General features: G+C 38.5%; 2 protein-coding genes and 7 pseudogenes across 2 annotated transcripts; 4 read left to right on the top strand and 5 right to left on the bottom strand.

Annotated features, from left to right (window-relative positions):
* Positions 1–584,410: 584,410 nt before the first annotated feature.
* LOC149243116 (putative pentatricopeptide repeat-containing protein At3g13770, mitochondrial) lies at positions 584,411–585,334 on the top strand. The gene is made up of 3 exons (XM_089371123.1): positions 584,411–584,734; positions 584,864–584,970; positions 585,166–585,334. The coding sequence occupies exons 1-3, from the start codon at positions 584,411–584,413 to the stop codon at positions 585,332–585,334; spliced, it is 600 nt and encodes a 199-aa protein (XP_089227249.1).
* A 4,660-nt stretch (positions 585,335–589,994) lies between these two features.
* Positions 589,995–605,400, bottom strand: LOC149243115 (transcription factor ICE1-like; annotated as a pseudogene).
* Positions 605,401–605,480: 80 nt separating this feature from the next.
* On the top strand, positions 605,481–615,411 carry LOC149243114 (autophagy-related protein 18a pseudogene; annotated as a pseudogene).
* A 16,063-nt stretch (positions 615,412–631,474) lies between these two features.
* On the top strand, positions 631,475–631,984 carry LOC149243113 (pentatricopeptide repeat-containing protein At2g13600 pseudogene; annotated as a pseudogene).
* A 4,377-nt stretch (positions 631,985–636,361) lies between these two features.
* On the bottom strand, positions 636,362–637,391 carry LOC149243112 (uncharacterized; annotated as a pseudogene).
* A 9,233-nt stretch (positions 637,392–646,624) lies between these two features.
* LOC149243111 (autophagy-related protein 18a pseudogene) lies at positions 646,625–647,382 on the top strand (annotated as a pseudogene).
* Positions 647,383–675,147: 27,765 nt separating this feature from the next.
* On the bottom strand, positions 675,148–675,516 carry LOC149243110 (persulfide dioxygenase ETHE1 homolog, mitochondrial pseudogene; annotated as a pseudogene).
* A 324,897-nt stretch (positions 675,517–1,000,413) lies between these two features.
* Positions 1,000,414–1,002,910, bottom strand: LOC149243109 (uncharacterized; annotated as a pseudogene).
* A 137,379-nt stretch (positions 1,002,911–1,140,289) lies between these two features.
* LOC149243108 (CBL-interacting protein kinase 18-like) lies at positions 1,140,290–1,142,494 on the bottom strand. Its single transcript, XM_089374419.1, has one exon. It carries the CDS (start codon positions 1,141,836–1,141,838, stop codon positions 1,140,519–1,140,521), a length of 1,320 nt encoding a protein of 439 aa, XP_089230545.1. The 5' UTR covers positions 1,141,839–1,142,494; the 3' UTR covers positions 1,140,290–1,140,518.
* Positions 1,142,495–1,153,433: the final 10,939 nt, after the last annotated feature.

The following is a 1,153,433-nucleotide window of genomic DNA, read 5'->3' as shown; positions in this document are numbered from 1 at the left end:
ATTCAGCCTCTACGAGGGGGCAACCTCCTTTACATTACATAAATGAATAATTCTTGGATGATTCAAATGACAAAACCTCCTTTCTATATATAGGAGTCTAAGGAGTCACAATATAATCTAGCCGACCTAACAATATTAATATAAAGCCACAAAAATAACAATAGAGGGATTCTATGGGCACATTAATAACAATATGGGGGAAATGGGGGCACAACAATATAAATAAGGGGTATAAATACAATAGTAATGGGGTAATCACTAGTATTATAGGGACCCAACAGATTCCTTGGCTGGGCCCACATATTGCTAAGAATAGTGACCAGGGTAGCGCATTGAAAATGGTGAAATGTTCAATGTCGACCTTAACAATAAAAGGTAGGGAGTCTCCAAGAACCATGATAGACGACAGGATGGAACCCTACACGGGTGGCCCATTATCTAACTAACTGGCGAAAGCATAATCTTCGCGCTCCAAGGATCCGGAGAAAGGCACGAGACTATAAAAAATGCAAGGGATACAAACACAGATGTAGAGAAGCACCCCAAACACAGGGATCTCTGAACAACGGATGTAGCAGATCCAGTAAGTAGTAGCTCAGTGCACTGCTAACCTCAGTATAGTTTAAGAACAGTTGGAGGGACTCCATAGAAAGATCATCGCATCGACCGAGTGACTTGAGGGTGAGTCACGATGTTTGTGTTGGGGGCTTGTTGGGCATGGAATCCCCCCAAGGCATGTTTTAGGGCTCAAAGCTGAAGTTTTGACCCAACTTTGTTTTAAAGCTCTGTGAATTGCGGGTGCAGGGCGCGAAAGTATAATAGAGTCATAGGGTTGTCCACCCTAGTTTTGTAATGTAATGTCGGCTAGATAGACGTACCCATGGTCTGCGAACCATGGGATTGTATAAATAGAGCGAGGCTCTAAGTGTCAAAGAAAACTAAGTAGATAATAGAAGATGGGGATGAGAAGTCAGTGATTGAGTCACAGTGCGAAGTGTGTCTTGGGTTGTAGAGTAGGAGAAGGCTCTGCAGCTGAGTGCACAGAGGACTAGTAGTCCGTAGCTGAGTGCGTGGACCCCTGTAGCTGAGTGCGTAGGGTGAAGTCAAGTCTGTAACCAAAGAAAGAATTAATAAAGAGAAGTTATATCATAATTTTGTGTAGCTGTTCTTGGGTTAAGCATGTTTGATATAATTGGAAAATATACTATTTATTTACTGCGTGAACTAGTATGAATGATTTATATTTCTAATTATAACTTAAAGCACGTAAGTAGGCTAAGATAATCAATTAACATTGGAATACCAGTAAGATATTGGGTAATAATGCTGAGAGCAGTGCTCAGCCCTGGATAGGGTTACGCGAAGGCAGTATATTAGGTTACAAGGTGCAGGAAAGTGCACGAAGAAACCTACATGCAGGGTTGAACCGCGGACCACTTGAACCCATCAGACATCTCCAGGGTGTGGAAACCTGGTTCTAGCACCCTCCCATACTACTTCGGGTGAGACCTCATTCCGCGCTCCGCGGACTATTGCCGAAAGGGCCAGTAGTACCGGGATTGGTTTGGCTGAATCAACTCTGAACCTGGGTCAAGCCCCACTAAGCCAACAAGGATATGGTTTGATTCTGAAGGTCCTTCTACTCTTCAACCTATTATGGTTTCTCAACAGTCTAATCAACCATTGGTTGATGAAGTGGTCTAGCCAGTGCAATCTCTGGCTGATTCCACTCCTCTTATGGGGGTTGAAGTGCCTAACAACAGAGTCTTCTTGATTTCTATAGAATCTTCTGGTCTAGGGGGAATTCTAGTCTTTTCGAATGTACGCCATCCATGTTATAGAAGTATCTCCTTCGATTGGGATAATCTTGTCAATCCTCGTCTTCCTTCTGCTGCACCTTTCCAAATAAGGGCTAGAGTTAATTCCAAAAATACCTATCGATGTGTGGTGGATGAAGGATCCTTTGCAAGTATAATATCCTCCTTGGCTTGCAAGTATTTGGGTTCTCCAAACTTGTTTGCATTTCATAGTCAGTTGCTAGCCTATGATAGAAGACCCGGTGAATCTATGGGTGTTCTTCCTCAATTTCCTATTACTTTAGGTGGGAAGATTGTCTTAATCAATATGATGGTAGTTGGTCACCCTTTAGACTTTAATATTTTACTTGGGTGTGATTTTTTCTATGCTATGAATGTTGTGGTGTCTTCACTCTTTCAAGTGATGTATTTGCCTCATAGTGTAAATATTATCATTAGTGATTAGCTTGTGTATGATAATCACCCCCCTAATTCAAATTTACTAGAGAATAACCCTTGGTATGTTCCAAGTGTTTAGGTAGACTTTGTTGGCATTATGATACAGGTGTTGTCCTTGATGGAAACTCACTCAGATGACAGTTCTCAGTGCAGTAGCAAAGAATTATAGATCAGACTACAAAGAATGAAGAAAAAGAGGTATACACAGGTTCACCTTGACAAAGTAGCATATACACGCGAGTTAACAGACCAAGAGAAGCGTATAACATACACACGCACTTTCATAAAATGAAAAGCCTGTATATCTTGGAAAACTAAGTTTTGGTCCAAGGTATTTGGTCCATGGTATTTTGATCCATGGTATTGGTCCATGGTATTTGGTCTGAGGTATTGACCCTAGGTATTGGCTCCAAGGTATTGGTCCTAAGTGGTATTGGTACATGGTATTGAGAGAGGCCTAAAACTATATAAGGAGGATAAGATCATTAGGACATGGGGTGCAAGGTGTGCAAGTATTGAATATCTGATGAAGAGAGAGATCTAGTATGCAGGTTATGAGTTTGTGATGCTTTTCTTGATCTGAACCAAGTATGCACCTATGTGGATGATGATGGATGATGGATCAGGATCTTAAGGCTTGGAATGTATTGTCATTATGTGGTTTTATCATGGATAGACTAGATCTAAATTTCTGACGCATATTTTATTCTATAAATGTTATGATCTGGGTATGACTGATGTCTGGTATAGCTGCAAAGTTATGAGTAAATATTTGCAGATCTATACGCAGGTTCGCTTTAGTAAAAATGTGTCTACACACTATTTCGGCTCATCAGAGTAGCGTATACATTATGAAATATGATATCTGAATTTGTAGATGGTTCTAGTGGTTATTGCAAAGTTCTGGGTTTCGCTCTGTGTTCTGGTGATAGGTCTTTAGTGATTCAGCAGTGGGTGATTCAGAGATTGATGATTGAATCATTGGTTAATGCAATGGTTGTATTGCAGTGGTGATTGATTTTGAGCTTCAATGTTGTTGATGGGTCCAGTATGAAAATTGGATGAAACGTGGCCTTCAGATTATGGTGTTGTGTTCCAGGAGTATCTAGTTTGAAAATTTATGAAACATGGTCATTGGCAGAAGAGAGAAGGTCGTAACCTTCTGTAGGTCGGTGCCTACATGCTAGTAAACATATCGGCTAGTACAAGCGCTACGGTGTTGGAGCTCCCTTCCAGTAGCAACTGGAAAACGAGCAAAGGTTGGAGCCTTCAATAGGTCGACGCCTACGTACTAGTAAACATATCGACTAGTACAAGAGCTAGGGGTTTGTAGCTCCCTTCCAGTAGTACCTGGATAACAAGAGAAGGTTGTAGCCTTCTGCAAGTGGGTGCCTGCGTACTGGTATGAGTCTGCACCAATACAAGATTGTAAATAGGTTTTTCTTATATTAGAGGAAGACATCAGTAGATGGTTTTTGCCCCGCATTGGGTTTCCAGCTTATATCATGGTGTTCATGTGTGTTTCTTATGTGTGATGATTTGTTCTGTTTTACTACACCTGTTTACTGTTTATATGGTTAATGAAGTTCTGATGCACTGATTAAAGATCAACATATGATGAATTAACTGAATCACAAGTTTACTGGATATACACTAGTTGCATTAAACATAGTTGTGTGTACATGCAAGTTCCCTTAACTGAAGTAGCGTATATGAATCTGATTATGGAAATGAAAAATTTATTGATTTGCCAATACTGATTCAGCCCCCCCTCTCAGTATTATTTCCAACAGACTTTACCCGACCATGGGTGAACTATGTGGCCTTGTATCCTAAATGGTTAATTGCTTCTGAGAAGGATCCTTTGATCTATTATTTTCCTTCTTGGGGCATGGTCTCGATAGCTGACCGAGTGATTTCTCCTATGGGGACATGGGACCCGTTAATTCCCTCTTTTGATCCTTCTATTTCTCATGATTTCTTGGAAGTTGAGTTGCCTTCACAGGAGGAACTTTTTAAAGCCACGAGTTTTAATTACCAAAGGGTTCCTTGGCCTAGGCCCCACAAGGGGATTTTCCCAAAGAACTATTATGTCGTAAGCTGCAAGGCTGCGTGGTTCCCTATACCATATTGTTAATATAAGGTATGCATTTTCAAGTTTTTCATTTTATAACACAATCTTTTATCTGAAGTTTATTTATGGGATTTATTAACTTCTTGTCTAGTGTTCCTAATTATTTCTACAAAACTTGGAAGAGTTCTCCTTTGGTCATTTTTATGGTTGATCTGCTTTGACAGGTATTGGTTCTCGAAACTGGCATATAGGTTAGGTTTTTCACCTGCATTTTTCATTTATCAGTTTCCTTTTCCATTTTTTTCCTTAGGGTTGACCCCTCCAAGATATGATGCAAAAACTTCTCATTGCTTAGAAGTGTCATAACTTGTGTGATAAAGCCTACCTTATCATGGGCGCCCTAAATTGTACCTTTTTTTCACTTGGCACCCATGTTGAACTTTTGTTCTTAGGCTCAGGAATCCTTTTTAGACCTGCCATGACCTTGCGATGAATCCTCATTTCTCTTCTTCTTCGCTATCTTTCTAGATTTATACCCTAGAAGCTACCACCTGTCGAGTTGTACTACTGCATTGCATGTTGACAATTTGTACCTTTTGGCCTTAAGCTGGATTCAATTAGACTCGTGTATAAGCCACTTTTTTACCATGTCTTTATGAAAAATCAACCTCACAATCACTTAGCCTCTGCAACTTGACACCTTATGCTCATGGAAAGAACATTGCTTTGAGTGTCATTGACCAGTTTCATCACCTCGCATTGAGCATAGGAATGTTCCCCTCCTAGGAGCTAGCGCATCTTTATTTCGACACTCATTCTTTACACTGCACCATAGGTATTCTTTCATTCCTTTTTAGGCTTTCCAAATATGAAAAAGACAAAAAAATAATATATTTGAAAAACTAAAAGAACGAGAATTTACTTCCATAATTGATGGAAACAAGAGTCAGTTGTGTCTACCTTGAAACACGCACTCCAAATGAGTCTTTCCCCCATTGAGATGGGATTTAGTTTGACTTATATGAGTCATAACCTTGTTATTGAGTCAATACTCCTCCGATTGGTTATCTCTTCCAATCATATGGAGAGTTTGTTTATGCCTCCTATATGACAAACTTATACAAAGTTATCATATGCTGCCATATAGTGACATTTGAGTCGTGCTTTTGTTCAAGAGAGGTAAACTTGAGTTGGCCTTTCTGCGGTGTCTCTCAACTCATATTCATTCGACCATACCTGGTTTGTCAAATTTATGTTCAATATCACTTCAGCTATTTGGTGCTTTCCTCATCCTGGTTTGAGAAGGCCTCCATTGACTTCTTGCTAGCAGGTATTCTCTTAATGACTTCGATACATTGCTCTGAGAGTAGGCCTAGAGATGCACCCTAGCCCTATTTACATCATTGATAAGTGACCTTCTGCTTAACATCAATCAATATCATGGGTTTTTTACTAAGTGGTTTCCCTTGTGTTCGACGTTAGCTTACATTATCACACATTAGGATTCATGTGCTACCTTGATTTCTATTTGACATTATTGGTGGATTCCTCACCTCTATGTTAGCTTTCATTATTGGTTGGTTGAGGGGATTTCTGTCATGCACTATCCACATCTTGTGTACGCCAAAAACATGCTTCGATATGGCTAATTCATCTTTCTTCATCTGATTTCTTCCACATTATTGGCTTACAGGTTACACTCACACTAGATTGATGTAGGATGCCTTAATGCCTGCCTTCTAGCAAATATTTCCCCCCCTCGACTCTGACTCATTTCTCTAGGAATAGGACCTAGAGTCTTTTTTTGGTACCTTAGGGTTTTCACTCATTAGTGCCAGACACCTTCACTATCGATAGTGAGAATACATCAAAGTCTCCTGATTGATAGATTCTCTCAAGTGTTCAACTTCAACTAATTTATTCGCACTTGTTAGATTGAACTGGGGTACCTTGACTCTCATCATCATTATCGGTGAGTTGTCTCGTGGTTTTTAATGGTATACATCAATGACTGGTAATCAAACAATTTCTCACATGGTCGACTTCATCTCATTTATTCCCATAGTGTAGAAATCTATCATGGCGATCAGTGAATATCTTAGGTTGCACTAGCATTTCATGGTTCACATGTCAATCCTTCTAGTTTGCTTCTAGTGACAGCATCCACCTTATGTGTTGCAGTTAATCACAACAACATGCTATATGTTGGCACCTATGTGCATGCATTACCATTATTCCACTTTTTGACTTGGTACTTTTGAGGATCAGTTATGTGACTTCAATGATGGTGCAACCCTAAGGCTTGCACATGCTAAACACCCTATCGGGACTTAATTTTCCCCTTTAATGGCCCTTTAATGCTCCATACCCACATATATATGCATATCAGAAGTGGTTTACAGGCATTTAGCCTTAAAACCCCAAATCACCCCGCTTTACACCCTTTCTCTACAAAATATAGGCCCTTTACTCTATTGGGACTGAAACACGGAAAACACTTAAAAACAATGGTTTCCATTTTTGATCTGAAACACTTTTCAAAATGTTAAAGCTATGCTTTTAACGCCTCTTCAACCAATCATATGCATTAGCACTGCAGATCTAGATCTGACTGATCGAACGGTCAAGATCCAATCACAAGTTTGGTGATCGGCAGGCGTAAGGCCCCCACTATTGGTGCTATCCCTTGGCACGATGCGATATTGCTATCGCTATCAACGATTTAAAATGGCACTTAACACTTTATATAACTCCGCTCCCGAACATCGATGCGATATATATATCAACGATCGCAATCACAAGACTCGGGGACAAGCCTTTGCCGGTGCCGATACAACTGCGCGATGCGATTTATATACTCTAGACCCAATATGGTCCATATTTCCCATACATAATATTTCAAATCCGCCTTTCTGAATCCGCTAAGTGTTTAGCATGATTTTACTTTGTAAATGGCTTTCAGTGATGTGATAAGGAAATACATAGGGGTGATGTAATTTAGGGTTCTACAGACCTGGTGGGCATAAAACTTCCGCCTATAACAACTTGATGTCCGGATTCTCAGTCTAAATGCATTTTAGCCTGATACTTAGTCTATTTTGGGTTCTTTTGCCTGCAGAACCTTTGTTATTTTGGGTTCTTTTGCCTACAAAACTAGAACGAAGGTATGCTCTCACCAATCAATCCCTTAATGCCATAATCTCATTAAAAAAACATGAAAAACACAGGGTAGCATTTATATCATCAAAATACTAAGAAAGCAAGTATTTGAAGGCTTCCATAGGCTATTTAATGCACTATGCATGCAACATTGGATTTATTTACAAACAAACAACACAGAGTCATTATTTTCTTTGTATGTACGCACAGAAACACATATATACAATTTTTGAGGCTCTCTACTCTCTCGGCCTGATTATTCTAGTTTGTGGCCTTCTTCTCCTACGCTCCTACAGGCTTCTAGATGCTCCAAAATCCTCTCTATTTCTCGCTCTCACTAACTCTAAATTATACAAGAAGACACAATTTATACAAATAAATGGATTCATGAACCAATTCTGGTTCAGAACCAGAAATCTCTCAACCTCTCCTAAAAAGTCTCTTCAAACCCACTCTTTTCTAAACCAATGCTAAATCAAGCTTTTAAAATTCCTCATATTCTATTCTAGCCAAATAAATCTAACTATTTGGCCTGATCTCCACACAGGGAGGATCAATCAGCCACATATACCCTTTTCTCATATTTTCCAATAAATAAACACTCTCATACATTTAAACAAATAAAATTAATTAAACTATTATCTTCCAACCCCTTGTTAGTCACAACATGTGACCATGCTATCACATTGTTGACTAGGCCTGAATGCTCCTGCATCAGACTCCCAAAGTTGAAAGTTTCCATGACCTCCTGGTCATGTGTTTCTTCTACTGTCCATCCAGTATCCCAAACTTTACTTTGTAACTGGTCATCACTTCCATCATGCTATTGATTCAATTCTTCTGCCACTATCACTTCTGTTCTTCCATATTTCCAAATCTTATTTTGCTGCTTTCCTCTGTCCTTGCTTATATAAATTCCTATGGTTAGTTTCTCCTTCTTGTTGTCCCTCTTCTCATCTAGTTTCATCCTCCACATTTTCTCAATTTCCTTGTTACCATTTGTCTTTAACTGAACTCCACTGACATTTGTATGTTGTACATTCTCCTTTTCCATATAAATTATAAGATTTCTGTCCAAATATTCCTTGCCTCACCCATTTACAAACTGTTGTTTGTATTCTACAACTCCCCTTCCATTATCATCAAAGATAATATTTTTCCTTATGTTATCATATTTATCTAATAACTTTTCCAGCAAAATCATGTCAATTCCTTCATATTCAATGAGCATGTCATTTTTATATGACTCCTCTCTCCTATATATGATATATTTTCCATTACAATTGTCAGATTCAAAATAACTATGGTTTTCCATCTTCATAGGTGATTCTGCCATGAACTCTTTATATTGTCCTTCTGCAAAAACTATGAAACTGTCATCAATTCTCTTTCCAATACTTTCCTCTACACTATATAGTATTTCTTGTTCCAACACAAGCCTATCATTCAATGGTTCAATAGCTAGGATTTCTTGGAGCATATCATTATGAAGTATCTTTTCATCCTCTATACTTATACTATTGTAACAAAATGATGTTATGTTATCTTCTCCTACATTAGAAACATAATTCTAGTTTTCTAAAGCTTCTTCATAGTTTACAGATTCAATAAAATAATTCACTTTAAAATCACAGAATTCCTGAACTTCTGCATCTATCAACATCATCATGCATTCCTCCATAGTTTCCATAATATTTTCATTTTGGCTATCATCACAAACTTTCATTTGTTTATCTTTAGCTCCTTTAGTAATGACAAATTCCCTGTCAATGTCATCATTCTCGAGATTATTAAATACATGCTCAAAATATCTTTATGTTTCAACCATCTCTTCCAGTAATCTCACTTCTTCATCAACATGCATAAGCACATTGTCCAATTGTTGTTCATCACTTGTCAAACCTAAAAACATACACAACATGTTAGTTTCAAAGATGCAAGGCTCTTCATTCGAAGTCTCAGTGATCAACTCCTAATGCTCCTCTAAACTATTTTGATAGTTCACTAAGTTATTGAGAAATTCCTTCTCAACATCTCTGACTTATTCCTCATCAAAGAAATCTTTTGGGACTACAACTTCTTGAATATGCTTGGAAACTTCATCATAATTTGTAAAATACCTTCCTGTTCTACACAATTTCTTCCAATACTCAGTTTGTCCAAATAAGACAACAATGCCTCCTCCTCTTCTCTGATAAGACTTTGATCTTTCAAATATTTCCTTGGCTTGCCTTCTTCAGCTAAGTTCTCTGTGTCAACTTTCCTTATCTTTACTTCACAAATCTGCAATGCATTTGCTTCCTTTCCTATTTCCATTTCCCAATGGTCTTCTATCCATGCTAAAATTCCTTCAAATATGATCCAATAAGTTTCCACTAAAATAAGACACAACCATTCAGACATACCTTTTATTTTCCTCTACCAATTGAAGTCTTGAAAGTCCTTATGCATCTCCTTTGTTGCTTGTCTTGCCTTTGATCCTTTCACTTTTTCATACACAGGTTCAAATTCCTTAGGCTGCATACCTGCAATTTTACATTCACAAAAATAATTAATCCCAAAACTATGAGATCCTCTTGTCTGTGAGGATGCCACCAGCACATTCCTTTCATTATGATTTGCATAGATCAGTTCTTCATCACTGTCTTCACTATCTTCTTCCGCAAGGAGAGATCCTTTCTCTGGTTCATAGACGTATTCTATTTCTTCATTCTCAACTGTTCGAAGCATTAATTTCTCAGCAAACAATTCTCTGACCGAAAATTTAGCTCTTCTTCCCACATAAAATCCTTGTTTCCATTTTTCTCTAATTCCTTTCAATACTAGCTTCTCCAAATGACTGAGTTATGCCTTTACCCCAGCCAACTCTATGTCCCTTTCTTCTTTACTCATTCATTTGAGTCCAACTACTTCAGCACTCTTTCCCCTCTGTCTATGACTTTCCTCTGCCCCTGTCATTACTATCAATAATCAATTCCTTTCCTACCTTTGGTGAACCTTCCTTGTTCACTAGTGAGTTGCAACTAAACTTTTCCATTTCACTTGTAACAAGTCTCCTTCATGCATCGCCAATCTTTCCTGAGTTTAGTATTTTGGCATCTATTGGTTCTTTCCTCAAACATTTCACTGTCTAACAATTCTACCCAACACTTCTCTTACTGGAATTGTTCTCTCCTATCCACAACCACAATTATGGAGCTGCCTCAACAACTTCTACCCAACTTTAGTTGGAAGTTGTTCTCATCTCCTCTTGAATACTCCTTGCTTTAGGCTCTGCATTTTCAATTTCTCACTTCCTTCTTCCTTCAATAAATTTGTTTACTATCGGGTATTGTCACCTTTACTTATCTGAGAGTTATTCTCCCTTATCTCCTTTACATAGCTCATATGCTATGATGCTAGTACAATGCATTCCACCTTTCAACAATTTCACTGACCTGCACAAAATTATCTCAAGATACACCAAAGTACCTTTCAAATCTGCAATATTTCCTTCAAAGATGTCTTAAAACTAATTCCCATTCCATCAGTCAAAGGACTCACCTGTTCACTATTTCATTTAGACTTTCCATTCAAAGGATTCCATATAGCCAACAACTATTTCCCATTCTATTTTTCATAATGGACTCTTCTATTTTCAAGACCAATTAAGATTAGATCTGAGTTTCAATTATATTTGCCAATTCATGACAAACACCACCAATTCCTCCTGATAACCTGGTTGTAAGAAAATCCTCTTTTTCTTCTACAATTTCCAAAATTAATTCCCTGTAGTGGTTCTTCTTTCAACCATATTAAACTCAATCTCTTTTCTTTCAAACATCAATATCATTACCTTCAACAATACTTTAAACAATCCTCAATCATTCTCAGTTTTCACAAAAATTTTCAAACCATTTAAATGAATTCAATGCTACAACAAACCACTTTTCTATTTAGGTTTAACTTCTAAGCATTTCATTTCAATTAAATCAATCATGCAATCAACTTAAACAGCATTTCAATTTCCCGGAAGGAAAACATCTTCTCTTTTAAAATTTCAATCTCCTGTTATTCTTTAGACATTCAAATACATCTCTGCAAAATTATCAAATTAAACATTCTTACCAGACCTTCCTTAGGTATTCACTGCTCCTCCATTCTGATCTCAGTGTTCTTTGTAGTCTAATCCTCATCTGCATCAAATTCACTTCAGGGCAATCATACATGTGTTGAAATTAAAATTCATGTTCCCAAAACAATTTTTTCAGAGCGTTAATCTAGCTCTAATACCAAAAATGGTACAACCCTAAGGCTGCCACATGCTAAACACCCTATCGGGACTTAATTTTCCCCTTTAACGGCCCTTTAACACTCCATGCCGACATATATATCCATATCAGAAGCGGTTTATAGGCCTTTAGCCTTAAAACCACAAATCACCCCACTTTACACCCTTTCTCTACAAAATATAGGCCCTTTACTCTATCGGGACCGAAACACAGAAAACAGTTAAAAATAATGGTTTCCCTTTTGGATCTGAAACACCCTTCAAAATGTTAAAGCAATGTGTTTAACTCCTCTTCAACCAATCATATGAATTAGTGCTGCAAATCTAGATCTGACCGATCAAACGGTCAGGATCCAATCGCAAGTTCGGTGATTGGCATGTGTAAGGCTCCCACTATCGGCGCTATCCCTTGGCCCGATGCGATATTGCTATCACTATCAATGATTTAAAATGGCACTTAACACTTTATATAACTCTGCTCCTGAACGCCGATGCGATATATATATATATTGGTGATCGCAGTCGCAAGATTTTGGGACAAGCCTTTGCCGGTGCCGATACCACTGTGCGATGTGCTTTATATACATCGGACCCGATATGGCCCAAATTTCCCATACATAATATTTCAAATCAGCCTTTCTAAATCCGCTAAGTGTTTAGCGTGATTTTCCTTTGTAAATAGCTTTCAGTTATGCAATAAGGAAATACACAGGGGTGATGTAATTTGGGGTTCTACGGACTCGATGGCCATAAAACTTCCGCCTATAACAAATTGATGTCTGGATTCTCAGTCTAAATGCATTTTAGCCCGATACTTAGTGTATTTTGGGTTCTTTTACTTGCGGAACTAGAACGAAGGTATGCGCTCACCAATCAATCCCTTAACACCATAATCTCATTAAAAAAACATGAAAAACACAGGGCAACATTTATATCATCCGAATACTGAGAAAGCAAGTATTTGAAGGCCTCCACTGGCTATTTAATGCACTATGCATGCAACACTAGTTTTATTTCCAACAAACAACAGAGAGTCATTCTTTTCTCTATATGTACACACAGAAACACATAAATACAATTTTTGAGGCTCTCTTCCCTCTCGGCCTGATTATTCTAGTTTGTGGCCTTCTTCTCCTACGCTGTCGTAGGCTTCCAGATGCTCCTGAATCCTCTCTCTGTCTCGCTCTCACTAACTCTGAATTATACAAGAAGACACAATTTATACAAATAAATGGATTCATGAACCAATTATGGTTCAAAACCATAAATCTCTCAATCTCTCCTAAAAAGTCTCTTCAAACCCACTCTTTTCTAAACCAACACTGAATCAAGCTTTTAAAATTCCTCATATTTTATTCTAGCCAAATAAATCTAACTATTTGGCTTGATCTCCACATAGGGAGGATCAATTACCCACATATGCCGTTTTCTCATATTTTCCAATAAACAAACACTCTCATACATTTAAACAAATAAAATTAATTAAACTATTATCTTCCAACCCCTCGTTAGTCACAACATGTGACCATGCTATCACATTGCTGACTAGGCATGAATGCTCTTGCATCAAGTGATCAGATATCTACTTCAGCATCATTGATCAGTTCTTCTATATGTGATATTTTGACATGGCCTTGATATGTACTTTTGCAACTATGATAAGATGGTCCACCATGTATTTCTCAGTTTCCTTTGTACTTATATACATATTGGATCCACTCCACACTTGATATGTGGACATTGTTTACTATCCCTGAGCATGGTTATGCTCACCTCAAACATGAGCTTTCTTTCTAATTTCTTCCACTGGTTTGGCAGGCTAGAATCTGATGATCTCCTCCCAAGTCCTCACATGATTCTTTCTATACACTTAATACATTTCGGCCATCATGTACCCCTTCTAACCTTATATATTGGGGGCCATCTATTATAGCATCATTTATCACCCTTGTATACTTGATGCTCTGAGTTATGGCCTTGGGAAACCCTTTCCCTTAAAACGTGGTCCTTTTACTAAAGCACATTAATTTAAATTCCATACATGGGTTCATCTACATCCAACTTGTGTACACACTCAAGTTCACCTATACCCAACATGAGTATATAATTTGAAATATTAAAAAGTATTATTTTGAATTCCATACTCGACTTTGCCCTTCAAAAATCGCGTGCACACACGGGTTCATCTATACCCAACCCATTGCATATACGATTAAACATATTAAAAAATATAAAATCCTTATTCTTTGGTCGCTATTTATGGGTTACATTAGAAGCCTACTTACAGGAGTCTGGGGCTGAGTTGTTTCCCAACTGAAAAAATTGTTTTGAGCTGCCTCATGGGGAAAGCCTAATGGGAGAGAAAGATAAGATATTGACATTATATCCAACTTGTCCCTAAACAAGTCTGATTTATCCCTGTGCCTCCTGCACTCCCAGTTATAGGAAACCCTTGTTTCCTCATTGTGATGTTCATCTCCTTTATATAGCAAACATGTGTATGCATTTGAAAGAGGATTGTTGAGGCTTGGGCCAGATGGATCTGGAGGTGGTTTTTGCTTGGATCCGTGGATGAATCAGGTTGTATTTTCTTCCACATTATTTTTCAGTCATCAATAAAGAAGCTCTAGCTTGTTCCTGATGTTATGATCTTAATGCTATAATTCATGTTTTAATCTAACTTATGTATGATTTCTTGTTTTATATTTATATGCTTATATGATCTAACATCTATATCATGAACATGCTTTGAACTACTGCTAGTATCTGTTCATTTATTTAATGAATTGTAGGTTTTGAAGCATTAAAGGAAGCGGATGGTTTGGACCCTACGGGAACGACCTCAAACATAGGACCTTCAGGTAATACTTCTTCTTCCCACTTTAGTAGTTTAAGTATTAAGGTTGCTTATTTGTTTGCTTCTTGTTAGTGTATGCCTTCAACTTTTTTGGGGTGCTCAACCCATATCCTAGGGTGTATTATTCCCCCAAAATTGGTGACTTCGCTAGGGAATACTTCTAGTATTTCCTATTTTGGGTTGTTTCTTTCTTGATCTGGGCCTTCTTGTCTGGTTTCTTGTCTTTCCAGTATCTTTAACTTGTATGCAACCTGGATAAAAAGTCCAATCTTTTGGATCATATCTAATTTTATTTTTTTTTCCTTACTGGCTTTTATATATGTGAGTTTTAGTTTACACATTCGTGTATACATGTGATTTTTTCCAAAGAAACACACGCATACGCATGTTTACTTAAGAACAGTCGCTTGTACACGTGGGTATGTCACTGTAAAGTCACGTATGCCTAGTTTTATTTGAATTTTTCAATCATTGAGTCTAGTAAATGGTTTTTCCTAATGTTTCTTGCTTGTGTTTAGTCATTAATTGTCTTGGAAAGTCTTGCTTCTTGCAAATTTTCATTTTCCTCTCTCTTTGTGGAAAGACCTTGCCAACCAACGGTTTGTTTTTTGGTAAAGTGTTAACTTTTTTATTTGGGTTCAAGGCTTCTTAGTGAAGTTCTTGGTTGTTCTGAACTTTTGGAACAGGGAATTGGTCTCAATTCACTTATAACCTAGCCTTTACATTAGTTTACCTTGCTTTCTTGAAAGTTGACATATTTGGTTTTTTCTTGGTTTTCTGAGAAAGTCCTTGCAATATTGAAAAGTTTTCTTGGTCTTCTTAAAATATTTCTTATTTTTTGGAGTTTTTATACTATTTTTCAGACCAGTTTGTTTGAGTTTGTAGCCTCTTTCCACTTTAAGTCTTATCATGCCAATGATTTCTATGGCTTGTGAAATTTGAGGTTCTTTATGCTTCAATTTGATCTTGAAGTCTTTAGTAGCTTTTGTTTTCTTAAGAACTCTTCGTGTCCTTAAAAAGAAAAAAGATAAAAACATCATTTTTGCCTTTATTTTTCTTTTTGGTTTTCTTTTTGGTCTTCTTATCATTTTTAGCAAGTGTGAAGTCTGTTCATTAGGTTGAATTTGCTTTATTTTGGGAAAAAGTCTTTGATTGAATTTGTTCTTTGTTTTTTCAAGTTTTGGGCCTCATGATCCCTTTGAGAAACACATTTGCTTGATTTAAGAGTAATCCCTAGAATATTTCATTAAGCATTTTAGTTTGCATTAGGATAGTTGAATTATAAGCATTTTTATTCTTTTTGTAGATTTTGAGTGTGTGAGCGTGCTTTGAAAAATAAAAAAATATTTTTTCTTTCGTAGTTTGTTCGTAGAGCCTTGTAGAAATCTCTTTCATCGAAGAAAAAAGTTTCATATACATGTAGCTAGGTTTTCTATTGATTTCTTTTTGCTTCCATAACATCGTAAAGTTGCACATAGGGATGATAGTGAATGGAGGATGGCTCGTGAGGGTTACGGTTAGGGTTTCTGGCTGCAGAAGTTAACCATGGATGGCTGCTAGGAACCTGCTTGACGTCTATACTGCTGCATCTTCATTTACTGCCAACTCTCTGCTGCGTTTCTCTACCTGGGGCTTTGACCTGTTTGATTTTCAGGGGGTTATTGATGTTCTGTCACCGGCCGTCTCTATCTACGGTCTGCTCCTTTTTCCTGGTAGTCCAGTCTGGATCTTGGCATTTCTCCATTTTTCCTGTAGTTATGAGGTGTCCTGCATTCCAAGGAGCAGCTGTCGACATGGAGGACATTGACGTCATGGACTATTCTGAAGACACGCTGGAGGGGGTATCCATCTGGCGCTCCTCATTCCCCACGTCAGTTGGACTATATAGCTCTGGTTACTCTTTGGCAGAACCTTCATGGACACATCCTGTGGTCCTGCTGGATAACCCATCTACCTGGCCATCACTTTCTACCCCCCCCGGCTTCCCCGACTACCCTTGGTTTCTTCTCCACCTGCCTAAACCCTAACCCTAGGTTAGACCCCCTTGTAACAGGAGCACAGGCCCGGCTGATTACTCCTCCACCGGTGACCGTGGGTATTGTCGGTATAAACCCTCAGGCCTCTTTTGCTCCTCCTTCTGGCAGTTTTACCATCGTCCCGCCTCTTGCCGGTACTTTACCTACCTCTGTTGACAGCCTCACCCCCTCCTCGTCAAACCCTAACCCTCCCCTTGTTTCTTCGGACCCTCTTCTGGGCTAGGTACAGCATCCGCCTCCTCCTCAGGGGACCAAGAAGAAGTACAAGTGCTACAAATCAAAGGTGGATGACATATTTCTGAGATTAGAAGAGGACATTCAGTGGGGAGAGACTATGGATTTCACTGACAGGGTCTTGGTCGGTCACATCAGGGGCCGGAACTACACGGCTGCCTGTTTAAATACCTGGGCAGCGGAGGTTTGGGGTCACCATCTGGTGGACATCCCCTTCCTGTAGACTTTTGTGAGGGGATGGTTCACATTGAGATTCGCTCATGCCGACCACACAAATTGGGTCTTATCCTCCTACTGGCATTTCAAACACGCCTCGGTTCTTCTGAAATGTTGGACGCCTATTTTTGATCCAGGTACTGAGCAAATTGGCATAAGACCAGTGTGGATTCAGCTCCTGGGTCTTCCATTACAGTACTGGTCTGAAGACATCTTCAGGCGTATTGGCAACGCTATCGGCACCTACATTGAATACGACAAGTCCTATCTACTCACGGGTATGATGGCATATGCTCGTATCCTAATAAACCTCAACACTCGAGGAGGTTTACAGGAGTTCATCACTATACAGTGGAGGGACACATCCCGCAAGCAGATCATTGACTACGAAGGTATCTCGTATCGATGCCGCAGATGCCACAAAGTAGAGCACTTGTACAAGGATTGCTCACTCTTGCATAAGAACAGAGGCACTGATCAGAGATTGGAGACTGAGCAGACCTGTGGAAACCCTACTCGGCGGGATGTAGACACTGAACTAGATAATATTGATAAAGATGCAGGGGACCCCCGGGGAACTCCTGATATAGTGGCATCTGACAAGCATCCTTCTGATACTATCCCTACCTCGCCTCCTCCTCCAACATGCTCCGGTCCAGCAAAGGAGATCATCTCGACATTGGGTGTCATGCGGAAAGAGTCGATTTTGCAGACAAAACCAACCTCCCTAGAAGCTTAAGGCTTTCTAGTGACAAACAAGACAATTAAGAACAATCCTTCTCTAAATATGCATTTACCATATAAGAAATCAAGTGTTTAGATCCTACCTGTAGTCCAACGCTGTTGTAGTAGTCCAGCCTCGTCGATCCGGATGAGCTCCTCCTTCTCTTCGAAACCTGCATTCACTAACAATCAAACGATTAAATAGCACCTGAATATCTCATAAAATAAAACATATTTAACATACAGACCAAGGAGTATATGAAACAACTCATAAATAACAAATTGTTGAGAAGAATGGACTTATTTGTATTAATAGGAAACAAAAGAAACCATTACAACCTGAGCCTTGGTGTTGTGCAGGTCCCTCCCAGGGTCCAACAAGAGTTCTCCTTTACTTTGATCAGCTCACCCACTTCCAAATGAAACAAGAAAGGATGGGAATCTCTCCTCACAAGCTTCTACAAGGAAGTCCTAATTCCAGCAGCATCTACCCTTAGGAATGTTCAGCTTTCAACCTCTCCTCCCTCTGGCCCAATGCCTGTATTTATAGTGCTTTAGAGGAAGTTAATTAGGTCCACCATGAATGGGATAAGCCCCTCTTTCAATGGGATAGCTCCCCTCTTCATGGGATAAGTTCCTCTTTCTTTGGGATGCATGAACCATCTGGAGGCGCCCAATCCACGTCAAACCATCTTCTAGAATGCTCTAGAAATGACCACAAGTAACTTTTTTGAAGTGAAACTTGTGCCTTTTGACCTTTACAGGAGTACGCACCCAGACCTTTACATACAGAGCGTACAAGTACGCAGTTTTTATGAACTTGGGATGCGTACACGCAGGTGAGGCCAGGAGAAACTACGTAACCAGAGTTAATTGACTTTTGAAGGACTTTCTCTCTTTCTTGGAGTTTGACATGAGGAGCAGAGGTATGAGACTTGCCAAGGAGGATAGTATGACAGTTGATAGAGCCATAATAACTGTAGATAGTCATGGTCACAAATTTTAGTGTAATAGATTGCCCCCTAAAGTGCGAAGTGTGTAGTAGATTTAGGGTTTCATATCATCTAGGAAGGGTGAAGTACTTTATCATTTCAAGGATTATCTTGTGGAGAGCCTGGTTGGAACCTGCAAGTATTCAACACAAAATACATGTATGAGATCATATCATCGCTGAGGTAGGCATTCCCATACTCAGATCAAAAACTTTAACTAGTAAACTAACTACTGCTCTGATACAGGAATGATTTCGCAGTACATCATAATCATAGACTCATGTAGACACAGTATGGACACAGCCATCTGTTTATAGTTAGTCTACTTATACAATGAATACAAAACTCCTCGCAGCCTGGATGGTAGAAACTAGATCCAGGGTCTTCATTTATACTTCCTGAATTGGTACGATTCTATCCATGTGAATAAATGAGTTGATGTCGAACATGGTAGAAACCACTTGATTACCAGTCAATGATGTAAACTGTTACCAAGTGTGAGAGAGACCACCAGTGATGTCAATGGTTCTCAAATTACCCAGTACAATCCATGAGATGCGAATGAATGGGTTGATGTCGAACATGTCACAGAATCCTTCGATTGAAAGTCAATGATGTAAACTGTCGTCAAAGGCGAGAAACCTGCCATTGATGCATGCAGACTTCAAGGTACTGATGATTTCTAAGTCATCTCTCTAGATAATGTGCTGATGTCGATAGAAAGCGACCCGTTGCAGGAAAGCCCACAACACGAAATCATAGTTCAAGTTGAAGAAATTTTGCTGTAAGGACTGACTCAGGGATGGTCAAAATGGATGACAAGTATTTTGCATATGAATGGTTTATTTGCAGAGACCTCTTGAACACATAACGACATGACAGATGGCTTGGCGACGATTGACCCAAAGTTAATACCCAGAAATGGTTGAAGACTTTCAAAGTGGTTTAATCAACTTTAAGACAAAGGATTTCCCAACCCAGGTGAATGAAAAGTGTCGTGTTCAAGAGTGGTAATAAGGTTTTTTCTGTGACAAAGGATAACAAATAGGCTCATTTTTCTCTCTTTCCCCCACCATTTCTGGCAAGTACCTCTTTATTATTTACAAGCTTGAGGAGGATAACATATGCTTGATTATAAGCTCATCCTTCGGATGAGTCCAACTTAGTTTAGATTCGAACCCTAAGAAGGAGTGGTATGTTCCTGTTTGTAATCGAACAGGTCCTTTACTGTGAAATTTTAACGAGTCTAGTATAGGAGAAACTCGACATTTTTAAATTTTAGAGAGTCTGAAAAACTAAAGAAGACTCCAGGGTTGAACGTTTTCGTAAATTTGTGTCTCCCAAGCCTGAAAAAGTATAAAATAATACTTGAGAGAACCGCTTGATCTTGCGACCAAGGAGTACTTTCATGATTAGTGCCTCTGAACTAAAAAGTAAAAAGCGATCAAGGGCACGTCGTTTTATTTCCAGTATCGAATTTGAAACGACAAAAATCTGGCAATCTTTTCGTGTTTTTACGGTCATAAAAGGGCTATAAGAGGACCGTCTTTTAATTCCATTTTAACGAGTGTAAAAGAAACGCTCGGCAATCTTTTCATGTTTTAGGAGTCAGAAAAGGGCTTAAAAGATGACTCTGATGTCTTGGTTCGTGAAAAATGATAATTTTCCCTGAAAGTCCTTTTGTCCTGCACAAAAACAACACATTACTCATACCTGTTTAAGATAGGCAAAAAAACATTGAAAAATATCCTTCCATGGTGAAAAATAAACAAACTTAGCATTCATTCATCCAAAAAACCTATAAAAGGACCTTTTACCATGTCATTTTTACCATTTTACTGTTGAGGGAGAGAAAAGGGCTTTTGGCAAGAAACTTCCCGTGGACTTTGCGGAGAATCCGACCGTCGGAATCGAGCACCGTCTCTTTCAGGTATTTCAAAACATCCTCCTCTTTGTTTTCATCCGTTTAGAATTTCATTTTAGGCCCTAGTTTGATATTTTGGGGGATTTGGGGTTTCAAGATCCACTTTTTGGGGTACGCAGGTGCCCCATGGGTGACCTGCGTACCCTGAAATTTTCTCCATTGGGAAAATGGCAGGTGTACGCAACCTACCTTCAGAGCAGTTGCGTACCCACGCTCTGTTTCTGAACGCGGGGTGTGTACTCCGCGAAAAGCATTTTTAAACCCCCAAATCTCAAATTTGAACCATTAATTTTTGATTTAGTGAATTCTAATGGATGTTTTCTGGTGTGTAGATTGCCCACCATGCTTGATTGGCATGAAAGAGAACACGAAGATGTCGATTTGGCTGCAATAGGTCATCAACCTTCCATTGATGCTTTGAAGGCATGCGGTCTCTACAAATACTGGGCCATACTTGGCATGAGGGCCCAGGTGCGATTCTTAGAGTGGCTGGTTGAAAGGTGGAATGTTCAGGATCAATTTTTTTACATCGGAGGGCACCAGCTCGAGATAGAGCCCTCAGACATATATTTTATCACTGGTTTGCCTAATAGGGGTGAGCAACTGTCTCTGTTCGGGACTAGGCCGGGTGTCCAATCCCTTGCTAGTCTCCGGCTAGAGTGGTGCAATAATCAGAACCAGGAGAAGGGGATAGAAATAAAATACATATCCCAACCTGAACTTATGGTAATTGCCTTTACAGTTACCAGACTTTGCGGGGTTGCCGCTTTGCACATTTCCACTGGATCCCAGATGAGGATGGCTATTGATTGCTTCCGAGGCACCATTTTCAACTGGTGCGACGCTGTGTTGGCCAATATGAAGGGCCAACTGACTAGGGCAAAGAACGGGCAATTAAAGACCTTTGGGTATGGGCCTTTAGTTGTGAGCTTTGCCCTAGAGAGAGTTCCGATGCTAATCCCGCAGCATCTCACTGTTGAGGTTGGGCCTCCTTGGGAGCCAAAGTTGATGTAATGGGTTGCGGTGATGGCCCGGCATCCTGATGAGGGAGCGGGAGTTGTCCGATTTCCTGCGGGTTACTTTCACTGGTTGGAGGACCAGGTCTTTGCGATCCAGGATTTTCCTTATGCCGGAGTGGATTTTCGTGGTGATCCGAACATGGTTCTTCCACAGGGAGAACAATGGGACGACAAAGGTACTTCATTTTTCACAAGTTTTTAAATTGTCTATATTTTTAGTTTTTATATATCGTCTCAAAACTGACAGTACAAATTTTCAAAATGCAGATGTAGGTCCACGGCGTCCAGCCAATCTCCGGCCTTTCGAGAGGAGACAACCAGTTGCACCGGCATCGGTCCCATAGGACGCAGATGCAGAGACCTTAGCTGAGTTGGAACAAGACCTAGAGTGTCTTACGGCAGACATACCAGAGACTACCATAGATGATATTCCTATCAGGCTTCAGCGCTATGTAGTCGCAGTCCCAGGACCTTTCAGGAGGTTCTTGTGTAGGGTAGCCCGTGCAGTGGTGTCGTATAAAGAGCACCACCAGTGATTGGATGGTCACTTTTGTAGACACATGTGACATTTTGGTTTTTTGTACTTATCATTTTTGTCGATCATAAGGTGTTTTTCAACCTATGATCGAAGACGATGTACTTTTTGACACACTCCTCTCTATATATATCATTATTACTGGCTTATCTTGTTAAACATGTGTGATTAAATGTTTTTAAATTTACATGTATGATTATTGCAAATGTCTGTCTAACATTCGAGAAGCAATTATATCTGCTAATGTATTTAAAGACCTTGGAATATGTTGATATTCAATGTAATCAAACTCACGTTCCAAGAGACGCACTCTCAAAAATAACCTTAATAACACTGGATTTCTAATGGCATAAACTCTATTAAGTTGTAATACAACGAGTTCAGAATCTAACCTCACTATCAAACTCCGAATCCCAAACGAAATAGATTCAGACAATAATTCAATCACTGCATTGTATTCTGCAATGTTGTTTGTTGTTTGACCGAGGCTCACCCCATGCATAGAAACTAACTCGTCAGAGGGTGAATAGATAACCCAAGCTGCAGAAGAGATATTCCGTGTATTACGACAAGCACCATCAGCAAATCCAATGTACGTTTGGAGAGGCATCGACATCTGCAAACATCAAGGGTAAAACCAAGATAAGCAGAATAACGACGAAAAATACACTTTCTAAGCTAAGCACACTGTCTATACTAACAAACACACCAGCTAGAAAGAAAAATTAACCTAACTAACTTAACTAAAATCTTCACACCCATCATTTAAGCATAGTACCTCTTTAGGTAAAGTCCATTTCTGGGTTTACCCAAAGAGTCCCCGTCAAAGTCAACCAGCTCATAGGCCCCTTTTTCTAGCTTTCGATTAACAATGTAGGGCCCATGCCACATAGGAACGAATTTTCCAGCACCTAATTTATCGTTAGCTTGATCATACAATAGCACTAGGTATCCTTCCGAAAAATTTCGAGGGGTCACATTTTGATCATACTGAGCTTTCATTCGTTTTGCATGAGTCTTGATTGCCAGTGCAACATCGCGTCGAGTCTCATCTAATTGAGCTAAGTATAATAAATGCTTCTCCTCTTCGGAAGTAGCTGGAAGTAATTCGACAGCCATTTGAAGTGATGGGATTTCGCATTCAATGGGAAACACAGCTTCCAAACCATAAACTAGTTGGAAAGGAGTGAACCCTGTTGATGTTTTCACTGGAGTTCGGTATGCCCAAAGCGCGGAAAATAACATGTTGTGCCAATTCGACCGATAAATCCCAATGATTCGTCGGATCATGATAACCAAAACTTTGTTGATGGACTCAACCAGACCGTTGGCTTGTGGATAATAAGGAGTTGAGCTATCGTGACACAAACCAAGCTGGCCTGTCAGTTCTGTCATCATAATGTTTCGAAAATGGTGCCCATGGTCAGTGATTATCACTTGTGGGACACCAAACCTAGCAATAATGTGATTCAATACGAAAATCACAGCTGTCTTGCCGTCTGCCTCGAATGTAGGCATCGCCTCGGCCCACTTAGTAAAATAATCAATGCAAGGATGATATACGCATGCCCCCCGGCCGAGTGAGGGTTACATGTAATAAAGTCGATACCCCATTTACTAGGGCATGAAGGCACTGGTCTGCGAAACCAGAGATTCTGGGTTCGATCCCCAGTATGGTCGCCATTTTGTCATGTGGAAAGAGTCGATTTTGCGGACAAAACCAACCTCCCTAGAAGCGAAACCAGAGATTCTGGGTTCGATCTACTCACAAATCCTACGGGATAGATTGGCAACGCTATCGGCACCTACATGGAATACGACAAGTCCTATCTACTCATGGGTATGATGGCATATGCTCGTATCCTAATAAACCTCAACACTCGAGGAGGTTTACAGGAGTTCATCACTATACAGTGGAGGGACACATCCCGCAAGCAGATCATTGACTACGAAGGTATCTCGTATCGATGCCGCAGATGCCACAAAGTAGGGCACTTGTACAAGGATTGCTCACTCTTTCATAAGAACAGGGGCACTGATCAGAGATTGGAGACTGAGCAGACCTGTGGAAACCCTACTCGGCGGGATGTAGACACTGAACCAGATAATATTGATAAAGATGCAGGGGACCCCCGGGGAACTCCTGATAAAGTGGCATCTGACAAGCGTCCTGCTGATACAATCCCTACCTCGCCTCCTCCTCCAACATGCTCCGGTCCAGCGAAGGAGATCATCTCGACATCGGGTATGTTATTTTCTTCTTCCCCTCTCACTTCTCCTGTATCTGGATTTTCTAAAGATATTGCATCTCATTCATGCATGGGTACTTCCCCCCCTATTTTTCCATCCTCGGACTCTTTGTCTCTCCTACGTACCTAGGGTTTCATCCCCCCATCCTCCCTCTATTGATCCCTCCCCCTTCCCCCTCCCATCACTGCCCCCAACATCCCATCCCTGACATCATACTCCCTTCCTTCTCTCCCCTCCCTCTCCCCCCTGTATCCCCCCGGTACCCTCTCTGCTCTAGGTCAAAGGATAGGGGTTTTTATGCGATTGGTCTAGACCCTATGATTCCCCCAACCTCCATTAAATCATCTAGGGGACGCCCATCTCAGATAACTGACACACTGTGGGTGAAGAAGTTGCCCTCGGGAGACAGAAAACCATTGTCAGGGCCCTTACAGCAAGGAATGGCCTTTTTCCTCACCCTCCATGAAATTCTTATCCTTCAATTGCAGAGGGTTCACTAGCCCTCCCAAAAAACTAGCTCTCAGAAGACTGCTTACATCGACCCAGTTGGACATTATATTCTTACAAGAAACCCTATGCTCGGCTGTTTCTCTTATTTCTACTCTTAATTCTTGGCTGCCGAACTGGACCTTCCATGCCATGGATGCGTCTGGGAGATCTGGAGGTACTGCTATAGACTTCTGCAATAAGTTTATGGATCTTAGGAACTTATGGGTAGGTAGAGGTTTCATAGGTATGGACATATATGCCCACACACTTGAATCTGAAGTCCGTGTTAGCACCTAAATCTGCCTTAGGTTGAAGGAAGGAAAAATTCAGGGTAACCACAAACCACGCTCAGTCTGGTAGCTAGCCCTACCAGAACAAGAGAGGGCTCTCTCCGTGTCACACTCAATGAATAGATAAACGAAATGGTCTGAGATGAATTACAATGAAATATTGATCTTAGGCTAGTAAGTGAATATGGATGCAAGAAACAATTTTTTATGAATGACTGAGTTTCTGGGATGGTATGGGACCAACAGATAAAAATGAATAGAGAATTTAATACAAAGGCACAGATTACTTCGTGAGGCAAGATAGGCTGAAAGTCTAGCAATTTAGTTTGAAATAACGCGGAATGGAGGAATTGCTTAGGAGGGTGAAAAGGGCATAAGTACATGAATCCTTTTCAATAGAAGAAGAACACTGAACATGAAATTTTCCCACAGGCAGAGCAATAAAAATGAATTCTACCTTATTTAACTTAGAAAATTTCACTGGAAATGAATATGAAATGAACTATGAAACATTACGAAATGCATATGAAACATAAGAGACACATTTGCTACACTCACAACCATATGAATCTCATGAAATAGAGCCGCTGCCTTTCAATAATCCTCTGTCAAAATATACACTGAACAACTGAGTTTCTCTCCCACAGTCTCCCAGAAATTACAAGCCAACCAACCTTTTGCAAATAGTTTGCATACAATATATAGAATGTGCCATGAAGAGATAGAATGCCCAAGGGTTTGGGAGTTACTCGAATCATTACAAAATGGAGGTGGAAAGCCAAACATTAGCTACAGGTGCAGCGTTACAAACATGACAAATGGCTTGGGTGACTATTTGCCTTCCTTTGCCACTTGGATAGAAGCCAATCTGGAGTGAAAATACTTTAAATTCTGCCTTAGGTGCCAAAAAAGTGAAATGTAGATGAGCGGGCCCACTTGGAGAAATTGCGAATCAAAATTTCGCGAAACGAATGTGAAATTGGCCCTTTTTCCCTATATGCGTCGTGCCACTTTGGAGCCTATTTTGAGGCACTTGTATGAGTCCAAAATGTGCCCAAGTGTGCTTGTTGGAAATATTAGCCTGTCTACTTCCCAACCCAAGTGGAATTTCTGAATTTGGTGTTCATTTTCCCCTCCAAATCTTCATTCTCCCAATACTGCTTCCTCTGTGTCAAAATAGGGGCAGAGAGGTCATTTTTTGAGTGTTTTTGACCTCCTGGGGACTCAAATCATGCCCAAATTTCTTGTCAAAGCACTAGTAGTCGTGATTTTGCATGCTAAATCCAAAAATGCAAGTCATTTGTTATTTGGAGCTCCCAATCCTAAGCACCGCGCCAGTGGCATGGCACACAGGGAGAAAAACCCTGTTTTGTGACCAAAAATTTGTCGTGCGACCAAAACTGCCCCAAATTTCTTGAAATTTGGGCTGGAGATCCTCTATGAGGTGCTATGCTAGGCCAAAGAGGCTTTCACCAATATCTGAAGTTGATCGAGCTCCCTTTTCCTCTTTTGTCTTTTTTTCACCTTCCTCAATTTCGCCTTTAGGTTCCTGGTTCTCGCTTTGGAGCTCATGTTTTGGGCCATGTAATGGTGAGTCATGCACCTCAACATTGCTTTTTCCCTCTTAGCCTTCTCCAACAGCTGCTCCAAGTGAACGTTCACTTTCTCTAGAACATACTCCTGGTCTTCATCTCTTTGCTCCATAGGTCTACCTTATGTTGCCATGATGTGTCGCAGGTTTTCCTTGATCAGTTGCAACTCTATCTCAGCTTGCCGATCCTCAAATTGTTCATTCCTCTACTCTAGATATTTCATATTCCATTTAGCCCTCTCCAAGTCAAGGGATAAGGCTTCGATCTCTGATTGCTGCTCCTGGATGATCTCTTTGAGTTGTGCACTTGTTGGTTCTGTATCTGTATCATCATCATGAAGGAAAACAAATTCGGTCTCTCATTCACCTGATGGCTCACCTGAAGGCCCCTCATCATGCATTGGCTCCTTACCTCTGTCCTATACCTGTAGTGCTGATGTCGGAAGCGAGGCCCCTTCCACTCCAGGTGGAGATAACACTCGCTTTGCTGCTGGAAACAAATGTCTAGCACCCCTCTGATATGTGATGAAAACCAACACACTAGCAGTCTCATGGCGCTCATACCGATGAGAAGCTTCACCCTCATGCTTATCCTCTGATAATACCTGTGAAGTGTTGAAGAGTTCATGGGAGATGAAATCATCCCAAGTAATGCCCTGCAATCTCAGCTGATGAACCACCAAAATATTAATAAGAGCAAAGTGATAAACACTGTTAAGTTGCTACTGAGGGGTCTTGTGCTGCATGAAGGTGTTCATCCTCTCTATGTTCCTGCAAATGAAAAATGGGATGTTCATCATCCGTACCTTGGTAAAGTGCATGAGCAACCTGATGTGATAGGAATATAGATGAGAGAACCTCCGCTCACAGCTGAAGTACTTCATGATCAACTTCATGAGTGGAGCATATTCATCTTTCAAATATCTGAATGGAAAGACTCTTTTGAGATGCCTCAAGCAATTGGCCTTAATGTAAGGCTCATAATGCTACCGATCACTTTTCTATTTCTTATGCCATGGTTCTCCAACATTCAGTATACCAGTTGCTAATGAGACAATTTCGGGTGTCAGTGTGAAGGTGACCTCAGCCAAGAGAGAGTGATCTCCATGTAGGTGAAGCACAAAAAGACGGGCCAACTTATGATGAACTCAAACATTAGCCACCCTTTGAACAAATTCAAAACATGCTAGGTGCTAGAAACATGACATGGCAAGAGGGCATGCTTGTAATTCAGTGAGGGTAGTGTGCTCATCCCTAACATGTTTGCCACTCTTGTGATGTCTCCTGGGAGCCTACTCTTCCGAGGATGAGTCACTTTGTGTCTCCATCTCATACTCTGATGAATACTGTGATGCCATGACTACTGTGTGTACTGTATTTAGGTTGCCCTTTGATGATGGTGTGAAGTTGGGTGCTTTTGTGATATCTGCCACCAAGGGGAACCATGAAACAAAAGGGAGTATTAGGAGGGGAGTAATGTGATGGGAATAGGGGTTATGGGGAGAAGTTTGTTTAGGGATATGTAGGGTGTTTGGGTATTTGATAGGGTAGTTTTTTGGGGTGTTATGTTGACAAATAAGAGGAGGGGAAAGAGAGTAGGGTTTGGTAGTGTTTTAGGGTAGGGATAATAGGAAAAATGAGAAAGGGAGGATAGGGAAAAATGGTAGGTGAGGGAAAAATGGTGGGTGAAAATGGAACCTTGGCCTCAATACCACAATTATGCAACCCTAGCAACAATGGCCTTTGGTGTTTTCTTGTGGTTGATTTTATGAGTTTTGTTGCATTCAAACATAGCCATAAACCACCATATCATTTATAAATTTTGATGAACAAGTCATGTCATAGAGCCTACATTTCAATTTGACGGGCTTCACAATAAATTTGAGGTGATTTGGCACAGTTTTGGCCCTTTGTGGGTGTGTGCTGCGCGCAAAACCCAGTGTGCCACGCCCTGGGTGTGTGCCGCGCCCGTTGAAAAAATACATTGAGGGATGGCTCTGTGTGCACCGCGCCCTCTGTGTGTGCCACACCCCTGTGTATATGCGCCGTGCTCCTGGAAACTGCCTACAACTCTCTCCAAACACGCACTTTGCCTCTAAAACACTTTGCAATTTCTCCCTATGCACTTGATTTTCACAATGGCTTTGATTTTGGTGGAAACTTGTATATAAATACTTGGAAGTCATGGAGTAAATTTTTGCTTCTCCAAAAACCCATTTTTCTAACGTTATGTTTTGACACTTTTTCACTGACTTAAAGCAACACTGATTTTCACTTTCCCTTTGAAATTTTAGCTCAAATGATGAAATTTTTGGCACTCTTTGTAGGTGTTGCATGACAAGGAATTTGGCCACGAAAACCATGCCTACATCTGAAGAAATCAACTGACGATTTTTTTGAAAATTTTATCACCAATGACACTGTTTGACTTTTCTTCAAAACAGAGTTTTGAAGAACAGTCGAAGTTTACCAATATGATGATGAAACTCTCTGAATCATTACTTTGTAAGGGCCTCACTCTAGCCTGTATGGATTTACTGGACATATTTAAAGACTAAATTGTTTAATCCCTAGACCTAATGATCGAAAATGACTTTTTTCCATTAAAGGACCAGACCTTGACTGTCATGGACTTTGGTGATCATTGACAAAAGACCTAAGCTAGCAGGAGCCAGACATGGGGGGAAATGACTAGCAATGACCTTTTTCATCAGATTATGGCATGCCCCTAGTAGAATGCAGCTGCGTGAATGGAGCGGGACTCCTAAAAAATGAAATGCATAAAGAGTTTTGATCTCTGATGGAGGACTGACCAGACCGACTCTAACAGTCTGTATTATCAATGTATATGGTCAATGTGTGGATAGGGAAACATTTTGGAGGTCCCTCCTCGACTCTGAACTCTTGCAGGCTAACAATATCATTCTGGGAGGGGATTTGAATTTCTCGTTGGGATACAGTGAATCCTGGGGTCACTCGGCCCAAGTTGATGGCCTCACCGACACTATCTCTACCTTACTCAAGGAGCATCAGTGGGTAGACATTCCATCTGCCAGGATTCAATATACTTGGTCTAACAACCACAGTGGTGACCACAGCCTTGCAAGGAGACTAGACAGATTTCTCATCAAAGAAGCTTTCTTAAATTCTCATCCTCGTATTAGACAGTGGGTTGGTACCGGAGGTATTTCTGATCATCAGCCAATATTTTTGGAGTTGTCAGATACAAACCAGAGGATTAAAAGCCCCTTCAAGTTCAATGCCTCTTGGCTCAAGGATCCCTCTTATATTCAACTGGTATCCAATTATTGGCAATCAAACCCTATTATGGAATGCGAGGATCATACTGTTGGCTTCATCAGAAAGTTGACAGAACTTAAGAGGATCTCTAGAAATTGGGCACACCAGAAACGGAAAAATGATGACAATATTTTGAGGGAGGCAGAACGGGCCATTGCCTCATATGAGGACTCATCTAATGGTACCTTCTTATCACAGGAAAACAAAGACCTATATACCTCCCTTGTCTCAAAGCGTTCCCAAATCCTGAAAGAAAGGGAGGAGAGCTGGAGACTTAGAAGCAGGGCAATTTGGCTCACTGAAGGAGATAACAATACTAAGTTCTTTCATAAATTTGCTAATGGAAGAAAAGCTATAAATACTATTTGGGAACTTCACAACGAATAGGGTCAAGCGGTAACAACACAATAGGATTTGGTTAGATTAGACATTGAGCACTTTAAGAGCATCTACAAGGCACCTAGAGAAGTGAATATTTTGGAAATTATGCGGGTTGCTAAACATTTTCCCAGGTTTGTGTAGCAGGAAGACTCGGAGAATCTGATGATGAAGCGACGAAGGAAGAACTTGAAGCAACTATAAAATGGTTCAAGAAAGACAAGAGCCCTGGACCTAACAGGTGGACCATCGAATTCTATATTTCCTTCTTTGATATCCTGGGGGATGATTTACTCAAGATTGCGGAGGACTGTAGAAGAAGTGATAAAATATCCACAGCCATCAAATCCACCTTCATTGCCCTTATCCCGAAATCTGACTTCCCTTCCACCTTCAATGACTTCAGATCCATCTCCCTTTGCAATTGTCTGTACAAGATTATTGCAAAGATCATCGCAAATCACCTGAAGCCAATCTTGTCTAGACATATATCCTCAGAACAGTTTGCTTTTCTACAGCATAGACAGATACATGAGGCAATTTCCACTGATTAGGAACTTCTACACACTATGCAGACGAAGAAGCAGAAAGGCATGATTTTGAAAGTGGACCTCTCGAAGGCCTTCGATAGAGCAAATTGGCTCTATATTAGATTATTATTGACTCATTTGGGTTTTCCTTATGTATATATCAAGTGGATCATGAGCTGCATCAAGGATGTATCTTACAGTGTTTTATTAAATGGGGAAGCCACATCTTTCTTCCTTTCAGAGAGAGGACTCAGGCAAGGATGTCCTCTCTCCCCTCTCCTATTTTTACTTATCATGGAAGGTTTAAGTAGATCCATCATTGCTGCTCGCAATAGAAATCAACTGGTTGGCATCAAGATTTCAGAGAATCTTTATCTGACCCATCTATTGTTTGTTGATGACATTCTCATTTTCTTAAATGGCAGTATTGGAGACACCACGGTCCTCCAGAATATATTCAAACTCTTTCAACAGGCAAACAGGATGATAGTTAATGATGGGAAATCCACAATTACTACTTTTGGATGCTCTCAACATGAGACCATTTTTACCACACAGCACTTCCCCTTCACCTCTCTAAATCTGGAAGATGGTCTAAAATACCTGGGCTTTCGGCTGAAGCCCCTAGGATACAAGATTGTAGACTGGATGTGGCTCATTGCTAAAGTGGAAAAGCGCCTACAGATTTGGTACCATAAATACCTATCCTGTGCCGGTAGATTAGTCCTTATTAAAGCTGTGATCGAGGCCACACCTATTTTCTGGATGACCCTAGCATAGATACCGAAACGAATTTTGAACAGGCTCCAAAGTATATGTTGCAGATTTTTATGGAAGGGCAACCTACTGGAAAGAATCTTCACTTGGGTCAAATGGGATAGAATTGAAATACCAAAAAGATGGGGAGGATGGGGCATCAAAAGACTTGATCTATTTTCAAAAGCTCTGGCAGCAAAGCTTGGTTGGCAACTTATCACTTCCAACAGTCTCTGGTCCCAGGTTGCACAAGTGAAATACATTTGGCCCATGAACCTGATGGACTGGTTTAGACAGATACATGAAACAAGTAATAACATCTCCAATATTTGGAAGGCGGTGATGAATGCATTACCTCTCCTTTGAGAAGGAATCACGTGGAGAATAAATGAAGGAAATGTTGTTCATATTCGCATGGATCCATGGGTTGGCTGCGGAAATGCACACAGACTGCCAACAGACTTGATTAGGTTCCTAAACAGTAGGAGTATCACCCACATTAAACACATTGGTGACCGAAATAATTCCACCTTTCTTCAGCAGGCATGGAAAGCGGCTCATGACTTGGACATTCCTGAACAATGGCAACTTGATTGCCAGCAATACACCGAAGCGCTCACACAAGCACATATCCGCCTGACTGAAGAATGGATGAGGTTATTTGGGCCTTTGCCAAACACAGAACATACTCACCTAAAGAGGGCTACATCAGACTTATGGAACCTTACAAACCTCAGATCATTAATCTGATTTGGAGATTACTTTGGAAGCTCAAGGCTGCCCCCCGTACCCGTCTATTGTTGTGGAACATTCTATTTGATAAGATTCCTATAGGTGCTAATCTGATGAAAAGGTCCTTTCATGGCCCTTTTTGGTGTCATCTGTGTCGCAATGATGAAGAGAGTACGGAACATCTCTTCTTAAATTGCCTAACCTCAAAGGAATATTGGAATTGTATCATTGCACACTATCCATCCCTAAAAGCTTGGCAAGGGCATAACATTCTGGATGCCTGGAGTTCTTGGTGTCAAAACCATATGGGAGAAGCCAGAAACATGCCCCTTCTAGCCTGTTGGTCTATATGGATTGCCAGAAACCACTCTATATTCAACCACAAAGCCCCTCATTGGCCGTCAATACTGCTCCATACTATCGCTGATTTTGATCTTCTTCCCAAGGAGGATACCAACACCCCTCCCTGCACCATCATTCCTGAAACCATAGACAAATCAAAACCGTGGGCATATTTAGATGGTTCCGCACAGGAGGCAGGATGTGGTGGAGGAGCCATTCTTTTCCTAAATGATACCCACTATTTTAAGATCCAAATTAATCTAGGCAGGGGAACAAATAATTATGCTGAACTTAGTATTGCTGAACATCTCATTCATTTTGCTTTAGAATAGCACTGCAGTCATCTACAGTTGTTTGGTGACTCCAAAATCATTTGTAACTGGCTTAATAATGCATCCCATTGTAATGCATTTTCTTTGCGGCATATACTAGGAGAAGCTCAAAGATTGATATCCTCATTTGACTCCTTTGTCTATCGCCACATTTACAGGGAGAAAAACACTGGGGCAGATCAACTTTCAAAAGAGGCAGCACATATACAGGGAAATGCCTGGTTGATTCAGGAGGAAATTGATGGGTCCTTCCATCAATACTACCACAGACCTTTTGTGGAACTTGGTCAAAATGGGCTATAAGCCCTAATACTTTCTGCTCATATTGTATAAATTATGTTTCTTGTATCTACTTTAGTGGTTCATATATATGACTTTGCACACACAGTTTTGGTTTTGGTATATAGTTTTTCTCTCTTTGCCCAGAGACAATACAATTTTGGACTGTTTCTCTCTATCTGTTGAGAGAAGGCATAGTCATAATATAGCTGATAACAAACTCCCTACGTGGAGATACAACGGTTAAGTTTTTATATCTTTTTTGGACAATCTTATGTATCTTGACAGGCAATCCTGCCTCCACATGCATATCCCTCGGCATCTACAAAATGTAATTTCTTATATATCAATAGAAATTATGACTTTTTTCCATGGGAAATAAAATCGTAAAGTTGCACTTCCTTTTTACCCCTTACTTAAGAAAATCCATTAAAATCAAGCGCCAAAATTAAAATGAACTAGAATTTTTTTATTTGTCATAGTAACATCAACTAGTCTAGGTCATTTAGGGCCTTGGAATAGGTTTGTGGAGAGTTAAATCTCAAAGGCCACTATGAATTTAAATAAGAAGTTGATTAAAAGAGTGAAATCCAGTGTCGTTAAAGTTGTTCGGGAAAACTCTTCTCTTGTGGGAGTTAAGAATGAGGGCGAGTAAAGGTAGGGAAGAGAGATACCCCCTCTCCTAGTTGTCAGATCCAGATGAAATATTGTTTCGCCCGACTTTTGATGTGTGCTAGTGACCTTAGTTTCCATTACCATGGACCACATAAGTGATTGCAAGGGGGGATACCCATGGAAACTGAGACAAACGTTGTATCACTTTCATTAATAATTCTGGAGGGAGCCCTTATAAAGCTCGAGTAGTTGCACCAACAAAGGATTTTTTCTGGGGGTCAGCATAATTGTTTATGTTACCTTTGCTGGTTGGCTTGGGCCATCATTATCCAAAACTATCTTCGGAATGTCCTTTATTTTTGTTTCTTGTATTTATGTTACCTTCTATGGTAATCTTGGGCCGTCATTATCCCAAAATATCTTTGAAATGTCCTTTATTTTTGTTTCTTGTATTTTGGTGTCCAGTCCTCATCACCAAGAGCGGAAATACTTGGAAGTTGATTGATTGGTTTCATCTTTAGGGACTTTATAGTGGAGTGCTCTTTGATATTTGTATTTAGTTGGCTTTAGGTGGATTTTGTCTTGTCACTTTTGGACCTTATATTCTGAGTGACTAACAAACCACTCCACTAGTATTGAAAGGCTTTTGATCTTTCTTTTGAAATTCATGGAGTTTCCTCCTTAAGGGAAAAGGTTTGATTTTGAATCTCTTCCTTGGAAAGTCATTTGTACAATCTTGTAAGGTAAGGATTTGCCTATAAGTTGGGTATGGCCAATATTCCTTTCTTTGGGAACGTTGGTACCCCCTTGATGGAAACTTTGAATATTCTTGGATTGAATGTTGGACTACCAGTTTGGCTATGGTCCACTCTGAATATTGCAAATGTTCTTGAAGCTTCGTATATGAATGTTTTATTTCAAGGGGATCAAATGGGTGTTAATTGTTCATCTTCTTTAAAAGTGAAATCTATGATTCCTCTTTCTCCTCCCTCTTGCAATAAGAGATATAAAAAGAAGAGAAAGAGGAGAAAGAAAAACAAGAAATGTTTTGTCCATGAATCATCACCAACCCATGCAATTGATATTGGAGATGAGCTTTCAACTGTTGCAATTCACGCTGGGGACATAAGTCTAGTCACTACAAGTCATACTAGAAATGGGTCACCTACATCTATGAGACATATTTCTATTAACTCACCTACTTCTGTGAGGAGGTCAGGGGCACAAGTCCTATCTTTCTTGGGAAAGAATCATTAACCTCTCTGAGTCATGTTGGGGACTCTCCACCAACCATTTCTATTCATGTTGGAGGAATGGATGTTGATCAAAAACTTAGGCGTAGAATATTTAAACCTAAGTTCCCTTGTAATATATATAAGGGATACCATCTTACTCATTTTTGCCCTAGTATTCCAGCAGTACAAAGGATATTGTCTGATTTTGAAGGTTCTTCTACTCTTGAATCTGTTATGGCTTCTCAACAGTATAATCAACCATTGGTTGATGAAGTGGTCGAGCCAGTGCAATCTCTAGCTGATTCCACTCCTCTTTTGGGGGGGTGAATTATCTAACAAGAGAGTCTTCTTGATTTATAGTATAGAGTCTTTCGGTCTAGGGGGCATTCCGGTCTCTTCGATTGTACCCCCTCCAAGTTCTAGGAGTGTCTCCTTTGATTGGGATAATCTTGTCAAGCCTCATGTTCCTTCTGCTACACCTTTCCAAATAAGGGTTAGAGTTAATTCCATACACGTATATCAATATATGGTGGATGCTTTAGACTTTAGACATTAATATGCTAATTGGGTGTGATTTTATCTATGTTATGAATGTTCCTGTGTCTTCACTCTTTCGAGTGATGTATTTTACTCATAATGGAAATCTTGTCACTATTGATCAACTCGCATCTGATAATCACCCCCCTAATTTGAATTTACTAGAGAATAGCCCTTGGTATGTTCCAAGTGTTCAGGTAGACTTTACCCATCCATGGGTGAGCTATGTGGCATTATACCCTCAATGTTCAATTTCTTCTTAAAACAATCCCTTGATCTATTATTTTCCTTCTCAGGACTTGGTCATGATAGTTGACCGAGTGATTTCTTGTATGGGGACATGGGACCCCTTAATTCCCTCTTTTAATCCTTCTAGTTCTCATGATTTCTTGGAAGTTGAGTTTCTTTCATAGCAGGAACTTTTTAAATACATGATTTTTAACTACCAAAGGAGTCCTTGGCCTGAGCCCCGAAAGGGGTTTGACTTGAAGATTTATTATGCATAAGTCATAAGGTTGTGTGGTTCCTTGTACCATATTGTACATATAAGGTACACATTTTAAAGTTTTGTACTCTATAAAACAAGATTTTATCTTAATTTTATATATGGGATATATTAACTTCTTGTATAGTGTTCTTAATTATGTATACAAAACTTGGAAGACTTCTCCTTTGGGAATTTGTATGGTTGATCCGATTTGATAGGTATTGGTTCTTGAAACTGGCATATAGGTTAGGTTTTTCACTTGCATTTTGCATTTATTAGTTTCCATTTCCATTTTGGCCTTGGGATCGACCCCAACAAAATATGATGCAAAACCTTCTCATTGCTTAGAAGTGTCATAACTCATGTGGCAGATCCTACCTTATCATGGGCACCTAGATAGTAACTTGTTGTCACTTGGGAGCCATGCTAAGCTTTTGTTCTTAAGGTCGGGAGTCCTATTTAGTCCGGCCATCAGTTTGTGATGAAGCCTCATTCCTCTTCTTCTTCGCTATCTTTCTAGTTTTATACCCTAGAAGCTCCCACATGTTGAGTTGTATTGTTGTATTGCATGTTGACTATTTGTACCTTTTGGCCTTAAGCCTCCTTCACTTGGACTCGCGTATAAGCCACTTTTTAACCGTCTTTCTGCAAAATCAACCTTGTAATCACTTACCCTCTGCAACTTGACACCTTATGCCTATGGAAAGAAAATTCCTTTGAGTGTCATTGACCAGTTTCATCACCTTGCATTGAGCTTAGGAATTTTCCCCTCCCAGGAATGAGTGCATTTGCATTTAGACTTGTTCTTTCCAATGTACCATAGGCATTCTTTTATTATTTTTTAGGCTTTCCAAACATGAAAAAGACAATATATATATATATATATATTCCAAAAAGAGCGAGAATGTGACTTTACTTCTAGAATTGATGGCAGAAAGAGTCAGTTGTGTTTCCCTTGAACAAAGCACTCAAAATGAGTCCTTCCCCCATCGAGATGGGCTTTAGTTTTACTTAGGAGATCCATAACCTTGTTATTCAGTCAGTACTCCTTCGGTTGGTTATCTCTTCCAATCATATGGAGAGTTTGTTTATGCCACCTACATTACAAACTTATACAAAGTTAGCATATGCTTCCATACAATCACATTTGAGTTGTGCTTTTGATCAAGGGAAGTAAGCAAGACATGAAATTTCTGCAGTGTATCTCGACTCATATTCAATCAGCCATACATAGTTTGTCAGAGTTAGGTTTAGTATCACTTCAGTTATTTTGTCCTTTACTTATGCTGGTTTGAGAAGGTCTCTATTCACTTATTTCTATCGGGTCTTCTCTTATCGACTTCAATACATTTCTCTGAGAGTAGGCCTAGGGTTGCACCCTAGCCTTATTTACATCATTAATAGGTGACCTTGTGCTCAACATTGATCAATATCATGGGTTTTTGACTGAGTGCTTTCCCATGTGTTCGAAGTCAGCTTACATTATCACACATTTGGATTTTTCCATCACCTTCATTTCCATTTGACTCTATTGGTGGATTCCTCACCTATTTTTCATCTTTCATTATTGGTTGGTTCAGAGGGTTTCTGTCGTGAACTAGCCACAACTTGTGTACACTAGAAATAAGCTTCAACATTGTTACTTCATATTTACTCATCCAATTCCTTCCACATTATTGGCCTACAGGTTACACTCAAGCTGGATTGATGTAGGATTCCTTAATTCCTACCTTCCAGTAGATCTTTTCCCATCGACTCTGACTCATTTCTCTAGGAATAAGATCTAGAGTCTTTTTTCAATACCTTATGGTTTGTAGTCATTAGTGGCAGAGTCCTTCACTATCGAGAGTGAGAATACATCAAAGTCTCCTGATTGATAGATTTATCCAAGTGTTCAACCTCAACTCATTTATTCACACTTGTTAGATTGTATTGGGGTACCTTGACTCTCATTATCATTATCGGTGAGTTGTCTCGCGTTTGTTAACAATATACATCAATGACTAGTAATCAAACAATTTCTCACATGGTCAACTTCAAATCATTTATTCCTGTAGTGTAGAAATCTACCATGGCAGTCGATGAAGACCTAGGGTTGCATCAACATTTCATGGTTCACATGTTAGTCCCTCTAGTTTACTACCAGTGACACCATCCAGCTTATATGTTGCAGTTCACCACAGTAACATCCTATATGTTGGCACCCGAGTTTCATGTCATACCATTATTCCAAATTTTGACTTTGTACTTCTGAGGATCAATTATGTGACTTTAGTGATCAAATATATACTTTAGCATCATTGATGAGTTCTTCTATATGTGATATTGTGACATGGCCTTGATGTGTACTTTTGTGGCTATGATCAAATGATCCACCATATATTTCTCAGTTTCCTTTATACTTATATACATATTGGATCTTCTCTATGCTTGATATGCAGACATGATTTACTATCTCTAAGCATGGGTATGCCCACCTCAGACATGAGCTTTGTTTCTGATCTCTTCCACCTATTTAGCAGGCTGGAATCTAGTGATCTCCTTCGAAGTCCTTGCATAATTCTTTCTATACACTTAATACATTTTGATCATCATGTACCCCTTTTGACCTCATATATTAGGAGTCACATGTTATAGCATCATTTATCACCCTTGTATACTTGATGTTCTGAGTCATGGCCTTGGGAAACCATTTCCCTTCAGACTTGGTCCTTTTACTAAAAAACATTATTTTAAATTCCATACACGGGTTCATCTATATCAAACCCATGTACACACTCGGCTTCACCTATACCCAACCCAAGTATATCATTTGAAATATTCAGGATATATACTTCAGGATCATTGATCAGTTCTTCTATATGTGATATTGTGACATGGCCTTGATATGTACTTTTGCAACTATGATCAGATGATCCACCATGTATTTCTCAGTTTCATTTGTACTTATATACATATTGGATCTGCTCTACACTTGATATGCAAACATGCTTTACTATCTCTGAGCATGGGTATGCCCACTTCAGACATGATTTTTCTTTCCGATCTCTTCCATTGGTTTCTCAAGTTGGAATCTAGTGATCTCCTCCCAAGTCCTTGCATGATTATTTCTATACACTTAATACATTTAGGCCATCATGTACCCCTTCTGACCTCATTTATTAAGGGGCATTTGTTATAACATCCTTTATCACCCTTTTATACTTGATTCTCTCATTCATGGCCTTAGGCAACCCTTTCCCTTCATACTTGGTCCTTTTACTAAGAAACATTATTTTAAATTCCATACACAGGTTAATCTATATCCAACCCGTGTACACACTTGGGTTCACTTATACCCAACCTTAGTATATAATTTGAAATATTAAAAATATTATTTTAAGTTCCATAAGTGACTTTTCCCTTCAAAAAATTCTTGCACACGTGGGTTCATCTATACCCATCCTGCGGTGTATATGATTTAAAATATGAAAAAAATATAAAATCCCTATTTTTTGGGTGCAGATTACAGGTTACACCGGAAGCCTACTTACAGGAGCCTGTTGCCTAACCATTTCCCAGCGGAAAAAATTGTTTTTAGGTGATATATATACATGTCATGGGGAAGGCTTGAGGGGAGATAAGGATAGGATATATAAATTATATCCAACATGTCCCTGATCAAGTCTAATTTAACCTTGTGCCTCCTGCACTCCCAGCTATAGGAAACCCCTCTTTCCTCATTGTGATGTCCATATCCTTTATATGGCGTCCATGTGTATGCATTTGAAAGAGGATTGTTGAGGTTTGGGCTGGACAGATCCAGAGGAAGGTTTTTCTTGGAGCCTTGGACAGATTAGGTTTTATTCTTCAATAATATTTTGTAGTCATCAATAAATAAGCTCTGTCTGGTTCCTGATGTTATTATATTAATGCTTTAATTCATGTTTTAATCTAACTTATGTATGATTTCATGGTTTATATTTATATGCTTATATGATCTAACATCTATATCATGAACATGCTCTGAACTATTGTTGGTATATGTGATATTTTTGAATGAATTATAGGTTTTGAAGCATCTGAGGAAGTAAAGGGTTTGGACCCTACGGGAATGACTTCAAACATAGGACCTTCGAGTAATACTTCTTCTTCCTACTTTAGTAGTTTAAGTAGTAAGGCTACTTATTAGTTTGCTTCTTGTTGGTGTATGCCTATGCTCTGGCGGGGTGGTCAACCCATACCCTAGGGTTTATTATTCCCATAACAGAATTGGTGACTCCCCTGGGGAATTCTTCTAGTATTTCCTAGTTTGGGTTGTTTCTTTCTTGATCTGTGCCTTCCTTTTTGGTTTATTGTCTTTCTAGTATACTTGACTTGTTTGCAACCTGGGAAAAGAGTCTGATCTTCTAGATCAGATCTACAATATTTATTTTTCCTTACTGAATTTTATATATGTAAGTTTTAGTTTACATAGGTGCATATACACATGCTTTTATCCAACAAAACACACGTATACACATGTTTCCTTGAGAACAGTCACATATACACGCAGGTCTGTCACCGCACAATCATGTATGCCTGGTTTTATTTGAATTTTTCAAATGCTAAGTCTAGTAAAGGGCTTTTCGTGATGTTTCTTGTTTATGTTTGGTCATTGATTGTCTTGGAAAGTCTTGCTTCTTGCAGATTTTCAGTTTCCTATCTCTCTTTGTGGAAAGACATAGTCAACCTAGGGTTTACTTTTTGGTAAAGCGTTAGTTTTTTTTTGGGGTTCAACACTTCTCAATGAAGTTCTTGGCTGTTATGAGATTTTGGAATAGGGAATTGGTCTCAATTCACTTATAATCTAGCCTTTACATTGTTTTACCTTGCTTTCTTGAAAGACATATTTGGTTTTTTCTTGGTTTTTTGAGAAAGTCCTTCTTGCAATCTTGAAAATTTTTCTTGGTCTTCTTGAAATATTTCTTGTTTGTTGGAGCTTTTATGTTGCTATTTAGATCAATTTTTTTGAGTTTGCAGCATCTTTTCAATTTAAGTCTTATCATGTCAATGATTCCTATGGCTTGTGAAATTTGAGGTTCTTTATGCTTGAATTTGATCTTGAAGCCTTTAGTAGCTTTTGTTTTCTCAAGAATCTTTGTGTCCTTAAAAAGGCAAAAGACAAAAACATCGTTTTGTTGCCTTTCTTTTTCTTTTTGGTTTTTTCTTTTGTCTTCTTGTCATTTTCAGCAAGTGTGAGGTATTTTCATTAGGTTGAATTTGCTTGATTTTGGGAAAAAGTCTTTGATTGAATTTGTTCTTGCTTTTGTCAATTTTTGCGCCTCTTGATCTCTTTGAGAATGAAATTTGCTTGATTTAAGAGTAATCCTTAGAATCTTGCATTAGGAATTTTAGTTTGCATTAGGATAGTTTCACTTTAAGCATTTTTAGTATTTTTGTAGATTTTGAGTGTGTGAGCGTGTGTTTTGAAAAAGAAAAAATATTTTTTTCTTTCATAGTTTGTTCATAGAACCTTGTAGAAATCTCTTTCATTGAAGAAAATAGTTGCATTTACATGTAGCCAACTTTTCCATTGATTTCTTTTTACATCCATAACATCATAAAGTTGCACTTCCATTTTACCCGTGACTTAAGAAAATCCATTGAAATCAGGTGCTAAAATTAAAATGAACTAGAATTTTTTTATTTGTCATAGTAACATCAACTAGTCTAGGCCATTTAGGGCCCTGGAATAGGTTTGTGGAGAGTTAACTCTCCAATGCCGCTATGAATTTAAACATAGAAGTTGATTAAAAGAGTGAAATATAGTGTAGTTAAAGTTGTTCAAGAAATATATTCTCTTCTAGGAGTTAAGCATGAGGGAAAGTGAAGGCAAGGAAGAGAGATACCCTCTCTCCTACTTGTTGGATCTCAACCAAAGACTGTTCTGAATGAATTCTGATTCAAACTAGTAACCTTGATTTCCCTTCCTAGGGACCACATAGGTGATTGTGGGGGGGGAATACCTATGTTACCTGAGGCAGATGTTTTATCACTCTCATTAGTACTTTTGGATGGTGCCCTTGTGAAGCTAGAGTACTTGCATCGGAAAATGCTTTTGTCTAGGGGTCACCATAACTCTTTCTGTTACCTTCGTTGGTAGGCTTGGGTCATCATTATCCCGAACTATCTTTGAAAGGTCCTTTATTTCACTTTCTTATACTTTGGTGTCTAGTCCTCATCACCTGGAGTAGAAATACTTGGAATTATCTTGATTGGTTGGATCTTTAGGGACTTTATATTGGAGTGCTCTTTTCTTTTTGTATTTAGTTGGCGTTAGGTTGACTTGTCTTGTCACTTTTGGACCTTAGATTCTGAGTGACTGAACAACCACTACACCTGTCTTTAAAGGCTTTTGATCTTTCTTTTGAAAGTTGTGGAGTTGCCTCCTTAAGGGCAAAGGTTTGATTGTGAATCTCTCTTCCTTGGAAAGTAATTTGTACGATCCCGTAAGGTGAGGATCTACATATAAGTTGTGTATGGCCAATATTCCCGTGGAGGCCAACCAACGGACCCTTCCAAAAGGGGATCATTATGCTTTTCCTTTCTTTGGAAACATTGGTACCCCTTTGATAGCCACTTTGAATATTCCTGGATTGAGTGTTTGACTACCAGTTTGGCTATAGTCCACTCTAAATATTCCAAATGTTCTTGAAGCTTCTCAGATGAATTCTTTATTTCAAGGGTATAAAATGGGTGTTAATTTTTCATCTTCTTGAAATGGGAAATCTAGGATTCCTCTTTCTCCTCCCTCTTGTAATAAGAGAAAGAGGAAGAAGAAGAAGAAGAACAGTTCTATCCATGAATCATCGCCAAACCATGGAAGTCATGTTGGAGATGAGAGTTTAGCCGCTGCAAGTCATGCTAGGGGAATAAGTCTAGTCACTGCAGGGACACAAGTCCTATATCTCTTGGGAAAGAGTCACTAACCTCTCCAAGTCATGTTGGGGACTCTCCACCAAGCATTGCTAGTCATGTTGGCGGAATGGATGTTGATTACAAACCTAGGCGTAGAATATTTAAACCTAAGTTCCCTCTAAGATATGTAAAGGATACCATCTTACTCATTTGTGCCCTAGTATTTTAGTGGTACAAAGGATATGGTCCAAGTATAAAGGTTCTTCTACTCCTGAATTTGTTATGGTTTTTCAACGATCTAATCAACCATTAGTTGATGAAGTGGTCAAGCCAGTGCAATCTCTGGCTGATTCCACTCCTCTTTTGGGGGCTGAAGTGCCTAACAAGATTCTTCTTGATTTCTAGTAGAGTGTTCTGGTCTAAGGGGCATTCCAGTCTCTTCGAATGTACCCCCTCCATGTTTTAGGAGTGTCTCCTTTGATTGGGATAATCTTATCAAGCCTTCTCTTCCTTTTGCTACAACTTTCCAAATAAGGGTTAGAGTTAATTCCACAAACGTATATCGATGTATAATGGATGAAGGATCCTCTAGAAGTATTATATCCTCCTTTGCTTGGAAATATTTGGGTTCTCCAAAGTTGTTGGCAGTTGATAGTCAGTTGTCAGCTTATGATAGAAGACCTGGTGAATCTATGGGTGTTCTTCCTCAATTTCCTATTACTTTAGGTGGGAAGACTGTCTTAATCCATATGATGGTGTTTGATCACCATTTAGACTTTATTATGGTACTTGGGCATGATTTTTTTATGCTATGAATGTTGTGGTTTCTTCACTCTTTCGAGCGATGTATTTTCCTCATAAAGAAAATATTTTCACTATTGATCAGCTCACATCTAATAATCACCCACCTAATTCGAATTTACTAGAGAATACCCCTTAGTATGTTCCAAGTGTTCAAGCAGACTTTACCTGACCACGGGTGAACTATATGTCATTGTATCCTCAATGTTCAATTGCTTCTAAGAAGGATCCTTTGACCTATTATTTTCCTTCGGGACTTGGTCCCGACAGTTGACTGAAATATTTCTCCTATGGGGAATGGGACCCCTTAATTCCCTCTTTTGATCCATATAGTTCTGATGATTTATTGGAAGTTGAGTTTCCTTAACAGGAGGAACTTTTTAAAGCCATGAGTTTTAACTACCAAAGTATTCCTCGGCTTGAGCCCCATAAGGGGTTTGTACTCAAGAGCTATTATAGTAAGCTGAAAGGTTGTGTGGTTCCCTATACCATATTGTACATATAAGGTACGCATTTTCAAATTTTGTATTCTATAACACAAGATTTTATCTAAATTTTATATATGGGATGTATTAACTTCTTGTCTAGTGTTCCTAATTATGTCTACATAACTTGTAAGACTTCTCGTTTGGGCATTTTTATGGTTGATCTGCTCTGACCGATATTTGTTCTTGAAACTGGCATATAGGTTAGGTTTTTCACCTACAATTTTCATTTATCAGTTTCCTTTTCCACTTTTTCCTTAGGATTGACCCCACCAAGATATGATGCAAAACCTTCTCATTTCTTAGAAGTTTCATCAATTGTGTCGTAGAGCCTACCTTATCATGGGTGCCCTAGATAGTACCTTGTTGTCACTTGGCACCCATGCTGAAATTTTGTTCTTAGGTTTAGGAGTCCTCTTTAGTTCCTCCATGACTTTGTGATGAAGCCTCATTCCTCTTCTTATTTGCTATTTTTCTTGTTTTATACCCTAGAGGATCCCAAATATTGAGTTGTACTACTGCATTGCATGTTGACTATTTGTAAATTTTACCCTTAAGCCGGCTTCACTTGGACTCATGTATAAGCCACCTTTTGAACATGTCTTTATACAAAGTCAACCTTGCAATCACTTAGCCTCTTTAACTTGACACCTTATTCCCGTGTAAAGAAGATTCTTTTGAGTTTCATTGACCAGTTTCATCACCTTGCATTGAGCATAGAAATGTTCCCCTCCCAGGAACTAGCTCATATGTATTTGAACACTCGTTCTTTCCACTATACCATAAGCATTCTTTTATTATTTTTTAGGCTTTCTGAATATGAAAAATACAAAAAATATATATATTACAAAAAGAGCAGGAATGATAATTTACTTCCATAATTGATGAAAACAAGAGTTAGTTGTGTCGCCCTTGAACAAAGCACTCAAAACAAGTCTTTCCCCCATGGGGATGGGATTTAGCTTGACTTAGGAGAACCATAACCTTGTTATTGAGCTAGTACTCCATGGGTTGGTTATTTATTCCAATCATATGGAGAGTTTTTTAATACTTCTTGCATGAAAAACTTATACAACGTTATCATTAGATGCCATACAGTCAAATTTGAATTGTGCTTTTGTTCAAGGGAAGTGAATCTGAATCATCCTTTCTGCAGTGTCTCTTGACTCATATTCAGTCTGCCATACTTGATTTGTCAGATTTATGTTCAGTATCACTTTAGCTATTTGGTCCTTTTCTCGAGCTAGTTTGAGAAGGTCTCCATTGAATTCTTGTTGTTGAGTCTTCTCTTATCGACTTCGATACATTGCTCTAGGAGTAGGCCTAGAGCCACACCCTTGTCCTATTTACATCATTTATAGGTGACCTTGTGCTCAACATCAATCAATATCATGGGTTTTCTTACTGAATGGTTTCCCTTGTGTTCGACGCCAGCTTACAATATCACACATTGGGATTCGTGTAGTACCTTGGTTTTCATTTGACCCTATTCGTGGATTCCTCACCTCTATGTCATCTTTCAATATTAGTTGGTTCAAGGGTATTCTGTAGTGCGCTAGCCACATCTTGTGTACACTATAAATGTGCTTCGATATGGTTACTTCATCTTTCTTCATCTGATTCCTTCCACATTATTGGCCTACAAGTTACACTCACTTTGGATTCCTTAATGCTTGACTTCTAGCAGATATTTTCCCATTGACTCTGACTTATTTTTCTGGGAATAAGATCTAAAGTCCCTTTTTCAGTACCTTGGGGTTTGCAGTCATTAGTGGTAGACTCCTTTGCTATCAACAGTGAGAATACATGAAAGTCTCTTGATTGATAGATTCTCTCAAGTGTTAAACTTCAACTCATTTATTCACACTTGTTAGATTGTACTGGGGTACCTTAACTCTCATCGTCATTATCGATGAGTTGTCTCATGTTTCTTAATGGTATACATCAATGAATTGTAATCAAATGTTTTCTCACATGGTCGACTTCAGCTCATTTATTCCCATAGTGTAGAAATGTACCATGGCAGTTGGTGAAGACCTCGGGTTGCATCAACATTTCATCGTTCACATATCAATCCCTCTAGTTTACTGTTAGTGACACCATCTGTTATCTAGAAATCAGACCCTGATAGGCTGCTGGTCAGGTTGACTCTAAGTAACTATTTCAAACCAACTTTTGGCTGAGGCTTAGCCTCCTCAACCTGAGAGGGCTCTCTCAAAGGTTAATGATTTTGATAAAGATTAAGATGGCTAACTCTTATAGAACAAATGTCACAAATATGAATGCTGGAAACACATTAAACAACTATCCATTGGGCTTATGGAGTCAACAACACCTCAATATAATAGTGAACTCAACCTTACATAGAAGTCAGGGCACTCAACATTTAGACATTCAGAACATAACTCATATAGGACCACAGTTTATAAATGCATACAGGAAATCAGAGCACATTCAGTGAGTTTTGAGTGATTATACATCTATACCACTGTAAAAAATATGGAAAGAACAAGATCACATATTCTGAACAATAGAAATCCCTCATGAATCCTGAGAAGTAAAGTCAAAATTATATTACTGAAATGAGTCTTTACATAAGCCAAATACAAGTTGTATCATAAAATTTTCCAACCCTCATTACATTGCTGTTTCAGCTATATATAGAGCCCTTTACATGCTTGGATTCCTTCCTCCATCATGAGGGGAATTCGAATTTACCATCAATGACACCTATTCTAACCATAAAACAAGACTTTCAATGCATTTGACAACTAACTAGTAGTCCTAGAGACCTAATACAACTAGGAGTGTATCTCCTTATTATGATTACAACAACCTTATCTAAACATTTAAAACATTCTTTGACACCTAAAACTCCATGTAGTCGAATTTGATGAAGCCTCCCACCTGGTCACCCAACTGCTGATGACAAACCCTAGGAATTAGGGAACATGTTTCCCTGTTTTTAGGTTTAGATACTTGAAAATTGGCACGTGGGACAGAGCTTTTATCTCCTCATAAATGAAACATTTTATGAAACTGAAGGAGGTTTTTGTAGTACATGTTGTCTAGAACAAAAACCTCTCCTGGTTTTTTAAAACATTCCTCCAGCTGTTCAGAATCTGTCCTTGAAAAACACGTGTCAAACAAGAAACTGTTCCTTGCTCTGTTCTGGCTGAAAAATAGGTCTTGGGACAGAGGTCATAACTTCTCGTAAAAAATTTATTTGGAAAAACTGAAGGAGGTTTTTGTGAAAAAATCCGTACTTAACACAAACCTCTCTTTGTTGTTTGAAACACTTTTCCTACCGCCGAGAATGTGTCTTTTAAAAACAGGTGTAAAACAGAGAAATAAGCTTGTAGAAAACTGCACCTACAGCAGTTTCCTAGCGCAAGTTTGGTCCTTCATTTCTCCCAGATCATAATGGATTTGAAGAAAGTGGAAGAGGTTTTGTAATTTAGTATCTTAGGAATAAAAATCTCTTTCAATTTTCAGAGATGAGTTTTCAACTGCTCAGAAACTCTTCTAGAAGTTGACTAGTAAAAACAGGGAAACAAAACTCTTCCTTTTTAGAGTTTCATTCTTATGCTCATCTTTGAATCATTTTGCTGACCATGATGTCTCTTTAATCACATGAAATGAATTCAATCAACCATAGACTCTGCTCAAATACTTGTGCTAAGACAAAACTTCTTTAATGGTGCCCAGAACATTATGAATCAATACTAGCTATGAAATAATGACCATTTTCATAACATAGACTTTAGAGTTCATGGATGTCCTTCCTATCCTTGTTTTTCCCTTGCTTGATGTTTATACCTTGTAATTAGTTCCTTTCAGCTGCCCATCCTCAAAAATATATCCTTTTTCTTCTCAATATTTGCCCACAAAGTCATAATATGCAGCTACAGCAGTTTCGTAGCGTGCTACGAAACTGCTGTGTAATTCCAAAAACACAGTTTAATGCCAAAATTTAGCTTTCTTGAGCTTTCTTTTCTATTAAAACATTCTTTCAACTATTTCAAGACCTTCCAAAACTGAATGGGAATGTTTGAAAAGATTATTCCAAGCAAACTTACCAAAACTTTGAGGCATATCCTTTCTTGAAGTGAGATTTCTTTATGGAGATCCTTTTTGCTGGTTCAATTATATCTTTAAGTCTTCAACCTGTTTCTTCTGCCCTTGGTGGTACCTCCTATACTTGCTTGAATTGCTACCTCACCTGATAGTTGCTTGATTTGCTGCCTCGTTTGATGACAATATTTTTTCAAATCGAAATTTTGCAGATTTGTTTCTCATGCAAGGCTTACAATCATCATTACAACTGTGCATATTCGGCTTTCCTTGGAACTTGTATTCTGTATGTACCAACGTACCTAGTGGTTGTGATAATGGAGATAAGTGGTTGGACGTGATATGTGGAGTGCATGAACTGGCAAAGAATGACGCAGCCATAGATTAACTTAACGGATTTGACAGTTGGGAAAGATTCGTTGCGGAATCACCTAAAACCTATAGCGCTGCGAAAATACTTCAGAATGGTTACATGCGCTATGCAATCATCTAAAAAACGTTGTGTGGTACATAATGATTTTTTTAAAATCAAACTGACACATGGCTATGAGATTGGTGATGAATGAGGGAGACCGGTGATGGATGAGAATGCATACTTGACTCAAGACCTCCTAAGACTCAGACTCTAAGGAAAAACGAAATCAAACTTAGACTAACACTGACCTTTGTCCTCAAGCTAGTATGAGAAATTTTGGCATTAGAATTTTCAGTGATAACAGTGGCTCCACTTGGGATAGTGTGCCCTTGTGGTACACTAAGAACACGTAGGTCCAGTGCCTTATCCTTTTATGATAAACGGAAATTTGTTTGACAAGCATCCCCTTTAAGCTTCTTGGGCCTTCACCTCGGGCTTAAACTTGATGATCACTGTGGGAAAAAGAAATCTACCACTACTGAAAAAATGCTCAGTCAACCTTGAGCTTATTTGCATTTTCCTACCTACCTACCCTATCAGCTGCAAGCTCCACTTGTAGCTCAAGCAACATGATATTTCCAATAAAGCCAATCAATTGTCTTCTCTGATATTGGAGGCTCTTGACTGCATTCAACCTCAAAATAACCATGGTAGTGAGATGACCAAATCAACCTATAATGTATATGATCTTCATAATGAAAATGAAAATGAAATACTGATGTGCAAAACTTTTCCATGTATTCATTTATAGGGTCAAAGAAAACATGGTTATTTTGATAATCATCATAACATTCTATCTCTTCAGACAACTGATCCTCAGCCACATAGAATTCCTTTGATGTGCTATCCAACTGCCTTTCTGCATGATTCTCATAAACAACGTAATTTTCCTCACTATTGTTATCATTCTTTGAAGTAAGTTGCTGCAAGGAATTACAAAATCGAACAACCTTTTCCTCTGCCTGAGGATTATAAAAAATTTCTTCCAGTATTTCTTCTTGTTGTGTGTAATCATTTTTATCTTCATTATGATTCGAAGACTGAGAATACTGCTGCATCTCTTCATTCATATCAAAGGATGAAACATGGTTTTCACAAGTAAACCCCTGCTGCTCTTCATGCTGCATTTCATGAGATGTTATACTTTCTTCTTGGTGCTGAAATGCATTGTTATGAAGAGCCTCTAAAATTTCTTCATCCATAAATTTATCATCATCATAACAATCCTCCAAGTATTGAATAAGACTTAAAGAATGTCTACAGCAATCTTTGAGCAGCAATAAGGAAGGATAACATTCTTTATACATCTCATAGAATTCATCATGAAAACTAGAAAGCGAATATATTGAACCATTTTCCAAATTTTTATACCAAGACCATGCTTTTCCTTCTAAAGTGGTCATAAACATCTTCATGAGACAATCTTCAGGGAAATGAACCTTAAGACTGTGTACATGCATATGAAACCTAACCAAATGAAGAGCAGCATCATCTTTCTTTTCATCTTTGAATATTGGAAGATCTTCTAACCAATCAACCTTTGGCATAGGATTTGGAAAACCAGGGATATGAGACCGATTCATAGGAGCATACCTGGCATTCATTCTTGCAGTGGAACTCATTTTGAAACTTCATCAAGCTACTGATCTTCTAGCAGTGGAGTCACCTTCCAATTTCTTATTCGATGTGTGGAGTCGCCAAGGTAGTTTTGCAGCCTCAAAATGATGTCTGAGCTCCTGCTACCTTCAGAAGTTCAGTCTCTTGATTTCGGGAATGAATAATCTTCAGACTCCCGGCAGACGCACCAAAATGTTATCTCAAAATCAGACCCTGATAGGCTGCTGGTCAGGTTGACTCTAAGTAACTATTTCAAACCAACTTTTGGCTGAGGCTTAGCCTCCTCAACCTGAGAGGGCTCTCTCAAAGGTTAATGATTTTGATAAAGATTAAGATGGCTAACTCTTATAGAACAAATGTGACAAATATGAATGCTGGAAACACATTAAACAACTATCCATTGGGCTTATGGAGTCAACAACACCTCAATATAACAGTGAACTCAACCTTACATAGAAGTCAGGGCACTCAGCATTTAGACATTCAGCATATAGGACCACAGTTTATAAATGCATACAGGAAATCAGAGCACATTCAGTGAGTTCTGAGTGATTATACATCTATACCACTGTAAAAATTATGGAAAGAACAAGATCACATATTCTGAACAATAGAAATCCCTCATGAATCCTGAGAAGTAAAGTCAAAATTATATTACTGAAATGAGTCTTTACATAAGCCAAATACAAGCTGTATCATAAAATTTTCCAACCCTCATTACATTGTTGTTTCAGCTATATATAGAGCTATTTACATGCTTGGATTCCTTCCTCCATCATGAGGGGAATTCGAATTTACCATCAATGACACCTATTCTAACCATAAAACAAGACTTTCAATGCATTTGACAACTAACTAGTAGTCCTAGAGACCTAATACAACTAGGAGTGTATCTCCTTATTATGATTACAACAACCTTATCTAAACATTTAAAACATTCTTTGACACCTAAAACTCCATGTAGTCGAATTTGATGAAGCCTCCCACGTGGTCACCCAACTGCTGATGACAAACCCTAGGAATTAGGGAACATGTTTCCCTGTTTTTAGGTTTAGATACTTGAAAATTGGCACGTGGGACAGAGCTTTTATCTCCTCATCAATGACACATTTTACGAAACTAAAGGACGTTTTTGTAGCCCATGTTGTCTAGAACAAAAACCTCTCCTGGTTTTCAAAAACATTCCTCTAGCTGTTCAGAATCTGTCCTTGACAAACACATGTCAAACAGGAAACTGTTCCTTGCTCTGTTCTGGCTGAAAAATAGGTCTTGGGACAGAGGTCATAACTTCTTGTAAAAAATGTATTTGAAAAAACTGAAGGAGGTTTTTGTGAACCAATCCGTGCTTAACAAAAACCTCTATTTATTTTTTGAAAAACTTTTCCTACCGCCGAGAATGTGTATTTTAAAAACTGGTGTAAAACAGAGAAATAAGCTTGTAGAAAACTGCACCTACAGCAGTTTCGTAGCGCAAGTTTGGTCCTTCATTTCTCCCAGATCATAATGGATTTGAAGAAAGTGGAAGAGGTTTTTGTACTTTAGTATCTTAGGAATAAAAATGTCTTTCAATTTTTAGAGATGAGTTTTCAACTGCTCAGAAACTCTTCTAGAAGTTGACTAGTAAAAACAGGGAAACAAAACTCTTCCTTTTTAGAGTTTCATTCTTATGCTCATCTTCGAATCCTTTTGCTGACCATGCTGTCTCTTTAATCACATGAAATGAATTCAATCAACCATAGACTCTACTCAAATACTTGTGCTAAGACAAAACTTCTTTAATGGTGCCCGGAACATTATGAATCAATACTAGCTATGAAATAATGACCATTTTCATAACATAGACTTTAGAGTTCATGGATGTCCTTCCTGTCCTTGTTTTTCCCTTGCTTGATGTTTATACCTTTTAATTAGTTCCTTTCAGCTGCCCATCCTCAAAAATATATCCTTTTTCTTCTCAATATTTGCCCACAAAGTCATAATATGCAGCTACAGCAGTTTCGTAGCGCGCTACGAAACTGCTGTGTAATTCCAAAAACACAGTTTAATGCCAAAATTTAGCTTTCTTGAGCTTTCTTTTCTATTAAAACATTCTTTCAACTGTTTCAAGACCTTCCAAAACTGAATGGGAATGTTTGAAAAGATTATTCCAAGCAAACTTACCAAAACTTTGAGGCATATCCTTTCTTGAAGTGAGATTTCTTTATGGAGATCCTTTTTGCTGGTTCAATTATATCTTTAAGTCTTCAACCTGTTTCTTCTGCCCTTGGTGGTACCTCCTGTACTTGCTTGAATTGCTACCTCACCTGATAGCTGCTTGATTCGCTGCCTCGTTTGATGACAATATTTTTTCAAATTGAAATTTTGCAGATTTGTTTCTCATGCAAGGCTTACAATCATCATTACAACTGTGCATATTTGGCTTTCCTTGGAACTTGTATTCCGTATGTACCAACGTACCTAGTGGTTGTGATAATGGAGATAAGTGGTTGGACGTGATATGTGGAGTGCATGAACTGGCAAAGAATGACGCAGCCATAGATTAACTTAACGGATTTGACAGTTGGGAAAGATTCGTTGCGGAATCACCTAAAACCTATAGCGCTGCGAAAATACTTCAGAATGGTTACATGCGTTATGCAATCATCTAAAAAACGTTGTGTGGTACATAATGATTTTTTTAAAATCAAACTGACACATGGCTATGAGATTGGTGATGAATGAGGGAGATCGGTGATGGATGAGAATGCATACTTGACTCAAGACCTCCTAAGACTCAGACTCTAAGGAAAAACGAAATCAAACTTAGACTAACATTGACCTTTGTCCTCAAGCTAGTATGAGAAATTTTGGCATTAGAATTTTCAGTGATAACACCATCCATCTTATATGTTCTAGTTCATCATAGCAACATCCTATATGTTGGCACCCAAGTTGCATGCAGCACCATTATTCCACTTTTTGACTTGGTACTTTTGAGGATCAGTTATGTGACTTGAATGACAAGATATCTACTTCAAGATCATTGATCAGTTATTCTATATGTGATATTGTGACATGGCCTTGATATGTACTTTTGTGGCTATGATCAGATGATCCACCATGTATTTCTCAGTTTCCTTTGTACTTATATACATATTGGATCTGCTCTACACTTGATATGCAGACATATTTTACTATCCCTAGGCATGGGTATGCTCGCTTCAAACATGAGTTTTCTTTCTTATCTCTTCCATTGGTTTCGCAAGTTGGAATCTGGTGATCTCCTCCAAAGTCCTCGCATGATTCTTTCTATCAACTTAATACATTTCGGCCATCATGTACCCCTTTTGACCTCATATATTAAGGGGCATCTGTTATAACATCATTTATCATTCTTGTATACTTGATTCTCTGATTCATGGCCTTGGGAAACCCTTTACCTTCAGACTTGGTCCTTTTACTAAAAAACATTATTTTAAATTCCATACACAGGTTTATCTATATCCAACCCGTGTACAAACTTAGGTTCACCCATACCCAACCCAAGTATATAATTTGAAATATTAAAAAATATTATTTTAGATTCCATACACGACTCTGCCCTTCAAAAAATGTGTGCACACGCAGGTTCATCTATAACCAACCCATGGTGCACATGATTTAAAATATGAAAAAAATATAAAATCCCTATTTTTTGGGTGGGTTTTACGGGTTACACCGAAAGCCTACTTACAGGAGACCATGGCCTAATTTTTTCCCAGCTGAAAAAAATATTTTGAGGTGATATAAATACACCTCATGTGGAAGGCGTAAGGGGAGAGATATATAGGATATTGAAATTATATCCAATTTATCCTTGATCAAGTTTGATTTATCCATGTACCTTCCATACTCCAAGCTTAGAAACCCCTATTTCCTCATTGTGATGTCCATCTCGTTTATATGGTATCCATGTGTATGCGCTTGAAAGAGGATGGTTGAGGCTTGGGCTGGACGGATCCAGAGGAAGGTTTTTCTTGGAGCTGTGGATGAATCAGGTTGTATTCTTCCACAATCTTTTGCAGTCATCAATAAAGAAGCTCTCTCTTGTTCCTCATGTTATGATCTTAATGCTTTAATTCATGTTTTAATCTAACTTATGTATGCTTTCATGTTTTATATTTATATGCTTATATGATCTAACATCTATATCATGAACATGACTTGAACTACTACTGGTATATGTGCTTTTCTTGAATGAATTGTACATTTTGAAGCATTGGAGGATGCATATGGTTTGGTCCCTACTGGAATGACCTCAAACGTAGGACCTTCGAGTAATACTTCTTCTTCCTACTTTAGTAGTTTAAGTATTAAGGTTGTTTCCTTGTTTCCTTCTTGTTGGTGTATTCCTATGCTCTGTTGGGGTGCTCAACCCATACCCTAGGGTGTATTATTCCCGTAATAGAATTGGCGACTCTGCTGGGGAACACTTCTAGTGTTTCCTAGTTTGGGTTGTTTCTTTTTTTATTTGGGCCTTCTTGTTTGGTTTCTTGTCTTTCCAGTATCTTTGACTTGTTTGGAGCCTCTGAAAAAAGTCTAATCTTCTGGATCATATCGAAAATATTTGTTTTTCCTGATTAAATTTTATATACATGATTTTTAGTTTACACATTCGTGTATACATGCACTTTTGTCCAAAGAAACATGCATATATGCGTGTTTCCTTGACAACAGACACATATACACATAGGTCTCTCACTTCATAGTCACGTATTCTTGGTTATTTGCATTTCAAATGCCGAGTCTAGCAAATGGTTTTTCCTGATGTTTCTTGATTCTGTAGAGTTGAGGCTTCTGTGATCCATAACAAGTTTATGATAGATTTTTCAGCGAAAATCACACGAGAAACCATTTGTCGACACGTTTCGAACCAACCAGTGTGGTTCATCGTCAGGACAAGTTGAAAAACAGATCCAGCTTAGCCTGTTTAAATAGCTAGAGCAGAGACACCAACGGTTACTTGGGCAAAAAAATTGACTCAAGGAGCAAGGTCAAATTTAGTTATATTAGGTGTAAAATATATATATATATATATATATATATATATATATATATATATATATATATATATATATATATATATATATATATATAAATAAAGAAATATATATATATATATATATATAAATGAAAATATAAAAATTATAAATGGTATCATTAGTTAGCTTAAAAGGTAAAACTAAAGGGAAGTAGTTACATAACGGAACTTATCTTATAATATATAAATATGTAAATAAATTAATGGGTTAATTAGTTAGAATTAATAAATAAATAAATTAGAACAATAGAATAAAAATTAATTTAAAACAAAAATAAATAAATTAAATAATCAAATAAATAAATAAAAAGAGAAAATAAGGATAAAAACAAAAAATAAATAAATAAAAGTAAAATAAAAATTAAATTAAATAAATAAATAAATAGAATGAAAATAATACAAAAACTATATAAAATAATTATAGTTAGTTAGAGGTATTAAAACTAAAAGGAAAGTGGTTATATAACGGATAAATAAATAAATAAAATAATAAAATTAAAATTAATTAATAAAATAAAATAAATTGATAAAAATAAAAATGTAAAAATAATTAAAAATTGGTATTATTAGTTAAAAATATTAAGAATAATAACGGACCTTTCCTTATAATAAACATATAAATGGGTTATTAAGATGAAAGAAGGTTAGAAATAATAAATAAATCAAATAATAATAATAATAATAATAATAATAAATAAATAAATAAAATTAAGTTAACATTAATATATATATATATATATATATAATATAAAAAAAAATAAGTTAAAAAAAAATTAATAATAATAATAAAAAAATAAATAATAATAATAATAAATAAAATAAGAGACAAGAAAAACGACTAAGAAGAAAGTGTTGGGACCCAGCACCTACTGATTCTGTTTAGTCATTGATTATCTTGTAAAGTCTTGCTTCTTGCAATTTTTTCAATTTCTTGTCTCTCTTTGTGGAAAGACCTAGTCAACCTAGGGTTTGCTTTTTGGTAAAGTGTTGGTTGTTGCATTTGTGTTCAAGGCTTCTCAGTGAAGTTAGTGGCTATTCTGAGCTTTTGGAATAGGGTATTGGTATCAATGCACTTATAACCCATCCTTTAAATTTCTCTACCTTGCTTTATTGAAAGTTGACATATTTGGTTTTTTCTTGGTTTTTTGAGAAAGTCCTTCTTGTAATCCTGAAAAGTTTTCTTGGTCTTCTTGAAATGTTTCTTGTTTGCTGGAGGTTTTATGTTGTTGTTGAGATCAATTTGTTTTATCTTGTAGCCCCTTTTCACTTTAAGTCTTATCATGCCAATGATTCATATGGCTTGTGAAATTTGAGGTTGTTTATGCTTGAATTTGACCTTGAAGCCTTTAGTAGATTTTATTTTCTCAAGAACTCTTTGTGTCCTTAAAAAAAGAAGATAAAAACATTGTTTTGTTTCCTTTCTTTTTATTTCTGTTTTTTTTTTTTGGTCTTCTTATCATTTTGAGAAAGTGTGAAGTCTTTTCATTAGGTTGAATTTGCTTGATTTGGGGAAAAAGTCTTTGATTGAATTTGTTCTTCCTTTTGTCAAGTTTTGGGCCTTTTGATCTCTTTGAGAAACACATTTTCTTGATTTAAGAGTAATCCTTAGAGTCTTTCCTTAAGCATTTTAGTTTGCATTAGGATAGTTGCACTATAAGAATTTTTAGTCTTTTTGTAGATTTTGAGTGTGTGAGCGTGTGTTTTGAAAAAGAAAAAAAATGCTTTCATAGTTTGTTCGGAGAAACTTGTAGAAATCTCTTTCATCGAAGAAAAAAGTTGCATATACATGTAGCTAGGTTTTCTATTGATTTAATTTTGCATCCATAACATCATAAAGTTGCAATTCAATTTTACCCCTGACTTAAGAAAAGCCATTAAAATCAAGCGCTAAAATTTAAATGAACTATAATTTTTCTATTTTCATAGTAACATCAACTAGTCTAGGTCATTTAGGGCCTTGGAATAAGTGTGTGGAGAGTTAACTCTCCAAGGACACTATGAATTTAAACATAGAAGTTGATCGAAAGAGTGAAATACAATGTCGTTAAAGTTTTTCAAGAAAGACCTTCTCTTCTAGGAGTTAAGCACGAGGGCGAGTGGAGGCAGGGACGAGAGATACCACTTCTCCTACTTGTTGGATCCTGACCAAAGACTGTTCCGCCTATCTTTTGATGCGAACTAGTGACCATTGTTGCCATTCCTAGGGACGAAATAGGTGTCTGTGGGGGGAAATATTGATGGTACCTGAGGCAGACCTTGTATCAATCTCATTAGTACTTCTGGAGGGTGCCCTTGTGAAGCTCGGGTACTTGCATCGACAAATGATTTTGTCTAGGGGTCAGCACAACTGTTTCTGTTACCTATGCTGGTAGGCTTGGGCTGTCATTATCCAAAACTATCTTTAGAAGGTCATTTATTTTGCTTTCTTATGTTTTGGTGTCTAGTCCTAATCACTGAGAGGGGAAATACTTGGAAGTTGCTCGATTGGTTTCATCTTTAGGGACTTTAGATTTTGAGTGACTGGTCAACCATTCCATTGGTCTTGAAAATATTTTTCTCTTTCTTTTGAAATTTGTGGAGCTTCCTCCTTAAGGGAAATGGTTTTACTGTGCATCTCTCTTACTTGGAAAGTCATTTGTACGATCCCGTAAGGGAAGGATCTGCATATAATTTCGGTATGGCCAATATTCCTATGGAGGCCAACCAAGGGACCCTTCCAAAAGGGGATGCTTGTGCTTTTCCTTTCTTTGGGAACGTTGGTACCCCCTTGATGGCCAATTTGAATATTACTATATTGAATGTTGGACTACCAGTTTAACTATGGTCCACTCCGAATATTCCAAATGTTCTTGAAGCTTCTTAGATGAATGCTTTATTTGAAGGGCATCCAATGTGGATTAATTGTTCATCTTCTTCAACAGAGAAATGTAGGATTCCTCTTTCTCCTCCCTCTTGTAATAAGAGATCTAAAAAGAAGAGAAAGAGGAAGGAGAAGAAGAAGAATAGTTTTATCCATGAATCATCACCAACCCCTACAAGTCATGTTGGAGATGAGCTTTCATCTGCTGTAGGACATGTTGGGGGAATAACTCTAGTCACTACAATTCATAGTAGAAATGGGTCACCTACCTCTGTGAGTTATATTTCTGTTTACTTACCTACTTCTATGAGTATGGATGGGGGCACAAGTCCTATCTCTCTTGGGAAAGAGTCACTAACCTCTGCGAGTAATGTTAGGGACTCTCCACCAACCACTTCTAGTCATATTGGTGGAATGGATGTTAATCAGAAACCTACGCGTAGAAGATTTAAACCTAAGTTCCCTTGTAATATATGTAAGGGAGACCATCAAACTCATTTGTTCCCTAGTATTTCAGTGGTACAAAGGATTTGGTCCAAGTCTGAAGATTCTTCTACTCCTCAATCTGTTATGGTTTCTCAACAGTTTAATAAACCATTGGTTGATGAAGTGGTCGATCCAGTGCAATCTCTAGCTAATTTCACTCCTCTTTTAATGAAACTATGCCCTTAAAAAAACATGTGCACACGCGGGTTCATCTATACCCAACACGTGGCGTATATGATTTAAAATATGAAGAAAATATAAAATCCCTATTTTTTGGGTAGGGTTTATGGGTTACACCGAAATCCTACTCACAAAGGCCTGCGGCTTAACTATTTCCCAACTGATTTTTTTTTTTTGAGGTGATATAAATGCACCTCATGGGGAAGGCCTAAGGGGAGAGAAATATAGGATATTAACATTATATCCAACTTGTCCCTGATCAAGTCCAATTTATCCATGTACCTCCTACACTCCCAGCTATAGGAAACCTGTGTTTCCTCATTGTGATGTCCATTTCCTTTATATCACATCCATGTGTATGCGTTTGAAAGAGGATTGTTGAGGCTTGGTCTAGACGGATCCGAAGGAAGGTTTCGCTTAGAGCCATGGACGAATCATGTCATATTCTTCCACATTCTTTTGCAGTCATCAATAAAGAAGCTCTCTCTTGTTCCTCATGTTATGATCTTAATGATTTAATTCATGTTTTAATCTAACTTATGTATGATTTCATGTTTTATATTTACATTCTTATATGATCTAACATCTGTATCATGAACATGCTTTGAACCACTGCTGGTATATGTTCTTTTCTTGAATGAATGACATGTTTGGAAGCATTGGAGGAAGTAGAGGGTTTGGACCCTATGGGAAGGACTTGAAATGTAGGACCTTCATGTAATGCTTCTTCTTCATACTTTATTAGTTTGTGTATTAAGGCTTCTTCTTTCTTTGCTTCTTGTTGGTGTATGCCCTTTGCTTTGTTGGGGTGCTCAACCCATACCCCAGGTTTATTATTGCCGTAACAATTAACTGAAAAGTTAGTTAACTATATATATGCTAGTTGTCTGCATAATAGTCGCACACATATGTAGTTTTACTTCATTATAGTAGCGTACATAAATATTAATAAGAAAATAAAAGTTTAAGTGAGTTTTTAAAATTTTGATTCACCCCCCGTCTCATTATTTTTCCCAACAATTGGTATCAGGGTAGGTCCTTCAAAATAATCTTGATCACTCGAAGGAGATCTGTCAATATGAGTAGTCAAGAAGGAGTATTTTCTATTAGGCCACCTTTATTTAATGGAACTAACTTTTCCTTTTGGAAAGTCAAGACGAAAACATACTTGTAGGCACTAGGAGCTTATGTATGGAAAATTGTTGAAAGTGGATATAAATATCTAACCTCCATTCCCATAGATACTGCAAGAAAGAAACAATATGAAATCAATGAAAAGGTTGTGAATTCCGTTTTGGGAAGTCTGATCGAGTCCAAATTCATGAAAATAACGCAGCTAAAAACAACAAAGGCAATGTGAGATAAGCTTATCCAAAGTTATGAAGGTGACATGAAGGTAAAAATTGCTAGACTCTAATCACTTAGAACATAGTATGAGGCACTGAAAATTCATGATGATAAAATAACTACACCATTTTTCCTTAGAGTAGATGAAATTGTTAATTCCATGAGAAACCTTGGTGATGATGTTATGCAACTAGCTCACAAAATAGAAGAAGAGATAGATAAACGACTTCAAAATTAACCTCTTCGAGAGGGAAAACTCATTTACATTACATAAATGAACAATTCTTGCATGATTCAAATGACAGTTTCTTGGCTATCTTACAATGACTAAAATTATGGGTACTACTCAAATCAATCAACACTATTACTGTTTTCTTCTTGATATGTCCTTCTAGATTGAGATTTTGAGTGGTAATTCTGGCCAATGCATTACAAGATATGGTCAGATTCATTTCTTCTTTCTTTGGGGTTGGTTCCTGGTGTATATCCTATTCTTTTTTTGCTTCATGTTCCTTTTCTTCCTCCTCCTTACAATCTATGCAAATTAATTTCTTCTCAACACACTTATGACCTTTAGTGTATTTTCTATCATAATTGTAACAAAGCCCTTTTTCTATTTTTTCTTCCAATTGTTATGGTATCAACCTTGTAGGTTGTGGAAGGCTAAGAGAAACAACACTTCCATCTTTGTAGTTGTGAGTGGTAGGCTTCCTTGTTTTAATAATGTTTCCTTAAATATTTATTTCCAACCTGAATGCATTCCCTAATGAATCAAGTTCCCAAAGGCAAACCTCATGTTGGATGTTATCCTTTAAAGTCCCTATGAACACATCAATCCTATGCTCCCCTGGAATATCATTTACCCTTATATTCAATTTTTCGAAGTCCTCAATGTGCTCTGCCATTGAACCCTTTTGTTTGAGATTTATGAATTGGATAAAGAAGGTGTTGCTCTTTGTATCCTCATAATGTGCTATCATTTCCTCTGTAAAAATTAACCAAGTGACAAGTGTTTTATGAGAAAAAATCCATCGATACCATACAAACTTATTGGGTTCTAAATATAAAGTTGCAATCCATACCTTTTGTGTGTGTTTCACATTATGGAGATCAAAATATTGCTCCATCTATAGTGTCCATGTTACCATATCCTTGCCATTAAACTTTCTCATATCGATATTTGGAATATGGCAGGTCTTCAATCCAATGTTAGATTCTATGAAAACATGATTAACATTTAATTTTTATCATCATGAGTTTCATCTAATACATTTTCACCATTCGGAAGCATTTCTTGTAGGAACTTTATCAAACCTTCCTTCAAACCTTTCATGTCTTCTTTTAAACCAATCTTCAAATCTTCGATGTTGCCTTTCATTTTTGCTTCTATACCATCCATATTAACTTTCATGTCATCCTTCAAATCTTCCATGTTTTATTTTAAAATTTTCGTCAAACCATCCATCTTAGCTTCCATTTCATTTTTGGTTACTCTTTGTGAGAGCGAAATTTCTTGTACTTGGTCTCGTAATTTTGATATATCATGTTGCATTTCTTCCTCTTCTTCATGCGTCATAGTGGAGCTTTTTGGTTGCTTACTAGGTGTTTCAAATTTCTTTCTTAGAGGAATTTTGAAATCAAAAATGATATATATGCTTCACTATGTCATTTGGATCACTTCAAACTGATTTTTCAAAAAAAAATTATCCAATTTAAAAAACAATACACACCTTTTTCTTTTTTTTAGGAGCTTGATATTGAAATGATTGTAACTTTGTAATTTCAGATCTCCAAGTTCTGAAATTTCTTCCTATGGTATCTCTCTGAGCCCTCTTTCCAACCCCACAAGTCTGATCAAGATTGGATTATTTAAGAAATAGTGATGCTAAGTCTCCCACGATGGCTTGATTATGGAGTGGTTTAGTAGAGCAAAGTTGTATTGGCTGCCACATGTCATTGTTTCAACCTTCAACCCTAAAATTTATAAATGAAAAAATACAGTCCATGCACTATTAGCCATGTTTTACAAAATTCAAATATGATGCCTGAAACGAAAGTTATGACTATTTTCCCTAGGTCATATGTTTGAGCCAAAATTCTAGAGCCCACAAAAACCCTAACGTCCTTAGAGAATATCTTCGAACATATAGTGAACCAAGATCTAAAATTTTTACACAAAGTTCTCTATGATTTCGGCTCCACATGGTAAATTTAAGCTTTTGAATCCTCATATAAAAGGAGTTATCGTGAGTTTCCCTAGGTCACCTGTTTGAGAAAAAATTATGGAGCTCGCACAAACCCTAACTTCCTCAGAGAATATCTCTGAAAATATAGCGAACAAAGATCTAAATTTTTTACAGAAAGTTCTCTGATATTTCGGCTCCATATGGTAAATATTTCGGCTTCTAAAGCCTTGTAGAAAAAACTTTATAGAGAAAATTCGAAGCTGACCTATTTGAAGAAGCGAAACCCTTGAATCCAAAGCTCTAATACCAAATGTTATGCAACAAAATCATAAAATAGAAGAATAGATAGATCAACGACTTCAAAATTAGCCTCTTCGAGGGGGAAACCTCCTTTACATTATACATATGAATAATTCCTGGATAATTAAAATGACAAAACCTCCTTTCTATATATACGAGTCTAAGGTGTCACAATATAATCAGAGTCGACATAACAATAATAATGTAAGGGCACAACAATAACGATAATGGGCTTCTATGGGGCACAATAATAATAATATGGGGACTACATGGGCACAACAATAACAATAAGGGAGATACATTGACAATAACAATGAGGGAATACACTAGTATTATAGGGACCTAATATACTAAATAAAAGATGGTACTATTTTTTAGAATATTTTGAGATCGCTAACTCTGAAGTTTGATTCTCAAGTATCCGCTATTGAAGAAATGCAGGATCTGAAAAGTATCACACTTATTAAAATCCATTGAATATTTTCAACATTTGAGATGAGGAAAGGTGGTGCTTCAAACATGAGAGAAGCAACCTTCAAAGCCACATAAAAAGGGAAATAGAAGGGAGCACCCAAAGACACAAGTTGCAAGTGGGAACTAGAAAATTTAGAGGTAAGATTCCCTTTAAATGTTTTTCTTATGGTAGTGTAGGCCATTATGCATTCAAATGTACTTATAGAGAAAATCATAATGAAAATAGAAATAATGTTTCTAAAAAGAAGTTCGCTGACAAGAAAATATTTTCATATAATGAAGATAGTCATAACACATCTGATGACCAAGAAAATTCAGATTCAGATTCTAACAGACATTATTAAGTACTTTTGGCTCTTGAAGATCGATCATTAAATGAATCATATAGTTGTGAGGTAAATGATTCAATGAAAGTTTTGAAGGAGATTGATAAACTCAGGAATACTAACAAAGAATTGGAACCAAAAGGAAATAGTATGATCGAGGAAATAAACGTGTTAAAGATGGAATTAGAAGCAACCAATAGAAGAACAAAAAGCATAAGAAAAAAACTTCAAGAAAAGTAAAAGCATTGTGAAACATTAGAATATGAAATTATGACCTTAAAGGAAGATTGTGAGAAGATCAAAAAATGGGAAAAGGCATCTAAGTCTCTAGAGAGGATTATTAATGAACAATGCTCTCCTTTGATCAAGAGAGGCATTGGGTATGATCATACACAATGTGATGACAAAAACCAATATAATGTTTTCAAGGGAAATATGAATCAAGTCACACATTTCCTTAGATCAAGGCCAAGATCTATCCCTATGCACAAAGGATAGTTGTATGGATATTGTTTCTCTTGTAACTCATTTTGGCACAAGGCCATTGATTACAGGTCAAGTACATAGAACAAAACTAGGAGATGGGATAAGTTCCAACACATAATTAGAAATTGTAAGTAGATTTGGAGGAAGAAGGAATGCCAATCAGAAACATAGGGAATATTGACTCTACTGTAGTCCATTGGTTCTTAAATATTACTTCTCACATTGACTGCAGAAGTGATTTGAAGTACATGACCTTATAAGAGCAGAAGATGAATATCAGTTCCTTAGGATTAGTGAAGTATGATCTCAGGGGGAGTAATACATATGTTGTCTTGATAATGATTCCCATGGTTGTTTTTATATTCATGTTTCTTACATTACTAACAGTGCATCTGATGCAGTAATTGTAAACAGGTATAGACAGTACAGGCTCAAAGGGAGATGTGGTTATAAAATTTAAACATTTTACTTTCTGTACACGAATATTATGGAGGAAAGGCACGTATATATGTGAGTTATGATACTGACAGTAGCGTATGTTTTCCTATGATGAAGAAACGATATGACAAACTCATAGAAAGACTTTGATATGATTTAGACAATTATTATTTGGCTTTGTTATTCTGTTTGTTATAGTCAATGGATGCTACTTAGAAATGTTATTGGCTTATAATAGTTTGTAATTTATTGTAATATGACATGGATTTACTAATGAATGAAGTTTCTTTGATGACCTTACTGATGGATGAGTTGATGTGATCAGACCCGATAGAGAAAAGTTGGCACAAGTTCAGGGGGATCATTTGTTGTGCTTCTAATAGTTCATTTTTTGCATTATGATAGCTTGAGAATTTCTTGTTACATGATGATGCTTATATTAATGATGTTGTTGTATATACTCATGTTGCTGAAGTTTCTAAATGATGACTATATGTCGCATCATGCTATGTTGTTGTCATGGGTTTCCTATGATGAAATCATGGATGATACTTGTATATTGCTTGAGCCACATAGTTGTTATGATGCTACTGATCAAATTTATGATGACAAAAGATTATTTTCATGATTCATATAAACATATGTTATGTTGATTACATGTTAAACTTCATAAGTTCAAGGAGATAAAAAGAGCTTGATTATAAAACCTCATTATTTGATGATGATAAGTGTCACTCATTACTTTTATGTAGCTATCATTATTAATTCAAAGATGAATAAGTTGAATATGGTGAAATTATGGATGATGATGGCTATAGAGTTTGGTTCTCACATGTACATGATATGATACACATGGTATATTGTTTGAGGATTGCTACTCTTGATGGTATAAAGGAGATGTGTTACTAACAAAGTTTGAGAAATGATGGTGAGCTCATGGTTTTATATTAATGACTTTTCTCATTGATGAGAAGCTATATACATACTACTATCTCTATGTCAAGGGATATCGTTAATGGGTGAATTACATATAAGGATCTTATGGATGATTATTTAATTTGCATGTTGATGAAGTGGTGTTGGTGGGCCAAGAGAATGGTGTTACTGTAGGTTTCATGAAGACATGGTTATTAATATACTACTATTTCATCTATGAAATGATACTTGGAGACATGACATACTTAATTACATATTGATGATGTTAAGGAATGATGTTACTTTTCCCTATCTTACTTTATGATGATATGCTTGGTTCTCACACATGTTGATTGATGCATGAAAATATATATTGTTATGCTACAAAACATCCATATGCCTTTGTTGAGCATGGATTGAGGCTCTTCCTACTACGGGAAAGAGGAGGTTGACCTTGATGAGGTCAAGAGGATAAGTTGGTAGAATATCTCTATGAAAAAATCTTATGGTGTTGATGTTGCATACTTGGTCACAGGTTAATGATATTAAAGCTACATTGTCTTATCTTGAAAATTGATGATGAAAATGTGCATGTTGTTGCTGACAAATGCTTATGGTACAAATCCCATATGTGTATAATGATTTCTATTGAATATCATGGTATTATTGTTGGCTTGATTGGGCCTGAACTAGGTTCAACATTATCTGCGCCAACCAAAAAAACCCTAAATTGCTGGCCCTTTTAGTAACAACCCACGTAGCATAGGATGTAGTCTCACCTGAAGAAGTATTAGGGGATGATAGAACTAGGTTTCTCCATCCAAAGGCATGTGTGATGGGTTCCTGTGGTTCCTAGGGCTTATTTCTACCTTCGCGAACCCTAACCCTTCTGAAACAAATAATTAAAGTAATTTTCTTAAACAACTTCCAGATCTTCACGAAGGCCTTTAATCATTCATAACATGCATAAATAGTACTGATCTACTACTTTCACTCACAAGATAGCTATTAATTCAAATAATTTGGATTAGAGAGAGAAAATACATAAACTTGTAGAAGTAAGAAATAATACAGAGTTGCACAAGAATTGACTCAAAATTGTCTTTATTAAGTATAATCTTTCAAGTACAGACTTCTTTTCCCTGTGCATTGAGTTGCGGGGGTCCACGCACTCAGCCTGTAGACTTGCCAAGGTCTCTACACACTCAGCCGCAGGAGACTTCCCCTTCGCCTAAGTACATGAAACATACCTTTCCTACCTTAGCTTACTTGCCTTTACAATGATTTCTATCAACTCAGTTTTCCCTTAGGCTCGCTATGACTCCTCTATTTATAGTCTTTCTTTTACAATACCATGGCCTGTGGACCATGGGAAGGTCTCAAAAGCTTCCTATCACCTACCCACCTAAGGGAATAAAGCCCCTTTGACTTTGACTATCTTCACGCTCTGCTTCCACATTTCATGGAGACTTTACATCTTTACAAAAAGAAATTACAAAATTTACCAAAATTTACCCAAGGGACCCCTTCCCAACAAGCCCCCAACACAATTTGGTGACTCGTCCTTGAGTCAATTGACATTGCAATCTTGTTCTGGAGTTCGTGGAACTCCATATTCAGAACTTGGAAATCCGATTGTGCCCTGCATAGCTGCCTGTTCTACTTCCTTGACGAGCTTCTCTATAGTAGGGCCTTCCATCATGATGCCCATTGTACTTTGTGCCTGTTGGATGCCCTTTAACTTACTCGGAATTGAAAAAGTGAGTTGGTTGGCTTCCTTTATCGAGGGTTGTTTTTTGGCCCTTAGAATGGCCTCTTTTCAGTGCAGCTCCTCAATTTTCATTTGTAGTTGCTTTCCTTCTTGTAAGCATGTGAACCATTGGACTGGAGCCAAAGTGTGTGCATTCTACCTTATTTAATCAAACTACTACTTCATCTCCCTAAGGTCTGTGCCGATCTTATGCAGGGTAAGGTCCTCCTGTAGAGATGTCTAGAGCTCCATGGACTGTGATGAGCCTCATCACTGGGTAATTATATGGGCCTTAATTCACCTCCTAGATTAGTCAAACCAACTATTTTCATAACTTATTTCATACTTTTGATTATATTTTGTTTATGAGATGAGTTAGAGTTGGATATTTTGATTTGTGGTCTAATGTGCATTTAATGCAGGATTAAAGGATAAAAGAAAGGAATTTTGGCAAATACCTTGGTCAAAACTCGAATGGGACAAGAGAGAGGAATTATAGGAGGAAACTCCTCCTCATTTACTACCCCTCCATTCGAATATTCCTCCATCATCTCGGAGTGCAAACAACCAAATCATGAGGACTAGAAGGTAGTCGAGCAAGTGAAAGACAAAGAACGAGTTATATTGAGTTTGGGACCTAAGCCTACCTAATTTTAAGGAAGTCATTGGAGACTTAAGATGTATAAGTAGAGAGGCCTAAGACATCAGCACGATTTGGATTTTTTATTGTAAGACTCTATTATATTTTCGAGCTGCAAGACTTATGACATGTTTTGATGTAATCCATTTCATTGATAATAACAATGATTTTTGGTTTGAGCCAGCACTGAGTTAACTCAGAGGGCTGAAGCTCTTGGGTTAGGGCCCAACTCTAGCAGCCAAGGCTCCTCTTTATTGTACATGTATGCTAGCATAGATTCATAGTTTAATTGTTCATTTGCTTGGTAGCTGCATTTCCATTACAATAGTGTAAATTAGATTGGTTGTATGTTAGTTTTCTTCCATTTTTGCCTTATTTAAATTAGGAGGTTAGCAAGGGGAAAAAATATCACCATAAGGTTGTCAACAGGTGTCTCGGCCTCACTTCCTTCCTCTGGGATCATGACTTGAGGAAGAGACCCTTCAGTAATCCCAAAAACACAAATTTCTAGTTCTTACATGAGCTTTGGAGTTTGTTGTCTTGATTCAGCATTTGGTTCATTTCATTGTCATCTTTTTCCATTACTCTATTTTGGCAATAAGATATCACTCATGCTTTCATTCCCTTAAACACTTTCTTCATGCACAATAAAGGAAATTGAATCCTGCTTTTCTAGTTTATGAAGATGTATCTTGTTGCATAGTTCTTGGAAGACACACATGTTTTAAGAATAGCAGGTACTTCAGGAGGAGACCCAGACTTCATCACTAGCAACCACCTTCCACCTCATCCACTTTAGCCATCTCTTGTTCAACCATCACCCTCACTAGTTTTTCGTCATTTTTCATTGAAATTCCCCTAGGTACATTGAGCGAATATAGAAATATCTTCTCTTGGATATTGACTCCTGAGTCTTCCTAGACCTTCTAACACCCCATCCCACTCATCACACACCTTTTCCAAGCTTCCAAACACCTCCAACACTTCACAATTAACTCTCGGTTGTATCATGTAGGTTTCTTGTAATTCCTATAGGATCATCCTGTAGTTTTCTAGTACATCCTGTAGGTTTTCCTGAAACGGCCTGTTTTGAGGTCGAATTAATGGGAAACCTCTAGGAAGTCACAAAAACCCTCCTAGGACTCTTCCACACCATCCAACCACTCCATAAGCCTTTTAGCCATCCTCAATCACCTTCCATCCACCTATCACATCCACAAGAACAATTAATTTGCATACTTGATTTTGCCAAAGAAACCAAAAAAGTGAGAACAGATTTAGTTAGTTTTCTTGCTTACAAATTAATATGGTTTGATGCTCTTTACTTTTGTAGCTTAGATAGCAGCATTAGGTTAGCGTTGATTTAGCAATTCTACTTAGCATAGTTGTTTCAATGGTTAATTAGGATATGGTGTGATTTAGCATTACACGTTGTTTTCTTCATTACTGCACTAGAGTAGCTCTCTTAGAGTAGATTTGTTCTTCTTTCAAGAATCAAGCTTCTTCTAACTCTATATAAGTCTGGCTTGGAACCCCTGGGGTCTCTCGCCGGATGAATAGTGACAACAAGCAGGACCTTCACTTTTACTTGTGCATATATCACTGTCACCTCCAAGTTTGTACGAACCCTGGATTGATAAGTAAAGTTGGTAGCCTAGCATTTGCAGCTGCCTTGTTGCAATACTGGCGCTCATCACCTTTTGGCGCTGTTGCTGGGGAGGTTTCTGAGTAGAATGTGATTACTGATTTCTTTTATTCTACTTCTTGTCTTCAATTTTCTTCCATTAGTTTATTTCTGCAAAAGTAATCTAGTAGCTTCCTTTCTTTCATTTTTCATTATCTGGTTTCCTTTCCATTTTTCTAGTAGAATTTCAATTTAGCAAGTAGCTTTTTCATTCTGTAAGTGATTTTCATTCAATCAACAATTTCATTTTTTCAAAGTACTTTCCAACTTAAAAAAATTATAAAACCAACCCAAAAAACATGTCCTTTCATGCCTCGTAGGAATAGGGAGAACTTAGGGAAATTCTTGCCAAATACCCCACTGCATCCAACAGCAAACATTCTCTCTTCTTTAGTGGCTGTGAACTAGAGGAACCTTTTGGTGAGCAACCTGACATATTTGAGGAACCCATTCCTACTAAACTAATGGCTGAAAACCGAAATGATATGGGGAATAGAGAGAGAGATTTGAGGGTGCCTTCCCCATCAGGGAAACCAACGGGGACACTAAGATGAAGCATGTAAGCCCCTCTGCCCTACCTCATTTCCATGGCTTGACCACAAAAGACCCCGAAACTTTCCTATCTAAGTTTTTTGTTATATTCTAGACCGATGACTATACAGGTTATAAGAAAAAGTTAAAACTATTTCCATCTACCCTCAAGGATGCAGCATTGCGCTGGTTCATGGGCTTTCTTGGACATAGCATCACAACCTCGACTTAGATGCAACAGGATTTTAACAAAAGATATCGGGACTACTATAGGTCAAAGGATACTAAAGAAGAAATTTTCAGGATGACCATAGACCAGGATGAATCCTTAGAAGACTATGAAGAAAGATTCCAGCTCAGTTACAAAAGGGCTAGGTGCACACTTGACCCTAAGTCACTAAAGTTGGTCCTGCTGAGGGGTGTAAGAGAAGACCTTTTGGACAACTTACACTTGTGAGCATGAGGAGATATCTATCAATTACCCTATGAGGATATCAAGATTGTCTTTGGAAACCATTCTAGGGCAGCCAGGAAAAAGGGTAGGAGTAGTCAACCTATGGCCAGTACATCATCTTCCAACTCATCCATCAAAGGTGAAATTGGAAATATGCTGGAAGATTTCAAAAGTGAGATGCTGCAAACCCTTGCCTTGCAAATGGACACCATGAACATCAAAAGGAAGAAAGAGGAAGCAAAGAGAGCTTGGCCATCTTTTGTCCTAGATAAACCAGGAGGAATCCTAGGAATGAATGTCCATTGAATAGTATTGAAATTTTCTCGGTCTGTGAAGAGAACCACTCCATAGACAAGTGCCCTTCATTACCCAGACTCAAAGTTGTATATCAAGGAGCTAAAGGGGTCATTGAGAAACTTTGCTACATTAACCAAAGGAAGACTCCTAGGCCTAGACCATACCAGCAAGGCATGTAAGGGTCACCCCATGCATATTACAACCCCAACCAAACAACAACTATACCTTCTTGGGGACCCCGTGCTCATCCTTCCTGGTATACACCCCCTCCTTCGTCCTATGCATCTCAGTATCATTCCCAGCTAGCCAACCAATCATTTCAACCTTACACTCTACCACAACCTCAGTGGAATACACCACTCCAGGGGTGGAGGCCCCAGTACAACAAAGCTCTAGTTATATTGCCTCCACCACCTGCCCAACCACAACTCCTACTCTCTGCTCCACCCAAGAAACCCCAAATGCCTGCCCAGCCAAATGCAACCCTGAACAATAGGTAGGCTCAGAAAGTATACAGTGGAGAGACACCATACCCAGCTTATGTTGTAGAAATCCAGGAGATTAACCTAAGCCCTAGGAGAGTGTAAAATTTTGTAGAATTTTCTACAAATGAACTAGTTCTAATACCATGTAGAACATTTTCGACAAATAAGTTAGCTCTAATACCATCTAGAAATTTCCCACTTGTAGATCACCTGGTACTGCAATATACTAAAGCAAAACACTTGATCTAATTCTACAAACAATTTAGCAGAAGCTTAATCAACCATGAGCAACATCAGTAAGAACACATATAACTGATAAGAAGGAATCAATCACACATAACACAGAAGAATTTACCCGGGGAAAGCACCTGCCTAAAACCCCGTCTCTGTATTATCATACAAGTGGAAATATAGTCCAGATTACACAGAGCCTTAGCTCAGAAGCTATCCAGCTCTCATTACAATCCCTCTGCCGCTCATAGATAGTCAAAGGCTTCTCACAAACCTTCTCCTCTACCCTCCAAGCCTCCTATTTCTATGCACAATTTTTCCTAGGTCCTCCAGCTACAACCTGTGTGATTCTCACCTCACACACAACACTGACCTCTGGAATAACTGCAAAAACCTGAAGGAGATAAATCCTCATCATGGATGAGCTTTCTTTATAGGAAAAATATTCATCTAACTGATAGTACACTGTCCCTCATCTGATCTCAACTGGGTCTCTGACAGAACTGACATGCATCAGTTATCCATGAGTGAATACATAGCTATCCGAAAATAATAGTTGTCACATGCATGCAAGAATCAACGAACTATATTTCATTATTTTAACAACTTGTTAAAATAATCTAACTGGACTTGAATAGTTAGAACTAAGTCAACTGATTCTCTCATTATAGAACTCATACTTAATTCCTCAATCAGTGGGGAGAATTAATTGCATGTTTTCACAAAGACTTCAAGTTTAATTTTTCATAACTATTTAACTCATGGAGATTAATCAGTTAATATTTTAAACTGGTGTTAAGACCAAATTCGATTTTACTTCCTATAGATAGACTAGGGACTACTATAAATAGGAAGGGACCCATAAATGCTATTTTTAGAACTTTCTATTTTTAGCAGTTTCACCTCTCACCCAAGGTGGCTAATGACCTCACTAGCCAAACTACTATTTTTAGACATGCTATTTTTAGGACTCCTATTTTTAGCACATTCTAAATTTAACATTTCTTGTTGCACTTTTTTCAACACTCCCTCTCAACAAGAAAGGCTTCCTCTCAAACCCGATCCTGTAACTTTGGAATGTTCTGCATGCAACACATCTACCCAGTCCACTTGCTCCAACAACACTTGGAACAAAAGCACTCCCAACTGACCACTCTATTGAGCTAGGAACATACTCTGATGCTGAAGCTCTACCTGCTGCTGACAAGTGCTCCCTCTCTGAGATCTGTGCTACTGCAACATCTCCATGCATCTCGCACCATTGCACACCTCTTTGTGCTACCTGGCACTATGCAAAACACTTGTGCCTCTCGCATTGTTGTAGCCTGCTAGCTATGTGCTGTCCTGGGATTCCCTGCACTGTCACTCTCTCTGTCACTCCATCCGCATCTATCTCTACCCGATTAGTTAGTTCCTGCTACTCCACATTGGGGCTCCTTTAGCAAAGTCAAATCAAAGAGGTTGGGTACCTCAATGATCCTGCCCCTCCTCCTTGGGACGATCACTCTATATCGTCCCACCTCCTACCTAGAGGTATGGTTGCATGTGATACCTCTAACCACTTGTCTCGAAGTTTCCCCCTACTGGAGGTCTATGCATGAGTAGATGTCTCTACTCTATCTCCACTCAGCTTCTCTAGTTGTGGCTGCTCCACAACCTCTTGAAGTTGTTGCACCAGTAGTGGCTCCTCCACAATTATCTGAGACTTCTTCTGGCACTGCATGTTGAGAGGTAATTTACTCTCCCTCTCAACCACCAAGTCTCTAACCTTTGCCTTGCTCCTCAAGGCTTTGCAGGCATCTTGTACCTCAAGTGCATACAGGTTCTTGGCTAGCACACCAATCTATTTCCACTTTCCCGCTGTCACGGAATTTTCTAGAAAATTAGCTGATTTTAAATCAACGATATCTCCCTGTTGGTCAGGTAAATCCCCTCTGCAGACAGAGGCGATCCCACTAGCCTATAACAGAACTAGCCACAATCAAACCACGCTGCTACGCAAGTTCCTAGTTATGCATCAAAGGTGAATCAAGAAGACCAACCTGGAGTCCAACGCTATGATTGAAGCAGAGTTGATATCCCCGCTCCCTCGCTCCAACAGATCACAAACGAACACCTGCACATGCAAAGGAAGAGACAGATACCAACATAAAAACTACCAAGGCACAACCATATTTCAGTCAGAAAGGAAATAAATCAACACATCACCATAATAGACAATGAGATTGGAACTATAATAGCAGTCGCTCATCAATTAATAAACAGGAAAAGTTACAACCATTGTTCTGACGTTGACCCTTCTCCTGGCTGGGCGAGTAACTATATGTGTCTTGCAATGCATCTCTTCTCCGGCAGCATAACCTCTCTAGCACTCACTACCATTCCTCCAAGAACTCAAGAACTCGACATCTAACACTCCATGACCAATGATTATCACTACTATCACTCAATCACTAAATCACTAGCACTAGCTTGTCCAATGCATAATGACAAGCTTATATAGATGAAGAAGGGAGGAGGATACGATGAACCGGGACACCTTTTGTGGATTAGCATTATCCTCAAAAGCCACTAAAGATGGGTATAGGATAAAGCTCGACAAAAGACTGATTTTTTATCTTCAGAAAAGCTCCATGTAATGAAGGAAACAACAGTCGGACATGAATTAAGGCAAAAAGCACGACCAAATTTGGTTGGCGCGACTGCTGCTCTAAGACAGAGCGCCAATGGTCGTGCCCTCTTTTGAGGATCTCCATCATTGGCGCGGGTAGGATACTGTGGACTTGCGCCAATGGAAAAAGAGCACTTTTCAGGGATGATCTGTAGGAGGTGTCTTCTGGGAACATGAAGTACATACTCAGGGGAACATAATGCAAGTGTTTTTAGACTTTGTCACTTCTTATATCTCCCGGAATGAGTCCTCCAAGGTACGACAAGAGGAGTAACAGGGATGGTGACAAATTACTGTGTAACAGATGCCCCCTAAAGCATGAAGTCTGAGAGGTGGAGAGGGGTGAAATGCTTTACAAGAACACACATAAGAACACATAAGAGCACATATAGTTACTGCCACCGAGGAGCTGTATTAAGAGACATGACTGATAGTTCAATTACATGATGTACGTGGTATGGTCGCAACCATCCATAAGAGAGTACATAAATAATCTGGATCCATAGTATGGACGCAGCCATCTGGTTAGGATCAATGAATTGACTCAGGTATGGTCGCAGCCATCCAGTGAATGAGTCAAGTATCAAGAATCACGCCTGGAATACAACAGACACAATCCAGGGTCTTGCGCTCCATCTCAACCCGAACAAGAGTACAAGTTCAAGCATGTGAATATATGAGCTGAAGTTGAACATGCATGAACATCGTCTGATTACCAGTCAATAGTGGAAACTGTTAACAGACGTGAGAGGTACCACCAATAATGACAATGGCCCTCAAGGTACTATAGGTACAATCTATGGCGTGTGAATCAATGATCTGAAGTCGAACACCCGTAGAATCATTCGATCGGAGGCCAATGATGAGAACCTCACATCGAACACGAAGAACCTGCCATTGAGGCATGCAGGCTCCAAGGCACCGGAAAGGAGTCTCTAGATCAACTCCCTGGATAATGAGTTGATGTCGACAGGGAGTGACCTTGATCGAAGGTGGGCCATAATGTTTCCCACATCATCGACATGAGACAGAGAGATGATGTTGTGAATCAAGATTGTGCGAACTATCAGAGGGAGGTTGCTTTGCAGAGGTCAACTTCTCTTGAACATATCGGCGGCACATTAACGGAATTGGCAGTATTTGACATCAATGTATCAAAGGTCATGATGACGAAGCAATGAGTGGATGAGAGGTCAAATAGGGTACCCAAGTCCATGGAAGCAAGTGAAAGATATGTGATGAAATATCCCCACCCCAGACACGAAAGCAAAAGGTGCCATGTTCAAGAGCGACATACTGCCGTTACGGTAGTAATTATGGTTCAAAAATTTTCTTTTCCCCCCGCCATTTCTGGCGAGTACCCCAGTTATTTTTAACAAGCTTGATGGGGATAGCATATGCTTGTGTTGTGACAAAATCTGATGTCATTAAGTTTTAGCGAGTCTGACAAAGGAAGAACTCGGTGTCTTTTCATATTTAGAGAGTTTGAAAAGACAGCAGAAAAGGAAACTCCAGGGATGTCCTTTTTCGTAAAGTTGTGTCTCTCGAGCCCGAAAAAATATAGAATAATACCCGAAAGAACCGCCCGATCATTACGATCGAGGAGTACTTTTCATGATTAGTGACTTAGACCTGAAAAAGTAAAAAAGTGGTCAAAACCACGTTGTTTCGTAACCACTAACGAGTTTGAAACGACAAAAACCCGGTAATCTTTTTATGTTTTAACGGTCGACAAAAAGAACTTAAAACAACTGCCCCTTATCACCATTTAACGAGTCAAGAGGAGCGACTCGGCAATCTTTTCCTCTTTAAATGGTCAGAAAAGAGCTGAAAGCGGACCTTGAAGTAACCTTTTTCGTGTTTTACCGAGCTCGAAAAACCGAAAAAAGGAGCTCGTTATGTTGCTTGAGTGGCACTAATTCCTGTCAACATACAAAAACAGCGTAAAATCCTACTTTGACAAAAAATATTCACAAAAACATGATTTTAATGTGTTTTTTTTAAGCCAAAAGAAGTTATAAATAGTGAAATAGTAAAAAAATAAAATTACTTTTCACTTTTTACCTTGTAAGTTTATCGTTGGAGGGTTTTGGGTGCAAATTTCAACTGCTGATTGCAACCAATCCAGGAGACCATTCGAGCCGCCGTTTGAAACAGGTAAGAGGCCTCATCTTTAGCTCCATTTCTATTCAATTTATTTAGTTTTTCTTCCACAGAATGATCTTCTGCAAGAAGGATTTCTTAAAATTAGGGTTGCGCCCATTGGCGCGAGTTTTCCTCACGGGACCGCGCCAATGGGCAAATTTCTCTAAAGGAGACGCGCCAATCGCGCGAACCAATTTTCACATGATTTTGACCGTTGAACCTGCAATTTTCTTTAATTTTTGGTTTCACCATTGATCTTATGATGTCATTTTGGTGTTTTGGTTGCAGGGATTGGTCAGAATGGCTATAGAATGGAGAGAAAGGGAACATGAGGCCATAGATGCTTTGGCATTGGAAGATGATGCATGCATGAATGCTTTGCGAGATTGTGGCCTGAAAAAATTCTTCCTTATCTCATATCTACGTGCACAGCCCGAGCTACTAAGGTTTATTGTGGATTCCTGGGATATTGAGGATCGGGTATTCCGCCTGAAAGACCAGACATTGGAGTTGGATGTCTCTGATGTCTATTTTATTACTGGACTATCTCGGCGGGGCGCACGGCCCATCTTGACCGGTAGTAGACCTTCTGGGGAAACGATGGGGGAGGTAATGGCCAGAGTTTGTCCTAGGGCCCATTTTGGATCCAATAGTGCCAAGGTGGACATTGTCACTATCCCAGATTTGGTGCTACGAGTGATACTATTTACTATCACTCGGATGGCTGGGGTATAGGCACCCCACGAGGCCAGCAAGAATCACTTGCTGCTGGCAACTGAGTGCCTACACCCTACATTATTTGATTGGGCCACGGCAGTAACAACAAATATCAAGAGGCAGCTTACCAAATGTAAGCATGATGGCAATAAATAGTTCGGATATGGATCCATCATAGTATCATTTTTCCTGGAGCGGCTACCGATATTCCAGATCCCAGGAGGTATAGTGGCAGATCCAGTGCCACGGGAGCCGAGGTTGGCTCGATGGGCACCACTTATGCCCAGAGGAGGTGGGGGCCAGCAGATGCCCTGGAGGCCCGAGTTCTTCATTTGGCTCCAACACCAGTTGATCATCGTGGAGGACTGGCCCTATGCGGGCACTGATTTTACGGGAGATCCAGACCTCCCGTTGCCTGAGGGAGAGGACTGGGATGAGGAGCTAGGTAAGGACCCTTTATGTTTTTAATATTTTAACATATTCAAGTTTTTATAATTCATGTCTATTTCTTACAGCACCTATATATATGTATGCAGATGTTGGTGCAGAGCGACCAGCCGACTTGCCTCACAACGTACGGAGAGTACAACCTGCAGCGGACCCTCAGGCAGAGGGTGACGATGATGACCTAGTACAGAACCTCGAGGCACTTACTCGCGGGATCCCAGATTATGGCAGACTGGCGGACGTGCCTAGAGCGTACCAGAGGCATACGGTGGGAGTATCTACTCGCGTCCATCGTCTGTTGAGACGTTTGGTGCGGGCGGTGACATGCTATCATGAGCATCACCGCGATTAGACGCCTAGGTTTCATTTTTGCACGTTTTTGAGAGACATGTTGTCGACGGCTGTATAAATTTTGGACATGTATTATTTTTTGGATTATGTAATGCGCGGGGCGTAAACAATTTGACACACACGTATATATATATATACATATGTTCATGGTTCATTATTGTGCTTTCATGTGCTTGCTTACATAATGTTTTAATTACAAATTATGCAGATGTCTATCTAATACATGGTTGGCCAATGCATCAGATAATGTGTTTAATTGTCTCGGAACATGTTGATATGTAATAAAATCAAAATGTCTTTCTAACAACCTTACACGTAAATACAACCTTAGTATATGATGGTTTCTGACGGAATATTGCCTGTTGAGCTGGTGGACAACAAGTTGAGAGTCCAGGTTCACTATCAATGCGCGAATACCTAAATTAATTGCTCTAGCAAGTAGCTCGATTACAGCACAGTATTTGGCAACATTGTTAGTAGTACGGCCCAAGCACACACCCTGGCAATCTATTAGCTCGCTATGAGGATCGTAGATTACCCATGCCGCAGAAGACAAATCGCGGGTACTGCGGCAGGCACCATCAGCGAAACCAACATAAGGTGCATCCGACATCTGTACAAGAAGCGAAAAACACAATAAGTGGTAGCTATGTCTCGAAAACCGACACACAATACACTAAAGTACATGTATGTACACAATAAAATGTACCAGCATCACGCATAGTACTTTTTCAAGTAAAGCCCATTTCGGGGCTTCCCAAGAGGGTTTCCTTCATAATCAATCAGCTCGTAGGCCCCTTTCTGCAGGACTCTCTTGACAATATAAGGCCCTAGCCACATAGACTCGAGCTTTCCTGCGCCTAGCTTATCTTTCGCTTGATCATAGAGTAGGACCAAGTCTCCCTCAACGAAATAACGCGGATGGACGGTCTGATCGAAGTGAGTCTTGACTCGCTTCTTTTGTGTTTCGATGGCCAAAGAGGCCAGGCGACGAGTCTCATCTAACCATTCTACGTAAAGAAGGCGTTCTTCTAACGGGGTAGTGTTGGGAATAGCTCAACGGCTAATTTCAATGAAGGGATCTCACATTCAATTGGAAGGGTAGCCTCTAGTCCATAAACTAGTTGAAATGGAGTGAAACCAGTGGCATCCTTCACGGAGGTTTGGTAAGCCCAAAAGGCAGGAAATAACATCAAATGCCAGTTAGATTTATGCACACCAACGATACGTTGAAGCATTGTAACCAAGATTTTATTGACAGCTTCAACTTGACCATTGGACTGAGGGTAGTATGGAGTTGAACTATCGTGTTGCAAGCCTAGCTGGGTTGTTAATTCCGTCATCATTTGATTATGGAAATGCTTTCCGTGATCAGTGACAATGGCTTGAGGGACGCCGAATCGTGAAATAACATGATTGAATAAAAATTGCGCCGCAGTGTGACCGTCTTCAGTTAATGTAGGCATCGCCTTGGCCCATTTAGTAAAGTAATCGACGGCAACGATGACAAACCCATGCCCCACGGCCGAGCTAGGGTTACAGGTCATATAATCAATGCCCCATTTTGCAAAAGGGCCGACGGAAACCACAGGGTGCAACGGAGCAGAAGGCACTCGCATTTTCCACTGGGATATCTGGCACTCATGACAAGAGCGGACGGCAAGGATGCAATCCTTGAAAATAGAGGGCCAAAAATAGCCAGCACGAAGGATTTTTTGGGCTGTAGCATATCCGGACATATGTCCGCCACAAGCACCAGAGTGGCAGTCATTTAGAACCTGTTCAGCTTCCTCTAGGGTAAGACAACGGCGAAGAATGGAGTCTGCACCAAGACGATATAATGTATCTCCAATGATACGGTAGGGTTGAGATTGATGACGAATCCTCCGCCGAGTGTCTTTAGACACATCTTGGCGGAAGGAGGACGTTTGTAGATATGTGATGATATCTTCGTACCATGGATCGAGGGTGCTGATGAGGAACAGGGTTTCATCTGGAATTTGGTCTTCTGTAGGCGAGGTCGAGGAAGAAGATGTCAAAGAGCAAATTAACTCAGCAAACACAAGGGATTTCTTAGACTTGGCAGTGGTAAATTCCAAGTCAAACTCTTGGAGGATAACAATCCACTTTGAGTACTTGCCCCTAGTAACTGGCGTGACAATATATACGTCATGGGGTTGCAATCAAAAATCACAGTAGTAGTACGCAAAAGAATATAATGACGGAAGCGTTGTACAGCACAAACTGCGGCTAGTGCCAACTTTTCGATATAAGCATATCGAGTTTCTGTGTCTAACAGGTTGCGGCTGAGATAGTAAATAACATGTTCAGTGTTATCATCATCAGTTTGGACAAGAACCATGCCGATAGTGGTATCGGCGGCAGCCAAATACAAGGTGTAGTCGCGATAATAATTCGGAGGACGAAGCAATGGAGCAGAAACAAGTAAACTCTTGAGACGTTCAAAAGATTCCTGAGCTGTGGCATCCCAATGGAAAGGGATATCACGCTTCAGTAATCGCGTAAAACCTTTAGCTACCTCGGCATAGTTGGGAACAAAACGGCATAAAAAATTGGCTTTCCCCTGCAAACTTTGCAACTGATGCAAAGAATTTGGGGGAGGGAGATTGACAATAGCTTCGACTTTAAGGGGATCCAAACGGATGCCTTCTCTAGAAACGATAAAACCGAGAAGTCTGCCAGATTCAACGCAGAAGACACATTTGTGGGGATTTAGCCGGATTCGGTAGTACCGACAGCGAAGAAAGATTTCGCGAAGGTGTTTAGGGTGGTCCTGACGTTTAGCTGAATGAGCAGGAAGATCATCCAGATAAGGTTGCACAATATGCCGAATGTCATGAAATGCATAAGACATTGCGCACTGGAAGGTAGCACCGGCATTTTTAAGACCGAAAGGGAGCTTCTTATAGGCAAAAGTTCCCCATGGGCAAATAAAGGCCGTTTTGTGTTGATCAGCGGGAGAAATATTGATCTGGTTATAACAGGAGAAACCGTCCATAAAAGAATACATTTCACTACCGGCACACTCGTCGATGATCTGATCAATGAATGGCATGGGAAAATTATCTTTAGGACAGGCTTTGTTTATATCATGGTAATCGACACAAACCCGGATTGTACCTTGTTTTTTAGTTACAGGGACAATGTTAGAAACCCAATCTGTAAGAGGAATAGGGTAAATAAAACCGGCGTGAAGAAGCTTTTCTACTTCGGCCTTAATCGCCGCAGCCTTCCGAGGGTGTACAGGGCGTAGACGTTGACGAACAGGCTTAGCATCTGGGTACGTGATTATTTCATGCATCACTATACTAGAATCAATGCCAGGCATTTCTTCATAGGACCATGCGAAAACATCACGAAATTCGCGAAAAAGTTCGGAGTAAAGTTGAATCTCCTCTGGAGTACAAGTGACTCCGATGTGAAGATGCTCGACTATCCCGAGTTTAACAGAGATGTCGAGGGGTTGGGTGCGTGTAATGTTTGCCATATTTCCTTCAGAAAAAACCTGATCAATTTGAATAGGCGTTTGAAGGATTTGTGATGGGAGACAAGGAGCAAACCGCTCGAGGCATGTCAGAAAATGCTGCGAGGCAGGGAGAAATGAGGAACGATGGTGAGAACTATACCAGGGAGGTTCCTCCAAAGACATAGTCTCAATAATAGCTTCGTCGGAGAGGAATATTTCTCCTAGAGAATCCGAGGAAGCCTCATCTAGAAGTCCTGAGGATGGAGTAAGTGTAGAGGAGAGAGCCGAGGAAGCAATGATTTCAACATAATTAAACTCGGCAGGACTCAATGGCATCTGGTCGCCCCAGGAATTTACTTGGTCTGTGGGGGGTACGAGCCACGGATCAGAGCCAGTAGCGATCATATTGACAGAGGCGACATTTAGAGGAGGGAGTGGAAAAACACCCATAAGATCAGGATCTTTGAAAAGTCCAGCTCCCAGAGTCTTAGGTAATTTGGAGGTATGGTCCACGAACGGGATGGTGTCGTCAGAAGAAGAAGCAAAAAAGGAGAGCTGGTCAATGGTAACGATCTTCCCTTGATGAGGGAAATGGATGATTCGGAAGAAAGATGAAGCAACAGCTTGCATTGCGTATATCTAGCTACGTCCGAGAAGGAGGTTGTAGGTTAGAGTAGCATCAACGACTTCAACTTCCATCTCGACCGTTTTCCCTTCCAAAGAGATTGGTAAACGTTGGAGTATACCGTAAGGACGGGACGCTCTTCCATCAAAAGCTTCCAAGGTAGTGGGAGATTGGCTCAACGTCGGAGATCCAATAGCTTTCCAACAGGCAACAGACATGATGCAAGTTGAGGCACCTTCATCAATAACTGTACGATGAATCGTCTTGGAATCAATAATTACCTGTATGAGGAAGGCGATTTGGGGAGGCAGTCTTTGAGTGTGGCGTTCTAAATCAAAAGTTATTAAATCCGAATTGGCCGGGTCTATGCCACCAATGGCAGATAGAATGGACTTCCTCTGAGAAGGGCAGCTCTGGAGAACCTCTAAAGCGGACATAGCCGACGGAGTCTATGCTAAGTCTTCAACGATGTTGTAGTGTTGTGCAGCACGAGCATTCAGATTATACGAGGATTTCCGGAGTACTCCTTTTGGAGGGGGTCGAAGAGGCGTTTCAGTGGTAGGTCTCTCGATGTGGAGCGGACCTGAACTGAACGGGGGAGCACTTGGGGGAACCTCAGGCTCCGTCCCGGCAGATGACAGATAATCTTTCCTTCGAGTACTGATATTAATGGGTATTGTACCAGCCATAAACACTTGAGAACCAAAGGAAGAGGGAGGCTGAGTAGGGTCAGCCACCATTTGAGTTTTTTGAGTGTGTTGGGTGGGAAAGGGCTCTTTGAGCACCGCAGGAGTCCCAGAGGTGCCTTTTAACAAACGACTAACTTCGAACCGCCTTGGGAAATCCTTGGTAAAGTGATCTTCATCGCAAATAAGACAAGGATATTTGGGTTTGCGTTTAGTGCCATCCTCAGATTGAGGTTTTGGTGTTTCCTGCTTAGGCTATTCCGGCTTATTTTTCGCTTTCCCTTTTTTCTTCTCTTTCGAAGCCTTGTTTGCCGTATTAGATTGGACGACATTAACCTCAGAAGTAACATTCGAACCAGGTGATGCCTGGGAAGGTTGTCCATTCGAAGCAGATGTTTTTTGCTTTGCAGGGTTCGTCGAATTTTTCTTTGAGGATGAATTAACCGAACCAATGATACTGTCAACAGTGGGTGTTGGCGGGGCTTTAGATGTTCCTTGTCTTGGGACATCAGGCAGATAATCATACAATGTACCTGACTGAGAATAAACCAAGTCAAGGTACTGAGCTCGAGCAATAGCTTGCTCTTCAGTGACACACGCCCCCATGGCGATATCCCGAGCTATCGGAGGCACGAACGAAGTCGTAAACCAATCGGTAAGAAGCTGGTCGGGAATCCAAAATTTGATCATACGTCTACGCTGTCTCCATTCATGGATATGATCAGAGATATGCGTAGCCGTCGTTTGCCTTAAAGAAGTGAGGAGGTGCGTACCCGTTTCGTATCGAATGGGTAACTAGAAGTGAGTAAGAAATGCCATAGCCAAAGAATTGAAATCTTGAAAGGACCCGCGATGAAGTTCAATATACCACTTAGCGGCAGAGCCAGTGAGAGTTCTTTGAAAAAGGCGAAGCCGAATTGAATCGTCAAGCCACGAATTAGATGAACACCACAAATGATAGGTCATAACATGGCCTTGTGGGTCTTCATTGGCTTTACCATCGAATTTTGGACAGTCACCAGGTATTTTAGTTGGAACTGGAGGCCAATAGGGATTATGAAGAATAGGATCATTGGTTAATTTGGATACATCTGGTAATTCTAAAGTCGCTAAGAATGGTAATTGAGGATTGAAAGGCATCTGGGGCTGTTGGTAGGGTGGAGCACCAGGGTTCCAGCCAGGTGGTGGTTGCCCCCATAGAGTTTGTCCGGAAGGATTTGGCCCCATAGTGGATTGGCCATAGGGATTTGTATAGTGCCCCCCAGCATAAGGATTACCAAATGATGCTGCAGGTGTGCCGTATTGCTGTTGATAAGTTTGCGAGGGATTCGTTTGCAGTTGCTGGTAGTTCTGGTACGGGGCAAACGAAAATTGCCCTTGAGGTTGTTGGTAGCCATACAGTGGTGGGGCTCCGAATTGAGTTGAAGGACCAGGCTGGGTTGGATAAAAAGTTTGTGATTGAGACCCAGCCTACATTTGAAGACCAGATGGGTATTGGGGTCCCATTTGGGGCCACGGACCGGATTGAGCAATGCCAATAGACTGTCCTACGGGTTGGGCCATTTGGCCAGAAGGAAAACCTTGTTGATAGTGAGGTTGGCCGATCTGTCCAGAAGGTTGTACAGCAGGATACTGAGGTTGGCCTACCTGTTGGAACTGTTGTTGTGTAGTTGAAGGTTGTCCTAGCAAACTAGATGGTTGAGGAGTCTGGGCAGTTGGTTGGCTCAACTGTGTTTGAGGCTGACCAACCTGCCCAGAGGTTTGTGAATACTAGACAGTAGGTTTACCAAGCGGTTGAGTAACTTGTCCAGAAATTGGACTATACTGGACATTGGATTGGTTTGGGTTAATAGTTTGTTGACCACTTTGTCCAACGGGAAAGCCCTGCTGGATACCAGGTTGGACTTGTTGAAAAGACGACTGACCTGAGTTACCAGAGGAAAAAGGAGCAGCAGTAACGAAAGGGTTTCCATGAAAAGATTGCCCTGGTTGGTCTTGGGGGGGTTGTATTGGAGATTGCGCAGATAAAACTTGACCACCATGGAAAGAGGTGGAGGTCCAATCAATTGACAATGGGACCGATACCTCAACAACCGGTTGAGATGACAAATATGGATCATATGGCTCCTGTATTGGGACATTTGTCATGGGGTCAAAGACTCCAAACAAAGAAGCTGAGGGACGACTAGAAATAGGAGTCAAAGGGGCTGCACACACCGTTGGAGCGGTTGTGACGAAGGTAACAGATAGACTGCGACTTGGTGGAGTAAAAGGCTCCGTAATAGGAAAAGTGTGTGATGACCAAATGGGACCTGTGAACGGAGTTCCAGAAGGCGTAGCATCTCTCAAAGCTTTATAGCCCAGTGGTAAATTTGTAGTAGTAGGTGTACTACTAACATGTATAGGGTCCATTGAGATGGGAATTTCACCACTCGTTGCAACGGACTCATCGGTCGTTGTCGGGGACAAATCATCCATGTCAGATGAAAAAGGTGGGACTGACGCACGAGGAGAAGTATGGTCCCAAAAAGGGGCACCGTCCTCAAAAGATTCCCACGTAGGGTTCCAATGAAACTGGTAAGTCTCGTCACCTGGGGCACGAGAACTAAGTGGTTGTATACTCAGGACCACAGGGAGACTCACAACCAATGTTTCGGTAGAAGACGAAACCGGTGATTCCGCCAGGATGAAATTTACGAAATCTACCGAGACAATCCCTACTTCGGACTGACACAAACAAAAGCTAATTGGGTAGATGTTATTGTGGTCAATAAATTTTAAGACATTGAACTTAACCTTTTCATTTTTTAAGAGTAGAGAAAAGGATAAAAGATGACTCTAGTCTCCTTCAAATATTTAATGAGCACGAAGTGACAAGACGCTCACAGGCACCTTTTCGTTTAGGGAGTCCGAAAAGGATCAAAAGTGACTGCTCTGGAATTCTAGGTAGAGGGTGTACCAAACTTTTTGCAAAACCACAGAATACTTTTTAGGGTACGGGTGGTCGATCTTCGTGAATGCTGTGTTCACTGCATTGCGAATCGTAGGGCGGCTGACACGGCTTCCTATGGATAAAGGCTTTATTCCTATAGGGGTCTCCCAATATATACTCGACGGTACGTGGGAGCACAGTCCGTATTGGCACCTATCGTTTCACAGTGGAGGAATCACCCAACCACTCGACGATAAACTACCAGGTTTAAAGACGCCGGAACACGTCTCTAACCTAGACCTCTAGAGTGTTTGCGTTATGTTCCAATGCGTTGTTATGTTCATTGAGTTCATTTTAAAGTTTATCTTTGATTATGTTTCAGTTTTTTGGTCCTACCGTATGTGATATCTCAAAAACTTCTTACATGCAAACTATATGCCAAAATTAAATCATTTGATTCGATGAATTCTTTCTACAGGAGGGTTGAGATTTTTACACAAACGAAATGATCACCTCAACAAACAACAAAGATCCTAATGCAGCTAATAACAAGAAACGAAATTTTGTCTTTTTCTTTTTAATAGCAACAAATAACAATAAATGCTAACTACTTTGATGCAAGAGATTTTTTGTTTTTCTTTCCTTTAAGATGGCATGATGCATGTAAACAAATTCTAAGAGATATGCACAATCCAAGTTCAGTCAATGAAATAGAACCAATTCTAAAACACCAAAATGAACCATGCAAGCAAGGAAAAACACAAAGACTAGTGAACCCCAAAGAGGCTAGAAGTGAAGTACAAAGAGTATAGAAGATCAAGCTTTAGCAAAGCACTAGATAGGTGCAGAACACAACCAACAAGCTGACTGGATAATCAAGAGATCGAAACTTCCCACAGAAGGCTAGAGATGCAAAGTCACTAGATATCCTAGGGCTGAGACGAAAATCAATAGAAATGAGCAAACAGCTGAGGGATACAGGCTAAGACCAGTCAAGCAGAGGTTCAACACAGTTCCAAAGGCTGAAAGAGATATAAAAGGAGACTGAAAGAGATTTCCACCCACACACAGGCAAAATTTACAGAGCTGGCGCGACTGTTAGCCTGCAACTTGCGCTACCACAGGATTGGCGCGAGTTGCTTTTGAGCAACATGCGCCAACTGGCGCGACTGTCAGAGAAATAACCACGCCAATTAAGCTTGCCAACTAAAAAAAATAAATGATACGACCTCAGGTCGGGTTGACAGTGCTCAGATGGGTCAAACAGTAAAGAATAAACTCAAAACTGACTCAGGAAGCTCATTCACTCAAGCAAGCAGAAGAAAATGAACATGCAAGACAAAAATCAACTAGCTTCTCCCCAGCGGAGTCACCAATTTGTTGGTCAGGTAAATCCCCTCTGCGGACAGAGGCGATCCCACTAGCCTATAACAGAACTAGCCACAATCAAACCACGCTGCTACGCAAGTTCCTAGTTATGCATCAAAGGTGAATCAAGAAGACCAACCTGGAGTCCAACGCTATGATTGAAGCAGAGTTGATATCCCCGCTCCCTCGCTCAACAGATCACAAACGAACACCTGCACATGCAAAGGAAGAGACAGATACCAACATAAAAACTACCAAGGCACAACCATATTTCAGTCAAAAAGGAAATAAATCAACACATCACCATAATAGACAATGAGATTGGAACTATAATAGCAGTCGCTCATCAATTAATAAACAGGAAAAGTTACAACCATTGTTCTGACGTTGACCCTTCTCCTGGCTGGGCGAGTAACTATATGTGTCTTGCAATGCATCTCTTCTCCGGCAGCATAACCTCTCTAGCACTCACTACCATTCCTCCAAGAACTCAAGAACTCAACATCTAACACTCCATGACCAATGATTATCACTACTATCACTCAATCACTAAATCACTAGCACTAGCTTGTCCAATGCATAATGACAAGCTTATATAGATGAAGAAGGGAGGAGGATACGATGAACCGGGACACCTTTTGTGGATTAGCATTATCCTCAAAAGCCACTAAAGATGGGTATAGGATAAAGCTCGACAAAAGACTGATTTTTTATCTTCAGAAAAGCTCCATGTAATGAAGGAAACAACAGTCGGACGTGCATTAAGGCTAAAAGCACGACCAAATTTGGTTGGCGCGACTGCTGCTCTAAGACAGAGCGCCAATGGTCGCGCCCTCTTTTGAGGATCTCCATCATTGGCGCGGGTAGGATACTGTGGACTTGCGCCAATGGAAAAAGAGCACTTTTCAGGGATGATCTGTAGGAGGTGTCTTCTGGGAACATGAAGTACATACTCAGGGGAACATAATGCAAGTGTTTTTAGACTTTGTCACTTCTTATATCTCCCGGAATGAGTCCTCCAAGGTACGACAAGAGGAGTAACAGGAATGGTGACAAATTACTCTGTAACACTCCCTTATCCGAACTCCGATTCAGTTGATTTTTTTTTTCTGATTTTGGGTATTCTTCCGCAAGGAATCCAAATATACTATTTATTTCTGAAAATTTTGTACATAAATTTTCAGATCTACTCTACAAACTCTCGGCCCAAAACTCAAAACTTTGAAATCTCCTCTTAGTATACTGTTCTCTCCTTGATCACCTGTGCTCCGATACCATGTAGAACTTTTTCTACAAATCAGCTAGCTCTAATACCATGTAGAAATTTCCCACCTGTAGATCACTTGGTAATGTAATATACTAAAGAAAAACGCTTGATCTACTTCTATAAACAATTTAGTGGAAGCTTAATCAACCATGAGCAACATCAATCAGAACACATATCATTGATAAGAAGGAATCAATCACACATAACACAGAGGAATTTACCCGGGGAAAGCACCTGCCTAAAACCCCATCTCTGTATTATCATACAAGTGGAAATATAGTCCGGATTACACAAAGCCTTAGCTTGGAAGCTATCCAGCTCTCAGTAAAATCCCTCTACTACTCATAGATAGTCAAATGCTTCTTAGAAACCTTCTCCTCTGCCCTCCAAGCCTCCTATTTCTACGCACAGTTTTTCCTGGGTCCTCCAGCTGCAACCTGTGTGATTCTCACCTCACACACAACACTAGCCTCTGGAATAATTGCACAAATCTGAAGGAGATAAATCCTCATCATGGATGAGCTTCCTTTATAGGAAAAATATTCATCCAACTGATAGTACACTGTCCCTCATCTGATCTCAACTGGGTCTCTGACAGAATTGACATGCATCAGTTATCCATGAGTGAATACACAGTTATCTAAAAATAATAGTTGTCACATGCATGCAAGCATCAACAAACTATATTTCATTATTTTAACAACTTGTTAAAATAATCTAACTAGACTTGACTAGTAAGAACTAAGTCAACTGATTCTCTCATTATAGAACTCATACTTAATTCCTCAATCAGTGGAGAGAATTAATTGCATGTTCTCACAAAGACTTCAAGTTTAATTTTTCATGACTAATTAACTCATGGAGATTAATCAGTTAATATTTTAAACTCCTATTAAGACCAAATTCGATTTTACTTCCTATAGATAGACCAGGGATTGCTATAAATAGGAAGGGACCCATAAATGATATTTTTAGAACATTCTATTTTTAGCAGTTTCACCTCTCACCCAAGGTGGCCAATGACCTCACTAGCCAAACTGAAATTTTTAGACATGCTATTTTTAGGAGTCCTATTTTTAGCACATTCTAAATTTAACATTTCTTGTTGCAGATTTTTCAACAGAGAGTCCTCCCAGATAACCAACCTCCCCCTCCACATAGGGAGGTTGAGGAATAAAGAGAGGAAAGAAACCTTAAAGTGAATCCACCCTTTCCTGAGAGATTAGCCCAACCACTCCAGCCTACCCCAGAAGAAACTGAACTTCTAGGAAAATTGAAAAATCTGTGTAAAGATCTTGTTATGCTCTTGAACTGCGAGAAGATGCTAAAATACCAAATATACGAAGAAACACAACCCAAAACATAAAACAAGATGAGAAATAACAATGCGTATTTTATTATTCAAATATGATAGAAATGTTCACTTTCTCTTCGAGGGGGCAACCTTCAATAGAGCAAGGCTCAATTACAAAATAAGACACGACGCTCCGCAATGGGGAGTCTCTATCCTTTATATAGGATTCATACATGCAATAACATGGGTTAGTACCATGGTTCTCTTAATAGCATCTATCTAATACCATGGCCCATTTGCAACTAACTGTGGTCTCTTTCTTTAAATGTGGGTCAACCACTTACAATTATTAATATGGGCTTAATTAACTCTTTAACTAACTATAACTATGAATCAACCCTATTACATAAATAAGGGGATTAGTGTTGGACCCTAACATTCCCTCCCTGATAAAAACAACCTTGTCCTCAAGGCTAAAGCTGCGGAAACTACTGAAGAATAGTGGCTGGTTCCCAGGTCGAATCTTCTGGAGAGGTGTCTTTCCACCTTACGAGGACTTCCTTGATCATACGGCCGCGTAGATGTCATTCTCGCTTGTTAAGGAGTTGTTCTTGTTGGAGCTAGATTGAACCTTCTTCATCCAATTCAGGTAGACTGGTTTGAATTCTGCAATTGTTCCCCACCACTTTCTTGAGGCATGATACATGGAAGACGTGATGGATTTTTGCAGTGGGTGGCAAGGCTAGCTGTTACACTAAAATTTGTCACCATGACTATTTGCAGTCAGTATGGCTCCATCAATAACCATACTGTCCTCCTTGGCAAGTCTTATACCTCTACTCCTCATGTCAAACTCCAAAAAGAGAGAAAGCCTTTAAAAATCAATATAACTCTGGTTCTGCACTTTCTCTTACTCTTACCTGCGGGTCCGCACCTCAAGTACATAATACCTGCATACTTGTACGCTCTGTCTGTAAAGGGGTGGGTGCGTACCCCTTTAAAAGTCAAAAAGCGCAAGTTTTACTTCAAAAAACTTACTTGCGGTCGATTCTAGAGCATTCTAGAAGATGGTTTGACGTGGATTGAGCGCCTCCAGATGGTTCATGCATCCCAATGAAAGAGGATCTTATCCCATGAAGAGGGGAGCTATCCCTCTGAAAGAGGGGCTTATCCCATTGATGGTGGACCTGTTTAACTTCCTCCAAAGCATTATAAATACAGGCATTGGGCCAAAGGCAAGAGAGGTTAAAAGCTGAACATTCCTAAGGGTAGATGCTGCTGAAATTAGGACTCCCTTATAGAGCTTGAGAGGAGAGATCACATTCCTTTCTTAGCTTCATTTGGAAGTGGGTGAGCTGATCAAAGTAGAGGAGAACTCTTGCTGGACCCTAAAAGGGACCTGCACAACACCAAGGCATTGGTTGTAAGGTTTCTTTTGTTTCCAATTAATACAATTAAGTTCATTTTTCTCAACAAGTTGTTACATATAATTTGTTTCATAAACTCCTTGGTCTTTATGATGAATATGTTTTATTCTATGAGTTATTCAGGTGCTATGTAGTCGTTTGCTTGTTTGTGTATGCAGGCTTTAAGGAGAGGAGCTCATCTAGATCGAAGAGGCTTGGCTGCTACAAACAACGTTGGACTAAAGGTAAGCCTTAAACACCTGGTTGCTTTTATTTTAAATGCATATTTAGGGAAAGATAGTGCTTGATTGTTTTGTTTGTCACTAGAAAAGCCTTAGTTTCTAGGGAGGTCGGTTTTGTCTGCAAAATTGACTCTTTCCGCATGACAAAATGGCGACTCCGCTGGGGAATCCATGGATTTGATTGATTTCTCTTTTGATTGATACTTTGATTTGAGAAACGTTGATTTCTTTCTAGTTTTTGACTGATTGACTGTGAATTTGGGTAGAATAGCTTAGGATTGAGTTAGTTTTTTATTTTTCTTGTTTTTGAGAGAAGTACACACCCTCTGAGTTAAGCACAGTGCATACCTGTACACACTTCTGCTTTGCACACAGAGCGGGGATGCACCTGTGCAAACGGGCTGCCTGCGTACCCTGTCAAAAGTTTAGAAAATTTCAATTTTTCCTTTTTTTACCTATTAGACCTTGTTTATAGCTTATTTGTTGCTGCCTAGATCCACTGGTTACCTGTCAGAAGTTTTCATCTAGGCTTGTTTCATTAGCATCAAGGGTTTTAGTGAAGTTCATAGAAATTCTAGCCCTAGGTTTGATTTTTGTATTGGTCTTGTAGTGACTCTGGGTTTAGAAGTTGTAAAAACCTTGGATATACCTGGTCTTTTCAGTCTTCTTAGGAGTTAGACCATTCGTAAAATCCACCTTTGTTTGAGAAACCTACCGTTGTGTTGTCTCTTTGCAGAATTTCGAGAAGGCTTGTTTGTTAAGCTGTGAATTTCATTCTTAAGAAAAAGAACAAGAGATTTTTATTTTTGTTTTTGACTAATTTATGATTCTGCATGAATTAGTCCTTGGTTGAATTGTAACTGAGTAAAACAACCTGGAATTATATTTTGTAGGCTTTTACCTCATTGGATTTGCTTTTAGGTAAATTTCTCTTAGATTTTCATAGATCTTAAAATTGATTTTTGTTAAGTAGTTTTACATGCTTTGTTAAAATAGGAAAAATACAAAATCTCTTTTGAAGAAAGTTTGTTTTAGTAGCGTTTGAAGTCGTTGAAAAGAGAAAGGAAGTTTTCGTGAAATAATTAGTGGTCATGTGTTGTGTGCTTTGGAAAAGATAAAGAGATTTTTTCTTTGATTTTCATTGCTAAGAAAATTGTCTTTATAAATTTTGCATTCTCCAACTCTCTTAGCTAGGGAATTCATTGAAAAGGAAAGATTGTTTTGTTTTTCATCCTAGGTGCATCTTTTTAGTGGATTTGAGTCAAGTCTACACATCATAAGTTTCATCTCCACTACCTTTTGTCCTAAAGAAAAGCCATAAAAAATAACGCTTAAAGTAAAATTAACTTAGTAACTTTTTATTTACTAGGGCTCTGATACACCAACATAGATCAGGCTAGTGTCTTGGAGTAGGAGAGTAATTAACTCTCCAAGACAGTAAAAACAAACAAGTAGCTTATCTTGCGGTAGGATAAATCCAATTGTTACATTTATGCTCTGGGAAAACTCCTCTTAAAGGAGAAGCACGAGATCGTGTCCGAACCAGTGAGGGGATCAATCCTCCTTCATTGGGAACGACGCCAGATATGCACGTACTACAAACGGTAAACCTCGGATTAACCATTGTCGAGGAGCCTGGGGTCACTTGTCGGTAAACCTTGGATTATTGTCAAGGAGACAACAAGGGGATTGAGCTTGTTACTTTGCCCTTGCGTGCGTATCGGATCGTAGACTGTTCCCCCAGGTATATTTGTTGCTGTTGGTGACCTTAGTGACTATCATCTTTAGGATTCTTCCTAACGTGACGGTGGAGGGAAGATCCCACTGTACCTGGAGCAGACGTCGGCTAGACTCACTTGGATTTTCTGGGGGGTTCACTTCACTCGAGACGGTTATTAGTGGAGGAACTTGTGCCAGTATATTCATTAAGCAGGTTGTCGGGGTAACTGTTCCACCCACCATTTCTGTATTGAACTCTGCGATGTTGGATTTCATCACCAACTAGCATTTTCAGTACGGAAAGTTACTGTTTGTGTGTGGTTTGACGCCCTAGATTCTTTAGGCGTGTGATTCGAATTTGTTTGGTTCTTTAAAGACTTTAGGTGGTTTGCTTTGAGATTTTACTTTGTTTGCGTGTGCAGTAGTTAAAAGTTTTTAGCTGTGGCTGAATTACCAAGATAGTCCCGTAGACTTCGGGGCCAGTCTCCTGAGGTTGTAACCGTGGTTGATTTGTTGAGGAAGTCCCGTAGACTTCGGGGCCAACCTCCTGAAGAAGTCCCGGGCCATTACGAAGGCTTGAAAGTCCTCGTAACTCCTAGTGGTAGTAAAGTTGGGTCACCTGAGGAAGAAGAGTCTTCATTGGTTGTACATCCTGATTACCAAACTCTAGAAACAGGTTATAATCTTGAAGCTATTTCTGTTTCCGAACTTGCTGGTAGCTTTTCATCTACTAGTGATATAGGCGAAGAACCTGTTACTCCAACATCGGGGTTTGTCTCTCTAACTTCTAGTGCTCCTAATTCACCTAGGGTAGAAAGAGTAATCACCGAAAATCTTCCTTCTGGGCTTATTGCTATTGAAGAACTTGCTTCTCCAGAAGAAGAGGAAGGTTTATCTATCCCTGAAAATCAACCTACTATCGAACTAAGGGAGCGTGAATCAATTTTTTACAGTCCACCAAGGAGTACTACTTGGTATCTTTCTTTAACAAATTTCTTAGAAAACCCAGGGTTAAGTTTTTCACCACCTCGAGCTCCTTTTCACCCGACACCTAGAGGTTTTTATCCTTCGTCTAATATATCGATACAGTCAGCCGTGATGTCTCAATCGCCTGAATCTTTTTTGTACGGCGGTCCTTCTGTTCCCTCTGGGTATCAGTCACTTTCTGGTACTTTTTCGGGAGCATCTCCTCAACCCATTGAACAAAGGTTATTCACTGGAAGCAATGGTGCAAAGCCGTTGAGCGTAGAAGACATTCTTATGATGTCAGGTTCTATTCCCAATTCTCAACCTCAAGGTGGCCAGTTACCGCCTGGGGGGAAACCTCAAGGTACACAATTTGCATCTGGGGGGCAACCTCAAGGACAGTACGTGCCTACGGTACATTACGTTCCTCAAGGTCAACCCCAGACTCAATATGTACCCCAAGGTCAACCCCAGTATCAATTTATACCTCAAGGTCAACCCCAGTATCAGTACATGCCTCAAGGGTATCTACCCCAAGGTCAGTACTCGAACCAAGGTTTCCAACCACCCCAAGGTCAATCTTATGTTCAAGGAACGGGAAATCTACCTTTCAATTATCAATCCTACCCTCAACCCAGTTTTGGATCTCAATATTCTCAACCTGTTATGGGTCAGTACCCCGGAATGAACATAGTGTGGTATCCATCACAAACTCAACAGGTGTTGCAGCCAAATGTACAGTTGTCATCTCAAACTGGACAACCCTTAGTTTCTGGTTCACCCCAGCAACCAGTCCAGTCTAATATTCAAACTTCTGTACCTTCAGTAGTTTCTCAGTCTGGGCCTACTGCGCCTCGTACTCCATCTCAAATGACTGCTGCAACTGCTGCAACATCTGTTCAATCTACCCCACCTACTTCTGGAGTATCGACAGCTCTGGTTTCTACTGTTCCTGTATCTACTCCTCAAACATCTTTACCACTGTCTGGATCCACGATTCAAACTACGGTTCAGATGCCTGTAGGACAACCTGGTTTAAGTACGGTTGTCACAAGTCAACCAAAATTCACTTATCCACCGTACCAGGGAAATTACCAATTCGGTCCTGCTGTCCAGCAGCTAGTTTATCAGTATCAACCGTATCCTGGGTACACTTATCAACAACCACAACAACCCCAGTACGGTCCGGTTAATCCTGGTTTCCCAGGAGGATATAATATCCCTAATGCGATTCCCATTCATAGTTATCCTGGATATCCTCCTCCTGGGGCTGGTATAATGACTCAGAGTTTCAGGGACCCTAACCGTTAGTTACCATTCATTGCAACTTTGGATTTACCTGACTTGTCGCGCCTAACGCACGATCCAATCAATTATCTTCCGTTTTGGCCAACAATGCCGAATAAGTTGCCTAGTGACATACCCAAGTTCGAAGGTAAGCCAGGAGAGGACCCATCAAATCACGTGATGACTTATCACCTCTGGTGTGCCTCTAATTCCATCTCAGATGATTCAATCCGCTTACGTCTTTTCCAGCGCACTCTCATTGGTTTTGCGGCCAAGTGGTATATTGAGTTATGATGGGCCTCTTTTTATAATTTTAGCCAGTTAGCTACCTCGTTTTTAACTCATTTTCAGTTGCCGGTCAGATATGATAATGGCACGGAGTTACTAACTTCATTAAAGCAATCGACGTCCACTTATATTTTCGATCATATTCATGAATGGAGACGTCGAAGGTGGTTAGTGAAAGTTTTTATCCCGGACCAGATCTTAGCTGAATTGTTTGTTAAATCATTGTTACCGAAGATTACTGAAGACGTAGCTAAGGCCGGAGTAGTTACTAAGGAGCAAGTGATTGCTCAAGCACAGTACCTTGACTTATTTTATACTCAGTCAGGTACGTTACACGAAAAGATCCCTGATCTTCCCAAGTCAAATCAAATCGTTGCAGCTCCTTCGGGATATCATGCCGTTGATGGTATGATTGGTACGGTTAACACTAAAAGTAAGAAGAAGTCTTCCAAGAATTCTTCTCCTATCATAACCTTGCCTGATTCCCCGACAGGAGATTCTTCTGCAAAGGTTTCTGCCGATATTCACGCTATAGAATCATCTACGACTAAATCAAAATCCAGTGGAAAGAAGAAAGGAAAGAAGAAGAATAAAATGGACAAAAGTTCGAAAGAGAAATCCGAAAAGGCAGAATCCAATGATGAAAAGCACAAACCTCGTTATCCATGTCTCATTTGTGACGAAGAACATTTTACAAGAGACTGCCCTCATCGAGCAGAGGTTGCGAAGTTCGTCAAAGGTTCCCAAACTCCTGCTGTTTTGAAGGATCCATTTCCAAATCAAGATAGCAAGTTGATAGGTTATTCCTCGAGTGCCAATGAAGAACCCATATTGATGATGTCCCATGTAAGGATTGTGACTCGATCACAAGATTATGGTAGTAAAAGTCCTGTTGATGGCAAAGAAGCAGAATCTTCTCATTCTAATCCATCAACCTTAGCTCCCGGTTCTGATCCACTACAGATCGAGAAGCCTAATGCAGACTTAGTAATCAAACCGCCCGCCAAGGGTATATTTCGAAAGTCTCCTTTCAATCCACATGTGAGAGCGGCCCAGAATTATAACATTGTTGAGGACTTAGCTATTTCACCCTCAGCAATGTCGGCTTTGGAAGTGCTGCAATCATGCCCAGCATAGTGTAAATTACTTTTGTCGGCTATAGGAGCTGTTGATGTTCAGGACCCGAACCTAATAATCTTTGATCTAGAAAATAGTACACCACGTTTGCCTCATCAAATGGCTTTCCAGATCCCAGTGATAGTCAAAAACAGGCCTATTCATCGGACTGTAAATGATGAGGGAGCTTCAACGTGTATTATGTCGATACAGTGTTGGAGATTGCTTGGTTCTCCTTCACTAAATCAATCCCCGACAATTATTAAGGCCTTTGATGGCCGTGGGTTTCATCCTTTTGGCATTATACAGGATTTGCCTATAGGGGTTGAAGGAAAAATCGTTAGTCTAGATGTGGAGGTGGTTGATGCCCCTCTAGAATACAACCTTCTCTTGGGTCGAAGTTGGTCTTACGCTATGACAGCGGTCGTTTCATCGGTCTTCCGAGTAATAAAGTTCCCACATAATGGAAAGATCGTAACAATAGACCATCTGTCTTACTTTTCATCCGACCCAGCCTCTTCAGAGAGTATTCAGCATGTCGGTAAAACGACTATCCCATATAAGGATGTTGGAGTAGGATTAGTTAAAGATGCCAGTTTACTGGGAACTTTTCCTTTTCCTCCAATCAACACATCATCTTCATTTGCAACCATTCATATGATTACATCAAACACTATTTTTTATTACGATCCTTGGATCGTTCCTTCTGAATCTGAAATAGACTCATTTTGTAATTTTATGTTGTTGAGTCCATATGAAATTGCCTATGAAGCCGTGCAGTCTTTTACCGACCCGTGTTCAACCGAAAAAGACTTAATGAATGTGGTCTGTGAGGAATCACTTTTCACATCAACCTCGGATTTAACTACATTTTCTGAACTTGTTCAATCTGATGAGCAAATTCGTGAAATCCTATGTGTAGATGATTTACCGTGGGAAGATCTCCATCACAGATCTTCGTTTTTACCTGACGATGATCGTTTTGAAAATGATTTCTCATCAATCTTTACGACTGAATATGTCAAGGAACCTCAGAATCCAATGAAACATCTCGATTCAGAGTTAAATTTGGGAAACATCTCTCAAACTATTCCCATTGACATTTCGGTTAAGCCTGGAATTGTTGAGAACATTCATATAGGTGCCTCGTGTACAGATGACGAAATTCAGACATACAAGGCCCTATTTCAAGAATTCCGCGACGTGTTTTCCTGTTCCTATGAGGAAATGCTAGGAATTGATCCCACGATTGTTGTTCATGAGATCAAGACTTACCCGGACGCTAAACCCGTCCGGCAACGTTTGCGTCAGATTCACCCACGAAAAGTTGCTGCAATTAAAGCAGAAGTTGAAAAACTGTTGAAAGCAGGTTTCATTTATTCGATCCCATTAACGGATTGGGTATTGAATATTGTTTCGGTTAACAAAAAAAAGGGAACAATAAGAATATGCATCGATTATAGGGACATTAATCGAGCTTGTCCAAAGGACAACTACCCAACTCCCTATATCGATCAAATCATTGCTGATTGTGCCGGCAGCGAAATATTTTCCTTTATGGACGGTTTTTCCGAATACAATCAAATCAATATTCTACCTGCCGATCAACCGAAAACGGCTTTCATTTGTCCATGGGGGACATTTGCTTATTGTAAATTACCTTTTGGGCTCAAGAATGCTGGAGAAACTTTTCAAAGGGCGATGTCTTATGCGTTTCATGACATCAAACACATTGCACAACCGTATCTCGATGATTTTCCCACTCATTCATTACATCAAGCTGATCACCTCGTTCACTTACGTGCAATCTTCATGAGGTGTAGGCATTATCATATTCGGTTGAACCCACACAAATGTGTCTTCTGTATAGAAACGGGTCGATTACTGGGATTTGTAGTTTCGAAAGCCGACATTCGCATTGATCCCTCGAAGGTCGAAGCTATTATCAATTTGCCTCCTCCTTCGAGTCTTCACCAACTCCAAAGTTTGCAGGGGAAAGAAAACTTTTTACGACGATTCATTCCTAACTACGCCGAGTTTACAAAGGGTTTTACCCGGTTGTTGAAACAGAACGCTCAATTCTCTTGGGATGAGATAGCTCAGAAATCTTTTGATTCACTCAAACACGCGTTGACCCATGCACCGTTGTTGCATCCTCCCAACTACAACCAGGATTCCTTTTTGTATCTCACCGCCTCCCATTCCACCATTGGAATGGTCTTAGTTCAGGAAGATGAATTCGGAACGGAACATGTGATATATTACCTTAGTCGAATGTTAAATCCAACTGAGCTAAAATACTCACATGTGGAGAAATTGGCATTGGCAGCCGTTCAAGCTGTCCAACGTTTTCATCACTACATTTTACTACGTAAAACTACAGTCATTTCAGATTGCAACCCTATGATCTACATTTTGACCAAACAATTGCTAGGGCGCAAGTACTCTAAATGGATTGTTATCCTGCAGGAGTTCGACTTGGAGTTTGAGAAATCTAAGTCTAAGAAATCTTTAGTTTTTGTAGAGTTAATGTGTGACTTCCCGCGTGCTGACACGGAAACTGTGGCAGAGGAGCCCATTGCAGACGAATATTTGTTTCTAATCAGCACTTTAGATCCATGGTATGGGGATATCATCATCTCTATCCAGACCCAATCCTTTCGTCCCGAAGTTTCAAAGTCGGAACGTCGGAAAATTCAATTCCAGTCCCAACAATACAAAATTATTGGAGATACTCTTTATCGCCGTGGGGCAGACTCTATTTTTCGACGTTGCTTAACTCAAGAAGAGGCTGAAAGGGTTCTAAATTATTGTCACTCTAGAGCATGTGGCGGTCATATGTCTGGGTATGCCACAGCCCAAAAGATATTGCGCGCTGGCTACTTCTGGCCGTCCTTGTTTAAAGATTGTATTACTGCGGTCCGAAAATGCCACAACTGTCAAGTGTTTGATCGAAAGATGTGCGCTCCACCTGCTCCTCTCCACCGTATAATTGCTGTTGGTCCTTTTGCTAAATGGGGTATCGATTTTATTACATGTAACCCTCACTCGGCCGGGGGGCATGCGTATATCATCCTTGCGGTAGATTATTTTACTAAGTGGGCCGAGGCGATGCCTACATTCGAGGCAGACGGCAAGACAGCTGCAATTTTCGTGTTCAATCATATAATTGCTAGGTTTGGTGTCCCACAAGTGATAATCACTAACCATGGGCGCCATTTTTGAAACGTTATGATGACAGAACTTACAGACCAACTTGGTTTGTGTCATGATAGTTCAACTCCTTATTATCCACAAGCGAATGGTCTGGTTGAGTCCATCAACAAAGTTTTAGTTATCATGATCCGACGAATCATTGGTGTTCATCGGTCGAATTGGCACAACATGTTATTTTCAGTGCTTTGGGCGTACCGAACCTCAGTGAAAACATCAACAGGGTTCACTCCTTTCCAACTAGTTTATGGTTTGGAAGCTGTTCTACCCATTGAATGCGAAATCCTGTCACTGCAAATGGCCATCGAGTTACTTCCAGCTACTTCCAAAGAGGAAAAGTGTTTATTATACTTAGCTCAATTAGATGAGAATCGACGTGATGCTACATTGGCAATCGAGACTCACGCAAAACGTATGAAATCTCAGTATGATCGAAATGTGACCCCTCGAAATTTTTCGGAAGGAGACCTAGTGTTATTATATGATCAAGTTAATGATAAATTAGGTGCTGGAAAATTCGTTCCTATGTGGCATGGGCCCTATATTGTCAAGCGAAAGCTAGCAAAAGGGGCCTATGAGTTGGTAGACTTTGACGGGGACTCTTTAGGTAAACCCATAAATGGTCTTTACTTGAAGAGGTATTATGCTTAAAAAGATGGGTATGGAGAATTTTTAGTTAGGTTAGTTTTTCTTTCTAGCAAGTGTGTTTTGGTTTAAAAAGTGTGCTTAGCTTAGAGAGTGTTTTTCATCATTATTCTGGCTTATCTTGGTTTTACTCTTGATATTGTAGATATCGATGCCTCTCCAAACATACATTGGATTTGTTGATGGTGCTTGTCGTAGTACACGGAACATTTCTTCCGCAGCTTGGGTTATCTATTCGCCCTCTAACGAGTTAGTTTCTATGCATGGGGTAAGCCTTGGTCAAACAACAAAAAACATTGCCGAGTATAGTGCAGTGATTGAGTTATTATTTGAATCTATTTCATTTGGGATTCGGAGTTTGATAGTGAGGTTAGATTCTGAACTCGTTGTATTACAGCTTAATAGAGTGTATGCCATTAGAAATCCAGTGTTATTAAGATTATTTTTGAGAGTGCATCTCTTGGAACGTGAGTTTGATTACATTGAATATCAGCATATTCCAAGGTCTTTAAATACATTAGCAGATGCAATTGCTTCTCGAATGTTAAATAGACATTTGCAATAATCATACATGTAAATTTAAAACCATTCCATAACATGATTTACAAGATAAGCCGGTAATAATGATATATATATATATATATATATATATATATATATATATATATAGGAGTGTGTCAAAAAATACATCGTCTTCGATCATAGGTTGAAAAACACCTTATGATTGGCAAAAATGATAAGTACAAAAAAACCAAAATGTCACATGTTTCTACAAAACGACCATCCAATCACTGGTGATGATCTCTATATGACACCACTGCACGGGCCATCCTACACAAGAACCTCCTAAAAGGTCCTAGGACCCCGACTACATAGTGCTGAAGCCTAATTGGAATATCATCTACGGTAGTCTCCGGTATATCTGCTGTAAGACGCTCCAGGTCACTTTCCAACTCAACCAAAGTCTCTGTGGCCTCGTCCTGTGGGGCTAGTGCCGCTGCAGCTGGTAGTCTCCTCTCGTAAGGCCGGAGATTGGCTGGACGATGTGGGCCTACATCTGCATTTTGAAAATTATTACTATCAGTTTTGAGATGATATAAAACAAACAAAAATAATAGATAGTTTAAAAAACTTGTGAAAAATGAAGTTACCTGTATCATCCCATTGTTCTCCCGGTGGAAGAACCATGTCCGGATCTCCACAAAAATCAACTCCGGCATAAGGAAAATCCTGTATAGAAAAGACCTGGTTTTCTAACCAGTGAAAGTACTCCGGAGTAAATCGGACAACCTCCGCCCCCTCATCAAGATGACAGGCCATAACCGCAACCCATTGCATCAATTTGGGCTCTCGAGGAAGCCCAACTTCAACAGCAAGCTTCTGTGGGATTAGCATCGGAACCCTTTCTAAGCCAAAAATCACAACTAAAGCCCCATAACCAAAGGTCTTTAGCTGTCCATTTTTGGCTCTAGTCAGTTGGCCTTTTACATTGGCCAACAGAGCATCACACCAGTTGAAAATGGTACCTCGATAGCAATCAATTGCCATCCGCATCTGGAATTTAGTGGCAATGTGTAAAGCGGCAGCCCCGCAAAGTATGGTAACTGTAAAAGCAATCACCATAAGTTTAGGATGGGATATAGTTTTGATTTCTATCCCCTTCTCCTGAGACTGAGTGTTACACCACTCTAGTCGGAGACTAGTGACAGACTGGCCACCTGGCCTAGTCCCGAACAGAGTCAAGTGTTCGCCTCTCTTGGGAAAACCAGTGGGAAAGTAGATATCTGCCGGCTCCATCTCAAGCTGGTGCCCTCCAATATAAAAACACTGGTCCTGAACGTTCCATCTTTATACCAGCCACTCTAGAAAGCTCACTTGGGCCCTCATGCTAGGTATGGCCCAAACTTTATAAAGGCAGCATGCCTTCAAAGCATCAATTGACGGCTGATGATTAATGGCAGAAAAATCAACATCTTCGTGCTCTTTCTCGCGCCAATCGAGCATGGTGAATAATCTACATACCATAAAACATCCATTAGATTCCATGAAATCAAAAAAATTTGGTCCATTTTGGAGAATTTAGGGTTTAAAAACTCGTTGCGCGGGGTACGCACCCCGCCTTTAGGAACAGAGTGTAGGTACGCAGGGTCCCTGAAGGCAGGATGCGTACCCCTGACATTTTTCCAACTGAGAAAATGTCGGGGTACGCGGGTCCCTAGTGTGGCGCCTGCGTACCCCGAGAGGCGGTTTTTGAAACCATAAAACCTCCCAAAAATGAAATCTGGGGCCTAAAAAAGGATTCTAAATGGATGAAATTGAAGTGGAGGATGTTGTAGATTACCTGCAAGAGACGGCGTTCGATTTCGACGGTCGGATTCTCCGCAATGTCCACGGGAAGTTTCTTACCAAAAGCCCTTTTTATAGGTTTTTTGAGTAAATAAATGGTAAATTTGTTTATTTTTCACCATGAAAAGGTATTTTTCAAAGTATTTTTATCTATCTTCAACAGGTATGAGTAATGTGTTGGTTTTTGTGCAGGATAAAGGATTTTCAGGGAAAATTGTCATTTTTTACAAACAAAAACATCAGAGTCATCTTTAAGCTCTTTTCTGACTCCTAAAATGTGAAAAGATTGTCGAGTTTTCTTTTTAGCTCGTTAAAACGGAATTAAAAAGACGGTCCTCTTACAGCCCTTTTATGACCGTAAAAACATGAAAAGATTGTCGGATTTTTGTCGTTTCAAATTCGATATTGGAAATAAAACGACATGTCCTTGATCGCTTTCTACTTTTCAGATCAGAGACACTAATCATGAAAATACTCCTTGGTCGTAAAGATCAAGCGGTTCTCTCAAGTATTATTTTATACTTTTTCAGGCTTGGGAGACACAAATTTACGAAAAAGGTCAACCCTAGAGTCTTCTTAAGCTTTTCAGACTCTCTAAAATTGAAAAACGTCGAGTTTCTCCTATACTGGACTCGTTAAAATTTCACAGTAAAGGACCTGTTCGATTACAAACAGGAACGGACCACTCCTTCTTAGGGTTCGAATCTAAACTAAGTTGGACTCATCCGAAGGATGAGCTTATAATCAAGCAAATGTTATCCTCCTCAAGCTTGTAAAAAATAAAGAGGTACTTGCCAGAAATGGTGGGGGAAAAGAGAGGAAAATGAGCCTATTTGTTATAATTTGTCTCGGAAAAACCTTATCACCACTCTTGAACACGACACTTTTCATTCACCTGGGTTGGGAAATCCTTTGCCTAATAGTTGATCAAACCACATTGAAAGTCTTCAGCTGGTTTTCGGGTATTAACTTTGGGACAATTGTCACCAAACCATCTATAGTGTCGTTATGTGTTCAAGAGGAGTCTTGCAAATAAACCATTCATCTGCAAAATATCTGTCATCCATCTTGACCATCCCTGAGTCAGTCCTTACAGCTACATTTCTTCAACTTGATTTATGATTTCATGTTGTGGGCTTGCCTGCAACGGATCGCTTTCTATCGACTTCAGTTCATTATCTAGAAAGATGATCTAGAAGTCATCAGTACCTTGGGATCTGCATGCCTCAATGGCAGGTTTCTCGCCTTTGACGACAGGTTACATCAATGACCTTCGATCAAGGGATTCTGTGACATGTTCGACATCAACACATTCATTCAAATCTCATGGATTGTACTGGGTACTTTGAGAGCCATTGACATCACTGGTGGTCTCTCTCACACTTGTTAACAGTTTACATCATTGACTGGTAATCAAGTGGTTTCTACCATGTTCGACATCAACTCATTTATTCACATGGATAGAATCGTACTATTTCGGGAAGCAGAAATGAAGACCCTGGATCTAGTTTCTGCCATCCAGGCTGCGAGGAGTTTTGTATTCATTATATAGTAGACTAATTATAAACAGATGGCTGCGTCCATACTGTGTCTACATGTGTCTATGATTATGATGTATTGCGAAATCATTCCTATATCAGAGCAGTAGTTAGTTTGTTAGTTAAGTTTTTGATCTGAGTATGGGAATGCCTACCTCAGCGATGATATGATCTCATAAATGTAATTTTTTGTTGAATATTTGCAGGTTCTGACTGGGCTCTCCACAAGATAATCCTCGAAATGATAAAGTGCTTCACCCTTCCTAGATGATATAAAACCCTGACCTACTACAGACCTCGCACTTTAGGGGGCAATCTGTTACACTAAAATTTGTCACCATGAATATTTGCAGTCAGTATGGCTCCATCAATAACCATACTGTCCTCCTTGGCAAGTCTTATACCTCTGCTCCTCATGTCAAACTCCAAAAAGAGAGAAAGCCTTTAAAAATCAATATAACTCTGGTTCCACACTTTCTCTTACTCTTACCTGTGGGCCCGCACCTCAAGTACATAATACCTGCGTACTTGTACGCTCTGTCTGTAAAGGGGTGGGTTCGTACCCCTGTAAAAGTCAAAAGGCACAAGTTTTACTTCAAAAAACTTACTTGCAGTCGATTCTAGAGCATTCTAGAAGATGGTTTGACGTGGATTGAGCGCCTCCAGATGGTTCATGCATCCCAATGAAAGAGGAACTTATCCCATGAAGAGGGGAGTTATCCCTTTGAAAGAGGGGCTTATCCCATTGATGGTGGACCTATTTAACTTCCTACAAAGCATTATAAATACAGGCATTGTGCCAGAGGCAAGAGAGGTTAAAAGCTGAACATTCCTAAGGGTAGATGCTACTGAAATTAGGACTCCCTTATAGAGCTTGAGAGGAGAGATCACATTCCTTTATTAGCTTCATTTGGAAGTGGGTGAGTTGATCAAAGTAGAGGAGAACTCTTGCTGGACCCTGGAAGGGACCTGCACAACACCAAGGCATTGGTTGTAAGGTTTCTTTTGTTTCCAATTAATACAATTAAGTTCATTTTTCTCAACAAGTTGTTACATATAATTTTTTTCATAAACTCCTTGGTCTTTATGATGAATATTTTTTATTATATGAGTTATTCAGGTGCTATGTAGTCGTTTGCTTTTTTGTGTATGCAGGCTTCAAGGAGAGGAGCTCATCTGGATCGAAGAGGCTTGGCTGCTACAAACAACGTTGGACTAAAGGTAAGCCTTAAACACATGGTTACTTTTATTTTAAATGCATATTTAGGGAAAGATAGTGCTTGATTGTTTTGTTTGTCACTAGAAAAGCCTTAGTTTCTAGGGAGGTTGGTTTTGTCCGCAAAATTGATTCTTTCCACATGACACTAGCTTGTAGGTTATTTTGCCAATGCGTTGAAGTATTTGATAAAGTCTGTAGAATTTTGGAGATAATTTCTGACGACCCTTGTCTTTGAGTGATGTTTTCTTGTATGGTTGTAGCTTCAAGAATACCTGATCCCCTTCTTGAAATGTGTGCTCCGAATGATGTTGGTTTTCCTATTGCTTCATGTGATTCTGAGCTTGATGGAGATTATCTTTGAGATGGGCTAGCATGGTTGCACGGTTCTGTAGGAGTTGATCCACTGCTTGCACCTCAGAGCATCTACAGATATAAGAAGTAGGAGAAGGGGGGAGTTGACCATAAACTACTTCATATGGAGTCATCTTGATGGCGGCATGATAGTTAGTATTATACCACCATTCAGCTAAAGGTAACCACTGTACCCATTGATGTTGCTTTTCTAAAGTGAAGCACTTGAGGTAGTTCTCCAGATATTTGTTTCCAACTTCCATTTGACCGTCAGTTTGGGGATGATAGGAAGTACTTAGTTATAGTTGGGTGCCTTGTAGCTTGAAAAGTTCTTGCCAAAAGTTACTGGTGAAGATTGGGTCACGATCAGACACAATGGAAGTGGGCATGCCATGCAATTTGAAGATCTGGTCCATGAAAGATTGAGCAACCAAAGTGGGTGTAAAAGGGTGGGGTAGGGTGAAAAAATGAGCATACTTAGAAAGTCTATCCACAACCACCATGATGACTAACTTGTTGCTTGAATTTGGATGACCAGTAATGTAATCCATAGAAACATCCAGGCAGGGATGGGAAATGGTTGTAAAGTGCCTGAGGACTTAACTATTTCTCCTTTGTGGCACTGACACACATCACATTCAACTAAAAAAGTAAGAATGTCCATTTTCATTCTTGTCCAAAAGAAGGAATGACGAGTGCGAGCATAAGTCTTCTCAAAGCCTACATGGCCTGTAGTGGGAGATGAGTGCAACTCTACCAAAATGTGCATTTTGAGGGTGGATGTCAGTGATATCACTACTCAGTCCTTGTAGTGAAGAATCTCATCCTTCCAAGAGTAGCTCGCTATAGAATTAGGATCTGCTTGAAAGTTATTAATGATTTGGGAGAGAGAAGGATGTGAAAACTATTCCTTGCGAGCTTCTTCAATCCAATCTAGAATGGGCAGAGAGATTGCTGGCAGGGTTTTGTCCTTCTCAAATTGGCGTGATAAAGCATCCACTATGACATTTTCGTGCTCTTTCTTGTAAATTATCTCATAATCATATCCCAACATTTTGGCTAACCATTTATTTTGCTATGGCGAGGATAGATGTTGCTCCAAAAAATATTTAAGGCTTTGATGGTCTGTATGGATTTGGAAACGTCATCCCAATATGTATGGTCGCCAGGTATCCGCTGCATGTAACATGGCCCTCATCTCCTTCTCATAGGTAGATTGTCCCAGATGTTTCCCACTTAGTTGTTGGCTAGTGAAGGCCAAGGGTCAATCTTCCTACATTAAGACAACCCCAATACCATTGCCTGAAGCATCACATTCAATCACAAAAGATTTGGTGAAGTCAGGTAGTGCCAATACGGGAGTGGAACACATGGCCTATTTGAGAGCTATAAACGCCTATTGTGCTTCATCAGTCCAGAGGAATGAATTTTTCTTGAGAAGGTGAGTGAGGGGTCTAGCAATGCGACCATAATTGTGGACAAATTTGTGATCGTAGCCAGTGAGACCCAAGAATCCTCTCAAAATCTTCAAGGTCTTTGGTTGGGGCCAATCCTGCATTGCCTGGATCTTTTTGGGATCCACCCTGACAACTTCATGCCCCACAATGTGGCCCAAATACTCGACTTCTTTCATGCCAAAAGAACACTTGGACAATTTAATAAATAATTTATGCTTCCAGAGCATTTGCAAGAGTAGGTCTACATGTTGAAGGTGTTTTTCCCAGGTGAGGTTGTAGATGAGAATGTCATCAAAGAAAACAAGGAAATTTTTTTTGAGATATGGTTTGAGAAGGTGATTCATGAGGCTCTGAAAGGTGGATGGGGCATTACAGAGACCAAATGGCATTACCAAGAATTCATAATGGCCTTCATGAGTTTGGAAAGTAGTCTTTGAAATGTCTACTTCTTTCATGCGTATTTGGTGATAGACTGAGTGAAGATCTAGCTTAGTAAAGAATTGAGCCACATTTAGTTCATCCAGAAAATCATCAACAACCGGGATGGGGAATTTATCTTTAACCGTTAGCTTGTTGAGGGCCCTGAAGTCTCGACACATGCGTCATTCCCCATCTTTCGTGAGCACCGTGACCACTAGAAATGAATAAGGATTGATGATAGGACGAATGACACCAGCTTCTAGGAGTTCCTTGATGATTTTTTCAATTTAATTCTTTTGGGAAAAAGGGTATCTATATGGGTGCACATTGGTAGTTGTGCCCCTGGGACCAAAGTAATACTATGATCATGTTCCCCTCTAGAGGGTGGAAGCTCATGAGGTTTGTCAAAGACATGCGGATGGCTGTTTAAGACCTGTTGCATCTTGAGATGAATATGAAGAGTAGTGGGCTTGAAGGCCTGGATGGCATTAAATTGGGTGATAACTCCATGGTGACCCCTTTTTAACAACTTTTCTATCCGATGCGAGCTGATGATAGAAGGAGTACCTGCTTGGAGTCCGCGGAGGGTATGCATGTTGTCATTTTGCTTAAATCTCATATATAACTCCTAGAAGTCCATTGTGATTGGAACGAGTGTGCAAAGCCATTCAACACCCAAGACAATGTCACACCCACCCATGTTGATGACAAACATGTGGGTCTTTAGGTGGTAATATCCCATCTGAAGTTTGATATTTTCACAGTGGCCTTCACATTTCATTGTCCCCCCATCAGCAATCTGGACCTGGAAATTAGAGACTTCTCTAACAAAACAATGCATGGCTTCTACGACTCTCTAATGGATAAAGTTATGCATGCTACCACTGTCAATCAATACTACTATAGGGTGATGTTTAATAAAACCTCTAATTTTGATAATTTGGGGAAAAGAAATTCCTGCCAGAGCATGGAGCAAGATAACTGGTTCTTCTGGTGTACCTAAGAGCTCATTGTCCCACTGGTTGTCATCATTTTCCTCCCCTACTCCCTCAAAGAGTGGGGCTTCCTCAGATGAACTGTGATCAGTAGCATCAATTTGAAAGAATTTGGGTTCCTTGCATTTATGCCTCGGGGAGTATTTGTCATCACAATAGTAATACAATCCTTGCTTTCTTCTTTTAGCGATTTTTGCGGGCGTCACCTTTTGAACCTTAAGTGTTTGGGTAGTGCCTTGAGCCTGGGTGGGGCATCCCTTTGCTATGAAATTTGTCCAGGGTGATTGGGCTGCTAAAGCACATTCCACTTTGATAGCCTTTATGCAAGCTTCCATCCATGTGGGTGGGTGGTGCATCTAGACATCGACTTGGATGGCATCTTTGACACCACTTATAAAAAATTCCAAGTATAATTCATCTCCGAGGCCTGCTGTGTGAAAGGCTAATGCCTCAAAGGCTGTAATATAGTCGTTTGTTGTGCCTATCTATCTGAGCTTAGTAAGACGACCCAAAAAATTGGATTCACGTTCAATGTGGTCACAAATGGATTTTGCGAACGCCTGCCAAGTAATTGTCCTTAGGTAGCATTTTTGATGCCACTGCCACCATTGCCATCTTTATTGGTCCAAGTAAAGGCCTCCTACACGTATCTTAGTCTCATCATCACTGATGTGATTCAGAGTGAAATATTGGTCCATTTGTGATAGCCATATTGTCGGATTAGAGCCATCAAATTTGTACATGTCCAACTTTGGTGGTCAACGGTGGGAATATTGGTGATTTCCATGGAAGTGAAGATGATGGCTAGATTCTCCTTCATGGTCTTCATTAAAATCACATGTCTTTGATTGTAACTCTAACTTTCCCTTTGTGACTGTGTCTTGTAATGTATAGATCTGCCTCGTTAATTCCTCCAACCATTTTTCAAGGGTGTCCATATTCTCATTGGCCATAGCTTGAGCTTTGATTTCTACCATACACAGATCTGGGTCACTTGTTGCCACTGTGAAAAAATTTGGGACCACCTGAAAATTGAAATTGAAAAGTGAATGGTACCACCTTGCTCAACTCGTCATCCTGATTCTTATGGGCTAAGTCTCTGATTTTTATTTATTTTTTATTTTATTTTTTTTAACTCTGAAAGGAGTTTTACTCCCCACTTATCAATACTGCAGTAGCCAATTTCCAGAAAAGTTAATCCTACCCATTGCCCTGCAAGAATTTCCCTAGGGTATAGGAGCCACAAGCCTCCCTGCACAAATGGTCAGATCTGTTTACGAAACCCTCAACTGCAGAATGTGAGTAGGAATGCGGCAGCGATAGAACCCTAGCTGCTAGATCTGAATGGTATTGTTGTGGTAGACCCTGAACTAGTGGGTCTGATTATTGCGGTGGCAACAAAACCCAACCCGCTATATCTATTTTGGCAAAGAATATGATAAACAAACATCAAAGAGACGAGGGAACTATGGTCTCAAGGAGTGTCAAGTGCTACAGATAGCAATATACATAAGGGTCCAACAGTAGTACTCAGCCCAATCTTTCAGGGCACTAACTAAGGAGGATCAACCATACCCTTAGCAGTACTACCTGACTACCCTATCGTATGTGCGAGTAATATCCCCAAGTGTTATTATCGGTGTACTGTAGTAGCAAGACGACCGACTATTTATCTACGACGAGGTTTCAGGAGAGCCTATGGGGCTTCTGATATACCGAGAGGGTATGTGGAAGATAGTCTATGCACAGTTCTGTCTAATGCGCTACTACTCGAATGGATACCCACAAGGGTTACAATGGAATCCAACAAGCGTGACCACCTCTTGTATTTCTTGTGTGCATGCCTCATCCAAAGGTTTGTGCGATCAATGATAGATCCCCTAGTTTAATGACGTCGAAACATGTCTCTAGCCAAAAAAAAATCTGCTAAAAATGGAGATACCACCGGCCCTGGAAAGTGCTCTAATACCACTTGTTATGCTCTTGACCTACATGAAGATGCAAAATACCAAATATATGAAGAAACACAACCCAAAACACAAAACAAATGAGAAATAACAACATGTATTTTATTATTCAGAGATGAAAACAATGTTCACTTGCCTCTTCGAGGGGGCAACCTCCAATAGAGCAGAGCTCGATTAAAAATTAAGACACGAAGCTCCTCAATGGGGAGTCTCTATCCTTTATATAGGATTCATACATGCAATACCATGGTTCTCTTAATACCATCTATCTAATACCATGGACCATTTTCAACTAACTGTGGTCCCTTTCTTTAAACGCGGGTCAACCACTTACAATTATTAATATGGTTTTTATTGACTCTTTAACTAACTATAACTATGACTCGACCGTATTACATAAATAAGGGGGTTAGGGTTGGACCCTAACAAATCCCCCTTCTCTAGGCAATAAAAGATGTTCCCATTTACAATAAGTTTATTAAGGAGAAATGCTTCAAGCATCCAGGAAGAAGAAAAAGGGATGCCACTACCATTAATGGCATTTGGCACATTGGGCAGTTGTCCGACTTAATGCTGGGGCAGGTAATATGTCTGAAATATTTGGACCCTGGAAGCCATCTAGTAGATGTGCACATCAATAGCACCATTGTCCCACACATTTTGATCAATCTTGGGGCTACCATTAATGTGATGTCCAAGGACACCATGCTCAAACGCAACCTCCAAGGGTCATTGAGGAAGACCACAACAGTTCTGCAACTTGCAAACCATTCCACAGTCGCCCCTGAAGGAATTGTGGATGATGTGATGGTCTCTGTTATCACTTAGAACTAAAATTGATACATGTAATTTTTTATCCTAGCCCGATGACAAAGGTCAGTGCTAGTTTAATTTGGTTTTAATTTTTTCCCTTAGAATCTGGAGTTTTCAAGAGTTTTTGAGTCAAGTTGTTCTCAACTCCCATTGGTTCTCCTCCATCTACCATTGTTTTATAGCCACCGTGTCTTTTTGTAATTTCGCAGCGAAATCATGATTAGGCAGTTTCGCAGCGCAATCATGATTAGGCAGTTTCGCAGCGCATCATTCAAATTTAAAACTGACCGCGCTGCGAAATCATGGATTCGTACTTTTCGCAGAGAATCTTTCCCGAAATATCAAATCCGTTAGGTGAGTCATAGGCTGTGTCCTCTCATGTCAGCTCATGTACCCCGCTTATCACATTTCACCACTCCTTGCCACTATCACCACCACTAGATCTGTTGATACTCATGAATTATCATTCCCAAGAAAGACAACCGTGCATAAATCTTAATGATGGCCGTAAGTCTTGCATGAATGACAAATCTGCAAGGTTACATCTTGAAAGATTTTAAACGGAAAAATTTAAAATTCAAGCGAGGCTGATAATCAAGCGAGGTTGATAATCAAGTGAGGCTGAATTCAAATAGAGACTAAAATAGAGACTAAAACACAATTCCAACCGGAGCTGGTAGTTATTGTTTGCGAGGATTTGGAAGAATCAATGGAGAAAAAGGAGCACAGATCCGACAAACCTCTAAGGACTGAGCCGGAAGGCCTAGATATAACGCTGAGAAATGAAGAGGTGAAGAAAGCATTTAAAAAGGCTGGGTGTTGGAAGTTTTGCAAAAAGTTACAAGGAGGACACGCACAGGTAACTAAGGAATTTGCACTTAACTTCACAGGCTTGAATTCAAAGGTAGCCATGTTAGAATTGCAGGTTTCGCCAGAAGTGATATCTACTGTAACAGAGATTCCATGAGGAAAAGAGGAATGGTTTAAAAATTTCAAATTTGACATGAATCCTTGCAAGGAGTTTTTGAAGGATGATTATGTAAATGAAGATTTAAGTAAGGAAATGCCCAGGAATTATGTCAAAGAATATTATGCTCACTTACTCACCTGCATACAGAAATATCTGACTTGTGAAGGAAGGTATAACAAGGTTTATTCTTACCATTTTAAACTCCTTTTGCATTTCACCGGGAAGGTCTCCATAGACTTACCTTTTTATCTGTTCCGTAGTTTGAGTAAGATGTGTGATAAGGTACAGCTGAGGAAAGAGGATTGTGAAACCTCTTTGTTTCATCATGGTTTGATTAAACTACTGGTTTTAGATGGGCTCCAAAAGATAGACAGAGATTGGAATTCATTCATTTTTATGGCTGGATTCAAAAGCCAGACTGGCCTCACTCCACCACCTGCTAGAGATTTTACAATAGCTGAGCTCCAAACAGAAGCAAGAGCTAAAAGAGTTCCAAAGTCACAAGTAAGAAAACAAGTGAAGCCACTTATCATCCAAGATCAACCTCAGCAATCAACTAAGGAAAAAGCTCATGGTAAAAAGACTGTACCTGAAACAAGCACATCTGAAGTAGTCTCAAGGGTAAGAACAAGAAGTCAGATAAATAAGGAAAAAGGTAAAGCTATAGCAGTTGAAGAAAGTCCAGTGTCCAAGGCAAGTTTAAATGATTTATTACAGGCTATTGAATTCGAGCAGTCTCTACCAGTTCAAATCAAATTGATGCAGTCAGAACAAGAAAGCACCAATAAATCCAAGGCCTAAAAAAGGCTTAGATTTGATGTGCCAGCTGAAGAGTTCGTTTTTAAACCTAGAAGACCTATGACAAGGAGATTCCAGCAAGTACAGGAAGCACTGCCAAGAACAGAGGAAACAGGGGAAGAGACACAGAAAAACGCAGGCAAAACAGTCATCACATCTCAAGGAGATAATATAGCAGCCATAAAGAGACAATTGGAATCAGCTAAATATGAGATTGCCAAATTGAAGAAAGCCGCTAGAAAACATGCAGCCATACATGCAAAGTATTATAAAACTCTATGGGAAGGGAATGCTGCTGTAGAAGCTCAGCTGAATTCAGTGGTTGATGGCCATTCACAATTTCACACATGGACAGTACCAGCAATCAAAGAAGCCAAGTACATCAGAAGGATCAATATGCAACTGAGAGCTGGGAATAAGGCTATGAGGAAACAAATTGAAGATCTGAAGGCACAGTTAAGTCAGCTACCTGCTAAATGAGTTTTCACTTCAAGTAAGATTTTGTTTTAAAGTTTTGACAAATTTGCTTGATTTTATCTTTCTGAGGAAATATAAATCCCTATTCGACATGTGGAAAGTCTAAAGGAGTTTTTGGCAATCAAGTACTCGGCTAATAAAGGTCTCGGGTTAAAAGCAAGCTGTTTTAAATAACTCAGCAGTTTCGTAGCACGCTACGAAACTGCTGAAGGTGATGATTTTAACGCAAATCAAGCAGTTTTGAATTATAAGCAGGAATTTTGAAAGGGAAACGTCTAAAGGGCATACAAGGCATCATCTGAAGCTATCAACAGTCAACCAGGTCAAGACAGGTGGAGAAAAGATATATTCAAAATCCAACTTTAAATTTTTGTCGTAAAGTGAGCAATTTACCACAGTTCAGGATATGTTAAACAGTTTACAAGAAACTTTTGCCTGCACACATGTACATGGGAAAAAGCTTACAACGCATCAAGGACGTGGCATACTTCTACATTTTGAGTGATTAAAAGATAAAGGACATGCTTCTTTGCATTCGAATATTTTGGGGAAAACTGAAACCGAGAAGCAAGGATAGTCTCCTAATATTTCTGGGCAGTTAAGAAGATTCAGCATCCAAGGTCAACATGGAGCATCAAACATCCATCTCAGCCAAACTGTAAGAAAACCAGATGTCAAAGAACGAGGAGAAGCCATCATGCATGTAATATGGAGTTAAAGTCATAGTTGATTTAGATCTCTAAAAAACTCCAGTGAACACCTTGTTGTATTTATTAGTTAGTTAAAAGGTTAATAGGTGTCATTAGAAGTAGTTTTCGAATTCCCCTCATGCTGGAGGAGGAATCTTGATCAGTTAGAGTAAGAACTCTATATATAGCTGAAACAGCAATGTAATCAAGGTTGGAAAATTTTATGATACAGCTTGTATTTGGCTTATGTAAAGACTCATTTTAGGTAATATAATTTTGACTTTACTTCTCAGGATTCATGAGGGATTTCTTATGTTCAGAATGTGTGATCTTGTCCTTTCCATAATTTTTACAGTGGTATAGATGTATAATCACTCAGAATTCACTGAATGTGCTCTGATTTCCTGTATGCATATATAAACTGTGGTCCTATATGAGTTATGTTCTGAATGTCTAAATGCTGAGTGCCCTAACTTCTATGTAAGGTTGAGTTCACTGTTATATTGAGGTGTTGTTGACTCCATAAGCCCAATGGATAGTTGTTTAATGTATTTCCAGCATTCATATTTTTCACAGTTGTTCTATAAGAGTTAGCCATCTTATCTTTAATCAAAATCATTAATCCTTTAAGAGAGAGCCCTCTCAGGTTGAGGAGGCTAAGCCTGAGCCTAAAGTAGGTCTGAAATAGTTACTTAGAGTCAACCTGACCAGCAGCCTATCAGGGTCTGATTTTGAGATAACAGTCTCCATTGAATCTTGGGAATACCCTCTAGATTTTCTAGTTCTCCATCCTAAGGCTAATCTCACTAGTTATCCTCTCATCCTTGGGAGGCCATGGTTGGCCACAATCGATGCTTACATTAGCTTCAGAGCTGGAAATATGACCATCAAGAATGGACATATGTCAAAGCAGTTAGTCCTATACCCTCCTTCTCAACCTTCTCTAGAGCATGATTTACCTTTATGGTTGGAGGAGGAGGAAGAAGATGAGGTTTATTTTGCCCAACTTTATGCTTTAGAAGCAACCATGTGAGGAGGACAGTAAGATGAGGATGACTTGATTGAACACCTGCTCCAAAGTCCAACTCCTAGTTTGGTACCATTAGAAGAAGAAGTAAGGGAAACCCAGAACAATCATCCAATTGACTTATGCTTGGCCAATTCCAACCCAATCCATGTCAAAACCATAGAATTCAACCCAAAGAAAACCTTGAAAATTCATCCATTGCTTCCTTCTCTCGAAGAGGAAAAGCTACGCAACATGTTAAAAGAAAACCTAGAAGCCTTCGCTTGGAGTTACAAGGAAATGAAGGGAGTACACCCCTCAGTGTGTACTCACCACGTATATATAAAAGGAGGTTGCAAGCCGGTTCAACAACCACAAAGGAGGATGAATCCAACTCTTAAAGATATAGTCAAAGAAGAACTGCAAAAATTGCTAGATGCAGGATTCATTTACCCTATCTCCGATAGTGAGTGGGTCTCCTTTAGCGTTTGTTCCCAAGAAAAATGGTAAATGGAGGATTTGTGTCGATTATAGGGAGTTGAACAAAGCCACAAAGATGGATCATTTTCCCCTACCCTTCATTGACCAAGTGCTAGATGGCCTGGTAGGGAAAATTTTTATTTCTTTCCTAGATGGATTCAGTGGGTACAACCAAATCCAAATCTGCCTAGAAGACCAGGATAAGACCACATTCACCTGTCCTTGGGGTAATTTTTCCTAAAGGTTCCTTCCTTTGACATATGCAATGCTCCTGCCACTTTCCAGAGAGCAGCCTTGAGTATTTTTGCCGAATTAGTATATGATGTGGTGGAAATTTATATGGATGATTTTACACCTTATGGCTGTGATTTTCAAGAAGCCATAACTAACCTAAGCAAAGTATTGCACAAATGCATTGAAAAGAACCTGTCTTTGAGTCCTGAAAAATTTGAACTTTTAATCACTGAAGGGACCGTGCTAGGTCATTCAATATCTCATGAAGGACTGCAGGTGGACCCAAACAAAATAGCCATCATCCAAAGGGTTCCACCTCTGTAAAAGCAGAGAGATGTTAGGAGTTTCTTAGGGTTAGCAAGATACTACCGAAGTTTCATAAAGGACTTCAGCAAGTTGGCCTCTCCTTTATTTGGGTTGCTAGTCAAAGATTCTGAGTTTATATGGTCAAAAAGATGTCAAGAGGCCTTAGACATTCTAAAGGGTAAGTTAACCACTGCACCAATTCTCTGAGGCCCAAACTGGGCCCTCCCCTTTCATATTCATGTTGATGCCTCACACAAAGCCATAGGAGCAACCCTAGGTTAGGTAGAGGAGAAACTGCTTTATGTCATCTATTTTATTAGTAAGAATTTGTCAAAGGCTAAGCTAAATTATACAGTGACCGAAAAGGAACTCCTAGCTTTTGTGCACTCATTAAACAAATTCAGGCATTACATTATAACCTATCAAACATTTGTCCATAATGACCATGTTGCAATCAAATATTTAATGGAAAAATTGGATGTGAATGCTCAAATTATAAGATGGTTGCTTTTATTGCAACAGTTTGGTCTAACCATTGCTGATAAGCCTGGTAAGGAAAATTTTGTTGCAGAGTTTTTATCTAGGGTAAATGTACCTATAGGTGAAGAAGGGATGGTGGATGACAAGTTACCAGATGAACACCTGTTTGCTATTTCAATCCTCTCTCCATGGTTTGTTGATATAGCAAACTATTCGGTATTGGAACAGTTCCCACCAAACTTTCCCTCCAAAGAAAAGAGCAAGATAGTCAGGAAAGGCACCCCCTTCACCTGGATTAGGGGCAACCTTTTCAAGCTTGGCCCCGATGAAATCTTGAGAAGGTGTGTAAGGGAAGAGGAAGTTTTTCACATCCTTCTGACCTATCATGGTGGGCCTTGTGGAGGTCACTTTGCAGCAAAGAGGACAACATTGAAAGTGTTACAAGTATGATATTATTGGCCCACCGTCATCAGGATGTGAAAAATTACACTAGTCAATGTGATCAGTGCTAGAGGATGGGAAAGCCTACTCCAAGAGATGAAATGCCCCTACAGCCTCAAGTGACTTTCGAGCCATTTGACAAGTGGGGCATGGACTTCATTGGGCCTATCAACCCTCCTTCAATGAAAAAGAGTACCTTATTGCATGCATTGATTATTTGACTAAGTGGGCAGAAACCAAGGCCATTAAGACAACAAGAGAAGAGAAGGAGCATGATGATGAAACAAAGGAGGGAACTAAGGAAGAAACTAATGGAGATGAGGAAGAACCACAAGAGGAAGAAGACAGGAAAGACAGAGAAGAATAAGGCATTGAAACAGAAAGGGAAGAACACGAGGAGGAGTCACCTAGGGTGTCTCCAGAGGCCACTGAGAGGGAGGCAACAACTACCCTCACTGCTCTTAGCACCCTAGTCAAGCAAAAAGGAAAAAGAAGGAGGGAAACCCTGCTATATTTTAGAACAAGAAATATCACAAGAATCAAATAAGGGAAGCCACAAATATCAACAAAAATTCCTATTGAGATTGAAGATTCCCCTACACCAAGAGACAAAATGCCTCCCCCTAAGTCACAAATCACCTATGTGAGGAGGCCTAGTACTAGATCAACTTCCTCAAAGGGTAAGGCCATCCTACAGGATCCACAACAAAACCTACAAGAAGCAAAAATAGTCCTACAGGATACTCTATTGAAACTACAGGAAGCACAAAAATTGGAAAGCAAGGTATGGGAGTAGCATGAAACAAAAGAAGAAGACCTAGAGACAAAGGAACCAAGCCCCCAACCTAACTTGGACTTCTATTGCCGATTTATTGAAGGAGGCAAGGTAATACCTCAAAAATTTGCCATCCCATTGTTTTTCAAACTTGAGAAGGAGAGGTCCAGAACCCACCGATCGGTGCAAATAACCAAGTCAAAAGGGGTGGAAGACATTAGGCACATCAAAGAGAAACTCAAAGAAATGGGCAAAGAGCTAAGTGGCTTAAGGGACAGAGAAGCAATCATGAGAAGTCAACTTGAGAGAGAAAATGCATGGCTGAGGGGACAGCTGCAAGAAAGAGAGAACCAACTAGCATGTATGGCCAACCTCTCCTTGGAGGCCATCTAATGTAGGATGCCAGCTAAATTCTATTCTCTTTACCTCAAATAACAATGGCTACAGTTTCAGATTAAAACACTCGCATAAAGGGGCACCATGCCATTTTAGGACTACAGGCAGTTTATTGTTCTTTGTGATCAAATTACACTAGAGGATAGGGCTAAAATGGCTAAGTTTTATTTTCACAACATGGCCCTCACAGACATGAATGTTTGGGACCCTAATGCCAAGCTAGGAGATCTACAATTAATGGCTTTGGCATCATGGATGAACCATGAGGAGTCAAGAGCTACAGAGATGAAAATAATATTGGCTAGAGAACAAAATGAACCTCTTTTCATCAAGGCTGAACAATCAATTCCCATGGCCCTAAACAACACCCATAATTTGATTGCAAATTATCCTCAGCTAGCACCTAGATATCTTTCTCCCCAAGAGCAAACAATTTCACATTTTGAGGATATGTTTAGGCTGCTAGGAGATGATAGTATACATACCTGCCTAAGGAGATGGAACACACTGCCACACAACTTGAAGATAAGAGAATATCACTCCCCTCAAAGATTGAGAGAGGCACTCAATAGGACACCTATGTATAAGAAATCAATGCAAAGGTTAAAGGTCAATTGGATAGCCCTAAAACTCAGTCCACCACTACTCCTAGGGATGCTAGAAGGGAGAAAAGAAGAAGAATAAAAGAGGCAGTGGGAAGAAGTAGAAAATAAAGTAGGATTTTATGAACAAGAAGAAGGCACCACAATAGAGGCGTGGGATGTTAGAGAGGCTACCAGAGCCATGAAGGACATGGATATTGACTAAGTTTCTTAGAGCATGAGAAACACTTTCAGTAGGGGGGTGATGGTGAGCCTCATCATTGGGTAATTATATGGGCCTTAATTCACCTCCTAGCTTAGTCAAACCAAATATTCTCACAACTTATTGCATACTTTTGATTATATTTTGTTTATGAGATGAGTTAGAGTTGGATATTTTTCTTTGTGGTCTAATGTGAATTTAATGCAGGATTAAAGGATAAAAGCAAGGAATTTTGGCAAAGACCTTAGTTAAAACTCGAATGGGACAAGGGAGAGGAATTATAGGAGGAAAATCCTCCTTATTTACTACCCCTCCATTTGAATATTCCTCCAATAGCTTGGAGTGCAAACAACCAAATCATGAGGACTAGAAGGCAACTGAGCAAGTGAAAGAAAAAGCACCAGTTTATCTTGAGTTTGGGAGTCGAGCCTCCCTAATTTTATGGAAGTCAATGTAGACTTCAGATGTATAAGTAGAGAGGCCTAGGACCTCAGTAGGATTCAGATTTTTGATTGTAAAACTCTACTCTATTTTCGAGTCGCAATACTTGTGAAAGTTTTTGATGTAATCCATTGTTTTGATAATAAGAATGATTTTTGTTTTGAGCCAACACTGAGTTAACTTAGAGGGATGAAGCTCTTGGTTTAGGGATGAACCCTATCAGCCAAGGCTCCTCTTTATTGTACATGTATGCTAGCATAGATTCATAGTTTAATTGTTCATTTCCTTAGTAGCTGCATTTCCATTACAACATTGTAGATTAGATTGGTTGTATGTTAGTTTTCTTCCATTTGTGCCTTCTTTCAATTAGTAGGTTAGGAAGGGGAAAAATATCACCATAAGGTTGTCAGTAGGTGTCTCAACCTCACTTCCTCCCTCTGGGACCATGACTTGAGGAAGAGACACTTCAACAATCCCAAAAACACAGATTTCTAGTTCTTGCATGAGCTTTGGAGTTTATTGTCTTGATTTAGCATTTGGTTCATTTCATTGTCATATTTTTCCATTACTCTATTTTTAGCAATAAGATCTCACTCATGCTTTCATTCCCTTTAGCACTTTCTTCATGCACTATATAGGAAAATAATTCATGCTTTTCTAGTTTATGAAGATGTATCTTGTTGCATAGTTCTTAGAAGACATACATGTTTTAAGCACAACAGGTACTTCAGGAGGAGACCCAAAATTCATCACCAATAGCCGCCTTCCACCTCATCCACCTTAGCCATCTCTTGCTCCACCATCACCCTCACTAGTTTTTTTTCATTTTTCATTGAAATTCCCCTTGGTATATTGAGCGAATCTAGCCATTTCGTCTCTTGGATATTGACTCCTGAGTGTTCCTAGACCTTCTAACACCCCATCCCACTAATCAAACACCTTTTCCAAGCTTCCAAACACCTCCAACACTTCACAATTAGCTCTCGGTTGTATCCTGTAGGTTTCTTGTAATTATTATAATATCATCCTGTAGGTTTCTAGTACATCCTATAGGTTTTCCTGAAATGGCCTATTTTGAGGCCGAATTGATGGAGATCCTCTAGGAAGTCATAAAAATCCTCCTAGTACCCTTCCACACCATCCAACCACTCCATAAGCCTTTTAGCCATCCTCAATCACCTTCCATCCACCTATCACATCCACAAGAACAATTAATTTGCATACTTGATTTTGCCAAAAGAACCAAAAAAGTGAAAGTAGATTTAGTTTAGTTTTCTTGCTTACACATTAGTATGGTTTGATGCTCTTTACTTTTGTAGCTTAGGTAGCAGCATTAGGTTAGTGTTGATTTATCAATTTTTCTTAACATAGCTATTTAAATGGTTAATTAGGATATGGTGTGATTTAGCATTACTGCAGTAGAGTAGCTCCCTTAGAGTAGATTTGCTCTTTTTCCATCAAGAATCAAGCTTCTTCTAACTCTATAGAAGTCTAGCTTGGAACCCCTGGGGTCTCTCTCCAGATGAACAATGACAACAGTCAGGACCTTCAATTTTACTTGTGCATGTAGCACTGTCACCTCCAAGTTTGTATGAACCCTGGGTTGATAAGTAAAGCTAGTAGCCTAGGAGTTGCTGCATCCTTACTACAATATTGGTTCTCATTAAACTGCTCAAATATATTTTTGCAGTCCTTAACTATTGCGTCGAATGTGGCCATACTTACCTTGATCACTATTCTCAAACTTCTGGCAGAGTTATTGACTACAGCTTCAACTACAGCTCTGAAATCTGCAACTGTAGTTCAAATAGGACTCGAACGATTTCATCCTTGGATTCCCTGACTGCCGCAACCAACTTTTGTATCTTCTTTGCTGATTCTACTTCTGCGGAAATATTTCTTTCAAGTAGCACATTACATGCCTGTGTAATCACTACTTCCAACTATTGGCTGCACGTAGCAATTTCTTCCTTTTCCTTCAGCGCCTCTGCCTTTTCTGAAAATATATGTTGGTTGTTAGTCTTGACCTCATTGATCACTAGTAGCTCTCGTTGCTCCCTAAACCTCATCTCGTCGGATACACCTTGATGCAATTCTTGGAGGGTCTAGATAGGGAGTGCTGCAAGATTAACAATCAGATCCTCGATCTATGATAGTTGGGTGTTTTCTTCCTCTTATTGTGTGTGCAGGGTCTTGTCTGGAAATTGAATGACTCTGAGATCCAGAGTCCAATATATATATATATATCACAGTCGTGCTCGCCTGTTGCAGGCTCACCTAAATCCTGCTCACTTGGCCAATGCTTTCTTGCAGTCACCCATATTGGATCTACAGGTTGCGCAGATCCTTCTGCATGTTTCCCAATGCCTGCTCGTACTGTTGCTCGAACTGCGTCCATAGCTCTTGTTGGGTTCGGGATCCCCCAAGGGAATTTTTGGGGCATATAGCCTAGATTTTGGTCCAATTTTGTAATCCAAATGTAAAGAATCCACATTTTGTGGTCGCGAAGTGCGTATATGTTAAAGAGTCCTAGGGTTTTCTGCCCTTATTTTGAAAATGTAATGTCGGTTATAGAAGATCTACCCATGGTCCGTGGACCATGGGATTGTATAAATAGAGCTAAGCTATAAGTAGTTAGAGGCATCAATAGATTATTGAACGATGGAATAAGATATGATGTATGAGAGATAACTCTGAGTAAAATTCTAAGTTTTGGGTCATAGCATAGGTAGAGGCTCTACAGCTGAGTGGGCAAAGGCCTAGAAGTCTGCAATTGAGTGCGCGCACCCTTGCAGCTGAGTGCGCAGGGTAGGTTGAGTTTGTAATTGTTCGGAATTATCAATAAAGAGAATTATTCTACAATTTCTGCATCTTTATTTCCTGTTTATGCATCTGTTATATTGGGTATAAATTTTACTTATAATGCTTATATTATGTGCAAATGTATGTAACTGTGTTGGATAAGTGACCGCAAGTAGGAATATCTATTTACACAAAGCTAACTAAGGTATGATAATAAACCACTTAACCTAGTTAGGAAGGTCTGATAATAAACTAATTAACCTAGTTAGGAATATATCACAGTCACTGCCCTAGTAGTGCAAAAGGACTTCAAACCCTGGTTAGGGCTACGCGGAAGACGATTGTACCCTTTTGTGAAGGTACTGAAGGGTGGAGTAGAGGGTTAAGCAACCTGCACAAAGGCAGGTATAGCTGGAATAAAATGACATCACATCCATCTCAAGGGTGCGGAAACTCCGTTCCAGCATCCTCCCATACTGCTTCGAGTGAGACTTCAGTCCGCGCTCCGCAGGCTGATGCCAAAAGGGCCAGTAGTGTAAGGATTTTTTTGGCTAACTAATGCTGAACCTGGGCCAGGCCCCCACAACCCAACAAATGGTTCCATTGTCGGTACCAGAATCTGCATAATGATGTGTGATGTCATATCACTGGAATCCAACTAAGAAAGAAATTGAAGGCTGGTTGGACAGAAGGATTCACGAGTTCGCGACGCAGGAGAACAGAAACTCACAATTGTCAAAAGAACAGTGGTTGGACCAATACCTATATATGGAGATCGACAAAATCTGCATCCTTTCCTACTGAGCTATATGAGTGGATCACAAAGCTAGCAGATAGCTAAGGAATGTGGAAACTTGATGGTCCTATTGTGTGGACCCCGGAGCTAGTGCGAAGATTGGAAGCATTAGGGGATAAGATTACATGTGCTGTCGATCATTGGCTCGATCACATCATAGGAGGATTTGTTACTAAAATCGTAGTTGACACCTCTGTCATCTATAGTGAGGTGAAGCCACGATTTTTCAAAGGACCACAAGGTAGGTACGTAAAACATTTGAATACTTGGATTAAAATGTTGTTGTGCGAAAAAGAGGTTATGGAGCTACCTTGATGTTTGGGACTACGGGAAGCTGAAAACGTTATAGAAATGAAGGAAATAAGGGTCCAGAGTATAGCCCCTTGATTTCACCTTCGCGAGGGGACAAAGAAGGGATATCGAAGGTCTCTCTGTGAAGTTCTATTCAGTTGATAAGACAAGGGTTTCTATGAATACAACCTCTGCCCACACCACCTTCGTCTTCATTGCCATCACCTCCAACTTCACCGGTACCACCTCCACCAGCACCGTGATTTAGTATGGCAAACACAGTGAAGTTGCCTTTGTTCAAAGGTTTGGGAAATGAGGATCCATACCAATTTTGGTTTTTTGTAAGGGCTAGATGGGTGTTGGGCATGGGATCCCCCAAGGTAAGTTTTGGGGCTTAAAGCCCAGATTTTGACCATATCTGATGTAAAGACTCTGTGTTTTGTGGGTGCGGAGCGCGATGATTGTAAATGAGTCATAAGGTTGTCCGCCCTCATTTTTGTAATGTGATGTCGGCTTTAGAAATTTACCCATGGTCTACGGACCATGGGATTGTATAAATAGCGCGAGGCTCTACATTGTAAAAAAGAATCACTACGGAAGTCTATAAGACCTAATGATTGAGTCTTAGTTGAAGTTTCGAGTCGTGTCTTTAGGTTGTAGAGTAGGATAAGGCTCTGCAACTGAGTGCACAGAGGCCTAATAATCTATAGCTGAGTGCGCGGACCCCGTTGAATCTGTAAACAATTGAAGTATTAATAAAGAGAAGTTTTACATCATTTCTGTGTATCTTCTTCCTGTTTTGTGCATTGAATGTATTGGGTATAAATTCCATTTCTGTTGTTTATATGATGCGCGAACTTATATGAATGTGTTGATAAAGCAAATATAAGGTAAAGTATATGTTTACGTGTAGATAACTAACTGTTATAAGGAGATAAGTAAGATTCATGGTGTAACTTGGGGAAATAGCGCAGATCACTACTTTAGTAGCGCAAAAGCACCTCAGCCCCTAGTTAGGGCTACGGGAAGGTGAGTTTAATAGAGCATGAAGGCCTTGCAGGTCAGGATAGTGTGCAAAGTGACCTACGCGAGGGTATTCACAGTTGGACTAAATTGACCACTCAGACATCTCAAGGGTGTGGAAACTTGGTTCTAGCATCCCCCCGTACTGCTTCGGGTGAAACATTAGTTTGCACTCCACGGGCTGTTGCCAAAAGGGCTAGTAGTACAGGGATTTGTTTGGCTAAATAACTCTGAACTTGGGTCAGGCCCCATCAATCTAGCAAATGGTTCCATTTCCAGGACTGGAATCTGCATAGAGATGTCTAATGTCGTATCATTGGAATCCAATTAAGAAGGAAATTTAAGTTTGGTTGGACATGAGAATTCAAGAGTTCACAGTGCAGGAGAACAAGAATTTTCAACTGACAAAAGAAGAGTTGTTAGACTACTACCAGTACACAAAGATCCACGAAATTTCATTCGCATCTTTCCCTTTTGAGCTATACGAGTGGATCGCGAAGCTAGAAGATAGCCAAGGAAGGTGGAAACTCGACAATCCTATTGTGTGGACCCCAAAGTTGGTGCACAGATTGGAAGCATCAGAGGATAAGATCGCGTGTGTTGTTGATCACTGGTTCGATTGGATTATAGGAGGATTCATTACTGAGTTCCCGGTAGATACTTAAGTTAGCTATAGCGAGGCAGAGTGATGCTTTCTCAAAGGATTGTGAGGTAAGTACATAAAGTCTCTGAATACTTAGATTAAAATGTTATTGTATGAAAAGAGGATTATGCAATTAACTTGATGTCTAGAGCTATGCGAAGTGGAAAAACCTACAAAAATGAAGGAAGTAAGTGACCAGAGAACAACCCTTTGATTTCACCTTCACGAGGGGATGAGGAAGAGCTCACGAAGGTCTCACCGTGAAGTGTGATCAATTTGATAAGGGCGAGGATTTCTCTCATACCACCCTCGCCCACACCACCACTAGCTTCACCGCCTTCACCTCCATCTTCACTCGTACCACGTCTACCACCACTACAAGTCAATATGGCAAGTGTGATAAAAGTGTCTGTGTTCAAGGGAGTAGGAAATGAAGGTCCGAACTAGTTTTGGCTTGTGATAAGAGTCATATGGGAAGTGTAGGGAGTTATAGATGATAATATAAATAAAGTGATGCTGGTTAGCACTCTGCAGGATCTCACGCAGACCTGGTATATTAAGCATTCTAATGACAATCCGAATGCGTGGATCGCGGATATCAAAATTGTGTTGAACAAAGAATTTAGTAGGCCGAATCCTTCGGAGTTGGATCAAAGACTGAAGTGCACGATTCGCGAAGCTAATATGACTTTGATTGATGGACAACACTGCAAATGGTTTGTAGCATTGCTAACACCACATTTGAGGAATGTGCTATCACAACAGAGGTTAATGACTCAGGTAGAGGCCTTGGAGATCATGATGAGGCTGAATGAAACCCTGATACAGGATCCTAACTTGGGAGTTCAGTAGATCTATACGTAGTTGAAAAACTTATGCCTTGAGATGTAGAGTCTGAAACAGGACAAGACAGCCTGACCAAAAGTGCGCAAAGAGGTATGGTGTGTTAAATGTAAGAGCCAGGGTCATGACAAGGACCACTGCCCGGTATTCACGAATTACCTCTTGGGAGGAGGACCGATGCCATTAATATTGGAGGCACAAGAAGGACCTAGCGTGATGCCTACTTTCTGGAGCACGATTTGTCAAATAGGAGTAAAACATGCTACGAACAACTGCCATTTGTTACAGAAGTACTCACAGAATTCGCAACAGTTGTTCTATAATTTTTGTAGATCATTTGGACACGATGAGTGCACTTGTAGAATCTATGAGTTGATGATGGATAGAACTCCAACCTACAGGGTTCAGGCCAAAATGCGGCCCCTTGACCAGAATGCAGGAGTGGCACGAACCAGATTTCAGGGGCGTGGGCAAGGCTGAGGTGGAGGAGGACATGGAAGAGGTCGCGGACAGCTGATATGCTACAATTGCAGAGGACCAGGAAATTATGCTTGTGATTATATGAATACAACGCGTCCATCATGTCTGTATTGTACCTTGTTTGATCATGAGACGAAGGATTGTCCTACGTTGATAGCTAGGATATGCAACAAGGGAGCGCTACCACCTTTCCCAACTCAGAACCTACAGATGATGAGGTTTGAGATGCGTGAGGAAGATCCATATGTTAACATTGTGCTCCGAAGTGGAATCGTGATGGGAGATGATAAAGGAAAATAGCCTAAAGATAGTAGTTGGGTTTGCAAGGCTCTAACGAAAGAAGGAGAGTTTGATTTGGAATGCGCTAAGGAAACCTTTATGGAAGCTAAGAAGAGCTTCGTTGATGCCTCCACTTCAGGAAGAAAAGATAGATCGGAGCCGGAAATGGACCCATCTATGCTTACGACATTCCTAGAAACATGTATGAAACTACTACGCAACAATAAGGCTGTAAAAAGGATTGTAGGAACTCATTAATAAATGTGTTGGGACCGTGCTAGGAGAACTACACATAGTATGGAAAATTGGAAAGCATGCGACAAGGACGGGTTGAGAAATGAGGTTGACCATGCAAATTGGAGAGTATGAGATGGACCAAGTAATTCTAGACCTAGGATTGGACGTGAACATTTTGCCAAAGAAGACATGGGAGTGCATGGGAAGGCCTACGCTGCAATGGTCTCCTATCAAGCTGTGAATGGCGAACCAGCAAAAGATAGTACCTATGGGGAGATTGCAAGGAATCACCATGGATATTGAAGGAGAGAACATGCTAGTAGACTTTGAAGTGATAGATATTGTTGATGACAACAATCCCTACCCTGCACTTTTAGGAATTGATTGGGCCACTGACATGAATGGGGTGATTAATCAGAAGAAGCACAAGATGATTTTTGAGAATAAGTCTCTACACATAGTTATACCCTTAGACTCTGCAGAAGGGTTGCGCTACACCGAGTCAGTGCGTGACTATGAAAGTGATGATGATTTGGACTACATCTAAAATATAACTGTGTGAGATCAAGACTGGGTAAATCCCATCACAGATGGATGGATCTCATGGGAGCGCGAAAGCTCCTATACTTCAGATTTGGATGAAGAGATAGAGCGATGGAAGAACCTATTACATGAGGTAACCATGCTGAACTGTAATATGATGACAAGATAGATACGCTGCATATCAATAGAAGTGAGGGATCTGCCTACTTATGATGGAGTAGGTGAGTTAGATACTTTCTTGGACAGATTTGAAAGGGAGGTGCCAAAAAAGAAATATTTCCGGGCCTTGAAGTGGGTACTGCACGCTATGCCCACAAGGTGGCGGGGTACGCACCAAGGAAGCTTTGAGGACTAGTGCGAATGTAGGAGAATGATGCGCATGCATTTTGGGAAGCCTAGGGTGTGACTAATATATAAATACAATAGATGGGATGGTCCGTGCATGAATTTATCGAGGTGGGTACAGGCATATGGTAAACAACCAGCGTGGATGCACATGAACTTCATGTTGGGGAATATGATCAATAAGCATGCATTGGGGAGGGGGGGGAATTGTGTGAACAATCCCTCAAGTTGGAATGACAGAGTGTGGAGAAGGTTACCCATGCAGAAGCATTTAATGAAGTGTGCGAAGCACTGAACAAGGTATGTAATGCGTAGCAAAGTGATTGGGACCTGCGCGTACCATTAGTTTTATGGGCTTATTGGAAAATGTGTAAGAAACTAATAGAACAGACGCCTTTTAGGCTGCCCTATGGAACAAACATTATAATGCCGATGGAGTATATTATGCCTAGTCTGCCCATAACAGCGCCCGTGGATATGACAGTTCACAGAGCCTTGGAAGAAGGGGTCACGTAGCTAGATGAAGAAGAATTATTGGGACCTGATGAAGAGATCCAACAGGGTGATCTTAGGTTCCAAGAACTCATGAATGAAAGAGTTCAGTTGAGGGAAAAAAGCACTCTGATGGAAGCAGAAGTCAAGAAGCTTGAGGAAGGAATAAAGAAGGATTTTCTCGATAAGAAAACTGTGGTGATAAAACAGGATGCGCACGATTACATTGACAAATTTGGGGACTACTGCTGAGAGTTGATCAGCTTGATGCCTTGGATTGGATCGTATATTACTAAAGAGATCACCAATGGTGGCGCGATGCAGATAGTAAAGTTAAAAGGCAGACCTTTCCCAACAAAAGTGAATGATGGTTGATTGAAGTCGTATACAGGTGGCCCGACCACCTAACTAGCCATGGGAAGCATAGTCTTAGTGCTCCAGGTAGTTGAAAGGAGGTGCAGGACTGTAAATACCATGCCAAAGAGCTGCACAATGACGAGAATGCGCACAAGAGTGAAGTGTCACAAGGTCAACGAGAGCACAAGGGTGGTTGTGCTGCCACATGGGTTGGCTAGAAAGTGACCGTTATAGTCACTATTCATGATGTCATGCTTGGTTTGCGATCAAATGGAGTGGGCAGCAGGCATTTAAGGCAAGCTTTATGGGCTAGATTTGGGAAAATATAACATCAAGGGAGCATTAATGAATCAGATTCGAGGGGAATGGTAGAATTCAAATTCAAAAGGCACTATAAATTGCAAAGGGCTTCCCGGAAAAACAACACTTGGCCACTTGAGAATTGAGCTATTCCACACCCAGAGATCTATGAACCCAGATCTGTTTGATTTTTTGAAGTCGAAGGCATTGTTTGAGCACTTAGCTAAGTTGTTGAGAGATTTGTGGAGCAGTAGTATGACCACACCAGAGGAAGCCATGGATATCGACGAAATGACCGCTGAAGAGGCTGCACATGCCATAACAGTAGGAGATGCCCCTAAAAGCGTTGGGATAGTTGTGGAAATCGCTAAATTGCCGCACACACCAAGGCCTAAGAAGGATAAGCAGCCTATGATTCTGGTGTGCATGTCCCCTCGAAACCCGCTAAGAACTAAACTAACCATGGAAGAAAAGGGGAAAGCGGTTAATGTGGAAATCAATGAGGAGGAGGAAGACCTTGAGGAAATCCTGGTGGAAGAGGAGGAGGATGAAGAAATGGAGGAAGAAACTGAGGGTGCAGACCCTCTGACTAGACTGCCCGCATATGTTCCTCTATGGAAGGGAAAGGCAAAGGTGCCCAAGGACCTAGATGAGAGCAAGAGCTCTTTGCAAACTCCACTGCTACTTGATGATATCATTTTTGAAGGAGCGCACTTGCGACGGGTGCCGAGTCTAAAATTTGAAGACTAGTCTCTCGCAGACCACAAAAAGTTCCTACACTTGGAAACCACGTAGCTCATGAAGCTGAAGAAAAACACTGCGGCGTGAGTTGTATAGTTGGAGCCGAACAAGTGGTTGCGCAAGGTAGAGAAAGCAGGGTTGTTGAACCTGCTCTCGGTGCGACATTACCATCATGCCCCAGTAACTATCTTTGTCATCAGGCAACTACTCTGCCTGGTGCATGATGGTTGTTTATGGCTAGAGGAGCCCATCCCCATCATGGACCAACTTATTCATAGAATTACGCGACTTCCTTGCAAGGGGGAGGACCCAGCAGATGTTTTGGAGGGTAAGAGCACCGACTTGGCCATCATAGAGGCCATGAAGGCAAAATTTAATCTCGAGAAGAAGAAGAGATGGTACGTGATCTCCAGTATCAACAACAAGGTAGTCAAAGTTGCGACCCAGATATTGGCTCACAAGGTTATGCGGAAGTGCTGCGCAAATGAGGTGCCCGTGCTGGTGATAGCACTTGCCCCGTAGTGTGCAGAGGGCATCTAGTTTAATTGGTCAGAGTACTTGTGCAAGGATTTCCTTGAGAATTGCCGCGAGGAATAGGAATAGGGGAAGACTTTCCACTATCAATGGCTTCTGCTATCTGTTATAGACATTTTTGTGCCTTACAACATGAAGCATGAAATGTCGATAATCTAAGGGATCCAAAGTCCCTAAACATGTTGTTCCTACCCCTAGAGGAACAAGGTCAGCAAACCACAGCACTGAAAATCAGTTCTCCACCTGAAAACACTCAAAAACAAGCTAATTCTGGATCATGTCAACTGCTCCACTGAGCATCTGCGCTGAATATCAACTGCTCCACTCTGTACCTGCGCTGAATGTCAACTCTAATGAAGGCTACCTGCGCTAGGCGAGATTAGCCAAGTGGCACATTCATTCTGCAAGGTGTCAAATGCCCAGGAAGCTTCCAAAATGACACTTGGATCAGGGAATTCGCCTTGTGATGAGTAAGAGGATCTAGATCTCCAAGTGGAAGCAAGAAACTCCAAGTGGACTCAAGAACTGAAGTATAACTGAAGTGGGAGAGGACACTAGTCAGCTTCATGCCAAACTCAAGCTGACTCATCCTTTCTCCAAATATCCTATATATAGAGCTCTCTCATGAGGTCTAGGGAGGCTGGAATCTTGTGAATGTAAGGAAGTGCTATTGGTTTGAGTATAAAACTATTGGGTGATTGCTTTGAAGGAGGTGAAGAGGAGATTTCTTTCTGCTGGGAGGTGTTGCTGGATTGGGCCTATTATGGTTGTAACACTCTCAGAACTTTACTTCTTCCATTAATAAAGCATTTGAGGTTCTTCTATATGCATGTGTCTTTGTGGCGTATTGATGCTTGTATATTTGATTTATTCTAATCCTTGAATCAATTGTGGATGTATACTTCTTGTAGTTTCCCTTTCTTGTGCTTTTGCAGGATCTTCGTGTAGCTGGGCCAGTGAAAGAGCAAGGAGCTGGGAGCAAGCAGTAAGGAGAGAAGATTGGGTCAAACATTAGCGGAAGACAACGGTTAGTGGATCTCTTTCTCCCCTCTCTTACATCTCATAAAGAAGTAATCTTGAATAGCTTTGCATCGGTTGTTGCTGAGGTACTATCACCCTTAGAGTGGGATAGGGTCATTCCGTATTGGATACTTTTCCCAACAACAAATTGGCGACTCCGCTGGGGATCGTATCTGGTTGGTTGTTTGTGTTTTTTGCTATTCATTTCATAAACAAAGGGAGTACCGAATCGAACTGCATTTGGATATTTCAAATGCAAAGTAGAGGGCAGCTACTCTAGCTCAGTTTCTGGACAAGTTTATGATTTGAAGAGCTGATCCACAAGGACTCTAATAAGCTCTTAGTGATAGCTTTTCATCCTCCTTTTCATCCCTTAGTGTGTACTTGACTGATAGCTTCTGATTTGGCCAAAAACTGTGAATTTTTTAGCAATCTGTGACCTGGAAACCAAGAGAAATGAAAGTTTCGTTTTTCAGTGCAGGTTGTGTGAAGGCTGTCTGCATTTCAGCGCAGTTCCCGAAGGGGCTACCTGCGCTGAAGGTCAAACTGCCTGTGTACCACCTGCACTGGGCCAGTCTTGCCTTGTGCTAGTGGGGTTTCTTGCTGTTTCTTGCCCTGTTTTCACTCTTGTTTTTGCTGCCTGTTACCAGTCAATGTGCCTATCTGAAACCAACTTTCCTTGCCACTATTCCGCCTCGGTTGTATAAAGAAACTGTGTTTTTTCTTTGTGTATTTCTTGTATCATTTACAGTTTCCCATAACGAAAGTGAACTAGTCTAGCTGTGGCCTCTTAGATCTAGACCTGTGATAAAGTGTCGTTTTGATCTTAAGAGTTAGTTTGTTTGCTGTTCATAGCTGATTGAGTTTTTGCTTTCGTCATATGGTTTGAATTTATATATTTCTAGTGTCGAAACAAGTAAATCTTAAGGTGTCTTTTGATTTTGGACAAGCTTGTTTGCTTTCACTTGAAATTGAATTCAAAGTTATACAACAGCTTTCTTTTTGTGTCGCACAAACATTAAGAAAGGGAAAAGAAATACTTGCATTGTGCATATGCATTATGACAGCTTGCATGTTGATTTAGGAAAAAGTGCATTAGTGTGTGCTCTATGATCTGTGTGAAAAGATGTTATCTTTCTTTTCCCTCAGTAGTTAAGATTTTCAAAGTTGAAAGATTGAAAAGCTTGCTTATCATCTTAGACTGCATTTAGGAGTGTTATCATACATCTCGTGGTGATCCATAAAGGCAAACTGCTAAACAAGATCAACCTTAAAATAAATTGAATTTACATAACAACGCATTGAAACATAACGCAAACACATAGAGGTCTAAGCTAGAGACGTGTTCTGGCGTCATTAAACGTGATATCTTAGCGTTGAGTGGTTGGGTGATTCCTCCATGGTGAAGCGATAAGTATCAATACGGACTTGTGCTCCCACGTACCGTCGCGTATATATTGGGAGACCCATATAGGAACAAAGCCTTTATCCAATAGGAAACCGTGTCGGCCGCCCTACTGATCGCAATGCAGTGAACACAGCATTCACGAAGATCGACCACTCGTACCGTAAAACGTATTCTGTGGTTTTGCGAAAAGTTTGGCACACCCTCTGCCTAGAACTCCAGAGCAGTTTCTTTTGGCCTTTTTCAAACTCTATAACTGAAAAAGTCCAACCGAGCATTTTTCACTTCGGGCTCGTTAATACATCGAAGGAGACTAGAGTCATCTTTAGCTTTTTCTCGACTCTTAAAAAGTGAAAAAGCAAGTTGTGTCTAAAAGCGTCTAATAAAATTCATTCAATTCGGAAACACAAATTTCCCCTTTTAATATTTTAGTTGATCGAGTAATCCGCAATCGTGGAAGAAAGTTAATTGAAACCCCGTCGTTCGCGGAGGCTTACGAGTCAACCATCTTTGTCTCCAGAATCAAAAACAGTACGGACAAAGCGAACTCGTTTAACCGGTTCAAAATCTCCTTTGAAAGTTAGAACAAGTGTTCCAACTACATCTGAGGTTCCGGTTACTCCTAACATTTCTGGAAACCCTGCCTCTATAGAAGAAGTTCAACAGCCACAGAAGGACAGTAATACTGATCCTAGTCTGGGGGAAAATACTTGTATAACTGAACCAGTTCCATCTGTAACCGGTCCAGAGAGTTTTGTTCCTCAAACAACTGTCGTTGTCGAAGCAACTACTTCTTCGGCACCAGAAATATTTTATGGACCTGACGGTCTTCCTCTTCCACCGGGTTTGATTGCGATAGAGGAAATTGCAGAGGATCTGCAAGCAAGTACTCCAACTCATTTTGGAGTCGGGGTCACTCTATTTCCTTCATCAGAAGTTAATCCACCACAAGTGGAAGTCCCTGTAGAATCGCTAGGCAATCTATTGGATAGACTTAAGATGTCTGAACAACCGTCATCATCTAGGACTGTGTCAAATGACACAGCGACAGCAGAAGCCCCTGCCGTCACTCCGACAATGTTTGCCAGCATACCAGCTGTCCCAACTAGCTCACAACCGCTAGAAGGAGTCCACCAAGGGACTATTTCGACAGTATGGTCTGTTCCAGTTTGTTCATCCGGAGTAGTTCCCAGCAACTCTTATGTTGAAACTAGCCAAATTGATCCATTTGGAGGTCAATCTGGGCAATCAATCCCCTTTAGTTCAGGATTGATACCGTATGGGGGGCAGTATGCTCTTTCATTACCCCCTCCGGGAGGGTACCCATACGTGAGTTCACAACAATGTTCAGGTTATACTGGAATTGCGTCAAGTAGTTGGGTACCTATGCTACCTCAACAACCAAGGGTTGTATATTCTATGCAACAGTGTGTACCTATGACGAACATCCCAACCACACCGGCTATTGTAACAGTGTCACAAGTTCAAGCGATACCTGTTGCATGTCAACCTCAGATTTCTCAGGTTGTAATGCAACAATCACTTGACCATGGGTCACAACCACAATCGCCAACTGGTGGGACGACACAAGTACAAATGGGTACAATTACCCCACACTTCGGTCCAATGGTTAGCATGGCGCAATAGAACATGGCGTCACAACCATGGCTTGTACAATACCAACAACCGCAATTCCAGCAAGTGTACCAAGGTTCTGAGCAGCAGATCTTTGTGAACAGTGGACAACCGTATATCCAAAACGGTCAAAACCAACCACTTTACAGTGGTCAAGTCCACCAACCGTATCAGTCATACCAACATCAATTACATTATGCTGGTATGCAAAGGCCCACTGCTCAAGCGATTCCATCGTACCCTGGTTACGCTTCGCCTAACCTGAATCAACAGTTACCATTCGTGGCAACTTTAGAGTTACCCAATTTACACCGGTTAACCAACGATCCGATTGCTTATGCCCCTTGGTGGCCAGCGATTCCCCATAAACTTTCGTCAGATATTCCTAAATTTAATGGAAATCCGGGTGAAGATCCGTCGAATCATGTGATGACATTCCATCTATGGTGTTCATCGAACACCCTGAATGATGATTCGATAAGACTTCGCCTCTTTCAGAGGACGTTAACGGGTCCAGCGGCAAAATGGTACATTGAATTGCCTAGAGCTTCGTTCGACAACTTCAGTACCTTAGCCACAACCTTTTTAACCCATTTTCAATTACCGATAAGGTATGAAACGGGAACAAAACTCCTTACCAACTTCAAACAGACGACTGCCACCCACATATCTGATCATATACATGAGTGGCGTCGTCGTCGTAGGATGGTGAAAACATATGTTCCCGATCAGCTGTTAGCTGAATGGTTTATAAAGTCGTTACTTCCTGCTATAACGGAAGATGTGGCCAAGGGGGGAGTCGTAACAGAGGAGCAAGTTATCGCTCGTGCACAGTATTTGGACTTAGTTTATACTCAGTCCGGCACGCTCTACGACAAAATACCCGCCGCTCCTAGACCAGAATTTTCAATTCCTCCTCCTCCTAAATCAAACAATGACTCTCACACCGGCGATGGCGTGATTGGCAAGCACAAAATTTATAGTCAAAATGCAAATGAAGAACTTCTTGCCTCAGAAGTAAATGCCATGTCGACCGACAAGGGCAAACAACTGAAGCAACCAGGGGGCAAGAAGAAAAAGAAAGGGAGAAAAAGGAAACCCCCAGCAGGGTGTCATATATGTGATGAGGATCATTGGATGAAAGATTGTCCACATATATCTGAAGTTAAGAAACTCTTTAAGAGTTAAAAAACCCCAGCAGTATTGATTGATCCGTTTCCTAATCCAGGTCAAAATCTGGTTGCTAATCAAAATGCTTCCCGATCCCAAGTGCTTATGTTGTCTACCTCAAAGCAGCAAAATAATGCTTTGACGAGGAATAAGGATTACAGGAATCCAAAGCTGTCGAACAACAAGGCTAATGAACAACCTAGTAGTTCGACAACAACTTTGACCGAAGTTGTGCCACCCATCGTCCCTGAGCCAATAATAAAGTCGCAAAAGGGAGCAGTACACAAATCGACACTTAATCCTTGTGCGAAAATAGCACAGATAGAGGACCTGGCCCAGTCGCCGTCCGTTATGTCGACACTTGAGGTACCGCAAAATTGCTTCTCCCAAGAACAAGCTTTATTATCAGCAATAGGTGGAATTGACCCAATGGATTCCAATATTGTCGCCTTTGATCATAAAGGATATGACCCTCAGTTACCAGCTCAACTAGCTTTCCTTATTCAAGTGAAAGCCCTCAACAAAACTATTCATCGAACAATTATTGATGAGGGGGCATCTACATGTCTTATGTCGATGAGTTGCTGGAAAGATTTAGGCTCACCACCCCTATCGAAATCTTCAACGACGTTAAAAGCATTTGATGGACGATCATACACTCCATACGGGATTTTAAGTAACTTGCAAGTTGAACTGGGGGGCAAAATGGTAGGAATTGATGTCGAAGTAATTGATGGAAACCTCGATTACAACATCCTACTCGGAAGACCATGGATCTATGCCATGGCCGCAGTTGTGTCGACCTACTTCAAGAAGATTGCATTTCCCTTCCAAGGAGGAATTACAATCGTTGACCAACAAATTTTTCTCCACAACAGTTCACAAGTTACGGGAAGCATTCCAATGATCCATGGAAGGAATCATTCACTCCAAAATATCGGAGTAGGTCTCCTAAAAGACCCTGCCTTAATGGGTACTTTTGCCCTACTGCCCCCAAGTAATCTGGCAGAAGTGGCCACAGTGGAATATGAAACCTTCTATGTCTGATGGATTTGGACTCCGAGGACGGTTCTTATCTCGTGTCAACCTCGTTAAAAAATGAAACAAGGAGTTAGAGGACGGTTCTCATCTTGTGTCAACCTCATTAAAAAATGAAACAAATCCCCTTTCTCAAAGGTAAACCTTCATTCCAACCACCGAGTTGAATGCAATGAAGCTTGGGGGGCATGCACCTCGATTTGCGTTATTATGCTGGGCGCATGCGAACTTATCATCGAGCATTTTTACCGCGGAATTTATGCTCGTTAAAAAATAGAAAAGCGAGATCCGAGCAGTTTTAGCACATAGTTCATGCTCGTTAAAAAATAAACATAAGATTGAGCAGTGTTTTGGCGCATTCAAGCTCTTTAAAAAATGAACCCAGTGCTGGTAAATAACCATTGTGATCGTAAATTTATTAGCCATGAAAAGCCTTGGTTGTGTTTGCACCCGCCACCTCCATTCCATTTGGCCAATCGTTCACCTCCATATGATTGTTTACCTATTTTGAGGAACAGCTGCGAAGAGTGATTTCACCTAGCCATCCTTGTGACACTGCCGTGATTGGAAAATTCCAACCTGTACCTGGAATCTGCTGCTATCCCTATTTATCACTCGTTCCTCAAAAGACGAGTCTTCTTTGAGCTCTTTTCATCTGACTCGTAAAATATGAAAATTTTGCCGAGTTTTGGCCTTCCAGCTCGTTAAAATGACCGGAAGAGCTATCCCTCCTCTAGATTTTAATCTTTTTGGACCTGAGGGATTATTGCACAAAAAGGTCGAGCGCTTGTTTTATTCGGCTCGTTAGAGTTATCGAAAACTCATCCCTTCTGTATTGTTTTATACTTTTTCGGACTTAAGGGATTAGATGACGAAAAAGGAATTTTGGAGTTAACTTTCTGTACCTTTTCAGACTCTCTAAAAATGAAAAGGACCGAGTTTTCCTTGTCGTTAGACTCGTTAAAATGATTAAATAGCGACAAACTTGTCTTTAGACGAGAACGAGTTTCCCTATCGCTAGGCTCGTTAAAACATAGCGATGGGCTTGCCCAAAGGGCAGGTTATAGAACAAGCATATGTTATCCTCCTCAAGCTTGACAAAAATAAAGAGGTACTGGTTAGAAATGACTGGGGAAAAATTGGGAGAACCTCAAAGCTTTAATGGTAGCAAGTCGCTCTTGAACATGACACTTTGTCCTCCGTATCACATCGGGTTGGGTTGTTTTCATTCACCGGTCTCATCACCATGGTCCTCGCCAAACCATCCACATTTGGGGTAGTGCTACCGATCCATCACATCAGTGTCGTTATATGTTCAAGAGATGTTGTTCAGAAAGAGTCAACCGTGTCCCATCCACTGCCATACATTATCCTTCATCCACCCATGATCGCCACCCTGAATCATATTTCACAGATTATTTTCACCTCCACTAAAATCATTAGCTCCATTCCGTGTCACTGATGTGGGATTCATTAAGGCCCTCCTTTGACGGATCGCTTCTTGTCGACTTCAGCTCATTATCCAAGAAGTTGATCTAGGAACAACCCCCTCAGTACTTTGAAGCTTGCATGCCTCAATGGCAAGTTTCTCACTTCCGGCGACAGGTATACATCAATGACCTTCGACCAGAAGATTTTTCGTGGTGTTCGACGCCAAGTCCTTTATTCACACCACGTGAATTGTACTGCAGTACCTTGAGGGTCATTGTCATTATTGGTGATTCCTCTCGCGCTTGTTAACGGTTTACATTATTGACCGGTAATCAAGCGATGTCTTTCCATGTTCGACTTCAGCACAATTCTCACATGGATCGACTTGTACTTAGAGGGAAGATCGAACGAGTTTGAAGACCCCGGATCTAGTTTCATCCATCCGGGCTGCGATATATATTCAAGAAATATAAAGACATTTGATATGTACATCATTGCAGCAGATGATCATCCTACTCAAAGGATGATAATTTCAGCAGAGAATTATCAGTCTACCATCAGACGATCGTCTGTTCTATGTACCAAAATGAATTTATAAAGCTGAGCATGGGAATGCCCGCCTCAGCTAGATCATGAAAGCAGAATGAAAAATAATGTATTGTATTGTATTTTATTACAGGGCACCTCTCAGCGATTGAATGAACTTCGGATCCTCCTGATAAAGCATTTCACCCGATAAACGACCTCATACTTTAGGGGGCAACTGTTATAGACATTTTTGTGCCTTACAGCATGAAGCATGAAATGTCGATAATCTAAGGGATCCAAAGTCCCTAAACATGTTGTTCCTACCCCTAGAGGAACAAGGTCAGCAAACCACAGCACTGAAAATCAGTTCTCCACCTGAAAACACTCAAAAACAAGCTAATTCTGGATCATGTCAACTGCTCCACTGAGCATCTGCGCTGAATATCAACTACTCCACTCTGTACCTACGCTGAATTTCAACTCTAATGAAGGCTACCTGCGCTGGGCGAGATTAGCCAAGTGGCACAGTCATTCTGTAAGGTGTCAAATGCCCAGGAAGCTTCCAAAATGACACTTGGATCAGGGAATTCGCCTTGTGATGAGTAAGAGGATCTAGATCTCCAAGTGGAAGCAAGAAACTCCAAGTGGACTCAAGAACTGAAGTATAACTAAAGTGGGAGAGGACACTAGTCAGCTTCATGCCAAACTCAAGCTGACTCATCCTTTCTCCAAATCTCCTATATATAGAGCTCTCTCATGAGGTCTAGGGAGGCTGGAATCTAGTGAATGTAAGGAAGTGCTGTTGGTTTGAGTATAGAACTATTGGGTGATTTCTTTGAAGGAGGTGAAGAGGAGATTTCTTTCTGCTGGGAGGTGTTGCTGGATTGGGCCTATTATGGTTGTAACACTCTCAGAACTTTACTTCTTCCATTAATAAAGCATTTGAGGTTCTTCTATATGCATGTGTCTTTGTGGCGTATTGATGCTTGTATATTTGATTTATTCTAATCCTTGAATCAATTGTGGATGTATGCTTCTTGTAGTTTCCCTTTCTTGTGCTTTTGCAGGATCTTCGTGTAGCTGGGCCAGTGAAAGAGCAAGGAGCTGGGAGCAAGTAGTAAAGAGAGAAGATTGGGTCAAACATTAGCGGAAGACAACGGTTAGTGGATCTCTTTCTCCCCTCTCTTACATCTCATAAAGAAGTAATCTTGAATAGCTTTGCATTCGGTTGTTGCTGAGGTACTATCACCCTTAGAGTGGGATAGGGTCATTCCGTATTGGATACTTTTCCCAACAACACTATCCATAGTTTTGGTAGCTTGGGAGTTTCCTGAGGACAACCAGTTCCCCACAATTGTTCGGGACCTTCCGTAGGTAACAAAGTACGCTTCGTTGTGGGCCACTAAAGATGCATGAAGGATCCGAGATAGTAAGATATTCTGGGTGTTCATGAAGATGAACGTCAAAATGGGGATTAACCGTAATCCATGGTTATCGCCCACTATCTACAATAGCTTACAAAGCTTTGCGGAGTTCAAGGCAGACTTCCACCACGTGTATGTCGGGGCACGCAAGGACCCTGCGAAGAAGTGAAATCAGCTCCCATACCTAGCCATGGGTTCTGTCATATTCGCCATGTTGGAGTCATGACTGTCAGAGTGGCATGCTCCATTCATCTCCATGATGGAAACAGAAAAGTTTGCTGCATAGCAGAAGGAGGAGGAGACAAAACTATAGATGGCACAGTTGGAAAAGAAGAGAAGAAAAGAGGTAGCAGCAGTTGAGCAGCAACAAGCAGCAGAGAAGGAACACAAGGGCCATAAGTTGCCTTCGCCCTAGGAAGAGCCTGAGACAGAGGAAGGTGGTGCAGACCTAGAAACAACATCCACACAGTTGAAACGCCAGCGCCCAAGAGAGCAGGTGGGGTTGCGATCTCCATGAAATAGGAGAGATGAAATAGGGGAGATGATGTGTGACATCATTGCAGAGGCCCTCAAACATCTTGCAGAGGAGAATCAAATTGTGTTTGGCGCCCTCCAGGCATAGAAACAGGAGTTGCAGGTGCGCACTCCTTAGGTTGGTACTCTCTCGACCAACCTTGCAGTAGGAACAGTCGTGACTAAGGAAATGTTGCACGCCCACATGACCAACACCATAGTGTTGCCATAGGGGACATTGGTTATAGAGAGTGAGGCTGACAAGCCTATGGTTATTGCATTGAAGGCAATAGGTATCAACATGGTTGCGCTCCCTCGAGAGATGCTCTACGTCCTGCGAGACAGAGTGAATGTAGAACTGCGAGCTAGGGAGGGTCGCGCACTATAGGTGTTGAGCGAGCATAAAATTAATATGGAACAATTGTGCCTGCAACATGATGAGGTAGTGCTATAGAACCAACAAATAGTGCAGGTGGTTGAGGAGGCTTGCCATATGGTCCCTAAATTAGCCATCCCAACAGAGGCACTAGCAGAGGCATGCATCCAAATGTTAGCATCGGGGGTGCATGAGGCGTGAGAGGAGATGGCTAAGATTTAGCTGGAGTTGAACCTTCAGTTAGCAGAGTTGTTTTTAAAGGCGCAGCCTTCAACTCCTCCAGAGGTAAGGGAACAACGCGTTAGCACCATTACATCGGGGATGGAGGAAATCAACAGTGTAGTGAAGGACTTCACCAAAATGTTGGAAGAGTCGTTTGAGGTCCTCGCCACTCTCCAGGAGGACCCGAACATACAACGCTTAGAAACAGAGGAGCGTGAGCTGCAAGAAAGATATGATGATATAAAATGGACTATGCAGTCAGTGGCCCTTACACAGAGGCTCATGCTGATGCAACAGGCAAAAATGTTTAAGGAGTAGGTAGACATAACGAGACATAGAGAAGTGGTGTTGAGGGCACGTGTCTAGCCTTGGATCAATGAGGCTTTCGTCATTACAGCCTCGATCGAAGCAAAGCTCACACAGATGTAGGGAATGTAGGGGCATAAACAAGGAAGCAGTTCAGATACAAGGGTGTCTAAACTGCACATGCAAGAGGTACAGCAGGTAGCTGCTCAGTGCATTTCCGAGCTTGCAGCAGTTTGGGCAGAGTTGGGAGGTATCCACATGAAGATCTCTGCACCGAATGAGTGACTTGAGAGTGAGTCACAATGTTTTTGTTGCGGGCCTGTTGGGTGCGAGATTCCCCAAGGCAAGTTTTGGGGCTTAAAGCCCAGATTTTGACCATATCCAATGTAAAGACTCCGCATTTTGTGGGCGTGGAGTGTGATGATTGTAAATGAGTCATAGGGTTGTCTACCCTCATTTTTGTAATGTAATGTTGGCTTTAGAAATTTACCCATGGTCCTCAGACCATGGGATTGTATAAATAGAGCGAGGCTCTAAGTTGTAAGAAGAATCACTACGGAAGTCTATAAGATCTAATAATTGAGTCTTGGCTGAAGTGTCGAATCATGTCTTTGGGTCATAGAGTAGGAGAAGGCTCTACAACTAAGTGCGCAGAGGCCTAGTAGTCCGCAGCTAAGTGCGCGGACCCCTGCAGCTGAGTGCGCAGGGCAGGTTGAGTCTATAACCGATTGAAGTATTAATAAAGAGAAGTTTTACATCATTTATGTGTATCTTTTTCTTGTTTTGTGCATTGAATGTATTGGGTATAAATTCCATTTCTGTTGTTTATATGATGTGTGAACTTATATGAATGTGTTGATAAAGCGAATATAAGGTAAAGTATTTATTTATGTTAATATAACTAACTTTTATAAGAAGATAAGTAAGATCCGCGTTGTAACTTGGGGAAATAGCACAGATCGCTGCTTTAGCAGTGCGAAAGCACCTCAACCCCTGGTTAGGGCTGCGCGAAGGTGAGTATAACAGAGTACGAAGGCCTCGCAGGTCATGATAGTACGCAAAGTGCCCTACGTGAGGGTATTCACAATTGGACTAAATCGACCCCTTAGACATCTCAAGGGTGCGGAAACTTGGTTCCAGCATCCCCGCATACTGCTTTGGGTGAGACCTCAGTCCACGCTCCATGGGCTATTGTTGAAAGGGCCAGTAGTATAGGTATTTGTTTGGATAAATGACTCTAAACATGGGTCAGGCCCCATCAAGCCAACAATGGGAAGCTCAAGGTGTTACAGATGACCATATAAAGAAAGAAACACTGGTTAGCACTCTGCAGGATCGTACATTGACCTAGTATATTAAGTACTCCAACGATAACCCGAATGCAAGAGTAGCGGACATCCAAGCAGCAATAAATAGGGAATTTAGCAGGTCTAAGTCTAAATCACAGTCGATTGTGGGATTCAAATAAATCACAATGCGACCAGGCGAGACACCATGGGAATTGGATCAAAGATTGAAGTGTCAAATCTGTGAAGCCAATATGAATTTGACCGATGGACAACATCGCGAGTGGTTTGTGGCTTTGCTACTACCCCACTTAAGGAGTGCGTTATCCCAGCAGAAGCTAACAACTCAGGGAGAGGCCTTGGAGATTGTCATGAGGCTACATGAGGCTCTGATGCAAGATCCCAATCTAGGAGTTCAGCAGATCCATGCGCAGCTACAAAATCTGTTCCTAGAGATGCAAAGCTTAAAGCAGGACAGGATGGTTTGGCTAGAGGTGCGTGAGGAGGTAAGGTGTTTGAAATGCAAGAGTCAGGGTCATGACAAAGACCACTGCCCGATCTTTCCAAATTACCTCGCAGGAGGAGGACCGATGCTTTTAAGGCCAGAAGTTCATGCAAGACCTAGTGGGGCGACTACTTTGTGGTGCGCTATCTGTGAGGTAGCTAGAAAACATGACACAAATAAGTGTCACTTACTATAGAAGTATGTGCAAATGCTGCAACATTTTTTCTTCAATTTTTGCAAATCAGTAGGACATGATGAATGTACCTACAGGAGCTATGATTTGATGATGGATAGAACTCCCACCTACAGGGTTTAGGTTGAAACGTGGCCTCTTGACCAGAATGAAAGGATGGCATGCATAGGGTTTCAGGGGCATGGACAAGGCCAAGGTGGAGGAGGACCTGGTAGAGGTTGTGGACAGTTGATTTGCTACAATTGCGGAGGGCCAGGACACTATGCCCTCGATTTCACTAATCCAACGTACCCGTCATGCAAGTATTGCACGTTGTTTGATCATGAAATAGAAGATTGTCCTACGTTGATAGCTAGGATATGTGACAAAGGGGCGCTACTGCCTCCCCCGACTCAGAACTTGCAAATGATGAGGTATGAGCTGCACAAGGTGTAGGTTTTAACCCCGTACATAAATTACCTGCATATGAATTCTAAAACATAGAAAATAAATAATGTGAGAGCATAACACATAAAACACATATACATAGAGATTTTCCCCTGGATCCCAAAACTGGGACTACCAACTTGATTTTTCATTATGTTCCTTTCAATGTTACAATACATATTTATACATGTCGAAGCATCCAATACCATGAACCAAAAACCATCGCGTCCAAAACCATGGACCGAAAACCATTGCTTCCAAAACAATGTGCAAAATTCATGCACAAAACCATAGGTAGGTCCGCCCAACCTAACCCCATAGAGTGGGGTTACCTTGACCCCTCAAACCCCCTGTGATTCCCCCCGCTATGCAATTGGCACAATGAAGGGGGGGCTCTGTTGCCCTTCTAACCCCCGGTTAGCTACATGGGCTAGTCATGAAAAGAATATAACACAACCCATCATTCTCCCACTTGTTTTTTTCTTTCCATAGGGGGCCACAAGAGAGCTTAGTCATTTACCCAGCCCTGCAACGCCCATTGTTTCTCTACACCAAAATAACTTCTCAGAGCTCATAGATTTTGTCAATGCATATGCAGTATTCTTCAAAGTGTCCACCTTTACCAGCAACACCTTTTTGTCTTCTATCATGTCCCTCACAAAGTGATATTGAACATCAATGTGCTTTGTCTTTGAACTATATGCAGGGTTCTTTTCCAAGAATATTGCACTTCGGCTGTCACAGTCTATCCTTATAGCTCCCTATACTAACCCCATATTTGAACACAATCTCTATAAACAAACTGCTTCCTTGCTTGCATGAGTGGCTACCATGTACTCTACTTCTGGAGTTGATAGTGCTACTACAGATTGTTTCTTACTCATCCAACTGACTGCACCTCCAAATAGGATAAACACATACCCACTTGTAGATCTTCTCTGATCCAGATATCCAGCCCAGTTTGCATCAACAAAGCCATGAATATCCAACACTTTGTCCAATCCTGGTCTTCCTTGGTAGCATAAACCATAATCACTAGTGCCACAAAAATACCTGAAAACTCGCTTCACTATTGTCCAGTGATCTTTCCCTAGTTTTGACATAAACTTGCTCAATACTCCCATTGCATGTGTAATGCCTGGTCTAGTACAGACCATCGCATACATCAGGCTACTGACTGCACTTGCATATGGAACATGGGACATGTCCTCTTCCTCTTCTTGTGTCTTGGGACACTGTTCGGTAGATAACTTTACACCTACAGGAATAGAAACCTTCACCGGTTTACTATCCTGCATATTAAACCTCTGCAATTTGTCTCAACATACTTCCTTTGGTTTAACCAGAGCTTCCTCTTTGTCTGATCTCTTTTAATTTCCATGCCCAAAATATAGTTTGCAGCACCAAGATATTTCATGTCAAATTTGGAGGAAAAATGGGTCTTCAAATCTTGGATAATTTCTTTGTCATTTCCAACTAGCAACATATCATCCACATACACGACCAGATAAATAACATGGTCACCACATAATTTAAAATACACACAGTGATCTGCATTGCTTCTAGTGAAGCCAAGTCCCTGTATAAATGTATCAAATTTCTAATACCACATCCTTGGTGATTGTTTTAACCCATACAGAGAATTCTTTAACTTCCATACCAGTTCTTTCTGACCCTTCACCGCAAAGCCTTCAGGATGCTTCATGTAGATCTCCTCTTCCAGATCCCCATGAAGAAATATTTTCTTCACATCCATCTATTCTACCTCAAAATCAAAAGCAGCAGCAACAGATAAAATTAATCTAATAGAAGTTACCTTGGCAACAGGAGAAAAAATATCACCAAAATCAATTCCCAACACCTGGGAATAACCTTTTGCTACCAATCGAGCTTTGTATTTCTCCACCTTTCCTTTTTAATTTTTTTTCTTCTTGGACACCCATTTGCTGCCAATGGGTTTCCTTCCAGCCAGCAACTCCACCAGATCCCAAGCCTCATTTTTGTGCAAAGATGCCATTTCATCAACCATGGCCTCTTTCTAGAGTTTTCCATCCTCTGAATCTACAGCTTCCTTCGCAGTTTTGGGATCGTCATCGGTAATAGATAAAGAAAAATTTGAATAGAAATCAAATGGACTATACTTTTCTGGATGCCCTCTTTCTCGAACTGATCTTCTCACACCCCGTGTTTGTGGCTCTTCATCTTCTAATTCCTCCTTTGTTGTAGAGTCTGATTCTTCCTCCTTTAGCTCAAACTCTATCTTCTCAGGTTCCTTTGGTACGACTTCATGTTTAATAACATATTTCACCTCTCTGAACACCACATCTCAGCCATACACAACCTTCCTTGTTACTAGGTTCCAAAGCTTATAACCCTTTAAACCATCCTTATACCCAATAAAGATGCACTTTTCAGATTTATTATCCAACTTGGTTCATTTCTCCTTTGGAACATGTCCATATGCATCAACCCTCAGATGTGAAAGAGAGGGTTTCTTACCATTCCATACCTCTTGTGGATTCTTATCCTCCAATGTTGATGAAGGTGATCTGTTGACCAAGTAACATGCTATCTCCACTGCCTTTGCCCAAAATTCCTATCCTAACCCGACACCACTAAGCATGCTTCTTGCCCTTTCCATCAATTTCTTATTCTTTCTTTCTACAACTCCATTTGCTGAGGTGTATATGGAGTAGTATTATGTTGCGTTATACCAAATTTCTTATAGAATTCTTCAAATTACTTACAGCAAAACTCTCCACCATTATTTGTCCTCGACACCTTTTTCTTCTTCTCTGTCTGGTTTTTGGCTAGAGCCTTAAATTCTTTAAACCTGTTAAATACTTCAGATTTATTCTTAAGGAAATATATCCATGTATTCCTTGAGAAGTCATCTATAAATGACAAATAGTACACAGACTTACCCAGTGATGGAACCTTCACAGGTCCAAACACATCACTGTGCACAAGCTCTAATATCTGTTTCACCCTCTTACCACCAGAGCGGAAACTCACCCAATTATGCTTCCCATATACACAATTTTCATATAAATCAAAATCAAGAGAGCTATTACTCATGCCTTTTACCATACCTTTACCATGAAGTATTCAAAGGCCCTTCTCTCCAATATGTCCAAGCCTTTAATGCCATAGCATAGTCTTCTCTGCAGAGACCACTAGATTTTCTGTTCCACTTTCAGGAACTGCAGAACTATTGCACCCATCAACAACAGTGCTACCTTGCAGCTTGTACAGAGTTCCAATCCAAACTCCTTGCATTAGTACCAGTGCTCCCCAAACCATCTTGCAAGTATCCTTCTCAAACACTATTTTTACACCTACATCATCTAGCTTGCTTACTGAAATCAGATTTATGGCCAATGCAGGAATATGCAGAACACCTGGAAATGTTCTAACCCTTCCACCTTACAACTTCAACTTTACTTTTCCATGATCAACGATTCTAGGCTTCCTATCATCCCCTAAGAAGATAACACCACCATCGTATTTCTCATACTCACAGAACCACTCTCTATGGGGAGAGAAGTGAAAGGATGCACCTGAATCAATCAACCATGCCTCATGATCTACATGTGTACTTGAAGAAGCCAAGTACACATCCCTACCTTCATCTGAGGTGGTTTTCACATCTGCAAAAGGAGCATCATTAGATCCCTTTCCTTTATTAGGAGCTTGAGATTTATAGTCCCTTTTGTAGTGCCCTTCCTTTCCACATTTCCATCACACCACATTTACATGTTTTCCTGGAGATTTAGATCTCCCACTCGATGAATTATTTTTGTTTTTGTTTTGGGACCATCTTCGTATAGACAAGGAATCACCATTCTGGCTCTCCATATTTTTCCTTCTCATCTCCTCTGTCAACAAGGATGAGACTATTTCATCAAATTGCAAGGCAGTTGCATTACTACCTATTGCAATAACCAAACTATCCCATGAATCTGGTAGAGAACACAACAAACTAATGCACTTATCTTCATCTAAAATTTTGATATCAACAAATGATAACTAACTTACCACAGTATTAAATGCATTCAGATGCTCTGTCACCAAGCCTCCATCTTTGATCCTCGAGTTATACAGCTTTTTCTGTAGGAACAATTTATTCACCAAAGACTTAGATTGGTACAAAGTCCCTAACTTGTCCCACAAAGCCTTCGCCCTAGCTTCCCATGATACATTCAGCAATACTAAATCTGAGACACACAATCCTATTGTGCTCTTTGCCTTCCAATACAACTTCTTTTGGTGGGTAGCGAAGGCCTCGCGTAATAGTTTTGGGGCTTAAAGCCCATAATTTAGGGTAATGATATTGTAAAAGTTCCGTGAAGTGCACGGAGCGTGAAATGTAATAGGTCGAGTCAAAGGGTTGTCCGCATGAAAATAATGTAAAATAATAGAATGTGAGTTAGCTTGCCCATGGTCTGTGGACCATCGGAATGTATAAATAGAGCAAGGCTTTAAAGGTAGAATGTAGATTTGGGAAGATAGATCTAACGTATTATGGGTTTTTGATAGCAATACTCACTCTGGGTTGGGAAGTCCGAGTCTTGGGTCATAGTAGGAGATAGAGGCTCCGCAGTTGTGTGCATGGAGGCTTGGTAGAGTCCGTAGCTGTGTGCGCGGACCCCTGCAGCTATGTGCGCAACGCTGGAAAGGGATTGTACTGAATTGAAGACATTAATAAATTTAAGTTTATTCTGAAATATTGTGGCTCTGTTATATTCTGGTTTATGTATCTATCTTGGTTTTTGATGTTATGGATTATGATTGCATGCACTAGTTATTACTATTGAATGCTTGAATAAGACCTTAAGAGTAGATCAAATCTATAATAATTGCATTAATACTAAGAAATCTAAGAAGCACTTCATTTCTGAGCTTCACGAAGGCCAAAGTACTGTGCAGAGTAGCGTGAGTGTGGCGATTGGTTTGCAACCTATCCAGTCCTCATCAAGACATCCCTAAGGTGTGGAAACCTAGTTCCAACACCCTCCCCTGCTACAGTGGGTGAGAATTCAATTCGCACTCCGTGGACTGTTGCCGAAAGGACCGAAAGTGTAGGATTTGTTTAGCTAAAACAATTCTGAACCTAGGTCAGGCGCCATCAAGCCAACAAATGGTTCCATTGCTGGGACCAAGATTTTCCTAAGGGATGTATGATATCAGAACATTGGAACCCTACGAAGAAAGAGATTGAAAAGTGGGTGGATCAGAAGCTATACGAGTTCGTGGTTGGCCTCAGCACGCACGCACACACCACCTCTGCCAAACCAGAAGTTTAACATGGCGAGCGCAATCAAGTTGCCTGTATTCAAAGGAGTAGGAAGTGAAGATCCATAACAATTTTGGTTTGTAGTAGGGGTAGTGTGGGAAGCACATGGAGTTACAGATGATACATTAAAAGGGATACCTTGGTAAGCATGCTGTAGGATCGCGCATTGATGTGGTATATAAAGCACTCTAGCGATCATCCGAATGTGGGAATAGCAGAGATCCAGGATGAATTGAACAAAGAATTTAGCCGGCCAAAGTCATAGACCCAATCGATCATCAGGTTCAAGGAGATCGTGATGCTGCCAGGTGAAACCCCTTGGGATCTAGATCAAATATTAAAGAGTATGATCTGTGAGGCTAACATGACGCTAACGAATGCGCAGCACCGAGCGTGGTTTGTGGCGTCTTTGACACCGCATCTGAGGATGATGTTGTCACAACAGAAGATCTCAACCCAGGCTGAAGCATTAGAGATAGCAATGAGGTTGCATGGGACCCTGATACAGTATACTGGGTTGGAATTTCAGCAGATCCACGTGCAACTACAAAACTTATGCTTGGAGATGCAGAGTTTGAAACAGGAGAAGGCACCCCAGTGAGAAGCGTGAAGAAGTCATGTCCACGATAAGGATCATTGTCTGGTATTTGCGAACTATTTGGCAAGGGGGACCAATGCCATTGTGACTAGAGGCACAGGCGGTGCCAAGTACGGTGCCCTCGCTCTGGTGCACGATCTGTCAGGTGAGAGGAAAGCACACCACGGACAACTGTCACTTACTGCAAAAGTTTACCCAGACCCCCCAATAGCTATTTTGCAATTTCTGTAGATCGGTAGGCCATGATGAACGAGACTAACGTAGTTATGAATTGTTGATGGATCGAACACTTGCCTACAGGATGCAAACTGAGGTACGAGGTCAGGATCCAACCGTAGTGATAGTGCATGGTGGGTTCTAGGGGTGAGGATGAGGATGGGGAGGAATGGGGCCAGGAAGGGGCCGCGAGCAGCTAATTTTTTATAATTGTGGAGGACCATGGCACTACGCGTGTGATTGTACAAACCCGACCAGAATATTGTGCCCCTACTGCGATCAATTCAATCATGAAATGATATATTTCCCCATGTTGATAGCACAGATACGTGAGAAAAGGGCAACACAACCTACGTCGATGCAGAACGTCAAAATGATGAGGTCCAAGCCACGCGAGGAAGACCCCAACATGAACATGATGCTCGGAAGTGAAGCGACCATAGGGGAAGATAAGACGAAATTAACTAAGGAATACCTAGGGGTTCGCAAGACCTCTACAAAGCAGCATGAGTTCGACTTGGAACGTGTGAAGAAGACATTTATGGAAGCTAAGAAGAGCTTCGTGGAGGTCTCTACTCCAGATAGTAAGGATCCACCTGAGCCGGAAATGGATCCCTCGATGCTAAATACCATTTTAGAGACATATATGAAGTTGCTACGCAACAATAAGGAAGTTAAAGGATTACATGAACTGATAACTAGGTGTGCAGGATCAGGAAAACATGCTTTGCGCATTGGACAAGAAATGCGATTAACGAAGCAGATTGGAAACTATGAGATGGATCAGGTCATTTTGGACTTAGGCTCAGATGAAAATGTGCTACCTAAACAGACATGGGAGTGCATGGGCAAGCCCACATTACAATGGTCTCCTATTCAATTACGGATGGCGAACCAACAAAAGATCTTGCCCATGGGGAGATTGCAAGGAGTCACTGTGGATATAGAAGGCACGAGAACACAAACAGACTTTGATGTAATAGAAATTATGGACGATTGTAACCCTTACCCCGCATTAATAGGGATATACTGGGCCACAGATATGAATGGAGTCATTAATTTAAAGAAACGAAAGATGATATTTGAGAAGAAGTCCCTACGCGTAGTCATTTCGCTAGACCCGACGGAAAGAGCGTGCTACAGTGAACCCGTACGTGATGATGAAAATGATGATGAATTGGATCATATCTACAAGACAAGTGCGTGAGATCAGGATTGGGCAAATCCAACTACAAAAGGAAGAATATCATGGGAGTGTGCAGAGGCCTGCACTTCAGATTCAGATGAGTAAGATGAACGATGGCATAATCAGTTGAATGGGGTAACAACATTAAACTGCAACATGATGACTAGGTAACTGTGTTACATAACAACTTAGGATTGAGAGTTGCCGACATGTGATGGGTTGACAGCGGTGGATGAATTCCTGACCATGTTTGAGGGTGTGGTACCAGAGCACCAGAGGTTTGATGCATTAAAATGGGTGTTGCGCGTAATGCCTACACGTTGGTGGGGAACACATGAAGGAACCTTTGAAGACTGGCATGGCTGTAGGTGGATGATGCAGATAAGGTTTGGGAAGCCGAACTACGAATAACCGAGAAATACGATGGACGTGATGACCCACGCATGCACCTCACCAAATGGACCAAGGCCTATGGAGAAGAACCCCAGCCGGAGTGGGTACACTTATTTTATCATACCCTAGATGTCATCCCAAGGAACTGGTATACTGAAACAGAACTCCGACATGGTACAGGTGAATGGGATATCTTGCGCGAAGGATTTTTATTAATGTTCTTATTTGAGGACCAATGGATGGATATTGTTGACGATGCGTTGCAAATTGTGAAGGTCGCCATTTTCAAAATACCATTGGAACAAGATGAAATAGTGCAACCAGAGTGGTCACATTAGTTGAGCTAGGCCCTATAATGTTACAATGTGCAGGTAGAAGATGACGATGATGACCCCAGAAACATCAATGTTCCGGAAATAGAGGGGAGTCACGAGGTTCGCAGACCAACAATCGAGGAACCTGACATCACCACGCCATTGAGAATGAAGCAGGTAAATATTGGTACAGATGAGGAGCCGAAGTATGTGACGGTGGGAGACTATTGGGATGATGCAACGCTGGATAAGGTCGTCATGTCAGTTTGAGAATATCAAGACTTTTCTCGACCAAAATAACCGAGTTAAAGGGGATCCTAGGCAATCTAGGGATGATGAACATAACTCTTAAACCAAACGCGAAGCCAGTTAAGCAGTGACCTTACTGTTTGAATCCATTGCACAAGGAAAAGGTCCGTGAAGAATTGGACAAAATGCTTGCAGTAGGAATTATTGAACCTGTGGAAGAATCTGACTGGGTGAGTCCTATGATAGTGTAGGAGAAGAAACAGAAGGGCAAAATTTGAATTTTCATGGATCTCCAAAAACTGAATGACGTCTGTGTTCATGACCTGTTCCCAACACTGTTTACAGATGAAGTTCTGGAGAATGTTGGTGGACAAGAAGTGTACTCATTTATGGATGGGTTCTCAGGGTACCATCAGATCAAGATCACGCCAGAAGATAGAAACACGACCACCTTCTTTATCGAATGGGGATGTTTTCAGTACATGGTTATTCCCTTTGGATTAAAGAATTCCCCAACGATATTTTCACGTGTTGTAGTGGCTGCGTTCAAGGAATTCATCCATAAGTTTTTGGAAGTTTATTTTGATGATTGGGTTGTATTTGGGCTAGTCAAGAAACATATCACGAGCTTACAGTTGATGCTGGATATGTGCCGACGACACTAGATTGTACTGAACCTTAAGAAATGCACTTTCCTTGTCCCCTTCAGAAACTTGCTCGGTCATGTGGTCTGCCATCAAGGCTTGATGGTGGATCCCGCGAAGGTTGCTATCATACTCAATCTAGAGGCACCGCGAAGTGTCAAACAACTCCGCGCCACATTGGGACACACTAGGTACTACCGAATGTTCATTAAGAGCTATGCACAAATCATGGAACCTATGGAACAGTTGTTGAAAAAGGATGCTACATATTGTTGGAATGAGGAATGTAAGAAGAGTTTGGAGGTTCTCAAGGAAAAAATGGCATCTGCGCCCATTCTGGTCTTTCCAAAGTGGGACATTGAATTTCATGTACATGTTGATGCATCATATATTGCGCTGGGCATTGTACTTACGCAGGAAGGTGTGGAAGGCATCGATCACCCGATCACGTCCGCAATCCGGTGGTTGTCAAAAGCTGAAAAGAAATATTCTACTACTGAGCGTGAAGGATTGGCGATGGTATACGCACTCCAGAAATACCGCCACTATCTACTGGGTGGGCACTTTAAAATGTATACTAATCATTCCGCGTTGAAATACTTAGTGAATAAGCCTGTGTTGGGGGGGCGTATTTGTAGATGGTTATTACTATTTCAAGAATATGACTTTGAAGTCATTGTGAAGCCGGGACACCTGAACACAGGTCCAGATCACCTTTTGCGAATTGAGAATGGTGAAGCGCCAACAAATTTAGAAGAAGGACTACTTGATGCACAACTTTATGCAGTGCATGTCACAGATGGCCACTTTGAGGATATAATCCACTTCTTAACCACAGGGACCATGCCACAGGGGTATTTAGTTCAACAGAAGAAGGAATTGGTGATACGCGCAACGGACTTTACTGTTATTGCAGGGCATCTCTACAAAATGGGCAACGATGAAATATTACAAAGGTATGTACCTAAATTTGAGTGAGGATAGATCCTTTCCGAAGCACATGGGGGGGTTGCAGGAGGAAATTATGCGGGATGTGCCACAGGACAGAAGATCTTTCGCGCTAGACTATGGTGGCCAACTCTACATCAAGACTCAAAAGCGTACTTTCTGGCCTACGACATATGTCAACGGACTGGGAAACCATCGCGAAGGGACAAAATGTCACTCAAGCCACAGATGACACTGCAACCATTCGAAAAATGGGCCATTGACTTCGTGGGGCCTATCACACCTCAAGGAAAGACGAGTGCTCGCTATATCATCACTGTGACAGAATACTTGACTCGATGGGTAGAAGCACAGCCGGTTAAGGATTGCACGACCGCTACAGCTGCGAAATTTTTGTTCGAAAATGTGTTGATGTGGCTTGGATGCCCAAAAATTTTAATGAGCGATTATGGAATGCACTTCTTGAATGAGACTTTCAGCGCGCTCACTCGGGAATTCAAAATATATCATCAATAGAGTATGACGTACCATTCACAAGCAAATGGGACCATCAAAGCTTTCAACAAGATTTTGGAGACTGCATTGACTAAGGTATGTAATGTGCAGCGAAATGATTGGGATTTACACATACCTGCTGTGCTATGGGTGTACTGAACAACATGCAAGAAGTTTATGGGTCAGACACCTTTCAGGTTAGTCTATGGCATGGAAGTCGTCATGCCAATGGAATACATTGTACCCAGTCTGCGAATAGTAGTGATGACGGGCATGGTAGACTGTGGAGCATTGGAAGAAAGAATCGTGCAACTGGAAGAACTATAGGAGGAATGGTTTCTAGTGAGATTCCATCAACAGGTGAAGAAGCAATGCGAAAAGGCTTGGCATGATCACCACATCAGGGTGTGCACATTCAAAGAAAATGATTTAGTATTGTTGTATGATAGCAATTTTGGGAAATTCCCTCGAAAACTCTAGATGCATTGGTTGGGACCCTATGTAGTCAAATAAGTCACATATGTTGGCGCGGTCCAACTCAGCAAGCTCAATGGGGAGCTCTTCCTAGGCAAAGTAAATGGTAGTCGCCTGAAGCTCTACATGGGTGGGTTGACTGCCTAACTAACCAACCAAAGTACAGTCTCACCGCTCCAGATGGTTGAAAGAGAGCACGAGACGATAAAGTAGTATGTGAGGGAGTTGCGCGACAACAAGGGTGCGTGTAGAATCAATATGTCACAAGGGTCGTGGTTGCGCAGAAGGGGCTATGTTGCTGGGTGGATAAACATGGAGGTGATCGTTGTTGTCACTGTTCATGACAGGATGTCTAAGCTGTGGCAAAAAGGAGAGGGCGACGGATAGTTAAGATACAAAGTACAAGCCAGATCTGGAATGATCTACCGTATATTTAATGATAAAGTGCCAGAAAAGAAGGGAACAACTAAATTTGAATTTCAACATGTCTATAAATTACAGGGGGACATCCACCGAGTGATCTGTGGCATCGAGAGAAGTGAGCTATTGTGTCTTCCCACTGGTATGGAACTGTTAATCATTGACGCTAAAGGAGTAAGCCCAGGGATTGTAATATGGCCAATAGAGATGCAAGACCTTCTGGATAGTATGATGTCGATGGTCGTGGATGCTGCACTAAGTTCAACACCACCGACAAGGGATGTACTGGAAATTCTTAGACATGAAGCAGAACTAGTCCGGATGTCATTGCCTACACCACGGGCTGGCCAACGACCTATGAAATATAAGAAAAAGACCGTGAATATTGAGGCAAATGCGGAAATTGTAGTTAATAATTTGACTGTAATGCACCTTGAAGATTGGAATTTCGCAGACAGCAACATCTTTCTTGCAAAAAGACAACATAAGTTGCAGTAGACAGTGCATATAGTAGACCAGAAACTGGAGACTTGCTACTTTGGCAAGAAGAGTTCCCGTAGGTGGTACCCCAGCTTGAGCTAAAATCCTATGAGGGGTTGCTCTGTGTTAACCAAGAAGAGAAAAATGAGCATCATCGGTTGTACAAATCAATAGAGGAAATGGAGCAAGAGCTTGAAGAAGAGTTGTAGGAGACAAGGAGGGAGCACCAGAACATAGAGAGTCACTCACAAGGATGGTGCACCATGAAGCCTTGGCAGCATGTATCGCCGCACTGACGAGTGACTTGGAATGAGTCGCGATGATTGTGTTGGAGGCCTGTTGGGTAGCGGAGGCCCCACGTAATGGTTTTGGGGCTTAAAGCCCATAATTTAGGGTAATGATATTGTAAAAGTTTTGTGAAGTGTGTGGAGAGCGAAATGTAATAGGTCAAGTCAAAGGGTTGTCCGCTCAAAAATAATTTAAAATAATAGAAAGTGAGTCAGCATGCCCATGGTCCACGGACCATGGGAATGTATAAATTGAGCAAGGCTTTAAAGGTAGAAGGTAGAATTGGGAAGACAGATCTAACGTATTATGGGTTTTTAATAGCAATACTCACTCTAGGTCGAGAAGTTTGAGTCTTGGGTCGTAGTAGGAGATAGAGGCTCTACAGCTGTGTGCGCAGACCTCTACGGCTATGTGCGTAGGGATGGAAAGGGATTGTATTGAATTAAAGACATTAATAAAGTTAAGTTGGTTTTGAAATATTGCACCTCTGTTATATTTTGGTTTATGTATCTGTCATGGTTTCTAATGTCATGGATTATGATTGCGCGCACTAGTTATTACTAATGAATGCTTGAATAAGACCTTAAGAGTAGATCAGATCTATAATAATCACATTAATACTAAGAAATCTAAGAATCACTTCATTTTTGAGCTTCGCAAAGGCCGGAGTACTATGCAGAGTAGCATGAGTGCGTCGATCGGTTCGCAACTTGTCCAGTCCTCATCAAAACATCCTTAGCGTGCGAAACCTAGTTCCAGCACCCTCCCCTACTACCTCAGGTGAGACTTCAGTTCGTGATCCATGGACTATTACCAAAAGGGCCAGTAGTGTGGGATTTGTTTGGCTAAAATACTTCCGAACCTGGGTTAGGCCCCATCAAGCCAACAACACAAAAATCTAGTAGAGAACACAACAAACTAATGCACTTATCTTCATCTAAAATTTTGATATCAACAGACAATAACTGACTTACCACAGTATTAAATGCATTCAGATGCTCTGTCACCGAGCCTCCATCTTTCATCCTCAGGTTATACAGCTTTTTCCATAGGAACAATTTATTCACCAAAGACTTAGATTGGTACAAAGTCTCTAACTTGTCCCACAAAGCCTTCACCCTAGCTTCCCCTACTACATTCCTCACTACTAAACCTGAGACACACAATCGTATCATGCTCTTGGCCTTCTGATCCAACTTCTTCCATTCTTCATCAGACACGCCCATTGGTTTAGTACCTGGATCTACCACGATCCACTTATATTTATCCACCAACAGATCCTCCATCTTGAGTTTCCACAACTCAAAACTCTGACCATTAAATTTCTCGATCTCCATCTTTCCACTACTCACCATCTTCTTTCACCACCAAAATCGATCTCACAGATCTCCCACTGAACAGGGTCTACCACAAGCCCGAGTGAAAACCCTCAGCAACAAAGGAATCCCCTTGAAGCCAAAACAACTCTAATACCAAATGTAGGTTTTAACCCCATACAGAAATTACCTGCATACGAATTCTAAAACATAGAAAATAAATAATGCAAGAGCATAACACATAAAACACATATACACAGATGTTTTCCCCTAGATCCCAAAACTGTGACTACCAACTTGATTTTTCATTATGTTCCTTTCAATGTTACAATACATATTTATACATGATGAAGCATCCAATACCATGGACCGAAAACCATCGTGTCCCAAACCATGGACCGAAAACCATCACGTCCAAAACCATGTGCGAAAATCATGCACAAAATCATAGGTAGATCCGCCCAACCTAACATAGGGTCCAAAACCAAAATTTTCTGGGGCGCTGCCCCAAACCCCATAGAGTGGGGTTACCTGGACCCCTCAAACCCCCTTTGACTCCCCCCTCTACACAATAGGTGCAACAAAGGGGGGACTTCACCCCCTTCTAACCCCCTAGTTAACTACATGGGCTTGTCGTGGAAAGAATATAACACTACCCAACACGAAGAAGACCCAAACATAAATATAGTGCTTTAGAGTGGAATTATGACGGGGGATGACAATGGAAAACAGCTAGAAGATTGTACATGGGTTCGCAAAGCCCTGGAGAAAGAGGCCGAGTTTGATTTGGAGCACGCTCGTGAAGCATTCATGGAAGCTATGAAGAGCTTCGCTGAGGACTCCACTTCAGGAAGCAAGGATAAGCCTGAGCTGGAGATGGACCCATCCATGCTCACAACTTTCATGGAAACCTATATGAAGTTACTGCACGATAATAAGGCTGTGAAAGGGTTACAGGAACTTATTAATAGATGTGTTGGGACTGCACCAGGTGAACCACGTGTAGTCCACAAGATAGGAAAGCATAAAACAAGGATGAGGAATGAAATGAGACTCACTGTGAAGATTGGAGTTTATGAAATGGATCAAGTCATTATGGATTTGGGATCAGATGCGGACATTCTACCAAAGTAAACATGGGAGTGAATGGGGAGACCTACATTGAAATGGTCTCTAATTCATCTAAGGATGGAAAATCAACAGAAAATAATACCCATGGTGCAGCTACAAGGAGTGATCGTGGATATCAAGGGAGCAAGCGTGCTGGTAGATTTTGAAGTAATAGAGATTGTTGATGACAACAATCCCTACCCTGCGCTCTTGGGAATTGACTGCACTACTAATATGAATGGGGTAATCAATATGAAGAAGCGAAAAATGATCTCTGAGAAGAAATCACTGTGTGTAATAATACCCCTAGATCCTGCTGAGGGATCGCGCTATATGGAGCTAGTCCGCGATTATGAGAGTGATGATGATCTGGAGTGCATCTATAAGATAACAGCGTGAGACCAAGACTGGGTGAATCCCACTGTGGATGGGTGGATTACATGAGAGTGTGAGAGCTCCTGCACTTCGGATTCTAATGAGGAAATAGAATGCTGGCAGAAGCGTTACATGAACTAACTACATTGAGTTGCAATATGATGACCAGGTCGCTGCGATGTGTGTCGTCAGAGGTAATAAATTTGATTACTTATGATGGACTGAATGAGGTAGATATCTTTTTGGATGCATTAGAAAGGGAAGTTCCAGAAAAACAACTCTTCTAGGCCTTGGACTAGGCAATACATGCTAGGCCCGCAAGATGGTGGGGTACGCACAAGCGGAGTTTTGATGATTGGCGCAAATGTAGGAAAATGATGCAAACATGGTTTGGGAAGCCTAAGATGTGACTGACAGATAAGTACGATAGGTAGAATGATCCACACACACATCTAGCCAAATGGATGCAAGCTTATGGAGAAAAGCCACAACCTGAGTGGGTTCACTTATTCTGTCATACCCTGGATGTTATCCCAATGAATTCATATGTAGAAATAGATCTTTTCCGTGGGACAGGTGAATGAAATTTAGTTTTTAGGATAGTTTTGATGGTATTGATGAAGCACTACAAGAGGTGAAAGTAGCCATCTTTAGGATACCATAAGATCCTTTAGACCTGATGCAGCCTGAATGGGCTACTCATCTATGTCACACACTAGAATGTTATAATGTAACTACTGAAGAAGAGGACAAGGATCTGTGGAAGATTAACATTTCATAAATAAAATGCCACCACGAGGTTCAGGGACCACAGATTGAGAACCCTGATATAGCCGCACCTGTAAAAACTAGACAGGTTAACATTGGTACAGAGACATAACCTAAGTGCACGAATATTGGAGACTATTGGGACGATGCGATGGTGGATAAGGTCATTGAATTACTCTATGAATATTAGGACTTATTACCTACTAAGTTTATGGATTTGAAAGGAATAATCGAAGACATGGGAGTGATGAATATCATGCTAAAGCCCGACACGAAGCCAGTTAAGTAGAGGCCTTACTACCTAAATCCGAAATACAAGGAGAAGGTCCGCTTAGAGCTAGACAAAATGCTAGCATCAGACATCATTGAGCCTGTGGAAGAGTCCGATTGGGTAAGCCCATTGGTGGTGCAGGAGAAGAAGCAGAAGGATGAGATAAGGATATGGTGGATCTTAGAAAGTTGAACGATGCCTGTATGCATGATCCTTTCCCAAATCCATTCACAGATGAAGTGTTGGAAAATGTAGGTGGCCAGGAAGCATACTCCTTCACTGATGGGTTCTTAGGGTACCACCAAATCCAAATCGTGCTAGAGGATAGGAGCAAGAAAACCTTCGTGACTGAGTGGGGTTGTTTTGAATACACTGTAATGTCGTTTGGGCTAAAGAATGCGCCGACTATCTTTTCGCATGTGGTTGTTTCGACATTCAAGGAATTCATTCATAAGTTCCTGGAGGTATACTTTGATGACTGGACTGTATTTGGGCTAGTTAAGCACCATGTAGCGAGCTTGCTCTTGATTTTGGATACTTGTTGAAGATACCATATTGCGCTCAACCTCAAGAAGTGTCAGTTTTCTATTCCTTTTGGGAACCTATTGGGGCATGTGGTTTGCAAACAAGGGCTAATGGTAGACCCCATGAAGATTGTGGTGATTCTAAAAGCACCGAGAAGTGTGAAATAGTTGTGTGCTACCTTGGGACATACGGGATATTACTGAAAGTTTATCAAAGGCTATGCCTAGATCACCATGATGATGAAAAAATTGTTGAAGAAGGATGTCTCTTTCTATTGGAACAATGACTGTAAGAAAAGCTTGGATATATTGAAAGAAAAGATGGTTAGCACGCTAATTCTATTCTTCCTAGACTAGAAGAAAGAATTTCATGTATGTCTTGACACATAATGTATAGCATTGGAAGTAGTACTAACACAGGATGGCGAAGAAGGCTTGGACCACCCTATCGCATTTGCAAGATGCAGATTATCCAATGCAGAAAAGAACTTTTCCACCATTGAACGCGAGGGGATAGCTATGGTGTATGTGCTCCAGAAGTATTGACACTACTTTCTAGGGTGTCACTTTAAGATGTATATGGATCACTCCACACTGAAGTACCTGGTCAATAAGCCTGTATTGTGGGGCGCATCTGCAGATGGCTCTTATTGTTCCAAGGGTATGATTTGGAAGTTGTTGTGAAGCCTGGACAATTAAACGCGGGGCCTGACCACCTGTCGCACATCGAGACAGGGGAGGAAGGATTCCCTGACATGCACCTCTTTGTTGTGCACATCGCAGATGGACATTTAGAGGATATAATACACTTCCTAACAACTAGAACTGCACCAGAAGGATACTCTATCCAACAAAAGAAGGAATTAATGGTGCGCGTGGCAGACTTCTCTATCATTTCTAGGAATCTATACAAAATGGGGAATGATGGAATATTGTGAAGGTATGTATCTGAATTTGAACGAAGCAGCATCCTCATGGATGCTCATGGGGGCACTGCGGGAGGACATTATGCAGGAAGAGAAAATGCACAAAAGATTCTACGCACAAGGTTGTGGTGGCTAACCCTTCATCAGGATTCAAAAGCATATTGCAAGGCATGCAATGTATGTCAAATAACAAGCAGGCCATCATGGAGGGATGAAATGCCTTTGAACCCGCAAATGATGTTGCAACCTTTAAAAAAGTGGGCAATAGATTTTGCAGGACTGATTCAGCCACAAGGAAAGACAGGCGCAAGGTACATTATCACTGCAACTGAGTATTTGACTTGTTGGGCAGAAGCGTAGCCAGTGAAGGATTGCATGGGAGCGACTACCATGAAGTTTCTTTTTGAACATGTACTAATGCAATTTGGATGCCCAAAGATTTTTATGAGTGATCGGGGTACACACTTTCTGAACAAAATTATCAGCGCACTGACGAAATAATTTCAGGTGTATCATCAAAAGAGCACACCTTATCACCCACAAGCTAACGGGAGAGTGGAGGCATTCAGTAAAGCGCTTGAAAATGCAGTGACCGAGGTATGCAATGCTCAGCAAAGTGATTGGGACCTACACATACCTATAGTATTATGGGCTTATCAAACGACGTGTATCAGGTGTATCATCAAAAGAGCACACCTTATCACCCACAGGCTAACGAGATAGTGGAGGCATTCAGAAAAGCACTTGACAACGCGGTGACCAAGGTATGCAACGCTCAGCGAAGTGATGGGGACCTATGCATACGTGCAGTATTATGGGCTTATCAGACGATGTGTAAGAAGTTAATAGGACAGACACCATTTAGGATGGTATACAGGGTTGAAGCGATGATGCCTATGCATTACATCGTGCCTAGCCTGCACATAATAGCGCTCATAGGTATGATGGATCATGGAGCCCTAAAAGAAAGACTCATGCAGTTGGATGAGCTCGAAGAAGAGATAATTTTGGCTGGATTTCATCAGCAGGTTCAAAAGCATCGCGAAAAGGCATGGCACGACCGACATATTAAGCTGCGCACATTTAAGGTAAATGATTTGGTGCTATTGTATGATAGTAAGTTTGATAAATTTATAGGGAAATTTAGAATGCATTGGCTAGGGCCCTATGTTATTAAGGAGATTACCGATGGTGGCGCGGTCCAGTTGGTTAAGTTGAATGGAGATCCCTTCCTAGGAAAAACGAATGGTAGTTGTTTGAAACCATACACAGGTGGCACGACCTTCTGACTAGATGACAACAACACAGTCTTATCACTCCAAGCAGCTGAAAGGAGGTAGGGGACTATAAACTACACTGCCCAGTTTGGAGAGCTACACGAGTTGAAGACTGCATGATGCAACGAAGTGTCATAGGGTCCGCGACAGTATGAAGACAGTTGCGCTCGCACATAGGTCCACCGAGAAGTGACCATTAAAGTTACTATTCACGATTTGATGGTCTGTTTGAGGCCAAATGGAGCGGGTGGTAGGAATTTAAGGTGATATTTATGGGTTAGATTCTTGAAAATTTAACGCCAATCTAGAATTAATGGACGGAATGTGGGGGGAATGGTTGAATTTGAATTCAAAAGACCCTAAAAATTACAAGTGGATGTCGAGCGAAAAACACTTAAATTTTTGAGAACTAAGTTATTGCGCGCTCAATTATACATGAACCGAGACCTATTCGAGACTCTAAAAGTGAATTCATTATTTGAGCAACTACCAGAGACACTGTAAGAATTGTGGAATAGCGTTATGTCAGCACCCGCAAAATCCATGGACACGGGAGTAGTGACAGTCAAAGAAGCCACGTAGGAAATTGCAGTAGTAGAAGCCGTAGAGAGCTCGGAAATAATAGTTGAGGTCCTTAAATCACCCAAAACACAAAGACCTAAGAAGGATAAGCATGCTATGATCCTGGTGTGGGTCTCACCATCACACCCACAAAGGACCAAGCTCACCTTGCAAGAAAAGGGGAAGGCCATTAATCCGAAGGTTGATGAGGAGGAATCTGAAGAAATGCTGGTGGAGGATGACGAAGAAATGGAAGTTGAAACCCAAGGTGTGGACCCTATTATGAGGTTACCAGAATATGTTCCTCTGTGCAAGGGCAAAGCCAAAGCGCTGAAGGACATAGATGAGAGAAAGAGCTCTCCTACAAACTTTGTTGCTCCCTGACGATATTGTTTTTGAGGGACTGCACTTAGGGCGAGTTCTTGTATTGAAGTTTTAAGATTGGAACCTCGTGGATCATGAGAAATTCCCGCATTTAGCAACTTAGTAGCAAATGCATCGACGGATTGATGCGATGGCTAGAATTATTGAATTTGAGCTGTGCAAATGGCTCAGGGGTGTAGAGAAAGTCAGGTTGCTAAACCTGCTCTGGGTGTCGAATTACCACCGTGCCCCAGTGACCATCTTCATCATCAGGCAACTGATCTGCTTAGTGCATGATGGGTGTTTGTGGCTGGAGGAGCTCATTACCAACACAAACCACTTGATTCATCGAATCACATGACTGCCTTACTCAGGGGAGGATCCAGCCAATATTTCAGAAGGAAAAGATAGCGAATTGGCCCTCGCAGAAGCAATGAAGAAGAAGTTCAAGTTGGAGAAGAAGAAGCGAGGATATGCCATCTCCAGCATTAACAACCCCGTAGTCAAGGTCATCACCCAAATACTAGCAGGCGAAGTGATGTTAAAGTGTCACGTGGATTAGGTTCCCATGCCTGTGATTGTACTAGTGGCCCAATGTGCAGAAGGAGTCCAGTTCAACTGCATGAACTATTTATGCGGCAAGTTCCTTGTGAACTATCGCGAGGCACAGAAGAAGGAAAAAATGTTTCACTATGTGTGGCTCATGTTGTCGATCATACTGGTGGCATGGGAGTTTCCTGAAGACAACCAATTCCATTTGGTCACGCCGAACCTTCTAGAGGAAATGAAGTACGCTTCACTGTGGATGACCAAGGACACGTAGCAGATAAAATAAAGCAAGATATTTTGGGTCTTAATGGAGATGAGCATCATGATGGGGATCAATCACAATCCATGGTTGTCACCCATAGTATATGCGAGTCTGAAGATATTTGTAGAGTTCAAAGCGGATTTCCACCATGTCTTTATTAGGGCGAAGAAGGACCCTACAAAGACATGGCATAACCTTGCATATCTGGGGATAGATGATGTGATCTTTGTAGTCCTTGAGTCTTGGCCACTAGACTGGTGTGCTCTAGCAGGCTCCGTAGTGGAAATGGATAAGTCCATCGTAGAAGGAAGAGACAAAGCTCTGAATGGCATAGCTTGTGGAGAAGCGCAGAAAGGAGGAAGTAGCGACTAAGGCCAAGGAAGCATGTGTTGGCGTGAAATTGGCGGAGCAACATAAAATAGGAGGAGAAGAGCGAAAAGGACAGAAGTCACCTTTGCCTGACACTAAGGTTGAAACAAAGACAGAAAAATGTGGTGCAAATCCACAGACGACATCCACCCAACTCAAGCATCCGCGACTGTGAGAGAAGGCAGTGTCATGAAAGAAAACAAAGGCATCAAAGATATCCTTCAACCAAATCACCCTCACTGAGGGGGATTTACATGATATCAGAGAAATGGTGAGGGATTTTACCACAGAATCCCTCCAATAGTTTAAAGAGTAGCAGCAGTTGGTATTGGGGGCTCTCTAGATAGAGTTGCAGGAGTTGTAGGTACACACTCCACAGGCTGGCATAGTGTCCACCAGCCTCGTGATCGACACTTCAGCTGCCGAGGAGATGTTGCACACAAGGGTGACCAACACGATAGTGCTACTAGATGAGGCACTTACTACAGAGAAGGAGGCCGATAGGCCTACATTAGCAGTTTGAAAGGGGTAGGATTGAATATGGTTGTGCTCCGTCGGGAGACGCTCTACCTCTTACAGGATGGAGTCATCGTGGAACTCAGGGCCCGGGAAAGTTGAGCTCTACAGGTGATGAGCGAGCAGCATATCAACATTGACCAGTTGGTCCTGCAATGCAATGAGGCAGTGGAGCAGAACAAGCAGATTATGCAAGTAGTAGAGGAATCCTACCGAATGGTCCCGAAGTTGGACATCCAGGCAGAAGAACTGGTGGAGGCATGCATCCGCAAGTTAGCCACAAGGGTGCATGATGCTCAAGTGGAGATGGCCAAGGTTTAGCTGGAGCTGAACCTACCGATCGCAGAATTGGAGTTGAAGGCCCAGCCTTCAACTCCGCTGGAAGTCAGGGAACAACGTATTAGCCCTGTTACAACAACAATAGTGGTGGTTGACAGTGTAGTGACAGACTGCATGCAGCTATTTGAACAGTCATTCGAGGTCCTAACCACCCTGCAAGAGGACTCGAATGTAGAGTGCCTGGAGAAAGAGGTGTGTGAGCTACAACAGAGGTATGCCGAGGTAAAAGGGACCACATAGATAGTTTCCCTTACGTAGAGGCTTGCATGGATGCAGGAGGCAAAGGCGCTCAAGGAAAAAGTGGATGCTACTCGACATAAGGAAGAAGTATTAAAAGGGCGCCTACATCCATGGATAGACGAGGCTTACGAAGTCACAGCCTCCATTAAAGGGAAGCTCACGAAACTGCAGGCAGCTCAGCAGAAAATTCAGAGCAACAGTTTAGCAGCAGTCACCAAACAGCGCATGGAAGAAGTCTAGCACGTGATCGCTCAGTGCGCTGTCGATGTTGTGGTGATCCAAACAAAGCTGGGAGGCCTTCGTGCTAAGATCTCCACACCTATAGAGTGACTTGACGGCAAGTCACGATGTTTTTGTTAGGGGCCTGTTGGGCATGGGATCCCTCAAGGTCAATTTTGGGGCTTAAAGCCCAGATTTTGGTCCAATTTTGTATTCCAAATGTAAAGACTCCGCATTTTGTGGTCGCGGAGTGCGTAGATGTTAAAGAGCCATAAGGTTGTCTGCCCTTATTTTCAAAATGTAATGTCGGCTGTAGAATATCTACCCATAGTCCGTGGACCATGGAATTGCACAAATAGAGCTAAGCTCTAAGTAGTTAGAGGCATCAAGAGATTATTGAACGATGGAATAAGATATGATGTATGAGAGATAGCTCTGAGTAGAATTCTAAGTTTTGGTTCATAGCATAGGTAGAGGCTCTATAGCTGAGAGCGCAAAGGCCTAGAAGTCCGCAACTAAGTGTGAGAACCCCTGCAGCTGAGTGCATAGGGCGGGTCGAGTGTGTATTGTTCAGAATTATCAATAAAGAGAAGTATTCTACAATTTCTACGTCTTTATTTCCTGTTTATGCATTTTTTATATTGGGTATAAATTTAACTTATAATTCTTATATGATGCGCGAATGTATGTAATTGTGTTGGATAAGTGACCACAAGTAGGAACATCTGTTTACGTGGAGCTAACTAAGATCTGATAATAAACCACTTAGCTTAGTTAGGAAGATGTCACAGTTAATGCCCAAGCAGCGCAAAAGGACTTTAGCACATGGTTAGGGTTACATAGAAGGTGATTGTACCCTTTTGCGAAGGTACTGAAGGGTGGAGCAGAGGGTTAAGAAACCCGTGCAAAGTCAAGTATAGCTAGAATAAAATGACATCACATCCATCTCAAGGGTGTGGAAACATGGTTCCAGCATCCTCCCATAATACTTCAGGTGAGACTTCAGTCCGCACTCTGCGGGTTGATGCTAAAAGGGCCAGTAGTGTAGGGATTTGTTTGGATAACTAACACTGAACCTGGGTCAAGCCACCACAAGCCAACAACTTTGTTGTCATGTCTCAGGCCTTATCTCCAATCTCGTCTAAGTCCCCCTTAGTGAGGACTAGCGTATCCACCTGGTAGAATGTGGTTGATTTCTACTTCTTCCACGGCCCCGATGTTGTCTACTTTGACCTCTTATTGTGGTCAAAGGGGGTTTCTAACTCCTCTCCCCCGCCTCCTTCAGTCTAACTCCTCCTATTCTTGAGTATTGTGGGAGTCAAACCCATCGAATTATATGGTGGTTGCCTTGTCCACCATCTCTTTGTCAGCATCTTCCTTAGCATCAACTTCCTTGGCAACAACTTCCTGCTGCTGCGCAACTTTCTCCCATGTTGCAGCCTACTCTGCCTCCTTCTATTTTTGTGTGGTTGTGGTCTGCATGGAGGTTCTTTCCCTTGCCTTTCTTGTACCATGCCTAGATCTGATGGGTGCAACAACTCCCCTGACCATTTCCCAACATTATCCTATACATCTGCCTCACCCACAAGGTAGGGTAATTTATACTAGGTCTTGTTTGGATCCCATCACGCGCGGATTGAGACATTGTGGAAATCTACCTTGAATTATGCATAAGGCTCCAATTGTTCATAGAGAGTAGGTGATAGCCTCGGCCTCTAGCTGATGAACATGTAGAGATCCATCTCTACAAGCACCCAAAACATTTTGGTCTTCGTGACCCCCGCTGCATCTTTGGGCACTGAGAACGAAGTGAACTTCGCTACCTCTGGAAGGTTTGGGTCTTATAGAGGAAACTAGTTGTCCTCCAACATCCTCCATGCTACTAGTACTATCAACCACAATAACTAGGAATAATGGAATGCCTTGCAGTCATCGAGGGCTTCACGACATTTTTCCAAAAACACTTTATAGAGGTATTACACCTAGTTGTACTAGATACCTTTAGCACATTTTGCAGCTAATGGAATCACCAGCATTGAAACTTCGTCTGCATGACACTTTTGCTTGATCTCGTAGGCCAAGATCTACATGTAAAACTACACTACTTTGTCGGTAATGGAGTGGATAGAATATCCACACAACATTTTCACCAAGCCAAACTCACTCTTCAACTGGTCCATGAGTTGCTTTTCTTTTGATTTTCCTCTAAATGCCTCTGCTAGATCCACACCTTGATAGGGTAACGAAGTGATCCTATGGATCAGCATGTCAGTTTTAGGGATGGGTTCTCCCAGCTAGAGACACCCATCACGTACCAGAGTGAGTATTGCCTAATACACACTATGTGAATATTCGTTTGGCTGAAATGTGGCACCCAAGGCATGTTCAGTAGATATGCTTTCTCAACTACCACAACCCACTTCATCGGCTCCAATCGCGTTACTCTAGTTTCCTCATAGTAAATTTTTTCCAAATCTTTATTCAACATAAGCTGTGGGAACTTCTCATGGTTTTCCAAGTCCCAATCCTCCAGCTTGAGCGATGGAATGTGCCCTAAAACACCACCTTCTCTAGCAGTAGTGTTGTAGAAACCATGAATTTGGCAGTTTCTAGGTCTTTACGCACCTTAGATTTTCCTTTTCGTAGTGGGATATACTTCGCGAGCTGAGTCATAGGCTCACCCTCTTCAGCATCCATCTCCTCGATGCCTCCATGAAGCTCTGCTTCATTGAGGTCAAGGGGCTTATGCGACTTCTTTGATTTGTCCATTTTCCCCTTTTGGCAAATCTCTGTGGGGTTTTTCCGTGGTGATTACCTCACTAGAACTTGTTGTGACTTCTTATGTTTCTCATCAACAACAGAAGGCTTAGGTCTAGGAGACCTAGGCACAAAAACTCTCGTAGGAATGTGGGGTGGTACTTCAGCGAAGGGTGCAACGTCAGATGGCACGACTTCGGTAGCGGCTTCTATTATGGGGGGAGTGGCCATCATTCTCTCAAAGATGATCTCTCGACGTCACTTAGGTAGGCTAGCGAATTCTGGCCTTGCTAAAATGTCTTCCTAAATCTTCTCATACATACAACAATATCTCTAGTAGCAAGGATTAAGACAAACTCATTGAAAGAAAAGTGTTCGAATGCTGGTGAGCCTGCCATATTTGTAGGTGAATTTAAATTCAAATCCAACTGTTGCCTCTAATTTTCTATCATTAATGCATATTTTGTAGAAAATTTCCAAATATTTTCCCCATAAATGTGACCTCCCCACTCATCCTAACAAGAATTTGTCCATCCAATCATCTACAGTGCACCCAACAGCTACTTTTTGTCCTGGTTGCATGACACCAACCTCTATGGTGCAACTCTTGTTGTGCAGCTCCCCTCGGTGCACTACCTTCTTCCATCGCACAACCCCCTTACTTCGTCTTTCCAACTTTCGAGCAGTGTATTTTATAGTCTCACACTTCCTTGCAATTTTCGAGAGTATCTCGCCATCATATAGTCATTACGCAAGGGTGGGATCAGCCTTGTACAACTTCAATCAACTGCCATTGAATTTTTCTGAAAATAATTGTCCATTCAGCTTCACGAGCTGAATTGTGCCACCATCTATAATTTCCTTAACCACATAGGGTCCTAGAGAATGCATTTGAAATTTTCCAGGGAATTTTGTAAACTTGTTGTCATATAATAAGACCAAATCACTAACATGGAAGGTGTGTTGCTTTATATGTCGATCGTGCCATTCCTTTTCGCATGCCTTTTGTACCTATTGGTGAAATCCTGCTAAAAACCGATACTCCTCCAACTTCATCAGTTTCACGAGGCACTCCTCCACAATCTCGTGATCAGCCATATCAGTCAGCACTACAATCCTCAGACTCGACACAATATATTCCATGGGCATCACACCCTCCTACCCATAGACCAACCAGAAGGGGGTTTGTCTTGTCAGCTTTTTACAAGTAGTTCTATATGCCCACAAGACTGCTGGTATGTGCACATACGAACCTTCATTAGAGTGTTGTCCAAATTTTTTTTAAAGGCTTCAACTGTACCATTAGCTTGAGGATGATAGGGTGTACTCTTCTGATGATAGACCTAGAATTCTTCAAGCATCGCGGAAATCATTTTGTTTCAGAAATTCATACCACTATCGCTCAATAATATCTTAGGATAGCCAAATCGAGATAGGATATATTCAAAGATAAAACTCACATCAGTAGTGGTGGTACATTCCTTTACCATCTATGCTTCCACCCATCCCGTTAAGTATTTAGTTGTTTTAATAAAATATCACGCTCCAATCTTCTTCCCTGGTGGCTGGATCAGACCCACAAAACCAATCGCCCACTTATCAAACGTTTGTAAAGTTATCTATGGATTCAAAGGCAATTCATCCCTCTGTGATGGTCTCCCCATCCTCTCTCAAGCATTGCATGCCCTGCAGTACGCTTTTGCATCCCTCTATACCGTTGGCCACCAGAGTCCTCAGCGCAGTATCTTTTTTGTTGTTTCTCTCCCTGCATAGTGGCATCCTTCCACTCCTCCATGTGCCTCAACAAGGATACTTTGTCATTCAAACTCCGAGACATATAGGTACAGCATCTCATCGCAGCTCAGGTCCAATGATCACAGAAAAGTCAATTGCACAAATGACCAATTCCTTCTTCTGCTGCGTAGAATATTCCTCTAGGGTTGTGCCAGTCATTAAAAACTAGATTATATCATCAAATTGATCATCTGCGACATGAACATCAAAAATATGCACATCATGTAATCCTTCTTCCAAACTAGTAGGATCTTCTCCAGACTCAATCTGGGAGAGATGATCAGGGCTAGCTTTCAATTGTCCAGGCTTCACAATTACCTCAAAATCATACTCCTAAAAGAGAAACAACCATCAGCATATCTTCCCACCTAACACAGGCTTATTGACCAGGCATTTGAGGTAAGAATGGTCAGTATACATCTTGAAGTGTGATCCTAACAAATAGTGCTGGAATTTCTGTAGCACGTACACCATAGCTAGTCCTTTGCGCTCTATAGTTGAATAGTTCTTTTCTGCCTTAGACAAATTCCTAATTGCAAACGCTATAGGATGATCAATATCACCTTCTCCTGGTTGGTCAGCACTACACCTAGTGCAATACAAGAAGCATCCACATGCACATGAAACTCCTTCTTCCAATATAGGAATACCAGAATGGGTGCGGTGACCATTTTTTCCTTTAGAATGTCTAAGTTGTTCTGACATTCTTCATCCCAACAGAATGTCACATCCTTTTTCAATATTTTTTCCATGGGTGTAGTGATTTGCACATAGGCCTTAATAAAACTTCTATAATACCTTGTATTTCCCAGTGTCGCGTGCAACTATTTTACATTCTTCGGGGCCTCCAAATTGATAATAACTATGATTATTTCAGGGTCTACCATCAATCCCTGCTTGCAGACCACATGTCCATGCAATGTTCCATAAGTGACACAAAAAATGCATTTCTTCAAATTTAGGGTTATTCGATGTCTACGACAGGTATGCAACATAAGACGTAGACTTGCAACATGGAAATTTACCAACCCAAATAGAGTCCAATCATCAAATTATACTTCAAGGAACTTGTGGATGAATTCCTTAAAAGTTGAAATTACTAACTGTGATAAGATCACACACACATTCTTCAATCTAAAAGGCATTTCCATATATTGAAAACGTCCCCACTCCGTCGCAAAGGTGGTCTTGCTGTGAGCCTCCTACGCGATCTTGATCTGATGGTACCCGAGAACCCATCAGTGAATGAATAGGCTTCCTACCCTCCAACATTATCCAAGACTTCATCTGTAAATGGTGTTGGAAACGGGTCATGAACGCACACATCATTTAGCTTCCTCAGATCTACGCATATCCAGATTTCATCATGTTGCTTCTTTTCCTGGACTACCATAGGACTTACCCAGTCCGATACTTCCACTAGCTCAATGATCCCAGCTTCTGGCATTTTGTCTAACTCCTTGCACACCTTTTCTTTATACGTGGGATTCAAACGGTAGGGTCGCTATTTTACAAACTTCACATCTAGCTTCAAAGTAATCTTCATCACGCTGAGATCCCCTACTATCCCCTTGAGATCTAAGAACTTGGTGGGAAACAAGTTCTGGTATTCATGCAGTAGTTCCGCGACCTTATCAACTATATCCTCATTAAAATAGTTTCCTATTTTAGCAAACTTTAACTGCATGTTTGATCCAATGTTTACCTATCTAGTCTTCAAAGGTTTTGTGATGTCAGGGATCTCAACTTTGGGTCCTTCAACTTCGAGTTTTCCTTTGGATTCCAGAATATTGATATTCCTTGGGTCATCTTCTTATTTTTTCGTGATCACATTAGAAAATTCCAGCTCATGGTGTAGCTGCGTATTCCATCCTTGTTGAACCCATTCTAGTGGTTCCTCAGATATTTGAAATATTGCAGTCTTAATTCCTTGGAGCGCTTCATCAAATCCATCCTCAAAACTCAAGGTCAACAGAAAAATTTCCTTGAGGATATCCCACTCAGTTGTTCTATGGCGGAGCTCCGTTTCCAAGTACCAGTTCATCGGAATGGTATCCAACATGTGACAAGAAATGTATACCCATTCAGGGTGAGGTTCTTCTCCCCAAGCTTTAGTCTATCGCACCATATGCTCGTGCAAATCATCTTTTCTAGTGTATTTCTCCATCATATGGGTATTGGCATACCCGAACCTCAACATCACCATTTGCCTATATTTTCCAATCAGCAAAGCTGTTGTCTTAGTGGCGCTTGACCCAGGTGCAGAGGTGATTTAGCTAAGAAAATCTTGGTACTACTGGCCCTTCTGGCAACAGTCTGCAAAGCACAAATTGAGGTCTCACCTGAAGTAGTATGGGAGGGTGCTAGAACCAGGTTTCCGCACCCTAGGGATGTTTGATGGGTTTCTGGAGGTCCATGATCTGATCTGTCACTACGCGAACTTGTGATCCCTTCATGACCTACGATGCGGCTTCCGCGCAACCCTACTTAGGGTGTGACCCATATAATACCCAATATCCTTGTTAATTAATCGATTCCTTAACTTGTGTGTGTAAGATTTATGGTTATTAGAACATATTCATCAATCATAACAGTGCGCGCAATACATAAATGAATACAACCATAAAAAAGATAATTCACAGCAGATACATAAGAATATGAATCAACTTTTCTTTTATTTATCTTCAATCTTGCTTACAAACTCAACACTGCCCTATGCACTCAGCTGCAGGGGTCCGCACACTCAGCTGCGAACTCTACTAGGCCTCTGTGCACTCAGCTGCAGAACCTATTCCTACTACTACAACCCAAGACACTTATAACTCTACTCTAAGCTTGAACCATTCCTTCGCTATTCATCTATTCCTCACTTCTTAACTCCCTTTACAACTTAGAACCTCGCTCTATTTATACAATCCCATGGTCCGTGGACCATGGGATTGTATAAATAGAGCGAGGTTCTAAGTTGTAAAGGGAGTTAAGAAGTGAGGAATAGATGAATAGTGAAGGAATGGTTCGAGCTTAGAGCGGACCATGGGTAGGCCAACTTTACATAATACAATGCTTAAGGCAGACAACCCTATAATGCACATTTCATTAAAATTGGAAAACATTTATTACAAGGACATCAATATAATTGATTTTCTTGGTTATTTTGAAATTCTAGATCCACTATTTAATTCCAAATTTAATGAAATATGTGTTCTATGACTCAATTGTACACTTTGTGCTCTGTGCCCATAATTCGTGGAGTTTTACAAAATTTTTGACCAAAACTTGGGCTTTGAGCCCCAAAAACCTACTGTGGGGGGATTCCATGCCTAATAGGCCCCCACCACAATCATCATGACTTGTCCCGAGTCAATCTTCTAGTGTGGCGATCTTGGCATGGAGCCCCTCCAACCGTTCCTTCACTTCCCAGAGGTACGCGGTGCACTGATCAGTAGTCTGCTGGATCTATTGTATGCTCTCTTCTGTTACTTTTGCATCATCTATGTCTGACTCATGTACTTTCTTTGGTACTAGTTGTTGGTGCTTGTGTTTATAGTCCTGCGCCCTTGTCCGGCTCCTCAGGTCGCGAAGACTATGCTTTAGTCAATTAGTCAGATAGCCGGCCCACCCATGTAGGGCTTCAAGCAACTGCCGTTTACTTTTCCTAGGAAGGGTTCTCCATTAAGTTTGACTAACTAGACCGCACCTCCATCTGTGACCTCTTTTACCACATATGGTCCCAACCAGTGCATTCTGAATTTTCCCAGAAATTTTTCAAACTTGCTATCATATAGTAGCACTAAGTCATTTACCTTGAAGGTGTGCAACTTGATATGGCAGTTGTTCTAGGATTTTCACACTACTTTTGTACCTACTGGTGAAATCCGACCAAAAATCGTTCTTCCTCAAGCTCCTCTAATTTCGCTAGCCTTTCTTCCAGAGCTTCGCAGTTCGTCATGCCTGTTAGTGCTGCTATTCACAAACTAGGGACGATGTATTCCATTGGCATGACTGCTTTCATACCATAGACCAACTGAAATGGTTTCTGTCCTGTCAATTTCTTGCATGTTGTCCTGTACACCCATAACACAGTGGGTAAGCACAGGTCCTAGTTGTCCCACTGCGCGTTACACACTTTGGTCAGCGCAGTCTCCAGTATTTTATTGAATGGTTCTACTGTTCCATTAGACTGAGGGTGGAATGGTGTACTTTTCTAGTGATAAACCTAGAAATATTCTGTGAGCACTCTAATCGTTCATTCAAGAAATGTGTGCCATGATCTCTCATTAATAATTTCAGGCAGCCAAATTGTGTCAACATGTTTTCAAACAAGAACTTTGCAGTCGTAGTGCCCATGCAGTCCTTGACCAGTTGTGCTTCCACCCATCGTGTCAGGTACTCCGTCGTGGTGATGATATAGTGTGCACTCATCTTTCCCTGAGGTTTGATTGGTCCCACAAAGTCAATTTCCCATTTTTCAAATGGTTGCAATGTCATTTGGGGATTTAGTGGCATCTCATCCCTTCGTGATGGTTTTCATGTCCTTTGACATATATCGCAGGCCTTACAATGCGCTTTCGAATCCTGGTGTAGGTTTGGCCACCATAACCTTGCACGAAGAATATTTTGTGCGGTCATGCATCCTGCATAGTGTCCTCATGCAACGCCTCCATGTGCTTCCACGAGGATCTAACCTCGTTCAAATTCAAGTACATATCTTCGCAATACCTCATCGTTGCCCATCTTATAGAAGTGCCATGTGATGACAGAAAATTCCACCATGCACACCACCAATTCCTTCCTCTGTTGGATTGAGTACTCGTTCGGTGTAGTCTCTGTTGTTAGAAAATGGATTATGTCTTCAAAGTTTCCATCCATGACGCATACTACAAAGATCTGTGCATCAAGTAGTCCCTCCTCCAAATTTGTTGGTTCCTCGCCCATCTCAATTCGTGACAAGTGGTCTGGTCCTGCGTTTAAGCGTCTTGGCTTGACTATGACCTCAAAATCATATTATTGAGACAGTAACAGCCATCTGCATATGCACCCCCCCAACACAGGCTTGTTCACCAAGTATTTCAACGCAGAATGGTTAGTATACATATTGAAATGTCTACCAAGTAAATAGTGTAAATATTTCTGGAGCACGTACACCATTTCCAACCCCTCGCATTCAGTGGTAGAGTAGCTCTTTTCTGTTTTGGACAATATTCAACTCGCAAATGTGATCGGGTGATCCAAACCCTCCGCTACCTCCTGTGTGAGTACGGCTCCCAATGTGATACATGACACATCAACGTGTACATGAAATTCCATGTCCCATTTCAGGAAGACCAAAATTGGCACAGAGGATAGTTTCCCCTTTAGGACATCCAAACTCTTCATGCAATTGTCATTCTAGCAATATGTAACATATTTTTTCAATAGCTTTTCCTGTTGAAAATGCAACAAGATGATGGAGCTTAGTGGAAAGGAGTCACCTTCACTAAGTGGGCCCACAGGCTATTTTTGGCGCAAAGTCTATTTTTAGACAATGTCTATTTTTAGACATATGGATCATGGTCTATGAGTTGCAAGATGCTGTTTATGGATGATTGGTCATGTTGGGAAAAATAGATGGACTTCTATTTTTGGATCACACCAGGAGTGATCAGAGTCTATTTTTAGACTGCTAGTCAAAAATAGAAAAGTCAAATATTATTGTCTCATAATAATATTTAGACTATAAACTTTATCTTATCCTCTTGGAGCACTTCAGTTTGAGCTACAAATGTCGCACATGCAGCTGTCAGAAGGAAATATGCCTTTCTTGTGAGTCAGTTGAGCTATTTCATGCATGACATCAGTTAGAACTCATGCATGTGAGTTCTGTGGATTTGGATGTGGAGTTGATGGAGTTGTGTTCAATTTGACTTGGTTAAACTAGTTGTAATTAGTCTAACTGCAAATAGACTAGTGATGAGTGATGTGAATTAATTGATTAAATTAATTCACTAATTATTAACTCATAATGCAACTGAAGAATACATCAGTTAACTTAGTTCATGTACAGTTCAGTGGAGACAGGTGTTAGGGGTTGAGATTGCTATTAGTTGTGACTATAGTTGTGCATGAGATCTTGCACAAGCAATGTATTGAGTATGCCCATGAGGATTGCACAACATATGCCCAGTAGAATAGCCTGTGCTCACGTGATTTCCAGTGTGAGTGATTTTCACAAGGTAAATAGGAGTTTGGATCATCCATTCATCATTCATTCTCTTGCAGGATTGTGCAGTGGAGGCAGGCAAGCAGCGGAGGAGATTTGGAGATCAAATTTGTGCTAGTTTTGTGTGTAACAGGTGGAGATAGTGCTGGATACTTGTGACGAGTATTGTACTATGTAATGTTACATTTTATCAATCATTAATATACATATAGTGTGGGGTTTTTAGCTGTAAGCTTTCCCCAAGTTACATACTGTGTTAATGTGTGCATGCGATTGATGTTTCATTATTTTTGATGCTGCTAAATTGTTGATCAACGTAGAGGAGGTTATGTATTATGCATGTATTCTGCAATAGTGTATAATCGGGATAATCTCTGTGAATAAGTGTTTATTATTCAAAATTTCTACATTTCCATCGGTGCAGTTATTTGGGCATAACTTTTGATAAACTTCCTATAGTATCCAATGTGTCCCATGGTAGTGCGTAGTTGTTTCACACTTCGCGGTGCTTCCAAATTGAGGATAACAACAATCTTCACAGGTTCCACCATCAGTCCTTGTTTGTAGACCACATGTCCCAGCAGGTTTCCAAAGGGGATGAGGAATGTGCACTTCTTCAGGTTTAGCACAATCTGGGGTCGGCGGCAAGTATCCAACATCAACCATAAGCTTGCTACATGGTGCTTAACTAATCCAAAAATAATCCAATCATCTAGATAGACTCCAAAAATTTGTGGATGTATTCTTTGAATGCGGCTACCACAATGCGCGAAAATATTTCTGGCACATTCTTCAGTCCAAACGGCATCACGGTGTATTGAAAGCATCCCCATTTTATTGTGAAGGTTGTCTTGCTCCTATCTTCTGGCGCGATCTTGATCTGATGGTACCTTGAGAACCCATTTGTGAACGAGTATGCTTCCTGGCCGCCAACATTCTCTAGTACCTCATCTGTGAATGGTGTTGGGAATGGATCATGTACACAGGCATCGTTCAGCTTCCTGAGGTCTACGCATATTCTTATTTCAACCTTATGTTTTTTCTCTTGTACCACCATATGACTCACACAGTCGGATTCTTCCACTGGTTCAATAATTCCGGCTGTGAGAATTTTGTCTAATTCTTCACGGACATTTTCTTTATACTTTGGATTCAAGCAGTAAGGCCATTGCTTAACTGGCTTTGCGTTAGGTTTCAGGGTGATATTCATCATCCCTAAATTGCCCACGATCGCTTTTGAGCCCATAATTTTGGTCAAGAATAGGTCTTGGTATTCACAGAGTAACTCAGTGACCTTATTGATTGTGGCATTATCCCAATAGTTCCCAAGCGTTGCGTATTTTGGTTCTGCCTCCTTTCCAATGTTGACCTGCTTTGTCTTTAGCGGCACAGTGATGTCGGGGTCTTTAAGTGATGGTCCACAAATCTCGTGACAACCTTCTGTTTCTGAAATGTTAATGTTCCACGATTCCTCATCATCCTCCTCAACATTAACGTTATAACACTCCAGTGCGCTACTTAACTGTACCACCCATTCTAGCTGAAGTACTATTATTGGCTCCTGTGGTATTTTAAAGATAACAACTTTCACTACTTGTAGCGTGTCATCCATCGTATTAGACCAACGATCTTCAAATGTGAATGTTAACAAGAATCCCTCGTGCAAGACATCCCATTCGCCCGTACCATGGCATAGCTTTGTCTCCGTATACCAATTCATGGGTATGACATCTAGGGTATGGTATAATAAATGTACCCATATAGGCTGTGGCTCTTCCCCATAGACCTTGGTCCATTTCGCGAGGTGTGTGCGTGGATCATCTCTTTCATCATATTTGTCTACTAGCCGCATTTGTGGTTTTCCAAAATGTAGGTGCATCATCCTTCTGCATCCATGCCAGTCTTCAAAAGTTCCTTGATGCGTACCTCACCATTGTGCGGGTGTTGTGCGCAGAGCCCACTTCAACGCATTGAACCGCTGCTGCTCTGGTACTCTACTTTCAAACTTGCTTAGAAATTCATCCACCTCTTACAACCCATGATATCTCAGCAGCTCCCTTGTCTCCTTTTTTATGCAACGTAATGACCTGATCTTCATGTTGCAGTTCAGTGTTGTTACCTCGTGCAGCCGATTTTGCCATCGCTCTATCTCTTCATCGGAATCCGAGGTGCAGGAGCTTTCACGCTCCCACGAAGTTCTTCCATCTACTGTCAGATTCACCCAATCCTCTCCTTGTGTAGTTATCTTGTAGATATAGTCGAGATCGTCATCACTATCATCGTCGGGCACCGGTTCCATGTATCGCTCTCCTTCGGCTAGATCCAGCGCTACTACTACGCGTAGTGACTTTTTCTCAAAGATCATTTTGCGCTTCTTCAGATTTACGAATCTATTCATATTGGTAGCCCAGTCTATCCCTAGTAGCGCGGAATAGGGGTTTCTGTGATCGACAATCTCTATCACTTCAAAATCCACGTATGCGCTTATGCCTTCAATATCGATTGTCACCCCTTGCAATCTTTATATGGGCAAAACCTTCCGTTGGTTCACCATCCATAACTGAATAGGGGACCACTATAACATGGGTCTACCCATGCGTTCCCATGTTTGCTTTGGTAGTACATTCACATCGAAACCTAGGTCTAGGATTACCTGATCCATTTCGTACTCAACTATTTGCATAGTCAACCTCATCTCCTTTCCTGTGTGCAATGCATGCTTTCCCAGTTTTCAGACCATGCATGGCTCTCTTGACCCTGTGCACCTAGTGATAAGTTCCTATAGCCCTTTGACTAACTTGTTGTCATGCAACAGTTTCACGCATGTCTCTAGAAAGGTAGTGAGCATGGAAGGATCCATCCCTGGTTCTAGTTGATCCTTACTACCTGAAGTGGAGGCCTCCATGAAGCTCTTCTTAGCTTCCATGAATGTCTCCTTTGCACATTCTAAATAAAACTTGGGTTCCTTTGTAGGAGCCTTACGAACCCATGTTCTTTCTTCTGGCTGCTTCCCTTTATCATCTCCCATTGTCACACCGCTCCTGAGCATCAAGTTTACATTTGGGTCTTCTTCGCGCTATTCAGACCTCATCATTTGTAAATTTTGGGTTAGAGGAGGCTAGAGTACCCCATTACTGCACATCTTCGCTATCAATGAAGGAAAATCTTCCGCCTCATGATCAAACTGATTATAGTACAAACATGATATCCTAGTTTGGTTCATACAATCACAAGAATAATGCCTTGGCCCTCTACAATTGTAACAGATTATTTGTCTGCAACCCCTTCATGGTCCCATTCCACCTCGACCCCGACCGCGCCCCTGAAACCCAATGTAAGCTTTTCTTGCAATTGGGTCGAGGGCTTGAATTTCAGTCTACACCCTATAAGCAGGAGTCCAATCCATCATTAGTTCATAGCTTTGGTAGGTGCATTCATCATGGCCTACCAACCTGCAAAAATTACAAAACAACTGTTGGGACGTCTGCATATACTTCTGCAATAGATGAAAATTATCTGTGGTATGTTTTCCTCCATTGGCAGAATGCACACCATAATGCAGATGTCATGCTCGGCCCTGCCTATACCTATGGTCATAATGGCATCGGCCCTCCTCCTGCCAAGTAGTTTGCGAACACTGGATAGTGATATTTGTCGTGGACCTGGACTTTGCATTTTATGCACCATACTTCCTCGCGCGCCTCTAGCCGAGGTGCCGTATCCTGTTTCAAACTCTGCATTTATAGACACAGATTTTGTAGCTGTGCATGGATCTGTTGGACTCCCAATCCAGGGTCTTCTATAGGGGTCTCATGCAACCTCATTGCCATCTCCAATGCTTCAGCCTAGGTGGAAATTTTTTTCTATGACAGTGCCATCCTTAAGTGTGGCATAGTGAGGCCACAAACCATGCGTGATGTTGTGCATCCGTTAACATCATATTGGCTTCGCGGATTGTGCTCTTCAGCCTTTGGTCCAAATCCTAGGGAGTCTCGCCCAGGAGCATCGTGATCTCTATAAAACTGATGATTGATTATGTCTCTGACTTTGGCCTGCTAACCTCCCTATTCAACGTGGTCTGTACTCTACAATTCCTACATTCGGGTGCTCATTAGAATGCTTGATATACCACATTAATGCGCGATCCTGTAGCGCGCTCACCAACGTAGCCTTTTTAATATTATCATCCATGACGCCCTATGCTTCCCATACTGCTCTTACCACAAACCAAAATTGGTCCGGGTCTTCATTTCCTACTCCTCTGAACACCGACAGTTTGATCGCACTTGCCATACTGAACTGCGGAGGTGGCGGAGGTGTAGTGGGTGGAGATGGAGCTAAGGGGGGTGGAGCCGGTGGCGATGTGGGTGGGGGTGGTAAACAAAAAATTCACTGCCTTATCAAACTAACCTCACTTCTCGGAGAAACCGTTGCGAGCTCATCCTCGCTCTCCCGTGAGGATAAAATTAAGGGACTGTTTTCTAATTCTTCACTGCTTCTTCTTTTGTAGATCTTTCCAATCCATGTAGTCCCAAATATTAATTTATTTTCATAACCCGCTTTTCACACAATAGCATCTTAATCCAAGTGTTCAAAGATTTAACGTACTTACCTCACGGTCCCTTGAGAAAACATCGCTCTGCCTTATTGTAGCTGACGGTCGTGTCTACCATGAACTCAGATATAAATCCTCCTATTATCCAGTCGAGCCAGTGGTCCACAGCCTGCACTATCTTATCTTCTGAGGCTTCTAGTTTGTGCACTAGTTCCGGAGTCCACACTATTGGTTTATCGAGCCTACACCTCCCTGGATATTTGCTAACTTTATGATCCACTCATACAACTCAGATGGAAAATATGCAAAGAACATTTCATGGATTTCAATGTACAAGTAGCAATCCAACCACTGCTCCTTAGATACTCACGGATTTCTGTTTTCCTGTGCCATGAACTCGTGAATCTTCTTGTCCAACCACTCTTCAATCTCTTTCTTTGTAGGGTTCTAGTGGCATGACATTAGGCATCCTTTATGCAAATCTCGGTCCCGGTAACGGAACCATTTGTTGGCTTAGTGGAGCCTGACCTAGGTTTAGAGGTGATTTAGCCAAGCAAATCCCGGTACTACTGGCCCTTTCGGAAATAGTCCGTGGAGCACGGAATGAAGTCTCACCTGAAGTTAGTATAGGAGGGTTCTAGAACCAAGTTTCCACACCGTAGGGATGTCTGACGGGCTTTTGGAGGTCCGTGATCTGATCTGTCTCTACGCGCACTTATGATCCCTTCATGACCTGTGGTGCAGCTTTTGTGCAGCCCTACTTGAGGCACGACCCATATAATACCCAAGATCCTTCTTAATTAACTGATTCCTTAACTTGTGTGTGTAAGATTTATGGTTATTACAACATATTCATCAATCATAACAGTGCGCGCAATACATAAATGAATACAACCATAAAGAAGATAATGCACAGCAGATACACAGAAATATAAATCAACTTTTATTTTATTAATCTTCAATCTTTCTTACAAACTTTACAACGCCCTACGAACTCATCTGCAAGGGTCTGCGCACTCAGTTGCGGGCTCTACTAGGCGTCTGCGCACTCAGCTTTAGAGCCTCTTCCTACCACTACAACCCAAGACACTTAGAACTCTACTCTAAGATTGAACCATTCCTTCGCTATTCATCTATTCCTCACTTCTTAGCACCCTTTACAACTTAGAGCCTCGCTCTATTTATACAATCCCATGGTCTGCGGACCATGGGTTGGCCAACTTTACACTATTTTACAATACAATGCTTAGGGCGGACAACCCTATGACTCAATTGTACACTTTGTGCTCCTTGCCCGCAATTTGCAGATTTTTACAACATTTTTTAACAAAACTTTGGTTTTGAGCCCCAAAAACCTATTGTGGGGGGGATTCCATGCCCAACAGAAGTTATCCTTATGCATACCCCACCAATGGGAAGGCGTAGCATGGAGCGCCAAGTCTAGTGCCTGGAAGCGATGCTCTTCTGGCACCTCCCTTCCAAACTTATCTAGAAATAAATTAACATCATCTAAAGCATCATAATAAGGAATATTTCTTACCTTCATGGATACGCATCAAAGCGATTTGTTCAACATGTTGCAGCATAATGAAGAGACTTCATGTAATTTGTTCTGCTAATGCTCAAGCTCTTCATCAGAATATGAGGTGTAGGAGCTATCTTTATCCCACATAATTCGTCCATCTATTGTAGGATTGATCCAGTCCTCATCTCGCATAGTGATCTTATATATTTGATCCAGATCATCCTCCTCTTCATAATCGCAGACTGGTTCTATGTATTGCACACCTTTAGATGGATCTAAGGGAACAATTACCCAGAGTTCTTTCCTCTCAAATATCATTCTACGTTTCTTAATATTAATGACTGCATCCATATCGAAGGCCCAATCAATGCCCAATAGTGCAGGGTAAGGATTACTATCATCCACTATCTCTATCACTTCAAAATTGGCCAAAGCACTTGCTCCTTCAATATCAATCGTTAACCTATACAGCCACTCCATAGGAATGATTTTATGTTGATTGGCCATGTGAATATGGATAGGAGACCACTGTAGTGCAAGTCTCCCCATTCTTTCCCAAGTTTGTTTTGGTAGCACATTCGCATCTTATCCTAGATCAAGGATTACTTGCTCCATTTCATACTCTCTGATCTACGTTATTAGCCTCATTTCACGACCTGTTTCTTTCTTTTTTTTCCCACTTTTCGTATAGTGCATTGTTCTGGAGGAGGCTTGACCTTCTCTGTACAATTATCAACCAACTCTTGAAGCCCTTCTACCACCTTTCTATTCTGTAATAGATTCATACATGTCTTAAAGAAGGTAGCTAATAGTGAATGATCTACGTCATGTGCTTCATTGGTTCCAATAGGCTTCTCTTGAATTCCTAAGGTAGAGGCCTCAATAATCTCTTTTTGGCTTCCATAATGGTCTCTTTAGCCTGATTTAGGTTGAATCCCACTTCCTTCTCAGTAGCCTTGTGTACCTAACCTTCATTTTCTAGTTTATTCCCCTTATCTTCTCCTATGGAAACACCACTTCACATTACCATATTAATGTTAGGATCTTCTTCATGAGGCTCTTCCCTCAACATCTGAATGTTCTTCGTAGGTGTTTGTGTCTTCTTCTCCTGCACCTTGGTTATTAGTATGGGAAATATTCTATAACATGATCCAACTGTCAGTAATACTGGCAGGAGGGATGCGTTGGGTTCTGACAGTCACACGTAAAATGGCATGCTTCCCCACAATTATAACAAATGATTTAGCCATGACCCCTTCCAGCCCCTCTGCCTCATCCTCTTCCTCAACACTAGAATCCTCTACGCACTACACCTGCACCTTGATCCTGAGGATAATTTTCCATCTAAATTATATACATAGGGGTTCTCTCCATCATAAGTTCATAGCTTCGACAACTGTGTTCATCATGCCCAACCAATTTACAGAAATTACAAAATAACTGTTATGGTGTTTTCACAAATTTTTGTAGGAGATGATAGTTATCATTTGTGTGCTTCCCAGCCACTTGACGGATAGCGCACCATAAGGGTACTCCCATGCTCAATCCAATGATGTTTTTTGGTTTTATAGGGACAGGACCTCCCCTAATGAGGTAGTTTTGATAAACGGGATAGTGGTCCTTGTCATGATGCTAGCCTTTACACTTCAAGCACCAAAGTTCTGCGCGCACCTTAGGTTGCACTTCCTTTCCCTTCTTAAGGCTCTACAATTCCATGTGGAGGCTTTCCAGCTATGATTGAATCTGATATACCCCTATATTTGTATCCTACACTCACAAAGCATCTAATCTCGTAACAATATCCACTTCTTATGATTTCGTTCTTATTTTTTGTTGTGACAGTGGCACTCTCAAATGCGGTAGAAGCGAAGCAATATACCATTATCTATGTTGAGCATCTGTAATTGTCATATTAGCCTGCTAAATCAAACATTTTAATCTTTGATCAAAGTCCCATGCAGACTCATTTACCCTCTGTTGAATCTCCTTGAACTCTGTTACAGACTGAGCTTGAGATTTGGGCTTCTTGAATTCACTATTCAGTGCTTTTTGGGTCTCTAGCATAGTTGCAGTGGGCCTATCTGTGCAAAATTTGATGTGCCATCTCAGTGCTCTATCCTACAACATTGTGACTAGCTGCGCTTTCTTCATATTATCATCAGTGATTTGTTGTGCCATCCATATAGCATCTGCGACAAACCAGAATTATTTGGGGTCTTCAGTTCCCACACCCTTAAACACAAGTAACTTCATTGTATTTTCCATATTAAATGATGGAGGCAGGATTGGAGACATAGGCGGAGGTGTAGGTGTATGTTTGTGAGGCAGAGGTGGAGGCAAAGGTGGAGTGGATGGATGAGGTATTCTTACAATACCCTGACTTACAAGATGTAGCACACTTTGTGGTGTTCTCATAATATTACTTTCTTCATTGCTATTAGAATATCCTAATAGCAAACTGTATTCAGAGCCTGACTCTTCATTTATTCTAAATTATCTTCCACTTCACGTAGTCCCAAACATCAATTTAAAGGCATAACCCGATTTTTTCACAATAACATCCTAATCCAAGTCTTTAGAGATTTCAAGTACTTACCTCTTGGGCCTTTGAAGAACCTATGCTCTAATTCACTGTAGCTGATAGATGTGTCGATTTCAAATTCAGTGATGAATCCTCCAAGAATATGATCGATCCAGTGGTCGACATCCCGTGTGAGTTTATGTTATGAAGCCTCCAAGCGCTTCACTAGTTCTGGGGTCCACACAATAGGGCCATCAAGATTCCACTTACCCTGACTATCCGCTAATTTGGATAGCCACTCATGCAATTCACAGGGGAAAGAGCAGAAGAATATTTCATGTTCGTCTATATATAGGTATATATTCAACCACTCTTCTTTTGACATGCGTAATTTTTTGTTCCCTTGGGTTGTAAACGTGTGTAGTTTCTGATTGATCCACTTTTCAATTTCTTTCTTAGTGGGGAACCACTTATCATACATCCCTTTATTTCTTGGTCTCGACAATGAAACCATTTGGGGCCTGACCCAAGTTCAACGTTATCTGTGCCAACCAACAAAACCCTAAACTGTTGGTCCTTTCGGCAACAACTTACGTACTGCAGGTTGCAGTCTCACCCGAAGCAATATTGGGGGATGACAGAACCAAGTTTCTATATCCAAAGGACTGTGTGATGGATTCATGTGGTTCCTAGGGCTTATTTCTATATTCATGAACCCTAACTCTTTTGAAATAGATAATTACAGTAATTTACTTAAACAACTTCAATATATTCGTGAAGGCCTTTAATGATTCATAACAAGCATAAATAGTACCAATCTACCACTTTCGCGCACAAGATAAGCGTTAATTTAGATAATTACGTTACTGAGTGAAAATACAGAAACTTACAAAAGTAATAAATAATACACAGATGCACAAGAATTGGCTCAAAATTATCTTTATTAAGTAGAATATTTCATGTACAAATTTATTTTCCATGTTCACTCAGCTGCAGGGGCCCTCGCACTCAGCTTGCAGACTTACCAAGGTCTCCATGCACTCAACTGCAAGAGCCTTCCCCTTTGCCTAAGTACAGGAAACAAATCTTTCCTGCCTTAGCTTACTTGCCCTTACAATGATTTCTATCAACTGAACTATCCCTTGGACTCGCTACGACTCTTCTATTTATAGTCTTGAATTTTACAATAACATGGTCCACATAACATGGGAAAGTCTCAAAACATTCCTATCACCTACCCACCTAAGGGACTAAAGCCCCTTTGATTTTGACTAGCTTCGGGCTCTGCTTCCAAATTTCGTGAAGACTTTACATCTTTACAAAAATAAATTACAAAATTTGCCAAAGTTTACCCCAAGAACCCCTTCCCAACAATTATTGAGGTCTTTAGTCTTAGTTATAAATTCCATATTTTTATCTCGATGTAAAGGTCATGTAAATACCTATGTTATAAATCATTGTGAAATTCAGTCATGTATGGACTATTGTGGTCAATTCATGTAATCCCATCTTTTTGGGTTGTGATGTAATGTTGAGTCAAATATTTAACCCCATTGTGTTGGGTCATGAATGTAAGCATGAGTCATTGATGATAGGAAAGGTCATGACTAGCTGAGTCATAGAGTCATGTACTTCTTTGCATATCTTTAGAAAATTCATCATGTGCTTGTTGGCTTGTAGGGGCCTAACCCAGGTTCAGAGGTCATTTATCCAAACAAATCCTGGTACTACTAGCCCCCTCGGCAACAGTCCACAAATTGCAGACTGAGGTCTCACCCGAAGTAGTATGGGAGGGTGCTAGAACCAGGTTTCCACACCCTAGAGATATCTGATGATTTTAGGTGGTTTGTGGTTTGGCCCTGTGCGCATGCCTCTATGCGCACCTATCTATACTTGGCTGCCTGCGATGCTACCTTCACGCAGCCCTGCCCGAGGCTCAAACAGTGTTATTACCCAAATCCTTGTTACTAACCCAATATTAGTTGCTCAATTTATCTTATCTGTATGTTCCTAGTTATACTTAACTATGTTCAGCATTCATATAAGTGCACGCAATAAATAAAGCAATATAATTGCATATGGTATCAAACAGGAAATAACCCAAGAATAGAGACACAAGATTTGGAATCAAACTTCTCATTATTATTCTTTTGCCTTGGTTATAGACTCGACTCCGCCCTACGCACTCAACTGCGGACTCTACTAGGCCTCTGCGCACTCAGTTGCAGAGCCTCTTCCTACTACTATGACCCAAAGCACTTAGACTCTTACTCTATGCTCGCTATCTTCTAGACTCCATTCATTAGCTACTTGCTTTAAACTTAGAGCCTTGCTCTATATATACGATCGCATGGTCCGTGGACCATGGGTAGGCCGACACTACATTCAAAACTTAGGGTGGACAACCCTATGACTCTAACATATAATTTTCGCACCGCGCTAGAAATTCATGGACTCTTTACAACAATAGTACTCAAACCTTGGGCTTTGAGCCCCAAAACCTTATGTGGGGAGATTCCATGCCCAACAATGCTCAGAGGGAGCATGGTCAATATTCTGTGTTCATACTCAGTAGGTCATATCTACTACGCTTATGTCAACAAAGGAAGAGAAGCCTTAATTCCACATTGGTCGGCCCTTTTCTCCTGATGTTAAACGGGGACAATAACTTGGTGTTTGAAAAGCTTAGTTCTTAGATTGATCTGTTTTACAGGTATCTATAGGTGGTGGTTACCAAACACAAAAGTGGTTGCCATCAAGTCCAAAGGGGGAGATTGTTGGCATTATGACAAATGTGTTTCCCTTGCTGGAAACCTACTTAATAAAGATGTCAACATGAGAATAGAAGAATAAGTATGCAGGCCAATATAGATGTGACAGACAACTTAGACAATGAAATATCAATTCAGAGATAGAGGAATGATAAGATAACGTTTTAAGAAGTATAGATGGGTTCTATGAATAGAGGTCGTGTACATACATGGGTATGATGAAGAAAATTCACGTATAGTTTCTGCACCATGGTATTCTAAATACCATGGGTCTTTACCATGGCATTGGTCCATAGTGATGAGCATGACAATGAATATTTGATCCCGTCAAAGAATACCATTGGAATAAATACAAATTTGGCCTAAGGTATTGGGTAAGGCCTAAGCTATATAAGGAGATGGAGATCACAGTGTTTTGTAGTGTTCATAATATGGGTTATTGATGAATTATTTGATATCAAATAAGTGTGCACCTAGGAATGTGATGATGGATCAAATCTTATAGATATGAAATGACTACACACTAAATAATTTTATTATGGGTTGATAGATTTTTGATGATGATATGATGTGTCTTTTACTGTATATGTTGATATTTGGGGTTTGAGTGATGTTCAGTTGTGCAACAAAGGTATGATTCGATAGTTACATATCTATACATAGGTTTTCTTCAGAAAGATCGCATACATACACAAATCTTATTCTCGGTAGTCGTGTATCAATTCTATAGTATGGAAATTTTTGTACACGGGTATTCTTCTTGAAAGGTGTGTACACATGTGGAAGTGTCTTATAAGGGTCATGTGCATATGCTAGGGTTTTATTGTATATGATGTATGATTGTTGTTTATTGGTGAAGTATTTCATGATGATATGAGTTTGACAGTGCTGGTTGATGTTGAACTGATTATGTTATGAGATATTGGATAGTAATGGTGCTACTATGAGAAGATATGTATTTGGTTTAGAGATCTATGACAAGGCCAATATGTGTTTTAGTAATTTATTTCAGTAGTGCTATGATTCAGTTTCACAGTTCAGTGTTTTGAGATGTGTACGCGGGTTATATGAAGAGAAAGCGCATATATATGTGAGTATGTCTCATAATAGTAGCGTATATATTCAAAGATAATATTGACCAAGGTTTGCAATGACATGATCTGGTTTTTGTGATGAACAATAAGTGGTCTAACATTCTGATGAAGTGTATATAATAAATTGAAATGATCTAGCTGATTTGGTTGTTTAATATTTGGTATTTGGTTTATTCAATGATTTTGTGATTAATTTGGTTTAGTGATTTGATACAGTGATTGGTTTTAGTTTTTTATTTGATATTGGGCTTAAATGACGGTAGTGAGCACAGTCTGAAAATTTGATGAAACGTGGCCTACAGATTCGATGTTTTGTTTCAGGTGGATCTAGTATGAAAATTATGAAACATGTTCGACAAAGCTGTTGAGGGTTGGAGCCTTCAGTAATGGATTCGAAGCTTCATTTGAGTGGTAGATGGTAAATCTGATCAGGGGGTTGGAGCTCCCTTCTAATGGGTGTTGGAGAATGAGAGAAGGTTGTAACCTTCTGCAGCTGGGTTCCTGCATGTTGGTACGAGTCTATGCTAGTAAAATATTGTAAGAATTTTTTTATTATAATAAAATATGAAGACAAAGATGAAAATAATGATATTTTTCTCCCACATTGGGTTTCCACCTAAAAGTTTTGGTGTTCATGTGTTTCTTATGTGTGATGGTTTATTCTATTCTTATTGCGCATTTTTATTATTTAATTAATTCCTATTGAAGTACTGACACACTCGTTCAAGTTAAACATATGATGAATTAACTGAAAAGTTTGCTAACTAGATATACACTAGTTGGCTACATTACAGTCCCATACATACAAAACTTTACTTCATTATAGTAGCATAAAAAAATCTGAATAAGAAAAGAAAATCTTAAGTGAGTTATTAAAATACTGATTCATGGCCCCCTCTCAGTATATTTTCCAACATAAAAATGGTCAGTCAATAATACCCGTGTCGTCAAAAATTATTTGCAGCCTTTTTATCTACAAAATCTCCTCCACAAGGCTCATCATGACAAGCCTTTAAAATGTCATAAATATAATCCTCCTAGACACACCATCTAACCACCTGATTATGCTTAGTTCGAAATAAATATCCTCAAATCCAAGAGTATTCAACACTATCTATTTCCTCTATATCACTCTCTAGGCGACAGATGTTGTGGATGATTTCCTGCACCCAAATAGTTAGCAATATATGCGAACCAAGGTACTTTAATAGAAAAGGTGAACAAGTGATAATCAGGAAAAACATCTTCTACAAAATTAGAATTATCTTTATTATAAAGTATAAATAAAAAGTCAGCAACAACATTTTCTCTTTTAGGTTTATCAATAATTGTAATGTCAAATTCTTACAAACGAAGTAACCATCTACTCACTCGATCATGAGAAATAGGTTTATTCGTAAGATATCGAATGGAAAAATTATTAGTGTGCACAAACATAGGGTATATAGTGATATAATAGTGAAACTTTTTGATGGCGTGAACTACAATAAGGAATTGTTTCTCATTCATGGTATAATTTTACTCGGTTGAGGTAAGATTTTTACGTATGTAATGAATCGAAGATGATTTTTGATCTCCTTTATGTCCCAATAGATATCCAATGGCCATTTCTAATGCATCAGTGTGGATTTCAAAGGGTAAAAACCAATTAGGACCTCAAAGGATGGAAGCAGTAGACAACTTTTGTTTAAGTGTATCAAAGGCTTGCTGACATTGTTCACTCTAGGAAAAGTTTATAGCCTTAGTCAAAAGAAGGAAAAGAGGAGATGTTATTTTAGTAAATGTTTTCTATATATGATAGTATCCTGTGTAACTGAGAAAGCTATAGACATCCTTTTTTGTGGTAGGGGTAGCAAGCTTTAGGATAACTTCTATCTTGGTAAGGTCTAGTATGATTCATTTACACAAAACATGGTGTCCTAATACAATCCCTTTATTAAGAAGAATATGACACTTTTCATTACTAAGGGCAAGGTTAGTTTCTTGAAAACATATCAAAACTTTTCTTAATTTGTCAAGGCTTCTTCAAATGTGTTTCCATATACAGTAAAATCATCTATATAAATTTCAACACTGTCACGGGTCAAATCTGAAAATATACCAAGAAGAATCCATTGGAAGGTGACAAGAGCATTACACCATTGAAACAAAAGTACTTGGTGTGCATATGTACCCCATGGGAAAGTGAAAGTGGTTTTTTCTTGGTCTTCAGGGGTCACTTGAGTATGGTTGTAGCCACTAAACGCATCCATAAAAGAGAAAAAATTCTTACTAGCAAGGGTATCTAGGACTTCGTCAATAATGCGTAATGGGAAGTAATATTTTAACATAACATTATTTAGTTCATGATAGTCAACATGTATTCTATATTTTCCACTTTTCTTGGGGACAATAACCAAAGGAGAAACCCATTTACTATCGGAAATTGGATAGATGAAGTTAACATTCAATAATTTTTGCAACTCTTCTTTCACAATGTCTTTCAGAGAAGGATTCATCCTCCTATGGGGATGTGTAATATGTTGAACATATTCTCTTAAATAGATATGATGAGTGCACAGATTAGGAGAGATACACTTCATATCGATGTAGTCCCAGGAAAAGGAATTACTATTTTTCCAAAGTACTTCCATCAATTGATTTTGTTGGGATGGTTCTAAATGGGCATTGATATCAAGAGTTTTTCCAGGATAGATTTCAATGGCCTGTGTTTGATAATTATTATATGATAAGGACATGGAATAAAATTTATGTACCAACTCAGTAGGTGAACATGTTTCTTGAAGATTTTGTTCCAAGATTTGGTCATATGATGAATTAAAAAAAGCATGATGGTTAGTTATAATATTCCAAATAAGGTCATCCTCAGTGTCCTCCTTAAAAGTATTGGCATGTTCAAGGGTTAGGAGAGGTCGAGTAAGTTCCTCATCACTCTCCTTAAACCATAATAGGTTCTCAAATTTATATGAAGGTTTACTCAGTGGGTACAAAGTAAGTTGCTTAATGGAGCCCTCTTATGAAATGGTCATACTACGTAACCTACAACTAATATAGGAATTTTTTGTAGCCAACCAAGGTATCCCTAAGGTTAGTTAATAGTCCCCAAGATTGGTTTTTGGTTTGAGGATTATAAAATCAAATAGATATTCCCATGAACCTATGTAGACTTTTATATCTTCCACCACTCCTTCTGGTTTAATACTAGAACGATCAACCAATTGGAGGATGATGGGAGTTAATCTTAGGCTTGATAATCTAATATTATCCATAGTTTCTTTGGTCATTACATTGATCACTTCGCCTAGGTCAATCAAGGTTTTTTCCATAGGGAGGTTACTAATATTAACTATCACAATAGGGATCCTCACATCTCCATATTTTTTTGTAACCACCTTTCTAGACATTACTTCAAATAATTTCCCTATGAATTGGACAGTCTTAGGGTCCTTTTTTTCTTCCTATTTTCTTCAAGCAAAGTTACTGTACCACTTTCGAATATATGGGAACATCCCTAATGGCTTGGAGTAGTGGGAGTTTTACACATAAATTCTTAAACTCTCCTAAACGATCAAATTCAGGTTGTACACGGGGTTTTTGCAAACTTAATATCAGAACAAGTTCATTTTCAAAATATTGTTTGGAGGTTTCATCCGGAATTATGGGAGAAGGTTTTCTTGGTTTTGGAGAAGTGCCATCATCATCTTGTTCTTGAATGATGGGATAATTTAGATTTTGGAGCACATTCCCAGAACATAAGTGAATGTTTTCATAGTCCATCGATAAAAAATTATAAGAAATGAAAAAGGATATCTTAGCATCGTAGCTTGGATAACCAACTTTATCTTTGGATTAGGTATGGGTTGAGTTGAAATTTGAGGTCTTTGTTGAGTTTGAGCTTTAGTGGGTTGATTTGAGAGCAACTGAAGATATTGCAGAAAATTATGAGGTGGTGCTTATGATGTCATATTACCATATGAAGAGGGTCCTCTCCACCCTAGAATCCATCCTTTGTTTTTCATTTTCAGTGGCCATTATGGCGAAGGCATAAGAGGATACTAGCCAAAGGTTGGAGGAGGAGAAGGATATAAATATGTTTCCTGGCATGTGTTTCCAAATGGTTGAGGGGGGAAATATATATTTTGGGCCATAAAACATATTTGTTATGTTCCTTCCCTGGCCTCCTTGAATATAGCTTTAATCTTTAGAAGAGAAGGGAATTATTGGGATGAATGTTTTTTCTCACAAATATTGCATGTCTCAATATTATTTAATGGGAATTCTTGTAGAGGATTCTCTCTTTGACATTTAGAACATAATATGGAAAGTAACAAGTCATCTTCCCCCATTTTCTTCTTGGCCTGAAATACATCTAATTGGGAGCCTAGGGTGCTAAGCAAGGAAAATTTGAAGGATGGAAAATTTTCTTGAAGTTTAAAAAAATTGGCGAATCTCACTAATCCCTAATATGCAAACTATAAAATATTTATTGATATATTTGTAAAATTATTCAAATTTATAATGATTTTATATATACCCTCTATATAATGTTGGCGATTTTTAAGGTAAAATAATTTTATATTCTAAAATTTTGTGAATCGTCTTTTATAAAATTGGAAATTGGCAAATATTTGTGGAAAAATCATGGAAAATTTGCCCACTGGGCGAACATTAGCCCCTAAAATTTTCCATGGTGCTAAGGATATTGATTTTTAATTTTTATAATAAGTTTCCCAACTCAGTGTTTGTCACTCCTTCTCCACTAGATTTACTACCTCTAGACATCACATCCTAAGAATTTTGATTATATTTTGAACTTCCTCTATAATATCTTGTGCATATATCACAAATATTATCGTAAGTCAATTGAGAGACATCACTTATCCCCACAAGGTTTATATTTTCAAGGAGATATTCATGTATTCCTTTAAGAAAAATGATATACAAAGTATCTGGATTTAGGGAGTTCTTCTCTTTCCTTTATAAAGTATACTAGAATCGTTCCACATAATCTTCCAAACTTTCATCATTAACTTGGAACAATTTGAAGATTGTTTCCTTAATATCCTGAACTTTACAATAGATTCAAGAAAGTATTATTAATGTTGTTCCATGTTTGAATGGAATTCACTCCAAGTCCCATGAACCAATGGAGTGCTAAATATTTTAAGGTTGTTGGAAACAACTTTAATTTTTGTGCATCCGTAAAGTAGTCATAACTATGAGAAAGGATAGATTCAAAATCAAAAATAAATGTATCAAGGTCCTCCTTAGAAAGGCCATGAAAATTAGGTAGGGTAGAGAGATGAATGTTCTTCATTTGTACCATTGCATTAGAGTCCTTGATAGAGAACTCAAAAGTAACAGGTCCTTCCGGTACGCTTACTTCTTCATCCAACATATTTTCCTCATCTGAGTTTTCGGGGGTTTGGACTTTGTTAGATGTTGGATAAATCTCTGTTTATTTATGAAATTAAGTTCATTCCCCTACTAGTTCCCCACATTTTTGTGGTTTCACTACCACTCTATGTTGCACAAAAGGGACCCTCTCAAGTTTCTTTTCTTCATCTACCAAAATGTTAGTAGATATGGTTCCTACAGTACCACGTAATGGGGTTTTTATGGACTTCTTCCTTCTTCTACCTATGTTGTTTTTTTTATGCTAACATGATTCTAAATATAGGACATTTAGGATGTAGGTTATTGGAAGGGGAAATCATCTATCTCCTTTTGGTCGCTGCTACTCCTAGTTTCATTTCCTACTTGATAGGAATCCTTAGTACTTTGAGCACCTCCCCAGGAATTATGCCAAAAATGATGGAGTGAATGCATGTGTGTTTATTTTAAAAGTAATTCACTTATATACTTAATTGTCAACTAGGGCTTTTTAACTTATGAGGTCTTTATGTTGTATGCATAGTACAAGAATATCTATCAAGAGTATGCTTATGCATGAAACCTACAAGTGGTGGAAATAAAAATTAAGACAGGTCAAACTATTATGATTGATATAGTCATCAATTTACCCAATTAGTGGAGTAGAGGTCTTACAAGTACGATCATTAAATTACAATATGTTCCTATATGAATATGACTGTGTAGTGGTTTTGCAATTTCATAGTAGTCCACTGATTTCATAGTAGAGACTATTGATTTTGCAACAATTGTGCACCCACTTTAAAAGAAAACTCAAGGATAAAACAAGACCCAAATGCAAATTGTAATAAAAATCACACCAACTATGCTTAAGCACACCATAAAATCTATTTGTCCAATCACAAATCTATTGAACTTGAACCAAACTAGAATTTGCAGGAAAAGACATGTACAGAATCGACCAACCGGAAAAGTAAATGTATGCAAGCCTTACCTCAAGCAGCCCAAAAGCAGGGTTTTTCCTATGCCCAAAGCTTAGTTAAACACAAAAGTAAATAAATACAAGTGTGCATCCATAAGACAATATATTATCAAAATAGTAACAGAGTTTTCACAAGTGTTCTTCATTCATAGAATACATACATATTTATAAGTCGAGGGGGAGAAATATCAACCCTAAAAAACTAACAAACATTACTCAAAATTGTGCCTAACTTTATAAATTAGACCAGACATAGTTACATAAAATTTGACATGAAAGGCCTTGGCCAAACATCAATTGATGCATGCTAAGGCATCTAAACTATTGGACTAATAAATCTCCTAGACATAGAGTGTTTCCTTCGATTCGAACATGATTAAGAAGGATAACGCATTCTCCTGATTGGATACTAACAATAACCAAAAGAGATTATGATATCAACTTGTAATAAAAATTCTAGCACCTTGGAGAGCTACCTATTTCCCGCTTTGATATTTCAACACTCTGTCTATTCATAAATGTCAACTTCAAAATAATCCTGTGATATCGATTCGATGAGAGTTAGAAACTTTATTAATCCATAATATGTATACATATATTTTTTTAATTACAAGCACCTTCAACTAATTGCTATATTTTTCATAACACAAATAGAGAACTAACAACACATATGCATATATCGTAATTTCATGGTAATCATAAGTTCTAGGACATTTGGAAAGGAAAATGGTAAGAAAAGGGAGATTGAATATGGTGGATTCAATTAAAATTTTCTTGAACAGAAGCAATTAGGATAGGCCTTGTTACCCAACACCTGTGGGTAGTGTATATAAGAGAAACAAATTCTCCTAGATGGTCCCCAGTCGATAGCCAGTAGACACTAGATAGATCGATGTGCCATCTTCTCCACCACTTGAGCCAGCGACGTGGTCCCTCGCCCACTTGTTATGAATGCATTTTGAAGGTGATCGTCCCAACCCCAAAGGTATGGATTTTCATTAGTATAGTTGAGTAATTTTCCTTACTTGTTATGGGAACTTTTAGGCATGAATTGGTGAGGGGATTCATTGAAAAGAGTGGACTAGGTTTGTACTCTTGTCTCTGTGATGAGGCTCATTAATAGGTAAATTATATGGGCCTTAGTTCCACTCTGTAGCTTAATAAAATCAGCTTTTCTCACATTTCTTTACATATTTTATTATATTTTTCTTAGTGAGAAGGGTAAAGGTGAGATTTTATGTCATGTGACCTAATGTGTATTAATTATAGGATTTGGAGTAGTTTTGGGCTAATTTAAGTGTAGGAAATCAAAGTGGGCATGAAAGAGGGATTTTAGGAGATTTTGTCTCCCTCATTAACTCCTCAATCACTTGAATATTCCTCCACCATATCTCATCATCTCGGAGTTACAAGCAACCAAACCCACAGAGTTCATTGATAACCAAGCCAGTGATATCACTTGAATATTCCTCCACCATATCTCATCATCTCGGAGTTACAAGCAACCAAACCCACAGATTTCATTGATAACCAAGCCAGTGATAGTTGAAGACAAGTCAATCTCAAGTTTAGCAGCCAAGCCTCCCTAATTTTAAGGAATTTGTTGGTATATTTAGTTGTATAAATAAGAAGTACTATGGCCTCATTAGGATTTGAATTTGTATTGTATCCAAGAGAAAATTTCTAGCTAAGATATTGTGACTGTTATTCTCATGTTATTTTTGACATTTTGGTGATAATGGAAAGGGTTTCTTTGATCCAGCTCTAAGTTGACTCAAAGGGATGAAGCTCTTGGGTTAATTCCCAACCCTAGTAGCAGAGTTTCCTCTTTTTGTCCATGTATTCATAGATTAGAATCATAGATTAGCAAATGAAATTATATCTATTTTGTTTAATTTACAAGTCTTTGAATGATTGGTTAGTGTTTCTTCCACTAGTTGGAGAAATATACTAGTGTTACAGTAGTGAAAGAAAATACTTTAGAAAATCTTGTGACAGTGGCCTCATCCTCATCTCCCTCATGGTATCATGGTTTGAGGGCCCCACTCTCATAGCCCCAAAAACATATTTATCTTTTGGTTATTACATAGCTTAGGATTTTTATCGAGTAGATCATTGTTGATGATTTAAGCCATTAGCCATCAATAAATCAGTTTCTCAAATTCAACTCATCTTTTCCACATTTACACAAAGTTGTGCATGAATGAAGAAATGAGTATGTGTTCTTGCAGGATTTGTTGATCTGCAAGGAGGAACTCATTCCACCAGCCTCATCTAAGTTTTCTCCACCTCTCGCAAAATCCTCCTAATCACTAATTTAGATTTCTCTTTTGTAACCATTGTGGACAACCACCTTGAGAAAATCCAACCATCCTGAAGAGTTGGGTTGATACTTGGGTAGTATGCACCTTCACCATACCTTATTCCACCATCATACATCTTCCTAGTAATTTATTTCACCTTCCCTACCATCCTATAGCTTTCAACTAAGTTTTTGGAGGTAAATCAGGACATCATGTAGTAACTATAGGAAATCTTGTAGCAACTATAGGAAACCTTGTAGCAGCCTGTTTTAGACTATTTTTGGTAGAAATGATGATCAGAACCTAGAGTAGGCCTTCAACTTGACCTCCATAACCCTCAATTTCATTTAGGACCAGTTTTCCCATACCTTCCTCCCCTGTAAAAGATCAACTTGTTTAGCTTAGTATTTACATTTCTAAATTGAAAACCAAAAGACTCTTTTCTGTAATGTTTAGCTAGTGCATGCATACATCAGTCATAGCAATGTTAGGATAATTTCAATGCTTGCTTAGTCCAGATAACTAGATGATAGAATGAAAGTTTAAATTAGGTCTCTTCTGCAAGTAATTTGTGTTAATTCTTAGCTAGGTAATTTCATGTCATTTCGTAGCTCATTCAACAGTTTCATTTCCTTAACGTAAGAAAAAAATGTAATTTTTGCATTAAAGATAGTTTTGCATTCACTGTCAGTAGTTAGCCTCCTTCTAGTCAATAGAAGATTGGTTTGAAAACCCTAGTGGTATATCGCCTCAGTTGAGAAGTGACAAGAGTAGACTGTTGCATCTACTGTGCATATAGCAATGTCACCTTTTTGTAATATTGAGGCTCATCATTTTTTGGAATTATTGCCTGGGAGGTGTCCAGGTAGATGTAATTTATGCTTTCCTTTCTATTTGATATTTAGTAAATAGATGAAATTCCTTCATTCCTTTTGTTTTTCATTCAATAAATGGTTTCAATATCTTCTTTCTTTCCATTCTTCATGTAGTTCCATTAAACAAATAGTTGCAATTTCTACTTTTTTTCCCTTCTGCAAGTAGTTCTGAAAAAAAAACCTAAAAGAAAAAACACACAAATTTCTTTCATGCATCGTAGGAGTAGAGACAAGTTAGGATTTGTTTTCCAAATACCCCCACACCATCAAACATCCCACCTTCTCGGTGGCTGTGAGCTAGAGGGCCCATTAGGCGAATAACCTGAGATATTTGAAGAGCTTGTTAGGGAAGAAGAAGAAAGCATTGCACCAACCTACACCATGGTTGAAAATAGAAAGGGGATTTAAAACATAATTGGAGATGAAAATAGAACTAAGGGCACTTTTCCCATTAGAGAAACTAATGGAGATGCTAGGATGAAAAACATAAGCCCCTCTTCCCTTCCTCACTTCCATGGCTTAACCTCAGACGACATTGATACCTTTTTATTTGAGTTTTTTGTCATTTGCAGAACTTCTGATTATACCTCTGATAACCAGAAGTTGAAGTTATTCCCATCCACCCTTAAGGATGTAACCTTACGCTGGTTCATGGGTTTATCTGGCGACAACATCACTACCTGGGCTCAAATGAAACAAGCCTTCAACAACAAGTACATTGATTATTATAGTTCCAAAGACACCAAAGAGGAAATATTTAGAATGACCTTGAGACATGATGAATCTTTGGAAGATTATGATGAAAGGTTCCAACTCAGCTACAAAAGGGCCAGATGCACCCTCAATCCTTAATCACTCAAGCTATTCTTTCTTAGAGGGATCAAGGAAGATCTACTAGAAACCCTAAACATGTTGTTTGGAGGGGGACATCTACGAGTTATCTTATGCTGATATCAAGAAAGTTTTCAGAAATCATTTCAATGCAACCAGAAAGAAGGGTAGGGCTAGTCATACATTGGCCAGTTCATCCTCCTCCAACACATCCATCAAAGGTAAAATTTGGAACATGTTGGAATGCTTTAAGAGTGAAATGTTGCATATCCTTGCTCTGCAAATGGACACTATTAATATCAAGAGGAAGGAGGAGGAATTAAAAATAGCCTTAGCTATCATTTCCCTTGGATGCACCAGGAGGCACCCTAGAAATGAATGTCCTTCTCTACCTGGATTGAAATCTTTGTATCAAGGAACTGAAGGTGTGACTGAACAACTCTTCTATATTAATCAAAGGATACCTCAAGGACCTCAACCATACCAACAAGTCATGCAAGGGGCATCCTATTCATATTGCAACCCAAACTAGAATGAATCCATCCCCCTTTAGTTTCCTCTTTCTCATCTTTCATGGTCCACACCTTCTCCTTGGTCTTTCGTACCTCAATACCATTCCCAACCTACCAATCAATCATTTCAGCCATATTCTCCCCCACAACCTCAGTGGAATACAACATCACAGGGGTGGAGGGCCCCATACAACCAATCTCTAGCCTTACTACCTCCACCTCCATATTAGCCACATCTCCTTCACCCTAATCCACCTAAACAACCTTAGATTCCTGCTCGGCTAAATCTGAACCCTAATAATATGAAGGCATAATAGGTATATAGTGGAGAGACATCTTACCCTGTCTATGTTGTGGAAATTAAAGAAATCAACCTCAGGTCTGGAAGAGTGCTTCCAGATAATCAACCTCCATCTCCACCTGAGAAGTTTGAAGAGGAAAAGGAAGAGAGTGTTCCTAAAGTGAATCCACCTCCATTTCCTGGGAGATTAATCCATCCTAGCTAGCACAACCTAGAAGAGACTAAACTTCTGGATGAATTGAAAAAATTGTTTGTTAAAATCCCACTCCTCCAAGCTATCAAGGATGTCAACATCTACAACAATTTGATCAAGGAGAAATGCTTCAAACATCCTGGGAGGAGAAAGAAAGACTCCCCTACCATTAATGTCATTGGAAACCTGTCGGACTTAATGTTGGGGAGATTGGTTTTCCCAGAGTATCCAGACCCTAGAAATCCTATGGTAGATGTGCACACTAATAGTATCATTGTCTCGCATACCTTGATTGATCTTAGGTCTGCCATCAATGTGATAATTAAGGAGACTATGCTTGAATTGAATCTCCAAGGATCATTAAGGAAGACCACAATAGTCTTGGAGCTTGCTGACAGATCCACAGTAGCTCTTAAAGGAGTTGTTGAGGATGTGATGGTCTCCATTGATTCTTGGGAATACCCTATTGAATTGTTATTTATCCAACCTAAGACAAAGTTGAATGGTTATCCTCTCATCCTTGGAGGGCCATGGTTATCCATTGCTAATTCTTACATAAGTTGTAGGGCTAGGAATATGACCATTAAAAATGGGCATTTTTCCAAACAATTGGTCTTGTACCCTCCTGCTCAACCATCTCTAGAGCATGACTTACCTTTATGGTTGGAAGAGAAGGAGGAATATGAAGTCTACTTTGTCACATCTTACCAAATCTATACCCTAGATGCTACTATAGGAGGGGGGAAAGCAAATGAATATGACCTGATTGATTGAATCCTTTAGAATCAATCCCCCAACACCATGTCTCTTGATGAGTTAGTAAAGAAAGTTGAAGATAACCCTTCGACTAATTTGTGCCTAGCTGAACCAAATCCTACTCATGTCAAGATGATAGAATTTGGTCTATCTAAAACATTGAAAATCAACCCCTCTCTTTGCACATTAGGGAAATGAGTTATGTGACATGCTCAAAGCGCATCTGGATGCCTTTGCCTGGAGTTATAAGGAAATGAAGGGACTGCACCCTTCGGTGTGTACTCACCACATTTACATCAAGGAAGGTTGAAAGCTAGTGCGCTGACCTCAGAGGAGAATGAACCCAGCCCTCAAAGACATAGTTTAAAAAAAATTGCATAAGTTCTTGGATGCAGGGCTCATTTACCCCATCTCAGATAATGAGTGGGTGTCTCCCTAGTTCAAGTCCCAAAGAATAATGGAAAATGGAGGATCTATGTGGACTATACAGAGTTAAACAAAGCCACCAAAAAATACCATTTCCCACTAACTTTCATTGATCAAGTCTTGGATGGTCTTGCAGGAAAGAAGTCAGTCTCTTTCCTGGATGGATTCAATGGTTACAATCAGATCCATATTAGCCCATACAACCAAGATAAAACCACTTTCACTTGTCCTTGGGGTAAATTTTCTTATAGGTTCCTTCCTTTTGGGTTATGTAATGCCCTTGGCACTTTTCAAAGGGCAGTTCTAAGCATCTTTATAGAGATAGTCCATGACTCTGTAGAAATCTATATGGATGATTTCACTCCCAATGGGTGTGACTTGCTGGAGGCTCTCTCTAACTTTGGGAAATTATTAAATAAGTGTGTTGAAATGAACCTATACCTTAGTACTAATAAGTGTCAGTTATTAATGAATGTAGGGATTGTTCTAGGTCCCTCAATATCCCAGGAAGGACTGCAAGTGGACCCAGATAAAATTGCTATCATAAAGAGGGTCCCTACCCCTATGAAGCAGAGGGATGTCAAAAGTTTCTTAGCCTTAGATGGATACTATAGGAGATTCATAAAGGACTTTAGCAAAGTAGCCTCACCATTGTTTGGACTACTGGCCAAGGAATTTGAATTTTGCTGGTCAAAAAGCTGCCAAGAGGCCCTAGAAACCTTAAAGGACAAGTTGACTACTGCACCCATACTCTGAGGCCCAAATTGGGTTCTTCCTTTCCACATCCATGTTGATGCCTCTAACAAAGCTATAGGAGAAGCTCTAGGCTAGATAGATGACAAGTTGCCTTATGCCATTTATTTCATTAGCAAAAATTTGTCCAAGGATGAATTGAATTACACTTTGACTGAAAACGGGCTACTAGTTGTTGTCCATTTCTTGAATAAATTTAGACCATGCTGCTATTAAATATTTGATGAATAATCCTGATGTGAATACCAAAATTATTAGATGGTTTCTTTTATTACAATATTTTGATCTAACTATAATTGATAAGCTTGGTAGAGAAAATGTAGTTGCACAATTTTTTCTAGACTTGCTTTGTTTGTAGGTGAGAAAGGAATTATTGATGATCAGCTGCCAAGTGAGACTTTATTTTCTATTTTAGTTCTATCTCCATGGTTTTCTAACATATCCAACTACTTAGTGGTTGTACAATTCCCTTAAAATTTGTCCTCCAAGGAAAAGAGTAGAATTATAAGAAAGAGCGCCCCATTCACTTGGATTGGGGGCAATCTCTTCAAGCTAGGCCCATATCAGATTTTGAGGAGATGTGTAAAGGAGGAGGAAGTCTTTGAAATCCTTCTAGCCTATTATGATGGGCCTTGTGTAGGTCACTTTGCAGCTAAGAGGACAACCTTCAAGGTACTACAAGTTGGCTACTACTGGCCCACTCTCCACCAAGATGCAAGAAGATACACCAGTTGATGTGACCAGTGCCAAAGAATGGGGAAATCTACTCCCAAGGATGAAATGCCTTTGCAACCTCAAGTGACTCTTGAGCCATTTGACAAGTGGGGCATGGATTTCATTAGGCCCATTGATCTACCATCAAGGTAGAAAAAGTACATAATTGTGTGCACTGATTATTTAACAAAGTGGGATGAAACCAAGGCTGTTAAGGTAGCAACAGAAGAGAAAGTGGTTGAGTTCTTAAGGGAGAATGTATTTTACAAGTTTGGGTACCCTAGAGAGCTAGTCACTGATCAGGGATCTCAATTCACATCACACCTGATTGAGAATTTGTTGAGGCAACATAAGATCAAACACAGGAATTCAACTGCTTATCATCCTCAAGCCAATGGACAAGTAGAGGTTACCAACAGAGCATTGGAAGGCATTCTCACCAAGGTTGTGAGCAGCAACAAAAAATATTGGGCTAACAAACTAGTGGAGGCCACTTGGGCCTATAATACAACCTAGAAGACAACCACTGGCTTCACCCCTTATGACTTGGTCTATGGGAAGAAGGCTCTACTCTCAATTGGGTAAAACAACTTGAAAATGGTTTTGCAATTAGATTTGGATGTTACAAAGGCATAGCAGGAGAGGCTGCTCCAGATCAATGGCTTATATGAGTTCAGGATGCAAGCCCTCCTACACAAAGAAGTTACTCAAGTACAAAGAAAGGTCTGGCATGACAAAAATCAAAGACAAATTTTTTCAAGAAGGTAATTAGTCTCTGCTATATGACTCTAGGTTCAAGGACTTCAAAGGAAAATTGATGACTAGGCGGTTGGGCCCATATCTAATAGAAAAGTGCCATGACAATGGGGTTTTGAAAATAAGGACCATTGATGAAGAAGGTATCCCCTTGCTTATCAATGGATACATGTTGAAAGCCTATAAAAGACCTCTATCAAGGGAAGAGTTCATCAGTACCATCAGTAATTAAGTGAATTTTCTTGGAAGTATCTTAGCTTCTAACTCACTAAATTCTTGAAGATTGTTTTTATTTTTAAAAAATGGAAATAAAAAAAATAAGGAACCTAGGTGAAAACCTCTATGAGCCACTTGAGGCCAACTTTTGGGTTGAAAACCTCCTTGAGGCAGCCCAAGAGTGAAAAAAAGAAAATAAAAAGATCCCTGGGTGAAAAGCTCCCTTGAGACACCTAAGGTAGACAAACTGGTTGAAAACCTCCTTAGAGGCAACCAGTGTGTCTTTCAAAAAAAAAGGAAAAAGAGAAAATAGAAAAAGAAGAAGCAAAGGGCCATGGAAAGGACCTCAAACCTACTCACTGTTAGGGCCTAAATCTACCTAAGGCTGAGAAAGGTAGAATCTAGGGTAACATCAAACCACTCTTAACCTGGTAGCTAGCCCTACCAGGTTGGGCGAGGGCTCTCTCCTTATCAATCTTAGAAAAATATGATCAATAGAGCTTGAGATGACTAATGTAAAGAATAATTTTATGCTAGGTATATGTTCAAAAGATTTTGATTGAATTTAATATGGGTCTGCTGGCTCAAATATGAAAGGCAGATTTGGGTTCGGGGAATGGACACAGTCTTGCAGAGATCTCTATGGGGCGAGGTAGGAAAATGGTTTAGTACTTCAAATTGAGTGAGATGGAGAGCTTTTAGACTGGTGAGGAGTTGGAGAGGGCATGAAAGTCTCAGGGATCCTCTTCAAACAGATAAAAACATAAATAACTAAATAAACCCTAGGTAAAGCACTGCAACAACAATGAATTCTACCTTTATCCTTGATTCATTTAGTTAAGATGAACAGAGAGAGATGATGGCATACATAAACACATGTAAACTTTGCAATTACAGAAGGAAAGACAATACCAAATAAAGTTGCCACAAGAATCCCGTAAAGTGCTGCAAACCCTGGTCTATTCCTTAGCCAAACTGTAACTATGAGTGTACAATAATGCTCAAAGGATTCACAAGAGTCCAACCTTTACCAATGACTATAAAACTACTAGATATAGGCAAAAAACAACTCATGCTAGGATTTAGGGGTTAAATTCATGAGTTTAGGAGCTGTTTCAACAAGATCTAAACTAAAAACTAAAAAGAAGGCAATGGAACAGCTTGCCTCTAAAACCTAGGAAATTGATTCATTCAATTGCAAACTACCTTTTCTTGATGTATCTACCTCCATGAGTGAAAATTTAGCATATTTACATCAAAATCCATCAAGTCACATCAAATTACATCATGAGTTTGACTATTAGAGAGAGAAAAGTTAAACTGAGAAAAAACTAGTCGAAAAACAAAGTTTTTTGGCCAAAATGACAAAATTTTATCGTGTGTGCCGCGCTCCTATCCCTGTGCGCGATGCTACTTTGGAGCGGATTTTGGAGGCCTTGCGCCAAATTTGCTCCAAGTGGGCTTGTTTGAAAATTATGCCTGTCTAATTTCCAGAACAAGTGGAATTTCTAAATTTGGTGTCCATTTACCCCTCCAAAAAATGAGTTCTCCCAACACTTCTTCATGTGTGCCAAAAAGCGGCAAAAAGGGCATTTTTGAGGTGTTTTTGACCCTTTGGGAAGCTCAAAACTTGTCAAAATTTCTTGGCCATGTGACGGCATTCATATTTTTTCATGAGGAATCCAAATATGTTGAGTTTTCCTCCAAAGGAGGCCCCTAGCAAAAGCGTGCGCCAGGTGGCGGGGCGCACCAGGCAAAAAAACCTGTTTTTTAGTCCAAAAATTCAAAATTTGCAAAACATTTCCCAAATTTCTTGAAATTTGGGCTGACTGTCCTTCATCAAGTTCTATGTTGGGCTAAGGAATCCTTAGCCAAGATCTGAAGTATATATTACTCTTTTCTCTTCCTCAATTCTTTCCTCAACTTGGCCTTCAAAGTCCTAATTCTCACTTTGCAAACTTTGTTTCTTGCCAAGTAGTGGTAGGCCATGTGTCTCAACATATTTTTCTCTTTGTTGGCCTTCTCCAGCATCTTTTCCAGGTGCATGTTTGTCCTCTCAAGCCAAGATTCATGATCAGCTTCAATTTCTTGCTCAAGTGGTGTCAACTTGGTTTTCCTCCTCTTGGCAGCTTGCTGGTTTGCCCTTATGTTTTGGAGCTCCATAATGGTTTGTTGATCCTATAAATATTTGTTTCTCTGCTCCAAATAGTTGATTATCCACTTGGCTCTTTCTAGGTTGAGAGACAAGTCATGAATGTCATCTTGCTGCTCCCAGATGATCTCCTTAAGCTTTGAGCTCAAATCAGTGTCATCATCTTGAATAAGAATGAAATCTGCCTCTTGACCTCCTAAAGGTCCCTTATCATGTAATGGCTGCTTACCCTTGTCCTGTATCTGCTCTGCTGATGAAGGAAATGAGGCCCCTTCCACCCCGGGTGGAGATAGTACTCGTTTTGCTGCTGCAAAAAATATCCTTGTGCCCTTTTGGTAGGTGACAAACATGGGTAAACTAGTGGTTTGTGTCTCATGCACCTCTTTCTGATGTGAAGGCTCTCCTGCCTTATGAAAAACTGATGGGGGCACTTGAGGACCGATAAAGACCTCATGTGAAATGAAATCCTCCCATGAAACATTCAGTAAATTGAGCTGATGCAAAACCACAATTTTGATCAAGGCAAAGTGATAGATGCTGTTATACTACTGATGAGGAGGCTTCCTTTGCACCAGTGTGGTCATCTTATCAATATTCCAACAAATGAAATAGGGGAGGTTCACCATCCTCACCCTAGTGAAATGCATCAACAATCTGATATGATAGGTATATAATTGAGAAAATCTGCTCTCAAGGCTGAAATATTTGATTATGAGTTTCATAAGGGGAGCATATGTGTCCTATAGGTACCTGAAAGGGAAGACCCTACTGACATGTCTCTAAAAACCAGCCTTGATATAAGGCTCATAGTGATCTCTGTCCACCAGCTGCCCCTTATTCCACTGCTCACCTACATTCAGAATACTATTTGCTTGAGCTATAGTCTCTGGTGTCAAGGTGAATATCACACCTGCCAAATTGACTTGGCCATTATGAAGATGGAGCACAAACAATCTAGCTATCTCATGGTGGTATTTGACGCTTTCCACCATCTCACAAAATTGATAACAAGGTTGATGTTGGAAGCAAGTGACAGCAAGAGGGCAAGCCAACAGCTCAGCAAGTGAAGTAGGCTCCTGCCGGTTATGTTTTCCACTCTTGTGAGGTCTCCTTGGTGCGTGGATTTCTTTGGAAGAGTCACTGAAAGATTCCTCATTTCTATCATAATAAGAATCTAACTCCATGTTTTCCAATGTTTGAGTTTTTTAGATGAGTATGAAAAGATTTTAAAGTGACAATAGGTATTTGTTGCTAAAAGATCTGAATTGATGAGGGACTGTGAAGGGACTATGTATGAGGGGTTGGGGATGCTGCTAGTTGGGTTTTTGGGGAATGAAATGGTTTAGGGAATAATATTTAGGCTTTAGGATTGTTGATTAGGGTTTGGGATAAGTGAAGGTAGGGATTAGGGTTAGTAGTTTTAGGGATATGGGGAATAGGGAATAGGTAAGTATGAACGAAAAGGGAGGGAGAAAATAGGTGAATGAAATGTAGTGAGGGAGTGAAAATGGCAGGGATAGGATTTAGCAGCAAAAAATAGTGATTTATAAACCCTAGGTAGTGTTTTTTCAACAAATAGTGCAAGGAGCTAGGGTTTAAATGTTTCCCTATTGAATCACCATGAACACTAAGCAAACTCATACATTGGCCATGTGGGAGTGTCAACTTACTTGTGCAATGAGGAATTCACAATTTGGAAGTTTGGAGGAGCTGTTTGGATGAATTTTGGGCGTTCTATACTGGTGCTCCGTGCCACCTCACAGGTGCACCGTGCCTCTCTGGTGCATCGTGCTAGTTAAAAATTTCAATGTGTACTGCGCTCTGTGTGCGCCATGCCTTGACCCAGGTGCGTTGCGCCTGCAATTTTCACTGTTTTGGTACAAAATCGCTCCCTTGGCTTTGAAAACACAAATTGCACTTGCTCTCTTCACTTTTGGACACAAATGAGCCTCCTTTGATATGAAAACACTTTATATAGCAATGGTTTTAATTTTTGACTTAAGAAAACCCACTTTGCTAATGTTTGCTTTTCACTTGCTTTTTTGAAACTCTGTTTTGGGCAGTTTGTCTTACTTTTTGCCTTTGATGGACTAAATTCTTTGACATTTTGTTTCTTTCACACGAACTGGAGTTGTAGAGGCTTGGAAAGGTGGCCAGGGTTGCCTCTTGAAATTATTACATATAGAAAAATGAAATTACATGAGATTTGTACATAAAACATAAAAACTCTGTTTTTCCTCGAAACAGGGTTTTGAGGAAAAATCATTCACTGAGAATGTGATTATTGAAATTATTGCTGTTGAGACTTTATTTGACCTCCTCATGCGCTTGCTAATGATTTTGAGCTTTTACAAGACCTTATTGATGAAACCCTAGTCCTAATTGAGACCTAAAACCCTAAAAATGACTTTTGCAGATTTAAAGACAAAAAATGACTGCAGATGACCTAGATGTATGAAAATGGGCCAGCAGGTAAAGAACATGAGGGAAGATGTATAATATTCCACTACCATCAAATGATCTGTGACCCTAATGGAATGTATATTATCAGATGAGACACCTAACATGCAATGCAACAAGAGAGTTTGATCACTGATGGAGGGATGCATATGCCGACACTAACAACCACTAATAAAATTCTGTGATTTTTGCAAGTTTTTACAGCAAACAAAGGAGACAGAGTTTAGGGGACAGTAAGCCAAGAATCACCCCATTCTTCCTCCATTCACTTCATATCTCCCATGCCCACTATATCTACATCACCCATCCTCACTTCGAAGCATCAAAAACTAATTTTATGCAGTTTGCTGACATCTACAGGGTTTCTTGTAGTTACCACAAGCGATTCCTATAGTAATACAGGATGTCCTGAAACACTACAGGAATGAGGTCCCGATTGAAAAATTATGATGAAGGCCTTTTCTAGGTTGGAAGAGGGGACCATGCACCTTACCACCTCTCACCCAACACCAACTCATGATTATACCAACCTCTATGTCCATCAAAAAACACTCAAAAAAAAAAGAGAGTCCAGGGGTCATGCCATCATTTGCCTCACTCACCTACCACTCCATCTCCTCCATTTCCATCCTTCCATTCCTACACCACCACCCATTCCTCCTCCAAGTGAAAAAAAAAAATTGATGAAAAAAGCAGCTACAGAATTTCCTGTAATAACTACAAGAAACCCTGTAGCAGCGTGTGTTCTCACTGCAGTAGTTTCTCCATGCATTCTCCTTCAACATCCATGCAAGTAAAGAGATGGAACACCCCTGTAGACACTACGACTCCTACCCAGAGCTCAGCAGCAGCAGCAGAGACTAAGAACCTGCACACAAAAACAAAGAAGGCAACCACATCAACAGGGAGAAATATACAAAAAAGTTACCAAGGTAAAGCACTTACCTGAACAAAAAGAAGCACAACAGAGTCACCCTCTAGCATGCATCAACCTAGCGTAGGAAGGCACGGATATGGAATCTCATTTGAATTCTTTCCTAAGTATGATATCATAAAAATGTAGGAATATGAAAAACTTTGATTTTATAAGCTGGGGGTGCCCAGTTAACTTGGCCACCCTCAGCTCGAAAATAGAAAGTAAACTCCTAGTCAGCATGACACGTGGCATTGTCACATCAAGGAGAATGAATTAAAAAGGTGTTCGAGTTAAGTTGTTTGAGAGTGGTGATGATTATGAGGAGAGGTTGCATGATAACTAATGGTGGGCCAATGGTCCCAAGGACGAAATCCCATACACTACTAGCCAATACAATGCTACAAGGAATCAACCATAAATAGAAAACATTCTAGACTCTCATGCACCATTTTTCCATTTCGAGATCAGAGAAGATTGTACCAACTTGGAGAGCCATCGAGGAGAAAAACATGTTTCAGCGACCCTACAGGAAACAAAACTACAACAACAACTACATGAAATGCAGGGAGCTACAAGAAACATTGGAAATTCATAGAGAACACTTAAAGGGGGTGCCTAGGTTCCAATTGCTTAGAAAGTCTCCTCATCCAAAGCATCATAGTGAAAGGTAGGTGGCCCATATCTCTTATGCTTTGAATTTATAGCTAAGAAAAAAATATGAGTTTTCTAAGTGATTATAGTGGGCCTAGGGGTTTTAAAAGAATTGTGTGAAGTTTAAAAGTTGTGTGGAGATAGAAAGAAATTGCAGCCACCCACCAATATTATAAACTCTCAGTCACCCTAAAAACTAAGGCTAGCCTACCAAACTCCCTATAGTCAGCCAACCAAAGAAGAGACATGATAGGAGGGTTTAACAAAAGGGAACCCACAAAGACATCCAAGATACACCTCCATCCCCTTGTGGTAGAAATATTTAGAAGGCATAACTGGTTGGGATTATTTGAGCTGCTCAGAGGGTATGATGATGATGTAGCTCAAGAATTTTCCATGGCACTTAACCCTCAGGCTAGAACCAGTGCTACTATTGTGGTAAGAGGATTGTCAATTACAATTACTCCTGAGGTAATTAGTAGAATCACTACACTTCCTCAAGGGATGCCATTGAGAAAGGAGGATAAGGTTGCAAGCACTTTTTCAAAGAAAAACTTCTTCTTAAGGGATGAGGATCCAATTGAGGAAAAAAAGGGATAATAAGGGGAAGCCTCCCCTATCATTGGAATGAGGTGAGCTATCATATTCTCAAATATATCTCTTGTGAGTGGAGGCTTAGTATAATTTATCGCTACCAATTTGAACTCTTCCATGATTTGAGATTTGGATAGGAGATACCCATTCACAGAGGAATCAGTGTACCCTGCTTCTTGTGGCTATCAATAATAGACATTAGCCTAAAGGTCCAAGAGGGAAAACATCAACAATTGGCACACCATGTACTTATTAAGCTAATACTAGAGGATGCCTTGAGCCAGCTAAGAATCCTTATTAAATGGTCCACATTTAGAGACATGGACAGAGAGGTTGTGATTGAAATACACACCCTTGAATATGATAGGGAAAATATGTCTAGTGGTGAATAAAACGCAAAACAAGATGAAGAAGAACCCGACGAAGATGAGAAAGGACCTAAAGAGGAAGAAGAGGAACCAGAGGAGGAACAGGAGGCAGAAACAAAGAAAACAAAGGAAGAAGAAGGAGGAGGAGAGGATAAAAGTGAAGAGAAAGAAGAGAAGGAAGAAGAAAGCTCTGAGGAACCTAACAAGGAAAGGGAGGAATCTCCAAGGATGTCTCTTGAACCCACTGAGAGGGAGGCAGCTACTGCCTTGACTTCCCTTAGCACACCTATCAATTCAAAAAGGAAAAGACAGAGGAAAACTACCCTCTATTTAAAAAAAGGGAGGAGCACTAAGATCAAACAAGGGAAACCACAAACACCCACCAAGACTCAAATCATAATTGAGGACTCACCAAAAGAGCAAGAAAATCTAGTTTCCTTGGAAATAAAAGGTGAAGAGGGCACGTCAAAACAAGCTTCCCCAAAGTCTCACATCACCTATGTTAGGAGGCCTGTCACTAGGTCAGAATCAACAAAGCAAGATAAGGCACCTTTGACCCCATTTCAGAAAGGAAAAATCCTTTTACAGGATCCTCAGACAGTCCTACAGGAAACTCTGTCAGCACTACAAGAAACACAAAAAATGCTACAAGGAGGAAAACAATGACAGAGGGAAGGCAAGGAGGCAGAAACATAAGTCCAGGAGGGGGTAGCTGCTCCAAAGACATATGAGTGAGAGTCCCAAGAGATGCATGATCCTAGTCCACAACCTAATCTAAGCTCTTATTACAGATTCATTGTGGGAGGTAGAGTAATACCACAGAAATTTTCTATCCCTCTCTTTTTTGAGCTTGAGAAAGATAGAGGAAGGACACATCATTAGATGCAAATTTCCAAATCAAGGAAGGTAGAGGATGTAGGCCATATGTAAGACAAGCTACTAGAGATGGGCAGAGAGTTGAGTAAGATAATAGATAGGGAACGAATTATGAAATCTCAACTAGAGGCAGAAAACACATGGCTAAGGAGGAAGTTAGAGGAAAAAGAGAGAAAATTGGCCACCATGGAAAGCCTCTCCATGGAAGAACTCCAGTGTAGGATGCCACCAAAATCATATGCCTTGTACCTCAAATATCAATGGTTGTAATTTCATATGAAGACACTAACACAACAAGGGACTATGCCATTCCAAGACTATATACAGTTTATTGAACTATGTGAGAAGAGCACCCTAGAGGATAAGCCCAAGATATCTGAACTTTACTTACACAACTTGGCCTTAATAGACTTGAATGTGTGGGACCCCAATGCAAAGTTGGGGGACTTACAACTAATGGCCCTTGCATCATGGATGATTCATGAGGAGGCTAGGGCTAAGGAGGTGAAGATGGTGTTGAAAAGAGAAGAGAGGGAGCCCCTTTACATCATAACAGAACAAATAAATTCAATGGTTATCATTATCACCCACAACATCTTTGCCAATGATCCCCAACTTGCACCAAGATACCTAGCTACACAAGAAAAAGCAGTCACACATTTTGATAACACCTTGAGATTTCTAGGGAATGAAATCCAACAAGCATGCCAAAGGAGATGGAGCACCCTACCATACAACCTAAGGATCAAGGAGTATCATTCCACTGAAAGGATGAGAAATGCACTAGAAAGGACCCCACTATATAAGAATGTACTGTAGAGACTCAAAATCAATTGGATTGGCTTGAAACTCGGTCCACCCTTGCTATTGGGTATGCTAGAAGGTAGAAATGAGGAAGAGGAAAGAAAACAATGCGAAGTGTTAGTGTCGATATCTTCATCCCTCCATCAGTGATCAAATTCTCTTGTTGCATTGCATGTTAGGTGTCTCATCCAATCAGATGAATTCCATTAGGGTCATGGATCATCTGATGGTAGTGGCATATTATAAATTTTCCCTCATGATTTTTACCTGCTTGCCCATTTTCCTACATTTAGGTCATTTGCTGTCATTTTTGTCTTTACACCTTCAAAAGTAACTTTTAGTGTTTTAGGTCTCATTAGGTCTAGGGTTTTTGTCAATAAGGTCTTGTAAAAGCTCAATAATGGCCAGAAGGCACATGAGGAGGTCAAATAAAGTCTCAGCAACAAAAATTTCAATAATCACATGCTCAGTGATTAATTTTTCCTCAAAACCCTGTTTCGAGGAAAAACAGAGTTTTTATGTTTTATGTAAAAATTTCATGTAATTTCATTTTTCCTATATGTAATAATTTTGAGATGCAGCCCTAGTCACCTTTCCGAGCTCCTGCACTCCAGTTCCTGCAAAAGAAACAAAATTTCAAAGCATTTAGTCCATCAAAGGCAAAAAGCAAGTCAAACTACCTAAAACGGAGTTTTAAAAAGCAAGTGAAAGATAAACATTAGGAAAGTGAGTTTTCATAAGTGAAAAATCAAAATAATTGGTATATAAAGTCTTTTCATGTCAAAGAAGCTCATTTGTATGCCAAAGGAGAAGAGAGCAAGTGCAAATCATGTTTTCGAGCCTAAGGAGCGATTTTGCATTCAAACTGTCAAAATTTTGAGGCGCGACACACCTGGCCTGCGTGGCGCACACAGAGCAAGTTTACATTGAAATTTCTAACTGGCACGATGCACCAGAGAGGCACGGTGCACCTGCGAGTGGGCGTGGGGCAAAAGTCTACAAAACCCAAAATTCATCCAAATCCTCCTCCAAGCTTCCAAATTGAAAATTCTTCGTTCTACAAGTAAGTTAACACCTCCATATTGCCAATGTATGAGTTTCCATCAGTGTTTATGGTGTTTCAATAGGGAAAAAATTAAACCCTAGTTCCTTGCATAGTTGTATTGAGAAAAATGCCTAGGGTTTACAAATTACAGTTTTTGTTGTCCTATTCACCCCTGCCATTTTCACATCCCCTCACTACCATTTCATTCACCTCTTTTCTCCTTCCCTTTTTCACTCACACTTACCTATTCCCCCTATCCCTAAAACTAATAACCCTAATCCCTAATCCCACTACCCCAAACCCTACAATTTCCTATAACCCTACAAGCAACATCCCAACCCCTCATTCACAGTCCCTTCACTGTCCCTCACCATCAATCCCTGTCTTTTAGCAGCAAACACCTATTGTCACTATAAAATCTCTTCATACTCATCTAAGAAACATCAAGCATTGGCAAACATGGAGTCAGATTCTTCTTATGATAGAAATGAGGAAACAGTCAGTGACTCCTCCAAAGAAATTCATGCACAAGGGAGACCTCACAAGAGTGGAAAACATAACCGGGAGGAGACTACCACACTTACTGATTTGTTGTCTTGCCCTCTTGCTGTAACATGCTTCCAACATCAATCTTGCTACCAATTTTGTGAGATGGTGGAAAGAGTCAAATACCACCATGAGCTTGCCAGACTTTTTGTGCTACATCTTCACAATGGCCAGGTCAATTTGGCAGGTGTGACATTCACCTTGACACCTGAGACTATAGCTCAAGCAACCGGTATTCTGAATGTGGGTGAGTAGTGGAATAAGGGATAGCTGGTGGACAGAGATCATTATGAGCCTTATATCAAGGCTAGTTTTCAGAGGCATGTTAGTAGGGTCTTCCCTTTCAGGTACCTACAGGACACATATGCTCCCCTTATGAAACTCATAATCAAATATTTCAGCTGTGAAGGCAGATTTTCTCACCTATACACCTATCATATCATATTGTTGATGCATTTTACTAGGGTGAGGATGATGAACCTCCCCTATTTCATTTGCCAGAATATTGAGAAAATGACCACATTAGTGCAAAGGAAGCCTCCTCATCAGCAGTATAACAACATCTATCACTTTGCATTAATCAAGATTGTGGTTTTGCATCAGCTTAGTTTACTGAATGTTTCATGGGAGGATTTCATTTCACATGAGGTCTTTATAGGTCCTCAAGTGCCCCCATCAGTTTTTCATGAGGCAGGAGAGCCTTCACATCAGCAAGAGGTGCATGAGACTCAAACCACTAGTGTGCCAGTGTTTGTCACTTACCAAAAGGGCACAAGGAGATTGTTTGCAGCAGCAAAACGAGTACTATCTCCACCCGGGGTGGAAGGGGTCTCGTTTCCTTCAACAGAAAAGTAGGTACAGGACAAGGGTAAGCAGCCATTGCATGATGAGGGGCCTTCAGAAGGTCAAGAGAGGGAGTTCACTCTCATTCAGGATGATGACACTGATTTGGGCTCCCAAAGCTCAAAGCTCAAGGAGATCATTCAGGAGCAGCAAGATGACATTCATCACTTGTCTCTCAACCTGGAAAGAGCCAAGTGGATAATCAACTATCTGGAGAAAAGACACAAATAGTTATAGGATAAAAAAACCATCATGGAGCTCCAAAACATAAGGGAAATTTGGCAAGCTGCCAAGAGGAAGAAAGTCAAATTGACACCACTTGAGCAAGAAATTGAAGCTCATCATGAATCTTGGATTGAGAGGGAAAACATGCACTTGGAAAAGATGTTGGAGAAGGCCAACAAAGAGAAAAATATGAGGCACATGGCCTATCACTATTTGGCGAGAAACAAAGTTTGCAAACCAAGAATTAGGACTTTGAAGGCCAAGTTGAGGAAAGATTTGAGGAAGAGAAAAGAGCAAGACAAGCTCCAGATCTTGACTGAGGCTTCCTTAGCTTAACACAACACTTGATGCAAGACACTTAGCCCAAATTTCAAGAAATTTGGGACACTTTTGGTCAATTTTGAATTTTTGGGGTAAAAAACAGGTATTTCTGCCTGGTGTGTCGTGCCACCTAGCGCGTGCTTTTGCTAGGGACCTCCTTTGGAGGAAAAATCAAAATTTTTGGATTTCTCAGGAAAAAATATGAATGCTCAGACATGGCCAAGAGATTTTTTGAAGTTTTGAGCTTCCAAAAGGGTAAAAAACACCTCAAAAATGCCCTTTCTACCTCTTTTTGGCCACACAAGAAGTAGTGTTGGGAGAACTCATTTTTGGAGGGGCAAATGGACACCAAATTCAAAAATTCCACCTATTCTGGAAAGAAGATAGATAAAAATTTCCAACAAGTGAACTTGGAGAAAATTTGGTGCATGGAAAAACCTCCAAAATTAGCTTCAAAAAGGCACGGCACACAATATGGAAATTTGTCATTTTTGCCAAAAAACTCTGTTTTTCGCCTAGTTTTTTCTAAGTTCGAATTTTCTCTCTCTCATAGTCAAACTAATGATGAAATTTGATGTAACTTGATGGATTTTTATGTAAATATGCTAAAATTTCACTCATGGAGGTAGATACATCATGAAAGGGTAGTTTGCAACTGAATAAATCAGTTTCCTAGGTTTTAGAGGCAAGTTGTTCCACTGGCTACTTTTTAGTTCTTAGTTTAGATCTTGTTGAAACAGTTCCTAAACTCATGAATTCAACCCCTAAAGCCTATCATGAGTTTTTTTTTGCCTATATCTAGTATTTTTTCAGTCATTGGTAAAGGTTTGACTTTTGTGAATGCTTTGAGCATTATTGCATATTCATTTCTGCAGTTTGGCAAAGGAATAGACTAGGGTTTGCAGCACTTTGTGGGATTCTTGTGGCAACTTGATTTGGTAGAGTTTTTCCTTTTGTAATGCAAGTTTACATGTGTTTATGTATGCCATCATCTCTCTCTGTTCATCTTAACTAAATGAAACAAGGATAAAGGTAGAATTCATTGATGTTGCAGTGCTCTACCTAGGGTTTGTTTAGTTATTTATGTTTTAAGCTATTTGAAAAGGATCCCTGAGACTTTCATGCCCTCTCCAACTTCTCACCAGTCTTAAGACTCTCCATCTCACTTATTTCAAAATACTAAACCAATTGCCTACCTCGCCCCACAAATACCTCTACAAGACTGTGTCCATTCCTCGGACCCAAATTTGCCTTTCACATTTGACCCAACAAACAAAAATTAAATTCAATCAAACTATTCTAAGCATATACCTAGCCTAAAATCATTCTTTACATTAGTCATCTCAAATCTCATTGATCGTATTTTCCTGAGATTGACGAGGAGACAGCCCTCTCCCGACCTGGTAGGGCTAGCTACTAGGTTAAGCATGGTTTGATGTTACCCTAGATCCCGTGTTTCTCAACTTGAGGTAGATTTAATTCATAACATATTGGCGACCATACTTAGGAAAAAATTTTGTTATCATTGTCTTGCTTTGTAGACTACAGACAGAGCTTGAAGTTAGCCAGGTAGCCTTCGAAACACTCTTTCTTTGCATTAGCGAAAGTAGATGAATGCTGCTTCAGTCAATCTCCGGTCTAGTTTATAAACTGAACATCTGATCTAAAAAATTACCCCAGTATCATAAAGCAATTCTAGACTTTGGATGATGAGTTTAGAATTTGATAGGCTGAACTAGTTGATAATGTCCGTTTGATTTTTAGGAATAATTCAACACACTGGCTTCCAGACGATGCACCAGGGCAAATCCTGATCTTGATCCTCCTCTTGTGTATGAAAACCTAAATCTCATCCCAAGAATTCTCTGACAAGAAAGTTCTGTGATTCCTGTGTTCAAATCTCATTCATGTCCCATTGTTTTTGAATATCTTTAAGATCTTGAGTATGACGAACATTTTGATTTGTCATTGTTTGAGACTAAATCTGATAGTGTTGCTGGTTCTACTGTCCTAAATCCAGAGTTTGTTAAAGATCTTGAAATTGAAAGGGTAAATAGATCAATTGACACTTACATCTTGAATCTTCAAACTTCCATTGTGGCTTCAAACATTCCCAAGTTCTTAGAATCCGCATCTGCAACTCTTGGTTCACCCGCTATTGCATCTGGTTCAGAAATTCCTACCAAGCCTCCTTTCATTCCCACCATTTATGTGCAGCCCACTATATCAGATCAGAGACCGCATGTCTCTTCTCCTCCATCAACCCCATCAACACTTCAAACATCTCATATTTCCTCTCCTCCTTCGACACCTCATACACCAATTACATCGTCAGCTACTATCATTGTTCCGACTCCTCTGACATCCCCAAGGCCAGTTTTAAATCTACCTAGAGTAATGGTTGTCCGATATGCACCCCTTGTGTTGCCTCAAAACTTGGATGCCATGCCCGCTGACTACCAAAGCAAAATTCCATTGTTTGATGGCACTCCTCAAAGTATCACAACTCAGCAGCATGTGGATAAGATGACCAATTTCTTTGACCTTCATGAGATTGATGTAGAAAATGTGACCATGAGACTATTTGTCCAAACTTTTGGAGGTGAAGTGCGGAAGTGGTTCAAAGCTTTGCCGGCTACGAGTATTACTACATTGGCTTCTCTTTAGAGACAATTCTTGGATCACTGGGAGGTAAAGAAAAACCCTCTTCAAATTCTTTCTAAATATGAAAACATCAAGAGAAATGTTGGTGAGAGTGTCCAAGATTATTGTGTCAGATTCAATACTGTTTACAATGCAATTCCTGCTGATATTGTTGGAAATAATACTGAGAGGGGGGGGTGAATTAGTATTATCAGATCAATAAAACTTTTTCATTTCCATACTTAGATACATATACGCTACTTCATTCAAGGGAACCCGCATGTATACGCATCTGTGTCTAAAGCAACTAGCATATATCCAAAATACTTATGATTCAGTTAATCCATTAAATGTTGATCTTTAGTTAGTGCATCAGAACTTTACTATCCATATGAACAGTAAGCAGGTGCAGTAAAAACAGAACAGATCATCACACACAAGAAGCACACATGAACACCATGATATAAGGTGGAAACCCAATGTGGGTGAAAACCACCTGCTGCAATTCGTTTCTATCTTCCTTTATTAAGAAACTTCTTTTACAATGTACTGGTGCAGTCCTTTACCAGCATGCAGACTACAACCTGCAGAAGGCTACAACCTTCTCTCGTTCTCCAGACTCTCCTGGAAGGGAGCTCCAACCCCCTTTTCTCTTGTACAAGCTAAGATACTAGTACGTAGGTGCCAACCTACAATCTTCTCTCCTCCAGGTACCACGTTTCATACATTTTCAGACTAGATACTCCTGAAGCACAACACATAATCTGAAGGCCACATTTCATCAAATTTTCATACTGGGCCCATAAATTTCACTGAAGCAAAAAATAGTCAATACTAGCATCATCAATTTCTAAAACACTGAAACCCTGTCAATAGCACAGTCACCAGAACATAGAGCAGATAACAGAACTCTGCCATAACCATCAAATCCATCCGCAACTTCAAGTATTATCCTTCATAATGTATACGCTACTATAATGAATCAAACCGGCGTACATACGCTCTTTTGCCAAAGACAACCCGCGTACAGATCTAAAAATAATTTCTCATAACTTGCAGCTGTACCAGACATCAGTCATACTCATAACACTTATAGAACAATACATGCGTCAGTATGTAGATCTAGAATAAGCATCATAAAGATAGTTCATTTCAAACCATTTGATCCCGATCTCTCCTTAGATCTTGTTCTCCATCAACCGTTGAGATCCCTCCTTAGCTCAGATCAAGCAATGCATCATCAACCCATAACCTGCATCCTGGATCTCATACTTCTTCAGATATTCAAGACTTTTCGGATACCCTTGCCTAATGATCTTCTTCTCCTTTTATAGTCTTAGGCCTTGCTCAATACCACGGTCCAAAACCATAATAAATCAATACCAAGAGCCCAATACTTGGGATCAACACACTTGTCGAGATACCATGGTCCGAAACCATAGGTTCAAATACCGAGGACTAACTACCACGGACCAAAAGTAAGCTTTCCGACATGTACGCGCTTTTCCGTGCATGAAACTACGTGTATACCCTACTTGGTATATAGCGAACCTACGTATATGCGACTTGGTATATAGTGAACCTGCGTGTATACCCTACTTGGTATATAGTGAACCTGCGTATATATATTTTCTCTTCATACTTGTAGTCTGATCATCAATTCCTTGCTGCTATCCTTCTGCACTATGATTTGTCATCAGTGTGATTTGCCATCAAGGACAACACTTGTCTCATAATGCCAACAATCTCCCCCTTTGGACTTGATGGCAAAGCTAACTTGTCACACTTAGAACTTGATCTTCTTATTCCTTTGAGTTGTCCTGCATCCCATGCATTTAGTCACATCTGTAGATTGATCTAGTTATATGTAAGTGAGTTGTTCTTCTATGAGAGGGTTGCCATCAAGTACAACACATGCATCATAATGCCAACAATCTCCCCCTTTGGACTTGATGGCAACAACACCAAATCACTCTCCCCCTTTGACATCAAGGGCAAAGGGTGGACCAACATATTCTCTTTCCTTGATAAACATTCTGCTATCCATACTCCCCCTGAGTACCTGCTAAAATCTCCAAATGTGCTCCCCCTTTGTATATGCCAAAGTGTACCAATCTGTCCATGCTCCCCCTGAGTACATGCCAAGTCTCTGTACTGCTGAAGTGTGTTGTTCATGCTCTTCCTGACTGAAGGCAAGATCTGCAAAAAGATGTTCTTCAAGAAGAACCATGACTGATACATCATAAGAGACCTTCCTATCACCAAAAGACTCAATTCATACATCCATTTCCCAACCACGTGGGGATATACTAGAATTGACTCATCCACCCAACCAAGTGGGGATACATCAAAAGATTACACATGATAAAGCAAGAGCATTACATTTTCATCCCAGGCATAGTGGGGAAACCAATATAGGCCGTTACATGACCTTGACATCATGAAAGAGATATCACAAAAGAGATATATGACCGAAATATCTAGAGAAAGACTTTATGAAAGTCACCAATAACTGATATCGCCAGCATCTCTCGATTCAGATCAACAGTCAAGAGATCCTTCTGCCTTTGTTTCACCTGAAACCAACAACAACCGTGAACTAGAACCAAAAGCTTCTAAGAAAATGCCAACAATGCATCATTGGAAGATTATATGCTCCCCCTGAACCTGTGCCAGATGGTCTCTGTCAGACCCATATCAGACTCTCTGCAACCAACATCTGTCCCTACTGATTTCCTTCAAAACTCCATATACGCATTTGCATCCACATAAACAAGCGTATATACGCAGATATTCCTTATCCAACTCGTGTACACACATTTCCATATCAGCAACCCGTAAATGTCATGTAACAAGGTATGTCTGAACATAGATGTCAACTCCTCCTTTTAAAACATCATCATGAAATCATTCTCATTATATGTGAAACCACCATAGCCATTACATCAACGTCAAGATCTACATGATCCAAGTATCATTACTTGGGAACATCTGCATCAATCAACATATGTAAGTATCATATAGATAAGAACTCATCATCATGTCTCCAACAAAGCAACTTTGAGTAGTCATCCATGTATCAACACTATGTATCTTGAGCTCAAGCTCATTTGACAAAACTTCTTGATATCATCAACAGCAACAATCCTTATCCACAAGAGTGCCTGCATCATAACTGTATGATCTTTATGCATATGACGACAGTAGCATATGAGTGACTCATCATCAAGTGAGGAAGATGTGTATTCAAGCTTTGTACTTCTCCTTATCCTTATGAAGATCACTATGTAAGCACCATATATGCATCATCAAAGAATCAACCATAAATCTGATCTGAATATCAACTATGTAACCACAAGAATCATATCATGGACAACTCATAACCACATCATAGCAAGATATATCATTTAGCCATATAAGCATCATCACCAAGGACTATTAACCATAATGCCAACAATGAATTATTAAAGGCATATGCTCCCCCTCAACCTGTGCCATATGTTAGATCTGATCATGCATATATCAGCAATAAGCATCAAGACATCATCATCATCAAGTTAGGATCAAAACACTTCTAGACATCTTACAAGTATCAAAAAATTTCCACACATCCTCAACAGACTCTAACTATTAACCAATAGAGCGGATAATAGACTGAATCATATCAGGTCCTTTTTCTGAGCCTGTCCCCACTGCTTTTCCTCAGACTGACATATACGCGACTTTGCAGTGTCTAACTCGCGTATATACGTGACTTCCCTTTATGGAACTTGCGTATGAGATTCAGGATACTGAAGTTTTACACTTTCAGCTCCCTCTGAGTCTATTATGTCTGTGCTGTGCTGAGACTGTACTTCCTTCTTCTTCCATATCTTCAAGTGTGATGATGTTTTCTCCTTTTGGTGTGATGTTCGTCCTTTGCTCCTGCATTCCTTTGCTATATGTTCAAGCTTGTTACATGCATAACATCTTACATGTTTCATATTCCTCCTGTAGTAATCAGCAGCTTTGTGACCAAACATATTGCAAGCAAAGAAATATCCATTAAAGTACCTTGAATGTGATGATCTTTCTGCATGATGGTCTTGAACTCTTCTTATTCTACATCTGGCTGCAACATGTCCAAGATTATGACATACATAACATTCAACATTATTCATAGGAGGAGTAAAAGATTTTCTTTGAAGAATTTCTTTCCTTGGTTGATGATGAGATTGACCTTTCATCTCCTTGTTGATCTTTTTAGATTTCTATTTAGAGTTCCTTGCCTCACTTTGTGAACTAGATTCACCTTCAACAGATTCATTAAAACTAAGACCGGTCTTGATAGCAGGAGACCTTTGACTACTAACAATATCATCCAAGGCTTTAGTATTATCTTGAAATCGTAATAGTTTATCATTTTCTTCTAATTTACCTTTCAAGATATTTACCTCAACTTGAAGTTGTTCTTCCTTTTCTAGACATTGCTTCTTCATGTCTTCTTCCGCTTTTCTTCCTTCTTCCAACTGATGCCTTAGTTTGAGAATCTCCTTTTCTTGTTCTTCATTCAGATCCTACTGCATTTGACGAATTCTGAAGGCACATTCCAGCTGAGATTTTAAGTTGATATCTTCGTTTACCTGTTTTTCAATAGCTTGGAGTAGATCTTTATTCTGCTTGTTTGATTCTTCAAGATCTTCCTTTAGCGAGCGGATCGTGGCTTCAAGACTTTCATAGTAACTAGATCTATCTCTGAGTTTCTTGATGGTTGTGCTTCTTTCATTGACTTCATCTCTTAATGATGTCACTTCACCCTGGAACTTTTGACATTGATTTTCCTTGTCCTTGAGTAACTTTCTTACCTTGTTTCCTTCCTCTGATTGAGCTTTTAGTTTGGTAACTTCTTCTTTCAAAGCACATTCCCTTTTATTCAATAGATCTTGTTGATCTTTAATTTTGTCTGTAAGCCTTCTAAATACTACCTCTATTTGATACTTTTCTTGCTCACCCATAAAATCAAATTCAGTTGCTTCACTATCACTTTCATCTTTTCCAAATGGATAGATAGCTGGAACATCAGAGGATAGCAAATTCATACCTGATAGTTTATCTTCATTCTGAAATGATTCTGAATCTGATTCTGAACCTGAAGAGCTTCTTATACCTAATCCCCAATCGATTCTCCCACTGTCATAGTTCTTCTGAGACGTCTTCTTCTTCTTAGGTGCTTTCTTCTTAAGCTTCTTTCCCATAGTTCCACGGATCTCCTTCAAGCGATCAAGCTTCTACCAAAGGACCTGCTCTGATACCAATTGTTGGAAATAATACTGGGGGGGGGGGGGTGAATCAGTATTATTATATCAATAAAATTTTTTCATTTCCATACTTAGATACATATACGCTACTTCATTCAAGGGAACCCGCGTGTATACGCATCTGTGTCTAAAGCAACTAGCGTATATCCAAAATACTTATGATTCAGTTAATCCATTAAATGTTGATCTTTAGTTAGTGCATCAGAACTTTATTAACCATATGAACAGTAAGCAGGTGCAGTAAAAACAGAACAGATCATCACACACAAGAAGCACACATGAACACCATGATATAAGGTGGAAACCCAATGTGGGTGAAAACCACCTGCTGCAATTCGTTTCTATCTTCCTTTATTAAGAAACTTCTTTTACAATGTACTGGTGCAGTCCTTTACCAGCACGCAGGCTACAACCTGCAGAAGGCTACAACCTTCTCTCGTTCTCCAGACTCTCCTGGAAGGGAGCTCCAACCCCCTTTGCTCTTGTACTAGCTAAGATACTAGTACGTAGGTGCCGACCTACAATCTTCTCTCCTCCAGGTACCACGTTTCATACATTTTCAGACTAGATACTCCTGAAGCACAACACATAATCTGAAGGCCACATTTCATCAAATTTTCATACTGGGCCCATAAATGTCACTAAAGCACAAAATAGTCAATACTAGCATCATCAATTTCTGAATCACTGAAACACTGAAACCCTGTCAATAACATAGTCACCAGAACACAGAGCAGATAACAAAACTCTGCCATAACCATCAAATCCATCTGCAACTTCAAGTATTATCCTTCATAATGTATACGCTACTATAATGAATCAAACCCGCGTACATACGCTCTTTTGCCAAAGACAACCCGCATACAGATCTAAAAATAATTTCTCATAACTTGCAGCTGTACCAGACATCAGCCATACTCATAACACTTATAAAACAATACATGCGTCAGTATGTAGATCTAGAATAAGCATCATAAAGGTAGTTCATTTCAAACCATTTGATCCTGATCTCTCCTTAGATCTTGTTCTCCATCAACCATTGAGATCCCTCCTTAGCTCAGATCAAGCAATGCATCATCAACCCATAACCTGCATCCTGGATCTCATACTTCTTCAGATATTCAAGACTTTTCGGATACCCTTGCCTAATGATCTTCTTCTCCTTTTATAGTCTTAGGCCTTGCTCAATACCACGGTCCAAAACCATAATAAATCAATACCAAGAGCCCAATACTTGGGATCAACACACTTGTCGAGATACCATGGTCCGAAACCATAGGTTCAAATACCGAGGACTAACTACCACGGACCAAAAGTAAGCTTTCCGACATGTACGCGCTTTTCCGTGCATGAAACTGCGTGTATACCCTACTTGGTATATAGCAAACCTACGTATACATGACTTGGTATATAGTGAACCTGCGTGTATACCCTACTTGGTATATAGTGAACCTGCGTATATATATTTTCTCTTGATACTTGTAGTTTGATCATCAATTCCTTGCTGCTATCCTTCTGCACTATGATTTGTCATCAGTGTGATTTCCCATCAAGGACAACACTTGTCTCATAATGCCAACAGATATAAAGCCACCTATGGGGTTGGCTTTGATTAAATTTCCTTGTGGCTTCTATCCTGACATGGCATATCAATTGAGAGAAAGAGATCCGGCCACATTGGAGGACATGTAGAAAATTTCAGTCAGTGTTGAGGAAAATCTGCTTGCCAAGAGAGCTAGAGCAAAGGCCAAAAAGAAGGTGACCATAAAGGAGGAAGCTTCTTCCTCAGATCATTTGCTTAACAAGATCGAGAAGATGTTTTATAGGCTCATAATTGCTGATAAGCCTGAAGCACAAGTCAAAAATCCAAATTTCCATGGTCAACAGCAACCACAATTCAGAATCAAGCAACAAGAACAAAGAGCACAAGACCAAGCAGCACAATAGCAAGTAAAGACACCCTTACAACAGAATTTTGTAGATGGTCCAAAATCAGATGATGATGAGAAAAAAATAGGTGATGAGAATCATTTCTTTACACCTGATGATCTACCTGTTTATATCACTGAAGATGAATAATATTCAGAAAGCCTAGTTGTACAAAAAGATGAAGATTTCATCTTGGAAAATGAAACAATTATTGGAGAAGAGTTTGATGAACATTAGAGGATACATGAATGCTTTGACAGCCCAGCAGTGACAATATTCACTCAGGAGTAGAGAGGTTCCTATCAATCCAATTCAAAAGAGGAAGGAAGTGACACTGCCAAATAACGATTCTCTAATAGTGCAGAGAAAGGGAAAGGAGACGGCTGAACCTACCACTAGCAAAACACAATCAGCAAATGAAAGATTGAATCAGCCAATTGTATCAAAGGAGAAGACTGAATAGAAGGATGCTCCAGTCAAAGAGGTAAAGAAAACATCAGCCTTTAGCTTAGAAAATGAAATTGCCAAGTTAAAAGTGTCAATACCTTTGACTGAATTAATGAAGAATAACAGTTGTAAAGGTCATGTGTCGAAGATTTTAAATTTGGATCCATTATATGATATGGTAAACATGGAGTATTACCAGCTTGAACTTATCTTTGGGCTAGCATTAGAAGGTCAGTCTGAGGATAGTGAGGTAGCTCCTTTTTACATCAGCCTTAGATTGCATGATTATGTATTGCACAATGCCATGTTTGATTCAGGAGCTTCTCATAATCTCATGCCTAAAGAAATCATGGAAAAATTGGATTTAGATATCACTCGCAAGTACCATGATCTATATTCCTTTGATTCTGGTAGGGTCAGATGCATTGGGCTAATTAAAGATTTGGTTGTCACTTTAGATCAGATATTGGCAAAAAATGTTTTGATGGATGTGGTTGTGGTTGATATTCCTCCTAGATTTGGTATGCTTCTTTCCAGTTCTTGGGGAGCAAAACTCAAAGGGACATTGCAGGTTGATTTCTCCTATGCTACTATTTCCATGTTTGGTCTATTGAGGAAATTATACCAGGAGAAAAAGATGAGGTACATAATCACTAGCAAGGAGAAACCTCTAAATCATCCAATCAATTATGTACATACTGATTTAGAATCTTTTGTTCTATATTCTGATAGTTTTAATGATGTAAATAGTCAAGTATTTGAAGTAGAAGATATTCCAGAGATCACTGAAATTTCAGAGCTGTACTAGATCAAGAAAGAAAAAAGCTTGATAGTACCGCTGAGTAATCAGCCTTCCGACAGCAGCAAAAAATTGATGGACAACAAGAAAAAGAAGAAGAGAAAATAGAATATCAACGTTTGGAGGATGAAGCTGGTTTGTACAACATGTATTTTAATGGCACAGTAAGTAGGTAAGGTGCTGGAATTTGCATTTGGATACACAGCCCTGCATTTCTCCTAAACAAAGTGCCAAGTAATGTAAGGGTTTGTTCATATAATTTGGCTTTTGATTGTTCAAATAATGAGGCTGAATATGAGGCTTTAATTGCTGGTTTAAAAATCCTTAAAAAGTTAAATGCTAAAAGAATTTCAGTATATGGTGACTCCGAGCTAGTTATCAAGAAAGTGAAAGTTGAATATCAAGCTAAGAATCCTCGTATGCAGGCTTACCGTAATGCGGTATTAGATATTTTGAGATTGTTTCCAGATTACACTTTGACATGTGTCCCTCATGCACAAAATGTTATTGCAGATTCTCTTGCAACAGCTACAAGTAATTTGAAAATTCTGATGAATTCAAACAACAAGTTTGAAATTCATGTGATACATCGCCCTGCTATCCCTGATAATCAAAGATATTGGCAGGTGTTTCAAGATGATAAAGGCAAAATGAAGGCAAATACAAAGACACTTCTATAGATGGAGAGCATGATGATGGTGAAGTGGATATGGAAGTAAATCAGATGGAAGTTTTGCAGCTTAAGGACAATGTCATTCCTAAAGGTCTAATACCTTTAGAGGAGTTGTTTGATCAAGATGATGTAGCCCGGAAACTGAGCTTGGTACCAACCAAGAAAGGAGTTGAGGATGTAAACATTGGATCAGCAGAAAATTCCAAAATGGTCAAGTTATCAAAGGCCTTGCCTCCACAAGTAAAGGAAAAATACATTAGTTTATTGTCTTCATTTACTAATGTATTTGCATGGGACTATTTAGATTTGAAGGCATATGATAAGAGCATAATTCAGCACATCATTCCGATCAAGCCAAATTAGAAGCCATTTCGATAGAAGCTAAGGAGGATAAATCCAAAATTGCTACCCTCAATAGAGAAGGAAGTGAATTGATTGTACAAAGATGGTATAATCCTTCCCATAAGATTTTCAGATTGGATTTCTAATTTGGTGCATGTGCGCAAGAAAACAGGTGAGATTTGATTATGTATTGATTTCAGAAATTGGAATAAAGTTTCTTTTGAAAGATAACTATCCATTTTACAAGATCGATCACATACTTCAAGGAGTAGTTGCAGCATCTCGCATGTTGCTACTCGATGGGTATTCCAGTTATAACCAAATTCTGGTGCATGAGGATGACAGAGACAAAACAACGTTCACCACTTCGTGGGGAACTGTCCATTATGCCAAGATGCCATTCGGATTGAAGAATGCGGGTGTGACCTTTCGGCAGGCTATGGATATCGCATTTGCAAATGAGAAATATGTATTTTTAGTTGTTTATCTTGATGATTTGACAGTTTTTTCTAATTCAAATGAAGAGCACCATTATCATTTGAAGATTGTATTTCAGCGGTGTAGAAAGTATGGCATATCTCTCAATCCAAAGAAGAGCTTGCTTGCCATGGATGAAGGCAAGCTTCTCAGTCATATCATATCCAAGGAGGGCATATGCATTGATCCAACTCGAGTGGAAGCCATTAAGAAGATTTATTTTCCATGAAGAAAAAAGGAGATCCAAGCATTCAATGGTAAGATGAATTTCTTACGTCGTTTCATGCCAAATCTTGCAAAACATTTGAGGGAAATCACAAACATGTTAAAGAAAGATAATGTAGTGAAGTGGACTGAGGAAGCCATCAAGTCTTTCAATTTGGTAAAGTTGGCCCTTTCTTCAGCTCCAATTTTGATCAGCCCAGATTATTCCCAAGATTTTTTTTTTTTCATTTGCTTTAGATCATACTATGGCAGCGGTCTTAATGCAGAAAAGAGACTAGCTTGAGAAACCAATTGCTTTTCTCAGCAGAACAATAATGGATGCAACTTTAAAGTATAGTATTATTGAAAAGCAAGCTCTTGCCTTGGTAAAGGCATTGAAAGATTTTCGAGTCTATATTCTGCATTCTCACATCCTTGCTTATGTCCCTAACGTTGTCGTTAAGGATGTCTTAGTGCAAACAGATCTAAAAGGGAGACGAGGCAAATGGATCACAGCTTTGTTAGAATATGATGTGGATATCAAACCAACAAAGCTCATCAAAGGACAGGGGTTGGCCAAATTGATGGCAGAGTATAATTTGCATGCCTTGGACATAAATCTCATTGCTGCTATGTCCGAAGAAGATGAGGAAAGTTCACTTGTTCAGGTATCTGAAATTTTTCTTCTTTCTCCTTGATATTTGGATATTGTTTATGTGCTCAAACATCTTTCACCACCACTTGGAATGGCTAAGAATAAAAGTAGGACCTTGAAATTAAAGGCTGCCAAGTTCTGTATAATGAATAATGCATTCTATTGGAAAGATCTCGGTGGTGTCTTGTTGAATTGTTTGGTTGAAGAAGAAGCAAAACAGGTCACGGATGATTTCACAAGGGAGATTGTGGAGGTCATCTATTTTGGAAGACAACAGCCAATAAAATTTTGAGAGCTGGATATTATTGGCCAACCCTTTTTGCTGATGTGTACAAAACTATTACAAGCTGCCATGAATGTCAAATTTTTCAAGGTAAGAAAAAATTACAGTCTCTGCCACTCAAACCGGTTGAAGTAAGTGCTCTGTTTCAGAAGTGGGGTTTAGATTTCATTAGCAAGATCCATCCTACTTCTTCAACACAACATAAATGGATCCTTACAATGACAGACTACTTCATTAAATGGATTGAGGCAATTCCTACTCGGCAGGCCACTGATTCGGTAATAATTCAATTTCTTAAAAACAATATTTTGTCACATTTTGGCTGTCCTAACAAGTTGATTACAGATAATGTAGTAGATTTTAAATCTAAAAATATGATTTATTTTTGTAATAAATATCAAATTACCTTGGGGCACTCAACTGCATATTATCCACAAGGTAATGGATTGGCGGAATCCTCAAATAAATCATTAGTCAACATTATCAAAAAGCTGCTGGAAACAAACAAGAAGAGCTGGCACAAGAAATTGGTCAATGCACTATGGGCGGATAGAGTAAGTCAGAAAAAATCAATAGGCATGTCCCCTTTTGAGATCGTGTATGGTGTTGACACGGTTTTCCCTACATCTCTCGCAATCCCGGTTGTTAAACTTCTGCAGGAAGCTGGCAGCGAGGAAGATCATTTGCAGCGAAGAATCAATCAAATGATCCATTTACAGTAGACTAGAGAGGAGGTTTTTTAGAATACCTTCAAGCTGCAAGAGAGAATCAAGAAAATATATGATCAAAAGGCAAAGGTAGACAAGTTTCAAATTGAAGACATAGTGTTGAAATGGGATGCTCGAAATGAAGACAGAGGCAAGCATGGAAAGTTCGAGAATTTGTGGAAGGGACCTTTCAGAATTGCTGCATATCAGGGTCAAAATGCTTTCTTTCTGAAAGAAATGGATGGAGAAGATTGTCCAGGTGGGCCGGTCAATGGTCGGCTACTGAAACGGTACCATCTTTGAAATGTTTTCTGTTGTCATATGTATCATTGTACATACTGTTTTATTTCCTTCATTGCAAGTGTGTACTGTTATCATTCATTCAGTTTGGGGCCTGAAGTGAAGGCTATAAAACTAAAGGTTTGATCTCAATTTTGGTTTGGATTGTTTGAGTCAAGTTTTCAGTCGATTTCAGTCTTGAAATTGAGTCAGTCTAGAGTCAGATTTCAATCCTGAAATTGAGTCAAGATATTTGTTTTGGTTTGTCAAATTTAATGAATCCATAGCCCAATGGAAGAAGGCACTGTCTGCTTTCCAGAGGTCTATGGTTCTTGGCACCTCCAAGGAGCTACCATTCCCATTGGAGCCAATGTTAGTGTCGGTATCTTCATCCCTCCATCAGTGATCAAATTCTCTTGTTGCATTGCATGTTAGGTGTCTCATCCGATCAGTTGAATTCCATTAGGGTCATGGATCATCTGATCGTAGTAGCATATTATAAATTTTCCCTCATGATTTTTACCTGCTAGCCCATTTTCATACATTTAGGTCATTTGCTGTCATTTTTGTCTTTACATCTGCAAAAGTCATTTTTAGGGTTTTAGGTTTCATTAGGTTTAGGGGTTTTGTCAATAAGGTCTTGTAAACACTCAATAATGGTCAGCAGGCACATGAGGTGGTCAAATAAAGTCTTAGCAACAAAAATTTCAATAATCACATGCTCAGTGATTGATTTTTCCTCAAAACCTTGTTTTGAGGAAAACCAGAGTTTTTATGTTTTATGTACAAATTTCATGTAATTTCATTTTTCCTATATGCAATAATCTTGAGATGCATCCCTGGTCACCTTGCCAAGCTCCTGCACTCCAGTTCCTGCAAAAGAAACAAAATTTCAAAGCATTTAGTCCATCAAAGGCAAAAAGCAAGTTAAACTGCCTAAAATAGAGTTTTAAAAAGTAAGTGAAAGACAAACATTAGGAAAGTGGGTTTTCATAAGTGAAAAATCAAAATCATTGGTATATAAAGTCTTTTCATGTCAAAGAATCTCATTTGTATGCCAAAGGAGAAGAGATCAATTGCAAATCATGTTTTCAAGCCTAAGGAGCGATTTTGCATTCAAACTATCAAAATTTTGAGGGGTGGCCCACCTGGGTCAAGGCGCAATGTACCTGGCCTGCGCGGTGCACACAGAGCAAGTTTACATTGAAATTTATAACTGGCACGACGCACATGTGAGTGGGCGCAGCGCACCAGTCTACAAAACCCAAAATTCATCCAAATCCTCCGCCAAGCTTCCAAATTGCAAATTCTTCATTCTACAAGTAAGTCAACACCTCCATATTGCCAATGTATGAGTTTCCATCATTGTTTATGGTGTTTCAATAGGGAAAAAATTAAACCCTAGTTCCTTACACAATTGTATTAAGAAAACTGCCTAGGGTTTACAAATTATAGTTTTTCTTGTCCTATTCACCCCAACCATTTTCACATCCCCTCTCTACCATTTCATTCACCTCTTTTCTCCTTTCCTTTTTCACTAACACTTACCTATTCCCCCTATCCCTAAAACTAATAACCCTAATCCCTAATCCCACTACCCCAAACCATAAATTGATATCCCAAAACCCTAAACATCATTCCCCAAACCCTACAATTTCCTATAACCCTACAAGCAGCATCCCAACCCCTCATTCATAGTCCCTTCACTGTCCCTCACCATCAATCCCTGTATTTTAGCAGAAAACACCTATTGTCACTATAAAATATCTTCATACTCATATAAGAAACATCAAGAATTGGCAAACATGGAGTCAGATTCTTCTTATGACAGAAATGAGGAAACAGTCAGTGACTCCTCCAAAGAAATTCATGCACCAAGGAGACCTCACAAGAGTGGAAAACATAACTAGGAGGAGCCTACCACACTTACTGAGTTGTTGTCTTGTCCTCTTGCTGCAACATGCTTCCAACATCAATCTTGCTACCAATTTTGTGAGATGTTGGAAAGAGTCAAATACCACCATGAGATTTCCAGACTTTTTGTGCTACATCTTCACAATGGCCAGGTCAATTTGGCAGGTGTGACATTCACCTTGTAAATTGAGACTATAGCTCAAGCAACTGATATTCCAAATGTGGGTGAGCAGTGGAATAAGGGACAGCTAGTGGATAGAGATCATTATGAGCCTTATATCAAGGCTGGTTTTCAGAGGCATGTCAGTAGGTTCTTCCCTTTCAGGTACCTATAGGACACATATGCTCCCCTTATGAAACTCATAAGCAAATATTTCAGCTGTGAAGGCAGATTTTTCTCGCCTATACACTTATCATATCAAATTGTTGATGCATTTTACTAGGGTGAGGATGATGAACCTCCCCTATTTCATTTACCGAAATATTGAGAAAATGACCACATTGGTGCAAAGGAAGCCTCCTCATCAGCAGTATAACAACATCTATCACTTTGCATTAATCAAGATTGTGGTTTTGCATCAGCTTAGTTTACTAAATGTTTCATGGGAGAATTTCATTTCACATGAGGTCTTTATAGGTCCTCAAGTTCCCCCATCAGTTTTTCATGAGGCAGGAGAGCCTTCACATCAGCAAGAGGTGCATGAGACTCAAACCACTAGTGTGCCAGTGTTTGTCACTTACCAAAAGGGCACAAGGAGATTGTTTGCAGTAGCAAAACGAGTACTATCTCCACCCGGGGTGGAAGGAGTCTCATTTCCTTCAAAAAAAAGTAGGCACAGGACAAGGGTAAGTAGCCATTGCATGATAAGGGGCTTTCAGAAGGTCAAGAGAGGGAGTTCACTCTCATTCAGGATGATGACACTGATTTGGGCTTCCAAAGTTCAAAGCTCAAGGAGATCATTCAGGAGCAGCAAGATGACATTCATCACTTGTCTCTCAACCTAGAAAGAGCCAAGTGGATAATCAACTATCTGGAGCAAAGAAACAAATAGTTAGAGGATCAGCAAACCATCATGGAGCTCCAAAGAGGAAGAAAGTCAAGTTGACACCACTCAAGCAAGAAATTCAAGCTGATCGTGAATCTTGGCTTGAGAGGGAAAAAATGCACTTGGAAAAAATGTTGGACAAGGCCAACAAAGAGAAAAAGATGTTGAGGCGCATGGCCTTTCACTATTTGGCAAGAACTAAAGTTTTCAAAGCAAGAATTAGGACTTTGAAGGCCAAGTTGAGGAAAGCTTTGAGGAAGAGAAAAGAGCAAGACAATCTCCAAATCTTGGCTAAGGCTTCCTTAGCTCAACATAGCACTTGATGTAGGAAACTTAGCCCAAATTTCAAGAAATTTGGGACACTTTTGGTCAATTTTGAATTTTTGGGGTAAAAAACAGGTTTTTCTGCCTAGTGTGCTGTGCCACCTGGCACGCACTTTTTCTAGGGACCTCCTTTGGAGGAAAACTCAGCATTTTTAGATTCCTCAGTGAAAAATATGATGCTCAGACATGGCCAAGATATGTTGTCAATTTTTGAGCTTCCAAAAGGGTCAAAAACACCTCAAAAATGCCTTTTCTGCCTCTTTTTGGCCACACAAGAAGCAGTGTTGGGGGAACTCATTTTTGGAGGGCAAAATGGACACCAAATTCAGAAATTCCACCTGTTCTGGAAATGATACAGATAGAAATTTCGAACAAGCCCACTTGGAGAAAATTTGGTGCATTGGAAGGCCTCCAAAATAAGCTGCAAAAAGGCGCAACACACAGGGACAGGAGCGCAGCACATAGGATGGAAATTTGTCATTTTTGCCAAAAAACTCTGTTTTTCACCTAGTTTTTTCTCAGTTTGACTTTTATCTCTATCATAGTCAAACTCATGATGTAATTTGATGTAACTTCATGGATTTTGATGTAAATATTCTAAAATTTCACTCATGGGGGTAGATACATCATGAACAGGTAGTTTGCAACTGAATGAATCAGTTTCCTAGGTTTTAGAGGCAAGCTGTTCCACTGCCTACTTTTCAATTCTTAGTTTAGATCTTGTTGAAATAGCTCCTAAACTCATGAATTCGACCGCTAAATCCTAGCATGAGTTTTTTGTTTCCTATATCTAGTATTTCTTCAGTCATTGGTAAAGGTTTTGTGAATGCTTTGAGCATTATTGTATATTCATTTCTGCAGTTTGGCAAAGGAATAGACCAGGTTTGTAGAACTTTGTGGGATTCTTGTGGCAACTTGATTTGATATAGTTTCTCCTTTTCTAATGCAAGTTTATATGTGTTTATGTATGCCATCATCTCTCTCTGTTCATCTTAACTAAATGAAACAAGGATAAAGGTAGAATTCATTGATGTTGCAGTGCTCTACCTAGGATTTGTTTAGTTATTTATGTTTTCAGCTGTTTGAAGAGGATCCCTGAGACTTTCATGCCCTCTCCAACTACTCACCAATCTTAAGACTCTCCATCTCACTTATTTCAAATTACTAAACCATTTTCCTACCTCGCCCCACAGAAACCTCTGCAAGACTGTGTCCATTCCCCGGACCCAAATCTGCCTTTCACATTTGACCCAACAAACCAAAATTAAATTTAATCAAACTCCTCTGAGCATATACCTAGCCTAAAATCATTCTTTATATCAGTCATCTCAAACCTCATTGATCATATTTTCCTGAGATTGACTAGGAGAGAGCCCTCTCTCGACCTGGTAGGGCTAGCTACCAGGTTAAGCGTGGTTTGATGTTACCCTAGATCCTGACTTTCTCAGCCTAAGGTAGATTTAGGCCATAATAGGAAGAAATAGAGAAACATGCAGGGTTGTATCCACGAGAGGAAACTCCATCAATAGAGGCCTGGGATGTCACAAAGACCACAAGAGGTATGAAAGAGATGGACATAGACTAAGTTTCTCAGAGGATAAGCAACACTTTCAGTAGGGGGTGATGATGAGTCTCATCAATAGGTAAATTATATGGGCCTTAATGCCACTTTCCAGCTTATTAAAATCAGCTTTTCTCACATTTATTTACATATTTTATTATATTTTGCTTAGTGAGAAGGGTAAAGGTGAGATGTTATGTCTTGTGGCATAATGTGAATTAATTGTAGGATTTGGAGCAGTTTTGGGTTAATTTAAGTGTAGGAAATAGAAGTACATAAGGAAGAGGTATTTTAGGAGATTGGTTCTCCCTCCTTAACTCCTCAATCACTAAAAGATTCCTTTGCCATATCTCATCAGGTCAGATTTACAAGAAGCCAACCCCCCCGAGTTCATTGGCAGCCAAGCGAGTGATAGTTGAAGACAAGTCAATCTCGAGTTTCAGAGCCAAGCCTCCCTAATTTTAAGGAAGTTGCTGATAGCTTCAGTTGTATATATAAGAAGGCCTAGGACCTCGTTAGGATTCAACTTTTTATGGTAGCTAATAGGAAATTTCAAGCTAAGATATTGTGATTGTTACTCTCATGCTATTTTTGACATTTTCGTGCTAATTGAAAGGGTTTCTTTGATCCAGCACTCAGAGGGTTGAAACTCTTGGGTTAGGGCCCAACCCTAGTAGTAGAGGTTCCTCTTTTGTTACGTGTATTCTTAGATTAGAATCATATATTAGCTGCTAAAGTTATCTCTATTTTGTTTAATTTACAAGTCTTTAAATGATTGGTTATTTTTTCTTCCATTAGTTGGAGAAGTAGATCAGTGTTACAATAGTGAAAGAAAATAATTCAGATAATCTTATGACAGTGGCCTCATCCTCATCTCCCTCATGGGATCATGGTTTGAGGGCCCTAGTCTCACAACCCCAAAAACATGTTTATATTTTGGTTATTACATAGCTTAGGATTTCTTGTTGAGTAGTGTTGGGTTGTGTTATATTCTTTCCACGACTAGCCCCCCTAGTTAATCGGGGGGGGCGGGGCAGAGCCCTGGGGAAAAAAATTTGGACCCTATATTAGGTGGGCGAACCTACCTATGGTTTTGTGCATGGTTTTCACACATGGTTTTGGGAACGATGGTTTTCGGTCCATGGTATTGGATGCTTCGGCATGTATATATATGTATTGTAAGGTATGAAAGGAACATAATGAAAAATCAAGCTAGTAGTCCCAGTTTTGGGATCGAGGGGAAATCTCTATGTATATGTGTTTTATGTGTTATGCTCTCGCATTGTTTATTTTCTGTGTTTTAAGAATTCATATGCAGGTAATTTCTGTACGGGGTTAAAACCTACAACTAGATCATTGTTGATGGTGTTTTAGAAGCACCAACAATTTTCATTTGGATTTATTGAGTTTCTCGTAGATTAGAAAGCATTCAATTCCATAGATTTAAGCCATTAGCCATCAATAAATCAGTTTCTCAAATTCAACTCATCTTTTCCACATTTACATAAAGTTGTGCATGAATGAAGAAAGGAATGTGTTGTTGCAGAAGTTGTTGATCTGCAAGGAGAACTCATTCCATCAGCCTCATCTAAGTCTTCTCCACCTTTTGCTAAATCCTACAATCACTAATTCAGATTTCTATTTTGTAGCCACTGTGGACAACCACCTTAAGCAAATCCAACCATCCTTAAGAGATGGGTTGATCCTTGGGTAGTGTGCACCTTCCTCATACCATATTCCACCATCATACATATTCCCAGCACTTTATTTCACCTCCCCTAACTTCCTATAGGTTTCATCGAAGTTTCCTATAGTAAATCAGGACGTACTGTAGTAACTACATGAAATCTTGTAGCAACTATAGGAAATCCTATAGAAACTACAAGAGACCCTATAGCATCTTGTTTTAGACTGTTTTGGGTAGAAATGATGATCAAAGCCTAGGGTAGGCCTTCAACTTGACATCCATAACCCTCAATGCCATTTAGGACCCGTTTTCCCATACCTTCCTCCCCTACAAAAGTTCAACTTATTTAGCTTACCGTTTACATTTTTAAATTGAAAACCAACAGACTCTTTTCTGCAATGTTTAGCTAGTGCATGCATACATCAGTCATAGCAATGTTAGGATAATTTCCATTCTTACTTAGTCTAGATAACTAAATGATAAAATTCAAGGTTAAATTAGGTCTCTTCTAAAAGAAATGTGTGTTAATTCTTAGCTAGGTAATTTCATGTCATTTCATAGCACTTTCTATTAATCACTTTCATTTCCTTAACATAGGCAAGCATTTACTTTCTGCATTAAATATAGCTCTACATTCACTATCAGCATTCAACCTCCTTCTAGTTAATAAAATATTGATTTGAAAAACCCTAATGATCTATCACCCTAGTTGAGAAGTGACAAGAGTAGATTGTTGCATTTCTTGTGCATATAGCACTGTCACCTCCAAGTTTGTATGAACCCCATGCTAATAAAGTAAAGTTGGTCACCGTTGCAACATCCTTGCTGCAATACTGGGGCTCATCACTCCAGCTTTTCTTGGGGCACCGCCCATAGGAACTGGACGCATAGCAACAAGGACTGCTAGCCTTGTACCCTACTCTCATGGGATGCCCTTTACTATCCATTAGATTTATGGTTGACACTGATGACTCCCATCAATATGTATATCTTGAAGATCATTATGCTATCCTCTAGCCTTAAAACTATCCTTTTCTCACATTAATTCAAATTTTTTGTTATAATATGCTTAGTAAGAAGAGAAAAATGTGTTTTTCATAGTATGTTGCCTAATGTGGTTTAATTACAGATAAAATAATCATTTTTAGGCATTTACTATACAGGGGCTTGATTAGACACAACCAGGAGAGAATCTAGGGGATTGTCCACCTCCTTAACTCCCTAACATGTCTTGGGATCACAACATCCTCGATCACTAGTTTGAATTCATTGAAAACCGATTAACTCCTAGTACAAGTGAAGCTTAAGAGAGACCATATCCACCATTTTTTATATCAAGAAGGGAATCACTCCTATTTTCAAGGGAGTTTCTATCAAATACCCTTTTGTATAAATAAACAAGATGAAAATCTCATTAGGATTTGAAGTTTGATATAGATAGGTGTATCTACTAAGCTCAAAGCTTGACATTTTTTTTTTTACTTTAATGTGATGTATGAGACTTTTACTTTCTAATAATAAGAAGTTGGTTATTCAGCTACATCTTTGTTAGTTTTAGAGGAATGAGACCCTTGAGTTTGAGCCCAACCAAGAGCCTTTGGTCCCTATTTTGTACATTTTTTTTGTTGTTAGTTCCAAGTATTTCATAGATTTATTTAATTACAGTAGAGGTTAAGCTATAAAAACTTTATTGCAAACTTCCACATCACCCCTCTTATGGGAGAATGGTTGGAAATATTCATAATATCATCCCAAAAACATTTTGTTTATGATTTCTTGGAAATAGATAGATGTTAGTTGTCCTTGTTCATATTTAATTTTTGTAACTTAGGAGTCAGTTCAGTGATCAGAGTAGTGTTATGGCATGAAATAGATGTTATTCAAATTCAACTCATCTTTCATCGTAATTTATATCATTTTGTTAATGATCAATGGATTTATGTACATGGCTGCTTGTAGGGATGTGTTGATATGCATGGGAGGGAACCTATTTCACATCCATTTTGGACTTCTCCATCTTCTCTTTCCATCCCTTCATTCCGGCCCCAAAACTCTATTTCCACAATCACTTTTCCTAGGAAATTTAGGAGACTATGGGCATTCATCCTGGTGCAAGACAAACTTCTAATAGGTCCTAGGCTTGGCTAGGAGGCTTCCTGAGCCTTCCTTGACTCTCTTCAAACTTAACCTATCTCTTCATCCCCTCAAGAAATCATCTCCACCCTAAAAAGGCTCTCAGAACCCCTCTTGTAGCATTACAAGCCATGTTGTAGCAATACAAGACCTCTTCTAGCAGCACCTATACCAGGCTTGTAGCACCACTTTTCTTCACCTTATTGTTTCCCCACTTCTTGGATTGATGGGGCTTGACCCAGGTTTGGAAGTGTTTTAGCCAAACAAATCCCACACTACTAGCCCTTTCGGCAACAGTCCACAGAGCGCAGACTAAAGTCTCACCCAAGGTATTATGGGAGGGTGTTGGAACCAAGCTTCTGCACCCTAGGGATGTCTTGATGAGGACTGGAAGGGTCGCGAATAGATCTGCACACTCACGCTACTCTGCACAGCAATCTATCCTTCGCAAATCTCGGTGATGAGGCACTTCTTAGATTCTTATTATTAATGTATTTATTATAGATCAGATCTAATTCTTAAAGTATTTGACCCAACATTCAACAATGATAACCATCACGCACAACCATAAATATTAGCATAAACTCATAAAATAAGAAGAAACATATAGATCCATAATCAAAGGCACAATAATTCAGAAACACTTATCTTTATTACTCTTCTATTCAGTACAATCAGTTCCACCCTAAGCACTCAGTTGTAGGGCTCTGCACACTCAGCTGCGGACTCTACCAGGCCTCTACGCAGACAGCTGCAGAGCCTTCTCTAACTACTACTACCCACGATTTGGACTTACAGACTCAGAGTGAATATTTCCTTCACAAACCCATAATACATTACATATTAGCCAAAATCTACTTTCTATCCTTAAACTCTTACTCTATTTATACCACTCCCGGCTGTGGGGGTCATGCTTGAAGTTCCTGCAGTTGCGTCCTGAGTGCCCCCAACATAGTTTTCTGATCTGTCATGGCCTCGTCGATCGCCTCCCTGGTAGCTTCATGAACTATATCCCCGATGTCACATAGGTTGCCCTCGGTCAATGTGATAGGATCCCTATCCAACTTGGATGCCTTGGTCTTCTTCCGTGACCTCAACTGTTCTGGCGTGCGCGGTCATTTTAAGGGTGAACTGGTGGCAGTTGGCTCTGCACCTTCCGTCACATTATCCACTTTCGACTCTGTGGTAACGTTTGGGCTGCTTTTGTATTCTGTTGTAGCAGCCCCTCTTTCTGACACATTAGTATCCTACATTTCCTCCCAAGACGCCCATACTTCCTCAGCGAGCTGTTCGTTCCGCTTATGCTATGCTAGGAACTTGGCGGCAACCTTTTGTTTTTGGACTGCAATCTCATTGTCCCCGACTACATCTGGTCCACGCCACTCTGGTGGCTAGGTATCGAGCACCACAAAAACAACATCATCAATGGAAATGAAGGGATGTGTGGTCCATGTCTGCTCTGGATCCTTGCGTGCCTGGATATACACATGGTGCATATCCGCCTTAAAGTCGGCCATGTTCTTCACACTATCATATACTTCATCAGATAGGCAGGGTTGCTATTTGATCCACTGTCGTATGCTCATGTCCATCAATATCCAGAAAATCTTGACTTCTCGGATTCTCGTGGCATCCTTCGTCACCCATAATGACGCATATTTTGCCGCCTTTGGCCAATCCTGGTCCAGGGGAGGAAACTAACTATCCTCGGGCAATTCACCTGTAACCAATAGGATGGATAAGAGTAACCACGTGTAGTGGAAGGTTTTACCCTGCTCCTAGGCCTCCTTGCAGTTTGTCAGGAATTCATTGCAGAGGAACTATGCCCAATTGAATCGTACCCCTTCTGCACATTGCTCAGCTAACGCAATGACCATTGCTGGTACCTCACTGCCTTGGCATTTTCTCATCACCTTTCCTGCCAGAAACTGGGTAGCAATGTAGACCCCTTTGTCCTGAATACTAGTAATAACATACCCTCTCTGCTTTTTTTTTCCAATGAATATTTCTTTTTCATGGCTTCCACAATCGTCAGGTCACCACTCGTGCCAACTATTTCTGCAGGGTCCCTTCCTTCATAAGGAAGCCGAGAGATCCTATGAATAAGCTCCACCGTGATGGGGATGGGTTTGTCTAGCCATAAGTACCCATCGTGCACCAGGCAGAGCAGTTCCCTGATGACAAATATCGTGATTGGGACCTGATGAAAATGTGGAATTGATAGGAGGTGGAGTAGCCCAACCTCCTCCACCCCTTGCAGCCATTTCTGCGGCTGTAGTGTTGTAACGGCCCCCTCCGTGCTTTGTTCCATTAGCTCGCTAGTTTCCAAATGGGGAAACTTCTTAGTATCCGCAAGGTCCTAATCTTCAAATTTCATAGTGGGAATGCGGCCAATCATCGTTCCTTCGAATAGAACCCCTTTGGGGAGGGACGGGGTTATAAGTGTGTTTTTAATGGCATCCAAGTCTTTAGGTACCTTGACCCTCCCTTTCCGTGGAGGGACATACTTAGGCTGTTTTACTGGAGCCCATACTGGCTGGATATCTTCTTCCATCTCTTCTTCTAGTTCCATCTCTTCGACAAAGGTCGGAGGATCTTCTTCCTCATCATTGCTCTTAATAGTAATCTTTTTCCCCTTTTCTTCCATCGACAGTTTTCCGAATCGTGGATTTCATAGAGACATCTGGACCGGTCCTGCTACCTGTGGGTCCTTCTTGGTCCGCGGCGTCCGAGGTGATTTAGGAATCGTGGTTGTACCCCCTTCCTGCAGCGCAGGGTTCTACGTAACGTCCTTGGTTATGGATATCATCTTAATTAGGGACTCCTGCATATCCTTCGATAATGCTTGAAACCACGGACTTGCTCTCATGACTGCCTCATTCATCATGCTCCTGTCTACTTGATAATGGAACGACTTAATATGCAAAGTGCCAAGGGTTGTTTGGTGATAGGCCACCTGTGCTTTATATGCCCCTTTGAATTCAAATTCGACCATTCCCCCCTTTTGTGGCTCATTAATGCGATTTTGGTGGTAGATCCTTTCAATCCTATGTCTTAATTGCCTTTCGTCCACTCCTTGGTGTCTTAAATGGGACATCTTGTCATGAACAGTATCTGCAATGGTCACCTTCCATCCTCCCCACGCGGCAGCACAATCCCTTGTACGCAGACGCATTCTGTGCTCTCTACTGATTTTGCGCACCCCGTCCGAGCCGTGAAACCCCCTTACAGACTCCTTTATATTCCTGCACCCTCTTCCAACTGCATGGAGTGCTAAGACTGGGCTTTCTACAGATAGTCAGGTGGTCGCACCCCTCGTGTGGGATTTCAATTTTCCTGCTAGCCCGGTTTGCAGGCACCTTTCAAGTACCTTTGTATCTGGTAGCCCATTTCACAATGCTATATATGGTACACTCCCCCATTAGTGCAGTCGCAGCCATGAGAGCAGGGTCGCAGCTCATTCTAGTACCATAGTAGGGCCAGCCATGTCTAGTCCTTTTACACTTAGATTCGTGCAGCCCGCTTGCGCAACTCCAATTTTTATTTTGTTGATTTATTCATCAAACATCACACTTTTCCTCCTCAGGCGAACCCATTCTTCATCAAGTTCACGAAGTTTCAAGCTGTCGTGCTAAATGGCTTCCTACAACCTCTAAATTCCTTTGCCTAGGTCCTTATGTTCAGTTCGAACAGCAGGGGCGGTGGTCGGGGAAATTCTCTTCGCCTTCCTGGTTTCATCGTGCATGACTTCGGATAGGGCCATCTTCACACACCCTATTCAATTTATGGTCCTATGGGCCCATCAAACCCTTGGTACGCATATATTTAGTTGGGGCGGTGGCTGCATAGCATACGGCTGCATTCCTCGCTGTAGGTGGGTGCCCAAACCACTTCGTCCTGGCTACCCAGACCGCGTTTGACGTTGAGGGCCTCCAACCTATATACACAGTCACCATCTATATTCGCACCCATTCCACCTAATCTTCCTAGGCGTACCCCACCCTTGTGTAGTTGTCACATGCAGTGCCCATTTTGGTGCATCGTGCCGCTTCTGCTTCATGATTGTAGTGACCCAGTGGTCTACGAATTCCTCCCCATTTGTTGCGTTGTCATTGGTTGGTAGTTTCCTTACTTTGGTTGTCACGTGTCGCAATGATCTAATCATCATATTACAATTTAGCATTGTTACTTCATGCAATCGGTTATGCCATCGCTCTATCTCTTCATTTGAATCTGACGTGTAGGAACTATCGTGCTCCCATGAGATTCTCTTATCCGCTGTTGGATTCACCTGATCCTGGACTTGTGCCATGATCTAGTAGATGCAGTCTAGTTCATTGTCAATGTCCTCATCACATATAGGTTCTGTATAGTGCACTCCTTCAGCTGGGTTCAGTGGAACTATTATGCAGAGCGACTTTTTCTCAAATATCATCTTCCATCATTTTGGGTTGATGACCCCATTCATGTCTATGGCCCAGTCTATTCCTAGCAACACAGGATACGGACTACTATCATCCACAATTTCCATTACCTCAAAATCTTTCTGTGTACTTACACCTTCAATGTCCACTGTCACCCCTTGCAACCTTCCCATTGGTAAGATCATTTGTTGGTTGGCCATCCATAATTGAATAGGAGACCATTACAGTGCTGTGGGCCTGCCCATGTGTTCCCATGTCTGCTTTGGTAATACATTCGCATCTCACTCCAAATCCAAGATGACCTAATCCATCTCATACTCACCAATTTGAGTTGTCAATCGCATTTCCTGCCCAGTGTGCAAAGCATGCTTTCCCAGTTTCCAGACCACACATAGCTCTCCTAACCCTGCGCACCTAGTGATCAGTTCTTGTAGTCCCTTAACTGCCTTATTGTCGCGTAGCAGCTTCATACATGTCTCTAAAAAGGTAGTAAGCATAGACGGATCCATTCTCGGCTCAAGTTGATCCTTACTACCTGAAGTAGAGGCCTCTGTGAAGCTCTTCTTAGCTTCCTTACATGTTTCCTTCACATGTTCCATCTCAGACTCAGGTTCCTTTATGGGAGCCTCGTGAACCTTCGAATCTTCTCTGGGTTGTTTCCTCTTATCTTCCCCTATAGTTGCGCTGCTTCTAAGTACCATGTTTATGTTGGGGTCCTCTTCACATGGTTCAGACCTCATCATTTGGATATTTTGAGTTGGGGTGGGCTGTAGTACCCCTTTCTCACACATTTGGGCGATCAACATCGGGCAATCTACCATTTCATGATCAAACTGCTCACAGTATGGACAAGATATTCTCGTCGGGTTGGTACAATCATGAGCATAGTGCCCCAACCCCCCACAATTATAATAGATCAGCTGTCCATGCCCTCGTCTAGGTCCCATTCCTCCTCTTCCTCATCAGCATCCTTGGGATCCACCGTGTGCCCCTGCGGCTAGATCGAAACTTCACATTTTAGTCTGCATTCAATAGGTTGGGTCCTATCCATTATTAGCTCATAGCTCCGACACGTTTGCTCATAGTGACCCACTGATCTATAGAAGTTATAGTATAGTTGCTGCAAAGTCTAGGTATACTTCTGCAACAGGTGACAGTTGTCTGTCGTGTGCTTTCCTCCTACTTGGCAAATCGCACACCAAAGCACGGGTGCCGCACTTGGCCCTGCTTGTACCTCTAGTCTCAATGGCATTGGTTCCCCTCCCGCCAAATAGTTTGCTAATACAGGGCAGTGATCCTTTTCGTGACCTTGGCCATTGCATTTGATACACCACACTTATTCACACACCTCTAGTCGGGATGCCCTATCTTGCTTCAAGCTTTGCATCTCCAAGCATAGGTTTTGTAATTACATGTGGATTTGTTGAACTCCCAACCCAGGATCTTGTATTGGAGTTTCATGCAACCTCATCGCTATCTCTAATGCTTTATCCTAGGTTGATATCTTCTGTTGTGACAACTCCATCCGTAGGTGCGGTGTCAGAGATGCCACAAACCAAGCGCAGTGTTGCACATCCGTCAATGTCATGTTATATTCGTGGATCGTTCTCTTCAAGCGCTAATTCAAATCCCATGGAGTCTTGCCTGGAAGCATCACAATTTCCTTAAACCCAATGATTGACTGAGTTTTGGATTTCGGTCAGCTAAAATCTTTTTTCAATGCAGCCTGGATCTCTTCTATTCCGGCATGGGATTATCGCTAGAGTGCTTAATATACCACATCAATGTGCAATCCTACAACGCGCTCACCAAAGTAGCCTTTTTAATGTTATCATCCTAATGCCTTGGGATTCCCATACTACCTTTACCATGAACTAGAACTGGTATGGTTCCTCATTTCCTACGCCTCTAAATACGGGCAACTTGATCGCACTCGCCATTCCAACCCTTGGAGGCTATGGAGGAGGGGTAGGTGAAGATGGGGTTGATATAGATGAAGTGGGCGATGGCGTGTGTGTAGGTGGTAACTGTGGAATGCACTACTTTATCAACCGGACTACACTTCTCGGAGAGAACCCTACGAGCTCCTCCTCACTTTCTCGCGAAAGTGAAATCAAGGGACTATTCTCTAATCCTTTGATCCCTTGGTAGCCTCTTCCGCTCCGCGTTACCGCAAACATCAACGGATTTGCATAACTTCATTTTTCACATAACAGCATTTTAATCCAGGTATTCAACGATTTGAAATACTTACCCCACGGTCCCTTGAGAAAATTCCTTTCCACTTCGTTGTAGTTCATGGTTGTATCTATCACGAACTCAGTGATAAACCCTCTTATTACCCGATGCAGTCAATGATCTACTGCTCACGTGATCTTATATTCAGATGCTTCTAGCCTGCGTACCAACTCTGGAGTCCACGCTATTGGCTGATCAAGCTTGCACCTTCCTTGGCCATCTGCTAGCCTTGCAATCCACTCATACAGTTCTAATGAGAAAGACGTGAAGAAGATCTCATGGATTTCCATGTATATGTAGCGATCCAACCACCTTTCCTCAGATATCTGTGGGGTTTTGTTTTCCTGCACCACGAACTCATGAAGCTTCTGATCCAACCAATCCTCAATCTCTTTCTTCATAGGGTTCTAGTGTTCCAACATTAGACATCCCTTAGGCAGATCCTGGTCCCGGCAATAGAACCATTTGTTGGCTTAATAGGGCCTAACCCAGGTTCAGAAATGTTTTAGCCAAACAAATCCCACACTACCAGCCCTTTCGGCAACAATACGTGGAGCACAGACTGATGTCTCACCCGAGGTAGTATGGGAGGGTGCTAGAACCAGGTTTCCACACCCTAGGGATGTCTTGATGAGGACTGGAAGGGTCACAAACCAATCTCTGCACTCACGCTACTCTGCACAACAATCTGGCCTTTGCAAAGCTCAGTGATGAGGCGCTTCTTAGATTCTTATTATTAATGTATTTATTGTGGATTAGATCTAATTCTTAAAGTCTTTGACCCAGCATTCAACAGTGGTAACCAACGTGCGCAACCATAAATCTTAGCATAAACTCAGAACATAAGCATAAACATATAGATCCGCAATTAAAGGCACAATAATTTAGAAACACTCATATTTATTACTCTTATGTTCAGTACAATTAGTTCCACCCTGCGCACTCAGCTGCAGGGGTCTGCACACTCAGCTGCAGACTCTATTAGGCCTTATGCACACAGCTACAGATCCTTCTCTAACCACCACTACCCATGATTCGGACTTACAGACTCAAAGCAAATATTGCCTTCACAAACCCATAATACATCAGATCTTAGCCAAAAGCTACTTTCTATCCTTAAACTCTTACTCTATTTATACCTTCCCATGGTCTACGGACCATGGGCAGGCCGACTTTTCTTCAATTATTTTACATTATTTTTGGGCAGAAAACCCTTTGACTCGACCCATTACAATTCGTGCTCCATGCACTTCGCGGAGCCTTTACCATACTATTACCCAAATTTGTGGAATTTAAGCCCTAAAACCTTTATACGGGGGATCCACTGCCCAACACCACTTCAACCTTAGCTCAGTCAAGATGAATAATGAACCCAAGATTTGATTTTATTATCAAGATAATCTCCTAGACCACTCCAACCATTCCTTTTCCTCACTACAAAACATAGTAAAATTAGTGTTTTTCTATCAAAAGCATGATGCAAGTTAGATTTCTAATTTTCAAGTAAGTGTGAAATATATTAATGATACATGAAATTATGTTTTTTATTAGATGAATTATGCATGATAGAATAACTTTTCTTCTGCAAGCATATTATCACTTTTCCTTTCATGAAATGATTAATTAGCATCTACAAGTTGAACAAATGGAATTTTCATTTTCATAGCTAGAATAAGTTTTCAATTGTGCTTTCATCAACAAGATTTAATTATAGTTTAGTAGGAGGAATGGTCTTTCAACACCTTGATATAATGTCATGATTGAGGGTGGCATGAGTAGAATCTAACTTATTGTGAATATAACATTGTCACCTCTAAGTTTGTAAGAACCCTGGGTTGATAATTTGAGTTGAGGATCCCTTGGGAGTTGCAACATTCTTGGTGCAATACCAGGGCTCACCAATTTTTGGCACAGTTGTCGGGGAGGTGTCTAGGTAGATGTTGTTTATGCTTAAGCATTTTTTTCTACTTTGCATTCAATTTCGAAAAAAGTGAAAAAAAAAAAACTTTCATGCCTCATAAGAGTAGGGATAATCAAAGAAATTTCTTACCAAAAACCCCCACACCCTCAAGCATTCAACCTTCACTCTTCTTTGGTGATTGTGAACTTCCCTCTTTAACCATAAGGGAGTTAGGAGCCCTCTAGGTTAGAAAGCAAAAAAATTTTAAGAACCTATTGGGGAAGAAGAAGAACCCGCTTCACCCACTAAAACTATGGCTAAAAATAAGGAAAATGAGGTTTTCCCCATCAAAGAAACCAATGGAAATGCAATAATGAAGAATATAAGCCATGTTTCCCTTCGACATTTCCATGGATTAACCTATGAGGACCCTAACACCTTCATGTTTGAATATGATGTTGTTTGTAGGACCTATGACTATAGCTCTGATGAGAAGAAGTTGAAGTTGTTCCCGTATGCCCTTAAAGATGCAGCCTTGCACTGGTTTATGGGTCTTCCTAGGGATAGCATCACTACCTGGGCCAAAAACAAGCAAGACTTAAACAACAAGTACATGGAATACTTCAGGTCTAAAGGAACCAATGAAGAAATCTTTAGGATGGCTCTTGGACCTAATGAATCCCTAGAGGACTATGAGGAGAGATTTGAACTCAATTATAGGAGGGCCAACTATACCCTTGATCTTGAGTCACTCAAGGTAGTTCTTCTCCAAGGGATCAGGGACGATATGTTGGAATCCTCAACATGTTTTCTGGATTATATATCTAACAATTACCCTCCGATGACACAAAAACAAAGATGGATGATCCTCCACTCAAGGTGGGTAAGAAAAATTGTATGCAAAGGAGATGCCTCCCTACGATGGTACAGGATAAAATTTAGAGCTACATCCAACATATGACAAATCATGCCTTAATATGCAATTTCATTGGAATATGGCCAACAATGAGAGCATTAGTTGGGTGGATCCAACAAAAATGGTAGATGAAGGGACACATTGACCTTGAGCTAGCAAAAAAGGGTTCCTTTATGATGATTTTTGCAAATATGGAAGATATAAATAGGGTACTCAAGAACGTCCCTGTTGTAGCCGCTACAACACCACCCAAAGTTTTGGGAATATTCAAAATTTTGGGTACCCCACTAATCACCTGAGCTTCTAGGGTGTTCATAGGGCCCCAACTGGTTGCTCTCCCAGCAACCTTACCTATCCAACCCCTTTGGTGCGCCCACTCACGTTTCATGCATCACATTCATGCCGCATGATTTATCTCAGACATAAGCCTTAGGATCATGTTAAGGTTTCGAAGGTTATTGGTTGCATTGATTGATCAAACGTCTCTCATGATTTTGAGGCTCACCTTCGCATATGCCTCTAGAGGTGCATCTTCATCGACATCACTTGGCATCATGGCAAGAGGTATTTCAAAACACTTTCTTAGGCTCTTGGCGGATTTTTCACCTCACCATGTTCATTGGGGTTTGTAGGGGTCATGGCTTTCCCTTAACATCTCTATAACCCTAGGTGCATGTGAGTGAAGTTCCAACCCTGTTTTGAAATGATCCTCACCCTCTAGAGTTTGTGGGAATGCATTTTTTTCGATGGCACTACCTCACCATCATCCTCGCCCCTTCAAATGTATTTTAGTTTGAGTATTCTTATCCCCATCTTGTGCACTCGAAACCCTAATGATGAAATACCCCCCAACCTTGTCTCACATCACCCTATCCTTTGACTGCATTTCCACAAGCATGGGTTGGCATTGTCAACGCACCATAACACCATCCTATTTGCACCAGGATTAGAGGGGTTTTAATGATATCCAAATTATAGCTTCAATCTCTTCCCTCTCCAAGATGAAATCATAGCTTAGAGCTGAGACACGACAGCTACATATTCATCTTTTTAATTTGAGTCAATTCATGTGCTAAGGGGTATTAATACTTTTGATTAATTATCTTTTACACACCCAATATTAAAGCCTTGGATGACACCCACATGTGCAATTTATCATGCTTTTCTATAACAAGTATTTGAATATGTGGCCCCATGTTCATTAGGCTTGTAGGTATTAACATCTAAAGGGATAAAAACTTATTCTTCTGACCAACGTCTAATATTACCTTTGGATACGCAGGTTCAGCAATAGTGGAGGTTTTATGTAATCTCACTAAAGATCACGATGGCACCTCGCATAAGAATAATGAGGTCTCTAGGTCTTTCCCAATGACCATCATCCATGAGACCTCTACATTGAAAGCTACATTTTGAGCACGGTAAAGGTGAATGGAGGACCATATATTAGATGAGTTGTGTGGAGGTCAATAAGGAGCATAGATTGAAGGGGTGCATTGGTAATTATGAGGCATCGATGAAGACCTGATCCAAGAGATAAACCTTTGATGCACCATTGGCCATATCGTTCATATGCCCTGGTGCCTTCAGTTGATCTGAGGTTTGAAAGATCATGGGTTTATTCCCCATATTGTGAAACCATAAAGTGTTGCGACAAATAATGTCCCTCTTGAAACCAATGGGAGTCGGGCCTTCAAGGGCACTTTAAGTGACTGAAAGCACTATGAAGGAACCACCTATCGTATACAACTCCATGTAAGAAGGCATGCAGTTGAATGTAAAACGATTGAAGAAGCCTACAGTTAACCAGGATATCAAGATTATACATCGAAATACTATTTCAAATGGAAAATTCATAGTGTGTTGGAGCTCAACCTGTATGTTGAATGCCACTTGACAACCGTTGTTAATGACATCTAGCTCTGAATACCTTGGGAAGATCGTAACCCTCTCTAAATTCCTTGTGTTATACTTCTATACCAATAGGTGTCATATTTCATGATTGACTTGTTGAGCTCTATAATATGTTCATTCCTTTCCTTGTTGCAAAGGTTTCCATATTATCAAAAAAATAAAAAAATAAAAAAAATTTAAAGATGGTATGCCCTAAAAGGAAAATCAAAGGGTAAAAAGAATAAAATGGTCAAAAAAGTGAAAGAAATGAACCCCAAACAAAGAAAGACCAGGAAAGTGTGCAAGTCCAAAATGCCACTACTTTTTTATTTTTCTGTAATAATCTGATTGTGTGTAGCTTGTTAACTTATGCCACAATTGATGAATGGCCAAACAGCTTAATCTTGGCTAGTTCATGTTTGAATTTCCTGTTTTAAATATAGAGAATAAAATCTAACTAGACTGTTTAATATTGGCAGATAAGTAGATAGGTAGAGTAAATAAAAAGGGGCTCAATAGTTTAATCTGAGCCCTTAGATGTAATAAGTGTAGACTTAGGTAGGCTTACCATGAAAAGAAAAGGAAAGTTGATAAGGGTTTGCCAGTCTAAGTGCACCCAAAGAAAGAAGGAAAAAATGCTAGGACTAAAGTAGGCAGGGTAGGTAGATTGGTGTTGCAGAATGACACTTGTGATAGATTATGTCTCTAAATGTGTTAATCTTATCTCTATCACAAGTACAAGGCAGACATTATAATTGATGCAGCTCAAGCGAGGCAAGGTTAAATAACTAACTCCCCTTCATACTTTTCCCTAATCATTCACTAATTTCCTCAAAGTATTAAGATCTGTTCTCAATATCCCTCATAAACCATCATTCCATTTCATAAAGATTGCCTAAGTAAAACCCTATTTTACTTAGGAAAATGGCCACCAATCTCACCCATAAACCTTTTTTTTTTCTCTTTCAAAGCCTAAGTTTAAATGTAAATTTAACTTGGTTCTTATCATTTCATAATTCATATTAACTTTAACACTTATTATATAATTCCCATACACTTGTCCCCTTTCCCGTATAACTATAATACAAAACCCTGATATTTTATTTATCCCCGCCCCCGATTAATTATAACCGTTAAACGCTGTTTAAATATGGATTAATAAATTTATTTGAAACTTATTAAGAACCATAACCTTTCCCCCGCCACGCTAAAAGGATTAATTAGCCCCCGGTTGATTAATAACCAAACTACCCCGACCAATAAAAATATGTCCAAAATGATTAAAACACAGTTTAAATACATCGGGCCTGCCGCTTAATGTCCCACCATCTCCAATGATTGTCCACTGTCCGATCCCTGTGTCACCATCCGAAGGTTAACATACATATCACAACCCCCCTTACCACCGAGTGTTAACTCGTGGGGGGCCAGCAGTTTTGCGCCCGTACTTGGCCACACGTCGCTCATTCAACCTGCTTGCTCCCTCCCGGCCCAAAACCGCTCGGCCCCAAAAGCGGTGCGGGGTAAACTTCTTACCGCCCTCCACGTCACGAAAAACTGCTTATGTCATCTGCCCTCCGTTGACATCATCCGTTGACGTCACCAAACACTTCATCTACCACGTCACTCCACCCCGCTGACGTCACTCTGGTACAGCTTATTTCATCCGCCCAATCAAATCAAAAAATCCCGCCAAAACTTCATTTTGTCTAATAAAACTAAAAAATTGCCATTTTAGCTGTAGTTTGCTGCAAATTGTGCTCCGGGCATAATAACGACCGAGTTCGCATTTCCAGTTTCTAACCAAAAAATCTACATCGACGAGCTCCTCCGCCTGTCAACTGACCCTCTAGTGTATGGTTTTCCTCCTTGATCATAGAAGTCAAAAGTTCAGCACCCTCAAACTACAACAGATTATATCGAGGCAAATCTGGAAAGTCTTGGCAAAGGATATTACTCCTTTGGATTAAAGTTAACATCACAAGCAGACTTCCAACCAGAGAAATGGTTTATTTTACCCCAACCAGTAAGCATGGACAGCTCACAGGCTACACAACCCTAGGTAAAAGGTAAAATTTTTGGAAATTTACCAGATAAAGATGAAAAGGGTAAACAGACGAAGTGTATCAGATCACAGTTAAAGAGTATCAGTTACAGACAGGTATCCAGTGCAGGGTGACTGAAGAAAACAGCTGCGAGCCGAATCCTAGGGCCTGCCTCCAGCACATTCAACAAAAACAGGACCAGCACCACATCAGTTCATCTTTTCCCTATTTTCAAGGCTAGCTGTTCCTATTTCTTGTAAACTATTTTTAGTCATCCTAGATATTATCTCACTCTATTATGAGATATTTGTTTTATAATTTGTTGCCTTAATACCCCCTCCATTAGAGTATTGAGGGTGGATTTCCTAGAATTTGCTGTAATATTGATTATTTGGAATAAAGAGCTGTTGGGAATCAACTGTTGTATGGCTTACTGGATGAGGAATTAAAGAAAAGGACTTATTACGGACTTCTTGAATCAATCACCAGATCAATAAGTCCTCTATATCTTGTGTTTTAAAGTTTTTTAGTTTATTACATCATCCGTGTTTCACAATCTAAATGATAAGAAAGATTTAATTTTAGAATATGCTTGATTGCACTTTGTTTTCAGTCATTATTGTTCTCTGTGTTTTCTTCAGAATTAGGTTAAACAGTGAAATCTTAATTGCTCCTGTGTCCTAATTCTTTCATGTTGATTATTTGCTAAAGAATACTTAACTGCTCCTTATCAGTAATCATCCAATTTCCCTCTTTAAATAGGTTGAAGGATTCTTGATTTCCCTTCACCCAATTTGAGCCCATTCCATCTGTTCCAAGTTTTTATTTGTTCCATGTTTGACCACCTTGCTCTGTGAAGCCATCCTCTATTAAGAAACCAAATCCAAAAAGCCATCTTCTTTGACTCCATTAGCCCAATGTACTGAACTACTCTGTCTTACCTCTCTGTTCTATTGAATCTCACCACCCAAACTCAAACAAACCCTTGAACTTCATAACTAGCCTAATACCTTTAAAATAAAGCAAAATTATAAAGAGAGAGCCCTCTCTGGATACAAATTAGCTAGATTTTGTATCTAAAACATTGGTTTGTGGTTACCTCAGCCTCCTTTCCCTTTCTTACAACTTTGGGAAAACTTGAGTGATAACATCAATGGCGATTGCACTGGGAACCTGAATAATTGTTTGTTACTATTGTTTATTTCATAAGCTACAAACGTAGCCTAAAGTTAGCCAGGTAGCCTTTGAAATGATTTTGCTTTGCAATTAAAGAAGTAAATGAATGCTGCTTCAGTCTATCTCCGGTCTAGCTTATGGACTGCACATCTGGTTTCAAATACTTGATCAGTTCCTCTTTTCAAATAAGTCTTTAAGAAATTTCAAATCCCATATCTAAAGCCTCTTAAAGAAATCACAGAAGTTTTTTTAAAAAATTCATAAAAAAAGTAAAATAATCATAAAATACTCAAAATTTAGCTTCCTAGAGAACTAACTTTTTCTTCAAAATTGTTTTACAGTTTCAGATCTGATCTATGATGGTGGACCGGGATCAGACACACAAAGGTTAAAATCACCCACCTGGCGACTCCACATCAATTTCCCAATCAAGACTCCACTGGAGAAATGAACCTAAAAGAACTGTGTGAAAAGATCAGGCTTTTAGCTTGGATTGTTATCCAAGACATTATGTTCTTTCTCATTGATAAGATTTTTCAATGTATGTTGTATTTTAGAGATGATTTTAGATTAAATTTCTATTATTTTCCTTTGAAAATTGTAGATGCAAAGTCTCCTTACACATTTGAACAACAGTCTTCTAATTCTTATGAAGATCATTTTCCAATTAAGGAGAATCAAAAAATTAAGACTAATCATACAATCCCTATACATATTTTAGTACCTTATAAAGTTCCTGATAGATATAAACCACTCATTTTGCCTCCTACACTCCATGCTTTCCCTACCGATTATCCCAAGTATTTCCCTAGGTTTGATGGAGAGAATGGTATCACTGCTCAAAAACATATCCAAGTTTTCGAAGATTATCTTAACTTATTTGAAGTAGATGAAGAGTATGTTAGTATTAGGATTTTTGCTCTTTCTTTGCAAGAAAAAGTCAAGAGTTGGTTCAAAACCCTACCTGAGGCAAGCATCTCAAATCTCGAGCAGTTTCTCAAACTCTTCCTTGATAGATGGATAATCAAAGTCAATCTTCTCATGATCATAGAAGAATATAATCAGTTAAAAAGACATCCAAATGAAACAATACAACAATTTTCAGATAGATTTAATCAGGCCTATTATTCAATACCATTAAATATAAGACCTCCTCCTGATTTAGCTCTTTTGCATTACCCAAGAGCATTTGATTCAAAGATATAATTTCATCTAAGAGAAATAAACCCCTCGATAATGGAATAGATGCAGAACATGGCAGTAGATGTAGAGGTTAATCTGAAAATTAGAAAAGAAAAGTTGAAAGTAGAGAAAGAGGAAAAACTTGATATTTTGATAAAGAAAGCAGAGGAAATGATGCAGAAGATCACAATGAAAGTTGATTGTTTTGTTCAAAATAACCATGACACATCTATTTCAAAAAAGGAAAAGGTTGATATTCATGAACAAATTCCTACCAACTCAATCTACCATAGACCAGAAGATAGACTCATAGAGCAATATGTGGAGGAGCAATCACCTGATCTAATGTGTATATTTGATGACATTACTTCTTTTGATGATTTGCCCAAATATGATCAATATGATGATGATTATGTTTCTCAAATTCAAATTAACCTTGCAGAGGAATCAGAAGCTAATTTGGGGAATAAGGAAATTCAGGTTCAACAGCTTGAAAATAGTGATCATCTTGTTCATTTCAGCTATGAGAATGAGGAGGAAACTGCAAAAAATTTTGAAATCAGTGAATGAACTTTACCATTTTGTTTTGATTCATTTCAATTTATTAGAGATAACTATCATGCAATTAGAAACAACTATTGATATTAACTATCTAGAGGGAAATAAAATCTTTGTTCAAGACTACTCATATCTAGATTTGCAACCCCAAAATGCCATTGAATATCAGGTTGCAGAAGAAGACATGGAAGCCAGAACATATGATCAAATGATCCAAGTTGATTCCCTACCTCTTTGTTTTGAATCATTTCAATTTTTAAAGGAAATGTGGTGTAAAATTTTTAAAGAAAAGGAGGAGCAACTTGTAGAAATCTATGAAGTTCCATTTGAACCTATATGTAATAAGTTGCATCAATCCTTCCAAGTTCTTTATGATCCAACAGCTGATGGGTTGGATGATGAAAGCAATCATAATTTATCTCCATTAACAGACTATGAGAGTCAAAATCCAGATGATAATGGTTTTACAATACAGACATTACAATCAGTAGAAATATCATCACAAAGAGGAGTTGAAAACATGCAGGGTGATAAAGATAAAAGTGATATTTCAATATCATGGTAGGTAGGCTATCCAGAACATTTATATAGTTGTTTTAATCAGCTCAAGAATAGTGTATATATTTTACAAGATCCTTTTTTACAGTTTCTAGATTCAACAAAGGAGATTAGGAATTTCCTTATCTTCTCAAAGGTTAACAAAGCTATATTTGATTGCAAGATCTCAGTTTTAAACACCAACGAGCATAAGAAACAAAGGTCATTAATGTATATAATGCTTGAGTGGTTGCATTGGTTGTTTCATTTTACCTAACCAGCAGTCAGAAAGCTTATTAGAGTAAGTAGGTAGGATTTCAGTTTGATTTAATTCAATTTTTAGTAGATTACAGAATAAATCCTTAAAATATTTGAATCCAATCAGAAGGCCCTAAGATCTTGAGGATTTACTAATTTGGTTTGAATATTGCAGCACCTTTTGGTTTCAGGTCAGATCTCAAGTTGTGCAGGAGAAGGTTAAGAAGATTTTGATAAAAGGACCAAGGCTAAAAGTTCCTACCTAAGTGACAAGGTGCTCAAGTAGGATTCAAGTAGCAAGAATAAAGGTTTGGTGTGGGTTGGATAGTAACTTGCTGGAGTTGAAGCCCGAAGTGAAGGCCCTAAGCTTCACAAGTATTGCTGTCATACATACAATAAAGCAACCAGCTGAAGGAGATTTCAGAGCACAGTAAAAGTTATTCAGAAGGCCATCTGACCTGCTGTTCTTGACTTTCCACCAGGGAAAGCCATCCCCAAGTGGAGCCACTGTTATACTCCTATACCAATAGGTGTCATATTTCATGATTGACTTGTTGAGCTCTGTAATATGTTCATTCCTTTCCTTGTTGCAAAGGTTTCCATATTATCAAAAAAATCAAAAAATGTAAAGAGGGTATGCCCTAAAAGAAAAATCAAAGGGTAAAAAGAATAAAATGGTCAAAACAAGGAAACACAAGGAAAGTGTGCAAGTCTAAAATGCTACTACTTTTTTATTTTTTCTGTAATAATTTGATTGTGTGCAGCTTGTTAACTTATGCCACAATTAATGAATCGCCAAACAACTTAATCTTGGCTAGTTCATGTTTGAATTTCCTGTTTTAAAGATAGAGAATAAAATCTAACCAAACTGTTTAATCTTGGTAGATAAGTAGATAGGTAGAGTAAATAAAAAGGATCTCAATAGTTTAATCTGAGCCCTTGGATGTAATAAGTGCAGATTTAGGTACGCTTACCATGAAAAGAAAATGAAAGTTGATAAGGGTTTGCCAGTCTAAATGCACCCAAAGAAAGAAGGAAAAAATGCTAGGACTAAAGTAGGCAGGGTAGGTAGATTGGTGTTGCAGAATGACACTTGCGATAGATTATGTCTCTAAATGTGTTAATCTTATCTCTATCCCAAGTACAAGTCAGACATTATAATTGATGCAGCTCAAGCGAGGCAAGGTTAAATAACTAACTCCCCTTCATACTTTTCCCTAATCATTCACTAATTTCCTCAAAGTATTAAGATCTGTTCTTAATATCCCTCATAAACCACTCATTCCATTTCATAAATATTGCCTAAGTAAAACCCTATTTTACTTAGGAAAATGGCCACCAATCTCACCCATAAACCTCTTTTTTCCCTTTCAAAGCCTAAGTTTAAATGTAAATTTAACTTGGCGCTTATCATTTCATAATTCATATTAACTTTAACACTTTTTATATAATTCCCATACACTTGTCCCCTTTCTCGTAACTATAATACAAAACCTGATATTTTATTTATCCCCACCCCCGGTTAATTATAACCGTTAAACGCTGTTTAAATATGGATTAATAAGTTTATTTGAAACTTATTAATAACCATAACCTTTCCCCTGCCACGCTAAAAGGATTAATTAACCCCCAGTTGATTAATAACCAAACTACCCCGACCAATAAAAATACGCCCAAAATGATTAAAACACAGTTTAAATACATCGGGCCCGCCGCTTAACGTCCCGCCGTATCCAATGATCGTCCACTGTTCGATCCCCGTCTCACCATCCGACGGTTAACATACATATCACAACCCCCCTTACCACCAAGTGTTAACTCGCGGGGGGCCAGCGGTTTTACGCCCGTACTCGGCCACGCGTCACTCATTCCACCTGCTCACTCCCTCCCAGCCCGAAACCGCTCAACCCCAAAAGCGGTGTGGGGTAAACCACTTACCGCCCTCCACGTCATGACAAACCACTTATGTCATCTGCCCTCCGTTGAAATCATCCGCTGACGTCACCCGCCACATCACTCCACCCCACTGACGTCACTCTGGTACAGCTTACGTCATCTGCCCAATCAAATCAAAAAATCCCACCAAAACTTCATTTTGTCCAATAAAACCAAAAAATTTCCATTTTAGTTGTAGTTTGCTGCAAACTGTGCTCTGGGCATAACAACGACCGAGTTCGCATTTCCAGTTTCTGACCAGAAAAGCTTCATCAATGAGCTCCTTCGCCTGTCAACCGACCCTCCAGTGTACTGTTTTCCTCCTTGATCACAGAAGTCAAAGGTTCAGCACCCTCAAACTACAACAGATTATATCAGGACAAATCTGGAAAGTCTTGGCAAAGGATATTACTCCTTTGGATTAAAGTGAACTTCGCAAGCAGACTGCCGACCAGAGAAATGGTTTATTTTACCCCAACTAGTAAAGCATGGATAGCTCACAGGCTACACAACCCTAGGTAAAAGGTAAAATTTTGGGAAATTTACCAGACAGAGATGAACAGGGTAAACAAACGAAGTGTATCAGATCACAGTTAAAGAGTATCAGTTATAGAAAGGTAACCAGCGCAGATTGACTGAAGAAAATAGTTTTCAGCCGAATCCTAGGGCCTGCCTCTAGCACATTCAACAAAAATAGGACAAGCACCACATCAGTTCATCTTTTCCCTGTTTTCAAGGCTAGCTGTTTCTATTTCTTGTAAACTATTTTTAGTCATCCTAGATATTATCTCACTCTGTTATGAGATATTTGTTTTATAATTTGTTGCATAAATACCCCCTCCATTAGAGTATTGAGGGTGGATTTCCTAGACTTTGCTGTAATATTGATTATTTGGAATAAAGAGCTATTGGGAATCAACTATTGTATGGCTTACTGGATGAGGAATTAAAGCAGAGGACTTATTACAGTCTTCTTGAATCAATCACCGGATCAATAAGTCCTATATATCTTGTGTTTTAAAGTTTTTTAGTTTATTACATCATCTGTGTTTCACAATCTCAATGATAAAGAAAGATCTAATTTCAGAATATGCTTGATTGCAATCTGTTTTTAGTCATCATTGTTCTTTGTGTTTTCTTCAAAATTAGGTTAAACAGTGAAACCTTAATTGCTCCTATGTCCTAATTCTTTCATGTTAATTATTTGCTAAAGAATACTTAACTTCTTCTTATGAGTAATCATCCAATTTCCCTCTTTAAATAGGTTGAAGGATTCTTGATTGCCCTTCACCCAATTTGACCCCATTCCATCTGTTCCAAGTTTTTATTTGTTCCCTGTTTGACCACCTTGCTCTGTGAAGTCATCCTCTATTAAGAAACCAAATCCAGAAAGCCATCTTCTTTGACTCCATTAGCCCAATGGACTGAACTACTCTATCTTACCTCTCTGTTCTATTGAATCTCACCACCTAAACTCAAACAAAACCCTTGAACTTCATAACTAGCCCAATACCTTTAAAACAAAGCTAAATCATAAAGAGACAGCCCTCTCTGGATACAGATTGGCTAGGTTCTGTATCTAAAAGATTGGTCTATGGTTACCTTGGCCTCCTTTCCCTTTCTTACAACTTCTGGGAAAACCTGAGTGATAACACCTTGGATATATTGTAATGTGTCTGCATCAAAGATAAACGGAGGCCCCGCCATTGACGCAAGACCGCATGGCCTTCATTGGAGCACCAAGTGTTAACTCGCCATCAAGTATGCGAATTTCATGGTATATAAAAGATGTGCGAATGATGTTGATATGTATTCAGAGCACGCTAAAACCAAGATCGTTTATGGAATACATTCACATTGGACAGCAACCAGAAATACATCCGCGTTGGAAAGAGGATCAGACCTGGGATTGAATAGCCATTAAAAGCCCCTTTTGGAATAGAGCTACAATAACACACATGTGATGGTCTGTAAGCCATTATTGTAAAATCAAGACGGCACCACTAGGCATTCAAAAGTTTCCATGGAAATCACAGGAAAGAAGAGAGGTTGGTGCAAGCTGGACACTTATGGGGATGTCAGATTCAGAGGAATAGGAGATCAATGCCTGAGCATGGTCCAAATGTGAGATCACAGAAGTGAGTTCCAACGATCACATTCCAAGTTTCGATGCGACCCTGTGACTTCCGTCGAGTCGGGTGTTCTCATAGGTCGCCAAGTGGAAAATGTGCCCGACCTCTGGAACACGACCTTTCTCAAGATGCGACTATGTGATTAATGGTCGTTAATTTACACTTAAAGACCTCAGGAGGGTTCCCAAGAGATGCAACCTGCGTTACGTGCGACTTGGAAAAGTCCAGGGGGTTGTACTTTCGACTGAGTCATTGGATCGTGTTACAATTTCTGAGATGAGTTTCCCAAAATTATGACCAGCCATCAGTTGTGACCTACTTATTGCGTGACTAAGTGACCCCCATAAGTCATGTTTCTAAGTTGTGACCCAACCTGTCATAAGGGATTGTTCATTGTATTATATTATGTGCCATGCAATTCAAGATGACGTGGAAGGAATTAAGAGAAGGTCGTAATTTCGCATGTAAAGCACACTCCATAATGTGACTTAGACTAGGTCACACCATCACTCCTCACTAAGATCACCATGACAAACTCGCAAGTTGCAATACGATTCCCCATGTGAACATAGGGTGTGCAACTTTCAGCGGGTTGGGACCATGCGATCTGGATTCATCAAGCTTTGTCTTCCTGAGTCGCAATCCTATGTGATAGATTTGCAACCTCCTCCCAGATCACAAAGTCACATTGTAGGCCTCACAGATGTCAACTAAAGATGTGGCCCACCTCGCACCTACGACCTCCTCATTAAATCTCTGACTTGAGGAATGACTCTCCACTAAATTATACACTTTCAAGAAATATGCCAGGATACATCTTGAAGAAAATATTAAAATGATCATACAAATAATGATGATGAAAGCCATTATAGAGCACCACGGAATACCAATTTGTTTTGATGATAATATATCAAGGGCCATGAATTCTTGCCTATTATTATTATTTATATTTTGACTTGTCTTAAGTAAATTCATAATCTATGGTTGTATGTGCTTGCAGGGTTAAGGTTGTGAGCAATTTTTGGAGATAACGAAGATATCATCTAATTTATAGCATTATGCCAGCTGACATGGCATAACATGAAGCTGCATTCAAATCTCATTAGGTGGATGATACCTCAGAGCAACAACCCAAATGAAAAAAGGGTACCTCCAGTAATAGTAGAGGATGAGTCTCAAAGTTAGAAATAAAGAATCAAGATGTTGGTCCATACAGAAGAATTACATTTCATCATGAAGCTTGCCTAGCTAAGTTTCTCCTCCAGTGAGCCAGATGGTCCCATATAAGCTTCAAGAACCCCTCAACACACCCCTGGGATCATCACCAGAGGATTAATGAATTTCAGTGAAGCATAGTGGCAGGAAAACAAGTAAGTTTCAGGACCAAGCATCTGCATCATTGTGAGATATGGGAAACAAGCATTTTAGGGTTTTTGATAACCCTCTACATCCCTCCCCTCTCTCTTTGTGTTATCTTAATGTAATTTTCACTCACCATTATGTCAACGAGTATGTTGGGACTCATGTGAGCATGTAACAGGCATTCTTGGCTTGAGAAAGAAGTGGGGAAGCTCAAGAGTCAGGAGGGTAACCGAAAGGGCATGGGAGAACGTCAAGATTCACGTTAGGTGAATAGTTAGCTGACCCCTATAAATGTACCCTCATACATCATATCAAGGACTTTAGCACTCGAGTTGAGGCCAATATAGATAGTTTATTGATGCTTGAGAGCTAGGGCCACTCAGTTCTTGGTACCTAGGAGAGTGGGTTTGCAGTAGGGCTAGGGTTTTGACACTGAGCAACAGTATGAATAGTCCATGTTCCACTATTGGGTATTGACCAGTTGCATGATATGTATTTGAAGTTGTAGCAATATTAATAAGATGTTTTCTTTTACCTTTTGCACTGATTCCCATGCTTACTCATGGTGGTTGTATTAGTTTTCTGGTACCTCACCATATTTGTATGTGTGCTTTCATATATATGAGATGTTATGTACTGATACATAGTGGTTGCATGTATGTTTTGCTTTAGAATCTGTGTTTACTTGTTCCTTTCCATGTCGGTGACCTACTGTGAACCACTTCACAATTGACCTTTGGCATGTTCCTATTTATTATGTCTGATGCAGTTTTAGCTCACTAATCACCCTCATCATTTATTTCTTCTTATCGTTGTTGTGACTTGTTTAAACCTCTTTCTACAATTTGTCAATCTTGGTCTAATTTTGTTTCACTACCCGAGCACTTCATTCTCGCCCCACTCTGGCACCTTCTCATGTGATAACCAAGAGCATACAACAATCATGGTGGCAACTGGGCCCACATATCAAATGGGGCTCCTACTCCAAACAGGGCGAAGTCTGATTGGGACTTTACACCTGGGAGACCCATTAGACGTTGGCAGTACATTTTGACTGATCAACAAATTGGTGCTAGAAGGAAGGCCTAAAGACAAGCTAAGCCCTTAGAGCCTGTAGTTTAGTCTCATATCCGTTAATGGCTCTGACTAGAATATTTCTCCTGGGGTGTTTATTTGGTTTGTCTATTTTTCGATTTTCCATCCCCAGGAGCAACTCCATCATTTGTCTCAGTTAAAGTTTGATGGTGAAGATGGAACACCTTTAATCGAGCACATTTCTAATTTCCTCGAGTTTTGTGAATCTTTTGAGATCAACGATGAAGAGTTCACTTGTGTGTTTTTCTCCCTCACCCTTGAAGGTCGCACCAATTTTTCCCTCACCCTTGAAGGTCGCACCAATTAATGGTGCCACATGTTGCCAGCGGTGTCCATTCATGTGTTCAAGAAACTCGTCGATAAGCTCCAACAAGTATTTGACAGGTACGATTTTCAAGATTTGTTAAAGAGGATAAATGAGCTTAGGATGAAACCTGAGGAATCTTTAAAGGATTTTTCTTTTAGATATGTGCATCTTTGCTTTGAATTTCCTGAAAGTGATGTCGACTGGGTGTATTTGAATATAAATTTTCAACAATTAGTTCTCGTTTCTTTACAACATTTTCGATTAGAAACAAGTCCTGTTTCACATGAGTATCATCATAAATTGCAGATTACAATGTTTCCAGATTCTACCCGTAATTTTGTTTTGTCAATCTCTTTGAATCTGTAACAACCTCAAACCCCCGAGGAAGAGAGTACTGTTTGTGGGATTTCGCATCCTCCTCTTGACTTGTTACATAATAATATTGTGACCATAAATGGTCCAAATGATGAACAGTTATTTTTGGGAAATGGATTTGATGGTCTCGCCTTTAAATCCCTCATACATTCTTTTGGTTTTGAATCTAAAAATCACATAACAACTCTTTCGATTGAGTCCATTCAACATATGTCACACTATATCCCGGGATCTCATTCACTTGTGCATGATGGCTCAAGTATTGTCTCAGGTAACATTGATTGTCTTATCAAATCCACAGAAGTCAGGCCTGTAAATCCAGTTTTCTCTTTAATGAACATAAATGGGTAGGATGTGAGTCCAGATCTGATCAGTGCTCCTTCATCTGACCCTGTGCATCCATTCTACCCTCATTTTGTCCATGGGTCTGCTGCACCAGTAGTTTCTTCAGATCATTCAAATCTTTATCTTGCTCGGATTGATTGCAGTCATGTACATGGGGATGATGTTAAATAGTTAAGGGATGCAAAGTATGAATCCCTTATGCTTGATCTTTGCCCCTCGCAGTCTTTGACAGGTGAAGGAGGGGGCCACGCATCTCCTCCAGCTCAACCTGGTTCTCTTATTAATTCATTTTCACTCCACATCCAAGAAGAGCCTTATGTGTCATATACACAATTTAATCAAACTAGTGATTTTGGAAATTCTCATTTTATCAGGAATATATCCGCTCATGCCTCTAGTGATTATCCTACATATCCATTTGTTCATCCTACGAATCAACCAGAATTAGCTGACCCACCTTTCGACTGATGCATCAACCTCTATACCCTAATTTGTTTGTTGAGGGGAGTACTCTGGCCATTGTCTCAAATCTTTTTTATTATCTCCCAACCAATACAGTCTATCAACATACATAATAAAATGATGTCTTACAACCTCCTATAGGGGAAGGGGAAAATCCCTTGACCTCCCCTCTTCCTGAGACTCTTTCAGTTGATTCAGTTCATTTTTTTGAATCTAAAGAATCTGATTTGTTAAGCTGCTAATCTGTCAATATTCATCCAATGAATCCAATCCATAATATTTTCATTGATATTTGTCCGATCATAACCAACAATAACCATATACACTCATCTACAAATCTTGCAAAGCTACCAATATTGGATGGTGTGTCGTTTGATGCTTCAGAGCTTGGCCAAGATGATGAGGCACTTCATCTTTCACTGATGATTATGTCAGGTCATCACATCCTTGACAAATTCTACGAAAAATTTCAAACTAGGGTTTCTAAAATTAGGGTTATTGTGTTTGAAGCCTCAGGGATCTCAGTTACACCCAAAAGAAGCCTCTCTTTTCAGGGTTATCAATTTGATCATCCTCTACATCATGATAGGATTTCTGATTGGATTAATCTGGCATATACCTTTACTAGCTGGCAGCATCTTGCCTTGCTTGCTTTCAATTTAGTGTTAATCATGAATAGAAGTATGTCATGTCTGGATGACTATGAATTTTGTGCCTGTAATTTGATTTACCAGGATCAGGTTGCGATTTGCCTTGAAAGGTCTTTTTTGGCACATTTCCCTATAAGTAGACGAGGTTTTCTTTCTGTTGGGCATACTTTGTAGGTAAGAATTTTATTTTTTGCACAACTCTTTTCACAAATTCTAATTGTTATCATCTTAGTTTTTACAGGTAGGGAACTGACGCGATGGCTACATTAGAAGTTTTATTTCACATAACCCGACCTATGCTTTGGTTAAATTAGGATTTAGGATTTAGACTAGTTAGGTTTAATTTTTCTTAACAGTTGGTTAATTAGAATTTGCTTTATCAGTTAAATTTGTCGTGCTTCATTTTCTTTACTATGGGTAGTTAGTTCCCTGCTTGTTTATTTCTACACCCATGTCCTTGCATTTGTTTATTGTTGCATGGCATTCATGAAATCTCTACATATGCATACCATTGGTCCTTTAATTGCAGTTAGTTGATCCCTTCTGCACATAGTATTACATTGCATCATTAGCCATGTCTGCTGCATTTCATCATACACTTTCGTTCTTGCCTAGTACACATTCACCTTTGACCTAGCCTGGAAATTTCCCCTATGTTGCATATGGTTACATGAGCCTTCATGAATCGGAAGATTTCAAACCTGTGGTGCCGTGAATAGCTTCCTAGCACCTTTTTCTCTTGCTCCAGCCTCAAAGTGCATTGCTTCAACCTCTTCACATCTGTTTGGAAGCCCTAGGAGAGTTTCGTGGTCACTTTAACCCTAGAGCTGAAACCCTAACCCTAATTATGGTGTGAAGTTGTGACGGTTACACCGATGAGTAGCCTGTCTTGGAATCAGACATCAAAGTTTCATCCTGGAGATCTCTCTATGGAGTCTAATTTATTAACAAGGAAGATGAGAACAAATTGCTCATGGGGAACCCTAATATGTTTGAATGACCTATACCCATAACCTAAAACCTAGTGCCTAGCGTGGTATTGATTTCTTCAATAACTTGTGTTCTTTTTCACTTGCTAACTGGAAATGAGATGTGGAAGCTTGGCATGAGGGAAAACCTAAATCAAGATATCTCTTAGTTTCTGTCAAACAAGAAACAATCTCTCTTGCTCATAAAATAAGTTGGGATACCTCATTCGCCTTGGTGCAATGAACGCCCAGAAATAAGTGCAAATGCACACATAAAAGAAAATGAAACCAAATAAATGGTGAAGGATCAAGAAAGGCTTCCTACGTAGAGAGGTAATGCAATGACTCTGCCGAGGTACTGATTAGGCTCACTGGCAGCGGAGCAAATTTTGTGATTTCTTGAAGTGACTCCCCTAGAGTACTAGCCAGGCCCGCTGTTAGTGGAGAAACACCATAAACTTACTTTTAAAATTCTGAATACAATAAGCCCTCTTCCCTATTTTTTGCATCATCATCAACTACCAGCATGTGTGAACTGTCATTTGGGTGTTCACTGACTGACAAGGCCTAGCTGAGGCACGAGGGAAGGAATATCTGCAAAGGTCATGGTAATGCAAGATTTGCCCGTAGCATCTATTCAATATTCCCTTGCATCATCATTCGCACTCAGACTACTACAGGCATGTTTATAGAGATATTGGATTTTGCAAATGGTTCACCAATTGTTGTAGTCGCTACAACACCACCCAAATTTTTGGGCATATTCAAAAATTTGGGTACCCCACTACTCACCCGAGATTCTAGGGTGTTGATAGGTCCCCAACAGGTTTCTCTCGCAGCGACCTTACCTATCCAACCCCTTTGGTGTGCCCACTCAATTTTCATGTATCACATTCACACATCATGCTTTATCTCAGACATAAGCCTTAGGATTGTGTTAAGGTTTCAAAGGTTATTGGTTGCATTGATTGATCAAAATTCTCTCATTATTTTAAGGCTCACCTTTGCATATGCCTCTAGAGGTGCATCTTCATCGACATCACTTGGCATCATGGAAAGAGGTATTTCATAATACTTTCCTAGGTTCTTGGCTGATTTTTCAACTCAGCATGTACATTGGGGTTTGTAGGGGTCATGGAATTCCCTTAACATCTCTGTTACCCTAGGTACATTTGAGTGAAGGTCCAACCCTATTTTGAAATGATCCTCACCCTCCAGAGTTTATGGGAATGCATTTTTGTTAACGGAACTGCCTCACCATAATCCCTTCTCTTTCAAATGTATTTGAGTTTGGGTATTCTGATCCCCATATTGTGCACCCGAAACCATGATGATCGAATACCCCATGACCTTGTCTCCAATCACCCTATCCTCTGACTGCATTGCCACAAGCATGGGTTGGCACTCTCAACGCACCATAACATCATCCTAGTTGCACCAGGATTGGAGGTATTTTAATGATATCCAAATTATAGCTTCGATCTCTTCCCTCTCCAAGATGAAATCATAGCTTTGAGCTGAGACATGACAACTACATATTCATCTTTTTAATTTGAGTCAATTCACAAGCTAAGGGGTATTGATACTTTTGATTAATTATCTTTTACGCACCCAATATTAAATCCTTGGATGACACATGCATGTGCAATTTATCATGCTTTTCTATAACAAGTATTTGAATGCGTGGCCTCATGTTCATTATGCTTGTAGGTATCAACATCTTTAGGGATAAAAACTTCTTCTTGTGACAGGCATCTACTATTACCTTTAGACACGCAGGTTCGACAATAGCGGAGGTTTTGTGTAATCTCACTAAAGATCACGATGGAACCTCGCATAGGAATAATGAGGTGTCTAGGTCTTTTCCAATGAGCATCACCCACGGGACCTCTACATTGAAACCTACCTTTTGAGCATGGTAAATGTGAATGGAGGAGCATATATTAGATGAGTTGTGTGGAGGTCAACAAGGAGCATAGATTGAAGGGGCACATTGGAAATTATGAGGCAACGACGAAGACCTGATCTGAGAGATAAACATTTTACGTAGCATTTCCCATACTGTGCATACGCCCTGGTGCCTTTAGTTGGTCTGAGGTTTGAAATATCATGGGTTTATTCCCCATATTGTAAAACCATAAAGTGTTGCAACTAATAATGTCCCTCATGAAACCAACAGGAGTCGGGCCTTCAAGGTTGCTTTAAGCACCTGAAACCACTATGAAGGAACCACCTATCTTATACAACTTTGTGTAAGAAGGCACGTGGCTAAACGTAAAATGATTGAAGAAGCCTATAGTTAACCAGCATATCAATATTATACATCGAAATACTGTTTCAAATGGAAAATGCGTAGTGTGCTGGAGCTCGACCTGTATGTTGAACAAAACTTGACAACCGTTGTCAATGACATCCAGCTCTGAATGCCTTAGGAAGATCGTAACCCTCTATAAATGCCTTGGATATATCGTAATGTGTCCGCAGCAAAGGGAAAAGGTGTTGAGTGATAAAAGGTGTCTTTTTAACTCCTAATTATCTTCACATTAGTTATCAATCCAGGTAAGACTTTCTATTTCAAGAGTGTACATAGTATGTGGCGGCTGTTTACTCAAGAGTAATGCTTCTAAATTGCAGTACAGTTCTTTCAAATACAAGAGTAAATGGATGTAGCTAGTGAACTCTAATTACAATTAAAAGAAATCTTAATTTGCTAATGAAACCAAATCAGACATTCATTCAAGTATCAGTCAAGAATACAATAACAATAACTCATTTCTCTTTGAACTGATTGATTTTCCAAACGCAATTTCTAATCTAAACAGCAGGAATCTCAGTCTGAGAGTGTAGACAGCAGTAGTCAATACTTGTTACAGTATAGAATCTCAAGATAGCACGCTGAGCTAAATAACTGGATTGGAAACAATGATAATAGAATGCTGAACTAAATGACTAAATCTGAAATAACAATAACAGAGTGCTAAAGCAGATAACTAGATCGGAGATAAAAACAACTTGAATCAATATTACTGCAAAATGTAAAATAGAGTAATTTCGTTAAGACTGGAAATATGAAATAACAAAGGGATGCGATTACAGTAAGTGGAAATCAAACCAAACCATCACACGGAAGAAATCATAAAAGAATGGTACATGAACAACAAGTAAATCCACTAGGATCAGGCCCTTAGCCGCCAGTGAACACCGCCGGATTACTTCAGTAGATGAGAAGGAATAACAACTGCTTTACATATTAATCATTGCAAAATAGTTACAGCCAATTCGTACTCTGCTTTAATTGCAAGATTTGATGATCAAAGTTACAAATACAATAGTAAATCTCAAATAATGTCTCCCCCGCTCTGATTACAATCACTGCTTTTTATAATGGCAAAGAGGTAACAAGATAAACAGTAACAGCAATCCCTCGAGATCAAGAGATCCTAAGGGATTCACACAATATTCTAACTTCAGTCATCTTTCCCTTCTTGCGCTAGCCCTGTGATTCTCTTTGCTTTTGTCCATAATTGCACACTCCATCCTTGGCTTGCTTGTCTTTTCGCTGGCCCTTGGCTGAGGAACAACAGTTGCCCCATTTAGTCTTTTTCTTGCATAAAGATGGATAACAGTCAGCTAAATTGTGATGATAGATCATTTCCTCATTTTTATCATAATCCTTTGATATATTAACATTTTAGGATGTAAAATGGATATAACTAAAGAAAATGATGATGGAATAAATAATATATGCATACCTTTTCCATGACTCAACATACTCCCCTGCTTACCCTTTTTCATGTCCTCATGAAAACCATATAGTTTGTATGCAGAGTAGTCAAGGAATAGGATGGAGAAGGAATGTCATGAAGTGTTTTGAACCTATGATTCTTGGCCAAGGTTTCAAAAATGTGTCCTGTCTGTCCTTCAGGTAATTCATATATAGATTTATAGCCTTATGCAGGATACCAAACAATAAGATTATGGAACCGAGATCCTATCCAATGTGTCCCTTCCCTCCAGATGAGGTTGCTATAAGTAACAAAGCGATATGTAGCCAATTTAAAGTTTTTTTAGTTAAATGGTTCTCTGTCCTGTACATTACAATTGCAAACTGTCCATCTGAATTAAGCTGTAGCCAGGGAGCTGTCTTTAATAGAGAGAAAATACTCTACCCCCTATTGGACAAAGAATTTCTTTGTGAATGGGCCCCAAGATCTAGATTACTCCTTCCTTTTTCAACAAACTTTTGTGTTTGGCCAGCATTTGTAGTGGGTTATTCAGTTCACCTCTGACCTAAAGGTCTAATCCATTTTCCTACCTCCGGAATGTATTATGGGCTTTAAACCATTTCAATGGGTTAACATCAAATGAAATGAAGGCTTGAAATTCTACATCTCCCACAAAAGGGCTGGGATTATTCTCCAATTATTCTTCCAATACAAAATTATACAAGTAAAATTCACAAATTAATCGTTGAACTTTCACTCCATGGTGTTTACAGTAGTTTATGAAATCTTCAACATTTTTCAATTCTATGGGTTTCCCTACCTTGACAGCCTTGATTTTTAGTTGTAAATACCTTTCTAACAAAAATAAAGCATAGTTATTGGTAGGGGGCCTGCATTCCAAAACATCTATGTATTGTGAACAAAGAGTATCCATTTGACGCATGACTATCTCCAGTCTAATCTTTATTTTCTCATATTTTTCTTCTGCCCTTCAATATTTATTGAAGGCCTCACTTTTTGACACATTGATATTCCGCAGTTGCCTTTGTAATTCCTGGTATCTCTGTTGGGGAACAATTTCTTCCTCAAGCCGTTCTATGGTCAGTCGAGCTTGTGCCAGATTTTCTTGAAGATTTGTTATATAAGGGTCGCTGCTCATCAAAATATATTTGGCTTGGATATATGTCTGAATGTTCACACTATTGGAGGGCATCACCTCTGTATGAACATCTACATTACAAAAATGTACATTCTCTATTTGGGCAACCACTTCTGTAACAATTTCATGTTGTTCCTTATCAATTTGAAGGAATATGGGCTCAATTTGAGTCCCAGTAACCCTTGTATCATGAAATTCGGTTTGAATGTTTGCGTTTATTGTTTCTGGGGTTCTGCTTGAAACTTTCCCCCTTTTAATGTCCTTATCTTTTGTCGAAGTCTTTTAATTAATTTTTTCAACCTCTGTTGTTCCTTTATAAACCTTTCAATTTTGTTTTTCTTCTTTTTTTCTTTTATTTTAGATAGCAATTCCTATTTATATATATAGGGTGGCTCAACACTCCTTAAGAGTAGGGATGGTGGAAGAAGTCTGAACATACCAATAGAAGAAAATATGCCCTTACTCTTATTCAATGATAATAAGCAGAGAGAATTATGGGGATTAGGGAAGAACCAACATGGTACAAATAATCAATCAATTTGAGTTATAGTGAAGATAAGGACAACAAAGTGATATAGATGGTTGTGTCCTCCCCTTTTCTAATCAATACAAAGAAATCTCATTAAAGATGATAATTATTTTTTTGATTTGCTTGTTCCAGTAACCTTCAAATTTTGTATCTTTACATATACATTTGTATTCTTGCCCTATAGAGGATCATAGAGAGTAAAATAATTTTCACAAGATGATTATTTTCTAAAAAATAACCTCTCAAAAAAAGTGTTGTTCTTTATGAGAAACAATAAAAATACAAAAAAAGGGAGTTGTTCCTTAGGAGGAACAGCAAAAAGACAAAAAACTACACATAAAACTGTTGTTCCTTAGGAGGAACAACAGTAGTTCCTTAAGAGGAACAACAAAAAGAAAGAAAAATAATAGGACGCGAACTTGCTATTCCTTTCAAGAAACAACAGTTGTTCCTTGGGAGGAACAACAGAAAAACAGACGTAGGCAAAAGTGTTGATCCTTAGAGGTGACATCATTAAAACAACCCAAGCGAAACTTTTGTTCCTTAGAAGGAACAAAAAAAATAAAATAATGACGAAACTATTGTTCCTTAGAAGGAATGACAACTGTTCCTTAGAAGGAGAAACAAATGTTCCTTATATGGAATAGCACAAAGCAATCACATACAAAACTATTGTTCCTTAGATGGAACAACTGTTGTTCCTTTAAAGGGAACAAAAACTGTTCCTTAAACGGAACAGCGAAAACAAATGTAAACGGAACTGTTGTTCCTTAAATGGAATAGCAAAAAGAAATACACAAAAATGTTGTTCCTTAAAGGGAATGGTTGCTGTTCCTTAGAGGGAACAACAACTGTTCCTTAAATGGAACAACAAAAAGAAACACACGAATCTGTTTTTCATTAAATGGAATGGCTGTTGTTCCTTAAAGGGAACAAAAGCTATTCCTTAAATGGAACATCACAAAGAAACACGCGAAACTACTATTCTTTAAATGGAATGGCTTTTGTTCCTTAGAAGGAACAACAACTGTTCCTTAAATGGAACAAAAAAAAGAAAACACATACCAAAATGTTGTTCCTTAAAGGGAACGACTGCTGTTCCTTAGAGGGAAAAACAACTGTTCCTTAAATGGAACAACACGAAAATCGTATATACAGGGGACTGCGATTCCGTAAATGGAACATCAATTGTTCCTTAGAGCGAACAACAGTTGTTCCTTAAATGGAACAGCACGAAAATCAAATAAATAGAAAATTGTTGTTCCTTAAATGGAACGGTTGCTGTTCCTTGGAGGGAACAACAGTTGTTCCTTAAATGGAATAGCACAAAAATCTGTACACAAAATTGTTGTTCCTTTAGAGGAACGATAGTTGTTCTTTAGGAGGGAACAACAACTGTTCTTTAAATGGAACATAAAAAGAAAAAAAGAGAGTTTATTTACAGTTTATACAAGCAAATTCAAATAGAAAGAAAATTTTATATACAAAATTCAAAAACAAATGAATTATTCACTGGATCAATGTTGAGGATGGGTTACCCTCCTCAGTGAGAATTTGCATGGTGGAATCTTCCCATAACTGTTGGCAAAAGGACTCCCTGGTAAGTGGTTTGTGATAAAGTTGCACTCAATGACCATTCGCTTTAAAAGAATAGCCAAATCCATCAATGGTTGCTAATGTGATGGTGCCATTATCACGCACCTTTTGTATCTCATAAGGTCCTAACCATCTGGTCTGGAGTTTTCTGGGGAAATCCTGAAACCTAGAATCATATGGGAGTGCCCAATCTCCTTTGTGGAAGACCTTCTTTTTAATAAGGGCATCATGCCATTTCGCTCTTTGCTGTTGGATTAATGCAGTGTGCTAAAGAGATGATAGCCTGATTTCATCTAATTCATTGATTTGTTGTAATCTATTGATCTGAGCTTCATTTAGGTTCAAACCTACCTCCTGAGCTGTTCTTAATGTCTGAATTTCGAATTCGATTGGGAAGATAGGTTCCTTTCCAAATACTAGTTGATATGGTGAATATCCCGTGGTATTTCTCCATGTTGTATGGTATGCCCACAAGGCTTCTGGAAATCTGGAGGCCCAGTCACATCTGTGTGATGCAACTATTTTTGTGAGTATTGCCTCGATTACCTTATTAGTGCTTTCTACTTGGCCATTTGCCTGTGGGTGGTATGGAGTTGTAATTTTGTGGAGGATATGATAATTTCTCAATGTTGCAACAATCTTGTTGCCTACGAATTGTGGTCCTCCATCTGTAATTATATCTCTCAGCAGGCCATATCGCACAAATAGTTGGAAAATAAAATGTATCACTGAATCCTCGGTTGCCCTTGGTAACACCTCTGCCTCGACCCATTTAGTAACATATTCTGTTGCAACCAGTATGTATGTTTTTTTATTAGATGATGGGTTAATAGGACCAATAAAATCTAGTGCCCACCACTCAAAAGGCTTGATTACTAATTGCAGGTTCAGAGGCATCTCATTAGATTGTCTAAGGCGTCCCGCCCTCTGGCAGCTATCACATGCTTGAACAAAAATTTTAGCATCTTTAAAGATAGTGGGCCAGTAATAACCTATTTGTAAGACTTTGTGACCAGTTCTATGGTCTACAAATGTCCTCCACACGGCCCATCGTGGCATGCTTTTAGAATATCAAACACGTCATCTTCCTGGATGCATCTTCCAATGTCCATATCTGCTCCTATATGGAATAAATAGCCCCCGATCCAAGAGAATCAGGTACTACGCTGCACTATTTGTTTTCTTTCATTAGGCATCAAGTGCTTGGGTAATTTGCCTACTACCAAATAATTTTCAATGTCCGCATACCATGGCATTCCGACAGTAACAACGAATAAATGTTCATCAGAAAGTTGATCCTCAACTACTGCTACGTGAGCTGGCTTTGGCATTTGTGAGAGAAAATCAGCTACAGGATTTTCTTGTTCGGGTCGATCCTTAATTATGATGTCAAATTCGTGCAAGAGAATCAACCATCTTGTTACTCTTCCATTTGTAACATGTTTATTAGCTAGATATTTAATGGCAGAGTGATATGTATATAAAACTACAGGATATCCAGTTATATAATGTTGGAATTTATTAACAATATATATTACAGCTAAAAATTCTTTTTCAGTCACAATATAATTTAATTTAGCAAGAGATAGATTTTTGCTGATATAATATATTGCATATGGCTTTTTATCTTCTTCCTGGCCAAGAACTACTCCGATTGTTGTGTCTGAAGCATCAGATGAAATTTGGAATGGAAAATCCCAGTTTGGGCCCCTTAGCACTGGGGCTATTGATACAAGCCTTTTTAAATCCTCAAAAGTGCTGTCACATTTATCTGTCCAAATGAAATCAATATTTCCTGTTAGTGCATATAATGGTGCAGCAATCTGAGAAAAATTCTTTATAAATCTTCTATAATAACCAGAAAATCCCAAAAAACTGCATACCTCTATTTGTGTGGAAGGGGTAGGTATTAAAATAATTATATGAATTTTAGTTGGATCTACCTGTATTCCAGTTTTTGAGATATAATGTCCCAAGATGAGTCCCTCGATCATCATCATGTGACATTTTTCATGGCTTAAATAGAGCCTGGTGGCAATGCATCTTTGCAACACTTTTTCTAATGTTTGTAATGTTGGCTCGAAGTCATCTCCATAAGGTGTGAAGTCATCCATATACACTTCGAGCCTTTCATTTATTAAATTTGAAAAAAGGCTGAGTACAGCCCTCTGAAATGTGGCAGGTGCATTGCACATCCTGAAGGGTAAGACCCTGTAAGAAAATGTTTCCCAATGGCAAGTAAAGGTAGTCTTATCCTGATCTTCAAGGGCAATCTAAATTTGATTGTATCCGTTGAAGCCATCAAGAAAATAAAAGAATTTATTTCCTACCAGTGTGTCCAAGGCTTGGTCAATGAATGGAAGGAGGAAATGGTATTTCTGGGTTGCTTTATTAAGTTCTCTATAATCAACACATATCCGCCACTTCCCATTCTTTTTCGGCACCACTACTAATGGAGAGACCCATTTTCTGTCAGATATTGGATAAATAAAGTTTACATCTAAAAGTTTTTGCAGTTCAACTTTAACAATATCCTTAAGATGAGGATTTAACCTCCGTTGAGGTTGTCGAATGGGTCTGGCATCCTTTTCTGTATAGATATGGTGCATACACAATTGGGGGTCAATTCCTTTCATGTCCAGGTAATCCCATGCAAAGGCCTCTTTATATTTTCTCAGGAGTTGGACAAGTTTTTGTTCTTGGTCAGCAGTCAAGTTTTTGTTAATATTCAAAGTTTTTCCCGGCTCAATTTCTATGGTTTTGCTGTTATAAACAGAGGTGGTTGGTATTGATTGATCGTTAATATTTTTTAGGGGATCTTCTTCTACTTCACTATCGAATGTTTCTTTGATCATGTGACATTTTAGATGGGATCCGGCTTCTGGTTGGTTAATGTAGGTGTTAATGATGTCATCTTCTGTTTGATCTTTAAATTCGAGAGCATCTTCTATGGTTAGCGGTGATCTAATGTTTTCAGTTAGATATGATACAGGTTGTTTTTTGGTTTTGATTATTGTTATATTTGGCTAAGCTAGAGGATATAAGGCTAAATTCTTTACATTGCTTCCTCTTGCTATAGTCATGCTGCCTGTTCGATAGCTAATGTAAGCACCCACAGTTGCTAGCCAAGGTCTACCTAGGATTAACGGGTGTCCATCAAGTCGATTTCTAGGATTGATGATCAAAAAGCCTGTAGGGTATTCCCAAGAGTCTACAGACACCATTACATCATGTAATGTGCCTTTTGGTTTGAATATCGATCAGTCAGCCAATTCCAACAAGGTTGTGGTTGGGTCCAATGATGTAATGCTGAGCTTTTGACAAGTTGTGGTTGTAAGAATATTGATTGCTACTCCTAAATCAACTAAGGCATTGGGGAAGGAGCATCCATTTACTTGCACCGTGACTATAGGATTTCTTGGGTTATGATATTTTACAGGTGTTTCTCTTCTTGATAGCAAATCAGATAAGGTACCGACTACATGGACAGTTGGATTTGTTGTTATTTTCCTCTTTGGCTTTTTCATACATAACTCCTTGATAGTTTCTGCATAAATTGGGATGTCTTCAATAGCCTGGATGATCTGAATTTGAAACTACTTGAAATTTGTTTGCAAGGTATTCAATTCAGAATTAAACATGTTTAAAAGATTTCCATGTCTTGCAAAAAGAAAACACATGAAATTTTCAGCTGTTCATGACCCATTTAAGCATAGCAGAGTTATTTCTTTTTACTGTTTAACACATTAAAATGAATTTTTTCTACAAAATAAATCAACCAAAAATGCAAAAGAAGTTGATAAAGCAGTTCACCCCCTCCAGGGCTACGTCTGCTGGGTCCAAAGCTCCCAACCAGGCTTGTCCTTGTTTTATTAAATGCTCAAATTGAAAATACAGCTGAATAGAAGCATATACAGGAGAAATAGATGGTAAAACGGGATTCACAACACTTGAATCCTTCAGGATTGACTATTGGATCACCTCCAATGGATACCTGCAACCCTATACAGTCTTCACAAAACTGGGCCCTGGTGGCTCCTAGAACTTTCACGGCTCCAAAACCTCTGAAAATGACCTCAGATGGCTATAAGACCTACACCAATGGCTTCAGAAGGTCGAAAATACCTAAAATCAAAAACAAATTCGTCCAAAACCGACTTTCCTAACCAAAGTTATGGCCATTTAAAGTTTCTCCAGTTTTTCCCTAGAAAAACTCCAGCTAACTTTAGTTAACTCCAGATAACTCCGCCAATTATGGCGGGTCCGCCAAATTTGGCGCTCTCGTCAAAATTTCGCCAACTTAACTACAGTTACATTTAATGTTTGGTGGTTGCCTCAGATTTCGTGCCCGACAGAATATTCTTTTTTTAATTTTTTTTGAAAAATTACAATTTCTAATGCTATGGACAAATTCTTCTTTTTGCCATAACTTCCTCATATGGCGACCATTTTTCGAACCGTTTGCGGTGCCAGAATTGGGAAGACAAGCACTTTCCAGTCATTCAACTTTGAACTAGTTATAAGCACTTTAAATTTTGAGCATTTTACGACACTTAGGACATGAGCACCTGATCACGCCTCCCCATTGGGAAGCTTTTGGACCCCAAAAACCTTTAACTACCTGTTAAAGAGGTGAGGGTATAGCTTGTTACACAGTAATTTTTCACCATTTGTCACCGTCCCTGTTACCCCTCACCCACACACTGGAGGACTCATTCTGGGACTTGTGAGAAGTGACATGACCTAAAACCACTTGCATCATATTCCTCTAAGTATGAGCTTCATATGCCCTGAAGACATCTCTTACAGAATATCCATGAAAACAACTCTTTTCGCATTAGTGCGGGTCCACAGTGTATTGCCCGCGCCAATGAGGGAAATCCTCTAAAGAGGGCGCGCCATTGGCGCTCTATCTCAGAGTCGCACTCGCGCCAACCAACTTGAGTAAAGTTTTTAACCAACAAGCTTCCGAAGGTTCTCTTCAACCCATTCACCAACTGAATCTATGTTGAGCTAGGATGGTTTGGATTCGAATCTCCACAGAAGGGAAGTGGTTTGCCACCTTTCATGGAAGTTTCCAAGTGATAAAACCAATCCCATGAATAATGTGGTTGATCCTATCTCTTTCCTCTCTATATATCAAAGCTTGCCTCTATGCCTTGAGCAAGCTAGTCAGTAGTTCCAGGAGTTCAAGAGTTTGAAGCTGCAAGAGCCTTCTTTGCACCCATAAGGCCAAATCTAAATAAGGAGATTCTTGTCACCCAAAGAGAGAGAGGCTTGTTCCCATCCCAACAAGCTTTGCAAGACTTGTGTAGCTGACGACCCAGCCAAAGGAGGATTTGACATCAGAACAATGGTTGTATTCTTCTTTGTTATTTATCAATAATAGATGACTATCATTATGGTTCCTCTCTCATTGTCCTATGTTTGATGTTGAGTTATATCTTTCCTGACTCATATATAATTGCATCTACTATATTTTATGCTTGTATTCGTGTTGTTCTTTGCATGTGCAGGTGTCCAATCACGGAGATCGTGGGGATCGTGACCGGCCGAGGCAAAGGAACGAGAGCAACGTCTCTTCTACGAACATTAGCGTTGGAATCCAAGTAGGTTCTCACCATCCACTTTTTATTTGCAATTAGGAACTTGCATGATAGCATTGTGTGATTGTTGCTAGACCCAGACTGGGCTAGTAGGGACCATCTCTATCAGCAGAGAGGATTTACCTCCACAACAATTTGGTGACTCCACTGGGGAGTTAACTTGCTGTTTGATTTGTAAACTTTAGACGGAGCCTAAAGTACGGCCAGGTAACCTTCGAAACGCTATTGCTTTGCATTAGCAAAGTAGATCAACGCCACTTTAGTCAATCTCCGGTTTGGTTTACGGACTAAACAACTTGGAGTTTGTCTTGTCTCTTTGGTCTCTCTTGTTTTGATTGCTTAGATAGCTTTCTGGGTTAGATTTCTTGCTGTTTCTTGCTTCCTGGTTTGCCTAGATATTGTTTTCAAGCCCTGGATTACTTATTTTTGTTTTTGACTTAGCAAACTTGATTAGCGTGCTTTTTAGCCTAACAGTCGCACCCATTGGCGCATGTTGCTCAAAGACAACCCGCGCCAACCCTAGAAAAGCGCGAGTTGCAGCATGATGTCAACTTTTCCAATTCGCTTGTTTTCAAGCCCTCTGAGCTTGGATTTGTATCTTGCCACGTCTTTTTCGATTACTGGAGTGCGTTTGATCCTTGGTTGGCTGATTTTAGACCTCCATCCTTCGGGTGTTTGCCTCTTTCTATCAATTTCACATTTTATCCCTAGGGCATCTAGTGGCTTTATGCATCGAGCCTTCCATAGGAGTCTTGGGTTCTTTGATCGTCTAGTCAACTTTGTGATTACTTTTCGCACTTGCTCAGTAGTTGTCAAAGCCTTTTGTTGGTATTCGAGTGATTTGTTTATCTTCCGCTTGGATTTTGCTTGGCTTCATTTGGGCTTAGATTACATAGCTCATAGAGGTCTTTGTGTTTTCGTCTTGGTTTGAAGGACTATCTTGGTGTTTTGGGGATTCGATTGTGTTCTCATTGAGTGAAATTTGTCTTTTTACTCGGTGTTATTGTCTCTCAAAATTTGTTTAGTGCACTTTGCCATTGAAAAGTAAACGAACAATCTCTTTTGCGTTGAATTACCTAATTGAAATTAGAAGCTTTTCATTGATTAGTGATTTAAAACAAGAAAAAGTTTCTTGCGATTAACTGCATTAGAGAGGTTCTTGATTGTTTGTGGTCATTTTTGTTTGTTTGAAAAACTCTTAACTCTCTCGTAGTTAGCATTCATCGAACGAAATGATATTCTTTGGCATATAGCTTGCATGTAGGAAATTGTGAGAGATTACATACGGTAGGACCTGGAAATTGAAACTTAATCAAAGATCAACCATAAAATGAACTGAATGAACTTAAAAACGCATTGGAACATAATGCTCACTAATTAGAGGTCTAGGCTAGAGACGTGCTCTGGCGTCGTTAAACCTAGTCACTATTGTTTCACATTACGGTTGGGTGATTCCTCCTTTTGTGACTCGATAGTGGTCTAGCACGGACTTGAGCTCCCACATACCATCGCGTATATAGGGGAGACCTCACTAGGTTTTCAACCTTTATCCACAGGAAGCTGTGTCTGCCACCTTACAAGCTGTAACGCACCGAACACAGCATTCGGGAAGATTGACTACTGTACGGGAAGTCCTTGGTTTTCATACGATTCCCAAGGTGTATATGCAGTTTTACAGATTTGTTTGGTAAACCCTTTTGCCTAGTTCTCTAGAGTAGTCACTTTCGATCCTTTTCAGACTCCTTAAAAGAAAAGGTTCACTTGAGCAGTTTGTCACTTTGGGCTCACAAAACATTCGAAGGAGACTAGAGTCACCTTTTTGTCCTTTTCTCGACTCTTAAAACATGAAAAGGTCAAGTTGTGTCCTTGCGTCTTAAAATTTATTTGGCCACGATTAACATTACCTGGTTAGATCTTGTGTGCATTAGTTTGAGTAGGGTCCTTTATCGTTAGATTCCCTTAGGTCTTGTTTGAAGTTCGTCATCCTGGCTGAACTGTCGACTCCCGTTCCAAGTGATCAAGGGTCTTCGTCTTCCGTTGCTCCTGAGGTACCGGTTGTAAGTGATACTCTTCCTGTTATCTCGAGTATCCAACCGATCAACTCTCACGCCTCGGATGACGAAGGTTACAAAATTCATTGGAACCCCATCTGGGAGCCTGAAGAGGACGATATTCCTTTTACCCCCCCTGGTGTTTCATCTCCAATGTCTACCTCTCACATGGATGAGACATCTCCTAGAGTGAGTGAGACACCTGTTTTGTCGAATATCGACACTCCTATCCCAGCTACTTCTCCACTCCCCCCATGCTACAAGTCGTTGAGGGATAAGGTAAGTGCCAGGATCCCTGCTTCGAGTATGTGGGACCCCCACATCACTCCCACCTCGGGATCTTTTGTTTCACAAGTCCACACTACACCTGTCACTTCAGTTCCAACGAATCCAACTGTTTGCGTAGCACATTCAACTCCGGTTGTTAGTGCCGTTACAGCATCTTCAGCTTTGAACACTGGTGCTGGTCCCCCTCACGGTCAAGTGAGTAGCGGCCAGCCGGCACACACACCTAGAGTTATCCATCCCGCACAAAGTGTGCCACCCTCTTCTGGTCCCGTCCCAGGAGGGGGGCCATATGATGCCTATGGACAAGCTGTTCAGGATCCGAATGCGCAAGGTCCATTCTATTATTATGATTCTACTGGTCAATACCTTCAGCTTTCTCAACCCTTGCCTACTCAACCCATTGTTGAGGTTTCGGTACCATTATCCGTTACTTGGAATGCCACCACCTTCCATGGGGGCCAAGCAAGGCCTGCACAGCTGCAGGGACCACCTAACCAAGGCCAGCCATCTTATACGCAAACCCCCCAAGGGCAGCAATATTATGGCCAGTCTTACCCAGGACAACCTGGGGGCCTACAAGGACAACCCTATCAGGGACAACCTTCGGCCACTGGTGGTCCTTCTTTTACTTATCTGACTCAACCTTCTGGTTATCCAGGGCAACCTGGTACCTAGCAAGGTTACCCATCTGGACAACCAGGACAACCTTACATCCAACAAGGCCAACCTGGTATCCAGTAGGGTTATCCCTCTGGACAAGCAGGACAAACTTATATTCCACAAGGTCAACCGGCAGTCCAACAGGGGTACCCTTCTGGGCAAGGGGGGCAGCCTTACGTACAGCAGGGCCAACCCACTGCCCAGCCTAGTCATCCTTCTGGGCAAGCGGGTCAGCCTTCTGCACAGCAGGGCCAACCCACTACCCAGCCTAGTCATCCCTCTGGACAGGCTGGCCAACCTCAAGGTCAACCAGCCGTCCAGCCCACTCAACCATTTGTTCCGCAAGGACAACCCTCGGTTGCTCAAGGACAACCTGGTACCCAGCAAGCTCATCCTTCTGGGCAAACGGGTCTGTCCCAAACCCAACCAGGCCAACCTTCCGGCCAGATGGTCCAAGCTCAACCTATTCAAGGACATCCTTCTGGGCTCCAAACTCAAATTGGTTATCAAATGCAAGGTGGGCCACGACCCCAACCTTCTTACCAAGCACAACCTTCTTATCAGGCTCAGTATGGAGCCCAGCAATCGTATGGTTACCAGCAACCCCAGGGGCAAACTCAATTTACCCCTTATCAAAATTATCAACAAGTGCAGGTCACCCCCTATCAGAATTATCAGCAACAGTATGTTGCACCTGCAAGTCAAGTTGCTAATCCATGGGGTGTTGGGGGGCAGGCCCAGGTTCAACTGTCTGCTTATGGACAGAATCCTTATGGACAGAATCCTTATGGACATAATCCATATGGACAGAATCCTTATGGACATAATCCATATGGACAGAATCCTTATGGACAGAACCCCTATGGGCAAAATCCCTATGGGCAGAACCCTTATGGGCCAGGCCCATCCGGACAAAGTCCATGGGGGCAACCACCACCTAGTTGGAACCCTGGTACTACCTCTCTTCCACATCCACAAATGTCCTTTAATCCTCAGTTTCCTTTCTTAGTGACGTTGGAACTTCCAGATGTGTCCAAGTTGACAAATGATCCTATTCTTCATAATCCATATTGGCCACCAGTTCCAACTAAAATACCCAGTGATTTCCCGAAATTCGATGGCAAAGCTGGTGAAGACCCTCAACCCCATGTCATGACCTATCACCATTGGTGCTCATCCAACTCATGACTTGATGACTCCATCCGGCTCCGCCTCTTTCAAAGGACTCTCACCGGCTCGGCCGCTAAGTGGTATATTGAGTTGAATCGCGAAACATTTCAAGATTTCAACTCGCTGGCTATGGCATTCCTAACTCATTTTCAGTTACCCATTCGGTATGAGACAGGGACACATCTCCTTACGTCTCTCAAATAGGACACGGCCACGCATATATCCAATCATATACATGAATGGAGACGGCGTCGTCGCTTGATCAAATTTTGGATTCCTGATCAACTCCTTACCGATTGGTTCACGACCTCCTTTGTCCCCGCAATCGCGCGAGACATCGCCATGGGAGCTTGTGTAACTGAAGAGCAAGCTATCGCGCATGCTCAGTACCTTGACTTAGTATATTCTCAATCAGGTACTTTATATGATTATTTGCCAGATGCCCCGAGACCCGGAACATCCAAAGCTCTGCCAAAACCATCTGTTGACGGTGTTATTGGTTCTGTAAACGCATCTTCAAAGAAAACATCCGTGAGCCCTGGGAAGCAAAAACAGAATGCTTCTAATGGAAACACTTCTCAGGGTCAATCTAATTCTGGAAGTACTTCCGAGGTTAACGCCGTTCAGTCCACCACGGCGGATAAATCCTCGAAAGGGAAAAAGAAAGGGAAAGCCAAAAATAAATCCGAACAGCCCAAACAGGACTCCCCTAAACCTCCACCCGAGGAAGGAGCCAAATTAAAACCTAAGTATCCTTATCTTATCTGTGATGAGGATCACTACACTAAAGACTGCCCCAAGTGGTCCGAAGTTAGTCGGTTGTTGAAAGGTGCTCCTGGGACTCCTGCTGTGCTTAAAGAACCTTTCCCTTCACAGCAAACTCAAATGGGGGTAGATCCATCGCAACCCTCTTCTTCATTTGGCTCTCAAGTATTTATGGCTGGGACGATCCCCATCCATGTCACTACTCGAGCAAAAGAATATCCATCTCATGCCGGGAAAGAGCTGGAGGTCCCCTCCAGCACTCCTCCATCCAGTTCTGGTCCACTCCACATTGAAAGACCTAGCACTGAGACGACTATTCAACCCCCTCCGAAAGGTGTATTCCGGAAGTCTTCTTACAACCCTAATGCTCGTGCTACCCAGCACTACAGCATCATTGAGGACTTAGCTCAGGCTCCGTTTGCTATGTCCGCTCTAGAAGTCCTCCAGAGCTACCCCTCCCAGAGGAAGTCCTTGCTATCGGCCATCGGTGGCATAGACCCGGCTGACTCGGATTTGATTTCTTTTGATCTCGAGGGTCATACCCCGAGACTGCCTCACCAAATCGCTTTCCTTATACAGGTCATCATCAATGGTAAAACGATTCATCGTACGGTCATTCATGAGGGTGCCTCAACTTGCATCATGTCTGTTGCCTGCTGGAAAGCTATTGGTTCTCCAACACTGAGCCAGTCTCCTACGACATTCAAAACCTTTGATGGAAGAGAGTCTCGTCCTTATGGTATCCTCCAATGGTTGCCCATCTTCTTGGAAGGGAAGACGGTAGAAGTGGAGGTCGAAGTTGTCGACGCTAATCTTACCTACAACCTCCTCCTCAGACGTAGCTGGACATACGCCATGCAAGCCGTGGCTTCCTCCCTTTTCCGTGTCATTCGTTTCCCTCATCAAGGGAAGATTGTCACGGTGGACCAGCTCTCCTTCTTCGCCTCCTCTTCCAAAGGCAATGTGCCTTTCGTGGAGCATACCTCCAAATCATTCGAGAGTGTGGGAGCCGGACTCTTTAAGGATCCCGCCCTAATGGGTGTCTTTCCTCTTCCACCTCTGAATCTCGCCCCTATTAACATGATTTCCGTACGCTCTGATCCGTGGGTCCCTCCTCCCGCCAATCAGATAGAATCTTGGGGAAATATGATGCCGTTGAGTCTTGCCGAGCTCAACTACGTCGAAATCATCACTGCATCAGCTCCCCCCCCGAACCTGCTCCTCAGAGCGGTGTTCCTGACTCGTATGATCATTTCCCTTGGCTTGGAGATGATGCTACTTCGGATCCATTAAAGGAAATATTTCCTTCTGATGAAGCCATCATAGAGACCATGTCTCTTGAGGAACCTCCTTGGTTAGATCATCACCATCGTTCCTCGTTTCTCCCTGCCCATTAGGAAATGATCGCATGTCTCGAACGGTTTGCTTCGTGTATCCCATTTCAGCCCCTTCAAACACCTATTCAAATTTACCAAGTGTCTTCTGAGGGAAATATGGGGAACATTACCCAGACCCAACCCATCGACATCTCTGTAGTAACAGGGATTGTCGAGCACATTCATATTGGAGTCACTTGTACTCCAGAGGAAGTTCAACTCTACACCGATCTATTTCGTGAATTTTGTGATGTCCTCGCTTGGTCCTACGAAGAGATGCCCGGCATCGACCCTAGCATAGTGGTGCATGAGATACCTACGTATCCAGGTGCTAAGCCTGTTCGTCAACGCCTACGCCCTGTGCACCCTCGAAAGGCCGCAACCATTAAAGCGGAATTCGCAAAGCTTCTCAAGGCCAGTTTCATTTATCCCATTCCACTCACAGATTGGGTTTCTAATATAGTCCTTGTGAACAAAAAGCAAGGTACTATTCGAGTCTGTGTTGATTATCGTGACATTAACCGCGCCTGTCCCAAGGATAACTTCCCCACACCTTTCATCGACCAGCTTATTGATGAGTGTGCAGGAAGTGAAATCTACTCGTTTATGGACGGCTTTTCTGGGTATAACCAGATCAATATCGCGCCCGCTGATCAGCATAAGACGGCCTTTATCTGTCCTTGGGGCACTTTTGCTTATAAGAAGCTCCCTTTCGGTTTAAAGAATGTCGGTGCTACCTTCCAACGTGCAATGTCCTATGCTTTTCATGACATCCGTCACATTGTACAGCCATATCTGGATGATCTCCCAGCTCATTCAGTCAAACGTGAGGACCATCCTTCCCATCTTCGTGAAATCTTTCTCCGCTGTCGACACTACCATATCAGGCTTAATCCTCACAAATGTGTCTTCTGCGTTGAATCAGGTCGACTACTCGGGTTTATCGTCTCCCGAGAGGGCATCCATCTGGACCCCCTCAAAGTCGAAGCTATTTTGAATCTTCCTCCCCCTGCTTCTTTGTAGCAGTTGCAGAGCTTGCAAGGCAAAGCAAATTTCTTAAGACGATTCATTCCGAACTATGCCGAGGTGGCTAAGTGTTTTACATGGTTATTAAAGCGCGATACACCCTTTCATTGGGATGTTATCGCTCAGGAGTCTTTCGAGCGTCTCAAGGGTCTCCTTGTCTCTGCTCCATTATTGCGACCTCCGAACTACCACCGTGATTATATTTTGTATCTAGCTGCCGCCGATACCACTATCGACATGGTTCTCGTGCAAGATGATGATGATGGCAATGAGCACGTCATATATTATCTCAGCCGCAACCTCTTGGATACGGAAACTTGCTACGCTTACGTCGAGAAGTTGGCATTGGCCGTTGTTTGTGCCGTCCAACGCTTCCGGCATTATATCTTGTTGCGCACCACGACCGTGATTTCTGATTGCAACCCGATGACGTACATTTTGTCACGTCAGTTGCTGGGGGGAAAATACTCAAAATGGATCGTAATCCTCCAAGAGTTTGACTTGGAATTTACTGGTGCCAAGTCTAAGAAGTCATTGGTCTTTGCTGAGTTACTTTGTTCCTTACCATCTCCTTCTGCACCCTCTCTTTCAGAGGATCATATCCCAGACGAAACTCTTTTTCTGATCAGCACCCTCGATCCCTGGTACGGGGATATTATTGTTTATTTGCAAACATCCTCTTTCCGCCCCTCTGTATCCAAAGATGCTCGGCGGCGGATCCACCATCAGTCTCAACCCTATCGTATCATAGGGGACACCCTGTACCGTATCGGCGTTGACTCCGTTCTCCGCCGATGTCTTACCCTCGAGGAAGCTAAGAGAGTCCTGAATGACTGCCACTCTGGCACCTGTGGTGGTCATATGTCCGGATATGCCACAGCTCAAAAAATCCTCCGTGCTGGTTATTTCTGGCCCTCCATTTTTAAGGATTGCATTCTTGCTGTCCGCTTGTGTCATGCATGCCAGATATACCAGCGGAAGATGTGTGCGCCACCGGCCCCACTGCACCCTGTAGTGACCGTAGGCCCTTTTGCAAAATGGGGCATTGATTATACCACCTGCAAGCCTCGCTCGGCCGGGGGGCATGGGTTTATCATCGTTTCCATCGATTACTTTACAAAATGGGCCGAGGCGATGCCCACATTAACTGAAGACAGTCATACAGCGGCGAAGTTTTTGTTCAATCATGTTATTACGTGGTTCGGAGTCCCGCAAGCCATCGTCACAGATCACGGAAAGCATTTCTGTAATCACATGATGACTAAACTAACAACCCAACTAGGCTTATGGCATGATAGTTCAACCCCGAACTATCCTCAGTCTAATGGCCAGGTTGAAGCCGTTAATAAGATTTTGGTTACGATGCTTCAACGTACTGTGGACATGCATAAGTCTAATTGGCATCTAATGTTGTTTCCTGCCTTGTGGGCCTACTGAACCTCTGTGAAGGACGCCACCGGTTTCACTCCATTTCAACTAGTTTACGGACTGGAGGCTACCCTTCCTTTCGAATGTGAAATTCCTTCGTTGAAAATAGCCATCAAGTTGCTTCCCAACACTACTCCGGTAGAGGAACGGCTTCTTTATCTAGAACGGTTAGACGAGACCCGTTGCTTAGCCTCTCTAGCCATCGAAGCTCAAAAGAAGAGAGTCAAAACTCATTTTGACCATACCATCCATCCTCGTTCCTTTGCTGACGGAGATCTAGTCCTGCTATATGACCAAGCAAATGACAAGCTGGGGGAAGATAAACTTGAGCCCATGTGGCTAGGCCCTTACATTGTAAAGAGAGTGTTGCAAAAATGGGCATATGAGCTAGTTGACTACGAAGGTAACCCTCTTGATAAGCCCCGCAATGGGCTATACTTATAAAAGTACTATGCATGATTCATGCGCTTCGATTTATACATGCGTGTGTGTGTGTGTGTGTTTTCATGTTTTCGGCTTGGTGTGAAAGCGTGATTACCCCTTATTGTGTCTTTTTGCTTCTTGTGCAGATGTCGGGTGCACCTTACATTGGTTTCGCTGATGGTGCCTGCCGCAGCACTCATAATTTGTCCTCTACAGCGTGGGTGATCTACGATCCTCACGGTGAGTTGGTAGATCTTCAAGGTGTGTGTTTAGGCTGTACTACAAACAATGTTGTTGAATATAGCGTTGTTATTGAATTATTAGCCGAGGCAATTAATCTCGGTATTCGTACATTGCTTTTTAACCTAGACTCTCAACTTGTCGTCCATCAGCTCAATGGGCGATATTCCATCAAAGACCGTCACATTTTAAGGTTGTACTTACGTGTTAAATTGTTAGAAAGGAATTTTGACTTTATCACATATCAGCATATTCCAAGACGATTAAACACATTATCTGATGCATTGGCTAATCATGTATTAGATAGACATTTGCGTAATTTATAATCAAAACATCATACAAGCAAGCACATAAAAGCACAATAATAAACCATAGGCATATGTATATATATATGTGTGTCGCAAAGTTTTGCACCGCGTGCATTACATAAGTTCAAAAAATAATACATGTTCATCCTGATACATCCCGGGACGACATATCCCTCAAAAAATATGCATGAAAGAAGCCTAGAAGTCTATTCGCGGTGGTGCTCATGATAGCACATCACCGCGCGCACCAAGCGTCTCAACAAACGATGGATGCGAAACGGCACCCCCATTGTGTGCCTCTGGTATGCAAAAGGCACGTCCGCCAATCTGGCATAACTCGGAATCCCTTGGGTGAGTCCCTCGAGATTCTGCACCAGCTCTTCCCCCACGGCAACCCTTGCCTGAGGGTAAACTGCGGGTTTGCCCCTCCACGCTATAGGAGACAAGCCGGTTGGTCGCTCTGGGCATACATCTGCATATACATACAACTGTCATCAGAACATGCATGTATTGACAAAAAAAAATGAAAATACATAAAACATCAAAAAACGAAGAGGTCATACCTAGCTCCTCTTCCCATTCCTCTCCCTCTGGCAGTGGGAGGTCTGGATCCCCCATGAAGTTGGTTCCCGCGTACGGCCAATCCTCTACCACGATCAGCTGACGGCGAAGCCATATGAAGAACTCGGGTCGCCAAGACATCTGTTGGCCCCCTCTTCCTCTGGGCATCAATGCTGCCCAGCGAGCCATCCTAGGCTCTCGTGGCAATGGATCCGCCACTACAACTCCCTGGATCTGGAAGAGGGGTAATTGTTCCAAGAAGAATGACACCACAATCAAACCATACCCGAACTGTTTCACTCCCCCGCGCTTACACTTTGTAAGCTGCCTTTTGACATTTGTAGTCACCATTGTAGCCCAATCAAATATGGTGGGGTTGAGGCATTCTGTTGCTAGTAATAGATGATTCTTGCTCGCCTCATGGGGCACCTGTACCCCAACTGCACATGTGATGGTGAACAGTATCACCTTAAGAACCAAATCATGGATGGTGGTGATATCCACCTTGGCACTGTTCATCCCAAATTGTGCCTCTGGACACACTGGGGCCTTCACTTCACCTATTTTCTCTCCGGAAGGTTTGCTTCCAGTCAAAATAGGGCTCGTCCCTCTCCATGATAGCCCAGTAATGAAGTACACATTAGATACATCCAGCTCTAAGGTTTGATCCCGTAAGCGAAATACTTGGTCATCAACATCCCAAGCATCCACTATGAACTGTAATAACTCCGGTTGAGCTCGTAGATAAGAGGTGAGGAAGAACTTCTTGAGACCACAGTCTCTCAAAGCATTCATACATCCCTCATCCCCTATGGCCAAGGCGTTTACGGCGTCATGCTCTCGTTCTTTCCATTCCACCACCATTTTTGCTTATTTCCTGCACCCACAAGGATGAATAAATCATTATTGAAACACTGGTAGGCTTACAAACCGGACAAATTTCAAAAATGATGAGAAAATTCAAGCAAAAATTTAGGTCTTGCAGTTGGCGTGACTGTTTCTAAAACAGTCGCGCCAATGGCGCGACACCTTTGGGCAAATCACCCCATTGGCACGGACCCATGCCAGATACCCGTGCCAATGGAGCACAACCCTAAATTTTACAATCCTCCTTGTAGAGGCTCAATCAGGAAACAAAATGCATAAAAAGGATATGAAAATGGAGCTAAAGGAAGCACCTCTTACCTAGAACTGGCAGAATCTCAAATGGTTGCACAGATTGGCAGTAATCACTGCTCGAAGTTCGCTCCCCAAATGGACCACTACTACTATGCAAGAGGTCTTTTTTGCAACTTCGATGGTGAAACGAGTTGTATTTTATACTTTTTCAGACTCGGTAAATACATGAAAAAGTCACTGTGGAGTCATCTTTCAGCTCTTTTCTGACTCGCTAAAAATGAAAAGATCGACGGGTTATCCCTCTTGACTCGTTAAACGTGAATAAGAGGCGGTCGTCTTTAAACCCTTTGTCGACCATGTGAAAATGAAAAGATCGTCGGACCCTTGTTTTTTCAGGTTCGTTAATGGTTACGAAACGACGTGATGTTGATCGTTTTTTTACTTTTTCAGGTTGATGTCACTATAAATGAAAAGTACTCCTCGATTGTAATGGTCGGGCGGTTCTTTCGAGCATTGTTTTATACTTTTTCAGGCTCGGGAGACACAACTTTACGAAAAAGGACCCCCTTGGAGTTTTCTTTTCTGTTGTCTTTCCGGACTCTCTAAACAGGAAAAGACGCCGAGTTCTTCCTTTGTCAGGCTCGTTAAAACTTCATGACATCGGATTCTGTCGTAATGACACCTTACAAGCATATGCTATTCCTGTCAAGCTTTTTAAAAATAACTGGGGTACTCGCTAGAAATCGTGGGGAAAATGGAACCATAGTTATTGTCGTGTCGGCAGTATGTCACTCTTGAACATGGCACTTGTTTGCTTTCGTGTCTGGGTGGGGACATCTCATCTTGTTTTTACACTTGCCTCCGTGGGTTTGGGTTTTCCTGTTTGACCTCTCATCTGCTCATTGCCTTGTCACCATGACCTCTACTCTTTTGATGTCAAATACTACCAAGTCCACTATCGTGCCGCCGATATGTTCAAGATAAGTTGACCTCTGCAGGATTACAACCTCCCTCTAATACCTCACATAATTCTGATTCACCACAACATTCTTCCTCTGTTTCATGTCGATGATGTGGGAAACACTATGGCCCACCTTTGATCAAGGTCACTTCCTGTCGACTTCAGCTCATTATCCAGGAAGCTGATCTAGAGACTCCCTTCCGATGCCTTGGAGCCTGCATGCCTCAATGGTAGGTTCTTCGTGTTTGACGAGAGGTTTTCATCATTGGCCTCCGATCGAATGATTCTACGGGTGTTCGACGCCAGCTCATTGACTCGCACGCCATAGATTGTACCTCTAGTACCTTGAGGACCATTGTCATTATTGGTACCTCGCGTCTGTTAACAGTTTTCACTATTGACTGGTAATCAGACGACGTTCAAGCATGTTTGACTTCAACCCATGTATTCACATGCTTGGACTTATACTTTGTTCGGGTCGAGATGGAGCGCAAGACCCTGGATTTTGTCTATTGGAATCTAGGCTGCGATTTGTGGCTTATTATGATCATTACATGACTCATTTCTTGGATGGCTGCGACCATGCTTGAGTCTATTTATCGATCCTCATTGGATGGCTGCGCCCATACCTTGGATCTAGATTATTATGTGCTTTGTTATGGATGGCTATGCCCATACCACATATATCATGTACTTGAGATATCAGTTGTATTTCTTTGCGCAGGTTCTCCGGCAGCCGTGTTTTCAGTGACGCATGGTCTTGTAAAGCATTTCACCCCTCTCTCTCTCAGGCCTCATGCTTTAGGGGGCATCTGTTACACAGTAATTTGTCACCATTTGTCACTGTCCCTGTTACCCCTCACCCACACACTGGAAGACTCATTCCGGGACTTGTGAGAAGTGACATGACCTAAAACCATTTGCATCATATTCCTCTAAGTATGAGCTTCATATGCCCTGAAGACATCTCTTACAGAATATCCATGAAAATAACTCTTTTTGCATTAGCGCGGGTCCAGAGTGTATTGCCCATGCCAATGAGGGAAATCCTCTGAAGAGGGCGCACCATTGGCGCTCTGTCTCAGAGTCGCACTCGCGCCAACCAACTTGAGTAAAGTTTTTAACCAACAAGCTTCTGAAGGTTCTCTTCAACCCATTCACCAACTGAATCTATGTTGAGCTAGGATGGTTTGGCTTCGAATCTCCATAGAAGGGAAGTGGTTTGCCACCTTTCATGGAAGTTTCCAGGTGATAAAACCAATCCCATGAATAATGTGGTTGATCCTATCTCTTTCCTCTCTATCTATAAAACCTTGCCTCTATGCCTTGAGCAAGCTAGTCAGTAGTTCGAGGAGTTCAAGAGTTTGAAGCTGCAAGAGCCTTCTTTGCACCCATAAGGCCAAATCTAAGTAAGGAGATTCTTGTCACCCAAAGAGAGAGAGGCTTGTTCCCATCCCAACAAGCTTTGCAAGACTTGTGTAGCTGACGACCCAGCCAAAGGAGGATTTGACGTCAGAACAATGGTTGTATTCTTCTTTGTTATTTATCAATAATAGATGACTATCATTATGGTTCCAATCTCATTGTCCTATGTTTGATGTTGAGTTATATCTTTTCCGACTGATATATAATTGCATCTACTAGATTTTATGCTTGTATTCGTGTTGTTCTTTGCATGTGCAGGTGTCCAATCACGGAGATCGTGGGGATCGTGACCAGCCAAGGCAAAGGAACGAGAGCGGTGTCTCTTCTATGAACATTAGCGTTGGAATCTAAGTAGGTTCTCACCATCCACTTTTTATTTGCAATTAGGAACTTGCGTGATAGCATTGTGTGATTGTTGCTAGACCCGGTCTGGGCTAGTAGGGATCGTCTCTGTCCGTAGAGAGGATTTACCTCCACAACACAGCTCCCTCACTCTGTCCACCTCCATCCACTTTGCCTTGTTTGGTTTGCTGCCTTTGAAACCAACCCGAACATAATCTACACTGCCCCTCCTTGAAGTGCATGCCTTTCTGTCAAGGATTGTATCTTCTTTTAGCTCATCTAAGAATTCTGGAGAGAAATCTTCTATAGATGGCAGCTGAACAACATTTTCATGATCAACAATCAAAGGAGGTTCATACAAACGTAAGTTCTCCACATTGACAACAGAATACATTTGCATGTAGGAAGGCAAATCTAATTGAAAAGCATTATTTCCAACCTTCTTGAGGATTTTGAATGGACCATAACGAATAGGCTTCAGCTTTTTACCTTCTCCTTGCATCCTTTCCTTACTAATGTACAGCCATACCTCATCTCCTTCTTGAAACTCGTGATCGACTCTATGCTTGTCGTGTCTTTCCTTGTACTTGCCTTGACTCTTCTCAAGCTGTTCTTGAATTTGCTGATGTATTTGCTGAATTCTTTCAATGAATGAACGAGATTTGTCAATGTCACTATGTCCCTCAATGGTAACATCTTTCTCAAGAATGAAATCAAGAGGTGATTTTGGCAAGTAACCAAAACAAGCTTCAAACGGTGAGGTGTTTGTGGAAGAGTGCTTGGCACGATTGTAAGCATGTTGTATGTAGTGCAAATGTTCATCCCAAAGCTTGGGATGCTTGCTGCCATAACCTCTCAAGAGGTGCACAATGGTTCTGTTCACAACTTCGGTTTGTCCATCTGTTTGCGGATGGAAAGAAGTACTTTTCTTCAACTTTGTGTCCATCATCTCCCATAGGTTGGACCAAAAATTCCCCACAAATCTGGAATCCCTGTCACTAATAATGGAAGTAGGCAAACCAAAGTGAATCCATACATAATGAAAAAATAATTCAGCAGTTATAGTTTTCTTACAAGGCATAAGTATAAACATTTTGCTGAAACGATCAACTACTACATATAAATAATCATGCTGCTTTCGAGATTTTGGCAAACCTCCTACAAAATCCATAGAGATTCTCTCCCATGGTCTAGAAGGTATCGGCAAAGGAGTATACAACCCAAGCTTCCTATTTCTAGGCTTGCTTGTAGCACATAATGAACAACCTCTTATGAACCTTGAAACAGAATCTACCATGCGAGGCCAATAGCAATACCTCTGTAGATGTGCAACTGTTTTGCTCACACCAAAATGGCCAGCAATAAGAGAAGAATGAGCTTCTCTTATGACATTTATCCTCTCCCCCTGTGGTATACACAACTTGCCCAAATGAAACAGAAAATTGTTATGCATGTGATAGTCATTTTCCTCTACATGATTCCCTTTACTCAAGTTAGCATACACATCTTTAAAGTCATCATCAGATGCATATTGTTCTATGTAACTATCATGTACAATGGAAGCATTCTTAAGTAAAGTAACAGCACCAATAATAGGCCTTGAAAACATATCAGCAACCTTATTCAAAGTACCTTTCTTATACCTTATTACCAAATGGAACTATTGGAAGAAGCCCATCCATCTGAAGTGTCGTGACTGTTGTAACTTGCTTTGTGATTGCAAGTACTGTAAGGGCTGATGGTCAGTATGTATAACAGTTTTTTTGCCCATCAAGTAGTGTTTCCACTTTTTGATGCTTTCTACCAACGCATACAACTCCTTATCATATGTAGGATAATTTACAACAGCACCATTAAAAGTCAGAATGAAAAGCAATAGGCTTACCATGCTGTAGAAGAACTACACCCATAGCATAATCATTAGCATCAGTTTGTATCTCAAATGGCTGTCTCAAATCCGGTAATGCAAGGACTGGAGCTGAACTAATCTTCTCTTTCAAAGATTCGAAAGCTTTTTGCTGCTTGCCTCCCCATTGGAAAGCATGCTTCACACTTGTCACTGCATGCATAGGAGTTGCTATAGAAGAGAAGTTAGAGATAAACTTCCTCCAATATTGAGCTGCACCCAAAAAACTTCTTACCTCTGTTATGGATTTGGGAGTAGGCCACTTCACAATAGCCTCAATCTTAGTAGGATCAATTCTCAAAGCACCTCCTCCTACTATGTGTCCCAAATAAACCAAAGAAGACTTTCCAAATTCACACTTTGACATTTTAAGAAATAACTGATTCTTCTTCAAAACATCAAGTACTTTTCTAACATGCATGACATGATCTTCTCTAGACTTGCTGAAAATTAAGATGTCATCTAAGTAGACAATAACAAAATCATCAAGAAAAGGATGCAAGACATCATCCATTACCCGCATGAAAGTTGCAGGTGCATTGCACAAACCAAACGACATCACAATCCACTCAAAGAGTCCTTGTTTGGTTTTAAAGGTTGTCTTACAAATGTCACTTTCTTCAATTCTTACTTGATGATATCCACTGCGCAAGTCTAGCTTAGTGAAATATCGAGCATCTTTCAACTGGTCTAGAAAATCATCTATCCTTGGGAGTGGGTAATGATTCTTTATCGTTATCTTGTTCAAGGCCCTGAAATCAACACACATATGCCAAGTGCCATATTTCTTTGGAATCAATACAATCGGTGGCCCACATGGCGAAGTACTTGGCCTTATGAAACCCTTGTCCAACAAGTCCTTGATTTGCTTCTTTATTTCAGCATTCTCCATAATAGACATGCGGTACAGGCCTATGTTTGGAAGAGGACAATATGGATGCAAATGGATTTCATGTTGAATCTCCCTCTTAGGAGGCAAACCTGTTGGCTCCTGAAACATCTCATGATATGCATCAACTACATCATATAGATCTGATTTAAGTTTTGGATCACAATTGTAAAATGACTCATGATTCACATCAACCTTGGGCTTAATCATAAGAAGAACAAAATTCTTACTTGAATTAACCAGCCTTTTTACCTGTCCTGCATTCACCATCGCTATATTTGTCTTCTTGCGATGAGCTCTAACAATGAACTCCTTGCCATCTTTGAACAGATGATATTTGTTTTCATGGCGATGAAAGATAGCTTTCCTGTCAAACAAGTAAGGACTTCCCAAAACAATTCCTGCTATATCCAAAGGTACCACATCAAGTTCAACTGTGTCAGTAAAATGTGTAGTAATTTCAAAGTGCAATGTGCACTTTCTTGAAACTTGTAAATTTGCATCCTTGCAAATCCATCCAAGTGGATATGGCTTCGGATGTGGAACAGTCTCAAGTTTAAGCTGCTTGACCAAGTCCTTTGATATAAGGTTTTCTTGTGACCCACTATCAAAAAGTGTGTCAATTTTAGTATGTTTTGAAATCACCCTCACATGAAACAGTTCAATTCTTTCTTCCTCATTAGGAGCTTGTACATGGCAGTTTGAGGTACTAGTGTTGGCTTGAGTTTCAACTTCTTTTCCCTTCAATTTTTTCAAACCCATGGCTGTAATTTTGGTTTCATCACCTGAATCTTCCCCTAAATTTTGTGGTGTAGATGTAGTAGCAGCAGTTTTCTCTTTCCCTTTGGATTTGTTAAATTGAGGTCTTTTTTCAGGGTATAATTTCCAACAGTTTTTCTCCTCATGGCCTGTTTTAGAACAGTGTTTACAGATCACTTTCTCACTCTCCTGTTTGACAGATGCATTCTTTTTGCCCTTTCCCTTGGAGGTTTTCTCTTTGTTTTTCCCCTTGGGGGGCTTGTTTCTACCCTCTTCAAATGTGTTTTTTCCCCTTGCCGCTAAATGGGTAGCTTGGACACAAACCTCATCCAGGCTAGTAGGGTTAAACATCAAGATGGTGTGTCTAAGGTAGCTATGCAAGCCACCAATGTATTTCAACAAGGTTTCCTGGGTCTACAAATCTACCCCTAACAAGAGAGCTCTTCTCCTGAATTCTTGGGTGTAGTCTTGGACACTCTGACCCTTAAGTTGTCTGAAATTTTTCCAATTCATAATGGCCTTCTGCATGTGAGCAAGAGGATAAAATTGTTTTTTAATGGCTAACAGAAATTCAGGCCATGTTAAGGTAACCTTACCAAATTTCTTGATCTCCTCTTTAGTCTTGGCCTCCCACCAGACCAATGTTGCTCCATCCATTCTCAAAGAAGCCAACTGAATCTTTGTGGCATCATCATGCATATTCTGGATCCTCAAGTAAACTTCCAACTGCCTAATCCATTTTTCAAGCTTTTCTGCATTCACTTCACCATTAAACATAGGTAATTCGAATTTTACATCAAGCTTCAAAAAAGGACTTTTTCCAGAGGATCTATGCTTATGAACAGAAGAAGACGAGGATGAAGAGGAAGAAGGTGAAGATGGGGGTGGTGGATCACCATTTCCTCCATGTCCTTTCTTGGAATGATCATCATCCTTCTTACCTCCTGAAGAGCCCTCTCCTTCATGTGGATGTTTGGACCCTTCTCCAGCCAATTTCTCATTTCTTTCTTGGTACAATATCCTCACCATTTCAGTGAGGTCTAAGAAAGCCTTTCTGAAGACTCTTTCTTCTTCTCTTGGATCTGTCTCTATAGGAATTTCTCCTTCATGTTCAGACATCCTTGAAGCTTCTGCTGAGACTCTTGAGGGTGAAATTGAAGGTGGAGGTGATGGCTCTCTGGCCTTCCTTGACTGAGGATTCTCTCGTTCTCTAGTCAACTGTCCTTCCCCTCTTTTAAGTTTCAACATGGTAAGCATCAATATTTTGCAAGATAAGTAGAAGATCTTTGCACAAAACCCTGAGCTCTGATACCAACTTGATCTGAATTTGAAACTACTTGAAATTTGTTTGCAAGGTATTCAATTCATAATTAAACATGTTTAAAAGACTTCCATGTCTTGCAGAAAGAAAACACATGAAATTTTCAGCTGTTCATGACCCATTTAAGCATAGCAGAGTTATTTCCTTTTACTGTTTAACACATTAAAATGAATTTTTTCTGCAAAATAAATCAACCACAAATGCAAAAGAAGTTGATAAAGCAGTTCACCCCCTCCAGGGCTACGTCTACTGGGTCCAAAGCTCCCAACTGGGCTTGTCCTTGTTTTTATTAAATGCTCAAATTGAAAATACAGCTGAATAGAAGCATCTACAGGAGAAATAGATGGTAAAAATGGATTCATAACACTTGAATCCTTCAGGATTGACTATTGGATCACCTCCAATGGATACCTGCAACCCTATACAGTCTTCACAAAACTGGGCCCTGATGGCTCCTAGAACTTTCACGGCTCCAAAACCTCTGAAAATAACCTCAGATGGCTGTAATATCTGCACCAATGGCTTCAAAAGGTTGAAAATACCCAAAATCAAAAAAAAAATCGTCCAAAACCGACTTTCCTAGCCAAAGTTATGGCCATTTAAAGTTTCTCCAGTTTTTCCCTAGAAAAACTCCAACTAACTTTAGTTAACTCCAGATAGCTCCGCCAATTATGGCGGGTCCGCCAAATTTGGCGCTCCTGCCAAAGTTACGCCAACTTAACTGCAGTTACATTTAATGTTTGGTGGTTTCCTCGGATTTCGTGCCCGGCAGAATATTCCTTTTTTATTTTTATTTTTGAAAAATTACAATTTCTAATGTTATGGACAAATTCTTCTTTTTGCCACAACTTCCACATACGGAAACCATTTTTCAAACCGTTTGTGGCACCGGAATCGAGAAGACGAGAAATTTCTAGTCATTCAACTTTGAACCAGTTCTAAGCACTTTAAATTTTGAGCATTTTATGACACTTAGGACATGAGCACCTGATCACTGGAGGAGTGGTATTTTTATACACAAAATTTTCAATTCTCCCAGAAGATCAAAATTAGGGTGTTCAATTGGGCGAGGTATGATTAGTCGTTCTAGGAATGGTGGAGAAGAGGTGGTTGCCTGTTCATGAGTTTTTTGTCTAACCATGTTCTCTTCTTGTGGTGCTTGTTCTATAGGTAACGGATCTTCAATTTGAACATTTTTATCCCCCTCTGATTCTATTATACGCCTAGATCTTAATTGAAGGTCATTGCACTCCCTTAACTTAGTTTATGGTTCTCATCCTTCAATAATTTGCACCGACCAAACCGGTTTGTTGTTGGCGTTCGGGTTGGTTTGGGATGGGAGCTATGGTCTTAGGTTGGTATGGGAGTTTTGTTGCAATGTGTAAGGTGTTGGCAGTGTGGGTTTAGGTAGGGGGATTGTTCTTGTTGGCTGATTTGTAGGTCTCTGCCAGCTTGACTGCTAGTTCTAATTCTATGAAGTTAAGGGTGGCCATTGGGATTGATATGCATTATTTTTCCAAAATGGTGGGAAGTAAGAGGAATATGGCCAATTGTTATTTTGATTCAGTTGGTTGGGCTAGGGTGGCATAGGGAATGGTTGTTGTGATCAATTGGAAAAAGATCGTTGGTTTTGCCACATGGTTCCCGAGTATTGTTGAGCACTATACTCAGGAGGCTAATTAGAAGAGGATGGGTCTATGGGCATACCTATTGGTCGTGCTTGCCACTGGCGGCACTGATTTATCAGGTATACTGGTTCTGTTTCTTCTTCTGCTTCTTTATAAACTGCTTTCAATCCTGGGAGTGATGGGCAGCTTTCTGTGGTGTGATCTTTCGTACAGATGGCACAAATTTGGACCGTATCCAGTGGGCACTCTTTGTGGCTATGCTTCTTTCTGCATCTAGGACAGAATATCACCAAGTTTTGTTCTGCTTCTGCTTGCTTTTGTTTGGCTTGCATAATGTCCAATTGTGTTGTCAGAGTCCCTAGAATATCAGTTTTGAAATCCTCTAGCAGATTGCTAATTTCTACATGAGTTATACCTCCACCAGAGATTTTGTTATCCCTTGTGATCATGTCACGTTCTGTTGGCTTCAATCTTATGCTGCCTCTTGAACACTTGATACACAAATTAATGATGTCAGCAAATTTTCCTGATATATATCACCTTTACCCATATTATTCAATGCTTCTACCAATTGTTCTCTCATCCCTTTAATTAGTGTAGTTTTCAACACATTATCAGGTAAAGGCGGAGCTACATAGGGAGACTGCTGAAGGTTATATTGAAATCGTTCCACATATTCTTCTAATGTTTCACTTGGTCTTGCTACCATCTGAAATATTTCGACTTTCAATTCCCTAGATATGCAGTAGTCCTGATACTTTTTTAGGAAAGCGGTTTTCATTTTATCCCAATCGTTTATTGTGCCTCCACCTAATCCCATAAACCATCATAAAGCTGATCCTTTCAATGTGGAGGGAAATAACTTTAGTTTTTGGGGATTGGTGGTATAATCATACCCCCGACATAATACATCAAACTCAAATAGGAATGCATCTAGATCCTATGACGTCAGCCCATGAAAGGTAGGAATATTTTGGAGAGGTATTGCTTTCATAGTTGCATTGACTATGGTGTCAATGATGGGATACTGCAATGTGGAGGTCTGAGGTGTTTGTTAGTTGTTGGCCATTTGATGAAATATGTGCCAATACCCTTCTAGGATCTCTAGAGGGTTATTCCTAGGATGACTAGAAGGGATGGGAATGTGCTTAATAGCGCTTTCCTGGTCAGGAATAATGAGCGTTCCTTGCTAAATTACTACCTGAGGGGATCTTGGCTCCTATGTTTCCCCTGCTTCTTCTTGAATGAACTTAACGACAGTCCCTTTATCTGGGGTACTGATTGTTCCGGATTTTATTATTACTTGAGGGGATTTTGGCTCCTCTATTTCCCCAATTTCTCCTCCTCCACAGAGATTACTAGAATTCCCTTCTTGTAAAGAAATTGGGCGAGAATTTTCAATTTCATGAAAACTCTGCTCAGTCTCTTCTTTTTTGATGTGTACCTCAACAAAGGCTACAGATGGTCAACTTGTGGCCCGAAGGGAGCAAGTAGGTTGTTTGGAAGCAACTTTTCTAGGACCTACTGACAACTAAGATCCGGCTTTCTTTATAATGTCATCTATGAAATTTGATCCTCCAATGGTCATCGGTCCCTTAGATCTGTCGGGTTTGGGTAGGGAAATTGGATTATTTTCAGGTTTTTTCTTCTTAGTCATACACACAATTCAAATATTTACCTCTACCCTAAATTCTTAACAATTCTGCTGGAAAGTGGGCGGGGGAGTAGGAATTTTACATGCTCCGTTCGTAGGTTCTTATATTTCGTTTTTAATACCAAATTCTCTCCTAATAGACAAGCATAAGATGTACAATACTCTTCAGGAATGGCTACACTCTCCCCGGAAATGGCACCAAAATTTTGAGTGATAAAAGGTGTCTTTTTAACTCCTAATTATCTTCACATTAGTTATCAATCCAGGTAAGACTTTCTATTTCAAGAGTGTACACGATATGTGGCGGTTGTTTACTCAAGAGTAATGCTTCTAAATTGCAGTATAGTTCTTTCAAATACAAGAGTAAATGGATGCAACTAGTGAACTCTAATTACAATTAAGAGAAAGCTTAATTTGCTAATGAAACCAAATCAGACATTCATTCAAGTATCAGTCAAGAATATAGTAACAATAACTCATTTCTCTTTGAACTGATTGATTTTCCAAATGCAATTTCTAATCTAAACAGCAGGGATCTCGGTCTGAGAGCGTAGACAACAGTAGTCAATACTCGTTACAGTAGAGAATCTCAAGATAGCACGCTGAGCTAAATAACTGGATTGGAAACAATGATAATAGAATGCTAAACTAAATAACTAAATCTAAAATAATAATAACAGAGTGCTAAAGCAGATAACTAGATCAGAGATAAAAAAAACTTGAATCAATATTACCACAGAATGTAAAACACGGTAATTTCATTAAGACTGGAAATATGAAATAGCAAAGCGATGCGATTATAGTAATTGGAAATCAAACCAAAACATCACACGGTAGAAATCATAAAATAATGGTACAGGAACAACAAGTGAATCCACCAGGGTCGAGCCCTTAGCTGACAGTGAACACCGTCAGATTACTTCAGTAGATGAGAAGGAACAACAACTGCTTTATATATTAATCATTGTAAAACAGTTACAGCCAGTTCGTACTCTGCATTAATTTCAAGAGTCAATGATGAAAGTTACAAATACAATAGTAATTCTCGAATAATGTCTCCCCTGCTCTGCTTACAATCGCTGCTTTTTATAATGGCAAAGAGGTAAAAGGATAAACAGTAACAACGATCCCTCAGGATCAAGAGATCCTGAGGGATTCATGCAATCTTCTAACTTCAGTCATCTTTCCCTTCTTGTGCTAGTCCTGTGATTTGCTTTTATTTTGTCCATAACTGCACGCTCCATCCTTGGCTTGCTTGTCTTTTCGTTGTCCCTTGGCTGAGGAACAACAGTTGTCCCATTTCATCTTTTTCCTGCATAAAGAGGGATAACAGTCAGCTAAATCGTGATGATAGATAATTTCCTCATTTTTATCATAATCCTTTGATATATTAACATTTTAGGATGTAAAAGGAATATAACTAAAGAAAAGGATGATGGAATAAATAATATATGCATACCTTTTCCATGAATCAACAAAAGGGATGCCCCACCTTCGACACAAGACCGCATGGCCTTCGTTGGAGCACCAAGCGTTAACTCGCCCTCAAGTACGCGAATTTCGTGGTATATAAAAGATGTGAAAATGATGTTGATATGTATTCAGAGCACATCGGAACCAGGATCGTTTATGGAATATATTCACATTGGACGACATCCAGAAATACATCCGCGTTGGAAAGAGGATCAGAGTTGGGATTGAATAGCCATTAAAAGACCCTTTTGGAATAGAGCTACAATAACACGCATGTGATGGTTTGTAAGCCATTATTGTAAAATCACGATGGCACCACCAGGAATTCAAAAGTTTCCATGGAAATTTGCAAGAATGAAGAGAGGTTGGTGCAAGTTGGGCACTTATGGGGCTGTTAGATTCGGATGAACAGGAGATCAACGCCTGAGCATGGTCCAAACGCGAGATCGCAGAAGTGAGTTCCAATGGCCACATTCCAAGTTTCGATGCGACCCTGTGACTTCCATCGAGTCAGGTATTCTCATAGGTCTCCAAGTCGCAAATGTGCCCAACCTCTAGAATGCTACCTTGCTCAAGATGCGACTACACGAATAATTATCGCTAAGTCACAATCGAAGACTTCAGGAGGGTTCCCAGGAGATGCAACCTGTGATATGTGCAACCTGGCGACTTCCAGGGGGTCACACTTTCGACTGAGTCGCTGGGTCACGTTACAATTTCTCAAGTGAGTTTCCCAGAATTGCAACCTTCTTATTATGTGACCAAGTGACCCCCATAAGTCATGTTTCTAAGCTGCGACCCAAATTTCTAGAAGAGATTGTTCATTGTATTATATTAATTGCCATGTAATTCAAGATGATGTGGAAGGCATTGAGTGAAGGTCATAATTTCCCATGTAAATCACACTCCATAATGTGACTTGGACTGGGTCACACCATCACTCTTCACCAATATCACCATGACAAACTCGCAAGTCGCAATACGATTCCCCATGCGAACACAGGGTGTGCAACTTTTAGCAGGTTGGGACCATGTGATCTGGATTCATCAATCTTTGTCTTCCTGAGTCACAATCCTATGTGACAGATTTGCAACCTCCTCCCAGATCACAAAGTCACATTGCAGGCCTCACAGATGTCAATTGAAGATGTGGCCCACCTCCCACCTGCGACCTCCTCATTAAATCTCTGACCTGAGGATGGGCTCTCCACTAAATTATACAGTGTCAAGCAATATGCCAAGATACATCCCAGAGAACATATTAAAATGATCATACAAAGAATGATGATGAAAGCCATTATAAAGCGCCACGAAATACCAAGCTATTTTGACAACAATATATCAAGGGCCATGAATTCTTTCCTATTATTATTGTTTATATTTTGACTTGTCTTATTTAAGTAAATTCATATTGGTAATTAATCGATGGTTGTATGTGCTTCCAGGGTTAAGGTCGTGAGAAGTTTGTGGAGATAACGAAGATATCATCAAATTTCTAGCATTATGCTAGCCGACATGGCATAACATGAAGCTGCATTCAAAGCTCATTAGGTGGATGATACCTCAGAGAAACAACCAAAATGACAAAAGGTTACCTCCAGTAACAGTAGAGGACGAGCCTCAAAGTTAGAAATAAAGAATCAAGATGTTGGTCCATACATAAGAATTGCATTTCGTCATGAAGCTTTCTTAGCTAAGGTTCTCCTCCAGAAAGCTAGATGGTCCTGTAAAAGCTTCAAGAAACCCTCAGCACACCCCAGGGCTCATCACCGGAGGATTAATGAATGTCAGTGAAGCACAGTGGCATGAAAAAAAGTCGGTTTTGGGACCAAGCATTTGCATCGTTGTGAGATATGGGAAACAAACATTTTAGGGTTTCTAACAACCCTTTGCATCCCTCCCCTCTCTCTTTGTGTTATCATAATGTAAATTTCACTCATCGTTATATCAGCGAATATGTTGGGACTGATGTGAGCATGTAACAAGAATTCTTGGCTTGAGAAAGAAGTGGGGAATTTCAAGAGTCAAGAGGGCAGCCGAAAGGGCATGGGGAACGTCAAGAGTCATGTTAGGTGAACAGTCACTTGACCCCTATAAATGTACCCTCATACACCATATCAAGGACTTTAATACTTGAGTTGAGGCCAATATAGATAGTTGATGGATGCTTGAGAGCTAGGGCCACTAAGCTCTTAGTACTTAGGAGAGTGGGTTTGTAGTAGGGCTAGGGTTTTGACACTGGGTGACAGTATGAATATCCATGTTCCACTACTGGGTATTGACCAACTACATGATATGTATTTTAAGTTGTAGAAATATTAATAAGATGTTTTCTTTTACCTTATTCATTGATTCTCATGCTTACTCATGGTGGTTGTATTAGTTGTCCGGTACTTCACCATATTTGTATGTGTGCTTTCATATATGCGAAATGTTATGTACTGATACATAGTAGTTGCATGTATGTTTGCTTTAGAATTTATGTTTACATTCTCCTTGCCATGTCGATGACCTATTGTGAACTACTTCGCAATTGACCTCCAACATGTTCCTATTTATTATGTCTAATGGGGTTTTAGCTCACAAATCGCCCTCATCGTTTATATCTTCTTATCCTTGTTGTGACTTGTTTAAACCTCTTTCTACAATTTGTTAGTCTTGGTCTGATTTTTTTTTCTTCCCAAGCACTTCATTCTCACCCCACTCTGGCACATTCTCATGTGATAACCAAGATTAGACAACAATCATGGTGGCAGCCAGGCCCACATACCAGATGGGGCTCCTACTCCAAATGGGGTGAAGTCTTATTGGGACTTTAAATTGAGGAGACCCCTTAGATGTTGGAAGTACATTTTGCCTCATCAACAGACTCATATCTTTCTATTAAGGTGGGGTTATTCATGAAATTCTAGAACGAAAGGTACAAATTGCAAAAATTCCCAGTGCCCCAATTTGGATTCACCTATTTTCTAAGCCAGGAGAACTTTCGGAGGAGGAAATCTTAGAAGGTATTGGAAATGTGATTGAAGATTTTTTGAAAATATTTCAAGTGACCAGGTGAGGATGACATGCATCTTACACAAGGATACGTGTGTATATGAATATCTCCCAACAACTATTGAAACCACTCAAAATATTCAACCATGATGAAGTTTGGAAATAACCTCTAGATTATGAGCTTGTATGATTCATATGCCAAAGGTGCCATGACTATGGCCATCTTTTCAAGGATTATCCCTTGAATCTCACAGAGGCAATAAATTAAATCAATAGAAAATGGATCACTATGGTTTCTAGAAATTTCAACCATAGGAGCCTCTTAACTCCAAAAACCATTATGAAGCATTGACTAGAGAAGAACAAGAAATTCCAGATTAAATATGTTATGAAACCAGCTAAAGAAAAGATAAAAAAAGATAGATCAACGCCTTAGAATTCAGCCTCTTTGAGGGGGCAACCTCCTTTACATTACATAAATGAACAATTCTTGTATGATACAAATGAAAAGACCTCCTTTCTATATATAAGAGTCTAAGGGGTCATAACATAACCAGAGCCGACATAACAATGTTAATGTAAGGGCACAATAATAACAATAGTGGTCTTCTATGGGGCACATTAGTAACAATATGGGCACTACATGGGTACATCAATATAATAAGTGGGTTGTACTAATAAAAATAAGGGGTTACACTAGTAGTATAGGGGCCTAACATGCCCCTCTCCTTCAAAAAGCGTTGTCCTCAACGCTTGAGTAGTTCTTGATGCTTCTGTATAAAATTCTTGTCCTCCCATGTGGAATCTTCAGCAGGTAAGTTCTTCCACTTGATGAGATACTCTGAAATTGATCGATTTCGTAGCTATCGGGTTCTTGTTTCTGTGGCTGCTCCAAGTTCCAATATGATTTTTCCTTCCTTTTCAATATCTAGCAATATTGTTTGAATTGGGATCTTTTGCAAGTTTTAAATAAGTGGCCATACTTATTTGTCCTTCTTCCATTCATCCCTTGCTTCGTTTATCCAATCTGTTTGGATAATAGAAATAGCACAAAACAATGCTTCCACATCCTCATCCTTGAAGAGTCTTCCCATTCGGTAAGGTCTCCATTTTTTAAGTGCATGTAGTATTGCCAACGTTTCCTTCTCATAAATAGCTTGCTTTAGATGTAGCAGTAAAAATGCCCAATCGCCTACATCAAAACATTTTTCACTATGATGTTGATCTACCTGTTGTTTCATTTGATTTTGCACCGAAGTGGCGTTATCCTTTAAAAGTTGGAGAACTTGTTATTGATGCTTGATGTGATCTTTCACTGCTTGAACCTTTTTCTTCTTGATATGTCCTTCTATCTTTAGATTTTGAGGAGTGGTAATTTCTTCCAATCCTTTACAAGATATGGTCAGATTCATTTCTTGATGCTCGATGTGATCTTTCACTTCTTGAACATTTTTCTTCTTGATATGTTCTTCTGTCTCGCTAGTTTGAGGAGTGGTAATTCCGACCAGTGAATTACAAGATATGGTTGGATTCATTTCTTCTTTCTTGATGTGATCTTTCACTTCTTGCACCTTTTTCTTCTTGATATTTCCTTCTATCTTGAGAGTTTGAGGAGTGGTCATTCTTGCCAATAGTTTACAACATATGTTCTGATTCATTTCTTCTTTCTCTAGGGTCAGGTCCTGGCATATATCCTCTTCTTTTGATGTTTCTTGATCCTTTTCTTCCTCCTCTTCATACTCTATGTAAAATAATTTCTTCTCAGCACACTTATGACCTTTAGTGCATTTGCTATCACAATTGTAACAAAGCCCTTTTTTCTCTTTTTTCTTCCAATTGTTGTGGTGTAACCCTTGTAGGTTGTGGAAGGCTAGGAGGAACAACACATCCATATTTATAGTTGTGAGGGGTAGACTTCCTTGTTGCCATAATTTTACTTTCAAATATGTCACAAAGCCCTTTTACTCTTTCCAATTGTTGTGGTGTTGCTCTAAAGGTGTTGCTCTTTGTATCCTCATAATGTGCTATCATTTCCTCCGTGAGAATTGACCACGTAACAAGTTTTTTACGAGAAAAAATCCCTTTATACCATAAAAATTGATCTGGTTCTAAATATGAAGATGTAATACATACCTTTTGTAACAGTGGTACACCATGTAGATCAAAATATTGCTCCATCGGAAGTATCCAATTTACCGGATCCTTGCCACCAAACTTCCTCATCTTGTTTTTTCTTGATTTTAGGACCTCGAACTTGAAACAGCTATAACTCTGTACTTGTGGATATTTAAGTTCTGAAATTGCTACCTCTATTACCCCTCTGTGTCCTCTTTTCAATGCCACCAGTCTGATCCAAATTGGATTCCCCAAAAAAGAGTTATGCACAATCTCCCAAGATGACCTGATTATAGACCTTTCCAGAAGAGCGAAATTGTATGAAGTTCCACATGTCAATTTTTCGACCTATGGATCTGAAAAATGCATACAAGAAACTACAGTCCGTCCTCTTTTTGTGCCTTCTTACGAAATTTCAATCCAATGCTCAGAGAGAAAGTTATGACTATTTTCCCCAGGTCACCTATTTTGAATGTAATTCAGGAGTCTGCAAAAAAGACCAACTTCCTTAGATCATATCTCCGCAAATATCGCGCGAAAAGATCTAAAATTCGGACCCAAGGTTCAACGTGATTTCTTCTCAAATGGGTTTCTTTTGCGACTTCTGAAACGTCACAGAAAAAAGTTATAGCGAAAATGCCACGATGATCTGTTTGGAGCAGCTAAACCCTAGAATCCAAAGCTCTGATACCAAATGTTATGAAACCAGCTCAAGAAAAGATAGATCAACACCTTAGAATTCAGCCTCTTCGAGGGGGAAACCTCCTTTACATTACATAAATTAACAATTCTTGGATGATACAAATGAAAAGACCTCCTTTCTATATATAGGAGTCTAAGGGGTCATAACATAACCAGAGCCGACATAACAATATTAATGTAAGGGCACAATAATAACAATAGTGGGCTTCTATGGGGCACATTAGTAACAATATGGGCACTACATGGGTACATCAATATAATAAGTGGGTTGTACTAATAACAATAAGGGGTTACACTAGTAGTATAGGGGCCTAACAAAATACATCCTCAAGAAACAAATCAAGAGAAGGGAAATGGAAAATCAAAGGTGGAAGCTCATTTGAGAAAAGTCCAATAGTACTCCACAAAGAACGAACCAATAGAGGAAATTGATATCCTAGACATACAACAAGGAATGTTGATGGGACGAAGGACATGGATATTGATAAAATCACACTCTTAAACCTCATTGAAGAATGTTTAAGTAATGACCCAAGCAATATATTGGATTATAAAGAAAAGGAATGTGACTTTCAAGGGAGCAAGATCATCCCTAGCAAGTATTGGCATCCAAACAAAAAGCTTCAAAGATACTCCCAAGCATGTGAAAAAAGACAAAAAGAGAGGAATACAAATTAAAAAATAGCTAATAGAGGGGATGGGGGATGTGCTTATTAATTCTAGACAAGTGACTCTATTAACTGAGGTGATTTCCTTTTCCCAAAATTCTTCCCAATGAAGATAATGTTGTGGAATATCGTTGGGCTTAACTTCCAAGGAAAACAAAGGTCTCTCAAATATAGAATATGTAGGGAAATCCTTACAATAGTAATGTTACAAGAGAATAAGAGTGATAGTGATACTTGTTTAGTCAATTTAATGTCTTAAATTGCTCTACATAAATTATCAATCCGGGTATCGTAAACTGATGAAGTGTGGTGCACTATATGTGCTTAGTTAACCTTTCTCTTACTTCGTTGTTTTATAGTTTATGTTCAACTCTTCCTAAAACTCTGCTTCAAACACATGTGCTGTGTAAAGCACGATTAAGAAGTAGTCAGAAATAAGTCCAAAAAGTAGTCAAGCTCTAAGGTGACAAGTAAGAAAAACCACTTTAAAGACCAGTTATAATGTTCAACTCTTCCTAAAACTCTGCTTCAAACACATGTGCTGTGTAAAGCACGATTAGGAAGTAGTTAGAAATAAGTCTAGAAAGTAATCAAACTTTAAACTTGCAAAGAAAGAGCTTGAAAGAAATAACTTGAAATGAAACTGAAAGCAAAGAACTTGAAATGACTTGAAAGTAAATGACCACTTCCAATGGCACTAGACACCATTCATGCTGCTGCAAATAAAAGAAAAGAAAGTCACTTTTAAAACCAAAGATAATGATTATCTCTCCCTAATTCTCTACTTCTGCCATATGTACTATGCAAAGTATGATTAGGAAGTAGCTCAAGTTGAATTAGAAAAGTGATTAAAAATGAGAAAAATCTACTTTAAAGACTAGTGATAACGTTTTGCTCTTTCTAACTCTCTACTTCAGCCATATGTACTATGCAAAGTATGATTAGAAAGTAGTGAAAGATTAGTCTAAAAAGCACTCAAAGCCAACTGCAAGTTAGTGGTATTCTGATCCTTAAAAGATAACAGTTTATGATAAAAGATCATTCATGTGTTAGCAGAACTTTGAGAAATAAGACTAAAAATCAGCTATAAAAACAAAGGCAGCAGCTTGAACCTGTCAACTTCAAATACCATTAGTTTGTAAAGCAAATACATAAACATAAAAACAAATCCCGGGAGAAAATAAAATGCAATAATTCAAACTGTACAAGGCAGGGGCCCCCTTCTACCTATGAAATCAAAGCATACTTAAAATTGCATGAATGAAAATCTAATCTACCTTACATTCTACAAAGCAATATTTACAAAATGAAATCTAATCTACTTACATCCTAATATGCTCCATGACATCTACTTCACATCTCCTTCCATGTTGAGAACATCAAAGCTTTATTCAATTTCTTCAAAAGTGCAAAGTACAACAAAGCTCTCCAAAGAGAAACTAAAGAGACTAAAAAGACTAAAGGAAAGACTAAAGAGAGACTAACTAATGAAGGAGAGAGATCTCCTATTTATACAAAAAGATGAGAGCCATCTCATTAATGATAATCCATGAATATCTCCCTCTACCTCTAGAGTCCTAATCAAAATAGGAACTGATAAGACACATGTCTTTTAGAGTTACAATACAATTAGGAGATGTGACACATATCCTCATGATCCCATGATTCTTTCCAACCAAATTCGAATTTGGCCTTAGAGTGCCACATAAGGGTCTTCTAGAAGCCTCCTTTCAACCTACACATGTCAACAAACTCAACCCATTTGTTAGGCATAAGCATATGCACATTATTTTCTAATGTTTAACCACAAATTCACTTAAAAGGCTTAGAAATAATAAATATTGGAAAAACATAAAGGTAGCCCAATGATAATGAAAGTGGGATGAATGTGGTGACATAGTAGTGAAATGGAGGTGAAATGGAGGTGATATAATGGACATAATAGCGAAAGTTTAATGCAAATGAATGACATTTTCAAGACTCAACAATACTGTCAACTCAATAGCCTCTCACTGCTAGAGAGGATGGAAAACTACAACACTAGATGTTATAGGGAAATTAGGGGGACTAGCTATCTTTCAAATCAAAGTGTAATTTACAGATTGGATGGCTAACCTAAGGATAATCTAGGGTAAATTCCACTATATAGGGTTAAAAGAAATAGGATGCATAGCAATAGTCTATTGACTAGATATGGTGAAAGAAAAAGTAGGATTTATTAGAAACTCAACTAGAATCAGAGAGCTTGAACAAGATAAGCTATGGATTCTAGGAGGATACTTCAACATGGTGACATCACTAGAGGAAAAAACGAGAGGTATTCACCTCTTGGACATAGACTCCTAACAATTCAATCAATTAATGTAGAAAATGAAGTTGGCTAACATGGACATATTTGATGGAGTATTAACTTGGAAAAATCATTGCAACAGTGAGAACCAAATAGCCTGACACTTGAATATTTTTTGAGTATCAAAATATTTCCTAGAAGTGGAATTCTTCCTAGAAGCATATATTCTTCCTTGTACAAGTTCAAATCACTAGCCAATATATTCAGAAAATAGATATCAAAACTACCCCTAAAAATAAACCTTTTAGATTTGAGAGCTTTTAGCTTAAGGATCCATCCTTCCTTAAGAAGGAAAAGGAATCACAGGAAGAAGTATTCCCAAGTTTCAAAAAAGATTAAGATTCTTAAGACAAGAATAAAAGAATGGAACAAAGGGGATTTTGGAAATGTTTTCCAAGCAAAAAAAGAGACGAACGTACAAATTTAATAGGTTCAACAACAAATAATTCCGGAGGGAATACCTAAAGATCTAGTTGAAAAAGGAGAACTAGTCACAAAAATAGAGTACAAAAGGCAACATGAGGAAATATTATGGAGGCAAAGGTCAAGAATCCACTAGCTTCGAGAATGGGAGAAGAACACAAAGCTTTTTCATAAATTGATGATTGAACACCTACACTGGAACAAGATATTTTCTCTCAAAGATGAAGCAGGGTGAAAACTCACATATCACAAAGAGATGGAGCAAGAGGTGGTTAAACATTATGGATCATTTAGTTGAACCAAAACAAATTAGATGGACACCAATTCAAAAGATGATGGAAAACATCCAAGTTTTGGTTCAACAAGATCATAATGTTGCCTTAATGTGATAGGTATCCTATGATGAAGTCGAAGAGGTGGTAATATCCATGTTAAAAAACAAAGCATTGGGTCCAAAAAGGTTCACCACATTTTTTTTCCAAGTTTCTTGGCATTTTATTGGTGAAGAAATCGATGAATTGGTAGAGGAATCTCGCAACATGTGCTATTTATTTCTAGCCTTGAATGCCATGCTATTAACACTAGTACCAAAGTCTGATAATGCCTAGCATCTTGGTATATTTGGATCAATAGCCTTATGTAATGTGATATATAAGATTATTTCGAAAGTCATTGCAAGTCATCTAAATCCGCTCCTTCCAAATCTAATTTCAATGGAGTAGACCAGTTATCTAGAGGGCAGATAGATCTTGTTTGCAATAATAGTAGCCCCTTAGGTTCTCAATTTGTTGAAAAAATATAAAATTGTGGGAATCCTTATTAACCTTACTTTTCTAAGGCTTTCGACACATTTATTTGGGCTTATCTCTGGAAGGTTCTCACTAATGAAGGTTACCAAAATATATGCTACAATGATGTAGTTTATAGTATCTATCCAACATTTTAAGTTGGAATATTACTTATTTGATTTTTAAAAAATGTAATGTTCTCTTCTGTATTTTTGAAATTAAGATAAGATTACAAAAAAAAAATATTTCATAATAGTTAATTAAATATATATATGTTTTGATGTTTAATATATATTTACTTCTATTTCAATGTTAAAGAAAATGAGATAATTTGAAAAGTTGTATAATAAAAAAGATTTATTCTTTCAATTCTGTAAGAGGAAATGAAAGAGAGTTGGTGATTAAAGATAGTTGTAAGATTCGTGGAATATGAATTATAGGAATTGTACCATGTGAACTCACCATCGGTAAATTTGACATTATGCAGTTATAGCAGAGACATTCAGAGAAGTAACCAACCTATGACTACAAAATCAATTGATGAAGTATTCTTTCAAATAAATAATTCTCAATTGGTTAAATATAATAATTCTAATTACATATATTAATATAGATTATTATCTTATCAATAATTTTGTTTATTAAAAGATTAATATCGTGCAAGCCAACTCAGTGGCTGAGTGGCACTGTAGGTTTAGGTTCTACGTTGATAATGGTTTATCTGGTTGAGCATTATCACCAAAGCGAACCAGTAGAAAGTTTACATTGCACCTAATTATGTTTAATCAGCTTTAATATGGGCAATAATAAGTTTCAGTTATATGTGTACTTTAATATGAGTAATAATAAGTTTCAGTTATATGTGTACTTTAATATGGGTAATAATAAGTTTCAGTTATATGTGTATTTTGGGAGAGGGGTTCGAAATTTTAATTTAATTACGATTACAGTGGAGTATGGATTTTTTTATGAAAATAAATTGAAAGTTGAGATTTACTTATAAAGTAATTACATATTTTTATTTTTTTAATTAAATTGATTAATTAAAAAAATATATATATGAATCAGTATTATATGAAATGAATTATGGTTTTTTGGAGTATGTGGTATTAATGAGCGATATTATTAGAACAAAGGATATTTACACGTTTAGAAATATTATGGTAAAATGAAGTTAAATCTTTCTAGTTAAAAATGTTGTTACATATTCTTTAACTCATATAATATTAATAATAATTTACTTAATTTTTATGATTTTTTTAATCTTAACAAAATGAAATGTATTATGAAATAAGTTTTTTTGATGTCATTTAATTTATATAACTATACCATTATCATAATATTTTCTTAAAATAAATTATTTTCATAAATCTTTATCATTTATTACATAAATTTATATCTCTTTTAAATCTTAACTCACTAAAATTTTATACTAAAAATAATAATACTTTAATTTAAAATAATTTAATTTAAATTTAAAATATCTTTATCAATTATTACATAAACTCTATATAGATTCATTAGAATTTTACATTAATACTATTAAAAACAATAATATGTTAATGCAATTCAAGTATATTAAGAACATTGTTTTCCAAGTTCTCTATATAATAACTTGAAATAACATGTATTTACTTAGAGATTACATCTATTGTTTTTGTTAGATACAAACTATTGGAACCATTGGAAATAGTAATGAGCTCTAATAACTAAGTGCTAGCAACACACTCTAGGAGTCGTGCTTATGTTACCACTATTGTTACTGACTAAGACAAATATTTTCTCGATATGAAAATCAATCATGGTCAACCATGGTTGAATGTTGCATTATGACAAAGATTGTCTCAATATGAAAGTGAACCATGCTCAAGAATGGTTAACCATGTTTATTTTATGATTTATAATATTTATCTTAGGGTCTATATACCTTGGGTTTATAATATTAATCTGTTGGGTTTAATATTATTCTCTTATGTTTATAATACCTTGAGGTTTTAAAAGTAATGTCTTGGGTTTATAAACTCAATCTCTTCGGTTTATTAATCTAAGGGTTCATATTCCTAAGGTATAATATTATTCATAAGGTTTATAATATTAATCTAAGGGATCATATTCCTAGGGTATAATATTATTCATAGGGCGTATAATATTAATCCTAGAATTTAATATAAATCCATTGGGTTTATAATCATGGTCAACCATGGTCCAATCTCACATTTTGACAAAGATTGTCTCAATATAGAAACCAACCATGGTCCAATATCATGTTTTGACAAAGATTGTCTTAATATGACAATCAATCATGGTCAACCATGGTTCAATGCCACATTGTGACAATGATTGTGTCAATATGATAATCGACCATAGTCAACTATGGTCAACCATGTTTATTTTAGGGTTTATAATATTTATTTTAGGTTTTATATACCTTGGGTTTATAATATTAATCCCTTGGGTTTAATATTATTCCCTTGGGTTTATAATCCCTCGGGTTTAATATTATTCCCTTTGGTTTATAATCACTTAGGTTTATTAATCTAAGGGTTCGTATTTCTAGGGTATAATATTATTCATAGGGTTTATAATATTAGTCCTTAGTTCTAATATAAATTCGTTAGGTTTATAATCATGGTCAACCATGGTCCAATGTCACATTGTGACAAATATTGTCTCAATATGAAAATGAACCATGGAAAACCAATGTCAACCATGATCAACCATGGTCATTCATGGTCAACAATGGTCCAACATCATTGTCACAAAGATTGTTTCGATGTGAAAATAAACAATGGTCAACCATGGAAAACCATGGTTAACCATGGTCAATTATGGTCAATCATAATCAACCATGGGCCAATGCTGCGTTCTGAGAAAGATTATCTCAATATGAAGATCAATCATGGTCAACAACACATTAATAAAAATAAATATTAATAATCCCTTAGGTTGATTAATTCAGATTTTCTTAGTATCCAAATCAATCATGATCAACCATGGTCTAATGTTGGCTTGTGACAAAGATTGTGTCAACATGAAAATCAACCATGCTAAATCATGGCCAACCATGTTTATTTTAGGGTTTATAAAATTTATCTCATGCTTTATATACCTTGGGTTTATAATATTAATCCCTTTATTTTACTATTATTCCCTTGGGTATATAATCCTTTGGGGTTTTAGTATTAATCCCGTAGGTTTATTATTCCCTTGGATTTATAATATCAATCTCTTGGGTTTATGGTCAACCATAGTCCAACGTCACATTGTGAGAAACATTGTCTGAATATGAACATGAATCATGGTTAACCATGGTCACATTGTGACAAAGATTCTCTCATGCTCTAATGTCACATTGTGACAACCATGGCCAACAATGATCCAACATCACATTGTTACAAAGATTGTCTCATGCTCTAATGTCACATTGTGACAACCATGGCCAACAATGATCCAACATCACATTGTTATAAAGATTGCATCATTATGAAAATCAACCATGGTAAACAATGGTCAACCATGCTTATTTTAGGGTTTATGTACCTTGAGTTTATGATATGAATTCCTTGGGTTTAATATTATTCCCTTGGGTTTTTAATACTTTGTGTTTATTATTCTCTTGCATTTATTAATTTGAGGGTTCATATTCCTAGGGTATAATATTATTCATAGGGTTTATAATCGTAATCCTTATGTTTAATATAAATCCCTTGGCTTTATAATCATTGTCAATCGTGGTCCAACATCACTTTGTCACAAAGATTCTCGCAATATGAAAATGAACCATGGACTACCATTGTCAATCATGGTCAACCATGGTCAACCATGGTCCAACATCACATTGTGGCAAAGATTGTTTCAATATGAAAATAAACCATGGTTAAACATGGGTAACCATGGTTAATCGTGGTCAATTATAGTCAATCACAGTAAACCACGGTCCAACGTCACATTTTCAGAAAGATTGTCTTAATATGAAAATCAAACATGGTCAACCCCACATTAATAAACATCAATATTAATAATCCCACAGGTTTATTATTTGGGATTGTCTCAATGTAGAAATCAATCATGGTCAACCATGGTCCAACGTCACTTTGTGACAAAGGTTATATCAACATGAAGATTAACAATGGTCAACCATGGTCAATCATGTTTATTTTAGGGTTTATAATATTTATCTTAGGGTTTATATACCTTGGGTTTATAATATTAATTCCCTCAATTTAATATTATTCCCTTGGTAATTTAGTATTAATCCATTGGGCTTATCATTCCCTTAGGTTTATACTAGCACAAACACATTATTAAATATGGTTGATATATGTCGTAGGAGACAACTTAATATATGCTATATTATAAACTTATAATAATATTATAAGCTCCCTACAGATTAATAAATGCAATGGATTATTCATATTATATTATATTATATTATATTATTAATAATAATTAAACCAAAAAGATTTATATTAAACCAAAGTATTAATATTATAAACCCTATGAATAATATTATACCCTAGGAATATGAACCCTTAGATTAATAAATCTGAGAGATCGATATTATAATCCTTATAGAATAATAAACCCAAAGGATTAATACTAAAATCCCAAGGGAATAATATTAAACCCAATGGATTAATATTATAAATCCAAGGTATATAAACCCTAAGATAAATGTTCTAAACCCTTAATCTCTTAAATATTATAAACCCTTAATCCCTTGGGTTTAATATTATTCCCTTAGGTTTATGATCTCTTGGCGTTTTAGTATGAATCCCTTGGCTTTATTATTCCCTTGGGTTTATAATATCAATTCCTTGGTTTTATGGTCAACCATGGTCCAAGATCGCCTTGTGACATACATTGTGTCAACATGAAAATTAACCATGGTCAATCATGGCCAACCATGGTCAATGATCGTCCAACGTCACATTGTTACAACAATTGTGTCAATATGAAAATTAACCATGGTCAACCATGGGAAACCATGGTTAACCATGTTTATTTAAGGGTTTATAATATTTATCTTAGGGTTTATATACCTTGTATTTATAATATTAATCCATTGGGTTAAATATTATTCACATGGGTTTATAATCCATTGGGTTTATTATTCCATTGGCTTTAAAATATCAATCTCTTGTGTTAATTAATCTAACGGTTCATGTTCCTAGGATATAATATTATTCATATGGTTTAATATAAATCCCTTGGTTTTATTTAATATAATATAATATAATATAATATGAATAATCCCTTGCATTTATTAATCTGTAGGGAGCTTATAATATTATCATAAGTTTATAATATAACATATATTAAGTTGATTCCTACAACGTATATCAACCACATTTAATCATATGGTTGTGCTAGTCATACGATTAATTAAAAGGTCTTGAACAATAATTTGAGTGTTAAGAAAATATATAAAGAAGGAAGAACAAAATATTGAATTAAGATTAAAATTAGTAGTTAGAATTATTTTTAAAACAATAATATTAAATAAATTAATACAAAGAAGATAAAGAGACAATAAGTAAATAATAAAAATTAGATTAATAAAAAAATTGATCAAAATAATTAAAAGTTATATAAATGGTAAAAGGGGAAAGTAAAAAGGCATTCGATGCCGAGCTCGTGAACCATGGCAGTCTAGGGTTTCTGGCAAACCCTACCATGGCAGAAGCACAGATGCGGCAGGCCTCCATTGCAGCGATGTAGTCTCTCAAGCTCTAGTTCAAACATACTGAAGGAGTCTAAGTAATGAATATTCAAATGGAGGAGGCCACGGAGCCTCCCCCCATAGGAAACAACGACAACCGAAATCCCAACTTGAATACCAATGAAAATGAAAATCCATCGTCCGGACCAGTGGCACAGCCGCAGAACCAATTCGCCCAACAGCAAGAGGCAGAAGATTCAAACAAAGGGCAAGAGAAGGCATCCACAGAAAATGCAGAACCCAGGAAGGCAACATCATCCACATGCAAGCCCATAGCAGCAAAGCACCCCAAGATTGACTTACCAAGTCATTGAATCAATGCCCAAATACAGTTTATGAAGGATCATGCACTTATAGGTAAATTCATTGGTTTCTGGCCAACAGAGAAAGCCTTGCAAGGATGGATCGCTTCAAAATGGAAACCAAAAGGACATGTTACCCTGCAGCTAGGGCCAAAAGGTTTCTTCAATGCCATATTCAATTGCATGGAAGACAGGAATAAAATCTTAGATGGTGGCCCTTATTTCTTCAATGCAACGGGCTTGTATTTAAGGGATTGGATTGAAATATTTAACCCAGACAAAAAGGACTTCAACTGGGCACCAGTTTGGATTCGAATGTACTCTCTGCCTCTGGAATATTGGGATGAAGAATCACTAAAAGCCATTGACTAGGAGAATCCATAAAGATTGTAGACGAAACAAAGCTCCAAAGGTACACCTCATATGCTCGCATCTACGTTTACATGTGGCTAGGCAAAGCTCTCACGGATTCGGTAAGCCTACTTCATGATGATTTTGAATGGATTCAGCCCATAGATTATGAACATGTGCCCTTCAGATGCAGATAATTCCATGCTCATAGCCATATATTCCGTGACTATCCATTAAACATTTCCCCCAAAACCAATGATAACTCAGAGAAGTTTGATTCTGAAGGATTCACAAAGGTTACCAATCGAAAGAAGCATGCAAGAAAACCCCCACCTATCCCCAAAAACCCCTTTCCCACTCTGTCTGCACCCTCCACTAGTAACAGCTTTGACATTTTGTCACAACAGCCTATGCCTGAAGCAGATCCGTCCAAACCTGTTGAACCATCCACCATGCCATCTACCTCAACTCAAATTATTAATTCTCGTATACCATTGCATGATCTGAAAATTGATCAAAAGACAAAAACCTCTCCATCCATCCCCAACCAGGAGACTGATATAGTCCTCTGGTAGGCAAAAGGAATGGAAATCGACAGTTTTTTATAGATCCCGCCAAGACAACTAACTCAATGCGTGAGAATTTCCAACAAAAGCACATGGATGAGGACCTAGAAAGATTTGACCTCAGAGACCTAGACATCTTTGTACTTGAGCAAGCTTGGAGAAAGAAAGAGTTTGAAAAAATTCCAGACAGGCAGCTCGAAAATTTGGAAGTAGTCCTTTCAAGAGTGCATTAGCAAAGAACCTTAGTCCTTTCAAGAGTGCATTAGCAAAGAACCTTAGGCATAAAACTAGGCAGTAGCTGGGACTAAAAAAATATCCACAAAGATAGCAAGAAAAGAGGAAGAAAGACATATCTGCAAAGAAGCATCGTCAATGGGGAAATGTTGGTGGATTCAGGAAGATATTCCAAGTTAACTAGGTATTATATACCGTTACCAACTGGTCAGCCATGAAGCTCATCTCATGGAATTTAAGAGGGCTCAATAGCCCTGGGAAATAAAAAATGATAAAAAACATGATACAGCATGAGAAACCACAAATCTTCTTTATGTAAGAAACAAAATTCAATAATAACACATTGAGTTCCATTCTATCTAGATCTTGGCTAGGATGTCACTCAGTTGTGGTGGATGCTTCTGGTGCCTCGGGAGGACTCGCCATCACATGGAATATGCAGGCTATCTTACTCATAGATTTTCATGCCTCCCATCATCTCATATAGGCCACTTTCCATATCATAGGAACTAATATACATGGTCATCTGTCAAATGTATACTTTCCTCAGGACTCATTGCAAAAGATTGCACTACTAAACACATTGGAAGCTCTCAATTCCATCAGGACACACCCACTATGGATCACAGGTGGGGACTTCAACATGATTACAAAACTGGAAGAGAAAAAAGGAAGCGAAGTCAAACTGGACAATGAAAGTAGTTGCTTCAAAGAATATATACAAAACAACTAGTTGATAGATTTACCATTCAATAATGGAATCTATACTTGGAATAACAAAAGATCAGGATCCTAACAAATTGCATCTAGGTTGGATAGATTTATCATTTTAGACAATGCCATTCACCTGGGCGAAGACATCACAGCCTCAATATTGCCTCTGTCAAGCTCATACCACTGGCCCATTTCACTTTAATGGCAAAGACTGGGAGACTCTACCAAAAGGCCTTTCCGATTTGAAGCTTTCTAGCTCTCTCATCCAGACTTCAAAAATATAGTTAAAACATCTTGGGAAAATTTCACTCCTCCTGAAGGATCAATCATGTATCAATTCCAACAATGACTAAAGAATCTCAAATGGAAAATCAAGCAATGGAATCATTCCACCTTTGGAAATATTTTTCAATCTCAAAAAACACTTGAGCAAAGAATGATTAAGCTCCAACAGAGAATTATCGAGGAAGGGAGAACTGAAATACTAGCAAATCAAGAACAAGATCTTCTTACTCAACTAGAAGACAGAAGGAAGCAATAGGAGGTACTTTGGAAACAAAAATGAAGAGTTAGATGGTTAAAACAGGGGGAAAGGAACACCAAATTCTTTCATCACACCACCATACAGAAACGAATGCATAACACCATTGTACAACTTCAGAATCAGTAGGGAGAAAGAATAGAGGAACATGATGACATTGAAAGAGAACTCCTCACCCATTTCAAATCTGTTCACCAAGAGCCTCAAGTAAACAGGCAACCGGCCATAGACACAATTCTTCAGCATGTGCCAAAAATTATAACTGAAGAGCACAATCAACTACTACTTCGACCAGTCACTTTTCTGGAAGTCGAAGCAACAATAGCTCAAATGAAAGATGGGAAGGCCCCTAGACCTAATGGATTTACCTCCAACTGTTTCCATCACTTCTGGGATCTCATCAAACAGGAGGTTTGGAAAGTTGTGGAATAATCTTAGACTATGCACTGGGTCCTTCCGTCTCTTAACGCAACCTTCATAGCTCTCATTCCCAAAGAATATCAGCCAAATACTCCAGAGAAGTTCGAGCCCATCACACTCTGTAATGTAATATAAAAAATCATCTCGAAAGTCATCACCAATAGACTCAAGCCACTGCTCCCTATGCTCATCTCGTAGGAACAATCAGGATATGTGGAGGGACGTAAAATCCTTGATGGCATAATCCTGACACATGAGATCATTCACTCCCTAAAGCTCAACAAATAGGCAGGTATGCTTCTCAAAATTGACTTATCTAAAGCAAGCAGGTCAGTAGGTTGGGACCACGCGATCTGGATTCATCAAGCTTTGTCTTCCTGAGTCGCAATCCTATGTGACAGATTTGCAACCTCCTCCCAGAACACAAAGTCACATTGTAGGCCTCACATATGTCAACTGAAGATATGGCCCACCTCGCACCTGTGACCTCCTTATTAAATCTCTGACTTGAGGAATGGCTCTCCACTAAATTATACACTGTCAAGCAATATTCCAGGATACATCCTAAAGAACATATTAAAATGATCATACAAATAATGATGATGAAAGCCATTATAGAGCACCACCGAATACCAAGTTGTTTTGACGATAATATATCAAGGGCCATGAATTCTTGCCTATTATTATTGTTTACATTTTTACTTGTCTTATTTAAGTAAATTCATATTGGTAATTAATCTATGGTTGTATGTGCTTGTAGGGTTAAGGTTGTGAGCAGTTTGTGGAGATAACGAAGATATCATCTAATTTCTAGCATTATGTCAGCCGACATGGCATCACATGAAGCTGCATTCAAAGCTCATTAGGTGGATGATACCTTAGAGCAACAACGCAAATGAAAAAAGGGTATCTCTGGTAATAGTAGAGGATGAGTCTCAAAGTTAGAAATAAAGAATCAAGATGTTGGTCCATACATAAGAATTACATTTCCTCGTGAAGCTTGCCTAGCTAAGTTTCTCCTCCAACAAGCTAGATGGTCTTGTACAAGCTTCAAGAACCCCTCAACACACCCTTGGGCTCATCACTAGAGGATTAATGAATTTCAGTGAAGCATAGTGGTAGGAAAACAAGTTAGTTTCAGGACCAAGCATCTACATCATTGTGAGATATGGGAAACAAGCATTTTATGGTTTTTGATAACCCTCTACATCCCTCGCCTCTCTCTTTGTGTTATCATAATGTAATTTTCACTCGCCATTATATCAACGAGTATGGTGGGACTCATGTGAGCATGTAACAAGCATTCTTGGCTTGAGAAAGAAGTGGTGAAGCTCAAGATTCAGGAGGGTAGCCGAAAGGGCATGGGGGAACATCAAGAGTCACGTTAGGTGAATAGTCAGCTAACCCCTATAAATGTAACCTCATACATCATATCAAGGACTTTATCACTCGAGTTGAGGCCAATATAGATAGTTTATTGATGCTTGAGAGCTAGGGCCACTCAGCTCTTGGTACTTAGGAGAGTGGGTTTCCAGTAGGGCTAGGGTTTTGACACTGGGCAACAGTATGAATAGGCCATGTTCCACTATTGGGTATTGACCAGTTGCATGACATGTATTTGAAGTTGTAGTAATATTAATAAGATATTTTCTTTTACCTTTTGCACTGATTCCCATGCTTACTCATGGTGGTTGTATTAGCTGTCTGGTACTTCACCATATTTGTATGTGTGCTTTCATATATGCGAGATGTTATGTACTGATACATAGTGGTTGCATGTATGTTTCACTTTAGAATTTTTGTTTACTTGTTCCTTTCCATGTTGGTGACCTATTGAGAACTACTTCACAATTTACTTCTGACGTGTTCCTGTTTATTATGTCTGATGTGGTTTTAGCTCACTGATCGCCCTTATCGTTTATCTCTTCTTATCATTGTTGTGACTTGTTTAAACCTCTTTCTACAATTTGTCAGTCTTGGTCTGATTTTGTTTCACCACCCGAGCACTTCATTCTCGCCCCACTTTGGCACCATCTCATGTGATAACCAAGAGCAAACAATAATCATGGTGGCAACTGGGCCCACATACCGAATGGGGCTCCTACTCCAAACGAGGTGAAGTCTGATTGGGACTTTACACCGGGGAGGACCCCTTAGATGTTGGCAGTACATTTTGACCTGTCAACAAATTGGTGCTAGAAGGTGTTGGGCCGTGAATATGACCACCTCTTTAACACTTATTTCATCCATTTTCACTTTTCTTTATCATGTTATTAATCACGATTTATCATATAATTCTATTTTATAATGATTTATGCTCTTGTGAATGAATATTATTTATTCTCCTTTATTTCTAATAAATTGATGATTATGCATGATTTTATCTCTGATAGTTTTAATAAATTGGTTATAACATTATTCACCATTTTTAGCCTTCAAGATAATTTCCAGATTGAAGATTTGATCATTAAAAGTGCCAACTTAGAAATGCGTTGGAATAAGAAGTGAATGTTTTGCGGTTGATATTCTGAGCAAATGAAGCAGAATATGGAAAATCCGGAACATAGGTTTTGTCCAGAACGGACCCAGTTAACTTTAGCAAAGAATGTCTTGCCCAAATTTGGCTTGTACTGAGAGAAACGCAGGGTTCTTTGAGCACAATTTTCTCAGATTTGTTGTTGCGGCCGTCCTCCAAATCTTAGCTGCAAAGCCAAATTCGTCTTGCTCTTGTTGAGAGATGGATGGAAATATATCTTCTTGTTGATCAATTGGTTGGAAACAATCCAATTTTGTAATAGAAATCATGTTGTACTTATCTTTATTGTAACTTCTCTCTGATCTCTCTCTATTTAAATGAAAACAAAGATCAGAGATGGGGATGATTTGGGGATGGAAAAATGATGGAATTGAGGATTTAGAATTAGAGATTTAGAATTAAGAATTCATGATAGGATAGGAGGAAGAAAGGATTGTTTCAGGCTGTAAGTCTCAAAGCTGTTGCTGTTGTAATGATTTTACCATTTAATGATTAATACCTGATTTGGGAGTTGTTGTTCATTCTTTTCATCTGAAGTAGCCCAGCAGCATCCGCTGGCGGCTAAGGGACCAGCCTCTGGTGGACTATGTTGCTGCTGTATTTTATCTTTCCGATTCTTGTCGTGTGATGGTTTGGTTTCCTTCTCATTTCTTCAAATTGTGTTATTCAACAATCTTTTGTTTATGAACATTTTGCAGAATTGTGAAATCATAATTGGATTGCGTAGTGATAAAATTATTAATTATAACTTGAATTGTCCTACTCTTAATTCTAATCTAATATTGCACTGTCTGATTAAGACTATGATTCATTTAATTGCTATTCATTTGTAATTGCAATTGTTGTTCAATTATGTTACTATTCAATTATAACTGCAATTGTTGTTGCTTCAATAACGGCGATTAATGTTCATGCTGCTGGGTTAAGGTTGCTGATTCAATTACATCTGTAGTTGCTACGTATTTTTATTTCAGTGGCTTTGTTGTTCAGTTTTCCAATAGATTTAGTTTTTGTTCCTTTTCCGCAAGGATTTGTTTTTGCCTTTTAAATGTTATTACAGCAAGTGTGTTTATTCCATTTCTGTTAGCAGCATTATTGATTTATCATTTTCAATTTATTACTTTAGTATGGTGTGAGAGATCAACAACTGTAAAGGACATTGGCTATTGCTGCCTAAGTTCTCATATTGTGGATCTTATTTATGCTTGATTTAATTTATATCAGTTAAACAAGGATAGAGTTTTGTTGTTCAATCCTATTTATAGAATTAGACGATGTTCCATTTCTTGTTATTCTCATTATCTTTGCTTTGGTGTGCAGAAGGTATGAGACTGTAGTGAACATTGACTTATGCTGTCTAGTTCCCAGTTTGATGATCTTTCTTTTGAGTGCCTTTTCAATTGCATCAATATCTAGAGGAATGAGTTATTGCTACTATATCCTCGATTGATGGTTGTTTGAGTGAATGATTTAGTTTAGAACATTTTAGTTTCTTGCTGTTCCAATTAGATTTTATTTCCATCTTTCATTTACTTTTGGGTTTTAAGCACTATACTGCAAAACATTACTCTTGAGTAAATAGCCGCCTCAGACTGAGTACACTCTTGAAATAAAAAGTCATCCCTGGGTTGATAATTAATGTGAAGGTAATTAGAAGTTAAAAAGACACCTTTTTATCGCTCGACAAAAGGAGGGCCTGAAGACAAGTTGAGCCCTTAGAGCCTGCAGTTTAGTCTCATATCTGTTAATGGCTCCGACTAGAATATCTCTCCTGGGGTGTTTATTTGGTTTGTCTATTTTTCAATTTTCCATCCCCCAGGAGGAACTCCATCATTTGTCTTAGTTAAAGTTTGATGGTGAAGATGGAACATCTTTAATCGAGCACATTTCTGATTTCCTCGAGTTTTGTGAATCTTTTGAGATCAGCGATGAAGAGTCGCTTCTGTGTTTTTCTCCCTCACCCTTGAAGGTTGCACCAATTAATGGTTCCACACGTTGCCAACGGTGCCCATTCATGTGTTTGAGAAACTCGTCGGTAAGCTCCAACAAGCATTTGATAGGTACAATTTTCAAGATGTGTTAAAGAGGATAAATGAGCCTAGGATGAAACCTGAGGAATCTTTAGAGGATTTTTCTTTCAGATATGTGCATCTTTGCTTTGAATTTCCTGAAAGTGATGTTGACTGGGTGTATTTGAATATAAATTTTCAACAATTGGTTCTCGTTTCTTTACAACATTTTCGATTAGAAACAAGTCCTGTTTCACATGAGTAACATCGTAATTTGCAGATTACAATGTTTCCAGATTCTACCCGTAATTTTTTTTTGTCAATCTCCTTGAATCTGTAACAACCTCAAGCCCCCAAGGAAGAGAGTATTGTTTGTGGGATTTCGAATCCTACTCTTGACTTGTTACATAATAATATTGTGACCATAAATGGTCCAAATGATGAACAATGCTTTTTGGGAAACGGATCTGATGGTCTCGCCTCTAAATCCCTCATGCATTCTTTTGGTTTTGAATCTAAAAATCACATAACAACTCTTTCGATCGAGTCCATTCAACATATGTCGCATCATATCTCAGGATCTCATTCACCTATGCATGATGTCTCAAGTAACGTTGATTGTCTTATCAAATCCATGGAACGTGTGAGGCCTGTAAATCCATTTTTCTCTTTAACGAACATAAATGGGCAGGATGTGAGTCCAAGTCCGATCGGTGCTCCTTCATCTGACCCTGTGCATCAATTCTACCCTGATTTCGTCCATGGGTCTACTGCACCAGTAGTTTCTTCAGATCATTCACATCTTTATCTTGCTCACATTGATTGCAGTCATGTACATGGGGGTGATGTTGCACAGTCAAGGGATGCAAATTATGAATCCCTTATACTTGATCTTTTCCCCTCACAGTCTTTGACAGGTGAAGGAGGGTGCCAGGCATCTCATCCAACTCAACCTAGTTCTCTTATTAATTCATTTTCACTCCACATCCAAGAAGAGCCTTATGTGTCATATACCTAATTTGATCAAACTAGTGATTTTGGAAATTCTCATTTTATCGGGAATATATTCATTCATGCCTCTAGTGATTATCCTATGTATCCATTTTTTGATCCTATGAATCCACCAGAATTAGCTAACCCACCTTTCGAATGTTTAAGGACTCATCCATCACCTTTCAACTGATGCATCAACCTCTATACCCTAATTTGTTTGCTAAAGGGAGTACTCTGGCCATTGTCTCGAATCTTTTTTATTATCTCCCATTCAATACAGTTTGTCAACATACACAATCAAATGATGTCTTACAACCTCCTATAGGGGAAGGGGAAAATCTCCTGACCTCCCCTCTTCCTAAGACTCTTTCAGTTGATTCAGTGCATTTTTGGGAATCTAAAGAATCTGATTTGTCAAGCTGCTAATCTGTCAATATTCATTCGATGAATCCAATCCACAATATCTTCACTGATATTTGACCGGTCACAACCAACAATAACCATATACACTCATCTACAAATCTTGCAAAGCTACCAATATTGGATGGTGTGTAGTTTGATGTTTCAAAGCTTGGCCAGGATGATGAGGCAGTTTAGCTTCCGCTGATGATTATGTCAGGTCATCACATCCTTGACAAATTCTATGAGAAATTTAAAAATAGGGTTTCTAAAATTAGGATTATTGTGTTTGAATCCTCAGGGATCTCAGTTACACCCAAAAGAGGCCCCTCTTTTCAGGTTTATTGTTTCTGGGAAAACTAGTATTCCTAAAGAATGCTAGCCCTCTAGGTTTGGCAACTACCCTAGAAACAACAGTTTAAAGCAATTCAATGATTTCTTCTATGTGTAACAGATAAGAGAAAGATAATGGAACCAACCTGGAACTTCTGCTTAATCCCTTGCTTGATCTCTCCCCCCTTTGACAGATCGTGCAACTCCTCCCCGTACTTAACACGCTTGGAGAGTACCTGGACAAGTACATCAACAAAGAACCATCAAAGCATTGTAATCTATTACAACATAAACATTACAGAATCAGATATATAATGAACAAATGATAGCATTCACAAATGATAAGATTCACAATTGCACAATCATATGGAAGAAAACTTGAAGAGCTTTATTAATAGAAAGGAGAATTACAACCTAGTTGTTTGATCCAGCATCATCCTCCCAGCTTCAATCCTTCTTCACCTCATGAAATAGCAAGATCACTCCAACAAGAATACAATACTCTCTCCTCAAACTATCAACACTTCCTTGCAATTCACCATATTCCAGCCTCTAGATCTCTTGGATGAGGGATCCATTTATAGATGTTTGCAAGGGTGTGATTCATCCATGGGGTTCGATTAGTGTCATTCCACTTGTTACAATGGGTTCCACAAGAGAAGGGATTGGATATTTTCTTAGAACCCTTATTCATCCTTGGGCGAATTCAGAGAGGCAAGTGGCACAAGGGAAGTTTGTAGAAGATTCCATGAGAAATCAACTGACAAATTTCCCGAACATTTGTCCATCCTCACCCATCGCACCTTATAGAAGGCCTAAATAGTATGCATCACACCCTGGTAGTGTTTGCTAGTGGAGCAGTCAGTATGGTTCAATTTAGGTAATTTCTAGATGGTTTCTCAGATGGAACTTTTGGGGAATGATGTATTCAGATGACTATGTTCCTTGACGATATGAAACAACTCTTTTAGCAGTTGATGAGCCCTAATACATTGACATATAAGTTTGGGGTTGATGTGCCCAAATATGTCTATAACAGTTGCCCCCAAAGAATGAGGTCGTAAATATTCATGTCGGGTGAAATGCTTTATCATGAGGATCCAAAGTTTCGAACTGGAAGGTGACCTGCATAAGTTACAATACAATATATCATCATAATATAATTTTTCATGATATAGTTGAGGGATGCATTCCCATGCTCAGTTTTATAAATTTCATTTCATGTACATAGATCAGATAGTAATCTACAGATACAGATTTGTGATTCTACAGATATAGAGTCGCAGTCCATGGTTAGGATGACCATCTGTGTAGAGCCTTTGTACATTTGATGCTTTTATATCCCTGAATATATCGCAACCCAAATGGATGAAACTAGATCCGGGGTCTTCAAACTCATTCAATCTTCACCCGATGTACTAGTCAAACCATGTGAAGGGATGTTCTGAAGTCGAACATGGAAAGACATCACTTGATTACCAGCCAATGATGTGAGTTGTTAACAGAAGCGAGAGGAATCACTGATAATGATAATGATCCTCAAGGTATTACAGTACAATTCATGTGGTGTGAATACATGATCCGATGTCAAACACCACGCAAAATCTTTTGGTCGAAGGCCATTGATGTCAACCTATCGCCGGAAGTGAGAAACTTGCCATTGATGTATGCAAGCTTCAAAGCACTGAAAGGGTTGTTTCTAAGTCAACTTCTTGGATAATGAGCTGATGTCGACAAGAAGCGACTCGTCATAGGAGGGCCTTGATGTATCCCACATCTACAACATGAAACGAAGCAAATGATTTCTGGAGGTGAAAAATGAACTGACGACACAAGGTTCAGGAATGGCGGTCATGAAAAAATGAAGGTTGGAGGTATTGCAGTGTATGAGACATTAACTAGATGGTGATTTCTCAACTGAATGACTTCTCTTGAACATGTCAGCGACACTGAGATGAATTGATAGCGTTAACCCCAAAATATGGATGGTATGAAAGACCAATGGTGTGATGACCAGTGAACGAAATAACCCAACCCAACTCATTAATGGAGATGAAGTGAAAGTTCCATGTTCAAGAGCGACTTGCTACCATAAATTATCAAGTTTTTTTTCCCTTTTCCCCCAGTCATTACTGACCAGTACCTCTTTATTTTTTTCAAGCTTGAGGAGGATAACATATGCTTGTTCTATAATTTTCCCTTCCGGCAAACCTGTCGCTATTTATATTTTAATGAGTCTAGCGATAGTAAAACTCGGTCTCATCTAGATGGACAAGTTTGTCGCTATTGTTTTAACGAGCTTAACGACAAGGATAACTTGGTCCTTTTCATGTTTAGAGAGTTTGAAAAGGGACTAAAAGAAAACTCCATAAGTTCTTTTTCGTAAAGTAATCCCTCAGGTCCGAAAAAGGATAAAATAATACAAGAGGGATGACATTTCCAATACTTTAACGAGCTGCAAAAGACAAGCGCTCGACAATCTTTTCATATTTAATGATTCTGAAAAGGGTTTAAAGAGGACTCTATAGTTTTCTTTTAATTTTTGAATCAAATTTTGAAAATAAGACAAAAAGTTTGCTTGGTGGTCAAAGATGTTCAATTCACTGTTTAGCACATTAGATTCCTTGTTTCATTTTTTAACGAGCTTGACACAAGACAAGGAATTATGCTTGTAAGAGCTATTTCATTTTCAAATGAGGTTGACACAATAAAAGAACTATCCTCATGCTTATTGGTTTCATTTTTTAACGAGGTTGACACAAGACAAGGAAATATCCTCGAGCTCCCTAATCACAACTTGTAAGAGGTCATCAAGGAGAAATCTGGTTCCAATGCCCCCAGTACATGGTGTACAACATCACTGAATTGATCGCCAGCTGATGTAGGTATGGAACTGGTTGCCACAAAATTAAACCATGGTGCGGATGATACCGTTGATATAAATGGACCATTTAGGGACGATGATTGACTTGTAGCTATATTTGGACCAAGAAATGAAAGCTGGTCAACGGTGACAATCTTGCCTTCATGCAGGAAACACATCACTCAGAAGAGTGTTGAAATAATAGCTTCCATGTTGTAAACATAGTCACGCCCAAGAAGTAAATTATAGTCTAAAGGTCCTGGGACTACCATCATGTTCAGATAAATGGTCTTTCCTCACAAAGTAATAGGTAACTTAGGAGGGATCCCTAACGGTCGACTGGTTCCTTTGTTAGAGTCCAACAAATTCTATGTAACAGGTACAAGCGGTGGTGAACCAAGCACTTTCCAACTAGTTGAAGAAAGGATACTCACTGGTGCACCTTCATCTATAATAGTTCTAGATACAATCATTTTACAAACTTGTACTATGATCTAGAAAGCAACATAAGAAGGAAGGCGGGATCCTGCTAGTCGATTCCAATCAAAGGAAGTGACTATACTACTTGGAGAGGGTACCGTAGAAACAGGAGAATTAACCCCTTGAGTTACGAGAATTGGAGGATTTTCCTCCTATCTTGATGGAATAGGTGGATTGCCCCTAAGCTCATTAGAATCCGAAGTCACAAAAAGAACTTGAACGATATCATTTTCACTTTCTTCGGGAAAGGTACGATTAGCTGAAGGTGAAATCGGGTCAACTGTTACCTTGACTTGTTGATTTTGGTCGGGTATAGACTCATAGTATTCACTTTCAGAGAGAGTTGTTTGGACCGACGGTTGATTTTGGTCAGTTGGCTCATCAACTAGTGAAGGATTTAGGGATAGTTTCTTGTAACCAAATGGAGTCGATGTGGTGAAGCAGGACAACTATCCAACACTCTTTTGGCTTCATCCAAAAAGGGACAAAGGTGAAAGGGGTGATTCCTTTCACATAACCTACATGGAAGCTTGACTTTTCCTTTTTGTCCATGAACTTTACTATCACTAGTTAATGATGCATTACCAACATGATCTCCAGAGGTTGATGACACGGGGTGGTGTGAACGGGAAGACCGTTCTTTCAAGATCCGAGGAAAGTAAGGACAATTTTGATGAAAATGGTATTCTGCATAGATTATGCACGGATATTTGACTTTGTGAGGCTTAATGGACAGATTTTCATTAGATGTTTCATTCAGAGCAATGGTTGTTTGGTTGCCCCCTTGCTGAATTGGCTTCTTCTTCTTCTCCTACCCTTTCTTCTTCTTCTTAGCCACCTGGTTACTAGTATCAATACTTTCACCAAGCGAAGAGGAAGAAGGGGAGGAAGAAACAAACGAGGAAGAAGGAAAAGGGTCAACTTCAGGATCAACTGGAGGTTGATTTTGTCCAGTTGAAGGTGTACTCGATTGTGGAGAAATAACAAAATTTTGAACCAAAGAGGTTGAAAATAGTCATAGTGGAAGGCCAATGGTAAATCCCGGAAGGGATAATGTAGCCATATAAGGAGCACCAATATTTCCGAAAGAAGGAAAAGGACTAGGATTCCCATCAAAATGGATTCCTTGATCAGTGGACTCCGAATTTGTTGCCATATGTCTCAACCTAAGATCAACTAAGGAATAGGGATGTTATTCCGAATTCAATTAATTTTAATGACGCTTGGACACAACTTTGCTTTTTCAGTTTTTAAGAGTCAAGAAAAAGCTAAAGATGACTCTAGTCTCCTTCAATTTTTAATGAGCCTGAAAGGACAAGTGCTCAGATGGACCTTTTCTTTTAAAGAGTTGAAAAGGAAAGAAAGTGAATACTCTGGAAAACCTAAACAGAGGGATTACCAAACCAATCAAAAAACTGCAATATACACCTTGGTGATAAATTAAAAAGAAATTACCAAGGACTTATGTATGACAGTCAATCTTCCCGAATGTTGTGTTCAGTGCATTGCGATCAATAAGGCGGCAGACTTAGTTTCCTATGGATAAAGGATTTAAGCCTATTGTGGTCTCCCAATATATATGCAATGGTACAGGGAGCACAAGTCCATGCTAGAACTTGTCGTATCAAGGAGGAGGAATCACCCAACCTTCAATGAAAATGATAGCCACTAGCTTTAACGACGTTGTAACACGTCACTAGCCTAGACCTCTAGATATGTTGCATTAAGTTCCAAAGCATTGTTAGGTTTATTGAACTTTATTTTAGAGTTGATCTTGTTTAGAGTTTTCCTTTCAATGGTTCACCGCGCGATGATGATCTAAAATTCCTAAGATGCAATCTACAATGATAAACAATCTTTGTTTATTTGAGGAATGAAAATCCTAGCAACTAGGGAAAGAAGATAATAGTGCTTTTAAGCAAAGAGCAAAGGGCACACACTAGTGCATTTCCCTAAATAATCCTTTCGCACACAAATAAAAAAATTCTAAATGCAAATGCATGTATTTGTTTTCGCTTTCCTTAATGTGAAAAATGCCAAAATGAAAACTAAATGCAGCAAAGATCTGAAATACTCAAAATGACATTTTCGACAATTTCTTCTTCAAAAGAGAAAGGAAGACTCAAAACGACACTTTCAATTTTGAAGAAAAAATCTTTCGACACTTCAAATATAAACAAATCAAACCAAATACATGAAGAAAATTTTAATCGATTATCAAGGGAAGGAAGAATTTACAACACTTCTCTTTTCGACACAAAATGACAATTACGACACTTTTTGTATCAAAGCGACAAATTGATTTAAACAAATTTTCGACAAAGGATTGTAAATGAGGAACAAATACACAAAAACATTCACTAATCATAATTTAATTGAGGCTGATCTAAGTGATGCAAGTAAGATTCAGTAAAGAGGCACTATTCATTTGCAGCAAAACAACCTAACAAAACTGAAATCAAGGTCAAAAACCCTCAATTTCTAGATGGAAAGAGAGTTCAGTCAATCATCGCACCTAGGCTTCACATAAATTGAGATGCATCGCACTTACTGCACTCGGGAGGTGCCTTGCATACTGAGTCATAGTGGGAGATAGTGCAATGGTCCAAGGAGCGCAACTAAAATGGGTTTTGGCTCAAATGTGGAGTTGTTTTCAATGAGTTAAGGTGGGTTTTGATGAACAATGATGAACAAAGTATGATGGAAATTCTTGAGAGGTTACTGAGATACCAAAAGGGCATCTAGATGTGATTGCAAGTTAAATGTCTAATTCATAAACTAAACCAGAGATTGATTGAAGCAACATTCATCTACTATGCAATTGTAGAGCAAGAGTAGTTCGAAGGCTACATGGCTAACTTCAGACTCTGTCTATAATTTATAAAATTGAACACAGAAAAAACAATAACAACAAACAATCATATGTTCATTCCCTAGCGGAGTCGCCAATTTGTTTCTGGGAAAACTAGTATTCCTAAAGAATGCTAGCCCTCTAGGTTTGGCAGCTACCCTAGCAACAACAATTTAAAGCAAATCAATGATTTCTTCTATGTGTAATAGATAAGAGAAAGATAATGGAACCAACCTGGAACTTTTGCTTAATCCCTTGCTTGATCTCTCTCCCCTTTGACAGATCCTACAACTCCTCCCCATACTTAACACGCTTGGAGAGTAGCTGCACAAGTACAACAACAAAGAACCATTAAAGCATCATGATCTATTACAACATAAACATTACAAAATCAGATATATAATGAACAAATGATAGCATTCACAAATGATAACATTCACAATTTCACAATCATATGGAAGAAAACTTGAAGAGCTTTATTAATAGAAAGGAGAATTACAACATAGTTGTCTGATCCAGCATCATCCTCCCAGCTTCAATCCTTCTTCACCTCATGAAATAGCAAGATCACTCCAACAAGAATACAATACTCTCTCCTCAAACTATCAGCACTTCCTTGCAATTCACAATATTCCAGCCTCTAGATCTCTTGGATGAGGGATCCATTTATAGATGTTTGCAAGGGTGTGAGTCATCCATGGGGTTTTATTAGTGTCATTCCACTTGTTACAATGGGTTCCACAAGAGAAGGGATTGAAGATTTTCTTAGATCCCTTATTCATCATTGGGCGAATTCGGAGAGGCAAGTGGCACAGGGGAAGTTTGTAGAAGATTCCATGTGCAATCAACTGACAAATGTCCTGGAAATTTGTCTATCCTCGCCCATCACACCCTATAGAAGGCCTAAACAGTATGAATCACACCCTAGTAGTGTACCACTTAGTATGCATCGCACTTTGCTAGTGGAGCAGTCAGTATGGTTCAATTTAGGCAATTTCTGGATGGTTTCTCAGATGGAACTTTTGGGGAATGATGAATTCAGATGACTATGTTCCTTTAGGGTATGAAACAACTCTTTTAGGGGTTGATGAACCTTAATACATTGACATATAAGTTTGGGGTTGATGCGCCCAAATATGCCTATAACAGTTACCAATTTGATCGTCCTCTACATCATGATAGGATTTCTGATCGGATTAATCTAGCATATACCTTTACTTGCTGGTAGCATCTTGCCTTGCTTGCTTTGAATTTAGGGTTAAGCATGAATAGAAGTATGACATGTTCGGATTACTATGAATTTTGTGCCTATAATTTGGTTTACCAGGATCAGGTTGCGATTTGCCTTGAAAGGTCTTTTCTGGCACGTTTCCCTGTAAGTAAACAAGGTTTTCTTTCTGTTGGGAATACTTTGCAGGTAAGCATTTTATTTTTTGCACAACTCATTTAACAAATTCTAATCGTTATCATCTTGGTTTTTACAGGTAGGGAACCGATGTGGTGGCTACATTGGAAGTTTTATTTCACATAACCTGACCTATGCTTTGGTTAAATTAGGATTTAGGATTTAGACTAGTTAGGTTTAATTTCTCTTATCATTTGGCTCATTAGAATTTGCTTTATCAGTTAAATTTGTCATGCTTCATTTTCTTTACTATGTGTAGTTAGTTCCCTGCTTGTTTATTTCTACACCCATGTCCTTGCATTTGTTTATTGTTGCATGGCATTCATGAATTCTCTACATATCCGTCCCATTGGTCCTTTAATTGCAATTAGTTGATCCCTTCTGCAAATACTATTACATTGCATCATTAGCCATGTCTGTTGCATTGCATCATACACTTTCGTTCTCGCCTAGCACACATTCAACTTTGACCTAGCCTGTAAATTTCCCCTATGCTGCATATGGTTACACGAGCCTTCGTGAACCGGAAGATTTCAAACTTGTGGTGCTGTGAATAGCTTTCTAGCACCTTTTTCTCTTGCTCTAGCCTCAAAGTACATTTCTTTGACCTCTTCACATCTGTTTGGAATCCCTAGGAGAGTTTCTTGGTCACCTTAACCCTAGATCTAAAACCCTAACCCTAATTATGGTGTGAAGTTGTGATGGTTACACCGATGAGTAGCCTGTCTTGGAATTAGACATCAAAGTTTCATCCTGGAGATCTGTCCTATGAATCTAATTTATTAATAGGGAAGATAAGAACAAATTGCTCATGGGGAACCCTAATCTGTTTGAATGACCTATACCTATAACCTGAAACCTAGTGCCCAACGTCATATTGATTTTTTCAATAACTTGTGTTCTTTTTCACTTGCTAACTGGAAATCATATGTGGAAGCTCGGCATGAGGGAAAACCTAAATCAAGATATCTCTTAGTTTCTGTCAAACATGAAACAATATCTCTTGCTCGTAAAATAAGTTGGGATACCTCATTCGCTTTAGTGCAATGAACACCCAGAAATAAGTGCAAACGCACACATAAAAGAAAATGAAACCAAATAAAGGGTAAAGGATCGAGAAAGGCTTCATGCACAGAGAGGTAATGCAATGACTCTGCTGGGGTACTGATCAGGCTCGCTGGCAGTGGAGCAACGTTTGTGATTTCTTGAAGTGACTCCCCTGGAGTACTGTCCAGGCCCGCTAGTAGTGGAGCAACACCATAAACTTACTTTTAAAATTCTAAATACAATAAGCCCTCTACCCTATTTTTTGCATCATCATCAACTACCGGCATGTGTGAATTGTCATTTGGGTGTTTACTGACTGACAAGGCCTAGCTGAGGCATGAGGGAAGGAATATCTACAAAGGTCATGGAAATGCAAAATCCGCCCATAGCATCTGTTCAATATTCCATTGCATCATCATTTGCACTCAGACTACTATAGGGATGTTTACAGAGATATTGGATTCTACCAATGGTTTGCCAATTGTTGTAGCCACTACAACACCACCCAAATTTTTGGGCATATTCAAAAATTTGGGTACCCCACTACTCACCCAAGCTTCTAGGGTGTTGATAGGGCCCCAACTGGTTTCTCTCATAGCGACCTTACCTATCCAACCCCTTTGGTGTGCCCACTCAAGTTTCATGCATCACATTCACACATCATGCTTTATCTCAGACATAAGCCTTAGGATCGTGTTAAGGTTTCAAAGGTTATTGGTTGCATTGATTGATCAAAATTATCTCATGATTTTGAGGCTCACCTTCGCATATGCCTCTAGAGGTGCATCTTCATCGACATCACTTGGCATCATGGAAAGAGGTATTTCAAAACACTTTCCTAGGTTCTTGGCTGATTTTTCACCTCAGCATGTGCATTGGGGTTTGTAGGGGTCATGGATTTCCCTTAACATCTCTATAACCCTAGGTACATGTGAGTGAAGGTCCAACCCTATTTTGAAATGATCCTCACCCTCCAGATTTTATGGGAATGCATTTTTGTCAATGGAAATGCCTCACCATCATCCCTTCCCCTTCAAATGTATTTGAGTTTGGATATTCTGATCCCCATCTTGTGCACCTAAAACAATGATGATCGAATACCCCCCGACCTTGTCTTGCATCACCCTATCCTCTGACTATATTGCCACAAGCATGGGTTGGCACTATCAACGCACCATAACATCATTCTAGTTGCACCAGGATTGGAGGGATTTTAATGATATCCAAATTATAGCTTCGATCTCTTCCCTCTCCAAGATGAAATCATAGCTTCGAGCTGAGAGACGACAACTACATATTCATCTTTTTAATTTGATTCAATTCACATGCTAAGGGGTATTGATAATTTTGATTCATTATCTTTTACGCACCCAATATTAAATGCTTGGATGACACATGCATGCACAATTTATCATGCTTTTCTATAATAAGTATTTGAATGTGTGGCCTCATGTTCATTATGCTTGTAGGTATTAACATATAAAGGGATAAAAACTTCTTTTGTGACCAGCATCTAGTATTACCTTTAGACACGCAGGTTCGACAATAATGGAGGTTTTGTGTAATCTCACTAAAGATCACAATGGAACCTTGCATAGGAATAATGAGGTGTCTAGGTCTTCGCCAATGACCATCACCCACGAGACCTCTACATTGAAAGCTACCTTTTGAGCATGCTAAAGGTGAATGGAGGACCATATATTAGATGAGTTGTGTGGAGGTCAATAAGGAGCATAGATTGAAGGGGTGCATTGGAAATTATTCGGCAACGACGAAGACCCGATCCGAGAGATAAACATTTGACACACCATTGGCCATACTTTTCATACGCCTTGGTGCCTTTAGTTGATCCGAGGTTTGAAATATCATGGGTTTATTCCCCATATTGTAAAATCGTAAAGTGTTGCAACTAATAATGTCCCTCATGAAACCAATGGGAGTCGGGCCTTCAAGGGCACTTTAAGCACCTGAAACCACTATGAAGGAGCCACCCATCTTATACATCTCTGTGTAAGAAGGCACACAGCTAAACGTAAAACGATTGAAGAAACCTATAGTTAATTGGGATATCAATATTATACATCGAAATATTGTTTCAAATGGAAAACACGTAGTGTGTTGGAGCTCGACCTGTATGTTGAACGCCACTTGACAACCGTTGTCAATGACATCCAGCTCTAAATGCCTTGGGAAGATTGTAACCCTCTCTAAATTCCTTAGATATATCATAATGTGTCCGCAGCAAAGGGAAAAGGTGTTGAGTGATAAAAGGTGTCTTTTTAACTCCTAATTATCTTCACATTAGTTATCAATCCAGGTAAGACTTTCCATTTCAAGAGTGTACACAGTATGTGGCAGTTGTTTAATCAAGAGTAATGCTTCTAAATTGTAGTACAATTCTTTCAAATACAATAATAAATGGATGCAGCTAGTGAAATCTAATTACAATTAAGAGAAATCTTAATTCTCTAATGAAACCAAATCAGACATTCATTCAAATATCAGTCAAGAATACAGTAACAATAACTCATTTCTCTTTGAACTGATTGATTTTCCAAATGCAATTTCTAATCTAAACAGTAGGGATCTCGGTCTGAGGGCGTAGACAGCAGTAGTCAATACTCGTTACAGTAGAAAATCTCAAGATAGAAGCTGAGCTAAATAACTGGATTGGAAACAATGATAATAGAACATTGAACTAAATGGCTAAATCTGAAATAACAATAACACAGTGCTGAAGAAAATAACTAGATCGGAGATAAAAACAACTTGAACCAATATTACTGCAAAATGTAAAACAGAGTAATCTCATTAAGACTGGAAATATGAAATAGCAAAGCGATGCGATTACAGTAAGTGGAAATCAAACCAAACCATCACATGACAGAAATCATAAAATAATGGTACAGGAATAGCAAGTGAATCCACAAGGGCCGGGCCCTTAGCTGCCAATGAACACCTCCGAATTACTTCAGTAGATGAGAAGGAATAGCAACTACTTTATATATTAATCATTGCAAAATAGTTACAACCATTTCGCACTCTGCTTTAATTGCAAGAGTCAATGATCAAAGTTACAAATACAATAGTAAATCTCGAATAATGTCTCCCCCTCTCTGCTTACAATCGCTGCTTTTTATAATGGAAAAGAGGTAAAAGGAGGGATTCGCGCAATCTTCTAACTTCAGTCATCTTTCCCTTCTTGCGCTAGTCCTGAGATTCGCTTTGCTTTTGTCCATAATTTCACACTCCATCCTTGGCGTGCTTGTCTTTTCGTTGTCCCTTGGTTGAGGAACAACAGTTGTCCCATTTCATCTTTCTCCTGCATAAAGAGGTATAACAGTTAGCTAAATCTTGATGATAGATAATTTCCTCATTTTTATCATAATCCTTTGATATATTAACATTTTAGGATGTAAAAGGGATATAACTAAAGAAAAGGATGATGGAATAAATAATATATGCATACCTTTTCCATGACTCAACATACTCTCCTGCTGTAAACCTTTTTTCATGTTCTCATGAAAACCATATAGTTTGTATGCAGAGTAGTCAAGGAATAGGCTGGAGAAGGAATGTCATGAAGCGGTCTGATCCTATGATTCTTGGCCAAGGTTTCAAAAATGTGTCATGTCTATCCTTCAGGTAATTCATATATAGATTTATAGCCTTCTGCAGGATACCAGACAATAGGATTACGGAACCGATAGCCTAGCCAATATGGGCCTTCCCTCAAGATGAGGTTGCTATAAGTAACAAAGTGATATGTAGCCAATTTAAAGTTTTTATAGTTAAATGGTTCTCTGTCCTTTACATTATGATTGGAAACTGTCCATCTAAACTTAGCTGCAGCCAGGGAGCTATCTTTAATAGAGATAAAATAATCTACCCCCTATTGGACAATTTCTTTGTGAATGGGCCCCAACTTCTGGATTACTCCTTCCTTTTTCATCAAACTTTGTGTTTGGCCAGTATTTGTAGTGGGTTCTTTGGTTCACCTCTGACCTAAAGGTCCAATCCATTTTCCTACCTCGGGAATGTATTATGGGCTTTAAACCATTTCAATTGGTTAACAACAAATGAAATGAAGGCTTGAAATTGTACATCTCCCACAAAAGGGTTGGGATTCTTCTCCAATTCTTTTACCAATACAAAATTATGCAAGTAAAATTCACAAAGTAATCATTGAACTTTCACTCCATGTTGTTTACAGTAGTTTATGAAATCTTCAACAGTTTTCAATTCTATGGGTTTCCCTGCCTTGAAAACCTTGAATTTTTAGTTGTAAATACCTTTCTAACAAAAATAAAGCGTAGTTATTGGTAGGGGACCTGCATGCGAAAACATTTGTGTATAGTGAGCAAAGAGTATCCATTTGACGCATGACTATCTCAAGTCTAATCTTTATTTTCTCAATTCTTTCTTTTGCCCTTCGATATTTATCGAAGGCCTCACTTTCCTACGCATTGATATTCCACAGTTGCCTTTGTAATTCTTGGTATCTCTGTTAGGGAACTGTTTCTTCCTCAAGCCTTTCTATGGTTAGCCGAGCTTGTGCTAGATTTTCTTGAAGATTTGTTATATAAGGGTCGCTGCTCATCAAAATATCTTTGGCTTGGATATTTGTCTGGGTGTCCACGTTGTTGGAGGGTATCACCTCCGTTTGAACAGCTACATTACAAAAATGTACATTCTCTATTTAGGCAGTCACTTCTATAACAGTTGCATGTTGTTCCTTATCAATTTGAATGAATATGGGCTCAATTTGAGTACCAGTAACCCTTGTATCATGAAATTCGGTTTAAATGGCTGCATTCACCGTTTCCAGGGTTTTGCTTGAAACTTTCTCCCTTTTTAATGTCCTTATCTTTTGCCGATTTCTTTTAATTAATTTTTGCAGCCTCTGTTGTTCCTTTATAAACCTATCAATTTTGTTTTTCTTCTTTTTTTATTTTCTTTTAGATAGCGCTTCCTATTTATATATAGGGGTGGCTCAGCACTCCTTAAGAGTAGGGATGGTGGAAGAATTCTGAACATACCAATAGAAGAAAATATGCCCTTACTCTTATTCACTGATAATAAGCAAAGAGAATTATGGGATTAGGGAAGAACTAGCATGGTACAAATAATCAATCAATTTGAGTTATAGTGAAGATAACAACATCAAAGTGATATAGATGGTTGTGTCCTCCCCTTTTCTAATCAATACAAAGCAATCTCATTAAATATGATAATTATTTTTTTGATTTTCTTGTTCCAGTAACCTTCAAATTTTGTATCTTTACATATACATTTGTATTCTTACCCTATAGAGGATCATAGAGAATAAAATAATTTTCACAAGATGCTTATTTTCTTAAAAAAAACCTCTCAAAAAGAGTGTTGTTCTTTAGGAGAAACAACAAAAATACAAAAAAAAAGGGTGTTGTTCCTTAAAAGGAACCACAGTTGTTCCTTAGGAGGAACATCAGTTGTTCCTTAAGAGGAACAACAAAAAGAAATAAAAATAATAGGACGTGAACTTGTTGTTCCTTTCAGGGAACAACAGTTGTTCCTTAGGAGGAACAATGGAAAAACAGACACAGGCGAAAGTGTTGATCCTTAGAGGGGACAACATTAAAACAACCCAAGCGAAATTTTTGTTCCTTAGAAGGAACAATAAAAAGAAAATAATGATGAAACTGCTATTCCTTAGAAGGAACGACAACTATTCCTTAGAAGGAACAACAATTGTTCCTTAAAATGAACAGCACAAAGCAATCGCATACAAAACTGTTGTTACTTAGATGGAACAGTTGTTGTTCCTTTTAAGGGAACAGCAACTGTTCCTTAAACGGAACAACGAAAACAAATGTAAACAGAACCATTGTTCCTTAGAGGGAATAGCTATTATTCCATAGAGGGAACAACCATTGTTCCTTAAATGGAATAGCAAAAGGAAATACACAAAATTGCTGTTCATTAAAGGGAACAACTGTTGTTCCTTAGAGGGAACAACAACTGTTCCTTAAATGGAACAGCAAAAAGAAAGTTTTGTGTTCCTTAAATGGAACGGTTGTTGTTCCTTAGAGGGAACAACAACTGTTCCTTAAATGGAATAGCGCAAAGAAACATGTGAAACTACTATTCTTTAAATGGAATGGTTGCTGTTCCTTAGAAGGAACAACAGTTGTTCCTTAAATGGAATAGCAAAAAGAAAACACATACCAAACTATTGTTCCTTAAAGGGAACGACTGTTGTGTTAGGATATTCCGACACATAGGAAATAGTTAAGTACAACTTGGTCTAGTATAGAGTTAGGTAAAGTGTGTTTCTTTACTATGTACATTTTGTAACTTACAATCCGACAGTCACGATATGTTGTGATTCGACGGTTCATTCTCTCCTCGGTATTATCGACACTTGATCCGTGGCTTAGCACCCGATTGGTCCCTGATCTCTATTTAAAGAGCATGGAGGGTCATTTGTAGGGTAATCCATCTATGAGAGAAGCATATGTAAATTTTCATTCTTTTATTAATAAATTGCCTGAAGTGGCCCCGTTGGCTCAAGCCGTGAACTGTTTCCCTCTTTGAGGGTTTCAACCATGTCAAAATACTGGTGTATTGATCTGTGATTTGTTTGTGAGCGGTGTCCTTTGGTGTTCTGTCTAAGGAACTTACCCTGTAAATTCCTACATGTGAAACTACTGTTCTTTAAATGGAATGGTTTTTGTTCCTTAGAAGGAACAACAATTGTTCCTTAAATGGAATAGCAAAAAGAAAACACATACCAAACTATTGTTCCTTAAAGGGAACGACTGCTGTTCCTTAGAGGGAACAACAAATATTCCTTAAATGGAACAACATGAAAATCATATATACAGGGGACTGCTATTTCGTAAATGGAACAACAACTGTTCCTTAGAGGGAATAGCAGTTGTTCCTTAAATGGAACAGCACAAAAATCAAATAAACAGAAAATTGATGTTCCTTAAATGGAACGGCTGTTGTTCCTTGGAGGGAACAACAATTGTTCCTTAAATGGAACAACACAAAAATCTGTACACAAAATTGTTGTTCCTTTAGAGGAATGACAACTGTTCTTTAGGAGGGAACAACAGTTGTTCTTTAAATGGAACAGCAAAAGCAAAAAAGAGAGTTTATTTATAGTTTATACAAGAAAATTCAAATAGAAAGAAAAGTTTATATACAAAATTCAAAAACAAATGAATTATTCACTGGATCAATGCTGAGGATGGGTTGCCCTCCTCAGTGAGAATTTGCATGGTGGAATCTTCCCGTAACTATTGGCAAAAGGACTCCTTGGTAAGTGGTTTGTGATAAAGTCGCACTCGACGACCATTCGTTTTAAAATAATAGCTAGATCCATCAATGGTTGCTAATGTGATGGTGCCATTATCATGCACCTTTTGTATCTCATAAGGTCCTAACCATCTGGTCTGGAGTTTTCTGGGGAAATCTTGGAACCTAGAATCATATAGGAGTGCCCAATCTCCTTCGTGGAAGATCTTCTTTTTAATAAGGGCATCATGCCATTTCGCTCTTTGTTGTTGGATTAATGTAGTGTGCTGAAGAGCTGATAGCCTGATTTCATCTAATTCATTGATTTGTTGTAATCTATTGATCTGAGCTTCATTTAAGTTCAAACCTACCTCCTGAGTTGTTCTTAATGTCTGAATTTCAAATTCGATTGGGAAGATAGGTTCTTTTCCAAATACTAGTTGATATGGTGAATATCCCATGGTATTTCTCCATGTTATTCGGTATGCCCACAAGGCTTTTGGCAATCTAGAGGCCCAGCCACGTTTGTGTGATGCAACTATTTTTGTGAGTGTTGCCTTGATTACCTTATTAGTGCTTTCTACTTGGCCATTTTCCTGTGGGTGGTATGGAGTTGTAATTTTGTGGAGGATATGATAATTTCTCAATGTTGCAGCAATCTTGTTGCCTACGAATTGTGGTCCTCCATCTGTAATTATATCTCTTGGCAGGCCATATCACAAAAATAGTTCGAAAAGAAAATGTATCACTGAATCCTTGGTTGCCCTTGGTAACGCCTCTGCCTCAACCCGTTTAGTAACATATTCTGTTGCAACCAATATGTATGTTTTTTTATTAGATGATGGGTTAACGGGACCAATAAAATCTAGCACCCACCGCTCAAAAGGCTCGATTACTAATTGTGGGTTCAGAGGCATTGTTATATACATTTTTGGGCACTACAACCCCAAGCATGAAATGTCCATAAACCAAGGGCTCCTAAGTCCCTAAAAGTGTTGTTCTAACCCCTAAAGGAACAAGATCAACAGATTACAGCTTCTCCCAGAAGTTCTCCATGAAAAACTGCTCAGAATTGGTCAAAACAGGATCATTTCAGCTGCTCCACTGGCCAAGTGTGTTGCATCTAACCTAAATACACTGTGTGGGTGCGTTGCATTTCAAAAAGCCCTTCTATGGGGTGTGATGGGCGAGAAATGACAAATGGAAGTGTCATTCCGCGAGGTGGAGAGGCAATGGAAGCTTCCAGAATCTTCTCCTGTGACACTTGCCTCTCTGAATTCAACCAAGGATGAGTAAGAGATCATCAATCTCCAAGTGGAAGCAAGAACTATCAGAGGGAAGACACTAATCAAATCATAAGCTGACTCATCTCCATTACAGATATCTATATATGGATCCCTCACCCCAGAGATCGAGAGGATGGAATTTTGCATATTGTAAGGAATTGATGTTGGTTTCTTGAGACAAACATCAGATTGTTGGGTGATCTAAGATTTGTATGAGGTGAAGAGGGGCTTCTTTGCTAAGAGGTTGATGCTGGGTCAGAACAACCGGTTGTAACTCTTCTTGGCTCTTTCTCGTTTATCAATAAAAGCTATTCAAGTTTTCCTCCATGCTCTTGTGTCATTGATGTTTGCTACATTTGTATGGTCAATTTACATCTGATCCTAGATTGTTTATGATTATAGATCCATGTCTTTGTATAGTGCTATGCTACTGTGATCTTACAGGTACTTTGTGAAGCTGGGCATGCAAGGGAGCAGGTAGCTAAAGACTATCAAAGAAGAGAGGAATCAAATCAAGAGATTAGCGCAAGACAGAGGTTGGTCTTCCTATTCCTCTCTATCTATAATTCATAAAGGAAAAACGAAAGTAGCTTTTCTTTGTTTGTTTCTAAGGCAACTGTCACACCTTAGTGGGATAGAGCAGTTCTATATAGACACTTTTCCCTCTAACAAAATGGTGACTCCACTGGGGAAGAATTAGTTTGTTTGTTTATCATTCTTTGTTTTCTGTTTCATAAACTTACAAGTAGCATTCAAACTGCATTTGCCATAACAAATGCAAAGTAGATAAATTCTACTTCAATCCATCTACTGGATATTTTTATGATTTAAACAACTGATTCACAAACTATTTGATTGCCCTTGTGATAGCTCTTAAATCCTCCTTAGATCTATCCCTGATTGTTGCATTACTGATTGCTTTTTGCTCGGCCAAAACCCAAGAACTGAACTGCAAACTGTGACCTGGAACCCAAACAGAGTCTCGTTTTTGGCCCAGCGCAGGTACTGTTCAGAGAATCTGAACTTCAGCGCACTTCCCGAGTGGACAAGGTGCGCTGCATTTCAAATTCTCTGTGTTACAGGTGCGCTGATCAGACTAGGCTCTGTGCAGTTTTGGTTTCTGTGATTCATTCTTTCCAGTTCTATTCCTGAATTTTGCTGCCTGTGATCAGTATATGTCTGTTTGAAAACCCTTTTCCTTGCTGTTATTCCACCTCCTTTGTACAAAAGAACTGTAGATGTTTTTGTGTGTTTGTTGAGTCATTTTCAATTCTCCTTTACCAAAGTACCATAATCGTACTGTCGTCCTTTGATTTGAAACTGTCGTAAGTGTCGATTTCAATCGTAGGAAAGAGTTTGATTGCTATTGATGGTTGATTATCCTGTTACTGTTGTTTTTGGTCTGAATTGTAATTTTCTAGTGTCAAGAACAAGTATTCATTTCAAAATCGTAAGGTGTTGTGATCGTCTCCATTTTTTGATTTCGAAAAGAAACTTGTTGATATTTGTCACTTGAAAAGAAATTCAGATTTGTGCATCAACTTTCTTTTTAGCATTCATATACTAAGAAAGTCGAAAACAAATACATGCATGTGCATTTGCATATAGACAGTCTGATTGGCTTGATTTAGGGAAGTGCATTCAGAGTGTGCTCTTTTCTCTTTGTGAAAAGATTCTGTCTTTCTTGTCCTTAGTAGCTAGGATTTTCATTGCACAAAGAGGATAAAAAGTTTGTTTATCATCTTAGACTGCATTTTAGGAATTACATCTACATCTCGTGGTGAACCTGAAAGGAAAACTTCATAAACAAGATCAACTTAAAATAAATTCAATGAATTTGACAACGCTTTGGAACTTAATGCACAACATTTAGAAGTCTAGGCTAGAGACGTATGCCGGTGTCATAAAGCCTGGTAACTGTTGTTCTCACTGATGGTTGGGTGATTCCTCCACTTTGAGACGATAAGTGCCAGTACAGACTTGTGCTCCCACGTAACGTCGAGTATATTTTGGGAGACCCCAATAGGCTTAATCCTTTATCCATAGGAAGCCGTGTCTGCCGCCCTATCGATCACAATGCACTGAACACAAACATTCGGGAAGATTGACTGCCGTACCGTAAAAAGTATTCTGCAATTTTGCGATTGGTTTGGTAATCCCTCTACCTAGATTTCCAGAGCAGTCCCTTTCGTTCCTTTTCAGACTCCTTAACGGAAAAGGTCCATCTGAGCACTTGTCACTTCAGGCTCATTAAAAATCGAAGGAGACTAGAGTCATCTTTTGTTTTTTCTCGACTCTTAAAAATTGAAAAACAAGTTGTGTCAAAGCGTCTAAAATTCATTTAATTCAGAAACATACTTCCCCTTTATTTTAGTTGATCGAGTAATCCACAATCGTGGAAGAAAGTCAATTGAAACCCCATCGTTCGCGGAGGCTTACGAGTCAACCGTCTTTGTCTCCGGAATCGAAGATAGTACGGACAAAGCAAACTCGTTTAACCGGTTCCAAATCTCCTATTAAAGTTAGAACAAGTGTTCCAACAACATCAAAGACTCCGGTTACTCCAAACATTTCTGGAATCCCTGCCTCTACAGAAGAAGTTCAGCAGCCACAAAAGGACAGTAGTACTGATCCTAGTCTGAGAGTAAACACTTGTGTTACCGAACCAATTCCATTTACAACCAGTTTGGAGAGTCTTGCTCCTAAAACATCTTTCGCTGCCGATTCCATACCTTCTTCGGCACCAGAAATATTCTATGGACCTGACGGTCTCCCCCTTCCACCTAGTCTGATTGCCATAGAAAAGATTGTGGAAGATCCTCCAACTACTACTCCATCGCAATTTGGAGTCAGGATCACTCTATATCCTTCTTCATCAGAAGTTAGTCTACCGCCAACGGAAGCTCTTGTAGAATTGCTAGGTAATCTTTTGGATAGACTAGAAATGTCTGAACAACCGTCAACATCTAGGACTGTGTCATCTGACACAGCGACGACAGAACTCCCTGCTATCACTCCAACAATGTTCGCCAGTATACCATCTATCCCAACTAGCTCTCAATCGCTAGAAGGAGCCCACTCAGGGGCCATTTCGACAGTATGGTCTGTTCTTGTTTGTTCAGCCGGAATTATATCCGGAAACTCTTATGTTGAGTCTCAACAAATTGATCCATTTGGAGGTCAATTTGGGCAGTCTGGCCCTCAAGGGAAAACCATTCCTTTGAGTTCTGGATTACCACTGTATGGGGGGCACTATGCCCTTTCATTATCCCCTCAAGGAGGACAACCATACGGGAGTTCACAACAAAATTCGGGTTATGTTGGAATTACCTCTAGCGGTTGGGTACCGATACTACCTCAACAACCAAGAGTTGTATACTCGATGCAACAATGCTTACCTATGTCAAATATACCGACAATGCCAGCTATTGTGATGGTGTCGCAAGTTCAAGCACTGCCTATTGTATGTCAACCTCAAGTTTCTCAGGTTGTGATGCAACAGCCCCTTGACCCTGCGACTCAACCACAATCGCCGACTGGTGGAACGACACAGGTTCAGACGGGTACAATTACCCCTCATCTTGGTCAAACTGTTAGTATCGGGCAATAGCACATGGCTTCACAACCATGGCTAGTACAATACCAACCACCGCAATTCCAACAAGTATACCAAGGTTCTGAGCAACAAATCTTTGCAAATAGTGGGCAGCCGTATATTCAAAACGGTCAAAATCAACCATTTTACAATGGTCATGCCCACTAACCTTACCAAAGTTACCAGCATCAAATGCATTATGCCGATATGCAAAGACCAACTGCTCAGGCAATCCCATCTTATCCTGGGTATGCTTCACCTAACCTGAATCAGCAGTTACCCTTTGTGGCAACTTTAGAGTTACCTTATTTAAATTAGTTAACAAACAATCCAATCGCTTACGCCCCTTGGTGGCCAGTGATTCCGCATAAACTTCCATCAGATATTCCTAAATTTAATGGAAATCCAGGTGAAGGTCCATCGAATCATGTGATGACCTCTCATCTGTGGTGTTCATCAAACACCCTAAATGATGATTCGATAAGGCTTCACCTTTTTCAGAGGACGTTAACTAGTCCAGTGGCAAAATGGTACATCGAATTGCTTAGAGCTTCATTCGACAACTTCATTGCCTTAGCCACAACCTTTTTAACCCATTTTCAATTACCAATAAGGTACGAAACGGGAACGGAACTCCTCACCAACTTCAAACAGATGACAACCACTCACATATCTGATCATATACATGAGTGGCAACGTTGTTGTAGAATGGTAAAAACGTATGTTCCCGATCAGCTCTTAGCTGAATGGTTTATCAAGTCATTACTACCTTCCATCACGGAAGATGTGGCAAAGGGGGGAGTCGTAACAGAATAGAAAGTTATCGCTCGTGCACAATATTTGGACTTGATTTACACTCAGTCTGGCACGCTCTACGATAAAATACCTGATGCCCCTAGATAAGAATTCTCAGTTCCTCCTCCTCCTAAATCGAACAATGACTCTCATGCCGGCCATGGCGTGATTGGCGCAACAGACACGAAATCGACAAAGGCTACATCCAAAAAGGCTCGTAAGATTTCAGGTCAAAATGCAAAAGATGAACTTCTTGCCTCGGAAGTAAATGCCGTATCGACAGATAAAGGCAAAGAAACCAAACAACCAGGGGGCAAGAAGAAAGGCAAAGGGAAGAAGAAGAAACAGGAAGAAACATCACCTGAAAAATCTTCCGCAAACCCTCCTGGAGATAGGAAACCAAAAAATCCATGCTTTATATGCGATGAGGATCATTGGACCACAAATTGTCCACACAGAGCTGAGCTTGAAAAATTCTTCAAGAATTCAAAAACCTCTGCAGTGTTAACTGATCCGTTTCCAAATCCAGGAACAAATCTGGTTGAAAGTGAAAATGCTTCCCCGTCTCAAGTGCTAATGTTGTCGGTTTCAAAACAGAAAAATGATGCTTTGATATCGATAAGGAACAAAGATTATGGGAATCCACAGCTATCGAACAACAAGGATAAAGATCAACCTAGTAGTTCGACAACAACTTCGACAGAAGTTGCACCTCCCATCATTTCTGAATTGACAATAAAACCACTGAAGGGAGTAGTACACAAGTCGACATTTAATCCCCACGCTAGAGCGGCACAGCATTATAATATAGTGGAATATTTGGCCCAATCGCCATCCGCTATGTCGACTCTTGAAGTACTACAAAATTGCCCATCCCAAAAGCAGGCTTTATTATCAGCCATTGGTGGGATAGACCTAAAGGATTCCAATCTTGTATCCTTCGATCATAAAGGATACGATCCTCAATTACCAGCTCAACTAGCTTTCCTTGTTCAAGTGAAAGCCCTCAACAAAACTGTTCATCGAACAATTATTTATGAGGGGGTATCTACATGCATTATGTTGATGAGTTGCTGGAAAACTTTAGGATCTCCAACCTTGTCGCGATCTTCGACGACATTAAAAGCATTCGACGGAAGGACATATACCCCATATGGTATTCTAAGTAACTTGAAAGTTGAACTAGGAGGGAAAACAGTAGAAATAGATGTTGAAGTAATCGATGGAAATCTCGATTACAACATCCTACTAGGAAGACCATGGATATATGCTATGGCTGCCGTTGTATCGACCTATTTTAGGAAGATTGCATTTCCCTTCCAAGGAGGGATTACAATCGTCGATCAACAAAACTTCCTCCCCAATGGTTCTCAAGTTACAGGAAGCATTCCCATGATCCATGGAAGCCCCCATTTGCTTCAAAATATCAGAGTAGGCCTACTAAAAGACCCTATATTAATGGGAACTTCCCCCCCCTCCGCCTCCAATCAATCTGGTGGAAGTAGCGTCGGTAGGAACCTGCAATATGATATCTTCTAAAAAGATCTCAGAAAACGATATCAACATGGATCATGCAATGGTTTTGCCCCCAAGCCCAACGGAAATATTGTAGCAATCAATGTTCCTAGCCTGGATGGCAAACCCAAATCAACGCTCATCAAGCGTTTGGATAGATAGGTCTAAAGAATATGGTACCCCTTTAGATCCTTGGTCGCGAGTGCATGTCACCAATGAAGGAATTGTTCAATCAATGGTAATTGAAGGAGCACCCTGGAATTATTCCCACCATCGTTCCCTTCTTCCGGATTGTGGAGAAGATACCCCTGATGACATTTACCATCCTTCAGTTTTTGATTTTCTATCAAATACTGTAAACACGGTGGATTCCGAGCGAAACTTGTCCAACATTGAAGATACTATCGCCATAAATATCTCGACCAAAACAGATGTTGTAGAGAATATTTATGTTGGCAAATGTTGTTCTCCTACAGAACTGGATATATATAACGCTCTTTTTCACAAATTCAGAGATGTCTTTGCTTGGTCATATAGTGAAATGCCAGGCATTGACTCGAGTATCGTTGAACGCGAAAGTAAGATGTATCCAGATGTCAAACCAGTACGACAACGGCTACGGCAGGTGCACCCCAAGAAAGCCGCTGCCATTAAGGCAGAAGTTGAGAAACTTCTCCATGCTGGTTTCATTTACCCAGTTCCTCTAACCGATTGGGTATCGAATATTGTCCCTGTTATAAAAAAACAAGGAACAATTAGAGTGTGCGTCGATTATAGGGATGTAAATCAAGCTTGTCCAAAAGACAACTACCCTACACCCTTCATCGACCAGATAATTGATGAATGTGCCGGATGCGAAATATTTTCATTCATGGATGGATTCTCCGAGTACAATAAAATAAATATCCGCCCACAGGACCAGTCAAAGACTGCATTTATTTGTCCATGGGGCACATTCGCATATCGAAAATTACCCTTTGGTTTAAAGAACGCAGGGGTGACGTTTCAGAGGGCAATGAACTATGCCTTCCATGACATCAAAAACATTGTTCAACCATACCTCGATGACCTTCCGGCTCATTCGCGAAAGCGGACTGATCACCCACAGCACTTAAGAGCGATATTTCTACGTTGTCGACACTACAAGATATGACTCAATCCACACAAATGTGTATTTTGCGTCAGTTCTGGTCGTTTGCTTGGCTTTGTAGTCTCAAAGGACGAGATTCGTCTCGACCCATGTAAGGTCTAGGCAATCGTAAATTTGCCTCCACCTTCGAATTTGCTTCAGATTCAGAAACTCCAAGGGAAAGCAAACTTTCTGAGGAGGTTCATTCCAAATTACGCCGAAATTGCTAAAGGTTATACGCGTCTTTTGAAAAAGGGAGTACCCTTTGTCTGGGATCAAGTTGCGCAAGCTTCCTTTGATGCTTTAAAAGAATCCCTAATGAAAGCATCATTAATGTACACTCCTGATTATCAAAAAGATTTTAACCTGTATCTGGTTGCAGCGGATACGACCATCACAATGATTTTAGTTCAAGAATTCAACGAAATTGAACATCCTATATATTATTTAAGTCAAAACTAAATGATACAGAAAGCAAATATTCTTATGTTGAAAAGATAGCGCTCACAACTGTTCAAGCGATATAGAGATTTCGACACTATGTCCTCTTTCAAAAAACTACCATTCTGTCATATTGCAACCCCATGACTTATATATTGTCACGACAGTTGCTGGGGGGGAAATATTCAAAATGGATAGCAATCCTACAAGAGTTTGATCTGGAATTTGTAAAATCCAAGTGAAAGAAAGCTCTGGTTTTCGCAGAATTATTAGGCGATCTCCCATCATCGTCCAACGATGAAACATCCGAAGAAACAATTGTGGACGAAAGTTTGTTTCTCATATCTTCAAGCAATGAATGGTATGGAGATATAATAAATTATCTCCAAACCCAAAAATATAGGCCAAACACCTCCCGCTCTGAACAAAAACGTATCCGATACCAAGCAAAAGACAACATGATCGTCGGTGATACACTTTACCGTCGCGGTATGAATACAATTCTGAGAAGGTGCCTCACGCATGAGGAGGCCGAAAAAGTCCTAAATGATTGCCATTCAGGCGCGTGTGGGGGGCATCAATCCGGTTATGCTACAACACAAAAAATCTTACGCGTAGGATACTTCTGGCCAACAATGTCAAAAGATTGCATAACCGCAGTCAGAAGTTGCCATGCTTGCCAAATTTTCGATAGCAAAACCAGAAGAGCACCCGCACCTCTGCAACCAATAGTTGTTGTTGGGCCATTTGCCAAATGGGGCATCGATTTCATGGCATGTAACCCCACCTCGACCGGGGGGCATGGGTATATCATAGTCGCAGTTGACTATTTTACCAAATGGGCCGAGGCGATGCCTACATTAGATAATACTGGTGAAACAACTGCCCTCTTCTTTTTCAATCATGTAGTCGCCAGATTCGGCGTACCACAAGCTATAGTCACAGATCATGGATCACATTTTCGCAATCACATGATGGTTGAATTAGCTGCCAAACGAGGGTTGTCTCATGACAGCTCTACTCCATATTACCCGCAAGCCAATGGACAAGTTGAAGCAATCAACAAGGTCCTGAAATGCATGCTGCAAAGGATGATTGGAGTTCACAAAAGAAGATGGCACCTAATCCTATACTCAGCTTTGTGGGCTTACCGAACATCGGTAAGGAATGCAATCGGGTTTACACCTTTCCAACTGGTATACGGCCTAGAAGTAGTCTTACCAATCCAGTGTGAAATCTCGTCCCTCAAACTCGCAATTGATCTCCTCCCCGGAACTTCAGAAGAAGCTCATTCTGTGGAACTAATCCAATTGGATGAAACCCGTCGTGATGACGCTTTGGCTAACGAAGCCCATAAGAAACGAGTCAAAGCACAGTTCGACAAAAATGTCAAACCCCGTGTCTTCTCAGAAGGTGACTTGGTCTTGCTTTACGACCAAGAATCTGATAAATTGGGAGCAGGTAAATTTAAGTCTTTATGGATGGGCCCCTATATTGTTAAGTGGGCGTTAGCAAAAGGAGCCTACGAGTTAATAGATTATGACGGAATTCCACTGGCACAACCTCGTAATGGGTTGTACCTCAAGTGTTACTATGCGTAATGGTAACCTGTATGCTTTTGTTATGTTTTTTTTTTTGCTAAAGTGTTTATTTTGGTCATGTAATCCACTTTTTACATTTGTTGCAGATGTCAAGCCTATTGGAGTCATGTGTTGGATATGCCGACGGAGCAAGTCGTAGTTCGCGGAACCTATCTTCCGCAGCCTGGGCCATTTTTGATCCAAGCGGCGAGTTAGTAAGTTTCAGAGGGGTATGTATTGGTCGATCAACAAATAACATCGTTGAATATAGCGCGTTGATAGAACTTCTCTCTGATGCCATCACACATGGTATACGCCGACTGATTGTCAGGCTAGACTCACAACTCATAATACTACAACTCACTGGTATCTATTCTGTGTGAAATCTAGCTATTTATCGCATGTTCCTGAGGGTTAAGATTTTGGAAAGACAATTTGATTTTATTCAATATCAATATTTCCAGAAACTTAAACACATTAACTGAATCATTGGCAAATTATGTGTTAGATAGACATTTGCAACATTTATAAAAAGAAACATACCATCAATGCTTGCATTTGGATCATGTAACTTAACCAAAATAAAACCCCCAAAATCAAAAATATGTATAACTGTTTATGGTTTACACATAATGTTCTGTAACCAAGACAAAATCGGTCAATTGACCAAAAACTCAAAATGCTAGGGGGCACCCTAGTCTAATGATGCTCGTGATAGCAAGTCACAGCCTGTGCAATCATGCGTAAGAGACGAGTCCATCGTCTTGGCACACCAGTAGTATGCCGCTGCAACCTCAAGGGCAGCTCATTAGTCCTCACATCTAGAATACCAAGAGTGAGGCCCTCAACCTGCTCCTGTAATGCTATGATAGTCTCGGCCACATCGAGGTCACGAATGATAGCCCTTCCAATAGCCTCTCCTGCTGGGGTGGCAGCTGGCACTCTCAGGCGTGCTACGGGCCGAACAGGACCAACATCTGCATGTACACATGAGTTTGATTAAAGTCTTGATAGAATAAAGCACAAGGACATTATAAATAAAAAATGATAAACAGGAATATGGTCAAAGGATTTACCAATGGCGCCCCATTGTTCGCCATCCAACAGTACTAAATCTGGATCACCCCGGAAGTCCATGCCAGCATATGGATACTTGGAATAAACAATCTCCTGACGATCAAACTACCTGAAGAAGGTATCAAAGAATGAAATCTGAGACTGACCAGCATGCCTAGACATATGGTCAACCCATCTCTGCATACGTGGTTCACTAGGTGAAGGTAAATCAAGTGCAATATACTGCAGCTGCATCAGTGGTATCTTCTCCAAGGAGAAGGTGGTCAAAATAGAACCATACCCAAAGTTCTTCAACCTCCAACTCTTTATCTTGGTCAACTGTTCTTTCATCACAATAAGTACTGCATCGCACCAGTTGAACACCTTCGGTTGGAGGCATTCCAAGGCATACTGCATATAATATAGGTTGGCTACATGAAGAGCCGCACCACCAGCCATCCTACCAAAAGTAAACAGAATAGTCCTGAGGGACCTGTCATTGACATCACGGATGATGATCTTGCCGTCTTTACTCGGCTAAGATCCCTCTCTGCAATACCGGCGAACATAATCTCTCATAGAGTCACCTCCTTGGGCCGAACCCGATAAAGAGATGGGGGCACCCCACCTCGATAAGCCAATCAAGAAATAGATGTCTACTAAAGTCAAGGGGATAGATTTGCCCCTGATCTGGAACACCTGGTTGGTAGGATCCCAAGCATCGAGCAAATACTGCAGTAAGTTGATCTATTGTCTCATGCTAGAAATGCGGAAAAACTTCAGCAAGCCACAGTTCCGCAGTGTGTTTACTGTAACTCGATCATGTAGGGCAAGCATGTCCTCTTCTTCATGCTCACGTTCTCGCCATGTAATGGCCATCTTACTCCAAAGATCTCTTAAAAACAAATAAGAGAAGAGTTAGATCCTGATTTTGGTAAGAAACAAGCAAAAATTCCATCAAAAAATTGTGCATAAAATTCCTTCTCTGCGCCCATCGCACCTACAGTAGTGCTCTGGGTGTGTTGCATGTCAGATGGCCATTAGACAGGCCAACATCCAACGCACATTTTGATACACAGAGGGTGCGCTGAAGGCAAAACGAGTTTTTCAAACCCCAGAGGCTCAAAAAAACTAGGAATCAAGCTCAGAATGCAAAATGGAAAGCATGAAATGAAAGAGCTCAAGTTTAGCTCCTACCTGGTCCAAACGGCGCCGAGAATCGTCCACAGAATCTCTCGAAATCAGCTGATGAAAATCAAAGGGGGAAAGCACCTCCAAAGCTCCAACAAACCAAAGTTCAAATGAAATGGTAAAATGAGAGGTAAAAACACTTTTTCATTACTTTTTACGTAGTTCAAAGTAAAATATTAGTGTTCTAACTCGTTTTTCAAGCATATATTGTTCATTTCTGACTAGTTTGATGAAGCATTTGAAAATACAGTACGATCTTTGAAAGAACAAAGCTATTTATGGTAAAGTAAAAAAAGACCATTCAATCGAGCAGTTTTAGCACATAGTTCAAGCTCGTTAAAAAATAAACATAAGACATGAGCAAATGTTCCCCCCGCGTTTAAGCTCATTAAAAAATGAACTATTCAACGGTAAATAACCATCGTGAATGTAGTACTTCAGCCATTAAAGCCTTGGTCGTGTTTGCACCATCACCTCCACTTTTGCATTGGCCGATCATTCACCTCCATTTGATTGTTTACCCATTTTCAGGAACAGCTGCGAAGAGTGATCTCACTAGCCATCCTTGTAACATTGCCATGATTGGAAAATTCCAAACCTTACCTGGCATCAGTTGCTACCCATTTTATCACTCATTCCTCAAAAGACGAGTCTCCTTTAAGCTCTTTTAAACTGACTCGTAAAATATGAAAAGATTGCCGAGCCATTGGCCTCTCCAGCTCGTTAAAAGGACCGGAAGTGCTATCTCTCCTCTAAATTTTAATCTTTTTGGACCTGAGATATTATTACACAAAAAGATCGAGTGCTTGTTTTGTTCGACTCGTTAAAAGTATTGAAAATTCATCCCTTCTGTATTGTTTTATACTTTTTCGGACTTAAGGGATTAGATGACGAAAAAGGAATTTTGGAGTTACCTTTACATTCCTTTTCAGACTCTCTAAAATTGAAAAGGACCGAGTTATCTTTGTCGTTAAACTCGTTAAAAGTTTAATAGCAACAAACTTGTATATAGACGAGTACGAGTTTCACTATCGCTAGGCTCGTTAAAACATAGCGATGGGTTTGCCCGAAGGGAAAATTATAGAACAAGCATATGTTATCCTCCTCAAGCTTGGCAAAAATAAAGAGGTACTGGTCAGCAATGACTGGGGAAAATTGGGAAGAAAACTTGAAGAAACTTTGTTGGTAGCAAGTCGCTCTTGAACATGACACTTCCACTCCGCGTCCGAGTCGGGTTGGGTTGTTTCATTCACCGGCCACATCACCATGGTCCCATCATACCATCCACATTTGGGGTTAACGCTACCAATCCATCACATCAGTGTCGTCGATATGTTCAAGAGAAGTCATTCAGAGAATTCACCTGTGTCTCACCCACTACCATATATTTATACTCCATTCTTTCATGACCGCCACCCCGAACCTTATATCACCATATCATTTTCACCTCCATTAAAATCATTTGCTCCGTTCCATGTCATTGATGTGGGATTCATTAAGGCCCTCCTGTGACGGATCGCTTCTTGTCGACATCAACTCATTATCCAAGAAGTTGATCTAGGAACACCCCATTCAGTACTTTGAAGCTTGCATGCCTCAATGCAAGTTTCTCACTTCCGGCGACAGGTTTACATCAATGGCCTTCAATCGAAATATTTTGCGTGGTGTTCGACACCAAGTCCTTTATTCACACCACGTGAATTGTACTGCGGTACCTTGAGGGTCATTATCATTATCGGTGATTCCTCTCATGCCTGTTAATAGCTTACATCATTGGCTGGTAATCAGGTGATGTCTTTCCATGTTCGACTCCAGAATAGATTTCACATGGATCGACTTGTACTTCGAGTGAAGATCGAATGAGATTGAAGACCCCGGATCTAGTTTCATCCATCCGGGCTGCGATATATATTCAAGAAAATAAATACATCAAATGTACATCATTGCTGCATCGATAATCATCCAATCAAAAGGATGATGGCTCTATCAGAATCATCAGTCTACACACAGATGATTTTCTGTCCTATGTACATAAAAATGAATTTATAGAGCTGAGCATGGGAATGCCCACCTCAGCTAGATCATGAAAATCCTATGAAGATAATGTATTGTATTGTATCTTATTACAGGTCTCCTCCTAGCTTGAAAGAACTTCGGATCCTCATAATAAAGCATTTCACCCGACATCAAAAGATTAACGACCTCATGCTTTAGGGGGCAACTGTTATAGACATTTTTGGGCACTACAACCCCAAGCATGAAATGTCGATAAACCAAGGGCTCCTAAGTCCCTAAAAGTGTTGTTCTAACCCCTAAAGGAACAAGGTCAACAGATTACAGCTTCTCCCAGAAGTTCTCCATGAAAAACTGCTCAGAATTGGTCAAAACAGGATCATTTCAGCTGCTCCACTGGCCAAGTGCGTTGCATCTCACCTAAATACACTGTGTGGGTGCCTTGCATTTCAAAAAGCCCTTCTATGGGGTGTGATGGGTGAGAAATGTCAAATGGCAGTGTCATTCCGCGAGGTGGAGAGGCAATGGAATCTTCTCCTGTGACACTTGCCTCTCTGAATTCGACCAAGGATGAGTAAGAGATCATCAATCTCCAAGTGGAAGCAAGAACTATCAGAGGGAAGACACTAATCAAATCATAAGTTGACTCATCTCCATTATAGATATCTATATATGGATCCCTCACCCCAGAGATCCAAAGGCTGGAATTTTGCATATTGTAAGGAATTGTTGTTGGTTTCTTGAGACAAACATCAGATTGTTGGGTGATCTAAGCTTTGTATGAGGTGAAGAGGGGCTTCTTTGCTGAGAGGTTGATGCTAGTTCAAAACAACTGGTTGTAACTCTTCTTGGATCTTTCTTGTTTATCAATAAAAGCTATTCAAGTTTTCCTCCATGCTCTTGTGTCATTGATGTTTGCTACATTTGTATGGTCAATTTACATCTGATCCTAGATTGTTTATGATTATATATCCATGTCTTTGTATAGTGCTATGCTACTTTGATCTTACAGGTACTTTGTGAAGCTGGGCGTGCAAGGGAGCAGGTAGCTAAAGACTATCAAAGAAGAGAGGAATCAAATCAGGAGATTAGCGCAAGACAGAGGTTGGTCTTCCTATTCCTCTCTATCTATAATTCATAAAGGAAAAACGAAAGTAGCTTTTCTCTGTTTGTTTCTAAGGTAGCTGTCAGACCTTAGTGGGATAGAGCAGTTCTATATAGACACTTTTCCCTGTAACAGGCATCTCATCAGATTGTCCCGGGCGTCTTTCCCTCTGGCAGTCGTCACATGCTTGAACAAAAATTTTAGCGTCTTTAAAGATAGTGAGCCAGTAATAACCTGTTTGTAAGACTTTGTGACCGGTTCTGCGGTCTGCAAAATTTCCTCCGCACGGCCCATCGTGGCATGATTTTAGAATGTCAAACACTTCATCTTCCCAGACGCATCTTCTAATGTGCATATCTGCTACTATATGGAATAAATAGCCCCCGATCCAAGAGAATCGGGTACTGCGTTGCACTATTTGTTTTCTTTCATTAGGCATCAAGTGCTTGGGTAATTTTCCTATTACCAAATAATTTTCAACGTCCACATACCATGGTGTTCTGACAGTAACAATGAATAAATGTTCATCAGAAAATTGATCCTCAACTGCTGCTGTGTCAGCTGGTTTTGGCATTTGTGAGAGAAAATCGGCTACAGGATTTTCTTTTCTTTTTTGATCTGTTGGGTCCCTATAATACTAGTAATTACCCCATTACTATTGTAGTTGAATCCCTTATTAATATTGTTGTGCCCCTATTATCTCCATATTGTTATTACTGTGCCCCATAGAATCCCTCCATTGTTATTTTTGTGGATTTATATTATTATTGTTAGGTCGGCTGGGTTATATTGTGACTCCTTAGATTCCTATATATAGAAAGGAGGTTTTTTCATTTGAATCATCCAAGAATTGTTCATTTATGTAATGTAAAGGAGGTTGCCCCCTCGAAGAGGCTAAATTCTAAGGCGTTGATCTATCTTTTCTATCTTTTCTTGAGCTGGTTTCATAACACGATCCTTAATTGTGATGTCAAATTCCTGAAAGAGAATCAACCATCTTGTTACTATTCCATTTGTAACAGGTTTATCCACTAGATATTTAATGGCAGAGTGATCTATATATAAAACTACAGGATATCCAATTATATAATGTTGAAATTTATTAATAGCATATATTATAACTAAAAATTCCTTTTCAATCACAGTATAATTTAATTTAGCAGGAGATAGATTTTTGCTATATAATATATTGCATATGGATTTTTATCTTCTTCCTGGCCGAGAACTGCTTCGATTGTTGTGTCTGAAGCATCAAATGAAATCTAGAATGGCAAATCCCAGTTTGGGCCCCTTAGCATTGGGGCTATTGATACAAGCATTTTTAAATCCTCAAAAGCGCTATCAAATTTCTCTGTCCAAATGAAATCAATATTTCTTGTTAGTGTATATAATGGTGTAGCAATCTGAGAAAAATTCTTTATAAATCTTCTATAATAACTAGAAAATCCCAAAAAACTGTGTACCTCTGTTTGTGTGGAAGGGGTAGGTATTGAAAGAATTATCTGAATTTTAGTTGGATCTACCTGTATTCCAGATGATGAGATATAATTTCCCAAGATGAGTCCCTCGGTCATCATCATATGACATTTTTCATGGCTTAAACAGAGCCTGGTGGCAATGAATCTTTGCAGCACTTTTTCTAATGTTTGTAATGCTGGCTCGAAGTCACCTTGATAAGGTGTGAAGTCATCCATATACACTTCGAGCCTTTCATTTATTAAATCTAAAAAAATGCCAAGTATATCCCTTTGAAATGTGGTAGGTGCATTGCACAGCCCGAAGGGTACGACCCTGTAAGAAAATGTTCCCCAAGGGCAGGTAAAGGTAGTCTTATCTTGATCTTCAAGGGTAATCTGAATTTTATTGTATCCGCTCAAGCCGTCAAGAAAACAAAAGAATTTATTTCCTACCAGTGTGTCCAAGACTTGGTCAACGAATGGAAAGGGGAAATGGTCTTTCTAGGTTGCTTTATTAAGTTCTCTATAATCAACACATATCTGCCACTTCCCATTCTTTTTTGGCACCACTACTAACAGAGAGACCCATTTGCTATCAGATATTGGATAAACAAAGTTTACATCTAAAATTTTTTGCAGTTCAACTTTAACAATATCCTTAAGATGAGGATTTAACCTCCGTTGAGGTTGTTGAATGGGTCTGACATCCTTTTCTTTATAGATATGGTGCATACACAATTTGGGGTAAATTCCTTTCATGTCCAGGTAATCCCATGCAAAGGCTTCTTTATATTTTCTCAGGAGTTGGACGAGTTTCTGTTCTTGGTCTGCAGTCAAATTTTTGTTAATATTCAAAGTTTTTCCTAGTTTAATTTCTATGGTTTTGTTGTTATAAACAGAGGTGGTTGGTATTGATTGATCGTTAATATTTTTTTAGGGTATCTTCTTCTACTTCACTATCGAATGCTGCTTCGATCACGTGACATTTTAGATGGGATCCGACTTCTGGTTGGTTAATGTAGTTGTTAATGATGTCATCTTTTGTTTGATCGTTAAATTCAAGAGCATCTTCTATGGTTAGCGGTGATCTAATGTTTTCAGTTAGATATGATACAGGTTGTTTTCTAGTTTTGATTATTGTTAAACTTGGCTAAGTTGGAGGATATAAGGCCAAATTCTTTACATTGCTTCCTCTTGCTATAGTCATGCTGCTTGTTTGACAGCTAATGTAATCTTCCGCAGTTGCTAGCCAAGGTCTACCTAGGATTAATGGGTGTCCATCGAGTCGATTTCTAGGATTGATGATCAGAAAGCCTGCAGGGTATTCCCAAGAGTCTACAGACACCATTACATCATGTAATGTGCCTTTTGGTTTGACTACCAATCGGTCAGCCAATTCCAACAAGGTTGTGGTTGGGTCCAATGATGTAATGCCAAGATTTTGACAAGTTGTGGTTGTAAGAATATTGATTGCTGCTCCTAAATCAACTAAGGCATTGGGGAAGGAGCATCCATTTATTTGCAGAGTGACTATAGGATTTCCTGGGTCCTCATATTTTACAGGTGTTTCTCTTCCTGATAGAAAATCTGATAAGGTACCGACTACATGGACAGTTTGATTTGTTGTTATTTTCCTCTTTGGATTTTTCATACATAATTCCTTTATAGTTTTTTAACAAATTGGGATGTCTTGAATAGCCTGGAGGAGTGGTATTTTTATACACAAATTTTTCAATTCTCCCAGAAGATCAAAATTAGGGTGTTCAGCTAGGCAAGGTATGATTAGTCATTCAAGGAATGGTGGAGAAGAGTTGGTTGCTTGTTCATGAGTTTTCTGTCTAACCATGTTCTTCTTGTGGTGCTTGTTCTATAGGTAACGGATCTTCAATTTGAACATTTTTATCCCCCTCTGATTCTATTATACACCCAGATCTTAATTGAAGGTCATTGCACTCCCTTAACTCGGTTTTTGGTTCTCATCCTTCAATAATTTGCACAGATTGAACAGGTCTATTGTTGGGGTTCGGGTTGGGTTGGGATGGGAGCTATGGTCTTAAGTTGGTCAGGGGGTTTTGTTGCAATGTGTAGGTCTCTGCCAGCTTGACTGCTAGTTCTGATTCTGTGAAGTTGAGGGTAGCCATTGGGATTGATATGCATTATTTTTCCAAAACGGTGGGAAGTAAGAGGAATTTGGCCAATTGTTATTTTGATTCAGTTGGTTGGGCCAGGGTGGCATAGGGAACGGTTGTTGTGACCAATTGGAATAAGATGGCTGGTTCTGCCACATGGTTCCTGGGTATTGTTGAGCACTATACTGAGGAGGCTGAAAAGAAGAGGATGGGTCAATGGGCATACTTGTTGGTCATGATTTCCACTAGCGGCACTGATTTATCAGGTATACCGGTTTTGTTTCTTCTTCTGCTTCTTTATAAATTGCTTTTAATCCTGGGAGTGATAAAAGGTGTCTTTTTAACTCCTAATTATCTTCACATTAGTTATCAATCCAAGTAAGACTTTCTATTTCAAGAGTGTACACAGTATGTGGCAGCTGTTTACTCAAGAGTAATGCTTCTAAATTGCAGTACAGTTCTTTCAAATACAACAGTAAATGGATGTAGCTAGTGAACTCTAATTACAATTAAGAGAAGGATTAATTTGCTAGTGAAACCAAATCAGACATTCATTCAAGTATCAGTCAAGAATACAGTAACAATAACTCATTTCTCTTTGAACTAATTGATTTTCCAAATGAAATTTCTAATCTAAACATCAGGGATCTCGGTCTGAGAGCGTAGACAACAGTAGTCAATACTCATTACAGTAGAGAATCTCAAGATAGCACGTTGAGCCAAATAATTGGATTGGAAACAATGATAATAGAATGCTGAACTAAATGACTAAATCTAAAATAAAAATAACACAGTGTTGAAGCAGATAACTAGATCGGAGATAAAAACAACTTGAATCAATATTACTACAGAATGTAAAACAGAGTAATTTTGTTAAGACTGGAAATATGAAATAGCAAAGCGATGTGATTACAGTAAGTGGAAATCAAACCAAACCTTCACACAGCAAAAATCATAAAAGAATGGTACAGGAACAGCAAGTGAATCCACCAGGGTCGGGCCCTTAGCCACCAGTGAACACCGCCAGATTACTTCAGTAGAAGAGAAGGAATAACAACTACTTTATATAGTAATCATTGCAAAATAGCTACAGCCAGTTCGTACTCTACATTAATTGCAATAGTCGATGATCAAAGTTACAAATATAATAGTAATTCTCGAATAATGTCTCCCCCTCTCTACTTACAATCACTGCTTTTTATAATGGCAAAGAGGTAAAATGATAAATAGTAACAACGATCCCTCCAGACCAAGAGATCCTGAGGGATTCACACAATTTTCTAAATTTATTCATCTTTCCCTTCTTGCGCTAGTCCCTTGATTCGCTTTGCTTTTGTCCATAACTACGCGCTCCATCCTTGGCTTGCTTGTCTTTTCGCTGTCCCTTGGCTGAGGAACAACAGTTGTCCCATTTCATCTTTTTACTGCATAAAGAGGGATAACAAATAGCTAAATCGTGATGATAGATAATTTCCTCATTTTTATCATAATCCTTTGATATATAAACATTTTAGGATGTAAAAGGGATATAACTAAAGAAAAGGATGATGGAATAAATAATATATGCATACCTTTTCCATGACTCAACAAAATGGAGGCCCCACCATCGACACAAGACCGCATGGCCTTTGTTGGAGCACCAAGCATTAACTTGCCTTCAAGTACGTGAATTTCAAGGTATATAAAAGATGTGCGAATGATGTTGATATGTATTCGGAGCACACCGAAACCAAGATCATTTATGGAATATATTCACATTAGACGGCAGCCAGAAATAGACCTGGGATTGAATAGCCATTAAAAGACCCTTTTGGAATAGAGCTACAATAACATGCATGTGATGGTTTGTAAGCCATTATTGTAAAATCATGATGGCACCACTAGGAATTTAAAAGTTTCAATGGAAATTCGCAGGAATGAAGAGAGGTTGGTGCAAGCTGGGCGCTTATGGGCCTGTTAGATTCGAACGAACAGGAGATCAACGCTTGAGCATGGTCCAAACACGAATCGCAGAAGTGAATTCCAATAGCCACATTCCAAGTTTCGATGCGACCCTGCGACTTCCGTCGAGTCAGGTATTCTCATAGGTCTCCAAGTCGCAAATGTGCCCAACCTCTGGAATGCTACCTTGGTCAAGATGAGACTACATGAATAATTGTCACTAAGTCGCACTCAAAGACCTGAGGAGGGTTCCTAGGAGATGCAACCTGCGACGCGTGCGACTTGGCGACTTCCAGGGGGTCGTACTTTTGACTAAGTCACTGGGTCATGTTACAATTCCTAAAGTGAGCTTCCCAGAATTGCAACCTTCTGATTATGTGACCAAGTGACCCCCATAAGTCGTGTTTCTATGTTGTGACCCAAATTGCCAGAAGAGATCGTTCATTGTATTATATTAATTGCCATGCAATTCAAGATGATGTGGAAGGCATTGAGAGAAGGTCATAATTTCCCATGTAAATCACACTCCATAATGTGACTTGGACTAGGTCACACCGTCACTCTTCACCAATATCACCATGACAAACTCGCAAGTCGCAATATGATTCCCCATAAGGACATAGGATGTGCAACTTTCAGCAGGCTGGGACCATGCGATTTGGATTCATCAAGCTTTGTCTTCCTGAGTCGCAATCCTATGTGACAGATTTGCAACCTCCTCCCAGATCATAAAGTCACATTGCAGGCCTCACAGATGTCAATTGAAGATGTGGCCCACCTCCCACCTGCAACCTCCTCACTAAATCTCTAACCTGAGGATGGGCTCTCCACTAAATTATACAGTGTCAAGCAATATGCAAGGATGCATCCCGGAGAACATATTAAAATGATCATACAAAGAATGATGATGGAAGCCATTATAAGGCGCCACGAAATACGAAGCTGTTATGACAAAAATATATCAAGGGCCACGAATTCTTTCCTTTTTTTATTGTTTATATTTTGACTTGTCTTATTCAAGTAAATTCATATTGGTAATTAATCGATGGTTTTATGTGCTTCTAGGGTTAAGGTCGTGAGAAGTTTGTGGAGATAACGAAGATATCATCCAATTTCTAACATTATGCTAGCCAACATGGCATAAAATGAAGCTACATTCAAATCTCATTAGGTGGATGATACCTCAGAGAAACAACCAAAATGAAAAAATATTACCTCCAGTAACAGTAGAGGACGAGCCTCAAATTTAGAAATAAAGAATCAATATGTTGGTCCATACAAAAGAATTGCATTTCATCATGAATCTTTCTTGGCTAAGGTTCTCCTCTAGCAAGCCAGATTGTCCTGTACAAGCTTCAAGAAACCCTCAACACACCCCAGGGCTCATCATCAGAGGATTAATGAATATCAGTGAGGCACAGTGGTAGGAAAACAAGTCGGTTTCAGGACCAAGCATTTGAATCGTTGTGAGATATGGGAAACAAACATTTTAGGGTTTCTAATAACCCTCTAAATCCCTCCCCTCTCTCTTTGTGTTATCATAATGTAAATTTCACTCACTTTTATATCAACGAGTGTGTTGGGAATGATGTGAGCATGTAACAAGCATTCTTGGCTTGAGAAAGAAGTGGGGAATTTCAAGAGTCAGGAGGGTAGCTAAAAGGGCATGGGGGGAACATCAAGAGTCACGTTAGGTGAATAGTCACCTGACCCCTAGAAATGTACCCTCATACATCATATCAAGGACTTTAGCACTTGAGTTGAGACCAATATAGATAGTTGATGGATGCTTAAGAGCTAGGGCAACTAAGCCCTTGGTACTTAGGAGAGTGGGTTTGCAGTAAGGCTAGGTTTTTGACACTGGGAAACGGTATGAACAATCCATGTTCCACTACTGGGTATTGACCAGCTGCATGATATGTATTTAAAGTTGTAGAAATATTAATAAGATGTTTTCTTTTACCTTTTTCATTGATTTCCATGCTTACTCATGGTGGTTGTATTAGCTGTCTGGTACTTCACCATATTTGTATTTGTGCTTTCATATATGCAAGATGTTATGTACTGATACGTAGTGGTTGCATGTATGTTTTGCTTTAGAATTTATGTTTACTTTCTCCTTGCCATGTCAATGACCTATTGTGAACTACTTTGCAATTGACCTCCGACATGTTCCTATTTATTAAGTATGATGGTGTTTTAGCTCACAAATCGCCCTCATCATTTATATCTTCTTATCGTTGTTGTGACTTGTTTAAAACTCTTTCTGCAATTTATCATTCTTGGTTTGATTTTTTTTTTCTTCCCAAGCACTTCATTCTTGCCCCACTCTGGCACATTCCCATGTGATAACCAGGAGCAGACAACAATCATGGTGGCAGTCCGTCCCACATACCAGATGGGGCTCCTACTCCAAATGGGGTGAAATCTAATTGGGACTTTACACTGAGGAGACCCCTTAGACGTTGGCGGTACATTTTGCCTCATCAACAGACCCATATCTTTCTAGTAAGGTGGGGTTATTCATGAAATTCTAGAAAGAAAGGTAAAAAGTGCAAAAATTCCCAGTGCCCCAATTTGGATTCACCTATTTTCTTTTCCAGAAGAACTTTGGGAGGAGGAAATATTAGAAGGTATTGGAAATGTGATTGAAGATTTTTTGAAAATATTTCAAGTGACCAGGTGAGGATGATACGCATCTTACACAAGGATATGTGTGTATATGAACATCTCCTAGCAACTATTGAAACCAATCAAAATATTCAACCATGATGAAGTTTGGAAATAACCTCTAGATTATGAGCTTGTATGATTCATATGCCAAAGGTGCCATGAATATGGCCATCTTTTCAAGGATTATCCCTTGAATCTCACAGAGGCAATAAATTAAATCAATAGAAAATGGATCACTATGGTTTCTAGAAATTTCAACCATAGGAGCCCCTTCACTCCAAAAACCATTACGAAGCATTGACTAGAGAAGAACAAGAAATGTGAGATTAAGTGCATCCTCAAGAAACAAATCAAGAGAAGGGAAATGGAAAATCAAAGGTGGAAGCTCATTTGAGAAAATTCCAATAGTAATCCACAAAGAACGGACCAATAGAGGAAAATGATATGTTAGACATACAACAAGGAATGTTGATGGGACGAAGGACATGGATATTGATAAAATCACACTCCTAAACCTCATTGAAGAATTTTTAAGTAATGACCCAAGCAATATATTGGATTATAAAAAAAAAAGGAATGTGACTTTCAAGGGAGCAAGATCATCCCTAGCAAATTGGAATCCAAACAAAAATCTTCAAAGATACTCCCAAGCATGTGAAAAAAGAAAAAAATAGAGGAATACAAATTAAAAAAATAGCTAATAGAGGGGATGGGGGATGTGCTTATTAATTCTAGACAAGTGACTCTGTTAACTGAGGTGATTTCCTTTTCCCAACATTCTTCCCAATGAAGATAATTTTGTGGAATATCGTTGGGCTTAACTTCCAAGGAAAACAAAGGTCTCTCAAACAGAGAATATGTAGGGAAATCCTTACAATAGTAATGTTACAAGAGAATAAGTGTGATAGTGATAATGTCAACTCAATAGCCTCTCACTGCTAGAGAGGATGGAAAGCTGCAGCACTAGATGTTGTAGGGAAATTAGGGGACTAGCTATCTTTCAAATCAAAGTGTAATTTACAGATTGTATGGATAACCTAAGGATAATATATGGTAAATTCCACTATATAGGGTCAAACGAAATAGGATGCATAACAATAGTCTATTGACTAGATATGGTGAAAGAAAAAGTAGGATTTATTAGAAACTCAGCTAGAATCAGAGAGTTTGAACAAGGTAAGCTATGGATTCTAGGAGGATACTTCAACATGGTGACATCACTAGAGGAAAAAGTGAGAGGTATTCACCTCTTGGACATAGATTCCTAACAATTCAATCAATTAATGTAGAAAATGAAGTTGGCTAACATGGACATACTTGATGGAGTATTAACTTGGAAGAATCATTGCAATAGTGAGAACCAAATAGCCTAACACTTGAATAGTTTTCTAGTATCAAAATATTTCTTAGAAGTGGATTTCTTCCTAGAAGCATATATTCTTCCTTGTACAAGTTCAAATCACTAGCCAATATGTTCAGAAATAGATATCAAAACTACCGCTACAAATAAACCTTTTAGATTTGAGAGCTTTTAGCTTAAGGATCCATCCTTCCTTAAGAAGGAAAAGGAATCACAGGAAGAATTATTGCCAAGTTTCAAAAAAAGATCAAGATTCTTAAGACAAGAATAAAAGAATGGAGCAAAGGGGATTTTGGAAATGTTTTCCAAGCAAACAAAGAGACAAACATACAAATTTAAGAGGTTCAACAACAAATAATTCTGGAGGGAATAACTAAGGATCTAGTTGCAAAAGGAGAACTAGTCACAAAAATAGAGTACAAAAGGCAACATGAGGAAATATTATGGAGGCAAAAGTCAAGAATCCACCAGCTTCGAGAATGGGAGAAGAACACAAAGCTTTTCCATAAATTGATGATTGAACACCTACACCAGAACAAGATATTTTCTCTCAAAGATGAAGCAGGGTGAAAACTCACATATCACAAAGAGATGGAGCAAGAGGTGGTTAAATATTATGAATCTTTTAGTTGAACCAAAACAAATTAGATGGACACCAATTCAAAATATGATGGAAAACATCCAAGTTTTGGTTCAACAAGATCATAATGTTGCCTTAATGCGATAGGTATCTTATGATGAAGTCGAAGAGGTGGTAATATCCATGTTAAAAAACTAAGCATTAGGTCCAAAAAGGTTCACCATAATTTTTTTCCGAGTTTCTTGCCATTTCCTTGGTGAATAAATCAATGACTTGGTGGAGGAATCTCGCAGCATGTGCTCTTTATTTCTAGCCTTGAATGCCATGCTATTAACACTAGTACCAAAGTCTAATAATGCCTAGCATCTTGGTATCTTTGGATTGATAGCCTTATGTAATGTGATATATAAGATTATTTCAAAAGTCATTGCAAGTCATCTAAATCTTCTCCTTCCAAATCTAATTTCAATGGAGTAGACCAGTTATCTGGAGGGCAAATAGATCTTGGATGCAATAATAGTAGCCCCTTAGGTCCTCAATTTTTTGAAAAAATATAAAATTGTGGGAATCCTTATTAAGCTTGACTTTTCTAAGACTTTCAACAAATTTATTTGGGCTTATCTCTTGAAGGTTCTCAGTAATGAAGGTTACCAAAATATATCTTGCAATAATGTAATAATTATTATCTATCCAAGATTTTAAGTTCGAATATTTCGATATTAAATATTAAAATTTATTTGATTTAAAAAAAAATGTAATATTTTATTCTATATTTTTTAAATTAAGACAAGATTATAAAAAATATATTTCATAATAGTTAATTAAATATATATATATATATATATATATATGTTTTTTTTCTTTTATATATGTTTAATTTACTTAAAGAATATCGTTCCTTGGAAACCATCATGGAAGCATGGAACCATGGGTTCATTCTTGCATGACAATTGGGTTCAAGATAATCGCATTACATGATTAAATGTTTAATTTACTTAATTATATAGTTGATCATATTTAATTTACTTGATTATATAGTGGGTGTATATTGCAGAAAATAACGTAAAAGTGCTTGGAATTGAATACAATAATTTAAACGGATGCTTTGATCATGCTCACAAAAATATTTTGAATACAGAAAGTCATTGAATGGCACATTCTAAAGTATCACCAAGGGGTTATACTTTAGAAAACAATCATTCATGCATTGCATCTCACCTCTATATATCCAATAATCAATTGAATCTCAAGGTTTTCAACTTAATTATTTTAAAAAACAATACGAAATTCGCAATATTTATTTTGAATAAGTGATTAAATTTTCACCTTAATTGTTTATCTTAATTATTTATTTGAATTTTTTTTGTATATTTTTTTGCTTAACATAGTCATGCCCTAATTCGTAGTTTAAGTTTTAGTTTACTTATTTTTTATTTAAGAATTATTATGTAAAAGTTTATATATAATAATTTATTTTAATAAATGCTATAATTTAATAATATTTTTTTAGTTAATAATATTAAGGTTATAATTTATAATTTATAATATTAATTTAATTTATAATTTCTAAAATTAAATATAATTAAAAAATAAAAATCTAAATAACACATATTTGCAATAACTAATATAAAATTTAAAAAAATAAAATAAAATACCTATATTATAACTACTTAAATTAATTAAAAATAAAAAAACTTTTAATTAATAAAAAACTTAAAATAACCGTGTTTAATAATTTAAAAATTAAAAATAACCACACACAAAATAATATTTCAAACTTTAAAGTTAAATTAACTACAACATAAATACATTATATTTATTATTTACATTATATTTATATAATAATATAAAGTATATTTCATAACTTCAATGTTAAATTAACTACAACATAAATGCATTATATTTATATTATAAATAAAGTTTTCTAATATATGGGGTTTGATATTGTTAAATATTTAATATATTATTAATATTTAATCATAACATAAATATGGTATTAAAGCGCATATATATAACATTATTAACACATTAATGTAAGATTAATAGCATCATTATAACATTAAAATAGTATTAATAAAATTTTAATATGTCGGTAATGACACATTAATAATAGATTAATTTACATATTTATATTGTGTTAATTATAAATTCATCTATATATTAGCAATAGTGAAGATGGCTATCATGTTCAGCCATACTTAGCATAAGGATCATGAACCATAGTGGATGGTCATGATTAATAATGGAGGCCTATAGTGCATGGTCCAACGTCACATTATGACAAAGATTGCCTCAGTATGAAAATCAATCATGGTCAACCATGGTCCAACGTGACATTGTGACAAAGATTGTCTCAATATGAAAATAAACCATGGTCACCCATCATTCACCATGGTTACTCATAGTCAAACATGGTCCAATGTCACATTGTGACAAATATTCTCTCAATATGAAAATCAACCATGGTCATCCATGTTCCAACATAGCATTGTGACAAAGATTGTCTCAATATGAAAATCAACCATGGTAAATCATGGTCAATCATGTTTATTTTAGGGTTTATATTATATATCTTAGGTTTTATATACCTAGGGTTTATAATATTAATCCCTTTGGTTTAATATTATTCCCTTAGGTTTATGATATTGATCCCTTGGGTTTATTAATCTAAAGATCCATATTCCTAGGGTATAATATTATCCATAGGATTTATACTATTAATCCTTGGGTATAATATAAATCCTTTGGGTTTCTAATCATGGTAAAGCATGGTACAATCTCATATTGTGACAAATATTTTCTCAATATGAAAATCAACCATGGTCCAATGTCGCATTATGACAAATATTTTCTCTATATGAAAATCAATCATGGCCAACCATGGTCGAATGTTGCATTATGACAAAGATTATCTCAATATGAAAGTGAACCATGCTCAAGAATGGTTAACCATGTTTATTTTAGGGTCTATAATATTTATGTTAGGGTCTATATACCTTGGGTTTATAATATTAATCTCTTGGGTTGAATATTAATCTCTTATGTTTATAATACCTTGGGGTTTTAGAATTAATGTCTTGGGTTTATAAAATCAATATTTTCGGTTTATTAATCTAAGCGTTCATATTCCTAAGGTATAATATTATTCATAAGGTTTATAATATTATTCATAAGGTTTTATATAAATCCCTTGGCTTGATAAACCATGATTATAATCCATTGGGTTTATTATTTTCTTGAGTTTTTAATATCAATCCCTTGGGTTTATTAATCCAAGGGTTCATATTCCTAGGGTATAATATTATTCATAGGGCATATAATATTAATCCTAGAATTTAATATAAATCCATTGGGTTTATAATCATGGTCAACCATGGTCGAACATGACATTGTGACAATGATTATCTCATTATGAAAATTAACCATGAGAAACCATTGTCAACCAACATCAATGATGAACAATCATGGTCAACCATGGTCCAATCTCACATTTTGACAAAGATTGTCTCAATATAGAAACCAACCATGGTCCAATGTCATGTTTTGACAAAGATTGTCTTAATATGGCAATCAATCATGGTCAACCATGGTTCAATGCCATGTTGTGACAATGATTGTGTCATATGATAGTCGACCATAGTCAACTATGGTCAACCATGTTTATTTTAGGGTTTATAATATTTATTTTAGGTTTTATATACCTTGGGTTTATAATATTAATCCCTTGGGTTTAATATTATTCCCTTGGGTTTATAATCCCTTGGGTTTAATATTATTCCCTTCGGTTTATAATCACTTGGGTTTATTAATCTAAGGGTTTATATTCCTAGGGTACAATATTATTCATAGGGTTCATAATATTAATCTTTGGGTCTAATATAAATCCATTAGGTTTATAATCATGGTCAACCATGGTCCAATGTCACATTGTGACAAATATTGTCTCAATATGAAAATGAACCATGGACAACCATTGTCAACCATGATCAACCATGGTCATTCATGGTCAATAATGGTCCAATATCATTGTCACAAAGATTGTTTCTATGTGAAAATAAACAATGGTCAACCATGGAAAATCATGGTTAATCATGGTTAATCATGGTCATTTATGATCAATCATAGTCAACCATAGGCCAATGCCACATTCTGAGAAAGATTATCTCAATATGGAAATCAATCATGGTCAACAACACATTAATAAAAATAAATATTAATAATCCCTTAGGTTTATTAATTTGTATTTTCTTAGTATCAAAATCAATCATGATCAACCATGTTCTAATGTTGCCTTGTGACAAAGATTGTGTCAACATGAAAATCAACCATGCTAAATCATGGCCAACCATGTTTATTTTAGGGTTTATCAAATTTATCTCATGCTTTATATACCTTGTGTTTATAATGTTAATCCATTTATTTTACTATTATTCCCTTGGGTATATAATCCCTTGGGGTTTTAGTATTAATCCCGCAGGTTTATTATTCCCTTGGATTTATAATATCAATCTCTGGGGTTTATGGTCAACCATAGTCCAATGTCACATTGTGAGAAATATTGTCTGAATATGAACATGAATCATGGTTAACCATGGTCACATTGTGACAAAGATTCTCTCATGCTCCAATGTCACATTGTAACAACCATGGCCAACAATGATCCAACATCACATTGTTACAAAGATTGTCTCATGCTCCAATGTCACATTGTGAAAACCATGGCCAACAATGATCCAACATCTCATTGTTATAAAGATTTCATCATTATGAAAATCAACCATGGTAAACAATGGTCAACCATGTCATTTTTAGGGTTTATATACCTTGAGTTTATAATATGAATTCCTTGGGTTTAATATTATTCCCTTGGGTTTTTAATACTTTGTGTTTATTATTCTCTTTCATTTATTAATTTGAGGGTTCATATTCCTAAGGTATAATATTATTCATAAGGTTTATAATCGTAATCCTTAAGTTTAATATAAATCCCTTGGCTTTATAATCATTTTCAATCATGGTCCAATGTCACATTGTCACAAAGATTCTCGCAATATGAAAATGAACCATGGACAACCATTGTCAATCATGGTCAACCATGGTCCAACATCACATTGTGGCAAAGATTGTTTCAATATGAAAATAAACCATGGTTAATCATGGTCAATTATAGTCAATCACAGTCAACCATGGTCCAATGTCACATTTTGAGAAAGATTGTCTTAATATGAAAATCAAACATGGGCAACCCCACATTAATAAACATCAATATTAATAATCCCTCAAGTTTATTATTTGGGATTGTCTCAATGTAGAAATCAATCATGGTCAACCATGGTCCAACATTGCCTTCTGACAAAGGTTATATCAACATGAAGATTAACAATGGTCAACCGTGGTCAATCATGTTTATTTTAGGGCTTATAATATTTATCTTAGGGTTTATATACCTTGGGTTTATATTATTAATTCCCTCAATTTAATATTGTTCCCTTGGGATTTTAGTATTAATCCATTGGGCTTATCATTCCCTTAGGTTTATACTAGCACAAACACATTATTAAATATTGTTGACATATGTCGTAGGAGACAACTTAATCTATGTTATATTATAAACTTATAATAATATTATAAGCTCCCTACGGATTAATAAATGCAATGGATTATTCATATTATATTATATTATATTATTAATAATAATTAAATCGAAGAGATTTATATTAAACTTAAGTATTAATATTATCAACCCTATGAATAATATTATACCCTAGGAATATGAACCCTTAGATTAATAAATCTAAGAGATCAATATTATAATCCATATAGAATAATAAACCCAAAGGATTAATACTAAAAACCCAAGGGAGTAATATTAAACCCAATGGATTAATATTATAAATCCAAGGTATATAAACCCTAAGATAAATGTTCTAAACCCTTAATCTCTTAAATATTATAAACCCTTAATCCCTTGGGTTTAATATTACTCCCTTGGGTTTATAATATCAATTCCTTGGTTTTATGGTCAACCATGGTCCAAGATCGCCTTGTGACATAGATTGTGTCAACATGAAAATTAACCATGGCCAATCATGGCCAACCATGGTCAATGATTGTCCAACGTCACATTTTTACAACGATTGTGTCAATATGAAAATTAACCATGGTCAACCATGGGAAACCATGGTTAACCATGTTTATTTAAGGGTTTATAATATTTATCTTAGGGTTTATATACCTTGTGTTTATAATATTAATCCCTTGGGTTAAATATTATTCGCATGGGTTTATAATCCCTTGGGTTTATTTAATATAATATAATATAATATGAATAATCCCTTGCATTTATTAATCTGTAGGGAGCTTATAATATTATCATAAGTTTATAATATAACATATATTAAGTTGATTCCTACAACGTATATCAACCACATTTAATAATATGGTTTTGCTAGTCATACGATTAAAAGAAAGGTCTTGAACAATAATCTGAGTGTTAAGAAAATATATAAAGAAGGAAGAACAAAATATTGAATTAAGATTAAAATTAGTAGTTAGTATTATTTTTAAAACAATAATATTAAATAAATTAATACAAAGAAGATAAAGAGACAACAAGTAAATAATAAAAATTAAATTAATAAAAAATTGATCAAAATAATTAAAAGTTATATAAATGGTAAAAGGGGAAAGTAAAAAGGCATTCAGCGTTGAGTTCATGAACCATAGCAGTCTAGGGTTTCTGACAAACCATACCACGGTAGAAGCAAAGATGTGGTAGGCCTCCATTGCAGTGACGTAGTCTCTCGAGCACTGGTTCAAACGTACTGAAGGAGTCTAAGTAATGAATATTCAGATGAGCAAAAACGACAGCCAAAATCCCAACTTGAATACCATTGAAAATGAAAATCTATCGTCTATACCAGCGGCACAACCACAAAACCAATTCACCCAACAGCAGGAGGTAGAAGATTTGAACAAAGGGTAGGAGAAGGCCTCCATGGAAAATGCAGAACCTAGGAAGGAGACATCGTCCACATGCAAGACCATAGTAGTAGAGTGCCCCAAGATCGACTTACCAAGCCATCAAATCAATGCCCAAATACAGTTTATGGAGGATCATGCGCTTATAGGTAAATTCATTTGTTTCTAGCCAACAGAGAAAGCCTTGCAGGGATGGATTGCTTCAAAATGGAAACCGAAAGGACATGTTACCCTGCAGCTAGGGCCAAAAGGTTTCTTCAATGCCATATTCAACTGCATTGAAGATAGAAATAGAATCTTAGACGACGGCCCTTATTTCTTCAATGCAGCAGGTCTGTATTTAAGGGATTGGATTGAAAGATTTAACCCAGACAAAGAGGAGTTCATTTGGGTGCCAGTTTGGATTCGAATGTACTCTCTACCTCTAGAATATTGGGATGAAGAATCACTAAAAGCCATTGGGAATGGACTACGAGAATTCATAAATATTGCAGAGGAAACAAAGCTCCGAAGGTACACCTCATATGCCCGCATTTTCGTTTACATGCATCTAGGCAAAGCCCTCATGGATTCAGTAAGCCTACTTCATGATGATTTTGAGTGGATTCAGCTGATAGATTATGAACATGTGCCCTTCAGATGCATAAAATGCCATGCTCATGGCCATCTATTCCGCGACTGTCCATTAAACATTTCCCCCAAAACCAATGATAACTCGGAGGCGCCTGATTCTGAAGGATTCACAAAGGTTACCAATTGAAAGAAGCATGCAAAAAAACCCCTAGCTGTCCCCAAAAACCCCTTTCCCACTCCTTCTGCACCCTCCACTAGTAATAGCTTTGACATTTTGTCACAACAGTCTATGCCTAGAGCAAATCCGTCCAAACTCGTTGAACCATCCACCATGCCATCTACCTCAACTCAAATTATTGATTCTCATATACCATTACATGATCCAAAAATTGATCAAAAGATAGCAGCCTCTCTATCCATCCCCAACCAGGAGACAGATATAGTCCTATGGAAGGAAAAAGGAATGGACATCGACAATTTTTTATTATATCCCTCCAAGACAACTAAATCAATGCCTGAGAATAGCCAACATAGACACATGGATGAGGAACTAGAAAGCTTTAACCTTAGAGACCTAGACATCTTCGGACTCGAGCAAGCCTGTAGAAAGAGAGAGTTTGACAAAATTCTAGACAGGCAGCTCAAAAATTTGTAAGTAGTCCTTTCAAGAGTGGATCAGCAGAGAATCTTAGGCATACAACTAGGTAGCAGCTGGGACAGCAAAAATATCCACAAAGATAGCAAGAAAAGAGGAAAAAAGACAGATCTGCAAAGAACCATCATCATTGGGGAAATGTTGGTGGATTCAGGAAGATATTCCAAGTTAAATAAGTACTATAGGTTGTTACCCACTGGTCAACCATGAAGCTCATCTCATGGAATTAAGAGGGCTCAAAAGCCCTCGGAAATACAAAATGATAAAAAACATGATACAACATGAGAAACCACAAATCTTCTTTATGCAAGAAACAAAATGCAACAGTAACACTTTGAGTTCCATTCTATCTAGAGCTTGGCCAAGATGTCACTCAGTTGCAGTGGATGCTTCCGGTGCCTCGGGAGGACTCGCCATCACATGGAATATGCAGGCTATCTTACTCATATACTTTCATGCCTCCCATCATCTCATACAAGCCACTTTCCACATCATAGGAACTAATATACATGGTCATATGTCAAATGTATACTTTCCTTAGGACTCATTGCAAAAGATTGCGCTACTAAAAAAATTGGAAGCTCTCAATTCCCCCAAGACACACCCACTATGGATCACAGGTGGGGACTTCAACATGATTACAAAACTTGAAGAGAAAAAAGGAGGCAAAGTCAAACTGGACAATGAAAGCAGTCGCTTCAAAGAATATATACAAAACAAATGGCTGATAGATTTACCATTCAATAATGGAATCTATACTTGGAATAACAAAAGATCAGGATCCCAACAAATTGCATCTAGGTTGGTTAGATTTCTCGTTTCAGACAATTCCATTCACCTGGGCGGAGACATCACAGCCTCAATCTTGCCTCTGTCAGTGTTATAGACATTTTTTGGCACTGCAACCCCAATCAAACATGTCCATAAACCAAGGGCTCCTGAGTCCCTAAAAGTGTTGTTCCATCCCCTAAAAGAACAAGGTCAGCTAATTACATCATCTCCCATAAGTTCTCCATGAAAAACTACTCAGGACTGGTCAAAACTGGACCATCTCACCTGCTCCATGGTCAAAGTGCGATGCATCCCACCTAAATGCACACGGGAGGTGCGATGCATACTGAAAAGCCCTTCTATGGGGTGCGATGGGCGAGAGTGGACAAATGGCACAGGCAGTATGCGAGGTGGATGATCATGGAATCTTCCAGAAACTTCTCCTGTGACACTTGCCTCTCTGAATTCACCCAGGGATGAGTAAGAGATCATCATTCTCCAAGTGGAATGAAGAACTATCAGAGAGAGGACACTAATTAGATCCCAGAAGTTGACTCACCCCCCTTGCAAACATTTATATATGGATCCCTCATCCCAGAGATCTAGAGGCTGGAATTTTGTATCTTGTAAGGAAGTGTTGTTGGTTTCTTGTTGCAACATCATAGTGTTGGGTGATCTAAGCTTTTCATGAGGTGAAGAAGGGCTTCTTGTTGAGAGGATGACGCTGGGTCAGAACAATTGGTTGTAATCCTCTTTACTATTCTTGATATTAATAAAGCTATTCAAGTTTTCCTACACATTCTTGTATGTTTGATGATATATGCTTTTGTGTGGTCAATATACATCTGGTCCTATATTGTTTATGATTGTAGATCTCTGTTATTTGATAGTGTTATGCTGCTTTCATTCCACAGGTGATCTTTGAAGCTGTGTTGACAAGAGAGGAGTGGCAAGGATTATCAGAAGAAGGGAGAGGAACTGAGCAAGGGACCAAGCCCAAGACTGAGGTTGGTGTCCTTCATTCCCCTCTTATCTAATTCTCATAAAGGAAAACGAAAGTAGTTTTAGTTTGTTTGTTTCTAAGATAGCTACCCGTCTTAGTGGGACTAGCAGCTCTGCATAGACACTAGATTTCCTGATAAGAAAATGGCGACTCCGCTAGGGAACGAATAGTTTGTTTACTTTTCTATATTTTTTAGTCTTTTAAACTTACAGACGGAGCCTGAAGTCAAGCTAGGTAGCCTTCGAACTGCATTTTCCATGCAAGTGCAAAGTAGATCAATGCTGCTTCAGTCTATCTCTGGGTTTTGTTTATAAACTAAACAATTGATTTGTAAACATCCTAATTACTCTTGTGGTGGCTCTAGTAACCTCCTTAGATCTACCCTTGTGATTTTTTTTACTGATTATCACTTGCTCGACCTAAATCCATGAACTGTGCTGCAAACTGTGATCAAGAACTGCATCAAAAGTCTCACACTGTACCATCGCACCCTCTCTTCAAGGATATCAGTATGCATCGCACTTCCCGTGTGTTGTAGGTGGGATGCATATTGGAATCCATATGTAATAGGTGCAATGGTGAGAGAAGGCTAATTTGGCCTCCAGACTTTGGTTTTTCTTCACTCTTTTCAGCTCTATTCAGGAGTTTTGTTGTCTATAGTCAGTATACCTCTGCGTAAACCCCCTTTCTTTCCATTATTCTACCTCCATTGTGCAAAGAACTATAAATGTTTTTATGTATGGTGAGCCATTTTCAGTTCTCTTTTACAAAGAAGTAGCATAATTGAACTGTCGTTTCTTGATTTGGAAGTGTCGCAAGTGTCGTTTTCAGTCATAGAAGAGAATCTGATTGTTCTTGATAGTCAATTACACTGTTACTCTTATATTTGATTTGAATTAGTAGTTTTTCAAGTGTCAAAAGCAAGTTTTCAATTCCAAATTGCAAAGTGTCGTCATTGTCTTCATTTTGTCTTGAAAAGAAGCTTGTTAGTAATGTCGCTTTGAAAAATAATTCAGATTTGCACTTAGCTTTCTTTTTATCATTCACACATTAAGAAGGCTGAAAACAAATACATGCATGTGCATTTGCATTTAGATTGTTTGTTGGTTTGATTTAGGACAGTGCATATAGCGTGTGCTCTCTGCTCTATGTTGAAATAATATCATCCCTCTTTCTTTAGTAGCTAGGATTTTCATTGCAAAAAGAAGATTAAACAATTGTTTATCATCTTAGACTGCATTTTAGGAATTGTATATCTACATCACGCGGTGAACCTGAAAGGCAAATTTCTTAAGCAACATCAACTGTAAAATAAATTTAATGAAACTAAAAATGCTTTGGAACCTAATGCACAACATTTAGAAGTCTAGGCTAGAGACGTATTCCAACGTCGTAAAGCCTGGTAACTGTTGTTTTCATTGTTGGTTGGGTGATTCCTCTACTTTGAGATGACAAGTGCCAGTACGGACTTGTGCTCCCACGTACCGTCGAGTATATATTGGGAGACCACAATAGGCTATATCCTTTATCCATAGGAAGTCGTGTTTTCCGCCCTATCGATTACAATGCACTGAACACAACATTCCGGAAGATTGACTGCCGTACCGTAAAAAGTATTCTGCAGTTTTGTGATTGGTTTGGTAATCCCTTTGTCTAGATTTCCAGAGTAGTCTCTTTCGTTCCTTTTCAGACTCCTTAAAGGAAAAGGTCCATCTGAGCACTTGTCACTTCAAGCTCATTAAAAATCAAAGGTGACTAGAGTCATCTTTTGTTTTTTCTCGACTCTTAAAAATTGAAGAAACAAGTTGTGTCAAAGCGTCTAAAATTTATTTTAATCGGAATAACATCACTGGTCCCTCATTGGTCTTTAGGTTGAGAAAAATGGAGTCCACCAACCAAGAATTTCCCCTTGGAGGAAATCCTAGTCCTTTCTCCTCTTGGGGAGATGTTGGTGCACCCCATATGGCCACATTATCACTTCTAGGATTGACGATTGGCTTGCCCATATGGCTCTTCTCTACCTGTATCGTTCAGAATACCGTAATTCCTGAGCAATGAAATCAGCAACTAAATGATACCAGAGTTACCCCCCAACCTTCTACTTCGTCTGATTCTCCCTCTCCTCCTTCCTCTTCACTTGATGAAGCTAGTAAAGCCAAAAATCAAGTAACTCAGAAGAAGAAGGAGAAGAAGAAGAAAGAGAAGAAGAAGAAGGAGCCAAAGGCGAAAAGGGGTAACTAGGCATCGTCTAGCGAAAATCCACACACTGCACCGTCCAGGCCTAAATCGCCATGTGTCATTTGCAAAGGAGACTACTATCATCGAGATTGTCCTTGCATCCCTTGGATCTTAAGGGACTGGTCTCCTCGTTTGCACATTCCGGTGTCATCAACCTTTGATGACCATGTTGAGAATACACCGTCAACTAGTGAAAGTGAATTCCCTGGACAAAAAGAAGAATGTAAATTTCCTTGTAAACTGTGTGAAGGCGATCACACTGTCCACTGTTGTCCCTTCTTAGATGAGGCTAAAAGAGTTTTGGACGACCGTCCGGTTTCACCGTTACAGCTTCCTCCTGGATATAAGAAACTCCTGCCGAGTCCATCGCTAGTTGAAAATGCGGCTGACACGCCATTGTGGTCGGCTAAAGCATCTATCATTGAAGATGAACCCTCTGAATCCATACCAGACGAATTTCAAAAGGTCGAGATGGCAGTTGACCCGGTCTTGCCTTTGTAAAGTCCATCCTCAGATGATATAATCATCGAGGAGAATAAGAACGACACCGTTCAAATTCTCTTCGTAAACACAGACTCCGATGAACATGGGGGTAGTCTACCCGTTCCTTTACCACAAGAAGGAAGTTCATCAGGGTCATATTCAGCCGTCTATTTGGTCCCACCTCCAAGCAACCTAGTTGTTTCCTTTGACTGGAATCTACTAGGCAGACCCCGTTTACCGGCTAGTGTACCATTTCGAATCATTGTACAAGCTTACAAAATGATCATGGTCGGTACCATCATAGATGAAGGGGCTTCTATGAGTATCCTTTCCTCAATAGCTTGGGAAGCGCTTGGTTCGCCATCGCTTCTGCTTGAGATGAGAAATTTGACAGGCTTCGACAAAGGAACCAGTTGACCGTTAGGGATCCTTCCCAATGTGCCCATAACGTTGAGAAGGAAAATCGTTCACATGAACGTAATGGTAGTCCAAATACCCCTAGATTATAATCTACCCCTTGGACACGACTATATTTATAGCATGGGAGCCATTGTCTCCTCACTCTTTAGAGTAATGTGTTTTCTGCATGAAGGAAGAGTGGTCAAGCTCGTAGACCAGCTGTTGTTTCCCAGCTCACACATAGATAATAGTCAAACACCATCCCTAAATGGTATTTTAACGCGAGGAATGTCTCATCAATCCCCAGTCCGTCCACCTGATGAGCGCGAGTGATTCGGGAGGACATGACTGAAACCTAGGGGGCATGCACCCTGGCCTGTTTCGGCAGGAAAACCTTGGGTATAGGGTAGGTTTCCGTGAAGGATATATGACTAGTTTATGAGATTAGACTAGAATAAGATTCCTCCATCAAAGTTATGTGATTGGAGGCAAGTTGTGTCGTTCACCTTTGTCTATTTCAATAGACTCCGCTGAGGAAGTGTTTTGTTTGAAGTGTGGATAGAACAATGTTTGGTAACCTGGGAATTTTTCGCTATACCTAGGGGCATGCAAACCTTTTGGCATGCAAGCGAAGAGCGACCATTTATTTTTTTTAATTTGTAGGTCCTCTAACCCTTTAAACTCGTAGGATTGGTCGTTTCCTAACTGGCATAAAGAAAGGATCCGGAGCAAAGTTTTGTAAGGTGCAAGCTCCATAAAAGATGGCATCTTAGATGAGACATCCTTATTATACGACTAGATCGAGTAGTTTTTATGTGGAATTCAAGCTTGTTAAAAATTAAACATAAGCAGTGAGCAAATGTTTCCCCCAAAGTTTAAGCTCATTCATTAAAAAATGAACCAATTTCCAGTAAATAAACATTGTGAATGCATTATCATAAGCTTTTGAGCCATGGTCGTGTTCTCATCATCACCTCCACTCTGTTTTAGCCGGTCATTCACCTCCATTTGATTGTTTACCCTTTTTGAGGAACAGCTGCGAAGAGTGATCCTGTTAGCCATCCTTGTAACACTGCCGTGATTGGAAAATTCCAAACCTTACCTGGAATTAGCTGCTACCCGAATTTATCACTCGTTCCTCGAGAAACGAGTCTCCTTTAAGCTCTTTTCATCTGACTCGTAAAATGTGAAAAGATTGTCGAGCAATTGGCCTCTCCAACTCATTAAAGTGACCAGAATTGCTATCCCTCCTCTAGATTTTAATCGTTTTGGACCTGAGGGATTATTACACAAAAAGATCGAGCGCTTGTTTTGTTTGGCTCGTTAAAATTACCGAAAATTCATCCCTTTCGTATTATTTTATACTTTTTCGAACCTAAGGGATTATATGATGAAAAAGCATTATTGGAGTTTTCTTTACGTCCCTTTTAGACTCTCTAAAATTGAAAATGACCGAGTTATCTTTGTCATTAAACTCGTTAAAACCTAATAGCGACAAACTTGTCCATACAGACAAGAATGAGTTTCACTATCTCTAGGCTCGTTAAAACATAGTGATGGGTTTGCCCAAAGGGAAAATTATAGAAAAAGCATATGTTATCCTCTCAAGCTTGACAAAAATAAAGAGGTACTGGTCAGCAATGACTGGGAAAAAATTGGGAAGAAAACTTGAAGAAACTTTTTTGGTAGCAAGTAGCTCTTGAACATGACACTTTCGCTCTGCATCCGAGTCGGGTTGGGTTGTTCCGTTCACTGGCCATATCACCATTGGTCCATCACACCATCCAAATTTTGGCTTAACGCTACCAATCCATCATGTCAGTGTCGCCGGTATTTTCAAGAGAAGTCGCTCAAAGAATTCACCTATGTCTCATCCACTATAATACATTCACGCTCCATTCTTTCATGACCGCCACCCTGAACCTTATATCATCAGATCGTTTTCACCTCCATTAAAATCATTTGCTCTGTTCTGTGTCATAGATGTGGGATTCATTAAGGCCCTCCTACGACGGATCGCTTCTTGTCGACATCATCTCATTATCCAGGAAGTCGATCTAGGAACAACCCTTTCAGTACTTTGAAGCTTGCATGCCTCAATGGCAAGTTTCTCACTTCCGGCGACAGGTTTACATCTTTGGCCTTCGACCGAAAGATTTTGCATGGTTTTCAACGCCAAGTCCCTTTTCACACCATGCGAATTGTATTGTAGTACCTTGAGGGTCATCATCATTATCGGTGATTCCTCTCGTGCCTATTAACAGCTTACATCATTGGCTGGTAATCAGGCGATGTCTTTCCATGTTTGACTCCAGAACATCTTTCACATGGATCAACTTGTACTTTGAGTGAAGATCGAACGAGATTGAAAACCCCGGATCTAGTTTCATCCATCCGGGCTACGATATATATTCAGGAAAATAAAGACATCAAATGTACATCATTGCTACACAGATAATCATCCAAAACTAAGGGATGATGACTCCTCCAGAATCATCAGTCTGCACACAGACGATTGTCTGTCCTATGTACATGAAAATGAATTTATAAAGCTGAGCATGGGAATGCCCGACTCAGCTAGATCATGAAAAATATTATGAAGATAATGTATTGTATTGTATCTTATTACAGGTCACCTTCCAGCTCGAAAAACTTCGGATCCTCATGATAAAGCATTTCACCCGACATCAAAAGATTAACGACCTCATGCTTTAGGGGGAAACTATTATAGACATTTTTGGGCACTGCAACCCCAATCAAACATGTCCATAAACCAAGGGCTCTTGAGTCCCTAAAAGTGTTGTTCCATCCCCTAAAATAACAAGGTCAACTGATTACATCATCTTCCAGAAGTTCTCCATGAAAAACTACTCAGGACTGGTCAAAACTGGACCATCTCACCTGCTCCATGGTCAAAGTGTGGCGCATCCCACCTAAATGCACACGGGAGGTGCGATGCATACCAAAAATCCCTTCTATGGGGTGCAATGGGCGAGAGTGGACAAATGGCAGAGGCAGTATGCGAGGTGGATGATCATGGAATCTTCCAGAAACTTCTCCTGTGACACTTGCCTCTCTGAATTTTCCCAAGGATGAGTAAGAGATCATCATTCTCCAAGTGGAATCAATAACTATCAGAGAGAGGACACTAATCAGATCCTAGAAGCTGACTCACCCCCCTTGCAAACATCTATATATGGATCCCTCATCCCAGAGATCCAGAGGCTGGAATTTTGTATCTTGTAAGGAAGTGCTGTTGGTTTCTTGTTGCAACATCATAGTGTTGGGTGATCTAAGCTTTTCATGAGGTGAAGAAGGGCTTCTTGCTGAGAGGATGACGTTGGGTCAGAACAATTGGTTGTAATCCTCTTTGCTATTCTTGATATTAATAAAGCTATTCAAGTTTTCCTCCACATTCTTGTATGTTTGATGATATATGCTTTTGTGTGGTCAATATATATCTGGTCCTATATTGTTTATGATTGTAGATCTCTGTTCTTCGATAGTGTTATGCTGCTTTCATTCCACAGGTGATCTTTGAAGCTATGTTGACGAGAGAGGAGCGGCAAGGATCTGTCAGAAGAAGGGAGAGGAACCGAGCAAGGAACCAAGCGCAAGACTGAGGTTGGTGTCCTTCATTCCCCTCTTATCTACTTCTCATAAAGGAAAACGAAAGTAGTTTTAGTTTGTTTGTTTCTAAGATAGCTACCCGTCTTAGTGGGACTAGCAGATATACATAGACACTAGATTTCCCAATCATAGTCAAGCTCAGACCATTGGCCCATTTCACTTCAATGGAAAAGACCAGGAGACTCTACCAGAAGGCCTTTCGAATTTGAAGCTTTCTGGCTCTCTCATCCAGACTTCAAAAATATAGTTAAAACAGCTTGGGAAAATTTCACTCCTCCTGAAGGATCAATCATGTATCAATTCCAGCAACGATTGAAGAATCTCAAACAGCAAATCAAGCAATGGAATCATTCCAACTTTGGAAATATTTTTGAAGCTCAAAAAACACTTAAGCAAAGCATGATTGAGCTCTAGCAGAGAATTATGGAGGAAGGGAGAACCAAAATACTAGCAAATCAAGAACAAGATCTTCTTACTCAGCTAGAAGACAGAAGGAAGCAAGAGGAGGTACTTTGGAAACAAAAATCAAGAGTTAGATGGTTAAAAGAGGGGGAAAGGAACACCAAATTATTTCGTTGCACCACCATATAGAAACGAATGCATAACACCATTGTACAACTTCAGAATCAGCGGGGAGAAAGAATGGAGGAACATGATGACATTGAAAGAGACCTCCTCACCCATTTCAAATCTATTCACCAAGAGCCACAAGTAAACAAGAAACCGGCCATAGACACAATTCTTTAGCATGTGCCAAAAATTATAACTGAAGAGCACAATCAGCTACTACTTCGACCGGTCACTCTTCTGGAAGTCGAAGCAGCAATAGCTCAAATGAAAGATGGGAAAGCCCCTGGACCTGACGGATTTACCTCCAACTTTTTCCATCACTTCTGGGATCTCATCAACCTGGAGGTTTGGAAAGTTGTGGAAGAATCTCAGACTATGCACTGGCTCCTTCCGTCTCTTAACGCAACCTTCATATCTCTCATTCCCAAAGAAGATCAGCCAAATACTCCGGAGAAGTTCAGGCCCATCGCACTCTGTAATGTAATATACAAAATCATCTTGAAAGTCATCACCAACAGACTCAAGCCATTTCTCCCTATGCTCATCTCACAGGAACAATCAAGATATGTGGAGGGATGTCAAATCCTTGATGGCATAATCCTGATGCATGAGATCATTCACTCCCTAAAGATCAACAAACAGGCAGGTATGCTTCTCACAATTGACTTATCTAAATCATTTGACAAATTAAGCTAGACATATAAAACAAATGCTTATAGCCTTTGGCTTCAGCGGAACCTGGGTCAGATGGGTTATGAATCTCATTTCCTCCACCTTTTTCTCCATCTTAGTAAATGGCATCCCCTCTCACCCCTTCTCCCCTTCTAGAGGCATATGTCAAGGTGATCCCCTCTCCCCTTTTCTTTTTGTCCTCATGGCAGAAGGCTTAAGCCGTCTTATAAAGCACGCTCTTCATTCTCAAAACCTCAGAGGCATTTCTGTCCATGGTACCTCTACCATCACTCATCAACAATTCATGGATGATAATATGATGTTTGGGCACCCTTCAGTCCAAGAAGCTTACACACTCAAATCCTTGTTAGACACTTTCTCTAAGGCTTCAAGAACTACTATTAACATTGTTAAGTCTCAAATCTTCTTCTTTCATACTCCCTCAGTAACACAAAGAAACATAGCTAGAATCTTGGGTTTTCTTGTCACCAATATCCCCTCCAAATACTTAGGTGCACCATTGATTGACTCTGCTATAAAGCACGCATCCTGGCACCTACTCCTAGAAAAACTTGAAAGCTGCCTATCTTCATCGACTTACAAAGCCCTCAATATGGCAAGTTGGCTTGTTCTTGTCAAAGCGGTACTATAAATTATGCCTCTATACCTTTTCTGTGTTCTCGCAACGCCGAAGTTGGTGCTCAAAAAGATCAAGAACATACAATGCAACTTTCTATGGGGATCCTCAAGGCAAAATCGCAAATGGGTGCTAGTGAAATGGTTGATAGTTTGCACACCAAAAAAGTAGGGAGGCCTTGGATTGCGGGATCCTAAGCATAGTAATGCAATGATGGGGACAAGACTATGGTGGCATTGGTTATCAGCCCCACACACACCATGGGCCAAATTATGGGTTGCAAAATATTCAAATAATCGACCACTGGAAGAGCTTATCAGACTCACAAATAATGATGCAGGCTCTCTAATTTGGAATGCAGCAAAATAGCACAGGGCAATGATACAACAACATAGTTTTTGGGAGATTAGAGATGGAGGCGCTGCTAGATTCTGGGTTGACTCATGGAAACAACAAGACTAATTATTAGAAGCCATCCATCCCCAAAATATTGAGGAACATGCTACTCACCAGAATGAAAAAGTCTCTCAGCACTGGACTCAACATATAAATCAGGGATACAGGCAATGGAAAAAGGCAGAACAAATCATTCATCAAGAAATGGAGGACTTCTACAAAGCAATGAACACGAAGCTCAACAATAGGAAAATCAAATATTTAGACAAAAAATACATTTTAAGATGGGGATACACCCCGTGGAGAATTTTCTCAACTAAGGAGGCATATAGGTTGATGATTCATACACAGGAACCCGTGGACCCAATCTGGGAATGTATATGGACCCCTGGAATATGGCCCAAAGTATCTACTTTCATATGGTTGCTTTGTCATAAAAGAATTCTCACATGGGATAATCTCATTAAAAGAGGGTTCCACGGACCCTCATATTGCCCCAATTGCAATCAACAAAGTGAAACAATTCAGCACCTCATGGACTCATGCAACTTGGCCAACAAATTATGGGAAAAACTCAGCTTTAGGTGTCAAAGAACTTGCAAAATTTCAGGGGACATTATCAGCACCATTTGTAACTGGGCCTCCGCTCCCTACAACAACAAGCTACTAATTTCTCTATCGCAAATCCTTCCGGGTCTGCTTCTTTGGACAATCTGGAAGGAAATAAATAAGCAAATATTTAAGAATCAATGCACTCCCCTGGACATCATTTGGAGCAATCTATGCCAGAATATTCAAGAAACCTTGGCTCTCCAGAAATGGCAGGCAGATGATCTTCCCACTCAGGCACAGGAACAAAATATTTGGGAGAATTGGAATATTTAGATTCCTCCAGTTCAGGATGATCTCAACATCTCTACCACCACTTCTAGGCCATCCACTCAATGGAATCCCCTTGCCCCCAAACAGGCATGATCAAATTAAACTTTTATGGTGCCTCAAAAGGCAACCCAGGAAAAGCAAGCTATGGAGGTATATTTAGGAATCATGAAGGTAACCATCTTTTAATTTATTTTGGATCAATTGGCTGGGACACGAATAACTCAGCAGAACTGGAAGGTCTATGGTAGGGACTTTGTTTGGCTCATCAACACAATTTTCACCTTGTTATAATCGAAGGGGATTCCCAAATCCTCATCAACATGGCTAATCAAATTCAACTGGGGACCCCGGCTTCTAAAGTGGCTACTAGTTGGAGACTGGCAGCTCGTTTAGAACTCATTGAGTAATGGTTAAAAAATGGAAGATCTATCACCTTCAATCGTGTCAAGAGGTAGAGAAACAAGGTTGTTGATCTATTGGCAAATACAGGGGTAGACAACGATCAAGTACTTAGATCAAGATCCCTCACCATCCTTAATGATAACACTCAATTACAGGAATGCACTGCCCAGGTGCACAAAGAAGCAAACCTCTCGGATGCAGGTGATTAATGGTGTTGGTACAACATTGATCATCCAAGCGAGCAAGTGGTATGTCCACATGGCCACCCGCACTACTACCAAGATGCCCACCGCCATAATTTATGGCATTTCAATGAAGCTTGAAAACCAAAAAGCATTAATGAAGGGAGGGAGTCGAGGCCACCTACTTTTGGCTCTGGTCCTTAAGATGGAGAATGCTTTGTGTCCCCCCTGCTCTATCTCCTTTCGCCTACATTTTCCTTCCCGCAGTGGCATAGCCGAGCTCTAGAACAGCCACGGGGAGAAGATGTCATCTTCTCTATTGCATTGAGATAATTGACGGTGCTCATTTCTCACACAAGCCGCTTTTCTGTTATAGAATTTTTGTTTCGGCCCTCAATTTCGCCTCAAGAATTCGTATTCCTCACTCCCCTGCCTCCACAAGCCAATCCATCCCTTCTCTAGCTCCACTAAGCACCCAACGTACAAATATTCACCAAGCTAATATGCCTCCCCTAAGGCACAGAATTAGAACCTACAGGGAAAGCAGTCGAGGGAGAGCAATTCTCCCTCCCTCACTTTCCCCATCTGAATCGACTCAGGCGGACTCCTCCTTGCCTTCGACTGCGGCTCACAACAAGGTGTTATAGACATATTTGGGCACTGCAACCCCAATATCATATGTCCATAAACTAAGGGCTTCTAAGCCCCTAAAAGTGTTGTTTCATACCATAAATGAACAAGGTCAGCTGATTACATCATCTCCCAGAAGTTCTCCCTAAAAAACTACTCAAAACTTGTCAGAACAGGACCATACAGACTACTCAATGCTAAGGGTGCAATGCATCTCACCTACTACATGTAGAAAGTGTGATGCATACTGAAAAGCCCTTCTGTAGGGTGCATTGAGCAAGAGCAGACAAATGGCAAAGGTAGTTGGCTAGGTGGAAACCCAGAGAATCTTCTAGAAACTGCCCATTTGACACTTGTCTCTATGAATTCACCCAAGGATGAGTAAGAGATCATGAAATATCCAAGTGGAACCAAGAACTATCAGAGAAATGACACTAATCAAAATCCCAGAAGCTGACTCACCCACCTGCAAATATCTATATATGGATCCCTCATCCTAGAGATCCAGAGGCTGGAATTTTGTATTTTGTAAGGAAGTGTTGTTGGTTTCTCTGTGAAACATCATAGTGTTGGGTGATCTAGCTTTTCATGAGGTGAAGAGGGCTTTCATGCTGGGAGGATGGCACTGGGTCAGACCAATGGGTTGTAATCCTCTCTTCTACTACTTCTATCAATAAAGCTATTTGAGTTTTCCTCCATATTCTTGTATATCTCTGAATCTTGTATTGATATATGCATTTGTATGGTTAATATACATCTGATCCTATATTGTTTATGGTTATAGATCTCTATGCTTTGATGGTATTATGTTTCTTTGACTCTACAAGTGTTCTTTGAAGTGGGACAAGTGAGGAAAGAGTGGTGAAGCTCTGTCAAAGGAGGGAGGAAACAAGCAAGGAGCCAAGCAAAAGACTAAGGTTGGTACTCTCTGCTTCTCTCTCATATATCTCTCATAAAGGAAAACACAAGTAATTTTAGTTTGTTTGTTTCTAAGATAGCTACCCATCTTAGTGGGACTAGCAGCTCCGAATGGACACTAGTTTTCCCGATAAAAAAATGGTGACTATGTTGGGGAGTGAATAGTTTGTTTGCTTGTTTCTATTTGTTTGCTTTATAAACTACATACGGGGCCTGAAGTTAAGCCGGCTAGCCTTCGAACTGCTTTTGCTATGCAATTGCAAAGTAGATCAACACTGCTTCAGTCAATCTCCGGGTTAGTTTATGAACTAAACATCTAACTTACAAACATCCTAAATGCCTTGGTGGTAGCTCAAGTAACCTCATTAGATCATCCCCTATGCTTTGTGTTTACTGCCTATCATTAGCTCAACCTAAATCCCTGAACTAAGCTGCAAACTGTGAGCAAAAACCAAGCTCAGTCTCATCCCTGCACCATCGTACTGTCTCTCATTGGCAATCTGGATGCATCGCACCTCCCATGTGCTGTAGGTGAGATGCATCCTTTCTTCCCTATGTTATAGGTGCGATGATTAGGTGAAACTGTTTCTGCTTCCAGATTTTGGTTTTCTCTTCATTGTCTTCAGCTTTATTCAGTAGTTTTGTTATCTATGATCAATATATGATTGTTGAAAATCTCTTCCTTTGCATTATTCAGCCTCCATTGATAAAGAATTGTCAATGTTTTTATGTATTTTTTGTCATTTACAATTCTCCTTTACAAACAGTGGCTTAATCGAACTATCGTCTTTTGATTTGAAAGTGTTGCAAGTGTCGTTTTCAGTCAAAGAAAAGAGTGTCGTAGAGTCTTCCTCTTTTTGATAGTCGATTACACTTTTGCCATTGTATTTGATTTGAATTAATAGTATTTCAAGTGTTGAAAGCAGTTTTCAATTCAAAATCGCAAAGTGTCGTCTTAGTCTTCCTTTCATTTTTTGAAAAGAAAATTGTTAGTACTGTCGCTTTGAAAGAAAAATAGTTCAGATATATACTTAGCATTCTTTTTGTCATTCACACATTAAGAAAGCGGAAAACAAATACATGCATGTGCATTTGCATTTAGACTGCATGCGGAAATTGATTTAGGACAGTGCATCTTAGTGTGTGCTCTCTGCTCTATGTTGAAAGAATTTTACTTCTCTTTCCTTAGTAGCTAGGATTTTCATTGCAAAAAGAAAGTAAACGACTGTTTATCATCTTAGATTGCATATTTAGGAATTGTATATCTACATCACGCGGTGAACCTTAAAGGAAAACTTCTTAAGAAAGATCAACTATAAAATAAATTTCAATGAACATAAAAACACTTTGGAACCTAACGCACAACATCTAGAAGTCTAGGCTAAAGACGTATCCCGGTGTCGTAAAGCTTGGTAATTATCGTTTTCATCATAGGTTGGGTGATTCCTCCTCTTTGATATGACAAGTGGCAATACGGACTTTTGCTCCCACATACTTTCGAGTATATATTGGGAGACCACCATAGGCTATATCCTTTATCCTTAGGAAGTCGTGTCTGCTGCCCTATCGATTGCAATGCACTAAACACAGCATTCGGGAAGATTGAATACCGTACCTTAAAAAGTATTCTACAATTTTGCGATTGGTTTGGTAATCCCTCTGTCTAGATTTCCAGAGTAGTCACTTTCATTCCTTTTCAGACTCCTTAAAAGAAAAGGTCCATCTGAGCACTTGTCACTTCAAGCTCATTAAAAATCAAAGGTGACTAGAGTCATCTTTAGCTTTTTCTCGACTCTTAAAAATTGAAAAATCAAGTTGTGTCAAAGCATCATAAAATTTATTTTAATCGGAATAACATCATTGTTCCCTCGTTGGTCTTAGGTTGAGAAAATGGAGTCCACCAATCAAGGATTTCCCCTTGGGGGAAATCCTAGTCCCTTCTCCTCTTGGGGAGATGTTGGTGCACCTCATATGGCTACATTGTCCCTTCTAGGACTTACAATTGGCCTGCCAGTATGGCTTTTCTCGACCTCTATCGTTCAAAACACCGTGATTCCTAAGCAATCAAATCAGCAACCAGATGATACTAGAGTTGGATTTAAGAGATCTGTGGTTTGTATCTTTTGAATCAGAGACCGGAGAATCCACAGTGTGAACATTTTTACACCAATGTTTCAAATCCCAAGTGGGATCCATCATCAGGGCTGAAGAATGATAATAAAAGAAGAGCAGATCAGGGAAATAAATACTAATGAGGAAGGAAATTACAAGGAGGAACACACTATCGGCTAGAATCCTTTTAAATTTTTATATAATTTTATTTAATTTAATAAACTGCTTTTAATTTCCTTAATATTATTAAAAATTTTAAGAGAAAGAAACTTAGTTCAAAACCTAAAAATAAAACTAGGGACAATAAGAAATAAGTAAATTAAACTAATTTAATATAAATTTAAATCATATTAATAATTATAAATAATTAATTTTTATAATTAATTAATATAATAATATAAAATTAGTCATTATAAAATAATTAATTAACAATTATTAAAGTAATAATTAATTATTATAATAATTAATTATTATAATAATTAATATATTAATTAATAAAATGATTATTGTATAAATTGAAATTAATAGATAAATTTTTTTTATTTAATTAAAATTAATTAATCTAAAATTAATTATTATAAATTTTTTATAAAAAAAATTTTAGGAACTTAATTATAAAATTAGTTAATTAATTATATAAAAAAATTTCATCTACAAAATTAATTAATATAAAATTAATCATTATAAAATAATTAATTAATATATTAATTAGTATAATGATTATTATATAAATTAAATTAATATATATTAAACATATTAATATTAATAATTAAAATTTTTCTATAGAATCTATATAATAATTAATATAAAATTAATTAATCTAAAATTAATTATTATAAAAATTTTCATTAAAAAAATTTTTCATTAAATTTTTTTATTAAATATAAAATTAATTATAAAATTAGTTAATTAATTATATAAAAAAATTTATCATTATATAAATTTTTTCCATTATACAAAATTAATTAATATAAAATTAATCACTATAAAATAATTAATTCACTGTTATAATAATAATTCATTATTATAATAATAATTAATTAATATACTAATTAATATATTAATTAGTATAATGATTATACTAATTACATCATAGTTAATACTATTGGTTCCCCAACCTATGAGCTTGCTAAATATGTTGCTAAAATCCTTAAACCTCTCATCGGAAATACTAATTCCTTCATCAAAGACTCCCAGGACTTTGTGAATCTGATTAAAAATGAAAGGATGGAACGTGATGACATCCTTGTTAGCTTTGACGTAGTATCCTTATTCACGAAGATTCCTCTTGATGAAGCCATTCAGGTTATAAAAGATGTCACTGATCCGGGGACTGCAAAGCTAGCTAAGATCTGCTTAAGGTCAACTGTGTTCACCTTCCAAGGAGTATTTTATGAGTAGACATCAGGTGTGGCAATGGGATCACCCCTATCACCAATCGTGGCCAACCTATACATGGAACACTTTGAAAAGAAGGCCCTGGAATCATATCCTTTAAAGCCGACATGGTGGAAACGTTTTGTCGATGATACCAACATAAAATGGACGCATGGTAAAGCAGAACTTGAAAAGTTTTTCATTCACTTAAATTCCATCTCCCCAGAAATAAAATTTACGATGGAACTCGAAGAAAACATGAGCATCCCATTTTTTGACGTTCTAATCATCAGAAAAGAGGATGGCTCCCTAGGCCACAAGGTTTTCAGAAAGTCAACCCACACAGAAAGTTACCTCCATGTGGACTCCCACCATCACCCGGCCCAGAAATTTGGGGTTCTAAACACCCTTGCCATTAGAGCCCTTCGAATTTCCGACTCAGATCATCTGAATGAAGAAAAGAGGCATCTGGTTTCAACTTTTAAAAATATAGGCTACAAAGAGCATGAGATTAAAAAAGCCATAGAAAAAGATGAAAGAAGGTTGTCATCTCATGAGCATAGGGCACAGGACCAGCCTCAATGTAGTAAGATTTTTCTACCTTATATCCATGGTGTTACAGATAAAATCGCTAAAATCCTAAGAAAGAAAAACATTATCACTCATTTCTCAGCTCCTGGTACTATCAGACAAGGTTTGAAGTCTGTTAAAGATGATATTGACAATCTTCAGCTTAAAGGAGTCTATAAAATAGACTGTTCTTGTGGAAAAAGCTACATAGGTGAAACAGGTCGCTCCCTCCAGACAAGACTCAAAGAGCATGGCGCTGATATTAGGAATGGAAGATCTCGTACCTCAGCATTGGCAGAACACTCCTTGAAGACTAAGCACCATATCTGCTTGGAAGACGCTTCGATTATCGCAAGAGAAGAACAGCATCAAAGACGAAAGATCAGAGAGGCACTTGACATTATCAAGCATCCTCAGAATCTGAACAGAGACAGTGGTTTGGAAATTAGCGGAAGCTGGCTTCCCTTGATCAAGAAAATTAAAAGTCGCCATCCCATCCCCAGGTAATACACCTCTCAGGTAAGTTATCTCCCCTCTCCTTTCCATTTTTTGGTCCAGTTTTATATCATTAATATACTATAATATATTAATATTTATATATAGCTATTATTTATTATATTAATTATTATATTAATTTCTATAAATATTTATTATTAATTATTTATGGTTATTAATATTATCATAAGCTATATATATTAATTTAATTTTATATAATAATTATTTTATTATTTATTATTTATTATATTAATTATTATATTGATTCTAAAAATTTTAATTATTAATATTAATATGTTTTATATATATTAATTTAATTTATATAATAATCATTATACTAATTAATATATTAATTAGTATATTGATTAATTATTATTATAATAATGAATTATTATTATAACAGTTAATTAATTATTTTATAGTGATTAATTTTATATTAATTAATTTTGTATAATGGAAAAAATTTATATAATGATAAAAAAATTTATATAATTAATTAACTAATTTTATAATTAATTTTATATTTAATAAAAAAAATTTAATGAAAAAAAATTTTAATGAAAAATTTTATAATAATTAATTTTAGATTAATTAATTTTATATTAATTATTATATAGATTCTATAGAAAATTTTTAATTATTAATATTAATATGTTTAATATATATTAATTTAATTTATATAATCATCATTATACTAATTAATATATTAAATTATTATATTAATTAATTATTATTATAATAATTAATTATTATTATAACAGTTAATTAATTATTTTATAATGATTAATTTTATATTAATTAATTTTGTACATGAAAATTTTTTATATAATTAATTAACTAATTTTATAATTAAGTTCCTAAAAAAATTTTATAAAAAAATTTATAATAATTAATTTTAGATTAATTAATTTTAATTAAATAAAAAAAATTTATCTATTAATTTCAATTTATACAATAATCATTTTATTAATTAATATATTAATTATTATATTAATTAATTATTACTTTAATAATTGTTAATTAATTATTTTATAATGACTAATTTTATATTATTATATTAATTAATTATAAAAATTAATTATTTATAATTATTAATATGATTTAAATTTATATTAAATTAGTTTAATTTACTTATTTCTTATTGTCCCTAGTTTTATTTTTAGGTTTTGAACTAAGTTTCTTTCTCTTAAAATTTTTAATAATATTAAAGAAATTAAAAGCAGTTTATTAAATTAAATAAAATTATATAAAAATTAAAAAGGATTCTAGCCGACAATGTGTTCCTCCTTGTAATTTCCTTCCTCATTAGTATTTATTTCCCTGATCTGCTCTTCTTTTATTATCATTCTTCAGCCCTGATGATGGATCCCACTTGGGATTTGAAACGTTGGTGTAAAAATGTTCATACTGTGGATTCTCCGGTCTCTGATTCAAAAGATACTAGAGTTACCCCCCAACCTTATACTTCATTTGTTTCTCCCTCTCCTTCTTCCTCTTCGCTTGGTGAAGCTAGTAAAACTAAAAACCAAGTAACTGAGAAGAAGAAGAATGGGAAGGAGAAGAAGAAGAAGAAGCCGACAGCGAAAGGGGGCAACCATGCATCGTCTAGCTAAAATACACATACTACACCATCCAAACCTAAATCTCCATGTGTCATTTGCAAAGGAGACCACTATCATCGAGATTGTCCTTGCATCCCACAGATCTTAAGGGACTGGTCTCCTCGCTTGCATAATCTGGTGTCCTCAACCTCTGACGATCATGTTGAAAGTACACTGTCAACTAGTGAAAACGAAGTCAATGGACAAAAAGGAAGATCTAAATTTCCTTGTAGATTGTGTGAAGGCGATCATGCCCTCCACCGTTGTCCCTTCCTAGACGACGCTAAGAGAGTCTTGGATAATCGTCTTGCTTCATCGCTACGGCTTCCTCCTGGATACAAAAAACTCTTGCCAAGTCCATCACTAGTTGAAAATCTGATTGACACACCTTTGTTGTTGGTCGAAGCACCTATCATTGAAGATAAACCCTCTGAGTCCACACAGGACCATAGTCAACAGGTCGAGATGGCAATCGACCCAGTCTTGTCTTCGGAGGGTCCACCTTCAGATGATACAGCCACCAAAGAGAATGGGGACGACACTGTTCAAATTCTTTTTTTTAACACAGAATCCAATGAACCTTGGGGCAATCTCCCCGTTCCTTTATCGTAGGAAGGAAGTTCATCAGAGATTCATCTGGCTATCTATTCGGTCCCTCCTCAAAGCAATCTAGTTGTTTCCTTCGATTGAAATCTACTAGGGAGACCCCGCCTACCATCTAATGTACCATTCTGAATCATAGTACAAGCTTACAGAATGGTCATGGTTGGTACTATCATAGATGAAGGGGCTTCTGTGAGTATCCTTTCCTCCACTGCTTGGAATGCACTTGGTTTGCCTTCGCTTCTGCCTGAGATTCGAAATCTGTCAGGCTTCAACAAAGGAACCAGTCGACCGTTAGGGATCCTTCCAAATTTGCCTATAACTTTGAGAAGGAAAACTATTTATCTGAACATGATGGTAGTCCAAGGGCCATTAGATTACAATCTACTCCTTGGGAGTGACTACATTTATAGCATGGGAGATATTGTTTCCTCACTCTTTTGAGTGATGTGTTTTCCGCATGAAGGTAGAGTGGTCCACTTAGTTGACCAGCTTTCATTCCCTGGTTCAAACACAGCTACTAGTCAAATTCCATCCCTAATTGATCTTTTTATGCAAGGAATGTCTCATCAATCTCCTGTTCGTCCACCTGATGATCGTGGGTGATTCGGTGATTGTGACTGAAACCCAGGAGGCATGCACCCTGGTCTACTTCGACAGAAAAACCCCAGATATAAGGTAGGTTTCCGCGTAGGAATATGACTAGTCTGACAATCCTGTCCGTTTAGGAAAATGGATCAGTTTGGAAAAGGATTCCCTCGTCAAAGGTTATGTGATTGGGACTGACAACAGTCACCTTTGTCCATTTCGATGGACAACGCCAAGGAAGTGTTTTTTCTACAAATGTGGATGAAACAATCTTGCTAATGCAAGAACTTCCGTATGGTAACCTGGAAGCTCTATTTCTTTATACCGGGGGGCATGCAAACCTTTTTGCATGCAAGTGAAAAGTGACCACTTATTTTCTTAGTTTGTAGGCTCTTAACCCTTTAAACTCGTAGGTTGGTCGTTCCTAGCTTGCATAACGAAAGGCTCTGGAGCAAAGTTGCGCATGGGGAAAGCTCCCTAAAAAATGAACCTACTGATGAGAGATATCCTTATTATACGACTGGCACAAGCAATTTTATGTGAAGTTCAAGCTCGTTAAAAAATAAACCTAGCAATGAGAATATGTTCCCCCAGAGTTTAAGCTCATTAAAAAATGAACCCATCCTTCGATAAATAACCATTGCGATCACATAATTATCAACTTTTGAGCCTTGGTCGTGTTCTTACCATCACCTCCACTTGTTTTAGCCAATCATACGCCTCTATTTGATTATTTATCCCCTTTGAGGAACAACTACGATGAGTGATTCTATTAGCCATCTTCTTTACACTGTCGTGATTGAAAAGTTCCAAACCTTACCTGGAACCAGTTGCTATCCAAAAACATCACTCTTTCCTCAAAAAACGAGTCTCCTTTAAGCTCTTTTCATCTGACTCACAAAATATGAAAAGATTTCCAAGCAATTGGCCTCTCCAGCTCGTTAAAGTGATTAGAAGTGCCATCCCTCCTCTAGATTTTAATCTTTTTAGGATTGAGGGATCATTACACAAAAATATCGAGCTCTTGTCTTGTTCAGCACGTTAAAACTATCGAAAAGTCATCCCTTTCATATTATTTTATACTTTTTCGGACTTAAGGTATTATAGTATGAAAATGTATTACTGAAGTTTTCTTTCCATCTCTTTTCAGACTCTCTAAAATTGAAAAGGACCGAGTTATCCTTGTTGTTAAACTCGTTAAAACAATAGCGACAAACTTGTCCATGCAAACAAGAATGAGTTTCACTGTCGCTAGGCTTGTTAAAACATAGTGACAAGTTTGCCCAAAAGGAAAATTATAGAACAGGCATATGTTATCCTCCTCAAGCTTGACAAAAATAAAGAGGTACTAGTCAGAAATGGCTGGGGAAAAATTGGGAAGAAAACTTGAAGAAATTTATTGGTAGTAGGTCTCTCTTGAACATGACACTTTCACTCCATCACCATGATTGAGTCGGGTTGGGTTATTCCATTCACTAGTCATACCACCATTGGTCCTCCGTACCATCCATTTTTGGGGTTAACGCTACCAATCCATTTCAGTGTCACCGATATGTTCAAGAGAAGTTGCTCAGAGAATTCACCAACCCAGCTAACATCTCATCTGCTGCAATACCTTCACGCTTCGTTCTTTCATGACCGCCACCCTGAACCTTGTATCATCAGATCGTTTTCACCTCCACAAAATCATTTGCTCTGTTTTGTGTCGTAGATGTGGGATTCATTAAGGCCCTCCTACGATGGGTCACTTCTTGTCGACATCAGCTCATTATCTAAGAAGTTGACTTAGGAACAACCCTTTTAGTACTTTGAAGCTTGCATGCCTGAATGGCAAGTTTCTCACTTCCGGTGATAGGTTTACATCAATGACCTTCGACCGAAAGATTTTACATTGTGTTCGACATCGACTCATGTATTCACACCACGTGAATTGTACTATAGTACCTTGAGGGTCATCATCATTATCAGTGATTCCTCTCATGCCTATTAACACCTTACATCATTGGCTGGTAATCAGGAAATGTCTTTCCATGTTCGACATCAGAACGTCCTTTCACATGGATCGACTTGTACTTCGGGCGAAGATTGAACGAGTTTGAAGACCCTGGATCTAGTTTCATCCATCCAAGCTGCGATATATTCAGGAAAATAAAGACATCGAATGTACATCATAGCTGCATAGATAATCATCCAAGCCAAAGGATGATGGCTCTACCAGAATCATCAGTCTGTCACACAAACAGTTGTCTGTCATATGTACATGAAAGTGAATTTATAAAGCTGAGCATGGGAATGCCCGCCTCAGCTAGATCATGAAAATATTATGAAGATAATGTATTGTATTGTATCTTATTACAGGTCACCTTCTAGTTCAAAAAACCTCAGATCCTCATGATAAAGCATTTCACCCGACATCAGAAGATTTACAACCTCATGCTTTAGGGGGCAACTGTTATAGAAATATTTGGGCACTGCAACCCCAATCTCATATGTCCATAAACTAAGGGCTTCTAAGCCCTTAAAAGTGTTGTTTCATACCCTAAAGGAACAAGGTCAGCTGATTACATCTTCTCCCAGAAGTTCTCCCTGAAAAACTACTTAGAACTGGTCAAAACTAGACCATACAGACTGCTCAGTGCTAAGGGTGCGATGCATCTCACCTACTACATGCAGAAAGTGTGATGCATACTAAAAAGACCTTTTGTAGGGTGCGATGAGCAAGAGCAGACAAATGGAAGAGGAAGTTGGCTAGGTGGAAACCAAAGAATCTTCCAGAAACTGCCCATTTGACACTTGCCTCTCTGAATTCACCCAGGGATGAGTAAGAGATCATGAAATCTCCAAGTGGAACCAAGAACTATCAGAAAATGACACTAATCAAAATCCCAGATGCTAACTCACCCACCTGTAAATATCTATATATGGATCCCTCATCCTATAGATCCAAAGGCTTGAATTTTGTATTTTGTAAGTGTTGTTGGTTTCTCTGTGAAACATCATGGTGTTGGGTGATCTAGCTTTTCATGAGGTGAAGAGAGCTTTCACGCTGGGAGGATGGCACTGGGTCAGACCAATGGGTTGTAATCCTCTCTTCTACTACTTCTATCAATAAAGCTATTTGAGTTTTCCTCCATATTCTTGTATATCTCTGAATCTTGTATTGATATATGCATTTGTATGGTTAATATACATCTGATCCTATATTGTTTATGGTTATAGATCTCTATGCTTTGATGGTATTATGCTGCTTTGACTCTACATGTGTTCTTTGAAGCGGGACAAGTGAGGAAAGAGTGGCGAAGCTCTGTCAAAGGAGGGAGGAAACAAGCAAGGAGCCAAGCGAAAGACTGAGGTTGGTACTCTCTGCTTCTCTCTCATCTATCTCTCATAAAGGAAAACACAAGTAACTTTAGTTTGTTTGTTTCTAAGATAGCTACCCATCTTAGTGGGACTAGCAACTTTGAATGGACACTAGTTTTCCCAATAACGCAAGGGTCGCCATCCCATCACTCGCAGTGGAACAGGGCAGGCCCAGAGGGCTAGCCATTGGCATAATGCGGAGACCCAGCACCCACAAGCTGAACATGAACCTACGATGAATCCCTCTCACTCCACCCAATTCCAATTTAGATGCACCCTGGACCGCCCCTGTATAATCTTCACTGTCTCTATCACCTTTAGGGAGGAACCACAACGCAATATTGTCCCGACTAGCATCGTTTCGGATAGGACAGGCAATAGCGGGCAGAACAGCTCACAGGGTGATGCTCAGAATAGGATGGACGTTGCTTTCTCTAACCCGGAAGCCCTGAACAGAATGAGTAACACCCCGGGTGGTAATGGGAAGGTGGCAGATGGGATAAACACTCCAGATGGCAAAGAGCAGTTGGATGCCACAACCAATGGACAATAGCAAGCCGACGATGACCCTTATGCTTACGGGTGTCTCATCATGGAGGAGCCCTTACCACCTGTTGAAACCTAGCAGACTATGGTTCTTCTTCCAGGTTCATAGACACCAGCTCACCCTATCTGGGGTCTTATTTGTTATTTTAAGTTGTATTTGCTATTACATGGAGTCCTTTTGGTTTTTTTCTTGTTTTGCTGGAAAAACTCTCAAACATAGAAATTATAAGTTGGGTCCCCTGCATGGGAAGCTCCTTTTTGGACTGGTTTCCCCTTAAGGGCAGTCACCTTTTTAATCACTGTTTGCTAGTACTTGGTAAATTCTCTAAGATAGGATCTGCAGAGGCCGGTGCCTCCATGTAACATTATTTTTGTATTTTTAATAGAATTAGTCTTATTTAGAAAAAGGGGGGCAGGGGGGAAGTAAAGTCTAAAAATAAATTGATAAATTTGTTTGGAAAGAATATATATATATATATATATATATATATATATAGAGAGAGAGAGAGAGAGAGAGAGAGAGAGAGAGAGAGAGAGAGATAAATCGGTTTAAATGAAAAGAAAAATAAATTAGAATAAAGTAGACGAAAGAGGATATTAATTGAAGATTAAGGGAGATTTGAAAATTACTAAAATATTTAGGATAAAAAAGAAACAAAATTAGAAAGCAAATAGAGAATGATGGAAAAAAAGAAAGTGAATTTATAAAGGGGCATTGGAAAGGGGAATCAAAAGAGAAATTTAAGAAGAAAAGATAAAAGTGTGGAAGATTTATGAAGGAGGGGGGAAATTATTACTAGATTAGAGAAAAAGGGGGGCTTTTGGAATAAATAACCCATCATAGACTATGAAAAATGAGATATAGGAATAAAATGAAATTTGAGGAAAGACAAAAAAAAAGTGAGGGGAAAGAAATAGATGAGAAAAATATTAAAGACGAAAATGATAGAAATGAAATGTATGAAATAGGAGGAGGGAAATTAGAGATTGGTTTGAAATGAGGAAATGAATCATAGGAGGAAGGAGGACAAGGGGAAGATGAACTAAACAAGGGAAAGGAGGAGGGGCCAAAAGAGGAGGATGAAGAGGATTGGGAGAAGGGTAAGGAGAAGAGAGGGATCAAGAAGAGAAACTTAAGAATGAAGGTAATGAATGACAAGTTTCCATGATTGGCTTAACGTGTAAATGTCTTCCCTATTAAATTTCTTTGGGTGATTTTCAATTTCAATAGTTTTGTAATTGTCTTCCCTATTAATGTTTTTCTGTGCTTTTCAATTTCAATATTTTTGTAAATGTCTTCCCTATTAAAGTTGTTTGGATGATTTTCAATTTCAATAGCTTCCTGAATGATACATGAATGACAATGGGCATGAAGGGAAATTTTTTTGGCTTGATCAAAGAAAATTAGGTGTTTAGAGTTATGAGAGTGATCAACAATAACTGATTTGGAATTATGGTTATGATGACTATTAATGATGTGTTCTTTGGAATAGAGATAGAAGGAACTACGTGTCTAAGCAATGTAAGATTTATCATAAGAACAAAAAAATAACAAAAAGATAACAAAAAAATGAACAAAGAAATGAGTATAGACCGAGACTTTGTATTTGATGATTATTTTAAAATTTTATAAAATTTATATAATAATATTTATTTAACTTAATTATATTTAAATAATTATTTTTTAAATATTTTGTAAATTTATTAACTTAAAATTATATTTTAACCAATTATTAAATTATTATTAATAAAAAAGAAATAATATAAAATTCTTTTTATATCGATAATAATAATAATCAACCTCTCCTAAAATTGAAATGATTTATTCAATATTAATAATCACATATTAAATACCAATACACTTAACAATATTAAAATCAGATACACTTAATATATTAATCATCACATATTAAAATCAAATACATTTAATAATATTGAAATCAAATCACACTTAACAATTATGGATGTAATCATTTTGTTTGGATTCATGCAAACTCATCTCTTCTTTCTCCTCTTTAAACAGAATATACCAAGTTATTAAAAAAAAACATGGTTGTTCAGATGCCACTTGATTTCTTTGGACAAGATAGAGAGAATTCCAAGAAAACATACTAAAACCATGGGGAAAATTACTAATGTTAATGAAAGCTCTTTTCCCTCTGATATCTTTTGTGACAGTGACCCATATGCTTCATCCAACCTTATTTTTCATGTCTGTTATCTTTTACTTCTTGAATCTTGGTTAATAAAGCCCATCAACTGTATGGACATTTCTCCATCTTCCAAATACATTCAATATTAGTGTAAACATCCAATGACCAATCAATATATCCAAGAGTTTATGGGGTTTATATATATATAGTCTTGCGTAGTCCATATGAACACCATAATCATAATGATGAGCAAACGCCAGAAATGAAAGGTGACAAACCAGTCCTTGAAAACCATATAATCTCGAAGAGACTCTGCCATTGAATTTTTTTTCATAATATCAGCAACATGCGACGCCCATTTTGCAGTGTTGTCTGGAATCTCGACCAATATACTTGGTAGCTTAGATACGTTATTGGCAAGTTGCAAGAGACCATGGTGATATGTTTATGGAAATGCTAGTTGTGTTGTTCAGTTTGTCGGTGGAAAATTTTCTCGGATACTTGAGATGTTGGGAGCTGGCAAGGAAACTCAGCAGCAGGTATGGAATTTGACGGGTATTTTGCACATATTTGATGCTTAAAAATTTGTTAGTCCTGTTTTTCCAGATGTGCTTGAAAGTGAGGAAAATGTTTTTTTGACAGGGAACAATTATTTGAAAACGTTATTAATTCTTATTTTTTTCCGCATTATTTTATATCTATATATTCACTCACTTTAAATTCCAAATAATGTAGTTGTGGTGTCATTAAATGTGCAGAACTTGCTCCTTTAATGGCCTCATTATGTAACTTTCGTAATTGAATGGCGCACTACTAAACGACAATAGGTTACAACCATAGTTGCCAAATTCGAATTCAGATTTGAATTCGAATTCGATACGTTATGGAAAAAAATCAACACTATAAAATTAATATGGTAAAAATTTGACACTATACAACTTCTTCTTTTTTTTTTTTTTTTTTTCTCAAAAGGTGGAAAAACCTATCAAACTCAGTTTTGTCAAACCAACATTGAGGACAGCCATCTCTGGCTGCTATCCGCGAATGTCAGTTGACACATCACTGTTATCAAGGAAAACCACGCCACCTGAAATAACCCGCTGGTGGTCCGTAAGGGAGCAGGCTATCACTCCTGCCAGATGCCTCTGGGTCTTGGGCCGTTAACCTGTTTCCTTACGTCCGAGGAAGACGAGCTCTTAGCCAAGCAGAAGCAGTTTTAGGGCGTACTCCAGGCCCAGACACTATACATCTTACAAATACTTAAATATATAATTATTATTTTTTTTAATTTAAATAAATAATTATTATATTCAAAATTTTAATGAAAATATAAAAGTTGTATAAGTTGATTTTTTCCAAAATAGAAGTTACTTTTTTTGATGTTTTATATAAGAGTTATTGATTTGCAAACAATTTGTTATTTTATAATTTCTTGTAAGGTAAGAATTATCTTTTTTCTAATTGCAATTTGTCATTTTATAAAGTTCTCTAATATAGAAATTTCTCCTTTTTTTTAATTTTTTCTATAAAACTATATTTTTTTTTAATTTTTTCCCAATAAGAATTACCAGTTTGCTAAGATAGAAATTACTTTCTTCTTTTTATTTTTTCTATAAAAATCGTCTTTTTAAAAAAAAAATCCAATAAGAAATACCAACTTGCTTAATTCATTATGTGATTACAAAAGCTTACCAACTTGCTAATTCTTATAAGAAAATTTATAAAAGGTTGAACTTAGCATTGGCTTTGCCTTTCTCTACATTAGTTCAATTTTCCACCAAGGTTGCTTAGTTCCAAACTTGTTTTTCCTTTCCCAACTTGTATTCTTCCAATGCATCAACAAAGCAAAGCTGGAATTAAAAATTTCTTTCAATGCATCAACAAAGCAAAGCTTGAATTAAAAATTTACCTTGCCAGGACTATTGCTATTCAACAATTGAAGGGCAAGTTCAATGACCTATTTCAACTAATTCAACAATTGAAAAATAAGTTCTTAAGTTATTGAAGTAATTATAAATTTTATTTTTTTTAACAAAATAAGTTAAAAAAAAAGCAAATCAATACTTTTAGATTTACATACCGTACAACATCATATTCTGGATTTATAAAATATATTTAAACAATTATGAAAATCCCTTAATTTGAAAAATTCTTATGTATTCAGTCAACCATATAGATTTGTATATATCAAACTTCCGTACCGTATACCTTGCGTATGCCACAGGCCATTGTTCAATATAACGAAGCACATTATGTATTCATGTTGGGGTGAAAAACACGTTCAAGTTAAGGGACGAAGCAGGGGATAACGAACTGGAGTAGGTGACTTTGACAAAAATGTAACACTGTAACAAATTGGAATTCTCCGAATTAATCATCGTACCGAATCGAAATGGTAAATTAACGTATTTTTTTCACCGATACGGACGAACTTGGTAACCATGGTTACAACATGTAGATTCAAAATCTTATATATACATTATACATTGTTGTGTACACAACAAGAAATAAAAAACAAATAATCTGAAATGAAGCGTGGAGGTTGGAGTAGTTGAGTTGAAGGCGCACATATAGAACTACAGAGAGGATGATTGGGCTCTAGACTCCACCTGCAGGATGTGAATCTGTGATGAATATGGTGTTTTAGGGCCCTCCGGATAGTAGAGACTTAGATAGTCAAGACTGATTTTCCTCCCTCCAGCCATCAATTTATTGTTCGCTAGCAATCAATTTGCATACACAACATTACTCAACGCTTACGAGCACCTCAAGTTATCTTTCACCTTCAACTTCATTAACTGAATTTGAATATATTTTTCTCAAAATGAGAGCCTCAAACTAATTAATAAAACACAAATTATAATATTTGCGAAAGATTTGAGGTCAAGGGTGAGTTTTATATTTATTAATCTTTTTTTTATAAATAAGAGAAGTGAACATGCCAAAGGGGATTCATTTTTGTTTTCATTGAATTAGTTTGAATGCTTTAAATGAATTTAGATTCTCTGAAATTTGTTTTTGTTATTGAGTTTATTCTGATGAATTTATTACCTAGAATTTTTTTTTAGTCATTGAGTTTTATTATTTACCACTATGTAAACAACAATTGTAGGTGTGTAATTTAATAGGTTTTTGTTGTTACTTATTATTTTTCTTATTAAACCTTTTAAGAGACCCATAATCTCCATTGATTTATGCATGTAGCATTGCATTCATTAGCTTTTGTTTTTTTTCCAATGGCCACACTTGAGGAGAAGTTACTGATTAGAATCATATCTGTCTGGCCTTTTTAATGGTTATGAAGTTGGCATTGTTGTGGTAATTAGCTTTATTTTAATGTGATGAGGTTTGGTGGAGTAGGTTTTCTGTATTGAATAGACCCATTCCCCCAACCCCTTCTCTACGCTCTTATAACATATTATTGTATCATGAACTATAGTCGTCGAACCCAATCTCCCAATTTATCTGGGAAACTAGAGACAATACAGAAATTGATTCGGAATGACAAAATCCCCCCTCTCACTTGTAAAGAGGGAGAATGAAATTCTTTTGTTTGAAGAATGAAATCCCAGATAGGCATTTCTCTTCATATTAGGTACGAACCCGAGCCAACCAATAGGCGAAGGAACCTCTTCACCCACTTGATCTTGCGTATACCGGTACATAGCTGAAAGAATCTCAAATGTGTAACCAGAAATGCAATAGATTCAATATTTTGAGCTAAGGCCAGGTAGCTCCATCCATAAGAGAAAAGGTAGTTATGGTTGCAAGGCCATTTTATTTTAATTTATTGTTTGTTTTCATTTTATCCTTTTACAAATTCCATTTGAAATTTAATAATAATTAATCTTTGGAAGGCAAGAAAAACACAAGGCAATGTACGTAAGAAAATTCAAAAAATAGAGAGGTTTACACCCGAACTAGTAGTGTGCATACCCCGAGAGTGAAAACAACTTCCCTGAGCTAAATTGAAGTTGCATGAAATAGAGATGCATTGAACATAGATGCAAAGGATTTTTCAAATCGGCACAATTCCTAAGCATGAGTTCTAAATAGCTTAAGATAACGGGAAAACAACTTTAGTGTGTATGTGTGTGTGTGTCTTTGCACAAGATGAGAAAGACCCACAATTGCCTTTTAATGTTCTAGATATTCCATTTTCTTTTAAGTATTGCAAGCAAATAAGATTTAAAAATAGCACATATTTTTTAAGAAAATATGAAGAGACGATTATTCTTTGATCAAAGGACAAAAACATTTGGAAAATTATGCAACATGTAAAAGATTTTCAAGGCATTTTCTCACTATAAAGTATGAACACTAAATAGAAAGGGTCACATACTAGTTAACAAGAAGAAAACTAATCAGATGAAGAAATACCAAATTAAATAAGAGCGTTTGTTGTTATTTTATCATTTATGTTGTCATTTTATCGTTTACAAATTCCATTTGAAATTTAATAATATAATTTTTTATTAATACTTTTAATTTTTTATTATTAAAATTGTATTTTTTAATATGAAATGAATTTAATGTTTTGAATTTTTTTTTGGAGTATTTGAATTTTATAATTTTATCAATTATTTTTGTAATTGTAGTAAATTTTAACTATATTTTAGAAAATTTTAATTAAAATATACTTAGACTATGTTTAATAAATTTAATCTATTATAATATATTTAAATTTTTTTTTTTGAATTATTATTGTAGTTTTATAAGGCTTTATCCTTGTCTCCAAAACAATTTGGTTGATTAATATTAACTAATTTTAATGGTGTGAAAAGAAATATTAGTAATTTTATTTTTCTTTATAAAAAATATGTGAAAATTATTAATATAATTATATTATTGAAAAATAATTTTTTAATCTTTTATTGATAAAAAATTAATGTATTATGAAAAGATTTAAAAATAAAATTTTAAATATAACATTTAAAAAAAACATAAAAACCCAACCAATAAAATAAAGATGTATTACAAGTAAAATGAAATCCAAATTCCAACATTGCTTAGCAGCCCAGGTAACATTGTATGCCACGCTGAAGAATAAACATAGCTTTTCGTATATTAGTGCATACGTCATTTATGTTCCGTTTCAGGAAGAGATGGAAGAGTGGCCATTTATAATTAAAGTATGCCTTTTAAATTATAAAAAGGTAGAGTAATTTGCATGAACTCATTGTTAAATTTATGTTGTTACACTTTGTCACCAGTTTAACTTAATTTCTTTTTAATTTCGTTTGAGAATTTTGATTTAAAAGTCATTTATTGGGTAAAAATTTTGTCAAGTTTGATTTTTTTATTTTTTTTATTTGGTAAAGATTTTTTTAAGAAATGGATTTTAATATTTATGAATATTGGTGAGAGTAAAAACTTATTTTTTATAAATTATTATTGGATCATTTTAGGAAAATAAGAGTGTGATTTGCTTTAAATATTAATGATGTATGGATAATCATCTGTAAGTAATAATCAATACTAATTATTTCCACTATTCATTGACAATAAAACTATAATAAATATTTTTATATTTGAAATTAATCTATATTATAAAAAATATATATATATATTTTACTTATTAGATGCAACAACATTGATTAACTTAAAATTCCAAGTACCATATGTGTCACGCCCCTAATTTTTTTTTCGTTAATTGGCAACCATGCGGCACCACCTAAGTAGCTAACATGTTCCATTGTTAAGTTACTCTGTGAAGTACACCTAACATTCATCATCTTTCATTAACAATGTTAATGTGCGGAATCCATTAACATCATAACATTTAACCATAAACATTCAACACAACAGAGAGGACACCATCATATGCAAATAATAAGATTTTATTATGAATTTATGAGAAAATAGCTGACCGGGAGCAAAAGCTCCACTGGCGTTATAACCGTGTCGTTTGCCACCAGGCGCCCACCTCGTGCACACCTTGCACGGTGGTCGCACCTACAATCCACACTTAACCGATTTCCAAACTGCCCAACTCGACATGCACGGGTGCCCTCACCCGAGTCACTCGCCGATATCGATTGGTTCGTTCAAGCTGCCCAACTCGACGTGCACAACTCATCGGGCGGGCGCGCCTACGTGCAGCCCTCCACCCAACTCACCTTCACCCGAAACGTTCACAACTCGCCAGGTGGGTGCGCCTTCATTTGGCCCTCCACCCAAACTCTGCATGACTCATCGAGCGAGCGCACCTTCGTGTGGCCCTCCACCCGAACTCGCCCTCATTCACCAAATCTCCGCCAAGTCTCATGTCTTTCCCAGCGAGCGGGCGCATGAACTGCACCTGCGGTTCTGTGCCTTACCTTGCCCACTCCTCGTACTTCAACTTCCGAGTTTGTTTGATGACTAAATTGATTGGTTTTCCACCCAACCGCACCGCTAATACATACGATGGGTGGGCGAGTCGTGCCATTCGGCCGACTCGACTCACTTGCCCAGCCGACGTGCCATTTCGTTGTAAAACTCATTCAAGGGGTGGGTCGGCCCGCCCAGCTCGCGAGACCTCCCCCTCCTTCGCTTGCCCGTTTACAACTTAACTCGGTTAGCCCGCGGGTAGCTCGCCCAGCTCGCCCGCCTATAAACTTCACAACCGCACCTCGCCCGCACTTGTGTGTCTCCCTCGTTCGATCGCACTTCAGTTCGTTTCGTTAGCTCATCCGTTCGGTGGGCACTCCCTGGTGACTCGTAAGCCACAAGGCGTTACATTCCCCCCCACCTGAAAGCATTGTCGTCCCTAGCAATCTAGCTCTCCTTCGTAGCTTCCTGTCATACTTCGCAATCTTCCGCTTCCATCTCCAAAGTGAGTCCTTCGTTTTTTAACTGTCCTCCTCCAGTGAATTCTTCCATCTAACAAGAAATTCCCGTCTCATATGGCAACCAATCCCCACAGATCAAACACTCAGAATCTTGTCCATCTCTAGATGAGGCTTGTCCACAATCATGGCTAGTCTCCTCGGTGGTTCCACCCTCTCTAGATGATCAGCATCAAGTCTGCATCTCTTCAACTGACTCATATGAAAAACTAGATGTTTCATGTGCATATGGCGTGGAAGCTCCAACTTGTAAGCAACTCCCCCCACTCTCGTTTTCACCTGGAATGGTCCCTCATATTTCCTTGTCAACTTGCTCGTAGTCCCCTTAGGTGGCTGGAACTATTCTTCGGTAATCCTGAGAAGCACCATATCTCCCACACTGAAGTGTGCATCCCATCTTCCCTTATCTACCATTTCTTCATTCTCCTTGCAGCTTCGTGCAAGTGCAACCGTGCCAACTCCAAGGTCTCATCCCAAGCCTTCATGAACTTCTTCGCATGAGGACTCCTCAACAAACCTCCTGTCACTACAGTATGTGGTGTGACTGGCATCTGTCCATTCACCAACTCAAATGGACTGTACCCCGTCACAAAACTCTTTTGTATGTTGTAGCTAAACTAAGCCACATCCAAGAGTTTAGGCCAATTCTTCTGATCAGCCGTCACATAATGTCTCAAGTAATCCTCCAGCAATGCGTTGATCCTCTCGGTCTATCCATCTGTCTGCGGATGGTAACTCGAACTCATCAACAACTCTGTCTCGACTAACTTGAACAATGTGGTCCAAAATCTGCCTATAAATCACAGATCTCGGTCTGACATGATGCTTAATGGCATCCCCCAATACTTCACTATGTTCTTGAAGAACAACTCCGCAGTCTACTCAGCTCCACAAGGCATCTTTGTTGGAACAAAGATAGCATACTTGGAAAAACGATCAACCACGACCATTATCCCATTATACCCCTATACCTATGGCAACTGAGTAATGAAGTCCATCGAGACACTTATACATGGTCTCTTAGGAGTCGGTAAAGGCTACAACAGACATCCTTGCCTCTGAGTATCCGATTTGTCCTGCTGACAAATGATGCACGTATGTACATACTCCTCTACATCCTCCTGCATCTTCTCCCAAAAGAATCCTCTCTCCAACAATGCCAAAGAATGAAGCTGCCTTGGGTGGCCAACCCACGGAGAATCGTGGCACTCCTTCAAAAGGTGCCTCTTGAGTCCAGATGACTTTGGAACATAGTGTCAGTTTCCAAAGAACAAGAATCCATCTCGGAGAAAGAACTTTCATGTCTTCCCCTCCTTTATCTACTTCACTATATTCTGCACCTGAGTATCGGTCTCAATACTTTCCTTGAGATTATTTTGCATCTCGTCTGACATCTGAACTCGACTCCTACTCCTTGCTGGCCGGTCTTCTCCTTCCAATGCTACAAGCTATCCCTTCCTGCTAAGGGCATCTGCTACCGCATTGAGTCTCCCCGGTCTATACTCAATAGTCATGTCGAATTCTACCAAGAATTCCTGCCAACGAGCTTGCTTTGCAGAAAGCTTCGATTGTGATGCAAAATAACTTGCTGCAACGTTGTCCGTCTTGACAACAAATGGCTTCCCAATCAAGTAATGCCTCCATAAATGAAGACAGTGAATGATCGCAGTCATCTCATTCTCATGGACCAGATACCTCTGTTCTCTATCCTGCAACTTCCGACTCTCATACGCCACCAGATGCCCATCCTGCATAAGAACCCCTCCTATGGCGAAATCTAAAGCTTCTGTGTGTACTTCAAATGGTCACTCAAAGTCCAGCAACTTCAGTATCAATGTTGTAACCATCCTCTTCTTCAAATCTCAAATGTCGCCTGACATTTGTCCGTCCAACTCCATCTCTTGTCTTTCTTCAATAGGTCTGTCAGTGATGATGTTACCTTGGAGTATGCTCCTACAAACTTCTGTTGGTAGTTAGTCATGCCCAAAAACACCCTCATGTCATGGACATTATTCGGTTCAACCCAAACCTCCATCTCCTTCACTCTGCTCGGCTCCATCCGTATGTACCCTTGACCCACTATATGTCCAAGGAACGGAATCTTGGTCTTAGCGAACACACACTTAGACTTCTTCAAGTACAACTGATTTGCATTCAGTTCCTCGAACGCCATCGCCAAGTGCTTCTTATGATCCTCCATGTTGTCATTGTACACCACTATATCGTCCAAGTATACTACTACGAACGAATCCAAGTATGGACGTAGAACATCATTCGTCAAAGTGCAAAACATAGCAGGAGCATTGCACAACCTGAATGGCATAACAAGGAATTGAAAGTTATCATACCTTGTTACGATCGTGGTATTCTTCTCGTCTCCTTTAGCTATCTGAACTTGATAATACCCATGCCTCAAGTCTATCTTGGAAAACACTTGGGCTTTCACAAACTTGTCAAAGCAATCAACGGCCAATGGCAAAGGATACATATTCCTTACCGTCTACTTGTTCAGTGCATGGTAATCACAGCACATCTGTAGCTCATTCGAATCCTTCTTCCGCTGGAACAATACCAGAGCTCCATAGGGGGACCTTGAAGGCCTGATGAAACCTGCATCAGTTAACTCCTTTAACTGTTGTTTCAATTCTTCCAACTCAGGTCCTGACAACCGATAAGGTGCTTTAGCAGGGGGTTGCTTCCCTGGCTCAAGCTCTATGCTATGGTCCACTGCATGCCTTGGTGGAAGCTTCTTTGGTAGCTCCTCAAGCATCAAATCTGCATATTTGGCCGATACCTCAAAAATCTCGGCTGGAACAGGCGTCACCACTCCATCACCTTCTACTCCCTTGAACATCACCGCATATGTCTCCATATCTAACTCCTTGGTAGCTTTCTCCAAACTTAGTGAAGAAACATGCTGCACCTTGACTTCCCTTCTTTGCCTGTGGGTGGCAAAGTCCAAGTCTATGACTGTCCAACCAGCAACACCTCATCACAAAAGGGGACAACAATTTCCTTGTTGCCCTTCAAGAAATATTGCCCCAATATCATATCAACGTCATTCATCTCCATCACTATAAAGTCCAATTGACCTTTCCAGTCTTTTATCTGCACAGACACTTCGTGTGCCAGACCCGCCACTTTAGCTCTATAGTTCACTGCCTTGACTTCCACATTCGATGGGAAGATCATTATTCCAACCTCTCTTGCTAACCATATCGTCATGAAGTTATGAGTGGCCCCTATGTCCACTATAGCTTGAATGGTCTTGCGATGAACCATCAAGTCCACGAAACCCAAACTGTTAATCCATGATTTCTTCATAACTTTTCCCTGCATACATGTATGTTCTCTACAAGTAGCTCTGATACCATCCATCACACCCCCAATTCTTTTTTTGTTAATTGCCAATCGTGTGGCACCGCCTAAGTAGCTAACATGTTCCATTGTTAAGTTACTTTGCGAACTACGCCTAACATTCATCATCTACCATTAACAATATTAATGTGTGGAATCCATTAACATCATAACATTTAACCATAAACATTCAACACAACAGAGAGGACACCATCCTATACAAATAATAAGATTTTATTATGAATTTATGAGAAAATAGCTGACCGGGAGCAAAAGCTCCATTGGCGTTATAACCATGTCGTTTGCCACCGGGTACCCACCTCGTGCACACCTTGCATGGTGGTCGCACCTACAATCCACACTTAACTGATTTCCAAATTGCCCAACTCGGCATGCACAAGTGCCCTCATCCGAGTCACCCGTCGCCCTTGGTTGGTTCGTTCGAGCTGCCCAACTCGGCATGCACGACTCGTCGGGCGAGCGCACCTTCGTGTGGCCCTCCACCCATCTTGCCTTCACCCAAAACATTCACAACTCGCCGGGCGGGTGCGCCTTCGTGCGGCCCTCCACCCGAACTTTGCACGACTCATCGGGCAAGCGCGCCTTCGTGTGGCCCTCCACCCGAACTCGCCCTCGTTCACCAAATCTCTGCCAAGTCTCGTGTCTTGCCCAGCGAGTAGGTGCATGAACTGTACTTGCAGTTCTGCGCCTTACCTCACCCACTCCTTGCACTTCAACTTCCGAGTTCATTTGATGACCGAATTGATTGGTTTTCCATCCAACCGCACCGCTAATATATACGGTGGGTGGGCGAGTTGTGCCACCCGGCCGACTCGTCTCACTTGCCCCGCTGATGTGCCATTTCGTTGTAAAACTCGTTCAAGGGGTGGGTTGGCCCGCCTAGCTCGTGGGACCGCCCCCTCCTTCGGTCGCCCATTTACAACTTAACCTGGTTGGCCCGTGGGTAGCTTGCCCAACTCGCCTACCTATAAACTTCGCAACCGCACCTCGCCTGCACTTGTGTGTCTCACCCGTTCGGTCACACTTTTGTTCGTTTCGCTAGCTCGTCCATTTAGTGGGCGTGCCCGGGTGACTCGTAAGCCACGGGGCATTACAATATGTATGTTGAAGCTATAATAAATATTTTTAGTTTTTGAAATCAATCTATATTATAAAAAATATATATATTTTTACTTATTAGATGCAACAACATTGATTAACCTAAAATTCCAAGCACTATATGTATGTTGAAGCCATTTATTATATGAGAGTTAAAAAATATATATATTTGTACATTTTTTTATCTAACATTTTGTACCATTGTGCAGTAATTTCCAATACATCTAAGTGGTTACATGATATTTCAAAATTCACTACATGTTTGGAGGAGTACAACCTGCAAAATCCTCCTAACAATAATAAAAAAGAAAAAATTGTAGCATGCATACATCAATGCATATTATTACTTTCCTCTTCCGATCATTGGTTGAAGTATAGGAGTAATCCTTATTCTTTCTATCTTGCAACATGGGTTTCTTGTGACTGAGATTTAGAGAATAAATATGTTCTTATAGAGAAACGATTTGTTGACGTAATGCATCAGTTTCATCCATTTCTCTAGTCAGCCTTCCCTCAAGTCTTGGATTTCCTCCATAAGGTTTACCATGGTTTTCAGCTACTCCTATTGCCCCATATTCATGATCAACATTTCCAATTACATGGTATTTATTTTTTCTAGAATCTGTGTGCCTCCCTCTTGATACTTGCATTTAATACTCTTGGCTTTGTTGCCGGTGCTAAATTATTTGACCACATCATGGTCCTCAATAGTTGTACAAGCTCGAATAAACTCCACAATGAAAGAGGATAATATTAATGATAAAATCACTTATTTATACATGTGCAATCTATGTACGAGACAATTGTATCTCAGTAACTTATTAACTGTAAAAACAAAATATGAAACTAATTACAAATTGTATAATAACAATCCTGAAGGATTAGTTAAAATTCCCCCCTTAATCCAAAGGGACATATGACATGCCGACATTCTAAACTTTTCAAAATTTTCCCATCCTAGTTCCTTTGTAAATATGTCTGTGATCTGCTCTGAAGTAGGACAATGTGTCAGATGAATAACTTTGGCCTCTACATAATATTGAATCAAGTGATCTTTGGTGCTAATATGCTTACTTCGATCATGAGACCTGGTATTCTTGGCCAACTAAATTGCAAAAGAGTTGTCAATAAGTAGCGGAGTTGAAGCCTTTTGTTTCTCCTACAAATCTTCAAGTATTTTACGAAGCCAAATGATTTATTTTGTAGCTTGAGCTACTGCAACATATTCTACTTCAGTGGTAGAACCAGAAAGAACAGATTTCTTGTGTGATCTCCAACTGATGGTTGTTGATCCAAGACTCATCAAATAACTAGAAGTAGAGACTCCATTCTCCTTATCTCCATCAAAATTAGAATCTAAATAGTTGGTAAGATGGAAATCTGGAACTTTGGAATATTTGATGCCATATGTTTGAGTGCCTTTCAAATACTTGAGAATTCACTTTGATGTATTCCAATGACCTTCACATGGCTGATGCATGAACCTGGAAAGTATCCCTAAAACAAAAGCTATGTGAGATCGAGTAGCAATTAGAAAATTTAAACTTCCAACAAGTTTCCTATACTTTGTTGGAACGAAAACATACTTCCTTCAGTGGAATTAAGCTTCAAATTCTGCTCCATAGGAGTAGCAACATGATTATAACCCTGCATCCCAAATTTTTCCAATCGCTGTCCATTATACTTTTTCAGAGAAATGAAAATGTATTTTGGTTTCTGATCAACTTCAATCCCTAAATAATAATGTAATAAACCCAAATCTGTCATTTCTAAAAATTTGAATAATTCTCATTTAACAAATGCTATACAATCATCATTGTTTCCTGTGATCATCAAATCATCTACATACACAACCAAATATACTACTGAATTTCTATTTTTCTTAACAAAAAAATTGCATCATCAAGATCAAATAAATTATAATTAAACATGATAAGGTGTTTAGTTAACTTTTCATACCATGCATGAGATGTTTGCTTCAGTCCATACAAAGCCTTCACTAACTTACATACCTTTTTCTCTTTGCCTTCGGTAGCAAAACCTTTTGGCTGAAACATATAAAAATCCTCCTTCAAATAGTCATTCAAAAAATGTGTTTTAACATCCATATGGTGTATCTTCTAGCTATTATGAGCTACAAGAGAAAACAAAGTTCTAATTGTGCCCCATTTTATTGAATGAGAAAATGTCTCTATGTATTCAATACCTTCCTTCTGAGCATAGCCTTTTGCTACAAGCCTTGCCTTGTATTTATCAAGTGAGCCATCTTCCTTGTATTTGATCTTATAAACCCATTTACAACCAATAGGTTTGACACATTCAGGAGGATCCGCTAACCTCCAAGTTCCATTTTTAATAAGTGCAACATACTCCTTTTTCATCACATCCTTCCATTCATCACAATTAGCAGCTTCTTCAAAACAACTAGTTTCGCTAATTGTACAATGATTGAATTCACAATCATGAGAAACATTAAATGAATCACTTTTAGAATACTTTCCTATTTCAAAATCATCATACTTTCTTGGAACTTTTCGAGCATCTATAGATCTTCATAAAGGTTTTTGAATTGGCTGTGATGGTTTCTCATCCTAAAGTACAGGTTCTTCAGGAACACTTTTTGACCCTGCAGAAACAACACTATCCTCCAAATTTTCTTCAGCAGTAACATCCTCATCATTCTCATGAGTCAAATATGGAAAAACCACAGACTTGTCCAGAATGGGAATCCCCCCTTCAGTATGTGGAACATCATTATCAGATTCAAAATAAAACTTTTTAGATGCAAATTTCTCCAAATGAGCCAGTTTCCTATCAACAGTGGAATTATCTTTATCTGATTCAAGAAAAATAACATCTATGGAAAGAATAAACTTCTTATTTTCTTCATCATACAACCTGTATGCTTTGGAAGTATTAGAATAACCCAAAAATATACATTTTTGACTTCTTGCTCCTAATTTATTTTGTTGTTTCTTAGGAATCAAAGAATAACATTTTGATCCAAAAAATATGAAATGTTGAATAGTTGGGAGTCAATCATACCAAATTTCATAAGGAGTCATGTTGTTAATAATAGAAGAAGGACAATGATTTCTAATATAAGCTGCACAAAGAATTGCTTTGCCCCAAAACATCAATTTCACATTCTTAAAAAACATCATAGATCTAATCATATTAAGAAAATTTCTATTCATTCGTTTTGCGATGCCATTTTGTTATGGATTATAAGGTATGGTAGTTTGATGTTTTACTCCGTTATCCTTCATATATTTTTCAAAAGCATGAGAAGTATACTCACCACTGTTATCGATTCTGAGAATGCCTACATTCTGTTCAGTTTCATTTTAAATCATCAAATGAAAATATTTAAAAACTTCAAACACTTATGACTTATCCTTCAACAAATACACCCAACACATTCTAGATTAATCATCAATAAATGTAAGCACCTATTTATTTCCACTGGCAGTTGCAATAGGCAAAGGTCCACATAAATCTGAATGTATAAGACCTAACTTTCATAAAGCTCTAAAAGAAGAACTATGAAAATGTTTTTTACAATGTTTCCAAAAAATACAAGAATCACAAGGTGTAATCTTTCTTTGACCTATAAGAATACCTTTAATACCTTGATTTTTCATAATTTTTATGCTCCCATAATTGATGTGACCAAATCAAGCATGCCACAACAAGATGGAAGACATGGTATCACTGTGTTGCACCAAAAGAACAAAACTTTCACTAGAATTAGTAGATGAAGTACCATTTAATTTTAAAAATGCACCTTCTTCCACACCAGTCATAACAACTGCATGATCAGATGCTCTTCTTATCTCAATGATGACATCAAATATATGAATAGAATTCCACTGATGCTGAATATGGATATGAGACATCAAATTTCATTGAAACTATGGAATATAAAGTACACCATGTAGAACATAATCAGCAAGATCTGGTATCTTCAAACAAATAGACCCAATTGCATACAGTTTAACTTGAGACTTATGAGAAAAGTAAATAACACCATCAATATCATCACTAAAAGTTTCAAAAAAATATCGCCTAAATGTCATATGAAAAGTGGCCCCTGAATCCAAAATCCAACTATCTTGCCATGAAGAAAATGCAGTGTTGAAAACATCATTAATATTAAAATTATGGTGAGAAACAATGTAATTTGAAGACTATGATGATTTCCCCTTATCTAGTGGTGGTTGATCCTTCAACTTTTCTCTCCTCTCATTGACTTTATCCCAAGGGATTTTACAGTTAGCAACAATATGACCAGTTTTACCACATATAAAACATTTGATAGTTGGTCTATAATTAAAATAATATTGTTTTCTATCATTTTGTTGTTTGACTCCCTGGTTATTTTTTCCCCCATGCCTCTATAATTTTTCCTACCATGACCTCTACTACTTTTATCACCTCTAGAAGTTTCAGCATGAGACTTATGATCCTTTTGTGCAAGGCAAAAAGTTTCTACACTAGAGTTAGGTGGAGCCTCTTTCTTCCCAAATGCCTTTTCTCTGTTAGCTATTTTGTTTACAAGTTTGTCAAATGTAATGTCTTTTAACTGCCCACTAGAATAGACAGGGTGAAGGACTTTTATAAAACTTGTGAGTTGTAAATCAACTTCAATTCTAGTGGATTTTATACCATGAAAAATGGATTTTATTTCAGAGGAACTCTCTAAAGGATCACTACATCTCCAAATTAAACAACTTCAACAACAACTGGGTAATTTTGAGTTATGAGTGTGAATCATACAATTCTTTCAGTTTATCTAATGCTTCGAAAGAAGTATCACAAGAAATGATATATCGAATTACCTCTTTTTTCACCCATGCAATTATTAATGCATATGCCTTTTTGTCTTTTGTCTCCCAAATGACATGCTTCTTCTCGTTATCAGGTGGCTCTCATGCAATTTCTTTTCCATCTATATTTGTTCTTCCTTGATAAACTTTGCACAAATCATTAAAACAAGGGCACTTTTGAGCTTTCTAAACCACTCTTGATAATTCTCCTTTCCACTAAGGACAAGTCCAACTATGGAAACTATTGAAGTCATAATTTTTTTGTAGAAAAATAAATTCTTCAGACAAATACTGTTCAAATTTTCAAATATGTGAATTAGTCCTCTAAAAGAAAATATATATCTCTTTCTCCTTTTGTTTTAAATAAAAATTGTCTTAGTGATTTGATGGTGGGCTCCAAAAATATTTCAATAGAGAACTAAGTTCAAATCTCACTATTTCCCTTTTTCTTTTTCACCACTTTTAACTCCAAGTTAATTTCATAATTAACCACTTTTACTTTTAATTTCTAATTTCACCTTTCTTTAACCATTTTCTTTTTCTTAAATATAGTTGATAAAATAAATGAGAAATATTTTCTTTAATCACAATTTGATATAGTTTCCATTAACTTGATACTCACCAAATTTTTCTCCTATTAGCTTTCATATTTCTCTGATTTTTTCTATGTTCACTTTCACCTATCTGACTCTACTTCTTTCTCTACTCACTTTCACCTTTCCAGCTTTGCCTCTTTCTTTGTTCACTTTCACCTTTCTAGATCTGCCTCTTTCTATGTTAAGTTTGACCTTTTTGGCTCTACCTACTTCCACACAAAAATGTTGTTTCTGGAAGGAATATAAAATATATAGAAAATTTATTCACCTTATTCGTGGTCTCATAGTCTGGAAAATGTCTCCATATTCATTTATTTTTTTTAACAAATCCTTGTCAAAAGTAAATTGTTAATATTTTTTTACTTTCACTTTCATGAACCTTGAAGCATTCTCTATATAAAAAAAATTATTCCACTAAAATAAATTAATAATTCACTTCCAAAAAAAAATGCTTCAAATCTTCCCTAATATTCATTGTTATTTATTCACTGAAGATTGTGCCAACAATAAGAGTTACTAGTGGGTAATCACTTTTACCTTGGTTTCTTTTAACTCTGTTTCCAACACTCTCACAATCTTTATCTCATGCCTTTGCAAGAAATGCACTCCTCAAAATGCATTTTATGAAACTTGTACATTCTTCTCTCCATAAAATTCAAACTAATGCCTCCTTAAAAACAAACTCAGTAAACATGGAGTTTATAAACAACTTAACCGAGGCTCTAATACCACTGTACAAGCTCGAATAAACTCAACAATGAAATATCACTATGAAATAGCATCGTATTAATGATAAAATTGCTTATTTATACATGTGCAATCCAGGTATGAGACAATTGTATCTTGGTAACTTATTAACTGTAAAAAGGGAATATGAAACTAATTACGTATTGTACAATAACAATCCTCAAGGATTAGTTAACAATGGACATAAAAGACAATAGTGGATTTTCGATTCTCTCGGGAACCGTCGAAAATACTATTTTTGTCTTCATTTTCCAAATTAAAATATGATTCCAATCAATTTATTTACTTGGTCATCTATTCTTCTGCTTGCCCCTAGGGACATTCCTAGTTGCACTCCTCCCATTTTTACTAAGGGGTTCGAGACTCAATCATCCAAGAACACTATTATAAATTATATGACTAGGAGGCCTACCCTAACAGTTTCCCAACATGCTAGCATCCATCTCATCTGCAAAGTGATGTTCACAACCCCATTTTGAAAGAAAAATAAAAGAACAAGATGCATTTACACAACCATCTCCCCCTACCCTTCTATTTTCATAATCTTTGACACTCTGTCGCTGAGGCTAGGGGCCACAATTGTACATGGAAGATTTAGAGTAGGAAGGAATGTTAACCTAGAGAATTATTTCTTCATTGAAGAGGATAAGCTTAATAGTTTGGCTAGGGTCGCTCCATAGGACTTTCCAAATTCACTGGAAAAGTCCTCTCCATTTCTAGCTGAATTGAATTCCTGGAATGGAAAAATAAATTGAGGCATCAAGTGGCAGTTTTGTCAGTGCACAACAAATCCTCTTGATCCCACATGCGCCTAATGGAGAATGACCATAATTATTCATAAGTTCCTTCACCGAAGACGTGATTACTTCAATTCTTGAGAGGCATGGAGTAATATTGATTTGCATCCTTCGCATCGTGTGGTTTCCGTGGAGTTGATGAAGAGTATTATGTGCATGCCTCAAGATAATTCGGGATGCCATGACATCCATCGAGCCTCCACCTTCATTTTGATAGGGCACTTCATAAAATACTTCCTTCCATGCCTTAAATTTATATTTCTTGACCTGATCATAAAAACCCTTATTTGTAACAATAAATTCATTGATTTCCTTAATTGGCAGTAATAGTCTTTAAATTATGGAATATTCCACTATTTTAGTTCTAATTTCTTGTCTTAGAGATGACGTGATTTATTGGCACATGGCTCATCTTCACTATTTTGGCTTTTGGGGATGTGGAAATATTTTTTCCCTAGGATGTCCTCCATGATCGTGCTTATTATTTCCATTATATTTTCCATATGTTTATCCTTGGTCCAAGTTATTTTACATATGTGTTAGATGATTATGAGAGAGCCCTAAGATTTTGATGTTTGTCAATTGATTTTTTTTGCTAGTATGACTCCTTGTAATAACTCATACAATTACGCCTGATTATTTGTCTTATGGACCAATCCCCAAGCATGCTTCTTAACTATATTTCCTTCTATGTTATACATAACCCTTCCCCCTCCTACCACCCCTATATTTTATTTTGAAGCTTTATCAGAATGGAGGATCCCACTTTCCTGTTTCTTCTTCCATTATTGAAGAGCATGATTAGTTAGTCATAATTTGAAAATTTTTCTTGCTTTTGTTTCCTTTCATTCTCGAATTGTAATTCATTTCGACAAATTCACCAATTTTCCAAGCCATTCTTATTCCAACGGATCTAAACTTTGGTTTGATTTTCCTAGATTTTTGCCTCTAAATTCAGCACACATCATTAGATCTTTCATGTTTGTTGACCTTGGTAGTTGATTTTGATCCTTAAATGTATTGCAATTCCTGGCTAGCCAAATGTTCCAACACAGAAATTTTGGAAGGGATTCCTAAAACCATTTGAGCCTAGGATTTCCAAATATTGAGCCATTTTAAGATTTGTACCAAGACGCGGAAAAAAATCAGAGTGTAATTCGGCCAATGAACACGATTGTATACAGGAGACAAAGATTCCACTCATACTTTCTTGGTGTATGTGAAATGCAAAAATAGATGTGATATCATTTCTTCTTCTTGTTTTCACTTTGGGCATATCCACGATCCATACATTCCTCTCTTTCTAATATTTTTATATTTCAGTATCTTCTTATGTGCTAACAGTCATCAAAAGGTATTAATTTTAGGAATTACGTTGGATCACCATAGTTTCTACCATAAATTTGATTTTGGGGGTAACTGAGATGAGAACAACAAATCCTCATAGCCAGCTTTGGTAGTATATGTAGATGCTTTCCATCCCAACCAATCATCTTCCTGTTGATGCCAAGGAGCACAACTTTCCATTTTATTCTTCAGGATCATAAAGAGGGGTGCAAGATGGGATAATATGTCTTTAAAATTCCACACTACCTAGTAGTCGTTGCCATCCTAGATAGAAGAGTTCGCAAGTAAATATTTATGTAAAGCATCAAGAATTTAATTTAATGATTGTAACTCCACTGAGCTTCCTAGAGGAGGCTTGTCCATGATGTGAGCATTCCAGATGTTGATTTTCATTTCGTTCCCTAGAATCGAGTAGAGGTATTTAATGATGATAGGAGAAAAATTGGAAAAAAGATACTAGATCATCGATCCCATTTGAGTCGGGTGTATTTACCCAAGAATTATTTCATGATTAGGTAAGAGGTATTTTTCTCAGATAATTGATTTCCACCATTCCTCTTTCTATGTCACACACCTCCAAACTAGCTTCTCCCCAAGAGATTTTCTCATTAGGATAGGATCTCTAATTCCTAGGCCGCCATAAGCTTTGGGGGCCTTAATAGTGTCCCATTTAATTAGATGAAATATATATATGATTTATTTTCCTCCTTCCCAAAGGAACTTCCTTATTTCTTTGGCTAGTTGATTCAACACACTTTGTGGACCCATAAGAGAATAAAATTGATAAGGAGGAAGGGATGACATTGCATCTTTTATTAAGACTATACATCTTTCCAAATTGAGACATTGTGCTCCCCACGCACTGATTTTTTATTTAACTTTGGAGACAACCCTTATGCAGGCCTATTTCATGTGATTTTTTAGACATATTTGGATTCCCAAGTCCTTGAATAATTTCAATGATTCCATTTATTGGAATCCCAATAAATTAAGTACTAATTTGGATACTAATATTTTCTAGGAATATATTTGGGATTTTTCTAAATTTGTTTTCCCACCTGATTCCAGAAGGAACTTATCTATTACCACCTTGAATCTTATGGTGATGATTTTTAATACACCCCTAGTAGAAGCATGTCATTTGAAAATTATGAGTAATTAATAACCCATTTTACATATATTATTCCAAGGATGCTTGTGCTCCTTCTCTCATATTCCAATCTATGGCTAATAATGTTTGTGACAATTATGTACAGGAAGGGGGACAATGGACATCCTAGTATGAGCCCACTGATTCTTTCAAAAAACCCCACCACCCTGCCATTCTCAAGTGGGAATATCCATGAATAATTGATACATAGCCTCACCCATTGTATAAATATCACAACAAATCCACATTTCGTCATTAATTTAAAGTGGAAATTCTGCGAGAGATGGTCAAATGAATTTTCCATATCTAATTTGACTATCATTTTTTTTATCCCCGCACCTCTAACTAGAGTTGATCACTTCATGCACCTGAACCATATTATCCAATATATGTCACCGAGGGAAAAATAAACCTTGGTTTTCAAAGATAATATTTCGGAGGATTTTCTTTAGTCTTTAAGCCAATTTTTTTTAAATAACTTTGTAAGAAACATTGCATATAGAGATTGGATGGAAACACAAAGAGGAAGATGAATTTGATTCTTTAGGGACTAGAGATAGGAATGAGGTATTTACACCTCCTCCTATGAAAATATTTTTTAAACAGTATCCCACCATATTGCAAAAATCAATTTTAATTACTTCCAAAAATATTTGGTAGAATGAACCAAGAAACCATCTAGCCTGGGAGATTTATTTGGAATGAAGAAGAATAATTCTCTCTTGATTTGTTCTTCCAGGGGAGGAATCCTTAACCATTGATCTGATTATGTTTTTATAAGTTCATGCACATGTTCTAACATGTATTTCAAAGTCAACATGAGGGACCTCTAATTGGTTATACAAGCCTTGAAAATGGCGCACAACCTCTTCTTTGATCTATTGAAAATCCTCAACTAAGGTTACCCTAAACTTGATTTCTCAAATGTTATCTCTCCATTCTCTACTTTTGGCATGTTTGTGGAGTAAAATTGTGTTACTGTGTACTACCTATAGCTAGACACTTTGAGATTTCAATCACCACATTCATTCCTCCTCTTTAATAAGAACATCATAGTTTGCAAACATTTCCTTTTCTTTTTGGAATAGTTCATTTGTAAGTGGACCTTCTTCCATTTAAAACTATATTTCTATTATCTTTCTTTCATATCCCTGAATCTTTTCATGCCTTTCTTTCCTTGATTCTTGAACCCAAGCCTTAATATTTTCTTTTATCCTTTTTATTTTTCACTCTAAAATATAAATAGTGTTGCCTCTAACCCACACTTTCCATGTTGAGGCCACTAGATATGTGAAACCATGTTTCTAAATGCAATGAGGATTGAAGCTGAAGGGTAAAGGACCATAATTGATGCTCTCATATAGTTCCTATTTAATTGCGTAGTGATCTGACCCACTCCAAGGGAGCATGCGAGACCTAACAATGATTCGTTGAGGAAAGGACTCCAATATTAAAAACCTGTCCAAACGAGCAACAATGTATCCTAGCCCAAGCCTTTTGTTCTTCCACATATATTTGTAAGTGATAGTTTTTATGTCTAGTAGCCGAAGTTTCTAGATGAGATATTCCATGTTTTCTTGGAATTGATATTTGATTTGGGTGCCCCCTTTTTTCTTACTTTTGCAAGGTGGTATTAAAATCCCCTAAATAAATACAATTGGTATTGTAGATGGATTTGTCCAAAATAATTAGTGAAGTCCAACAATCCTACTTCTCTTAGAATTAAATTGGGATATAAATATTGATGACTAAACGTACATGATTTAAAGGGAGGTCCAATAGTTATGTCACCAATCAATGGAGAGTTGAAGATTGGTTTAGAAGCTGGAATTGTTGAGGACTCCACATTGTGCATATACCTCTAGATTCTCCTCGTGAGATGAACTATGTTATTTTGTTTTCATTTCATAATTAATGATGTCTTTGGAGGAGATCATGGTCCTCCATTTTTGCCTCTTGGACAAGGGCCACTACAAGCCTCTCTTCTTTTACTAGGGAATTTACCTCTACCATTATTTGCTCTGACCCAAGGCCCCTATTTCTCCAGGAGAATATTTTAATCATTTATTTTATGCATGGGTTTCCTCTTAAGAAGGGGTGGTGGTGTTCCCTTTTCTCATGCTTCTAGGCCTTTGCATTTTGGAAGTCTTTCTTGGAGCTGCAATTTTTTTCTTTTTCCATCATTTCCAACCAAATTTCCCAACATGTTTTTCTTCCAACCCTTATATGTTTTCCCTCTTGTTATTGTTCTTTTTTTAACTTATGATTTTTCATCAGCAGAACTGGTGATGAATAATCCAATGTTAACACCACTCAAGGAAGGAGTTTCATCTTCCCCAACTAAAAGATATTCGCGGTTCAAGTGTTCCTGCTCATCTTCCATTGGTGCCATGTTTTCATCTATGTTTTCCACTCCCTCTTATCTATGTGATGTCAAATATGAAAGGGGAGCATAAGATTGAGGTATTTCCCCCTCCTCAACCTCCATGTTTACACATCAAAATCGTTTCCATTTTTTCCTTCACTTCCTGACTTACTAGTGCCTTTTCTAGAGCATTACCCAGATCTTGTTATGTAACCAGCTCACAAAATAGAAGAAAAGATAGATCAACGACTTCAAAATTAGCCTCTTTGAGGTGGAAACCTCTTTTACATTACACAAATGAATAATTCTTGGATGATACAAATGACAAAACCTCCATTCTATATATAGGAGAAAAAGGGGTCAAAATATAATCAAAGCCGACATAAAAATAATAATATAAGGGAACAAAAATAACAATAGTGGGCTTCTATGGGGCACAATAATAATAATATGGGGAAAATAGGGGCACGACAATAACAATAAGGGCTAAAATGACAATAGTAATGGGGGAATCACTAGTATTATAGGGACCTAACATGCCCCTCTCCTTCAAAAAAGTGTTTTCCTCAACGCCTGAGTAGTTATGGATGCTTCTGTATCAAATTATCACCCTCCCACATGGAATCTTCAGTGGGTAAGTTCTTCCACTTGATGGAATACTCTGAAATTGATCTATTTCGTAGCTTTCAAATTCTTGTTTCTGTGACTACTTCAGTTTCCACTATGATTTTTCCTTCCTCGTCAAGTTATGGCAATATTGTTTGAGCTGGGAGTTTGTCACCTATAACCTTATTTAAGCATGAAACATGGAAAATTGGGTGCACTTGGGAAGCTACAGGAAGCTCCCATTTGTATGTCATAGTACCAATGTTTTGCAACACCTTGTAAAAACCATAATACTTTGGTGATAATTTATTATCCTTCTTAGCTTGCTTGAGGGACATTTGTTTATATGGTTGTAGTCGTAGGAATACCCAATCACCTACATCAAAAATTCTTTCAATGTGATGCTGATATGCCTATTATTTCATTCTATTCTGCGCCAAAGTGTGGTTATCCTTTAAGAGTTGGAGAACTTGTTGTTGCTGCTCGATGTGATCTTCCACTTCTTGAACCTTAGAATTTTCTCTTAAATATGATGTGATGGACGGTGGATGACATCCATAAAGTGCCATAAATGGGGTCATTTCTGCTGCAATATGGAAGGAAGTGTAATACCACTATTCAGCCAGAGGTAACCATTTGACCCATTGTGTTTATTTATCAGATACAAAGCAACGAAGATATTCTTCCAAACATTTGTTTACTATCTCAATTTGCCCATTAGATTGAGGATGATAAGATGAGTTATGAGCTAACTGAGTACCAAGACAAGATAACAATTCTGTCCAAAAATTTCTAGTGAAAATGGGATCTCTGTCACTTACAATAATCTTTGGGTTTCCATGTATCTTTTGAATTGTTTACATAAATGTAATAGAAAATGTATTGGATTTAAATGGATGTGATAATGCACAAAAGTGTGCATACTTGGTAAGTTTGTCAACTACCACCATGATGACACTCTTTCCTTCGGACTTGGGTAATCCTATGATAAACTCCATTGAAATCTCCTCCCAGAATTGGCTTGGAATGGATAAAGGTTTTAATAGACCTGGGGTCTTAATAGTTTCCACTTTATTTTGTTGGCAAACCAAACATGCTGCCACAAAATATTGAATATCTGATTTAAGACCATAAAAAAAAATCCTTCTTAACCCTGTGGTAAGGTTTTAAAAATCCTGAGTTCCCTCCTAAGGGAGAGGTGTGCAATTCCATAAGAATATCTTGTTTGAGTTGGGAATTCTTACATAGGTATAAGCGATCTTTGTACCATAACGAATCATTTTTCCAGCTAAATGTATCAGATGTACTGGGATATTGTTGTAACTTTTGAATGAGTTCCCACACTTCTTCATCATTATTCCATTCATCCCTCGCTTCGTTTATCCAATATGGTTAGATAATAGAAATGGTGCAAAGCAATGCTTCCACATCTTTATCCTTTCTTGAGAGTGCATCTGCCACAACATTTTGCTTCCCCTTTTTTGTAGATGATTTCAAAGACATAACCCGACATCTTTGTGACCCATTTTTGTTTCTCTTTTGAAGATAATATTTTTTCTAAAAAGCACTTAAGACTATCATGATCTTTTTTTACCTTGAGTGTCTTCCCATTAGGTAGGGTTGCCATTTATTAAGTGCATGTACTATTGCTAACATTTCCTTCTCATAAATAGCTTGGTGTTAATACTTTCCTTTGATTGGATAACTTTCGAAAGCAATGGGTCTTTCTTCTTGCACTAAAACAACACCAATTCCATTTCCTGAGGCATCACATTCAACAATAAATGTTTTTGTGAAGTCCGAGGTAGTTAAGACCAGTGCTTGGCACATTGCATATTTAAGATGTTCAAAGGCCTTCATTGCTTCTTGAGTCCATGAAAATGCATCTTTCTTCAATAATGTTGTTATAGGTGTTGCTATTCGCCCATAATTCTTAACAAACTTGCAATAATACCATGTCAACCCGAGAAATCCTCGCATATGTTTTATGGATGTGGGGAATTTCCATTCATTAATGGCTTTAATTTTTCTAGGGTCTACCTTCACACCTTCATGAGATACAATATGACCTAGATATTCCAGTTCTTGTACTCCAAAGAAACATTTGGAGCTTTTTGCATATAATTGTTTCTCCTCCAATAGTTTGAGCACCTTGTCAACATGTTGAACATGATCTTTCCAAGACTTGTTGTAGACTAGTACATCATCAAAAATTTCTAACAAAAATTTTCTAAGGAAGGGTTTGAAAATGGAATTCATCAAACCTTGAAATGTAGAAGGTGCATTGGTAAGGCCAAAAGGCATGACCAAAAATTCATAATGACCCTCATGAGTTCTAAATGATGTTTTTGGAATGTCTTTAGTCTTCATTCTGATTTGATGATATCCTAAACGAAGATCATCAATGATGAGAATGGGAAATTTACATTTAATAGTGAGCTTTTTGAGCTCCATATAATCCGGACACATGCACCATGACCCATCCTTCTTGTGCACCAATACTACTGGAGTAAAGAAAGAAATTTGACTAGGTTGAATTATACCAGCCTCTAGCATTTCTACAACCATATGTTCAATTTCACTCTTTTGGGCATAGGGATATCCGAAAGGCCTTATGCTTGGAGGAACACTCCCTGGAATCAAATGAATAACATGATCATGATCATGAACAGGTGGGAGGCCTTTGAGAGTCTCAAATACCTTAAAATGATTGTCCAACACTTTTTGGAGATCTGGAGAAATAGATGATTTCGATGTGGGAACCTCTAGCGAACATAATTGTGCAATTACGCCTCATTTTTATTTCTTTGGAAGCTTTGTCATTCTGTTAGAGATAATTATCTTTCCTAGTTTCCCTATGATATCCCTTAATTCAAATTCCTTTCCTTCTGAAGAAAATTTCATGAAAAGTTATTGAAAATTAAAAGCTATTGTACCCAAGGATTGTAGTCATTAGACTCCTATTACAACATCAGCACCACCCATTAGAATGGAAATAATTGGGCTATTCAATACATATTCTCCCATGGATAGCTTGATATTATGGCACTTTCGAGAGCAATTTATGGTTCCTCCACTTCCAACCATCACTTGAAACTCTAGTGTTGGATATAGGAAGCAATTCAATTCCTTGGCTATCTTACAATGAATAAAATTATGGGTACTTCCCGAATCAATTAACACTATACCTTTTTCTTCTTGATATGTGTTGAGCCTCAAAACTGCCCTTTCCTTAGCAACTCTTCTAATCCATTTTCTTTGTTTCTCCATGAATAAAATGCATCCTTATAATCAATAACCAGTATACATTGCCTTAAGGAAAACATTTTAGTGATTTACATGTTATGCTTTTATGTTTTGTTGTTTGAATAAGTTTTTGTCTTTTAGCTATGGAAGGTAGCCTATTCTGCAGCTAATCGGTTGTTCCGTAGCTACTTGCATGCTTTAAGAGGTTCTAGGTGTCAGAAGGAGAAAATAACTACGTGGGAAAATTGGAAATCATCATGACATGGATTGTGTCTTATTCACCTAGCCGAGGTTGACAAAGAAGATGGTACAAGACTCCGGTCAATGGAGAAGTCAAACATAGAGAGACCAAAGGCAACATGACTCTGTTTTGTACACGTTTCACAGTGACAAGATCCGAAACAACTTCCTGAACCCATGGACTCCAACAACCATCTGTGCAACCAAATACAACAACCATCATCTTAGATTTTTGTCTCCAGCAGCCGAGGAAGAAAATTTCGTGTGCCTATCTGCTACGTGTTTTTGGCTGTAACTTATTTTTCTCCACAAACAGTTGCATAATTTTCTTATAAATACCTGTGTAAAGAACTCAGAACCAGTTCGAATTTTCACATGTATTAAGCTCAAACTACTGCTCTGTAATTTTGAAAAACTCATTTCCTGTTTTTAATATGAAGACCGTGTGATTTATGGATATCTAAAAGAATTTCTTGGAGATTGATTGAGCACACATAACTTGATCAGTTGCATAGGGCCCCTGTGCTGACTAAGGTTTCATTTCATTTTGTTTTGTCTTTTATAGTTAAACTGTAAATTCATCATTTCCTCCCACAATGTTTATAATCATTTTCATACTAACCTTGTTTATAATGCAGTATTTATCATTGTATTACTAACACAGAATAGCTTCTTTTTGCTTAATTTCTTTCTAGTTTTTATCAGTTAGAAGTTGAATTCAGTAGTGTAGAGTAGTTTGTTTCATTTTTTGTTTCATCAATCTTTAGGTTTTTAATTAAACTGATCAGTACCATTATTGCTCTTGCCATTTTAGTTTATTAACTCATGGTGTAGATGAATGTTTCTAAAGAGCCCTTCTAGTTGATAACTCATCTTAAACTAAGTGGTTGAATACTTCATTCATGCAATGAGTCTTTTCTGCATTTTTGTATTTATCTTCTCTTAGAATAATGAAGTACAAAATTCCTCAAAATGTCATCACAAGGAGGTTTTTCTCCCAAAATTGAGAGGCAGAGTAACTAAGCACTTCATTTAGTTTTGTTTCCATAGTAGATTAGTTGCAATTTCATTTTCAGTCTTAGTATTTCATTTAGTTCTGTTTCCATAATAGATTAGTTGCAATTTCATTTTCAGTTTTAGTATTTCATTTAGTTTTAACAGAATAGACAATAGTTGCAATTTCACTTTCAGTTTTCAGTATTCCATTTAGTCTTGTTTTTGTAATTGAATAGACAGTAGTTGCAATTTTACTTTTTAGTTTGTAGCTCATGATTTGGAAATAATGATATGACTAGAAATAGAAACTCTATTTTCATTTCTTGATTAAACTTTGCCTCCAAATCTTACTTAAGCTCTTTTTTTTAGTTTTCATTTCTTTAGGTTCATAGCAGTCTATAGAGAGGTTATATTTAAGATTTTGTTAAGTATATTGTAAATCATGAGGGGCTAATGGATCAAAACCCATAAAACAACATAAAACTCAAAAACAATGAAGTAAGAAGAGTCATCTAGCACATATAGTGCACTACACTTCATCAGTTTACGATACCTGGATTGATAATTTATGTAGAGCAATGTAGGACAGTAGATTGACTAAACATTTTGGCATCGTTTCTAGGGAAGTGTAACTAGGTAGCCTTATCTCTTACATTCAAAATCAAAAAAACAAAAACAAACAAACAAAACAATGACATGCATAGAGAAAGAGACTCTAGGGGTAGATTTATAGCTAGGTGTAGAAGTTCGATTCCTACAACACCACCTACTCCACCGAGAGCAAGAAAAGGCACACCTCCATCCCAGAATCACACTCCCAGCCATAGGATTCTTGGAATTCAAGGGGAAAAAACTCAATTAGAAGATTATCTTACTTCATCTACCAAAACAATCCTAGGAGAGAAAAATTTTGAATCTCGAACAGCAGGGATAACCTTTTTCACCTCCACAGGAGAGCCTATTGTAGTTGAATAATTAGGAATACCTGGTGAGGAAGAAGAAGTAGAAACTTTCACCCATAGTCCATTAATAGAAGAGCCAGAGGAGGGAATAACCTTACAGATTGAGCCCTATACTGACTCTGAAGAAACTATAATGGCCGAAGAAGAACAAGATGGAGAATTCTCACTGTTTGGAGGAGGGGGTAGAGGGAGAGGTAGAGGAGATAATGGAGGAGGTAGAGGTAATAATGGAGGAGGCTAAGGAAATAGGGAAGTAGATAACTCTTTTAGATTCCCTATAGTGGATGAATAAACACATACCACAATGAAAAATATCTCACCATCTGTCCTCCCAAACTTCTATGGATTGAGAAGTGAGGACCCTGAAGCATTTTTGTTTGAGTTTGAAGTCTTGTGCAGAACTTATGACTATCTATAAGACTCTCAAAAACTCAAATTATTTCCTTCAACACTAAAAAGGGTTGCTTTGAAATGGTTCATGGGGTTAGTTACTCAATCCATTAGAACATGAAATGACATGAAAAGGAATTTTTGGATAGATACTTAGATTATTGTATGCCTACCAATCATAAAGATGAGGTATTCAAAATGATGCAAAGAGAGGATGAAAACTTAGAAGATTTGATTGAGAGATTTAACTATAATTTGAAAAGAGCAAAGATGAACAATTTAGATGAAGAAACTTTGAAAGCTCTTTTGTTAAAGGCCATTAGAGATGAGTGGATAGATATCCTTAACATGATGGGGAAGGAAGATATCTTTCAATTTCCATTGAGTGACATAGGAGAACTGTGTGTTCATCTCTCAACAGGGAGATCTAAAACAGGGAAAGGGCCAAGAGATCCTTTTCTTGTTAGAGTAAACAAATCTACAATTGGTTCTGTAAGTAGGGAAGAAATTGGCAATATGCTTGATGAGTTTAAAACTGACATTCTAGGCAGCCTTAGTGAGCAACTAGACACCCTTAAAATTCAAAACAAGCAGAAAATAGAGGCTGATGCTTCAGCCAATTTTGTCCAAAATGCAAAAATAAACATGCTCTAAGGGAATTCCCTTTAGATGCAAAAATTGTAGAAACTTGTATGATCTGTTTGGAAGGCCATGAAACCAAGGGTTGTCCTTCAATCCCAGGTCCTACAGTTGTCTTTCAAGAGGAAACAGTCCCAAATTCTATAGAATCTCTTTGTCTTGTTGCAAGAAGACATTGGCAGGGGCCACAAAATGAGGGATTTAACAATCCAATGTATCTTTAGTCCCCACCAAACTGGAATTCTTGGCAGCAACCTTGGCCTCAACCTCAATCTCAGTCTCAATCTCAACCGTGGGCACAAGGGGTACAAAATCCTTATGGGAGATTTGCTCAATATTATCAATATCCTCCATCCTATCAAAATTATCCTCCCCCACAAAATTAGAAACAAAATCATCACCCACAACTTCAAAATCAGAACCCCTCAACTTTCATTGGCAATTCCACAACAACCTCCACAACAAAGTCAAAATCTTCAACTCTTACTTCCATTTCAGCGAAAACCAAATCAACTACCTGCCCAAGCACTACCAAACCCCAACAATAAAAACTCTCAGAATGCTTACATGGTAAAAGGACAACAATTTCCAACTTACATGATTACTCCTCTAGATCTTAATGATGTTCAACTAAGATCTGGTAGGATATTAGAAAAGGAAAGACCTTCTGTGGTTATTCAAGAACAAGACACTTCTAAGGAAGATTCTCTAAAAATCAATAAAAGTTTTGAAGAAACATCTCTCCAAAACCAAAACATTGGAAAAGGAAAACAAAAAGAACCAGTGAACACAACTCCTATCATTGAGAAACCAGCATCTACTTCTACACTTCCTTTTCCTAAGAGACTACAAATTGATAGAGGAGTAGAAAAATATATCTTGTTGCCCAATTATGATTTTCTAGATGAATTGAAGAATTTATGTATCAAAATTCCTTTTCTACAAGACATTAGAGAAATTCCCATTCTAGCCAAAACAATAAAGAAGTTGAGCATCAAAAGACCAGGAAGAAAAGCAAAAGAAACAAAAAGAATTCACCTGGTAGGAAAAATAGCAGACATAATGATGGGAAAAATTGCCATACAGAAGTATGTGGATCCAGGGAGTCCAATTGTCAAGACACATATAAATGGAATTGAAATTCCAAATACATTGATTGAGTTAGGGGCAGAAATAAACATCATGAGTAGACAAAGTATGGAGCAGCTTAAACTTCCTAATCTTCTTTACACACCTATCTTACTGCAACTTGTAGATAGATCAGTGATCAAACCAGATGGTGTGCTAGAAGATATTTCATTCTCCTTATATTCTTGGGAATATTCTATTGATTTCATGATCCTAACTCCCAAGAATAATCTAGGAGGACACCCACTCATACTAGGAAGACCTTGGTTGGCCACAGCTGATGCTTTTATTAGTTGTAAATCTGGTGACATGTATATTTCTGATGGTAATTCAACAAAGAAATTTACTTTGTATCCTCCAGCAAAAGAAATCATAGAAATAGATGACAAGGAATGGATTGATGATGAAGATGATATTCAGCCTCTCTTTACAATGTTAGAAATTAGTGAAGATAGTCAAATTTTGAATACATTGGAAAATTTTGAAACATCTTCAGAATATGATCATGCACAATTTCAAGAAAAATCTAATGTTGAATACTTGTCATCTAGGCAGATGTCTCTCTATTCTATGGAAGAGTTTGGTAGCTCTACAATTGAAATTTTCCTAGGTAGGACATTGAACATAAACAAAAACTTGGAGAAACTACAACAAGAAGAGCTAACCAAAACATTACAAAAACATTTTGCTGCATTTGCATGGGAGTACACCGACATGAAAGGTATTGATCCTAAAAATTGTATCCATCATATCTATATTGAGGAAAACAGTAGACCAATCAGACAACCTCAGAGAAGAATGAATCCAAATCTTAGGGAAATTGTAAAAGAAGAGCTCCAAAAATTACTCAATGTAAACTTCATTTACCCAATTTCAAATAGCCAATGGGTTTCTCCTTTGGTAATTGTGCCTAAAAATAATGGTAAATGGTTGGTGTGCATTGATTATCGAGAATTGAATAAAGCAACCCTTAAAGATCACTTTCCTTTTCCCTCTATACATCAAGTGTTAGATACATTAGCAGGTAAGAAATATTTCTCATTCTTGGATGGTTTTAGTGGTTAGAATCAAATTCAGGTAGCAACAACGTAAACTTTGAAATGGGAACTGATACTGTTACACGTTTTGTAGAGATAGCAAAAAAGTGGTCCGACTTTGAAAAGGGTGATGCAGAACACACATGTTTTTTTTAGAGCATAGTTTTTGGCACTATACAATTTTTTGTGTACATTGTGTTTTAGAATGGCAGTGATTTTTATGTTGATTTAAAAAAGTGGTAATTCTACACCATGCCCTTTTTTTAAAAGACTTTTTTTTTACCTTTAATTTTATAATGTATGAAATGTAAATATATATTTTGTAAATTTAATAATTTTGGAGGTGGTCTTCTTCTTCATATTTTCTGGTTTTTATTTTTATTTTTATTTTTTTCGTAGTGAGGTTTTTACTGTTTCGCATATTTAAAGAAGAAGGTCAATATTTTTCATTTTCGATATTCTACATATTTATACATCGTTAATTAATTTCTCAATTCACATGAAATAATTGTCTCTAAAAAGCAAATATAAAAGTATATATAAAAAAAAGACAAAAATAAAAAATGTTAAAAAAATTTATCTCATAAACCATAAAAAAATTTAGAAAAAAAAAAAAAAAAACAAAATTAAAAATATATATATATATATATATGTGTGTGTGTGTGTGTGTATATGTAAAAATAGATAAATAAATTAAAAAAAACATTAGCAAAAACTAGGAAAAAAAAATAAAAACAAACTAGTTTAAGAAAAAATAAAAAATAAAAATTAATGAAATTTTTTTGAAAAACTAGTAAAATTAATATTAAAAAAAACAAAAATAAACTCAAATTATATATATATATATATATATATATATATATATATATATATAATGGCGGAAGATATATGTCTTTTCAAAAAAAAAAAAAAAATTATTTCTTATTAAACCTACATTTTTTTATTTAAAAACAAAAAAATAAAAAATTTAAAAGTTTAATTTTTTTTTTAAAGAATTTCTTTATTATTAAAAGAGAAAATTACTAAAAAAAATTTTAACCATTTCTTTTATTTCAAAAAAAAAAAATCATTAAAAAAAATTTATTTTTTTGGGAACAGATTTAATTTTTTAATTTAAAATTTAAAATTTAAAAATAAAAAAAAATTATTTAAAAAAGAAATAAATTTATAATAGTTTTTTATTGATTTTTTTTTAATTAAAAAACAAAAATTGGGATGACCTCTCCGCTCCCCGGCCGCCCTTGGTGGTGAGGCCGTGGGCAGAGGGGCCCGCACACAGGCCCTATGCCCACAACCGTGCCACCACAGGCGGCTAGGGAGCGAAGGGGCCATGACGATTTTTTTTTTTTTGTAATAAAAGAAAAAATCAATAAAAAACTATTATAAATTTATAATTTTTTTTTAAATAATTTTTTAAAATTTTAAAATTTTAAATTAAAAAATAAATTTGTTTAAAAAAACTAAAAATTATTTAATGATTTGTTTTAAAAATAAAAAATTGTTTTTAATTTTTTTTTTTTAAATAAAAAATGTAGGTTTAATAAAAAATTATTATTATTATTATTTTTAAATCAAAAATACGCATTTCTTTATAAGTTGTAAATGTTTATTTATTTATCTATTTATTTTTTTCATTTGAAAAGACATATATTTTAAGCCATTTTCTTTTTTTTTTTTTAACTTGAATTTATTTTTGATTTTTTAAATATTAATTTTCTACTTTTTTTTTTTTACATATATTCCAAATTTTTTATGGTTTGTGAGATAAATTTTTTTTAACATTTTTTAATTTTTATTTTTGTCTTTTATATATATTTTTTTATATTTGTTTTTTTAAGTAATCAACATTTTACTCTTAATTTTAGTAGTTTTTAATTTATTTTTTTTGGTTAATTTTCTATTTTTTAAAATCTAGTTTGCTTTTAATTTTTATTTTAAAATTTTTTCTTTTTGTTAATTTTTTCTATTTTTACCAACTTAATTTTTAGTTTTTTTTAAATGTTTTTTTTTTTCCATTTTTTTATGGTTTACAAAAAAAAAAATTTTACTATTTATTTGTTTATAATTTTTTTTTTTTAATTCTTATCATTAATTTTCTTGTTTTTTTACATTTTTATGATTGATTTTTTTGTTTTTTTTTTAGTATATATTTTAATTTATGTTTTGTTATTTTTTTTAACTTTTTTGTTTTATGTTTTTTTATTGTTTTAATTATTTTTATTTTTATTTTATTTTATGTTTTCATTTTTTTTTAAATTTTAATGTTTTTCGAGGTCATGATAAAATATTTTACGCCATTTTCGAAATGTTGAAATTTTACTTTTGAAAAAAAAGTGTTTTCCGAGCGTTAACACTTTTCGTTTTGAGAGCATTTTTTAGACAATTTTTTTGCAAAAAATTGGTTTTCAACGCCATTTTTAAAACATGTTAAAAATTTACCCAAGAAAAAAAGGTGTTATTCGAGCATCAACACTTTTCGTTTTTAGCACTGTTTTTTATGTTTTTTGGGGGTTTTTTGGCCAGAGTTCCCATTTTGAGTTTATAGTTCCTGTTTCAAAGTTTACATTGTTTAGCACCTAAGGATCAGGATAAAACCACATTTACTTGTCTATGGGGAACTTTTGCCTACCAAGTACTTCCTTTTTGGTTGTGTAATGCACCTACAACATTCCAAAGAGCAGTACTAGGAATTTTTTCTAATCAAATACATGATTATGTAGAGGTATATATGGATGATTTTACAGTCTATGGAAACGTATTTGAAAAAGCTTTGGAAAATTTGGAAAAAGTTCTTAAAAGATGTAAAGAAACAAACATTTCACTAAGCCATGGAAAATGTTTTATGATGTTTACAGAAAGTATTGTTTTAGGACATCACATTTCGGGAGATGAGATTAAAGTTGACAAACTTAGAGTTGAAGTCATCTCTAAGTTGTCAATTCCAAATTGCCAAAAGGATGTTAGAAGTTTTCTAGGATTTACAGGATAGTATAGAAGGTTTATAGAAAACTTCACTAAAATAGCATCTTCACTCTTCAAATTGCTTACAAAAGATTGGGAATTCAGTTGGAATACTGATTTCCAACTAGCATTTGAAACTTTGAAAGCAAAAATTTCTGAAGGGCCTATTTTAAGAGGTCCAAATTGGAAATTTCCTTTCCATATTTCCACAAATGCTTCAGATACAGCTCTAGGAGCTATATTGGGACAAAAAGATTTGATTCCTTATGCCATCTACTATACAAGTAAGAATTTAACTCCCACCGAGTTGAATTATACTGTGACTAAAAATGAATTTTTAGCTATTGTTCATGCAATTAAGAAGTCCAGACATTATATAACAGCCTATGAAACCTTTGTTCATATAGATCACTCTACAATTAGATATTTGATGAATAAACCTATTACTAATGGCAGAGTTACAAGATGACTTTTACTTTTGCAAGAATTCAACATTATTGTGCTAAATAGACCTGGAAAGCAAAACACAGTTGTTGATTACTTGTCCAGGATTCAGAATATCAAAGAAGACTCTCCGGTTGAAGATAAGTTTCCTGATGAATATATTTTTGTAGTAACTACTCAAACTCCTTGGTTTGCAGATGTTGCTAATTACTTGGTTACAGGGAAGCTACCTTCACATTTGTTTCCTAGAGAGAAAATAAAGATTATTCAATAAAGTGCAAGATATTCATGGATCATTAACAAATTGTATAAAACAGAGCCAAATCTTATGGTCAGAAGGTGTGTCAGGGAAGATGAAATGCCTAATATTTTCAAAGCATGTCGTGATGAGTCATGTGGTGGACACTTTGCTGAGAAGAGGACAACCTATAAAATCCTTTCTTTAGGATATTATTGGCCATCCATCTTCAAAGATGCTAAAGAATATGTCAGAAGGTGTGGCAGCTGCCAAAGGGTAGGGAAACCTACTCCCTCAAATGAAATGCCATTACAAACTCAGGTACTTATTGAACCCTTTGAAAAGTGGGTTTTTGACTTTATTGTACCAATTAATCCTCCATCTAAGTAGAAAAAGTATATATTGGTATGTACTGATTATGTCACGAAATGGGTAGAAGCCAAAGCATTACCTTTTGCTAACGAAAAATCTGTAGTTAATTTTATTTTTGAGGACATCTTCACTCGTTTTGGTGTTCCAAGAGAAATTGTGACAGATCAGGGATTTCAATTCACATCCAACATGATGGAAAGGCTTATGAAAGAGTACAATATCAAGCATAGGAAATCTACTCCCTATCATCCACAAGCAAATGGTCAAGTGGAGTCTACAAATAAAGTGACTGAAGGAATCCTCACCAAGACTGTGCATCTACATAGAAGAGATTGGGTAGAAAGACTTCCTAAAGCCTTATGGGCCTATAGAACTACATGGAGGAACACAACGGAACATACACCCTATGAACTTGTTTATGGGAAGCAAGTCCTATTCCTTATAGAGTTCCAAATCAAAAATTTTAAGATGGTAGTCTAGTTGGGGATGGATTTATCAGAGGCTCAAAAGCATAGACTGAAGTAATTAAATGAACTTGATGAAATCAGGCAAGAAGCAGTTCAAAGGACTAGTATAGTCCAACAACAGAGGGCTAAATGGCATGACAAATACATCAAGGACAAGAGGTTTCAAGAGGGAGATTGGGCATTGTTATTTGATTCAAAGTTTAAAGATTTTCAAGGGAAGTTTCAAACTCATTGGCTTGGGCCATATAAGATTGAAAAAGTATTAAGTAATGGAGTAGTGAGGATCAGAAAAATAGATGAAAGTCAAACTCCTCTTCTTGTGAATGGTCATAGATTGAAAATATATTAAAAACCAATTTCAAATGAGGAGTTCATCAAGATCTTCCAGAACAATTCTGAAATGAAGTTAGTGAAGAAGAATCCTTCTTCTCCACCAGCTTAGTCTTTGTTTTTCCTATCTAAAAAAAAAAAATGTATAAGGTTGAAAACCAATCATTAATTGGCATGCTTATATAGAAAATACAGGGTGAAAATCAAAAGTTCCTGACACCCTATATTTTCCATTTCCTTTCTGAAAAAAAGTGGTGACAAAAAGTCACAATCACTCTGCATTCCGCAAAATTCATTAACTCATTTCATTTCACTCTGTTTTACTTTTACAGCTTTACTTCTTTCCATTGCCATATTTCACTAATAAATTTTTCCTTTCCTAGTATTTATTTCATCTCCATTTTTCATTTATCATCATGTCTTATTTTCACTTACACAGCCATTTCCATTTTATTCATTCATAAGCCATATTTTACTCTCTGTTTCACATTTTGCAGTTGTTTTCACGTTCTATAGATGTTTCCACATTCTGCAGCTGATTCCATTTCGTAGTTGATCCTGTTCTGTAGCTAATCTGATTTTGCAGCAACAATTTGATTATCAGTCCAAGCACAAATGGCCAGTTCATAATAAAATCTTGTATGCAAGTAATTGAAGAAAAATCAACTTTCAAGACCGATCATGCCTAAAGCACCTATGGAGCAAACATCAAAATATTAGCAAGTAGAAGGTAAAGGTTCCAAAGGTAAAATACAAAAATTTATTTCAAAAAACAATTCAAAAACATAAGCTTGTATAACATGTATGATCACATGTCTCCTTAATTAATCATCATGTGATTTGACTGCCACGATGTCTCCGCCATATCTTCCGCCTTTAATGACAAACGGTCCAATGATTCCTTCATAACTGATCTCCACTTTAAACTCCATAACTTGTACTTAACCAGTCTTCCACAGCTACATTTGTTAATGGTCAGGTTAATGATGTGACCTACCTATATACGACTCTTCAAACCCTGACTGTTTATTTATTACATTCCAACTCTTAAGTTTTTCTCTCATATTTACACAGCCATTTTGTGTATACAAACACTCTGTTTCATATATTTCGTATATACAGTTGTTCTATTTCCATAATTCACAGTCATTCTACTTCCATATACCCTTTCATCCTGTTTCCATATCCATAATCATTCTGCTTCTATATACCTAGTCACTCCATTACCATTCATGAAGTTATTCCATTTCTGAGACAGTGAGAGTATTTTTGAAGGGTAACCGAGAACAAAGGATATGGGGCTTATTGTTAGAACTGAACCCGTAGGGGTAAAATACATGGAGGGGTTTTCGTAGCTGAAGGGAATGTTACTGAAGACCGATTGGTTGTGTTTTATTGAAAAATTTAATGGTTACCATAAGGAAATCACTAAAATCCTTTGCCAAGTCATTTGATGGCACGGAAGTGGAAATAGGGGACATCAAATTTGCAGTTATCGAGTCCTTCATAGCAAAAGTAACAGAACTCCCAAGGCTAGGAGAAAGGTGGTTCAAACAAAGAGTTTCATAATGAATCTTGAAAGGTGATTCTTAAAAATCCAGATATGGATGTTTCAGTCTTTAGAAAAGGGATTCCAATTTATGCACTCAAAAACAAATGGAGTAGCATGTTGTTAATACTGCAAAAATTCATTACATATGAAGGGAGGTTTGGGTTTATGTATGTTTATCATATAAGATTGTTAATCAATTTTCTAGGGAATGGAACCCTCAATCTTCCATTTTTCCTTCTAAATAGTCTCAAAAGAATGACAACCAATGTCCAAATGAAATTTGAATCAATAGAAACCACTCTATATCATTATGGACTAGTGAATATTTTAGTTGAATTTCATTTGAGAAGTGTAGGGGATACATGGGAGAACTTCTTGGTAAGGAATTTCTTCCAAGATGCTCCAGATTTATCTAAGGGAAGTCATGCTAATAGAAGCAGAAGAAGAGATATCAGCATTAAAATCCCATCACAAAAAGATGATGTAGAAATGGCTCCTAAACCAGAGGTTAGGAAACAGACTAAGAAGAATAGAAAAACGAAAGAAAGGGTTGAAGAAATCAATAAGGACATCCCTGAACCTTCATCACCAGAGAAAGATGAAAAACTGCTTTCTGAAAGACTAACCAAGATCAAAGAACAAATCAAGAAAAATGAGAAAAGAAAGAGGAAAAATGAGACAAAAGAAGAAACCATAAGCTTCCAAAATCTGAGGAGTTCTAGATTCCGAGGAAAGGTGAAGAAGGTCAAATAAAAAGAGGCCCAGTTTATAAATTTAGAGGAAGAAACTCTAATTCAATCCCCTAACAATATTCCATATGAACAAATTCCACAGAACTCTCCTCCACAGAATTTTGAAGGCAGCCCAAGTAGAGCTTTTCCTGGCATTGATCCAATACAACAATAAATCTATGACTACATAGAGTCATTAGAGAAAAAGAGTACCTCAGTATACCTAGAGACTTCAACTAATCTAGAGCAACCTGTCACCTAACAAGAAACTCTAATTAGCTCTCTCAAACAAGAGATGTATGAGCTAGAAATTCTAAATAGGCACATCCAAAAAGAAAATGAAACCTCAAGGGAACAGAATAAGCTGGATAGATCTATTCATGACAACACAATGCTACACTTGGAATTATGGCACAAGAAGAAAAAGAAGCTGAAAATGAAAAATAAGAAGCTGAACAGGACACTTATTAATCTCAAATACTGATTTCTTATGAGGAAGCCAAGGATGTTAGTTAGTACAAAGAAAAGCAAGAAGAGGAAGTTGGATGTGTTGGCTGAAGTATCATAACAGATGTAATAGGAGAAGGAAGTTCACAATTTTGATTGCATGGGGACATGTAATGGTTTTGCAGTGGAGGTATGTTGAGCCTCAAAACTGCCCTTTCCTTAGCAACTCTTCTCATCCCTTTTCTTTGTTTTTCCATGAAGAAAATGCATCCCTATCATCAATAACCAATATACATTGCCTTAAGGAGAACATTTTAGTGATTTACATGTTATGCTTTTATGTTTTGCTGTTTGAATAAATTTTTGTCTTTTAACTATGAAACGCAGCCTATTTTGCAGCTAATCGGCTGTTCCGCAACTACTTCCATGCTTTAACAAGTTCCAGGTGTCAGAAGGAGAAAATAACTACATGGGCAGATTGGAAATCATCATGACATGGATCGTGTCCTATTCACCTAGCCCAGGTAGACAAGGAAGATGGTACAAGACTCCGGCCAATGGAGAAGTCAAACGTAGAGAGACCAAAGGCAAAATGACTCTATTTTGTACATGTTTCACAGTGATGGGATCCGAAACAACTTCCTGAACCCACAAACTCCAACAACCATCATCTTAGATTTATGTCTCCAGCAGCCAAGGAAGAAAATTCTATGTGCCTGTCTGCTATGTGTTTTTGGTTGTAGCTTATTTTTCTTCACAAACAGTTGCATAATTTTCTTATAAATATATGTGTAAAGAATGCAGAACCAGTTCGAATTTTTGCATGTGTTAAGCTCAAACTACTTCTCTGTAATTTTGAAAAACTCATTTCCTGTTTTTAATATGAAGACTGTGTGATTTCTAACCCCTCAATTAACTACATGGGCTAGTCGTGGAAATAATATAACACAATCCAACATTCTCCCATTTGTTGTTTTCTTTCCACAGGGGGCCACAAGAGAGCTTATTCATTTTTCCAGCCCTGAAACGCCCATTGTCTCTCTACACCAAGAGAACTTCTCAGAGCTCATAGATTTTTTCAATGCATCTACAGTATTCTTCAAAGTGTCCACCTTTACCAGCAACACCTTTTTGTTTTCTATCATATCCCTCACAAAGTGATATTGAATATCAATGTGCTTTGTCTTTGAATGATATGCGGGGTTCTTTGCCAATAAAAATGCACTTTGGCTGTCACAGTTTATCCTTATAGCTCCTTATACTAACCCCATACTTGAACACAATCTCTGCAACCGAACTGCTTCCTTACTTGCATGAGTGGCTGCCATGTATTCTGCGTCTGTAGTTGATAGTGCCACTACAAATTGTTTCTTACTCATTCAACTGATTGCACCTCCAAATAGGTTAAACACATACCCACTTGTAGATCTTCTTTGTTCTAGATCTCTAGCCCAGTCTGCATCAACACAGCTGCGAATATCCAACATTTTGTCCAATCTTGATCTTCCTTGGTAGCAAAAACCATAATCACTAGTGCCACACAAATACCCGAAAACCTACTTCACTGTTGTCTAGTGCTCCTTCCCTGGTTTTGACATAAACCTGTTCAATACTCCCACTGCATGTGCAATTTATAGTATAGTACAGACCATTACATACATCAAGCTATAGACTGCAGTAGCATATGGAACACGGGACATGTCCTCTTCCTCTTTTTGTGTCTTGGGACATTGTTTAGCACATAACCTCACACCTACAAGAATAGGAACCTTCACCGATTTACTATCCTGCATATTAAACTTCTGTAGTATTGTCTCAACATACTTCCTCTGGTTTAGCTAGAGCTTCCTCTTTGACCAATCTCGTTTAATTTCCATGCACAAAATATAGTTTGTAGCACCAAGATCTTTCATGTCGAAATTGGAGGACAATTGGGTCTTCAAATCCTAGATAATTTCTTTGTCATTTCCAACCAGCAACATATCATCCACATACAAAACCAGATAAATAAAACGGTCACCAATTAATTTAAAATACACACAGTGATCTGCTTTTCTTCTGGTGAATCAGAGTCCCCGTATAAATGTATCAAATTTCTGATACCACATCCTTGGTGACTGTTTTAACCCATACAAAGACTTCTTTAACTTGCATACTAGTTCTTCTTACCCTTCACCGCAAAGCCTTCAGGTTGCTTCATGTATATTTCCTCTTCCAGATCCCCGTGAAGAAATTTTGTCTTCACATCTATCTGTTCTACCTCAAAATCAAAAGAAGCAACAACAAATAAAAGTAATCTAATAGAAGTTACCTTGGCAACAGGAGAAAAAATATCACCAAAATCAATTCCCGACACCTGGGAATAACCTTTTGCTACCAACCGAGCTTTGTATTTCTTCACCTTTCCTTCTCCATTTGTCTTCTTTTTGAACACCCATTTTCTGCCAATGGGTTTCCTTCCAGCCGACAACTCCACTAGATCCCAAGCCTCATTTTTGTGCAAAGATTCCATTTCATCAACCATGGCCTCTTTTCCGAGTTTGCCATCCTCTGAATCTACTGCTTCCTTCACAGTTCTGGGATCATCGTCAGTAATAGATAAAGAAAAATTTGAACAGAAAGTAGATGGACTATACCTTTCTGGCTGCCTTCTTTCTCGAACTGATCTTCTCACACCCGGAGTTTGTGGCTCTTCATCTTCTGATTCCTCCTCTGCTGTAGAGTTTGATTCTTCTTCCTTAAGCTCGAACTCTATCTTCTTAGGTTCCTTTGGTTGGACTTCATGTTTAATAACATCTTTTAGCTCTCTGAACACCACATCTCAGTTGTACACAACCTTCTGTGTGACTGGGTTCCAAAGCTTATAACCCTTTAAACCATCCCCATACCCAATAAAGATGCACTTTTCAGATTTACTATCCAACTTGGTTCGTTTTTCCTTTGGAACATGTACATATGCATCACATCCAAATACCCTAAGATGTGAAAGAGAGGGTTTCTTACCAGTCCATACCTCTTGTGGAGTCTTATCCTCCAACAATGATGAAGGTGACCTGTTGACCAGGTAACATGCAGTATCCACCACCTCTGCCCAGAATTCCTATCCCAACCCAGCACCACTGAGCATGCTTCTTGCCCTTTCCATCAACGTCTTATTCATTGTTTCTGCAACTACATTTTGCTGAGGTGTATATAGAGTAGTCTTCTGTCATGCTATACCACACTTCTTACAGAATTCTTCAAATTCCTTGTTGCAAAACTCTCCACCATTTTCTATCCTCAGCACCTTTATCTTCTTCTCTGTTTGATTTTCCACGAGAGCCTTAAATTCTTTAAACTTGTCAAAGGCTTCAGATTTCTTCTTAAGGAAATATATCCATGTATTCCTTGAGAAGTCATCTGTAAATGATACATAGTACACAGAATTACCCAGCGATGGAACCTTCACAGGTCCAAACACATCATTGTGCACAAGTTCTAATACCTGTTTCGCCCTCTTACTACCAAAGGAGAAACTCATCAGATTTTGCTTCCCATATACACAATTTTCACATAAATCAAAATCCAAAGAGCTATTACTCATACCTTCTACCATACCTTTACCATGAAGTATTTGAAGGCCCTTCTCTCCAATATGTTCAAGCCTTTGATGCCACAACATGGTCTTCTCTCCAAAGGCCACTAGACTTTCTGCTCCACTTTCAGGAACCACCTAATTGTTGCACCCATCAATAACAGTGCTACCTTGCAGCTTGTACAGAGTTACAATTCGAACTCCCCACATCAATACTAGTGCTCCTCGAACCATTTTGTAGGTATCCTTCTCGAACACTGTTTTTACACCTGCATCATCCAGCTTGCTTATAGAAATCAGATTTCTGGCCAATGCAGGAATATGCAGAACACTCGGAAGTGTTTTAACCCTTCCACCTTGCAACTTCAACTTTACTTTTCCATGACCAATGATTCTAGCCTTCCTATCATCCCCTAAGAAGACATCACCACCATCGTATTTCTCATACTCGCAGAACCACTCTCTATGGGGAGTGAAGTGAAAGGATGCACCTGAGCCAATCAACCATGTCTCATGATCTACATGTGTACTTGGCACATCCCCATCTTCATCTGAGGTGGTTTTCGCCTCTGCAGAAGGAGCATCATCAGATCCCTTTCCTTTACCAGAAGCTTTAGATCTACATTCCCTTTTGTAGTGTCCTTCCTTTCCACATTTCTAGCACATCACCTTTACAAGTTTTCCTGGATATTTAGATCTCCCTCTAGATTTAGATTTCCCACTCGATGAATTATTTTTTTTTCTGTTCTGGGACCATTCTCATATAGGCAAGGCATCACCATTCTGGCTCTCCATATTTTTTCGTCTCATCTCCTCCATCAGTAAGGATGAGACTATTTCATCAAACTACAAGGCATTTGCATTGCTAACTATTGCAATAACCAGACTATCCCTCGAATTTGGTAGAGAACACAACAAACTGATGCACTTATCTTCATCTGAAATTTTAATATCAACAGATGCTAACTGACTTACCATAGTATTAAATGCGTTCAGATGCTCTGTCACCGAGTCTCCATCTTTCATCCTTAGGTTATACAGCTTTTTCCGCAGGAACAATTTATTCACCAGAGACATAATTTGGTACAAAGTCCCTAACTTGTCCCACAAATCCTTCGTTGTAGCTTCCCCTAATACATTCAACAATACTGAATCTGAGACACACAATCGTATTGTGCTCTTTGCCTTTTGATCCAACTTCTTCCATTGTTCATCGGACACTCCCATTGGTTTAGTACCTGGATCTACCACGATCCACTAATATTTATCCACCAACAGATCCTCCATCTTGAGTTTCCACAACTCAAAACTCTGACCATTAAATTTATTGATCTCTATCTTTCCACTGCTCACTATCTTCTTTCACCACTAGAATCGATCTCACAGATCTCCCACTAAATAGGGTCTACCAAAGGCCCGAGCAAAACCCCTTAGCAACAAAGGCATCCCCTTGAAGCAAAAATAGCTCTGATACCAAATGTAGGTTTTAACCCCATACATAAATTACCTGCATACGAATTCTAAAAGATAGAAAATAAACAATGTGAGAGCATAACACATAAAACACATATACATAGAGATTTTCCCCTCGATCCCAAAACCGGGACTACCAGCTTGATTTTTCATTTTTTTTCCTTTCAATGTTACAATACATATTTATACATGCCGAAGCATCCAATACCATGGACCGAAAACCATCGCGTCCAAAACCATGGACCAAAAACCATCGCGTCCAAAACATGTGCGAAAATCATGCACAAAACCATAGGTGGGTCTGCCCAACCTAACATAGGGTCCAAAACCAAAATTTTCTGGGGTGCTGCCTCATACCCCATAAAGTGGGGTTACGGTTATGCCTCAAACCGCCTGTGACCCCCCCACTACACAATCGGCGCAATGAAGGGGGACTTCGCCCCCCCTCTAATCCCCCGGTTAACTACGTGGGATATTCGTGGAAAGAATATAACACAACCCAACATTATGGATATCTGAAAGTGTTTCTTGGAGATTGATTGAGCACACATAACTTGATCAATTGTAGAGGGCCCCTGCATTGACTAAGGTTTCATTTAATTTTATTTTGTCTTTTATAGTTAAATTGTAAATTCATCATTTCCTCCCACAGTGTTTATAATCATTTTCATACTAACCTTGTTTATAATGCAGTCTTTATCATTGTCTTACTAACGCAGAATAGTTTCTTTGAGTACAGAATAGCTTCTTTTTGCTTAATTTATTTCTAGTTTTTATCAGTAGTTAGAAGTTGGATTCAATAGTGTAGAGTAGTTTGTTTCATTAATCTTTAGGTTTTCAATTAAACTGATCAGTGCCATTATTTCTCTTGCCATTTTAGCTTATTGAATCGTGGTGTGGATGAATGTTTTTAAAGAGCCCTTCTAGTTGATAACTCATCTTAAACTAAGTGGTTGAATACTTCATTCATGCAATGAGTCTTTTCTGCATTTTTGTATTTATCTTCTCTTAGAATATTGAAGTACAAAATTCCTCAAAATGTCATCACAAGGAGGTTTTTCTCCCAAATTTGAGAGGAAAAATAACTAAGGACTTCATTAAGTTTTGTTTCCATAGTAGATTAGTTGCAATTTCATTTTCAGTCTTAGTATTTCATTTAGTTTTGTTTCCATAGTAGATTAGTTGCAATTTCATTTTCAGTTTTAGTATTTCATTTAGTTTTAACAGAGTAGACAATAGTTGCAATTTCACTTTCAGTTTTCAGTATTCCATTTAGTCCTATTTTTGTAATTGAATAGACAGTAGTTGCAATTTTACTTTTTATTTTGTAGCTCATGATTCGGAAATAATGATATGACTAGAAATAGAAACTCTGTTTTCATTCCTTGATTAAAACTTTGCGTCCAAATCTTACTTAAGCTCTTTTTTTAGTTCTCATTTCTTTAGGTTCTTAGCAATGTTTACAGAATTTAGATTTAGTATTTTGTTAAGTATATTGTAAATCATTAGGGACTAAAGGATCAAAAACCCAAAAACAACATAAAACTCAAAAACAATGAAGTAAGAAGGGTCATCTAGCACATATAGTGCACTACACTTCATCAGTTTACGATACCCAGATTGATAATTTATGTAGAGAAATTTAGGACACTAAATTGACTAAACAATATGTCCTTCTATCTTGATAGTTTCAGGAGTGGTAATTCCGGCCAATGCATTACAAGATATGTTCAGATTCATTTCTTCTTTCTCTAGGGTTTGTTCCTAGTGTATATCCTCTTCTTTTGACGTTTCTTCCTCCTTATCTTCCTCCTCTTCACAATCTATCTAAAATAAATTATTCTTAGCACATTTATGACCTTTAGTGTATTTTCTATCACAACCGTAACAAAGCCATTTTTCTCATTTTTCTTCCAATTGTTGTGGTGTCAATCTTGTAGGTTGTGGAAGGCTAGGGGCAAAAACACTTCCATCTTTATAGTTGTGAGTGGTAGGCTTCCTTATTGCCATAATTTTGCTTTCCATTTTTCTTTCCAACCTTCATGCCTTCTCTAATCAATCTGGTTCCCAAAGGTGAGCCTCATGTTGGATGTTATCCTTTAAGGTCCCTCTAAACACATCAATCATATGCTCCTCTGGAATATATTTTACCCTTATATTCAATTTTTGGAAGTCCTCAATGTACTCCTTCATTGAACCCTTTTGTTTGATCTTTATCAATTGGATAAAAAAGGTGTTGTTTTTTGTATCCTCCTAATGTGGTATCATTTCTTCCGTAAAAATTTCCCAAGTCACAATTTGTTTACGAGAGAAAAGCCATCAATACCATACAAACTGATTTGGTTCCAAATATAATCTTTTGTGTGTTTTTCACATTATGTAAATCAAAATATTGCTCCATCCGTAGTATCCATCTTTCGAGATCCTTGCCATCAAACTCCCTCATATCGATCTTTTGAACATGGTGGGTCTTCAATCCACCATTAGAGTTTATGAAATCATGATTAAAATTTCCTTTGTTCTCCTCATGAGTTTCCTTTACTACCCTTTCGCCATTAGTAAGCATTTCTTGTAGCATGTTTGTCAAATATGTCTTGAAATCTTCCATGTTTCCTTTAAGTTTTTCTTCTATACCATCCATCTTAGCTTCCATGCCTATCTTCAAGTCTTCCATGTTACCTTTAAGTTTTTCTTCTATACCATCCATCTTAGCTTCCACACCTTTCTTTAAACCATCCAACTTGGCTTCCACACCTTTCTTTAAACTATCCATCTTAGTTTTTGTTACTTTCTGTGAGAGTGAAATTTGTTGTACTTGGTCTCATAATTTTGATATATCATGTTTCATTTCTTCATCTTTTTCATGAGTCATGCTAGATCTTTAAGGTTTCTTACTAAGTGTTTCCATTTTCTTTCTTTGGGTCATCAATGAATAATAATAATTCTTCACTATGCCCTTTGAATTCCTTCAAATTAATTTTTCAAACCAAGCTTATGCAAAATTAAAAAAAAACAAACTATACACTTTTTTCCCTTTGTAGGAGCTTGATATTGAATCTATTATAGCTCTGTAATTTTGGATCTCCCAGATCTTAAATTGGTTCCTGTAGTAGCCCTCTGAGTCCTCTTTCCAACCCCACAATTCTGATCAAGATTGAATTCTTCAAGGAAGATTTATATCAAATCTCCCACGATGACCTGATGATAGACTAGTTCAGTAGAGCAAACTTGTATGAAGTTCCTCGTGTCACTATTTTAGCCTTACGACCTGAAACTGATACAAAGAAACCTAAATTCCATCATCTTTCTCTAACGTCTTACAAAATTTGAATCTAATGTTCAAAGAGAAAGTTATGATGATTTTTCCAAGGTCGTCTATTTGGGATGTAATTGGGCAGCTAGCAAAAACCCTAAATGTCCTATCTCTTATCTCGTAAACTATAGTGAAACCATATCTAAAACGTGTGCTGGAGCTTAACCAATATTTAGGCTCAAATTGGTTTTAATTTCAGAGTCTGAACCTTCGTAGAAAAAACATTATAGCGAAAATTCCAGGATGACCTGTTTGAGATGGAATTTTGGAGCTTACAAAACCCTAACTTCCTTAGATCATATCTCCAAAAATATAGCGAGACAAAATCTAAAATTCAGACCAAAGGTTCAAAAAGATTTCAGCTCAAATGTGTTTTTGTTTTATCTTTTGAAACTTTGTAGAGAAAACATTATAGAGAAAATTCCACGATGACCTGTTTGGAATAACGAAACCCTAGAATACAAAGCTCTAATACTAAATGTTATCTAACTAGCTCACAAAATAGAAGAAAAGATAGACCAACGACTTCAAAATCATCCTCTTCCATGGGGAAACCTCCTTTACATTAAACATATGATTAATTCTTGGATGATACAAATGACAAACCTCCTTTCTATATAAAGGAGTCTAAGGGGTCATAATATAATCAAAGCCGACATAACAATAATAATATAATGGCACAACAATACCAATAGTGAGCTTCTATGGGGAACAATAATAATAATATGGGGATAATAGGGTCACAAAAATAACAATAAGGGCTACAATTACAATAGTAATGGGGGAATCACTAGTATTATAGGGACCTAACATATCTCCTTGGATATATTGGTCCTTTCCCTTTGCTTCCAGGACGGTTGATTTTCTTTAGCTAAGAATTTTTCTATTGTGGGTACCCTAACCTCCTTTTATCTTCTTTCCATGGTTTCCCTGCTTCATTTTGGTTGGGTCACTCTTCTTATTTTTTCTTGCATCTATGAGAAAAATTATCATATTCATGGCATACCTTGCCCTTGAAAGGGAGTTATTCATAGTTTACCTCTTGTATATGAGACTATTTGTCCATATTCAAGTTGATTTCCGTAAGGAGGCCTCTTTCTATATCCACCTCTATGTATATGTGGGCACAAGATAGAATACCTTCATGTGGTTCGACAAAATGAGTGTACCTTCCAATGGTATTTCCAATGTTCCTGAAGGTGGCTTCATTCCAATAGTAGAGAGGGAAGAAGGGGATATTTATGTAGATTGGTGCCATTGAAGGAAAATCACTTTATAGATAAAAAACTAGGCTCCATTGATCTAGATATAATGCTTGAGCTCCCATGAAATAAGGTCCATTCCTAAAAATCAGGTCCTAGCCAAATTTATTTTCATATAAAAACTTAAATGGTAAATAATTATTCACCATAGATGAAGAGGATATTTCACCTTTGATTAAGGGTTTCCAAACTTTCTCTACCCATAAACACAAATTGCATGGATAGGGCCAAAGACTCATGAATTTATCATTAGATCATCATTCTACAAGTTGTAGAGCCCTTGATCTAGCATTGGGGGTAGAGACTTCAACTTTTGGGATATTCTCCATCTTTTCTAAAAAATGGGAGGGCTTAGTCGTTTTTTATTTAGATCTAGTTGAAAATAGAAATTTGAAGGCTTCTATATCTGTCACAAGTGGCAAGGGAGCTAGGCCATTTGAGGTAATGACAATGCAACCTACCTATGAGGAGGTTGGCCGCCAGTTCCTTGTCCCCTAATCAATTGAGCTTTTTCTTAGATTTGTGAGTCTACGGAGCCAAGGACAATCCACCAACATCGGGAGGGTTGATCTGCTAATGTCAGGGCCATAAAATCATAAGTAGGATATGGTGAATGAAAAATTAGTATTTCTTAAAATCTTGGATAGAATCAGAGAGCTTCACCAAGATAAGTTATGTATTCAGGAGGAGACTTCAACATGGTGACATCATTGGAGTAAAAAAGGGGAGGCATTAATCTTTTTGACACAAACTCCTAACAATTCAAATAGCTAATGTAGCAAATGAACTTGGCTAGCATGGACAGAGTTGATGAAGTATTAACCTAGAACAATCATTGCAATGATAAGAACCAAATAATGTCACGCTTGGATAGATTTTTAGTCTCATAACCTTCATAAAAGTGGATGCCTTCCTGGAAGAAACTATTCTTTATTATACAGGTTCAAGTCACTAGCCAATATATTTAGAAATAAATATCAAGTTGCCTCTAAAAATAAGGCTTTTATATTTGACAATTTCTAGCTTAAGGGTCCATCCTTCCTTAAGAAGGAAAAGGCATGGTCAGAAGAGATATTTCCAAGTTTCAACAAAAGATCAAAATATTAAGATAAAAATTAAAAAAAATGGAACAAAGAGGACTTTGGAAATATTTTCCAAGAAAAATAAGAGATGGAGGTAAAAAATTAAGAGGTTCAACAACAAATCATTCTTGAGGGAAGAACTAGAGATCTAACTATGAAAGAAGGAGACCTAGTCTCAAAAATAGAGGACAAAAGGAAACATGAGGAAATATTATGGAAGCAAAAATCAAGAACCCACTAGCTTTGCGAAAGGGAGAAGAACACGAAGTTTTTCCATAAATTGATGATCAAACACATACACCATAATAAGATATTTTATCTCAAAGATGAAGCAGTGTGACAACTCACATATCACAAAGAGATGGGGCAAGAATTGGTTAGATATTATGCATCTCTTTTAGCTGAACCAAATCAAATTCGATGCAAACCAATTCAAAAGATCATGGGAAACATCCCAATGCTAGTTCAAAAGATCATAATTTCTCCTTAATGTGATAGGTATCCTATGCTAAAGTTGAAGAGGTGTTGATTCCAATACTAAAAAGCAAATCGTTGGGTTTGAATAGGTTCACTGCATATTTTTTCCAAGTTTCTTGGCATTTCCTTGATGAAGAAATCCATGACTTAGTGGAGGAATCTCATAGCATGTTCTCTTTATTTGTAGCCTTGAATTCCATGCTATTAACACTAGCATCAAATTCTAATAAGGCCCAACATCTTGTTAGATTCATATCAATAGCCTTATGCAATGTGATATATCATATTATTTTTAAAGTTATTGAAAATCATCTAAATTTACCCCTTCTAAATATATTTTCAATGTAGTAGACCAGTTATGTGGAGGGAAATTCATTGAACAAATATAAAAATGTGGAAATTTTAATTAAGCTTGACATGTGTAAGGCATATTATAGATTTATTTTGACTTATCTCTTCAGGGTTCTCTCTAATGAAGGTTAGTTCAAAATAATGGATAATTATGTAATATTGGAGAAAGTTTGTTTGACAGTTGTGTGTGTGTCCTAGATTAGGATTAGTTTCTAGTTTCTAGGGCACAGTTTAATCTCCCTAACTTCATGTAATTTTATATATTTTTATTCCATGATTAATGAATGTGTGTGGTACTTCCCAAGTAATCTTCAGGTGTAGCTTGCTCACCTGTCAGCTGCTAGTTTCAGTGTTTCAATCTTGTCTTCCATTTTTAACATGTTATCTGAGCTAATGAGCCTTGGTGGATGGAGAGACTTAGTGGCAGCGTGGAACCTTGGTGGTTGGTCAATTCGTGAGCCTTGGTGGCTAGAGAGAGGTGAATCTTGAATTTTCAAACTCATTTCTTTGTTGGGAAAAGTTGGACCAACGCAACATTTTTCCCTTGTTCACGTGTTGGTCAACACAAGTGGTAGTGCAACATTTAGGTTTGAATCTTGCGATTATGCCCAATTCCTTACATGCATTGAAAACAACGTGGGTCATATGCATGGACCCGATACCCTAATCATGCGCTGGTGTAGTGGTGAACTAGATCATGGTGGATGTGTGACCATATCCGAGTCTGCCTGATCTGTGCATTGAAGCTCGAGATCGATTGGTGGATTCTGATTATCAGAGATCGTTAGAAACCATAGAGAGGTTTCTTGCTTGTGTCTAGAAGCCTAGATCACATGTTTGTGAGTTTGATGTGTTGATGTTGGATGTTGAGATCGTTATGCTGATGTTGGATTTCGAGATCATTGAGTTGATGTCGGATGCCAGATGCACTTGAGATCGGTTTCTTGGCACTCCTTTGGTTCTACTGTGGTATTTTCTTTTTTTTTGAAGCCAATTTCACTGTATTAGAGGCCACGATCAATCGAATTCTCATTTGATGTTGTTTTTGGGTGTGCTTTTTTTGTGGTTCTTTGATAAGGTTGATATCACTCGAATAAACTCGAGATCGCTCCAGAGATTTCTCCTTTGGTATGTTTTTTTTTTTTTTTTGAGGTTGGGATCGTCGGTGTTGGTGTAGTTTTGTTGTTGACTAGAAATATTGTTGGAGATTAAGAATCTAGGGGCAGATCCATAGATCGATCCTGTCACAATGAATAGTCACATGGCAGAAGCGTATCTGATTAAGAGCAATAAGCTCGATGGGTAGAATTACACAAATTGCAAGTCCAAATTACAAATATTGCTCAAGGGCTCGAGTGCATGGGAAATTGTAAATGGGGATGAAGTGAAGCCAACTACAGCTGGAGTAGGAACAACTGTAGAAATTCAATATTGGGAGAAGAGGGGAAAAAAAGCGAAGGTGTTGTTGAAAATGTCACTAAAAGACAACATCATCCCTCACATCAGAGAGTGTGAAGTTGCCAATGATATTTGGGTGACTCTCAAGGATCTATATGAGATAAAGAATAAAAATCACCTATCGTTTTTTAAGAGTAATATTCTCTCCATCAGAATGGAGGACAATGAATTCATTATTTCATTCATCTCTCGAATCAAAGAGTTGAGAGACAAGTTGGGAAACATAGGATAAAAAGTGTCCAACACTGATCTTGTCACGATTACCTTAAATTGTATGACTAATGATGATCATATGTTAATTACAGAGAAAAAAGTGAGGGAGAAAGCTTCCACCTTTGAAGAACTGACAAGGATTTTGATGCAGAAAGAAGAGAGGTAGATGAATCTGAAGCCTTAGAATATAGATCTCGTATTAATGGCAAAGAAAAAGATTGATCCAAATTTAAATAAGAACAAAACAAAGTACAGATATAACCATAACCACAAAGATGCAACATAGATAATGCTTCATTTCCTTAGTATAAAATACTAAAATATGCTTACAAACAGAATGGAAATAAGACTAGCCCGAACGATGGTAGCTTATCTCTGAGAAGAGATGTGGAGGCTACATGCCTCTGAACTGTGTTACAATGAGGCTCAAGGGCTTATTTATTATTGGAAAACATGATAAAACCCTAAACAACCAAAACCCTAACCCCAGGAGATGTAACACAAGGAGTTTGTGTATTATGCAACCAACTCACAAAATAGAAGAAAGAGATAGATCAACAACTTAAAACGTAGCCCCTTCGAGGGGGGAAACTCCTTTACATTACACAAATGAAAAATTCTTGGATGAAACAAATGACAAGACCTGCTTTCTATATATAGGAGTCTAAGGGGTCACAATATAATTAGAGATTACATAACAATAATAATGTAAGGGCGCAACAATAACAATAGTGGGATTCTATGGGGCACAATAATAACAATATGGGGACAACATGGGAACAACAATAACAATAAGGGATACAATGAAAATAATAATAAGGGAATACACTAGTATTATAGGGACCTAACATGCCCGTCTCCTTCAAAAAATTGTTGTCCTCAATGCTTGAGTAGTTCTAGATGCCTCTTTATAAAATTCTCATCCTCCCATGTAGAATCTTCAGCGGGTAAGTTCTTCCACTTGATGAGATACTCTAAAATTGATTGATTTCGTAGCTATCAAGTTCTTGTTTCTGTGGCTACTTTAGGTTCCAATATAATTTTACCTTCCTTGTCAAGATCTGGTAATATTGTTTGAATTGGGAGCTTGTCACCTATAACCTTCTTTAAGCATGAAATATGGAAAACTAGGTGCACTCGAGAAGATGCAGGAAGTTCCAATTTGAATGCCATAGTACCAATATTTTGCAACACCCTGTACGGACCATAATAATTTGGTGATAATTTATTATCCTCCTTAGCTTGCTTGATGGACATTCGTTTGTATGGTTGTAGCCATAGAAATACCCAATCACCTACATGAAAACTTCTTTTGATGCGATGTTGATCTGCCTGTTGTTTCACTCTATTCTGCCTCAAAGTGAGGTTATCCTTTAAGAGTTGGAGAACTTTTTGTTGATGCTCGATGTGATATTCCACTGCTTGAACCTTATAATTTTGTCTTAAGTATGATGTTATGGATGGTGGATGATATCCATAAAGCGCCATAAATGGGGTCATTTTTGCAGTAGTATGGAAAGAAGTGTTATACCACCATTTAGTGAGAGGCAACCATTTGACCCATTATGTATGTTTATCAGATGCAAAGAAACGAAGATATCCTTCCAAACATTTATTCACTATCTTAGTTTTCCCATCAGATTGAGGATGATAAGATGAGCTATGAGCTAACTGAGTACCCAGACAAGAAAATAATTGTGTCCAAAAATTTCCAGTGAAAATAGGATCTATGTCACTTACATAATCTTTGGGTTCCCTTGTAGCTTTTGAATTGTTTCCATAAATGCAGTAGAAACTGTACTGGCTTTAAATGGATGAGATAACACAAAAAATTGTGTATACTTGGTAAGTATATCAACTACCACCATGATGACACTCTTTCCTTTAGACTTGGGTAAACCTGTGATAAAATCCATTGAAATCTCCTCCCAACATTGACTGGGAATGGATAAAGGTTGTAATAGACCTTGGGTCTTAATTTTCTCAACTTTTTTTGATGGAAAACCAAACTTTCCACCACAAACTTTTGAATATCATATTTAACGTCATCCCAAAAAAAATCCTTCTTAACCCTATGGTAAGTTTTTAAAAATCCTGAATGCCCTCATAAGGGAGATGTGTGCAATTCCCTAAGAATCTTTTTTTTGAGTTGGGAATTTTTATAGAGGTATAAGCGATCTTTGTACCATAATGAATCACTTTTCCAACTAAAAGTATCAGATGTACTAGGATCTTGCTACAACTTTCGAATGAGTGCCCACACTTCTTCGTCATTCTTCCATTCATCCCTTTCTTTGTTTATCCAATCTGGTTGGATAATAGAAATTGCACAATGCAATGCTTCCACATCCTCATCCTTTCTTGAGAGTGCATCTGCAACAACATTTTTCTTCCCTCTTTTGTAGATGATTTCAAAGTCATAAACCAACATCTTTGTGACTCATTTTTGCTACTCTTTTGAAGATAATCTTTTTTCTAAAAAGTATTTGAGACTATCATGATATGTTTTTACCTTGAAGTGTCTTCCCATTAGGTAAGTTCATCATTTCTTAAGTGCATGTAGTATTTCCAAAATTTCCTTCTCATAAATAGCTTTGTGTAAATATTTTCCTTTGATTGGATGACTTTCGAAAGAAATGGGTCTTTCTTCTTGCATTAAAACGACACCAATTCCATTTCGTGAGGCATCACATTCCACAATAAAGGTTTTTGTGAAGTTTGGCGTAGCTAAGACCGATGCTTGGCACATTGCCTCTTTAATATGTTCAAAGGCCTTCGTTGCTTTCAGAATCCAAGAAAATGCATCTTTCTTCAATAATGTTGTTAGAGGTGCGTTATTATCCCATAATTCTTAGCAAACTTGTGATAATACCTTTTCAGCCCAAGAAAGACACATAGATGCTTTATGGATGTGGGGATTTTCCATTCCTTAATGGCTTTAATTTTTCTAGGTTCTACCTTAAGACCTTCATGAGATACAATATGACCCAAATATTCCACCTCTTGTACTCCAAAGAAACATTTGGAGGTTTTTGCATATATGTTTCTCCTCCAATAGTTTGAGCACTCTGTCAACATGTTGAACATGATCCTTCCAAGACTTGCTATAGATTAATATATCATCAAAAAATACTAACACAAATTTTCTAAGGGTTTGAAAATGGAATTCATCAAAACTTGAAATGTGGAAGGTGCATTGGTAAGTCCAAAAGGCATGACCAAAAATTCATAATGAACCTCAAGAGTTATAAATATTGTTTTCCAAATGTATTATGTCTTCATTATGATTTGATGATATCCTGAACGAAGGTCTAACTTGGTGAATTAAATTGCTCCATGCAATTCATCCAATAATTCATCAATGACAGGAATGGGGAATTTATCTTTAATAGTGAGCTTGTTTAGCTCCCTATAATACATTCACATGTGCCGTGATCCGTCCTTCTTTTGCACCAATACTACTGGAGAAAATAAATTACTTTGACTAGGTTGAATTATACCGGCCTCTAACATTTCTGCAACCATACGTTCAATTTCACTCTTTTGGGCATATGGATATCTCTAAGACCTGATGTTTGGAGAAACACTTCCTAGAATCAAATGAATAGCATGATCATGATCACGAATAGGTGGGAGGCCTTTGGGAGTCTCAAATAACCTGGAATGATTGTCCAAGACTTTTTGTAGGTCTAGAGAAATAGATGATTCCAATGCGGGAACCTCTAGCAAACATAATTGTGCAATTATGCTTCGTTGTTCATTCTTTAGAAGCTTTGTCATTCTGTTAGAACTGATTATCCGAAATACCTCGGTTTCCTTGTAATACCCCTTAATTCAACTTCCTCTCCTTCTGAAACAAATTTCAAGAAAAATTCTTGAAAATTAAAAGTTATCTTACTCAAAGATTGTAGCCATTGGACACCTAGTACAACGTTACCACCACACATTGGAATGGAAAGCATTAGAATATTCAACACATATTCTCCCATGGATAGCTTGATATTCTGGCATTTCCAGAGCAATTCATGTATCCCATTAGGGGAATTTTGAGGTCTAAAATGGGTCTCCTAAGGAAATTATAAAATAATAGTGGAAATAATAAAACAAGATTAGATTAAATCATCAAATTTTAGAGGGAAAGAAGAAAAAACTATTTTTTCAACTCGTATTTTCAACTTATCTCCTAATAGGTTTACTCAAATTTAGAGTGGAAACACTCCTTGGATGCAAAATTTGATCCTTCATTCAAGGAGTACCCATGTTGCATACTTTTAATTGTCCCTGCTACATGAAAAATGAGAAATACATGAAAAATGTGATTGCAATCATGTTTTTTCATGTATTTCTCATTTTTCATGAAGCAGGGTCCATTGCAAGTATGCAATATGGGTACTCCTTGGATGAGGAATTACATTTTGCATCCAACGAGTACTCCCTCTCAAAATTTGAGTAAACCCTTAGGGAGATAAGTTGAAAATACGAGTTGAAAAAGTAGTTTTATTATTTTTTTATTTTTTTAATCTTCCTAGTTATTTACACCAAAAATGGTGAATCATCCCCCGTGGTTGACATCATCATCTTGAATCCTATTGGTTCTTATAAAGTTTATTTTGGTTGTACATTTTATTTAGGAGGCCCATTTTAGACCTCAAAATTCCCCTAATGTCCATTTGCAACCATCACTTGACACTCTAGTGCTGGATATAGGAAGAAATTCAATTCCTTGGCTATCTTACAATGAATAAAATTATGGGTACTGCCCAAATCAATCAACACTATTACCTTTTTCTTCTTGATATGTCTATCTATCTTGATAGTTTGAGTGGTAATTCTGGCCAATCCATTACGAGATATGGTCAGATTCATTTCTTCTTTCTCTAGGGTTTGTTCCTAGTTTGTATCCTTTTCTTTTGTTGTTTCTTATTCCTTTTCTTCCTCCTCTTCACAATCTATGTAAAAAAAATTCTTCTCAACACACTTATGACTTTTAGTGTATTTTCTATCACAACTGTAACAAAGCCTTTTTTCTCTTTTTTCTTCCAATTTTTTTGGTGTCAACCTTGTAGGTTGTGGAAGGCTAGGGGCAACAACACTTCCATCTTTATAGTTGTGAGTGGTAGGCTTCCTTGTTTCCATAGTTTTTCTTTCAATTTTTCTTGAGAACCTAAATGCCTTCTCCAATGAATTGGGTTCTGAAAGTTGAACCTCATGTTGGATGTTATCCTTTAAATTCCATATGAATAAATCAATCCTATGCTCCTCTAGAATATCTTTTACCCTTATATTTACTTTTTGGAAGTCCTCAATGTGCTCCATCATTGAATCCTTTTGTTTGAGATTTATCAATTAGCTAGAAAAGGTGTTGATTTTTGTATCCTCATAATGTATTATCATTTATTCCATAAAAATTTCCCAAGTGACAATTGTTTTATGAGAGAAAAGTCAGTGATACCATACAATCTAAAGTTGTACTGCATACCTTTTGTATTCTTTGCACATTATGGAGATTGAAATATTGCTCCATCTATAGTACACATGTTACGAGATACTTGCCATCAAAATTACTCATATCCATATTTGGGACATGGTGAGTCTTCAATCCAATGTTAGAGTCTATGAAATCATTACTCACATTTCTTTTGTTCTCATCACGAGTTTCCTTTACTACCCTTTCACCATTAGTAAGCACTTCTTGTAGCAACTTTGTCAAATCTATCTTCAAATATTTCATGTTTCCTTTAAGTTTTTCCTCTATACCATCCATATTAGCTTCCATGCCATCCATATTAGCTTCCATTCGATTCTTTAAACCATCCATCTTAGCTTTAGTTACTTTTTGTGAGAGCAAAATCTATTGCACTTCGTCTCATAATTTTGATATATCATGTTGCATTTCTTCCTCTTCTTCATGTGTCATAGTAGATATTTTAGGTTGCTTACTAGGTGTTTCCATTTTCTTTTTTTAGGTCATCAATGAATAATAATTATGCTTCACAATTCCCTTTGAATCACTTCAAACTACTTTCTCAAACAAGGCTTATGCAAAATTAAAAAAAAAAACTGCACACCTTTTTTTTTTCCGCTTTGTATGAGCTCAATCTTGAAATGCTTGTAACTCTGTAATATTAGATCTCTAAGTTCTGAAATTTTGGCCTGTTATATCCCTTAGAGAATTATTTCCAACCCCACAAGTCTAATCACAATTGGATTCCCGAAGAAATAGTTATGTCCAATCTCCTGTGATAACCTTATTATAGACTAGTTCAGTAGAGCGAACTTGTATGACGTGCCACGTGTCACTGTTTCGACCTTAGGTTATAGAAATGATACCCAATAAACTACAGACCATATTCGTTGTGTTTCTTTTTATGAAATTTGAATCATATGATCAGAGAAAAAGTTGTGATGATTTTCCCAAGGTGACCTGTTTGAGATCCATTTCGGGAGCCTGCAAAAACCCAAACTTCCTCAGTTCATATCTACGAAAATATAGTGAGACAAGATCTAAAATTCAGTAAGGCACTTCATCACACTTTCTTCTCAAATGGGTTTTAATTTTAGCTTTTGAAGCCTCGTAGAATAAATTTTATAGCGAAAATTCCACGACGACCTGTTTGAAGCAGCGAAACCCAATTGTTATGCAACCAACTCACAAAATAGAACAAAGAGACAGATCAACAAAATAAAATGTAGACTCTTCAAGGGGGAAACCTCGTTTAAATTACACAAATGAACAATTCTTGGATGATACAAATGACAAGACCTCCTTTCTATATATAGGATTCTAAGGGGTCACAATATAATTAGAGACGACATAACAATAATAATGTAAGGGAAAAATAATAACAATAGTGGGTTTCTATGGGGCACAATAATAACAATATGGGGACAACATGGGTAGAACAATAACAATAAGGGGTACAATGACAATAATAATAAGGGAATACACTAGTATTCTAAGGACCTAACATTGTGGGCCCCATTGGGGTTAGTTGGGAAGCCAACTTCCCGAGGTCATAACTTGGTCATATTATCTTCGTTTGGTGCGTATGATACCTTGTTGGAAAGGTCTCTCTGAGTACCTCAAGTTTTTCTTCATGTTTTTTCCTATAGCTACAAGCCTACTTTGGACCTCAAAAAACTCTGTTTAGGGGGTGAAAACTACTCCGGAAGTTCAAGACCCAAAAAACTGCTAAAAATAGTAAATGCTGAAATAAACAAGGAAACAAATGAAACTGACTAGAGGTCTAGGTGGGATAGGTGGGTGGCCATATCCAGCTGGATCATTCCTCCCCCTTAGGAAACAACAGTCCCCATTGTGTGCAAATCCTCCATGAGGTGAGGAAATTTTTATTGAACCTAGTCTCTGGTGAGCCACTTGCCTTGGTGCAAGAGTTGGCCAACTTTGACAACCCAATATAGTTGGATCTTCTATTGGCGAGTGTTCTTGACCTATGTGTCCATAATCCGATCAATTGTGGAATGTTCCATGCAGTCTGGATTTAACTCTATTGGTGTGGGTTGTTTTGCAATATCTGATGTGTCTAGTAATGGTGGAAAGTATGGTCGAAGCTAGTCCACATTGAACATTGGGTGCAAACCAAGGAATGGGGAAATGCTGAGCTCAAAAGAATTGTCTCCCATAGCCTTGGTAATGGTGTAAGTACCATATCGGAGTAGTTTGAGCTTCCGATGGGCTTCGATAAGGAGTTCTTTCTACAAATGCAACTAGACTTTGTCTCTTACCTGAAACTTGTGTGGCACTTGATGTTGATCATGTCGCTGCTTGTACTTGGAATTTGACTTCTCCTCAATGTCATGAACCTGCCAGTGGGTGTGTTAGATGCATTCAACAAATCTAGTTGATTTATCTGCCTAAGATGATACATGTGTGGATTATGTCTGTGTAGTTCTTGAGGCAATGTGACATCAATCAGTCACAACAGTTGAAATCCTAGACCCACGTGAAAGGTACTACAACCAATCGAGATATGGAGAGATCTATTATAACTGTGTTGCACATATGGAAGACTCTCATCCTCGGTTTGAGGAAGCTTGGAGTTGTACATGCAAAGTATGTGCACTATCATCATGTTGATGACCTCCATCTGGCCAGCAGTCTGGGGATGGAAAGCAGTCAACTTGGTGAGCTTGGTCTCCAATAGTGTCTAGAGGCTTGACCAGAATGTGCTTAGGAACCTGCTATCCTGATATGATATAATGGTCTGCGAGATCCCAAAATGTATCCATACTTGTTCAAAGAAGAGTTTGGTAGTGTCCACTGATGTGATACTCTTCTTGCAGGCTTCCAATATGGCCATGTTAGAAAATCTGTCCACAACCACAAATACATAGCCATTACTATGTTTAGTAGAAGAGAGGCCAAACATATAGTCCATGGAGATGGATTCCCATGGCTGGAATGGAGTAGGCAGAGGAGTGTACAGGAAGGCAGTGTAGGATCTGATATATTTCCCAATATCCAGTCGGAGTTTGGGCCAATAGAAGTAATTTTGTAGTACAGCCACATTTTTCTCCACCCTAAAGTGTCTTGTCATCCCACTGTAGTGCACCTCCAAAATCAGTTTGACACGCTCGCTTGAAGGAACACAAATGTGGCCCAGGGAGCATAATAATGTGTCTTGGAGGTGGAAATTATGAACTTGCTTCCCATCTACTAGAATCTAGTATGTGGAGGCAAACTCTAGATCATTTTTGTATAATTGTGGCCATCCAAAGGTCTCATGACCAAAAGAGTTGAGAAAAATAGTCAATGCTTCAACTGGGGGTCGGCTAAGGCAGTATGCAACATGATTGGCTATGCCCTTTTTGTATTTAATGTTCAAGTAGAAATTTTTTAGATATGTAAACCACTTCTGATGACAATCATTCTGCAACTTCCCCTGTGTCTGTATAAACTGAAGAGGTTGGTGATCAATGTGGATGACCATCTCCTTCCCCAAAATGTAGTGCTTCCATTGTTAGCAAGCCTGTACGATGGAATACATTTATTTATCATAAGTGGACTACTTCTGAATTGTATCAGAAAGTGTCTCACTATGATAGGCCACTGGATGCCCATGTTAGGTGAGGATTGCACTAATAGCATAGTCTAAGGTGTCTGCCTCGACTTCAAATGGTTGTTGTAGGTCTGGTAGTGTGAGTACCAGTGCAGAGCAGAGGCAACATTTCAACTTAATGAATGCCTTCTGTTGGGACTCGAACCATCAAAAAATTTCTTTTGACCTTCCCTTAGTAATCTGACTCAAAGGAAAGTGATATCGGAGAATCCCAACAAGAACCTCCGATAAAAATTTGCAAGGCCCAAAATGTTGTGAAGCTTCGTTAGAGTGGTTGGGACTTGCCAATCTCGAATGACTTGGATCTTGGTAGGGTCCACATCCCATGCTCATCTATGATGTACCCCAATTATTGGACTTGGATCATGCCAAAAGTGCATTTTACAAGTTGGCAAATAAGAGTTGGAGGCTTGTATAAGTTGAATTTTACAAGCATTCCACATCAAGCTTTAACTTCAACAACCATGGCAGAAGAGAATATTTGGCATCGAATATTTGGATACATCAATCTTCATGACCTATTGTTGCTGCAGAAACAAGGTATGGTTAATGGACTTCCTCTTTAAAGAAATGTACATGTTGATTGTGAAGGATCTGCACTTGGAAAAATACCCAGGGATGAATTTCCCTTAAATTTAAATAAGAGAAAGAGAGATATACTTGAACTTGTGCACACTAATATATGTGGACCAATGCAGACAAGGTCCTTAGGAGGAGCTTATTATTTTTTGTTATTTGTTGATGATTGTACAAGATATACCTGGGTATATTTTCTCAGAAAGAAAAGTCATACTTTTGAATATTTTAAAGAATTCAGAAGTATGGTTGAAAAGTAGATAGGGAAGGTCATCAAAATTCTCTACTCAGATCAAGGGGGAGAATACAAGCTTGGAAACTTCATCAAATATTGTAGGGATCATGGAATAATTCAATAGTTTACAGTACCCCACACTCCACAACAGAACAAGGTTTTAGAGAGAAAGAATAGAACTATGGTGGAGTGTGCACACAACATGTTGAAAGGTAAGAACCTATCTAATGGCTTTTGGGCAGAAGCTATTAATACTGCAGTCTATTTAAAGAATAGAAGTCCAACTAAGAGTCTTGATCTCAAGACTCCATTGAAGCTTTATATGGTTTTAAGCCTGCAGATAGTCATTTAAGATTATTTGGTTCGAATGATTTTGCACATATTCCTAAGGAGGATAGGAATAAATTGGATGCTAAAGCGACAGAATGCATATTGTAGGGTCTTGTTCTTAGTTCAAAGCATATAAACTATTTAATCCATCTACTCACAAGGTATTTGCGAGTAGAGATGTTATCTTCCATGAATAAGTTGATGAAGGGAACAAAGACAAAATCTATGAGGAGTGGCACATGCCTTTACTGATTGATGATAGCAATGATGAAGCTAAAGACAACCATGTGCAGCAGTAGCAACAAAAAGAAGAATCTACTGATGCGTGTATAACCAGTAATTCAAGTCCATTCAGGAATGAGCAAGACAGATTTGAGGCAAGTCCACTACCAAGAAGACCAGGTAGGGAGACTCACTTACCATCAAGGTATAGAGACTATGCTCTTATGAATATTATTTTAAATGTTGTTGAGCCCATGAATTATAATGGAGAAAATTAGTATGATGAATGGAGGTCAGCTATGAAAGAAGAATATGAGTCAATAATTAAAAACAAAGCCTGGGAATTAGTTGAATTGTGAGAAGGGAAACAACCATGGGTTGTAAATGGTTATATAAACCTAAGTTCAAAATGGATGGTAGTGTAGACAAATATAAAGCTAGGTTGGTGGCTAAAGAGTTCTCACAGAAGGAAGGGACTGATTATGAGGAGGCCTTTGCTCCTGATAGCTTTAGCTACAAAGCATCAGTGGAGTTTACACCAGCTAGATGTGAAATCTTCTTTTAAATGGATAATTGAAGGAAGATGTATATTTAACACAACCTGAAGGGTTTATTGAACAAGGGAAGGAACATTTGTTCTGTAGATTAAAGAAGGAATTGTATGGATTGAAACATGCACCCAGATCTTGGTATGAAAAAATAGACTCTTTCTTCTTGCAACATGGTTGTAAGAGAAGTAAAAATGACCCAAATTTGTATACCATATTTGATTCAAAGGGGAATATTGTGTTGATTTATTTTAATGTTGATGATCTAATTGTTACTGGAAATGTTGATGAATTGATTAAAAAAATGAAAGTGCAGATGTCACAGGTTTTTGAAATGAAGGACCTTGGAGAACTACATCATTTTTTGGGTCTTGAAGTTTGGAGGGATTCTGGCCAGACTTTCTCACTTAAGGAAAGTATGTCAGGGGATCATTGAATAAATTCATAATGGATAGATGTAAAGCTTCCTCAGTACCTATACAATAGAATGTTAAACTTCGGAATGATGATGGTTCTAAAGAGGTGGATGTTACACTATACAAACATCTAGTTAGAAGTTTGGTTTATTTGACTACAACTAGACTTGATTTAGTATTTGCAGTCAGTGTGCTGAGCCAATTTATGTTAAAACCTCTTGAGAATCATTAGGTGGCAAGGAAATGTGTCTTAAGGTATCTTCAAGGAACCATCAATTCTGGCACTAAATATACTGATTATTTTGATGTTAAATTGACAGGTTATTCAGATTCAGACTGGGCTGGAAACTTGGATGATAGAAGAACCATAACAGGTTATGCTTTCAATGTTGGGTCCGGGGTCATTTCTTGGAGAAGTAAGAAGCAGAGTATTCTATCCTTATCTTCAGCAGTTTCACAGTATCAAGTTGTATGTGCAGCCACTTGTGAAGCAATTTGGTTGAGGAGACTTCTTCATGATGTTAGAGAAGAACAAAAAGATGTTACAATGATTAAATGCGACAACCAAGCTCGAAAATAACCCTGTTTTTCATAAAAATACAAAACATATTAATACTCAATTTCACTTTGTTAAAGAGAAGGTTCAGTCTAAAGAAAATTTTATTGAATATTGTAACACCTGTGATAATGCAACAAATATTTTTACCAAGCCCCTTGGGAAGATTAAATTTGAATTGTTTAGGGAGAAGTTAGGTGTGCAAGTGAACCCTTTCTCCATTAAGGGGGAGATAATGAAGAATTATGTAATATTAGAGAAAGTTTATTTCACAGTTGTGCGTGTGTCCTAGATTAGGATTAGTTTCTATTTTCTAGGAGACAATTTGATCTCCCTAACTTCATGTAAAGCTATATATTTTGATTCCATGATTAATGAATGTGTGGTATTGCCCAAGCAGTGTCTAGGTGCAGCTTGCTCACTTGTGAGTTGCTAGTTTCACTATTTCAATCTTGTCTTCCATTTTTAACAAAGTTACCAAAATGTCTCTTGCAATGATGTAGTTTTACAATATCTATCCAACTTTGTAAGTTCAAATATTTAGATTTCTAAATTTTATATAGGGTTAAGTATTAAAATTTATTTGATTTTACAAAAATAAAATGTAATTTTGTGTTCTATATCTTGAAATTAAGATAGGATTATAAAAATCATATATTATGTAACATATCTATGTGTATTTTGAATGTTTAGTATATATTTATTTCTACTTCAATGTTAAAGGAAATGAAATAGTTTGAAGAGTTGCATGGTAAAAAAGGGATTTTATTCTTTGCATTGTATAGAAGGAAAGAAAAGAGAGTTGGTAGTTAGGGATAGTTGTAACATTCATGGAATATGAATTCTATGAATTGGACCATGTGAAAAAAAGATAAACTCAACCATAACTAGATTGTGGAGTTGATGTAAATTAAAGTGGTGTGTGGCCCGTTTATGAATATCATAATGGCACATACTTTAGACCTGAGAAATGGATCTGAATATGATTTCCATACACGAAAAGAAGAAAAGCTGAACAATGGCCAGGAAATAAAGGGAAAAAAATCGACATTTGAAGGCCACAGAATACGGAGGAGCCTCTGCCGTCTTATGTTTTCTTCATACTGTCTGGACAATGTGGGAAGCCTTTTTGCGGATGGGACTTGGACAATGATTTTTGACCCAAAACTGAATTATTCCTATTGCAGTGTCGGTAGGGTTAAAAATAGCAGTTTTTCCTTCGAAAATTTCGAGAGTAAGAGTGTTTGAATGTGTTTTTATAGTGATAATGAATTTAACACTATTAAAAAATTTTAGGTATTTAAAATTTTGAAGCTTGACAATAGTAAAAAAATTTCCAGAAAATTTTACCAAATTTTATCAAAATCATACCGAAATTTCCATTATTTTCCATTAGTTTCGGAACGAAAACAATGTATTGTGACACTACAACTTATTCTTAATAAGTCAGATGTATTATTCATAGTGTTTTATTTTTTATGGAATACTTTTATATTTATTTTCAAAGTAATTATATAATTTTTTTAAATTAAATTGATTGAGTTAAAAAATGTAATACAAACCCATGTCATATGAAATGAATTATGGATTTTGGGGCTTGTCATATTAATTATTGTACAAAGCTTATGTACAAATTAGGGATCTACACGGCAAAATGGGGTTAAATTTCCATGGTTAAAAATCTTATTATATGTTTTGTATATATGTTTAACTCATATATTAATTCTTTATAATTAATAGTAGTAATTTAATGTAAAGTTATAATTTAGTGTTTTTTTTTTTAATTTTTAATATTAACAATATATATAAAAATAAGTTTTGATGTTTTTTAGAAATTGATGCATATTTGTTTTTCCCGGAAATTTAATTTATATAATTGTACTATTTATATAATTTTTGTAATACTTTATTAGAATAAATAAATAAAAATTGTAGATCTTTATGATTTATTAAAATTTATTTCTCTTTCAAATTTAGATTCATTAAATTTTTATGTTAAAAATAATAATGTTTTTGTCCAATTTAATTTAATTTAAATAAATTTCTATCATTAGCTACATAAACTCTATATCTCATCCATTTCTAAATTCATTAGTATTTTAAATAAAAAATTATAAATAAAATATTAATTATAAATAATAATATATTAACACAATTAACATGTTTTCCATGTTAATATTTTCTTAAAAATTGCATATATTGTTTTTGTTAGATGCAAACTATTGGAACTAGTGAGAATAGCAACGAGCCCTTCTAAGTGCCCACAACACACTTTAGGAGCCCTGCCTATGTCAGTACTAATGTTATCAATTATCCATATAGGTAAGAACTCAAAGTTAACAATCCTGAAAGCATAAAATCATGGGTTCATTCTTGGATGGCAAATGTTTACCTTTATAATCAAAGGTAAGGGTATAATATTTTTATTAGACAATTAATTATTTAATTTACTAAATAATATAATTTGTGTAAATTGGTGATAGATTTTAGATATATTTTTGATATCGTCTAAGTAACTTGAAAATGTTTTGACATACAGTGAAACATTTTTTCGTAGAAAATTAAAAATAAAAAAATTATTGAATTAAGATTCAAATTAGTAATAAATATTATCTAAAAAAATAATAATATTTAATATTATATAATAAAGAGAGGTAAATAGGGGAAAAGCCAGTAATAAAAATTAAATTAATAAAATGATGTGATGCATTATCATTATTAAAAATTATAAATTTTGGTAACCTGGTATAAAAAGGGTAAAAAAGGGTAAAAGGGAGAAAATTAAATTACAAAAATAAATTAGTAAATTAATTTAAATGGGAAGAAAAATTATATATATTTATATATATATATATTGGGATATTAAAGAAAGATTAAAGGAGGATTGAACAGTAAAAAAAGATATAAAATAAATAAATAAAGTAGAATAATGGAAAAGAAGAAGCTAAATTTATAAATGGGCATTAAAAAGGGAGTAAAGAGAGAAATTTAGGAAAAAGACAGAAAATGGTGGGAAGATTCCTGGAGGGGGGAATTATCACTAGATAAGAAAAGATGGGGGCTTTTGGAATAAAGAGCCTAGTATAGAGGAAGGAAAATGAGATGTAGGAATAAAATGAAAATTTGAATAAAGACAAAAGAAAGGCCACGCAAAAAAATTAATATATATATATAGAGAGAGAGAGAAATATACTAAAGAGGGTAAGGATAAATTAGAAATATACGAAAGAAAAATATGGCAATTAGAAATTGATTTGAAATGAGGAAATGAATCATAGAAGAAAGAGGACAAGGGGAAGGCTTGAAGTAGAGAGAGGATGGAAGAAAAAGATGAAAAGAAGAGCAAGGAGAGGAAAGAGATCAAGAAGAAAAAACTATGAACAAAGCTAATGACAACTTTACACAACTGGTTTAACTTTTATTTGTCTTCCCTATTAAAGTTTTTCATTGTTTATAGCTTTGGAATGATCTTCCTTATTGAAGTTGTTTGCTTGATTTTCAATTTCAATACTATTGGGATAATAACAAATATCAAGGGCCAAAATTTTGGGTCTGTTAAAGAACATTAGATGTTTAGAGCTATGATAAGTGTTGGTGTTGTGTTTTTTGGAAGAGGTTTAAAAGAACCACCTATTTACCCAATATAAAATTTACAGCAAGAATGAAAATTTTAGTATCTTGCATTGAGTGTAAATTTTTAAATTTATTAAAATTATATCATTATATTTATTTAACTTAATTACATTTATTTTTTTATAAAATTATCTATTAAAATAATATTTATTTATTAAATAAATAAAATAATTACACAAAATTATTATTAATAAAATTTCATAATAAAAATTTAGAATTTGAAAATTCCCTCTTCTTATTGTCCCTCTCTCTGCTATCTTAGTCAATCTCTTTACTTCTTGAATCTCGGAGTTGGCTATTAATATTGACACTGTCTCAAACACACATATAGCCGGATGTATGAACGTTGCTCCATCTTCCACAATACACTCAATATCAGTCTAAACCTTTAACAACCAATTAATATATAACCAAAGGAGGCAGAAACGAATTACGTGGCTTATATGAACGGTAATCCTTAACTCGATTGCAGATTTTTGGAATATTCGGGAATCGGGCAGACATGGGTGTGGTTAATTTTTTGACCAAACTCATGTCCGTTGGATTCCCAAAATATTCCAGAAATCTGCAATCGACTTAAGCTCACTGAACACCATGGTCACCTCAGTTCTGAGATATTGATGTGAGTATGACTTCAATCCTCAAACAGTGGAAAGGCTGAGCAAACGCCAGAAATGAAAGGGGACAAACCAGTCTCTTAAAAGTTAAAACCATATAATCCGGAAGAGGCTCTGCCACTGATTTTTTCTTCATAACGTCAACAACATGGAGGGCCCATTTTGCAGAGGGGTCTGCACTCTCGACCAATATTCTTGGCACGTCAGACGCCTTATTGGCAAGTTGCAAAAGACCATGCTGACATGTCTATGGACATACGAGTTCTGTTGTTCATGGTTGGCAAAGTTTCAGGGATGCTTGAGATGTTGGGAGTTGGCAAGGCAACTCAGCAGCCCAGGTGACATTATATGCCATTCAGAAGAATATACGTAGCTTTTCATACATTCATGCATACGTTGCTTATTTATGTTCCGTTTGAGGAAGAGATGTAAGAGCGGGCATTTTGGGATGTTAGGCGTTTACACTTAAATTAAATCATGTTTTTTAATTTAGAAAAGGTAGGGTATTTTGCATGAACTTGTTACACTTTGTGTCTGCAGTTTGACTTCACTTAGAAATTTAGAAATTTGAACTTTTTTATGGGGTTAAAATTAGTTTGTTTTGGAAATAGGTTTAATATTTATGGATATTGGATGGGAGTGAAAATTTACTTCTTATTAATTATTTTTAATTAAAAAAATAAAAGTGATTTTCTCTATAGAGCAATGATGAATTCATTATCGGAAACAATCAATAATAAAATTTTTTACCTAAAATATCATTTTTTTTACCTAAAAGATATTTTCATTATTTTAAAAAATTTATATTATATTTTTTTATATTATGGGCTAGTTTTTATTTTATTTATTGGATGCCATAACCATCATCAATCCAAGATTATAAGATTATGTGAAATGAATAAGAGAATTAAAAAAAAATGTTGGGAGTGTTTTGGACAAAATTGTTGATTTAATTTAAAGTTGTCTAATGAGTATGATTTATTTAGATATATGTTTTCTAGATCCATCATATAAATGAATTAATGCCTAAGCATTGAACCAAAAAGACTTTGATTCAATATGGTTATAAAAAAGGAGAAGTCTCAAAAATAGATAAAAAGTAAAAGAGGTAAGTCAAAAATCAAATTTTAAAGAAATTTACTATGAGGAAAAATTAATTTAGTGAAGAGTCAAAAATAATTATAATAATTTAAAATAAATGAATATAAATATATAATTATTTTAATTATATAAATATTTAATAGCTTATTTTATTTGAAGTTTGACTTTTGATTTAACTTTCACACTTCTTCACCATTTTTATATTCCTGTTGGATCAGAGTCTCCTCATCTAAATCATCTTCTTGATGAATCACATTTGTTAGTTTGAAACACTTATTTATATGATCCATCTAGAAGACAGAAATAGAAATATTTCTACTCACAAAAACCTCTATTCAGATAATGAATATGATTTTATATTAAGTTTGTGCTTATTAGCAACAAATACCCAACAATACCCAGGAGATTTGTACATTTGTTATCTATTCATCTAACTTTTCCTCTCATTGTGTAGTAATTTCTTCTACATCTAAGGGACTACATGGTATTTTACAATTTACTACATGTTTGGAGTAGTATATCTTGCAAAATATTCCTTAAAAAAAGGAAAATGTATAGTGTGCACACATCAATGCATATTATTACTTTCCTTTTTTGGTGATGGTTAAAATTTATAACATGCACACATCAATGCATATTATTACTTTCCTTTTTTGATGATTGTTTGAGGTCTGGTACTAATCCTTCTTCTTTCTCGCTTACAACACTAGGTTCCTTGTGACTAAGATTTAGAGAATAAATTTGTTGCCATCGAACAATGATTTGTTGATGTAGTGCAACTGTTTCATCTATTTGTCTAGCAAAAATTTTCTTCGAGTATTGGATTTCCTCCATAAGGTTTACCATGGTTGTCAACTACTCCTACTGCTTCATATTCATGACCAACATTTCCAATTGCATGGCATCCATTTGTTTTAGAATCTATGTGCCTCCCTCTTAACACTTGCATTTGGTAAACTTGGCTTTGCTGGCGCTAAATTCTATATTTTTACTAAACCACATCATGGTATTGAATAGTCAGAGAAGACAATAGAGGGTTGTTGGTGCTTTCAAGACTCTCCTCTTCTCCTCAGATAGTACTATTGTCCTCTTCACATGCCAAATTAATTTAGGATTCCATTCAATTTTTTTACTTGCCCACCCATTCTTATGTTTGACCCAGGGGACTTTCCCAATTGCACTCTTCCCATTTTTACTAAAGGGTTCAAGGTCCAATATTCGAAGAACACCATTATAATTCAACAACTAGGAGGCTTTCCTTAACGATTTCCTAATAGGTTGTTAGCCCTATTATTTGCATATTGATGTTCATAACCCCACTTTGAAATAAAAATCAAAGCATAAGATGCATTTACACAACCATCTTCCCCCCTTCTCTTTTCATAACCTTTGACACTCCCTCGCTCAGGCAAGGGGCCACAATTGTACATGCAGGACTCAGTACAGGAAGGAATATTAATCTAGAGACTTATTGTTTCATTAAAGAGGATAATATTAAGTGTGGCCAGAGTCACTCCATGAGACTTTCCAAATTCACTAGAAAATTCCTTTATATTTCTAATCAAATTGAATTCTTAGAATGGTGAGATAAATTGAGACATAAGGTGGTGTTTTTGTCTACACACAATGCATCCTCCCAATCCTTCATGTGCCTTGGTCCAAGTGGATCTCTAGACACCAGGGGCATGAAAAAGGCTCAAAATTAAAAGTGGCAGAAATTCAATTAACTTAGCATCAGATCGAAGTGCTCGTTACCCTGATTCCAACGGTGCGAATGACACTCCAATCCGAGTATGTATGAAGAAGATAGAAGCAGTCAAAGTTGTGGGTTGACTTACCCATGTGGCAGGCTTAAGGAAGGCGCAATTTGGCAAGAATCCGGCACCGGAATCCAACCAGTTTTCTAGGTGAATTTGTGGGTCCGTTAATTTGTCTCCTAACGCCTAAGGTTCTGGAAAATCCCCAAAGGGGTGGTGGTTATAAAACATTTAATAAAAAAATGGGGCAGGCGGCCATGACCCCGCCACCCCCGAAACTACCATATAATAAATATTTAAAAATAGTGGGGCTAGTGACCATAACCCCGTCGCCCTCGGTACCCACCAAACCGCAAAAATACATATATAGTGGGGTGGGTGGCCATGACCCCGCCACCCTGAAACCACACAACAAACACCATATTAAAAAATAGTGGGGGGCACGGGTTGTCAACCCCATCGCCCCTCCACCTCACTATATGAAATGGAGCTAGCGAAATAATGGGGGAGTGGGCCACCGGGACTGGCGGACTCGCCTCCCAAACTCATATATGAAACTTCTATACGGTGCTAAAATGGGAGGGGCAGGTTTTGATCCCCCAAACCCTCCTCAACTAATTCCAGTGATAACCAATGCGCCAAACTAACTCCTTGATTAATCTTCCCACAATTTAATATTTAAACCTATTTGCTCAGTGCGCTGAGGAGGAGGGAGCACATAGACCAATTTTGCAAGTTGCAAAACCATGATCTGAGAAATTTCTCCAGGGGGAAGATTTTCACTTTATTAGATTTCGACAAATATTATATGGTTTCAACATTTCTCGATGCCCCGAATGCAATGGTGTTGTCCGTTTCTCCAACAGAGTTCTCCATTTTTCTGCCATTTTTCAAAATGGAGGTATAAGACTCCTTTTTGTAAATGATGATTGTTCTCTTCTTTCTCATGCCACTTAATGAATGAAGGCCTCCACATTGATTGAGCAGGGCCCGGAGACATAGTCCAAATTAGATGAACTCCGTTATAAAGTCTCTTGTATTCTTTCATGCTTTTATGTGTTTCTCCTCTTCTCTCATGTGCACATTAAATTTCTATGTTTAAGCTACAATTTATGCATGTAATTCTTTAATACATCTATAAGAAAAAGATCGTGGACCAAGTGGTATCATAGCAGGTCTTTGTAGATGTGAATTGCATGTTTGTATGCTAGCAAGAAACAGGCTTCGAAGAGGCGAAGGGAAACTAAAGTATTTCGATCCTGAAGCGGGGCGTGCACATCGAAGGAGAAACATGGCAGATGAAGAGGCTCATTATGAAGAGGAGCTCACTTTCCGCAAAACCTTCTATACAATGGCAGAAATTGTCGATCAATTTCTTTCAAGGCTGGAGAAAGCATAAGGGAAAAAGGAAGAAGAACAATGTTTAGTGCATGGAAATGGTGAAGAAGAACCCTCTCCTTCTCCTTCCACGAGTGAAAGTTCTTCTTCCTCTCATCATGTTAAAATTGGAAACTAGGGCCAAACTCCATGTGGGTCATCTTATTTATGGCAACTGATATTTTTCTTGGATCCCTCTCATTGAGAGATGTAGGATTGATCTAAAGATCATCCGATTCCGATAAGTATTCATGGAGTTATGAATTTATTTGTGTTATAAGAGAATTTGTCAAGGTCGGACAACAACCAAATAAACCCCACATGTGCTCAACGTTTTAGTATAAATAGAGGTGGCCTTCAAGTCATTTCAACACACTTGGGATCTCTTCCTCTCTCTACTTGTATTTGGTTTTTAATAGGAGGAGAGATCCTAAGGAATAACATTTCCCTGATTAAGAGGGCAGAAAGCCAGAACTACCAGAAAAGTCAGAACTACCGAAAAAGCCGGAAAAGCCAAAACTGCTAAAAATGTTGGAAATGCCAGAAATGTCGGAAAAGCCAGAACTGCCAGAAAAGATGGAAAAGCCAAAACTACCAAAAACGCTGGAACTATCGGGACTGCTGGAACTGTTGGGAACAACCGAAACTACCGGAACTGTCTAGAACATCTGGAACTGCCAGAGCTGCCGGGAACTGCTGAAACAACCAGAGCATCTGCTTCCGAAGGAGAGAAGCATGCAAGCGACAGTTAACTAACATTGGGACATTTGTATGGTACTTAGCAGCAAATACACCAAGCATGCAATGTTACAACTAGCATGCAAGGGACAGCTAGCATGCAACTACAAGCATGCTAAGGACAACAAGCATGTTAGGGACAACAAGCAAGCAAGGTGCAACCAACACATAGGTTAGGATGGAAACTTGGTGCAACAATGGCACATAATGCAGTACAGTGATGGGTACAGTCATGATTAATGAAGCGTGATGAGATGCAGCATAGTGATGATGGGTGCAACATTGTGCAGCATGGTGAGGTGCAGCATGATGATGAAATGTAGCACAACTATAGGTGAAGGAGTCACCTTAGAGAATTAGTTGAAGCAGCATTTCTTCAACTGATCTCATGTATCATCTTCTTAGAGATGATCTTTGCTCTTATCTAGATAAGTCAAAGTGTTTTACTTCTGTTGTAAACTTACTATCTCTCTCCCTCTCTCTCTCTACTGAACTATTGAAGAAAATATAAGAAGAATTGATCAAGGGTTTCCCCACATTGGGGTTTTTCCCTGGCTAGCACCATATCTTGTGTCCTCTTGTCTTGGCTTGTTTTCTGCAATTTTTGTTTATGTTCTATCTGCAATTTACTTTAACGTTGATGTGATTGCTAATCTGGAAAAGATATGGAGCTAACTGTTAAAATTGAAATAAATTTCTCTAACATAGAACATACCTAAAATTAACACATCACCTGTAGAAATTCCCACTGTAGATCACCTGGTAATGCAATGTACTAAAGCAAAATACTTGATCTACTTCTACAAACAATTAAGCGGAAGCTTAATCGAACATAAGAAACATCAAGCATGAACAGATATAACTAAGAATGAGAAGTAATCAACCATAACACAGAAGATATATCACTGGGGAAAGCACCAGCCTAAAACCCCAACTCTGTATTATCATACAAGTGGAAATCTTGTTCAAGTTACAAAAAGAATTAGCTCTCAAGCTATCTTGCTCTCTCTGTAATCAAACAATACTGCTCACAGACTCAATAGACATAGAATATATCTTCCTTAAGCCCTCCAAGCCTCCTATTTGCTTGTGCAGTTATGATTGGGGTCCAATGATATCACATGTGTGAATTGGTCTCATCACACTCACTATAACCTCAGGTCCAACTGTGCAATCCTCAAGGAATACTATTCCTTCTGCATGCAAGGAATATTCACAGTAGAATATTCTTGCAATTGATAGCACATTGTCCCTCCATCTAATCTCAATTGGGTCTCTGACTGAACTGACATGCATGACATATCCATGAGTGAATCTTCAGTTATCTAAAATACAGTAGTTACATGCATGCAAGCATTAACTAATTGAACTCTCATTAATTTAACAAACTGTTAAATTAATCTAACTGGACTTGACTCAGTCAACTAAGCCAACTAATTACTCAATATTACAACTCACTCTTATCTCTTTAACTGATGGATAAATCCCTCAATCAAAGGAGAAACTGTTGCATGTCCTCACATAGACTTCAAGTTCATAATTCCTTGACTAATTAACTCAAGATGAATTAATTAATCAATTTATAAACTGCTATTAATATCAAATTCGAATTTCACTTCCTATGTTTAGTCCAGGGACTGACTAAAATAAGAAGGGACCCCGAAATGCTATTTTTAGAAAAGCTATTTTTAGTACTTTCACTTTTCACCCATTGTAGCTAAGATCTCCAATGGCTGAACTGTTATTTATAGCCGAGCTATTTATAGCAGTGATATTTTTAGCATCTTCTATTTCTAGCATTTCTTGTTGCACATTTCAACACTCCCTCTCAACAAGAAAGGGATTATCAATAACCCCGATCCTGTCTCTGTGGAACTCAAACTACATTTTGACAATGCCTTAGTCAAAATATCTACATCCTACTCCTCAGTTGAAACACACTGCAACATCATTATCCACTTGACCACACAGTCCCGTAGATGATGGTAACAGATATCTATATGCTTGGACCTGTCATGAAACACTGGATTCTCAGAGAGTTTTATGCAACTCTGATTATCACAGTATATCACAGTAGGATCCATCATCTGCCCAAACAATCCCACTAGAATCTTCCTCATCCAAATGGCCTCACATGCTGCCTGACTGGCAGCCATGTATTCAGCCTCTGCTGAGTTAAGTGCAACTAATCTCTGTTTTCTGTTATACCAAGAAACTACAGCTGAACCAAGGTTGAATATTCCTCCAGAAGTGCTCTTCTGGTCTGATGGACTACCAACCCAATCCGCATCTGTGAAACCTTGCAGCTTCACTCCCTCTGTCCGTCTGTACCATAATCTTTACTATGTAGTGCCTCTGAGATATCTCAGCACATGCTTCGTTGCCTTCCAAAATAGCTTGGTAGGCTGAACCATAGCTTGACCAGTTGTTTCACCGCAAAGCACAAGTCGGGTCATGTGTTCACCAAATACATAAGTGAACCCACCAGCTGTCGATAAACAGTAGCAGCTACTACCTCACCTAAAGTAGCATCCTCCTTCCTCTAGTTCCTAGCTACAAGAGCCTACATGGGTTTGCACTTCTCCATGTGAAAGCACCTGAGTATATCATTGGCATACTTTCCTTGAGACACAAATAATTCCCCATCTTTTGGCCACACTTCCATGCCTAGAAAGTAGTGCATGAGGCCCATGTCCTTCATCTCAAACTCTCTTGCAAGGTCCTCCTTGGAAGATTTGATCAGCTGATCATCACCTGTCAAAATCAGATCATCGACATAAATTACAATAATCAATTGCTTACCTTCTACCATGATGTGGTAAAGGTTCACATCTGCTTCACTCTTGGTGAAGCCCAATCCGGTGAAATAGTTGTCGATCCTAGTATACCAAGCACAGGGTGCTTGCTTCAACCCATATAGTGCTCGCTTGAGTCAGCAAACATGTGACTCACGATCGAAGGTCTCAAATCCTTCAGGCTGCTCAATGTATACCTCTTCCTCAATCTTCCCATTGAGGAATGCCATCTTCACATCCATCTGATGGATCTTCCAACCCATCTACGCTAATAGAGCTAGCATCGATCTAATAGATTAGTACCTTTCTATGGGAGCAAAGGTCTCATCATAGTCGATCCCCTCAACCTGTGAGAAACCTCAGGCAACAAACCTTGCCTTGTGTTTCTCAACGCTGCCATCATCTGCCTGCTTTACCTTGTAAAGCCATCGGGAATTAACCACTAACTTGTCCTCAAATCTAGGGAAAACATCCCACACACTGTTCCATATGATAGATTGTACTCTTCTACCATTGCACCAACCTAGGCTGGTTGCTGCACTGCCTCCTGAAAGGAAGAAGGTTCGGTCGCTACACACTCCCCAACCAAGGCCATGTAGCCAGTGTATCTCTCAGGAGATCTCCTCTATTTGCGCTGAGAGGATAGCTGTGCCACATCCTCTCTCGTATCTAGCATCAATCTGTCAGCTTCCCGCGAGCATTTCTGCCCGTCTCTGGAAGAATCTCCAGGAGTGGTGGTCTCCACTACTAGATCCTCTACATGTGGCTGATCCACGTCATCAGGAGGCTCCTCCTCCTTTGGAACTAAAAGTTCCTCATCACCATGCAACTTGAGCTCCCTCTCAAGTGACACTTGCATGGCTCTCTGCTCGTCGAACTTTAGATCCTTGCGCACTACGGTCCTCTGACTGGCAGTGAGAAACACACTATAGTTGCGGGGTGTGTCTGTGTACCCCACAAGTATCCCCAACTCATCTATTGGGTCTAGCTTCTTCCAAGCATCTTTGGTCACATCACAGAAAACTGGTGATCCAAAGATACGGAAGTGACTCACATCTGGTCGCTTCCCCGAAAAAGCCTCCATAGGTGTCTTCATCCCCAAAATATGATGAGGATTTTTGTTCTGAAGGTACACTGCTATATTTCATGCCTCAACCCACAGATGAAGTGGTAGGTTTTGGTCATGCAACATCGCTCAAGCTGCTCCCATAATAGATCTATTCTTCCTTTAGGCCACCCCATTTTGTTGAGGGTTATGAGGTGCCGTCAGTTCCCATTTAATTCCTTCTACTACATAGAAGTATTTAAACTTTTGGGAAACATACTCTCCACCATTGTGGCTACGCAAGGCTTTTACTTTCTTTGTTGATTCTTTCTCTGCCAAGGCTTTAAACTCATAAAACCTCAAGAAGGTCTGATCCTTCTTTTGCATAAAGTAGATCCAACATCTACGAGAAAAATCATCAATAAAAATAACATAGTACCTTTGCTTAGTGATGGAGGCTGTAGAGAATGGTCCACATACATCTGAGTGAACTCGCTCCAAGATTGCTCCAGCTCTACTATCCCGATCCTGAAAGGAAGCTTTCGCATACTTACCCAGGGTGCATCTTGTGCATGTATCTATTTGCTCCAGTTTTCCCTTGGGTAAGCTAGTAGAAATTTGCTACATGATCTTCAAGGCCTCCTGATGCAAGTGGCCTAGTCTCCTATGCCATAGCTTGCCAACATCTTGGCTTTGCACCACCTCTGCTTTGGAACTCAGCACAGCACAATCATCTACCTCCAGCTTGTAGAGATTCTTTACTCGAATCCCAATTCACGTGGTCTGTTCGGTGCCTATATGCCTTAGGAAAACTTTTCCTTTACTAAAGACTACATCATAGCCTTTATCTTCTAGAATAGCACCAGACACAAGATTATTTTTCAAACCTAGTACATACTTAACAGCAGATAGGGTGAGAGGATCACCATGCTCTCTCTAAAACACAATTGTACCTTCACCTAAGACAGAGTACTTTCCATCATCGCCCATCTCGATCTACATCTGGAGATCCTTCTCCTCCAATGTACTAAAAAGATTCTTGTCACCCGACATGTGGAAAGAAGCTCCACTGTCCAAGTACCAAACACATCCCACCATGGATGAAACCATGCATGTGATAAGCAAGAAACCCGGCCCAAACTGTGAAGCTAGTGCATCACCATCAGATCCCTTTGAGGAACCCTTCTTGGATTTCTTTTGTGGACAATTCATAACATAATGGCCCACTTCATGACAATGAAAGCATCGCATTTTTGACTTGTCAAACTTCTTCCCACCATGAGAAGATTTGGATTGGGATTCCTTCCCTTTCCCATTCTTAGCTTTACTCGCTAAAGCTAGATTTTGTTCATCATCTTGTTTTGATGAAGATCCATCCCGGGTGCTTCGCCTTATCTCCTCCTGCATCAGATCCGACCAAAGGTGTTCACAATCTGGCAGTTTCTCTCTTCCATTAACCGAGTCCTGGTAGCAATGCCAGCTCTTAGGAAGACTGAGGATTGTAAGACTCACCATGTCATCATCAACAGTCATGATCCCTATGCTTCCAAGCTCATCCCTGTAGGTGGTGAGCTTGTTTAAGGACATAGAGATTGTGTCACCCTGTTCGCACTTGATCTTTCGAAGTTTATCTTTCAGCGCCAACTTCCTCTGATCGCTCCTATTCTGATAAAGATCTTTCAATGTTTTCCACATCGAAAACATAGTCTCCTTCCCATGGAGGCTCGAGACAATGTGATCTTGAACTCCCTCTAGGATGATTCTCCTAGCCCTAGCCACACAGTTTTTCCATTCCGCCAGTTGAGTAGCATCAGTCGGCTTCTGGACTTCTTGATTAATGAAGCACTTTAGACCGTTATCTTCTAAGACTGCCTCCATACGATCCTTCCAGGCTATATAATTTGAACTGCCATTAAGGGCATATTAGAGTCTCAAACCACTGAATGCCATCGGTGAAATAGATGTGATAAGAACTCAATTCAATATTCAGAAACCAAACTTCAAACTTCTCCTACTTGTATATTGTTCTTCCTTGATCACCTTTGCTCTAATACCATGTAGAAATTCCCACTATAGATCACCTGGTAATGCAATGTACTAAAGCAAAATACTTGATCTACTTTTACAAACAATTGAGCAGAAGCTTAATTGAACATGAGCAACATCAAGCATGAACATATATAACTGAGAATGAGAAGTAATCAACCATTACACAGAATATATATCACTGGGGAAAGCACCAACCTAAAACCCCAACTCTGTATTATCATACAAGTGGAAATCTTGTTCAAGTTACAAAAAGAATCAGCTCTCAAGCTATCCTGCTCTCTCTGTAATCAAACAATACTGCTCACAGACTCAATAGACATAGAATATATCTTCCTCAAGCCCTCCAAGCCTCCTATTTTCTTGTGCGGTTTTGATTGGGGTCCAATGATATCACATGTGTGAATTGACCTCATCACACTCACTGTAACCTCAGGTCAAACTACGCAATCCTCAAGGAATACTATTCCTTCTGCATGCAAGGAATATTCACAATAGAATATTCTTGCAACTGATAGTACATTGTCCCTCCATCTGATCTCAACTGGGTCTCTAACTGAACTGACATGCATGACTTATCCATGAGTGAATCTTCAGTCATCTGAAATAAAGTAGTTACATGCATGCAAGCATTAACTAACTGAACTCTCATTAATTTAACAAACTGTTAAATTAATCTAACTGGACTTGAATCAGTTAACTAAGCCAACTAATTACAACTCATTCTTATCTCTTTAACTGATGGATAAATCCCTCAATCAAAGGAGAAACTGTTGCATGTCCTCACATAGACTTCAAGTTCATAATTCCCTAACTAATTAACTCAAGATGAATTAATTAATCAATTTACAAACTACTGTTAATATCAAATTCGAATTTTACTTCCTATGTTTAGTAGAGGGACTGACTAAAATAAGAAGGGATGTTGAAATGCTATTTTTTAGAACTTTCACTTTTCACCCATTGTAGCTAAGATCTCCAATGGCTGAACTACTATTTATAGCCTGGCTATTTATAGTAGTGCTATTTTTAGCATTTCTTGTTTCACATTTCAACATCACCTGCATCATATAAATTCAAGGGATGCATCTAAGAAACTTTTCTTTAAACTAGATGTCAAATTTGATCTTCCCATGTTTAACGGTGAAAGTAATGCAGAAAATCTTAATAATTGGATTAGGCAGATTGAAATCTACTACAGGATTCAACAGATCATTGAGGACAAGGCAAAGATTCAGCTGGCCTCTCTTCGGCTGAATAGCATCTCTCTCGTATGGTGGAAGAGAAAATTGTGAAGCAGTAAGAGTGTGGGTAATCTTCTTTCCTTATGGCCTAGTTTCATTTCTGCATTAAAGGAAAAAATTTATCCCTTGGGTTATAAGCAAAAAGCCTTAATGGATTGGCAATACTTAAGGCAAGGCAGAGGTTAGGATGTTCAAAGATTTACTTGACTCACCTAAAGTAGTAACTAAGTATATTGGATCATTACATAGTTACACTAGGCACTCATTATTGTTGTTTGAACCAACTACTATTGAATCGGCCAGTGTAAAGACCATGCATCTTGAGAATAGGGGAAAAAATGAAAGAGATGATCATTTCAAGAAACCACCTTTCAAACCTCCCAATGGCAAACCCAAAGTGAAAGGAAAAGGAAAGGATAAGAGGATAGCATCAACCAAGAAAGATGAAGGAGAAAGGCCTTATTGCACTCACTGTAGAAAGGAAGGTCATGACAACAATCATTGTTGGAAACTGTACCCGAAAAAGAGACCAAAGAAGTATGGAGGAAAATGCAAGCAAAAGTCAATGGCAACTATATAGCAAGACCTTGGATCTGATTCTGGAGATGAAGCATTGATCATAGCAGTAGGAACAAAAAGTACTCTTACACCTCATGTTAATTATGAATCACATGAAGGCACTAGTTCAATAGATGAGTCTCTTCCTAATGAATGAAAGAGAATTGAGTTATTTCATATTAGAGTTTTCATAAATCATACAAAAGTGGAAACTCTATTTGATACCAGATCCCAACCAAATTTAATTTCAGAGTCCTTGTAAAGAAGTTAGGCTTAGAAACCAAACCATATCCAAAACCTTACCCACTTGGATGGATACACGATAAAGAAAAATGGGATGTAACTAAGCAGTGCAAGGTTAAATTTGTGATCGCTTCTAAATTAGTGGATGAGGTAAAACTTGATGTGATACCATTGGATATTTGTGGCATGGTGTGAGGGAGTCCATATTTATATGATAGAAAAGCAATCTTCTTCTATCATGAAAACAAATACCAAATCACAAAAGATGGGGTAGAATATATTGTAAGGGTTCATCAAACTAAAATCAATGCGAGCCTTGTAAGTGCAGGACAAATGAAGAGGTTGGTGAATTCCAGTAAGGGTTGCATGCTTATGGTTGTAAGGAGGAAAGATGCAAAATTATCTGACGCTTTCCATGGTTGTGATCATGTGCATAAAAAGGAATTATGTGAATTAATTTCTAACTATGATGAGATTTTTTAGGAACCAAGGGGATTACCTCTGAAGAGGGAAATCCAACCTAAAATCCATTTGCAGCATGACGCTCCTTTACCAAATATTGGCATGTACAAGATGTCAACCATTGAGATGGAGGAGATCAAGAAGCAGGTGTAGGAACTATTGAACCAAGGGGTCATTAGACCGATCACTTCTCCATACGGCTCATCGATTATCTTAGTGCCGAAGAAAGATGGCACATGGAGGATGTGCATGGGTTACCGAGCACTAAACAAAATCACAGTGAAAAATCCTTACCCTCTCCCGTGCATAGATGACTTACTAGATCAGTTAAAGAATGATATCTATTTCACCAAATTGGATTTGCGTAGTGGTTATCACCAGGTCCCCATCGCAGAGTAGGATGTGTGGAAAACCACCTTCAAGACCAAACAGGGGTTGTTCGAATGGATGGTGATGCCATTTGGACTTTGCAACACTCCAACCACTTTCATGAGGGTCATGAATGATCTCTTTAGGCCTTTCATTGATGAATTTGTTCTTGTATATCTAGATGATATTCTTGTCTTTAGTAAAATTTGGAATGAACATGTATGCCATGTGAAGAAAGTGCTTGATATATTGAAAAAAGAAAAACTCTATGTATAATTGTCAAAGTGTGAGTTTGGGAAAACCTCTTTGGTTTACCAAAGTCATATTGTTGGTCATGGTCAGCTAAAAATTGATCCTTCTAAAGTTGAAGCAATTGTAAATTGGCCTAAGCCTACTAGTGTAACCGAGGTTCACAGCTTTTTGGGTGCAATATAGTATTGGAGGAGATTTATTGCCAATTTATCTATTATTGTAGCACCTTTACACACATTGATAAGTGTAAAGCAAGTCTTTCAATGGGGAGGAAAGCAATTGAAGTCCTTCAAAACATTGAAAGAAAATATCAGAACCGCACTGGTCTTGGCCTTACCAGATCTCCAATGACCATTCGAGCTCGAGACAAACACCAACGGATATGCCATGGGAGTTGTATTGAAGCAGCAAAAGAAGCTGATATGTTACCATTTAGAGACATTCTCTCAGCTTGTGATAAACTATCCCACTTATGACAAGGAGTTATATGCCTTGATCCAGAGTGTTGAAAAGTGGAAACACTACCTGATCGGCAAGGAGACCATCATCCATACGGATCATTAGCCCTTGCAGTATCTTCAGTCACAAACCAAGTTGTAGCAATCTCGTCATTTCAATTAGATGGCTTTTCTTCAGCAGTTTCATCTCATAATAAATTATAAGAAGGGCACTAGCAACAAAGTGGTCAATATGCTATCTCGCCCTCCTATTTCTGCTTCTGTTATTTGCATAATGCTTCGTTATCTTTTGAAAGTTATGCTGACCAATATGCTAACGAAGATGACTTTAAGGAGATTTATGAAAAACTAACCCATGGTTCACAGGTGGACAACTATCACTTGCAGGGGAAATTGTTGTATCACCTTGGTAAATTGTGCATACCCATAGGGGAAAGGGTACATGTAATTCAGGAGGCCCACACCTCCTTTGTGTCTGGTCATTTTGGTGTTGAAAAAACTTTGTGTCAAGTACAAAGATTTTGTTTTTGGCCTCATATGAAGAACATTGTGACTGAATTTGTAAAGGGATGTGTGATGTGTTCTATTTCAAAGCCCTCTAATAGAAAACTCAAGCTCTACACACCACTCCCTATTTCAAGTCTTCCATGGGAAAGTGTTTTGATGGCTTTCATAGGAGGTTTGCCTTTGTCTAGAAAAAAGTCATGATTATTTGTATGTCGTCATTGACCGTTTTAGTAAGACGTGTATTTTAATGCCTTGTAAAAAGACGATCACTACAGAGCAGACTGCTTATATTTTCTTTCAGCATGCTTGGGTCCATTTTGGGTTGCCCACATCGATTGTGTCAGATCGGGACTCTCGCTTTCTCCGACAGCTTTGGACCAACTTGTGGAAGATGATGGACACCAAGTTGTAAAGAAGCATGGCATTTCATCCATAGACTGACAGATAGATAGAGGTGGTCAACCAAATCATGGTACGCTTGTTGCGAGGCTATTGTGGGAAACATCCTAAGTTGTGGGATGAGCATCTTCCATATGTGCAACATTCCTACAATCGAGAAGTGCACTCATCTACACATCGTTCACCATTTGAGACATGTTTTGGCTACCTACCCAAAGATCCTTTTGATATGGTCTTTGGAATGGAAGATGACTCTAGTGGACGTGATGACAGGGACAAAGCGCAACGGTTCATTCAGCGATCCAGTTGATTCATCAAGCAGTACAGGAGCAGTTGGATAAAAGTCAAGCCTGGTACAAGGCTCGACATGACAAACACCGAGTTGACCATCAATTTCATGTGGGCAACAAAGTGTGGTTCCATATCAGCAAGGACATGATGAAGGCAAAATGGAAGAAGTTGTGACCAATCCGGTATGGTCCATTCACCATCTTGGAGAATATTGGAAACAATGCCTTTTGTCTTGATTTTCCGACAGATATGCAAATGTACTCCTTAGTGAATGTGGAAAACTTAAAGATTTATGAGCCACCATTGATTATAGACACCGAAGGGGTGGGATCAGTTCCTACAATTGATGATTTTTCACCAGAGTATCTCAATGAGTTTCTTGAAGATAACATCCTTGACAGAAGAACCAGGACTTCATGATAGGGAGATGTGGAATACCTTCGAGTTGGTTTCAAAGGGAGGCACCCTAGCAAGGAAAAATGGTTGGAAAAAGAAAGAGTGAGGGAACAATTCCCTCACTTTCCGATTGACCGATAAAGCTTTTGGCTGTCCAAAAGCTCCTCAATGGGGAGGATTGATCCAGGTGGTTCTCTAGACACCAGGGGCATGAAAAGGCTCAAAATTCAAAGTGGCAAAAAGTCGATTAACTTAGCATCAGATCAAAGTGCTCATCGCCCTGATTCCAACAATGTGAACGACACTCCAACCCGAGTCCATATGAAGAAGATATAAGAAGTCAAAGTTGTGGGTTGACTTACCCATGTGGCAAGCTTAAGGAGGGCACAATTTGGCAACAATCTAGCACCAAAATCTGTCCAGTTCTTCAGGAAAATTTGTGGGTCCGTTAATTTGTCTCTTAATGCCTAAGGTTCTGGAAAATCCCCAAAGGGGTGGTGGTTATAAAAAATGGGGGGGTGGGGGGGGAGGTGGGTGGTGTGCGGGGGGGTGGGTGGTGTGTGGGGGGCGACCATGACCCCATCGCCCCCAGAAATACCATATAAAAAATATCTAAAAATAGTGGGGTGGGCAGCCATGACCCCGCCGCCCCCAGTACCCTCTGAACCACAAACATACATATATAGTGGGGTGGGCAGCCATGACCCCGCCACCCCGGAACCACACAACAAACACCATATTAAAAAATAGTGGGGGGTGCGGGCTATCAACCCCGCCGCCCCTCCACCCCAATATATGAAACAGAGCCAGTGAAATAATGGGGGAAGGGGCCTCCGGGACTGGTGGACCTACCTCCCAAACTCATATATGAAACTTCTATACGGTGCTAAAATGGGAGGGGTGGGTTTTGATCCCCCGACCCCTCCTCAACTAATTCCAATGATAACCACTATGCCAAACTAACTCCTTATTTAATCCACCCATAATTTAATATTTAAACCTATTTTCTCAATGTGCCGAGGAGAAGGGAGTGTGCACGCAATTCGAGGCAGACCAATTTTACAAGTGGTGTAACCATGAGTAGTGTAGAGAGGGGGGTGGAACCATGATCTGAGCAATTTCTCTAGGGGGCCAGATTTTCACTTTGTCAGATTTCGACAAATTTTATGTGGTTTCAACATTTCTCGACGCCACGGATGTAATGGTGATGTCCATTTCTCCAACAGACTTGTCGATTTTTCGGCCATTTTTCAGAATGGAGGTATAAGACTCCTTTTTGTAAATGATGATTGTTCTCTTCTTTCTCATGCCACTTAATGAATGAAGGCCTCCCCATTGATTGAGTAGGGCCCAGAGACATAGTCCAAATTGGATGAACTCCATTATCAAGTCTCTTGTATTCTTTCATTCTTTTATGTGTTTCTTCTCTTCTCTCATGTGCACATTAAACTTCTATGTTTAAGCTACAATTTATGCATGTAATTCTTTAATACATCTATAAGAAAAAGATCGTGGATCATACCTAGTATAGAACGACCATAATTATTCATAAGTTCCTTCAAAAAAGATGTAATTAACTCCACGTGTGAGAGGCCTGGAGTAATATTTCTCTACGTCCTTCACATCATGTGGTTTTGGTGCAATTAGTGAAGAGAATTTTGTGCGTGCCTCAAGCCAATGTGGGGTTACATGCCATCTGTCGAGCCCCACCTTCATTTTTATATGGAGTGTCATAATATAATTCCTTCCATGCCTTCAATTTATATTTCTTGATATGACCATAATATTTTTTTTGTTTATAAAAATAAATTCCTTGATTTCCTTCATTATCAGTGTAATTTTCATTTAAATTATGAAAGAGTCCATCATTTCAATTCTATGTTTAGTTCTAAACTTCTAGCCTAAAGCTGACATGCTTTACTAGCACATGGGTCATCTTCATTATTTTGGTTTTCAAGAATGCATAAGTATTTATTCCCTGAGATGTCCTCCATGATCCTACTTATTCTTTTCGTTAGAGTTTCCATATGTTTATCCTTGGGCCAAGTTATTTTAAATAGGCGTTGGAGGATTATGAGTGATTCCCTTAAGGATTTGATGTTCTTGACTTGTAATTTTTTTGCTAATATGACTCCTTGTAATAGCTCATACAATTCTTCCTAATTATTTGTCTTATTGCCCAATCCCCAAGCATACTTCTTGAATAGTTTTCCTTTGAGGTTATACAAAACCCCTCCCCCTCCTACCACCCTTGGATGTTTTTTTGTAGCTCTATCAAAATGGAGGATCCAACTTTCATGTTTCTTGTTCTATTATTGAAGGGCTTTATCAGTTAGTCTTAATTTCCAAACTTTTATGCTTGTGTTTCCTTTCTTGCTGAATCTATAATTCCTTACCCCAAGTTCACCAATTTTCTAAGCCATTCTTGTTCTAGAAGATCTAAATTTTGGTCTGATTTTCCTAGCTTTTGGCCTCCAAATTCAACACACGTCATTAGATATTTCATGGTTCTTGACCTTGGAAGTTCATTTTGATCCTTAAATGTAGAATAATTTCTGGCTAGCCAAATGTGCCAACATAGAAATTTTGGAAGGGCTTCCTAAAACCATTTGAGCCTAGGATTGTTATAGAATGAGCCATTATAAGATTTGGACCAAGATGAGAAAAAAAACATAGCGGTGTTTGGAAAATGAACATGGTTGTATATGGGAGACAAAACTTTTTCCTAGACTTGATTGGTTTACGGGCAACTTAGAAATAGATGCGAGATCATTTCTTCTTCTTGTTTTCACTTTGGGCATCTCCATGGTCCCTATGTTCCTCGCTTCCTATGCTTTTCAGATGTCAATTTCCTTAGTTTCTCCCATAAATTTTATTTTGAGGGTAATTTAGATGAGAACAAAAAATCCTCATAGTCAAACTTTACAATATATGCATATGCTTTACATCCCACCTAGCCATCTTCCTGGTGATGGAAAGGACACAACTTACTAGTTTATTCTTCGGGATTGTAGTCATGGGTGCATGATAGGATGGTATGTCTCTGAGATTCATCCCAACCAGTAGCCATTTTTATCCCAAATATAAATTTCCACTATTGAATATTTCTTTGGAGCATTAAGAATTTATTTTAATTGTTGTAACTCCACTAAGCTTCCTAGAGGAGGCTTTTCCATGATGTGATCATTCCAGATGATTTTCACTACATTCCCTAGAATCTAGTAGATTAATTGATCAATGATAATATAAATGTTTGAAAAAATATTCTAGATCATCAATCCCATTCGAGTGGGGTGTATTTTCCCAACACTTATTTCATGACCACACAACAAGAATTTTTCTTGGAGAAGCGATTTCCACCATTCCTCTTTCTATGTCATAGACCTCCAAACCAGCTTTTCCAAAGAGCTTTGTTCATTAGGATAAGATATGTAATTCCTATGTTTTCATGAGCTTTGGGGGCCTTAATAGTATCCCATTTAATTAAATAAAATTACTATGTGCTTGATTTTCCTCCTTCCTAGAGGAACCTCCTTATTTCTTTTGGTAGTTGATTCAAGATACTTTGGGAATCCAAAAGAGAAGAAAATTGATAAAGAGAAAGGCATGATGGTACATATTTTATTAAGACTATACAACCTATCAGATTGAGCCATTATTCTCCCCATGCACTATTTTTTCTCTTGACTTTGAAGAGGACCCCCATCTAGGCCTATTTTGTGTGAGTTTTTAGACATATTGGAATTCCCAAGTTCTTTCAATGATTCCACTAGTTGGAATCCTAAGATTACCAGTTAGACTACTAATATGTTCCAAGAATATATTTGGGATTTTTATAAATTTGTTTTCCCACCAGCTACCAGAAGGAACTTATCCATTACCACCTTCAATCTTCTAGAAATGATTGTTGATGCACCACCTAGTAGGGGTGTTTCATTTGAAAATTGCAAGTGATTAATGCTTCTAACCCATTTTAGATATATTGTTCCAAGTAGGCTTGTGATCCTTCTCTCATATTCCAATATGTGGTTAAGAATATCCTCCACAACTACGTATAGGAAGGAGGAAAATGGGAATCCTTGTCTGGGTCAACTGGTTGCTGTAAAATACCCCACCACCCTGCCATTAACAAGTGGGACTATCCATGGAGAATTCATACATGAGCTCACTCATTTCACAAATCTTGCACCAAATCCAAATTTTTTCATTTCTTTAAAAATGAAACTATGAAAGACATGGTAAAATGCATTTTCCATATCCAATTTAACTATCATTCATTTATCTCCACACCTCTAACTAGAGCTGATTTCTTTTTACACCAAAACTATATTGTCTAATATATGCCATGGATGGACAAATCCATATTGGTTTTTAAATTTAATATTTGCGAGGATTTTCTTGAGTCTCTTAGTCAAAATATTTGACATAACTTTGTAAGAAACATTGCATATAAATATTGGATGAAAATAGAAAAGGAAGACGAATAAGATAATTTAGGGACTAGGGATAGGAATGAGGCATTTACACCTCCTATGTAGTTATTTTTTAAATATTATCCCACCATACTGTAAAAAGTAGATTTAATGACTTCCCAAAATATTTGGTAGACATGTACTGAGAAACCATCCAGCCTCAGGGCTCTGTCTAGAATTCTGAAGGAAAATTCTTCTCTCTTGATTTATTTTTCTAGGGTAGGCATCATTAACCACTGATTTTATTATGTTGTTATGAGGTCAGGAACATGTTCCAACATGTAATTTTCACCGTCGAGGGGCCTCAAGTTAGTTATACAAGCCTTGCAAATGGTGCACACCTTCTTCTTTGATCTATTGAAAATCCTCAACTAAAGTTCCCCTAAACTTAATTTCTAAGATGTTATCACTCCATTATTGATCCATATTTATGAAGATACATAATGAAATATATATATATATGAATAGAAACAAAGAGATACAGTGAAAACCAAAACTTAAAATCATTAATAATAGAGTACTGAAAAACTATTACAAGCAAAATGGAAATAAACTAGCTCAGGCGATGGTAGCTTATCTTTGAGAAAATATGTGGTGGCTACATGCCTCTAAAATGTGTGACAATGAGGCTCAGTGGCCTTTTCATCATTGAGAAACATTACAAACCCTAAACATCCAAAACCCAACCCTAGGAGATGAAGCGCTAAAAGCTTGCGGGCCCTGTTGAGGGTAAGTTGGAATGTCAACTTCCTGAGGTCGTATCTTTGGCATATGATCTTTGTTTGTCTATCACAATACCTTGTTTCGAAGATTTAAAGAGGAGGCCAAAAGTGAATTTTGAATTGGCTAGGAACTTTTCTAGTCTCTCTTTTTTCCTTGAAAACATATTTTCCTCCCTCAAAACGACTCCAGACATTTAGGACCCGAAAACTACTAAAAATAGTAATTTGTGCTACAATTAAAGAAACTGAAAAGAAACAATGGTGGGGGTCCAAGTGGAATAGATGGTTGGACACTAATATCCAACTAGATTAATCCTCCCCCATTAGGAAGCAATGGTCCCCATTGTGTTGAGTGCCTCCATGAAACGGGGAAACTTCTGTTGTACTTGGTCCATGGTGAGCAACTTGCCTTGGTGCAGGAGTTGGCTAGCTTTGACAACCTGATATATTTGGATCTTATGCTAGTGATTTTTATTGATCTGCATGTCCATGATCTGATAACTTGTGTCATATTCCATGTAGTTTGGGTTTAGCTCTGTTGGTGTGAGCTACTCTGCAATGTTTGATGTGTCTAGTAATGGTGGATGCTAGAAAATTATATTTTACAGAGGAATGGAACACATAAAATATTGCAGAAATATAAACACAGAAAATGCATAAAATAAGAGATACATAGATATACATGGTTCACCCATTTTGGGCTACGTCCACAGAGAAATAACCAGTCCTTCCTTTTATATTATCCATCAAACTGAAGAGATACAACCTATAGCAAATCTACTATAATTCCCTCTTAGCTCTCACACATCTCCTCTCTCTTTCTCACTCAGAATACAGATTTACATAGACGCAAAAATTCCCTCACATATAGTGAGGGGTTTCCTTCTAGGGCAAAAAACCCTAAATTAAACCTAACTTCTACCGTCAGATCTCTGCCTAATGAACGGCCCAGATTGACTACGAAATTACAACATTTTACAAGGCAATTTTACAACTATTTTTAGCTTCAGCGGCACTGCCCCTGATCCCTCGCCAGGGCGGGGGGCTCCCAAAGGTCGCAGCCGCCCCCCTAGACCCCCCTGCAGCGAATATTTTATGGGCAGCGTTGCCACCCCATTACGAACTGGGGTCCAATGTGGCGATACCTTTGAATACATAAGATAATCAAGCTCCACACCCAACAATCTCCCACTTTGAGACTGATAATAGCAACTCCACCGCTACTTCATTTGCTGGACAATGACTCCACTTTGGTCCTGGTTGTTTCTCATCTTCTTCATCATACTTGAAGACCAATTGAAACTAAGCAAATTCTCAGTTTCTCCCTAGTTACAACTTTTGTTAACATATTTGCAGGATTCTGGCTAGTGTGTATCTTTTCCAGCTTCAACTATCCATCTTCCAATGCTGACCATATGAAATGGTACTTGAGCTATATATGGTTAGTCTTGGAATGAAATGCAGAGTTCTTTGCAAGATGTATGGCACTCTGGATGTCACTGTATAACAAGCCCAACTCCTTCTTACCTAATTCATCCAGAAACCTTTGTAACCAAATCATTTCTTTACTAGCCTCTGTAGCAGCAACATAATTTGCTTCTTTTGTTGAGAGTGCAACAACATTTTGCAGTTTTGAGACCCAACTGACAGCTTTTCCACCTACAGTAAACACATACCCTGTGGTTCTCCTCCTGTTATCTCTATCACTCACCATATCTACATCAACATATCTATGTAGTGCAATGTTTGAACCACCAAAGCATAATGCTTGATTTGTGGTACCTCTCAAATACCTGAGAATCCACTTCACCGCCATCCAATGTTCTTTTCCTGGATTATTCATGTACCTTCTTACAACTCCCACTGCATGTGCAATATCAGGCCTTATGCAGACCATTGCATACATTAAGCTTCCAACTGTTGATGCATATGGGACTTTAGACATATGATCCATTTCTTCCTAAGTCTTGGGACACTCCTCCTGTTATAGACATTTTTGGGCCCTACAACCCCAAGCATGAAATGTCCATAAACCAAGGGCTCCTAAGTCCCTAAAAGTGTTGTTCTAACCCATAAAGGAACAAGGTCAACAGATTACAGCTTCTCCCAGAAGTTCTCCATGAAAAACTGCTCAGAATTGGTCAAAACAGGATCATTTCAGCTGCTCCACTGGCTAAGTGCGTTGCATCTCACCTAAATACACTGTGTGGGTGCGTTGCATTTCAAAAAGCCCTTCTGTGGGGTGCGATGGGCGAGAAATAACAAATGGCAGTGTCATTCTGCGAGGTGGAGAGGCAATGGAAGCTTCTAGAATCTTCTCCTGTGACACTTGCCTCACTAAATTCGACCAAGGATGAGTAAGAGACCATCAATCTCCAAGTGGAAGCAAGAAATATCAGAGGGAGGACACTAATCAAATCACAAGCTGACTCATCCCCCTTACAGATATCTATATATGGATCCCTCATCCCAGAGATCCAGAGGCTGGAATTTTGCATATTGTAAGGAATTGCTGTTGGTTTCTTGAGACAAACATTAGATTGTTGGGTGATATAAGCTTTGTTTGAGGTGAAGAGGGGCTTCTTTGCTGGGAGGTTGATGTTGGGTCAGAACAACTGGTTGTAACTCCTCTTAGCTCTTTTCTTGTTTATCAATAAAAGATATTCAAGTTTTCCTCCATGCTTTTGTGTCATTGATGTTTGCTACATTTGTATGGTCAATTTACATCTGATCCTAGATTGTTTATGATTATAGATCCATGTCTTTGTATAGTGCTATGCTTCTGTGATCTTACAGTTACTTGGTGAAGCTGGGCGTGCAAGGGAGTAGGTAGCTGAAGACTATCAAAGAAGAGAGGGACCAAATCAGGAGATTAGCGCAAGACAGAGGTTGTTCTTTCTATTCCTCTCTATCTATAATTCATAAAGGAAAAACGAAAGTAGCTTTTCTCTGTTTGTTTCTAAGGCAGCTGTCACACCTTAGTGGGATAGAGAAGTTCTATATAGACACTTTTCCCTATAACAAAATGGAAACTCCGTTGGGGAACTAGTTTGTTTGTTTGTTTATCATTCTTTGTTGTTTGTTTCATAAACTTACAGGTAGCATTCGAACTGCATTTGCCATAACAAATGCAAAGTATATAACTGCTACTTCAATCCATCTACTGGATCTGTTTATGATTTAAACAACTGATTCACAAACTATCTGATTGCCCTTGTGATAGCTCTTAGGTCCTCCTTAGATCTACCCCTAATTGTTGCATTACTGATTGCTTTTTGCTCGGCCAAAACCCAAGAACTGAACTGCAAACTGTGACCCGGAACCCGAACATAGTCTCGTTTTTGGCCCAGCGCAGGTACTGTTCAGAGATTCTGAACTTCAGCGCACTTCCTGAGTGGACAAGCTGCGCTGCATTTCAGATTCTCTGTGTTACAGGTGCGCTGATCAGACTAGCTCTGTGCAGTTGTGGCTTCTATGGTTCATTATTTCCAGTTCTATTCATGAATTTCGCTGCCTGTGATCAGTATATGTCTGTTTGAAACCCCTTTTCCTTGCTGTTATTCCGCCTCCTTTGTGCAAAATAACTGTAGATGTTTTTGTGTGTTTTTTGAGTCATTTACAGTTCTCCTCTACAAAAGTAGCGTAATCGTACTGTCGTCCTTTGATTTGAAACTATCGCAAGTGTCGATTTCAATTGTAGGAAAGAGTTTGATTGTTATTGATGGTCGATTATCCTGTTACTATTGCTTTTGGTCTGAATTTGTAATTTTCTAGTGTCGAGAACAAGTATTCAGTTCAAAATCGTAAAGTGTTGTGATCGTCTCCATTTTTTGATTTCGAAAAGAAACTTGTTGATATTTGTCACTTGAAAAGAAATTCAGATTTGTGCATCAACTTTCTTTTTAGCATTCATATACTAAGAAAGTCGAAAACAAATACATGCATGTGCATTTGCATATAGACAGTCTGATTGGCTTGATTTAGGAAAGTGCATTTAGAGTGTGCTCTTTGCTCTTTGTGAAAAGATTCTGTCTTTCTTTTCCCTAGTAGCTAGGATTTTCATTGCACAAAGAAGATAAAAAGTTTGTTTATCATCTTAGATTGCATTTTAGGAATTACATCTACATCTTGTGGTGAACCTGAAAGGAAAACTTCATAAACAAGATCAACTTAAAATAAATTCAATGAATCTAACAACGCATTGGAACTTAACGCACAACATTTAGAAGTCTAGGCTAGAGACGTATTCCGGCGTCGTAAAGCCTGGTAACTGTTGTTCTCACTGATGGTTGGGTGATTCCGCCACTTTAAGACGATAAGTGCCAGTACGGACTTGTGCTCCCATGTACCGTCGAGTATATTTTGGGAGACCCCAATAGGCTTAATCCTTTATCCATAGGAATCCGTGTCTGCCTCCCTATCGATGGCAATGCACTGAACACAGCATTTGGGAAGATTGACTGTCGTACCATAAAAAGTATTCTGCAGTTTTGCGATTGGTTTGGTAATCCCTCTACCTAGATTTCCATAGCAGTCCCTTTCGTTCCCTTTCAGAATCCTTAACGGAAAAGGTCCATCTGAGCACTTGTCACTTCAGGCTCATTAAAAATCGAAGGAGACTAGAGTCATCTTTTGTTTTTTCTCGACTCTTAAAAATTGAAAAAACAAGTTGTGTCAAAGCGTCTAAAATTCATTTAATTCGAAAACATACTTCCCCTTTATTTTAGTTGATCGAGTAATCCACAATCGTGGAAGAAAGTCAATTGAAACCCCGTCGTTCGCGGAGGCTTACGAGTCAGCCATCTTTGTCTCCGGAATCGAAGCTAGTATGGACAAAATTAACTCATTTAACTAGTTCCAAATCTCCTGTTAAAGTTAGAACAAGTGTTCCAACAACATCAGAGACTCCGGTTACTCCAAAAATTTCTGTAACCCCTGCCTCTACAGAAGAAGTTCAGCAGCCACAGAAGGACAGTGATACTGATCCTAGTATGAGAGTAAACACTTGTGTTACCGAACCAATTCCATTTTCAACCAGTTCGGAGAGTCTTGCTCTTCAAACATCTGTCGCTGCCGATTCCATACCTTCTTTGGCACCAGAAATATTCTACGGACCTGACGGTCTTCCCCTTCCACCTGGTCTAATTGCCATAGAAGAAATTGTGGAAGATCCTCCAACGAGTACTCCATCGCAATTTGGAGTCGGGATCACTCTATATCCTTCTTCATCAGAAGTTAGTCTACCACCAGCGGAAGCTCCTGTAGAATCGCTAGGTAATCTTTTGGATAGACTAGAAATGTCTGAACAACCATCAACATCTAGGACTATGTCGTCTGACACAGTGCCGGTAGAACTCCTTGCTATCACTCCAACAATGTTCGCCGGTATTCCATTTGTCCCGACTAGCTCTCAACCGCTAGAAGGAGCCCACTCAGGGGCCATTTTGACAGTATTGTATGTTCATGTTTTTTCATCTAGAATAATATCCGGAAACTCTTATGTTGAGTCTCAACAAATTGATCCATTTGGAGGTCAATTTGGGCATTCCGGCCCCCAAGGGCAAACCATTCCCTTAAGTTCTGGATTACCACCGTATGGGGGGCAGTATACCCTTTCATTATCCCCTCTGGGAGGATATCCATACGGGAGTTCACGACAACATTCGGGTTATACTGGAATTACCTCAAGCGGTTGGGTACCAATACTACCTCAACAACCAAGAGTTGTATATTCAATGCAACAATGCTTACCTATGTCAAATATACCAACTACGCCAGCTATTGTGACGGTGTCGCAAGTTCAAGCGCTGCCTATTGTATGCCAACCTCAGGTTTCTCAGGTTGTAATGCAACAACCCCTTGACCCTATGACTCAACCACAATCGCCGACTGGTGGAATGACACAGATTCAGACGGGTACAATTACCCCTCATCTTGGTCAAACTATTAGTGTCGGGCAACAGCACATGGCTTCACAACCATGGCTAATACAATACCAACAACCGCAATTCCAACAAGTATACCAAGGTTCTAAGCAACAAATCTTTGCCATTAGTGGACAGCCGTACATTCAAAACGGTCAAAATCAACCATTTTATAATGGCCATGCCCACCAACCTTACCAAAGTTACCAGCATCAAATGAATTATGCCAGTATGCAAAGACCAACTGCTCAGGCAATCCCATCTTATCCTGGGTATGCTTCGCCTAACATGAATCAGCAGTTACCCTTTGTGGCAACTTTAGAGTTACCTGATTTAAATTGGTTAGCAAACTATCCAATCACCTATGCCCCTTGGTGGCCAGCGATTCCGCATAAACTTCCATCAGATATTCCTAAATTTAATGGAAATCCGGGTGAAGATCCATCGAATCATGTGATGACCTTTCATCTATGGTGTTCATCAAACACCCTAAATGATGATTTGATAAGACTTCGCCTCTTTCAGAGGACGTTAACGGGTCCAACGGCAAAATGGTACATCGAATTGACTAGAGCTTCGTTCGAAAACTTCAGTACCTTAGCCACAACCTTTTTAACCCATTTTCAGTTACCAATAAGGTACGAAACAGGAACAAAACTTCTTACCAACTTCAAACAGACAACGGCCACTCACATATCTGATCATATACATGAGTGGCGATGTCGTCATAGAATGGTAAAAGCGTATGTCCCCGATTAGCTCCTAGCTGAATGGTTTATCAAGTCATTACTACCTTCCATCACGGAAGATGTGGCAAAGGGGGGAGTCGTAACAGAAGAGCAAGTTATCGCTCCTGCGCAATATTTGAACTTGATTTACACTCAGTTTGGCACGCTCTACGATAAAATACCTGACGCCCATAGACCAGAATTCTCAATTCCTCCTCCTCCTAAATTAAACAATGACTCTCATGCCGACGATGGTGTGATTGGCACAACAGACACGAAATCGACAAAGGCTACGTCCAAAAAGGCTCGTAAGATTTCAGGTCAAAATGAAAAAGATGAACTTCTTGCCTCGAAAGTAAATTTTGTATCGACAGATAAAGGCAAAGAAACCAAACAACCAGGGAGCAAGAAGAAAGGCAAAGGGAAGAAGAAGAAACAGGAGGAATCATCACCTGAAAAATCTTCTTCAAACCCTCCTAGAAATAGGAAACCAAAAAATCCATGCCTTATATGCGATGAGGATCATTGGACTGCAAGTTTTCCACACAAAGCTGAGCTTAAAAAATTCTTCAAGAATTCAAAAACCTCCGCAGTGTTAACTGATCTGTTTCAAAATCCAGGAAAAAATCTGGTTGAAAGTGGAAATGCTTCCCCGTCTCAAGTGCTAATGTTGTCAATTTCAAAACAGCAAAATGATGCTTTGATATCGACAAGGAACAAAGATTATGTGAATCCACAGCTGTCGAACAACAAGGATAAAGATCAACCTAGTAGTTCGACAACAACTTCGATAGAAGTTGCGCCACCCATCATTCCTGAATTGACAATAAAATCGCCAAAGGGAGTAGTACACAAGTCGACGTTTAATCCCCGCGCTAGAGCGGCACAGCATTATAATATAGTGGAAGATTTGGCCCAATCGCCATCCGCTATGTCGACTCTTGAAGTACTACAGAATTTCCCATCCCAAAGGCAAGCTTTATTATCAGCCATTGGTGGGATAGACCCAAAGGATTCCAATCTTGTATCCTTCGACCATAAAGGATACGATCCTCAATTACCAGCTCAACTAGCTTTCCTTGTTCAAGTGAAAGCCCTCAACAAAACTGTTCATCGAACAATTATTGATGAGGGGGCATCTACATGCATTATGTCGATGAGTTGCTGGAAAACTTTAGGATCTCCAACCTTGTCACGATCTTCGACGACACAAAAAGCATTCGACGGAAGGACATATACCCCATATGGTATTCTAAATAACTTGAAAGTTGAACTAGGAGGGAAAATGATAGAAATAGATGTTGAAGTAATCGATGGAAATCTTGATTACAACATCCTACTAGGAAGACCATGGATATATGCTATGGTTGCTGTTGTGTCGACCTATTTTAGGAAGATTGCATTTCCCTTTCAAGGAGGGATTACAATCTTCGATCAACAAAACTTCCTCCCCAATGGTTCTCAAGTTACAGGAAGCATTCCCATGATCCATGGAAGCCCCCATTCGCTTCAAAATATCAGAGTAGGCCTACTAAAAGATCCTATATTAATGGGAACTTTCGCCCTTCCACCTCCAATCAACCTGGCGGAAGTAGCGTCGGTAGGAACCTGCAATATGATATCTTCTAAAAAGATCTCAGAAAACGATATCGACATGGATCATGCAATGGTTTTTCCCCCAAGCCCAATGGAAATATTGTAGCAATCAATGTTCCTAGCCTGGATGGCAAACCCAGATCAACGCTCATCAAGCGTTTGGATAGATAGGTCTAAAGAATATGGTACCCCTTCAGATCCTTGGTCGCGAGTGCATGTCACCGACGAAGGAATTGTCCAATCAATGGTAATTGAAGGGGCACCATGGAATGATTCCCACCATCGTTCCCTTCTTCCGGATTGTGGATAAGATACTCAAGATGACCTTTATCATCCTTCAGTTTTTTATTTTCTATCAAATACTATAAACACGGTGGATTCTGAGCAAAACTTGTCCAACATTGAAGAGACTATCGCCATAAATATCTCAACCAAAACAGATGTTGTAGAGAATATTTATGTCGGAAAATGTTGTTCTCCCTCAAAACTGGAAATATATAACGCTCTTTTTCGCGAATTCAGAGATGTCTTTGCTTGGTCATATAGTGAAATGCCAAGCATTGACTTGAGTATCGTTGAACATGAAATTAAGATGTATCCAGATGTAAAACCAGTACGACAACAGCTACAGTAGGCGCACCCCAAGAAAGCCGCTGCCATTAAGGCAGAAGTTGAAAAACTTCTCCATGCTGGTTTCATTTACCTGGTTCCTCTAACTGATTGGGTATCGAATATTGTCCCTGTTATGAAAAAACAAGGAACAATTAGAGTGTGTGTCGATTATAGGGATGTAAATCAAGCTTGTCCAAAAGACAACTACCCTACACCCTTCATCGACCAGATAATTGATGAATGCACCGGATGCGAAATCTTTTCATTCATAGAGGGATTCTCTGGGTATAATCAAATAAATATCCGCCCACATGACCAGTCAAAGACTGCATTTATTTGTCTGTGGGGCACATTCACATATCGAAAATTACCCTTTGGTTTAAAGAACGCAGGGGCAACGTTTCAGAGGGCAATGAATTATGCCTTCCATGACATCAAAAACATCATTCAACCATACCTCGACGACCTCCCGGCTCATTCGCAAAAGCGGACTGATCACCCGCAACATTTAAGAGCGATATTTCTACGTTGCCGACACTACAAGATACGACTCAATCCACACAAATGTGTATTTTGCGTCAGTTCTGGTCATTTGCTTGGCTTTGTAGTCTCAAAGGACGGGATTCGTCTCGACCCATGTAAGGTCCAAGCAATCATAAATTTGCCTCCACCTTCAAATTTGCTTCAGATTCAGAAACTCCAAGGGAAAGCGAACTTTTTGAGGAGGTTCATTCCAAATTACGCCGACCTTGCTAAAGGTTATACACATCTTTTGAAAAAGGAAGTGCCCTTTGTCTGGGATCAAGTTGCGCAAGCTTCCTTTTATGCTTTAAAAGAATCCCTAATGAAAGCATCATTAATGTACGCTCCTGATTATCAAAAAGGTTTTAGCCTATATCTGGCTGCAGCGGATATGACCATCGCAATGGTTTTAGTTCAAGAAGTCATTGGAATTGAACATCCTATATATTATTTAAGTAAAAACTTAAATGATACAGAAAGAAAATATTCTTACATTGAAAAGCTAGCACTCGCAGCTGTTCAAGCAATACAGAGATTTCGACACTATGTCCTCTTTCAGAAAACTACCATTCTGTCAGATTGCAACCCCATGACTTATATATTGTCGCGACAGTTGCTGGGGGGAAATATTCAAAATGGATAGCAATCCTACAAGAGTTTGATCTGGAATTTGTAAAATCCAAGTCAAAGAAAGCTCTGGTTTTCGCAGAATTATTGTGCGATCTCCCATCGTCGTCCAACGATGAAACGTCCGAAGAAACAATCGTGGACGAAAGTTTGTTTCTGATATATTCGAGCAATGAGTGGTATGGGGATATAATCATTTATCTCCAAACCCAAAAATACGGGCCAAACACCTCCCGCTCCGAACAAAAACGTATTCGATACCAAGCAAAAGACTACATGATCGTCGGTGATACACTTTACCGTTGTGGTATCGATACAGTTCTGAGAAGGTGCCTCGCCCATGAGGAGGCCGGAAAAGTCCTGAATGATTGTCATTTAGGCGCGTGTGGGGGGCATCAATCCGGATATGCTACAGCGCAAAAAATCTTATGAGCAGGATACTTCTGGCCAACAATGTTCAACGATTGCATAACCACAGTCAGAAGTTGCCATGCTTGTCAAATTTTCGATAGCAAAACCAGAAGACCACCCGCACCTCTACAGCCAATAGTTGTTGTTGGGCCATTCGCCAAATGGGGCATCGATTTCATGACATGTAACCCCACCTCGACCGGGGGGCATGGGTATATCATAGTCGCAGTTGACTATTTTACCAAATGGGCCGAGGCGATGCCTACATTAGATAATACTGGTGAAATAGCTACCCTCTTCTTTTGCAATCATGTAGTCGCCAGATTCGGCATACCACAGGCTATAGTCACAGATCATGGATTGCATTTTCGCAATCACATGATGGTCGAATTAGCTGCCAAACTAGGGTTGTCTCACGACAGCTCTACTCCATATTATCCGCAAGCCAACGGACAAGTTGAAGCAATCAACAAGGTCCTGAAACGCATGCTGCAAAGGATGATTGGAGTTCACAAGAGAAGATGGCACCTAATCCTATACTCAGCTTTGTGGGCTTACTGAACATCGGTAAGGAATGCAACCGGGTTTACACCTTTCCAACTGGTATATGGCCTGGAAGCAGTCTTACTAATCTAGTGTGAAATCTCGTCTCTCAAACTCGCAATTGATCTCCTCCCCGGAACTTCAAAAGAAGAAGCTCGTTTCTTGGAATTAATCCAATTGGATGAAACCTGTCATGATGCCACTTTGGCTAACGAAGCCCATAAGAAACAATTCAAGGCACAGTTCGACAAAAATGTCAAACCCCGTGTCTTCTCAGAAGGTGACTTGGTCTTGCTTTACGACCAAGAATCCGATAAATTGGGAGCAGGTAAATTTAAGTCCTTATGGAGGGCCCCTATATTGTTAAACGGGTGTTAGCAAAAGGAGCCTACGAGTTAATGAATTATGACGGAATTCCACTGGCGCAACCTCGTAACGGGTTGTACCTCAAGCATTACTATGCGTAATGGTAACCTGTATGCTTTTGTTATGTTTTTGTTTTCGCTAAAGTGTTTATTTTGGTCAAGTAATCCACTTTTTACATTTGTTGCAGATGTCAAACCTATTGGAGTCATGCGTTGGATATGCCGACGGAGCGAGTCGTAGTTCGCGGAACCTATCTTCCGCAGCCTGGGCTATTTTTGATCCAAGCGGCGAGTTAGTAAGTTTCAGAGGGGTATGTATTGGTCGATCAACAAATAACATCGTTGAATATAGTGTGTTGATAGAACTTCTCTCTGATGCCATCACACATGGATACGCGGACTAATTGTCAGGCTAGACTCACAACTCGTAATACTACAACTCACTGGTATCTATTCCGTCCAAAACCCAGCTATTTATCGCATGTTCCTAAGGGTAAAGATTTTGGAAAGACAATTTGATTTTATTCAATATCAACACATTTTCCAGAAACTTAAACACATTAACTGACTCACTAGAAAATTATGTGTTAGATAGACATTTGCAACATTTATAAAAAGAAACATGCCATCAATGTTTGCATTTGGATCATGTAACTTAACCAAAATAAAACTCTGAAAATCAAAAATATATATAACTGTTTATGGTTTACACATAATGTCTTGTAACCAAGAAAAAATTGGTCAAGCGACCAAAAACTCAAAATGCTAGGGGGCACCCTAGTCTAATGATGCTCGTGATAGCAAGTCACAGCCTGTGCGATCATGCATAAGAGACGATTCCATCATCTTGGCACACCAGTAGTATGCCGTTGTAACCTCAAAGTTAGCTCGTCAGTCCTCACATCTGGAATACCAAGAGTGAGGCCCTCAACTTGCTCCTATAATGCTGTGAGAGTCTCGGCCACTTCGAGGTCACGAAGGATAGCCCTTCCGACAGCCTCTCCTGCTAGAGCGGCAGCTGGCACTCTCAGGCGAGCTACTGGACGAACAGGACCAACATCTTCATGTACGCATGAGTTTGATTAAAGTCTTGATAGAATAAAGCACAAGGGCATTATAAATGAAAAATGATAAACAAGAATATGGTCAAAGATTTTACCAATGGCACCCCACTGTTCGCCATCCGGTAGTACTAAACCTGGATCACCCCGGAAGTCCATGCCAGCATATGGATACTCGGAATAAACCATCTCCTGACGATCAAACCACCTGAAGAAGGTATCAGAAAATGAAATCTGAGACTGACCAGCATGCCTAGACATATGGTCAACCCATCTCTGCATACGTAGTAGGTGAAGGTAAATCGAGTGCAATATACTGCGGCTGCATCAGTGGTATCTTCTCCAAGGCAAAGTCGGTCAAAATAGAACCATACCCAAAGTTCTTCAACCTCCCACTCTTTATCTTGGTCAATTGTTCTTTCATCACAAGAAGTATTGCGTCGCACTAGTTGAACACCTTCGGTTGGAGGCATTCCAAAGCATACTGCATATAAGATCGGTTGGCTACATGAAGAGCCGCACCACAAGCCATCCTACCAAAAGTAAACAGAATAGTCCTGAGGGACCTGTCAGTGACATCACGGATGATGATCTTGTCGTCTTTAATCGGCTGAGATCCTTCTCTACAGTAGTGGCGAACATAATCTTTCACAGAGTCGCCTCCTCGGGCCGATGGGGGCACCCCACCTCGACAAGCCAGTCAAGAAATAGATATATACTATGGTCAAGGGGATAGATTTGCCCCTGATCTGGAAAACCTGGTTGGTAGGATCCCAAGCATCGAGAAAATACTGCAGTAAGTTGATCTGTTGTCTCATGCTAGAAATACGGAAAAACTTCAGCAAGCCACAGTTCCGCAGTGCGCTTACTGTAACCGGATCATGTAGGGAAAGCATGTCCTCTTCTTCATGCTCACATTCTTGCCATGTAATGGTCATCTTACTCCAAAGATCTCTGAAAAAAGAACAAGAGAAGAGTTAGATCCTGATTTTGGTAAGAAACAGGCAAAATTTCCATCAAAAATTGTGCACAGAATTCCTTCTCTACGCCCATCGCACCTACAGTAGTGCTATGGGTGCGTTGCATGTCAGATTCCCTTTAGACAAGCCAACATTCAACGCACCTTTCGATACATAGAGGGTGCGCTGAAGGCAGAACGAGTTTTTCAAACCCCAGAGGCTTAGAAAAACTAGGAATCAAGCTCAGAATGTAAAATGGAAACCATGAAATGAAAGAGCTCAGGTTTAGCACCTACTTGGTCCAGACGGCGTCGAGAATCGTCCACAGAATCTCCCGAAATCAGCTGATGAAAATCAAAGGGGGAGAGCACCTCCAAAGCTCCAACAAACCAAAGTTCAAATGAAATGGTAAAATGAGAGGTAAAAACACTTTTTCATTACTTTTTACGTAGTTCAAAGTAAAATATTAGTGTTCTAACTCATTTTCAAACATATATTGTTCATTTCTGACTAGTTTGATGAAGCATTTGAAAATACAGTACAATCTTTGAAAGAACAAAGCTATTTATGGTAAAATCAAAAAGGGACCATTCAATCGAGCAGTTTTAGCACATAGTTCAAGCTCGTTAAAAAATAAACATAAGACATGAGCAAATGTTTCCCCCCGCATTTAAGCTCGTTAAAAAATGAACTATTCCCCGGTAAATAACCATCATGAATGTAGTACTTCAGCCATTAAAGCCTTGGTCGTGTTTGCACCATCACCTCCACTTTTTCATTGGCCGATCATTCACCTCCATTTGATTGTTTACCCATTTTGAGGAACAGCTGTGAAGAGTGATCTCACTAGCCATCCTTGTGACACTACCGTGATTGGAAAATTCCAAACCTTACCTGGAATCAGCTGCTACCCATTTTATCACTCGTCCTCAAAAAACGAGTCTCCTTTAAGCTCTTTTCAACTGACTCGTAAAATATGAAAAGATTGTCGAGCCATTGGCCTCTCCAGCTCGTTAAAGGGATAGGAAGTGTTATCCCTCATCTATATTTTAATCTTTTTTGGACCCGAGGGATTATTACACAAAAAGATTGAGCGCTTTTTTTTTCGGCTCGTTAAAAGTATCGAAAATTCATCCCTTCTGTATTGTTTTATACTTTTTCGGACTTAAGGGATTAGATGACGAAAAAGGAATTTTGGAGTTACCTTTACGTTCCTTTTCAGACTCTCTAAAATTGAAAAGGACCGAGTTATCTTTGTCGTTAAACTCGTTAAAAGTGTAAATGAGACAAACTTGTCTATAGACGAGAACGAGTTTCACTATCGCTAGGCTCTTTAAAACATAGCGATGGGTTTTCCCGAAGGGAAAATTATAGAACAAGCATATGTTATCCTCCTCAAGCTTGACAAAAATAAAAAGGTATTGGTCAGCAATGACTGGGGAAAATTGGGAAGAAAACTTGAAGAAACTTTGTTGGTAGCAAGTCGCTCTTGAACATGACACTTCCACTCCGTGTCCGAGTCGGGTTGGGTTGTTTCATTCACTGGTCACATCACCATGGCCGTATCATACCATCCACATGTGGGGTTAATGCTACCAATCCATCACATCAGTGTCGCCGATATGTTCAAGAGAAGTCATTCAGAGAATTCACCTATGTCTCACCCACTAACATACATTTATGCTCCATTCTTTCATGACTGCCACCCTGAACGTTATATCACCAGATCATTTTCACCTCCATTAAAATCATTTGCTCCGTTTCGTTTCATTGATGTGGGATTCATTAAGGCCCTCCTGTGATGGATCACTTCTTGTCTACATTAGCTCATTATCCAAGAAGTTGATCTAGGAACACCCCATTCAGTACTTTGAAGCTTGCATGCCTCAATGGCAAGTTTCTCACTTCCGGCGACAGGTTTACATCAATGGCCTTCGACCGAAAGATTTTGCGTGGTGTTCGATGCCAAGTCCTTTATTCACACCACGTGAATTGTACTGCAGTACCTTGAGGGTCATTATCATTATCGGTGATTCCTCTCGTGCTTGTTAACAGTTTACATTATGGACTGGTAATCAAGCGATGTCTTTCCATGTTCGACTTCAGAACATTTCTCACATGGATCGACTTGTACGCCGAGTGAAGATCGAACGAGATTGAAGACCCCGGATCTAGTTTCATCCATCCGGGCTGCGATATATATTCAGCGAAAATAAAGACATAAAATGTACATCATTGCTGCACAGATAATCATCCAATCAAAAGGATGATGGCTCTATAAGAATCATCAGTCTAGACTCAGATGATTGTCTATCCTACGTACATGAAAATGAATTTATAAAGCTGAGCATGGGAATGCCCGCCTCAACTAGATCATGAAAATATTATGAAGATAATGTATTGTATTGTATCTTATTACAGGTCTCCTCCCAGCATTGAAAGAACTTCGGATCCTCATAATAAAGCATTTCACCCGACATCAAAAGATTAACGACCTCATGCTTTAGGGGGCAACTGTTATAGACATTTTTGGGCCCTACAACCCCAAGCATTAAATTTCCATAAACCAAGGGCTACTAAGTCCCTAAAAGTGTTGTTCTAACCCCTAAAGGAACAAGGTCAACAGATTACAGCTTCTCCCAGAAGTTCTCCATGAAAAACTGCTCAGAATTGGTCATAACAGGATCATTTCAGCTGCTCCACTGGCTAAGTACGTTGCATCTCACCTAATTACACTGTGTGGGTGCGTTGCATTTCAAAAATCCCTTCTGTGGGGTGCGATGGGTGAGAAATAACAAATGGAAGTGTCATTCCGCGAGGTGGAGAGGCAATGGAAGCTTCCATAATCTTCTCCTGTGACACTTGCCTCACTGAATTCGACCAAGGATGAGTAAGAGACCATCAATCTCCAAGTGGAAGCAAGAACTATCAGAGGGAGGACACTAATCAAATCACAAGCTGACTCATCCCCCTTACAGATATCTATATATGGATCCCTCATCCCAGAGATCCAGAGGCTGGAATTTTGCATATTGTAAGGAATTGTTGTTGGTTTCTTGAGACAAACATCAGATTGTTGGGTGATCTAAGATTTGTTTGAGGTGAAGAGAGGCTTCTTTGCTGGGAGGTTGATGATGGGTTAGAACAACTGGTTGTAACTCCTCTTGGCTCTTTTCTTGTTTATCAATAAAAGTTATTCAAGTTTTCCTCCATGCTTTTGTGTCATTGATGTTTACTACATTTGTATGGTCAATTTACATCTGATCCTAGATTGTTTATGATTATAGATCCATGTCTTTGTATAGTGCTATGCTTATGTGATCTTACAGGTACTTGGTGAAGCTGGGCATGCAAGGGAGCAGGTAGCTTAAGACTATCAAAGAAGAGAGGGACCAAATCAGGAGATCAGCGCAAGACAGAGGTTGGTATTTTTGTTCCTCTCTATCTATAATTCATAAAGGAAAAACGAAAGTAGCTTTTCTCTGTTTGTTTCTAAGGCAGATGTCACACCTTAGTGGGATAGAGCAGTTCTATATAGACACTTTTCCCTGTAACAAAATAGTTAATTTGAAATGGCAATCTAAAGGTATACTAACTGGTTTTTCATTCTACATATTAAACCTTTTCAACACCTTTTCTATGTACTCACTTTGAGACAATGTTAATTTGTGATTCTTCCTGTCTCTAGTTATTCTCATACCAAGGATTTGTTTTGCAGCACCCAAATCCTTCATTGCAAATGAGTTCACCAATTTTCTTTGAGCACATTTATTTCATGCATGTTAGAACCTACAACAAGCATGTCATCTACATACAATAACAATATAATACAACTTCCATCATTTTTCCTTTTGAGATAAACACAATGATCAAAGTGACATCTAGTATAACCTTGTTCAAACATAAACCTGTCAAATTTTAGATACCACTGCCTTGGAGCCTGTTTTAAGCCATACAAGCTCTTCTTCAACCTACACACTAGTTTCTCCTTCCCTTTTGCCTCATATCCTTGTGGCTGCTGCATATACATCTCTTCCTCCAAATCCCCATGGAGAAAGGATGTCTTTACATCTAACTGCTCAAGATGCAAATCTTCAGCTGCTACTAGACTTAAAATAGTTCTGATTGAAGTCATTTTAACAATAGGATAAAATATCTCATCAAAGTCTATACCCTTTTTCTGCGCAAACCCTTTCACCACAAGTCTAACTTTATACCTTTTTCTACCTCCATCTTCTTCCTTCAACTTTTAAACCCATTTATTCTGCAATGATGTTTTACCTGCAGGAAACTTGAGTAAGTCCCAAGTTTGGTTATGTGCTAAGGAGTCCATCTCTTCTTTCATGGCTTACTCCCACTTCTTCTTGGTTTCTACCTATATTGCTTCTTCATAACATTTTGGCTCACCAGAATCAGTCAATAGTACATAATATATTGAAGGAGAGTATCATTTAGGGGGTCTACTTATCCGGGTAGATCTTCTAACACCACTTTTAGGTGTTTGAGGTGTTTGTTGCTGTTGTGATCATTGTTCTGGCCATTGATCATTATGATTTTCAGGCACCATCACTTTTTCTGTGATCTCATCAAGCACTGTGTATTCTCTGTTTTCTTTTTCTTATTTCTTTTCCTGCAGCTGATCCTTATACAAAACCTTTTCATTGAATATGACATCTCTGCTCCTAATGATTTTGTGTTTTTCATAATCATAAAAGTGATAACCAAAATCATTAACACCATATCCAATAAAAGTACATTTCTTTGATTTTGCCTCAATATTTGTTCTATTTTATTTATTAATGTGGACAAAGGCTTCACAACCAAAAGTTTTTAAAAATGAGTAGTTTACCTTTTTACCTGTCCATGCCTCCTCCGGAATACCACCATCCAAGGAACTTGAAGGGCCACTGTTTATTAGATAAACAACAGTATCTACATCATCTGCCCAAAATTGTAAAGGCAATCCTGTATGCAATCTCATGCATCTTGCACGCTCCATGATTGTCTTATTCATCCTTTCTGACACACCATTTTCTTGTGGTATTCCTGGAACTGTCTTCTCTCTGTGAATTCCATTCTATGAACAATACCTATCAAACTCTTTGCTGCAATATTCACCTCCATTGTCTGATCTGAGACACTTCAACCTTTTTCCTGTCTCATTTTCAACCAAATATTTCCATTTCTTGAAAGTATCAAATACATCAGATTTATTTCAAATACAATAAATCCAGGTTTTTCTGGTTGCATCATCAATAAAAGTAACATAATAACAAGAGCCACCAAGAGATGATACCTGAGCAGGTCCCCATAGATCTGTATGCACAAGCTTTAATTTTTCACTCTTCTTTTCTTTCCCAATTCTGAGGAATCTAACTCTCTTTTATTTTCCATAAACACAGTTTTTCTTGAGTGAAGAATCTGCATCCCCTTCTCACTCATGTGCTTGAGCCTATGATGCCACAATGTCGTGTCTTCTCCTGTAGAGGTTAAAGCATTAACATAACTCGAAATACCATTGCATAAATACAATGTACCAACCTTTTTCTCTTTGCTATTACTAGGGATACTTTAGTGACCTTCCATGTTTTATCTATAAAAGTAGTCATACAGCCTTCACCTCCCAACTACCCTATTGAAATAAGATTTTTCTTCAAATATGGAACATGCCTTATCTCCTTCAATAGCCATTGGTTTCCATTCTGCTATTTTATGAAAATGTACCCATTCCAATGATTTTACAGGGTTTATCATCACCCAATCAAACCTGTCCAAAATCTCCTTGAACATAATCATGAAAATGTTTCCTATCAGGTGTGGCATGAAATGAGGCCCCTAAATCTACCACCCATACATCAATAATATTTTTTAAAGAAAGAATCAAAGCATCTTGCAACACATCACCTGTCACATTCACTTCATGATTGTTTTCTTGTTTGGCGTCTCCTTCTTTTCCCTTCTGAGACTTGCAGTTTTTCTTCAGGTGTCCTTTCTTCCCGCATTTCCAGCACACTATCCCCGATCAGGACTTGGATCTACCTTTTCTTGACTTACTACAATATCTAGGGCTATTTCCTCTTTCCATTTTTCTTCCCCTAGTCTCTACAGTCAAAGCATTACCTAATGTCTCACCGTAGATTTTCAGTCACATTTCCTCGCTAAGGATTGCACCGACAACATCATCAAACTTTAAAGTACTAGATCCAGAGACAGAGTTACTAATGGCTATAACTAAATCATTCCAACTTTCTAGAAATGAGCATAGAAATAACAGATCCCTAACTTCATCATCAAAAGTTACCCCTACAAAACTTAACTGACAGATCCACCTTTTGACATCTTCACATTAAATAAATGCTTCATAAGAAATACCTTATTTGAGGTCGAGGGTTTTTCATACAGTTTGGCCAATGTCGACATTAAACCCTATGTTGTCATTTCCTTTCAAATATTAAACGCTACCAACGCTGCTAGGCACAGCGGTATTGTTCCAAGTGCCTTTCTGTCGAGAATATCCCATTCTGTGTCTGTCATACTCATCAGCTTCTTTGTCTTTCCGCTCAATGGTTGGTACAGATCTCTCTAATAGAGATAATCTTCCATATGCATCTTCCACAACTAGTAGTTTTGGCCGTTAAATTTTTCGACCCTAAACCTACCATCTTTCACCCTTACTCCCACTCAAACCAAGAACCCTTCTCTCCTGTGAGTTTATCAGCCAAATGGATCTTCGGCTCTAATACCAGTTGTTAGAAAATTATATATTACAGAGCAATGGAACACGTAAAATATTGCAGAAATATAAACACAGAAAATACATAAAACAAGAGAGACACAGATATACGTGGTTCACCCAGTTTGCGCTACGTCCACGGAGAAATATCCAGTCCTTCCTTTTATATTATCTAGAAAACCGAAGAGATACAACCTACAGCAAATCCGCTGTAATAGCCTCTTCGCTCTCACACAATCTCCTCTCTCTCTCACTCAGAATACAGATCTACATAGACGTAATACAGTTCTCTCATATATAGTGAGGGGTTGCCTTCTAGGGAAAAAAACCATAAATTAAACATAACTTCTACTGTCAAATCTCTGCCTAATGAACGAACCCCCATGGACCCCCCCCCCCGCAGCGAATATTTTACAGGCGATGTTGCCGCCCCATTACGAACTGGGGTCCAATGCAGCGATACCTTTGAATATAGAAGATAATCAGGGTCCACACCCAACAGTGGAATGTATGGATGAAGGAGGTACACATTGAACACTAAATGCAGGCCAAGGAATTCAGGAATGTTGATCCCAAAAGCATTGTCCTCCACAACCTTAGTGATGGTGTAAGGCCCATATCAGAGGTGGTGAAGCTTGCAATGGGCCCCAACAAGGCACTCATTCTACAAATGTAACTAAACTTTGTCTCCCACCTAGAACTTGTGTGGCACCTAATGCTGATCATGATGATGTTTGTACTTAGAATTTTCTTTGTCGAATATGTAATGGACTTGCTAGCAGATGTGATGAATGCGTTTAATGAATTTGGTAGCTATGTTAACTTTGAACTAGACATCAACCGAATCTTCTTGAGTAGCTACAAGTGGTATGGAAACATCAATGGGACATAACGGTTGTAATCCTAACCCCACCTGAAAGGGGTTGTGTCCTGTTGAGTTGTGAAAATATCTATGGTATTTGTCCTAGACATATAGGTGACTTTCATCCCATGTGTGTGGATTTTTTGAGTTGTACATGCGCAAGATGTGCACGATCATCCTATTGAAAACCTCTATTTGGCCATCAGTTTGGGGGTGGAAGGTTGTGGACTTAAAGAGCTTGCTATCTAACAACAACTAGAGGCTTTGTACCACCCTCCTCCCACATCTACCTAAGAAACCAACCAGTCGAGGTAAATATGCAACAAGAGGCCACTATGATATGATTCAACCTCCTAAGTCACGTTAAGGAAGTGAAACCCATGAAAACACACCATACAAACATTCAAAATTTTCTTCAGGACCTTGAGGAATCAATCCAACCCTTTAGACATAGTGTCCTTGGGTCCCACTAAGCTTTTGTACAACTTAAGCCTCATTCGCTCTCATACTAAAGGCATGACAACATTGAGAAACCCAGAGTCGCTCTCACAGGCTTGCCTGCCAACGTCTAGAGACCCAATTTGCCAGTGTTATGCTAGCATCCTATTGAAGCCTCAAAATTTGATGTGACAACATGGGGAATAACCACCTGGTTCGGACCTTGAAAGCAGCTCCTTTTCTGTTTGGTGTAGTGGCTCTAACTAGGGATAATGGGACCAGTCTCCCAAAGAGGATTGCTTTGGTAATGATGTTGGGTTGATATAAGATATAATGAAGGATGATTTAACTAAAAACGATCTAATCTAAACAATAAACATATGCATCCATCTTATTCTAACATTATCATACTATAAATATACCTGCGAATAATATGTGATCTAGAAAGATGTCTCAAAGCAACTGGTAATGAATATTATTCAACTACTAAAAGAAATTAAATTGTGAATGATAATTGTTTTGGCTAAATAGTTAGACAAAACAATTGAGAAAACTTTATCACATACAGTAATTGTGCATGTATTCAATAAGGAATTAGAGCTAAAACATCATACAAAAGTGCAATAATGTAGAACTATAACTCAGATTTTCCTACATAACACAATATAAGAAAAAGTATTTCTAATTCATAAATAAAACACGATCATAAGATAAAAGTACCATATATGAAAGGTCCTGCTCATGGGCTCAACAATATTGATCCACTTTCATCCAATCAAATACACTCTAAGAATACAAAAGTGCAATTTCAGTAGAGTATGCTTCAATATTCAAGAAAATTAGATCATGTTCCAATTATTTCATCAAAACATTCACAAAAGTATAGAAGTGCAATCTCTTGCAAATTGTTTTTGATAAAATTCTGGACCCCTCTCTAAATGCATGAGAGGGGTTTAAATACTATAATACATGTTTCAAAAATAGATTATTACAAAAAAATATGAGGTTTCAAACAACCTTCCTCAGAGTAAGCAAAAATAAAAACTAAAAATAGAAAATAATTGATGACAAGCTTCTTTCAAATTGAATTATCTTAGTCGGCCACTTGATCCTTGAGATTGCAGATATCCATCATTGGTTTCACCTGGGGTGGCTGGCCGATTGTAGATTTTAATTGTCCTGCAAATATGGCATCTGAGAGAGTTGGCACCATTTTTTGTGCAGAACTAGTTAAGCATCATAGAGTCATCCACTGGCTATGTGGTTTTACCAAATACTACTAGTATGTCTCCCAATCAAGTTTGGTCAGTTGTTTGATTGCTTCCTCTTTGGTTTGAGTTGTTTCTTTCCACTATTGTTCTAGTTGTTTGATATCTGGGAGAGCCCCTGGTATGCATTCTTTAACAAGGTTGGCACTGTGAAGATTTTCATTAACGACCTCAATTATGTTGTTTGTTGTACCTACTGCTATCATTGTTTCCCTTTCTACCTACTTTAACTATGTATCCCAATCTGCAAATAGGATATCTTTATGGGATTATTATATCTTTGGTAGATCATCCTTTCTCCCCTCATCACATTCATGCCAAGCAATAAGTTTCGTAATCTTTTTATGGATTTTTTCATATTCAAATCTTAGATCAATCACTTGATTTGTTAATTTATTACTTGTTTCGTAGTAGGGATTGATCTGTGAGATCCTTCTACATAACATCTCCTTTCGTTGTGTTAATAGGGAATTTAGCTTGAATTCCTCTTTAAGGAATTTTTCTGTCTGAGGGTTATCTTTGAATCTGTCTACCATGGCCTGCATTTGGCAAATCTATGAGTGTTTCTCTCACATGCTTGACTGGTGTTGTAACCTCATTTGCTGGAATTTCCTTTGAATTTGAGCTACCTGTTGTTCCGCTTGCTGATTGGTACTCTATTTCTCTTGCTCCAATTGTTGTTCCAATTTTTGTTCCAATAGTTGTATTCTCTGTTTTTTTTCTTTAAGCAGCAGTCAGACCTTTGTTGCTCTATCAATGGTTGCGGTGGCATAGGCACCTGCAAACTATGATAACTTCGTAAGGTTTTCAGATGGGTCAACAGGAGTGCCTTTCCACACTACTTCCATTGATTCGTTCTCAAGAGTTGCAACAGTCATTGTGTCCAACTTCCTCTTCTTTCTTTGTATTTTTTCCATAGCCTTATGTGTAGGGCTATAAAATGTGCCGAGTGGAGGTATTTCTTCAATTTTTAAGACATTTTCAGAAGTGGGGAAAGTTGGAATGATCTCAATATCTTGAGTGTTTTTGGCCCCTTACTCTGTTGTTTCTGGATTTGTTACCTATTGAGTCTGCTTCGAGGTCTGGAATCCCAATGTCTCTTCAAGACTTGTGCATGTTTGGAGCTTTTGATTATATTGCTCCCATTCCTTGTCTAGGTCAACAACTAGAATCTTCCCTGTTTGAGTTGATGTGGAGCCAACCTATGTATGTTTCTTGGCCAAGGCATGTTTGGTCATTTCCTCAGTATTTCCTTCTTTATTTTTCTCAGAACCTTTATTAGGACTTTCTTCTCCATTCTGAGATTGTTGCTCTGAATGCTCTGACTCCTGAGTTGATTTTTCTTGCGTTTCTTCATCAGAATTTTCCTTAGAACTTCCCTCTAGGCTCACGCTAGGAGTAGGTTCTCTTATTTGTTCAATTTGTAATAGGTATAATGGGATCTTCAGCAATATTTTATTTATGTAAACATGAAAAGCATTGATATCATCTAGACTTAACTGTACCGATGCTAAATGTAGGACCTGTGAAAATGATTCAGCTCCTTGAAAGAGGTCATCAAATGGATCCTCTTCATGAGTAAACTGTCTGACCTTTACCATGGTAGTGAAGTTTACAACTTGATTTGGGTCATATTGTCTACCTGGAATCATGGCTATTTTTAGAGATGTAATATTCTCTATTTCTTTTACTACATTTTGATGAGCACCGGTATTGCAACAAGAATGTTGCAACTCCTGGGGCTACCAACTTTACTTTATCAACCTAGGGTTCATACAAACTTGGAGGTGATAGTGTTGTATACACAAGTAAAAGTGATGGTTCTACCTTTTATCACTGTTCATCTAGAGAGATACCACTAGGGTTTTCAAGCTAGACTTCTATGGATTCAAAAGAATCTTGATTACTAATGAAAGAAAGAGAAACCTACTCTAGGAGAAAGATTGTCTACTACAATAAGGAAAAGGACTGAAATCCAATGCTAAAAACACACCATTTTCTAACTAGCTACTGAGAAACTATGCTTTACAAGAATGCCAAACTAACATGTATGAAATGCTACTGTCCTAAGCATGGAAGTTCAAAACATCAAACATCACTACTGTGCATGTAAATGACTGAAATAAATCTATTTTTTTTCTCTTTTTGTTCTTTTTATGGAAAAACAAGTGTGAAAGATAATCTCTTTTGATGATGTGGCAAGTGTCTTAGGGATGATGGTTGATGGTTGGAATGTTTGGGAGACCCTTAGGTGACCTTGTGTGGCTTCCTAGAGGTTTTCCCTCAATTCGGCCTCAAAATAGGCCACTACAGGAAAACCTACAAGATTCCCTGTATTTCTACAGGATACAGCCAAGAGAAAAATGATGGGTGCTGAAGGTGATGGAAGGCTTAGGGAAGGTGGTTGGTGGGTGGAATGGAGTGAGAAAATTCCTAGGATCACTTAGAACTCAAAACCAAGGTTGAGAGATGGTTGAATTTTCTCAACATGCATGGAGAAGTTTTCATGTAATATGATGAAATTGGTGAAGGTCTTGGTGAAAGCAAGGAATGATTATGGATGGATGAAGTTAGAAGGAGGTTGCTTGCTATGAAAGATTTCTCTACTTCTGAAACACCTGCACTACATCAAACAATGGTATTTTCCCAAAAATCATGTAAACAATGAGAATTTCACTAAGTTATAAAAATAGAGTTTAATGAAATAGTTGTCTACTTCCTGCATGAGGAAAATTTGCAGAATAAGATGAAGTCATTGATGAGATATACTACAAGACTGAAAATGGAAGAAATGGTAATTAAATCCTACACTTGAAAACTAATCAAATGCTGGTTCAAGTACAGTAAACTCTAAATTCTATGAGAAAGTACAAATCTATATTTTTGGGGCTGCATAGCGGTCCTTTCCTCAAATCATGATCCTTGAAGGAAGAGGTGAGACCAAGACACCCACTGACAGCTTTGTGATGCTCCTTTTATCCCTTCTAACTTGCTACTAAAGTAAAGCACAAATGAAAGCAAACTAATAAACAAACTAATCACATCTACACTACTTGCAATGAAATACCTCTAAGGACAATTTAACCATGAATCTATGAAACTAATCTAAGCATACAGATATAAGAAGAGGAGCCTTTTCTGCTAGGGTTGGGCCCTAACCCAAGAGCTTCAACCGTCTAAGTGAAATCAGTACTGGATCATGAAAAAGCTCATTCTCATTACCAAAATAGAAAATTACATAGCAATGTCTTCCACAATTCTGGAGCTCAAAAATAACTAGTGTTTTTACAACAAAAATTTGAATCCTAATGAGGCTCTAGGTCTCTTTATTTATACAGCTGAAGTCTTTAATGACTTCCTTAAAACTAGGGAGGCTTGGCTCCCAAATTGAGATGAACTAACTCTTTGACTATCACTTGCTCGACTACCTTTTGATCTTCATGACTTGGCTGCTTATACTTCGAGCTAGTGTGATTAATGGAGGAATATTCGAATGAGGGAGGAGTAAATGAGGAGGATTTACCTCCTACAATATCTCTTCCTTGTCCCATTCGAGTTTCAGCCTTTAATCTTTCCAAAATTCCCTTATTTTCTCTCACAAACCTGCATTTAATGCACATTAGTCCACTAGGAATAATATCTCACTTTGACTCATCTCATTAAACAAAATATAATCAAAACATGTAATAAATTGTGAGAAGAGTTTATTTGACTAAGATAGGAGGTGAATTAAGGTCCATATAGTTACCCAATGATGAGGCTCATCATCACCCCCTACTGAAAGTGTTGCTCATCCTCTGAGCAACTCAATCAATATCCATGTCTTTCATAGCTCTAGTGGCTTCCCTGACATCCCATGCTTTTGTTGTGGGTTCTTCTTCTTGTGCATAGAATCTTTCCTTCCTTTCTATCTCCTCCCACTGCTTTCTTTCTTCCTCTTCCTTCCTTCCTTCTAACATCCCCAAGAGCAATGGTGGACTGAGTCTCAAGCCAATCCAATTGACTTTGAGCCTTTGGATGGTTTGTTTGTACATGGGTGTCCTGTTCAGTGCTTCTCTCATCCTTTGAGGAGAATGGTACTCTCTGATTTTCAAACTGTATGGCAAAGTATTCCATCTCCTTTGGCAAGCTTGCATGTTATCATCCCCTAATAGTCTAAAAATATCCTCAAAATGTGTAATTGCTTAGTCTTGGGCAATAAGATACCTAGGCGCAATTTGAGGATCATTTGTAATTAAATTATGTGTGTTGATGACAACCATTGGATTTGACTGCTTAGATCTCATCATGAGAGGCTCTGTTCATACCCTTGCCAATATCTTCTTCATTTCTGCAGTGCTTCCTCATGGTTCATCCATGATGCCAAAGCCATCAACTGTAAATCCCCAAGCTTTGCATTAGGGTCCCATACATTCATATATGTCAAGGCCATGTTATGCAAGTAGAACTCAAACATATTAGACCTATCTTCCAATGTGCTCTAATCATAAAGATCAATGAACTGTCTGTAATCCTAGAATGGCATAGTGCCTCTCTGTGCTAGGGTCTTGATTTGGAACTACAACCACTATTCCTTAAGGTATAATGCATAGGACTTAGCTGGCATCCTGCATTGGATTTCTTCCAAAGATGGACTAACCATGGATGCCAATTGATTCTCTCTTTCTTTCAGTTGTCCTTTCAACCATGCATTTTCTGCCTCCAACTGAGTTTTCATTAGGGCCTCTCTATCCCTCAGGCTACTTAGTTCTCTCCCCATCTCTTTGATCTTCACCTCCATGTGACCAATGTCCTCCACTCCCTTGGACTTGGCAATCTGCATCCACCTATGTGTTCTGGCTCTTTCTTTCTCAAGCTCAAAGAATAATGGGATGGAAAATTTTTGTGGAATGACCTTGCTCCCTTCAATAAATCTATAGTAAGAGTCAAGGTTAGGTTGAGGACTAGGTTCCATTAGATCTGTGTCCTCTCTCTTTTTTTCTTCCTACATACTTCCTTCCTTATCCAATTTCTGAGTTTCCTATAGGTTTAGCAAAGTTTCCTATAGGACTACATTTACTTCCTGTAGGTCCTGCTTTGTATCCTGTAGGATGATTTTTCCTTTATATGAGGTAGATCTAGTCACAAGCCTTCTCTCATAAGCGATAGGAGACTTAGGGGAGGTTTGTGCTGAGGATCCTTCTCCTTGATTTTTTTAAGAGGAGACATCTTCTCCTACTGTTTAGGTGAGTCCTCAATAACAATGGGAACCTTGATTGGAGTTTGAGGTTTTCCTTGCCTTATCCTTGTACTTTTTCTTGTTCTAAGTATAATGAGGTTTGCCTCAATCACTTGCCCTTTTGTTTGATAGGGATGCTAAGGGCAGTGAATGAAGTTGCTGCCTCTTTCTTGATGGGTTCGCCTTTGTCTTTCCCCTGTTATTCTCCCTCTAGATCCTCATCTTGTTTATCAGTTTCCTCCTTGACATATTCCTATGTTTCTTCATCACCTTCCTTCTCTTTCTCTTCATCTTCCTCCTCATATATTTCCTCTTCATCCCTCTCTGCTTCCTCTTCACTTGTTTTAGTATCTTCTTCATCCTTTTCACTCCTAGTAGGGATTCTATCATATGTGAGGGCCTTGATATCCACCTCTGCTGGAATGTCTCTAAAAATTTCCCAAGTGATAGTAATTCTAAAGTTTTAGAGGGAATCTTCTATGATGATTATAAATAACCAATGGTGGGCTAGCTGTTGGTAGTTTCCTTCCTGCACCTTCATGCTTGTACCTATCAGTGATTGCTGAAGGAAGTATGGTATGTTGAGCCTATGGTGAGGAGGTGCTTTTGCTCCAAACCTCAATTCTTCAATAAGCCTAAAGTGATATCCATATACCACACTATACCTAACTTCACATGATATGTATTTTATAAGATGATATCTTACCTCATTCCAGGGGTATGGTAGGCTTTCTCTTCTCACTCCATTTTTTTCTTCAATGGGCTCCTCTCCCTCTATAAAGAATTTCTTCTTTGAAGTTTGGTTATCTCCCTTGTCTTCCTTTCTCCAAGGCACTCCTAAGGGAAGTCTAGTAATTCTGCTTATGATTTTAGGGGTGACCTCTATGGAGAGGCCTCTCACCACAATAGTGGCATGGGTCCTGGTTTAGTGGAATGAGGGAGAGAGAAAAATCTTTGGCTACTTCATCATCATACCCCATCAATTTCTCAAAGCACCCCATCCAAATATGCCTTGTGAATATTTATAGCACAGGATGGTGTTGTTGAATCCTTACAGTTTTAATGGGCTCCCTTCTATTAAACCCCCTGCCATTTTGTCTCATGAATTTCAGGAGCAAAGATACAAAATTTTATTGAAGGAGGAAATGGGACTGAAATTTCTGTGGATACAATTCCCTTATACAGCTATCAATTTCATTAGACTAGGACATTTTTCTTTTCTTTTTACATGGAAAAATGGGAGGAAATGTAGAGCCTACCTCCTCATAGTGCTTGATGTAGCCAACTCCTATGTTTTCCCTTATGAAATTGCTCTCTGCCAATCCTGTAGACTGCCTAACTGTATCCTGTAGGAATCTTGCGTGATCCTGTAGGATTTCCTGTACGATTTTGTAGGAAGTCCTACACAGGAAAAAATGAAGTTTTTCTCTTTTGTAGGTTGCTTGAGGGTGAGAGCGACTTTGCTAGAGTGAGCCTCGAGAAGATGAATGCATGAGTGCATGGGGATCAATGTTTATTTCCTCTTATGGTCGAGTTGAGTGAGGTGGTGTGCTGGTAGCTGAGGTACGAATTTCTATTTTTGGACCATTGGTCCCCACTGCCACATCATCATTTCTCTCACCTCGTAATCAACTCCCACTTCAGGCATCTGTAGTCTTAACTGCGTTCAAACTCTTCCTCGTTTTCTTTGACTTTACTGCTACCACATGTGTGTGGACTAATTGTTTTGTCCTCACTGACTGAACGAAGGTGGCCAAGTTAACTAGCCACCTTTCACTTATAAACCAAATCGTTCACAACCTTTACATATTTTGATTACATTATGCAAATGAGAGAGTGAAGTGAGATACTTACCTATGGTAACAATACCTTGTTGCAATTTGGTGAAGAGATTAGGTTTTCGTTGTTTGTTGGTTGCATGTGATCTCTCATTTTTTTTTTTAGTTTATTGTCCTTTGATGACTTCCTTGATGTGCAGGTACATGGCGTTGAAGATGATGGTGTTGTTGATGCTCTGGATCTTCTTCTACCCTTGGATCTCCATGCTGGAAACTTGTTGCAACTTATGATTTTTGTTATGTGGGATAGGCTACTACATGATTTCCTACAGGATGTCCTGTAGTTACTTCTCCCTCAAAAATTTTAATCATTTCTACTGTTGGGACTTGATGATGATGACCATGGACAGAGAGGAGGTCTAGGGGTGTGTGAATGATGAGAAATAACCTTCAGGTTCTATTCCTCTTTGCTCTCTATCTCATCTTTTTCCTCTGTCTTTTCTTGAAGACTGTAATTTTTTGAAAACTGATTTTTTTAATGATGAATGCAGGGGTGATCAAGGTGGAGAGAGGTGTGGTAATGAAGGGGTGATGTAGGGATTTTAATTTTTTGATATGGTCAAGTCATTTCCTTGCCCTAGGGTTACTTCATGTAGGATTCCCAAGCCACTCTAATTCCTACAGGATCATCCTGTAGGTTTGCAGGGGATCTTGTAGGTTTGCAGGGGATCTTGTAGGTTTATAGGGAATCCTATAGAAAACACAATATCCTTGCAAACTGAGGCAAATGAGTGAAAAAAATGACAGGAATGGTGGAATGATGAAGGATAATGGATGGATAAATAAAAATATGAGTGGAATAGGTCCCTTTTGATTCTCCTTTGATCTCTGATCATCCTCCTGCTGAGCTGCAAATAGTTTCTCTTGATTTTATTTTTCTCTTTTCTTTTTGAAAATAACTAGTCTTCCTAAAGAGAGGTTTTCGCCCAGATATCTTTTTATTTCTCTTTTTTTTTTACACCATTGGGCTGCCCCAAGAGGTTTTCAACCCAATAGTGGGACTCAGGTACCTCATGGAGGTTTTCAGCTGAGTCTCCTTATTTTTTCTTTTTTCTTTTTTCTAGATGACTTGATGAGGCAGGAGCTGAGGCTTGCTCCACCATCATCACTATTTTATTGATACCATCAATGAACTCTTGCTTTGACAATGGCCTTTTGTAAACTTTAAATCTATGCCATTAACAAGTAGAGGAATGGCCTCTGCATCTATGGTTAGGGCCTCTATAACATAAGGCCCTAACCATCTTGTCCTTAACTTGCCCTTAAAGTCTTTATATCTAGAATCATATAACAAAGCCCAATCACCTTCTTGAAATTTCTTATCCTTGATGTTCTTATCATGCCATATCTTCCTCTGAATTTGAGTTACCTCTGTGTGTAGGAGGGCTTGCATTCTGAACTCATCTAAATCATTCAACTGGAGCAATCTCTCTTTTTGTGCACTACTGAGATCTAGGTCTAGTTGGGCTACCATCCTCAATGTATTATACTCAAATTCAATGGATAGTAGGGCCTTTTTCCCATAGACCATCTCATAGGGTGTGAATCCAATGGTGGTCTTCCAGGTGGTATTATAGGCCCAAGTGGCCTCAACTAGTCTATTTGCCCAATCTTTCCTGATGCTGCTAACCACCTTGGTCAGGATGCCCTCTAGTGCTCTGTTAGTCACTTCCACTTGCCCATTAGCTTGTGGGTGATAGGAAGTGGAGGTTCAATTCTTGATCTTTTGTTGGCTTAGAAAGTCTTCAATCATGTTGGAGGTCAACTGGTTGCCTTGATTAGTGAACAGTTATCTAAGGTACCCAAACTTGTAAAATACATTCTCCCTTTAGAACTCAGCCACCTTCTCCTCTGTAGTTTCCTTGATTGCCTTGGTTTCAACCCACTTAGTTAGATAGTCAGTGCATAAAATGATATACTGCTTTTGCTTGGAAGGAGGGTCAATAAGTTCAATGAAGTCCATGCCCCACTTGTCAAATGGCTCGAAAGTGACTTGAGGTTGCAGAGGAATTTCATCTCTTGGAGTAGGCTTTCCCATCCTTTCGCACCGATCACATTGACTAGTATATATTTTCACATCCTGATGAAGAGTGGGCCAATAATAACCATATTGTAACACTTTAAATGCTTTCCACTTTGCTACAAAGTGACCTCCACAAGGCTTGTCATGACAAGTCAGAAGGATGTCAAATACTTCCTCCTCCCTAACACACCTTCTCAAAATTTGATCCACAACGCGCGCGATCTTATCTTCCGATGCTTCTAGTCTGCGCACAAATTACGGAGTCCACACAATTGGTTTGTTGAACCTACACCTTCCCTGATTATCTACTAGCTTCGCGATCCACTCATACAACTTAGAGGGAAAGGATGCAAAGAAAATTTCATGGATTTTCGTATATAAGTAGCGCTCCGACCATTGTTCCTTTGGTACCCGCGGATTCTTTTTTTCCTATGTCGCGAACTCATGAATCTTTCTATCTAACCACCCTTAAATTTCTTTCTTCGTTGGATTCCAGTGACATGACATCAGACATCCCTTATGGATATCCCGGTCCTGGCGACAAAACCATTTTTTGGCTTGTTGGGGCCTGACCTAGGTTCAGAGATGATTTAGCCAAACAAATCCTGGTACTACTGGGCCTTTCAGCAACAATCCACGGAGCGTGAACTGAGGTCTCACACAAAGTAGTATGGGAGGGTGCCAGAACTAGGTTTCTGCACCCTGGCGATGTCTGATGGGTTCCAGTGGTTTGCGGTTTGACGCTGCGTGCATGCCGCTACGTGCACTTATCAGTACCTCGCAACCAGTGATGTTGCCTTCGCGCAACCCTACTCGGGGCTTGAATAGTGTTATTACCCAAACCCTTAATAGAAACCAGATATTTTTTTATTAACTTAGCTTATTTGAACACTTTCATTTATGCTTAACAATATTCACCATTCATACAAACGTGCACAGTAAATAAACAATATAATTTCACTTGATATCAAACATGTAATAACATAAGAATGAGTACACGAAATTTAGATAAACTTCTCTTTATTATTCTTTGTCCTTGGTTACAGACTCGACTCTGCCCTGTGCACTTAGCTGCGGACTCTACTAGGCCTTTGCGTACTCAGCTACAGAGCCTCTTCCTACTACTACGACCCAAGATACTAGACTCTTTCTCTATGCTCCCTATCTTACAGACTTCATCTATTGGTTAACTTAACTACTTTACAACTTAGAGCCTCACTCTATTTATACAATCCCATGGTTCGCAGACCATAGGTAGGCCGACACTACATTCAAAACTTAGGGCGGATATCCCTATGACTCTAACATACAATTCGTGCTCCGCACCCGCAATTGGCAGAGTTTTTACAATAATATTACTCAAAACTTGGGCTTTGAGCCCCAAACCATGTTGTGGGGGATTCCATGCCCAACTACCATACATAGTTTCTATCATAAAACACTTACATAACCAACATAATAGGGATAGGAATACACATGAAATCACATCCATATAAACCACATATAATACAATACAATGCTCATAGAAATACAAGAAGAAATAACCTCTTATTGATGATGAAAAATCCAACTCGAGATCGGACTTCCACATTCCACCCGACTGTAGAATGGTTGAGCCAGATCTCTCTTCATCCATTCACCCCCGTGTCATATTCCAAGCACGAAAGTGGCATCTCATAAAAAACATCAATCAAAACTCATCTAAGGCTTCCATAGGCCATCAAAATTAACCCAGTAAGTAGTTATTTCCACCTCATGGTCGGACATCACAAAACCATCATCAAATTGGTCTCCATCCAAGCCTTACAAATCTTCCAGAGCTTTTGTTCCAACCAAATCTTCCAGGACTAGTAACTCAAACCACAACTTATACAGGGCTTCTAGATTGTTTATCCAACTTGGGCTTCCAGGACTAGTAACTCAACCCACCAAGGGCTTCTAGGGCATTTGTCTAACCAAGGATTTGAGGTATAATAACTCAATCCAAGTTGTTATAGGGCTTCCAGAGCATTTTCCCAACCAAGGCTTCTAGGAAAAGTAACTCAACCCAAGCTAAGGAAACATGAGAACCAATGAAAAACAAATAATAAAAGTAAACCTACAATCACCATAGCTATCCAAGAAATGGAAAGGCTAGGCAATCCACTATCAATTAAATAAATCCTCCATGCCAATGACAAATAATGAACAAGAATCCACATGCATATGCCATGCATGCCAACACTTCTGAAGGAAATATCCATCCAAATCAGTCCCTGCAAGAAAATCCGATGTAGTTGTTGATATCTATGCCTTCTTGTGCTTTCCTTCTCTTCTTTTGCCTTTCTGATCCAAGAATCCAAGTATACCACACCCACCAAGAGTTCTCCAAGTCTCCAAGAGTATGAGAGAGAGAAAGAATAATTATAGAGCTCCAAAACTGAACTGACAAAGTCTGAGCCAATATTTTACACTAACGAAGAGCTTGCCAGCTGATCCTAAGAAGCCTGTTTATTAGTGAGGCCTCTATTTTCTTCATTTTCCATTATTTTCCTTCATTTTTCTCCTTTCATGTAGCCTGTGATCTTTCACCTTCCTTTTCTCCTAATTTCCTTTATCTTCATAAGTGAATGTGCCAAAAATGTCATTTTTCCTTTCCAAAGCCTTACTCATTGCCTTTGCCAATTTCCCAAGACATAATAAATTGAATCAAAACCCATTGGGATTTCCCCCCCACCATTTAGCTTGCAATTCATGTCTCATCACCGTGGTAATATATGTATATCTATATATATATATATATTACATGAGTTTTTAACCAGGGTTATTACAGACTTGACCAAAATGTACAAAGGAACCTGTTTTCCCGATCTAAGATAATGGACTGTGGGATCCCAAAGTGTGCCCATACTTATTCAAAGAAGAGCTTGGGAATGGCTTATGTTATGATACTCTTATTACAAGCCACTAGAATGGACATCTTAGAAAATCTATCGATGACCATGAAAACACAGTCATTTCCATGCTTGGTAGAAGGGAGGCTTGACATGTAATCCACAGAGAAGAATTCCCAGGGCCGATTAGGAGAACGAAAAGGATTATACAAGCCTTTCTTCTTTATTTTCAATTTGGAAATGGTGCAAGTAGTGTAGAACATGATGTACTTCCCAAGATCATGTCGAAGGTTTGGCCAATAAAAATACTTCTACAACACTGCCACTATTTTCTCTACCACAAAATCTCCAGTGACCCGACTGTAGTGCACCTCCCAGATCATCTTGGCACGCTCGCTTGAAGGAACACAGAGGTTTCCTAGGTGGAATAACAATTCGTCCTAGAGGTGAAAGTCTAGAACTTGCTTTCTTTCGACGAGCATCTGGTATGTGGTGCCTATTTCTAGAACACTTTTGTAAATATGTTGCCATCATGAAGTCTCGTGTCCGCAAGACTTGAGCAGAGTGGTTAGCACCATAACCAATGGTTGCCTAAGCAAATATGAAACATTATTGGTGCATCCCTTCTTGTACTTAATGTTAAAATGGAACTATTTAAGATATGTGGACCATTTCTGATGGTGATCGTTCTACAACTTTCCTTGTGTCTATATGAACTACAAGGGTTGTTGGTTTGTTTGGATGACAGTTTCCTTCTCTAGAATGTAATGCTTACATTGTCAAAAGGAATAATTATCTTTTTCATAGGTCGGATACTTTCATATGATATTTGAAAGTGTCTCACTGTGATATTCCACCAGATGCCTCTTCTAGGTAAGAAGTGCACCAATAGCATAGTCAGAGGCATATGTCTCACTTTTAAATGGTTGTTGTAGGTTTGGTAATGTGAGAACTAGGGCAGAGAAGAGGTGATGCTTCAACTCGAAAAACACCCTCTGTTGGGATTCAGACCAAAAGAACATTACTTTCTCTATGCCCTTTGTGACTTGACTCAAAGGCCAACTGATATGAGATAATCTCAACACAAACCTATGATAGAAATTGGCATGACCCATAAAGCTACGAAACTTTGTTAGAGTAGTTGGGGTTGGCCAATCCTCAATAAATAGTATCCTTGTTGGGTCCACATGCACACCCTGCTCATTAATGATGTACCCCATATATTAAACCTAGGTCGTACCAAAAGGGAATTTCTACAAATTGGCACACAATTTGTGTTGTCGCAGGGTTTGGAGGACTTGTCAAATATGGTGTAGGTGTTGTTCCCAACCCTAGCTGAAGATTAGTATGTCAACCAAACATACTACCATGAATGAGTTGGTCAAGGATCACAAGATGTCATACATTAGCCTCATGAAGGTTGTGGGGGAATTTGTCAACCAAAAAGGAATGACCAACCTTTTGAAAAGGTCTTCCTTGGATTTGAAGGAAAAATTCCACACATCAAAGGGTTTGATTTGCACTTTGTGATAACCGAACTTCAAGTCAATCTTGCTGAAATATTTGGCCCCCTTGAGCTGGTCCAGAAGGTCATCAATCCATGGGATTGGAAACCTATTCTAGACAGTGACCTTTTTTAGTTCCTGATAGTCAATATAGAGCCTCCAGGTTCCATCCTTCTTCTGCACTAACACGATTGGGCTCCCACATGGTGATGAACTTGGCTTGATGTGCCCTTTCTGCAATAGCTCCTGAATCTGCCTCTTGATTTCATCATTCTAAAAAATAGAGCATAGGTAGATCGGTCTATTAAGTAGTGATGCACATGGGGTCATATCGAAGGAGTGCTTAACTTGACAATATAGGAGCACCCATGTGGGTGAGGTGAAGATGTCCCTGTACTCCTCCACGATCTTGTCCATCTGTTATTGCCATGTGAAGGAGCCTTTCCTGGAGCCTGTGGATGTGGCCATAATATTCCTCTTTTTCTGAGGGAGGATCATGAGGAATACAATATTCAGGGTTGGGAAATGATCTTACTGCACTGTTTAGAAGAGATCAAATAAAATGTGGTAGGCGGTGCTACCTCTGGTATCGTGTACAATTTCTGAGCCAAAGAAACAATAAAAGAGAAAGGTATGAATTCATATACATCAAGATTCTTCCATAAGTCTAACTGACCTAATAAAACATCACAGACTTCCAGAGGGGAAACATTGCAAAATACCTCATCTACAAAGGGCTTAACGCTATAAGGTGGGTGGCGTTGTTGGCTGACACAGATATCTCACCCTTAGTGTAGCCACCTGATGGTGTATGGCTAAGCGTGAAGAGTTGTTGGAAGCTTCAATCTCTTAACAATAGGTTCTTTTGGCTCCCACCATCAACGATGAATTGCATCGATGAACCCTTTACCAACATCTGCAAGTGGAAGAGGTGCTCCCACTCCTCTGGATCCTCAAGCTCTTCCTTTTTGAGCTTGGTGGTGGCTACCATTGCAGTGGGTTCTGCATTAGTGATCTTCTTCCCTTTCTCGAGTTTTGACTCAGAATTAGAACATGCATCTCTTTCTGAGTATTTTATCTTGGCCACTAACACCTTATTTGTGCGACATTCATTTGTGTTGTGAGTGGGAGTTTTATGGAACTTGCACCACTTGACATTGTCCTTCTTTGCCTTGTTCTTATTTTTTGGCCTGCGGCTCCGAGGAGCTTCCCTAGGGGGTTGCGTATTTTATCTACCCTTTTCTTTGTGGCTTAGGGGCTTCTTTGTTCTACTTTGGGTTCATAGATCCAAAGTCTCGCTTCTTCTACTTAAATTTTTGTTCCACCAAATGTGGAGATGTCTAGTAACTCCATTTCCTCTTCAATGTATTTGTGCAAACAACCATGCTACTTGAGCACCAAATGTTTCTCAGAATATTTGATACCTAACTTTGTGGATATGGTATGGAAAATATTCGTCACCTCATGCACATCTTTCTCCCTTTGTTGTTGCATCATAGTCCATTGTATGTACTTGCCTTCATAACTCCCGTTGGGGTAATACTGTTCCTTGATGGATTCGCGAAAAAAATTCCAAGTGGGTACGACTAAAACCAGTGAGGGTTCCCTCTCATACTTCTTCTCACAGTATGTTTTCCACTAGTCCTTGACGTGGGGGGTGGATTTGAAGAGTGCAAACATAATTTCTCCCCCATTGGAAAAATCATGAACCAAGAAATATCCTTCCAACATATTTAACCATTTATAATTTGCATCTATTTGGCCTTCAAATACAAGAATGTTAAAGTCAAATTATATCTTAGAGGGAGTGGCGCCTCCAGAGTGGTTGTTGGATGAAGATGTGTCGTCTGTGGGCATTTGCCAAAGGATATGGGCAAAGTTATCCATCATAGTGTTCCTTTGTCACTCGAGGGCTTCGTCAAGCAATATTTTGAAAGGATCTCCTTCTCCCTTGTCTTTATTTTCTTCGACCATGGGAGGTCATCGGGGTTCACTAAGTTGGTCTTGCAAAGGTTCAACCAGTTCAAGCCCTAACTCCTTATACCCCGATCTCATTAGGGACATACACCGGAAAAAGAAGAATGAGCATACCACTTTGATACCACTAATCCATATTTATGAAGGAACGAAATGAAATACTTATATGACATAAACATAGTGATATAATGGAAACCATAATTTCAATTCATTAATAATAAAGTACTGAAAATTTGTTACAAGTATAATGGAAATAAACTAGCTCAAGCGATGGTATCTTATCTCTGAGAAAATATGTGGCATCTACATGCTTCTGAACTATGTTACAATGAGGCTTGGTGGTCTTTTTATCATTGATAAATAATGAGAAACCCTAAACATCCAAAAGCCTAACCCTAGGAGATGAAGCATCAAAATCTTGTGGGTCCCGATGGCGGTAAGTTGGAATGTCAACTTTCTAGAGTCATAAATTTGGCATATGATCTATGTTTGGTTGTCATAATACTTCATTTTCAAGATCTTAAGGAGGAGGTCGAAATCAAACTTGTAAAGGGTTTGGCATTGTTTTGGTCTCCCCATTTTCCCAAAAAAAACATCTTTTAGTCCCTCAAAATGACTCCAAAAGTTTAGGACCCAAAAAACTGCAAAAAATAGTAAGTTTTGCTACAATTAAGGAAACTAAAAAGAAACAATGGTGGGGGTCCAAGTGGAATAGGCAGGTTGGCCACCAATATCCACGTGGATCAATTCTCTACTTTTGGCTGGTTTTTGGAAGAACTTTGTGTTCCTGTCTACTACTTATAGCTAGACACTTCATGATTTCAATTGCCTCAGTTATTCCTCCTATTTAATAAGAGCACGATATATTACAAACATTTCCTTTTATTTTTGGAATAATTAATTTTTAATTGGACCTCATTCCATTTAAAATTGTATTTATGTTATCTTTTCTTCGTATTCCTGAATTGTTTCCTTCGTTTTTGTCCTTGATGCTTGAACCCAAGTCTTAAAGTTCTCTTTTAACCTTTTGTTTTTTCACTCCAAAATCTTAATAGGGCTACAAGTGGCCCACTCTTTCCATGTTGATGCCACTAGATATGTGAAAGCCATCTTTTAAACCAAAAAGAGGGTTGAACTTGAAGGGTAAAGTACCATAATTAATGCCCTCAGATAGTTCCTATTCAATTAGTTGTTGATCCGAACCACTCCAACGAAGGATATGAGACCTAACAATTATTCATTGACAAGAAGGATTTTGATATTAAGAACTTATCTAGATGGGTAGCAATATATCCTGACCTAGACCTTATGTTATTCCACATATATTTGTAAGTAATAGGCCTTCTCTCTGGTAGAAAGAATTTCTAGATGAGATATTCCATGTTTTCTTGCAATTGATATTGGATTTGGGTGACCCCTTTTTTCCCTACTTATACAAGGTGGTATTAAGATCCCCTCCCAATATATAATTGGTATTTTATGTGGATTCATCCAAAAGAGTTAGTGAATCCAAACACTCCTACTTCTCTCAGAATTGAACTAGAACATAAATATTTATGTCTGATTGTACCTAATTTGAAGGGAGGTGTAATAATTATGTCACCAATCAATGGAGAGTTGAAGGTTGGTTTAGTAGCTAGAATTTTTTAGGATTCCACATTGTGCACATACCTCTAGATGCTCCTCATGACTAACATATGATATTCTGCTACCTTTTCATAACTAATGTCATCTTTGGAGCAGCTCATGGTCTTCCATTTTTTCTATTAGATTAGGGCCATTGCAAGCCTCTCTTTTTTAATTAGGTACTTTACCTCTACCATTATTTGCTCTGACCCCAAGCCTCTATAGTTCCAAGAGACTATTTTTATCACTTCTTTCTTGCATGGGTTTCCTCTTGGGAAGGGGCGGTGTTGTTCCCTTTTCTCATGCTTCTCGGCCCTTGCATTTTGGGAAGTACTACTTGGAACCCCATTTTTTGTTCCTTTTCCATCTTTTCCAACTAAATTTCCATACTTTTTTCTTCCAACTCTTCTATGTTTCCACTCTTGTTCCTGTTCTTTTATAGCTTCTCATTTTTCATCGGTGGAACTGGTGATGACTGATCCAACACTAGAATCTCTTGGGGAAGGTATTTCATCTTCCTCGTCTAAAGGATCTTTATAGTTTGTGTCATCAGATCCAAAGGGGGAGGATAAGATTGAGGTATGTCCCCCTCCTCATCCTCCATGTTTAACGCTTCAAAATAGTTTCCCCTTTTTCCTTCACTTCGTGACCTATGAGTGCCTTCTCTGGAGCTTTGCCCATGTCTCCTTAGAGAGATTGGTCCTTTCCCTTTGATTCTATGATGGTTGCTTTGCTTTGGCTTTGAATTCTATTATCATGGGTGGTGTATCCTTCCTTTAGCTTTTTGGGCTCCCTTGCTTCATTTTGTTTGGGTTTCTCTTCATGTTATTTCTTCTAGCTACAAGAAAAACGACCATATTCATGACATACCTTACACTTCAAAGGGCATTAATCATAGTCTACCTCTAGTATATGAGACCAACTTCCTAGATTCAAGTTGACAGTTGTCGAGAGGCCTTTTTCTAGATCCACCTATGTGCGAATGCAGACATCGGATATAAGACATTTCATATTGTTTGACATGATGAATGTACTTACCAAGAGTATTTGCAATATTCCTGAAAAGGGCTTCATTCCAACAGTGCAAAGGGAGGAAGGGGAACTTTAACCAAACTAGGACAGCCGAAGAAACATCACTTTTTGGATTGAAATCTAGACTCCATCGATCTATATATAATCCTTGATTGCCCATGAAATAAGGCCTGCTCTGGAAAATAAGCTCCCAATCTACTTTCTTTTAAAAACAAAAGGTAAATAATTTTTCTCCAAAGAATGAAGAGGAGATTTCACCTTTGATTAAGGGCTTCCAATTTTTCTCTACGCACAAACACAAAGTGCATGGAGAGACCCTGTTATAGACATTTTTGTGCCTTACAACATTGAGCATGAAATGTCCATAATCTAAGGGATCCAAAGTCCCTAAACATGTTGTTCCTACCCCTAGAGGAACAAGGCTAACAAACCACAGCAATTCACAGAAGTTCTCCACCAAAAACTTCTCAAAAACAAGTCAATTCAAGATCAATTCAGTGGCTCCACTAGCTGTCTGCGCTGAATGTCAAAGCCAACACTGGCTACCTGCACTGCAACGCAGGTAGAAGCACTACCAGGGTGCGTTGTGCGAGAATTGCCAAATGGCAAGTTCATTCCAAGAGGTGTCAAAACCTAGGAAGCTTCCAGAATCTTCCTCAATGACACTTGCCTCAGTGAATTCGACTGGTGATGAGTAAGAGGTTCCTAATCTCCAAGTGGAAGCAAGAACCTCCAAGTGGAATCAAGGACTGACAGAGGGAGAGGACACTAGTCAGATCTCAAGCTGACTCATCCTCTCTCCAAACATCTATATATGGATCTCTCCTCCATGAGATCTAGAGGCTGGAATTTTGTTATTGCAAAGAATTGCTGTTGGTTTGAGACTGGAACTATTGGGTGCTTAATGCTTTGAAGGGGGTGAAGATAGGAATTCCATTTGCTGGGAAGGAGATGCTGGATTGGAGCCCTCTGGGTTGTATCTCTTCCTGAACCTTGTTATTCATCAATAAAGCTATCTTGGTTTCTCCTATATACTGATGTATCTTTGATGAATGATTGCATTAGTATGTTTAGTTTATTTCTAATCCTGAACTAGTTATGAATATGAATCCATGTCTTGTGTAGTGTTCTCTTCTTGTGATCTTGCAGAAACCTCTTGAAGTTGGGCGAGCGAGAAGGCAAGTAGCTGGGAACCCTCAAAGAGAAGAGAGATCGGATCGAGGGACAAACGGAAGACACCGGTTAGTCCATCTATCTCTCTTCATTCTTTATTCATAAAGGAAGAATACTAGAATAGCTGTCTCTGTTTGTTGCTAAGGCACTGTCACACCTTAGGTGGATAGGATCGTCCTGCATAGGCATTTTTCCCCACAACAAATTGGCGACTCCGCTGGGGACATCTGTTTAGTCATTTTATTTGTGTTTCTATCATTGTTTGTTTCATAGACTCAACAGAAACAATCGAACTGCATCTGCTATTCTCAGATGCAAAGTAGACAGCTGCTGCTTTGATCCAATCACTGGATTTGTCTATGATCTGAACAATGGATTCACAAATGATTTGATGATCCTTTGTGATAGATCTTAGCCCTTCCTCAAAGCATCCCTTTGATCGTACCTTGCTTGTTGCTTTGATTTGGCCTGAAACTATAGATTAAATAGCAAACTGTGACCCAGAACCCAGTGAGAAACTCTCGTTTCTCCTTCAGCGCAGACCCTGTGAAGAGGTTCTACATTTCAACGCAGGTCCCGTGAAGGCTACCTACACTGAATGTCAAAACCCTTGAGGGTGCGCTGATCCAGTTAGGCCTTGTGCAGCTGGGGTTCTCTACTCTGTTTTCCTTGTTTGGATCTCTGCTTTTTGCAGCCTGTAACCAGCATAGGTACCTGTCTGATAACTCCTTTTCTCTGCTTAAATTCCGCCTCCTTTTGTACAAAAAGACTGTGAATGTTTTTATGTGTTTGTGGCGTCATTTACAGTTTTCCTTTGCAAGAGTGAAATAGTCATCCTGTAGCCCTTGATTCAGATCTGTTGATTGTGATCTTAGGAGAGAGTTCATTGGCTGTTTACAGTTGATTATACATTTACTTTTGCTTTTGGTTTGAGTTTGTCTCTTTTAAGTGTCAAAACAAGTATTCATTTTGTAAATCATTAAGTGTTGTAATCTCTTCTACCCTCTCTGATTTCGAAAAGTAAACTTGTTTGTATTTGTCATTTAAAAGCAAATTCAAAGTTGTGCAAAAAGCTTTCTTTGTAGGCATCAATACTAAGAAAGCGGAAAACAAACACCTGCATTGTGCATTTGCATCTTGATAGTTTGCATGCTTGATTTAGGAAAAGTGCATTAGAGTGTGCTGATTGCTCTTTGAGAAAAGAGGGTGTCTTTCTTTTCCCTTTGTAGCTAGGATTTTCATGGTTGAAAAGATATGAAGCTTTCTTATCATCTTTAGACTGCATTTAGGAATTGTATCATACATCTCGTGGTGAACCTCAAAAGGCAAACTTCTAAAAAGATCAACCTAAAATAAATTGAATGAACTTAACAACGCTTTGTAACTTAACGCACAACATAGAGGTCTAGGCTAGAGACGTGTTCCAGCGTCGTAAAGCCTGGTGACTGTCAATCTCGTTGATGGTGGGTGATTCCTCCCAAGGGACGATAGCGCCAGTACAGATTGTGCTCCCACGTACCGTCGCGTATATATTGGGAGACCCCTATAGGCATAAAACCTTTATCCTTAGGAAGCCGTGTCGGCCGCCCTACTGATCGCAATGCACTGAACACAGCATTCAGGAAGATCGACCGCCCGTACCTTAAAAAGTATTATGCGGTTTTGCGAAAAGTTTGGCACACCCTCTACCTAGAACTCCAGAGCAGTTCCTTTTGGCCTTTTTCAGACTCTATAACAGAAAAAGTCCATCCGAGCATTTGTCACTTCGGGCTCGTTAAAACATCGAAGGAGACTAGATTCATCTTTCGCTTTTTCTCGACTCTTTAAAATTGAAAAAGCAAGTTGTGTCTTAAGCGTCGTTAAAATTTATTTTAAACGGAATAATCGTCACCATTCCCTCGTTGATCTTCGAAGTTAGTCTCTTTTCATCGTAAGTTCTTGTAGAATCGCTAGAAAATCTTTTGGATAGACTAGATATGTCTGAACAACCGTCGACATCCAGGACTGTGTCATCCGACACAGCAACGGCAAAGCCTCCTGCTGCTACCCCAACGATGTTCGATGGTATACCATCTGTCCCAGTAAGTTATCAACAACAAGCCGGAGTCCCATCAGGGACTGCTTCGACGACATGGTTAGTTCCTATTTCTTCATCCGGATTATCATTTGGTATTTCTCATGTTGAAACTCAACAAATTGATCCAATGTGTCTTCAAAGGCCAATCTTCTCTTTAAGTACTGGATTTCCACCATATGGAGGGCAGTATGCCTTTTCATTGTTCCCTCCCGGAGAACAACCATATGGGAGTTTACAACAAAGTTCAGGTCAAACTGGAATTACATCCAGCGGTTGGGTACCAATACTGCCTCAGCAACCAAGGGTTGCATATTCAATGCAACCAGTCCACCCTGTGTCGAATATTCCCACTATACCTGGTATGGTGATTGCGTCGCAAGTACAAGCGCTACCTGTTGTATGTCAACCCCAAGTTTCTCAGGTTGCAATACGACAACCTCTTGTCTCGACAACTCAATCACAACCTCAAGATAGTGCCTCCTTATCTGGAGCGACTCAGGCTCAAACAAGTACTATGACTCCTCATCTTGGTCAATCATCCAGTATTGGACAATAGCAAATGGTCCAACAACCAGGGCTGGTTCAATCTCAACAACCGCAATTCCAGCAATCATATCAAGGACCTGAGCAACAAGTCTTTGTAAGTAATGGGCAACTGCATTTCCAGAGCGGTTATCAACAACCATACTATAATGGTTATGCCCATCAACCTTGTCAAAGTTGCCAGCATCAAATACATTATGCTGGTATGCAAAGACCCACTGCTCAGGCGATTCCATCTTATCCTGGGTATGCTTCGCCTAACCTGAATCAACAGTTGCCCTTTGTAGCAACTCTAGAATTACCAGATCTAAACCGGCTGACGAATGATCCAATTGCTTATGCCCCTTGGTGGCCAGCGATTCCGCATAAACTTCTGTCAGATATACCTAAATTTAATGGAAATCCGGGTGAAGATCCGTCGAATCATGTGATGACCTTTCATCTATGGTGTTCATCAAACACCCTAAATGATGATTCGATTAGGCTTCGCCTTTTTCAGAGGACGTTAACTGGTCTGGCAGCAAAATGGTATATCGAATTGCCTAGAGCTTCATTCGACAACTTCAGTACCCTAGCCACGACTTCCTTAACCCATTTTCAATTACCCATAAGGTATGAAACGGGAACGGAACTCCTAACCAACTTCAAACAGACAACGGCCACTCACATATCTGATCATATACATGAGTGGCGACATCATCGTAGGATGGTAAAAACGTACATTCCCGATCAGTTATTAGCTGAATGGTTTATCAAGTCGTTACTTCCTACTATAACGGAAGATGTGGCAAAGGGGGGAGTCATAACGGAAGATCAAGTTATCGCTCATGCGCAGTATCTAGACTTGGTCTATACTCAGTCTGGCACGCTCTACGACAAAATACCTGACGCCCCTAGACTGGAATTCTCAATTCCTCCTCCTCCTAAATCAAACAATGACTCTCATGCCAACGATGGCGTGATTAGCGCAACAGACACGAAATCGACAAAGGCTACATCTAAAAAGGCCCGTAAGATTTCCAATCAAAATGCAAATGAGGAACTTCTTGCCTCGGAAGTAAATGCCGTGTCGACCGACAAGGGCAAACAACTGAAGCAACCAGGGGGCAAGAAGAAAAAGAAAGGGAGAAAAATGAAACCCCCTGCGGGGTTTCATATATGCGATGAGGATCATTGGACGAGAGACTGTCCACATATAGCTGAAGTTAAGAAACTCTTTAAGAGTTCAAAACCCTCAGCAGTATTGACTAATCCGTTTCCAAACCCGGGAAGCAACCAGGGGGCAAGAAGAAAAAGAAAGGGAGAAAAATGAAACCCCCTGCGGGGTGTCATATATGCGATGAGGATCATTAGACGAGAGACTGTCCACATATAGCTGAAGTTGAGAAACTCTTTAAGAGTTCAAAACCCTCAGCAGTATTGACTGATCCGTTTCCAAACCCGGGAACCAAACTAGTTGCTAATCAAAATACTTCCCGATCCCAAGTGCTTATGTTGTCTGTCTCAAAGCAGCAAGATGATGCTTTGACAAGGAATAAAGATTATGGGAATCCGCAGCTGTCGAACGGCAAGGATAAAGATCAACCAAGCAGTTCGACAACAACTTCGACCGAAGTTGTGCCACCCATCATTCCTGAACCAATGATAAAGTCGCTAAAGGGAGTAGTACACAAATCGACATTTAATCCTCGTGCCAAAGTAGCACAGAATTATAATATAGCAGAGGACCTGGCACAATCGTTGTCCGCTATGTCGACACTTGAGGTACAACAAAATTTCCCCTCCCAAGAGCAAACTTTATTATCAGCAATAGGTGGGATTGGCCCAATGGATTCCAATCTTGTGGCCTTTGATCATAAAGGATATGACCCTCAGTTACCAGCTCAGCTAGCTTTCTTTATTCAAGTGAAAGCCCTCAACAAAACTGTTCATCGAACAATTATTGATGAGGGGGAATCTACATGTATTATGTCGATGAGTTGCTGGAAAAATTTAGGCTCACCACCCTTGGCGAGATCGTCAACGACGTTAAAAGCATTTGATGGACGATCATACACTCCATACGGGATTTTAAGTAACTTGCAAGTTGAACTAGGGGGCAAAACAGTAGGAATTGATGTTGAAGTAATTGATGGAAAACTCGATTACAACATCCTACTGGGAAGGCCCTGGATATATGCCATGGCCACAATTGTGTCGACCTACTTCAGGAAGATTGCATTTCCCTTTCAAGGAGGAATTACAGTCGTCGACCAACAAACTTTCCTCCCCGACAGTTCACAAGTTACGGGAAGCATCCCAATGATCCATGGAAGCAATCATTTGCTTCGAAATATTGGAGTAGGTCTCCTAAAAGATCCTACCTTAATGGGTACTTTTTCCCTACCGCCTGCAAGTAATCTGGTGGAAGTGGCCACAATGGAAACCTACAATATGAAATCTTCTATATCTAATGGATTCGGAAGATTCCTAAACATTTTGTCAGCGTGGATCATCGCCCTAATAGAAATATTGTAAATACAGTGGGCTCCGAGGACGGTTCTTATCTCGTGTCAACCTCGTTAAAAAATGAAACAAGGAGTCATGAGGATAGTTCTTTTACTGTGTCAACCTCATTAAAAAATGAAACAAATCCCCTTTCCGAGTCTCAAAGGTAAACCTTCATTCCAACCACCGAGTTGAATGCAATGAAGCTTGGGGGGCATGCACCTCGATTTGCGTTATTATGCTTGGGGCATGCAAACTTATCATGAGCAGTGTTACCACAGGGTTCAAGCTCGTTAAAAAATAAACCCGCATCGAGCAGTTTTAGCACACAACTCATGCTCGTTAAAAAAAATAAACGCAAGATCCGAGCAGTTTTAGCGCATAGTTCATGCTCGTTAAAAAATAAACATAAGATCGAGCAAATGTTTCCACCCGCGTTTAAGCTCGTTAAAAAATGAACTATTCCGGTAAATAACCACAGTGAATGTAATATTATCAGCCATTAAAGCCTTGGTCGTGTTTGCACCGTCACCTCCACTTTTCCATTGGCCGATCGTTCACCTCCATATGTTTGTTTACCCATTTTGAGGAACAGCTGCGAAGAGTGATTTCACTAGCCATCCTTGTGACACTGCCGTGATTGGAAAATTCCAACCTGTACCTGGAATCAGCTGCTAACCTGTTTCATCACTCGTTCCTCAAAAGACGAGTCTTCTTTAAGCTCTTTTCATCGGACTCGTAAAATATGAAAAGATTGCCAAGTTTTGGCCTTCCAGCTCGTTAAAGCGACAGGAAGTGCTATCCCTCCTCTAGATTTTAATCTTTTTGGACCTGAGGGATTATTGTACAAAACGATCGAGCGCTTGTTTTATTCGGCTCGTTAAAACTATCGAAAACTCATACCTTCTGTATTGTTTTATAATTTTTCGGACTTAAGGGATTAGATGACGAAAAAGGAGTTTTGGAGTTAACTTTATGTACCTTTTTAGACTCTCTAAAAATGAAAAGGACTGAGTTATCTTTGTCATTAGACTCGTTAAAATCATTAAATAGCGACAAACTTGTCTTTAGACGAGAACGAGTTTCACTATCGCTAGGCTCGTTAAAACATAGCGATGGGCTTGCCCAAAGGGCAGGTTATAGAACAAGAATATGTTATCCTCCTCAAGCTTGACAAAAATAAAGAGGTACTGGTCAGCAATGACTGGGGAAAAATTGGGAGAAACTCAAGAAAACTTTGATGGTAGCAAGTCACTCTTGAACATGACACTTTTCCTCCGTACCACAATCGGGTTGGGTTGTTTCATTCACCGGTCACATCCATGGTCTCGCCATACCATCCATATTTGGGGTAATGCTACCGATCCATCGCATCAGTGTCGCCATATGTTCAAGAGAAGTCGTTCAGAAAAGTCAACCGTGTCCCATCCACTGCCGTACATTATCCTTCATCCTTTCATGACCGCCACCCTGAATCATATGTCACAGATCGTTTTCACCTCCATCAAAATCATTAGCTCCGTTCCGTGTCATTGATGTGGGATTCATTAAGGCCCTCCTTTGACGGATCGCTTCTTGTCGACATCAACTCATTATCCAAGAAGTTGATCTAGGAACAACCCCTTCAGTACTTTGAAGCTTGCATGCCTCAATGGAAAGTTTCTCACTTTCGGCGACATGTATACATCAATGACCTTCAACCGAAAGATTTTGCGTGGTGTTCGACGCCAAGTCCTTTATTCACACCACGTGAATTGTACTGCAGTACCTTGAGGGTCATTATCATTATCGGTGATTCCTCTCGCGCTTGTTAACGGTTTACCTCATTCACCGGTAATCAAGCAATGTCTTTCCATGTTCGACTTCAGAACAATTCTCACATGGATCGACTTGTACTTAGAGTGAAGATCGAACGAGTTTGAAGACCCCGGATCTAGTTTCATCCATCCGGGTTGCGATATATATTCAGGAAAGATAAAGACATTGACATGTACATCATTGCAGCAGATAATCATCCTACTCAAAGGATGATAATTTCATCAAAATTATCAGTCTACCACCAGACGATTGTCTATTCTATGTATAGAAAAATGAATTTATAAAGCTGAGCATGGGAATGCCCGCCTCAGCTAGATCATGAAAGCAGTATGAAAAATAATGTATTGTATTGTATCTTATTACAGGTCTCCTCCTAGCATTGGATGAACTTCGGATCCCCCTGATAAAGCATTTCACCCGATAAACGACCTCATGCTTTAGGGGGCAACTGTTATAGACATTTTTGTGCCTTACAGCATTGAGCATGAAATGTCCATAATATAAGGGATCCAAAGTCCCTAAACATGTTGTTCCTACCCCTAGAGGAACAAGGCTAACAAACCACAGCAATTCACAGAAGTTCTCCACCAAAAATTGCTCAAAAACAAGTCAATTCAGGATCAATTCAGTGGCTCCACTAGCTGTCTGCGCTGAATGTCAAAGCCAACACTGGCTACCTGCACTGCAACGCAGGTAGAAGCACTACCAGGGTGCGTTGAGCGAGAATTGCCAAATGGCAAGTTCATTCCAAGAGGTGTCAAAACCCAGGAAGCTTCCAGAATCTTCCTCAATGACACTTGCCTCAGTGAATTCGACTGGTGATGAGTAAGAGGTTCCTAATCTCCAAGTGGAAGCAAGAACCTCCAAGTGGAATCAAGGACTGACAGAGGGAGAGGACACTAGTCAGATCTCAAGCTGACTCATCCTCTCTCCAAACATCTATATATGGATCTCTCCTCCATGAGATCTAGAGGCTGGAATTTTGTTATTGCAAAGAATTGTTGTTGGTTTGAGACTGGAACTATTGGGTGCTTAATGCTTTGAAGGGGGTGAAGATAGGAATTCCATTTGCTGGGAAGGAGATGCTGGATTGGAGCCCTCTGGGTTGTATCTCTTCCTGAACCTTGTTATTCATCAATAAAGCTATCTTGGTTTCTCCTATATACTGATGTATCTTTGATGAATGATTGCATTAGTATGTTTAGTTTATTTCTAATCCTGAACTAGTTATGAATATGAATCCATGTCTTGTGTAGTGTTCTCTTCTTGTGATCTTGCAGAAACCTCTTGAAGTTGGGCGAGCGAGAAGGCAAGTAGCTGGGAACCCTCAAAGAGAAGAGAGACCGAATCGAGGGACAAACGGAAGACACCGGTTAGTCCATCTATCTCTCTTCATTCTTTAGTCATAAAGGAAGAATACTAGAATAGCTGTCTCTGTTTGTTGCTAAGGCATTGTCACACCTTAGGTGGATAGGATCGTCCTGCATAGGCATTTTTCCCCACAATAGACCCAAAGGCCTCTAAGTTGGCCAATAAGTCCTCATTCTACAAGTTGTAGATCTGTTAATCTAGCACAAGGAGCAAAGGCTTCAACCTTTGGGATCTCTTCTAGATTTATAAAAAGTGAGAGGGCTTAGACTGCTAGTATTTAGATCTATTTGAAACTAGAAAGTTGAAGGCTTCTACATTCATTGCAAGTGGCAAGGGATTCTGGCCATTCGAGGTCGTTGACATCCCATCCCACCTACGAGGAGGTAGGCTACCAACTCGTTGTCTCCCAATCAATCAAGCTACATCTCAAATTCTCAAGTGGACAAAGGTTGGGACAATCCACAAACATCAAAAGGGTCAATCTTCCAATGCCAATACCACAAAACCTTAAGGGCGGTCACAAGGCCTTAGTGCCTCGGGTGCATGATCCACCAATGTTAGGGTTGCATGGCCTTAGGGGCAATAGCAAGTCCTCAGGGCTTCAAGTGTGAATTTTAGAGAAAAAATGTTGCATATTTTTCACATGGAAATTTTCGTGCCTCTTATTGGGGAATTTAATGATTTATTTTTACAAATATAATTTTTTGTAATAAGTTTACAAAATGATTTCAAAATATCTTTCTAACTTTAAGATAACTTGCTTAGGATCATAAACTTCCTCTCAAGGATCAAAATTGAAGTTAGTCATTTCTCGTCAAGAGCTTTTTAGCTGTCATAGAAGGGAAGAAAATTAATTTTCATGCAAATGAAAATTAATATTAAAAATAACTTGTTGATATTACAATAGAGATTATATTATATTTTTCATTTACAAAAACTTCTATAAAATGTAGTTCTCATTTATGTTTTTTTTAATTATTATTTATTTTTCTTTTACAATAAAAAGAAACACTCATATTGTTTTTCAAGATAAAAAAATAATGTTCATATTGCCTACATTGGTGACACTGGTCGCTCAATTAATCAAAGGATTCGTGAGCATGTTGCTGACATCAAGCATGGAAGGACCCGCTCCTCTACTTTAGTGGATCATGCAGATAAATCTAAGCATCACATCTGCATTGAGGCCCAAGTCGTTGCTAAGGTTAGTCATTTCCATCATCGTAAATTGAGGGAAGCCCTAGCAATTGATAAAAGACCCAATAATTTGAATAGAGATGATGGTTGGAATATTAGTAGAAGTTGGGTCCTTGTCTTGTCCTCCTAGTTTTTTTTTTTAATCTATGTGGTATTGGCATCCTTTTATAGTATTTGTTATTGATTTATTCTTCATTAGAGTTTATTTTATTGATCCTTCATGGTTTTTTTATGTATTTTATCATCCTATTTGTTCGTAACTCTTTTTAGTAATTTTGTTATTTGTTTAATGGGCTTGAGCCCCATATTTTATGGTCGACCCCGTTTTATTTATTGATTATTTTTTCTTTGGATATATATATATATATATATATAGACTTGTTATATTTTTGTTTTATTTTATTTAATTTTCCATTAATTATTTTTAATTTATTTTATTTTATTTCCATTAGTTATTTTATTTATCAAATGATCTTGTCTCGATTAGGGTCTTCACTCATTTTTATAATTTTTGACTCCCCTCCTTTATAGATTGACTTTGATTGTTTATTTATTTATTTTAAAAACTTGTTGTTTAATATAGCGGTTACTTATTAATATTTGTTTTTAATAAATTAATAAACTAATATCACAGTTTAAAATTATTTTCAAAAACTAGCCATTTAATATAGTCGTTACCTATTAATATTTTTAATAAATTAATGAAATAATATCATTATTTAAATATTATTTTTCAAGGACTAGTAATATTTGGTTTTAATAAATTAATTTAAATATTATTTTTCAAAAATTAGTCATTTAATATAGCCGTTACCTATTAATATTTTTAATAAATTAATGAAATAATATTATTATTTAAATATTTTTTCAAAAACTAGCCATTTAATATAGTCGTTACATATTAATATTTTAATAAATTAATGAAATAATATCATTATTTAAATATTATTTTTCCAAAACTAGTAATATTTGGTTTTAATAAATTAATTTAAATATTACTTTCAAAAACTAGCCGTTACCTATTAATATTTTTAATAAATTAATGAAATAATATCATTATTTAAATATTTTTTTCAAAAACTACTAATATTTGGTTTTAATAAATTAATTTAAATATTATTTTTCAAAAAATAGCCATTACTTATTAATATTTTTAATAAATTAATGAAATAATATCATTATTTAAATATTTTTTCAAAAACTAATTGTTACTTTATAGTATTTGTTTTTAATATATTAATAAATTAATATTATAATTTAAACATTATTGTTCAAATATAGCTTTGCTCTCTATTTAAGCCTTTGCCATGATCTGCCTCTTTATCTAGTCCTCATGATGAACCACACTTGTTGGTTCAAAAGGCGTTGGCCAAAAAATCCTCTCATATGATTTCTACCGAAAAAACTTTGTTTAATTCATTAAGTTTGAATACAGAAAATGCTCAATCAAAAAATAATTATTATAACTTTATGTAACAATCTTACCTTTATGAAGCTCACGTATAGCAGCTGTATTGAAATTGGATGAAAATGGATGAATCGAGTATGGTAAAATGAAGAGTGATTACAAACCTTTTGCTTTTTTAATTTCTCAATTATCTTCTGTGATTACATAGTCTTTTACTTCAACATAAATGGTTTTAGAATCTACATATAACTTAATTTAATTCATTTTTATTTCATATATATAATTTTTATTTATAAATTATAAATTTGATAATTTTTATTTCATATATATAATTTTTATTTATAAATTATAAATTTGATAATTTTTATAAATTATATTATATATCTATTGTTTTATATAATTATAAAATAGCAAACAAAATCAACCTTTTCCAAATATTTTTATCATATTATATTCATTTTAAAAAATAAATTATAATCCTCAACAAACCTATCCAAAATTCCAAAAGCACTAGTTTATGATTTCAAGCTTTTCAAATTTCCTCAAGTAAAAATTGACATGACATGTACTTAAACAATGCCTTAATTATTGGTCTAGCAATTCAGAGATGGATTAATTGTAGGCTACGTAAACCAAGCATAAGAAGGCCTCAATTATTGGTGTGGGCATTCAGAAATAGATTGATACTCGAATGCGTTGGGTGAGATGTGTATTGTATGTGATGTTGACGCATCCGCCAGCGGCTCAATCCGTCAATGTCAATGAAATGCACGAATCCACCCCTAGTGTCTCTATGAAAATGTATATTGTATGTGATGTGATGCAGCTACCAGGTGCTCAACCCGTCAATGTCAATGAAATACACGAATCCACTCCTATTGTCTCTGAAGATCCTTGACAACAGGGTTGGGAACAGAGCATTTTATTATTTACTTATCAAGCTTCTCCGTCATCACAGTTTTGAAATTACAAACTAGTATTATTAGTTGATATTATATTTTTAGTGATAATTTCTATGTTTATCGTGGATTTAAATGTTTTTATTTTTGAGTTGAGGGGTTTATTTTATAATTTAGTAGAAGGGAATGTGTAAGTGTAAGTTTGTCAATTTGTCTTTTTTTTTTTTAAATAAAAATTATATTTTAAATAGATACATGGTATCAGAGTTAGCTGATTTGTAGAAAAATTCTACATGGTATCGAAGCACAAGCGATCAAGCAAGAACAATATACTAGCAGGAGAAATTCGAAGTTTATTATTCGACATATAGATCTCAAGTTCATATCACATGTATTTCATCGATGGCGTTTTATGGTTTGAGGCTTGAGTATGCCCTTGATGGCAACTCAAACTATATAGCTTGGAAGGATTGCATGGAGGTAGTTTTAGAAGATAATGGCCTTAAGGATTTCATTGATCAAGAAATTCCTAAGCCTATTGACAAGTCTGAGCAGATGGAATGGAGGAAGTGTGTGGCTAGAGCTAGGAGAATTCTCTTGGTGGGAGTGCAAGATCACATTGTCTCAAGCCTGTTATACTCCTACAGTAATAGGTGTTATATTTCATGATTGACTGGTTGAGCTCTATAATATGTTCATACATTTCCTTGCTGCAAAGGTTTCCATATTATCAAAAAATCAAAAAAATTAAAAAATGTAAAGAGAGTATATCCTAAAAAAAAATCAAAGGTGAAAAAAATAAATGGTCAAAAGAAAAATTAAAAGAAATAAACCCCAAATAAAAAGGGGCAGGGAAGTGTGCAAGTCCAAATGTCACTAATTTTTCATTTTTGCAAAATAAAGTATTGTGTGCAGCTTGTTAACTTTTGCCACAATTGATGAATGGCCAAACAGCTTAATCTTGGTTAGTTCATGTGTTGAATTTCATGTTTTAGAGATAGAGAATAAAATCTATCCAAACTGTTTAATCTTGGCAGATAAGTAAATAGGTAAATAAACAAAGGAGCTCAACTGTTTAATCTAAGCCCTTGGAAGAAATAAGTGCAAACTTAAATAGACTTATCATGCAAAGAAAAGAAAATTGATGAGGGTTTGCCAGTGCAAGTGCACCCAAAGAAAAAGAAGAAAAATGAGGCAAAGTAGTCTGGGTAGGTAGATTGTTGTTGCAGAATGAGACTTGTGATAGGTTTTGTCTCTTAAAAAATATGTTAACTTACATCTCTATCATAAGTGTCATGGCAGATATTTTTTAGAGCAGTTCAAGCGAGGCATGACTAACTCTCGTTCATCCTTTTTCCCCAGTGATTCACTAACTTCCCCAATGATATTGAGATCTACTTAATATCACCAAACAACTCCTTCCATCCATCTCATTTCACAAACATTGCCTAAGTGAATCCACTTTTTTACTTAGAAAATTGGCAAAAACTTCTTGTAAAAAACCCTTTTTCTTCCCTTTGGCCTAAGTTTTTATGTAAAAATTCCAAAAAATTATGCTTAGCGCTTTCCATTTCACAAAATTCATATTAACTCTTGACTTTATTTATATAAATCCCATGTAAATATCACCCTTTCCCGTATTATATTTATATTGTAAAAACCCAAAAAAAATACATATTTCCCGCCCCCGGTTAACTATAACCATAGCATTGATAAAGCAGGGATTAATGGTTCATTTGGAACCTTTAATAGCCTTCCCGCCGCGCTCAAGGGATTAATTAACCTTTGGTTAATTAATAACCTAACCAATCAGCCCCGCGAACCAATGAAATGCGCCCGATGCATTTAAAAAACTTTAATTAATTGATCTGGCCCGCAGCGTTAAACCTCTGCCATCTTCATAGAGCGCCCACCATCTGATCGGCGCCCTCGCATCCGACGGCGGATATTCATTTCGCACCTCCCTCCCCGCGCGTTAACTCCCCACCATCTCCGTAGAGCCCCCACCTTTCGATCGGCACCCTCACATCCGTCAATCCGCATCCATTTCGCTAGCTCTCCGCTGCCGAACATTAAGTCCCGAGGAAATGGCGGTATTGCTCCCGTACCGTGGACACATGTCACTCTCCCGAGTTGTTCGCTGCCTCTCTGCCCGAAACCGCCCAAGCCCAAAAGCGGTGCGGGCAAAACAGCTTACCACCCTCCCGCCGACTCTCGCTGACGTCATCCTGCCACATCATCATTCGCTGACATCATCATGCCACGTCATTTTTCCCATACGTCATGCTGACATCATCCATCCTTCAAATCAAATTTTCCCGCCAAAATTATTTTTATCAAATATATGGTAAAAAAGTCATTTTTGTTGCAAAACAGCGCTCCAGGCGTAAAAGGGACCAACGTAGTTTCAAGTTTCGATCACCTCCGATCAGGAAAAATCTCCATCAGCGAATTCTGCGGCCTGCCATTCAGACTACATGGAGTAGTCTTCCTCTTTTAACATAGTTGAACCAGCACCAAGGGACTTTCGAGCTTACAGAAGAAAGAAACAAGGATATTTGCTACCCTGGCCAATGTGAACCATCATAGACATGATTTACTAGAGGAAGGGTACTCAGAAGGCACGTCAGCAGTTCTATTTTACGAGACAGCAGTGAGCAGGGTCCGTTCAGCATTAAAGAAGATGAAAACAAGTCAAAGTGTATCAGTGCAGAATTAAAGGCAAATCAAATTAGAATTAATGAATATCGGAGCCAACTAAGAGAACCAGATCAAAAGTTAAAGAATAGTTAATACAAACAATCGACATAGAGCTACAAAGAACACCTACAAGCCGAACCCTAAAGAGCCAGCCTCCAGCACAGCATAAGTTAGTCGTTTCTACTTTGCTTATAAATTACTTTAGGTTAAACTTAGATATTATCTCAAAGCTTTTATAAGATATCTGTTGTACATATTTTGTTATAAAAATACTCCCTTCATCAAAGTTTTGAAGAAGTTGGGTATGTGTAGATTTCCTAGACTTTGGTGTAATACTAAACTTCTGGAATAAAAAGTTGTTGGGATCAAACTGTTGTCTGGCTTGCTAGATGAAGAATTGATGCAGAAGACTTGTCATAGAATTCTTGAATCAACCTATGGATCAATAAGTACCCTTATATCTTGTGTTTTACAGTTTTCTTGTCTATTATGTCATCTATGTTTCATGATCTGAATGATAAAGAGAAAGATGAATTTATAATTTGCTTAGCTGCACTCTGTTTTAATTCTTTAATATTCTTTGTGTTTTCTTCAAAATTAGCATAAAGAGTGAATTCTTAATTGCTCATGTTTCCTGATTCTCTCATGTTGACTATTTGCTAAGGAATTCTTAATTGCTCCTTAACAATAATCATCCATTTTCCCTCTGTCAATATGTTGAAGGATTCTTAATTACCTTCATCCATTTGAGTCCATTCCATCTGATTCTAGCCTTTAATTGTTCCATGTTTGACTACCTTGCTCTGTGATGCTATCCTCTGTAAGAAACCTAATCTAAAAAACCACCTTCTTTGACTCCATCATGCCCAATAGACTAATCTCTTCAGTTTTACCTCACTATTCTATTGAATCTCACCACCCAAACTCAAAACAAAACCCTTGTACTTCATAACTAGCCTAATACCTTAAAAAACAAAGCTAAATCATAAAGAAAGAGCCCTCTCTGGATGCAGATTGGCTAGAATCTGTATTTAAAAGATTGGTCTGTGGTTACCTCGCCCGTATTCCCTTTCTTACAACTTTTGGGAACAACCTGAGTGATAACAGAGTCTCCATGGGAAGAAAACTCCGCATGTGATGTGGAAAACATTGAAAGATTTATATCAGAATAGTAGTGATCAGAGGAAGCTAGCACTAAAGAACAAACTTTGAAAGATCAAGTGTGAAAGGGATGAGACGATCTCTATGTATCTGACCAAGTTCATCACATGTAGGGATGAGCTTGCAAGTGTAGGGGTCATGACATTGGATGAGGATATGGTGAGTCTAGCACTCTTTGGCCTTCCTAAGAGCTGGCATAGCTACGAGGACTCGGTGAATGGAAGGGAGAAACTACCAGATTGGGAACGACTATGGTCATATTTGATGAAGGGGGGGATCATATGGAGCACCAGAGACAGTTCTTCATCTATGCATGATGAGGAGAATTGTGCCTTAGGGAGTAAGGCAAAGAAGGGGAAGGAGAAGGTTTCTCTTTCTGAATCCAGTTCTTCCAATGATGGGAAGAGGGTTGACAAATCGAAAGTGCGATGCTTTTGTTGTCATGAGGTGGGCCATTACGCTGCAAATTGTCTACGGAGGAAATCCAAGAAGGGATTCGGGGAAGGATCTGAAGGTGAGGCACTTACTTCACACTTTGAGTTGGATTTCACACTCTTCGCATGCATGGTTTCATCCATGGTGGAAAGTGGTTGGTTTCTTGATAGTGTAGCTTCTTTCCACATGATCGGTGACAAGAGTTTGTTCAGTACTTTGGAGGATAAATATCTCCAGATACTCATAGCGATGGGTAATGATGAGAAGTATAGTGTCTCAGGTGTAGGCACGGTTATTTTTCAGAGGGAGCATGGATCTCACCTTACCTTGACTGATGTCAAGTATGTACCAGGACTAAAGAGAAACTTGGTGTCGATTGCGATGCTGGAAGACAAAGGCTATGATGTAGTCTTCAGTAAGGGAAAGGTTTTCCTTAGACACATCATCACTAGACAGGTGAAGCAGATTGGTTCACAGGTCAAGAACCTGTATGCTCTTGAGGTTCAAGATGCATACAAAGCCTTGAGCAGCAAGGCAACTGATGGAAACTTGGTGGTTGAGAGAGAGGGTTTATTACCTCTCAACATGCAGAGCCAGAAGAAGTCTCATACGATTGTGGACGAGCCACGATTGGTGCAGCAGCTTCAAGAGGTTGTGGAGCAGACACAACTAGAGAAGCTGAGAGGAGATCAAGTAGAGACATCTACTCATGCAGATACCTCCAGTAGGGGGAAATGCCAGGTGGGAAGAGGGACCGCATGCAGCCATACCTCCAGGTAGGGGGTGGGGCGATATAGAGTGATCGTCCCAAGGAGGAGGGGCAGGATCCTTAAGGTACCCAAATTCTTAGATGAGACCTTGCTATAGGAGCCCCGATGTGGAGTAGCATGAACTAACTAATTGGGTAGAGACAGATGCGGATGGAGCGGAAGAGAGAGCGACAGTGCAGGGAATCCCAGGATAGCGCATAGCTAGCAGGCTATAGCAATGCGAGAGGCACAAGTGTTTTTCACAGTGCTAGGTGGCACAGAGAGGTGTGTAATGGTGCGAGATGCATGGAGATGTTGCAGTAGCACAGATGTCAGAGAGGGAGCACTTGTCAGCAACAGGTAGAGCTTCAACATCAGAGTATGTTCCTAGCCCAACAGAGTGGTCAGTTGGGAGTGTTTTTGTTCCAAGTGTTGTTGGAGCAAGTGGACCGGATAGATGTGTTGCATGCAGAACATTCCAGAGTTACAGGATCGGGTTCGAGAGAAAGCCTTTCTTATTGAGAGGGAGTGTTGAAAAATGTGCAACAAGAAATGCTAAATTTAGAATGTGCTAAAAATAGACCTACTAAAAATAGCATGTCTAAAAATAGCAGTTTGGCCAGTGAGGTCATTGGCCACATTGGGTGAGAGGTGAAACTGCTAAAAATAGAAAGTTCTAAAAATAACATTTCTGGGTCCCTTCCTATTTATAGCAGTCCCTAGTCTATCTATAGGAAGTAAAATTAATTTTGGTCTTAACAGCAGTTGGAAATATTAATTAATTAATCTCCATGAGTTAATTAGTTAAGGAAAAGCAAACTTGAAGTCTTTGTGAGAACATGCAATTATTTCTCCGCTAATTGGGGAATGTATCATTGATTTGATCCAATGATTGAGGAATTAAGAATGAGTTCTATACTAAGAGGATCAGTTGACCTAGTTTTAACTAGTCAAGTCCAGTTAGATTATTTTAACAAGTTGTTAAAATAATAAAATATAGTTTTTTAATGCTTGCATGCTTGTGACAACTATTATTTTAGATAACTGAGAATTCACTCATGGATAACTGTTGCAAGTTAGTCTATCAGAGACCCAATTGAGATTAAATGTGGGACAGTGTACTATCAAATGCTTAACTATTTCTAGTAAGTAGTTTTTGCATGGTTGAGGAACTAGTGTTCTCAAGGAATACGTAGTTGGACCATTGGTTGTTTTTGGTATGTTAGAATTAATAGCAGATGCTTTTGCTATTATTTCCTAAGAAAACTACGTAAGGACCATAGGGAAAGCCTATATAAACAGGGCTTGGGTGGTTCATGAGACATATCTTCATAGTTCATTGAGAACTGAATAGCTTGAGAGCTAATTCTTTTTGTATTGTAAAGAGGATTTCCACTTGATTGATAATACATGGTTGGGGTTTTATGCTGGTGCTTTCCCCTGGATATATCTTGTGTTATGTGTGTTTGATTTCTCCATATTAGTTATATGTGTTCTTATTGATCTTGCTCAATTCGATTAAGCTTCCGCTAAATTGTTTGTAGAAGTAGATCAAGTGTTTTGTTTTAGTACATTGCATTACCAGGTGATCTACAGGTGGGAAATTTCTACATGGTATCAGAGCTAGCTGATTTGTAAAAAAAGTTCTACATGGTATTAGAGCTAGCTGATTTGTAGAAAAAATCTACAAAATTCTACACCAGGACTAGTAACTCGACCCACCAAGGGCTTCTAGGGCATTTGTCTAACCAAGGATTCCAGGTATAATAACTCAATCCAAGTTGTTATAGGGCTTGCAGAGCATTTTCCCAACCAAGGATTCTAGGAATAGTAACTCAACCCAAGCTAAGGAAACATGAGAACCAATAAAAAAATAATAATAAAAGTAAACCTACAATCACCATAGCTATCCAAGAAATGGAAAGGCTAGACAATCCACTGTCAATTCAGGCAATCCTCCATGCCAATGATAGATAATGACCAAGAATCCACATGCATATGCCATGCATGCCAACACTTGTGAAGGAAGCATCCATTCAACTCAGTACCTGCAAGAAAATTCGATGTAGTTGTTGATCTTGATGCCTTCTTGCACTTTCCTTCTCTTCTTTTGCCTTTCTACTCCAAGAATCCAAGTATGCCACACCCACCAAGAGTGATCCAAGAAAACTCCAAGTCCCCAAGAGTATGAGAGAGAGAGAATAATTCGAGAGCTCCAAAACTAAACTGACAAAATATGAGCCAATATTTTACACTAACTAAGAGCTTGCCAACTGATCCTCAGAAGCTTTTTAATTATAAGGCCTCTATTTTCTTCATTTTCCATTATTTTCCTTCATTTTCCTCCTTTCGTGCAACCTGTGACCTTTCACCTTCCTTTTCTCCTAATTTCTTTTATTTTCATAAGTGAATGTGCCAAAATTGTCATTTTTCCTTTCCAAATCCTTACCCATTGCCTTTGCCAATTTCCTAAGACATAATAAACCAAATCAACACCCATTGGGATGTCCCCCCCACCATTTAGCTTGCAATTCATGTCCCATCACCATGGTAATATATATATATATATATATATATATATATATATATATATTACATGAGTTTTTAACCAGGGCTGTTACAGACTTGACCAAAATGTACGTAGGAACTTGTATTCCCGATCTGAGATAATGGACTATGGGATCCCAAAGTGTACCCATACTCATTCAAAGAAGCGTTTGGCAATGGATTATGTTATGATACTCTTATTGCAAGCCACCAGAATGGACATCTTAGAAAATCTATCGATGACCATGAAAACACAGTCATTTCCATGCTTGGTAGAAGGGAGGCTTGACATGTAATCCATGGAGAATAATTCCTAGGGCTGATTAGGAGCAAGAAAAGGATTATGCAAGCCTTTCTTCTTTATTGTTGGTTTGGAAATGGTGCAGGTAGTGTAGGACATGATATACTTCCCAACATCATGTCGAAGGTTTGGCCAATAAAAATACTTCTACAACACTGCCACTATTTTCTCTACCCCGAAATGCCCAGTGACCCGACTGTAGTGCACCTCCCAAATCATCTTGGTATGCTCGCTTGAAGGAACACAGATGTGTCCTAGGTGGAATAACAATTCGTCCTAGAGGTGAAAGTCTGGAACTTGCTTTCTTTCGACGAGCATCTGGTATGTGGTGCCTAATTTTAGAACACTTTTGTAAATATGTTTCCATCATGAAGTCTCGTGTCTTCAAGACTTGAGCACAATGGTTAGCACCATAACCGGTGGTCGCCTGAGGCAATATGAAACATTATTGGTGCATCCCTTCTTATACTTAATGTTAAAATGGAACTATTAAAGATATGTGGACCATTTTTTATGGTGATCGTTCTGCAACTTTCCTTGTTTCTATATGAACTATAGGGGTTCTTGGTTTGTTTGGATGACAGTTTCCTTCCCTAGAATGTAATGCTTCCATTGTCGGAAGGAATAATTCTCTTTTTCATAGGCCGGATACCTTTAAACGATATTTGAAAGTGTCTCACTGTGATATTCCACCATATGCCTCTTCTAGATAATAAGTGCACCAATAGCATAGTCAGAGGCATATGTCTCAATTTTAAATGGTTGTTGTAGGTTTGGTAATGTGAGAACTAGGGCAGAGTAGAGGTGATGCTTCAACTCAAAAAATACCTTCTGTTGGGATTCAGACCAAAAGAACATTGCTTTCGCTCTGCCCTTGGTGACTTGACTCAAAGGCCAACTGATATGAGATAATCTCAACATGAACCTGTGATAAAAATTGGCATGACCCATAAAGCTACAAAACTTTGTTAGAGTAGTTGGGGTTGGCCAATCCTCAATAAATTGTATCCTTATTGGGTCCAGGTGCACACCCTGCTCATTAATGATGTACCCCATATATTAAACCTAGGTCATACCAAAAGGGAATTTCTCCAAATTGGCACACAATTTGTGTTGTCATAGGGTTTGGAAGACTTGTCAAATATGGTGTAGCTTCTCTTTCCAACCCTAGCTAAAGATCAGTATGTCATCCAAACATACTACCATGAATGAGTTGGTCAAGGGTCGCAAGATGTCATACATTAGCCTCATGAAGGTTGTGGGGTAATTTGTCAACCTAAAAGGAATGACCAAACATTTGAAAATGCCCTCCTTGGATTTGAAGGAAAAATTCCACACATCGAAGGGTTTGATTTGTACTTGGTGATAACCGAACTTCAAGTCAATCTTGTTGAAATATTTGGCCCCCTTGAGCTGGTCCAGAAGGTCATCAATCCATGGGATTAGATACCTATTCCGGACAATGATCTTTTTCAGTGCCTAATAGTCAATATAGAGCCTCCAAGTTCCATCCTTCTTTTGTACTAACACGATTGGGCTCCCACATGGTGATGAACTTGGCCTAATGTGCCCTTTCTGCAATAGCTCCTAAATCTACCTCTTGATTTCATCATTCTCCAAAATAGAGCGTCGGTAGATCGGTCCATTAGGTAGTGATGCACCTGGGGTCATATCGAAGGAGTGCTTGACCTGACAATGTAGGATCACCCATGTGGGTGAGGTGAAGACGTCCTTGTACTCCTCCACGATCTTGTCCATCTGTTGTTGCCATGCGGAGGAGCCTTTCCTAGAGCCTGTGGATGTGGCCATAATATTCCTCTTTTTCTGAGGGAGTATCATGAGGAATACAATTTTCGGGGTTGTGAAATGATCTTACTGCATTGTTTAGAAGAGATCAAAGAAAATGTGGTGGGTGGTGCCACCTCTAGTATCTTGTACAATTTTTGAGCCAAAGTAGTAATAAAAGAGAAAGGTATGAATTCATATACATTAAGATTCTTCCATAAGTATTATCGACCTAATAAAACATCACAAACTTCTAGAGGGGAAACATCGCAAAATACCTCATCTATAATGGGCTTAACGTTATAAGCTGGGTGGTACTGCTGGCTGACACATATATCTCGCCCTTAGTGGAGCCACCTGATGGTGTATGGCTAGGGGTGAAGAGCTATTGGAAGCTTCAATCTCTTAGTGACCTCAGCTAAGATCCGATTCTTTTGGCTCCCATCGTCAATGATGAATTGCATCTACGAACCCTTTACCAACATCTGCGAGTGGAAGAGGTGCCCCCACTCCTCTGGATCCTCAAGCTCTTCCTTTTTGAGCTTAGGGGTGGCTACCATTGCAGTGGGTTCTGCATCAGTGATCTTCTTCCCTTTCTCGGGTTCCGATTCAGAATTAGAATATGCATCTATTTTTGAGTCTTTTATCTTGGCCATTAACACCTTCTTTGTGTGACATTCATTTGTGTTGTGAGTGGGAGTTTTATGGAACTTGCACCACTTGTTAGTGTCCTTCTTCGCCTTGTTGTTATTCTTGGCCTGTGGCTCTGAGGAGCTTCCCTAGGGGATCGCATCCTTGATCTACCCTTTTCTTTGTGGCTTGGGGGCTTCTTTGTTCTTCTTTGGGTTCATAGATCCAAAGTCTCGCTTCTTCTGCTTGAATTTTCGTTCAATCTTTGCAACATATTGGTATGCTGCACCAAGTGCGGAGATGTCTAGGAACTCCATTTCCTCTTGAATGTATTTGTGCAAACAACCATGGTACTTTGGCACCAAATGTTTCTCATAATATTTGATGCCTAACTTTGTGGATATGGTATGGAAAAGATTCATCACCTCATGCACACCTTGATCCCTTTGTTGTTGCATTATAGTCCATTGTATGTACTTGCCTTCATAACTCTCGACACAGTAATATTGTTCCTTGATGGCATCACGAAAAAAATTCCAAGTGGGTACGACTAAAACAGTGAGGGTTCCCTCTCATACTTCTTCTCAAGGTAGGTTTCCCACCAATCCTTGACGTGGGGGGTGGCTTTGAGGAGTGCAAAAGTAAACTCTCAAACATTGGAAAACTCATGAACCGAGAAATATCCTTCCAACATATTTAACCATTTATAATCTTCATCTATCTGGCATTCAAATACGGGAATGTTAAAGTTGAATTATCTCTTAAAGGGAGTGGCACCTCCAAAGTGGTTACTGGATGAAGTTGTGTCGCCTATGGACATTCACCAAAGGATATGGGCAAAGTTATCCATCAATGTGTTCCTTTGTCGCTCGAGGGATTCTTCAAGCAATATTTTGAAAGGATCTCCTTCTCCCTTGTCTTTCTTTTCTTCGACCATGGGAGGTCATCGGGGTTGACTAGGTTCGTCTTGCAATGGTTCAACCAGTTCGAGCCCTAACTCCTTATACCCCGACCTCGTTAGGGACATACACATAAAAAAGAAGAATGAGCAAACCACTTTGATACCACTGATCTAGATTTATGAAGGAACGAAATGAAATACATATATGACAGAAACACAGAGATACAACGAAAACCATAATTTTAATTCATTAATAATAAAGTAATGAAAAATTGTTACAAGTATAATGGAAATAAACTAGCTCAGGTGATGGTATCTTATCTCTGAGAAAATATGTGGCATCTACATGCTACTGAACTATGTTACAATGAGGCTCAATGGTCTTTTTATCATTGATAAGCAATGAGAAACCCTAAACATCCAAAAACCTAACCCTAGAAGATGAAGCATCAAAAGCTTGTGGGTCCCGATGGCGGTAAGTTGGAATGTCAACTTCCTGGGGTCGTAACTTTGGCATATGATCTCTGTTTGGTTGTCATAATACCTCATTTTCAAGATCTCAAAGAGGAGGTCGAAATCAAACTTGTAAAGGGTTTGGCACTTTTTCAATCTCTCCATTTTCCCCCAAAAAAAAACATCTTTTAGTCCCTCAAAATGACTCCAGAAGTTTAGGATCCAAAAAACTACCAAAAATAGTAAGTTTTGCTACAATTAAAGAAAATAAAAAGAAACAATGGTGGGGTTCCAAGTGGAATAGGCGGGTTGGCCACCAATATCCGTGTGGATCAATTCTCTACTTTTGGCTTATTTGTGGAAGAACTTTGTGTTCCTGTCTGCTACCTATAGATAGGCACTTCATGATTTCAATTGCCTCAGTTCTTCCTCCTATTTAATAAGAGCGTGATATATTACAAACATTTCCTTTTATTTTTGGAATTATTAATTTTTAATTGGACCTTATTCCATTTCAAATTGTATTTATGTTATCTTTTCTTCATATTCCTAAATTTTTTCCTTCGTTTTTGTCCTTGATGCTTGAACCAAAGTCTTAATATTCTCTTTTAACCTTTTCTTTTTTCACTCCAAAATCTGAATAGGGCTACAAGTGGCCCACTCTTTCCATGTTGATGCCACTAGATATGTGAAACCCATCTTCTAAACCAAAAAGAGGGTTGAACTTGAAGGGTAAAGTACCATAATTAATGTTCTCAGATAGTTCCTATTCAATTAGTTGTTGATCTAAACCACTCCAACGAAGGATATGAGACCTAACAATTATTCATTGATAAGAAGGAGTTTGATATTAAAAAATTATCCAGATGGGTAGAAATATATCCTAACCTAGACCTTATGTTGTTCCACATATATTTGTGAGTAATAGGCCTTCTCTCTGGTAGCAGGAATTTCTAGATGAGATATTCCATGTTTTCTTGCAATTGATATTGGATTTGGGTGCCCCCTTTTTTCCCTACTTATTCAAGGTGGTATTAAAATCCCCTCCCAATATACAATTGGTATTTTATATGGATTCATCCAAAAGAGTTAGTGAATCCCAACACTCCTACTTTTCTCATAATTGAACTAAAACATAAATATTTATGACTGATTGTACCTAATTTGAAAGGAGGTGTAATAATTATGTCACCAATCAATGGAGAGTTGAAGGTTGGTTTAGTAGCTAGAATTGTTTAGGATTCCACATTGTGCACATACCTCTATATGCTCGTCATGACTGACATATGATATTCTGCTACCTTTTCATAACTAATGTCGTCTTTGGAGCAACTCATGGTCTTCCACTTTTTTCTATTAGATCAGGGCCACTGCAAGCCTCTCTTTTTTAATTAGGTACTTTACCTCTACCATTATTTGCTCTAACCCCAAGCCCCTATAGCTCCAAGAGACTATTTTTATGATTTATTTCTTGCATGGGTTTCCTCTTGAGAAGGGGTGGTGTTGTTCCCTTTTCTCATGCTTCTTGGCCCTTGCATTTTGGGAAGTACTACTTGGAACCCCATTTTTTTTCCTTTTCCATCTTTTCCAACTAAATTTCCATACTTTTTTTCTTCCAACTCTTTTATGTTTCCACTCTTGTTCCTGTTATTTTATAGCTTCTCATTTTTCATCGATGTAACTGGTGACGATTGATCCAACACTAGCATCTCTTGGGGAAGAGATTTCATCTTCCCCGTCTAAAGGATCTTTATAGTTTGTGTCATGTTTTCATATTTTCTACTTCCTCCTCTATGTGACGTCAGATCCAAAGGGGGAGGATAAGATTGAGGTATGCCCCCCTCCTCATCCTCCATGTTTAACGCTTCATAATAGTTTCCCGTTTTTCCTTCACTTCGTGACTTATGAGTGCCTTCTCTAGAGCTTTGCCCATGTCTCCTTAGAGAGATTGGTCCTTTCCCTTTGCTTCTAGGATGGTTGCTTTGCTTTGGCTAAAAATTCTATTATCATGGGTGGTATATCCTTCCTTTAACTTGTTGGGCTCCCTTGCTTCATTTTGTTTGGGTTTCTCTTCTTGTTATTTCTTCTAACTACGAGCAAAATGACCATATTCATGACATACCTTACACTTCAAAAGGGCATTAATCATAGGCTATCTCTAGTATATGAGACCAACTACCTAGATTCAAGTTGACTGTTGTTGAGAAGCCTTTTTCCAAATCCACCTATGTGAGGATGCAGGCACAGGATATAAGACATTTCATATGGTTTGACATGATCAATGTACTTACCAAGAGTATTTGCAATATTCCTGAAAAGGGCTTCATTCCAACAGTGCAAAGGGAGGAAGGGGAGCTTTACCCAAACTAGGACAGTCGAAGGAACATCAATTTTTGGATTGAAATCTAGGCTCCATCGATCTAGATATAATCCTTGATTGCCCATGAAATAAGGCCCACTTTGGAAAATAAGCTCCCAATTTGCTTTCTTTTCAAAGAAAAAGGTAAATAATTGTTCTCCAAAGAATGAAGAGGAGATTTCACCTTTGATTAACGGCTTCCAATTTTCTCTACGCACAAACACAATGTGCATGGAGAGACCCAAATGCCTCTAAATTGGCCAATAAGTCCTCATTCTACAAGTTGTAGATCTATCAATCTAGCACAAGGGGCAAAGGCTTCAACCTTTGGGAACTCTTCTAGCTTTATAAAAAGTGGGAGGGCTTAGACTTCTGGTATTTAGATCTATTTGAAACTAGCAAGCTGAAGGCTTCTACATTCATTGCAGGTGGCAAGGATTCTCGCCATTTGAGGTCGTTGACATCCCATCCCACCTATGAGGAGGTAGGCTGCCAACTCGTTGTCTCCTAATCAGTCAAGCTAAGTCTCAAATTCGCAAGTGGACAAAGGTTGGGACAATCCACAAATGTCAAAAGGGCCGATCTTCCAATACCAATGTCACAAAACCTTAAGGGTGGTCACAAGACCTTAGTACCTCAGGTGCATGATCCACCAATGTTAGGGTTGCATGGCCTTATGGGCAACAGCAAGTCCTCAAGGCTTCAGGTGTGAATTTTAGAGAAAAATGTTGCATATTTTTCACATGGAAATTGTCGTGCCTCTTATTGGGTTGAATTTAATGATTTATTTTTTACAATTATAATTTTTAGTAATAAGTGTACAAAATGATTTCAAAATATCTTTCTAACTTTAAGATAACTTGTTTAGGATCATAAATTTCCTCTCAAGGATCAAAATTGAAGTTAGTTATTTCTCATCAAGAGCTTTTTAGCTGTCATAGAAGGGAAGAAAATTAATTTTCATGCAAATGAAAATTAATACTAAAAATAACTTGTTGATATTAAAATAGATATTATATTATATTTTTTCATTTACATAATAAGAAAACTTCTATAAAATGTAGTTCTCATTTATGTTTTTTTAATTATTATTTATTTTTCCTTTACAATAAAAAGAAAAACTCATATTCTTTTTCAAGATAAAAAAATAATGCTCATATTGCCTACATTGGTGAGACTGGTCGCTCGATTAATCAAAGGATTCGTGAGCATGCTACTGACATCAAGCATGGTAGGACCCAATCCTCTACTTCGGCGGAGCATGCAGATAAATCTAAGCATCACATCTACATTGAGGAGGCCTAAGTCATTGCTAAGGTTAGTCATTTCCATCATCGTAAATTGAGGGAGGCCCTAGAAATTGAGAAAAGACCCAATAATTTGAGTAGAGATGATGGTTGGAATATTAGTAGAAGTTGGGTCCGTTTCTTGTCCTCCTAGTTTTTTTTTGTTTTTTTTTGTTTTGTTTTGTCTTTTTTTTAAAATCTATGTGGGTATTGGCGTCTTTTTTATAGTATTTGTTGTTGATTTATTCTTCATTAGAGTTTATTTTCTTGATCCTTCGTGTTTTTTATGTATTTTATCATCCTATTTGTTCTTAACTCCTTTTAGTATTTTTGTTATTTGTTTAATGGGCCTGAGCCCCATATTTTATTGTTGACCCCATTTTACTTATTGATTTTTTTTCTTTGGGTATATATATATGTGTGTGTGTATGTTTTTGTTTTTATTTATTTATTTCTATGTATTTATTTTTATTTATATATTTATTTATTTTCACTTGTGTATATTTTTGGTTTATTTTATTTATTTTTCCTTTAATTATTTTTAAATTATTTTATTTTGTTTCCATTAGTTATTTTTTTTATCAAATGATCTTGTCTCGATTAGGGTCTTCACTGGTTTTTATAATTTTTGACTCCCCTCCTTTAGAGTTTGACTTTGATTATTTATTTGTTTATTTTAAAAACTAGTTGTTTAATATAGCGGTTACATATTAATATTTGTTTTTAATAGATTAATAAACTAATATCACAGTTTAAATATTATTTTTCAAAAACTAGCCTTGTAATATAGTCATTACCCATTAATACTTTTAATAAATTAATGAAATAATATCATTATTTAAATATTTTTTTCAAAAACTAGTAGTTACATATTAATATTTTAATAAACTAATATCATTATTTAAATATTTTTTTCAAAAACTAGCCATTACTTAATAATATTTGTTTTTAATATATTAATAAATTAATATTATAATTTAAACATTATTGTTCAAATATAGTCATTTTTTCTCTATTTAAGCCTTTGCCATGGTCTGCCTCTTCATCTGGTCCTGATGATGAACCACACTTGTTGGTTCCAAACACTTAGACCAAAAAATCCTCTCATGTAATTGCTAATAAAAGACTTTATTTAATTCATTATGGATCACAGAAACTTGAATACAAAAAATCTCATATTTTTTAATAATAAAAAAAAAAAAAATCCTCAACCTTTTTTCTTTACAATACTGATTGAAAAAAATAATTATTAGAACTTGATGTAACACAATCCTACATTTATGACGCTCATGTATAGTTGTATTGAAGTTATAAATTAATAATGGGAATTGATGAATTGAGTATGGTAAAAGAAGAGTGATTACAAACCTTTTGCTTTTTGAATTTCTCAATTATTTTGTGTGATTACTTAGTCTTTTACTTCACCATAAATGGTTTTAGAATCTACATATAACTTAATTTAATTTATTTTGATTTCATATATATAACTTTTATTTATAAATTATATAATTTATATTTTTTTATAAATTTTTATTATATATCTATTGTTTTATATAATTATAAAATACCAGACAAAATCAACCTTTCCAAATATTATATTCATTTTAAAAAATAAACTATAATCCTCAACAAACCTATCCAAAATTTCAAAAGCACTAGTTTATGAATTCAAGCTTTTCAAATTCCCTCAAGTAAAAATTGACTGACATGGACTTAAACAATGCCTCAATTATTGGTCTGGCCATTCAGAGATAGATTGATTGTAGGCTACGTAAACCAAGCATAAGAAGGCCTCAATTATTGGTGTGGGCATTCACAAATAGATTGATACTCGAATGCGTTGGGTGAGATGTGTATTGTATGTGATGTTGACGCATCCGCCAGCGGCTCAACCCGTCAATGTCAATGAAATGCACGAACCCACTCCCAGTGTCTCCGTGAAGATGTGTACTGCATGTGATGTTGACGCATCCACCAGCTGCTCAATCCGTCAACGCCAATGAAATACACGAATCCACTCCTAGTGTCTCTGAAGATCCTTGACAACAGGGTTGGGAACAGAGCATTTTATTATTTACTTACCAAGCTTCCCCGTCATCACGGTTTTTAAATTACAAACTAGCATTATTCGTTTTTTTAATTACAAACTAGTATTATTCGTTGATATTATATTTTTAGTGATAATTTCTATGTTTGATCATGGTTTTTAATGTTTTTATTTTTGAGTTTGAGGGTTTATTTTATAGTTAGTACAAGGGAATGTGTAAGTGTAAGTCTGTCTATTTGTCTTTTTCTTTTTAAAAAAATAAAAATTATATTTTAAATAGAAAAAAATAAAATAAAAAAATAATATAAGTAAGATGTTTAAATCTTATATATTTTAAAAAGATTTTAAAAAATTATTTGAAAATTTATGTTAACTAATTCATGTAGATATCAACTTCATATATATCTATATATATGAAAAAAAGTTGGTAATAAAAAACATTCGATGTTGTATATAAAAATATTTAATGTAATTATCGATAAAATATTTTAATAAGAATCAATATATAGGAAGAAAAAAATTAAATTTTTATAGTTAAAATTTTTATTTAGTCATATATATACTTTATTTAAAATTCAACAATATAATTTAATTTGAAAATAAAGATAAATTTCACACTTCAATTTAATTTTGATCACATATATTAACCTATATTAATACATTATAATATAAATGTCATTCCATCATTATTTTTTTTATCAAGAGATTAATTAAAATAACGCTCAAAGAAACAATAAAACTCTAACAAAGCAATCTATACTCTATAATACCTATTTTATATCAGAGATACTTTATAATACCTATTGTATATTAGAGATAGTTTATAATACCTATTTTATATATGTTCTCTAATAGAGCATTTTCTTTAGTGAAATGCCACTTGCTCCTAATTGATAAAGACCATAAAAAGCTAGCACATTAAATAAGTAGACCTGGGAAATGATTTTAGAGAGAATGACAACATCTCTTGCTGTGTGATATCTTTAATGATAGTGGCCCAAACACTCATTACAGCCTTGACGTTGACGTTTCTATGTGCTATCCTAGTCAATTTCTCAACTTCTTGAATATTGTATTTAGGTATTAATATAGGCACTGTCCCAAACACATCCAGGCCACCATCATCACATGTATGGACTTTGCTTCGTCTTCCAAAATATATGCAAGCTCACTGTATATATATATATATATATATATTTCAAATATATACATAAAAAAATCAAAAAATAAAATAAAAATTCATCTATATGCATTTTAAATTTTCATTTTTTTTCTTTCCAAATGAAAAATCAGAAATTTGATTCTTGCATATTTTATAATTTTCTTTTCACTATTGAGCAAATATATCGAGATAAATAAAAAAATAATTTAATTATTTCTTAGATTATATTTTAGTATTTAACTTTTTACTTATTTTTAAAATACTTTCTTTTAATATTGTAAAATATATATATATATACAAAATGCACTTTAATATTTTTTGATATTAATTTATTGTTAAATGTTGGTAACTATTGTTATCTAATAATTACAAAATCATGAATGTATTATTAAAAACCAAGTAATATTAGTAATTGATATCATTTCAAACTAGGAATAATGACTACGTGATTTATCTTCTTCCGTTAATAGAGATATATATAAATAAATTATAAAGGAGATTGAAAGAGTGTTTCTAGCATAAACTTTAATTTAACCTAAAAATCCATTGTCATGCCCCTATAGTCACCCACATCAAAGGTTGACTTAGCACACCCAGATGGCCCATCACTATAGGTTTGTGGTGCATCATGACTCATTTCATCTCATCAATTTTCTCAATTTGAAACTATGTGATTATATACTACACCTCACTTTTTATATTTCATGATTATTAAAATTCATAAGTTTAACACTTATTGAAGTATGTAGATAATCATTCCATACAATTATGCCTTAACATAACCAATATGCAAATGATATGAATGAAAGTAATCTTATAGAATCAACAACCTAACTGGCCTAACAATTGTCAAATATTCAAATGTGTTACAATTAAGTGAACTATAGTCTCGTATAACAATTTAAATTATAAGAGCACACAGTTCATACAAAACTATCACCAAATTTCCTATTTAATTATATTACTTCCTTCGATTGCAACTTTGTCATAGATCAAAATCACTTCACTTGATAGAAATGGTAAGTACTCTTGTATGCGTGAAATGTATGAAGAGTTAAGTGAAGGAAAACAAGTTAAGTCTAATATTAGAAGTCAAGTGATTCAAAGTTAAAAAGGTAATGCCTTGTCAAGAAAAGTTATGTGAAGGAAAAGGAAAAGGAAAATGTCAATTTATATTAAAGTGAAGTTATGAGCTGTGTTGAAAATGTTAAATATTCAGTGATTGTTAATGGAATCCCCTCTCCTTTTTTTCAGGCGGAGAGAGGTCTTCAACATGGTTGTCCCCTGTCCCCATTACTCTTTATTCTGGTTATGAACTGTCTCAGCTTGCAATTGAATAAAGCAGTAGTGGAGAAGCAATGTCGCCCGGTTAATATTTGCAAGCAGGTCTCCCTTTCTCATAATCTCTTCGTGGATGATGTCCTTATCTTGGCTATGCTCTGCAAGGCTTCTTGGTTGTGCATTAATGATATTCTTGTTAATTTCCAGAAAGCCACTGGTCTGTTTATAAACAGGGGAAAGTCCTCCTTGTATCATAATGATTCAAATATGGACTTAGTTCTTTGGATAGCTGAGCTGTTGAGTATTGCTCCTGTTTCTATATCGCAAGGTTTTAAATACTTGGGATTTTCTTTAAAGGCTAAAGGAAACACAAAATCGGACTGGTTATGGCTCTTGGATCGTTTCTATAAAAGGATCTCAAGATGGGAGTTTAAACTTCTTTCTTTGGCTGGCAGATTTGTTCTTGTCCAGGCTGTTCTGTCTCAACTCTCTGTCTATTGGGCACATATCTTTTATCTCCCTTCAAGCACCATTAATCATATGAACAGGTTGATCGCAAATTTTCTTTGGGGAGGACGCGCATTTCAGAACAAAATGCATCTTATTAAGTTAGCGGCTATATCAAAACCAAAATATGATGGAGGATGGGGTCTTCTCAACCTACGCATCTTTGGTAATGCTCTCCTATGTAAGTCTCTCCATCGTGGCATTTTCGGTGAACTGATCTCTGTCACTAGTGGGGGTTCTCTTCCGTTGTTTCCTTCCCGCTTCTGGAAGGCTTCATGTCCTCTCAAAATGATCATCTTTTCCTGGCTGTTATATTGGAATAAAAATCTCTCTTGGGAAGTCCTTTAGAGAAAGAATTGGCAGGGGCCGAGCAGGTGTCCCATGTGCCTCAACAATGTGAAATCAAATATGTATATGTTCTTTCAATGTGCCTCGACCCTTAATATCTGGTATGATTTGTCTTTACAGTTTGGGTTTCCTTACATGATTTTTTCTTCTGTTCAAGATGCTTTTATATGGTGGAGTAGGCAATCCTCATCCTGGAGGTCGCTGTTTATTATATCCTGTTGGTTTTTGTGGATCTGGTGAAATGCACATATCTTCTAAGATTCAAGGGAACCCCTACATGCTGTTCTTCAGAAGATCCTGGCTTTCCAAGAATCTTCTCACCAAAACGTCATCTCGCCAAATGTTCATGATTCTTGACTCTACGGCTACATATCTTCTGACATCGATGGTTTTGTCGAGGGTTGTCTTCTTCCAGCTTAGTTATGTGTGGCATTATTGGACAAGCGGGCTAAAAAGATGTGTTTCATGGGTCATTTTCCTGGTTCAATTCTTCTAGTTTTGTTATTTGTGCCAATTTTGGACAAGCGGGCTACATAGTTGTGTTTCATGGCTTTTTCCTGGTTCGGTCACTGGTTGATTAGACTATCTGTCTTTTGTTAACAAGCAAATAGTGGGGGACTTTATCATATAGCTCATTCATCAGTCTTATGTTTTCTATGTTTCAATCACAGGTTGTTGTGGACTATTTGTCTATTGTTACTCTGCAATTTGTGGGGGGCTTTTTCATATAGCTTTTTCATATAGCTCTTTCATCTATTTTATGTACTGAACACCTTTTATATTTTCTTAATATAAATCTATCCTGGTTTTCTTCCTCTGAAAAAAAAAAAAAAAAAAAAAAAAAAAAAAAAATTAGAAAATTTTAGTTAAAGTGTCAAGTCATAGTTTGCATGAGGAAAAGAAAGTTAGAGTTTGCATGATTCCATATTTATAAAGTTTAATGCTTATAAACTCATGGTTGGGTCATTGTAATGTGAAGTAAGAAGAGAGAATAACAACATCTAGGTGGATGTATATGAGAGAATAATTAAGGAATAGAAATTATTTATTCAAGAAAAATCTTATGTACTTATTTGTGTTGTGTTTGCATGTTTATCTTTGCATATAAATAAAGTGGTATCAGAGCAAGGTTTAACAAGGTTTCAAAGAACGAAAGGATTTAAGAAGGTCATGAGTTACTTCCACTAAGAGCCTTGGTTATTTTGAGTAGTCTGTGAATCAAAGTCTTCATCCATTGGTCCATAAGTAGAAACTAGAGCTCATTGAGAGTTTGTAAAGCCAACTACTAAAATATTAGGGTGAATAGCCTAAAGAGCCACCAACATATGAAGAGGAAAGAGGCACCACCACTGACCAAAGAAGGAGTCTCCACCATAAGTTGTAGCCATGAGCCTCCATAAGAATGTGCATAGAAGAGCTTAGCAAAGTTGCTAGTATTTATGGGAGCCACCATTAAATTGAAGGTTAAAATGTTTAGTTTTAAAGATAATCAAGTGTATGTGAAGTTCATTTCTAGAAGGTTGACACAATAATGAAATAAGGAAGAAGACAAAATAAATGGCAACCATGGGTCACAAAGTAAGACTGAAGGAAACCGAGAAAAGAAATCGAAAGGAAGAGTCAAAGTATTTTGAAGAGATCATAAAGGTTGTCACTAGAGTCGAGGCATCTAAAAGACAAGTAGATGAAGTATAAAATTTTGAGGATGAATGGATGAGGATAAATCTGGTAACACTTCCAAAATTTATTAGTAAAAAAAATTAATTTTTGGGAACTGTCAAATGAAAACTTGTCCTCGATGTAAAGAGTTGATTGAGTATCGATCTAATAACCCATATGATGAAGTATGTGATTCCTTAGTATTGGATCTTATAAAGCATGCATTGGATGAGAAGTCCTTATGCAAGGTACAAAAACTTAAATCTTCCTAGGAAGCATGGATGACCCTGGAAGTAGAATTTGGTATAAAGGAAAGTGACATAAAATAAAAAAATTATGTTACAATCTATTGAAGAACCAATAGAAAGTTAATCGTAGGTCTAAGAGTAGATGAGAAAGACTCTAGAAGGAAAACAAAGCTTGGAGAATCCCACTTAAATGTGGATGATGGTCATAAAGAGTATAAAAGTGAAACCCATTATGTAGACATGCATATGGATGAAGAAGGCACAAAAAATATTGTAGAGTGAGAAGTTGAAGCCTCTATGTATGAAGTAGAGTAAGAGCATATAGATGCTCGAGAACCCCATTGTAACATGGATGGTGAATATGATGGTGAATCCCACTATGACAAGACACATGTGGATGGTGACTGAAAAGTGAGTTGCGAACTAGTGAATCCAACAATAGACCTTGTAGACGATGGTGAAGCTTCCAATAAAGAAGTGAATAACATGTGTGATCTAGTTGGTATGATTGTAGTTGATGATGACCTCTTTGCATCAGATTTTGAGGAATTTAAGTTTGAGAATAAAAAAGACAATTTTTCATATGAAGTAATGGTTTGTAGAGCTAAATTTACATCTCTCATAAATCTAGCAACAAATGATGAATTTGGTGAAGTTGAAATTATTAATGAGCACATGCATGCTTAGATCTCTCACCACAAAGTTGATGAAAATTATGGTGATGAATTTTGTGGTCTTTTTTTCGAAACAACAATTGATTGTGGAAATATGGAAAGTGCCATGTTTGATGAAGAATTGAATGTTGAAGTTATCATTGTAGCAACACGTTGCAACAACCCTAGTAAAAAATCCATGTAAAAGTTAATAAAGGTAAAATAATACCTTGATCATGGGACATGTATTCCAAGTTGAATGTTGGGTGAAAACATCCTAGTGGGTGTTCATTTCAGTTTATTAATGGCTATGGAAATTGGCAAAGAAAATGGCAAAGGCTTTGGAAAGGCATGAGGCATTTATTGGCATTTTATTTATGAAAATAATGGAAAATAGGAGAAAATGGAGGTGAAAGGTCATGCATTGCATGTGAGAAGGAAAATGAAGGAAAATAATGGAAAAATGAAGAAATTAGAGGCCTCACTAATAAAATGTCTTTTGAGGATCATAGGTAGCTTTTGCACAAACTTTTGTAAGTTCAGTTTTGGAGCTCTCATTCTATTCTCTCTCTCTCATACTCTTGGACAGAGTTTTCTTGGAGCACTCTTGGAGGAGTGTCGTATACTTGGGATTTGGAGAAAGAAGGCAAAGGAAAAGAAGGAAACCATAGGAGGACAACAGGATTAGCAACTACATCGAATTTTTCTTGTAGGTACCAAGTTGCATTTATGGAAACCTTACTATTTTTGGCATGCATGGCATATGCATATGGTTATTTGGTTATGATATGCCATTGGCATGGAGGATTGCCTGGATTGACAGTGGTTTTTCCCAGCCTTGCCATTTCCTATATAGCCATGGTTTTGTGTCTTTTACTTTTGTCTTCTGGTTGGTTTTCTTATGCCTTTGGTTGTGGGTTGATTTATTAGTTCATAGAAGCCTTTTTTAGAAAAACACTCTAGAAGCCCTGTAACATCTTGGTTGAGTTTATAATACCCCTATCCTAGGGTCTTTTAACAGAGCTATTTCTCTAGAATTTAAATGCAATAAGAGGCAATAATTTACTTTCTTACAAGACTTTTAAACAATGAAAATTTTACCATTTACATTCCAATCCTTATAACTTATAGTGAACATTTCATTTTAATAAATTTACATGAGTAATCTATAGAGGAATACATGTACCGATGGCTGGTGGAGATTCCTTTGAGTTGTTGCTCCTGCTGAATGCTCCTCTTGACTAACCCAACTGGATTTACCTCCTATCCAACTAGGAAATAATTTCTAGCCTAGGAAACCTCCATAGGTTCCCTAGCCCTCCGAGCCCAAGTCCAACTAGATGTAGTGTGTGTGTCCAAGATGAATGATCCAGACCAAGATGAACAATATTTCCCTCCTCTCAACAACCCAAGAAACCTCCACAGGTTCCTAAGGTCTACAAAAATCACAGCAAATCTTAAAATCACCACCTACCCGAAAATCATAAGCAAGACTCCACCTCCCCCTTTTCTCCCTTCCCCCTTCCCTTTTTATACCCTCCCTATCTTCTCCATGTCAACCACCTCTCATTATTGTCATTAACTTCTCATCCATCGTTACAGTTGACTTCTCTTCTCCCAAGTAAAGTTGAGAGTACATTTGGAAATGTGACATGAATATAAAATTGGGAAATTAATGGGAGAGGACCATGCCTTCTCCCAAGTAAATCTGAAAGTACATTTGGGAATGTGATATATATATATATATATATATATATATATATATATATATATATATAGATAAATGGAGAGGACTATGTCTTCTCCCAAGTAAATGTGAGGGTACATTGGGGAATGTGAGATGAATATATATATATTATTTGAAATAATGGAAGGAGACCATATCCTACCTAAGATTCAATTTGAGAAGGTAAGTTGGGAATTTGAATAATAGAAATCATGAATTTTATATTAGACCAATATTTCTCAATATTTTCAGATAATGTAAACATTAATAAAATTTGCAGGACAAGATTTAAGTAGGACATTACATACACCCCTCCTTCAGAAAACTTCGTCACAAAGTTAGAATGAAAAGATACAAGGAGTTTGAAAGCATAGCAAACCAAAGAGAGTTATAGCAGTAAAATTTGATAAGTCAGACAATGACATTACTTCCCATCAAGAGTCTTCAACTGATCTATATCCTCCTATCCATCCTGACCTACTTTTGTTCCCACCTTATCCGTCCTCTGCTGCTTTATCAATGGTAACGACCATACCAACCACTGATAAAACCGACATGGTGGGAGCATCGAATACATCGACCTAACTTCCCCAGCAGGCAACTGGCAATTGTCATCACACATCTATGGGAGCGTGTCCACCACTGCCCTCCCACGATTCCAAGTTTCCGAGGATACACAGTGGGAAATGCCTCCACCCGTTCTTACAACTAGGGTCAATGCCCTAACACTAGAGCTGGTTGGAATTTTCATCGAATAATCCAGTCAAGTCGTCTTGCCACCTATCATTTGCATTTTACTCGTGTCATAAGAGTGCATATCAAGTAGATACCAAATGTAGTAGAATAATGTATATTATACCTTCCCCATGGGATGTCTCAACCTTCCCTCAATGGAAGAGTAGATCTTAGCTATCATATAGTTCTTCCCCCCCCCCCCCCGTGGGTTAGCTCTCATTCATGCATATATAACAACAAGACGTATAATCATCACATTATTAAGTCTAGTATCCACGTGTCAATTTTGTAGTTCATATTGGAAACAAATCATAATTTCATTACGATACTTATTAGATAAATCATATCCACTTAAGCCATACATGAAGCAACTATAACTCTGACAAGTCATGCACTAGATAAATCATCACCAAGTACGTCATACATTAGGTCATACATCAAACATTTTCATCATCAAAATCAAACCTAAGTAGTTTCACATGTCCAACCAAATGCATCAATATTACACAATGTTCATAAATAATAACATGGAATTGCAAAATAGAGCCTTAGTATGGGTAGCTATCTATGTCAAAATGGGCATCATAGATGCTCATGTGACAACCTTTTGAAACCCATTGATAACAATTAGAGTTGAAACAGATTCAACTGTCCACCATGGAAAATAACATTTGAACCCGAATATGCTATAAGGTGGTACCAAAACCGAAATATCGGCAAGCAACGGATTAGTGCACTATCAATTCCACTAGAACGTTGTTGGGTCCCTATAATACTAGTGATTACCCCATTACTATTGTAGTTATACCTCTTATTTATATTTTTGTGCCCCTATTACCCCCATATTATTATTTATGTGCCCCATAGAATCCCTCTAATTTTATTTTTGTGGCTTTATATTATTATTGTTAGGTCGGCTAGATTATATTGTGACTCCTTAGACTCCTATATATAGAAAGGAGGTTTTGTCATTTGTATCATCGAAGAATTGTTCATTTATGTAATGTAAAGGAGGTTGCGCCCTCGAAGAGGCTGAATTCTAAGGCGTTGATCTATCTTTTCTATCTTTTCTTGAGCTGGTTTCATAACATTTGGTATCAGAGCTTTGGATTCTAGGGTTTCGCTGCTCCAAACAGGTCATCGTGGCATTTTCGCTATAACTTTTTTTCTGTGACGTTTCAGAAGTTGCAAAAAAAATTCATTTGAGAAGAATTGGCGCTGAACCTTGGGTCTGAATTTCAGAGCTTTTCGCGCAATATTTTCGGAGATATGATCTGAGGAAGTTGGTCTTTTTGCAGACTCCTGAATTACATTCAAAACAGGTGACCTGGGGAAAATCGTCATAACTTTCTCTCTGAGGATCGGATTGAAATTTCGTAAAAAGGTACAGAAAGAGGACAGACTGTAGTTTCTTGTGGGTGTTTTTTAGATCCAAAGGTCAAAACAGTGACTCGCGGCATGTCGTACAAGTTAGCTCTACTGAACTAGTCTATAATCAAGTCACTGTGGGAGATTTCGCATAACTCTTCCTTGGAGAATCCAATTTGGTCAGACTTGTGGCATTGGAAAGAGGACACAGAGAGCTACTACAGGTCACAATTTCAGAACTAGATGACTGGAAAGTACAGAGATACATCAGAGGCAATATCGAGCTCCTACAAAGTGAAAAAAGGTGTGTAGATTTTTTAAATTTTTGCTTAAGCTTGGTTTGAAAATTTATTTTGAAGGAATTCAAAGGGCATAGTAGAGCATTATTATCGGTAACTGATGCCCCGAGGAAAGAAAATGCAAACACCTAGTAAGGAACCTGAAAGCTCTAGCATGACTCATGAAGAAGAGGAAGAAATGCTACATGATATATCAAAATTACAAGAACAAGTGCAACAAATGTCACGCTCACAAAAGTTAACAGATGCTAAGATAAATGGCGTGGAAGCTAAGATAAATGGTGTGGAAGCTAAGATGGACAATTTGAAGATAGATTTGAACACAAATTTGAAGACAGGCATGGCAGATTTGAAGACAGATTTGACTAATTTTCTACAAGAAATACTTACTAATGGTGAAAAGGTAGTAAAGGAAACTCATGATGAGAACAAAAGAAATGTTAATCATGATTCCATAGACGCTAATGTTGGATCGAAGAATCACCATATTCCAAAAATCGATATGAGGAAGTTTGATGGCAAGGATCCCGCCACATGGATATTACAGATGGAGCAATTCTTCGATCTCAATAATGTGCAAAACACACAAAAGGTACGTATGGCAACTTTATATTTGGAACCAAATCAGTTTGTATGGTATCAATGGCTTTGTTCTCGTAAACAATTTATCACTTGGGCAATTTTTACGGAAGAATTGATAGCACATTATGAGGATACAAAAAGCAACACTTTTTTTAGCCAATTGATAAGTCTCAAACAAAAGGGTTCAATAATGGAGCACATTGAGGAGTTCCAAAAATTGAACATAAGGGTAAAAGATATTCCAGAGGAGCATAGGATTGATGTGTTCATAGGGTCTTTAAAGGATAATATCCAACATGATGTGCGCCTTTGGGAACCTGATTCATTAGAGAAGGCATTCAGGTTAGCAAGAAAAATGGAAAGCAAAATTATGGCAACTAGGAAGCATACCATTCACAACTATAAAGACGGAAGTGTTGTTGCCCATAGTCTTCCACAACCTACAAGGTTGACACCACAACAATTGGAAGAAAAAAGAGCAAAAGGGCTTTGTTACAATTGTGATAGCAAATACACAAAAGGTCATAAGTGTGCTGAGAAGAAATTATTCTACATAGATTGTGAAGAGGAAGAAGAAAAGGAGCAAGAAAGGTCAAAAGAAGAGGATATATTCCAGGAACAAAGCCTAGATGAAGAACAAATAAATCCGACCATATCTTGTAATGCATTGGCGGGAATTACCACTCCTCAAACCATCAAGATAGAAGGACAAATCAAGAAGAAAAAGGTAATAGTGTTGATTGATTCAGGAAGCACCCACAATTTTATTCATTGTAGGGTAGCAAAAGAATTGAATTGCTTCCTATATCCAGCACCAGAGTGTCAAGTGATGATTGCAAATGGAGGAACAATAAATTGTTCTGGAAAGTGCCATAATATCAAGCTATCCATGGGAGAATATGTATTGACTAGCCCAATGCTTTCCATTCCAATGGGAGGTGCTGATGTTGTACTAGGAGTCCAATGGCTACAATCCTTGGGTACAATAGCTTTTAATTTTCAAGAACTTTTCATGAAATTTTCTGTGGAAGGAAAGGAAGTTGAATTAAGGGGTATTGCAGGGAAACCAGGAAAGATAATCAGCTCTAATGGCATGACAAAGCTTCTAAAAAAGGAGCAAAGAGGTGTAATTGCACAATTATGTTCGCTAGATGTTTCCACATTGGAATCATCTATTTCTCCAGATCTCCAAAAAGTCCTGGACAATCATTCCAAGGTATTTGAGACTCCCAAAGGTCTCCCACCTATGCGTGATCATGATCATGCTATTCATCTGATTCCAGGAAGTGTTCCTCCAAACATCAGGCCGTACAGATATCCCTATGTCCAAAAAAGTGAAATTGAACGTATGGTTGCAGAAATGCTAGAGGCTGGTATAATTCAACCGAGTCAAAGTTCTTTCTCAGCTCCAGTAGTATTGGTGCACAAGAAGGATGGATCATGGCGCATGTGTCCAGATTATAGGGAGCTCAACAAGCTCACTATTAAAGATAAGTTCCCCATTCCTGTCATTGATGAATTACTGGATGAATTGCATGGATCAATTTACTTCACCAAGTTGGATCTTCGTTCAGGATATCATCAAATCAGAATGAAGATTGAAGACATTCCGAAAACGGCATTTAGAACTCATGAGGGTCATTATGAATTTTTGGTCATGCCTTTTGGCCTTACCAATGCACCTTCAACATTTCAAGGTTTGATGAATTCAATTTTCAAACCATTCCTTAGAAAATTTGTGTTAGTATTTTTTGATGATATACTAATCTACAGCAAGTCTTGGAAGGATCATGTTGAACATGTTGACAGGTGCTACAACTATTGGAGGAGAAACAATTATATGCAAAAAGATCCAAATGTTTCTTTGGAGTCCAGGAGGTGGAATATTTGGGTCATATTGTATCTCATGAAGGAGTTAAGGTAGACCCTAGCAAAATTAAAGCCATTAAGGAATGGAAAATCCCCACATCCATAAAGCATCTGCGAGGATTTCTTGGGTTGACAGGGTATTATCGCAAGTTTGTTAAGAATTATGGGAGAATAGCAGCACCTCTAACAACATTATTGAAGAAAGATTCATTTTCATGGACTCCGGAAGCAACAAAGGCCTTTGAACATCTTAAAGAGGCAATGTGCCAAGCACCGGTCTTAGCTACACCGGACTTCACAAAAACCTTTATTGTGGAATGTGATGCTTCAGGAAATGGAATTGGTGCTGTTCTAATGCAAGATGAAAGACCCATTGCTTTTGAAAGTCGTCCAATCAAGGGAAAGTTTTTAAGCAAAGCTATTTATGAGAAGGAAATGTTGGCAATACTCCATGCACTTAAGAAATGGCGACCCTACCTAATGGGAAGACACTTCAAGGTAAAAACGGATCATGATAGCCTTAAATACTTTTTAGAACAAAGATTATCCTCTGAAGAGCAACAAAAGTGGGTCACAAAGATGTTGGGTTATGACTTTGAAATCATCTACAAAAAAGGGAAGCAAAATGTGGTGGCAGATGCACTCTCAAGAAAGGATGAGGATGTGGAAGCATTGTTGTGTGCCATTTCTATTATCCAACCAGATTGGATAAACGAAGCAAAGGAGGAATGGAAGAATGACGAAGAAGTGTGGGCACTTATTCGAAAGCTACAACAAGATTCCAGTACTTCTGATACATTTAGCTGGCAAAATGATTCGTTATGGTACAAAGATCGCTTATACCTCTGTAAGAATTCCCAGCTAAAACAAAAGATTCTTATGGAATTGCACACTTCTCCCTTAGGAGGGCACTCAGGATTTTTAAAAACTTACCACAGGGTTAAGAAGGAATTTTTTTGGGATGGCCTTAAATCAGATATTCAAAAGTTTGTGGCGGAATGTTTGGTTTGCCAACAAAATAAAGTTGAAACAATTAAGACACCGGGTCTATTACAACCTTTATCCATTCCAAGCCAACGTTGGGAGGAGGTTTCAATGGATTTTATCACAGGTTTACCCAAGTCTGAGGGAAAGAGTGTCATCATGGTGGTAGTTGACAGACTTACCAAGTATGCACACTTTTGTGCATTATCACATCCATTTAAAGCCAGTACAGTTTCTACTGCATTTATGGAAACAGTTCAAAAGCTACATGGAAACCCAAAGATTATTGTAAGTGACAGAGATCCCATTTTCACTGGAAATTTTTGGACAGAATTATTTTCTTGTCTTGGTACTCAGTTAGCTCATAGCTCATCTTATCATCCTCAATCTGATGGGCAAACTGAGATAGTAAACAAATGTTTGGAAGGATATCTTCGTTGCTTTGTATCTGATAAACAGACACAATGGGTCAAATGGTTGCCTCTGGCTGAATGGTGGTATAACACTTCCTTCCATACAGCAACAAAAATGACCCCATTTATGGCACTTTATGGGTATCAACCACCATCCATCACATCATATTTAAGAGAAAATTCTAAGGTTCAGGCAGTGGAACATCACATCGAACATCAACAACAAGTCCTCCAACTCTTAAAGGATAACCTCGTGTTGGCACAAAATAGAATGAAACAACAGGCAGATCAACATCGCAGTGAAAGAAGTTTTGATGTAGGTGATTGGGTATTCCTACGGCTACAACCATATAAGCAAATGTCCCTAAAGCAAGCTAAGAAGGATAATAAATTATCACCAAAGTATTATGGTCCGTACAAGGTGTTGCAAAAGATTGGTACTATGGCATACAAATTGGAGCTTCCTGCAGCTTCTCGATTGCACCCAGTTTTCCATGTTTCATGTTTAAAGAAGGTTATAGGCGACAAGCTCCCAGTTCAAACAATATTGCCAGAACTTGACGAGGAAGGAAAAATTATATTGGAACCGGAAGCAGTCACAGAAACAAGAACTCGACAGCTACGAAATCGATCAATTTCAGAGTATCTTATCAAGTGGAAGAACTTATCCGCTGAAGATTCCACATGGGAGGATGAGAATTTTATGCAGAAGTATCCAGAACTACTCAAGCGTTGAGGACAACACTTTTTTGAAGGAGAGGGGCATGTTGGGTCCCTATAATACTAGTGATTACCCCATTACTATTGTAGTTATACCCCTTATTTATATTGTTGTGCCCCTATTACCCCTATATTGTTATTTCTGTGCCCCATAGAATCCCTCTATTGTTATTTTTGTGGCTTTATATTATTATTGTTAGGTCGGCTGGATTATATTGTGACTCCTTAGACTCCTATATATAGAAAGGAGGTTTTGTCATTTGTATCATCCAAGAATTGTTCATTTATGTAATGTAAAGGAGGTTTCCCCCTCGAAGAGGCTGAATTCTAAGGCATTGATCTATCTTTTCTATCTTTTCTTGAGCTGGTTTCATAACAAACGCGCTAGTATAAGTTTCAAGCATATAATTTCTTTAATACCTCAGTGAATATAAAAGTCGCACTCTTCCAAGTTACTAGTTTTTCATCTTCCAAACCAATTAGTTAACTTAAAAAACAAAAGACTCCAAACTTCAAAAATTGTTTCCAGCATGATTTTCATACTTATTGAGAGAAATGTCCTCTAAATGTCAAAGGTTCAAATTAACTATATATTTAATCATTGTTTACTAGTACTAAAACAATTTCATAATATATATATTGCAGCTCTCAATATGACCAAACAAATGAGAAATAAATAAACGAATGGAATAATTGCCTTTGCCTTGCTGCTATTAGTATTTCCCTTCTAAATGACACCACATTTTTAAAGATGCCTACCCCTTTCACAAGTTGCTAGTGACCAAAAAGTTGCGAAGAAAGTTGAGGGTCCTTTTACCCAAAACTAGAGACACATTATTTTTCACGACATTTTTATTCAACACTATAATAAGGGTAAAAGTGTATTCTAATATTTTCATTAGTCTTTCGTTGACTAAATAAGCTCCCATTCTATAATCCCAATTTCTCTATGAATTGATCTTCTCATTTAATTTAATATCATTAAAACAATTATCACAATAAGCCTTACACATGTCCATGGTATTCAATCTATGTTTTCACTAGAAGATTCCACCACCCATAGAAAAATCATTAACGTGACATATAGGGTATTTCAACACATCCCAATCTGAATTCCCATGCTTCATAGTTGTTTACTTATTAAACTCAAGATTTGTTATTATGACTTTCTCTATGAAGAATGACAAATATACTATCTGAAAGATAATCCTACTATCCGAATGGAAAATATAATTTATTTTTAATAAGAATAATGATAATCTACTATCGTCAGAATTAAAAGCCACCCTCGTATGTCAAATAGAACTGACTACATTCTTTAGATTGGGACACATTTTGGGTATAAATTATTGGCTCAAAAACTGCAATTTTCAGTGCAAATATTGTTCACACCATCCATATATTTAATAGACACTGAGGTTGGCATCAAAACAAAGACCTCAGGTATAGATTAGTGGGAACAAAACTGAAATTTTCAATGTAAAATATAGTTCACCTCATTCTTTAATCATAATTCTGAGACCATTATGGAGTTTGTTCAAATTTTCAAGTGACACATCCTTCGGCCAAATTTAATAATTGTGATGTGGCAGACTTAACTATATAATTAATGAACTTGGGCTACATGTTCAAGTAACGGAAGATTGTTGATCTCATTACCACATTATAAAGATGGGATATTCATACATTTTCATTTGTAATAGCATGGTTATTGTCTTATTCACTTGGATTGGCAAATGTTGGTCTCTCAACCTCTTCTTTGTACATCTTGAAGAGATCCGCATATTCATAAAAATGGGGAAGGTTATCTTGTTGGAAGTACTAGAGTATATAATGGCAGTGCCTTCCTTTACTTTGGATTAAGTAACTGAAGTTGTTTCTTTCATTTTCACCTTATTTGGGATCATTGAGACAACCCTACCAATCATGCATTTCAAAACAACACAATGTATTAGTATTGTTATTCAATGAAATAATTAAGAGGTTTTTATTGTTATTCATTGTGTGAGACATAGAATTCAAAGTTGTGTAACCCTATTGAACAAGAGGTGGAATTAAGTGGCCAAGAGCACATTAACAAAGGTGCCACAGTAGCTATTTATGTGTTATCCATTTGAAGGATACTCTCGAACAAATAAGACCTAAAAAGGTACAAATTCAAAAGCAAGCACAAACTTGGCCTAATTATCTCTAACTCTACCAATGTTGATGGCTTAATCAAAATGCCTAGAAACCTGAGATCAAAAGTACATGTCTTAAGACTATCAAAGTTCGAGGTTGAGTTCAAAATGCTTATAAATCAAGATGGAGGGGAAGTGCAATATTTATCCTTCAAAATGTATTTCTAAGAAGCTCCTTGTATTGGGGCTCAATAGGTTGCTCTTAAAAAAATAAATAAATAAATAAATAAAAAATAAAAAAACTTGACTAATCTGGGAATAGATGATCCCTTATGAAAAACAAATATGGCTTTAAAAACTTTGGAATGGTTCTAAATGTATAAATAGATAGATAGATAACACTTTTCGCAATAGTCTCCCTCCTTCCTAATGTGCAACTAAATTGTTTGTTTGAATTTGACCATTAGTTGAGCTGACAATGATTCCACAAAACCTTCAAAAATGAGAATATGATCAATGGCCTAAATCACATTGTCATCAATCCCTGTTTTGGAAATTCGAAATCCAAATCTTGAAGCAACTTCAATGATAACATAAATTGCACCCACTCCTTTAAAGCTTTAGAAGATTTTGTCATTTGGGAACATCCAACTAATTTTAAAAACCATACAAAATTCTCAAAGTAATAAAAAGAATAGCTTTATTTTTTTTATCTTTTTCAAATGGAGGAATCAAGGGATTGGCGCATATCAGAAGTTTTACAATAATAGTGAAAAAATATACTTTGAAAGGCCTTGATAGATTGCGACTTATTCAAACAAAAGGTGAGAGCACCTTAATGTGAGGATTTGAAGAGTTAAGAAATATTGAGGATGCATGTCAAGTGTTTGACAAAATGTCTGAACGAAACGTGATTTCATGGAATGCCTTAATTGTGGGGTATGCGCAGCAGCAAGGGTACGAGGAAGAGGTACTAGAGATTTTTTTTCGAATGATGTCAATGGAAGTGAGGCTCAATTCCTTCACATTTATCAGAGTTGCTAGGGCATGTTCTAGACTAGCAGATATTGAACTAGGGAAGCAGATTCATGCATTCATAATTGAATATGGTTTTGAATTGGATGTCTTTGTCGGTAGTGTGCTTGTGGACATGTATGCCAATTGTAAAAGCACTAGGAGTTCATGGAAAGTGTTTTATCAAATTCCTTATCGGGATATGGTATTGTGGAATACATCAATTGCAAGATATGTGAGGAATGGATGCGATGAGGAGGCTTGGAAATTTTTTTGCCAAATGCAAAGGGAGAGCACATGAATGAGTGAATTCACATTTGCCAGTGTTCTCCAGGCATGTGCTGGGCTTGTGGCATTGGAACAGGGCAAGCAAGCTCATGCCCACATTATCAAAACCAGGTTTGAATTCAATATGCTTGTTGGCAGTGGACTTGTTGACATGTACAACAAGTGCAGACACATCTAGAGTGCATGTAAACTATTTGACAAAATGCCTAATCGAGTTGTTGTCTCGTGGACTACAACGATTTTGGGATATGCCTAGAATGACCATAGAGAAGAGGCTTTGGTTCTTCTTCGTTAATTGCAAAGGTTAGGTATGATTCCAAATCAGATCACATTTGCCAATGTGCTTAGGACATGTGACCGCTTAACAACTCTAGAACAAGGCAAGCAGGTTTTTGTTCATATCATCAAAATTGTGGTCAAGGCAGATTTCTACGTAGGGAGTGCCCTGGTAGTCATGTATTCTAAATGTGGGTGCTTGGAGGATGCACGAAAAGTGTTTGATCAATTTCCAGAGTGAAATACAGTCCCGTGGAACGCAATGCTTTCAGGGTATGCTCAGCATGGACTTGGCAAGCAGGCTCTTACCCTTTTTGAACAAATGCAACAATCTGGAAATATGCCAAACGATGTCACTTTCATTGGTGTTCTTAGTGCATGTAGCCATGCAGGCCTAGTGGATGAAGGTCGTCATTACTTCGATGTTATGTTTCAAGATCACGGTTTCATGCAAAAATTGAAGCATTATACCTACATTGTTGACATTCCTTGTCATGCTGGAAAACTTGAAGAAGTTGTACAATTCATCAATGAAATGCCATATGAACCTGATTCATTGGTGTGGAATATAGTGCTTGGTGCCAACAGAGTTCATGCAAATGCAGATATAGGAAAATTGTCAGCAGACTATCTTCTTGAGTTGGAATGAGAAAATTCTTCAGCTTATGTACTCCTCTCAAACATTTATGCAGCTTCTTCAAAGTGGAAGGATGTAGCACGTATGAGAAAATTGATGAAAAGAAAAGGCGTGATAAAGGATCCTGGGTACTGGTGAGCTCCAGTTGTATTAATAATGCTGCAACTCCTGGGGCTTCCTTCTTTACTTTTATCAACCCGGTAGTTCGTAACAAACTTGGAAGCGACTGTGTTGTATGCACAAGTACTAGCTTTTATTGCAGGCTGTCACTTGATCAACTGACGCAAGTTCACTAGGAGCTTAAGCCAACTTCTATGAGTTCTCAAAAGAAGCTTTTACTATGATGGAAGAAAGCTAACTCTACAGGGGCTATTATACTTGTAGAAAGAGAAGGAAAACTAGAATGAAACGCAAACCCTAGCAAACCCTAGTTTTACCACTAACCATATTTTTGCAGGAAAAGAGATGGAAACTAATGAAACGAGTGCCATTGACTACTAAAAAGGTAAATTTAATTTATTCAAACTACTTCTGAGGAGAAATGAGAAGAAATCATCTTGTTGTACTTTTTAGTATTTTTGTGTGGCATTATTATGCTTGTGATTTGATTGGTTGTGACTGTGCAGAGGTTTGGTGGCAAAGGAAGATGGAGTTGGCTTTTGCAAATGGTGAGGAAGGTGTGGAGAGGTCCTAAGAAGCCCCTAGTACCCTTTTGAGGACTTCCATTTCGATCAGACTTCGAAAAATCACTCACAGGAAATTCTACAGGAGGTTGCAGGGGGATCTACAGGAGGTTCTACAGGAGGATCTACAGGAGGAGGCCGAAAGTGGTTTTTAGAGGTTTGAAGGTGGAAAAATGATGGGCAAATGGAAATGAAGGCTGGACGAAGGTGTTGATGAGTCTATAGCTTGTTAAGGAAGATCAAGGATGAAGGAGACGGTTGGATTTGTTCAAATGGCAAGAAAACAGCTTTATGGAAAAACAATGCAGAAATTAGGGCAGATTGGAAAAATGTGGTGAATGAGCTGGGGGATCTATGAGAAGTGAGCTGGTGTTGGCTGTTTTATGGAGGAATGATGAGCTGGAATGTCCTACAAGATATCTACACATTTACTTCTCAAAACTGACCAAAGCAAGAACCAAAAAACAGAGTTTTGTCTAGCTTAACCTAATTTCTGACCTAAAACCGGAAAATTTTGAACAATACCTTATGAACAGAAAAGCATGCGAGAGAACTATGGTAAAAGGACATGAAATGATCTAAGAAATTGAATCTGAACCCATATAAACCTTTCCAAATCAAAGTACCACACTAGCAGTTGCATGGAAGAGCAAAAACTATGTTTTTGGTGGCAGCAGTAATGCCTTGACCTCAAATCATAGTCCCAAGGAGGGAGAAAGGAGATCAAGACCTATTGTTAGACTTTTTGGATCTTTTTCTATCACTACAATAGCTTACTTAAGAAACTTGAACAAAAACAATTATTCTAACCATCAAAAACAACCTAATCTAATGAAGTAAAATGAGTATATGCAGCAGAAATTAACTCATGAATGGAAACAAAAACATATAAGTACACAAAGGAGGTGCTGGGCTACTTGGGTTGGGCCCTAACTCAAGAGCTTTAGCCCTCTGAAAAATATCAGTGCTGGCTCAAAACTTGGTTCATCTTCATTATCAAAAATATCAGTTACATTGCATAAACTATTCTAAAAAAGAGCTCGAAAATGAGCTGAGTACAATGTTGCACAAAAGTGCGAAAATATACTAAGAAGTGGCTAACCTACTTAGGCTCGAAGCCTTCTTATTTATAAAAATTGGGACTCCCAACAGTCCTCCTAAAATTAAGGAACTCAGCTTCCTAGAACTGAAGATAACAACAGTCCTACTTGACTTGCTCGGTTGCCCCTTGGAATCATCAATGTGGGCCTTTGTACTCCGAGCTACTGATGGAGGATTCAAGGAAAGGGGTCATTAATGAAGGAGACACCCCTCCTACAAGTCCTCTTCCCTGTTTTCCTTGAGTTTGGCTGCCATTTGCTCATAAATTCCTTGTCTTTGTCCAAAATTGTCCAAAAAATCTGCAATAAACATTCATTAGACTACAAGGCAAAGTGACTAAACCAATTCACTCTATTAACATAAATATATTCAAAAAAATGCACAAAACTATTGAGAATGGTGGATTAAATTGAAATAATAGGCAGAATGAGCCCATATAGTTACCCATTTCTGGGGCACATCAAGTGCAGTTGGATTTAGGTGAAGGATAAAGTAAATTTATTTGTCGCTAATGATAGACCTCATTCACAAACTGATAAGATCTATGCAAAGTTTGAGGAACTGGCTAGGCAGCTGAGAAGTTCAATTTATGTGCCTGACACAATTTTTGTGTTGCATGATGTGTCTAAGGAACAGAGAGAAAATGCCCTATGTTAACACTGTGAGAAGTTGGCAATTGCTTTTGGTCTTGTCAGCACAATACCCAAGATGCCTCTTATAATTATCAAGAATCTTCAAGTATGTGGAGATTGCCACACTGCTACCAAGTTAATCTCTAAAATAGCTGGGCGAGAAATCATTGTGAGGGATGCCAATCGTTTCCATCATTTCCAAAATGGACTGTGCTCTTGTGGTGACTTTTGGTGACTATTTAAATAACCAACTAACATAGGATTCCAGAGTAGTTACCAAGCCTGCCAACTACAATCACAACAATTTATTAATGGAGGATTAAGGTATGGTATTATTATTGCTGACTGTAATGTGATGGCCTTAGCCTCATTCAGCTGGGTAAGGGACTTGCAGGACTATCATTGTGGAAACATGTTTCATGGTGGGCACCAAGGATATTTAGAAAAAAAATAAGTGCAGTTAATGAGCTTTTTCCCCTTTTAAGTATTGATGGATCTTTGGGTAACCAAATTCACATGGATCAATTCTACCTTGGGTGTCCGTATTTTATTGGGAGACTACACAACCATGACAAGGGAACTTTCTACTACAGCTTCAGAACTTGTAATAGAGCATCAACCAGTCAAGGGATGAGTCAGTTCCTTCTCTACAACAATGTATTACATCTACTTATGCTTGGAACATCAACCAACCATGGCCTCCTACCTATTTCATCAACTAAAAAAATAACAAACATAGCAACTCAATCTCTTAATGGAAAACATTGACCAGTCAAAGCTAGAAACCTTCTCACTAATAATAGCAGAAGAAACTTTATAGTTGATTCCAGATTTTCATGATCCAAACTTCGCAGACAGCAAACAAAGATCATAGAAAACATGCCAAGAACCCACTTTCTAGAGATAGAAGATGTTAGTTAAAGAATCTTACATTTTCAATCGCAACAAGATAAACTAAAAAATGGTTAAGGAGGCAGATGAAAAAGATAATACCACCCATTACTTTTTAGTCTAGTTTGTTGAGGCATTAAAAGGTGGTTATTCTCTCCTTGGTAAGATCATAGTAAGATATGGTTTTTTTGTTTTATTCCAAGGAAAATCTTACAGGATTTCCCCTCTTCCCTGGAATATCTGGATGGAGGTCAGTTCAACCATCAACCATAATAGCCACTAGAAACCATAGTGGACTCAACTAGATTTGAAGTGGTGACCTACAGCCTCTCTGTCAGCAAAATGTCTTAAGAAAATATTTCAACTTCAACTGACAGAGTTAACCCCTTGGGGCATAGTAGGATATATTTTCACTTGTATATATAGAGAATTCAATGTTTGAGTTTATCGTCTTTTGAATAAGATTTGTCTTTGAAAGAGGGGGTCTTTCTAAACAAGAATTTAGGAGGAAAACTCTTTTTAGAGTATGCTAGGCCTTAAATATTGATTTCTGGAAATAGTACTGAATGCCACTGTCATATTTAATTTCTGGAAATAGTACTGAATGCCACTGGTTATGACAGATTAAATGTGTTGAGGATTTGGAAGGTTGAAACTATGGCTTCAAATGGAATTTTCTATTTGTATATTTTTATGCTTTATCTAGGAAAGTGTGTCTAAGTCTTTTAAAGACATGGGCAGTGATGAGATGTTGCACGAAATGAAGGTTTCAAGTTTACTCCAAATTTCAGTTCGATATTGGTGCTGGCTGATTCCATTGTTGTCATTTGTACCTAGAAGCTATTCTTTCAAATACTCAATTGCATCTCCTAGAATAGAGGCTCAATCCATCTTGGTGATCTTAGGAGCGACAGACTGAAGCATGTAAAGCCTATCATTGAGCTTCTTTCAGCACCTTCATTCGGCCATCAAATTCTTAGCAGGAAATCCCTTCTTCTTGCCCTTATCTCCACCACCATTACCATTTTTATTAACAGCAACAACATCCCCAGTGCCTCCTACAGAGGCCAAGCCATCTTCCCCAATCTGGTCAACCTTATAACTACTATCATTATTACCGCCAACATCATCCAAATCATACTGAACCCCAGACCCATCATTGCTTTCATCCACATCCTCCTCTTATTGCTTATTAGCACCCACTGACATCAATTCCCTCTTCCCTTACATATTGTTATTGCCATTGCTATTGGGGCTCTCTTCATCGAGCATTTCAATGCAAGGGGTCGTTGCACCTGGCCTGAGGGAAGTATGCTTGAGAGTAGCCTGATTCTGAAACAAAGTGGGTTGAGCACCCACTGGGGTGCAAATCTCAAGGGGTCTAAGCATCTTCGGGCTGCTAAAATTTAATGGCGCAGGGAGTCAAGGGCTAACAAGGCTACTTAAACCCAGAATATTGCTTAGATTATTATTGTTGTTGTTGGTGTTGTGATTATTGCTAGCAAACAATCCAGTGTCCGAGAGATTTAAGTTGCTCACAGGCATCATTCTGGGACTCAAACTGGAGGTACCACTACCACCCATCTTGCTGAGATTAGGCATCAGGGTAGCAGCGTTCGTGCGGGGACTCGAACCCGCGAAGCTGGGACTCAATTGCCTGAAAATTCCTCCCGATAGCCTCCCATATAAGTAGCTATTGTTGCTACTAGCATTGTTGCTACTCACCAACCCCTCGCAGGCTAACTCTTGGAAGGGACTCGAACCTGCAATGTCCGGGAGATGGGGAGCATGGTGATTGGTGGGCTCCAGTATTGTAGCAATAATGCTACAACTCCTGGAGCTTCCTGTCTCTTAATTTTATCAACCCGGTAGTTCGTACAAACTTGGAAGCGACGGTGCTGTATGCACAAGTACTAGCTCTTGTCGCAGCTGTCACTTGGTCAGCTGGCACAAGTCCGCCAGGGCTCAAGCCAACTTCTATAGGCTCACAGAAGAAGCTTTATCAATGATGGATGAAAGCTAACTCAAAGGAGAGTAGTCTAATTGCAGAAGGAAACTAAAAACCAATAAAGCATGGAAACCCTAGGAAACCCTAATTTGACTAGCTAGACCCTAACTATGCAAAACTGTGAATGAAACAACTACCAATAATGCCATTACTTGCAGTGAACTGAAATACATGCATCTAAGCTACTTGCATCTGAAAAGACATGTTTTTGTATTTTTTCATTAAGTGGTTGGATTTATTGTGATGATGCTTTTGATTAGGGTTTGGTTGTGCAGGAGCGATTGGGATGGAAGGAAAGCATGGGCAAGGTCAGGATGGCTAAGGGAGGTCCCAGAGGGTCTCCAGCATCAGTCCCCAGAAGCCTACCACGTTTGGATGCTCAGCAACCGAGTTTGCAGGTTTCTACAGGAAGTCTGCAGGGGATCCTACAAGAAACTCAGGGGTTTCTACAGGAAGTCTGTGCAATTCTACAGGATGTTTGGCCATGGAGGTTTTGGAAGATGGTGAAGTGTTGGAGTGGTGTGGAAGGATAGGTGAAATGGAGATGGAGCTGGTGATGGCTCAGGAGCAGAGAAATCAGATGGAGGAAGAGTGCATGCAGAGGTTTGATGATTGGAAGGATGGGATCAACGAAAGTGTAAGTAAATGGAGCTAAGTGAATAATGGATGAGTTGGAGGGTAAATGAGTTGGTCAGAGGCTGAGTAGGGCTTGAGGAGAGATCAAGATGAAGAAGAAGAAAGTGGAGTGATAAGGAGCAGCATGAAACAAATGACTTATGCACCAAAACGAGAAATTCATTAACCTATGATAACTGTGCCATGAAACCTATGAGCAGTAATGGAAAACCAAGAAACGAAACTTATGCGTGGAAATGGAATGTAGAAGTATGGTTCAATGTCAAAAATGCATGGATGTATTTTCAATGAAAATGTTTATGTTGCAGCTTGCATGGAAATGGGAAGAACTGCGTTTCTTTTTGGTGGTTGGTTATGGACTACACCCCAATCCCTAAGAGAGATGGCAGTGAGCCTTAACAACCTTTTTGCTGGAGCTCCAAGAGATTATATCTATCCTCTTATCGAACTTTAAGCAACTGAAAGCAAATCACCATAAACTAATCCTATCTAAGCTCATGAAAAAGACTAAATTAACAAACTGTAAATTCGAATTGCATGTGAAAGTAAACAAACTCAAAGTGCTGGAACGAAATGCAAACACATTACAACACCGAGGAGATCTATTGCTCTCAGGTTGGGCCCTAACCTGAGAGCTATAGCTCCCTTAGAAACTCAGAATGAGACCAAAATCTGACTGCCTTTATTCATAAACGAAAGTCTGATGACATGCCAAAATTGGCTTACAAAACCGAGCTGTAGCTCGCACTTCCAAATTACAAGAATAATACCAAGGTTCAAAAAGCTTCTATCCAAGGCTACGGCCACAGTATTTATGCAAAAACGTTCATCCAACAGGTGTCCTTGATTTTAGGAGCTCGGCTGTCCAACTGAAGTTTAAACTGCTGATCTTGTAGGACAGTCATAATTGTTGTTCCTGTAGAACAATTATAACTGTTGTTCCTGTAGAACAGCTGGTTGCTTCTAAGCTCGGTGGGGAGATGGATTGGAGCTCGGAGCTATGGTGGGAATCACGAGGAAGCTCCCCAAGACCGTGGACATCCTCTCCTAAAAACCAGCAGTGCCACCTCATTGTCTCCTTGTCTCCTTTCTCGTTGTCTTTTCTCCCTTTTAATGCCAAAAACCTGAAAGCATCATGCATTAGTCACGTGGATAGAATGTCTACCCTTCTTCCTACAGACAACACGAATAAACCAAGAAATGAATGCATAAGCAATAAAAAATGAATGGTTTGAGCAGAGCAAGTAGGCCAAATGAGCCCAAATTGTACCAAAAATTGGGGCTCATCATCACCCCCCAGCTAAACTATTTGCTCATCCTTGAGCAACTTTGCCCTGGCTCCTCGTCTTTGGCCGAGAACTAGAGCCCAGAGCATGCTTTTCCTTCCCTGTTTTTGGTGGTTCTGCCTTTTCTGCCGAGGGTGGCGCTTCTTCCTTTCCCGTTTTTGGCGGCCCTGCCTTTGCTGCCTCTGGTGGTGACGAAGGTGATGCTTCTTCCCCCTTTCCTATTTCCTTGAGTTGGGCTTCGGAAGGCGACTGGCCTATTTTTCGTGTCCAGGAAGTTATTTTTGGGCTCCCCTTTTCGGGGGTGGCTGATGTTTTAGAGGGGGTTCTTGCACTGGGTGAAGTAGGGACATCCCCTGAAATGGTTTGGCTGCTGGGTGGAGGCTGTGGCTTGCCCGTGGTCATCCTCTTGCTTCTCCTGGCTTCAGAGGGTAGAGGGGTCTCCCTCTCCCTTTTCTCCTTCGATTTTGGAGGTGTACTGAGGGCGGCCAGTGCCGCTGCTGCCTCCTTTTCAAGAATGCCAGCCTTCTCTTTCTTGTGTTTTGCTCTCTCAGAGCTCCTTGTAGAGGGCCCCTCCTTTTCAGATTTCGGGCTTCCTGTAGAAGACCCTGCTTTGCCCACTTCCAGGCCTCCTGTAGAAGATTCTTTCTTTCCCGCTTTTGGGCTTCCTGTAGAAGGCCCTCTCTCTGTCTTCAGACCTCCTGTAGGAGGCTGTGTCTCAATGACTTTCGGGCTTCTGGTAGAAGCCCCTTTTTCCAATTTCGGGCTTCCTGTATAAGCCCTTGCCTCTGTCTTCGGGCTTCCTGTAGAAGCCTATTTTTGCACTTTCGGGCTTCCTGTAGAAGCCTTTGTCTCCGTTTTTGGGCTTCCTGTAGAAGCCTGTTCTCCAACTATTTTCGGGCTTCCTGTAGAAGCCTTGGTCTTTGTTTTTGGGCTTCCTGTAGAAGCCTGCTTCTCACTGATCTTCGGGCTTCCTGTAGAAGCCTTTGTTTTTGTTTTTGGGCTTCCTGTAGAAGCCTGTTTTTCAATGATTCTCGGGCTTCCTGTAGAAGCCTTAGTTTGTGTTTTCGGGCTTCCTGTAGAAGCCTTTTTTTGCTTTCCTGTAGACACAGGTGTCTCCACTTCCGCTTGCTTGCCTGCTTGAGTTTTGCTTTTTCCTTTGGTTGCAAGTGTTGTTGAGGTGCTTGGGCTGACGTGGACCACCTCTGCTTTGTCCATTCTGCTCTTCATCCTCTTTTCCCTTGCTGACAGGATAGGTGTGCCACCCTTTTCTTTGTCCTCCTTTCCCTCATGCTTCTTCCTCTGTTCTCCCTTCTGTACTGTTGTTGGGGTTTCTTGGCCTTCTTCCCTCTGTTCCTCGGCCACTGCTTCGTGTTCCTCACTGCTGGAGGAACCCGTTTCTTCGATCAACATTTTAATATCCCCACCTTTTGTTAAATTCCGGAAGGATTCCCATGAGAGGGGGACCTTATATGAGTGCAATGCATCCTCCACAAGAAGCTTGATCAGCCCATGGTGGGCTATCTGATCTGGTATTCCCTCTCTCAGCTTTGTAGCACACTCCATTAGAGACTGCAGGAGGTAATAAGGGATGCTCAATTTTTGTTCTACAGGAAGGTCAATTCGGTGCCTCAACTCAGTGAGCAGCCGGAAGTGATATGCAAATACGATGCTGAAACGGCCTTCACAAGTAATATATTTCATGATTTGCAAACTGACTTCGTTCCAAGGTGGTTACAGGCTCGTTCTTCGCACCCCGTTTTTGTCCTCCGAGAATTCTTCCTCAGGTGGGAAGAATTCCTTCTTTGCCTGCTGACTCAGCTTTCTCTCCTCTTTATCCCACGAAAGACCCATAGGAAGTTCTGTGATCCGACTGATATGTTCTGGGGTGAGTTTGAGGCTTACACCTCGCAAGTTCACTGTGGCCAGTGTCTGAGATTTAGGCTTCAGAGCCTGCAAGAATTCTTCGGCCACTTCATCATCGTAACCCTGCAGCTTATCACAAAAAGGCATCCATTGTGCTCTGGTGAAGAGCTCTACCACTGTCGGGTTTCTCCTTAGTTTAGTTGAATCAGTGGGCTCCCGTCTTATAAACCTACACGGCATGATGAACACGGTCGTGTTAATTAAAGGTGGCAGATGCAAAAGAGATTTGGTCTATGAAGACAGAGCATGCACATACAAAATTTCAACACAGTCTACTTATACCACCATCCTGTAGAACGGTAGCAAAGGCATAGCAAACAACAATTCCACCAATATCTTTATGACCCGATTGTGGACGATTGGTCTTGCCACTTCTAATAACCAGCTACATTAAGAGTTCAGGGTTACCTCTTTAATTGGCCACCTTTTTCGTGAGGCACCCGCTTTCCTGTAGATGACTGTGTTCCTGTAGACTGCGTTCCTGTAGACTGCGTTCCTGTAGACTGCGTTCCTGTAGAACTGCGCTCCTGTAGAACTGCGTTCCTGTAGAACTGCGTTCCTGTAGAAGCCGTGCGCAATTCTCGAGGAGGACTGTAGTTGGCCGCGCTCGAGGTGTGCTTTACCGGCATTCTGGTAGCCAACAGCTCGGCGTATCAAAGTGTAGAGGAGATCATAATAGCCACCCGAGTTTGAAGTGTTGGATTATAAATGTATGCGCATGATCTAGCCGATTAGATTTTGAATCGGCGCAATCTGTGGCGCGGGGGATGAGCTGTCCCCGCCGGATCGTTGGGCGACGTCATCCATCATCCGCCTTCGTATTCGCTTGCTGCCGCATTCATTCCTACAGATTTGCCGCCGCCTTTTCCTGTTAAACTCATGCTCTGACGAGAGTGTTCTCACGTGCGTGCAGTTCATTCTCTTTGTCGTGGCCGCCACCCACACATCCAATTACACTTTAACTAGCCGACGTGGCCAGTCGACTGGCCATACGGCCGCTCAACCATTCAATTTTATGCCATGCAAACAATTTCAAAGTAAGATTCATGCGATTTGATGGAAGGAAGGGTTGAGACACTTACCTGCGTGGCTGCACACGATTTTTCCAGTTCTTGGACGATGGTGAGCGGATCTACCTGCTGCATGCGACTTACACAGACCCGGAGGCTCGTGGTTACAGGCTGCCGACGATGGAGTGGATGTTTTGCTTGCATGCGCCCGCGTTTCATTTCAGATGGCGGTGCTGTGAATGGTATCCACTCGAGCAGGTTGAACTGTTACAGGATTCCCGCGAGGGGTCTCGTAACAGTCCTTTCTCCTTGGGTGCATGCTGCACGATGGAGGTTCTGGCTTCTCGATCACGATCCCGGAGCTCTTGATGCATGTGGTATGAGATCCCAGCATTTGTTTAACTTTGGAAATGGCTTTCCTACGAGAACTCATCGATCTTCTTTGTTTGTGCAGGGATTTGGCCGCATGTCGACACAGATGGTGGAGCAAGGTGACAGCAATGTGCAAGGATGCTAACAGAGGCTTGCATGCATCCAAACCAATCCATAGTCGCGAAATCTCTTTTTAAGATGAATTCTGGCCGTCCAAAACTCCTACAGGAAGTTTCCTGTAGAACACAGAGCTTCCTGTAGAAAGTTCGGCCTTCCTGTAGAAAGTCTGCACTTTCCTGTAGAAAATCCGCGCCTTCCTGTAGAAAGACTGCGCCTTCCTGTAGAAAGACAACATCTTCCTGTAGAAAGACAGCATCTTCCTGTAGAAGATTCAAACCATGATAAAATTGCACATACCTTGAAAAAACATGGGTACTCTTGGAGGAGGTGCTTGTGAGCATGATAAGGACCCTTGGCTTTGAGTTGAAGGGCTTTCTCTTCTCCATGGAGCATCTGCAACCTGCATGCAATTTTTACCATATTTTGCTTATTGTGTTTTCTTTTTTTTCTTTTTTCTTTTTTTTTTGAAAGATAACAGGGGCGCCTCAAAGAGGTTTTCACCCGTGCCATCTGCCCTGAGCGCCTCAGAGAGGTTTTCACTCAAGGATCTTTTTCACCTTTTCTTTTTTTTTTTGAAAGACAATAGGGGCGCCTCAATGAGGTTTTCACCCCTACTACCTGCCTTGGGCGCCTCAGAGAGGTTTTCACCCAAGGATCTTTATTTATTTATTTATTTATTTATTTTTTTTTTTTTTTTTTTTTTTCAGATATTTTTCTTCAGGGTATGCCAGAGGCAGAGGCAGAACCCTTCTCTATGACCAATACAGATTTCTCTATAGTCTTGATGAACTCTTGTCTTGAGAGAGGTCTCCTGTATATCTTCAAACGATGCCCATTGACAAGCATGGGAATGGCTTCCTCATCAATGGTTCGAATGAGGACAGATCCATTGTCATGGCATTTCTCCACTGTATATGGTCCTAGCCATCTGGTTCTCAGCTTCCCCTTGATATCTTTGTATCTGGAATCATACAACAAAGCCCAATCTCCCGGATGAAATTGCTTGTCATGGAGATGTTGGTCATGCCACACCTTTCTCTGAAGTTGAACCACTTCTGAGTGAAGGAGGGCCTGCATTCGGTGCTCATCCAGGCCATTCAGCTGCAGCAGCCTTCCTTGTTGTGCATGGCTGAGATCTAGGTCCAGCTGAGCTGCCATCCTCAAGGTGTTGTATTCAAACTCAATGGACAGCAAAGCTCTCTTCCCATAGACCAGCTCATATGGTGTGAAGCCGGTGGTGGTCTTCCAAGTGGTGTTGTAAGCCCATGTGGCTTCAACCAGGCGATCTGCCCAGTCCTTTCTGCTACTGCTCACCACTTTAGTCAAGATCCCCTCTAATGCTCTATTGGTGACTTCCACCTGCCCATTTGCTTGAGGGTGATAAGGGGTGGAAGTCCTATGCTTGATCTTGTGATGAGCTAGGAGATCTTCAACCAGGTTGGAGGTGAACTGGCTCCCTTGATCGGTGACCAGCTCTCTTGGATAGCCAAACTTATAGAAGATGTTCTCTCTTAGGAACTCGGCCACATTTTCTTCTGTTGCTGCTTTGATTGCTTTGGTCTCGGCCCACTTTGTCAAATAGTCAGTACACACAATGATGTAAGTCCTTTGCCTCGAAGAGGGGTTGATTGGGCCCACAAAGTCCATGCCCCACTTCTCAAATGGCTCAAGAGTCACTTGAGGTTGGAGAGGCATCTCATCCCTTTGGGTCAGTTTCCCCATTCTTTGGCATTGGTCACACTGACTGACATATCTTCTGACATCTTGATGAAGTGTGGGCCAATAGTAGCCTACCTGCAGGATCTTGAAGGCAGTTCTCTTTGCTGCAAAATGTCCTCCACAAGGCCCATCATGACAAGTGAGGAGGATATCAAAGACTTCCTCCTCCCTTACACAACGCCTTAAGATCTGATCGGGGCCAAGCTTGAACAGATTGCCCCCGATCCAAGTGAATGAGGCACTTTTTCTGATGATTCTGCTCTTCTCTCTGGAAGATAGGTGTGGAGGGAACTGTGCTGAAACAAGATAGTTTGCTATATCAGCAAACCATGGAGAGAGTACTGAAATAGCAAACAGATGTTCATCAGGCATCTGATCGTCCACTGTTCCATCCTCATCTGCAGACAAATCCAATCTAGATAAAAAGTCAGCAACAACATTTTCTCTACCTGGTTTATCAACAATGGTTAAATCAAACTGCTGCAATAAAAGTAACCATCTAATAATACAAGCATTCACATCTGGTTTATTCATTAAATATCTAATAGCAGCATGGTCAGTATGTACAAAGGTCTGGTAACCAGTAATATAATGTCGGAACTTGTTCAATGCATGGACCACAGCCAAGAATTCTTTCTCGGTTACAGTGTAATTTAGCTCAGCTTTGGACAAGTTTTTGCTAACAAAGTAAATGGCATATGGAAGTTTCTGCTCAACTTTTCCTAAAGCTGCACCTATGGCTTTGTTCGAGGCATCAGTGTGGATGTGGAAAGGTAGGGCCCAGTTTGGACCTCTCAGGATTGGGGCTGACACCAACTTGTCCTTTAATTCATTTAAAGCCCTCTGACAATCGTCAGTCCAATTAAACTCCACATCTTTTGCCAACAGGCCAAACAATGGTGAGGCTAGCTTGCTGAAATCTTTAATGAATCTCCGGTAGTATCCTGCTAATCCAAAGAAACTCCGGACATCCCTGACCTTTTGAGGAGGTGGAACCCTCTTGATGAGAGCAATTTTGTTAGGATCCACCTGCAATCCTTGGCAAGAAATGGTATGGCCTAGCACGGTCCCTTCAGTCATTAGGAATTCACATTTTTCAGGACTAAGGGACAAGTTCATCTCGGTGCATTTGGTTAGGACTTTTCCCAGGTTGGACAATGCTTCCTGGAAGTTGGCCCCATAAGGAGTAAAGTCATCCATATAGATTTCTACTGCATCATGGACCAGCTCCGAGAAGATGCTCAAGACAGCTCTCTGAAAGGTAGCAGGAGCATTGCATAGCCCAAAGGGAAGGACTCGATAGGCAAAGGTACCCCAAGGACAAGTGAAGGTGGTCTTATCTTGGTCTTCCGGGCTGATTTGGATTTGATTGTACCCGCTAAACCCATCCAGGAAAGAGAAGAACTTCTTTCCTTCCAGTCCATCCAACACTTGATCTATGAAAGGTAGAGGGAAATGGTCCTTCTTGGTAGCTTTGTTCAGTTCTCGGTAGTCCACACAGATTCTCCATTTCCCATTTTTCTTGGGAACCAACACTAGAGGGGACACCCATTCACTATCTGAGATGGGGTAAATGAATCTGGCATCCAACAGTTTTTGCAATTCTTCCTTAACAATGTCCTTAAGGGCTGGATTCATTCTCCTCTGAGGTTGCCTAACCAGTTTACAATCCTCTTTGATGTATATATGATGGGTACAGACCGAAGGATGGACTCCTTTCATTTCCTTATAGCTCCAAGCGAAAGCATCAAGGTGGTTGGCCAACAGACTGCACAGCTCCTTTTCCTAAGAAGGAGATAGGGAGGAGCTGATCTTCAATGCTTTCTCAGGGCCGAACTCCACATTCTTGACTCTGGGAGTAACAGGGTTGGTTGTACAAAGATCCACTAAGGTGCCATCTTGGGCATCCTCCACCAATTTCTCTAAGGGTAGTGCACTAGAAGGTGGATTCTGGATCAAGGCCTCGATCAAGTCATCCTCGGTTGGGGGGTCTTTTCTAGTGGTATCTAAGGTGCACAGAGGTGCTGAGTACACCTCATCTTCCTCCCCTTCTTCCAACCAGAGTGGTAAGTCATGCTCCAAGGAGGGTTGGGCAGGAGGGTATAGGACTAGCTGCTTGGACATGGGACCATTTTTGATGGTCATGTTTCCTGCACGACAACTTATGTAAGCATCTGCAGTAGCTAACCAAGGCCTTCCCAAAATGAGAGGATATCCAGTAAGCTTGGCCTTTGGTTGCAGAACCAGGAAGTCTGCAGGGTATTCCCAAGAGTCAATAGAGACCAAGACATCCTCCACAATCCCTTCGGGATTCACGGTGGAGCGATCTGCTAATTGCAGTACTGTCGAGGTCTTCCTCAAGGAACCTTGAAGATTAAGCTTAAGCATGGTATCCCTGGTCATCACATTAATGGAAGCCCCCAGATCAATCAAGGTGTGAGGTATAATAGTGCCATTGATGTGAACATCTACTACAGGACTTCCAGGATCTAGGTACTTTGGGCAGATGACTTGTCCTAACATAAGGTCAGACAGTTGTCTTATGACATTGATAGTTGAGGCATCTTTCTTCCGTCTGCCTGGGTGTTTGAAACACTTCTCCTTAACCAGCTTGTTGTATATTGGCACATCCTTGATGGCTTAGAGAAGTGGTATTTTTACACACAACTGCTTGAGCTCACCCAAAAGCTCTTCCTCCTCTGGGTTGGGTTGTGTGGTGGCTGTTAGTCTCTCAGGAAAGGGTGGAATAGCCTTTGGTTCACTTTCCTGTTTATCTTCCTCATCCTCTGGGGGAGGAGGTTGGCGATCTGGTAGAGTCTTTCCAGATCGAAGATTGATCTCCTGGATCTCCACAGCATAGGTAGGGCATGAGGTTTCCCCAGTGTATACCTGCTGGGCCTGTCTATTGTTGGGGTTCGGGTTCGGTTGAGCAGGCATTTGAGGCTGCCTTGGAGGAGCAGGAGGCAATGGCTGAGGTTGAACTGGTGGTGGAGGCAAGATGGCAGGAGGAGTGTTGTATTGGGGCCTCCACCCCGACTGAGGTGCATTCCATTGAGGCTGTGGCTGGGCATGTGAGTGGTATGAATGAGAAGTAGGTTGAGAGGGGTACTGAGGTGGATAAGACCATGGAGGAGGCATGGACCATGAAGGATGAGCAGGGGGACCCCAGGAAGGCATAGGGGTCGATTGGTTGGGGTTGTAGTAAGCTTGAGATGCCCCTTGCATCCCCTGCTGATAAGGTCTAGATCCCTATGGCCTCCTTTGGTTGAGGTAATAGAGAGGCTCTGTGGGAGCTTCTGTCCCTTGGTACATGGCTTTAAACCCAGGTAAGGTTGGACACTGATTTGTGGGATGGTCCTCCTCACAAACGAAACACACTTCAACCGAATGCAATGGACATTCGTTCTTAGGGTGCCTCCTTGTGCACCTAGGGTAGAAGACAGCCAAGGCTCTCTCAGCCTCTTCTTTCTTTTGCTGAATCCTGAATGTGTCAAGCTGCATGGCAATGGTTTGTCTCACCTCACTCTTAAGATCTTCTAATTGATTTGCGAGTTCATGTTTGGAGAAAGGGACACTAGTTGAGAGGTGGTTTCCTCTACCTCGTTTCCGAGCTGCCCTGGAGTGGTTTCTAAACACTGTCTTGATGTCCTCATAAGGCAGTTGGTAAATTTCCCCCCAGCTAACATGTGAAGGGTATCTAACAGGTCTTCAGGGACTCCTCGGAGCAAGACCAACTTGAGGGATTCAGGGTCAAGTGTGCACCTGGCCCGCTTATAGCTTAGTTGGAACCTCTCCTCATAATCCTCTAAGGACTCATCATTTCCCATGGACATCCGAAAGATTTCCCCCTTTGTTTCCTTGGACCTACAGTAATCCCGGTACTTGGTGTTGAAAGCTTGCTGCATCTGAGCCCAAGTGGTGATACTATTCCCAAGTAAACCCATGAACCAGTGTAGTGCTGCATCCTTGAGAGTGGAAGGGAAAAGTTTCAACTTTTGCTCATCTTCAGTATAGTCATAGGTTCTACAAAGGACAACAAACTCAAACAGGAAGGTATCTGGATCTTCAGTGGTCAACCCATGGAAGTGAGGTAAGGCGGAGGGGCTAATGTTTTTCATTTTCATCTCTCCATTGGTCTCTCGGATGGGGAAGGCACCTTCTATTCTCTCATCTTCCATCTTCTCTTCTATTGTCAGCCATAGCTTCAGATGGATTGGTCTCTAACTCTTCTTCTACTATAGGGTCTTTGGATATCTCAGGTTGTTCACCTATAGGTTCTTCTGGGTCACTGTCACCAAAGAAGAGAGAAGGGTGACTCAGTGATGTGGTGGGGGTGTTTGGTAGGAATTTGCCTGATCTATCTCGGTTCCTACGAGGCATGAAATGGAAAAGACTTTCTTTTTCTTTTTGATTGCTTTTGCTTTGCTTTTCTTTTGGTACCTGCAAAACTGAGACAGATTGATCTACAACTAACTATGAAAGATGCAAAATTAACTGAAAGCAGGAAAGAACTAATCTACTTTGCTCAAATGAAATTGCAGAAAGGAAATGCTAATCTATGAAAGCAGGAAATGCTAATCTATGAAAGCAGGAAATGCTAATCTATGAAAGCAGGAAATGTCTATGCTACTTTTGCAGAATGGAAATGAAGTAAACTACTTAACAGAAGGCAAGAGTAAGGAAGTAGAAGAAAAGCAACAATTACTAATACTCTGACGCTTCCCCGGCAACGACGCCAAAAAGATGGTGGGCTCCAGTATTGTAGCAATAATGCTACAACTCCTGAAGCTTCCTGTCTCTTAATTTTATCAACCCGGTAGTTCATACAAACTTGGAAGCGACGGTGCTGTATGCACAAGTACTAGCTCTTGTCGCAGCTGTCACTTGGTCAGCTGGCACAAGTCCACCAGGGCTCAAGCCAACTTCTATAGGCTCACAGAAGAAGCTTTATCAATGATGGACGAAAGCTAACTCAAAGAAGACTAGTCTAATTGCAGAAGGAAACTAAAAACCAATAAAGCATGGAAACCCTAGGAAACCCTAATTTGACTAGCTAGACCCTAACTATGCAAAACTGTGAATGAAACAACTACCAATAATGCCATTACTTGCAGTGAACTGAAATACATGCATCTAAGCTACTTGCATCTGAAAAGACATGTTTTTGTATTTTTTCATTAAGTGGTTGGATTTATTGTGATGATGCTTTTGATTAGGGTTTGGTTGTGCAGGAGCGATTGGGATGGAAGGAAAGCATGTGCAAGGTCATGATGGCTAAGGGAGGTCCCAGAGGGTCTCCAGCATCAGTCCCCAGAAGTCTACCACGTTTGGATGCTCAGCAACCGAGTTTGCAGGTTTCTACAGGAAGTCTGCAGGGGATCCTACAGGAAACTCAGGGGTTTCTACAGGAAGTTTGTGCAATTCTACAGGATGTTTGGCCGTGGAGGTTTTGGAAGATGGTGAAGTGTTGGAGTGGTGTGGAAGGATAGGTGAGATGGAGATGGAGCTGGTGATGGCTCAGGAGCAAAGAAATCAGATGGAGGAAGAGTGCATGCAGAGGTTTGATGATTGGAAGGATGGGATCAACGAAAGTGTAAGTAAATGGAGCTAAGTGAATAATGGATGAGTTGGAGGGTAAATGAGTTGGTCAGAGGCCGAGTAGGGCTTGAGGAGAGATCAAGATGAAGAAGAAGAAAGTGGAGTGATAAGGAGCAGCATGAAACAAATGACTTATGCACCAAAACGAGAAATTCATTAACCTATGATAACTGTGCCATGAAACCTATGAGCAGTAATGGAAAACCAAGAAACGAAACTTATGCGTGGAAATGGAATGTAGAAGTATGGTTCAATGTCAAAAATGCATGGATGGATTTTCAATGAAAATGTTTATGTTGCAGCTTGCATGGAAATGGGAAGAACTGCGTTTCCTTTTGGTGGTTGGTTATGGACTGCACCCCAATCCCTAAGAGAGATGGCAGTGAGCCTTAACAACCTTTTTGCTGGAGCTCCAAGAGATTATATCTATCCTCCTATCGAACTTTAAGCAACTGAAAGCAAATCACCATAAACTAATCCTATCTAAGCTCATGAAAAAGACTAAATTAACAAACTGTAAATTCGAATTGCATGTGAATGTAAACAAACTCAAAGTGCTGGAACAAAATGCAAACACATTACAACACCGAGGAGATCTATTGCTCTCAGGTTGGGCCCTAACCTGAGATCTATAGCTCCCTTAGAAACTCAGAATGAGACCAAAATCTGACTGCCTTTATTCATAAACGGAAGTCTGATGACATGCCAAAATTGGCTTACAAAACCAAGTTGTAGCTCGTACTTCCAAATTACAAGAATAATACCAAGGTTCAAAAAGCTTCTATCCAAGGCTACGGCCGCAGTATTTATGAAAAAACGTTCATCCAACAGGTGTCCTTGATTTTAGGAGCTCGACTGTCCAACTGAAGTTTAAACTGCTGATCCTGTAGGACAGTCATAATTGTTGTTCCTGTAGAACAGTTATAACTGTTGTTCCTGTAGAACAGCTGGCTGCTTCTAAGCTCGGTGGGGAGATGGATTGGAGCTCGGAGCTATGGTGGGAATCACGAGGAAGGTCCCCAAGACCGTGGACATCCTCTCCTAAAAACCAGCAGTGCCACCTCATTGTCTCATTGTCTCCTTTCTCGTTGTCTTTTCTCCCTTTTAATGCCAAAAACCTGAAAGCATCATGCATTAGTCACGTGGATAGAATGTCTACCCTTCTTCCTACAAACAACACGAATAAACCAAGAAATGAATGCATAAGCAATAAAAAATGAATGGTTTGAGCAGAGCAAGTAGGCCAAATGAGCCCAAATTGTACCAAAAATTGGGGCTCATCAGTGATGATGAAGATGATGCTGATGATGGTGGCTCCCCCCAGCTAGAAAATATTGGACTTGCAAAGGGTCTAGGCTGAAAATCAAAGTCGGCGACGATGAACAAGAATTCATGGCGTGTTGTAATAGCATATTGGGAGGCTCGGGATTCGAATTGACTAGAGATGAATAGCATCAAAATCCTTCATATCTATATTGAAATAAGGGCCCTCAGGATGGCTGTTAGTATTTATTCATACTGGCAGTAGTTATATCGTTATTGTTAGTATTGCTGTGAGAAGTAAACCATTCTTCCGCGTCCAGCATTGCCTTGAATGTTGTTAAATTCAAATTCCTGTCATTGTTGCAGTGGAGGTATGTGGCATCTTCCAGAACCCACATGCTACCATTCACATTCATTCTCGACAACATTTTTATCCCCGATTAATCCTCAATGCTGTCAATCTATATCTATATATATAACTCACTAGTTTTCTATATATCGATTAATTATGGCGACAGCTGCCATAGATGATTTAGCTTTTATATGCGAGAAGCGATTAGTATGAAGCTTTTGGATGCATATTCCAGTGAAATCTAATGACTCTTAACCATTTCTAGTCCCTAGGATTTGATCCTACGCCATCTAAAGAGCTGGAAAGCCCGTTTATTCTACTCAGAACTCGCTCGGCTAATTCTGTATATGAGGAAATATTGGCCTTGATACAACTAGCAGGAAAAACAGAATAAGAGGATAAGGAATAGCCATGCTTCCCATGGTTTCTGACGCCGAAGAGACAATAGTGAAGTCCTCATTTCCTGGCTCTATAAGGGCACCATTTCCTGGAGACACCTTTTGGACCTCTGAATCTAACCATCCTCTTTTGGTCTTCAAGACAAACCTGTAGCAAGCATTGGGTATGTAACTTCCAGAAATGCCAATATCAGTTACGGAAATGCATAAGCTAAAATGTTGTATCAAGTTATCAACAATTGCTATGAACATACTTACATGGTGAGAGATTGGTAGTTTTAATGTATGACTCATTTAAATTGTTATACTAAAGTAGTTGGCCGAGCTCAACATAGACTTCACATAGTTTAATGGATTGTGTGTAAGCACGGGGCTCAAATCTATATGCAAGGTTGTCACTAATGGGAAGTATAAATTGCGGGTTTAGTGGACTTGGGTCCAGATTTTGAACCTGGCTCTGATACCATGTATAATAGCCCTATCCTAGGGTCTTTTAATAGAGTTATTTCTCTAGAATTTAAATGCAATAAGAGGCAATAATTTACTTTCTTACAAGACTTTTAAACAATGAAAATTTCACCATTTACGTTCCAATCCTTATAGTGAACGTTTCATTTTAATAAATTTACATGAGTAATCTATAGAGGAATACCTATACCGGTGGCTGATGGAGATGCCTTTGAGCTGCTACTCCTACTGAACTCTCCTCTTAACTAACCCAACTGGATTTACCTCTCAGCCAACTAGGAAATAATTCCTAGCCTAGGAAACCTCCATAGGTTCCCTAGCCCTCTGAGCCCAAGTCCAACCAGATGTAGTGTGTGTATCCAAGATGAATGATCCAGACCAAGATGAACAATATTTCCCTTGTCTCAACAACCCAAGAAACCTCAACAGGTTCCTAAGGTCTCCAAAAATCGCAACAAATCCTAAAATCACCACCAACCCCAAAATCATAAGAAAGACTCCACCTACACCTTTTCTCCCTTCCTCATTCCCTTTTTATACCCTCCCTCTCTTCTCCATCTCAACCACCTCTCATTAATGTCATTAACTTCTCATCCATCCTTACAGTTGACTTCTCTTCTCCCAAGTAAATTTGGGAGTATATTTGGAAATGTGACATGAATATAAAATTGGGAAATTAATGGGAGAGGACCATGTCTTCTCCCAAGTAAATCTGAAAGTACATTTGGGAATGTGAGATATATATATATATATATATATATATATATATATATATATATATATATGGAGAGGACTATGTCTTCTCCCAAGTAAATGTGAGGGTACATTGGGGAATGTGAGATGTAATTAAATGGAGAGGACCATGTCTTATCCCTAGTAAATGTGAGGGTACATTGGGGAATGTGAGATGAATATATATATTATTTGAAATAATGGAAGGAGACCATATCTACCTAAGATTCAATTTGAGAAGATAAATTGGGAATTTGAATAATAGAAATCATGAATTTTATATTTGACCAATATTTCTCCATATTTTCAGATAATGTAAACATTAATAAAATTTGCAGGAGAAGATTTAAGTGGGGCATTACAGAGTTACTAGTCTTCGAAGCCTTGGTTGCACAAACTCTATGGAAGCACTTGGTGGGTTAAGTTACTAGTACTAGAAGCCCTAGTTGGACCCGACAATAGATATGGGTTGAGTTACTAGTCCTAAAATATTTGGTTGGAACAAATGCTCTGGAGCCTTAGAAAAATTAGGTAGAGACCAATATGGTGATGGTTAGTGATGTCTGACCATGAGGTGGAATCACTAGTTGAGGGTTGAGGTGATTTGGCCTCTGGAAGCCCTGGTTTGGTTTTGATTGATTTGTTATATCAGATCCCACTTTCATGCTTGGAATATGACACAGGGGTGACTAGCTAAAATAAAGATTTGGTTCAGCCTAGTGTATGGTTGGGTGGTTCGTGGAAGTCCCATACCTGGTCGACTTATGAAATCATCAATAATAGCTCTTTATCCTTGGTATTTTATGGGTAAATATACTCATTTATATGTGGCTTATATGGCTATTATATCCTTGATATTTTTTTTGTTACATGTTGGTTATGAGTGAGTTTTAAGATAGTGGTAATGTATGGCTCCAATCATGTTTTGGTTAATCACTGAATATACAATGATGATGGTAATGTAGTTATTTTGATGAGGCATCAATGATTCTTAGTGATTCTCAGATAAATGTGAAACCCCTATGCTTAGGTATGTTGTTTTAACCTGTAGAATGCATATTTGTGACATGTTTGACAAAATTCTTGTCATGCCTACTAGGGGTCCAGTCAATTCCTTGTTCAAGTATTTTCATTTGTATCATTTTTTTGATGTTACTCTTCATTTGTGGAACTTTCATGGAGTTCTGGGTAGTGACATGAGTCTAGGCCCTTAAAAAGTGTTTCAAAATCCAAAGTTGTTGGCACAAAACTACCTCAAAAAGTCCTTAGTCGCAGACATGCATTGCAGTGGGAGTGAATAGAGGTTCTCAGTCACATCCATGCCCATGTCAATGGAGCAACTAAGGCTTTGATGTAGAAAAATGACAGTTTGTCTCAGGGGCTGGTCACTTGGATGGGTGGATGGCTCTTGGGGGTTTTGTTGCATGTGTAGATGGTAAGGTTGGTTTTGTTATGTCTATTTCACTTCCTTAACTAATATATAGGGAGTTGAATCATATCATAGTAATACCCTAGTTGGCCGGTTACTTGGGTAGATGTGGGAGGAGGGTGTTACAGAGTGGTACAGAGCATGGTTCCGTTCTCCTTGGGTGATGTTTGGCTTCTATTCCCCTTGGATGAGTGTGTTGTCATATGTACATGTCGGTTACATATAGGTCCTTTTGCTTGTGATATATGTTCTTGTTGAATATGCATGGCATTGGTCATGGTTGTAGTGGTGTCGACATGTGAAAGTTGATGGTGCCATTGTTGAATGTATTTGTTGTGAGTGCATGTCAATCGTGCATCAGTTATGTATGTCAGTGTTTATATGTTGTTATGCATAATTTGACTAGATGATGGTCATTGTGCATGAAGTCATGGTATATGGTCAACGTAGTCATACATTGATAACTGGATAATGGCTGAAAATATGCTCTCTCTCTCTCTCTCTCTCTCTCTCTCTCTCTCTCTCTCTAGATATATATATATATATATATATATATATATCTATTTGCGCTAATCTGGTCAGCCTTGCAGACGAGATATCCTCCCCAAACTATAGTAAGGTACACCGGTTTGGTTATGATTTCGTTTAGTTGTCATAATATACCTTGTGAGAAGAAGAGGTCAAAGATGACTAGCAGGATCGTAGACTACAAAGATTCTCCTTATGAATCAAATAAGCAGGATAGTGTTGGGCACTCTTTTTACTTAACCGACACATTGAGGAGTTTGAAGGAGGAAATAAGGAGTTGTGAAGCAGATAATGACAAAATCATACAAGTAAAGGAGAAACAAGAAGAATTCAATGCAGCAATTCTTCAGACTTTGCCAGAATTGTAGAGACAAGGACCACTTCGGATCAACTATGGACAAGAGGATATGATTAATGGGTCCTATGGAAGTAGACCCCATAGTGGGCATAGGTCAGATAGAGATGAAACGATTAGGGATGGCAGGTTCTTGGATACTCTGGACAGGAGGGGTGATGGACACAAGTACTATTCTAGTTATGGTTCTGACAAGTATCATGGTCATCATCATTATCATCCTTACAGGAGGAGTGATAGGGGATATTTTCCAGATGAGTTCAAGAAAGAAAAGCCACCTACATTCGATGGGGAAATGAAGAAAACACAGGATGCAGAAGCATGGTTTCTTGGAATGAATAAGTTCTTCAAATTGCATGATTACTTAGAGAACATGAAGGTCAAAATAGCTACATTCAGTCTTAAAGATACAACAAATATTTGGTGGGAAGATGTAAAGAATGTTAGATATATTTATGAGGAGGAGTTGACTTAAGAGTGAATTTGATAGACTATTCAAGAAGAAGATTCTATTAGAGAGGTATTATGATGATAGGGAAAAAGAGCTTTATGAGCTAAAGATGGGCTCTATTACTAATGAGGAATATGCTAGAATATTTCTGGAGTTGTTGAGATATGTGTCTTACCTCAAGGAGTAGAAGGCCAAGATTACGAGATTCATCAGTGGGTTATCGATAGCATTCAAAAACAAGATTGAGTTTAATGAGCCTAGATCATTGGAGGAGGCCATCCAGAAGCTAAAGCATTGTTATGAGAAATCAAAGCATAGATCTGAGACTAAACTAGATTGGAAAGGTAATTCAAGGAATAAATGGAAATGGGATAAGAAGCAAGAAAGGAATTAGGACACAAGTAACAAAGAGAATGCAACACTGAACAAGAAGTTCAATGCATGTGACAAAGGGCAGGGATTTAAGTTTAAGGAGAAGAAAAAGGGTGTAGTTTGGAGGCCTATACAGTGTTGGAATTATAATTAAACTTTTAGAATTTGTTGTTAAATGATCGCCTCCAAATGTTCAATTCTCATGAATTTTTGGGGAGGGGGATCTTTTGGTGTATTAAACGGGGAAAGGGGACATAAGGGTAGGATGATGGGTAGAAGTGATAGGTTTGAACATGGTTTACTAAGATCTATAATCCTAACATTAGATAATGAGAAGGTTCCTTAGGGCCTTATGGCATAGGGGTTAGAGGGCCTAGAGGGAAGGCAAAGGGAGCAATTAATAGGGTAACCCCCAATAGTTGTGATAAGAGGATTAGGGTCCACATTATCACAACCCATAAGCACTTAACCCATAACCACTAAAGTCCCTATCCCCTTAACCCCTACACTCATAACTAATAACATATTAACCCCTTGATCCCTTAAACCCCAAGCCATTAATCCCTGAACCCCTAACCCCTAACTCCTAACTTAGAATCCTTGAACCCCGTAAACCCTAATCCATTATCCTCTTAAACCTTGACCCTTAACCCTTAATCCCTAACCCCTATACTCATTAATCCCTAATCCCTTTCTTGGATGGTTACATGCCACAATGCTTTGGTGATATCGAACATTCTTTAGTCTTGATGTGATTTCATTTTCTTCGAATGCTACAACCCCCAAACATTCTAATCCCATGTTTTCACCATGCATTGTCTATATATGTTGACCTTGTTCAACGTTTAAGGCATATCTAAAACCAAATTACTCGCAATCAATCACCAATCACCATGAAATTAACAATTTTCGCGTCCATTATCAACTATCAATTCATCAACTATTGGCTATGATACCAAAAGAGATTGAGGGCTAGAGTTAGACAACAAAAATCTAGTAAATAAAAGAGAATAAAATGATCTCGTCCATCCATAGTATAACTTAATAGATCTAGATAACCATATAGTAAAACTAATTTCACATGTAATCACACAATAATTTATAGGAACACGAGCTAGGAGTTGTGCCCATTCAATGAAACTACAAATTTCTTTTCTAACCATTCCCATTGCTACATTCTCATGATAAAGGGATTTATTTATACATTATGAGACAATCAGATCCAAAACTCTCGAGATAAATTCAAATCCCCTAAAAATCAAACAACATCCTAACTTCTACCTAAAATTGCTAAAATTTCCTATCCTAAAGATGCAATTAGAAATTCTACATAATTATAGGGCAACAAGGAAACCAACTTCCTCTTCTAGAAATATCTAAGACCTTCTCGAGGACAAATACAATTTTTGAAATAAATTGTTGAAATTATGCTCTTGCATCAATAGCTACCAATGTATCCTCGTAGGCCACCCCCTTTAGCAATAGTAATACCAATGTCGGGGAGCTCCTTACATAATTATCTCTTATATCCTTCCAGACATGACAATTTTTAGTAAAATGGATGTTCACCCTACAAGATTCTATCCTCATGGCATAAGATAAGGCACCCCTCTATGTCACCCACGACTATTAAATTAATGGTACACTATTAAAGAGAAACAAACTTTGAATGGATCATTCTTTGTGTTGAGTTTCATGGATAGTATAGGAGAGTTTGTTGATCAAGTTTTGTAATTTTTCATCATACTCCTCAGAACTTTCTCCAACCATTTTCTTAATGTCCTTCAACTTAGTGATTTTTTGTTGTTCAATGTTTAGCCTCTAGATCTTAGCTATAAATACCACATTTAATTCGTCCAAGACCTTAGCTACACCATAGGGATAAATCTATATGAACTTCATGCACCATTAGAGAAGTTTCCCCCACAATGTGGTTAGGAACTTTATCAATTAGAAACTAGCACTACAATCCTTTTCACCTTCCAGATGAATCTACATAAGAACCAATGTGGTTTTTCATCACCATCACCCTTCACAAAGTTCTTGGAACTATTATAACCATATTGTTAGTTGGATTGTTCACCAAGAGTAAACCTTATGGACATGTTTGAATAATTAGGCCTACTCCCCCACTTGAAATAAAATTCAAACATAACATATGCCACTTCTACTTGTATTCCTACCTTCATTTTTTTTCTAGTACTACTATATCCCAAACTACTAAGAAAAGGTGATTTCAATTCAAAAGTAGAATAAAAAGTTGGGATTACCACTGGAATTTTAAAATTCATAGGGTGGTTGGTTTGGATTGGATCCACTTTTCTTAGGCTATATCATTTCTACTACTTGACCTTCCTCTAGCTCAAGAAATTAGAACACATTACTAAGTGTTTCTTCCTCTTCTTTCTTTGTGAAGATATATCTCTCCATAGGCTAATCAATACCTTACAAATCGAGGCTTCCTTTCAGACAATCATGATCCATCTAACTAAATGTGCTCATCTCCTTGTGCAATCACTTCTTTTTTTCTCTTCCAAATTTCTAGACATATTATCCCCACCTATTCTTCTCTTCAAGCTCTTTCCAATTATTAAATCCCCTTATTTGAACAAATCTTTGGTATTCTCTTGACACATTTGAAACCTTTTGAACTCTTTTACCGGTGCCTCTATGTTTCCATCCTCACTAATACTCATTTTCATTACCATAGTGTTGTGATTAATCCCCTTCATTCTATTCATCCACCACTTATTAATTATTTCATTTTGATTAAAATCCTATTTCCCCCTCTTTAATGCACATGCTTCCTCCATGGCACCTTATTCCCTTAGTTATTCAATATCAGTCAATCCATTTTAGGTCACCTCTGAGCATTAGTGCTTACACTTCCATGGTTGGAGAACTAAAAGAAACATAATCCTCTTCCACCACAAAATTACTTATCCATGTCACAATCTCCTTAACCAACCTTTTATGAGTTCCTTTCTTGAACTACTCCTCTTCTCTTGATTTTAAATAACTTGTTAAACTTTACTACAATCTCAATATTATAACTCTATATGGTAATTAACCCAAATATCTTTTGCTCCTGAGACTTTCTGATTGAACTTGTACAAAAAAATCAAATAATGGAAATTCCATTAGATCTCTCTTCTTATAATCCAAGCCTCTACCATGGGTGACAAATCAAGATCATCAAGTTCCATGTCCTCTAGGGCATCTTTCTCAGCTATGTTTTCCACTTGTGTTATGATTGCTTCATTAGGCGAGGGTCTTTCCTTATTTTCCATATTATATAGGAGACATGGGGTACAACTATATTTTACATGCTGATCAATGTTATGCCAAAGCTAAGTTATGTACCTTTCAAATCCCTAATTTGCAGACTATCTTCATTGTTCATCTTTGTCCTGATATATCTCTAAAACTTGTGCCTTTCTAAATTTTAAATTCCCTTATTTTCTCCTTCATCAATCTTGTGAATGTCGATTTGATGTCAATTTTATATTGGTTAACTTATTTTTAATGGGAATATAATGAAAAAACTACTACAAAAAAGACATTTAGGAGTGTTTTAGGCTTGTGAAAGTCTTGTCAAAATCGTCTCTAAAAGGTTTTTAGGGATTTAGTGGTGGTTTTTGAAAACTCCTTGGAAAATCACAAAAAATGAATCTTTTTTGGGGGGGGAGGGAGCACTAGATACATATAATATAAGAATATCTCACATAGTTGTTTTTCAACATCTCACCACCACATACAAGATCAAATCAATAAACATCAGTTGCCATTATATTCATCTAATTTAAAAAAAACTAATATACTCCTTTTGCACCATTTACAGGATCAAACACACAACTATATAAGCTACATACATGAAATAACAATGCTCAAATAATCAAGAACTTTTAACTTTTCCTTATTATAATGTATTTCTGCATTAGTTTTATCATGCCAAATAATAATTTTGTTAAATATCAATAATGCTAACAAAATTATTTCCAAACAATAACAAACACAAGAAATAACATACTAAGCCAATATAGATTCGCCACTTGACCTTCCATATAGGCCAACAATGACAATTATATTCTTTTAATGGCCAAAAGCTACAAGAAATTGCAATCCCTCATGCAAGTGAAATTGAGGGAAAGACCAAAGATAAAATATCTCAGGAGGACTCTTGCATAATGTATGTCCAATGCTCATATTTGATTATTATTACATTTGATGTTGATATTTGATTATTATCACATTTGATGTTTGAGATTACCTTGAACAAACAACACAACTATACAATGATATTAATTTTAAAAAATAAAGCTTGAATTATCACCTTTCTTTAAGATGAAAGATGTTTGTATTTTAAGGCTTTGTTTTGGTTGGGTTGTTTTATTTTTATTTTGTATGGAAGGTGATAATATGAATTTTTCATCGCCCAACAATAGGAATGTACCTATGTTCTCTCGATCCAAAACCAAATTCGTCGTCTTCCCTAGATACTGTCAGTGAATAATTCTCAATGATCTATGTATCATCCAACCAAGACTTTGATTGTTTTTCTTGTGGCACAAAGTAGGGTTTCCAAGTTGGACTTCGACGTTTTTTCCTGTGGCACAGAGTAGGGTTTCTAGGTTGGACTTCGATTGTTTTCCTGTGGCACAGAGTAGGGTTTCCAAGTTGGACTTTGGTTGTTTTTTCTATGGCACAGAGCAAGGTTTCCAGGTTTACAACTATGATCCATTCAAAGAAACCTTTAGAAGGGACTTCAACAATGGTGGTATTGTTGTTGTTGAGATGTTATTATGATGTAATATTTTGGCTCCCATGGGCAGGGTTTCGAATCCCCAGTACCCACCCAATAAGGTCATGATCTCGAATGATCATTAGAGCCACTATATTAGGGAATTATCCTTTAGGTCTACGGTTCGAGCCATGAAGCTAATATGAGATCAGATTGTGGTGGTGTTGGATCACAAGATTTTGTGTATAATTTTGTGGATTTGAAGTTGATGAATCATGTTGAGATGATAGAAAACCATAAGGATTTGTGTGTTGTTTCTCATGCTCCCAATAGCTTCATGTTGGCCTTCTTAGGCTTGTACCATGAGTAGATGAGGGTCGAGCATTATGGCCTCAAGAGGACCAGATTCATAATTTCCCATGACTCTCGCATCACATGCTTTGTGATCACCCTTGATGGCAGCCTCCTTGTGGTTGCTAGTATAAAGGGGACTCTTATAAGGATCTTCAACACCCTCAATGCCACTCGCGTACAAGAGGTTCGGCTTGCATCTCTACCTATTATGTTTGAAACATTTATATTGGTTGTTAAATCCCCATCAATCCTTAGTTAAAGACTCATGCTTTGAAACATTGACCTTAAAAGAAAGCTTCTTTCGTAGACAACAGTTAATCAGGATGGCCATATTAATGTTCTTATGTATTATATCTAATTTATTGATCAATTGAGGAATTGTTCCATGCCTAAGTACTGATAGGTGAAAGTTGTGAACATTATTATAGGGTTTTGAGTCACTGTTGGTTAGTAATGTAGGTTGGCTAAACTACTATTAAAACACCATTAGGCTTATTCGTGGCTATTTCTATGCTCTTTCGGGAATTTCTGTTAAGAGAAGAAGTAAATTTCCTGTACATTTCAGCCCATGTGAAGGTGTTTGAACATAATTTTCTTGAAAATAATCTTGTAGTAGATACAATTTGGTGAAGCATGTATTAGGTTGTATAGTTTCTTATGCCCGAGGAAGGAGAATGAAGTAACATTATATAGTTAAATATAATTATGCATTATTTGATAATGTAATAAGTTGAATTTCTAATCCATTTAGGTTTCATAAATTCAATGGTTTTTTATTTCAACCATTACCATCTTGTTTTTACTACTTTAACTTGATTAGGTTAATGTATTTTCATTATTTTCTATGTTGCCATTTTATGTTTGTTATTTTCCTTGCTGGAGAATTGCTCGTAAGTGCTGACAGAATCTATTGTCTCAAATGAAATCTAATTTTCTAAAACTATTGGATTACTCAAGTTTCAGTTGATTTTCCTGACTGTTATATGGTTACATGTTTTTTTAATAGAAAGAAATATATTTAGGTCAAAACATAGACATTTATATGTTTTTTAATATTCAAAAAATGATATTGAAATCGAATTTTCTGAATGAGATTTGGCTTACTTAAAACAAAGGAGAATAACACTGGAATATATTTCAAATTATTTGAAATAAAATATTTATGGATATTAGACAAATGGATGTAACTTCAAAAAATGTATTTCTAGAGAAGGGATGGACACTTTAACTTAGATTTGATTCACCATTAGTGGTAGTCTTTTTGTTAGGAATAAGAAAAACTTATGAGAAAAATGATTAACCAACAACAAAAACACATAAATCATGCACACATTGACACACAATTTACCTTGGAAAAACCTTGCATTTATGGGCACTCCTACTGATTATAATGGATGAAGATCTGTAGTGAAAGGATTGCCTCACAAGGGACAACATTTGTTTTCTAGGAAGGTGTTACTACTAGAAGTAATGAATGGATTTTTGCAGGAAGGGGAGGTGTTGGTGTAGAAAATAAATGGGTTCGACAGAAGACCCTACCCTTACCATGGATCAATATTGCATACTTCATTCAAAAGTAATTCACTTGAAAATGGAAACATGACTTTATTTTCTTATACCACTTCAAGCTATTGAACCATTTACAACACCATAGGTTGGTTAAATTACCCTTCTTTTTTTGGAAAATGTTGTAGTAGATGGTATTGAGTGTCCAAATGTGCAATGCGTTACCTATTTTCATTCATGAATTATAGTATGTGGGTCACATTTGGGGTGACCTTGTAGGAATTCCCTTATTTATATCAAATTTGGAAGACAGGGGATAAAGTGTGATGCTAGAGGAAGAAATAGCTATATCAAAAATAGGGGAAGTCACCATTGAAATTCTACCGGCTAAAACTGAAACTGTAATTCATGATATTTGTCTACCAAGATAATGAAACAATGCCATATGTTTAGTAAAATAAAACCTTTTTCTACATACAATTTTTCAATTCAACTTGGGGTTATCCATCTCCTCTATTTTTCATGATCGAGTTGCACAGGGACATCCAAATCCACTAACAACCATCTCTATTATTTCCTTCTACATGTGACTATCTCTATGACTATGCTTGGATTTGGAGAAGCATTATTTGGTCATTGTGCAACATATTATACTCTAGGTATAACTGCGACCTAAGCTTCGATTTGGAGAGGTGTTGTTGAGTCACTGTAGAATTTAATTTAGGCCTAATTCTAGCTACGACCCCCAAAAAGGAAGAGATTGTAGCCATGATAGGGATCTTCATGTTAAATCTCAAGCTCAGTTTTAGAAGATATGCATTATGATATGCAAAGAGATTGGTAGATGAATGATATAGTATCAGATAAAATCTCACTACATGAAAAGAGGATAATCGATATGTATAACAATTTACATGTTGCCCAGGGTTGACTCAAAACTAATTTATTGGAATCAAAACATTCATTTGTTAATCTAGGGATGAATATAAGTTGGATTGAGAGAAAATATTATGTTCTAAAGCTACACTTTTTTAATAGGAAATAGGGAAAATTTTAAGAACCCCCCTAAATTTACATGTATAATAAATGGGCGAATCTCCATGGTATATAGGAAAAATGGAAGGCGATTTTATCAATAATATGATATGTATATATAATTTTCTGGCGAATCTCTCACCAGGCATGGCGAATATTTTACTCAATTATAAAATCTTGTGTTTATTGAATACACAAATGAAATCATTGCATTTCTTTAAAATATCTTTTGAAATCAAAATTACCAAAATTACATATCGATAACCTAGTGGGTGTAGGATAAAATTCACCCGTGCCATTCACAGAAAGCATGAGAAAAAACCTAATACTATATATAAAACCAAGAAAAATTCAAATTCATCACTTCTAAGGACCTCGTAACCACCCTGCCATACACAAGTATGTTCTTGTTTGCAATTAGAGAAATTACCCAAATTACAACCTATTTACTCCAGCATATGTTGGAAAGTTATAGAAGGATGACTAGTGCAATCAATCCATTCCTTTTAGCCATGGATTTGTTTCAGTTTAAAACAGAAGTATACAAATATACTTGTCCAATGTCTATGCTTTAACCATTCACCTTAAGATGTTTTTACAATATAATTTCCTAAGTCTATTTAATATCTTCATTATCATAAAAACCAACCTATATCCATCTTAACTCCACATCTACCACTCTTAGGGGGATGAAATCTATTTGTCCCTCTGAGCACTTGGTAGACCCAGAATTAAGATGGATCTAAGATGATAGAATTTCCCCTTTAAATAGTCTATTTAATTTATTTTGTTTCCATAAGTTATTCTATTTATCAAATGATCTTGTCTCGATTAGGGTCTTCACTTGTTTTTTATAATTTTTTACTCCCCTCCTTTAGAGTTTGACTTTGATTATTTATTTGTTTATTTTAAAAACTAGTTGTTTAATATAGCGGTTACTTATTAATATTTGTTTTTAATAAATTAATAGACTAATATCACAATTTAAATATTATTTTTCAAAAACTAGCCATTTAATATAGTCGTTACCTATTAATATTTTTAATAAATTAATGAAATAATATCATTATATAAATATTTTTTCAAAAACTAGTCGTTACATATTAATATTTTAATAAACTAATATCATTATTTAAATATTATTTTTCAAAAACTAATAATATTTGGTTTTAATAAATTAATTTAAATATTGTTTTTTTTTTAACTAGCCGTTACCTATTAATATTTTTAATAAATTAATGAAATAATATCATTATTTAAATATTTTTTTTCAAAACTAGCCATTACTTAATAATATTTGTTTTTAATATATTAATAAATTAATATTATAATTTAAACATTATTGTTCAAATATAGTCATTTTTTCTCTATTTAAGCCTTTGCCATGGTCTGCCTCTTCATGTGGTCCTGATGATGAACCACACTTGTTGGTTTGAAACACTTAGACCAAAAAATTCTCTCAAGTGATTTCTAATGAAAGACTTTGTTTAATTCATTATGGATCACAGAAACTTGAATACAAAAAATACTCATATTTTTTAATAATAATAATAATAAAATCCTCACCTTTTTTTCTTTACTATGCTAATTGAAAAAAATAATTATTGGAACTTTATGTAACACAATCCTACATTTATGACGCTCATGTATAATTGTATTGAAGTTATAAATTAATAATGGAAATTGATAAATTGAGTAAGGTAAAAGAAGAGTGATTACGAACCTTTTGCTCTTTGAATTTCTCAATTATCTTTTGTGATTACATAGTCTTTTACTTCAACATAAATGGTTTTAGAATCTACATATAACTTAATTTAATTCATTTTGATTTTATATATATAACTTTTATCTATAAATTATATATTTATTGTTTTATATAATTATAAAATACCAAACAAAATCAACCTTTAGTTTAATTCATTTTGATTTTATTTATTTATTTTTTTTCCGAAGGTGGCAAAACCTATCAAACTCAGGTGTCAAACCAACAGTGAGGACAGCCATCTCTGGCTGCTATCCGCGAATGTCGGTTTGACTCATCACTGTTATCAAGGAAAACCACGCCACCGGTAATAACCCGCTGGTGGTCCGTAAGGGAGCAGGCTTTCACTCCTGCCAGATGCCTCTGGGTCTTGGGCCGTTAACCTGTTTCCTTACGTCCGAGGAAGACGAGCTCTTAGCCAAGCAGAAGCAGTTTTACGGCATACTCCAGGCCGAAATTCATTTTGATTTTATATATATAACTTTTATCTATAAATTATATATTTATTGTTTTATATAATTATAAAATACCAAACAAAATCAACCTTTTCCAAGTATTTTTATCATATTATATTATTTTAAAAAATAAATTATAATCCTCAACAAACCTATCCAAAATTTCAAAAGCACTAGTTTATGAATTCAAGCTTTTCAAATTTCCTCAAGTAAAAATTGACTGACATGTACTTAAACAATGCCTTAATTATTGGTGTGGCCATTCAGAGATAGATTGATTGTAGGCTACGTAAACCAAGCATAAGAAGGCCTCAATTATTGGTGTGGGCATTCAGAAATAGATTGATACTCGAATGCGTTGGGTGAGATGTGTATTGTATGTGATGTTGACGCATCCGCCAGCGGCTCAACCCGTCAATGTCAATGAAATGCACGAACCCACTCCCAGTGTCTCCGTGAAGATGTGTACTGCATGTGATGTTGACGCATCCACCAGCTGCTCAACCCGTCAATGCCAATGAAATACACCAATCCACTCCTAGTGTCTCTGAAGATCCTTGACAACAGGCTTGGGAACAGAGCATTTTATTATTTATTTAGTTACCAAGCTTCCCCGTCATCACGGTTTTTAAATTACAAACTAGTATTATTCGTTTTTTTAAATTACAAACTAGTATTATTCGTTGATATTATATTTTTAGTGATAATTTCTATGTTGATCGTGGTTTTTAATGTTTTTATTTTTGAGTTGAGGGTTTATTGTATAGTTAGTACAAGGGAATGTGTAAGTGTAAGTCTGTTAATTTGTCTTTTTCTTTTAAAAAAATAAAAATTATATTTTAAATAGGAAAAAAATAAAGTAAAAAAATAATATAAGTAAAATGTTTAAATCTTATATATTTTATAAAGATTTAAAAAAATTATTTAAAAATCTATGTTAATTAATTCATGTAGATATCAACTTCATATATATCTATATATAGAAAAAAAAGTTCTTAAATAAAAAACATTCAATATTGTATATAAAAAATATTCAATATAATTATCGATAAAATGTTTTAATAAGAATCAATATATAAGAAGAAAAAAATTAAATTTTTATTTGGTCATATATATACTTTATTTAACATTCAAAAATATAATTTAAATTATAAACAAATTTGAAAATAAAAATAAATTTCACACTTCAATTTAATTTTGATCTCATATATTAACCTATATTAATACATTATAATATAAATGTCATTCCATCATTATTTTTTTTATCAAGAGATTAATTAAAATAACGCTCAAAGAAACACTAAAACTCTAACAAAGCAATCTATACTCTATAATACCTTTTATATTAGAGATACTTTATAATACCTATTGTATATTAGAGATAGTTTATAATACCTAAATGTCATTCCATCATTGTTTTTTTATTAAGAGATTAATTAAAATAACGCTCAAAGAAACAATAAAACTCTAACAAAGCAATCTATACTCTATAATACCTATTTTATATTAGAGATACTTTATAATACCTATTGTATATTATAGATAGTTTATAATAACTATTTTATATATGTTCTCTAATAGAGCATTTTCTTTAATGAAATGCCACTTGCTCCTAATCGATAAAGACCCTAAAAGCTAGCACATTAAATAAGTAGCCCTGGGAAATGATTTGAGAGAGCTGTGCGATATCTTTAATGATAGTGGCCCAAACACTCATTACAGCCTTGACGTTGACGTTCCTATGTGCTATCCTAGTCAATTTCTTAACTTCTTGAATATTGTATTTAGGTATTAATATAGGCACTGTCCCATACACATCCAGGCCACCATCATCACATGTATGGACGCTGCTTCGTCTTCCAAAATATATGCAAGCTCACCGTATATATATATATTTCAAATATATACATAAAAAAATCCAAAAAATAAAAATTCATCTATATGCATTTAAATTTTCATTTTTTTCTTTCTAAATGAAAAATCAGAAATTTGATTCTTATATGTGTTATAATCACATCTCAATTTTCTTTTCCCTATTGAGCAAATATATCGAGGAAATAAATAAAGATAATTTAATTAATTTTTAGATTATATTTTAGTATTTAATTTTTTTTTTTTTTTTTTTTTTTTAATATTGTAAAATATATATATATATATATATATAAAATACACTTTAATATTGTTTGATATTAATTTATTGTTAGGTATTAAGATCTTAGTAAATATTGGCATCTAGTAATTACAAAACCATGAATGTATTTTAAGCTTAGTCTCAGAGTATCCAAGACTAAGCTCAAAAGAAATGAACCATAAATGTCTAAAATCCATGAATGTATTATTAAGAAACCAAGTAATATTAGTAATTGATATCATTTTAAACTAGGAATAATGACTATGTGATTTATCTTCTTCAATTAATAGAGATATATATAAATAAATTATAAAGGAGGTTGAAAGAGTGTTTCTAGCATAAACTTAGTGCACCCAGATGGCCCATCACTATAGGTTTGTGGTGCATCATGACTCATCTCATCTCATCAATTTTCTCTATTTGAAACTATGTGATTATATACTACACCTCACTTTTTATATTTCATGATTATTAAAATTCATAAGTTTAACACTTATTGAAGTATGTAGATAATCATTCCATACAATTATGCCTTAACATAACCAATATGCAAATGATATGAATGAAAGGAATCTTATAGAATCAACAACGTAATTGGCCTAACAATTGTCAAATATTCAAATGTGTTACAATTAAGTGAACTATAGTCTCGTATAACAATTTAAATTATAAGAGCACACAATTCATACAAAACTATCGCCAAATTTCCTATTTAATTATATCACTTTCTTCGATTGCAACTTCGTCATAGATCAAAATCACTTCACTTGATAGAAATGGTAAGTACTCTTGTATGCGTGAAATGTATGAAGAGTTAAGTGAAGGAAAACAAGTTAAGTCTAATATTAGAAGGCAAGTGATTCAAAGTTAAAAAGGTAATGCCTTGTCAAGAAAAGTTATGTGAAGGAAAAGGAAAATGTCAATTTATATTAAAGTGAAGTTAGAAAAGTTTAGTTAAAGTGTCAAGTCATAGTTTGCATGAGGAAAAGAAAGTTAGAGTTTGCATGATTCCATATTTATAAAGTTTAGTGCTTATAAACTCATGGTTGGGTCATTGTAATGTGAAGTAAGAAGAGAGAATAACAACATCTCGGTGGATGTATATGAGAGAATAATTAAGGAATAGAAATTATTTATTCAAGCAAAATCTTATGTACTTATTTGTGTTGCGTTTGCATGTTTATCTTTGCATATAAATAAAGTGGTATCAGAGCAAGGTTTAACAAGGTTTCAAAGAACGAAAGGATTTAAGAAGGTCATGAGTTACTTCCACTAAGAGCCTTGGTTATTTTGAGTAGTCTGTAAATCAAAGTCTTCATCCATTGGTCCATAAGTAGAAACTAGAGCCGATTGAGAGTTTGTAAAGCCAACTACTAAAATATTAGGGTGAATAGCCTAAAGAGCCACGAACATATGAAGAGGAAAGAGGCACCACCACTGACCAAAGAAGGAGTCTCCACCATAAGTTGTAGCCATGAGCCTCCATAAGAATCTGCATAGAAGAGCTTAGCAAAGTTGCTAGTAGTTATTGGGAGCCACCATTAAAGTGAAGGTTAAAATGTTTAGTTTTAAAGATAATCAAGTGTATGTGAAGTTCATTTCTAGAAGGTTGACACAATAAGGAAATAAGGAAGAAGACAAAAGAAAGATGACAACCATGGATCACAAAGTAAGACTGAAGGAAACCGAGAAAAGAAATCGAAAGGAAGAGTCAAAGTATTTTGAAGATATCATAAAGGTTGTCACTACAGTTGAGGCATCTAAAAGACAAGTAGATGAAGTAGAAAAATTTGAGGATGAATGGATGAGGATAAATCCGGTAACACTTCCAAAATTTATTAGTAAAAAAAAATAATTTTTGGGAACTGTCAAATGAAAACTTTTCTTCGATGTAAAGAGTTGATTGAGTATTGATCTAATAACCCATATGATGAAGTATGTGATTCCTTAGTATTGGATCTTATAAAGCATGCATTGGATGAGAAGTCCTTATGCAAGGTACAAAAACTTAAATCTTCCTAGGAAGCATGGATGACCCTGGAAGTAGAATTTGGTATAAAGGAAAGTGACATAAAATAAAAAAATTATGTTACAATCTATTGAAGAACCAATAGAAAGTTAATCGTAGGTCTAAGAGTAGATGAGAAAGACTCTAGAAGGAAAACGAAGCTTGGAGAATCCCACTTAAATGTGGATGATGGTCATAAAGAGTATAAAAGTGAAACCCATCATGCAGACATGCATATGGATGAAGAAGGCACAGAAAATATTGTAGAGTGAGAAGTTGAAGCCTTTATGTATGAAGTAGAGTAAGAGCATATAGATGCCCGAGAACCCCATTGTAACATGGATGGTGAATATGATGGTGAATCCCACTATGACAAGGCACATGTGGATGGTGACTGAAAAGTGAGTTGTGAACTAGTGAATCCAACAATAGACTTTGTAGACGATGGTGAAGCTTCTCTTAAAGAAGTGAATAACATGCGTGATCTAGTTGGTATGATTGTAGTTGATGATGACCTCTTTGCATCAGATTTTGAGGAATTTAAGTTTGAGAATAAAAAAGACAATTTTTCATATGAAGTAATCGTTTGTAGAGCTAAATGTACATCTCTCATAAATCTAGCAACAAATGATGAATTTGGTGAAGTTGAAATTATTAATGAGCACATGCATGCTTAGATCTCTCACCACAAAGTTGATGAAAATTATGGTGATGAATTTTGTGGTCTTTTTTTCGAAACAACGATTGATTGTGGAAATATGGAAAGTGCCATGTTTGATGAAGAATTGAATGTTGAAGTTATCATTGTAGCAACACGTTGTAACAACCCTAGTAAAAAATCCATGTAAAAGTTAATAAAGGTAAAATAATACCTTGATCATGGGACATGTATTCCAAGTTGAATATTGGGTGAAAACATCCTAGTGGGTGTTCATTTCAGTTTATTAATGGCTATGGAAATTGGCAAAGAAAATGGCAAAGGCTTTGGAAAGGCATGAGGCATTTATTGGCATTTTATTTATGAAAATAATGGAAAATAGGAGAAAATGGAGGTGAAAGGTCATGCATTGCATGTGAGAAGGAAAATAATGGAAAAATGAAGAAATTAGAGGCCTCATTAATAAAATGTCTTTTGAGGATCATAGGTAGCTTTTGCACCAAACTTTTGTAAGTTCAGTTTTGGAGCTCTCATTCTATTCTCTCTCTCTCATACTCTTGGATAGAGTTTTCTTGGAGCACTCTTGGAGGAGTGTCGTATACTTGGGATTTGGAGAAAGAAGGCAAAGGAAAAGAAGGAAACCATAGGAGGACAACGAGATCAACAACTACATCGAATTTTTCTTGTAGGTACCAAGTTGCATTTATGGAAACCTTACTAGTTTTGGCATGCATGGCATATGCATATGGTTATTTGGTTATGATATGTCATTGGCATGGAGGATTGCCTGGATTGACAGTGGTTTTTCCTAGCCTTGCCATTTCCTATATAGCCATGATGTTGTGTCTTTTACTTTTGTCTTCTGGTTGGTTTTCTTATGCCTTTGGTTGTGGGTTGATTTATTAGTTCATAGAAGCCTTGGTTAGAAAAACACTCTAGAAGCCCTGTAACATCTTGGGTTGAGTTTATAATATCCCTATCCTAGGTCTTTTAACAGAGCTATTTCTCTAGAATTTAAATGCAATAAGAGGCAATAATTTACTTTCTTACAAGACTTTTAAACAATGAAAATTTTACCATTTACATTCCAATCCTTATAACTTATAGTGAACATTTCATTTTAATAAATTTACATGAGTAATCTATAGAGGAATACATGTACCGATGGCTGGTGGAGATTCCTTTGAGTTGCTGCTCCTGCTGAACGCTCCTCTTGACTAACCCAACTGGATTTACCTCCTAGCCAACTAGGAAATAATTCCTAGCCTAGGAAACCTCCATAGGTTCCCTAGCCCTTCGAGCCCAAGTCCAACTAGATGTAGTGTGTATGTCCAAGATGAATGATCCAGACCAAGATGAACAATATTTCCCTCCTCTCAACAACCCAAGAAACCTTCACAGGTTCGTAAGGTCTACAAAAATCACAACAAATCTTAAAATCACCACCCACCCGAAAATCATAAGCAAGACTCCACCACCCCCTTTTCTCCCTTCCCCCTTCCCTTTTTATACCCTCCCTCTCTTCTCCATGTCAACCACCTCTCATTATTGTCATTAACTTCTTATCCATCCTTACAGTTGACTTCTCTTCTCCCAAGTAAAGTTGAGAGTACATTTGGAAATGTGACATGAATATAAAATTGGGAAATTAATGGGAGAGGACCATGTCTTCTCCCAAGTAAATCTGAAAGTACATTTGGGAATGTGAGATATATATATATATATATATATATATATATATATAATTAAATGGAGAGGACTATGTCTTCTCCCTAGTAAATGTGAGGGTACATTGGGGAATGTGAGATGAATATATATATTATTTGAAATAATGGAAGGAGACCATATCCTACCTAAGATTCAATTTGAGAAGGTAAGTTGGGAATTTGAATAATAGAAATCATGAATTTTATATTAGACCAATATTTCTCAATATTTTCAGATAATGTAAACATTAATAAAATTTACAGGATAAGATTTAAGTGGGGCATTACATACACCCCTCCTTTAGAAAACTTCGTCCCGAAGTTAGAATGAAAAGATACAAGGAGTTTGAAAGCATAGAAAACCAAAGAGAGTTATAGCAGTAAAATTTGATAAGTCAGACAATGACATTACTTCCCATCAAGAGTCTTCAACTGATCTATATCCTCCTATCCATCCTGACCTACTTTTGTTCCCACCTTATCCGTCCTCTGCTGCTTTATCAGTGGAAACAGCCATACCAACCACTGATAAAACCGACATGGTGGAAGCATCGAATACATCGACCTAACTTCCCCAGCAGGCAACTGGCAATTGTCATCACACATCTAGGGGAGCGTGTCCACCACTGCCCTCCCACGATTCCAGGTTTCGGAGGATACACGGTGGGAAATGCCTCCACCCCTTCTTACAACTAGGGTCAACGCCCTAACACGGACTACACTACAGAGCTGGTTGGAATTGTCATCGAATAATCCAGTCAAGTCGTCTTTCCACCTATTGTTTGCATTTTACTCGTGTCATAAGAGTGCATATCAAGTAGATACCAAATGTAGTAGAATAATGTACATTATACCTTCCCCATGGGATGTCTCGACCTTCCCTCAATGGAAGAGTAGATCTCAGCTATCATATAGTTCTTCCCCCCCTGTGGGTTAGCTCTCATTCATGCATTTATATAACAACAAGACGTATAATCATCACATTATTAAGTCTAGTATCCACGTGTCAATTTTGTAGTTCATATTGGAAACAAATCATAATTTCATTACGATACTTATTAGATAAATCATATCCACTTAAGCCATACATGAAGCAACTATAGCTCTGATAAGTCATGCACTAGATAAATCATCACCAAGTACGTCATACATTAGGTCATACATCAAACATTTTCATCATCAAAATCAAACCTAAGTAGTTTCATGTGTCCAACCAAATGCATCAATATTACATAATGTTCATAAATAATAACATGGAATTGCAAAAGAGAGCCTTAGTATGGGTAGCTATCTATGTCAAAATGGGCATCATAGATGCTCATGTGACAACCTTGTGAAACCCATTGATAACAATTAGAGTTGAAACAGATTCAACTGTCCACCATGGAAAATAACATTTGAACCCGGATATGCTATAAGGTGGTACCAAAACCGAAATATTGGCAAGCAACGGATTAGTGCACTATCAATTCCACTAGAAGGCGCTAGTATAAGTTTCAAGCATATAATTTCTTTAATACCTCAGTGAATATAAAAGTCGCACTCTTCCAAGTTGCTAGTTTTTCATCTTCCAAACCAATTAGTTAACTTAAAAAACAAAAGACTCCAAACTTCAAAAACTGTTTCCAGCATGATTTTCATACTTATTGAGAGAAATGTCCTCTAAATGTCAAAGGTTCAAATTTATTATATATTTAATCATTGTTTACTAGTACTAAAACAATTTCATGATATATATATTGCAGCTCTCAATATGACCAAACAAATGAGAAATAAATAAACGAATGGAATAATTGCCTTTACCTTGCTGCTATTAGTATTTCCCTTCTAAATGACACCACATTTTTAAAGATGCCTACCCCTTTCACAAGTTTCTAGTGACCACAAAAGTTGCGAAGAAAGTTGAGGGTCCTTTTACCCAAAACTAGAGACACATTATTTTTCACGACATTTTTATTCAACACTATAATAAGGGTAAAAGTGTATTCTAATATTTTCATTAGTCTTTCATTGACTAAATAAGCTCCCATTCTAAAATCCCAATTTCTCTATGAATTGATCTTCTCATTTAATTTAATATCATTAAAACAATTATCACAATAAGCCTTACACATGTCCATGGTATTCAATCTATGTTTTCACTAGAAGATTCCACCACCCATAGAAAAATCATTAACGTGACATATAGGGTATTTCAACACATACCAATATGAATTCCCATGCTCCATAGTTGTTTACTTATTAAACTCAAGATTTGTTATTATGACTTCCTCTATGAAGAATGACAAATATACTATCTGAAAGATAATCCTACTATCTGAATGGAAAATCTAATTTATTTTTAATAAGAATAATGATAATCTACTATCGTCAGAATTAAAAGCCACCCTCGTATGTCAAATACAACTGACTACATTCTTTAGATTGGGACACATTTTTGGTATAAATTATTGGCTCAAAAACTGCAATTTTCAGTGAAACTATTGTTCACACCATCCATATATTTAATAGACCCTGAGGTTGGCATCAAAACAAAGACCTCATGTATAGATTAGTGGGAACAAAACTGAAATTTTCAATGTAAAATATAGTTCACCTCATTCTTTAATCAGAATTCTGAGACCATTACGGAGTTTGTTCAAAATTTTCAAGTGACACATCCTTCGGCCAAATTTAATAATTGTGATGTGGCAGACTTAACTATATAATTAATGAACTTGGGCTACATGTTCAAGTAACGGAAGATTGTTGATCTGATTACCACATTATAAAGATTGGATATTCATACGTTGTCATTTGTAATAGCATGGTTATTGTCTTATTCACTTGGATTGGCAAATGTTGGTCTCTCAACCTCTTCTTTGTACATCTTGAAGAGATCCGCATATTCATAAAAATGGGGAAGGTTATCTTGTTGGAAGTACTAGAGTATATAATGGCAGTGCCTTCCTTTACTTTGGATTAAGTAATTGAAGTTGTTTCTTTCATTTTCACCTTATTTGGGATCATTGAGACAACCCTACCAATCATGCATTTCAAAACAACACAATGTATTAGTATTGTTATTCAATGAAATAATTAAGAGGTTTTTATTGTTATTCATTGTGTGAGACATAGAATTCAAAGTTGTGTAACCCTATTGAACAAGAGGTGGAATTAAGTGGCCAAGAGCACATTAACAAAGGTGCCATAGTAGCTATTTATGTGTTATCCATTTGAAGGATACTCTTGAACAAATAAGACCTAAAAAGGTACAAATTCAAAAGCAAGCACAAGATTGGCCTAATTATCTCTAACTCTACCAATGTTGATGGCTTAATCAAAATGCCTAGAAACCTGAGATCAAAAGTACATGTCTTAAGACTATCAAAGTTCGAGGTTGAGTTCAAAATGCTTATAAATCAAGATGGAGGGGAAGTGCAATATTTATCCTTCAAATTGTATTTCTAAGAAGCTCCTTGTATTGGGGCTCAATAGGTTGCTCTTAAAAAATAAATAAATAAATAAATAAAAATAGAAAAAACTTGACTAATCTGGGAATAGATGATCCCTTATGAAAAACAAATGTGGCTTTAAAAACTTTGGAATGGTTCTAAATGTATAAATAGATAGATAGATAACACTTTTCACAAAAGTCTCCCTCCTTCCTAATGTGCAACTAAATTGTTTGTTTGAATTTGACCATTAGTTGAGCTGACAATGATTCCACAAAACCTTCAAAAATGAGAATATGATCAATGGCCTAAATCACATTGTCATCAATCCCCATTTTGGAAATTCGAAATCCAAATCTTGAAGCAACTTCAATGATAACATCAATTGCACCCACTCCTTTGAAGCTTTAGAAGATACCGTCATTTGGGAACATCCAACTAATTTTAAAAACCATACAAAATTCTCAAAGTAATAAAAAGAATGGCTTTGTTTTTTTTTATCCTTTTCAAATGGAGGAATCAAGGGATTGGCGCATATCAGAAGTTTTACAATAATAGTGAAAAAATATACTTTGAAAGGCCTTGATAGATTGCGACTTATTCAAACAAAAGGTGAGAGCACCTTAATGTGAGGATTTTAAGAGTTAAGAAATATTGAGGCTGCATGTCAAGTGTTTGACAAAATGTCTGAATGAAATGCTATTTCATGGAATGCCTTAATTGTCGGGTATGTGCAGCAGCAAGGGTATGAGGAAGAGGTACTAGAGATTTTTGTTCGAATGATGTCCATGGAGTGAGGCTGAATTCCTTCACATTTATCAGAGTTGCTAGGGCATGTTCTAGACTAGCAGATATTGAACTAGGGAAGCGGATTCATGCATTCATAATTGAATATGGTTTTGAATTGGATGTCTTTGTCGGTAGTGTGCTTGTGGACATGTATGCCAATTGCAAAAGCACTAGGAGTTCACGGAAAGTGTTTGATCGAATTCCTTATCGGGATATGGTATTGTGGAATACATCAATTGCAGGATATGTGAGGAATGGATGCGATGAGGAGGCTTGGAGAATTTTTTGCCAAATGCAAAGGGAGAGCACATGAATGAGTGAATTCACATTTGCCAGTGTTCTCCAGGCATGCGCTGGGCTTGTGGCATTGGAATAGGACAAGCAAGCTCATGCCCACATTATCAAAACTAGGTTTGAATTTAATATGCTTGTTGGCGGTGGACTTGTTGACATGTACAGCAAGTGCAGACACATCTAGAGTGCATGTAAACTGTTTGACAAAATTCCTAATGGAGTTGTTGTCTCGTGGACTACAACGATTTTGGGATATGCCTAGAATGACCATAGAGAAGAGGCTTTGGTTCTTCTTCGTGAATTGCAAAGGTTAGGTATGATTCCAAATTAGATCACATTTGCCAGTGTGCTTAGGACATGTGACCACTTAACAACTCTAGAACAAGGCAAGCAGGGTTTTGTTCATATCATCAAAATTGTGGTCAAGGCAGATTTATATGTAGGGAGTGCCCTGGTAGTCATGTATTCTAAATGTGGGTGCTTGGAGGATGCACGAAAAGTGTTTGATCAAGTTCTAGAGTGAAATACAGTCTCGTGGAACACAATGCTTTCAGGGTATGCTCAGCATGGACTTGGCAAGGAGGCTCTTACCCTTTTTGAACAAATGCAACAATCTGGAAATATGCCAAACGATGTCACTTTCATTGGTGTTCTTAGTGCATGTAGCCATGCAGGCCTAGTGGATGAAGGTCGTCATTACATCGATGTTATGTTTCAAGATCACGGTGTCATGCAAAAACAGAACCATTATACCTGCATTGTTGACATTCCTTATTGTGCTGGAAAACTTGAAGAAGTTGTAATATTCATCAACGAAATGCCATATGAACCTAATTCATTAGTGTGGAATATAGTGCTTGGTGCCAGCAGAGTTCATGCAAACGCAGATATAGGAAAATTGTCAGCAGACTATCTTCTTGAGTTGGAACCAGAAAATTCTTCAGCTTATGTAATCCTCTCAAACATTTATGCAGCTTCTTCAAAGTGGAATGATGTAGCACGTATGAGAAAATTGATGAAAGGAAAAAGCGTGATAAAGGATCCTGGGTACTAGTGAGCTCCAGTATTGTAGCAATAATGCTGCAACTCTTGGGGCTTCCTTCTTTACTTTTATCAACCCGGTAGTTCGTAAAAAACTTGGAAGCGACGGTTTTGTATGCACAAGTACTAGCTCTTATTGCAGGCTGTCACTTGATCAACTGACGCAAGTTCACTAGGAGCTTAAGCCAACTTCTATGAGTTCTCAAAAGAAGCTTTTACTGTGATGGAAGAAAGCTAACTCTACAGGGAATATTCTACTTGCAGAAAGAGAAAGAAAACTAGAATGAAACGCAAACCCTAGCAAACCCTAGTTTAACCACTAACCATATTTTTGCAGGAAAAGAGATGGAAACTAATGAAACGAGTGCAATTGACTATTAAAAAGGTAAATTGAATTTATTCAAACTACTTCTGAGGAGAAATGAGAAGAAAACATCGTGTTGTAATTTTTAGTATTTTTGTGTGGCATTATTATGCTTGTGATTTGACTGGTTGTGACTGTGCAGAGGTTTGGTGGCAAAGGAAGATGGAGTTGGCTTTTGAAAATGGTGAGGAAGGTGTGGAGAGGTCCTAAGAAGCCCCTAGTACCCTTTTGAGGACTTCCACTTCGATCAGACTTTGAAAAATCACTCACAGGAAATTCTATAGGAGGTTGCAGGGGATCTACAGGAGGTTCTACAGGAGGATCTACAGGAGGAGGCCGAAAGTGGTTTTTGGAGGTTTGAAGGTGGAAAAATGATGGGAAAAGGGAAATGAAGGCTGGATGAAGGTGTTGAGGGGTCTATAACTTGTCAAGGAAGATCAAGGACGAAGGAGATGGTTGGATTTGTTCAAATGGCAAGAAAACAACTTTATGGAAAAACAACGCAGAAATTAGGGCAGATTGGCGAAATGTGGTGAATGAGCTGGGGGATCTATGAGAAGTGAGTTGGTGCTGGCTGTTTTATGGAGGAATGATGAGTTGGAATGTCCTACAAGAGATTTGCACATTTACTTCTCAAAACTGACCAAAGCAAGAACCAAAAAACAGAGTTTTGTCTAGCTTAACCTAATTTCTGACCTAAAATCGGAAAATGTTGAACAATACCTTATGAACAGAAAAGCATGCGAGAGAACTATGGTAAAATGACATGAAACGATCTAATCAATTGAATCTGAACCCATATAAACCTTTCCAAATCAAAGTACCACACTAGCAGTTGCATGGAAGAGCAAAAACTGTGTTTTTGGTGGCAGCAGTAGTGCCTTGACCTCAAATCATAGTCCCAAGGAGGGAGAAAGGAGATCAAGACCTGTTGTTAGACTTTTTGTATCTTTTTCTGTCACTGCAACAACTTACTTAAGCAACTTGAACAAAAACAACTATTCTAACCATCAAAAGCAACCTAATCTAATGAAGTAAAATGAGTATATGCAGCAGAAATTAACTCATGAATGGAAACAAAAACATATAAGTACACAAAGGGGGTGCTGGGCTACTTGGGTTGGGCCCTAACCTAAGAGTTTCAGCCCTCTGAAAAAAATCAGTGCTGGCTCAAAACTTGGTTCATCTTCATTATCAAAAATAACAGTTACATTGCATAAACTATTCTAAAAAAGAGCTCGAAAATGAGCTAAGTACAATGCTGCACAAAAGTGCGAAAATATACTAAGAACTAGCTAACCTACTGATGCTCGAAGCCTTCTTATTTATACAAATTGGGACTCCCAACAGTCCTCCTAAAATCAAGGAACTCGGCTTCCTAGAACTGAGTCCTACTTGACTTGCTCGGCTGCCCCTTGGAATCATCAATGTGGGCCTTTGTACTCCGAGCTACTGATGGAGGATTCGACAAAAGGGGTCATTAGTGAAGGAGACACCCCTCCTACAAGTCCTCTTCCCTGTTTTCCTCGAGTTTGGCTGCCATTTGCTCATAAATTCCTTGTCTTTGTCCAAAATTGTCCAAAAAATCTGCAATAAACATTCATTAGACTACATGGCAAAGTGACTAACCCAATTCACTCTATTAACATAAATATATTCAAAAACATGCACAAAACTATTGAGAATGGTGGATTAAATCGAAATAATAGGCAGAATGAGCCCATATAGTTACCCATTTCTGGGGCACATCAGGTGCAGTTGGATTTAGGTGAAGGATAAAGTACATTTATTTGTCGCTAATGATAGACCTCATTCATAGACTGATAAGATCTATGCAAAGTTTGAGGAACTGGCTAGGCAGCTGAGAAGTTCAAGTTATGTGCCTAACACAATTTTTGTGTTGCATGATGTGTCTAAGGAATAGAGAGAAAATGCCCTATGTTAACACCGTGAGAAGTTGGCAATTGCTTTTGGTCTTGTCAGCACAATACCCAAGATGCCTCTTATAATTATCAAGAATCTTCGAGTATGTGGAGATTGCCACACTGCTACAAATTTAATCTCTAAAATAGCTGGGCAAGAAATCATTGTGAGGGATGCCAATCATTTCCATCATTTCCAAAATGGACTGTGCTCTTGTGGTGACTATTTAATAATAACCAACTAACATAGGATTCCAGAGTAGTTACCAAGCCTGCCAACTACAATCACAACAATTTATTAATGGAGGATCAAGGTATGGTATTATTATTGCTGACTGTAATGTGATGGCCTTAGCCTCATTCAACTGGGTAAGGGACTTGCAGGACTATCATTGTGGAAACATGTTTTACGGTGGGCACCAAGGATATTTAGAAAAAAAATAAGTGCAGTTAATGAGCTTTTTCCCCTTTTAAGTATTGATGAATCTTTGGGTAACCAAATTCACATGGATCAGTTCTACCTTGGGTGTCCGTATTTTATTGGGAGACTACACAACCATGACAAGGGAACTTTTTGCTACAACTTTAAAACTTGTAATAGAGCATCAACCAGTCAATGGATGAGTCAGTTCCTTCTCTACAACAATGTATTACATCTACTTATGCTTGGAACATCAACCAACCATGGCCTCCTACCTATTTCATCAACTAAAAAAAGAACAAACATAGCAACTCAATCTCTTAATGGAAAACATTGACCAGTGAAAGCTAGAAACCTTCTCACTAATAATAGCAGAAGAAACTTTATAGTTGATTCCAGATTTTCATGATCCAAACTTCACAAACAGCAAACAAAGATCATAGACGACATGCCAAGAACCCACTTTCTAGAGATAGAAGATGTTAGTTAAAGAATCTTACATTTTAAATCGCAACAAGATAAACTAAAAAATGGTTAAGGAGGCAGATGAAAAATATAATACCACCCATTACTTTTTAGTCAAGTTTGTTGAGGCATTAAAAGGTGGTTATTCTCTCCTTGGTAAGATCATAGTAAGATATTCTTTTTTTGTTTTATTCCAAGGAAAATATTACAGGATTCCCCCTCTTCCCTGGAATATCTGGATGGAGGTCAGTTCAACCATCAACCATAATAGCCACTAGAAACCACAGTGGACTCAACTAGATTTGAACTGGTGACCTACAGCCTCTCTGTCAGCAAAATGTCTTAAGAAAATATTTCAACTTCAACTGACAGAGTTAACCCCTTGGGGCATAGTAAGATATATTTTCACTTGTATATATAGAGAATTCAATGTTTGAGTTTATCGTCTTTTGAATAAGATTTTTCTTTGAAAGAGGGGGTCTTTCTAAACAAGAATTTAGGAGGAAAACTCTTTTTAGAGTATGCTAGGCCTTAAGTATTGATTTCTAGAAATAGTACTGAATGCCACTGTCATATTTAATTTCTGGAAATAGTATTGAATGCCATTGGTTATGACAAATTAAATGTGTTGAGGATTTGGAAGGTTGAAACTATGGCTTCAAATGGAATTTTCTATTTGTATATTTTTATGCTTTATCTGGGAAAGTGTGTCTAAGTCTTTTAAAGACATGGGCAGTGATGAGATGTTGCACGAAACGAAGGTTTCAAGTTTACTCCAAATTTCAATTCGATGTTGGCGCTCGCTGATTCCATTGTTTTCATTTGTACCTAGAAGCTATTCTTTCAAATACTCAATTGCATCTCCTAGAATAGAGGCTCGATCCATCTTGCTGATCTTAGGAGCGATAGACTGAAGCATGTAAAGCCTATCATTGAGCTTCTTTCAGCACCTTCATTCGGCCATCAAATTCTTAGCAGGAAAGCCTTCTTCTTGCCCTTATCTCCACCACCATTACCATTGTTATTAACAGCAGCAGCATTCCCAGTGCCTCCTACAGAGGCCAAGCCATCTTCCCCAATCTGGTCAACCTTATAACTACTATTATTGTTACCTCCAGCATCATCCAAATCATACTGAACCCCAGACCCATCATTGCTTTCATCCACATCCTCCTCTTCTTGCTTATCAGCACCCATCGACATCAATTTCCTCTTCCCTTACATATTGCTATTGCTATTGCTATTGGGGCTCTCTTCATCGAGCATTTCAATGCAAGGGGTCGTTGCACCTGGGCTGAGAGAAGTATGCCTGAGATTTGCCTGATTCTGAAACAAAGTGGGCTGAGCACCCACTGGGGCGCAAATCTCAAGGGGTCTAAGCATCTTCGGGCTGCTAAAATTTAATGGCGTAGGGAGTCGAGGGCTAACAAGGCTACTTAAACCCAGAATATTGCTTAGATTATTATTGTTGTTGTTGGTGTTGTGATTATTGCTAGCAAACAATCCGGTGTCCGAGAGATTTAAGTTGCTCACGGGCATCATTCTGGGACTCAAACTAGAGGTACCACTACCACCCATCTTGCTGAGATTAGGCGTCGGGGTAGCAGCATTCATGCAGGGACTCGAACCCGCGAAGCTGGGACTCAATTTCCTGAAAATTCCTCTCGACAGCCCCCCATACAAGTAGCTATTGCTACTATTGTTGCTACTAGCATTGTTGCTACTCAGCAACCCCTCGCAGGCTAACTCCTGGAAGGGACTCGAACCTGCAACGTCCAGGAGATGGGGAGCATGGTGATGATGAATATGATGCTGATGATGGTGGCTCCCCCCAGCTAGAAAATATTGGACCTGCAAAGGGTCTAGGCTGAAAATCGAAGTGGGCGACGATGAACAATAATTCATGGCGTGCTGTAATAGCATATTGGGAGGCTCGGGATTCGAATTGACCAGAGATGAATAGCATCAAAATCCTTCATATCTATATTGAAATAGGGGCCCTCAGGATCGTTGTTAGCATTTATTCATATTGGCAGTAGTTATATCGTTATTGTTAGTATTGCTGTGAGAAGTAAACCATAGTAGTTATATCGTTATTGTTAGTATTGCTGTGAGAAGTAAACCATTCTTCCGCGTCCAGCATTGCCTTGAATGTTGGAAAATTCAAATTCTCGTCATTGTTGCAGTGGAGGTATGTGGCATCTTCCAGAACCCACATGCTACCATTCACATTCATTCTCGACAACATTTTTATCCCCGATTAATCCTCAATGTTGTTAATCTATATCTATATATATCTCACTAGTGTTCTATATATCAATTAATTATGGCGACAGCTACCATATATGATTTAGCTTTTATATGCGAGAAACGATTAGTATGAAGCTTTTGGATGCATATTCCAGTGAAATCTAACGACTCTCAGCCATTTCTAGTCCCTAGGATTCGATCCTGCGCCATCTAAAGAGCTGGAAAGCCCGTTTCTTCTACTCAGAACTCGCTCGGCTCAATCTATATATGAGGGAATATTGGCCTCGATACAACTAGCAGGAAAAACAGAATAAGAGGATAGGGAATAGCCATGCTACCCATGGTTTCTGACGCCGAAGAGACAATAGTGAAGTCCTCATTTCCTGGCTCTATAAGAGCACCATTTCCTGGAGACACCTTTTGGACCTCTGAATCCAACTACCCTCTTTTGGTCTTCAAGACAAACCTGTAGCAAGCATTGGGTATGTAACTTCTAGAAATGCCAATATCAATTACGGAATTGCATAAGCTACAATGTTGTATCAAGTTATCAACAATTGTTATGAACATACTTACATGGTGAGAGATTGGTAGTTTTAATGTATGACTCATTTAAATTGTTATACTAAAGTAGTTGGTCGAGCTCAACATAGACTTCACATAGTTTAATGGATTGTGTGTAAGCATGGGGCTCAAATCTATATGCAAGGTTGTCATTAATGGGAAGTATAAATTACGGGTTTAGTAGGCTTGGGTCCAAATTTTGAACCTGGCTCTAATACCATGTATAATAACCCTATCCTAGGGTCTTTTAACAAAGCTATTTCTCTAGAATTTAAATGCAATAAGAGGCAATAATTTACTTTCTTACAAGACTTTTAAACAATGAAAATTTCACCATTTACATTCCAATCCTTATAATTTATAGTGAACATTTCATTTTAATAAATTTACATGAGTAATCTATAGAGGAATACCTGTACCGGTGGCTGGTGGAGATGCCTTTGAGCTGCTACTCCTGTTGAACGCTCCTCTTAACTAACCCAACTGGATTTACCTCTCAGCCAACTAGGAAATAATTCCTAGCCTAGGAAACCTCCATAGGTTCCCTAGCCCTCTGAGCCTAAGTTCAACCAGATGTAGTGTGTGTATCCAAGATGAATGATCCAGACCAAGATGAACAATATTTCCCTTGTCTCAACAACCCAAGAAACCTCCACAGGTTCTTAAGGTCTCCAAAAATGACAGCAAATCTTAAAATCACCACCAACCCCAAAATCATAAGCAAGACTCCACCTACACCTTTTCTCCCTTCCCCCTTCCCTTTTTATACCCTCCCTCTCTTCTCCATCTCAACCACCTCTCATTAATGTCATTAACTTCTCATCCATCCTTACAATTTACTTCTCTTCTCCCAAGTAAATTTGGGAGTATATTTGAAAATGTGACATGAATATAAAATTGGGAAATTAATGGGAGAGGACCATGTCTTTTCCCAAGTAAATCTGAAAGTACATTTGGGAATGTGAGATGAATATATATATATATATATATATATATATATATGGAGAGGACTATGTCTTCTCCCAAGTAAATGTGAGGGTACATTGGGGAATGTGAGATGAATATATATATTATTTGAAATAATGGAAGGAGACCATATCCTACCTAAGATTCAATTTGAGAAGATAAATTGGGAATTTGAATAATAGAAATCATGAATTTTATATTAGACCAATATTTCTCCATATTTTCATATAATGTAAACATTAATAAAATTTGTAGGAGAAGATTTAAGTGGGGCATTACAGAGTTACTAGTCTTCGAAGCCTTGGTTGCACAAACTCTCTAGAAGCACTTGGTGGGTTAAGTTACTAGTACTAGAAGCCCTAGTTGGACCCGACAATAGATATGGGTTGAGTTACTAGTCCTAAAATATCTGGTTGGAACAAATGTTCTGGAGCCTTAGAAAAATTGGGTAGAGACCAATATGGTGATGGTTAGTGATGTCTGACCATGAGGTGGAATCACTAGTTGAGGGTTGAGGTGATTTGGCCTCTGGAAGCCCTGGTTTGGTTTTGATTGATTTGTTATATCAGATCCCACTTTCATGCTTGGAATATGACATAGGGGTGACTGGCTAAAATAAAGATTTGGTTCAGCCTAGTGTATGGTTGGGTGGTTCGTGGAAGTCCCATACCTGGTCGGCCTATGAAATCATCAATAATAGCTCTTTATCCTTGGTATTTTATGGGTAAATATACTCGTTTATATGTGGCTTATATGGCTATTATATCCTTGATATTTTTTTTCGTTACATGTTGGTTATGAGTGAGTTTTAAGATAGTGGTAATGTATGGCTCCAATCATGTTTTGGTTAATCACTAAATGTATAATGACTATATGGCTTCATAGACGGTAATGTAGTTATTTTGAAGAGGCATCAATGATTCTTAGTGATTCTCAGATAAATGTGAAACCCCTATGCTCAGGTATGTTGTTTTAACCTGTAGAATGCATATTTGCGACATGTTTGACAAAATTCTTGTCATGCCTACTAGGGGTCCAGTCAAGTCCTTGTGCAAGTATTTTCATTTGTATCATTTTTTTGATGTTACTCTTGATTTGTGGAACTTTCATGGAGTTCTGGGTAGTGACATGAGTCTACGCCCTTAAAAGGTGTTTCAAAATCCAGAGTTGTTGGCACAAAACTACCTCAAAAAGTCCCTAGTCGCAGACATGCATTGCAGTGGGAGTGAATAGAGGTTCTCAGTCACATCCATGCCCATGTCAATGGAGCAACTAAGGATTTGATGTAGAAAAATGTCAGTTTGTCTCAGGGGCTGGTCACTTGGATGGGTGGATGGCTCCTGGGGGTTTTGTTGCATGTGTAGACGGTAAGGTTGGTTGTGTTATGTCTATTTCACTTCCTTAACTAATATATAGGGAGTTGAATCATATCATAGTAATACCCTAGTTGGCCAGTTACTTGGGTAGATGTGGGAGGAGGGTGTTACAGAGTGGTACAGAGCATGGTTCCGTTCTCCTTGGGTGATGTTTGGCTTCTATTCCCCTTGGATGAGTGTGTTGTCGTATGTACATGTCGGTTGCATATAGGTCCTTTTGCTTGTGATATATGTTCTTGTTGCATATGCATGGCATTGGTCATGGTTGTAGTGGTGTCAACATGTGAAAGTTGATGGTGCCATTGTTGAATGTATTTGTTGTGAGTGCATGTCAATTGTGCATCAATTATTTATGTCAGTGTTTATATGTTGTTATGCATAATTTGACTGGATGATGGTCATTGTGCATGAAGTCATGGTATATGGTCAACATAGTCATACATTGATAACTGGATAATGGCTGAAAATATGCTCTCTCTCTCTCTCTCTCTCTCTCTCTCTCTCTCTCTCTATATATATATATATATATATATATATATATATATATATATATATATATAGATATATATATATATATATATATATATATATTTGCACTAATCTGGTTGGCCTTGCAGACGAGATATCCTCCCCAAATTATAGTAAGGTACACCGGTTTGGTTATGATTTCGTTTAGTTGTCATAATATACCTTGCGAGAAGAAGAGGTCAAAGATGACTAGCAGGATCGTAGACTACAAAGATTCTCCTTATGAATGAAATAAGCAGGATAGTGTTGGGCACTCTTTTTACTTAACCGACACATTGAGGAGTTTGAAGGAGGAAATAAGGAGTTGTGAAGCAGATAATGACAAAATCATACAAGTAAAGGAGAAACAAGAAGAATTCAATGCAGCAATTCTTCAGACTTTGCCAGAATTGTAGAGACACGGACCACTTCGGATCAACTATGGACAAGAGGATACGATTAATGGGCCCTATGGAAGTAGACCCCATAGTGGGCATAGGTCGGATAGAGATGAACGATTAGGGATGGGAGGTTCTTGGATACTCTGGACAGGAGGGGTGATGGACACAAGTATTATTCTAGTTATGGTTCTGAAAAGTATCATGGTCATCATCATTATCATCCTTAATGGAGGAGTGATAGGTGATATTTTCCAAATGAGTTCAAGAAAGAAAAGGCACCTACATTTGATGGGGAAATGAAGAAAACAAAGGATGCAGAAGCATGGTTTCTTGGAATGAATAAGTTCTTCAAATTGCACGATTACTTAGAGAACATGAAGGTCACAATAGCTACATTCAGTCTTAAAGATACAACAAATATTTGGTGGGAAGATGTAAAGAATGTTAGATATATTTATGAGGAGGAGTTGACTTAGAGTGAATTTGATAGACTATTCAGGAAGAAGTATCTATCGAAGAGGTATTATGATGATAGGGAAAAAGAGTTTTATGAGCTAAAGATGGGCTCTATGACTGATGAGGAATATGCTAGAATATTTCAGGAGTTGTTGAGATATGTGTCTTACCTCAAGGAGTAGAAGGCCAAGATTACGAAATTCATCAGTGGGTTATCGATAGCATTCAAAGACAAGATTGAGTTTAATGAGCCTAGATCATTGGAGGAGGCCATCCAGAAGCTAAAGCATTGTTATGAGAAATCAAAGCATAGATCTGAGACTAAACGAGTTTGGAAAGGTAATTAAAGGAATAAATGGAAATGGGATAAGAAGCAAGAAAGGAATTAGGACACAAGTAACAAAGATAATGCAACACTGCACAAGAAGTTCAATGCATGTGACAAAGGGCAGGGATTTAAGTTTGAGGAGAATAAAAAGGGTGTAGTTTGGAGGCCTATGCAGTGTTGGAATTATAATTAAACTTTTAGAATTTGTTGTTAAATGATTGCCTCCAAATGTGCAATTCTCATGAATTTTTGGGGAGGGGGATATTTTGGTGTATTAAACGGGGAAAGGGGACATAAGGGTAGGATGATGGGTAGAAGTGATAGGTTTGAACATGGTTTACTGACATCTATAATCCTAACATTAGATAATGAGAAGGTTCCTTAGGGCCTTATGGCATAGGGGTTAGAGGGCCTAGAGGGAAGGCAAAGGGAGCAATTAATAGGGTAATCCCCAATAGTTGTGATAAGGGGATTAAGGTCCACATTATCACAACCCATAAGCACTTAACCCATAACCACTAAAGTCCCTATCCCCTTAACCCCTACACTCATAACTAATAACATATTAACCCCTTGATCCCTTAAACCCCAAGCCACTAACCCCTTAACCCCTAACCCCTAACTCCTAACTTAGAATCCTTGAACCCCGTAAACCCTAATCCATTATCCTCTTAAACCTTGACCCTTAACCCTTAATCCCTAACCCCTATACTCATTAACCCCTAATCCCTTTCTTGGATGGTTACATGCCACAATGCTTTGGTGATATCGAACATTCTTTAGTCTTGATGTGATTTCATTTTCTTCGAGTGCTACAACCCCCAAACATTCTAATCCCATGTTTTCACCATGCATTGTCTATATATGTTGACCTTGTTCAACATTTAAGGCATATCTAAAACCAAATTACTCCCAATCAATCACCAATCACCATGAAATTAACAATTTTCACATCGATTATTAACTATCAATTCATCAACTATTGACTATGATACCAAAAGAGATTGAGAACTAGAGTTAGACAACAAAAATCTAGTAAATAAAAGAGATCAAAATGATCTCGTCCATCCATAGTATAACTTAATAGATCTAGATAACCATATAGTAAAACTCATTTCACATGCAATCACACAATAATTTATAGGAACACGAGCTAGGAGTTGTGCCCATTCAATGAAACTACAAATTTCTTTTCTAACCATTCCCATTGCTACATTCTCATGATCAAGGAATTTATTTATACATTATGAGACAATAAGATCCAAAACTCTCGAGATAAATTCAAATCCCCTAAAAATCAAACAACATCCTAACTTCTACCTAAAATTGCTAAAATTTCCTATCCTAAAGATGCAATTAGAAATTCTACATAATTATAGGGCAACAAGGAAACCAACTTCCTCTTCTAGAAATATCTAAGACCTTCTCGAGGACAAATACAATTTTTGAAATAAATTGTTGAAATTATGCTTTTGCATAAATAGCTACCAATGTATCCTCGTAGGCCACCCCCTTTAGCAATAGTAATTCCAATGTCGGGGAGCTCCTTACATAATTATCTCTTATATCCTTCCAGACATGACAATTTTTAGTAAAATGGATGTTCACCCTACAAGATTCTATCCTCATGGCCTAAGATAAGGCATCCCTCTATGTCACCCACGACTATTAAATTAATGGTACACTATTAAAGAGAAACAAACTTTGAATGGATCATTCTTTGTGTTGAGTTTCATGGATAGTATAGGAGAGTTTATTAATCAAGCTTTGTAATTTTTCATCATACTCCTCAGAACTTTCTCCAACCATTTTCTTATTCTCCTTCAGCTTAGTGATTTTTTGTTGTTCAATGTTTAGCCTCTAGATCTTCGCTATAAATACCACATTTAATTTGTCCAACACCTTAGCTACAACACAGGGATAAATCTATATGAACTTCATGCACCATTAGAGAAGTTTCCCCCACAATGTGGTTAGGAACTTTATCAATTAGAAACTAGCACTACAATCCTTTTCACCTTCCAGATGAATCTACATAAGAACCAATGTGTTTTTTCATCACCATCACCCTTCATAAAGTTCCTGGAACTATTATAACCATATTGTTAGTTGGATTGTTCACCAAGAGTAAACCTTATGGACATGTTTGAATAATTAGGCCTACTCCCCCACTTGAAATAAAATTCAAACATAACATATGCCACTTCTACTTGTATTCCTACCTTCATTTTGTTTTCAGTACTACTATATCCCAAACTACTAAGAAAAGGTGATTTCAATTCAAAAGTAGAATAAAAAGTTGGGATTACCACTGGAATTTTAAAATTCATATGGTGGTTGGTTTGGATTGGATCCACTTTTCTTAGGCTATATCATGTCTACTACTTGACCTTCCTCTAGCTCAAACAATTAGAACACATTACTAAGTGTTTCTTCCTCTTCTTTCTTTGTGATGATATCTCTCTCCATAGGCTAATCAATACCTTACAAATTGAGGCTTCCTTTTAGACAATCATGATCCATCTAACTAAATGTGCTCACCTCCTTGTGCCATCACTTCTTTTTTCTCTTCCAAATTTCTAGACATATTATCCCCACCTATTCTTCTCTCCAAGCTCTTTCCAATTATTAAATCCCCTTATTTGAACAAATCTTTGGTATTCTCTTGACACCTTTGAAACCTTTTGAACTCTTTTACTTGTGCCTCTATGTTTCCATCCTCACTAATACTCATTTTCATTACCATAGTATTGTGATGAATCCCCTTCATTCTATTCATCCACCACTTCTTAATTATTTCATTTTGATTAAAATCCTATTTTCCCCTCTTTAATGCATGTGCTTCCTCCATGGCACCTTATTCCCTTAGTTATTCAATATCAGTCAATCCATTCTAGGTCACCTCTGAGCATTGGTGCTTACACTTCCATGGTTGGAGAACTAAAAGACACATAATCCTCTTCCACCACAAAATTATTTATCCATGTCACAATCTCCTTAACCAACCTTTTATGAGCTCCTTTCTTGAACTACTCCTCTTCTCTTGATTTTAAAGAACTAGTTCAACTCTACTACAATCTCAATATTCTAACTCTATATGGTAATTAACCCAAATATCTTTTGCTCTTGAGACTTTCTGATTGAACTACTACAACAAAACCAAATTATGGGAATTCCATTAGATCTCTCTTCTTATGTTCCAAGCCTCTGCCATGGGTGACAAATCAAGATCATCAAGTTCCATGTCCTCTAGGGCATCTTTCTCAGCTACGTTTTCCACTTATGTTATGATTGCTTCATTAGGCGAGGGTTTTTCCTTATTTTCCATATTATATAGGAGACATAGGGTACAACTATATTTTACATGGTTATCAATGTTATGACAGAGCTAAGTTATGTACCTTTCAAAACCCTAATTTGCAGACTATATTCATTGTTCATCTTTGTCCTGATATATCTCTAAAACTTGTGCCTTTCTAAATTTTAAATTCCCTTATTTTCTCCTTCATCAATCTTGTGAATGTCGATTTGTTGTCAATTTTATATTGGTTAACTTATTTGTAATGGGAATATAATGAAAAAACTACTACAAAAAAGACATTTAGGGGTGTTTTAGGCTTGTGAAAGTCTTGTCAAAATCGTCTCTAAAAGGTTTTTAGGGATTTAGTGGTGGTTTTTGAAAACTCCTTGGATAATCACAAAAATTGAATCTTTTTTGTGGGGGGAGGGAGCACTAGATACATCTAACATAAGAAAATCTCACATAGTTGTGTTGCAACATCTCACCACCACATACAAGATCAAATCAATAAACATCAGTTGCCATTATATTCATCTAATTTAAAAAAACTAATATACTCCTTTTGCAGCATTTACAGGATCAAACACACAACTATATAAGCTACATACATGAAATAACAATGCCCAAATAATCAAGAACTTTTAACTTTTCCTTATTATAATGTATTTCTGCATTAGTTTTATCATGCCAACTAATAATTTTGTTAAATATCAATAATGCTAACAAAATTATTTCCAAACAATAACAAACACTAGAAATAACATACTAAGCCAATATATATTCGCCACTTGACCTTCCATATAGGCCAACTATGACAATTATATTCTTTTAATGGCCAAAAGCTACAAAAAATTGCAATCCCTCATGCAAGTGAAATTGAGGGAAAGACCAAAGATAAAATATCTCGGGAGGAATCTTGCATAATGTATGTCCAATGCTCATATTTGATTATTATTACATTTGATATTGATATTTGATTATTATCACATTTGATGTTTGAGATTACCTTGAACAAACAACACAACTATACAATGATATTAATTAAAAAAAATAAAGCTTGAATTATCACCTTTCTTTAAGTTGAAAGATGTTTGTATTTTAAAGCTTTGTTTTGGTTGGGTTGTTTTATTTATATTTTGTATAGAAGGTGATAATACGAATTTTTCATCGCCCAACAATAGGAATGTACCTATGTTCTCTTGATCCAAAACCAAATTCGTCGTCTTCCCTAGATACTGTCAGTGAATAATTCTCAATGCTCTATGTATCATCCAACCAAGACTTTGATTGTTATTCTCGTGGCACAAAGTAGGGTTTCCAAGTTGGACTTCGATGGTTTTTCCTGTGGCACAGAGTAGGGTTTCCAGGTTGGACTTCGATTGTTTTCCTGTGGCACAGAGTAGGGTTTCCAAGTTGGACTTTGGTTGTTTTTTCTATGGCACAGAGCAAGGTTTCCAGGTTTACAACTACGATCCATTCAGAGAAACCTTTAGAAGGGACTTCAACAATGGTGGTATTTTTGTTGTGGAGATGTTATTCTGATGTAATATTTTGGCCCTCATGGGCAGGGTTTCGAATCCCCAGTACCCACCCAATAAGGTCATGATCTGGGATGATCATTAGAGCCACTATATTAGGGAATTATCCTTTAGGTCTACGGTTCGAGCCATGAAGCTAAGATGAGATCAGATTGTGGTGGTGTTGGATCACAAGATTTTGTGTACAATTTTGTGGATTTGAAGTTGATGAATCATGTTGAGATGATAGAAAACGATAAGGATTTGTGTGTTGTTTCTCATGCTGCCAATAGCTTCATGTTGGCCTTCTTAGGCTTGTACCATGAGTAGATGAGGTTCGAGCATTATGGCTTCAAGAGGACCAGATTCATAATTTCCCATGACTCTCACATCACATGCTTTGCGCTCACCCATGATGGCAGCCTCCTTGTGGTTGCTAGTATAAAGGGGACTCTTATAAGGATCTTCAACACCCTCAATGCAACTCGCTTACAAGAGGTATGGCTTTCATCTCTACTTATTATGTTTGAAACATTTATATTGGTCGTTAAATCCCCATCAATCCTTAGTTAAAGACTCATGCTTTGAAACATTGACCTTAAAAGAAAGCTTCTTTCGTAGACAAGAGTTAATCACGATGGCCATATTAATGTTCTTATGTATTATATCTAATTGATTGATCAATTGGGGAATTGTTCCATGCCTAAGTACTGGTAGGTGAAAGTTGTGAACATTATTATAGGGTTTTGAGTCAGTGTTGGCTAGTAATGTAGGTTGGCTAAACTACTATTAAAACACCATTAGGCTTATTCGTGGCTATTTCTATGCTCTTTCGGGCAATACTGTTAAGAGAAGAAGTCAATTTCTTGTACATTTAAGCCCATATGAAGGTGTTTGAATGTAATTTTCTTGAAAACAATCTTGTAGTGGGTACAATTTGGTGAAGCATGTATTAGGTTGTATAGTTTCTTATGCCTGAGGAAGGAGAATGAAGTAACATTATATAGTTAAATATAATTATGCATTATCTTATAATGTAATAAGTTGAATTTCTAATCCATTTAGGTTTCATAAATTCAATGGTTTTTTATTTCAACCATTACCATCTTGCTTTTACTACTTTAACTTGATTAGGTTAATGCATTTTCATTATTTTCTATGTTGCCATTTTATGTGTGTTATTTCCCTTGCTAGAGAATTGCTCGTAAGTGCTGACAGAATCTATTGTCTCAAATGAAATCTAATTTTCTACAACTATTGGATTACTCAAGTTTCAGTTGATTTTACTGGCTGTTGTATGGTTAAATGTTTTTTAATAGAAAGAACTTTATTCAGGTCAAAACATAGCCATTTATATGTTTTTTAATATTCAAAAAATGATATTGAATCGAATTTTCTGAAAGAGATTTGGCTTACTTAAAACAAAGGAGAATAACACTGGAATATATTTCAAATTATTTGAAATCAAATATTTATGGATATTAGACAAATGGGTGTAACTTCAAAAAATGTATTTCTAGAGAAGGGATTGACACTTTAACTTTGATTTGATTCACCATTAGTGGTAGTCTTGTTGTTAGGAATAAGAAAAACTTATTGGAAAAATAATTAACCAACAACAAAAACACATAAACCTTGCACACATTGACACACAATTTACCTTGGAAAAACCTTGCATTTATGGGCACTCCTACTGATTATAATGGATGAAGATCTGTAGTTAAAGGATTGCCTCACAAGGGACAACATTTGTTTTCTAGGAAGGTGTTACTGCTAGAAGTAATGAATGGATTTTTGCAGGAAGGGGAGGTGTTGGTGTAGAAAATAAATGGGTTTGACAGAAGTCCCTACCCTTACCATGGATCAATATTGCATACTTCATTCAAAAGTAATTCACTTGAAAATGGAAACATGACTTTATTTTCTTATACCACTTCAAGCTATTGAACCATTTACAACACCATATGTTGGTTAAATTACCCTTCTTTTTTTGGAAAATGTTGTAGTAGATGGTATTGAGTGTCCAAATGTGCAATGCATTACCTATTTTCATTCATGAATTATAGTATGTGGGTCACATTTGGGGTGACCTTGTAGGAATTCCCTTATTCATATCAAATTTGAAAGACAGGGGATAAAGTGTGATGCCAGAGAAAGAAATAGCTATATCAAAAATAGGGGAAGTTACAATTGAAATTCTACCGGCTAAAACTGAAACTGTAATTCATGATATTTGTCTACCAAGATAATGAAACAATGCCATATGTTTAGTAAAATAAAACCTTTTTCTACATACAATTTTTCAATTCAACTTGGGGTTATCCATCTCCTCTATTTTTCATGATCGAGTTGCACAGGGACATCCAAATCCACTAACAACCATCTCTGTTGTTTCCGTCTACATGTGACTGTCTCTATGACTATGCTTGGATTTGGAGAAGCATTATTTGGTCATTGTGCAACATATTATACTCTAGGTGTAACTACAACCTAAGCTTCGATTTGGAGAGGTGTTGTTGAGTCACTGTAGAATTTACTTTAGGCCTAATTCTAGCTACGACCCCCAAAAAGGAAGAGATTGTAGCCATGATAGGGATCTTCATGTTAAATCTCAAGCTCAGTTTTAGAAGATATGCATTATGATATGCAAAGAGATTGGTAGATGAATGATATAGTATCAGATAAAATCTCACTACATGAAAAGAGGATAATCGATATGTATAACAATCTACATGTTGCCCAGGGTTGACTCGAAACTAATTTATTGGAATCAAAACATTCATTTGTTAATCTAGGGACGAATATAAGTTGGATTAAGAGAAAATATTATTTTTTAAAGCTACGCTTTTTGAATAGGAAAGTAGCTAGCATTCATTTCGGCCAAAACTAGATGGAGTTAATTGGGCCTTAATATTTATCCTATCTTCTCTAATCATCCTATTGATCACTATTTTTGGTCTTTTCCTCGCGCTAAGAACCATTCGCTACTTATATTTATGGTCTTTGTTAGTGTTGATGTTGGATATAGGTTAAATTAATGTGAGCCTAATTAACTTTGATAAGTTTTTCCCTTAATTGTGGCATAACTCAAAATTTTGGTTTGAGAAATCATCCCAGCTAAGGAAACCACTTCTTTTGGTAGTTCAAGTATTCCTATAACCATGATTTCGCATGCTGGTAGCATGGTCTTCTTCTCCAAAACATTTTCTCTCTTCTGAGTTCAGGATAAAATAAGAGGTCAAGTTTGAACATCAGTCAAGGGCAACAATATATTATCAACACTTAGTTACGGTCTAGCCACAAATTTTTTCTTAGCTTATCTATGGAAAATGGGATTTGTTTTCACCTGGGTTTGGGTTATTTTCCAAAAGGGTTTGGATGTCACTGAATCGATCCAAAGCCTCAAAAAAATCCAAAATCAGGGCAATGTCATTGCAGTTTCAAATTTTTGTTACATTCAAAAAATTAGAAGTATACATGGTATAACTATTTAAATATTTTATATTTTTAATATTTTAAAATTTTAAAATTATAATATTTACAACCTCAAAAACTCTTTAAAGTGATTTTCAATCATATATATTGCAAATAAAATTATATACCTAAACAAAACGTAAAATAATATGTTGTGATAATTTTTACATTCATTTATATAACCAACCATGTTATACATTATATAATATAATATTCAACAACCATGTTATACATTATATAATATAATATTCAATATAAATTAAATTTGTATAAAAATTCCTTATTACATTTTATTATATAAATTAGAAAATCTTACAGTTTTATACTTACTCAAAAATAGAGAAAAATCCACTTACAAATCTCATAAAGTTTTTCTATTTTATTGAAATTTAATAGATATATTTCATTCACAAATTTATAAATTGAAAAATTATTAATTTATAAATTGAAAATAATCCATATAGCAATCATGTTTTATTTGGTTAACATATTCTATAGTTTTTGGTATATATCATAGGGTCTATAGAATTATATAGCTTTTGGTGTATATAATAAGCCATGGGTTAATATATATGGACTTGCAGTAAAAACTATATTCCCACAAAATTTATATGTATTATCGCAACTTGAATCAATTTTTCTGAGAGTACGATCAAATTTGATGACTATGGTGTGAAGGAATGACTTTGTCTATCCAATTTAAAATTTACAGCAAGAGCCAAGAATTTAATATACATGAAAACCTTGCATGGGAGGCAAATTTTTAAATTTAATCAAATTTATATATTTTATATTTATTTAGTTTAATTACATTAAACATATATAAAATTATTTTTAAGTAATATTTATTTAGATAAATATTTTTTGGATTAATTATATTATTAAAATTTAGTCCAGGTTTGAAATCAATTAATGCAATTTCTTGTTAAGATAAAGTGAAAAATTAATACAATCTTTATGAATAAATAGCAAAGATGCATCATTGCCCAAAACAACCCTTAAAAATTAATCGATAGATATTTAGCTACAATATAAATCACGAAAATCTCAAATCTAACCATATTTATTTATTAAAATAACTAAAATAATTAAATAAATAAACATTTTAATAAATTATTATTAATAAATTAATTTTATATTATTAATAATTATGATTAACCCCTATTAAAATTGAAATATGGCTCTGCCACTGATCTTTTCTTCATAATTTCGAACAACGTTGGGCCCATTTTGCAGAGGGGTCTGCACTCTCGACCAATATTCTTGGCAAGTCAGATGCGTTATTGGCAAGTTGCAAGCGACCATGCTGACATGTCTATGGACATGCTAGTTGTGTTGTTCAGTTTGTGGGTGACAAATTTTCTGGGATGCTTGAGATGTGGGGAGCTGGCAAGGCAACTCAGCAGCCGAGTTGACATTGTATGCCATATTGGGGATGGTAGGGATTTTCATTTTAATTAAATCATGCTTTCTAAAATTGAAAAAAGAAATGTATATTGTGAACTCATTGTTAAATTGACGTTGTCACCCTTTCTGTCTGCAGTTTGATTTAAAATTATTTTTATTGACTTAGAGTTTCTTTAAGAAATAGGTTTTAATATTCATGAATATTTGGACGGAGTGAAAAGCTATTTTACAAGTTATTAATTAATTAATTATTATAAAATATAAGAGTGTGGTTTTTATTAAATAATAATAATATTGAACTAATTATTATTGATAAGTAACCATATAAAATTATAATAAATTTTAATACTATTTAAAACTCATTTTATTTATAGGATGCAATAACACTGATGTGCCAAGATTCAACCACGGAAATATGTTATAAAATAATTAATACTTCATGAATTTTTTCTAACAAAATTATTGATTTTTATTTTTTATAATTACAAGTTTTAGTAATAAGTTTAGAAAATGGTACTAATATAATGTGTTTAGGATTATAAATTTTCTATCCAGAATTAAAATTGAAGTTTTAGTTTATTAGAGAAAAATAGAAAAATAGTTTCCATACAAATGGTGAAATTTTTGGTGTAGCACTGAGAAGTTCTCTTGGTGTAGAGAAACAATGGGCGTTGCAAAGTTGGATCAATGACTAAGCTCTCCTATGGCCCCCTAGAAAGGAAACAACAAGTGAGAGAATGTTGAGTGTGTGTTATATTCATTCCACGACTAGCAGAGGGGTCACAGGGTGGACAGCAGCCCCCCCGCCCCCCCTGTCAGGGAGTTTAAGGGGGGCGGTAACCCCCCTCCACGAGCTCTGGGGCAATGCCCCAGGGAAATTTTTTTTGGACCCTATATTAGGTGGAAGAACCTACCTATGGTTTTGTGCATGGTTTTCACACATGGTTTTGGGCATGATGGTTTTCTATCCATGGTATTTTGTTGATCCGATAAAGTGAACTACGGTTATGTTCAAATCCAGGTTAATGGATTGGGGTTTATGGATGCTTCGGCATGTATATTTATGTATTGTAACATTGAAAGGAATATAATGAAAAATCAATCTAGTAGTCTCGATTTTGGGATCCAGGGGAAAAATCTCTGCATATATCTGTTTTATAATTTATGCTCTCACTATTGTTTATTTTATGTTTTTAGAATTCGTATGCAGATCATTTTTGTACACATGTATGAGCTCAAAATAAATACCTTAACGTGAAGCATGGAGCTTCAAAGTATAATAGATGAGAAGCCATGGAAACTAGGGCGCGAAGTCCTAAATCCATGAAAGATAAAAACATGGAGTCTTGGATATATAATAAAAGGATTCGGGAGTGGAGTCCTAAATCCATGACAGATAAAGACATGGAGCCTTGGATATATAATAAAAAGATTGGGATGCAGAGTCCTCAATATTTAAAAGATCAAGGTGTGGAAACTTGGATCTTTGGAGTAGATCAGGGCATGAAGTCCTCAATCTACTAAGGCACAAAGATGTATGCAATAGGGATGCAGAATCTCTATCCTCTAGAATAAAAATACCACTCATGGGCAGCTCAGAGATGAATTTCCTTAATAAAATATCATTTTAGACAATTCTAAAGTGACTTTCTAAAAATTGAAAGTTATGTCTAGCATCTAAAGTATGACTTTCCAAAAATAGTAAATCACCTTCAATCAATGGGTAATCAAGTATAGTTGAAGTAAAATCACTTAACTTATTATTAATCAATCCTAAGAGTTCAATGTCAACTTAATCCTCAATATTATTAATATTATTAATACCGTTATTATCTTTTATGAGACTATGATATTATTATTAAAAGGGAATTACAAGTCACCTTCCTCTCCTCAATCACTTCACACCTCTCTCCTTGATGAATCTCATGGTTCTATGTAAATCTCTCTCTCTTTTAATAATACATTACTCTCTTTTATGCACTCATCAAAGAAAGACATACTCCTCTTACACTCATTAAAGACACGTCATAAAAGATTCCTCTTACGCTCTCTTTAATGCATAAGTTACACTCTCCTTTACTAACGAATGAATACCTATCCTTAATGGCATGAGTTACACTACTCTAAATGGAATACAAGGCATGCATATTACTCCTCCTTTATGACAAGAATTTGTTGCTCCTCCTATATATGTGTCTTATCTATTCTCACTTGAAAAAGGAGGTGCATTGTGATACCAAGAGTTGGAGAGATTTAAAAATATATATATATTATGAGGGGGAGAGACTTGGAGAGTAGCCAGTTTCTTTCGAAATTAATTTGAAATTACTAAGCTAAATTACTAAGTAGCTCTACTTGGTGGAAATGACCATGAGTGGTATTGGGAGGAAGTGAAACGTATCTTCCTCATCTTACCCTGGATATCTCTCTACTGCTATATTTTGGTACTTTTTGTGAGCTCTTACAGCTCGGGGGTTCTAGGGGGTTAAGTTCTCCCTCGATATGGTTGGGTGGAAAACCAGATAGTTCACAATGATTTGGTAAGGGAATTGGAGTTGGAGCATACTCTCATATTTTTCGAGTTACACACACACACACACACACACACAGGCAGGTATATGTATAAATGCTCTTGAAATTTTAGTTTCTTATTAGTTTTAAATTGTTGAGATTTTAAATTTATTATTGTTACTTTAAATTATTACAAAACTATGAATATTTATGAAATATTTAGAAAGTTATTTATGATCTAACCCACAATGGATTAACAGTTTCATGGCAGCTATGTATGAGAATTTACATACAGGGAATTAAAAAAATAATGTGTTGCCAAGAATTTCAAATTCTGCTTATCATGAAATTTTGTCCATTGTAGATCATGTCCATTATCTAAAGCTAATATTCTATGTTTGATAGCATTTCATTGTCCCTTTTAGCAATTTAATACATGGTTCTTGGTTCATGTGAATTGGGCTGTTGGTTGAAACTTACATCTCTCTTAAAAAAAGGGTTGCACACTAAATGTTTGAAGAAACTCCTCAATAGATGTAGTAAATTGTAAGTTAGTTTTTATTGTTGTTTTGTTGAAAATTAATTGACATAAAATATTAATGGTTGTAGCATTCAAGGTTGCCATGTGTTTTCCAAATTGTAGCAATGGCTGCAATAAGTTTGTCAACTTATGTAAAGGGAAGTAGATTTGCAGATTATAAAATGTTTGATAAATTACTTGTATCAAGAATTCATATAGTGAACATAGAAATTTGTAAATTCAATGAACAACTCATAGTAGCATAATTTTGGGTTATCTTTCTTCATGTAGAGTTGTAGATGAAAGTTTGCATTCTATGTGTTTGACAAAAGTGGTAAATGAGATCCAAAGTTTTGTTGTTTTAAAGAATTGAATCTCTCAGAATTTTTATTGTGATTCGGCTCAACATCAGGGGGTATTCGTACCCAGAGGCCTGTTGGATGTGGAGCCTGATTATCTTCTGTATTCAAAGGTCTCAGCCATATGTATACCCAAGGAAGACTGTACACCCCTCCATGCGGGGGGATGTGAGGGGGACTTGTCCCCCCCACGGGGGTTTGGAGGGGCTAATCCCCCCTGGCTGGGGGGTCTGGGGGCCAACGGTCCCCCGGTGGGGGTTCAGGGGCAGCGTCCCCGAAGTTAAAAATAGATGTAAAATTGCCTTGTAAAAGTATAGTAATTTCTAGTCAATTTGGGTTGTTCATTAGGTGGATGATCTGACGGTAGAAGTTATGTTTAACTTAGGGTTTTTTGCCCTAGAAGGCAACCCCTCACTATATATGAGGGAATTGTAATGTGTCTATGTAGATCTGTATTCTAAGTGAGGAAGAGAGAGGAGATTGAGAGCGAAGAGGGTGTTACAACGGATTTGCTGTAGGTTGTATCTCTTCAATTTGCTGGATAATATAATAAAAGAAGGACTGGCTGTTTCTCCGTGGATGTAGACCAAACTGGGTGAACCATGTATATCTGTGTCTCTCTTGTTTTATGCGTTTTCTGTGTTTATATTTCTGCAATATTTTATGTGTTCCATTGCTCTGTAATATATAATTTTCTAACAAGGCCATGTAACCCCTATTGTTATTCCAAAAACATTATTTTCAAAACTTGATTCATAAATCTAAGTGATTTTTCAAATTGCTGCTGCCAACCGTGTTTGTGTATTTTCGAGTTTTTTTTTGGGTGAAAATCCATGCTTTAATATGCCAAAATTTTAATTTTAGTTTATGAATTTTATGAGATAAATAGCTTGAAGAAGAATCTAATATTCATTACTATGAAGTGTTTGACAAAATGTATCAATCACTGTAGATTGCACACTTGAAAATTGTTTGACAAAATGCCTCAATGACTGTAGATTGCATGCTTGCAAATTGTTTGTCAAAAGGCCTTAATGGTTTAACATGCTTGCAAAGGGTTTGTCAAAAGGCCTCAATGGCTGTAGCTTTTGTGTACATAAATTCTCAGAGTAAATGTCTCATTGACTATAGCTTTTATGTACTAGAAACTTATGAATATATTATTCAATGGATGTAGCTTCCTATGTCTGCAAGTTCTTTTGTATAATTGTGAAAATGAATTTTAGTAAAGTTGTTGAAGTGTTAATAGATTAGCAGGATAATGTTATTTTTATCATATAAAGCTATCATAAAAAACGGGTGTTGTTGGAAACAATTTTATAATGACAAATTTTGTAGGATTTAATTATTTTTGCAAGTGAGGATAATAATTTCATCTGAGATGCATGTATTTAGGGGTGCAGCCTTATGCCTTAGTGGCTGTAGCAAACAACTATTTCTGCCCAATTTTTGCAGGTCCATTGTTTTACTTGAAACTTTTTGAAGAATAATATGCTTCTGAATTGGTAATAATAGTTTCTCTTGCTGCAACATTCATTATACATTTCTCGTGATTGAAGTATTGCCTTAATAATTTAGATTGAGAATTTTTAATTGATGAATTTGGAAATGATGATGGGTCAATATATATTTTTATTCCATTTCATAAACATATCACATTTATTAGATTTATTGATGAAGAGAGGCATATTCTTCCCTCAGTTACATTACTATAGGTAAGTTAATACTCATACCCTTATATGTGATTTTGGTGATAGAAGCATAAAATTTTAGATTCTTGTGGCATACTTTTGTGGTTATGATATCAAGAGTCAATAAGTGGATCTTATTTAGCATAATCTAGGAAATCAAATAGGTTGATCTAGGTTAATGCTCGCACATGACATTATGGTGAATTTATTTCCAGTCTTACTTAGAGCTCATTTATAAGTATGAAAAGAGCACATGTTATCATCTTTTAAAATTGAGAGGAAATGTGTGTGGAATTAGTTTTAAGGGAAAGTTATCCTTGACTTCTTATGTTATATTCTTATATTGAAATAAATGAAGAAACATGATTACATGAAAGCCAAGTGATATTATGAAAATATAAAAAGACAAAAAAAAACAATTAAGTAATAGTGTTCAATGTGACATTTACTTCTATTGATGGTTGGTAAGGTGGGACCTTACATATGGTATCAGATCCAACTACAACACTGGGGCCTAATTGGCCAACACGTTTTCTTGTAGGTTGATGATGTATGAATTTTGATTTTGCATGCATGTTGAATTATTGTGTATGTTGACTTGGAAGCATATTGGTTGCATAATAGATATTATTATTATTATTATGTCATTCAGAAACTCATGAAGCTTAAACCCAAGCATGTGAATGGCTTGATTGTCAATGGGTGAGTTAGATATGTGGAGTGGATGCATGGTTGCATATATGTTTAATGCATCATTATGAATGTGATATGGGCCTACTAGCCATCTTTACTAGTTGAAATTGTATCTACCACGAAAAATATTGGCCTAATATAAACTATAGTATGATGGCCTTGGTGTGTGTAACAAGAGTAAGGCTAAGATTCAATTAACATGATGATTGAGTTCGTCATGTTAATTTTGACTCTTTTCTTACTTACACTAATGGAAAATTAACATAAGCTACTTTGAAGGATGTCACTTTTAACTACGAATGTAGATTCAAGAGTAATGTATGTGCATTAATTTGATGTGTTAAAAATATGATTTGGGAATACATTCTTAATGAGTAAGAATGGAATTCCTATGATTTCGTTGACATTATTTTGTTTAGTTTGGGTTGACATTATGCATCAAATAAATTCAAATTACTCGAATACTAAGTTGAGGTATGACCTTCCTAATAAACAAGAGGCTTAAATGACTGCTACATGAAAGGTTGTGGAAGCCATTTTAAGGAACACTTGAAGGTTATATTTTCCTTAAGTTATGTATGAGTGTGGAGTCCATACTAGTATATATATATGAGCTAATGTATGGGTGTGGGTTCCATACTAGCGTATATCTAAGAGGTAAGGTATGGGTGTGGAATCCATACTAACATATATCTATGAGCTAAATAATTCTTCTCGTTAGAATGAACACAAATATTTTGATGGAATGTCATAGACGTGATTAAGGAGGATTGATTATGTGTAACTAAAGTTAAATGGATAGAGATTCGTAACATGAATTTGCTTGAGATTTAAATCCATTATTTTATTTTTATTACAAAATAAGATACTAAGATTGGTATATTGAACACCATTAGTTGGTTTAGAATGTTTGGAATAAAAAATGTGTGTTTACAATACTCAAATACCTATGAAACCTGTCTCAATGTGTTCACAATAGCCAAAACTACTATATTTGACTCTTTTTACACCTAATTTGGATAAGTGATGAGCCCCAAATTTTGGTACAATTTGGGCTCATTTTGGCCTACCAGCCTTGTTCAACCATTCATCTTTTATCACTTATGCATTCATTTCTTAATATATTCGTGTTGTTTGTAGGAAGAAGGGCAGGCATTATATCTATGTGGCTAATACATGGTGATTTCAGGTTTTTGGCATTAAAGAGAGCAAAAGACCACGTAAATGGAGACAAGGAGACAGCAAAGGTGACGTTGCAGGTTTATAGGGAGGTTGTCTACAGCCTTAAATGACTTCCCTCGTAATTTTCACCTTAACTTCGAGCTCCAACAGCTCTCCCCACCGAGCTCAAAGGCAGCCAACATGTTCTACAGGATCAGCAGTTTTACAGCAGTTTGACTTTAGTTGGACAGCCAAGCCCCACGAATGGAGGAAGCCAGCCTGATCTTCATTGTGTATAAATATGCAGGCCGTAGCCTATGTTAGGAGCTTTTTGAACTTTTGGATTACTCTTGTAATTTCTGAGCACGAGTTACAGCTCGGTGTTTGTTTTTGTGTAAGCCAGTTTTGGCATGACATTAGACTTTTGATTATGAATAAAGGCAAGCAAATTTGGATCTAGTTCTGAGCTTTTAAGGGAGCTATAGCTCTCAGGTTAGGGCCCAACCTGAGAGCAATAGACCTCCTCTTCTTGTAGTGTTATTTGCCTTTCTTTCCAGCACTTTGTTTCCTTGTTTTGACATGCATTTCAAGAGCACAGTTTGCTGATTCGATTTCTTTAATGAGATTGTGTAGGATTAGCTTATGGTTAAATCACTTTTAGTTGCTTAGATTAGATTAGGAGAGTTGTAATTCATTGGAGCTCCTAAAAAAGGTTGAGAGAGACCCCACTGCCATCTCTATTTGGAGATTGGGGTGCAGTCTACACCAACCACCAAAAAAACGCAGTCTTTTACCTTTATGCAAGCTGCAACACAGTCATTTTCATGATAGATCTTTCCATGCACTTCAATTTTGAACCATACTCTTTCATCACAACTCCATGCACAACTTCTTTCCACGGTTTACATTACTGTTCATAGATTTAATAGCACAGGTAGCACAGGTTAATGAATTCTCGTTTTTGGTGCAAGACATAAGCAATTTGTTTTATTTACACTGCTCCATATCATTCCATTTCCTTCTTCTTCGTCTTGACCACGCCTAAAGCCACATCCTTGACCTCTGCTCAGCTCGGTTATCTTCCAACTCTTCCATTACCCACGTAGCTTCATTTTCTTGACCTTTCGTTGTTCTAGCCTTCCATCCACCAACCAACTTCGTGCACTCTTTCTCCATCCTATTTCTCTACCCTTGAGCCATCACCAGCTCCATCTCCATCTTACCTGTTCCCCCATACCACTCCATCACTTCACCATCACCAAAAACTCCCACGGTAGGACATCCTGTAGAAGTTAACAGACTTCCTGTAGGATTCCTGAGTTTCCTGTAGGATCCCCTGCAGACATCCTGTAGGAGCCCACACACTCGGTTGCTGAGCATCTGAACGTGAGGAACTTCTGTGGGATGATGTTAGAGATCCCCTGGGACCTCTCCTAGCCTTCCTGACCTTTCCCAAGCTTTCCTTCCCTTTGCACCACCTCTGCACAACCAAACCCTAATAAGAACAAAATCACAATCACTCCAACCGTTTAAGCAAAAACATAAAAACAATGTTCTTTTCAATGAAAGTAGTTTAATTTCATGCATTTCACATCACTAGAAGTAATGGCATCATTTTCAGACATTTGCACTCTCACTATTGCATCATAGAGGTTAAACTAGTCGGATTAGGGTTTACTAGGGTTTCCATGCTTTGGTTGGCTTTCAGTTCATTCTTGCCAAGTAGATTAGTTTTCTTTGAGATAACTTTTGTCCATCATTTAGCAAGCTTCTTCTGAGAGCATATAGAAATTGGCTTGAGCCCTAGCGGACTTGTGCCAGCTGACCAAGCGACAGCTGCGATAAGAGCTAGTACTTGTGCATACAACACCGTCGCTTCCAAGTTTGTACGAACTACCGGGTTGATAAAATTAGAGACAGGAAGCCCCAGGAGTTGTAGCATTATTGCTACAATACTGGAGCTCACCATCTTTTTGGCGTCGTTGCCGGGGAAGCGTCAGAGTATTAGTAATTGTTGCTTTTCTTCTACTTTCTTACTCTTGCCTTCTGCTAAGTAGTTTACTTCATTTCTATTCTGCAAAAGTAGCATAGACATTTCCTGCTTTCATAGATTAGTATTTCCTGCTTTCCTAGATTAGTATTTCCTGCTTTCATAGATTAGCATTTCCTGCTTTCATAGATTAGTATTTCCTGCTTTCCTAGATTAGTATTTCCTGCTTTCATAGATTAGCATTTCCTGCTTTCATAGATTAGTATTTCCTGCTTTCCTAGATTAGTATTTCCTGCTTTCATAGATTAGTATTTCCTGCTTTCATAGATTAGTATTTCCTGCTTTCCTAGATTAGTATTTCCTGCTTTCATAGATTAGTATTTCCTGCTTTCCTAGAATAGCCTTTCAATTCCGCAATTTCAATTCTGCAAGCGTAGATTAGCATTTCCATTCCTGCAATTTCATTTGAGCAAAGTAGATTAGTTCTTTCCTGTTTTCAATTTAATTCTGCATCTTTATAGTTAGTTGTAGATCAATCTGTTTCAGTTTTGCAGGTACCAAGAAAAAGCAAAAGCAATCAAAAAAAAAAAGAGAAGTTTTTCTCATTTCATGCCTCGTAGGAACCGAGATAAATCAGGCAAATTCCTACCTAACACCCCCACCACATCACTGAGTCACCCTTCTCTCTTCTTTGGTGACAGTGACCCAGAAGAACCTATAGGTGAACATCCTGAGATATACAAAGATCCTATAGAAGAAGAAGAGTTAGAGACCACTCCATCTGAAGCTATGGCTGACAATAGAGGAGAAAATGAGAGAATAGAAGGTGCCTTCCCCATCCGAGAGACCAATGGAGAAATGAAAATGAAGAACATTAGCCCCTCTGCTTTACCTCACTTCCATGGACTGACTACTGAAGACCCTGATACCTTCCTGTTTGAGTTTGCTGTCCTTTGTAGAACCTATGACTATACTGAAGACGAGCAAAAGCTGAAACTCTTCCCTTCAACTCTTAAGGATGCAGCACTACGTTGGTTCATGGGCTTACCTGGGAATAGTATCACTACTTGGGCTCAAATGCAACAAGCTTTCAATACCAAGTACCGGGATTACTGTAGGTCCAAGGAAACCAAGGGAGAAATCTTTCGGATGACTATGGGAAATGATGAGTCCTTAGAAGATTACGAGGAGAGGTTCCAACTCAGCTATAAGCGGGCCAGGTGCACACTTGACCCTGAATCCCTCAAGTTGGTCCTGCTCCGAGGAGTCCCTGAAGACCTCTTAGATACCCTTCACATGTTAGCTGGGGGGGACATTTACCAACTGCCTTATGAGGACATCAAGACTGTGTTTAGAAATCACTCCAGGGCAGCTAGGAAACGAGGTAGAGGAAATCTCCTCTCCACTGGTGTCCCTTTCTCCAAACATGAGTTTACAAACCAATTAGAAGATCTTAAGAGTGAGGTGAGACAGACCATTGCCATGCAGCTGGACACCTTCAGGATCCAGCAGAAGAAAGAAGAAGCTGAGAGAGCCTTGGCTGTCTTCTGCCCTAGGTGCACAAGGAGACACCCTAAGAACGAATGCCCATTGCATTCGGTTGAAGTATGTTTCGTTTGTGAGGAGGACCATCCCACAAATCAGTGTCCAACCTTACCTGGGTTCAAAGCCATGTATGTTTCGTTTGTGAGGAGGACCATCCCACAAATCAGTGTCCAACCTTACCTGGGTTCAAAGCCATGTACCAAGGGATAGAAGCCCCCACTGAACCTCTCTATTTCATCAACCAAAGGAGGCCACAAGGATCTAGACCTTATCAGCAGGGAATGCAAGGGGCACCTCAAGCTTATTACAGCCCCAACCAATTGACTCCTATGCCTTCCTGGGGTCCCCCTGCTCATCCTTCCTGGTCCATGCCTCCTCCATGGTCTTATCCACCTCAGTACCCTACTCAACCTACTTCTCATTCATATCATTCGCATACCCAGTCACAGCCTCAGTGGAGTGCACCTCAGTCGGGGTGGAGGCCCCAGTACAACACTCCTCCTGCCATTTTTCCTCCACCACCAGTTTAACCTCAGCCCTTACCTCCTGCTCCTCCAAGACAACCTCAAATGCCTGCTCAACCAAACCCGAACCCCAACAATAGACAGGCCCAGCAGGTATACACTGGGGAAACATCATGTCCTACCTATGCTGTGGAGATCCAGGAGATCAATCTTCGATCTGGAAAGACCCTTCCGGATCGCCAACCTCCTCCCCTAGAGGATGAGGAAGATAAACAGGAAAGTGAACCAAAGGCTATTCCACCCTTTCCTGAGAGACTAACAGCCACCACACAACCCGACCTAGAAGAGGATGAGCTTCTGGGAGAGCTCAAGCAGTTGTGTGTGAAAATACCACTTCTCCAAGCCATCAAGGATGTGCCAATATACAACAAACTGGTTAAGGAAAAGTGCTTCAAACACCCAGGCAGGCGGAAGAAAGATGCCTCAACCATCAATGTCATAGGACAACTGTCTGACCTTATGTTAGGACAAGTCATCTGCCCAAAGTACCTAGAACTTGGAAGTCCTGTAGTAGATGTCCACATCAATGGCACCATTATACCTCACACCTTGATTGATCTGGGGGCTGCCATTAATGTGATGACCAGGGATACCATGCTCAAACTCAATCTTCAGGGTTCCTTGAGGAAGACCTCGACCGTACTGCAACTAGCAGATCGCTCCACCGTGACTCCCAAAGGGATTGTGGAGGATGTCTTGGTCTCTATTGACTCTTGGGAATACCCTGCAGACTTCTTGGTTCTGCAACCAAAGGCAAAGCTTACTGGATATCCTCTCATTTTGGGAAGGCCTTGGTTAGCCACTGCAGATGCTTACATAAGTTGTCGTGCAGCAAATATGACCATAAAAAATGGTCCTATTTCCAAGCAACTTGTCCTATACCCTCCTGCCCAACCCTCCTTAGAACATGACTTACCACTCTGGTTGGAAGAAGGAGATGAAGACGAGGTGTACTCAGCACCTCTGTGCACCATAGATACCACTAGAAGAGACCCCCCAACCGAGGATGACTTGATCGAGACCCTGATCCAGAATCCACCTTCCAGTGCACTATCCTTAGAGAAATTGGTGGAGGATGCCCAAGCTAGCACCTTAGTGGATCTTTGTACAACCAACCCTGTCACTCCCAGAGTCAAGAATGTGGAGTTCGGCCCTGAGAGAACGTTAAAGATCAGCTCCTCCCTGTCTCCTTCTCAGGAAAAGGAGCTGTGTAGCCTGTTGGCCAGCCACCTAGATGCTTTTTCTTGTAGCTATAAGGAGATGAAAGGAGTCCATCCTTCGGTCTGTACCCATCACATATACATCAAAGAGGATTGTAAACCGGTTAGGCAACCCCAGAGGAGAATGAATCCAGCCCTTAGGGACATTGTCAAGGAAGAATTGCAAAAACTGTTGGATGTCGGATTCATCTACCCCATCTCAGATAGTGAATGGGTGTCCCCTCTGGTGTTGGTTCCCAAGAAGAATGGGAAATGGAGAATCTGTGTGGACTACCGAGAACTGAACAAAGCTACCAAGAAAGACCATTTCCCTCTACCTTTCATAGATCAAGTGTTGGATGGACTGGCAGGAAAGAAGTTCTTCTCTTTCCTGGATGGGTTTAGCGGGTACAACCAAATCCAAATCAGCCTGGAAGACCAAGATAAGACCACCTTCACTTGTCCTTGGGGTACCTTTGCCTACCGAGTCCTTCCCTTTGGGTTATGCAATGCTCCTGCTACCTTCCAGAGAGTTGTCTTAAGCATCTTCTCGGAGCTGGTCCATGATGCAGTGGAAATCTACATGGATGACTTCACTCCTTATGGGGCCAACTTCCAGGAAGCATTGTCCAATCTGGGAAAAGTCTTAACCAAATGCATTGAGATGAACTTGTCCCTTAGTCCTGAAAAATGTGAATTCCTCATGACTGAAGGGACCGTGCTAGGCCATACCATCTCTTGCCAAGGGTTACAGGTGGATCCTAACAAAATTGCTCTCATCAAGAAGGTTCCACCTCCTCAAAAAGTAAGGGATGTTAGGAGTTTCTTGGGATTAGCAAGATATTACCGAAGATTCATTAAAGACTTCAGCAAGCTAGTCTCGCCATTGTTTGGCCTATTGGAAAAAGATGTGGAATTTAATTGGACTGACGATTGTCAGAGGGCTTTGAATGAATTGAAGGACAAGTTGGTGACAGCCCCAATCCTGAGAGGTCCGAACTGGGCCCTACCTTTCCACATCCACACTGATGCCTCGAACAAAGCCATAGGTGCAGCTTTAGGACAAGTTGAGCAGAAACTTCCATATGCCATTTACTTTGTTAGCAAAAACTTGTCCAAAGCTGAGCTAAAATACAATGTAACCGAGAAAGAATTCTTAGCTGTGGTCCATGCACTGAACAAGTTCCGACACTATATCACTGGCTATCAAACCTTTGTACATACAGACCATGCTGCAATCAGATATTTAATGAATAAACCAGATGTGAATGCTCGTATTATTAGATGGTTACTTTTATTGCAGCAGTTTGATTTGACCATTGTTGACAAACCAGGTAGAGAAAATGTTGTTGCTGACTTTTTATCTAGATTGGATTTGTCTGCAGATGAGGATGGAACAGTGGATGACCAGATGCCCGATGAGCATCTGTTTGCTATTTCAGTACTCTCTCCATGGTTTGCTGATATAGCAAACTACATTGTTTCAGCACAGTTCCCTCCGCACCTATCTTCGAGAGAGAAGAGCAGAATCATCAGAAAAAGTGCCTCATTTACTTGGATCGGGGGAAATCTGTTCAAGCTTGGCCCCGATCAGATCTTAAGGCATTGTGTAAGGGAGGAGAAAGTCTTTGATATCCTCCTCACCTGTCATGATGGGCCTTGTGGAGGACATTTTGCAGCAAAGAGAACTGCCTTCAAAATCCTGCAGGCAGTCTACTATTGGCCCACACTTCATCAAGATGTCAGAAGATATGTCAGCCAGTGTGACCAATGCCAAAGAATGGGGAAACCGACCCAAAGGGATGAGATGCCTCTCCAACCTCAGGTGACTCTTGAGCCATTTGAGAAGTGGGGTATGGACTTTGTGGGCCCAATCAACCCCCCTTCGAGGCAAAGGTCTTACATCATTGTGTGCATTGACTACCTTACAAAGTGGGCAGAGACCAAAGCAATCAAAGCAGCAACAGAAGAAAAGGTGGCCGAGTTCTTAAGAGAAAACATCTTCTATAAGTTTGGCTATCCAAGAGAGCTGGTCACCGATCAAGGGAGCCAGTTCACCTCCAACCTGGTTGAAGATCTACTAGCTCATCACAAGATCAAGCATAGGACTTCCACCCCCTATCACCCTCAAGCAAATGGGCAGGTGGAAGTCACCAATAGAGCATTAGAAGGGATCTTGACTAAGGTGGTGAGCAGCAGCAGAAAGGACTGGGCAGATCGCCTGGTTGAAGCCACATGGGCTTACAACACCACTTGGAAGACCACCACCGGCTTCACACCCTATGAGCTGGTCTATGGGAAGAAAGATTTGTTGTCCATTGAGTTTGAATACAACACTTTAAGGATGGCAGCTCAGCTGGATCTAGATCTCAGCCATGCACAACAAGAAAGGCTATTGCAGCTGAATGGACTGGATGAGCACCGAATGCAGGCCCTCCTTCACTTGGAAGTGGTTCAACTTCAGAGAAACGTGTGGCATGACCAACATCTCCATGACAAGCAGTTTCAGCCGGGAGATTGGGCTTTGTTGTATGACTCCAGATACAAAGATTTCAAGGGGAAGCTGAGAACCAGATGGCTAGGGCCATATTCAGTGGAAAAATGTCATGAAAATGGATCTGTTCTTATTCAGACCGTTGATGAGGAAGCCATCCCCATGCTTGTCAATGGGCATTGATTGAAGATCTACAGGAAGCCTCTCTCAAGACAAGAGTTCATCAAAACTATGGAGAAGGCAGTGTTGGTCATAGAGAAGGGTTCTGCCTCTACTTTGGGCATACCCTGAAGAATCTAAAAAAAATAAAAATAAATAAATAATAAAGATCCTTGGGTGAAAACCTTTCTGAGGCGCCCAAGGCAGGTGATAGGGGTGAAAACCTCATTGAGGCGCCCCTATTGTCTTTCAAAAAAAAAAGGAGAGATTGGAAAAAGATCCTTGAGTGAAAACCTCTTTGAGGCGCTTAAGGCAGATGGCAAGGGTGAAAACCTCAATGAGGCGCCCCTGTTATCTTTCAAAAAAAAAGAAAAAAAAAAGAAAAAAAAAAAGAAAAAAAACAAAGTCAGCAAGTTTATCATTGCATGCAGGTTGCAGGTGTTCTATGGAGGAGAGGAAGCCTCTCAACTCAAAGCCAAGGGTCCTTATCATGCAGTCATGACACCTCACCAGCACCTCCTCCAAGAATGCTCATTTCCTCCAAGGTATGTGCAATTTTATTACAGCTTGAGTCTTCTACAGGAAGATGCAGATTTTCTACAGGAAGATGCATATTTTCTACAGGAAGGTGCAAACTTTCTACAGGAAGCGCAGCCTTTCTACAGGAAGCTCTGTACTTCTACAGGAAACTTCATGTAGAAGCTCAGAATGACCCAGAATTCATTTCATGAGGAGATATAACGGCTAAGGGTCGGTTTGGACGCATGCAAGCCACTGTTGACACCCTTCCACATTGTTGTTATCTTGTTCCACCATCCTTGTCGACATGCAACAAGATTACCTGCACCAGCAAAGCAGATCGATGAGTTCTCAAGAAAAAGCAAATGGTAAATAAAACAAACGCTAGAGATCTCACACCATATTCATCACAGTCATCCAGAAGCTCCGGGAGCGTGATCATGAGGCCATCCATCGTCATGCAGCATGCACCCAAGGAGGAAGAACTGTTCCAAGACGTCCCGCGGGAGTCCTGTAACAGTTAAGCCTGCTAGAGTGGATACCATTCACAGCGCTGGCCATATGCAATGAAGCGTGGGCACATGCAACCAAAGCGTCCAATCCATCGGGCAGCCTGCAAACATGAACCTCCGGGACTGTGTAAGTTCGCCAGCAACAGGTAAAGCGACTCATCAGAGACCAAAGAACCGAAACATCATGTGCAGCCGCGCAGGTAAGTGTCTCGACCCTTCCTTCCATCAGATTGCATGAATGTTACTTTGATTGATTGCTAAGTGTAAAGGTGAATGGGTTGAGCGGCCGTATGGCCATTTGGCCGGCCACGTCGGCCAGTTAATGGTCTAGTTGGACGTTTGGGTGGCGGCCATGACAAAAAGAATGGGCAGCATGCACGTGAGAGAAATCTCGTCGGGGAAAGAATGATTAACAAAAAAAGGCGGCGGCAGATCCGCGGGAATTGATGCGGCAACAAGTGAACGCGCAGTTGAATGATGGGGACGACGTCACCCAACGGTCCGGCGGGGACAGCTCATCCCCGCACCACGGATTCCGCCGATTCAAAATCTAATCGGCTAGATTGCATTTATCAACCACCGTTTTGAACTTGAGCGGCTATCCAGATCTTTCTGCAGTTCGATACGCCGAGCCTTTGGCTATCAGAACGCTTGTGAAGCACGCTCAGAGCGCAGACCAACTGCAGTCATCCCGAAAATCGCGCGCTGCATTCTACAGGAACGCTGTCATTCTACAGGAACGCTGTTCTACAAGAACGCAGTTTCTACAGGAAAGCGGGTGCCGCACGTAAAAAGGTGGCAAATTACAAAGGTAACCCTCAACTCTTCATGCAACTGGTTATTAAAGGTGACAAATCGTCGTCCACGGTCTGGTCATAGAAAAATGGTGAAATTGTTGTCTGTTGTGCCTATACTGTCATTCTACAGGATGTCAGGGTAATTAGACTGTGTTCAGTTCCTCAGGGATAAATTTTGTGGGTTATGTGCATGATAGAAGCGTAATTCTACGCTCTGTAGACCAAATTTCTTCCACAATCACCACCTCTGGTTAAGGGAGCTGTGTTATCATGCCGGGTGGGTTTATTAGACGAGAACCCACTGATTCAGCCAAGTTAAGGAGAAATCAGGAGGTGGTGGAGCTCTTCACACGAGCACAATGGATATCCTTCTGTGATAAGCTGCAGGGTTACGATGATGAAGTGGCCGAGGAATTCTTGCAGGCCCTGAGGCCGAAATCCAAGACACTGGCCACAGTGAATTTCAGAGGCCTAAGCCTCAAGCTCACCCCACAATATATCAGTAGAATCACTGAACTTCCAATGGGTCTGCCGTGGGATAAGGAAGAACGGAAGTTGAGCCAGCAGGCCAAGAAAGAATTCTTTCCACCTGAGGAGGAATTCTCGAAGGACAAAAATGGGGTGCGAAGAACAAGTTTGTTGCCACCATGGAACGAAGTCAGCCTGCAAATCATGAAGTATATAACCTGTGAAGGTCGTTATAGCATCGTGTATGCGTATCACTTTCGGTTGCTCACTGAATTAAGGCACCGGATTGATCTTCCTGTAGAACAGAAACTGAGCATCCCTTATTTCCTGCTACAGTCTCTAATTGAGTGTGCCACAAAGCTCAAAGAAGGCATACCAGATCAGGTAGCCCACCATGGGTTGATCAAGCTTCTTGTGGAGGATGCGCTCCATTCATATAAGGTTCCCCTCTCATGGGAATCATTCAGGAATTTAACAAGAGATGGAGACATAAGGATGCTGGCTGAAGAAGGTGGTTCCTCTAGCAGTGAGGAAAAAGAATCAGTGGCCGAGGGAAAGAAGGAAACGAGCCCGAGGACCCCGACCACAGTGCAGAAGCAAAAGCGGGAGAAGAAGCAAAAGGAAAAGGATGCTGAGGAGAAAGCTGACTCACCCATCTTGTCAGCAAGGGAGAAAAGGTTGCAGAGCAGAACGAACAAAGCTGGAGAGGTCCACGTCAGCCCAAGTACCTCATCAGCACCCGCAACCAAACCAAAAGATAAAACCCCTGCAGCAAAACAAGCCAAAGTGGCGACACCTGTACCTACAGGAACGCAGAAACAGGCTTCTACAGGAAGCCCGAGAGCAGTGTCTACAGGAAAACAGAAGCAGGCTTCTACAGGAAGCCCGAGAACAGCGTCTACAGGAAAGCAGAAACAGGCTTCTACAGGAAGCCCAAAAATAGAGACGCAGGCTTCTACAGGAAGCCCAAAAACAGAGAAAGGGTCTTCCACAGGAAGCCCGACATTGGTCAAAACAGGGTCTTCTACAGGAAGCCCAAAATTAGTAAAGAAAGGGTCTCCTATAGGAGGGCCGAAAGTGGATAAAGCAGGGTCTTCTACAGGAAGCCCAAAATCATAAAGGAAGGGGCCCTCTACAGGGAGCCCTGGGAAAGTAAAAAGCAAGAAAGAGAAGGCTGGCATTCTCGAAAAGGAGGCAGCAGCTGCGCTGGCCGCCCTCAGTACACCTGCAAAGCCAAAGGAGAAGAGAGAGAGGGAGATCCCTCTACCTTTTGAAGCCAGGAGAAGTCAGAGAATAAAAACGGGCAAGCCGCAACCTCCACCCAGCAGCCAAACCACTTTAGGGAGTGTCCCTACTTCACCCAATGAGAAATCTCCCTCTAAAACATCGGCCACCCCTGAGAAGGGGAGCCCAAAAGTAACTTCCTGGACTTGAAAGATAGGCCAATCGGCTTCCGAAGCCCGGCTCAAGGAAACGAGAAAGAGGGAAGAAGTTCCACCCTCGTCACCACCAGGGGCAGAAAAGGCAGGGCCACCAAAAACAGGAAAGGAAGAGCATGTTCCAGTCCCTAGTTCTCGGCCAAGGACAAGGAGCAGGAGAAAAGTTGCTCAAGGATGAGCAAATGTTTTAGCTGGGGGGTGATGATGAGCCCCAAATTTTGGTACAATTTGGGCTCATTTTGGCCTACCAGCCTTGTTCAACCATTCATCTTTTATCACTTATGCATTCATTTCTTAGTATATTCGTGTTGTTTGTAGGAAGAAGGCAGGCATTATATCTATGTGGCTAATACATGGTGGTTTCAGGTTTTTGGCATTAAAGAGAGCAAAAGACCACGTAAATGGAGACAAGGAGACAGCAAAGGTGACGTTGCAGGTTTATAGGGAGGTTGTCTACAGCCTTAAATGACTTCCCTCGTAATTTTCACCTTAACTCCGAGCTCCAACAGCTCTCCCCACCGAGCTCAAAGGTAGCCAACATGTTCTACAGGATCAGCAGTTTTACAGCAGTTTGACTTCAGTTGGACAGCCAAGCCCCACGAATGGAGGAAGCCAGCCTGATCTTCATTGTGTATAAATATGCAGGCCATAGCCTATGTTAGGGGCTTTTTGAACTTTTGGATTACTCTTGTAATTTCTGAGCACGAGTTACAGCTCGGTGTTTGTTTTTGTGTAAGCCAGTTTTGGCATGACATTGGACTTTTGATTATGAATAAAGGCAAGCAGATTTGGATCTAGTTCTGAGCTTTTAAGGGAGCTATAGCTCTCAGGTTAGGGCCCAACCTGAGAGCAATAGACCTCCTCTTCTTGTAGTGTTATTTGCCTTTCTTTCCAGCACTTTGTTTCCTTGTTTTGACATGCATTTCAAGAGCACAGTTTGCTGATTTGATTTCTTTAATGAGATTGTGTAGGATTAGCTTATGGTTAAATCACTTTCAGTTGCTTAGATTAGATTAGGAGAGTTGTAATTCATTGGAGCTCCCAAAAAAGGTTGAGAGAGACTCCACTGCCATCTCTGTTTGGAGATTGGGGTGCAGTCTACACCAACCACCAAAAAAACGCAGTCTTTTACCTTTATGCAAGCTGCAACACAGTCATTTTCATTATAGATCTTTCCATGCACTTCAATCTTGAACCATACTCCTTCATCACAACTCCATGCACAACTTCTTTCCACGGTTTACATTACTGTTCATAGATTTAATAGCACAGGTAGCACAGGTTAATGAATTCTCGTTTTTGGTGCAAGACATAAGCAATTTGTTTTATTTACACTGCTCCATATCATTCCATTTCCTTCTTCTTCATCTTAACCACGCCTAAAGCCACATCCTTGACCTCTGCTCAGCTTGATTATCTTCCAACTCTTCCATTACCCACGTAGCTTCATTTTCTTGACCTTTCGTTGTTCTAGCCTTCCATCCACCAACCAACTTCGTGCACTCTTTCTCCATCCTATTTCTCTACCCCTGAGCCATCACCAGCTCCATCTCCATCTTACCTGTTCCCCCATACCACTCCATCACTTCACCATCACCCAAAACTCCCACGGTAGGACATCCTGTAGAAGTTAACAGACTTCCTGTAGGATTCCTGAGTTTCCTGTAGGATCCCCTGCAGACATCCTGTAGGAGCCCACACACTCGGTTGCTGAGCATCTGAACGTGAGGAACTTCTGTGGGATGATGTTAGAGATCCCCTGGGACCTCTCCTAGCCTCCCTGACCTTTCCCAAGCTTTCCTTCCCTTTGCACCACCTCTGCACAACCAAACCCTAATAAGAACAAAATCACAATCACTCCAACCATTTAAGCAAAAACATAAAAACAATGTTCTTTTCAATGAAAGTAGTTTAATTTCATGCATTTCACATCACTAGAAGTAATGGCATCATTTTCAGACATTTTCACTCTCACTATTGCATCATAGAGGTTAAACTAGTCAGATTAGGGTTTACTAGGGTTTCCATGCTTTGGTTGGCTTTCAGTTCATTCTTGCCAAGTAGATTAGTTTTCTTTGAGATAGCTTTCGTCCATCATTTAGCAAGCTTCTTCTGAGAGCATATAGAAGTTGGCTTGAGCCCTAGCGGACTTGTGCCAGCTGACCAAGTGACAGCTGCGACAAGAGCTAGTACTTGTGCATACAGCACCGTCGCTTCCAAGTTTGTACGAACTACCGGGTTGATAAAATTAGAGACAGGAAGCCCCAGGAGTTGTAGCATTATTGCTACAATACTGGATCTCACCAATAAGAATGAAGAATTTATGACCTCTCGTAGTTCTCCCATAATTTGCTCAACAAATTCCCCTTTTCTGACCATTAACCATTAAATTCGGCCTGAAATCCTCTAACTGGGTGAATATTTCGCCGCGCAACAAGCCATATTCTATTGTCCAATCGTTTTATCACAAATCGCAATCAGCAAGTGCTATGGGCTTATGGTCTGTGAATAAAATGGGCAAATTGCAATTGCGATATCGGTAGACCTGACAACACTATAAAATGGAACAGATAAATATATCACATTCGGGAACTTATCACAATTGGTGGAGAACCGGTGGGCTTAAGGTCTGTGAACATGGCGGCGATGTGCGATTGTGATGTGCATGAAACCGACGGGAGTATTATCCAGAGCCTATAGCCTTATCGCATCCGGTATATCACGATCAGTGGAAAACCAATGGTCTTGGATATGGATGATTGTGTAGTATTGTGATTTACGATTATGATATCGCATCGCAACCCTGATCTCGCCAGGGGTCGATTATGTCATACTTCACTCCCTTCACTGATGTGCGATTGTGATTTATCGCATCGCAATCCTTCCCTGCTCGGGGCCAATTCTTTAACACGATCTACCTGCATTGTGTGATTGTGATATGCAGGGGGCAATGACGGCTTTCCACTTGGCGCCTCCTCATTCGCTATAGGGCTTGCCATGTCATCCAATCTTGCCATGTAAGCAAGTCAAACTTGAACTTTGACTTGCTCTAACTTTTGCATATGAGCTCGAATTTAAGTGTTATTTGCACCGTTGGAATCAGAATAACAAGCTCTTAGATCTGAAGCTAAGTTTATCAAAATTCTGTCACTTTGATTTTTGAGCATAAATTTGAGCAACTGATCACTCCTCCCCACTCGAAGCCTATTGGACCCCAAAAGGATCACTTTCAATTGTTCAACAGGTGAGGGTACAATTCCCTCACCTTCCCCTCTTTAATCCATTTGGCCTTTGATGGATTTTTACCTTTGAAACCCACTCGAAGATAATCAATACTTTCCCTTTTTGTTGTCCTTGTTGTTTTGTCAAGTATGGTGTCTTGTTGAAGCTCATCAAGAAATTCTAGAGAAAAATCTTCAATTGATGAAATCTATAAACTTTCTCCTCGATCTTCAATCAAAGTAGGCTCATACAATGTCGAATTTTCAACATTAACAACAGAATAAATTTGCATATATGAAGGAAAATCAAGCTTGAAAGCATTATTACCAATCTTTTCCAGAATTTTAAATAAACCATAATCGATTGGATTCAACTTTTTACCTTTACCTTAAAGCCTTTCCTTGCTAATGTAAAGCCAAACTTCATCACCTACTTGAAACTGATGATCCACACGATGCTTATCATGCCTTGCCTTATACTTTTCTTGACTCTTTTCTAGTTGTTCTTGAACTGTTTAGTGAATCAATTGAATTTTCTCAATGAATTTCTTTACTATGTCTATCTCGCTATGTCCATCTACAAATACATCTTTCTCAAAGATGAAATCCAAAGGCGATTTAGGAAAATAACCAAGACATGCCTCAAATGGTGAAGTTAGAGTAGAAGAGTGTTTGGCTCAGTTGTAAGCATGCTAAATATAATGCAACTGTTCATCCCACAACGTAGGATTTTTGCTGCAATATCCTCTTAGCAAATGAATAACTGTCACTTTAGTTTGACCATCTATTAGCGGATGGAAAGTCTTACTTTTATTCAACTTGGTGTCCATAAATTTCCATAAATTTGACCAAAAATTCCTAACAAATCGAGAATCACGATCACTTACAATAGAAGTAGGTAATCCAAAATGAACCCATACATTTTGAAAGAAAAGTTGAGTTGTTTGTTAAACTATAATTTGTTTTTTACTAGGCATTAATATGCACATCTTGTTGAGGCTATCCACAACTGCATACTGTTGGACACCTAATCCTAAAGGGTTAGTGTGGAATTCGAATGGACAAAAGCAGTCCAAGAGACCTTGGGATCTGAATCCCAAGAGTCACGTATTGTACTATAAATGTGTATCTTATGTTAATAAAAAATGAACTGAATGTTTTATCTTTCACATTGTTTTCTTATCCATGTGTGTTTAACATGGTATCAGAGCCGCTTGTTTTTCTGTGGCCTGTTATGTGCATCCTCTGCCCATAATTCTGTGTCTGAGCTGCTTATACCTGAGCGTCTCTGCCTCTGTCCTTAGACTGCGCACTGTCCTGAGACTGCGCTCCTCTGCCCTGAGCATTGCCAACGCATCTGTTCATATTCCAAAATTAAACTGGTGCCTAAACGTTGGTCCTGCGCCTCTACTGTCTGACAATTCTCTGCGCTGCATCATCCCTGACTGCAATACGTTTCTGATTTTTATTGAATGTCCTGCGCTCTCTGACTGCCAGAGACTGCGCCTCTGGAGACTGCGCCCTCAGACCATGAGTACTGCGCCCTCAGGCCATGAATAATTGGTATGCGTTTTGATATTGACTGTATTCCCTGGAACGCTGCGTTTCTGCTCCATTACCTTGATGCGTTGAACCCTCACGTCCATTTGGATTAATCACGTCTTAGTGTCTGTCGATTTCTGAATAGTAGTGGAAAAGAACTTTCCACTTGACACTTTCACTGCATCTTGAATACCACACACCATATCCTTTGAAAGCCGAGGATTATAGAACGATTCTTCTTCTACAGTCGTGACTGTATGGCCTGACATAATATCCTTTGAAAGCCGAGGATTATAGAACGATTCTTCCTCTACAGTCGTGACTGTATGGCCCTTATAATCATGAGCAGGAAATAGCAATGTGTCCTTTGGCAATGTCAAAATCCTTGAGTGCACAGATTTGTAAAGTTGTTCCGCTCTTCCTCCCTGAAAATCAGTGCGACCACAGCCACGTATTAAAAGAGCATCTCCAGTGAAAGCCATTTTCTTGTTTCACCGTGGAACTGCGTTTTTTATTGACTGTGTAATGGTTGACTGCGTTTAATGTATTGAAGCCTGGCTGTTTGAAGCAACGCAAGAAGACTGCGTTTGATGTATTGAAGCCTGTAATGATTGACTGCGTTTTTTATGGTATCATATTTCTGCTCTCGGCATCGGTTGTTGCCTTGTAATGGTGACTGCGTTTAATGGTTGACTGCGTTTTTTTTTTATGGCATCGGTTCATTCAGTGCGCGCAGTTTTGAATGGTGTTTGGTGCATGGTTATGCGTTGGTAATTTCGGTAAAAGTCGTGTGTTGGAGATAAAGGTGTTCTGGTTTGAATCTGAGATCGATACAAGGCCAGAATTGCTCATGCAGATTGAAATGCCCATATCACTAATTTGCCACTTTTTCGGCGATCCTGCTGCACGTCTTACATTTTCACAGCCCTCTGTACATTTAGTTAAATACAATACATGCTACTGAAGCACCACTGTTGATTCTTAGGTTTTGTGGTGCGAGACAATCAAATTGCTGCTTTTATCTCGTCTTCAGCTTTGTTTTTGACAGAGGTGTCAAAAGTCAGTCTAGTGTTGAACATCAATAAGAAACAGTTTGGCATGCTATGCCTCTGAAGGCAGATAGTGTTTACAGAGTTTACATGTGCATGCTTTTATATCTTCACTGTCTATGATCATTTCGAGCTCTTTACCTTCAATTTCAGTTCAGGAGAACGAGGCTGGAAACTACAAAAACATTGTACCGTAGTGGAGTAATAAATATACTGAGAAATCAACGAAATTTGTTCATCGATGCATCATTGTGAGAAATGATTGTTTGCAATGGATTCCCTCAACGGCAGTTATGATGTGCAGAAGATGCTGTGAGTAACGTATACAGAACAAGTCAGGCGTTGTGCTAAAACATCATCCTTTCAGATTGATTTGGTAAAGGTGATCCCTTCAATGCAAAATGTTGTGGCTGACCAGAGGCATTTCCACTTTTTTTTGGGTTCTCCATATTCCTGGTTTGCCATGCTCTGCAGTCCCGCAGCTTAAAATTGTGAATCTAGTCTCATGTAAAACCATTCTTTATTATCCTCAATATACTTCTAAAATATTATAAGGTGCTACCAGAGCAGCATGATTGGTCAAGCAATCTTTCTAAAGTTCATAGGCCAACTTTGTATTTTCTACAGCGACTTCCATAAAGAATGATCTAGCCCCAAGGCTACAAACTTGTATTTTCTGTGGTTACACTTATCTACAGCCACTGTTCTTCCTAACATTTGCTGAATTTAAAGAACAGAATCTCTTAAAGTCTGGTGATATTTGTATAGTTTTGACAGTTTCAAGATATCTCTGGTTGATTTTTTCCCTTTAAGCTATAGGGCTCTCTTGTGCAACTTGAAGATATTTAGCAGCTTACATTTTTCTGTGGGATTTGGAGATTTTTAAGGTGTAGAAAAATGGCTAAGCTTGAAAGAATATTAGAATTATTGAGAACTCTAATCATGTCCATTGCTAACAGCACAGTCAAAATTAACAAAGCCTCTCTTTCAGACATTCAAACATGTCTGCAATATGCACAAGAAAAGATAGAGTTTTTGCAGCTTGAATCACAACTGCAGCAGGAAGAATTACAACAGTGGAGTCATCATTCTGAACCTGTTTCTGTTCAGAATGATGAAACAGACACCCATCAACAGCAAGTCAGTAATGTTACTGTTCATTCAAATAAAGCAGCAGTTGTACATGCAGATGCAGAAACTAAGTCTGCACTTCCCAAGCCCATCATTAGACCTTGGGAACAGCTTGTCCACAACAAGCACAGAACTGGTCTTGGATATGACAAGGACTTGTCCTTTCATATTCCAGACTATGCCAAGCCCATTCAGTTTCAGAGTGCTGGATTTATTCATGACAGTTCACCTGCTTCTCATGACAGTTCAGCTTCAGCTGTTCCAGATTCCGCCCCTCTTCTACAGCAACAACAGCAACAACAACAACAGATTGTGAAATGCCAACACTGTGACCGAGTTGGCCATCTGAAAGATCACTGTTTTGATCTTCATCCATGTGAGCACTGTCATAAAACCACTCATTCTTCAAACAGATGCTTCAGAAACAAACATCCTGCAAGAACAAAGATTCATCTTTGATGGATCGCTTCTTGGCAATGGGCATCAACAGCCAAGAAGATATTCCAAACACATATCAGAACTTGTTCCAGAATATTGAACAGTCTTGCAGTTGAGTTTTCTCCATCTTCTCACCTTGTACCTGACAGGGGGGGAAATGATGGTCATCTACAAGCTTCAAAGTCACATCAAGCGAGCCTGAGCCACAACCTGCCACACCAGTTTCAGAGTTGTAGCCAGAGACAAAGATGCCCGTGAACAGATTGAGAACACTTCCTCTAGCAGAAGACTCCAGCTTCTTGCCAGTTTTGGAAGAGTTCCAGGGATTGCATTAAGCATTCCAGAGTTGTTGGTCATCCTTAAACCATCACAGATTGAGAACACTTCCTCTAGCAGAAAACTACAGTTTATTGCCAGTTTTGGAAGAGTTCCAGGAACTGCACTAAGCGTTCCAGTGTTGGTGGTCATCCTTAAACCACCGCCCTTTTTTTACCAACATTTCATAGAGCACATTCAGCCTAGTGCTGCCATGCATTTTTGCACATTTTGTATTACAGCTCTCTTCTTGGACTCATACATAACCCTTCGGATTAAGGGGGGGAATGTTGGACACCTAATCCTAAAGGGTTAGTGTGGAATTCGAATGGACAAAAGCAGTCCAAGAGACCTTGGGATCTGAATCCCAAGAGTCACATATTGTACTATAAATGTGTATCTTATGTTAATAAAAAATGAACTGAATGTTTTATCTTTCACATTGTTTTCTTATCCATGTGTGTTTAACACATACAAACAATCATGACCTTTTCTTAATAAAGAAAGACCTCCTACATAATCCATGAAAACACTCTCCCATGGATGTGAAGGCACTGGAAGTGGTGTGTACAATCCTAGTTTCCTATTACTAGGCTTACTAACTACACATAATGAACAACCTCTGATAAAACGTGACACACTTTCAATCATAAAAGGCCAGTAAAAATACATCTAAAGATTTGCCATTGTTTTACTTACACCGAAATGTCCAGCAATAAGAGAATTGTGCGCTTCCCTTGTGACATTTACTCTCTCTGCATGTGGAACACAAATTTTTCCCAAATGATACAATAGTTTATCATGTACATGGTAGTCTAATTCCTCAACTTGGTGGCCTTGACTCAAGTTTGAATATACCTCTTGAAATTCAAAATCATGTGCGTATTGTTCAACATAACTTTCAAGAAAAACAGAATGTTCTTGAGTAAGATGGCTACATTAACAACCGGTCTAAAAAGCATATCAGAAACTTTGTTATAAATACCTTTCTTGTACGTAATTACCAAGTGGATTTTTTGTAAGAATCTCATCCAACAAAAGTGGCTTGATTGCTGCAATTTTGTTTGAGATTGCAGATATTGCAAAGGTTGATGATCGGTATGAATAATGGTTTCTTTTCCCATTAAATAATGCTTCCATTTCTTCACACTTTCCACCAATGTGTAAATCTCTTTATCATATGTAGGATAGTTATCATACGTAGGATAGTTAATAACATCACCATTAAAAATATCAGGATGAAATGAAATGGGTCTAAACATGCTGTAAAAGAACTGCACCCATGGCATAGTCACTTGCATCTATTTGTATTTCAAATGGTTGTTTCAAATCTAGCAATGCTAAAACTGGGACTGAAGTGATCTTTTGTTTTAAAGCATCGAATGATTTTTGTTGTTTTCCTCCCCACTACAAGACAACCTTCACATTGGTCAAAGCATGTAGTGGAGCTACTATGGAAGAGAAATTGGCAAATAACTTCTTCCAGTACTACGCTTCTTCCCGAAAACTCCTTACTTTTGTGACTAATTTGGGTATTGGCTAATTCACAATGACCGAAACTTTCTAGGGGTCAATATTTAGCTCACCTCCTCCAACTATGTGGCCCAAATACATTAAGGAAGTTTTCCCGAATTCACATTTATACATCTTTGGAAATAACTATTCTTTTTTCAAGACATCCAACAATTTACTCACATGCTTGACATTCTCTTCTCATGATTTGTTGAATATAAAAATATCATCTAAATAGAAAATTACAAACTCATCAAGAAAGGATGTTAAGACATCATTCATAACTCTCATGAATGTAGCTAGAGCGTTGCAAAGACCGAATGACATAACCACCCACTTAAACAATTCCTGTTTGGTTTTAAAAGCAGTCTTCCAAATATCCTCCTCAACTATTATAACTTGATGATATCCATTTATCAAGTCTAATTTAGTGAAATATTTTGCATTCTTCAACTGATCTAGCAAATCATTTATTATGAGTAGTGGGCATCGATTCTTTATGGTAATTTTATTCAAAGCTTGATAATCTACACACATGCGCTAGGTTCCATCTTTCTTGGGTATAAAAAAAATTGGTGAACCACATGGTGAAGTAAAGTGATGAATTACACCTTTATCTAACAATTCCTGGACTTGTTTCTTAATTTCTAAACTTTCTAGAATTGACATTCAATACATATCAATATTTGGGAGTGGATAGTCTTGTTGTAACTAAATTTCATGCTGAATTCCCATTTTTTGGTGGCAATCCATTTGTTTCTTGAAACACATCTCCATATTGATTGACCACATCAACCAATTCGGCTTTCAGTTTCACGTCATAGCTTGCAAAGGATTCACGCTTCGTGTCATTCTTCTGCTTGATCATAAGGAGCACGAGATTCTTGTTGGAAGTGACCAGTCGCTTCATTTTCCCTGTGCTTGCCAGAGACAGATTAAGATTTCTACGATGGGCTCTCACAATATACTCCACTCCATCTTTGTACAAATGATATTTTTTCTCGAATCAATGGAAAACAACTTTCCAGTCATACAAATACGAGATTCCCAACACAATTCTAGAATTATCCAGTGGCACTACATCTAATTCAACTTCATCAATGAAATTGGAAGTAATAGAAAACCTGAAAACACATTTCCTTGTGACCTGAAGATTTGCATCCTTGGTTATCCAACCCAACAGATACAGTTTATGATGAGGCATAGTTTCCAGATTCAACTTCTTAACCAATTCTATAGAAATTAATTTTTCCTGAGATCCATTCTCAAATAGTGTATCAATCTTGGTGTGTTTGGAAATAACTATGATATGGAACAACTCAATTATTTTTTCTTCATTTGAAGCATTGTTGGAGTTATTTGTTGTGCTCGTACTTGCCATCGCTTCCTCTTTTCTTGTTTTTTCCATAACTTTTCCTTTAGTGACTGTGGCTGCAATCCTTGTTTCATCACCTGAGTCAAAGCCCAAGTCTTGTTGTACAATAGTGTTTGTATTTTGTTTCCATTTATTGTTAAATTTCTTTGGTCTTAATTTAGGATGAAGCTTCCAGCAATGCGCTTCATCATGGCCCTCTTTGGAACAATTCTTGCACATAGGTTTCTCCCCTTCTTTCTTAACAAAAGAATTTTTCTTCTGCTTTCCTTTAGATTTCTTTCCTTTTTCACCACTCTGGAATGGCTTATTCTTACCTTCTTCTTGTAAATTTTTCCCTCTTTCTTCGAGGTGTGTAGCTTGAACACATACCTCATCAAGATTCGTGGCATTAAACATAAGAATGGTGTGTCGAAGATAGTTATACAAACCTCCTATGTATTTTAGCAAAGTATCTTGTGACTGCAAGTCTACTCCTAGCATAAGAGCTCTTCTCCTAAAATCTTGAGTATACTCTTGCACATTTTGACCTTTTAACTGTCTGAAATTTTGCCAATTCAGGATAACTTTTTCATATGAGCTAAAGGGTAGAATTTTATTTTTATAGCAGCAATGAAATCATACCACGCAATAGAGATCTTACCATGTTTTTTGATCTCATCTTGAGTCCTTTCTTCCCACCAAGTGAGTGTTGCACCCTCCATTCTCAATGAATCCAACTAATTTTTTATATCATCCTCTTGAAGGTTCTGAATCCTACAATACACCTCCAACTGATGAATCTAGTTATCCAGCTTTTTGCATTAACTTCTCCATTATATATGGGCAACTTGAATTTAACATCAAGTTTTATAAAAGGTGATTTACTAGTTCCTTTTGAAGAATGATGATGAGTATGAGTAAGGGTTGTATTAGTGGAAGAGTGTGAAGATTCTTGTGAAGAAGAAGATGAAGAAGATGGTGGAGAGGGTGGAGGTTTGTCTCCATTCCCATTACCTCCTTTTCCATTACCTTCTCCTGAATAAACTTCTCCATTGGGAGGTTTGGGTCTTTCTCCTTGCAATCTACTATTCCTCTCTTCATAGAGGACCTTAACCATCGCAGTCATTTCAAAAAAATCCTTTATGAATGCTCTATCATCATCGGTCATGGTAGGTTCTCCTTCATGAGACATGGTCTCTGAAAAATCAACTACAACTTCTGCAACTTGAGCATGTACTTGTGTAGAAGACTTTGAAAACCTTTCTTTTCTTCCACTTGAGCCAACTACAAGGATTTCAACCAGTTTCCCTTCTCCTCTTTTGAGTTTTAACCTTGTTAGCATGACACAAAACTAGCAAATAATACTCCTTCTTTGCACAAGAAAATCTAGTAAGCAAAAACCAGTGCTCTGATACCAACTTGATATGAAATGGAGCAGATTAGTAATGTTGTGCTAATTCCCCATTCATAATAAAACCCAAGATGCTTATCATTTTCTTATCAAGTGCTTAAGGATTCACCACTTTTTTTCTTAATTAACTGATTCCCATGATAGTTTCTTATGTAAATGTTATAAACAATTTATCATAAAACAAATTGAACAACAACAAAATAATAGCAAACAACATCAAAATACAACACACAACACAAAGATTTGATGAGTTCACCCTTCCTGGGCTACATCTCCTTGGTCCAGCTTCCAATGCTTGGGCCTCTCTATTATGCTCCAAGTTACAGCAAAAGTGTGTTTACAATGCTCAAATGTGTCTGAAACCTATCTCAATGAGTTTAGAATAGCCAAAACTGCTAGAATTGACTCTTTTTGCACCTAATTTGGATAAGAACTGAAGAAGTTATGACCTCTCCCAGTTCTCCCATAATTTTCTCAACAAATTCCCCTTTTCCAGCCACTAACCATCAAATTCGACCTGAAATCCGCTAACTAGGTGAAGATTTCACCATGCGATAGGCCATATTCTGTCGGCCAACCGTTTTATTGCAAATCACAATCGATAAGTGCTACGGGCTTATGGTTTGTGAATAAAACAAGTGATTTGTGATTGCGATATCAGTGGACCCGACAACACTATAAAATGGAACGAATAAATGTATCGCATTAGGGAACTTATCACAATTAGTGGAGAACCGGCATGCTTAAGATCTATGAACATGGCAGCGATGTGCGATTGCGATTTACGCGGACCCGATGGGAGTATTATCCAGGGCCTTTAACCTTATCGCATTCGGGATATCACGATCGACGGAAAACCAATGGTCTTGGATATGTGGGACTGTGGAGTACTACGACTTGCAATTGCGATATCGCATCATAACCCAGATCTCACTGGGGGCCAATTATGTCATACTTCACTCCCTTCACCAATGTGCGATTGCGATTTATCGCATCGTAATCCTTCCCTACTCGAGGGCCGATTCTTTAACATGATCCACCTATGACTTGCGATTGCTATATGTGGGGGCCAATGGTGGCCTGCCGCTTGGTGCCTCATTCACTGAAGGGCTTGCCACGTCATCCAATCCTGTCATGTAAGCAAGTCAAATCTGAGCTTTGACTTGCTCTAACTTCTGCATATGAGCTCGGATTTAAGTGTCGTTCACACTGTTGAAATCAGGATAATGATCTCTTCGATCTGAAGCTAAGTTTATCAAAATTATGTCACTTTTATTTTTGAGAATAATTTTGAGCACATGATCAATGGCTATAGATTGCATGCTTGCAAATTGTTTGTCAAAAGGGCTTAATGGATGTAGATTGCATGCTTGCAAATTGTTTGTCAAAAGGCCTCAATGTTGATCAATGATTATCTTTGATGTCAACCCAAGAAGCACCAGGGGCTACCCCGATCTTGCATGGGAATTTTTAATTCACAACTTACTCTATTCTGATTCAAGGATTGTCTAGATGGATTCTTCTTGTCGATATGTTTCTGCTGATATATGGCCTGCCACATAATTCTTCATGATTTGAGAGATATTCATGTTTGAAGTTAGTAAGCCCAGTTAGTGGGCTAAAACTGCATGGGGTTGTGTCATGGCACTCATCATTGGTTGTGGTCATTGAATAATCAATAATTAATAATGTTTTAAGCTCCTAAAGTCCCTCCAATGTTCACTTGTTGAAGAACCTCTCAACTCAAGTCATTTTTATCAATTGTGACCCTCATATCCTCCTCATGCAAGCACTTTTAACGAACTATCTTGTGAGAAGACCTCTATAACTTTTTTTCCCTCATGCACTTCTAACGTAGGATCTATTGTGGGATTTTAAGATTTCTTTGAGGTCTGGTTAGGGCACAAAATTATGATCAAGTTTGATGGTATGTTTTGAAGCACGTTTAGAGCCTTGGATACTAGGATTTCGCTGCTTCAAATAGGTCATCATGGAATTTTCACTATAACTCTTTTTTTATGAAGCTTAAGAAGCTGAAATTGAAACCCATTTGAACCCTAATCATCATGAACCTCTTGACTAAATTTCTGATCTTGGTTAACTATATTTTCGGATATATGATATGAGGAGTTTAAGGTTTTTGTAGGCTCCTGAATTCCATGTCAAACAGGTGACCTTGGGAAAATCATCATAACTTTCTCTTTGAGGATTGGATTCAAATTTCATAAACAGTGACAGAAAAAAGATGAATTTTGGTTTGTTGGATATCATTTTCAGGGCCGAGGTTTGAAACAGTGACACTTGACACTTCGTACAAGTTCGCTCTACTAAACTAGTTTATAATCAGGTCATCATGGGATATTGGGCATAATGCTTTCTTGAAGAATCCAATCTCGATCAAACCTGTGGGGTTGGAAATAGAACTCATAGAGCTACCACAAGACAACATTTCAGACCTTGGAGATCTAAAATTACATATACACAATAGATTCAATATCGAGATCCTAGAAGGAAAGAAAAAGGCTCACTGTTGTAAGGACCACACATCAACAATCAAGGGTAAGTATGCTACAGCAAGGTATGTATGATTAGTGTTTTCATTTGAATTTTGAATATCATCTCTGACATGTTTTTTTGCAAAACAGTGTAAGTATTTTGTTTGTGTATTGGTTTGGGTCTTGTTCATTAATGCATGTGCAAGAAGGAGGACACTTCAGGAAAACTCGTACACATACTAGAAGGACATGTAGTGCCAAAGTACCATTACCTGAAGCAAGCACGACAGTGCCTTAGGAGATGAAAGTGATCCAAGAAGTTGTGTCAAGTTAAGTGTTAGTTATTGTCAAGAGTCAGTATTATAAAATATCATCATTGTAAAATTGTAAAGAGTCATTATTGTAAAAATTCAATCTACCTAGAGTTGAAGAGCCATTGTTGGGAGCTATAAGAGTCATTGTTGGATGATGTCATGGTTAGGTTGCAGGTCATAGTGTGCTTGGTTAATCAGTCAAGTATAAGAAAATCATTGTACATTATATTGTATCGTGGATCATTTTCCCTGGTATAGGAGTCCACACTCTTGTTTCATTTATGGTCATTATAGGGTGGTAGAGAGGTGCTAGGCAGGTGCATGAAATTTCCTACAAGTTGGAGTTTTGAATACTTTAGGGTGGTAGGTTTGTCTAGGATGTTGGGGCATCCATTTAGTTGACTACTAAAGAAACCAAGGCATTGAGGCGTCCTTCCAGTGGGAGCTAGAGAAGAATGCTTTTCTAGAATTATAAGAAGTTGTAACTTTCATTTCAGTTGGCGTAGAAGATTAAATAAATTATTAGAAAATCGTTTGGTGGTTTTTGACTCGAAGGGGGTTTTCCACCTAAAATTCTTTTTCCTATTGTGTTATTTATTTTACTATTGTTACTCGATAAACATTAATAATAATTGAAGATCAACTAATGCCTTGAAAAGATTTAAAAGTGTTAATTGCTAAGGAATATTGATTCACCCCCCCACTCAATATTTCCAACACTCAATGGTTGTAGCTTTTGTTCACATAAATTCTTAGAGTGAATGTCTCATTGACTATAGATTTTGTGTACAAGAAAGTTATGAATAGACTATTCAATGGATGTAGCTTCCTATGTCTGCAAGTTTTTTTGTATAAATGTGAAAATGAATTTTAGTAAAGGTGTTGAAGTGTGAATAAACCAGTAGGGTAATGTTACTTTTATCATATAAAGCTATCATAAAAAAAAGTGTGTTGGTGGAAAAAAAATTATAATGACAAATTCTGTAGGATTTAATTACTTCTGCAAATGAGGATAATAAGATCATCTGAGATGCATGTATTTAGGGGGTGCAGCCTTATGCTTTAGTGATTGTGGAAAACAATTATTTCTACCCAATTTTGGCAAGTCCATTGTTTTACTTGGCACTTTTTGAAGAATAATATTCTTTTGAACTAGTAATAGTAGTTTCTTTTGCTGCAACATTCATTATACAATTCTCATGATTGAAGTATTGCCTTAATAATTGAGATTGAGAATTTTTAATTGATGAATTTGGGTCAATATATTTTTTGATTCCATTTCATAAACATATCACATTTACTAGATTTACTAATGAAGAGAGACATATTCTTCACTCAGTTACCTTGTTATAGGTAGGTTAATACTCATACCCTTATATGTGATTTTTGTGATCAACACATAACATTTTAGGTTCTTGTGGCATACTTTTGTGCTTATGATATCAAGAATAAATAAGTGGAGCTTATTTAGCATAATCTAGGAAATCAAATAGGTTGATCTAGCTTAATGCTCGCACATGGAATTATGGTGGAATTTATTTCCAGTATTACTTAGGGCTCATGTATAAGTATGAAAAGAGAACATGTTATCATCTTTTAAATTGAGAGGAAATGTGTGTGGAATTGGTTTTAAGGGAAAATCATACCTGATTTCTTATGTTATATTCTTATATTGAAATAAATGAAGGAACATGATTACATGAAAGCCAAGTGATATTATGAAAATATAAAAAACAAAAAAACACAATTAAGTAATAGTGTTCAATGTGACATTTAATTCTATCTACTATTGACGGTTGGTAAGGTGGGACCTTACATGGGCTCCAAAAGTATGTCAAATTTTAGTTAGCAATGGTATGTTCCATGCTTAGCACAATTAATTCAATTTTCCTTCAGCAACCCAATGATAATTTCCAATTTAGATTTCCAGTAGAAATCACATTAACCATTAATTACAATGACAATAAAAGTAGATAGAACATGAAGACAAATGCAGAAGGCAAGCCAAGACAAGAGGGAACGAGATTTGGCAGATCCTAGGGAAAAACCACAATGTGGGGAAAACCCTTTGATCAATTCTTCTTATTATTGTATTAAATTTTTTAGCATAGAGTGTACAAAAAGTCAAATTGACTTGCCCAATTCAAATTCAAAACAACCCTGTCAATTTTGCAGTCAAACTTTAGCCCTAAACAGAAAATCAATGGTTGTCAAAGAAGAAAGATAATGTCCTAAAAATAGCTCGGTCTTCCCCAGTCAAACTTGGCCTAGTCAGGAGATCAAAATCAATCCAAAAGAGTGATAAAGTCAATGGTCAAACTCGGTCAAACTCGGTCAAACTATTGTCTTGAAATTTTCGGTCAACTTGTAATTTTGATATGTGGTCAAAGTGCTCATAATACCATGGTTTCTGTGCCAAAAGATGTGACCTACCCAAATAGATAATCACCCAAAAAAATGAATTCAAACTCTCCTTGGAAGGTCAAAGTCAACACTAGTTAACACTATTCAAACTACTATCAAATCTGCAATTTCAGTCATGTAATTTTGCTTCTGAATTTGTCCTTCTTGATGGAGACATCTGAGAGGGAAGAATTCCCAATGTTGTATGAACCAATGAGAGAAGGAGAGAGAATGTGTGAGTGATGATGATGCCAAATGAGGTGAGAGGTCACTCATATTTATACAATTCGTTGTGGGTGAACAATCACGTCCATTGGGCTTCATGAACCTACATTTTGATGTGGCCAACCTAAACAATTTGCACATGTGTGGGCATAAATTCAAAAATTCACTTCTGCTTATCCAAACTGGATGATATATATATCAATTTTGGTCCTCTCAAAAACAAGAGTCTAATGCAATCATCATCTCCATAAAATGAGTTGTCCCAAAGTGGAATTTGGCCCTAGTTTCTAATTTTAATTGGAGGAGAATTTTTTGGAGAAAGAAAAGAGGAAAATACTAGTCCAAGAAATGGGAGAAAGGAAAATGATGAAGGAAACGTAACCAACTAATCTGACTCTATTAAAGGATGATATAGAGAGGTTGACCACTCAATTGAAGGAGGCGATTGAACAACGGACTATGCCCCTTGCCACCATTATTGAAAAGGTAGCACATGCGCAGAGGGAACTATAGGACTACATGGAACAACTAGAGTAGTTGTGATTGATGATATAGGCCTTAAGGATCAAAATTCCTACACCGAGTGCACAAGATCTAGTAGAGGTCATAGAGGTAACCAGCATGCTCCCTGCACTAGGCACTTGATTGGAACTATTGTAGACCCTTGCAACATCCTTAGCATCTCACATACTCACCTCGTCATTGGATGTAGTTCACTTTATCGATACCAAAGATAAGCAACGAGTACAGGTCTTATCGTAGGTGGTGTGGAAATTCCTTGTAGATTCAAACTGTTAATTATAATTTATTAAAACAATAGACTCGAATCTACTCTACTCATCAGTGGAAATAATTAAAATATCAATAAATCGCGAAGGATACAAGATAAATAAGTCAATCAACACATTAAAAATTTATTTCTTGGGGAAATCCACAACTAAAAACCCCTGCTATCTATATATTGCATTAGTCAGAAAATATGAGAAGATTACAATGCTTTGTTCAAGCCAAAGCAACCTCTGCATTATCTCTATCTATCTCACAACTTCCTATACAATCCTAGGCCAATATTGAACCAAATTTTGGCTTGCCCAAGTCCCTATTTCCTTGTTATGTTTCCTTATGAATTATCCCCCTATTAATTAGGGAAATTCCTCAATATGAATTGCACAATCCTCATAGGCCTTCCTTTGACTGCATGCACCACCTGTACAATTTGGATGATTATACAACTGATAGTACACTACCCTTGAAATCCAATCTCAACTGGGTAACTCTCATATCTGACATGCATGAGTTATTTATGAGTGAGTTATCAATTAACTAGTTGAACACATAAAGTAGCACCCCACTGTCTAACCTCCTACTAGTTCCTTCATCAATTGGAACTAGTTTAACTAACTTTAACTCAATTAAACTGAATTAATTAATTACAACTCAAAATAAACTCAACCAGGGCTCCTATAGTGTAGGATACACTCTACATGACTCTAGTTATACCCTCGACTCAAATTAACTGAGCCAACTAAGTCAAATTAACTTAGTTAACTCGTACAAGTTATCTTGTGATGTGGAATTACAATTTTGTTCCTAATTTAATTCAAGGAAAAAATGAAATTAGGATTTTCTTGTTGCATTTTCAACACTCCCTCTCAACAAGAAACGGAAAATCAGATACCCCAATCCTATCTCTATGGAACTTGAATTTTCCTCTTTCCAGTTCCTTAGTCAAGATATTTGCATCTTGTTCCTCTATAGGAATGTACTCTAGCAGCATTATTCTCCTCTACTGATTAGGTGCTCAAAATTATGCTCAAAAATCAAAGTTTCAGAATCTTGTCAAAATTAGATTTAGATTGAAGAGCTCGTCATTCTGAATCCAACAGTCTGAACGACACTCAAAACGGATTTCGTATGCAAAAGTTAGAGCAAGTCAAATTTCAGGTTTGACTTGTCTACATGGCAGGATTAGGATGATGTGGCAAGTCTTAAGCGAATAAGGAGGAGAAAAGTGGTAGCCTACCATTGGCCCTCACAAATTGCATATCAGAGTGGTAAGTGTTTCGGTGTTACAAATCAACCCCTGGCAGGTTTAGGGTTGTGATGCAATGAGGCAATCGCAATCGATGAAGGGGAGAACATAACAACTTATTGGCCCCAGTCCTGGAAAGGTTGAAGTTGAGATGTGATGCAATCACATATCACAATCACATCAGCCACAAGAATCGGCCTTGACCCAGTGGATTTCTGATTGGGATAAGTCCCAAACGCAATAGGTTTATATACCACAGTTTAAAACCCCGGCAAGTCCACAAAATCACAATCACAGTTTTATGTCAGGTAAACAAGATCTTCGCGCACATCTGATCGCTGATTACGATGAGCGGGAGGTTTCAAACCTAGGAATTTGATATATTTCAGTTCATTATCTTGTCGGGTCTGCAATACTGCATCGCAACATTTGTTTTGTTAAGAGCCCGTAGCATTGCTGATTGCGATTGCGATAAGGCTGACAAAATATAGCCCTCCGAATGGTGAAATTTTTGCTTCCTTAGTGGATTTTGGAGCGAAAAAAGGGTTTTTGGTTGGTTTTGGAGCATTTTGTGGAACAAATAGTGGAGGAACTGGGATAAGTCATAACTCCTTACATTCTTATCCAAATGGGATGCAAAAATAGTCAATGCTAGTAGTTTTGAGTATTTTGAACTCAAGGAGACAGGTTTCAGAGGCATATGAGCATTGTAAACACACTTTTGTTGTGATTTGAGAATAATAGAGAGGCCCATGCCATTGGAAGCTAGACCAAGGAGACATAGCCCACGAGGGGTGAACTCTTTTATCATGTGCTTGTTGTGTGTTGTATATTGATGTTCATTGTTGTGATATTGATTTTGTTCAACATATGTTTTTATGTTAAATTGTTTATAACATTTACATAAGAAACTCTCATGGGAATCTGTTAATTGCAAACCAATTTGAATCCTTAAGAACTTGAAAAGCAAAAGATAAGAATCTTGGGTTTATTTCTGAATGGGGAATTAGCACATCATTACTAATCTGCTCCAATTCAAATCAATTTGGTATTAGAGCATTGGTTTTGCTTACTAGATTTTATTTGTGAATGAAGGATTTAATTTTTTGCAATTTTATGTCATGCTCACAAGGTTAAAGCTTAAATTCGGTGAAGGAAAGTTGGTTGAAAGCCCTGAAATTGGGGTATAGGGAAGAAGAGAAAGGTTTCCAAAGTCTTCTACACCAATTCAACCTCAAGCTGTAGAAGTTGCAGTTGAGATTCCAACAGCAATACAACCTCAAGTTGTAGTTGAGTCTTCAGAGACCATGTCTCTTGAAGGAGAACCTATCATGACAGAAGATGAGAAGACCTTCAAAAAGGCTTTCTTTGATATAACAGAGATGGTTAAGGTCCTCTATGAAGAGAGGAACAATAGATTGCAAGGAGAAAGTTTCAAGCCTCACAATGGAGAAGGCTCTTCAGGAGGAGGTAATGGAAAAGAAGATAAAGGAAAAGGAAATAATGGGAATGGAGACAAGCCTCCACAATCTCCACCATCTTCTTCATCTTCTCCTTCGAAGTAATCTTCACACTCTTCCACCAATACCACCATTACTCATACTCATCATCATTCCTCAAAAGGGGGGTGGTAAATCACCTTTTCTGAAGCTTGATGTTAAATTCGAGTTGCCTATGTACAATGGAGAAGTTAATGCACAGAAGCTGGATAACTAGATGTGTCAGTTGGAGGTGTATTGTAGAATTCAAAACCGTCAAGAGGATGATATCAAGATTTAGTTGGCTTCATTGAGAATGGAGGGCGCAACACTTGTATGGTGGCAAGCAAGGACTCAAGACAAGATCAAAAAACATGGTAAGATCTTTATTTCTTCATCTGATTTCGTTGCTGCTATAAAAAGACAGTTCTAGCCTTTAGCTCATATGCAAAAAGCCATTATGAATTGGAAAAATTTCAGACAGTTGAAAGGTCAAAATGTGCAAGAGTATACTCAAGAGTTTAAGAAAAGACCTCTTATGCTAGGAGTAGACTTACAGTCACAAGATACCTTGCTGAAATACATAGGAGGGTTGTTGATCTCGATTTAAATAGGAATGCAACAAATTAAAGAGATAACCATAAACACAGAGATGCAGTGGAAATAATACTTCATTTCATTAATGTAAAATACTGAAATATGCTTACAAATAGGAATGGAAATAAACCAGCTAGGGCAATGGTAGCTTATCTCTAAGAGGAGATGTGGTGGCCACATGCCTCTGAACTACCTTACAATGAGGCTCAAGGGCCTTTTTATTATTGAACAATAAGAGAAAACCCTAAACAGCCAAAACCCTAAACTGAGGAGATGTAACACCAAGAGTTTATGGGCCCCGTTGGGGTGAGTTGGACAACCAACTTCCCGGGGTCACGACTTGGTCATATTATCTCCCTTTGACGCACATGGTATACCATTGGAAAGATCTCTCTGAGGACTACAACGAAAAAGGTGATTTTGTAAAAAAAATTGTTGGTGGTAGATTTCCAAAAAAAACGTCATTTAGGGACTCAAAACGGCTCTGGAAGTTTAAGACCCGAAAAACTGCTAAAAATAGTAAACTGTGCTATAATTAAGGAAACTGAAAAACTGAAAGAAGCAATGGTGGGGGACCAAGTGGAATTGGTGGGTGGCCACCAATATCCACTTGGATCATTCTTCCCCCCTTAAGAAGCAATGGTCCCTATTGCGTTGAGTTCCTCCATGAGATGAGGGAACTTCTGCTGAACTTGGTCCTTGGTGAGCCACTTGCCTTGGTGAAGGAGTTGGCCTACTTTGACAACTTGATACAATTGGATATTCTGTTGGAGAGTGTGCTTGATCTGTGTGTCCATGATCCAATCAATTGCAGCTTGTTCCATGCAATCTGGATTTAACTCTGTGGGTGTGAGTTGTTCTGCAATGTTGGATGTGTCTAGTAATGGTGGAAAGTATGGCCGAAGGCGGTCCACATTGAACATTGGGTGCAGGCCAAGGAATGGGGGAATGTTGAGCTCAAATGCATTGTCTCCCATAGCATTGGTAATGGTGTAAGGACCATATCTAAGTGGTATGAGTTTCTGATAGGCTCCAGTAAGGTGGTTCCTTTTGAAAATGCAACTAGACTTTGTCGCCCACCTGAAACTTATGTGGCACCCGATGTTGATCATGTCACTGCTTATACTTGGCATTTGATTTCTCCAGAATTTCATGGGCCTGCTAGTGAATATGTTGGATGTGCTCAATGAATCTGTTTTTCTTATCTGTTTCGGACTGGACATGAGCCGAATCTACATGAGTAGCTGCAAATGGCATGGCCACATCAATGGGACATAGTGGCTAGAATCCCAAGCCCACCTGAAAAGGGTTGTGGCCAATCGAGTTGCAGAGAGCCCGGTTGTAGCTGTGCTAAACATATGGGAGGCTCTCATCCCATGTGCGTGGATGCTTTGATTTGTACATGCGCAGAATGTGTATGATCATCCTGTTGACAACCTCTGTTAGGCCATCATTTTGAGGATGGAAAGCTGTGGACTTAGTGAATTTGGTGTCCAACATCGACCAGAGAATAGACCAAAATGTACTGAGGAACCTGTTGTCCCGATCTGAGATGATAGACTATGGGATCCCAAAGTTTACCCCCACTCGTTCAAAGAAGAGTTTACCAATGGCTTCTGTTGTGATATTCTTCTTGCAGGATGCAATAATGGCCATCTTCAAGAACCTGTCAACGACCACAAAAACATAGTCATTTCCATGCTTAGTGGAAGGAAGGCCTAACATGTAATCCATGGAGATGGATTCCCAAGGTCAACTAGGGGTAGGTAGCGGGGTATAGAGGCCTTGCTTCTTGATGGTCGGTTTGGCAATGGAGCAGGCAGTGCATGATTTGATGTACTTCCCAACATCCTGTCAAAGATTCGACCGATAGAAATACTTGATATTCAAATGGAACTTTTGCAGGTATGTGGACCACTTCTGATGGCAATCATTCTGCAATTTCCCTTGGGTCTATATGAACTGTAGGGGTCGGTGGTCTATTTGGATGACCACTTCCTTCCCCAAAATGTAATGCTTCCATTGTTAACATGCCTGCACAATGGAATACATCTTTTTGTCATAAGCGGGATACTTCTAGACTTTGTCTGAAAGTGTCTCACTGTGATATGCCACTGGATGCCCATGTTCAGTAAAGACTACCCTAATAGCATAGTCAGAGGCATCTGTCTCGACCTCAAATGGTTGTTGCAAGTCTAGTAATGCGAGCACTAGTGCCAAGCAGAGGCGATATTTCAACTCTGTGAATGCCTTCTGTTGAGATTCAAACCAAAAGAATTTTGCTTTCGCTCCTCCCTTGGTGACTTGACTCAAGGGCCAAGTGATATGAGAAAATCCCAACACGAACCTATGGTAGAAGTTGGCAAGACCTAGAAAGCTACGAAGCTCTGTCAGAGTGGTTAGAGATGGCCAATCCCAAATGACTTGGATCTTGGATGGATCCACATGCACCCCCTGTTCATCAATAATGTATCCTAGATATTGAACCTGGATCATGCCAAAAGTGCATTTCTCCAAATTGGGACATAACTTGTGTTGCCGCAGTGTTTGGAGAACCTATCGGATGTGGTGGAGGTGCTCTTCCCAACTCTGGTTGAAGATCAGGATGTCATCCAAGTATACCACTACAAATGAGTTGGTGAATGGATGCAAAATGTCATCCAAGTATACCACTACAAATGAGTTGGTGAATGGATGCAAAATGTCATCCATTAGCCTCATGAAGGTTGCAGGAGCATTCGTCAATCCAAAAGGCATAACCAACCATTCGAAAAGGCCCTCCTTGGCTTTGAAGGCAATCTTCCACACATCAAAGGGTTCGATTGGTACCTGGTGATATCCTGACTTCAAATCGATATTGCTGAAATATTTTTCCCCCTTCAGTTGATCCAAGAGGTCATAATCTGTGGGATCAGGTACGTATTACGGATAGTGATCTTATTCAATGCCTGATAGTCAATACAGAGTCTCCAAGTCCCACCCTTTTTCTGTACCAACACGATCGAGCTCCCACAGAGCGATGAACTTGGATAGATGTGACCTTTTTGCAGCAGCTCTTGAATCTGCCTCTTGATTTCATCGTTCTCCAGAACGAAGCACCAATAGATTGGTCCATTGGGCAGCAACGGACCTGGGGTTAGATTGATGGAGTGTTTGACCTGAAAGTGCAAAGGAACCCCTGTGGGGGAGGTGAAGATGTCCTCGTACTCCTCCACGACCTTGTCCAACTGTAGTGATGTGCAGAGGGGCCCCGTTTGGAGGTTGTGGCCACTGTCTTCTTCTTTCCTTGAGGGTGTATCATCAGGAAAAAAAAAAATTCGGTTTTGGAAATGAGCTTACTGCATTGTTTTGCAGTAACCAAAGAGATGGAGGTAGGCAGTGCTACCTTTGGTATCTTGTACAACTTATTTCCCAAAGTAACAATAACAGCATGGGGCCTTGATTCATACACATCATATTGTTTTCACAAGTATGGTTGTCCTAATAATACATCACAAACTTCAAGGGGAGAAATGTCACACAATACCTCATTCGTGAAGGGCTTGATGTTGTATGGAAGGCGACATTGTTGGCTCATGTGAAGGTCCCGTCCTTGGTGAATCCACCCGATGGTGTATGGTTGTGGATGTGCTATGGTCAGTAAGCCCAGCTACTTCATGACCTTTGCCAAAATGAGGTTATTTTGGCTCCCACTATCGAAAATGAACTGTAGCGAGGAGCCCTTTACCCACATCTAGGAGTGGAAGAGACGCTCCTCCTCCTTTGGATCTTCGGGTTCCTCCTTCTGGATCTTCGTGGTGGCAATGGTGGCGTTGGTCTCTGCATCGATAATCTTCTTCCCTTTGTCATTCCCCTTGTCGGGTTATGACTCAGAGTCATAACATGCATCTGATTCTGAAACCTTTAGCTCAGCCACCAATGATTGCTTGGGCCAACACTCACTTGTGTTGTGAGTGGAGCTCTTATGGAACTCACACCACTTTCCCGTGTCCTTTTTCGGCTTTGCGGTGCTGTTCTTTGCTTGTAGTTTTGGTGGGTTGTCTTGGGCCACCCCGCCTTGGCTTTGTCCTTTGTTCTGCGGTTTGGGGGCACCTTTCCCTTGCTTCAGATTTCCAGATGCAAAGTCTCGCTCTTTCTGTTTAAACTTTGCTCGACATTGATGGCATATCGGTATGCCATGCTGAGCGAGGAGATGTTTAGGAATTCTATTTCTTCTTGGATGTACTTGTGCAGATAGCCGTAGTATTTGAGTACCAAATGCTGCTTCGTGTCCTTGATACCCAACTTTGTGCGAAGGGTATGGAAAATATTGGTAAACTCTAGCACGTCTTGGTCCCTTCCCTGTCGCAGCATGGTCCTATGTATTGATCCTCATAGCTTCCGACAGGGTAGTACTACTCCTTGATGGCATCCCGGAATGAATTCCAAGTGGGTGCGGCTAAAAATAGTGAGCCTTTACTTTCATCTTTCTGCTCGTAGTAGGTTTCCCGCCAATCCTTGATGTGTGGGGCTGCTTTGAGAAGAGCGAAAATAATCTTTTCCTGATTCAAAAAATCATGAACAGAAAAATAACCCTCTAGCATATTTAACCATTTATCGATGACATATGCATCTATATGACCCTTGAATATAGGGATTTCAAAATTAACTTGTACTTTAAACAGTGTGGCATTTCCAGAGTAGCTGTTGGAAGCCGATGCGTCGCCCCTAGGTAGCCACTGAAGGATCTTGGAAAATTTGTCCATCATTGCGTTCCTTTTTTTCTCGAGGGCTTCTTCAAGCAAGATTTTGATAGGATCTCTTGCCCCCTCGTCTTTCTTTTCATTCGCCATGGGAGGCCGTCAGGATTTGCGAGGCTGGTCTTGCAAGGTTCAACTAGTTCAAGCCCTAACTCCTTATATCCCGACCTCGTTGGGGACATGCAAAGAAAAACAGAGAAAAAAAGAAGACCGCTCTGATACCACTGGTCCGGATTTGAACAGGAACGCAACAAATTACAGAGATAACCATAAACACAAAGATGCAGTGGAAATAATACTTCATTTCATTAATGTAAAATACTGAAATATGCTTACAAACAGGAATGGAAATAAATGAGCTAGGGCGATGGTAGCTTATCTCTGAGAAGAGATGTGGTGGCCACATGCCTCTGAACTGCCTTACAGTGAGGCTCAAGGGCCTTTTTATTATTGAAAAATAAGAGCAAACCCTAAATAACCAAAACCCTACCCAAGGAGATGTAACACCAAGAGTTTATGGGCCCCGTTGGGGTGAGTTAGACAGCCAACTTCCCGGGGTCGCGACTTGGTCATATTATCTCCGTTTGATGCACATGATAGCCCGTTGGAAAGATCTCTTTGAGGACTACAACGAAAAATATGGTTTTAGATAAAAATTTGTTAGTGGTAGATTTCCAAAAAAACGTTGTTTAGGGCCTCAAAACAGCTCCGGAAGTTTAGGAGCCAAAAAACTACTAAAAATAGTAAACTGTGCGACAATTAAGGAAACTGAAAAACTGAAAGAAGCAATGGTGGGGGTCCAAGTGCAATTGGTGGGTGGCCACCAATATCCACCTAGATTAGTTGCATAGCTATCTTCGACATGTTATTCTTATGTTCAGTCCCATGAATATTGATGAGGTCTATGTTCAAGCTACACACCTCGAAATAAGAGGGAAAAAGATACAAGAAGAAGGTAAGAAGTATCCATTTCATAGTGTTGAAAAAGGGAAGAAGTTTAAAGGAAAGCAGAAGAAAAATTCTTCTGTTAAGAAAGAGGGGGAGAAACCCATGTGCAAGAATTGTTCCAAGGAAGGAAATGATGAAGCCCATTATTAGAAGCTTCATCCAAAATTACAACTGAAGAAATTCAACAATAAAGGGAAACAGAAGACCAATGTTGCTGCACAACAAAACTTGGGTTCAAACTCAGGCAATGAAACAAAAATCGCAGCCACAGTCACCAAAGGAAAAGTCATGAAAAAAACAAGAAAAGAGGTCAGCAAAGAGGCATCCGTAGCAAGTACTAGCGCAACAAATAATACCCACATCATTTCAAATGAGGAAAAATAAATAGAGTTATCCCTTATCCGAGTCACTTCCAAACATATGAAAATCGATACGTTGTTTGACATTGGATCACAGGCCATCTTAATTTCTGCGAATTTGGTTAAGAAAATGAATCTAGAAACCGTGCCCCATCACAAACTATATACGTTGGGATGGATAACCAAGAATGTTAATTTATAGGTCACATGGAAATGCATTTTCAGTTTTTTAATGACCGCTAATTTCAATTATGAAGTTGAATTATACATTGTGCCATTGGATATCTGAGGAATTGCGTTGGGAAGTTCATATTTGTATGACAGGGAGGTTGTTTTCCACAAATTTGAGAACAAATACCATTTGTTCAAAAACGGAGTGGAGTACATTGTGAGAGCCCATCATAGGAAACTTAATCTGTCTTTAGAAAGCATAAGTGAAATGAAACAATTGTTTAATTCCAACAAGAGTCTCGTGCTCCTCATGATCAAGCAAAAGAATGACAGGGAGCAGGAGTCCTTTGCAGGCTGTGATGTGAAGTTGAAAGCTGAATTGGTTGATGTGATCAATCAATATGAAGACATGTTTCAAGAACCAAAGGGACTGCCACCAAAAAGAGGAATTCAGCATGAAATTCAGCTACAACAGGATTATCCACTCCCAAACATTGGTATGTATCAAATATCAATTCTAGAAAGTTTAGAAATTAAAAAACAAGTCCAAGAATTGATAGATAAAGGAGTAATTCATCCTTCTGCTCTGCCATGTGGTTCACCAATTGTATTGGTACCCAATAAAGATGGAACCTCGCACATGTGTGTAGATTATTGAGCTTTAAATAAGATCACAATAAAGAATCGATACCCACTGCCCATAATAGATCATTTGCTAGATCATTTGAAAAATGCAAAGTATTTTACTAAATTAGACTTCATAAGTGGATATCATCAAGTTAGAATAGCTCAGGAGGACATATGGAAGACTGCTTTTAAAACCCAACAAGGCTTGTTTGAGTGGCTGGTTATGCCTTTTGGTCTTTGTAATGCTCTAGCTACATTCATGAGAATTATGGATGATGTTTTAGGATCATTTCTTGATGAGTTTGTAATTGTCTATTTAGCTGATATTTTGATATTTAGCAAATCACAAGAAGAGCATGTCAAGCATGTTAGGAAAGTGTTGGATGTCTTGAGAAAAGAACATTTATTTCTGAATATGTATACATGTGAATTCGAGAAAACTTCTTTAGTGTATTTGGGTCACATAGTTGGAGGAGGTGAGTTGAATGTTGTTGGGCATGGAATCCCCCCCAGGGCATGTTTTGGGGCTTAAAGCCCAAGTTTTGACCAAATCCTTGTAAAAGCTCCGTGAATTATAATAGAGTCACTGGGTTGTCCACCGTTGTTTTTGTAATCTAATGTCGGCTTGATATACCTACCCATGGTCCATGGACCATGGGATTGTATAAATAGAGTGAGGCTCTAAGTAGGAAGAATAGTGAAGAATGGAAGCATGATAAGTCTAAGTGATTGAGTCGAAGTGTAAAAGGTGTCTTTGGGTTGTAGAGTAGGAGAAGGCTCTACAGTTGAGTGCGGAGGGGCCTAGTAGTCCATAGTTGAGTGCGCAAACCCTTGCAGCTGAGTGCGTAGGGTAAGTTGAGTCTGTAACTGTTGGAAGAATCAATAAAGAGAGGTTTACCATATTTCTGTGTATCTTTTCTTGTTTTAATGTATGATTGGGTATAATTGCAAGTGTACTATTTATTTGTTGCGGGAACTCATATAAATGTGTTGTATAAATAAATATAACATAAGAAATCCATGTGCGCAAAGGTAATTAACTGATATAGGAAGATAAGTAAGTCTCGGGTGCGTCTTAAGGGAATAGCGTAGAGCGCTGCTCTAGCAACGCAAAAGCTCCACGGCCGTTGGTTAGGGCTACGTGAAGTCAGTGTATCAGGTCGCAAGGAATAAGGAAGTGCACGAAGCAGCCTATGCGAAGGGACTAACATTTGGACCAATCAACCTCTCAGACATCTCAAGGGTGCGAAAACCTGGTTCCAACACCACCCCATACCACTTTGGGTGAGACCTCAAAATCCGTGCTCCACGGATTATTGCTGAAAGGGCTAGTAGTACAGGGATTTGTTTGGCTCATTAACTCCAAACCTAGGTCAGGCCCCAACAATCCAACAAATGTTGAGAAATGGCAACAAGAAATTCCAGTTTAATTTGTCCTTGAATTAAAATGTGAATTAAAATAGAATTCTTTTCTCATAGCAATTTGAAAATAATTAATTAAGTTTAATTAACTTAATTAATTTAGGAAATTTGAATTGGAAGTCTTTTAGAAGACATGTATATGTTCTCCCTAACTTATAGGAGTTAAGGATGAGTTATGAATGAGTTGTAATTAGTTAACTCAGCTTATTGAGTTAAGTCCAATTAAATTAGTTCCAATCAGTTGCAAGAACTAAAACTGAGTAAACAGTCAGTTGGGACACTAGTGACCTAATTAGTGCTACTCTAGTTAAGTGAAGATTCCACCATCAGAAACTCATGCATGTTGATTCTAAGTAAGACCCGTTTGAGAGTAGAGTGCAGGGACAGTGTACTATTTGTTTTAGATTTTTCTGAGTTGCATTGACAGTTCATCCAATCAGGGACTGATCCTTAAGGGATTGTGCTATTTTTAGAGGTTTTATTTCCCTTTAAATACAAGCTATTATTCATAGGAATTACACATTGGAATAGATACTTGGAGAGCTTGTGAATTGGCTAAGATTTGGCCTTGAGCTTGCTAATGAGTTGGAGATTAAATTTGTTGAGTGCTGGGATTATTCTAGAGAGAAAAAGCATTGTAATTTCATCTTGATTTTCCGGATTAATACAAAACAAATAGTGGGGTTTTGAGCTGTGGCTTTCCCAGGATATTTATTTTGTTATGTTCCTTTGATTCTCTTCCTCTATTGATTATTGTTTTCTCGATGTTTATGGGCTTCTGCTGTAAGGAGTAGAAGTAGATTCTTGTCTGTTGTTTTAGTAGATTACATGAGCTTGTGAATCTACAGATTCTTATACACTGAAGATTTACCCCTTTAGAGTTTTGGTCATTGTGAATTGGCCAATACCCAAACCAGTCATAGAAGTAAGGAGTTTTTTAGGAGCAGCGCAATACTGAAGGAAGTTTATTGCCAATTTTTCCTCCATAGCAGCTCCACTACATGCATTGACCAGCGTGAAGGTTTTCTTCTAGTGGGGAGGCAAACAAAAAAAAGCATTTGATGCTTTGAAACAAAATATCAATTCAGCCCCAATTTTGGCATTTCCAAATTTGAAACAACCCTTTGAAATACAAACAGATGAAAGTGACTACGCCATGGGTGCAGTTCTTTTACAACATGGTAAGCCCATTTCATTTCATTCTGAAATTTTGAATGGTGATGTTATAAACTATCGTACATATGATAAAGAGCTTTACGCATTGGTACAAAATGTGAAGATATGGAAGCATTATTTGATGGGAAAAGAAACCATTATTCACACCGATCATCAAAGTTTACAATATCTGCAATCTCAAACTAAATTGCATGAGTCAAGGCACTTTCATTGGATGGGATTTTTACGAAAATTCCACTTGGTAATCAGGTACAAGAAAGGTATATATAACAAAGTTGCTAATATGCTTTCTAGACCGATTGTAAATGTAGCCATTTTACTCAAGAATAATTATGTTTTGTGTGAAAGTTATGTTGAACAATATGCACAGGATGATGACTTTCAAGAGGTATATTTAAATTTGAGTCAAGGTCACCAAGTTGAGGAATTAGACTACCATGTACATGATAATATATTGCATCATTTGGGAAAACTTTTTGTTCAACAGGGAGAGAGAGTAAATGTCACAAGGGAAGCACACACTTCTCTTATTATTGGAAATTTCGGTGTAAGTAAAATAGTGGCAAATCTTCAGAGGTATCTTTACTGGCCTTGTATGCTTGAAAGTGTGTCTCGTTTTATCAAAGGTTGTTCATTATGTGCAGTCAATAAGCCTAGTAATAGGTAACTAGGATTGTACACACCAATTCCAGTGCCTTCAAGACCATGGGAAAGTGTTTCTATGGATTTTGTAGGAGGTCTTCCTTTGTCAAGGAAAGGTCATGATTATTTGTATGTATTTGTGGATAGGTTCAACAAGATGTGCATGGTAATTCCTTGTAAAAATAAAATTACAGCTAACTAAACAACTCAACTTTTCTTTCAAAATGTATGGGTTCATTTTGGATTGCCTACTTATATTGTAAGTGATCGTGATTCTTGATTTGTTGGGAATTTTTGGTCAAGTTTGTGGAACCTAATGGACATTAAATTGAAGAAAATTACAACCTTTAATTCGCAAATAGATGGTCAAACTGAAGTGGTTAATAGGACAGTTATTCATTTCCTAAGAGGATATTGCAACAAACATCCTAAGTTGTGGGATGAACAGTTGCATTATATTCAGCATGCTTACAACTGAGAAAAACACTCTTCTACTCTAACTTCACCTTTTGAGGAATGTCTTGGTTATTTGCCTAAAACACCTTTGGATTTCATATTTGAGAAAGATGTAGTTGTAGATGGACATAGTGACATAGACAGGGCAAAGAAATTCATTGATCAGATTCAGTTGATTCACCAAACAATTCAAGAACAACTAGAAAAGAGTCAAGGCAAGTATAAGGCAAGGCATGATAAGCATCATGTAGATCATCAATTTCAAGTAGGTGATGAAGTTTGGCTATACATTAGAAAGGAAAGGCGTCAAGGTAAAGGTAAAAAGTTGAAACCAATTCGTTATGGTCCATTTAAAATTATGGAAAAGATTGGTAATAATGCTTTCAAGCTTGATTTTCCTTCATATATTGAAATCTATTTTTTTGTTAATGTTGAAAATTCGATATTATATGAACCTAATTTGATTGAAGATAAAGGAGAGAATGTTAAAATTCTATCTATTGAAGATTTTTCTCCAGAATACCTTGATGTGCTTTAACAAGACACTATACTTGACAAAAGGACAAGGACAACTAAAAGGGGAAATATTGATTATCTTTGGGTGGGTCTCAAAGGTACACATCCATCAAATGCCAAATGGATTGAATTGCGGAAGGTGAGGAAACAATACCCTCATCTTTTCAATAACTGAAAGTGATCCTTTTGGGGTCCAAAAGGCTTCTAGTGGGGAGGAGTGATCAGGTGCTAAGAATTATGCTCAAAAATCAAAGTGTCAGAATCTTGTCAAAATCAGCTTCAGATCAAAGAACTTATCATTCTGAATCCAACGGTGTCAATGGCACTCAAAACCGAGTTCGTATGCAGAAGTTAGAGGAGTTCAAATTTTAGGTTTGACTTGCCTACATGGCAGGATTAGGATGATGTGGAAGGTCTTCAGCGAATAAGGAGGTGCCAAGTGGAAGCCTACCATTGGCCCTCGCAAATTGCATATCATAGCGATAAGTGTTTCAGTGTTACAAATCGGCCCCCAATAAGTTCAAGGTTGTGATGCGATGAGGCAATCGCAATCAGTGAAGGGGAAAACATAATAGCTTATCAGCCTCGGCCCCGACAAGATTGAAGTCGCGATGCGATGCAATCTCATATCGCAATCACATCGACAATAAGAATTGGCCCTATCGCAGTGGATTTATGATTGCAATAGACCCCAGACGCGATAGGTTTATATGCCATAGTTTAAAACCCTGACGAGTTCGCGAAATCACAATCGAATTGTTTTGTCGAGTAAACAAGACCTTCACCCATAGATGATTTCTGATTACGATGAGTGGAAGGTTCTAGACACGGGAATTTGATATATTGTAGTTCATTATCTCGTCGGGTCTGCAATACCGCATCACAACGTTTGTTGTGTTAAGAGCCCACAGCACTGCCAATTGCGATTGCGATAAGGTCGATAGAATATAGCCCATCGAACGGAGAAATTTCCGCTTCCTTATTGGAATTTGGAGCAGAAAAAGGGTTTTTGGTCGCTTTTGGAGCATTTTGTGGAAAAAATAGTGGAGGAACGGGGACAAGTCATAACACCCTTAGTTCTTAAACAAATGGGATGCACAAATAGTCAATGTTAGCATTTTTTGGTATTCTGAACTTGAGGAGGCTGGTTTCAAAGGCATTTGAGCATTGTAAACACACTTTTGTTGTAATTTGAGCATAATAGAGAAGCCCAGTCCATTGGAAGCTCGACCAAGAAGATGTAGCCTAGGAGGGGTGAACTCCTTTATCATGTGCTTGTTGTGTGTTGTATATTGATGTTCATTGTTGTGATAAATTGTTGTTGTTCAACATTTTTTTTAGGTTAAATTGTTTATAACATTTACATAAGAAACTCTCATGGGAATCTGTTAATTGCAAAAGTTTTTGAATCCTTAAGTGCCTAAAAAGAAAATGATAAGCATCTTGGGTTTATTAATGAATGGGGAATTAGTACAACATTACTAATCTGCTCCAGTTTAGATCATCTGCACACAATCTTGTATTTGGTGATACCAGATGTCGATATGCTTGGATCGATCATGAAAAATTGGATTCTGAGAAAGTTTGATACAAATAATTGTCAATTAAATCACTGTAGGATTCATATGTTGACCAAATAATCCAACAAGGATCTTCCTCATCTAGAAAGCCTCATAATTTTCTTGATTATCAGCCATGTACTTTGCTTCTATTGAACTAAGTGCAACTAATCTCTACTTCATGTTGTACCAAGAAACTGTTACTGACCCAATACTAAAGCTTCCCCCTGATGTGCTCTTCTTGATGGATGGACTCTGTGCCCAATCTGTATTTGTGAATCCTTGCAGCTTCACTCCCTCCAAGGATAATTTTAGGGGCGAATGTTTGCCCTTTGGCGAAATTAAGGGGTTTTAAATTTTTAGTGGGCGAATATTTTGTATCATAGTACATTTTTACAAATCACCTCAAATAGCCCATCTTATTTTAAGGGAGAGGGTAAAAAAGGCAAATTTAGCCCTTGAAATTAGGACTTACAACCTTCCATTCACCCATTTGGAAGAATAGGTTTTATTTAAGTGAATCCATTCGCCCATTTTGAAGAATAGGTTTTATTTAAGTGAATCCTATGGGCCAAACACCATATTTATAAAAGGGGTATGGTAAATTAATAAAAATATAAATAAATGAGAGGTATGGTAAATAAATAAAACATTTTTTATATTTACTCCACAAGTCACCTTATATACATGTAAGCGTGTAAACAAATAAAAATACAAGTAAAGTGGAGGTATGGTAAATAAATAAAACGTCTTTTTATACTTACTCAAAAGGTATGGTAAATAATTAAAAATGTAAATAAACTAGACGTATCGTAAATAAATAAAACCTCTTTTTATATTTAGTCCATAACCCTCGTTCAATTTATGAAGGCTCAAGAAAGAGGTTTTATTTAAGTGAATCCTATGGGCCAAATACCATATTTGTAAAAGAGGTATGGTAAATTAATAAAAATATAAATAAATGAGAGGTATGGTAAACAAATAAAACATTTTTTTATATTTACTCCATAAGTCACCTTATATTTACGAACACTCAAAAAATGGGTTATATTTAGGTGAAACCTATGGCCAAAATACTATGGGACAAATACCATGGACTAGATTGTTATTAATACCATGCAAAAAACCATTATTAACCCTAATATTAGAATTAATAAAAATAAAAATGGCACATGGTATTGAACCATGGTATTCACCAAAATGGCACATGGTATTGACCCATGGTATTCACTTGGAATGTAGCCTATTTAAATGGGGGAATTAAACCAGCATGTAGCCTATGCTAAGATTCACTAGGACTTTACAAAGTTTTATTATTTAGTGAAAGACTTGCCAAGATCTTACAAGATTTTATAATTGAGTAAAATATTCGCCATGCCTGGTGAGAGATTCGCCAAAAAATTATATATACATATTATATTATTGATAAAATTGCCTTCCATTTTTCCTATATACCATGGAGATTTGCCCATTTATTATATTTATAAATTTAGGGGGGGTTCTTAAAATTTTCCTTGACTCCCTCTATCCGTTTGTACCAAAGACTAAACTGGGTGGTGCCTCTTAGGTATCTCAACACATTTTTATCTTCCTTCCAATATAATTTGGTTGGATTAACCATATTTTGACTAAGTTGGTTAACTGTAAAACATATGTCTGGTCCTATAAATAGTAGCCTCCACTACTTCACCTGAAGTTGCATCTTCCTTCCTCCAATTTCATACTAGAGGAGTCTCCATGGGTTTATTGCTCTCCATGTGGAACTTCTTAAGTATCTCATTGGAAAAATTTCCCTAATATACAAATAGTTCCTCATCTCCTTGCCATACTTCCATACCATGAAAATAATGCATGAGCCCCAGGTCCTTCATCTTGATTTCTCTTGGAATATCCTCTTTGCGTTATTTTGCCAGCTTCTCATCACCTGCTATAATTAAATCCTCGACATATATAATATAATCAATAATTTACCTTCAACCAAAATATGGTAAAGGTTTGCATCTTCTTTGCTTTTGGTGAAGCCCAACTTGGTGAAATAGTTGTCGGTCCTGGTGTACCAAGCACAGGGTGCTTGTTTCAATCCATACAACGCTTACTTGAGTCTACACACATTGATCTCAAAATCACTCTTGAGTGACCTCAGTTAAGTTATTAATGAATGAAGGTATTACAGACTCATGTGTTGGTGTGTATCTATGTCATTTTAGGCAACAGATCAATCAGATTGCAAAACACATAGACACTAGAAAATGGAAAATAGTAAGAGAAACACAGTAAGCAAATACAAGAAAACAATAATTAATAAGGAGTTCACCCTATACTTCAGGGCTACATCTCCAGTCTAGCTTTCAGTGGTGGCCTTCTTTTATTGTGTCTTTAAAGTAAATAATTACAATGAGGAGCTCAATTTGAGTCTCCTGAAATAGAATTGCTTGGCAGGGTGGTTCTTGGATTCCCCAAGCCACTAGAGTGCATAGACTCTTGTCCTCTCCAAGTCTTGACATCTCTGGTCTTTAATGGGAGGAGCCCGATGTGGTGCTCAATTCTCTGACAGATCCTCTCTGGGATTGCTTGAACCTCTCAAGCTTCCTATCTGCTCGATGTTGCCTTATGCTGCAGGTCAGGTCAGCCTTCTGTCTTTCTGCTTTTTGCTTCATTGTTTCTTCTTTTCTCTATCTTCATTATCTTCTCCTCTCGGTGTGTTATGTTCTATGTCTGTTCATGGCTTAAAGCCAATCTATCCCTGACTGTTCACTTCTTCTTCTGCCCCTGTCGGATTGCTTATTGTTGCTTGCTTGGAGTTCCCTATCTCTGCGTCATCGTCAACGGCTCACAGGGAGTGGCCACTTATCCTCTCGCGAACTGCACCAGCTCTTCCTCATCGGTTCGGTTTTCTAGTTACGATGTGGAATGACTCATCCGCCATCTTAGTGTCAAATTAGACTTCAAACTCCTTTATGCCACGGCTTAATCCCCGATCAAATCCGGTTCCTCCATCAGGCATGATCTTCGCTATCAGATTTGGAGCCTCTAGATGCTACGACATTCGCTCGTTTCGCGCGGTTGACTCGCTTGACCATTAGCACACGATGAGTTGTGGTTTTCTCTCTCATCTACCTGCCACGCGTCGGGCGCTGAATGGAATTGCTTGTTTTTCTCCAAATCCACTTACCACCCAAGGATGCCCCCGATATACTGCCATTTTTGGAGCGTGGAACCCACCTTTCGCCTTAGCGCCTTCCCCACAGTTTCCCAGCTTCCATGCGACTGAGCGCTTTGGGGATTTTTCCTTCTCGAGGGGTTTTGCCTAGCGATGGCACTAATCGCACATAAAAAATGGCCTCATTTTCCTGATCCGGGTTTCCCAAGTGCCAGTTTTGTCTCCTGCGCATCCTCGTCGTTCCTCGCTGGCTGCAAACTGTCATTATCAGAGGTCTTCTTGATCGCTCTTTGTTCACAAAATTGAAGTCTGTCCTGTTTTGATACAGTCATGGAATCTTGATTATTTTTCATGGATCCAATTCGGATCACGGCCTTCCCACTGAAAAAGCTTTTGGACCACCAAAAGTTGGTTTTCAAGCATTGATTAAGTGAGGGTACAATTGTCTCACTCATCCAATCTCTATCCACTTTGCACTGCTCGTCTTTGAACCCTTGAACCCAATTCTGAGGTACTAAAAATCTCATCTGCGCGTCGTCCTCACGTTCCTGTCCAAAACTGTGTCCTCTTGCAATTCATTAAGATATTCAGGTAGTAGATCATCAATAGAAGGCAATTGACTCTGTTGTTTGGGATCCTCAATTAGTGAGGGTTCAAACAATCTCAAGCAATCTACATTCACGACTGAGTAGATGTGCATATAAGCTGGTAGATCAAGGTGAAAAGATTTTCACCAATCTTCTCAAGTATTTTGAAGGGTCCATACCTGATGGGCTTTATCTTTTTACCTTCACCTTGCATCATGTCCTTGCTAATATACAACCAGACTTGGTCACCAACTTGGAAACTATGTTCCATCTCATGCTTGTCATGCCTTGCCTTGTACTTGGCTTGGCTCTTTTGTAGCTGTTCCTGTACTACCTGGTGAATCTCTTGGATTTTTTCAATGAACCTAGTTTCCCTGTCCACATCACTATGTCCCTTAACTATGGTATCTTTACCAAAGACAAAATCCAAAGGAGACCTTGGTGTGAAACCAAAACAAGTCTCAAAAGGAGATCTATGTGTAGAAGAATGTTTTGCTCTATTGTAAGCATGTTGCACATAACACAATTTTCATCCCAAAGCTTAGGATGTTTGCTGCAATATCCTCTGAGTAACTGGATCACTGTCCTATTAACTACTTTTGTCTGGCCATTAGTTTGTAGATGAAAAGTTATGCTTTTCTTTAGTTTGGTGCCCATTAGTTCCCACAGGCTTGACCAAAACTTCCCCACAAATCGAGTGTCTCAATCAGATACAATGGAAGTGGGTAGTCCAAAATGAACCCATACATGTTCAAAGAACAATTTTGCAGTTTTTTCAGCTGTAATTAGTTTATTACAAGGTATCAAAATACAAATTTTGCTGAACCTATCCACAACAACATATAGATAATCATGACCTTTCCTAGATTTAGGCAGTCCTCCAACAAAATCCATGGAAACACTTTCCCATGGGCAAGAAGGAACTGGTAATGGAGTGTACAAGCCTAGTTTTCTATTGATGGGCTTGCTTTTAGCACACATAGTACACCCTCTTACATATCTACAAACTGTCTTATTCATTTTTGGCCAATAACAAAATCTTTGCAACTTTGCAACCGTTTTACTTACCCCAAAGTGACCTGATATCAGAGAAGTGCATGCTTCTCTAATTATCTTTACTCTTTCAATTTGTGGAATGCATAACTTCCCACAATGGTAAAACGAGTCAGTCCTTTACATGATAATCCAATTCTTCTACTCGTTTGCCTTGACTTAAAGTTGCATATACATCTTTAAATTCTATATCTTGACCATATTGTTCAATGTAGCTTTCATGTACCATAGAATTATGCTTAAGTATAGTAGATGCATTTATAATGGGTCTAGATAACATATCTGCAACATTATTATGTATGCCCTTTTTATATCTGATGACTAAATGAAACTGTTGTAGAAAACCCATCCATCTATAGTGCCTTCATTGCTGCAACTTAGTTTGGGAGTGTATATATTGAAGTGGTTGGTGACCAGTATGTATTACTGTCTCTTTTCTCATTAAGTAATGTTTCCACTTTTTCACACTCTGAACTAATGCATACAATTCTTTATCATATGTAGGATAGTTAACTACTGTAGGATTAAAAGTCTCAGAATGATAACATATGGGTTTACCGTGATGTGTCAGCACTGCTCCCATGGCATAGTCACTGGCATCTGTTTGGATCTCAAATGGTCTTTGGAGATCAGGCAGTGCTAGTACAGGTGTTGTACTAATCTTTTCTTTCAAGGTGTCGAAGGCTTTCTACTGTTTGCCTCCCCACTGAAACACCTTGTTCAATCCCGTTAAAGCATGTAAGGGAGCTGCAATTGAGGAAACGTTAGAAATGAACTTCCTCCAATATTGAAGAAGATTCTAACTTCTGTAGCAGATTTGGGTTTAGGCTAGTTTACAATGATTGCCACCTTAGAGGGATCTATCTTCAATTCACCACCCCCTACTATATGACCCAAATAATTTAGAGATGTTTTGCCAAATTCACATTTTGAGAGTTTAACATGAAGTTTTTCTCTTTTCAAAACATCTAATGTCTGCTTAAAATGCTTTAAGTGTTCTTCCCACGTTTTGCTAAAAATCAGAATGTCATCCAAATACACAATAACAAAATCATCAAGAAAAGGTTTGAGTACATCATTCATTAATATCATGAAAGTAGTAGGAGCATTAGTTAAACCAAAAGGCATAACCAACCACTCATACAATTCCTGCTTTGTTTTGAAAGCAGTCTTCCATGCATCTTGTTCTACAACTCTGACCTGATGGTATCCACTGTGCAAGTCTAGCTTGGAGAATAAACATCTTCCTTCAATTGATCTAAAAGATCATCTATTTGAGGAAGGGGATAACAATTTTTTACTGTTATCTTATTGAATGCTCGGTAATCAATGCACATTCTCCACGAGCCATCCTTATTTCTCACCAAAACGATTGGTGACCCACATGGTGATGTGCTAGGCCTGATGAACCCCTTCTCGAGCAACTCCTGCACCTGCTTCTTGATTTCAGCATTCTGTAAAGCAGACAACCTTTTATACCTATGGCTGCAATGGTTGTTTCATCTCCCAAGTCTTACCCCAAATCTTTTTAAATAGCTGTAGTAGTCTTCTTCTTCTTGCCCTCAAACTTCTTAGATCTCAGCTCTGGATGCAGAATCCAACAATGCTTATCATCATGCCCATCCTTTTTACAACGAGTGCATGAAGCTTTGCTTTTCTGTGCAATGTTAGCCTTCCTTTCTTTCCACAACTACTTTCTTTTCTCCTTGTTCTTGCTTGCAGTGGGTTGGGATGATCCCACAACTTCTGGACTTCCATTCTTTCCTCTAGCTTCTAGATGAATAGCTTGTACAGATACCTCATTTATACTAGTGGGATTAAACATGAGGATGGTGTGCCTCATGTAGCTGTGTAGACCACCAATGTACTTCAACAAAGTCTCTGGTGAGTCTAATGAGATTCCTAGAATCAATGATCTCTTTCTAAATTCTTGAGTGTACCCTTGCACACTTTTCCCTTTCAACTATCGAAGAGTCTGCCAACTCATCATGGCTTGTTGCATATAGGCCAATGGATAGAACTACTTTTTGATTGCAGAAACAAATTCACTCCAGACGGAGATGGTCTTACCATGTCTTTTCATATCAGCTTGGGTTCTGCCTTCCCACCAAACCAAGGTAGTGCATCCAAGGCGTAGGCTTTCCAGCTGAATCTTGCTCTTTTCTGAGTCGATATTCTGCACTTTGCAATACACATCAATTTGTCTAATCCAATTGTCCAATTTTTTTGCATTCAACACTCCATCATATATAGGTAAATCAAATTTAACATCTAGTTGATCAAAGATGCTTTCTTTTTGGGGCTATCAGGAGGTGTGAGAAAGCTTTCCTCTTTCCCTTTTCCTTTTGAGTGGTCATTGGAATGTGACTCATATTCTCCTTTTCCTTGCTTAGAGCCTAAGGAATCTTCATCCTTATGTTTTCTAAAGTCCCTATACATCTCTTCTACCGTGGACTTTATGGCTAGGAAACTATCTATGAATCATTCCAACACAAGCTTGTATAACCTTACAGCCTAGAGCTCTGATACCACTTGATCTGAAAATCACTCTTGAGTGACCTCAATGAAGTTATTAATGAATGAAGGTATTACAGACTCATGTGCTGGTGTGTGTCTATGTCATTTTAGGCAACAGATCGATCAGATTGCAAAACACACAGACACTAGAAAATGGAAAAAAGTAAGAGAAACACAGTAAGCAAATACAAGAACACAACAATTAATAAGGAGTTCACCCTATTCTCTAGGGCTACATCTTCGGTCTAGCTTTTAGTGGTGGCCTTATTTTATTGTGTCTTTAAAGTAGAGAATTACAATGAGGAGCTCAATTTAAGTCTTTTGAATCAGAATTGCTTAGAGGGTGGTTCTTGGATTCCCCAAGCCACTAGAGTGCACAGGCTCTTTTCCTCTCCAAGTCTTGACCTCTCTGGTCATTAATGGGAGGAGCCCAATGTGGTGCTCAATTCTCCGACATATCCTCTCTAGGATTGCTTGAACCTCTCAAGCTTCGTGTCTGCTCGATGATGCCTTATGCTACAGGTCAGCTCGGACTTTTGTCTTTCTACTTTTTGCTTCACTGTCTCTTCTTTTCTCTGCCTTCGTTCTCTTCTCCTCTCGGTGTGTTCTGTTTTGTGTATGTTCATGGCTTAAAGCCAATATATCCCTGACTATTCACTTCTTCTTCCACCCCCATTGGATCGCCTGTTGCTGCTCGCTTGGAGTTCCCTGTCTCTGCATCATCGTCAACGACTCACAGGGAGCGGCCACTTGTCCTCGTGAACTACACCAGCACTTCCTCGTTGGTTCAATTTTCCAGTTACACTGTGGAATGACTCATCCGCCATCTCAGCATCAAATTGGACTTCAAACTCCTTTATGCCACAGCTTAATCTCCTATCAAATCTGGTTCCTCCATCGAGCGTGATCTCCACCATCAGATCTGGAGCCCCCAGATCCTACAACATTCGCTCGTTTCATGCGGTTGACTCGCTCGACCGTTAGTGCGCACTGAGTGGTGGTTTTCTCTCTCATTCGCCTGCCACACATCGGGTGCTGAATGGAATTTCTCGTTTTTCTCCAAATCCACTTACCGCCCAAGGATGCCCCCGATATACTACCGGTTTTGGAGTGTGGGACCCACCTTTCACCTTAGTGCTTTCCCCACGGTTTCTTGACTTCCATGCAATTGAGTGCTTTCGGGCTTTTTCCTTCTCGAGGGGTTTTGCCCAACGATGGTGCTAATCACGCATCAGAAACGGCCTCCTTTTCCCGATCCAGGCTTCCCAAGTGCCAATTTTGTCTCTTGTACGGTCTCCATGGGCCTCGGTTAGCGCACTTTAACCAAGGTCCTCGTCGTTCCTCGCTGGCTGCAAACTGCCACTATCAGAGGTCTTCCTAATCACTCTTTTTTCACAAAATCGAAGTTCGTCCTGTTTTGATATAGTCATGGCATCTTGATTATTTTTCATGGATCCAATTCGGATCACACATGCAACTCTCTTGAAGGTCTCAAATCCTTCTGACTGTTCAATATACACTTCTTCCTTAATCGGTCCATTAAGGAATGTTCTCTTCACATACATCTGATGTATCTTCCATCCCATATGCACTGAAAGTGGTAGAATAAATCTAATTGAAGAGTACCTTGATACTAGATAGAAGGTCTCCTCGTAATCAATTCCCTCCACCTGAGAGAACCCTTTGGCAACAAATATGACCTTTTGTTTCTCCACACTTCCATCTACTACTTGATTTAACTTGTGAAGTCATCTAGAACTACCCATTGACTTGTCTACTGGTCTTGGGACCACTTCTGAAAAAAAATGATAATGGAGTAATACTCCTCTACCATGGCATCAACCCATACTAGTTGTTGCACTTCTTCCTTGAATGAGGATGGCCCAATCTCTACACTCTCACTCATCATGGTCATGTAGCTAGTGTATCAATCTGGTGACCTCCTATGTTTGCATTGTGATGTGGGTAATCCCAAATTCTCTCTGGCATCATGCATCAATTTTTTAGCCTATATGGCACGCTTCCTTCCATGTCTGGTAGTCTTTGCATGAGTGGGTTCTTCCACTCTCTTCTCCTCTATGTATGTATGTTCCACATCATCCCGAGGTTCTTCCTTTGGAGCTAAAATATCCTTATCTACATGTAACTGAAGCTTCCTCTCAAGGGAACATCTCATGGATTTCTCTTCATCAAACTTCACATCTCTACGAACCACTATCATCCTGTGAGATGGCAGGTACACCTGATAGTTGTGAGGTGTATCAGTGTACCCCACAAATATGCCCAACTCATTTATTAGCTCTAGATTTTTACTTGAATCCTTGGTAACATGACAGTAAAGTGAAGAACCAAATATCCTAAAGTGTGCCACATCTGGTTTCTTACCCGGAATATCTTCTTTTGGTGTACTCATCTAGAGAATCTGATGAGGATTCATGTTATTCACATATATGATTATGTTGCATGCTTCAACCCACAAGTGAAAAGATAGGCCCTGATCATGTAACATTTCCCATGCAGCTCTATTACATATCCATTTGGGCAGATCACTCCCATCATTCAGATCATATCATTAGGGCTCATCAAACCCTAATTCAGTTCCTACATGCCCTAGACAAGTCATCACTTTGAATGCCTCCTTCCTTGAGAGTTTCTTGGCGTGAAGCCCTCCAAACTTGCCTCCTTGATGGACTAGCGCAACCTTGGTCAGGGGTAAGTGCACTTTAGTGCAGATAGGTGCATGCCAAGGTGCTCTGTAGAGCATCTAGGCCCACTTTGACCCGCGTTGGGCGAGTTTGAGCGAAATCATCATAAGGTTCTGGGAATATTCTTATCTTCTGGAGCCATCTAGAAGATTCCCCTACTTGTCATCTCCTATGAGCTCGAAATTGGATAGGAATGAGTTAAGTAACCTCTTATCCTCTCATACCTTCCTCCATGGAAACTAATTCTAAGTTTGGAAGGCCATTCAATACCCTCATTTATGATCAAACCTCCTCCTTTTGCCTATATATTGAGCACTCATCTAAGTGATCAAGGGCTGGACTTTGAGAATTTGTAAGGCGATATTGTTGGTATGAGGATTGAGATTGTAAGTTAGTGTTATGCTGCCACAGTGTTGTGCTATTGATGTGATGTTGGTTGGAACCCAAGCTGGAAGAGTGACAATGGATCGGACTTCATGGTTGTAATTCTTCCTTCTACTTAATAAAGTTGTTTACACCTTTTTCCATATGCTTATCTTGATATATGATGTTTATATGTGTGAATGTATCTAATTCCATTTACTTGTATTCGATAGATCTCTTGCTTTGATTGGTTCTCTGTCTTCTGTTTATTCTTGCAGGTACTTTTTGAGCGAGTTAAGTTTGAGAAGGAGCAAAAGGAGCCATACAAAGGAGTAAAAAGGAAAGAGAAATAACAAGTAGGTCTTTTGATTCCCTTGTATTACTTATCGTCTATAGAAAAAGGATAAGTGCTTTAAATCTGTTGTTCTAGGTATAGCTACCTACCTAGCAGATTAGTATTTATCCGTAGATGCAAAATTCCTCATAACAAATTGGTGACTCCACTAGGGAAGGATCCCTCATTCCGGTTAGTTTACCTTCATCCTAGTACACTCTAGTAGACCTTACTTGCTTCCATTGATCTTGTTTCAGCCTTTTTGAAGTGGTTTTTGGTAAAAAATGTGGTTGTAAGCCCTTAAGATGGCCTCTCTGGCACCAGCGCAAGTTTGGTATAGAGACAGAGCACTCCTGTCTTGAGGACAGTGCTTTGAAGCACACTGTCTCCAATCCAAGGCTGCGTTGATCCTCCTTAGGACAAAAATCCCTCCTTTGAGTTGATTTTTTACCAAATTTCCTTTTGTTTCTGCTTGCTGAAAGATCAATGATGCTTGTGTCTCTGAAATAAATTTGTGTTTCCTTTTCCAGCCCTACTTTGTCCTTGATTGTTTAGTGTTTCTTAAATGATTTCTTTATCACTATCAATTCATTGTCAAAGTTAGTTTATAGTCGATTAATCTTTGTTCAAAATAAAGTGTCGTAAAAGTCTTCATTTCTTTCGAAATGGAACTGTCGTAAAGTCTTCGTTCTTGCAAAAGGATTGATTGATTGTATGTGCATTAGTTTCCTTTTGTTCATAATAACATTAAGGGAACTGAAAAGAAAAACTTGCATTGTGCATTGAAAAAGTTTGTGTGTGCTCAGAGGAATAGTTTAGGGAAATTGCATTAGATGTGTTCTTTGTTCTTTGATTAAAAGAATTTTATTGCTCTATCCCTACTAGCTAAGGTTTTCATTGTTAAAATTGAATGAAAAGAATGCTTACCATATTAGTTGCATTCTAGCAATTGAAAATACATCACATGGTGAACCTTGAAAGGCAAATTCTTAATCAAGATCGACTTAAAATTAACATCAATTAACCTAATGAAGCATTGTCACCTAACGCAAAACATTTAGAGGTTCTAAGCTAGAGACATGTTCTGGCGTCGTAACACATAGCAGTTGTCACTAACTTTTCAACGATACATTCCGAGTGTGATACCTCATTCCACGTAGGTGAGTATAACGTAGCTCGTCTACATACCTTTGGGTATATAGGGTGGTGTTACAGTACATAAAGTATATGGGAATGCTCTCACTATGCGGTTTTGCATTAGACAACGCTAATATGAATTGGGGCTCCACGTACTTTCGGGTATATATGGGAGGACAACACTAGGTTTCTATCCATCCTTAGGTAACCGAGTCAGCCGCCTTGTACACTGTGATACACGGAACACAACATTCAGGGATATTACCTTCCCGTACTTCTCAGCTCACTAGGAGGTATTCTACAGTTCACAGTTGCTTGGTAATCCTTTTTCCTAGATCATCCCTTTTTTGTTTTGTTATGTTATTTTGATTAAAATAAAATTAATTGACCATGGATAACATCCTCCACGCTCGCTCCTTAGTTGATCTTAGGTTGAGACATATGGAAACAAATCCGGAGTCCACTAATCAAGGAATTCCTTTTGATGGGAATCCTAGTCCTTTTCCTCCTTTTGGAAATATTGGTGCTCCTTTATGGCTATATTATCCCTTCTAGGATTTACCATTGGCTTGCCAATATGGTTGTTTTCAACCTCCTTGGTTAAAAATGTCATGATTTCTCCACAATCGAGTACTCATCCAACTAGACAAAATCAACCTCCAGTTGATCCCAAAGTTGACCCTTTTCCTTCTTCGTCGGTTGTTTCTTTCTCCCCTTCTTACTCTTCGCTTGGTGAAATTATTGATACTAGTAAACAGGTGGCTAAGAAGAAGAATAAAGAGAAGAAAAACAAGAAGAAACCAATTTAGCAGGGGGGCAACCAAGCAACCATTGCTTCGAATGCAACTTTTGATGAGAAACCATCCCATAAGCCTCAGAAAGTTCAATATCCATGCAAACTTTTCACGGGAGACCATCTTCTTCGGAATTGTCCTAGTATTCCTCAGATCTTAGAAGAATGGCCTTCTCATTCACATCATCCCGTGTCATCAAATTCTAGAGATCATGTTGGTGACACACCATCAACTAGTGGTAGTAAATTTCATGGAAAGAAGGGTAAAGTTAAGTTTCCATGTAGGTTATGTGAAGGGAATCACCCCATTCACCTTTGTCCCTATCTGGATGAAGCCCAAAAAGTGTTGGATAACCATCCTGCTTCTCCGCAGTGACTTCCATCTGGTTATAGGAGACTCTCCCTTAATCCTTCACTAGTTGATAAAATGATTGACCCAAATCAACTGTCAGTCAAACCCACTCTCTCTGAATGTGAATCCCATGAGTCTATACTTGACCCATCACAGGTCGAGGTAACAATTGACCCGATTTCACCTTCAGTTAATCATACCTTTCTTGTAGAGAGTGAGTATGATACCACTCATGTTCTCTTCATTTCTTCAGATTCAAATGATATTGGGGGAAACCCTCCTATTCCATCAAAACATGAGAAAAATCCTCCCGTTCTCATAACTCAAGGGGGTAATTCTCTCGTTCCTACAACACCTCCTCTAAGTAGTCTGGTCACTTCCTTTGATTAGAATTGACTGGGAGGATGTTGTCTTCCTTCTTATGTGCCTTTCCAGATCATAGTATAGGTTTGTAATATCATTGTACCTAGCAATATTATAGATAAAGGTGCATATGTGAGTATCCTTTCCTCCACTGCTTGGCAAGTGCTCGATTCACCGCCACTTGTGTCTGTTACCCAGAATCTGTTGGCTTTTAACAGAGGAACCAGTCAACCATTAGGGATCCTTCCTCAATTTCCTATTACTTTGGGAGGAAAAATCGTTTATCTGAATGTGATGGTAGTCCCATGCCCTTTAGATTATAACTTTCTTCTTGGGTGCGACTATGTTTATGACATGGGAGCTATTGTATCAACACTCTTTCGAGTGATTTGTTTCCTGCATGAAGGCAGAATTGTCATCGTTGACCAACTTTTATTTCCTGGTCCAAATATGGCTTCCAGTCAACCATCTTCCCTACATGGTCCTTTTGTACCAATGGTATCTTCCCCACCATTGGTTAATTATGTGGAAACCTATTCCATGCCTACATCAACTAACGATCAATTCAGTGATGTTGTACATTATGTACAGGGGGCATTGGAAGCAGATCTCTCTAACGGATTCCTTGCTACGGATCCCTTCCACAGCATTGTTCTCCCATCTGATGAGAACCTCTTAGAAGTCATGACCTCTTATGAGTCGTGATCGAGGAAAATGAGGATAGTTCTTTCACTGTGTCAACCTCGTTAAAAAATGAAATAGGTCAGAGCATAGTTCCCTGTCTTGTGTCAAGCTCGTTAAAAAATGAAACAAGGAATATGAGGATAGTTCTTTTACTGTGTCAACCTCATTAAAAAATGAAACAGGTTATATGAGCATAGTTCTTTGTCTTGTCTCAAGCTCATTAAAAAATGAAACAAGGAATATGAGGAGAGTTCTTTTAATGTTTCAACCTCATTAAAAAATGAAACAGGGCCCAAAGCATAGTTCCTTGTCTTGTGTCAAGGTCGTTAAAAAATGAAAAAATGAATATGAGCATAGTTCCTTGTCTTGTGTCAAGCTCGCTAAAAAATGAAACAAGGGTATGAGGATAGTTCCTTGTCTTGTGTTAACCTCGTTAAAAAATGAAACAAGGAATATGAGCATAGTTCCTTGTCTTGTGTCAAGCTATTTAAAAAATGAAACAAGGAATATGAGCATAGTTCCTTGTCTTGTGTCAAGATCATTAAAAAATGAAACAAGGGTATGAGGATAGTTCCTGGTCTTGTGTCAACCTCATTAAAAAATGAAACAAGAAATAGGAGAATAGTTCTTGGTCTTGTGTTAACCTCATTAAAAAATGAAACAAAGGGTATGAGCATAGTTCCTTGTCTTGTGTCAAGCTCGTTAAAAAATGAAACAAGGAATCTGAGTAGAGTTCCTTATCTTGTGACAAGCTCATTAAAAAATGAAACAAGATCCCCTGGAGCAAAGTTCCAATTCGAGTCTTTGATTAGATCTCATAAAATCCCAGTCGAGTCTTTCACTTGATCTCGTATATGAACCTTCATTCCATCCTCCTCATAGCCATGAGTAGCCTACTTAGGTGAATGCAATGAAGCTTGAGGGGCATGCACCTCGAATCGATTCATCATGCTGGGGGCATGTAAACTGAATTCAAGCATATTTTTTCAGTTCAAGCTTGTGTAAACATGAAAATGAATCCAAGCATAGTTTTTCATTTCAAGCTTGTGTAAACATGAAACTTAATCCAAGTATAGTTACCTATGGTTCAAGCTTGTGTAAAAATGAACCCATCTCCATTTTGACCCTCGTGATTCCCATTCTATCAGCCTTTTTTGTCAGATGAGCCTTGGTTGTTCTCCTTCCATCTATCTGCTTGGCCGGTCATATGCTTTCACTTGGTTTTTTAACCCTTTTTGAGGAACAGTTGCAATGAGTGGTCTTATTAGCCGACCTCTTCACATAAATCAACATGTTTTGAGAAGTTCCAACATCACCGAAACTAGTTGCTATCCTAGATACCATTCATTCCTCAAAGTGGAGTCCTCTTTAAGCTCTTTTCAGACTCTCAAAATATGAAAAGATTGTCGAGCGCTTTTCCTTTTCAGCTTGTTAACGGATTGGAAACAACATCTACTCAGTATAAGTTTAACCCTTTTCCAGATTGAGATAGATTATTTACAAAAAAGAAATACGTTGATCGAACATGGTCAATAGGTTCTCTCTTGTATTGTTTTACGCTTTTTCGGACTTGAGAGACAAATCTACGAAAAAGAACTTGTGGAGTTTTCTTTTTGTCCCTTTTCAAACTCTCTAAACATAAAAAAGACCAAGTTATCATTGTCATTAGACTTGTTAAAACATCAAATAGCGACAAACTTGTCCATCATGACAACAATGAGTTTCACCTTCACTCGACTCGTTAAAACATCACATAGCGATGGATTCACCTGAAGGGTGGAATTATAAAACAAGCATATTTTATCCTCCTCAAGCTTGATAAAAAATAAAGAGGTATTGGTTAGCAATGACTGGGTAAAATGTTAAAAAGGGTAAACCACTTTATGGCAACAGGTCGCTCTTGAACATGACACTTTCACTTCATCATTGTGACTATATGGGTTGGGTTATCTGCTTGATGGTCATCATACCTTGGTCTATCATACCATCCATTAATTTTGTTTTGGGTCAATGCTACCAATTCATTTAGTGTTGCCAACATGTTCAAGAGAAGTCACTCAGTTAAAATTCATCCTTTACAATATTCATAAACCTTCATTTTCATGACCGCCATTCCTGAACCTTGTATCGTCAGTCAAATTTCGTCTCCAAAATCATTACACTCATTTCATTTCATTGATGTGGGATACATCAAGGCCCTCATGCAATGAGTCGCTTCTTGTCGACATCAACACATTATCCAAGAAGTTGACTTAGAAACATCCTTCCAGTACCTTGAGGCTTGCATACATCAATGGAAAGTTTCTTGCTTCTGGCGATAGGTTGACATCACTGGCCTTCGACCGAAAGACTTTGTATGGTGTTCAACATCAAAACATCCATTCACACCATGAAGAATTTATTGCAATACCTTGAGGATCATTATCATTATCGATGATTTCTCTCACGTTTGTTAACGGCTTACATCATTGGCTGGTAATCAAACGGTGTCTTCCCATGTTTGACTTTAGATCACATATTCACATGATTAGACTCGTACATGAGTGAACGATTGAACGAGATAGAAGATCCCTGACCTAGTTTCATCCATCCGGGCTACGATTTCAGGAAAGTACCAAATCATCCGTACAATGGTTTTACATTGATGTTCATCCAATCATGTGTCTATATATATAGACGACTATCTATGTACTTGTAATGACAGTTTATATGATGAGCATGGGTATGCCTTCCCTCAACGATTCATGAGAAAAAATCAAAATATCATGATATTATGTATTGTAATCGATGCATGTCACCATCCACTTCGGAACCTCCTCATCACATCGTAAAGCATATCACTCGACATTATTTTTTTAGACTTCATGATTTAGGGGGCAGTTGTTACAGATCCATTTGGGCACATCACTCCCATCATTCAGATCAGTATCATTAGGGCTCATCAAACCCTAATTCAATTGCTATATGCCCTAGACAAGTCATCACTTTGAATGCCTCCTTCCCTGAGAGTTTCTTGGCTTGAAGCCCTCCAAAATTGCCTCCTTTAGGGACCAGCACAGCCTTGGTCAGGGGTAAGTGCACTTCAGTGCAGGTAGGCCCATGTCAAGGTGCTCTACAGAGCACCTAGGCCCACTTTGACCTGTGCTAGGTGAGTTTGAGTGAAATCATCATAGGATTTTGGGACAATTTTTATCTTCTGGAGCCATCTAGAAGATTCCCACACTTGTCATCTCCTGTGAGCTTGAAATTGGATAGGGAATGAGTTAAGTAACCTCCTATCGTCTCATCCTTTCCTCCATGGAAACTAATTCTAAGTTTGGAAGGCCATTCAATACCCTCATTTATGACCAAACCTCTTCCATTTTCCTCTAAAATGAGCACTCATCTAAGTGATCAAGGGCTAGACTTTAAGAATTTGTAAGGAGATATTGTTGTTATGAGGATTGAGATTGTAAGTAAGTAAGGAGTGTTATGCTGCCGGAGTGTTGTGCTATTGATGTGATTTTGGTTGGAACCCAAGCTGGAAGAGTGACAATGGATCGGACTTCATGGTTGTAATTCTTACTTCTACTTAATAAAGTTGTTTACACCTTTTTCCATATGCTTATATTGATATATGATTTTTATATGTGTGAATGTATCTGATTCCATTTACTTATATTCAATAGATCTCTTGCTTTGATTGGTTCTCTAACTTTTTTTATGCTTGCAGGTACTTTTTGAGCGAGTTAAGTCCGAGAAGGAGCGACGGGAGCCATACAAAGGATACAAAAGGAAAGTGAAAGAACAAGTAGGTCTTTTGATTCCCTTGTCTTATTTATCATCTATAGAAAAAGGATAAGCACTTTAAATCTGTTGTTATAGGTATAGCTACCTACCTAGGGAATTAGTATTTATCTGTAGATGCAAAATTCCTCATAGCAAGCTCCCACAATACTTTTTTCTTCCTTTCAGCCACCCCACTCTGTTGTGGGTTATGGATTGTTATTAACTCCCATTGAATGCCTTTTGATTCACATAAGCTTTTGAATTCATTTGAAACATATTATCCACCGTTATCGCTCCTGAGAGCCTTCACTTTCCTACCAATGTCTTTTTGAACAAGTACTTTAAATTCACAAAATTTAGAGAATGTCTGATCTTTCTTTTGCATGAAGAAAATCCAGCACTTACTTGAGAAATCATCTACAAATATTACATAATAAATGTGCTTGGTTGTGGAGGCTATCGAGAATGATCCACACACATCTAAGTGAAATATTTCAAGGATTGCTTGCATTCCACTATCCTTATCATGAAATGTGGCTTTGGTGTACTTCCCTAATGTACACCCTTTGCATGTATCTCTCTCCTCTAGTGCACCCTTGGGAATTCCTGTCGAAATATGCTGCATGATCTTCAAAGCTTCGTGGTGCAAGTGGCCCAATCTTCCATGCCACAATTCAATGATGTCTCGGATTTTCACATTCTCTTCTTTTATGCTCAAATTCGCACAATATTATACATCCAATTTGTAGATGTTGTTCACCCGAAATGCAATCCACTTCACTTGTCATGAGGCTAAGTGATGAAGGAAATCCTTTCCTTTGCTAAATATCGCATCATAGCCACAATCCTCCAACACAAAAACTAAAATTAAATTCTTCTTTAGATGTGGAACATACATGACATATTTTAATGTGAGAGGAGAAACAGACTCCCTCTGAAAAGTAATAACACTAATGTCGGTCGCGCTATACCTTCCATCATCTCCCATTTCAATGTGCATCTAGAGGTCCTTCTCCTCCAAGTCACTGAAGAATTCTTTGTTTCTAGTCATATGGAATGAGGCTCCACTATCCAGATACTACACATTACCCATCATTGATGTCACAATGCAAGAAATGAGGGTGAAATTTAAATCGAATTGTGGAGCAAGAGGTTCGCCTATCACTCCTCTTGAGGGCTTCTTTCCAGCCTTCTTGTGTGGAAACTTCATTGCACAGTGTCATAGCTCATGGCAGTGAAAACATTTAATCTTCAAAAAATTCCTTCTTCTTGCTCCCTTGAATGGAATCTCCTTTGGATTGGAATTTATTTCCTTTCCCTTTCTTCAACTTTCCAGCTAAGGCACAATTCTCCTCATCATCATGCTTGGATGAGGTTCCCTCTCTGGTGCTTCATCTTATCTCTTCTTGAGCCAAGTTGGATCACAAACGCTCACACTTTGGTAGATGTTCCCTACCATTTACCAAATCTTAGTAGTTGTGCCAGCTCTTGGGAAGGCCTAGAAGTGCCAGGCTTACCATATCTTCTTTAGAAACTGTAATACTGACACTCCCAAACTCATCTCAACATTGGGTGAATCTGATAAAGTATTGTGGTATTATGTTGCCCTAAGTCTTCCAAAACTTGTCCTTCAGTGCCAGCTTCCTATGGTCACTTTTGTTTTGAAACAATTCAATCTAGGCATGCCACATTGCATATGGTGTATCCTTCACGTGGAGGTTCGAGATAATATGATATTGAACTCCTTCTAGTATGATCCTTCTCGCCTTTAAAACACATTTTTTCCACTCTACCATATCTTAAGAATTTCTTGTTGGAGGATTAGGAATATCAGTGTCTATGAATTCCTTCAACTCATTGTCTTCCAACACTGGCTCCATCATTTCCTTCCAAGAAATATAGTTCGAACTACCCTCAAGGGAATATTCGAGTCTCAATTCGTAGAACAACATCCTGCTGGCTCTCAAGAATGATACTACAAATTCAATTTCACCTGCAAAAGAAAAAATCGTATTCTCCTCTTCTAGAGTGATTTCTTCTATGATATCATGTTGAAATTCCTTCTAGATTCAAACTTCTAATTACTTTTTACTAAAATAATAGAATTGAATCTACTCTACTCATCAACGAAACAATTAAACGATCATGAAATCATGAAGCAGAAATAATTCAATCAACACATTACACAATGATTTCCTGGGGAAAGCCACAGCTAAAAACCCCTACTTTATGTATATTTCATTATTCAGAAAATATGAGAAGATTATAATTCTTTTCTTGGGCTTGAGTAACCTCTACACTATCTCTATTTGTCTCATGGCTTCCCAGACAAGCCTAGGCCAATACTTAACCGCTTTCCCAAGTCCTTATTTCCTTGCATTGTTTCCTTGGGAATTAGCCCCCTATTAATTAGGGAAATTCCTCAATATGAATTGTGCAATCCTCATAGGACTTCCTCTGATTGCATGCACCACCTATACAATTTGAATGATTATACAACTGATAGTACACTTCCCTTGAACTCCAATCTCAACTTGGTAACTCTCAGATCTGACATGCATCAGCTATTTATGAGTGAATCATCAGTTAATTGGTTGAGCACATGAAGCAACACCCCGCTGCTCGACCTCCTATTAGTTCCTCCATTAGCTAGAACTAGTTTAACTCAGTTAAAGTGAATTAATTAATTATAACTCAATATAAACTCAATCGGGGCTCCTATAATGTAGGAGAAACTCTAGATGACTCTAGTTAGACCCTCAACTCGAATTAACTGATCCAATTAAGTCAAATTAACTTATTTAACTCGTACAAGTTGTCTTGTGATGTGGAATTACAATTTTATTCCTAATTTAATTCAAGGACAAAATTAAATTAGGATTTTCTTGTTGCACTTTCAACAGGTAGACTTCGTTATCTCACAATTACCCATGTCCATTCTTAACTCTTTATAGTATTCTATCGCACAAGAGATACAAGTTAAATCACAATGAACAACAATGAACATGTTCGAGTTGACTATGGAACACAAATCATTGCAAGAGGCACAAAACCAAATCAAAGAGGCCAAACATCAAGAAGAGGCCAAAGAAGCGACACTTTGACGAGCTATTAAAGTTGCATACGACAAAATTCCTGGGATACCCATGGATGTGGATGTTCCACCAGAAGAAAAAATATCTAATATTGAATAGTTTATTTGTGTTCTAGAGGTGAGAGTGTAAGAATTGCAACTACAGATCAATCCTACCACCCCACTAGAGTAGATTAAAAGGAGAGAAAATGAACAAGAGTTGGCCAAGTATCTCAAAACTACCTGAAGAATTGAGAAGGAACGTGCCCAAATATGTGAGGTAGTAGTTGGGATTTGGCATATGTCACATGACAATGTCTAACTAAAATATTTCGATGCTAAAATTCAAGCTTACAAATATTCCAATGAAATCATTCATAGTAGTCTATTCTCCTTTCCTACATCGTAAGACTTATTTATAATGTTGGAAATTATAACACTAGGTTGATAGGTTAATCAATGGAGGGAAGAGAAACAAAAATTGATGCAGAAAGTTCAGAAATTAGAGGGAAACGCAAGGTAGGTTACTGATGACCTTGTTGTTGCTCAAAGCTTCACATACAATATGATAGTTGTAAGTGAACCATTCTTCCAATCTCCGCTAATAAAAATAGACATTGTTGCTATTTTAACCAAGGTTAAGGCCACTACGTGATAGGTCAAAGAAAAATTTGAGAAATTTGTTGCCTAATCTATGAAATTCCTCCCTTCCCTAGGTACCCAACAAAAACAAAGTGGCTCTAGGACAAGCCACAAATGTTCTTGGGGCACTGTTGGGGTGAAGAAGGGATGAAGGAGACATTTTTGCAAAGAAGGGGTAAGGAGAAATTTTTTTAATTTTTACTTAAAGTATGGAAGCACTGTGCAGGAAGGAGTAGATAAAACAAGCAGAAAACCACGTAGAGGCTTCCCATACATCATAGAGGCTCAACAGGTTTGTGCTCGACATATCATTCAAAGGCTCGACATGTTTGTGCTTGATATACTGTGTAGAGGCTTGACAGATGGATGCTCAACAAAAGTGTGTAATAAAGACTCTATGATAACTATATTACTCTTTAGTCGACAATGTATCTACCAGAAATGCAGGGTAGCTATACATGGGGTAAGGTGGAAGAATCGACCTAAGATGGAGTGGCGAAACAATGAAGAAGGCAAGTGTGAGAATGACTCGGTTGGGTGAGATTCAAGGGTAATCTGGAAGAAGATTCCCTAAGCTGGACCTATGCAACCTCTATGATAAAAAAAGGATGATCGTCGCTAATAAAGGGTTCTGAAGTCTATTCTAAATTATGTTCTACTTTGGATGTTTTCTTGAACTTTTGTTATGTTTTGTTTAAACACTATTTTCTATCATAATCCACTCTATTTTGTATATTTTGAGTCTAATGGGGGATATGATGATGAGCTATGAGATGAGTTTTTGTTTAAACATTATATGGATTTGAATTTTATGGCATTGAATAGGGGTATAATTTGAATATCTTCTTTCCAAGTCCCATTGTCAAACTCAAGTGTTTATTTATAAATGTTTGTTATTGTGTAATATGGATATAATAGCTTGTTAGGAGTTTTGGCCTCAAATATAAGTTTTTAATGTGTAATTTTATGTTTAATGGAAAATATCATGGATGGAATTCACATTCGCACATAGTTTTATGTTGATATAATTACTTTAGTTGTTTTTTATAATTAGACGAATGTATAAAGAATGAACCTAATTTTTGTTGTTTCTTGTTGAAGTTATATTGTGCATATATGTTAAGGGGTTTTCGAAGAATGGGTTCCTCGTATAAATTGTAGGATATGTGAAACCAATATTATATAAATAGGCTTTGAATGTGGTAAAAGTTGGGAACCTATGTGTTTAAGCCATGGGATTATGTGCAGCATAAAATAAACTGATATAGCATGGGTTGGGTCTTTGTAAGACAAAATAGTCTCCTATTCCCCTAACTCCTTGCATAACCTTTAAAGGTTCTACAAACCCATTATATACCTTGGGTGAGACCTCACCTACTTGCAGATGTTGACAATGTCGATATCCATGGGGGCTTTGTTGGAAAACTCCTGAACCCTAGGTCTTTTCCCCCTCTTAGCACCAAAAGAGATTTTTAATGGTTTTTGTACATATTTAACTTGAAGCATTTTTTACTTGATCATAATGTAATATTATTAAATGATGTCTTGACCTTTTAAACATTAGAGTTAAGAATATCCGCCATTTATGGTCAAATTTCTTTCTATAATGTTATATTATATTATCTATTTATTAGAAGTATAATAAAAAGAAAAATAAGTTAGTGTGCTTATTTAAATTTAATCTTAAAAAGTTTTGGAGGAAAATTCTAATTAGTAAAATTAAAGAAAATAGTTGTATTCCCTTGAATAACTAGAATTTCTACCTTAAAGAAATTTATGAATCCCTTAACTCCACGGACACCATTTTGAATTCCCCTAGAAAGGATGATATCCTTACTTTAGAATAAATTTAGTTTGGAGTTAAGCAGCTTGTTATTGGGAAATCTAAGGATATTAAAGGCTACCAAGTTGAAATTTTTAAAATGGGAGGGCATATTCGCATTCCTCACATCTATAAGCTCTTCAATCTGGTAGTGAAACATGACTTCCCTAAATTTTAGATATATAACCTAATTGTAATAATCTTTAAAAATAGGAATAAAAGCATTCCCTCTAATTATAAGGCCATTATAATTAGCCACATTTTAGCCAAGTTGTACATAACTAGTTTAGAAACAAAGAGTAGGCTATGGCTAGAAAGCCATGGAGAAATAGCTAAAGGCCAAGTTGTTTTATGAGATAGCATTCAACTATGAACCATCTTGTACTCTCAAAATCACTGTAGATCAATGTTGCAATAATAAAATCGATATTCTTATATTGTTTCATTGACTTTAGAAAATATTTTCGTTTATTTGTATGAGTAGGGAACTCTTCCCTGTGCAACTTCCCTAATGCTCACCCTTCACATGCAATATGTTTATTTTTTAAGAATGGAATTCCCTCCACCATTCCCTATTTTTGAAGTAGTGATAAATCATGATAGTTAAGGTGATGATACCTTTAGTGCCATAGATTTTCTATTGTCAAGGTCGTAGTTTCTAATGCTTACTGTCTCTTTCTCATCACATCATGCTTATATAAAACTCTAACTCTGGCTCATGTTGCAATAACCTTGTAATGATCCTGGATATCTTTCATCACACTATGTGACTTTAAAAATTCTACCTTTAAATCTTAATATCTTATGGTAGAAACTAAGATTAAGTTCTTTTTAATATTAAGCACATGCTTCACATTTTGAATGTGTTTAATACATCCATTTGGTAATGCCACAGATATATCACTATATACTTTAATTAAATATGAGTGATCATCCCCAAGATATATTTTAGCACCATTATTTGTTTCATGAAAAATTTCAAACCAATCCTTACTACAAGACATATGTAGGGAGGCACCAAAACCAATAAACCATGAATTTGAGTCATCTATTTTAGCAGAGAAGGCAACATTTGAAATAAATAATATGAGACTATGGAAATCATCATTCATTGCTTCTCCTCTATTGGAAACATGACAAGCATGCCTCTTGTTTCTACTTTGGGACTCATGATATTTCCTTTTAAAGTAATCTCTAGAATAATATCCAACGTAGCCACAGTAAGAACATGCATCATTCCTCCTAACATCAGCATCCAAGTTTGGCGGTTTCATACCTTGATGTTGCTTTGCATATGGTGGATTTACATATGGTGGCTTACCTCCCTTATTGCGTCCACATGCCTTTCCTCTAGAAGGTTGCTTCCCTTTTGACATCAATGCCAAGGATGACTTATGAGACCTATAATTAAGATTTTTCCATCGTTCTTCCTCTTGTAGAAGAATTCTTGTGAGTTCATCAAATGTAGGAGATGTTTCTTGGTTCTAAGACTTGTAACAAACATCTAATATTCTTCTAACATACCATTCAACATTATAGTTACTAGATCTGTGCTAGAGACATTTTCACCAATATCACCCAGTTTGTCTTTCAAATCTTTAATTCTAGAAATAAATTTATTTACATTCTCATTCTCCTCCATTTTCATTGAAAGCAATTTGCTTTTTAAGAACAAAGCTTGATTTGTATTGGTTTTTTCATAGAAACCTTTAAGGGAAAATCAAGTCTCCTTGAACATCTTGTAGTCATATCTTATATGTAGAATAATAGTGTCCTTCATAGGCATTTTAAGAAGCACTTTTTCTTTGCTCTCACAATGCTCCCAATCATGACATTAGGTGAATTTTGAGGTCTAAAATGGACCTCTTAAGAAAAATGTACAACCAAAATAAACTTTATAAGAACCAATAGGATTCAAGATGATGATGTCAACCATGGGGTATGATTCACCACTTTTGGAGTAAAAAAATAAAAAGTTTAAAAAATAATAAAATAATAAAACTACTTTTTCAACTCGTATTTTTAACTTATCTCCCTAAGGTTTTACTCAAATTTCGAGCAGGAGTACTCATTAGATGCAAAATTTGATTCCTCATCCAATGAGTACCCATGTTGCATACTTTCGATGGACCTTGCTACACGAAAAATGAGAAATACATGAAAAACGTTATTGTAATCACATTTTTCATGTAGAAGGGTTCATCAAAAGTATGCAACATGGTACTCCTTTGATGAGGAATTAAATTATGCATCCAACGAATGTTGCTGCTCGAAATTTGAGTAAACCTAGAGGGAGACAAGTTGAAAATATGAGTCAAAAAAATAGTTTTTTCTTTTTTCCCTCTAAAATTTGATGATGTAATCTAATCTTGTTCTATTATTTCCACTATTATTTTATAATTTCCTTAGGAGGCCCATTTTAGATCTCAAAAGTCCCCTAATGACTGAGTTTGTGGGAGCTACAAGTTTGTCTACTTGTCTAGATACAATGGGCCAAACATTTTTCCCTTCCAATAAAGTCTTAAGCTTGAACTTCCAATTCACATATTTTGACCCATCTAACATGTTTGATTCACTTGAATAAGATTCTTCTAGAGGATTAGTCATTTTGGAAAAAAAAAATCCCCAACTTGAAATGAATCAACATAGTTCTACAAATTACCCCACCCAACACTTATCCAAAATTCTTTGGCTCAAGATACACCACACAACAAATTTCTATGTGCATACCATACAACAAAAAAATATTAGCCACAACAAAATGCAATCATCGATCTATCACCAGTCAACTCATATCCCAAGGCTCAATGTTCCAACTTCGTGATGGACAAACAAAGCTAATTTTAAATTCCATATGTTGATCATAAAGACTTGAGAGAGGAATTAGAAAATTAAAAAAGTGTACCAATTATTAAGCGTTTGGAAACACAATAAAAGGTATACTTTCAACCTCCTCATTCTCATTCTTCTTAAAGAAAAAACACTTTGTAGTTGAGGAGGTTTTACTTAATCAACCTCTTGCAAAAATAAGAGGTACAACCACCTCCACTTGTAGAAATGTATGGTTTAAATCCAAGGATTGGTGTGACTGTGATTGTTGTAGCTAGTCATCCAAATAAGATAGATGTAACACTGCTACATTTGGGACGTTTTGATTAGCTAGTATATGTTGGTTTGTCGAACCAAGCTAACAGGAAATAAATATTTGATATTCACACACAAAAGATGCCTTGTGGGTCTGATTTAACGACCCCTGAACTTGTTTCTCTTACTGATGAGTAATTTGGAGCTGACATTTCTTCTACATGTCATGAAGCACCTATGGCGGCACTAGAGGAGAACATTGACATTTGGGAGGAAGAAAAAATGATGGGATTAACAATGGTGCCCTCAGACAACACCTCTTTAACATTTTGGCTTCCAACTCGATCATTTACTTGGCCTCAAAGATCCATCAAATAGTGATACCACTTAGCTCTCATGCCCTCACAATTCACACTTGTGGGTTTTAATCACACACCACATGTCTATACCAAGCACAATGCACAAGCTCTTACCTAAGCTCTCATACCAAGATGGAATTAATGGAAGACAAAGTATGGAAACAATGATGCACTTCTAGGCAAGACAATGCTCATATTGAGAGACTACTTCTCGCTCTCAGGTTTATCGCACCAACATCAACTTACATTTATAGGAATATAATTCACATTAAGAGTTTGAAAAAAATCTTAAAAAATAAGATATGAATATTAATTAAGACAATTAATCTCAACGACACAATAAAAATGCATAACAAAACCTCATAATAACTATTCTAAAATTTCTTCATTATTTTATTAATATCAACCATATTTACTAATATAATAATGCTCATATATATATATATATATATAAAACATGATTTGAGTTTAATTTAATACAGATGTGTTAATTTAACACTGAATTTTGGAGAAAAATACTACTTTCCAAATGGGATGGGCATCACGACTTTTATAACGAAGTGCACATCAAGAAAACCTTCCAATGATTCCTATTGGATAAATGTTGGGTTTGATTTGATATAAGTTCATTTAACAATCAATTTTGCGTTAAAAAAAAAACGCTCTTACGATGATTTGCCTCAAAGGCGTATCACATGTATATATGCCACGTATAATGACGTGTATTGTACCGTGAATGCATACGTGTTGTTTTATGACGCAACCCACGTGTGGGACCATGCACGTATAAAGTGCGTTGTACACTAAAGTCAAATGCAGATTCCTCGCTTCTGTCTGTGGGCCATTGAATTTCAGACCCTAATTTGTTATTATGATGATCTACCGACATCCGTGGGGTTAGTGTGCTACCTCGCCTATTTCACCATTTTAAATTATTAAATAAAAAAAATATAAATATAAGGACTTTATTAACAGTGCTGTTTGGTGTTTCACGGTTAGATTTAAACAAGCTTTTTTTATTTCCACTTCTATAGGTTTATAAATGCCTTCTGACATGCGAGGGAAATACCACTCGCTCTTTGAGTGACAGCACGCGAATCAATGAATGGAGCGTGGACATTGAGTGACAGCACGCGAACCAATGAATGGAGCGTGGAGAGAGACCTCTGAGTGACAGCATGCGAACCAGTGAATGGAGCGTGGAGACTGAGTGACAGCACGCGAACCAATGAATGGAGCGTGGAGAGAGAGGGCGAGCGGTATTTCCCTCGCATGTCAGAGGGCATTTATAAACCTATTGAGGTGGAAATAGGAGTTTCCAATTTAATAGTGGGTATATCGCTCAGAAATAAGTGTTGTCATGTTGTTTGTGGGTATATCGCTCAGAAATAAGTGTTGTCATGTTGTTTGGGCTGTGTCCCGTTGGATAGTCAAAAAAATTCCAAAAAACAATCATCTATCTACATTATTAAATATGGAAATTTAAATGTATGTTTTTACCTATTAAATTAAAATTCATCAAAATTCGACAATTTTGGTTGGTAATTTGGCAAGTAATAGCCATCAAATATCAATTTGCATTTGTTCAAACAATGGTAAAATTTATCAGACTCAGTGGTTCATGTTCACAAATGTAAGGTGACTCATTACTCTTATTCAAGGAAAACCACGCTACCTGTTGGTGGTTCATAGGGAGCAAGCTCATCACAGTTATTCAAGGAAAATCACACCACCTGGAATTCCCTGTTGGCAGTCCATAAGCGGCAGACTTTCACTCCAACCAAGTGCATTTGTGTCTTGGGTGGTTACCTTGTTTCCTTACTTCTGAGGAAGATAAGCTCTTAGCCGAGCAAAATAAATTTTAAAACATATTCCAAGCCTATAAGCACTCTACACTTTTTTTTAATGTGGTTCACGGTCCCAGAGATCAATGAATGCTACATCCACAGAATATTTGTGCCAGATAGATCTACTTGAAAAAATAACTTCCTAAAATGTCAAGAAAATTAAGAGTGAAAATTTAAAATTAAACCCATCACCTCTAAATAACAAAGATACTTTTAACTGGAGAATTAAATTAACTAAACTAACCGTAAAAACTATAAACATTCTATACTTATAAGTAAAAAAATTATATATCTATATATATATATATATATAATTTAAAATTAAACACAATTACATTGATTGAAATCTCAATTTTTATTTAAAAATTCTAACTAAACTTTCATTAAAATTAGTAAAATTCGAGAAACCATAGCATGAAGATGTGGTCGCCCTTACTTTCATTCTAAATTTTGTTCCTATCCTTTTTTAAACTTTGGCTTGGTCTATTTTAGAATAAAGTTTTTAGAATTTTTATTTTTTTAAAATTATAGATAATTTTAGATTTAATAAATTTTCATTTAATTTAATAAATGAAACCAAAATTTTTAAACTATTTTTTGAATTCAAAATTTATATGGTGTATTTGTGACACCTACTCCTATCCTAATATTACAAATTCTCAATATTAAATAAATTATATAACACAATAATATTTGATGATATATATTTGGATGACTATAGACATTTATCATATATCAACCCTGACTCTTTGATAGTTACATGGGACACGGTACGACACCTATCCCTTCCCGAGAGGTTCACAACTCGAAAGGTCGTGCCAGCTACTAAGTAATGCACCCACCCGTGACACACGAAAAAACAAAAAGCTTATCTAAGGAAGACTGCCACGTGTACGCCAAGACATACTCAACACACGTACTTCTCTACTGCTCATTTGTCTCTAGCACAGTGTCACGTGTACAAAATAGTGTGCAGGCCTCTCTACTTCCATGCGGAAGTTCTCGGTGCCACGTGTGAATTCGTGACATATTTCTCTGACCAAACTCCCCCATTGGCAACAAGTCTATCTTCCCCAATTCCGAATTCGACCCCTGAAACTCCAGGTCTGTTCCACTATTTTCTGCATTGAATCAAATAATATTCTATGCTATTATGAATATTTGTTTGGCTGTTTTGACAGGCAAAAAGCTGTAAACAACCGTTTCCAAATTTAGCAAAAATAGATGGTCAGAGATATAAGCAAGCTTTTCGCACTTCGAATGCAAGATTCCATTCAAAATCTGAAACTAAAACATTAAATTTCCATACAAAATATGAAGAATTTATGGAAATGGATATTATTAATACATCATATTTATAATAGAAATTTTTGGCCTGTGTGTTTTGAATCAACAAGTGTGGTTTATTATTAGTACCAGATGAAGAAGCAGACCAGGTTTAAATAGAGAGTAATGTAGAGACATAATTTTAACTAACAGCTATATTTGAACAATCATATTTAAATGATGATATTAATTTATTAATATATTAAAAACAAATATTATTAGTAAGGGTTATATTAAACTGCAAATTTTTGAAAAAAATATTTAAATAATAATATTATTTCATTAATTTATTAAAAATACTAATAGGTAACAGCTATATTAAATGCCTAGTTTTTGAAAAATAATATTTAAATTAATTTACTAAAACCAAATATTATTAGTTTTCGAAAAATAATATTTAAATAATGATAGTATTTTATTAATTTACTAAAAATATTAATATGTAACAGCTTTATTAAACCGCTAGTTTTTGAAAAATAATATTTAAATTAATTTATTAAAAAAATTATAAAAAAAAATCAAACTTTAAAGGAGGGTAGTAAAAAATTATAAAAACGAGTCAAGGCCCTAATCTTAGACATTTGATAAATATTTAATGGAAATAAAATAAATTAAAACAAATATATATATATAAGTTATATATATAATAATAAAAATAAATAAATAAAAATAGAAAAAAATATATATATATATATTATATATATATATATATATATATATATATCCAAAGAAAAGTAATCAATAAATAAAACAGGTCAACAATAAAATGTGGGGCTCTGGCTCATTAAACAAATAGCAGAAATACTAAAAGGAGTTAACAACGAATAGGAAGATAAAATACATAAAAAAAAACACAAAGGATCAAGAAAATAAACTCCAATGAAGATTAAATCAACAACAAATACTATAAAAAAGACGCCAATCCCTACATAGATAAACAAACAAACAAAATAAATCCCAAAAAGAAGTTTAAAAAACTAGGAGGACAGGGTAAGGACCAACTTCTACTAATATTCCAACCATCATCTCTATTCAAATTATTGGGTCTTTTTTCAATTTCTAGGGCCTCCCTCAATTTATGATGATGGAACTGACTAACCCTAGCAACGACTTGGGCATCCTCAATGTAGATGTGATGCTTAGATTTATCTGCATGCTTCGCCAAAGTAGAGGAGCGGGTCCTTCCATGCTTGATGTCAACAACATGCTCACAAATCCTTTGATTAATCGAGCGAGCAGTCTCACCAATGTAGGGAGTCCCACAAGAGCATGGGATAACGTAAACACCCTTCATATTCTTGGGATCCACTGGGTATTTTACAGATCTAAGGGAGCTCTGGATGGTATTTAAAGGCCTAAAGGTTGAAGTCATCTCATGTTTCCTTAGGATCCTCGCAATCTTTTCAGTGGTCCTTTGGATAAAAGGAAGATGAACACCAGAAAATCGATCCTTGGTATCTTTCTTAGCACTAGGACCTTTTCCAGCTCTGAGGAAAGCCTTAGTACATTGGTGTCTATTATACCTTTAAATACCATCCGAAGCTCCCTTAGATCTGTAAAATACCCAATGGATCCCAAGAATATGAAGGGTGTTTACGTTATCCCATGCTCTTGTGGGACTCGTTATATTGGTGAGACTGGTCGCTTGATTAATCAAAGGATTTGTGAGCATGCCACTGACATCAAGCATGGAAGGACTCGCTCTTCTGCTTTGGCGGAGCATGTAGATAAATCTAAGCATCACATATGCATTGAGGAGGCCCAACTCGTTTCTAGGGTTAGTCATTTCCATCATCGTAAATTGAGGGAGGACCTAGAAATTGAAAAAATACCCAATAATTTGAATAGAGATGATGGTTGGAATATTAGTAGAAGTTGGGTCCCTGTCCTGTCCTCCTATTTTTTTAGGCTTCCTTTTGGGATTTATTTTGTTTGTTTGTTCATCTATGTAGGTATTGGTGTCCCTTTTATAGCATTTGTTGTTGATTTATTCTTCATTGGAGTTTATTTTCTTGATCCTTCGTGTTTTTTAATGTATTTTATCATCCTATTCGTTCTTAACTCTTTTTAGTATTTTTGTTATTTGTTTAATGGGCCCAAACCCCACATTTTATTTATTGATTACTTTTCTTTGGATATATATATATATATATATATATATATATATATATATATATATCCATTAATTATTTTTAATCTAGTTTATTTGATTTTCATTAATTATTTATCAAATGACCTTGTCTAGATTAGGGTCTTGACTCATTTTTATAATTTTCGACTACCCTGCTTTAAAGTTTGATTTGTATTTTTATTTATTTTTAATAAATTAATTTAAATATTATTTCTCAAAAACTAGTTGTTTAATATAGCGATTACTTATTAATATTTGTTTTTAATAAAGTAATAAACTAATATCAGAATTTAAATATTATTTTTCAATCATTTACATATTAATATTTTTAATAAATTAATAAACTAATATCATTATTGAAATATTATTTTTCAAAAACTACCCGTTAATATAACCGTTACCTATTAATATTTTTAATAAAATAATTAAATAATATCATTATTTAAAAAAAAAAACAACTAGTCGTTAACCGTTACTAAATAATATTTGTTTTTAATATATTAATAAATTAATATCATAATTTAAATATTATTGTTCAAATATAGTTGTTACATGAAATTATGTCTCTACATTGCTCTCTATTTAAGCCTTTTCCATGGTCAGCCTCTTCATCTGGTCCTAATGATGAACCACACTTGTTGGTTCGAAACGTGTCGGTAAAAAATTTATCTTATGTGATTTCTACCAAAAGACTTTGTTTAATTCATTATCACACATATTTATTATATTTCCCAAAAGCTATACTTTAATGATGATTTTCAAGTCTAATCTGCAATTTAATGTTATATAACTCTGTGATTTCAACATATCACTGTTGGATTTTGGATAAACTTGGTCAGAAAGTATGACAAAAACATAATAAGGATTGTGTAAATTATATAGCTAAAACTGATTTTCAGATTCACGATAAAATTAATCTAAAAAATGAGATTAAAAAAAAAGTCAAAACTTAGTTAGAGTACAACTTTCAAATTTTGCAAAATTTTTATTTTGTTTGAAAATGTATGTGATATATTGTTATAAATTTAGCCATCAAATGCAATAGGCATACATATATGCGTTTTTAACTATATATGGATTCAACATCATGGAAATTTCTAGGATACTAGAATTATGAGAGTTCACCATTCAAACATGTAATTCTAAAACATTCTGGTTGGATTTTGTCAAATTTATAAAGAAAATATGCTAAAAAAAACTTCAAAACTTATTATAGATAAACTAGATTCTTTTCTAAATGTTTTATAGAGCCCCTAGTCTTACTTATAGACAAAATAATCTTTTTTCACGGAATCGACTATACAATTTCAAACAAGAATGTGATTTTTTTTGTTGCTTAAAGTGCATTTTTGAATTCTGTAAATTAAACAACTTAAACTCAAGTGTGCATTTTTGAATTCTGTAAATTAAACAACTTAAACTCAAGTTTTTAAAAATCTCTATGAGAATTTAGTTAAAATTAATCTGAAAAAATAGAATGAAAAAAACCATTTAGCCTATAAATTAAACTACATCTTTTTATAAAATTATTCTTAAAAATAATATTAATTTATTTAAAACACTCCATTCACTATTTACTTTTATTAAAAATATAATAAAAATATAATTTTAAAATAATAGTAATTTATTTAAAACACTTCATCTTTTTACTATTAAACCAAAAAACAATAATTAAGAAAATAAACATTTTAATAAATCATTATCAGTGAAGATTAATACAATTAAAAATATTTTTTAATTTTTAATAATAACCATTATTACCTCCACCAAAACAAAATAATTTATCCCATATTGATCATCATATATTAAAATCAAGGATATAATATGTTAATCAACCATAGCCTATCTGTAGGATGTTTGGGAGGGTTTTCCAACATATTTTCCAGTTTAAACTATCTAAAATCATCCAAGAATTTTCTTAGAATCACAAGTTTGAGTTGTAAACTCTCCACAATCATGGAATCACAAGTTTGAGTTATAAACTCTCCACAGTGCCATAGGGGTTTTTGAGAGTGCTTAATCCATATATACAATCAAAAAAATCATTTTAAATAACAAAAATTAAGATTTAGTCAAAAAAAATATTTACCCAAATTCCAACCAAAACTCCAAAACATAAATATTAATCCTCACATATTACCATCAAATATATTTAATAATATTAAAGTAAAATAAACTGAACAATTACAAATTTAATCATGTTAATTTCCTTACCACTATTTATTAATATATTCTTTATTTTCTTTAACCACATACTATACAAAGTTGTTATCTAGAAAACCCATTTTAATTCAAGTGCCACTTCTATGGGTAAAAACCATTACCAAAGAACATGGGAAACTATGATAAGTTTTGCCCAAGTTGATAAAAGCTCTTTTCCCTTTGATATCTTTTGTCACAGAGCCCATATGCTTCTTCCAACTTCCAATCTCTTCACTTCTTATTGTCCCTATCTGTTACCCTAGCCATTATCCCTATCTGTTATCAAAATACATTCAATATTAGTCTAAAGCTCCAAAAACCCATCAATATATCCAAGAGCTTTTGGAGTTGATATATATAAAAGTCTTGTGTGGTCCACTTTGATATCTTTTGTCACAGAGCCCATATGCTTCTTCCAACTTCCAATCTCTTCACTTCTTATTGTCCCTATCTGTTACCCTAGCCATTATCCCTATCTGTTATCAAAATACCTTCAATATTAGTCTAAAGCTCCAAAAACCCATCAATATATCCAAGAGCTTTTGGAGTTGATATATATAAAAGTCTTGTGTGGTCCATATATGAATATGACTTTAATCCATAAACGGTATAAAAGCTGAGCAAACACCAGAAATGAGAGGAGACAAATCAGTTTCTGAAAACCATATAATCCAGAAGAGGCTCTGCCACTGATTTTTTCTACATAATATCAGCAATGTGCAGGACCAATATTCTTAGCAGGTCAGATGTATTATTGGCAAGTTGCAAGAGATCATGCTGACATGTCTACGTACATACTACTCGTGTTGTTCAGTTTATGGAGGACAAAAGTTTCTAGGGTGCTTGAGATGTTGGGAGCTGGCAAGGAAGTTTAGCAGAGGTCACATTGTACGCCATGCTGAACAATATATATTTATTTCTTAAATATATTTATGTATTGTTTTAGCTGGAGATGTAAGAGTAGTTATATCATTTTTATTTAGATGGTAGATTTTGTATTTTGGAAATATGATAAGAGTGAAGTCAATTTTTTAATTTCGTTTTGGTTAACTAAGTTTTTTAAATATTCTCAAATTTACAATCAAATGATGTTAAGCTGGATCATGTTGAAGTTACCCGAGCTAGACTATATAAACATTTTCATTTTAATTCTATTTTTTCAAATTGAAAAGGAAAAAGTATTTTGCATGAAATTGTAGAAATTTATGTCGTTATACTCAGGTTTTAAAATTCCTTTTACTTTGTTAAGTGTTAGTTTAGGAAATCGGTTAATAGTCCAACATCTATTAACCTTTGGTGGGGTGAAGGCCAGCCACAATATAAACCTTTGGTGGGGTGAAGGCCAGCCACAATAAAAATTATGAGTTACCAATTCCAATTAACCTTTGGTGGGGTGAAGGCCAGCCACAATAAAAATTATGAGTTACCAATTCCAATTAACCTTTGGTGGGGTGAAGGCCAGCCACAATAAAAATTATCAGTTACCAATTCCAAAAATGTGAAAGTAGGGTTAAAATGTGGTTTTCTTTATAAACCAGTCCTCATTTATAAATAGCAATCAAACAAATTGTTCACACCTAATTAACAACAAAAAAGTTATTAGAAAAAAAATTACTATTAAAAAAAACAACCAACATGAGTTTTTTTCTTATGGATGACTTTTTACTTATGGAGTGATACAAATAATGATAAGAAGAGCCCAGATTGTGTTGATATCTGAAGAAAAGAAGCTAAGAGATAATAATGCTTGTGATTAAATTTATTTTAAAAGAAAATAATTATAGAAACTAATAATTAAATTAAAAGTCTAAAATATTTATTTTATTTCAAATTATATTCATGTAGTTATTAATTTAGTTTAATAATTTATTTTAATGATTTATTTTTTTACAATTATGTCATTTAAAATTAAATTTAGAATAGAAATTGATTCCATCAGATTTAGAATAGAGTTAACTTAATTGATTGTGTTGTTCCCATTACCAAAGCATTTCTCTAATAAAAAGTCATCGGTCAATAGCCCTCTCATACCACCCGGGTCTGATCTTAACTTTCCTAATTTTTGCTTTTGTATTAAGATGATAAAGCTTCTAGCCTACTTTGGTGAATGCTTGACATGAGCCTTTTTATGGTTTTTGTACATTTTTTTTATTTGATCATAATGTATATATGATTGGGAGGAGTCATGATCCGTCCTAAATTTCCTATATAATGTTCTATCGTATCAATTATAAATGAGAAGGATAATAAAATGCAAAAGCATTCGTTGCAATTATTTAAATTTGTTTTTTAAATGTATGGAAAATGTTTAATTTGTAAAATTGAAAAAATGGTTTGATTTTTTAAAGAATTATATTTTTTTTATAGTATAAGTATTTATGAATTTTTTAAAATTATGGATATTATTTTGATTTTTTTATTTATAAAGAATGATATATATTTTTTGAATAGATTGAGTTTGGGTTATTTGACTTGTTAATGGGAAAGATTGAAGCATACTAAACTAAGATTTTTAAAATGGAAAGATTTATCTTTATTCTTCACATATACAAGTTTTTCAATTTGGTAGTGAAGCAAAGCTTCCCTAAGCCTTGGAAACAAAGTCTCATTGTGTGTATCTTTAAAAGTGGGATAAAATCATTCCCTCTAATTATAGGTCCATTATGATTAGCCACATTTTGGCCAAGCTAATCAGGCGCTCAATATTTAGTTCAAAAATCAAAGTTCTCATAATGACTCAAAACCTGAACGACTACGTTCGTCTTGGAAAAATGATCCTAATCTAACTCGTTTCACTGAAAACCGAGTTTGTATGAGGAAAATATTGAGTTATGTCCGCTTTTCCAAACATGAGAAATTTAAAAAACAATGCACAGTCATCAGTCCGTACAGCTCATGTGGCAGGTGACTATGAAAGGTTAAAGTTCGATCAACATCCAATCGGAGCTCACCAGGTGTCAAGTTTTTATTGGGTTCACAGGTTGGCAGCATGACAAGATTTTAGTGGTTGAAAGTTGTCCAATGAGGAGAGGACAAGTGGGAAGCCTGGAGGCCGCGCAGTGGACCAAAATTTTGTGGTAGGCTTGGGGGGTCGAACCCAAGACTTGCTCCACAAAAACCACAAGACTTACTGTTACACCATGCATTAGTTCTTAACATGTATAGCACACCGTGCATATTTGAGTTTTAAAATGGTTAAGGTTGGCGGTTAGGAGGGCCAGCCCTCCATGTGAACGCTCCTACAGAACATGTTATAGTTAACAAAAACTGGAGAATGGTCCACACGATCCGACAGTTACGAAACCACGAACCCACGTCATGTGACATCGTTTATCCGACAGTGACGGCTAAGGTTGCGGTCAAGAGAATTGGCAGCCAACATGACAGTTAATGTCACCATGTGACGCCTCCGCCTAAACCACCAGTGCAAATGGAAATAGTTAGCCCTTAAACTGCGATTAGCGCTAATTAACTTGGATTAATGCCTAGTTAGTTGCACTTAGCTTTAATTAAACTCCAGTTTAATTCGGCAGCAATTTTGGTGGTACCACCAATTTTGGAGGTTTCTCCATATTTAGCGGGCTTAATTGGAGTTCCTTCAGTTTTGGAGGAGGTTTTCTGGGGAAAAACAGTTTGGGTCATAATTGGAGCATTTTTCGATTAAATTGAGCTCAGGAAAATGTGTTCTTAGCTAATTTCGACATTCTGAACACATTGGAATAGGTATCAGGAGTAGTATAGCTTTGTAAACAACATTTTTTCCATATTGAGCTAATACAGAGGCCCAAGCAATGGAAGCTAGACCAAGGAGATGTAGCCCAGGAGGGGTGAACTCCTTCATCAAAACATCGTGTTAAGTGTTCAAATTGATGGTTGTTGTACTTTGAATTGTTGTTGTTCAACACTTGTTTTTGATATTATTTTTTTCATGTCTTTCACTTAAAAATTTGATAAAATTTCCCTGTTTCCAATCACAAACACCATAAGAGAACCGTGCACAGGAAGCAATGGAAAACCATTTGTTTATAAATCTGTAATTGAAATTAGCACAGCAAAACTAACATTCAAATACAGATCAAGTTGGTATCAGAGAAAAGTCTTATTTGCTTGATTGCTTGACTTTTGAGCAAGTAGGGTGTTAATGGTTGCAAAATTGTGATTCTTACAAGGTTAAAGTTGCAGAGAGGAGAAGGGAAACTATTGGTTGCAACTCCCGAGGTAATTCCTAGAGGAAGGAGAGCTAGAAGGCCAGCAAAGTTCCAATTCCAACTGCACTTGAAACACCTCAAGTTTTGCCTTCAATTGAGATTGAGGAGGTACAAGAAGTACTAGAAATTGAGCCTGAATCCACAACCATCATGTCAGGAGCAAGAGAGACTGAAGGTCTTTCAAAAGAGGAAGCATTCAAGAAAGCTTTCTATGACTTGACTGATATGGTTAGAGTCCTCTATGAAGAGAGGAACACTAGAATGGCTAGAGAGAATTCTAAGCCTCCACATGGAGAAGGAAGCTCTAGAGACAGATGTTGGCTTAAGGGGTCCTAACCCAGGCTTAGAGTTAACAACACCAACCAAAAAAACCTTACACTTCTGGCCCTTTCAGAAAGAACCTATGTAGCCCAGGCTTCAGTCTCACCCGAAGCAGTATGGGGGGATGCAAGAACCAGTTTTCTGCACCCAGAAACTAGTGTGATTTCTTCTAATGCCTCAGATCTGCCTTCACGCAGATCAATATACTCTTAGGGTACATTGTTGCAACTCTACTACAACAGCCTTCAGACCTTTGCAAAGGCCTACGATCCATTCTTACGGACCTTTAACAGTGAATTTGTTTATTTACGCACATCAGAGAGTAGTCCTAAACTAGGGTTCGCATAGATTTAATTAGTCATAAACATCAGAGTCTTTGAGAAAGTACTTGGACATGCATTGCGTACATCATTAACACTTATTCAAGATAATCACGTAACATTCAATCAATATTCCATAAAACATATCATTCATTGACAGCATATAACATTAATAGAAACAAAGATAAACAGAAACACGCAAGAATTCTTCGGAAACTGTCTTTATTGATCTTCAATTCAAGGTTACAGACTCAAAACTACCCTACGCACTCAGCTGCATGGGTCTGCACACTCAGTTTCGGACTCTACCTAGGCCTCTACGCACTCAGCTGCATAGCCTTTCTTCTTCTTTCTTACCCACTTCTCTCACTGTCACTTCTATCCTTCTCCCTTAGACTCTCTAAGATACACCTATTTATAGCCTTTTTTCATACAATTCCATGGTTCACGGACCATGGGTGAATCTCAAAACCAACTCAAACTTTACATAAAATAAGGGGCTAAACCCCTTTGACTCCTATTCATCTACGCCCTCCGCATCCACAAATCATGGAAACTTTACATTATTTACAAAAATTGTACCAAAACTTGGGTTATCTTAACCCCAAAACTCACCCAGCGGACCTTATCCCAACAGGACCCCAACACAAAGATCGTGACTCACCCTTGAGTCACTCTGCTAGTGCTGTGATCTTACTGCGAAGATCCCCCAACTCCACCTATACCACTACAATTTCGGCAGTGCTCTACATTGTTGCTTGTTGAAATTCCTCGACCAATTTTTCTGTGGCCGGTCCTTCTACAACCAGCCTCATCGTTTGCTATTTCTGTTGTAGTCCTTTAAGCTTATCCTGAATGGTAGTCATGACTTGATAAGCCTCCTCCAAACAAGGATGCAACTTGGCCTTTAGAAAGACCTTCTTCTTCTGTGCTTCCTCCACCTGTGCTAGCAACAGTTTTCCTTCCTGTAACTTAGCAAGGCGCTATGCTGGTGCTAAGGAGCGTGCAGTCGCCCTGACCTCATCATATTGATGTTGCAACTTCCTTACCTCTGTGTTCAACGTCTGCAGGTTCGAATGCTCTTGCGAATTTGTCACTAGCTCCATAGCCTACTCAAATAGTGTCGCACAATCAGTGACAGTGGCATCCAAGGTAGCCATGCCTTCCTTTATCGCAACTTCACACTGCTCCCAAACGTTAGGCAGAGTTGTGGGCTGCAACTTTAACTGCAGCTCTGTAATCTTCATGTTGAGCTCAAATGTGACTCGTCCAACCTCTGCTTTAGCCTCACATACACCAGCGACTAGTATTCTGATTTTGGCTTCTAGTTGTGCATCCATGGGAATGTGAGGCTTAGGCACTGTCTTACATGCCTCCGCTACTGCTAACTCCAGACGCAAACTATGCGCCTATAGTGCCTTTTGTTCCTTCAAAGCCTGCATCTTTTCAGTGAACAATTGTTGATTATTGACTTTAATTTCATTGACAGCAAAGAGTGCCCACTAGTCTCTTATCCTGAGCTCTTCCGCGACTCCCTGTAGTAATGCATGTAGAGATTCAAGGGATAACACAGCAAGGTTCAGTCCCATGTTTGTGACTTTGTGAAGCATTGCGCGTTGTTCATCTGATTCGGCATGGACTGAACCTTCAGGCAAGGGGAAGACTCTCACATCCTGCGGCCAAGCCATCTCCGCGACTGTATTCTTTCCTCGTGTTAGACTAGCTTGTGTGCCGCTCATCTTCCCAACATCTTCTTGGATTCTGGTAGCTTGGAGCTGCAACTCTCACAGATCCTTCTGAACACCCCCCAATGTCTGCATGTATTGTTGCTCGAACTGTTGTAGCACTTCTGTGGTGGTGTCCCAAATTTTATCACCGATCTCATGGAGATGACCCTCTGTTAGTACCATGGGATTAACCCGGTTTCTATAAAATTTATGTTTCTTCCATGTTCCACCCTTTTGCTCCTTGCCATGTCTTTTCAAAATAAATGGGGTGATCCACCCCTCATCTCCTTCACCGCCTTAACCTGAAAGCTCCTCTTCCTTTGTATTCGGCGAAGGTGACTTATCACCTTTCTGTGACCCGCGTTGTTCTTCTTCCATCTGCTCCTTAGCAATGTGTTCTTGCTCCACACGAGCCTTTTCTATGGCTTCCTTCTTTTTTTGTTCTGCCAGGGTATGTGCAACCTTCTTAGCGGCCTCCTTTTGTTTCTATGCAGCAGAACTTTCCACACTCGTGTTTGGTCTGACAACTAAATCTGACGGGGCGTGCCACTCGGTAGGCCATTTTGATACAATCTCCTACACATCTGGTTCTGACACCAAATAGGGAAACTGGTGCCATTTCTAATCTGGATCTTTCCACGCTTGGATATATACTCTGCCGAATTCAACCTTGAATGCCGCGTAGGCTAACATATATGTGAACAAGGTTGGGGACAACCTCGGATGTTGATTAATGGCCATGCGGAGATCCATTTCCATAAGAACCCAAAAATATATTCGTCTCTGCAATCCGCGCAACATCCTTTGTGAATAAGGAAGCGAATTGTGCTGCCTCCGACAATTCTTCCTCAAGCGGAGGAAATTGGCTATCCTCCAAAAATTTCCATGCAACGAGCACAATCTACAGCAATAACCAAGCATAGTGAAATGACTTGGTTTCATCTTGGGCCTCTCAGTAGTTTGCTAGGAACTCCTGACAGAGGTATCTTGCCTAATTAAATTGAATGCCTTTCATGCACTGTGCAGCAAGGGAAACTACAGGCGTCGGAACTTCGTCTGCGTGACATTTTCTCATCACCTTCCCTGTTAAAATTTGGGTAGCCAATTGAATTTCCTGGTCTGTGATGGAAATAATGGAATACCCTTGTGATTTCTTGAGGAGGTCATAATCCCTCTGCATCCTTTCTACCATGTCTTTCTCCCCAATATTTTCACCAAATTCCTTAGCCGAGTTCGTGCCCTTATAAGGCAAGTGCATGATTCTGTGAATGAGCATGTCTATAATGGGGATAGGCCCTCCTAGCCATAAACATCCATCGTCCACTAGAGTTAGCCGCTGGCGCACACATATTGTATTAATGGGTGTGCGGTGATAATGCAACACCCATAACAAATTGAGAAACCTTGATTGCTTGACACGCGGACCCATTCCTCAGTTTCCAACATTGTAACACCTGTTTCGTCATAATAAACCCTCCTCATATATTTTTCCATCACTAAGTGTGGGAACTTAGCATGGTCTGCGAGGTCCCAATCCTCCATTTTTAATAACGGGACCCTTGCGAGCCAAGGGCCTTCAAAAGGGACCTGCTTAGATAACAGGGGCATGGATATTGTGAATTTATTGGCATCCAAGTCCTTCATGACCTTTACTTTACCCTTCCGCGGAGGGATATACCTGGGTAGCATTGTTATGGGTTCCGCTCCTTTAGCATCAATATCCTCTATCCCCAGGGCTTCTTCCGCCACTGCTTGATCTGACTGCTTATCTTTCTTCTGCTTCTGTGTTTCGATATGCTTCCTGGGAGATGCGTGCACCGACCGACTTTTTCTGCTTTTCCTTTGCTGTGGGTTTCTTCTCTTTCATTGCAGGTTGTTTGTCTTTGGTCATGGTCTGTTTTGGCCTGGGCGACCTCGACATCATGGGTATCGTAGGCATATCCTCTACACTTGACACTTATAGTCATGGTGCGTCGGACACAGATTCTTCCGAACTCAGGGCTTTGCATGGTTGGTGGCAATCATTCTCTCCATAAACAACTCGCGAGATTCAGGGGAAATGTTTGTTCGTGATAGGAATTCCTCCCAAAATGCTCGGCTCATAAGCGATAGACAGCGAAATTCAACAACAATTTTGAGAGTGCAAAGTGTTCTTTGTTGGACCAGCACGCATAATTTATAGGGGTTTTTGAATTCAAATCCGACCATTCCCCCCAATTTCTGATAATAAATGTTGTTTTGGTTGCAGATCTTCAAATAGTTTTGCTTTAAATGTCGCCATCCCGCTCAACTTAACCGTCTTCTGGCCGTCAAGTCATGAAGAGTTATTCCCACGGTCATTTTTGTATTGTGCTGCATGGTACCTTCCTCCATTGCGCAGCTTCCTGGGTTGTGTCTCTATCATTCTCCGCGCATCTTGCTCGCTACTTGTCCTCTGAACTCGGCAGTGTAGTTTATAGTCCTGCGCTCCCTTGCAACTACCTGGAGCACTAAGACTATCCTGATGCCATATAGTCATTGTGCAGGATCCCCTGTATACAGCTTCAACCTACTCCCATTCACTCTTCCTGAGAAGGGTTCCCGATTCAGCTTCACGAGCTGAACTACACCTCCATGTGTAATTTATTTGACAAAAAATGGCCCTAACCAATGCATTTGGAATTTACCCAGAAATTTAGTAATTTACTATCGTATAACAGGACAAGATCATTTACCTTGAATGTATGAAGCTTGATGTGGCGATCATTCCATTATTTTTCTCATTCCTTCTGCACTTGTTGATGGAATCCTACGAAAAATTGGTCTTCTTCGAGCTCCATCACCTGCACGAGCCGTTCTTCCAAGGCCTCATGATCCACCATACCTGTGAGAGATGCTATGCGTAAAATAGGCATAATGTACTCCATCGAAATTATAGCTTCAACCCCATATACTAATCTAAACGGCGTTTTCCCTGTCAACTTCTTACAAGTAGTCCTATAAGCCCATAGTTCTGCAAGTACATGCACATCCCAGTCATTTCGTTGAACATTGCATATTTTCGTCAACATGTTCTCAAAAATATTATTGAAGGCTTCAACAATTCCATTTGCCTATGGGTGATAGGGTGTACTATTCTGATAGTAGACCTAGAATTCTTCAATTAACGCGTTGATCGTTTCATTCAAAAAGTGTGTACCCTATCACTCATCAACACTTTCGGGTAGCCAAATCTGGTTAAGACATACTCAAACAAAAACTTTTTTGTCGTAGCCCCTATACAATCCTTAACCAGCTGTGCTTCCACCCATGTGGTTAGATATTCCGTCGCAGTGATAATATAGAGCACACCTATTTTCTTTCCTGGAGGATGAATTGGCCCAACAAAATCAATTTGCCACTTCTCAAATAGCTACAAAGATACTTGAGGATGTAGTGGTAACTCATCCCTTCGCGATGGTCTAACAGTCCTTTGACATGCATCGCATGCCTTACAATATGCCTTGGAATCCTTGTGCAAATTAGGCCATCATAGACATGCATGCAAAATATTTTGTGCAGTTGCTTTTCTTGCATAATGACCTCCCATGGCTCCCCCATGAACTTCAGCGAGAATGCTATCCCGTTCAAAGTCTAACACATATATTTGCAATATTTCATCTGCACCCATCTTATATAAATGTCCCACAATGACTAAAAAATCAGCCGCACACAACACTAATTCCTTCTTTTGTTGACCTGTATATCCTTCCGATGCCATCCTGTATTCAAGAAGTGAATAATGTCTGCAAAATGATCATCTGCTACACGCACTGCAAAGAGCTGTGCATCTGGAAACCCTTCCTCCAGATTATTAGGCTCCTCGCCTATTTTGATCTGTGATAGATGGTCAGGTCCCACATTTAACCTTCTTGGCTTCACAATGACTTCAAAGTCATACTCCTGAAATAATAGCAACCATCTGTAGATCTCCCCCCCCAACATAAGCTTATTGACCAGGTATTTCAAGGCAAAATGATCTGTGTACATCTTGAAATGCCCTCCTAACAAATAATGCCTAAATTTTTGCAACGTGTACACCATGGCCAATCCTTCGCGCTTAGTCATTGAATAATTTTTCTCGGCCTTCGATAACTTCCTACTTGCGAAGGCTATAGGATGGTCCATTTCTCCTTCACCGGCCTGTGTTAACACTGCACCCAACACAATGCAAGAGGCATCCACATGTACGTGAAACTCCTTTTTCCAATTAGGGAATACCAAGATCAGTGCAGTGACCATCTTTTCTTTCAATACATCTAAGTTGCACTAAAATTATTCATCCCAACAGAATGTTGTGTCCTTCTTCAGCAGTTTCTCCATGGGTGCATTAATTTGAGCATAGGCTTTGATAAAATTTCTATAGTATCCCATATGTCTCGGCATCGCGCACAGTTTCTTGACGTTCTTAGGGGCTTCCAAACTCACAATTACCGCAATATTTGAAGGTACACCATCACCCCTTGTTTGCACACCACGTGACCCAGCAAAATCCCAAAGGGAACACAGAATATGCATTTTTTCAAATTCAGCGCGATCTGGTATCTGCAACATGTATCCAACATCAGGCACAGACTTGCTACATGGTGCTTCACTAATCCAAACATCATCTAGTCATCAAAGTATACTTCCAGGAACTTATGAATGAACTCTTTGAATGCTGCTATGACTACGTGGGAAAATATCACAGGCACATTCTTGAATCCAAACGGCATTACAGTGTATTGAAAACAACCCCACTCCATCGCAAAGGTCATTTTTCTCCTATCATCGGGCGTGATATTAATCTGATGATACCCAAAAAACCCATCAGTAAAGGAATAGGCCTCTTGCCCTCCAACATTGTCTAACACTTCATCTATAAACGATGTTGGGAATGGGTCGTGGACACACACATCATTAAGCTTCCGCAGATCTATGCAAATCTTTATTTCACCTTTTTGTTTCTTTTCCTAAACCACCATTGGGCTCACCCAATCAGATTCCTCAACTAGTTCTATGATACCTGCCTCCAGCATCTTATCCATCTCTTGTCGAACCTTTTCCTTGTATTTAGGATTAAGGCGATATGGCCTCTGTTTAATAGGCTTCGCGTTCGACTTCAGAGTGATCTTCATAACACCCAAATTGCCAACTATGCCTTTCAAATTCGAAAAAATTGTAGGGAAGAGATCCTCGTATTCACAGAGTAACTCAACAACTTTATCCACAGTAGTGTCATCCCAATAATATCCAACCTTCACGAACTTCGGTTCTGCTTCAGTGCCAATGTTTACTTGCTTTGTCTTCAACGACGAAGAGATGTCTAGGTTTTCTATTTGTGGGCCTTCAACTTTGCAATGCCCTTCTACCTCTGGAATATTAATGTTTCTCAAATCTTCATCCTCTTCTTCAGCGGTCACATTGTAACATTCCAACGCATGGTGCAACTAGGTGCTCCAATATGGTTGGGTCCATTCCATAGGCTTCTTTAGCATTCTGAAGATAACACCTTAATTTCTTGTAGCACTTCATCGATGCTTGCGAAGTCGTCTTCAAAGCTGAAGGTTAATCAGAACCCTTCCCTCAATATATCCCATTCCATAGTGCCATGGCGGAGCTCCATTTCTAGATACCTGTTCATGGGAATTGTATCCAAAGTATGGAAAAATATGTGTACCCATTCTGGCTGCGATTTCATTCCCCATGCTTTAGTCCATTTCGCTAGGTTATGACACAGATCATCCCTTCCATTGTATTTATCATTCATTTTGGTGTTAACACGCCTAAACCGCAACTTCATCATTCTTCTGTATTCTCGCAATCCAGCAAAACTATCCTTATGTGTGCCCCACCATCGTGTGGGTGTAGAGCGCAGTGCCAACTCTAATGCTTGGAAGCGGTGATCCTCAAGGACATCATGCTCAAATTCATCCAAAAACAAATCTACATCAGTTAATCCATCATAATAGGGTAATTTCCCTATCTCAGATGAAACACAGCGTAGCGACTCTCCCGATCCCATGCAATCATCCCATCTGTTGTCGGATTGATCTAGTCCTAATCTTGTGCTATATTTTGTAGATTTGATCTAGTTCATCATCACTTTCTTCATAATCATGGACTGGTTCAGTATATCTCTCCCCTTCTGCAGGATCTAGCGACACTATAACTCAGCGAATTTCTTTCAAAGGACATCATCCTCTTTTTCAAATCAACTACCCCATTCATGTCAATAGCCCAGTAAATTCTCAGGAGCATGGGGTATGGATTACTGTCATCGATGATTTCTATAACCTGAAATTCGGTCATCGTGCTCACACCTACTATATCAACTGGTACTCCAGATAATCATCCCATGGGGATGATTTTCTGTTGATTCGCCATTCTGAGCTAAATTAGACACCACTACAGCACAGGTCTCCCCATTTTTTCCCATGTTTGTTTTGGTAATACATTCACATCGGACCCTAGATCTAAGATGACCTGGTCCATCTCATAATCACCGATCTGTGCGGTGAGCCTCATCTCGCGCCTTGTTTGTGCCTTATGTTTGCCAATTTTTCTGACCACCCGGTGTCCATCAGGGACCTTCTCTTCACTGGCGCATTTGTTTATTAATTCCTGTAGGCCCTCCACAACTTTGTTATCACGTAGCAGTCTTATGCATGTCTCCAAAAACATACAACCTCTGCAGAAACGTAGGTTTCTTACACCTTTTCCTGGCTTCTTGAGGTGGAGGCCTCAACGAAGCTCTTCTTGGCTTCCATAAATTTTTCGTTAGTGCAGTCCAAATCAAAGCCAACTTCATTCTCTGGGGCCTTGCGGACCCATCCGTCCTCTTCAGGATATTTACCTTTATCATCGCCAATCGTTATTCCACTTCTCAGCACTATATTCACATTGGCAACAAGGTTGGAAAGAACTTTATGGGAGAAATCCACAATTTCCTTAATATATTCCATACCCAACTCCATGGTATCCCTACCATCCACCTCCACCACAACCAAAACCTCAACCACATCCATCTCAAATATCTACTGCCTCTCAACTACCTGTACCACCATTTCCAAAACTACACAAGGAAGTAGCTCAACCCACTTACAATGATGAGGTACAGTACTTCCAAACAACTCCTCTTGATCTAAATGGTATTCTTGTTACCTCAGGAAGAGTATTAAAAAAAAGAGATTCTCTTGATGTCATTAAAGGACAAAATTCATAAAAAGAAGATTCAAATGAATCATGGGTTGCACTTGATGAAGAGCGGACATTAGAATGAGATATTGAGAAAGACCCCTCATGTTTACCATCAAATTCTCCATGCTTTCAAGAGAATAATCATAAAAAAGAGAAAGTTTGAATGTCATGGTAGAAGAGGACATAGAAAGAGATCCAAATGTGTAAGTGGAACAGGGGAATCACAACTATATTGAAATATGGTTATAGATAATCATTAATTTGTAGCAACACACTCTTCTTCAACAATTTCTGATCTCATCTCAGTTAAATCATTTGGTCTCTCATATTCAGGTACATGTCAAAGCAAATATTTCAAGCCTACACATGATTTTATCTGTCATCTTGATTTGCACATGGATCCATCGGAAGTATTCCTATACTTGAATGGATTTTGTTTTTTTTCAAGTAGAGTAGGATAGAAAAATAAAATAAAGTAAATGGAAAAATAATAAAATAAGAGGAAAAGAATAAAATTTGAGGTGAAAACCTCCTTTGACGCACCTAAGGTTGGTTCATTGATTGAAAATATCCATGAGGCGGTAAATGGGTTGTAAAAAGAGAAAAATAAAAGATCCTAGCTAAAAACCTTCTTTGAGGCGCCTAGGCAGACCTACTAGTTGAAAACCTCATTGAGACAACTAGTAGGCCTAAAAGAAAAATTGAAAAAAATGAAAAAAAATCTTTGCTCCATGTATCTCTCTCTGATGAATGCGGGTTCTCTCTAACCTTTACAAGAAAAAAAAACAAGTTAGCAACAAAAGACAAAGTTCATCAAAAATCTAGTCAAAGTAAGTCAAACTTTGGCTTCTCCTCCTTTTCTCAGATGCTCCAACAGGACCAAGGCCGTGTCAACCCATCACCTTCATCCATTTCCAACATCCAACCATCATTTCCAAGCCTTCCCATTCATTTTCCTCGTTGTCCTAAAATGCTACAAGAGGGTTCTATTTTGCTATTGGAGGCTAAAATACACAGGGCATAAATTGTTTTTACAATATCTCAAAAATGGTGCATCTATTAGCCGAGTTGTTTCATGCGGAGATGCATATGGATGATGGTAACATCCTTAAGCAATTTAAGCAAATTCTAGTGCACACGTTTCAAGAAATTGGCCTCCATCACCTACAACCTTTTTTATTTTTTTTCTCTAGATTTGTGCATCCACTAGCCAAGATTTTTTATGGGGAGGTGCATAAGGATGATGGAAAGAGACACAAAAAAATTCAAGTCAACATAGTCTACCATTTGATAGATATGGATAAAACAATTTTTCTAGACGAGATTGTCCTAAAATGCTACAGGAGCAGCCAGAAGTGTTATAGGAGGTAGATCTGAATTGAGAAAGAGGCCAAAAGGTCACGTCTTCTTTAGGAAATGCTTAGAGAGTTCCACGAGCATCACTTTCATCACCCATCCACTCCATCTAGCCAAAAGTGAGCTTCAATTTCCACTCTACCATACATAAAATAAACACAAAAAAGCTCTCCTTTCAATTTTTCCACTACCTACACCAATTCCTAATGATTTTAGCCCTATCCTTATATCTTTTATGACTTTCCCTCAATCTTACATGAAATATGAGGTCTAAAAAGAGGAATTAAGTGAATACTACAGGGAGGAGATTCCTCTTGTAGAAACTTGTAATGTTACAACATAACTCAACATTAATTTTTTTTTCACCCATAGAGCATAAGATACAACCATCTTGAGCATCATGAATCCATTTCTAAAGTTGATAAGGGGAACACCCTCCTTAGGAAGCATTCGATCCACTCCACCACCAGTAGATTAGACACTGGGAAGAAACCTACACACATGATAATTTTATCAGTCAAAGAATCATCAATCTATGAAGACATGTGTAGAAGAAAGAAAAGGAAATCAACACCTTCAAGATTATCATGTTATGAGGACCAGCTCTAGCATGCAGTCATATCCAACAACTCGATATCATAGGTGGGAACAGGTATGCTTTTTTCTTCACCTCTCTTGTTGAGCATATTATGGTTAAAAAATATTGTTTTCAATGCACACGAGAGAAGGTTTTATAAGCAGAAGGTGGTCAGTAAACTTGCCCACCCTCGACTAGTAAGACTATCGTTTACTCAAATACCCATGCAACATGGAGAAGTCAAAGTGGAGAAAGTGATAATTACGATGAATGAGAACTATATCACCAAGCACATTGAGCCCACTACCACAGAAAGAAATAAAAAAGCAAGGCTGAACTTTTGTTGTATCGATGCTCATTTACAAAATAGTTAGAGAGGCTCATTAAGGCATCAAAGGTCAAGCTAGATGCTAGCAGGGGCTGCCTAGTGTGCTACAGAAAAGACACTGAGTTGATTTTCATGTGCTACAAGATCGAGCATAACTCCTATAGGAGAAACATGATTGTTACAAGAGAAACATGGTTGCTACAAGAGAGACAGACTGTGTGCTACATGAGATAGAGTAGGTGCTACAAGAGACAGACTGTCTGCTACAAGATTGTCCCAAGAGGAAAACCAGAGCCCTATCTTGAGAATTATTGGCCCTGAAACCCTATAATTTCGAAGGATTCTACAAGGAAGCGGTAAGTACTTGATCTCTCACCTCTTACAAACACAAATTCTATTATTTTTTGCAAAATTCTTCCACTAAACACCCTATAGTAGAACCCTGAGAACAAAAAACTTTGAAGTGTGGAATTTTCTTGTTAGGATGAGCATTATGATGGGAAAATAAACTTGTTTTAAAATTTTCATACCTCACTCATCAACAAAAATCACTCCTCATCTTGCCATAAGTTGAAATCTTACGTGCTCAGAAATTGATAATTGGTAGTAGGGTTCCCTTCCACAAACCTTGAGAACACAAGGACAAATTTTGTTGACATGGATAGACAAGCTTTTCTGGACTTGAAGAGACAGTCAGTGATATCTCTACAGAAGAAGAAGAGGTTTGAATATAAAAGGAAAAGGTTGAAACAAAACAAAAAGGTGCCTAAAAAAATAAGAACAAAGGATAAAAGGAGAATAAAAAACAAACTAAAGAGATAACCTCCCTCCAAGACAAAAGAAAGGATCCACAAGCCTCTTGGAAGAATCCAAGCACTAGGGGAGCCCTGACCAAACAACTAAAAGAATAATATACCCTACTACAGGAAGGCATAAAGCTGCTACATGAAGGCAGAAAGTTGCTATAGGATGGTAGAATGTTGCTACAGGATAGTGTTGGACAACTACAGGACAGATCAGGGAGACCACTAGGGCAATGAATACGACACAATTAGGTCACTAAGTTGCTCAATGGATGAGCAACTCTTTCAGCAGGGGAGTATGATGGGCCTCCAAATTAGACATAAATTAAGGCCCATCTGAGCATCCTTCAGCACATTAAACCTCTCTTTTTGCATTAGATGACATATTTTTAACTTTAATATGTTCAATGAAAAGGTTTAGATATAATTTCCTATGTGTGCCTAATATTATTTATTTTTGTAGAATATTGTGCGGATATTTGGCAGATTATGAAGATTTGGAGGAGGAGATAATTTAGGAACTTTCTCCCTGCTATAGGAGGATCAATATTGGATAATAAATGAACAAGATATTATGAAATTAGTGCACAAATTCTGGAGCTCCAGTGATTGAGAAAATATAGGAATGTGCTCCTTGTCATTTAATGTCGATTCCTAGTGTTGAGAACCAAATCCACTATTTGAGGTATTTTGGAGGGGAAATCTTCCTCCTTTCAAGGATAATGCTTCCTCACCATTTTTTATAAGTACAAATTCGAATTGGCCTCTAGGAGAAGGTATTTCTTATTCTTCTTGTGGAGAAAACTTGTTATTTAGTAGCTCCACTTTCATTTCTAGCAGGGATGTACTTGGATGGATTCAAATAATGAAGTTTGGTGCCATTTTTAGCTTCTAAAGTTTGGGTTACTTCATAGGACTCTAATTTTCCTTGGACTTGGCCATCCTAGGAGCCTCATATTCCTCTTGTACAATTTATTTATTTTCTTTGAATGTCTTTTTCACTTGCATCTCTTATTTCTGCATTTACTATTCATGTTTTTTTTGTTGTAGGTTACATTGGTTAAATGATTGAAGTGATTTTTTAAAGGTTATTTATAGATTCAAAATCATGATGCATCCTTATAACATCTTTGAAAATTCATCTCTATCATTGAGCTACTTGGATTGAGTTACTAGTTCACCAATCTAGAATTTCTAGAAGTCCCTTGTAGCAACATAGTAGTAATTTTATGCTATTTTTAGAACGTGTTAACAAGCTTCATTTGAGTTTATTACATTTGAATTAGGTCATAAAAATATTCAAATTAATAACAAAAATTACCCCATATCATTTTCACTTGATTAGGTTAGGCATTTGATAGGTTAACTAGCTCACTCGTTCTTGACTTTCCATTTTTTAGAGTAGTAATTTTATGCTATTTTTTAGCACATGTTAATAGGGGTATTTTGGAGTGATTACACTTTGAATGGAGTCCTAATACATCCTACTTAATAAAAAAAACTCCCATCCCATTTTCATTTTATTTAGTTGGGCATTTAGCAAGTTATATCCTCCTGTAGCACTCTTGTAGCCCTCCTATAGCACCTGTGTAACTTGACCAAATTTGCTCCAAAAGTTTGGTTTTCATCTCTTAGGCTTGAATAATTACCCCTAGGCTCTAACTCCATGATTAGGGAAGAATAAACACCACATAGGACTTTCCTTTTTAAAAAGTAGATTAGGCCTATTTCTTTGAATTTATGCTATTGGGATTTTAATTACAAATTGTTGTTCTTGCATAGGATTAGTTTCTTTTCAAGGTAAATTTTCACATTTTGAAATTAGACTAATGATTCACATTGTCTCAAGTAGATCAGTGTTTACATAATGCAAATAGACAAGTAATTTTCATTCTTGCAAATAGCATAACCTTTACCTTCTTGCAATTAGGATTAGTGTTTACATTTGAGCAAGTCACATTTCAATTTCTTGCAAATAGAGTAACATTTCCATTTCTTCAATTAGTTTAGGATTTGATTTCATGACATTCACTCAATTACATTAGATCAACGAAATAAGGACGCATTATATGTTACACATGTAGTGTTGATACCTCTTAAGTTTGTACGATACCTTGAGTTAATAATTATAGTTGGTAGCCTTGGGAGTTCCAACATTCCTGTTGCAATATTGAGGCTCATCACATGGTTTCATCAAGTCCTCTTATGGTGTTAACTATTTCATCCACTCAAAGAAATAATTTGGCTATGACTTCGTCCTCTTTCATCTTTGGTGATTTGAATTTCATTTTGTAGCCTCGGACTTTGGATTTCTTTACTTTACTACCACCTTCATAAAAAATATTCATCTTATTCCATATGCCTTTGGTTTTTGTGTAGTGAATGAGTTTAACTAATTCATATTTAAGAAAACCACTTGGGATTTCATTCATATCTTTAGCATTGTTAGTGAACTCAAGCTTAACATATTTACTCACCAAAACATCTAGCTTTGTATAACTAGTTTGTACAGACATTTGCACCAAGAGACATTATGTAGGTTCTCATTCATACCTTCCGTAAGGCATAATTTGTTCCAGTGATCATTGGGAATTTATTGGTGGAGTGTAAATCCTATTTAGACATTGTATTAGATCTACCTTCTAGTTGTTAGATCGTTGTTAAAGGAACCAACTCTAATACCATTTTTTACAAACCATGATAATATTGAGAGGGGTTGAATCAATATTATGGTCAATTTTAATAATTATTAAAACTATCCAATATTTCAATTCATTTAGCATTCAATCATGTAAACAACACATAAGAAAACATAGAAACACCAGATGTACATGGAAACCCATAAAGGGAGAAAACAACACAACTTATGTCTAAATATTTTTGAGGGTTATAACCTACTATTACATCAAGTTTCCTGGCTCCAACTAGTGTAAGGAGACACCCATCCCTTGAATCTACAAGCACCCACTTGAAGGAAGCACTAACTCGCTAATCATTATAGGCTCCAACCTAAAGGAGGCACTAACCCCCTAGTGTGCAATCACCAACTTGTTTGAGGCACCAACCTTCTAAATATGTTTGTAGGCACCAACCACCAATAGTTACACTATAAACCCCCCTTTCATAATATTTTCATACTAGGTCCATTCATTAAATACTTTAACATCTTGATACAAATTTTCCTTATAAAATATATGTAGCCTTAACTATAATCTCTACAATTTAGTTATCTGGCCTGTAAGAATTAAAACTCCATGTATCTATGTAATTAACAAAGACTCACAATAGGAATGACTCTTTTCCTATTCAATTTTGATATTTTCACTAATACCCTTATTTAGATTCATTTGAAATCAATAACATCTTAGTGATAGATAGAAAAACATCATATTTTGTTAGTAGCAAATGAAAAACTCAGGATTATAGATAGCAGTTAGTCTTTATGCAAACTCCATTTTAGCAAACAAACTTGAACAAAAACCCCAACATAGGCTAAACATCCTCTTCGTCCTTAATCCCTTCTATAGTATATATTTTAAGGATAGTTTGAATATAACCCAAATACCAAAAATAAAAAATAAATTTGCACCTATCACAAAAGAAAAGCAAGAAGGAAGTTTGACCCTGTCACAATGAAAATAAACTCGGCCCTAAAGCTTTCATTTCTCCGTGTTAGATGTTTTAGAAAAAACATATGGCAGCGATGCACACCACTTCATTACATTTGGATGTGCTTTTATAGCTTATAGTTTATGGCACAATGGCTTGAACAAGCCGATAGGATAGTCTTACTACCCCAAGTAATTGATGGGTTATCGCCCCTAGTGAATTCAATGTTGAAAACATGATCTTAGACCCCAAGGATTCTTATCCCTAGATAATCATCACTAATTAAATAAATAACACCTTCAATGGGCACACCAACCACTTCGATCTAGAAAAATATTTGAAACTCTATTCCCCACCCCAAGGTAGTTGAAATTTAATGAGAGGGGGTCTGATTTTTTTCACATGCAGAGTTAAATCAACCCCATATTATCATTATGCACTAGGTGATCTTGTCTTCTGACCATCAACTTATGGCACCCAAACAACTTTAAGGAACCCCTGCATGTTTTTGTTTTAATGAAGGGGGGGAGTGGGATTATAGGATTTCTCGTATGTGCTCCGCATGTGATGTGGTACCACATATATTAGATGTCCCCATTATTTTAATATTTCACCTTTCCTAGTCACATGTTTGGTTGACCTACCTTGTCATTGGATGCTTATACCTTGATCCAAAGATCCACTCCAAACTATTTGTTACATTTCGTACACCTTCAAACTAATGAATGGCCAAATGGTCTATTTGTCTTGAGACTTGTATTAAAAACATAAGAAACTAGAAATTTCATTAACACTATTTTACCTTCCCAAACCGCCTTCTTGGAATGAATCTCAAGGTTGGCCACATTTGTAGAAAATCTGTGTAGGTTAACCCGATAATGCAATATAAATCAAAGCAGAATACTATAACCTACTTCTACTATCAATTTATGGAAGCTTAAAGATCGCGTTGAACAATATAACTAGAAGAAGAAGAATAAATGGCACAATACACATTAAAATACTTTGGGGAAAGCCTCAGCTAAAAACCCCACACTATTGTATTATCATACATGGTGTAAATACATAGGAATTATACAAAGCCTTAGCTCTCTCAGCTAGCCAGCTCTGTAATCTTGGCTTCTCTCTAGCCTTCCTCTCTGCCCTCCAAGCTCCTATTTCCTTGCGTTGTTCCTTGTGGATGATTCTCCTGTTACCAAGTGGAAAACCCATCCTCCAAAATTGTGCAATCCTCAAGGATAAATCCTTAACTGCATGCATGAGTTTTCTCCATGAGAAAACACATGCAACGGATAGCACACTATTCTTGAACTTTAATCTCAACTGGGTCTTTCTCAGAATAGACATGCATGAGTTTCTGATGAGGGAATCTTCAGTTAATTGGAGTAGTACTAGTTGAGTGCATTAATGCATCAACTGACCATTAACTCAGTATTAGTTCCTCAAACAATTTGTAACTAATTTAACTGGACTTAACTTAGTAAAGTGAGTTAACTAATTACAACTCAAATATAACTCAATCTTATATCCTTAATTTAAGGGATAACTCTTGCATGACTTCAGAAAGACTTCTAACTTGAATTTCTCCAACTAATTAATTTAAAATAAATTAATTAATTATTTCCAAGTAGTTGTTAAGACTAAATTTGATTTTAATTCAAAATTTAATTCAAGGACAAATTAAATTAGAATATTCTTGTTGCCATATTTCAACACTCCCTCTCAACAAGAAAGGGATTATCTGCCACCCTGATCCTGTCTCTATGGATCTTGAATTTACACTTTGACAATGCCTTTGTCAAAATGTCAGCATATTTCTCCTCTGTTGAAATATACTGTAGCAACATGATCCTCCTCACTACACAGTCTCTGAGATGATGATACCGGATGTTGATGTGCTTGGACTTATCATGAAATACTGGATTCTCAGAGAGTTTGGTACAACTCTGATTATCACAATAGATCACAGTTGGATCCATCCTCTAACCAAACAAACCAACTAGGATTTTCTGCATCTAGATGGCCTCACATGTTGCCTAACTTGCAAACATGTATTCTACCTTGGCCGAGCTGAGTGAAACTGACCTCTGTTTCTTGTTGTACCAAGAAACTACTGCTAACCCAAGGTTGAAGATCCCTCCTAATGTGCTATTTCGATCTGATGGACTCCTTGCTCAATTTGCATCAGTGAAGCCCTGTAGCTTCACTCCCTCTGTCCATCTGTACCATAATCCATACTGAGATGTTCCTCTGAGGTATCTCAATACATGCTTTGTCGCCTTCCAAAAAATCTTGGTAGGCTGAACCATTGCTTGACTCAGTTGGTTCACCGCATAACACAAATCTAGTCATGTGTTCACTCAGTACATCAGTGAACCCACAAGCTTCCTGTACATAGTAGCCTCTACCACTTCTCTTGAAGTAGTAACCTCCTTCCTCCAGTTACCTGCTAGAGGAGTCTGCATGGGCTTACACTTCTCCATGTGGAATCTCCTGAGTATCTTGTTGGCATACTTGCCCTGAGACACAAACAACTCCCCATCCTTCTACCACACTTCCATGCCAAGGAAGTAATGCATGAGACCCATGTCTTTCATCTCGAATTCTCTTACAAGGTCCTCCTTGCAAGACATGATTAACTAATCATCACCAGTCAATATGAGATCATCAACATAAAGTATGATGATCAATAACTTACCTTTCACCACGACATGGTACAGGTTCGCATCTGCTTCACTCTTTGTGAAGCCCAACCCGGTGAAGTGGTTATCTATCCTAGTGTACCAAGCATGAGGTGCTTGCTTCAGCCCGTACAATGTTCACTTGAGTCGGCACACATGCGGCTCATGATCGAAGGTCTCAAAACCTTCTGGTTGCTCTATGGACACCTCTTCCTCAATTTGGCCATTGAGGAATGCAGTCTTCACATCCATCTAATGGATCTTCTAACCCATTTGTGCTGCTAGTGCCAACATAGGTCTGATAGATGAGTACCTTACGACAGGAGAAAATGTCTCATCATAGTCAATCCCCTCGACCTATGAAAAGCCACGGGCAACAAATCTTGCCTTATGCTTCTCCACACTACCAGCAATAGCTTGCTTTACCTTGTAAATCCAATGGGAACTCACAACTGACTTGTTCTTTGGTCTCAGAACCACGTCCCAAACACTGTTACAAACTATGGAGTCATACTCCTCCACCATAGCATCGACCCAAATCGGCTGTTGCACTACTTCCTCAAAGGAGGATGGCTTGGTCTCAACGCATTCCCCAGTAAGGGCCATGTATCCAGTGTACCTCTCAGGTCATCTCCTCTGTCTGCACTAAGAAGATGGTTCTCCCACATTCTCTCTTGCATCCTCCAACAATCTGTCAGCTTCTCTTGTGCACTTTCGACCATCTCTAGAAGACTCTGCTTGAGTATATGTCTCCACTCTAGGAACCTCTACATGTGGCTGCTCCACATCAGTTTGAGGCTCCTCCTCCTTAGGAACCAACAGTTCCTCCATAGCCTATAGTTGGAAATCCCTCTCAAGGGAAACTTGCATGGCCTTCTTCTCATCAAACTTGATATCTCTGCGAACCACTCTCCTTCGACTGGTAGCCAAGTACACCCGATAGTTGTGAGTTGTATTAGTGTACCCCACAAAATCCCCAAATATGATCTCAGCTAAAGCTTCTTCTGTGCATCCATTGTCACATGGAAATATACCAATGAGCCAAAGATCTTGAAGTGACCCACATCCGGTCTCTTACTGGAGAAAGCTTCCTCTGGTGTCTTCATCCCAAGTATGCGATGTGGGCTTCTATTCTGCAAATAGACTAATGTGTTGCATGCCTCAGCCCACAAGTGAAGTGATAGGCCTTGGTCATGTAGAATTTCCTGTGTTGCCCCTACAATAGTTCTGTTCTTCCTCTCGGCCACCCCATTCTGTTGTGTGATATGAGGTGCCACCAACTCTCATTTAATTCCTTCTGCTGCACAAAATTCCTTAAACTCTTGAGAGACATATTCTCCACTGTTATCGCTTCTCAAGGCCTTGATCTTCTTCCTTGACTCTTTCTCGACCAAAGCTTCGAACTCACAAAAATTTGTGAAAGTTTGGTCCTTATTCTGCATGAAATAAATCCAACATTTACGATAATAGTCATCAATGAGAATCACATAATACCTTTTCTTCGTTGTGGATGCTGTCGAGAATGGTCCACACACATCAGTATGAACTTGCTCTAAGATAGCCTCTGCTCAACTGTCTCGATCATGAAAGGAAGACTTGGTGTACTTTCCCAAGGTACAACCTTTGCATGTGTCAACTTGCTCAAGTTTACCTTTGGGAAGTCCTATAGATATCTGCTGCATTATCTTCAAAGCCCCATGATGCAAATGGCCCAACTGCTTGTGTCACAACTCGCCAATGTCTTGGCTTTGCAACAATTCTTATTTCATATTCAATTCCACACAATCATCTACCTCTAGTTATACAAATTCTTCACCCGAATCCCTATCCTCTTGGTCTGACCCGTGGCTATGTATTTTAGGAACGCCTTTCCGTTACTGAAGACAACATCGTAGCCTTTGTCCTCCAACATCACGACTGATACCAAGTTCTTCTTCAATCCATGCATATACATCACATCTATCAAGGTGAGAGGAGCTCCATGCTCCCTCTGAAAAGCAACCGCGCCCACTCCTGAAATGCTAAACCTTCCATCATCACCCATCTCTATGTGCATCTTGAGGTCTTTCTCCTTCAAGGAACTGAATGAATTTTTATCACCGGTCATGTGGAATGAGGCTCCACTGTTAAGATACCAGACACAACCCATCATCTGTGACACCATGCATGCGATGAGGGTAAAGTCCATTTCGAACTGAGAGGCTAGTGCCTCACCTTCCGATCCTTCTGAGGATCCCTTCTTGGACTTCTTCGATGGGCAATTAGTCAGATAATGTCCCATCTTGTGACAATTAAAGCATCTTACTTTAGACATGTCACCCTTCTTCCCTCCATGAGAAGAATTCAATTTGAAATGGGAAGCCTTCCCCTTCCCTTTCCTTGCCTTACTTGCTAAGGCCATATTTTCTTCATCATCATTCTTGGATGAAGAACCATCTGATGTGCTCCACCTGATCTCCTCCCGCATAAGATCCAACCATAGTCGTTCCCAATCCAGTAGTTTCTCCCTTCCATTCACAAAGTCTTGGTAGCTATTCCAACTCTTTGGAAGGCCAATTTGAGCGAGGCTCACCATATCATCATCATCAGTAGTTATTCACACACTACCAAGCTCATCTCTACAGGTGGTGAGCTTGTTCAGATATGTCGAGATAGTATCGCCCTTCTCCATCTTGATTCTTCTAAGCTTATCCTTGAGCGCCAATTTCCTTTGGTCGCTATTGTTCTGGTAGAGGTCCTTCAATGTCTTCCACATTGAAAATGGAGTATCCTTCCCATGGAGACTCGAGACAATATGGTCTCAAACTCCCTCATGGATGATCCGTCTCGCCTTTGCCACACACTTCTTCCACTCAGACAAATATTGTGCATTAGTTGAAGTTGGATTTGGGATTTCTTGATCAATGAATTCCTTTAAGCCATTGTCTTCTAATACAACCTCCATTTTATCTTTCCATGCTATGTAATTCAAGCTACCTTCCAAGGCATACTTGAGTCTCAAGCCATAGAACGCCATTGGCCAACCTTGAAGTATGATATGAATTCAATTTGCACCTGCAACCCTGAACTTCAAACTTCTAATTCTCTTCTTAGTATACTGTTCACTGCTCCGATACCATGTAGAAAATTTATACAAATCCCGCTCTGATACCATGTAGAAAATCTGTGTAGGTTTACTCGATAATGCAATATAAATCAAAGCAGAATGTTATAACCTACTTCTACTATCAATTTGTGGAATCTTAAAGATTGAGCTGAACAATATAACAACAAGAAGAAGAACCAATGGCACAATACACATGAAAATACTTTGGGGAAAGCCTCAGCTAAAAACCCCACACTATTGTATTATCATACATGGTGGAATACATAGGAATTATACAAAGCCTTAGCTCTCTTAGCTAGCCAGCTCTTAGTACAATCCTCATAGATGCTCACAGGCAATCTTGGCTTCTCTCCAACCTTCCTCTCTGCCCTCAAAGCTCCTATTTCCTTGCATTGTTCCTTGTGGATGACTCTCCTGTTACCAAGTGGAAAACCCATTCTCAAAAATTGCGCAATCCTCAAGGATAAATCCTTAACTGTATGCATGAGTTTTCTCCGTGAGAAAACACATGCAATTGATAGTACATTGTCCTTGAACTTTAATCTCAACTGGGTCTTTCTTAGAATTGACATGCATGAGTTTCTGATGAGGGAAGCTTCAGTTAATTGGAGTAGTACTAGTTGAGTGCATTAATGCATCAATTGACTGTTAACTCACTATTAGTTCCTCAAACAGCTTGGAACTAATTTAATTGGACTTAACTCAGTAAGTTGAGTTAACTAATTACAACTCAAATATAACTCAATCTTATCTCCTTAATTTAAGGGATAACTCTTGCATGACTTCAGAAAGACTTCTAACTTGAATTTCTCCAACTAATTAATTTAAAATAAATTAATTAATTATTTCCAAGTAGTTGTTAAGACTAAATTCGATTTTAATTCACAATTTAATTCAAGGACAAATTAAATTGGAATATTCTTGTTGCCATATTTCAACAACATCATCTACCGCATCATGTTCTGCTCTATTTAACCTGAAAAAGTACCACTTGGCCACCTAAAAATGCCAAATCTTCTTGCCACATGTAATGACCCTAGAGTTCCATGTCATCACCTTGCCATGTCATGCATCACATGTCATATTCACCACATGTTGTTGTGTCATGTCATCTTGTCAACCTTTGGATCTCGGAGTTGGAAAAACAAGATTTATGAAAAATCCCTCGACAACCCAAGGGTATGATGACCATGTAACCATGTAATGTGTTTTCTATCTTTACTTTGCCTATGAGCCAATTATGCACCAACTATGCTCCACGTGGAGACCTATGTTTTGTGGCTTATCGCTCCATCACTTACCACTATCTCGCCCATGTACAACAACATTTTTACCCTGGAAGTTCGATAAAAATTTTAGTGCTAAGTCTAAGCACAGCATAACCAACGGTTTTGCCCAAGATCTTGTCAGCCACTACTTGTCACTCACCGCTCGCTGGCGCTTCGTTATATCGACACCAATTTGGACTAGGTAAGATAATAAGTGCTTGGGTGTTACCTACCAACCCCTTGCATCCAAGGGTTGTGATTAGGGGTTTTCAATCATATCTCCTTCTACTCACTACCTTCACGCTTCAAATTTGGCTTCGGTCCAATGGGGAGGCCCATGCTAGAGACATGGTTATTTGGAACCTTTCTTGAACTACTGACTTAAAACTTAATTTCTCTTTATCCCTCTGGAGTTATATCAAGTTCCATAAACCATTGGAAAGGTTTTGGAGAGGGATATCTAACTAAATACTTGACATGATATTTTGAACAAAATATATGTAGGAAAAATTCCTTTAAACATGGTCTACTCAGCAAACAACCAAGTGACGCTAACACCATAAGAATCATGCATGACACCTCAACAAGCTCCATTGGAACTTGACACCTAACGTCAATGACTTTTACTTGACATCAGTGACAACAATTGCTAGCATGCTCAACAAGGATTTAATGATATTTTTCCTTTCCATGAACATTGGTATACTCATTTTACTTCTATAATTGAAATAAGTATTTGCACCTATTAATTTGTTTAAGTTCATATTACTCAAATTGAGTTGTACTATCACCAGTGGTGTAGAATAGTTTTTCCTATTTTAGAATAGAATTTAGGATTTGTAATTAATACCCAAAATAAAGCACAAAAATAACAAAACTCATATTCTCATTTAAAACTCTTTTATCAAAGTATATTTCTTTAGGTGGACTAACTGAGCCCATGTATGAGTCATGAAATACTTATGCTTTAAACATTTGCAGCTTCGTAGGAAACCTACATTTGAGGCAGTTCTTTCTCTTGTCCTTGATGGTAATATCAAGTCTTACAGACATCAACAAAGTAGGATTTAAAATTAGATATATTTTAGGAATAAGTATTTGGTATATATAGATTAGAGTAGTATTAATAGGTTAGATATTTATTTTTGAATAGTTTAGGTTACAAAAATCCGACCAACATACCCATGAGTACCACCACACCAAATGAGTAAGGGTCTAATTAGGGCCCAGATTAGGTCATAACTCCTCATTGTAGGCTACAATTCCCCTACCTAAAAATAAGTTTGTATAGGTTTAGCTATCACTGACAGGTGTATTTTGGTTTTGGACACCAAAGGTGCATTAGCTCGAGGGTCTCAGAGACACTATCACGACAATTTGGAATTGGCCTTGAAGGGCTAGTGAACATATGGAGTTTCCCTGGGCTAGGAAGTTCATAAAGGATAGAAATAATTGTGGAAAATTAAACTCAAAGGGTAAACCCCAACAATAGGCAAGTCATACAAAATAAGTGTTGAAGAATCTAAGGGAATATGACATTAATGATTCTGCTAACTATGATAACTACTTATGATGTCTTTTTTGTTATTAGGACTATCTTATTATTATTATTATTATTATGATAGTGTGTTCTTCAATCATCAAACAGATACCAAAACAAGAAGATCAAAAAGATACAAGTACGTAATATGTAGGCTCCAAGCCAGCACAAAACCTCTCCTCTTGAGAGGAAAACCATTCAATCTCTTCTTATAGATTCTTTATTGATGAATACCAAGACCCTTGACCAACACTGAAGCCCTTCCAATACAATGATTTGATTCTAAAAATATGCTTTCTTTACTACTTTCCAAACCCAGTAGAATCTCTTTCGGCAACACTACTTTGACCTCCAACCACAGATTTTCAACCCTAACTGTAGATCTGCAACTTCGGCCCCCTAGTAGCAGCTGCTACTTTGCATGTGTGGACTAGATCTACTTCTTCTTTGCCTCCAGCTGCCTCGCTTGACCTAATTTGTCTTCTGGATCTAGAAGGGGAATTTTTTTACCCTTCCTTCAGCTCTTTTCCACAACATCGAACCTTCAAAATGAAACCCTAGTCCAACAGCAGAAATCCTAGCGAAAAGTTGCAGAATTTCAGCCCTCTTCTTCGCATGTATGGAGAGAAAGACAGAGGGAGGAACCTAAAACACTTCTTCTCCTTCTTTTGTCTTCTTCGCTGCCCTTTTCTGCTTCTTCCTTCGCATAAGAGAGAGAGGAATGAATGTGTTCAAGTGAGGTCAAATTCTCTCCTATATATTGCTCTTCAAAGGGTACAAATTCTAGCTTCTAGGCCAACTTGACAGGCTACCAGGCCGACTTGGTCTTGGAAGGCTCAGTAAAATAAAAAAATAATTATTTTTACAATTTACAAGATGCCTGATGGGGTCTTCATATTATGACAATGTCCCTAATTGACTTCTTGACCTAGGACAATCCTAGAAGCACTTTCAATTAGTGCTTGACCTATAAAACAAATTTCTTGAGCAAGAAACCTAATTTCAATAATAATAATAATCATTTTTATTCTTTTACAAAATATAAGAATCAAAAGTACATTTTATGTTTATAAATACCAAACCTAGTTGCACTTTCTTCAACACTCCCTCTTCACTAGGGAGGTATTCATAAATGGAAGATGGCTATTCTCAATACTGAAGAGATCTCATAAGAAGAGTCAAACTAGTAATCCATCTGTATAACATCATTATAACCAACATTGTCACATAGCAAGGCCTTGACTAACAAATCTATCTTTTAATAGATCAAAGCACAATTTTGGCAAGACCCATGATTATAGACACCTTCATCATTGTCTCTCAAGGTACATACCAACCCGGGTGTTCACCAAGTATGACTTATAGGACTATTCTTATCTTGGGTCCCTAGCCCTCAAAGAATATCATTTCTCTTGCCTACTCTTATCTTGGATGCCCTACCACATCCCCAAAGAGTATTGAATGCCAGATTATTACTCAATCTGCCATTCTTTCTTCCAAAATGAAGACAAGAATGATGTGTCTATCTCTCCATCTCAACTAGGGAAGATATGTCAACCAATCCAAGCTTACTGCTAAAATACACAAGCTTCTTACTAGGAAGAGATTTTGTCAAAATATTAGCAGTTTGATCATCAGTGGGGATATGCTCCAACTTCAGTACACCATCTTGTACCAGCTTTTGAGTGTAGTGGTACTTTTTTATGTGCTTCATATTTCCATAAATACTGGGTCTTCAGATAGTCTTATACAATTGGTATTATCACAATGTATTATGGTAGGGTCCATCGGTCCTCCAAATAGATCAGATAACATCTTCCTTAACCAAACTGCTTCCCTGCTCACTTCATACGCTGCAATGTACTCGGCCTCAACGCTACTTAAAGCCACTATCTCTTTCTTTCTACTCATTCAAGAGACCATGGAGGATCCCCAAGCTAAAACATCCTCCTATAGTTCTTCTTCCATACTTCTTGCTGCCTCCCCAATTAGAATCAGTAGATCCTTCTAGATGAACATCTTTTCCTTTTTCATACTTTAGGCAGTAGTGGCCAGTTCCCTGCAGATATCTCAGTATATGTTTGGCATCTATTCAATTATCATGTCTAGTCTCCATTTGAAATTGATTGAGAACATTTACAACAAAACATGTTATTGGACAAGTATTCACCAGATACATCAAGGAACCAACATGTTGTTTGTACTTAGTAGGATCCATTAGACTAGATTCAGAATTCCTTAACATTTTTAGGTTTGTGATCATCGAAGTTGTCATGGGTTTGCATTCCATCATATCAAACCCTTTCAATAGCTCAATCAAATACTTCCCTTATATTGGGAATATTTCATTGGATTCCTGCCAGACGTCTAGTCCTAGATAATAATGCATAAGTCCTAGATCCTTCATATCGAATTCGACTATCAGCATTTTCTTACACTCTTGAATTCTTTCTTCATTACCAATTAATATAAGGTCATCTACATATGGAAGAATGATGAAAGGTTCATCATTCTCTACTTTGATGTAGAGATTGGGATCTGTCATGCTTTTCCTGAAACCCAACCTTTGCAAGTATGCATCCATTCTAGCATACCATGCCGTAGGAGCTTACTTGAGGCCATAAAGTGCCTTCTTCAATTTACATACATGAGTTTATATGTCCTTTACATTGAATCCCAATGGTTGTTCTATGTAGACTTCTTCATCTATGGTACCATTCAAGAATGTTGTTTTGACATCCATTTGATGTACCTTCCATCCCATTGATATTGTCAGAGATATTAGAGATCAGATTGTGGTATACCTTGTTGTGGGAGAAAAGGTCTCTTCATAGTCAATGCCTTCTTGTTGAGAGAGGGCTCAAGCCATGAATATAGCCTTGAATTTATCCATGCTTCCATCTGCAACATGCTTGATATTATACAACCACTTAGAGGTTACCACTGATTTGTTTTCTAATCTTGGGACAATTTCCCAAACTCCATTCTTCATAATATATTGGTAGTCCTCATTCATTGTATTCTTCCATTCTTGGTGTTTGGCTTCTTCTTCGAAAGTGGAAGGTTCATCTTCAATGAGCTTCGACATCTATTCTTCATATCCTAAGTATCCTTTTGGTTTCTTGCTTTCCCTGAATCTTCCTCTTGCAGTGTGACCTTCTGCTTCTTGAAGTGTAGAAGTTAACCAGTTAGGTCTCTTTCTTCTTTTAGGGAGAGAGATTGATTCACTGGGACCTTCTTCTTCATGATGACAAACTAATTCTTCCTTATTAACTTCTTCCTCAAACATAGGAAGATCCTCCTCATCACAACAGATGGGAGATCTTTAGATTTCTTGAAGGCAATGCTTCCATCAAAAAATTACATCTCTGCTTACATCTATTTGATGTTCTTCCTTTATGTAGATCCTGTAAGCCTTGGAAGAGTTGTTATATCCAACAAATATTCCTTTATTTATTGCAAGATCTAGCTTCTTTATTTTGTCCTTGGGAATGTGAATATATACACGACACCCAAATATCTAGAGATGATCAATATTTGGTTTCTTCCCAATGAAGACTTCTTTTGGATTTATATTAACAAGTGACCTATGAATAATTCTATTTTGAATGTATAATGTAGTCTTCATTTCTTCCCCCCATAAGAATTTCGGTAGATCTTGATCATGGAGCATAGCCTTGACACTTTCTTCTATAGCTCTATTCTTTCGTTCAGCTACTCAATTCTACTCGGAGTTTATGGAACTATATGCTCCCTCTTAATACCAGCCTCCTTATAGAAAGAAATGAGTTCTTTGGAAGTATACTTGCCTCCATTGTCTGACCTTACAATCTTTATCTTTCTTTCTGTACGATTTTCTACCTCTGCCTTGAATTCTTGAAATTTTATGAATGTTTCATCCTTGGATTTAAGTAAATAAACCTAAGTTTTCCTTGAATTATCATTAATGAAAGTAACATAATATAGATGACCTCCAAGTGATTTATACATGGGACCACATACATCAGAGTGGATGAGATCTAGAATCTCTTGATCTCTAGATGTACTATTTGCAAATAGTTTCTTTGCATCTTTCCTAGAGCACAACCTTTGCATAATCCTTCATGGTATTCTTTGAGATTTGGTATCCCATTTAAAATGGAGTTTAGAGTGGGAAAGATCTTGTAATGAAGATGACCCTATCTTCTATGCCAAAATTCACATGGACTTATCTCAATGTGGACAAGTGCTTGATTTAGAGGAGATGAGAGTCTGTAGGGTCTTCCTTCTTGAACTCCAATGGTTCTAGCTTTCCCAATGCTAGAATATTTAGCCCAAACCACTACTTTACCATATATAAAATATATTCTATCTCCTTTTTCTTCTAATGATGAAACCGAAATAAGATTTTTTCACAAACCTAGAACATATAAAATGTTTTTGAGATGAAAGTTACCTCCTCCTTCCAACTCAATTGATGTAGATCCAATGCCCTTTACCGAATAGCTCTTGTTGTCACCAATCTCCATAGAGTATGAGGACTCCCCTTTGGATAGGGTTTTGAGTTGCTTGTGATATCCAGTCATGTGTCTTGAAGCTCCATTATCTATCACCCATATATTTTCATCTTGAAATGTTTCGGTGAGGGATGAGAACAATCCTTCATTCTTTGAGGATTTGAAATCTTTGGAAGAGAAGAGACGATTCCATATTGCCTTGAAACTTTTCTTGATGAGACTTGCTAATGATGAACACTTCTTTTCAAGCTTCTTCATAATACATTTGACCTTCTTCATGCCTTTTCTAAACCATAGCCCTCATACCATGTTGAAGGATCTAAGGCAAGATGACATTAATGATTCTTCTAACTATGATAACTGCTTGTGATGTATTTTTTCTTATTAGGATTATCTTATTATTATTATTATTATTATTATACTGTGTTCTTAAATTATTAAACAACTACCAAAAAAGGAAGATCAACAAGATACAAGTACACAAGATGTAGGCTCCAAGCTAGGGCAAAACGTCTCCTCTTGAGAGAAAAAACCTTCAATCTCTTCTTATAGATTATTTATTGATGAATACCAAGACCCTTGACCAACACTGAAGCCCTTCCAAGACCAAGATATTCTTCTCAAAATGTGTTTGCTTTATTGCTTTCCAAACCCAACAAAATCTCTTCTGACAACACTACTTCGACCTCCAACCATATCTTTTTGGCCCTAATTGTAGATCTGCAACTTCTTCTCCCCGACAACAGCTGCTACTTCACACGTGTGGACTAGAATTTCTTCTTCTCTGCCTCCAGCTGCCTCGCTTGACCTAATTTTTCTTTCAAATCTAGAAGGGGACTTTGTTGACCCTTCCTTCAACTCCTTTTCACCAGATCAAAAATTAACAACGAAGCCCTAGCTCGGTAGTAGAAACCCTAGCAAAAATTTGTGGAATTTGAGTCCTCTTGTTCGCACATGTGGAGAGAAAGTGAGAGAGAGGAACCCAAAACACTTCTTCTCCTTCTTCTACCTTCTTCACTACCTATTTTTTCTTCTTCCTTCACATAAGATAGAGAGGAATGAATGTGTCCAAGTGAGGTTGATCTATCTCCTATATATAGGTCTTTTAGGGGTATGAATTCCAGCTTCTAGGCTGATTTGACAGGCTCACATACCGACTTGGTCTTCGAAGGCTCAGTAAAATACAAAAGTAATTCTTCTTACAATTTACAAGATGCCGATGGGGTCTTCATATTATGAGAATGTCCTTATTTGACTTCTTGACCTAGGACAATCCTAGAAGCACTTTCAATCAGTGCTTGACCTATAAAACAAATTTCTTGGGAAAGAAACCCAAGTTCAATAATAATTATAATAATTTGTCTTTCTTTTACAAAATACAAGAATCAAAAGTACATTTCATATTTATGAATACTGAAGCTAGTTACACTTTCTGCAACAAGAAGCAAGGTTGATAAATGAGTTACCATCTCTTCTTGGTTATTATTTGGGGACAAATAACCTCCCATTCGAGCAAATATATGATTCAAATGAATCTAGTAAAAAATGAAATGGGTAGTGACTTGAAGTTATGTCTTCTCTAAGAGGGAAAATTTTACTCTTAGGATTGTGCTATAATTTTTGGTTTCAAATTCATATTCATAATTATTTAAATTCTTTAATTTATGCTTTTAGAAGGGGCTATTTTCTATTGCAATGTTGGATAGCTTAATCCTTTGCCTGAGGAAATCACTAGAATTTTCCATTTATTTTATGCTAAAGGATTTTGAGGAGATTCACATTTCACAATTTGAGAAACCACATGGCAAGGATGATTCGATTGGGCCTTTTTGTAAGCATGATCATTTAGGAATCACCCCATTTCATGCATCAGAAGGATATGCAAGAATTCCCAAGAAATTCCCAGGACAAATATAAATAAATTGGTGATAAAGGCCAAGTGACATTGATTCCCTTGTACTAGGGTTATAGGGGAGATTTCCTATCGCATTGTTATTAAAACCCTAATAGCTCCAAGCCACTATTGGGACAACCCTACCAAAATTTCAACTAGAAAGAGGAGATTTAAGTGTCCAGCCACTAATAACAACATGAAATATTGTGTAAAAGAGAAATCACCATAAGGAATAAATGAAGATGACTAGGATGACTCGACAACCAATATTACAAATCCTCTTTATAGAGGATAAAAGGAAAAAACACCATCTCTTCCATAAAAACACTTGGGTGTCCATAGATGCTTTTGGAGACACTTTCTTAGTTGGCTTGGAAATCGACAATGGGAAAGCAAGGAAAGAATCTCATTAGACAAAGGAAATCCAACCAATACCTGTAAAAGTTTAATTAGCCATTCAACTAACTAAGAAGGATACAAGGAAAGGAATAAGAGAAGATATGAGTTTAGTTGTTTTCTTAGAAAAGATAGGATTCTTCGGTTGGTTCTTTTAATGCTCATAATTACAAACTAATACCAAGAAAGGATTAGTTCATGGAAGGAAGATTATAGAGAGAAGAGAGAGCTAAATTCCCATATTATCCCTAACATTATAATTAGTTTTATAATAACAATTTTTCCCTGCGTATCTAAATCAGTTCCTCATATTAATTGAAAGCTAAGCACATAGCCATGTCAATACTTCATTTTTACCAAACTAAATTCTCCCTAGTAAACATTTTGTGTTATTAAGTATGTTAAAGATGTTTTCATTGTATTTGATTATTTACATTTAAATTTCAATAATAAATATTACTTTTATTATTTTCACATTAGGATAATTGAATAGAGATTTATGATATTCAATTAACTTGTTCATAGGTGAAAGGGTGATGGATCAACTATATAATTCTTAATATCGAAAAAAATGTTTAAAAATTATTAATATACTAATTAAATCCTTACAATTTATGAAATATTATATAAAAAATAAAAATAAAAAATAAAAAATCTAATGATATAAATAAATAATTCAATTAAGTTTGCACATGAGTGCATGGCTCGCACGGTGGGGGCTGTCGGCTCCTTCGCGCCCCACCCGCGATCGATCCCCGTTGATGTGGCGCTGCGCGGTTCACAGTGCAGCTATTTCCGAATCAATATATGATTGATGTGACGTGATTGATGTAAAATTATATGTAAAATATTGTACATACGGGCCTTATAATAAAGCTTCTTCCAGGGGACTTAGCCCCCCCTTTAAATTAAAAACTTAAGTTTGATTATTCAAATAAACATTTAATGATATAGAACAACATACAATGAATGCATCCTATTAAAAGGGACATAGGAAAATACAAGTGACACGAAAAAATAAATAGAAAGAACCAAAATAGAAAATTTAGGGAAAATTATAAAGATATTTATTTATGGTATCGGTAGAAATTTTGATGAATTTCGTTTATTTTTAAAATCTGAACTATAGAGTATTTGGTAATATTTTTATAAAAATATTTAAATATATAAGGAATTAATATACTTTCTTAACCATTTTAAGAAGTTTTTTAGGAAAATATTTTTTTTTTTAAATAAATAAATATTCAAATTATTTGTTACATTATAATCGTTAACATTTATGAATTTTATATTGCGTTTCTTTTATTTAATTCAATGTCAAAATTTGATTCTCCATCTTGTTCTAATGATGAACTATTTATTAACTCTACATTGCGCTCTCTTTATTTAATCCAATGCTAAAATCTGATTCTCCATCTTGTCCAAACAATGAACCACATTGGATGGTACGCGTCGACAAAACTCATATGATGTGATTTTCACCCAAAAAAATCTCATTATTCATTCAAAATAATTTTATCATATATAATTTTGGTGAATCAATTTTGTAAAGAAAATGGAAATTGTCAAATCATTTTTAGAAAAGAAAAATGGAAAACCATAACTTATTTTTGAAAAAGAAAATGGAAAATTAAATAAATGGTGATATTTAACATCTTTTTTCGTTTTTTTGTTAAGTTTGGCAGGTTCTTCATTTTCTATTTATAAACAACAAATTTACACCACTTATGTGAGATAGGTGGCCTCAACTTGCCCAATGGGAAACCAAGTCTGTTGGCCACCTATCCTCGTTATAAGCCATCCAAAAACAATAAAGTATCAGCCTTTTTAACCAAGCTAAATAAGTTTCAGTGTCATGGTAAGACTCTATATGTCTATCTATCATAAGCATGCATATTGTAAAGTAAATGTTACCTGTAAAAACAAAAAGTGCCTAGATTAATTGGTTATTCCTACTGCTCTTCTGAAGCTGACTCGACCGGTGTCGGGTCCTTGGCAGAATCACCAGGCATCTCAACTAGTTCGATGATGCAAGGGATGTGCCTTTGAATTCTGTCCAGGCAGATGTCCTACTTGTGAAGCTGAAATTGAATTTGCTGCAAATATTTTTTGTAGTTGGGAATATCTTGGAGGGTCAGCGCCTTACCCATTAGGCTTTTCATAAGACAATAAAGATAAAGGGTATGTTTATACTGAGTTTTTTTACCTCTAGTATTCCCGGGGTCTGGGATTACGATCCTCCAGTTCTCAATCTCCTCCTCAGTCTCACCGTTCTGCTTAATTTCTCCCTCCCATTCTTCCAACAACTTACAGATTCCTACATCCATTCCCTCCCTGTAAGCCACAGTAGCTTCATTGATGAGGTGTTCTACCAGTTTTCTTCCTCTTCTCGGTTCCGAGGTGCTTGGGTCATTTGCCCATGTAGGCTCCCTCCCACGTCTTCCACACCCTCTTCCTTGTGTCGGTCGAGCCATCTCCTCTTTGTACACACCTTGTTCAAAGGCACGATGAGTTAACCTCTGATGTTGAGTTTCATTACCAACGTTAACCTTATTCCTTTGCCTATCCTGATTGCTTTCTGAGACATACACAGGTTGGGTGACAGCTCATTCAGGAAACAAGGCCAGTCGCCTTGCCCTATCTTGCTTCTCTTTGCTCCCTTCCCGGTGCCACTCATACACAGTTCGGTTGACCCACCCCTCTCTTGGCCAAGAAAGAGTTCCCATGCATAGGTGAGCCTTCCCATTCCCCTCTACCCAGTCAAGAGTTCCCCAGCATGAGTGAGCCTTCCCATTCCCCTCTGCCCAATTAAGTTGTGTCGCTCCTCTACTTTCCTTCATGCCTACCCTTCGCCATTGCATTGATTCTGTAGGTTTTATCCCCGTACATTAATTACCTACATGCGAATTATAAAACACAAAAAATAAACAATGCGAGATCATAACACACAAAACACATATACACAAAGATTTTCCCCTGGATCCCAAAACCGGGACTACCAGCTTGATTTTTCGTTATGTTCCTTTCAATGTTACAATACATATTTATACATGCCGAAGCATCCAATACCATGGACCAAAAACCATCGCATCCAATACCATGGACCGAAAACCATCGCGTCCAATACCATGGACCGAAAACCATCGCATCTAAAAAAAACATGTGCAAAAAACATGCACAAAACCATAGGTGGGTCTGCCCAACATAACATAGGGTCCAAAAACAAAATTTTCTGGGGCCCTGCCTCGAACCCCATAAAGTGGGGCTACGGGTGCCCTTCAAACCCCCTGTTAACTACGTGGAAAGAATATAACACAACCCAACATTCTCCCTCTTGTTGTTTTCTTTCCACAGGGAGCCACAAGAGAGCTTAGTCATTTTCCCAGCCCTGAAATGCCTATTGTCTCTCTACACCAAGAGAACTTCTCAAAGCTCACAGATTTTGTCAATGCATCTGCAGTATTCTTCAAAGTGTCCACCTTTACCAACAACACCTTTTTTTCTTCTATCATATCCCTCACAAAGTGATACTGAACATCAATGTGCTTTGTCTTTGAATGATATGCAAGGTTCGTTGCCAAAATAATTGCACTTTGGCTGTCACAGTCTATCTTTATAGCTTCCTGTACTAACCCCATACTTGAACACAATCTCTGCAACCAAACTGCTTCCTTGCTTGCATGAGTGGCTGCCATGTATTATGCCTTTGTAGTTGATAGTGCCACTAGAGATTGTTTCTTACTCATCCAATTGGCTGCACCTCCAAATAGGTTAAACACATACCCACTTGTAGATCTTCTCTAATCCAGATCTCCAGCCCAATCTGCATCAACAAAGCCACGAATATCCAACACTCTGTCCAATCCTGGTCTTCCTTGGTAGCACAAACCATAATCACTAGTGTCATGCAAATACCTGAAAACCTGCTTCATTGCTATCTAATGATCCTTTCCTGGTTTTAACATAAACCTGCTCAATACTCCCACTGCATGTGCAATGTCTGGTCTGGTACAGACCATTGCATACATCAGGCTACCGATTGCACTTGCATATGGAACACGGGACATGTCCTCTTCCTCTTCTTGTGTCTTGGGACATTGTTCAGTAGATAACCTCACACCTACAGGAATAGGAACCTTCACCGATTTACTATCTTGCATATTAAACCTCTGCAGTATTTTCTCAACATACTTCCTCTGGTTTAATTAGAGCTTCCTCTTTGCCCGATCTCTTTTAATTTCCATGCCCAAAATATATTTTGCAGCACCAAGATCTTTCATGTCGAATTTGGAGGACAATTGGGTCTTCAAATCCTGGATAATTTCTTTGTCATTTCCAACCAACAACATATCATCCACATACAAGACCAGATAAATAACATGGTCACCAATTAATTTAAAATACACACAGTGATCTGCTTTGCTTCTGGTGAAGCCAAGTGCCCGTATAAATGTATCAAATTTCTGATACCAGATCCTTGGTGGCTGTTTTAACCCATACAGAGACTTCTTTAACTTGCATACCAACGCTTTCTTACCCTTCACTGCAAATCCTTCAAGTTGCTTCATGTAGATTTCCTCTTTCATATTCCCGTAAAGAAATGTTGTCTTCACATCCATCTGTTCTACCTCAAAATCAAAAGCAGCAGCAACAGATAAAAGTAGTTTAATAGCAGTTACCTTGGCAACAGGAGAAAAAATATCACCAAAATCAATTCCCGACACCTGGGAATAACCTTTTGCTACCAACTGAGCTTTGTATTTCTCCACTTTTCCTTCTACATTTGTCTTCTTTTTGAACACCAATTCGCTGCCAATGGGTTTCCTTCCAGTCGGCAACTCCGCTAGATCCCAGCCTCATTTTTGTGTAAAGATGCCATTTCATCAACCATGGCCTCTTTCCAGATTTTTCCATCCTCTGAATCTATTGCTTCCTTCACAGTTCTGGGATCATCGTCAGTAATAGATAAAGCAAAATTTGAACAGAAAGTAGATGGACTATACCTTTCAAGCTGCCTTCTTCCTCAAACTGATCTTCTCACAGCCAGAGTTTGTGACTCTTCATCTTCTGATTCTCCCTCTGATGTAGAGTCTGATTCTTCCTCCTTTAGCTCAAACTCTCTCTTCTCAGGTTCCTTTCATTGGACTTCATGTTTAATAACATCTTTCACCTCTCTGAACACCACATCTCGGCTGTACACAACCTTTCATGTGACTAGGTTCCAAAGCTTATAAACCTTTAAACCATCCTTATACCCAATAAAGATGCACTTTTTAGATTTACTATCCAACTTGGTTCATTTCTCCTTTGGAACATGTACATATGCATCACATCCAAATACCCTCAGATGTGAAAGAGAGGGTTTTTTACTAGTCCATACCTCTTGTGGATTCTTATCCTCCAACACTAATGAAGGTGACCTGTTGACCACGTAACATGCAGTATCCACCGCCTCTGCCCAGAATTGTTGTCCTAACCTGGCACCACTGAGCATGCTTCTTTCCCTTTCCATCAACGTCTTATTCATTCTTTTTGCAACTCCATTTTGCTGAGGTGTATATGGAGTAGTCTTCTGCCATGCTATACGATACTTCTTACAAAATTCTTCAAATTCCTTACTACAAAACTCACCACCGTTATCTATCCTTAGCACCTTTATCTTCTTCTCTGTCTAGTTTTCCACCATAGCCTTAAATTCTTTAAACCTGTCAAAGACTTCAGATTTCTTCATAAGGAAATATATCCATGTATTCCTTGAGAAGTCATCTATAAATGATACACAGTACACAGACTTACCTAGTGATGGAACCTTCATAGGTCCAAAAACATCACTGTGCACAAGTTCTAATATCTATTTTGCCCTCTTACTACCAGAGGGGAAACTCACCTGATTCTGCTCCCCATATACACAATTTTCATAGAAATCAAAATCTAGAGAGCTATTACTCATACCTTCTACCATACCTTTACCATGAAGTATCCAAAGGCCCTTTTTTCCAATATGTCCAAGCCTTTGATGCCACAACATGGTCTTCTCTCCAGAGACCACTAGATTTTCTGCTCCACTTTCAGGAACCACAAAACCATTGCACCCATCAATAACAGTGCTACCTTGTAGCTTGTATAGAGTTCCAATCCGAACTCCCTGCATCAATACTAGTGCTCCCCGAACCATCTTGCAAGTATCCTTCTCGAACATTTTTTTTACACCTACATCATCCAGCTTGCTAACAGAAATTAGATTTCTCGCTAATGCAGGAATATGTAGAACACTTGCAAGTGTTCTAACCCTTCCACCTTGCAACTTCAACTTTACTTTTCCATGACCAATGATTCTAGCCTTCTTGTCATCCCCCAAGAAGACATCACCACCATCATATTTCTCATACTCGTAGAACCACTCTCTATGGGGAGTGAAGTGAAAGGATGCACCTAAGTCAATCAACCATGCCTCATGATCTACATGTGTACTTGAAGAAGCCAAGTACACATCCCCGCCTTCATCTTAGGTGGTTTTCACCTCTGCAGAAGAATCCTCATCAGATCCCTTTCCTTTGTCAGGAGCTTTAGATTTACAGTCCCTTTTGTAGTGCCCTTCCTTTCCACATTTCCAGCACACCACCTTTACAGGTTTTCCTGGAGATTTAGATCTCCCACTTGATGACTTATTTTTGTTTCTGTTCTAGGTTCGCCCTTGTACAGACAAGGCATCACCATTTTGGCTCTCCATATTTTTCCGTCTCATCTCCTCCATCAGCAAGGATGAGACTATTTCATCAAAATGCAAGGAAATTGCATTGCTACCTATTGCAATTACCATACTATCCCACGAATCTGGTAGAGAACACAACAAACTGATGCACTTATCTTCATCTGAAATTTTAATATCAACAGATGCTAACTGACTTACCACAGTATTAAATGCATTTAGATGCTCTGTCACCGAGTCTCCATCTTTCATCCTCAGCTTATACAGCTTTTTCCGCAAGAACAGTTTATTCACCAGAGACTTAGATTGGGACAAAGTCCCTAACTTGTCCCACAAAGCCTTTGCCGTAGCTTCCCCTGATACATTCAGCAATACTGAATATGAGACACACAATCGTATTGTGCTCTTTACCTTCCGATCCAACTTCTTCCATTCTTCATCGAACACTCCCATTGGTTTAGTACCGAGATCTACCACGATCCACTGGTCTTTATCCACCAACAGATCCTCCATCTTGATTTTCCACTACTCAAAACTCTGACCATTAAATTTATCGATCTCTATCTTTCCACTGCTTGCCATCTTCTTTCACCACCAGTATCGATCTCGCAGATCTCCCATTGAACAGGGTCTACCACAGGGCCGAGTGAAACCCCTCAGCAACAAAGGCGTCCCCTTGAACCCAAAACAACTCTGATACCAAATGTAGGTTTTAACCCCATACAGAAATTACCTGCATACGAATTCTAAAACATAGAAAATAAACAATGCGAGATCATAACACACAAAACACATATACACAAAGATTTTCCCCTGGATCCCAAAACCGGGACTACCATCTTGATTTTTCATTATGTTCCTTTCAATGTTACAATACATATTTATACATGTCGAAGCATCCAATACCATGGGTCGAAAACCATCGCGTCCAATACCATGGACCGAAAACCATCGCGTCCAAAAAAAAACATGTGCAAAAAACATGCACAAAACCATAGGTGGGTCTGCCCAACCTAACATAGGGTCCAAAACCAAAATTTTCTGAGGCGTTGCCCCGGACCCCATAAAGTGGGGTTACGGGTGCCCTTCAAACCCCTTGTTAACTACATGGAAAGAATATAACACAACCTAACAAATTCTTCCATTCCACCCGAATAGTCATGTAAATTCACTCTACTGCACTCAAGAGGGGCTTACCATATGCAGACCAAGTCGACACTAAGGACCCTCGAAGCCAAAACACTAAACCAAAAAATAGCCAACCCATGCCTACGGTGTTTTCCCCAGCTAGCCCCCCAGTTCCCCTCCCCTGGCTTCTCCCGAACCCTCCATCCATAAACAAACAATGTTTCCATAGCAAGAGGGTTGCAGGACCAAGAAACATACCCGGATTTGCTCCACTGATGTCGTTGACAATGCCTCTGCCTCCTTGCTCCAGTGCTCCAGCTCCCACCACCGTTCGCAACAATGCAGTTATCACTCCCCTGATCTTCCTTAACTCCACAATCTACAATGCCATTACCTCTCCCCTGTCCTTCCTTACCTGCTACACCTCCCACCTTGTCCTTGCCATGCCCGCCACCTTTCCTACCACCTCTACATGTATGCATGCGGGAGGCCACCGCACCCATTGCCATGAGTGTGTGGGGGGTGGTGGAAGGTACCCTAACTTTACTCCTCATAACTGTCATGACTTTTTGTCATCCTTTCCAGCCTCCAACACACCCCCTGATCGGGGTTTTGGTTGATTGTATTCCCATTTTCCTAGCTTTGTTGGCGGTCTTGGTCCAAAGTGTCCTCTAGGGATTTGAGTCTATCATCCCTATGTTGTAGCAGCCATAATGTTTCCAGCAGGCCATGTTGTTGGTTACAACCCCAATTGGCCAAGAAGTCAGCCGCTTTATTCCCTTCCCTTCTTACATGTCAGACCATTATATAGTTAAACTTGTGAATAAGCTCCCCTATTTCTTGTATAAGGTGAGTTGTCCTCCAACTTTGGCTCAATTTGTCCCATGACATGCCATTGTTGAGTTTCCTCATGGTGTTTGTGACCAGACTAGAATCGCCTTCCACCACCACATTTCGATAACCCATTCTTACAGCTATTCGGAGTCCCTACCCAGTTGTAGCGAATTTTACCTCATTATTGTTTGCTATCCCACACGAGTCTACATAAATGAGACGAGTGTTCACTTGGGTATCTCAGAATATGCCACCAAGTCCTGCTACTCCCGGGTTCCCTTTTGAAGCCCCATCAAAATTAAGTTTTATGAAACCTTCTCTGGGGGTAGTGAACTGCATCGGGGAGTCTATATTCATCCTATCTTTTTTCCAGGCATTTGGAGCCACCATTTCCATTGTTAGGTTAAGTTTTCAAAGAATTCTTGCTTCTTGGGGGGGGGCTTGCCAATCTTCGGGACTCCATTGATCTACTAGTATAGTTTCCCTAATGTTTCTAACAATTCCTTCCCATACATGTTCTTGGGTTGAGATTTTATTTTTGAATATTCTACGGTTTCTTTCTTTCCATATGGCCCATAGGTTTAAGCCCAAGGCCAGACCCCATGCTCGGTTTAGTACTGGACTGGAGAAGATATTGTTGTGCCATAGAAGGATTGTTTCCTTTATGCTATGGCAGTCCTGATCCATCCTTTCGAAGACTCCTTGCAATTTTCCCCATTTATGTTCCGCAAATGGGCATGAGTTTAGCATATGCTCCATATCCTCTCTATTTTGTTGGGACATCTAGCATAAAGATGGTCGGTCCCTAAATTCCTTTTTTCTGGAGTTGGTCCCAGGTAAGGATCCTCCCTTTACAAACCAGCCATAGGAAATGGGCTACCTTTGGCCACCATCCTCCCTTCCAGAATTTTTTCCAGAGAATTCCTTGTCCATCTTGGCCTTGTTCTGCTCTTAATTCATACGCTTCTTTGCTAGTGAAGGTTCCTTTTGTTGAGTGACCCCATCTCAGAATATCCAAGTCATTCCTAATCATGATTTGTCTTGATCTCATTTCTTTTTCGAACTCTACCCATTGCTCTATCTCTATACCCTGTCCCCAGTCTTCCTTCTTCTTCCATCTTCTCCAGTTTCCTGTCCCTTACTCTTCTTTCTAGAATTATTCTACATAATAGATGTTGTTGTCATTGGTAAATCAATATATGTCTCTAAGGTCTTGCCTATATATAAGTCTTTCTCTTTGCTGCCATGAGTCCTGCCAAAATCTTGTTGTTCTACCATTTCAGATTTCCCAGAAATCATGTTGGGTAATAAGGTCTAGAGTTTGGCTTGCCAAGTTCCATATTGTCAAACCCTTGGGTGGGTCTCTGTATCGCAGTATTTCTTCAATTCTCTCCGGCGTGTCATACTTTCTTGTCCATATTTGTTTCCATAGGTCCCTCCCTCCCCTAGCCATCTCCACCATAATTTAGCTCCCATTACTTGGTTTAAAGTGTAAGGATCCTTGAGGCCTAGCCCCCCTTCCATCTTTTTTTTTGTCAATCCCTGCCAAGATATAAGGGCCCATTTCCTTTTCTGTTGAGCCCCTCCCCATAGGAACTTTTTAAATATATCAACCCTTTTTGTGTAGGCTCCTTTAGGAGCTACCATGCCTGACAATTGGTATATTGGTATTGACTGCAGTACTTCTTTGAGGAGGACTTTTCTGCCTGCTAGGTTGAGGAATTGAAAGGCCCAACTTCCCAGCCTTCCTTGTAGCTTTTGGAGGATCTACTGCCATCCTGCCAGTTTTAGGGAGTTTTCTGATAGAGGCATGCCCAGATATTTGGTGGGGAGGTTACCTGTATTGAACCCCAGTATCCTAGCCAGATAGGTTTTAACATTCCCTTGGGTATTGAAGAAGAAGGTATAGGATTTTTCATTGTTTATTTGGGTCCCTGATGCCAACATGAAGGTATTCAAGATTTCTTTGATTCTACGGGCTTCTATGAGTGATACTTGGCAAAAAAGCATGATATCGTCCATGAATTGCTGGTGGGTTATTGTAAGGTCATTCCCCCAAATCCTTAGGCCTTTGATCCTATACTCTCATGCTTCCTTCTTAATGTATCTTCCCAGACCTTCCACATAAATAATGAACAGGAAGGGTGACAATGGGTCACCTTGTCGCAGCCCCCAAGTAGGATTAAAGGTTTGGGTAGGGGTCTCGTTCAGCAAGATAGAGAAGACAGGGGTGGATATCATAGCGCTAATCTAGTTTATCCATATAGGGTTAAATCCATAGGCTCTAAGGATACTCTTTAGATACTCCCAACTCAATTGATCATAAGCCTTTGATAGATCCATCTTCACCATCATGCTTGCTAGCTTTTTTCCTTGAGGGAATGGAAAACTTCTTAAGAGGTTACCAGCCCGTCTAAAATTTGCCTTCCTTTAACAAAGCCTGTCTGCTCCGGGGAGATGATATTTGGGAGAAGAGGCTTTAGCCGCTTGACTATAAGAGTAGCTATAATTTTATAAATGACATTGCATAGGGCTATAGGTCGGAATCCCTGGGGGTCTTCTGAGTTCGAAGTCTTAGGGATGAGAGTTATAAAAGTGGAGTTAAGATTGGGGCATACCTTTTGGTTTTGCCTTGATTCCTCCACGACTTCTAGTATGTCTCTTCCCATGAAATGCCAAGTGGCTTGGTAGAATTCTACTGTAAACCCATCCGGGCCTGGGGCCTTATTTTTTTCATACCTTTGACGATTTCTTCCACCTCATCAAGCATAGCTGCTCTCATCAAGGCTAAGTTTTGATCCTATGTGACCTTGTGAGGTATATGTTGGGAGATTCTTTGAATTGCTTCCGTTTTGTCTTCTTGTGGTTCTGATAGGAGGTCTCTGAAGTGGTTTACTAAGAGCCCCTCCATCTCCTCATGTTGTATTCTGTGGTTCCCCTCTTCATCTTTAAGTGAGAATATTCTGTTGTTCTAGCAGTGTTGGATCATGGCCTTATGGAAGAACCAGGTATTCCTCTTCTCTTAACCAATTAACCCTCGATTTTTGTTTCCATAGAATCTCTTCTTGCTTCCGCCTTTCCTCCAGCTGACTTATTAATTGACCCTCCTCTACTGCTAACTCTTCTGATCTCCCTTCCTGTATTATTTTTTGTTGCACTTCTATCATCTTTTGATTTAGTTGCTACTGATCCTTCATGATGTGTCTAAATTCTTCTTTGTTCCATTTCCTTATCTTCTTTTTAATTTCTTTGAGTTTTAGTTGGAATGTATGCATACAGTTCCTCCCTTGCTGGTCACTCTGTGTCCACCAGGTCTCGATTTTTTTAATGAGGGTTGAGTCTCTGAGCCAAAAGGCTTCAAACCTAAAGGGTCGATTTTTTGGGCTTGCTTTCAAATCCACTTCCAGCCAAATCAGCCAGTGGTCTGAGCCCATTCCAGGGAGAATCGATGCTTCTATGAATATATCTCTGCTAATAACCTGCTCCAAGATTAGGAATCTATCCAATCTGGAAGCAATTTGGTGATTCCCTCCTCTTCTGTTATTCCAGGTATGCACCCCATTGATTGTTGGGATGTCCACTAAGCGCTGCTCTACAATAGAGTCACCGAATAGCTCCATGTTTGTGTCCATTCTCCTCATGCCTCCCCTTTTTTCCGCCAATGATGTAATCATGTTGAATTCACCTCCCACCACCCACAAGTCCTCTGGGTATAAACTTCTCATTTTTGCTAGGTTATGTAGGAAATCCGTTTCTTCTCATGGGATATGGGGTCCTATACTCCTGTGAGTAGCACCCAATATTTTGATCTAATGACTTTGAACCATCCTGAGAGGATTCTCAGGATGCTAACCCAATCTTCAAACCATATTTCTCTTGGGTTCGAGATGATCGCCAACCCTCCTGCACCTCCATTAGCGTCTTGTCCAATAACCTGGTACTGGGGTTTGAAATTTTCCAAAATCTCTTTCAGTTTACTTTCGCTTATTTTTGTTTCCTATATTATCATTATACTAGGTCTATATTTTTTCAATCTCTCTTTGAGGTATCTCTGCTTGCCTCTGCTATTGAGGCCTCTTATATTCCATGTTGTAATAATCATTTCAACAATTTTGGGGGTTGTTGAAAGACCTCTGATAATGGCACCACTCTCCCAAAGTTTACTAATAGTTCCCCCACCATCTGTATGGATTCATTCATTGGTCTTCTACCTCTTTTCTTTCCCCCTTTTCCTAAGGTTCCTGATTCATGCCCTTGTCCTCCATGGGATCCTAAGTGCTCTGGCTGGGCTATAATGGTCGATCCTTGTTTTATCTTGTATTTTTGAAAGGTTTCTTTGTAGAGTTGTTTTTGATCCTCTCTTATGAAGCGTTCGTCTAGATACCTCCACTCCTATAGTAGGCGTTTCATCACTTGCTCTTCCACACTGAGATCTTCTCCCTAGGAGTCGATCTCCATTAGGTTTTTCTCCACCATTTTCATGGTATTCTCCTCTCTTTGGTTTTCATCTATTTCTTGTCTCTTTTTCTTATTTCCCTCGGTCTCCTTCATCTGTATGCCTTCCATCTCCTTAGTGTGCTCCCCACTCGTCTCCCCCATCTCATCTGTTTGAAGGGTAGTGAATCTGTTATGGTTTCATTGCTCTTTCTCATTTTGATTTTCCTTCTGGTTCCTAGTAGTTTTATCATTTCTTTTCTTTTTGTGCACTTCCTGGAATCCGTCCCCATCCTCTCTTCCTGTTGCCTCTCCTACCTTCTTCTCATTCGGCTGATTTTCTAGGTTGTTTAGCGAGCAAGCATGATACAGGTGGTTGTATTCATGGAATCTCTTGCATCTGAATGGGATATGCTCATAGTCTAGGGTTTGTTGCCATATCTCATCATGGTATTCTAGCTCTATGTAGTCTGGTAGCAGCTCAGTTATATTCATGTACACACAGATTCTTGCATAGCATGTGTACGTACATTTTCTTTTCGAGTCTGCCACTTTGACAGAGGTGTCAATCGAGTTGTCTATTCCTTCTAGTATTTCAAGGTCCAAGAAGTCCATTGGTAGGATGAAGAGTCGAACCCAGATAGGTGCAGGTTGTAGCACTCCTCCCAGTGTCTCATAAACGGGCGAACATTGTTGAAGAAATATGGCTTGTCTTCAAAAATCTTCTCCTTGTCTTCTAGGTTGGAAAATATTACTGAAAAGAACCCTTTTGGCCCTAGCTTGAGGTCAATATGCCCCTTTGGTTTCCATCGTTGCTGGATCCATTTGATCAGTTCCTTCTCAGTTGGTGTTATAGAAATATTTGGGCACATCAACCCCAGACTTATATGTCGATGTATTAGGGCTCATCAACCCCTAAAAGAGTTGTTTCATACCCTAAAGGAACATAGTAATATGAATACATCATTCCCCAAAAGTTCCATTTGAGAAACCATCCAGAAATTGCCTAAATTGAACCATACTGACTACTCCATTGGCAAAGTGTGATGCATACTAACTGCTACACTGCCAGGGTGTGATGCATACTATTTAGGCCTTCTATAGGGTGTGATGGGCGAGGATGGACAAATGTCCAGGACATTTGTCAGTTGATTGCTCATGGAATCTTCTAGAAATTTCTCCTATGCCACTTGCCTCTCTGAATTTGCCCAAGGATGAATAAGGGATCTAAGAAAATCCAATCCCTTCTCTTGTGGAACCCATTGTAACAAGTGGAATGACACTAATCAAACCCCATGGATGACTCACACCCTTGCAAACATCTATAAATGGATCCCTCATCCAAGAGATCCAGAGGTTGGAATGTTGTGAATTGCAAGGAAGTGTTGATAGTTTGTAATTGAGGAAAGAGCATTGTATTGTTGGAGTGATCTTGCTATTTCATGAGGTGAAGAAGGATTGAAGCTGGGAGGATGATGCTAGATCAAACAACTGGGTTGTAATTCTCCCTTATATTAATAAAGTTCTTCAAGTTTTCTTCCATATGATTGTGCAATTGTGAATGTTATCATTTGTGAATGCTATCATTTGTTCATTATATATCTGATTCTGTAATGTTTATGTTGTAATAGATCACGATTCTTTGACGGTTCTTTGTTGTTGTACTTGTGCAGGTACTCTCCAAGCGTGTTAAGTACAGGGAGGAGTTGCAGGATCTGTTAAAGGGGAGAGAGAGCAAGCAAGGGATTAAGCGGAAGTTCTAGGTTGGTTCCATTATCTTTCTCTTATCTATTACACATAGAAGAAATCGTTGAATTGCTTTAAACTATTGTTTCTAGGGTAGCTGCCAAACCTAGAGGGCTAGCATTCTTTAGGAATACTAGTTTTCCCATAAACAAATTGGCGACTCTGCTGGGGAATGAACAGATGTTTGTTTGTTGTTATTGTTTGTTTTATAAACTATAGACAGAGTTTGAAGTTAGCCAGGTAGCCTTCGAACTGCTCTTGCTCTGCAATTGCATAGTAGATGAATGCTGCTTCAGTCAATCTCTAGTTTAGTTTATGAATTAAACGTTTGACTTACAAGCACATCTAGATGCCCTTTTGGTAGCTCAGTAACCTCTCAAGACATTCCTTCATACTTTGCTCTTTATTTTTCATCAAAACCCAGCTTAACTCATTGAAAACAGCTCCACATTTGAGCCAAAACCCATTTCAGTTGCGCTCCCTGGACCATCGCATTGTCTTCCACTGTAACTCAGTATGCATCGCACCTCCCGAGTGTAGTAAGTGCGATGCATCTCTGTTTCTGTGAATCCTAGGTGCGATGATTGACTGAACTCTTTTTTATCTAGAAATTGAGGGTTTTTGACCTTGTTTTCAGTTTTGTTTGGTTGTTTTGCTACAAATGAACAATGCCTCTTTACTAAAGCTTACTTGCATCACCTAAATTAGCCTCAATTACATTAGGATTAGTGATCGTTTTTGTGTATTTTTTCATATTTTACAATCCTTTGTCAAAAAGTTGTTTAAATCGATTTGTCACTTTGATACAAAAGTTTCGTGATTGTCGTTTTGTGTCAAAAAGAGAAGTGTCATGAATTCTTCCTTCCCTTGATAATCAATTGAACTTTTCTTCATGTATTTGGTTTGATTTTTTTATATTCGAAGTGTCGAAATCATTTTTATTCAAAATTGAAAAGTGTCGTTTTGAGTCTTCCTTTCTCTTTTGAAGAAGAAATTGTCGAAAATGTCATTTTGAGTGAAATATTTTAGATCTTTGCTACATTTAGTTTTCCTTTTTGGCATTTTTCACATTAAGGAGAATGAAAACAAATACATGCATTTGCATTTAGCATTTTTTGATTTGTGTGTGAAAATATTATTTAGGGAAATGCACTAGTGTGTGCTCTTTCCTTTTTGTTTAAAAGCACTATTATCTTCTCTCCATAGTAGGTAGGATTTTCATTGCTCAAACAAACAAAGATTGTTAATCATTGTAGATTGCATCTTAGGAATTTCAGATCATCATCATGTGGTGAACCATTAAAAGGAAAACTCTACACAAGATCAACTTTAAAATAAATTTCAATGAACCTAACAACGCTTTGGAACTTAACGCAACATATCTAGAGGTCTAGGCTAGAGACGTGTTCCAACGTCATTAAAACTAGTGGCTGTTGTTTTCATTGAAGGTTGGGTGATTCCTCCTCCTTGATACGACAAGTGCTAGCACGGACTTGTGCTCCCCATACCATCGTGTATATATTGGGAGACCACAATAGTCTTATATCCTTCATCCATAGGAAACTGAGTCTTCCACCTTATTGATCGCAATGCACTAAACACAACATTCGGGAATATTGACTGTTGTACATAAGTCCTTGGTAATTTCTTTTTAATTTATCACCAAGGTTTATATTGTAGTTTTGTGATTGGTTTGGTAATCCCTCTGTCTAGATTTTCCAAAGTAGTCACTTTCATTCCTTTTCGACTCTTTAAAAGAAAAGGTCCATCTGAGCACTTGTCCTTTCAGGCTCATTAAAAATCAAAGGAGACTAGAGTCATCTTTAGCTTTTTCTCAACTCTTAAAAATTGAAAAAGCAAAGTTGTGTCCAAAGTGTCGTTAAAATTAATTGACTATGAATAACATCCCTATTCCTTAGTTGATCTTAGGTTGAGACATATGGCGACAAATCCGGAGTCCACTGATCAAGGAATCCCTTTTGATGGGAATCCTAGTCCTTTTCCTTCTTTCAGAAATATTGGTGCTCCTTATATGGCTACATTATCCCTCCTGGGACTTACCATTGGCCTGCTAGTATGGCTGTTTTCAACCTCTTTGATTGAAAATGTCGTGATTTCTCCACAATCGTGTGCACCTTCAACTGGACAAAATCAACCTCTAGTTGATCCTGAAGCTGACCCTTTGCCTTCTTCCTTGTTTATTTCTTCCTCCCCTTCTTCCTCTTTGCTTGGTGAAAGCATTGATACTGGTAATCAGGTGGCTAAGAAGAAGAAGAAAGGGCAGGAGAAGAAGAAGAAGCCAATTCAGCAAGGGGGCAACCAAGCAACCATTGCTCCCAAACCCAAATATCCATGCATAATTTGTGCGGGAGACCATTTTCATCGAAATTGTCCTTACTTTCCTCGGATCTTGAAAGAATGGTCTTCCCGTTCACACCATTCCGTGTCATCAACCTCTGGAGATCATGTTGGTAACACACCATCAACTAGTGATATTAAAGTTCATGGATAGAAGGGAAACGTCAGGATTCCATGCAGGTTATATGAAGGTAATCATTCCCTTCACCTTTGTCCCTTTTTGGATGAAGCCAAAAGAGTGTTGGATAACCGTCATGCTTCACCGCAACGACTTCCATCTGGTTATCGGAAACTCTCCCTGAATCCTTCACTAGGTGATGAACCGACTGACTTAAATCAACCATCGGTCGAAACCACTCTCTCTGAAAGTGAATCCTATGAGTCTATACCCGATCCAAATCAACAGGTCGAGGTAACGGTTGACCCGATTTCACCTTCAGCTAATCGTACCTTTCCCGAAGAGAGTGAAAATCATACCACTCAAGTTCTTTTTGTTTCCTCAGATTCAAATGAGCTTGGGGGCAGTCCACCTGTTCCATCAAAACAGGAGGAAAATCCTCCAGTTCTCGTAACTCAAGGGGTTAATTCTCCTGTTTCTACAGTACCCCCTCCAAGTAGTCTAGTCACTTCCTTTGATTGGAATCGACTGGCAGGATCCCGCCTTCCTTCTTATGTGCCTTTCCAGATCATAGTACAAGTTTGTAAAATGATTGTATCTGGCACTATTATAGATGAAGGTGCATCAGTGAGTATCCTTTCCTCAACTGCTTGGCAAGTGCTCGGTTCGCCATTGCTTGTGCCTGTTACACAGAATCTGTTGGGCTTTAACAAAGGAACCAGTCGACCATTAGGGATCCTTCCTTAGTTACCTATCACTTTGGGAGGAAAAACCATTTATCTGAACGTGATGGTAGTCCCAGGACCTTTAGATTACAATTTACTTCTTGGGCGTGACTATGTTTATCACATGGAAGCTATTGTTTCAACACTCTTTCGAGTGATTTGTTTCCCGCATGAAGGCAGGATTGTCACCGTTGACCAGCTTTCATTTCTCGGTCCAAATATGGCTCCCAGTCAACCACCTTCCCTAAATGGTCCTTATGTACCAATGGTATCATCCCCGCCATGGGTTAATTATGTGGCAACCTAACTGACGATCAATTTAGTGATGTTGTACATTATGTACTAGGGGCAATGGAACCAGATCTCTCCTTCATGACCACTTATGAGTTTTGAACAAGGAATTTTAGGATAGTTCGTTGTCTTATCTCAACCTCATTAAAAAACAAAACCAAGGGTCTTCGAGGATAGTTCTTTGTCTTGTGTCAACCTCGTTAAAAAATGAAACCAAGAAATCTGAGGATAGTTCTTTGTCTTGTGTCAACCTCGTTAAAAAAATGAAACCAAGGAATACGAGGAGAGTTCATTATCTTTTGTCAACCTCGTTAAAAAATGAAGCCAATGATGCGAGCATAATTCCTTGTCTTGTGTGAAGCTCTTTAAAAAAAAGAAATGAAACAAGGTCCCAAGTTCCAAGTCGAATCGTTCACTTGATCTCATAAAAGAACCTTCATTCCATCCACCTAATAGCCATGAGTAGTCTGGTGAATGTAATGAAGCTTGGGGGGCATGCACCTAATGTCTAAATATAAGTTTTCCTGTAGGTTATGTGATTGTTCTATCACACCATTCACCTTTGTCTATCTGAATGAAGCCAAATAGGTGTTGGATAACCGTCCTGCTTCACCACAGCGATTTCCATCTGGTTACAGAAGACTCTACTTTTCGTCCTGCTTCACCATAGTGATTTCCATCTGGTTACCGGAGACACTCCTTTTTCCCTGTAGGTTATGTGATTGGTCTATCACACCATTCACCTTTGTCTATATGAATGAAGCCAAAGAGATGTTGGATAACTGTCTTGCGTCACCGTAGCGATTTCCATCTGGTTATAGAAGACTCTCCTTTCCATCCTGCTTCACCGCAACAACTTCCATCTGGTTACCGGAGACTCTCCCTTTTTCTCCATAGGTTATGTGATTGGTCTATCACACCATTCACCTTTTTCTATCTGAACAAAGCCAAAGAGGTGTTGGACAACCATCCTGCTTCACCACAGTGATTTCCATCTAAATATAGGAGACTCTCCTTTTCATCATGTTGGGGACATGTAAACCAATTCAAGCATATTTTTCCATTTTAATCTTGTGTAAAAAATAAAATGAAGCCAAGCATGGTTTGTTCGTTTCAAGCTTGTGTAAACATGAAACCGAATCCAAGCATAGTTCCCTATGGTTCAAGCTTGTCTAAAAATGAACCCATTTTCAATTTTTAACCTTTGTGATTACCATTCTATCAGAATTTTGAGCCTTGGTTGTGTACATCCCATCGCCACCATCCCTTTGGCTGATCATACGCTTTCACTTGGTTGTTTTACCCATTTTGAGGAATAGTTGCAATGAGTGGTCTTATTAGCCAGCGTCTTCACATAAATCAACATGTGTTGAGAAGTTCCAACATCATCGAAACCAGTTTCTACCCTAGAAACCACTCGTTCCTCAAAATAGAGTCCTCTTTAAACCCTTTTCAAACTCGTTAAATATGAAAAGATTGTCAAGCGCTTGTCTTTTCCAACTCGTTAAAGTATTTGAAATGTCATCCCTCCTGTATCATTTTATCCTTTTTCGGACTTGAGGGATTACTTTATTAAAAATAACTTATGGAGTTTTCTTTTCATCTCTTTTCAAACTCTCTAAACATGAAAATTACTGAGTTATACTTGTCGTTAAACTTGTTAAAACAATAGCGACAAACTCATCCATCTCGACGAGACCGAGTTTCACTATCACTAGACTTGTTAAAATATTAAATAGTGACAGGTTTTCCCGAAGGGCGAATTATAGAACAAGCATATGTTATCCTCCTCAAGCTTGACAAAAATAAAGAGGTACTGGTCAGGAATGACTGGGGAAAAAGGGAAAAAAATTGAAGAATTTATGGTAGCAAGTCGCTCTTGAACATGACACTTTCACTTCATCTCCATTATTGAGTTGGGTTGGGTTATTCCATTCACCAGTCATCTCACCATTGGTCTTTCATACCATCCATCTTTTGGGGTTAACGCTACCAATTCATCTCAGTGTCGCCGACATGTTCAAGAGAAGTCATTCAGTTGATAAATCACCATCCAGTTAATGTCTCATCCACTGTAATACCTCCAACCTTCATTTTTTCATGACCGCCATTCCTGAACCTTGTGTCGTCAGTTCATTTTTCACCTCCAGAAATCATTTGCTTCATTTCGTGTCGTAGATGTGGGATACATCAAGGCCCTCCTATGATGAGTCGCTTCTTGTCGACATCAGCTCATTATCCAAGAAGTTGACTTAGAAACAACCCTTTCAGTGCTTTGAATCTTGCATACATCAATGGAAAGTTTCTCACTTCTAGTGACATGTTGACATCAATGGCCTTCGACCGAAAGATTTTGCGTGGTGTTTGACATCGGATCATGTATTCACACCACATGAACTATACTGTAGTACCTTGAGGGTCATTATCATTATCGGTGATTCCTCTCGCGTCTGTTAACAGCTCACATCATTGGCTGGTAATCAGGCAATGTCTTTCCATGTTCGACTTCAGAACATCTCTTCACATGGATTGACTTGTACATCGAGCGAATATTGAACGAGTTTGAAGACCCTGGATCTAGTTTCATCCATCTGGACTGCGATATATTCAGGGATATAAAAACATCAAATGTACAAAGGCTCTGCACATATGGTCATCCTAACCATGGATGATGACTCTATATTTGAAGAATCACCAGTCTGTATCTGCAGACGACTATCTGATCTATGTACATGAGATGAAATTTATAAAGCCGAGCATGGGAATGCCTCCCTCAGCTAGATCATGAAATTATATTATGATGATGTATTATATTGTAACTTATGCAGGTCACCTTCCAGTTCAAAACTTCAGATCCCCATGATAAAGCATTTCACCCGACATGAATATTTACGACCTCATGCTTTAGAGGGCAACTGTTATAGACATATTTGGGCACATCAACCCCAGAATTATATGTCGATGTATTAGGGCTCATAAACCCCTAAAAGAGTTGTTTCATACCCTAAAGGAACATAGTCATCTAAATACATCATTCCCCAAAAGTTCCATCTGAGAAACCATCCAGAAATTGCCTAAATTGAACCATACTGACTGCTCCACTGGCAAAGTGCAATGCATACTGAGTGGTGCACTGCCGAGGTGTGATGCATACTGTTTAGGCCTTCTATAGGGTGCAATGGGCGAGGAGGGACAAATGTCTAGGACATTTGTCAGTTGATTTCTCATGGAATCTTCCAGAACTTTCTCCTATGCCACTTGCCTCTCTGAATTTGCCCAAGGATGAATAAGGGATCTAAGAAAATCCGATCTCTTCTCTTGTGGAACCCATTGTAACAAGTGGAATGAAACTAATCAAACCCCATGGATGACTCACACCCTTGCAAACATCTATAAATGGATCCCTCATCCAAGAGATCCAGAGGCTGGAATGTTGTGAATTGCAAGGAAGTATTGATAGTTTGTAATTAACGAAAGAGCATTGTATTGTTGGAGTGATCTCGCTATTTCATGAGGTGAAGAAGGATTGAAGTTGGGAGGATGATGCTGGATCAGACAACTGGGTTGTAATTCTCCCTTCTATTAATAAAGTTCTTCAAGTTTTCTTCCATATGATTGTGCAATTGTGAATGTTATCATTTGTTCATTATATATATGATTATGTAATGTTTATGTTGTAATAGATCATGATGCTTTGACGGTGCTTTGTTGCTGTACTTGTGAAGTTACTCTCCAAGCGTGTTAAGTAAGGGAAGGAGTTGCAGGATCTGTTAAAGGGGAGAGAAAGCAAGCAAGGGATTAAGTGGAAGTCCTAGGTTGGTTCCATTATCTTTCTCTTATCTATTAAACATAGAAGAAATCGTTGAATTGCTTTAAACTATTGTTTCTAGGGTAGCTGCCAAACCTAGAGGGCTAGCATTCTTTAGGAATACTAGTTTTCCCAGAAACAGTTGGTCAGGCCCCAATAAACTTGTAGATCAAGGCATGTCCTTCATATATCTTCTACATTCCTCAAACTTGTTATTAGGTATTACAAGTTAGGGCTTCTTGGTTGCTCTGGGTAGGAATTTTCCTCCCAACCCCACTTGCCATTTAGCTCCCAGTACCGGTAGACCTTTCCCATGATTTTCGTTGCCTCCAGTTGTGCCATGAAGACTCATCTCCCCTGCAACAACATTTCGATAGGAGGGGATCTCTCCCCCCCTGCCATACGACTCATTCCCACTGCCATCCGACTCCTTTGTCGTTTTTCCCCTATCATGTTGCAGGTTGTGGTGTTGTAGGTTTGTCAGGGGAAATCTGAGATCCCAAACCCTATCTGCTCCCGTTCTTCCACTCGGCCTTCTCTCTTCCCTACCCCTTCTTCCTATTTAACATCTAATTTATTTTTTTTAAGAATTTGTTTCTAAATGCTTATCGACAATGAACATTTTTAATCGACGTTTCAATTCCAGAAGACCCATCATCAGGAGTAATTGATGAGAGAAAGATGAAAGTTGAAAAGGTATAAATATATAAAAATGAAAAAGAAGAAAATAAGTTGATAGGAAGTGAAAACCTAAAAACCAAAACCTAAGAGAAATTTGACTAATTAATATAATAAGACATAATGATGTAAGGAAATTGATTAATTAACATATGAGATTAATTAATTAGAAAGTTAAAAATCATTAAACAATTAATTATACGAGTATTAGTTAATTAATATATTAGAATTACTAAATAACATGAATACTAAAAAGGGTTGGAATATTAAGGTTAATAATATATAAATGTATAGAATTAATTATAATAATATAGTCTCTAAATATTAGATAATAATATAGAACTTAATAATTATTTATATATTAGATATCTAATAATTATAATATTAATTAATTATATTAGTATTAGTTAATTAATGTATTATAAAAGAAAACTGGGTATAGAGTAAAATTGTATCAGGATTTAACAGTGAGGAGCTCATTGAGAATGGCAGGATGCAAGTTTACTTAATAGCGGTGTGTAGCTCTGGCTTCATAGTCAGTCGCTCAGGCTCCCTCTGAGGGTCCTCGGCCCTCCTCCTACTTGGGTATCGGCCCCTCTAGCCTAGTTCTCTATTTTTTCATTGAGTGGGAAGTTTTGATATCTCTGTGTGGGCTCTGATTGCATGTTATGGTCTTCATGGGGCTCGTTCTTGATCCTCCCAGGTTGGGTTGGCCTCCTCAATGATGGAACCTACCCAGGCAGTGCCTTTTCTTGCTGAAATTGTAGCCTTCAATGTTGTTGGGCGTGGGATCCCCCAAGAAAAGTTTTGGGGCTTAGAGCCCAGATTTTGGTCAAAGTTTGTAATTCTGATGTAAAGACTCCACATTTTGTGGGTGCAGAGTGCATAGTTTGTAAAACAATCATAGGGTTGTCTGCCCTTAGTTTTGTTATTGTAATATCGGCTGTAGAAATCCACCCATGGTTCGAGGACCATGGGATTTTATAAATAGAGTGAGGCTCTAAGTAGTTAAGAGATCATTGGATAAGAAAAGATGAACATAGGATGTATGCGAGATAGATTTGTGCAGAAAAGTCTAGTTTTGGGTCGTAGAGTAGGAGAAGGCTCAACAGCTGAGTGCACAGAGGCCTAGTAGTCCGTCGCTGAGTGCGCGGACCCCTGAAGTTGAGTGCGTAGGGCGATTCGAGTCTATAATAGTTAGAAGTATTAATAAAGAGAAGTTTCCTATTAGTCCTGTGTATTTATTTCCTGTTTTATGCATCTATTATCTTGGGTATGAAATTCACTTCTAATACTTATATGATGTGCAAATGTGTATAATTGTATTGATTAAGTGAATGCATGATAGAATATTTGTTTACACGAAGTTAACTAAGATCTGTTAAGAAGATAAGTAAGATATGCGGTGTAGTTTGGGAAATAGTGCGGTTCGCTGCCCTAGCAGTGCGAAATACAATTATAACAAATCGTGAAGGTATTGAAGGTTGACATAGTGCACGAAATGACCTGCGCGAAGATAGATCTAGTTGGACTAAATCGACATCTCAGACATCTCAAGGGTGCGGAAACTTGGTTCTAGCATCCCCCCATACTGCTTCGAGTGAGACATCAATCCGCGCTCTGCGGTTTGAAGCCAAAAGGGCCAATAGTGTAGGGATTTGTTTGGCTAAATAACTCTAAACCTGGGTTATGCCCCCACAAGCCAACAAATGGTTGTGTTGTCGGGACCGAAATCTGCATAGAGATGTTTGATGGTTATTGGAATCCAAATAAGAAAGAAATTGAAGGTTGATTGGACAGGAAAATTCACGAGTTCGCGGCACAGGAGAACGAGAACCTGCGAATGTCAAAAGAAGAGTGATTAGACTACTACCTATACACGGATATCCACGAAATCTTCTTCGCGTCCTTCCCTACCAAGCTATATGATTGGATCGCGAAGCTAGTAGATAACCAAGGAATATGGAAGCTTGACGGTCCTATTGTGTGGACCCCACAATTAGTACGAAGGTTGGAAGCATCGGAGGTTAAGATCGTGTGTGTCGTTGATCATTGGCTTGATCATATTATAGGAGGATTCATTACTGAGTTCGTGGTTGACACCTAAGTTAGCTACAGTGAGCAGAGTGACGCTTTCTCAAAGGACCGTGAGGTAAGTACGTAAAGTCTTTGAATACTTAGATTAAAACGCTATTGTGCGAAAAGAGGGTTATGTAGCTACCTTGATGTTTGGGGCTACGCGAAGTGGAAAAGCTTACAGGAACGAAGGAAATAAGGGACCAGAAACTAGCCCCTTGATTTCACCTCTGCAAGGGGACGAGGAAGAGCTCACAAAGGTCTCACCACGAAGTACGATCCATATGATAAGGCAAAGAATTCCGCGAATACCACCTCCACCCACACCGCCACCAACTTCACCACCATCACCTCCATCTTCACCCGTACCACCTCCACCACCACCGCGATTCAATATGGCAAGAACAATGAAGTTGCTTGTGTTCAAAGGTTTTGGAAATGAGGATCTGGACCAATTCTGGTTCGTGGTAAGGGCTGTATGGGAAGCGCAAGGAGTTATAGATGAAAATATAAAGAAAGCAACACTGGTTAGCGCCCTGCAAGACTTTGCGCTAACTTGGTATATTAAGCACTCCAATGATAATCCAAATGCAGGAATCATGGATATCCAAGTAGCGCTAAATAGAGAATTTAGTAGGCCAAAGTCTGAAGGACAGTCGATCATTGGATTCAAAGAGATCATGATGCAATAGGTGAGACTCCTTGGGAGCTAGATCAGAGGCTAAAATGTATGATTCGCGAAGCTAATATGAATCTGATGGATGGACAACATCGCGAGTGGTTTGTAGCTTCGCTAATGCCAGATTTAAGGAGTGTGTTATCGCAGCAAAAAATAATGACTCAGTCGGAGGCCTTAGAGATTGCTATGAGGCTACATGAGACCCCAATGTAGGATCTTAACTTAGGAGTTCAACAAATCCATGCACAACTGAATAATTTATGCCTTGAGATGCAAAGTCTGAAATAGGACAAGATAGCTTGACTAGAAGTGCACGAAGAGGTATGGTGTGTAAAATGTAAGGGTCAGGGTCATGACAAGGACCATTGCCCGGTTTTCAAAAATTACCTCACAGGAGAAGGACTGATGACCTTAAGGCCAGAAGTGCAAGCAAGACCTAGCGTGACGCCTGCTTTGTGGTGCACGATTTTTCAAATAGCAGGATAACATGCCACAGATAATTGTCACTTGTTACCGAAGTATACGCAAAATTTGCAACAGTTTTTCTACAACTTGTGTAGTTCAGTGGGACATGATGAGTGCACTTGTAGAAGCTATGAGTTGATGATGGATAGAACTCCCACCTATAGAGTTTAGGCCAAAACGCAGCCCCTTGACCAAAATGTAGGAATGGCGCGAACAGGATTTCAGGGGCGCAGATGAGGCCGAGGTAGAGGAGGACATGGAAGAAGTCGCAGACAGTTGATATGCTACAATTGCAGAGGGCCAGGACATTATGCCCACGATTGCATGAATCCAATGCGCCCACCGTGTTTGTATTACACCTTGTTTGATAATGAGACAAAAGATTGTCATGTGTTGATAGCTAGGATATGCGACAAAGGAGTGCTACCACCACCACCGATTCAGAACCTACAGATGATGAGGTCTGAGCCGTGCGAGGAAGATCCGAATGTGAACATTGTGCTCTGAAGTGTAATTGTGACAGGAGATGACAAAAGAAAATAGCTAGAAGATAGTACTTGGGTTCATAAAGCTCCGACGAAAGAAGCAAAGTTTGATTTGGAGCGCACTTGAGAAACCTTCATGGAAGCTAAGAAGAGCTTTGTCGATGCCTCCACTTCAGGATGCAGAGATAAACTGGAGCCAGAGATGGGCCCATATATGCTCACAACGATCCTGGAAACATGTATGAAGCTACTGCATGACAGTAAGGCGGTGAAAGGGTTACAGGAACTCATCAACAGATGCGCTGGGACTGTGCTAGGAGAACCATGTGTAGTCGGAAGATCAGAAAGCATACGACAAGAACAAGAACTAAATGCGCAGATCGGCGAATATGAGATGGATCGAGTAATTTTGAATTTAGGATTAGATGCAAATGTTCAACCGAAGTAGACATGGCAGCGAATGGGGTGACTTACGTTGTAGTGGTCTCCAATTTAGCTAAGGATGGTGAACCGACATAAAATAATACACATGGGGCGATTGCAGGGAATAACTATGGATATTGAGGGAGTGAGTGCGCTGGTGAATTTTGAAGTGATAGAGATTGTTGATGATAGCATTCCCTACCCCTCTATTAGGAATTGACTGGGCCACTGACATGAACGGGGTAATCAATCTGAAGAAGCACAAAATGATTTTTGAAAAGAAGTCTTTGCGCGTAGTTGTATTGCTGGACCCTGTTGAAGGATCGCGCTATACGAAGTCGGTGCGTGACTATGGAAGTGATGATGATTTGAACTGCATCTATAAGATAACAGTGTGAGACCAAGACTAGGTGAATCCCACTGCGGATGGGCGGATTGCATGGGAGCGTGAAAGCTCTTGTACTTCAAATTCAGATGAGGAAATAGAGCAATGGTAGAATCGGTTACTTGAGGTAACTACACTGAATTGTAATATGATGACAAGGTTGCTGCACTGTCAACAGAAGTAAGATACCTGCCTACTTATGATGGTTTAAGTGAGGTAAATACCTTCTTGGATAAAATTGAAATAGAAGTACTAGAAAAGCAACAGTTCCAGGCCTTGGAATGGGTACTGCGCGCTACGCCCGCGAGATGGTGGGGTTCACATAAAGGGAGCTTTAACAACTAGTGCGAATGTAGGAGAATGATGTGCACACGATTTGGGAAGCCTAGGGTGCGACTGATAGATAAGTACAATGGACAGGATGGTCTATGCGTGCATCTAGCCAAGAGGATGTAGGCCTATGGAAAAGAGCCCCAAACTGCACAGATGCACATGTACTCCGCGCTGAAGTACTTGGTCAATAAGCCTGAGTTTGGGGGGTGCATAGACAGATGACTTTTATTTTTCCAAGAATATGATTTTGAGGTTGTTGTGAAGCCTGGAAGATTGAATGCGGGACCAGATCACATGTCACGCATTGAGACAAGGGAGGAAACTTCTAGTCTAGAGGAAGGATTACTTGACGCGCAGATCTTTGCTGTGTGCATAGCGGATGGACATTTTGAAGATATAATTCACTTTCTAACAACTGGAACTAAGCCAAAATAATACTCTGTCCAACAGAAGAAGCAATTAGTGGTGCGCACAACATATTTCTCTGTCATTGCTGGGCATCTATACAAGATGGGCAATCATGAAATACTGCAAAGGTATGTAACTGAATTTTAATGAAGCAACATCCTCGCGGACGCTCATGGGGGTGCTGCGGGAGGAAATTATGCAGGAAGAGCGACCGCGCAGAAGATTCTACGCGTCGGGTTGTGGTGGCTAACCCTTCATCAGGATTCAAAAGCACATTACAAGGCATGCGATGTATGTCAAAGAACAGGTAAGCCATCACGGGGGGACAAAATTCCTTTGAATCCACAAATGATGTTGCAACCTTTCGAAAAGTGGGCAATAGATTTTGTGGGGCCTATCAAACCTCAAGGAAAAATAGACGTGAGATATATTATCACTGCGACAGAGTACCTAAATCGTTGGGGAGAATCACAGCCGGTGAAGGATTGCATGGCCGCAACTACCACAGAGTTTCTATTTGAACACGTATTGACGCGACTTGGATGTCCGAAGATCTTAATGAATGATCGCAGTACGCACTTCCTGAACGAAACAATCAGCGCACTGATGGAAGAGTTTCAGGTGTATCATCAGAAGAGCACACTGTATCACCCACAAGTGAATAGGACAGTAGAAGCATTCAACAAAGTACTAGAGACCGCGCTGACCAAGGTATGCAATGCACAACGAAGTGATTGTGACCTTCATGTACCTGCAGTGTTATGGGCTTATCGGACGACATGTAAGAAACTGATGGGACAGACACCTTTTAGGCTTGTCTATGGAGTAGAAGTTGTAATGCCTATGGAATACATCATGCCTAGTTTGCACATAGCATCACTCACAAGTATGACGGATCACGGAGCCCTCAAGGAGAGTCTCACGCAGTTGGAGGAGCTCGAGGAAGAACAACTTTTGGCAGGATTTCACTAGCAGGTCCAAAAACAACATGAAAAGGCTTGGAACGATCGACATATTATGTTATGCACCTTCAAGGTGAATGATTTGGTGTTTTTGTATGATAGTAAGTTCGATAAACTCCCAGGGAAGCTCAGAATGCATTGGTTGGGACCGTATGTTATTAAGGAGATCACAGATGGTAGTGTTGTGCAGTTGGTAAAGTTAAATGGAGAACTCTTCCCAAGAAAAGTCAATGGTAGTTGTTTGAAGACATACACAGGGGATTCGGCCATCTGACTAGCCGACAGAAGCATAGTCTTAGCACTCCAGGCAGTTGAAAGGAGGCGCGGGACTATAAACTACTCCACCTAGGACTGTGCGATGTCAGGACTGCACGCAGTAGTGAAGTGTCCCAGGGTCTGCGACAGCGCGAGGGTAGTTGCGCTGCCACGCAGGTCGGCTAGAAAGTGACCGTTACAGTCACTATTCACGATGTGATGCTTGGTTTGAGACCAAATGGAGCAGGCGACAGGAATTTAAGGTGAACTTTATGGGCTAGATTCTTGAAAATCTGCCGCCAATCGAGAATTAATGGACTGAATGTGGGGGGAACAGTCGAATTCAAATTCAAAAGGTGCTATAAATTACAAAGGGTTGTCCAACAAACAACACTTGGCAATTTGAGGATTGAGTTGTTGCGCACACAGACATTCATGAACCCAGACTTGTTCGATCTTCTGAAGGTGAATTCGTTGCTTGAGCAATTACCCAAGACATTGAGAGAATTATGGAATTGCACTATGGCAGCACCTGAAGAAGCCATGGACACCAGAGTAATGACCGCCAAGGAAGCTGCGCATGCCATTATGGAAGTGGAAGCCCTAGAAAGTGCCGAGATAATTGCAAAAATCCCTAAATTTCCACACACGCTGAGACCCAAGAAAGACAAGCGGGCTCATCATGGAAGAAAAGGGGAAGGCTATTAATTTGGAGGCCGATGGGGAGGAAGAATTCGAAGAAATCCTGGTAGAGGAGGAGGTGTAGAAATTGAAGTTGAAACACAGGGTGAGGACCCTCTTACCACGCTACCTGCATATGTTCCTCCGCGGAAGGGTAAAGCAAAGGTGCCCAAAGATATAGATAAGAGCAAGAGCTATCTCCAGACTCCACTACTCCCTGATGACATTATTTTAGAAGGAGAGCGCTTGGGACGAGTTCCCGTGCTGAATTTTCAGGATTGGGATCTCACGGACCACGAGAAGTTCCCACATATCGTGATCGCACAGCTCATGCACCAGAAGAAAGATGCACCAACTGGAATCATAGAATTGGAGCCATGTAAATGGCTAAGAGGAGTTGAGAAAGTAGGGTTTCTAAACCTACTCTGGGTGCCGCATTACCATCGGACCCTAGTGACCATTTGTGTCATCAGGAAACTGCTCTACCTGGTACATGATGGGTGCTTATGGTTGGAGGAGTCCATCTCCATCACAAACCATTTGATTCATATAATTACCTAGCTCCCTTGCAAAGGGGAGGACCTAGCAAACATCTCATAGGGAAAGAGCGATGATTTGGCCATCGCGGAGGCCATGAAGAAGAAGTTTAAGTTGGAGAAGAAGAAGATAAGGTATGCCATTTCCAACATCAAAAACCCTATGTTTAAATTCGCGACGTAGATATTGGAAGGGAAGGTTATGTAGAAGTGTCGCGGGGATGAGGTGCCCGCGCTAGTGGTTGTGCTAGCAGCACAATGTGCAGAAGGGATATAGTTCAACTGGGAAAACTATTTATGCAAAGAGTTCCTTGAGAACTGCCGCGAGGCACAGGAGCAAGGAAAAGAATTTCACTATGCGTGGCTTCTATTGTCAATAGTACTAGTGGCCTGGGAATTGCCCGAAGATAGCCAGTTCCTGACGATCGCGTAAGACCTTCCGAAGGCAGCGAAGTACGCTTCGCTATGGGCAACCAGGGATGCACAAAGGATAAGGGACAACAAAATATTTTGGGTGCTCATGGAGATGAACATCAGAATGGGGATTAATCACAAGCCACAGTTATCACCCACGGTATACAACAGTCTATAGAGCTTCGCGGAGTTCAAGGCATATTTTCACCATGTCTACATCAGGGCATGTAAGGAACCCATGAAGACGTGGCGCGAGTTACCCTATCTGGCAATAGAAGATGTCATCCTTGCGGTCCTGGAGTCGTGGCCACATGAGTGGCGTGCTCCAGATAGCTCCTTGGTGGAAGCAGCGAAGTCTGCCGCGCAATGGAAGAAGGAAGAGGCGAAACTGCGGATGATGCAGTTGGAAGAGAAACGTAGAAAGGAAGAAGCAGTGGCTAAGGCCTAGGCAATGTGTGACACTACAAAGTTGGTAGAAGAGTAGCAGAAGACAACAGAAGAAGAGCGCAAAGGACAGAAGTCACCTTCGCCTGAGCCAGAGATCGATACAGAGCAAGGTGGCGCAAACCCACATACATCGTCCACCCAGCTAAAACGTCTGCGCTCGAGAGAACAGGTAGGGCCGCGAAAGAAGTCGAAGGCTTCAAAGACTTCGTTTGACCCAATCACCCTCACTAAGGGGGATCTCCATGATATTGGTGAGATGGTGAGGGACGTCACCGTGGAGGCCCTCCAGCAGTTTGAGGAGCAACACCAGATGGTGTTGGGGGATCTCCGGATGCAAATATAGTAGCTGGAGGTGCGCACTCCATAGGCTAGCACTGTGTCCACCAGCCTCGTAGTAGGCATGTCCATGGCCGAGGAAATGTTGCGCGCCCAGATGACTAACACAATAGTGCTTCCAGATGGCACACTCGTTACAGAAAATGAGGCCGACAGGCCTATGGTCAACAGGTTGAAGGGAATCAGATTAAACGTGGTTGCACTCCCTCGGGAGACACTCTATATTTTGCAGGATGGAGTCACTACAAAACTACGAGCCAGGGAGGGTCGCGTGCTCCATGTAATGAGCTAGCAGCACATCAACATGGAACGGTTGAGCTTGTAGCGCGAAAAGGTAGTGGCGCAGACATACAAATAGTGGAGGTGGTAGAGGAAGCCTGCCAGATGGTCCCAAAGTAGGCCATCCAAGCAGAAGAACCAGTGGAGGTGCGCGTCCGAAAATTAGCAACACGAGTGCACGAGGAAATGGATAGGGTTCAGCTAGAGTTGAACCTTCATATAGTAGAACTATAGTTGAAGGCGCAGCCTCCGGAGGTTAAAGAACAACATGCCACCGTGATTACCATAGTAATGGCGGTGGTCAACACTGCAGTGACAGACTGCACAAAGTTATTTGAGAAGTTGTTTGAGGTCCTCACCACCCTGCAAGAGGACCAAAACATAGAGCACCTACAGACAAAGGCGTGTGAGCTGCAGCAAATATATGACAAAGTAAAAGAGACTGCGTAGACGGTTTCCCTTACATAAAGGCTCACCTGGATGCAGCAGGCTAAAGCGCTCAAGCAGCAGGTGGATGTTGCTCGACATAAGGAAGTAGTTTTGAAGGCATGCTTACAGTCGCAGATTGATGAGGTGTACACCATTACATCCTCCATTGAAGTAAAGCTCACACAACTGCAAGCAACGTAGGATAGGATCCAGGGCAACAGTTCAGCCACAACAGTCACTGAATAGCGTGTCGAGAAAGTATAGCAAGCAGTCGCTCAGTGCGTTGCCAAACTTGTCGCGATCCAGTCAGAGTTGGGAGGTCTTCGTGCAAAGATCTCCACACCAACAGAGTGACTCGAGGACGAGTCACGATGTTTGTGTTGGGGGCCTATTGGGTGCGAGATCCCCCAAGGGAAGTTTTGGGGCTTAGAGCCCAGATTTTGGTCAAAGATTGTAATTCTGATGTAAAGACTCCGCATTTTGTGGGCGCGAAGTGCGTAGTTTGTAAAAGAATCATAGGGTTGTCCACCCTTAGTTTGTTATTGTAATGTCAGCTGTAGAAATCTACCCATGGTCTGCGAACCATGGGATTGTATAAATAGAGTGAGGCTCTAAGTAGTTAAGAGATCAATGGATAAGAAAAGATGAACATATGATGTATGCGAGATAGATCTGTGGAGAAAAGTATAGTTTTGGGTCGTAGAGTAGGAGAAGGCTCTGCAGCTGAGTGCATAGAGGCCTAGTAGTCCGCAGTTGAGTGCGCAGACCCCTGCAGGTGAGTGCGCAGGGCGAGTCGAGTCTGTAACAGTTGGAAGTATTAATAAAGAGAAGTTTCCTATTAGTTATGTGTATTTATTTCCTGTATTATGCATTTGTTATATTGGGCATGAAATTCACTTCTAATATTTATATGACGCGCGAATGTGTATAATTGTATAGATCAAGTGAATGCAAGATAGAATATTTGTTTATGCGAAGTTAACTAAGATCTGTTAATAAGATAAGTAAGATATGTGGTGTAGTTTGGGAAATAGTGCATTTCGCTACCCTAGTAGCGCGAAATCATCTCAGCCCCTTGTTAGGGTTGCACGAAAAACGATTATAACGGATCGCAAAGGTATTGAAGGTTGGAATAGTGCATGAAACAATCTGTATGAAGATATATCTAGTTGGACTAAATCGACATCTCAAACATCTCAATGTAAAAGGACAAATAAAATAAAAAGAAAAGGTAAAAAAGAAGGAAGAAAAACAAACATGGAAATAAGGACTGAAAAACCGAAAAAGATAAAGAGTTGGGAGTCCAACACATTATCCCTCATCAACTAGCAAGAGTAGGGAACAAAGGAGGGGGGAAAAGGAAATAATATGGGCCCAAGTAAGGGGGCGGGAAATACAAAAAAGTGATTAATGAATATAATCTCCTGGAATTGTAGGGGATTGGGATCAGTAAAAAGAATAATGGAAGTGAAATCCCTAATCCAAAAGGAAAGACCAGATGTCACCCTACTATAGGAGACCAAGCTGGATGAGCAAACCCTTCACTCAATCCAAAACAATATTTGGAGCAACATCAACCTAGAAACAATCAGTTCGAGAGGGGCATCGAGAGGACTTTGTACGATGTGGAACCCTGTGAAACTGCAATTGGTAAGTTCTTTAAAAACTACTCATTGGATTTCAACTTCTTTTAATATAATAGAGATGCATCAATCCTTCATAATGATCAATGTCTACATGCCCACTCATTTCCGAGAAAATAAAGAATGTTGGAAATCCCTAATGGAGCTAAAAGGTACAAAGTATGGTCAAAAGTGTATTTTGGGAGGAGATTTCAATACAACAATGGAAATCCATGAAAAAAGGGGTGGCTAAAATGTTCGAGATAACCTCAAGGAGCATATGGAAGATCTCATATTAACCTTGGACCTCTTTGATTTCAAGCCCCAGAAATTTATGTATACTTGGACAAATAAAAAGGCAGGCATGAACCATATCTCGGCCAGGCTAGACTACTCTCTTGCCTTTGACAACCTTTTTATTCTAAATTTCGACCTTTAATCTTATACTATGTCATCATCTAGTTCTTACCATCGGCCAATCAGTCTAAAGATATCCCAGCCCCTGCATCTTGGTCTTATCCCCTTTCACTTTTCTCCCTTGTGGCTTGATGTCCTTGATATCTTGGAGGCTATTTCCATCTCTTGGTTAGGGTGGATTAAGGGAAGCCCAGTAACTATTTGGGAGTCCAAGATTCATAGGCTAAAAGGCGACATTAAAAATTGGCTCAAGGAGAAAAAACATGGAACACAAGGCAACATCAAGGAGATGGAAGAAAACTTAGCTTCAATCCAAGGACAAATGGAAACATCCCTAGTAAGTGTATCAGACTTCCAAAAAGAAGCAGAGACTTTCAAGGCCCTCCACGCAAACCTTAGGAGGGAAGAGGAGTACTGGAGATTTAAATCAAGAAATAATTGGTTGAAGGTTGGGGATAGGAACACAAAATTTTTCCATAAACAAGCCAGTTCAGGGAATCAAAAAACAACATAGCACAGATAAATTATGGCGAGAAAACCATCAAGAATTTTGAAGAAATTAAGAGAGCGGCGGTAGAACACTATGAAAATCTATATACAAGGGACCCTACAAGGGATCTAGATAGCGAGGAATTATTCCTGGAAAGTATCCCAAAGATGGTGTCAGAGGAAATGAATAAAACTCTAGTATCTCCTCCTTCGGTCAATGAAATCAGAGGGGTAATCTTCTCCTCCCCCCTAATAAGGCTCCTGGCCTAGATGGATTCTCAGCTAGCTTCTATCAATTTTTCTGGGAGGTAATAAAGAAGGATCTTTGCAGAATGGTGGGTTACTCATTCAAGAAATTTGTCATGGGGGACGGCATAAACACTTCCTTCCTGGCTCTGATCCCCAAAGAATCAAACCCTTCTTCCTTCTCTAGATTCCATCCAATATCCCTATGCAATGTCTCCTATAAATTTTTCTCGAAGTTGTTGGCCTTAAGGCTCAAACCTCTTTTTCCTTCTTTGATCTCCGCTAACCAGGGGGGGTTTGTCCCAGGTATGAAAATCTTTGACAATATTATCCTAATCCAAGAGGCTCTTGATTCGAGCTAGCATAGGGGCGATGAAGGGATGATCATAAAGTTGGACATGGAAAACGCTTTCGATAGAGTTAGGCATGGATTCCTGATAAAGGTCCTCAAGAAAATGGGGTTGAGTAATATATTTATCAAATGGATGAGCTTCTGTATATATTCCCCTTGGATTGCTTCATTAATCAATGGTCAGGTGGCTACCTTCTTCAAATATTACAAGGGTCTACGTCAAGGCTTCCCCCTCTCACCATTTTTATACATCATTATGGCGGATGCCCTGAGTAGGAAAGTGGAGCACAGAATAACGTCTCTCAATCTTTCAGGAATCAAGTACAAAGAAGGAATCAGAAGTATAAATCATGGACAGTTTGCGGACGATGCAATTTTGATGGGAGGATCCTCGGCTATAATTTTCCAAAGCCTCAAAACAAACTTAGATAGATTCCTCAATTCTTTGGGGGGGGCATCAATGACAGCAAGAGCCACATCTATAGTTAGAATATATCCATCTAGAAAGAAAAGAAAAATCTAAGAAATATTAGGGTTCAGATCAGTAAGAGACTTGAAAGACTTCAATTATTTAGGAATAACTATATTCCTAAGATGAGCTGCTCCATATGCCTGGCAAAAAGTTCAGGATAAAATGAAAACAAAAATAGTAAATTTGGGAGGGATATGGCTTAACCATGTGGGTAGAGAAACCCTAGTGAAGTTTGTCTTGTCAGTTATCCCTTTGTATCAGTTTTCAAACCTATAAGCCCCCAAGTTCATATTACACCAAATGGGGATGTATATAAGGAAATTTTTGTGGGAGGGAGGGAGAACAGAAACCAAAAAATACCATTTGGTAAATTGGAAAATGGTCAGATCTCTGAAACAACATGGTGGATTGGGAATAAGGGACCCAAGGATAGAAAACATGGCAATGGGAGAAAAGCTACATTGGACCATGATCATAAAGCCAAATCAATGGTGGACTCAGGTGATTAGGGCAAAGTATTTAAATCAGAAAAATGACCAGGAGGGGAGAGAGGACACAGTTTTGGGCTCCCCCATCTGGAAATTGATTAATTCCTCCTCAGACATCATAAGAAAAAATATAAGCAAAGTCCCGAGGAATGGAGCCTCCATAAACATTTTCATAGATTTGATTCTGGGCCTCCATCCCTTGGGCTCGGATCTTTCCCTAGATGCTCTAAGAATATTCATGAGGCAAGGAGGGGTGGAAAATTTGGATTAGATCTTAGAATGGGATCAAAAAGGAGGGTGGAAGGGGTGGAATATTGATAACATCTCGGAGGCCCTACTCCCACAAAGAGAAAAATGTATTAATAAACTAAGAGGTTGCACCCCCATAGCTCTCACAATCGCAGATAAGTGGGGATGGAAAAATGCTAGCTACACTGTTAAAGAAGGATATTCTCACCTGCTCTTTAAATCCCAGGTACCACCTAAATCCTCCATCTGGAATAAAATCTGGAAACCAAATGCTATCCCAAAGGTAATATTTTTCTTCTCGTTGCTATCTCATAAAAGAATCCTCACATTTAGAGAACCTTCAAAAATGGGGTCATATTGGACCTTCCATATGCCCACTTTGTGAAAATTCATAAGAGTCCATTCCCGATAAAGTGGCTAAGGAAGTTTGGTTGGTGGTTCTAGGCCCTCTTTACTATCGGACTTCATGGTCATTTAACCTCCTTATTTTCTTCAGTTCTTGGCCCAAATTCTATTTGGGCTCCCTTCAGTCCAAAAGCATCTTCAAATAAATCTAGTTTGCTCTTCCCATGTATGTCTGCTAGAAAATTTGACTAACAAGGAACAAAGCGATCTTCAAAATGACCTTCCCCTCAACCAGTGTTACAGACATGAAAGCCCTCTCGTCATGTATGGAATTATACATACCAAAAATTGATCCCTCCTCGGATCAAATTGAATATGTATGGATTCCACCATGGGTATGTACCCCTTCTCCCCAACTTTCGGCTAAAGGCAACCCTCCTCGTGCCCCATGGATCCTAATATTGTCTTCTAAGGGGCTGGTGGAATGGATAAGATATTCAAAATAATGGACTCTCCAATTTGATGGAGCATCAAAAGGTAATCCTAGGGTGGCAGGAGGGGGAGGGATTCTCATTAATATCGAAGGAAACATCGAAGACATATATGCTTGGGGCTTGGTAAGGAAGACAAACAATCAAGCTAAGGCTTATGGTTTATTCCTCAGACTTTCTTTGACTCAAAAACATTAGGGGAATTTTGAGGTTTAAAATGGGCCTCCTAAGGAAATTATAAAATAATAGTGGAAATAATAATATGAGATTAGATTACATCATCAAATTTTAGAGGGAAAAAAAGAAAAAACTACTTTCCAACTCATATTTTCAACTTATCGCCCTATGGGTTTACTCAAATTTTGAGTGAGAACAATCGTTGTATGCATAATTTGATTCCTCATATAAGGAGTACCCATGTTGCATACTTTTGATGGACCTTGCTACATGAAAAATGAGAAATACATTAAAAATGTGATTGCAATCACGTCTTTTCATGTAGCTCTCATTTTTTGTGTAGTAGGGTCCATCAAAGATATGCAACATGAGTACTCTTTGGATGAGGAATTAAATTTTGCATCCAACAAGTACTCCCACTTGCAATTTGAGTAAATCATTAGGGAGATAAGTTGAAAATACGATTTGAAAAAGTAGTATTATTAGTTTTTAATATTTTTACTTTTTTACTCAAAAAAATGGTGAATCATCCCCCATGGTTGACATCATTATCTTGAATCCTATTGGTTCTTATAAATTTTATTTTGGTTGTATCTTTTTCTTAGGAGGCCCATTTTAGACCTCAAAATTCCCCTAACGAAGGGCATCAGGAAGATCTAAGTCTGAAGAGACTCAATGTTGATAATAAAACATATGAAATACAATTCATTAGCAAACAATATGAATCTAAACCAAATCATTAAGAGATCCCAAGGTGTGATTCCTCTCTTTTATATGGTGTCATTCTTTCACATCCTAAGAGGGAATAACTAGGAATCAAATAAGCAAGAAAATTTGGCCTGTCAGTTGAATGTAGAAAGAAGTATAGTGAATGAAATAGAGGAAACACTATACATTCCCTAAACATGGTAAAGATTTTCAAACATTGGATTGGGGAAGGCACTCTTGGCTAGATCAAGAGGAAAGGAAATAAAATAAATAAGGTTAATTTGGGGTCAGCACCTATATACCCCTTGCTCCCCCCTCTCTCCCTTCATCCTCTTCATTCCCCCCCCCCCCCCCACACCACTTCCTTCCCCTCCCATCTTCTACCATGTCATTTCTCCTCCTTAGCCCTCGTTACCCTTCTTCATTTCAATCTGGGATACCTCCTTTCGAACCAAACCATCCCCTTCTCCCCGATCCCTGTCTCATCGGCCCTAACTCAACCTTGCTTGTCCTCGCGCCTCATGTCTTAGGTAGGCTCAACTTGTTGCTACAGCGTGGCTGAACCCATCACAGTTATCCTGCACGTGGTACCAGGAGGTCCAACAGCATAAGAGACCAGTGCTCACATCAAAGTAATAGTTGCAGTGACGGTTGTTCCATCATAGGAGCAAGTAATGAAATGGGAGAGGGTGAGAAGCATTTAATCCCTTTGATCTCAATCTCTCAAATCGCGCATGGGAGGAAGGCATGGGTAAGGATGAAGGATGAAACGAGAAGATGGGAAATAATGGCAGAACATAGGGATCTTAGCATAATGAGTACTAATTTGCAATCCTACATCAGAGTTCGGACCTGCATATTCTATAAATTGGGTAACGGTTTCATCTTTTGTCATTGTTTTTTGTCAGTATCTACTCAGGTGGTCTCTACAAAGGTCCAGCGGCCAAGGTTGAGGTCACTGAGTAATTTCTGTAGGATTCTAGTTATGGTGTTGGCCACATGGGTGGTAACCAGTGGTTTGCGCAGTTGTGGGAGGAAGCTGAGTGTTGATAAGGGCATCATGTTCATTGTGCAGGAAGATGGTGGCATTGTGTTGATTGTTTGGAACAATCCTGAGTGGGGGGTTCATGGCACCTTGGAGATTGGTCACTCTGGTAGCTCCCTGGTGGTGAAAATAAGTTTGCAGAGCAACTCAGTGGAGGAGGGCTCGTTGTCTGGTTCCTGGGGCTGTCGTTAGTCTCAGACGGGCGAGTCGAGCAAGGGCAGGGCTCGAGACGGTGGAAAAAAATGCATATCTGTAATGGTTGTGTGCAAGAGAATATGGAATTGAGGGAGGGTCTGGAAATTATGCAGAGGTGCATCCATCAACAACAAAAGGAGGTACTAGAAATGAAGGAGCAGCATCCGACAATTGGAAGATGAGGTGGATGTGTTGAGACAACAAATTGAACAACTAAAGCTCAAGATGGCAGAGAACAACCCAAGGACTGATGAAGAATATAATGGACTCGATCTTAACAGTCTAGTGCTGATGGAGGAGTAATTTGTTTTCTCTCTTAGTTTAAAGATGATTTTTAATGACAAACTTCACTTGTATAGATTTATTACATCAGAATTGTAGAATGTATAGCCACAGGCTACCAATTATGGGAATTATTTTTCACTTTTTGGGGAAATAATTCTCTGGGAAGGGATGGGGAACAAATTAATTTTTAGAATCCCTTGGTAGGCTCAAAATTTTGATGTAAAATCTTGATTTTGGACACGAGCGAGCACGATTTATATATCAATATACTACTCTTTCTAGTTAAAAGAAAATTGTATTGTTAATAGTACATAATTTAATATATAAGAGTGATGAAAATAATTAGAATTAATGTTGATAATAATAAATTTAATAGTATATAAATGTGTAGAATTAATTATAATAATACAGTACCTAAATATATTAGTGGAACTTCAAATAAAATATTGTTTAATTTATTAAAATTTAATTATTTTAATTAATATAATAGAACTAATGCCTTAGTTAATAAAATTATTTGCTTGTTAATGTAAAATATATATAGAGATCTAGGAACTGTAAATTATATTAGATAGATAAAATTATATTAAATAGAAACGAAAAAAAGAAGGATATATATTAAAATTAATAAAGTAATATTATTAATACTCTGATAAGAGTGATAATGTCAATAATGGCTCTATTAATTTAATATTGAAAGGGAGGGAACAAACCTTAAAGCTGAGAGAGTATAGGGAGCCAACACTTACTAAATTAAATGCCAACATCACTATTGAGGTTGTTTGGATGTCCTAATATCTTGAGGTTCTCCCTGAATCTTCTCCTAAAGTAGTGATCTTCTTTTGCAATGATTGTCTTGTCTTCTAGGAATATGTGATGTATGATGTGGAGGGAATGTTTTGCAAGAGTAGAGGAGCAAGATCACTGATTTTTAATGTCAACACAATTCTATTTTATTGTTGTTTTAAATGACCTCCCTGTTTCACCAATGTATATTTTTCCATGGGATGAATTTATTTTATAGACCCCTTTAACTTGATGTTGATCAATTTTATCATTAACAAATTTCATAATTTTCCTTGTAGTTATTATTGGTTTGAATACATAACCAATAATTTTTTTCTAAATAATTTCAGCTACTATATCAGTTACACCACAAATGTATGCAAGGTGAGCTTTTATCTAGGAAGGTTGAATATTATAGGATTTTGTGAGGGATTCTTCTTTTCTTTTGCTCTTTTAATGGCCTTGGTAATTTATTCATCTTTATAACCAATTTCTTTGAACACCTTACTAAGATGATCCAACTCTTGATCCAAGTGATCTTTATCAAATATCCTAACAACTCTTAAGGTCAATGTATTAAGGATTCCAATTTTTTCAGTTGGGTAATGGTGGGAGTCTGAATGAAAGTAAATGTCAGTATGGTTATTCTTCTTGAATTCTTGATGCCCTAAGGTCCCATATTGACCTCCTGTCAGGTTATTTTCCTCATTTTCATTTTCATATATTTATATCTTTTCAACACTCCTCCTTCTTTCATTAATTACTCCTAATGATGTGTCCTGATATGGACTTGAAACATTGATTAAAAATGTTCGTTGTGGATAAAATTCCAGAAACAAATTCTTCAAAATTTGACAACTACAGAAAATTACAAATGAGACATCCTTGTTTTCAATTTGGAGGTATGTTTCCATGTCTTTACCTATATGATCATCCTAATTATTATTGGAAAAAATAACTATCTCTAAAGAAAAAAGTAGGTTAGTTTGTCTATAATGGACAAACAAATGTGCACTTTCCTTGAATAGGATCTTGCCAAGAGTTGATTTGAACTATATTGACATATTTCTTAGAAGAGAATGTGTTGGACTTTTAGGATTGTGATTGATAACTATGAATTTCTTAAGAAGGATTTCCAACTAGAAATCAAGAGTTGATTTGCGAAGGAATTTAGTACTCATGTTGAAGTGCAAGATTTGGTCATCATCGGTGTGTGCATTGTGAGATACTATAATTTGTGTAGGTTTCTTGTTAATAAAATGAAATAGGAACTTTGTTGACACAATCATTAACTATATCAATGAAGGCTCTTGTACTTCCTATGATCTCCATTGTAAAAAACACTAGAAGGGGGAAGACTAGCTTTAATATGGTGAGATTTAGTACAGAATACCTTATATGTCATAGGTAAGACAGGATGTTTGTGGCTTTCTTGAGATGATATTTCTCTATGTTATTGTTGGACTTAATTGAATTCTTTAATTTATATAGCCATCTTATGATCTAGTTGTGGCTAATAAATATAGAGTTGAAAGATTTCAAACTAACAATTGTTTACTATATACCATTTGATGAATACAAAATAACATTTCAAACTCAATATTATTTTCACAAGAATTTTTTACTATAAATTATGATATTAATCTATAGTACGGTGATGATATTTCAAAAGAACCCTTCAAAAACAACCCCAATTACATATCAATTTAATTTTTTCAAATTATCTATATATATATATATATATATATATATATATATATATATATATATATATATATAATTTAATATTATTTCAATTATATTTAAAATTATCATATATTTACAAAATAGTAAACTCGTCATAATTAATATTTTACATCATATTATCTTTAATTATAAAAATACCTTATATTAAAATATAATTCAAACAATTCAAACATAATCAAGTACATAACTTAAACTTAATTGAATAGCAGATATAATGTTAACAAACATGTGTTATACATATCAACTACTAAATAAATCACAACCACACCTCCATCTTCATGGAATTTGCAAGTAGACTTTTAAAAGATATTGAAATTTCCTTTGTCAATTTCAAAACACTATATATCCTAAGTACATAATTGGTCTCAACCATATTTTCCATCATACACATAAATTATATAATTTCTTTTTTACCACATTAAACTATAATATTAAGAAAATTTGCAAATTTTTCCTTCAAATAACTAATGGGATATGAAACCATCTTTTATCCTTTTAAGAGTTTAACCTATTTTTTTATGGGACTTTATATACATATATAATTATATTTAAGAGGGTGATTGGGGTTAGTTCCAATGTTGTATGGAATAATAATCTACTCGTTAATGGGATGTTATCACCATGGTTATGCGAAGCTTGATCAAGCTTGGATGCCCCTTGGGCTAGTTTAATTGCCTCAAAGATGGATCCTATCCTTAACCGCTCCCCATGAAATTTGAACAGTGACCTGGTGAGGACTAAACACCAAATATTATAAATTTTTCTTAAAAAGGAAATATGATCTCTCTCTTTCTCACACCCACACATATATTTAAAAATGTTATAGTAGTTCAAGTAAATTTAATTTTATCAAAGCTATTTTATTGTTAACAGATTATGCACTTTATATTTCAGTGATTTATATATAATTTCCATAAAATTCTCATATTATGTAATTTATTTAGGGTTGCGATGACTCCATTGTTAATTGCTTTCAGGTCATTGTGAAGGCATGGTAAGAAAGGAAAAGACAGTAAAAATGGTGAAGAGTTTGTCTCCTATGAATTTGTCATGTTTGTCTACCTATTATATTTTAATCTTCCTCATTATTTTGTATTGAACTCTCCCACCCACTATGGAAAAATGTTATCAAATAACATTGTTGGCAATATTAAGTGGGGGGGTGAATCAATATTTCAGTATTTCATAAACTTCAACAATTTAAGTATCAAAACAATTAGCCAATAACATCACATCAATTGAACACAAGATATATATACATGTACAATATTTGTATATTACAAGGGAAGCTATAACGTCCAGTTTAGCAGCTATAACTATAAGCGCTACAACCCTAGATTTACTAGCTCCTACTAGAAGGAGGCGACAACCTATAAAGGAAGCTACAACTTCCTTCCCTAACAACACCTTGCCACCCTATAGAATAAAATACAAAAATAATATCTTCTTGGGCTCTCGTGCCAAGCACAATGGCTCAATTACAATAACACTCAAACAACTTCAGTTATGCCCCTTGTCATGTCAATGTATTAATAAATTTCATATCTTAGATCATCTAAACCAGATTTGTTCTTACCCCAGCCAACATCAAGACAAAAGGAAACTTTTCAAACTTCTACAAAAATGAGATCAAATCCTACTTCAGATAATCAAGGTATGCCACATTTTTGTCAAATTTTGTGATCAATCTTCGATAGCACAACAACCTTGTGATATCCCTTAATTTTTCTTCTCAAGAAGCCCTAAATAATTCTTAGAACCAATAAAAGCAAGTTTTCACACCTTTCACAATTGAGCCTTCAACTTTTCATAGATAAGCCTCTTAGTCAAATCATGAAGGATCCTTAGCCTCAAAACAAGTTGCGAAATAATCCCTCAATGTCATCAGATCAAACTTGAAATTCGATTTCAATGCAACTTTGGAAAACCGCAGACCAAGCAACAATCTGCCACGAAATTTCCTTAAGAAAGCCAAATGAAAACCTTAAATGACAGCTTCATAAGGTTAGAAACTTCTCCTCATGTAGGTTGAATATGACCTCAAATGATTTTCTTTAGAGAGGTCGAAATTTTGCCTCAAGGAGACCTCTAACTTGCAAAAAACATCCCTATGAGTAGCCTCATGTGAGGGCCACACATACCTTATATTTTGAACAAAATATGTCCCAAAAACAAAGCCTTAAATGTCTTTTAGGATATAAACTTTAAACATTGGTATTCCTTGAGATATTCAACTAAGCTTAGACCTCAAACTTCTTATTTTTCTGCCTCAAATTCATGAAAAAATATTACTTAGAACTTCCAATGACTTGACCAATATATAGGGGTTAAAGCAAGCCTAGAATAGGGTTGACTTGGCCCTATGAAAATTCATGTTTATGGCAGTGTTGAATTGAATTGATTAATGATTTCCTTATGAAAAATTATGATTGAATTAATTCCAAATTGAAAGAGATGATCCGATCAAATTGGAGGAGACTTAGGGATACTTAATATATATATATATTTGCTTGTCATATGTTCTTCTTTCAATTTAGATTTGGATCCATGAATTTTGACTTCTAAAATTATATTTTGACCTTCCTTTTAGTCCAGTAGTGAATGTTAAAGCCAAAACCCTTGGGGAAAATGTGTTAGTGTAAAAACCCATCTATGGGGCATCAATCTTCAAAACTTAATATCCCTCCAACTAGGAGGACCCAAAAAAATTTCCACCTATCAAACGAAATGACATGAAAAGGGATATCACTTTGGGAGGTCCGTGTATCCAAAATTGTTAACCTATGCACACAATTTACCAAAACAAGTGAAAGCTCATTCACCCTTTCACATCAATGACAAAATCTTTCAAAAAGTGCTACATTTTAGAATAATAAAAGAATATTTACATTAACAAATTAAAAAGCAATAATAAAATTAATTTTCCGATGTTTATAACAAATAAAATACTTCAAATACTACAATTTCCATCTTAATTTTACATTAGTTTGATATAAAAGGGATAAAATAATTTAATGTATTTTTTTTAATTTAGTCTATAATTGTTTTCCATATTTTAGTATGAGGAAGGCACGATTTCTTTACTACCCAATATGGAGTTCACACATGACATAAAAATAGTATTGATATTACATTCCAATATAAAGGGGATGTGTAATTAATATATATATATATATATATATATACACTTCCCAAAATATAAAGTAATTGAAATTAGAAAAAAAGAAATCAATGTCAATTAAGAATAAAATATTACAATATTCACGTTGAGTAATCATCATATAGAGAGAGAGAGAGAGAGAGAGAAAGAGAGAGAGATACTTCCCAAAATGATGGTGTGTATTTAAAAATGTAGATGATTCAAATCATAAATAAAATAATGAAATATAATAGAATAATGCAATATCCATGTTGAGTAAAGTATTTGAATATCAACTATGTATATATTATATAAAGGCAATAAAAATAAAAATAAATCATATGGTTAAAACACTTTATTAGTGTGTTGTTCAAAATAAAATAACAAATACTCATTTTCTATGAGCTCTGTAGTTCTGGATTGGTGAAGATAGGTTTGCGGTCTTCCTAGGTTTTGAGGCCTAGGCCACGATTTTCTTATTTTGTGTTTTGATTGGATTAATTTCTTCAAGCCTCTCCCACATTGGCCAAATCTTCTGGGGTGATCATTTTTTTTTGTAGGTTATGTATGCTTTTGCCCTGCGCCAACTTGGATCCCTCCTTCATCCAAAAGTTAGTTTTGTGCAATAAGTCTTACAGCGACCCTAGCGTTTTTCTGGACAGGAGGCCATCATGGCTGATCTAGACCATGATTTCCAACTCTGCAAGGATTTTTTGGTCTTCAATAACATTCTCACTAATGGCCCTAAGTTCTAGAAGCCTCCTCCTTCCAACTTTGTCAAAAAGATCGATGAAATTCCAAAGGACAAGGGCTACACAACTTACAGATCGGGGTCTAATTAAGCAATTTACGAGTTTATGGCCCTCTCCCAAATCCAGTAAAACCTAGATCGAGTTGAATTGGAATCCAAAGATGAAGGGGGCAATTGTTTCTTCCTTTTTTAGAAAGGGTTTCTTCACATTTTACTTCAAACTCAAGGAAGATTGAGATTTTATATTTAGAAGCAATCGATATTTTATGGGACCTCAAGGGATGTATCTGGATTAGTTGAACCCTAAATTTAACCCTAACTATGATATCCCCATAGTCATCTACATTTGGGTTAAACTTCGATATGTACCTCTACATTGTTGGAACAACACCACTTTTTTATTGATTGGAAACTCTTTCGGGAAGTATATTGATTTTGTGGAGCCTAAGAACGGTTTATTTGTTTGTGCTAGAATCTATATGGAATTTTATCTAGAGAAAGGGAACTTAGTAGAAATCAAACTTTGTGTGGATGACTTGACCCATATTTAGAGAGTTGATTATGATCAACTTCACTTTAAATGTAGGATATGCCACGAATACATAAAATTTTCTGGGAGTTGTTCAAAATCGCATGCAACAAATGAAAATCAAGGAGAGCATGGTTAACCATGGTAGAAATCTAAGAGAAGGGAATTATCCAACAAGCAATAGACCCCTCAACATGGAAAAGAATCTCAGCAACCCAAAGCAATAAGAAATAACAATACACTAGTGTGAATACGAAGAATTTGAGTCAATCAAGGAATCAAGAGGGCTTAAACAATAAATTTGACGCCTTTGAAAAATATGAATAATGAATATGGCACATCTCAAGAAATGTGGGAGCCAGAAAGACAACAACGACAAAAATCCATCGTAAAGGAGAACCAAACGCTTGAATATTCGCAAGAATCTTCAAAGGATTCATTTGAAGAAAAGGAGGAGGCTTACCTTTCCTCAAAACAAGTTGTGGGTCAGGTCCCTATGGCGATCTCTACATATAAGAAATATGAGGTAGAGAAATCTAAAGAAATGGATGAAAATTTAGGAGAACAAGGTTGAAAACCAATAAAGAAATAAGCAAAGCAAAAAATTGAAAAAATATAAAGAGTTTGGTTTTCAGAGTACCATTCTGATCCATGTGGATATTGGTGGCCACCTGCCAAATCCACCTGGACCCCCACCATTGTCTTTCTCAGCATCTTCAGTTTCCTTAATTGTAGCACAATTTACTATTTTTAGCAGTTTTTCGGGTCCTGAACTTCCGGAGCCGTTTTGAGGCCCTAAACAACGTTTTTTGGGGAATCCGGGGACAACACGAGTCCATGGAATGGACTGGTGTTTCCCGTTCCAACAATGATAGTGCTCGGATAGATCTTTCTAATGAGCTATTGTACGCGTCAAACGGAGATCATATGCCAAAGTTACGACCCCGGGAAGTTGATGTACCAACTTACCCCCAAACGGGGCCCACAGTTTGGCGTTTCATCTCCTAGGGTTAGGTTTTGGAATGTTAAGGGTTTTTCCATTGTTTCTCAACAATAAATAGGCCTTCGAGCCTCATTGTAACACAGTTCAGAGGCATGTAGCCATCACATCTCTTCTCAGAGATAAGCTACCATCGCCCTAGCTAGTTCATTTCCATTTCTGTTTGTAAGCATATTTCAGTATTTTCCATTAATGAAACGAAGTATTATTTCCGCTGAATATCTGTGTATATGATTATCTCTGTAATTTGTTGCGTTCCTGTTTAAATCCGGATCAGTGGTATCAGAGCGGTCTGCTTTTTCTCTGTTTTTCTTTGCATGTCCCCAACAAGGTCGGGATATAAGGAGTTAGGGCTTGAACTGGTTGAACCTTTGCAAGACCAGCCTCGCAAATCCCGACGGCCTCCCATGGCAGACGAGAAGAAAGACGAGGGGGCAGGAGATCCCTTCAAAATCTTGCTCGAAGAAGCGCTCGAGCGACAACGGAATGCGATGATGGACAGCTTTGTGCAGATCCTTCAGCGGCTACCCAGAAGCGGCGCATCGGCTTCCAGTAGCTCCTCTGGAAACGCCACACCCTTTAAGGTACAAGTTAATTTTGAAATCCCCTTATTCGAGGGTCAGATAGACGCCGATGCCGTAGATAAATGGTTAAATCTACTAGAGGGTTATTTTTTTGTTCATGAATTTTCGAGTCGGGAAAAGATTGTTTTGCTCTTCTCAAAGCAGCCCCCCACGTCAAGGACTGGTGCGAAACCTACTGCGAGCAGAAGGATGAAAGTACTGGCTCACTATTTTCAGCCGCACCCACCCGGGATTCGTTCCGGGATGCCATCAAGGAGCAGTACTACCCTGTCGGAAGCTATGAGGATGAATACATAAAGTGGACCACGTTGCGGCAGGGAAGGGACCAAGACGTGCCGGAGTTCACCAATCTTTTCCATACCCTTCGCACAAAGTTGGGTATCAAGGATTCGGAGCAACATTTGATACTCAAATACCGTGGCTGCCTGCACAAGTACATCCAGGAAGAAATACAGTTCCTAAACATCCCCTCGCTTGGCGCAGCATACCGGTATGCCGTCAAGGTCGAGCAGAAGTTTAAACAAAAGAAGCGAGACTTTGGATCTGCGAATCCAAAGCAGGGGAAAGGTGCCCCTAAACCACAGAACAAAGGACAAAGCCAAGGCGGGACAGCCCAAGACAACCAGCCGAAGCTGCAAGCAAAGAGCAACGCCGCGAAGCCGAGAAAGGACACTGGAAAATGGTGCGAGTTCCATAAGAGCTCCACTCACAACACAAGTGAGTGTCGGGCCAAGCAGTCACTGGTGGCTGAGCTAAAGGTTTCAGAATCAGATGCATGTTCCGACTCTGAGTCAGAACCCGATAAGGGGTATGAAAAAGGGAAGCAGATCATTGATGTGGATCCTAGCGCCACTGTTGCTACCGCAAAGATCCAGAAAAATGAACCCGAAGATCCAGAGGAGGAGGAGCGTCTCTTCACTCCCAGATGTGGGTAAAGGGCTCCCCGATACAGTTCATTGTTGATAGCGGGAGTCAAAAGAACCTCATTTCGGCAGAGGTCGTGAAGCGGTTGGGCTTACCGACCACAGCACATCCACAACCATACACCATTGGGTGGCTTCACCAAGGGCGAGATCTCCGCGTGAGCCAGCAGTGTCGCTTTCCATACAACATCAAGCCCTTCACGGATGAGGTATTGTGTGACATTGCTCCCCTTGAAGTTTGTGATGTATTACTAGGACAACCATACTTGTGGAAGCGACATGCTGTGTATGAATCAAGGCCCCGTGCTGTTATTATTACATTGGGAAATAAGTTGTTCAGGATACCAGAGGTAGCACCACCTGCCGCCATCTCTTTGATTACTGCAAAACAATGCAGTAAGATCATTTCCAAAACCAGGAAATTTGTTTTCCTGATGATACGCCCTCAAGGGAAGAAGAAGACAGTGGCCGCGGCCTCCAAACGGGGTCCCTCTGCACGGCAGCTACAGATGGACAAGATTGTGGAGGAGTACGAAGACATCTTCACCTCCCCGGCAGGGGTTCCTCTGCACTGTCAAGTCAAGCACTCCATCGATCTGACCCCAGGTGCGCCGCTACCCAATGGACCAATTTATCGGCGCTCCGTTCTGGAGAACAATGAAATCAAGAGGCAGATTCAGGAGCTCCTGCAGAAAGGTCACATCCGTCCGAGTTCTTCGCCCTGTGGGAGCCCGATAGTGTTGGTACAGAAGAAGGATGGGACGTGGAGACTCTGTATTGACTATCGGGCGCTGAACAAGATCACTGTCCGTAATAGGTACCCGATCCCGCGGATTGATGACCTCCTAGACCAACTAAAGGGGGCGAAATATTTCAGCAAGATCGATCTGAAGTCAGGATATCACCAGGTACCAATTGAACCCTCAGATGTGTGGAAGACTGCCTTCAAATCCAAGGAGGGCCTCTTCGAATGGTTGGTCATGCCTTTCGGATTGACGAATGCTCCTGCAACCTTTATGAGGCTAATGGATGACATCTTGCGGCCATTCACCAACTCCTTTGTAGTAGTATACTTGGATGACATTCTGATCTTCAGCCAGAGTTGGGAAGAGCACCTCCACCACATCCGACAGGTTCTCCAAACACTGCGGCAACACAAGCTATGTGCCAATTTGGAGAAATGCACTTTTGGCATGACCGAGGTTCAGTATCTGGGATACATCATTGATGAACAGGGGGTGCATGTCGATCCAGCCAAGGTCCAAGTCATTCGGGATTGGCCCTCTCCAACCACTCTAACAGAGCTCCGCAGCTTTCTAGGTCTTGCCAACTTCTACCGCAGGTTTGTGTTGGGATTTTCTCATATTTCTTGGCCCTTGAGTCAAGTCACCAAGGGCGGGGCGAAAGCAAAATTCTTTTGGTCTGAATCTCAACAGAAGGCATTCAGGGAGTTGAAGGATCGCCTCTGCACGGCACCAGTGCTCGCGTTACCAGATTTACAACAACCATTTGAGGTCGAGACAGATGCCTCTGACTATGCTATTGGGGCAGTCCTTACTCAACATGGACATCCAGTGGCATATCACAGTGAAACACTTTCAGACACAATCCGGAAGTACCCCACTTATGATAAAGAGATGTATTCCATTGTACAGGCCTGCCGACAATGGAAGCATTACATTTTGGGGAAGGAAACGGTCATCCACACAGACCACCGACCTCTGCAGTTCATACAGACCCAAGGGAAATTGCAGAATGATCGCCATCAGAAGTGGTCTACATACCTGCAACAGTTTCACTTGAATATCAAGTATAAAAAGGGCAGCACCAATAATGTTGCAGATTGCCTCAGTCGACCACCGATCATGGCGCTAACCACCGTGCTCAACTCTTGCGGGCACGAGACTTCTGATTGGCCACTTCTCTACAAAAGCGACCCAGAATTCGGCCACACATACCAGACACTCTTGGAGGGTCGGCAGGTTGCAGATTTTCACCTCCAGGATGCCCTATTATGCCACCTCGGTCACCTTTGTGTTCCTTCAAGCGAGCGTGCCAAGATGATTTGGGAAGCACACTACAGTCGGGCTGCTCGGCATTTCGGGGTCGAGAAAACAGTGGCAGTACTGCAAAACTATTTCTATTGGCCGAATCTTCGACAGGATGTTGGGAAGTACATCCGATCATGTACTGCCTGTGCCATTGCCAAACCGACCATTAAGAAGCAAGGCCTCTATACCCCGTTGCCTACCCCTAGTCGACCTTGGGAATCCATCTCCATGGATTACATGTCAGGCCTTCCTTCCACTAAGCATGGAAATGACTGTGTTTTTGTGGTCGTCAACAGGTTCTCAAAGATGGCCATTATGATGGCCTGCAAGAAGAATATCACAGCAGAAGCCACTGCTAAACTTTTCTTTGAACGAGTGTGGGTGCACTTTGGGATCCCACAGTCTATCATTTCAGATCGAGACAGTCGGTTTCTCAGCACCTTTTGGTCCAATCTCTGGTCAATGCTGGACACCAAACTCACGAAGTCCACAGCCTTCCATCCTCAAACTGATGGCCAGACAGAGGTTGTCAATAGGATGATTGTGCACATTCTGCGCATGTATAACTCAAAGCATCCACGCACATGGGACGAGAGCCTCCCCTACGTTCAGCACAGCTACAACCGAGCTCTTCACAGCTCCACTGGCCATAGCCCTTTTCAGGTGGGTTTGGGATCCCAGCCACTATGCCCCATTGATGTGGCCATGCCACTTGCAGCTACTCACATGAATTCAGCTCATGTCCAGTCCGAAACAGATAAGGCCACCAGCTTCATTGAGCGCATCCAACATATTCGCCAGCAGGTCCATGACATTCTTGAGAAATCAAATGCCAAGTACAAGCAGCGACATGATCAACATCGGGTGCCACACAAGTTTCAGGAGGGCGACAAAGTCTGGTTGCATTTGCGAAAGGAACGCCTTACTGGAGCCTATCGGAAATTGAGACCACTCCGATATGGTCCTTACACCATTACTAAGGCTATGGGAGACAATGCATTTGAGCTCAGCATTCCCCCATTCCTTGGCCTGCACCCAGTATTCAATGTGGACCGCCTTCGGCCATACTTTCCACCATTGCTAGACACATCTGACATTGCAGAACAGCTCAAACCCACAGAATTAAATCCAGATTGCATGGAACAAGCTGCAACTGATCGGATCATGGACACACAGATCAAGAACACTCGCCAACAGAATATCCAACTGTATCGAGTTGTCAAAGCAGGGCAAGTGGCTCACCAGGGAACAAGTTCAGCAGAAGTTTCCTCATCTCATGGAGGAGCTCAACGCAATGGGGACCATTGCTTCCTAAGGGGGGAGGAATGATCCAGGTGGATATTGGTGGCCACCTGCCAAATCCACCTGGACCCCCACCATTGTCTTTCTCAGCATCTTCAGTTTCCTTAATTGTAGCACAATTTACTATTTTTAGCAGTTTTTCGGGTCCTGAACTTCCGTAGCCGTTTTGAGGCCATAAACGACGTTTTTTGGGGAATCCGGGGGCAACACGAGTCCATGGAATGGACTGTGTTGCCCGTTCCAACAATGATAGTGCTCGGATAGATCTTTCTAATGAGCTATTGTACGCGTCAAACAGAGATCATATGCCAAAGTTACGACCCCGGGAAGTTGATGTACCAACTTACCCCCAAACGGGGCCCACAGTTTGGCGTTTCATCTCCTAGGGTTAGGTTTTGGAATGTTAAGGGTTTTTCCATTGTTTCTCAACAATAAATAGGCCTTCGAGCCTCATTGTAACACAGTTCAGAGGCATGTAGCCATCACATCTCTTCTCAGAGATAAGCTACCATCGCCCTAGCTAGTTCATTTCCATTTCTGTTTGTAAGCATATTTCAGTATTTTCCATTAATGAAACGAAGTATTATTTCCGCTGAATATCTGTGTATATGATTATCTCTGTAATTTGTTGCGTTCCTGTTTAAATCCGGATCACATTCCTCATTAGCTAGCATATCATAGAAGTAAAGAAGGGAAAAAGGGAGAAGGAATAGGCCCCTCAAAAGGGGTTTCAAATCCAAAAAGTCAATAATGAATATAATCTCCTAGAATTAAAGGGGATTCAGTTCAAGGAAAAAAATAGCTGAGAAAAAATAATTAATAATAAAGGAGAATCCATCTATTTCCCTCTTCAAGAATACCAAAATGGATGAGAATTATCTCTCATTTAATCATAACAAAATATTGAATAAAAGTCTTATCCTTTCAGTTAGTTATTGGAGAGCATCAAGAAGACTGGGAACTTTCTAGGATCCAAACCAGCTCAAGTTACTGAACAATAGAATGAAAAAGCACTAGATCAATGTTTCCTTCCAAATTATCACCATAAACCAAGTATGCTCAATCATAATTCTTTACATACCAGTTCACTTTAGAGAAAAACAAGAGTGTTGGAAATCTTTTATGGAGCTAAAGGATTCAAAATTTGAGGAAAATTGTATTATTGGAGGTGATTTCAATACTACCCTTCGTCATAAATAAAATAAAGGAGAGACGATGTTCAGGGATCCCATCCAGAAATCTAAGGAAGATTTAATATCCTCTCTGCACCTTTTGGATATTAAACCCTCCAGGTAGTGCTTCACATGGAATAATAGACAATCTAGTCATGGACATATAGCTGCAAGGTTAGATAGGTTCTTGGTCTCTGATCTCTTCCTATTGGAAAACTTGTCACTCAAATATTCCATCCTCCCATAGAATGGCTCTCATCATTAACCCATTAAATTATCAATGAATACCCCATAGAATTACGACCCTAACCCTTTTAGGTTCTTGTCCCTCTAGCTTCAATTCCTTGGTTTCATTGAACTCGTGCCTTGTAACACCCTCATCCCACATCTAATCAAGTAACTAGTTAACCAGGGTAAACATGATATGGGAGGCCACTATGATGGATTCGACCTCCTATGTGACCTTAAGGCAGTGGAACCAATGGAAATATCACATGCAGTCATCCAACATTAGCTTCAAAATCCCTGGGAGACGTTTCAGCCACTCGGACAGCATGTCCTTGGGTCCCAATGATGTTATGGAAATCTTAGGCATCATTCTCTTTCATGTTATAGGCAAGGGAGCAACCAGGAACCCAAAGTCGATCTCACATAATTTCTTGCCAACGACCAGTGTTATTGTGTTTTCTTATTGAATGTGTACGAAAAGAAACCACTTTAGGTTGTGGGTGAAAAACAACCCTAACAATGAAAATGGTTGCTAAACATTGTATATCTAAAGCAAATGATAGAAACAAAACATGCCAAAGCTGTGATCTATGCCACAATCATAGTTAAACAACAAAATTTAATAGTAAAATAAGTGCAAGTAACTCCAATAATCCAATGGAAACCAGATATATATAAATAATATATTTTATTAAACAACACATGTGAAGGGAACGAATAATGTTACCAATCCCCCTCTATGGGATGGGCTGTTGGCTATCCTCAAATTTCTTCAGCATTTATACAGTCTCTCTCCTCTATAATGTGTAAAACCCAATAAAAAAAATGTTTGAGCTCAATGAATACTCAAATGAAAAATAAGATGGTGTGCGACAATGATAATAATCAGAGCTGCAACAATACTGAAAATAACCGAAATTGAAGAATGAATGGAAACCCCTTCTATTTATAACAAAATATTAGATTATTCTTGAATAATGAACAATAATAAAATATTATTAACCCCATTCTAGAATTAACCATTCGCAATATTTTATTATATTTGGTTTGGAGGGAAAAAGTATTTAAACTTTTATTTAGAAATAATAAATAAATACATCTCAAGGAATATGGTTAAGGAATAATAAACAAATAATTATTTATTTAATTATTCCTAAGGGATTTGGTCAAACTTGACAAGGAATAATAACTAATTAGTGATTAATTAATTATTCCTAGAGAAAAATAAGATAATTAATGATCTTTTCTCATAATTGGGTCAAATGTGACAAGGAATATTAATCAAACACTGGTTTAATTAATTATTCCTAGAAGATAATTAAATAAATAGTGATTTATTTAATTATTCTTCATGGGTTTAATTATAAATGACTTAACAAATGTGGTTTATTAAGTAATTTCTCATAGTGAAAGCAAGTTTACTATGGTAAAATTGGCCTTACATTGTGTACTTTGACATATCTAGTAAATTATGGCTAGATGATTAATTTTTTGTGATAACATATTGCCCCCCAACGTACGAGTGTTAGGAGCAAAATGTATGACCGAAGTAAGTTGTAAGGACACAATCAATGGACAATGAAGTGGAGACAGAGAGAGAGAGAGAATATGCAGCTCCATTGGTCTCTCTCTCTTTCTCTCTCTCTGACTCCACTTCATTGTCCACTGATTGTGTCCTTACAACTTACTTCGGTCATACATATGTGGAACTGCATATGAGGTTGTAACATAATATGATGTCATCCGCGCATGTAGGGGGCTACCTGAAGGGCTACCCCCTCATGAGGTCTGAAACATCTCACACCCACCCAGGAATCACTGGTATAATCTTCTGCATCACTGGACCATCATGTGTATGAATCATGAGCATGAAAAAATCAATTCAAAGGACAATGATGATTCCATTTGCTTCATTCAAGGCACTGAACGAGAGTGGAAGCTGGAACCAAGATACATCACCCTCTAGGTCATTCTTGTGGAATAGATGTGTTGATGTCGACGCTCGCCATAGGTGAGGCAATGAGGATCCTCAACTAAGGCATGAGGAAAAATAGTAATGTGACTGATGGACTAGCACCAGGAAAAATAGGGAAAATGGGACTGAGGGACAAATAGACAACTTCCCTTATCAAAGCATAAAGTGCATGTTTGACCTAAAAGCGACTGACTTGACTCCAGAGGGGTCGGTGGGCAGTATGACTGAAGGGAAAAATGGGCAAAATGGGATGATGGTATGAAAATATGGATGGAATTGTTAGCCTCCTGCTGCAGCAGGTTAATCATCTTTCATGATCGACATTTTTACCTGCCAAATATGTCGAACTATGCATGCTGCAATGCTCCATATTTGCTACAGATGACCAGAGAAGTATCCATGAAGGTGTGTTAGTTTTAATGACACTGCTTTGTTCCAGTTTTGATGAGTAATTCATTTTTGATCAGTTTTCAGTTAAGGGAGGGCCAAACAGCTTAATCTTGGTCTCCCTAGGTTTCAATTTCCTGTTGTAGAATATAGAGAATCATTATCTGTCCAAACAGCTTAATCTTGGCAGATTTGTAGATAGGTAGAGAAACAAGGGTGCTCAACAGCTTAATCTGAGCCCCTGGCTGAAATAAGTGTAGAAGTAGATAGGAGCACAGCAAGAAGAAAGAATGAAAAGCTGGGTATGCTAGTTCAAGTGCACCCAAACCAAAAAGAAGAGAAAATGCTAGGTGAGTAGGTCGGGTAGGTAGCTTTGTGGTTGCAGAATCATGGCTTGTGATCCATTTCATATTGTCAAGTGTTATATCTATCATATCACAAGTTGAAGGCAGTTTTTCAGTTGGAGGACTTCAAGCGAGGCATGTCTAACTCCCCTTCTTCCTCTTTCCCCAAATCACTCACTAACTTCCCCCAAAGAGGTCAAGATCTGCTTGATACCTCTTAGTTTCATCATTCTCCATATCATTTGCCTTGGTGAAGATCTGCTTCACTCAAGGAATTTACACACTTCTTCTATGAATCATTCTCCCCCTTAATAGCCTAAGATTCACATGCTTAGCGCTTTCTTATCATTTGTCATGTTAACTACTAACACTACTATGTAGCTCCCTATCTATTTCCCCTTCCCCTACTAAAACTATGTATATAACTCCCCTATATATTTATCCCTCCCCCTGGTTGAAAAATAACCATATGCATCCTTGGGAATTGCTAAGTTTATCTGAAACTCAGCAAGAACCCTCATTTCCCCCTCAAACCATCTTCTCATGCATTTTGGACACTTTCCAATGCATAGAACCCTTCATCACCCCCCTAACTATCTTCCAAGTGCATAAGGACTCATTCCTTTGCATATTTCCCCTTCACATGTTTAAAAATCACCCCTTTGACCTTGGTTTGCCTTTATAAGGCATGAAACCCTCTTTGGCCATGAAACCCCTCTCAAAACCACATCACTTTCCTCCTAAGTGCCTTTGGACTCCTTCCAAGGCATAAGAATATGCAAACCATGCAAAAACCATGAAAAACCTTCAAAAAATGATAAAATCCTCCCTTTTTTGGCTATCGGACCCCTTCCGATGCCTTAGAATCCAAGCAAAAGCATAAAGGTTACCCCCTCCGAATTCAAAAGACTTGCATTTTTGAATAAATAATGGCTCCGATGAGAAATGGGTCCTTTTGGTCCCCCTCCGATGCGATATCGCTATCGGGAGGGGGCAATCATATGTTCAAACACCATGTATAACTCCTCTGAATTCATGTTTCCTTTGCATTTGAATAAAATGCATGCTCCGATGAGAAAAGGATATATTTGATCCCCCTCTGATGCGATATCGCTATCAGGAGGGGGCAGTGGCATATATAAGCGCAAATGGCAAAGGCTCAAGGCATGTGCCCTCCCTCTGAAAATGGCTAAGTCTCAAGGCATGGGGCATAATGCCGATGGGCCGGACCCGAAAACATATAAAGTGGACTAGTAAAAGCATATCGGGTCCGCCACATTTCGGCATTTCTATGTGGCAGCCCCATGACCCCGCCGATAGCGAATTCCCGAATTAATCGCAGCCATCCATTTTTGGGCCCCAGATCAACGGCCCATATTATATCGGCGATCACCCCATGTATATGGCTCCGACCAGCGGAGCCGAAATATTATTAAGGCGCGGCGTATAAAGGATTTCGGGTCCGTAAGGGGGCGTTGCACAGCGAAAAGGGAAGGCTCCGACGGGGCGGAGCCGAAATATAATAAACTGCAGCATATAAGCATTTCGGGTCCGCTAACCCTTTTTTATTAAATCCGCCGATTGACATCGCCGATGGGCCGGACCCGATTCAAATAAAAAGAGGGCCTATAGCATATCGGGTCCGCGCAGTTCGGCGATTCTATATGTGCTGCCCCCCCCGGTCCGCCCCGATGCGATTTAGCGATAGCCGTTGGATCGGCCCGCGCCGGATCCAACGGCCAGGATTTAAAGGCTGCTACAGTGCCCGCCAAAAGCCAATTTTCCATTAAAATTTCATGTTTTTGACACATTTTCTGTGTTATTCGGAAATGGGCCGTTTTCAAAGATTTTGTGTGCGGCGCCCGTGCCCGCCCAGGTATAAAGAAATCATGGTTTTCTCAGGCCATTCTTGGATCGCTCCAGGCCCAAATTGCCCCAAATAGCAGGTTTTCACCTCGGCAGGCCTTCAATGACCCTTTACTCATCCAGTTCGTGACTTTAAGTGTTGCTAAAGCATTTTGAGTCGGCCAAGGGCCGACAACCACCCAGAAGCAACAAAGCGCCTCGCAGCAGATACTTGGGCCAAATAACGGCCACTAATGATTTGATGTGACAGTTCAGAGCATTTCTAAAGCAAAGAAAGATCAAAGAAGTGGCAAAGAGTATCAGGAAAGCGGCAAAGAGTATCAGGGAAGTGGCAGAGAGTATCAGGAAAAATCTTCCGAAGCAGATGAAACAGAAGGGCCCCAGCAGATTCGACAAAGCATCATCAAGCCGTTGTGGCTCCCCAACTTACAGTTATGGCCATGAGGCCAGCACATGACTCAAAGTCCTCTCTCCACTCATTTTTGAGGCTGCTGCCTCATGCGCAGCCCTTGTTTACATGACTTGAGATGCCAGCTGCCCCAGCGCAGCTGTTTCTGATGTTTTATGCATTTATTTCCAGCATAGATTAGGTTCAAAGATAGTGATTGCACAGATCTCTTTTGATCTGTTTTCAGAGATATTTTTTGGGATATTTTTCCCCTTGACACCTGTTCAAGGGAAGTCTGTAGCTATTTCTTCTATATATACCACCCTCTGCACTGTTTTTAAGGGTTGGTTGGTTGTATGACTCCTCTAGAGACTCGCTCTGTATCTGATATGATTTCTTTAATCAAAGACTGCTAAAAGCTTGGAGGATGGACTGTTTGATGTGTTGTTAATGGTTGAAGAGTGAATGATGGAATTCATGTGCTGCTATATGGATCAATAAGTGTTTCTCACCTCTGTCATTTCAGTTTCATATATGTTCAAGTCACTGAACAAAAGATTGGTTTAGAATTTGCTTAGCTGCACTCTATGCTCAGTTTCTGTGGCTCTTTATGTTTTCTTCTTGATTTAGGCATAAATATGAATTCCTTTATGGCTCATTTTTAATCTATTTCACATATGAATGACTGTTGTCTAAGAATTCTTAGTTGCTCCTAGATAGAGTTCATTCATCTTCCCTTTGCTAACCTGTTTGAGAGATTCTTTGCTGCCTCTCATTCCTTAGCCTCCAACCCATCTCCATTTAGCTTGAGTATTGCTTCATATGCAGCTATCTTGCTCCATATTCCTCTTGTCACCAAGAAAACGCACCGGCAGTCTTACTCCATGACTCCATGCCCAATGGTTTGAAACTTACCACACTATGCATTGCCTCTCTGTTTGAAAGCATCCTCCTTCCCACCAAATTACAAACCAAAAACCCCTTGAACTCAATAGCTAGCCTAATATCATTTTCAACAAAGCTAGATCATAAAGAGAGAGCCCTCTCTGACTGCAGGTGGGCTAGAACCTGCAGTCCAAAGTTGGTTAGTGGTTACCTCGGCCGTATCCTTTCCGAAGCTTAAGGGCAACCTGAGTGATAACAGGAATAATGTGGCATGATACAATGGGACATGAAATAGACTCCATGGATGCAAAGGTGACTCATTGCAGATGCTTTGAATAAGGGTGAAAACATGAGAAAATTATGGTTTCTCATGACGAAAATTGACACATGAGATGACAAGTGTCAAGGGAAGGTGGCCTCCAATGTGAAAGTGTGGCTTATGAAGAAATTCGAGGTGACCAAGTGACACTTCTTGGAAAAATGGCTTCCTAGTGAAGTATCGAATCATCCAAAACTAAGATAAACCCATTATATTACTTGATGAGAGATTTCCACTGGTGTTGATGGTTCATCAAACTGAGCGACGGTTTGGTCGCAATGGGCGACAACAAACCTGTGGGTTTTTCTCTAAAAGGACATTTTACCTCCAATTTAAATACATTTGCTAAGTGAGCTGTGGTGAATCTGGAGAGGAGGAAAAGGCCCTAAATTTTATGGATATTGTAGTGGACAAACTGACCATTGGAATCAGGATCTACAACTTTTAGGTAGGTGGTCTTACTCATCTCTTCAGTTTCAGTGGTTTATTTCCTAACTTTGGTGCCCCAAAGCTCCCTGGGAGACCTCCGCTCCTCTTCTCAGCCGAATCGCACTTTTGGGCCCATAACTGTGATCTGGCTCACAAGAAAGGGATGGAAACCTGTGAGCTCACAGGTTTTGGGCAAAACTATGATTTGGAGCTAAGGATGGGAAGGGTCTTGTTGGCATGTGGGGGCTTTAGGTTGACCAGTCACTCATATAATTGGCAAGATATGCAGGCCGAGCTGCAGCACCAGGAGCTACATATCAAGGTCCAGACGATAGTGCTCTACTCGATGACCTACATCGTAGGTGTGATGTGCTCATGACCGGAGTTTCTAAGCATGGGTAGCATGAGTTAGATGATCAGTACAGAAATGAGTGTACAGATCTTCCCTCAGATCGGCGAGTGATCATGTGGTGCATGAATATGGCTGGTCAGGAAGTACGTGATCTATGGGTAGGTGGAGCAGAGCCTTTGGCTAGGGATCCGCCAAACAATGACTAGGGACGAGGACATCTGGGTCCTCTTTGTTTTGATTTTTGTAACATGTTATGGGCATGTTGGATGTATTTAGAGCCATGGGCTCTAGATACTTATATGTTTTATGTGATACATAATATGATTATGTATCTTTTATATGACGATGATGGTTCACCATGTGTTGTTTTTATGGTTGTCTTCTGTGGTATGCATGTGATAAATGCCAATCTAGAATGTTATTTGCAATGGTATCTACATAGTTATTCTAGGCTCTAGGAACATGACTGAAAGTAATGGTTTCAAATTCACATACCAACAGCTTAACTCGTAGATATTTTCTAAATAGGACTTGGTTATGCACATGATACACACCATTCAATTGCATGACAAGCAGTAAGGAATCTAAATGAACATGAATATGGAGGATGCGATGATCAAGGGCATTGACTAACAAACCTATCATTGCATCATATTTGACCTGGTTATTAGTGGCATATCCAATGCACACATCGTTCGAATGGACTAACATATGCAAGTGGGTGAAAATGGCCCAGGCTGTTGAGGCTAGATTTCTAGAGAAGTGACTCGCACCATCGACATAACCGATATACGATGTGGATGATTGATCCATCTAAAAGGTGAAAAAGAAAACAGATGAGATGATGCAACCTACCTAACTTCATTACAGCAATAAAGACACGTAAATCAATAGGATATGCTATGAGTAAAATTTCTTGAGGTAGAGTGCATTAGGAGGATCAAGAAGGAGGTGGCCTTCAAAATCCTCCAGAGGAGATGCCCCCTTTCTAAAGTGCAAGGGTAATTAGGGGTAGACATAACTTCCATGATATCCTCATCAAAATGGAGGATGGGCGGACCGGAGGAAGACAGACTACATGATGCGGCGGTGGTAACTGGTGCATCATCATCAGAATAATGTTCACATATGCATCATCTGAAATGGTAGACGACGAGCTAGTAGATGGAAAATCTACCGATGTTGAGACCTAGGTTTCTGATGAAGGAGGTTCGATAGAAGCACACATAGATACCTTAAAATGGTTTTCCTGTGAGGAACTCAAGGATGATGATAGGTAAAGGATATGAATCATGGAGTCCGTCATCTTGACATCAAGAGGAGGAATCATGATGGTGGGGCCAGAGTCTCCATGTTCTAGTGTAGTAGTGGTACCAAAATCCATAGGTAGAGGAGTAGGTGATCCACTACAAGTGGCCTCGTACTCACAAAGTGCTTGAAGGTAATCACAAACTTTGTTGAGATGAGGGAAACAATGGGAATATCACACAAGGCACAAGGGTGATTTGTGCACAACGTTTTGAGTTTCTTGGCTAGTCAAGGTAAGGTAACTTATGCATCAGGGATACTTGACTTAGGGAATGTTTCATGAACCAAAGGTTTGAGATGAGGAAGCTCAAGATAGTTATTGGTGGCATACCTAACAATGTCACACAAAGCACATGGAGGTGCCGGTTTTGGCATTTTTGGAGCGGAAGGTGCTTGGGAGACTTGTCCTTAGGTTCCTTTTTCTTGGCTTTGGCCCCCTATCTGAATGTTTTCACAACCTGAGTGGGTTCCTGTTGAGGTTTTGGTTGAACTGGAGCAGTGACAGGGGTCATAAGGACCAGTTGAACGAGGGTCAAAGCATGATATGGTCTAAGCTAACTAGGCAAAGTGTTCACTAGGGGATAAATGTACCGCACTAGGATCCCCAAAGTCATATTAGGGAGAATCAACGAAGCCATGACAGAGAAAAAAAATATTCCAGGTGGAGGAAACAAGAAAGGTATCTGTCCTATAGGGTAATGTCCCAGTGGAACAGCTCTTGGATGGTTGAGACCTGGAGGAATAGTTCCTAGTGGGAACAAAGGGGAGGCACCCACAAAAGGAGGAGGTCTTGGGGGGGTGGATCTAGATGGCTCGACTGAGATGGTAACCACGACGTGCTGAGGAGCTAGTTTTGGATCAAATGTACCAAACTACTTTTATGCAACCCATGATGCTTGTAACATGCAAACACTCAAAGATCTAGGCTCAGATATGGGAGGGGGAGGACTGGGGAAGAACCTAATAATGAGGAATCATTGTAGACTAAAGTTGAAACACCAGTGAGAGGGCTAGAACACTGCTTGTCATACATTGATGAGATAATGGACTTAGGGGAGGTCAAGGTTGACGACTTGCAGTATGTCAACTGCTCAATGGTGATTATCTTCCCTTCATGGGGGAAGCACATCTTACGAAAAACTACAGACGCAACAACTGACATGGAATAATTGTAACTACGACCCAAGAGAATGTTGTAATCTAGAGAGGCATCAATAACCTCGATGTCTACATGAAAAGTCTTGCCCACAAGAGTCATAAGAAAATTGTGATACATGTTGAGGGGATGGGAGGAGTGTCTGCCCCAAGCACGCAAAGTGATGGTGGATGGGGACAGTTCATGTGACTTGAGTTTATTCCAAATAGCAACGGACATCACACAGGTCAATGCACCTTTGTCAATAATGCATCGGGAGATGATGGCATTACGGACTCGAACTGGTATCTGAAAATCAGCGGATGGAGGTAATAGAGGATGTTCTAATGTATCAATAGGAAATACAATCAAATGATCATCTAAAGGATCTACTATGCCCAAAGAAGTTAGTAAATCTTTCTTTTTGAGATGGGAACGATTGGAGGACTTCTAGTGTTGACATGGCTATAGGGGATTGCACCAAGTCAGCTACTATGTTGTATATATGGGCAGCTCGGTTAGAAGTCACGTTACGGTGTAATGTTCCCTTAAGGATCTTAGGAATTGACTCAACTTTAGGCTGAGGGATCTGTAACGGACCATTTGGTGTCGTAAGAGGCTTAGTAGATGTTTTGGTTTTGGACATAGTGGCAGACGAAGTCGATGGCTTTTCATATTGATGCGACTGAGTTTGCAGGTTGATATCAGAGGGATTGACCCTATGAGAATTCATCATAAGGATCTAGTAGTCACCAGGACTAGAAGGTTGGGGAAGGTGGGTTGCTTGACCTTGCTGAGGTTGAGAAGCAACAAATCCTTAATGAGGGAAAGAATTTGTGAATATGGTAGGTTGAGATGGCGCGAGATCTTGAGGTGGTTGCTGCATGGTCGATTGACCTCTAGAAGCTACTTGGGCTTCCCACATTTGGAGAATATGGGCTAAGGACACTCATGAGTATGATGGCCATGTACACCACAACATCCACAAGGCTTGTTCGTACGAATAGCCTGGTTCTTCTTGGGTTGGTCACCCTATTGCTAGTTTTTAGTGTTAGGCTGGTTCCCCTAGGGTTCATTAGGTTGATTACCTTGGTTACCCTAGTTACCCTGGTTACCCTTGTTACCTCTCCTATTATTATTTTTCTTTTAATTTGGGAAATCGGTTGCACTCTATTGTGCAAGCACTTGACCCTGAGGGGGAGGTGGTTGCTGGGGCTGAGGATGCATGGGAGGTTGTGACGCTAATGCCTAAGGGGTTGGAACGCTTGGTGGTGCATAAGTATAAGATGGTGAAGGGGAAAAGGTCTCGTAAACAGATTGAGCACTAGATGGACCTGACATCTGTTGATGTGGTTGGGTAAATGCATAAGAGGTGCTTTGTCGTGAATACATGTTGTTGCAAGAGGGGCATAAATGTTAGAGGAACTGGTGCCCCCTATGGATAGTCATAACTCTACCTGAGCATATGATGAAGGATGTGAAATAGCTCCAACGATACTATTAGCGGTGTGAGATGCCCCCAATGCATTGGCACCACCAGGATGGTGGAGGTCTGATATAATGGTATAGACATAACCAAGGAAAATTTTAAGGATAGAAAATTATCTTGAAGTTTAAAAACATTGGTGAATCTCACTAATAAGTAATATGAAAACTATAAAATGTTTATTGATGTATTTGTAAAATTATTCAAATTTATAATGATTTTATATATACCCTCTCTATAATGTTGGCAATTTTTAAGGTAAAATAATTTTATATTGTAAAATTTGGGTGAATCATTTTTATAAAAAATGGAAGTTGGAGATTTCTTTTTTGGAAAAATGATGGAAATTTAGCCCACCTGCGAATATTAGCCCCTAAAATTTTCCATGGAAACAACCGGATTGAGCATAAATCAAGTCATATCTCAGAGCAGTGTGGAGAGCCTCTTCCTTTGTCTGATGAAGATGAGACATGACATCTTTGGCAATAGGTGCTAAAAGAGTTATGAGCAACCAATTGAGGTAGACACGGTCTTCGAAGGGAGGAGCACGTCACATGCTCCTCCTTCTACGTCATTCCTGGACATGATCAGAAAGACGGATGACAAACCACTGATGGAATGTGGTCAAGAGCTTTGTACCACTATCATATCGGAGAGGTAACTAAGAATATGAGAGGAATGCTTTAGAAAGTGTCATGAAAATGGAATGAGAGGTGGTGGGCTGGTCAACATACCACTTCGCAGCATCTCTAGTGAGCGTGTGTTGGAACAATTAAAGACGAATGGAATCATCATTGGCAAAATTGGATGAACACCACATATGGAAGAAGTGGACGTGATTGGTGGGGTCCTCTCCAGAATTACTCTCAAACTTGGGAATGTCGAAGGGAAGCTTGGTCGACATAGCTGGCCAACTAGCATTGTGGTGTATAGGGTCATTGATCAACTAGCTAAAATTTGTAAGGCTTAACCCAACCATGAAAGGTAGCATGGGAGCTGCTAGAACGGTCCTTGATATGGTTCCTCTAGATGTGACCACCGGGGTAGAACCGGAGCCAACACCAGGTTGGCTTTTGCAACTGCAGTGGGTCCTGGCATGATGACAATATGCGATGAACGAGGCTTGGAATCAGATGAACTAGAAGAGGAGTTGGTATGGGGACTCAGGGGACTATGAACTCGAACCCTACGGGGAGGAGTAATATGCGCAAGCAGAAACTGGGGATGAAGTCCTAAGAGTCTCCACGACAAATTCCTTAGTGGTGCAATGGTTGTAAGACACAAGTGACACAGAAATGGTGAAGGGAGATCAACAAGATGTTTTTGTCTCTACGTGGGGAGATAAATTAATTAAGTTATGTCTTGTATTGGCAGTGTAAACTAAGTTCCTTTCACTTAAGGTGTGCTTATGTGTGTAAGTGTGTTTATTAATTAAGCCCAGATAGTGTTTGAAAAAAGAAAAAGATTGATGAAATATTCTAAAATTAAAAACAAAAATTAAACAAAAAATCAACTCTCTAAACCCCACCCAAACTGGGTTTCCAAACACTATGTTGGTTGGTGGAAAAACAACTAAAAACACACGAAAAAGGTTAAGATATGTAAGCATCAGTGTGACTGGGATCAAATGACATTATGCTACTGGAAAGTGGTGCAGCAACAACAAAAAACCAGGGGGGAAAATCGCTACAAAAAGATAGGGAGATGGGTGTGAAACTTAGGGCAACCAATGGGACCCTAAGGAAAATTACCAAACAAGGTTTGAGATTAAAATTTGGATGGAAACAACCTATCTTTGAAGATCTGAATCAGGAAGGTACAGGTCTAGAAAATATGGTTGAAAGCTCTGCGAAAAACCAGACTTTTTACTTAGCTAAACTCCTCTTATAAAGGTGGAAGTGTACTAGAATCCCTAAAGAGGCAAAATTCCACTTCGACGAGAAAAATATAGTAGATCAAGGCCTAAGCAGGGTAAGACAGTGGTCAACCATCCCAGTAGACAACTCTCATAAAAAACCAGAAATAGATCGGAAAAAATCCTAGAAAACCTAAAAATCACAGGTACTGACCTGAATCCTGGGACATCGCACATTTTGGGCCAGAGAGTGTGCTATGGACCTCCAAATCGCACTTATCGGGTAGAAAAGTATGATTTCTAATCTTGATTCTCAATTGGTAAGTCTCGAAAAAAATTATCGTCTCTGTCACTATTGGTTCCTCTGACTTGTGGAAAAGACTAGAAAACTTGCGAAAGTTAGAAATCTAACTGATCTAGAGTTAGAAAGATAGTAAACAACATAAAGAGATTGAAAAAGAAAACCCCTAAGCTGAAAACTTAAGATCACCCAGGTTTTTGGATCAGAATTAAAAACGCAGTGGAGTCGCCAAATTGTTATTGTGTTTTCTTCTTGAATGTGTACGAAAAGGAACCACTTGAGGTTATGTGTTATGAAACCAGCTCAAGAAAAGATAGAAAAGATAGATCAACGCCTTAGAATTCAGCCTCTTCGAGGGGGAAACCTCCTTTACATTACATAAATGAACAATTCTTGGATGATACAAATGAAAAGACCTCCTTTCTATATATAGGAGTCTAAGGGGTCATAACATAATCAGAGCCGACATAACAATAATAATGTAAGGGCACAATAATAACAATGGTGGGCTTCTATGGGGCACAATAGTAACAATATGGGCACTACATGGGTACATCAATATAATAAGTGGGTTGTACTAATAAAAATAAGGGGTTACGCTAGTAGTATAGGGGCCTAACATGCCCCTCTCCTTAAAAAAGTGTTGTCCTCAACGCTTGAGTAGTTCTTGATGCTTCTGTATAAAATTCTTGTCCTCCCATGTAGAATCTTCAGCGGGTAAGTTCTTCCACTTGATGAGATACTCTGAAATTGATCGATTTCATAGCTGTCAGGTTCTTGTTTCTGTGACTGCTCCAGGTTCCAATATGTTTTTTCCTCCCTCTTCAATTTCTGGCAATATTGTTTGAATTGGGATCTTTGCAACTTTTGAATAAGTGGCCATACTTCTTTGTCCTTCTTCCATTCATCCCTTGCTTGGTTTATCCAATCTGGTTGGATAATAGAAATAGCACAAAAAAATGCTTCCACATCCTCATCCTTGAAGAGTCTTCCCATTCGGTAAGATCGCCATTTTTTAAGTGCATGTAGTATTGCCAACATTTCCTTCTCATAAATAGCTTGCTTGAGATGTAGCAGTAAAAATACCCAATCACCTACATCAAAACATTTTTCACTACGATGTTGATCTACCTATTGTTTCATTTGATTTTGCACCAAAGTGGCGTTATCCTTTAAAATTTGGAGAACTTGTTGTTGATGCTCGATGTGATCTTTCACTTCTTGAACATTTTTCTTCTTGACATGTCCTTCTATCTTGATAGTTTGAGGAGTGGTAATTTTGACCAATGAATTACAAGTTATGGTTGGATTCATTTCTTCTTTCTCGATGTGATATTTCACTTCTTGCACCTTTTTCTTCTTGATATGTCCTTCTATCTTGAGAGTTTGAGGAGTGGTAATTCTTGCCAATGCTTTACAAGATATGGTCTAATTCATTTTTTCTTTCTCTGGGGTGGGGTCCTGGCGTATATCTTCTTCTTTTGATGTTTCTTGATCCTTTTCTTCCTCCTCTTCATATTCTATGTAAAATAATTTCTTCTCAGCACACTTATGACCTTTAGTGCATTTGCTATCACAATTGTAACAAAGCCCTTTTTCTCTTTTTTCTTCCAATTGTTGTGGTGTAACCCTTGTAGGTTGTGGAAGGCTAGGAGAAAAAACACTTCCATATTTATAGTTGTGAGGGGTAGGCTTCCTAGTTTCCATAATTTTTCTTTCCACTATGTCACAAAGCCCTTTTACTCTTTCCAATTGTTGTGGTGTTCCTTTAAAGAAGGTGTTGCTCTTTGTATCCTCATAATGTGCTATCATTTCCTCTGTAAAAATTGACCACGTAACAAGTTGTTTACGAGAACAAAGCGCTTCATACCATAAAAATTGATCTGGTTCTAAATATGAAGATGCAATACATACCTTTTGTAATAGTGGTACACCATGTAGATCAAAATATTGCTCCATCTGAAGTATCCAATTTACCGGATCCTTGCCATCAAACTTCCTCATCTTGCTTTTTCTTGATTTTAGGAGCTCGATCTTGAAATGACTATAACTTTGTACTTTCGGATCTTTAAGTTCTGAAATTGCGACCTGTGGTAGCCCTCTTTGTTCTCTTTCCAATGCCACCAGTCTAATCCAAATTGGATTCTCCAAGAAAGAGTTATGCACAATCTCCCAAGATGACCTGATTATAGACCTTTCCAGAAGAGTGAACTTGTATGAAGTGCCACGTGGCACTGTTTCGACCCTTGGCTCTGAAAAATATCTACAAGAAACTGCAGTCCATCCTCTTTCTATACCTTCTTACGAAACTTCAATCCAATGCTCAGAGAGAAAGTTATGACGATTTTCCCTAGGTCACCTATTTGGAATGTAATTCAGGAGTATGCAAAAAGACCAACTTCCTCAGATCATATCTCCGCAAATATGGTGCAAAAAGGTCTGAAATTTTAACCCGAGCTTCAGTGCGATCTCATCTCAAATGGGTTTTTCTTTAGCTTCTGAAACGTCGCAGAAAAAAAGTTATAGCGAAAATTCCACGATGACCTGTTTGGAGCAGCGAAACCCTAGAATCCAAAGCTCTGATACCAAATGTTATGAAACCAACTCAAGAAAAGATAGAAAAGATAGATCAACACCTTAGAATTCAGCCTCTTCGAGGGGGCAACCTCCTTTACATTACATAAATGAACAATTCTTGGATGATACAAATGAAAAGACCTCCTTTCTATATATAGGAGTCTAGGGGGTCATAACATAATCAAAGCCGACATAACAATAATAATGTAAGGGCACAATAATAACAATAGTGGGATTCTATGGGGCACAATAGTAAAAATATGGGCACTACATGGGTACATCAATATAATAAATGGGTTGTACTAATAACAATTGTTGGTCACTTTAATTGTTTATTAATAAAACAGTCGAGTGCCACATAAATTATCAACCCGGGAAAGTCTGATTATTCCAAAGGTGACTACGTACTGTATGTACTCAATCTTAATGGTATTAAAAGTTGTAGTATAAACAGTCTACTATCTATTAAATCCCTACTCTGTGTTACAACAGTTACAGTAGTTACAGCCTATTGCAGAAATGAAATAAGAACAAATAACTTAAAGGAAACAAATCTACAAAAGGAAGTGATGGCTGTCCTGTAACAAAGGATCATGACCCTATCCTTAGAGTAAGGACTTTCAGCACCTACCTCTGTTGTCCAGTTCACCAATACACTCTGTAAATCTTAATCACCGGTGAGGCACTCATATGCAACATCAATCAGTTAAAAAGGAAAATAGAGTTTCAGCAAAAGTAAATATCATTAGAAGCAGTAACTGTGATATAAACAGAAATCACACACACACCACACAACAGAAAGAAGATGGGTGAATCTTGTGATGAAGGTGGGCCCTGTCCTTCTCACAAGATTCCCCAGAACACAGGAATTAAGATAAAATACTCAGAATAGAATTGTATTCATCTGCCAATAAACCATATTACAAAAAGAGATTCAGTCTCATCCCTTCACTATAGTTTCTGTGTTACAGCTTCTTCCCTTCCTTTACGTCCCCCTCTCTAATGTAGATGTCTCCTCTTTATAGAGGAGACATCTATTACAAAATATTTTCATACATTCTGATTCAACTCTTTTGTACCAAAAATAGGAAAGTCAGTTCTTGATAACAAAATATTGTTACAGTCATGAGGATCATGATCATTATGACCAATATAGTAATCGGTCAGATTCCTTTGCTGATGTAGATTTGTTACGCAAATCCCAACTGTTCCTCAAAGTGCGCGTGTTGTTCGTGCTGTTTCAGCTTCGAAGTTCATGATGTTCTTGCTGTTTCAGCTTCACGGTTTGCGTTGTTTCCACTGTTTCAGCAACAACAAAATGTGATCCTGCCAGTTAGGCAGTTTCAGCAATTGGTCAGCACTTTAATCAACTTCAGGGAACAGTTATAAAGATAGCATGATTACGTGTTGAATAATTAAACATATAGAAATGAGGAAAGTTACTTTGTACCTTTTGGAGTGATTAAGCCAAAACACTAGCAAAGGCTTTCAACTAAGGGTTGAAGAGGGTAATATAATGGCAAAATATACAGTCAAAAATAGACAATATGGGAACCTAACATCCCCCCCAACTGAAAATGTTGCATGTTCGCATGCAACGTTTACTCTGAATCGGAATCAGAATACTGGGCTGAACAGTGTAAATTGCTTATGCAGTAAGTGTAGAAGGTGCTATCAACCATGTCTCTGAACCCTTGGACATTCTGAAGTCTTTTCCATGCTGCCAATTCTTCCTTTTTAGTCAATGTAAATTGAGCCTTGTATTGTTCTCTAGGAAGCCATAAGAGAGGGAAATGAAAACGGTAACCAATCCATCGTTCAACACATTGTCTCATGCATTTTACATAATCAGGTATCCGTGCGATTGCCGCCTGAAGATTGAGGGGATTGTAGGGATGATATTTTCGTCTTTCTGAGGGACAGTGTTCCCAGAATAATTCATTTGCTTTTATGGCCAGAGGTCCTTTAGCTTTGACATAATGTTGGCAGTCTTCCAAGACTGCTGCTTGCAGATTCCTAATGTGATTGGCCATTCCTGGTTCTCGTAGATTCTGTTGATGTTCCATAAGGAAGATGGCTGCTTTCTGTGGTTTCGGATGAATCCAGAGAAGACAATTCTCCTCATTGTGTTTTGTAGACATGAAATCATTTTGCCAAGTAAGCTGGTTGGCCAAAAAGGAAGTAAAAGCTCTTATTTGAATATCACCACAAATAGGAAGTAAATTAATCTTTCTATCTTCAGGCATAGCCTCATTGTGAAGATAGAGTTCACACAGCAAATTCTGGTCATTGTTTGGTGCTTCTGCAAAAGTTTCAATGAATTGTTGTGCTGTAAAGACCTGGTGTGGTCTTCCATCCTTTATTGCTTTTAATTGGAGGAACGCTAAGCGTTCTCTCAAGAATACAGAATAATTAAAAGAAGGCTTTCTTGTTGCCAGTAAGCGTTGAACCAAATCGAAGATAAGGGACAGTCTGGCTTTTAATTGCTTATTTTCCTTGTGCTGTGCACGAGACTGTTCCATTGCTTCCCAATTCCTATAGGCATAGTTAAGCCATAATGACTTCTGCTGTTGAAATTCCTTTCCTTGGGAGAGCTCATATTCTGCTTTCCATGTGTTGCTTAATTCTTGAAAACTAGAAGTCTGTGCATGAGCATTGCTAACACAGGGAGGTTCAGTTTGTATATGCACAGTTGTAAAGGATTTTGATTCTGGTTTCTGCTCATCAATAACTTGGGTAGGCCGGGGTGGTTCTATTTCTTCTTCTGAAATCCTTGAAGACCTTGCTGGTTCTTGTGTAACAGCAGGGTGTTCCTTTTTAAATATAACAGGGCTGGCTCCAGTCAATGGGACTGCAATTATCTTATATCCTGCTTGAGTATAGATATCCCCACATTCACTGCACATGTATTCACTATATTGCTCTTTCTCTACACTCTTTTCAGCTTGAGATGCTACCTGAGCTAACATGTACAGATTGAGTTCTTCTTTATAGGATTCCCTAGCCATTGCTAACTCTTTCTGATAGGCCTTAATTTCTGATTTTAAGAACTCATTTTCTTCTTGTAGGGAGGCTAAAGTAACTGGGGCTTCTATAGTTACAGATTCCACAGGAGAAGAGAATTTTTGTTCAACATTAACTTCATCATATGCGTCCCCAACAGGTGGTTCTTGTGTTTCACCTATTGGGTCAGTTTGTGTATCAGTTTCACCTAGGGAATCTTCTTCTTGCTCCCCAACAGGTGGTTCTTATGTGGCACCTATTGGGTCAGTGGCTGGTCTTTGTGTAACAGCCACATGCACGTCGTCTTCTTTTTGTGCCCCAACAGGTGGTTCTTGTGTGGAACCTATTGGGTCAGTGGCTAGTTCTTGTGTAACAGCCACATGCAGGTCGTCTTCTTTTTGCTCCCCAACAGGTGGTTCTTGTGTGGCACCTATTGGGTTAGTGGCTAGTTCTTGTGTAACAGCCACATGCAGGTCGTCTTCTTTTTGCTCCCCAATAGGTGGTTCTTGTGTGGCACCTATTGGGTCAGTGGCTGGTTCTTGTGTAACAGCCACATGTCCTATATCATCTTGGATGTCCATTTTGAATTTGTCGGCAGCTGGTTCTTGTGGAGCAGCTGTCTCTGCTGAGAAAAATGATATCACAAAATCGTGAACACTTTGAATTTCGGCATCTGAGGGTGAAGGAGGTGAAGGTTCAGGGCTATGCGGAATACGGGGATTTAAAATGATAGGAGGGACATTTGGAATAACGGCCTCGGTTGCTGCAAACAACCTTGTTCGTTGCTGAGGTAGGGAATCAGGAGAGACAGTAGTTTTCCTCTTGCAAGGACTTTTACTCAGGGTAAGGGAATCATCAGAAATAGTAACTGCCTTCACTGAGGCCCTGGTTCTTCTTTTTAGCAGGGTTGCAGTTTGTTGTTGCTTTTTCCTTTTAAGGAAAGTGATGAGGGTATCCTCGTCTGAATCATCGGTAGGGATATGAACTATGGGAGTGGACGGTTCGGCTTCATCATGGGATGAGGACTGCTGCAGATTTTCAGTGCTTAATTGGGGTGTTCCTGGTGCTGGTTGCTGAGTTTCAGCATCTTGCTGGGAATTTTATTCATATTGCTGAGGATTTTCCTCAGCTTGCTGGGGAGGGTTAATGAGGGGAGGTGGATTATGCAGGGCGAAGCCTCTATTTATCAGGAGCTCGACCAAACGATGGTGTGTGAGGCAGAGGAGTTGGTGCCTTGCGTTCACAATATAGTGTGCCATATTTTTTAGACATCCAAGGAGATAATAAGGCATATTTACTAGATGACCATGCCGCAAATGATTTAATAAAACAAAGTCATGTTGGTAGACTACCTGATAGCGGCCCTCGCAAGTGAAGTAATGCTTGACGAATTCTACAACCTTTGGCCAAGGTGGTGGTAGTGATCGAAGCGCAACACCCCTGCCTTTGGCTTCCACCTGCTCCCCAGGTAACAAGAAATCTTGCTGTGCATTGAGGATAAGATGCTTCCTACTAAACCAGCGAATACCGTTGGTTGGAAGCCCCGAAACTTGCGCTATGTCTTCTTCTGTTACTAGGATTCTCACCCCTTGGACAATAGAGTACCCCTCCCTCAAATTGCATGCAAATTCGAGAACCTGCTGCAAATCAAATTCTGGAAGTCTTCTGAAATAGTCCACCCATCCTGCTTGTAGGAATATTTGGTATGCGTCTGGGTAAAGTTTCAGTAATGCCGTCGAGCCCAGTTCATGTCTAACAGCATCTCCTCCCATGGTTACTGTTTTAGGCAGAATACAAAGTGCAGAGCCGAGTTGCCGAGGTCGAAACAGAACAGAATGTTACAAAATGAAATTATGACGTGGTAAGACATAAACGAGGTGGATTAGACACAACCGCGAGGAATAGGGATGGCGGTGATGGGCGTGTTATGTAATGATTACGATATTTCAGTAATCCCCCCCCCCCAACTGTGGCTGAATGATATGGTTGGCAGTACGACGCTTTTAGCGGTCATGTCATCTGTCTCCTCATTAACTACAATTTAATATTCACACATAACATGCATACTTTTACAATTACCTTTGGTTGTTGCGCCGAAAATTGTTATCTCGTCCTTAATAGATCAATGATCATTATAGAAAGGGTTTGTAAGGTGTGAGGGTTTTTATACATGAGGATTTTATTATTCACGAGAGGCAGTAGTGAAGGGGTATTATTAACAGGATAAATGGCTGATTCCTTTGAATAAAGAATGATATGTTTCTATTGAAGTAATAGTTCATTCTTGGGAGTAAAAGTGGGGACATTTAGGAAAATGGAAAATATTGGTGTTTAAGCAGTGGGATTTGGTGTTTCGACACTGGAAAGTGGTGTTTCGGCAATGGGAAATGGTGTATCGGCAATGGAAAATAGTGTATCAGCAATGGGAAATGGTGTATCAGCAACGGGAAATGGTGTATCGGCAACGGGAAATGGTGTTTCAGCAACGGGAAATGGTGTATCAGCAACGGGAAATGGTGTATCGGTAAAAGAAAATGGTCTGGAATGACATGACAATGCTTTTCCAATCTGCAGATTAGTTCTTCCTATATTGGAATTTTTCTTTTCAGCCACCATCCAAAGCTAAGATCTGCAAAATAATTAATTGTAACATGGCAACCCTTGACAAGGATTATTAGTTAAGAAATCTAATCTAAAAATAAATACATAAACATGAAATTAAGTGCATTGAGGGATAGTTGTTCCCCCAAAAAAGCATAGTGTATGTCTGTCATGCAAGTAGCTTTGAAATCCTCTTTAGAAACAGGCCGTTGATACAAATGGAGTCGATACCCATTCACTAATAAAGGTGTTCTACTATCATCAATCGTTAGGAGTCTGACTGTTCCATTTGGAAAAACAACATCTACTTCATAAGGTCCTAGCCACCTTGTTCTTAATTTACCTTGAAAATTTTCAAAACGGGAGTCATACAGTAAGGCCCAATTACCTTTTTGGAACTGCTTGTGCTTAATAGTTTTGTCATGCCACCTGGTTCTTTGTTGTTGTATCATGGTTGTTTGATGGATGGCATCCAACCTCTTTTCATCCAATTCCTGAAGCTGCTGCAACCTAGCCGTTTATGCATCAGTCAAATCAAGGTTAATAGCTAAAGCAGTCCTTAAGGTTTTGATTTCAAATTCCACAGGAAAAACAACACTTTTACCATAAACTAATTCATAAGGTGAAAAACCCGTAGTGTTCCTCCAAGTAGTTCTGTAAGCCCATAATGCTTCAGGTAACCTTTGAAACCAGTCTCTTCTATTCTCCTTGACTGTCTTTGTTAAAATGGCTTCTATGACTTTATTTTTACTTTCCACTTGCCCATTTTCCTGGGGGTGATAAGGTGTAGTCATTTTATGCTTAATGTGATATTTCTAGAGTGTATCTTTGAAGCCATGAGAATTAAAAGGAGGTCCTCCATCTGTAACTAGTTCTCTAGGCAAACCAAACCTAACAAAGATTTCTTCAAATAGAAAAGTTAACACTGATTCTTCATTAGCTTTGATGAGTGCCTTAGCTTCTACCCACTTAGTCATATAATCTGTGCAAACCAGTATATAAACTCTTTGATTGGATGGAGGATTGATGGGACCTATAAAATCTAGTGCCCATCTTTCAAAAGGTTCAAGTATTACCTAGGGGTTAAGTGGAATTTCATCCCTGTGATTAGGCTGGCCCATTCTCTGACAGCTATCGCAGGCCCTAACATATTTCTTTGCGTCCTTGAAAAGTGAGGGCCAATAGTAACCCATTCTGAGAACTTTGTGTGTTGTTCTTTTGTCCGCAAAATGCCGTCCACAAGGGCCATCGTGGCAAGCCTTCAATATATCATAAACTTCATCTTCTCTGATGCATCTTCGAATTTCCTGCTCGAGTCCTGTGTGAAAGAGACACCCACTTATCCAGCTGTACCTAGCACTTTGCTGAATGATCTTTCTTTTCTCTCTGTGTGATAGGTGTGACGGTAGTTTCCCTGCAACTAAGTAATTGGAAATATCTGCATACCAAGGTGAGTGAGCAGATACTGCAAATAAATATTTATCAGGAAAAGAATCATCCATTGGAATATTTTCATCAGTTTTTAACCGAGAAAGAAAATCAGCAACTACATTTTCTTTACCTGGTCGATCTACAATTGTGATATCAAATTCTTGTAATAATAATAACCATCTGGTAACTCGAGCATTTGTAATTGATTTGTTCATTAAATATTTAATGGCCGAGTGATCAGTATGCACAAAAGTAGTGTAACCAGTAATATAATGTCGAAACTTATTAATAGCATAAATAACTGCTATGAATTCTTTCTCGGTGACTGTATAATTAAGTTCAGCAAGGGTCATATTTTTACTAATAAAATAGATAGCATAGGGAAGATTGTTTTCTTCTTGACCCAAGACAACTCCAATTGCAGTATCTGAAGCATCAGAGGATATATGAAAGGGGAGTGCCCAGTCAGGTCCTCTTAAAATGGGAGCTGTAGACAATTGATGTTTAAGTTCATTGAATGCTTTTTGACAACCATCAGTCCACTTAAATTCAGCATTTTTCATAAGTAACACAAACAAAGGAGAAGCTATTTTAGAAAAATCCTTGATAAATCTTCTATAATATCCAGCATGTCCTAAAAAACTTCTTACATCAGTTTGTGTTTTAGGGATAGGCAGAGTCTAAATTACTTGTACTTTAGCTGGATCAACTTGAATTCCTAGGAAAGAAATGAAGTGTCCCAAAACAATACCTTGATTCATCATCATATGACATTTTTCAGTACTTAAGGCAAGATGTGCTTCTATACACCGTTTAAGTATTTTTTCAAGGTTTTGTAAAGCATCTTCAAAAGTCACACCATAAGGAGTAAAGTCATCCATAAATATTTCTAAGGAATCATTAAGCATATCAGAAAAAATTCCTATCACTACTCTTTGAAATGTTGCTGGGGCATTACATAGTCCAAATGGAAGAACTCTATAGGCAAAAGTCCCCCATGGACTAGTAAAAGTGGTCTTGTCCTAATCTTGGGGTGCAATCTTGATCTGATTATATCCACTAAATCCATCCAAAAAGGAAAAGAATCTCTTACCTGCCAAATTATCTAGTACCTGATCAATAAATGGTAAGGGAAAATGATCTTTCTGAGTAGCCTTATTTAGAGCTCTGTAATCCACACACACTCTCCATTTCCCATTTTTCTTAGGTACTATTACTAATGGTGAAACCCATTCACTATCAGATATAGGATATATAAATCCTGCATTCAACAGTTTTTGAAGTTCTTCCTTCACAATTTCCCTTAAATTGGGATTCATTCGTCGTTGGGGTTGACAGACTGGGCGGGATCCTTCTTTAATATAAATACGATGAGTACATAATTCAGAAGAAATTCCCTTCATATCTGTGTAATCCCATGTGAATGCTTGTTTATTCTCATGGATTAACTTCATTAACTTTTGTGTTTCAGCATCTGTTAGGTTAGGGTTTATATTTAATGTTTTGCCAGGCTCGATTTCGACTGTTATACTTTTGGAGGAGGTGTTAGCTGATGTCTGAGATGAGTCTTCAGTTCTAAGATTTTGCTGTGATTCATATTCCAAGATTGTAGTCAAGTGATCATGTATTTGAGAGTTAACCGAAGAAGGTTCAGAAATAAAGCTACTAATTAATTCATCTTCGGTTGAATCTTTAAAAGTTAGGGCTTGTCCGACAGTCAAGATGGGTTGAGTCTCATCATCCTCATAATCTAACCACACAGAGTTATCATTATTAATCATAGGTGTAGCATGAGGGTACAGAGTAAGCTGTTTGGTTTCACATCCATTAGAAATTGTCATTGAACCTGACCTACAGCTGATGAAGGCATCTGTTGTAGCCAGCCAAGGTCTCCCTAAAATCAATGGATGACCCCCCAACTTTGTTTTGGTCTGTAACACCACAAAATCAGCTGGGTAGTTCCAAGATTCGACTGAAATTATCAGGTCTTCAATGACTCCTTCAGGTTTGATTGTGGAGCGGTCAGCCAGCTCTAGAATGGTTGGGGTTTCCCTAATTAAATTTTTTAACTGCAGTAACTGTGCTGTTTCAAGTGTCATGATGTTTATTGCAGCACCTATATCTACTAGAACTCTAGAAACAAAGGTTTTACCAACCTGAACTGTGACTGTAGGGTGACCAGGGTCACCATATTTCACAGGGGAGTTTTTTTCTGACATTAGAGCAGCTAGATCACCCATCACATGAACTGTGAGGGGGTCCTTAGCTTTTCTTCCAGGTTTCTTAATACAAATATCTCTAACAGTTCTAGCATAAATCGGTACATCTCTCAGTGCTTGTAAGAGTGGAATTTTAACATATAAATTCTGCAGCTCTCCTAACAGATTAAAAGCAGGTGGCTCAAGTGTTTTGGTAAGAGCCAAACGTTCAGGGAATGGTGGCTCTGCTACTTCAGCAGTCTTTTTAGAGGATGTTTCAACTGTTTCAGCATTGTTATTAGAGGATGATCCAACTGTTTCAGCATTAGATGACTTTTCTTTTCCGATTTCTTCTTTATCAGAATCGGAAGTAATGTCATCAATAATGGGTTCAACTATTCTTCCAGAGCGTAAATGAATGTCATTACATTGCATAGGGGAAACTAGTTGGTTTTGAACATCAATTACTTGCAGAGCTTTATTATTATTCGGGTTGGGGTTAGGTTGTACAGGCAGCTGGGGTCTCATTGTCTGATTATTTGGTGGGGCATTTGATGGTAAGGAGAGAGATTGCTGATACTGAGGTAATTGGTTTGGAAATGGGATCTGTGGAGCTGTCCAATTTGGGTTCCATTGATTAAAATAGGTTTGTTGTAGAGCCCAGGGATTCCACATCGTAGGATCAACAAAAGGAGGGTTCGGTTGCTGCATGGGTGGGAAATTCATTTGATTAAGGTGTGGGTACTGCATTTGATTGAAGGGTGGGTAATTTGTTTGAAAAGGAGGATGATTATTCCAACGATTAAACGACATGTTAGAATTTGTACCTTGTCCTCGTGGTTGCCATTTCCTTCTCTGTGTGAGGAGATACACTGCTTCAGCTTCTTCTTCAGTTGGCTGCAGTGCTACTTTTATTACCGGCAAAGAAGGGCATTGTTGAGTCTCATGGTCCTTTTCACAGATAGTGCAGATTGGTACCTTGTCCAGGGGGCATTCCCTTAGTGGGTGTTTTTCCCTGCATTTAGAGCATAAAATAGCCAGAGTAGCTTCTGCTTCTGCTTGCTTCTTTTTAACCTGCAAGGTATCAATTTGTGAAGCAAAAGAGCTTAACATTTCGGTTTTAAATTCTTCAAGTAAGTTACCTATTTCAGCCCATGTTGCTCCTCCACTTGCTGATTTCTGGACTCTTGAGTATGTATTGTCTTTGCTCCTTGGTCTGCTTGCTGCTCCTCTCGAACATCTTTTACAGAGATTGATAATCTCATCATAGGATTCCTTAGATATGTCTCCTTTTCCAAGCATATTCAACATATCTAAACAATCATCTCGTACCCCTTTTAGCAATATTGACTTGAGAATATCCTTACTCATATCAGGATGATCAGATCGCTGTAAGTTGTACTGTAGCCTTTCCACGAAGTCCTCCAGACTTTCGTCCTCCTTCTGAGTCATCTTGAATAATTCCTCCTTCCTTTCTCTTGTTCGACAATAATCTTGGTATTTAGCCAAAAATCTCTCCTTCATCTGGTCCCATGTTGTAATCACATGAGCTCCCAAGCTCATGAACCATCTTAATGTGTTCCCTTTTAATGTAGCTGGAAACAACTTCAATTTCTGAGCAGCATTAACATAGTCATAGCTTCTACACAATATATCAAATTCAAAAAGAAATTCATCGGGATCTTCTATGGATAACCCATGGAAATTGGGTAATGCTGAAAGTGGGATATTCTTCATAGGAGTTGCTCCTCTGGGGAGATCTCCAATGGGGAATTCCAGGGTGGAGAGAAAATTTTCTCCCCTTCCCTCTATTCTGAGACCTCCACCGAAAAGTCCTTCATTGTTATCCTCCATTGGTTGTTTTCCCGATGCGCTTGCCCGGTCTTCGGAGTTTTCTGTTGGAATTTCAATGTCCTGCACTGGTTCCTCCACCTTAATTTCCTCTATTGATTCTTCTACTGGAAGTTCATCTTCTTCCACCGCTTCCTCAGTATATTTTGATGGTTCTAATACCCTCTCTGGTCCCACTACTTCCTCTGTATGATAATCTGTCTGGGAAGATTGTTGGTTTTGTGGCCTTCAAGAGCTTAACCTCTGGGATGTCTCAGCTTTTGAAATAATATCATCAATAAAAGTTTTTCTTCCTCCTCCTTTGCCTTTGCCACCTGAATGGTTAACCTTCTTGCGTCCTCTCATGCATCTTGCATTTCTAAAGAAAAATTGTTAATACCCTTAAAATCTTCAGTCGCCTTCCCCGGCAACAACGCCAAAATGTTGGTCACTTTAATTGTTTATTAATAAAACAGTCGAGTGCCACATAAATTATCAACCCGAGAAAGTCTGATTATTCCAAAGGTGACTACGTACTGTATGTACTCAATCTTAATGGTATTAAAAGTTGTAGTATAAACAGTCTACTATCTATTAAATCCCTACTCTGTGTTATAGCAGTTACAGTAGTTACAGCCTATTGCAGAAAATGAAATAAGAACAAATAACTTAAAGGAAACAAATCTGCAAAAGGAATTGATGGCTGTCCTGCAACAAAGGATCAGGACCCTATCCTCAGAGTAAGGACTTTCAGCACCTGCCTCTGTTGTCTAGTTCACCAATACACTCTGTAAATCTTAATCACCGGTGAGGCACTCATATGCAACATCAATCAGTTAAAAAGGAAAACAGAGTTTCAGCAAAAGTAAATATCATTAGAAGCAATAACTGTGATATAAACAGAAATCACACACACACCACACAACAGAAAGAAGATGGGTGAATCTTATGATGAAGGTGGGCCCTGTCCTTCTCACAAGATTCCCCAGAACACAGGAATTAAGATAAAATACTCAGAACATAATTGTATTCATCTGCCAATAACCATATTACAAAAAGAGATTCAGTCTCATCCCTTCACTATAGTTTCTGTGTTACAGCTTGTTCCCTTCCTTTCCGTCCCCCTCTCTAATGTAGATGTCTCCTCTTTATAGAGGAGACATCTATTACAAAAGATTTTCATACATTCTGATTCAACCCTTTTGTACCAAAAATAGGAAAGTCAGTTCTTGATAACAAAATATTGTTACAGTCATGAGGATCATGATCATTACGACCAATATAGTAATCGGTCATATTCCTTTGTTGATGCAGATTTGTTACGCAAATCCCAATTGTTCCTCAAAGTGCGCGTGCTGTTCATGCTGTTTCAGCTTCGAGGTTCATGTTGTTCTTGCTGTTTCAGCTTCACGGTTTGCGTTGTTTCCGCTGTTTCAGCAACGACAAAATGTGATCCTGCCAGTTAGGCAGTTTCAGCAATTGGTCAGCACTTTAATCAACTTCAGGGAACAATTATAAAGATAGCATGATTACATGTTGAATAATTAAACATATAGCAATGAGGAAAGTTACTCTGTACCTTTTGGAGTGATTAAGCCAAAACACTAGCAAAGGCTTTCAACTAAGGGTTGAAGAGGGTAATATAATGGCAAAATATACAGTCAAAAATAGACATTATGGGAACCTAACAACAATAAGGGGCTACACTAGTAGTATAGGGGCCTAACATTATGCATGAAAAACAATCCTAACATTGAAAATGGTTGTTAAATATTGTAGGTCTATGGCAAATGATAGAAACAAAACCTGCCAAAGCCCTAATCTATGCCACAATCATAGTTAAACAACAAAATGGAATAGTAAAATAAGCGCAAATAACTCCAATAATCCAATGGAAACTAGATATATATAAAGAATATATTTTATTAAACAACACCTGTGAAGTGAACAAATAATGTTACCAATCCCCCTCTATGGGATGGGTTCTTGGCTATCCTCAAATGTCTTTAGCTTTTGTAGAGTCTCTCTCCTCTATAATGTGTAAACCCAGCAAAAAAAATGTTTGAGACCAATGAGAACTCAAATGAAAAAGAAGATGGTGTGCGAAAGTGATAATAATCAGAGCTACAATGGTGAGTGCGGCAATGAAAATAATCGAAAGTGAAGAATGAATGGAAAACCCTTTTATTTATAACAAAATATTAGGTTATCCTCGAATAATGAGCAATAATAAAATATTACTAACCCCATTCTAGAATTAACCATTCGCAATATTTTATTATATTTGGTTTGGAGGGAAAAAAAATATTTAAACTTTTATTTAGAAACAATAAATAAATTTATTTCTTTATCATCTCAAGAAATATGGTTAAGGAATAATAAACAAATAATGATTTATTTAATTATTCCTAAGGGATTTGATCAAAATTGACAAGGAACAATAACTAATTAGTGATTAATTAATTATTCCTAGAGAAAAATAAGATAATTAATGATTTATCTATTTATTTATCATAATTGGGTCAAATGTGACAAGGAATATTAATTAAACAATGGTTTAATAAATTGTTCCTAGAAGATAATTAGATAAAAAGTGATTTATTTAATTATTCTTCATGGGTTTAATTATAAATGACTTAACAAATGTGGTTTATTAAGTAATTTCTCATAATGAAAGGAATTTTATTATGGTAAAATTGGCCCTACATGGTGTACTTCGACCTATCTAGTAAATTATGGCTAGATGATCAATTTTTTGTGATAACAACTAGAGACCAAAGTTGCTAGTTCTGTGTTAGTGACCCTGGGATTTAAACCCCTTTCTCAGGCCTAGAGCCCAGGTCACTGCCCAGAATGGAGTGATAGCTTAGAATGAGTAAAAGTACAAGGAAATAATGATACAAAACAAATAAGTTAAACAAGAACATAACCAGACCCCTACTAGCAATGATAGACATTTCGTCAAACATATTATCAAAATGTAACCTATAGGTGTAAAAAACATAATTAAGTGTAGGGATCTCATACTTATATGAGAATCACTATGAACCATTGTTCCCTCATGTCATTTGTTGCATTATCATCTATTAGGTCATAGACACATTATCCATTCATGTACAAGTAAAAACATGTTGAGAGCCATACATAATTGTTGTCATAAAATATACATATAACCAACATAATAGGAACAAAAATACCATAAACATATCAACCATCAAAATCCACATATACATCAGTACATTTACACATGAAAATCAAGGGAATGAATTTCTCATTAATGAATGCAATGAACCAACTGGAGATGGGACTACCATGTTCCACCCGACCATAGATTGGTTGAGCCAAGTATCTCTTCAGCCAATCACCCCCATTCCATATTCCAAGCATGAATGTGGGACTCATAGAACACACCAAAAACACCAATCAACATGGATGCCACCATAGTTCTCTGCCTACACCGTGAGGAATTTGACTACCTCCTAGTCTCGCAGGCTTTACCACAATCCACAGTCTGATCGAGGGATCACTAGGCCCTACACCAAGACATACTCTCCAGGCTTTATCATCCATCCCATGTCGAGATCACTAGGTGCAAAAGAGAGAAAATCCACCTCTTGGCTTTACCATATATCTCGCCATTCAACAACAACGATTCTTAGACCCACCAAGTCATACAATATGGCTTTACCACAACCCATAGTCCAGTTTAGGGGTTACTAAGCTAGTGGCTTGGAGATCCTTGGTCCGGTTCAGTGACCACTCAAACCATGTGTTTGTCAATTCCGAGATCCACCCCACTCAGCGTTGAATCCAATCCGACTATCCCACATAAATCAAATGAGAGAACCCATCTCATCAAATCTATCAAGAAATGGCAAGGCTAGGTTGAAAATACTGTCACACCTAGAAAAAACCATTGCATGATAGAAAAGAACCACATGCAATCCCATGCATGTCAAATCTAGCATGGAAAATACACATGCAATTCGATACCTGCAATGAAGCCTATTGTAGCTGCATGATCATGCCTTTCACCGCTTGATCTGTGATTCCTCTTCCCTTCTTTGCCTTTCTTGATCCAATGCCAAAGTGCTCCAAGAAACTCTAAGTGTCCAAGAGTGAATGAGAGAGAGAGAGAGAGAATAATGAGAGAGATCCAACACTTAACTGACCAAGCTTTTCCCACTGATCCTTAGAATCATTTTTATCAATGAGGCCTCTATTTTCTTCAATTTCTAATATTTTCCTTCATTTTCCTCCTCACATGCAACCTATGACCTTTCACCTTCCTTTCATCCTAATTTCCTTTATTTTCATAAATAAATGTGCTAAAAATGCCATTTTGCCTTTCCAAAGGCTTAGCCATTGCCTTTGTCAATTTCCTTAGCCATAAAAAACAAAATGAACACCCACACTAGGATGTCTTGCCCGCCATTCAGCTTGAAATATGTGTCCCATCAACCGTGGTCTTATATATTTTTACATGGAATTTTCACCAAGGCTGTTACAGAACCCTCCCCCTTAGGGGACACCATCCTCGGTGTTCAATGACACCTATAACCAACAAGACTACTGAAAACAAAACATACTACCCATGGAGCTTTATAACACAACTCATTGCAGTATTTAACATGGATAACCTGCTCAAAAGTGAAACATCATGACAACATGACCAAATAACATCCATACCGCATATAGTATCTTTATAACACAACTCATTACGGTATTTACAATAACCACATATACACATATGCACATTTGCTAAACCAAAAAAATGCCCATATCAATCAACAAGGGAATCTAGAGGATCACACCTCCACCCTCAAAGTAATACCAAGATTCACCTCCTTCCCAGGAAGTTCAGAATCCACTGCAAAGTCAAATCTACATCCAGTGTCCAGCGCTATAATATCGCACCACTTATCCTCTCAGTGAACAATTATCGGCTTATTTTTCTAGGGCGCACTCCCAATGTACATCTGATTCCATTTGGAAATGCTAATGACAAAAAAAAATCCATCCTCGTCCTTCCCTTCTCTGTTACACAGTCCCTGAGGCAATCTGGTCAATCCCTTCCATGTAGTCGCTCACCTTCCAAGTTCTGCTGGCACCCTCATCCCGAGTAGTCCATCCCTTGGCAAGGCTTCCTCGCATTAGAAGGTCAAACAACAAATTCATATACCTACCTCAAAACCATCATACCGATCATATCATGCTCATGGAAATCAATGGACACTATTGGGTACTAGTGTCCAACAATGGCCCTGCTCCTGAAGTGCTTTACCAGCATACCACTGCATGTTACAATTTATTCTGCTACTATTGCCAATTCTTGCAGTCAATTTCACCTACCCAATCGGGCATGTTCATGCATTCCTATTCCAAGCACATAATTTCCATTAGATTCAAATAAATTGAAATAACCTCAAAACATACCTCATTGGTAGCTCGTCAATAAAGTATGCTTGCAATCTTGTTCGCTTCCTACTGCAACAAGTAAAACTAATTGTTTGATCAAAACATCATGAATAGACATATCACATCAGGTTAGCTCAAATCGCAACCATCATATATCAAAATCATAAATCACATGTAATCATCATAAACCAAAATCCTAAATCATATGCATAACAAAACTGAAATAAAATGTTGATACTTATCCTTTCAGCAATCCTTAGCTTCTACCTTTGTCCTTATTATGTACACAATTTGCATCGGTTTCCACACCCGACAATCACCTAGTGTCTTCTCCTCAACCATGTTCTCATACACAGTGTGTGCACCACACACATATAATCACACACTGCATACAACACCATGCAATACATGCACCTACACCTAAGATACAACACATCACAAATACATATATAGAGTGCAACACAATGAATGAATATGTCCTGATACCATGACTACACAATGCACATACATAGTACCACATGTCTGCAACACAGCATGTAGGACATGCACTCAATCCCACATATACACCAGTACCACATGTACAAAGCACCACCTACACAATGTGTGCACAACATCACATGTACATGGCACCACCTGCACAACATGTAAAAAATGCCATATGTACATAGTACCTTGCGCACGACAGGTACGTGACACCACATGTACATAGCGCCACATGCACGACATGTACACAACCCCACCTCCACGTAGCACCACTTGTACAACATGTACACAGCACCACATGCACACATCACCAGGTGTACAATCATGCACATAACACCATATATACATAGTGTCACATGTACAACATGCACGCAACACCACCTATACATAGCACTACATAACCAATCATGCACGCAACACTATATGCAATATTAGCACAACACAATCTGTACCATCATGTACATAACACTACATAAACGACATGTACACACATTATATATACACAACACTGCATGTGTACACATCATAGATGCAACATGTACAACATATACAACATATGCACAACAGTTATACCACACATCCAAAACCACACTGCCCTTACCAAGAAACCTTGCTTCCAGTGTCTTATCCATGCTTATCCTAGCATGTCACAGACCACACTGCTTTCATTTTGCTGATGTATCCCTCAATATATCATGTCCATAACATATGCATAGGCATAATACAAACATACAATATAAATTCATATTCACGTGATACTGACCTCACATATTTTTCATGACTACTCTTCCCAATTGATTCCTCATATCTAGGAACTTCTTCATGCCATTCACATGCATAAGAAATCATTCCGCCACAAGAACGAATCTTGATGATATGTCGGACAGTGACATAGCTACATAGCTACATACATATATATAAATATTAGCATAAAACATACATACATACACACATATATACATATAAATTTTAGTGTTAATAATCATGATCCATGATGACCCTGTCAAACATGACATACATACACACCTACATGTATGCATATATAAACATAAGCATAATCATAATCATAACATAATTACTAGATATCAAGGTCAAGGTTAAGATAACTCCCTTTATCCATGCACATCATGCACAACATTGAGAACAATCATTCCCAACATAGCCAAGGCATCTGATGTCTCAAATCCATTCACTTCACCTTTCCTATTACCTTTCTCATGACTATACTGCCATTGTCCATTTACACCAATGGACTGAACCAATCTAATCGATTGTCATATTATTACCTTCCGTTATGCTTGCTCATGCATAGAGCTTCATCTGAATCTCACATTACATGTTAGGTACCACACATTTCATTCCGAGCTCCATCAACTTTCCTTTTTCCCAACCAATTCCCAAGACTCAAAACTTAAAATGAAAGCACAAGAAACAAGCAAGAAGAAAACCATGAAAACCAAAAGCAATATGACACTGCAAAAAAGTGGCATGATCATGCACTAGACATAAAAAAACTGCAAATCAAGTGCAAGTAAATCACAAATACCAAAAGCACAATACTAATAGTAGACACCATGACTCAATCCCCATGGTTCCCAGGGAAAGCTCAACCTGAGCCTTCTTCAATATTTCATGGCAGTGTCTTGTCATGCAATTCCCTGCATCATTATACCATAACACATAATTGTCAATGCACAAATAAACATAACAATGTACTAGTTACCTTAGCTTGTTGTGCCAAGCGCATTGCTTGCAACTGAACACATCCAGCTATCTCTCAATGGACTCCAATCCTTTGACCAATCCACCTATAACTAAAGACTAGCTAATATACATGTCAAGTACATGTTCATGAGTATAGCATGTATCCACATAATTTCAAACAAGATTAAGGTTAATAAGACTTCATGTATGCAAAGAACTCATTCATTTGAAATTGCGGTTTCCAAACATAGCCAAAGGAATTCTTATCCAATTCCTTTATTTTACCTTTACCCTGTTGCAACTGAGTCTTACTATGTACTATCACATCACACAATTGTTAGTTATATAAACACATGAATTATTACCTCATCATGCTAATACTAAGCATGTTTCCTACAAATTCTCACACATGTCAACCACATGTTCCAAATATCAAGACAATCATATCTATCACTTTTAAATCAACCTTTACCAAGACTAACAATCATGGCATAATCCATAGTCAAATCATAGTCATTAGACATAATGCTACCACTGTCACCTACTACACTCAAGTACATAATAACTGTCTCAACACATATCTTAGTACAGTCATCTTAAAACAAGATCATTTGAACACATACTCATATTATACAATAAATCAAACATTCAACAAACTTGCAAACATACCATGTTAACTAAATTAACTAGTTGACCTAATCAAACATCCAAGCACCACATATATGACATAAGAAAACTCGTACCTTAATGTATCACAAGGGATGCAATCTTGTCTACACAATCAAGCTAGTTAGCACGATGTAACTTCTCAAAACATCATATTAAACATAAATAAGATCATGATATCCATAATAGCCACTATCTAACATGTTCACATCATAAGCTCATAATCACATATGTACGATAAATCTAGATTAGTACAACACAATGTCGCAATAAGTCGACTCATACTTGAATGTCGCAACCCTAACCATCTGCAAAGGCCAATCCAATTTAGCATGATACATATGACGTCAAGATCTTAATGAAATAACCCTAATCATCAAGTTACTAGCATATAACAACCATAAGCTATATATCATGCTCATCAACAACATATAACCTAAGCGTCAAGCTAACTGTCATATAACAACAAGAAGTTATCCTATAATATACTCATCAACAACATATAACCTAATCATCAAGTTAAATATCATATAACGACAACAAGTTAACCTATAGCATACTCATCAACAACATATAACATGATCATCAAGTTATTTAACATAAAACAAAAATAGAAATGCATACAACCACAAGTTATTATCATTCATGACACATGTGCATGTGACTATACTAATCAACTATCATCTATCATGTATGTAACCATAACATCAAAAACACGTACATAAACCTAATGCATATAACAATTCTTAACCTACATACCTGCATGCGCAACACATAAACCTATATGATGACATGCTCATGCCTCGAGGTCCAATGATGCGACTTCACTTTGATGATCTACATCTCTTGCTTTACCTCATTGAACACATTAGCATTATAGCATACCAATAGCACCATGATTACCTAATTTCATACCATGACTTCACAAGGCATGTTTGACCTATTATTCATGCATAACTATAACCAAGACCATACATGCATAACGACTGCATATAGACATATAACACATGAGTACAAAATTATATACACAGCCTTCTAGGTAGAGTCCAGTCATCAATAGATGACCATATCAACCAAACAAACCATGACCTCAGGCATGACAACAACCATTACTCCACTATACACATTGCCACATGCAACCATCAACATGCATAAGAAATGCCTAATCAACTACACATACGCATGAACTCATGTAATCAAGCATTAGCAATCAATTCTTGTAACCAACCTACAAGACTGATACATGTAATCAAACAAACAAGAATGAAATCTACCATACAAGGATGTAATCAAGTGACATATAAAAATATGTAAGTGTCATATAAAAATATGTAACCAGTCATATACTCATGACGATGCATTCCACCAAAATCAACATCAAGTTCCTCATGACAATCCTTTTCTACAACCATGATCAACAAGATGCAATGCAACAAGAACATGGAATGCAAGTGTAAGAGACACACATGCAACTGACATGCATGAATGACCAACACACATTGCCCATCCAGTCCGAGGGGTGAACCATGCTTTGATACCACTCTGTAACACCCTCCTCCCACATCCACCCAAGTAACCATGCCAACCGAGGTAAACATGAGATGAGAGGCTACTATGATTGGATTCAACCTCCTATGTGACCTTAAGGAAGTGGAACCAATGAAAACATCACACACAGTCATCCAACATCAGCTTCAAAATCCCCAGGAGACATGCCATCCACTCAAATATCATTTCCTTGGGTCCCACTAATTTTATGGACATCTTAGGCCTTAGTCTCTCTCATGCTATAGGCGAGGGAGCAACCAGGAACCCAAAGTCGCTCTCATAGGCTTTCCTTCCAATGACCAAGAACCAAATTTTCCATCTCTGTGCCAGCGACCCCGAGATTTAAGCCCCTTTTTCAGACCTAGAGCCCATGTCACTACCTAGAATGGAGTGTAGCTTAGAATCAATAAAATTATAGGGAAACAATGATACAAAAGAAATAAGTTGAACAAGACCATAACCAAACCCCTACTAGCCATGATAGGCATTTCGTCAAACATATCATCAACATCTAACCTACACGTGTAAACAATAGGATTAAGTGTAGGGATCTCATACTTATCTGAGAATCGCTATGAACCATTGTTCCCTCGTGCCATTTGTTGCATTATCATCTATTAGGTCATAGACACATTATCCATGTATGTACAAGTAAAAACATGCTGAGATCCATACATAGCTGGTGTGATAAAATATAAATATAACCAACATAATAGGAACAAAAATACCATAAACATAGCAGTCGTCAAAATCCACATATACATTAGTACATTTACACATGAAAATCAAGGGAATAAATTTCTCATTAATGAATGAAATGAACCAACCAGAGATGGGACTACCACATTCCACCCGACCATAGGTTGGCTAAGCCAAGCCTCTCTTTAGCCAATCACCCCTGTGCCATATTCCAAGAATTAATTCCAGACTCATAGAACACATCAAAAACACCAATCAACATGGATTCCATTGGAGTTCTCCACCTACATCGTCGGGAATTTGAGTGCCTCCTTGTCTCCGAGGGTTTACCGTAATCCACAGTCTGATCCAAGGATCACTAGGCCCTACACCAAGGCATACTCTCTAGGATTTACCCTGCATCCCATCTTGGGATCTCTAGGCCTAACGGAGAGAAAATCCACCTCTTGGATTTACCATATATCCCACCATTCACCGGCAATGATTCCTAGGCACACAATCTAGCTTTACTGCAACCCACAAACTGATTCAAGGGTTACTAGGCCAATGGCTTTGTGATACTCAGTCTGATTCAGGGACCACTCAGACCATTTGTTTTTCAATTCGTAGAGATGCCCCACTCAACTTCAAATCCAATCTGGTCATCCCACATAAACCAAAGGAGAGAACCCATCTCATTAAAGTTATCAGGAAATGGAAAGGCTAGGCTGAAAATACTATCACACCTAGAAAAACCCATTCCATGATAGAAAAGAAGAACATGCATTCCAATCCATGCCAAATATAGTAAGGAAAATACACATGCAAGTCGATACCTACAATGAAGCATGTTGTAGCTACTTGATCCTACCTTTCCCTGCTGGATATTTGTTTCCTCTTGCCTTCTTTGCCTTGCTTGCTCGAATGCCAAAGTGCTCCAAGAAACTCTAAGTGTCGAAGAGTGAGAGAGAGAGTGGGAGAGAGAGATAGAAAGAGAGAGTGAATAATGAGAGAGCTCCAACACTAAATTAACCAAGATTTTCCCACTGATCTTCAAAATCCTTTTTATGAATGAGGCTTCTATTTTCTTCAATTTCCATTATTGTCCTTCATTTTCCTCCTCACATGCAATCTATGACCTTTCACCTTCCATTTCTCCTAATTTCCTTTATTTTCATAAATAAATGTGCCAAAAATTCCATGTTTTCCTTTCCAAAGCCTTAGCCATTGGCTTTGCCAATTTCCTTAGCAATAAACAACCAAATGAACACCCACAATAGGATGTCTTTCCCACCATTCAACTTAGAATACGTCTCCCATTAACCGTGGTCTTATATATTTTTACATGGATGTTTCACCAGGTTTGTTACATGGCTTCCTCTTTGAATCATTGTGTGGAAGGTAGTCCCATATCCATATCGGAGCATAAAATTAAAAGGCTTAAACAGGACATTCAACAATGGCTAAAGAAAGGGATGTTTGAAAGTCAGATTTCCCTTATCTCCTTAGAAAAGTAGGTTGAACATATTAATTCCCAAATGGAGTCTGAAGTCATTACAAAAGAACTACTACAACAAGATCTACAAACCTTCCAAACCTATCATAGCAAACTAAACTAGGAAGAAGAATTATGGAGATTAAAATCAAGAAGTGTTTGGTGACAATCAAGAGATAGAAACACGAAATTATTCCATAACCAAGCAAAGAATAGGGAGCTTAAAAAGAACATCTCAGAGATTCAAGGGTAGGGGAAAAAAATAGACAACTTCCAATTAATTCAAGAAGCATCCTTTGATCATTTTCGCAACTTCTATTGTTCCCCTTATCAAAGCAACGAAGAAGTTGAAAACTTAATGTTGGAGAATGTTCTAGAACTGGTGTTGAAAGAAATGAATGCTCATATCATTATCCCTCTATCAGTTGAATAAATTCACTGGGATGTGTTCTCCTTTCACCTAAACAAGGCTCTGGGACCATATGGATTCCCAGCTCATTCCTATTAGCACTTTTGAGAATTAATTCACAAAGATGAGATGAGAATGGTTTCCTACTCATAAATGTTTATGTATGGAAGGGGGGAATAAAATCCTCCTTTCTGAATCTAAGTTCTAAAGAAAGGAATCCAACTCCTTTTGCGAGATTTAGATCGTCCTCCTTATGCAATGTATCATATAATATTATTTCAAAAATTTTGGCACTAAGGCTTAACAAAATCATCCCCAACATCATATCTGAGAACCAAGGAGTCTTTTTTCCTACGAGGTAGATTTTTGAGAACATCATTATGATCCAAGTAGGGTATGGTGGTCAAAATTGACATGGAAAACGCTTTTGACGGGGTTAGACATAGTTTTCTCTTCAAATTTATGGAAAAGATGGGTTTTGCATGGAATATTCATCCAATGGGTGGCCTTGTGTATTGGGTCTCCCCAGATCGCTCCCTTAATCAATGGTAGGGTATCCCAATCTTTAAGCCCTCAAGGGGACTTAGGTGAGGTTTCCCCTTTCTCCTTTCTTGTACATCATAATGGCTAACTCCTTGAGCAGAAGATTAGAAACAAAGAGAATCAATGACCATATTCCAGGAATTCAGTTCTAGGAGGCAATCAAGAGCATTAATAATGGTCAATTTGTTGAATATATGATACTTTTGGGTGGAGCCTCTATTGTGATAGAAAAAAGGTACATAAGAACTCTTGATCAATTTTTGGATGCCTCAAACAGACTAATAAACGAGACCAAAACTCTATTTTTTTCCTGGAATATAAGTCTGCTCCATCAAAATAAAATTGAAGAGGATTTGGGATTCAAAGTATTAACAGATTGCAATGACTTCAAATATTTAGGAATTTCAGTAAGCTTAAATAAAACATCTTCTTGAACATGTAATTACATCATTAACAAGATCAAAGGAAAAATGGAAAGCTAAGGGGCTCACTAGCTAAATTTAGTAATACAAGTGATCCTCTCCAAGGATGTTTTGACAATGATTCCCTTATTCCAATTCTCATCTCTTTTGGCTCCCAAGCATATTATTTTCTGCCTATGGATTCTTATTAGAAACTTCTTATGGGAAGAAGGAAAAACCTCTAGAAAAGAAATTCCACCAGGTTAAATGGGTCACTGTCAAAGCTCCCAAACTTCATAGTGGCCTGGGTATTAGGGATACTTCCTTGTCTAATATTGCCTTTGGTACGAAGCTAGATTGGAATCTTAGGGATAACCCAGATTCATGGTGGGCCCAAATCTTGAGGGATAGATATCATCAATCATCAGAAGCAGGTTCTTTCAAACAATGCTCCCCTATCTGGAAGCTTATATCTTTGACATACTTCTTGATCAATACACATCTCAATTGGATCCCAGGAAAAGGAGAATTTATGAGACTTTGGTAGGACTCAATTCTACATCAAGATCCATTAGTTCAATGTGAGGAATTGAGATTGTTAACAGAATATGTGTAGATAAATGGAATAACAACTCTAGCTCAAATCTCTTAATGGAACGAGGAAGGCCTATGGGTTGGTTGATTATGGGGGGTCTTCCTGAGAATATCAAGCCTATTGGAGAATTATTGGAAAATAAATTGTTAGGAGGTTCTTCGTCAATCAACACCTCCAAGATAAGATAGGGTGGAAATATTTTGTATACTTCATCAAAGAAGGATATTGGGGCTTACTCTTCCAATCAAGAATCCCCCCAAGTCTGCCATATAGAATAAATTGTGGGATCTTACTCTTCCAAAAGTTAATATTTTCTATTGGATTTTGTTTCATAAAAATATTATAACTTGAGGAAAACTTAAGGAAGAGAGGAATAAAGGGCCCATTAATATGCCCTCTGTGTAAATCCTAGGAAGAATATATCCTTCACCTCATTCTTGAATATCCTTCACTGAATTAGTTTGGTCTATTTCCCTTGGACCTCTTTTCTCAAATGTTCATTGGCCTAATGGGATTCAATATTTATTTTCTAAATGGCACAAACACTATTTAGGTTCCCTTCAATTCAAAACTTAATTCAAAACTTTTTGGATTTTTTTTCCTAAATATATCTGTTGGAAAATTTGGTTATCCGGAAATTATGTGATTTTCAAAGACTCCTCCTGGTCATCTAAGTCTATTTCTTTAAATGCCCTCTCCTTTTTCCTTGAGATCAACCCTCTTAGCGGAGAGGCTTCCTTGGATCCCCTCGAACAAAAATGAGTCAGTTCCCTCTCCCATGGGACCTATCTGGTTTGATCTCTTTCCTCCAATCCTTAGTGCCTTGCTAGAAGTTGTTGTTGTCACAAACATAATTGGATGAGTAGAAGTTTCAACCGAGAAAATGGATTCTACATTTTGACGGGGCTTCAAAAAGAAACCCAGGGGTAATAGGAGGGGGAGGGATTTTATCGAGAGGGAACAAATGAAGTCTATTTTGCATGGGGTCTAGGAAGAAGATCAAACAACCAAGGTGAAATGTTTGGGCTCCTTCAAGGTTTACTCAATGCCAAAGATAAAGGCATGGATTATTTAATTATCTTAGGTGGCTCCTTACTTTTCATCTAATATCTAAATAATGGAAAGAACTCGAAAGACAACTCTCTAGCTAGTATTCTTTAGAGAATCAAAAGTGTTTTGGAATTGTTTCATTATAGAAACTCATTCCACATTCTTAGAACTAATAATATTGAGGTTGATATGACGGAAAACCATGTGTATTCTCTAGATGAATCTGAGCTCAAGATTAATGGGCAAAGAATCAAATGTTTAATTACCTAATGGCACATATGGCACTCAACATGTTGATCACCTTAAGGCATTTATTCTGTTGGATATTGAATGCTTCATTAAGCATTCTCATATATTCCCTCTGAACCACTCATTCCCTTTTCTGATCATTCTCTGCCCCCTGTAATGATGACCCATCATTCATCTAGGCATCTGTGTGGTATTCTGTTGGCATAATTTCTCAATTAAACTTTTCAATCCATCTCATCTGTCATCATGCAAGAGTCATTCTGCCTACCTCACATTCTCGAGATATCAAACCTCACACTCTTGCACATTAGAATTACCCTACACGTGGAATAATGATGTATCTCTCTAGTCGATGCACATAGAAATTTATTTTTAATGGAGGTTGAATTTGTGTGGATCGAAAAAAATCGGAGAGTTAAATTGATAAGATGTAATCCTTCAAAAACATTCCATCCTATGTTCCCTTCCCCAAAGGTCATAACTTCTCAGTTGGTTGTGAAATTAGCTCTGGTTCAATTCTCAGTCTCAACTGTGGTGTTAAGATAGGTCCCTCTCTGGCATCTATGTAAAGTGCTCCAATTTAGGCTCCATCTATTCATTGGATTGGTGACAGGGTGGGTTAGGAATTCTAACTCGTGGATTTTCTGGTGCTCAAGACTCACAGGCGTAGAGAAAAATTCAAAAAACCCAAGAAAATTTCACTCAAAGTTCTTCAACCCGACACAAATCCAAAGCACGGAAGGTACTCTTAAATTTTCAATATTTAGGTCTGTAAGTCTATGTTGGGTTGGAAATTCCTCAAAGATAACCCCCCTCCTTAGTTCCAGAATAGATAATGGGAAATTAATTAAGTTATGTTTGGTTAACTTGGTGAACCCTGCAACTATATTTGAAAATTGGGTTACTTTTATGGTGCATAGTGTTCTGAAGCATCGGGTCAATTGCTTGCCTCCCTGCATCATTAGCTGAGAAGGTATCAAAAGTTTATCGAGGTTGTTATTCTCTGTCTCTCTTTTGGGCCTAGATTTTGTTTAGAGAAGTACAATGAATACTTATTCGGACTCTGACACTTTATCAGTAGATAGTCCTTGCTCTCATTGCTTGTCCATACATGAAGCACTTCATAGGGCCAACTATGATTTGCAGGTAAAGTTCTGCCAGATGTCCCATGCTCAGATTGAGCTTACTGACAAGCTTATTTCCCTCTGATTCCAGTTCTCTCAATTGTTTGATGAAATAGATGCCCTTAGAAATATCATTATGGATATGAATTTAAGTAAAGAAGCTCCAATGGAATTAGACAAGCACTAGGATGATATTGACAAGTGTGAAATCAACCTTAACAAGCCATCCCCATTCAACAATTAACATCTCCAACAAGTTTATTATTGGAAGTTTTATCTTTTGTCTAAATTGTAATGTGCAGAATTGGAAAGGTCTAGTTTGTAGAATGATGTAGCTATATGTATGATGTAATCATACATACATTGTATCAGTCTGTCCTTCAGCAGTTGTTTTGGTCTTTCTATGTAATCACACAGTCATGATCAGATTATGGTCTAGGTCTATCCTTAGGGGTCCTTATGAGTAGAAGGTAAGTGTCATCTATGGCATACAATAATATTTGAATTCAAAAGATGTAACTCCCATGTATTTTGTTGCAACTAGATGTAAATTTAATCCAATTCTACTCATTTTTTTAAATAAAATAAAAATAAAGGAGATATGCAGTTCATTCCATGCTCAACATGGAGTTAACACATGGTGTGTGTGTGTGTGTGTGTGTGTGTGTGTGTGTGTGTGTGTGTGTGTCTACCATAGATCGATTTTAACCCTAGATCTGTGGAGCACCAAGAGGGATCAAACATCTTGAGGTGTAAATATTTCGTTAAGTTTTGCACTCTAAAAGAGGTTTGCACCTCAAGAGATTCAATCCCTCTCAATGCTTGATAGATCTATGGCTAACATGAATATATGCTTATTTATAACACTAGTATCAAAGCATGGATGGCCTGGTGCTTGTGGATATATGGAGATTGAGACTTGATACTTGCTTGTATGTATGTATTTTGAAGATGGGAATTTGTTGATGAAATATGATATGAATCACATATCATGGTAGATTGTCTTGAAAGCAAGTGCAAGAGAAGCAATCAATGCACCTTGAATCCCAAGATTTATATCCTAATGAAATTTTGCTACTAAGAAACCAAGAATTGAGAAAAGTGGTGTAGTGGTTGTTGAATGCACAAGCTTCACTCAATGAATCTCTGACATATCACGTGTGTTCGTGGCATATTAAACAATACCCTTAATTTGACTACATATTCGAAAATACCCCTAAAAATTGCATTATTTAACCCCCTACCAATACGAACCCAATACACCTTCCCAATTTAAAAAACCATACTTCCACTAGATATTGTAGGTACCTGTTTTTTCATTAACATTTTTTATACTCCTTTATATTTTTTCATTAACTTTGAGCTCCATTTTTTATACTTGCCAATATAAAAACCCTTTACCCCCTATGTATCCCCCAATATATTATGTGATTTTTTCTTCAATATATATCCCCCAATATGAACCCACGTGGTACGGTATTTCTCCCCCAATGAATCCCTCATGGTTGAAAGATGGATGGGTCTATCTAAGATCAGATTGAAGAGTTGGGCCAATGAGAGATCACTTGGATCTTGCAAGTGTAAATGATGTTGGAAGGCTAAGTCAAGGTAGGAAGAACACATTAGAAGCATAATGGAAAGGTTCTCATTATCCAGGTGGATATTGGTGGCCACTTGCCTATTCCACTTGGACCCCAACACTATTTCTTTTCAGTTTCCTAATTTCTAGCATAGTTTACTATTTTTGGCAGTTTTTTTTTTTGCTAAACTTTCAGAGCCGTTTTGAGGCTCTAAATGGCATTTTTTTGGAAAATGGGAAAACTTGTAGCTTGTAATAGAGTTTTCGATTGAAAATTGTTGCCTCCTGATAAATATTTCTAATGAGGTATCAAACGCACCAAACATATATCATATGCTAAAGTTACGACCCCGAAAAGTTGATGTTCCAACTAACCCCACCGAGACCCACAAACTTTTGGCACATCATCTCCTAGGGTTATGTTTTTGGATGTTTAGAGTTTTCCATTGTTTCTTGTTGATAAAAAAACATGTGATCCTCATTGTAACACAGTTCAGAAGGTTAGTAGTCCTCACATCTCTTCTCATATATAAGCTAGCATCGCTCGAACTAGTTTGTTTCTCTTATGTATGTAAATTGTTTTCAGCAGTTGTTATTTATTGATTGAAGTTTTGTTTCGTCGTATCTTTGTGTTTTGGTTTGAATCTGTATTTCATTTTGTTCCTTCATAAATATGGATGAACTCAAACATAGGTATATAGTGAGAGAGGTTAGGTAGCGACATAGATATGAGGACATAGATGGAGTTAATAGTTTTAAGGCCCGAGGAAGGAGTCAACATGTCATGAAGAGCATCAATAGTGCATGAACACCCTGGAGTGTTTGGTCCAAGTTGTGAACTCTATCCATAGGTAGGAAGTATTGCCCAAGGTTGTTGTATTGTGGTTGTATTAACTATTAGTTAGTCATACATATTGCAGCATAGTAGCAAGTGATGTCATCTCTCTCATGCATAGAGAGGATAGAGGATCAAGTTGTGGAATGAACTACTTGAATAGGTATAAGGGTGGTAGAAACTCATAAGCCAGCTTGAAATTAGTTTGTTGTAAGGCCAATTATTGAGGCATACATATTATAGTGTAGTGGCAGATAGAGTTATGTATGATAAGTTGTGGAATGAACCACTTGAATAGATATGAGGTCGATAGTTGTATTCATATGCTAGCTTGAAGTGAGAATGTGAAATGGTTAATGAACCATGTATTAGAAAATGTATCCTAGAAAACTTGAGAATATAAAAACTAGTAACCAATATATTTCCATAGATGATAGATTTTTTATATAAACTTCAACAAATATATCTAAACCATGTTAATCTATCCAACTCAAAATAAATAAATAAATATTATTAAAGTAATTAAAATAAACTTAAATGTATCAAACTCCTTAGCAATTTATGAACTCACGCTTTTAAAATATGATAACTCAAGTGGTTAATTGGTTATAAATTATTATAAAGACATCTTAAATAAGAAATAAATTACCATAATTTTAGCAATATTGATATAGATATCTTATCCATATCCAATATTATTGTATGGAGACCTTGGAGTTTTCGCAGTTGAATCATTAAAAGTTTTGTGTGGCTCTTATGAATACTATGGTGACAGATACCTTAGACCAGCGAAACAGATATGAATATGACTTCAATACACAAACAGTAGAAACGCTGAGCGATGAGCGATGGCTGAAAATAAATAACATCCAGTAAGGTATAAGGTATTAATTGGGAGTCGCTGTATATGTTTATTGTTTGATTTTGGTTTTGGTAAAATCGAAGATAGCGGAAAATAAATAACATTTTATAAAATATTAATTGAGTGTGGTTGTATAAGTTTATTATTTGATTTTGGCTTTGAGCTGAGGTTGTATAGATTTACTATTTGATTTTGAATTTTGGCTTTAGTAAAATCCAAGATGAACATATACAACGGTCACCTACCACTTAATTAATACCTTATAACATGCTCAATATTTGTTACCCTGAGCGATGGCGATTCTTCAGAGATGAAAGGGTGACAAATCAGAGTCTGAGAGCCATAAAAGCCAGAGGAGGCTCTGCCACTTATATTTTCTTCGTAATGTAAGCGACATGCAGAACCATTGTTTTAAGATGGATTTTGATAAACGACGGTGTTGAGAACTTTATTGGGAGAGAGATTATGATGGGTTGACAGCTTTATTGAGAGAGACGCTTAATTTTTTTTATTTGAATTCAGTATTTTTTAAATAAAAATTAAATCATTTTTAAATTAAATAAAAGGGTTAAGAGCTCGTCTTCCTCAGACGTAAAAGGGTTAAGGGTTAAAATTGCTTCTGATTGGCTAAGAGCTCGTCTTCCTCGGACGTAAGGAAACAGGTTAACGGCCCAAGACCCAGAGGCATCTGGCAGGAGTGAAAGCCTGCTCCCTTACGGACCACCAGCGGGTTATTTCAGGTGGCTTGGTTTTCCTTGATAACAGTGATGTGTCAACTGACATTCGCGGATAGCAGCCAGAGATGGCTGTCCTCACTGTTGGTTGTCATCTGTCCTCACTGTTGGTTTGACAAACTGAGTTTGATAGGTTTTTCCACCTTTTGAAAAAAAAAAAAAAAGAGTATAATTATATTTATCACCAGCGGAATATATCATTTTTTATTATTTATATGCTATTTAACTTTTTTAAATAAAACCAATTAGTATAATTTAATATTAATTATATTTTTTTTGCAAGATGTTGGCAAAATATACTATAATGGAATATAGTTGATTTTAAATAATAGAAAAAATCCCAGATGAGGCAAGTGGATGTATATATTTTTCCAAAATAGTTTAAAATTTCTATTGCGTTTTTATTAAAAAAGGTTGATAATTATTCATTTATATGAAAAAGTTATTTATTTATATAGTTTAAGTTGGTCTAATGATTAAGAGCATGTGTTTCTTTTTAATAGGTCACCGGTTCAAAATCAGAGAGGTAGAGTATGTATGTTTTTGTAGAGCGGAAATGAATCCCTTATCCCATAAACAAAAGAGTCTCATACACCAATTTGGTGTTTGGCTTTGTTGTGACCTTCAAATTAAATAATAATAATATGAATAAGTGAATATGAAATAGATATATGGAATTTTTTTTTTTTACCATATATAGTTACAATGTATAAATAGATAAATTACTTCATAAAAGTTAAAAAAAAATCACCTAAAATGTTAATAGCTTCTGCACCAAGAAAAAAATCACCTAAAATGTTAGCAGCTTCTGCAATGAAGATAGATGTTCTGTTCTGCAATGAAGATAGATGTTAAAGTTACTCGCGCAAGAAACTTTAATGTTTCAATTTTGAGGGGACAAAACCATATTTGATAAATAATTTTTTAAATCATTATTTATTTTTTAATCAATTAAAGATAGGAGTAGAGTAAAAATACAGAAAAATTATTTATATATATTTTGGATCATGTATAGATTAAAAGTATTTTAAAATTATCAAATTTTAACCATCAATAATTAAATTTTAAAATTCTTTAAATTCAATTCCAATATAAACTATGCATTTATATATATATATATATATAATTAGAAAATATAATACTACTTTTAATTAGTTGTTGATATTACAAAAACAAATTGGTAAAAATATTTCATTTTTATTCTTAATTAGAAATAAAATATTTTATATACAATTATTAAATATGGATTATTGTAATTATTTCTTATTTAATTATGACTAGACTAGATAATTTAGTATTTAAATTTTCAAAATTGTGTCTAAATATGTTGTTTTTAATCATTTTGAATCGTGCTAAATTCTTCTTTGATCATATCCACATGATAATTTCGGTAGACCAAAGTAGCCATGAAATTTTGAAGGATGAATACATGATCTCAATACACTTATGTTGTTACAAAACTATGTTGGATCACCGAAATATTGAAGGATCAATACATGATATCAATACACTTATGTTGTTACAAAACTATGGATCAATACATGATGTCAATACACTTATGTGGTTACAAAATTATGTGGGTTCGTTAAGATGTATTTTCATGGTGTTTGTTATTTTTTTGTTAATTTTATTTTTAAAATTTGGGAGAATTGTTTTGTATAGTGGAAATAGATTCAACATTATAAAAAATTATTGGGTATACAAAATCTTGACATTTGATATTGTAATTTAAATTTGTAAATATTTCTGTTAAATTTTATAAAAAAAACCTGCTAAAATTTCATGCTAGAATTTCTATTGTTTTTCAAGCAAAAACAATGTCTATTATCTTTATTACAATGTCTACCATCTTTATTACAATGTAGAGATATAGGTGAATTATGTAAAATGTTAAACATCTCAACCACATGCGACACTATTGTTATAGCTTCTGAGTGCTTTTCCTTTTTTCAATGTCAGAAAATACTTTCATCAGTTTGAAAATGTGGTACCTAGAGATACTTCTATAAGATTACATAGTAAAGAGAGTCACCCATAAACCTAACCATCACATGTGAAGATCTAATCTGGCACCTAGAGATATTTCTATAAAATTACATAGTCAAGAGAGTCACCCATATACCTAACCATTGTACCTAGTCATTAGACTATAACTCATGAGCTTTTTTACTTATCTAAAAAATAACACAATTATTAATTATATTTTACTACTAGTTGAAATGATTGTGATAATTTATTTTTACACATCATTTATCAAATTGAATTATTAAACTAATTTTATTGTCTTTTTCAAAATTTTAATAAAAAAATATTACCATTGTGATGGATATATTTCCACCTTTAATTTTGCACGTCAATTTTTATCTCTATTAAGACATAATTTACACTGTTAATACATAATTAACTACTCACAGAAATAAAATATATATTATAAAAATTAAACATATATTAAAGATTTATATTCCCACATTATTTATGTATTCATAATTACCACCCACCTAATAACACAATATCTATGACTTCTCGTACGTTAATAATTTATGAGTTCACGAAAGTAGGTTGCCAAAATGTCTCGTTGAATGATGTGGTTTTCCCATATCTCCAGAATTTCTCGTGCAATGATGCGGTTTTACAAGGAGTAGTCTTTAACGCGACTTTTTGAAAGCTTGTCCGGCGATTTTTTCCGGTGAAAATCCGGCAGTAATTTATTGGAATCCAAGTTTGATAGCTAATTTCTGCACAATGAAACCGTCCCAGGGGTTTTTCAGGGTGCTGAATCCGAATATGCAGTTAAAAAACCATTTTAACTGCAACAAATCATGATTTCATGTCAATTTCTTCCGCCGGATTCCGTCGGCGGAATCTCAAAAAGTCGCATTATAGACAACTCCGTTTTACAATATCTATCGAACTTTAGGGATGATGTAGTTGATAAGTTCAAAGATTTAGGTTTATAATATTTATAAGATTAAAATTTATTTTATGGCATGACAAAATATTTATATTAATAAATTTGAAAATAATGAAGTTATAAATAAAATATTTTTATTTTTATTTTGTATTAAAGTGATAAAATAAAATAATTTAAAGTTTATGATAATGATGGTGGTGAACGTGCGTTGAGGCCAAACATTGGTTTATCGGACCTAAAGAAACAAATTATTTATTTTGATTTAAGATTTTATTCCTATACTCAAAAAGCTTTAGAGAGAAACCTCCCAAGCTCACTATAATTTTTATTTACAAAAAATTATAGAATTCACACATGGTATTTAAAAATAATATTGATATTATAATTGTGTAATTCATAATATGTTTGATTGAGATACGTTAATTAAAGAAAAAAATCTTGATAATAAAAAAAAAAATAGTGTAAATCATAAATAAAATATTTGAACGTCCATATTAAATAACATAATTTTATATAAATTTTATAGAGAAATACAAAAAAATAAAAATTAATTTTTATATGTATAATTTATTCAATTTTTAATATAGAATCAATATGTGGTATTTAAATGATGATTGCTTATTGCTTTCTAATTTAATGTAAATATCTATTTATTTATATAAAGACATATTATGTCTATATTATATAAAACAAATAATCAATATAGATCCATATTGATTAGTAAGTTCAAAAAGGGATTAAATTGAAGTGAAAAACTTTTCTTCAAATTTTCCACTTTAAAAGAAATTTGCACCTCAAAAAAGTAGATACCTCTCCATGCTTGATAGAATTACTATGAATCTATGCTAATTTTTAAAACATAAAATGTAATATTTTATGTTAGATACTCTATAGAATTATTTTAAAATTTATTCTATAATGATTGATTAAAATATAACTTTATTTAATAATGTTTTTTTTGTTTTTTCATTTTACTCCATTATATGTATTGTAATTTTGTTTTATATTTTATATCTTTTATTGTAATAAATCAATATATATCTCTATTTTTATTTCAGCATTAATGAAAAGGGGATAGTTTGAAAAATTGCATAGTAGAGAAGGATCTCATTCTTTGGGTTATGTAAAATGAAGGGAAAGAGTTTGAAGCCCCAAGGGTTAGCTCAAATGGTTGAGTCCTCGTTGTTAAGTACATCGACGATTGGGAGGGTCAATTCTCCTCAACGTCCTTAGGGTTAGGCACGAGCTTTAAAAGATTCCCTTCGAGGTTGGATTGATCTCCCTAGATTTTCCTATGGGAAAAAAAGAAGGGAAAGAATTTGTGTTTTGAGAGATTCATTTCCCTTCGAGGTTGGATTGATCTCCCTAGATTTTCCTATGGGAAAAAAAGAAGGGAAAGAATTTGTGATTTGAGATATTCATTCCCTTCGAGGTTGATCTACCAAAGAGTTTGTGATTTGAGAGATTCCCTTCGGGGTTGATCTCCCGAGATTTTCCTATGGGAAAAAAAGAAGGGAAACAATTTGTGATTTGAGAGATTCCCTTCGGAGTTAATCTGCGTAGATTTTCTATGGAAAAAAGAAGGGAAAGAGTTTTTGATTTGAGAGATTCCCTTCAGGATTGATCTGCCTAGATTTTCTTATGGGAAAAAAAGAAGGGAAAGAGTTTATGATTTGAGAGATTCCCCTAGATTTTCCTATGGGAAAAAAAGAAGGGAAAGAGTTTGTGATTTGAGAGATTCCCCTAGGAAAAGAAGGGAAAGAGTTTATGATTTGAGAGATTCCCCTAGATTTTCCTATGGGAAAAAAAGAAGGGAAAGAGTTTGTGATTTGAGAGATTCCCTTCAGGGTTGATCTACCCAGATTTCCCTATGGGAAAAAAAGAAGGGAAAGAGTTTGTGATTTGAGAGATTCCCTTCGGGGTTGATCTACCCAGATTTTCCTATGGGGAAAAAAGAAGGGAAAGAGTTTGTGATTTGAGATAGTCGTGGGGTTAAAGGAATATGAATTTTAGGTTTGAGTTGTGTGAAGAGAGCTAGAGCTAGGGACAACCATAGGTAAATATGTCTTTGTGGTTCTGTAACCTTAGCTTTGGGGTAGCCTTTCTTGATAAAATATTTCATTAAATATTACAAGCAACATAAGGTTGGAAAGTCAATAACAAAATATTCCATCAATTAAATAATTCTCAAATTACTAAAAATATGTCAACTTATTATAGCCTTTGGAGCAAAGATTAGGAAACAAGACGTACTATCAATTTAACCATATCCATAATAAAAACAACAAAATAATCATTATCCTAATTTAATTCAAATACTCATATTATCACTCTCCATCTTCTTTCTTTTCCATGAATATATACTCCAGAAAGACCATTTTCTTTAATCAGTAGCCACTTGTTAGCAGATAAACACCATTAAAATATAACATACTAAAAAAAGAGACTTGGAAAATGACTTTAGAGAGGTTGACAAGAGCTCTTGCTATCTTTAAGGAAAGTGCCCCCATATCCTTCTTACAGCCCTATTGTCCCTATCTGCTATCCTAGTCAATCTCTTAACTTCTTGAATCTTGTATTCAGCTATATTTAATATAGGCACATGCAGGCCACCATCATCAAATGTATGGACGTTGCTTCATCTCCCTAAATATATCCAATATCACTCTAAAGCTCAGATGTCCAATCAAATAGATTGTGAAGTTGATATATATTAAGTTTTGAGTGGCCCGTTTATGAATATCATAATGACACATACTTTAGACCCCGGAAATGGATCTGCATATCATTTCCATCCACGAAAAGTAGAAAAGCTGAGTAGTCGCCAGAAATTAAAGTGAAAATAAATGCGGAGGCGGCTCTGCCGCTTATATTTTCTTCATTGTGTGTGGACAATGTGGGAGGCCTTTTTGCAGATGGGTCTTGGCCAATGATTTTTGAGCCAAGGCTGAATATTCCTAGCAGGTCAGATGCATTATTGGTGAGTCAAAAGAGACTGTGCTGACATGTCAACTGCCGAACTGGTAGTGTTGTTGAGCTAATGAGAGGCTAAGTTTCGAGGATGGTTGAGCTTTGGGGAGCTGGCAAACCAACTCAGCTGCTGAGTGGCACAGTAGTTTTAGGTTTTACGTTGATAATGTTTGTTTTGTTGAGCACTATCACCAAAGCGATTCAATACAAAGTTTACATTGCACCTCATCGTTCTAATGTTAGTTATACGTGTGCACACAAGTGAATTTTAATTACTTATTCAAATTTTTAATTTCTTAAATAAAATTATTATTTTTAATTTCTTAAATAAAATTATTAACTATCGGCCTGGAGTATGCCGTAAAACTGCTTCTGCTTGGCTAAGAGCTCGTCTTCCTCGGACGACATCTGGCAGGAGTGAGAGCCTGCTCCCGATTACGGACCACCAGCCTGCTCCCGATTACGGACCACCAGCAGGATTATGCCAGGTGGCGTGGTTTTCCTATTTAACAGTGATGAGTCAAACCCAGCATTCGCGGATAGCAGGGAGAGATGGCTGTCCTCACTGTTGGTTTGACACCTTAGTTGATAGGTTTTACCACCTTCGGAAAAAAAATAAATTATTAACTAGTTTATATTTATTTTAATTTTAGATTTATTAAGTGTTAGAAGGAAATTTGATGTCGCTTAATTTTTTATAGATCTAAATTTATAATAAATCTAGATTGTTTTAATTATTAATTATAAATTAGTTATAATTATAATTATTTTATTGTATTTTAATGAAATCAAAATATTTACATGACATTACATTACAACATATCTACCATACTACATTAGAAAACACTTTTCAGAACAATAAGTAAACTAGTCTAGATCCATTTTAACTCTGGATCTACCAAGCTTCGAAAGGGATAAAATCTCTCGTCACTTTAAAAGAGGTTTGCATCTCAAGAGATTTGATCCCTTTGCTTGGTAGATCCCGAGTTAAAATGGATCTAGGATGATTTAATTTCTCCCTTTAAATAAGCTAATACCACATAAATACCATGGGTATTTTTATTTTTATTATTATTTTATTTTTGTAAAGTTATTTTTATTTTGTTATTTCTACTTTTATTTTTATATTTTATTTTGACCAAGTTAAAATGTTTACATTACATTAAGCTTTTTATTTTTTATTTTTTAACATTACATTGGAATCTCTACCATAATGGGCTAGAAAGTCCCTCTTGGTGCAACCAACTTAGATCCATCTTAACTACAGATCTACCAACCACCAAGAGGGATGTAATCTCTTTTCACTCTAAAAGAGATTTGCATATCAAGGAATTTGCTACCCTTGGTAGATCTACAATTAAGATGGATCTAGGTTACTTTAATTATTAATTATAATTATAATTATTAATTTATTTTTTATTTTTATTTTTAGTTTTAGTTTTATGTAATTAGACAAGTCAAATGTTTTATTGATAATTATTATTATTATTAATTTAAAATATGGACTATTGTATGAACATCTTCAGCCTAAAAAGTGTTTGGTATATTTATTTCATCCATCATTTCTCTTGCCAATTACGACACTGATCTATTCCATCTTTCAACCACACCATTTTGTTATGAGGTATTAGCAATAGTTAAATATATGCTTATGTCATGTTCTTCACAAAAGTTATTGAACTCATTTAAAATGAACTCCCCACCCTTGTTTGAGATTACACACTTTAGTTTGCAATCATTTTGGTTCTCAACCATGGATTTGATGATATTAAAATTTTCAAATGCTTCAGACTTCTCCTTTAGAAATGCAACCCAAGTAAGTCTAGTATAATCATCAATAATCAACATGAGCTATATCTCACCACTTGGAGTCACATTTCTTACAGGCCCACATAAGTTCATATGGACTAATTGTAGTGACTGAGTGGATGAATTTTCTTTGGTCTTGAAAGGAACTTAGATGTGCTTGTTAATTTGGCATGACTTATAGATTTTGTTACTTTGCTTAGAAATTGTGGCAAGTCTCTTACATCGCCCTTTCTTTGGAGCTTCACAATATGTTCAAAACTCAAGTGTCCTAGTACTTTGCGCCACAACTAGCTCTCATCAAGCTTCCCCAGATAACAATTCCTACTTTCTTCATTGAGTATGTGCACATTATTCGAGGTTCTCACTCTCTTTACTATTACTTTCCTTTTGTTTTATGAATTTACCTCACAGCCTTTAGAATGAAAGGTAGGATCATACCCTGGGCCACACATTTGACGTATTCTTAATAGATTATACTTGAGCTCATTTATAAAGAGGATGTTCTGAGCTTTACCTCTTGCATTGTCCAACCTTACCATTCATTTGTGCAAGATGTTTCTTAGGGAATCATTACCAAAAATGATACCTCCTGACTTTTTTTTTCATTCGGTGGCAAGAACTTGCTTCTATCACCAGTCATATTGTTAGAGCATCCACTATTCACATACCAATGACTTCCTTGGTTTTGACCATACAAGATAATGCCATATTCTTATTTATTTTCTTCTTTTTTCTTCCTCTAGGTCATGGGTTCTTCTTGTGTTTGTTTAATCTAAGGAGGTGATTTAAAATTGTTGGTTCTACACTCAACCACTTTATGTCCATAATTGTTGCAGTTATATCATTCAATGTCATCAATTAAGGGAACAAAAGGATTATTGTCCCTGAGATTATTTCTATGTGAAATTACAAATATGTTACCTTTGTTTGACTGATAAATTTCATTGCTTCTATTGCTTATGTGACTGTTTCCAAAATATGCTCTATAGTTTGTAGCTTTATCTCCAATTTTTGCACATGAAAAATAGTAACCATTGAAAATATTATGGTGTCTGGGAGAAAATTGCCTTTGAGGATGTGATTTTCTTGTTCTTTGATATCTTTGTCTCTATTGATTTTTCACTCATTCTCTATGGTTATTCAAATTGTTGTTATGAAATTTCCATTATTGTTGTTGAGTTGTATTGATGTCCTTTTCCTTTCTTTGTTGGTGTTGATGTTTCACTTGATAAAGGTGATGGTTGTTATAAACTTTCCCTTGTTGTTGTTGATTTATTTTGGCTATATTGTTGTTGGGTCCTTTGATTACTTCAACATAGTCCATTGATTCTTTATCTTCATATTTCTTAGTGCTTGATTCTCCTTCATAGCCTAGACTAGTTTTGATAAGAGGTGATCTTTGAATACTCAAAATCTCACCTAACTTGTTAGATCCTTCAATAAACTTTAAGTTCTAGTTCACTTCGGTTTTGGATTTTTTTAATTCATTTCTAAGTGAGACTATTTCTTCTTTTATTTTTTCACACTCCTTCCCCTTCTCTTTCAGTTATTTTAACAAGATGTCTTCATTTTTCTTTTCTTATTCTAGCTTAACTTTAAGAAGAAGAAGCGATGAATATTTAGATTTATCCTTTTCTTCTTCACATTCTGCCAACATCTCTTTCTTCTTCTTATTATTTTCCCTGAGCCTATGAATTTCTGCTAAGGCGCCAATCAATTCACCTTTTATGTATTCTTCAACCTCTTCTTCATCGAACTCATCTTGACATTTATCTAGAGTTTCTAAGGCCATGAACATAAATTCCCTTTTTTTTCTTTCATTCTTTCTTCATCAAGGATTGCTTATCTTCATGTTTTAAGGAATTGTTGCCTTCTTGGTTATAGAAACTCTTATTTTTTAACTTATTTTCCTTCTTTAGTTTCCTATATTTATTCTTCTTCGTATGATCATATTCATTCTTTTTCTTCCTTGTATGGACATTCAGATGCATAATGACCTACTTTTCCACAATTTAAGCATTTGAAGAGTAACTTACCCTTGTACATTCTAGATCCTCTCTTCAATGTTCTAGCAAACTTTGTCTCTTCTTCATTATATCCACATCTCTGGTCTTCTATATATTATTCACTTTCCCTATCAACTTTGAAGGAAGCCTCCCTTGATCTAGATTTACCTTTTGAAGTTTGCATTTTATAGGCTATCAATGCTCCTTGCTATTGATCAAATGTCTTTATGTTGAGATCTTGCATTTCCTCAATGGCTAATACTTTGGCATTGAATCTAGCTAGAAGAGATCTCAACACCTTTTCAACTATAAAGGAGTCATCCATGGTTTCATCAAGTCATCTTATGGTGTTAACTATTTCATACACTTGAAGAAATAATTTGGCTATGTCCTCATCCTCTTTCATCTTTAATTATTCAAATTTCATTTTGTAGCCTTGGACTTTGGATTTCTTTACTTTACTATCACCTTCATAAAAACTCTTCATCTTATTATGCGCAATGCATGAGTTTAACTAACACGAATTTAGGAAAAACACTTAGCATTTCATTCATAGCTTTAGCATTGTTAGTGAAATCAAAATCATCATCTTTATTAACTAATGCATTTGGATTTGTATAACTATTTTATACTATGTCCCAGACATTTGCAACAAGATGCATTATGTCCCAGATATTTTATATAGAACATCCTCTCGAACATGGAATTTGATCATTAACAAAATCAAAGGAAAAATGGAAAACTAAGGGGCTCACTGGCTAAATTTAGCAATACAAGTGGTCCTCTCCAAGGAAGTTTTGACAATGATTCCCTTATTCCAATTCTCATCTCTTTTGGCTCCCAAGCATATTATTTTCTACCTATGGAGTCTTATTAGAAAATTCTTATGGGAAGGAAGAAAAACCTCTACAAAAAAATTCCACCAGGTTAAATGGGCCATTGTCAGAGCTCCCAAACTTCATGGTGGAGTGGGTATTAGGGATACTTCCTTGTCTAATATTTCCTTTGGTGTGAAGCTAGAACGGAATCTTAGGGCTAACCTAGATTCATGGTGGGATCAAACCTTAAGGAATAAATATTATCAATCATCAGAAGTAGGTTCTATCAGACAATTCTCCCCCTATCTGGAAGCTTACATCTTTGACATACTTCTTGATCAATACACATCTCAATTGGATCCCAGGAAAAGGAGAATTTATGAGACTCTGGTAGGACTCAATTCTACATCAAGATCCATTAGTTCCATGTGAGGAATTGAGATCGTTAAGATAATATATGTAGATAAATGGAATAATAACTCTAGCTCAAATCTGTCAATGGAACAAGGAAGGCCTATGGGTTGGTTGGAATATGGGGGGTCTTCCTGAGAATATCAAGCCTATTGGAAAATTATTGGAAAATAAATTGTTAGGAAGTGCTCTGGTCAATTGATGCCTCCAAGATAAGATAGGGTGGAAATATTTTTCATACTTAGTCAAAGAAGGATATTTGGGCTTACTCTTCCAATCAAGAATCCCCCCAAGTTTGCTATCTAGAATAAATTGTGGGATCTTACTCTTCCAAAAGTTAATATTTTCTATTGGATTTTGTTTCATAAAAAGATTCTAACTTTGGAAAACTTAAGGAAGAGAGGAATAAAGGGCCCACTAATATGCCCTATGTTTAAATCCTAGGAATAATATATCCTTCACCTCATTCTTGAATGTTCCTTCACCAAATCAGTTTGGTCTATTCCCCTTGGACCTATTTTCTCAAATGCTCGTTGGCCTAATGGGATTCAAGATGTCTTTTCTAAATGGAAGAAACACTATTTGGGTTCCCTTCAATCCAAACCTTCTTTCAAATCTTTTTAGATTGTTATTCCTAAATATATCTGTTAGAAAATTTGGTTATCCAGAAATTATGTGATTTTCAAAGACTCCTCATGGTCATCTAAGTCTATTTCTTTAAAGGCCCTCTCCTTTTTCCTTGAGGTCAACCCTCTTAGCGGAGAGGCTTCCTTGGATCCCCTCGAACACAAATGAGTCAATGCCCTCTCCCATGGGATTTGTCTTGTTTGATCTCCTTCCTCCAATCCTTAGTTCCTTGTTAGAAGTTGTTGTTGTCACAAACATAATTGGATGACTAGAAGTTGCAACAGAGAAAATGGATTCCACATTTTAGCGGGGCTTCAAAAAGAAACCCAGGGGTAATGGGAGGGGGAGGAATTTTATCGAGAGGGAACAACTGAAGGTGCCAAAGATAAAGGTGCGGATTATTTAATTATCTTAGGTGGCTCCTTACTTTTCATCTAATATCTAAATAATGGAAAGAACTTGAAAGAAAAGTCTTTGGATAAGATTCTCTAGAGAATCAGAAGTGTTTTGGAATCTTTTCATTATAGAAACTCATTCCACATTCTTAGAACTAATAATATTGAGGTTGATATGACGGAAAACCATGTGTACTCTCTAGATGAATCTGGGCTCAAGATTAATGAGAAAAGAATCAAATGTTTAATTACCTAATGGCACATATGGCACTCAAAATGTGGATCACCTTAAGGCATTTATTATGTTGGATATTGAATGTTTCATTAAGCAATCTCATATATTCCCTCCAGCCCACTCATTCCCTTTCCCGGTCATTCTCTGCCCCCTATAATGATGACCCATCATTCATCTAGGCATATGTGTGGTATTCTGTTTCGTCGTCATGCAAGGGTCATTCTCGCTGCCTCGCATGCTCGAGACATCAAACCTCACGCTCTTGCGCATTGGAATTACCCTTCATGCACAATAATGATGTATCTCTCTAGTCGATGCGCATAGAAATTTATTTTAATGGAGGTTGAATTTGTGTGGATTGACAAAAATAGGAGAGTTAAATTCATAAGATGCAATCCTTCAAAAACATTCCATCCTATGTTCCTTTCCCCAAAGGTCATATCTTCCCAATCAGGGAAAATTTTAAGAACCACCCTAAATTTATATGTATAATAAATGGGCGAATCCCCATGATACATAGGAAAAATGGGAGGCGATTTTATCAATAATATAATATGTATATATAATTTTTTTGGCGAATCTCTCACCGGATTATATTATCTTGTAAAGTCATGGCGAATCTATCACTGAATTATAAAATCTTGTAAGGTCTTGGAAAAATTTTCACTGAATAATAAAAAGTGAAGTCTTGGCGAATGTTTTGTTAATGTATGAAACCATATATGATAACAGGAAAACATATTCATTATATTGTAATATATTAACATACATGTTTGGAAAAAAGAAACATAATTTTCTCTTCCTACAAACAATGTTGCAAGTTTCAGTGGCCATGTTTGTCAAGGTTCTCACTGTACACTCTTTAATATCCTTCTATTAGTTTTGATAATATTCCACAACAAAGTTCTTGTAGGTGTTTATCTTGACTACCAGTTCTGTCAAAGGTAGGAGAGATTAATCTTTTCTCTACCACTTTTGTAAAGCTATCAAATTTCTTTCTTATTCCATAGAATCCAACTACAAGATTAAAAAAAAAAACCATATTTTGTACCACTTTTGTCAAGCTATCAAATTTCTTTCTTATTCCATAGACTCCAACTGCGAGATTAAAAAACACATTTTGTTTACCCCAACACACCAAAAAGTAGCAAGCCCAACTATATAATATAAGAAAGTAGTAGGTATCCTAAAGGCATGAAGGGGATCTAATGGAAAGAAGTGACCGTTGTCAGAAGCCTTCCAATCAATATATTAATATATACATATAGATTTATTATTATTTTAATTCGAAATCTTCAATTAAATAATAAAATTTAATTACGTCTCTCCCAATCTAAATTGCTTATTAGCATAATTCACTACCTTCATACGTTTTGTATTTTTTAACAACGTTGTAACATGTGGATTAATTTTCTTTTTGGTGCACAATCTCTACCTTTTAGAACAATATGGTGCACTGGCCCAACCCGTACAGATCATTACAACAAATTAAGAAAAACAGAGAATATGAAAGGTTATACAAACCAACATATTTTTCAAGCACTGGCCCAACCCCTACAGATCATTACGACAAATTAAGAATAACAGAGAAGATGAAAGGTTGTACAAACCAACATATTTTTCAAACAACTAATCCAACATCAGTACCTTAACTTTTCATGAAGATATCATATTGAGAACGTTTGAAAAATGGTGGGAAATCTGGGCACTGACTGTCTCTCTTCTGCGAGGGTGATGCAGAAAGAGTGATAAGATTTCACTGTTTTGAATTTTTTTTGTTAAATCAGAAAAAAAACAATATTAATGGAGATATTGGTATTTTTTACTAAATTTTGTGAAGTGACTAAATGTAGCTTTAACCATTCACCTTAAGATGTTTTTTATAATATAATTTCCTAAGTCTATTTAATATCTTCATTATCATAAAAACCAACCTATATCCATCTTAACTCCACTTCTACCACTCTTGGAGGGATGAAATCTATTTATCCCTCTCAGCACTTGGTAGACCTGGAATTAAGATGGATCTAAGCTGAGAGAATTTCCCCTTTAAATATTATATGCTCATATGAATACCATGGGTTATCATAACCTAGAGCTTAAAAACTACTATTAGTAATTTATAAAAATTAATAAAATTAATAATTGATTTTTATTTTATTTTTTTTATTTTAACCAAATTAAAATGTTTAAGTGACATTAAATTACAAGATCCATTTTTACCCTTGATCTACCAACCCCAAGGATCAAATATTTTTTCACTACCAACCCCAAGGATCAAATATTTTTTCACTCTATGGTAGTTTGCATATCACGATATTTGATCCCTCCCGGAGCTTAGTAGATCCAGAGTAAAGATGGATCTATGCTGGTTTAATTCCCCCCTTTAAATAGCCTACATTCCACGTGAATACCATGGGTCAATACCATGTGCCATCTTTTTTTTATTAATACTAATATTAGGGTTAATAATGGGTTAATAATGTTTTTTTGCATGGTATTAATAATAATTTGGCCCATGGTATTTGGCCCATAGGCTTCACCTAAATATAACACATTTTTTTAGTGTTCTTAAATATAATGTGACTTCTGGAGTAAATATAAAAAAAATGTTTTATTTATTTACCATACCTGGTTTATTTATATTTTTATTAATTTACCATACCTCTTTTATAAATATGGTATTTGGCCCATAGGATTCACTTAAATAAAACCTCTTTTTTGAGCCTTCTTAAATAGAAAGAGGGTTATGGACTAAATATAAAAAGAGGTTTTATTTATTTACCATACCTCTAGTTTATTTATATTTATATTTATTTACCATACCTTTGGAGTAAGTATAAAAAGAGGTTTTATTTATTTACCATACTCCACTTTATTTTTATTTTTATTTATTTACACGTAAATATAAGGTGACTTATGGAGTAAATATAAAAAAATGTTTTCCATTATTCTTTATATGATTATGACTAAACAAATGCAAACTTGGAATATGGCAAGAACATTATTCAATCTTTAAATAAACATGAAAATAAGAGACTTGAATTTTTAAATAAAATGAATTATTCTTTTGTGACCATTTGTTCCAAAAAATAAGGTCATTTTCTCAAAATTATCCCCAATACCACGAAATGCGGGAAAATGAAAGAAAAAAACCTTTTTTACACCAAATGTGGAGGGTGAAATAACTATCATAAATACCTATTCTTGAAAATTAGGCTGAATGGAAGGTTGTAACTCCTAATTTCAAGGGCTAAATTTACTGTTTTTTTACTCTCTCTCTTAAACTAAGGTGGGCTAACCTCCATACCTATTTTTTTTATAAAATAAATTTGAGGCGATTTGTAACAATGTACTGTGATACAAAATATTCGCCCAATAAAAATATAAAACCCCTTAATTTTGCCCAAGGGCGAAAATTCGCCCCTAAAATTTTCCATGTTCCCAATTGGTTGTGAAATTGTCTCAGGTTCGAATCTCAATCTCAACTATGGTGTTAAGACAAATCCCTCTCTAGCATCTTTGTAAAGTGCTCCAATTTAGGCTCTATCTATTCATTGGGTTGGTGACATGGTGGGTTGGGAATTCTAACTCATGGATTTTATAGTGCTCAAGACTCACACACTCGGAGGAAAATTCAAAAAACCTAGGAAAATTTCACTCAAAGTTCTTCAACTCGACACAAATCCAAAGCACGAAAAGTACTCTCAAATTTTCAATATTTAGTTCTGTAAGTCTCTGCTGGGTTGGAAATTCCTCAAAGATAATCCCCCTCCTTAGTTCCAGAATAGATAATGGGAAATTAATTAAGTTATGCTTAGTTAACTTGGTGAAACCTACAACTATATTTGGAAATTGGGTTAGTTTTATGGTGCATACTATTTTGAAGCGTCGAGTTAATTACTTGCCTCCCTCCATCATTAGTTGAGAAGGTATCAAAAGTTTACCAAGGTTGTTATTCTATGTCTCTCTTTTGGGCCTAGGTTTTGTTTAGAGAAGTACAATGAATACTTATTCAAACTTTTACTCTTTGTCAGTAGATAGTCCTTGGTCTCATTACTTGTCCATACATGAAGCATTTCATAGGGCCAACTATGATTTGTAGGTAAAGTTCCACCAGATGTCCCATGCTCAGATTGAGCTTATTGACAAGCTTATGTCCCTTTGATTCAAGTTCTCTCAATTGTTTGATGAAGTAGATGCCCTCAGAAATATCGTTATGGATATGAATTTGAGTGAAGAAGCTCTAATGGAATTAGACAAGCACTAGGATGATATTGGCAAGTGTGAAATCGACCTTAACAAGCCAGCCCCATCCAGCAATTAACATCTCCAACAAGTTTATTATGGGAAGTTTTATCTTTTGTCTAAATTGTAATTTGCATAATTGAAAAGGTCTAGTATGTAGAATGATATGGCTATATGTATGATGTAATGATACATACACAGTATCATTCTGTCCTTCAGTAGTTGTTTTGGTATTTTTATGTAATCACACAGTCATGATCAGATTCTTGTCTAGGTCTATCCATATGGGCCCTTATGAGTAGAAGGTCAGTATTGTCTATGGCATACAATAATATTTCAATTCATAAGATGTAAGTCCCATGTATTTTGTTGCAACTGGACACAAATTTAATCCAATTCTACTCATTTCTTTTAAATAAAATAAAACTAAAGGAGATATGTAGTTCATTCCATGCTCAACATAGAGTTAACACATGGTGTGTGTGTGTGTGTGTGTGTGTGTGCCTACCATAGATCCATGTTAACCCTAGATCTATGAAGCACCAAGAGGAATCAAATATCTTGAGGTGTAAATATTTTTTAAGTTTTGCACTCTAAAAGAGGTTTGCACCTCAAGAGTTTCAATCCCTCTCGATGCTTGATAAATCTGTGGCTAACATGACTATATGCTTATTTATAACACTAGTATCAAATCATGGATGGCCTGATGCTTATGCATATATGGAGATTGAGACTTGATACTTGCTTGTATGTATGCATTTTAAAGATGGGAATTTGTTGATGAAATATGATATGAAGCACATATCATGGTAGATTGTATTGAAATCAAGTGCAAGAGAAGCAATCAATGCACCTTGAATCCCAAGATTTATATCCTAATGAAATGATGCTACTAAGAAACCAAGAATTGAGAAAAGTAGTTTAGTGGTTGTTGAATGCACGAGGGCTTCACTCAATGAATCTCTGACATATCACGTGTGTTCATGGAATATTAAATAATACCCTTAATTTGACTACATATTCAAAAATACCCCTAAAAATCACATTATTTAACCCCCTACCAATACGAACCCAATACACGTTCCCAATTTAAAAAATCCCACTTCCACTAGATATTGTAGGTATCTATTTTTTCATTAACATTTTTTATACCCCTTTATATTTTTTCATTAACTTTGAGCTCCATTCTTTATACTTGCCAATATAAAAACCCTTTACCCCCTATACATCCATCAATATATTATGTCATTTTTTCTTCAATATATATCCCCCAATATGAACCCACGTGGTATGGTATTTCTCCCCCAATGAATCCCTCATGGTTGAATGATGGATGGGTCTATTTAAGATCAGATTGAAGAGTTGGGCCAATGAGAGATCACTTGGATCTCGCAAGTGTAAATGATGTTGGAAGGCTAAGTCAAGGTAGGAAGAGCACATTAGAAGCATAATGGAAAGGTGCTCATGATCTAGGTGGATATTGGTAGCCACCCACCTATTCCACTTGGACCCCAACACTATTTCCTTTCAGTTTCCTAATTTCTAGCATAGTTTACTATTCTTGGTAGTTTTTTTGGGTGCTAAACTTTCAGAGCTGTTTTGAAGCTCTAAATGGATTTTTTTTGGAGAACGGGAAAAATTGTAGCTTATAATAGAGTTTTCAGTTGAAAGTTGTTGCCTCCAGATAGATCTTTCTAATGAGGTATCAAATGCACCAAATAGATATCATATGCCAAAGTTACAACCACGAAAAGTTGATGTTCCAACTAACCCCAATGAGACCCACAAACTTTTGGCACATCATCTCCTAGGGTTAGTTTTTTGGATGTTTAGGGTTTTCCATTGTTTCTTGATGATAGGAAAAGATGTGATCCTCATTGTAACACAGTTCAGAAGGTCAGTAGTCATCACATTTCTTCTCAGAGATAAGTTACCATCGCCCAAACTAGTTTTTTCTCTTATGTATGTAAATAGTTTTCAACAGTTGTTATTTATTAATTAAAGTTTTGTTTCGTTGGATTTTTGTGTTTGGGTTTGAATATGTATTTCATTTTGTTCCTTCATAAATATGGATGAACTCAAACATGGGTATATAGTGAGAGAGGTCAAGTAGCGACATAGATATGAGGACAGATGGAGTTGATAGTTTTAAGGCCTGGGGAAGGAGCCAACATGTTATGAGGAGCATCAATAGTGCATGAACACCCTTGAGTGTTTGGTCCAAGTTGTGAATTCTATCCATAAGTAGGAAGTATTCCCCAAGGTTTTTGTATTATGGTTGTATTACCTATTAGTTAGTCATACATATTGCAGCATAGTAGCAAGTGATGTCATCTCTCTCATGCATAGCGAAGATAGAGGATCAATTTGTGGAATGAACTACTTGAATAGGTATAAGGGTGGTAGGAACTCATAAGCGAGCTTGATATTAGTTTGTTGTAAGGCCTATTATTGAGGCATACATATTGTAGTGTAGTGACAAATGGAGATGTATGATAAGTTGTGAAATGGGCCACTTGAATAGGTATAAGGCTAGCAGTTGTATTTATATGCTAGTTTGAAGTGGAAATGTGAAATAATTGATGAACCATATATTAAAAAATGTATCCTAAAAAACTCAAGAATATAAAAACTAATGACCAATATATTTCAATAGATGGTAGATTTTTTATATGAACTTCAATAAAGAAATATAAATCATATATATGATAGCTCAGTTGTTAATTGCTTATAAATTATTATAAAGACATGTTAAATAAGAAAGAAATTACCATAATTTGAGCAATATTGATATAGATATCCTATCCATATCCAATATTATTGTATGGAGACTTTGGAGTTTTCGGAGTTGAATCACTAAAAGTTTTGTGTGGCGCTTATGAATACCACGGTGACAGATACCTTAGGGCAGGGAAATAGATATGAATGTGACTCTAAGACGCAAACAGTAGAAAAGCTGAGCGATGGCTATTCGTCAGAGATGAAAGGGTGACAAATCAGAGTTTGAGAGCCATAAAAGCCAGAGGAGGCTCTGCCACTTATACTTTCTTAATAATGTAAGCCTTATGCAGGATAGATATATTAGAGTTCTTGATTTTATTTTGTTCGATTGTATTTCATATTGTTATATATGGATGGTTCATAGTGATAGTTGAGCTTCCGTTTTGTTGGAGGTTTTTACTGAAAAAAATTAGCATTGATTTTGTTGTTTTTATTAACTATATGATATTAAATAAATATAAGAATATAAGTCAAATGTTGTTTTTATTAATTATATGATATTAGATAAACATAAGAATATAAGTCAAATGAACGCATATGCATATATTAATGTAACATTTACTTACTTTTTATAAATAGAAGTTACTATTAAGAATAAAATGTTTCAATATCTAAATATAAGAAGTAATTGAGAGTAAAAAAAATTAACTATTTTTAATAAAACAAAGATGTGTAATTAATTTATTTTTTAATAGAAATATAATAAGTAACATTCAAAAATATTGTTAATGATAAATAAAATAATGTGGTCATAGATAAAATATTTTAATGTGCAAGATTAAATAATATTAATGTATATTTAAAAATATGGTAATTATTATTTTTATCCAATTACACCAAATTGGTGTAAGAGACTCCCTTGTTTGTGGGATTCCGTGGAATTATTTGACTGCTAAGTCTATGAAGCCATACATACTCTACCTCCTTTGGTTTTGAACCTATGCCCTCTTAGGAGGAAACACATGCTCTTAACCATTACAATAAAACAATATTTTATTGTACATAATTACAAATGCTGCATTGTGGAACAATAACTTAATTTTGTGGGTACATAAGTTCAAAATTGTTGAACTTAACGAATTATAGATTTCAGAATATTCCATAAACATGAAGAATAGGAGGGAACTAAGTCAAACATTTGACTTCACTCTTATTCCTTAGATTTCTATAATATTTGAAATCTGTAATCGACATAAAGATAATATGTTCTGAATTTACATCGCATTGTCTTATTAAGCATTGCCACCAAAGAAAAAAGAAAACTTTACATTACAAGTAATCATGCTTAACCAACTTTATTATTAATATAGTCATAGTACCAAACAACTCCTCATATTTCTATAATATTTGAAATCTGAAATCGAGATAAACATAATATGTTCTAAATTTACATTGCATTGCCTTATTAAGCATTGTCACCAAAGAAAAAAGAAAAATTTACATTACAAGCAATCATGCTTAACCAACTCTATTGTTACTATAGTCATAATACCACACAACCTTTTTCTACCAACTCTATTATTACTATATCCATATACCACATAACCCTTTTTCTCATGGAAAAAATTGTAGAAAATCTTGTAGATTCACAAGTTCATGCAATGTACTAAAGAACAGGACAAGAATCTACTTCTACTTTCAACCAGCAAAAGCCAATAGTTCGATGAAAGCAATGTGAAAAAGAAGAAGATAAATCAACGGAAAATGACACAATATGTATCTCAGGAAAACCTTTGCTCAAAACCCCGCTATCTATATTGCATATATCAGAAATATGAGTGAAGACACAAAGCTTGTTCTCACTAGAACAATTCCGCACAAGTATATTCAACTCTCTCAGCTCACAAGTTACCTCTTGGCGAACACTTAGCCAATTCTGCAGCTCTCCAAGCCCCTAATCTCTTGCATAATTACTAGGATGCATAGCCCGTATTTAAAGGGAATTCATGCTTCCAAAAGTGTTCAATCCAAACATAGGATCAATCTATGGTGCATGCATCATATTTACACTCCAATAAATAATAAATCTGATAGTACATTGTTCCTGCACTCTAGTCTCAACTAGGTCTTTCTCAGAATTGGCATGCATGAGTTTCTGACGAGGGAATATTTAGTTAACTAGAGTGACGCTTGTGGATGCACTAGTGCACCAACTGACTGTTAACTCTCTATTAGTTCCTCAAACAGTTTGGAACTAATTTAACTTAACTTAACTCAGTAATCTGAGCAATCTAACTACAACTCACAATTAAACTCATCCTAGACCCTTAAAACTTAGGAAGAACATATACATGACTACAGAAATACTTCCAACTTGAAATTCCTAATCTAATTAAGTCAATTACACTTAATTAACTATTTACAAGTTGCTATTAGAATAGAATTCAATTTTAATTCTCAATTTAATTCAAAGACAAATTAAACTAAAATTTCTTCTTGTCATTTCTCAACACTCCCTCTCAACAGGAAGGGGATTATCAGTTACGCCAATCATGTCTCTATGAAACTCGAATTTACATCTTGACAATGCCTTTGTCAAAATGTCAGCATCTTGCTCCTCCGTGGGAATGTACTCTAACAACATAATCCACCTCAATGCACAATCTGTGAGATGATGATAACGGATATCAATATGCTTGGACCGATCATGAAAATATGGATTTTCAAAGAGTTGGTACAACTCTAATTATCACAGTAAATAACATTTGGATACATCTGATGACCCAACAAACCAACCAGGATCTTCCTCATCCAGATGGCCTCACATACTTCCTGACTCGCAGCCACGTACTCTGCCTATGTCGAACTGAGTGCAATTGATCTCTATTTTCTGTTGTACCAAGAAACTATTGATAACCCAATACAGTAGATACCTCCTAATGTTCTCTTCCTTTCGGATGGACTCCCTACCCAATCTGTATCGGTGAAGCCTTGAAGCATCACTCCCCCTGTCTATCTATACCATAATCCATATTGAGAAGTGCCTCTGGGGTATCTCAACACATGCTTTGTTACCTTCCAATATAGCTTGGCAGGCCTAACCATCGCTTGACTAAGCTAGTTAACTGCATATCACATATTCGGTCGTGTGTTCACAAAGTACATGAGTGAACCCAAAAACTACTTGTAAATAGTAGCTAATGATCCTCGATATTGCAACAAGAATGTTGCAACTCCCAAGGCTACTGACTTTAATTATCAACCCAGGGTTCGTACAAACTTAAGAGGTATCAACACTATATGTGTAGCATCCAATGTGTCCTTCCTTTGTTGTCATGATGTAATGGAGTGCATGTACTGAAGCCAAATCCTAAACTAATTGCAGAAAAAGAAATGTTCGAAATGGAACCTTTACCTATTGCAAGAAAGAAAGTACAAGGAAAGAAACCTGTTCTAATTGCATAAAGATCATGAACTAAATGTAAAAGAAACCTAGCTTAACCCTATTTATCAAATGTGCTGATTTAAACTAACTGAGCATGAAATCTGATCTAGAGAGTGCTAACTACTGTGTGCATGTGTAAATAAAAAAGAACTCATTTTTTAAATCTTTTTTCTTTATAAATGCAAATTCTAATCTTTCTTTGATTTTTGGTAGGGGAGACAGGTGTGGAGCAAGAGGGGTACAATGATTTTGATGGCTTGGAGGTCAAGTAGGGGCCTAATCCTAGCTTTAACGATGATTTTTCTCAATTCAGGCTCAAAACAAGCCGCTACACGATTTGCTACTGGATGTACTAGTTCTCCTATAGGATCTCCTAGTTCTCCTACAAGATCCTCTGATTTACTATAGGATGTTATAGATTTATTATACGAAAGTATAATTCATGGAATCACCAAGAAAATCAAATCCAAATCGGATGGGACAAATTTTGTTATTGACTAGGATGTCTCAGGTCCCCATTCCAAGTGGAATCACTCAAAAAGACATCTATTAACCCACGCTAAAAGATAGCACAAAATTACTAGTCGAAAATCTAGAAATTCGAGAACTAGTGATCTAGTAAATAAATAAAATGCCTAACCTAATTGAGTGAAAATGCAGTGGGGTAATTTGTGTTATGAACTAGAATTCTTTTTTGATCTAATGCAAGTGGAACCAACTCGATTGAAGCTCGTTATCAAGCTCTAAAAAATAGCAGAAATTTATTGTTCTTTTCCACAAAGGAGTTCCAGAAATCTAGATTTGGGAATAAAAAAGCTAATCCAAGTAGCTCAATGATTACTATGACCTTCCAAAGCTTTTCCAAGGATGAAATGATGCTTTTGATCCTACAAAATAATTTACATAAACCATTTAACCCAATCCTACAACAAGAAATCATTAATACTAAAAGCATAAATAGAAAGAAATAAAAACAAGAGATGCATATGAATAAGAAGTGAAAAGAATAAAAATAAATGATACAAAAAGGCTTTGAGCCTCCTCGGATGGACAAGCCCAACGAAACTCAGAGACCTATGGAGGAGAACAAGATTTAGAAGCTGAACATGACACCAATCTTCATTATTTTCATCAATACAATTACATCCCTGCAAGAAAATACAATGAAGCTGCAAAAGTACGAGTTCTATCCACAAGAACACTAACAAAAATCTCCCTAGAGGAAAATTTGACTTGGTACTTATACAAAATGATTAGGAATCATTCCCAATGAAAGGAGGAAGCTTTCCCCACCAAAATTCCTTGATTAATGGATCTAGATCCCAATACTAGGAATCTGCATTAAATGGCAGGGAACATATTCCTAGATTTTCTCAATCATTGGAGTTCCACAATCTGTGCCATAATTCCATAATATCTTGTTGATTTATTATTTAATAGTGATCCTCCTGTAGTAGGGAGAAAATCCCTTAATTATCTCCTCCTCTAAATCTTCATAATCTACATAATATTCTAATAATATTCCACAAAAATAAATAATATTAGGCACAAATATGCAATTATTCATAAACTTTCCTAATGAATATATTAAAGTTAAAAATACATTATCTAATGCAAAAAGAGAGGTTTAATATGTTGAAGGATGGTTAGATGAGCCTTAATTTATGCTTAATTTAGAGGCATGGGCCTTAATATATGTCTAATTTAGAGGCCCATCAGTAGCTTCCACTACTTCTTCTGAAGTATCATCCTCCTTCCTCTAGTTACCTTCTAAAGGAGTCTCCATGGCTTTCCTTCTCTCCATGTGGAATCTCCTAAGTATCTCGTTGACATACTTTCCCTGAGACACAAATAACTCCCCATATCCATGCCATACCTCCATGCCAAGAAACTAATTCATGAGCCCCATGTCCTTCATCTCAACCTCTCTTGCAAGGTCCTCCTCACAATATTTGATCAGTTGATCATCACCTGTCAGTATGAGATCATCAACATAAAGTATAACTATCAATAGTTTACCTTCCACCACTATGTGGTACAGGTTCGCAACTGCTTCACTCTTCATGAAGCCCAATCTGGTGAAGTAGCTATGTATCCTGGTGTACCAAGCATGAGATGCTTGCTTCAGCCCATACAACGCTCTCTTGAGCAGGAACACGTGCGAGTCACGGTCAAAAGGTCTCAAAACGTTCAAGCTTCTCTGTGTACACCTCTTCCTCAATCATGTCATTAAGGAAGTTTGCTTTTACATCCATTTGATGTATCTTCCAACCCATCTCTGCTAATAATGCCAATATAGATCTGATTAATGAGTACCTTGCAATAGGAGCAAAGGTCTCATCATAGTCAATCCCCTCTACCTATGAAAATCCATGGGCCACAAATCTAGCCTTATGCTTCTCCACACTACCATTTGCAGCTTGCTTTACCTTGTAAATCCAATGGGAGCTCACCACTGACTTTTCCTCCGGTCTCGGGACCACATCCCAAACACTGTTATGAACTATGGAGTCATACTCCTCCACCATGGCATCAACCCAAACCAGCTACTGCACTGCTTCCTTAAAGGAAGATGGATCTGTCACAACACATTCACCCATAAGAGCCATGTATCCAGTGTACCTCTCAGATGACCTCCTTTGTCTGTGCTAAGAAGTGGTTGCTCCCACATTCTCTCGTGCATCATCCAACAATGTGTCAGCCTCTCTGTTGTGCTTTCTTCCCTCTCTGTAAGACTCTGCCTGAGTGGATGTCTCCATTCCCAGATCCTCTACATCTGGCTTCTCCACATCAAGTTGAGGCTCCTCACCCTTAGGTGCTAAAATCTCCTCATCCGCAAGTAGCTCAAGCTCCCTCCTAAGGGAAACTCACATGGAATTCTCCTCATAGAATCTGACATCCTTGCAAACCATTATCATCCTGTTGGTCGGCAAGTACACCCGATAGTTGTGCAGTGTATCAGTGTACCCCACAAATATCCCCAACTTTTTTGTTGGTTCAGTATTCTTCCATGCATCTTTAGTCACAATGCAAATATACCGATGACCCAAAAATCCTGAAGTGACCAATATCTTGCCTCTTACCGAAATAAGCCTCCTTTGGTATCTTCATCTCAAGTATCCGATGTGGGCTACAATTCTGAACATAATTCGTTGTCTTGCATGCCTCAACCCAAAAGTGTAGTGGTAGGCCTTGATCATGCAGCATCACCCTCGTTGCCCCTACTATGCTTATGTTCTTCCACTTGGCCAACCCATTCTGCTAAGGGGTATGGGGTGTCGTCAACTCTCATTTAATCCCTTCCACTGCACAGAAGTTCTTAAACTCATTTGAGACATACTCACCACCATTATCACTCCGTAGAGCTTTAACCTTCTTGCTCGACTCTTTCTCCACCAATTATTTAAACTCACAAAACTTTGTGAAAGTTTGATCCTTTTTCTGCATGAAAAATATCCAAAATTTTTGAGAAAAGTCATCAAAAAATATAACATAATACTTGTGTTTGGTCGTGGATGCCATCGAGGACAGTCCACACACATCTAAATGGACTCGCTCTAGAATAACCTCTGCCCTATTGTCTCTATCGTGAAAGGAAGGCTTGGTGTATTTTCCCAAAGTACACCCCTTGCATGTAACAAATTGCTCAAGCGTACCTTTGGGAAGACCGGTAGAAATCTGTTGCAGTATCTTCAAAGCCCCATGATGCAAGTAGCCCAACCGCCTGTACCACAACTTGCCAACCTCTCAGCTTTGCACCCCTTCTGATTTTGTGCTCAAAGCACCACACTTCTCTACCTCCATCTTATAGATATTCTTCACCTGAATCCATATCTTATATACTTGACCCATGGATATGTGTTGAAGCAACGCCTTTCCTTTTAAGAAGATCACATCATATCCTCTATCCTCAAACATGGCAATGGATACCAAGTTCTTCTTCAGCCTAGCCACTTACATAACATTCTTCAAGGTGATTGGAGCCTCATGCTCCCTCTTAAAAGTAATCATGCACAATCCAGTAACACTATACTTCTCGTTGTCACCCATCTCGATATGCACCTGGAGATCTTTCTCCTCCAGGTCACTGAATAACCCTTTGTCGCCAGTCATGTGGAATGAATATCCACTATCTAAGTACCATACACTTCCCATCATTTCTGACACCATGCATGCAATGAGGGAAAATTCCAATTCGAATTGAGAGGCCAAAGCCTCACCCGCCACTCCTCTTGAGGACTTCTTGAGTGGACAATTTGTAGCAAAATGGCCCAACTCGTGACAATGAAAACATTTCAATTTCATCATGCCTTTCTTCTTACCTCCATGATAAGAATCAAATTTGGAATGGGAAGCATTCCCTTCCCCTTCTTCACCTTAATCGCTAAGGCACAATTCTCTTCATCATCAGCCTTTGATGAAGAGCCATTCCTGGTGTTCCTTCTGATCTCCTCTTGCATCAAATCCGACCACAACCATTCCCAATCCGATAGCTTCTCCCCACCATTGGAAGAGTCCTAATAACTATGCCAACTCTTTGGGAGTCCTAGAAGAGAAAGACTCACCATATCATCCTCGACAACCGTGATTCCAACACTTACAAGTTCATCATGACACTGAGTGAACTTGGTCAATTATTTTTGGAATCATCTCGCCTTTCTCCATTTTGATTTTTCAAATTTTGTCCTTCCGTGAAAATTTCATTTCGTCACTTTTGTTCTGATACAAGTCCATTAATTTTTTCCACATAGCATACGAAGTTTCCTTTTTATGGAGACTCGAGACAATGTGGCCTTGAACTCCATCAAGGATTATCCGCTTCGCCTTCGCCACATACTTCTTCCACTCCAGAAACTTTTTTTCATCTAATGTTGTTGGCTTAGGAATTTCTTGACCAACAAATTCCTTCAAGCCATTATCCTCTAGCACATCCTCCATTCTGTCCCTCTTGACTATAAAATTTGAGTTTCCTTCCAAGGCATACTCGAGCCGAAATCGTAGAACTCCATCTGTCAATCCTGAAGTATGTATTGCAAATTTGAATTTCACTTCTAACCCAAAACTCAAAACTTCGAAATCTCCTCTAATATACTATTCTCAGCTTCGATACCATGTAGAAAATCATGTAGATTCACAAGCTCATGCAATGTACTAAAGCACAGGACAAGAATCTACTTCTACTTTCAACCAGCGGAAGCCAATAGATTGATGAAAACAATATGAACAAGAAGAAGATAAATCAATGGCACATAACACAAGATGTATCTCAGGAAAGTCACTTCTCAAAAACCCACTATTTGTGTTGCATATATCATAAATATGAGTGAAGATACAAAGCTTGCTCTCACTAGAACAATTCCACACAAGTATACTCATCTCTCTCAGCTCACAAGCTAGCTCTTGGCCAACACTTAGCCAATTTTGAAGCTCTCCAAGCCCCTAATCTCTTGCATAATTCCAAGGATGAATACCGTGTATTTAAAGGGAATTCATGCTTCTAAAAGTGCGCAATCCAAACATAGGATCAATCTCTGATGCATGCATGATATTTACACTTCAGTAAATGATACAACTGATAGTACATTGTCCCTGCACTCTAGTCTCAACTGGGTCTTTCTCAGAATCAAAATGCATGAATTTTTGATGAGGGAATCTTCAGTTAACTATAGTGACACTTGTGGATGCACTAGTGCACAAACTAACTGCTAACTCTCTATTAGTTCCTCAAATATTTTGGAACTAACTTAACTGAGTGATCTAATTACAAATCACAATTAAACTCATCATGGACCCCTAAAACTTAGGGATAACATATACATGACTACATAAAGACTTCCAACTTGCAATTCCTAAGCTAATTAAACTGAATTAACTATTTACAAGTTTCTAGGAGAATAGAATTCAATTTTAATTCTCAATTTAATTCAAGGAAAAAATAAACTGGATTTTTTTGTTTCCGTTTCTCAACACTCCCTCTCAATAAGAAAGGGATTATCAACTACCCCGACATTGTCTCTATGAAACTCAAATTTACATCTTGACAATTCCTTTGTCAAAATGTTAGCATCTTGATCCTCCATGGGAATGTACTCTACAACATAATGCGCCTCAATACACAATCTGTGAGATGATGATATTGAATATCAATATGCTTGGACCGATCATGAAAATTTGGATTTTCAAAGAGTTTGATACAACTCTGATTATCACAGTAAATCACAGTTGGATCCATCTGCTAACCCAACAAACTAACCAGGATCTTCCTCATCTAGATGGCCTCACATGTTTCCTAACTTGCAACCATGTACTTTGCCTCTGTCGAATTGAGTGTAACTGATCTCTATTTTTGGTTGTACCAAGAAGCTGTCGCTAACCCAATACTGAAGATCCCTCTTGATGTGCTCTTCCTGTCGGATGGATTGCCTACCCAATCTACATCGGTGAAGCCTTGGATCTTCACTCCCTTTTTCTGTTTGTACCATAATCCATACTGAGAAGTCCACCTTAGGTATTTCAACACATTCTTTGCTGCCTTCGAATATAGCTTGGTAGGCCTAACCATCGCTTGACTAAGATAGTTAACTGCATAACACATATTCAGTTGTGTTTTCACCAAGTACATGAGTGAACCTACAAGCTGCCTGTAAATAGTAGCTTCCACTACTTCTCCTGAAGTAGCATCCTCCTTCCTCCAATTACCTGCTAGAGGAGTCTACATGGGTTTGTTGTTGTCCCCGAGGAATCTCCTGAGTATCTCATTGGCATACTTGCCTTGAGACACAAACAAATTCCCATCTCCCTACTATACCTCCATGCCAAGAAAGTAATGCATGAGCCCCAATACCTTCATCTCAAGCTCTCTTGCAAGGTCCTCGTTGCAATATTTGATTAGTTGATCATCACCTGTCAGTATGAGATCATCAACATAATGTACAATGATCAATAGTTTACTTTATGACTCTATTAAAGTCATCCTTCTAAATCCTTTTATCGAGAATTAAAACCCTCTTCAATCTTTTATAAAACCCATAACCCACATATATATCTACCTTTCCCTCTTAAAACATTGGTTAATATATATATTTACACATAAAACCTTTCATCGGCGCTTTTCCTTATAAAACCCATTAACAAAGGAAAATATGCACAAATCATACCTTTTTCTTTTTTGGTACGGACTCTGCACACTTCCCAAGGATTGCCTTCATTGCAATTGGCTATCAGCTCCTCTGCGGGTCATACATACATGCAACCCTTATAACTATCGAGATTTCCTTTAGAAACCCCGGGAACATACATTAATCGCACTACAAAGAAATAATGGGAAAAACCCGCTCCCGCACACATAACCGGATTTCAAATCTTATAGACCCACCACTATAAATTCCGTCAGGTCTGTATCTTTCGTATTAACTCTTCCACCACTCCGATTGCCATGACCTCCGATTCAATCTCATTTCATTTGCCGATCCAACGGCTATCAGTGCACCGTTGATCGGCCCATCAGTGTTCCATCGCACTGACCCTTGGCCGCTCCTATATGCGATTAGCGATTAGATCTGGGTTGTCGATCTATACTCTCGATCTGATGGTCCAGGATCCATCGCATTATCGCAATCGCTCTCCTCTATCATCGGAACTCTTCCACTTCAAACTGTCGATCCGACCAGTTCTACGGACTCGATAAGGGTATAAACAACTCTTTATAATATTTCAAGTCTGGTTTTTAGACTCGGACTATGTTTTGCGCTAATTTCCAATGTAAATCAGATTTTGGCTTGCGGGACTTAGATTGTGTAATAAACTCCACCGATGCAATATTTCACCTTGCTCCTTAGCGAAATCATCTGGACCATTGATCTTCCAGATCCAATGGCTCCTGAGCGTCGATACTTCACTTCACGCTTCTCCCTTTTACTTAGTTTTTACGCTAAGTCTTCAGTTCTTCCATGATTTAGCTCCTCTTCAAAGGTTTCGATTCCTTCGTTGTTTCCGTTGCGACTCCCTCCTGAGCTTGATTTCTATGGTTTTTATCACTGGCTCTGGCCTCAATTTAGTCTCTCAATGGATTCAAATATCCGTAACGAACATCTTGGCTCGTTCTTCTCCTCTGCACTTCGCTTTGACTCTGCTTGCAACCCTTTGTTACAAAACCTACGATTTTACGCAAAAATCAATCGTTATACACTTATTTCACACACACTGACACAGTCAGGAATAAACCTCTCTCTCTCTCTCTCTCTCTCTCTCTCTCTCTCTCTCTCTCTCTCTCTCTATATATATATATATATATATATATATATATATATATGTTTACATTCGAGACTTCTCTGTCTTGCACAGGCCTATTCTTCAATATTATGGCCTCTTCTTTGACTCTACCTGTACATATATGCCAGTGAGTTTTGTTGAATTATCCTGTTTCGACTCCTAAATCTATTGAACTGACTCCTAAATCCTCTGTCCACTTCTACTTCAATTAAATCCTAAAAGCTTTCCTTAGTTCCTGGAATCATGGAATTCTTAAAGAGTCCTAATTGACTTTAGACTCTTTTGTCATTATTGCCCACTCATGTCCCTCCTATTCAAGAGTATTTACAAGATATCTCACACATCTAATTTATTCCTATTCTGTGCACTCAAAAGCTTAATATTACATCAATTTATCACTTAGGAATCTAACTTCCTAAAAATACATGACCCCCTATGTCTACTTAATTACAATGATTTTCTCTTGGGTGAATGCTCCTGCATCATACTCCCAAAGTATAAAATATTCATGATCTCCTGATCATGTGTCTTTTGATCTTTGTCTTCCTGTATCCCGTACTGTGTTTTGTAACTGTCCAACTATCTTTTTCTTTTGTTGTTGATGTACTTCTGTTGTCTTCTGCTCTATCTTCTTCTTCTTGTCAATTAGGTTCAAACTCTGATTGATCATGCTTCATGATGCTACCATTTTCCTCCATTTGAACTGCTTCATCATCAGTTGCCACATCTCTTCAATCTCTATTTCCAGTATATCCTTGGACAAGTCCATGTTCTGATTCATATTTCTGCCTCTTTCCCTTTGCTTCAGGTTGTTGTTGGTGCCCACTAGTTCTTCAATCTGTTCTTCTTCTTGTTCTGTTATTCTTGCTCCAACTTTTGCTTTGCTTGCTCTTGCTTCAACTTTTGTTGTGACTCCTATGCTGACTACCTCCCTATCATCTTTACCCTCTTTCATGACTGAATCATGACTGTCCAGCACTCTCTATAGCAATTTAACATCTTTGTACCATGGATTGAATTCTTCCGCAGAATCTTCTTTCACCTTTATTTGGCTGTTCACTTGTGTCAAATCTCCTCCAGCAATTGCAACAAAACCTGCACTCACAAAACACCTATTGAAATCAAAAACACAAAGCTTTTGTTCCTTATCTTGCTTTGGCAACAATTCATCTTGCTGCACTATTTCTTCTTCCTTTTTCAGCACATCAATATGTTGTTTTTAATTCTCAAAAGAACTCATGAGACTGTCCATTAGTCTCTCTTCCACACCATCTTTCCTAATGATGTCTTCTTGCTCTTGTTCACTGTGGTGAACTTCTTCTTCTGCAATCACACTATCATACTCTGAATTTTCCAGCAAATATTCCAGCAATGCAATTTCTTTATGACACTTTGCAAGTATTTCATCATCACTTCCAATCTTATGTTCTTTTTGCTGCAATAATTCACTTCTTCTCTTATTTAAGAGACATTCTCCATCCTCCTTTACTTTAGATTTTTTATCTTCTAAAAGATACTTCTCCATACTTCTGACAACTTCAATAGATTACTCATCCTCTGCAAAACACTCCTTTGTTAGTGTTCTTTCTCTCAAAGTTAAATCCTTTGCATAGGTTTCTTCCTTCTTAACACCCTTCAGTAGATGTCCTTCTTTTTCAACAGCTTTCATGGCTATTACCACTGTGCCAATCATCATGGTGAATTTATGATCTTTTACTATGTTTTCAGCTAACATAGTCTCTTCTTCAAGTTTTCCTTCAATCTCTTGTTGTTGACCTCCTCCAATAGTTATCCTTGTCTCACCATCTACATTAAAATTCTCCTGCATTTGTTTTTCATCAATAACATCAATCAAACTCATTTGATTACCTTTTTGAGATAGTATTCCTTCATTCTTCATCAGAATAAGATCCTGATTCCTCATCTCTATGACAACTTCTTTAGACTCATCCATAGAATTTTTCTTTTGTATGCAGTCAAATTATTCTTCTTCTGAGAAGTTTTCTTTGTCACCTTTTATTTCTAGATCTTCATCTCCTCTGAAGATATCTTTAAAAGGCTGCTTTTCTCCTGCAATACCTACCATTATACACAAACTATAAGTTTCGGAAGCATAAGACCTTGTGGTCTCACTGGATGCTTCAGCCATCATATCTCCTTGTTGTTCTAAATCCTTCATATGATTAAGAAATTCTTCAATGGTCTCTTCTTCAATCTCTTTAAGCCCTTCACTTGGTTGCTTGATATCTTTCCCCAATTGTATATGAGACCTATCTATCTCATCTTCTTCCAAAATAGAATTTGGATTTTGCTTGTCTTCTTTCTCCTTTATGACAATATTAGCAAATTGTCCTTTTTTACATGTTTCACCTGCAAACATACACAAATTGTCAGATTTAAAACCATGTGACCCTTTTGTCTCACTTGAAGTTTCAGTCCTTGAGTCTTCATCTTCACTTTCTCCCAGAATTTCTCACTGTTCTGGTTCACAAATGGACTCTTCCATTTCTAACTCAACTTCCTTGAGTTTTTCCATCAGCCACCTTACTTGCCTCTGTTGTAGCCTTCTTTGCATCTCATGCCATTCCACTGGCTTCTTCCTTAATACCCAACCTTGTCTTTGGTTTTCCTCAAGTATCCTCCTTAATGCATCGAGTTGTTCTTTTAACTCTGCAATCTCTTTGTCAATTTCCTCTTGACTCATCCTCTTTCCATTTGCCTTGGCATCCTCTTTCCTCTTCTTTCTTCTGTTGTGGCTTCTCTCTAAACCTCTACTATGACTATCAGTAGTCATCTTCTTCTCCTCTTCCTTCATGAGCTCCTCACTTATCTACAATAAGCCTCTGCAACAACGAGTCCTTCTTGTTACAACTTACCTCACCAAGCTTTCCTCTATACTTTGTCTTTTGGCAAGCCCTTGGTTCTTTGTCTGGAACCTCCTCTTGAGAAACGCCTTTTCTCCTTCTAGGCTTCTGCAATCTCTCACTCTCTCTTGAGAACACTTCAGTTGTCCTCTCTATCCAATCTCTTGTTGGATTCTTCAAGTTCACTGCCACTTTTCCTTCAGATTGTTTTCCTTACTCTGTCTTCAAGAACACATCTAGTTCTCCTCTCACAACTTCTCTTGCTGTCACATGTGCATTAGTATATAAACACACATTCTCAATTTAAAAAAGAACATATTAGCTCACTTTCAAGATCTCAGCATGATCTTGTTTCATCATTCCACGTATACTTTGAATGGATTTACTCTGTCTCTTGCATTTGCAAATTCTGCTACACATCAACTCTATGTGCCTTCCTTCTATCAGATTAGAATATGATCCTTCCTCGCATGCATAAACACCTTAAAACATATTCTGTTCTAAATTCTTTCACATAGAATTTCTTTGTTCTGTTTTAACAAATTGCTTCAACTTCAATTATGCTCTAATACCACTAATGATGCAGGGTTACCCCCACACATACCCACAGTATGCATAACAATGCATAAATACATCTGTCCTAGGTATTTGACTCACAAAGGAGTCAAATATTCAACCATACATGGTTAAAGCCCCTTTAGCCACAGTTCCTTTGTATCGGAACTCAATCACCCCGCCAAAACCTCCTATCGGGACTTTTAAACAACCCTCACCTTTGTTTATGACTCTATTAAAGTCATCCTTCTAAATCCTTCTATCAGGAATTAAAACCCTCTTCAATCCTTTATAAAACCCATAAGCCTGCATATATATCAACCTTTCCCTCTTAAAACATTAATATATACATTTACACATAAAACCTTTCATCGACGCTTTTCCTTATAAAACCCATTAACAAAGGAAAACATACGCAAATCATACCTTTTTCCACTTTGGTACGGACTCTGCACACTTCCCGAGGATTTCCTTTATCGCAATCGGCTATCGGCTCCTCCGTGAGTCATACATACATGCAACCCTTATAACTATCGGGATTTCCTTTAAAAACCCCGGGACTATACATTAATCGCAATACAAAGGAATAATGGGAAAAACCCGCTCCGGCACACATAACCGGATTTCAAATCTTATAGACCCACCACTATAAATTCTGTCGGGTCCATATCTTCCGTATTAACTCTTCCGCCGCTTCAATTGCCCCAACCTCTGATTCAATCTTCGTCATCCATTTCATTCGCCGATCCAACGGCTATCGGCGCATTGTTGATCAGCCTATCAGGGTTCCATCACACTGACCCTTAGCCGCTCCTATATGCGATTAGCAATTAGATGTGGGTTGTCTATCTGTACTCTCGATCCGATAGTCCAAGATTCATCGCATTATCGCAATCGCTCTCCTCTATCATCAGACCTCGTCCACTTCAAACCGTCAATCCGACCAATTCTGTGGACCCGATAAGGGTATAAACAACTCTTTATAATATTTCAAGTCTGGTTTTCAGACTCAAACTATGTTTTTCGCCGATTTCCAATGTAAATCAAATTTTGGCTTGTGGGACTTAGATTGTGTAATAAACTCTGCCTATGCAATATTTCACCTTGCTCCTTAGCGAAATCATCTAGACCGTTGATCTTCCAAATCCAATGGCTCCTGAGCATCGATACTTCACTTCACGCTTCTCCCTTTTACTTAGTTTTTACGCTAAGTCTTCAATTCTTCCATGATTTAGCTCCTCTTCAAAGGTTTCGATTCCTTTGTTGTTTCCACTGCGTCTCCCTCCCGAGCTTGATTTCTGTGGTTTTTATCACTATCTATGGCCTCTATTTAGTCTCTCAATGGATTCAAAGATCCGTAACGAACATCTTGGCTCGTTCTTATCCTCTGTACTCCACTTCGACTTTGTCTACAACCCTCTGTTACAGAACCTACGATTTTACGCAGAAATCAATCATTATACACTTATTTCACACATACTGACACAGTTAGGAATAAACCTTTGTATATCTATATATATATATATATATATATATATATATATATATATATATATATAAACAAATGATTACATTCGAGACTTCTCTGTCTCACACAGGCCTATTCTTCAATATTGTGGCCTCTTCTTTGACTCTGCTCGTAGGCTTACATATATGCCAGTGAGTTCTGTTGAACTCATCCTGGTTCGACTCCTAAATCTATTGAACTGACTCCTAAATCCTCTGTCCACTTCTACTTCAATTAATTCCTAAAAGCTCTCCTTAGTTCCTCGAATCATGGAATGCTTAAAGAGTCCTAATTGACTTTAGACTCTTTTGTCATTATTGCCCACTCATGTCCCTCTTATTCGAGAGTATTTACAAGATATCTCACACATCTAATTTATTCCTATTCTATGCACTCAAAAGCCTAATATTACATCAATTTATCACCTAGGAATCCAACTTCCTAAAAATACATGACCCCCTATGTCTACTTAATTACAATGATTTTCTCTTGGGTGAATGCTCCTGCATCACTATGCCTGAGTGGATGTCTCTACTCCCAGATCCTTTGCATGTGGCTCCTCCACATCAATTTGAGTCTCCTCAACCTTAGGAGCTAAAATCTCCTCATCCACATGTAGGTCAAGCTCCCTCCCAATGGAAACTCGCATGGCCTTATCCTCATCGAATCTGACATCCCTGGAACCATTGTCATACTGTTGGTCAGCAAGTACACCCAGTAGTTGTGAGGTGTATCAGTGTACCCCACAAATATCCCCAACTCTGTTGTTGGCTCAAGCTTCTTCCATGCATCTTTGGTCATAGGGAAATATAATGATGACCCAAAAATCCTTAAGTGACCAACATCTGGCCTCTTATCGGAATAACCCTACTCTCGTGTCATCTCAAGTCCCTGATATGGGCTAAATTTCTAAACATCCTCATCGAATCTGACATCCCTAGAACCATTGTCATACTGTTGGTCAGCAAGTACACCCAATAGTTGTGAGGTGTATTAGTGTACCCCACAAATATCCACAACTCTGTTGTTAGCTCAAGCTTCTTCCATGCATCTTTGGTCACAGGGAAATATACTGATGACCCAAAAATCCTTAAGTGACCAACATCTGGCCTCTTATCGGAATAAGCCTCCTCTCGTGTCATCTCAAGTCTCTGATATGGGCTAAATTTCTAAACATAAATCGATGTGTTGCATGCTTCAACCCACAAGTGTAGTGGTAGGCCCTGATCATGTATCATCGCCTCCCTACCCCAACTATGATTTTGTTCTTTCACTCGACCACCGCATTCTGTCGAGGGTTATGGGGTGTTGAAAACTCTCATTTAATCCTTTCCACTGCACAGAAGTTCTTAAACTTGTTTGAGACATACTCACCACCATTATCACTCCGTAGAGCTTTAACCTTCTTGCCTAACTATTTCTCCACCGATTCTTTAAACTCACAAAACTTTGTGAAAGTTTGATCCCTTTTTCTGCATGAAAAATATCCAGTATTTTCGAGAAAATTCATCAACAAATATAACATAATGCATGTGTTTGGCTGTGGATGTTGTTGAGAATGATCCACACACATCTGAATGGACTCACTCTAGAATAAACTCTGCTCAATTGTCTCTGTCGTGAAAGGAAGACTTGGTGTATTTTCCTAAAGTACACCCCTTGCATGTATCAACTTGCTGAAGTGCACCTTTGGGAAGACCGGTAGAGATCTATTGCAATATCTTCAAAGCCCCATGATGTAAGTGGCCCAATCGCTTGTGCCACAACTCGCCAATGTCTCGACTCTGCACCCTTTCTTCTTTTGTTCTCAAAGCAACACCCTCCTCTATCTCCAGCTTATAGAGATTCGTCACCCAAATCCATATATTATTTACTTGACCCATGGCTATGTGTCGAAGGAAAGCCTTTCCTTTTGAGAAGATCACATCCTAGCCTCTATCCTCAAGCATGGAAATGAATTCCAAGTTCTTCTTCAGCCTGGGCACTTACATAAAATTCTTCAAGGTGAGTGGAGCCCCATGCTCCCTCTGAAAAGTAATTGTGCCCAATCCAATAACACTATACTTCATGTCTTCACCCATCTTGATATGCACCTGGAGATATTTCTCCTCCAGGTCCCTGAATAACTCTTTGTCTTCAGTCATGTGGAATGAAGCTCCACTGTCTAAGTACCATAAACTTTCCATCATTAATGACACCATGCATGAAATGATGGAAAGTCCAATTCAAATTGAGAGGCCAAAGCCTCACTCACCACTCCTCTTGAGGACTTCTTATTGGACTTCTTGAGTGGAAAATTTGTAGAAAAATGGCCCAGCACATGAAAATGAAAGCATTTCACTTTCATTATGTCTTTCTTCTTACCTCCATGATAAGAATCCGATTTGGAATGGGAATCTTTCCCTCCCCCTTATTCACCTTAATTGATAAGCCATAATTCTCTTCATCATCAGTCTTTGATGAAGAGCCATTCCCAGCGTTCCTTCTAATCTCTTCCTGCATCAAGTCTGACCACATTCATTCCTAATCCGGTAACTTCTCCTGACCATTGAAAGAGTCTTAATCATTGTGCCAACGCTTTGGGAGTCCTACAAGAGAAAGATTCACCATATCATCCTCTGCAACCATTATTCTAACACTTCCAAGTTTATCATGACACTGAGTGAGCTTGGTCAAGTATTTTGGAATCGTTTCGCCTTTCTCCATTTTGATTTTTCGAAGTTTGTCCTTGAGTGCCAATTTCCTTTCGTCACTGTCATTCTGATACAAGTCCATCAATGTTTTCCACATAGCATACGGAGTTTCCTTTCCATGGAGACTTGAGACAATGTGGTCTCGAACTCCCTCAAGGATTATCCGCCTCGCCTTCACCACACACTTCTTCCATTCAAGGAAATTTTTTCCATCCCATGTTGCTGACTTAGGAATTTCTTGATCAACAAATTTCTTCAAGCCATTATCCTCTAGCACATCCTCCATTCTATCCCTCGGGGCTATAAAATTCGAGCTGCCTTGCAAGTCATACTCGAGCCGCAAACCGTAGAACGTCATCTGCAGATCCTGAAATATGTATTGCAAATTCGAATTTCACTTATAACCCAAACCTCAATACTTCCAAATCTCCTCTAGTATGTTATTCTCATCTTCGATACCATGTAGAAAATCATTTAGATTCACAAGCTCATGCAATGTACTAAAGCACAGGACAAGAATCTACTTCTACTTTAAACCAGCGGAAGCCAATAGATCGATGAAAACAATATGAACAATAAGAAGATAAATAAATGGCACATAACACAAGATGTATATGGGGAAGTCACTACTCAAAACCCCACTATTTGTATTGCATATATCATAAATATGAGTGAAGATACAAAGCTTGTTCTCACTAGAAAAATTCCACACAGATCTCTCAGCTCACAAGCTAACTCTTGGTCAACACTTAGCCAATTTTGCAACACTCCAAGCCCCTAACCTTTTAGGTAATTCCTAGGATGAATAGCATTTATTTAAATGGAATTCATGCTTCCAAAATTGCGTAATCCAAACATAAGATCCATCTCTGGTGCATGCATGATACTTACACTCGAGTAAATACTACAACTGATAGTACATTGTCCCTGCACTCTAGTCTCAACTAGGTCTTTCTCAGGATCGACACGAATGAGTTTCTGATGAGGGAATCTTCAATTAACTAGAGTGACACTTGTGGATACACTAGTGCACCAACTGACTATTAACTTTCTATTAGTTCCTCAAACAGTTTGGAACTAATTTAACTTAACTTAACTTAGTAAAATGAGTGATCTAATTACAAATCGCAATTAAACTCATCATGAACCCCTAAAACTTAGGGAGAACATATACATGACTACAGAAAGACTTCCAACTTCAAATTCCTAAGCTAATTAAATTAATTAAACGTAATTAACTATTTACAAGTTGATATGAGAATAGAATTCGATTTTAATTCTTAGTTTAATTCAAGGAGAAATTAAACTGGAATTTCTTGTTACCATTTCTCAACAAATTTTAAAGGCTAATATTACTAGGTGGGCTGCTAATTTTCCATGCTTTTTCCAAAGAAAATTGCTCGATTTCTATTTTTCCTATAAAAAAAAATCATCTAAATTTTATTGTATATAATTAATTTACCTTAAAAATAGCCAAAATTTTATAGACACTATATATAAAATCATTATAAATTTGAATATTTTTGTTGAAATATCTCTAAATATTTTATAGCTTGTATATTAGGAACTAGTAAGATTCACCAAGGTTTCTAAACTTTAAGATAAATTTTCATCCTTAAAATTTTCCTTGTTTCTTCTCATTCCATGCAAGCATGCTTAACCAACTATATTATTAACAACCATTTTTTCAACAATACTATAGTCATAGTATCGCACAACCCATATAGGTAAACTTGAGAAAGTTTTCCTAAACTGTTTATAAGCAATCTTATACTATATTACAAAAGTGTTTCTTCATATATGTTTTTTTTCTTTCTTCTTTTCTTTTTTAGTGGAATCCTATCACCAAGGCTATGAAGTTCTAGACGCCCCTTGGAATAATTCAATTCCCTTAAAATTGGTTTCCATCCTTAATTCCATGAGGTTTGAACCTCAGCGAGGACTAATCCTTGCTCAAACCAAATGATCTACATCTCATAAATTAAATGCAGCACTATAATTATTTGTCTTTGAACAATGCTAATAATGTTATATAAAAATTTATAATACAAATAATTTGATTATTATAATAAGCAAGAAAAATTATTATTGTGATATTATTCATCAATTTATGGAGGAGAAAGAAAATTATCCATTTAAAAAAACATTAAATTTCTTACATTTAACCACGCTACACATATAGATATTAAAAGTCACTCAACACCCTCCCCATATATCATCTCTCATTCATTCATATATATATATATATATATATTTTCTCCCTAATGTGCAATTTGAGTTTTTAAAAATAAACAATTTGCGATTATATATAAAATTTATTTTAGTAAACTCAAAAAAATCATCCAATTATTAATTTGACATTATTGTAGTTAATGAGTATGTCTTTCACATTAATCACATCTTTAGGAGACATTTCAAACCAACAATATGGTTGATCCTCACGACAAAGGTGAAAAAATCCATCAATCCAAAAGAATAAATAGCAAGGATGCATCAGTCCAAAGTTAGCCGTTAGGAATTACCCCTTATAATTTATTGACTTTATAATTTTATATTTTAATTTTAATTTAATAATTTTATATATTTGAGTGTTATATTTGAATGACTATAATTTTATATTTTAATTTTAATTTAATTAATTTTTATATTTAAATACTCTAGACACATCCTCAGGACAAAGGTGAAAAAATCCATCACTCAGAAACAATAAATAACAAGGATGCATCAGGTCTAGAGTTACCCATTAGGAATTTCCCCTTATAATTTATTGACTTTATAATTTTATATTTTAATATTAATTTAAATAATTTGTATATTTAAATTCTCTACAACTTGATGCATCCTTGCTATATATTCATTTTGATTGATGGATTTTTCACCTTTGTCCTGAGGATGATGAACCACATTCATTGGTTTGAAATGACAACCAAATCCTAATGATGTGATTAATCCAAAAGACTTGCTCATTTACAATATGGATCATAAAAGTAATTGGCTTGATAATCTACCTAGACCAAACTAGCAATGAAATTTTGAAGAGTCAATACATGATGTCAATACACTTATGTTGTTACAAAACTATGTTGGTTCACTACTTAATACGTTAAGATGTTTTTCTACCCCTCCGTTAATTTTGTTTGGACAATTAAAATTCGTTAGAATATGGGCATTTCTTTTCTAGAAAAGTATCATAATAAGAGCATTTGAATAGTGTTTTTATAGGTTTTTTTTTTCCATAAAAATATAATAGTAAAAATATTTAAATCATATTTTTATAATGGAAATGGATTCAACACCATCAAAAACTTTTAAGACATACAAAATCTTGAAGTTTGATTTTGTAACCTAAATTGGCAAATATCTTTGTTGAATTTGATTAAAAATCATGTTAGAATTTTATCCCAGAATTTCTATTGCTTTTCAAAGAAAAAACTATATCTATTATCTTTATTATAATGTCTACTATCTTTATTAGAATGTAAAGACCTAAATGGATTAGGTAAAATGTCAATTGTCTTAACCACATCGAACACTTCTTTATTCAAGATCAGAAAATGTTTTGACCAACTTAAAAATCTCTCACCTAATGATGCTTTTATAGGCTTATATAGTCACCCATAGATTAACCAACCATCACATGTGAAGACCTAACTATCACCAACTATCACACGTAGTCATTATACCACAACTCAAAAGTCTTTTTACTCATCTAAAAAATAACACAATTATTAATTGTGTTTTACTACTAGTTGAAATGATTGAGATAATTTATTTTTACACATAATTTACCAAATTTTATTATTAAACTAATTATATTATCCTTTTTCACAAATTTTAGTATTAAACTAATTTTATTATCCTTTTTCACAGTTGTAATAAAAATATTAACGTTATGGTTGATATATTTGCACCTTTTAATTTTCCAAATCAAATTGCATCTCCATTAAAACCTAATTAACACTATTAATACATAATTAATTATTCACAAAAATAAAATATATATTATTAAAACTAAATGTATGTTAAAGAATTATTTCCACACATTATTTATGTATTAATAATTAGCACCACCTAATAACACAATATCTATGCCTTCTCGTATGTTAATAATTTAGAAGTTCACTAATGTAGGTTGCCAAAATGTCTCGTGGAATGGTGTTTTACGATATCTCCAAAATGTCTCGTGGTTTTACAATATCTATCGAACTTTAGGGATTAAGTAGTTGATAAACTCAAATATTTAGGTTTATAATATTTATAAGATTAAAATTTATATATACATAAAATTTACTCATGGTGAGCATCACCCGATGCAATGAGTGCTAAGTGAACTATTCAAAAATCATGAGAAATTAGTCAGTTACGACTACCTCACATGGAAATGGTCATACGTTTGAATGACTTACTTAACGCAGTTGAATCCCAAAAAATGATATCTAATATAATGCACTGCGTAAATCTCCCATACTTAAATTTAAAAATAATATTGGTATTAGAATTGTGTAATTCATATATTTAATTAAGATGTATTATTAAAAAAAAAATGATAATCAAAGAAATTTAGTGTGACCCATAAAGAAAATATATAGATATCCATATTAAAATAACATAATTTATTATCAATTTACCTCTATCTATAATAAAAACAACAAAATAATAATAATAATCATAATTTAATTCAAATACTTATATCATCACTCTCCATCTTCTTTCTTTTTTTTGAAGATATATTCGAGAAAAACCATTTTATTTAATAAAGGCTATTTGTTAGCCATTGATAAACACCATTAATATATAACATACTAATAATAATAATATCCATTTTAAGGTCACAATCAAGCCAGACACCAAATTGGTGTATGAGACCCCCTTGTTTGTGGGACAAGGGACCATCTCCATGCAGCGATTTGACTACTAAGTCTACAAAGACATACATACTTTATCCCCTCTGACCTCTTAGGAGGAAACACATGCTCTTAATTATTAGGCCCACTAATAAATAAAAAACTTAAAAAATGACTTTAAAGAAATTAACTAGAGCTATTAACTATCTTTAAAGAAAATGCCCCATAGCCTTCTTACAGCCCTATTGTCCCTATCTGCTATCCTAGTCAATCTCTTAACTTCTTGAATCTTGTATTCAGCTATATTTAATATAGGCACATGCAGGCCACCATCATCAAATGTATGGACGTTGCTTCATCTCCCTAAATATATCCAATGTCACTCTAAAGCTCAGCTATCCAATCAAATAGATTGTGGAGTTGATGTATTTAAAGTTTTGTGTGGCCCGTTTATGAATATCATAATGATACATGCTTTAGACCTGGGAAATGGATCTGCATATCATTTCCATCCACGAAAAGTAGAAAAGCTTAGTCGCCAGAAATTAAAGTGAAAATAAATCCGGAGGCGGCTCTGTCGCTTATATTTTCTTCATTGTGTGTGGACAATGTTGGAGGCCTTTTTGCAGATGGGTGTTGGCCAATGATTTTTGAGCCAAGGCTTAATATTCCTAGCAGGTCAGATGCATTATTGGTGAGTCAAAAGAGACTGTGCTGACTTGTCAACTTCCGAACTGGTAGTGTTGTTCAGTCAATGAGTGGCTAAGATTCGAGGATGGTCGAGCTTTGGGGAGCTGGCAAGCTAGCTCAGTTGCTGAGTGGCACAGTAGTTTTAGGTTTTAGGTTTTACGTTGATAACGTTTGTTTTGTTGAGCACTATCACCAAAGCGATTCAATAGAAAGTTTACATTGCACCTCATCGTTCTAATGTTAATTATAGGTTTGCACACATGTCAATTTTAGTTACCAATTAAAAAATTTTAATTATTTTTAATTTTTTAAATAAAATTATTAGCGGGATTTATTTTAATTCTAGATTTATTAAGTGGCTTAATTTTTTATAGATCTAAATTTATAATGAATTTAGGCTGATTTAATTATTAATTATAATTAATTATAACTATAATTACATATATAGTTTATTAATTTTATGTTTTTTCATTTTATTGTATTTCGACCAAGTCAAAATGTTTACATGACATTACATTACAACATATCTACCATACTACATTGGAAAACACTTTTCAGAACAATAAGTAAACTAGCTTAGATCCATTTTAACTCTCGATTTACCAAGCTCCGAAAGGGATCAAATCTCTTGTCTTTTTAAAAGAGGTTTGCATCTCAAGAGATTTGATCCCTTTGCTTGGTAGATCCCGAGTTAAAATGGATCTAGGATGATTTAATTTTTCCCTTTAAATAAGCTAATACCACATGAATACCATGGGTATTTTTATTTTTATTATTATTTTATTTTTGTAGGATTATTTTTATTTTGTTATTTCTACTTTTATTTTTATATTTTATTTTGACCAAGTTAAAATGTTTACATTACATTAATCTTTATATATATATTTTTTTAACATTACATTGGAATCTTTACCATAATGGGCTAGAGAGTCCCTCTTGGTGCAACATCCATCATAACTCCAGATCTACCAACCACCAAGAGGGATGCAATCTATTTTCACTCTAAAAGAGATTTGCATATCAAGGAATTTTCCTTCTTTAGTTTCTTATATTTATTCTTCTTTGTATGATCATATTCATTCTTTTTCTTCATTGTATGGACATTCAGATGCATAATGACCTACTTTTCCACAATTTAAGCATTTGAAGAGTAACTTACCCTTGTACATTCCAGATCCTCTCTTCAATGTTCTAGCAAACTTTGTCTCTTCTTAATTATATCCACAACTCTAGTCTTCTAGATATTATTCACTTTCACTATCAACTTTGAAGGAAGCCTCCCTTGATGTTGATTTACCTTTTGAAGTTCGCATTTTATAGGCTATCAATGCTCCTTACTATTGATCAAATGTCAATATGTTTAGATCTTGCATTTCCTCAATGGCTAATACTTTGGCATTGAATCTAGCTAGAAGAGATCTCAACACCATTTCAACTATAAATGAGTCATCCATGGTTTCATCAAGTCATTTTATGGTGTTAACTGTTTCATACAATTGAAGAAATAATTTGGCTATGTCCTCATCCTCTTTCATCTTTAATTATTCAAATTGCATTTTGTAGCCTTGGACTTTGGATTTCTTTACTTTACTATCACCTTCATAAAAACTCTTCATCTTATTATGCGCAATGCATGAGTTTAACTGATGCGGGAGCACCCAGCAACAAAGCGAGCAAACATGGGCCACAGAAGCAGAACAAAGGAAAGTCTGCCTTAAAGCAGAAAAGATAGATTTAAAGCGGATAAAGTAGACTTAAAGCAGATTTAAAGCATGCATGCATCTTTTGTTGGAGGAAAAGCAGGAGAGGATAGGATCAATCCTTCTCAAGACTTCTTATATAAATGTAATGCGATAGGCATGTAATAGAGATATCTGATTAGTGAGGCATCTGTGAGTAGGCAAGATGTAGCCGAGCGTGAGCTCGTTCTTAAGGCTGAAATGCCTTAATTTTGTAACTGTTTTATAAATATATAGAATCGTGTTTAGTGTTATCTGTATACGTCTGCGTGTATTGTGAACTTGTTGATCTGAATTATCGTATAACTGTTATATATAATTATGTGTGCGTAAGCGGTTTGGGTTTATGTGGATTGATTGCTATAGTGGGAAGTTGTAAACTGAGAGAAGTCTTTAATACCAAGAAGCGGCTTTAAAGAGATTCTGTGGATCTTTTTGATGGAAATGAATTAATATACATATTAGTTCTAAATCTGTCGGACCTCGCAAAATATACGTTCTTGGCTTCGATTCTGTGTAATTGTCGCAGTGAAACGGGGAAGATTGCTATATCACACCATATTGCTATAACTCGGATATGAAGCACTATCAACTGTGTTGGGTTCAATAATCCAGCGGATCAGATTTATTGTGTTTAAAATCGTATTGCGCAGAGAATCATTCCATATCACTATAAATTGGACGCGAACTGCTATAAGTCAGGGTGGAAATCAAGCGTTTCTGGGTTTGAAAGGCTCGAGATTATAGTCATCACCGATAACTGTCCAGATTTTGTGCGTGATGAAGTTTGGACTGTGGAACGATATCTCACCGGGTTGTTGAAACTGCTGACTATTGGAGATAGCCGTGAACGATCAGATCATCAGATCGGAGGTGCTGTCATATGTGTGGAACGCTGTTTTAATAGATTATAAGGACAGCTCAAATGTTAATAAAGATCCGCATAAACAATATCTATGTTTTAAATCGCTTCCGATGGGACTTAGTGGGCCATAACCCACGGTCCAGGATCGAATTTTATCTGGGAATTGGGATTTTGGGCAACCCCCAAATTCTCACCCCATCATTAACTAAGTCGAATTTAGGAAAAACACTTAGGATTTCATTCATAGCTTTAGAATTGTTAGTGAAATCAAACTCATCATCTCTATTAACTAATGCATTTGGATTTTTATAACTGTTTTATACTATGTCCCAGACATCTACAACAAGATGCATTATGTCCCAGATATTTTATATAGAACATCCTCTCGAACATGCAATTACATGATTAACAAAATCAAAGGAAAAATGGAAAACTAAGGGGCTCACTGGCTAAATTTAGCAATACAAGTGGTCCTGTCCAAGGAAGTTTTGACAACGATTCCCTTATTCCAATTCTCATCTCTTTTGGCTCCCAAGCATATTATTTTCTGCCTGTGGAGTCTTATTATAAAATTCTTATGGGAAGGAGGAAAAACCTCTACAAAAAAATTCCACCAGGTTAAATGGGCCACTGTCAGAATATGGGGGGTCTTCTTGAGAATATCAAGCCTATTGGAGAATTATTTGAAAATAAATTGTTAGGAAGTGCTCCAGTCAATCGATGCGTCCAAGATAAGATAGGTGGAAATATTCTGCATATTTCTTCAAAGAAGGATATTCGGGCTTACTCTTCCAATCAAGAATCCCCCCAAGTTTGCTATCTAGAATAAATTGTGGGATCTTACTCTTCCAAAAGTTAATATTTTCTATTGGATTTTGCTTCATAAAAAGATTCTAACTTTGGAAAACTTAAGGAAGAGAGGAATAAAGGGCCCATTAAAATGCCCTATGTTTAAATCCTAGGAAGAATATATCCTTCACCTCATTCTTGAATGTTCCTTCACCAAATCGGCTTGGTCTATTCCCCTTGGACCTATTTTCTCAAATGCTCGTTGGCCTAATGGGATTCAAGATGTCTTTTCTAAATGGAAGAAACATTATTTGGGTTCCCTTCAATCCAAACCTTCTTTCAAATCTTTCTAGATTGTTATTCCTAAATATATCTGTTAGAAAATTTGATTACCCAGAAATTATGTGATTTTCAAAGACTCCCCATGGTCATCTAAGTCTATTTCTTTAAAGGCCCTCTTCTTTTTCCTTGAGGTCAACCCTCTTAGCAGAGAGGCTTCCTTGGATCCCCTCGAACACAAATGAGTCAGTTCCCTCTCCCATGGGATTCATCTTGTTTGATATCCTTCCTCCAATCCTTAGTTCCTTATTAGAAGTTGTTGTTGTCACAAACATAATTGGATGACTAGAAGTTGTAACAGAGAAAATGGATTCCACATTTTGATGGGGCTTCAAAAATAAACCTAGGGGTAATGGGAGGGGGAGGAATTTTATCGAGAGGGAACAATTGAAGGTGCCAAACATAAAGGTGTGGATTATTTAATTATCTTAGGTGGCTCCTTACTTTTCATCTAATATCTAAATAATGGAAAGAACTTGAAAGAAAACTCTTTGGATAGGATTCTCTAGAGAATTAGAAGTGTTTTGCAATCTTTTCATTATAGAAACTCATTCCACATTCTTAGAACTAATAATATTGAGGTTGATATGATGGAAAACCATGTGTACACTCTAGATTAATATGGGCTCAAGATTAATGAGAAAAGAATCAAATATTTAATTACCTAATGGCACATATGGCACTCAAAATGTGGATCACCTTAAGGCATTTATTATGTTGGATATTGAATGTTTCATTAAGAAATCTCATATATTCCCTCCAGCCCACTCATTCCCTTTCCCAGTCATTCTCTGCCCCCTATAATGATGACCCATCATTCATCTAGGCATATGTGTCGTATTCTGTTGCCATAATTTCTCTATTAAACTTGTCAAGCCATCTCATTCGTCGTCATGCAAGGGTCATTTTCCCTGCCTCGCATGCTCGAGACATCAAACCTCACGCTCTTGCACATTGGAATTACCCTTCATGCACAATAATGATGTATCTCTCTAGTCGATGCACATAGAAATTTATTTTAATGGAGGTTGAATTTGTGTGAATTGACAAAAATAGGAGAGTTAAATTCATAAGATGCAATCCTTCAAAAACATTCCATCCTATGTTCCTTTCCCCAAAGGTCATATCTTCCTAGTTGGTTGTGAAATTGTTTTGGGTTTGAATCTCAATCTCAACTATGGTGTTAAGACAGATCCCTCTCTAGCATATTTGTAAAGTGCTCCAATTTAGTCTCTATCTATTCATTGGGTTGGTGACAAGGTGGGTTGGGAATTTTAACTCGTAGATTTTCTAGTGCTCAAGACTCATACACTCGGAGGAAAATTCAAAAAACCTAGGAAAATTTCACTCAAAGTTCTTCAACTCGACACAAATCCAAAGAAAGAAAGGTACTCTCAAATTTTCAATATTTAGTTCTATAAGTCTCTACTAGGTTGAAAATTCCTCAAAGATAATACCCCTCCTTAGTTCCAGAATAGATAATGGGAAATTAATTAAGTTATGTTTAGTTAACTTGGTGAAACCTACAACTATATTTGGAAATTGGGTCAGTTTTATGGTGCATACTATTCTGAAGCGTCGGTTCAATTGCTTGCCTCCCTCCATCATTAGTTGAGAAGGTATCAAAAGTTTGCCAAGGTTGTTATTCTATGTCTCTCTTTTGGGCCTAGGTTTTGTTTAGAGAAGTACAATGAATACTTATTCAGACTCTGACTCTTTGTCAGTAGATAGTCCTTGGTCTCATTGCTTGTCCATACATGAAGCACTTCATAGGGCCAGCTACGATTTGTAGGTAAAGTTCCACCAGATGTCCCATGCTCAGACTGAGCTTACTGACAAGCTTATGTCCCTCTGATTCTAGTTCTCTCAATTGTTTGATGACGTAGATGCCCTCAGAAATATCGTTATGGATATGAATTTGAGTGAAGAAGCTCTAGCGGAATTATACAAGCACTAGGATGATATTGGCAAGTGTGAAATCGAGCTTAACAAGCCAACCCCATCCAACAATTAACATCTCCAGCAAGTTTATTATGGGAAGTTTTATCTTTTGTCTAAATTGTAATATGCATAATTGAAAAGGTCTAGTCTGTAGAATGATGTTGCTATATGTATGATGTAATGATACATACACAGTATTAGTCTATCCTTCAGCAGTTGTTTTGGTATTTTTACGTAATCACATAGTCATGATCAAATTCTTGTCTAGGTCTATCCTTATGGGCCCTTATGAGTAGAAGATCAGTATTGTCTATGGTAACAATAATATTACAATTCATAAGATGTAAATCCCATGTATTTTGTTGCAACTGAACACAAATTTAATCCAATTCTACTCATTTATTTTAAATAAAATAAAACTAAAGGAGATATGTAGTTCATTCCATGCTCAACATGGAGTTAACACATGGTGTGTGTGTGTATGTGTGTGTGTGTGTGTGTGTACCATAGATCCATGTTAACCCTAGATCTATGACTCACCAAGAGGGATCAAATATCTTGAGGTGTAAATATTTTTTAAGTTTTGCACTCTAAAAGAGGTTTGCACCTCAAGAGATTCAATCTCTCTCGATGTTTGATAGATCTGTGGCTAACATGAATATATGCTTATTTATAACACTAGTATCAAAGCATGGATGGCCTGATGCTTGTGGATATATTGAGATTGAGACTTGATACTTGCTTGTATGTATGCATTTTAAAGATGGGAATTTGTTGATGAAATATGATATGAAGCACATATCATGGTAGATTGTATTGAAATCAAGTGCAAGAAAAGCAATCAATGCACCTTGAATCCCAAGATTTATATCCTAATGAAATGTTGCTACTAAGAAACCAAGAATTAAGAAAAGTAGTTTAGTGGTTGTTGAATGCACGGGGGCTTCACTCAATGAACCTCTGACATATCACATGTGTTCATGGCATATTAAACAATACCCTTAATTTGACTACATATTCAAAAATACCCCTAAAAATCACATTATTTAACCCCCTACCAATACGAACCCAATACACCTTCCCAATTTAGAAAACCCCACTTCCACTAGATATTGTAGGTATCTATTTTTTCATTAACATTTTTTATACCCCTTTATATTTTTTCATTAACTTTGAGCTCCATTTTTTATACTTTCCAATATAAAAACCCTTTACCCCCTATACATCCCTCAATATATTATGTCATTTTTTCTTCAATATATATCCCCCAATATGAATCCACGTGGTATGGTATTTCTCCCCTAGTGAATCCATCATGGTTGAATGATGGATGGGTCTATTTAAGATCAGATTGAAGAGTTGGGCCAATGAGAGAGCACTTGGATCTCGCAAGTGTAAATGATGTTGGAAGGCTAAGTCAAGGTTGGAAGAGCACATTAGAAGCATAATGGAAAGGTGCTCATGAACCAGGTGGATGTTGGTAGCCACCTACCTATTCCACTTGGACCCCAACACTATTTCCTTTCAGTTTCCTAATTTCTAGCATAGTTTACTATTCTTGGCAGTTTTTTTCGGTGCTAAACTTTTAGAGCCGTTTTGAGGCTCTAAATGGAATTTTTTTGGAAAATGAGAAAAACTGTAGCTTATAATAGAGTTTATAGTTGAAAGTTGTTGCCTCCTGATAGATCTTTCTAACGAGGTATCAAACACACCAAACAGATATCATATGCCAAAGTTACAAACATGAAAAGTTGATGTTCCAACTAACCCCGGCGAGACCCACAAACTTTTGGCACATCATCTCCTAGGGTTATTTTTTTGGATGTTTAGGGTTTTTCATTGTTTGTTGATGATAAAAAACATGTGATCCTCATTGTAAGACAGTTCAGAGGGTCAGTAGTCATCACATCTCTTCTGAGAGATAACCTACCATCACCCGAACTAGTTTGTTTCTCTTATGTATGTAATTAGTTTTCAGCAGTTGTTATTTATTAATTAAAGTTTTGCTTCGTTGGATCTTTGTGTTTTGGTTTGAATCTGTATTTCATTTTGTTCCTTCATAAATATGGATGAACTCAAACATGGGTATATAGTGAGAGAGGTCAGGTAGCGACATAGATATGAGGACATAAATTGAGTTGATAGTTTTAAGGCCTGGGGAAGGAGCAAACATGTTATGAAGAGCATCAATAATGCATGAACACCCTTGAGTCTTTGGTCCAAGATGTGAATTCTATCCATAGGTAGGAAGTATTCCCCAAGGTTGTTGTATTGTGGTTGTATTACCTATTAGTTAGTCATACATATCGCAACATAGTAGCATGTGATGCCATCTCTCTTATGCATAGAGAAGATAGAGGATCAAGTTGTGGAATGAACTACTTGAATAGGTATAAGGGTGGTAGGAACTCATAAGCGAGCTTGAGGTTAGTTTGTTGTAAGGCCTATTATTGAGGCATACATATTGTAGTGTAGTCACAAATGGAGATGTATGATAAGCTGTGAAATGGGCCACTTGAATAGGTATAAGGCTAGCAGTTGTATTCATATGCTAGCTTGAAGTGGAAATGTGAAATAATTAATGGACCACATATTAAAAAATGTATTTAAAAAACTTAAGAATATAAAAACTAATGAACAATATAATATATTCCAATATAATATATTCCAATAGATGGTAGATTTTTTATATGAACTTCAACAAAGAAATATAAATGATATATATATATATATATGATAGCTCAGTTGTTAATTGCTTATAAATTATTATAAAAACATGTTAAATAAGAAAGAAATTACCATAATTTGAGCAATATTGATATAGATATCTTATCCATATCCAATATTATTGTATGGAGACTTTGCAGTTTTTGGATTTGAATCATTAAAAGTTTTGTGTGGGGCTTATGAATACCACGGTGACAGATACCTTAGACCAGGGAAATAGATATGAATGTGATCAGAGTCTGAGGGCCATAAAATCCAGAGGAGGCTCTGCCACTTATATTTTCTTCGTAATGTAAGCGACGTGCAGGACACTTGTTTTAAGATGGGTTTTCATAAATGATGGTGTTGAGAACTTTATTGAGAGACAGATTAGAATGGTGTTGAGAGCTTTAGTGAGAGAGATGCTTCATTTTTTTATTTGAATCGAGTATTTTTTTTAAATAAAAATTAAATCATTTTTAAATTAAATAAAAGGTTTAATTATACTAGTACAATTATATTTATTACCAACGAAATGGTACTATAATGGAATATAGTTGATTTAAAATAATTGAAAGAATCTGAGATGAAGCATCTCAAGGGGATGTATATATTTTTTTAAATTAGTGTAAAAAGTTTATTTTGTTTTTATTAAAAAAATATAATTATTTATTTATATAGTTTGAGTTGGTTTAATGATTAAGAGTATGTGTTTTTTTTTAAAATATTATAGGTTCAAAATCAAGAGGTAAAGTATGTATGTTTTTGTAAACTTAATAGTCAAATCGTTGCAGAGAGATGGGTCCCTTATCTCACAAACAAAAAAATCTCATACACCAATTTAGTGGCTAACTTGATTATGACTTTAAAATTAAATAATGATGATGATGATAATAATAATAATAATAATAATAAGAGTAAATAAATAAATCAAGCAATGTGTAAATAAATAAATTATTTCGAAAAAACAAAAAAAATTACCTAAAATGCTAGCAGGTTCTGCAATGGGGACCGAGAAATATTTGGTGACCTCGTCCAACGTAAGAGACTTATCCCAACTGATGTTGGGATTCGTCCCGAGCTTTGCCATGTAACCATTCATAATGGAGTTGTCTATAATGCGACTTTTTGGAGATTTTGGTGACGGAATCCGGCGGAAGAAATTCAGGTTAAATCTTGATTTGTTGCAGTTAAAATGGTTTTTTAATTGCATATTTGGATTCAGCACCCTGGAAAACCCCTGGGATGCTTTCATTGTGCAGAAACTAGCTATCAAACTTGCGATTCCAATAAATTCCTGCCGGATTTCGACCGGAAAAACCCTCCGGAAAGGCTTTCAAAAAGTCGCGTTATAGACAATTCCATTCATAATCGACACCTGAGGCATATATTTTCTTTAATTCAAGTGGATTGCCTTCCATATGTTTAGATACCTGCTAACCCCACCCCCTACAATGCTTGAACTAACCAATGAAGATAGATGTTAAAGTTACTCTAGCGAGAAACTTTATGTTTTAATTTTGAGGTGACAAAACAATATTTGATAAATAGTTCTTTAAATTACTAATTATTTTTTAATAAATGAAAGATAAAAGTAGAGGAAAAAAATATTGAAAAACTATTTACCTGCTTTCTGTATTCTCTATATTATTCTTTGTATCTTGTATAGATTAAGTATATTTCAAGATTATAAAATTTTTATTATTAATAATTTAAATTTTTCAAATTTTTCAAATCCAATTTCAAAATATATATATATATATATATATACTATTTATTTTTTTATTAGTTGTCGATTTTTATAAGGAAATTGGTAAAAATATTTTACTCTTACTTTTAATTAAAAATAAAATATTTGATGTCCATATAAAATCACACAATTTTATATAATAAATCCATGTTAATTATTATTTTTTAATATCAACCCTATATATATACATATATATATATATATATATATATATATATATATATATACATATATATATATATATATATATATATATACATACATATATATATATATATATATATACATATATATATATATATATATATATATATACATATATATATATATATCTATTAGCAAAGCATAGAAATGAGGAAATTGAAATGGATTTTGAAATAAGAACATGTATGGTCACTAAAATTAAAGAAGACCAAAAGACAATTTATTTTTGACCACTTTTTTGTTTTTATACAGATATATTAGAGTTCTTGATTTTATTTTGTTCGATTGTATTTCATATTGTTATATATGGATGGGTCTTGTGGAGAAGAAGCCAACTAAGGAGGAAAGAAAAAACAATGGCGGCTAGGGTTTGAAGAATACATGTTCAAACTGTAGTAAGAGTACCAATTTTGGAGGAAGACAGTGCCAGAGCGGCAGAGCTTCGCAGAAGAGGGCAAGTTCTAACCCTACAGATATGAAACACGGGGTCCGATGGGACCCCATCTTATAAACAAGCAATGATGCACAAGGGTAAAACTGTACTAGACAGGGTGCAAATCTCAGGTTCTGAGAAGACAGGAAAGGAGGATCCAACAAATAAAGAAAAGCTAAACAGTGAGGGCGAAGATACCCAGAAACTAAAAGAAATCATTAGAGGCGACATTAGGGCTGACAAAGGTAAGGAAAACCATACCCCTGAACAGAAATCACAAGAAAAGGAGCTTGAGGATGAACGATCAGGGAAAAAAAGGAGTCAAACAAAGATAAGGCAGGACAGGAAGGAACAGACACGGGAGCTAGAAAGAAAGGGACCCAAGGACCATGCAAGCCTAAAGCAACTGAAACCCTAAGGGTAATAATCTCTGACCCAAAACTAGAAGTGTACAGAGAACACATGGCTGAACATACAGTGATCTGCAAGTTTATGGGTTTCTGGCCAACATAACGAGCCCTGTGCTTGTGGATCAAGCAGCAATGGAAACCCAAAGGAGATGTCAGACTCCACCTAGGAGCCAAAGGCTTCTTCACAGTGGTATTCACCAATCTGGATGACAAGGATCACATCTTTGATGGAGGCCCGTATTTCTTCACCTCAGCAGGTCTATACATGAGACCTTGGAAGCCCAACTTCACACCAAAACAAGAAACCTTCAAACAGGTACCAGTCTAGATCCACCTGTTTTCTCTACCCATTGACTACTGGGGACATGCAACACTTGAACAGATGGGCAATAAGTTAGGAACCTTCATCAAAGCCTCAAAAGCAATATCACAGAAGAGTTATACCTCATGTGCTAGGATCTGTGTCGAGATGGATGTTTCGGGAGCTCCGCATGAGGGTCTATGGTTGGAATACAGAGATGAAGGGTATTTTCAAGCCATAGACTATGAGAAAATCCCATTTCGCTACAGGAAATGTCATGAACATGGACATCTGATCAGAGAATGCCCAATGAACAGAATGATGGAGAAACCCAAGGAAAACACAAGGGGTAAGAATAAGGAGGCTTTTATTCGACCTCATGCTAGACAACGAGCAAACAAAAGACAACAAAATAAAGCAAGTACCTCCTTCAGAAGCATAGGCAATGCTTTTGAGGTGTTGGAATCAGAGACAGAACCAGAGGACACCACTTAAGAGCGGGAGCCATTGCGAGAAAGTCAGACCACAACCACACCAGGGACACAAGAACCCCTTGCTAATCCAGCAAACAACTTCCCTCTTGTTCCCTGACCAACAGAAGGACTGGAAGAGGATTCAGAAATGATGACTAGTGAAATGGGACTCGAGGATATGGAACTAAGTGACATCTTGGAACAGGAAGGAATGGACCTACCAAACATGGTAGAACAATGGAAAAAGAAAGGCATTGAACACATATTGGAAGACGAGGTGAACAGAATCAACACACTATTCATAGCAAGACAACAAGCAGAGATGGATATGCAGCGATGAAGCACGAGAATAGCAAAAGGCCTAGGGGTGAGAGCTCAGGGGCTGCATCAAACTACAACCAACCCAAATCACTGGAAAAAACGAGGATGAAGAATAAACAATGAAGCATTACAAGAGCTTGGTCAAATGCTCCTAAACTCAGGTAAGATGAAAGCCCTTGAGGTGTTTACAATTACCTCCTAAAAGTTTGCTTATTACGAAAGTACTTTCATGGAATCCTAGGGGATTAAATAGCCTAAAGAAGCAGAGGTTATTAAAGAAGAAAGTCAAAAAGGAACAACCAGATCTGATTTTTTTGCAAGAAACTAAATGCTCCAGCAAAATGATGGAAAACATCATTAAAAATATGGGCAAAAGGATGGAATGCTTGGAAACAACAAGCAATGGATGGGAAGGGGGCTTGGCCATTCATTTGGATCCTCAGGTTATCCAACTTATATCTTTTGAAGCAGCTCGATCTCACATCTCAATAGAAATCCAAATAGAAGGGAATCCCAACACCTATCTATGCACAAATGTCTATGGCCCTCAAAAACTAGAGGAAAAATTGCTATTGCTTAGAGGTCTATCCAACCTGCAGCAGAGATATCCCCAAGCAAAAGCTATTTTTGGAGGAGACTTTAATATGATTACTTCGCTTATGGAAAAAAAAGGAGGAATCAGAACACTCAACCGACATACTGAAGCTTTTGAATACTTTATCAAAGAAACCAAGCTGGTAGACATCATCCCTAAGAGTGGAGTTTTCACATGGAACAATAAAAGAGGAGGTGATAGGAAAATCGCCTCTAGACTGGACAGGTTTTTAGTAGCTGAAACCATCCTTCTGGAAGGGATCACTGTGGATTCAGACATACTACCTAGTGGAGGGTTAGACCACTAGCCCATAATAATGAATGTGGCCATCCTGGGCACATTGAGAAAAAAGCCCTTCAGATTTGAAATTTTTTGGCTCAGTCATCCAAAGTTTACATCGAAAATAAAAAAAATGGTGGAGTGAACCAATAGGTATAAGAGGCACTAAGATGTACATGCTCCAAGATAAACTTAAAAATATCAAAACCAGGTTAAAATACTGGAATCAAGAAGTCTTCGGCAACATATTTAAAGAAAAGAGGGTGTTGGAGGAGTAATTGGAACAGATTCACAAGGAATGGATCCAGGGGAATTATTACTCAAGAAACTAGAAACACAGAACAAAAGCTCATGCAGGAGTGGCAGACCAGATGTCAACAGGAGGAGACTCTATGGAAGAAAAGATATAGAATTCAATGGCTTAAGGAAGGTGAAAAGAACACAAAATTCTTTCACATATCTACCATTGATCATAGGAGCGCTAATAAAATCTTAAGAATAAAGGATGATCAGGGGACCTCTGTGCAAACACATCATGAAATATCAGCCCTTCTCATAAACCATTTCAGCCAAATAGCTTTGGAACCCAACATTGATAGAGAGGAGGCCATTAAGTATCTAATGACTTCTATTCCCAAGCTTATTACAGAGGATCAAAACAAGGCTTTAAATCGAGCAATTACCTTGGAAGAAGTGGAAGAAGCAGTGAAAGAAATGCCCAATGGTAAGGCACCAGGACCGGATGGTTTCACCATCGACTTTTACAAAGCCTGTTGGGATATAATCAAAACAAAAGTTTGGGAAGTGGTGGAGGATTCCCGACGCTCTTATTCCATCCTAAAATCCCTCAACTCTACGTTCATAACCCTTATACCAAAGGAGGAGGAAGCAAACACTTTGTCGAAGTTTCGACCAATTGCTCTGTGCAATGTTCTGTGCAAGATTATATCTAAAGTCATAGCTAACAAACTAAAGACAATTCTTCCAGGAATCATCTCGGAAGAACAATCTAGTTATGTAGAAGGGAGACAGATTATGGATAACATATTGCTAGCTCAAGAGATGATTCACACCCTCCAAACTCAGAAAAAAGTTGGCATGCTAATGCAGCTGGATCTTTCGAAGGCTTATGATAAAGTCAGCTGGCACTACTTGGAGGCTATTCTTACTGCCTTTGGCTTTGCGAAGAAGTGGATAATTTGGATCCTAGCCCTGATTAAGTCTACCAGATTATCAATTCTAGTTAACGGAGCTCCCACAGCCCAGTTCACACCTTCTCATGGTATCAGGCAAGGGGATCCCCTGTCCCCCTTCTTGTTTGTGATACTAATGGAAGGTCTTAGCAGGCTTATCAGAAAAGCTAAAGAGGATGGCTTGATTCAGGGACTCCAACCCCTGCCCTCGTGCCCTGCAACCACTCATCAGCAGTTTGTCAATGATACAATGCTGCATGGCATGCCCTCAGTCAAAGAAGCTCTTGGTTTCAAAAACATTCTCAATCGTTTCAGCCTTGCTTCAGGTATGGAACTCAATCTAGCTAAATTGTCCATATTATTTTTTAACAGGCACCTAGTAGTCCAAAAAAACCTATCTAATGTCCTCGGATTCAACAAGTGTAACCTCCCGTCCAGATACTTAGGCATTCCTCTAACAGACAAACCCTGGCAAAAAATGCACTGGGAAAAAATGATCGCCAATCTAGAGAAGCGATGTCAGCATTGGACTCATAGGACCCTTAACTTTGCAGGCCGCCTTGTCCTTACCAAATCTGTCCTCTAGGCTATTCCTCAATTCATGCTATCTATTCTCCCAGCACCTAAAGGTGTTCTTCAGAAAATTCGTATCATCCAGAGAGCTTTTCTTTGGTCGGGAAACTCAGTTAAACAGAAGTGGTCTTTAATGGCATGGGACAAGATCTGCAAACCCAAACACCTGGGTGGGTTAGATTTCAGGACCCTTATACTGTCAACTGAGCTTGTGGAGCTAAGTTATGGTGGAGTTGGGTTAAAGAACTGATCATACCTTGGGCCAAACATTGGAAAGTGAAGTATGCAGTTAATTACAGCCCTCAAAATCTAATCAGGATGCAGGAACTGCCAGACAGATCTCCAATCTGGAACCTTGCTAGAAATAATCGAGGCATAATTCAGGAACAGAGTTTTTGGGAAGTCTGTAATGGACAAACTGCTCTATTCTGGGAGGATGCATGGCAGCAATTACCTAGGCTGGAAAGCCCAGATTTCCTCACCATTCAGAGAAGAAACCAGGAACTAGGGAAGATAACCGTGAATCATTACTGGAAGCCTAACAACACTAATCAAGCTTGGCAATAGTGGATCTTCAATGATACATTGCAACCAGAAGAGGAGGACAACATTATGAGGGTGCTACAAATAGAGCTGGCTAAAAGGAAAATAAGAAATTCTTATGATGCAGATCAACTGCATTGGGGCAAGCTCAAGGGGGGTAATTTCTCCCTCAAAGAAGCAAGAGGATATATCGAAGGAAGAGACCAAAGGGAAAAAGTCAATTGGTATAACAGAGTTTGGGATGCTAAACTTTGGCCGAAGATTAAACCTTTCTTTGGCTCTTGATGCACAGAAGATCTCTTACCTGGGAGAACCTTCGGAAAAAAGGGTTCAGAGGCCCCTCACGCTGCCCCCTGTGTGAAAATGAGGAAGAGTCCATGAACCATCTCCTCAATATTTGTAGCTGGACAGAAAGCCTATGGAACTGGATGGAAACCATATTCAAAAGCACGGACAGAAACAGAGACTCAGTACACGAAAACATAGGGAATTGGCGAAGTAATTTTTCAAATCCCAAACAATCAATACATTATGGAAACTAATCCCTGGATTCATAGTGTGGTCGGTATGGAAAATGAAATAGACGAGTGTTTCAAAATGAAGCAAAAACCATAGAATTTATCAGAGCTACCATACTGCAAAACATTAGGGAAACATCCCTCATCAGATGGAAAGCAAAATAGAACAAGGATTTCTCAGTAACTGACTTACAGATTCTGCAGATTTTTGGAATTGAGGCAGGCACCATCTCTAGTCCATCTGAACCGCGACAGCAGTAAGGCCCCTCCTTGAATGTCTGGACACCACCACCAATAGGCTTTCACAAACTCAACTTCGACGGAGCTTCTCGAGGTAATCCTAGACCGGCAGGAATAGGAGGGGTCATCCGAGATTACAAAGGGGAAATTCAACATATTTTCAACCAATATTTGGGAGAAGAAACCAACAATGAGATGGAATTTGTGGCATTAGAACAAGGGCTCCGAATACTCGTTCGCATGGGAAAAGGAGCTACAGTGGTGGAAGGGGATTCTCTTTTGGCTATCAATGCCGTAAGGAAAATGCAGATGGGATCGAAACTTGGTAAGGTAACGAAGCATTGGAGGTTGGCCAAGGCCACAGAGCTCATAGCAGAGCACCTCTCAAGCCTCGACGAAATCATTCTACAAGCGGTAAGAAGAACGACAAATGCAGTGGCCGATTGTCTGGCCAACTACAAGATTGATCACCTCGCTAACTACCCGGACACCTGTTGGCATGATGTCACATGCACAAGACACGCCTTATAGCGAATGAAGATAGCATTTAAGGCTTACGTCCTGGATCATAATACCCCGAAATGGATTGGGGAGGGCAGACACCATCACCTGCAGTGGAAGATGAAGGAAATCCTGCAGAAGAATGATTGTCAGAGAACTCTAGGCCTAGTGGATGACACATGGCCCATGACAAGAACCCTCCATCATGACAAATCCACTGCCTCAGACCGTAGGCAAGGGAAAACACGCTGGAAAAGAAAGAGAAGTAACTCGGCCAAATTCCGGGGATACATGCAAACCTTACTCAACCTTAGTGCTCATTCTTCCACTATATCTACAGTGTTTCACCAAAAATCTCTCTCATCTTTTCTTCCTCACTTGACTCTTCATCCTTAGTGTTTTGCTTATTTCTCTGTCTGGTTCTCTGAAGAGTCTCCATCACCCTCTATCACCTTCAATAGCAAGATGGAAACTAGGGGATGTCGTAATGAATCTATCACCCGAGAGCTGAAAAGAGAAAGGGAGGCTTATGAAACGCAAGTCTTAGCCAGAGGGAAGAAGATAATCGATGAGTTGGAAGCCAAAGTTAATGAGGAGCAAGAGAAACTAGAAATGCAATCAATTGAGGAGGAAATTGAATGGATTGCAGATCCAGGAACCCATGCCACTCGAGCCACACATTTTGTCAAGACACAGAGTGAGGCATGGCACATGAAAACCATGCTAGCCAAAGTGTTGGTCAAGCAGGGGGAAGCCATGAAAGAAGCCTACTACACAACAACGCTGACTTCGGCTAAAAACTCGACCAGACTTGATGCTCTAGAAATATGCATGAAATCGCTCACAAAGGAAATCAAATTACTGGCAGAGGATCTAAGGGCCTTCACCAGGCTTTTTAAACTCTCTGTCCAACGAGGTATGAACATCGCCATTGATATCCCAGTGGAAGTTATCAAAGCCCCGGTGGAGCATTACCAGAAGGCCCAGAAAGCACCGAATTTTGAACAGGTTAAGGCAGCAGCTGGCCCCAGTGCCACCTTCAAAGACTACGTGGAACTTGAGCTATAGGTTTGGTGGAATACTCTGCTCTGCGCCAACTAGCATTTGAAGACTTACTGTCTGAATTTTGATCCTATTTCTGGGTCTCGGGTCTTTGTAGTCCCTCTTTTGTTGTGTCTTTGGATTCAGGCAGCCTTGCGCGGCTAGCCCTTCTAGTCTATCACACTAATGGGAAGTTTAGTTAGTATGTTTTCTCTGTGTCTTGGTTAGGCCTGTCTTCCCAGTGAGCAAGCCAGTTTTAGTATAATTTTCAGTTCAACTTTTGATCGACCAAGTGGAAAGTGGAATGGTCTGCAGGGTAATTTCAAACTATGTATTTTATGTATTTTTATGAATTAATATACTTCCACTGACTTACAAAAAAAAATATTGCTATAGATGTGGTGGGTTCTAGTATTTCAGCAATACTGCTGCAACTCCTGGGACTCCCTTCTTTACTTTTACCAACCCGGTAGTTCGTAACAAACTTGGAAGCGTTGGTGCTGTAAGCACAAGTACTAGCTCTTGCCGCAGCTGTCACTTGGTCAGCTGGCACAAGTCCGATAGGAGCTTAAGCCAACTTCTATGAGCTCTGACAAGAAGCTTTTTAACTGATGGACGAAAGCTAACTCAAAGAAGGCTGATCTACTTGCAGAAGGAAACTGGAAAGTTGAAAGGAAACGTAGACCCTAGCAAATCCTAATTTTACCAGCTAGCCCTACTGCCCTACTGATGCAAGAAAGAGGATGCAAGCTACTGAAAGAGATGCCATTGACTTCTAGGAAGGTAAATACATGTATCTAAGCTAATTCTACAGTAACACCTGAAAAAAAAAAAAAAAAAAAAAAAAAAAAAAAAAAAAAAACCATCTTTTTGTGTTTTTGAATAAGTTGCCACAATTATCATGCATGCGATTTGACTATTTTTGACTGTGCAGAGGTGGATTGGTGAGAGGAAATGCTTCGAGGATGTCGAGAAGGTTTAGAGAGGGCCTAAGGGGTCCCTAACACCCTTCCAGAGAGTTTCACAGAGTTTGGCTATCAAGAAACCTCATTTGTGAGCCTCTACAGGAAGTCTGCAGGGGTTCTACAAGATGTCTGTAATTTTCTACAGGTTGTTCAGAAATGGGATTTTGGAGGATGGATGGAGAGAGAGAGGTGTAGGAGTGAGTATGGAGGTAGGATAAGGGTTTGAGGTGGTCCAAGACTTGGTGGATGGAGTTGAGGAAAGATGTAGATGGCTGGATTTGTTCAAGGAGGACTGAAGTAATGTTGCACAAAAATTAGGGTTATGTGAGCAAATTGCAAATGTGAGGCAAGAATCTAAGTTAGGGGATGGAGAAGATGGGTTTGATGGAGTATGGGAAGATAGAGAAGTGGTACAGGTGCTCTGCAAGTTGTTTTTCCAACTGAACCAACGAAGACTTGTAAAATTAGAGACCTAGTTACGTTGACCTAATTTGATCTAGCTGATAGTAAAGAGAATGAACAGAAGTTTTAATCGTAAGGAAACCATGTATACTAACTATGCAACTAAGCAATCAAGAATATGAACATGTAACCAACTCCTGCAAATGAAAATCAAACACTAATGATTGCATGGAAAAGCAAAGTCGGTGTTTTTGTGGGTAGCAAGGTCACCTTGATCCCACTGAGGGAGAGGTGAAATCAGAGGTGCTTGATGGCCTTTCTCTAGAGCTTTTCCCTGTCAATAACCTATCAACTCAATCTGAACATCAAAAGTCTTTCTAATCATCAACAGTGACCTAGTTAATCAGCAAGACTTAATCTACTTATCAGAAATGATTTTGCAAATACATAAAAAACAAATAACAATACATAAAGGAGGCCTTGGCACTCAGGTTGGGCCCAACCCCAAGAGCTGCTGGCTCCTATAAAGAACTCAGATCTGATGCCAAGTAAAGTTGCTTATCATTACTCAAAAATAATCATCACAAGAAAGCTATACAGCAGTAGCTACAAGAAAACGAGCTGAGAAAATGACAGCACTATAGTGCAAATACCAACAGTTCAAAAAGTAAACTACGAAGGCTGAGGCCTTCCTATTTATACAATACGAGGGGCCTAGCATCCCCCCTAAATTCAAGGGACTCGGCTGTTCCAACTGCTAGTAAACAGTCACTCTTCCCAAAGCTGCTCGGCTGCCTTTAGGATTCGTTTTGGTGGCCTGTTGAGCTCGGAGTTAAGGGTGGAGATTTCAAGGAAGGGCCATTTAATGCAGGAGACAACCTCCCTACGAATCCTCACCTCAAGCTTGGCTGTCACCTGGCTCATAATTGCTTGGTTTTGCTCCAAAATCTGCCCAAAAAACCTGAAATAACCACGTATTAGCCTCCTTGGTAGAGTGACCACCCTAATTCGTTCAAATAACATAAACATACTAAAAAACATGCATAATCTATGAAAAATGGAGGATTGAATAAGGACAATTAGGCAAAATGAACCCAATAAGTTACCCAATTTGGGGCTCATCATCACTCCCCTGCTAAATGGGTTGCTCATCCTCTGAGCAACTAGTCTAGCTGATCATCCTTTATGGCTTTGATCGCCTCCCTCACGTCCAAGGCCTCTGCGGTGATATCTTCTTCCCAGTCGTTGAATCCTACTTTCCTTTCCACTTCCTCCCATTGTCTACCTTCCTCCTCTTCCTTAACTCCTTCTAACAATCCCAAAAGCAAAGGAGGACTGAATTTCAGGCCAATCCAATTGGCCTGCAGATTTTGCATCAACTGTTTGTAGAGAGGTACCCTTGCCAAGGCTTCCCTCATCCTGGTGGGAGAGTGGTATTCCTTTATCTTCAAGCTGTGAGGCAGTGTGTTCCACCGCCTTTTGCAGGCATGCAGGCAGTTTTCTCCCAACAGTCTCTCCATGTCCTCAAAGTGGGCAATAGCTTGAGCCTGTTGCTCAATGTATTTCGGTAGATCCTGAGGGTTGTTGGCCAAGTGCTGGTGGGCGCTTATCACTGATAGGGGGTCATCCGGCTCTGCTCTGATCATTAGTTGCTCATTGATTTCTCTGCCTATGATGCTGCGGACCTCTGCTGCTCTCTTCTCCTCATGACTCATCCAAGAGGCCATGGCCATAAGTTGGACATCACCTATCACAGTGTTGGGATCCCATGCATTCATGTTCAGGAGAGCGAAGTTGTGCAAGTATAATTCTGATAATTTGGCCCTATCCTCTGATGAACTACTGCCACATAGAGCTGCAAACTGATGATAATTTTGGAATGGGGTGATGCCCCTTTGGGCCAAGGTGTTGATCTGAAACTATAACCACTGATCCTTGAGGTATAGGGCATAGGATTTGGCAGGCTGCCTACACTGCAGAGCTTCCATTGCCCAGCTGGCCATGCAGGCCAGTTAGGCCTCCTTTTCTTGTACCTTTTGTTTCAGAGACTGTATCTCCAGGCCTGCTTGCAATTCTTTTTCCTGTAGTTGTCGATTCAGTGTCTCAATTTTAGCCTGCATCCCTTCCCTTCTCTGTTGTTCATCAGTGGTATCTTTGGTTGTTGTGGGCTCCTCCTGTTGCTATTGTTCTCCCAAGATGTGAGGCCTGTCTTCCTTCCTCTGTCCCTGTAACTGTAGCTGCTGTCTAAGCAGCTCATTTTCTTCCTATAGCTTGACCCGTTGGCTGCTCTCCACATGTCGTACCATAGCCAATTCCCTTCTTGCCTCTTTGAGTTGTTCCTCCAGAGGACCTATATCTGCCACACCCTTGGACTTAGCGATCTTCATCCAAGTGTGGGTCCTCACTCTCTCTTCTTCTAGTGCAAGGAAAAGTGGCACTGTGAATTTTTGAGGAATGATCTTTCTGGCCTCTAAGAAGTTATAGTAGGAGCCCAAGCTGGGCTGGGGGCTAGGTTCCACAATGTTCTCCACCTTTTCTTCCTCCTGTGGTGATTTAGCTACCTCACCTTCCATTTCCTCGGTCTCCTTTAGCCTAGCCAGTGTTTCCTGTAGAATAGTCTCAGCATCCTGTAGAGAGGCCTTTGTGTCCAACATTTTCATTCTTTCTCTCCAGGTGGATGTCTTCGGGCTTCCCCGTTCATAAGTGATGGATGCCTTTGAGGGAGACCTCTCCTTTTGTGTAGCTGGGGTGTCTACAATCGTGATTGGTTCTTTTGATAGTGGTTGGGGTCTGCCAGTCTTTATCCTCGCGCTCCTTCTTGCCTTAAAATACATGGAAGGCTCCCTCTTTCGCTTCCCCTTCTACTTTGGAGATGTGCTTAGGGTGGCCAGCACAGCTGCTACCTCCCTGGCTAAAATCTCAGGCGATTTTTCCTTCTGTTTCCTTGTTTCCAGACTTCCTGTAGAAAGTCATGTGCTGACTATTTTCTGGCTTCCCGTAGAAACGGTTTTCTGGCTTCCTGTAGAAACGGTTTTCTGGCTTCCAGTAGGAACTGTCTTCACTGTTTTGGTCTGCTTGGCTGGGGGTGCCTTCCCTTTTAACTTTGTTGTGGTTGCCTTGGGTGTGTCATCACTTTCTTGGACTTTTTCAGTCCTCTCTGCCCTAATTTGCAATCGTTTCTCCCTTGGCGTTTGTGCCTTTATTCCACCCACAGTTTTGGGCTCAATAGCTTGGCCTTTCTCTTGTTTCTCTTCTTGTTCTTTCTGTGGTGGTCTATCCTGGGTTTCCTTACCCTTGGCTTTCTCTTCTACCTCAATGTGCTCCCTTTCCTCACTGCTGGATGAAGTGAGTTCCTCGGCTAGAATTCGGATATCATCATCCTTGGACATATTGCGGAAAATCTCCCAGGAGAGAGGGACAGTATAAGTATGGAGGGCATCTTCCACTAGAAGCTTGATAAGCCCATGATGGGCCAGCTGGTCCAGTGTCCCTTCCTTCAATTTTGTGCCACACTCAATTAATGATTGTAGGAGGAAATAGGGGATGCTTAACTTTTGTTCTGTGGGTAAATCCATCTTATGTCTGAGTTCAGTTAGCAACCGGAAGTGATAACCATATACAATACTGAACCGCCCCTCACAGGTAATGTATTTCATGATCTGAAGGCTAACCTCGCTCCAAAATGGATGTAGGCTGGCTCTCCGGACCCCATGCTTATCTTTTTAAAACTGTTTCTCTGGTAGGAAGAATTCCTTCTTGGCTTTTTGGCCCAATGCCCTCTCCTCTTTGCTCCAGGGTATCCCCAATGGCAGATCAGTGACTCGACTAATGAGTTGTGGGGTAAGCTTTAAGGTCAACCCTCTAAAATTTACAGTGGCCAGTGTCTTGGATTTAGGTTGCAGGGACATTAAGAACTCTTCTGTTACCTCATCATCATGACCTTGAATTCTGTCACAGAAGGTCATCCAATTGGCACGGGTAAATAGGTCTACCACCTCGGGAGTTTCTCGCAATTTCCTGGAATCCGAGGGTTCCTTTCTGATAAATCCTCCTGGCATGGTGAGAATGCTCTATTTTGGCTTGTGCTCTGATTAGAAGGGGAATTCTGTGTATGGTTTCCTCCTTTGATTCTCAGGACAGGGTTTCTCAGATGTTTGTATTTCACTTTGCACCAATTCCCTGGTTATAATGTTGTTGCTGCCCAAAACTCGACTGTCAAAAGGGAATTAGGCTCCCATAGACAGAGTGCGGAGCTTAATTTTCATCCCCAACCACATAAAAGTCACATTCTTCATGCACGGGTTAGCCCTTACAGTGGTTTATCGTTTCTATAGGAGGAATTTGTTAACAGGAACCGTGGAGGAGAATTTGACGCAGAACCAACTGAAAAAATTCCGTGTATCACACAGGAAAACTACTATTCTTGACCCACAGGCAGATTTGCTTCTAATTCTCCTACTCCAGATAGTTTAATTCACCACCTTTCGAAATATCATGCATGGGAATGGTGTTTTCGGGCCTACCTCTCTTCGAAACTCCAATTTCGACGCAGAAAGTCCAGGTTTTTCTGCTCCGGGAGGCTATGCCGCGTTTCCTATAGAGAGCTTTGCCAGCTTCTGGAGGGTGTCACGGCACTTCTGAATGAGCCTGGGATGCGGGAGGATTTTGAAACGGGCCGAGAAGCTCAGGCTAACGAACTACAGAGGAGGAGGACACGTACTTTGCTGAAAAACGGTTGCAAGTGTAAATGACAGCGGTTCATCGTGAGTTCTTCGGCCGAGCAATTTGAATTACGGCGCAATTCATGGCGAGGGGGTGAGGTGTCCAGGCCGATCTGTTAGCCAACGTCACGGCCATCATTCCTCGGCGTGTCTCTGACCGCCATTTCCTTTCTCTACCATTAACCGCTACCATTACTACCAATCCGCCGATTCTCCCCGACTGGACACTTCCCACGTGTCGGCTGCACGTCTCTTTGGCGTAACCGAGCTCGTTCGGATCCCATGAGGCCATTCGACTGACTGTGGGTGGCCAGTTGACTGGCCACCGAATTCGTTCAATCCGCACCATTTCACAGACATGCAGTTTTCAAAGTATAGTCTATGCAATTTGACGAATAAGGTTAGACACTTACCTGTGTGGCCGTGGACGTGTTCTGTAGGCTTCAGGACATGGAACGATGGCTTTTCTCACTGCTGCTTCGTGCACAGGCGCTGGAACTCCTTCTTTCATTGGCTGATGTTGTATGCAAGGCTTCGGGACCCGATCCTCTGGTTGTGAACGCTGCATGCACGGCTCTGTCTTTTCTCAGCTGTCGAGGAGGTGTTCACGTCCAAGCGGAGTTGTTTTTACATGTCCCCTGTGTCGATTTCAGCTGCTACTGACTCCAGAGTATGTGCTCCAGACGGATCAGCTGCTACAGGATTCCTGTAGGACATCCTGTAGCTGCTTCTCCTCCTGGGATGCATGCTGAAATGAGCAAGGTTGTATTCGCGGATGAAGGGTCCTGATGGAGCTTTGACAGATAGAGTTTGCGAGCCTTTGTGTGCTTGATTTGTCACTTGGGAAAAAAAAAGATTCCAATCTGAGGAAAACAAGACTCTTTGCATGACTGTGCAGGAGTACAGGACCAGATTGTTGTAATGGCAGTGGAAAGAGATGAAACCGGTGATGGATGGGAGAGAGGGGTGGCTGCAGGCCTCATCAATAGACTTCACGCTTTAAATCCCTTTCCAGAATAAATTTTGGCCTACCCGAAGGCTCTACAGGATGTTTCTTGTAGAAATGCAGAACTTCCTATAAAAAGCCCCAAAACTTCCTGTAGAAAGCTCAAAACTTCCTGTAGGAGGTTGAATCTCGACTCAAATGTGTTCAAATCCTAGAAAAAGTGAGTGGCCATGGAGGGAGTGTCTATGAGGATGTCTGGTAGCTTGGTACGGACCCCCGTCCTCGTTTTGCGCAACCTTATTTATCTGCACTATATTCCCTGCAATCTACAATAATTCCAGAGATTAGACCTGTTTCTTTTTCTTTTTCTCTTTTTTCTTTTCTCTTTTTTTCTTTTTTTGAGAGATAGCAGGGGCACCTCCATGAGGTTTTCACCCCCACTATCTACCCTGGGCGCCTTAGAGAGGTTTTCACCCAAGGATCTTTTTTATTCCATTTCTTTATTTTCTGAGAGACAGCTGGGGCGCCTCCATGAGGTTTTCACCCTCACTGTCTACCCTGGGTGCCTCAGAGAGGTTTTCACCCAGGGATATTTTTATTCCTTCTTTTTTTTATGATCAAGGTGTGGCCGGAATAGAGGCAGAACCCTGCTCTACTACCAGCATTGATTTTTCCACAGTTTCAATGAACTCCTACCTCAAAAGGGGTTTCTTGTAGATTTTCAATCGATGCCCATTGACAAGCATGGGGATGGCTTCTTCATCAATGGTCCTGATAAGGACTGAACCATTTTCATTGCATTTCTCCATTGTATATGGTCCTAACCTTCTTGTCCTCAGCTTTCCTTTGAAATCCTTGTATCTTGAGTCATACAGCAACGCCCAATCTCCCGGCTGGAATTGCTTTTCATTAAGGTGCCGGTCATGCCATATCTTCCTCTGGAGTTGAACTACTTCTAAGTGGAGGATGGCTTGCATTCTGTATTCATCTAATCCATTCAGCTGCAATAATATTTCACGTTGAGCATGGTTGAGATCTAGGTCCAGCTGAGCTGCCACCCTCAATGTGTTGTACTCAAACTATATGGACAGAAAAGCTTTCTTCCCGTAGACCAGCTCATAAGGTGTGAAACCTTTTGTAGTCTTCCAAGTGGTGTTGTAGGCCCAGGTGGCCTCAACCAGGCGATTTGCCCAATTCTTTCTGCTGCTGCTCACCACCTTAGTCAAAATCCCTTCCAATGCTCTATTAGTAACTTCCACCTGCCCATTTGCTTGAGGATGATATGGGGTGGAAGTCATGTGCTTGATCTTATGATGAGCGAGCAAGTCTTGAATCAGGTTGGAGGTGAACTGGCTTCCTTGATCGGTGACTAACTCTCTTGGGTAGCCAAACTTGTAGAAGATATTTTCCCTTAAAAACTCAGCCACCTTTTCTTCTGTTGCTGCTTTGATTGCCTTTGTTTCTGCCCACTTGGTCAGATAGTCGGTGCACACAATGATGTAAGACCTTTTCTTTGAAGGAGGGTTGATAGGACCCACAAAATCCATGCCCCACTTCTCAAATGGCTCGAAGGTCACTTGAGGTTGGAGAGGCATTTCATCCCTTGGAGTCAGTTTCCCCATCCTCTGACATCGGTCACACTGGCTGATGTATCTTCTGACATCTTGATGAAGAGTAGGCCAATAGTAGCCTGCCTGTAGAATTTTGAAGGCAGTCCTTTTTGCTGCAAAGTGGCCTCCACAAGGTCCATCATGACAGGTTAGGAGGATGTCAAAGACTTCCTCCTCCCTAACACACCACCTCAAGATTTGATCTGGGCCAAGTTTAAACAGGTTGCCCCGATCCAAGTGAATGGGGCGCTCTTCCTTACGATTCTGCTCTTCTCCTTTGAGGATAGATGCGGAGGGAACTGTGCTGAGACCAAGTAATTTGCTATATCAGCAAACCATGGAGAGAGTACTGAGATAGCAAACAGATGTTCATCTAGCATCTGGTCATCCATTGTTCCTTCTTCACCTGTAGGCAAATCCAATCTAGACAAGAAGTCAGCAACAACATTTTCCTTACCTGGCTTGTCGACAATAGTCAGATCAAATTGCTGCAAAAAAAGTAACCATCTAATGATACGAGCATTTACATCAGGCTTATTCATTAAATATCTAATCGCAGCATGATCAATGTGTACAAATGTTTGATAACCAGTGATGTAGTTTCTGAACTCGTTTAGGGAATGGATTACAGCCAGGAACTCTTTCTCAGTTACAGTATAGTTCATTTCTGCCTTGGACAGGTTTTTGCTAACGAAGTATATGGTATATGGCAGTTTCTCCTCAACTTGTCCTAAGGCTGCCCCTATGGCTTTGTTCGAGGCATCAGTGTGGATGTGGAAAGGTAGGGCCTAGTTTGGACCTCTCAAGATCAGGGCGGACACCAGCTTATCTTTCAACTCCTCCAGTGCCCCCTGACAGTGGTCAGTCCATTTGAACTCAACATCCTTCCCTAAGAGGCCAAACAATGGCGAGGCTAGCTTACTGAAATCTTTAATGAATCTTCGATAATATCCTGCTAAGCCTAGGAAACTCCGAACATCTCTTACCTTTTGAGGAGGTGGGACCTTTTGGATGATAGCAATCTTGTTAGGATCCACCTGTAACCCTTGCAGAGAAATGGTATGACCTAGCACGGTCCCTTCAGTCATCAAGAATTCACATTTTTCAGGACTGAGGGACAGGTTCATCTCAATGCATTTGGTTAGAAATTTTCCCAAATTAGTCAATGCTTCTTGGAAGTTGGACCCATAAGAAGTAAAGTCATCGATATAGATTTCTACCGAATCATGGACCAACTCAGAAAAGATGCTCAATACTGCTCTCTGGAAAGTGGCAGGAGCGTTGCATAGCCCAAAGGGAAGGACTCGGTAGGCAAAGGTACCCCATGGAAAAGTGAAGGTGGTTTTATCTTGGTCCTCCGGGCTTATTTGGATCTGATTATACCCGTTGAACCCATCTAGGAAAGAGAAGAACTTCTTCCCTGCCAGTCCATCCAACACTTGATCTATGAAAGGCAAAGGGAAATGGTCTTTCTTGGTGGCTTTGTTAAGTTCTCGGTAATCTACACAGATTCTCCACTTCCCATTCTTCTTGGGCACAAGCACTAGAGGTGAGACCCACTCACTATCGGAGATAGGGTAGATGAATCCTGCATCCAACAATTTTTGCAATTCTTCTTTGACAATGTCTTTAAGGGCTGGATTCATTCTCCTCTGAGGCTGCCTGACTGGTTTACAATCTTCTTTAATGTAAATGTGATGGGTACAGACCGAAGGATGGACTCCTTTCATCTCCTTATAACTCCAATCGAAAGCATCTAAATGATTTTTCAGTAAGCTACACAGCTCCTTCTCCTGGGAGGGAGATAGGGAGGAGCTGATCTTTAAAGTTCTTTCGGGACCAAACTCCACATTCTTAACTCTGGGAGAGGTCAGATCAGTCACACAGAGGTCCACTAATGTGTTGGCTTGGGTATCTTCCACCAATTCCTCTAAGGACAGTGCACTGGGAGGTGGATTTTGAATCAAAGTCTCAATCAAATCATCCTCGGTTTGAGGGCCTCCCCTAGCGGTTTCCACTGTGCACAATGGTGCAAAGTAGACCTCATCCTCATCTCCTTCTTCCAACCAGAGTGGTAAGTCATGTTCTAGCAAAGGTTGGGCAGGAGGATATAGGACTAGCTGCTTGGACATTGGCCCATTCTTGATGGTCATGCTTCCAGCTCAACAACTGATGTAAGCATCCGCAGTGGCTAACCAAGGCCTTCCCAAAATGAGGCGATATCCAGTGAGCTTTGCCTTTGGCTGAAGGACCAAGAAGTTCGCAGGGTACTCCCAAGAGTCAACAGAGACCAAGACATCTTCCACAATCCCTTCGGGAGTCACAGTGGAGCAATCTACCAACTGCAGGACTGTCGAGGTCTTCCTTAAGGAACTCTGAAGGTTGAGTTTAAGCATGGTGTCCCTGGTCATCACATAATGGCAGCCCCTAGATCAATCAAGGTATGGGGGATAATGGTGCAATTGATGTGGACATCAACTACAGGACTCCCAGGGTCCAAATACTTTAGACAGATTACTTTCCCCAACATTAGATCGGACAGTTGTCCTATGACATTGATAGTCGAGGCATCTCTCTTTCGCCTGCCTGGGTGCCTAAAACACTTCTTCTTAATCAATTTGTTGTATATTGGTACATCTTTTATGGCCTGGAGAAGTGGTATTTTCACACACAACTGTTTAAGTTCTCCCAGAAGTTCAGTCTCCTCTGGGTTTGGTTGCGTGGTTACTGTTAGTCGCTCAGGAAAGGGTGGAATGGCTTTGGGTTCACTTTCCTGTTTCTCTTCCTCATCCTCTAGGGGAGGAGGTTGGCAATCTGGAAGGGTCTTCCTGGATCGCAGGTTGATCTCCTGGATCTCCACAGCATAGGTAGGGCATGTTGTCTCCCCAGTGTATACCTGCTAGGCCTGTTGGTTGTTGGGGTTCAGGTTCGGTTGAGCAGGCATCTGGGGTTGTCTTGGAGGAGCAGGAGGTAATGGTTGTGGCTGAGCCGGTGGTGGAGGCAGAATGGCGGGAGGAGAGTTGTATTGGGGCCTCCACCCCGGTTGAGGTGCATTCCACTGAGGTTGTGGCTGGACATGTGAGTGAAACGAATGAGCAGTGGGTTGAGTATGGTATTGAGGTGGATAAGACCATGGAGGAGGTGCGGACCAGGAAGGATGAGCAGGGGGACCCCAAGAAGGCATGTGAGCAGATTGGTTGGGGCTATAATAAGCTTGGGATGTCCCTTGCATCCCCTGCTGGTAAGGTCTAGGCCCATGCGGCCTCCTTTGGTTGAGGAAGTAGAGAGGTTCAGTGGTTGCCTCAGTCCCTTGGTACATGGCTTTAAATCCAGGCAAGGTTGGGCATTGGTTTGTGGGGTGGTTTTCCTCACAAATGAAACATACCTCTACTAAGTGCAATGGACACTCGTTCTTAGGGTGCTTCCTCGTACATCTAGGAAAAAAATGGCCAAAGCCCTCTCAGCTTCCTCTTTCTTTTGTTGGATTCGGAAGGTATCGAGTTGCATGGCAATGGTCTGTCTCATCTCACTTTTGAGGTCTTCCATCTGATTAGAAAACTCATGCTTGGAGAAGGTAGTACTAGCTGAAAGTGGATTCCCCCTACCTCTTTTCCGGGCTGCCCTAGAGTGGTTTCTAAACACAATCTTTATGTCCTCATAAGGTAGTTGGTAAATGTCTCCTCCAGCTAGCATGTGAAGGGTATCTAGAAGGTCTTCAGGGAATCCTCGGAGCAGAACCAGCTTTAGAGATTCAGGGTCAAGTGTGCACCTGGCCCGTTTATAGCTAATTTGGAACCTTTCCTTGTAGTCTTCTAAAGACTCATCATTTCCCAAGGTCATCCGAAAGATTTCTCGCTTTGTTTCCTTTGACCTATAGTAGTCCCGGTATTTGTTGTTAAAGGCTTGCTGCATCTGAGCCCAAGTGGTGATACTGTTTCCAGGTAACCCCATGAACTAGCGTAATGCTGCATGCTTGAGGGTAGAGGGAAAGAGTTTCAACTTTTTCTCGTCTTCTGCATAGTCATAAGTTCAACAAAGGACATCAAACTCAAACAGGAAGGTATCAGGGTCTTCAGTGGTCAATCCATGGAAACGAGGTAAGGCTGAGGGACTTATGTTCTTCATCTTCATGTCCTCGTTGGTCTCTCGGATGGGGAAGGTACCTTCTATTCTCTCATCATCGTCTCTACCGTTTCTGTTTTCAGCCATGGTCTCGAAAGGAATGTTTTCTTGCTCTTCTTCTGTTATAGGATCTTCGTATATCTCAGGAGGTTCACCTATAGGTTCTTTTGGGTCACTGCCACCAAAGAAGAGAGAAGGGTGACTCAGTGAAGTGGTGGGGGGGTTGGGTAGGAATTTTCCAATATTATCTTTGTTCCTACGAGGCATGAAAAGATTTTTGGTTGCTTTTTCTTTTTTTTCTGCTTGTACCTGCAAAACTGAAACAGATGGAATTGCAACTAACTAAAATCTATCTTGCAGAAATGAAAATGCAGAATTGAAATGAAAGCAAGAAAGGACTAATCTATTTTGCTGAAATCAAATTGCGAGAATGAAATGCTAGACTACGCTTACAGAATTGAAATTCTATTCTACACTTGCAGAATTGAAATTGTAGAATTGAAAGGCTAATCTATGAAAGCAGGAAATGTCTAATTTACTTTTGCAAAAATGAAATTGCAGAATGGAACTGAAATAAACTACTTAGCAGAAGGTTAGAGTAGGAAAATAGAAGAAAAGCAGCAATCACAAATACTCTTACGCTTCCCCGGCAACGGCGCCAAAAAGAATGGTGGGTTCCAGTATTGCAGAAATACTGCTGCAACTCTTGGGACTCCCTTCTTTACTTTTATCAACCCGGTAGTTCGTAACAAACTTGGAAGCGTCGGTGCTGTATGCACAAGTACTAGCTCTTGCCGCAGCTGTCACTTGGTCAGCTGGCACAAGTCCGCTAGGAGCTTAAGCCAACTTCTATGAGCTCTGAGAAGAATCTTTTTAACTGATGGACGAAAGCTAACTCAAAGAAGGCTGATCTACTTGCAGAAGGAAACTGGAAAGCTGAAAGGAAACATAAACCCTAGCAAACCCTAATTTTACCAGCTAACCCTACTATTGCAAGAAAGAGGATGCAAGCTACTGAAAGAGATGCCATTGACTTCTAGGAAGGTAAATACATGTATCTAAGCTACTTCTACAGCAACATCTGAAAAAAAAAACATCTTTTGTATTTTTTAATAAGTTGCCAGAATTATCATGCATGCGATTTGACTGTTTTTGACTGTGCAGAGGTGGATTGGTGAGAGGAAATGCTTGGAGGAGGTCGGGAAGGTTCAGAGAGGGCCTAAGGGGTCCCTAACACCCTTCCAAAGAGTTTCATAGAGTTTGGCTATCAAGAAACCTCATTTGTGAGCCTCTACAGGAAGTCTGCAGGGGTTCTACAGGATGTCTGTAATTTTCTACAAGTTGTTCAGAAATGGGATTTTGGAGGATGGATGGAGAGAGAGAGGTGCAGGAGTGAGTATGGAGGTAGGATAAGGGTTTGAGGTGGTCCAGGACTTGGTGGATGGAGTTGAGGAAAGATGTAGATGGCTGGATTTGTTCAAGGAGGACTGAAGCAATGTTGCACAAAAATTAGGGTTATGTGAGCAAATGGCAAACGTGAGGCAAGAATCCGAGTTAGGGGATGGAGCAGATGGGTTTGATGGAGTATGGGCAGATAGAGAAGTGGTACAGGTGCTCTGCAAGTTGTTTTTCCAACTGAACCAACGAAGACTTGTAAAATCAGAGACCTAGTTACGTTGACCTAATTTGATCTAGCTAACAGTAAAGAGAATGAACAGAAGTTTTAATCGCAAGGGAACCATGTATACTAACTATGCAACTAAGCAATCAAGAATCTGAACATGTAACCAACTTCTGCAAATGAAAATCAAACACTAATGATTGCATGGCAAAGCAAAGTCAGTGTTTTTGTGGGCAGCAAGGTCACCTTGATCCCAGCTCCTGATCCCACTGAGGGAGAGGTGAAATCAGAGGTGCTTGATGGCCTTTTCTAGAGCTTTTTCCTGTCAATAACCTATCAACTCAATCTGAACATCAAAAGTCTTTCTAATCATCAACAGTGACCTAGTTAATCAGCAAGATTTAATCTACTTAACAGAAATGATTTTGCAAATACATAAAGAAAAAATAACAATACATAAAGGAGGCCTTGGCACTCGGGTTGGGCCCAACCCCAAGAGATGCCAGCTCCTATAAAGAACTCAGATCTGATGCCAAGTAAAGCTGCTTCTCATTACTCAAAAATAATCATCACAAGAAAGTTATACAGCAGTAGCTACAAGAAAATGAGCTGAGAAAATGACAGCACTATAGTGCAAATACCAACAGTTCCAAAAGTAAACTACGAAGGCTGAGGCCTTCCTATTTATACACTACGAGGGGCCTAGCAGCCCCCCTAAATTCAAGGGACTCGGCTGTTCCAACTGCTAGTAAACAGTCACTCTTCCCAAAGCTGCTCGGCTGCCTTTAGGATTCGTTTTGGTGGCCTGTTGAGCTCGGAGTTGAGGGTGGAGATTTCGAGGAAGGGCCATTTAATGCAAGAGACAACCTCCCTACGAATCCTCACCTCAAGCTTGGCTGTCACCTGGCCCATAATTGCTTGGTTTTGCTCCAAAATTTGTCCAAAAAACCTGAAATAACCACGTATTAGCCTCCTTGGTAGAGTGACCACCCTTATTCGTTCAAATAACATAAACATACTAAAAAACATGCATAATCTATGAAAAATGGAGGATTGAACAAGGACAATTAGGCAAAATGAGCCCAATGAGTTACCCAATTCGGGGCTCATCAATATGGATGGTTCATAGTGATAGTTGAGCTTCAGTTCTGTTGGAGGTTTTTACTGAAAAAAATTAGCATTGATTTTGTTGTTTTTATTAATTATATGATATTAGATAAATTAAGAATACAAGTCAAATGTTGTTTTTATTAACTATATGATATTAGAATAACATAAGAATATAAGTCAAATGAGTGCATATGCATATATTGATGTAACATGTATTTACTTTTTATAAATAGAAGTTACTATTAAGAATAAAATGTTTCAATATCTAAATATAAGAAGTAATTGAAAGTAAAAATTGAACTACTTTTAATAAAAGGGAGATGTGTAACTAATTTATTTTTTAATATAAATATAATAAGTAACATTCAAAAATATCATTAATGATCAAAAATAATAATGTGGTCATAGATAAAATATTTTAATGTGCAAGATTAAGTAATATTAATGTGTATTTAAAAATATTTTAATTATTATTATTATTATTATCTAGTTACACCAAATTGGTGTAAGAGACTCCCTTGTTTGTGGGACCTTCATGGAACTATTTCACTGCTAAGTCTATGAAGCCATACATACTCTACCTCCTTTGGTTTTGAACTTGTGACCTCTTAGGAGGAAACACATGCTCTCAACCATTACAATAAAACAATATTTTATTGTACATAATTACAAATGTTGCATTGTGGAACAATAACTTAATATTGTGGGCATATAAGTGGAGGAAACACTTGCTCTTAACCATTACAATAAAACAATATTTTATTGTACAGAATTACAAATGTTGCATTGTGGAACAATAACTTAATGTTGTGGGTACGTAAGTTCAAAATTGTTGAACTTAACGAATTATAGATTTTAGAATATTCCATAAACATGAAGAATAGGAGGGAACTAAGTCAAACAATTGACTTCACTCTTATTCCTTAGATTTATATAATATTTGAAATCTGTAATCGACATAAAGATAATATGTTCTAAATTTACATCGCATTGTCTTATTAAGCATTGTCACCAAAGAAAAAAGAAAACTTTACATTACAAGTAATCATGCTTAACCAACTCTATTATTAATATAGTCATAGTACCAAACAACCCCTCAGATTTCTATAATATTTGAAATCTGAAATCGAGATAAAGATAATATGTTCTAAATTTACATTGCATTGCCTTATTAAGCATTGTCACCAAAGAAAAAAGAAAAATTTACATTACAAGCAATCATGCTTAACCAACTCTATTGTTACTATAGTCATAGTACCACACAACCTTTTTCTACCAACTCTATTATTACTATATCCATATACCACATAACCCTTTTTCTCATGGAAAAATTTGTAGAAAATCTTGTAGATTCACAAGTTCATGCAATGTACTAAAGAACAGGACAAGAATCTACTTCTACTTTCAACCAGCAGAAGCCAATAGATCGATGAAAACAATATGAACAAGAAGAAGATAAATCAATGGCAAATAACACAAGATGTATCTCGGGAAAACCATCGCTCAAAACCCTGCTATCTATATTGCATATATCAGAAATATGAGTGAAGACACAAAGCTTGTTCTCACTAGAACAATTCCGCACAAGTATATTCAACTCTCTCAGCTCACAAGTTACCTCTTGGCCAACACTTAGCCAATTTTGCAACTCTCCAAGCCCCTAATCTCTTGCATAATTCCTAGGATGCATAGCCTGTATTTAAAGGGAATTCATGCTTCCAAAAGTGTTCAATCCAAACATAGGATCAATCTCTAGTGCATGCATGATATTTACACTCCAGTAAATAATACAACTGATAGTACATTGTTCCTGCACTCTAGTCTCAACTGGGTCTTTCTCAGAATCGACATGCACGAGTTTCTGATGAGGGAATCTTCAGTTAACTAGAGTGACACTTGTGGATGCACTCATGCCCCAACTGACCGTTAACTCTCTATTAGTTCCTCAAATAGTTTGGAACTAATTTAACTGAACTTAACTCAGTAAACTGAGTGATCTAACTACAACCCACAATTAGAATCATCCTAGACCCCTAAAACTTAGGAAGAACATATACATGACTATAGAAAGACTTCCAACTCGAAATTCCTAAGCTAATTAAGTTAATTACACTTAGTTAACTATTTACAAGTTGCTATTAGAATAGAATTCGATTTTAATTCTCAATTTAATTCAAGGAAAAATTAAACTAAAATTTCTTATTGTCATTTCTCAACACCCCCTCTCAACAAGAAGGGGATTATCAGCTACCTCAACCATGTCTCTATGAAACTCAAATTTACATCTTGACAATGCCTTTGTCAAATGTTTGCATCTTTCTCCTCCATGGGAATGTAGTCTAACAACATAATCCACCTTAATACACAATCTATGAGATGATGATAACGGATATCAATATGCTTGGACCGATCATGAAAAACTGGATTTTCAAAGAGTTTGATACAACTTTGATTATCACAGTAAATCACAGTTGGATACATCTGATGACCCAACAAACCAACCAGGATCTTCCTCATCTAGATGGCCTCACATACTCCCTGACTCGCAGCCATGTACTCTGCCTCTGTCGAACTAAGTGCAACTGATCTCTATTTCTTGTTGTACCAAGAAACTATCACTGACCCAATACTGAAGATCCCTCCTGATGTCTCTTCCTATTGAATGGACTCCTTGCCAAATATGCATTGGTGAAGCCTTGAAGCTTCACTCCCTCTTTCTATTTATACCATAATCCATATTGAGAAGTGCCTTTGGGGTATCTCAACACATGCTTTTTTTCCTTCCAATACAGCTTGGCAGGCCTAACCATCGCTTGACTAAGTTAGTTAACTGCATATCACATATTTGGTCATGTTTTCACAAAGTACATGAGTGAACCCACAAACTGCCTATAAATAGTAGCTGATGATCCTCGATATTGCAACAAGAATGCTACAACTCCCAAGGCTACCGATTTTAATTATCAACCTAGGTTTCATACAAACTTAAGAGGTATCGACACTATATGTGCAGCATAAAATGTGTCCTTCCTTTGTTGTCATGATGTAATGGAGTGCAAGTATTGAAGCCAAATCCTAAACTAATTACAAAAAAAGAAATGTTCGAAATGGAACATTTACCTATTGCAAGAAAGAAAGTACAAGGAAAGAAACCTATTTTAAATGCATAAAGATCATGAACTAAATGTAAAAGAAACCTAACTTAACCCTATTTATCACATGTGTTGATTTAAACTAACTGAGCATGAAATCTGATCTAGAGAGTGCTAACTGTTGTGTGCATGTGTAAATATAAAAGAACTTGTTTTTTAAATCTTTTTTCTTTATAAATGCAAATGCTTATCTTTCCTTGATTTTTGGCAGGGGAGACAGGTGTGGAGCAAAAGGGATACAATGATTTTGATGGTTTGGAGGTCAAGTAGGGGCCTAATCCTAGCTTTAATGATGATTTTTCTCAATTCAGGCTCAAAACAAGCCGCTACATGATTTCCTACATGATGTACTGGTTCTCCTATAGGAACTCCTAGTTCTCCTATAGGATCCCTTGATTTACTATAGGATGTTATGGATTTACTATATGAAAGTATAATTGACGGAATGACCAAGAAAATCAAATCCAAATTGGATGGGACAAATTTTTTTATTGACTAGGATGTCTTAGGTCTCCATTTCAAGTGGAATCACTCAAAAAGACCTCTGTTAACCCACGCTAAAAAAATAGCACAAAATTACTAGTCGAAAATCTAGAAATTCGAGAACTAGTGAGCGAGTAAATATATAAAATGCCTAACCTAATCAAGTGAAAATGCGGTGGGGTAATTTTTGTTATGAACTTTTTGTGATCTAATGCAAGTGGGACCAACTCGATTGAAGCTCGTTAGCGAGCTCTAAAAAATAGCAGAAATTCACTATTCTTTGCCACAAAGGAGTTCCAGAAATCTAGATTTGGAAATAACAAAGCTAATCCAAGTAGCTCAATGATTACTATGACCTTTCAAATATTTTCCAAGGATGAAATGATTCTTTTGATCCTGCAAAATAACTTACATAAACCATTTAACCCAATCCTACAACAAGAAATCATTAATACTAAAAGCATAAATAGAAAGAAATAAAAACAAGAGATGCATGTGAATAAGAAGTGAAAAGAATAAAAATAAACAATACAAAAGGGCTCTGAGGCTCCTGGGATGGCCAATCCCAAGGAAAATAAGATTCCTACGGAGGATAACAAGATTTAGAAGCTGAACTTGACACCAATCTTCATTATTTTCATCAATACAATTACATCCCTGCAAGAAAATACAATGGAGCTACAAAAATACGAGTTCTATCCATAAGAACACTAATGAAATCCACCTAGAGGAAAATTCGACTTGGTACTTATACAAAATGATTAGGAATCATTCACTATGAAAGGAGGAAGCTTTCCCCACCAAAATTCCTTGATTAGTGGATCTAGTTCCCAATACTAGGAATCTGCATTAAATGAAAGGGAACATATTCCTAGATTTTCTCAATCATTAGAGTTCCACAATCTGTGCCATAATTCCATAATATCTTGTTGATTTATTATTTAATAGTGATCCTACTGTAGTAGGGTGAAAGTCCCTAAATTATCTCCTCCTCCAAATCTTCATAATCTGCACAATATTCTCATCATATTCCACAAAAATAAATAATATTAAGCACAAATATGAAATTATTCATAAACTTTCCTAATGAATATATTAAAGTTAAAAATACATTATCTAATGCAAAAAGAGAGGCTTAATATGTTGAAGGATGGTTAGATGAGCCTTAATTTATGCTTAATTTAGAGGCATGGGCCTTAATTCATGTCTAATTTAGAGGCCCATCAGTAGCTTCCACTACTTCCCCTGAAGTATCATCATCCTTCCTCCAGTTACCTTCTAAAGGTGTCTCCATGGCTTTGCTTCTCTCCATGCAGAATCTCCTAAGTATCTCGTTGACATACTTTCCCTGAGACACAAATGACTCCCCATCTCCATGCCATACCTCCATGCCAAGAAACTAATGCATGAGCCCCATGTCCTTCATCTCAATCTCTCTTGTAAGGTCCTCCTTGCAATATTTGATCAGTTGATCATCACCTGTCAGTATGAGATCATCAACATAAAGTACAACGATCAACATTTTACCTTCCACCACTATGTGGTACAAGTTCACATCCGCTTCACTCTTCATGAAGCCCAATCCGGTGAAGTAGCTATGTATCCTGGTGTACCAAGCATGGGGTGCTTGCTTCAGCCCATACAATGCTCTCTTGAGCCGGAACACATGCGAATCATGGTCAAAGGTTCTCAAAACCTTCAGGCTTCTCTATGTACACCTCTTCCTCAATCATGTCATTAAGGAAGTTTGTTTTTACATCCATCTGATGTATCTTCCAACTCATCTCTGCTAATAGTGTGAATATAGATCCGATTAATGAGTACCTTGCAATAGGAGAAAAGATCTCATCACAGTCAATCCCCTCTACCTATGAAAAGCCACGGGCCACAAATCTAGCCTTATGCTTCTCCACACTACCATCTGCAGCTTTCTTTACCTTGTAAATCCAATGGGAGCTCACCACTGACTTTTCCTCCGGTCTCGGGACTACATCCCAAAAATGGTTACAAACTATGGAGTCATACTCCTCCACCATGGCATCAACCCAAACCGGCTACTGCACTGCTTCCTTAAAGGAACATGGATCTGTCACAACACATTCACCCATAAGAGCCATGTATCTAGTGTACCTCTTAGGTGACCTCCTCTGTCCGCGTTAAGGAGTGGGTGCTCCCACATTCTCTCGTGCATCATCCAACAATGTGTCAGCCTCTCTGTTGTGCTTTCTTCCCTCTCTGCAAGACTCTACCTGAGTGGATGTCTCCATTCCCGGAACCTCTACATGTGGCTTCCCCACATCAAGCTGAGGCTCCTCAACCTTAGGAGCTAAAATCGCCTCATCCGCATGTAGCTCAAGCTCCCTCCCAAGGGAAATTCACATGGAATTCTCCTCATCGAATCTGGCATCCTTGTAAACCATTATCATCATGTTGGTCGATAAGTACACCCGATAGTTGTGTAGTGTGTCAGTGTACCCCACAAATATCCCCAACTTTTTTGTCAGATCAATCTTCTTCCATGCATCTTTAGTCACATGGAAATATACCGATGACCCAAAAATCTTGAAGTGACCAATATCTTGCCTCTTACCGAAATAAGCCTCCTCTGGTGTCTTCATCTCAAGTATCCAATGTGGGCTACGGTTTTGAACATAACTGTTGTCATGCATGCCTCAACCCAAAAGTGTAGTGGTAAGCCTTGATCATGCAGCATCGCCCTCATTTCCCCTACTATGCTTATGTTCTTCCTCTCAGCCAACCCACTCTACTAAGGGGTATGGGGTGTCGTCAACTCTCATTTAATCCCTTCCACTACACAGAAGTTCATAAACTCAATTGAGACATACTCACCACCATTATCACGCTGTAGAGCTTTAACCTTCTTGCTCAAATCTTTCTCCACCAATTATTTAAACTCACAAAACTTTGTGAAAGTTTGATCCTTTTTCTGCATGAAAAATATACAACATTTTCGAGAAAAGTCATCAACAAATATAACATAATACCTGTGTTTGGTCATGGATGCTGTCGAGAACGGTCCACACACATCTAAATGGACTTGCTCCAGAATAACCTCTACTCTACTATCTTTATCGTAAAAGGAAGGCTTGGTGTATTTTCCCAAAGTACACCCCTTGCACGTAACAACTTGCTCAAGCATACCTTTGGGAAGACCAGTATAAATCTATTGCAGTATCTTCAAAGCCCCATGATGCAAGTGGCCCAATCGCCTGTGCCACAACTCACCAACCTCTCAGCTTTGCACCCCTTCTGCTTTTGTGCTCAAAGCAGCACACTCCTCTTCCTCCAGCTTATAGAGATTCTTCACTTGAATCCATATCTTATTTACTTGACCCGTGGCTATGTGTTGAAGCAACGCCTCTCCTTTTGAGAAGATCACATCATATCCTCTATCCTCAAGCATGGCAACGGATACCAAGTTCTTATTCATCTTGGTCACTTAAATAACATTCTTCAAGGTGGTTGGAGCCTCATTCTCCCTCTTAAAAGTAATCGTGCCCAATCCAGTAACACTATACTTCCCGTTGTCACCCATCTCGATATGCACCTGGAGATATTTCTCCTCTAGGTCACTGAATAACCCTTTGTCGCCATTCATGTGGAATGAAGATCCACTGTCAAAGTACCATACACTTCCCATCATTGATGACAGCATGCATGCAATGAGGGAAAATTCCAATTCAAATTGAGAGGCCAAAGCCTCACCCGCCACTCCTCCTGAGGACTTCTTGAGTGGACAATTTGTAGCAAAATGGCCCAGCTTGTGACAATGAAAGCATTTCAGTTTCATCGTGTCTTTCTTCTTACCTCCATGATAAGAATCTAATTTGGAATGGGAAGCTTTCCCTTCCACTTCTTCACCTTAATCTCTAAGGCACAGTTCTCTTCATCATCAGTCTTTGATGAAGAGCCATTCCTGGTGTTCCTTCTGATCTCCTCCTGCATCAAATCTGACCACAACCGTTCCCAATCCGATAGATTCTCCCCACCATTAATAGAGTCATGATAACTATGCCAACTCTTTGGGAGTCCTAGAAGAGAAATACTCACCATATCATCCTCGACAACCGTGATTCCAACGCTTCCAAGTTCATCATGACACTGAGTGAACTTGGTCAATTATTTTGGAATCGTCTCACCTTTCTCCATTTTGATTTTTCAAATTTTTTCCTTCAGTGCCAATTTCCTTTCGTCACTTTTGTTCGGATACAATTCCGTTAATTTTTTCCACATAGCATATGGAGTTTCCTTGTTATGGAGACTCGAGACAATGTGGTCTCGAACTCCCTCAAGGATTATCCGCTTTGCCTTCGCCACACACTTCTTCCATTATGGAAAATTTTGTTCATCTGATGTTGTTGGCTTAGGAATTTCCTGATCAACAAATTCCTTCAAGCCATTATCCTCTAGCACATCCTCCATTCTGTCCCTCCAAGCTATAAAATTTGAGTTGCCTTCCAAGGCATACTCGAGCCGAAACTGTAGAACTCCATCTGTCGATCCTGAAGTATGTATTACAAATTTGAATTTCACTTCTAACCCAAAACTCAAAACTTCGAAATCTCCTCTAGTATACTATTCTCAGCTAAGATACCTTGCGTAATTCCAAGGATGAATAGCTTGTATTTAAAGGGAATTCATGCTTCTAAAATTGCACAATCCAAACATAGGATCAATCTCTAATGCATGCATGATATTTACACTCTAGTAAATGCTACAACTGATAGTACATTGTCCCTGCACTCTAGTCTCAACTGGGTCTTTCTCAGAATCGACAAGCATGAGTTTTTGATGAGGGAATCTTCAGTTAACTAAAGTGACACTTGTGGATGAACTAATGCACAAACTGACTGTTAACTCTCTATTAGTTCCTCAAACAGTTTGGAACTAATTTAACTGAGCTTAACTCAGTAAACTGAGTGATCTAATTACAAATCACAATTAAAATCATCATGGACCCCTAAAACTTAGGGAGAACATATACATGACTACAGAAAGACTTCCAACTCGAAATTCCTAAGCTAATGAAGTTAATTAAACCTAATTAACTATTTACAAGTTGCTATGAGAATAGAATTCGATTTTAATTCTCAAGTTAATTCAAGAAAAAAATAAACTGGAGTTTTTTTTTGCCATTTCTCAACACTCCCTCTCAACAAGAAAGGGATTATCAGCTACCCCGATACTGTCTCTATGAAACTCGAATTTACATCTTGACAATGCCTTTGTCAAAATGTCAGCATCTTGCTCCTCCGTGGGAATGTACTCTAACAACATAATTCGCCTCAATACAAAATCTGTGAGATGATGATATTGAATATCAATATGCTTGGGCCGATCATGAAAAACTGGAGTTTCAAAGAGTTTGATACAACTTTGATTATCGCAGTAAATCACAGTTGGATCCATCTGCTGACCCAACAAACCAACCAGGATCTTCCTCATCTAGATGGCCTCACATGTTACCTGACTCGCAACCATGTACTCTACCTCTGTCAAACTGAGTATAACTAATCTATATTTCTGGTTGTACCAAGAAACTATCGCTGACCCAATACTGAAGATCCCTCCTGATGTGCTCTTCCTGTCGGATGGATTGCCTACCCAATATACATCAGTGAAGCCTTGGATCTTCACACCCTCTGTCTATTTATACCATAATCCATACTGAGAAGTCCACCTCAGGTATCTTAAAACATGCTTTGCTGCCTTCCAATACAGCTTGGTGGGCCTAACCATCACTTGACTAAGCTAGTTAACTGCATAGCACATATTCAATTGTATGTTCACCAAGTACATGAGTGAACCTACAAGCTGCCTGTAAATAGTAGCTTCCACTACTTCCCTTGAAGTAGCATCCTCCTTCCTCAAGTTACCTGCTAGAGGAGTCTCCATCGGTTTGTTGTTGTCCATGAGGAATCTCCTGAGTATCCCATTGGCATACTTGCCTTGAGACACAAACAACTCCCCATCTCCCTACCATACCTCCATGCCAAGAAAGTAACGCAAGAGCCCCATGTCCTTCATCTCAAGGTCTCTTGCAAGGTCCTCGTTGCAATATTTGATCAGTTGATCATCACCTATCAGTATGAGATCATCAACATAAAGTACAATGATCAATAGTTTACCTTACACCACTATGTGGTATAGGTTCACATCCGCTTCACTCTTCGTGAAGCCCAATTCGATGAAATAGCTATGTATCTTGTTGTACTAAGCACGAGGTGCTTGCTTAAGCCCATACAATGCTCTCTTGATCCAGCACACATGCCACTCACGGTCAAAGGTCTCAAAACTTTCAGGATGCTCTATGTACACCTCTTCCTCAATCATGTCATTAAGGAAGGTTTTTTTTACATCAATCTGATGTATCTTCCAACCCATCTGTGTTGATAGTGCCAATATAGATCTAATTAATGAGTACCTTGCAATAGGATCAAAGGTATCATCATAGTAAATCCCCTCTACTTGTAAAAAAACATGGGCCACAAATCTATCCTTATGCTTCTCCACACTACCATCCGCAGCTTTCTTTACCTTGTAAAGCCAATGGGAGCTCACCACTAACTTTTTCTCTAGTCTCGGGACCACATCCTAAATATTGTTACGAACTATGGAGTCATACTCCTCCACCATGGCATCTACCAAAACCGGCTACTGCACTGCTTCCTTAAAGGAATATGGATATGTCACGACACATTCACCCATAAGAGCCATGTATCCAGTGTACCACTTAGATGTTCTCCTCTGCCTACACTAAGAAGTGGGTGCTCCTACATACTCCTGTTCATCATCCAACAATCTGTCAGCCTCTCTGGTGCACTTTCTTCCCTCTCTAAAAGACTCTGCATGAGTGGATATCTCTACTCCCAAATCCTTTACATGTGGCTCCTCCACATCAATTTAAGGCTCCTCAACCTTAGGAGCTAAAATCTCCTCATTCGCACGTATCTCAAGCTCCCTCCCGAGGGAAACTCGAATGGCCTTCTCCTCATCGAATCTGACATCCCTGGAACCACTATCATACTATTGGTCAGCAAGTACACCAGATAGTTGTGAGGTGTATCAATGTACCCCACAAATATCCCCAACTCTGTTGTTGGCTCAAGCTTCTTCCGTGCATATTTGGTCACAGGGAAGTATACCAATGACCCAAAAATCCTTAAGTGACCAACATCTGGCCTATTATCAGAATAAGCCTCATCTCGTGTCTTTATATCAAGTATCTAATATGGGCTATAGTTCTGAACATAAACCGATGTGTTGTATTCTTCAACCCACAAGTGTCATGATAGGCCCTGATCATGTAACATTTCCCTTGCTGCCCCAACTATGCTTTTGTTCTTCCGCTCGGCCACCCCATTCTGCCGAGGGTTATGGGGTGTCAAAAACTCTCGTTTAATCCCTTCCACTACACAAAAGTTATTAAACTTGTTTGAGACATACTCACCACCATTATCACTCCATAGAGCTTTAACCTTCTTTCCCGACTCTTTCTCCACCAATTCTTTAAACTCACAAAACTTTGTGAAAGTTTGATCCTTTTTTCTGCATGAAAAATATCCATCATTTTCAAGAAAATTCATCAACAAATATAACATCATACATTTGTTTGACTGTGGACGTTGTCGAGAATGATCCACACACATCTGAATGGACTCACTCTAGAATAACCTCTGCTTGACTGTCTCTGTCGTGAAAGGAAGACTTGGTGTATTTTCCTAAAGTACACCCCTTGCATGTATCAACTTGCTCAAGTGTGCCTTTGGGAAGACCGGTAGAGATGTGTTGCAGTATCTTCAAAGCCCCATGATGTAAGTGGCCCAATTGCTTGTGCCACAACTCGCCAATGTCTTGGCTCTGCACCCTTTCTTGTTTTGTTCTCAAAGCAGCACTCTCCTCTATCTCCAGCTTATAGAGATTCGTCACCTGAATCCCTATCTTATTTACTTGACCCGTGGATATGTCTCAAAGAAAAGCCTTTCCTTTTGAGAAGATCACATCATAGCTTCTATCCTCAAGCATGGCAATGAATACCAATTTCTTCTTCAGCCTGAGCACTTACATAACATTCTTCAAGGTGAGTGGAGCCCCATGCTCCCTCTGAAAAGTAATCGTGCCTAATCTAGTAACACTATACTTCCTGTCTTCACCCATCTCGATATGCACCTAGAGATATTTCTCCTCCAGGTCACTGAATAACTCTTTCTATCCATTCATGTGGAATGAAGCTCCACTGTCTAAGTAACATACACTTCCCATCATTGATGACACCATGCATGAAATGAGGGAAAATTCCAATTCGAATTGACAGGCCAAAGCCTCACTCACCACTCCTCTTGAGGACTTCTTCTTGGACTTCTTGAGTGGACAATTTGTAGCAAAATGGCCCAGCGCATGAAAATGAAAGCATTTCACTTTCATTATGTCTTTATTCTTACCTCCATGATAAGAATCCGATTTGGAATGGGAATCTTTCCCTCCCTCTTCTTCGCCTTAATCGCTAAGCCACAATTATCTTCATCATCAGTCTTTGATCAAGAGCCATTCCTAATGTTCCTTCTAATCTCCTCCTGCATCAAATCCAACCACAGTCATTCCTAATCCAGTAGCTTCCCCTGATCACTGTGCCAACTCTTTGGGAGTCCTAGAAGAGCAAGACTCACCATATCATCCTCTGCAACCATTATTCTAACACTTCCAAGTTTATCATGATACTGAGCAAACTTGGTCAAGTATTTTGGAATCGTCTTGCTTTTCTCCATTTTGATTTTTCGAAGTTTGTCCTTAGTGGAAATTTTCTTTCGTCATTGTTGTTCTGATACAAGTCCGTCAATGTTTTCCACATAGCATACGAAGTTTCCTTTCCATGGAGACTTGAGACAATGTGGTCTCGAACTCCCTCAAGGATTATATGCCTCGCCTTCACCACACACTTTTTCCATTTAGGGAAATTTTGTCCATCCCATGTTGTTGGCTTAGGAATTTCTTGATCAACAAATTTCTTGAAGCCATTATCCTCTAGCACATCCTCCATTCTATCCCTCGAGGCTATAAAATTCGAGCTACCTTGCAAGTCATACTCGAGCCGCAAACCGTAGAATGTCATCTGCTGAACTTGAAGTATGTATTGCAGATTCGAATTTCACTTATAACCCAGACCTCAATACTTCTAAATCTCCTCTAGTATGTTATTCTCATCTCCAATACCATGTAGAAAATCATTTAGATTCACAAGCTCATGCAATGTACTAAAGCACAAGACAAGAATCTACTTCTACTTTCAACCAGCGGAAGCCAATAGATCAATGAAAACAATATGAACAATTAGAAGATAAATAAATGACACATAACACAAGATGTATATGGGGAAAGTCACTACTCAAAACCCCACTATTTGTATTGCATATATCAGAATTATGATTGAAGATACAAAGCTTGTTCTCACTAGAAAAATTCCACATAGGTATACTCAACTCTCTCAGCTCACAAGCCAACTCTTGGTCAGCACTTAGCCAATTTTGCAGCACTCCAAGCCCCTAACCTCTTACGTAATTTCTAGGATGAATAGCATGTATTTAAATGGAATTCATGCTTCCAAAACTGCGCAATCCAAACATAGGATCCATCTCTGATGCATGCATGATATTTACACTCAAGTAAATACTACAACTGATAGTACATTGTCCCTACACTCTAGTCTCAACTATGTCTTTCTCAGAATCGACATGCATGAGTTTCTGATGAGGGAATCTTCGGTTAACTAGAGTGACACTTGTGGATACACTAGTGCACCAACTGACTGTTAACTTTCTATTAGTTCCTCAAAAGTTTGGAACTAATTTAACTTAACTTAACTTAGTAAAATGAGTGATCTAATTACAAATCACAATTAAACTCATCCTGGACCCCTAAAACTTAGGGAGAACATATACATGATTACAGAAAGACTTCCAACTTCAAATTCCTAAGCTAATTAAGTTAATTAAACTTAATTAACTATTTACAAGTTGATATGAGAATAGAATTCGATTTTAATTCTCAGTTTAATTCAAGGACAAATTAAACTGGAATTTCTTGTTGCCATTTCTCAACAAATTTTAGAGGCTAATATTACTAGGTGGGCCACTAATTTTCCATGCTTTTCCAAAGAAAATTCCTCGATTTCTATTTTTCCTAAAAGAAAATCGTTTAAATTTTATTGTATACAATTATTTTACCTTAAAAAAAACCAAAATTTTATAGACACTATATATAAAATGTTTATAAATTTGAATATTTTTGTCGAGATATCTCTAAATATTTTATAGTTTGTACATTAGGAACTAGTAAGATTCACCAAGGTTTCTAAAATTTAAGATAAATTTTCATCCTTGAAATTTTTCCAGTTTTTTCTCATTCCATGCAAGCATGCTTAACCAACTATATTATTAACAACCATTTTTTCAACAATACTATAGTCATAGTATCGCACAACCCTTATAGGTAAACTTGAGAAAGTTTTCCTAATTTGTTTATAAGCAATCTTATACTATATTGCAAAGTGTTTCTTCATATATGTTTTTTTTTCTTTTTTCTTTTCTTTTTTAGTGGAATCCTATCACCAAGACTATGAAGTTCTAGATGCCCCTTGGAATAATTCAATTCCCTTAAAATTGGTTTCCATCCTCAATTCCATGAGGTTTGAACCTGAGTGAGGACTAATCCTTGCTCAAACCAAATGATCTACATCTCATAAATTGAATGCAACACTATAATTATTTGTCTTTGAACAATGTTAATAATATTATATAAAAATTTATAATACGAAAAATTTGATTATTATAATAAGAAAAAAATAGTATTGTGATATTATTCATCAATCTATGAAGGAAAAAGAAAATTATCCATTTAAAAAAACATTAAATATCTTACATTTACCCACCCCACACATATATATATTAAAAGTCACTCAACATCCTCCCCATATATCATCTCGCATTCATTCATTCATATATATACATATATATATGTATAATCTCTCCCTAATGTGTAATTTGAGTTTTTTAAAATAAACAATTTGTGATTATATATAAAAATTATTTTAGTAAACTCAAAAAAATCATCCAATTATTAATTTGACATTATTGTAGTTAATGAGTATGTTTTTCAGATTAATCATATCATTAGGAGACGTTTTGAACCAACAAATGTGGTTCATCCTAAAGACAAAGGTGAAAAAATCCATCAGTCAAAAAGAATAAATAGCAATGATGCATCATTCCAGAGTTAGTCGTTAGGAATTACCCCTTATAATTTATTGTCTCTATAATTTTATATTTTATATTTTAATTTTAATTTAATTAATTTTTATATTTAAATACTCTAGACCCATCCTCAGGAAAAAGGTGAAAAAATCCATCACTCAGAAAGAATAAATAACAAAGATGCATCACCAGAGTTACCCGTTACGATTTATCCCTTGTGATTTATTGCCTTTATAATTTTATATTTTAATTTTAATTTAATAATTTTACATATTTTAATTTATATTTGAATGAGTTTATAATTTTATATTTTAATTTATTTAAATAATTTTTATATTTAAATACTCTGCACTCTGATGCATCCTTACTATATATTCATTTTGATTAATGGATTTTTCACCTTTGTCGTGAGGATGATGAACCACATTCATTGGTTTGAAACGGAAACCAAATCCTAATGATGTGATTAATCCGAAGGACATGCTCATTTACAATATGGATCACAAAAGTAGTCGGCTTGATAATTTACCTAGACCAAAGTAGCAATGAAATTTTGAAGAATCAATACATGATGTCAATACACTTATGTTGTTACAAAACTATGTTGGTTCACTGCTTAATACGTTAAGATGTTTTTCTACCCCTTCGTTAATTTCGTTTTGACGATTAAAAGTCATTAGAATATGGGCATTTTTTTTTCTAGAAAAGTATGATAATAAGAGTGTTTGAATAATGTTTTTATAAGTATTTTTTTCCGTAAAAATATAGTAGTAAGAATGTTTAAATCATGTTTTTATAGTGGAAATGGATTCAACACCATCAAAAACCTTTAGGGCATACAAAATCTTGAAGTTTGATTTTGTAACATAAATTGACAAATATTTCTGTTGAGTTTTATCAAAAATCATGTTAGAATTTCGTACCAAAATTTCTATTGCTTTTTGAGAAAAAACTATATCTATTATCTTTATTATAATGACTACTATCTTTATTACTATATAGAGATGTAAATGAATTAAGTAAAATGTCAATTGTCTCAACCACATGGAATACTCAGCGTAGAAATCTCTAGCCTAGAAATGCATCTATAGACTTATATAGTAACCCATAGATTAACCAACCATCACATGAGGACCTAACTATCACAGCTAGTCATTATACCACAACTCGAAAGTTGTTTTACTTATCTCAAAAATAACACAATTATTAATTGTGTTTTACTACTAGTTGAAATAATTGTGATAATTTATTTTTACACGTAATTTATCAAATTTTATTATTAAACTAATTTTATTATCCTTTTTCACACTTCTAATAAAAAATATTAACGTTATGATTGACATATTGCACCTTTAATTTTCCAAATCAAATTTTATCTCCCTTAAGACCTAATTAACACTATTAATACATAATTAACTATTCACAAGAATAAAATATATATTATAAAAACTAAACATATGTTAAAGAATCATTTCCACGCATTATTTATGTATTAATAATTACCACCACCTAATAACACAATATCTATGCCTTCTCGTATGTTAATAATTTAGAAGTTCACTAATGTAGGTTGCCAAAATGTCTCGTCGAATGGTGTTTTACGATATCTCCAAAATGTCTCGTGGTTTTACAATATCTATCGAGCTTTAGGGATTAAGTAGTTGATGAACTCAAATATTTAGGTTTATAATATTTATAAGATTAAAATTTATCTGACTGCGATATAGATATATATATAAATATTGATATTAGAATGGTGTAATTTATTATATATTTAATTAAGATGGGTTATTTAAAAAAAAAAAAAAAATTAATCACCAAAAAAAATTTAGTGTGATGCATAAGAAAATATTTGGATGTATATATTAAAATAACATAATTTTATATCAATTTTTATATAAAATATAAAAAAATTGAAATTAATTTATATATATAATTTATTCAATTTTTAATATGGAGATGATATGTGGTATTTAAATGATGATTGCTTTCTAATTTAATGCAAATATTTATTTATTTATATAAAGACATATTATGTCTATATTGTGTAAAACAAACGGTTTAGTTCCGCCAAGCCTTACGGTTCTAGCCACACACACGTTCTCGCATCACGTTCTAGCATCATGGGTTCTACCAGCCCCAAAGCCGCCATCCGTGTTCCGTTGTACCACCCCTCTCTGTAGATGGCAGTTGTTCGTTGTACCACCCCTCTCTGTAGATGTCTTTAGTCCATGGGACCGCCCCACCTGAAATATGTGGTCAATCAATATGCGGATAAGATATATGAGAGGAAGAACAGAGGAAGACAGGGCCAGCTTCCTAATACTCTCTCTTTACTTATAAACTCTGCTAGCCACATATGCGGAAAAGAAATCTATCTTCGGGAAGATCTCTCCAAGCATGCCTCATGAAACAAATGAACACTGCCTCATGAAACAATGGCATAAGGAGATCAATCATGCATAGACTTTAGCGTATCTATTATATAGTCTATTTTAGCCTCTATTTAGGAAGGCATATCTCATCAGCCAGCCATAGCCAGCGTAGTTATACCCGGTAAGCACATAGCGCAAGTACAGGTCTCTATTCATTATTAAGGAAGGACCGGAGGGTCTTGCGCTTCCGAGTGCAAGGACCGGAGGGGCTCGACTGATAAGGAGAGGAAAACCAACTTATTTATATACTTTACCAATGACCAAGGTCTCTATTCATTAGTCTTTATACCCGGTAAGCACATTCATATCATGAACTAACGTAAGGGCATTGAACTGTGCCTCCACCTACATCTTCAGATATAAATATAAGTGAGAAGGAGCTATCATCATTCATTACTGGGAGAAGGAGCTATCATGTTTATTCCCTCCACATTCTCTTCCCTCAACTCGCCTCTCTCTACCTACTTTTCTACGCTCCTGTTGGCCATGCAAAGACACATCCGATCACGTCTATTTTTCGTCTCTATTCCGATGGCGGCCCGTTGGTCGAGCGATGGCGGCCTTTAGTCGAGAGTTCGTTCCTCTCCCATAGGTCGAGAGTTCGACAGGCTCACCCTCACCCTGCCGGGGGCATGATGGCGTCCCGTTGGTCGAGCGTGCTCCGCATCCTCTCCTTATCAGTCGAGTCCCTCTCCTTGATAGTCGAGTGTGCTTTCCTTGATGCTTATTGGGTGGTGGGCATCGGAATGAGTGAGTGACTCTGTTGATGGCGGCCTTGACAGTCGAGTGTGCTTACGCACCCTGCCGGTGATGGTGGCCCGGTGGTCGAGCAACTAAAGTTTCATTTTACTTATTGGGTGGGGGGGCTTATGGTCGAGCCCCTCTCCTTGAAAGTCGAGTGTGCTTTCCTTGATGCTTATTGGGTGGTGGGCATCGGAATGAGTGAGTGACCCCTATAAAGGAGTAGGGGCGATGGCGGCCTTAACAGTCGAGCGTGCTTACGCACCCTGCCGGTTCAATTTACTTATTTGGTGGCCCCTCTCAAATAAGTAACTAAAGAGCAACTAAAGTTTCAATTTACTTATTGGGTGGGGGGGCGGTGGTCGAGACCCTCACCATCGAAATAGTGAGTGACTCCGTCCCTTCGGTCCTCTCTCGGTGGTCGAGCAACTAAAATTTCAATTTACTTATTGGGTGGGGGGGGGTGATCGAGCCCCTCACCATCAGAATAGTGAGTGACTCCGTCCCTCCGGTCCTCTCCCGGTGGTCGAGCAACTAAATTTCCTTGCTTTCCTAGTGTCAAGCAAGCCCCTATCGGTCCTTGCTTTCCTAACGTCAAGCAAGCAATAAATTGATTTGACTTATTGGGTGTGTTATCACTCAGGTTGTTCCCTTTGACTCCTAAGGGAATACGACCGAGGTAACCACTAACCAATCTTTGGATTACAGGTTCTAGCCCACCTGCAATCAGAGAGGGCTCTCTCTTTCTGATTTAGCTTTGTTTTGGGAATTTTAGGCTAGTTATGATGCACTGAATTTTGTTTAAAGTTTGGTTGAATGATATCTTCTAACAGCTGCAATGCAATGTTCAGAGGGTTTTAGTCCATTGGGCATTGGAGTCGGTGATGATGTGTTGCTTGAGGTGTTTGGTGAGAATGATGATACTGCAGAGCCAGATGGGCATTCATGAAACAACCTTCAAATTTGGGAAGTATGGATTGCAATCAGTCAGTGAGAGGCAATTAAGGTTCTTTCACTATGCTGGTGAGATGGAGAAATGAAATATTGCTCAGGAGCAACTCAGAATTCCTGAACAGTATTTACTATGAAAGATTTAGTGTAAATGTGAGCAATTAAGAATTTCACATTCATAACTAATTCTGAAGAAAACATAATTAACAGCAGAGATTGAGCTTAGGGTGTTTAATAAACAAATCCTGAACTATTCCTTTTCTCTGATGCTAAGACCATTAAACATACAGCATATGCGGGTTTTGTAAGCGAAGAGAATATAAAGACACGGTTTAGAAAACTTATTGTATCATGAAATAACGCAGGAATCCTGCAGCAGCAAGCAATCTCATCACAACACATCAAACAACGCAGAATTTCAGGAACTTCATCAGCTTCTTGTATTCAAAGTCTGTAATTACAGTGTAGCTCTTCAGAAGAAAAATCAACAACCCCAAATAAGTTATGCGTGGGGATATATATACAAAAGTGTTTCACAAAATATCTGAAAGATGAGTCATTAACTCATAACTTTCTTACCAACTTTCTACGAATAGTAGATACAAAAAGTTATTGCTATTAAAGGATTAATAAACAGCTGTTTATCTTTGTCAGAGATCCTTGACTTTGGAACCAACTGGGTCGGCCGACTGATTTGCATTCATTTCGGAAGTCTTTGCTTTCTTGCTGCTTTGCCACGATGCTGCTGTTGTGGTCGCATCACTTGTAATCATCCATTGGTGCCTAGTCATCATCTTTGTCATTCAGTTGCTCTTCCAAATTTGATTTCTTAGAGCAATGTTTCTATCATGCCTCTCCACCAATCTTCAGTAGGCAATTGGTGTCTCTGTATTTTAATCAGAGTCTCATCAGCTTCAGTATATTTGTAGTAATTTGGAGGTGCTTCAAAAAGGTGCTTGATCTCATGCTCAATAAAAAACAAATTCTCCAACTTCTCATAGAGAGTCTGCCCAGATGGGGGCCCTGCTTCCTTTGGACTGCTTGCAGATGCTGTTATTTGATTTGTTGCATAATTGTTGACCCTCTTGGCATAATTTTCATGTGATAACAACCTTCCCGCACTAGTTACCAAGCTGGGAAGACCTCTGTTATGCAATGCAGTGATTTTTGCAATGAATTCATTTACCTCTGTCTGCATTTCTTGACATCTTCTGTCCAATGTTTGCACATAGTTCCTCAAGGTAAGCACCCTCTTTATTAGTAATATGGTATCAGTCCTGTCTCTGATACCCATTCCTGCTAGTTGAAGGCCGGTGCGGTTGTTAAGCACTTGAATCATTCTGTTGGCTATTTCAGGCATACTTCCCAAGGATGCCCGGGCTCTTTGACCTTCTGCTTTTGCCCTGTTTAGAAGATCTATTTTCTCATGGATAGTTTCAATGGACTGCCATTGGTCTGTAATGGATTGACCAATGTTGGCCCATAGAATCTTCTTGATTTCACTTATAGTTTTGTCCAGAGTAAGCTCTTTTTCTAACTCCTTTATCCTTTTTTCAAGAGCCCTTACCTCTCTTGTTCTTTCAGCTATATTCTACTTTGATTTGTCATATTTTTCTTCAAGCGTAGCCAATTTCTCTTTAGCCACCTTTAGTTCTGCCATCTGTGCTTCAAGAGCCTCTAGTTCTTTCATCATATTTTGCATCTCAAGGCTGGGTACCTGTTCTGATGTTGTTGCTGGTGCTGAGCCTGAAGGGCCTGCCTCTGATGTTTTTCCAGTGGGAGGACCTGCTAAAGTAGTTACAAGAGGCACATCTTCAATGGCTGTAGATGTCTGTGCTGGTTGAGTTGGTAATTCTCCTTGTTTTGCCTTTAATGCCACCTCCAAGGCACCCTCTGTTTCCACCAATCTCTTATGCAAGGTCAAGAGTAGAGCAACCACATCTTGATCTTTCTTTTGTTCTGCAACCCCTTCAGTCTGAGGGTGATGGGTAGGTGGTATTTTGATCTGCTTTCTCAAAACTGCTATATCCTCATCTTTTTTCTTCATCAATGCCTGCACACCTTTAGGATCATTTGGGTCATGTCCTAGCTCTATAATAATTTCCTCCAAGGACTTGATTCTGTTGTCCTTGGCTTGAGATGAAGCCTTCTCTAATTCTAACTGGGCAGTAGTGTTATGTAGAGAATTTTGCAAGCGGTGTGCTAATAGAGTTTTATCAGCCAATGTAGAATAGAGCATCTCCCCTGTTTGCTTGTGTAGCTCGATCTGGTCCATGGGGTGGATGTCTTTGGCAAATACCTCCAAGTTAGTTCTGATGTAGTCTGCAGCTGATTGAGGTTGTTGCATAGTAGGCCTAAAATGACTAAGAGTCATTTTTCCTTCTTGGATATCATAGGCTGACATGAGCCTTTCTTGATTGGTTGGTGCCATTCTGAGCAGCTGGTTATAGAGCTGGTATCTAACCGGCTCATTTCTTGCTTTTATGTTTGTAAACTGCTTCTTGATGCTAGAATCTGCTTTGGTCCGCTGCCTTGAAGAACTTACTTCTGTTCCTTGTTGTAGTTCTTGCTCTTGTTGTAAGGAGTTGGCCGATGTTTCGATGCTAGGAGGGAGCATAGTATCAGTTGGTCTTTCAGGCATTTCCTCCTCAGAGAAAGGGTTAAGTCTTTGCCTTTTCTCACCTTGCTGATCTGTCGAAGTGGTAGGAGGAGTCTCCTCTTGCCTATCTCTTTTCCTCATTCTTTCTTCATTTGCAGGTGTCTGTAAAACTGTAGTTTCAACTGTCACCTCCTGCCTTGGAGGGATCTGCTCTTGGGTTTGCTGCTCTGTGGAGGCAGGCATTTTAGCCATTTCTTCTTGCTGCTCTACTTGCTGCTCCAAATTGGGAAGTGACTCCTCTTGTTGTACTTCTTTGCCTTTAGCTATGTTTGCTGCTTGACCAGTTGCTTTGGCAGATTGCTGGGGAACAGTGGAGGATGAGGCACTTTCTCCAAGATGCCGAGGGGCTGGAGACCAAACCTGTCCAAAATATTCCAAGTCAACTGCTTTTTCTAATTTTTTAATTGCTCTTTCTGCTAATTCTTCTTCAGAATAATCCTCCACTAATGTGCCTTCTTTCCACTCTAGTTGGTTAGCATATTTTTCAATTTGTGGAATGCTAAAGTGATCATAGGTAGCAAGCCTATACTTGATTCTTCTGAGGCTTATGAAATGATTAGGGTCATATGGTGCCCAATAGAAGTTTGTTTTCTTCTGGAGGATTTTTAGGATCTTGTCTGCTTCTCCCCAAGCTTCTTCCCTCTTATTAAAGATGAATGGAACCAGTTGGTGTTTAATTTTCAGCTGTGCTTTCTTATTTCTGCTATGAAAATGGATCATGTCTGCATTTCCAAATTGCCGGAAGTATTCTAATGCAAAAAGTCTCATGGGAACGTACTTTGGCAGTCTGTAGGGGCTAGCTCACAGCCATATCCTCTAATTACTGTGTGATCTTGGTAGAAGTACCAATCTCCAATGCTATAATTCTTTGAAAGCTGGAGGATCTTCTGCATTTCATCGGTGAGTCTAGGAGGAGGAGAACTCTGCAGTAGAGACAAGGCTAGATGGATGAACAGATCAATGAACTCACAATAGTTGTATGGAGAGAAAGAGATATGGTGACAGACAGGTGTCCAGAATACCACTGACCTCCTGTTTCCTTTAGCATCCAGCTTTTTTAAGAAAATAGGGAAACTGTCAGGCTCATAGTATAATATCAAATGATATATATAGGATGTGTATTTGAATACCCTCTCTCTCTCCAAATTCATGAATTGCTCATGAATTTTGTCAGCAATGAATGTGGCATAATCATACTGGACAGCAGGGGGCTGTCCTGGAGTGAACATGGATAGCATTACCAAGATTGTTTCATCCACAAACTCACTGGTATTGAATCCTAAAATGCAGGATATCATATCCACTAGCAGTCTCCCTGTTTCATTGAACCAGACATGTAGATAAGGAGGAGGTTGCCGGGGCTGATATTCTGGCCGCATGAACAACTGGCCAATCCTTGTGACCTCTGAGCTGGGCAGCTTGGCACCTTGTTTGAGCAGAAAATTCATAGAAAGGGGCACCAGAGGTTTAGTTGGCTCAAAGCTTAGCATCTCATTTATGGATTGAGGAGTGATGTGAAATAAAACAGTCCCAGATGGACCCAAAACTGCTCTTTGAGTGGGTTCATAGTGTTCACAACACTGATGGATGAAGTCTGGGAACACATTGACTTGTGGAAGGTAATAAATGGGCAAGTTGGACTCCCAGATACCTATGTCATCAGCACCACTTATGTGTTTCTTCTTCAGCTCACAAACAGTTTCTATATGATATTTGTTGCTTATTTCAACTGTTTCTTTGATTTGATAATCCCGGTCAGCAAGGGCCAACCATTCCAGGTTCTTATGTGGGGCATTCAGGGGTGCAATATTCAATGCCACAGGGGTCTCCATTGCTTAGTTCTCACTTGGAGTTGAATTTGTGCTTTGGTTTAGCAAAACTGGCAGTGAACAGTAAATTATGGTCGATGGGATGACTTGCAAAGATGAGAATGAAGGTGAATTGGGCTAACAGGGAGCAACAGCTTGTTGAGAGGGTGAAAGTAGCCAATGCTGGGAGTGAGTGCTGCCTTTTCAGTGGACTTTGTCTGCTAATGGTTTTAAGTCGCAAACGCGCAGGAAGTTGTGGGAAGTGGGCGAAATTTGAACAATGGGACCTCCTTCAGATGAACTTGGGGCTAAACTAGCAGATGGAGGGTCTTAGCATTCAGGAATTTGAGTAGTTATTATGCTTTTTTCTGTTTGTCTCTTTTTTTATATACTGCAGAGAACTCGGAAGACCAGGGTACACAGAGGAAATTGGTAAATACCTGGGGACTGTGAGGCCGACGATGTTGGAGGTTGATGAAATTACAGCGCCAGCAGCTTAGGGCACGAATTTTGCAGTTGGCAGACAAACGTCGTAAAACAACATGCAAGGGTGCACAGCAGTTGTCCAATAGAAATGTGGAAAAGCGATGATTTTGGGCGAATATATGGAAAAAAGGGATTTGGCACCTTTTTGTAAATGACGTCACTGGTCGGGCCTGGGTATGGCAGGGATGACGTGGTGATCTATGACTGGGATGACGTGGAGGCATGGCGTGGCGGCCATGTCGGATAGAGGGTGAAATGGCAGTTGGCGTGTTTGCTGATGTGGGCGATGACGTAGGGGTGGGAAGCAAACGGTGGTAAGCGGTATTATCGGACCGCTTGTGGTACGGGCCCGGTAACTGTCAGAGGCCGCCCGATCCAATAAAAAACGGGCACGCGTCCCTGGCACTACGTCACCCACTGACAGATTTCGGGCGCTAACGGACGGATAGCAGAATGGCTCCGAAATGCCTGATGACCGTCGGATGGGAGGGCCCAGATCCGACGACGGACGGGAGGACAAGCCGCCAGCGCGATAGCGGCGGGACCCAACCATTATAAAATTATTTCTTTTGATACAGCGTGGAGACACAAAACCTTGGATAAATGGTAAATGTGGGTTTATGGGAACTTTATACAAGTGATGCGGAAAAGAGAGAATTAATATTATGAAGGGTATAGCGGGTGAGGGTTATTTAAATTAACCAGATGTTAATTTAATTCCCGAACATAGCATGGAAAACTATATACATGAAAGCCTTAGATTTTGTCATGCTTCTCGAACTTTAAAATATATGGCTATAATGCCCGGGGGGGGGTATGTACATATTTTTGGGTTTTTGTATAAAATATGATAATAGTAGGGGGAGGCGAACACTTAGGGAGTTAAATAGTAGGGTTAGAAGTCAATATGAATTGGAGATGTGAAAGAGGAACAACGAGCTAAGTTTTAAGGAGTAAACTTAGATTTAGAAGCAGATGAGAGTAAGAAATGATTTTACACAAGAAATGTGGCTTTCTTGTGTGATAGAAACCAACACCTTGGCTTAATATTTCACAAAAGGTAAAGTGATGCTAGGACTTGTTGGGTATGTCCCAAGGTCCATTGGAGGGATGTTAGAAAGGGATTTTCTGGGGGAAATAGGGGAAATTAGACATGCTTCCATATTTTGTTATCAAAATGCTGACTAAACGGTTATGTTCTTGCTGATATAAATTTTCTTTGTCAAGCTAACTCATGAAGGAAATCAGGCTTCGGCAACCCCTGTCTACCTACCCATCTTAGTACCTAGCATTTTTTGTTACTTCAGGGAGGGTGCACTTAGACTTGCAAACCCTCAATTGATCTTTTCTTTTTCTTTTCAAATAATTTGCTATCTAAAACTACCCTTATCACTTCCAAGGGCCCAGATTAAGCAGTTGGGCGCCTTTGTTCTCTACCTAACTACTAATCTGCCAAGCTTAAACTGTTTGGACAGATTTTTCTTTCTCTAGTCTAGAACAGGCAATTTAAAACATGGCATGGCCCAGCTTGAACTATTGGGCCATCCATCAAGATAGCAGTGGCATTTTGGTTGGCCACTTTCCTGGTCTTTCTTTGGGGTTCATTTCAATTATTTTTTTCTGACCAATTCATTTTCTTGCCTTTTGATTATTCTTTTAAGGCATACCCTCTTTACATTTTTTAATTGTTTGTCTCCTTCACAAAAATAGAACCTTTGTGTCATCAAAGATGAACATTTTTGGCACTTCCACTGTCAATCATGAAAAATGAAACCCTATTGGTATAGGAGACTAACAGTGGCTCCACTTGGGGATGACTTTTCCAGATGAAAAGTCAAGAACAGCAGGTCAGATCGCCTTGTTTTTCCCAATCTTGTTGCAGCCTGAATCCTCCTTTTGTTAAAGACCATTCATCTGAATCTTTAGGAACTTATATGAAATAGCCTGCAAGCTGATTTGCTGTGAAATTACAGCTCTGTTTTTACTTGTTTCTCTGAGTGTTCCTCATCACCTTGATAGTTCCCATGTGTTTTCTCTTGCTTTCCAATGATAGGGTCAAAATATATATCAAAAATGGTGCAGCACCTTGGTCCTTCTCAAAATCAAGTTCACTTGGACCTTTATCTATCTGCTGTAAATAAACATACTGAAAATATAAATATTTATGTACAATGTGTGGTTCTGTAGTGTTTCCTCAATGGTGGTCAAAATAATGCTTGAGCATCCTCCCATTGACTGGGTCTTCCTCAGTGTTTAAGCCATCCAAACTCTTTAGAAAATAGGTGTTATTACCTTGTACAGCATAAATGACATATGGTCCCTTCCACAAGGAATCAAATTTACCATGCTTTCCTTTGTCCTCCCTCCTGGAATCCCATCTCAGCACTTTGCTTCCTATGAAGAAGTCTTCAGCTTTGGTTCTTTTGTCAAATATTCTTTTGAGCTTCTCTTGCAGTATGTGGGTTCTCTGATAGACTTCCTCTCTTGTTTGTTGTAGGTGAATTGTCTGATTGATCCTTCTTTGAATGTCATTTGGCTCAGCTTGTATCTCTTGCAGCAACTTCATTACAAGGATTCCCAAAGATGAAGGAAATCTTGCTTCCATTCCATAAACAAGTTCATATGGGCTTGTGCCAATGGATCTTTTGGTGGTCAACCTGTCTGCCCATAGTGCATTTACCAGCTTCTTATGCCAATTCTTTTTGTTCTCCTCCAAAAATTTCTTGATGATGTTGATGAGGCTTTTATTGGAAGACTCAGCTAGGCCATTGCCTTGCGGATAATAAGTTGTGGAATGACCCAAGGTCATATGATATTTATGCCAAAAGTTGATCATTTTTTTGGACTTGAAAGCAGCAGCATTGTCTGTAGTAATTTTATCTGGATAGCCAAACCTGGACAAGATGTTGGTTTCTAGAAATTGTATAATGATGGAGTCATTGGCTTGCCTACAAGGGATGGCTTCTATCCATTTGGTAAAATAGTCTGTAGCAGTCAAAATCCACCTATGCTGACCAGAGGATGAAGGGTGGATTTCACCAATGAAGTCTAAACCCCATTGTTGGAATGGTCTCTCAGTTGAAATAGGTTTGAGTGGTAAAGGCAACATCTTTCTCTTGCCTTCAAAGATTTGGCATTTATGACAGGACATTACATATTTTCTTGCATCAGTAAACAAGGAGGGCCAATAAAAACCAGCCCTTAGGATTTTATCAGCTGTGGATTTCCAGTATAAATGTCCTCCACAGTCACCTGCATGAAATTCCTTGAGGACATCGTCAGTTTCATCATATGTTAAACATTTGAGTAAGATTCCTTCATGATTTCTCCAAAACAAAACATTATCTATGCTACAAAACTTTGATGCTTTCATTTTCAAGAACCTTTTCTTAGTTCTGGACAACCCTGGAGGAGCTTGCAGGTTTAACAATACAAAACATATATCAGCATACCAGGGAGATTGCAAAAAGGCTTGGTTGATCTGTGGAGTCGCCATCTCCTCTTCGTTGTCCAATTCATTAATGTCAAGGGCTTGAAAATTGGTTTTAGTCATTATCTTGGCTAGACCTTGTCCTTTTATCAGTTTGGTAGGCTTGGTTTCAATGTCATATTCTAAGATATTGGCAATCCATTTGCCCCTCCTGCCTTCAATTCCCTCTTGGGTTAAAATGTCCTTAACCACTGCATTTGGGACGTAGGCAATTATATGAGAGTATAAAATATAGATTCTGAAGTCTTTGATGGCCTTTACCAATGCATAGGTTTGCTTTTCCATAATCTGATATTTTAAGGGGGCATCTCTAAGGGATCTGCTAAAAAATGCAATGGGTTTTTCACACCCTTGGTCATCTATTTGTAACAGGACAGCAGCAATTGTGCGCTCAGATGCAAAGGAAAAAATGATGAAATCTCTATCAAACCTAGGGCTTGTTAGGACTAGTGTGTTTGTCAATGCTCTTTTGATATCCTCAAAGGCCTGTTTAGCTTCCATGGTCCATTTGACCTTAGAATCCTTCTTCAACATATTATTCAACAGTCTTATTAACTCGGCCAGATTAGGAATGAATCTTCTCAAGAAATTAATCTTTCCTAAAAAACCTTGTAGTTCTTTGATATTTCTTGGATGGGGAACCTGAAGGATAGCTTGAATTCTGTCCGGATCAATCCTAATACCATCTCTTGAGATTATGTGCCCTAGGAGTTTACCTTCCTCTAGGCCAAACAGTGATTTTTTTGGATTCAAAGATATGCCATATTTTCTACAAATTAAGAAAACATGTCTCAAATGTTCTAAATGTTCCTGGTCTGATTTTGAAAAGGCAGTAAGATCATCCAGGTAGACCACCAGAAAATCATGGATTTCCTTGGCGAAGGCTATATCCATTTCTCTTTGGAACGTGGCCTCTGCATTCTTAAGCCCAAAAGGCATTTTGACATACTTGAAAGTCCCCCAAGGGGTTGTAAATGCAATCTTGTCTTGATCATCAGGGTGCACTAAAATCTGATTAAATCCAGAGAATCCATCTAATAATGAAATCCTAGAGGCTCCCACTACCCTTTGCAAGATATGATCCATTTTTGGTAAGGGGTAATGGTCTTTGAGAGAGACTTTGTTCAAATTCCTTAGGTCAACACAGAGTTTGATCTCTCCCGTCTTTTTCCTAGTAGGCACTAGGTTTGAAATCCATTCTGAGAACCTGATTGGAGCAATGATTCCTGCTTCATACATACGTTTCACTTCTTTTTCAATGAGGGGAAGGAGCACTGGGTTCACTCTCCTAAGCTTTTGTTTGAAAGGTTTTTGGTTTTCCTTTAAAGGTATGGTGTGTTGAATGACTGAAGTGTCATATGACTTTAGGTCCTCATAACTCCAGGCAAAAATATCTTGAAATTCCCTGAACAATTCAAGGTATTTTAACTTCTGATCAGCTGGTAATGCTTTAGATAATTTTATCATTTTGGGATTTTGTGTAGTTCCAATGTTACAATCTTCAATTTCTGCATTCAGTGGTTGCATTTTTGGTTTTCTTGAGATATCATTTGAATCAAACAGATCCTCCAAAGGGGTTAAACCTGTGGGCAAAAAATTATCCTTTAACTCAATTACCTCGGCTTATGTTTCAGCTATTTCATCTACATCTATTTGCTTCAATTCTTATATATTTTCGTTGTTAAAGGTGGTAGGATTCAAAACCAAATTTGTTGTTTGAGCTGATATATTTTGCTTGGCTGTGTGAGCCTGCGGTTGGTCATCCATAGTGCTAGTATCAATGTTGATGCTTGAAAATTCTTCTTTTAGAGTGAGGAAGTTATTTATTTGTGTGTCACTCTCAAAGACTTGCTAATTCTTGATGTTGTCCAAGGCTGTAGGTCTATGTTTGATTTCAGCAGTGAAAGTGTGATTGGGTTTGAAAGGTAGCTTGCAAGTGCTGGCAAAGGTTGCCAGGCTATGAGCATGTAGATTGAGTTCTCTAGAAATTTTAGTTAACTGAGATTCTGAGAAGGTATCAAGTACTTGGATAGCTGCTCCTTTATAAGCTCTTAACCTTAGATCATTTGTGGTAAAGTTTCCTTTTATCTGTTGTATGATCAGATCTGAATCTCCTAAGATTGAAACTTTGGTTGCACCCAAATTTTTTATGAGTTTGAGACCTAACAAAAGGGCCTCATACTCAGCCATATTGTTTGTGCATCGAAAGTTTAACCTATATGCATGACCTTCAGCCTGGTCATTCTGCATGTTGTGAATCCAGACTCCTGCCCCAGCTCCCAACTTGTTTACAGAACCATCAAATTCTAAATACCATAAGGTTTCATGATCAAGATTTGGATTGAGATTTTTAGAAAGTTGGATCATGGGCAGATTGGCCTTTTGTAAGTCATTTGATGCATCATTTTTCTTTGTTATATCAACTATATGAACAGCTCTTTGATCTTGAGAAGCACATTGTTGATTGATTCCCTCTATCTGTGCTGCCACGAATAGTTTGGAATAAGCTTTGGTGCACATGTCAGCATTATACAAAATGAATGAATCCATGTTCGAATGTATTGAATAGATGGGGAAGTTTTGGGGTTTTTCTTGGCTACTCACCAGATATTTCATTAGTGTTTCATGGTATAATCTCTTTGGCTGTCCAAAGACTGAAATGGTGGCGTAGGACATGTCTAGTTGCAAAGATCCTTGAAGTTTGGCCCCTCGAGATCTGGATAAGAGCATACCGTACTTAGGAGGTATGTCAGCTACCACCACATCCATCAAAATTATTTTGGTTGGGTATTGGACCAGGGAGACACACAGATCTTTAATCAAGCCTAGGCACCTGACTTGGCTTGAATCAAATGAAAAAAGATCTTTGTAAGGTCTTGTGATGTCTAGGTCTAGTTTTTCCATTACAGATTTGGGCATTAAGTTGTGTGAGGCCCCGGAATCAAACATTGCATTGTGTAAAATCTTGTCATGAATGTTTAAGCTGACATAGAAGGGTGGAACCCCTCCATTTGTTGTCTTTCCGTTAACCTCAGGACCAAACAGTAATTCGGGTTGATCATCTAGAACATTCACAGCATCCTTAGTATCTGATATTTGGAGTGACCTATTAATCTGATGTCTATACACTTGATGTTTGGCCAATTCAGATAGAGGGACAACTATCTTTAGCTTACTTATTTCTGTTTCTAGGTTAAAGGGCTTTTCCATTTGAGTCTTGGCATTAAGTGCAACAGATTTTTCCTTTTCAGCTAGATTTTCAGTAATCCTTTCTTCATGATTGGTATGATTTTGAATGAAATTAGTCCTAGATTTATTTTCAGGGATGTTGTTTGGACTTGCTTTTGAAGGATGGGATGGAGATGGCTGGTTTTCAAAGGGCTGTTGATCTGAAATATCCTCCACGGTGACTTCTGTGGGATGGGGGTTTGTTTTATCAGCGGATTCTGGAAGAACAGTATTATCCTTGGTCTTTTTTGGCTGCTTACTGTCCTTTGGTTTGAAAGGTTCAGGTACATCTATGGTTCTACTCCTTAGTTTGTACTGTTTATGTACCTCATACACCGCTGCATCATAGCCTTCCCTAAAGTCAAAAGACTCTCCTGATTTAGTTTGAAATTGATTACAATTATAGGCCTCTTGATCTTCTTGTGTTAGAAAGACCTGATGCTCACTGTCTAGACCCATTAGGTTGATGTGAGGATCCTCGGTAGGTTCACTAGATGTTGAGGCCTCAACGAAATTTTCTTGAAAAGGGGGTCTAATGTGCTGGTCAGGATCAGCCCTTCCAACATTTGGATTTTGATTCTTTCTAAAATTTGGATTTCTAGCAGTGCTCGGTTGACCTTCCCATGATGATTTTCTTTCTATTGTTTCTACCCTGTCCCCAAGTCTGTCCATGCCTTTGATGATTGCATCTATTTTTTGTTCAAATGCTGAGGGTTCTTCCTTAAAAGTGGTTCTTCTTTCAGCTCTTGCCCGATTTCTTTTGGCAATCAGATTTGCCTCTACACTTACAGCTATGTTTTGCATGTCTGTCAGGGTTGCAGGGGCTCTTTCGCTTAGTTGATATGCCATATCAGCATCAAACCCATCCGGGAATTTGATTAAGGCTAAATCAGGTGGAGGCCTAAGATTTTGAGGAATGGCATCATAAACATTGTTAAATCTGGCACAATAATATAGGACAGTCTCTTGTGGGCCTCTCCTTATAGTTTCATACTCAGATAAAATATGTAGAGGGTCCTTTTTCTTTTCCCATCTGTTCAGGAAGGATTGATAAAGAGCAGCCGAATTGGGTATGGAATTTGCAGCAAGTGCTCTGAACCAAGTTCTTACTTCACCTGTTAAACTTTGGACAAAAATTTTCATTCTCACATCATCATCATCGTCTATTTCATAGTTTTCAAAGTAATCTTGCATCTTCTTGGTATGCTGTAAGGCAGTATATGGGCTGGTTCCATCAAAGTAAGTGATCTTACTTTGGTAGTCCTGAGGCATAGCCCCAGGATTACCAGGTAACTGAAGGGGGGCATAATGATTTGCCATATTTACAGGGATCAATGGGACAACAGGTAGAAGGGGAACAACTGGAACAACAGGGACAACAATAGCAGTTTGTGTATTGGATGGAGGTGTGAATAGTATGTTTTGGGAAGTAGATGAGGAAGAGGGGGAAGACTGGGTTATGAGAGGATGAACTGATGGTTTAGCAGGGGTTGGGATATAACTTTGTTGAACTGCCTCAGGGCTGGAATCAGCAAATTCTTCTGGTTCCTTTTGGTTCCTAAGAACCTTGGGAATCAAATTAGGATTATCGAAAATAGGTGGAGGATTTGGGTCAGGATTTGACCTGGTATGCCTGGTTCTCTTTTTAGGAGCCAGCTTCCAAATTTGTTTTTGGTATTTTTGAGAATATTATCAGAAGTATCAAGGAACTGCTCAAATTCTGGAACAACTATCTAAAGCAGACAACTGTTGAAAAATTCGTTCTGTCCCCAGTGGAGTCACCAATTATGTTATCACTCAGGTTGTTCCCTTTGACTCCTAAGGGAATACGGCCGAGGTAACCACTAACCAATCTTTGGATTACAGGTTCTAGCCCACCTGCAATCAGAGAGGGCTCTCTCTTTCTGATTTATCTTTGTTTTGGGAATTTTAGGCTAGTTATGATGCACTGAATTTTGTTTAAAGTTTGGTTGAATGATATCTTCTAACAGCTGCAATGCAATGTTCAGAGGGTTTTAGTCCATTGGGCATTGGAGTCGGTGATGATGTGTTGCTTGAGGTGTTTGGTGAGAATGATGATACTGCAGAGCCAGATGGGCATTCATGAAACAACCTTCAAATTTGGGAAGTATGGATTGCAATCAGTCAGTGAGAGGAAATTAAGGTTCTTTCACTATGCTGGTGAGATGGTTGAATGGAATATTGCTCAGGAGCAACTCAGAATTCCTGAACAGTATTTACTATGAAAGATTTAGTGTAAATGTGAGCAATTAAGAATTTCACATTCATAACTAATTCTGAAGAAAACATAATTAACAGCAAAGATTGAGCTTAGGGTGTTTAATAAACAAATCTTGAACTATTCCTTTTCTCTGATGCTAAGACCATTAAACATACATCATATGCGGGTTTTGTAAGCGAAGAGAATATAAAGACACGGTTTAGAAAACTTATTGTATCATGAAATAACGCAGGAATCCTGCAGCAGCAAGCAATCTCATCAGAACACATCAAACAACGCAGAATTTCAAGAACTTCACCAGCTTCTTGTATTCAAAGTCTGTAATTACAGTGTAGATCTTCAGAAGAAAAATCAACAACCCCAGATAAGTTATGCGTGGGGATATATATACAAAAGTGTTTCACAAAATATGTGAAAGATGAGTCATTAACTCATAACTTTCTTACCAACTTTCTACGAATAGTAAATACAAAAAGTTATTGCTATTAAAGGATTAATAAACAGCTGTTTATCTTTGTCAGAGATCCTTGACTTTGGAACCAACTGGGTCGGCCGACTGATTTGCATTCATTTCGGAAGTCTTTGCTTTCTTGCTGCTTTGCCACGATGCTGCTGTTGTGGTCGCATCACTTGTAATCATCCATTGGTGCCTAGTCATCATCTTTGTCATTCAGTTCCTCTTCCAAATTTGATTTCTTAGAGCAATGTTTCTATCATGCCTCTCCACCAATCTTCAATAGGCAATTGGTGTCTGTGTATTTTAATCAAACTCTCATCAGCTTCAGTATATTTGTAGTAATTTGGAGGTGCTTCAAAAAGGTGCTTGATCTCATGCTCAATAAAAAACAAATTCTCCAACTTCTCATAAAGAGTTTGCCCAGATGGGGGCCCTGCTTCCTCTCGACTGCTTGCAGATGCTGTTATTTGATTTGTTGCATAATTGTTGACCCTCTTGGCATAATTTTCATGTGATAACAACCTTCCTGCACTAGTTACCAAGCTGGGAAGACCTCTGTTATGCAATGCAGTGATTTTTGCAATGAATTCATTTACCTCTGTCTGCATTTCTTGACATTTTCTGTCCAATGTTTGCACATAGTTCCTCAAGGTAAGCACCCTCTTTATTAGTAATATGGTATCAGTCCTGTCTCTGATACCCATTCCTGCTAGCTGAAGGCCGGTGCGGTTGTTAAGCACTTGAATCATTCTGTTGGCTATTTCAGGCATACTTCCCAAGGATGCCCGGGCTCTTTGACCTTCTGCTTTTGCCCTGTTTAGAAGATCCATTTGCTCATGGATAGTTTCAATGGATTGCCATTGGTCTGTAATGGATTGACCAATGTTGGCCCATAGAATCTTCTTGATTTCACTTATAGTTTTGTCCAGAGTAAGCTCTTTTTCTAACTCCTTTATCCTTTTTTCAAGAGCCCTTACCTCTCTTGTTCTTTCAGCTATATTCTGCTTTGATTTGTCATATTTTTCTTCAAGCGTAGCCAATTTCTCTTTAGCCACCTTTAGTTCTGCCATCTGTGCTTCAAGAGCCTCTAGTTCTTTCATCATATTTTGCATGTCAAGGCTGGGTACCTGTTCTGATGTTGTTGCTGGTGCTGTCGCTTCTGGAGCTGGTGCTGAGCCTGAAGGACCTGCCTCTGATGTTTGTCCAGTGGGAGGACCTGCTAAAGTAGTTACAAGAGGCACATCTTCAATGGCTGTAGATGTCTGTGCTGGCCGAGTTGGTAATTCTCCTTGTTTTGCCTTTAATGCCACCTCCAAGGCACCCTCTGTTTCCACCAATCTCTTATGCAAGGTCAAGAGTAGAGCAACCACATCTTGATCTTTCTTTTGTTCTGCAACCCCTTCAGTCTGAGGGTGATGGGTAGGTGGTATTTTGATCTGCTTTCTCAAAACTGCTATATCCTCATCTTTTTTCTTCATCAATGCCTGCACACCTTTAGGATCATTTGGGTCATGTCCTAGCTCTATAATAATTTCCTCTAAGGACTTGATTCTGTTTTCCTTGGCTTGAGATGAAGCCTTCTCTAATTCTAACTGGGCAGTAGTGTTATGTAGAGAATTCTGCAAGCGGTGTGCTAATAGAGTTTTATCAGCCAATGTAGAATAGAGCATCTCCCCTGTTTGCTTGTGTAGCTCGATCTGGTCCATGGGGTGGATGTCTTTGGAAAATACCTCCAAGTTAGTTCTGATGTAGTCTGCAGCTGATTGAGGTTGTTGCATAGTAGGCCTAAAATGACTAAGAGTCATTTTTCCTTCTTGGATATCATAGGCTGACATGAGCCTTTCTTGATTGGTTGGTGCCATTCTGAGCAGCTGGTTATAGAGCTGGTATCTAACCGGCTCATTTCTTGCTTTTATGTCTGTAAACTGCTTCTTGATGCTAGAATCTGCTTTGGTCCGCTGCCTTGAAGAACTTACTTCTGTTCCTTGTTGCAGTTCTTGCTCTTGCTGTAAGGAGCTGGCCGATGTTTCGATGCTAGGAGGGAGCATAGTATCAGTTGGTCTTTCAGGCATTTCCTCCTCAGAGAAAGGGTTAAGTCTTTGCCTTTTCTCACCTTGCTGATCTGTCGAAGTGGTAGGAGGAGTCTCCTCTTGCCTATCTCTTTTCCTCATTCTTTCTTCATTTGCAGGTGTCTGTAAAACTGTAGTTTCAACTGTCACCTCCTGCCTTGGAGGGATCTGCTCTTGGGTTTGCTGCTGTGTGGAGGCAGGCATTTTAGCCATTTCTTCTTGCTTCTCTACTTGCTGCTCCAAATTGGGAAGTGACTCCTCTTGTTGTACTTCTTTGCCTTTAGCTATGTTGGCTGCTTGACCAGTTGCTTTGGCAGATTGTTGGGGAACAGTGGAGGATGAGGCACTTTCTCCAAGATGTCGAGGGGCTGGAGACCAAACATGTCCAAAATATTCCGAGTCAACTGCTTTTTCTAATTTTTTAATTGCTCTTTCTGCTAATTCTTCTTCAGAATAATCCTCCACTAATGTGCCTTCTTTCCACTCTAGTTGGTTAGCATATTTTTCAATTTGTGGAATGCTAAAGAGATCATAGGTAGCAAGCCTATACTTGATTCTTCTGAGGCTTATGAAATGATTAGGGTCATATGGTGCCCAATAGAAGCTTGTTTTCAGCTGGAGGCTTTTTAGGATCTTGTCTGCTTCTCCCCAAGCTTCTTCCCTCTTATTAAAGATGAATGGACCTAGTTGGTGTTTAATTTCCAGCTGTGCTTTCTTATTTCTGCTATGAAAATGGATCATGTTTGCATTTCCAAATTGCCGGAAGTATTCTAATGCAAAAAGTCTCATGGTAACGTACTTTGGTAGTCTGTAGGGGGCTATCTCACGGCCATATGCTCTAATTACTGTGTGATCTTGGTAGAAGTACCAATCTCCAATGCTATAATTCTTTGAAAGCTGGAGGATCTTCTGCATTTCATCATTGAGTCTAGGAGGAGGAGAACTCTGCAGTAGAGACAAGGCTGGATGGATGAACAGATCAATGAACTCACAATAGTTGTATGGAGAGCAAGAGATATGGTGACAGACTGGTGTCCAGAATACCACTGACCTCCTGTTTCCTTTTGCATCCAGCTTTTTTAAGAAAATAGGGAAACTGTCAGGCTGATAGTATAATATCAAATGATATATATAGGATGTGTATTTGAATACCCTCTCTCTCTCCAAATTCATGAATTGCTCATGAATTTTGTCAGCAATGAATGTGGCATAATCATACTGGACAGCAGGGGGTTGTCCTGGAGTGAACATGGATAGCATTACCAAGATTGTTTCATCCACAAACTCACTGGTATTGAATCCTAAAATGCAGGATATCATATCCACTAGTAGTCTCCCTGTTTCATTGAACTAGACATGTAGATAAGGAGGAGGTTGTCGGGGCTGATATTCTAGCCGCATGAACAACTGGCCAATCCTTGTGACCTCTGAGCTGGGCAGCTTGGCACGTTGTTTGAGCAGAAAATTCATAGAAAGGGGCACCAGAGGTTTAGTTGGCTCAAAGCTTAGCATCTCATTTATGGATTGAGGAGTGATGTGAAATAAAAAACAGTCCCAGATGGACCCAAAACTGCTCTTTGAGTGGGTTCATAGTGTTCACAACACTGATGGATGAAGTCTGGGAACACATTGACTTGTGGAAGGTAATAAATGGGCAAGTTGGACTTCCAGATACCTATGTCATCAGCACCACCTATGTGTTTCTTTTTCAGCTCACAAACAGTTTCTATATGATATTTGTTGCTTATTTCAACTATTTCTTTGATTTGATAATGCCAATCAGCAAGGGCCAACCATTCCAGGTTCTTATGTGGGGCATTCAAGGGTGCGATATTCAATGCCACAGGGGTCTCCATTACTTAGTTCTCACTTGGAGTTGAATTTGTGCTTTGGTTTAGCAAAACTGGCAGTGAACAGTAAATTATGGTCGATGGGATGACTTGCAGAGATGAGAATGAAGGTGAATTGGGCTAACAGGGAGCAACAGCTTGTTGAGAGGGTGAAAGTAGCCAATGTTGGGAGTGAGTGATGCCTTTTCAGTGGACTTTGTCTGCTAATGGTTTTAAGTCGCAAACGCGTAGGAAGTTGTGGGAAGTGGGCGAAATTTGAACATTGGGACCTCCTTCAGATAAACTTGGGGCTAAGCTAGCAGATGGAGGTTCTTAGCATTCAGGAATTTGAGTAGTTATTATGCTTTTTTCTGTTTGTCTCTTTTTTTATATACTGCAGAGAACTCGGAAGACCAGGGTACACAGAGGAAATCGGTAAATACCTGGGGACTGTGAGGCCGACGGTGTTGAAGGTTGATGAACTTACAGCGCCAGCAGCTCAGGGCACGAATTTTGCAGTTGGCGGACAAACGACGTAAAACAACATGCAAGGGTGCACAGCAATTGTCCAATAGAAATGCGGAAAAACGATGATTTTGGGCGAATATATGGAAAAAAGGGATTTGGCGCCTTTTTGTAAATGACGTCAGCATGACGTCACTGGTCGGGCCCGGGTACGGCAGGGATGACGTGGCGATGTATGACTGGGATGACGTGGAGGGATGACGCGGCGGCCATGTCGGATAGAGAGTGAAATGGTAGTTGGCGTGTCTGCTGATGTGGGCGATGACGTAGGGGCGGGAAGCAAACGGTGGTAAGCGGTATTATCGGACCGCTTGTGGTACGGGCCCGGTAACTGTCAGAGGCCGCCCGATCCAATAAAAAACGGGCACGCGTCCCTGGCACTACGTCACCCACTGACAGATTTCGGGCACTAACGGACGGATAGCAGAATGGCTCCGAAATGCCTGATGACCGTCGGATGGGAGGGCCCAGATCCAACGACGGACAGGAGGACAAGCCGCCAGCGTGATAGCGGCGGGACCCAACCATTATAAAATTATTTCTTTTGATACAGCGTGGAGACACAAAACCTTGGATAAATGGTAAATGTGGGTTTATGGGAACTTTATACAAGTGATGCGGAAAAGAGAGAATTAATATTATGAAGGGTATAGCGGGTGAGGGTTATTTAAATTAACCAGGTGTTAATTTAATTCCCGAACATAGCATGGAAAACTATATACATGAAAGCCTTAGATTTTTTCATGCTTCCTGAACTTTAAAATATATGGCTATAATGCCCAAAGGGGGGGGTATGTACATATTTTTGGGTTTTTGTATAAAATATGATAATAGTAGGGGGAGGGGAACACTTAGGGAGTTAAATAGTAGGGTTAGAAGTCAATATGAATTGGAGATGTGAAAGAGGAACAGCGAGCTAAGTTTTAAGGAGTAAACTTAGATTTAGAAGCAGATGAGAGTAAGAAATGATTTTACACAAGAAATGTGGCTTTCTTGTGTAATAGAAACCAACACCTTGGCTTAATATTTCACAAAAGGTAAAGTGATGCTAGGACTTGTTGGGTATGTCCCAAGGTCCATTGGAGGGATGTTAGAAAGGGATTTTCTCGGGGAAATAGGGGAAATTAGACATGCTTCCATATTTTGTTATCAAAATGCTGAATAAACAGTTCTGTTCTTGCTGATATAAATTTTCTTTGTCAAGCTAACTCATGAAGGAAATCAGGCTTCGGCAACCCCTGTCTACCTACCCATCTTAGTACCTAGCATTTTTTGTTACTTCAGGGAGGGTGCACTTAGACTTGCAAACCCTCAATTGATCTTTTCTTTTTCTTTTCAAATAATTTGCTATCTAAAACTACCCTTATCACTTCCAAGGGCCCAGATTAAGCAGTTGGGCGCCTTTGTTCTCTACCTAACTACTAATCTGCCAAGCTTAAACTGTTTGGACAGATTTTTCTTTCTCTAGTCTAAAACAAGCAATTTAAAACATGGCATGGCCCAGCTTGAACTGTTGGGCCATCCATCAAGATAGCAGTGGCATTTTTGGTTGGCTACTTTCCTGGTCTTTCTTTGGGGTTCATTTCAATTATTTTTTTCTAACCAATTCATTTTCTTGCCTTTTGATTATTCTTTTAAGGCATACCCTCTTTACATTTTTTAATTTTCTGTCTCCTTCACAAAAATAGAACCTTTGTGTCATCAAAGATGAACATTTTTGGCACTTCCACTATCAATCATGAAAAATGAAACCGTATTGGTATAGGAGACTAACAGGGTGGGGGGGCGTTGGTCGAGCCCTCTCCTTAACAGTCGAGCGTTCGTACCTCACCCTGCCGGGGGCATGATGGCGGCCCGTTGGTCGAGCGTGCTCCGCATCCTCTCCTTATCAGTTGAGCCGATGGCGGCCTTAACAGTCGAGCATGCTTACGCATCCTGCCGGTCCTTGCCTGGTGCAGACAAGCGACTACGTCCCTTCAAATTACGCGGGGCATACAAGGCCTGAGATGGACGGTAGAAAATCTCTCCAGGTCGGTCGAGATTTCAAGGCCAAAGCAGAGTGTCTTATATATGTAATTACGCTTTAAGGCTCAACCATCCATACGGGGAGAAGAAAGACTAGTTCGTGTCTCCTTGACTATCAGGTAAGACCCCAATGACCCCAAACAGATATTGCTGCTCGGCGAAGGCAGAATGACATATCTCGAATGACGTAATTACGTATATAATGAATGACTGGAAGAAAAGCATAATTTCATTACGCTTTCTCTGCAGAAAATGCTGCTATGGGCATATGTCATTATGTGATCGGTTCATTCATTATATATGTAATTTCTGACATGTCTCAATAGCCCAAATCCCACCATCAAACCTGAGATTGGAGGTCTAATTTGGAGTTCCTACGCTCTTCACTCCAATGGAGACTTTATTCAGGCTTTTTGATTCTCTGCTGGACATCCATCCCCAACACCCCTGGCTGGACCACCATCCTAGCATGCACCAACAGCTCACTTTCTTTTAGTAAAACATAACCCCCCTTATTGGAGTAGTTATGGGAATATGACAAATCAGCTCTCATCGGAGTATGAACAAATCTTTAGTTAAAGCTTGTCGGAGTATGAGTCAATCTAGAAATCATCTCTATCGGGGTTTGAGTAAGATTCAAATATACCTTTCAATCTTGTTGGAGCTTCTACTAAGGAGGAAAAGAGGCCTATTTTTCCTAACTAATCTTGTCGGAGCTTCTTCACTTGGATCTACTGGATATGCACCTTATCTTTCTCAAGACCATATCTCTTGGGCCACTACCTCGAATTAGATCTACCCATATGCCACCTTTTCTTTAGAATTTAGGCTTTTCACCCACCAGCAGCCTACCTTGCAGACAACATAATCTGTAGTACCCTCGACTGAAACTGGTAAGCAGCATAAGAAACCACCATAAAGTGACACATTCTATTTCTCTCTACGGGTCCACCCGGCATCCAACATAATGATGGGAATCACTGTGCTATGTGAATTGAGATCAACCCTCTTGCTTTGGCCGGTACCGAAGAAATTCACGCTATGTTGTATAAAAACAAACGTATATAAATCTACGCTGTGTGGTGTGTCAATATTCCATATAAGCCGCTGTATCTGTCGTTGTAGCTGCCGCTGTTTCCGTATCCGTCGTTGTTTCCATTCGTTGTAGCTGTAGTTGCTGTATCTGTAGTTGCCGTAGTTGCTGTATATGTATATGTTGTAGCTGCCGTAGCTGTTGTCATTCGTAGTAGCTGGCGTAGTTGTTGTATCCGTAGTTGCTGTAGTGGCTGTATTTGTTGCCGTAGCCTGCTCCCCCAACAAAGGCTGTATTCCGTCCGTTGTACTGCCAACCCCTGGGTGCTGACTATAAAGAATCACTATCATCGATCACTGTAGGCCCCGCTCTGCCAATGTGGGAAATCAATAACTAACCGGTGCTACTTCGCTATCGCTGACTGTCAATCGTTTACATAGAAAATGGCACGAACACCTTACAGGGACGTGGATTGAAAACGGGTAAAACGCACTAAGAACCGACTCCTTCCTGTGTATGTATCGAACTGTTAACGGTGGATAATCTATGAAAGTTCCCGCACCAAGAACCACTACCTCCTGGGCATGGGCGAGAACAGGTTATGTATAACTCCTTCCTGGACACGTACAACTGGGTATCGGAACTGACTGGGAATCGACTGTTGGATCAGCTCTTGGCATGGAATACCAGCATCTAATGAATCAACACCAGGCAATCATAGGTAACCTATCTGAAAGGGGCGAGGGGGTGAGGGGGTGAGGATACGAACCCGCTTGCAAAATAGTAGTAGTGAGAGGGTATAGTTCATAAAGAATCAAATCCATTTCATTGTTCCGATGAGTCATTGGCCATCTGACCGCCTAAAGAAGCGTTTTTATGGCTTAAACCCAGCAACTGAGAAGGTTTCCCAAATTCTGTTCCAATCTAAGTTGTTCTTGGCTGTGCCAAAGTAGGCAGCGTGAGCGATCAAGCAGCGATCCCTTTCCCTTTCTTTCCACAACTACTCCTTTTCCATTCAACCTTTTTTTTCTAGAGCTAACCTTTTCCAGATTCCATATCCATTCCACCAGAAGAGCTAACCATCATTTCCAGAGCTAACCTGAAGGCATAAGCAATCTGCCGTATCAAACCAGAATCAGAAGCAATCCGGGAGCTCACCTACAACAACTACTTTCATCTCCAACCAGCAACCAGATCAACGCCACTCACTTGATCAAAGGCCATCTGAAACCCTACGACTAGATCCAAGCAAGCAACCAGAGAGAAGTAGGCAAGCAGTAGGAGATCAGAGGACGTAGGCAAGCGGTATTATCGGGCCTAGCTGTTCCTGGCGGGCGATATTCTCGTTCGTGGGGCATACGACGTGGGCGGTATCGATCCAACCCGAACTAACCAGAAGCGCTATCCGCCGGGGATCAGACCCCATTTCCACAGATCGAACCATTCCCAGAGCTCACTATTATTTCCATAAGCAATCTGGGAGCTCACCTACGACTAATTCCAGATCCAAGAACAACCAACCCCCAAACTAACCAACCAACGACTCACTAGGGGTATGCATCATATAATAAAGCGATGCTCCTCATATATATTCAATGGCATTATAACTGCCCTGCTGAAGAAGCATGAGCCAGCTTCATAACATTGACAATCTCGAAATTCCGTATTGACCGAGTTTTTCCCTAGAATCTGCTGTTGGTTCTATCGAGTTATTGCGGGCACCCAGATGAAGCTTTACCCTACCTTCTTATGATCCTTGGTACCACATATTCACTTATGGTTTGGCCGAGCCTTGATCATATAAGAAACAAATCATCTGTAATAAGCTCTTTTATCCACTAAATAATTATATCGCCTATGTTGGCTAAATTTCATTCAACCTTCAAGGCAGGACAGAGCTTCCAGTCTCGAGTCTGAACGTCAAAGAGATCCCCAGCCTTGGACTTTCTTTCAGCTACGATGACTAAGGAGGCATCCGGAAGAAGGTGAGTTATTTTGTAAAGAATGACTTTGCGAGTCACTTCCTTCTCCTTATTATTGATGAAGGGCCCCACTACCAGATGAAAAAATTCCACCCGTGGGTCTTGAGAAGGCGTTAAAGCGTCCACCATAGAAGTAGCAGGTTTAGCATAACCATATTGGGAATTTGCATGGCTGTTTGCTAGAGTCGTAGGTCAGGAGGATACTGCACAGGTGCCTAGGTATGTTCTGCATGTTATATACTACTCTCTGCATAAGGGCACTGTATTCGACTGGGGAGAACTCATATCAAATGAGCTCTCTCATCAGCTGTCAAACTTCCAAAAGACGAAGAGGATCTTTATGGCATCTTATCTCATATATGCTTTGATTTCGTGTAACACGTTTTCAAATCTTAGTCCAAAAGCAGATGTCGATATGAATGAGTTACAGGACACAGATATGGCTCCCAAAAGACAGCGCAAGCAGAAAGAAATAGTGAAAGAGGCCAGCCTAGAGAGATAAATGTCAGTAGAACCGGAAGCTTAGGAAGTCACTGGGCCATTTTATGGATATAAAAAATGCAAGATAGACCTGGACTTTTTTCTGCAATGGGGTGAAATTGACCAAATGTGTCAGGGAGGACAAATATCCAGAGCTCCCACTGCAACCGGGTGAGAAGAATCCTGATGCCGGGGTATATCAGACTATCAGAAGGTCCTGTCTCCACAAAGTAGCAGCCAGACCAGCTCTTATGCCTTGCGCCGAGATTCTCTCCTGGCTTATTAGTCACGCTAATGTAGAAAACAGGCTAATCAAGGACGAAAACGGAAAGGCCATCGCATCCTTTCAGCCATCAAGTTTGGAACTGTACTACAAGTTCCCGAAGCCTGAAACCAGTCTAACCGATGGCCGGGTTCTGCAATTTGCTCACAACATAAATTCTCATGAAATGAGAAAAGGATGGTGGATAACCGGGAAAGCGTTCAGGTCACGACGGAAGGGCATGTATCCAACCATCAACCAACCTCAGGATGCCCTACAGGTTTGCAGTGGCCCTGATCAGTAGGCTATATGGTGAAGAAGATGTGAGTCAATTCAAGGAAGCCTGGATCCCTCTGCTATACCAAGTGTCAAAAGTTGAATTTGAAACTGGTCTTCCATTCTGTCCACAACATTGAGGGACGCTGTTTCCAAAGCCAAATACCACATCCCCCCAACATGCTATATGTCTTCATATTTCTTAGATGTGGTATGCGCTGCTAACAGTTTTGCGAGAATGGGATGGCAGTGGCAGCCTAGCGAGAAGCCAATTCACGTCTAATGTCAAATTTTGTGGGAGTATAAATACAATTCTGATTACACGAGAATATGTTAACACTTCATGGCTCCTATGTACACTTTCATTTTCTGCAAGCCTGCTCAATGCATGACTGAGAAGGCTATGCAACTGATAAGCACGATAGGGGACTGGTATGTAACAGAAAATGGCACCTATATCAGGGTATTTGGAGCTACTAAAGCCCCACATCTGTTACCCAAATTGATCCCAGATAAATTGGCCATCCAGGAGGTGGCATACCAAACTTTATTGCGCGGAGTCGGAGCCTCTCTGGCCAGGGATAAGAAGGCCCCATGGCCCGCTTTGCCTTTGTACATAGGTTATTATGGTCTGGGAAATGTTAAGGCTGCCAGAGAAGAAGGAGAGGCACTAGCCTCTTACCACTTTGGAGAGGAAAGATTTAGAAGACATGACCCTCATAGTGTCACGCCATTGTTCAATATGCAAGTACATGTGGCCTTATCATAATGAAATATGGCAGGAAGAGGAGTTATACCGAAGAGCAAAATCATATGAAGAAGTGTCAGTGAGGCTCGGCAGCAAAGGCAAAGGAGCACAATACAAGTCAGGACGACATGGCAGAACCAGACAGGGACACATGGACTCCGGGTAGACACCATATCACTTGCCACGTAAGCAAGTGACACGTGGCATCTCACGTCAGCAGAAAAGGTTATCCCTATATTTGTTCCCCTCAAAGAGATAGCGAAGATAAGGTCCTCACCCCGAGACGGTCAGGTAGGACCAGTGAAGGAGGGGTTCCATATCCATTAGTAGGGAAGGAAGTACTACCAGTCGAAGGAGTACCAGTGGAAGTAGACTTATCCAAAGCCAAGGGTTCAGTTTCATTCTCTCCATTGATCCCAAGCCTTATCCAAGTCGAGTGAGTTTGCCGAGGAGACGCAGGAGATAGCCAAGGAAGTCTTGGTTCATGAAGATAGAACCTGGAAAAATGCCAGGAAAGAAAGTAAGTCTAGGGTGCTGCTGGTCATTCTTTATATATGTAATTACGCTTTAGCATCGTATGGGATCTCCGCTCTCATAATGGATCGTACCAGAATCTCGTATATAGAGAATTTGAAAACATGACTATCAATTAAGGGCCATTCAAATACTTTCCTGGGGCTTCTCTTTGAGGGGAAGAAATATGAGGGTGAGTAAGCGAACTCTCGACCAGGGGGAGAGGGATAACCAACCCTCCCTTCTAGCTCTTTGAGGGGAAGAAATCTAGTAGAGGGTCCTGGTCTTACCGTTCTAAGGCCTGTCTCTCCTTATTCCTTATCGATCGTGCGAACTAAGGCAGTGGGTATTCGTTACAGTAAGGCCCGGGTTGGGGCCCTAGCTCAAAATATCAGGTTCAGCGCATCCAGCCAGACTGTACGGTTTACCATTCATAGTAAGGCAGGTAAGGTAACGTTATCACAAAGGCAGGGAGACAGGTGGAGTAGTGGATGATCATCTTCCAGATGCTAATCTTTTCATGGTTTAAGCTATCCCCAATTACCTAGAATAGATTGCTCTGTTTCTTATAAAAGGTTAAGATCGGCAATAAGAAACTCTGACCTTTAGAATTGAGCTCGGCGATAAGCACTATTCCAGACACATATAGGAACAACCCAAGTCACTTGGCAAACGTACCTCGGCAAACATCATTGAACAGCTAAGAACAGCTAAGGTCCTGTTCTATCCTATAAAGAAGGTTGAAAGTAAGGTCTTAAGGTAAGGTCCTAACCTTTAAGGTCTATCTATTCTATAAGGTCCTAAAGGCCCTATAAGTAAGGTAAGGCTATAAGATAAGGAAGGATAAGGTAAGGAAAGATCTATCTCTCTAGGTAAGGCCTCACTTACCTACTTGACTTGGCTGGAAACATATACACAAATTCCCGTATTCGCCGAGCTATGTCTTGCTAACCAAGATTACCCCTCCCCCTACACATACTGTGATCAATGAAAATGAGTGACCACTTAAGCGTATATAATATGACGGACCCATTAACAGCTAGCAAAAGAGCTCTCTCTTAGGATCAGTTACTGCTGCTAGAAGGTTGGCTAAAGTGACCATGCATAATGACATATATAATATATGCGTTGTCTGCTAAGGCATAATTTGCTAAGGCATAATGACATATATAAAGAATGACGGACACACATATCTCATTCATGATTGGATCATGAATGAAAGGGACATATATCCTTCATTACGTAATGACATATATAATGAATGACTGGATTCGAGAGCGTAATTACATATATAATAGCAACATTTTTTGTCTTATCTCTGACTTTATTATACGTAATTACGTATATAATAAGGGTTCATAGGGTTCCCGTTAGATCTTTCCATCTTCCTTCCCCTCAGCGGGAAAGCAACTTCGTACCTTTTTTCCTCTCCCTCTCGACGGTCGAGCCCTCTCCTTATTAGTCGAGCGTTCGTTACCTCACCCTGCCGGGGGCATCCTCTCCTGTTAGTCGAGCATGCTTACGCATCCTCTGGAATTTGGTCGAGCCTGCTAACGCATCCTCCAAATATCCTCTTTTGGCCATGAAAAGTGATATTTCTATCATGATGAAATCATTCCCGTATCTATTCTGTCAATCATTTCTTTATCCATTCTATCTCTAGTTACCGAAATGATACGAGTCATTACTGACTGGTCCTGAGTTAGCTCTGATCAGCTTAGTCCCCCTTTACGACTAATAGAGAATGGGCAGTAATAAATATAGGTAAGGTTCTCCTTACCTTTCACCTTTCAGGACCTTACTGCCTGAAAGGACCAACCCAACCCTTCTCACTCTTTGGGGGGAATAAATCATAGTACCTTTCCCTTCTAAAGAAGGGCAGGACCTTACCGCCCGCCTGAAATCTATTCCCGAACCTACCTCAATTTCACCCGGTAAGTAAGCTAACTTTCGATCGATATTTCCCCACAAAATTGAGCTTAATTATTGGCATTGGCACTAGCACTGGCACTAGCATTAGCCCCTGTTTGATTCGTTATTATTAGCAAGCAAAATTGAGCTATCCAGATCAATCACGGACGGATGTCATGAAGCTCCCTTCTACCTACTCCTTTTTTGTGATAGGGATGCTCCTCCCATGCTACTGTTGAAGAACCAAATTCATGTCACTCTTCGATTGATTTTTCATCGATTCATTCACACACACATTTCTTTATTTATTGTAGGGCCTGACTGCCAGCTGGAAGTTGTATGAGAGGTAACGTCCACGTATGGCTATGTGAGAAGGTGGATGGAAATGGCCTTGTTGTACCCTACTCTTGTCTTCGATGGGGTCTGCTCCTTCTTTTCTAGGGGAGTATGCCAATATGATCTTAATGAGGTGCGGAGCTTTGCATCTAACATTCGTTGGGCCTCTGCCTGTGGGAGCCAGCGTCCTCGGGCCTTATCTAACTGAGCAGAGCTCTTTGAGGGGAATAAATCAAGGTGGCGTAAGGCTGAAAGACCATAAGGAATGTAGTCACTCGACCATAAGGACCGGCAGGGTGAGGTAACGTGGCCCCTCTCAAATAAGTAACTAAGACGAGCAACTCTCTTTTGGGGGAGGGGCCCCAAAAGGGAGGAACTTGAAGAACTAAAAGGCCGCCATCGGCTCGACTGTTAGCCCCCCCACCCAATAAGTAAATTGAAACTTGATTTGCTCGACCATAAGATCCGAAGGGGCTCGACCATAAGGGAGAGGATGCGGAGGCAGGCTCGACTGTTAAGGAGAGGACCGGAGGGACGGAGTCACTCACTATTCCGATGGTGAGGGGTTCAACCATAAGGTCCGTCAGGGGCTCGACTGTTAAGGAGAGGGAGAGGATGTGGAGGCAGGCTCGACTGTTAAGGAGAGGACCAGAGGGACGGAGTCACTCACTATTCCGATGGTGAGGGGCTCGACCATAAGGTCTGTCAGGGGCTCGACTGTTAAGGAGAGGGAGAGGATGCGGAGGCAGGCTCGACTGTTAAGGAGAGGAACTTGAGTTGCTCGACCACCAGGCCGCCATCACTGGTAGGGTGCGTAAGCACACTCGACTGTTAAGGACCGGCAACGGGGCTCGACTGATAAGGAGAGGAACTTGAGTTGCTCGACCATAAGGGAGAGGACCGGCAACGGGGCTCGACTGATAAGGAGAGGAACTTGAGTTGCTCGACCATAAGGATGTGCAAGCAGGCTCAACCATAAGGGAGAGGTGCCGTTAGGCCGCTCGACCATAAGGGCCGCCATCGAGAGGAGAGGGGCTCAACTGTTAAGGAGAGGGATGGAGTCACTCACTCATTCATATGGGTGAGGGTGCGTTAGCACACTCGACTATCCAGGAGAGGGACGGAGTCACTCACTATTCATATGGTGAGGGATTTCTCACTCGACCATAAGGTCCGGCAGGGCTCGACTGTGAAAGGCCACCATCGAATTCCCATAGGCCAATGGAGAGAACGTGAATTCTTAGCTAACTACCTACCTTATCAACCCTTAGGTAACGAAGCGAATAAGTAAACCCCCTACCCTGCTTTTTTCGAAGTATCCGGGGCCAAGGAAATAAGTACAGAAGGCCTTTCAAGGCCCTATTCTAAGTCAACCCTCCATCCATCTCCTTATCAACCCTGCTTGCTACACTTATTCTTTTCTGGGCCTTGGCCCGAGGTATTAAGTCGTTAGGCCAGGGAAATAAGTATACTTCATTCTAGGCGGACCCATTTTAAGAACTTGAAAGGTCCTTGCCCGGACAAGCGACTACGTTCCTTTCATTTATTTCAGGTCAATACTTCGAAGACTTGTCCTGATTAACCCTTATCTAACGAACGAAGAAGTCATCTTTTCAGATCAATACTTCAGACAATAAGGCAGGCCTTTAAAGGAAGGATATATTATTTGATTCTGGGAATCTTGGTCTGGGGTAAATCCTGGAGTAGGTAAGGTCCCCGGCCTTATCCGGTCCTGAAAGGCCGGCCTTACTGGGTTGGTCCTGACTGCGCCGGTCAACCCAGGAGCAGTAAGGCAGGTAAGGTCCTGTGCCAGCCGGTCTTACGCTAAATCAGAACCTTTCAGTTTGAGGGGAAGAAAATAGTATCCTGACTGTGCTGGCCCTAGATTGATTCCCTCAAGGGTTGCTTCGCAGAGCTAGCGAAAAGAAGAACCAGGACCTTTTTTTGCAGTAAACCCCTCCGGGCGATCCGGAGAAGACTAGTGGTAGGTGGTCCCGCGAAGCTTTCGGAGAAGGGTAGCCTAGTGTGTAAGCACAGCAATGAAGGCGAACCCTCGGACGACCAATCTAAGATTAGGGGGGAGATCCCAAGTAGTGGTGACCTTGTAACTCTTCCACCTATGCATGTACCGAATGCTCATACGGGGAAGTGCACTCCTGGGTCTGGAACCAGGGAGGGTTGCTCCGATAAAGACTTTCCCGTCCACTCCAGGGGGTGCGGACACACCTGCGCGGATTGCAGGTGACGGTGACAAGAATGGCGGGGAAGTGAAAAGTACCCGACGACATCCAGGGATGAATGTAGACCCATCGGACAGGGATAATCATTCCGGTCCCGGGGGAGGATACTCACTCATTTATTATGAAGTGGTAGAACCAGTGGCCCTATCACTGGCAGGAGGCGAAGCGCACCCACCCATTGACTGCCTGCTGCTATTGCGAAAACAAGGTGCCGTAAGGCCGCTCGACCATAAGCCCCCCCACCCAATAAGTAAATTGAAAGGATTGCTCACTCATTCATATGGGTGAGGAAGGATGGCTTGCTCGACAATAGGTTCTTTATTGCTCACCCATCAAGGGTGAGGAGGGCAAGGAAGGAACTAGTCTCTTGAAAAGGGAGAGGATGCGCAAGCAGGCTCGACCACTATTTACCCACCCACCCCAATCCCCTGAGGCGGAGGTTTTTCTTCCTTGATGCTTATTGGGTGGCCCCTCTCAAATAAGTCACTAAGGTTAGTCCAAGTAGGACCTAATAACTTATAATCTATGTAGGAACTGTAGAATCGCATCGAGACGTCCTACTTGGACTAAAGGCAAGTGTAGTAGAGCTCTTACGGAAACAACTAGTATAGTTTTACACCACTACAGGGAAGAAATATCTATACTCACTATCACTTCGGAGTCTCCTCGGATAGGAGGAACTGACACGTAGTTTTCTCCTCTTTCTTTCAAACAAATGTAGTAGGGCAAGTAGTTATTACTCTACAGACTACAACTCTAACTCTATATATATGGAGAACACTCTCTACGGATGAGGAAGGGTAGTAGTCAAGAAAGAAAGAACTTAGGGAAAGTTTGGAACTTACTTTTTAGGACTAAGCCAGCGAATAAGGGAATTTGTGTGTACATCCAGAGGCCAGTAATATGACAAATTAGGGGGCAAGCAAATGGTTGATATGGGGAACCTTCTCTCTTACTAATATCACTCACTTCCTGGAAACGAACGTGGGAACCTTAATAGTATAGTCCCTTATCCTTTAGGTCTTATGGTCTACCGGTATCATAATACATGTATGACTACTGGCAGCTGTATGACACAAGGACCCTCTGACAATGTGGAATAGTATGTTTCCATCGTATGCCCTAAGATTGCATAATATATATATAGGAATGATATATGCCTTCGTACTCAGTCACTTTATTATATGGCTTCACGTGTAGACTTCACACTTCTATATTTCTTATTATTTGGTTTTGTTATTTGGATGGAATTGGCATATAAACCTGGCATTTCCACTGGACATGGAGTAGTAGTACCGGCATATTCAGAACTACTAGTGAAGTCTCCATTGCCTGTTGAGACTGGTTGGTGGCTTATCAGCGAGCAAATCAAATATGGGACTGACTTATCGGCGGACTTATTGGAATGTGACTATTTGACTTATTTCTCCTTCCTATCAGCTATGTTAGAAGTGGGAAAGCTAGTAGTTCAACTAGGGCTAGTTTCTTTTGAATGGAAAAGGTAAACGTATAAATGCGATATCCTATAGTAATAGGCTGTATAGTAGCAGGTCTGGCTGATATGGCTAGGTATCCTGGCTAGTCCTCATTTGTCAGTAAGAACCATGCCCATATAAATAACCACCTTCCTAGGCACGTGGTAACTGTCGAGCGATAAAAAGGTGTCTTTTTAACTCCTAATTACCTTCACATTAATTATCAACCCAGGGACGACTTTTTATTTCAAGAGTGTACTCAGTCTGAGGCAGCTATTTACTCAAGAGTAATGTTTTGCAGTATAGTGCTTAAAATCCAAAAGTAAATGAATGCTTGAAAAAGAAATCTAACAATAACATAAACTCAAATGCTCTGAAATCCAACTATTCACTCAGCAAACATCAATTGAGGATACAGTAGCAATAACTCATTCCTCTAGAGATTGATGCAATTGAAATCAAACTAGAACAAGACAATCAATCTGGGAACAAGGAAGCAATAACCAATGTTCTCTACAATTGACAGTCCTGCTTTAAAGCAATTAAAAGGAAATAGAAATTGAACTAAAGCTGCCATTGAAAGTAAACTAGGAAAACTCTTTAAAAGCAAACTATTGCAATTAATCAACAGAAATGAACAACAAAGTAAATGGGCAACAAACTGTAATTAAAGGAATCTGAACAACAAACTCTAATTAATGGAAATGAACAACAGCAAAGCCAAATTAATAGCAATCTTTACTTTAAGAATAAATCGGACAGCACACGAAAATAGAACAGCATTGATTAATGATGGAATATGAAACAACGCTGGAAAGTCAAATATAAATACACACATGGCACACCTTAATAGTAATCTGATCTTGGTAATCCAATTATCAGTCTTAGTTATAAAGAATACGACTGTATTTTGGAATGGAACAGCAACGTTCATAGATTTAGCAATCGCAAGGAAATATAGTCTCTAAGATGAATTCAGTAATACCAATTAAAGAGTGTTACAACACGGATACGCTGTAATTGAACAACAATACATTCTGTAAGGACCAGCAATGTTATATCAATGATTAAAAGAACAACAATGTGTTACCAAGTCAAGATGAATCAATACGGCATTCCTGTCATAGAGAACGATATTACTCAATTGAACATAAATCAGATATAACAGAACCGTGATGTAAAATAATAGAACATACCAGATTACCAAATAAAGTTGATAATGAAAACCACGCATAAACCAAAGAGATAATATACAGCAGCAGCACAATCCACCAGAGGCTAGGCCCTTAGCCGCCAGCGGATGCTGCTGGGTTACTTCAGGATCAAAGATGGAATGGAAACTAGATTTATATTAAAATATCAAAGCAGAGTTACAGTGGATTACAACAAGAAATCTCTCCATCTCTCAGCCATTATCCATTCTCTCTGCCATCCTCAATTCTGAATCTCTAATTCATCCTCAATTCCATCATTCGAATCCATCCCCCTCTCTGATCTTTGTTTTCATTTAAATAGAGAGAGATCAGAGAGAAGTTACAACAGAGATAATTACAACATGATTTCTATTACAAAATTAGATTGTTTCCAACCAATTGATCAACAAGAAGATATATTTCCATCCATCTTTCAACAAGAGCAAGGCGAATTTGGCTTTGCAGCTGAGATTTGGAAAACGGCCACACAGCAAATCTGAGAAAATCGTGCTCAAAGAACCCTGCGTTTCTCTCAATACAAGTTGAATTTGGGCAAACCATTCTTTAATAAAGTTAATTTGGTCCGTTCTGGACAAAACCCATGTTCTAGATTTTCCAGATTCATCTTCATTTTCTCAGAATCTCAATCGAAAAACTGTCACTTCTTATTCCAGCGCATTTCTGAGTTGGCATTTTTAATTATCAAATCTTCAATCTGGAAATTATCTTGGAGGCTAAAAATGGTGAATAATGTTATAACCAATTTATTAAACTTTCATTGATAAAATCATGCATAATCATCAATTTATTAGAAATAAAGGAGAATAAATAATATTTTTACATAAGAGCATAAATCATTGTAAAATAGAATTATATGATAAATTATGATAAATGACGTGATGAAGAATGGTAGAAATGGGTGGAATAAGCGTTCAAAAGTGACAATAATAATGGTATATTAACGACCCAACAGTAACCTCCTTAGGTGTAGTCCATCCATGTCAATGGGTAGAGTAAGAAAGAGCCTTCTCTTATTAGCCCTACTTATTAGTAGTTCCACTTATTAGTTTCCAAGGTAGGAGAAATGAGCTTTCAACTTGCCTTGATCTCTAGCAAAAGTAGTGAAATGAAAGGGGTGTTAGATCATACCCCCACCCATCAGAGGTAAACTGCAGGAAATGCCATTTTCGTCAAGAAGAAAACTACACTTTATGATCCCCGATGATATTCCTCCAACCCCTAAAAATGAGGTGAGGTATTGAAATGGAAAAGTGAAACGTAGAATAGAATTCACCCATCCATGTGTCCTTTCGAAGATCCTGAGGTGCATAGTAAGTGTGGTGGGTACTATGGGTCCACGGAGAACTTGGCACGAACACCTATTCTCTTTCTTTTGGTTTCACGTCTCCATGCGATATCATATGTATATAGCCGTACCTTACTGTGTAGGGTTGTAGGTTGAAGGTGAGAGATATGACTCGTAGGACTTAAGCTAAGGCAAAATAAGAAGGGCAATACTAACTAGTCCTGTCTAGAGGGGAATTATTAGAATAGAGCGAATAAGCTAGGTGGAATCAACTGGTTTCGGTATTTATGGAATGGGTGTTCAGGCAGGATCACCTAAAATGGATAGTTTTAGTCCCATTGGTTTATTCCCACTATTGGCAACCGGTAATTGGGGCACCATCACCTCATCCTGGGGATCTACCTATTGGCTGGCAGTGACCTTTTGGCATGGTATCTCAGCGAACCCATGTGCCTCACTCATTCCACTTGGTTCCGTACCTTCCCGTACTTCTTCTATGGAACTTAGTGCATGGACAAAGCTAATAGTCTAAAGAGTGCTAGTTCATAGTCTATTGTTGTGTCCGTTATGGCTAGTACTTACTCTACAGCTATTCTATTTTCTTATCAGGTAGTCCCAGCCAGGAGTCCTTGCCGATCCTAAGTGTCTTTCGTGCAGGGAAATGGGATTACTACACCTACCTCAATGTTTTTGAATGGTTGTGGATATGGAATTTGAACTAAATAAGGGGACTAAAGCAAGGTATTAAATAACACATATTACTTACATGGATTCAACTGGTTTTTGATTTATGGAATGGGGGTAGGCGCTAAGGGGATCACACCACCTATTGAAATGGAAAAAGTGAAATGTAGATATGCGAGTCCAAGGAACGTGGGAACCTGAATAGCTCTAGTACCTTCTCCCTTAGGTATGGACAAGTTCAACATAGATATGCGGGTTATATATGGATAACCTGAAAATGAATGTTCCCTGCTTACTATAAGCGGATTTCTTTATTGGCAATGATTTCCTATTTTTGACCACTGGGAATGAGCACACACCTTCTGTCAATAATCTTGGCTATTTGCTTTTGAATGGATTTACACTATTCAATTCAAATGGGGAGAAAGTTCAACGTAGATATGCGAGTCTCATATGTATCTAAAATTGATAGAGAGAGAAGAGTATCACGTAGATATGCTAGTATATATGTATATCATTTCATTTATTGAACAGAACGTGTATGCTTGAACTCCTATACTCTTATTGGTTGGCTAATGCTCCCCCATATGGGGAAAATTGGTTGTTTTCAGGGGAGTCTGCCCTTATTAAGAAAGGAAAGGCCTTAGAGACTTCCTTTCATTAGTAGTAAGAAAACGACTAGCGCTATCACATTGTATTACCTCTTAGAGTTTCCCATAGGCATTTACTATGAGGATTTCCCGGGTAGTTGCACTAATTAGAAATAAGTCTTATTTCCACTATTCTAATTGATTGGGACTCAGAGTTCACTACAGCTAATTAGATTATAACTACACTAGTTGGACTGAAGTTGAACTATTTGGGACGTAAAGTTGTTGAACTATTAGAGTAGTTCTAGCCTATGGAAACTAGCAGCCATACAGCTCAAGTCTTAGTACCGGCCATAAGGCGGCCATAGAGAGTTCTGAACACTTGCTTAGTCTTAGGCCCCATGGGCATTAGCCTTTAGAGGAGCTTTGTCCATTAAGTTCCATGGAAACAAGCCTTAAGAGACTGCCTTACAGTAGAAAGCTCCAATGAAAACAGGCTACGGCTACTATTCAATCGTAAAATGAAGAGATTCTATAAGCTATATCTTTCCTTTCTCGCCCTAGTGTATGGCTCTATCTCTCCTTGTGTGTATCTGGCAAAACAAAGGAATGAGGAATTGGGCTGGAGTATTGGGACCATACAAGGGGTGGATAGAGAAATGCATAAATAACGTAATGGAGGATTGTTGCTTAAGGTCATGCAGGGGTACCCGGAGCAGCACTCCCTCGACTTGAAGGCAGTAAGTAAAGGGATATGTCGTACCTACTAAGATTCATAAAGGCAAGTGCGATAAAAAAAGGTCCGGAGGTATTGCGCTTCTGAGGGCAAGGCCCGGCAGGGTGAGGGACGTGCGAGGAAGGACCCGGTAGGGGGCTCGACCAAAAGGCCGCCATCACCCGGTAGGGGGCTCGACCGAGGTTACGAGGGAGAGGAGCAACTCTCTTTTGGGGGAGGGGCCCCCGCCATCAACTTGAAGAACTATAAGGCCGCCATCGACTCACCGATTCATATGGGTGAGGACCGGCAGGGGCTCGACTGCTAAGGAGAGGCCCGGTAGGGACTCACCATTCCGATGGTGAGGAATTCTTTGCGTTGGCTTGACCTATAACAAGAACCTAGAAATGACATAGTAATGATCCATAGCATACAACCTATATTGTGATAAGGCAGGTAGGCAAGAGGGAAACAACAGGATACCTAATGGAAAGGCTTATCTAATAACTGAAGACACCGGCAAGATAGGTCTTAGTAATCTTAGAAGTGTTTTGATCCATAAGAGTAATGCGTTCTTCAACAGTTCCCTCGGGCGAGCGACTTCACGTTCCTGGATCTCCCGTAGATTCTGCTCCTACCTTGCCTTTTTTGAGGCGAGACACAACACGTACCTCAAATCGCTATGCTCAGGCTTTGAAATGAAAGACATTCTTTTCTAAATTATTCGATAGCGTTATTACGTAGATAAAGAATTGACCACGTTTAAGCCAATCCAGTCGATGAAGCAGAAGATCCAAACCCATAGCCCACAACATCCTTTCCAACAGTTTGATAGCCAGAGCCAGATGAACGAGGATCACCCCTGTGGGTACTTACCGGGTGGGGGATAAGTAACTAAAAAATGAACTAAAGACCATAAGATATATAGGTCTTTGAACCTGAGGCAAGATCTGGTAGAGGGGACTCAATATGAGTACTCTGAAGAAGCAGATCACTGGCCCTACTCTTGCGAATAACGGAAACAACAATAGAATAAGAAACAGCAGCCGAGCCTGCCTCAGCAGCCCCTTCTTAATGGTGCTTCTGTCAGGTATTGTATGCAGCATTTACCTATGAGTGTATAGTAATAAAGAGAATCAACTTGTACTAAGCATTAAGTTACTGGTTGTAGTCAGGGGTGAGTGTCTAGTCATCAAGATCATATCCCTTGGATGCAGCATTTACCAATGTAGGTTAGGTAAGGGTGGCGAATCATCAAATCCATTGGTTTTATACACTCGACCGAAGGAGCACCCCAGCACTAACGAACGATGCTTGCTGTAGGATATTGGCTTTCTCTCTAAAAGGAAGGGCTAGCTAGCCAGGGACTTGCTAAGCGTAAGGGCTAGGGTTGCTATCTAAGGTAAGCAGGGAAGAAGGATTAGAGACTGACTCAAGCTCATCATTCTAGATGTGGATTCCAAGCGGAATCTTTGGGTGAGCTCTCCTAGAGCATATCAGATGTGCTCTCATTCCCAAAGATGCCTCCAACTTTGTGGTATGCACCTATAAGAATTCATAAGGGAAAGGGTATAGTAAAGGGTTAATATCCTAGTGCCTATCATCCGACAAGGTATTCCTGGCATAATCAAAAGTTTCTAAGTGAGTAGGGTGTTTCTAGGAGGTGGGTAACTAGAAGGCGGGTAGGTCTATTCCTAGAATGCAGTGAGTGGGTTATAATCTAATTCCAGAATCGTATGGGCAAGGCTCCTTCTTCTTTTCGTGGTACCCAGAAGTGTTAATAGTGGTACAAAGAAGAATTCATAAGGCAAAGTAGGTGAAAGGATTCATAGACTCGTGCCTATCCGATCTTCCTGGCTGAAGCTATAGGTGATGGGTAGGGTGGGTTGTTAGAGTAGGTAAAAGCCAAGGTAGGCTGTTGAGTCAAGTAAATAGTCTGAGTTGTTAGCATGACGACGACCCCCCTCATCATCTGATCTGATCTAATCAGTTCTGGTAGTAATGAATAGGGCAGTTCCGATCCGACGATTCCACGGTCTAACATAAAGTAAAGCAAGTAGGCAGAGTACTAGCAAAGGTCTAAGTCACCGACCCAAGCCCTTCCTTCAAATATAAAGGTTAAGGTCTGTGAGCCGGCCGGTATTGAAATTGTCAAGAGCCAGGTGGTTGGTGGCACTAAACTAACATTCATCCTTCCAGCATCTAAAGGTTCAATTTACTTATTGGGTGGGGGGGCTCATGGTCGAGCCTGCTTGTGCATCGTAGCAATGCTGCCGCTGTTTGTATTAATTCATCGATAGTATCTGGGGTTAAGCCCATCCCGAAAAGAGAAAAGTGCTGCTACCACTCCACTAACTCACTAAGATTCCTTCCTGAAGCAAGTGGTTGGGGCAGCATAAGTGGTGGGCTCCAGTATTGCAGCAATAATGCTACAACTCCTGGGACTCCCGTCTTTACTTTTATCAACCCGGTAGTTCGTAACAAACTTGGAAGCGACGGTGTTGTATGCACAAGTACTAGCTCTTGCTGCAGCTGTCACTTGGTCAGCTGGCACAAGTCCGCTAGGAGCTTAAGCCAACTTCTATGAGCTCTTAGAAGAAGCTTTTTAATTGATGGATGAAAGCTAACTCGAAGGAAGCTAATCTATTTGCGAAAAGAGATTGAAAAACTGAAGGAAAACGCAAACCCTAGCAAACCCTAATTCTACCAGCTAGTCCTACTGATGCAAAGGAGAGAATGCAAACTACTGAAAGAGATGCCATTACTTCTATGAAGGTAAAATACATGTGTCTATACTACCTCTATCTGAAGAAAACATCTTTTTGTATTTTTGATTAAGTCGTCAGTTTCATCATGCATATGCTTTCACTGTTCTTTGACTGTGCAGGGGTTGATCAAGGAGGAGAAATGCTTGGAAGAGGTCGAGAAGGTTCAGAGACAGTCTAAGGAGTCCCTAACACCCTTCCAGAGAGTTTCACAAAGTTTGGCTATCAAGAAACCTCATTTGTGAGCTTCTACAGGAAGTCTGCAGGGGTTCTACAGGATGTTCAGGAATTTCTACAGGATGTTTAAAAATTGGATTTTGGAGGATGGGTGAGTGAGGGAAGATGCATGAATGGATATGGAGGTAGGATAGGGGTCTGAAGTGGCCCAGGGACTGGTGGATGGAGTGGTGAGAAGGTGTAGATGGCTAAATTGGCTCAAAGAAGGCTGAAACAATGATTGCACAAAAAGGTAGGGTTACGTGGGCAAGAGGACAGATGTGAGATGAGGAACCTAGCTAGGAGATGGAGCAAATGGCTCTGATGAAGCTTAGGTGGATGAAAGAGTGGTAGAGATGCTCTGCACCGTATACATTCAACTGAATCAACAAAGTCTTGCGAGTAATCAAAGTCCTAGCTAATCTAATCTAACTAAAAATAAAGTGAATGAACAACAACTTTATTTGAAAGAGAACCATGTATATCAACTATGCAATGAAACATTTCAGAGATCTGAACACATAACCAGCTTCTGCAAATGAAAACAATACACTAAGGATTGCATGGTAAAGCAAACTAGTGTTTTTTTTTGGGACAGCACGGTTACTTCAATTCCAGCCCCTGATCCAATAAGGAAGAGGTGAAACCAAAAGTGTTTGTTGACCCTTTTTTGGAGCCTTTTTCCTGTTATTATCCTACCAATCTATTCTAAACATCTTAAGCATTCTATTTATAAACAGTGACCTAGTTAATCAACACAACTTAATCTGCCTAACAGAAATACGTTTGCAAATGCACAAAAGGAAAACAACGATGCTTAAAGGAAAGATAACAGTACATAAAAGAGGCCCTAGGCTCTCAGGTTGGGCCCAACCCTGAGAGCTACGGCTCCTATAGAAAACTCAGAGTTGATATGAAATAGGACTGCTTATCATTATCAAAAAATAGTCATCAGTCAAGAGTTATGCCAAAATGGCTACAAGAAAACGAGCTAAAGCTAACAGCACTGTAGTGAAAAAATATGCAATGGTTTCAAAAAAGTCCCTTACGAAGGCTGAGGCCTTATCATTTATACACCACGAGGGCCCTAGCAGGCCTCCTAAATCTGGGGGACTTGGCTGTCCAACTGTTAGTAGACAGTCCCTTTTCCAAAATCTGCTTGGCTGCCTTCAAGATCCAGTTTTGGTGGCCTAGGAGCTCGGAGTTTGGGGGTGAAGATCCCGAGGAAGGGCTATTTAATGTCATAGACAACCCCCCTATGAATCCTCACCTCAAGCTTGGTTGTCTTCTAGCCCATGATTGCTCGGTTTTGCTCCAACATGTGTCAAAAAACCTGAAATAAGCACGTGTTAGCCACCTAGGAAGAGTGACCACCCTTATTCGTACAAATGACATAAACATACTAAAAAATAATGCATAAGCTATGAAAAATGGAGGATTGAACAAGGACTGAACAAGGATAATTAGGCAAAATGAGCCCAATAAGTTACCCAATTTGGGGCTCATCATCACCCCCCTGCTAAAAGGGTTGCTCATCCTCGAGCAACTAGTCCAGCTCCTCGTCCTTAATTGCTTTGATCGCCTCCCTCACATCCCAGGCTTTTGAAGTAGTGTCCTCTTCACTGTCATGGAATCCGGCCTTCCTTTCCACCTCTTCCCACTGCTTATGCTCTTCTTCTTCTGTGCCTCCTTCTAACAATCCCAAAAGCAAAGGGGGACTTAACTTGAGGCCTATCCAGCTGGCCTGGAGGTTCTGCATAGACTTTTTGTAGAGAGGCACTCGTGCCAAGGCCTCCCTCATTCTAGTTGGAGTGTGGTATTCCCTGATTTTGAGGTTGTGGGACAATGTGTTCCACCTACGGGTGCAAGCATGAACACAATTGTCCCCCAATAGTCGCTCCATATCCTCAAAGTGTGCTATGGCTTGAGCCTGCTGATCCATGTACTCTAAAAGAGCGTGAGAGTTGGTTGCTAGGTGCTGGTGGGCGGATATCAATGCTGTGGGGTCCCCTGGCTCTGCTCTAATCAGCAGTGGTTCTTGTAATTCTCGGTCCATGACATTTCTGACCTCTGCCGCTCTCTTTTCTTCGTGGTTTAGCCATGAGGTCATTGCCATCAGCTGCATGTCCCCTACTGCTGTGTTGGGGTCCCATGAGGTTATATTTGGAAGGGCCAAATTATGAAGGTAGAACTCTGATAGCTTGGCCTTGTCTTTCGATGAACTGTTGTTACATAAATCCATGAACTGTTGGGGGTTTTGGATTTGGGAGATACCCTTTTGTGCCAATGTGTTGATTTGGAATTGCAGCCACTGATCCCTGAGGTATAGGCCATAGGATTTGGCCAACTGCCTACATTGCAGAGCTTCCATTGCCCAACTGGCCATGCAGGCCAGTTGTGCCTCCTTTTCTTGCATCTTTTGTTTTAGAGATTGTATCTCTAGGCCTGCTTGCAATTCCCTTTCCTGTAGTTGTCGGTTTAGTCCCTCAAGTTCAGCTTGCATTCCTTCTTTTCCCTGAGGCTCTTCTGTGTTTTCCTTGGCTGCTGTGTCCTCTTCTTTCCTCTGTCCTTGTAGCTGTAGCTGGTATCTAAGCAGCGCATTCTCTTCTCGTAGCTTGGCCTATTGGGAGCTTTCCACATGTCGTACTCTTGTCAACTCTCTTTGGGTCTCCTTGAGCTTTTCCTCTAGAGGGCCTATATCTGCCACCCCCTTGGATTTAGCGATCTTCATGCAAGTGTGGGTCTGTACTCTTTCTTCCTCTAGTGCTAGGAAAAGTGGCACTGTGAATTTTTGAGGAATGATTTTTCCGGCCTCTAAGAAGTTATAATAAGAGCCCAGGTTGGGCTGGGGGCTTGGTTCCATAATGGTATCGGCCTTCTCCTCCTCCTGTGATGACTTGGCTACTCTTTCCTCCATCTGTTCAGTCTCTTTCAGCCTAGCCAAAGTTTCCTGTAGAGCAGCCTCGGCATCCTGTAGAGAGGCCTCCGAGTTCAATTTCTCCATCCTTTCCTTCCATGTGGATGTCTTCGGGCTTCCCCGCTCATAAGTGATGGATGCCTTGGAGGGGGACCTCTCCTTTGGTGTGGTAGGGGTATCTATAATTGTGATTGGCTCTTTTGATGGAGGCTGGGGTCTGCCAGTCTTAATCCTCACACTCCTCCTTGCCTTAAAATACAGGGGAGTCTCCCTCTTTCGCTTTTCCTTCTGCTTGGGAGAGGTGCTTAGGGTGGCCAGCACAGCTGCTGCCTCCCTAGCTAGAATCTCGACCGATTTCTCCTTCTGCTGCCCTTTCTTCAGACTTCCTATAGAAATGCCTGTAGTGGCTGGTTTCTGGCTTCCTGTAGAAGCAGTTTTTGGACTTCCTGTAGAAATGGCCTTCTGGCTTCTTGTAGAACCAGTTGGCACTGTTTTAGCCTGCTTGGCTGAGGGTGCTTTTTCCTTTAGCTTGGCTGAGGCTGCCTTAGGGGTGCCTTCACTGGCTTGGACTTTCTCGGTCCTTTCTGCCCTGCTCTGCAGTCTTTTCTCCCTAGGTGTTTGTGTTATTTTACCACCCACTGTTTTGGCCTCAGCAACTTGGCCTTTTTCTCGTGGCTCTTTCTGTTCTTTCTTTGGTGGTTTGCCTGGGGTTTCTTGACCTTTAGCTTTCTTTTCTGCCTCGATGTGCTCCTTCTCCTCGCTGCTGGAGGAAGTGAGCTTCTCAGCCAAAATTCGGATGTCATCATCCTTAGACATATTTCGAAAAATTTCCGAAGAGAGAGGGACAGTGTAAGTATGGAGTGCATCTTCCACGAGGAGCTTGATAAGCCCATGATGGGCCAGCTGGTCTGGTGTCCCCTCCCTCAGCTTTGTGGCACACTCAATCAAGGATTGCAGGAGGAAGTAGGGGATGCTCAATTTTTGTTCTGAGGGCAGATCCATTTGGTGCCTGATTTCTATTAGCAAACAGAAATGATAACCATATACGATGCTAAATCGCCCCTCACAGGTAATATACTTCATAATTTGGAGGCTGACTTCGCTCCAAAATGGCTGTAGGCTGGTTCTTCGGACCCCATTCTTGTCCTCTAAAAATTGTTCCTCTGGCAAGAAGAACTCCTTTTTAGCCTTTTGACCCAATTTTCTCTCCTCCTTATCCCTGGGTACCCCCATCGGTAGATCAGCGACTCTGCTAATGAGCTGTGCGGTGAGTCTTAGGGTCAATCCTCTGAAGTTGACAGTGGCTAGTGTCTTTGATTTCGGCTTCAGGGACCTTAGGAATTCTTCTGTAATTTCATCATCGTGACCTTGAAGTTTGTCACAGAATGTCATCCAGTGTGCACAAGAAAATAAGTGTACCACCTCAGGGGTTTCTCGAAGTTTCTTGGAGTCCGAGGGTTCCTTTCGGATAAACCCTCCTGGCATGGTGAAAAAGACTATGTTTTTGCTTGCGCTTTGAGCAGAAAGGGAATTCTAGGTGTGTTTCCTTCTCAGAGGGTTAAAAACGGTATTCGCAGGCCTCTTCGTATCGGTTCCTCTGTTTTGAAACCGGACTGCTCGTGTACAGAAGGACGACTCGGGATTTCTCTAAACAGAGTGTAGGGCTATGTTTCCAACATACACACAATCATATAAAATTCACAGTTTTTCCACCGGTTAGCCTTGACAGTGTCTCACTTCTCTACAGGAGGAATTTAACTCAGGACTTCGTGGAGAAAATCTTGGACGCAAACCACAAAGACAATTTCATGCAACAATAAGTAAACTGCTTTTGGATTCGCAAACAGAATTGCTTTTACATTTTTCTCTACCCCAGCACGTCGAATTCACCACCTTTTGAACTATTTTGCATGGGAAAGGTATGTTCGGGCCTACCTCTCTGAGAATTGCCACCCTCGACGTGAACAGTCCAAGCTTCTTCGTAATGCCAGGCTTCCTGTAGCGCACCTTCCTGTAGAAAGCTTTCCCGGCTTCTGGAGGACGTTACAGTGGTTCTAGACGAGTCCGAGCTGCAGAAGGACGTTGGAACAGACCGAGAAGCTCGAGCTAACAACTTACAGAGGAGGAGGACGTGTACTCGGCTGCAAAAACGGCTGCAAGTGCGAATGACAGCAGTTTACCATGAGTTATTCGACCGGCCAATTTGAAATGCTACGGAATTCATGGCGCGGGGGTGAGTTGTCCAGGCCAATCCGTTGGCCGACGTCACAGCCATCATTCCTTGATGTGTCTCTGACCGCCGAATCCTTCCCTCTGCATTCACCGCTGCCATTTCTGTCATACTGCCGATTCTCCCCGACTGGACACTTGCCACGTGTCAACTGCCCGTCTTTTTGGCGTAACCAAGCCCATTCGGATCCTACGAGGCCATCTGACTGGTTGTGGGTGGCCAGTTGAATGGCCACCAAACTTTTTCAGTCTGCCCATTCTCACAGTCATGCAAATTTTAGAGTATAGTTCATGTAATTCGACGAATAAGGTTAGGCACTTACCTGTGCGGCCGTGGACGTCTTTTTTCAGGCTTCAATATGAGGAATGCTAGATTTGCTTGTTGTCGCTTCGTGCCAGGTGCTGGAGCTCCTCTTCCATTGGCTGATGTTGGTTCCAAGACCTTGAGACCCGACTCTCTGGTGGTGAATGCTGCATGCACCGGCTTCGTTTGATGTGAGCTGCTGGTGTCTCCATGGTATGTGCTCCAGCCAAATCAGCTGCTACAGGATTCCTGTAGGACATCCTGTAGTAGTTTCTCCTCCTGGGGTGCATGCTGAAACAGACAAAGTTGCGTTCACGGGTGAAGGGTCCTGAGGGTGCCTTGACAGGTAAAGTGTGCGAGCCTCTGCATGCTTTATTTTTCACTTGAAAAAAATAAATTTTTATCTAAGAAAACAGGGTTCTGGTATGACTGTGCAGGTATATTCAACCAGATGGTGGCAATGGTGGTGAAAGGAGATGAAAAAAGTGGAGGATGGAAGAAAAGAGTGGTTGCATGCCTTCTCAACAGACTTCAAGCTTAAAATCCCTCTCTATAATCGATTTTGGCCTGCCCAAAGGCTCTATAGGATGTTTCATGTAGAAATACAGAACTTCCTGTAGAAAGTCCTGTAGCTTCCTGTAGAAGGTTGGCCATGACTAGATTGTGTCTGAACCCTGAAAAAAATGAGTGTTCATGGAGGGAGTGTCCAAAGGGATGTCCTGGAGCCTGGTACGGACTTCTTTCCTCGTTTTTCACGCCCCTCTTTTCTTGCAAAGTATTCACTGCAACCTGCAATTTTTCACAGAGATTAATCCTGCTTTCTTTTTTCTCTTTTTTCTTTTTTCTTTTTTGAAAACAACTAGGGTGCCTCATGGAGGTTTTCACCCTAATTGCCTGCCCTAGGCGCCTCCAAGGGAGGTTTTCACCCAGGGATCTTATTCTCTTTTTATTTCCTCTTCTTTCCAACCCATTGACCACCTCATGGAGGTTTTCGATCAGTGAGCCAATCTGAGGCGCCTCCGAGGAGGTTTTCACCTTAGATTTTTATTTTTCTCTTATTTTCATTTTTTCTTTTTTCTTTTTTTTTCTACCCTACCCTACTTGAAAAAAAAAATCAATTTCAAGTGTAAGAATACTTCCAATGGAGCCATGTGCACATCGAGATTAGAGACAAAATGATGTGGAGGCTTAAAATGCATGCTTTGACAGCTATCCGGATTTCAGAGACCAAATGATCTGACTTTGAAGGGATCAAACATAGTTGAGGAAGAGAGTACCACTGCAACTTAGTGACGATCTGAAACCATATCTTAATATAGCTTTGATATCCTTGGTCCTTTTGTTGATCTGGATCATGTTTCCTATCACCTTCTACCATGACTTTCTCATCTTCCTCTTTTTGCTGATCTTTCTCTTGAATACATGGAAGATTTGATGGTAACCATGAGGGAGCTTTCTTGATCTTTGATTCTGATCTCTTCTCTTCATCGAGAGCAGCCCATGGTTCTTTGATCCTTTCTTTTGAATCTTCTTTTGCCTTTGGTCCTTCAATGTTTTCAATATAATCTCTATTTTGCAATACTCTTCCTGAGCTATGGTGAAGATCATCGAGGTCAAGGGGAGTCATTTGGACATGTTGTGCCTCAGCTTTGCAATTGGGTTCAACTATTCCAATGTGCGGGTTTGGAAATGGTGGTATGGGTAGTTGAGTGGGGGTGTATATTCGAGATGGATGTGGATGGGGTTGTGGTTGGGCAAGCGGTGGACGCAAAGGAGTGGGAGGAGAGTTGTACTGGGGCCTCCACCCCTGATGAGGTGCATTCCACTGAGGCTGTGGGTGAGCATAAGAGTGAAACGAATGAGCAACTGGTAGGGCATAATATGGATCTATGAAGGAACAAGGAGGAGGTGTGAACCAGGAAGGATGAGCAGGGGGACCCCAACAAGGCATGAAAGTGGCTTGATAGGGGTCATAATAGGTCTCGGATGTCCCTTGCAGTTCCTGCTGGTAAGATCTAGGTCCATGTGGCCTCCTTTGGTTCATATAATAGAGTGGTTCAGTGGCTCCTTTGGCTCTCTGATATGCAGATTTAAGTCCAGGCAAGGAAGGGCACTGATTCGTAGGATGGTATTCTTCACAGACGAAACACACTTCTAGGGAGTGCATTGGACATTCATTCATAGGATGCTTTCTAGTGCACCTGGGACAAAAGATGGCCAAAGCCCTCTTGGCTTCCTCTTGCTTCCTTTGGATCCGCAGGGTATCCAATTGCATGGCAAGAAACTGCCTCATATCACTCTTGAAATCTTCCATCTGATTTTCAAATTCGTCTTCGGACAAGGTACTGCTCCCAACATTTCTGCTTGTAGCCATTTTCTCCAGAGGAATGGTTTCTTCTTCTTCTTCCCTTGAGGTTCTTCAAATATGTCTTGCTGTCCACCTAAGGGTTCTTTAATCACAGCCATCGAAGAAGAGAGAAGGTTGGCTGTGTGAAGCAGTGGGGGTGTTGTGCAATCATTTTCCTTAATTATCTCTACTCCTACAAGGCATGAAAGGAAATATTTTTGGTTGATTTTTGCTTTTTTCTTCTTGTACCTACAAAAACTAAAATAGATTGAACTGCAACTAACTATCTTGATGAAATAAAAATGCGGAATTGAATTGAAAGCAAGAAAGGACTAATCTATTTTGCTCAAATGAAATTGCAGGAATGAAATGCTAGGCTACGCTTGCGAAATTGAAATGCTAATCTACGCTTGCAGAAATGAAATTGCAAAATTGAAATGTTAATCTATGAAAGCGGGAAATGCTAATCTACTTTTGCAGAAATGAAATTGCATAATGGAAATGAAATAAACTACTTAGCAGAAGGTTGTAGTGGAAAATAGAAGAAAAGCAACAATCACCAATACTCTGACGCTTCCCCGGCAACGGCGCCAAAAAGATGGTTGGCTCCAGTATTGCAGCAATAATGCTGCAACTTCTGGGACTCCTGTCTTTACTTTTATCAACCCGATAGTTCGTAACAAACTTGGAAGCAATGGTGTTGTATGCACAAGTACTAGCTCTTGCCGCAGCTGTCACTTGGTCAGCTGGCACAAGTCCGCTAGGAGCTTAAGCCAACTTCTATGAGCTCTTAGAAGAAGCCTTTTAATTGATGGATGAAAGCTAACTCGAAGGAAGCTAATCTATTTGTGAAAAGAGATTGAAAAACTGAAGGAAAACGCAAACCCTAGAAAACCCTAATTCTACCAGCTAGTCCTACTGATGCAAAGGAGAGAATGCAAACTACTGAAAGAGATGCCATTACTTCTATGAAGGTAAAATACATGTGTCTAGACTACCTCTATCTGAAGAAAACATCTTTTTGTATTTTTGATTAAATCGTCAGTTTCATCATGCATATGCTTTCACTGTTCTTTGACTGTGCAGGGGTGGATCAAGGAGGAGAAATGCTTGGAAGAGGTCGGGAAGGTTCAGAGACGGTCTAAGGAGTCCCTAACACCCTTCCAAATAGTTTCACAAAGTTTGGCTATCAAGAAACCTCATTTGTGAGCTTCTACAGGAAGTCTGTAGGGGTTCTACAGGATGTTCAGGAATTTCTACAGGATGTTCAGAAATTTCTACAGGATGTTTAAAAATTGGGTTTTGGAGGATGGGTGAGTGAGGGAAGATGCATGAATGGATATGGAGGTAGGATAGGGGTCTGAAGTGGCCCAGGGACTGGTGGATGGAGTGGTGAGAAGGTGTAGATGGCTAAATTGGCTCAAAGAAGGCTGAAACAATGATTGCACAAAAAGGTTGGGTTACGTGGGCAAGAGGACAGATGTGAGACGAGGAACCTAGCTAGGAGATGGAGTAGATGGCTCTGATGAAGCTTAGGTGGATGAAAGAATGGTAGAGATGCTCTGCAGCGTATACACTCAACTAAATCAACAAAGTCTTGTGAGTAATCAAAGTCCTAGCTAATCTAATCTAACTAACAATAAAGTGAATGAACAGCAGCTTTATTTGAAAGAGAACCATGTATATCAATTATGCAATGAAACATTTCAGAGATCTCAACACATAACCAACTTCTGCAAATGAAAACAGTACACTAAGGATTGCATGGTAAAGCAAACTAGTGTTTTTGTTTGGGACACCACGGTTACTTCAATTCCAACCCCTAATCCAATAAGGAAGAGTTGAAACCAAAAGTGTTTGTTGACCCATTTTTGGAGCCTTTTTCCTGTTATTATCCTACCAATCTATTCTAAACATCTGAAGCATTCTATTCATAAACAGTGACCTAGTTAATCAACACAATTTAATCTGCCTAACAGAAATACGTTTGCAAATACACAAAAGGAAAACAACGATGCTTAAAGGAAAGATAACAGTACATAAAGGAGGCCCTAGGCTCTCAGGTTGGGCCCAACCCTGAGAGCTACGGCTCCTATAGAAAACTCAGAGTTGATATGAAATAGGACTGCTTATCATTATCAAAAAATAGTCATCAGTCAAGAGTTATGCCAAAATGGCTACAAGAAAACGAGCTAAAGCTGACAGCACTGTAGTGAAAAAATATGCAATGGTTTCAAACAAGTCCCTTACGAAGGCTGAGGCCTTATCATTTATACACCATGAGGGCCCTAGCAGGCCTCCTAAATCTGGGGGACTTGGCTGTCCAACTGTTAGTAGACAGTCCCTTTTCCAAAATCTGCTTGGCTGCCTTCAAGATCCGGTTTTGGTGGCCTGTGAGCTCGGAGTTTGGGGGTGAAGATCCCGAGGAAGGGCTATTTAATGTCATAGACAACCCCCCTACAAATCCTCACCTCAAGCTTGGCTGTCTTCTAGCCCATGATTGCTCGGTTTTGCTCCAACATGTGTCAAAAAACCTGAAATAAGCACGTGTTAGCCACCTAGGAAGAGTGACCACCCTTATTCGTACAAATGACATAAACATACTAAAAAATAATGCATAAGCTATGAAAAATGGAGGATTGAACAAGGACTGAACAAGGATAATTAGGCAAAATGAGCCCAATAAGTTACCCAATTTGGGGCTCATCAATAAGTAAGTGGGGTAAGTGAGGTAGGTAGTGAAAGGTTGGTAAGGTGGGTGCCCAGTTGGTAAAAGTTCTAAAGTATAAGTAGGCAGCATAGTAAAGGGTTAATAGTAAAGATTGTTCAAAGCATTGTACCCACCAACATTCCTGGCTGACGTAAGAGGTTTGGGATCACTAAGTTGTTGAAGAGGTCTATAGGTGGGGTAAATTGAACAGGTGGGTTGGTATCAAGGTACTAACATAATAACGGTAGGCATCTAAAGGTTCAATTTACTTATTGGGTGGGGGGCTCATGGTCGAGCCTGCTTGCACATCCTAGCAAAGCAGTAAGTGCCTACCCCCCATTTCATTTCTGAAGAGTTACTAGAGCTGTTCGGAGATCCCCCAACGGAGCTGTCAAACTTCCATGAATGCAGCAGCTTTCCCAGGTCTTCCAGCAAGGTGGGAAGCAATGAGAAAAGCTGGGATTGTGCGAGTGCTTTGTTAATAAAGAAATCGTATCTAGCCGGCACTTTGATAAAGCATAGAAACTAGTTCGGGATAGAGAGGGATAAATACAAACCCGCAGAGACGCTGGGACAAAGGCAAAGGAGAGAGTCTATAGGGTTGAAGCGAGACTAGCCGTTAGGGGCTTGTTTGTTGGGGCCGGCTTGTTAGGGGCTTTTACGCCATTCGAGCATTGGCGATCGATAAATAAGGCAAGCAAGGCGGGTTAACCTTACAGATAGAATGTAGTAAGGCATTCTCAGGTAAGGGATTGATTGATCGATTGAGGGTATTTGGTGCGGTGAAGAACAGTTCAATGCCTACTTTATAAGAAAGAATGAATGCATAATTACATATATAATGAATGAATGAAGATAGGCTTTCGGCAAAGTGAAAGCTCCTCATATGGTGACTATGGAGAATCTCATATATAAGCATGATATTCAATTTAGGGAGATCTCCAAATATGAAAGGTCAGTTTTAGGTAGGGAAAAAGAGATTTATATATTATGTAGATATTGCTCAAGCGTTATTACATATATACAGAATGACCAGCAGCCCACCTAACTAATAATTTAGACCATGCTCGTAAATAATATGCTTTTGAGGAGGCATGCATGAGGGAGGGTAGGCATGAGTGCGCCTAGAAGACGGCATGCTCGTAAGTAATCTATTTTCAGTAGGCATGGCAGTAGTGCCTAGCCCCGTATGCCTGGCGTGTAGGTAGGCCTATGCCTAGTTGGGATACCGAGTTCAAATTAGAAGGGTTGGGATATTCGTAGCTAGGCAGGTGGGATGCCGTAGTCTGGCATGCTTGTAAGTAAGGTGTGACGCCTAACCTAGTATGCCTGGCATATAGTAGCCATCCATAAAAGGTAAGGCCTCATTAACATCACAAGCATCAATAACTGGATTGATAAATGGTGTGGGGAAGTTCTCCTTTGGGCATGAATTATATAAATAACAAAAAATAATACATACCCTAATGGTGCCCTGCTTCTTAGTAACATGAACAATATTCGATACCTACGACTCCATATCTAATATAAACCCAAGCATCAAAAAAACACAAGAATGAAAAGAACAAGGTCCGGAGGGTCTTGTGCTTCCTAGTGCAAGGAACTGTAGAGAATCTATCAATGTTTCCATTGAAATGGAAGGTGATATAGATATCATAGCCATGGACAAAGAAAAGCAAAATGAAGAATGTGAGGAAAAGTGAAAGAAGATGGAAGAAAGAGAGAGAAGAAAGACAAGAGAGAATTTCAGAGTAGATGGAAGAAAGGCAAGAGAGTCAAGTCGTGTAAAGGGAGAATGGCTATAAAGATAGAATATAAAGACAAGGTCCCGGAGGGGCTTGCGCTTCCTAGTGCAAGGTAGTTTCAAGAAAGGTTAGTTGGTAAGTTCAAGGAAGTAGGAAAGGTAGGGAGTTCACCCAATCAAATCCATGCAATGCAATGCCATGCGGGGAAAAGCATATCATCCTATATAGAGCATTCACAGCGGGATCAGAATAGTGAAGTTACGAGCATAGGTCTTCTAGTTTACCTCCTTTCCTGCAGTCAGTAAGTAAGTCAGAAAGTGTTTCATTTCAGTATTCCACGCACATCGATCAATGGAGAGTGACCACCCTTATTCGTACAAATGACATAAACATACTAAAAAATAATGCATAAGCTATGAAAAATGGAGGATTGAACAAGGACTGAACAAGGATAATTAGGCAAAATGAGCCCAATAAGTTACCCAATTTGGGGCTCATCAATAAGTAAGTGGGGTAAGTGAGGTAGGTAGTGAAAGGTTGGTAAGGTGGGTGCCCGGTTGGTAAAAGTTCTAAAGTATAAGTAGGCAGCATAGTAAAGGGTTAATAGTAAAGATTGTTCAAAGCGTTGTACCCACCAACATTCCTGGCTGAAGTAAGAGGTTTGGGATCACTAAGTTGTTGAAGAGGTCTATAGGTGGGGTAAATTGAACAGGTGGGTTGGTAGCAAGGTACTAACATAATAACCGTAGGCATCTAAAGGTTCAATTTACTTATTGGGTGGGGGGGCTCATGGTTGAGCCTGCTTGCGCATCCTAGCAAAGCAGTAAGTGCCTACCCCCATTTCATTTCTGAAGAGTTACTAGAGTTGTTCGGAGATCCCCCAACGGAGCTGTCAAACTTCCATGAATGCAGCAGCTTTCCCAGGTATTCCGGCAAGGTGGGAAGCAATGAGAAAAGCTGGGATTGTGCGAGTGTTGTGTTAATAAAGAAATCATATCTGGCCTGCACTTTGATAAAGCATAGAAACTGGTCCGGGACAGAGAGGGACAGATACAAACGCGCAGACATGCTAGGACAGAGGCAAAGGAGAGAGTCTATAGGGTTGAAGCGAGATTGGCCATTAGGGGCTTGTTTGTTGGGGCCGGCTTGTTAGGGGCTTTTACGCCATTCGAGCATTGGCGATCAATAAATAAGGCAAGCAAGGCGGGTTAACCTTACAGACAGAATGCAGTAAGGCATTCTCAGGTAAGGGATTGATTGATCGATTGAGGGTATTTGGTGCGGTGAAAAACAGTTCAATGCCCACTGTATAAGAAAGAATGAATGCATAATTACATATATAATGAATGAAATGAAGATAGGCTTTCGGCAAAGTGAAAGCTCCTCATATGGTGACTATGGAGAATCTCATATATAAGCACGATATTCAATTTAGGGAGATCTCCAAGTATGAAAGGTCAGTTTTAGGTAGAGAAAAAGAGATTTCTATATTATGTAGATATTTCTCAAGCGTTATTACATATATACAGAATGACCCTCAGCCCACCTAACTAATAATTTAGAACATGCTCGTAAATAATATGCTTTTGAGGAGGCATGCATGAGGGAGGGTAGGCATGAGTGCGCCTAGAAGACGGCATGCTCGTAAGTAATCTATTTTCAGTAGGCATGGCAGTAGTGCCTAGCCCCGTATGCCTGGCGTGTAGGTAGGCCTATGCCTGGTTGGGATACCGAGTTCAAATTAGAAGGGTTGGGATATTCGTAGCTAGGTAGGTGGGATGCCGTAGTCTGGCATGCTCGTAAGTAAGGTGTGACGCCTAACCTGGTATGCCTGGCATATAGTAGCCATCCATAAAAGGTAAGGCTTCATTAACATCACAAGCATCAATAACTGGATTGATAAATGGTGTGGGGAAGTTCTCCTTTGGGCATGAATTATATAAATAACGAAAAATAATACATACCCTAATGGTGCCCTGCTTCTTAGTAACATGAACAATATTCGACACCTACGACTCCATATCTAATATAAACCCAAGCATCAAAAAAACACAAGAATGAAAAGAACAAGGTCCGGAGGGTCTTGTGCTTCCTAGTGCAAGGAACTATAGAGAATCTATCAATGTTTCCATTGAAATGGAAGGTGATATAGATATCATAGCCATGGACAAAGAAAAGCAAAATGAAGAATGGGAGGAAAAGTAAAAGAAGATGGAAGAAAGAGAGAGAAGAAAGACAAGAGAGAATTTTAGAGTAGATGGAAGAAAGGTAAGAGAGTCAAGTCGTGTAAAGGGAGAATGGCTATAAAGATAGAATATAAAGACAAGGTCCCGGAGGGGCTTGCGCTTCCTAGTGCAAGGTAGTTTCAAGAAAGGTTAGTTGGTAAGTTCAAGGAAGTAGGGAAGGTAGGGAGTTCACCCAATCAAATCCATGCAATGCAATGCCATGCGGGGAAAAGCATATCATCCTATATAGTGCATTCATAGCGGGATCAGAATAGTGAAGGTACCAGCATAGCTCTTCTACTTTACCTCCTTTCCTGCAGTCAATAAGTAAGTCTTTAAGTAAGTCAGAAATTGTTTCATTTCAGTATTCCACGCACATCGATCTTTGCTCTAGCGGGACAGGAACAATCTAGATGATCTTAGTGCAATCGTCCTTTCCTTAGCAGGCTCAATAGAAAGCGGTCTCTATCTAAAGCGGGTTAGTATGCGGAGGATGCGTAAGCAGGATCGACCATAAGCCCCCCCACCCAATAAGTAAAATGAATTTCTTTTCTTCTTTGTAGAACAAGATGCGTAACTCTGAATACAATCTCCTTAATAGACGAGGGTGAATCGCCGTTCCAAGCACATAGTTTATAATATGTGTTGTGTCGGTCATGAATGAGTGGCAGTCACTACCTCGAGTTGAGCGGCAGAGCTACTATATGGATGGGAGAATGGATGGAGAGAATGGAGGGAATGGAGGGAATAGTAGGTGGGGCCTATGCCTAGTATGCACTGCTGAGAACTACTGGCCTGGTGATACTGGCAAGGTTATACCCTCCATGGAAAGTGTCGCACCGTAGCCACTAGGGCTTTATACTGAGCCTAGGGGTGGCCCAACGGTCTTATTAGTGGCTCCACCGTCAGCACGAGTAGCTTATCCAAATTACCCATCAATAGCATACCTTACAGATCCAAGTCCAATCAATGATATAGTTTCATCTCTATACTCTGGTGACCTAGCACTAGTCCTAGAGGCATAGGCATTACTAGTAAAAGCTTCCCTTCGCGTGGCTTTATATCCATATATGGCAGATCCATACCCATAAGTAGGAGAGACAGAAGCTACGGGAGAAGCAAAGGCGAAGGAGGCATCTAAGCCCACTGCACCTCGTCCATTTATAGAGTCTGTAACACCCCTTCCTGTTCCAAGAGCAAAGGCAAGAGTATAGACTATATAGGCATAGATAACTAGAGCAAAGGTAGCATACCTTCCAGATCGAGACTCAGATCCCCTACCATCTTGCCCAGCGTACCCTGTTGATTCTGTCGGTGAAGCAGTTGACTGAGTCACATATACTGATGCTTTTTATTGGGATTCTGAATTTAGAGATAAAGACCCATACCTTTGTGAGCAAGATCTAGATCTATCTCGAGAGCTTGAAGCAGAGCCTGTTGAAGCACACGTTTATCCAGGACCAGTAGCTTCAGTCTCCATTCTGACCTTAGTCTTAGACATTGAAGCTAGAAAACTCGACATCCTCAAGTTCATTCGTCTTAACAGAATTTGTGAAAGTCTAAGCTAATTATTAGTTGTATGATAGTACCTGGAAGATACCGCTTTAGTTGGTCAAAGGGTTTCAATTACACAGGTTCAGCGCCGGCTCCTCAGAGAAGAAGAACCCGAGGACCGGCAGGGTGCATAAGCACGCTCGACTAATAAGGACCGGCAACGGGGCTCGACTGATAAGGAGAGGAACTTTAGTTGCTCGACCTTAAGGGCCGCCATCGAGAGGAGAGGGGCTCGACCATAAGGGAGAGGAAATAAAGATTGCTATCAAAGGCCTGGGAGAATCCTTGCACTAGGAAGCGCAAGACCCTCCGGACCTTCTGATAATGGATTGAAAAAGAAGAGGCATCTCATATCAGCATCATACCTGTAAAACAGAAACATAGCTTTCATTTTATTATACATTTTTTGAGATGTATCAAGTTCAAAGGGATTAAATCTCTTGACATGAAAAACTCTCTTCAAGTTTTCTACTTTAAAAGAAGTTGGCACCTCAAAAAAATGGATCCCTCTAGGTACTTGATAAAGTAATCTACACTAGGTTTTAAAACATAAAATTTAATATTTTGTGTTAGATACTCGAAATTAAGATAAAATTATTTTAAAAAATATTTAATTTTATTTTTTATTAATAATACTTATTTTTTAATAATACTTCTTTGTTTTTTCATTTTACTTTATCACATGTATTGCAATTTTCTTTTATATCTTGTAATGTAATACATCAATATATATTTACTTTTATCTTGGCATTAATGAAAATAAGATATTATCGTTAGATCTAAGAGTTTTGTGATCCATAATGTAGAGAGCAGTATTTCACATTAATCACATACTAAGGATTGGGTTGACGCTTTGAACCAATTAATGTGTCTTGAGGATGAACCACATTAGTTGGTTCGAAACATCGACCCAATCTTTACTATGTGATTAATCTGAAAGACTGCTCTCTAGAAAATAAGATAGTTTGAAAAATTGCATATTAGAGAAGGATCTCATTCTTTGGGTTATGTAAAAGAGTTGGTGATTTGAGATAGTCCTGGGGTTAAAAGAATATGAATTTTAGGTTTGAGATGTGTGAAGAAAGAATATGAATTTTAGGTTTGTGATGTGTGAAGAGAGCTAGAGCTAGCCACAATCATAGGTAAATTTGTATTTGTAGATCCGTAACCCTTTTTTTGGGATAGCTTCTCTTGTAATGAAATTTCATTAAATACAATTAGCAATATATGATTAGAAAATCACTATATTTCATCAAATAAATAATTTTCAATTTATTATAACTTTTGGAATGAGAATTAAGAAACATGATTTAATATCTATTTACCTCTATTTATAATAAAAACAACAAAATAATAATAGTAATAATTTAATTCAAATACTTTCATCATCACTATCCATCTTCTTTCTTTTCTTTGAAGATATGCTCCAAAAAGACCATTTTCTTTAATCAGTAGCCCCATGTTAGCAATTGATAAACACCATTAAAATATAACATACTACTAAAAAAGGAGACTTGGAAAATGACTTTAGAGAGGTTGACAAGAGCTCTTGCTATCTTTAATGAAAGTGCCCCCATATCCTTCTTACAACCCTATTGTCCCTATCTGCTATCCTAGTCAATCTCTTAACTTCTTGAATCTTGTATTTAGCTATTTAATATAGGCACATGCAGGCCACCATCATCAAATGTATGGACGTTGCTTCATCTCCCTAAATATTTCCAATATCACCCTAAAGCTCAGATATCCAATCAAATAGATTGTGGAGTTGATATATATTAAAGTTTTGAGTGGCCCGTTTATGAATATCATAATGACACATACTTTAGACCCCGGAAATGGATCTGCATATCATTTCCATCCAGGAAAAGTAGAAAAGCTGAGCACTCGCCAGAAATTAAAGTGAAAATAAATCCGGAGGCGGCTCTGCCGCCTATATTTTCTTCATTGTGTGTAGACAATGTGGGAGGCCTTTTTGCAGATGGGTCTTGGCCAATGATTTTTGAGCCAAGGCTGAATATTCATAGCAGGTCAGATGCATTATTGGTGAGTCAAAAAAAACTGTGCTGACATGTCAACTGCCGAACTGGTAGTGTTGTTGAGTTAATGAGTGGCTAAGTTTCGAGGATGGTTGAGCTTTGGGGAGCTGGCAAACCAACTCAACTGCTGAGTGGCACAGTAGTTTTAGGTTTTACGTTGATAATGTTTGTTTTGTTGAGCACTATCACCAAAGCGATTCAATAGAAAGTTTACATTGCACCGCATCGTTCTAATGTTAATTATACGTTTGCACACATCTCAATTTTAGTTACCTATTCAAATTTTTAATTATTTTTAATTTTTTAAATAAAATTATTAATTAGATTTATTTTAATTCTAGATTTATTAAGTGTTAAAGGAAATTTGATCTCGCTTAATTTTTTAAAAACTTAAATTTATAATGAATTTAGGCTGGTTTAATTATTAACTATAATTAATTAAAACTATAATTACATATATAATTTACTAATTTTATGTTTTTTATTTTATTGTATTTTGACCAAGTCAAAATGTTTACATGACATTACCTTACAACATATCTACCATACTACCTTGGAAAACACTTTTTAGAATAATAAGTAAACTAGCCTAGATCCATTTTAACTCTTGATCTACCAAGCTCCTAAAGGGATCAAATCTCTTGTCTTTTTAAAAGAGGTTTGCATCTCAAGAGATTTGATCCCTTTGCTTGGTAGATCCTCAGTTAAAATGGATCTAAGATGATTTAATATCTCCCTTTAAATAAGCTAATACCACATGAATACCATGGGTATTTTTATTTTTATTATTATATTATTTCTATAGGGTTATTTTTATTTTGTTATTTCTACTTGTATTTTTATATTTTATTTTGAGTGAGTTAAAATGTTTACATTACATTAATCTTTTTATTTTTTATTTTTTTAACATTACATTGACATCTCTACTATAATGGGCTATAGAGTCCCTCTTGGTGCAACCAACTTAGATCCATCTTAACTCCAAATCTACCAACAACCAAGAGGGATGAAATATCTTTTCACTCTAAAAGAGATTTGCATATCAAGGAATTGGCTACACTTTGTAGATCTAGAATTAAGATGGATCTAAGTTACTTTAAGTATTAATTACAATTATAATTATTAGTTTATTTTTTATTTTTGTTTTTATTTTTAGTTTTAGTTTGATGTAATTAGACCAACTCAAAATTCTTTATTGATAATTATAATTATTATTATTTTTTTAATTTAAAATATGGACTATTGTATGAACATATTGAGCCTAAAAAGTGTTTGGTATATTTATTTCATCCATCATTTCTCTCGCCAATTACGACACTGATCTATTCCATCTTTCAGCCACACCATTTTGTTATGAGGTATTAGCAATAGTGAACTATATGCTTAAGCCATGTTCTTCACAAAAGTTAATTGAACTCATTTAAAATGAACTCCCCACCCTTGTTTGACATTACACACTTTAGTTTGCAATCATTTTGGTTCTCAACCATGGCTTTGATGATATTGAAATTTTCAAATACTTCAGACTTCTCCTTTAGAAATGCAACCCAAGTAAGTCTAGTATAATCATCAATAATCAACATGAGCTATATCTCACCACTTGGAGTCACATTTCTTATGGGCCCATGATGCAGGAGCATCTGACCCCCCCCTTCATCAAAATGCAAATTTTAAAGCGAAGAAGGAGGAGACGTGGACCATCGGAGTAAACTGGGGAAAATTTCTTTAAAATAGAGCTAATTTGATGGAATTAATAGAGTCTCTAGAAGACTTGTTATTTGTAATTATCTGCCATATATGCATTGTTGAGTAATTTGTGAGAGGAAATCAAGGAGAGGATTGATCGGATCCTTTCAGTGATCCGATCCAATATTTCTGTAACTATGAACCTGTGTGTTCTACATATATATATCGTGAGACAGACTGGGAAAGGAATACAAAGTGACAGCTAGAAATTTGTGAGAACAGAGTGATCAAAATGTAATCGAAGGAGAACTGTTCCTAAGGCTAAAATGCCTTAGCCTTAGGCTGTAATAGAAGCTTGTAGATGTATAGTATAAAAGTGTGTTTCAGTGTTGATATTGTACGTCTGTGTGTGTATTTCATAAATGAGCTAAATCATGTGTTGCGAGATTGTTGATCGACCATCGATCGCTATAGGATTGATGGCGATGTAAAGATATAGAATTAAATATTGTGTCGCGTGCTTAAAAGAATGTGGCAAATCCGTGTTTTAATGCAAAGATCCATCAAAGGAAAATGAGACCAAGCCAAAGAGGAATGGATGGGTCAATGCACAAGATTTGTTGGATCGATATGATCAACGAGCAGGATCATATCACTGATGACAGAGTCGCATCAATATCGCATCGGCAAATATGGTTTACAAAGGGATGGGCCTCAGGCTTCAAGAAATATCGATGAGCGGTCATTGATATATCGCATCGGAGAAAACCCATTAGAACGATATCGGAACTAGCTGAAGAGATGATGCCATAGCGGTTTTTCGATTGAACGAGGACCGTCGGATCAGAGCCAAGATCGACGGTCCTGATTTGATTGGTGATCGAATTTCGGGGAATGTGATGTGCCGATGGCCGATAAGCGATATCACCGATAGGCCAATATAGCATCGATCGGAGATCGAAGATAACGAACGATCAGAGCAGCGCAAAAGCTTTGGACCTGAACGGATCTAATGGAGTTCTGAATGCGAGTGTATAATTTTGAAGTCCGGCCTTAAGTGTTTCGGGTCAGGTTTTCTATGTATTTCTTGTGCATCCATGTATTTCGATATGTTGTATGGTCCCGAGTTTTGAGGCTGAGCGCAATGTTTAACGCTTCCGATAAAGAGTGGGCTCGTAACCCACAGTCCTCAGGAATGAAATTTGTATATGAAAGGCGATTTTTCCTTACCCCAAAATCTCCTTTCATCAAGCGGAAAACCACCTTTCATCAGCCCACATAAGTTCATATGGACTAATTGTAGTGACCGAGTGGATGAATTTTCTTTGGTCTTGAAAGGAACTTAGATGTGCTTGTCAATTTGGCATGATTTATAGATTTTGTTACTTTGCTTAGAAATTGTGGCAAGTCTCCTACAACTCCCTTTCTTTGGAGCTTCACAATATGTTCAAAATTCAAGTGTCCTAGTACTTTGTGCCACAACTAGCTCTCATCAAGCTTCCCCAGATAACAATTCCTACTTTCTTCATTGAGTATGTGCACATTATTCAAGGTTCTCACCCCCTTTACTATTACTTTCCTTGTGTTTTATGAATTTATCTCACAGCCTTTAGAATGAAAGATAACAGCATACCCTTGGTCACACATTTGACATATGCTTAATAGATTATACTTGAGCTCTGACACATGCTTAATAGATTATACTTGAGCTCATTTATAAAGAGGATGTTTTGAGCTTTACCTCTTCCATTGTCCAACCTTACCATTCATTTTTGCATGATGTTTCTTAGGGAATCATTGCCAAAAATGATACCTCCTGTCTTTTTTTTCATTCGGTGACAAGAACTTGCTTCTATCACCAGTCATATTGTTAGAGCATCCACTATCCACATACCAATGACTTCCTTGGTTTTGACCATACAAGATAATGCCACATTCTTATTTATTTTCTTCCTTTTTCTTCCTCTAGGTCATGGGTTCTTCTTGTGTTTGTTTAATCTAAGGAGGTGATTTAAAAATTTTGGTTCTACACTCAACCACTTTATGTCCATAATTGTGGCAGTTATATCATTCAATATCATCAATTAAGGGAACAAAAGGGTTATTGTCCCTGAGATTATTTCTATGTGAATTTACAAATATGTTACCTTTGTTTGACTGATAAATTTCATTGCTTCTATTTTTGATGTGACTGTTTCCAAAATATGCTCTATAGTTTGTAGCTTTATCTCCAACTGCAAATGAAAAATAGTAACCATTGAAAATATTATGATGTCTGGGAGAAAATTGCCTTTGAGGATGTGATTTTCTTCTTCTTTGATATCTTTGTCTCTGATGATTTTTCACTCATTCTCTATGGTTATTCAAATTGTTGTTATGAAATTTCCATTACTGTTGTCGAGTTGTATTGATGTCCTTTTCCTTTCTTCGTTGGTGTTGATGTTTCACTTGATAAAGGTGATGGTTGTTATAAACTTTCCCTTGTTGTTGTTGATTTCTTTTGGCTATATCGTTGTTGGGTCCTTTGACTAGTTCAACATAGTCAATTGATTCTTTATCTTCATATTTCTTAGTGCTTGATTCTCCTTCATAGCCTAGACTAGTTTTGGATTTTTTTAATTCATTTCTAAGTGAGACTATTTCTTCTTCTATTTTTTCACACTCCTTGCCCTTGTCTTTCAATTATTTTAACGATATGTCTTCATTTTTCTTTTCTTATTCTAACTTAAATTTAAGAAGAAGAAGCGATGAATATTTAGATTTATCCTTTTCTTCTTCACATTCTGCCAACATCTCTTTCTGCTTCTTATTCTTTTTCCCGAGCCTTTGAATTTCTGCTAAGGCGCCAATCAATTCACCTTTTATGTATACTTCAACTTCTTCTTCATCGAACTCATCTTGTCCTTTATATAGAGTTTCTAAGGCCATGAACATAAATTCCCTTTTTTTTCTTTCACTCTTTCTTCATCATAGGATTTCTCATCTTCATCTTTTAAGGAATTGTTGCCTTCTTGGTTATAGAAACTCTTATTTTTTAACTTATTTTCCTTCTTTAGTTTCCTATATTTATTCTTCTTTGTATGATCATATTCATTCTTTTTCTTCCTTGTATGGACATTCAGATGCATAATGACCTACTTTTCCACAATTTAAGCATTTGAAGAATAACTTACCCTTGTACATTCCAGATCCTCTCTTCAATGTTCTAGAAAACTTTGTCTCTTCTTCATTATATCCACAGCTCTAGTCTTCTAGATATTATTCACTTTCCCTATCAACTTTGAAGGAAGCCTCCCTTGATGTAGATTTACCTTTTGAAGTTCGCATTTTATAGGTTATCAATGCTCCTTTCTATTGATCAAATGTCAATATGTTGAGATCTTTCATTTCCTCAATGGCTAATACTTTGGCATTGAATCTAGCTAGAAGAGATCTCAACACCATTTCAACTATAAATGAATCATCCATGGTTTCATCAAGTCATTTTATGGTGTTAACTATTTCATACACTCGAAGAAATAATTTAGCTATGTCCTCATCCTCTTTCATCTTTAATTATTCAAATTGCATTTTGTAGCCTTGGACTTTGGATTTCTTTACTTTACTATCACCTTCATAAAAACTCTTCATCTTATTATGTGCAATGCATGAGTTTAAATAACTCGAATTTAGGAAAAACGCTTAGGATTTCATTCATAGCTTTAGAATTGTTAGTGAAATCAAACTCGTCATCTTTATTAACTAATGCATTTGGATTTTTATAACTATTTTATACCATGTCCCAGACATCTGCAACAAGATGCATTATGTAGGCTCTCATCTATACCTTCCAAAATGCATCATTTGTTTTAATGAACATGTGGGCTTTGTTGGTGGAATGCATGAGGGTTTCACTAGGGGAGAAACTATTAGGTCCCTATAATAATAGTGATTCTGCCATTACTATTGCCGTTGTATCCCTTATTGTTATTGTTGTGCCCCTATTGTCCCCATATTGTTATTATTGTGCCCCATAGAATCCCACTATTATTATTTTAGTGCCTTTATATTATTTTTGTTAGGTTGGCTTTGGTTATATTGTGACCCCTTAGACTCCTATATATAGAAAGGAGGTTATGTCATTTGAATCATCTAATAATTTTTCAATTGTGTAATGTAAAGGAGGTTGCCCCCTCTAAGAGGCTTATTTCTAAGGAGTTGATCTATCTTTTCTATCTTCTTGTGATCTAATTTTATAACATTTGGTATCAGAGCTTTGGATTCTAGGGTTTCACTGCGATGTTTCAAAAGCGAAAAAAAAAAAAAACTATTTGAGATGAAATCTTGCTGAACCTCGGGCTTGTCTCGATAAATTTTTGGAGATATAATCTGAGGAAGTTAGGGTTTTCGCAAACCCCCGAATTACATTCCAAACAGGTGACCTTGGGAAAATCGTCATAACTTTCGCTCTGAGCATCAGATTGAATTTTCGTAAGAAGTTATAGAAAGAGGACGGAGTGTAGTTTATTTGGGATCATTTTCAAAACCTAAGGTTGAAAAAGTGACCCTTAGCACTTCGTACAAATTCACTCTACTAAGCCAGTCTATACTCAGGTCATCATGCGAGATTTGGTATAACTCTTCATTAAAGAATCCAATCTTGATCAGACTTGCGGGGTTAGAAATATTACTCAGAGGATTAGCGCAAGGATAAGTTTCAGACCTTGGAGATTCACAAGTACAGAGATACATCAGATTCAATATCGAGCTCCTACAAAGTAAAAAAAAGGTGTGTAGTTTTTTTTTTAATTTTTGCATAAGCTTGGTTTGAAAAATTAGTTTGAAGGAATTCAAAGTGCATGGTGAAGCATTATTATCGATAATTGATGCCTCGAAGAAAGGAAATGGAAACACCTAGTAAGCAACCTGAAAGCTCTAGCATGACTCATGAAGAAGATGAAGAAATGCAACATGATATATCAAAATTACAAGACCAAGTGCAACAAATTTCACTCGCACAAAAAGTAACAAAAGCTAAGATGGACGGCGTGGAAGCTAAGATGGATGGTGTGGAAGCTAATATGGATGACATGGAAGCTAAGATGGATGATTTAAAGAAAGGCATGGAAGATTTGAAGACAGATTTGACAAGGTTTTTACAAGAAATGCTTACTAATGGCGAAAGGGTAGTAAAGGAAACTCATTGTAAGAACAAAATAAATGTTAATCATAATTTCATAGACTCTAACGTTGGATCGAAGAACCACCATGTTCCAAAGATCGATATGAGAAAGTTTAATGGCAAGGATCCCGGAACATGGATACTACAGATGGAGCAATTTTTCGATCTCCATAATGTGCAAAACACATGAAAGGTACGCATTACAACTTTATATTTGGAACCAAATAAGTTTGTATGGTATTGATGGCTTTTCTCTTGTAAACAAATTGTCACTTGGGCTATTTTTATGGATGAAACGATAGCACATTATGAGAATACAAAAAGAAACACTTTTTTTAGCCAATTGATAAATCTCAAACAAAAGGGTTCAATGATGGAGCACATTGAGGATTTCCAAAAATTGAATATAAGGGTAAAAGATATTCCAGAGGAGCATAGGGTTGATGTGTTCATAGGGACTTTAAAAGATAACATCCAACATGAGGTTCACCTTTGGGAACCAGATTCATTGGAGAAGGCATTCAGGTTGGCAAGAAAAATGGAAAGCAAAATTATGGCAACAAGGGAGCCTTCCACTCACAATCATAAAAATGGAAGTGTTGCTGCCCCTAGCCATCCACAACCTACAAGGTTGACACCACAACAATTGGAAGAGAAAAGAGCAAAAGGGCTTTGCTACAGTTGTGATAGAAAATATACTAAAGGTCATAAGTGTGCTGAGAAGAAATTATTTTACATAGATTGTGAAGAGGAGGAAGAAAATGAACAAGAAATGTCAAAAGAAGAGGATATACACCAGGAACAAACCCTAGAAAAAGAAGAAATGAATACGACCATACCTTGTAATGCATTGGCTGGAATTACCACTCCTCAAACTATCAAGATAGAATAGCATATCAAGAAGAAAAAGGTAATACTGTTGATTGATTTGGGAAGTACCCATAATTTTATTTATTGTAAGATAGCCAAGGAATTGAATTGCTTCCTATATCTAGCACTAGAGTGTCAAGTGATAGTTGCAAGTGGAGGAACCATAAATTGCTCAGGAAAGTGTCATAATATCAAGCTATCCATGGGAAAATATGTATTGAATAGCCCAATTCTTTCCATTCCAAAGGGTGGTGCTGATGTTGTACTAGGAGTCCAATGGCTACAATTCTTGGGTACAATAGCTTTTAATTTTCAAGAACTTCTCATGAAATTCTCTTCAGAAGGAAAGGAAGTTGAATTAAGGGGTATCGCAGGGAAATCGGGAAAGATAATTAGCTCTAATGGAATGACAAAGCTTCTAAAGAAAGAACAATGAGGAATAATTTCACAATTATGTTCACTAAAGGTTCCCACATTGAAATCATCCATTTCTCTAGATCTCCAAAAATTCTTGGACAAAAATTCCAAGGTATTTGAGACTCCCAAAGGCCTCCCACCTATTCGTTATCATGATCATGCTATTAATTTGATTCCAGGAATTTTTCCTCCAAACATTAGGCCTTATAGATATCCCTATGTCCAAAAGAGTGAAATTGAATGTATGGTTGCAGAAATGCGAGAGGCTGGTATAATTCAACCTAGTCAAAGTTCTTTCTTTGCTCCAGTAGTATTGGTTCACAAGAAGGATGGATCATGGTGCATGTGTCTAGATTATAGGGAGCTCAACAAGCTCACTATTAAAGATAAATTTCCCATTCCTGCCATTGATGAATTATTGGATGAATTGCATGGATCAATTTACTTCACCAAGTTGGATCTTCGTTCAAGATATCATCAAATTAGAGTGAAGACTGAAGACATTCCAAAAACAACATTTAGAACTCATGAGGGTCATTATGAATTTTTGGTCATGCCTTTTGGCCTTACTAATGCACCTTCTACATTTCAGGGTTTGATGGATTCCATTTTCAAACCCTTCCTTAGAAAATTTGTGTTAGTATTTTTTTGATGATATACTAATCTATAGCAAGTCTTGGAAGGATCATGTCCAACATGTTGACATGGTGCTCAAACTATTGGAGGAGAAACAATTATATGCAAAAATCTCCAAATGTTTCTTTGGAGTATAGGAGGTGGAATATTTGGGTCATATTGTATCTCATGAAGGTGTTAAGGTAGACCCTAGTTAAATTAAAACCATTAAGGAATGAAAAATACCCACATCCACAAAGCATCTATGAGGATTTCTTGGGTTGACAGGGTATTATCACAAGTTTGTTAAGAATTATGGGAGAATAGTAGCACCTCTAACAACATTATTGAAGAAAGATGCATTTTCATGAACTCCAAAACCAACAAAGGCCTTTGAACATCTTAAAGAGGCAATGTTCCAAGCACGAGTCTTAGCTACACCGGACTTCACAAAAACCTTTATTATGGAATGTGATGCCTCAAGAAATGGAATTGGTGTTGTTTTAATGCAAGAAGAAAGACCCATTGCTTTCAAAAGTCATCCAATCAAAGGAAAGTATTTACACAAAGCTATTTATGAGAAGGAAATGTTGGCAATACTACATGCACTTAAGAAATGGTGACCCTACCTAATGGGAAGACACTTCAAGGTAAAAACAGATCATGATAGTCTTAAATACTTTTTTGAACAAAGATTATCTTCAGAAGAGTAGCAAAAATGGTCACAAAGATGTTGGGTTATGACTTTGAAATCATCTACAAAAAAGGGAAGCAAAATGTTGTGGCATATGCACTCTCAAGAAAGGATGAGGATGTGGAAGCATTTCTTTGCGCCATTTCTATTATCCAACGAGAATGGATAAAGGAAGCAAGGGATGAATGGAAGAATGGCACGGAAGTGTGGGCACTCATTCAAAAGATACAACAAGATCTAAGTACATCTAATAGATTTAGCTGGAAAAATGATTTGTTATGGTACAAGGATCGGTTATACCTATGTAAGAATTCACAACTCAAACAAAAGATTCTTAGGGAATTGCACACCTCTCCCTTAGGAGGGCACTCGGGATTTCTAAAAACCTACCACAGGTTAAGAAGGATTTTTTTTTGGGATGGCCTTAAATCAGATATTCAAAAGTTTGTGGCGGAATGTTTGGTTTTCCAACAAAATAAAGTTGAAACAATTAAGACCCCAGGACTATTACAACCTTTATCCATTCCAAGCCAACGTTGGGAGGAGGTTTCAATGGATTTTATCACAGGTTTACTAAAGTCCGAAGGAAAGAGTGTTATCATGGTGGTAGTTGACAGACTTACCAAGTATGCACACTTTTGTGCATTATCTCATCCATTTAAAGTGAGTACAATTTCTACTGCATTTATGGAAAAAAATTCAAAAGCTACATGGAAACACAAAGATTATTGTAAGTGACAGAGATCCCATTTTCATTGGAAATTTTTGGACAAAATTATTTTCTTCTCTTGGTACTCAGTTAGCTCATAGTCATATTATCATCTTCAATCTGATGGGAAACTAAGATAGTAAACAAATGTTTGGAGGGATATCTTCGTTGCTTTGTATCTTATAGACAGACACAATGGGTCAAATGGTTTCCTCTTGCTGAATGGTGGTATAACACTTCCTTCCATACTGCAACAAAAATGACCCCATTTATGGCACTTTATGGATATCATCCACCATCCATCACATCGTATTTAAGAGAAAAATCTAAGGTTCAAGCAGTGGAATATCACATCGAGCATCAACAACAAGTTCTCCAACTCTTAAAGGATAACCTCACCTTGGTGCAGAATAGAATGAAACAGTAGGCAGATCAACATCGCAGCAAAAGAAGTTTTGATGTAGGTGATTGGCTATTCCTATGGTTACAACCATATAAACAAATGTCCCTCAAGCAAGCTAAGAAGGATAATAAATTATCACCAAAGTATTATGGTACGTACAAGGAGTTTCAAAAGATAAGTACTATGGCTTACAAATTGGAGCTTCCTATAGCTTCCCGAGTGCACCCAGTTTTCCATGTTTCATGCTTAAAGAAGGTTATAGGTGACAAGCTTCTAGTTCAAACAATATTGCCAGAACTTGATGAGGAAGGAAAAATCATATTAGAACCTGAAGCATTCAAAGAAACAAGAACTCGACATCTACGAAATCGATCAATTTCAGAGTATCTCATCAAGTGGAAGAACTTACCCGTTGAAGATTCCACATGGGAGGGTCAGAATTTTATACATAAGCATCCAGAACTACTCAAGTGTTGAGGACAACACTTTTTTGAAGGAGAGGGGCATGTTAGGTCCCTATAATATTAGTGATTCCCCCATTACTATTCTCATTGTATCCCTTATTGTTATTGTTGTGCCCCTATTGTCCCCATATTGTTATTATTGTTCCCCATAGAATCCCACTATTATTATTTTAGTGCCTTTATATTATTATTGTTAAGTCGGCTTTGGTTATATTGTGACCCCTTAGACTCCTATATATAGAAAGGAGGTTTTGTCATTTGAATCATTTAAGAATTGTTCATTTGTGTAATGTAAAAGAGGTTGCCCCCTCGAAGAGGCTTATTTCTAAAGTGTTGATCTATCTTTTCTATCTTTTTGTGAGCTGGTTTCATAACAGAAACACCATACCACATGTGTTCCTATTGGGGGATATATATTGAGGAAAAAATGACATAATATATTGAGCATATAATAGGGGGTAAAGGGTTGTTATATGTTATCTATAAAAAATGGAGCTCAAAGTTAATAAAAAAAATTAGAGTATAAAAATGTCAATGAAAAAATGGATACCTACAATATCTCATTAAAGAAATTTGGAGGTCTAAATTGGGCCTCCTAAGGAATATTATAAAATAATAATGGAAATAATAAAACAATATTAGATTACCTCATCAAGTTTTGGAGGAAAAAAAAATTCAACTCTTATTTCCAACTTATCTTTGTACGATTTTACTCAAATTTTGAGCGGGAAAACTCGTTGGATGCATAAATTTATTTTTCATCCAAGGAGTACCCATGTTGCATACTTTAAATAGACCTTACTATACGAAAAATGTGAAATACATGAAAAAACGTGATTGCAATAACATTTTCTCAAGTATTTCACATTTTTCATGTAGTAGGGTCCATCAAAAGTATGCAACATGGGTACTCTTTAGATGGAAAATTAAATTTTTCATCCAATGAGTTACCCCACTTGAAATTTGAGTAAAATCATAGGGATATAAGTTTGAAATACGAGTTGAAAATAGGTTTTTTTTTTATCTTTTTACCTTTTTGCTCCAAAAATAGTGAATCACCCCCATGGTTGACATCATCATATTGAATCTTATTAGTTTTATAAAGTTTATTTTTGTTGTACATTTTTGTTTTGAGACCCAATTTTTACATCAAAATTTCTCTAATGAGTGAAAGTAGGGGTCTTTTAAATTGGGAAGATGTATTGGGTTCGTATTGGTAGGGGCTTAAATAAAGTTATTTCTAGAGGTATTTTTCAATATGTAGTCAAATTAAGGGTATTGTTTAGTATGCCACAAAAGCATGTACTATGTTAGAGGTTCATTGAGTGAAACCCCATGGAGGAATGTTGATCCTACTTAGCCCTTGTATTGGATCTACCTTCCAGTTGTTAGATTACTTCTAAATGAACTGGCTTTGATACCAATTGTTAGAAACTAGGGTAATACTAACGGGGTAAATCAATATTATGATCAACGTTTATGATTATTAAAAATATATAATATCAAAATTCATTTTTTTATCACTCCTCTATATCTCCAAGGCTGAAGAAGAGTCCAGCTAAGATAACCACGGACCATTCTTTTGACTTGGTAGCTAGCCCTACCAAGCCGAAGAGGGCTCTCTCCAAAGGATCACAACCAAGAGCGCTGGATGGATTAGGGTTTTAGGCTAGATATAGTAGCTCAGAGTTTCGATTTGATTTGATTGGGGCAGTCACTGGATGAGTGAATTAGGTGATGCAAGAGCATCCAGCTCAGCAATTTCATTACATTCTAGTTAACTTAGGGGGTCTTGTGTTTTCAAGGAAGTTGGATTCCTATGTATTTAATCATTAATGTTTTGAGTGATTAGAATAGGAGTTAATTACATATTGTGAGGATATTTGTAAATTCTCTTGAATGTAGGAGAACGTGAATGATGATGAGAAAGTTGGAAATCAATTGTAAGTTTTAGGCTAGAAAGTGGTATCATGATTCATGGAACTAGAGAGGATTCTTACGGATTAACTGGAGTCAAAAGTGGACTTAGAGGATATTCAGGATTTAGTTCAGCAGATTAAGGATTTGAAACAGAATTGGTTAAACAGAACCTTCTGTATAAATGTAAGCCTAAAAGGCATAGAGAGTCAGTAGAGTAGTGAGTGAGGAGTCATTCATATTGTAAGCCTACAAGCAGGAGAAGAAAGGCCACTGATATTGAAAATCAGGCTGAGGAAGAAATTCCTGTGTAAATATTTGTTTATTAATACAGATAGCTCAATTTCTAAATTTGTGTAAGAACTCAGAGAAGCTGAGTTCTCAGAGGAGCAGAAGCAAGTGAAGTGGCTGGTGGAAGAACTCAGAGAAGCTGAGTTGAGAATGGAAGTTTCCATTTGTGAAGCAAAACAGGGTGAAGTTCCAGGTGAAGATGAAGACTGGAGATCTGTGGAATATCTTATGAATCATATGAAGGATTCAAAACAGCAAGGAGATATGATGATTGAAGCATCAAGTGAGACCACAAGGTCTTATGTTCTTAAAACTGATAATTTGTCTGTGAATCCAGGTATGGTACTAAATAAGGAATTTGTTGCTATAGAGAGTTAATGACCATTGTTATGATCAAGAAGTCTTTTGTGAACCTAAAGGAAATTGGGACGATTGTTTTTCATTATGTTATCACTTAGAACTAAAATTGATATATGTAACTTTTCATCCTAGCCCGATGACAAAGGTCAGTGCTAGTTTATTTTTGTTTTAATTTTCTTCCCTTAGAATCTGAAGTTTTGAAGAGTTTTTGAGTCAAGTTATTCTCAGCTCCCATTGGTTCCCCTCCATCTACCATTGTTTTATAGCCACCTATTATCTTATGTCAGTCACCGGGCCTTTTTGTAATTTCGCAGCGCAATCCTGATTAGGCAGTTTCGCAGCGCATCATTCAAATTTAAAACTGACAGCGCTGCGAAATCATGGATTCGTACATTTCGCAGCGAATCTTTCCTGAAATGTCAAATCCGTTAGGTGAGTCATAGGCCGTGTCTTCTCATGTCAGCTCATGTACCCCTCTTATCACATTTCACCACTCATTGCCACTATCACCACCACTAGATCTGTTGATACGCATGAATCATCATTTCCAAGAAAGACCACCGTGCATAAAACTTAATGATGGTCGTAAGTCTTGCATGAAATGACAAATCTGAAAGATTACAACTTGAAAGATTTTAAACGGCAAAATTTAAAATTCAACTGCAAAGATAATCAAGCGAGGTTGAATTCAAATAGAAGCTGAATCACAATTCCAACCGGAGCTGGTAGTCATTGTTTGCGAAGATTTGGAAGAATCAATGGAGAAAAAGGAGCACAGATCCGGAAAATGTCTAAGGACTGAGCCTGAAGGCTTAGATATAACGCTGAGAAATAAAGAGGTGGAGAAAGCATTTAAAAAGGCCGGGTGCTGGAATTTTTGCAAAAAGTTACAAGGAGGGCACGCACAGGTAACTAAAGAATTTGCACTTAACTTCACAGGCTTGAATTCAAAAGTAGCCATGATAGAATTGCAGGTTTCACCAGAAGTGATATCTACTGTGACAGAGATCCCACGAGGACAAGAGCAATGGTTTAAAAATTTCAAGTTTGACATGAATCCTTGCAAGGAGTTTTTGAAGGATGAATTTGTAAATGAAGATTTAAGTAAGGCAGTGCCCAGGAGTTATGTCAAAGAATATTATGCTCATTTACTCACCTGCATACAGAAATATCTGACTTGTGAAGGAAGGTATAACAAGGTTTACTCTTACCATTTTAAACTCCTTTTGCATTTCACCAGGAAGGTCTCCATAGACTTACCTTTTTATCTTTTCCGTAGTTTGAGTAAGATGTGTGATAAGGTACAGCTGAGGAAAGAGGATTGTGAAACCTCTTTGTTTCATCATGGTTTGATCAAACTACTGGTTTTAGATGGGCTCCAAAAGGTAGACAGAGATTGGAATTCATTCATTTTTATGGCTGGCTTCAAAAGCCAGACTGGCCTCACTCCTCTACCTGCTAGAGATTTTACAATAGCTGAGCTCCAAACAGAAGCAAGAGCTAAAAGAGTTCCAAATTCACAAGTAAGAAAACAAGTGAAGCCACTCATCATCCAAGATCAACCTCAGCAATCAACTAAGGAAAAAGCTCATGGTAAAAAGACTGTACCTGAAACAAGCACATCTGAAGTAGTCTCAAGGGTAAGAACAAGAAGCCAGATGAATAAGGAAAAAGGTAAAGTTGTAGCAGTCGAAGAAAGTCCAGTGTCCAAGGGAAGTTTAAATGCCTTATTACAGGCTATTGACTTTGAGCAGTCTCTACCAGTTCAAATTGAGTTGATACAGTCAGAACAAGAAAGCACTAAGAAAGCCAAGGCCTCAAAAAGGCTTAAATTTGATGAGCCAACTGAAGAGTTTGTTTTTAAACCTAGAAGACCTATGACAAGGAGATTCCAGCAAGTACAGGAAGCACTGTCAAGAACAGAGGAAACAGGGGAAGGGACACAACGTTGGCAAAAGAAAAACACAGGCAAAACAGTCATCACATCTAAAGAAGATAATATAGCAGACCTGAAGAGCCAATTAGAATCAGCTAAGCATGAGATTGCCAAATTGAAGAAAGCTGTTAGAAGACACGCAGTCATACAAGCAAACTATTATAAAACTCTATGGAAAGGGAATGCAACTGTAGAAGCCCAGGTGAATTCAGTGGTTGATGGCCATTCACAATTTCACACCTGGACAGTACCAGCAATCAAAGAAGCCAAGTACATCCGAAGGATCAATATGCAACTGAGAGCTGGGAATAAGGTTATGAAGAAACAAATTGAAGATCTGAAGGCACAGCTAAGCCAGCTTAAAGGACCTGCTAAATGAGTTTTCATTTCAATGGATGACACATCATAAAATCAGGTTTCATAACAGCGGACAGCACATCAAAACATGGCCACCATCATATTTTGAGGGACAACAATTAAAAAACCGACTTATAAAGATTCGAAGATCATACAGCCGAGAAGCAAGGATAGTCTCCTAATTTTTCTGGATAGTGAAGAAGATACAACATCCAAGGTTAACATGGAGCATTAAACACCCATCTCAGCCAAACTGAAAGAGAACCAGATGTCATAGAAAGGAATCATCTTAATTAAAGCCATCATGCATGTAATATGGAGTTAGAATCATAGTTGATTTAGATCTCTAAAAAACTCCAGTCAACACTTTGTTGTATTTATTAAGTAGTTAGAGTTTAAGAGTTGTCAGTAATAGAAGTAGTTTTCGAATTCCCCTCATGCTTGAGGAGGAATCTCGATCAGTTAGAATAAGAGCTCTATATATAGCTGAAACAGCAATGTAATCGGGGTTGGAAAATTTTATGGAAAAGCTTGTATTTGGCCTATGTAAGACTCATTTTCAGTAATACATGCTTGACTTTACTTCTCAGGATTCATGAAGGATTTTTTATGTTCAGAATATGTGATGTTGTCCTTTTCTTAATTCTTACAGTGGTATGGATGTATAATCACTCAGAATTCACTGAATGTGCTCTGACTTCCTGTATACATTTATAAACTGTGTGGTCCCATATGAGTTTATGTTCTGAATGTTTAAATGTTGAATGCCCTGACTTCCATGTAGGGTTGAGTTCATTGTTATATTGAGGTGTTGTTGACTCCATAAGCCCAATGAATAGTTTTGTTTAATGTGTTTCCACCATTCATATTTTTCACAGTTGTTCTATAAGAGTTAGCCATCTTATCTTTAATCAAAATCATTAATCCATCAAGAGAGAGCCCTCTCAGGTTGAGGAGGCTAAGCCTCAGCCTAAAGTAGGTTGAAATAGTTACTTAGAGTCAACCTGACCAGCAGCCTATCAGGATCTGATTTTGAGATAACATTTTGGTGCGTCTGCCGGGAGCCTAAAGATTATTCATTCCCGAAATCATGAAGCTGAACTTCTGAAGGTAGCAGGAGCTCAGAAGGTTTTCGAGGCTGCATTCTACCTTGGTGACTCCATACAATCTTAAAGTTAAAAAGGTGGCTTCGAGAGGTAGATATACAAGGAGTAATCCCGACCCAGATCCACCTACTCCTGTGGATAATCCAAACACCATCTCAAGGAGCAGGCAAAGATTTCCTGATATACCAGGTACTTCATCTTTTTCGAAATCTTTGTTCCCTGAATTTTCTAGAAGTCCTGAAGATAAAATTGTAGATGATAAAATTCATGAGGTATTGTTGAGGTCTGAGAACGAAGAAGAACTTGTTGGAATTATTTTAGATTTACAAAAAAGAGGCATTGATACTTCATCCTTAGTGTCACAAAAAGATAAGGAAGAGTTTTGGGAGGTTGTTACTTCAAAATTACTGTTAGAAGAAGAAGATTTGAATCAACTCAAAGAGCTTGATCCTTTTGAAGTTTTGCTCAAATCCAAAACTGGTTTACCCCTCCCAAATTGGAGTTCCTTTGTCAGTGGTTTGCAAAGTCCAAATAGTCCATTTCGTACTAATACTTTATCTTCTGCCTCTGCTAGCCCAAATAGTCCTCAGACACTATCTCACACTAGTTCTGGTCCCACCGGTCATACAATACCTGTTATCACTACTCCTCCATTCATTATGGCTATACCTACTAGGTATGCTCCACTAGCTCTCCCTGCTGTTTTACATGATCTTCCTAGCAAATATGCTGCCAGAATTCCAACATGGGGAGGAGATGAAGATATTACAGCAGAGGAACATGTGGATAGGTTCAATGATTTTGTTGACAGGGAAGAAGTGGATGATGAAGATGTAAAACTAAGGTTGTTTGCTCAAACTTTCATTGGGGAAGTCAGAAAATGGTTTAAAGCCCTTAGAGTCGGAAGCATTCATAGTTGGGTAGAATTTGAAGATAGCTTTCTAAGGAAATGGGGAAATAGAACCAACCCTGTCCAAGCCCTTACTGAATACAACAATCTTAGAAGAGCTCCAGAGGAAACTGTCCAAAACTTCTCTAAGAGGTTTAATAAAATATACAATTCTATTCCAGCTCATTTGAAACCTCCTGGAGCTTTGGCACAGTTGAGATATGCTGAATCATTTGATTCAGATTTCTCTCTTTTACTCAGAGAAAGGGAGTCCGCCTCTCTTGCTGACATGCAAAATGATGCAATTAAGGTGGAGGTGAATATGATGGCTGCTAAGAAATCAAAGATGGCAAAGACTAAGCTGAAGGAAGAAGAGAAACCTTCTACCTCTGCTCCAGAAGACAAGTTTGAAACAATGATGAAAACCATGGAAAAATTGATGGACCGACTAGCTCTTGGGAATGCTTCTGCTCCTCCAGCACAGCAGGAACCTCAATTCAGGAACCCTTAGTACAGAAGACCTCAGAATCAGCAAAGGCCAAGAGACAACAGAAATCAGCAGTCAGATCCTCCAGTGAGACCTCCCTTCCAACAAAATTTGGTAGATGAAGAAGATGAGCCTGAAGTCCCTGAGGAATCAATCCATTGTTTTGATGAAGAAGTGTCAGGGATTTTCTTGACTAAGGAGGAACATGATGAGTCCAGTATGATAAAATCAGGAGAAAAGCCTTCAGATTTTTTTAAAGGGCTATCAGCACGCTATCTTTGAGATGCAAAAGCAGTACAATCTTAGGAATAGAGATGTTCCTATTACAGCAAACAAAGCACAGCCCAAGAAGAATACCTCAAGGAAAGTTGAAGATAAAAAGGAAAACTCAAAGGTGGTTGAAGACATTCCACCGAAGTTTGGGATGCTTCTTTCAAGGTCATGGGCAGCAAAAATCAAGGGCACAATGCAGATGCATCTTACATATGCTACCATCCCAGTGTTTGGTGAACAAAGGAGGTTGTATCGCGAGACAAGGATGGCCTACATGGTAAGCAGCAAAGACAAGCCTCAGAATTTTCCTATTTATTCATGTGATACTGGTCTTGGATCAGCTATCCTTTTCAATGAATCAGTTGGAAGAGAATCACAAGATGAACCTGCGGAAAATCAGTGTCAAGAAGGTCAGCAAGGAGATGAAAGAGACATCATGGGCTGCTGGTCATTATACTTTGATGGATCAGCAGGAAAAGAAGGGGTAGGAGCTGGGATTTGGATCACTAGTCCAACTGAAGAAAGTAAGTTTCTCTCATACAAATTAAACTTTGATTGTACCAACAATATGGCTGAGTACGAATCTCTGATTTTAGGTTTGGAAGCCTTGATAAAATTGAAAGCTAAAAACATTGTTGTTTGTGGAGATTCTGAATTGGTAATTAAACAAGTAGAAGGTGCATATCAAACTAAGGATACAAGGATGAGAGCATACAGAAACTTAGTGTTGGAGATGTTGGAAAAATTTCAATCCTATTCTTTTAGCATCAAAACTAGAGATCAAAACTCTATTGCAGATTCTCTTGTTGTTTCTGCCAGTCTCTTTATCATTCCTAAACACTCTTCTGAAAATTATGAAGGGGAGGTTCGCCATAGACCAGTCATACCAGATAATATCACAAATTGGCAAGTTTTTGAGGATGATCAGCATGTAAGGAACTTCATTGAATTAAAAGAAGAGTTTGAACACAATCAGATAGATCAGCAGAATATGTTAATAGAGTCAAAGGAGAGTTCTGAAGTCTTACAATTACAAAACAACTTAATTCCTAAAGGCCTCATTCCCCTTGAGAAATTATTTGATCAAAATGATGTGTTCAAAGCACCAAGACTACAAGCTAATGAAGAAGAAGTAGAAAGCTGCAATTTAGGAGACTCGGTTGTGCCTAAGATAGTCAAGATTTCAAAATTCCTTTCAGCTGATATGAAGACTAAATATGTTGAGATGATGAAAAGATTCATTGATGTTTTTGCATGGAGTTATGCTGACTTGAAACAACATGACTCTTCAATCATACAACATACCATTCCTATTAAGCCGAATGAAAAGCCTTTTAAGCAGAAGTTAAGAAGAATTAATCCTCTTCTAATGCCACTGATTGAAAAAGAAGTGAAAAAGCTCTTTGATGCTAAAATTATTGTTCCAATCAGATTCTCAAATTGGCTTGCTAATTTGGTACCAGTTAGAAAAAAGAATGGAGAGATCAGAATTTGTATAGACTTCAGAAACTTAATCAAAGCTTCATTGAAAGATAATTACCCCCTCCCCAAAATGGATTTCATTCTGTAGAACATTGTTGGTTCACAAAGGATGTCTATGATTGATGGTTTTTCAGGGTACAATCAGATTCTTGTTCACCCAGATGATCAGGAGAAAACGGCCTTCACTACACCATGGGGAACATTCATGTATGCAAAAATGCCATTTGGCCTCATGAACGCGGGAGCCACTTTCCAGAGAGCAATGGATATTGCTTTTGCTGAAGAAAAGGACAAATCAATGGTGGTTTATCTTGATGACATCACAGTTTTTTCAAAAAGGGAAGAAGACCACTTAAAGCACCTTGAAAGGATCCTACTGAAGTGTAGGAGGTTTGGTATTTCTCTAAACCCAACCAAAAGTATTTTCGCTTTAACTTCTGGCAAACTGCTTGGTCATATTATTTATGAAGAAGGAATTAGGATTGATCCTAATAGAGTTAGTGCAATTCAAAAATTAGATCTACCGAGGAGTAAGAAGGATATTCAATCCTTTCTTGGGAAAGTTAACTTTGTTAGAAGATTCATTCCTAATTTTGCTGAAGTTGTCAAGAACATAACAAAGATGTTAAAGAAAGGAGCAGATTTTAAATGGACAGTTGAAGAAAAGAAATCATTTGAAGAGATCAAGAAGGCACTTACTCAAGCACCAGTACTTATCAGCCCAGATTTTACCAAGGAGTTCCTTATCTTCACATTCGCTTCTGAAGACACAATTGCTAGAGTTTTACTGCAAAAAGGAAGTCAAGGTACTGAACAACCCATTTCTTTCTTTAGCAAGACATTAGCCAATGCTGAATTGAAATATAATATCTTAGAGAAACAAGCTTATGCATTGATGAAAGCAATTAAGGATTTCAGAATCTATGTTTTGCACTCTCACATTGTTGCCTACATCCCAAATGCTGTTATAAAAGATATTCTTACACAAGCTAATCCAGATGGAAAAAGGGGAAAGTGGATAGCAAAACTGTTGGAGTATGACATTGAGATCAAACCCACAAAGTTGGTAAAGGCTCAAGGCCTAGCCCAATTGTTGACTCAGTCAAATTTGGACTGTATTGATATTAATTTAAGCACAGAAATCTCAGAAATTTCTGAAAATGAAGAGGAATTGGTCCAAATAAATGAGAAATTCTTGATCTCAGAATGGTACAAGGATATAGCATTTGTTTTGCAGCATAATAGAGCTCCTGATAATCTTTCAAAATCCAAAGCTCGGTTTACAAAATTGAAATCTCTCAGATATTTTGTGCATGACCAAAATTTGTTTTGGAAAGATGCAGGAGGAATATTATTAAACTGCCTCATTGAAGAAGAAGCTGATAAAGTAATTGATGAGTTTCATAAAGGGGATTGTGGAGGACATCACTATTGGAAAGCCACTGCAAACAAGGTCTTGAGAGCTGGCTATTTTTGGCCCACTATGTTTAGAGATATCTATAAAAAGATAGCCACATGTCATGAATGTCAAGTGTTTGAAGGAAAGAGAAAGCTTATGCCACTGCCCTTGGTTCCTATTTATGTTGAAGCACCTTTCCAGCAGTGGGGATTAGACTTTATAGGGGAAATCCATCCTCCTTCATCAGGACAACATCGCTGGATTCTCACAGCCACCGATTACTTTACAAAATGGATAGAAGCAATACCCACAAGGCAAGCAAATGATTCAGTGATTATTTCTTTCTTAGAAAATAATATATTATCAAGATTTGGTTGCCCAATTAAGATCATTACAGACAATGCTCAAGCTTTCAAGTCCAAAAGGATGATTAATTTTTGTCATCAGTATCACATCTCCCTTGGACATTCCACTGCTTATTATCCACAGGGAAATGGTTTGGCTAAATCATCAAACAAGAGCCTTGTGAGAATTATTAAGAAGCTGCTGCAAGAAAATAAAAAAGCTTGGCATTTGAAACTGAGATATGCTTTGTGGGCTGACCGGATTTGCACAAAGAGGTCCATTGGAACATCACCATATGAGCTAGTATATGGGGCAGAGGCTATATTTCCAACATCCCTTGGAGTACCAGTAATGAAGTTGATTCAAGGACTAGAAGAGGAACCAAATGCTATACAACGAAGGATCAATCAGCTAATAGCTTTGCAAGAGAAAAGAAATGAGGTGTTTGACAGTCATCAACAAAACCAGAATAAGATCAAGAGAGCATTTGACAAAAAGATCAAAGAAGTTACATTCCAGATCCATGATAAAGTCTTGAAATGGGAAGCTAGAATTGAAGAGAAAGGTAAACATGGTAAATTTGAAAATTTGTGGAAAGGGCCATATCAAAATTCTGCTTTCCATGGGAATAACACCTACATTCTACAAGAGATTGATGGAACACCGTATGCTGGAGGACCTGTTAATGGCAGGTTCCTAAAGCATTACAATTGATTAAATCTCTGCCAAGTTTCTCACAACATTGTATATAACCGTTTTATTAGTCTTTCTTTGTTGCAAATAAATGACAAGCTGAACAGGAAGCTCAAGCCCGAGGTGAAGGCTCACAAAGCTAGAAAAGGATGCTTGTCAACTCCATCTATGTTTTCATAAATTGGACAAAGCATTGGACATACGAGTTCTTAGTGTACTACAGGAGAACACTATCCCAAGTGGAGCCACTGTTATCACTTAGAACTAAAATTGATATATGTAACTTTTCATCCTAGCCCGATGACAAAGGTCAGTGCTAGTTTATTTTTGTTTTAATTTTCTTCCCTTAGAATCTGAAGTTTTGAAGAGTTTTTGAGTCAAGTTATTCTCAGCTCCCATTGGTTCCCCTCCATCTACCATTGTTTTATAGCCACCTGTTATCTTATGTCAGTCACCGTGCCTTTTTGTAATTTCGCAGCGCAATCCTGATTAGGCAGTTTCGCAGCGCATCATTCAAATTTAAAACTGACAGCGCTACGAAATCATGGATTCGTACATTTCGCAGCGAATCTTTCCCGAAATGTCAAATCCGTTAGGTGAGTCATAGGCCGTGTCTTCTCATGTCAGCTCATGTACCCCTCTTATCACATTCCACCACTCATTGCCACTATCACCACCACTAGATCTGTTGATACGCATGAATCATCATTTCCAAGAAAGACCACCGTGCATAAAACTTAATGATGGTCGTAAGTCTTGCATGAAATGACAAATCTGCAAGATTACAACTTGAAAGATTTTAAACGGCAAAATTTAAAATTCAACTGCAAAGATAATCAAGCGAGGCTGAATTCAAATAGAATCTGAATCACAATTCCAACCGGAGCTGGTAGTCATTGTTTGCGAAGATTTGGAAGAATCAATGGAGAAAAAGGAGCACAGATCCGGCAAATGTCTAAGGACTGAGCCTGAAGGCTTAGATATAACGCTGAGAAATAAAGAGGTGGAGAAAGCATTTAAAAAGGCCGGGTGCTGGAATTTTTGCAAAAAGTTACAAGGAGGGCATGCACAGGTAACTAAAGAATTTGCACTTAACTTCACAGGCTTGAATTCAAAAGTAGCCATGATAGAATTGCAGGTTTCGCCAGAAGTGATATCTACTGTGACAGAGATCCCACGAGGACAAGAGCAATGGTTTAAAAATTTCAAGTTTGACATGAATCCTTGCAAGGAGTTTTTGAAGGATGAATTTGTAAATGAAGATTTAAGTAAGGCAGTGCCCAAGATTTATGTCAAAGAATATTATGCTCATTTACTCACCTGCATACAGAAATATCTGACTTGTGAAGGAAGGTATAACAAGGTTTACTCTTACCATTTTAAACTCCTTTTGCATTTCACCGGGAAGGTCTCCATAGACTTACCTTTTTATCTTTTCCGTAGTTTGAGTAAGATGTGTGATAAGGTACAGCTGAGGAAAGAGGATTGTGAAACCTCTTTGTTTCATCATGGTTTGATCAAACTACTGGTTTTAGATGGGCTCCAAAAGGTAGACAGAGATTGGAATTCATTCATTTTTATGGCCGGCTTCAAAAGCCAGACTAGCCTCACTCCTCTACCTGATAGAGATTTTACAATAGCTGAGCTCCAAACATAAGCAAGAGCTAAAAGAGTTCCAAATTCACAAGTAAGAAAACAAGTGAAGCCACTCATCATCCAAGATCAACCTCAGCAATAAACTAAGGAAAAAGCTCATGGTAAAAATACTGTACCTGAAACAAGCACATCTGAAGTAGTCTCAAGGATAAGAACAAGAAGCCAGATGAATAAGGAAAAAGGTAAAGCTGTAGCAGTCGAAGAAAGTCCAGTGTCCAAGGGAAGTTTAAATGCCTTATTACAGGCTATTGACTTTGAGCAGTCTCTACCAGTTCAAATTGATTTGATACAGTCAGAACAAGAAAGCACCAAGAAAGCCAAGGCCTCAAAAAGGCTTAAATTTGATGAGCCAGCTGAAGAGTTTGTTTTTAAACCTAGAAGACCTATGACAAGGAGATTCCAGCAAGTACAGGAAGCACTGTCAAGAACAGAGGAAACAGGGGAAGGGACACAACGTTGGCAAAAGAAAAACACAGGCAAAACAGTCATCACATCTAAAGAAGATAATATAGCAGACCTGAAGAGCCAATTAGAATCAGCTAAGCATGAGATTGCCAAATTGAAGAAAGCTGCTAGAAGACACGCAGTCATACAAGCAAACTATTACAAAACTCTATGGAAAGGGAATGCAACTGTAGAAGCCCAGTTGAATTCAGTGGTTGATGGCCATTCACAATTTCACACCTGGACAGTACCAGCAATCAAAGAAGCCAAGTACATCCGAAGGATCAATATGCAACTGAGAGCTGGGAATAAGGTTATGAAGAAACAAATTGAAGATCTGAAGGCATAGCTAAGCCAGCTTAAAGGACCTGCTAAATGAGTTTTCATTTCAATGGATGACACATCATCAAATCAGGTTTCATAACAGCGGACAACACATCAAAACGTGGCCACCGTCATATTTTGAGGGACAACAATTAAAAAACCGACTTATAAAGATTCGAAGATCATACAGCCGAGAAGCAAGGATAGTCTCCTAATTTTTCTGGATAGTGAAGAAGATACAGCATCCAAGGTTAACATGGAGCATTAAACACCCATCTCAGCCAAACTGAAAGAGAACCAGATGTCATAGAAAGGAATCATCTTAATTAAAGCCATCATGCATGTAATATGGAGTTAGAATTATAGTTGATTTAGATCTCTAAAAAACTCCAGTCAACACTTTGTTGTATTTATTAAGTAGTTAGAGTTTAAGAGTTGTCAGTAATAGAAGTAGTTTTCGAATTCCCCTCATGCTTGAGGAGGAATCTCGATCAGTTAGAATAAGAGCTCTATATATAGCTGAAACAGCAATGTAATCGAGGTTGGAAAATTTTATGGAAAAGCTTGTATTTGGCCTATGTAAGACTCATTTTCAGTAATACATGCTTGACTTTACTTCTCAGGATTCATGAAGGATTTTTTATGTTCAGAATATGTGATGTTGTCCTTTTCTTAATTCTTACAGTGGTATGGATGTATAATCACTCAGAATTCACTGAATGTGCTCTGACTTCTTGTATACATTTATAAACTATGTGGTCCCATATGAGTTTATGTTCTGAATGTTTAAATGCTGAATGCCCTAACTTCCATGTAGGGTTGAGTTCATTGTTATATTGAGGTGTTGTTGACTCCATAAGCCCAATGGATAGTTTTGTTTAATGTGTTTCCACCATTCATATTTTTCACAGTTGTTCTATAAGAGTTAGCCATCTTATCTTTAATCAAAATCATTAATCCATCAAGAGAGAGCCCTCTCAGGTTGAGGAGGCTAAGCCTCAGCCTAAAGTAGGTTGAAATAGTTACTTAGAGTCAACCTGACCAGCAGCCTATCAGGATCTGATTTTGAGATAACACATTCCATGAAGTTGAGTTTGCGGCTCAGAAAGAGATGGAAGATCAGGATCTTATTATCATGAAGAATGAAGGAATATTGTCTCAAAGAGGTAAACTAATGAATTTGATTAATGTTATTGATGAAGAACAAATGCAGGAGAATGTTAAGGCAGATGATGAGGCAAGGATAGCTCTTGAAGAAGGTTTACAGAGAGACAACATGAAAAATGTATTAAAGAATAAGGACATATACTAAAAGATGTTAAGAAAGAAGAAGTCTATGCAAAAGATTTAGCAAAGTGAGAAAGGACATCTGATGATTGGTCACAAACAAAGGAAGGTTTTGCAGAGGATGAGCAGCATTTTGAAGCTGTCAAAAGTATGGAAGAGTATCTTTTAGAAGATGAATACTCTGAAGTAAAGAAGGATGGAGAATGTCTCTTAAATAGGAAAAGCAGTGAATTATTGCAGCAGAAAGAATTTAGTAATACATTGATATTTGAAGTTGTTACAACCTAGGAACAATTTCTTGTGAAAGAAGGAGATGAAATTCAGTCTGAAGAACTGATATGTGAAGCAACAGTTGAGACTATTGAACCTTGTAATTCTCAAACTGATAATTTATGTACAAGTGCAGGAATTATAAGTGATGATGAAGTACTTATGAAGTGTCATAGAGAACTTGAATTGCTGGAGTATTTCCTAGAAAATCCATAATATGACAGTGTGATTGCAGAAAAAGGAGTTCACTACAATGGACAAGAGCAGGAAGACATCATTGAAGCAGATGGTATGGAAGAGAGACTTGTTGACAATTTTGAGAACCCTTTAGAGAATTCTTTAAAGAGGTTGAATCATCATATTGATGTGCTGACAGAGGAGGAAAACTCAGAGCAGCATACTGAGGTGTTTCCAGAGAAGGAAAAGGTAATGAGGCCTTATATTTTTAATTATGATAATTGTTATATGATTACAGGATTTGATGAAAATGAGACAGACATGTTTCAAGGTGAAGAGTTAGTTTCAGAATTGAAGAAGACTGGAAGTTGTCAGGTCAGACATGGTGAGGAGGAAAAAGAGAAGCATGAAGATACCGTGCTTGAAGAAGTTAAACTGATTGTCAGAATCAGTCAAGGAAATGAAGGACAATTACTGAGGGTTGTCAAAGAAGAGGAAGGAAAATATGTTGGAATTAATGAACAATATAGTGATGTATTTCAGAGGAATCAAGTACAAAGGAAATTGGAGGGCTATTTACTTTTTGAAAGTAAATTTACAGGTACTGAACAGAGGTTGTTTGGAAAGCAACAAGAGGGTAAGGATGAAAGGGCGGAAATAAGAATCCAATAACTTCAAAGAGAAGATAGTAAACAGTAGTTTGAGGATGAGTGGACAGAGTACAACAACAAATGGCAGAGTATGTACCAGCCCAAGGATGTGTTGGAGGTGGAGATTGAAGAATTATGGCAATTAATGATGAAGCAGTCCAGATGGAGGAGATTGACAGCAACAGGAAGAATGATCTATCAGAACTTCAAAATGATTTACAAGGAGAGGAAGATGAAACAGAAGATAGCAGACATACAACAGCAGCAAAGGTGTAGAGCATTTGGACAGTTACTAATTAAAATTTGGAACCCTGGAGGTTTTCTATAAACATATGAGAGCACATGATTAGGAGATCATGATTATTTTAAACTCGGGAGGATGATGCGATAGTTGTTAGATCAGATGAGACAAATCAATGGTGGAGATTAGCCAAAATCGTTGGTGATTGGGTGAGGCAACAACCATCGGATTGAGGAATGAGATTGACGGCAAAGATCTAATGCGCTAAGGAGAGCATCAATATATGTGCAAAGGTCTGAAGAATGGCGGAAAGGTAAGGCTAAGTGTGGTTTCTGAGATATTTCTATTATACGGAAATTATAATAGAAATAACCGAGATTAATGTATTTCGGGTTAAGTTAAGAATTAACCAAAGATTATGAAGGGTTATGTAAAGGTTTATCAAAGGTTTAGACTTGGATAGTTAAGTCAAACATTTCCGCATAGAGTTTAATTAAAGATCCTTAAACCTTTGTTTAAGAAGATTTTACCAAGTATGGAATATGAGGAATTCCTGGGACATGTATATGATAGGTACATAATGTGACATGAAATTTTATTTGCATATTGTGGGTATATGCGGCTTAGGCTACATCATTATGGTATTTGCATCTTAGGCTAGCATCCCTAGGTCAGGGAAAAGGAAAATCAGAATTGCAGACATCTAATGGGGCAAGGTAGGCAAGTAATTTAACACTTTGTAGTATTGTGATGAAATGGTTTAGACTGATGAGATGCTAAAAAGAGCATGAAAATCATGAATTCTTTTTAAACTGAAGAAATGAAACAAATTATGATGATCTTCCCAAAACAGAGCATAGGAGATGAATTCTGCTTATCACACTTTGAAAATCAAACATATTTAGAAATGAAATGGATCATGGAAAATAAAAAACATACACACACATGTAACTGAAGAAGAAACAATGTCAAAATACCATGCCACAGGAATCCCACCAAAATAGTTGCAACTCATCCAATATATTCCATGCCAAAGTCTGAATCACTAATACAATATCCAATGGAGTCCAACCTGTAGCATGACTGAAAAGGTACATGATATAGGCCTCAAGCAAACTCCTCCCAGCCTCAGGGGTCGAATCCATGAGAGGAGGAGCAGTTCCACCAAAAACTAAATTGATAGCTAGAGTGTAGGGTGGTCAAAGTGACTCATCCCTCACTTTTTGGAAACTGATTCATTACATCACAAAAAGAGTTTTCACCTAATGTATTTACCCTAGGTAACAGTAAAAACATCATTATTACATTTACATCCATCAATTACATTGGTAAAAACATGATTTATCAAGGTGAAACTGTCAAAACTAAGAAAATTCACAAAATGATGAAACTTGGAAAAATTGTGTCAAAAGCATAGCGCCACTGTCCTAAGTGCACCGCAAACTTCAGTTCCACTTTTAAGGGGTTCCCGGTGTCCAAATTGAGCCCAGGATAGCTCATTGGAAATATTGTCCTGTCTAGTTTCCAGATCTACCTTTATTTTAAAAAATGGTCAAGTTTTGACCCTCCAAAAGTTTATTCTCCCAAGACTAGTCAAAAGCGCAGCGCCAGCCTCCAAAACCGGGCAGAAACATGATTTTTTGAGTGTTGTTCGTTTGACCTTTTTACTGCCCAGTTGACTCAAAAAAGCTTAGCAAAGTGGTTTTCCTGGCTGTATTTGGCATTCTGAATCCAATGGTGGTGGCAATTTTTCATTTGGAGGCCTCTAGCAAAAGCGCAGCACTGTAGAAATTTTGAATAATTTAACACATATTCAATGGAGATTATCCTGATCATGTACTAATGCGGAAAACATACACAATACATAAGCTCCTCTACGTTGATCAAGAATATAGCAGCATCAATAACAATAAAACATCAAGAGCATTCACACATTAACACAGTTTGTATCACGGGGAAAGCATCTCGCTAAAAACCCCACACTATCTGTATATTAATGATTGAGTCATGTAACATTACACAGCATAATACTTCTCACAAGTATCTCCACCTCTGTTACACACAATACAGCTCAGATCTGATCTCCAAATCTCTTCCACTGCTTGCCTGCCTCCACTGCTCAAGAACTGATGAGAATTGCTTCCCAAACTCGATTTTCACCTGCAAAATAGTCACTCACACTTTGTGGACGTGAGCAAAGGCTAAAATGCGGGCCAAATACATGAGCAAACTCATTGGCATACTCAATCCTTTGATTGTGCAAGATCTGGTGCACAACTATAGTCACAACTGATAGCAATCTGATTCTCTACCACCTGTCCCTGTTGAACTGAACATGCACTGACATGCAACTGAGTTAACTGATGTATTCATTAGTTGTATTATGAGTTAATAATTAGTTTAACAACTCATCATTAGTCTATCTACAGTTAGACTAACTACAACCAGTTTAACTAAGTTAAACTGAACACAACTCCATCAACTGTACCTCCAGTCCACTAAACTCAACTCACTTGAGTTCTAACTGAAGTCATGCATGCAACAACTCAACTAACTCATAAGAAAAACAAATTTCCTTCTGACAACTGCATGTGCCACTTCCGTAGCTCAAACTGAAGTGCTCCAAGAGAATAAGATTAAGTTTATAGTCCAAATATTATTGTGAGATAATAATATTTGACTTTTCTATTTTTGACAGCCAGTCTAAAAATAGACTTGATCACTCACACTGTGATCACTCACACTTTCATCAAAAATAGAAGTCCATCTATTTTTCCCAACTTGATCAATCATCCATAAACATAGACATGATCCATATGTCTAAAAATAGACATAGTCTAAAAATAGACTTGCGCCAAAAATAGCCTGCGGGCCCACTTAGTGAAGGCGACTCTTTTCACTAAGCTCCATCATCTTGTTGCAATCTCAACACTCCCTCTCGAAAAGATATGGATTATCAACAACCCCTATCCTGCCTCGGTGGTACTCGAATTTGCTCCTAGTGAGAGCCTTCGTCAGAATATCAGCATCCTGATCCTCCGTTGGAATGGACGAAAGTAACATGATCCTCCGCTGCACACAATCTCTGATATGATGGTACCTGATGTGCTTGGACCCGAAAAACCCGACCAAGATCATCCTCATCCACACAGATCTCTGCTTCCTACTGTACCAAGAAACTACTGCCGATCCGATACTGAAGACCCCTCCTGATGTGCTCTTTCTGTCCGTTGGGCTCCCTGCCCAATCTACATCCGTGAAGCCACATAGCTTCACCTCATCCTCCTGTCTGTACCACAAACCATATCCCGATGTGCCTCTCAAGTAGCGCAATACATGCTTGCCCGCCTTCCAGAAGAGCTTGGTAGGCTTAACCATAGCTTGTGAAAGCTGGTTAACTGCATAGCATATATCAGGTCGTGTATTGACCAAATACATCAGCGACCCCACCAACTGTCGATAAACAGTGGCATCCACTTCTTCTCCCGAAGTGGCATCCTCCTTCCTCCAACCTCCAGGAAGAGGAGTATCAACAGGCTTGCAGCCATGCATGTTGAACTTCTCCAGTATCTCCCGAGCATACTTGCCCTGAGAAACAAACAGTCCACCACTGCGCTGCCATATTTCCAATCCTAGGAAATAGTGAAGGAGGCCCAAATCCTTCATCTCAAACTCTGTAGCAAGATCCTTCTTGCATGACAGTATCAACAGCTCATCACCTGTTAGAATCAAATCATCAACATACAGTACAATGATAAGCAACTTACCCTCCACCACAATCTGGTATAGGTTCGGATCCGCCTCGCTCTTGGAGAATCCAAGTCCTGTGAAATAGCTGTCTATCCGTGTGTACCAAGCACGTGGTGCTTGCTTCAACCCATACAGCGCTCTCTTGAGCCTGCACACATGCGACTCGCTGCTGAAGACTTCAAAGCCTTCGGGTTGCTCAATGTACACCTCCTCCTCAATGACTCCGTTAAGGAACGCAGTCTTCACATCCATCTGATGAATGTGCCATCCCATCTGCGCTGAGAGAGCAAGAATCGTCCGTATGGAAGAATACCTTGCGACAGGTGCAAATGTCTCCTCATAATCGATCCCCTCAATCTGTGAAAAGCCTCGGGCAACAAATCTTGCCTTGTACTTCTCCACACTCCCGTCAGCTGCCTGCTTAACTTTGTAGATCCATCTCGAACCCACCACTGATTTCCCTTCCGGTCTAGGAACAATCTCCCATGCACTGTTTCTGACAATAGAATCATACTCTTCCACCATGGCGTCTACCCATGCGGGATCCTCCACAGCTTCCTCGAAAGAGGATGGCTCAGTCACAACACACTTGCTCATAAGAGCCATGTATCCAGTGTACCGATCAGGTGACTGTCTCTGCCTGCGTTGGGCTGTAGGTGGTCCTACAACTTTCTCTGCATCTTGAGCCAGTCGCTCAACTTCTGTCAAGCGCTTTCGCCCTCTGATGGTTGGCGCTGCATGAGTGGTCTCTTCCACTCCATGAACCTCGTCCTGTGGCTGATCCACGTCCTGAAGCTCATCCTTAGAAACTAATAGCTCCTCATCTGCATGCAAGTGTAGCTCCCTCTCAAGCGAACACTTCATGGCTTTCTCCTCCTGAAATTTTATATCCCGTCGCACAACATTTTTACCACTGTCTGGCAAATACACACGATAGTTGTGGGGCGTATCAGTGTACCCCACAAATATCCCAACCTCTGCAGTCGGCTCCAACTTCTTTCTGGCATCCTTCGTCACATGCATGTAAACGTTAGCACCAAAAATCCTCAAATGAGAAAGATCAGGCTTCTTACCAGAATAAGCCTCCTCGGGTGTACTCATGCCAAGTATCCTATGAGGACAACGGTTCTGCACATAAACTGTTGTATTGCATGCTTCCGCCCACAAGTGAAGGGGTAGGCCCTGATCATGCAACATTGCCCGTGCAGCACCCACAATCGTTCTATTCTTCCGCTCAGCTACCCCGTTCTGCTGTGGGTTATGGGGAGCTATGAGCTCTCTACGAATCCCTTCTGCCTTGCAAAAATCCTTGAACTCGTCCGAGATGTATTCACCACCATTATCGCTCCTAAGAGCCTTCACCTTCTTCCCCGACTCCTTCTCGACCAATGCTTTGAATTCACAGAACTTTGAATATGTCTCGCTCTTCTTCTGCATGAAGAAGATCCAGCACTTACGAGAGAAATCATCAACAAAAATCACATAATACCTGTGTTTTGCTGTCGAAGCAACTGAGAAAGGTCCACACACGTCTGTGTGAATTCTCTCAAGGATCGTCGTGGCGCGACTATCCTTCTCGTGAAAGGTGGCTTTCACAAACTTCCCCAAAGTACACCCCTTGCACTGATCTGACTGCGCAAGTGTGCCTTTAGGAAGCCCTGTAGTGATCTGCTGCAGTATCTTCAAGGCTCCATGGTGAAGGTGACCCAATCTCCTGTGCCACAACTCGCCATCATCCCGGCTCACCAATCCTTCTGCCTTGCCTGCCATTGCTACGCATCCATCTACATGCAACTGATAAAGGTTCCTCACTCGAACCCCTATCTTCCGGGTCTCACCAGTTGTCTTGCTGCGCAGGAAGGCCTTTCCCTTGCTGAAAACAACATCATACCCCTTGTCTTCTAACATCGCCACTGAGATGAGATTCTTCTTCAATCCTGGAACATGCATGACTTCCTTCAATACAAAGGGTTTACCAGACTCCCTCTCAAAGGAAATGGTACCGATACCGGTCGCACTGTATCTACCATCATCGCCCATCTCGATGTGCACTCCAAGATCTTTGTCCTCCAGATCAGAGAACAAATCTCTATCTCCCGTCATGTGAAAAGACGCACCACTGTCCAGGAACCACACTGATCCCATCACACTTGAAACCAAGCATGCGATCAATGAAAAATCAAGCTCAAACTGAGAAGCTAAAGCCTCTCCCCCTGCAGATCCAGCAGCTTGCTTGTTCTTCTTCTTCTGCGGACAATTTGTGGCATAGTGTCCGTGCTGGTGACAGTGAAAACACTTCACCTTGGACATATCCTGCTTCTTGCCTTTCGCACCAGACTGAGAAGCTTTCTTGCTCTTCCCTTTCTTTGCTTTGGCAGCCAAAGCACAATTCTCTTCATCAGCTCCCTTTGACGAAGATTCGTCCCTGGTACTCCGCCTGATCTCCTCCTGCACAAGATCTGACCATAGTCTTTCCCATCCTGGCAACTTCTCCCGACCATTGACAGAGTCCTGATAGGAATGCCAACTCTTCGGAAGACCAAGGAGAGCCAAGCTCACCAAGTCCTCATCATCGACAGTAACCCCCACACTTCCCAGCTCATCTCGACACTGAGTGAACTTCGTGAGATACTTGGGAATACTGTCTCCCTTCTCGCATTTGATGTTTCTGAGTTTATCTTTGAGCGCCAGCTTCCTCTGATCGCTCTTGCTTTGGAATAATTCTGTTAATGATTTCCACATCAAATATGGAGTAGCCTTTCCATGGAGGCTGGACACAATGTGATCCTTCACGCCCTCCAACAGAATTCTTCGACATTTTGCAATCTTCTTTTGCCAAGCATCAGCTTGAGTAGCATCAGTAGGCTTTGGGATATCCGAATCTATGAATTCCTTCAGCCCGTTATCATCCAATACTGCCTCCATCCTGTCCTTCCATGCAATATAGTTTGAGCTGCCCTCAAGAGCATACTCCAATCGCAATCCGTTGAAAGACATTGCTGCATTGTCACCAAGAAAACACTGCTGCAAATTCGAATTCCACCAGCAACCAACTCAACTGCTTCCGATCAACCCTTGCTTGATATCCTGTAAAAATCTCTTCTACAAATCAAGCTGCTCTGATACCATGTAGAAACTTTTTCTACAATTATCTAGCTCTGATACCATGTAGAAATTTTGAATAATTTAACACATATTCAATGGAGATTATCCTGATCATGTACTAATGCGGAAAACATACACAATACATAAGCTCCTCTACGTTGATCAAGAATATAGCAGCATCAATAACAATAAAACATCAAGAGCATTCACACATTAACACAGTTTGTATCACGGGGAAAGCATCTCGCTAAAAACCCCACACTATCTGTATATTAATGATTGAGTCATGTAACATTACACAGCATAATACTTCTCACAAGTATCTCCACCTCTGTTACACACAATACAGCTCAGATCTGATCTCCAAATCTCTTCCACTGCTTGCCTGCCTCCACTGCTCAATACCTGCTCAAGAACTGATGAGAATTGCTTCCCAAACTCGATTTTCACCTGCAAAATAGTCACTCACACTTTGTGGACGTGAGCAAAGGCTAAAATGCGGGCCAAATACGTGAGCAAACTCATTGGCATACTCAATCCTTTGATTGTGCAAGATCTGGTGCACAACTATAGTCACAACTGATAGCAATCTGATTCTCTACCACCTGTCCCTGTTGAACTGAACATGCACTGACATGCAACTGAGTTAACTGATGTATTCATTAGTTGTATTATGAGTTAATAATTAGTTTAACAACTCATCATTAGTCTATCTGCAGTTAGACTAACTACAACCAGTTTAACTAAGTTAAATTGAACACAACTCCATCAACTGTACCTCCAGTCCACTAAACTCAACTCACTTGAGTTCTAACTGAAGTCATGCATGCAACAACTCAACTAACTCATAAGAAAAACGAATTTCCTTCTGACAGCTGCATGTGCCACTTCCGTAGCTCAAACTGAAGTGCTCCAAGAGAATAAGATTAAGTTTATAGTCCAAATATTATTGTGAGATAATAATATTTGACTTTTCTATTTTTGACGGCCAGTCTAAAAATAGACTTGATCACTCACACTTTCATCAAAAATAGAAGTCCATCTATTTTTCCCAACTTGATCAATCATCCATAAACATAGACATGATCCATATGTCTAAAAATAGACATAGTCTAAAAATAGACTTGCGCCAAAAATAGCCTACGGGCCCACTTAGTGAAGGCGACTCTTTTCACTAAGCTCCATCATCTTGTTGCAATCTCAACAAGCACCTAGGGCGTTGCGCTTTTGGTAGTGTGACTGGTGTAAAAATTGCCGAAGATGCAGAAAACTCCAAAATTTTCCAAAATTGCTCAAACTTCTTCAAAATTTGATCTATGGAAGGTTGATGAGGTATGCTAGGCAATTAGTGAAGCCTCAGCAAGGATTTCAAGCTTGTCTTCCTTCTTTTGGTTGACTAGGGTTTCAAGTCTTGTTTTGACCTTTTAGAGCTTGGACCTTGCAATTTGATTTTTCCTGAAGTAATATTTGGCCATATTTCTTTGTAAGTCATTTTCCCTATTTTAATTCTTCAAGAGCTTCTCAAGATGTTGGTTAATACTTCATCCCTTATGTGTCCTTCTCTCTTCCCTCTCTTCTTCCTCCATGAAATCTATGTTTCTATTCTTCCATAGTGTCTTGGCTAGAAACCCTAGGGAGATGAATTGGGAGTGAAATGTAGGTTTAGGGAGTGGAGAATGGGATTGAAAAAATTAGGGAGATGGGGGAAGGGATTATCAAATTAAGGGAGGTGTCAGGGAGGAGAAATGTTGTGGGATTTGGGAGCCTAGGGAATTGATATACCTAGGTCTTAGGGTTTAGAGTAAAAAGGGCTCTCGGCAAAGGGAATGGTAGTGTAAGGGTAGGGATAGGTTTTTTAGATATGTAGGAAGGGTAGTGAAATTCTTAGGAAGTATATTTGGAAATTGGGAATGAAACTAGGGTTTGTAGCACGGAAGACACCAAATTTTTATAGAAGATTCAAACACCACTAAAATTTGCCTTTAGGAATGCTAAGAGGTGGCATTAGATGTTACTTACTTGCTAGGAGGTGGAAGCAAGACTTTATTGAAGTTTTGAGAGAATTTGGAGGCATTTTAGTGCTCTGGGGGCTCACTGGGCAAAAGAGCAACGCCTTGCCTAGAAGCACAATGCCTGTGTTAAAAAAGGCAGCGACCACTGCTCTAAGCGCAATGCCTCCCTCCTAAGCATAGCGCCAACTTTAGATCCACTTTTTAGCGGGATTCTGATGCCCAAATTGAGCTCATGATAGCTCATTGGAAGGATCTCTCTCTTGGCTACACAATGGACCTATCAAATATTGAAAATGATCAAGTATAGCCCCTCAAAAATCAATTCTCGCACTACTTGTCAAAAAGTGCAGAATGGGGGTGCAAAAATGCAGTGTTCTCTTACAGGAAACTTTTGGAGGCCTTCCTCAACTCCAAATTGAGCTCATGATAGCTCATGGTAAATATCTTCTAATCTAGTTGTCATTTGACTCATCAATCATGTCATTTGGACACTCCAGCTAGGAGAAAAATTGATTTTCCCAAGGTTGCTCCAAAAATGCAAAAAACCTCTTGTAGCACCTGTATGTTTTACATTTCTCCAAAACCATAACACTTGTGTAAAAACTAAAGGAGTTTTTTCATCATTGGCCTATTATGGATAAACACCTCTCTCATTGTTATCAAATTCGTCTCTGTTTGGTCAGAAACACAGTTTGAAGAAAAACTGGCCCCATGTGTGGCAAATGATGTGTCCCTTGGAATGACTTCTTGAAAAATGATGGAGACATGATGTCTATGAGTTGGAATGGCTTCATACTTGCTGAAAATGACCTCCCTTATGCCTCCTCTGCTCAGATTTCTCTGATTCCATAGCCAACCCTAGCTCAGTGGGAGAGAAAATTAGGGTCTAGTGCTTGTGGAAAATGATGATTCGGGCACCCTTGGGAAAAGACAACTCCATTTGGCATTCACTTAAATTTTGAAACTTTACCCTTTCACTTGACTATTTCCTTTGAACTTGATCTTCTGATTTGACCTTCTTGGTGGATTCGGAAACATAATGACTTTGAAACTCTTCCTTTTGGCTAATGGAACTTTGAACTTACAACACTTGGAACCATGAGAATTATTACATATTAAAACCATAAAATTACGTTTTTGCTTGAATATTCAAATTACAAACTATTTGGCTGATGAAATCTTGTTTATTCTTACTCATTCACTTGTTGGTCTTTTATGCAGGAGATGGTGTTTTAGTGGACCTTGGAAATCCTATGACCTAATGGAGACTTTGAGTGGCCGTGACCATGATGAAAATGATTGTCATGATGAAGACAAGTCATGACTAATGGTATATTTCAGCAAAAGGTGAAACAAGCCAGCAAGGGGTAAATTTCTAAAAGGAGTAAAGGAAACCCTACTTCAACCTTCAGTGACCAAATTTTTGCATGATGACCTAGTGGAATGACAAAAATTTCAAAATGGGACCCTAATATGATATGAAAAGAGGATTTTGATCACTAATGGCAGTATGCAAATACTGACACTAACACATTCAGCATTCAATCATGTAAACAACACATAAGAAAACATAGACACACCAGATGTACGGGGTAACTCATATAGGGAGAAAACAATACAACTTATTTATGAATGTTGTTGTAGGCTACAACCTATTATTACATCAACTTTTTTGGCTCCAACTAGGAGACACCCATCCCGTGAATTTACAACCACCCATTTGAAGGAAGCACCAACTCGTTGATATTTATAGGCACCAACCATGTCATGTCCAATCACCAACCTATTTGAGGCACCAACCTATTAAATATGTTTGCAACCACCAACCTGTTGGAAGCACCAACCCCAAATAGTTACACTATAAACCTCCCTTTCATAACATTTTCAGACTAGGTCCATTCATTAAATACTTTAACATATTGATATAATTGTCCTTATTAATAATATCTAACCTGACTCTGATCTCTACAATGTAGTTCTCTAACCTGCAATAATTGTAACTTCATGTATCTGTGCAATTAATAATGACTCTTAATAGGAAGGACTCTTTCCTATTCAATTTTGATCTCTTCATTAATAGTCCTAATCTGATTCATTTGACATCAATAACGTTTTAGTGAAAGACAAAAAAGCAACATATTATGTCAACAAAAATTAATAAACACAACATTATAGATAGTAGTCAATCTTTATGCAAACTCTATTTTAGCAAACAAAATTGAACAAAAAATCCTCACGTAACTAAAAGTAATCAATAAATAAAACAGGGTCAACAATAAAATATAGAGGTAAAGCTCATTAAACAAATAATAAAATATTTAATTAATATATAATTTTCTAAATAATATTTTTTATTTTATTTTACTTCATTATATGTATTGAAATTTTCTTTTATATATTGTAATGTCAGTGGATTTTTATTTCAACGTTAAAGAAAAAGGGATAGTTTGAAATGTTGCATGGTAGAGAAGGATCTCACTCTTTAGGTTATGCAAAATAAAGAGAAAAAGAGTTGGTGGCTTGAGATAGTTGTGAGTTTCAAGCAATATGAGTTTTAAGAATTAGGTTATGTGAAAAGACTTAAAACTAATTATAGATAAATTTGTTTTAGTAATTTTATACAGCTTGAGTGGACCTAATGGTTAAGAGCATGTGTTTCCTCCTAAGAGGTCACAGGTTCAAAACCAGAGGGGGGTAGAGTCCTTCATAGACTTAGCAGTCAAATGTCCCTTGTCCCACAAACAAAGGGGTCTCATACACCAATTTGGTGTCCCTTGTCCCACAAACAAAAAGGTCTCATACACCAATTTGGTGTCTGGCTTGGCTGTGACCTTAAAATTGGGTATTATTATTATTATTATAATCTTAATTTTTGAATTAACCTCTCTCATAAAAAGATTAAATACAACTAACAACACATTGTTGAAAAATCAAATAATAAAATATTCCATCAAATAAAGAATTATTTATTAAAAAATATGATAACTTATTATAACTCAAATATGATAACTTATATAGGATGGGGACTAGTTGGAAACATGGTAGGTATTCTTAAGTTACAAAATTCGAAGGTCAATTTACCCATATCCATAATAAAAACTGTGAAATTACTCTAATAATATATTACTACTAATGTCATAATTTAATTCAAAGGCTCGTATCACCACTATCCATCTTCTTTCTTTTCTTTGAACATATACTACAGAAAGACCATTTTCTTTAATTAGAGGCCACTTGTTAGTAATTGCTAAACACCATTAAAAGATAACATACTACTTAACAAGGAGACTTGGAAAATGATTTTAGAGACACTGACAAGATCTCTTGCTATCTTTAATGATAGTGCCCCATACGCTTTTTACAGCCGTATTGTCCCTATCTGCTATTCTAGTCAGTCTCTTTATTTCTTGAATCTTGTATTTAGCTATATTTAATGGAGGCACATACAGGCCACCATCATCAAACGTATGGACGTTGCTTCATCTCCTAAAATATATCCAATATCACTCTAAAGCTCCAATATCCAATCAAATAGATTGTGGAGTTTATGTATATTAAAGTTTTGAGTGGCCCGTTTATGAATATCATAATGGCACATACTTTAGACCCCGGAAATGGATCTGCATATTATTCCATCCACCAAAAGGAGAAAAGCTGAACAGTCCCCAGAAATTAAAGTGAAAATAAATCAGGAGGCGGCTCTGCCGCTTATATTTTCTACATTCTGTGGGGATAATGTGGGACACTTTTTAGCAGATGGGTCTTCGCCATTGATTTTTGACCCAAAGCTGAATATTCCTAGCAGGTCAGATGCCTTATTGGTGAGTCAAAAGAGACTGAGACTGCGCTGACATGTCAACTGCCAAACCCGAGAGCCCTAACAACATCTTTATCATACTGAGTTGGAGAGTCTGAAGAATAAGTAAATTAGTTGAGAGCCCTGTCATTATTTGCTCTAAGCTAAAAAAAAATGGTATATATTATATAAAGTAATTAAGAAAAATAAATTATTATAGTTAAAACATTTGAAATAATTTCGTTATTTTACATTTGTCATTTTTTTGGTCAATTTTGTCTAAACTCTAGTATATAGATTTGTTGGAATTACAAGTTTTAATTGTGTAGTCTACACAATAAAAATGTCCAAGAGAATGTTTAACCACGGATCTATCAAGTGGGAAGAAGGATAATGTCTCTCTAGGTGCAAACACTTTTTCAAGTTTTGCACTCTAAAAAGGGTTTGCGCCTCAAGTGATTTGATCCATCCCTCTCGAGGCTTGTTATATTTGTGGTTAAGATGGATCTATATTGATTATAAAATAAACCATAATATTGATTCGTGGGATTGTAACAAAACCAATTTACAAGTTAATAATATTCATGATAAATTTAAAATAAATCTCCACGATTAATAATGTTCACAAGTTAAAAATATTATAGCCATATAAATTAAATGGTTGATAATGTTGATATGCATCAAAACACTTACCTCATGATATGTCTCACATTGCTAAAATTTTAAAAAAATCATAAAAGTCAATTAAATTATAACTTTATTTTAAATTATTACTATTTTACCTTTAAAAAAATATATGAGTTAAACATATATATACATGTAACAAGATTCTTAACCATGAAATTTATTTCCATTTTACCATGGAGAAGTTCAGCGTAAATATGCTTTGTTACAATACCATGGACCAATACCCTTCCTAACTTATTAATACCACATGACCAAAACACCATAACTCATGGTCATATGTATTTGTTCATATGACATTATTTTAATTAATCAATTTAATTAAAAAACAAAAATGGCATTTAAGATAAATCTCATCCTTTGATGTAACTACTATTAAAATATTCTAGAATATTATGTTGAGGTTATATCCCTACCATCCACATAATAATTATTGGTAATCCCGTGTTGTTAACAATTTAAAAAATAAAAATAAAAAACTAGCTAAATTACCATACTTATTTTAAATTATTATTATTAATAATTATAAAAAGATAAATATATATAGATTTAACAAATATGGAACAAGATCCTTAATGATGAGGATTTACTTCCACTTTACTATAGAGATTATTAAGTTTGTACAAAGGTTTTGTCATAATACCATAGGCTAATACCATGACTTACCAATATTACATGCCCAAAAAACCATAATTCATTGCATATGACATTTTCTTCATTTGATATTTTTTAAATTAATGAATTTAATGAAAAAGGTAAAAAAAACATAGCTATCATGTTCATATTTTCCGGAGAAATCACATAGAGAACAAAGGGTGAGGCGTTTCGAGCCTAGATCCCGGTCTTGATGATGAACCTAGATCTAGGTTCTAAACGCGTAGACCCTTTGTTACCCTTTGTTCTCTATGTGATTTCTCCAGAAAATATGAACATTATATCATGAATCACAGAAGTATAAAATCTGAGAAGAACATAACTACTTTGAAGATAAATCTCAACTATTAATTTGTGAATACTATTATAATTTTTTAGGATATTTCATGAAAATTAAGTTCATAACATTCATATAATACTTATTGATACGATGAACCACACTGGTTGGTTCGAAACTCCTCGACAAAAATATTATAATGTGATTTCCCCGAAAAAATCTTCTCATTAAACTTGATATGGATCACAGAAGCTTAAATTTGACAATCAAATTAAAATTATAAAAACCTTAATTTTTTAAAACACACCTATCAACATAATAAAAGAAAAATACACACAAATTAAAAATATTTTTTATATAAATTACATAAAAAAATGTTTTAAATTTGATTAATTCTAAAATTAATTATATTTCTTTCTTAATGGGAATTACACTAAAAATATTGTTCCCTTTAAACAAGTTTAATATTATTATTTGGCCAAACGATGAAATAAGTGGAAAAATTACATTACAAAATAATTTCTAAATTAAGTATTGGGGTTTTTCTCTGTGCATTATATTAGATATCATTTTTGGGATTCAACTGCGTTAAGTAAGTCATTCATCTATGACCATTTCCATGGGAGGTAGTCGTAACTGACTAATTTCTCATGATTTTTTAATAGTCCACTTAGCACTCATTGCATCGAGTGATGCTCACAGGGGTGACTTAATCCAGTTGAATCTCAAAAAATGATATCTAATTTCTAAATTTTGAAATAGATATTTTAAAATAAATAAATAAAAATTAAAAAATTATTATATATTTATAAAACATTATTTGGCCCTGAAATAAGTGGGAAAATTACATTACAAAATAAATTATAAATTTTGAAATAAATATTTTAAAATAAATAATTAAAATTTAAAAAGTTATTATATATTATAAAATATTTTTTATATTTTATTCATGATATGTTATAATCAATGGTTTGTGTGGGATAAGTTTAAATTTCATGAAAAAGGATTAAGAATGAGTTATTCCCCTTAGAAGAATTAAAAAAATATATTATCTAAACTCATGAAGTGTAAATTAGTCTCTTTTGGGAAATTAAATTGGCTTCAACTTAGGCTATGTTGGATTAATTGTGAAAAGAAAATCATAATATGTTACTAAATTGCTAATATATAATAACTAACAAGCTAAAATTTAATTGAATCTCTTCAAAATTATTAAATTAACTATTTTTTAATTATGTATTAAAAAAACAAGTTTAAAAAAATACATAATTTTATTTAAAATTTAAAAATATTATTAAATTAATTTAAATTTTAAAAGCATTTCAATTTCTAAATTATATTATAAGGGTGTAGCCGTTTAATTAAATTTTATCGTGTCTCTAATACGGACTAAACTTAAAGTCGGAAAATTTTCAATCATTCCTACTTACCATATAAAATAAACCAAATTAAAATTTTAATTTTTTTATAATAAAACTTTAAAAATTAAATAATATTAACTTTAAATTAAATAGGTGAAAATTCTGATAACGCAGGTCTTTGTCCTGGGTTGCCACTATCTTTTCAACCACTCCACGAGAGAGAATTCTCTTATCATGATTATGTTGTTGACTACTCCCTAGCTGACCACTTCCTTTTTGCCCATTCTCATTTCTAACCACTCTTGTAAAGCACTCCCTTGTCAATCATTATTTCTATTAGCACTATCGAGTTGACCATGCCTTTATTATTAAAAGCTAATACAAATATCATACAAAAGTTGTTTTTAAGTCTATTTTTTTAGAATTTTTGATGGATTAATCAAGTGGAAAAAATGGTGGTGAGATTTTGACTTGTGTTGTTTAAATTTTAAAAATTTGACTGTATATATGGATTCAGCACTTTGTAAACTTTTTATATATGGATTCGGCACCTTAGAAAACTCTGGGGAACTATTGATTACAAAGAGTTCACCGGTCAAACTTTTAATTTCAATGAATCTCACCCATCAAACTTTTAATTTCAATGAATCCCCACCCATCAAACTTTTAATTTCAATAAATCCCACCCATTAAACTTTAAATCTCAATAAAACCCCTTAAAAAATAAATAGAAAAACTTTTCAAAAAATTACACTTAAAACAACTAGCCATAAAACATTATATCCACAAAACTTTCTATATTTTTTAGTGTTGTCTCCTTTCTCTTATCTTAAGGTTGCATATATGTTTCTTTGTTCCTAAATTTATCTCTCTTAAAATTATGTCAAGGCCTGTTTTACAATATGGCATCTCATAGTACGTGCGGCGATATCCCGCGTGGCTGGGACAGTGCGCTAGTTGCCTCCCCATAGACCCACTGTTACATCCCAGCCACTAGTTGCCTCCCCATAGACCCACTGTTACATGTTGCGCTACCGTCATTTAACGCGGCGATATTAAACATCGGACCATTGTATATATTGTAAATATTGTGTTATGGAATTAATATAAAACTTCTTCAAGAGACTACCCTCATTTAAAAAAAAATATAACATCTCTTTGAATGGCACATTATTTAACCACTACAAACCATCCATCAAGAGTATGACATTATTTCAACATATGAAATGAGGATTTATTTGTTAGGATGCATTACCACATTATAATAACAATAAAGTTATCCTGCTAAGAATAAAATGGCCGAAGTAAGATCATTTGAATCGACTTCTTTCGTAATAGTTTCGAGAGATAATCAAAATCATATTATAATATACCCATTTCAATGCGTAATGTTTCTACGTAATCAAAGATTTAGTTAAATAAAATTTATTGTTTTGTGCACTGTTATTTTGGATTTTTGTTTACATATATTAAGAAATTATAGTTTAATATGTAGTTTAATATTTTATCATAGTTTGATTTGTTTCGGAATGTCGGTTGTATTTTTTATTTTGATTATTTTTTTATATAGTCTGAAATAGTTTTTTTCGGGTATTTTTTTTATTAATTTTTAATTAAAGATTTTTAAAAAATTGAGTTTTAAGTTGTTTAATTTGAAAAAATTGAGTACTCTAGAGGTTTTTAGGGTGTTTAATTTATTTGTTTATTCAAAATGTACTTTAAACAACAACAAAAACACAATCTTGCTTGAAATTGTATCATCAGATTCTGGTGAAATAACCTAAAAGAGCTTATTATAACCTAAAAAAGCTTATTTCGTCCATAAATTAGACTACGCATGTTCGTTCATTCATTTAGGTGGTGGGTGCAATGATTTCCTTAGAAGTTGTGCCCATGACATAAGAGTTGGGTTACCATACACACATGCCTTGAACATGGTCAATTTTGGTTAGTCTATCTTCAAAGTTGATTATTCTATATTGATCTTAGTAGATGTAGTCAAAGACCTATACCTAAAGATTATTCTATATTGTGGACCTTTTCTTCGTGTAAAACCCTAAAAGAACCTCAAAAGTATAGAAAAAATAATCATTTGTATGGAAATCGTATTGTTTAGATGAGAATTCATTTAAAGCTTAAATATTGTAATTAATATGATCTTTGTAAACACTTTGAGAGAACTTGGATTGGTTTTCTTCTCACACAAAGGAAGGCCCAATTTGTCCCTTTATGTCTACTTGCCCACTTTGCTTATGAAGCTTTAAGGAAAAGCATTAGAAGAATTGTTGAAGGACATATATGAAAACCATTAGACATGAGAGAGCCATAAAGAGCAAAGAACCCTGAGGAAAAAGGATTAAGATCCATCTCACCACTTAAAGGTATGGATTGTACACAATCTCTCCACTTTAATAGAATCTGATTTCTTTCTCTCCCCTTATTGACTTGTTATTGGTTTAATGCTATAATTTGAATGTTTTTCTTTCCTTATTTGAACATAACAAGTGGATTTCAAAGGGTTTTCACTTAACTTTTTGAGTTAGATCTAGGGTTTTTTATTATTATAAAGCAAGAAGCTAATTTTGTTTTTCTAATGCATAAACTACTTGGACAGGGGCCCTCCTTTTCCTGCACATCCGTTTCACCTTGGCAATTCCATCAAGGATTGCAAGTAATGTTTTTTCTCTTCCCTTCTTTCATAAACCCATGGTTGCTTCTTACTTGCTTAACTTATTGATATGAGAATTGATTTGTATATCACTAGCCTTTTAATCAACTAATGGAGATCAAGTAATGCACCCATACAAAAATTCATGTCAATGGAATGATGACTCCATGTGGAGGGGAGTAATACTATTTCTCAAAATCCTCCTTAGATTGGATTTATGGTTTTCCATTATTTTTTATGTTTTACCTTTTTCTTACTCAAGATCTACAACAATTGAATAATATAATTGTGTTCATAAAATATTCATTTTTACTCTTTACTTTTTCTCTTTAGAATGTTTGGCTAATGGGTGGAAGGAGCATGTGGGATCGTCCTTGATCCTAAGGGAAAGTAAGAACTAAATTATGCATATGGATTTTGAACAACCAAAAATAATCAAGCATAGGTATATGATTTCCTTCAAGGACTACTCTCAATAAATGTAGCTAGAGTAAGGATCTTGATTTTTATTTGAGATTAAAGCATAATTATAAAACCTATGAACTCAAGGGAAGCACCATTTGATAATAAGATTACATGTCTCATTGCAATAATTCAAAAGGAGACTCTTCAATTCAAGGTGGTCACCTTTTTCCAAGTTCTAAGGGCTCTCAAACATCCTTACAAATGAGGCTTCAAAACTAAATCAAGTGGCCCTAAATAAAATTACGGTACTTATGTGAAAATTATTCCCTAAGTTTTACCCAAGGTGCATTAGGCATGAAGACACATTACAAATCCATCAACCAACACTTATCAATGTTCCCAAGATGTCATATTATATCAAGGGGGAGATGAGATGAAAAGTTTGTCATTTCTACTCTATACTTACACATGCGAGATGTTATTCTCAGCTAGAAATTTGAAGCCTTTTTGTTGATTAAATTAGGGAACAGGTGAGATTTAAAATATGGGTGCCAATGGTGGTCAACTCTCATAGATGTTGGTGGTGGTAAAATTTGATTCAACTTGTTTCACAAGTAATAATTCATAATTGAATCCTACTGATGCTTCATCAATGTTGTTCAGAATGTTGCGTACAAGTTATTGATGGAGCTTAGTTCTAGTGTTAGGTGTATAGTACCTAGGGTATTTCTTAGGAAGTCTATGGTTGGAAGTTCAATTTCCTATATTTTGGGTTGTGGTTGAATCTAAGATTGAATTTTTGGGCTGGCCTGAGGTGACCACCTTTCTCTCCCATGGTTTCATTTCTAGGCAACCATATAGTTTTCTTCTTGGGTTGGCATACCATTCTAGTTTGTTATGTTTGATTCTTGGGATAGTTTGGTTTGGTTCTTTGGAATTACTCCTTTGAGGTGATTTTTATTTTATTTCTCACCTAACTAGGAAAAAAAGGAAGTTTCTAATATGGATTATAGGGAAGTCCAACATTTGAATAAGGCTCTTCATAGGCATGAAGAGTTCATCAATAACAGTAGAACATCGATTTTCTCAATCAACACAAAGGATCATGAAAATGAGTGTTGGGTCCCTATAATACTAGTGATTACCCCATTACTATTGTAGTTGTATCCCTTATTAATATTGTTGTGCCCCTATTGTTCCCATATTGTTATTATTGTGCCCCCTAGAATCCCACTATTGTTATTTTTGTGGCTTTATATTATTATTGTTAGGTCGGCTAGGTTATATTGTGACTCCTTAGACTCCTATATATAGAAAGGAGGTTTTGTCATTTGAATCATCCAAGAATTACTCATTTTTGGAATGTAAAGGAGGTTGCCCCCTCGAAGAGGCTGAATTCTAAGGCGTTGATCTCTCTTTTCTATCTTTTTGTGAGCTGGTTTCATAACATTTGGTATCAGAGCTTTGGATTCTAGGGTTTCGCTGCTCCAAACATGTCATCGTGGCATTTTCACTATAACTTTTTATGTGACGTTTCAAAAGCTAAAAAAAAAACCCATTTGAGAAGAAATCACGCTGAATCTTGGGTATGAATTTTAGAGCTTTTCGTGCAATATTTGCGGAGATATGATCTGAGGAAGTGGGTTTTTTTGCAAACTCTTGAATTACATTCCAAATAGGTGACCTGGGGAAAATCGTTATAACTTTCTCTCTGAGCATCGGATTGAAATTTTGTAAGAAGGTAAAGAAAGAGGACGGACTGCAGTTTCTTGTATATATTTTTCAGAGCCAAAGGTTGAAACAGTGACTTGTGGCACGTCGTACAAGTTCGCTCTACTGAACTAGTCTATAATCAGGTCATCTTGGGAGATTGTGCATAACTCTTCCTTGGAGAATCCAATTTGGATCAGACTGGTGGCATTGGAAAGAGGACACAGAGGGCTACTACAGGTCACAATTTCAAAACTGGATGATCTGAAATTGCAGAGATACATCAGATTCAATATCAAGCTTCTACAAAGTGAAAAAAGGTGTGTAGTTTTTTTTAAATTTTTGCATAAGCTTGGTTTGAAAAATTAGTTTGAATCGGTAATTGATGCCCCGAGGAAATAAAATTCAAACACCTAGTAAGCAACCTGAAAGCTCTAGCATGACTCATGAAGAAGAGGAAGAAATGCAACATGATATATCAAAATTACGAGACCAAGTGCAACAAGTGTCACTTGCACAAAAAGCAACAAAATCTAAGATGGATGGTTTAAGGAAAGATGTAGAAGCTAAGATGGATGGTTGATCCGGATTTAGACAGGAACGCAATAGATTATAGAGATAACCATAAACACAGCGATGCGATAACCATATACACAAAGATGCAGCGGAAATAATACTTCATTTCATTACTGTAAAATACTGAAATATGCTTACAAACAGAAATGGGAAGAAACCAGCTAGGGCGATGGTAGCTTATCTCTGAGAAGAGATGTGGCGGCTACATGCCTCTGAACTGTTCCGAACTGTGTTACAATGAGGCTCGAAGGCCTATTTATTGTTGAGAAACAATGGAAAACCCTTCACATCCCGAAACCTAACCCTAGAAGATGAAACGCCAAATTGTGGGCCCCGTTTGGGTAAATTGGTACATCAATTTCCCGGGGTCGTAACTTTGGCATACGATCTCCGTTTGACGCGTACGATAGCTCGTTAGAAAGATCTATCCGAGTACTACCACTTCGGGAGGCAACCTTGGTCCATGGACCCATGTTGCCCCAGAATCCCAAAAAAACGTCGTTTAGGGCCTTAAAACGGCTCCGGAAGTTCAGGACCCGAAAAACTGCTAAAAATAGTAAACTATGCTACAATTTAGGAAACTGAAAAGACTGAAAGAGACAGTTTTGGGGGTCCAAATGGGTTGGTGGGTGGCCACCAACATCCACCTGGATCATTCCTCCCCCCTTAGGAAGCAATGGTCCCCATTGCGTTGAGTTCCTCCATCTGCTGAACTTGTCCTGCAATCTCTGATGTGTCCAGTGATGGTGGGAAGCATGGTCGACGATGGTCCCCATTGAACATTTGGTGCAAGCGAAGGAATGGAGGAATGATGTGCTCCAAAGCATTGTTCCCCATAGCCTTGGTACTGCTGTAAGGACCATGTCGGAGTGGTCTGAGCTTTTGATGGGTTCTGGTAAGGTGTTCTTTCTGTCGATGCAACCAGACTTTGTTGCCCACCTGAAACTTGTGTGGTGAGGAGAAGTTGTTCCTGTGTTTTGTCATGACCGTATCCCTTTGCTGCTGCTGCTGCATGGAGGAACCCTTTGCAGGGGTCATGGATGTAGCAACGACCTTCCCCTTACTTTGGGAGTGAACCAGACAAATGAATTTCCTGGTCTGTGATATGAGCTTGCTGCCTTTTTTAGCAGTGATCAAAGATGTGGCAGTAGGTGGGGCTACCTCTGGTATCCTGTATAATGAATTATTTAAAGAAATAATGACAGCACGAGGCCTTGACTCATACACAGCATGTCGCCTCCACAAGTATGGTTGGCCTAATAATACATCGCAAACATCCAGAGGTGTAACATCACACAATACCTCGTCTGTGAAGGGTTTGATGCTGTAGGGAAGGCGGCACTGCTGGCGAACTTTGAGATCTCGTCCTTCATGAAGCCACCCGATACTGTATGGCTGCGGGTGTGGTGTAGTCAGTAGGCCTAACCGCTTCACGACCTCTGCTGAAACCAGGTTCTTTTGGCTGCCACTGTCGACAATGAATTGTAGCGGCGAACCCTTCACCCACATCTGTGAGTGGAAAAGACGCTCCCCTTCCTCTGGATTTTTGGGCTCATCTTTCTGGATCTTGGCAGTGGCAACAGTGGCGCTGGGATCCGCATCAATGATCTGCTTCCCTTTGCCATTCCCCTTGTCGGGTTCTGGCTCAGGATCGGAACATGCATCTGATTCGGAAGCCTTCAACTCAGCCACCAGCGACTGCTTGGTCCGACACTCACTTGTGTTATGAGTGGGACTTTTGTGGAACTCACACCACTTTCCTGTGTCCTTCTTCAGTTTCGTGGTGTTGTTCTTTTCTTGTGGCTTCGACAGGTTGTCTTGGGTCACCCCGCCTTGGCTTTGTCCTTTGGGCTTTGGATTTGCAGATCCAAAGTCTCGCTTCTTCTGTTTGAACTTTTGCTCGATTTTGACAGCGTATCGGTATGCTGTGCCGAGTGAGGAGATGTTCAAGAACACCATCTCTTCCTGGATGTATTTGTGCAGGCAGCCATGGTATTTGAGTACCAGATGCAGCTCAGAATCTTTGATACCCAACTGTGTGCGAAGGGTATGAAAAATGTTTGTGAACTCCGGCACATCTTGGTCTCGTCCCTGCCGCAGTGTGGTCCATTTGATGTATTTGTCCTCATAGGTTCCGACAGGGTAGTACTGCTCCTTGATGGCATCCCGGAAGTCATTCCAAGTGGGTGCGGCTGAAAATAGTGAGCCTGTGCTTTCATCCTTCTGCTCGCAGTAGGTTTCCCACCAGTCCTTGACGTGGGGGGCTGCTTTGAGAGGAGCAAAAACAATCTTTTCCTGACTTGAAAATCCGTGAACAGAAAAATACCCATCTAGCAGATTTAACCATTTATCTATGGCATCTGCGTCTATCTGACCCTCGAAGATGGGGATTTCAAAATTAACTTGTACCTTAAACGGCGTGGCATTTCCAGAGTCACTGTTGGAAGCCGATGCGTCGCCTCTGGGTAGTCGCTGAAGGATCTGCGCAAAGCTATCCATCATCGCGTTCCTTTGCCGCTCGAGCGCTTCTTCGAGCAAGATTTTGATAGGATCTCCTGCCCCCTCGTCTTTCTTCTCATCCGCCACGGAAGGCCGTCGGGATTTGCGAGGCTGGTCTTGCAAAGGTTCGACCAGTTCAAGCCCTAACTCCTTATATCCCGACCTCGTTGGGGACATGCAAAGAAAAACAGAGAAAAAGCAGACCGCTCTGATACCACTGATCCAGATTTAGACAGGAACGCAATAGATTATAGAGATAACCATAAACACAGTGATGCGATAACCATATACACAAAGATGCAGCGGAAATAATACTTCATTTCATTACTGTAAAATACTGAAATATGCTTACAAACAGAAATGGGAAGAAACCAGCTAGGGCGATGGTAGCTTATCTCTGAGAAGAGATGTGGCGGCTACATGCCTCTGAACTGTTCCGAACTGTGTTACAATGAGGCTCGAAGGCCTATTTATTGTTGAGAAACAATGGAAAACCCTTCACATCCCGAAACCTAACCCTAGAAGATGAAACGCCAAATTGTGGGCCCCGTTTGGGTAAATTGGTACATCAATTTCCCGGGGTCGTAACTTTGGCATACGATCTCCGTTTGACGCGTACGATAGCTCGTTAGAAAGATCTATCTGAGTATTACCACTTTGGGAGGCAACCTTGGTCCATGGACCCATGTTGCCCCAGAATCCCAAAAAAACGTCGTTTAGGGCCTTAAAACGGCTCCGGAAGTTCAGGACCCGAAAAACTGCTAAAAATAGTAAACTGTGCTACAATTTAGGAAACTGAAAAGACTGAAAGAGACAGTTTTGGGGGTCCAAATGGGTTGGTGGGTGGCCACCAACATCCACCTGGATCAATGGTTTAAAGAAAGGTGTAGAAGCTAAGATGGATTGTTTAAAGAAAGGCGTAGAAGCTAAGACGGATGGCATGGAAGCTAAGATGAATGGCATGGACGCTAAAATTGATGGCATGGATGATAAGATGGAAGAATTGAAGATAAATATGAATAAGTTGCTACAAGAAATGGTCACTAATGGTGAAAGGGTAGTAAAGGAAACTCATGATGAGAACAAAAGAAATGTTAATCATGATTCCATAGACTCTAATTTTGGATTGAAGACCCACCATATTCCAAAAATCGATATGAGGAAGTTTGATGGCAAGGATCCTGCAACTTGGATATTACAGATGGAGCAATTTTTCGATCTCAATAATGTGCAAAACACACAAAAGGTACGTATTGCAACTTTATATTTGGAACCAAATTAGTTTGTATGGTATCAATGGCTTTGCTCTCGTAAACAAATTATCACTTGGGCAATTTTTACGGAAGAATTGACAGCACATTATGAGGATACAAAAAGCAACACTTTTTTTAGCCAATTGATAAGTCTCAAACAAAAGGGTTCAATAATGGAGCACATTGAGGAGTTCCAAAAATTGAACATAAGGGTAAAAAATATTCCAGAGGAGCATAGGATTGATGTGTTCATAGGGACTTTAAAGGATAATATCCAACATTATGTTCGCCTTTGGGAACCTGATTCATTAGAGAAGGCATTCAGGTTAGCAAGAAAATGGAAAGCAAAATTATGGCAACCAGGAAGCATACCACTCACAACTATAAAGATGGAAGTGTTGTTGCCCCTAGTCTTCCACAACCTATAAGGTTGACACCACAACAATTGGAAGAAAAAAGAGAAAAAGGGCTTTGTTACAGTTGTGATAGCAAATACACTAAAGGTCATAAGTGTGCTGAGAAGAAATTATTCTACATAGATTGTGAAGAGGAAGAAGAAAAGGAGCAAGAAAGGTCAAAAGAAGAGGATATACTCCAGGAACAAAGCCTAGATGAAGAAGAAATGAATCCGACCATATCTTGTAATGCATTGCCAAGAATTACCATTCCTCAAACCATCAAGATAGAAGGACAAATCAAGAAGAAAAAGGTAATAGTGTTGATTGATTCAGGAAGTAACCACAATTTTATTCATTGTAAGGTAGCAAAAGAATTGAATTGCTTCTTATATCCAGCACCAGAGTGTCAAGTGATGGTTGCAAATGGAGGAACAATAAATTGCTCTGGAAAGTGCCATAATATCAAGCTATCCATGGGAGAATATGTATTGACTAGCCCAATGCTTTCCATTCCAATGGGAGGTGCTAGTGTTGTACTAGGAGTCCAATGGCTACAATCCTTGGGTACAATAGCTTTTAATTTTCAAGAACTTTTGATGAAATTTTATGTGAAAGGAAAGGAAGTTGAATTAAGGGGTATTGCAGGGAAACCGGGAAAGATAATCAGCTCTAACGGTATGACAAAGCTTCTAAAAAAGGAACAAAGAGGTGTAATTGCACAATTATGTTCGCTAGATGTTTCCACGTTGGAATCATCTATTTCTCCAGATCTCCAAAAAGTCTTGGACAATCATTCCAAGGTATTTGAGACTCCCAAAGGTCTCCCACCTATTCGTGATCATGATCATGCTATTCATCTGATTCCAGGAAGTGTTCCTCCAAACATCAGGCCATACAGATATCCCTATGCCCAAAAGAGTGAAATTGAACGTATGGTTGCAGAAATGCTAGAGGCTGGTATAATTCAACCAAGTCAAAGTTCTTTCTCTGCTCCAGTAGTATTGGTGCACAAGAAGGATGGATCATGGTGCATGTGTCCGGATTATAGGGAGCTCAACAAGCTCACTATTAAAGATAAGTTTCCCATTCCTGTCATTGATGAATTACTGGATGAATTGCATGGATCAATTTACTTCACCAAGTTGGATCTTCGTTTAGGATATCATCAAATCAGAATGAAGACTGAAGACATTCCAAAAACAGCATTTAGAACTCATGAGGGTCATTATGAATTTTTGGTCATGCCTTTTGGCCTTACCAATGCACCTTCAACATTTCAGGGTTTGATGAATTCCATTTTCAAACCATTCCTTAGAAAATTTGTGCTAGTATTTTTTGATGATATACTAATCTACAGCAAGTCTTGGAAGGATCATGTTGAACATGTTGACAGGGTGCTACAACTATTGGAGGAGAAACAATTATATGAAAAAAGATCCAAATGTTTCTTTGGAGTACAAGAGGTGGAATATCTGGGTCATATTGTATCTCATGAAGGAGTTAAGGTAGACCCTAGCAAAATTAAAGCCATTAAGGAATGGAAAATCCCCACATCCATAAAGCATCTGCGAGGATTTCTCGAGTTGACAGGGTATTATCGCAAGTTTGTTAAGAATTATGGGAGAATAATAGCACCTCTAAAAACATTATTGAAGAAAGATGCATTTTCATGGACTCCAGAAGCAACAAAGGCCTTCGAGCATCTTAAAGAGGCAATGTGCCAAGCACCGGTCTTAGCTACACCAGACTTCACAAAAACCTTTATTGTGGAATGTGATGCTTCAGGAAATGGAATTGGTGTTGTTTTAATGCAAGATGAAAGACCCATTGCTTTTGAAAGTCGTCCAATCAAGGGAAAGATTTTACACAAAGCTATTTATGAGAAGGAAATGTTGGCAATACTCCATGCACTTAAGAAATGGCGACCCTACCTAATGGGAAGACACTTCAAGGTAAAAACAGATCATGATAGCCTTAAATACTTTTTAGAACAAAGATTATCCTCTAAAGAGCAAAAAAAGTGGGTCACAAAGATGTTGGGTTATGACTTTGAAATCATCTACAAAAAAGGGAAGCAAAATGTGGTGGCAGATGCACTCTCAAGAAAGGATGAGGATGTGGAAGCATTGTTGTGCACCATTTCTATTATCCAACCAGATTGGATAAACGAAGCAAGGGAGGAATGGAAGAATGACGAAGAAGTGTGGGCACTTATTCGAAAGTTACAACAAGACTCCATTATGTCTGATACATTTAGCTGGCAAATGATTCGTTATGGTACAAAGATCGCTTATACCTCTGTAAGAATTCCCAACTAAAACAAAAGATTCTTATGGAATTGCACACTTCTCCCTTAGGAGGGCACTCAGGATTTTTAAAAACTTACCACAGGGTTAAGAAGGAATTTTTTTGGGAGGGCCTTAAATCAGATATTCAAAAGTTTGTGGCAGAATGTTTGGTTTGCCAACAAAATAAAGTTGAAACAATTAAGACACCGGATCTATTACAACCTTTATCCATTCCAAGCCAACATTGGGAGGAGGTTTCAATGGATTTTATCACAGGTTTACCCAAGTCTGAGGGAAAGAGTGTCATCATGGTGGTAGTTGACAGACTTACCAAGTATGCACACTTTTTTGCATTATCACATCCATTTAAAGCCAACACAGTTTCTACTGCATTTATGGAAACAATTCAAAAGCTACATGGAAACCAAAAGATTATTGTAAGTGATAGAGATCCCATTTTCACTGGAAATTTTTGGACAGAATTATTTTCTTGTCTTGGTACTCAGTTAGCTCATAGCTCATCTTATCATCCTCAATCTGATGGGCAAACTGAGATAGTAAACAAATGTTTGGAAGGATATCTTAGTTGCTTTGTATCTGATAAACAGACACAATGGGTCAAATGGTTGCCTCTGGCTGAATGGTGGTATAACACTTCCTTCCATACAGCAACAAAAATGACCCCATTTATGGCACTTTATGGATATCAGCCACCATCCATCACATCATATTTAAGAGAAAATTCTAAGGTTCAAGCAGTGGAACATCACATCGAACATCAACAACAAGTCCTCCAACTCTTAAAGGATAACCTCGTGTTGGCACAGAATAGAATGAAACAACAGGTAGATCAACATCGCAGCGAAAGAAGTTTTGATGTAGGTGATTGGGTATTCCTACAGCTACAACCATATAAGCAAATGTCCCTCAAGCAAGCTAAGAAGGATAATAAATTATCACCAAAGTATTATGGTTCGTACAAGGTGTTGCAAAAGATTGGTACTATGGCATACAAATTGGAGCTTCCTGCGGCTTCTCGATTCCACCCAGTTTTCCATGTTTCATGTTTAAAGAAGGTTATAGGCGACAAGCTCCCAGTTCAAACAATATTGCCAGAACTTGACAAGGAAGGAAAAATTATATTGGAACCAGAAGCAGTCACAGAAACAAGAACTCGACAGTTACGAAATCGATCAATTTCGGAGTATCTTATCAAGTGGAAGAACTTATCCGTTGAAGATTCCACATGGGAGGATGAGAATTTTATACAGAAGCATCCAGAACTACTCAAGCGTTGAGGACAACACTTTTTTGAAGGAGAGGGGCATGTTGGGTCCCTATAATACTAGTGATTACCCCATTACTATTGTAGTTGTATCCCTTATTAATATTGTTGTGCCCCTATTGTTCCCATATTGTTATTATTGTGCCCCCTAGAATCCCACTATTGTTATTTTTGTGGCTTTATATTATTATTGTTAGGTCGGCTGGGTTATATTGTGACTCCTTAGACTCCTATATATAGAAAGGGGGTTTTGTCATTTGAATCATCCAAGAATTTCTCATTTGTGTAATGTAAAGGAGGTTGCCCCCTCGAAGAGGCTGAATACTAAGGTGTTGATCTCTCTTTTCTATATTTTTGTGAGCTGGTTTCATAACAATGAGCATCAATGTGTATCCTAGAATGCCTTGATTATGGAAACTATTATTCCATAAAAGAGGAAAATTTAGGTTCTCGAAGTTGAATGTTCAATGCGAAGGAACATTGTCTACAATCTCAGTAATGGCTCACATTTAATTTATTTTAAATTCACAATGTTAGTGAATTTGTGAGTTTTAAACCTTTTTAGAATAAAGAAATACCCACATATATTCTTTATAAAGTATAAAATTAAGCAATATAAATCACACACAATATGAAGAGAAAAAAACCTTTATTGGGAAAACTAGAAAATGTTTAGAGTTGCACCTCTAAGCCTCATTGTATTAACTTAAGATCCTATGGCATCAAAACCCTAATCCATTTACCTAGATTTTATTTTAATCTTAATTGCTTAATCATAATTAGAAAATCATATGTTGGAAACTACCAAAAAACAACCTTAAAAATTTTCATTTGTTCCATCCATAAACTCCCAACACACCTAGTATATCACATGGGGATGATCATGCAAATAATATAACACACACTCAACATTTTCCCACTTGTTTTTTTCATACAAGGGGCCCTAGGATTATAGGATCAACAATCCAGGGAAACAATGCCAATTGTTTTTCTACACTAAGAAAACTTCTTAGTGCTAACATACTTTTTCAATGAATCTACAACAGTCTTCAAAATGTCTAGCTTCATCTTCAACAACATTCCTCACAGAGTGATACTAAACATCAACATGCTTTGTCTTAGAATGATAAAATATGTTCTTTGCTAGAAATATTGCACTCTCCCAGTCATAATTTAATCTTACGACTTGTTTTACAAACCCAATATATGAACACACCCTTTGTAGCTATTCAACATCCTTACATGAGTAGTTTCCATGTATTCAACCTCTATCGTTGAGAGTGAAACTAGTGATATGAGTTGTCTAAGAAATGATACTAAATATTGACAATATAAAACATCACAAGTGTATAAAAAAAATGTAGAGGAAAAAATAATATGAAAAAAAATATATATATTTTTATTAAATGGTGAAAGTTTCATAAGTATACATCATAAGAAACTTCATGCTTTTATAATGGTGAAATTTTGTATTTATATTATTTAAGAGTTCCTTTAATTCACCTAGAGACATGCACTTTCATTATATTCAAATGCCATGGTAAATAGCATGGGTTACAAAAAACCATGGGTGAATACGATTAATCACTATGGAAAAATCCAATGAATGGTTGTCTATGGTAAAAGCTAATTGTACAATTAGATTTCTTTATTTTGTTTTCTTCCACCTTTCAAATACCATGGGTGGATACCATGGTTTACCAAAACCATGGGCTTGTAAAGCACCAAGAATAGAAAGAAATTATTGATTATGGTGATTCACCAACATCCACTTGGATCAATCCTCCCCCCTTAGAAAGCAATGGTCTCTATTGCTTCAAGTTCCATCATTAGATGGGAAAATTTCTATTGAATTTGGCTCTTAGTGAGACACTTTCCTTGGTGAATAAACATCCCTACTTTGACAACCTTGTAGAGTTGCATGTTGGATATCCTTTGTCTTAGTATCCATGATTCAATCCACTATAGCCTAAAACTCAATGTGTGGAACCCGACGTTGGTCATGTAGTTTTTTATACTTGGCATTGGATTTTTTTAGGGCATTATGAACCTGTTGTTGGAAGTGTTGGATCCATTCAAAAATTTTAGCTACTCGATTTGCTTCGACCTAAGCATGGGAGGACATTGTTGGTGAAGATGTAGTCAGAAGAGTGACATCCATGGGGTTTATGGTTGGAACCCCAAACACATTTGAAAAGATATATGGCCAATAGAGTCATAAAGATATTTGTTATAGCCATGCTAAGAATATGAATGGTTGACATCCCATGTATGTGGATGTTTGACCTAGAAGTGTAGACGCACCCTTGTAGGTGAGGTGAATGTGTCTTTAGACCCTTCTACAAGATTTTCCACCTATTTATGTTATATAGAGAGAGATTATTCCAAATTTGTGGTGGTTGTAATGACCTTTAGTTCTCCTCCTAACTAAACCATGAAGAGCACAAACTTGGAATTATGAGAGACCACCTTTCGGCATTATTTTTCCAATATCAATTAATTTCCCATAGTTGGAACTACCTCTATTATCATGTAGAGATGATCCCCCAGAGTAACAATGACATTATAGGGTTGAGACCCATAAACAACATAATGTTTCCACATATAAGGTTTTCCTAGAATAGCATCACAAACTTCAAGTGGGATGACATCACATGGTACCTAATCTTTGAAGGGATTGATGTCATATGATAGGCAACATTACTAGCTAACATAGATGTTTGATCCATTGCTCAACTAGCTAATGGTGTATGGTTGTGGGTGTGACATTGTTATCAAGTTCTTCTATATCCCACTATCAATAATGAAATGTAATGGGGTACCCTTCATCGACATCTATGAATGGAAGGGGTGCTCCCCCTCCTCAGGCTCCTCTGATTCTTCTCGTTGTATCTTCACAATTGCAATGGTAGCATTTATTTTGCATTAATGATCAACTTTCCTTTATCCTTATTGAATTAGAATATGTCACAAACTATTTTTTTCTCTTTAATCTCAACCAACAATGGTTGTTTCGATCGAAATTCCTCATTGTTGTGCCAAGGGATTTTGTGGAAATCACAGCACTCTTCAGTTTCCTTATTTCACTTACATTGCCCTTCTTTGCTTGCGACTTCGGTTAGTTATCTTTATATTCAGTATCCTTTGCTTGTAACTTTTCCTATGAGTTAGGTCCTCCTTTTCTAGGCTTTTTTTGTAGTGGATTTGCACACATAAACTCCTGCTTATTCCTTTGCTTCAATTTCTTCTCTAATTTAACAGCATATCGATAATTTGCTCCTAGTGAGGAGATGTCCAGGAAATCCATCTCCATTTGGATGTACTTATGTAGGCCATTATCATACTTAAAAGCCAAGTACAACTTAGAGTATTTGATACCCAAATTTGAGTACAAGGTATGGAAAATATTTATGTACTCTGGCACTATTTACTCTTTCTCTTGTCATAGAGTTGTCAATATCATATATTGGTCATCATAGTTCCTTACATGGTAGAATTCCTCCTTGACATCATCAAAAAAAGTGGCCCGAGTGGGCCTTGCATTGAATATCTGAGGCTCATCTTTATTGTGTCTTTCCCAATAACCTTCCCACCAGTATTTGACATGGGGAAGGGCTTTCAGGAGAGTGAAGGTGACATTCCTATTGTTGAAAAATATTTGGACAAATAATATCCCTCTAATAGATTTAATCATTTCTCCAAAGCATATGCATCTATTTGGCCTTGCATAAATTAATATAAAATTTAACTTGTACCTCAAGGAGTGTCACGCCTCCAAAATTGACACTTTTTGAAGGTGTGTCATCTTTTGTTGGTAGTCATCAAAGGACATGGGTAAAATTTTCCATCATCTCATTCCCTTATCACATGAGTGCTTCCTCGAACAACAACTTGATAGGATCTCTGGCTCTATCATTTTTTTTCTTCTTCTGTGAGAGGTCACTTAGACATGTGTTGGGAAAAGACAAGGAACATATTTCTTTGATACTATTGATTCAAGTTTTCTATGGAATGAGACTAAATATTAACAATATAAAACATCACAAGTGCATAAAAGAAATAATGTAGAGGAAAAAATAATATGAAAAGAGCTTAGTTATTTTTATTAAATTGTAAAATTCTCATAAGGCTACCTCATGAGAAACTTCGTGGATTTTACAATGGTGGAGGCACATATTTATAGTATTTACAAGTTCCTTTTCACTTAGAGTCATTCATTTTCATTACATTTCAACTAGCACGGTTAAATACCATGAGTTACAAAAAATAGGAAAACAAAAGAAATATAATAAAAAATAATTCAACAACAAGGAAAATTATTTCTCCAAAATCAATTTCCTCTACCTAGGAATATCCATTTGCTACTAATTAAGCTTTGTGCTTCTCTGTTTTACCTTCTACATTTAAATTCTTCTTAAAAACTCATTTTCTACCAACGAATTTTCTTTCAATCAGAACCTCAACTAGATCCCAAACATCATTCTTATCCAAGGCTACCATTTCTTCAACAGTAGCCTTCTTCTAGATTTCACGATCCTTTGAACCACTACCTCCCTAATAGTTCTATTATTATTAGCAATAATAGAAAAGGAAAAATTAGAACAAAAATTAGGTAGAGCATACCTTTATGGTTGCCTTCTTTCTTAAACCATTCTTCTTAATATTGGAGTGCGATATTGTTCTTCTTCTTATTTATATTCTTCTATTGAGTCAAATTTGTCATCCTTCAAGTCAAAATCTATTTTCTTTGGTTCTTTTCCCTTGGTAGGGCTTCCTATTTTGAAAACCTATTTAACTTCTCTAACAACAATGTCTTAGACTATAAAAAAAACCTTATTATCTTATGGGTTCTAAATTCTATAACCTTTATACCTTCTTTATAACCAATAAAGATACACTTTTCACCTTTATTATCCAACATACCTCTATTTTCCTTTGGAACATGTACATAAGAATCTTAATAAAATATTCTAAGATGTTTAAGAGAGGGAATTTTACCAATCCATACCACATGCAAAGTATTTTCCACTAACATTGATGAGGGGTGGGTGATTAATTTACAAGGTAACCTATAATATCAATTTCTTTTGTCTGTAATTCATATCCTAACCTGACATCATTGATGTGCTCCTTGCTTCCTTCTACTCATCCATTTTGCAACCCCATTTTATTGAGGCATGTATGGAGTAGTCTTATTCCTTTATATATGACCCTTCTTATATTCCTTAAATGCATTCCTATAGAACTCTCCACCGATATATGTTCTCAATGCCTTTATTTTCTTCTCTATCTATTTTTCCGCATGAGCCTTAAACTTTTTAAATTTACCAAAGACATCAAATTTATTTAGAAATCATTTATGGAATAAATAGAGTACACAAAGTTACCTAATAAGCGTAGGTCCAAACAAATCATTGTGTACTAACTCTAAGATTCACTTTACTCTTGTAGCACCAAATGAAAGTATTACTCAATTATGTTTACCATATATGCAATGTTCATAGAAAAAAAAATCTATTGTGCAATCAAACATACCTTCATTCATACCTTTACCATGTAATTCTCAATGGCCCTTCTCTCTAATATGTCCTTGTCTTTGATTCCATTGCATTGTCTTTTCTCTGGCGACAATAGGATTTCTTCTTCTTATTTTCTACCATAAGTAACAATAGAATTTTTACACCCATCTATGATAGTGCTTCTCAATAGCTTGTAAATATTTCCATTATAAACTCCCCCTTAGCATCAACATTTCTCCTTGAACCATTTTGTAGGTTTCCCTTTAAAACACAACATGCATTCCTGCATCACTCATTTTCCTTATAGATATCATGTTTCTAGCCAGCTATCAAATGTGAAAAACTCCATAAAGTGTTCTAATCCTTCCATCATTGAGCAACAACCATATTTTTCCCCATCCTATGGTTCTAACTATCAATCCATCTCATAGGAAAACATCACCTTTATCATACCTTTCATATTCCTAAAACCACTCCCTATGGAGATTTGTAACGGCCCCTAGTTGATTTTCATGTAAATAAAATAAAACCAAGGTCATAGGACATGTTTTCCAAGTTGAATGGTGGTTAAACATTATAGTTGGAATCACGTGTGGTTTACAAATGGTTATGGAAAATTGGCAAAGGCATTGATAAAGAAAAAGAGGAAATAAATGGCATTTAATTAAGGAAATAAAGGAAAAGAGGAGAAAATGAAGATGAAGAGACACAAATATGCATGTAAGGGAAATTAGAGAGAAAATGAGGGGAAAATAAGAAAAAGGAAAAAGGAAAGGAAGAGACTAGACATTAATGATAAAAAAACATCAAAGAAATAGTTCATCGCTTTTGTCAGTTCTGGATTTGATCACTTTCAGAAATAGAACTCTAAGAGAAGAGAGAGGGAGCACTTAGACAAGAAAGAAAGCAAAGGACAAGAAAAGGAATTATGGGCAATGGAAAAGAAGTTTGGATCAACGCTACAGCTAGAATTCATTGTAGGTTATAGGTTGCATGTGTGATTTCCTTGCAGATATTTGGATGCATGGTACATGCGTATGGTTCTTGGTCATTTTTTTCTCATTGGCATGGGATTTTCCTAAATTGACAGTGGTTCAACTTTTCCTTTCCCTTTCTTACATATCCATGATGTAGTGGATTCTCTATTTTGATTAATTTGTGGATGGTTGGTAGGCTTGTATCTCGGTTAAGGAGGTTTCAGGAAAATTCCCAAGGGTCAAGGGTGGAGATGGGCTTTATCCTATAACTCTTGATGAATGGGTGGAGACAGGAAAATTCCTCTAGAGTTGGTGAAGGAAGTTGGAGGCATCCAAACTTGTTTTGATGTTAGTGATTTCTGGACCGGTTTAGGTGAAATCATTGTGGTTGAGGGTTGAGGTGGTTTAGCCTCTGGAAGCCTTGGTTGGTTCTATTTTGGTTTAACCCATATGATCCCACATTTATGCTTGGAATATGGAATGGGGGTGATTGGTTGAAAGAGAGATTTGGTTCAACCCAATCTATGGTCGAGTGGTATGTGGAAGTCCCTGACTTGGTTGGATTTTGCATATGATTAATATGATTTATTTTCCTATTGTGATTGATGAGCACATGTACTAGTTATTATGTTGATCTTATGGATGATTTGTCATGAATTCTATTCTAGTTATATGTTGGTTATAGGAATGGTTGAATGATGTGCTCTTGATATGGATCTTGTTCATGATTTGATAAGTTATTGAATGGTTAATTTGTGCATGGGATAAAAAGTGTTGTTGCAGCTAGCTTGAGAGGGAATTGAGCCTTCTTAATGGTTCTCTAATGAAGTTAAGAAGATCATGATCAGATATGAATTCATGACCTATAGCTACTATGTTTACCGTACGTTTGATAAAATTTCTATCATGTATTGGGCATGTCTCGAACATGATCTATCTCTAATAATGGTAGACTTGTGATTATACCAGATCTGATTATGGAAAGTTTTGGGATGTTCTAGGAAATGGCATGTAGGTCGGCCCTGAAAAAGTGGCACTGATCTCACAACCGCACCCTCTAAACTAAATAAATTTGGTTATAATCATATGCAGGAAGGCTCATGAGTGCAGTTGGAGCCTTCCAATCGCATGCATAGTATGTCAAGCATGCGATTGGGGTGAAAAGTCTGAGAAAAGAAAGTTCCAGCTTAGGGATTGATCACCAGTGGTTGTTTTCAATCACCTGGGTAATCTAGTGTCCCTAAGGGATGGAAGTATGTTTCTAGTTAGTAGTCCCTACTTACATAACTAGAACTTGGAGGTCGGGTCATGTCATAGTAACACTCAGCTCATGTTTACCCTAGAGACCTTGTAAAAATGGGTAAATGTGGGATGGGGTGGTTACAGGGTGGTATCAGAGTGGTGTTCCATTTCCTTTGGGTAGTATCTGATACCACGGGGTGGTATCTGAGTAGTTTCGTTCCATGTGACCTTTCCTCTTATACCTGGTTACAGGGTGGTATCAGAGCTAGGTTGCAGCACTGGACCTCGGGGTACATGCAGATGATTATGGTTATCATGTGTGCAGTTATTGTTACAGTGTTTTTATTACTATCATGCATGCACCATGATGGTTATATGTGTTTCTAACATTATTATATATATCATGCTAATATGAACATAGTTGGGCAGATGTGATAGCCTCCCCTAAGATACACTGAGGTATTATTTGATTATGTCTTCCATTTGGTTTATCTAACATGGTATTTTTTAGGAAATAGAAGATCATAGATGAAGATCATAATGGTGGACTATAGTTCACATGACTCCCCTTACAGGCATAATCTGAAATCAGTGGAATGGAAAAAGTTAGTTGAGCAACAAGGAGAAGAGTATTCTCATGACATAGCAGATACACTGAGGAGTTTAAGGGCAGAGATTCGAAGTTACAAGGTAGATAATAATAGGTTGATTGAGGCGTACGAAATATTTTAAAGAGCTCAGGAAAATCATGTCGAGGTTAATGCAGTGATTCTTCAAAGCCTTTCAAATTTGCAAAAGAATGGAGAGCTAGGGATCAGTTATGGACAAAAATAAAATACAAATGGTGTAGATGGAAGTTGGTCTCAAAAGGGGTACAAGTTGGACAGAGATGATATAGTGGGAGGTGGCAGATCCTTGGATACACCTGACAAGAGGGATAGCACTCATGGATTTTATTCTAGCTCTAGTTCTGAGAGACATCATCATCATTACCGTCAGCATCCTTATAGGAGGATGAGAGGGGGTACTTTATAGATGAGTTTAGGAAATTCAAGCCTCTTACCTTTGATGGGGAAGCGAAGAAATCAGAAGATGTTGAATCATGGCTACTTGGGATGAAGAAGTTCTTTAGATTACATGATTATTAAGAGAATATGAAAGCCAAGATAGCTACCTTCAGTCTCAAGGGAAAAGTAGATGTCTGGTGGGAAGATGTTAAGCATGTTAGAGGCATAAGGGTAGAGAAGTTGAGTTGGCATGGGTTTAAAAGACTCTTCGGGAAGAAGTACATGTCTGAGAGATATTATGATGGGAAGGCAAAGGAATTCTATGAGATCAATACCGGTTCCATAACAGATGAAAATTACATCACTAAGTTCATGGAGTTGTTGAATTATGTGCCCTACCTCAAGGATGAGAAGGCGAAGGTCCAAAGGTTCATGAGTGAATTTCTTTTAGCATTCAAAGATCAGATTGACTATGATGAGCCTCGGTCATTGGAGGAATTCATTGGAAATATGAAGCATTATTATGAACAGTCTAAGCACAAACCTGAGTTAAAGCATGACTGGAAAGGTAATGAGAATACTAAAGGAAAATGACCTAAGAAGTGAGGAAGCTCTTAGAATGTAGGTGACAAGGAAAATGTGGGATCTCATAGGAAGTTCAATGCAACTAAGAGAGAACATGGGTCTCAACCTGAGGATCAAAAAAATAAAGGTGATGGCATAAAACCTTTGAGGTGTTGGACTTGTGGTGGAGTGGATCACGAGAGGGATTTTCCATCACATCATGGTGGCAAGACTAAGATTTACAGTGCTCAAGAGGTGCAGAGAGTTGGAAATGTAGGCCATAGTATTCCCCAGATCTATGCAGTAGTGGATGATAGGCAGGCAGATCATCAGAAATCTATTATCAAGATGGAAGGTAAGCTTTGTGATCAAGTTGTTTCTATTTTGATTGATATTGGATCTAATTATATCTATATTAGTCCTGACCTGGTGGATCAATGTCAATTGAGTAAAGAAGTGCATGCAAAATCTTGGTTGGTGCATCTGGCTATAGGAACCAAGAGAAGAGTTCATCATTGGGTGAGATCTTGTGTATTTTAGCTTAATGGTATGCCTACATCAGCACATCTAAATGTGCTTCCTTTGGGTTCATATAGAATTATTTTGGGTATGAACTGGTTGTTCATTCACAAGACTAAGGGAGACTATTATGACAAGGTCATTAAGAGTCTGTATGATAATGAGGAAAGCAGAATATTGCAGGGAAAGAAGAAGCCTACATCAGTGAGAATAGTTACATCTATGCGGGCCAATCAATACATAGGAAGTGATGTGTATTGTTTGCAATTCATATTTATAGTGACAAAGGGAAAGAGGATGAGGATGATGAATCCCTTAAGAGGTATCCGGTCTTGTAGCAGTTTTAGGATGTGCTTCCTGCTGATATTCTAGAGTTGCCTCTTCATAGAGAGGTGGAATTTTATATTGAGTTGATGTTGGGAGAAACACTAGCATATAAGGTACCTTACAGGATGAGTACTCCAGAATTGGTGGAATTGAAGTTGCAACTTAAAGAAATTCTTGACAAGGGATACATTAGGCCAAGTTTATCTCCTTCTGGTGCACAAGTGTTGTTTGTAAAGAAGAAGGATCTTAAACTCAGATTATGCATTGATTACAAATCGTTGAACAAGGTGACTATCAAGAACAAATATCCATTGTCGCGGATTGATGATTTGTTTGATCAGATGAAGGGAGTTGTATTGTTCTCAAAGATTGATTTGAGATCAAAATATCATTAGGTGCGCATCAAAGAAGAAGACATCTACGACATTGCATTACGTACAAGGTAAGGGCACTATGAGTTTGTGGTGGTTCCTTTTGGTCTTAACAATGCTCCGGCCACCTTCATGTGTTTGATGAACAGTGTGTTGCACGCTTACCTGAATAAGTTTGGGATAGTACTTGTTAATGAAATTTTGGTATATTCAAAGAATGAGGAAGATCATGTAGAGCACCTGGTAGCGGTGTTGAGGTTGTTGATAGAGCATCAATTGTGTGCCAAACTCAACAAGTGCAATTTATTTCAGACTTAGTTTCGTTACTTGGGACATGTTTCCAAGAAAGTGATGGCAGTGGACATGGAAAAGATTAAAGCTATCATGAAGTGTCCAACTCCAAGGACTGTGGATGAGGTCAAAAAATTCAAGGGACTAGTAGGTTCTTACAGGAGGTTCATCAGGAACTTATCTAAGATTTCCTATCTTATTACATCTTTGTGGATGGAAGGGAAGAAGTTTGAATGGACTAAAGAGTGTGCAACTAGTTTTGACCAATTGAAGCAGCTGCTTACCAGTTCTCTAGTTTTCAAGATTACAAACCCTAATAAGAAGATTGTGGTTTGTACGTAGTTTTGCAAGGAAGGACTTGGTGGAGTCCCGATGTAGGAAGGACAGATGGTTTGTTATGAATCAAGAAAGTTGAATGAGCATAAGAAGAACTATGTGACTCATGATCTTGATTTGGCAGCCATTAATTCATGCATTGAATATGTGGAGACATTATCTCCTTGGCAAGAGGTTTGTTTTGATGAGTGATCACAGTTTACTGAGGTATCTATTTGACCAACCCAATATGAATGTCATGAAAGCTAGATGGTTGGATAATCTCAGTGATTTTGAATTTGAGATCAAGTATATCAAGAGCGAAGAGAACATGGTTGGATATGCTCTCAGTAGAAGAGTGCAAGTGAGCCATATTTAAGCTATGAGCTCTTATGGGACAAATTTTCAGGAGCAGATCTTACATGCAGGGTAGCATGATGAGAAATACCAATAGTTGAATTATAGATTGCAACAACAAGGTGAAGGTGATAGAGATGAGGAGTATCACCTCTCAGTAGATGGCTTGGTTAGATTTAAGAGAAAAATCTATGTGTCTCACAGTGGTGAGTTGATGAAGCTTATCTTGAGAAAATTTCATGTCAAACCATATTCAGACCATCCATGATACCAAAATAACTTGACAGCTATTAAGAAGTTTTGTTGTTGGCCGAATTTGAAGAAAGAGGTGGCTGATTTTTTTGCAAGGTGCTTGGACTATCAACAAGTGAAAGAAGAATGAAAGCACCCAACTAGTCTATTGCAACCTATTTTGATTCTAGAATGGAAATGGGAGGTCATTTCCATGGACTTCATTACATGATTTCCAAGGACATCAAGGCAGCATGATTCCATCATGATTGTGGTTGATAGGTTGAAAAAGGTAGCTCACTTCATTGCAGTGAAGTCTACTAATCCTGTTAATGAGGTATCTCATATATTCATTAAGGAGATAGTGAGGTTGCATGGATTTCCCAAGAAGATTATATCAGAAAAAGATGTCAAGTGCACTTCCAAGTTTTGTAAGGAGTTGTTTACAAGCTTGGGGATAGTGTTAGCCTTCAGTTTAACTTATCATCCGCAAATAGTGGACAAGTAGAGAGGGTTAGTAGGATTCTTAAGGATTTGTTGAGGATGTATGTCATGCATCAGTAGAGGAGGTGGGAGGAGTATCTTCCACTGGTGGAGTTTGCTTATAAAAATGGGTATCATGAATCCTTGAAGATTATTCCATTTGAGTATCTTTATGGGTGGAGTTGTAATACTCCTATCCATTGGAGTGATCCATTGAACAAGGTGTTGTTTGGACCAGATATGTTGGCTAAGATGGAGTAAGAGTTGCAAGTTATTAGAAGGAATTTGAAGGCAGCGCGGTGTTAACACCCAGGTTGTTCCCTATGACTCCCAAGGGAATACGGCCGGGGTAACCACTAACCAATCTTTGGATCACTGTTTCTAGCCAAACTGTGATCAGAGAGGGCTCTCTCTTTATGATTTGTATCTGTTTATGATAGGGTTTTAGGCTAGGTGTTATGCACAGGTTTTGTTTATGTTTTGGTTGAAGATTTTCTTTCAGGTCTTGTGATATAATGTTCAAAGAGTCAAATATCATTGGGCAATGGAGTCTATGGCTGTAGGTGTCTAGAATCCTTAAGGTGAACTGGTGGAACTTACAGGGCCATTTGGATACTTCATACAACAAAATTTTTGATTTATAACACAAACAGGTGAAAACACCAGTGAAAGCAATCAAGAATTTTCACTAAAGTATTTAAGTATTTCCACCAAACTAGGCATGAACGACGGATAGATGTCTCAGGGGCAAAACTTGAATCCCTGGGAATGTCTATCACTGCAAAAGATATAGTTTTAAAGTGCAGCAGTTAAGAATTACACTTCATTCACTGTATCTGAAGAAAACATGGATAATAGCTCAGTTTGAGTCCAGGGTAATCAGTGATTAAATCCTGGGACTATTCTTCTACTTTAGCTATTAAGTGTAAAACATTTAAACAATCAAAGAGAACAAAAGACTCGAAAACATGTAACACAGAGACTTAAGAAAGACTTATTGTTTTATGAAGCACTCTGGAATCCTGCAACGTTCACCATTCATCACAATGCATCAAGGCACGCCAAGCTTCGGAAATTCCATTCACCCTTTGTATTATTTCTCTGAGAATTTTACAGCAAATGAGATGCCCAAAATGAAAATAACAACAACCCCTTAAGCTTCAGTCAGGGGCGAATATATACATCCGATTTTACAAAAATATCTGAGTTCTAAGTTATCTCAGACTTAATGTTCTCACCAACTTTTGAGATATTATTCAGAAATTTATTACAGCATTGAATACAAGATAAAGGCGTCTTGATGTTCTGTCAGAAGATATTTTGGCCTTTGGGAGCTGCTAAGTCGGTTGGGATACTTTGATCAAATGCTGGAGAACCCGACTTTATGGCTCGTGCGCTGTATTTTGGGTCTGCCACCAGTGATTGTGATTGCTGCTGTGGTGAGTAAATAACCTTGCTGAGTTGGCTCAGCATCTGTCCTTTCCTGGTGGAGTTATCCATCAAAATTCTGCCTGTGCGTGACTGTTCATAAACTGGAGAAAATTAACGCTACAGGTTCTGGCCTGATAAGATTATCTGTGTCAAATTCCTCCATACTTCTTGTGTGGGCAATTGGTGATTTATGATTGCCCCCATAGTCTCATCTGCTTCTGTATACTTAAAGAAATTTGGTGGTGTATCAAACAGGTGATCAATTTCATTCATGATAAAAAACAGGTTATCCACCCTATCATACAAATTCTGCCCTGATGCAGGCCCTGTTTCTGCTGAGGTACTGGGCTGTTTTGCAATTTGTGCTGCAGCATGGGCATCAACCCTTTTGATGTAATTTTCCAGGGTAAGCAGTCTTCCTACACTGCTTAATATGCTGGGGAGGCCTATGTTCTGTAATGCCAAGAATCTGTCCAGGAATTTGTTGATCTCAGTCTGCATATCCTGTGTTCTCCTCTCCAGCGTTCCAACTAGACTTCGTAGTGTCAGGATTCTTTTAACCACTGAGATTGTTTCAGTCCTGTTAGTAATTCCTATTGTGGCCAGCTGAGAGCTTGTCTTGTTATTTAAAATATTGATCATTCTGCTGGCAGCATCTGGCATGTGGCCAAGGCTTGCTCTTGCTCTGTGTATTTCCTTGTTTGCCTTTGTGATGAGTGCTATTTGCTCATCCATAGTCTCAATATACTGCCACTGCTTGGTGATGGATCGACCAATGTTGCCCCAGAGGACTGCTTTTAATTCTGCTGTTACTTTTTCTAGTGCAAGCTCTTTTTCTAGTTCAGCTATTCTCTTTTTTAGAGCTTTTACCTCTCTTTCCTTTGCTGCCTCATTCTGCTTGCTTTTGTCAAATCTTTCATTCACCTTAGTCAAAGACCTTTTGACTTCATCAAGCTCTTTCATTTGGGATTCAAGAACTTGGATCTCAGCTTGCAGCCTCTGCATGTCCAGACTAGGAGTCTGCTCTGTTGTTGGCGTAGTTGTTGTTGTAGATGGTGCTGTAGTTCCTGTCTGCTGAGGAGGAAGAGTAGTTGTTGGAGGAGTTTCTTCAAGATTGATTACTTCCGGAGGGGGCTGGGAAGTTTGGCCCTCTTCTCTCTGTTTCAATGCTGTATGTAATGCTGCCTTTGCAGCTTCTGATTGTCCTAGCTGCTCCTGAGTCCGAACCAGCTCCTTGTACAGAGATATCATTAGATCTGTGGTATCCATTTCTAGCCTCTGCTGAGCAACTTCATCTGTTTGAGGATGGATGGTGGCTGGGAGCTTGATTTTCTTTCTTAAGGCAGCCATGTCTTGATCCCTTATCTTTAACAGTTCTTGGATACCTTTAACATCTTTAGGATCATGTCCTATTTCTATAATTACCTCCTCCAAGGATTTGATTCTGTTATCCTTGGCTTGTGATGATGCTCTCTCCAATTCCAGCTGAGAGGCTGTATTATCAAGGCTGCTCTTTAATTTGTAGTTTTCCAATGTTTCATCTGCCAAGGAGGCATACACCATTTCACCAGTTTGTTTATGCAGTTCGATTTTATCCATAGGGTGTATGTCTTTAGCCAGAACCTCCATGTTGGTCCTTAAGTAATCCGAGGTAGATTGGGGATGAAGAGCTGTGGGCATGAAATGACTCATGATCATTTTTCCTTCACTTACATCAAAGGCAGACATGAGTCTTTGCTGATTGGTGGGAGCCAGGTTCAGCAAATGATTGTACAGTTGTACTTCAATAGGATCACTCCTCTTTTTAATGTCGATAAATTGTTGTTTGATGCTTACTTGTCCTTCTTGTTGCTGGCTGGAGGAACTGACCTCTCCTCCCATAGCTCTATCATGTTCATGCTGGAACGAACTGGCTGACACTTCTCGGCTGGGTGGGCCCATGCCCATTGCTTGTCTTATTGCTATGTCATCCTCTGGAAAGTCATTTAATCTTTGTCTTTTCTCTCCCTGATTATGGATGAAGTCAGGGGGGTCTCTCTATCTCTTTTCCTGGTTAAGTCCTCCTTTTGTGGGGTTTGGAGGACTGAGGCATCAAAAGTAGTTTCTGCCCTAGGAGGCACTATATTCTGAGCCTGTTGCTCAGTGGAACTAGGAGTGTCAATCACCCTTTCTTGCTGCAAGGGTTGTTGTTCCTTAAGTGACACTTCTTCTTGCTGTTGCCCTACTTGTTGCTGCTCCATCTCTTCTTGCTGTTGCACCAATGTTTCCACTTGCTCTTCTGTTAATGGAGGTGGCTGCTCCACCTGCTTCCCTTTATCTTTGCTTGCTGTTTGTGGTGTTTTCCCGGCAGCTTGCTGCTGTGTTGTTGATGATGTAGTAGCTGCTCCAGGCCGCTTTTTGTATGAGAGGGGAACCTGTCCACAAGTTTCTAAGTCAGCTTCCTTTTGAATGTTTCTAGCTTCTCTTTCTAGAAGCTCTTCAACAGTTATTTCTTCTTCTAAGGTACCCTCTTCCCAGCTTAATGCATTGGCATACTGTTCAATCTCAGGTTGTCTCTTGTGTGCATAACTACCCAATTTGTATCTTATCCTTCTGAGGGAGACAAAATGATTGGGATCATAGGGTATCCATTCAAAACTAGTTTGCAGTCTGAGGCCTTCCAGGATAGTGTTTGCCTCTTTCCATCCCTCCTCTTTTCTGTTATATAGGAAAGGACCCAGCTGGCTCCTCACCTTTAGCTGTGACTTCTTGTTCTTGCTCTGAAAATGCAGGTAGTCTGAGTTGCCAAACTGTCTGAAATATTCCAAGGCAAAAAGCCTCATGGGGACATACCTTGGCAATCTAAAAGGTGTCAACTCACAGCCATATATTCTGATGACTGTGTGGTTCTGGTAGAGGTACCAGTTACCAATGCTGTAGGATTTATTCAAATGGAGAATTCTTCTCATATCATCAGTTAGTCTAGGAGGAGGAGTGCCATGCAACACTGTCATGACTGGATAAATGAATAAGTCAATAAACTCAGTGTATGTGTAAGGTGATACAGAGGTACGATGAAAAACAGAGGTCCAGAACACAACTGACCTTGGATTTCCCTGGGCATTGAGTTGCTTCAAAGGAAAAGAGAATATGGCTGGCTGATAAAACAAGAAGAGGTGGTATATATATGAGGTGTACCTGAATAGTCTTTCCCTCTTCAAGTTCATAAACTGGTCATGGATTTTATCTGCAATGTATGTAGCATAATCATAATGCACAGCTGGGGGCTTACCAGGAGAGAATAGAGACAGCATTGCTACTATGGTTTCATCCACATCCTCCATTCCCTTGAATCCTAGGGCATAGCTGATCAAATCCACTAACATCCTGCCCAATTCATTCAAGTAATGATACCCAATAGGAAGAGTTCTGACAGATTCAGAGCCTGGTCTTACAAACAGCTGATTGATTTTAATGAGTTGGTCGCTTGTTAGCTTGCTCCCTTTCTTTATCAAATTCTGCATATTGAGGGGGGTCAATTGCTTAGCAGTATGGAAGTGCAGCATTTCATTTATACTCTCTGGGGTGATGTGGAACAAAACTAAGCCTGAGGGGCTAATGACAGCTCTTCGGCTTGGGTCATAGCATTCCTGGCAGCTGTATATCAACTCTGGCATAGGATTTACCTGGGGGAGGTTGTAGATTGGCAGGTTTGAGTCCCAAATCCCCAAGATGTCTGCTCCACTCAGGTGCTGGGCTTTCAACTCATTCAGCATCTGGATATTATACTTGGAGCCCATAAGAAACCAGTCCAGCATTTGATAATCCATATCTCCCAGGGCTTTCCACTCCAATTCCTGGTGAGGGGCATTGAGGGGCTTGATGTTGAGAGCAATGGGAGTCTCCATGATCTTCTTCAAAGTTCAACAATTGTAGGTGGATGGTTTAATGGAAGCAACACAGAATAGAAGTGATTTTCTGTAAAAACAGTTTGTATCTCAGGTACCAGAGGAAGAATTTACACAACAGCAGTTGAAATACTGTTTGTTTTAGGAGTAGGGCTTCTCTATGGTCTCACTGTGTCCTCTTTTAGCGGGAGAATTGAGTTTGACAAGAAATTTGCCGGGAATACACAGTGAATGTTGTTTTTGAGCGAATTTACCGGTATTAAGGCTCGGCTGGTGTTTTGGACTTCACAGTTGCAAATGTGGATGTGCAGAGGGAAATGGCCGGTGAAAATATAACTTTTAAGGTCGCCTTAGCCCTCTGAGTGACTTTAATTTCAATAACAGGCGTATGGAGGGCAGCAAGCGGTAAATACCTGTTAATTGACGAACGGAGGTCACATAGGCGTGCACGGTTGCTGCTGAGGAGGTCGCCTTGGTCAATTGAGCAGGTTGGCGAAAATTTGGACGTAAACAGCCATGCAGAGCCGAAGTAGCGACAGGAGTGAAAAGTGAGAAAAACACGGTTTTTTGGGTTAATATGGACCCTTTTACCATTTTGGCGCTTTTTAGTGATGACGTCAGCATGACGTCATTGGTGGGTCAAGGTGAGGCGACGTCAGCTGACGTCATCGGGTGACGTGGCAGTACACTGTTGGTCCATGGGGGTGATGAGGTGGCAGCCATGTCAGCGGCCAGGTGGACGAATAACAGGGGCGAGGACAAGCGGATATGACGTGGCGAAGCATTAGTGGAAGACAGATGGCGGTTAGGACCGTAGCGGTTACGGTTAAGGCTAACCGCTACGGTCTCTCGGGGCGGTTTGGGTACGGCGCTGAAAGTGTCAGGCCTGGCTCCGAGAGACCTTATTGCTTGACGCGTGGAGAGGCCCTGACGTGACGCAACGTCACCTTCTCGGGCGGTAAAGGACGGCTGCGGGGGCTGCTCCGATATCATCGTGGATCGTCGGATCTTCGGGCCTTGATCCGACGGTGGGCGGAGCAACAACATGCTCGGGTGATATGTGGGCGGAAAACTTTGGGTTGCGGGTTTTTTTAATGGTTTTTTCAATGTTTTTCATAAAATCAAACTGCGCGCTAACCCTTTGGAAATGCGCCAGAGGCGGGTTTTTTGACTTTGGGTAATTCTTGCAAAGGTTTTAAGGGGTAAAAGAGGGTTTTCAAGGGTTTTTCAATGCAAATGGTGGTTTGAGGAGCGAGTTGGCTTGTAGCAAGGGGGAATGGGATGTGATAGGTTCACCAAGGTGACCAGAGGTCACTTTGGTTCCTTTTGAAGAACATATGGCTATAATGCCAAGGGGAGGAGTATTTATAGATTTTGGGGCTTTATACACCATAGTGTTAGTATTATTAGGGGAGGGGTAAGATAAGGGAGCTATATAGTAGAATTAGAGGTTAATATGAATGAGGGGAGCAAATGAAGGGGATTTTACTGAGTTTATGTAAAGTTGATTTAGTTTTGAGAGTAGATCAAAATGAAAAGATCTTAGACAATAAATGTGGCCTCTGAATGAACAAGAACCACCATAAAACCATGATCTCTCTTCATAAATCTCAGCTTAAAGAAAGGGAATGTTAGTAATGGAATGAAGGAGGAGAGGGAGGTTAGTCATGCTCCTTGCTGTAATTTGATGGAATTCACCACTTTGTCCATTGATAGATTTTGCCTTGGCAATACATCTTTTGACATATGTGCAATGGTGAAAATGCCCTTTCTGCAACCACAACTACTTACCCAGCTATTTTCCTAGCATTTTTTGTTTCTCCATTGGAGGGTGCACTTGGACTTGCAAACCCTTACTTGCCTTTTCTTTTCTTTGGCTTTTTCTTTATTCTTTTCTATCTACTTCTACCCTTATCTCTTCCAAGGTCCCAGATTAAGCTGTTGGGAACCTTTTCTTCTCTACCTAAACTACTTGTCTGCCAAGATTGAACAGTTTGGACAGACTCCTTTTTCTATTTTAAAATAGAAAATTTAAATATGGCATGACCCAGTTTAAACTGTTGGATCATCCATCAAAATTGGAATAAGGTCATCAACATTGAAACACTTTACACACCTTCTGTTCTTTAGGAAATATGGGATGTTTGTGATACCAAAGCAGAGTATATTTGGACTTTCCCTTGACAATCATGAAATATGAAACCTATTGGTATAGGTATCCAACAGTGGCTCCACATGGGGATGGTTTTTCTTTTGAAAGACCAAGAACAGCAGGTCAGATTGCCTTCTTCTTTGACTGGCCATCTCAATCCTGAAATTTCGTTGCTTTGATGTGTCAAAACTGTGTGCTACCTTTTTGAAAGACCTCTGATCCTATCTGCCTCTTGTTGGTTGGTGAATCACTTGGAAAACTGCATTTTTACAATCTAAAATAGAAATAATATGTACATCTGCATATATACAAGGGAAACTGATGTTGCAGTCATGGGAAATAGTCAAAATAATGCTTCAGCATCCTGCCATTGACAGGACCCTCATCCAAGTCAGTTTCAGTCAGACTTTTGAGGAAGTAGGTGTTGTTACCTTGTACTGCTTGGACAGTAAATGGTCCTCTCCATAAAGAGTCAAACTTTCCATGTTTTCCTTTCTCTTCTCTTCTTGCGTCCCACTTTAAGACTTTGTCCCCCATATTGAAATCTTCTGCTTTGGTTCTCCTATCAAAGGCCTTTTTCAATTTTTCTTGTAATATCTGCACTCTGCTGAAAACTTGTTCTCTAGTTTGCTGTAAACAGATTATCTGATTGATCCTCCTTTGCATATCATTTGGCTCTGCTTGGCTTTCTTGCAGAAGCTTCATAACTGGTACTCCTAGTGATGAAGGAAATCTGTCTTCTAATTCATAGACTAACTCATATGGGCTGGTCCCAATTGATCTTTTTCTTGTTAGTCTATCTGCCCATAAAGCGTTTACTAGTTTCTTATGCCAGTTCTTTTTGTTCTCTTCCAGCACTTTCTTTATGATATTTATTAAACTTTTGTTTGATGATTCAGCAAGACCATTTCCTTGAGGATAGTAAGCAGTAGAATGGCCCAAAGTTATGTGAAACTTATGGCGGAAGTTCACCATTTTCTTGGATCTGAAGGCAGCAGCGTTGTCTGTTATTATCTTGTCCGGACAGCCAAATCTAGCCAGTATATTGTTTTCCAAAAACTGAATAATTACTGAATCATTTGCTTGTCTGCATGGGGCAGCTTCAATCCACTTGGTGAAGTAGTCTGTTGCTGTTAAAATCCATCTGTGTTGCCCTGAAGATGAGGGATGAATTTCCCCAATGAAATCCAAGCCCCATTGTTGGAAGGGTCTTTCTGTTGCAATGGGATTCAAAGGAAGTGGCAGCAACTGTCTTTTGCCTTCAAACAGTTGGCATTTGTGGCATGAGGTTGTAAATTTCTTAACATCAGAGAACATGGTGGGCCAGTAATAACCAGCCCTCAATATCTTGTCCACAGTGGACTTCCAGTACAAATGTCCACCACAGTCTCCAGCATGAAAATCTTGCATGATATTGTTAGTTTCATTCTCCTTTAGACAGTGCAGCAATATACCTTCATGGTTTTTCCAAAGTAAATTTCCATCTATCACACAAAATCTAGATGTTTTCATTTTTAGGAACCTACACTTAGTTCTGGACAGTCCTGGGGGAGCACACAGGTTTTGTAACACATAGCAGATATCAGAGTACCAAGGAGATTGTTCAAAGGCTACATTGATCTTTGGAGTCGCCAGCTCTGTTTCACTGTCCAGTTGGTTGATATCTAAGGCTTGGAAATTTGCTTCTGTCATTAATTTGGCCAAACCTTGCCCTTTTATTAGCTTTGTGGGTTTTATTTCAATGTCAAATTCTAGTATATTGGCAATCCATTTTCCTCTTCTGCCCTCTAAGTTTTCTTGGGTGAGAATGTCTTTGACAATAGGACTTGGTACATAAGCCACAACATGGGAGTAAAGGATGTAAATCCTAAAGTCTTTAATAGCTTTGATCAAAGCATAAGCTTGCTTCTCCATTATTTGGTACTTTAGAGGGGCATCTCTGAGAGCTCTGCTGAAAAAGGCAATAGGCTTCTCATTCCCTTGGTCATCTTTCTGTAATAAAACAGCAGCGATGGTATGTTGGGAGGCAAAGGAGAAAATGATAAAGTCTCTGTCAAACTGAGGATTGGTTAACACTGGGGTTTGAGTCAAGGCCAATTTTATACTTTCAAAGGCTTGTTTTGCTTCAACAGTCCATTTGACCTTTGAATCTTTCTTTAGCATATTGTTTAGTAATCTGATTAATTCTGCTAAATTAGGGATAAACCTTCTTAAAAAGTTGATTTTCCCCAAGAATCCTTGCAACTCCTTGACATTCCTTGGATGAGGCATTTGTAGGATAGCTTGTATCCTATCTGGATCAATTCTTATGCCATCTTTTGAAATAATGTGTCCTAAGAGTTTCCCTTCTTCCAAGCCAAATAATGACTTCTTGGGGTTTAAGGAAATACCATATTTCCTGCATGTTATGAAAATCTGTCTCAAATGTTTCAAGTGTTCTTGGTCAGATTTTGAAAAGGGTGTGAGATCATCTAAGTAAATGACCAAGAAGTCATGAATTTCTTTTGCAAAAGCAATGTCCATTGCTCTTTGAAACGTTGCCCCTGCGTTTTTCAATCCAAAGGGCATTTTCACATACTTGAAAGTTCCCCATGGGGTTGTAAATGCAGTTTTGTCTTGATCATCAGGGTGTACTAGGATTTGGTTGAAGCCTGAGAATCCATCAAGTAATGATATCCTTGAAGCCCCTACTACTCTTTGAAGAATGTGATCCATTTTGGGTAAAGGGTAGTTATCTTTGAGTGATACTTGATTCAAATTCCTTAAGTCTACACAAAGTCTAATCTCCCCAGTTTTCTTTCTTGTAGGGACCAAGTTTGAAATCCACTCAGAGAACCTGATTGGTGCTATGATACCAGCTTTGAACATTTTATGTAATTCTTTCTCAATGGAAGGGAGGAGCACAGGATTGATCCTTCTCAATTTCTGTTTGAATGGTTTTTGATTAGGCTCTAGGGGAATGGTATGCTGGATAATAGAGGTATCATAAGACTTTAGATCCTCATATCCCCAAGCAAAAACATCTTGAAATTCTTTAAAGAGATCAATGTATTTGGGCTTTTGACCAGGGGGCAAAGAGGCAGATAGCTTTATTATTTCAGGTTTGTCTGCAGTACCAATGTTGCATTCTTCAATTGCTGCATCTAATGGCTGCATCTTTGGTTTCCTGGGGACATCATTTGAATCAAAAATGTCTTCTAATGGGGTAAGGCCTACTGGAAGGAAATTGTCTTTGAATTGTATGATTTCAGCTTCAGCGCTGCTCATCTCTTCACAGCCAATTAGGTGAATTTGCTGAATGTTTTCATTGTTGAAAATGGTTGGACTCAGTAATTGTTTTGCTGTTCTAGGTGACATTGGGTGAGCAGACTGTTGAAACTGTATTTGTGATGGACTTGTTCCATCAAGTATTTGTGATTGACTTGCTCCATCAATATCAATATTTAATCCTGTGAATTCTTGTTGCAAGGTTAAAAAATTGTTTATTTGCATGTCATCCTCAAATACTTGCCATTCTTTGACATTGTTTGGGGTGGAGGGTCTGTATTTGACCTCGGCTGTGAAACAGTTATTGGGTTCTAATGGGAATTTAAAGGTGCTGGCAAAGGTTGCCAAGCTGTGTGCATGGAGATTGTGGCCCCTTGAAATTTTTGTGATAACAAACTCAGAGAAGGTCTCTAATATTTCAATTACAGCAGATCTGTAGGACCTCAATCTTTTGTCATTGGTGACAAAATTTCCTTTTACTTGTTGAATTACTAGATCAGAGTCTCCCATGATGGAGAGTTTAGGAGCTTGTAGTGATTTTGCTAGCTTTAGGCCCAGCAACAGAGCTTCGTATTCTGCCATATTGTTAGTGCATCTAAAATTCAATCTATAAGCCCTGCCTTCTGCATAGTCTTTCTCTTTGTTATGTATCCACACTCCAGCTCCTGCTCCTAGCTTGTTAACTGAGCCATCAAATTCTAGGACCCACAGGATGTCTTGCTGAACAGGAGATTTAAAATTCTGTTCATGGGATGGTAATGTGAGCATGAGTTGGGGTTTCTTTTCCCATTTGTTTTCTAGGATAATTTCATCACTTGTTTGACAATCTTTGACAACTGGAGGAGGGATACTGTGTATTGTTGGGCTGATTGATGTTTGGTAGGTGATACTTGTTTGATCAATGTTTTGCTCTTGTATGAGTGTTTCGGTCCTAATGTCCTTGTTTGAGAGGCTTGTGTTGTCATTGAAGAGGATGAAGGAGTCTATGTCCGAATGGACAGCATATATTGGAAAATTTTGAGGCTTTTCTTCACTGCTGACCATATACTTCATGAGTGTTTCCCTATAAAGTCTTTTTGGTTGCCCAAAGACAGAGATAGTGGCATATGACATGTCTAATTGCAGGGAGCCTTGGAGCTTGGCTCCCCATGATCTTGATAACAGCATCCCATATTTGGGTGGGATATCAGCGACTACAACATCCATTAGAATGGTTTTGTTGGGATATTGAACCAGGGACACACATAAATCTTTTATTAGGCCTAAACATTTGACTTGGCTGGAATCAAAAGAAAACAGGTCTTTGTATGGTCTTGTTATATCCAAGTTCAATCTTTCCATGACTGCTTTTGGCATAAGGTTGTGAGAGGCACCTGAGTCGAACATTGCATTATGCAGTACTTTATCATGTATATGCAAGCTGACATAAAAAGGTAAAACCCCTGTGACTACTATTTTTCCATCTACCTCTGGGCCGAACAGTAATTCTGGAGTGTCATCTAGCACATTTACATCATCTTTGCTAGTAGTGAGTTGAAGGGATTTTTTGATCTGTTGTTTGTATATGTCATGCTTGGCTAGCTCTGATAGAGGAATGGCTATCTTTAGCTTGCCAATCTCTGTGCCTAGGTCAAAAGGTTTGTCAATTTGGGTTTTAGGGTCACGGATACCAGCCTTTTCTTTGTTCATTAAATCTTCTTGTTGGATTTCATCTTGATTTTGAGATCTGCCCCTTTTACTCATGTTTTGAGGGGTAAAATTTGAATCAGGGTGAGAGGACGAAGTTGCCATGGGTTGTTGTAGTGGGGACAGTAGTTCAGTAACCTCCTCAACTACAATTTCTTCTGCAGGAAAGTTTATTTTGTCATTAGTTTCTGTGACCATGGTTTCTTTAGACCTCTGTTTATCATTTATCTTGTCGAGCTGGTTTACATTCACAGTCCTACTCCTGAGTTTATACTGTTTATGGACTTCATAGACAGCAGTATCATACCCTTGTTTAAAGTCAAAGGATTCTCCTGATTTAGTTTGGAATGTTTTGCTTTCATCCTCCTCATGGTCTTCTTGTGTTAAAAAGACATGGCTTTTACCATCCAAACCCATTAAGTTAATTTCAGGATCTTCATTGAGCTGGCTGTCTGTGGAAGTTTCTGCATAGTTTTCTTGAAAAGGGGGTCTAATATCTTGGTCAGCACTTGTTTTTCCTATGTTTGGGTTCTGAGTTCTCCTAAAATTCGGGTTTCTAGGAGGGTTACTTTGTGATGCCTCCCATGATGATTTTCTTTCCACTGATTCCACTCTTTCACCCAATCTCTTCATGCTGTTTAGTATTGCATCCAGCTTTTGATCAAAGCCTGAGGGCTCTTCTCTGAAGCCAGCCTTCTTTTCCAACTTTGCCCTGTTTCTTTTGGCAATTAGGTTAGCCTCTACAGTGACTGCAACCCTTTGAGCTTCTGCAAGGGTTGGAGGATCTCTTTCTTTCAACTGATAGGCCATATCAGAATCAAAACCGTCAGGGAAGTTATACAGGGCCAAATCAGGAGGGGGCCTTAAGTTCTGGGGGATAGCATTATATACATTGTTGAACCTAGCACAATATTCCAAAACTGTTTCTTGGGGACCTTTTTTAATAGTGTTATATTCACCAAGTATGTGGAGAGGATCTTTCTTCTTCTCCCATCTCTCAGTAAAGGCTTCGTAAAGCTGATCAGGTGTTGTAATGGAGTTTGCATTGAGGGATCTGAACCAAGTTCTAACATCCCCAGTTAAGCTTTGAACAAAAATTCTCATCCTGACACTGTTATCATCTATTTCATAGGTCTCAAAGTGGTCTTGCATCTTCTTAGCATGCTGGACAGCTGTCAAAGGGCCATGGGAGTCAAAAAATGAGATTTTGGTTTGGTAGTCTTGGGGTAGAGTTGGAGCATTAGCTGGTATCTGCAGAGGTGCATACCTGTTAGCCATGTTTATGAGGTTTAGAGGGTTAACAGGAGCAAATGGAACAACAGGGATTACAGGTGTGACAGGGTTAATGGTATGGGTAACAAGCGTGGAACTGGTTGAAAGAGTATGTGCAGATGGTGAAGATGGGAGGGGAGGGCTTTGAGGTGTTGATGATGAACTAGAAGGACTAGGGGTGGACCGGAAAAGAACTTTGCAAGGAGTAGGAATGAGGATAGGTCGATCTGAACTTATATCTGAATCAGCAGGCTTCTCCTGCTTTTGCTGTCTCCCAATGTTCTTTGGAATGATATTTGGATTATCAACAATGATAGGTTGATTAGGGTCAAGATTTGCCCTAGTGTGCCTTGGGTTTCTTTTGGGAGCCAGCTTCTAATTTCTTTTGAATTTGTACCGGAAGCTGCTATATATGCAAGGACTGGATGAAAATTTTGGAATGGCTATATATGTTCCAAGGCTAGGATGAAGATTCCCCAATTAGCTCTTCCCTAAAGCTATCCCTGTATTACAGAAACAGTCCTAAGGCCTCTTGGCTAGTTTCAGGCTTGATGGTAGCTTGGAAAATTTTTTAGGAAGTTCCCCAGTGGAGTCGCCAATTATGTTAACACCCAGGTTGTTCCCTATGACTCCCAAGGGAATACGGCCGGGGTAACCACTAACCAATCTTTGGATCACTGTTTCTAGCCAAACTGTGATCAGAGAGGGCTCTCTCTTTATGATTTGTATCTGTTTATGATAGGGTTTTAGGCTAGGTGTTATGCACAGGTTTTGTTTATGTTTTGGTTGAAGATTTTCTTTCAGGTCTTGTGATATAATGTTCAAAGAGTCAAATATCATTGGGCAATGGAGTCTATGGCTGTAGGTGTCTAGAATCCTTAAGGTGAACTAGTGGAACTTACAGGGCCATTTGGATACTTCATACAACAAAATTTTTGATTTATAACACAAACAGGTGAAAACACCAGTGAAAGCAATCAAGAATTTTCACTAAAGTATTTAAGTATTTCCACCAAACTAGGCATGAACGACGGATAGATGTCTCAGGGGCAAAACTTGAATCCCTGGGAATGTCTATCACTGCAAAAGATATAGTTTTAAAGTGCAGCAGTTAAGAATTACACTTCATTCACTGTATCTGAAGAAAACATGGATAATAGCTCAGTTTGAGTCCAGGGTAATCAGTGATTAAATCCTGGGACTATTCTTCTACTTTAGCTATTAAGTGTAAAACATTTAAACAATCAAAGAGAACAAAAGACTCGAAAACATGTAACACAGAGACTTAAGAAAGACTTATTGTTTTATGAAGCACTCTGGAATCCTGCAACGTTCACCATTCATCACAATGCATCAAGGCACGCCAAGCTTCGGAAATTCCATTCACCCTTTGTATTATTTCTCTGAGAATTTTACAGCAAATGAGATGCCCAAAATGAAAATAACAACAACCCCTTAAGCTTCAGTCAGGGGCGAATATATACATCCGATTTTACAAAAATATCTGAGTTCTAAGTTATCTCAGACTTAATGTTCTCACCAACTTTTGAGATATTATTCAGGAATTTATTACAGCATTGAATACAAGATAAAGGCGTCTTGATGTTCTGTCAGAAGATATTTTGGCCTTTGGGAGCTGCTAAGTCGGTTGGGATACTTTGATCAAATGCTGGAGAACCCGACTTTATGGCTCGTGCGCTGTATTTTGGGTCTGCCACCAGTGATTGTGATTGCTGCTGTGGTGAGTAAATAACCTTGCTGAGTTGGCTCAGCATCTGTCCTTTCCTGGTGGAGTTATCCATCAAAATTCTGCCTGTGCGTGACTGTTCATAAACTGGAGAAAATTAACGCTACAGGTTCTGGCTTGATAAGATTATCTGTGTCAAATTCCTCCATACTTCTTGTGTGGGCAATTGGTGATTTATGATTGCCCCCATAGTCTCATCTGCTTCTGTATACTTAAAGAAATTTGGTGGTGTATCAAACAGGTGATCGATTTCATTCATGATAAAAAACAGGTTATCCACCCTATCATACAAATTCTGCCCTGGTGCAGGCCCTGTTTCTGCTGAGGTACTGGGCTGTTTTGCAATTTGTGCTGCAGCATGGGCATCAACCCTTTTGATGTAATTTTCCAGGGTAAGCAGTCTTCCTACACTGCTTAATATGCTGGGGAGGCCTCTGTTCTGTAATGCCAAGAATTTGTCCAGCAATTTGTTGATCTCAGTCTGCATATCCTGTGTTCTCCTCTCCAGCGTTCCAACTAGACTTCGTAGTGTCAGGACTCTTTTAACCACTGAGATTGTTTCAGTCCTGTTAGTAATTCCTATTGTGGCCAGCTGAGAGCTTGTCTTGTTATTTAAAATATTGATCATTCTGCTGGCAGCATCTGGCATGTGGCCAAGGCTTGCTCTTGCTCTGTGTATTTCCTTGTTTGCCTTTGTGATGAGTGTTATTTTCTCATCCATAGTCTCAATATACTGCCACTGCTTGGTGATGGATCGACCAATGTTGCCCCAGAGGACTGCTTTTAATTCTGCTGTTACTTTTTCTAGTGCAAGCTCTTTTTCTAGTTCAGCTATTCTCTTTTTTAGAGCTTTTACCTCTCTTTCCTTTGCTGCCTCATTCTGCTTGCTTTTGTCAAATCTTTCATTCACCTTAGTCAAAGACCTTTTGACTTCATCAAGCTCTTTCATTTGGGATTCAAGAACTTGGATCTCAGCTTGCAGCCTCTGCATGTCCAGACTAGGAGTCTGCTCTGTTGTTGGCGTAGTTGTTGTTGTAGATGGTGCTGTAGTTCCTGTCTGCTGAGGAGGAAGAGTAGTTGTTGGAGGAGTTTCTTCAAGATTGATTACTTCCGGAGGGGGCTGGGAAGTTTGGCCCTCTTCTCTCTGTTTCAATGCTGTCTGTAATGCTGCCTTTGCAGCTTCTGATTGTCCTAGCTGCTCCTGAGTCCGAACCAGCTCCTTGTACAGAGATATCATTAGATCTGTGGTATCCTTTTCTAGCCTCTGCTGAGCAACTTCATCTGTTTGAGGATGGATGGTGGCTGGGAGCTTGATTTTCTTTCTTAAGGCAGCCATGTCTTGATCCCTTATCTTTAACAGTTCTTGGATACCTTTAACATCTTTAGGATCATGTCCTATTTCTATAATTACCTCCTCCAAGGATTTGATTCTGTTATCCTTGGCTTGTGATGATGCTCTCTCCAATTCCAGCTGAGAGGCTGTATTATCAAGGCTGCTCTTTAATTTGTAGTTTTCCAATGTTTCATCTGCCAAGGAGGCATACACCATTTCACCAGTTTGTTTATGCAGTTCGATTTTATCCATAGGGTGTATGTCTTTAGCCAGAACCTCCATGTTGGTCCTTAAGTAATCCGAGGTAGATTGGGGATGAAGAGCTGTGGGCATGAAATGACTCATGATCATTTTGCCTTCACTTACATCAAAGGCAGACATGAGTCTTTGTTGATTGGTGGGAGCCAGGTTCAGCAAATGATTGTACAGCTGTACTTTAATAGGATCACTCCTCTTTTTAATGTCGATAAATTGTTGTTTGATGCTTACTTGTCCTTCTTGTTGTTGGCTGGAGGAACTGACCTCTCCTCCCATAGCTCTATCATGTTCATGCTGGAACGAACTGGCTGACACTTCTCGGCTGGGTGGGCCCATGCCCATTGCTTGTCTTATTGCTATGTCATCCTCTGGAAAGTCATTTAATCTTTGTCTTTTCTCTCCCTGATTGATGGATGAAGTCAGGGGGGTCTCTCTATCTCTTTTCCTGGTTAAGTCCTCCTTTTGTGGGGTTTGGAGGACTGAGGCATCAAAAGTAGTTTCTGCCCTAGGAGGCACTATATTCTGAGCCTGTTGCTCAGTGGAACTAGGAGTGTCAATCACCCTTTCTTGCTGCAAGGGTTGCTGTTCCTTAAGTGACACTTCTTCTTGCTGTTGCCCTACTTGTTGCTGCTCCATCTCTTCTTGCTGTTGCACCAATGTTTCCACTTGCTCTTCTGTTAATGGAGGTGGTTGCTCCACCTGCTTCCCTTTATCTTTGCTTGCTGTTTGTGGTGTTTTCCCGGCAGCTTGCTGCTGTGTTGTTGATGATGTAGTAGCTGCTCCAGGCCGCTTTTTGTATGAGAGGGGAACCTGTCCACAAGTTTCTAAGTCAGCTTCCTTTTGAATGTTTCTAGCTTCTCTTTCTAGAAGCTCTTCAATAGTTATTTCTTCTTCTAAGGTACCCTCTTCCCAGCTTAATGCATTGGCATACTGTTCAATCTCAGGTTGTCTCTTGTGTGCATAACTACCCAATTTGTATCTTATCCTTCTGAGGGAGACAAAATGATTGGGATCATAGGGTATCCATTCAAAACTAGTTTGCAGTCTGAGGCCTTCCAGGATAGTGTTTGCCTCTTTCCATCCCTCCTCTTTTCTGTTATATAGGAAAGGACCCAGCTGGCTCCTCACCTTTAGCTGTGACTTCTTGTTCTTGCTCTGAAAATGCAGGTAGTCTGAGTTGCCAAACTGTCTGAAATATTCCAAGGCAAAAAGCCTCATGGGGACATACCTTGGCAATCTAAAAGGTGTCAACTCACAGCCATATATTCTGATGACTGTGTGGTTCTGGTAGAGGTACCATTTACCAATGCTGTAGGATTTATTCAAATGGAGAATTCTTCTCATATCATCAGTTAGTCTAGGAGGAGGAGTGCCATGCAATACTGTCATGACTGGATAAATGAATAAGTCAATAAACTCAGTGTATGTGTAAGGTGATACAGAGGTACGATGAAAAACAGAGGTCCAGAACACAACTGACCTTGGATTTCCCTGGGCATTGAGTTGCTTCAAAGGAAAAGAGAATATGGCTGGCTGATAAAACAAGAAGAGGTGGTATATATATGAGGTGTACCTGAATAGTCTTTCCCTCTTCAAGTTCATAAACTGGTCATGGATTTTATCTGCAATGTATGTAGCATAATCATAATGCACAGCTGGGGGCTTACCAGGAGAGAATAGAGACAGCATTGCTACTATGGTTTCATCCACATCCTCCATTCCCTTGAATCCTAGGGCATAGCTGATCAAATCCACTAACATCCTGCCCAATTCATTCAAGTAATGATACCCAATAGGAAGAGTTCTGACAGATTCAGAGCCTGGTCTTACAAACAGCTGATTGATTTTAATGAGTTGGTCACTTGTTAGCTTGCTCCCTTTCTTTATCAAATTCTGAATATGGAGTGGGGTCAATTGCTTAGCAGTATGGAAGTGCAGCATTTCATTTATACTCTCTGGGGTGATGTGGAACAAAACTAAGCCTGAGGGGCTAATGACAGCTCTTCGGCTTGGGTCATAGCATTCCTGGCAGCTGTGTATCAACTCTGGCATAGGATTTACCTGGGGGAGGTTGTAGATTGGCAGGTTTGAGTCCCAAATCCCCAAGATGTCTGCTCCACTCAGGTGCTGGGCTTTCAACTCATTCAGCATCTGGATATTATACTTGGAGCCCATAAGAAACCAGTCCAGCATTTGATAATCCATATCTCCCAGGGCTTTCCACTCCAATTCCTGGTGAGGGGCATTGAGGGGCTTGATGTTGAGAGCAATGGGAGTCTCCATGATCTTCTTCAAAGTTCAACAATTGTAGGTGGATGGTTTAATGGAAGCAACACAGAATAGAAGTGATTTTCTGTAAAAACAGTTTGTATCTCAGGTACCAGAGGAAGAATTTACACAACAACAGTTGAAATACTGTTTGTTTTAGGAGCAGGGCTTCTCTATGGTCTCACTGTGTCCTCTTTTAGCGGGAGAATTGAGTTTGACAAGAAATTTGCCGGGAATACACAGTGAATGTTGTTTTTGAGCGAATTTACCGGTATTAAGGCTCGGCTGGTGTTTTGGACTTCACAGTTGCAAATGTGGATGTGCAGAGGGAAATGGCCGGTGAAAATATAACTTTTAAGGTCGCCTTAGCCCTCTGAGTGACTTTAATTTCAATAACAGGCGTATGGAGGGCAGCAAGCGGTAAATACCTGTTAATTGACGGACAGAGGTCGCATAGGCGTGCACGGTTGCTGCTGAGGAGGTCGCCTTGGTCAATTGAGCAGGTTGGCGAAAATTTGGACGTAAACAGCCATGCAGAGCCGAAGTAGTGACAGGAGTGAAAAGTGAGAAAAACACGGTTTTTTGGGTTAATATGGGCCCTTTTATCATTTTGGCGCTTTTTAGTGATGACGTCAGTATGACGTCATTGGTGGGTCAAGGTGAGGCGACGTCAGCTGACGTCATCGGGTGACGTGGCAGTACACTGTTGGTCCATGGGGGCGATGAGGTGGCAGCCATGTCAGCGACCAGGTGGACGAATAACAGGGGCGAGGACAAGCGGATATGACGTGGCAAAGCATTAGTGGAAGACAGATGGCGGTTAGGACCGTAGCGGTTACGGTTAAGGCTGACCGCTACGGTCTCTCGGGGCGGTTTGGGTACGGCGCTGAAAGTGTCAGGCCTGGCTCCGAGAGACCTTATTGCTTGACGTGTGGAGAGGCCCTGACGTGACGCAACGTCACCTTCTCGGGCGGTAAAGGACGGCTGCGGGGGCTGCTCCGATATCATCGTGGATCGTTGGATCTTCGGGCCTTGATCCGACGGTGGGCGGAGCAACAACATGCTCGGGTGATATGTGGGCGGAAAACTTTGGGTTGCGGGTTTTTTTAATGGTTTTTTCAATGTTTTTCATAAAATCAAACTGCGCGCTAACCCTTTGGAAATGCGCCAGAGGCGGGTTTTTTGACTTTGGGTAATTCTTGCAAAGGTTTTAAGGGGTAAAAGAGGGTTTTCAAGGGTTTTTCAATGTAAATGGTGGTTTGAGGAGCGAGTTGGCTTGTAGCAAGGGGGAATGGGATGTGATAGGTTCACCAAGGTGACCAGAGGTCACTTTGGTTCCTTTTGAAGAGCATATGGCTATAATGCCAAGGGGAGGAGTATTTATAAGATTTTGGGGCTTTATACACCATAGTGTTAGTATTATTAGGGGAGGGGTAAGATAAGGGAGCTATATAGTAGAATTAGAGGTTAATATGAATGAGGGGAGCAAATGAAGGGGATTTTACTGAGTTTTATGTAAAGTTGATTTAGTTTTGAGAGTAGATCAAAATGAAAAGATCTTAGACAACAAGTGTGGCCTCTGAATGAACAAGAACCACCATAAAACCATGATCTCTCTTCATAAATCTCAGCTTAAAGAAAGGGAATGTTAGTAATGGAATGAAGGGGGAGAGGGAGGTTAGTCATGCTCCTTGCTGTAATTTGATGGAATTCACCACTTTGTCCATTGAGAGATTTTGCCTTGGCAATACATCTTTTGACATATGTGCAATGGTGAAAATGCCCTTTCTGCAACCACAACTACTTACCCAGCTATTTTCCTAGCATTTTTTGTTTCTCCATTGGAGGGTGCACTTGGACTTGCAAACCCTTACTTGCCTTTTCTTTTCTTTGGCTTTTTCTTTATTCTTTTCTATCTACTTCTACCCTTATCTCTTCCAAGGTCCCAGATTAAGCTGTTGGGAACCTTTTCTTCTCTACCTAAACTACTTGTCTGCCAAGATTGAACAGTTTGGACAGACTCCTTTTTCTATTTTAAAACAGAAAATTTAAATATGGCATGACCCAGTTTAAACTGTTGGATCATCCATCAAAATTGGAATAAGGTCATCAACATTGAAACACTTTACACACCTTCTGTTCTTTAGGAAATATGGGATGTTTGTGATACCAAAGCAGAGTATATTTGGACTTTCCCTTGACAATCATGAAATATGAAACCTATTGGTATAGGTATCCAACACGCGGGATAGGTAGAAGAGTTATGCAGATCAACATAGACAATTCAAGGGGTTTCAGATTGGGGAGCATGTGTATTCACGCATTAATCCCAAGAGGAGTTCCTTGAGGATTGGGTCATGTGCCAAGTTGGCACCTCAGTATTGTGGGCCTTTTGAGATCCTGGTGATGATTGGACCATTGGCCTATAGACTTGCACTGCCGCCAACAGTGAAATTCCATGATGTTTTCCATGTTTCATTTCTTAAGAGATATGTGCAGGATGCTTATCATGTGATTGATTGGTTTGTATTGCGGGTGGAACCAGAGGGAGAGTTCCAACCAGAGCCACAATGCATATTGCAGCGGAAACAACTCATGCTCTAGAACGGAGCAATAGAGCAGGTTAAAGTGTAGTGGAAGCTCTTTGGGCCTGATGAAGCTACATGCTAGATGGTTGATTAGATGCAGGATTTGTATCCTTTCTTGTTTGTTGGTTGAGAAAATGTGTATGGTATATGTGTTTTGGTTATGTGTGTGTGTGTGTGTGTGTGTGTGTGTTCTAAATACTGTAATAATATTTTTATAAAGCTCCAATAAGGAGTATGTTGTGAATGCTGCATCGAGTTGTATTATAAAGCTCCAATAAGAAGTATGGTGATCATGTTTTCAGCAGTTTGATATATTGTAAATATTGCAACAAGATTTGTTATAAATCTTCATAGGATTATGTTTTGCTAGTCATAAGTGTCATAGAACACCGAGGATAGTGTTCCCCCAAGGGGGAGGGGTTCGTAACATCCCCTAGTTAATTTTCATGTAAATAAAATAAAACCAAGGTCATCGGACTCGTATTCCAAGTTGAATGGTGGGTAAAAATTATAGTGGGTATCGCTTGTGGTTTATTAATGGCTATGGAAATTGGAAAAGGCAAATAGGCAATAAATGACATTTAATTAAGGAAATAGAGGAAAATAGAGGACAAGGAAGATGAAGAGACACAAATATGCATGCATGGGAAATTAGAGAGAAAATGAGGGAAAATGAAGAAAAAGGGAAAAAGGAAAGGAAGAGACTAGACATCAATGATAAAAGGGCATCAGAGAAACAATTCATGACTTTTGTTAGTTCTAGCTTTGATCACTTTGAGAAATAGAACTCTAAGAGAAGAGAGAGGAAGCACTTGGATAAGAAAGCAAGCAAAGGACAAGTAACGGAATTGTGGGTAGAGGAAAAGAAGCTTGGATTAGCAGCTACAGCTGGAATTCATTGCAAGTAACATGTTGCATGTGTGATTTCCTTGATGAGATTTGGATGCATGGTACATGCATGTGGTTCTTTGGTCATTTTGTTTTTATTGGCATGGGATTTTCCTGGGTTGACAGTGGTTCAGCCTTGCCTTTCCATTTCTTCGATAGCCATGATGTAATGGGTTCTGTATTTTCATTAAGCTATGGATGGCCAGTAGGTTTGGATGCTGGTTGAGGTGATCTTAGGAAAATTCCCAAGGGTCAAGGGTGGAGATGGGATTTCTCTTAGAACTCTTGACAGAAGGGTGGAGATAGGAAAATTCCTCTGGAGTTGGTGAAGGAAGTCGAAGACATCCAAACTTATTTTGATGTTAGTGATTTCTAGACCGGTTTAGGTGAAATCACTGTGGTTAAGGGTTGAGGTGGTTTGGCCTCTGGAAGCCCTGGTTGGTTCTCTTTTGGTTTAACCCATATGATCCCACATTCACGCTTGGAATATGGCATAGGGGTGATTGGTTGAAAGAGAGATTTGGTTCAGTCCAATCTATGTCTGGGTGGTACATGGAAGTCCTTGATTTGGTTGGTTTTTGCATATGATTAATATGAGTTTTTTTCCTATTGTGATTGATGAGCACATGTATTGGTTATTATGTTGATATTATGGTTGATTTTCCATGGATTATATTATGGTTATAAGGATGGTTGAATGATGTGATCTTGATATGGATCTTTTTCATGATTTGATAAGTTATCGAATGGTAAATGTATGTTTGGGCTAAAAAATGTTGTTGCAGCTAGCCTGAGAGGGAATTGATCCCTCTTGATGATTCTCTGATGAATTTAAGAAGATCATGATCAGATATACATTCATGAACTGTAGCTACTATGTTTTCCATATGTTTGATGAAATGTCTATGCATTAGGCATGTCTCTGACACAATATAACTCTAGTATTGGTTGTTTAGACTTGTGATTATCCTAGATTCTGGAAAATTTTGGGTTGTTTTGGGCAGTGGCCTATAAGCTAGCCCTGAAAAAGTGGCAATGATCTCACAATCGCACCCTCTAAACTGAATACTTTTGGTTATAAGTACATGCAATAGGGCTCATGAGTGTGGTTGCACTCTTCCAACAGTATGCATAGTGTGTCAAGCATGCAGTTGGAGTGAAAAGTTTGAGAAAAGAAAGTTCCATCTTAGGGATTGATCACCAGTAGTTGTTGTCAGTCACCTGGAGGATCTAGTGTCCATGAGGGATGGTAGTATGTTTCTGGTTAGTAGTCCCCACTTCCATAACTGGAACTTGTAGGTTGGGTCATGTCATAGTAACACTTGGCTCATCTACCCTGGAGAGCTTGTGAAAACAAGTAAATGTGGGATGAGGTGGTTACAAGATTTATATGAAAATAATCACTTGATTTAATCAACCATACATCATGATTTGTATGTGTGCTTGAAGAAACAAAATACACATCCCTTTCTTATTCGATGAGGCATTGCCTTCTATGGAAGGAACATAATCATATCTCCTCCCTTTATCAACACTTTTAGATCTACAACCTGTCTTGCAATACCTACATTTATCACATTTCCAACATTTCCTTAAGGATTTTCCTAGAGATTTACATCTACCACTAGATTTGGATCTTTCACTCAAGGACCTATTTTTATTTATATCCATGAAATGTCCTCTTACAAATTGGGAATTCACGCTTAGACTATCCATAGTTTTCTACCTCATTTCTTCTGATAACAAGGATGAGACCACATCATCAAATTTTAAAATGGTTGCATTATTTCCAATAGCTGCAACCAAGCTATCTCACAAATTTGGTAAAGAATATAGTGAATTAATGCACTTATACATTTATCTGGAATTTTAATATCAATAGAAAAATAACCAACTTACCATAATATTGTTGGGTACCCTTGTGTGAGGGTTCAGGGACAATTCCCTTGAAAAAATAAATTTTGTAGGTTTTTTTACATCTATTTTATGGAAATTTTGGGCACATGGTTTTGTTAAAAGTAATTTTGTGGCACATAGTAGTTTTTCCCATAGTTTTGTGGTTTCAATTAAGGACCTACGATTGTATTCTAGATTGTATTTTAATCTAGAGTAGATATATTGTATTGTAATACCATACAAAATGATATATATTGAAAAAATTCTTGTTGGTTTTCTTGGTTTTCAGTTTCCAAGATAAAATCTTTGTGTTTATGTGTGTGTTTGTTATTGTATATTTTTTATTTTATTAAGGATCTATTTGTAGCAATTAATTGTATATGGTTAAAGCCTACATTTGGTATCATAGTAGTTTTGGCTTCAAGGGGATTCATTTGTGGCTAAGGGGTTTAGCTTAGGCCTATAGTACACCCTGTTATAATGGGAGATCTGCAGAAGTTGTTCCTATACTGCAAAGGAAATGGTGTGTAGTTCAAAGATAGAGATTGAGAAATTCAATGGGTAGAGTTTTGAGTTGTGGAAGCTCAAAATGGAAGATTTTTTGGAGGACATAGATTAGTGGATCTGGGCACTACACCGATAGGGGTATCAATAGAAGATTGGACCAAGTTGGATCAAAAGGAAAAAAACACAATACAATTGTGTCTCTCAGATTTAGTACTGCTAAATGTTTTAGGGGAAGCTATAACAAATACTTTGTAGTTTGTTATGAAACCAGCTCACAAAAAGATAGAAAAGATAGATCAACACCTTAGAAATAAGCCTCTTCGAGGGGGCAACCTCCTTTACATTACACAAATGAACAATTCTTGGATGATACAAATGACAAGACCTCCTTTCCATATATAGGAGTCTAAGGGGTCATAATATAATCAGAGCCAACATAACAATAATAATGTAAGAGCACAATAATAACAATATGGGGACTACATGGGCACAAAAATATAATAAGGGGGTTGTACTAATAATAATGAGGGGTTACACTAGTACTATAGGGACCTAACATGCCCCTCTCCTTCAAAAAGTGTTTTCCTCAACGCTTGAGTAGTTCTTGATGCTTCCATATAAAATTCTTGTCTTCCCATGTGGAATCTTCAACGGGTAAGTTCTTCCGCTTGATGCGATACTCTGAAATTGATCGATTTCGTAGCTGTCGGGTTCTTGTTTCTGTGACTGCTCCAGGCTCCAATATGGTTTTTCCTTCCTCATTAAGTTCTGGAAATATTATTTGAACTGGGACCTTCTGCAACTTTTGAATGAGTGGCCACACTTCTTCATCCTTCTTCCATTCATCCCTTTCTTCGTTTATCCATCTAGTTGGATAATAGAAATAGCACAAAACAATGCTTCCACATCCTCATCCTTTCTTGAGAGTGCATCTGCAACAACATTTTGATTCCCTTTATTGTAGATGATTTCAAAGTCATAACCCAACATCTTCGTGACCCATTTTTGTTGTTCTTTATAGGATAATCTTTGTTCTAAAAAGTATTTAAGGCTATCATGATCCTTTTTTACCTTGAAGTGTCTTCCCATTAGGTAGGGTCGCCATTTCTTAAGTGCATGTAGTATTGCCAACATTTCCTTCTCATAAATAGCTTTGTGTAAATACTTTCCTTTGATTGGATAACTTTTGAAAGAAATAGGTTTTTCATCTTGCATTAAAATAACACCAATTCCATTTCCTGAAGCATCACATTCCACAATAAAGGTTTTTGTGAAGTCCGGTGTAGCTAAGACAGGTTCTTGGCACATTTCCTCTTTAAGATGTTCGAAAGCCTTTGTTTCTTTTGGAGTTCATGAAAATGCATCTTTATTCAATAATATTGTTAGAGGTGCTGCTATTCTCCCATAATTCTTAACAAACTTGCGATAATACCCTGTCAACCCAAGAAATCCTCATAGATGCTTTATGGATGTGGGGATTTTCCATTCCTTAATGGCTTTAATTTTGCTAGGGTCTACCTTAACACCTTCATGAGATACAATATGACCTAGATATTCCACCTCTTGTACTCCAAAGAAACATTTGGAGCTTTTGCATATAATTGTTTCTCCTCCAATAGTTTGAGCACCCTGTCAACATGTTGAACATGATCCTTCCAAGCCTTGTTGTAGATTAGAATATCATCAAAAAATACTAGCACAAATTCTCTAAGGAAGGGTTTGAAAATGGAATTCATCAAACCTTGAAATGTAGAAGGTGCATTTGTAAGGCCAAAAGGCATGACCAAAAATTCATAATGACCCTCATGAGTTCTAAATGTTGTTTTTAGAATGTCTTCAATCTTCATTCTGATTTGATGATATCCTGAACAAAAATCCAACTTGGTGAAGTAAATTGTTCCATGCAATTCATCCAATAATTTATCAATGATAGGAATGGGAAATTTATCTTTAATAGTGAGCTTGTTGAGCTCCCTATAATCCAGACACATGCGCCATGACCCATCCTTCTTGTGCATCAATACTGCTAGAGTAGAGAAAGAACTTTGATTAGGTTGAATTATACCAGCCTCTAACATTTCTGTAACCATACGTTCAATTTAATTCTTTTGGGCATAGGGATATCTGTAAGGCCTGATATTTGGAGGAACACTTCCTAGAATGAAATGAATAGAATGATCATGATCACGAATAGGTGGGATGCCTTTGGGAGTCTCCAATACCTTGGAATGATTGTCCCATACTTTTTGGAGATCTGGAGAAATAGATGATTTCGATGTGGGAACCTCTAGCAAACATAATTGTGCAATTACGCCTCGTTTTTCTTTCTTTAGAAGCTTTGTCAGTCCGTTAGAGCTTATTATCTTTCCTGGTTTCCCTGTGATACCCCTTAATTCAACTTCCTTTCCTTCCGAAGAAAATTTCTTGAAAATTAAAAGCTATTGTACCTAGTGATTGTAACCATTGGACTCTCAGTACAACATCAACACCACCCATTGGAATGCAAAGCATTGGACTATTAAATACATATTATCCCATGGATAACTTGATATCATGGCACTTTCCAGAGAAATTTATGGTTCCTCCACTTGCAACTATCACTTGACACTCTGGTGTTGGATATAGGAAGCAATTCAATTCCTTGGCTATCTTACAATGAATAAAATTATGCGTACTGCCCGAAACAATCAACATTATTACCTTTTTCTTCTTGTTATGTCCTTCTATCTTGATAGTTTGAGGAGTGGTAATTCCAGCCAATGCATCACAAGATATGGTCAGATTCATTTCTTCTTTCTCGATGTGATCTTTCACTTCTTGAACCTTTTTCTTCTTGATATGTCATTCTATCTTGAGAGTTTGAGGAGTTGTAATTCTTTCCAATGCTTTAAAAGATATGTTTGGATTCATTTCTTCTTTCTCTGGGGTTGGTTCGTGGTGTATATCCTCTTCTTTTGATGTTTTTTTATCCTTTTCTTACTCCTCTTCACAATCTATGTAAAATAATTTCTTCTCAGCACACTTATGACCTTTAGTATATTTGCTATCACAAATGTAACAAAGTCCTTTTTCTCTTTTTTCTAACAATTGTTGTCATGTAAACCTTGTAGTTTGTGGAAGGCTAGAAGAAAAAACACTTCCATATTTATAGTTGTGAGTGGTAGGATTCCTTGTTTCCATAATTTTGCTTTCAATTTTTTTTGCCAACCTAAATGTCTTCTCCAATGAATCAGGTTCCCAAAGACGAACCTCATGTTGAATGTTATCCTTTAAATTCCATATGAAGAAATCAATCATTTTCTTCTTTGGAATATAATTTACCCTTGTATTCAATTTTTTGAAATCCTCAATGTGCTCTTCCATTGAACCCTTTTGTTTGAGATTTATTAATTGGCTAAAGAAGGTGTTACTCTTTGTATCCTCATAATGTGCTATCATTTCTTCTGTGAAAATTGACCAAGTGACAAGTGCTTTACAAGAACACAACCCTTTATACCATAAAAATTGATCCGGTTCTAAATATGAAGATGCAATACGTACCTTTTGTAACAGTTGCACCTCATGTAGATCAAAATATTGCTCCATCTGTAGTATCCAATTTATCATATCCTTGCCATCAAACTTCCTCATATTGCATTTTCTTTATTTTAGGAGCTCGATCTTGAAACGACTGTAACTCTGTAATTTCGGATTCTCCAGTTTTGAAATCGTGACTTGTAGTAGCGCTCTGTGTCCTCTTTCCAATGCCACTAATCTGATCAAAATTGGATTCTCCAAGAAAGAGTTATGCACAATCTCCCAAGATGACCTGATTATATACCTTTTCAGAAGAGCGAAATTGTATGAAGTGCCATGTGTCACTGTTTTGACCATTGGATCTGAAAAATATAAACAAAGCACTACAGTCCATCCTCTTTCTGTAACTTATGAAATTTCAATCTGATGCTCAGAGAGAAAGTTATGACGATTTTTCCTAGGTCACTTGTTTAAGATGTAATTCGTGAGTCTGACAAAACCCTAACTTCCTCAGATCATATATCCTAAAATATAGCAAGAAAAGATCTGAAATTCGGACCCACAGTTCAGACTGCTTTCGTCTCAAATGGGTTTTTTTTTTGCTTCTGAAACTTCGTAGCGAACATGTTATTTCGAAACTTCCACGATGACCTGTTTTAGATGAAATTCTAAAGCTTGCAAAAACCCTAACTTCCTTAGATCATATCGCCGAAAATATAGTGAAACAAGATCTGAAATTCGGACCCGAGGTTCAGCGAGATTTCCTCTCAAATGGGTTTTTTTGTTAGGATCTAAAACGTCGCAGAAACAAAGTTATAGCAAAAATTCCATGATGACCTGTTTGGAGTAGCGAAACCCTAGAATCCAAAGCTCTGATACCAAATGTTATGGAACCAGCTCACAAAAAGATAGAAAAGATAGATCAACGCCTTAGAAATAAGCCTCTTCGAGGGTAAAACCTCCTTTACATTACACAAATGAACAATTCTTGGATGATACAAATGACAAGACCTCCTTTCTATATATAGGAGTCTAAGGGGTCATAATATAATCGGAGCCGACATATAATATAATCAGAGCCGAAATAACAATAATAATGTAAGAGCACAATAATAACAGTAGTGGGCTTTTATGGGGCACAATAATAACAATATGGGGACTACATGGGCACAACAATATAATAAGGGGGTTGTACTAATAATAATAATGGGTTACACTAGTAGTATAGGGACCTAACATAGTTAGGGGTTTTATATTAGTCTAAGTCCCTTGTGAACAAATTGTTCTTGAGGAAGAAGCTATATAACCTATGAATATTTTAATCGTGTTCAGATAATACCTACAAACTAATTCTTAAAAGCTGAAAAAGTATACAATGGCGAGAACTGAAAATATACGCAGAGATTTTCTCTTGGAACCAAAAACCGAGAAAAACATATTATTTTTTCATTATATTATTCTCAATGTTACAATACATTATATACATGTTGAAGCATTCTCAAACCCGAATGCATTAACTCTAAATTAGAAACTAACCATAGTTCCTTTGACCAATTCTACAAAACCATGAGAAAAATCATCATGTGTAAAACCATGTGCAAAAGCATGGTTGGGTCCACCCAACCACAAGTGGTTCCACCCAAAAAGGAAATTAAAATTCATCTTAACCATGGATCTACCATAGATAATATAGATCCATGTATAATGGATCATGTTTAAAACAATGAATTTTAAACATATTTAAACTATGGATAACATAATGGTTTGCACATTCTAATTAGTTTTAAAGTACATTCATATATAATTTATTTAATTATTGATTTTATTTTACATAAATTCATCTAAGCAACATTATATTGTTTTTATGGGTGAACTGAGTTTATTAAATAAATGTATTTTAATTGAATAAATACAGAGTTTATTGAATAAATCTATTTTATTTGTGATTATATATATATATATATATATATATATATATGAATAACATATATGTGTGTATAACCCTTGTTCCATTAACCTGAGGTCTACTTGGGGCGGTGTGGGTTTCATTGGTATAGACATTTTCTATACTGATCTTGGGATGGACCTCCGGGTCATCAATGTATATGGGCCCTGTCAAGGGCGAGAGGCCTTCTAGAATCGTCTCTTTAGCCTATCTATCACCTCTCTGGACAATCTCATCATCGGAGGTGACCTAAATTTCTCCTTAGGGTATGGCGAGTCTTGGGGCTCATTTGCACCGGTGAACCCGCTCTCTTATACTATGGAAGCACTGCTAGAACAATTCCATATGACTGATATTCCCATGAATAAACCGCTACCCACCTGGAGAAATAGGAGAGTGGGGGAGGAGGCTTTAGCCAGGAGATTGGACAAATTCTTGATCAAGGTCCTGCTGTTACAGAAATGATTTCTTTATAGACAATGGGTTAGCTTGGGAGGCATCTCAGATCACTCCCCTATCTTCTTGGAAATCTATGGTCCTCAAAAAAACCCAGGGCGCCCTGTAAATTCAATTCGAGCTGGCTACAAGACCCGACCTATATCAATTTAATCACTAAATTCTGGCGGGCCAACCCACCTTCTAGGGGTCGCTCCCTGGCAAAAGGATTATGCTACAACCTCTCTTAGCTCAAATGATTATCTATTCAATGGGCTAAGGGAAAAACCTTGAAGGATGACAACACCCTTACTGCTGTCGAGTCATCACTAGCCTCACTCTTGGATGACCAGAATAGGGGCTTCACATCAACTGAGGCAAAGTCCCTCCTTATCGATTTGGAAAATCAGTGATCCAAAATCCTGAAGGAGAGGGTGGAAACCTGGAGACTCAAGAGCCGAGCGACCTGGATACAAGCCGGAGACGAGAATACCAAGTTCTTTCAGAATTTTTCAAAGGGGCAGAAAGTCTCCAACACCATATGGAATATGCCCATGCAGGATGGAGGTATGGCTAACACCTTCAGTCAACTCTCACAACTGGGTAACTCTCATTTTCAACGCCTCTACAAGGCACCGCTTGGTGTAAATCTTGCATAAGTTGTTCGAACTACGGGACACTTCCCTAGTTTCATCGATATGGACACAACAGAAGAGCTTACTGCTCCAATCTCCCCAGCAGAGCTCGAAGGGACCCTGAAATGGTTCAAAAAAGATAGAAGCCCTGGACTGGATGGTTGGTCTATCGAATTCTACCTAGCTTTCTACGAGCTCATTGGACAAGATCTTCTCAAAGTGGTTGAAGAATGCAGGACTACCAGTAGAATGTATGAGGCCATCAATGCCACTTTTATTTCCCTGATCCCTAAAAGCGACTCCCCATCATCCTTCAATGATTTTTGCCCTATCTCGCTATGCAACTGCCTTTACAAAATCATTGCAAAGATCATTGCTAACAGGCTTCGCCCTATCCTCTCCCACCATATCTCTCCTGAACAATTTTCTTTCCTACAGGATCGTCAGATCCACAAGGCCATTGCCACAGAATAGGAAGCATTACACTCTATCAAAATTAAAGATCTGAAGGGCATTATCCTAAAGATTGATCTAGCAAAGGCTTTCGACAAGGTTAGCTAGCTCTATATAAAAATGATCCTCATCCATCTGGGCTTCCCATCATCCTTCACGGATTGGGTCATTTGTTGTATCACCTTGGCATCCTTCAGCGTTCTCATTAATGGATCAGCTTCACATTTTTTCCATGGGCAGCGTGGCCTTAGACAAGGATGTCTCCTCTCTCCTCTTTTGTTCATGCTTTTTATGGAGGGCCTCAGTAGGCTTATCGCAACCGCCAAAAGGGAAGGTAGGCTCCAAGGGCTGAAAATGAGTGATCTATGTTATCTCACTCATCTCTTGTTTGTAGACAATGTCCTTATTTTTCTTGATGGCAGCATTTGGGACACCGCTCCTTTCTTCGACATCCTATCTCTATTCGCACTTGCCACAGGAATGGAAGCAAATCATGCCAAGTCGTCTATCACTCTGTCTCATACCTCCCCTCAGGGAGACAGATCTGCCCTTTAGCATTTCCCCTACCAACTGCATCCTCTGGTGAATGGCCTCAAATATCTGGGGTTCTGGATCAAACCGCATTGTTACAGGATTGCAGACTGGATTTGGCTTGTGATCAAAATAGAAAAGAGATTAAAAAATTGGAACCATAGATTCCTATTCAGAGTCGGACACCTTGTCCTCATTAAATCTGTTCTGGAGGCCACACCCGTGCACTGGATGTCGTTGGCATGGATCCCTCGAGGAATTCTTGATCGCATCCATAATATATGTTGCAGATACCTCTGGAATGGCCAAAAAGAGGGGAAAGCTTTTGCTTGGGTTGGCTGGAAAAATATAGTTCTCCCAAAAAGATGGGGTGGATGGGGTATAAAATATCTGGTTGTTTTCGCACAAGCCTTAGCAGCTAAGTTGGGATGGACTCTACTCACATCTCAGAATCTTTGGACTACTATCATATACCACAAGTATGTATGGCCTCATCAGCTTATGGATTGGGTCTAATCACCAACCTGACTGCGCACAGGGATTTCTATTGTTTGGAAGGCGATCCTGCATTCCTTTCCTTTTATCAGATCAGGCCTTGCATGGAGAATTAATGATGGCAATCAGGTGCGCATTGGTATGGATCCGTGGATTGGGGGGGGGGGGGGGGGTAACAGGTATCAGCTTCCTCCAGACTTTATCCACCATTTACATCAAAGGGACATCAAGGTGGTTGCGCAGATAGCAGACATGGAACACAGTTCTATTTTCGAACAGACATGATTATCGGCTCATAATATCGTCATCCTTGATCAATGGCAACAATCTTGGGATGGATATATCAATGCTCTAATCGAAGCGCATGTGCGTATCAAAGAGGGCCCAGATGAACTCATTTAGACCCCGACATAACATGGAAAATACACCCCTAAAATAGGCTACCTCTCTCTTCTAATGGATCGTAAACCAGTGGAACTACAGGAGTGGTGGCGCCTTCTATGGAAGATGAAAGCTCCTCCTCGGGAACGATTGTTTATGTGGAGTGTACTAAACAACAAAACGCCCACAGGAGAATATCTCACACACAGATATTTCTATGGGCCGCACTAGTGTGTACTGTGCAAACAAGAATCTGAAACAAATGAGAACTTGTTCCTACAATGCCCTACAACTGTTCATCTGTGGCAATCGATTACCCATACTCTATCCATACAGGACAGGTGGCATGGAGCCACGATTAAACAAGCCTGGAAATCCTGGTCTGCTGCTTTCCATGGTATCAAATCTATATGTCTACCTCTCCTCCTCTGTTGGAAAATATGCCTTACTCGCAATAACATCATCTCCAATGGAGCCATGGCTCGATGGCCTCTCATCATTGCAAATATTGTGGCAGCATACCACGATATTCTAGAGGTTGCCCATCCCCCCCCGCTCGGCGCACTCTCTCCCCAGGACCGATTAACAAAACCATCCCATGGTCTTTCTTCGATGGCGCTGTCCAAGCCCATGGTTGTGGAGGCGGCTTTATCCTACATCTGATAGAGCATCATTCATACAAATTCCAACTAGGATTTGGGGGAGGGAACTAACAATTTTGTTGAACTTATTTCACCAGACATCTTCTGCATTTTGCTTTAGCACATGCATGCACAAACATTCAGATTTTCGGGGATTCTAAAATTTCTATAAATTGGTTCAACAACACCAATATTTGTCATGCACATACTCTTAGGAATATATTGGACGAATTTGTCACCTTTAAAGCGATATTTGACACTATTTCATGTCAACACATTTACAAGGAATATAACGAGAGTGCTAACAGGCTTTCCAAGGAGGCCACAATACTACCCCGAGGCCTGTGGATGATCCAGGAGCAGGATGGTGCTGATCAGTACCAATATTACCATCGGTCATATATTGATCAAGCATATCAAAGGGCGGACATGCCCTAAAAATTTTCACATGTTATATATCAACTGTTTTTTTACCACTATATATTTTTATGTACATATATATCTATGCTTATCAGGCTGTTTTTGAACACCCTGCGAGGTGATTTGTACAACTTCTATTTTTGGAAATGGCGCCCGCCATAAGTTATCTTCTGATATGTATCTAGTGTTGGCCTTAGGCCAACAGTTATGCATATGTCTTAGGCATCTACTATATGTAATTTTTCAAACTTAATGAAAGAAAAAAAAACAAAAAAAAATAACATATATGTGTGTTTACATAATCATATATATTCTTAAGTTATATATGTATATATATATAAATATATATATATATATATATATATATATATATATATATATATATATATATATATATATATATATATATATATATTCTTGCATTCTTATGTAATATTTAAATATATATCTCTCGAATCCGAGTGCTTGTCGGGAGACTAACACGAATCCTCAGACTAATGTATATATTCTTGAATTTTTATGGTATATTTAAATATATATTCCTTGGATCTGAGTTCTCGCCGAGAGACTGACATGAATCCTCAGACAAAATGGCGGTGCTACCCACTTGGCATGGGCCTCCCTCCAAGTGGCATCAATGAATCTTAAATTCCTCACCAAGCGAATTATGGTCTCGTACCATGGTCCAATTTTCTAGCTTGTCAAGCCTAGGTGTATAACTCTCTGCACAATGGTCTCCTAACAATTTATTCCTTTGATTGTATTACTCAGAGCTCCTTTGCTTCCTCTGACTCTCGCTCTACTCCCTCTGATCTATGTCACTTGGTCATGAACTACGATAGATGTCATGATCGCCACCCCGGTAGGGGGAGTGGCCGTGGACGTCCACCCACCTCCTTCAATGAGTGTTTTTTTGAATCTCTTTTTGATTATGGAATTCCAACCCACGTCAAGTATCAGGGGTTGAATCTTGAGGAGGAAGAGACGAGACAAGACTAGCCAACTCTTTGGGCTCTCTGCAACCTTCTGGCCCACCTACTCAAGGAGAGGGTGTAGGAGAAATCGAGAGCAGTAGGGTGGATTGTTGAGCTCTTTGCCTTTCACAGTCATTCCTCCTCCTCCCTCAAGTGTCTATTCAGGGATCTAAAAATCGAATTTCCTCCTAATGTGTCATCCACCTCCTCTCCTACTCCCTCACCTTCGCACTCTCCTCCTGTGGGCTCGTCTTCGACTCCTGCCACCCATGCTTTGATGGCTCAACCTCCTCCCTCCCATGCTCCATATCCTCCTGTAGTTGATGCTCCCCCCTCTTCACCACCCCATCCTAGTCCCTATGGGTGCTACATTCTCAAAGAATTTATGGCTAACTCAGGTAGCGCGCAGGCTCAAGGCAATGTTCAGGTGCATGGTGGCTCTAGCATGGCCTCAATGCAACTTTAATGCGACCCCCAGACTCCATGATGTGCCTTAGGTTGGTCAATTTTGGCATTTTTTTTTCTTTGCATGCATTTGGTGTAGTGTTGCCAATCTCATTGTTTCAAGTTTTGATTTTTGTCAACTCTCTTCCAAATGTAAACTGTTTCAAAGACTTTGGCTGTAGTTTCCCCTTCCTAGGGTAGAGAATTTTTTGGCTTTCTCTCTAGTTCCCTCGCATAGAAGCAGAGATTCTCGATGCTCTCAAGATTGTAAATTATGTATTTTTTCCATGTTAATATGGTTGCTTACAAAAAAAAATGTAAATATATACAATTTCAATCAAAACTTTTTCGAATATGTCTCTCCACACTTTGGTAGAGAAACCCTCTAATTGTAGAATTTGCATTAACAGTTATAGTTGAAGTTTAATATAATTTTATAGATTCAAACATCTTATACATTCTAGCAAACCCAAAAAACAACAAAACTCATATAAAAATCCAATGAGCACTAAGGAGTATAGCGAACTCAAGCACGAACCGAATTAATCCAAGGAACATAATGAATGATCAATCTTTTATGTTCTGGGTTTATTGTAATTGTTGCATTAATTGATTTTTAGATTTTATTTATATGTTATTTTCATTTTTATTTTTAGACCAACATTAATTTGTATTTATTAAAAAAAAAAATTATAAGACACATGTAAACTCCACATTGAGCACGAACAAAATCACAGATTTCCCTCATACTAAGTTGTAAAATGCCCTTTCAATATAATTAAATTTTAAAAATATATTTTTATTAAAAAGGAAACGAGTGAGAAATCCCTTACCTTCCAAATGAGAGAGATTTTTCATAATTTATGTCACAAAGTGTATGCCAAGAAAATATTTTAAATTTCTTTTTCAAAAAAATCCAACTATGTAAGTATTTGAATTATTATTTTTTTAATGTTAGAAATGAATTTAAAACTAACACAAGTTTATTAGACTCAATCCAAATTTCCAAAAATTTCTATAGAAATTTTATCAAAATCATACTCAGATTTCCATTATTTTCTAAATAAAAACATTGTATCCTAATACTACACAAATAATTTAATTATTAAAACTACATGCCTATAGAGAGTTTGATTTGATATCATAAATGTATTGATTTACCAATGAATCTCGAAAATATGCTACTTTCCCCATGGGAGATCCACCAAGGACTTGTTCAACGAACTCGACATCAAGAAAATCTTTGAATAATTCCTTACTGTATGAATTTGGGTTTGATTTGATATCTTCAACCTGGATCAATTGATTTAAAAATAAAAATTTATAGAAAAAATAATAATAAGAAGAATTTGGGTTTGATTTGATATCTTCAACCAGCATGGACCAATTGATTTAAAAATAGATATTTATAAAAATAATAATAATAATAAACTCAAATAAAAAAGTTTTACCAGAATTCCCGGAGGGCATGCCACATCGAATTGTTTTAATTTATACGTGTTGGCATGATACATGTAATTGTTTTTAATTCATACGTGTCGCATGGAGGCCCCACGCACGTGTGGGACCATGTGCGTGCAAAGTATAAAGTGCGTCCAATACTAAAGTCAAATACCAATTTCCGTGCTTCCGTCTGTGGGCCAATGAATTTCAGAATTTAATTTGCTATTATGATGAGCTACCTACATCAGTGGGGTTCGAACCTGACTTGTTTCAGAATTTTAAATTATAAAGACTTTATAAGTTAATACTGATGTTTGGGCTGCGCAGCGATGGATAACTACCGACATCCACATATTTTATTAAAGAGAAAATTAAATATATATTTTCATATACCAAATTTAACAATCAAGTAGTTTTAATAAATAAAATTATTTTATATATATATATAAAGTGATTATATTTATATATTTTTTTTGTTTGTTAGGTATTATGAATTTAAAATGATTAAAGTACTTATCATGGAGTGGTTTGAATAACTGTTATTTAAGAATATTTACGTGGCTAAAATCATCTGAAAGTCTAAGTCATATAAACTTATATAAAAATAAATTATTATTAAAAAATTAAAACCAATAACCTTTTTACCATAAAATATTTTAACAAATCACCATCCTATATATAGTTTTAAAACAAAACATTTTATATAATTAATTAATTTTAAAAATAGTCACAAATCAAATCACTGAAATCGCAATTTTACATCTAATTACAATTTATAACTAAACTTTTATTAAAATTAGAGAAACGAACCCTGACATGATGGCCTCTCCCCCTGCTAAATTTTTGCCTCTATCTCCGCTATATTTTTGCCAGATCTGTCTCAGCTATACGGGACTCGGTGGGACACCTGTGCCTTCCCGAGAGATTCCTTTTCGTCAATTTTTTTCCCAAATTCCTCCACTTCCAACGATTCACGATTCCAAAGGTCGCGCCAGCTACTTAGTAATACACCTACACCCACCCGTGACCCATGCACACTACGGTCTGCGCCTCCTACGCTAGCTATTGCACGGCGCCACGTGCACACCAAGACATACTCAACACGCTTACTTCTCTACCTCTCATTCGTCTCTATCAAAGTGCCACGTGCACCAAATAGTGTACAGGCTTCGCTACTTCCACGCGTAAGTCTACGGTGCCACGTGCACCAAATAGTGTACAGGCTTCGCTACTTCCACGCGTAAGTCTACGGTGCCACGTGCACCAAATAGTGTACAGGCTTCGCTACTTCCACGCGTAAGTCTACGGTGCCACGTGTGCATTCGTGACATCTTTCTCTGAACGAATTCCCCCATTGCCAACAACTCTACCTGCCCCAATTCCGGATTCGACCCCTGAACCTCGAGGTCTGTTCCGCTATTTTCTGCGGTGAATCAAATAATATTCTATGCTATTATGAATATTCGTTTGGCTGTTCTGACTGGCAAAAAGCTGTAAACAAACGTTTCCAAATTTAGAAAAAAAGATCTGGTCAGGGAAATAAGCATTGCTATTTCAGTCCCAGCTTTTCACACTTCCAATGCAAGATGCCATACAAACTCTGAAATATCTTATTATATTTCCATATAAAATTTCACTTCAAAATTTTCACAATGCAAGATGCCATACAAACTCTGAAACTATCTCATTATATTTCCATATAAAATTTCACTTCAAAATTTTCAGTCAGATTCTGGGTTAGGAAAGTCTAAAAAGCAACTTCAAAATTTTCAGTCACATTCTGGGTTAGGAAAGTCTAAAAAGCAACTCTAATAAGTAAAATAGTTTTAATCAAATTTGTTCTAAAGAATCAAGTTGACAAGTTTGAATGTTTTAAAGTTACACATTGAATTTATTTATGCATTAAAAATTCATTTTGAATAAGAATTTACAATCTCATCTAAAATAGTACTGTCACATTTCTTCGAAAAAAGTCATCTCATCTATTAGCTAGAGTATATTTATTAAATTTTATGAATATGGAAATTATTAATATATCAAATATATTTATAATATTCATTTTTCACATTAAATTTGACATTTGTTAAAATACTAAAATGATGATGATGATGATGATGATGATGGTGGTGGTTAACGTCCGAGACCAAATAATGGTCTATCGGACCTAAAGAAACAAATTATTTATTTTGATTTAAGATTTTATTTCTATGCTCAAAAAGCTTGGAGAGGAGCCTCCCGAGCTCACTATAATTTTGACATTGTAAAAGGCTAAGAAGGTCAGTATTGTAACAAAGATTGTGAAACTGAGATCTAATGTGGTTATACACGGGGCACTCTAAGAGGAAGTGGTTTTCATCCTCGATGTTCCTATTCTCACATATATGGCAAATCCTTTCCGTCCATGGAGTTTTAGGAAATGCCCAACGACCTGTTTCACTATGGAGCTCATGAGAATTCGTTATAATCTTTGTTATATTAATTTTCTTATTTGACTTTGCTATATTAATTTTCTTATTTGAGCTAGTTAAAATAGAGAGATACTTTTGATCTTCTAGGGTGGGGTTGATGACTTTCTTATAATAACTTAATTTTTTTTTAGCCGCACACCATATTTTTTCTTTGAACTTAGAAGTAACAATATCTTTAATGTTATTTATGTTTTGCAATGCATCATTTTCGTCGATCTCCCAATAGTTTAACCAGGCCCTTGTGTCTTTATGCCACCCTCGATTGAGTCTTAGGTGGTATTGGCTAGAATTTAAAGCTAGCTTAGGAAGTCTATGATCGTCTATGTTACTATTTTGTGCTTGTACAACAGAAACCTAAGCATAGCTACGCTCTCAATAGGGGAAAAACCTACTTCTATAAGAAGAATATGGGAAAGACCTGCTTCTATAAAGAGAATAGGGGAAATACCTGCTTTAAACAAAATCAACCAAAAAATAACAATAAATTAAATAATAAAAAAATTAAACTTAAACTTGTGCTTCTTACCTCTTCGTATGAGACTGAGCAAAATTGACCCAAAATAAAATATAACAAAAAAAACCAAACAATAAAAGAATTAAACTATAACCAAAAAAACCAAACAATAAAAGAATTAAACTATAACAAAAAATAAACCAAAAATAAAAGAATTAAACATTAAGTTCTCACAACACATTTGATAATAAGTTATTATAAATTTAGCCCATCAAATGTCAGTAATAAAAATGATTAAAACTTGTTTTGGGTCTGGATTTTAAACTTAATTTCATTAAATAAATTTAATTTTAAAATAAATAAATTTGAATTCAATGAATTCAATTGTATTAGATAATATTGTTAATAGATGTAAAAAAAAAATAACATGAATTTACATTTAATGTAAAAATACAGAACATCAAAAATACACAACCATCACTAAATTTTCATTTGAAATTTCAGAGCTACGAATTTAATCTTCCAAACCTGCAAATTTAATTTAACTAGGCTAGAATCAGGTGTCTGTATAAAACCCCTGAATCCCATGTATGTTTTGCTATTCTTTTGCTAAATTAAATTGGGTTGTGAATTTATTTTATATGTTTTTAATAGAACAAACTAAATTTGTAAATACAATTTTTTTTTGCCAAAATATATTTTTTATTCACAAATAAAAAATTGTGAATAAAAAATTTAATATACATAAATCTGAAATGTACTTAAATCGGAAAGAAGCTCCTCTTACCCAAAAAAGAAAGATTGTTCTAGCCCACTTATAAAAAGTGACTGATAAAACTACACTATACTAATATGATGTTAAGAAATCTGAAATATTATTTATAAACTACCATCACCATTTTGTAATAATGAATTAATTTTAATATGAATTATCAATTGAATTTAGTTGGGTGGGCAACAGAAACGTTATTATTTCTTTCACTGAATTTAACATTGAAAAAATGAAATGTCAAATTTTATATTATAATATAAAAATTTAATAATTTAATAATAAGTGTTTATTGTAAATTTTATAGGAAAGTGATACTTTCCAACTTGTTTTGACGATGAACCACACTAGTTGGTTCAAAACAGATCCAAATAATATTCTATGTGATTTTCTTAGAAAAATCTCTCACAAATAATATTTTATTTTAAAAATGATAATAATAAAATGAAAAAGTTAAATTTGATTGAAACTTGAAAAGTATACATTTATTGAAAGCTTATAATAATACGTGTTCGAAAATTAATTATGTTTGATTTGATATGATAAGTAAAAATATAGAAATATAAATATAATTAATATTTGATATGATAAGACAAAAGGCTAAAAGATAGGATAGGTTATTAAAAATGTAAAATCTTCGCAAGTAAATGAAAATTCCAAACCTGGGTGGAATGTTGTTCACAGCTTTACTTAAAACCATCTTTTCAAATATAATTGGAAGATTTTCTTACATATTTACATCAAAACAGAATTTCCCAAATTTTCTCACAATTTCTTACATGAAAACGAATTTCCCAAATTTTCTCACAATTTTTTACATGAACACAGAATTTCCCAAATTTAATTGAGAGACACAGTGGAAACTTTTTCAACACATACTTAAGAACATATTACCCAGTTTTGATTCAGAACCAACACAGTGGATGCTTTTCAAATGAATTTATTACAAGCACAAAATGCCAACAGTAAATTAGATGCCCTAAAACATATGACGAAACAATTGAATTCACAGGTCAATGGAATCATTTTTTTGGTCAATGAAAACCTGAGACACAATTTTGTACAGAACAATCACAACAATGAAAACACACTAATCAATGACCATCTACTGGCCGTCTTCGTGCCATGCCATCACGATGTCTTTGAGGCCTGGCCTGAGCTCCTGGTTGCAAAACTTGTTGTATTCCAGCGTGTCGCCCCCTGCCTTGCTGACCTCAACGACGAACAGAGAGGGCGTAACCTCGAATATCTCGGCAGCAATTGCTAGGTGTCCCTTGCGGCCCTGCTCGGACCCCTCCAGCTTGACCTTGGAGTCTCCTTTCTTCTTTACGCTGAACCGAAACAGCTTCGCAAACTCCTCCAGCTTCGACACTATGCTCGACGCCGATTGATTCGACGTGAATCTCGACTCCTGCTTCACGGCCTTGTCCTTGAAGAGCCCGGAAAGATTAAATCCAGGCGAGAAAGAAATGATATCGAAGGCATTGAGCAGGGTGGGCTTGGATTTCAATTCTTGGTCGGCTTTCGTGGCTTCACGATTTTCAAAAACGGAATCAACATCGGCGAGGCCGATGTCGTCGTCTACATCGTCACGGGAAACCGGCCGGCCTGCCTTGAAGCCTTTCCTGAACCAGGGGATCTCCATGAGCCTGGGGATCCCGATTCTTGTCCTCGGGTTAGGGTCCAGGAGCTTTGAAACGATCTTCACAACGGAAGGCGAAAACCACGGCGGGCACTTGAAGTCGCCTTTATAGATCTTTCTATACATAGCCATGAGATTCGCGTCCTGAAAAGGTAGGTAGCCCGCCATGAGAACGAACAGTATGACACCGCACGACCAGATGTCGGCCTTGGCCCCGTCGTAGCCCTTCTTGGCGATGATCTCCGGCGCGACATAGGCCGGTGTGCCGCAGGTCGTATGCAGGAGGCCGTCCTGCTTGAACTGCTCGGGCAGTGCGCTGAGGCCGAAGTCAGAGACCTTCAGATTTTCGTTCTCATCTAACAACAGGTTCTCCGGCTTCAAATCGCGGTGGTAAACCCCCCGGCTGTGACAAAAATCAACGGCACTCATCAGCTGCTGAAAATATTTCCTCGCGGCATCCTCCTTTAATCTCCCCTTGGCAACCTTGTTGAAGAGCTCTCCGCCTCTGACATATTCCATCACAAAATAAATCTTCGTCTTGCTCGCCATGACCTCGTAAAGTTCAACAATGTTCGGATGCCGAACCAGCCTCATTACAGATATCTCACGCTTGATTTGCTCCATCATGCCGACCTTCATGATCTTCGCCTTGTCCATCACTTTAATCGCGACGCTCTCGCCCGTGTTTACATTCCTCGCATGGTAAACCTTAGCAAAGGTTCCTTGCCCGAGGAGCTTCCCTAGTTCAAACTTTCCCAGCAGAACATTAGGCTTTATCTCCATCTTTTTAACAAATCACTAATCAGCCTCAGTGCTGTGTTCTATTCACGGCGCCTCTGCTCTTCTTTTCTTTAGTTCCACAGCCTTCTCAGAGAGCCGGATCGAATCCAGACTATTCAGCCATCGTCAAGCAGCTTCCTCAGCACAATCTCGAGGCAAATCATCTCATTCCAGAAAACCTCTCCATAGCCCCGTGGCAAACCTGCAGCGGAGTACCCCGCAGCCGGCTCGTCCTTAAGCGAGTCAGAAATTTCAAGCCACACACACATCTTGCCGCATTCCTAGAATTTTTCACCCTCACAACCAACCAACGCTTTAAATAAGTAATCAATCCTGAAATCAACACCTTCAAACCCTAAAAAGCCTAAATAGACCTATCTCAAACCCTAACACTAATCTTCTCCGGAACCTTCAAAATAAAGACACGGCAAAATACCCTACTGTTTTTCAAGATTCAGCGATCTAGTCGATGGGGTTTGCACGGATCTATTCGAAGCCGAGGTTCAGCGATCGAATCCCACAAACGGGATGAGATCGGGAGCCGGAGCCTGGGAATTGTTAGCCTTCGCTTGGTTATGCTTAAAGCTGAAGACCTCTGCAGCACCGCCTCGACTACTGCGCGCCTCTCTCGACTCGGCCTCGGTGGTGCGAAGATTGCCCCTTGTGTATTTATAGGAGGGCGGCATGCAATATATTCAATGCGTATATTCCTATAACTCAAGTTGCGGGCGTGTATTTACTCGTTTTTTACTCGTATTCCTGGAATAACTCTTCGACCGGCGGCCATCCGTTACAAGTGGAATCTTTCATTCTCCTCCATTGCTTTCTCTGGTGAGGTGGCACCGTGGCACGCTAGGCTAGCTGTTACAGTTATGCATTGATATTTTACTTATTTATTATTCCACTATTTTTTATTATATTTTCTAAATTTGCGTTTTACGAGGATTTTGGTTCGTGGCTAACGAATATGTTTTTTTCCCCTTAAAGTTTGTTGAAAATTTTAGTAATATTTTGGAAAATTATATTTTGAAAAAATTTGACAGAGATTTTTGTAAATCTATTAAAGTTGTGGAAAATTCCCGTAATATTTTGGAAAATTATATTTTGAAAAAAATTGGCAGAGATTTTTGTAAATCTAAGTAAAAACTGTTAAATTTCATAATTTTAAGTGCCCTAAAAGTTTTTGATGGTGCTGAATCTATTTCCACTATGATTCAAACATGACTCTACAAGATTTTTTGAAGGGTAATTCCTCCGCCTCCATACACGACTTCTAAAAAACTTTGTCTACTGACCCTACAAATTCACCTCAAGAGCAGTTTTCTTGCCAAAATCCCGTTAAAAAATTTCAAAATATCAAAATGTTGGAGCGTTTGAATCGTTTTTTGATCTAGGACAATTGTAATCTAGATTTTCAAAAATTTCTGTCGGATTTTGTCATAATTTCCATTATTAACTTGTAGGTTTTTAAACTACCCTAAAAAAAATCATTAGCTAAACTATGTTTTATTTAAGGAGTAGTTTTAAGAGGATTTCTGGTCTTAATCTAATGATAATATTTATGGTCAATTTTTTATTTGTGTTTTTTAAAGTGGTTTTTTAGTCCATATAAAGATTCAACACTCTCAAAAACCCATGGGGCACTTCCATTATAAGAGTTAATCTATCAAACTTGTGATTTCGATGACAAGTTAGATCTATAAGAATTAATCTATCAAACTTGTGATTTAGATGACAAATTAGATCAGAAAATAAACAGGGAAACTCCAAAGAGTAGCACTCAAAATAAATGTTATTATATTGATAAAAAATTAGAAAATCTATTTATACCTATAATTTTAGAAATGATATTTTATATGTTGGAATGTAGAATGTTTATATTGGAAGTGTTGGGATGAGTGAGGTTTTAAAATTTAGTGGTTTTTAAATACAAGCTTCACACATGTGATGATTGATGTTATTTGGTTTATTTAGTTATTTTTAATATTTCTAAATATCATTTTATGCAATGAGTGTTAAGTGGATTATTTAAAACCAAGTGAAATTGGTCAATCACAACTAATACTCATTCACATAGAATATAGATAATTAATAGCATGTTCCAAGTAAATAATCCCAAAAAATAATATCATAATTGAATTGATAATAAAAATAATTATTAATAAAATTCAATTATATATATATATAAAATAATGTGATTCTAGAGCACTTAAATAATAAAAATTAAGTGGTGCTTTTTTGGAATTATGTCTATCACATATATTTTTAAAATCAATTAGATTAAGAGAGTGAAGATTTTCGTAGTTGTTTATATTTGTAGAAAATTTATGGATGGAACTATGTATAGGATTTTTAATCATGTCCAACATTTCAGGTGGAAACTCCACCCATCATCACGAACGAGAGAGTAGGATGATGACGCATAGTGCTAATGAGCCTTTAATGGATAAAACATCAATAACTATTGGCAAAAATAATAATTTAATCAACGTCGTTGTTAAAGGTCTAGTCAAAAGGTCAAATAATTCATTAAAATAAGAAATAAAGAATAAAAATAATTTAAATAATGGAGGAGAGATAGAGAAAGCGCACGATGTGGAGACTAGGGTTCTCAATCCCGATATATTTTCTCATGGCCTCGCCTCGAGGCTTTCAAGCTTCAATCCCTCGCTTTCTCAGGTTCATCGGAGATGCACCGAGTTTTATCGACTTCCTAAGGATGATACTGAAGACTATATGCATCATATGGCTGCAGAAGGGTATACTTTCTTAGTTTTCAATGGGTGCTCATACTCTGTGAGAATCCTCTACCTCTCCACTCGGTGTCTACCATCTGATTTTCTAGTATTCTTTTTGCTTTGTCTCTAATTTCAAATTAGCCCTCTAGAATTTTATGTCGACATATGGCCTCACCTTGCAGGAGTATCCATCTGCTTCAATGTTGTTATGCTCTTTCGCCAAGCCACTCTATATGCATGGTTGCGGGTGTCTCTATCTACGAAATACCTATAAGTTGACCCCAAAATGGTGTTTTCACATCCTAAAGCCCAATCTGAGACTTGCACGCCCTTGTCATGTTCCAACAAGGTGTCTTGTTTCCAATTTTTCATAAAAATCCTTAGTGGACAATCCAAGATATTTTGGGGGAATAACTCATTTTTAGTATTATTTATCAAACACCAAATTGAATCTTGTTGGGGCATCCCATCATGTCATCAAATATTTCTTTACAATGGGAATGTTTTAACAAATTCTTCAAAATTGGGAGATTATAACATCACAAAGGCCATTCCATCATTTTGAATACAAGACTACGAGGAGGGGCTCCTAGTTCATCTTCTACCAATGGCCCTTTTGTATCATTTAAAGAGGTTGCACAAAGGAAACCTATAGTCGCTATAGCTCAGCTTCAAAATATCCTAGGACTGTATATAGTTGAACAAATGGAAAATATTCTTGCTATTGAAATAAAGCTTCCTGAGGTAAAATCCTTGTTCTCTGTCCCTCAAGAAAAAGTTGTCATCTACATATTTAATGGATTATGGCCCAAACCAAAAGCCCTCATCCAATGGATTGCTATAGCTCAAACTCTTGATTTTGAAATTTTTCTATGTTCAAAAGAATTCTTTATAGTTCCGTTTGAACAGATAAGGACATGGAATATGCTTTAAATGCATGACCCGGTTTTGGGGAAGAGTTGGCCTTTTCATCACTCTATCCCCTGAGTTTGATGCAAACTCTGTGGTGGTATCCATAATGTTGGATTGGGTCATACTCCCAAATATTCCTCTCCCATTCTAGCATCCTAAAGTCCTTGATGATATCAACAACACTTCGGGTAAATTCAAAAAAGTGGACATGGAAAGAGCAGAAAATAGTATTTTCACATATGCCAAAATATGTGTAAAGATGGACCTCAACAAAGGTCTCCTCGATCATATAAATTTGAAATGTCAAAAAAAATTTCGATCACAAGTTTTAGACTATGAAAATATGGAATTTAGGTGTTGTACTTGTTATCAGATAGGGCATTTACAATAGACATGCCCCGAGGCAAAGAAGGATCCCAATAAGAAGAAAAATCCAACAAATAGATCAAAAGGATAGCAATTTTCATAACAAGACCACTCTAAGAATGAAGAATAAAATAAAAAAGAAACCCCCTAGGCCAAGAAGGAACAAGTAAAACAATCTTGCAAGATGTTGCCCAACAGGGGGGCACCACGGACCAACAAACCAATGAACAAGTGCATGTGGTTGAAAAGGAACTAGAATACTCTATGACTTTAGATGGACCTGGAAGCTCCAAAAGAGCACATGTATCAAAGAGATCTAATTTTGACAAGGAGGCTCCACATGAAAGACTAGATTTGGCTATGGTTCTTGTTGAACCAAATTCAGATGGCTCGCAAAAGTGTAAAGACGAAAAGGAAAAAGAGAAAAACTATGTTCTAGTCAGTCATAATTCTTTGTATATATCTTGTCTTTTCTCGTTTTTTTAGAGCCACATTGTATGACGACCTCAACGGCCACTTCTTAGTTCCTTTTTTCTCTTTTATTGATCTTCTTCATTAGCTCTATACTGCATACACACTACATTTGTTTACAAAGTGCAATTTTTATTTTTATTAATAGAAATTATGGGTTTTTTTATGTGGAAAAAAATTGATTTAAATAATTCAAATAAAGGAGTGAATAAAATTAAAAGGAGAGAAAAAGGGGGTAAGAAAGGATAAAAAAATTAGAGGAGCTCAAGGATTAAGGAAGCAAATAGGTACTCAGCAAAAAAAAGGAAGAAAATAAGGTTAATGAATATATGTAAATACAAATTTTGAATAAGGGCAAAAAAACCAAATTAGAAAAAAAATGAAGCTAGACTAAATTAGAAAGGATAAATTAACCAAGATAAATAAAATAAAAGAAAGAGAAATAAATCGAGAATGATAGAATGAAATAATTGATAAGGAAAATGAAAAGAGAATGAGGGAAAGGGGAAGAGAGGGATAGAGGGGAATTGGAATTTATCTAATGAGAAAGTTGATGGACAACAAACTTCCAGCATTGGCTCAATTTAAATCCATCTTTTCTATTGAAATTATTGGGGTGTTTTTTTTATTTCAAGAGCTTCCCTAATCATGCGAGTGTTGTGAAAAGGGACAAGGGCTAAGATTTTGGATTGATCAAAACAAGTAAGGTGTTTCAAATTAAATGAGTGTTCAACAATGGCTGACTTTGATAAATAAAGATGATTGTTATCAACTATATGCTCCTTCAAGCAGGGTTTGAAGGGACGACCTGTTAGACCAATATAAAACTTCCCTAATGAACAGGAATTTAGTAAACCCCTTAGCATAGCATGGGGTCAGACTTATCTTTGGTAGATCTAAACATCTTCTTAAGAGTTTTTTGAGGTTTAAAGATGGTTTTAATGTTCCTTTTTATAAGATTTTAGAATTGAGGTTACTGATCCTCTTAATATAGGGAAGAGAGACTTGGCCCGGGGGAGGAGAGGAGGAAATAGAGGGGGATTTTGGTTAAGAGACATCATGAAATGATTTACGGATTCGAGATGAGGTATAACCATTGGCTCTGAAAGCTTGGAAAAGGTGGGCTTTTTCCAAGGGAAGGAATTGAGGGGCAAATATTATTACAGCTTGAGAGATGAGAGTATTAAGAATAGCTAATTTTTTGGATGGATGGTGGTGAGAATGAGCATGGAGATATTGATCAATGTGGGTCTTCTTGCGGTAGACTTGATGGGTTAGGAAACCATTGATTTGTAAGGAAATGAGGACACCAAGGAAGGAGAGGGATTTATCAGTTTCAATTTCCATGATGAATTGAATATGAGGAGAAATGTTGTTGAGATGGAAGCGAAAGGCATTAAGCGTAGTCAGGACGTGTTGCCAAATGACAAAAGTGTCATTGGAAAATTAGAACCAAAATCTGTCATTTCATGTTGTTGAGGAAATCCAGTAAGAATGTGGTAGAGTTATGAGGAAGGTGAGACCTCCCAAACCTAATTTATCCAAAGATGAGGTCCAAGTCATTAAACATCTTAATTATAACCTCAAAATCCTTATCCTCAAGGCAGGTAAAGGCAATGGCATTGTCATCGTGAACTCTTATGAAATCGAAACTGATAAATCCCTCCCCTTCCTTAATGTCCTCATTGGTTCCCTAACCCATCAAGTTTACCATAAGAAGACTTGCATTGATCAAAATCTCCATGCCTATTATCACCACCATCCATCCCAAAATTAGTTATTCTCAAAACTCTCATCTCTCGAACCCTTAAAATATTTGCTCCTTAATTCCTTCCCTCGGAGAAAGCCCACCTTTTACAAGCTTTTAGAGAAAATGGTTATACCTCATCTGAAGTATGTAAATCCTTTCATGATGTCTCTAATCCCAAATACCATTTGTTTCCTCCTCTCCTCCCCAAGGCCAAGTCTCTCTTAACTATATTAAGGGGATCACTGAACTCATTTCTAAAATCTTATTTAAAAAATGAACTTCAAACCACTTTTAAACCTCAAAAAACTTTGAAGTAGATGGTTTTCCCAAAAACACATAAGTCTGACCCCATGTTATGTTCAAGAGTTTCACAAATTCTTTGTTCATGTGGGAAGTCTTATATTACCCAGACAGGTCGTCCCTTCAAAGCCTGCCTAAAGGAGAATATAGATTATACCAACCATCTTCGTTTATCAAAGTCAATCATTGTTGAACACTCATTTAATTCAAAATAACTTATTTGTTTTGATCTATCCAAAATTTTGGCCCTTGTTACTTTTCACAACACTTGTATCATCGGGGAAGTTCTCGAAATCGAGAAGAACCCCAATAATTTTAGTAGAGAAAATAGATTTAAATGGAGCCAATATTGGAAGTCTGTTATCCATCAACTTTCTCATTAAATAATTTTTTGTTCCCCCCTATTCCTCTCCTCCCCTTTCCCTCCTTCTCTTTTCATTTTCCTTATCAATTATTCCATTCTATCAATCTTGATTTAGTTCTCTTTCTTTTATTTTATTTATCTTATCAATGTATCATTTCTAATTTGATCTAGCTTCATCATTTTTGTTTTTAATTTGGTTTTCCCATTGTTATTTAAAATTTGAATTTACATATTCATTAACTTTATTTTCTTCCCCTCTTTTTTTTGTTTAGTATCTATTTATTTCCTTAATCCTCGAGCTCCTTTCATTTTTTATCCTTTGTTACCCCATTTTTTCTCTCCCTTTAATTTTATTCCCCCTTTATTTTAATTATTTAATTATTTAAATAAGTTTTATTCTTTATTTCTTATTCTAATGAATTAATTTATCTTTTGAGTTGACCTTTGAAGGTTACCTGATTAAATTATTATATTTTCCCTTAACGACTATTTGATTTCTTGTGAAAAGCTCATTAACACTCATGTGTCATTATTCTACTCTTTGGTATGTGATGATGGGTTGTGTGTCCACATGAAACATCAAACGAGATTAAAATTCCTATACATAGTTCCATCTAGAAAACTTCTACAAATAAATTAGATTGTTAATTCAAAATATTTTAAGAGCATCATTTTAATAATCTTCATTTTTTATGTTTATATTCAATTATTTAATTAATTTTAAAATTATGATTGTGCTAAGCCCCCGATCGGGGTGAGAGACTGTGAAAAGACGTGTCAAAGGATCATGAGGGGGAAAGGCTGGCAAGGCCAGCCACCAACATTATGATGATACAACAGGACGTGGGGGCAACATACAAGAAGAATAGAACCCTGAGGCATAGAGGTGACAAGGGAGTGGAGGAAGAGGTAGTAGGAAACGGTGGCGGAAGGATGATGGGATGCAGGATAGGTGGGAGGTGGCTAATAAGGGTGGCGAAGAGTGGTAGTGAGATCATTATGCAGCAAAGGAAGGAGATGGCCGAAGCGCAATGCGAACACGTTTCTTCTGACGCTGAGCAAAGGTCCGGGTATGTATTCTCAAAGCCTGATCTTGCATTTTTTTCACTCTTTGGTAGTATGACAGAAGAGAGGGGGGATGTTATGAAACCAGCTCAAGAAAGATAGAAAAGATAGATCAACGCCTTAGAATTCAGCCTCTTCGAGGGGGCAACCTCCTTTACATTACATAAATGAACAATTCTTGGATGATACAAATGACAAAACCTCCTTTCTATATATAGGAGTCTAAGGAGTCACAATATAATCCAGCCGACCTAACAATAATAATATAAAGCCACAAAAATAACAATAGAGGATTCTATGGGGCACAAAAATAACAATATGGGGGTAATAGGGGCACAACAATATAAATAAGGGGTATAACTACAATAGTAATGGGGTAATCACTAGTATTATAGGGACCCAACATGCCCCTCTCCTTCAAAAAAGTGTTGTCCTCAACGCTTGAGTAGTTCTGGATACTTCTGCATAAAATTCTCATCCTCCCATGTGGAATCTTCAGCGGATAAGTTCTTCCACTTGATAAGATACTCTGAAATTGATCGATTTCGTAGCTGTCGAGTTCTTGTTTCTGTGACTGCTTCCGGTTCCAATATAATTTTTCCTTCCTCGTCAAGTTCTGGCAATATTGTTTGAATTGGGAGCTTGTCACCTATAACCTTCTTTAAACATGAAACATGGAAAACTGGGTGCAATCGAGAAGCTGCAGGAAGCTCCAATTTGTATGCCATAGTACCAATCTTTTGCAACACCTTGTACGGACCATAATACTTTGGTGATAATTTATTATCCTTCTTAGCTTGCTTTAGGGACATTTGCTTATATGGTTGTAGCCGTAGGAATACCCAATCACCTACATCAAAACTTCTTTCACTGCGATGTTGATCTGCCTGTTGTTTCATTCTATTTTGTGCCAACACGAGGTTATCCTTTAAGAGTTGGAGGACTTGTTGTTGATGTTCGATGTGATGTTCCACTGCCTGAACCTTAGAATTTTCTCTTAAATATGATGTGATGGATGGTGGTTGATACCCATAAAGTGCCATAAATGGGGTCATTTTTGTTGTTGTATGGAAGGAAGTGTTATACCACCATTCAGCCAGAGGCAACCATTTGACCCATTGTGTCTGTTTATCAGATACAAAGCAACGAAGATATCCTTCCAAACATTTGTTTACTATCTCAGTTTGCCCATCAGATTGAGGATGATAAGATGAGCTATGAGCTAACTGAGTACCAAGACAAGAAAATAATTCTGTCCAAAAATTTCCAGTGAAAATGGGATCTCTGTCACTTACAATAATCTTTGGGTTTCCATGTAGCTTTTGAACTGTTTCCATAAATGCAGTAGAAACTGTACTGGCTTTAAATGGATGTGATAATGCACAAAAGTGTGCATACTTGGTAAGTCTGTCAACTACCACCATGATGACACTCTTTCCCTCAGACTTGGGTAAACCTGTGATAAAATCCATTGAAACCTCCTCCCAACGTTGGCTTGGAATGGATAAAGGTTGTAATAGACCCGGTGTCTTAATTGTTTCAACTTTATTTTGTTGGCAAACCAAACATTCCGCCACAAACTTTTGAATATCTGATTTAAGGCCATCCCAAAAAAATTCCTTCTTAACCCTGTGGTAAGTTTTTAAAAATCCTGAGTGCCCTCCTAAGGGAGAAGTGTGCAATTCCATAAGAATCTTTTGTTTTAGCTGGGAATTCTTACAGAGGTATAAGCGATCTTTGTACCATAACGAATCATTTTGCCAGCTAAATGTATCAGAAGTACTGGAATCTTGTTGTAGCTTTCGAATAAGTGCCCACACTTCTTCGTCATTCTTCCATTCCTCCCTTGCTTCGTTTATCCAATCTGGTTGGATAATAGAAATGGCACACAACAATGCTTCCACATCCTCATCCTTTCTTGAGAGTGCATCTGCCACCACATTTTGCTTCCCTTTTTTGTAGATGATTTCAAAGTCATAACCCAACATCTTTGTGACCCACTTTTGTTGCTCTTCAGAGGATAATCTTTGTTCTAAAAAGTATTTAAGGCTATCATGATCCGTTTTTACCTTGAAGTGTCTTCCCATTAGGTAGGGTCGCCATTTCTTAAGTGCATGGAGTATTGCCAACATTTCCTTCTCATAAATAGCTTTGCTTAAAAACTTTCCCTTGATTGGACGACTTTCAAAAGCAATGGGTCTTTCATCTTGCATTAGAACAGCACCAATTCCATTTCCTGAAGCATCACATTCCACAATAAAGGTTTTTGTGAAGTCCGGTGTAGCTAAGACCGGTGCTTGGCACATTGCCTCTTTAAGATGTTCAAAGGCCTTTGTTGCTTCCGGAGTCCATGAAAATGAATCTTTCTTCAATAATGTTGTTAGAGGTGCTGCTATTCTCCCATAATTCTTAACAAACTTGCGATAATACCCTGTCAACCCAAGAAATCCTCGCAGATGCTTTATGGATGTGGGGATTTTCCATTCCTTAATGGCTTTAATTTTGCTAGGGTCTACCTTAACTCCTTCATGAGATACAATATGACCCAAATATTCCACCTCCTGGACTCCAAAGAAACATTTGGATCTTTTTGCATATAATTGTTTCTCCTCCAATAGTTGTAGCACCCTGTCAACATGTTCAACATGATCCTTCCAAGACTTGCTGTAGATTAGTATATCATCAAAAAATACTAACACAAATTTTCTAAGGAATGGTTTGAAAATTGAATTCATCAAACCTTGAAATGTTGAAGGTGCATTGGTAAGGCCAAAAGGCATGACCAAAAATTCATAATGACCCTCATGAGTTCTAAATGTCGTTTTCGGAATGTCTTCAATCTTCATTCTGATTTGATGATATCCCGAACGAAGATCCAACTTGGTGAAGTAAATTGATCCATGCAATTCATCCAGTAATTCATCAATAACAGGAATGGGGAACTTATCTTTAATAGTGAGCTTGTTGAGCTCCCTATAATCCGGACACATGCGCCATGATCCATCCTTCTTGTGCACCAATACTACTGGAGCTGAGAAAGAACTTTGACTCGGTTGAATTATACCAGCCTCTAGCATTTCTGCAACCATACGTTCAATTTCACTTTTTTGGACATAGGGATATCTGTACGGCCTGATGTTTGGAGGAACACTTCCTGGAATCAGATGAATAGCATGATCATGATCACGCATAGGTGGGAGACCTTTGGGAGTCTCAAATACCTTGGAATGATTGTCCAGGACTTTTTGGAGATCTGGAGAAATAGATGATTCCAATGTGGAAACATCTAGCGAACATAATTGTGCAATTACACCTCTTTGCTCCTTTTTTAGAAGCTTTGTCATGCCATTAGAGCTGATTATCTTTCCTGGTTTCCCTGCAATACCCCTTAATTCAACTTCCTTTCCTTCCGTAGAAAATTTGATGAAAAGTTCTTGAAAATTAAAAGCTATTGTACCCAAGGATTGTAGCCATTGGACTCCTAGTACAACATCAGCACCTCCCATTGGAATGGAAAGCATTGGGCTAGTCAATACATATTCTCCCATGGATAGCTTGATATTATGGCACTTTCCAGAGCAATTTATTGTTCCTCCATTTGCAATCATCACTTGACACTCTGGTGCTGGATA

Source organism: Pinus tabuliformis, chromosome 8 (assembly GCF_031772625.1).
Source record: "Pinus tabuliformis cultivar Carrire ecotype Pingquan chromosome 8, CPIR1, whole genome shotgun sequence".
Classification (NCBI taxonomy): Eukaryota; Viridiplantae; Streptophyta; class Pinopsida; order Pinales; family Pinaceae; genus Pinus; species Pinus tabuliformis.
The sequence above is the reverse complement of the archived record's forward strand: the minus strand, read 5'-3'. Positions and strand labels throughout refer to the sequence as shown.

Bases quoted from the DNA above. Each gene is read 5' to 3' on its own strand.
- LOC149243116 (XM_089371123.1), top strand. From the start codon at position 584,411: ATGTCTGAACGAAACGTGATTTCATGGAATGCCTTAATTGTGGGGTAT. The intron at 584,735-584,863 runs GTATTGTGGAAT...AGTGTTCTCCAG, and splicing joins AAATTCCTTATCGGGATATG to GCATGTGCTGGGCTTGTGGC. The intron at 584,971-585,165 runs GTACAACAAGTG...CAATGTGCTTAG, and splicing joins GGCAGTGGACTTGTTGACAT to GACATGTGACCGCTTAACAA.
- LOC149243108 (XM_089374419.1), bottom strand. From the start codon at position 1,141,838: ATGGAGATAAAGCCTAATGTTCTGCTGGGAAAGTTTGAACTAGGGAAG.